This window comes from Ambystoma mexicanum, chromosome 8 (assembly GCF_040938575.1).
Source record: "Ambystoma mexicanum isolate Mex_15411 chromosome 8, UKY_AmexF1_1, whole genome shotgun sequence".
NCBI classification, from domain to species: Eukaryota; Metazoa; Chordata; class Amphibia; order Caudata; family Ambystomatidae; genus Ambystoma; species Ambystoma mexicanum.
Window position 1 is genome coordinate 96,906,405 of NC_090929.1, and position 1,153,433 is coordinate 98,059,837.

At 46.5% G+C, this 1,153,433-nt stretch overlaps 1 protein-coding gene across 6 annotated transcripts; it reads right to left on the reverse strand.

Moving 5' to 3' along the window:
* Window positions 1-69,417: 69,417 nt before the first annotated feature.
* On the reverse strand, window positions 69,418-856,090 carry MVB12B (multivesicular body subunit 12B). 6 transcript variants are annotated; one of them, XM_069609391.1, is made up of 10 exons: window positions 855,755-856,090; window positions 649,867-649,989; window positions 582,092-582,199; window positions 556,178-556,274; window positions 531,525-531,654; window positions 529,373-529,498; window positions 401,327-401,418; window positions 232,649-232,704; window positions 175,359-175,418; window positions 69,418-76,831 (listed from the first exon to the last, which is right to left on the reverse strand). In XM_069609391.1, the coding sequence occupies exons 2-10, from the start codon at window positions 649,975-649,977 to the stop codon at window positions 76,745-76,747; spliced, it is 867 nt and encodes a 288-aa protein (XP_069465492.1). In that variant the 5' UTR covers window positions 649,978-649,989; window positions 855,755-856,090; the 3' UTR covers window positions 69,418-76,744. The 6 variants fall into 6 exon arrangements, with proteins under 6 accessions (XP_069465492.1, XP_069465490.1, XP_069465494.1 ...); XM_069609389.1 differs by lacking the exon at window positions 855,755-856,090 and adding an exon at window positions 855,537-855,745; XM_069609393.1 differs by lacking the exon at window positions 855,755-856,090 and adding an exon at window positions 746,257-746,280.
* Between the last annotated feature and the right edge of the window lie 297,343 nt (window positions 856,091-1,153,433).

Below are 1,153,433 nucleotides of genomic sequence, written 5' to 3' on the forward strand. Positions count from 1 at the left end.
ACAGAATCCATCTGCTCATTAACAGTTGCTAATCTGAGACGGATTCCATTGGAATCCTTGTGTTTTACACATACGTGAAAATCGTTGCAAGCATGAAGCGTGGTGCTCTGCCAAGACGGAGGAGGAAAGCCCATCAGAGATGACCATTCCTCTTCATGCTCCCCGGGCTTTGGAATGGAACGAAATTGAGCTGGAGCGCCAAAACCAAGGTATGAAAATATTACGCCTTGCTTTTCCGCTTTCCTTTTGCACTCCCCATGTTTTGAAATGACCCCCTCTGGGTGTTTGACAGTGAGTTTGTGCCAGTGAATATGTAAATGTGTATGGCAGTGTGTAAGTGAATATCAGAGAGAAAGAGAGAGAGAGAGAGAGAGAGAGAGAGAGAGAGAGAGAAAGTGTGTGTGTGTGTGTGTGTGTGTGTGCTACTTCACTTACTATGTGTGAATGTGCATACTTTTAATGCCCGTTTGCAGTAGCGTATGGGTGATTGTTTATGGGGTTCACTGTGTGGGTGATAGATAATGCATATGTGTGTTTATACAAATGTGTGCGTGAACGTGTGAGTGGTTGCAATGGAGTATTTTAGTGTCTGTGTGTGTGTGAGGTTCTTCTGATATGCCCTTTTTTCTGATGGCCAGTGTTGAAAGTATCTTCGGAATGTTACCAGACACTCCCCTCTGCAATACAAATGAGCAAGTCTAGGCAAACCCCCCCAAATGTGGCCCGCAAATATTGCGGGTCACCACATACAAAGTTTGGTGACCTGCAAACATTCACCGGTTACTTTTGGAAAAATGAACAATGCAAACCTCCAAAGCACCCCTATTTCCCCAACATCCCCCTACCCACAACACCCCAAACGATGTCAAAAGCTTTATTTTATTTCTAGCGCAAGAATTCCGGCAGGATACCAGCAAACTGCCCTACCGTTTCTGCCACATGATATCCCGGAATTACCGGGCTATTACAGGTGGCAGAAAGGGTGCTGGTAAATACGGCATTTATTTGCTGGTAGGGGTCAGATTTCCCTCAAGCTCTTGGCTGGAGGTAAACCAGTGCCCCCACCGGCAAACCTATGTTTTGCCAGGCCCCTAAACTTGCTGGTGCGGGAACACCCGGCAATTATACCGGAAATGTTATCGGACCAGTAAAACTGTAATGAGGCCTATGGGGGCCGACCACAGCCTAGTATGGCAGTGAGGACTGTTATGCTGCCCTGTGGTGGATGGCAGCTGCCTGCCCACACTTGCTGCGTCCTATTAGGCCCTCATTCATCTACCTCAGCTTTTTCCGGATGATGTTCTGAAAAATGACCCAAAGTTTTGTTGGTATGATTTAAAAGAATTACAAAAATGGTTGAACTAGTTTGCCCAGCACTACTAATAAGCATCACTTTTGTATCTGGGTACTCATATCACCAACACCTTGCGTAAGACCTTTAAACAGGCAACTAAAGGGTTCTCTTGTGGGACCGCAAAGACTGTCTGGTTCTGGCTGTGCATGGGAATAAGTAGGTAGAGGAAAAGAAGACACTTGAAATGGGTCAGAAGAGAGACCAGCAGAATACCAGAAGCAGATGTGAGGGACCCTTATCTTATTAATCAACAATGAACTTCACAACAAAATCCAGAGTGGGATTAGCACCAGGCAGTCATTTCATCAAAATGCAGGGGTAGCAGAAGTGATATCACACAACCCTTGACCTCTGATAACACCACAGGAACTGATGTCATTTCACCCCACACCGAAGTGACATCACGGGCAACAATGAAACATGACCTTTCACCACTTGACAAAACAGGAAGTGGCATCACATAACAATGGTCCTAAATCCACTAGGAAAAATATTGTTACGATATCACTAATGTGATATACATTTCATACAAGAATGGACCACCATATGTATGGTTAATATCAGTGTGTATAGGCCCATTGTACCAAATTACTGTGAATGCAAGCAGACGTCCAAGGACAAATAATAATGATGTGTTATTATATAGCACTTACGCTTAAGCGCTTTATATATACAAACATACATACAATATCACCCAGCCTGTGTTGGTATTCATTTATCAACTTCAAACGGATGAAAGGCGGAGTTGGCTGTGCCGGGTTTCGAACCTGCAACCTGCAGATTGCACACACACACACATTACAGCAGTGAGCGCTCAACCCACTGTGCTATCTTACAGGCTATAATAATATGAGCAATTACATGTCTGAATGTTCTCAAAGTCAGAAAGCAAATTGCACTCTGTAGTGGATACCATTAAACTGGTAACTGAGATTTAACAGCAGGCCAGTGCATCTGCAGTTCCGGTGCAAAGTTGGCTGCATGTCAAGCATGAGTGGATCTACTTTTCAGGCTTCAGAGGTTGGCAAAATAGTGAAAGCAGCGCACTCTCACGGCATCCCATACTCGGGGCACTCATTACCTCATACATGCAAACAAACATCCTGAACAGCATGCCAGGGAGATGGGAAAGATAGACACATTACAACAAACCTTTATTTGTGGCACAATTAAATCAATGGCTACTTGATGTGCTATGATCAAATATTTCTACACTGTACACAAGCTTTTAAGCACAAGGATTTTGTCTCGTGACCGATGATACCCAGATGGAATGTCTTGTGATAATCGTAACAGAGACACTGGCAAAAACACGCTATAACTGCCACTTGCGAAAAGCAAAATACATTCTACTCAAAATGCTTTTTGTATGTTTTTCTCTGCATTGTGAATTTGAGGTGTTTAAGAACAAACTAAATCAGTGACTCACCCAATGAAGTGTGCCTGCAATAAACATTTAATGAGTGTAGCTTTATCGTATAGACTTTCAGAAAGCAAATTATTTGTTATTCCTATTCTTTCTTATTTACGGTCACTGCTCAAAGTGTTACACTTGTGGAACCCCTTGTTTTTTTTTTAAGAGGCCTGAACAAGAAAGCCAGCCACTCCGGAAACAAAGAGCCACATGGCACAAGGCCACAGCCCAGGAGCTTCCACGAAGTTGTGTTTTAAAAAACACTTTTTTTAGGGGTAGCAAGGGAGACTACAGGGGTAGCAAGGGAGACCTCAGGGGTCGCAATTGTGACCCATGGTGAACCCCAAATAATGCCACTGATTAGCACACGTTAGGGAAAGTTTGTTCTGATTGGTCAATGACACTTAAAGGTGCAGTACCCCAAAAGCATCTTTATGGGAAACTGAAGCTGTAAACGTACAAATAGGTGCCATGTGCACAGGCCTAAAGGTGGCAACTGTCCGCTCAGGTCTTTAGCAAAAGGGAGAGTAAGCTCCATTTGCCCCCTTAGAGATGTTTACAGTTTTGTGTTTCCGACTATACACCCTAAAAAAGGCTGTAGGCGCTGTCTATGTTATTGGATATCGGTCTGTACTCTGTGTACACTGGCACATGGACTCGCACTGGCTTTTCCCTGGCACTTTTGCACTCCGCCGTGCAAAGTGAGCAAACGCTGCCTGGCATGCTCACATACCAGGCAGCGTTTACTTTTAATTATGAGCGCTGCTTGCCATGGCAATTAAAATGCATGCAGGATAAGCAGTGTTGAAAATTATAAATAAATGCTGTCTGACATGCGAGAATGTCTCGGGAGGATAGCTCAGGGGCAATGTGCTTGCCTTGGAAGCAAGACGACACGGAACAACACAGGTTCGATCCCCGTATTAAGTGCGTTATAAATAACCAATCATAATCATAATAATCATAATCGTAGTTGTAAATGCTGCCTGCCATCTCAGCATGGCAGGCAGCATCTACAATGGATCCCTATGGGGCCCACCTGCTTTATGCTGGTGCATAAAGTTGGCGGACCCATAGCCATCTCCAGAATTTGTGCCGGCATGAAAACCCATGCCGGCGCAAATGCTGGAGCATTTGTATGGCAGGAAGGGAGGGACGCGGCAGAAACACAAGCTGCGTTCTGCCCCTCCTCTCCACTATACAAATGTATGAAAATGTTGAGTGGTGTGATTGAAAAGTGTAAACGTCTTGCTCATAGCTTTTGCACCTTTTAACGACGTTACGCCACAATGAAAATGAGATCCTATGGCCATTCCCGCAATCTACCCACTCCTCCACACCCATAACTCACACCCTATTTGAGCTAGCTCTTTGCTTTTAAGGGAATGCCAACTGTTATGTGTAAGCTGGGGTCTGAGAAGCAGTGGCTCTATTTCAGCTGTCAGCCAGCTGTTGGCCTAATAATCATGTCTTAACTACGTGTGCCTTCAGTCACTTCATTTATAAGCAATAATTGTGTCCTTGCATTTGTTCCTTGCACTGAATTTATGTTAAAAAAAAAAACATTGGCATAGCAAACAGTTTGTGCTTTTTACAGATTGTCATGTACTGCCATCACATGCCCAGGTGTTAACACCATTTGCCATCCATTGCAATATTATGGTCAGGCAGTGCCATTATGGAAAGTGGTTGGAAAATGCCATCCCAGGTCTACAAAAATCAAATCGTTGGCATTGCCAGTGCTTGTTTTAAACAGCATGCTGCAAAACATTTCTCAAAGTATGAGTGGCTATTCAGAATAAATGTTTACCCTGAACCACGTCCTATTAAAAGAGGCACTTCACATCTCTATGGAGGCTCCAACCAAAACACTAAAACAAAACTCCACACTGCCATGTGTGCATGCATGGAAGATGCCTGCCGTGGGTGGCATTTTCTGAGGTCATTCCTTATCGTTGGCAGGGAATTAAAAACCAAGGCTCATGCCACGACGAAACGACAAGGCTGTGCTTGTTCTACTTTATCCGACATTTTATGCGAACACACTTCCTATTTGTCCACAAAATAGAGGTTTACAGCCCTATCCTCACACATTAACTTCCTCTTGCCGTAATGTGTCAAATCGCTTGTAATTGGCTCACGTGACCTACTTTGACGCCTACTTTACGAAGCTTAGTGACGAGAACTCGCTATTATTTAATGCCATATTTGAAGTGAGGTTTGTGGCTAACGTAAATAAACATGTATAGGAATGTTCTCGATATGGGGCGAGGAAATAGAAGAGAAATTGAAATAGGACTGGAGTGTTACCATTCCCTATTAGCCAGGGCTCAAGTCCAGGGTACACGTGGGTGGATGGATCCCCCCCACATGGACCCACCCCCCACACTTTATTCAGAGGGCACCTTGATATGCTAATTTCTGGTGACACCACACTCAATTGGTATGCTAATGAGTCCCCACACTTAGTTTTCACGACTTGATATCTGCTATTAGCCCAACCGAGGGATAGCTCAGTGAACTCTGCATTAGTCTCTGATTTGGGGCAAGGATTAATCTTGGCAGTGCCAGCACAGTCCTTCCTCTTTCCTAGTTTGGTAAATTGAGTACCATTACAGTGGTTAATAATAACACCTATTATTATAGCCGGACAGAAATCTGCCATGGAAGAGTAGAGTACAATGCAATATTATTTACACACAGTTCGCGCCTTGAAACACGTGTGTATAGGCGGGTTATAATGCCATATCATATCAAATCACAATTCACATTGTGCTACATTGGCCTGGACATTCATCACTTTGTGTCTCAGTTAAGCAAAACAATAAAAAAAAACACATTTTGCAATCTCCCAGAAATACCACAGTCCAGGATCACACAGATCTAATTCAGTGCCATCACTTTACTAATGAGACTGAATTTGGCATTCCTCGCAAGATTATATTTTGCAACCAGGATGGTGGGAGAGGAAAGGCATCTGCATGAGGCGGCTCTGATCAGCAGCCACTCGTTAGCATCTCTGGCGTCACCGTGATATCCTTTATCTCACTTACCCCTGTAGAGGAGAATGAAAGAGAAATGAAGACTGCCTGACTCTAAAGTGAAGAGACGCCAGAATAATGCCACACTTTGTTCATGGCTTGCGTTTCCCATCAGCTACCACAAAGAGGGTGCAGTTGGGGATGCAGGTAGTACCTGCTCACCTGAGATACCGACCTGACATGCCACAGAATTTGCCACACACAAGGAAAATTCCTGAATTGAAAGGCATACAACTGAGGAATATCTGTTTTCTAAAAAAAAGACTTTCTGCTTCCTGCTGTACATGAAAAAAGACACACACGTTGCAGGAAATGTTGTTAAATCCAGAAGAACACTTACTTTGCATTATTGTGGCAATAGGACCCGAGGCGGCGGGCCAATACCGCGCCAGGTAATGCCCCCGGGGCCCCTAGTTACAGGCCTGAGCATTGCGAGGGCCTTAACGAGGCCCCGGGGGCATTACCTGGGGCGGTATTGGCCCGCCGCCAAGGGTCTTATTGCCATTAGTACCCCAGCCCGTTAGACCGGGGTACTAATGGCATTTCTTCTGTTCCGAAATGCTGCTGCATTTCGAAACATAAAAAAATTAAAATAAAAATGTCAAATAAAATGGCCACCGGGAAAGGGAAAACATAGTTTGTTTTCCCTTTCCATGGCGGCCATTGGGAGCAGACGCGCTGGGAACAGAAGTGTTTCCAGCGCGTCCACTCCCGAGAAATAGAAAAAAGAAGGTAAGTGGGGTTGGGAGGGCAGGGAGGGGATAGTTTGCAGGGGAGAGGGATGGAGGAAAAAAAACGTACCTGAGTCCCCGGCGGGTGACAAAGGCAGCCTCCAGCCTTGGGGAGGCTCGGAGCGGGGATTACCCCGTTTTGAGCCTCCACATTAGCTAAGGGGCTGCCACGTCCCCTGCCGGGAACAAAAGCAGGCACGTTCGTGTGCCCACGGGATTGTTACGTGGTATGGCTCGGAAAACGAGCCAATCACGTTAATGACGCACAGACCACCGGGTACTAATGAAGGATATGGCAATGTATCATCAAAACAAACCCTCTTGTCACGTAACAAGCTCATAGTTTATGTGTAAATAGGGCACCTCAGTATTTAAATATGAAGAAATGGAAAAATTATGGTGTTTAAATTGCAATGGGATTCTTATTCAGGGTACTTTCAACACAAAGGAGAGGAATCCCTATAAAGTATTGATAAAGAGTGGCTTGTGCACCATCAATATGACAGAAGTAAAGAAGTAAAGAAGACTTCAATGTATAGGAAAACATTGGTTTTCTAATGCGGCCTTTTCACATGCGGATGTTCCAGGGAACCTCCTGTTCAACTCAGCCACGTTGTGGGGGGTGGTTTGAAGGCTCAAGGGATTAGCTTGACAATCATGAGAAAATAGACGTATATAATTAAAGCCAACAAAGAAACCCATCACCGTTCCTATGACAATAACAACATCTGTTCAATTTTTACCCAAACACAAAACAAATCTGAGCTAAAATTCTAAATTGTGGGCCCCAAACCGATATAATCTAAACTGTTTACAGGGCAACCTGGCCTGTGAAAGCAAGGACCAGCTTCAAACAAAGATTATTGCGCTTCAGATCTGAATTTTGAACGAGGCCTTCCAATAAAATTCTCCAGGTGGAGACAAGAAAGGTTTTAAAAACCAACAAAGCCCCTGCCAGCTGATCCAGGTCACCATTAACTGCAGGCCCTCTCAGGCATGTTTGTACCTCTCCAATTTAAAAAAAACAGAAAAATAAATGAACACTTAGTGTTTCATGACATTTCAGATCCTGAAAAATATTTAAGATGTAACTCCATAACCACATGATGAACAAAAAGAAAACATGATTTGAAATCGTGAGGGTCTCCTCTACGAAATGAGCCAGCATTCAACATTCTACTGTTTATTAATATTGATAAAAAATATTAATATAAATAAACCCATCAAAAATAATTGCACACATTCATATCAGGTATCCATGAAGTTGTGGCGGCTGAAGGAATCCAGAAATCCACATTTAATCATTGATGTGCCATGTTGCTATGATAAGATATGGAATACATGATGATTTTGAATTTGAAACTGTCCAGAGTGTGCAGCCCCCACCTGATCCTATGTTTAGAAATATGATTAACCTGTATTGGGGATCGCCTCGTAGCACTCACCAAAAAATTACAAAAGTAGTCAAAAATGAGTGTACGTCGGTGCAAAGTGGTAACACATTTTTATTCAGAGCTCCAGACGCAGCTGGGACATCAAATTCAAACAGACTGTGGAAAAGAACTGCATGAAAAGGCGCTGTCAAAGAAATTCCCTCGAAGTGAAAACCTTTATAGACAGAAAATGAATTTTCATTTGAGATCCTGCGACATAGAAAAATATCACTCAACACAGAAGTAATTGGCTCTTGCCCTTTGGACCCATATAGAAACATATACAATATGCTGGATCATTGAGTCAATGAACCTTCCCACACTGCCCTCAATTACAATACTGTGACATCACAATCCACCCTCATTTCCCACAAAACAAAATGACATGATTGAAACATTTGAGACAACCAGCAGAACTTTATTATTATTCTGCCCAGGTCACCTCTTCCTGTCTCCCATGGGAACGGCTACCCACCAAGACATAATCAGAGCCTTGACATACTGTAAAATGATTGTTGCATATTGGGAACATTCTAACCCTCTTTGCAGGGAAAATGGTCCGCAGGCGATTTGGAATTGCTGTGGGACTTGCCGGCTTCACTAAAAAATCACATTTAAATCATAAAATGCTCATATATTCCTCTTTCACTGCCAGACCATGCACGCTCTAATCAGTTCACCTTGAAAAATAACAACCTCTGTGCACTTTTCTGAACGCTTAGCCTGGAATCACATGCTTTGTACTAATGAACCGGCTTCAGTGGCCTTTGCCACGAACAAAAATCTCTCACACGTTTAAAACAAAGCAGACCTCTGGTGCCTATTTACCGCACTTCATTCTACCACTTGTACTTACCTATGCTATAGGATTTATGGATTCGTTTTATTAAGCTTTTAATTTTGCAGATATGAGAAAGGGCCCCTTACCCTTTTAGTGCTACTCTCTAAGCTGATAAGTTTGTTCCTTCATTCGGGGCTGGACTTACATTTTTATTACATTATTCCCCCTTTTATTAATTTATTAATGACTACATCTTTTTGGGCCTCTTGTTCTTTTTTAGCCACTTCATCTTTATGGTTCCATATCTTTTCTAACCGGGTCATGTCTCCCCCATTCTCCTCCCAGTCATTCAGGTCTTCTCCAACCCAGACACACCCTGTCCCATCTTTTAGGCATTCGATCCAGTACTGGTTATAATTTTCGATATCAGCAGGCTGTGTAAACACACATCCATCAGGATCCTCCCCTTCATCTTCCCCCATTACTTTCTATTTTTATCAGTAATCAATGGTAACATCAAATGTCCTTTTTACTTATTAAAAATATTTTAAAAGTGTTCTTAATAACGCAGAAGGGGATGAGAAACAGCACCAGCATGGGGAGAGTGACACTGAATAGTCCAATTAGGCACCTATGCAAATACTGTCCAACCGGTCTTTTGCTAATACTCCATTACCCTCACTTGTCATCATTTCTTGGAGTGTCCTTATCTCTTGTACAGCTGCACTTAACGATCTATTCAAGGCTTCCCCATCAGGGTCTGCCGTACAACAACTTGACCCAAAACGGGCACACACACCTCCTTCTATGGCTGTTAGGAGGTCCAGGACGAAGCGGTTCTGAAGGCCCACCAAGCGCAATGCCCTAATTTCTTCTTTGGCTGCAGCTTGCACTCCTGGAAGTAGCAGTAATGTAAACAAAGTTGCTGCTGAAGAAAACAGGCAGCACTCATCCGGGATGGCGGCCAAGTAGTCAGAACTGTTCTTGGAGAAGTAGTTACTCTCCCTTTTCCTTCTCGCCGTTCTTCTTTGCACATTTTTATGTGCCATATTCTCCTGCCGTGCGATCTTCATGGCAGTGCTATTTCGAGGCACCACAAGTGCAGGGCTGTGCAAAGTGACAAGGGCACACACTCCACTCCTGTCTGGCGGAAGCTGTGCATATGCTCTGGATCCGCAGGCCCACCACAAGTCCATAAGTACTGCTGTTACCCGCACCAGCGCCACTTTCTGCAAAACCTTGGCCCAGCCTGAATTGGCTCCCAGGAAAGTGGACCCATTTGACCGGAAACACAAAGGGAATCATGTAAAGTTCCTTATTTCAACTGGTTGCTGTTTTTCCTCTAACCAAGTTAAGGTATGAACATACTTTCACCAAATAACTTGGCAGTTTTCATTAATCTTGGCTACACCATTTTAGTCAAAACCCACCAGTTCTTCAGCACAATATTGCATTATTCCCACTTCCCATTTGTTCCCATACCACACTGCTCCCTCTATCTGCATCAGCGGGCTAGTATGACACTAGGGGACACTTTCTCCTTCTTTAATTGTGCATTGTATTCTTTTATGATTCTCTATTTCTAATTCTCTCTCTTGATATGTAATCACTTTGTGCTTGGTATCCTGATTTTGGAGCATTCGGGTTAATTTCATATGTGTCCTTATAAACATTTTCCCCTGCATTCACCCAGTGAACAGCTACTTTGTTTCCCTGGAACAAACTTCAAGATCTAAAAGGAGACAGGTGCATCATGGATCCAGCCTTCTCACAGGACATAGCCTGGGGCAGAAGAACCTTGGACATCCCTACCACATGTGGAATGAGAGAGCACAGGTAGCATGTGCCATTTACTTTCTTCCTTCCCACATGCATTATCTCATAGTAACAAACATTGCCCGTTAATGAACTATGCTCTTCCGCGGTGTCATGGCGGATACCCTCCCCATTTATCACACTCCTCCCTCCCATGTTTCTGTTTGCATTCAATTACATTTCACATTTTTCTTTGAAGAACATCTAAAATAAAAACAACAATGCTATACTAAAACATATTAACATCATAACACTCCAAAAACTTGAAAATGTCCTTTTCTTGGTCATCTTTTTTACTGTGCAATCCTCTTCTGCTCCCTCTTTTGCTGGTTTCTGAAAAAATCTCAATGCAGTTTGAAAATGAAAGGAGAATTCTGTAATACTTCCCATCATGTGCTTTGGGATAGTATGTTTGTCTCTGTGAATATCGGTTAAATGGACCCATCTGCTGCGTCCCTCTAGCTTATCTGCAGTCGGTGTCGAATAGACGACGGTTTGTGGGCCAGTAAAATGCTCTTCTTTCCACTTCCTTATATGGTTTCTGACAAGCACTTAATCTCCTGGAAAAAGAGGTTCTGCTCTTGGAAAGTGTCAGTTCGCATCACTTCCTGGTTCACATTGAGTTTTAGGCCTTTTCTGTAATTATATGTATTTAAGGGACTTTGTAAACTCTTTGAGATACAGATCATATTACCCTCCCAGAATAGCAGAAGTAGAATGAGCATCAGAGATTGCACGCAACAGCGGATTTGGCGCTTGCATTCTCCGCCCTCTAACAGTCTCATGAAGAGTCAAGTGATGATCAACTCAGGCATATTTCTTAAAGCGAATAAGGCAAGCGGCAAGCAGTGCACCCATGATTTTTCAAGCGTTTGCATAAACTTTGCCAGTCACATTTTCAGCAGTCATTCATCTTCTCTACCAAACCGTTGGCTTGAGGATGGTACACTGTGCATAGAGGCCTAAAGCCCAGGAGAGTTGTAATTTTCGTAATTAATTTGTTAGTAAAGTGCTGCCCATTATCAGAGCAAATTTCATCTGGAAATACCCACTTCGGGAACACTTCCCTCCCCAGGAATTTTGCCACTGAGCGGGCATCATTATGGGCATGGGGACTTTGCATCAAGCCAACATGAGAATGGACACACCACTACTAGCAGGTACTTGTATGAAGTACACCTCACTTGCACATTCATGCAATCAATATGTAAGTGTCGGAAGGTGCCCTCCAGTAGCGGCAAAGTTCCCAGTACAACTCTTAGTGTATGACCTGGTAGGTACTTCTGGCACACCATACAATTACTCACATACTCAGAAACAAGATCATACAGGTTTGGCACAAACCAGTCTTCACTTATCCCTGCAGCCACCTGCTCTTTCGATACGTAGGAAGGAAAGTGAAGCTGTTCCAATCCCAATTGTAACAATTTCCTTGGCATAGCAACCTTTCCTGTGCTATCATGTTGCCAAACCAGACAAGTCAGAAACCGAGAGCACCCTCTACTCTTCCACAGATCTTTTTCTGTGTCTGATGCTTATCCTTGCAGCTCAATTACGTGGAAGATTGGAATTGCATTAAAACTTTCTGGCAATACATCTTTCTCTTTGCTCACTTTCAATACTGTTATTAGGGGTATATGTGTACAGCACATGTGATCCCTCTGGCATATATGCTGATTCTTTTGCTGCTCTGTCTGCTCTTTCATTTCCTCGTGAGATAAACTCTTGCCCTCCTGTATGGGCTTTGCACTTTATTAATGTTAATTCTACTGGGAGTGGTAACATTTCCAATAGTTCTCTCAATAATGCTGAACAGGAGTACTGTCACTTCTTTTTAACCCTATCTTTTCCCATCTTGCTAGTCCTGAGTGTACTGTGGAGGTGACATAAACCGAGTCTGAGAAGATGTTTACTGCTTGGCCTGCGGACATGTTTAGTGCTTCAATCATAGCCACTAATTCAGCTGCTTGTGCAGAGTAAGGATTTGGCAACTGGGTTTGTGAGTACACTATTAACTCCTTCCACTTTTGTACTCCCCTTCCATAACCCACTACTGCAGACCCCGAATGCCTCTGTCCCATGTTTTGATCAATGCTGGAACTTCCATCAATGAAGATCATGTCCCCCCTTTGATCACTTCTTTCTTAACTACGTGGTTCCCTTCACTCCTGTCAATGCATGCTACACAGTCATGCACATAGTCTCCTTCTTCTATTTGTTCTGCAGTGAACTCTGCTGGGTTTATTGTTCTGCACCTCACCACTTCTATTGCAGGGTTGGTTAGTATTCCCTCATACCCTGAAGACCACTGGGTAGTCAGTGATGATTTTGTTTTCTCCAGTATTACAAATAATGCATGTTCCACGTACAGAACTATTGGGCACCCCATGGTTATTGTGAACGCCTTTTCAATGGCAAATGTAGCAGCAGCAAGTGCCTGCTCACATGGGAAGTATCCCTGCATCACTGCATCCAGTGACCCACTGTAATATGCAAGTGGCTTGTGTCCCTGTCCCTTTATCTGTGTCAGCACCGCTGTCATTACTTTTCCATATGAATGTGAAAACAAATGTAATTTTTCCTTGTAATTGGGAGTCGCTAACACTGTTGAGGCGCTAGTTCATTTTTCAACTCTCATCCAGTTCGGCCGTCTATTTTATGTGTTTTGTATTTCTGTGCTTCATTTAGTGCTTGCAACAATGGCCTGGTATATGTTGAGTAATCAAAAACCCATGCTCTGCAATAGCTGCATAAGCCCAAAAATTGCTTCTTCTCTTTCACTGTTTTTGGTCGTGGAGTCTTGTGTATGGCCTCTACTATTTCTGGTGTTATTTTTCTCCCGCCTGCTGACACAATCCGACCCAAGTACACCACTTCTTGTTGACAGTATTGCAACTTCTCCCTGTCCACCTTGTATACTTTGTCAGCTAGCAGTGCCAGTGGTGTCAATAAGTCCTTTCTACGGTATTCTTATGTTGTGCTGCACACAAATAAATCGTCAATGTATTGTATGACCATGCTCGCAACCTGCAAGTTGCTCTGGTCCATTTGTATCACTCTGTTAAAGATGCTTGGCCCTTTGTAGTATCCCTGGGGCATTCTAGAATGTTCAAACTGTGTCCTGCGATACAGAAAGTCAGTGAGATACCTGGAGTCTGGGTGTAGTGCGATGGAGAAAAAAGCATTCTTTAAGTCGACTACTGTGAAAAAATGTTCCTCAGCAGGAATGCTGCAAAAAATGGTTGCAGGGTTTGGAACCAATGGATAGTCTGTATCAATAACATCATTCAGAGGGTGTAAATCCTGTATAAAATGCCACACCCATCCCTTTGCTTTCTTAACCAGATAGATATCAGTGTTGAAAGGTGATGTGCTCACCTGTATTATAACTTGCTGCCATAGGGCATGCAGTGTCTCATATATGCCCTGATCTGCCTCTCCTACCTTGCCCAGTTCGTATAACAGAAAGAGCAGTGCCCCACATGATGCAGATAGCAAAACAGGAAGCACAATATTTACAGAAAGATCTGGAAAAAGAGCCAAAGAGCATGTGAATAGCAGGACACCATGGTTTAGGAATACTAAAAGGGGCAAGGGCAGTACATATCAAGTTAAAAGAAGGAGCACTATTGCTTGTTTGTTTGTTTATATATACATGTATGGCAACCATCCCATCAACACATGCACTCAATATACAAACACATGTATGTGAGTAGGTATCCCTGTCATTGCGCTTTGTGCATGGTATGCTTGAATCAGTACTGCCACAAGGGCTTGGTACATTCCCACTGTGGAGCACACCATCCCTTTTCCTGAAAATGAAATTGTGGTATTCAATTTGCTAAGCAAGTCCCTCCACAGAATATTGATGGGAGTTTCTTTTCAATACAGCAAATGTGCTAAAATATTTGCTTCATCCCTATCGTTAAGGGGAAATGTTTTGTCAGAGGAACTTTTAAAAATGTCCCCAAAAAGCCTTGTGTGTCCAAACATTTGTTAGATAGTGGAAATCCTTCTTCCTTGATGCATGATCTGGGTGTCCCAGTATCTATAAGAAAGGGAAATCCCCTCTGTTCTATCCTCACATTCTTCAATTACTGCTAGAACAGGACACACTCGCACTCTCCGTGGGCACCCCTATTGGGAAAAAGTGTTTGCGGATGTCACAAATGGGTTACCACCCACCATTGTCACTACAGTAAATTGGGATATGGTGTTCTGCCACAATACTGTCACCCCTTCCGGTATCTGTGTCTGCGCTGGTGCCTGAAGTATACTCACTGTACCTTAATTTCCCGCTGTTTCCCAATGTTGTACGTGCACTGGTCCTTGGGTAGTAATTCCCTGTGTCTGTGCAGGCTGTATCTGCACTTGCTGCTGCTGTGGCATTGCCTGTACTTGCTGTGTAGTCTGTGGCATGTATGTCTACTGTTGTTGTGGTATGACCTACATCTGTTGAGGAGTCTGCTGCATGTATGTCTGCTGTAGTTGCCCTCCCTGTGCAACTAGTTGGCATGTTTGTACAGCATGTCCAAAATTCCTTCAGGCATAACATTGTACTCCAAAATGTGGAGTCATAACTCTGTATCCCATTCCCCCTCCATGTGTGTAGTATCCTCTCCCCATTTGATACTGTCCCATATATGCACCTCCCTGCCTGCCTGCATAACACCAGGTTGCTGCATGTTTGTGAATGCGGGTTGCTATGGTATCTGCACTGCCCCCCACTGCTGGGTGGTGGGCACCTGTGGGTAGCATCCAGGTGGCATCATTGCAGCCACAGGAAGCCCCCTTTGCTCTGCCTTTGTTGCATTATCCTCTATATCCTTATTCTTCGCCTGTTTTTTCTTACAAAAGTGCACAATTGTTGCCTGTATCTCGGGTCACCCCCTTTGCCTCAATTCCCACTATTTTTTCCAAAGAGGCCTGTGCATCCGTGGGGAGCCCCCTCACTAGCATATGGTAAAACAAAGGTATTTTTTCATCCCATAACTGCTTATTTTCCTGTGTCCACATTTCCTGTATGGATTGTATGTATTCCGTGGGGTCCTCATCAGGCTTCGTTTTGCGAGCCAGTATAGATCCCATGTCTGATGTCTCTGGATTGAGCTCCCTCAGAGCCTTCCATACATGTGCTCGATAATTGTTGAAGGACGCTCCATCATGTACATTAGAGCTTAATTTTACCTTGGAGTATCCCGCTTGCAGTCCTATTTTGTCACTTCTCTCTCTGACCAATACTGCCAACAAACATTTTATATCTCCTATGGCCAATGGGATTTCCACTGTCTCTTTCTCAAAAACATAAATCCACTTGCTCGCCCCTGCCATCAATGAAGGTAAACTGTAAATTAAATGATCCCTGTCCATTGTCTGCATGGTATGTAATGACCCTAGCCCCCCGCTTTCTGTAAAAGTGGCATTTGTGGCATTTGTGTGCGGATCCTACATTTATTACCACGTTGTGGTCTTTTTGCTACCGCTATTCTGGTTTTCCTGCTGCAGAGCCTGTTTCTGCCCAGAGCAATTGCCAGTGGTTTAGATTCATACGAAACCTTCCACCCATCACTTTTGTGGTCAGTTTGTTTCTCCTTGTGAGAGAGGGTATGCCCAGACGTGGGTCCCTTGCACGCTGCGCCACAGGGAACCAGGCTGCACCTCACTGAGGAGATCCAACAAGGCCGAAACATGTCTGGGGTTGCTTGGTTTTCTGTGCAGAGGGGACCTGGCCTAGCAGTTCGGGCTGGGCTGCTACCTTCGGTGGTGGGAGCTGCTGACTGATTTGCACATGGCTGGTCCCCTTTTGCAACGGCGCAGACAGGCTAAAAAACAGTGGTGTGGAAGGTTGCCCAGAGCAATTGCCAGTGGTTTAGATTCATTCGAAACCTTCCACCCATCACTTTTGTGGTCAGTTTGTTTCTCCTTTTGAGAGAGGGTATGCCCAGACGTGGGTCCCTTGCTCGCTGCGCCACAGGGAACTAGACTGCACCTCACTGAGGAGGTCCAACAAGGCTGAAACATGTCTGGGGTTGCTTGGTTTTCTGTGCAGAGGGGACCTGGCCTAGCAGTTCGGGCTGGGCTGCTACCTTCGGTGGTGGCAGCTGCTGACTGATTTGCACATGGCTGGTCCCCTTTTGCAACGGCGCAGACGGGCTAAAAAACAGTGGTGTGGAAGGTTGCTCAGAGCAATTGCCAGTGGTTTAGATTCATTCGAAACCTTCCACCCATCACTTTTGTGGTCAGTTTGTTTCTCCTTGTGAGAGAGGGTATGCCCAGACGTGGGTCCCTTGCTCGCTGCGCCACAGGGAACCAGGCTGCACCTCACTGAGGAGGTCCAACAAGGCCAAAACATGTCTGGGGTTGCTTGGTTTTCTGTGCAGAGGGGACCTGGCCTAGCAGTTCGGGCTGGGCTGCTACCTTCGGTGGCAGCAGCTGCTGACTGATTTGCACATGGCTGGTCCCCTTTTGCAACGGCGCAGACAGGCTAAAAAACGGTGGTGTGGAAGGTTGCCCAGAGCAATTGCCAGTGGTTTAGATTCATTTGAAACCTTCCACTCATCACTTTTGTGGTGAACCTGTTTCTCCAGTCACCCAATGATTCTTCCCTTTCTTCCTCTTCTCCTTCATCCCTTTTCCTTTCCAGTCTCCTGTCAAATGGTGGGTGTCTGTTTCGTCATCCCCCTGACCACTGTTAGCTCTGTCCTCCCAGTCTGATATGGTTTGCCCTTCGTCTGCCGTGTCAATTTCACTAGGGTCCGAGTCCCATCCCCACTTGTCCATCATAAATTTGATGCGCCCTGCTGTCCACCCCTGTTCATTTGTTCCCTTCTCGTGTTCCTTTCCTTTCTCCTCTATTTCCCTTTCCATATCTTTTTCTGCCTCCTTTAACACACTTTCAAGTTGTTGCTGCGCACTCTTTTTTATGTCATTTAAATATTTCCTCTTCTCTCTTTCGTCCTTGCTGCTGATGCTTGTACTGCGCCTGTCTTGCTTTTTATGTGTTCCTTCCTTGTCTTGTCACTCTCGTTTAGGATTTGTATACCCTGCAGCTGGTTTTAATAACGGGTATATTGTATAAGCGGTGGTGCACTTCCCTGCTCCTCCTCCTCCATCACCTTTTCTGTTTCTTTCTATTTCTCCTCATATAATTTCCAAAGCCCCAGAATGTCCTGTCACTTTTTAAGTTTCGCTACCCTATATGTAGCTGCTAAGTATACTTTCTATAGTATCTTTATGGAACGTTCCCTCTCCGAACCACTCTTTATAACACTTGGCCATGGTGTTGTGTACCCACTCAAAATTACACTTTGATATTTTATCACGGTATTGGGGCAATTTCCTACACATATGGTTAAATGGGGCATCCATCCAGTAGGACATCACTACCTCCGCCTTTCCTTTTTCTTAATAGAATATTCTTCTTTCCTGCCATCTTCCTTCCCTTCACAAAATGTTTTTTAAAAACATTCACCCTATCTTCAAGCAAGTCCACTCAATGTTTAAACTTACCATTTTGCTGGATCGCTCTACTCTCGTCCACTCCGGACTTCTCCACAGGCCCCACCCTTTCACAATTCACACTCTATTACACACAGAGGCCTTCTCCACAGGCCCGCCTCGTTAAATCATATTAGTATAGAGGTGGCCTTCTCCACAGGCCCACCACCTTAACAATAAAGCCCTTTATTAGCGGGTTAGAAAATGTTGTTACTCTTCTCCTTGCTCAACAGTTTCAGCAACTCGTGATACACGTTTTGCGTTATGTACACGTTAAATTGGCTCTAGCTCTTCCACAGCAAATGAACACTATGATCACTTTGCACAACACTGACAAACGAACTGCGGCTACTAACAAACAAGTGCATGCATATACCCAAATCATTTGTTCCCCAAGGAAAAAGATATGATGCAACTATACCAATTGCCTGCTCTACACGCAACTCTTGTCTAACAAGGTCTGCCACTTACTACGCAACCCTGTGCTCTAATGCAGATGTCCCGCCATCTACCTGCTCCCTATCGGAACAGCAGACCTAATATCTACACTAGGACGGGCAATCGCCCTCTTCACCACTAACCAGGGTGTGTCCAATACACTGCAAAAAGAGTCCCTCCAGTCGCTTGTGATTTCATGCATGGGTACACTCAGGTGTCCTTTTAGGAGATTTGCCACTTCTTTCGACCTCAAAGTCTCCTTGCACTTTCGGATGGAGTGAAGGCAGAGCCTGACCAGGCACATGTTTGGGAAAAGGCGTCCATGGGCCTCTCTTCAGCTCTTTATGCTGGCAAACAGATGCTGCCCTGCACGCCTCCTGGAACACGGCTGGAAATCTTCATGCCTCAGTTGAATGGCAAAGATATCTAGCTTGAGTCTCAAAAAAGGTATTGGGGTCACCTCGTAGTACTCACCAAAAAATTACAAAAGTAGTCAAAAAGGAGTGTATGCCGGTGCAAGAAGTAACACAATTTTATTCAGGGCCCCAGGTGCAGCTGGGACAGAACATTCAAATAGAATGCGGAACAGAACTGAATGAAAAGGCACTTTCAAAGAAACACTCTCAAGGTGAAAACATTTATAGACCGAAAAGGAATTAGCATTTGAGATGTGCGACATAGAAAATATCTCCCCACTCAGACATTATTGGTCCTTGCACTTTGGACCCATATAGAAGAACCCCACACTGCCCTCAATTACAATACTGCGACATCACAATCCACCCTCAATGCCCACAACACAAAATTGTATGATTGAAACATTTTAGACAACCAGCAGAACTTTATTATTATTCTGCCCTGGTCGCCTCTTCCCGTCTCCCTTGGGAACGGCTACCCACCACGACATAATCAGAGCCTTGACCCACAGACATACTTTAAAATGATTGTAGCAAAGTGGGAACATTCTAACCCTCTTCCTAGGGAAAATGGTCTGCAGGTGATTTGAAACTGCTGCGGGTTTTGTCGGCTTCAACAGAAAATCACATTTCATAAATGATTTTACATTTTAAAATGGCCATATGTTCCTCTTTCACTGGCAGACCCGGCACGCCATAATCAGTTGACCTTGAAAAATAACCTCTGTGCGCTTCTCTGAACACTTAGCCTGGAATTGCATGCTCTGTACTAATGAACCCGCTGCAGTGGCCTTTGCCCTGAACAAAAAGGTCTCACATGTTAAAACAGAGCTGGCTATTGGGGCCTATTTAACGCGCTTTATTCTATCACTAAGTTGGATTATACTTACCTATGTTCCAGGATTTAAGGATTCGTTTTATTAAGCTTTTAATTTTGCAGATATGAGAAAGGGCCCTTCCCCTTTTAGAGGGCTACTCTCCCAGCTGATGTTCCTTCATACCGAGCTGGGCTTGCATTTTTAATACATTAAGCCTATGAAGATTGGGGGGGTTTATTCTCTGGGAGTGTCTGCCTCCTAAACCAGCCAATGGAAAGAGTTGATCAATCAAAAAGGGTGAGCACATGATGACATAATGTGGGAAAAATCCATAATAAAAGTAAAAACACACAGGGAAGTAGAGAGCTCTGGATTTTGCATGCTGCAGAGGAGGGGAACCCATCTTCCAAATGTAGCAGAGCAGAGCATAGATATTATCTGGAGGTGAGTGGCACTGATACAAGAGAAAACGTGCCCCAGTGGCAGACCTCCTACCATGGAAGAGAGGAAGAGATCAATGGGGGCCAGCTGACTGGTAACTCCCTGAGAACACGTGAGGGTCACTGCTGGCTCTGTTCTTTAAACAATTATTTAACAGTGATTATGAAAATCCCTCTATGTAATTTAAGATAGCCCCTCTAGAACTATTTCTCTCCTACATCCCAGGAGTAGGTGAGCTGAGAGGTAACTTCCACTAGAGGGAGCTCATTCCAAATTAATGCTTGAGCATGTAAAGTTGGAATTGCACTTTGCGTTCTCACAGTGTTCAAAGTCAGATTGATTTTACATAGGGAAAAATAGTATTACTGTGCAGATAAAGCGCAGTTCTTTCTAAATCCAAAGACAACCAAATTAAGCCATGCAGATTTTCACAAATGTGGGCTGACAACAGGTCTGTGGAAGGGTGCACATTTCCACAACTCCATGATTGTTTGATAACTTGTGACCTGTGAAAAACCATATTTATGTAAAATGAAAGATTGGAGATGGAAGGAAGCTTTGCTTTCCATAGAGAAAATGTGTTTTCAAATTAACATTTCAGCAATGGTCTTGTTTTGAAATGAGAGGAGCCTCAACTAAATACACCCCAAATAAGAGATTTGGGGGGCATAGTTGTCCTTTCAGGAAGGCAGAATCTGGTGGACGCATAGAATAGATAAATCAGCCTTCTGTGCATTCTAAATTGATATCAGAGTACATCAGAACTTGTATTCCATTTACATGCATAGGCTAGAAATCAATCACACCGAACATATTGATAGTGGAATATACATATAGCCAATGCATCTTACTTTGTGACATTTCTCTGAGACTAATATTTGTTTTGATATCAGAGAAAACAAAATAATATGTTGCCAATAAGCAGCGTGTAAGGAAATGTGAATTGAATTTTGCTTACAAATTAGATTTTAATATTAACACTAGATACATAAATATAAGTAGTGGATTCATGGCGTAACTGAATCTGTGTATTCTATTTAGTGAAATTTGCAATTCCTGTTTCTGTGAACCATTTACAAATGTATTGATATTTCATTGTGGTGACTTACCCAGGACCCCTTTCAAGTAATTTGATTCAAATAAAACAAATCTTTCTAATACAGCCTGTTTCTTGCCCCAGAATTATGAGGTGGGGTGTTAGGGTGTGTTACATTAGGGAAAACTAGTTAGTGATGAATAATTATAATACACAAAATACGGTGACACCCCTTGGTTTATCATGTCTGATGTTGTATGCATGGCTGTAAGTCTATTTCAGCCTATTAGGTAATTTGTTCCTTTACTTCTGTTATCTGTCTTGGCCATATATTAACATATACGAGAGGCATGATTACTCTGAAGACGGTGGTGTGGGTGAAGCTATTTGACTAATATTGTGCTCCAGATATAGGGGATTTCTCCCCTGTAGCTTCACGGTGGAGGAAGGGCACTCCACTGACCATGGAGAAAGCAGAAAAAGGGATATATATATTTTTGGGCACAGGCAGCATGAACAAGTGTTTTACAGGGCCCTTTTGGCAAATATTTTGGACAGAGGCATTACATACATTTGTTTTGCAATAACAGTACTGCTATATATTGCGGGCATCCTTAAGAAAGTGTTTAAGAGTGGCAATTCTGGCATATTTTTAGGAACAGTCATAATGAAAATGTTGAGTAAAATTATAGCTTCATTTTATTAGCTATATTTATTTTGCCCATCCTGAATGGAAGACTACAAACACGAGCATGTATAGACATATGATCTGAAACAAATCTCTAGTTCAGATTTTGGAAACCTTAGCATGGAGACATAAAGACACACATTGAACGAAATGCATGATAATAAGATCGGGGGTCACAAGTTAACAAACTAACTATAAACAGCTGTATGTATGTGCTATATAATGATATGCTGCCCAATATGTAACCCTGTGCTGCATTATCACCCATGCAACACATCCTGCATATCTAAGCACATGTATGTGCAAATATAACTAAGCCGATTCCACAACTAATACATTTCTGGGGCTTTCTTGGATTACACCCGACCCCTAATGTTACTTTGATAAAGGGGTTTCACTGAATTTCATATTAACTGAACAATCCCAGGGACGTAATTTCAACAAAATGCCAGGGGTAGCGGAAGTGACATCACAAAACCCTTGACCTCTGATGACATCACAGAAAGTGATGTCATTTGACCCCACACCGAAGTGACACCACTGGAAACAATAGAACACGACCTTTCACCCCTCGACAAAATAGGAAGTGGCATCACATAGCATTGTTTCTAAGTACACTATGAATAATATGGTTACGATATCACTGTAAAGTGATATACATTTCATACAAGAATGGATCACCATATATATCGTTAATATCAGCGCATCTAGGCCCATATTACCAAATTACTGAATGCAAGCAGATGTCCAAGGCCAAACAATAATGCTGTGTCATTATATAGCACTTCATATAGAACAAATATACATACAATATCACCCAACCTGTGTTGCTACTCATTTAGCAACCTCAGCAGGATGAAAGGTTGGGTCGGCCTTGCCGGGAGTCGAACCTGTAACCTGCAGATCACACACACATTGCAGCAGCGAGTACTCAACCCACTGAGCTATCTTAACAGCTATAGCTATCAGAAAACCAGCCACTCCAGAAACAAATAGCCACATGCTGCTGGCCGCAGCCCAGGAGTATCAATAAAATAAAAAAAAAAAGTTTTTTTTCAGGGGTAGCAAGGGAGGCCCTGGGGGTAGCACGGGAGACCCCTAAAAGACATCCCTGAAGTGTCCCTTAATGAAGGTTTGACATGTTTTTGAATAGCCCAGATCTCAGTTTACAACAAGCGTGCGCTTTGGGAAAATTGCTTACATTTTAAATTCTTACCAAGTTGTTCTTTTTGACTTCATTGCTGTTGTGATGATTGGAAACCGCACGCATTTGGAATGATGAAAAGGGGCCTCATGCCGAGTTTGCCGGTCTGGAAATAAGGGTGCCGGTAAGCTCACCGGCACCCTTGTTTTCACACAGGCAAACTACAGGTTTGCCTGCCGAGCTGCGGTGCCCGACAGGTCTGACCCTGCTGGGCACAGTGGTTACGCTATCAAAGCCGCCACAGAAGTTCCGGCACTGTTAAAAATGGTGCCGGCGCTTCCATGTCCCCACTCCCATGGGACTCTAGGGAAATGGGGATTAACAACATTACCGGCACTTCCCGGCCATCGGACATGTAATAGCCCCGTAGCACCGGGAAGTTAGATACCGGTTATATTTTAGGTGTCTGGTGGCAACCCACCGGTAAAACCGGCAGGGTTACCACCGGACCCGTAATGTGGCCCAAGGACTAGGTATAAGCTGATGGCGTTTAGTCCGTGTTTCTGCTATTTTGTAGCAGATTCCATGCTTTCCTCATTAGGAGAATGCAGTTTTGGTTTCCGGTCTCCCATTATGGGTGCTACTGTATGGGATTTATTGACGTGTCTTTCAATGGGGCACATTTTGAATAAACAATGACATCATCGGATGGCCCCCTTGGAACCAGAAGTGTGCGCAGAAAACGTATGAAAGATCCATCAGGCTGGGAGCTACCATTTGCAGAATCCCCTTTGGTTCAGCTGCTTCACAATCAAAAGGATAATTGAAAAAGGTGTCACTTCACAGTTAGCATTCAGTGTCTCAAAATAAAAATTTGTTTGTATAGAGTGTCTTTGAGCACAGCTCTTACGAGTTGTTTAAGGTCTCCAATGGTGGGGCCATAACTGGTAATAAATGTGTTCCAATGTTCCATTAAAGCAGTGGGGTTGTCGGGCAATGTGGGGAATTGTTGTGCCATATAGTATAAGTCAGTGGAGCTCCAGGGACTGTGAATTGTCATAGGTTCAGCCTTGGTATTGGCCTGAGGGTAGGTGCGCATAGGTAGAAGGGTAGCGTCAGCAGCGGTGGATGGCGAGGTCACCACAGTGCACAGCATAGGAGGTGCAGATATGGAGGTATGTAACAATTGCAGGTCGTTTTTAGTGTGTTCCTGCAAAGCAGCAGTGTATTGTGGCAAACCTGGATCTGCTGGATCGAGTGAACTCTGTAAGTAGTCAGAGGTCCACTTGTGTTCCAGGCTGTGACGGCGTTGGTGTTGGGCAGGAGCAATGGGGGTGGAGGAAGCTAGAGGTTTCACTCTGGTGGCATAAGGTAAAATAAAAAGTGGTGATTGGGGCGTAAGGGGTGGTGTGGGATCTATAGCAGGTGCCTGGGGGTGGGTGCGGTGGCTGGGGTGGCATGACAGCTCGCCATGGCTTGAGGGGTGGTGGGTCCCTCTGATGTGGAGTAGGCGGTGCACGGGCAATCAGGGGATGTTGCCCACACTCTGCAAGTTGTGCCGCAGGACAGGTAGTGGATCTTCGTTGTCGAGGAGTACTGGATTTGGAGTCACCAGGGTTTTAGCTGCTAGGAGCCCAGTGGGCAGCTGAATAGGGATGTCTTTATCCTCTACCCCTGAAGATTGCAGCTTTGCTGTGTCTTTGGTGCTGGCAGACGGCGGTGTGTCTTTTCCCTGCACCCCTTGCTGTCCTTTGTCATCAATTGCAGGCACTGTTTTCACACACTGGCTGGTGTGGACCCAGGAGTCATGGCCTCTACAGCGTACTGCAATGTGGGTTGTCAGAAGGACCTGGAACATTTCTTCCCAATGAGGGTGCAGTGAGGATTTTCGCTGATGCACTTTCAGGACTATCCAGTTCCCAGGCAGGAGGCTGAGGCATGGTGTTTCAGGTGGTCAAGGAAGGGATTCTTGGATTTGCTGGAAGTGAGCATTAGTCTTTTGTAATAGGAAACAACATGATCATCATTCAGTTGTAAATCACAGCGTTCAGGAGAAGGTGGCGGAGTAACTGCCATTCTCATGGGCCGCCCCATGAGAATCTTGTGTGGGGAGAGTGCTTCTTTTGTCCATGAGTAAAAGAGGGAGGACATCAGGCAAACTTAGGCCTGTTTCATGGCACACTTTGGCAAGGCAGTTCTTCACGTCAAAATTATGTCATTTCACTGACACAGATTATTCTGGATGATACTAGCAGTGAACATTCTGTAGGATTCCTACGGCATTGCAAATGTTCTGTACAATTTGTCCTGTGAAGTGAGTACCCCTATCAGAGTTTATAGAAATTTGGAGGCCAAAAACAACTTCTTGGCCACTGTAATGGAATCAGCATATTTACAGGGTTAGGCTTCAGTCCACTCAGAAAATGTGTCTATTACCACCAGGATGTATTCGAAAGAGGCACACTTAGTCATGTTAATTAAGTCAATTTGGAGATTTGCCAAGGGGCCATAAGGGAGTTCATGTGCCCCTGGAGTGGTTTTCACAGGCTTTCCAGGGTTGAACATGAGACATGTTGGACAGTGAACACAGTTTTTCTGAGCAATGGAGGGGAATGTCATGTTTTCCTTCCTTGAATGGGACGCAGAGTGAGCAACACTTGCTAGGTATGGTAATAACGATAGTGGGGTCACTAACCGGCTCAAGTTATCATGCCATAGGCAATCAGAGCAACAACCACCTTTACTTTCCAACCGCTGTTTCTCAGCCTGGGGGGCTGTCTATTTGAGGTCTGCCAGGACAGAAAGGGATGCTAGGGGGTCCTCAAATGAGAGAAGAAACAGCAGTACATAATCAGGAGCCTGAGGGCCATGAAGGGCTGCTTCATTTGCATGGCAGTCAGCCAATGTGTTACCCTGCGAGGTGCTGTCAGAAAATCGAGTGTGGGCCTTACATTTCACAATGGCTAACTCGGTGGGTAGCAAGATCGCATTAAGCAGTGATTCAACATAGAGAGCATTGCGAATGGGAGTACCTTGGGCGGTAACCTCTCTGTTTCAAGAGGGTCCCATAGGCGTGCAAAATACCAACAGTGTAACGTGAATCAGTATATATAGTGGCTGTGTGGTTATGGTGCAAGCCCGTGTGAGGGCAATGAGTTCAGCAACTTGTGCAGACCATACTGATGGGGGCTGAAATGCTTCTAAAACTGCAAAGTCTGCCTGGAGAATCCCTGTGGAGTCCTTAAGACGAGAACCATCAACGAATAGAACTAGGTCTGCATTGGGAAGGGGAATATCCTTGAGGTCAGCTCTTGGTGATGGCACAATGTCAACCACTGCAAGGCAGTCATAAGGGTGACCATCCTCTGGAGTGGGTAGCAGGGAGGCAGGGTTGAGTGGGGCACACCTGATGAGTGCTATTGGTGGAGGAGAAGAGCAATTCTTCATATTTGGTGAGATGTGCATCAGATAGGTGTTTTACCCCTTGAGGATGAGTGCTACTACAGAGTATGGCACTGCTACATTTATGTGGCGTGTTAGGGAAATGTCTGCTTTTGTAAGCAGAAGGGCAGCAGCAGCTACTGCTCTGAGACATTTGGAAAAGGCAGAGACTACAGGGTCTAACTGTGAGCTAAAAAAGGCTAAAGGGCATTGCAGGTCCCTGTGCTTCTGTGTGAGTATGCCTAAGGCATACCCCTCTTTCTCATCACAGAACTGGGTGAGTGATTTTGAGCAGTCAGGATGGGCGAGGGTAGGGGTAATGGAGAGGGCCGTCTTGGTTTTGGAGAATGCTGTGGAAGTGTCAGCAGACCATGTGAGTTTGTCAAGTTGGGAGTCAGGTAGCATCTTTTGCATAGTTGCTATACTAGAGGCATAATCAAGGATCCAGGGGCGGCAGAAATGTCTCATTGCTAAAAAGGAGCATAACTGTCTTTCAGTGGCAGGCATGGGACATTGTAAGATGCAGGACACCGGAGAGGGGGCAAGGCGCCTAGCACCATGGGAAATATATTCTAGATAACTGACGGTGGGGAGGCAGAGCTGTAATTTAGCTTGTTCACTTTGGGACCTTTTGCTTGCAGGGAAGATTGTGAGCAAAACAGAATTTGCATGTGTCTTTTTCTTTCTATAAAGAGAATCAGAGTATTGCAAGGACTAGTGGGGTAGTAGAGGATGCCCTGGTCAATGATGGAGGAGATGACAGGCTCAATACCTTCCTCTGCTTGTGGGGAGATCCCATACTAAGGTACTCGTGGCAGAGGAACCTCAGGATTAAGAGTGATGTGAAAAGGTTTAGCAGAGAAAATTTGGCCTACATCATTGGCGTGTTCATCCCAGAGGGCAACTGGCAATGAGTTACTAAGGTGTTGCACCTGTGTAGCTTGGGTGGGTGTAAGGAGTGATGGAGGCTCTGGAGGAGGCTCGGGGTATGTGGGCTGCTGGAGGAGGAACAAACATTGAGCTTGTCTAGACTGTGGAACCTCTAGGTAAATACCATCAGGAGAACAATAAATGGTACAATGAATTTTGTATAACAGAGCAATACCCAACACATTTGCAGGTGAGCAAGGGTTCAATAGAAAGGCATGATATTCAGTGATGGGACCAATAGAAACAGATAATTCATTGGGCACTGGCTAGTAGCATCGAGTGCCTAGCACCTGTGTCAACTAAACAATTTCCATCCTGTGCTTGGATGTTACATTTTAGATAGGGACTGGACCGGTCCAGTGGGATTAAAGCAGCAGAGAGCACAGAAGGGTCCCTCTGGTAATGTTATTTTGGGCCATAGGAGATATGCATGCCTTGTTAGCCCCCATTAGGAAAATGAGGAGGCGGAGGGGGTGCTGCCAGGGGTGGAGGGTAGAAATTAGAATTTCCAGGAAGAATTAAATAACTGCGTTCAGTAGTGGGACTTTTGCATCCCCGGCCCCAACAGGCAGTTTTTTGTTGAGCATGGTGTATTTGCAGAGCCATGAGGCGGGCAACACCATCTTTCTCATGGTGTTTGAGCTTGTCAGAGAAATGTTGAGCTGCTTGCAAAGCTTTTTCAATAGATTCAGCTTGCCACCCAATCTGAACATTTTAAATACTGTTTGAAATTTCAGGAAGGCGACCATTCACGAAATGAGAAACTAATGCAGGCTTAGCTTGTTCCCCAGCGTTTGCAATACCGGAGTATTTAGTGAAACAGTCAGTCATTCTAGATAGGTAATCAGAGGGAGATTCAGGCTGGTTATGCTTGCAGGCTGCTATCTTTGACCATTCAGATATTATGGGGTATTTTTCTTTGAAGAGGGTGGCAAGTGCAGTAATATTAGCAGTAAAAGTATCACCTTCGGCCAGTGTGTCAGGCCATTGTAGTTTGTACATAATTTGTTTGTATAGAGTGTCTTTGAGCACAGCTCTTACGAGTTGTTTAATGTCTCCAATGGTTGGGCCATAACTGGTAATAAATGTGTTCCAATGTTCCATTAAAGCAGTGGGGTTGTCGGGCAATGTGGGGAATTGTTGTGCCATATGGTATAAGTCAGTGGAGCTCCAGGGACTGTGAATTGTCATAGGTTCAGCCTCGGTATTGGCCTGAGGGCAGGTGCGCATAGGTAGAAGGGTAGCGTCAGCAGCGGTGGATGGCGAGGCCACCACAGTGCACAGCAAAGGAGGTGCAGATATGGAGGTATGTAACAATTGCAGGTCATGTTTAGTGTGTTCCTGCAACGCAGCAGTGTATTGTGGCAAACCTGGATCTGCTGGATCGAGTGAACTCTGTAAGTAGTCAGAGGTCCACTTGTGTTCCAGGCTGTGACGGCGTTGGTGTTGGGCAGGAGCAATGGGGGTGGAGGAAGCTAGAGGTTTTACTCTGGCAGCATAAGGTAAAATAAAAAGTGGTGATTGGGGCGCAAGGTGTGGTGTGGGATCCAGAGCATGTGCCTGGGGGTGGGTGCGGTGGCTGGGGTGGCATGACAGCTCACCATGGCTTGAGGGGTGGTGGGTCCCTCTGATGTGGAGTAGGCGGTGCACGGGCAATCAGGAGAGGCAAGTTTGGCGTTCGTTCATGTAAAATGTCAACATGTGGCACTGTAGGTGCTTCTGAAAGGGAGTTTTAATGGTGTCTGCAGAAACACATGGGTAGAGGCCTGTTTTGCAAGTGGGTTTACTGTTTGGCACGCCGGCCTTGGAGGGATGCTTGTTTTGTTCTAATTCCTTCTCTAGCCTAGCCTCAGAGTTTCTAAGCGATCTAGTTTGACTGTCATGTAATCTGATCATTGATTCTTTGTACCAGGTGAAATAGGCTGGCCAGTGACCATCAGGCACCTTAGACTTTCTTTGTTACAAAGCCTTGCGCAAGACAACAAGATGGTCAGTTTCAAATGACACTCCAAGTGGCCACTCAAAGTCCTTTTGAAAGCGGGTAAAAGAAATCCAGTCTTTCAGATATTTACACGTCAATGTCCCATAAGTGGAAAACATGAAGAATGCATTGATCCATACTGCAGGTGAAGGTGGTGTTTTGGATTACTCAGAGTCCATCGCTAAGTCTAGGAATTAAAAGAGCAGGGAGACACAAAGGGAGATGGGCCAGCAGGTAGTGCAGGTCAAGAGGGGTGGTGCACAGAGGAATGACAAACAAGTGAGGTGGCTCATGTTGGGAAGTGTGCATCCACCCCTCTAGGTGCTTTAAAGTAAGGTGAGATGCATTTGAAGCACTGTGATGAGCCAGGGGTTACAGTGGACAGTGAGAGGACTGCCTTCCCGCCCAGCAGGACCCCATGCTAATATAACCAATTATAGTGTTACCACATGGTGTGGCCCAAGGCACGGGTGGCATCGCTATTTTGTGTAGATATTAATAATTATAGGTAGAAGGAAAGACGTTCAGGATAAATGCGGCATTACATGCACAAGGTCCAAATCTACGAGGCCACAGACATCTGCACTCATGCCCGAGCTCCCATGAGGATAGTTTGCACCCCCACCATCCACACTGTTTGTTCATTGTTCTTGAAAGTGTTGCAAAGATGCATCTTTCACTCAAGAGGAATGTGCCCTACTAGGCCGCAATCAGAGCCTGGTCTGCATGTTATCTCACTTTGGCCAAAGTATGACCCAGCCCATTCCCGAGAGACCATGAGTTATAGACCATATATCTGATTAAACCCTAAGATCCCCGAATTCAATGATGCCAGGTGCCTTTTGACCACCAACTCTGAAGTAAAAAGACCTGAAATGTTCAAAGAGAATGGACAGGGTGTATCGTTGAAGCAACAATCATGTGATTTGTATTGTGAGGTGCTGGGAGGGATAGGTTATAGTTCAAAATGTGGGCGGAGACCTTGGAGCCAGATGGCGCAGAGGGAGTGAGTGAAATGTGTGTATCAAGGTTCAGGTGCCCTGGAATCTCCTGTGTGTCCGCCTTAACGTCTGCCAAGTGCACATTATGAGTGATAAAGAAGTTGTATAGTAGGAGTACAATGACCCCAACGTGATCTCAGCGCCCCCGTACCTGCAGAGGCTTCCAGGCCGCTTCTCCAAAAGGAACCGCGCCCACCTACAGCGATTGGCTCCGAAATAAAACATGTGTTCCGAGTGGTTTAGCAGGAGCCATTTTAAGAAAAGTCCTCTTTGCTCTTTGAAGCGGGGTGCGGCTCAGAGGAGAGACCCGGCCGGTATTGGAACCCCATGACAAAGGAGTTCGGGTGAGCATGCACATGTAAGTAGATTCTTGTAAGCGATAACAAGTAGTGGACAGATGCATGGGCAAGTGTGAAAGGGGTGAGTATGTGGAGAGAGAGCTCATCAACATGACGTGGATGAGGGTAGGGTTGTTTGTTGTTAAAATTAGTATTATGAATGGTGTGTTTCAATAAAGTATTATAAGGTAAGGCAAGTATTATAAGGTAAGGCATTATAAGGTAAGGCAAAGGTTAAGACAGGGAGCCGCCCCTCGGAAGGGGAGGGAAGGTGGTACCATAGGATATTACATTATTTAAAGGAGAAATATACAAATATGGGTAGTGGTCTTGTATAAGTAGTAGGCCTGGAAGAAGTAATGGGTGCTAGTTTAGTGTATTGTTATAATTTATTGTATTCATACTTAGTGGGTAAGGTGGAGGCCCTAGAAGGGGTGATAATTGTATGTGGTGTGGTGTTGTATGATCTTGTGGAGTTGTGTGGGCGTGCAGGGAAGGGTGGTGGAGAAGAGTGGGATGTTAATTTTCTTGTTTTTATGGTTACAAGTAAGCGGCAGCGTGCACAGCGCGTGAGCCGGGTTTTGTGGGGCTAGTTAGAAATAGATGTCACTAGCATGGGGGAGGATCACCAATAGAGCACATGTACAAGGCCCTGACACTGTATCGTGACAGGGTGAAGAAATATCATAAGCAGTGGATCATGGAGACAAGAGGAGGGGGGATTCCCTGCCCATGGCCAGGGGAGGGCTCACACACCAAGAGCATTTTGGAACACATGTCCACATTTCTAGTGGCAGAATATAAGGGGAAGCAGCTACAAAAGAGAAAAGAGATTCTCCATCTTTGACATATGTTTGAAGACGCAGAATATCAAGGGAATGGAGAGGAGGCACAGAGACAGAGGGATGGCAAGTGCAGGAAGGGAGAAGGAGAACGCGGGCGCCAGTGGGTGTAGGGGATTATATCCCTTGACAACATATCCCGCAGAAGGGTACACTAATCCAAGTTTTGTACCCTCCTTGATACCCTTCTTCTGCGGTAGGGTCTCCCGCAGTGTCAGTAACACCACAGGTTACCACTCCCCCACCTCTCTATGCCCACCCGCCTGAAGTACCAGCATCAATGGGTTACAGGTCTAGGGAGTTTGAGGATAGGTTGACAGGTTAACAAGCAGAACTGAAAAGGTTACAGACATCCCCAGAAACAGGAAGGGATATAAGTGCATTGAGAGAAGGATTAGGAGAGGGGAAAGCAGGGGAAATATTGCTCAATATGAATACTGACGGTTATCGATGTGTAGGTGTTGAGAAAGAAAGGGGTCTGGGTGGGTGGATTATTTTGGGAGAGGAGAATAGTGTAGGGAGAAAATATGGAGGGAGTGGGTACTGGTACGTTCATACAAGATCCGAGTGAAGAAAAAGGGAGGGGTGAAGAGGCGGCTAAAAACACCCCCAAGCAGAAGGTATATGGGCAGGAGGCAGGTTGAGATGGCATAAGTAAAGAGAAGAGGAGTTGTGAAGAAGGGTGTGGGAAGTAGAGCAAAAATGCAGATGCCTCTAATACATAAGAGGGAAGGGAGGACACAGTATGTGCCCTGGCCCCAAATGGATAAGAATAATTTAATTAAGGCCCTCCCTCAGCTCACAGCAGGGACGAGTAAGTGGATATATGAGTTTGAAAAACAAACGTCTGGGTGTCCCTAGCATTAGGGCATCTTAAGAGCCTATTGGTTGCCGCAAATGGGGATCATACTGGGGAGGTGTTGTTTAAGGCTGGATACCCAGGAGTAACCCTGGGGGATGACGCACATGATGGAGCATCATTTATTGGAGTTGGGGCAATGCTATGGGATGCATTACAAAGGGCCTTCCCGAATACTCCCAATTTGCAGGCTTTAATGCAGTTCACCATGGGGGATGATGAGGACCCAGCTAGATTTATTTTTGAAATGCAAGAGAAATGGAAAGCAGAGACTAGAGGGCCGTGAAATCAATCAATACCATTATTTTATTTTATTATAAAAAGGAGCTTGCCGAAGCAAGTGCAGAAGGTGCTGGATAAGATTGTGGGTATTGAGGTGAAGGGATGGGCGGAAATACACAGTATAATAGTGCATCATTTTAAAAGGATTATGGAGCAGGAGTGGGAAATAGCGCAAAGGCGTCAGGAGAATGAAGCAAAATTGGTGGCAAATAAATTGGCAAAGGTAGCATTTCAGGTGCCCGTGCTGACGCCAGTACAGGTGTAAGGAACAGATAGTACCTAGCAAGTTGTGAGGGCCATATTGCGGCACTCTGGGCAGAAGGAGGACAAGGACAGTGAGGTTGGGGCAACAGTACCACAGCCCACAGTGCAACAAGGAGGGCCGCAGCGAGGGAGAGGGGGAGCAAGAGGAGGATGTTTCGGACCAGGGGGAGGTGGGTTTGAACAGTCTCAATGTTAGAATTGTATAACGTGGGGCATTTCACAGGGGAGTGCAGGAGCAGGTCCGCGGTGGGGTATAATTATGGGCCGCAGCGACAGGGCCAAGGGCAACAAGGATTAGGATACCAGCAACAGGGTCAAGGGTATCAGGACTAGGAGTACCCATAGGGGTAAAACCAAACTTATAATCAGCAACCACAAGCACCAGACACAAGCACAGCACCTCTGCAACAACAGCAGGGCAGTGTTGCCCCAGTAAATAGGGTGCCAGGTGGGGCTGCCGCTCCCTTTGGGGCAGCTGCATTGGTAGGAGGTAGCCCATTTTCGTTCCCTGGAACAAACACATATCCTGATTAGGACAGCCAACAGAGAGCACTTGCGTGTCCAGTCTTGTAGATGACTACCCATCCTGACGAGGAATCATTGGTGGGGTGGAGATAGGAAACAATCAATTCATATTCATATTCATGGTGGACTCCGGTGCAACTAAATCATGTATCATGGAAGGAACCTTCGCACTATCAGGACATGCATGGATTCTCTGGGGCCATTTCCAAAGTTCCATACACTGAGGAGTTGGATGTAAAGGTGGGAGGGAAGGTTTTACGGGCACCCTTACTCTATTCCAAGATTTCTCCTGTCAATTCACTGGGGAGGGACCTGCTCAGTCAGTTAAACATGACTATATCCTTCACAGATTATGGAGTAGTCTGTTCCATGCCTGGGATGTGTGCTGTAAGGGCGATGTTGATAATAAAACAATGACAAGGGAGGTGGTAGTCCAGTATACATTCATTATGCATTCATTTTGTATTACTTATGTGTCAGCACTTGCACTAACACAATACCACGGTATTTTAACACATTTTCCTAATATCCCGTATATATTCATTGTGTATTCATTTTGTGTTGCTTATGTGTCAGCAACTGCACTAATATCACACCACGCTGCTCTGATACTCTTATTTCCTTGCTTTGAGTTTACTCTGGAGGTTGCTATGACAGCCACTCAATGCCAGAAGTCAGCCGCTCAAAAATGGCTGCTCATAGCAGATAAGCTTAGGTTACCTGGGTAACGCAGCACGACTCTTCCGAACTCACACGCAGGCATTTGTCTCCATGCTTCGGACTGAGAAGGAGCGCCTCTCAGCTCTGCATCTGTCCCGGCATCTGACGGTAAGAGATTTAGGGAATGCCCTACAACACGGGCACATTTGTGTTCCTGAGGCACGTAGTCAACCCCAGGGCAGTCACTCGTTTCTCGCCACAGAGTCACATGCTGCACTGGTGCACCATGATGTATACAGATCGTTTAGAGTGACTCGAGTAGCGCAGGGCGCTCAATCGTTTATCCATTGTTTTCACTTGTTCCCCTCATACGGTCATGCTTACCACTAGGGATACCATGATCAGTGCAATCCAACAGAACGACTCAAGGAACCATCGGCATGAGAGCAGCAGTAGTACTAAAACAAGCGCACACACCCACCACGAGTCTAAGCATATGGTATCACGCTGATCACAATGATCACACTGGCCTGTCCCAACACTTCGGGGGTAGAATGCAGCAATTCCAGAAAGAGCTACGGCATGGGTTTTCTCTATATACATCTGACAGACTCACTGTAGTGGATCTCCTGTCCCGAGAGGAGTTTGCCCTCCTTTTTGATTTTCAGTGGAACCGGGATCACGACCCGATGCATGACAGGATTGAAAAGCCCCAGACCGCATGCACTGAAACTTCCAATTCCGGTAAGATTATGGACAATACATCCTCCTCATTATTGGGTGCAGATCACACGGCCACCTGCAGAGACTATGAATTAGGCTAATGGTCTCTCTTTGGTGCCTCTTTCTCCCTTTTGTCTTTTTTCAAAGGCAGTCGGGTTTACCAGAATCTACAAAGTAGCCTGTGGCATTAACCTCCTACATACGGAACAGGGGACCAGCTAAATGAGCTATCTACCATAGCATTACTTCGCATACGGTAAGCACAGTGACCTGTTCTTTTCACACCACCACTGCCATTTTCATGTATTTAGCATTAATAGCCTTTATACATTATCCAATTCTTTCCAGAGACCACACACTCTCTAAAAGCATGCTCCTCATGTTTTCCCTTAGACAGAGACCAACAGGACACTCTCTCTCCACAACCAGTTTCACCGTCCTGATGAAGGCCGACCACATGCAACCTTTATTAAATAGCTTCCTCCCATTTGCCGAAACACAGTAGTGTCAATGACCCTCCCTTTGTACCAATGTCCACTATCAACACTGGCAATTGTGCACTGTAATTTTGTGTTGTGCCTACATGTTTTTTTGTGAATTGAATTCAATAGATTATGAATAGAAAGAAACATGTCTGATGTTTACCAATTCCAGTCAATTTGACTGGACTGTACCAATATGTATTTTGTACAAAACTCTATAAACTATAAGTGTCCTTGTGATTATATTGTGACAAACAAATGTGTATTAAAAACTTGGGGACAAACATTATTTGACCCTCACCAAATTTGAAAAACAATGTTGTCTGTATGCATAGGGGTACAACAATGAAAGTGTGTGTTTTCTCTCACCCTAATTATTGTGTGGTTATAAGTGCATCCCCAAAGAAGCCATATATTTCACTGTAGTGGAACTCCTAAATGCATTCTTCTTGATTCCCCTCCATCCAGAGTCGAGGTACCTCACAGCATTTACGCAGGGCCTGATAAGGTTCGAACACACTAGATTGCCTCCGGGGTACTGTGAAAACCCAAGTACATTCATCAGAATACTGTATGCTGATCTTGGAAACATTCAGGTGCCTAGCATGATAATTCAGTACGTGGACAAACTGCTAGTGTGCAGTGACAGTGAACAACAGTGCCGAAGGGACTCCATTACACTCCTACAATTGTGACCTGTGAGGGGTACAAGGTTGACAAAGCTAAATCACAATGTTGACAGCAGGAAGTAATCTATTTGGGGCAGTTCATATCAGCGAATGGGAAGAGGCTACTACCCGACAGGGCAGAGTCAGTACGGGCCATCCCCAGACCCGCCTAAATTAAAGAGATGGAGAAGTTTCTGGGCCTGTTTAACTACTGCAGGGCCTGGATTCTAGATTACACCAGGCCAATTTTGCAGGCCCTGAGGGAAGCACAGAAAACAAAGGACCACAAGTTACAGTGGATGGCAGAAATTATCAAACAGTTTAATGACTTAAAAGAAGTCATTAGTTTGGCACCCGTAGTGGACACCCTGGATTACACACAGGAATTCTAATTGTTTTTTCATTCTGATGGTCAGTTTATGACAGCAGTGTTGATGCAAAAAAGCACTATGGGCCACAAATGGTTGGCCTATTATAGTGGCACTCTGGATGTGGTGATGCAAGGGCACTTGGCGTGCAAATATTCATTAGCAACTGCTGCCTTTGTCATAGAGAAAAGTTCTACGATCGCAATGGGGTGTTCAGTAACGTTGTATGTGGAACATTATTTTTTTTGTCATTCTAGAAAGGTCAAAATCTACCCTGACCATGCAAAGGTCATCGGCATATAAGATTATCATCTCTAAACCCCATAATCATGTGGTTAGGTTAAAGACGGTGAATTCTGTCACCTTTTTAACAGACATGTCTACTACAGAGGACCTGCTGGCGCACGACTGTGTAACATATGAGTGGGAGGAGGACGACACTCTCAAAGCAAGGGATTGCGCATTGGCAGAATGTAAGGTAATTTTCGTTGACGGGTCATCCACAATCGGTCAGGAGGAGGGGCAGAGAGGGACAGGTGCAGCACTGGTAAAACTTGAGGGAGGCGAGTACAAGGCAGTGGTTATGAAACGGTTGCCCATGCATTATTATGCAGAGGCGGCAGAACTTGTGGTGCTCATCGAAGTGCTGAGAGCGTCACAAGGGCATCATTTCACGATATATTCTGACTCTGAATATTTTACAACAACGGTACACACCAGACTCTCCCATTGGAAGAGGAGGGGGTTTCGGAGTGCGGATGGATCACCAGTATAGCATACAGTGCTGTTAGAGATACTGATAGAAGCATTATCACAGCCATCAGTTGGGGCAGTTGTAAAGTGCATCGGCCCTACTCATGGGAAAGACGAAATTCCAAGTGGGAACATAGCTGCAAAAGTGGCAGCCCAATTAGCGGCTTATCTGTCAAATGAAATATCCACTGAGTATGCTGTGTCTGCCCCATTGACAGAGGAGCATCCAGTGCCTTAGACAGCATTGCCCGTCTCCCAGATTATCGAATTACAAGGAAGGGCATCTGAGAGGGAAAAGGAGTTGTGGTTACAGAGAGGATGTAAGCAGTCTCTGACAGATCTGTTATGGAGGCAGGAGAGCTCTGTGAATACAGTATTTCCCAAGGAGCTGCTAGCAGTAACATTTGAACAATTGCACTACCCGTCTCACAGTTCAAAACAACACATAGCCGCCGAGATACAAGAGGATTGGTTTATACCAAACCTCCAGGAAAGCATCACAGAAATGGTCATACATTGCACCACATGTCAAGGTTTTAGTACAGGAATGACACTGAACGTTGTGGGGCACCTTGCCCCGCCCTACTGGGCCGTTCTGTGAATTACACAGACTACGCGGATATGAGTGAGCGTTGCAATGGATCCCGGTACCTCATTGTGTTGGTATGTTCCTTCTCAAGGTGGCTGGAAACAGGGCTGTGTGCACATCTAGATGGCAAGTATGCTGCAAGGTTTCTAGTGTTGGACGTTTTCCTGTGCTGGGGTGTGTGCAAGGTTTTGAGATCAAATAATGGCACACATTTCTTCAATGCATTATTCCAGCACATTGCACCACTACTTAGCATTAAGTATTGCATGTGTTCAATTTATCACCCAAAGGCCAATAGCACTGTGGAGAGAATAAATGGCCCCCTTAAGAGTAGGTTTTCTAAATTATCAACCACATTAAAGAAAAACTGGGTGTACTCTCTGTCCCTGGCCCTTTTTAATTTACGCACGCAGCCCGGTAAAGACCATCACCTCACAAGGTGGTTACTGCCCAGCGTATGCAGACCCCCATATCTCCTGTGAGAAGGGTTTCTGATGCACACAGGGCTGCAGCAGTGTTAGGATAGGAATTCAGGGAAATTTTCAACAACACTATCTCAGGCCATTAAATGTGCCTCCCGACATTTTGCACCTCCCAGGATCGTGACTACAGAGCCGCCCGATGCTGCACAGACAACGGGGACGGATCCTGAGTATATAACAACTCGACCACTGCTGCTGGGGGAATATTTCTATGTTTGCAATTTTGTACGCAGCTAGAACAGTCCTCAGTTCCAGGGACCATACGATGTGGTGTTGTGTACTCCCCTTGCGGTGAAAGTAAAAGAGTTGCACTACTGGATCCACCTCTCTGACAAACATAGGGCACATCCAGAGAGCACAGTGGTACACTAGTTGTCTTTAAACAAAGGGTAACAGTGCCAGTACCCCGAGTGCCTTACCAGCCTACCCAGAGGAGACAGAACCTTTCTTTTTCTGAGAGCGTTTTCTATCTCTCTTCCTTTCCTTCTCTCCCTCTCTATCTTTCTCTCTCTCTCTCTCTATCTCTCTCTCTCTATCTCTTCCTCTTGTTCCCGACTGTTTCTTTTTTTCTTTTCGTACAGTGGACGTCTTGTATGTCCCTCCATTATTTTTGTTGTCTTGTGAATCTGTGCTTCAGGAAAGAAGAGGATGGATGCAAATAATGTACATACTTTGTTAAGTAGGGACGCGAAGCGGAGAGACACGAATGAGAGATTGTTCGAAATATATCTATTATAGTGGGTCAGTAATTGCTGGAGGATTGTGTGTGATATTACTAATACTACTGGGAGTGTATTGGGGGGAGGATATTATAGAGTGAGGTCCTATAAAGGGGGGGATGGGAAAAATAGCATTGTATATTATCCAAATGGAACGATACATATAAGTGTTGATAATATGAGTGGATTTACATAGATCAGCACTAATGTGAAAAATAATTATAATAGAAGTGGATTTAATGATTCTAATATGCAGGGTACATCTGTGAAAAAAAGCAAGGAATAGGTTGTTTACAACAAGCAGGGGATTGTCAAACACTATGAAATGGTATAATGATATTTCTGATAGTACTGCTAAAGCGGCCATCCTTGACAATGTGAATAGAAGAATAAAGAGGGGAGTACAACAAAAGTATGATACGTATCAAAGGTTGGGTTTTGATGTGAATGGGGATATTCACCACCCCAATTTCACTAATTCATGGTACTCTGATATGAGTGGTGTGGGTTGAATGTAAAGATAAAGCAATACACATAGTGTACTAGAGGAACAACTTCAGGTTTAGCCTGGCAATAACATTTGGCACTTAACTCTAGGATGGCTGAGTGCCATCAGCATCGCCTCTTTAGTGGAAACAATAACATAGAAATAGACTGCAAGGCTCTGAGTGTTGTAGTAGATGAAGTAATGAAGGGGGGGACAATCATGAAAATGTAGTTATCATTTTTTCTTTTTGTCATTCACGGCCACCCCAGAGCATGGTAGTAATGCATGTAGGTAAGTCTGCACACTAATTTGTCTGTAGCATGGACAGGGTGCTGGTGAATAGTAGCACAAAATCTTGACAATTGCCTATAGAAAAATCAAAAAATAAAACATGCAGTCAATTCATCAACCAACAATGACAATGGGGGTCATTACGGCCCTTGCAGCCGTCGAACACATGAATTTACAGGCACCCAGCAATGGGGATTTACTGAGGCATTACAGCCCTGGCGGTCCCAGTAAATCTCCATTGCCGGGTGGTGGTAATTATTACTCCCCATTCCCATTTGAGTCCTATTGGACTCAATGAGAATGGGGAGGACGGATGCACCGGCACCATTCATAAATGGTGCCGGTGCATCCGTCGAGTTCTGCGAGCGGGTGCAGTTCCCCCCGCCATGTCAGACCTGGCGGGCTGAAAGGCACCCGCTCGCAGAACTCATAGTTTGCCGGTCTGGAAACAACGGTGCCGGCAAGCTTACCGATACTGTTGTTTCCAGACCGGCAAACACGTAATGATGCCCAATGACAAGGAACCTCAAAGGAATATGGAAATTCCCTAAACAAGGATAGGCCTGCAGGCAGAAATTTCAAGACGTCTGAAGTAGGCTAAGGATATGTGTGGTAATGGCATACCATAGTGACACTCTGTAGTGAGTGGCAACCCACGGAGCAGAGAAAGAGAACGATAACATGGCAGCGGAGGACAAACACAAGCAAGTGTGACTATAGGAACAGCAGCCCCAGGAATGCACAACAATCTTACAGCAACGGCGGCTGCTTGGTAGAGACTCTCCCGGCTGCCATCCACCCAAGACCAGGTCAATTGGCTGTGTTTGTGACGGTAAAGGGACTCCCATACATTCTTTTGTACATTAATATTATTATTATTATTTATTTCTTTTTACACGCCACATGCCCGTAGGCCCCAAGGCACACATCAAAGGCAAACAGTACATACAACAGACAAGTCAGAATCAAGACGGAGAAGGCAAACAAGAAGTTTAAGCAAGTGTAGCCTGGCTTAAGGTTAAACAAGTAGGTTTTAACTGCCCCCTTAAACACAGACATGGAGTTGGAGGTTCTCATTGTCAGTGTGAGGGCTTTCCATGCTCTAGGAGCATGCACAGAAAAGCCGACGCCTCCAAATTTAGCCAACCTGAGCCAAGGCTGTTTAAATTTGTGTTTGCAGCTGGAGCGATGACGCTGGATTATCAACAACCAATCGCTCCGAGGGATATGAAGGAGCAATAGAAGTCGAGCATTAGTAAGACAAGGCTTAAAGTTTGTGAATAGTCCTTTGCCTGACAGGCAAACAATGCAATATCCTGTGAGAGCCCATGATATGGTATTGTTTATGATGATCAAAAACCACCCTCACAGTACTGTTCTGGGTGGCTTGGGGTGACTGAAGATGCCCCTGCGATGTCCCGATTAGGAGACTTTTGCAGTAGTCAAGTCTCGAGTTCACTAGGGCCAAAGCTAGGTTATATCTATTAGTGATTGAGATAAAAGGCCTGATATGATTGACACGCCTGACTACATAGCCACAAGAAGAGGGAGTGTGGAACAAATGAGACTTCACACTCAATTCAGCGTCGAAGTGAACGCCCATGGTTTTAACACAGTCCATAATCATAATTTGGTTATTTGCGATGTCAAAGCTTTTATAGGAGAAGTCCAGTCCTTGCCCAGTGGCCAAAATAAGAAGCTCTGTCTTATTGTCGTTAAGCTCCAAAGAGTTGGCGGCCATCCAGGACTGAATTGCAGCACATACACAGTTAATGGTTACAGAGTCCTGTGCTTAGTTGCCTGATTGCTCAATGACCACCTGGGTGTCATCTGCATAACTGGTGTACTGGACACCCAGTCAGTCTAGTAAATCAAGCAGTGGTCTAATATAGACACTAGAGAGGGAAGGTGATATACAGGATCCCTGTGGGACATCGGCATTGATGATATCAGGGGAAGATTGAGCTTCCTCAACTGATACTCTAGAGACCCGAGGGCTGAGAAAAGAGACAATCAAGTAAGATTCCAGATTGGAACAACCCACTAGGCCCTTCAACTTGTTGACAAGGATGTCATGATGACCAGGTCGAAGGCAGCAGAAAGATCAGGTAGCATCAACAATGCCGGATGTCCTCTTTCTAAGATGTCAGTCATGGTAGTTTTAAGATCCAATAGGGCCGTTTCTGTCCTGTGCCGTGCTCTGAATCCGGATTGGTGAATGCCTAAAATGTTATTCTTCTCTAAGAAGTCCTGGAACTGAAGATAGGCCACTTTATCCAGGATCTTGAGCAGGAATGGGGCGTTGGTTATCGGGCAATATTTTTCAGCTAAATGGATCAAGGGAGATTTTCTTCAGGAGGGGAGTAACCCAAACCTCTTTAAGGGAGGCAGGAACCACACCCTGACTAAAGGACAAAGTCACCATTCTGGTGATCCATGGTATCAGCAGGTCAATGGATTCTTGAAGCATATTTGCAAGGCAGATGTTTCCCTTACGTAGGTAGGATTTAGGTTGGCACATGGATGGAATGCAGAGAAAAGCGTTCCCTGATACAAAGAAACTGTGAATCATGGAAACTAAAGAAAGTAAGCATTGGTAATGAATATAAAGAACTCTGAATTGTAGAAGCACAGATAAAGCAAGCATTGGCCAGAGCCATTTGGAAAAGAGAAGCCACTTGACCCATCTATAAGTGTATGGTTGAATATCAGGAGAAACTTGTAAATTGTGAACTTAAAGAGTTGAAATTAATGATATTGATGAAAGAGCCAAAAAGCCTGTATTTTATAGAGCGCCTTAAGCCAAAGCGCTCAACATTTAAAACTGGGCACGGTACAATTATATGATCAATCAGGGATGTCGAAGTAGGTACGTTAAACAAAGTGACCTCCTTAGTCTTCATAGTAAGTTCTGTTAGCTTTACTGGCATCTTCTTAAGTTACATTAGCTTAACTTATCAGGAACTGTTACATAGGACATATAGAACAGACACTGGGTCCCATCACACAGGCAGGGGCTCTCCAACTGCCTGGGCTTGGAACCCTCACCACAAGCACTCTCTCATCCACACCATAACATTCTACATGCCATCACTAGCTTCTGCATACACTTACAAGCACATCACAACAGTATGTTTTTAGAGAGGCACGAAAAAGAGAATAGACAGGAATAGAGCGAAGAGAAAGTGGGAGAGCGTTGCAGTTGAGAGGAACAAGATGCTCAAAGGATCAGAAATGCGACTGGGCACATGGGGGACAAGGAACCACAAGTCTAAAGAGTGAGGAAGACCAGAGAGAATGAGATGGAGTATAAAAAGAAAAGAGCAGAGCGAGCTAGTTAGGCGCAAGACCGTAGAGGGATTTGAAAACGAAACAAAGAAAGTGAAATTTGATTTGAGAGTGGAAAGGCAACCAGCCAAGTGTAGCAAGAGAAGAAGAAATAAAATCTTGATAGGGAAGAAGACACAGTAGTCGAATGGAGGAGTTAAAGACTGATCTTGAAGAGAGTTGAAGGTATTGAGGCCCAAGACCCTAGAAGCGCTTGTGGACGATGCAGAGGGTTTTAAACGTAATCCTCGCTGCCAATGGTAACCAGTGCAGCGAGTTCAGTCCTGGAGAGATACGATCCCTGGGCTTGAGGCCAAGGACAAGTCTTGCAGTCCTGCTCTGAATAAGTTGCAGAGGGCAGAGAGTAGAAGCAGGCAGATTTAGAAAGAGGCTGTTGCAATAGTCCAGCCTAGAGCGAACCAGAGCTCTGGAGACAGTGAGCTTCTGGGGAAAGGAGAGGAAAGGAAGAATACCTCCGACAATGCTGCAAGACAGAGAAATTGATAAGGATGAAGGCGATAATGGATGTGAATATGGGAGGAGGAAAGGACAAGATAGTGGAAGAAAGAGATAACCTGAGAACAAGAATAAGGGAATGTCCACTGTTCCCAACTGAGATGGTAATGTTCAATAATCCATTCAATGAGACATATGGGGGAAAGTGGGTATGGTGCAACCCAGAAGGAGAATGTAGTTACATGACCTGGAGTTTTTTACGATCATACAAAGTACTACGGACATCTCAGAGGAGTGATACAAATATGGCTACCAAGAACAAATGTGACAAGTTATGGAGGAGTGGTTGACAGGTCAACCAGAGGGGGGACTGAAGAGAGGGTCCCAAGAATGGCCATCCTCAACCCCATGAACATGACGGGCCGAAGAGTCAAGTACACTCAAAGCCACTCATCATTTTTTGGATGAACCCCAAGTGCATCACTGGCATACATGTATGCAGGGAGGTAACCCCTCAGACAGCTATTCCAATCTTGCCCAGTGCATATCCTTCCAGATCCAGAGAACCCAAGAGAGCTTGTGGATCCGAACACTATAATGGACTGTATTGATTAAGTGATAAGAAGCCACTGTGCTGATGTCACTAGTGACACCACGACATAGCAGCCTTAGCCACGAAGAACACTCGCAGCCATGCACAGCTTGCACAAAGGAATCATCCAAAAAGTCAGAAAATAAACGACTGAATGGGAGATTTGGCCAAATTTCAGCTGTTTGAAAATTTCAAACGGCCGAAAAGTTCTACCAAATCCCCCATTCGGTGGCAAGGGCTGCGGGGATTGCGGGGGTGTCCCCAGCACCCTTGTTCACTATAATGTGAGTGCGGTGTGATTGCGGGTTGTGGGGATGTCCCCCACAGCTGAACCCGTAAATTTTCTTTTTTTTAAAGGAAACGATCCTGCGTCACCGGTTCCCGATCACGGAAGTGAAAGCAAACAGGTGTCGCAGAGACACAGTGATTCGGCGGCACACAGCAAAGTGTACTGCTGCAAGTTAGGTAGGGGTGTGGGCGAGGGCAAAATCTGAAATATTCTGGGGAGAGAAGACCGAAAGATCTTTTCGGAAAAATAACTTTCAATCTTTTCTCCCTCAAACATTTCAACCACTGGCTTCCAACCCCAATCCTACACAAACACACACTAGCATACACGAAGAACATGCTTACACAGTTCTGTAGATAGAAGATGGATACATATACATACTGTCAAAGCTTTTATTATTTTTCTCATTAGCCAAATGCAGCAACGCAGAAACGCAAGGCACCATGAGATCCTGAGCAAGCTTGCAGAGGCTTAATGCAATTAATCCTAGGGCACTCCAGGAGTATATATGGAGCACGGTAGCACCACAATACGACTAATCTATAGGAAACATAGCACAGCTAGATTTTTGGGGGAGGGCTCAGGTCATGACCCCACTTGTGTCCAAAACTGGAGAGTGCGTCTTGGCGAGCAAAGATGTAATGGAAAATTGTGATTGTCCTGTATGATCCCTGTCAGTTTTTTGTAATAAACGCCAGTTTGAATTGCCTTTGTCTGAGCCCTCTGTCATTTTGGGGAGAGGGGTGTTGGGCCCTCTGGAGCAATACCCCAGGCTCTGGTCCACACCAACACTACATCCTTCCATCCACAAATGGGCTTGTTGAGCAGTTCAACAAGACCTTGAAAGACACGATAGGTGGCTTAGAAGAGCACCTGAGAAAATGGGATATTCTCCTGCCATGCCTTCTGTTAGCCTACAGGGAGGTGCCACAGAACAGAGTAGGGTTTAGCCAATTTGAACTTCCATTTGGACACCCTGTATGAGGTCCCCTTAGGCTAGTGAAAGAAGGATGGGAGGGCAACCCCTCCTCCCCTACATGAGATGTGGAGGACTATGTACCCGGCCTTCGGTCTAGAATGGCAAAGCACATGGAACAGTCAACCAAGAACCTAAAGGTCAGTCAGAAGCTGATGAAGCATCGGCACGACCAGAAGGTGACAGTGACGGTCTATTCTCCAGGCCGGTGGGTGTGGATTATGGAGCCCATCAAACCCAGTGCCCTTCAAGTCAAGTGGACTGGGCCTTACTGTGTGCTGGAAAAAGTCAATGGAGGGGAATTATCTCATTGATATGAAAGGAACAAAACAGATTTGCAGGGTCTTTCTCGTCAACAGGCTAAAATCCTATTATAGCTAGGATGGCTTTTTCATGGCATTAGTGACCAGCGGAGAGACTGAGGAAGAGACCGATCCCCTCCCAGACCTCCTCCGCACTGAAGCCACAGATGGGTCAGTTGAAGGTGTCAACTTTGCAAAAACCTGTCAGAAATCAACTGACAAGACTGTCACCATTTACTGGGACAGTTTGCCAGTCTGTTTTCTCTGACTCCACGTTACACAGATTCCCCCGTGACGTGGACACGAGTCAGTAAACCGGTGAAATGTAGGATTCACCAGATATCCGATAAGGTAAGGGACACCAGCAAGGAGGAAGTTTCCAAGATGTTATCCCTAAGAGTGATAGAGCCACGCAAAGCCCCTGGGCTAGCCCAGTGGTACTGGTCCGTAAAAAGACCAGTGGTGGGAAGAACGAAGTTTGCTTTTGTTTGGCCTACTCAGGGCTCAATTCTGTCATGAAGACAGATGCTCACCCCATTCCTCAGGCAGATGGGCTCATCGACAAGCTCAGCACTGCCAAATACATGAATACCTTTGACCTTACGGCAGGGTACTGGCCTGTCAGCTTGACAGATGGATAGAGAGAGAGGTCAGCATTCTCAACTCCAGAAGGACATTATCAGTGCACTCTGATGCCCTTTGGATTGAAGAATGCACCTGCCACTTTTCAGCGGAAGGTTAACCAGGTTTTGTCTGGGCTGGAAAACTTCACTGTCGCCAATTTAGACATCATTGCTGTATTCAGCCACACCTGGGAGGATCACTTATCCCACCTGAAACAAGTGTTTCAGGAGCTGCAGAATGCAGGTGTGACTATCAAGGCCACAAAAGGCCAGATAGCGCAGGGCAAAGTGACTTACCTAGGCCACCTGGTTGCTGGATGGAAGAAAAAACCTCTCAAAGCAAAGGTACAGGCTGTAAAGGATTAGGACATCCCGAAGACACAGACACAGGTGAGAGCCTTTCTAGGTCTCACTGGCTACTACCGGTCGTTCATCAGGGGTATGGGACCATTGCCACGCCCCCGAATGATATAACTTCCAAGAAGATGCCGAAGAAGGTGACTTGAACCCTCGCCTGTCAAACCTCCTTTCAGGATTTAAAGGATGGATTGTGCAGGGCCCCAGTTCTGAAAGTGCCAGACTATGGTCAGGAGTTCATTATCCAGACAGACGCCTATGATTTTGGGATTGGAGCAGTGTTAGCTCAGCTGAACTCTCAAGGAGTAGAGCAACCTGTCGCCTAAATTAGGAAGCGATTGACAAAAAGGGAAAGGTACTTGACGGTCATTGAAAAAGAAGCTTACGTGGTTGTGTGGGCAGTAAAGATGCAGCAACCCTACATCTTTGGGTCACACTTTACGATCCAGACAGCCCATCGGCTTCTTAGAACCCTAAGCTTTTGTGTTGGGCCATATCCCTACATAGATTAGATATGGACATGCAGCACAAGCCAGGCCCCCAGCATGGAAATGCAGATGGCCTCAGCCAGTACTTCCGATTTGATGATGATACAGACTTGCAGTTGGGTGGTGGTTCACATGTTGAGGCTGGGGGGCATGTGAGGAATTCGACCTTCTGCACTGTAGGTGTGCACTCACCTGGGCTTTTTTGAAATTTTAAATGAAATTGAATGATGATCAACCCCTGGAAAATGTGTGGGGCCATTCTGCACATATTTCCCTATGTTCACTGCATGACATACACATAGACTTGTGTCCCCTGGGTGGACACGGCCTACAGGTGCCGCCCTGTCTCATATTTAGCTGGAATATGACAGCCAAGAGTACATTGAGGCTACTCGGAAGGAGATGGCAAAACCTTCCTCCTGCCATGGCTAGCCTAATCAACTAACAAAGGCTCCATGGAATCCGTCCCTTTCCTTTGTTAGCTGGTGGTGTTAGCCTCGCATACTAATCAGAGTTAATTCAAACAGGCCCATGCAAGGCCTGGTGGCAGGACTAACAAAGGAAAGGAAAACCCCAACACCCCTTTGATATGCACTGTGCCAACCTGAAGCCGGCTCCCGCCTCTCAGTATCAAGGGCAGTGGCCTGTCATGTCTGGGACAGATGTTTACAGACCCTATTCAGAAGGTACAAGTATGTGGTATGGTGGCGACAAAGTCTGGTCTCGCCATAGCTTCATGGGAAACCTGCCGCTTTAATCAGGAACCACAGAGTGCTCAATTAACTAGAGAGACCCTCTGATCCGCAAAAGGCAGGAAGATGGGTGGGATTTAGCATTACATGTTTTCACCACTTCACCTTTTCTGTTGCAAAGCACTCTGGTTATGACCTCATACATGCAGGAGATTGTTTATTGGTTCATTAGGTAGGCTTAGCCTACCCCAATCGCTGTGGCCCATTTGGCTTTAAAAGAGGGCCGAGCCTCTCTTTTGGGCAGATCATCTGAGGACTTTGCAAGGTTTAACAAGAAGAACTCATTTGGACCCTGACTGAAGGTACAGTCTGCCTTACAGCTTCCGCCAGTGAAGGAAGGCAAGGATTTCCAAATAGGGAAGCAGGATCCCTCTCCTAAACTTATCCCAGGGAAAAGAGGGAGATACTGAATCCAGGGGACCCTGCAGCAGCTCCAGAACCGGTACCCAGCCAGCACTCAGCATGCCCTGCTAGGCTCTGCAAGCAAGCTTCCTAGGTGTGAAGTGCCAGAGAGTCTCTGAACCAAACCAAGGACAAGGCAGTGCCTACAACAGTCTTATCGGCTTTCGGTCGTCCGCCTCAAAGGACGACACAAGCCCAGTGAAGAAGCTAGGAGGAGTGCATCAACAAGCATCAACTAGCGTCCACCTTAAAGGACATTTTCGCGCCCCTGGAGCTGCAACCTACTGCACCGCTGACTGTTGTTGCGCCATAGTCGCCTACACTGTCCGAGATGCCTCGACCAGTGCTTCAGACCTGCCGACCAGCATTGAGACAACGATTCCTGGTCCTGAGCCACTGTGTAGGCCAGCCTGCAGCCGTCCGTCCAGCCTCACTTGCCAGACTGCTTGCCGCCTGATACCCGCAGCTGGCTCCCATCTTGAATTCTGTCACAGAAGCTGCAAAGTGCCCTGAAACCGACTCGACCCTGTCGAGCACCAAGAACGTTTACAAACACAAGGTACATTGTGGTTCTGTCCCCCTGATCCTTCTCCGAGGGCCCCTAGTGACATTTTATGACCCATTGCTCCCTTTGTGTTGAACGCAAGTATCCTTGAACTATTGCGATTTATTACTATACCGACTACCATCCTGTCAGTATCCAGAGTGCATCCCTTTTCCTTCTTGAAACAGTCTGTCCTCTTCCTTCCCTCCTTTAGAGGGTAGGTTGTATTTTGTAGTGTGCTAGAACTGTCTGTTGTGATAACAGTAGAATAGATATTTTTATACAACTGTGACTGGACAGTCCCTTTTATCATTGGGTAATAATTGTATTTTCGCTGTGTTGCAACTAACCAATGATCCACGACCTCACAGAGATAAGCCTGCCGTTCGGTCCACGTTACCAAAATTGGACAAGGTAGTTTATAATGTGCTTGTGTTTCCAATCTGTTCGGATCCCTTCTGGCATACTAGAGGTGTGGGGCTAATTGATGGTTTAGAAACCGATACTCACCCCTGGACCACTGGTGCCCCGGAAGTTGATTCGTCACAAGTACATCTGGACAAGCCCTCTTATTTTTCTTTAGAAGTAGGGCCAAGAAATCTACAGACAGCATAGTTTTTGTGTGTTCTAATAAAGAATGTTTTAACTCAAAATGCCACCTGGTACGTCTCCTGGTCCTGACTTACCACAGTACATACATACATGGTCCCGGATACAACATAAACTTGTGCTTGGCTGAAGATGGCAACATGCACTCTGATTTGGCTTCACACGGCTCACTCCCCTATCATTGGCTGCAAGGACACTCGAACACCCTCTGCGATGCTGGTTGTTCATTCGCAATTGTACGTTGTTCACGATATGCCCAGAACATTATAATATGCAGCCAGAAAAGGGGCAAAGAGAAGAGCGCTAGGAAGTGCAGGAAGGCTATGGCGAGAGTGGCCGAGTTGTGTTGGGGATACAGGGGAATTTTGTTTTGTTTTTCGCAGCATTCCAGAACAATTTAATTTATATTGCTATTTTCTATATTTCGACATGTATGTGAAAAAAAGCTGATAGGAGGAAGCACAGGCAACTGTGTGTGGCAGGCAAAGCATGTTTCATGCACAGTCGCTGACATTTAATCAGGTGTCAGTGACGCCTTTCACAGCCATCGGTCACAGACATTTCTCCTGAGGTTAAAACAACACGTGCCTTTTAAAAAAGAGTGCGTCCGAGCTTGTATAAATCTCATCTCTCCCACCTACAGCGCTTAGCCTATTTCTTGGGGGTGGGAAATGCAAGGGTTTGGGCGGCGCGTGGTCAGGTCAGGCTAAGAAATAACGGCCTTGTGGGGGGTGGGCGAGGGGGGCCCCTCGCTGGGAGTACAAATCTCATTTCTCTCATACTCGAAGGAGAGGTAGTGGGTCATGACCAGGTTGGCGGCAGTGACAATTCCGCCGCGCGCCAGATTATGCATCTGGAGGTATTACCTCGGGTGGTATTCTGTTGGATGTTATCAAAATTCCACCTATTTTTACCACCAACCCAGAGGTAGAAGGTAAACATTGTTAAACTGGCCCCAGACACACATGTAGCATTTGCAATATCCCTTCAGTGGTCACACTGAAGGGGGAGAGCACTTAAGAAAATGCAAACACATAGCTAGCAGTGGTATTTCTGGAATGCCAAAGGTGCTATTACAGAAATACCATTACCGTCAATGGTATACCACCGGGAGAGGTGGTATTTACCATGAGTGGTACATCTTCTCCGTAACGACCTTCTTAGACTAAAGACATTCAGTTCCTACCCTATATGGGATTTCCTGTAGGGCGATGGTGATTGAAAACAAACACTGGACTAAGTTGCTACACTTTGCTCTTGTCCTTCTTCAGTTTTCTAAATTCCATTTGCTCTGCGCTTTTAGTTTTTATTGCTTTCCATCTCCTTCATTTTAGACTCACACATTATTGCCCTGAAGAAGAGGTGGGTGGGCTGTCGTCCGAGTTATTTCTCACTATTTCATATCCGTCAGAAGTGATGAAATTCTAAATCATCTTTTGTTTAACATACTCAGACCTACTAATCAAGCATCCCCATATATGCAGAAACACGTGTAGGCTAACTAGGTGGTCAAGGTAGGAGGAGTTCACCTAGGTTTGTGTGGGCCTTCCTACTTAGGTTTGAATGAGTAAGGATTAGAAGTGACTGGCTTTGATGAATGGATGAGGTTCAGACAAAACAGAAGAACTTAAAAAAACTTGGTACTCATTATTTTTATTTATTTGGCGGCTTGGTTTATCGCAAACCTTTCACCATATTATTTAATCTTACAACATTGCAACTTTCAGAATCACATGTTTAACACATCTTTCGAAGTGGAAATTTCCATCCAAAATTGTAATGCTCTAAAAAAAATCTGAGACTTTTGTTCCCCGTTATCACTTGGTTCTAAGACAAAATCCCGATGAATTTTGAACTTTCTTTTGTTTTGTTAATGCAATGCATAGACCTAATGCGTACATGGAATACACAAATTGATGTATGAATTGCAGTTTTGTGAATTTAGAATTAAATATTTTTGATAAGTGTATGAAGATTAAGAGATGTCTATTTTAAAAAATATATGTTTACTGATAATTATTCTGGAGGTTACAATATTTATGAAGTCCTTGCTATATTAGCGGTCATCACTGCATCAGTGGTTCTGTTCATTTTATTGATGCATACAAAGGATGTCCGTCTCTCTATTAAGAGATCACTTCTGCAAAAGATGTCCTTACAGCGCACATGCGGGAAAACAGCAAAGCGGGCATGCAGTGCCATTAACACATCCAATAAGCCCCATTAGAGAAAGCACTCAGCAGAAGCATGGTCGCAGCCATTTAAAAACAGGGACCACACTGCATCCTGCGTCTCTTCAGCAGACAACCAATCACCTACCAACCATGAACGCATCAGGTGATGGTGGACAAAGAAGTTCTCAGAGCAAGACCTGCAGGATCTTGCTAAGGCGGCTGCCAAGGAGAAGCCCAACATGTTTGGCAAGCTCGAGTCCAAGCATCTGCCCAGAGGGTCAGGTTGCTGGCGCCAGCGCACAGAGAAAAGGACTTTTCCATGGCAGATGGGACAGACCCTCCAATTGTCATGCAGTCATGAGTGGAGAGAATTTTGAGAAACCTAATGGTATCTTCCCAAGTAGACCCCAGGAATCCTTTATTCAGGTGGCCAGAATTGGGGTTATTTTACAGCGGCAGAAATGACTGTGATGGAAATGACCGAATGATAAATGTACGTAATGCTAAATTGTTTGTACATTTCCCATTCGGTCATTCAAGTTAAAACAACCCCAAATTTAAAGAAACCCTCACCCCACAGCCCCCACCCCCACCCCCCTACTTTCCTTCAGTCTCCCTGGTCCCTGCAACGCCAGTTCCCTTTCACTTCCGTGATTGGGAACTGGCACAGCAGGGTCCTTTTTTTTTGGGGTCGGGTCAGCTGCGGGGGTGTCCACCACAACCCCCGCTCACTATACTCTATAGTATAGTGAGCACAGTGTTTGGGTCGGGTCAGCTGCGGGGACAGCAAGGCTGTGGCGGTATCATCACAAAGGTTGTGTGGAAAACTTAAGAACACTCCTTTTCTTTTTGGAAGGATAGCCAGCAACTCCCTCGGGTGAACGATCGAGTTGGACGGAGCCAGTCGCTGAGGTATCTCGAGCCTTGACTTCACAAGAACCCATCATACAATGTAAAGCGCAATGGGTAAGTGAAGGAAGCCGCGAAAGTCCGGTGTGTGTAGACAATCATTTGTTACAGTTGCATTGTGAAGGCTGCATGCGTCCCGGGAAACCGCGAGTGACCTGAACTGAACAATCACTTTGAGAGAAGGAAGATTCATTATTAGCAGAGTGGTCCAGTAATAGGAATTACCTTGTCGAAATACTGAATGAACCGTGATAATATTGCGAATTGTATGTAAAGAAAACTACTAGTACCAGAAGGCCTCGGGAGAGAAGGCGAATAGTCAAAGTGGTCATACGAGGAAAAGTCAAGTGTAGGAGCCCCCCTCATCTAGACGAAAGTGTTTGACAAAGAGAATTGTGAAAAAGCTAAGTGAACCCGACGGAGGGATTCCAAGAGAATTGTGTGTTTTGAATACAAGTGTGAACCCAAAAGATGGATGTCAAGAGAATGTTAGGGGAGGTGAACCCTGCATTGTGAACTGCGATTATAAAGGAAAGTTTGAACCTGATGGAGGGACGCCGAGAGAAAGCTACGGGAAGGGAACTCCCGCTTTCTGATGAGAATTTGAGCCCACCACAGGGGAACATCAGAGAACTGTGATACTGAACTGTGATATTGAACTGTACTAAAACCTTGTGCATTGAGAGCCAAAGCTAGGGAAGCCTCAACACTGGGAAGCTGGGTCGAAGTACTTTCATGCCAGAGTGTACCACGGTGCCAACGAGCTCTGCCTACCCCCGTGCCCTTAACGTGGGGAAGGGAACTGTTATGGCCCCATCCAGCCCTTCTGACCTATGCTTTTACACCAATTACTCCTTTTGTTTCCCCAATGGAAAACCTGAACACCACGATTTCTTTGAGAACACAAATTTCTTATTATTTTGAGATCTACCCTGTCACCTTTATGTAGGTTTACTAGACAGACTAGGACTGCCTTTTCCTTTTGTTTGATGGTCGAGACTACTCCCATCTTAGCAGTAGAGCAAGATCGGAGTTCTCCAACCCTTTTGAATCTATTGAATAACCACCTTGAACTTCTGATAACCATGCCATCCTCACAGAATCCCTCTGCAATGGACCTCAGTGGTCTGGAGGGTTCTGGAAACCAGGTGGTTGGAGCTAGACCCTCAGTAGCCAGAGGTCCATAAATGGAACAACGTATTGCAAACAGAACTAAATCGTACATGTCACGAGCTGCGCACATGAACGCATGCCATGTAGAGAATGCGATAAGTGTTTCATTGTGAGAATTGATGTACATATGAACAGTACATCCGAGGCAACCGTTGTGGAGCAAGTCTAAAAGAATATCCACATTCCCAATACCTTGGAGGGAAGAAGTTGTTTAACAGGTCAAAGAAAGTGAAAAGTGTTGCTTTGTGGGAAGTGATGCCCATATGCTCTAACATCTCTGGGGGCAATTGTGGGAATTCCCAATAGCTCAGTGAGGGAGAGCTTATATATAGCAAGACCAAGAAGAGGGTTGGTTTTTAGAACCTGATTTCCATATAGCTAACACTTCTGGGGAGAGGGTGTGCAAATCATCCAAGACAATGAGGAAATGGGTTTCACTTTGAAGCTTGTTGTAAGTTTTCTCACAACCTCTGCAGAAAAAGTTGCTTCTGAAGTCAATGAAAGTGGACATGTGTTGCAGTCTGGCACATCCAAGTTCCCACTACCTCTGAGAAAGAGACTGCCTGGAGAAGCATCAATAAACATTGCATTGTGGGAAATGAAGTTCATGCTCCCCATACCTCTTGGGGCTCAAGGACAGTTCAAGGGGGTTTACTATAGTTTTGTGGGCCCTAGGGATGTCACTCGTTCTCTTGTCTGTCTTGGCAGTAATTCTTAGCCCAGGCATCCTTAATGCCAGGTTAGTGATACTGAAGGCTAACCACTACTGCCTAGTAGTGTCTTAGGTTAATGAGGACTCCCCAAGATGATGGTTCTCTAAACTCCCTCTGGTGCTTCCTAGCTGTCCCTATCCTTGTCAGTTGTTAGTGTTCTAAGGGCGTTGGCAAGGGCCCTATAGACACTCAAAGATTCATTGCCACTCTCTTCTCTCCCTTTTCCTCCCTCTTGCTCTATACTCCTACAGTCTTTTCTCTCGCTCTACTATCCCTTCGGTCTCCTTCTCACAATCTAGTTCTCACCTCCACCCTTCCACACCACTACCCCTTCTGCACTACTTTTCCCCTCCTATCACTAATACTGTCACGTCTATCACGTTCTATGTGAGTTTTTTAGTGTCAAATCGTGGCCCACCTTATGTCTGTGTTTTTCTGGGGTATTTCTAGATCTGGTTCTCCTGTGGTCCTTATGCATGTAGAGATAGGGTCTATCCCCGTGGGAGGCCAGCCTGAAGACCGACTCCACAGTCTTCAGGCGGTTCAACCCCAGGAAATAACCTGGTTACTTCCAAAAAAGGAGAGAAACATTCCAGGGAATAAACCCCCAACTGATGTTATCCGATCCAGGAGCCGAGCATAGCTAATGGAAGGCAGACTATAGGATGGAAGGACTCTGAATCCAGGACATACCAAGGCGAGGACAAGGAAAGTCCGAGAAGAATCAGGAGGCAGGAAACAGGTTGGAGTAAGGAAGGAAAGAAGGACAGGGAACTAGTAAAACGTTTAAGAGAAAACAAAAAGCAGTGCACACCTGCAAGGCAAGAGCGTTTCGACGCAATGCTTTGAGCACAGGCATGGCTGATAACCTGCGGCTCTGCATGGACCGTGTGTGAGGATGTCAGTCATCAGTCTTCGGTGAGACTAGACCGCTGTATCATACATACCAAGGTCCTACGGGGCCTCGATATCACGGAAGCATGACACAGTGCCCCCTCCTGAGGTGGGAAGAGCCGGGTTTGCCTGGGTGTAAACGATGATACTTGCGTAGTAGAATGGGAGCATGCACATGGTAGGCAGGTTTCCAGGTACAGCGAGACAGAGAATAACATTTCCAGTCTAGCAGGTACTGGAGCTTCCCAGGATGGTATCTGGAGTCACAGATGGCAGAGATCTCAAATTCAAGAGACACATCCGTGCGAATTACGGGTGAAAGTCCCTGCCCGATGCAATGGAACCCATCTGGCACATGAGCATGAACAAGGCAAGAGTGGAATACTGTGTGGATCCTATTCCAGGAGACAAGCAAATGTAGATGAAAGGCTGCAGGGTTTTCCTTTGGAAAAATCTTAAAAAGATCAAAATATTGAGGTGTCCATTTGGATGGCATGAAGTGACGCGGAAGGTGCCATACCATATCTCCCACCTGGGAAGTGGGATCTGGTGAGCTTTGGAGATCTTCATACCTTTTCGTGCATTCTTGAGCTGTCGGGAGAGGTTTGGACACACTCTTCTGTCCGTCTTGTATCGTGGTCACCATCTGATCACCTGCAGGCACTGATGAGGAAGGAATCTGCATGCCTGGAAACATGCAGGGATGGAATCCATAAGGAAGGAATCTGCATGCCTGGAAACATGCAGGGATGGAATCCATAAGTAGCATACAAGAGTGAGGCACCAGTGACAGAACGTACAGCGTTATTATAAGAGCCCAGTGATCTGCAGCTGTAGTTGCAAAACATCTGGTACTCCTGTACTACATAGATTACCCATTCTGTAGCCCCATTGGATTGTGGGTGAAGTCCTGAAGAAAGATGTCTTTCAATCTGAAGAACTTTACACAAATGTTTCCAGAATTTGGATACGTATAGGCGTTCTAGCCGAAATGTTGAAATGGGCCATCTTGGTAAACCTCTCCATGGTTACCTTAACGGCAGTCTTGTTCAGTGAGGGAGGTAGTTCGACGATAAAAATCAGAGGAGATGGCCTCCCATGGTCCTCCTGGTACTGGATGAGGCAACAGCTTTCCAATGTTGAGTCAATTTCACGTGGGCCGATCTTAATCCCGTCAGGGGTTAGAATAAAGCCCAAATAATTAACTACAGGGACGTTAAATTGGCACTTCCCAGGTTTGGTTCTTCGATAGTTCATTTGATAGATGTCTCAGGACTTCTCTGATGTGAGAGATATGATCGGTAGGAGGCCGTGAGAAGACGAGGATGTCGTCCAGATATACCACCACCAAAATATACAGCAGAGCAGAGAATCAGAGTTTGTCCACGAATCTCTAAGAGACTGCCGGAGCATTAGCCAAGCCAAAGGGCATTACTCTATACTCTTCTAATCCCCTTCCTTTATTCTAACCATATAGTAGGCTCCCTGTAATTCTAATTTCGAAAAGATAGTGGCTCCCCGTACTCCATCGAGTATATCGGACATTAATGGGAAGGAGTATTTATCCTTTAGGGTAATCTTGTTAAGTCCCCTGAAGTCCAGGCAAGGCCTTAATTCGTCAGTGTCCTTGGTGATGAAAAACATGGGTGCTCCACCTTGTGCCTTTGATGGCGTTATGCATACATTCTTACGGTTTATATACAAATAAGCTCTCAATGCTTCCTTCTCTGATTCAGATGAAATATGCATCCGGCCGAAAGGCAGAGAACATCCAGGTATAAGTTCTATAGGGCAGTCTACCTCAGTCTGAGGTGACAATTCTGCACCTATTGTGTCCATGAATAAGCAATCAGAACATGCCTGCAGTACTGAATGAACCAAACCCACCATAAGGTTCTTTGTGGAGGGATGGTTGATATTGTTCAGTCCAAGACGATTAGTCATACAGTCTTTAAAGCAATGTTCTGAACCCAAAGACATAGTGCATGCCCGCAAATAGATCTGAGGGTTGTGCCTCTTCAACCACGGCATACCCAAAATAGATGGAAAATGCACAGCATTTATCCAGTTATCTCCTCTTCCCGTACTCCCATGTGTGAGCTGCCACTTCTTGCTGTACTTACCTTAAGTGTATTCGCACAGCCTAAAGGGCTTCCCTTGGACGTGCTTGTATGGTCTTGCCCCCTCCCCCGTTGCTCTTCATCTCCCCTTTTCCTTTCTAGCTCTGCTTTTATTGCTTCGCTCATCTTCGCTCTCCTGATCACGTTCTCTTACCATCCTTGCCAACCTTAACTCATTTAACCTTTTTCCCTCATACTTACGTGTTGCTTGTAGCAGTATTTTCTTTATCCATGCCATCTCACTCTCCCTTTCTTCCTGTCCCAGTTTCTCTATTTCCTCCCTCTCCTTCTCCATCTCTGCCTTTTGGATTTCCTCCCTCATGTCCCTCTCCATTAAGTCTCTTCGCTCCCTCTCTAACAATGCCACATGCTACTTTCAACCCTGGTCCTGTAGTTCCAATTCCCTTGCTATCTCTATCTTTCGCTCCCTGTCTGCCTCTTCTAGTCTTGCTTCCTCGTCTCCCTGGAGTTGCTCCTCCCCTTCTACCTGTGTTGCCCTTCCCCGACATCTGTGTCCCAGTTCTAAGTCTTCTATTGCCCTTGTTGCACCTTCTGCTTCCTCTGTGGTGACCCCTTTTAACTTCAAGAGTATCTGTGCCGCTACCCATTCTTCTGGACCTATTTTCGCGCTCTGAAACACCTGTGTATGAGCGTGATACAAATAAAATATCATATCATTCCTGCGAATTCTGTTTTCGCACATCTTAACCCTTCCTCGTCGAGGTCAGGGTTGTCGACAGCCTGACTTGCGCCTCACTGTCGCACCCTTCGGGCATATGGGGGTGGTTTATATGTAGGGTTTGAGCATCCTTCTGCTGCTTTTAATTCCCTTAACTGGTATATGCCCAGCTCCTCCTCCTCGGATGTTACGCTAGGCTGTGCCGGAGGTGCAGCAGAGGTGTCTGCTCCCTCCTCCTTCACCTCCTGGAACATACGCCACAGTTCAAATATCTCCATACGATTATCTAATTTCTTTCCCTTGTATCTGCTCTGCAAGTGGGTCAGTAGTGATTGCAGCACGTCCGTGGAGAAACTGCTGTTAGGCGGCCATGGTCTTGTTATATGTCCTTCCGTGCTTCCGTGCTTTTGGACCATTATATACTATATTTAACTATCTTATCTTTGTAAGGAGGCAGTGTCTTGCAAAGGTGCTGGATGGGAGTTACCGCCCGCTGTACATGACCCCCACACATCCGTGCGAATACATAACAATGTTGTCTTATACCTGACCTCTAATTGAGGGTTTCAATGCTCTGCTGTCACGGTGAAAATAAAATTCATTGTATGATGCAATGCTTTATAACTTTTACTGTTTACAAGCCTCCGTGGCTCTTTACCTTACATGGTACTCTGTACTCTGTATACCGCCCCGCCTTCACCAGCGCTGTCTTTGTCCGGCACACCACCTCAATCAGGCGCATGTACCTTCCAATGCACCGCCACTTGTTCACCTGTCTACCAATCCCAATGTCGTATTGCTAGTCCTTCACCGTTACAACACACCGTCCTATGCACCAACCTAAGGGTGACGTCACCAAGCTAAAGTTGAACATATGATAAACACTCTGTGCATGCACAGAACAATGATCCGTTACTGCAACCCCACATCAAGAGCCCTCAAAAACTCCAAACCCCTCAGCTGTCGTCCCACCTCCCAGGAGTGGAGCATACTCGTCAACTCTATGTGATTAAACTGCACCCGACATGTCGCCTGGCATGTGATATGTCTCTCTCCGGGGAGACTTAACCAGTTAATACACCTTCCGCAATCTAGGATAGCTCTGGCTAACCCTTACAGGGCTACGTCATCTATGCACGGAAGTAGAACGTCCAAATCTTAGGAACACCACACATCTACATATACATCCACGGTCCAGGCCCATCGAGTGTATGAACCCTACTTAACACAGGAACCTGTTGCCTCGCAACCCTAAAGCTTGGCTCCAGTCCCTACCACCATGCACGTGTTACCACAATATCACTACCAATATGTATCGCAATTTACATTTCCCCCAACCTGTATACACAATAACCCACCCACACAATGTTTTGCTGGTTGCTTGGACCACACTTACGTTCTGTTCAGCGTCTGCCAGTACCGCTCAGCTGCTGGCTCCCAGTTATCTGCTCGTCTCGTCCCTCTGCACTGCGTGGACACCTTGCATACCGTGGGCGGGATAATTTTGAAGTCGGCTCCTGACGCCCAATCTCCGGTTGCGCTGTCCGGTTGTCTCGAAATTCCCGTGAGGGTCCTGCAGTCTTCCGGGGTCCGACAGCTAAGGAGGCAGAACTTGGCCGGGCAGATGCTACAAACGATCTCAGCAGTGCCTCCAACTTGTTAAGGGGACCCCCAGGCAGGCAGAGCCGTGCTAGGAGTCTGCGGACACCCAGTTTATGGAAGGCCCCAACTCCTTCCCTTGTCCCAAAGGACGTGAGGTCCACACAAGTAGCAAAGTCATACTGAGGTTTTATTACAGCCAACAAAACCACAGGGATTATATGCACGGAGGGAAGTCCAGGCACATCTCGGCGAACAGTCTCGCAGGGCAGTTTTCATACCATGTGATGTCACAAAGTGCGTCACTCAGACTCTTCTCATAAACCTATTGCCACTCAGGATCGGTCGCCGAGGGGTATTACCCATATAGGAGCCTGATGTTAGTGGACGAGGCTGGGTCAGGTGGTGTGCTTGGATCATCCCCGAAAATGGTTACTCTGAAAATGTTACAGTGAGCAAACCCTGTGATTGGTCAGTAGCCCCTGCCATCTGCCCCTAGACCCAAGGGTTCTGATTGGTCAGGCCGTGGGCCCCCCCCCAAAGCCTGGGACAAACTCTGTTCCCAGCCATCGAGACACCTGATTGCAATACATGTATACTATGTGTCGAAACGTGCAACTATATGTCAGCGTTTACAATGATGTGTAGAAGACTAACGCCATGAGAGCGTTACATTCCCATCGTACAAGAGTAGCTGGAGAGTAGCAATTGTGTTGCAGGCCGCTGTCTGATCGTGGGACGGCTGCTCCTACCCAGCCTCCGAGTCCTGGCCCAGTATCAGCTCGGCCGGGTCACGCGTTTGGAGACCACGCTTGCGAGCTCAATTGCTTCGAATTAGTCTGTATATTGCAGGGAATATTCCTTGCTGCAGCCGGTGTCACCTTGGCTCTGCATGTGGAATGTCGTTTGCAACATTGCGGCCATGGCAATGCCTTCACTCCTGTCATGGTAGTTCTGCTCACACAGCATCTTGTGAGGCTTGAGATTTCTCTGAGACGATCATGGCCTACTAGGTTTCATAAGCCATAGTCTGGCTTCTAATACGTGCCTTCCATAGTGTCCGTAGGTTAGTGCGTCATTGCTGCCAGGTCTCTCGAGTGCTCCTGCCATACCATAGGGTTAGTTGCATGTAAGCATCAGCAAGCATGTACACAAGCTCTTCTTGCGTTCCTGCAATAAGCCTAAGTGGCAAAATAATAAACGTGCGGACAGTATGTGTATGTCACTGTCCTCTATCTCATAGAGATGCACTCGTGTGGTCTTCGTGTAGGTTGGGTGTGTGAGTGTCCCGGATATGCGGATTGCACATGTGCTTCCTGTCTAAAGTAGCTATGTTGTCGTGATGTCTCCAACGACTTGAGGCATGGTTTCTTGGTGCTTTTAGTCGATTCTGTCCATGTAGCCGTTTCCAGCTCTGTCTTGTGTGTCTTCGTCCACTATGGGTAGAGTTCGTATTGCTGCAGTGTTGTAAAGGTCTGCTGACCGGGTCTCTTTTGTGGGAATTGTCGTAAGATCGTACGATTGGTGGCCATGTTGTTGTTGGTGGTGCTTCTTCCGGTTGGGGTGTCTTTTGGGACGGAAGGCACATTCTGATTTTCCCTCTTCAAGAGAAACGATAGCTGGGCTTGTGGCCAAGGACAAGTCTTGCAGTCCTCCTCTGGATAAATTGTAAAGGTCGAAGAGTAGAGACACGATATTTAGAAAGAGACTGCTGAAATAGTCCAGCCTATAGAGGACCAGAGCTCTGGGGACAGTGAACGTCTGGGGGAAAGTGAGAAAAGGAAGAATACCTCTGAGGAGGTGCAGCTGATAGTTTGACTTCTCAGAGACATCAGAGATGTGAGGAGAGAAGGAGAGGGTGGAGTTGAAGATGACATCAAGGTTCTTAGCCTCACAGGAAGGAGCAGGAAGAGGGCCCAGAGTGGGCGGCCAGAGAGAGAGGAAAGGAGAGAGTGGGTGTCCCAATGAAGAGGATCTCAGTCTTACTTGTATTAAGGTAGAGATCATTGGCGGCACACCATTCATGACAGTCTGGTATGAGAGAAGCAGCAGAGGTGGCCGAGTGGAGCCTGAATGAGAGCCGAGTGTCATCCTCATAACATTGAAATTGGAGCAGAAAGTAGCAATGCAGTGGGCAAGAGGTGTCAGGTAGTGGTTGAAAAGCCAGGGAGAGAGGTTAGACCCCTGGGGAACACCACAAGTAAAGAGAGAGATAGAAGAGAGAAAAGACCCCAGTTGGACCAGAGAGGGTCGGTCAGTGAGAAAGGTGGTCAACAAGGCCAAGGCCTGATCAATAATACCAAGGTTGTCCCGAAGACGATTGAGCAGGATGGCATAGTTTATCGTGTCAACAGCAGGACAGATCAAGGAGAATGAGGACAGAAGGGGGATTAGAGTCAAGATTGGCATTGGCATTTTGGCATTTATATAGCGCTACGAACCCTCAGGTATCTGAGCGCTGCTTATTATTACCCACGGTGTGTGGTGCTCATTTATCGACCTCGGAAGGATGAAAGGCTGAGTTTGGCCCTGCCGGGATTCGAACCTGCGTTCGCAGGCTCTGCACGGATGTCAAAGCGAGCGCTCTACTCGCTGTGCCACTTGGAGACCAAGTCTTCACAGGTGTCCAGGAGAGCAGTCTCTGTGCTTCTGGCTGCTCTGAAGCCAGACTGGTGGTCATGGAGGCAACCAACAGATTCAGTATGTAGATTAAGCTGGGAGATGGCCAGCTTTCCGAGAGTTTGGCCAGGAAAGGAGTGCTGGAGATACGGCGATAGTTAGTCGGAGAGGAAGGATCGGCTGAAGGGGTGCACAAGAGCGCTTAGGGGGAGGGGAAAGTTCTAGTGGCAAAGAAGTGATTGCAGAAATCGGCCAAGGCTGGAGCAAGGGTGTCGATGTGGTCCTTGATTGTTCTGGATGAGCAGAGGAGAACCTGCTTTGATGAGACTTTCATAGAGCAGACTTGCCTAGGAACATTGTCAGGGGTGAACGGGGGGGGAAGGAGGAGAAAGGAGGAGAGACAGCCAAAGACGGGCCAGGAGTGGTAGAGGAGGACGAAGAGGAGGTAGAGGAAGAGAAGGTGAACGGTATGTCCTGAGTTTAAGTAGTGAAATGAGAGGCCAATGCCGTGCAGAGGGCCTGGGAGGGAACAGGAGAGGTAGAGACTGCAGCAGGATTGGCCAGCTTCTTGCAGATTTTGAAAAGTTTGGCCGAGTTGTTAGATGCTGCACAGATGCAGGCTTGGATGTAGACTCTCTTCTTAGAGAGGACAGAGTTGTACTGCCTTTGGAGCAGGCAGCAGGCCAGTTTGTAAAGGAGTGCACCCGAGACCCTCCACTTTCTCTCTGCCACCTTACACTTGCGTTTAAGGGCCGCAAGGTCAAAATCGTACCAAGAGTTGCACTTGGATTTGGGCTTCAAGCGGAACCTCATGACGGGGGAAAGGACATCCAGAGTGTTATAGATACAGAGATGAAGGTTAGAGAGGGCTGTGCCAGGGTGTGGGTCAAGCAAAGGTGCAGGAGGAGAGAAAGTAGCAGGAAAAGCCTCAACTGACACATGCTTCATGGGTCGGATGACCGAGAAGGTAGGTGGCAGTGCTGGAGTCGGCTTGACCTCTGGGGCGGGGGGGAGGTGGGAAGAAAGGAGAAAATTATCACTCTAAGAGAGAGGAGTGCTGAGAGGGTTACAGAAGGAAAAGTCTGAGGAGATCAGAACACCCAGGGTGTGCCCTGCAGAGTGAGTTGGGCCAGAGGGAAGAATAGAGAGAGACAATTGCAGAGGTTACAAAGGAGTCCCGAAGAAGGGCTGGTGGCATCCAGGTGGATGTTCAAGTCTCAGAGGAGAAGAAGTTGGGTGGTAGAGGAAAGGACCGAGGATTAAAGGTCAGTGTGATGTCTCATCATCATTGGTGGTTGGTGTGGTGTCGCTGAAGGCATTTCGCTGCAGTATTTCATGCTCCTCCCAACATGGCACCGCCATCGATAGACAACGGTGCAGGCATCAGCCAGGAACCTTCAGTCTTGGCTCCGCCTCCGGCATCAGAAGAGGTACTTCAGAACCTCCAGTCAGAGCAACTTTGCGTTGCTACTCCCTTCGTGGCCACGCTCCGCGAGTTTCGCTTCTACTGAACCTCTACCCATCTCCTTGAGAATCATCATTTTGACGTACATGGTTAACCCTGTTCTTCCTTTCGTTATACACACAGCAGTGCGTTGCCTTCCCGCAACCTCTCTCTCACCCGCTTCAGTCCCGCTTATATCGATGCTCATAAGTATCTACCAAGCTTCGGTACGTTCCGTTCATTAGGGTCAGGTTCCCCCGAGAATCCATATCTAATCATTAAACTTTCTCCTTCCTTTCTCTGAAGCCGTCAAGCAGCTCGTACATTCTACTGTCACAGACTATGCTTCCCAGAATTCGCTGCTCTCAGCTCCATCATCCCTGCCAGCCTCCCTTTGCTCACGAACACAGAGTTCATACACGGTAGGATTGCATTTCTCGCATTGCATTCCAACGAACATTATTTCCTTTTTTCTTACCCGACATATCTCATCTCATGTAGGCCTCGCCATTTCACACTCCCTGTGGTATCCACGAAGGCTACTGACCACCAATCACGGGGGGCGGTTCATAGACGTCCTTAAAGGGTTAATCCTCTTTTGACCATCTTTGGGGGAGAGAAATCCATAATTCACATATACTTATATTTCCCTTTACCTTGCAGTGTCCTCCTTAAAGACCTCACAGCGGTACTGCATCCTGGGACCAGCTTTGAGTCCTGCACTTCAAGACCCCCGCCAGCAAGCCCAGGGTTTTATTCCCCACAAGGGTTTCCCTGGAAACCCCACTCTGCCCCCGCCTTTAAGTCGGGGGAAGAGAGGGGTGACTAGGTATATTCTCAATTCTTCTACACTACAGTACCTGAGACAGGTTGGTGATATACTCGTGCTCCTATTGTGCAGCATAGCATTTGTCTGCTTTAAAGTTAGCAGTCAGCCCACTCAGAGAGGAAGAGGACGACCTGGACAGGTGGCCTGTAGATAGTGCCCACACAGAGAGAGGCCAGAAGAGATGGAGAGCCTGCAGACCAGGCATTCAAAGGAGGAATAGTGCTGCATTGGAATGATAGAAGCAGGGATCCACTCTGGGAAAATCAAGGCTACACCTGGTTGGTTCTGGGTTTGGAGAGGATCTTGTAGCCATCGGGATGGAGAGTGTCAAAACTCGTGACAGAGCTGGCCGTGAACCAAATCTCGTGAGACCAAGTACATCCAAATCAAGCTCTTCAGAGGAGTGTTTGACAGCTGAACGAGAGTTGAGAGTAGCGATGTGGAGCAGGTTGTCACATTTGAATGACTTTCGGGGAGGGGTACAGGCCAGAGGTACACCCTGTGGAAGTGTTGGAGGTGCCAGAGGATGGCCAGAGGAGGAAGGAAGAGAAGGCAGGGTAGTCAGAGAAGCATCAGGGGGTGGCAGAGGAGACAGAGAGTGGCAAGAAGGGATAGCAGGAGAGGAAAGGAAGTTGATAAAGTTGCATGGCTCATTGAGCATGTGCGGTTGGGGAACTGAACTGTCAATGGGAATCAATGTTTCCCATTGACAGTTCAGCCAGAAAAAGCAGCTGAAGGGAAAAAGCAGCTGAGGGAGCGCTCTGTATCACTGGGCTGGCTCCTCCACAATGGGTGAGGGGGCCACTGGGTCAACGCCCCCTCACCCATTATGGACGAGCCGCACCGGCCCAGGGCTCCCCCTAGCCCCTGCTTTTTCTTCCCTCCCTAAACAAATTGTCGTTTGTTACTTTTCAGGCTGGGGTCTCGTGCCTCTCCCCAGGAATGCAGCTCTAGGGGTAGCCAACTTGGTTCAACTTTCGAACTGGCCGAATCGCATTTTTTAAAACTTTTTATTTTTTTACCGCTAAATAAAAAGATGGTGGGTTGGGCTTAGCTATATAGAAACGGGGGAGTGAGAGGCTGGGTTGGGGTGGAATTGGGGCTGCAGCAGAACCCGCTGCATATTTCGTGGTAAAAATGAATGTGGTAAATGTGATTTGAACAGTTAGTTTCGAACACTCTTCATAGATTCGGCTAAGAATGAGTTAATATGATCAGGCTTCCTTGTTCCGGGTCCAGTGCAGCAGTAGATGAAGAAGCAGTCAGGGGATGAAAGCACACTTAGAAGCACCCATAAGAAAGGCAGTTCTCTCCGTCAATATGCGACAATACCAATGATAGGATTACTCTTCTAAGGAGGTCTGAGAGCACAAAGGGCTTCATTTGCTTCAGAAGAGAAAAGTGAAATGTGGCAATTTAGGCCTTTTAACCGCATGTCCCTTCAGTGAGAGCTTCCTGCTAAGCTAGAAGCCAAGGCATTTTTCTGAGTGAGGGAGGACTGGCAAATCTCCATCTTAAGTTAATGAACTTCAAGGAGAGACCAACTCTTCCTTATTATGAGAGGTTAAAAAAACTAAATCTGTCTTCCTAGGGTTACATTTCTGGTTGGCTGCAGTCATCCGACCATCAATTTCCGATTCATCTTTTGATGTCCCCAACCAACGATACATGCATCTAAAGGTAGGTATCGTTGGCATATTGGTGAAAGACGGCCCCAATGGCTCCACATACCGAACATACAAAAGAAGTGAAAGGAAGGAGTCTTGTGGAACACCACATAACACATGAAAGGTGGGGGAGCGGACAGCCACCAGGATAGCTTGAGATCTCTGAGTTATGAAGGAGTAAATCCAACTTGGAACCAGACCCTCCCCGCCCCCAATCACGTATGCAGGCATTGAGAATACCATAAAGAACCTTGCGTCTCACTGATTCGAACGCTGCTGTAAACCCTAGGAGGCAGGCATCACTGCAGTCTGTAATTTGGAAATCACTGTCCATCACTTGCAGCCTAGTGGATTCAGTCCCGCACAGCGCACGGAATCCCAACCAATAGATGTAGAGCAGATGCAACTGATCTGCATGGGAGAGTAGTTGATCGGAAACAACCTTTTCTAAGATCTTACTAAAGAATTGTACGTTAGTGATTGGCTGACCTGAGCACCCAGTGAGGGTTTCTTCGAACGGGGCATAATCCGACGAGTCTCAGGAAGAGGATATTACTTGGGTAAGTGAGAGGTTAGCAAGAATATAGATAGGTAGAAGCGCTTCACCAGAAATGTGTCTCAGAGGATTAGCTGGAATTACATAATCTGCATACAGAGTAGGCTTGAGGCAAGCCAAGATACAAGCCAACTCAGAACTGAATACAATGTGTTCAGGATTCGGCTGTCTCCATTATTGGAAAAGCTATTTTGCAAGGGAGCCACCACAGCCCTCATTGGATGTCAAAATTCTGCAGATGTCAGAATAGCATATGTCATACCTTTTGCATTTATAAAATGACCAAATTCTACATTTGCCACTGCCCTTAACAAATATGGCTGACTAGCCATACTGACTGCCAGAAAGAAAAAATGGTGCTGCAGGAAGCTGCTATCAGTAGGATGAAGAGCAGACACCTGCAGGCAACATTAGACCGACCCAGGTGGAAATTCAACATCAATTTGTTTGGAGACATACTAGTACAAATCTTTACAAAGGGGATTATTGGAGAATAGAAAAATTGACTTTATGCTAATGGTGAATTTGCTAAACACTGGATCACTTTTGGAAAATTTTAAGAAATTCATAAATGTTTTCAAACTATTTGGAGTAGCTTTTTGTGATTGTATACAGGAAGGAGATTAATAGTGACACCTTCCAATTACAATGTCACCTTCCTTTTAATCTCAACGAAACACATTTTTGGTGGCAGCATTGAGTGTCCTTCTTACTGTCAGGCTTTCTCTACTTTGGGAACTCAGAAGTGGAGGGACTTCCTTTGAAGAATGAGAGACAGGTGTTTAATTGGGCCTGTGATCCTCTGCATTCCCAAGCCTCATATGCTACACACGCAATTCACTTTTCCTGAACGTGGGCAATTAGTGGCGCTACGTTTGGGAATGAGGGCATAGTACTGCTTCAAGGCATGGCACAACTGGCAGAAGACGGCCACCAGAACTCTGTCACCCAGTGCAATCAACACTCACTGTCCAAGATCTTCTGTCCCCACCTTACCGGAGACTGTGTGATCTGATGCCCACTGCTTCCCCCCCTCCCCCAGTTACTCGTCTATCCAGTGCTATTGCACTCTCTCCCCTGCTGTTAGATCCCCACTCCCGTTTCTATGCTCGCTAACCTTATTCTTGCCTCTATGATTGTAAAGCGCTCCGTTGCTTCCCGAAGCTAGGTCTGCACTCAATAAATCCTCTAATATTAATAAAAGATCTGGGTTAAAAGCCACTGCCCGGTAGCACAGCACCGATTTGTGAAGAAGCAGCCTGCCCTGGGACAAAAGTGGAGAGGGGAAACTTAATGTGATTGCTAGAGGCTGACAATATGGATATGGATACATCAACAGCCGAGTTTCTCCCCACCCGAAGCAGGCCAGCTTCATTACACTTAATGCCCCCTCTAACCCCCTGCAGAGCGAAATCTGTGAAAGTCGACATTTTCGAGAGGCCTGTGTTGGGCTGAGAGTTCACATTCCAGGTACACAGAAAGGCAGGCGCCCCTGTCTTCCAGATTCTGGGAACAAACGTGGGAAGAAACTCTAGAAGTTCTAACTCTGGAACAATGAATGTACAAATAATTGTAGATGTTTAATCACAAAATAACATCATGTAAGGAAAATAATTCAATAGTGCATGCAGCAGCAAGACATGTCAATAGAAAATGACCTGAAAAAAATCATTCAACATCGCAAACATCACATCCAGACACACCACATTCCCATACAGCGCTCAACAACATACTGTGCATATGAACCAACTCAAGCAAACAGCAGAATAAGTGGAGTCACAACCACCATTCCCTAAATCAGTGGAGGAAAAAACAATCAATTAAATTCGGGCCATACAATCAATTCAAGGTGGCCTGAAGCGACCACCAGCGCTGCACAGAGCGGGGAAACTCAAAACACAAAATATGAAACTAGGCACACAGCACAGCGGCTTGTGCATGCAGCTGTGTCAAACAAGCTTCCAACTGGTTTCCTTATATGAACTGTAAATAAAACTTGTTATTGTTTGATTAAACGTGTAAATGCATTGTTTCAGATTTAGGGGTTCAGGCCACATTGCCTTTCCATTTATAGGGTTCCACCGCTTTACTTGGAATTATTAGCATTATAGGGGAGGTTCAGCAGACACGATAGATGCCCCTTGCCAACAGGACCACCAATTCCATGAAGCCATGTATTAGAGGAGACACGTAATAGTCCCACCACTAACAGAGGGTTGGCAGATGCTGATGTTCACATGCCCCCAACCCCCATGCAGTGGTGCGGGCAGGGGCAGCACGGTCCAACCTGCCTATCTGCATGATTAGGCCCGGGGTCTCCCGCATGGACATGCACGTTCCTTTCGGGCCCCTTGTGTAGCTCTTAATACCCAGGAATCACTACCTGTGAAAACATGACAAATTTGGTGGGTGGGGGGCTAAGGGGATGCCCTGCGCAATGCATGCACTAATGGGGTAAATAATAGGCATATCATGGCCGTGGAACCGACCCGTGATAAGTCCTCGAAGCGCGCTGATTGAAAAATAAGCAAAGAACAATATTCCTTCTTGACATATTTCTGTAGACATCCAGTAAAAAAATGAAGACACAAACTAGTTAAAACAAACTTTTATTCAACAAATAATATTAAGAAACAAATAATAATAATACAGACTAGTTATCACACAGAGAAACTTCCCTTTGTAAAAGGCAGGAGAGTTCTTCTAAAAATAAATATAAAAGTTGATAACACATCTGGAACTGGAGTGCTCGGGGTATCAATGTTGCCATGCCAACCAAAAAGGTAGAACATTGGAAATCCTTGTACCAGCATAAACGTTAACACTTTAAGCCCCAGAACTGTACAAAACCCAAGCTATCGTGTTTCTTGTAGGGATTAATTCAAAACTTCACTATGCCCACCAATCAGAAGGACGAGTTGATTCCAGAGGCCGTCCCGGTGACTTGGCACTGAAACCAAAGACAATTTAACATCAACATTCGTGTGCCACTTCTAAAGGTCTAAACAGTCACTTTCAACTAGGAACCTCAATCAGTTTAATATCTGCTCATTCTTCCATTGGTAGACCACCATTTTCAAACGTTTGTTCTATTGACAATCGCGGGTTCAATCTAACCGACAGGGTCTTCTATTGGCAAACTTTCTAACTTTTGCAACATTAACTACATAGTAAGTAAGCCTGAACGCATTCAGGTCAGTAAGTGGGGCTTCCCATTAGTCTCAAGGTAAAAAAAACTGAGCGCTGAAAACTCCCTGAGAAACTTTGCAAATGCCAAAGCTTACAGAGGGAGCTACAAAAATGTGTCATCCATTTTTCCCAATCTCTGGCTTGATTTAGGAGACAATCCATTATAATATCGAAAAAAATGACATTCTGATACGAAACGTTGCTGCACCATGTCAACTGCAAGTGAGCACGCAAAGCCCAAGTCACATCAAATGTTGCTTATCTCACTCAATGCCGAGTTTCAAATCAGTTTATGCTCCCAAACACTGGCACGTGTGTGTTCTCTAGACAGAAAGCATTCGTTTCATAACTAATCCTTGTGTGAATGAATTTTGGGTTTCACAATTCTGCATGCATGGACTCTCTCAAGTTGTTGATACGGGAACCTGCCACATTATATATATACATATATCCATATATATGTAGACGGGAGCAAAAGCCTTGAGTAAGCAGTCCATAGTGCTACATACAGATGCAAATATCGACCAGGATAATATGGCCAGACTTGTCAATCAAATATGAACAACATCCATCACAATTTTCACACTGAAAAACACTTTGTAGCTACTTGTACGGCACGCGCATCCAGCATCAAGAATGAGCGAATTTCACAGTCTTTAACATCTGGCCAGAAAAAAATACAGCACTTTACAATACTTCGCTTTCAGCATGCCTGATACCAAGAACCATATGTATTGATGAACAAAACAAAAAACAAGAACTGATACACTATTGCATTGTCAATTACTTTGGAAACTATCAAAAGGGGCTGCACAGATCACCCAAGTAGAATCACAATTTACAGTAGAGTGAGCGGCATTGGGCTACATACAGCAAAACTCAACGTAATGATTTCTAAACATGGGCGTCGCTTAAGCACTTTTGAAAAATAGGATTGTAGAGGTCAAAAAGTACTTTTAATATGCCGCGTAAGTGATCAAAGGGAAAAACCAGGCCATTTGTTCAGTGAGTAAGAAGGGTAGGACCTCTTGAGGGACAAAAACATTAGGTAGGGAGTGTGATGTACTGTGCCTGACAGGAAACCATGTGATAGAATGTCGTCGACATCATATAGTCCCTTACTACAAAAGCACATTGTCTTGTAACAATGAGGAATATTTACTATTCTATAAAGACGAACCAACCAGATGTAGGGCTTAAAATCTAGGGGTAAGAGTGCATGGATGTCTGTCAATAGATTGAGGCTGTTATTAGCGTGCGGTCAATAAACTGCACATGGGAGCTTTGTACATTTCTGGGTAAAATGAAGTGGAAAGACGCCTCTGAGGGCGATGGGATTATGCAGCGGGCAACATACAGACACAGTTAAAAGGGGCTCAGGAAATAAACGTCGCAAAAACTACCAGTTTAGGACCTTATGCGAACAGCCACTTCATTTGCAATGGAACCCAGAGTCTATACATTTGGAACTGGCTGAAAGAGGCACATTTTGAGGGTGTAGTTACGAAACCCAAGTAATCAACGTGTAGAAAAGGGCCTGGTTTCCAAAGCAGCTGTGCCTTTTTTTTTTTATCAGAGAAGTCCAGAACCCCTTACCCACTTCATTTTAGTGGCAATATAGAATGTAGTACAAAGATGCAGCCTCCTTCAGTGTGCAATGAGCGGGCTCCAACGAATGGCGTTTAGGGGTGGATTTAAAAGGATAGTTTTTACATGAAATCTACCCTCACACAGGAAATTGATGGTCAAGTTGTTGTGATGTTGCAAGTCACACAACCTGCAAAGATTGTTCATTCTCCACTTCGCTTCGTCCCCCAACTACTGCCTGTGGAATCCTCAAGAATTGCCAGTGGTCATCTGGACAGGGCGGGACACTGGCGAAGGGTGTGTCCAGGCCAGCGCATACTCCTGGTACGGAACTTCCAATCTTACCCCTGTTGCTGTGGACTTGCATAAGATCGCATCTCCGGTTTCAAGCAGAAATTCAGAACAAGAAACCATGACAAAGAAGGCCACATTACTACATTCAGGTACACAAATGCAAAGCTCTCTGACCGGTAACAGGGGGGGAACCTCAATGGCCCTGAGGGGCCACAAAGCTGCAATGATGTTCTTTTATAGGTGCATGTGCTTGCTCCCAAACGAAGTTCTGGAAACGGTCCCCAACTCATACGTGTGCCAGGGGCCTGCAACACTGAATTAGAGTTGTGCAAATCGATGAGGCAGGAGTGTGTCATTCCGGCATGGGTGACATGCCCACAATATGTGCTTGCATGCATTTTTTCAACTTCCAAACTTGTTAGCTAGAGAGACAGCACCAGGAGCAGTGGCCAGAACTGGATCCATTTTCTACACCTGTCTTTCGGTACAAAATGTTCTAGACACACCATCCGTGCAAGTGCTAAAATGTGAAGTAGGGATCGCGAACAATCAATTTCCCACCCAAGTAATTCCAGATGACCAAATTCACATGTTTGCTCGACAGATTACAACAAATTACATTTCCGGCAGATTTAAAAATCTCGTAGCTTTCTAATATTTTAGGTAGCTTTGCCCGAGGATATTCTGATGTAAAAATCTTCATGTAAAGTGAAACCTTCAAAAACAATTAACCTACTCATATTTAATATTACCCAAATTTAGGTTAAAATGTGTCAACGATCACAGCTATGGGTCCTCATTGAAAGTAAAATAAAATACACACTGGCTAAAACAAATCCAGTATGGATTGTGTGCATAAGTACAGTGGCTGTAGAGAAGCGCGTAGATTATGAAGATGTTACTGATGTATTTGAAATGTTTCTAATCGTAGCCGGCCTGCGTCGGGACTCCCAGCGCTGTCGAGTTGTGTTGATCTGAGGACTCAAATGGTGACCAATCGGCAAGATAGACTTAGGCTTTAGACACCCATGAAGTGGTTATGACAAATAACGTGCATAGGGGGAAAAATCAAAGTGACGGTGGGAGGCCATTAACTGGATGCTTTTCCTGCAACATTCTTAAACTCCTGTAGAAATATTGAAATTTCAGGCATCTTCTTAAAACATTGCTAACATATTATTCTAGATGGCTGTTCTCTTCTTTCATGGGATTTCCTTAATATGCTTGAATTGCTTCTTGAACACTATGCATCACCTGGGGAATCTAGCATATGCATCTCCCTCTGCTCAAATCACTTGATGGCTGTGGGTTAACCTGAAATCAAAGGGCACCCTCCGCATCAGATGAAATCATGCCGCAAGAAGGATGGCGACAAAGCATACCTTCATGCATAATGCAGTGACTTGCTGTCAACGTGCCAGGTGCTGTCCCGGCGGGGGCATCTCTCAAAGGTGCCCACGTCATCGGCACATCTGAGCCTACATTCTGGACGCGGGTCCAATAACCCTCATAAAGTCATATTTCGTGTGCATCCGATTCAACTAATTGTGTAGTTATCTGATGAAGACATCACCACCAAAGGGATTAGGGTAACCCAATAAAAATACCCAGGCAGTCTTCAGCACCAATGTATGTAGGCTGAACTATTCAAACTGTCTTTTTGGCGAAGATTGCCTTCTGGAAACAGCACTTGGAATACCAGCAGGTCATGGGAATGCCAGCAGGTCATGGGAATACCAGCAGATAATGGCAATACCAGCAGGTCATGGGAATACCAGCAGACAATGGCAATACCAGCAGATAATGGCAATACCAGCAGGTCATGGGAATACCAGCAGACAATGGCAATACCAGCAGATAATGGCAATACCAGCAGGTCATGGGAATACCAGCAGGTCATTTCACAATGGTCATTAAAAACAACGGTCCTCTACTTACAGCAGAAGACCTCATCAACCTTAACTAAATATTTGAGTCATTAACAATCTAATTATTTTTCTATCCTGTCCCCCCTCCTTCTCCGGGTCAATATCGGATGGTGGCTGTTATTATGGCGTTCTTTTGACTATTAGTCGCAGAGAGAGATCCCCGGTTATATGAATGGGGTTACGCATGTAGACTCAAACATCTATGTGAATATATGTGATCATAAACACTTGGGGAAATACTGAGGTGGACCATCTATTCAAATACAAAACCACAAGATACCCAAAGGTTGTGCAAAGAAATTCAGTGCATTGGTGTGACCACACTTTGAAGTTACTTTAGAACTACAATAGCAACATTTGTTACAAGGGCAAACACTGTTGCTTATTGGTTGGACAACCTGTGCTATTTACAATACAAAATTCCCCACTCTCTCCGACACAAGAAAGTAAAATTAGGGCGCTGCTGTATGCCACACTGCTCTGCAGGACGGAACCCTACAGGCTGCACGGCTGTTGGACAGTCTGCAGAGCCAAATCCACTTTTGCAGCAAAAAAAGGAATTCTTTCGCATTCGTGTGCCTAGAAACAGCTGGCGGCGCGACTAAACCCGCACGTATGAACGTAGGAGCCAATTTCATAGCCGGAGACAAAGTTATATGAACTAATTCAAGACTTTGGACAGTGGTGATTGAACACTGACGAAACAACGTCATGGCCGATCTTATTTCACAAGTATTAAAAAGGACGGATAAAAAGCGCCAAGATCATGTTAATACACCTTAACTCAAAGCGCAAGTCTAGAAGGCAACACATTGAATGACACATCAAAGAGGAAAAATATACGGAATTACGTTGGCAGAACCAGCAAGAACAAATACTGGGATTCAACTCTTAGAACCACGAAACAATGATGTTCCAAATGGAAGCCAGCCTTTCTTCCCGGTCTTTCACCAGCGCGTCAACCCAGCGGAGGTGAAGCACATTACACTGGCAGACCTCGAAATTTCACTTCAACAATACTGGATAAAGTTGCATGATGCCGTCTGTCTATTTCCAGTGGCAAGGGCTCGGACACTAGGAAACCCTCAGCTTTGATCGCTTTCAGCCATCGCTTCAAGAGGCGGCCTTTCCTGTCTTCGCTCAGAACACGGAGCCGCGATGTCTATCCCTAGTCCTGTCTCTGAGACTGGAACACCTACCACTTGCAAACTGTAGCAGTTTTCATTCATCTGAAGAACTGTTAGAATAGACACATAGAACGGCCCAGGAGAGGAGGAAGCCATCTCTCCGCTACAAAGCAACAACCTTCATAGACCAGTGGTAGTTGAATTCATCGTGGACTGGTTTGAGAGCCACATGGAAACACCTAGTGGGCTGTGTTAACAGCATGGTCTTAACATCACACATTTCACTACTATTGCAAAAATATGGAACACTTGAACACTCTTGCGGAGGCAAGGCCTGGCCCACGGCAGACCTTTGCTGCATACAGTTCCCACTGCCTACTATTATGAAATTATTTACCAGGACGGTTTACTAGACATGTGTTTAGACCCAAAGCTGTTGTGAATGTGCTGGCCTACCCAATGGGCTTATGTGGAACACGGGGTGTGGTTTGCATGCTCTATGTATTATGGAACGCAAGTATGCACAGCTTTTTCCGGAAGGAAGAGTCGACACCTGTGGGGGCGGATGAGGTAGTCGCGCAATGAGCCCAAGTGCTTGCTTTTTTACGTGGCAGCTGGTTTCATTAGATCCTTCAGATGTTATCCAAACAGTGGAAAGGGATGGACGGATTTGATGACGTTTCCTGGCGTGACCGTGCCCAAGCAATACGCTAAGCTGGGCCAAGTACCTCAAGCACATAAACCATTGAGTTAACTTTTAACACGTCCTTGCTGGGATCGCCTGCAAAAACGTTTGATGTCCAAATATCAGCTGTGTAAAATTTTACTTTCAATCCAAGTCGGATGGAAAAAACATTCTCAGCCACCCTTACGGGCCAAGTTTCTATCCAAACGTTTCAGCGGTTATTGTTCTTACAGGGCAAGGAGTCTGTTTTCAAGCAACACCGATCTGAATTGGGTTTTTAATCGCTGGGTGTTTCCATTTCAAAGAAAAATCACTGGTGGGTGGGTCAATGTGGATAGCAAAGGGTGATTATTGGTACAAAAGTATTCGGTTGAAGTTTCCCCCTCTGATCGCGGCTGAAAAGAATTTGTCTAGTGATCTGGGGTCTTGCATATACCAAAAGAAATTCAGATAAGTTCCTGCTAACATTGCTAATCAAAGAGAGCGGAGCAGTGATGCCAGTACTTGCCGCTTCCAGGCCCATCACAAACTGAAGAGACCTACTGCAAAAGACTTTGAGGAAAAAACCAACCGGCAGGCACCATTTTGAAACTTGTGCTTTTCGTAGCGTGTTCCTGAACGTACTGGCACCGTCCCCTAAATACGAGATCAAGGCAAGAAGGTGGAGATATTGTAGAGTTTTACTTTCTGTCCCTTCTGCCCCACCTTTTGATTACGTAAGTGTGTCAGCACGTCAAGCAGTGCTTCTGTTGAACTTTTCCCACGGGTGGTCCATAGCACAGTTTGTAGGACTAATCCACAGGGCTAGAAGAAACCGCAGCCATCTGTCATATTAAAGACATTTTTGACGGCTGCAGAATACCGAAAGTGGTTGCAAATTGTTGACCACCGACAAAGGATTGGTTTTGTCCATATTTACACACACAAAAAAAAATACATGTTGAAACTGATCAAGAGTGGGCAGCACGGCAGAGTGGTTAGAAAAAAGTCCTCTTTAAGTTAGATCTCCAGTAACACTGCTCCTTTTAGGGGTAAGGACCCTCTCAGTAGTATGGGGGTGAACGCAGAATCTTGCTTTGTTCCCTGGGTCACTTGGCTCCACTGAACCCTCAGGACTGAGGAATCTGCTGACATCTGGTGGGGCTTGGAGGCAGCCGTGCAGCGGCGCTTTGTTCGGTCCTGAAGCTGTAGTCATACTACGGAGCAAAAAAGGAAAACACTTAGTCAGGACAGAGCAAAGCAGGACAGCACTGCAAAGACAGTGTAAGACGATTGGAGCATACACTGCTAGACTGCACCCTTCCACACTATTCATTCATTTCATTGCAATGTGCTTCTTTTTATGAAAAAATGCCAGAGGCATGCAGCAATCTTAAAAGGAAAATATACCTTCATTAAATAAAAACAGATTTTTCTAATAAACTTTCAAGACAGTAAAATTCATTTCTTCGGATGTTGCATACATTTCATTTTACAATTTGTCAAAAGAAAGATGGAGAGTTATTCATTTCTAAACGTTCGGTTGATAAGTATCCCAGGATATAGTAACTGGGAGAAAGGGCGAGCGTGCGAGAAATGCGAATTGGGCTACATTTCACAGGTGTGCAATTCATATGGCATACAGCAATTTTCTGAGAGAGGGCAACAATAACAGGCATATGTTTTGCTAATTAGCATTTAATGAACTTGGCGATAGAAAGGGCTCTGGTGGGTTAAAGTGGCGTTTTTCTTCCATTTTAATGTTCACTTTAAATATCCAAATTTAGTCAGGTTTAAATAAGGCAAAAACAAATCCTGCAAGTAGGTCATTTCAAACCTAAGAAAAGCAGAAATTAGGAAAAGCGATAGTACGTGTAAATACTATATTGCAAGAGAGAAACAGCTAGAGATTTAGAAGTCCAAATATATATAGTCTAATTTTTATCCCGGCAGCCAATCTAGAATCCCATTGAATTCATTCGGCCTCGGAGCATGCAGGAAGATCCCAACTTTGAGGCACCACCTTCCCCTCCCACCCCCCCCCCCCCCACACACACTAAGAACCTTTTGCAGCAACAGGCGAGAAAAACTCTGAACAGCTCATTCAATGCTAAAAAAAATAATTCAAGGTCATCGGTTCGGGGTAGGTTTTCTCGTGGGTTCCCAGAAGCAGGTTAATTCTGATTAGTGTCTTTGCACCAATATGTAGAGTCTCACGGGAAGGCACTACCTGCGCACTGAGCTCAAAGGCTGCCACGATGGCACATAGAATATTTTCAGAAATATCAAAAGTCTTTCACTTATTCCATTTCAAGTTTTAAACTTCGAGCAAGGTTGCTGACCTTTATTTTCACAGATCGGAGCGATACCTCCTGTTGTGCAGGACTTCCATCGGAAGCCATTATCAACTATTTCCCATTCTGAACGATGCAGTTTCCTGCTGTGATGTCATAGCAGAGGATTATGGAGTTCATAATCCATTTATTTGATGTCGCAGCAGGGGTATACAGCAAATTAGCTGCTAGAATTGTGGTTTTTCATTTTTGGTTTGCTGTGTGACAGGTGGCATGAGCAGGGAACCTGGTATTTGTGTTATGTTTTGTATATGGTCCATGGAATAATGCAGTGGGTGGAAAAGAGGCATGGGGGGTCGGGGGAGGGGCATACAAAACATAAAATTATAGATTGGTAGCTTTCAACTATTCTGCATGTTTTACCCCGGGGTTCTGGGTGCCATAAAAGACAATTCAAGATTCACTCATTATCGATCAGCTATCACTCGGAACAACCGCTTGGTGCAATAGATCCTTGTAGTTGATCGATACTTCACCTATAATTCTATAAAGATTGCCTTCACTCGACAAGTGGCAGCAATCATTGTCAGGTGAAGGCACGGCTGCACCCATCACTTGTAAAGTACACAAAAGTCTCAGAGAAGGGTGAAGCACACGTCAGAACGTCGTGCTGGTCATCACGGCTATGAGCCTGTGTGAACAGGAGCCCTTCATGGGGATATTGACAAGATGTAGAGGTGGCAGGTGGCACAGAGCATGAAGAAGGTGGCCAACTGCCCAGAGTGTGACTAAGTAATCTTGGACACTGCCAAAAGAGCCAGTACAAAGCACAATCAATAGCAAGACAGCCACCCCCATCCCCTCGCGAAAGTGGCATGATGTGCTGTGCAAGGACGACCCCCTCTCCCCAGGCTCATTTCAGCACCTGGTGGAAATGATGCGCTGGATGTCACAGCACAACAACTCTGCCGCCCGGAGCCAGGTGTTGGACGCCTTGTCGTCCCATGCTCATAAGCACATCTGCATCCACACCACCCAGAACACCCTGGATGCTGTCAAAACCATCTTCTACATTACTAATGGTTTCCCAAATGCACTAGGGGCCCTGGAATGCACACACATATTGCCTTGATTGCTGTCCGCCCCCCCCCCAGGAAAGAGAGCAGGGGGTTCGACAATCGGAAGTAGCAGCACATCATGAGTGTGAGCTTGTTTTGCAACACAAGCTTCAACATCACCCACTGCTGCGCCCGGTCTCCAGGCTCCATGCGGCACTTGCATGAGTGTGAGCATGTTTTGCAACACAAGCGTCAACATCACCCACTGCTGCGCCCGGTATCCATGTGGCACTTGCATGAGTGTGAGCATGTTTTGCCACACAAGCTGCTACATCACCCACTGCTGCATCCGGTCTCCAGGCTCCATGCGGCACTTGCATGAGTGTGAGCATGCTTTGCCACACAAGCTGCTACATCACCCACTGCTGCGCCCGGTCTCCAGGCTCCATGCGGCACTTGCATGAGTGTGAGCATGTTTTGCCACACAAGCTGCTACATCACCCACTGCTGCGCCCGGTATCCATGTGGCACTTGCATGAGTGTGAGCATGTTTTGCCACACAAGCTGCTACATCACCCACTGTGGTGCCCGGTCACCAGGCTCCATGCGGCACTGGCATGAATGTGAGCATGTTTTGCCACACAAGCTGCTACATCACTCACTGTTACGCCCGGCCTCCAGGTTCCATGCGGCACTTGCGTGAGCATGTTTTGCAACACAAGCTGCTACATCACCCACTGTGGTGCCCGGTCTCCAGGCTCCATGTGGCACTTGCATGAGTGTGAGCATGTTTTGCAACACAAGCGTCAACATCACCCACTGCTGCGCCCGGTCTCCAGGCTCCATGCGACACTTGCATGAGTGTGAGCATGTTTTGCCACACAAGCTGCTACATCACCCACTGCTGCGCCCGGTATCCATGTGGCACTTGCATGAGTGTGAGCATGTTTTGCAACACAAGCTTCAACATCACCCACTGCTGCGCCCGGTCTCCAGGCTCCATGCGGCACTTGCATGAGTGTGAGCATGTTTTGCCACACAAGCTGCTACATCACCCACTGTGGTGCCCGGTCTCCTGGCTCCATGCGGCACTGGCATGAATGTGAGCATGTTTTGCCACACAAGCTGCTACATCACCCACTGCTGCGCCCCGTATCCATGTGGCACTTGCATGAGTGTGAGCATGTTTTGCAACACAAGCTTCAACATCACCCACTGCTGCGCCCGGTCTCCAGGCTCCATGCGGCACTTGCATGAGTGTGAGCATGTTTTGCCACACAAGCTGCTACATCACCCACTGTGGTGCCCGGTCTCCTGGCTCCATGCGGCACTGGCATGAATGTGAGCATGTTTTGCCACACAAGCTGCTACATCACTCACTGCTACGCCCGGCCTCCAGGCTCCATGCGGCACTTGCGTGAGCATGTTTTGCAACACAAGCTGCTACATCACCCACTGTGGTGCCCGGTCTCCAGGCTCCATGTGGCACTTGCATGAGTGTGAGCATGTTTTGCAACACAAGCGTCAACATCACCCACTGCTGCGCCCGGTCTCCAGGCTCCATGCGACACTTGCATGAGTGTGAGCATGTTTTGCCACACAAGCTGCTACATCACCACTGCTGCGCCCGGTATCCATGTGGCACTTGCATGAGTGTGAGCATGTTTTGCCACACAAGCTGCTACATCACCCACTGCTGCTCCCGGTATCCATGTGGCACTTGCATGAGTGTGAGCATGTTTTGCCACACAAGCTGCTACATCACCCGCTGCTGCGCCCAGTCTCCCGGCTCCATGTGGCACTTGTTGCTGTGGAATTACAGTCGACCGAGCATAGTGGAGTCACTTATGGGCAGTCAGAAATGGAAGCTAGGTAAGTAACAAACGACCATCACCACCCCCTGCAACCAATTCCACCTTTTGTCTTCATACACACCACTACCCATGGTGTCCACTGGTGGAACCAGAGGAGTGCAAGTGCACAGAGCCTAAGATGCCGACCAATGCCAATACACAACAGACTACATGCAAAGTGAACCTGTTGCAAAGCATATGTCTGGGGTGCTCAGCCTTCTTTTCTGGCAAGTCGTAGGCAACTGGGGGTTCTCCTGGCAGCCATGGCTCAGGATACCAGACAGCACAGGAAGTACAGTACATCTCACTCGCAGCACAGCAGAGGGTGCATGGCCCACTCTAGGCAAGATTCGGGAGTCTACAATGAATAGGAGTTGGCCGCCAACACCGTCTTTGAAAGGTGGGTAACATGTTTGTGCCATGTTGAATACACCACACCTCAGGCCTGCAGTGTATCGTGCCCACAGCAGCATGGGGCAATGTGCGGGTGGACAGGGAGGAGAAGGGGTACCAGCATGATCCAGCGCAATAGGATTTCTTTGTTGCAAGTCACATGACAGGACATCGTGGAAAATTTCATTCGAGGACAAGTCCACCAAAAGATCTTAACTGGCAGGATGTCATGTTTACACTACATTTTCTAGTCCAGTCGATATTTTAGTATAATAACATACGCCACCATAATGTGATTTGTAGGATGTATTTTGTAAATGCCCATGCATGCCTCCCTAACACATCACACCAACACACGCCACACATGTGTACCCTTCCCCCTGCCTTAAAACTCACATCAATAATACATACCATATATTCACACTCTTCCCCCACATCTTAACTCATCACCCTAACTTCCATCCTTAGCCCAACACCTCCGAGACCCCTCGGTACGTACGTACGTGTGTACGTATGTACGCACGTGTACACACACACACACACACACACACCTAACCCAAAACCCATAGTCCCCTCTGCCTCAATAACACAACACCCTAGCAAACCACACATCCATAACCCATCCTTACTGCAACATGCCTAACACAGCCCTTACACCCATGCACTCGATAACGCAACACCCGAAAACACACCACACACATGTACTCCCTCTACTTTCCGTACACAACACAAAAATACATATCTTTATCCCACCCCAATTCACTGTCCCCCCCCCCCCACACACACACACACACACACACACACACACACACACACACACACACACACACACAACATGCCACATAAACATATCCTTACCTCATTCATTTTATAAATGTCCTAGGACACCGAAAACACCCCCAAACAATTATCTTTTAACCCACGCCTACTCCACCATTAGACCATAAAGTCCCTTTCTCTGGTTGTTTGACACATCTGTGAAAGTCGCAAAGGGGAGCACAGCTGCTGGGGGCAGCTTGGAAGTGACCACAGTACACAGTGGAAGAGTTACTGCGCGACACAGCTTCCGGGCAGATGTGGTGGCGAGGAATACAATGGGTACGATCACTGATGGGGAGTAAGAAAGGGATTGTCAATTGACAGATGTGTTGGGATCATATGCATGTTGTTTAGAAGGCAGTGTGGCATTGCAGCCATTACAAATAGAAATGTATCACCAATTCCAAACCCTGTGTCGATGAACAAGAGTGTGTCGCCACAAGACTACCAACAGGCACCGCCTGCGGCTTCACGTCAGCCTGCTCATTCTGGTCTCAGAAAAGTACTCAACCTGATGCCTCCGATCTTCATCTCAAAGATTTGAGAACATGCCATGTCCTCCACCTATTGCACTAACCCTCGCCGTGCAGCGGCACAAAGTATATTGCACCGTTCCATTCGGCTGTGGTGAACTTGTTCACCAACAGCTTGGAGAGTTGAAGATGGAGCTGCTCAGGAAAGAAGAAAGCCTGCACCACCGTGGAGTAACACACAGTGGAAGCTGGAGCTGCTCAGGGAAGAAGAAAGCCTGCACCACCGTGGAGTAACACACAGTGGAAGCTGGAGCTGCTCAGGGAAGAAGAAAGCCTGCACCACCATGGAATAACACAGTGGAAGCTGGAACTGAAGCCTGCACCACCGTGGAGTAACACACAGTGGAAGCTGGAGCTGCTCAGGGAAGAAAAAAGCCTGCACCACCGTGGAGTAACACACAGTGGAAGCTGGAGCTGCTCAGGGAAGAAGAAAGCCTGCACCACCGTGGAGTAACACACAGTGGAAACTGGAACTGAAGCCTGCACCACCGTGGAGTAACACACAGTGAAAACTGGAGCTGCTCGGGGAAGAAGAAAGCCTGCACCACCGTGGAGTAACACAGTGGAAGCTGGAACTGAAGCCTGCACCACCGTGGAGTAACAGTGGAAGCTGGAGCTGCTCAGGGAAGAAGAAAGCCTGCACCACCGTGGAGTAACACACAGTGGAAGCTGGAGCTGCTCAGGGAAGAAGAAAGCCTGCACCACCGTGGAATAACACAGTGGAAGCTGGAACTGAAGCCTGCACCACCGTGGAGTAACACACAGTGGAAGCTGGAGCTGCTCAGGGAAGAAAAAAGCCTGCACCACCGTGGAGTAACACACAGTGGAAGCTGGAGCTGCTCAGGGAAGAAGAAAGCCTGCACCACCGTGGAGTAACACACAGTGGAAACTGGAACTGAAGCCTGCACCACCGTGGAGTAACACACAGTGGAAACTGGAGCTGCTCAGGGAAGAAGAAAGCCTGCACCACCGTGGAGTAACACACAGTGGAAACTGGAGCTGCTCGGGGAAGAAGAAAGCCTGCACCACCGTGGAGTAACACACAGTGGAAGCTGGAGCTGCTCAGGGAAGAAGAAAGCCTGCACCACCGTGGAGTAACACACAGTGGAAACTGGAGCTGCTCAGGGAAGAAGAAAGCCTGCACCACCGTGGAGTAACACACAGTGGAAGCTGGAGCTGCTCAGGGAAGAAGAAAGCCTGCACCACCGTGGAGTAACACAGTGGAAGCTGGAACTGAAGGCTGCACCACCGTGGAGTAACACACAGTGGAAGCTGGAGCTGCTCAGGGAAGAAGAAAGCCTGCACCACCGTGGAGTAACACACAGTGGAAGCTGGAGCTGCTCAGGGAAGAAGAAAGCCTGCACCACCATGGAATAACACAGTGGAAGCTGGAACTGAAGCCTGCACCACCGTGGAGTAACACACAGTGGAAGCTGGAGCTGCTCAGGGAAGAAAAAAGCCTGCACCACCGTGGAGTAACACACAGTGGAAGCTGGAGCTGCTCAGGGAAGAAGAAAGCCTGCACCACCGTGGAGTAACACACAGTGGAAACTGGAACTGAAGCCTGCACCACCGTGGAGTAACACACAGTGGAAACTGGAGCTGCTCGGGGAAGAAGAAAGCCTGCACCACCGTGGAGTAACACAGTGGAAGCTGGAACTGAAGCCTGCACCACCGTGGAGTAACACAGTGGAAGCTGGAGCTGCTCAGGGAAGAAGAAAGCCTGCACCACCGTGGAGTAACACACAGTGGAAGCTGGAGCTGCTCAGGGAAGAAGAAAGCCTGCACCACCGTGGAATAACACAGTGGAAGCTGGAACTGAAGCCTGCACCACCGTGGAGTAACACACAGTGGAAGCTGGAGCTGCTCAGGGAAGAAAAAAGCCTGCACCACCGTGGAGTAACACACAGTGGAAGCTGGAGCTGCTCAGGGAAGAAGAAAGCCTGCACCACCGTGGAGTAACACACAGTGGAAACTGGAACTGAAGCCTGCACCACCGTGGAGTAACACACAGTGGAAACTGGAGCTGCTCAGGGAAGAAGAAAGCCTGCACCACCGTGGAGTAACACACAGTGGAAACTGGAGCTGCTCGGGGAAGAAGAAAGCCTGCACCACCGTGGAGTAACACACAGTGGAAGCTGGAGCTGCTCAGGGAAGAAGAAAGCCTGCACCACCGTGGAGTAACACACAGTGGAAGCTGGAGCTGCTCAGGGAAGAAGAAAGCCTGCACCACCGTGGAGTAACACAGTGGAAGCTGGAACTGAAGCCTGCACCACCGTGGAGTAACACACAGTGGAAGCTGGAGCTGCTCAGGGAAGAAGAAAGCCTGCACCACCGTGGAGTAACACAGTGGAAGCTGGAGCTGCTCAGGGAAGAAGAAAGCCTGCACCACCGTGGAGTAACACACAGTGGAAGCTGGAGCTGCTCAGGGAAGAAGAAAGCCTGCACCACCGTGGAGTAACACAGTGGAAGCTGGAACTGAAGCCTGCACCACCGTGGAGTAACACAGTGGAAGCTGGAGCTGCTCAGGGAAGAAGAAAGCCTGCACCACCGTGGAGTAACACACAGTGGAAGCTGGAGCTGCTCAGGGAAGAAGAAAGCCTGCACCACCGTGGAGTAACACACAGTGGAAGCTGGAGCTGCTCGGGGAAGAAGAAAGCCTGCACCACCGTGGAGTAACACAGTGGAAGCTGGAACTGAAGCCTGCACCACCGTGGAGTAACACACAGTGGAAGCTGGAGCTGCTCAGGGAAGAAGAAAGCCTGCACCACCGTGGAGTAACACACAGTGGAAGCTGGTGCTGCTCAGGGAAGAAGAAAGCCTGCACCACCGTGGAGTAACACAGTGGAAGCTGGAACTGAAGCCTGCACCACCGTGGAGTAACACACAGTGGAAGCTGGAGCTGCTCAGGGAAGAAGAAAGCCTGCACCACCGTGGAGTAACACAGTGGAAGCTGGAACTGAAGCCTGCACCACCGTGGAGTAACACACAGTGGAAGCTGGAGCTGCTCAGGGAAGAAGAAAGCCTGCACCACCGTGGAGTAACACAGTGGAAGCTGGAACTGAAGCCTGCACCACCGTGGAGTAACACACAGTGGAAGCTGGAGCTGCTCAGGGAAGAAGAAAGCCTGCACCACCGTGGAGTAACACACAGTGGAAGCTGGAGCTGCTCAGGGAAGAAAAAAGCCTGCACCACCGTGGAGTAACACAGTGGAAGCTGGAGCTGCTCAGGGAAGAAGAAAGCCTGCACCACCGTGGAGTAACACACAGTGGAAACTGGAGCTGCTCAGGGAAGAAGAAAGCCTGCACCACCGTGGAGTAACACACAGTGGAAACTGGGGCTGCTCGGGGAAGAAGAAAGCCTGCACCACCGTGGAGTAACACACAGTGGAAGCTGGAGCTGCTCAGGGAAGAAGAAAGCCTGCACCACCGTGGAGTAACACACAGTGGAAACTGGAGCTGCTCAGGGAAGAAGAAAGCCTGCACCACCGTGGAGTAACAGTGGAAGCTGGAGCTGCTCAGGGAAGAAGAAAGCCTGCACCACCGTGGAGTAACACAGTGGAAGCTGGAACTGAAGCCTGCACCACCGTGGAGTAACACACAGTGGAAGTTGGAGCTGCTCAGGGAAGAAGAAAGCCTGCACCACCGTGGAGTAACAAAGTGGAAGCTGGAGCTGCTCAGGGAAGAAGAAAGCCTGCACCACCGTGGAGTAACACAGTGGAAGCTGGAGCTGCTCAGGGAAGAAGAAAGCCTGCACCACCGTGGAGTAACACACAGTGGAAGCTGGAGCTGCTCAGGGAAGAAGAAAGCCTGCACCACCGTGGAGTAACACAGTGGAAGCTGGAACTGAAGCCTGCACCACCGTGGAGTAACACAGTGGAAGTTGGAGCTGCTCAGGGAAGAAGAAAGCCTGCCCCACCGTGGAGTAACACACAGTGGAAGCTGGAGCTGCTCAGGGAAGAAGAAAGCCTGCACCACCGTGGAGTAACACAGTGGAAGCTGGAACTGAAGCCTGCACCACCGTGGAGTAACACAGTGGAAGCTGGAGCTGCTCAGGGAAGAAGAAAGCCTGCATCACCGTGGAGTAGCACACAGTGGAAGCTGGAGCTGCTCAGGGAAGAAGAAAGCCTGCACCACCGTGGAGTAACACAGTGAAAGCTGGAACTGAAGCCTGCACCACCGTGGAGTAACACACAGTGGAAGCTGGAGCTGCTCGGGGAAGAAGAAAGCCTGCACCACCGTGGAGTAACACACAGTGGACGCTGGAGCTGCTCGGGGAAGAAGAAAGCCTGCACCACCGTGGAGTAACACACAGTGGAAGCTGGAGCTGCTCAGGGAAGAAGAAAGCCTGCACCACCGTGGAGTAACACACAGTGGAAGCTGGAGCTGCTCAGGGAAGAAGAAAGCCTGCACCACCGTGGAGTAACACACAGTGGAAGCTGGAGCTGCTCGGGGAAGAAGAAAGCCTGCAGCACCGTGGAGTAACACACAGTGGAAGCTGGAGCTGCTCGGGGAAGAAGAAAGCCTGCACCACCGTGGAGTAACACACAGTGGAAGCTGGAGCTGCTCAGGGAAGAAGAAAGCCTGCACCACCGTGGAGTAACACAGTGGAAGCTGGAACTGAAGCCTGCACCACCGTGGAGTAACACAGTGGAAGCTGCAGCTGCTCAGGGAAGAAGAAAGCCTGCACCACCGTGGAGTAACACACAGTGGAAGCTGGAGCTGCTCAGGGAAGAAGAAAGCCTGCACCACTGTGGAGTAACACAGTGGAAGCTGGAGCTGCTCAGGGAAGAAGAAAGCCTGCACCACTGTGGAGTAACACAGTGGCATCATTCTTCAAAGTGAACCTCGAAGAGCTTGGCACAACGTTCCAAAACCTCCATTCTCATCTCTTCTTTAACACATCCACTGCCCACCCTTAGAAGTTATGTTTGAAACAACTGAATATTACAAGCATCAGCATGTCCACTATAGCCCCTGATGTCAAGGGTGGGCTTGAAGCTGCATTGATGTGAATTGTCTCAATGATTAACTAGACATGATCACACAAATGGACTTTCTGGAATCCTCCTTGTTGGCGAGCCCAGTATGACATCGAACAAAGGACATTTTGGGAATCTTTATTGGAGATAGTCAGAGAAGCATCATGTGACATCATGTGACATCATCATAGAGCTTTGCGCTTCCTCTTTGTACAGTCCTTGGAGATCGGAGAAGTATCATGTGACATCATAGAGCTTTGCGCATCCCCTTTGTACAGCCCACGGAGATCGGCGAAGCATCGTGTGACATCATCATAGAGCTTTGCGCGTCCTCATTGTACAGCCCTTGGAGATTGTCAGAGACGTATCATGTGACATCATCATAGAGCTTTGCGCGTCCCCTTTGTACAGTCCACGGAGATCGACAAAGCATCATGTGACATCATCATAGCGCTTTGCGCGTCCTTTTTGTACAGCCCTTGGAGATCGGAGAAGCATCATGTGACATCTTCATAGAGCTTTGCGCATCCCCTTTGTACAGCCCACGGAGATCGGAGAAGCATCATGTGAAACCATAGAGCTTTGCGCGTCCTCATTGTACAGCCCTTGGAGATTGTCAGAGACGTATCATGTGACATCATCGTAGAGCTTCGCGCATCCCCTTTGTACAGCCCTTGGAGATCGGAGAAGCATCATGTGACATCCTCAAGCTTTGTGCGTCCCCTTTGTACAACACGCTGTTGCTTCCCAACTAGGTTTGCACTTGTATATCTCCCATGGATCGAGACCATCTTTAACATATCGATAATGGTGTCCGAGGTGGACTGTACCATGTAGTAATAGTCACCTTAGTGAAGCAAGGGCACTACCGTGAGTGGGGGGCCATTATCAGATGGTGCAGCCCACCAAGGAGGCTGTTATTGCCATGATTACCATTCGTGGGGGAGAGGTGGGATGCACCAGAAGGGTGGGTGGGGAGAATTGAGCCACAGCGTGCAGTTAATGTGCGAACATGCGAAATCACAAATGGGCAGAAGGTAGACCAACAGGGTCACAATATAGTGGAGGGCAGGGAGATGCATTCGGGGGATGAAAAGGTTCAACGGTGAGTGAGGGCATGGTATCACACAGGGAGGAAAGGCAGAGGTGAGAAGAAACAAAAGTAACATGGGCATGCATCGGCAGATAAGACCTTCATACCTCACCTCCTGATTGGACAATGGGCATGCATCAGCAGATAAGGCCTTCATTCCCAACCTCCTGATTGGACAATGGTCATGCATCAGCAGATAAGGCCTTCATTCCCAACCTCCTGATTGGACAATAGGCATGCATCGGCAGATAAGGCCTTCATTCCCAACCTCCTGATTGGACAATGGTCATGCATCAGCAGATAAGGCCTTCATTCCCAACCTCCTGATTGGACAATAGGCATGCATCGGCAGATAAGGCATTCATTCCCAACCTCCTGATTGGACAATAGGCATGCATCGGCAGATAAGGCATTCATTCCCCACCTCATGATTGGACAATAGGCATGCATCGGCAGATAAGGCCTTCATTCCCCAACTCCTGATTGGACAATAGGCATGCATCGGCAGATAAGGCATTCATTCCCCAACTCCTGATTGGACAATGGGCATGTGGCACAGTTTTAATGATGGGCCCACTGAAAGTGCTCTTGAAGTTGGTAGTAAAGGGAACACAGGTATGAAGAGTTCTGTGACACTGCAAATGACACGTTCAACGTCTGGTAATGGACGCGTCACAATGTAGCCGCCAGGTGGTCATTTTAAAGGCCAGGTGGTCATTTTAAAGGCCAGGCACATTTATGCCCCTAATTTACCGTCGGAATGGCCCTGTCGCCAGCATGAGCCTCTGCGATTTTCCGCCCCATAGGAACCTCTGCAGCGCATTGTCCAGATCTCTGATGAGGCACCTGGACTGAGCGCTGACCTTATTGACTTTCCCCCAGAGGGCAAGTTCCAGGGGAGACCACCACTCCAGCTCAGATCTGATCTTTGGCCATTAAGATGGGAAGCCACGTTGCATGGTCCCCTTCACATAGGGAGAGAACCTGATCCCCAGATATTTTATCTGCACTGGGGACCAGGGGAGCTCCCATTGTTCAGACTAGTGCTTCTTGCAGGAGGGCGACAGCAGCTCTACCTTGGACTTACTGGAGTTCAACCTGTATCCAGAGGCCTTGGACAATGTTTCTATCTGGAGAATCAGGAGGACCAGGCTTGTCCGGGCCTCCTGTGTCCCCACAAGGATGTCATCTCCATACAGCCGGATGCTGGACATAGCTCGCCAACAGGCGAGTCCACGCATGTTCTCTTGTGTCGGAATGATTGCTAGAGGTTCTTTTGAGATGAACAGCACGAGGGGTGCGCGTGAGACTGAGAAGAACCCCTTAGAGAATTTCTGAGAAAGAGATGGCTTCCCCTGTCACACGTCCTGGTTGCTGACCCTTATGCCTTCCCTGAATCGCCAATCTAGTACAACCCCAGGTTCAAAATCAAGGGCAAGAATATACTCTGGGCTAACTGGCATCTGGGGGGGTATCCGTAACACCAGCCCCCCTTACTGAGGATGGGGAATGGAGCTTAATAGCCGGCTGTTCCCACTGATGGAGCCAACTTCTACATGGACCCACTCAGCAATCAAACTGTACAGACTCCTGCGTGGGCTCGGAGATGGAGGAAGAGATGGATGAGGTGCTGTGACAAGATTCTACTGGAGCGTGAGGGTCTTTCACGGGATACTGCTGAGCCGTGTCTACTGGTACCCCGAGCGGATGAGCACGAGAAACCGGATGAAAGGCGACTCCTGCGGGACACACAACCTGGCCTGAGTGCTGCTAAGCCATTTCATAGGGTCGTGCTCCAAGACTTACCATTTGTGGAAGGGGGTGTCCAAAAGGATCAATCGGGCGCTGGAAGAGGATGTCCAAATGAAAGCTGCCATCTTCATTCTCGGAGGCGATGGAGGAAAACGTAAAAACTGCCTGAACCCTGATGGACCTTTTGTCTTTTTTCCATATTCACTGCCACATCCAATCTGTTATTTGGCACTGACAGTTCATCCTGTTGCCAGACTCATTCTTTCACCCATTTTGTATTCTTCCTTTTTTCTCTCATGTTTTTGTATAATCCTTTCCCTAGACTGCATTTAATCTATGTTTGCATTAACCACCTGATCATTCCTTTTAGGGTTACACTGAAAGGGCACCTCCCCACTCCATCCCTTTCCACTGCTCAGTGTTCACCCCTTTTCTTCTCACAGCTTAACGTGACTCTCCCCATTTCCACATGTGGCCAAGCATTTCCTCCTTCCCCATGAAGTGAACAAGGCTGCCTTCCCTATTCTGCGATCTCACCAGGTTTTATGATGGCTGCAAGCCTGAGCTCTTTCAATGCTCATGCCAGACACGGGAGACCGGAAGCTATGCTCTTATCTGATTGGCAGGCGACAGGGCATCTGTACCATTCCACTTGCAGTTCAGATTTTGCGCTTTCACTTCAAACACTGAGGTCCGACATGTTCTGCTCACTGCCCCCCACAATCTCCCTGCTTTTTAATGGGTGCATGCAGCACGTGAGCATAAGAATGGTTGGACAATGCTGGACCACAGTGATCTTCATCTGGCCTGGGTTTGTGTAGGAGTTTGGCCCGAACCCGCAAATGACTTTCAGGAAGCCCACATGCATGCGTGAGGGCGACAGCACGCAATACGTTCGAGATCCTGTTCTGAAAGCTGTGCTGCGTTTCTGCAAGTGTCAAGGTCAATGAGAGAATCCCAGAAGAACGTTGCCCGTTTAGCATCCGAGTACTTCCTCGGCATGACTTCCATTTCAGGTCTCGCAGTGCCACCTGGTGGCATAAACTAAACATCGTGTGATTCTGGCATGGCGCGCACGCCTGGGTTTCTAACCATCTTGAACACGGTGAGCATCCTAGCTTTGAAACGGCTACAGATAAATCTAGAAAGAAACCAATGCCGCACGCAACCCAGATACGTTCTAAATATGAAATCTCATTTTAGAGAATAAACATTATATCCTCACGTCAGCAAACTTTTCAAAGTGTTTTTTTTTAGAACATAAAAACATTCTGTAATGTCACTCAATAACATAGACGCCACCGAAATGGGCCTTTTAAAGCATCCTCTGCCTGCCACGTGGCCGCCATTTCATTTGCCTTCAGAACGCTGCTCACTGGCGGGCAGGGCCAGAGAGTCTGGGGCCATTTCGGCGCTTAAAGTGAGGAATTCCAGCAATGCGCGTTAAAATGCATACAGGGGCGGTGCGGGGGGAGGGGGTGTGCGGGAGGGGGGTGGGCGGGCAACCACCCCCGCCTCAGTACTTTAGAAACAGTGACATGAACATCGCTTTCCCCCATAGAGATGTTTTCAATGTTCCATTTCCTAAATGTAACTCGGCAGAGTGCTAGTCTGGTTATCGTTTGAACACTGCTGACTTTTAAGTAATGCTTCGACTGCACTCTCTGTCTGGACTGACTTGTTTCACTTACTGTGCTTTAGTCCCTTTTTTGGACACTGTCCTGAATATTAATTCCTATTCCTGTTTACTTATTCCCTCATGTAAATTTCCCCATCCCTACGATTCTTGATGCACCTGTGTAACCAAGCTTAACATATTCTTATGTCTTGCGCCCTGATGCCCCAGGGTCTGGCGCACACTATAAATAAAACAAACAAACAAAACAAACACTGCGTTTGTTGCAACGACTGTCGGTAATGCAGTGGTTTTGAGCAGTATCAAGGACCACTATCAAGGATCTACACCCGATGTTCAATACTTTGAAAGTTAAAAGCTGAAAAGGTAGCTCAGTAGAGTGTGTGCCAGTGTAGGAGATGTTTTGTGCTCAACGCTGCCGGCCAGCATATGCTCGTTTGTCCAGTTCCTACTGAAACTTGTGCTGTAAAATGGAACGTTTCAACCTGGTGAAGGGTCAGGCCCCCTCAGTTTGCTCAGTCACTTGCTCATCTTCTCGGGTGGTTCATTTCTGCCCCCATGGTGAAAATGATACGTTTGTAGCCACGCGCAGTACCGCAGTAGCAAGATTAGTGGCAGGCGATGGATGCGGCTCCGTTCCAAATGTGGTCCAACAAGGCAGTGTGGAGAACTGCTCGAGAGAGCAACACCAGGTGCTGAAATTTGTTTAAAACGAGAAGGGACGTGGAGCTCCTTTCCCATGGACACTGTAGAAGAACCGTGCTGCTCAGCCAGGAGGCAGGGACAGGGAATGAGACGGGAAGACGCAGCAAGGTGCGGAGAGACGGGAAGGGGCGCAACCGGACGCGAGTGCTGGAGCAGGAGAGCAGCCTGAAGGAACAAGGAGAACAACCCGCCGTCAGTGCGCCAGGCAGGGGCGAAGCTAGCTGCCACAGGGGCACAGCGGACAGCCTGCTACCACCCTCCCATCTAAAAGACGGACTGCACGGAACAGACGAGGCGTCGACGTTACAACACTGCACCATAAGAGGAATGACAGTGTGAAAGACAGCCAAGCCATGGTAAAAAGACTGCGATTCCGCGAAACGTTCAATTCTCCAACCTGGAATAAGAATGCCAACAAAAAAAAAAATGTTTTTTTTTTTAATATATTGTTTAATATATTGTACTTCATGCCGGAGTGCAGCCTCCAAGCGCAGGCCCAGGTATCGAACCAGTGCTGCTGTGCATTGTCCGGTGCCCCCGAGCTATACCCCAGGCCCAGGACAACTTACTAAGAAGGAGAGAAACAGGGGGCATACTCGGCTTCCTAGAAAAGGCAGTAAAGCAACAAAGCGTCCAAAAGACATTGTGAGGGAAAGAGACGTCCAGCTTTGCACTCTGGGAAACACAGGGAAAGTACTAAAGCCTCTAAAAGAGATCCTGGGAGAAAGAAGCCTAGCTCGGCATTCTGGGAAAGCTGGTAGAATGGAAGCTAAGTCTCTCCAGGGGAAGTAGCTTTTTCATTTCATCTTCTATTCGTTACATGCAGACCATTGGTCCCTCCTTCGGCCATGCCTGTCCATTCCCCACACACATCTGTGGAACAGTGATGCAGCCGATGCCCTAAACATTCCATTCCCCAGCACATGCAGGCCACCACTCCCACCACATCCCGCCCATCCTATTATTATATAAGAAAAGGGACGTTGGCAGCCTACAACTATTCACATCCATTCGAGGTGGTGAAAGACCCCAGCAATGCCCACCAACACACATCAACAAGGCTTACGAGTATATACTTCTCACTCGCCACACCTGCAACCATCCACCTCCCCATGTGCCAAACCACAACAAAGCGCATATATACCATGCTTTCTAGAGAAGGCGATGCCGCAGGCGCAGACATTGCAACAGTACACACATGCTTCACTTTGCGCCAAAACACCCCATATCCGACGCAATCGCTGCGGCCATCCAGTCACAATATACACGAGAGATCAGCGACCCATGCAAATTTCTTCAGTCAAGATTTATGTTAATGTTAAACGGTATTTGTACTGCGCAACGTCACCAACGGAATTGGTCCCCAGGCATTCAGGCAGATCTGCAACGGAGGGGGGGGGGGGGAGTTAATCAGGTGAAGAGGGAGTAGGAAAGGTGATGTCCTGTTGGCAGCTTCAGTTCGGTTTTCACTGTGCGCGGAGCTTGGGTCTGAATATCTGATCGATGCAAGTCCTCATGTGTTGTTGTTGTGAGTTATGTGTTGTTTGATTGATTGATTGTTGTTGCGGTGTGGTGAAGTGCGTGCGGTTTGCCGTGCGAGAACGTGGTTGTGTGGATTTTTGAGTGAGTTAAGTATACAGAAATTTGAGGTTTTGGGTAAGTGGGTTATATGTCTCTTAGTCCTTTTAATTCTTGTACGATTTATGCTTGTTCCTAAATGGATTATGGTTGACTGGCGACAATCACTGGACCCCAGGATACTTCCACCTCCCCCAACATAGGTGGCTTTGGAATTATACACTCTTTGCTTCAGAGCGGACTAGGAACTACCACCCCTCCCAGTGTCCTTACTCCTGCTTAGTGCTGGTCAGTGGTCTGACCACTTTCCACAAATCCAGGAGCGCCACTCTATTTTCCTGCTGGCTTCTTGGTCCTTCCTTTGGTTCACCATTTGCATCCTCCTTTCTGGTTTCCCCTTTTCCAACTTCTTACTTTCCCTCTCCTCCGATGTTCCTCGTCCACTCCTTCCTCGCAAGCTTTGCCTCCTAACCTCCCTCCTTTGATGCCTCACCTCATCTGTGATGTTTCAAGTTCTCTTTTACTTCCCGTCTCTATCCGCTCTTCATTTTCTCTCTGCCTCCTCTCCATTTCACCATGCTCTCCACTTGCCTTTTTGCATCAGTCTACCTTTCCCCATCTCATTTAAACATGCAACCATCATCCCCATTCTGAAGAGACCCTCCCTCGACCTCACGCCTACCCTTTGTGACCAAACTTCTTAAAAGTGCTGTCTGCAACCAAGTCTCTGCATTTCTTAACTTGTAGTCTATTCAACCGCTCTATCATTCTGGCCTTTGCCATCTCTTCTTACTCATACTTCTGCATCTCTCAGCTGCATTTGACAGGCGGACCACCCCTACTCTTCTGGCCTCTCTAGCCTCTCCTGTTCTCACGGGATCCTTGCTTCAATGGTTTAGTTCCCATCTCTCTGACCGCTCCTACTCGGTCTCTTGGGCTGGCCAGTGTTCCTCTCCCTGACCATTACTCTTTGGCGTCCCCCCAATGTTCTTTTCCTGGCCCTTTACTCTTCTCTATTTATACTCTCTGTCTGTCTTCTTTAATCGACTCCTTTACTCTCGGTCACTTTTACTCCCATGATTCACAAATGTTCTTCTCCTTTGCCTCCTTCCCAGACTACCTCTACTGCAGGGTTTCTTCCCGCCCTTGCTACCATACAATCCTAGATGCACTCCCATTTTCTTCAACTCAACCCATCTAAAACAGAGAACTTCTCTTTCTTTCCTTCTACCCCCTCTTCCCTCTCCTCCTACTTGCCTTCTATTTTCCTTGCTCTTCTTGCCTTCTCTTCCTCAGCTCGTAACCCCAGTGTCCCCTCTTTTTCATTCTCCCTCATTATTTCTAACACCGACCACACTTGTCGTTTCCATCTTTACAACACTCGCACAATCACCTATTCCTCTTCTTTCATGCGACCAAGCTTCTCATATCTTCACTTATCTTCTCCCAACTTTTTTTTTTTTTTAAACTTTGTTTTATTAGCATTTTCATAATAGAACAAACAGGCATGAAGCCTTTTCAGCAGAGATAAACAAATTATACTTGTAACAGGCCCGGTAACCCCCCCCCTCACCCACTCCCCCCGCGAACCCACCCCCCAAAACAAACTTAGTCCCCTTTACGCCTGCTTCTTTTAAGGAGACGCGTAGAGGGCTCAATGTATCCGGAGCTTGAGAAAGAGCCTGAGCGTTGACTGCTTGTGTGGCTGTGTAATGTCCGCCGTCTCCCGGGGCTTGGGCGCCCGTTCCTTCCGTGACTCTACACTGTGGGTCAGTGAACGTCCCATCCCCATGTCTGGTGTACCCCGTACCAGTTGGCTTGGAATGTGCCCAGACCATTGTTGATCATAGCCGTAAGTTTATCCATCAGGAACATGTTTTTAACCAGTCCTCCTTTGAGGGGGTCTCCGGGCTCTTCCATTTCTGGGCCAGGGCCACCCTTCCCGCCCTCAGCATTGTTTCCCACATTCTTGGGTATCTGGCTATGTCCGCGTCCTCAGGGGGGAGGCCCAGTAGCATTGTTAGAGGGTTTAGGGGGAGCAGTTCCTCTGAGACTTCCGCAATCCAGCCTCTAACCTCCGCCCAGTACGCCTGTGCTTTCGGGCAGTGCCACCACATGTGCCCTCTTGTACCGACCTGGTCGCAACCCCTCGGGCATACGGGGGACACTCCCGTAAACATCTTTGACAATTTTGCGGGGTCTCTATGCCACCCCTGAAGGATCTTAAGGTTGTGTTCCATGTCTGCTGTGAATAGATTCCCATGGAAGGCTATTTTAAATATCCTTGCCCAGGCGTCTTCAGAGATCTCCTCCCCCGCCAAGTCATTCCAAAAAGCACGGAATCTCCTCCTTTCCCCCAGGTTAACAGTGTTCAGTATTCTGTAAATCCCTGAGACCGCCCCCTTCCTGGTGGTCGCTGTATCCAGGAATTTCTCAAAGGGGGTCAGCTGTCTTTTCAAATTCTGTCCCCAGGATTGATCGCATAGAATTCCCTTCAAGCGGAGATATTCAAATATGGTGAGGGACCCCTGCCCCAGGGCCTCCCTCAAATTCTCATAAGGCAGAAACTCTCCTTCCCTAAATACTTGCCCTGCCCACTCCATCCCGAGTCGGACCATGACTGTGCATTGCAGAATCCCCTGCTTCCCAGTTTGAGGGGATGACCCCAGAGCGAGGACATTGGTGACGGCCATGTCGTTAAGTGGGCCGTCTGGGGGCCTTCCTTCCAGATCGCCCAGAGGACTCCCAAAGTTGGGTGTGATTTGAGTCTACTCGGGATGAATTTGCTTGGGGCCCATAGGAGGTCCCGAACCTTAAGCGGGTGAGCATCCATGTCCTCTAGGTACGACCAGTATGTGCCCATCCCCTCTTTCATGTGTTCCAAAAGTACGCGCAACTGGGCAGCACGGAAGAAGAGTTGAAAGTCTGGCAGCCCAAACCCTCCTTCCTCCCTCGGCAAGGTCAGGACGGCCTTTGCGGTTCTCGGGGTCCTACCCTGCCATATAAATTCCCGCACCGCGTTCTGGAGGACCCTGAAGGTTTGGTCGGGGACTTTAGTCGGGAGGGCGGTAAAGAGGTATAGTAAGCGCGGGAGTATGTTCATCTTCACCGCCGTCATCCGACCATACCATGACAAAATCATTGCTCCCACCTCCTAAGATCTGCAGTGACCCTTGATACAACAGGATCATAATTGGCCTGGGCGAGGTTGGACAGGTCCCGGGTAAGAAGGACTCCCAGGTATCGAATGGAGACCTTCCCTATTGTTATCCCTTCCAGGGTGACCAGCGGATTCAGGACTGGGTCCAGGGATCTCATGGGGAGCAGAACCGATTTAGAGGCATTAATATTAAGGCCCGAGAGGCGACCAAAGGCTGCCATCAGGGACAGGAGGGGGGGAAGCGAGGACACCGGGTTCACCAGGTAGGCCAGGATATCGTCCGCGAACAGGGAGAGTTTGAATTCCACTTTGCCTCGCCTTATCCCCCTTATGTCCGGGTGAGCTCTGACCGCAATGACCAGGGGTTCCATGGAGAGGACGTAGATTAAAGGGGACCGTGGGCAACCCTGCCTTGTTCCCCACGAGAGGGGGAATAGTTCTGACAACCTGCCGTTCACTTGGACCCTAGCCCTTGGGGCCCTATATAACGCCGCCACCCATTCTCTAATGTGTGACCCAAAGCCCATTTTCCGGAGGTTGCGTTCCATGAATCTCCACTCCACCCTGTCGAAAGCCATTTCCGAGTTGAGGGACAGGACGCTTGCGTCTAGGTCAGACACCTGGGCATAGTGGAGTAGATCAATAGTTTTACGGATGTTATCTGAGCCCTGTCTTCCCCTGATAAACCCCACCTGCTCACCATGCATCAGTTTCGGCAGGATCCCCTCCAACCGCCCCCCTATCACCTTGGCCAGGATTTTTACGTCAGTGTTCAACAAAGAGATTGGGCGGTAAGAGGAACACTCCACGGGGTCCCTGCCCTCCTTGGGGAGGACCACTATGATTGCCTCCATCATGGAGTCCGCGAGGGTGCCCCCCTCCAGCACCGCGTTGAACACCTTCGCCAAGTGGGGGGAAAGGGTCGAGCGGAACCGTTTATAGAAGTAGACCGAGTAACCGTCTTCCCCCGGGGAAGTGCCCACTTTCATACCTCGGATCGCCCGTTCCACCTCGTCCTCTGTCACCGGACCCTCCAACCCCTCCGCCATCTCTCTGGACAGGGCCGGGATCTGTAAAGAGTTTAGGAACCCCTCAATCTCCGCCTCCCCCCCATTGTATTCCGAAGAGTATAACGTCTCGTAGTATCGGCGGAAGGCCTCGCCAATGTGGGGCGTATCGTGGTCCACCACCCCTGCCTCGTTCTTCACTGCCTTCACCAGTCTACTTCTCTGCACCTCCCTCAGTTTCCAGGCCAGGATCCTGTCCGCCCTGTCCCCCTTTTCGTAATACTTTTGTTTGACCAGTTGGAGACTTCCTCTCCGTCTTGTGGAGGAGGAGGTCCTTCAGCTGGAGCCTGTAGTCGGCCAGAACGGCCATCTGAGCACGGTCCAATGGGGCCCTGGGAGGGCCACCCGGTTGGAGCTGGGCAATTTCCGCCCCCAAAACCCTTTCCTGGGTCTCCCTTTCCCTTTTTGTCTGGGCTCCCATTTTGAGCAGGACTCCCCGAAGGGTAGCCTTAAAGGCGTCCCATAAGATATGCGAACCTACCTCCCCATTATCGTTGATTTCGAAGAAGTCCGTGATGGCCTCGAGAACCTCATGGGCTAGGACCTCGTCTTTCAACAAGGAGTCGTTGCACATCCACCTCCCCCTGCGATCGCTTAGTCCTCCCCTCGCTATAGTGATGCGGACCAGATCATGGTTGGACCAGGGGACCGGGTCAACCCTGTGGCCCCAGAGGAATGGGTGCAGGATCTCGTCTGCCAGAATATAGCCTATCCTGGAAAAAGACGTGTGGACCGCTGAATAATATGTGAAGGAGGGGGCGTCTGTTCTGGGGGTCGGAATCGTGTCCATCAGCCCCAGTTCTGAGTTGACCCTTTGGAAGTTACGAGCCATGATCTCGTCTGCCGCTCTGGAAGGCTGGGGTCCCGCTCGTTTCCTATCTCGGACAGGGTCCAGGACCATTTTAAAGTCTCCCCCCACCACTACCGTGTCCTGGACAAAATGCTTGAGTTTATCGCTCACCTTCTCCCAGAATTGCGCTTGGCCCTCGTTGGGGCCGTAAATAACGGCAAGGGTGAGTGGGGCCCCCTGCAGGGATCCACGCACTACCAGATAGCAGCCCCCTGGGTCTTTCAGAGTGGCCTCGTTCTCGAAGCCCATGTTCTTCGCTACTAAGATGGCGACCCCCCTCTTTTTACATTTGTGGGAAGCGCAGACCACCTCCCCGATCCCTCCTCCTCGCATTTTGGGCTCCTTTCCCCGTGGCTAGTGAGTCTCTTGAACAAAGAGAAAATCGAGGTTTGCCCGTCTAAATTCCCTGCAAACCAGGGATCTTTTCGTAGGGGTGTTCAAGCCTCTTACGTTTAGGGAGCCCACCCCCAGGGCGGGCAGACTATCAGCCATGATCTAGACTTTCCTCTCTCTCGGTCAACTTCTTCCCATAGCTCTTCCCTGCATGCTCCCATTGGATGTTTTGTTCCCCTGCGCCCCCTTCCCCTACCCCTCGGGTGGGCCTAGAATGACACCCCAACTGCCCCCCCTCCCCAAAACCCAACCGAACAACCCCAACTTTTGTGTACCCCCACCCCCCCGGCGTCCAGCCAATTAGTTCCGCCATCACTGGCTTTTGGCCGAACCACCAGCCTGCCCACCTCGGCCAGGAAATCCACGTAACATGCTCATTCCCTTGAGCCCCCCAGAACACCCCCTCAGCTGCGTCACGCGTGTGAGCCCATCATACTTGCTGTTCAGTAGGACGGTGTAAATAGTGAAATCTCAGGATCTGCGCATATCTGTCAAGGACCCAATCGGTCATCCCCGTTTCAGTCTTCTGAGTCATTCCGTTCTCCGTCTTTCGCTGGGGAGGGGGTGTTCATTTTCCTGTATTTCCTCACGCCGGTGCGCTTTCTTCTTTCACCGGACGGACCCGGGCCATTAGGTCTGCCATGCTCCGGCCCCGTTGGGCCCCTCCTGGGGTTCGAGTCCACTGTGTACTCCTGAATAGCCCCCCTTATATCCTCTTCCATGGTCAGGGTCGAGCGTTGGCCCATGTATTCAAAAGTTAGGGAGAACAGATAGCCCCATCTATAGCGTATGCCCTTTTCCTTGAGCAGTTGCGTGAGGGGGCGGCACATTCTACGCTTAGCCAGCGTGTAGGCCGAGAGGTCCTGGTATATGGAGACCTGGGCGTTATTGTAGGTGATTTCCCTAGCCTTTTTGGCCTCCTCCAGCACTTTCATTTTCTCTGTATAGTAGTGGAACCGGACCAAAATCGATCCGGGGGCTCCCGCTCTGCCCCCCGCTCTGTGTACCCTGTCGAAGGTGGGTTCGGTTGTCATCTCTTCTGCGAACAAGAGGGTGATGATCTCGCGCACCACTCGGGTGATGTCCCTCTCCGTTTCCCCTTCTGTCTCGGCACACCGAAAATTCTGAGGTTGTTTCTCCTCTCCCTGTTCTCGAAATCGTCCATTTGCAGAGCTCTTTCCTCGTCCCTCTTCTCCAGGGCCGCCAGCCTCATGTATGTTTGTACGTCCTGGGCTGCTGAAGACGATTGGTTGGTCTCGACCTGCAGCAGTCTGTCCTCGACCTTGTCCACCCTTTGGTCCATTTTCTCAAATTTCTGGGCTATGTCGGACCGCATGTCCCTGATTTCCTGTAAGATCGAGGCAAAGCCCCTTTCCATTGCAGCCGAGGACGGGGCTGCACCCTCCGAGTGGGCCATGGTCCTCTTGAGGCTCGTGCCACTGCTGCCCCCTGCGGTGTCCTGGAAGCGGTATCCCTGTAGGGTTTCCCTCCAGCTCATCCGACGCTTCCCTGTGCTCTGCAGGCGAATGCTCCGCGTCCTGAGCGGGGGCGGGAGGACCAGTCCTTGGTTACCCACATGGGCCGGCTGGGGGGGGCTTGCTGGGGAAGAGGAGGCGCGGTCCGGTCACTCCTCACCCAGTTAGGGTCTTCACCGATGCCTCCTGGGGAGTCTCGTAGTCCGGGGGGGCGGGCACACGCCCCGCCTGTCCGCCGGCGGGGGCCTCACACCCTGGTCAAGTTCGTCGTGCCCGATTAGGGCCTCCTCTGGTCTCCCCAGGAGGGGGGCGATGGCCCCTGGAGGGCCCCCGTGGCCTGGTCAGGCAGATTTTTCTCATTGGGTGGGGGGGAGAGGGTCCGAGGCTCCCACCCCCAGCAAGCAGACACTAGATATGAAGATGGAGGGGAGGGGGGGGTCCACCTCCAGGCGGGCACACGCCCCACCTGCGGCCGGCGGGGGCTTCACACCCGGGTATCCCCCACGTTGAGGTGCGCTGGCTTCATGTCTCCAGGAAAAAAGGGGGGGGGGGCGTCCAAGCAGACAGGGAGGGAAAGGCGCCTCAACTCCCGCATCTGGCCCGCGGTTCTCCAGAAAGTGGGGGGGTGTGGGGGGGCCACCTCCGGGCGGGCACTCGCCCCATCCTCTGCAGGTGGGGGCCTCGCTCCCGTGCAGCACCAGGGGCCTGTGGCCCAGTTTCCGTGTCGGGGGGGCAGCGCGTTCTGCTGATGATCTGCGGCCCCCACCGAAGCCCTCCAGGGGTCCCGGACACTCCGCGGCCCAGCCGCCACGTCACTCCAGCGCCGTCCCGCTCTCGAGGTGCCTGGACGGGGGGGGGGCAAATCCGCGCTGTCCCCGTGGATCGGGGGGGGGGCACCGGGCCCGCCGTGCCAGGCCTTCAGGTGCTGAGAGAGTCCCCGTCCTCTGCCTCGCTGAGGGGGACCTTGTGAAGTGCTGTCCGGGTCGGGGGGAGGGGTCCTGTCCCCCGGGCCGCCGTGGTGTCTCCGGGCCGTCAGGGGTCCGGTTTCTGCCCAGGCCGGGTCTCCGCTCCAGTCAAGAGGGTCGGTCGCGGGAGGGGGACGGGCCAAATCAATGGACCAGAAGGGCGCGTGGGGGGACCGCCTCTACTCCGGCTCCGCGGCCGCCCTGCAAATCGCTCGGAAGGCCCGGGTCCCGATCCACGGTATTCCGGGGACCCCGAGCGCCGCTCTTTCGGCTGGTGGGTGCCCGGGGGGGTCACCAGGTGGATCCGTGGAGTTGGGCCTGCCGGGGGGGTTAGGAGGGGGGGCTCAATCCCCTACGATGTCCCAGTCAAGACGGGAGCTGTGCACTCAGGCAGCCATTGCCTGTGCGCCCCCTGGTGGCCTCATTCTTCTCCCAACTTTATTACTGTTCCTCTCTTCTAGTCTGCCTCCCACGTTCTCACCTTGCCTTATTCCGCTATATCTATAACTCGGATATTTATCTCCTTTTTTAACTACCACCATCCTCCTATATTTTATCCTCCTTTTCTATCACTCTCATTCCCTTTAACCTTCTCACCATACTTCATAAATGCATTTGTCTCGCCCCTTCAATCTCTTCTCTTTACTTTACTCTTCATCCTCAACTCTCCAATCCCAGTTACTCTTTCTTCTCACTGTCCCTAAACGTATCCCCCTTTGTCTTACCATTATTTGAATTGTACCACATTATAATTATTGTACAGCACTTTGTGAAAGCGCTTTATAAATCTCAATAAAATACAAAAAAAAATCAAAGATGTACTGAACCTATCCAAGATCCTGTTTATTTGTAGAGTTCAGGCTAGGTTTCCAAGGCATCACGGAACTCTGTGGCTAGAACGATCAAATTCTTATTCTGCCTGTTAAGACACAGTCGAAACGTTCTCCTGCCTGTAAAACTCCTTGTGAAAGCCTTCCACCTCTCCAGAGTCCATGGGCTCCAACCCATAAAGGGGCTTGGTCATCCTCACTGCAGATGTAACCCATGTTGGAGAACAAATGAGTTGCAGGAGCCATAGTAAAGGTCAGTGAGGTGTTGGAGTCAAAGTAAAGGAAGCCTGCCTCAGGGCCTTTATCCGCCCGAAGACGGGGCTGAGAGGCACTAGAGCAGAGAGCAGTCTCCACAGCAGTGGTGGGACAGAGGCAGTAAGTGTGCGGTTGGAACCCAAATAGGTACCTCTGCTTGCACCTGAAGTTGAAGTGAGCAGTGATATAACCACTGGATCCTTCTAGTTTGAATAACTTTAGGCCTATAGCCAACTCATCCTGCATAGCGAAGATCCTGGCAAAAATTGTTACTTTGCAATTACAGGATTACACAGAAAAAAATGAAATCCTAGATCCTTCGCCCCAAGCATGGCACAGAGTCTGCCCTTTTTGCTGTTTGGGATGACATTTGGGCCAAGACAGACAATGGTCAGATGTCCTTATTAATTATGTTAGACCAAAGCGCGGCCTTTGGCACCGTGAATCATGACATTTTACTGTCTCTCGATTCCATAATCTGACGGGGTTGACCGATCTGATCCTTCATTGGTTTGCGCGTTTTCTATCTGATTGAGAACAAATGGTCAACATTAGCTCTTATACGTCAGAACCCATTGAGTTAGGTTGTGGTGTTCCTCAGGGTTCACCTGGTCACCTTTACTGTTCAATATGTATTTGGAACCCTTGATGAGGATCTTACAAAGGTTCCAGTTAAAATATCATTCACAAGCAGAGGATACACACATTTGTTTCAATGTTTCTGGCCCCTGTGGCACATTCCCTGCCTTGGTAGAAAGTGTAGCCATGCTTTATGATTGGCTGACCAGTAATGGCCTGCAACCTAACCCTAGAAAAACTGATGTTTTATTGCTTGGTCTGAGATTGTTGCTAAGTAACAGTAACTGTACTCCTAGCCCTCCTCAACTCTTCGGGCTTCCTACCATTTACAGATGAAGGGTGAAAAATCTGGGAATTTTGTGGGATCATTTTCATCACAGATTAACAATGTCTCCACAGCTGCCTTCTTTTTCCTCTGGGTACTGAAAAGAGCTCTACGCTTTATCCCAAAGAATACTGGCAACTGGTTACCGGTAGCCTGATCAGTTCCTACATTGATTATGGTAATGCTATTCATGCTGGTCTATCGAACTATCAATTACTAATGCTTCAAAAGATTCACACTGCGGCAGCGTGCCTCATCTTCCAGCTTCCTAAATCCACATCCATCATATCCTCTCGGCGAGGACTCCATTGGCTTCCGGTCCAGCAAAGGATACAGTTTAAAATCCTCTGTTGGGTTTTTAAGTGCAAGCTTGACTTGGCCCTACCTTAAGTGATTGCGCTGATGAAATGGCATCAGCCTGTAAGGTGTACAAGGTCAATGCACAGCAACCGCCTGCTAATGCCTTGCACTCGTCGTTGTTCCAGGGGCGATAGATGCTTTGCAGTAATTGGTCCCACATTGTGGAGCAAGCTTCCCGTTGAGCTATGCAAGGTCGACACTTTACTTACATTTAGAAAAAAAACAGAAAAACCTTCACTTCTGCTGATGATGATGATGATTTCATGGTTGTGTAGTCTGCTGGTGGTTCTTCTTTCTGTTAAAATCTGCGCCCTGACACAGAGTCTGTCCGGTTCCCATTGGGATTAGCGAGTGACCAATACACAAATACAAGACCTTAGCCACAGCACCCGGGATTCTTCCCCCTGCTGCAGAGTGGAGGGGGACAGTACTTGTGTCTGAGCAGGTGGTGATCCTTAAGTGCCATCAAGCCTGGAATGGGAATGACTGTTTTCTCCTGGGGGACAGGGTAGAAGAACGCTGCTTTGATGAGTCGCGGGGGGATGGGTCGCTCTTGCACGGGTTGCTGTTCTCCTTGTCTTTAGAACTGGACCATGTACGGTCCTCCTCAGAAGCACAGCGGTTTTGGAACTAGGCTCAGAACCCGAGTACTTCCAAGGGGTCTGCATCCCGCTCTCGTGGAGGTCAGTGAAAAGCTTTGCAGCATGCTCGCAGAGGGCCTTGGCGAGCATGGACAGATAGGAGCCACATTACTCTTGGTCACAGTCGACCCCAGGCATCAAAGACACACAACGTGGGGGTCAGACACAGACATTTGGCTCTCTCAATCCCTGCAAGGTTTGCACCCAAGGACTTTGGGGGTTAGGAATGCAATACTTAACAGAGCAGTAGCATTCTGAAGCTGAGTGCACACAAAAAAGTCAATGAGGTCGTGGGGTGCACCTGGCTCCAAATGTACCAGCCAGGATCTTCAAATCCAGAGCCATGGGTTCTACCGATCTGTCACAGAACCACAATACACCCTCTGGTGGCTGAAAACAGTCAAAGCCAGTGTCACTTGAGAATACATTTCTAACACAGCGAATCTGTGGGAGAAAGGAATCCATTACAAGTAATCGTTTATCAAGTGATGCACCTGAACCTTGTGCCAGAAAGCCATTTATAGAATCCATACAATAGAAAAAAGAATATGGTTACTCACCTTAGTGACTAATCTCCCCCCAAGGCAACAGCACACTTTCCCCATACAACTGGGTAACTTGGTGTCCTGCCATAGAAACAGGATAGAAGTCATTTGCGTTTGAAATGCCCCTCACCCCCTATAATTTAAGCAGCTTCATAGACACGACAGATAGGGCATGGCGACATCCCACAGATTTCACCATCGCAATACCTGTTCCCTTTTGGTGCAAAATTCAGACAGAGAATGCTTGTATCTTGTTAACTCTCCTAGTAGATGTTAGAATTACCCACAAGATACATTTTCAGGTGGCCAATTTGATCTCAGCTGTAACCATACGTTCAAACGTTTTGTGCACCTGAGAAGCTAGAAGCAAAATAAGGTCCCAAACCGGGTGGGGCCTCCTTACTGGGAGAAAAAGCTTACCTAGACTGTGAGGAATTCGACCATCCACATGATGGGAGTGCGCTCGCCTGGGCTTTTTTGAAATTGTTCAATAAATGGATGATGATAGACCGACCTCAGGAAAATGTGTCGGGCTAATCCTCACATTTTCCTATGCTCACATCACAACAAAAGCATAGGCCTGTGTACTCTGGGTGGCCACGGCTTTCAGGTACCGCCCGCCCCGTCCTCTTTAGTTGTAATGTGATAGCAGAGGAGGGCACACTGTCATCCCTAGGAAGGGACCAACGTCCCCCTGCCATGGTCAGTCTGCTTATCTGACAAAGGCTCCATGGAAACGCCCTGCCCTTTTGTTAGGCCCTGCAGTTGGCGGCAGCAATTAACATACCAATAAAGGGTACTTCAAAGAGGCCCCCCATGGGGCCTGGCTGCAGAGGATAATAAAGGAGACAGGAAACCCAACAACCTTTCATATATAACCATCAACCTTTAGCCAGTTCCCGCCCTCAGTATCAATTACAGTGAGCTGACGTGTCTGGGTCTTTTGTTGCAGTAGGCCAACCCTCTTAGGGGGACCACATTCATAATATAACAGAATGTGGTTTGCGGAAGCCAGAGAGTCTTGTGATAAATCCGGTGGAATCATCACTGATCCCCAGCCTAAGATCTCCTCCCATGTGGCCAGGGGACGGCAGCCGCTACCTGATCCTAACCCTGGGGGTGGTATTATGAGGGAGGAACACTTGGGAGGAGAAAGCTGTCGGAGAGATGTGGCGACTTCATAGGTAGAAACACAGTATTCTTCCTATATAAATAAAGAAGACCCTATAATTCCTAAATCCCAGATGGCATGGTGTCACTATACAAATCCCTCCAGATATAAATCTCTGAAAACCTTTCCTAACAACCATTCTAGACTGAATACAATTCACACCTAATATATACATAACACGACCATAACATCTCCTGCCTCTTATGGTTTTGTGCTAAACAGAAATCCCATACAAATTCACCTTAGAAGTCCTGTTAATCCCATGGACGCCAACTCCCAAAACTTCTCAAGTACTGAGACGAAAAAGAGGAAGAAGGAGTCAGTATGGATTGAAAGAAACCCGAAGGTAAACACGCAGACTAGCTGCTTCAGTGTAGATTAGCTGAGCGGGACATTTAAAGATGGTTTTCACTGGCAATCAGAAGGCGGAAAGAAGAGAAGCAGTTCGGGCGAAGCAGGAAGCAGAACCGCAGGTGAAGGCAGACGCACGGGAGCGGACCGTGCTTAAGTAGGCAGGTGCTTTCAAGCTGTTGCTTGTCAGCATTTTGTACTGGAGTGGCAAGAGACCCAGAGGAGTGTGGAAGGCTCCAGGGAAGAACCGCGAAAGAATGGGCAGCAGCGGAGTAGCTGTCAAGGACGCGGTTCAGCCAAAAGCAGTCACTTTACAGACAAGTGAATGCGAGACTGAGGGAAGAGCTAAGGAACAAGTTACTTACCTGTAACTGTTGTTCTCCAGCATGGGTCTGGCATGGATTCACATGCTCATGACTATTCCCTGTCGTCAGGCTGGGAATCCGCGGAAAAGAAAAAATCAGTTTCAGTTTCGTTTCTGAACTGTCTTTCTCCTAATAACCAATCACTGGTTTCTGGGTCATACTGCCCCCAGCCAATGACTGCCCTCTACCTAAGCCCCTCCTCTGGCAGCCATCTTCAGATTTGGTAGCACGTAAAGTGGCAGTAGGACCAAGAGAAGTGCCGCAGAGGGGTAGGAGGGAGGGTTTGCATGTGAATCCATGCCAGACCCATGCTGGAAAACAACAGTTACAGGTTAGTAACTTGTTCCTTCTCCAGCATGGGGTCTGGCATGGATTCACATGCTCATGAATACAAGATTACATAGCAGTACACACATGCACAACCACGGGAGGTGGCAAGGCTCAACATTAAGCATTTACATCAACTCAACATTAAGCATCTTTTACCCCTTCACCAGGCCCACCTTCAGGCGAACAGGTTGCGCAGCACTGCCTGGCCGACTCTGGACTCCTCCCTGGAATCCAGGTCGACGCAGTAGAATCTCGTGAAGGTGTGCGTCGACCCCCACGTAGCAGCCCTGCAGATGTCCAGCAAGGGCACACCAGACAGGAATGCCGTGGTAGCAGCGATCGCTCTGGTTGAATGGGCTCTCGGACGGCCGGGCAACGGTCGGTTTGCCAACCGGTGGCAGTGCATGATGCAGCCGGAGAACCATCTGGAAATGGAAGTCTTCGAGAGGGCCTTCCCTTGGTTCACAGGTCCAAAGTTCACAAACAGCTGTGATGTCCTCTGAAAACTCTTTGTGCGGTCCACGTAGAACTTCAGCGCTCTAGCCACATCCAGTGAGTGCAAAGTCTCTCGGCCGGGGACAAAGGCGACGGGAAGAAACAGGTAAAACCAAGGGCTCGTTGAGATGGAAGTCTGACGGCACCTTGGGCATTAAGGAGGGGTGCGTCCTCAGCACCACCCTCGTCTCGTGGAATGTCAGGTATGGTGGTTTACAGGAGAGGGCCTGGATCTCTCCCACTCGTGCGGAGGTGATGGCCACAAGAAACGCTGTCTTCCACGATAAGAACTTCAACGGTGCCAAATGCAGAGGCTCAAATGGTGGCCCCATGAGCCTGCTCAGCACCACGTTGAGCTCCCACGCCGGGGCCGGAGCCTTCACCGGCGGGAATAAACAGAACAGTTCTTTCATAAACTCCTTCACAAGGCGATGAGACCACAGAGATGATCGCCCCGGAGTTCTGGTGTAGCGGGAAATCACTGCTAGATGTTTCGTGATGGAGGCATGAGCTAGCCCCGCCTTGGAGAGTGACAGCAGGTACGGCGGCACTTGGGGGGGTCGTAATCCGCAGAGGGTTAATCTTACATGCACTGCACCAGACAGAGAACCTCTTCCATTTGTGTCCATAGCACTTGAGAGTTGAGGAAGCCCTGGCCTTCGCAAGCACCTCCTTGCAGTCCGCCGGGATATCGTACCCTCCAAACTCTAGTGCTGCAGGAGCCAGGCCTACAAGTTCAGCAACCCTGGGTCGCAGTGGAGGATGGCGTCTCCTTCTTTGGCGAGGAGATCCGCGTCCGTCGGCAGTTTGACTGGGGGGGACGCTGACATGTCCAGAAGGTCCAGGAACCAGATTTGTCTCGGCCATGCCGGTGCGACGAGGATCATCCTGCACCGGGACCGTCTGAGTTGGTTGATGAGTCGCAGCAGCAACGGCAACGGTGGGAACGCATACAGGAACAGGCTGTTCCTGGGGATTGAGAAGGCATCGCCCATGCTCCACGGCTGGGGAAACCTGCTGGCGAACCTCCGATACTTGGTGTTCATCGCCATCGCGAATAATTCGATCTGGGGAATGCCCCCTCGTTGGAAAAGTAGATCCAATTGAACCTGATGCAGTTCCCACTCGTGGCACGAGCGGAGCTCCCTACTGAGCGAGTCGGCGACGGTGTTCTTTAGATGGAAGGGTACCAGAAACATCCCTTGGGCGACGGCCCAGTGCCACAGATCCTGGGCTTCCTTGGATAGGGCTGGGGATCTGGTGCCTCCCTGCTTCCGGATGTAGAACATCGTGGTGTTGTCAGTGAAGATCCTTACCACCTTGCCTTTGAGGGACGTAAGGAACGACCTGAGGGCCCAGAACATGGCTTGGAGCTCCAGGACATTGATGTGTAGTGACCACTCCTCTGGGAGCCAAAGGCCTCTTGCATGGAGATCTCCGGTGTGCGCTCCGAATCCCTCCAGGGAGGCGCCCGTCGTCACCGCCTCCTGATGTGCCGGGGGGTCTGGAAGTCCATACCCGCCGCCAGATGCGCGCGGGTGCCCCACCAGCGGATCGCTTGGTGGAAGGTCTCGTTGAGCAAGATCTTGTCTTCGAAGTTGCCCGCCGCCTGCATCCAATGGGCATCGAGGAACTCTTGCAGTGGACGCATCCGCAGCCTGCACAGGCACATGAGGTAGATGCACAAGGACATCACGCCGAGCAGGGACTTGATGGACCCCACCCTAGCCACGTCCATGGTCGACAGCTGTTGCACCTTGCCCAGGATGGCCTTTGTCTTTTCCTCCGACGGAGAAGCCATCGCGCTACTGTGTCGAGCCTGGCTCCCAGGAACAGGGCGACTTGCAACGGCACCAAGTGGGATTTCGCGAAGTTGATCAAGAATCCCAGATCTGTAAGCAATTGGACTGTCTTTGCTGTGTGTACGACGGCGAGTTCTCTTGTCTTTGCTCGGATGAGCCCATTGTCCAGGTAGGGGTAGACGTGGATCCTCTGCAGGCACAGCCGCGCCGCCACTGGTGCTAGGCACTTGGTGAATACCCTGGGCGCCGACATCAATCCGAAGGGAAGGGCCTTGAACTGATAGTGTCGCCCATGGACTACGAATCTCAGGAACTTTCGATGTCCTTTTAGAATGCGGATGTGAAAGTCCAGCGACGATAGGAAGTCGCCTTCCTCCAGCTGTCCCAGCACATGCTGGAGGGTGACCAGCCAGAACTTCTGGGACTTGATGTACTTGTTTAGATGACGAAGGTCCAGGATGGGTCACCAGCTGCCGGTCTTCTTTCCTTTCTCTTTGGGACCAGCTCGATGGCTCCTTTCTTCAGCATCGCCCTTACTTCCAGCAGCAGTTGAGGGACGTGGTTTTCCTTCCTGGCCACGGGTGGAATGCAGGGGCACTTCTTTAGAAACTCGAGAGTGTGCCCGCGGGCCAGGGCATCCAGCACCCATCGGTCGGTGGAGATGGACTCCCACACGCTGATGAACTTCACCAGCCGGCCTCCCACCGTGGTGCTCAGGTGGGGGCCCGACGCTACGGCCGGTTCCGTCCTGCTTGGCAGTGGCCTTGCCGCCTTGGCCTCCTTGGCGACGACGAGATCCACCCGACTTGCCACGTCCTCTGTAGGCCTCCTGCGACAAGGAGTGGGCTGCCTGGCGGTACGCCGAGGAGCCGCCGCCGAATCCTTTGGAAACACCTTGCTTGCCTCCGGAGTTCCAAAAGGGCGGCCGTCGTCGTTGCAGAACACCCAAGGCCTGAGCCGTCTCCATGTCGGCCTTGATGGCCTGCAGTGACTCGTCCACGGTCTTGCCAAATAGGTTGTTTCCGTCGAAAGGCATGTCCAGAACTCTGGACTGCACGTCTTGGCGGAAATCGGTTGCCTCAAGCCAACCACGCCGGCGAAGGCAAACGCCCGAGGAGGTGGTGATGGAAGGCCCATCCCGTAGTCACCACTGTCGTCATCCGTGGCCGTCTCCGTTCCCGTGTCATCCCTCGGATCCAGGGAAGGAGAAGAAGGCTGCGAAGGCCTTGAGGGCTGGAAGGGAGGGGGTGGATGAATTCTCCTCTGCTTGCTTGGAGGGCTTCCCGACGGTCCAGGCCCTGCTGGATCGTCCATTGGTGGTAAGGGCAACCTTGTCCTTATCTCTGTACACAAGGCCTGAGTCGCCATCAAGATAGCTCCTGTGTTGTCTTGTGGCTCAGGCACCGGCCGCTTTCTTCGCCCGCCTCGTCGGGATCCCTCCCATGGGACCAGACCTCCTTGGACTTCTTGTTCAGGATTTTAGCGACTCCAGCCAGCTCCTCTTCAGAGGCTGTATCGGTGTCCATGATGACCACCGGGACCCCCACCCCCTTTTTCCACCCGGGGTTTCATGGGGGTCTTATCGATGGGCTGAAAAGAGGATTCCCTCCGCGGTGGCAGGGAAACTCTAGGCCCGAGGTCGTCATCTTCACTGGGGTAGCCTCCACAGGCTTCGCCAGGGCCGCCACGACTCCCCCGATAGAGGCCTTAGCCGGGTGAATCGGGGCCTTCACGACTTCAGGCGCGCCTGAGGCCTTCACCTTGGGGGGAGGGTCACCGTCTCGTTCCCCCTAGGCTGTCTCCATCGGGATCGACCGGGGCTTCTCCCGAAGCTTACCCAGGTTCTCCGATTTCCTCTTCTCCGAGCCAGAGCGTTGGATCGTGGTTGATGGTGTCGGTGAAAGTGCGCCCTGCCTGGTAGCCGAGGAGCCCGACCGATCGGCGCTCCTGGTGCCCGCAGACTCACAGTGCTTTACCTTTTGTTGGGCCCCCGTCGCCGGAGCGCCCTCAAAGGTCTTAGAAGACCGCTCAGACTTCTTCTTTTAACCTACTGCTGGGCTCTTCCCTTCCAGCCAGTTGGTGAGGCAGATACGCCGATCCTTCATAGTCCATTCCGACATGTTCTTGCAAAACACACAGTCCTTCTCCACGTGCGTTTTGTCTTCGTGAAGGCATTAGAGGCATCTGGAATGCTCATCGTCCTTGAAGACATTCTGCAATCCGCATCCAGGGCAGCTCCTGAACAGCTTGGATCCGGGCGTCGTGTTTCCTTTGTCCTGGGCCATGTCCACGCAGGGTAGGCCTCAAAGACCTTCCGGAATCCTCCAAGTGAAACTTGACGAGAACTTCGCCCTTGAGGGGCGTAGAAAATTCCGAAACGGGTCCCCGTTGATCGGAAGTAGAAACGGTGGACCTTGAGGCTCGATTGACTGAAAAAATGAGATTAAACTCTTTGAAAAAAATAGCAAAACGCAGTAAAAGCTCGAGAGCTATAGCACGAGGACTCCCAACACTTGAACGTGCGGTAGAAATCTGAAGATGGCTGCCAGAGGAGGGGCTTAGGTAGAGGGCAGTCATTGGCTGGGGGCAGTATGACCAAGAGACCAGTGATTGGTTATGAGGAGAAAGAAACAAAACTGAAACAGATTTTTTCTTTACAGAGGATTCCCAGCCCGACGACGGGGAATATTCATGAGCATGTGAATCCATGCCAGATCCCATGCTGGAGAAAATAGGGTCTGCCAAGTGGGAGACGCCATTCCTGCATTGGGACTTTGCCGCAGCAACGTGCAGGAGATCTTAAACGCTATGAGACACCAGTGAGTTGGCCCAGTGATCGTGGGAACCCTGTGGCGTACCGACAGGCACAGGGACAATTAAAAGTGCATTTTGAATACCGACCAAGTAAATTTGAAAGACAGAATTTGCACAATTCCTCATGCCTGAGATGCCAATATGGGGACATCTGGAGCAAATGTTTTCACAAGCAGATGAATGTTAATGAAGAAGCTGAAAGACAACAGTTACACAAGTCTCCATATATGAGAAGTTCCAATGGGGACGTTGGAGAAAGCATCACCATAAGCAAATGAGTACTGGTGAAGTTAAAAGGCAGAACTTGAGCAAGTCTCCATATGTGAGAGATCCATATGGGGACGCTTGGGACAAGTAATATCTAAAGTCAATGAAGTATAGCCAGTGCAGGAGTACAACTGTGCTATCCTGCAAAACAAAGAGAACATTGAAAGAAGACCTAACAAATGGGATATATCAGGCAGTGAGCCTTTTGGGGGAAAGAGTACACTGGGGATCTATAGAATCCAGAAGGGGATACCTGGCAAGAGAGTATACCAGGGAATCCACTTAAAGTGTATGAAAGAGAAAGACATTGCAAAAAGAACTACTGAAGAATTCCTGGCATGGGAGTATGCCAGGAAGTCATTTAGAAGTTGTGTAAAAGAGACACTTTTGCCATCCTTGAAACAGTTGCATGTAAAAGACACTTTTTGCTATCCTTGCAAACAACAGTTGTATAAAAGAGATGCGTTTGTTAGCCTTGAGAACTGTCATTTGGAAGAAACATTCTTGCCCTCCTTAAGAATGCATTATTTGGGAAAAGACATTTTCGCCGTCCTACCTGAAATAATCCTGGGGAAGGGAACTACCCTCTGGACCCAAAGACATCTCTTTGGAAGAAACCATTTTGTGTTGGATGTATTTATTTGTTTAAATTTGAACACTTTTGGTTAAACCTAAATCAGAGACATTTTTCCTTACAGTTTGAGGGTCAGATATGTTTTGGACACAAGGACAGTTTACATAATTTTGACAAGACACAGACTGATCTTTAGTAAACTCTCTTTAGGATAGGGACAGAGAGGCCTTTATCCAACCCTTTTCTGTTAATAAAGATGTGTGATGTTGAAAACACTACCGCTTTGTGTCCGTGTCTCATTTCTAATCCCCAACAGTCTGGTCTCTCAGCATCTTCAAGGGAAACCTTTCACTTTCATCAAGAGCCAACCGGGGAGATCCATTAACCGGAGAGACTCTTTGATCACAGCAGACAGGAAGATGGGTGGGATCTAGTAACACAAGGGAGTGAGCACAGAGCTCTTTCTGTTGAGAGGAGGCTTCTGCCATATTAGTTCTGGGACACCCCTTGTTCCCGTTTCACCCCTTCACCTTTTCCTGTTGTAAAGCACTCTGGTTAGGACCTCACGCATACCAAAAATTGTTGGTAGGGTCCCAAGGATTGGTTCACTAAGGTTGGCTTAGCTTACCCCAATCACTGTTGACCACTTGGCATTAAAAGAGGGCTAGAGCCCCTCTTTAGGCAGATCTGACGACTTTGCAAAAAGCAGCAAGAAGAACTCACCCTTAGACCCTGGCTGAAGGTACAGTCGGTCTTACAGCTTCCGCCAGTGAAGGAAGGCCAGGATCTCCAAGAGGGAAGCAATATCCCTTCCCTTAACGTCTCCCAGGGAACAGAGGGAGAAAAGAACTCAGAGGACCCTCCAGCAGCTTCGGAACCAGTACTCAGCAAGCACACAGCTTGCCCTGCTAGGCTCTACAGCAAGCTCCCTGGATAGGAAGTGCCAGAAGGTCTCTGAACCTGAAACCTAGGACAAGGCAGCTCATGCAACACTCCCAAGCTTAGGGACGACTGCCTTAAAGGATGATGCAAGCCCGTTGAAGAAGCTGGGAGAAGTGCAACAGCAAGCATATACTGCGGTTCTCCATAAAGGACATTCTTGAGCCAGTCGAGTTCCTCGATCCGTAATCACCTGCAACTCCGACAACTGTCAAGTCTTAAGTTACTGCAGTCAAGCTGCAGTTGCTGAACGAAACCAGAGATGTCTCGACCAATCCTTCATAACTGCAGATCAGCTCTGAGAGGATTCCTGAGTCGCTGTGAAAGCACGCCGAACCGTCTGGCCACCTGATACCTGCCGCTGACTCCCATCGCAAAGTCTGTCGCAGAGGACAGCAAAGAGCCCTCAAGCCGACTCGACCCTGTCGAGCACCAAGAACTAAAGCAAGAGGTACATTATGGTTCTGTCCCCCTGGTCCTTCCCAATTGGCCCCTAGAAACAATTTAAGACCCTTTCTCCCTTTTTGCTGAAGCCAAGAAGCCTTTTAAAAACTATTCTGGTTATTAACCCTACCAACTACCCCCCTGTCAGTATCCAGAGCACATTCCTTTTCCTTCTCAGAAAATGCCTGTTCCCTGCATTCCTTGAAAGGGTGGGTTGTGTTTAGTAGTGATATTAGATTGTCTGTTGTGATAATAATAAAGTAGATATGTGTATACAACCTTGACTGGACACTCCTTTTATCATTGGGTAATAATTGTATTTTCGCTGTGTTGCAAATAACCAACGAACCATGACCTTTAAAGGAGATAAGACTGCCGTTCTGTTCACGTCACCAAAATTCGACAATGAGGTTTATAATTTTAATTGTATGCTTGTTTAATTGAATCTGTTTGAATATATTCGGGTGTATTAGAGGTGTGGGGCTGGGTCGCCGATAGCCCGGAATTCGATTAGTCACATAGACCCTTCAGGTGTATTCACAATAGTAATTTGGTAAATAACACAGTTCAAAGAAAATAGCCTTGCTTTCTTTTTAATTTTCACAATTCGGTGGTTTCCATTTTCAAATATTTGTTCTGGTAGCTTGTAGCTTTCACACAAGTTGAAGATTATATTTCTTTCTGTTGTTTAAGTTTAAAGTTCCAATATAAATCAGACTTCAGGTTTTACTTGCTTATTCTTCATTTGGAACACAACATGCAGTAGTTTGCTTGATGAGTTAAATTCGCCTTGGAACTCAGCCTGTAATGGTTTGCATGGATTTAGGGTCCCGTTCCCTCTTTAGCTTCAGAAGGATATTGATGCTGGTTGTTTGCAAAGTTTTAATTTAGTTTGGTATTCAATAATTGTGGATTGCACAACTCATTTATACATTGTCTATTGTTCAAGAAGTATTCTGCGGTTAAGTGTTTGTTCGTTTTGCTTTGAACGTTCAATATTGGTTTGTTCCGCTTTAAATGTTTTATGTTTTACTTTAATGTGGTTATGTATGTATGTATGTATGTATGTATGTATGTATGTATGAGTCAAGGGAAGCTCAGGGAGTCTCTTCTTCGTCCCAGTGGGGGCAAGTTGATTAACAGTGGACCAGTTAACGTAACTCTAAACCCATGGAGAGAACTTAAAGAATTGAAAACTGGGTGGAACACTAGGAGAAGGGAGCCATTCTCCTGGTCCAGTGAGATTTGTGGAAACACGAACTGCAAGAGACTGTTACCCAGGAGACGGGAGTCATTCTCTTGGGTCGAAGATAAGAACTCTTCCGTAAGATTAGTGATTTGTGTTGTAGTGACAGGGATAGGGCAGGAGTTTTGGCAAGGACAGTACCATTGCTTTGGACATCACAGAATTTCGGACATGCCTGAGTTTTGTTGAGGTAGGGAAACCACTTCTAGCTTAGTGATAGATAGGTTTGCATTCATTTTTTCACTATTAAAAGTTTGTAGCAACACAGATGCCATCCCTTGGTCAGACTCCTCATTCCAGCTGGGGCCAGAGCCTTCACTGGTGGAAAAGTCATGAAGAGGCCTTTGAGGAGCACCTTGACGAGTCTGTGCGACCACAGGGAAGGCCTACCCGGTGTCCTGGTGTAACGGGATATGGCGTCCAGGTGCACCTTGATAGAGACGTGAGCCAGTCCAGCCTTGGCCAAGGAAAGTAGGTATGGTAGGAGCTGCGGTGCAGTGACATGCAGAGGAGTAATCATCTGAGCCCGGCACCACAGAGAAGCGCCTCCACTTTTGGCTGTAGCACGTTAACGTTGAGGAGGCTCTGGTCAGGATGTGCTTGTACTCTGCTGGCAAAGCATAATGTCCAAATTCTGGGGCTGCAGGAGCCAGGCCCTGAGGATGAGTGACGGCGGATCATGGTGTAGGATCACCCCTCTTTCTCTGGCGAGAAGATTGGGAAGTAGTCGCAGCCTGATGGGAGCGGCCGCCGACAGAGGAAGCAGGTCCATGTACCAGCTTTTTTGCAGCCAAACTGGGGCGACAAGTGTCATCCTTCAGTGACATTGTCTGAGTGTGTTGATCACTCGTAGCAGGAGCAGGAACGCATCCCCCATGCTCTTCGGGTGCATGAACCTGCTGGCGAACCTCTGACACTTGGTATTCGTCGTCGCAAAGAGATCGATTTGGGGTTCACCCCATTCAAGGAATAGATGATCCACCTGGTCCTGATGAGGTTCCCATTCGTGGCAAAAACGTCCCTTTGGAGCAATTCTGCAATGGTGTTCTTGATGCCTGCCAGGTGGAAAGGGACGAGAAACATGTCCTCATGAATGGCCCAGTGCCACAGATCCTGGGCCTCCTTGGAAAGGGCCGGAGAGCGGGTCCCGTCCTGCTTCCGGATGTAGAACATGGTGAGGGTGTATGTGAAGATCCTCACCAGCTTGCCCCATAGCGACGGCAGGAAGGACTAGAGGGCCCAGAAGACAGCCCGAAGTTCCAGGGCGTTGACGTGGAGGACTTTTTCCTCTGACAGCCAGACCCATCTGGCATGCAGCTGCCCGGTGTGGGCTCCCAAACCTTCAAGTGAAGCATCCGTGGTGACCGTCTCCTGGTAAGGAGGAACTTGGAACAGGACCCCTTGCTTGAGATGTGGGCGAACGCCCCACCACTGTATCGCCCATCGTTGAGGGCGATCTTGTCCGTCCAGGCCCCCCGAGACTTGCATCCACGAACTCCTGGAAAGGGATCCCCTGTAGTCTGCAAAGGCGGACGAGGTTGATGCAGGAGGACATCATGCCCAACAGCGACTTGATGGCCCGCACCGTGGCCGTCTGTGCCGACAACAGAGGCTGCACTTCCACTCTCTTCCAAAGGGGATGCCAGACTGTGTTGAGTCAGGCACCCAGAAACAGAGCGTTCTGCGATGGCTCCAAGCAGTACTCGAAACTTCGATGGACGATCCGCAGTGGATGAAGATCTTTGCCGGCAGAGGGTCCCCCGATCCGGTAGCTGTTCTTCGGTCGAAAACAAAAAGTCAAAACGGTCAAAATGTGTTGATTTTCAATGGAATAAACTCAAAAATGCACAAAAATAGCTCCCAACACTGAAGCGTGGGGTAAAAATCTGAAGATGGCCACCAGGGGTGGAGCTTAGGGAGAGAACTACAATTGGATGGGGACAGTATGATCCAGAGGACAGTGATTGGTTAAGAGGAGAAATACAGTTTACAAGCTAAAGTATAACTGTTTTTTCTTTTACTGAGGATTCCCAGCCTGACGACAGGGAATATTCATGAGCATGTGAATCCATGCCAGACCCCATGCTGGAGAAATAAACATTCTCCTCCATAATAATGGGAAAAAGGTATACTATGTAAAGATCAGGGAGAAAATGGCCCAGGGCATATTGGAGTGCGCCCTCTTTCCCAAACCGGTGGTGGTAAGGGAACATGAGATTACTGAGAGGGTTACCAAAGGGTTCGGGGAAGCTGATGAATATCTCTCAGTTGGGCCCACCCCAACCAAAAAATTAGATGTGTCCTTTGGTTCGGAAATGCTTGGACCGGTGGATGAAGACACCAAAGTAGTCCTGGACCTTGCATTCGCACAACAAAACAATTCCATTTTAACAGAGCTGTTCAACCAAGCCGTTACAGAGGTGGAAGGTAGGGAAAAAGGAGGACCCTTCTTTCTAAAAAAAAAAAAAAAAAAAAACGTCTCATCTACCCAAGGAGATCTGACAACAGATTGAGTCCTGAAGACCCAACTGGTGGTTCCTAGAGTCACCGACGGACAGTCTTCGAGATGGCCCAAGCCCACCTAACCTCTGGACACTTGGGGACCCCAAAAACACAGAATCAAATCATACCAAGATTCTGCAGGCCGGGAGTAAATGCTTATGTTAAAAACTTTGTTACCACATGTACACTATGTCAGAACAAAGCCAACGCCTACGTACCACCTGCTCCATTACAACTGCTTCTGATAATCAAAGTTCCTTTTTCAAAATGGGCATGGATATTATTGGACCCTTCGAAGTATCCCTTTTGGGAAAAAGTATGTTTTGGTATTCGTAGATTAAGCAACACGGTACCCAGAAGTGTTTCTGATGAACAAGAATACCTCCCAGCAAATCTTGGAAGTACTTGATCCCTTTCTTGTCCTGGGTTTGATTTTGTCCAAAGAAATCTTAACCGACCAAGGTAGCACATTTATGTCAAAGCTCATAACGGAGTAGCGGCAGAGTAGCAGTCTCAAGCAGTGACTGCCGGCTATTCTACGTTCCAGTCTTCCAGTCTTTCTACAGTGTTTGTTTTTTTTTGGAAGAAAAATAAAATTGTGGCAAAAGTACATCCCGAAAGCGTACAAACTCCCCCAGGAAACTGGCCAGGAGGTAAAGGCTTTGACTTTAACAACGTGGGGAAAAAGAGAAGAAAAAGGTTAATAAGGAGAGCAACAGAAAGTACAACTAGCAAAAGTCAACAAGCAATCACCATATTCTCGCCTCAAAGTATGGCAGACTTCTTTGTGAATCCCAGAAAAAGGAAACTTGACAACATACGAGAAATAACCGACAGCGAAATGCTTTGGGATTAAACATTGGTGTCCTAATATTAGAAAACCCAATAAATCCACTTAGCAGGGCTACAGCTGAGCTAGAAAAATCTGTGCCCAGTCCTCCCCCTATAAAGAAAACTCAGAGGGTTGAAAATCAAGTAAAGACACCAGAAAAGGAGATTGAGAGGGGCAGCACAGAATCGGCAAATTCTGGGTTAGACAAAAATCCAAACAGTGATAACAATGAAAAAGCTACATCGATAAATACTACGGAAAGTGGAGACCCGGAGGATTGGCTTCCAATAGCTGAGGACGCAAACCAAACGGAATACGGGCCAGACTCATTTGTATCAGGCATGCCAAGGAGAGACACAGGAACAAATCCTGGACAAGACTCCTTGATGGTGAATACACCAGAAAAAAATTTGGATATGGTGACAATGATGGCCGCGGTGGCGGTAGCCATGGCTCCTTTCACTAAATTGTACGAGGCTATAAACGACTCATTAAAAGACAATTGTTCCTTACTGGCAAAAATGCACACAATGTTGGCTTATCTGGAGGGGTATGTCACCGCTATGGAAACTGAAAAGCCAAAGGCTGATATATTGAGATCACTGCAGACAGTGATAGGAGAAACGAAAAAGAATGCTACAATTGTATCTACCGAAAAGGGGTCCCAAACTGGGGACAACGTTCCAACAAAAGCTCAAGCTCCTATAAAACCAACAGAAGAAGCGGATGTACTTATCATAGAGCAATTTTCTTCAACTCAGTCGCCAACAAAGAGACTAAAGTCCACAAGTTCATATCTACGATCAAACGTAGCAAGGAAAGATTCTGCTCCAAGTGGACACGAATCAAAAACGATGCAAACCTCTGCTTCGAAAAAAAAACATCTACTTTAAAAAGTTTCCCAAAGAAGAGCATGGAACCCGTTATCAACAAAGACTTTTCCATTTTTTCAGAACGTAAGTCAACCTCGACACCAGCCGCTTCCAAAGAAAAACAACTTGTGTTCTGCTTACCAATCCAGGAAATGAGCTTTAAAGATAGGAAGAAGATACAGACGGCTAAAGCAAGAGTAAACACTGATTCAAGCAGTTCAATTCCAACAAACATAGAGGCAGCCAAAATACCAACATGTTTGAACAAAATGGATACTTCTGATGCCTCTATAAGCTCAAAGTGCACATAAGATCTTCTGATGGAAGAAGTGCTTGAAAACCTAAAGAAACCTTGTAAATCCCCTACCACAGAGAATAAAGTGCAGAACGGCCAAAAGAAATCGGAACCCCAAACAGATGGAGGTCGAGAAGAAACAGAAGATGAAAGTTTATTCTTATCGCTAGAGGACCGCTGTAAGAAGATCTCCTGTTCTGGGAACTGGGGCTCTGCCAAACAGGCCGAAAACGGACTGAACATCGTCAGCCAGGGCCCGCAAAACTCCAACTCCATAAAGAAGTTTGAACTTTTGGATCGGTGGGGTGAAAAGCAACTCCCCAGCACAGCTGACAAAGAGGCAGTGAAACAAGTTAGATGTAAGAACCACTCACAGCAAGAAGATAGAAAAGTGAACAGATACGAAAAAAATTATGAAAGAAACAAAAAAAAAAAAAAATATGAAAGAGAAGATCAAGGACGAGGGGTGATGCCTAAAATGCAATTTAGAGGCGCTCCAGCCTTTAAAATTGAACAAATTGGAAATTGCCGTGACTATGTGATCCTGTATAGGAGAACTGTGATGGAATTGATACATAGCATCCCTAAATTAAGATCAGTGAACTCCAGAGACCTGCAGATAGTCGAGCCCTTTCATGAAGGACGCCAAGCTATGGCCCTTCTATTCATTTCCTCGACATCAGTCAAGCAGAGGCTGTGTGACTCCTTGAATTATTTCCTAAAAATGGGATACGATATAATTGAATTAGGAGAAGAGAGAGGAGTAAAAGGGGCAGACCCAAAAAACCCTTGCGTGAATAATCAGTCGCAGAGGAAAGAAAAAGATGCACCAGGTGACTACAGATCTTGGGAGGACAGGAGTCAAAAGAAAAATCTCCAAACACCCCGAAAAAAAGAAATTCCAGAATCTAGAGCTCAGAAAAGGACGAGTCATTTGTCTACACGAGGTCATCATCAAGAAAGCACAAGAAAATCAGATAGAGGGGTTTCCACCTCAATGTGCACAAATAACAAATCAGAGGTTGAAGTGACGAAATACGACAGAAAGCCAAAGGGGCCACTACTACAGATTAAAAGAACGTGCCCACAGACGACCCAAGCGGCCGCAAATGTCAATGGAACAAAAGAAAATCTGAACCGCCTAAAAAACCTGTGGGCTTGGCTTCCGAAAGCACTAGGCTCCCAAAGCAATAAAATAGCAACTCATTTCCAGTAAAAATTCGGGCGACGACGACTCGAAAGGAGGTCCAAACATAAACCAAGCTAAACTCTGCTCGTGGAATACGCGAGGGTTTATGCACCTTACTGTACAGGGCGATGTGAACTTTGACTCCTTCCACATTATGTGCTTGCAGGAGACTTGGCTTACTTCAAAACCTATCCTAGATGGTTTCGAAATAGCCTTCGCGACTGCTAAAAAGGGACCAAAAGGACGACCTTCCTCTCGCCTGTTGACTGCTGTAAGAGCAGGAAAAGGAATGAAAATGATCAAGGTTCTGACTTTGTCCTTCTTGATGATCTCAGTACAAGTCAAGTGGAACTACTGAGATATACAACAAAAGAAACCAGTGTCAACAACAGCAATTATTATAAACTTGTACTGGAATCCTGAAGTCATCACAAATAAGGATTTCTTGGACATGGTCGAATCAGCAATAGACAAAGCATATATTGACTATTCTGAAACACATCTATTTGTTTGTGGAGATTTGAATGCTGTATATACCCAAAAGCAAATCAAAACCAAAGCCGAAACCAGAGGCAAAGCATGGTCAACTTTGATGAAAGCCAAAGATCTGATAAACGTGAGCTCAACATTCAAGAACACGGACCAGTTGCCAACTTGGGAAGGACGTGGCTCGGTGGCAACAATAGATTACATCTACGCTTCATCAGCCTTATTGCCTATTATTTCATCCTTTGACATCATGAAAACAAAGGTGAGCGACCACAACCTTCTATGTGTGTCCTGGGCTAACGTCTCTCCTGAACAAACATCCTTGACCCCAAAGCTTGAAGTAAATACAAAAGGAAGCCGACTCGCCTTGACCTTAAACAACGTAATCTCCTTGACAAATAACTACACTAAGATAGAGCGGGAAGAGCACGTCCATATCCTTCCAGACTACAGTGCCCTGTTGAATGTTTTTAAGAAACCGAGATTGCAAAATCGAACCAACACGAATAAGTCAATTCACACTTACGACAAACTTTTAGTCGAAAAAAGATGCCAATTTAGGAGGGTCAAAAGAAGACTAATAAGGTGCAGCTCAAATTATAATAAACAACTATGGAAAAGCGAACAAAAAGCCTATAAGTCTTGGCTGAGATCCCATCGTCTTGAGATGTACCAAAAAGATTCTGAAGATATGTTGCGATGCATTACCACTAAGGATCCAAGAACTTTTTGGGCTCTGATAAACGCAACGGAACGGACAAACTGAGATGCTTTAATTAACGGTATTGCTGAAGCTAAATGGACAGCGCACTTTGAAGATCTTTTTTTTTTAACCCAGAGGGCTTGGAAACTACAAACCTCCGGAACACTGAACCCTGGGTTGAGCTTCACGATCCGGAAGACATCTTATTCATCTTAAAAAAACTGAAAAATTCCAGGGCCCCTGGGCCGGATGGCCTTACCAATAGACATCTAAAAGAACATCCTGAGGCATGGGTCAATTTCATAAGTGTGGTCTTCCAAAGACAGCAAAAGTACAACCGAAATCCTGGACCAACGCAGTGGTTGTACCCATTTACAAAAGGGGGTCACGAGATGACCCAAAAAAACTTTCGGCCCATTGCCTTGCTGAACGTGATTGGGAAGGTGTACGGCTCGTTACTTCTACGACATTTCCTAAGATGGGCTAAGGAGGCGCCATGTGAAGATCCTCTTCAATTTGGCTTTAAAAAGAATGTGGGAACAACAATAAACATTCTAACGATTAACATCTTAAAAAACAAAAGCCAGGCGTGAGGCACTAGAACCTATATAGCCTTCATCGACTTAAAACAAGCCTTCGACCAAGTAAACCGACAGAGACTATGGGAGAAATTAAGATCGTGGAAATGTCCCGAACAAATCTTACTTCGAATCATGACATTACACACAGCCACAAAGATACAAGTGAGGCTTGATAACCAGGGTACCCTTTCGGAGGAGATCTCAACCAATCAGGGGGTCAAGCAAGGATGCCCGTTGGCCCCGGCACTCTTCTTGAGTTTCATCGGAGATTACAAAGAAACTGAAGAAAAAATAAGATCTTTCCCCCCGCAAATTGGACAGATGAAGATCTCGAGAATCATGTACGCGGATGACATCTTAATTGCTGATCAAACCGCAATAGGGTTGCAGAGACAACTTAACAACCTTGCGGAATACATAAACGCAAACGGTCTCGAAATAAACAAACCCAAGACCAAAATCATGCTCCTTGGCAAAAGAAGAAACAAAGGTGACTCTTTTGTATGGTCTTTGGAAGGCGAACAGATCGAAACAGTCAACAAATTTAAATACTTGGGCACAATCGTGGATAATTCACCAAAGGAGCTTGCAATGCAAAAACATCTGCTTCAGAAAACGAAAAACCTAACATCGCAGGCAAAAGCGATAGATAGGAAATATGGTCGCTTTTCACTAACTCCAATCGTGGACTTCTATAGGGTAAAGGTTGTTCCCACATTGGTTTATGGAGCAGAAGCGATGCTCGGGATCCCACAAAACATCTGGAACAAGATGGAAAGTCAATATTGGAGACAAGTCCTGAATTTACCGAAGTCAACGCCAATAGCCTTGATTAGACGGGAAATGAGTCAGCTCTCACTCGCCTCTATAGTGGAAAGGAACAGCATGATGTTGTTTAGGAAATTACTGATGGAAAATCGCCCAGAACTTGTGGGGGCTATAAATAAAGAAGCAGAAGAAGGTGGTGTGGCCATTTTGAGTAAATGGTACAGAGAACAAGAAGCAAAACTTGATCATATCCAATGTTCAAAAAAAGAGCTAATGGACAATCCGACGAAAATTCAAAAGAAGCTAAACAAGCTGGATTGGATATGTACGCTGAACAAAGCAGCCTCATATAAGCTAACTTCACATCTGCCACAAACCGTTCACAAACTACACGAACTCCAACCATACGTAAAAAAATATCCAAACAGAAAGCTGAGGAATATTTTTTTAAGAGCCCGCCTCAACTCTTTACACACAAATGAAATCTTAGAGATAAGAGGCCTGGCTATCACAAACACGTGTAGATTTTGTAAAGACCAGAGTACGGTGGAAACAATTCAACATCTGCTGTTAAGATGCCCAGGAGTAGAATCAATAAGAGATCCTTACTTGAAAGAAATTTTAGCCGCGGCTTACACCTTTGATGTAGAGACTTGGTGGCAGAGACTGATTGGAGGCGGACGAACTACTTGAGTAACTGCTAGGGCAAAAATTCTGGACACAATTTTGTCAATGGCAGAAAAAGGAACATAAGTGAGAAATAAAGAAAGAAAGAAGAGAAATGAAATGTACAAACTTTTAAAAACCTTTTGGGTTATAAAAGAAAACAACAGATGTTAAGCAAATCCTCCACATTAAAACCTTGCGTACCTACATGTACCACCCACAGACGGATGGACTGGTGGAGTGATTTAATCAAGCACTAAAGAATATACTAAAGAAGCCTGTCGAGGCCGATGGCCGAAACTGGGATGTAATGTACCTTGGGTCCTCTTTGCTGTCTACAAATCCCCCCAAGCTTTGTTGGGTTTTTCTCCTTTTGAGCTCTTGTATGGTCAGGCCCCAAGGGATGTCCAAAATATGCTCAGAGGAACGTGAGGAGGCTGTCCTTCCATTATCACAGATGGCTCAACGCTTAAAGGAACACATGGCCGTGGTCCGAGACCTAGTATATAAATAACTGGAAAAGGCAAAGGGAACGCAAAATGCCTACTATGATCAGAAAGCAGGGAAAAGATAATTCTCAATAGGTCAAAAGGTTCTGATATTGTTAACCATGTTCAAACATGAGAGGACTTCAAGATGGCATGGTCCGTACGTACTACTAGAACGAACTGGGCCATATAACTATCGAGTGTCCCAACCTGACAGAAAATCTAAGACTCAGATTTTTCATATAAATCTGCCAAAAGAATGGACGCAGGATCCTGTCGAGAATACCTCAGTGGTCATGACTGCTCTCTTGTCGGAGGGGCCCGTAGAGTATAACCTAGTACCTGATGATCTGCAGCCCAAACAACAAGACATACATATTTGATCAGTTCCCTAATGTGGATAAGGAGGAACCGATAAGAGTAAATCATATTCGTACAGCCCCTGGAAAAGTAGTTAATTTATGACTGTACAGCATTCCAGAGTCCAGAAAGGTAATCATTCTCAGGGAGGTAGAGAAGATGTTGGAGGCAGGTATAACAGACCCATCTGAAAGGCCATGGTGCTCACCAACAGTCCTAGTCTCTAGACTGATCAATCATGGAGATTTTGCACAGATTAAAAATAAAAAAAACACGATATCCCAGTTTGACAACTACCCAATGCCTAGGATTGATGACCTTATTGACAGACTGGGATTCGCGGTTTTCATTTCCACGATTTATCTGACTAAGGGCTATTGGAAGGTGCTATTAAGCCCCTCCGGCAAATAATAAACTGCATTCTACACTCCTAGAGGATTATTCCATTGCAAAGTCCTACCCTTTGGACTCCATGGTGCCCCAGCGACTCATGGATAAGATGTTGCAACCCTTTTCTAACTTCTGCGGTGCATATCTTTATGATATCGTAATCCATATTTAAACCTGGGAAAAACATCTACGTCCTCTATATGACATCGTAAGAGCCTAAAGCAGGGTGGATGGACGGCCAACCCAAAGAAATGCCACCTGCCCAGTCAGCCATAAGATACCTGGGTTCTTTTTAGGCAATGGCTTGGTGAGCCATCAGCTTGAGAAGGTCAAGGCTGATAGTGAAACCCCTCCCCCTAGGACCAAGAGGGATTTATTAGCATTCTTGGGCCTTATGGCTATTATAATGGATTCATTCCGAACTACTCTTGACCGATAAGCTAAAGAATGCTGAGCACCAAAAGATAAGTTGGGAAAAACAAGACCAGGCAAGTTTCAACACTCTGAGACACCTCCTATGTAACAAACCGGTGCTTTAAGGTACCCAATTTGAACATAGACTTTGTTTTACAGACGAATGCTTCCAAGGTGGGCCTCGGGGCAGTCTTGTTGCAGTAATACGACGGGTGGAACATCCGGTCCATACACAATTAGGAAACCTTTTCCCCAAGAAAAGAAATGATGCCACCATAGAATTGGAAGCCCTTGCTTTTAAGATGGCCATAGGTCATTTGCGATATTGCCTCACTGGTCACAAATTCAGGCTGGTGACAGACCCCTCTCCTTTAACCTTGCTCAGCCTACGTAAAGACACGAACCCCCGCATTATGCGCTGGTTTTTAGACTTGCAGCTATTTTGTTACCATGTTGAGCATTGGAAGGGTAAGGAACAGGGAAATTCCGACTTCCTATCCACTGGGAGTAGATGGGGAAGCCGAAGCTTTAAGGGAAAGGCTATGCAGCGATACTCCAGGTAGCGTCAACTTTCGCCTAAGAGCCTGTGGTACAGGCTGCCACTCTGGGTGCAATGTCGGCTACTTTCCCAACCTTGCCACAGACAGGGAAATAACAATGTTGGATGCCTTTGCTTCCAAGTTGATTATTTTGGACAGCCTATATTTAAGAGCTGCGAATGCCACCTGCAATCAGTCAGGTACATCCACGCGTTGTGGAATGTGATTTCTGAAGCTGCAGAGAATCACTATGTTCCAGAGAGGAAGTGCTCAAATCCATGTCAAATCCTTCATTCAGGCTTGGACACAGCTGACTGTGTGGCTACAGCCGTGAGTACGGGTGCTGTCCTGCATAGACACTCCTGGATTAGAAGATTGGGTTCAACCTCTCATGTCCAGGCCAAGCTGCTTGGCATGCCATTCGATGAGGAAAAAGGTTGTGGGTCCAAGTCTGATGAGTCCCTGCAGATGTTTAAAGACTTCAAGGACAATTTACTTGGGTTTCCAGCCAACTGTATTCTCTTCCCCTAGTGGTTGCTTATTTCAGAACTATGCATCCTTCGCCCACCATTGCCGGTGTCTAGATCTCTCCGGCAAGCACACGGAGTGGCACTTTCTGATCAGGGTAGAGGCAGAGGTGTACAAACAGGCAGCATTGCCGGAAACTGGCATCCTTCCTGTGACCAGTTATCCTAATAAACCCTTCTGAATTGACATTTACTTATTCTACTTAAGTGAGGTTAGTGCAGGGGCCCTTGTATGTCATGCAGTGGAAGTTCACCTCCAACTCCTAGACTATACAGTTCCTGTCACATAACTACTGCCTCCCATTGATCCAATTCTCACCCGACCACGCTCCTTCACGTCCTTCCCCTTTTGCAGACCTTCGCTTTGTGGTGGAGATTCTGCAACTTCTAGGAAAGAGTAACCAAGAGGTGGTGCATGCAAGAGAGGAAGGGAAGGGCTGCTTCTCCCTTCATTTTCTGCACCACAGTACAGGTTCCTGCATCCCATCATGTATCTACAGCTGCTGGATATGAACCTGTGAAAGGGCAAATTTGAAGATGGATGGCCTGAAGAATCGGGGCCAAGGGGGATCAGCTGCAGGACTGGCTTGTGTCGCTGGATCATCAGGACGCTTACTTCCATGTGGCGATCCAACCAAAGCACCCTTAGCATCTTGGCACTGTTATCATCACTCGTTTGTCACAGACACCTCCCTGCAGGGTTGGAGCACTTACCTGGGTGATCTGAGAAGTGAGCGCACTATGGTCCCCTGCAGAGGTTTGGGGGTAGATCAGTCTAATAGAAATACAGGTCATCCGTTTGGCCCTGATTGCTTTGCTTCTTTCCATTTGGGGGCAGGTCTGTCCTTATGCTGATGGACAAAACAATGTCTGTTTATTATCTAAACAAGCAAAGTGGTGTGGCATCGCTGCCTCTGTGGAGGGAAGTGATGCAGCTTTTGGTCTGTACTCTGGAAAGCGATGTTTCTCTGCTAAATGCCCATCTTCCCAGGACAGGGTGTGTGCTTGTGGTTGCTTCGAACAGGCAGGCATCAGTCTCCCATGTGCGCAGTGCTGCTAGGAATGTCTGAATGAGATCTTCACCTTGGGGGGACTTTTGGGGGACCCATCCGGTGGACCCCTTGGCCCCGAGTGTCAACAGAAAGTGTGAGTTATTCTGCTCTAGTGATTTCCCACGCGGGGAGCTCTGGGATGTGATTATATTGTCAAGTGGTACTTTGCTCTCCTCTATACATTCCCACTAATTTCTATCATTCTTCTTGTTTTCCAGAGATTTGGGTCTGCAATGATTCTGATTGCTCCAGACGGGGCTTGGAAAATATGCTACCCAAAACGTCTGGACTTGTCAATGTGACCTCCTTAGATCCTCCCAGCGAGGGTTGACATGCTCTACCAGTTGGAAGGCCCTGATCCCCCACTCCACCCCCACAGGCCTCAGCTTTCATGCTTGGCTGCCGAGAGCCTCAAGTATAAGGAATGGGATTTGTCAGACAATATCCTGGACATACTCTTTTTGCCCAGGAGTCCTGCATCAAATCTAACCACTCTTCCTGGCTCTTCAACCACTACCTGGCACCTCTTGCCCACAGCATCGCTACTTTCTGCTCCAATTTTCAATGGGATGCGGATGACACTCCACTCTCTTCCAGGCTCCCCTCATCCACCTCTGCTTCTCCTCTCATACCAGACTGTCTGGCCGCAATTCAGGAATGGTGTGCCACCAATGATCTCTGCCTTAATGCCATTAAGACTGAGATCCTCCTCATTGGGACACCTGCTCCTCCTTCTTTCCCCTCCCTCTCTGGCTGCCCACTCTGGGCTCTCTTCCTGTCCTTCCTGTGAGGTGAGGCTAAGAACCTTGGGGTCATCTTCAACTCCGCCCTCTCCTTCTCTCCTCACATCTCTGATGTGTCTAAGCAACTCAAACTACCAGCTGCGCCTCAGAGGTATTCTTACTTTTCTCACTTTCCCCAAGAAGCTCACTATCTCCAGAGTTCTTGTCCTCGCTCTACGCTGGACTATTGCAAACGCCTCTTTCTAAACCTTCCTGCCTCTAGTCTTTGACCTTTACAACTTATCCAGAACAGGACTGCAAGACTTGCCCTTGGCATAAAGCACAGGGATTGTATCTCTCCAGCTCTGAAATCTCTTCACTGGCTCCCCTTGGCTGCAAGGATCAACTTCAAGACCCTCTGCATTATCCACAAGGCTTTCTGGGGCCTGGGACTGCTCTACCTCCAACTTTCTCTTCCAAAACATCTTCCTTCTCGAGCTCTGCGCTCATCCACCTCCAACTCTCTGAGGGTTAGACACTTCTCAAAGCAGAGGGTTGGGGCAGATCCATATCCTCAGCTGGGGCCTCCCTCTGGAACAGCCTCCCTGCCTCTCTCAAACTTGAGCAGAACCACCTCTGGTTCCTGAAGCAACTAAAGACCTTCCTTTTCGCTTCCGCTTTCTCTCTTCCTCTCCCCTGCTGAAGCACCTGACTGCTATGCGCACTGTTCACCCTCTGAACTCGGGCCCAGGCTCCTGCATGTCCAGTTGCCCTTGCGCTGCCTCCGGACTCCCCAGCACTTAAGGGTCTGTATCTGCAACCCTACAGTCCCTTCTCTCTTGCACTTATGAGTCACCTGATGGCTGCACTTGTGAGTTAACTGCACTTACCCCTTCCCCTCTCCCCTGGCACTTCTCCCCTGCGCTCTTCCCCGCACTTGCGCGATCTGACTGACACAAGGCCTAGTAAGATTGTTATTTTGTCCTCCCTTTGTTTGCCCCTCCTTGTCTTGTCGCGCCTAGAAAGACTTGTGTACAGACGTGTCATATCTATACTTGGCGCAGGGAGACATGTCTGGATTCTTTGAACTCTCCACCCTCTGCTGTTCTGGATTTTCTGCTCGCTTTGGCATGGGTGGGCCTGAAGATTGGCACTGTGAAGGGTTATGTGGCAACATTTTAGTCTTTAAGACTAAGCTGTCTTTTCCAACCGTACTGTTATTCAATTTTTGAGGGCATTATTCAACCAGTTTCTGCAACACCCGTTTTTTTCTATGTGGGATTTGAACCCTGTTATTACATTTCTTATGGTGGCTACATTTGACCCTTTACATTCATGTTATTTGAGATTTCTCACCCTTAAGGCGATTTTCCCGGTTACCATCACTTTGGCTTGGCAGATGAGAAAGCGCTACGCTCTGTCTGTCAATCCTCCATGCCTTGTCCTGCATCTCTGTGGTCCCACAGTATATAGGAAAGGTGAATGACTGCGAGACTGACCTTCCTTCACAAGAGCATTTTGGGATTCCATCTCTCATAGAAGAATCATCTTCCTCTTTCCTACCCTGCACCTCATCTATCTAAGGTGGAGGAGAGCTTTCAGGTATAGTGTTAATAACGAAAAAATAAAACAACGAATGAATTTATAATGAAACAAATAATGAAAAATAAAGAATTGTTTAAAGAAACTATCTGTGGGGGTGGGTTAAAGGGTTACATCTTGTGGGAAGTGGGTTGTGTTTTTAGCAAGGGGAAACAGGGGTTTGAGGGGCCCACCCCAAAAAAAGTGGGGAAAACGGTTTGGTATTTTTTTTCGTTATTTTTGAGTCATTATCAATTCATTCGTTTTTTATTTATTCGTTAAAAAGACATGGAACCAGCTTCCACAGCCTGGACCCAAAGAGAGCTCTTGGCTGCAATGTCTCCAGAAGAGAGCCATTAGAAAAGATGTCCAGCTTTCCGATGGTTACTCAGGAGCATGTGTAAGGGAGGACTGTTGCTAAGGAGTCCAGGTGGATTGACGTTTGCATTTTCGAGTTTTGGAATCTAACTGCAAAGGAGGCGCCTCAAGATCTCATTCTATCAGGGGCATGGTTGTTACTGCTTCCCTGCCAAGGATTATCCCTGTTGTGGGCATCTGTCTGGTGGCTGCATTGGCTTTCCAGCTCATGTTCGTCAAGCATTCATCAAGCACTTCTGCCTGTCTTGATCAAGTTGGTTGCAAAGTACTCCAGAGTTTCTGCTTTAGGTGGTGGATTCTCACAATCCTCACTTCTCACACTTCTGTACTGCTTTGGGAGTCAGTCCACGATGTGGAATCTGTGGGAGAAAGGGAACCAGTAGAAAAACAAAGTACATTCCTCTGTCTAATGTTCTTTCTGATGGATTATCCTTAGCTCTACTAATTCCCCATGTCCCTCCCAACCTAGCCGGACTGCTCATTCTCCTCTTACTATTCTGCACCCTCCTCTCCTCCCCCCAGAGGATGCATTCTAGAGAAAAAGGCAGAACAGAGGTCATGCAGCGCTGCTGGTTCTATATGTAATGCCTCCGATGTCATGTTCGGCATCACGCCCCCGCATCAGACTCACACGGGTCCGATGCAGGGTCACAGGCCATCCCCTGGTGACTGGAAAAATGTCCAAGCCCAGATGGTGCTAGACGATATGTATTTCAAGATGAGGAATCTGTGGAAGGATAATCCACCAGAAAGAATCTTACTGAGCGGCAAGTCATTTCTTTGTGTGGCTGGAGTTCCAGAGAATTTGTGAGTTATCAGAGAGAGACTAGCAGGAGGAGAGTGATGCAGGTTGCTGAGTCAGCCAGCCCAGCCCTCCCAACACAGATCATACATCTAAGAAAGTTTGCTGCCAAGAGCCTGCTGGGGCCTGCAACCCGTAAGCTGCCAAAAGCCAGGTTCTTGGCCATGGTGACCTGGAATGAGGAGTCTGACCAAGGGATGGCATGTTTCTTGCAACAAACCTTTATTGGTGAAAAATTAAATGCAAACCTATCCCCTAAACTAGAGGTGGTTGCTCTACCTCAACAAGACGAAAACTTTGACCGATTTCTTTTTTCTTGAACTTATAAAGCGCACGGTCGTTCAAAGGCATCATGGCGCTGAGAGAGAGCGCTGAACCAGACAGGGGAAGGCTAGGCACGAAGGTGTAAGAATAAAAAGGTCTTTAAGGCTCTTCTAAAACTAAGATGATTGGAAGCATTTCTTAGTGCCGGCGGGAGGGTTTTCCAGAGTCTAGCCGCAGCGATCGAGAAAGCTCTACCGTCGACCTTTTCACGATTGTACCCCGGGACCATTAGAAGATTAGTAGTAGCCGAGCGCAGGTCCCGGGTAGGGAGATAGCGAGTGAATTTTGATTGCAAAAACTCAGCTCCTTGGCCATGAACCGCATGGTGCACAATACACAGAGATTTAAAGAGGACCCACTGTCCCACCGGGAGCCAATGGAGTCGGCGGAGAACTGTAGAGATGTGGGCACCATAAGGGGTGCTGGTGGCTAATTTCGCCACCAGGTTTTGCATACGCTGAAGACGCTGTATTAGGCCAATTGGCTGGAACAGGTACAGAGAATTGCAATAATCAAGACGCGAAAGTACCAATGCTGCCACCACCGAGGGACGGAAGGCTTCTGGTATCAAGGGAAGAGCCCTCTTAAGGAGACTAATCTGATGGTGGGTGGCTTGGCACACAGCTGTCACTTGGTTGGACATAGAGAGGGACCCAGAGAGAATAACACCCAGGTACCCCACTTTACTTACGGGGCTAAGGAGAGGACCTAGAGAGGTGGGCCAAAAAGCTGAGGTCCATAGTGAAGAGTCGGGGGGGGCAGCCCACCACCAGAACCTCAGTTCTGTCACCATTGAGTTGCCAGTTCTGGTCCATCCAGTCCCCTACAGCTCTCAGGCAGTTGTGAAGGCACGACGATACCTCAGCCTGATCTTGATCTAAACGGATCAGGATCTGGGTATCGTCGGCATAAGAATAGCAATTGAGGCCATAAGAGCGGATGAGGCAGACCAGTGCCCAGATATAAATATTAAACAAAATTGGGGAAAGTGAAGATCCCTGTGGGACACCGCAGGTGAGGGGACAGGAGGAAGAGAGAAAAGGGGGCATAGCCAGGGTTTGGGAGTGATCTGAAAGAAAAGAAGTAAACCAGGCAAGGACTTGACCAGATATCCCGATCTGGGCCAGACGTGAGAGCAGAATAGGATGATCAACCGTGTCAAACGCGGCTGTAAGTCTAACAAAATCAAAGCACCTACTACGCCTGCGTCAACAAGTCTAGACATATCGTCTTGGACAGACACCAGCACACTTTCCGTGCCTCTCCCAGGCCTAAAACCAGCCTGCGCAGCATTGAAGATTTTAGAGGATTCCAAAAAAGAAGACAAGAGAGGAGTGATGAGAGATTCCACAAGTTTGGACAAAAAAGGAAGTAAAGAGATTGGACGGAAATTGCCGGGAACCGTAGGATCAAGTGTGGGCTTCTTAAGGAGTGGAATGACCCTAGCCGATTTCAGCTCCGTGGGGACCAGAACTATCTGGAAGTCCATGTTGTTCAAAGCAAAGGTACCGTTCTTGTCCAAACTTCTACTCTATCCCTGTCACTACAACACAAATCACTAAGCTAACAGAATAGTTATCTTCTTACCCAGGAGAATGACTCCCTTCTTCTGGGTAACAGTCTCTTGCAGTTCGTCTTTCCACAAATCTCACTTGATTAGGAGAATGGCTCCCTTCTACTAGTGCTCCACCCAGTTTTCAACAGGTTTGCCTTGCGTTACTTAGATTCTTCATCAATTCTTTAAGTTCTCTCCACGGGTTTAGTGCTATCTTAGCTGGTCCACTGTTCTTCAACTTGTCCCCACTGGGAAGAGGAAGAGACTCCCTGAGATCCCTTTGACGCTGACGTTTAACCACTATTCTTCCAACTGCCCTCACTGGGATGAGGAAGAGGCTCCCCAAATCCTTCTTGACTCTTCAATACCACAGTCTTCTGAAAGTGACCAGGGAGTTGGCGCACAAAGTGATCTACTTCTCTCTTGTCACCTTGTTTCACTTTCTCAGGTTTTCCCGCCCCTCTCCCCCCCGGACTGTCTACTGTTAGCTTCTCTCAGGGAACTCTTCACCGGCTTTGCCAGGGTGTGTGGGGTCGTTCTTACTCACTCTTCTTCTGCTCTTCTTCAGCCTGCTTGACTTCACGGACTGTTACTGCTGGCGACCTGGACGCATGCTTCGGACCACACGATCTACCCGTTACAGGTCGCACAACCACTGCAGTTCTTGGTGCTTCCCGTACAATTGCGTACGCGGCTCTACAGTAGGCTAGTGTTGGCGGTCTGTGCATAGTTCTTGGAGGGCACGTTGCACCAACTACTGGTCACAGCACCACCACACTGAATCTCGATCCAGGGTCAGAGTCAGGTAGCTTCTGCCTTTCCCTGGTCACGTGAGGGAATCTTCCCTCCAGGGAATCAGTGACGATGGTGTCAAATTTGTCACAGAACCTTTAATAAGAATGTTTCAGGTCAAACTGAGGTACAAGCGTCATTGGAGCTGACAATTCTATGGTTTTAAAGACTTTGCAAATAGTCTTTTGGAAAGAATCACACGGTTTACCATTAGCGGATATTTGCAGATCAAGGTCGACTCAAAAATCGAAAGTCAGTTCAGCAAGGACTTCATCCTGGCCGTAGGACTCTTCTGAAGAAATCTTCTACATCTCCAGAATCCAAGCACTCCAGTCCATATTTGACAGGATCAACCTCTACATCAAAGAGCTGGGACATTTTGGCAAAATATTGGGCTCTAGACTCTGCAGCAAAATCTAGTGAGGTGTTCTGCCGGTCGGCATAGGAACTGTGGAAGCCAACACCAAGGCTTCTACACTGGAAGGTGAAGTTGTAAATGCTGAAGTGGAGCCGTCTTCATAGTCAGGGACCGAACTGAGCCAACTGGCGTGTGGTTTTGGGCCGAAGAGCTGTCTCTCCCAGTTTATTCAAGGGAGGATCTACTATCTTGCCCTACTAGGACCAAAGCCTCTAGCACTGGGGACGTCCATCCTCTGCTGCCTCGATTCCTCCCGCAGAACCTAGTGGTGAGGTAGTGGGAAGTGCTCCAAGGTGTTGTCTTCAGTTCCAAGTCAAAATCCTGCACATAGAAGGCCCGATTCAAAAAAAGCAATTTGGACAGGCCTTCACCATGAGGTAAAGAATGATACCCCCAAAACCCCTCTTTGAAGCGCTCATCCACTCACCATCCGCCTCATGCATCCACTTTGTTCCTGTGTTGGCTGGAATGTCTTCTTTTGGGGAAGGTTCACAGCTGGAACCCCCTTAATCTCCCCCAATCCCTTACTCCGCTTCACAATCATTACCTCCCTGTTGCTAAACACATGCAAGCACAGACATACATCCACACACCTGCTCTGTTATGCTCACCTGATATCCACGGGGACACCACCAAGCCCTAGTTGGATGATTTGCACTCTCGAACCCGCTGGATTCAATACCAGATTGTCTTTATGTTTTCCCACCTCCCTTGGCATCAACTCCTTCCTCCCCCTTGGGCCCTCTCCTCACCTTAATATTGTAAAAGGTGGATTCTCCGTCCTGCTCCTCATGGCAGGGGCGCGTAGATGTGGGGGGGCGAGCAGCGACCAAGTTACTTCACTGGTGCAAGACCCCTGTGGGAATGCAGGCCTGCTGCGACTCCGTAGGTTTGCTGCTTTACAGTCTTTATATGCAGTTCTTATGTTCCTCTTAGTTCGAATAATAATGTCTTTCTTCTTTCCTTTTAGGTATGGAAAGGTATTTTGGTGTTGTCATGCAGTTTGAAGATGAGCATGGGCCAGTAGGCGAAAGCGCGGTGTGCGCGATGCTGTCCGGTGAGTAATGCGCGATGCGCGGCGCTGTTTCGCCTTTTATATTGCTAATCTGTGTCTTTTCTCTCCTTGCAGGTTGCGATGTTCCTCGCCGAGCGCCGTAATGTTCCAGCAATGATACTGACCAGGAGATGACTAACCAGGTAAGAATTGTGTGGCTTTCTTCATTCGGGAGGAAACGTGAGTAAACGCTTACTAATGCTGTCTTTCTTTCTCCTCTTTTCAGGTTATGGTATTCCAGGATGCATGCGGTGCCGGATGATGGAGTTCGTACCTTCAGGCGAGTGGAACTGAAGTCGGCGATGGATTGAAGACGGGATAATGTTCCAGGTAAGTTTTGTAGTGTTCTTTCTCTCTCTGCAGGTCCTTGGTTTCAGGTAAACTGACATTAAAGAACTGGACACAGTGAGCATTACGCTGCCCACAGCAGAATAACACAAAGCATGTTCTGCTGTTTGGGTGCGGTTTAAATAGTCCCAGGTAAAGTAGTCCAGGTAAAATAGTCCCAGGCCTGCCACACCCAAAAGACTAGACCGCATAGCTCAGTTCCTTGTAACTGAGCTATGTGTGTGCCTTCATGTTGGATGAACCCCCCCCCCCCCAAGTTAAATAATCCCAAGTAAATAGTCCCATTTTAATGTTGGTCTTCATGATGGTTATGAGCACCAGGACTGACTCCAAGAGAGTCTTGGATGAAGTTTCAGGCCTTTGACCTGGCCCTAACTGGAAGGCTGACTTGCCAGTGAGGGCCAGGGGCGAGGGTCATGACATGCCCTCCCCAAATACATGCAAACAGATTCAAACATGCATAGAGACACCCACGCCACAAACACTGCGTCCCCACTCCCAAAACAATACACACAGACACACACAAACACACTTACCTGTTCTCCTGATCTTCAATCTTCCAAGCTGCTGAAGAAGAGCCTGTCAGTCACCTGGGCATAGTCGTGGACAGAGTGGGGCGGGGCGGAGTTCTGCCTATGTGGCCCGGATGAATGCAGCCAACGGTATGCAGTCTTTTTTTCCCGCGATCAATAGGGTAGGCGTGACATTCTCTCGTTTCTAGATGAAGAAGAAGAGTGCCACTTTGCTATGTGGCTGGGTGAGTGGGACCACTTGCAGTGTTTCTTCTTTCTCTCTTTATGGCCTCCATCACAAAAGCAGAGCCTACTCTTCGGTCTCCATGACACTGGTCTTTTTGGAGAGAGGTTCCAGATCTGCAGACTTCGATGCAGTGCATTTCCTATCCTTAAGAAGAAAAGGGTAGAGTTTTGCAACACACTTCCCAAGGGCATTAGAGTGCATGGATTGGATCCAACTGCAGTTATCAGCAACTTGCTGCGCCTTAAGGCAATATAGAAATTAATAAATCAGGTGCCAAAATGGCGACTTGCGGTGCAGAACCCCTGCAGTGCTTGAAGCTCACTATTGAGGGATTCGGCACAGCGCGGTAGATAATTCAAGTAAACGTTAGTGGCACTCCTGATCACTGCATTGAGGGCACAGAACAAAGGAACAGAGGTCATGGGGCACTGCCAGCTCCATATATACAGTCTCAAAGGTCACTTCTGGGGTCATGGGCACCCAACAGAGTCACTCAGAGCCGCATGGCAACCAATGGTGGCTGAAACGCTTCAGACAACAGCTGGCGCTGTAAGATATACATCTATCTAAAATGAGGAATCTGTGGGAGCAAGGAATGTATTAGAATGCCACATTTCTGCTCTCCTTTTGCCCCTTTCATATAGTGGGCCAGATGCCGATTACCCCAATATTCACTAGGATTGGATGGTCCGTTTCTTAATCAACCTTGTGCCACGGAATCGGTTACTCCGTCATGGGTCCACCTCCTGACCACTCTTTTCTCCTCTCGTCCATGCTCATTTCAGGTGCTGCATTTTACATACCTGCATGTGTTCTTCGCAGGTTGCACTGATGGAGTCTTCAGAGGCCTACAGCTTAAATACGCTGGCCGAGGCGAGCCAGGCAAGATGATCATGGCGGTCATGTGTTCCTGCTCCCTGCTCTGCTATTAACCGTGTTTATGTGGCGGGTCAGAGGCAGGACGCCGACTCTTCTGAGACATACCAATGGTATTTTATTAAAGAAAAGGATAATGCTTATCTCCCCCTACTTCTATGGGGTGTTCCCTAGCAAAACTAGCTACAGGGCTCGTCTGTGGGTCAGCAAATGTCTCAAAAGAACCTGTCCACAGTCCAAACTGACCCTACGACTATCCTAACAACGAAAGGCAGAAGAATGACGCCCCTCTCCTGGGCTTTGCTTCTCGCAATCTTCTGTTCAATATCTGATTTTCAAATAGTCTCTGGTGACATCTTTGATCAGTTCAGATAGTTATTTCAGTACGTTACTAGGGTTTTGTTTCTCCTTTAACAAGGTCCCTTTGACCTTAGACTGATCTCGCCCTTGTTAATGCCATCTGGTTCTTTGTTACTCTCCTTTATTCTTTTTCTACAAAGTATTATTCTTCGCTCTTCCCAGGGTACGTTTATCCAGGTCTTTGAGTCTCTATTCCCTTGTGGGCAATTCATGAACTTTATTCTTTTTGGGATAACTGACTTTGGACATATATATCAGTCTGTCCTGATCTTCAGACTTTTTTCTGCTCACTTTGCTTTCCTTCAATTCACCTCCTTTACTTTGACTGGGACTAGTGTAAGGTACTCGTATAGCAACGCTCATCCAACTCCACTTTCAGTGAAATAGTCGAATTATCTTGACTGGGACGAATAGGTATAGGCTCTAAACAATTCTTATTCGCTACTCTTGCCTTCAAAGTTATACTCTTGTTCTCTTGACTAGGGCGAGCATTACGATACTCATTCACTTCACTGGCTCTCATGGTTATACTCTCGTTATCTTGACTGGGACGAGTATGAGTAGTCCCATAAGGAAACTCTGTACCCCTACCAGGAAACTCCCCTTGTCCCTGCTTCCTGCTGCTCTCAGGGATTACATCACGGTTCTACGTTATTTCGCCAAATGATTTTACATCATGGGACTTTTCATCGCCACCCTTTCATCGCCAAAAACTCTTTTTTTAAATGTTTTTATTTATGGGGGGGCTTCGCACCCCAAACCTCCCCTTACTTAAATAATCATACCCCAAACCGAACCAAACACCCCCCCCATAAAAAAGTAACAACAAAAAAAAAAGTTTTTGCCGATGAAAGGGTTGGCGATGAAAAAGTCCCACGATGTAAAATCATTCGACAAAATGCGTGTATACCTACATCACTGGGGTTTCCTTTCGTTCAGGTTGGTTTTCCCCTTCGGTTGTTATTCCTTCAAGGTCCTGACACTATAGCATTACACGGCTCCAAACACATAGTGGTTTGGCCATAGTTGCAGGGACCGCCAGCCCACCACGAGATCTCCGTGGTTACGCCACCACTCCTTGCTTCTCACTCTCAGGATGCCCCACATCCAGCTCTCGAATTTTGGAACGGACGCAGTTTCATGACGTGCAGGCTTTTCCAAGTTCAGTCTCCTCCTCTCTCAGGTATCACGTAGCCGTGGGCCTCTCGCTCAGACTGCGTCGGCTTCTCTTCTTGTCCTTCCCTCCTCATCACAGTTAAATGAAGTTTTCCACTTAAAGGGACACTCGCAGTTTCTTGTTGGCAATAATGCATACTTGTTCTTTCTTTATATAAATCGTTATAGGATATGCTTTAAAGAGGAATTATTGGGATGTTCTTTAGGGAGTTCCTCACAGGAACGGGAGTCCTTGTCCCCACAGGGGGAACCCACTTGCCTTGACCCCTAGGGAGGGTGGTGCAGAGTGGGCTCACCTCCCTAGCCACACAGGGTGGGCTCCCCCTTGGGGAAAGGACTAATTTCTGTAAGGGGTCACATTTCCCACCAACGATTCACTCACTCTGCGAGCAAGCACTATGCCTGGTGTCCCAGGTTCGTGAGGAGTTGCTACTCTCTGTACTCTGATATGAGGATCCTGCTTCTGCCTCTCAAATAATTCATATCCTGCTGGGCTACCAAGAGATGGTTATCCTGTAGGGTTCGCTGCGGGGCTTCCCTGTGGGTCTGGAGTGGGAAGGAGGCCCAATGCACCACAAGAAGCAGTCGCGTTACATAGCGGCTGGCTTCCCCTGCTCCCAGAGTCCCTCTCCATGGCACTCTCAGAAGTGACCCTCAACCATGCCCTGCATAGCTTCTCTACCACACTCCGCACAACAAGCCATGCTAAACAAACCAAGCAGTGGTAATTATACTGTCCTCAATCCCATTCTGTGCAGCTTAAGCCACATCATGCACACCCCCTCACCGCCCAACCATCCTCTGCACATTATGCACCATCCACTCTGTGAACACATGTTCTGGTAGTACACACCCTGAGCCACACTTAGCATTGCATGGGCCATGTTGAGAACACCCTCAAACAAACTAGGTACGCCAATACACACTGCACACCTCAACCACACTTTCACTCCTTGGAAAAAGGCTTTTCAAACTTTAAAACATTCTGCATGGCCAAAAGACCCTCAACCACAATACACACTCTCTGAGAAGTGTACTCGAGCATCCTTACAGCCACGCGTGTGACGCCCTCATCCATGCTATAAACTTGCTGAACATCTGCCCACCCTAAATTACCCCTCAAATACTGTTAGCCATAACTTTTCATGGTCTCAAACACTGCACACCCTCGGTCACATGCTGCACACCGTCCACCACACCCTGCACATCATCCGCCAAACACTGTACAGCTTCAGCCGTGCTCTGAGAATTCGGATCCCCCAGACAACACAGCCCTTTGCACCCGTATATTCATTGAGACGCTTCTTTTGGTGCAGGGTGCACCATTCCCACAGTTGCTGATCTCAGCATTAGGTCTTGGGACGCTGGAAGCAGTGCAGCGAAGTCAGAAGAAGCAACGATCCGCACCTTCTACGTGTCTGCCCTCCACTAGGGTTTGGGATCAAATCTCAGTTTTAAGCATCTTAACGCCCTGTATGTCCCTGAACCAGCGGGTCTCTGGGGCTACAGAGAGTAGGGCACTGTGCCAGACAGTGTCTGGCCTGTAAGTAGGGAGGCATCGCGAGTCTCTGGGGTATAGAGAGTAGGGCACTGTGCCAGCGGGTCTCCGGGGCTACAGAGAGTAGGGCACTGTGCCAGACAGTGTCTGGCATCTAAGTAGGGAGGCATCATCGGTCTCCAGGGCTACAGATAGTAGGACACTGTGCCAGACAGTGGCTGGCCTGTAAGTAGGGAGGCATCGCGAGTCTCTGGGGTATAGAGAGTAGGGCACTGTGCCAGCGGGTCTCCGGGGCTACAGAGAGTAGGGCACTGTGCCAGACAGTGTCTGGCCTGTAAGTAGGGAGGCATCGCGAGTCTCCGGGGCATAGAGAGTAGGGCACTGTGCCAGTGGGTTTCCGGGGCTACAGATGGTAGGGCACTGTGCCAGAGAGTGTATGGCATCTAAGTAGCGAGGCATCGTGGGTCTCCAGGGCTAGAGAGAGTAGGGCACTGTGCCAGACAGTGTCTGGCATGAAAGTAGGGAAGCATTGCGGTCTCCAGGGCTACAGATGATAGGCCACTGTGCCAGGCAGTGTCTGGCCTGTAAATAGGGTGGCATCGCGGGTCTCCAGGGCTACAGATAGTAGGGAACTGTGCCAGACAGTGTCTGGCCTGTAAGTAGGGAGGCATCGCGAGTCTCTGGGGTATAGAGAGTAGAGCACTGTGCCAGCGGGTCTCCGGGGCTACAGAGAGTAGGGCACTGTGCCAGACAGTGTCTGGCATCTAAGTAGGGAGGCATCATCGGTCTCCAGGGCTACAGATAGTAGGGCACTGTGCCAGACAGTGTCTGGCCTGTAAGTAGGGAGGCATCGCGAGTCTCTGGGGTATAGAGAGTAGGGCACTGTGCCAGCGGGTCTCCGGGGCTACAGAGAGTAGGGCACTGTGTCAGACAGTGTCTGGCATGTAAGTAGGGAGGCATCGTGGGTCTCTAGGGCTACATATGATAGGCCACTGTGCCAGACAGTGTCTGGCATGTAAGTAGGGAGGCATCGTGGGTCTCTAGGGCTACATATGATAGGCCACTGTGCCAGACAGTGTCTGGCCTAAGTACCTGTAAGTAGGGAGGCATTGCGAGTCTCCGGGGCATAGAGAGTAGGGCACTGTGCCAGTGGGTTTCTGGGGCTACAGATGGTAGGGCACTGTGCCAGAGAGTGTATGGCATCTAAGTAGCGAGGCATCGTGGGTCTCCAGGGCTAGAGAGAGTAGGGCACTGTGCCAGACAGTGTCTGGCATGAAAATAGGGTGGCATCGCGGTTCTCCAGGGCTTTAGAAAATAGGGCACAGTGCCAGACAGTGTCAGGCTGCTCAGCAGGGAGGCATTGCGGGTCTTCTGGGCTACAGATTGTAGGGCACTCTGCCAGACAGTGTCTGGCCTGTAAATAGGGTGGCATTGCGGGTCTCCAGGGCTACAGATAGTAGGGCACTGTGTCAGACAGTTGCCATGGATGTCCTAGCAAATCTTTTGCTCCCTAGAACTCTAGGGCACTAGGCAACTGCACACAATGGCAGAACCTCTCCTTGCGCCACTAGCTACCCGACGCAAGACTTGCATCTCTGTGGTTTGCTGGCCCACCACCAAAATGCACATACCCACACACACGCACTCTGACTGACCCTGACTGGCACTGCACCTAGGATGACGTCTCGCCAGAGACAGGGTCGCTGGTGAGAGACTCCCCCTGGAGGTGCACCCTTTCAAAATGAACAAGGTTGCATGTTTTCGGTTCAGGCTGCTAGAACCTGGAAAAGCGACCTTTTAGAATGCACAATACACCCCCACCCCACCCCCCGTAGTTCATTTGTCAGTTTTATACTGGTGAATGTCCTAACCTCTTCAAAAACTGGTCACTCATTCGTATTCCTATTTTTCCATGGCTGCCGGGCTCAAAGTTACCCCGGTTCTCCAGGCATATGTTGTATGTGTTCCTGTTCGAGGCACAACACTTTCCAAATCAGCCAAAACAATAAATGAATTCAAAACATGCTCCCACTGTCAGCTTTAGAACCAATCTGAAGGCTTGTGTTCGAGTAACTGCGCCAGAGACCTTTCAAAGGTATAAAAAGGCCAACAATCAAACTACGCAAGCGGAGACGTTCGAAGTGCGTCATCATTAAATACAGGACTTTAATTTTGAAAACACTGGTTGATGAACAATTCGGTTCTTTACTAAGATCACAAGTTAATACAATTTTTTCCAAACAAAAAAATAAATTAGTTGGAGGATATGCATTGAACTCCCCTGAACTCTGCTGGTGACGGTTAGCAAAGCGACACATGCCATCACAGCTGGCTACTGTGCCAGGCCATGCCATGAGGTTATCAATGGCAGGAATCTTGAGCTTGATTCTCCTGTAGGATTCCATAGGCAGGGCTGCCGGCCATGCCCGCTAGATCTATGGGCAGAAGAGGCACCCTTTGGGCAGCCCCGATGCACAGAGCAGTGCCTCTGACCATTCACTTTTGGAGAATGGATATTGACCAGATCATGTGTGGCAGACCCACAGTCCATGCCAGATGGCACGTGGGCAGTGGCACTGAGCTTGGCCTAATTAAATAGAGCGCAGCTGCAAAACTAGACTTGTGATAAAATGCACCCGCACTCTGGCGCGAGAGCGGGGCACATTTTGGTTCAACAGAGTTCCACTGCGCCAGCTCGTGGGAGCCCTTGAAAGTCTCCCTTTAAAGACTCCCCGAAGCTGGCGTGGCGGGGGGCTAATGGCGCCCCAGGCGGTCGCTCGGGTGCCCCTGTCCTAAGGCCAGCCCTGCACACCTAGAAGCATGCCAGCACACAAAGCCTGGTTCCTTCCAGTCTACATGCATCAAGACAACACAGAGCAATGTTGCACTGCTCCTTCTGCTCCCACTAACCAACCCCATTATCTGCCACAATGTCAATAGACCATGCAAATGGCAGACGTGTGATCTACAAAACCTAGCATGGCATGGGGGTACCTTGCCAGCGTGACGAGTACGTGTTACCAAAAGAGAGCCTTTTCCTTCTGACTCAATGACAACATCACTGTTGTAATTGGCAATCTCCTTTGCAGTGTGATCATTGATGTCATGTATTTGATCACCAGTGAGGTCAAGTGAGGTCACGAGCAGTGCAAGGTGGGGAGAAGATAAGGATCTGTAAATAATCAGAGGCGTATTTCACTGTTTTTAGGATTTGCATCGCAACCATAACTTCCCTTATACTGATGTTTTTGCTGCGATTATACAAGTGTGCACCTAGACACGTTGGTACTCAAAGGAAAGGCAGTGACAATGAAACGCAAGCAGTTTGAAATCCCACCAAACAGCATGCGGACAAGCTCACAGGGACGTGTGAAATGCTTACCGATAAGCGACTAAGTGGCATCGTGCCCTCTCACGATAGTTACTAATACATAAATATATGCTTCAAGTTAAACAGTCGCGAAGCGCTGTTTTCTCAGTAAAGGCAAATGTATTTATAGCGTCAAGCAGTTTTCAGGCAGACGCTCTCCTGGCCAATAATAATGTCACCTTCCTGACCCCAACACCCTTCCTCGTGATAGTCATTACTTTCATGAAGGCTACTCTTCCATTCCACCAGAACATGGAACATAAAACATTGTGACAGCTATACCAACCCACATTTAGAATGGTTTTGAGCAGAGCTTTACAAAGTAAAGAAACGTGTTGTTTTGTAGTTAAAGTTTAAAATCAACATTCAACACTAGGTGGCGGTGCTGGACCACAGATGGCTAGACAGATGCCTGGATTGTAGTAGGAGGCATCTAGTTCTTTAGCCGTTCTTTCATCTTCTCGCCGTTGTAGGAGATAAACACAGACACAGTTCAAGACCCCAGAACTTTCATGCTGTACTGCCTCAATCCTTTAAAACAATCTAAGAACTATAGCGGATGAAGTTGCTTAGCAAGAACACATTGTTTGGAGTTGAAGCACATCTTTTTAAGCGTCAAATTGTGCGCTGTAAGGGTTCCAAAACGTTATTCCAGAAGTTAATATAATAACACAGACCCAGAGTATTCATGAGTCTAACCTCAGGGCCGTTACCTCACCACTGAGCTTCCCGTCAAAAAAAGAAACGGCGCCTTATTTTTCAACACAGAAAGACATAAAGATGTCAGCGCAAACTGTTTACTAATTAACACTTAAAAAAGACACAAATTAGCTATGCGTGGCTAAGAGCAATTATAATCAAGACGAATTTCCCTAGCCTTTTGGGAGCAGAAAACTGCCTAATTGCTGGAACCAATGTTTTAGGAACTGAAATCATGCCAGCTAGCAAATATGTTCATTTAAAGAACATTTCACTGGAATGCACTCTGGAGAATTGACTGTAAACAGGAACGGTGCATACAGAGATCCGGGTGCTGTACATAGACTTACTGACAGACCTAGTGTTACTGCAGAAACAGCTTTGTTTTCCACACTTATAGTAAACAGAATTAGTATCCGGTGAGGGGGTGTGGTGGAGTCTACCTGCCTATGAGGAGGCAGACCCCACTCTGAGCCTCCTCAGATTGGGACGCCTCAATCTTCCCTCCCCGGGAATCAGGTAAGTGTGCTCACTTGCGTCCTGTTCCCCACCCTCCTTTTCCACACATCGAATTCCCCCCACCCCACTTACCTTGCGCTGCCTTGACCCTCACCAACTAGTGTTCCCAGCGCGTCCCCGTCACGGCAATGGTCGCCATGGAAAGGGAGAAGGGACTACATGTAGTTCCTTCTCCTGATCCATGGCGGCCATCTTGATTTGTAGTTTTATCTCAAGCTCAGAAACGGCAAACACACTTTCTCAACTTGAGAAGGGTCAATGAGCTTATAAAACGCAAGCTCATTGGGCGTCGCCCGGGCCTTTCCTGCCCTAGAAGGCTCCGAGCTCTGCATGGCCCGGAGTTCTTCCCGCGACTGGCCGCCACGTAAAGGGAAAACTGACTAGGTTTTCTGTCTGCGGCAGCAATTTTTCTCACTTCCCCCACCCCCGCCGCGAAACACAACGTGTCTCGCAGCCAGGGGAAAAAAAAAAAAAAACATTAGTACCCCGGTCTAATGGGCCGGAGTACTAATGGCAATATGCCTCTCGACTGCGGGCCATTACCGCATAAGGTAATGCCCCGCAGTCAAGGGGCATATTGCCTGATTAGTAGCCTGGTACCATGTGCCGGGGTACTAAAAGCAATATAATCCTTGCAGGGGGGGTCATTACGGGTTAGGTAATGTCCTGGGGCGAACGTTAAAGCCCTTGCTTCACTCTGGCTTGTAACTTATGCCCCAGGGCATTACCTTACCCATAATGCCCCCCCCCCCCCCGTAACTCCTGCAAGGATTATATTGCTTAAATAATTGTATACCTGGATGTTACTTCCCATAGTTAATGGGCATGGTCTTCTTTTTCTAACCTTTGGACTGAGAGTTTGTACTTTAACATAAGACTTAGTACCTAAACACGGCAGAGAGACAGCCTTGATCGATCTCAAGACACAAATGGGCAACCTCAAAGACAACGGCAAACTAGCCCTTCTTCTCCTCGACTTGTCAGCCGCCTTTGACTTGGTAAATCATGACATTCTCTGCAAACATCTAGCCTCAGCAGCCAAAATCTCCGACAAGGCCAATGCCTAGATTCAGTCCTTCCTGAATAACAGATCCATGAGGGTCTTTGCTCCCACAGCCTCTGCCGAACCAGCCCCTGTTACATGTGGCGCCCCCCCAGGGCTCCTGTGTTTCCTCCACACTATACAATGTGTTTACAAAACCCCTGTTCGACATACTGGACCACTTCGGTGTCATCTACACGAATTACGCAGATGACACTCAAATACTCATCCCACCAACAGGCGACTACTCCACAGACAACACAGTAATCAACAACATTTATTCCATTATCCAAGAATGGATGGCCAAACACGGCCTCTCCCTCAACGACAAGACAGAGCTTCTTCTCCTAGGCTCCCAATCCAGACTCAATAAACTCGACAAACTTTATCAGACATTCACCATTGACGGCAACAACATTTCTGTCTCTAACAGCGTCAAAACTCTTGGTATTTACCTTGACTCCTCCCTTACACTGACAAGACAAATCAACGCTATCTCATCCGCCACCGCTTACACAGGTAAGCTCATCAATGCCAGTAGACCTTACCTCTCAACCTCCAACTGCACCACCCTAGCCAGAGCACTAGTACTCTCCAAAGTCGACTATTGCAACACTCTCTACCTGGTCACCAGCCAAAAGAACATCAACAAGCTTCAAATTATCCAAAATAACGCACTAAGAGCAGCTATTGACATACCCAAACACAAGCACATCTCTGACGCCAGACGCGACTGTCAATGGCTATCTATACCTTAGAGTATCGAATATAAAACACTCTCTCTCACACACAAATGCTTATCCAACCAAGCACCTAGTTACCTCTCGGACAACTTCACGCACCACACCCCATCTCGATCAACTAGATCAGCCCAAACACATTGCTTAAATATCCCCAGATTTAAGCTCCAAAATGCAGGTGGCAAAAAGCATTGTAGCCATCTTGATTTGTAGTTTTATCTCAAGCTGAGAAACTGCAAACACACTTTCTCAACATGAGAGATAAAAACAGTATTAGTACCCAGTGAGGGTCAATGAGCTTACAAAAGCGTCGCCCGGGCCTTTCCTTCCCTGTGTTTGCCGCTAAACTTTGGAATTCACTACCAAACGATCTCAGATCCGAACCATCCTTTCACCGATTCAGACACAGCGCCAAAACTTGGCTACTGGCCAAAGAAGCATAACACGCCATCTTATCACCACACAAATGCACATACTGTATAATCTACACAATTTCAAACCTTGTACAAACGTTATAATCTGTATATTATTAGTAACTGTGTTACAATGTCTATACTACATGTAACGTTTACCTACGCTCTCCATGCCTGTAATACTTTGACTACTTTGTAACCATGTCAAGTGCCTGGATGCCCCAGGGCCAGGCGGCGCTATATAAATAATAAACTAAACTAAACATTGGCAAGTAGCTTTCAAAAATTGCCCCCCCTCGATTTCCTCTTTTTTATGTCTGTGTGTGGATTCATACAGTGCCTATTCTTTGTGCATACGTGCAGTGCTTTGAGGGGGGTGAAAAATCGAGGGGGCTCTTACAGGGGGCGTAGCATAAGCACAGAGTTGGTGGGTTGTTGCCTTTGTGCAGATGCAAATGGGAGAGGAGGGTGCACTGCTATCATTAATTTGCTGTGGCCGCAAATCCTTTTGTTAATTGTTCTGTGGCGCCGACCCCTACAGGTAGACCTTTAACGACGTGGCTGCAAGTATATCCATCAGACCCCTTCCAACACAACAGAGACGGTTGTTGCTGCCTTGTGAAAGGGCTGCCGGCTGGGGTCGGGCCACACATTAACCAACAAAAGGAGAGGCGGGCACAGCAAAAGGAATGATAACAATACTCCCGCCTATCCATCTGAGCTTAGAGCTGCTCACAAATGCTCGGGCCAAGTCTGCCCAGTGGAGGTGCCCAAGCAGAGGCCCCGCTCAAGACCAGCTTTTGGAGACTGCGGGGCTCTGCCCAGTCTAACCCTGGCTCACTTAAAGTCCTGCCTATGTGTATCCTGAGCGTATCGTCTGTGTTTCTGCTCATTCTGAGCACATTGTATGTGCATACTGCATAATGTGTTTGCACACAACAAGTGTATTTTCTGTGTGCATTCAAATTCTGTGTTTATAAAGATACTGAACATAGTGTGTGTGTGTGTGTGTGTTTTGCAAACTGCTTTTGTGTTTTCATATTCCAAGCCCATTATCGGCTCTCCGTTATGTTCAGCGCGTGCATGGTGTGCCAGTATACATTCCGAGCATACTACCTGTGCGCAACCGAGCATATTATATGTCCATACGACTAGCCCAGGCGATTCTTTTCTGCGTGTGTGGGGGGAGCAGGGCTATTCATTATGCACTTGTTCTACTTCTGCTTCCTTGATTTCCGGAAGCATAAGATTCATGCATTGTGATTGGTGTGCATCCGTGTGCCATTCGCTGTGCAAGCACAGCTATCACCAGTGCATTACTTCCCTGTGCTTATGCGTGTCCGCCGCGTAGGCTTGGAAGGTGCCATGTCCATGTGTTGATTCAAATGCCTGACCCACAGACATGCATATTTACATACGTTTCAGGTCCGGATTATAGACCTGTTTTAATTTTAAAAAGAGGATATGTGATCAAATTTTGGAAAATGTCTGTGTCGTGCCATCGAAGCAGACCCAGTTGTGTTTCCGGAAAGACCTTTTTGGTTCTAGTGAAAAACTATTGCAAACAAACAGCCTTTTCTGCACACACATTTCGCTATGAGAACGCCCCTGCGAGTTCATCAGGTTTGGCATGTGCTTAATGTGGCCAGATCAATTTCGCGCCAAACGTGGTCATTTCCCAGGGACCACATCAACAGTGAGAGGGAGAGGGACGTGTCATTTTCAGGGCCCTACCTGACAAGGGCCATTCGAAAGCACACACATTTGGGACAGGACCAATGATGCATATTTGTATATGACAATAAAATGAATCTGAATTAAAAGTGCGACATTTATTGATATATTTAAAAAGATAAATGTGTAAGAAGGGCCATTCCCTATCCCCTGGGTCCATTATTGTTTGTTCTCGAAGAGCCATGTGTTGCATGTCACCCCTGTAAGGGGACATGGTCTCGTCCAGTGTGTTAGTCTTGGTCACGTGGGGAACCACGTGACCAAGCTAATAAAAAGAACAAGCCGTTTCCGGGCTCGTCAGTCGAGACCAACGAGACTCCGTGGTGTGTGTGTGCTTTTGTGTTAGCGCCATGGTGGTGCCTCACCACGTGTGCTGGGCACAGGGACGGGGCCCAGCTCCAGGACGGTGCCCCTGCCGGGCAACGCCGTCCGGACGGTGCCCCTGCCGGGCAACACCGTCCCTGTGTGTTTCCCTGGCCCTGTGAGTCGGGCCAGGGTGGCAACCCCGGCCTGGGTGCCCCCAGAGCCGGGGCCACGGTGAGCCGGTTGCCAGCCGGCCATGTGTGGAGCTCTGGTGTCCCCGGAGCGGGTGGGATGAACCCCCACCCCCAATCTACTGGCGTGATCGCCGCACCTACGAGTGCCCTGTCGGGTGCCACCCGAGTATGGGGCTGCCCGGTGATCCGGAGAAGCCCCCAACACCATGGAGCCTGGAAACGCGGGGAGTCCTGGAGATGCGGGGAGCCCTGGAGACGCAGGGAGCCTATCGAACTCTACATTTTAAATTCACCATCTGGTACGAAAAGACCTGAGAGATTTGACCTTTTTTGGGATTCTGGACAAACCTCTGAGGCAAATCTGATAAGAATATTAACTTGTAAACGTAGCTATGCCGTTTTCAGGTTTGTAGTCCTAGTCCCTCTGGACTCTCTTTCTAGTTTAACATTTTATAAATTTTGCTTCTTCTAATAAATCACTTTGACCCCTTGTGAGGCAGATAATGGGAACGCGAAAAGCTTGATCTGCCCTCTGCCTCCCTCACAGGATCCCAAAAACGTTGCTACTCTGACCAGGGATGCATTAATACCTGTTTGAACATTGATTTCATTACTGACCTTCTCCCAGCCAATCAGAATGCTCAGATTGCAGTCAGTAACTTCTGGCGCGTTAAATACTTCTAAATACTCTCCGAAAAACAACAAAGGCACAGCAAATAAATCGGCACTAAAAATAAAAACAAATACAATTCAACACTTAACCACACAATCATATTCCACTTGGGTGGGAATACAAGAAAATCCTATCGCCAACCCCATACAGACTGTGCAACAGAACCCGCAGCGCGTGCTTCGTGAAAACTTGTCTGGCAAACCTTCAACTCACCTGCCTGCCAAGCAAGCCAAGCAAGACACTCCCCTTTCAGGGAGATCTCTCGCCTGCCTGCAAAGCAAGACACTCCCCCTTCAGGGAGATCTCTCGCCTGCCTGCAAAGCAAGTCACTCCCCTTTCAGGGAGATCTCTCGCCTGCCTGCAAAGCAAGTCACTCCTGCTTCAGGGAGATCTCTCGCCTGCCTGCAAAGCAAGTCACTCCTGCTTCAGGGAGATCTCTCACTTGCCTGCAAAGCAAGACACTCCCCCTTCAGGGAGATCTCTCGCCTGCCTGCAAAGCAAGACACTCCCCCTTCAGGGAGATCTCTCGCCTGCCTGCAAAGCAAGTCACTCCCCTTTCAGGGAGATCTCTCGCCTGCCTGCAAAGCAAGTCACTCCTGCTTCAGGGAGATCTCTCACTTGCCTGCAAAGCAAGACACTCCCCCTTCAGGGAGATCTCTCGCCTGCCTGCAAAGCAAGTCACTCCCCTTTCAGGGAGATCTCTCGCCTGCCTGCAAAGCAAGTCACTCCCCTTTCAGGGAGATCTCTCACCTGCCTGCAAAGCAAGTCACTCCCCTTTCAGGGAGATCTCTCGCTTGCTTGCAAAGCAAGACACTCCCCCTTCAGGGAGATCTCTCGCCTGCCTGCAAAGCAAGACACTCCCCCTTCAGGGAGATCTCTCGCCTGCCTGCAAAGCAAGACACTCCCGCTTCAGTGAGATCGCTCGCCTGCCTGCAAAGCAAGATACTTCCCCTTCAGGGAGATCTTTTTGGCACTGCACCAACAAAGAGACAGGCAACATCCTATGCATGATCCCAAAGTGAAATGGAAAACCAGGAAAGGGCGCTTTCAGTTTCCAAGGGAGAAACCCTTCCCTTTTACATCACACCTAATGCATGCAAGAAACCCTTCCCTTTTATATCACACCTAATGCATGCAAGAAACCCTTCCCTTTTACATCACACCTAATGCATGCAAGAAACCCTTCCCTTTTACATCACACCTAATGCATGCAAGAAACCCTTCCCTTTTACATCACACCTAATGCATGCAAGAAACCCTTCCCTTTTACATCACAACTAATGCATGCAAGAAACCCTTCCCTTTTACATCACACCTAATGCATGCAAGAAACCATTCCCTTTTACATCACACCTAATGCATGCAAGAACCCCTTCCCTTTTACATCACACCTAATGCATGCAAGAAACCCTTCCCTTTTACATCACACCTAATGCATGCAAGAAACCCTTCCCTTTTACATCACACCTAATCTGCATGCAAGAAACCCTTCCCTTTTACATCACACCTAATCTGCATGCTCAAGTTAAAAACGAGCCCAGTTCAACCTAGTGTTCAATGCAAATACTTGGGTCCAGCATTGCATTGGGTCCAGCTCAACCTCGTGTTCAATGCAAATGCTTGGCACACTTGTTACTTAACTACTACAAAATAAAACAACATACTTTGTCCATTTACTAAACTCGTTATTATACTAAGAGAAGGACTCCAAAATCAATAACGCTATTAGCACTATTCACTAACACCATTACAGACCTGCGAAGGGATCTTTACTTGGCTCGGATAACGACTTGTCCTCAAATAATGGACCGAGGTGAAACTTCAAGTGAGGTCATTACTCCACAATAGTGACCCCTTGATGGGGAAAATAAAATAATCGGGGAAATAGAAGTGCTCCTTTTTCAGGCAAAAAGAACGTGAAAAGGCGCGTTCACGTGAGAAAAGTAAAAACCACCCCAGCCAGAATGGAAAAGTAGACGGGCTCTAATAAGCGTGTTAACAGCCCGATGAAGCAAGCCAAGGTCTATGGCGTCACCCATCTGGCACACAATGACATCTGCTACCAGAAAATCATGTGTGTTGCTAGGAGATTTGCAGCATTTTTGATGTACTACCACTCAATAGTACAGTCTCCCGTCAGCCCAAGGCAAGGGCGCAAAGTGAGTGTGTAGACCTCAGGACTCAAGAATACATCTGAAAGAAAACACCTTTTTGCATTTAGAATGAAAGACTAATGATCAGCAGGGTCGGAAAAAGATTCATGCAATACAGACGCTCACCATCGGAATCTGAGTGTTTACCATTGAGTCAAGTTATTCATTCAAAGGCTTCCCCAAAACTCCTGTTATGACCCAAACGAAAACTCTGCACCCAGATGCGACTTCGCCTCAAGCCTATGTGTGAATGTGCAAATTAAGATACTTCAAGAGGAAAAGAAAAGTACCGACATCACCCCCAAACGAACCTGAGCAAACACTATACAGCAACTGGTCGTTCACCAAAGGCATTAATAGTAGCTGACAAAAAGGGTCTTCTTATCAAGGAAAGACTGCGTTCAAAAATATCCATCTGTAGAAGCATGGTCATGTTAACAATGTGGGAGGACATAATGGCCCAAAACATTAAGCGTATTAGTACCCAGCACAGGTTTTCTTCAATAAAACAAACTCACTGATTGGTGCATTTCCGAGCCTTACCTCACAGTAAGCCGTACATGTGCCTGCGCGTCCCTCGCGCCAGTCTTCGGTGTTGATTTTTTTTCTTTTAGGCCATTTTTTTCAGTTTACTTATCATTTCCTTGAATGGCCGCCATGGAAGGGGAGAAGGGACTACATGCGAGGGGGGATGAGGAATACGTGGGAGGAACATCTAGTCTAAAGAAGGTTACCATGAGTAAGTAACTTGTTCTTTGAATGGATTGTGTCATTACCCATACTTCCCCCACATTCCTCATCTTATGATAAACTCCCAAAGCAGAGTATATATTCCTGGAGGAGGGAGTCATTTTCAGACTCCTGATAATTTAGGAGTTCTTTTATAGGCCTGTGCGCACAGAATGTAGCACTAGATATCCAAATAAACCTTACTGACTTGAGGAAGAGTCCACATTATAGTGTGTGGTAAATGTGTGTACGGATGACCATGTGGCTGCCGCACAATTATCTTTGATAAAGTTTGTTTCGAAATTGCGTTACCCAATTTGTAGCCCGTGTAGCCTACAAAAAGCTGGTCATCCTGTCTTAGTTTAGACATCCTGGAGATGTAGCAATGAAGTGCATGCCTTGGAACCTCTCCTCTTCCTTTCCAGGATGAGGAGGAGGATAAAATGATGTTCCGAGTTAAATGGAAGACAGAAACAATTTAGGCAAGAAGGTAGGTTAACGTTAAGAACCTGTCCTTATAGAAGAGAGTATAAGTTCACTCACCCTTCGGGCTGATGTGATGGCCACTAAAAGGATGGTCTTTAAAGTTAATATCGAAACCAGAAAAATTGTTCAGAGAAAGTATTTATGATAATGTATACAAATGTATTTGGGATGATACAAAAATTGGAAAAATAGTAAATTAATCACAAATTATTAAACACTGTTATAAATTCTAAACACAGCAGGACAGCAGCATAGTGTGCCTACAATAGGCTAAACAATCAGACTCATTTTCCATTCATGGTGCCAACATTCAAACACTTCAACATTCAGTGGCATTCACCCAAATTACTAAAAGACTAAAAGACAATACTAAAAACATATGAGGAGACAAAATCATAACTACTCCCCACAAAAACATTCATTATTTTTGTATTTGTAAAGCACACAATAGAATTTATTAGAACACAATCTATTGTAAAGGTGGATCACGAAGGAAAAATACAAGGATCGCATCCCTTTAAGGTTTTCGACGTAGGGTGTTGGTTTAAACAACGTCTTCATCAGGAGAAAGATGTAACCATACTGGTATGCAAACAACTGCTGTATTCGACAAATGGAGGAAGTGGGGTGACCACCCCACGAGGCTTCACACTGTATCCTGAACAATAACAGTATCTTGTGGGAGCTCTATTTGACCCGAAAATGTCCAAAGCATCAACTGCTTGGTGGAAAGTAGACCGAGCAGAGTCCGTCAGTGTGTCCGAAACAGTGGGCTGTATGGTCAGATTGGCTATACTTCATCCTGATGATATTAGCTCTGTTATTCTTTCAATTCAAGGCAATTTTGGTCCTTGATTGTCATAGAGACAAGAGATCACGCTCCGTCTCTGTCTAATATTTTCTCTGGACAATTTTTCTGGTTTTGATGTTATAATAATACTCTGGTCCAGAGGCTAGAGTTTTCCTGCATTTTTCAGTTTTTGCTTTAAAGTTAATAACCTTAAAGGACAGTAATAGATAGGCTCAAAAGGAACACACATTAGAAATGTCTACACCAAGTTGAGGTCCCAAATTGGGACTTGAAACTGGACTGGAGTATTGTTCAATCCTTTTTCTTTCTTTTTTTTTTTTTACACTGCCAGTATTTATCTCGAAATAACTTATTATTCCCTCTTGCATATCCTCCCTAAATACACTGTCTTAAGAATTGCATCACTAGTGAGATCTCTCTCTCTCTCTCTCTCGTACCTCGTCCTCCTGGCCCAATCCGGAGCAATTAGTATCATGGATTTCCTGAACCTCCTCGACCACATGATGACTTGAACTCTATGAACGCGACCGCTAGAGTTCCTCTTGGTGGATATTCCCTAAAGCAGTAGCGCTCACACTTCCGGTAGACACCTGTCGCAAACAGATCCACTTGAGGGGATACCCAAAGGTTGTAGGACTTCATGAGCTAGTTCACACTCGTGGGAGACAGTGATCTGCCTGCTCAGAACGTCCACCACCATATTCTCAACTCCCGTTAGGTGAACTGCATATCAGGAGATTCCTTCTTGAATTGCCCAGAAGCAGAGCAGCATTGCCCCTCTGAACAGTGGTAGTGACCATAGACAACCTCTCTTGTTGAGGTAATTAATGGCCACTGTGCTGTCCGTCATCATCAGGACATTCTTCCCCCGAATAGAGGGCAGAAAAGCCTTCAGCACAAGTCCGATTGCCCTCAGCTCCAAAAGATTGCTATGTAGTTTTGACTCTGATGGAGACCAATGACTACTGATTTTCAGATCGTTAGCATGTACTCCCCACTCTGTGGGAAGGGTGTCCGTTACTACCGGTGTCTCTGGCCATGGCTGCCAAAAAGGTTCTCTATTCAGAATGTTCTCCTCGCAGGCCCACCACAGGAGATCCTGTGCAACCCTGCCTCGATCCTGAAGGAGATCTGACATCCTGCCTGAGAATTGAGACCATTGACTCCTGAGAGCCCACTGGAGAGATCTCATTCTCAGGCGCGCCTCTGGCACCAGAAAAATGCAGGATGCCATGAGGCCTAGCAACCTCCGAAAGTCGATGGCCGGGAGATGCTGGGCACTTTGGAATTTGGTGACCATCTGCAGAATGTCTTGAGCCCTCACTGCTGGTGGCGAGGCATTTCCCAGAGATGTATCAGGACTGCTCCAATGAATTGGAGATTTTGAGATGGTATCATGTGGGACTTCTTCAAGTTGAGGGAAAAGCCCAGTCTGTGGAGAGAGTGACAGGTGTAGCGGAGATGTTTCAGGGCCTGTTCGAGGGAACTGGCCCTGATTAGCCAATTGTCCAGGTAGGGGTAGATGTGAATCCCCCCTCTTCTAAGACTCGCTGACACCACCGCCATTAACTTGGTGAAAACCTCAGTCGGAGGTCAGCCGAAATGCCAGAACTCGAAATCGATCATGAGAACTGCCAACAGCGAACGTCAGGTACTGCCTGTGCTTGTGATGGATTGGCACAAGAAAGTAAGCATCCTGAAGGTCCAATGATAGCATCCAGTCCTGAAGCTGGAGGGCCTGAAGGATCTGAGAAAGGGTAACCATTTTGAACTTGTCCTTCCTGAGGAATTTATTTAAGTCTCTTAAGTCCAAAATGGGTCTCAATCCTCCGTCCTTTTTGGAAATGAGGAAGTACGGGGTGTACCAACCCTTGTTCCTCTCTGCTACATGTACTGGTTCTATAGCACCTTTCTCTAGCAGGGTCAAGATTTCCTGCATAAGGAGCGGATCTGGAACTTTGAAAGAGCTGTTCGTGGGTGGATGACTGAGGCTTTTTTAGAAAGGGAAGGCAGTAACCTTGGGCAGCTATTTCCAATGCCCATCCATCTGAAGTAATGCCTCCCCATTTTTCCAGATGCAGAGAACGTCAGCTTTCCACCGGGGTCCTGTTAGCTAAGGCCTCAGAGAGGTTTTGAGGAGGCTGGAGCAGTGGCTGATGGTAAAGTAGCCGCTGCCTGGGCGGTCTTATTACCTCTTCCCCGTCCACCACGGGGAAATCTTTTTTGACCTCTTTGATTCAACAGTCCTCTCCCCCTTACAACTGAGGAGTAAAAGTAAAAGCACCTGCCCCTCCAAGGGGTCCCGGTGGGGCGGTTTTGTGGCTGTCTAATAGCAGCACCAAGGGATTTGGCTGCTGCTTTGGAGGTATACAGCTTCTTCAGGCTCCCACCAGCCTTGTTACCAAATAAATGTGTGTAGTCAAAGGGCATGTTAAGAAGTCTGGATTGCACATATGGAGCAAAACCGGACTTTAACCAAGCAAATCTGTGCATTACTGCACTAGCCGCCACTGACCTGCTGATACCGTCAGCAGTGTCGAGACCTGCCTTGAGGGATTCGCACAACGCGTCCTTCCCATCCTTGACTAGATTTAAAAATCCTCTCTTTTGTCCCCTTTGGGGATATGCTCAGCCGCCATTGCTATAAGTTACCAAATTGTGAAAGTGAACCTGGCCAGGGTGTACATAGCATTCAAAGACTTTAGGGCCATACTCACTGCAGAGAAAACATTCTTGGCCAAAGGGTCATAACGCTCGTCATCTCTGTCTGGGGGAATAGTTGGTTATGCATTTTGTTTTGAGGTGGACGTGGCAGCCTGCACTACCAAACTTTCAGGAGTCAGATGTTTCGTCAGATAACTGGGGTCACTACTGGACGTCCTGTATTTGGATGTTAGTTTTCTATTTACTGACGGAATTAATTCTGGCGTCTCCCAATTGGTATTCAGCCGCCTCTGCAGAGCCACATGAAAGGGAAGAATAGGATCCTCCGGGGTTCCTTAATCCGGGATATCTGTAAGATCATCCTGCTCATATATTGATGTGGGTCTTTTCCACCCCATTTATTCCACAACCCTGGACATTAAATGTCTGTAAGACCCATCTTCATGGTCAGTAGGATCAGGTCTAACAAATTAGAATTCTGGGGACATATCTAGTCCACTTGCATTTTGCAGGGACTCCTATAGATTTTTAATCCTGGATTCCTCTGAGATCAAGGGTTCAGGGATCCCAGGTGTTCCATATTGTAGGCCAAGAATCATCAAAGGAATGTTCTACCTCCTCATAAATAGAAGAGATGAAAAAATAAATCCTTTCTTCGTAGTGGTGTGTATAACGTTTCAGTAATCCTCAATGGCATTGATGGTGGCGGCAAGAGTTTGACTCCATCGACGTCAAAGGTTTCGACGGTTGCAGCATCAAGAACTTTTTTGGACCCGATGAGTCTTTCGGCACCGATGGCATCGATTACCTTTTCCTCAAAGGAGATTTGAGGAAAACTTGAGGGATCCTGAGACTGCTCTTGAGTAGATTTTTCCTTGCCTGCAAGGCCCAAGTGCACACAGGTTTGGCCCTTATTCTTTTCCTTGTGGAGTTTTTTTACCTGGGCATGGCTTTCATGAGTCTTTGAGGGGGTCAAGGCCGCATTCTCAAATACTTTAATAATTTTTACTGTGAAATTTTCCCATTCAGCCAGAGAGGCTGATTTCGTCGGGCATTTGACCCGTGCTGGGGAGAAACTCGACGACAAAGAAGACCTATGGTGCCTTTTCTTCAAACGTCGCGAAGATGAGTGGTGAGAACCACTGCGTGATCTTAATATTTTTGCCTTCTTTCGACGAGGAGAAATATTTCATAACTCGTCTGAAGATTGTCTTTTCGACAGAGTCACCAATGGGGATTTAGACCTACCTGCCGCTAGTTTTCCTCTTTGCTCTTTCAGGGCTTTCGCCATCCTCGATAGGCAGGCCTTGCAGGCAAAGGTAGCGTGTGAGGAACCCAGGCACCACAGACACACCCGATGGGGGGTCCGTAAAGGACATCTTTGCCCCACAGTCCTGGCACTTCTTAAACCTCAATCTCGGAGTTGATGACGCTGATGACGATGCCGTTTGTTAAGATTTTATCGGAGATTTTCGTAGGGAACGGAAGGGCACCATTGATGACGTTGACATCGCAACGGATGCGGCCGAGGGACATCAAGTCGACTGGCATCCACGCGCAGCAACCTCTGCTGGAAAGAATTTCAGAAGCAGCTGAAGCTGGATGTGGACATATCATAAGATGAGAACTACGTGGGAGGACACAATCCATTCAAAAGAGCTGTTATTAACTCATCCTCTGATATCCCCAAAAAACGACTCCACATAGGGGGGGGAGAAAACTGAGTTCTCCCTACAGAATGTGGTTAGCACTGTCATTGCATTAAGAGCCCGAAGCTGGAATCCATTCCCAAGAATGTACTGAAACATATTAGGGCTCTTTAGACTCCTATTCTGATAAGAGCTTTAAATGCCAACTGGGTCACTGGCTTAATGCCCACAAGCTGGCATCATGCATTGATTGGGCCCATCGATAAGAGGGTCAATAGGTAGAGGCCAAAGGCGTATCATTCCACCTGTTGACTCGATACTACAGCTAAAATATTAAGCAAGCTATTTCACCCCAGACTGGAGAAATGAGTCCAAACTAAGAACATCCTGACCGAGACACAAGGGAGCTTTGGGGAAGGAGTGGGAACTAATGTTCGGTCATAAACATCTACCTACTAATTGGCAAGTATTTGTACTGCAAATCCTCACCTGTTAACATGGCTTGTAGGGCCGTTCACACAGTGAATAGGTCATGTTTATAGAGACTACTGGAGGAGCTGAACACGCCCAAGCTCATGTGAACACCGTAATCCTACTCCCCTGCGATACAGAAGCCAGAATCAGATTTGGGCAAGATGTGGAGTTCACTATGAGATTTTCGCCATGACCATGGGTGTCAAACAGGACCGTGAGCTGTTCCCTTCCTCCTCAACCTCTATACCAACTCCTTACAAGTGCATTCAGGAAAGGCAGGTCAAGACGTTCCAACTGTAGGAGAGGTGCGAGTGTTGCTGTTGAGTTGTGATAAGAAGTTGCCAGCATTTGCTTCACACTCCAGGAAGTTTTAGCTAAGGATGCTGACATTATGACGAAAAGAGCCCTTCCTGCTAAGCTTGCTAAACCCAAAATCATGATAAAAAGGGGTGAATAGACACTACACATGTCATTTCTATCCAAATGGGATCAAGTCAAAGAATATTTGTACATAGGAGTCTCTTTTACAGAAAGGTTCAGGGGAATAGCCCCAATCAAAAAGAGGATGACTGCTGTGACTCAGGAAAGGGTGCACAGATGCATTTTGGCAAATATTCAGGTACACAATCATTGGAGTCCCTGATGTGAGGCTACCCGGCTAAATTTCAGGCACTTGCTCTGGATGGCTCAGTGCTCCAGGCCTAAGAAAACACTGCTCTCCTCCTCCAGAAGAGAGAGAGAGACAGCGACAGAGAGAGATAGAGAGAGAGAGAGGCAGAGAGAGAGGCAGAGAGAGACAGCGAGAGAGACAGAGACACAGAGAGAGACAGACACAGAGCGAGAAAGAGAGAGAGAGACACAGAGAGAGAGAGACACAGAGACAGAGAGAGAGACAGAGACAGAGACAGAGAGAGAGAGAGAATGAATTCCTGAAGAGGGCACTAGTGCAAAGAAATAAACGATCTTAAGTCAAGTCCAAAAGCAGCCTGGATGTCTTTCTGGAGTAATCCTCATGCTGGTTTCTCCCGAAAAAAATGTGTTCCAGAGAGTTTGCTATAAATATTCCAGGACTGGCATATATTAGTTGAACATTAATATCTATTAACCTCAGTAAGCAGATCGATTCTTGTAATGATATTACCAGGAAGCACAGGAAAACTGTCAAGTGTTTCTTCCTTCTAAATGCTTGACTAGGAATGTAAGCTTGCTGAACTAGCTAACAAGAGACACTGCCTCCATTACACGTTTAATACCAAAGAGCAAATGGAGAAATATTCATATTGAATTTCAAATTGTACTGTAAGTACCTAAACCGATTCTCGTTCAAGTTGCTGCCTTTCAGGGGGTGCATAGGTCGGTGGATCCATTCGGTAGCAATTTCATTTCTGCCCCATCTGCCATGATTCAGAAGAAACTGAAATTCATTATCTCAAGGTTTTAAACAGGATAGGCCGGCCCTTCTGTATCCGCAGCTCATTCCTGAAGTTGGAGCTGCATGGATTCTGCCAAAGATGTTACCCAGAGCCTTAAGACCGAGAGGGCATGTCTTGTAACATTATTGAATGAAATATTTCCAGGCTAACGTGTTCTGCCATTGAACCCATTGGAATTCTGTTACTGATAACTTAGAATTTCTGAAGTAAAAAGAGTACAGAGCCTTGCACCTGCACTTTCAGAGGCAATTGTGGCCCCCACATGATTCTCTCTAAGCACAACAATGCTATTAACACCCCCAGAATCCATGCTCTTCCACCAAGCCATGCCCTGTATAACTAATCTGGGGAACACCCCAGAAGAAACCCTGATCACATCTGCTGCACGCTCTACTACCCGGTCACTCGCCTTCCCACCCTGACATGCTGCCTCCTGTGCTGCCCAGGGTCATGCTGTCTTTTGTCACTCTGCATAAACTCTGGAGGGAGAAATAATTGCAGGCAATGTTCTTTCTATGGATTGTTCTTGCAGATTCCTCATCAGAAATATATCCCCTCCAGCATCAGATGAGGAATCTGTGGGAGAATGCAATCCATGTTTCGCACTGGATTACGTGCGAAACGTCCTCTTCGGAATACATTGTCTCAGGAGGATAGCTCATGGGCAGACGACACGGAGCACCACAGGTTCGATCCCCAGGTCCGCACCTAGAAACCTCTGGGTATTAAGCACGTTATAAATAACCTATCATATCATATCATATGGTGTGAGCCTGTATTATGCTACTGGAAATTGTCATGCACTTTTCTAGCACATAGAAAGCGACCCAGTGTTGAGTTGGAGAATGTCCTGCATCTCTTTGATGAACCACGGATGGGTATCTTCTTTTAGATGTACTAATCGAGATATTGTAGGTGACACAATGTTCACTTTTTTAATGGTTGTAGCTCTTCAATTGTATCCCATTTCAAGATGTAATAATTATGTTACTTTTAATGTTTCCGCATGTAGTTGTGCTTTAAGTCTATGCCAAAATAAATCCCTTTGACTGGAAAACAAAATAAAATGGAATATCCAACTAGGGGGCTTAGTTCAAATGAAGAGGGACCGTTCAGAAGAAGAAACTACATCAGAGAAACTAAGTGGGTTGCGAAAGATTCTACAGGAGGAAGTACCCTTCAAGAGAGAATGAGAAAGCATTGAAGAACACCAACATGAACCCCGTGACAAGCACCGAAGGTGTCCGCTACTTATAAGAGGGCAAGATTGCGGAAAGATATATTATCTGGCCATTTTAAGACAAACCCAAAAGAGTAAGTAATGCGAGCACAAACTGATCGTTATTGTTAATGCAGGTTTTAGAAAAGTTATTAATTGTAATGCCTGCAAGTATGGTGTTAACATGAAAGAATAGAATACCCACAGATTAATAAAACATATAAAAGTAAATGTCGCATTATATCAGAGACTACTTATTTGTGATATGTACTCAGATGTATAGGCAATTTTTGGTATTTAGGGAGTAAAAAAATGCACACTCGAAAGAAGGTCACTTCAAAATACCAATACATTTAAGAATAAAGATTTCAATTACATTATTGCAAAAATACTAGATGAAAACTTTAGTGGGAAATTAGAAGATTTCAATTACTTTAGCGTTGATCATGTTCATGAATCCCTGGGTGGCGATAACCGAGAGTTGAAAAACGAGAGTTAAAAGTGGATTGCGATTCCAAATATGAGATCTCCTTTCAGTCTCAACCAAAAACGAAGTACTCCATATGCTGGTAGGGCTATCGTGATGAATACCCAAGTTTTGTTATTATATGACAACAATCGCTTTAATTATGGCATTGATGTAACCTGCCTAATACTTAAAAGGAGTGTTAAGGTTGGTTTTCTAGTGGCATGGAGTGAATGTTTCTAGTTGTAGTTTTGTGGTTGAATTTGTAGTGGTATGTTGTGTGTGTTTAATGGTTTACTTTTGTGGTTGCATTTGTAGCGCTGTGTTTAACCTTAACCCTTCCACTGTTTGTAGACTTTACTTTTTGCTAGAGTAGCTAATTTATGTACTAATTGTAGTGGTACATCCTAAATGTTTGTACCTTACCTTGTTTATGTTAGATTAAACTTAACTCTTTTATAAAAACGTTTTTATAATAGCCAATTTAATTTGTCTTTTTACAGCATTCGACGCCAAGTGCATGAGTATTCCCTGAACCTATTTTTTGTATTACGGTATAGAGTAACAATGCATAACGTATGACTGTGGTGGCCTAAGAGTGTGTGTCGTAAAAGGTTTCATATGATGTATGTGAACATGTGAATGTACATTTACATGTACAGTTTGTATGGAACAAGTTACTTACCTATAACTATTGTTCTCCAGCATGGGTCTGTCATGGATTCACATGCTCATGAATGTTCCCCGTCGTCAGGCTGGGAATTCTCGGTAAAAGAAAAACAGTTTCACTCTCACTTGCAAACTGTATTTCTTTTATAAACCAATCACCTTCCTTTTGGTCATACTGCCCCCAGCCAATAACAGTCTCCCTAAGCCTCTCCTCCGGAGCCATCTTCAGATTTGGTAAGCACGTAAAGTGGCAGTATGAGAAGAGCCACAGAGGGGAAAGAGAGAGGGTTTGCATGTGAAGAACAAGTTACTCTCTTACCTGGTAACGTTCTTTCGATGGGATGGTCCGACGACGTATTTCATATCTATGACATGTAATGACATGTAATCACCACAGCTGTGCTGCTTCGGAAAATCTGGGGCGTCTGCGTCCTGCGTCGATGACGTTGATACGCCGCCCTCGAGGACCTCTTCCGACAGCCGACGTCACTGGATTTTATAAGTAGGACGCACGATGCCCGTAGCCTCAGTTGTAGTTTTTTCCCAGAACATGTGGCACCAGTCTTCTGCCAGTCTGACACACAAAGCCTTGCGAAAACGTAAGCTGCAATCGCATAAGAAATTCTGTAGCGGGGAAGGCAGGGAGGGAGCGATATGGAATACGTCATCGGACCATCCCATCGGAAGAACGTTACCAGGTAAGAGAGTAACTTGTTCTTCGAGGGGATTGGGTCCTCTGACGTATTCCATATCTATGACAGACTCCCAAAGCAGTACCAATGCAAGGAGGTGGGAAAATAATTTAGAAAACAGAAATTCAGAATGCCCAATCAAACTGCGGAGTAAAGGACCGCCTTGCCAAAGGCCAAATCCTGCCCATGGATGGAATCGAGGGAGTAGTGACGTACAAAAGTATGGATCGAAGCCCAGGTGACTGCATCACAGATGTTACGAAAAGGAACACCCCTCTGTAGGGCAGTAGAGGCAGCCATACCCCTGGTAGAATGGGCCCGCAAGCCGACCGGTGGGTCCTTACCCGCCAAGCGGTAACACTCAGAAATAGCCAGAATAATCCAGCGAGACACAGTCTGCTTAGTCACAGCTTGTCCCAAACGCTTTCCAGCGTAACCAATAAAGAGTTGATTTTTCCGCTCTGACCTGGGACATGCGTGAAATATAAAAGCTTAACGCTCTCCTATGATCAAGCCTATGGAGCCTCTCCTCTTCCTTACCAGGATGAGGAGGAGGATAAAACGCCGGAAGAACAACCTTCTGGCCTAAATGAAATTCCGACACCACCTTCAGAAGAAAGGAAGGACGAACTCTAAGGACAACCCTGTCCTTATGAAACACAGTGAAGGATGGCTTAACTGAAAGTGCCTGTAACTCACTCACTCTGCGAGCGGAAGGGACCGTAACCAAAAATACAGTTTTAAGAGTCAACAGTCTCAAAGGGTATGAATGCAAAGGCTCAAACGGAGCACCCATCAGAAACTTGAGAACAAGGTTCAAATCCCAACCGGGCACCTGGAAAGGTGACGGAGGGAACTCATTAGTGAGCCCTTTCAGAAACTGAGAAATTAAAGGAATTTTAAAATAGGAACACTCTTCAGACGAACGCTTAAATATGGACAGCGCCGCCAGGTAACCTTTAACGGTACCCACTTGCAAGCCCCTGTGGGCCAAAGAAAGCAAAAAAGACAGAACCATGGGAATGTCACATGCAAAAGTATCCACATTCTTAACCCTGCACCAGTCGCAGAATTTACGCCAACGGCAATGGTACAGGGACTTTGTTGAGGGCCGTCTGGCCGAGAGCAACACCTCCATCACGTCTTCAGGGAGGTCCCAATCCTTATACCTCAAACTTTCAGAAACCAAGCGTGAAGGTTGAGGGATCTGACCTCTGGATGGATAACCTGACCCCCCTCCCATGAGAGTAGATCGTCTTGGTAGGGAAGACGACGTGGAGGGCAGATGGTCAAGTCGAGAAGTTCCGGGTACCACGTCGTAGGGGCCCACGCCGAAGCAATGAGGATCATCCGGGAACCGAACCTCTGTATCCTCCGCAGTACTTGCGGGATGACGGGGACTGGAGGAAACACGTACAGCAGTGGGAATGACCACTCCACCACAAACGCGTCTCCTAAGGCTCCTTTTGGAGGAAATTCCCGCAAGCAGAACCTCTCGCACTTCTGGTTGACACTGGAGGCAAAGAGATCCACTTGAGGGGTCCCCCAAAGGGCGAAGATCTCCAGAAGAATCTCCTGAGCCAACTCCCACTTGTGAGAGATCGCGCTCTGCCTGCTCAGAGCATCCGCCGTCTCGTTTTCGTCTCCGGCCAGATGAACTGCCGAGATCGAAACTTCCTGCTGGATTACCCAGAACCAGAGCTGCATCGCCTCCCTGCATAGAGGAAGTGACCCTGCCCCCCCCTTTTGTTGAGGTAGTGCATGGCCACCGTGTTGTCGGTCAGGATCAGGACATTCTTCCCTCGCACAGTTGGCAGAAAAGCCTTCAGGGCTAGCCTGACGGCCCTCAGCTCCAACAGATTGATATGGAGTCTGGACTCCGACGGAGACGAACGACCGCTGTCAACTCGTTGGCATGAGCTCCCCATCCCATGAGGCCATGGTAGCCAAAATGGAGCCCCCTTCATCAGATTGTCTTCGACGGCCCACCAAAGAAGGTCCTGGGTGACCGAGGACGGCACCTGAACAAGGTCCGACATCCTGCTGGAGGACCGAGACCACTGGAGCTTGAGTGCCCATTGCAAAGATCTCATCCGCAACCTGGCCTCTGGCACCAGAAGAATGCAGGATGCCATGAGGCCGAGCAATCTCAAGAACTCGAACGCTGGGAGACTCTGGGCAAGCTGAAACTTGTGCACCATCTGCTGAATGTGATGAGCCCTCACCTGGGGAGGAAAACACTACCCAAGGAACGTGTCGAGCACTGCTCCGATGTACTGGAGCCTCTGAGTTGGTGTCAAATGGAACTTCTTTAAGTTGAGGGAGAAGCCCAGCTTGTGGAGGGAGAGGCAGGTGACTGACAGATGATCCAGGACTTGCTCGGGAGAGCGCGCCCTGATCAACCAATCGTCCAGGTAGGGGTAGACGTGAATCCCCACTTTCCTGAGGTGCGCTGCCACCACTACCATGAGCTTGGCGAAGACCCTCGGGCGGAGGTCAATCCGAACGGCAGGACCCGAAACTGAAAGTGCGAGTCGCCAACCGCGAACCTCAGGTACTTCTTGTGCTTTGGATGTATCGGCACATGAAAATAAGCGTCCTTGAGGTCGAGAGAGACCAACCCGACCTGAAGTTGAAGGGCCTGGAGGACTTGAGAGAGAGTAAACAACTTGAACTTGTCCTTCCTGAGGAGTTTGTTCAAACCGCACAAGTCCATGATGGGTCTCAAACCCCCGTCTTTCTTGGAAATCAAAAAATAAGGGGAATACCATCCCTTGTTCCTCTCCGCTACAGGCACCAGTTCTATGGCGCCTTTCTCCAGCAGGGATTGAATTTCCTGCGCAAGGAGCAGATCCGGACTCTTCAAAGAGAGATTCCCGGTGGATTGTCTTGAGGCCTCTGCCGGAAAGACAGTAGCCGTGGGTTATGATCTCCAGAACCCACACATCTGAAGTAATGGCGCGCCACTCTGCAAGATGCTGCGCCAGCCTTCCCCCAACCAGCGAACCATGGGACATGGCCTCATGACTGAGCTGAAGCGGCTGCAGCGTTGCCTGAGGGCAAAGAGGCAACAGCCCGAGCGGCCTTGGCACCTCGAGTACCTTGTGTTCCACCTCTGGCACTCCTACGCTGGCCCCTTGGACTGGCAGCTCCTCTCGCTGTACCAAAGGATGAGTAATAACGAAAGGAACCTCCCCTCCATTGCTCTCCCCTAGGACGAAAAGTCGGAGGTTGGCGAACTGCAACACCCAACGACTTTGCTGCAGCTTTGCAGGTCTGCAACTTCTCAAGGCTCTCGTCAGCCTTGCTGCCAAAAAGATGTTCCCCGTCAAAGGGCATGTTGAGGAGCCGGGCCTGCACATCAGGAGCAAACCCCGACTTCCGCAACCACGCAAACCTGCCTATCATGGTGCTCGCCGCCATGGACCGGCTGACGCAATCTGCCATGTCCAAACCCGACTGAACGGCCTCACACATGGCATCCTTGCCACCCTGAACCATGGCAAGGAAACCATCCCGTTCATCCCCTTCGGGAATATGTTCAGCCACTAAGGAAACACAGTTCCACAGAGTGTGCGTGAAACGTGACAAGACACATACAGAGTTGGCCGCCTGAAGCGCCATACCCCCTGAAGAAAACACTTTCTTCGCCCAGCCGTCAAAACGCTTGTCGTCCCTATCAGGAGGCATGGTAGGATACAACGCCTGCTTTGCCGGGGCCGTAGCCGCCTGCACCACCAAACTCTCCGGAGTGGGGTGCTTGGTCAAGTAGCAGGGGTCGCTACTGACTGGGCAGTATTTTCGCGGCAAAGACTTGCCCACTGCCGGGAGACTCTCCAGAGCAGTCCAAGCCACCGCCACCCTCCTCTGTAGAGCCATATGGAATGGCAGTACCGGGTCAGTTGGTGGACCTTGATCGAGGATATCCGTAAGGTCATCCGGAAGAAAATCCCTTGGGGGAGCAGACCATTCCAAGTACTCGGTGACCCTAGACATAAGGCGCCGGTACGAGGAGTCGGCATGAGTGTCAGGCTCAGGCCTACAAAACTCTACCTCCGGAGAGGTGCCCAGCCCACTGGCATCGTGCAGGGACTGCCGCAGGTCCTCAATCTGGCTATGGCCCGAGAGAATCTCGTCAGGCACCGTATCAGGAACCATACAATCATCAGAGCCCTCATCCACCTCTGAAATAAACTCAAGATGGCGGTAAGAAGGCACAGAATGTGGAACAAAGCCATACTTGACCTTGGCCAGAGCCTTTCTAGGGGGTTCCACCTAGCCCCGGGGTACCCATGTCTAAACAGCCTCGAAAGGTGTCAAGGGTGTCGACAGCATTGATGGCGTTGGCACAGGCCTCGAGGCCAGAGCCCAGAGCGTGTCCCGGCGACTTCTTCAGAGGCGGGGCCTCGAAAGAGTCAGTCGACAACCTCGGCGCCACTGGCGTCGACGTCTTCCTCGAAGACACCACAGGTGCACACGGTCTCGAGTGCGTCGAGGAGCGGGACCTGGACCGGGCATGATGAGAACGGTTCCCCTTGTCCGAGCGGGACCTCTCCCGCAAATCGTGCCGACCACCCGAGCCCGAAGGCGTGCGAGCGGTGTCTCTCAACCGATCACGACTGACCCCACTCGGAGGCGCGGATGGCCCAGTGCCCTGCGATTCGAGAATCGCTAACATTTTCTTTCCGAAGGAAGCCCATTCCTCCGGCGTTGCATGCTTGGTGGGATAAGCGACCCGCCGACGGGTGGAGTCCTCGGATGAGGAAGGTGACCGATGACGGCGCTTCCGGGAGTCCCTCGAAGAGGCAGAGGAGTGGCGGAACTGACTCTGGGACCGAGACCCACTGGACTTCTGACGACGATGCGGAGAGTCACCCCTCGAATCGTCTGTCGAAAGCCCCGCAGACCTCGACTTCCTCGACTGTACCTCATGGTGGAAATTCATGGCCTTCATCCAGCCTTGGTGACGAAGGCAGACACTGTTCCATATCTGCCAGAACCCCGTGTCGGCAACATCCAGCGCCACTGTGATGTCGTGATCCAACGCTACCTCCTCCTCCTGGAAGAGGGCCATCGCCTCCATCCTCTTGTAATTGTAATCGGGGAGGAACTCCAAAATCAGACCCAGCTTGTACCACACCTACCGGTCATACCTGGCTAGGATCACCAGTGCATTGGCCCCTTGATGGTGGACACTGCGTTGTAAATCACCTCCACCCCCCCATGGCTACCAACCTCTAACCCTCGCTGTGCGGAGAGACTGAAGACGGTGAGGACAGGTTAGATGACCGCTTCTTCGCTGTCGCCAAAACCAATGAATTTGGTGATGGTTGCGACCTCAGACTCTTAAGCGCCGACACCGGTACTTCTTCTCCAGCCTATCCATCTTGGCTGGAGCTGTGAAAGGGTTTTTCAAGAGGGCTAGGCCCTTCTCCCACACATCATCTAGGAGGGGCACCACCATGATTGTCTTCCTCTTGGCCTCACGTCTCTGGTACAGGAAACCCTCTTTCCTGGTTTTTTCGGGCATGAGCTGGAACAGCTTGGAGGTTCTGGCGATCATAGAGTGGAACGATCGCACCTCGTCCGGTGGGGACACCCCAGGCTGAGTGACCCGCTGCCAGCTCCAACGATATCGTCGTTGTGGCCGTATCTGTCCACATACCAGTGTCTGGGTATGCTGGGGGACATGGGACCCAACGTGGATGTGGAAAAGTGCGAGATGTGCTGCAGATTCTCCAAGAAGACGACAAAGGACAGGCACAGTAGACGAGCAGCGTGGGTGAACACTAAGGCCTCTGCCCTGTGCCCCGAGCAGGGGCATACCTCACCGAAGGCGCGGCGGTCCAAGAAGAGGGCTTCTAAGTCCTGCGAGGGCGCCTCATCCCCGGGGGTCGCAGATAAGGCCAAACACCACAAATCCGGGTCAACCGGGGTCGCAGCGGAAGCCAGTCCTATGGCGGACAGTGCACGATCGACATCACCCTCCGCCTCCATTGCCAGCCGGCAATTGAGCTCCTCCACAAAGAGGAAGTCATCTAACCCGGCTAAGCTGCGGGAGATGCCAGAGATACCACGGACGGAGGAGACGAAAACTGAGCGGCCCAAGAAGGCCCAGGAAAAGTCTGCCATTATGCCATTAGCCCCCGTGCAAATCTGACACTGGTTCATGTTGTGAACTGGGGAATGCATGGAGCAGCTGCAAAACAAGTGGTCCAATCTATCTGCATAATCAGCAACTCTGAACCGAAATAATTAACCCTCTCTGGTCAATCTGCAGCTACCAACTGGGAAAGTTAACAAACATTGTGGATACTTTGGAAACGGAATAAGTCTCTGGATCAAATCTAGGTCTATAGATATATATAGACCGAACAGGTTTAAAAACTGCACTTTCGAAATGGGAAACGTCTTCCGTTTTCCCACCCACTGAAAAACAAATGAGATGTATCGTATATGTTGTTCACTTTGATCCAAGAACTCGGCGGCAGCATTATCCAACTTCCAGCTTTTCATTATTTTCCCGGGTGAATTTAATGTGTTCCATATTAAAATATGTACTACTATTCAAATTACATTTCAAGATCTTGAGCATGGCACAATATTAGCATACATCTGTAGCCATCATTAAACATTTCAAATATTTATTTTTAAATGTTATATAAAAAATACATAAGGTGCAGCAAGTATTTCGATCCAACAATACCCTCTCAGCGCTTGGGTGACATTTAACACCACAAAGGCATTAATGTTCCATAATATACGGTTACTCATTGTGTGTCCTCTCCTTCACTCCCCCTCTCTCTGTCTGTAAATGCACACAAACGGAGACATACATATATAAATACAGAATAAAAAATGCCCCAAAACACACAATCTTCTCATACAAACTAACTCTTAAGGATTTCACGGATTGTATTTAATATTTTCAGGCAAGAGAATTTGCAATTAGGCGGCTAAATTAAATGCCTCCGTTGTCTCTCCGGCGGGTGATTAATACTCCACGCAGCCGTTCCTAATTAGGCCCTTCTTAGCCTCTGCGCTGAAGGGAGCACCAAGACAAAACCCTGCATTTTCCTGCTGAAACTGTACACGTGTAGCAGACAGTTTGGGTTAAAGCATGGCATTTTTTTTCTTCAAATAAAGAGAGCCTCAGGCCTTTGGTAACGATCCGGCTTTAATTATTTAGAGAGGAGTGACGGATCCGCGCATCATTAGGATTCTTCTATGTGCTTTGGTAATTCTACATCTTGCCAGTTTGTAAATTAAAAAAAGAAGACTTTCCTTGCTTGGGATTCATTAGCGAGCGGAATGGTAACAGAATGGCATTTGATGGGTTGGAGGCTTTCTGCGCTTCCGGGATCTGACATCTGGCTTCTAAGACTTCAGTGGGTTAAACCAGTACTTCTTGTGGCCACCTTAAGGGACCAAATGCGCCCAACCGGATCCGCCCCTTGCCGCAAAATACGACACATCACTGTAGCAGCGCTAGTTGAAGACGCGACGATTAAAGCTTCTTCGATACAAAATAATGCAGAAAAATCAATGTCCATACCAAGAAAAGGCATCGCCACAGACTTGCTTGGTGACTAAAGCCCAGCTCGCGTTTCACACTGTGCAGGTTGTGTCAATGCAAATCTACACACACAGACACACACACTCTGCACAGAGGAAAGGTAAGTTAAAAAAGGCACAATGGCAAAGCTGATATATTGTGTCAGGGTGTTTCCGGTGCATATCTAGCCTCTTTAAAAACACGGCACTGTGTGTGTATTGCTATAAACACTCATCGCCAGCCACACGTAAGTACCCCAGTTCGTTGCTCTCTCCTCCTGGGTTCAGTCATCTTTACTCAGCATAGTGACTCTTGTACTAATAGTCCGTCTGTGGCAGCCAGTACAATACATCTAAAAGCAAGGGGGACTCTAGTGCGCCTTCGCTGTGTCACCCATGCCCAGGACACACTCCTTTCTCACCCATTGGGTTCTCTTAGCCAGTCCTTTTTCGGTTTGCCCTAGCCGACGCGATGGGCTACCACTGCAAGAGCCAGTGTGGTGAGCAACTCCTACATAATAGTGCGTCCGGACCCCTTTCCTCCAGGAATCGTGAAACAGATTATCCAAGAATTCTACGATAGTGAGATTCCGGCAGAAGTATGGAAACACTATTGCATCCGGGACTTTTCAGATGTAGTCCATTGAGAATCCTGACTATGCAGTCAGTTTTGATACCAAATTGAATGTGGAATGAGCAGCAAGGAAAATATGTTTGAAGGCATTATCAAAACATTTCAAGCACCACGTGGAGGGGCGGCCCTACTTTGCATCTGCCTCTTGAAATGTGTCAGGACTATACGGGCAGTGGGGGTAGATGGCTTAATCACAGAGCCTTGTGCTCTCCCTTGAAGATATTACCATTACTAGAGGGCCAATAAGCCGTGGAGATGTGCAACTTTGCGGCCCAGAGCCACATTAACCAGAATCCTTGGTCAGACTTGGCATGCCGGGGTTTCTATTTAAGGCTCGTCCCGCCCATGCGCAGTGCAGTTAATTGAGCATTTGAGGCACGACACGGGTGAGGCTCAACCAGCATCCGCCTGCAGTCTAGCGCTCCTGCGCCGGTTCTCAGGCGCGCCTGCATCTGCTTGCAGACTAGCGCTTCTGCGCCGGTTCTCAGGCGCGCCTGCATCTGCTTGCAGTCTAGCACTTCTGCGCCGGTTCTCAGGCGCGCCTGCATCTGCTTGCATTCTGGTGCTCCAGTGTCTGCTTCCCATTTGACGCTTCATATCTTCAGGGTCTGCTTGTTTCGCATACAATCACGGTAGGTTACTAGGCCAGTTCGCTACCACGATCATAGAAAAAGGCACAGAATCTGCGCCCTGAAAACTATCTTGCATCCTACTACAAGACCAGGAATACCTGATCGAGATGCTGCATGGCCAGAGATTAGTAAACTGCTAGTATAAAACATCTATGCATCTGTCTGGAAAAATGCAGTGACCATTCAAAAAGTTTGTTCCCGCCTAAATCTATGTTCAGAAAGTCAGCCTACGATGTAACAGGTTCTGCAAGATTCCACAGGAGTACACTACATATCCAAGGACTTTTCTGCCATCCCTGTCTTGCCTCTCCAAAGAGGAGCAGCTTTTGTTATTGATGGCTATGTCTACGAAAAACGGCATGCCATTCTTGCTTGATGTCCCTTCCTTATGCACTGCTGTGTTGCTTGCCTTTATTGAATGTTATGCGGGCAAAGTCACTGTGCAGACAACAACGGCTCAAACATCCAAGAAGGTTCCTTGTAGTGACAAGAGTATGTTCTGTTATCCTAGAAATCCCCAGCCCTATCCACCACCTACTCCTCTTTCCAGCTTTCCTAATACCCCTTCCTCCCTAACCCTCTTCCCCGCTCACCCCATTGGCTGCCTTGTCACGACTGGTTGGATATATTCAGGCCCACGTGCCAACCAAGGTAGGAAGATTGCGTTGTTTTGGCATCTATGGTTAATGTGGGGAGTGTGGAGATGACGCTTAATCTTTTGCACTTCTTGGGTAAAGGTAATTAACTCGAAGCAGAAATGACAGATATGTATCTTGACCCACATGTGCCTGATGAGGACACTGGGATTGTTGAGACCTGTTAAAAGATCTCTGGTAGGCCATGTCCTCCTTCCCCAACACACAATGACTGACATCAGGCACAGTCGCAATAATGGACTAGGAGACATGAAAGGGACATGACTGCTCAAGGCAGTAAATGCAGCCACTAACAATGGTTGGATGTATGGTGAGGCTCCAAATGCTGGGTCATGTCCGTGGTGAAACTAACATGATAGCAGGCATGATACAAGCTCTCCCCAGAGGCATGTACACAAGAGAGCCTCAGGCAGAGCATGTCGTTTGTACTGTTAGACGGAATTATCTCGCGTGACCTGAAGGTTAGCCTGGCAACTGGGAGGACGCCAACTCCGTGAAGAACAAATGCCGGGAAAGATGGGTGTGCATGATTCAAATACTTACTAATAATGGGACAGGAAAAGGCACATCTGCAGGGACTGCATTCAATCGGGCGGATATGTTCCTACCTGATTAACATTTCGTAAATCCATGGCCACACCGGGACTATCCAACATCCTCATACATCTTTGAGGCATTATTGAGGCAATCGCTGAGGCATTATTTACTGCCAGTTGACATGATCTGCCTCAAAGCATTCATATGAGCCAACATTACTTGTTTGTGTGTGTGTGTGTGTGTGTGTGTGTGTGTGTGTGTCATGTTTAAGGAGTGAGCAGCATTTATGATCTTATGCTGCAAAGCTGTCGCTTTCGGGAAAAACAAATTCCATTGCAGCATTGAACTCACCTCTTTTTCGATATCCGCCAGAGATTTGATAGGAATTCCGAGGAGATCGACTTGCTGCAGCTGGAAGCAGAAATGCACACTTGTCATTAAATGCACCAGTCTGTTCACTTCACAATTATACATACAGTCACCTTGTAGTAATCATCGTGTAGCCGGCTGAGGCTAGGGGCGCTACTGAGGATAACACTGGCTTGATGGTAATGGGCGTGAGACTAGAGGCGTCGCTGCATATTCACTGAGCTCCCACAGTACCGAAGTTCAGCTCTGCACAGAAAGAACACTGTAAAAGCTCGCCCAGGCACCCTGGAGTCAAGCTTGTTGGTATAGTTAAAGAAAATAAAGGCTTAATACTGAAACAATAATATTGCCATTTGTATACAGCTCTGCTTCCTCTGCCTTCTAAGGGCTGTACTAATGTATATGTTGCTATAGTACTCAATATATCAGTCAGTCTATATCACTACCTCTATCAAATGATCAGATCACGTGACAAGCATAGTGAGGTTGAAAATAGTTAAACTAGGGAAAGGTTGGGATAAATGCTTACTGGGATTCAATAAGTATCACTAACAAAACAAGGATGCTCTACTTGAGACAGGCTTAAACAAATAATGCTGTGGCCTCGTGTAGGTTTTTTGTGTGCTTTACCCCCACCCAAAGGTCCCTTATGAATAAACAGAATCGGGGATGCAACGCCCAGCCACAAGACTGCCCATCTGTTTCTTGGCTCAAACCACATTTGCAAGGATATAGCACCCAGCCACTTTGATGCCACAAGGCAGTGTGGGTATAGCACCCTGCTCACTATTTGTAGTTCACACGAGAAGGACAGTGTCTGGAACACGGCTTCCTAATCCAGGGACATAGTACCCCAAGTCACTGCGAACGTCAGTGGGTCCCATATCATATATATGACACACACACACACACACACACACACCCCCCCTCACGCCATACTTACACACTTAAAGGCTATAGTGTCCTATTCAGTTACAGAGCATGCTCGCCACCTTACACGTAAGGGATATAGTGCAATTCCCACTAGGATAGGCTTGCCCTTCACCTTTCTCTTTCAAGAATTATAATGCCCTGATCACACAGAGATATGGTGGCTTTCACACCGGGGATGGCGCAAGGTTTAAGATGAAGGGGGGGTCGGTGGAGGGTGGCTAGGTGCTGAAGTCTCTGGGAGGGGTGGTGCCCCAGGAACTCCAGGGTTCTCTGCACTTGGCCACTGATAGACCACCCCCCTACAACTCCATCAAGTGAATTAGTCCTATGGAGGGTGCAGCCTCCACGAGATACCCCCTCCAGCTGCTTTACATGACCTCTGGACACATGACTATTTCCAGGCTACACGCCGTCTCTGCACGCGTCTCGTGCATCCTCGCCTGCCCTCCGTTCACCCTTGCGATCACCCTTCCTTCTGTGGATCCTGCCCATACTTCGGTTCTCTATGCCGAATTCACGTTATCTAGATGCTCCATGTGAAACAGGTTTGTGTATTGGCCAATTACAACCAGGGCTTCTCCTTGTTGCCTGCACGGCGCCAAATCCATAAAATGGCCATCAGCCATCTTGGAATTTGGCATTCGCCGCTTCCTTTGTGCATTATGGTTTCTCCTGGGAGTGTATGTCTCGTTCCCTCATTGTGCTACTTCAACCCTTGCTCACGGTAAGTGCTCAATGCAAATGTAATCCGTTTACTACCCAGGTCCGTGGTGGTACTCTGTTGTCGTTTCTCTTTCACTGTGCATACTTACCATTAGTCAATGGTCAATATCTCTGGGGCTCTCATTAGGTCATTGCTTGCTTTTTCAGAGTTAATAGATCTGGATTTTGCAATAGCACTGGCTCCAACGACGACTGTGCTCCTTACATGGCAGAGATCTCGGAACAGCACTGGCTGCAACAGATCTCGGAACAGCACTGGCTGCAACGACGACTGTGCTCCTTACATAGCAGAGATCTCGGAACAGCACTGGCTGCAACGACGACTGTGCTCCTTACATAGCAGAGATAACGACGATTGTGCTCCTTACATGGCAGAGATCTCGGAACAGCACTGGCTGCAACGACGACTGTGCTCCTGACATGGAAGAGATCTGTTGACTGTGCTCCCAACATGGCAGAGATCTCGCAATAGCACTGGCTGCAACAACGACTGTGCTCCTGACATGGCAGAGGTCCCGGAACAACACTGGCTGCAACAACGACTGCTCCTGACGTGGCAGAGATCTCGGAACAGTACTAGCTGCAATAATGACTGTGCTCCTGACATGGTGGAGATCTCGCAATGGCACTGGCTGCAACGACAACTGTGCTCCTGACATAGCAGAGATCTCGCAACAGCACTGGCTGCGATAACGACTGTGCTCCTGACATAGCAGAGATCTCGCAACAGCACTGGCTGCGATGAAGACTGTGCTCCTGACATGGCAGAGATCTCGGAACGGCACTGGCTGCAATGATGACTGTGCCCATGACATGGCAGAGATCTCGCAACAGCACTGGCTGCAATTTCTGTGCTCCTGACATGGCAGAGGTCCCGGAACAACACTGGCTGGAATGATGACTGTGCTCCTGACATGGTGCTGATCTCACAAAAGCACTGGCTGCAACAACGACTGTGCTCCTGACGTGGCAGAGATCTCGAAACAGTACTAGCTGCAATAATGACTGTGCTCATGACATGGTGGAGATTTCACAACAGCACTGGATGCAATTTCTGTGCTCCTGACATGGGAGAGATCTCGCAACAGCACTGGCTGCAACGACGACTGTGCTCCTGACATGGCAGAGATCTCGCAACAGCACTGGCTGCAACGACGACTGTGTTCCTTACATGGCAGAGATCTCGGAACAGCACTGGCTGCAACGACGACTGTGCTCCTGACATGGAAGAGATCTGATGACTGTGCTCCCAACATGGCAGCGATCTTGCAACGGCACTGGCTGCAACAACGACTGTGCTACTGACATGGCAGAGATCTCGCAACAGCACTGGCTGCAACAACGACTCTGCTCCTTACATGGCGAAGATCTGATGAATGTGCTCCTGAGATGGCAGAGGTCCCGGAACAACACTGGCTGCAACAACGACTGTGCTCCTGACGTGGCAGAGATCTCGGAACAGTACTGGCTGCAATAATGACTGTGTTCCTGACATGGTGGAGATCTTGCAACGGCACTGGCTGCAACGACGACTGTGCTCCTTACATGGCAGAGATCTCGGAACAGCACTGGCTGCAACGACGACTGTGCTCCTGACATGGAAGAGATCTGATGACTGTGCTCCCAACATGGCAGAGATCTTGCAACGGCACTGGCTGCAACAACGACTGTGCTCCTGACATGGCAGAGATCTCGCAACAGCACTGGCTGCGATGACGACTGTGCTCCTGACATGGCAGAGATCTCGCAACAGCACTGGCTGCGATGAAGCCTGTGCTCAGGACATGGCAGAGATCTCGGAACGGCACTGGCTGCAATGATGACTGTGCCCATGACATGGCAGAGATCTTGCAACAGCACTGGCTGCAATTTCTGTGCTCCTGTCATGGCAGAGGTCCCGGAACAACACTGGCTGTAATGATGACTGTGCTCTTGACACGGTGCTGATCTCACAACAGCACTGGCTGCAACAACGACTGTGCTCCTGATGTGGCAGAGATCTCGGAACAGTACTAGCTGCAATAATGACAGTGCACCTGACATGGTGGAGATCTCGCAACGGCACTGGCGGCAACGACGACTGTGCTCCTGACATGGCAGAGATCTCGCAACAGCACTGGCTGCAACAACGACTGTGCTCCTGACGTGGCAGAGATCTCGGAACAGTACTGGCTGCAATAATGACTGTGCTCCTGACATGGTGGAGATCTCGCAACGGCCCTGGCTGCAACGACGACTGTGTTCCTGACATGGCAGAGATCTCGCAACAGCACTGGCTGCAACAACGACTGTGCTCCTGACGTGGCAGAAATCTCGGAACAGTACTGGCTGCAATAATGACTGTGCTCCTGACATGGTGGAGATCTCGCAACGGCACTGGCTGCAACGATGACTGTGCTTCTGACGTGGCAGAGATCTCGCAACAGCACTGGCTGCAACAACGACTGTGCTCCTGACATGGCAGAGATCTCGGAACAGCACTGGCTGCAACAACGACTGTGCTCCTGACATGGCAGAGATCTCGGAACAGCACTGGCTGCAACGACTGTGCTCCTGACGTGGCAAAGATCCCGGAACAGCACTGGGTGAAATGACTGTGCTCCTGACATGGCAGAGGTCTCGGAACAGGACTGGCTGCAATGACTGTGCTCCTGAGATGGCAAAGATCTTGCAATGGCACTGGCTGCAATTACTGTGCTCCCGACATGGCAGAGATCTCGATACAGCACTGGCTGCAATGATGACTGTGCTCCTGACATGGTGCTGATCTCAACAGCACTGGCTGCAATGACTGTGCTCCTGGCATGGCAGAGGTCCCGGAACAGCACTGGCTGCAATGACTGTGCTCCTGACATGGCAGAGATCTCGGAACAGCACTGGCTGCAATGATGACTGTGCTCCCAACATGGGTGCTCCCAACATGGTGAAGATCTCGCAAAAGCACTGGCTGCAATGACGACTGTGCCCCTGACATGGCAGAGATCTCAAAACGGCACTGGCTGCAAGGATGACTGAGCTCCTGATATGGCGGAGATCTCGGAACAGCACTGGCTGCAATGATGACTGTGCTCCTGACATGGCAGAGATCTCGCAACAGCACTGGCTGCAACAACGACTGTGCTCCTGATGTGGCAGACATTTCGCAACAGCACTGGCTGCGATGAAGACACTGCTCCTGACATGGCAGAGATCTCGGAACGGCACTGGCTGCAATGATGACTGTGCCCATGACATGGCAGAGATCTCGCAACAGCACTGGCTGCAATTTCTGTGCTCCTGACATGGCAGAGGTCCGGGAACAACACTGGCTGAAATGATGACTGCTCCTGACATGGTGCTGATCTCACAACGGCACTGGCTGCAACAACGACTGTCCTCCTGACGTGGCAGAGATCTCGGAACAGTACTAGCTGCAATAATGACTGTGCTCATGACATGGTGGAGATCTCGCAACAGCACTGGATGCAATTTCTGTGCTCCTGACACGGCAGAGGTCCCGGAACAACACTGACTGGAATTATGACTGTGCTCCTGACATGGTGCTGATCTCAACAGTACTGGCTGCAATAATGACTGTGCTCCTGACATGGTGGAGATCTCGCAACGGCGCTGGCTGCAACGACGACTGTGCTCCTGACATGGCAGAGATCTCGCAACGGCACTGGCTGAAATGACTGTGCCCCTGACATGGCGGAGATCTCGCAACAGCACTGGCTGCAATGATCACTGTGCCCCTGACATGGCGGAGATCTTGCAACAGCACTGGCTGCAATGATCACTGTGCCCCTGACATGGCAGAGATCTCGCAATAGCACTGGCTGCAATGATGACTGTGACCCTGACATGGCAGAGATCTCGCAACGGCGCTGGCTGCAGTGACGACTGTGCTCCTGACATGGCAGAGATCTCGCAACAGCACTGGCTGCTATAACGACTGTGCTCCTGACATGGCAGAGATCTCGGAACAGCACTGGCTGCAATGATGACTGTGCCCCTGACATGGCAGCGATCTCGCAACAGCACTGGCTGTAATGATGACTGTGCCCCTGACATGGCAGAGATCTCGCAACAGCACTGGCTGCAATGATGACTGTGCCCCTGACATGGCAGAGATCTCGCAACATCGCTGGCTGCGATGAAGACTGTGCTCCTGACATGGCGGAGATCTTGGAACGGCACTGGCTGCAATGATGACTGTGCCCATGACATGGCAGAGATCTCGCAACAGCACTGGCTGCGATGAAGACTGTGATCCTGACATGGCAGAGATCTCGGAACGGCACTGGCTGCAATGATGACTGTTACCATGACATGGCAGAGATCTCGCAACAGCACTGGCTGCAACAACGACTGTGCTCCTGACGTGGCAGACATTTCGCAACAGCACTGGCTGCGATGAAGACACTGCTCCTGACATGGCAGAGATCTCGGAACGGCACTGGCTGCAATGATGACTGTGCCCATGACATGGCAGAGATCTCGCAACAGCACTGGCTGCAATTTCTGTGCTCCTGACATGGCAGAGGTCCCGGAACACTCGCTGAAATGATGACTGTGCTCCTGACATGGTGCTGATCTCACAACGGCACTGGCTGCAAAAACGACTGTCCTCCTGACGTGGCAGAGATCTCGGAACAGTACTAGCTGCAATAATGACTGTGCTCATGACATGGTGGAGATCTCGCAACAGCACTGGATGCAATTTCTGTGCTCCTGACACGGCAGAGGTCCCGGAACAACACTGACTGGAATGATGACTGTGCTCCTGACATGGTGCTGATCTCAACAGTACTGGCTGCAATAATGACTGTGCTCCTGACATGGTGGAGATCTCGCAACGGCGCTGGCTGCAACGACGACTGTGCTCCTGACATGGCAGAGATCTCGCAACGGCACTGGCTGCAATGACTGTGCCCCTAACATGGTGGAGATCTCAGAACAACACTGGCTGCAATGATGACTGTGCCCCTGACATGGCAGAGATCTCGCAACGGCACTGGCTGCAGTGACGACTGTGCTCCTGACATGGCAAAGATCTCGCAACAGCACTGGCTGCGATGACAACTGTGCTCCTGACATGGCAGAGATCTCGGAACAGCACTGGCTGCAGTGACGACTGTGCCCCTGACATGGCAGCAATCTCACAACAGCACTGGCTGTAATGATGACTGTGCCCCCGACATGGCAGAGATCTCGCAACAGCACTGGCTGCGATGAAGACTGTGCTCCTGACATGGCAGAGATCTCGGAACGGCACTGGCTGCAATGATGACTGTGCCCCTGACATGGCAGAGATCTCGCAACAGCACTGGCTGCGATGAAGACTGTGCTCCTGACATGGTGGAGATCTCGGAACGGCACTGGCTGCAATGATGACTGTGCTCCTGACATGGTGCTGATCTCACAACAGTACTGGCTGGAAAGACTTTGCTTCTGACATGGCAGAGATCTCGCAACAGCACTGGCTGTGATGACAACTGTGCTCCTGACATGGCAGAGATCTCGGAAAAGCACTGGCTGCAATGATGACTGTGCCCCTGACATGGCAGAGATCTCACAACAGCACTGGCTGTGACTGTGCTCCTGACATGGCAGAGATCTCGGAAAAACACTGGCTGCAATGATGACTGTGCTCCTGACATGGTGCTGATCTCACAAAAGCACTGGCTGGAAAGACTTTGCTTCTGACATGGCAGAGATCTCGCAACAGCACTGGCTGTGATGACAACTGTGCTCCTGACATGGCAGAGATCTCGGAAAAGCACTGGCTGCAATGATGACTGTGCCCCTGACATGGCAGAGATCTCACAACAGCACTGGCTGCGACTGTGCTCCTGACATGGCAGAGATCTCGGAAAAACACTGGCTGCAATGATGACTGTGCTCCTGACATGGTGCTGATCTCACAAAAGCACTGGCTGGAAAGACTTTGCTCCCAACATGGCGGAGATCTCACAACGGCACTGGCTGCAATGATGACTGTGCTCCGAACATGGCGGAGATCTCGCGACGCCACTAGCTGCAATGACTGTGCCCCTGACATGGCGGAGATCTCGCAACAGCACTGGCTGCAATGATCACTGTGCCCCTGACATGGCGGAGATCTTGCAACAGCACTGGCTGCAATGATCACTGTGCCCCTGACATGGCAGAGATCTCGCAACAGCACTGGCTGCAATGATGACTGTGTTCCTGACATGACGGAGATCTGGGAACGGCACTGGCTGCAATGATGACTGAGCTCCCAACATGGCTGAGATCTCGCAAAAGCACTGGCTGCAGTGACGACTGTGCTCCTGACATGGCAGAGATCTCGCAACAGCACTGGCTGCTATAACGACTGTGCTCCTGACATGGGAGAGATCTCGGAACAGCACTGGCTGCAATGATGACTGTGCCCCTGACATGGCAGAGATCTCGCAACATCGCTGGCTGCGATGAAGACTGTGCTCCTGACATGGCGGAGATCTTGGAACGGCACTGGCTGCAATGATGACTGTGCCCATGACATGGCAGAGATCTCGCAACAGCACTGGCTGCGATGAAGACTGTGATCCTGACATGGCAGAGATCTCGGAACGGCACTGGCTGCAATGATGACTGTGCCCATGACATGGCAGAGATCTCGCAACAGCACTGGCTGCAATTTCTGTGCTCCTGACATGGCAGAGATCTCGGAAAAGCTCTGGCTGCAATGATGACTGTGCTCCTGACATAGTGTTGATCTCACAACAGTACTGGCTGGAAAGACTTTGCTCCTGACATGGCACAGATCTCGCAACAGCACTGTCTGCAAAGACTGTGCTCCCAACATGGCGGAGATCTCACAACACCACTAGCTACAATGATCACTGTGCCCCTGACATGGTGGAGATCTGGGAACGGCACTGGCTGCAATTATGACTGAGCTCCCAACATGGCGGAGATCTTGCAACAGCACTGGCTGCAATGATGACTGTGCCCCCGACATGGCGGACATCTCGTTACAGCACTGGCTGCAATGATCACTGTGCCCCTGACATGGCGGAGAACTCAGAACAGCACTGGCTGCGATGACGACTGTGCTCCTGACATGGCAGAGATCTCGGAACAGCACTGGCTGCAATGATGACTGTGCTCCTGACATGGCAGAGGTACCGGAACAGCACTGGCTGCAGTGACTGTGCTCCTGACATGGCAAAGATATCGCAACAGCACTGGCTGCAATTTCTGTGCTCCTGACATGGCAGAGGTCCCGGAACAGCACTGGCTGCAATGATGACTGTGCTCCTGACATGGTGCTGATCTCACAACAGCACTGGCTGCAAAGACGTTGCTCCTGACATGGCACAGATCTCGCAACAGCACTGTCTGCTATGACTGTGCTCCCAACATGGCGGAGATCTCGCAACGGCCCTAGCTGCAATGATCACTGTGCCCCTGACATGGCGGAGATCTCGCAACAGCACTGGCTGCAATGATCACTGTGCCCCTGACATGGCGGAGATCTGGGAACGGCACTGGCTGCAATGATGACTGAGCTCCCAACATGGCGGAGATCTTGCAATGGCACTGGCTGCAATGATGACTGTGCCCCTGACATGGCGGACATCTTGCAAAAGCACTGGCAGCAATGATCACTGTGCCCCCGACATGGCGGAGATCTCGCAACAACATTGGCTGCAATGATGACTGTGCTCCTGACATGGCAAAGATCTCGCAAAAGCACTGGCTGCAATGACGACTGTGCCCTTGACATGGCAGAGATCTCGCAACAGCACTGGCTGCAGTGACGACTGTGCTCCTGACATGGCAGAGATCTCGCAACAGCACTGGCTGCGATGACGGCTGTGCTCCCGACATGGCAGAGATCTCGGAACAGCACTGGCTGCGATGATGACTGTGCCCCTGACATGGCAGAGGTACCGGAACAGCACTGGCTGCAATGACTGTGCTCCTGACATGGCAAAGATATCGCAACAGCACTGGCTGCAATTTCTGTGCTCCTGACATGGCAGAGGTCCCGGAACAGCACTGGCTGCAATGATGACTGTGCTCCTGACATGGTGCTGATCTCATAACAGCACTGTCTGCAACTGGGCTCCTGACATGGCAGAGATCTCGGAACAGCACTGGCTGCAATGATGACTGTGCTCCCGACATGGCGAAGATCTCGCAAAAGCACTGGCTGCAATGACGACTGTGCCCCTGACATGGCAGAGATCTCGCAACAGCACTGGCTGCAGTGACGACTGTGCTCCTGACATGGCAGAGATCTCGCAACAGCACTGGCTGCGATGACGGCTGTGCTCCCGACATGGCAGAGATCTCGGAACAGCACTGGCTGCGATGATGACTGTGCCCCTGACATGGCAGAGGTACCGGAACAGCACTGGCTGCAATGACTGTGCTCCTGACATGGCAAAGATATCGCAACAGCACTGGCTGCAATTTCTGTGCTCCTGACATGGCAGAGGTCCCGGAACAGCACTGGCTGCAATGATGACTGTGCTCCTGACATGGTGCTGATCTCATAACAGCACTGTCTGCAACTGGGCTCCTGACATGGCAGAGATCTCGGAACAGCACTGGCTGCAATGATGACTGTGCTCCCGACATGGTGCTGATCTCACAACAGCAATGGCTGCAAAGACGTTGCTCCTGACATGGCACAGATCTGGCAACAGCACTGTCTGCTATGACTGTGCTCCCAACATGGCGGAGATCTCGCAACGGCACTGGCTGCAATGATGACTGTGCCCCTGACATGGCGGAGATCTCGCAACGGCCCTGGCTGCAATGATCACTGTGCCCCTGACATGGCGGAGATCTCGCAACAGCACTGGCTGCAATGATGACTGTGCCCCTGACATGGCGGAGATCTCGCAACAGCACTGGCTGCAATGATGACTGTGCCCCTGACATGGCGGAGATCTCGCAACGGCCCTGGCTGCAATGATCACTGTGCCCCTGACATGGCGGAGATCTCGCAACGGCACTGGCTGCAATGATGACTGTGCTCCTGACATGGCAGAGATCTGGGAACGGCACTGGGTGCAAAGATGACTGTGCCCCAGGCATGGCGGAGATCTGGGAACGGCACTGGCTGCAATGATGACTGTGCCACTGACATGGCGGAGATCTCGCAACGGCACTGGCTGCAATGATGACTGTGCTCCTGACATGGCGGAGATCTCGCGACGCCACTAGCTGCAATGACTGTGCCCCTGACATGGCGGAGATCTCGCAACAGCACTGGCTGCAATGATCACTGTGCCCCTGACATGGCGGAGATCTTGCAACAGCACTGGCTGCAATGATCACTGTGCCCCTGACATGGCAGAGATCTCGCAACAGCACTGGCTGCAATGATCACTGTGCCCCTGACATGGCAGAGATCTCGCAACAGCACTGGCTGCAATGATGACTGTGTTCCTGACATGACGGAGATCTGGGAACGGCACTGGCTGCAATGATGACTGAGCTCCCAACATGGCTGAGATCTCGCAACAGCACTGGCTGCTATAACGACTGTGCTCCTGACATGGGAGAGATCTCGGAACAGCACTGGCTGCAATGATGACTGTGCCCCTGACATGGCAGAGATCTCGCAACATCGCTGGCTGCGATGAAGACTGTGCTCCTGACATGGCGGAGATCTTGGAACGGCACTGGCTGCAATGATGACTGTGCCCATGACATGGCAGAGATCTCGCAACAGCACTGGCTGCGATGAAGACTGTGATCCTGACATGGCAGAGATCTCGGAACGGCACTGGCTGCAATGATGACTGTGCCCATGACATGGCAGAGATCTCGCAACAGCACTGGCTGCAATTTCTGTGCTCCTGACATGGCAGAGATCTCGGAAAAGCTCTGGCTGCAATGATGACTGTGCTCCTGACATAGTGTTGATCTCACAACAGTACTGGCTGGAAAGACTTTGCTCCTGACATGGCACAGATCTCGCAACAGCACTGTCTGCAAAGACTGTGCTCCCAACATGGCGGAGATCTCACAACACCACTAGCTACAATGATCACTGTGCCCCTGACATGGTGGAGATCTGGGAACGGCACTGGCTGCAATTATGACTGAGCTCCCAACATGGCGGAGATCTTGCAACAGCACTGGCTGCAATGATGACTGTGCCCCCGACATGGCGGACATCTCGTTACAGCACTGGCTGCAATGATCACTGTGCCCCTGACATGGCGGAGAACTCAGAACAGCACTGGCTGCGATGACGACTGTGCTCCTGACATGGCAGAGATCTCGGAACAGCACTGGCTGCAATGATGACTGTGCTCCTGACATGGCAGAGGTACCGGAACAGCACTGGCTGCAGTGACTGTGCTCCTGACATGGCAAAGATATCGCAACAGCATTGGCTGCAATTTCTGTGCTCCTGACATGGCAGAGGTCCCGGAACAGCACTGGCTGCAATGATGACTGTGCTCCTGACATGGTGCTGATCTCACAACAGCACTGGCTGCAAAGACGTTGCTCCTGACATGGCACAGATCTCGCAACAGCACTGTCTGCTATGACTGTGCTCCCAACATGGCGGAGATCTCGCAACGGCCCTAGCTGCAATGATCACTGTGCCCCTGACATGGCGGAGATCTCGCAACAGCACTGGCTGCAATGATCACTGTGCCCCTGACATGGCGGAGATCTGGGAACGGCACTGGCTGCAATGATGACTGAGCTCCCAACATGGCGGAGATCTTGCAATGGCACTGGCTGCAATGATGACTGTGCCCCTGACATGGCGGACATCTCGCAAAAGCACTGGCAGCAATGATCACTGTGCCCCCGACATGGCGGAGATCTCGCAACAGCACTGGCTGCAGTGACGACTGTGCTCCTGACATGGCAGAGATCTCGCAACAGCACTGGCTGCAATTTCTGTGCTCCTGACATGGCAGAGGTCCCGGAAAAGCACTGGCTGCAATGATGACTGTGCTCCTGACATGGTGCTGATCTCATAACAGCACTGTCTGCAACTGGGCTCCTGACATGGCAGAGATCTCGGAAGAGCACTGGCTGCAATGATGACTGTGCTCCCGACATGGCGAAGATCTCGCAAAAGCACTGGCTGCAATGACGACTGTGCCCCTGACATGGCAGAGATCTCGCAACAGCACTGGCTGCAGTGACGACTGTGCTCCTGACATGGCAGAGATCTCGCAACAGCACTGGCTGCGATGACGGCTGTGCTCCCGACATGGCAGAGATCTCGGAACAGCACTGGCTGTGATGATGACTGTGCCCCTGACATGGCAGAGGTACCGGAACAGCACTGGCTGCAATGACTGTGCTCCTGACATGGCAAAGATATCGCAACAGCACTGGCTGCAATTTCTGTGCTCCTGACATGGCAGAGGTCCCGGAACAGCACTGGCTGCAATGATGACTGTGCTCCTGACATGGTGCTGATCTCATAACAGCACTGTCTGCAACTGGGCTCCTGACATGGCAGAGATCTCGGAACAGCACTGGCTGCAATGATGACTGTGCTCCCGACATGGTGCTGATCTCACAACAGCAATGGCTGCAAAGACGTTGCTCCTGACATGGCACAGATCTCGCAACAGCACTGTCTGCTATGACTGTGCTCCCAACATGGCGGAGATCTCGCAACGGCACTGGCTGCAATGATGACTGTGCCCCTGACATGGCGGAGATCTCGCAACGGCCCTGGCTGCAATGATCACTGTGCCCCTGACATGGCGGAGATCTCGCAACAGCACTGGCTGCAATGATGACTGTGCCCCTGACATGGCGGAGATCTCGCAACGGCCCTGGCTGCAATGATCACTGTGCCCCTGACATGGCGGAGATCTCGCAACGGCACTGGCTGCAATGATGACTGTGCTCCTGACATGGCAGAGATCTGGGAACGGCACTGGGTGCAAAGATGACTGTGCCCCAGGCATGGCGGAGATCTGGGAACGGCACTGGCTGCAATGATGACTGTGCCACTGACATGGCGGAGATCTCGCAACGGCACTGGCTGCAATGATGACTGTGCTCCTGACATGGCGGAGATCTCGCAACGGCACTGGCTGCAATGATGACTGTGCTCCTGACATGGCGGAGATCTCGCAACGGCAATGGCTGCAATGATGACTGTGCTCCTGACATGGGGGAGATCTGGGAACAGCACTGGCTGCAATGATGACTGTGCCCCTGACATGGCGGAGATCTCGCAACAGCACTGGCTGCAATGATCACTATGCCCCTGACATGGCGGAGATCTCGCAACAGCACTGGCTGCAATGATGACTGTGCTCCTGACATGGCGGAGATCTGGGAACGACACTGGCTGCAATGATGACTGTGCCAACAGCACTGGCTGCTAGGAGGACTGTGCTCCTGACATGGCGGAGATCTGGGAATGGCACTGGCTGCAATGATGACTGTGCTCCCAACATGGCAGAGATCTCGCATCAGCACTGGCTGCAATGACGACTGTGCCCCTGACTTGGCAGAGATCTCGCAACAGCACTTGCTGCGATGACGACTGTGCTCCTGACATGGCGGAGATCTCGCAACAGCACTGGCGGCAATGATGACTGTGCTCCTGACATGGCGGAGATCTGGGAACGGCACTGGCTGCAAAGATGACTGTGCTCCAGGCATGGCGCACATCGCGCAACAGCACTGGCTGCAATGATGACTGTGCCCCTGACATGGCGGAGATCTCGCAACAGCACTGGCTGCAATGATCACTGTGCCCCTGACATGGCGGAGATCTCGCAACGGCACTGGCTGCAATGATGACTGTGCTCCTGACATGGCAAAGATCTGGGAATAGCACTGGCTGCAATGATGACTGTGCCCCTGACATGGCGGAGATCTCGCAACAGCACTGGCTGCAATGATGACTGTGCTCCTGACATGGCGGAGATCTGGGAACGGCACTGGCTGCAATGATGACTGTGCCCCAGACATGGCGGACATCTCACAATGGCACTGGCTGCAATGATGACTGTGCTCCTTACAGGGCGGAGATCTGGGAACGGCACTTGCTGCAATGATGACTGTGCTCCTGACATGCCGGAGATCTGGGAACGGCACTGGCTGCAATGATGACTGTGCCCCAGACATGGCGGACATCTCACAACGGCACTGGCTGCAATGATGACTGTGCTCCTGACAGGGCAGAGATCTGGGAACGGCACTGGCTGCAATGATGACTGTGCTCCTGACATGGCGGAGATCTGGGAACGGCACTGGCTGCAATGATGACTGTGCCCCAGACATGGCGGACATCTTACAACGGCACTGGCTGCAATGATGACTGCTCCTGACATGGGGGAGATCTCAGAACAGCACTGGCTGCAATCATGATCATGTTCCTGCCATGTTTCCTACTGCACCCGCACATAGTTGCACAAAGGCAGAGCATGAATATCCCACACGTGCAGGTATTGACAGGTTCCTTACCTGTGGACAGGATGCCACTCGGGATATGTTGGGGGAGGGGTTCTTTGCAGCATCCCCCGTATACCGCCTGCACTAAGTTCACAGCTCAGCCCTGGGACTCTCGCAGGCCTGTTACTCTGGCGTGCAGAACCCCCTCAGGGCCTAGTGAGGAGGGTGCTTACACAATTTCATCACACATCTTGCATAAAGGTGGCAGAAAATGCAGGACATTAAAAATGATGTAAAAACTCCAAAATATTTTGTGTGTCTTCTGAGAGGGAACCAGAAGAGGTGTCCCAATGACTCAGGCATGCAATTGGTGGGTTGTCCCACTTGCTCGCAGCAACGTTCTCCAGTGGCGACGTCTTCCAGACGTCTTCCAGATGCAGCCAAGCTACGTTCAGGATGGTCAAATCAGGCGGTGTGTGTTGCTGCCAAAGAAGAGCTGTGAGAAGAAGCGGCCAGAGTTGGAAGACGGATGAACGCTCCTCGATAGGGTCTTTGCTGGTAGGTTTTTCAAAAGGCATGTAATGTTATGTTAAAGATACTTATATAGCGCACCGTCACCAACGGAATATGCCCCCAGGCGCTCTGGCGGATCTGTAAACAGGAAGGAGGGCGGGTAGGGTTATTCGGGAGTAGGTGAGAAGGAGAGTGGGAGAAGTGGTGTGCTGTTGGCAGAACTCTGCCCCTGGTCTTCCTGTGGCTTCTAGGCACAGAACTTTCAGCAGAAAGAGCACCGCCATGGCTCAAACAAGACTGAAAGTTCACACTGTTGCGTAACGTGTCAGGACAGAGTCAAATCCATTCACAGCCCAGAAATTCCATGCACAGCACGAAAAACACCATAGTCGAACCCATGCACAAAGTTCTTAGCCCAGAAAATCCCTGCATGGCAAGGCAAATCACGGCACAGTCAAATCCATTCACAAAGCTGTTCATAACCCAGAGAATCCCTGCATGGCATGGAAATCATGGCACAGTCAAATCCATTCACAAGGCTCCTGTTAACCCAGAAAATCCCTTCATGGCACGGCAAATCACGGCACAGTCAAATCCATTCACAAAGCTGTTCATAACCCAGAGAATCCCTGCATGGCATGGAAATCATGGCACAGTCAAATCCATTCACAAAGCTGTTCATAACCCAGAGAATCCCTGCATGGCATGGAAATCATGGCATAGTCAAATCCATTCACAAGGCTCTTGTTAACCCAGAGAATCCCTGCATGGTACGGAAAATCACGGCACAGTCAAATCCATTCACAAAGCTCTTCTTAACCCAGAAAATCCCTTCATGGCACGGCAAATCATGGCACAGTCAAATCCATTCACAAGGCTCTTGTTAACCCAGAAAATCCCTTCATGGCACGGCAAATCACGGCACAGTCAAATCCATTCACAAAGCTGTTCATAACCCAGAGAATCCCTGCATGGCATGGAAATCATGGCATAGTCAAATCCATTCACAAGGCTCCTGTTAACCCAGAGAATCCCTGGCAAGTTAAGTTTTTAATGCAAAAAACGTACTCTTTATTCCAAAGATAGTTAAACATTGGGCCCAAAGTTGGGTGGCCTATAGGAAAATATGGGTATACGAGATTATTTATGCTGTCAAGCTTCTGAGAGAACACATTGCAAGACTCCGGCTCGGTGAAAAAACATTTTGGTACTGCAATGCGACACCTCTGCCATTCTATCCAGGGTGTGGAATTTGGGGTTAAGGCCCACAAAGGCGTTTCTGGTTGGGCAGAATTCCACCCAACCATAGAAGCAGGAAAGCCAGGGCAATAAAGGCAAATAGACATTTCAACCAATTAGAGGGCCGGAAAGCACCATGAGCTCCAACTACCTGTTACGTCATTCAGGTTGCCAGAAGGCATCGGGCATTCTCACTGGCTGGAATGACAAACATTCCAGCCCATTACGATAAAGTTTGCCCCAGCATCTGGGCCAAAGGAAAGTGAATTGGAATTTCAAGAATTATGCTCCAAGGGTCAGGCTGCAACCGTGTGGGGATTCTGTTAATTCTACTCCACTGGCTAAAACTTCCCCCACCCATATCCCATGGCATGGATCAAACTAAGACGCAGACACAGGGAGGCAAAAGTAATTCATTTATGAAGTGCATCTGACGAATTATTAATTATTGGTGAGGCCCTTTTGACTTCCTAGGGGGAGAAAGACGTATAAGCACTCTTTCGTAAGAAAAGTAGAGCAGCTAAAGTCGTTCCTGCCCACTAAGAAGAAAAAAAGCTGCACTCACCTACTTCAAAAACAAACGTCACACAGGCGTCTTGCCGTTTTAGCTTAATAAAATATTTAAAAGGATGTTGGCTGCCTTCTGCCAAAGCTCCCAGCTTGCCCAGTTAATTATAGTAGCCATGTACAGGGCTAGCACTGCAGAAACGCAGAGCTGACTATTCACAAGTTCTGCTGGCACGTTAATGTTTTTTTTCTGTCGGCCTACTCGGTTTGGCCGGGTACCCTCTTCAGCCTGTGCTGGCCTTGCCTTTCATTGAGTGCCATGTCGGTCTGTGCTGGCTCAGCCTGCACTGGCCACCCTGAATCATTTCTGTTTTCCTGTAACTATGCTGCCATCTAGTGGTGAAACAATGCGCGTGTAACCACTTTCCACAGACATCCTTAGCCTTTTATACATCTACAGCAGTTTACTTGCCGAAAGTTTTCATTCAGGAGTATTAGTAGTTTTGGGAAACCTTTAGTGCCCATACCTCACTGCCACCATAAGAAAACAACACGTTTTTAAGTGGTGTGCTGCTTTGAAGCTTGGCCTGTAGATGCCGGCTTCATGCACTTTGTATGATAGCACAACAGCACTTCCTTTAACATCAATGGGTCTAGGCTATAATCACCCCATCAAGGATATCCTGAGTAATTTACTTGGCATGTAAACCTGCCTTTCAAATGAAACACCCCCCCCCCCCTGGTGGCGCAGATCCTAATGTTGTTCCATTCTGGGTGTTAGCAGTGCATGGCGGTGGCACGAGTTATGGTTGCATAGCTTAATAACTTACAAGTAAAATAAAAAAAGCAAATACATTTGCCAACCATACCATCCCTTTAACAAAGTTTATTCCATGAATTACATACGTTTTTATTAGTGCATTTTAACCATCATGTCTCTTTCACAAAGTTGTTTCCCTGAATTTGATAGGTTTTTATTGTCCATTTAACAAAGTGTCACTGAATTTGATAGTTTTTTTTTAGTGCATATTAACCATAATGTCCCTTTAACCAAGTTTTCCCCCTGAATTTCATAGGTTTTTATGAGTGCATTTTACCATAATGTCCCTTTAACAATGTTTTCTCACTGAATATTATATATGTGTGATGCTTTTACAAAAGATATCACTCCTGATATTTCAGCATATCATCGCTCAAAAAAACAGCTACTGAAGTTAAATTGATGTACTGTTCAGCTCTGGCACAACTAGCTGTGGGTACGATAAGTCAATATTTGATTTTGTATTTTATTGCATATAGCACCAAACTAGCCTGAAAGCAGCGACGTGCTAAGCAATGAGAGTGTGCCATTATTGGGGTTGGCATTTTATAGAGTGAGGCAGTAGTGTTTTGGGAGGGAGGTAGTGATTTTTTATCATGTTAAAAGCTCCCTGCCAAGCTCTGTGTGTATGCAGGGCACAGGTTCCAACCTTGGTGGGCCAGAATCTATTTTATTCTTTTGAGATAAATTAATACATTTCTACTAAGGTTTCTATGTGTTATGTAAAGAGCATATATAAAGAGCAATATATGCTCAAAAGCATCTATTTGCTGTAGTAGACCATCCTCTAACGGCCAGGGTGAGAAAATGGTAGCTATGTTATGTTATAGTGCATTTGTATAGCGCCTTATGTACCATTGGTATGATCTCAAAGCGCTATGGGATGAACGCCCTCGGGGACCGTGGTCTGTATCAGTTGAGAGAGTAGTGGAGCATATAGTGCTTGGATACACTTGGTATGTGGGCAGCCAGAGTGGTTTGCGCGGGTTGGCTTCATTCTAATGCTAAGTGTGACGCAGTGGATGTGCGAGCTCAGTGTAATGTGCACAGGGTGGACTCTGAGTGTGTATTCTGGCTGCCGTGGGGCATGTGTAGGAGATTATGTGTGCTGCTAGGCCGATACTTGTGTGGGGTATCGATGCGTTCTACCATGCTGTTCAGGTGTTCTATGAGCGAAGTAATTATTTGTGTAGCTTGGCCGAATTGATTGAGGGGTGTAGCTGTGTTATATTGTTTGTTGAGGTAAAGTGGAGAGTGAGAATATTGGTAGGAATGAGTGTCTGGTTATCGGTGGGTGGCCCCCCCAGTTTAGGATGCTTTCAGAGCTCAGTGCACCGGCTGAGTCCGTCTAGCTGTTTTGTGGTAGTGGAGAGGTAAATAGGCTGATGAGGGTATGTTGTGTTGTCTCAGTCGAGCAGTCCTTTTCCCGACGCTCTGTAGTGGGACTCGGAGGGCCCATTTTCCGGGTCCCTGGTGGAATTTTAAGATTGGTTACTGGGTGTTTCTTGGGCTATTTCATGATTCTCCAGAGAGTTTAGCCAAGCATAGTTATGTCTGAGCCTCCGGTGCAGGGTTCTAGATTCTCAGTCCAAGGCAGGTAAGGGTCGCCTCTATTGATCATATAACACCAGCTATGCTTTGGTGGTTGAGCTAGGAGCATGCAGCCTGCAGTTGCACAGGTCGACTTCCGTGCCCCGATTGTTCCTTTCTTTTCGGGGGGTGAGGGAATTTATTAATTGGCCAGTCGTCTTCCGTGGCTCTTCCGTTTAAGAAAGTGGAAGAGACATGTTTTTGTGGCCTCCTGGAAAATAAAAGAGTAATTTAACTGACAGATGTGACTGAGAAAGTAGTTCCAGAGTCTCGGGAAATGGAAGGAGAAGCAGTGGCCAGCTAGATGGATCAACAGAAGTCGAGAGTCAGCAGATCGGAGCTGCCCGGCAGGAATGCACCAATGAAGCCTTTACTTCTAGAAGCAGTGGCCCCTTCCATTTGAAAGTAACCCCCTACTCTACAAAACCTCATAGATAATATTGATACAATAATCTCAGCAACAATAATCCTGACGCACCAGTGTAAAATATAGGCAATCGAAAATGTGGCAGTCAGAGCCAAAAAACACTACACAAATTCTGGGACATATTTTAGGCCTGGGTTAAGGTCTAACATTTATCCTCTCCTTTTTGTGGGTGACTGCTGAATGAGTCTTTTCCAAAATTTGGCGTGGAGATATTTTGCTCTGGGCTTCTGTTCCCCGTGAAGGCATCGTGAAGAACAACACAGACACAATATTTTATTAACTTAAATGTCAGGATGGAAAAAGACTTAACTTGCCCAAGTCAAAGGTGGGATTTCCCGACCTAAAGAAAACTAGGGAACGTCTGAGTCCAAGAGTTCAACTGAAGAATCTGTGTCCAAAACCTATACCTGCCTTTACAAGCAACTCTATACAATGTGTAGGGATATCAGCAACCAAATGAAAACAGTGTTTAACCCAAAGTTCTGCTCCTTCCAAAATTGTGAAAGTTTCATAACATTTCATAACACAGTCTTAAAATTATCCTCCGTCGACAAAAAGGGAAAATTGTTTGAATCGGCAACCAGAGCTCCTTCCCCAGGTTTAAGGCAGTTCACAAAGGACGCACTGGAGTTCCCCCTTCCCCAAGTTCAAAATAGTTCACAGAAGAGGCACTGGGTTCCCTTCCCCAAGTTCAAAATAGTTCACAATAGAAGTACCAGAGTTCCCTTCCCCAAGTTAAAAAAAAATCACAGTAGACGTAGGCTCAAAAGACTCATAATTGTTGGGTTTCACCTTCTGGTGGTTGACCTGTATTCAATCCAGTATTTAGAGAAGAAGAGCCATCTTTTTTTAATGCAGTTCAATGTTCAAATCGGTTTCTATATTTTATAAAGTTCAGCGATAAGACGACTTCTTGTTTACACCATTGACATGTCTATTTCGCATATTGGTATCTGTAAGGACTGCCCCTTCCTTTTCCTCAAGGTGCACGGTTCCTTTAACACTTTACGGGATTGTTAATTCAATAACAATTCAGACGGGCACTTTCGAGAATGTGTACCGCTCCTTTCAGACTCATGCGACCACTCGGCTACATTGTATACTTGCACAATCACTGGTTCCTTCACAGCGCTTGCAGTCAGTTTCACAGCGGGTTTCCTGTCCTCTGAAACTCAGCTGCTTTCTTTGCAGGCTTCTTGCATCTCACGCTGGACTCACTTCAGCTTGGTTGCCTGCAGGCCTTTCCCTTCTGGCCCCAAGACACTCCCATGCTCTGGCAGCACCAGGGGGGAACAAACACTCTGCCTCTTCGTTAGAAGGCCGGCCCCTCAGCATGCAGCCTTCTCTTGCCTTGCAGTTACGCCAGAGAACTCCTGTTCTCACACTGTCCCAGTTCGGACTGCCAGCCTCTACAGTCCCTGGTATTCCAACCCTCATCACATGGCCGCGATGCATCCAACAGCTCACAGCAGTGTCTTGCCTTTCTCTCCCTCCTCCCTGTGCTCTTTTGGATTCCCACCTTTTATACATCTGTGGTGTGTGGATGAGCCGCAGGTGTGAGTCCTCTCTGTCAATTGCCTGACTATAGTTAGGCCTATTAGTGAGACATGCCTGACCTTTGTAGTGGTATTCCTATAAGGCTCTCTTCCTCGTCTCAGTACCAGAGTGGTGTGGTTGTATGTTGGTATGTATGACTCCTAGTCATTTCTTCCTCGTCTCAGTACTAGAGTGGCATGACAAACAAAATAAGGGAAGCTGATTTACAATAACCCATAAAGGTTGGAGAAGGATTAGATGGGTTGTTACCATATCTCGCCCGAGGCCCCCCAACCCCCAGTCCCCCAAGGACCCTCCACCCAGGTGATCCTCCCTTGTTTGTCCACCCCCAGGGTCAGGATCAAAAGCAATGGCCTTTCCCTGGCCACCTGCGCAGAGGATCCATGGGGAGCAGGAGTGAGAATACCCTCATGTTACTCACATCCCATGCTAATATTTATGTGGCCCTGGATGTTTATAACACACATATTTCACTGTTATGTTATTTTGATTAATACCACGCACCGCTACCACCCAAGGGCAGTCTCCAGGCGCTCCTGTGGCTCTTCAAGCGAAGAGGGCGAGGTGTGTTAGTGAGGATAGTATGATAGGATAGGTTCAGAACCAGGAGAAACTGGAGTCTGTCTGTGTGCGTTGTCTTGCGCATGGAAGTTTGTTGAGAGGCCCGGCTTGTTGTAACCATAATGGTGGGGCTCAGTGCCTCGGCTGTGCGCCAGTGTTTTATGTTGGGTGTGTGGGTCATATGAGGTTAGCGTGAAGTTACGGTTGCACGCACCGGTTAGTTGTATCCATAAAGGGGTCCACGGTCCACTAGCTATCCCATTAGGTGCGGAAACAGTAAGACCTGCAATGAAACTTAATTTTATTGCATGTTTCTTGGCAGGCACTCCCCTGAGCCAAAAGCAGGAGCAGAACAGTGAGCAATAACTATTAACATCACAATTAGCACTTTACGTACAGCTTACTACAATGTACGAGAAGCTTGCGCTCCCATTCTAAACTTGAAAGCACAAAAAAAGCATAAGATATATAGGGATTCCATTATTTCCAAACATTTTTAACAAATCTCGAGAGATATCGAAGATCCTTTATTCACGAAAAACGTTTGCTTTCCATTAAGCACCTCCATTTCACCCTTAAAGTAGTGGCACATAGTAAGAACAGGTATATGAAAAAGGAATAACCTAACAAAGACTAATGTTAAATGGTCTTGTACCGCACACAGAGGAATTGGGGGAGGGGTTTGTTAATGGGATTGAGCGGGAGAAGAGTGTTTTGATGTGCCATTGGCAGCTTTGCTTCGGAAAAACGTGTCACTGATCGTTGGTGCGTTTTCGGTTTGTAGCCGTCATGTGGTGTTGAGGTATGATTGTGTGTGGTTTGGTATCATGTTGGGTTTTGTGAAGTGCGTGCAGTTTGCTATGCTGTAGCGGTATGGTTGTGTTTAATTCAGAGTTTTGAGACTGAGTATGCAGAATGGTGAGTTTTTAGTACGGTTAGATAGGAGCCAACACATTTCCTTACCTCAGCAAACCATCTAAGTTTGATAAATTTCCTGCCCCCGACAATCCATCTCAGTGAACGACCCCAATCCAATCCAATACAGATGTTAAAAAATGCCCATCTCAGGGAGCAATGAGTAACCTATAAATTAGGCCAGATGCATAACATTGCTTACATGCACAAATAGGCTAAGTGCCAACAAGATGCCAAACCCATGCAAATATGCCAGATGCAGAAGACAGCCAGTTTACACAATTAGGCTAAATGCAGATAAGTATATGATAGTAGGTAATGAAAGTAGTGGGGGTTAACTGGAGTACAGTAATGGATGTGGAACCCGCCCACACCACACTTACCTTTTCTGTTGCTGTAGGCTTTTTGTGCCAGGCGTCCGAGGCGAACACGGACAAACACGAACTGGAGCTTCTTAGTAGGGAGCTGCCCTTAGTCGATGGCTGCCCTGGCATGGTGTCCTGACTGAGCCACTGAAGAGGGCGAGTTCCGGTCACGTGCAGGAGCACAGACCCAATCAGGGCACCCAGTGGGCGGGATGGGAGCAGGGAGAAAGGAGGGTCAGGGAAGGGTCTGGAGAGGGACCCACAGCGGCAGAGGGAAAACACAAGAAGGAGAAAACAAACAAAGACGTGCAAAATAGGGAGGAACTAACGAAAAATGGCCACTTGGTGGCAGTAATGCCCCAGAAATGAAAACATTTTTTGATACTCACGCAATTGCAAATATAAATAGGGGTTACTTTCCTTTTTCAGGATTTATTTTATTCCTTGAATATTTATAGGGTGCACTATACAGCATAATGGTGTTAACAGGTGCCATAAGACAAAAAGTGTGGGGGGGAGGAAGGGGGCAGGGGAGATCAACAATAAGAACGGTCCTGCCAGGCGTTGAGACATTCAGATCGTGCAAGTGCAGTAACAAGAAGTGCAGGGGGGAAGGGAGGAGGTAAGTGAACGGTCAGGGGAGGGGGCATTTACAATGCAGGGGGGAGGGCAAGAAGGAAGGAAGGAAGGGCCCAGGTACTAGGAAAGTGCTGAGGGGATCCCGGGGGGCGAACCACCATCTAAGTGCGAGGAAGGGGGGTGGACAGACTCCCGAGAGATGTCCAACCCGCCAGACTAGTCAGGGAAGCGGGCTCAGAAGGGCAGTGATGGTTATGGGGGTGGGGGGGGGGCTGGTATAGACTGGTCAAGGACGGCCTGGTGCCCTGTAAGACTCTTAAGGAACCAAGCCACCAGGCCCAGCAGCAGATGGGGGGGGGGGGTATTAGCAAGGGAGGGCGAGAGGGAAGGACGTAGAGAAGAGCAGGGTCTTGAGAAGTTTCCAGAACTTAAGGAGCTGCGGCTCAAGTTTAAGGGGGGCATAGAGGCCATTATAGAGGGAGGCACCTGCCAAAGAGAGAGATGTACCCCCACTCTCTGCTTGGAAAAATATCTGATCTGCAGAGAGTTGGAGCTAGAAGACTGAAAGGCTCTAGCAGGGAGGTATTTAGGGAGAGAGGGAGAGAGAGTTGTATGTAGCAGGGTCCAATGCCCCAAAAAGCCTTGTGGGTGATGCAGAGGGTCTTGAATTTGATCTTTGAACCCACCAGGAGCCAGTGGGGCGATTTTAGGGGTGGAGAGATGCGGTCCCTGGGCTTGATGCCATGGATAAGTCTTGCAGTCCTATTCTGGATTAGTTGAAGGGGGCGAAGAGCGCAAAGAGGAAGATTGAGGAAGAGGCTGCTGCAGTAATCCAGCCTAGAGAGAAGGAACAAGTTACTTACCTGTAACTGTTGTTCTCCAGCATGGGTCTGGCATGGATTCACATGCTCATGAATATTCCCCGTCGTCAGGCTGGGAATCCTCGGTAAAGAAAAAACCAGTATCAGTTTCGTTTCTGATCTGTCTTTCGTAGTAATAACCAATCACTGGTCTCTGCGTCATACTGACCACAGCCAATGACTGCCCTCTACCTAAGCACCGCCTCTGGCAGCCATCTTCAGATTTGGAAGCACGTGAAGTGGCAGTATGACCAAGTGAAGAGCCGCAGAGGGGTAGGCGGGAGGGTTCGCATGTGAATCCATGCCAGACCCATGCTGGAGAACAACAGTTACAGGTAAGTAACTTGTTCCTTCTCCAGCATGGGGTCTGGCATGGATTCACATGCTCATGAATAAAGAATACATAGCAGTACACACATGCACAACCACGGGAGGTGGCAAAGGCTCAACATTAAGCATCACATAAACTCAACATTAAGCATCTTACCTCCTCACCAGGCTCACCTCAGGCGAACAGGTTGCGCAGCACTGCTTGGCCGACCCTGGACTCCTCCCTGGAATCCCGGTCGACGCAGTAGAATTTCGTGAAGGTGTGCGTCGACCTCCACGTAGCAGCCCTGCATATGTCCAGCAGGGGCACACCAGATAGGAACGCCGTGGTAGCTGCGATCGCTCTGGTGGAATGGGCTCTCGGACGGCCAGGCAGCGGTCGGTTTGCCAACCGATGACAGTACATGATACAGCCGGAGAGCCATCTGGAAATGGAAGCCTTCGAGAGAGCCTTCCCCTGAGTGACAGGTCCAAAGTTCACAAAGAGTTGTGACGTCTTCCGAAAACACTTCGTGCGGTCTACGTAGAACTTCAGCGCTCTAGCCACATCCAGCGAGTGCAAAGTCCTCTCAGCCGGCGACGAAGGCGACGGGAAGAACACAGGCAACACCAAGGGTTCGTTGAGATGGAAGTCCGACGGCACCTTGGGCATGAAGGAGGGGTGCGTCCTGAGCACTACCCTCGTGTCGTGGAAAGTCAAGTACGGGGCCTTGCAGGAAAGGGCCTGGATCTCTCCCACTCGTCGTGCGGAGGTGATGGCCACAAGAAAAGCTGTTTTCCACGATAGAAACTTCAACGGGGCCGAGTGCAGAGGCTCGAACGGAGGTCCCATGAGCTTGGTCAGCACCACGTTGAGCTCCCACGCCGGGGCCGGGGCCTTCACCGGCGGGAACGATCTGAACAGTCCCTTCATGAACTCTTTCACCAGACGATGAGACCACAAGGACGTCCGCCCCGTGGTTCTGGTGTATCGGGAGATCGCAGCAAGATGAATCTTGATGGACGCGTGTGCCAGACCAGCTTTGGCCAGCGTCAGCAGGTACGGCAGTACTTGGGGAGCCGTAATCCGTAGAGGGTTAATCTTCTGTGCGTGGCACCAGACAGAGAACCTCTTCCATTTGTGTCCGTAGCATTTAAGAGTCGAGGACGCCCTGGCCTTTGCAAGAACCTCTCTGCAATCGGCCGGTATGTCGTATCCTCCAAACTCTAGCGCTGCAGGAGCCAGGCCTGCAAGTTCAGCGACTTCGGGTCGTGGTGGAGGATGGCGCCTCCTTCCCTGGAGAGTAGATCCGCGTCCGCCGGCAGCTTGATCGGCGGGGACGCTGACAAGTCCAGAAGGTCCGGGAACCATATCTGCCTCGGCCACGCCGGTGCGATGAGGATCATCCTGCACCGTGACCTCTTGAGCTGGTTGACGAGCCGGATTAGCAGAGGCAAGGGAGGGAAAGCGTAGAGGAACAGGCCCTCCCAGGGGAACGAGAAAGCATCGCCCATGCTCCTCGTCTGGGGAAACCTGCTGGCGAACCTCCGGCACTTGGTGTTCGTTGCCGTCGCGAACAGGTCGATCTGGGGTGTGCCCCATCGTCGGAAGAGGCGATCCACCAGATCCTGCCGTAGTTCCCACTCGTGGCACGAGCGCAGCTCCCTGCTGAGTGAGTCGGCGATGGTGTTTTTTATCCCTGCCAGATGAAACGGCACCAGAAAAATCCCTTGGGCGACGGCCCAATGCCACAGGTCCTGCGCCTCCTTGGACAGTGCTGGGGACCTGGTTCCGCCCTGTTTCCTGATGTAAAACATGGTGGTGGTGTTGTCGGTGAAGATCCTCACCACCTTGCCCTTGAGGGACGGAAGGAAGGACCTGAGGGCCCAAAACACTGCACGGAGCTCCAGGACGTTGATATGCAGGGACTTCTCCGTCGGGAGCCAGAGTCCCCTTGCATGCAGATTTTCGGTGTGCGCTCCCCACCCTTCCAGGGAGGCATCCGTGGTCACAGTCTCCTGGTGGGCTGGGGTCTGGAAGTCCATGCCCGCCGTCAGATGCGCGCGGGTGCCCCACCACCTTATCGCTCGTCGGAAACTCTCGTCGAGCTTGATCCTTTCCTCGAAGCTGCCCGTCGTCTGGATCCAGCGCGCATCCAGGAATTCTTGCAACGGGCGCATCCGGAGCCTGCACATGGGAATGAGGTAGATGCAGGAAGACATCATCCCGAGGAGGGACTTGATGGACCTCACCTTGGCCGCGTCGGCCACCAACATCCGTTGCACCTTGCCCAAGATGGTCCTGGTCCTCTCCTCCGACGGGGAGGCCAGAAGGGACACTGTGTCGAGCCTCGCTCCCAGAAACAGTGCGACTTGCGCGGGCACCAGGTGGGATTTGGCGTAGTTCACGGAGAATCCCAGGTCCGTGAGGAGTTGGACGGTCCTTGCCGTGTGGACCACGGCGAGCTCCCTCGTCTTGGCGCGGATGAGCCAGTCGTCCAGGTAGGGGTAGACGTGAATCCCCTCGCGGCGCAGCTGCGCCGCCACCGGTGCGAGGCACTTGGTGAATACCCTGGGTGCCGACCGTAGTCCGAAGGGAAGGGCTTTGAACTGGTAATGACGCCCTTGGACCACGAATCTGAGGAATTTTCGGTGCCCCTTTAGGATGGGAATGTGGAAGTAGGCATCCTCCAAATCCAACGACGATAGGAAGTCTCCTTCCTCCAGCTGACCCAGGACGTGCTGGAGGGTGACCATCCGGAACTTCTGCGCCTTGATGAACTTGTTCAGACGTCGCAGGTCTAGGATGGGGCGCCATCCTCCCGTCTTCTTCTTCACGAGGAAGTATCGCGAGTAGACTCCGGAGCCCCGAAGCCTCTTTGGGACGAGTTCGAAGGCGCCCTTTCTGAGCATCGCCTTTACCTCCAGGAGAAGTTGAGGGACGTGAAGTTCTTTCCTGGCCACGGGGGGGACGTGCGGGCACCTTCTTTGAAACTCGAGCGCGTGGCCCCGGGCCAGGGCGTCCAGCACCCAACGGTCGGTGGAGATGGACTCCCACACGCTGACGAAGCCCGCCAGCCGGCCTCCCACCGGGGTGCTTCGGTGGGGGCCCGACCCCACGGCCGGTTCAATCCTGCTTGGACGCGGCCTTGCCGCCTTGACCTCCTTGGCGACGACGGCGGGGTCCGCTAGACTTGCCTCGTCCTCTGTAGGCCTCTTGCGACGACGAGCGGGCCGCTTGACGGTAGGAAGCGAAACCGCCGCCGGAACCTTTGGAGGCGCCCTTGCCTCCGCCGCTCCGAAAGGGCGTTCGTCGTTGCTGCAGGACTCCAAGGGCCCTGGCCGTCTCAGTATCCGCCTTGATGGCCTGAAGGGAATCGTCCACTGTCTTCCCAAACAGGTTGTTCCCGTCGAAGGGCATGTCCAGGACTCTGGTCTGGACGTCCTGCCGAAAGTCTGTAGCTTTGAGCCATCCACGACGTCGAAGGCAAACGCCGTTGCCCAGCTGGCGGAACCCAGTGTCGGCGATGTCCGTCGCCACGGTGATGGCGTGGTCCGACGCCACCTCACCTTCCTGCAGGATCTCAAGGGCCTCCGCCCTCTTGTCGTCCGGCAGAAAATCCAGCAGGGGAGCTATCTTGTACCAGAGCTCCCTGTCGTAGCGGGCCACGATAGCCAAGGCGTTGGCCGCTTTAATCGTCGTCGCTGCCGACGAGATGACTCTACGTCCCATAGCATCCAATTTCTTTCCCTCGCCGTCCGGCGGGGAAGTTGATGTGGAGGCCGCACCCCCCCCCGCTTTCTTCCTGGCTGCCGCGGAGACGACGGAGTCCGGGGTAGGCTGCGCCCGGAGGCATAGGGGGGCCGTGTCCGGGACCCGGTACTTTTTCTCGTACCGGTCTCTTCTAGCTGGCGTCGTGGAAGGGTTCTTGAGGAGGGAAAGGCCCTCATCCCAAATGTCGTCCAACAGAGGCACTGCGAGGACCGTCTTCCTCTTAGCCTCGCGCCGCTGATAAAGGAAGCCTTCCTTTTTCTTCTCCTCAGGGCAGAGTTGGAAAAGCTCGGAAGCCCTGGAGATCATGGAGTGGAAAGATCCGATCTCGTCGGGCGGAGAAGCCCTGGTGGGAGGCGACGACGGAAAATCCTCGTCGTATGCCTCGTCGTCCGTAACCGTCGCTGCCGTGTCAGTCCCCGTATCATCCCCTCGGGTGGACGGGGAGGAGGGCTGGACGGGGCGCGACGGTTGAAAAGGAGGTGGTGGATGGATCCTTCTTTTCTTGGTAGGGGGAACACCAGAAGGTCCCGGTTCTGGATCCCCCGACGGGAGAGGTTCCTCCGTCGGTAACGGTAGCCTCGTCCTTATCTCGGAGCATAAGGACTGTATGGCCAACAAAATGGCCGCCGAGTTGTCTTGCGGCGCTGGCAGAGGGGAATCCGACGGGCGAGCAGGGGCCCCGTCGGTATCCTCGACGATGTCGTCGTCGTCACCTGCGTCGGGGTCCATCCCGGCGGGCTGGCCTTCTTCCACGCCTAGGCCGTGGCTTAAGACCTCGATCAGCTCCTCTTCTGAGGTTGAGGCCGAATCTACGACGACGCCCTGCCCCCCCTTCTTCTTCCCCACGGAGGGTTTCACGGGGGTCCTATCGATGGGCACAAAGGAAGACTCCCTCCGCGGAGGCAGGGAGATTCTGGGCCCTGAGGTCGCCACCACTGGTGTAGCCACCACAGGCTGAGCCAGGGCCGCCGCGACCGTTTCGATAGAGGGCTTGGTCGGATGGATCAAGGCCTTCACCACCTTAGGTGCGCTCACCGCCTTATCCTTGAGGGAGGGGGCACTGCCACGCTCCTCCTCTGCCTTAGAGCTCGACCGGGGCCTCTCCAGGAGCTTCGCCGGGTGCTCGGCCTTCCTCTTACCGACCCAGAGCGTTGGCTCGTGGTTGATGGTGCCGGGGAGGGTGCGCCCTGCCTGGCGCCCGTAGAGCCCAACCGTTCGGCGCTCCCGGTGCCAGCGGACTCGCGGTGCTTGGCCTTATGTTGGGCCCCCGTCGCCGGGGCGCCCTCAAAGGTCTTAGAAGACCGCTCGGATTTCTTCTTCTTCTCGCCAGACGGGCTCTTACCCTCCAGCCAGTTGGCGAGACGTTGATGGCGGTCCTTCATGGTCCGTTCCGACATGTTGCCGCAAAACGCACAGTCCTTCTCCACGTGCGTCTTGTCCTCATGAAGGCAGTAAAGGCAGAAAGAGTGTTCGTCCTCCTTGAAGACGTTCTGCAGCTGGCATCCAGGGCAGACCCTGAACAGCTTTCCGGGCGTCGAGCTTCCCTTCTCCTGGGCCATCTCCGAGACCGGGCCTGAGAAGCTTCTGGAGTCCTCCGAAGCGTAGCTCGACGAAATCTTCACCCTTGAGGGGCACAGATGAATCCGACACGGGTCCCCGTTGATCGGATGTAGGATCGGTGGAGCTTGAGGCTCTTTTGACCGAAAGAATCGAAGTTTTTTTGTGAAAAAGCGCGAAAAAAGCACTAACGCTCGAGAGCAATAGCACGAGGATCCCAACACATGAACGTGCGGTAAAAATCTGAAGATGGCTGCCAGAGGCGGTGCTTAGGTAGAGGGCAGTCATTGGCTGTGGTCAGTATGACGCAGAGACCAGTGATTGGTTATTACTACGAAAGACAGATCAGAAACGAAACTGATACTGGTTTTTTCTTTACCGAGGATTCCCAGCCTGACGACGGGGAATATTCATGAGCATGTGAATCCATGCCAGACCCCATGCTGGAGAACCAGAGCTCTGGAGACATGAGTTTCTGGGGGAAGGTGAGGAAGGGGAGAATGCCTCTTAGGAGGTGAAGCTGAAAGTGGGCCTTCTTGGCAAGGTCTGTGATGTGAGGGGAGAAGGAGAGAAGGGAGTCAAAGATTGCAAGTTTTTTAGCCTCACACAATGGTGAGGAGAGGGGATCCAAGGACGGAATCTCATAATTACTGGCATTAAGACAGAGATCATTAGCTGTGCACCATGCCTGAATAGCAGCCAGAAACTCAGGAATGATAGAGGAAGAAGGAGAGGTAATGGAGGGAAGATTAAAGGAGAGCTGTGTGTCATCAGCATAACACTGAAAACGGGGAGAGGAGGAGGAAATCAGGTGGGTCAGAGGGGCAAGGTAGATGGTGAAGAGCCATGGCGATAGGATAGATACCTGAGGGACGCCGCAGCTAGAGAGTGAGGAGGAGGAGAGAAAATGGCCCAGTTGCTCCTGGCAAGGTCAATTAGAAAGGAAGGAGGTCACCCAATCCAGTGCCAGGTCTGTGATACGTAGGTTATAACAGAGTCGCTTTATGAGGGGGACTTTATTGGCCATGTCAAAGGGAGAGGACAAATCAAGGCGGATGAGAACAGAAGGAGAGTTAGAATCACGGCTTGAGATCAGATCTTCACTGGTTTTCAGGAGAGCAGTTTCTGTGCCTCTGGATGCACTGAAGACAGACTTGTGGTCATGGAGACAACCAACAGATTCAGTGTGGTGGGTCAGATTGGGGATGACCAACTCTCCAAGAGTTTGCCCAGTAATGGGGTAATGGATATAGGGTGGTAGTTATCCGGGAAGGAGGGGTTGGCAGATGGCTTTTTTAGGAGGGGATGTACAAGGGAGTGCTTGAGGGATAGTGGGAAGGAGCCCGTGGCAAAGGAGTGGTTGTAGAAATCGGCCAAGGCAGGAGCGAGAGAGGGAAATGTTATCCTTGATAGTTCTGGAGGAGCAGGAGAACACCTGGAGGAGACCTTCATAGAGCGGACAGCTTTAGGGACCTCATCCGGTGCTATGGGCGAGGAGGAGGAGTCTATGGGGGAGGTAGAGAGGGGGGGCTAAGGGAAGCCTCAGAGCAGGTAGTGAACTAGGGGGTAGAGGAGAGTGAGGACAGAATGTCCTGGGTTTTGGTAGTGAAGTGAGAGGCCAGTGCAGTACGGAGGGCCTGGGATGGAAGAGAAGGATGCTGCAACGTTAGAATTCAGGGGAGTACCCAGGATGACCAATTCTGACTTTTTGACATCATTTCCATTGCTATTGGAATATGATTTACTTCTGCAAACATAGCCGCTGCAATGGATATATAAAATATTGTATAATTAAAATGAGTGACTTCAGTCAGCAGGATTCACACAATATAAAACAAATGAAATATAAAAAAAACACAATGGAATTTTGGAAAAAGAGGGGAACATAATGAAATATTTGAAGTGAAAAAGGGGGTATCATAATATTGGAAGATATTCCGACATTCCAATTCTGTAACTGCGTTTGACAATCCTCAGATGCCTTTAACATCCGCAAACCCAAACTAATACCCTCCACATTTTTCTGGCGTGCGCTCCTTGCCTGGAACCTAGCGGTGGCCCAGCTGTTCTATGATTTGTAAATAAGCACCTCTCTAAACTTTCATGCCAGGACCTGCTCAGCTGGACCAGGGCCCAGGATCTAGAGGGACGCTGGAAGGCAGCCAGCATATCCTTGGCACTGCAGTCACCCATGTTGCCTGTGCACTCTTGCGCCCGCGCCTCCAGGTGAAGAGATCATCAGAACCTTGCAGAGTTAATTTCATAATAAAATGGCTCTTGTGGGCATACAACACATGAGTCTTCCCAGTGGCGTACTAAGTAGACCGGGACATTGGCAGGACAACGAGGGTGCAGAGCAGGAGCTCCTGCTCAGCACCTTCATTGTTCTGGCAACAGGACACCTCCCGTTCAGCACCCTCACGATTCGAGCTCTGGGCAGCAGAGTGGCTCCGACTTGCATGAAGGAATTCATTTATGCTTTGACATATCGTCATTAGGGTATGTAGTTATCCTTTTTTTGACCTTTTCACACCTTTGGATGTACTTTTCACTATTTAGACGTTTATGCCTTCCTCTTCATGTCTCCTTTTAGATTTTTTGTCTTCTTCACTCTGGGAACGCTCGAGGGGCTACCCGGACTGTCTCCCATCGACGTGTTTAGATTTAAACACTTTATTAGTAAATGACCGAGTACTCATCCAATTTTTGGAGCAGCGTAATCTATGTTTAGACTCTTTATAATATAATACTATATCTTTTCTTCCTCCTTTCAAGGCTTTCTTTTTCTCATAGTCTGTAGTTTCTGTTACAATTCATTGCCTACTCTGTAGACTTACCGATCGCTCTGTACACATTATGTCCTCTTGGGACCATTCCACCGCTATTAAGATTGTGGTGGTATCCATCATATTTATGATTCTACTAGATAACTTTTCTGTCACCTTCATTCGGAGTGCATGTTTGAGTCCTACTATTGTATACACGGTTATTGGTGCTCTTTAATTGCTTTATTTAGATACTTGGTGCTTTATTTGGCTTGAATAACACATCTATCATGGAGTTTCAGATTGTAGGTACCGTATGGTGACCACTGGTTCTTCCATGGTAACTTTGTCTTTCAATACTTTGCTTTAAATAATATTGACTTTTCAACCTTAACCCATATTTCACAGATTTAGCTGTCCTCTAATACTACATTCATATTTGAAAATTGGTTCAACTCGGCTGATCTTCAGCTTTCACTTTGAAATTGCACTTTCCAGAATCTACACGCACACCGATCTGTGATGGTGTTAGCCTTGCACTTCTCCATTTCAGCGCCATCAGGTAACTCCTACCTTTTTAACTCAATGACCGTTAAGTTTGAACTCTAGTTGGACTGTCTGGGTGTTCACGGAACTCCTTCCCATTTATGTTAACGTCCTTTTGGGCAGTATACAATTACCCACATTAGAATACTAAGTTGACTCAATTTCCCTATCAAAAATATGATTGTAATTATGTTTTACGAGCTGAGTAATTAGTTTGGAGGAGCAATACTAGAACTAGCTTTGTATATAAATTTAAAGGCCAAAACCTTGTTTGTTTTAAATGATATATATATATAACTTTCCTTCCCACTAACACCGTAATCCCGAGCAAAGAATGGTGCACTACCATTCAAGGCGCCCTATCCTCCAAAGTGTCCATGCTCCAAAATAAAATAGCAGCGCAAAAACTACTACAGCTCAACCCTATGCCCCCACCTTCTAACCACGACTACTAGCTCAAATACACCAGAATTCCACTTTACACAAGTGACTACAGAGCAAGTCCTCAAAACCATAGCTTCACTTAAACCATCCAATTGTAAAGGTGACAGCACCCCAGCCAAAGTCATTAAAAACTGTGCCGCAATACTAGCGCCCACCATCAGCAGCTTTGTAAATGAGTCCTTCAACCTCAGCCACATACCAGCATCTATCAAAGTAGCCTGGGTCACACCCCTACTCAAAAAACCATCACTATACCCCACCATCCCCACCAATTACAGGCCAATAACAGTGCCATTCCTCCTCAAAATCGTTGATAAAATAGCTTATACACAAGTACAAGCACACCTCGAACAAAACCACTTCCTAGGGGAAAGACAATCAGGCTTTCGGCCCAACCACAGTACCGAACCGGCCCTCCTGGATTAAAAAAACCAGATGGACGCGTTCAGAGATTCTGGTAAACTAGGCATCCTACTACTCCTAGACCTCTCAGCGGCGTTCGATTTGGTTGACCACAACAAACTATGCCAAACACTCGCCACCAATTTCCACTTCTCCCAGAAGGCCACTAACTGGATAAAATCTTTCCTTTCAGACCACACCTCAAGAGTCACACTAGGAGAAGTAGCAGCAGACCCCATCCCTGTACCACTAGGGGTACCACAAGGCTCTTGCCTCTCCCCCACCCTATACAATGCCTACACCAAATTACTCTTCGCTGCACTAGATGCCATGGGAGTAATTTATACAAACTTTGCCGACGACACACAGATCCTGATCCCCATCACAGGCAACCTGGAACAAGACACAGCCACCATCAACACTATCTAGTCCCATATTCAAAACTGGATGGCAAATAACAGTCTCTGCCTCAATGGAGAAAAAACGGAGATCCTCATAATCGGTTCTCCGGCCAGACTCTGCAAACTCCACCCAGATTACACTTCCATCCTGATCGATGGCACTCCCATTACCATCTCCCACGAAGTCAAAACACTGGGAGTACACCTCGACTCCAACCTCACCATGAATTCTCACATCAGTGCGCTCGCCTCCTCAACATCCTACACCGCCAAACTCATTACCCTAAGCAGGCCCCTCCTCTCTACAGGCAACTGCCTAACCCTTGCTAGAGCCCTCGTCCTAACTAAAATAGATTACTGCAACATCTTACTACTAGGTACCACAAAAAACAACCTTACCAAACTCCAACTCCTACAAAACAAAGCCCTCAGAGCAGCACTGGGCATTAAAAGAAGAGAACACATCACACAACACAGAAGAGATGCCTACTGGCTCCCAGTACATGCAAGAATCCTCCACTTAACACTTACCACTACCCACAAATGCATATTTGATGCTGCTCCTAGCTATCTTAATAGCTGCATCACTCGCAAAACCTCACCCAGATTAGTCCAATCCAGTGCCAACACCCAGCTCCTCATCCCACGCTTCACATCCTCCAGAGCAGGCAACGCCAGCTTCCCCTTTGCAGCTCCCCACATTTGGAATTCACCCCCGCCCCCCCACCTGTCCATTGAAGTCTCCTTACCCAAGTTCAAAAAGCTACTCAAAACTTGGCTATTTAACAAATTCCAATAATTTGTCACCAGTTCCTCAGCGGGCTGGGTCACCCTCTCAGCAACCTAGACTACTCACTGCAAAGAACAATGACACCCATGCTGTACATATCTCCCAGCCTACTAAATGCTTGCAATTTTGAAAGTAGACTGTGGCTACTATATGTATGTAAAACTGGAAACGATAACGAAGATATATGCAACTTACGCCGTGACACCCAAGGGTTTGGGCGTGTAACCAAACGTAATAAATAAATAAATACATAAAAATATATTAGTGTTTAGGCACTATTGTACAACAAAATTTGACAGTTTTTGTAATACATATTCTTTTACAGTCTGTTTAGGCCTATGAAGAAGAGGTTTTTCTCCTCGAAACACGTCGCCATTTGAAAACGGACTTCTGTCATCATCTCCTCAATTTATCTTTTTCTGTAAAAACATTGTCGTTGTTTTTGTATGCAATTTGTACTTTGTAAAAAATATATACGCATAATTTTGCCTTACAAAACTCTGTGTTTGAAAATTATTATTAACACTTGAACTTTCTGAATCATTCTCTTTAGACTACAGTAGTTGGTTTGTCCAATACAGAATAGCATGCAGGGGACGGGAGGATTCAAAGTTTGAATCTTCTCTTCTTTCCGAGCAGAGTGGCTCCCCCAGGGGCATGATACGTTGCTCTATGTCAACAGAGCATTACACTGAGAGCCATTTGGCACTGATGGGAGGGAGGGGGTATCAGAAGTGAGAAGGGTGCATAATGCTGCATGCTTTATGAAAAATGACTATTGCTTTAAAACCCAAGGGAGATTTGTTAGGCTCACATTAATCTGCATGATGCTATTGTAATTTTGCATGCAGGATGGGGAGAATAAAACTAAAGCCATACTCTTATTGCTCAACATATTTATATGATGATGTATATAGTGTAAAATTAGTTTATTATGAAAGGCGAGTTTACTATGTGATGTGGTTTGCTTCCAAGACATTGCTATAAATAAAGTATTATTTAAGCATATGAAATGCAAAGCAAAACCTTAATATCGATACCAGCTATACCTGGGAAGATGTGTTTGGTTGCTTAAATTGCCAAGATCCCGGTTTCGCCATTCAACCAAAGTGTGTGATCCAGGACAAATCATTTAATCGCACTGTGTCTTATCTGCAGTGGGTAAGTGATTCACTTCATAGCTTATGGTAATATATCATGCTATTATTTTTTTTAAAGCCTAATGACTATAGAATTGCTCAATATATAATAATATGACATTTAGGTATTTTGCACCACAAAGTTATTTGCCACTTAGCTTACTTAAACCAACTAATTCTAAAGTCATTTCCATGGTGCCTCCAAGTATCAACGACTGATGATGCTCCTTGCAAGGTCAATTTCTGTGAAGTCACTTCTGTTGGTGCAATCCATATGCAAATTAGGGGTTTGCATGAATCTTGCCACAAAGAGCCTGGACAGGCCCTAATAGATGGGTTCCTGCATTTGTAATGGTCCTTCAGTTGTATTTTTGTTGTTATGTGTATGTGTTAAAATTCCACCTGCCACTAATGTTACCAAAAATGTTAATTGGGTAAGGGGGTGCAAATGATACCGTACGTTATCCTGTCACTCACTACAAGGTGCTTCTGAGTCGCTACAATGCACAAAGTGTCCTGCAAAACCTTTTTGTAAAGTTGGCCACCCCAACAATGAGAGTGCTGCCATTCGAGCAGGAGCACACGGCAAACAGGTGTCCATGTCCCACCCCACTCTGGGCCACTGCAGCAGCTGCAGCCTGCAGCAGTGCGGAACACGGACAAAAGACAGTGATGTGTGCTCTGCCTTCAGCTCCAGTCCTGCGCACATTCACTAGTTTGATTTCAGAAAGACGTCAGGGAATTTATTTCTGGATTCAGAGTGCATCCGACTCCAGAAAGAAATGATCCGACACCTTTCTGAAGTCGGACTAGTGAATGCGCTAAGGGACTTAAGAAAGTAACGTTCTAGTTGCAGCGCAGGCGCTGCCCTGCATCATATGGCGGACAGGAACAAATGTAGGTCAAGTTTAGAATTCATTTTCCCAGGTGCATTTGGGGGGAAAAGTAGCAGGACTTTTTACGTGGCTCACACTCCCACTCTTGCAATGCTGGGATACTCCCCTGGGCCTTCCATAAGTGTTCTCCCACTTGCACCCCGGGGGTGGGGGTACTCTGCACCCCGGGTCATAGCACAGGCAAAGTTTAACATGTTTGAAAACTGATGTAAGACGAGTAAACAAAAAGCGCTGGAGATATATTAGTCCTTTACCCCCATGTATTCTGGGAGGGTATACATGGATTTATTTAATTTATATATATGGGTGGAACAATGCTCTTTAGATCACAAAAGAGAGTACAAAAGATAAGAAATCTGATTGCCATGAAGCAGTGAGCTTCTTACAATGGAGTGAGTTTGAGGGACATTCTGAGCACGTTGTGGAGGGGAGTAAATAGAAAAGTTACCGGGGACAAGACATAAGCAGACATACATAGATTAAGGACAACCAACATTGGACATTTTGTAACTGCCGGTAGGCAGTATGGTTTGTGGGGTGAAATATAGCCACTGAATGCCATAAATAAAGAGACCAGAGTGATTTGGTAAGTCCCATTGAAGCAGTATAAGGCCAGCACAGAAATGCCAGACATGAGGCCTATTGAACCAAAAACAGGCCTAAATCTCAAAGGACAGAAAGTGGGCTTGAATCTCAAAAGTGCAAAGATATGCGCAGTGCATTTCAGCAAGAAAAAGAAAGACATGTGGCTGACAATGTGGTTTTACTAAATCCATGGAAAGCTGTACTTTTAAAGAGACAGATAGCAGTGTGTACATTATCTTCAATGTAATACCAGATTGTGCTCCAGTCATCTCAATTGAAACCGAGCTCATTGCAATTATAAGAAATAAAATAACTTTCTTTTTCCTCATTCAAATGACAGTATGCTAAGAGAAGTGCTCAATAGACTGAGTTTGAACATGGATTTCCCATATAACTGCCCTATGCATGCAAACAATCCAGAAGTGATATTTGTGTATTTTGCAACTGTGAGATTAAAGAAGTATGTTACGCATGGATATAAAGATGAAACTTAACCTCCAAGACCTCTGCTGATCCTGGAGAGGGAGTTCTGGTTGTCAACCATCAATCAGGGCCATTGCTTAAAAATATAGAAAGAAATACACTGCCTAGATTTAAACCACAGTGAAAACAGATAAGGCCATGCCTGTTCTTTCAGCAGAAGTGACCTTGAGGTCACAATTCCCATAGAAATGTCCATTAGAGTTGCAGCCAGGGCCATTACAGGCCATGAATGGAGAGGCGGATATAAACATGATCCAGCCTCTGGCTGATCACACGCTTAAGGGAAAATGAAACAAAGCTAATAAAGATTAAAAAACTGTAGTTTAGTTAATAGAGAAATACATATTATTGCATAAAAGGGGCAGCATATATGCCACAATGGTCATTCCAGACTTATTAAAGGTGGCAGTAACCCCTTTGAACCATGCTAAACTGATTTTTGGTGATAAACTTAACTAAAGTTATTAATGAAAATTTGATTTGGACCTTCCCTGGATTCCGAGAGATTTCAAAGTTGGTGTGAGGGTGAAGGACAAAATTAACATGGGAAGTATGAAGTGGCAGATTTTATGGAGAAATGGAGAAAAACCGTATCTGTGCATGGGAATGGCATGCCGACTTCAGATTAGCATCATCTGATTTGCCTTAAAATGTAGTCCTTCAAAATATATTCATACATGTAAAGATGTAAAAAATTGGGGTACTTGCCATGTTGATAGATTGTCTGAGTTTTGAACATGCCAAGCACACGTCAGTTTTAGCATGACAAAGCTTTCTCCTCCCACAGCTTTCTTAACTCACACCCCTCATCTCCTTGTCCTATTAGCTCACAGGTGAAAGGTGGGTAGAGAAAACCAACCACTCCCTTCCGCTGCAATCATGGCAAGTTTGTGATATCATTTGCCCTATAAGTAAACCAGTTTGCATCAGAACTGGTCGTTTTCAACTGGTTCTGGGAGGTAACCTGCTGCTGCACCTTTGTGAGAAACATCCAAGCAGAGAGGCCCCAAATCTTGCATTGGAGGCAGGGACTAGGAGACATAGAAGCTGACTGGGATCCCTTGGAGGAACCAGAGGGGACTATCCTGGACTGACACCGTTGCTGTCCCAGAGGTGCCATGCTATTCCCTGATGCTCATGACAAGGCCTCTTTGCCAAGTAAAACTATCCCAAAGCCACAGATTGTGTAGGCCCTGTATTTTTCAAGTATTGGTCTAGTTATTTCCCCACAGCAACATATCCTGTTTGTCTGTGTAGATCCTTAGCATATTTAAAGTAAATCAATTAATTCCCCTACAGAAATCACGGGATATATTTTGTTGGCATTCAAAACTAAAAAGCTCTTCCCAGTGTGTTTTGAGCCGGTATAGACACAGATTTGCCAAAAGAATGAATCCCAAAACCCTGTTTCCATGTCAGTGTGCAGGGTGCAAAGCGAAATTGCCCCTTTGTTCCCATTGTGCTCTTACCCAAACCACAAAGCCCTGCCTGTTCTTTTTAGGTGTGGGGCAAAACACATTTTCCCATTGCTTTTCTTTCCCTCATATTGCATCTGTGGTAATAAGTCAAAAAACGATTTTGCCCCTTGAATCCCTTTTCCAAAGAGTGCATTTTATCAGAATCCCAAGACAATATTCCCATTGTGTTCCCACTCTCCGCCACTGGCCTTCAATTCAGAGGGGTCAAGTCTAATTGATGTTTGGAGGGTGGGGGTTGCTGGGAGAAACTTGTCATAACCAAATCAGTAATCCCTGTGTGTTTTGAATTTGTCTTTTTCTGCATTGGTGGGTGATTTGAAAAGACAGCTGCAGGAAATTGTGACTGCATATCTCAGTATTATCTCTGTGTTGGTGCCATTACAGAAGTTCTTGTGTTGTCAAAGCATTGGTGAATGATGTTATTCTATGTGTCAAATTTGGTTTAAATAAATTAATAAATCTATATTCTTACTACACGCCGGCCTGGTTCCTAGTCCATTGTGGCACCAGGTATTTGTTGGGGTCGGGTGCGAGACGGGTTGGAGGCCTTATCAAAGGGAACCTTAACAAACTAAAAGTGCTTTATTGCGCAACACAATCATTGGGGGGAAAGGAACTCCCCGAGTTGAGTGCGACCGCGTCGTAAAACGCGACAGACCCGCTGTGCTCAGCATGTGACCATGATGTGTGAAGTGCTAGAATGGAGGCAGAGGAAGTGAGCAACAGAGGCAGGTTAGAGGTGAGGGAAACATGTTAGCTTGGAGACAGACAAGAGGTAGGCTTAGAGGGTAGCTCGTAGGAGAGGAGGTAGGCTTTTAATTTGGCTTTCAACAAATCGCTGTGGACTGTTTCTCGGATGTCCGGAGGAAGAGAATTCCATGCAAGTGGAGCAAGAAGAGAGAAAGATCGAGAGGAAGCACAGGGGTGTGACAAGGAGGCACAAGGGGACGAGAAGGCTTGTAGAGTTGGATGCCTTACCGGGGCTAGATTTGTGAACCAGGAGTAGAAATGTAAATCTGTCCCTGTTTTGCATTGTCACACATCCAGCGTGGTGATGGTACGAGGAAGTAGGTGTGAAGTGAGGGAATTTACTATTCCAACTCCAGTCCTAGAACACATTTGGGCAAAGATTTGGAGTGTGGAAGGTGGAGGGGCTTTGAAGGATTATGCCATTATTGTTTTGCCTAAGTCGTTTATTTGAAGCATTCCTATATATTGCTAGGTTAATTTACCTTGTGATTTAATGATTTTAATGTAGCTTTATTGAACAGAGGAAAGCTTTTGAAAAATAGGTATGCAGTAATGAACGTTGATGGACAACTAAAGACGGGATAGAATGAAACTACAGCTTAAATTGAAACATTTGTAACTAATAAACATAGGCCCTGCTTCCTTAGTTGAGCGAAGAACTTGATTCTGGGGAAACCACTCAACATTGCTCTGCCTTATTTCCCTATGCTGGAAAAGGGAGGCCCCCCGGGAAGTGATTTTCTGAAGTGTGATTTATAGAAAGAGATTCACTTACACATAGTTTAATAATATTCGAAAACTGACCGTTATACAACACGCCAAATTGTCTCTTCACTCTCTCTCCTGGAACGTCCCTAACCATGACTCGGTCCCCACTTAGATAGATACATGAATGAAATGGCGCTACAATGTTTGGTGGGTGGTGGGAGGAAGCTTGGAGCAATGGAAGACATGAAGGCAGGGCACTCACAGCAGGATAGTTATTGTTTCATTGAAAACTCGTGCTATTCTTTTCAGTTGGGTGGACCCTCTAACTTGCTGGGAAGCCCCTCCAACATTACAAATTAAGCTAGGCCCCAGTCTCCAGCCCCCTAATGACCTGTCTGAAAGCTTCCATGCAGCCCCCCCACTCACCAGCAAAACCCCCTACTAGATCATAACTACTAGCCAGCTAGAGCCCCCCTACTAGATCACACCTACTAGCCAGCTAGATCCCCCACTAGATCAGACCTACTAGCCAGCCCCCACTAGATCACACCTACTAGCCAACCCCCACTAGATCACACCTACTCACCAGCTAGACCCCCCCACTAGATCACACCTACTAGCCAACCCCCACTAGATCACACCTACTAGCCAGCCCCCACGAAATCACACCTACTAGCCAGCCCCCACGAAATCACACCTACTTGCCGGCCCCCACGAAATCACACCTACTTGCCGGCCCCCACGAAATCACACCTACTAGCCAGCCCCTACGACATCACACCTACTAGTTAGCCCCCACGACATCACACCTACCATCTTGACCCCCCCACTAGACCACACCTATCCAACCCCCACTACATCCCACCGAGCAGCCAGCCCCCCCCACGAGATCCCCCCAGAAGCCAGCCATCCATTAGATCCCACCTGCCAGTCAAACCCTCACTAGATTGCATCAGCCAGCCAGACCCCCACTAGATCCCACCTACTGCCCAGCCCTCCCCACTAGATCCCACCTGCCAGCTGGACCCCACTAGATCACACCTACTAGCTGCCCCCCACTGCCAGATCACACCTGCCAGCCCCCACTAGATCCCATCCAGCAGCCAGCCCCCCACTAGATCACACCCACCAGTTAAACCCTCACTAGATCCCACCTGTCAGTCAAACCCTCACTAGATCACATCTGCCAGTCGGACCCCCACTAGATCACACCTGCCAGCTGGACCCCACTAGATCACACCTACTAGCCAGCCCCCCCACTAGATCACACCTACTAGCCAGCCTCCCCCACTAGATCACACCTACTGCCCAGCCGCCTCCCCCCCACTAGATCACACCTGCCAGCTGGACCCCCACTAGATCACACCTATTAGCCACACCCCAACTAGATCCCACCTGCAGCCCTGCACTAGATCACACCCGCAGCCCCCCACTAGATCCCCACCCACCAGCAGCCCCCACTAGATCCCCACCCACCAGCAGCCCCCACTAGATCCCACCTATCCATCCCCCACTAGATGACGCCTATGAGCCAGTCCCCCACTAGATCCCACCTACGAGCCAGCCCCCACTAGATCCCACCTACGAGCCAGCCCCCACTAGATCACACCTACGAGCCAGCCCCCACTAGATCACACCTACTAGCCAGCCCCCACTAGATCACACCCACTACCTCTGCTTCCACTAGATCACCTACTACCCAGCCCCCACTAGATCCGACCTACTAGCCAGCCCCCACTAGATCCGACCTACTAGCCAGCCCCCACTAGATCCGACCTACTAGCCAGCCCCACTACAGCAAACCTACTAGCGAGCCCCCACTTGATCATAACTAGCCATCCCGCAGTAGATCACACCTATCCAGCCCCCAGTAGATCCCACCTACTAGCCAGCCCCCACTATATCACACCTACTAGCTACTTAAGGTGTTAGTGCTGTAAGGAAGACATGGTAAAATTAGTGATGACAGACACAAGTGACGCACAGTTCAAGGGTATTTATTGAACAACATGAGGGTTGTGAGAACGCCTATCTAGCCATATATCCAAGGACGGGCGCACACTCTACCATCAAATAATAAATAAAGCAGTCCTAGTAGTGTCTGTCAAATCAAATCAAAATGGCCTACACTAACAAAACCCTTTGCCTGCCCTTACACTATAACACATATGTGTGGGAAAATGGTGCATGCAAAGAGAAATAGTGTTCAAAAGTAATGTATCATCATGACTGAAATGGAAGGTTCCCTTCCCACATTTTCAGCACGGGAAAAGGTGGCACATTCAAGCTTTGAACACACTCTGGATTCTCTGGCACGAGGGTGTAGTTTGGGACATGAGTCAGGGCCTTCAGTGATAAAGGCCCTGCTCCATTCATAAGTCTCTCTTTCGTAGAATGCCTTGGACACACAACAGCCAAGTTCCTTTCTCTTTAGGGGTTTCACGTTCATACATTTTTGGGTTCACTATTCACCATGGGCCTCCCTCTGTCGGGCTTGGACCTCTCAATAAATCACAGTTCAACAAAAGGTTCACGTAAGTCTCCCTCTGTAGGGGTAAGACTACTCTAAGTAAAAGTTCACAATAGGTCTCCCTCAATCAGGCTGGGACCTCTCAGGGTATCACAAGTTCACATAGGTCCCCCTCAAAAGTACCGGATTCAACATAGGTCTCCCTCCACCGGGCTAGGACCCCGCAATCGCAGCACTTGTAGGGGATGCCTTCCTCAAGTTTCAAATTACATTAATTCACAGGTCTCCCACTGTTGGGCTCGGACCTCTCAAGCTTTCCCGCTGCCTTGCAACTGCACAACCTTTCTCAGAGACTTTCGATTGGTCATACGTCCTCTGCCGGATCACTCTGATACTTAGCATTTGTGATTTACAGTTCACAAAAAGGGGCTCTCTTTCTCTCACGTCTTATTATCTTACGCCTTCACTTCTTGGTAGCTGTTGCAAGCACTCCAACACACAGACCAGACTTTCATTGTGCTCACTTGACTCACCGGTCATGTCAGGAGGCTCCTTGCCATCGTGTCTTTTGATGTGATGTAGAAATCAAGGCTATCAGTCTTGTTGCATCCGCGCCTCCCCAAACTCTGCCGTTCAACGGGAGAGTGGCTTGCATTTTTGTAGCACTTCAGACGCTCTTCTCTCTTTACAGCTGGGTTAGAATGTGTAGCCTTCGCGGCATCTGAGACACACCGGTTTCTCGCAAAAGGGATCTCTGGCCTGTAGATTCTTGGCCCTAGCCCAGTGGCCTGTTGCTCTCCTCTTCCTGGCATGCCACTGGTCTGGAAGAGCTGTTCCTTCTTGTGCATTGCCTTGTTCTGTTATTATCAAAAAGAAATGTCCCTGGACTTCAGGTCCCAAAATACAACAATATTTTTCACTCCCACTTTGCTAGCTCCTCTTTATAGCACTCTGGCGATTTTGGGAGTTGCTGTGGACCTTAATGAGATGTCCATGAGGTCAGGGTCTCACCACCTGCCCCTCATAGACCTGGGTTTTAGTTCTGTGCCCAGCAGAGGATCTCTGGGTTGGCTGCTGCCAGGCATTCTCCAGCTGCCCCTGGTTTGGCTGCCTGGAGTCACAGCTTCCTCTCCATACTGCAGCCTTCCCTGTACTCACAGGCCCAACAAGTAGGCAGTCCTCCTTCCTATAGGCCACCCAGGGTCTCTCCTGCTTGAATGCTCTCCCTCTGTCCTCTGTGCACCATCCAGCATCCCCAGCTCACTCAGAGGGCCTGTGTGCTCTGCCTTTTATATTGACTGGGAAGTTTAACAGATTTCATCTGGGGACGATTGTAAAGAGAAGCCTGACCTTGCCTGGCCTCATTAACGGGCCAAAATGGAGACTGCCCATAGGAACTTATGGTACATTGGTTCCTATGGGTAATCTTCATGGCTCTGGTTTGCCTCTTCCTCGTCCCAGTGGTTTTAGGAAAAAGCAGCGTGGAGGTATTGCGGGAGTTGTAGTTTTTCCAAGGGATCGTGGAAAAACCATGTGTGTTTTTGTCAGGGTGAAGGGGGTAAGTGTAGTGTTGTGGACAAATGAGGTTTTAGCAATAATATCCCATAATGACAGAGGGGATGTCGGGTAAGGATGTTGTTGTAAAGTGCTTATCTGTGAATGCATGAGCTGTGAGAATGTTGGAGTCCTGTTGTAGAATGTTGTTCTGTGAGCGTGCAAGAAGGTTCTAGCTTAGGTCAGTTGGAGCTGAGCCTACCTGGGTGATGGGACGGAGTCGTGTCTCTAATGTAAGATATTGATGTAACTAAGAATAAACCTTAAGCGTTTCACCTGCAAAGCGTACCAAGGCTGCTTTACATCAAATGTACTGCAACAGGGGGAATACAGTGTGTGGCCCAGTGGCGTTCCTCCCAGTCTTCAAGGGTCCCCTTCCCAGGTGATGCTCCATTGCTTGGCCGACCCCAGGGTTGGGATCCAAGAGCGATGGCCCTTCTCTGGCCACCTGAGTCAGGAATCCCTGGGAATAGCATGGGAGAACGCCTCAGGTGTCTCAAGAGTGCCTGGATCATTTTCAATCCAACATAAAAAAGTCAAGCTTTCCTTAATCCCCTTTCAGAGAAAATATAAACAACCAACCACTTTAAACGATAGAACCCCCTAGTTTTCCCTTTGGTAAAATAGATCTGATTGGCTGGCAAAGTCCATCCAATCAAGCCTGCAGTATTTCTTGTATGCCTTCCTGCAGTGTCACAGTTCTCTGCAGTGTCAGCAGTCTAGCAGGGCCTCTCTAGCGAGTCCATGCAGAAGGCAGCAGATTGTTGCAATGAGAGGGTACAGGCACATGCTCTACTCTGCACAATAGCCATGATCAGCATAACAAGTTCTGAGCATGTGGACTAGAAAATGACCCAATAGGCACAGATGCTACTCCTCAGCACAGAGTGTCGCGGTGTTGTGAAACCCAGTGTTGGCATTTTGCATAAGACGCGGGTATCCAAACAGTGTACGGCACTCAGGGTTCCACTTTTTCATTTCAGACAAAAACAAAAAACAGGATTAGCGATTCGTCGCTTCCCAGGGGGCCGACAGAGCTGCACGCTTTTGGAAAGAGTGCGAGTATTATGGAGTGGCGATCTGAGACCGGCTACAACCTCAACCTCTTCCGGATGTGCAACTCCCATGGCACGGTGTTGATAGGTCTGCATTTTTCATGTCACGCAAGATACCTGATAAAGGTCTAACAGCGAGTGCATAATGAAAGGACATACTCTAAACTAGTGGGTCTAAAAGCTGTGGGGCTGTGCCCCTCAAGTGGCCCGGTGGATGTCCGGGGGGCGGGGGCATGGGGGCTGTGACTTTCCAAAAGAGAACAGTGACTGCTTTTAATAGGAAATATAAGCAGATGTGATATTTTGGGAACGTGAGGGCAGACGTTTATAGTATTTTTTAAACATGAGGTGCTCAGCATAATAAGGTTTGGAGACCATTGCTAGTCTAAGCAGACACCACTGAATATTTGAGGATGTGTGCCCCGGATCAAAAGAGCTATTATTTGGATTTCATACCGTTAATGCAGGATTTACTTAATTATGTTAAATGTCTTCCTTGCTGCAGCATTCAATGTAGACTGTCACTTGCGCCACATGCCCTGATTGCAATGTAGAAGCTAACAAGCAACCTGCCATCACGCGTGTTCTGATGTCACATTGGTTTTGCGCCAGGTGAACTGTTCTTCTGCCTTTCTGTGGTGGTCAGACTTCTGTTGTGCCTGTGTGAGTGCAAGAGGTGTATGTTTTGTGAGAGGCAGATTCTTGTTGCTAGCCTTGCACAGTCTATCGCTGTGGCTACAGGAACCTGCCTGCTTATAGCCCACTGAGTACACCTGTGAAGCCAAACCCCGCCCTCCCTCACATCCAAGTGGCCCACTTTATATATATGATAGGTTATTTATAACGCACTGAATACCCAGAGGTTTCGAAGCACAGACCCGGGGATCAAACCTGTGTTGCTCCATGTCGTCTTGCTTCCAAGGCGAGCAAGTTGCCCCTGAGCTATCCTCCCGAGACTAATAGGACAACTGCATAACTTCCTCCTTTCGGACAAATGCATGCAGTGTAGAACTGAGTTTTGTTCCCAGAAAAGCAGTCTAAATATACTCTTCATTTGTACCTGCTAATTAATCTATGTTAGGACGAGAATCAAGTATTCGGATGACCGAGGACAAGAAAAGTCTAATTTACTAAAAAGGGTAGGTACCTGCAGTACATTTTCTTTTCATCTATGGAAAAAGCAAATCAGCTTTGTATGCCAATGCATATTTTGGGAACGGCGCTTGCCACAAACTGCGATTTCAGAGCCAGCCTCCAAATGGTCCTTTGCAGCCTGCTGAGCCGTGCAGAATGTCTACAGCGGAGGCCGCGTGAATCAAAGAAGCTCTAGAGGGTGGGGAAGATGATGGCCCTAGAACACGGCGTGAACACAGGTGCATCTCCAGACCGAAATATGTAGTGCCTACAAAGGGGAGAAGATCAATTCCAAGAGATACTGAGCAATTTCCTCCAACTCTTGGACTGGTGACATAAGTATACTCCGCTCCAAACCATTGGAAAAATCCTAGCGTACCGGGAAATGGGATTTGTTCAAAGCCTATAAGTATTTGGGAATTTATCTTGATTGTTCAAAGCTTATAGGTATTTAGGGAGTTATGTCGATTGCTTGGTATTGTTGGGTTACACCATAAAGAAGGTTAAACAAGAAAACAAAAAAAATGACCTAAAAAACATTCCTGCCATTCACGTATTTGCTCAAAACCGATGTATTTGGTGTTTGACTAAACACTATCTTGTCACTTTAGCAACTCTGGTAAAAAAAATAAGAAAAAGTGTATTGAGCAGTTTGTGCAAAATCTTTTCAATAAAAGAGTAACGGATGAGCCATCAGTGTGAATGTAAAAGGTCACAACAAGTACTTTGAAGCACAATTCTTCTGCCTTCATATCTGTGTATGCAAATGTCAAAATAATATTACATTTAGCATTTTTTATTTTCACTGCATGTCATTATAACCAAAATCTGATACCCATCTCATACATTGGCCAGAAAGACGCCTCTATTGGTATCAGACCTAATATAGTTCACTGAAGATGTAAAGTTTTATCTAGCCTAATACTGGCATTAGACTCCTACCTAAGCGCTCCACATTTCTGGCACTTAACAAGATGAATGGGACACAAGGAGACACATTGATTTGGGCATTCTCACAGTTGGTGTCACTGGGGGTAGAATTTAAGCAAATATCGCATTTATCACACAGTGCCGTGTACAGGACTAGAGTGTTTAACATGAATGTGCTACATGGAATAAGGTCTATGACCATATGCCATAAGTAGAGCATTAAGAGCCACTCAATGTGTACTAATTAAGGCAAACTCAGTAGATTGACGATGTAAGTGCGCATGGAAATATTTCATCTGTACAAACTACTTTTATGCATGGTTGGGTGATGGAGGGCGCTTGACTTCAGTTTCAGAGCAGTCATAGGGCTTCTTACCCACAATGTCTTCAGGACTTTCAAATCCCAGCTCCCAGCATCTCAGGGTTCTTGGCCCCTCCGTGTGTTTTGCAAAACGTTCAGTGTCAAGCCCCACAAGGTAATGGGGCACCAGTGGGGAGTTCTCAGTGACTCTTGGGACCTTGGGCTTCATGCATGCCCCACTGTATTACATTTCTCTTAGTAGCCACTTAATTCAAGGTCTCTTGGGAACCTGGTCTCCAGCTCCCACTGGGTAAAGTTTCTTTTCTTGGATCTAAAAACCTTGCACATCAGGACCCAGTATGAAGCATCCATAGTTCAGTTTCTGTAATGGCGCTAGGAACCTAGTACATCAAGCTCCATACCTGCAGCCCTCCTTATCAAAGTGCTGATCTCTGGGCAACAGAATCCTAGGCTCGCATTCGCCCTTCAGTGTGTAGTCCCCTGGCAGGCTTCCTACTCTTCCTGCCATTCGGCGGCTCTTTGTACCTAGGGGTAGGAGAACATTTTCAATTCTGTTCCATGGGAAAATTGGCATAAGCAGGCAACATTTGGCCAACATGCCAATTTCACCTGAAGAGATAACGTGACAGTTTGGTGCTTTTTAACACACAAAATGTTATCTTTCATTGTTTCGTTTTTGAAAAACGAAATATTGGGCAGGAAAATTGCCATTTTGCCCATTTGCATTTCGTTTTCGCTGTGATTTTAAATTCTGCTACAAACAATACAAATAAATAATAAAAATGAAGAAAAAAAAAAAGCCAAAACTGTGGCAGAAAAGGTGATAAACCGCCCAGCTGGCAGATTTAGCCAATTCAGTTTTGCAGGCGGTCATTTTGCCCACTCCAAATCCTACCCAGTACAATTTATTTATTTATTTATTGTGCATTTGTTAGGCGCTTATACAACAGGTAGCTTGTGTTTGAAAGCACCCACAGGGCAGCAGGAGGGAACATGGGATAGAAACAATGAATAAATACACTGGAGGATAAAGACGAACCTGCTAGGCCTTGTGAGCATTCAGAGCGTGCAAGTGCAGAGAGAGAGGAGGGGGAGAGGTGGGAGTGGCAGCTAAGTCCTAGGAGTGCCCGTGCTCGCGAGTGGGCAGCAGAGGTAAGTGCCCAGTGGAGCAAGTGCTCAGCAGAGGACAGCTGCAATAAACAGTTAAGTGCAGGCCTACAGTGGACATAGGCCAGTGGGTGCAAAGGCAAGTGCTTAGGGAGGGCAGAGGCTGAAGGCGATTGGGTGTGGGAGGCCATGGCCCCGAAGGACACATAAGGGCCCTGGTCACCAATCGCAGTGACAAGGGGATTAGCAGGGGAGGGAGGAAGGGAAGGAGAAGGTGAAAATGAAAGTATTGAGGACCTTCTTGAATTTGAGACGATCCGGCTCAAGACAAAGAGGAAGTGGGAGGCTGTTCCAGAGGAGGGAGCCAGCCGAGGAGAAGCATCTGCTCGTATCCGTCACACCTCTTCTCTTGCAGGTCTTAGGGTATAGAGCGCGGGGCTCCACTGGGCTACCACACATGGAGTTTCCCCCTTAGGTTGCATCTCCAGGTCTCCTCTGAAGTCTTGCAGTCTGCTGTCCCTAGCGCCTCCAAGAGTCATCCGCGCTTCTGCCAAGAGGTTTAGTGTCAGGCCTCTGGTGCTTCTCCCCACCACGGGGGTCTTGTCTCCCATGCACTTCTGCCATCTTTAGGACCTCTCCACTGCTGCCGCACTTCACCTTCAGGTCCCTTGGTTCCTCTCTCGCACTCAAAGTAGTCGTTCCTCCTGTAGAACACAGCCCCTCCTATCCATGGCAAGGGCAGAGCACTACAGAATGGGTCATGTTTCTCGTTGTGCCACATGCACTTGATAACAAAACAGTAGTCGATTTCGTAAAAAGGCGTTTCGTGTTATTTAGCCATTTGCAAAGTACTGTCAGTACTGACGGGCAATGGAACTCGGATGCATGGGTAACATGATCCGTCCAAAATGCCGCCAAGCGGGGGACTGAAAATTACAGCTCTGGTCAAAGTAAGACCACAGTCACCAACTTAGTTACTAAATGACATCTCCTCACAAGAAGCAGAGACGTACTGGTCTGGAGTGAAAGCAGTACGATATCCAAAAATGTGAACGGTCATGGGGGATCGGGCAGAGGCAGTCACATGTGCCCCAAAATACTGCAGTCCGACTGGCCCCTTATACGAGTCGAATCAGCCACATGGGCATAAATATAGGGGGAGGACAGGGGGTTTTGTCCCCCCCAACTTCTGTGGCATGCCTTTCTGTACCCCCCAACTTTTGGAGGGAGGGCAGGGGGGCTGTAATCATCAATGACGTAATTGGACAGCGCAGGCCCGGCTGGGGTGCCCAGCAAGGCTTGCGCTGTCTCATTACATAATTCTGAGATGTCTGGCAGCAGCGCTGCAACACATTCAGGGCTGGGATGCCCTGCATGGCTCAGTCCCTCATCCTGGCTGGCCTGACTCAAAGTCAGCAGCCAGGGTGCTGAACTGGGTGTTGCAGGACCTGGCGCCTGTGCTGCCAAGCTAGCAGCAGCACTTCCAGGGGCTGCAGCGCAGAGAATCGCTTTCCGGCTTTGTATTCGTGCGACACACAGACAGGAACCAGGTAGCTCATTCAGCTTGCTGGTTTCTGTCTGGAGGTGCATGCGTGCGAAGAGGTTAGGTCTGTGTAACATGAGACGTGGCCCGGGTGGTGTTCGAAAGCAGAGCAGAGTTTTGTTTTTTTTTAAATACTTTTTTATTGTGTTTGTGTATGTTGGTTGGGGGGCTGGGATGCGGGCTGACCCTAGTGAGGGATGTGTCACATTTGTACAATGTGAGCAGAGCTCACAGTACACATTAAGGCCCCAGGTATGAAGACACACTAACAATAACAAACATATTGTCTGGTGCAAGCCACATCTCTGCAACGCCTCTAAAATTAGTCTTGCCACTTTTCAGATGCTACTAAAGCACCACCATCCTAATTTCAAAAAAGAAGTTGGCGGAAGGTGTGCCCTCCCCGAATAGAGTGTAAACAGTCAAACTGAGAAAACCTGTGACCCAAAACTGTCATACTCTACAAATTCTGTGAAATTAATTTGAGTGCTATACGCATTCCAAACATGATGAACTTTTGTTGATCAGTTTTTGCTCTAGGTGCGCAGAAGGAACCGCATGGAATTTTGTGTTAAAAGCACACTTTTAGGAGCCCTGTATAACTGCGCCCCCTGCTGCCAAAAATAATCTTCACCAAACTGGCAAAAAGTATTTCAAGTTTTTCAGACACTTTTTCAGGACGGTTTGGTGCAAATTAATAAATAGGTGTCATGATTCAGGTTACAGGCCACCAAAAACTGCTTCATTTACCAAACTAAGCAGGGGAGTATCCAGCATTGTAAAAGTGGTCGGTGAGGGTGGCGGTGGGGGTGGGGGAGGGGGTTATAAGCAACAAAATGCAATGTGTGGAATTCGACATGGCCTCATTGGCGACCCCAAACCACCCATCCCTGCCCCAATCTACTTTTTTGGTAACATTAGTGGAAGGTGGCATTTTAACACACAACAACAAAAGTAAAACTGCAGTATCATTCCAGATGCAGGAAACTCACCTATTAGAGCTCTGTCTAAGGAAGCCCTCTGAGGCAAAATACATGCAAACTTCCTAACTATTATATGGATTGCACCAACAGAAGTGACTTCACAGAAAAGGACATTGCAAGGCGCATCATCAGTCCTCGATACTTGGAGGCACCATGGAAGTGACTTTATAATAAGTGGCCACGAATAAGCCAAGTGACAAATAACTTTGTGGTGCAAGCTACCTAAATTGCACTTTTGTAATAAGTGGAGAAACTCTATAGTCATTAGGCTTTTCCATTATAATACCATGATACATTAACATAAGCTCTGAAGTGATTCAGAGTCACTTTCAGAGCTGCAGATAAGGCACAATGTGATTAAATGATTTGCTCATTATCACACACTTGGTTAAATGGTGACACTGGGATGTGGACAATTTAAGCGACCACACACATCTTTCCAGGTTTAGTTGATATAGATATTTATTAAGGGTTTGCTTTACATTTCATGTGCTTAAATAATTATTTATAGCAATGCCTTGGAGGCAAACCACATTACATAATAAACTAGCCTTTCATAGTACACTAACCATACACTATTATACATTGTCATAGAAATATGTTGAGCAATGGGAGTATGACTTTAGTTTGATTCTCCCCATACTGCATCCAAAAGTCACAATAGCATCATGTAGATTAATGTGAGCCTAACAAATCCCCTTTGGGTTTTAAAGCCATAGTCATTATTTCATAAAGCATGCAACATTATGCACACTTCTCACTTCTGATCACTCCATTCCATTCACATTTCTAAAGGCACAAAAATCCCTGCATAGTACCCCACTCCCTTCCATCAGTGCCTAATCGCTCACATTGTAATGCTCTGTTGATACAGAGCAATGTGAGGACCCTCTGCTGTCCGGAGCTACTTGGGACATTGTCCTGGCAGCAGGACACTGCGACCATTCGGAACGGGTGAGGTGTCCTGCTGCCAGGACAATGAGCGTGCTGAGCAGGAATTGCTCACCACACATGTCCTGTCAGCAACACCTTTGCCGTTGGGCGCCCTCTTTGATGTGCTGAACGGGAGAGGTGTCCTAATGACAAATGTCCAGGTCTGGCTCTTAAAAGATCTATGGGGGCAGCTTCCCCTTGCCCCCCTCCTCTCCCGCTTGGTACTCCACTGCTTGGAGCCATTTGAACAGAGGAAAACATACCTTCATTTTAATCTGTCAGAATCTTGTAGAAAGTATCTATCAGCACATACACATATAATGTGCTGTGCAGAACTCAAGTTTGGAGATATATGACGCTTAAAAAATTGATACCAAGTATACTTGGTCACCCACTGCACTGCATTAACCGATGGCTTCTGCCTTTGAATGAAAGGAAAAATCAAGGGAATTGATGACATTCCAGTGAATCTGTTCCTTTGGGCCATGGCTTTAGAGTTCAGCTAGGACAAGTCAACTTAGCCCTAAATTCCAGGGATCAGGGGGTGATAAAGTCTGCTCTGCTCAATGAACGTTGCGCCACTGTTTCCATGTGTTATTGTATATGTACATATAAAGGTTGTGTGCACACAGTGTATGTCAGTGGAGATGCTGGGTGCATTTGTGTGTGAGTGTATGCAAGCATATGTGTGTTGATTTGTGTGTCTGAATGAATGATAAATAATGCATTGTTTGTATGTTCTATTGGAATTAAGTTTGTGAATGTTATGTTGTGTCACTGGGTGCATGGCAGGCCAGCTGGAGAAGTGCGAGGGCCAAATTGATTTTTAAAGATAGGCCAACAGTCTTATGAAAGTTATAACAGAGCATCAGCAATGGACTCTTGAGGTGTAGTAGTCTAGTGTTAGCCCTCAGGGATTTAAGTTGTTTGACCGAGGTACAAAATCACGGCAAAATTGACCGTAGTCATTTAGCTGCAAATACGTTTTACCTTGGTACAAAAAAACAAACCCATGTCCTCCCCAAAGCGCCAGTACACCCATAAACCCCACTACTTACCTTTTCTCTATCGACCGCTCTCCTGTACCCTGCAGCGTCCGATCCATCCCTCTAACGCGGGTCAGTTCTGACGCTGCAGGGTCCCTTTTTCTTCTTTTTTTTTGTTGGGTCCCCTGCCACCAATGCTGAGGAAGCGGGGGACACCCCTGCAACGGCCGAAGTAAAAAATAAAGGACATGAGGGGTGGGGGACCCCCCCGACAACCCCAGCTCTTCATGTTTGGTATGCTTCAAACTAATCATAGTGACCGAATTTAGTCACTATCATTCAACCAAATTCGATCTAACAATTTGCCCAAAACGATCCCTAAGAGCCAGCATCCGCCCTCCCGCCACCCCACCCCTGACCCCCCCAACATTTTCAGCAAAGTTACTCCACTGGTCAGCCATATGAATACACCGCAAAAAAGTGACTGTGCAACAGCCAGTGGACTATTGGTGGATATGTCTATCCGTCGGGTAGCTATAGACATGATTTGGGGTTTACTACCAGCGTTTAGCACCAGGACGATGCCCTTGAATACGCCATGCAGGAAATTGGCTATATTGACACGGCAAAGGGACTTCTAAAGGGGCACAGACACTGGACCTCCTAACTGAAACAGCTCTGATTCTACCGCTCTCTTATAATTTACTTGGCATTTAGTCAATTCCCAAGACTTCTGAAAAAATAGATGCAGAGGGGCGTGGGGTGGCATAAACAGATGTGGCCAAGGTTGCAAAACGTGTCCACATGCTGCGCTGGCATTACAACCCTGGCAACTTAAGACCAACTCATAAGGCCATATCTGCTCGCAAACAGCTCGCAGACCTCTCTGAAAGGTAAGGAGGGCTGGGATAGAGCCAGTCATATGCCCTCCAACCGTAGCTGCTTTTCAACATGATACATAGGATTACGGCCGGTAAGAAAGCTCAGCAGGTTGAGCGCTCACTGCTGCGATCTATGTGTGAACTGTAGGTAGCAGGTTCAAATCCCGGCAAGGCCAACTCAGCCTTTCATCCATCCAAGGTCGATAAATGAGTACCAACGTCAGTTGGGATGATTAATGTATGTAAATATGTTCTATGTACAGCGCTTAGGCGTAAGCGCTATGCAAATAACAAATCATCATCCAGTGGGTCGATGGACAGTGGAATTAGGGCCAGCGAGTGAAAATAAGCAGAATACTTGGAGCACTTGCGTTAAATGGGTTTTATAAAAGTTATTTGGCGGGCTATTTAATATGAACACAACTTGAAGAACCTGGGATGTAAGCATACAACAACTGTAATAAAACGAAATAAATGAAATCGCTCTCTTTCTGGGATCGATCACCTCCGGCTCATTTCCGTGCACTGTGCGTTTTTATCAATAATAGCTCAATTGTCCTTTTGAAAAATAAAACATTGCATGTGGCAAAAATCTCTGAATTATTTTAGCCACAAAACATAGCAAAATCCAAACCCCAGGACGCCATTAGCCCCCTGCCACCTCAGGGGAGTCTTTCAAGGGCTCCCTCGAGAGCTGGCGTAGTGGGAGAAGGCGCAGCAGGCGCCCTTTTGTTATGAAATGCGCCCGGGGCAGCAGGATGCATTTAATAAGAATAGGGTGTTGACCCAATTGCGATGATTACCTCCCTGCTTAGACGAGGGAGCGGGCGGTTTTCATTAGAATAGGGCGCTCATGCTTTAGAATGAGCACCCTATTCTAGTAATGAACTCCCTGCTCAGGCACCGGAGCGGGGAGTAAAAAAAAAAAAAAATGGCACCCCTCCAACCCTTCCCCTGGCATTGACCAGGGGCGGGAGTGGGGCACCACATTTTTCTTAAACCGCTGGGGCGCTGCCACCGCTAAGGCTGGCACTGCTATAGTGTACTTAGAAAAGCGAGTGTGTGGTTTCGCTGAAGATGTTGCCTCTTTTGTCGGAGTTTGGCTCGCTGAGGGAGGAGTGAAAGGAACTGTGTCAAGTTGGGGGGCGATCCAGACGACAACATGCGCCTCTTCAGACCACTTTTTTGTGAATCAAGCTGTACTTCCCGCTACTTTCTGATCAGAGGGTATTTGGAAAGGATTACTGCGAGATCTCTGGGGATCTGGTATTAATAGCCGAATAAGAAGTTCACAATGGATTGGAATTCAGACACATAATGCACACAGAGGGTCATTAACACCTTTACAACCAAAACCAAAAAATGCAAAATACAGAAGAGTCGAGGTGTACTTACCGCTTCAGATGCACATGCAAACTTCTCGGACACCATGAACGGCACACCATCCATCGCTACAAAGGAAACACACATTCACATTAACAGAGTACAGGATAGTGTACAGCTCCTCTGAAAACATGCTCTATAAAGACCGATCTTATTCACAATACACCAATGGACAACACAAGAGCTTTGGTGAGCCTCAAGTGCCCAGCCATCCTGAGAATAGTGGGCATCTTCTGTGATGCCAACCAAGCAACAGAAAGCGGTATAGAGTACAGAGGGTTCCTAGTGATTGCATCGACAGTCAAAGCATTGATAAACCATACCATTGACACCAAAGCATCTAAAAAAAAAAACATTGAATGCATTTTAATTATTATTATTTTTTTTTAATGGGGGGGTTGCTCCCAACCCCTCTTTTTAATGATTTAAAACACATTTTTACTAAACGAAACCCTTTACCATTGAAAAAATGCATTTGATGCTTTTTTCGATGCTTTTTTTCAATGGTTTGCTTTGTTGATGCTTTGTTTTAGATGCAATGACCGGATACCAGTGCAGAGGGCTTCCAGCAAGACTGACAAGCACCAAGTCTACACGTGCTTGTCTAGACCTCTAGAGGAGGTCCAACAAAATGCGAATCTTAAGCGGTCTCAGAATGGACGACCACAAGGCACATTAAGGAATCCAAGCTACAGAAACACGTCCAGCACACGCAAACCCTCTAAAGCAATGACAAGTGTGACACGATTGGGAGTCTGGGAAGATTTCCGGACACTTGGGCATTTGCGTTACTGCAACTTGGCCAAACAACGATTAGGGAAGTATGCAAACTCAGATTCACACTGGTTGAGTTGATTTGTAAATGCAGGCCTAGACTACATATCTTCACTCTGTGCAAAAGTAGCCAGCCAATCCGCTCCCTCGAAAAGCAGGCGGACTCCGCCAATGCAGGGCCACGGATCGCATGCCGAATTGTTTTTAATTGATGGAACATAACTCTCATTAGTAATTCGGAATACAGGAATTCAAATTAGGATGAAGAGACCCATGCACTAGTAAACATGCTAGTGTATATACACTAACAAAAGATGTGCATGTATATAGATCACTAATAACATACCAGATACACACTCGCCCTTGACCATCACATCCATGTAAATGACAGCAAATTATCAGCTCTAACAATACACATAGCCAATGGTGCTGCACAGAACCACGCCACCCTCACCAACTACCCCCCATTCCCGTCAGTTCTGAGCAATGGACACTGGCAAAAAGAAGTCTCTGATCCAAAGTAGGTGGTTTAGGGAAGGAATTGAAGAGATAAAGAACACTAGAGCTTGGAAGAGAGAAAAGTAACCCCGATTAGCAAGTGTATAACGAATGGGAGGATATGGCATGGAAGGTCAATGGCAAAGCATTGTCACCAAAGCGCTATACAAGGGTAAGAATCCAGAATAGAACAATGTAAATGACTAATCAAAAAGAGTAACCTATGAGGAAAAGACGTGGGTTTCATGGTAGAAAGGAACATAGGGAAGGCAAGAATGAATAGTGAGAGGTAGAGAGTTCCAGGTCTTTGGGGAAAGTTAAGAAATAGAATGGAAACGTGGTTATGGGAAATCTGGTTTAGGGACTCTCAGAAGAAAGACACTAAGAACTTAGAGAACGAGCAGGAACATGCAAAGAGGCGAGGGAAAGATAAGGAGTGAGGCCATGTAACCCTCTGGAGACAATGCAGAGAAAATGAAAGATAAGCCAGGATTTCAAAAAAAGACAATAAATACACTGAACAGAGTCAGACATACGAGTACGATGTGAGAGGGGGAAATAAATAAGAGTATGGATTGAGTAGTTGAAGATCAGGCGTAAATGAGAGTCAATAGGCAGGGAGACGTACGAGTAAAGAAGAGCAGTAGTCAAATTATAAAAGAACAAGAGTAGAAATAAGAAGCTTTATAGCTTGAAGCAATGCAGCGGGTGGGCTTTCTGAATATTATAAAGTTGTAGACAACAAGAGCGAGTGGTATTGGAAACATATGTAGTAAATGAGTGTAGAGTCGAAGGTAATACCAAGGTTGAGTGAGGATTGTGAAAGAGGGATAAAAGAAGGGGAAAATAAATATCTTAGCTGAGGGGGAGAAGGAGCAGAGGTAGCAAAGAACAGCGTCTCAGTTTTAGCGGTTGAGATGCAGAACCCTAGAGGGCATGCAGGGTTGAAAAGAAAATGGGCAAGCAGTAATCATCAATTGAGTAGTATCAGAGAAAGAGGAGAAAGAAAGAAAAATCTGAGTTAATTTCAGCAAGGGATGAAATATAAAGAGAGAAAAGAAGAGGACCAAGAACCGACCCTTGAGGGACACCATGTCGCAGAGGAAAAGCGGGCAAGCATTTCCCAGCCCAGGAAATAGAAAATGGGTGATCAGAGAGATAGTACTGAAAGCATGTAAGTAGAGTGCCAGAGAGGTGGCAGGATGCAAGAGAAGACATGAGTAAGTGATGATCTACAGTGTCAAAGGTGGCTGATAGATCTAATAGATCCAGGATAGAAGATTGTTTAGTGTGACGGGCAAAGAGCAGTTTCAGTAAAATGGAGCATAACATTATCCAGATTGAAGCGAGAAAGCAAAAACTGATTATCAAGATAGGTAGACATGTGGGTGTAGACAGTACATTCTAGAGGTTTAGAGAGTTAGGGAAGAATAGAGGATGAGAATTAGCAGGAACAGATGAATCGCAAGGAATTTGACTATCCTCACGGTGGGTGTGCACTCACCTAGGCTTTTTTTGGACATTTTATATGAAATTGAATGATGGTAGATCAACCTCTGGAAAATGTGTGGGGCTAATCTGCACACACTTTCTTATGCTCACTGCACGACATACACATAGACCCGTGTACTCTGGGTGGACACAGTCTACAGGCAGTCCTCTCTGTCATATTTAGTTGGGATCTAACAGGTGGAGTACACGATGCATCTCGGAAGGGGGAGGGCCAAACCTTTCCTCCTGCCATGGCCAGCCTAAAAACTATCAAAGGCTCCATGGATCCGATCTGTCTGTTTACCCTCTGCAGATGGTGGCTGCAATTAATATTATTAACAAACTATCAGAGTATACTTCAAACCGGGCCCACATGGGGCCTGGCTGCAGAGGGTAAAACAAAGGATACAGGAAACCTCAACACCTCTTTCAATGCACTGTGCCAACGTGAAGGCAGCGCCTGCCCTAAAGTATCAATGACAGTGAGCTGTCATGTCTGGCATGTGTTTACAGAATGCAACCCACGGAGGGGGACCTCATTCAGAGGGTAGGAGTATGTGATTTGTTGGAGACAAAGTCTGTTCTCGCCACAGCTTCAAGGGAGACCTGCCGCTTTAATCAGGATCCACAGAGAGCTCAATTAACCAGAGAGACCCTTTGATCCACAACAGACAGGAAGATGGGTGGGACTTAGTATTACATGTTTTCACCCCTTTACCTTTTGTGCTGCAATGCACTCTGGTTATGACCTCATGCATACAGGAGATTGTTGGTGGGGACCCAGTTGGTGCAATAAGGTAGGCTTAGCCTACACCAATCAGTGGGGCCCATTTGGCTTTCAAAGAGGGTCATTGCAGTTCATCGCAAGGAGTAATAAGAGCAACTCATTTGGACCTTGGCTGAAGGTACAGTCTGCCTTACAGCCTTCGCCAGTTAAGGAAGGGCAGGATTTCCAAAGAGGGAAGCAAGATCCCTCCCTTAAACATATCACAGGGAAAAGAGGGAGATACTGAATCCAGAGATCCCTCCAGCAGCTCCAGATCCGGTACCTAGCCAGCACACAGCGTGCCCTGCTAAGCTCTGCAGCAAGTTTCCTAGGTGGAAAGTGCGAGAGAGTCTCTGAACCAAACCAAGGACAAGGCAGTTGCCTTCAACACTTTCCTCCGCTTTGGGCAGTCAGCCTTAAAGGACGACACAAGCCCAATGACGAAGCTAGGAGGAGTACATCGACAAGCATCTAGCAGCGTTCGGCTCAAAGGACATTATCGAGCCAGTTGAGCTGCAACTGACTGCACCGCTGTTGTCACGCCGCAGTCACAAACGACATCAGAGATGCCTCAACCAGTGCTTTAGACCCACCAACCATGAGACAATGATTCCTCACCTAGAGCCGCCATGTAGCTCAGCCTGCAGCCGTCCGTCGCCTGATACCCGCAGCTGTCTCCCATCTTGAACTCTGTCGCAGGAGCTGCAAAGCACCCTGAAACCGACTCGACCCTCTCCAGGACCAATAACTTCTACAAGCACAAGGTACATTGTGGTTCTGTACCCCTGGTCTTTCGCCGAAGGCCCCTAGTGACATTTTACGACCCACTGCTCCCTTCGTACTGAAACCAAGTATCCTTGAACTATTGCGATTAATTACGTTACAGACTACCATCTTGTCAGTATCCAGAGTGCATCCCTCTTCCTTCTTTGAAACTGCCTACCCGCTGCATTTCTTTAAAGGGTGGGTTGTATTTTGTAGTGTGCTAGTACTGTCTGTTGAATAATAATAAAGTAGATATTTTTATAAGACCTTGACTGGACACTCCTTTTATCATTGGGTAATAATTGAAATTTCACTGTGTTGCAACTTGCCAACGATCCACGACCTTGCGGATATAAGCCTGCCGTTCTGTACATGTTAGGACAAGGAGGTTTATAATGTGCTTGCGTTTCCAATCTGTTCAGATACCTTCTGGTGTATTAGAGGTGTGGGGTTGATTGACGGTTTAGAAACCGATATTTATCCCTGAACCACACGTGCCCCGGAAGTTGATTCGTCACAGGAATGCAGTGAAAGTTTTTTTTTTTTTTTAGGGTAGGCACGACCCCTGCATGTCTAAACCAAGAGGAAGGTTACAAAAAGTGCAAAGAGAAAGATTGAGGAGAGAAAGGCGAGAAGAGCAAGAAAAACCTTAAGAAGAAGAGGAAATGGGTGTCGAGCGGAAAGACAGTGGGGTGTTCACGAGCAAATAGACACAGATTGAGTTGGAGTGTATTTATCAGGTGCACATCTGCTGGCAAGGCAGGCAACTAGTCAGAATAACCTGCATCTGGGCGCAGATGTTACTAAATTTAGATCATATGTCAAATCAAGCATTAAAAACAACAGACTGGATCCAGTTATTGTAAGTTTTGAGATTTTTCCAAAATAAGAGATAGTAGTCTATCAAAATCAATCTGAGGCCAATGGCAAGTGAATTCAAATGTCGAGGGCACAGAACCCAGAAACGCTGGTCACCTCTATGAACAAAGTGGGACGCAGATACCAATAACAAGTGATCATTGAAAGATCAAAGAGATATCGGGCCAGGAGATAGGGTTGGATTGTTGCAGTTACATATGCGGGAGCACGTTTATCAAGACATCTGAACATTGGATTGGATGGAAGAATGCAGGAGCAGACCTTTGTCAATGAAGACATGAGCAAAGTATGTAGGGGTAAGGGATGAAGAGAGGGGGGTCAGGTATAGAGATGGAGTGTATGCCACAATCTCAGCAACCTAGTGTGCCACTCTGCAGTTTCCAGGGATGAATTCTGGAAGAAGGCAACCGGGGAAGCTTGCATGTCTATCCTAGAAAGCTTGGCGGTGTACAATTCTAGAATAAGACAAATGCAGTCTTTTTTCTAGTTTAATAAACATGAGCATGTTGGGAAGGAAATTGACCTATCCCACCCCCCTAGGCGCTTTAGGGTGAGGTGAATTCCATGAAGACACCTGTGATATGCCAAGGGGGCATGCCAAGAGACCCTGCACGGACATAATATTACGCGAACTGCAGATGTTTAGACTTAGTGCAATGGGCAATGGAAGCTAGGGGTGCCTTTTTGCCGAAGAATATACCGCAACATTGTGCACACCTCCATGGATCGTTAAAGCAGAAACCTGAAGCTCTCTTACCCAGATTGGGAGAGATTTCCATCAGGATGAAAAGTAGAGCTCAGGAAAAAATATAGAGAGAACAAGTTCACAGTTGAAAAGGAACTCAAAGTAAAGCTGTGAAAACCATATTGAGTTTAGAACAACAAAAGCACCTGGAGTTCCCCAACTCACCTTGTGGAGATCAGGTTTTCCTAGAAAGTATTCAAGTCTAAAGCTTCAAATGGCAAGAAGTCGCTGCATCGGCGGCAACTGAAGCACACTTGTGTGAAATTGGTATGCACGCGAGGATGTGACTCCCTAAAAAAATGTTATCCGTGAAACAGCGCCTTTCTACAGTGATGTTAGACAATGTAATTCTTTCTTTATTTATACGTATATACGGGAGGAACAATGCTCTTTTGATCACAAATGAACGCACAATAGATCAGATTTGAAGCGAAGCAGTGAGCTTCTTACAATGGGGTGAGTTTGAGGGACATTCTCACCAGGTTATGGAGGGGAGTAAATGGAACAATCACCGGAGACAATTCATAAGTGGACATAAATAGGTTAAGGACAACCAACATTGGGCACTTTAAGTGCAGATAGGTGGTACGGGCAGCTGTGCTCGGGATGTGTGTATGATGGGTGAAGTGCTACACTGGAGGCAGATGAAGTGAGGGACAGAGGCAGGTTAGAGGCAAGGGAGACATTTTAGCAAGCAGGCAGATGAGAGGTAGGTTAAGACGGTAACTCAGAGGCATGAAGGTAGGCTTTTAGTTTGGTTTTGAACAAATACATGTGGACTGTTTCTCAGATTTTCGGGGGAAGAGAATTCCATGCAACTGGAGCGAGAAGGAGCGGAAGTGAGAGGAAGCACAGGGAGGGCGAGGAGCCACAAGGGTAGTCGCGGTGGTAAAGCAGAGATTACGAGAAGGTTTATAGAGTTGGATAGAGGAGGATAGATAGAATGGTTCCTTACCGTAGATAGATTTGTAAACCAGGAGAATAAATGTAAATCTGGCCCTGTTTTGCATCATCAGCCATCCAGCCTGATGGTACGAGGAAGCAGGTGTGATGTGAGAGAGTTCAAAGAGTCCTGATAATTATTCTTTTATTACGTGCTTAATACCAACAAGTGTTTTCTAAGCGCGGGATCGGGATTCAAACCTGTGTTGTGTTGTCTTTCTTCCAAGATAAATGCGTTTCCCCTGAGCGATCCTTCCTCCCCAAGCGAAGTTAATGTTCTTGTAGAGCGGACAGAATGCATAGTTGGAAAGACCAAAGACGATGTTGGCCCAGTAGTCCAGTTAAGAGAAGACAAGAGTGGTTAAGAAATGCTTGGTGGTGCTGAAAGGAAGGAGGTGCCTGATTTTCCTAATATTTAGGAGTTTGAGGTGAGCTGATGTTACAGTTCTGGAGATGAAAGTATAGAAGGTGTGAGAAGGGTCATAGATTTAGAGTAGAGGAGAGTGTCAGGTGGGAACTGGCTAGGCAAAGGAAGAGACAAGAACGTTTTTGGCAGGGAAGAAGTGCACCTCTGTGTTGGTTGAGTTTAAAATCAGAGAATGCAAATCCATCCAATTTTTAATGGCAGAGAGAAAGTTTGAAATTTTGATAGAGAGATCAGAGGAGAGTTCAGGAAAAGAGAAGATTTGGGTGCTGTCCGCGAAGAGTTGGTACGAGGACCCAAAGGAGGAGATTAGTGCCTCAAGAGCAGAAGTGTAGAGTGTTAAGACAGAGCCTTGTAGAAAACCAACAGTTAGAGGAGTGAGTTGAGAGGTGTTGCTGCTCCAGGAGACTGAGAATTGTCGGGGTGGAAGGCAGGATTCAATCCAGCCAAGGGGTCAATCGCAAATCCCAAGAAGAAAGAGTATTAAGGAGATCAGAGTGATCGTCAGTGTCAAAGGCAGCAGAGATGTCAAGGAGAATTAGGATAGAGGATTGGTTGGGGTTCTTAGTAGAGGCGATGAAGTTTGAGAAATTCATGAGAGCAGTTTCCTTAGAGTGACAGGAGCCAAAACCAGCTTGTTGCATGTCTCAAAGGATGTGGCTCTTTAAGAAATTGGTAAGATGGTTGAACATAACCCTATCAAGCACTTGGTACAAGGGGGGTTAGCTTTCATCAGTAGAGATAGCACTTTGGCTGTATTAATGTGACTAAAGTGGGAGCTGGAGGCAGAGGAAGATGGTAGAGTGGGCAGAGTGTAGAATGTAGGAGGAGAGAGTGTGTGGAAGGTCAGGAGAGAGTCCCTAATTTTGGAAATGTTTGGAGCAAAGTATTCAGCTAGGTCATTAGCTGTGAGAGTGGAGTGAATAGTTATAGACTTAGGAGTGAGGAGTGAGCTTACGGTGACCTGTAGCCGGCAAGGATGGTTGGATTGAGAGTCAGTGAGGGTTAGGTAGAATTCCCTTTTCTCTCCATCAAGAGTGGACTTGAGAGAGTTCAGGGCAGAGAGGTAGAGTTGCAGGTCCTTATGCCAGTGGGTACGCCTCCCTTTGCGCAGCAGCAAATGCACGTCTGTGTGTAGAGAGCGTATGTGAGGGGTGACCTGTGGTTGAGAATGCTGAGACCTAGGGGTGAAAGTAAGCAGTGGGAAGTGAGGGGAGAATGAGTCATATGGTAGGGTTTGGAAGCTGGAGACGGCAGTGTTGGTGGAATAGGCATCAGGTCTGAAGGAGGAGAGTGAGAACTGTAGGTCAGAGAGAAAGGGGGGAAATGGCAGAAGGTTTACATTTCCTTTTAGTAATAGGTGAAGAAAGTGGTGAGGAAAGGTCAGAGGGTGGGAAGGTGATGGAAACAATTGAGTGATCATATATGGATGGTGTGAAAGTAGAATTAGTGGCTGAGGAGAGCTGGAGATAAATAAGAGATCCAAAGAGTTACCCCTTGTGCGGGTAGGTAGGTTATGGATAGTGGAGCACGTCCCGTGCCTGTGGCATCCCCAAGAGCATCAGTTGCGATCAAATTGCTCTCACGTCCCTTAACATGTCCGTTTTAGTTAAATAATGTGTACAGGACAACACAGCAACTGAGACAATGAAGTTGCCCTTTTAGCAACATGTAACATTGTCTGCGATAAAAATGAAACTTTGATGAATATCATTTATCAAGAAGGTAGGATTCACCTCTTTCAATGAAACCCACTTGTAACTAAGGCCAAGTTCGCTTTAGAGTTTGTGTCACTGCTCAGCATCATTCACACACCTCCTTGAAGCCTACTTCGGTTGCTGGATAATACAAATACCTACTATTTATGCAACTAGAAACATTTCACTTTGTGATGTGGCTGTATATGTGTTTCCATCTTTATTGTTATTAAAGAATGACTTCTGCAGGGATGCATGGTACAGCAGGGACTGTGCTAACTTACATAGAGCTACACCAGACAGACACTAAAGCCGCCACGGTTACAAGGGGGTAGCCCACTCGCCAGGGTGAAAAAGTACTTCCCAGAGCTACGGCTCCATTTTACAGACATTCTGCGCCCCACACAAGATATTTCCACAAAAGGAGGAACCACGCTCATAGCAAATGCTTCACAGTGGCAAAGACCACCCACGCGTCTCACTTGGGTAGAATTGTGAAAATTACCCATGCACCACACCTAGATAGAATTGTGAAAATTAGCCACGTGTCACACCTAGATACATTTGTGAAAATTAGCCACGCGTTGCACCTAGATAGAATTGTGAAGATTTGCCAAGTGTCACATTAAATAGAACTGTGTAAATGAGCCAAATAGAAGAACTTGGAGAGTAACCAATGTACCTACCACCGCGCTCCTGCCATAGCACCAGGCAATATACATGCCCACAGGGCTAGCCAACCTATATACTAACACACAAGAAACACAAGCATACAACAACAAACGTGGACACTAGGCCATACCAATACGGATACAACAAGCCAGTGCGCACAACCTGAAATACCATCCAATCTACACACAGACACACCCCTACATAACAAGCAGTCACATAAAAACAATACAGTCATTGGACCGTACCCATACGGATACAATAAGCCAGTGCACGTAACCAACCATCCGCAAGCCAAGACACGCAGACGCCAGTTTCGCCTGGTTCTGGAACTATCCCGTCACTCTTCCCTCACTAAGCAACCATGTCCACTTTCTTGCAGAGCCATGTGAGCACCTGGAGACTGCCCTAGGGCGGTAGCGCTGCGCGGTATAAATCAGCATAACAATCATACACATACCCCCTTTCTCCTATCAACATCTCTCTCGTTCACATCATGTCTTTTCTTCTCACTCAGCACTGAAGAGCAGTATGGCTGGAACATGATGTTAAGTAGACTGAAGGGCACTCCGATGCCCCACATAACGGAGCATAAGAATAGATGCTCAGTCTAACACTGCTAGCATTTTACAAGTCAATTCTAAGGTCACTACCAAAGAAGCAATTATGAGGGAGAGATGACCGATAGTTAAGCGCAAATTGTTACACAATAATAAGTCGCTTTAACCATGAACAGTAATTCTCATGAAAACACATTTTTCCGACTTCCCTGCAGGCCTGTGGCAGGCAATTAAAACCTTTTGAAAAATGTTAGCGCATCAGCAAAGTATTTCTGTGCAGAAAAATATGGACTAACCGACACTAGTCCACAGGAGCTTGGAACAGGGGTTGTGAGCATTAGCACAAAGTTCTTCTCATTAAGTTCTTGTTATATAGTTAAAGAGCCAGTCTAGTTAAAAGAGTAATGTTCTAACTGGAAATCCTCTAGAGAAGACTACCAAGCTTCAGAGATTTCAGCATTAGCCTCATGCATGGAAATCCTCTAGAGAAGACGACCAAGCTTCAGAGGTTTCAGCATTAGCCTCATGCATGGAAATCCTCTAGAGAAGACGACCAAGCTTCAGAGGTTTCAGCATTAGCCTCATGCATAGAAATCCTCTAGAGAAGACGACCAAGCTCCAGAGGTTTCAGCATTAGCCTCATGCATGGAAATCCTCTAGAGAAGACGATCAAGCTTCAGAGGTTTCAGCATTAGCCTCATGCATGGAAATCCTCTAGAGAAGACTACCAAGCTTCAGAGGTTTCAGCATTAGCCTCATGCATGGAAATCCTCTAGAGAAGACGACCAAGCTTCAGAGGTTTCAGCATTAGTCACATTCACTGACATCTCCAGCGAAGACAACCAAGCTTCAGGAGGTTTCACTATTGGTCTCATGCGTCCAAATTCCCTGGAGAAGACTACCAGGCTTCAGATGTTTCAGCATTCATCTCATGCATGTGAATCCTGCTGTTACGCTCCGGCAGCTCAGTTCTCGCCAGCCTCCCTCGCCAGTTACACCAGCTCACACCGTCCGGGGAAAGACATTGCTGTGGCAGCGTTATCAGTTTCCATGGAGACTGTATGGACGTCGGTATCAGTATCGACCGCGTCAGCTGACATGCGCATTACGCACTACACGTACACCGATGCCCCGGCCTTTGCCTTCTTAATCCGGTTCCTCTCAGGGCTCGGTGCTGCTAATTGTAGTCTACACGTACTCTTACGTGTTTAGCCCTCAAGCTAAATTCCTTCTTCAAACCTTCCAACCTAGATTTCCTGGTTTTCGACCTTACCTTCCACTGGGATTGTTCACGGATTGCCCAGCTGATTTTGGTTCTACACGCTGTTACGGCTCGTAACATTTCCTGGATTGCTGACGGCTGTTAGAAGTCATTTTCCTATGCTCTGTAGCTTTTTGGTTCCTTCCACAAGGGCTGCATTAAAACAATCATCGCCTGACACTAATTGCTTTCAGTAAGTGTGTCTTCATTGTCATAACTTCCTGTGATTTGCTTCTTGGATAAACACTGCCTACTCCCGCTGTGAAGAAAAATTACTTTCCTTGGACATTGTGCTGGATTAGTATTCTTACATTGCAAGTGCAGTTCAGGACGCTTTCCAGTTACCTGCACCAACCCGTACCTAGTGCGTCCCTCGTGCCGTTCGGGTGTTTCCTCCCTCACTAACCTTCCTGTTTATTATTTTCTCCTGTCGTCGTGTCCTTTTGAACTGGATTTCCCTCTTGGCTCCTCAACCATCTCCTTCCAGGTCAGTTGTGCGTTCCCTAGGGGTTTAAGGGGATTCGTTAACTCAGTAGTTAGTTCCTTTTTGTACTTTGCATTGTTCTTTTAGGCTCTGTATCTGCTCTGCTATTCCAACCAACTTATTATTCAGGTATTCATGGATAGTTGATTGTCTTACAATTATTATTCTTATCCTTGCCGTTTATAACCCTTTCTGTGGTTTCTTTTCAGCTGTTGGTCTAGCGGTGTATGTGTCTACCCCGCTCTTTTATTTGATTGATACCTCTGTCTGTCTTATCAACACAGCAGAGGGATACATCATAGAAAAGAGCCCTCTTTTGAGGAAGCCTGATTTATTAAAATCAGGGTAGCCGAGGTCGAGACTGGTTGATCTGAGAGTTCCACCACTTCTGTCTTCGAGGTCCGGTTTCAATCTTCCGAATCTTGGTGTGGTGAGTAACACCTGCAGGGATTACCAGGCTTCAGAGGTTGCAACAGTTTACACATGCATAGAACCGTTCCAGAGAGGAATACGCAGCTTAAGAGGTGACTTCTATAGCCTCATGCATGTAAATCCCTCAGAGAAGATTATCATTCACCACAGGTTGCAACAGTTGTCTCGTGCATAGAAATATTCTAGCGACAACTACCATACCTCAAAGGTTTAAGCATTGGTCTCATGCATGGAAATCCGTCGGAGAATCTTTGCAGGCTTTACAGGTTGCAACAGTGGCCTCATGCCTGGAAACACTCAAAAGAAACCTACCAAGCTTCAGAGGTTTCAGCACTAGATGCATGCATGGGAATCCTCCAGAGAGGAATAGCAGGCTCCAGAGGTTTCAACAGTGTTCCCATGCCTGGAAATTCTCAAGCGAAGACTACCAAACTTCAGAGATTTCAGTACTAGTCGCATGCTTAGAAATCCTCCATAAAATACTACCCAGCATGAGAGGTTTAAACAGTGGTCTCATGCATTGAAATCCTCCCGAGAAGACTTCCACTCTTCAAAGGTTTCAGCATTGGTCACATGCACAAACATCTCCTGGGAAGGCTACTAATCTTGAGAAGTTACAGCATTTGTCGCATGCATGAAAATGACCCAGAGAAGATTACCAGGTTTCAGAGATTTCAGCACGGGTCTCATATATGGAAATCACCCCGAGAAGACTACCAAGCTTCAGAGGTTTCAGCATTAGCCTTGTGCATATAAATCCTCTAGAGAAGACAACCAAGCTTCAGAGGTTTCAGCATTAGCCTCGTGCATATAAATCCTCTAGAGAAGACAACCAAGCTTCAGAGGTTTCAGCATTAGCCTCGTGCATATAAATCCTCTAGAGAAGACTACCAAGCTTCAGAGGTTTCACCATTAGCCTTGTGCATATAAATCCTCTAGAGAAGACGACCAAGCTTCAGAGGTTTCAGCATTAAACCTGTGCATATAAATCCTCTAGAGAAGACTACCAAGCTTCAGAGGTTTCAGCATTAGACTCGTGCATGGAAATCCTCTAGAGAGGACGACCAAGCTTCAGAGGTTTCAGCATTAGCCTTGTGCATATAAATCCTCTAGAGAAGACTACCAACCTTCAGAGGTTTCAGCATTGAGCTCATGCATGGAATTCCTCTAGAGAAGACTACCAAGCTTCAGAGGTTTCAGCATTGGGCTCATGCATGGAATTCCTCTAGAGAAGACTACCAGGCTTTATGGAGGGTGTTCAACTCTGGTTCTATGTCCGCAAATCATTCTCAGGGGACTAGAAGCAGTTTTCCTCATGGGTGTCATTCCTGGAAATACCCCAAAGAAGATTTCTAGGATCCATAGCTTACATCAAAATCAGGAGGAGGAGGAGAATAAAAAGGCGGTGAGGGGAAATATTGAGAGGAGCAGGTGAAGGAAAGTACTGGGGAGGAGGTTGAACAGATCATCTCGGAGGAGGCAGAAGGCCTTAAGGAGGAAGAGAAGAGCACAATCATAAAGTAGACGCAGAGACAGTTGAGTGGAGAAAAGGAGCAGCAATTGTTGGAACAGAGGATATAGAGTTAATCAGATACTAAGAGGAGGTGTGGAGAAGAGGGAACAGTAATCTTAATGGCTGTGACAAGAAAGTTAACATTGGGAGGCGGTACAAGAATGTGGAAAGATATCCAGGAGGCTCACAAACTGGAGAAGGAAATACAAAGTGGAGAGTACCGAATAGAAAGTACATGAGGTCCCACTAGGCGTAGAATTGCTGCAAATGGTTGAGGAATTAGACTACGACAGGGTGTCAGGGTGTCAGGGGCAAGAGAGAAAGTGAGATTTCCTGTCTTTTGGTGGAGTTTGTTATGGGTCCCCCGCTCACAGACACAACACTTAACCAAATCTATTGTGCCTTCTTCTGAAACCCTGGGGAGTTCTCCCTAAAAATGAGGATAAAAAGCAGAGGATCTGAGACCACAATGCAAGGAAACAAGAAAGAAGTGCAGAGACACAAACTCCCATAAAGGGATCTCTGGATTGAGGAATAAGAACACCAGAGTTTTTTGTTGAATTGAGAGACTGCTTTAAGCACACAGACTGTAATTATTTGGACTTCAAGTAAATGATATCCTAATGCAGAGTTGCCATACATCTCAAGTGCTTGTCTCATACTGACCCACTCAGCTTTGCGACAGCACTTACCCAATCAGCACCCATGACCACCGCCAAATTCTGACAATCGACACGTCTAAAGAAGCCCCTTTAAATGTTTTTTCTTACATTTGACCTCCCCGTTCCTGCCTCTCCCAATTGCTGACCTATAGAGGTGCTGGACTAGTTCATTTCCCCCAGCATTTGCTTCTCCACCTCTGCCTACATTGCACAGCTCACCATGCCAGGCAGACCGCGATCAAGTCCCACCCAATGCACAGTGCTAGCGCACACCGCTGGGTTTGCCCTTCTCCCCAGTAACATCTCAAGGCCATCTAGGTTGTAGGTCTAGTTGCCAAGCAGCACTTCACACCTATCTACTGCCCCCCTTTCCCAATCTTCCACCGCAGTGGAATCAGGTGGGCAGGTGTTCCTGTGGCCCTCACCCATAGGCCTTTTCTTGCTGCTTTATAGTTTTGTCTTATGGCCCAGTTTGCACCACTTCAACCCCATCATTGTGCCTCGGTCGGGGTGATGGCCTGCAACGAAAGCCAAAACTGTTGGCCAATTCTTGGTTCTGTAGGCACCCATATATCTGCAGAACTAAACCTGCTGTTAGATTTGTGTGCAGAATACATTTATGGGGTCGCCCGAAAAGCTGTCTCAATCAGGGAGAAGAGGGGGCAGCAGGCATCCATTTGCTCAGTTTTTGATCGCTTTGTCTTTCACACAACCATGATACCCCAAGGACCTACTGTCCTCCTCCCATCGATCGCTCCGATAGCGCAGTTGTAACAATGAGCCGAGGCACTGTACAAAGCAGCCGATGAAAACAAGGATGTGCCAAAAGGCACAGTCATGTAATTAGCATTCTCCCAAACAAACGAGCTTCAACAGAGCTGTAATTAGGCGGGCCTGTAATTAAGTGCATGCCCTCTCTCATACTGATCATGCTTAAAGATGGCATGATGCATGGAAGAGTGTTATTAACGCTGTAACCCCAAAGTGAAGCGAGGCGGCCTGCATGGGAATCAGGGTGTCAGGGCTGTCAGAAACCTATTCGTAAAAATATGTTAAATGGACAAAGAAAATCATAAAACAATGCGCCTAATCAAGTGTTCGCAGAAGAAATCTGGGAGGTGTCATGCAATAGGGTGAGGGTACACAAATGGCAACAAAGACAGACATTGTGCCGGTTAGCAAGCGCTCCTTGGGGCCGCCTCCTGTCTATTTGAGGGGTGCCTCAATGAGAGATAAACAGTGCAATAGCAGGATTGCATAGAAGGGGAACACATTGTATTCATCACACTTTAATGCTTTGGGGCTCGCGTGACACCTCCGCAGTGGTGAAAATAACCACCCACAGAAACAACAATTGTTATTCTCCCCCCCTAATAAAGAAAAGCTGAGAAAGACAGGTTTGAACAGTAGCCAGAAGGTGGTTCTAAATTGAAACAGATTTGTATTATTTCTAAATTATTGTTCTTGATAAACAGCGCTGGGCAAACCTTTAGAAGAAAGTTTCTACAGCTCTTTGCAGCAAAGAAGAAATCAGACTTAAAATGACATCGTTAAAAAATAATAGTTTGGGAGGCAGAAGTTCTCTGGCTGCGCCGCAAACAACTGGAACTTTTTCCTTCTGCAACTGCAATGACCACAATCACCAAACATTAGAAATCCCTGTTTTTTAAGACATACTGCATGGGCAGAAGTCGAGACCTCAAAGATCCTGGTCCAGGAGATCCAATACGGATCTGTTCAACGCTTGGGGGTATCATCCTCCCTCCCATCCCTGGATCTCGCTGGTGAGATATGGTGCCGATCATGCGGGCGTACGAGTCAAGTGGAGTTTACCACCGTGGCTATCCAATTCTTTAATGCCTCCTGTTTCCTGCGCACCTTGTTACTTGCATCTGCCTCTCAACCCAACGCTCTGAGACTCTGCTATTGCCCTGGCAGCACCACTGCTTCAGCTGGTCACCCACCTTTAAACAGCAGTGGTTTAGTCGGGACCTCCTTCCGTTCTCTAGCCCACACTGCAGGCGAGACCCAGTCCTGTTCAATGAGACAACTCAACCCATCGGGCTTACCATCAAGGCTATCTGTCAAATAAATTCTGCCCCTCATGGTAACCTTGCAGCCTCACATATCCTCATTCTTGCTCACTAGCCTTTTCCCTCATCTTTGTCATCCTCTTCTGCCCCCCCTTAACCCTTTCATCGTTTGATGGAACCATTAACCTTGGATTACTCCTCGCGCGCAGCCATGACTATCCCGCCACCTTCTATACTTCGTTATTCCACTTCAAAGGGCAGCTGGCAGCAGGGCTCGCTCTCATCTCAGCCACACAGATCCTTATGCCTTCTATAGTTACCCTAAATAACCTCAAATGTTTAGACTCCGGTGCTCTTTTTCTAGGCTGTACTGGTAATAGAGAATTGCTTTCTTTGTTGCCTAGATAGCACACAAGGAGCTCATTATGCACTTAACATATATTCCTCTGCTGCTACCTTATGCAAGTACATCGCTCACTGCACAATGCTCCAACGCCCTTCGAGGGCTAATCCGCGCTACATCGATCTGCATAAGGCACACACACTTAATTTCTATCTACTTAACGCTGGGCAGAAAATTGACAGGATTAAAAACAACATATGACCCCCAAGGGCTGACATAGTTAGGGCCACTCATGGTAAGCCGTAGACTAAGCAGGGCCACTAATATCTTATAACAGTCTATATCAGGTTTGGGTCGGTCTGGTGGAGATCTTCTGATGTCATGGTAAGCCAGAGACTAAGCAGGGCCACTAATATCTTATAACAGTCTATATCAGGTTTGGGTCGGTCTGGTGGAGATCTTCTGATGTCATGGTAAGCCAGAGACTAAGCAGGGCCACTAATATCTTATAACAGTCTATATCAGGTTTGGGTTGGTTTGGTGGTGACCTTCTGATGTCATGGTTGTCAGCAAAACGGTCAAAAGGCGGGATCCTTATTGTACGTAGATCAATGGAGTCAACCTCATGTTATGTGTGAATGTAGCCCTTTAGATATGACAGGAAAAGTGAAGTTCGCCTAAGCGTCGTGGCTTGCTGGGTCACGTGGTAAGGGAGACTGGCAGGTCTGTGGGGAGCCACGTCTTGCTAAATCTGCACATATGCAGAAGGGTCGGACAGGTCAAACACAGTGAAGTAAAGACCGCAACATGCAAAAAAGCACACATAACACACACGCGCGCGCGCGCGCACACACACACACACACACATCTTCTGTTAGGTTTCAGAACGGTGTGAAAAAGAAAACCAAAAAGGATGAATATACCATGCAATGCCCGAAAACATTGAAAGACCCCATAGCGCGCACGCACGCACGCACCCTCACCCACACACCATACACATGATCATCTGCTGCATGGAAGAAAAAAAACATGCCTTACATCAGCAAAATTCAAATTGCTTGCACTCTTTTCACAAAATATTCCACACATACCAAGAAACCAATTAAAGGAACATGTGCACGTACATAAAACACATCGGTCAACATGCCTCACATACAAATAAGTATACTATTTCCTTAAAACAAAACAGAAACAGTGGGAAACATTTTCTTTGAACAAGTTAAGGTTCATGTCAATACAACTGTAAAGACTAAAAACATTGGAAATTCCCATGTTAAGGTATGATCCATTATTAAACACTAAACGTTAAAACTACATGGCAACATCATAGACGCACTTTCGCAAAGAATTCAAAAAGCAAGATCAGCACATTTAGATCTTTACATGTTTATCGTTACACGATGCACCAACAACATTCGTAGAAACCATACAACACATTCTAAAAACACACATGACTTGAAACAATAATCCTAAATGATCCCGATAAACATATACGCTCACTACCAATATCATACATTTCCCATGAAGCGATAAGTAATATTCCCATGTTAAGTGCAAACAAGAGCACATAAAAAGCAATGCAGCAAAAAGAACTGCAACCAAAAGGGCGAGCAGAGGTTTGATTGCATGATTTGTGTTTAATATAGGATACACATTAGTATCAGCATTGCCAAGGTTGGTAAATCAACTTTTTAGTAACTAACATGGACCATGCCAGCATGAGAGTAATATTCGTGGCATTGCAGCGCCTGTAGCAGGGTACCTGCAAAGTGGGACAATTGCTCCTGCTGTGAATGGTTACTTCATGCATGGTGTTCAGGCCAACTCCCAACTCTAGACACAGGTGCCAAATTCGGTGAAATTCCATGCACTTTTCTAACAGGAATTCGAAAATAAAACTTTTTTCATTTTTTGCAGTATGCAGTTTTCCAGAGACCCCAAAAACAGACTTTCCGCAGCATCTTGAAATTGCGGCCACACACCTTGCCCTTGTAGAGGCCACAATATCAGCGAAATTGGATCCATAATTCGGGCACAGACAAAAAGAAAAAGTTAGCAATTTTGTATTATGGGAGGGCACAGAACATGCATAAAGACTAAGAAAACTGATCATATTCAACAATTTGTCCAAGATATGTAAGGCTACAACAGACATGCATACTAAGCACACTGCAAGCATCCAACATATCAAAATCATATGACAGGGAAACACGCACACCAGATATCTAGCACTACCGCGCGCGCACACTCTCATACCACACCTAGAAACCCCATACATAAATCACACACACACACAAATCATGCGGAATAAGAACACACATGTAACATGCATGGGAAACTGGTAAGCACAATATACAAACACAATGCGCTGGGACTGTAAGAAAGTAAGGAAAACATGGGTAGAATGTGCACACTTACAAACAGAATGCCCTGAACCTACCTACCTACATACATACATACATATACACTCTCGTCACTGGCAGGTGGCCCAGAATCTATACTACAAAATTAATTCGCTATCAACCAGCGAGAGCATTTCCATCCAGCAACGGTGCCAACCCTCAACCAGAAACACACTAGTCTTTGCAATTCTTCACCCAAGCACAAAGCAAGACCACCTCAGCTCCAGGAAACACCCTCAAACAGAATACGAAAATACCACGAACGCTCAACTCCCCAGCAAAGGTTTTTGGGAGCTCAAGTTAATTCAGGCTGGGTTCTTCCCAGCGTCCTTTCAAGCTGAATCGGCCAATGCGGAGGACAGGAGGCCAGAGGCACCCCCAACAGCTATTCCAATCCAACTCATGACAGATGAAAGCATGATTAACAGTGGCCACAGCCAAATACTCAGCCATTGGATAACCCTTCCAGGAGCCGCCCCTTCCAAGTGAATCACATCCGCACCTCTTTCCACCTTAGACAACCAACACAAAAAACCTCCCCACACAGCAGTAACAGCAACATTGCTGCTCGCCAATCCAGCCCACCCTCCACTCCACAGTTAAAAGGTATTTACACTTTCTTTATGCGACTAATGCAGACACAAACAAGAGGACTCCATTCCAGCAATATTACATTGGGAGTTTGCAAAGCAAAACCATACAAAGCTGCATCAACCAGCAAGTTGCGGCTTCTGGGGAATGAAGGCGCCGGTCCTTGTTACCAAAGGGCTGAGTCATTCCGCACAGTGGCTGGCATGAGCAGCAGTGGCAGCTCCTCGACAGGGGGCGCTAGGGTGCCTGGGACAGGGCAGCACCTGTGCTATCAGTGCAGTGGGTGGGGGCTGGTTAAGGGCTGAAGCAGTGCCTCCATTGCAGGAGCAACATCTGAATGTCTTCAGGGACAGAATGGCACTGTTGGACAGAGCCAATTAGCGCGCGTTCTTTAAGTGTCTACAACATACTTCGGCACAGTCAACCTGCCATGGTCTTCTTACATTGATAATATGGCCTCACTGATCATAGCAACATGAGTGTGTCCGTAAAACTGGCATGCTTTGGCCCACCCAGCATGAACTAGGGTGGCAGAATTGGCATGAAGCACAGGCTACCTCGGTGTTCTTACTGTGGCAAGATTGTATGTAGTGGGACGCCCTGCATGATGTGTTCTTAAATAGGCAACACTGGCATTGTTGGGGATAGCCAACAATATTCCGTTCTTACAGTGGCAATACAGTTTCACATTATGGCCACAGGAATCATGCAAGTGCGTTGGATGATGCTCCTGTGCACTGTTGGTCACTTGGCACCTATTCTATGTATTTCATGTGTTAACCTACAGAACCAATTATACATTGTATTTCTGTTTACAAAACAAAGTTGCTATAAAATACTCAATTTGAAAGCATTATCAAAAATAAAAAAATAAAAAGAAATTCCAATGCAGAATCCCCCTGAACCACCCTGGATATATTCGGGTTTCCATGCCACAGTGGGTTGTTAGCTTATTACTGGGGCACTGATATGCCCCTGCAGGTGAGAAATTAACCACCCACCACTAGTGAGCTCCCATTTCAGAGCTCCACTATCGTCCCCTTTGCACACCAGCATGGTAGCGCATGACAGGCACATCACATTATGTAGATGGGCCCATGTAATGTGTGTCCTGCCTCCACCTGAGCTGGCATGTAGGCCAACATCTGATCACACAAGCGCTGGAAGTTGGGCCAACGCCGCCAGGAATCAAATCCGACCTGGTTGCATCCAATTTCTGACAACACTAGAAGAGGGCTCCCACAGAGCTCCTCCTTGGTGTAGTGGCTTCCTCTGGGTCCAGCTACCACCCAGCTCCGCCCCTTCCACTAAGGACGAGGGTAAAAACCTGCAGCACTTAACATGTGTTGGTCCACAACCCCCATGACCTGTCAGTAATCACTATACTGGACGGGGCTGATGCAAATTACAGCCCACAATGGCTTGAGAGCTCCAAATTGTCAAACCTTCTGTCAGACAGTTAGTGCGCAGAGTCAGGAACACAATAGAGACACCACAAGTACCGCTACCTAGGTTGCCCACACTCCAATCACTCTGGAGCTGCCGAAAACATGTATGTTAATGCGATGCGGATATATAGTTATTGATTGGATCACGATTCCGAGGTTGAGGACAAGTGTGGGATGATGTATACTCACTGCATTACAGCCTTGCACTAAAAAGACGACAGAGGTCAGAGGTGGGATTACAAACATAATGCAAGTACACATACCACAAGATAGAACAGAAGTTACCTTGCATGGTTACCCAAGAAGGACCATCAACAATGTATCAAACTGTGAGCACTGGCCAACCGCCGGGAACAGACACATGGTCAGCCAGAGCCACCAGATCAAACTGAACACTGGCCAACTGCCGGGAACGGACACATGGTCAACCAGAGCCACCAGATCAAACTGTGAACACTGGCCTGCCGCCGGGGACAGACACACGGACAGCCAGAGCCACCAGATCAAACTGTGAACACTGGCCGAGCGCCGGGAACAGACACATGGTCAGCCAGATCCACCAGATCAAACTGTGAACACTGGCCGAGTGCCGGGAACAGACACATGGTCAACCAGAACAACCAGATCAAACTGTGAACACTGGCCGGCCGCCAGGAACAGACACATAGTCAATCAGAGCCACCAGATCAAACTGTGAACACTGGCCGGCCGCCGGGGACAGACACATGGTCAGCCAGAGCCACCAGATCAAATTATGAACACTGGCCTCCCGCCAGGAATAGACACATGGTCAGCCAGAGCCACCAGATCAAACTGTGAACACTGGCCGGCCGCCAGGAACAGACACATAGTCAACCAGAGCCACCAGATCAAACTGTGAAAACTGGCCGGCCGCCGGGGACAGACACATGGTCAGCCAGAGCCACCAGATCAAATTATGAACACTGGCCGCCCGCCAGGAATAGACATATGGTCAGCCAGAGCCACCAGATCAAACTGTGAACACTGGCCGGCCGCCGGGAACAGACACATGGTCAGCCAGAACCACCAGATCAAACTGTGAACACTGGCCGACCGCCGGGAACAGTCACATGGTCAGCCAGAGCCACCAGATCAAACTGTGAACACTGGCCGACCGCCAGGAATAGACATATGGTCAGCCAGAGCCACCAGATCAAACTGTGAACACTGGCCGACCGGGATCCACCGGGAACAGACACACGGTAAGCCAGAGCCACCAGATCAGACTGTGAACACTGGCTGACTGTCGGGAACAGACACATGGTCAGCCAGAGTCACCATAGTGGAAGTGTGGAGAGAAGTCATGTGCTGAGGGACAATAATGCCGAGAGTCGCAGACCGGGTGAGACTGAGGTTCATACTCCCTTATTGTATGAAGGCTTGAAGCAAGGTGTATTGATGTTTTGGAAATGCAATTTCTAACTTCTGTATCTTTTCTCTCTCCCTAAAGGAACACATTGCTCTCCTATTATGGGACCACCTTGAGCCAGAGCTGCCGAGGAGCGAGCGATGTGCACAGATAAGTGGCACGTTGGGAGGCTATCAAGTCCAGTTGAACTTCTTGACATCTCAGTTTGCAATGTGGTCTACATCCCGGGGAGGATACAGCGCTCTTCAAGGCCATCTCTTAAACATGCAATTGATGCCTTTTGTACATCCGGAATGGTATGATTTTCAACGTCTGTGTGTGTCAAAGTCAACATTTGTGCAAACCTTGCTCAATAAGACTATTTTTCCCAAATCAAGGCGGATTGAATAAATACCTTGGTTGAGACTGACAATGCAATCGCTAATGTACAGCTCGGCAACGAGGAAAGGTACTCCTTTGTGACGCTGAAACGTTCCATTCTTCCAAAATGATAGGATCATAGTTTATACTCGCCCTCCTTGTCGCAGAAATCATTTGTCATACAAAAGGAATCAATTGGAAGCAGCCAACAATTTAATGGCCGTCCCTTCCTCAGGTTATGCGCAAATACAGAGCGAAACTGACAACTAATCAATGTTTTCAACAATCTACTAAAGAAGTCCATTGTTGAAGCAAGACACAGACAGTCATGCACACAGAGACTGCTCAGCAAACAGTGCATTTCTGAAGCCTGTTTTGAGAGTGGGGTCGTTCGTGTATAGAAGAAATGCCCAATGAAGTTCTAGGATGGCAGGCTTTTAGACCTCACCCCCACAAGCATATCTACTAGACAGAAATCAAAAGTGAAGTACAACTGCACTGTTAATAAACCCGATGCCAGTTATAGCGCAACCTTTGTGCGAGTACACAATATCTTCGGCTAGCACACTCACTACATCTGCCTATTCACTGGTACAAAGAATGACCACAGAAGTTCCCAACTAAGAGCAAACGGCTTTGAAACCCTGGATAAATAAACTCCACTAGAAAGAACTCAATTAATAAATAAAGAAGAACGTCCTGATGAATACCTCTCAGAACAGTCTACGGGCCGAAACATTGTCACCACTTCCTATTCAACTTTAAGACCGGTAAAATATGAACTTCAGAAAACACTGTCAAACTGGATCATCCATTCCTCACGCTACATAATTGCCAATTTTTATACTCACACATTACAGAATGTGCACTTACAACACTGAGTTATCTAACATTATGCCATTTAAAAACTAAATTATAAGTTTAACACACGCAAAAAGCTTTGCTTGGGAACGCAAATACATTTTACTGAATAAACACACAACATCACACTCCTGCATTATATGTTCAACATGATACCATTACCACAATCTCAGTAAATGATGTAGAAAGACACAGCTTTACCCAACACAATTATTAAAATTGAGCCTGGGCCATCCTCCCAGAATGCAACTAGTGTTGAGATGGAAGTGAGTCTGTCCCGCCCCCATAGGCGCTTTAGAGTGAGGGGAATCCCATAAACAGTCGCGCAATGTGTTGGGGGGGGGGGGAGACTGTGCTAACGAACCCCGACACAGACACATTATCACAGGCATTATAGGTGCATAGACTTAGTGCGTGCATATAAAGAGATGCCATTTTATAGTTTTGAGAGAGAAATGCAGTTCTCCATGACTCTGCGGTAAACGTAGGCCCGACAGAGAAACCTGAAGAGGCCCAAGCGCTGAGGGCGGATGAGCTTGCGCTGGCAATTCTCATAGAAACTTCCTTTTGTCCCCCGACTGTTGCAATTATTTAGTTTTGCAGAAAGCAATCTGCCCTGCAAGGCCATGAGACAAGGCTCCTTGCATTGCCCATGTATCACGGCCCAGCCTACAGCAAACCTCTAGCCCCCACAAAGCCCACCAGGAGTAATGGCACCCACCACCGGGCCAGTCCAAGACCCTGCATTCCACGATAGTCAGTGACCCCAGCCCACCAGCAATAAAACCAATGGTCATAAAAGATCTGAACACACATGGTCATGCCACCTCTTCCCATAAAAACCCCTTTTGTAGTACGAGGTACAGGGAGGAATAAATTATAGATCAAAACGAGGGTGGAAGCCTTGGGTGCGAGGAGTGCGATATAGGCAGAGCACAGGATGTGTGGGCCAGCATGATTGTATTCCTTCCCTCCCCCCTGGTGCCAGTCCATGAGCCTCCCAGGTGCATGCCATCATGATCTAGCAGTAGCATTAGCTCACAATAGTAGCCTTGGAAAAGCAACATGTGGAGCGCCTGACCATCAGTCCATGGAGAGATGACCCATGTGGAGACCGACAGACAGCTGAGACAGGAACCAATCATAGGCTGGCACACCCTAATGAGCAGGAACTTGTATATGGTCTCACCAATCAGCTGTGTGGGTTTAGACCCTATGGATGACGTCCTCAGTGATGCTATGGACTCTTATTATGCACTGATGATGATCATTCAAGCAGAACGTTCTCGAGCAGCAGAGTCCTCTGCTGACCCCTTTACTTTTTGTACAGTTAAACCTGGTTATCCTTGCAAGCAATCTCTTGGCCTTTTTCCCTAGAGGGCTGTATTCTTTCTGCCGCGAGCGTAAGGGGACTTGCCTTCAGTAGCTCAATTGAAAGTTTGTAAACCGTTTTCTCCTGTATACATGAACCAAGTAATTGACTTAGCAGACGTCAATTTCGAAGTTTGGAACACTATTATAGCTTTGAGTGAAAGAACCTGACAAAGGGTCATATTTTCAAAACAGGGCACAATTTCAAAATGTTATTCCTTCTCACATTCTATTTACTAGTGCTTAGAGCTTCTCTGAAAAATACATGGCTGCTTGAATAGTTTTTTGCTGTTTGGTTTGTCATTGTGGCTTCATGTTCTGGTCTCGATTGTCGATGGCAACAATTTTCAGGTCATCAACAAAGCATGCAGCGCAACCATGTTTGGGTCTCTTAATGGTTCATAAACCTAATATAACAAATATAACCATAGTCCTACAAAAGTGCGCTCACAAAAAGTAACAAGCAAGCTACTTTATCATTAGTAATGTTCAAGCGGATGGATACAGAATCACTACTGCAGATTCCTCATTTTCTGAAGTAGCCCCAGGACCAGATTGCAAGCACAATCTTTCCCACTACACAAATTGGGGTGCAGCTGGCTCTTCCCAGCATCACGGTAGCGGCACTGGTGCAGGGGGGTTATGTCACGAGTAAGGAACAAGTTACTTACCTGTAACTGTTGTTCTCCAGCATGGGTCTGGCATGGATTCACAGGCCGGGAATCCTCGGTAAAGAAAAAATCAGTATCAGTTTCGTTTCTGAGCTGTTTTTCTTAGTAGTAACCAATCACTGGTCTCTGGGTCATACTGCCCCCCAGCCAATGACTGCCCTCTCCCTAAGCCCCGCCCCTGGCAGTCATCCTCAGATTTGGTAGCACGTAAAGTGGCAGTATGACCAAGTGAAGAGCCGCAGCGGGGAAGGAGGGATGGTTCGCATGTGAATCCATGTCAGACCCATACCCATGCTGGAGAACAACAGTTACAGGTAAGTAACTTGTTCCTTCTCCAGCATGGGGTCTGGCACACATGCACAAGCACAGGAGGTGGCAAAAGGCTCAACATTAAGCATTACATAAACTCAACATTAGGCAACTCTTACCTCCCCACCAGGCCCACCTTCAGGCGAACAGGTTGCGCAGCACTGCTTGGCCGACTCTGGACTCCTCCCTGGAATCCCGGTCGATGCAGTAGAATCTCGTGAAGGTGTGCGTCGACCTCCACGTAGCAGCCCTGCAGATGTCCAGCAGGGGCACACCAGACAAGAACGCCGTAGCAGCAGCGATCACTCTGGTCGAATGGGCTCTTGGACGGCCAGGCAACGGTCGGTTAGCCAACCGGTGACAGTGCATGATGCAGCCGGAGTGCATCTGGAAATGGAAGCCTTCGAGAGAGCCTTCCCCTGGTTCACAGGTCCAAAGTTCACAAACAGCGGTGATGTCTTCCGAAAACTCTTCGTTCGGTCCACGTAGAACTTAAGCGCTCTGGCTACATCCAGCGAGTGCAAAGTCCTCTCGGCCGGCGACGAAGGCGACGGGGAGAAAACTGGTAACACCAAGGGCTCGTTAAGATGGAAGTCCGACGGCACCTTGGGCATGAAGGAGGGGTGCGTCCTCAGCACCACCCTCGTATCGTGAAAAGTCAAGTATGGGGGCTTGCAGGATAGGGCCTGAATCTCTCCCACATGTCGTGCAGAGGTGATGGCCACCAGGAACGCTGTCTTTCACGACAGGAACTTCAAAGGAGCCAAATGCAAAGGCTCGAATGGCGGCCCCATGAACCTGGTCAGCACCACGTTGAACTCACACGCCGGGACTGGAGCCTTCACCGGCAGGAACGATCGGAACAGTCCTTTCATAAATTCCTTCACCAGTCGATGAGACCACAAGGACAGCCGTCCTGTAGTTCTGGTGTATCGGGAGATCGCTGCCAGATGTATCTTGATGGAAGCGTGAGCTAGTCCAGCCTTGGCCAGCGACAGTAGGTATGGTAGCACTTGAGGTGCCGTAATCCGTAGAGGGTTGATCTTCTGTGCACGGCACCAGACAGAGAACCTCTTCCACTTATGTCCGTAGCACTTAAGAGTTGAGGACGCCCTGGCCTTTGCAAGAACCTCTCTGCAGTCAGCTGGGATATCGTACCCTCCAAACTCTAGTGCTGCAGGATCCAGTCCTGCAAGTTCAGCGACTCCAGGTCGTGATGAAGGATGGTGCCTCCTTCTCTGGCAAGAAGATCTGCGTCCGTCGGCAGCTTGACCGGTGTGGACGCTGACAAGTCCAGAAGGTCCGGGAACCAGATCTGCCTCGGCCATGCCGGTGCGATGAGGATCATCTTGCACCGGGACCTCTTGAGCTGGTTGATGAGTCGGAGCATCAACGGCAACGGAGGGAACGCATATAGGAACAGGCCGTCCCAGGGGAACGAGAAGGCATCGCCCATGCTCCTCAGCTGGGGAAACCTGCTGGCGAACCTCTGGCATTTGGAGTTTGTCACCGTCGCAAACAGGTTGATCTGGGGTTTGCCCCAAAACTGAAAGAGTCGATCCACTTGATCCTGGCATAGTTCCCAGTCGTGGTACAAGCGCAGCTCTCTGCTGAGTGAGTCGGCGATGGTGTTTTTTATCCCTGCAAGATGAAACGGCACCAGAAACATCCCTTGGGCAACGGCCCAATGTCACAGATCCTGGGCGTCCTTGAATAGGGCAGGGGATCTGGTTCCGCCCTGCTTCCGAATGTAGATCATCGTGATGGTGTTGTCGGTGAAGATCCTCACCACCTGGCCCTTGAGGGATGGGAGAAAGGACCTGAGGGCCCAAAACACTGCACGGAGCTCCAGGATGTTGATGTGGAGCGGCTTCTCCTCCGGGAGCCAGAGGCCTCTCGCGTGAAGATCTCCGGTGTGCGCTCCCCACCCCTCAAGGGAGGCATCTGTCGTCACCGTTACCTGGCGGGCCGGGGTCTGAAAGTCTGTCCCCGCCGCCAGATGAGCGTGGGTGCCCCACCACAGGAACGCTTGTCGGAAGGTCTCGTTTAGAGGGATCCTGTCCTCGAAGCTCCCCGTCGCTTGGATCCAGCGGGCGCCGAGGAACTCCTGTAGAGGGCGCATCCGAAGCCTGCACAGGCGCACGAGATATATGCATAAGGACATCATCCCGAGGAGGGACTTGATGGACCTCACCCTGGCCATGTGCGTGGCCAGCAGACGCTGCACCTTGCCCAGGATGGCCTTTGTCCTTTCCTCCGATGGCGAGGCCAGACGCGCCACTGTGTCGAGCTTGGCTCCCAGAAACAGTGCGACTTGCGAGGGGACCAAGTGGGATTTCGGGAAGTTGATGGAGAACCCCAGGTCCGTGAGAAGCTGGACGGTCGTCGCTGTGTGTTCTACGGCGAGCTCCTTTGTCCCTGCACGGATGAGCCAATCGTCCAGGTAGGGGTAGACATGGATCCACTGCAGGCGCAGCCGCGCTGCCACTGGTGCGAGGCACTTGGTGAAAACCCTGGGTGCCGACTTCAATCCGAACGGGAGGGCCTTGAACTGGTAGTGCCGTCCTTGGACCACGAACCTGAGGAACTTTCGGTGTCCTTTTAGAATGGGGATGTGGAAGTATGCATCCTCCAAATCCAACGACGACAGGAAATCTCCCTCCTCCAGCTGTCCCAGCACGTGCTGGAGGGTGACCATTCAGAACTTCTGTGCCTTGATGTACTTGTTCAGTCGTCGCAGGTCCAGGATGGGCCGCCATCCTCCTGTCTTCTTTTCCACGAGGAAGTACCTTGAGTATACTCCGGAGCCCCGGAGCCTCTTCGGGACGAGCTCGATGGCACCATTCTTGAGCATCGCCCTTACCTCCAGTAGTAGTTGAGGGACATGGTTTTCCTTCCTGGCCATGGGGGGGAATGCGGGGGCAATTTCTTTAGAACCTTGAGGGCATGCCCCTGGGCCAGGGCATCCAGCACCCAATGGTCGGTGGAGATGGACTCCCACACGCTGACGAAATTCACCAGCCGGCCTCCCACCGGGGTGCTTCGGTGGGGGCACGACACCACGGTCGGTTCAGTCTTGCTTGGAGGATGCCTTGCCGCCTTGGCCTCCCTGGCAACGACGGCGGGATCCACCAGACTTGCCACGTCCCCTATAGGCTTCTTGTGACGAGGAGCTTGCCTACCTCCGGAGTTCCGAAAGGACGGCCGTCGTTGCTGGAGAACTCCTAGGGCCTGAGCCGTCTTCGCCTTGATGGCTTGGAGGGACTCATCCACTGTTTTCCCAAACAGGTTGTTCCCGTCGAAGGGCATGTCCAACACCCTGGTTTGTACGTCCTGGTGGAAATCCGTCGCCTTGAGCCACCCACGCTGTCTAAGGCAAACACTGTTGCCTAGCTGGCAGAAACCGGTGTCGGCAATGTCCGTTGCCACCATTATGGCGTGGTCCGACGCCACCTCACCTTCCTGCAAGATCTCCAGGGCCTTCGCCCTCTTGTCGTCCGGTAGGAAGTCCAACAGGGGGGGCAATCTTGTACCACAATTCCCTGTTGTAGCGGGCCATGTTCGCAAGGGCGTTGGCCGCCTTAATCGTTGTTGCCGCCGACGAGATGACTCGTCGTCCCATCGCATCCAGCTTCTTTCCTTCGCTGTCCGGCGGGGAAGTTGATGTTGAGGCCGATGCCCCCCCGCTTTCTTCTTGGCCGCCGCTGAGACGACCGAGTCAGGGGTCGGTTGCACCGTAAGGCACAGGGGGGCCACGTCGGGGACCCGGTACTTCTTCTCGTACCGGTCCCTGTTAGCAGGCGTTGTAGACGGGTTCTTGAGAAGGGAGAATCCCTCGTCCCAGATGTCATCCAGCAGAGGCACGGTTAAGGACAGTCTTCCTCTTGGCCATGCGCCATTGATAAAGGAACCGCTCCTTCTTCTCTTCGGGGCAGAGCTGGAAAAGCTCGGATGCCCTGGCAATCCTAGCGTGGAAGGACGCAATCTCGTTGGGTGGAGAGGCACGAGTCGGAGGCGATGGGAGATCCGTCCCATCATCGCCGCTGTCGTCTACCGTGTCCGTCGTGGCCGTGTCCGTCCCCGTGTCATCCCCAGGGACGGGGGATGGGGGCAAAGGTTGAGCAGGCCGAGAGGGCTGAAAAGGCAGGGGTGGATGAGTCTGTCTCCTCTTGCTTGGGGGACTTCCCGATGGGCCTGGTTCTGGCTCCTCCGTCGGGCCTGGCTCCGGCTCCTCTGTCGGTGGTAGGGGCAATCTCGTCCTTATCTCCATACATAAGGATTGTATTGCCAACAAAATGGCCGCCGAGTTGTCCTGCGGCTCTGGAAACGACGGGCGCGACGGTTGACTTGGAACCTCGCCGGCGCTCTCGTCGTCCTCTTTGTCGGGATCCTTCCCGTGGGACCGGGCCTCCTCAACGCCCTCGTCGAGGCCCTCCAAGACTTCAACCAGCTCCTCCTCGGAGGCTGTGTCCGTATCCACGATGGCCACCGCCCCCCCCCCTTCTTTTTCTGCCGGGGTCTTCACGGGGGTCTTCTTGATGGGCCTGAAAGAGGCTTCCCTCCACGGTGGCAGGGAAACTCTGGGCCCCGATGTCACCTCCACTGATGTAGCCTCCAAAGGCTGAGTCAGGGCCGCCGCAACTTCCTCGATAGAGGCCTTAGCCGGGTGAATCGAGGCCTTCACCACCTTCTGTGGGCTTGTGGCCTTCACATTGGGGGGAGGGTCACCGCCTCGCTCCTCCTCGGCTGGATCCTTCGAGCCCGACCGGGGCCTCTCCAGAAGCTTTGCCGGGTTCTCGGCTTTCCTCTTCCCCGAGCCAGAGCGTTGGCTCGTGGTTGATGGCACCGGAGAGGATGTGCCCTGCCTGGCAGCCGAGGAGCCCGACCGTTCGGCGCTCCTGGTGCCCGCGGACTGCTGTGCTTTGCCTTCTGTTGGGCCCCCGTCGCCGGGGTGCCCTCACAGGACTTAGAAGACCGCTCGGACTTCTTCTTCTTCTCACCTGACGGGCTCTTTCCTTCCAGCCAGTTGGTGAGGCAAAGATGTCGATCCTTCATGGTCCGCTCCGACATGTTCCCGCAAAACGCACAGTCCTTCTCCATGTCCTCATGAAGGCAGTAGAGGCATTCCGAATGCTCGTCCTCCTTGAACACATTTTGTAGCTGGCATCCAGGACAAACCCTGAACAGCTTTCTGGGCGTCGAGCTTCCTTTCTCCTGGGCCATGTCCGGGTAGGCCTCAAACTTCTGGACTCCTCCAAGAAGCGTAACTCGACGAAAACTTCACCCTTGAGGGGCGTAGAAAAATCCAAAACGGGTCCCCGTTGATCGGATGGAGAAACGGTGGAGCTTGAGGCTCTGTTTAACCGAAAAATGAGAAAATCTCTTTGAAAAAAGCCCGAAAACGCAGCAAAGCTCGAGAGCTAAAGCACGAGGACTCCCAACACTTGAACGTGCAGTAAAAATCTGAGGATGGCTGCCAGGGGAGGGGCTTAGGGAGAGGACAGTCATTGGCTGTGGCCAGTATGACCAAGAGATCAGTGATTGGTTACTACTAAGAAAGCCATATCAGAAACGAAACTGACACCGATTTCTTCTTTACCGAGGATTCCCAGCCTGACGACGGGGAATAGTCATGAGCATGTGAATCCATGCCAGACCCCATGCTGGAGAAGTAAGCAGAGCTCATGAGACACAGATCTCCGTTCCATACCTTTCCACTAATTTCAAAAACACTGGGTCAGTAGAACTGTTACTAGGTTACAAACCATCCTATTTGAGGTTACTGAAGGGGGGTCAATGAAAATCTGTGCGAGAAATACTGTAGCCTACAAAATAACATTACCACACTCTAGCTCCCCCTGCTCCCTTGCGTAACTGCTTCTCTCACTATGTCCTTCCCCCTATGACTTGTAAAGCGCTCCGCTGCTTCCCGAAGCTAGGTCCGCGTTCCATAAACACCATAATAATAATAAGTAATATCTTGTTCTACTAAGGGGCATCTTCCTCTCACAGATTCCTCATATTTTGGAATCCTTACAAAGCAGAAATACGTTTGTGCGGCGGGCAGACTGACAGGATCCGCAACCTACAGGCGGAAGTGCTGAAGGACAGACTGCAAGAAGTGCTTACACCGCCATCGGCCCGAGAATTCTGGCAGTCGTGCCAGGAGAAAGTATGCAAAGAAACCCCGGTCCCTTCTCGCTAAGGCCGAACACTAGCACACGCCTCTGCAGAGCTGAACTTGCCTCCTGAGTCCTAGTGCAATGTGAGTGGAGACAGTACTATTTTTCTGGTCAGCTTATTTGGCCAAGAGATTTGAACTCTGATATCTCACCTAGGCATGCATGCATGAAGGTTCACAGTTTTCACATTCTGATAATGGTCTCTGATGCAAGCCTACAAAAAGGGAGGTTCTCTCAGCAAAAACATTTACAGTGGACAAATCATAAGGCAAAGAATCTCTGGATACCAGATCGGACTCAGTCAGTCTGGAGCCACAAGGCTCGCCCTGATAAAGAGCATTCTCATTGTCCTAACCATCCACGTTCTGAGTGGAACTGGAGGCTGTGCACAAATGAGACTGACCTCCCAATGCACTACCGGGACATCCCTCGGTGCCCCCCCTGAGTGGGAGACTCAGTTAGGTGGACTTCTTTTTCTTGCAGGAGGCAAAGATGGTAAAATGTGTGTCCACCACCATCTGATGCAACTCCCATTTGTGAGATGTTACCTTCTGCTAAGGAAATTTGCTCGAATGTTCTTAATGCCCTCTTAATGTGTGGCAGAGAAACACGCAAGGTACTTTCAAACCCCAGAATCAGATCATCATTGACACTTGTTCCCATGGTGTAGGTTGCGCCTGCTCCGAAGTAGCTGCTTTAGCTGGACCTGGAAGATTTGGCCATAGCAAGAGGCAGACTGCCATGGTACTGCAGAGTGAAGTATGGCCGTGCCATATTTTTTGTGCAGGACTTTATATACTTCTGCTGATAGGTTTCAGCGGCAAGGATTTTCACACAGTGTTGCGGTCAGTTTCACAATGAGCCCCTACGCCCCAGAACCTCTCCTTGTGGATGCAAAAATACATTTGTGCTTTCAGTGTTCAAAGGATTGAAACCCTGGGATTTTTCAGGTGGTTCACTGGGGGGAAATGATGTGTTAAAGTGTGGATTAGCTGTACCAGTGCTGGATTCTATGCGGGTGTAAAACACAAGCTGATTTCAAGGGGCTTGTGTGGCAGTTCCGGTGCCAGCTTGGAGCCAATGCTGAGCTGTGTCACGCCCTCTTGCAGCAGTCGAGATGGTTCAGGGTGCAGTCTGGCCCAGGGGCCAGGGCCATCTTAAGAAATCTTGGGGCCCAGGGCACAGACTCTGAGCCAAAGAAATTACAGGATACAAAATCCCTGGTCGCCGGCCCCACATCGCGATCAAAATCCCCCAGGTTGATTTTCTGTCCTGCAGCAATGAAAATATGCCTGGGGCTCCCTACCTGTCTTCCTTACCCTTTTCAGACTAGCTGGAATCGGAATAAACAAGCAGCATTTGAAGGGCAACATTGTCAGTCCAGGACAAGGTTAGTTGTGGTCGAGCATAGGTACAGGAACATTTTTAGAAATAGCAGCCACGAGAAAGGTGTAGTTCAAATGCAGGGCACAGATAAGTAGCTGTATGAAAAAGGCACACACACCCCAGCATAGAGAGATGCCTCCGGTTGGCAGTCTCATTAAAAGTAAAAGTGCCCAACCATGCAGACAGATCACGTAGATTGTGGATATAAATTAGAAGCTATGGTTTTCAAGAGGTTTTGCTATTATTCCGCAAAGAACAAATTACTTTGTGGTGTGCAATATAGCAATGGTCACGATTATTATATACAATTCAACACTGTAGCCAGTAAAAACATGAGTGAGACTTTTTTTGAAGAGCATACCATTAGAACTAAATGGCTCGTAGAGACCAAACTCGCGATCCTCGGCTATGTGTAAATTGCAGAAAATGTCGGATTATGTTTTAACGACATGTTCGGTAATTAACACCTATTCTGATGGTCTCGGGTTTCACTGAGGGAGCACACAATGCACCTGTTGAGGAACCTATATGCCTGTTGCCAGCATTGGCTTGAATCCAACCTGGCAATCACCAGTTCCGTAAGCAGGTCATTTGCATGTGGATTCTGGTGTTACTGCTCCACTTTAGTGACAGTGTAAACATGTAAGACACACACACTACCTCCTTTGGTGGGTTCCATGTGTTAATATCGCAGCAAAAATGTCACCATACAAGAATGCCGATTTTTTTTTTGCTGTGATATTAGCCCATGGAACCTGCGGGGGACACCCCCCGCAACCCTCATCTTTTTTTAAAGGTAGCAGGAGACACCCCTTTAACCCCGGCTCCCATTAAAACCTAATATTAACCCGATCAAGTGTCACCTATGCTGTTTCCCGACGACTATACATATGGCCACATTATTGGTGGGGATATTACGTGATACCCTTTGGTGGTGGTCCGCTTGTTGCACTTTCACTATTGTGAAGGCGTGTTACCAGAGAAAAGACGAAAGGTCATCCCCCCTTTCCCAGTTACAACCTACCGTACACATCGAACTAGACATGTGCATTTGCACGGGGGTAAACCAACAGATTAAAGTGCTTCTCAACAAAAACAAAAAATCTCACAAGTATGGCTGATCCTAATTGTGCTGGTTTAAGTAGATATTTTGCACATGATTGAAAATAACTCTGCAACGGTCCTATAATGAATGGATTGTTTTTTGGGGTGTTGGAGGGATGGGTTGGTGAGAGTTGTCCCACAGTGCTACAGAAAACTTAGAAATAAACTGAATGCAAAAAGGGGTGTTTTAGGCAGTGCTTTTGTTAAATTGCGAATGTTGTGCAACTATACGAAACTGCTGCCGAAAACTTGCAACCCGCTCATTAATTAAAAAAACGTGGAAATGCAGACCGTTTGTGACACAGCAGTATCGTCTTCTGCGCCGACGCCCAGGACCCATAGAGAATGAGCACAGTACCTGGGAATCATAAAAAGGCGCAATGAAGCATGTTTTTTTTACAGAATCGAGCCCTGAGAATTTTCAACAGCTTACAGACTGGAAATGTGGACAAGTTAGGCAAAGCAAGATTAAATGAGTTGCCCTGGACCACGCATGTTGGTTAAGAGGTGAAGCTGAGATTTGAGACGAATCTGCAATTTCTGTACTTGACCACATTGTTTTCCAGTTCTTATCATAGATCAAGATGCAATTATTTGTGTGTCACTTTCATGAACTAAAATAATACCTTATTGTTTTAAGCACTGACTTGGAAAGTATGCAATTCACATAATAACCCAATATGAAGTATGTTAGGCAAAAGGACAATGATTCTAGCTTCATTTTCACTATCGCCGAGGCAAGTACATTAGCAACACAATACTAATTGATGTGAGCTTTAAGGGCTTCGTCTGGGATTTTCAATTGTATTTTAAAGCTTTACATGCACCCGAAAGACAGAATTGAAGATTGTTATTTGGTAGGTGCAGAAGTACCTTTCAAATTGCATAATAAAGCAGACTGTTTTTTGCCAAATGAGAAAACTAGATAAAATGTTTGGCAGAGGTCTGACATTTGGTTGGCTTGCTTCGGTCTAGAACCCCTTGCACTCAAATGACCTACATGAAAAGAATGATCAAGCACTAGGCTAGACAACGCCACCCGTAAGTAAGAAGGCAAACCTTTTCACAGGAGACAGCATAGCAGCACAATACAGTGGCATAAGAAGATTTGTCCAGGATCAGTGTATCTTCCGCTGGAAAAGCCGGGATATGAGCCTCAACACTTTGGTTCCAGTGTCTCAAATTTGACAATCTAATCACTTCGCCCTACTAACACTTCATGCTTCTCGTTGGGAAGTGGTTGCAAGTTTTAACAACCCTCATTTGGAAGAACAAAGCTCTAGACCTACACCAGATGGATGCTACGTCACTTTCTATAGCTGTAACACGTGTAGTGTTACTATCACAAAAGTATATATGAATGTGGTTTTATCAACCTCACACATAGGAAAGGCTGAGTCGGCTTTGCTGGAATTTAGTAATGTGATTTGGCATATGAACACAAATCTCTGTAACCAGTACCTAACAACCTGAGCTATCGTCTGATCAATCATGGCACTCAAAATATATTAATATGCGTTCAGTATGGCACATGATCTATATATAACCCACAGAAGGGTGAGAAAATTACCGGAGTTGTGCTATAATGACAAACTGTGCACTACAGTGAACACAAAAAGCATTATAGGATTGACAACCAAATGCAGTGGTCGGCAACAGTCTGGCTGCACGCTAGGCACCTCAGCAGCGCACCATACATGGTATGGGTTATTTTAGTTTTGTAAAACAAATGGACACTGACTGATTTCAAATCAGGCAGCCATGTGGGGGCCCCCTCCAGGGTGGTGGCCCGGGACACGTGCCCCTGTTGCCCTCTCATAAAAAGGTCTCTGCCAGGGATGATGCATTCTGTGGGAGAAGGTATCCACTAGAATTGCCAAGCGGTGTCTTGTATTTGAATATTCAAAGCCTGCAACAGTAGTGGGCATTTTTCCCGGTTTAAGTGCTGTGAACTTTTCTGGCCATAATGGCGACCGAGGACGCGACACCTGAAATGGCCAGGTGCACACAGGCCGATGTGCATAAGAAACAATGATTTATAATGATATGCCTCTATTTGGAGAGAAGCAAGGACAACCAAAACATTGCATCACCCCAGACATTACATAATGTAAGAAATTAGGAACATTAAACAATTGCTGCGTGAGTTACATTGTACGATCACTACAATACCAGCCATTATCACACAACCAGTCTATCTAACTTTTCCTGCTCTTTTTTATTAACCTGTGGGGTAATAGTCTGTAGACAAAACCTATATGTTGCTGTGATAACTTGCACCATTGTTGTACCTTCGCATGACACAATAGACAATCACAATCTAGAATATGTTAGCTTAACTGTTATAATGCAGCAGCGGTCACTATTGCCGGATAATTGCCTGCCTATGTTATGGCCGTGAGTGGAAGGCGTGAGCCATGTCAAGGAGGGCGACTATCCAGTATGGTATTGGCAGCACCCAAGGGCTATTATGTTATTACCAGATTATAATCAACGCACACGGTCAAAGCAATGTGTTAAATGGCGGTGAGGGGCATTTGCCACTCTGTCACTGCATTCTCCTGCCCTTTCCACTGTCGCTCTCCCTCTTCAGTCATCGATGACGCGACGCAAGGTGTGAGGCCTGTGTGAAACACACACACACAAACACACACACACACACACACAATAACCAACCTTTTCTGCATCACATGCTTTTCAGAATATCATTTTTGAAATATCTACCGGTTGAGGGGTCATTGACAGCCGTCCAAAAGGAGACTGGAGCTATGTCCCCCCAACCCACAGGTCACTGTGCAAGGACTTCTGAGCCGCCATCCCCTGCGAATGCCAGCTGCCTGCCCCCGGCATGGCATTACAGGCCTCCTGACTGCAAGGAGACAAAAACAACCGAGGCATGGCTGAGGCTCATGGCAGAAGAGGATGCAAGTTGACAACGCTGCTAACAAATACCCGTGCCTTTTGCCTTTTCTGGGTTTACTGATGCGGTCTTTGCCAGAGCCAACATTAAGTTCAATATCTCCAAAGTGGAGTCCCTGCTGTTGCTCCCAATGAGGCCGCCTCACTGAACCAGCCCCGCTAGACCTATCCAATCGAGGCAAAGTACCCTCTCCGAGCAAGTCTGCTCGTTATTTGGGCTTTTTACTGCATTCCAATCTGCCATTTCCAGAGCAAGTGGCAAAGGCGGCCGAACTGGCCGAATTGAATCCTCTCTCACGAAAACGGAAAAACTCCCTTCCTGCTGAGCTACACGGACCAATGGTTCAAAGCCTTGCATTGCCCCACGTGGAAGGGTGACAAGCACTGCTGGCTGACATCTCTAACGAAGCCTTGTGGTCTTTCCATGTGGGCGTCCATCTGATTACAGGGAGGAAGTACTTTGGCTAGAATTCCCCAGCTCTGGCCACTCTTCATTGGCACCCCTTGAAATCAAGGATTTCGTCTAAGTCGGTCGGGATGCTTGACTTGTAAAGCACTGGTTCTTTGCCAAGCCCAACATTTCTGCTGCTGGGTCAATCCTAGAATGATGAAAGAAGAATTCAGCTGGCTATGTCCATCCCCAAAGTCACAAAGCCTAGACACTGCTGCAGGCCTTTAAGGCTGTAGGGCGATTTTTAACACTCCCCCTTTCGCTTATAGATTGGGCCCAGGCTGCTATCTTTCCAGTGAGGTTTAAACACTTTTTCCTAGAGCTGCATTTAGCTTTGTGTTCCGTGCTTTTATCAATTAATTTCAGTTATGTTGTAGATATCCGTTATTAGCACATGGAAATCTCTATTGACCTCCTCTCAGCCAATCAGAATGATCCGACTGCAGTCGATAACTACTGGTATTGACTACACTGTGAACATTCTGTCTCCAGAAGCAGACAGGGAATCAACAATGAAATGTTCAAGCAAGATTTTATTTCCACAATACTCTTCCTCTCTGGCAGTTTTTGTTGTTGCTGCAACTTCCCATTTCAAACGAGAAAGAGAAAGAAATTGGAGAATACATTTCTTATAGAGAAACCCTCTACTTTTACATGATACCTGGTGCAGCTCATGTTAAACCCGTTCCAGTTCAACCAGGTTGCAATAAAAATGCTTAATTTATGAAGAAAACCAGGTTAATCAAAAACGACTAAATATAAACACATTTAATTTACCAATAGTCCGTTTACTCCCTGTTGAAGCACAATTTTTTACACTACCACGAAAATCCCAAACCACGTGCTAATATAGCTTTCTAGACCTCGGAAGGGGGTCACTGGCATAATGACAGAGTCCTTATCCCGCAATAACGACCCTCGCTCAGTGTATAAAGTTATAATATGGATCATCACATTATTTGGCTTTGAGCCAATGTTTGCACTTCCTAAATACAAACAGAGACGATCATATCGACATCTTATAACGGTACTCGAGTCAAATCAATGCCTCCTTTAGTTCTGGTGATTTGGTTCCATGTCATTTCATCTCGGTATGTTTTTTTAGCTGGGGTTTTTACCGCTGATTTTTTAACGAAAAAAAACGCAGATAAACATACCGCGATTAAAGAACGTTGTGCCGATTTACATACATCCAGCATTCGTAATGAATCCGAGCTTTCGGCTTCAAGTTTGCATGCGTACAGTGATGAATCTACACAAAGAAACCGCGATAGCTTCCACTTAATGACGTCAGCATAGACTTGCTCTCTCTGGAACACCTTGCTGTCCTATCACTCCAACAGGTATAGCAATTATGCAGCGGCGTAAGCCCAAACCTCTGTCTATGAAGAACCGATTCTTGCCTTGCCTCTCACAGCAGCCCCGATGCACGAGTTGCCTGGTACCTTCTCCAAGGTCAGGTGGCGCATCTCCAAGATCGTGTGGCGTACCCCGTGGCCCTCTGTAGGTGGTCATGCAGAGTGCTGGACCACTGCTCTGCCAAGATGGTCCTTCAATTGCATCCCAGAGAGCATGGGCTGGGTGGCACTTTAGCAGACACTTCTGCACTTTAGGACTGCAGGAAGAGTAATTCCATGTGTTCGGAAATTATCAGCCTATCCCAGACTGCTACCTGCTGCAGTGTTTTGCATAAACACCATGTGAGGGGGTCTGATCTCTGGTCTGCCATTCCCGTGCACTGACCTACAAATTGCAGCGGTTGCTCGTGCCTGCTGTGGCGGGAACCAATTGTTGGAACCATCTAGAGTATTTTGAGACATAACCGCCGACGAGACGAGGAAGCAACCAAAGCAGCACTCTAATTTAAAACAAATGGATGTCAGCTATTGGGGAACACTAGTACCAAGAAAGCATGGGTCAAAGGTGGGGTCCGAGTGCTGTCAGTAGAAAAACAAAGGAGCTGTGTTAGGAGTCGGGTAAGGATCCTGCACCTACCGTCAAGTTCAATGATTAGAAAAAGGGCATCTTCATGGTCATATGCAACTTCGCCATAATCATCGGGCTTCATGTCAATGAAAGATTTTTATGAATGAATCTTAACCCTAACACTGTATTGAATATTTATTTTACCATATACTAAAGAGCCACACCTCTACACCTACCCCCCTACCTCTCCCATCCCCTCATTTTTCGTGTTTGTCAAATGTTAGTCTTGTGTTCGTCCTCCCCCTACTTAAAACATCATAATGCAGAAATCGTTCAGCACTAAATCGTGCGCAACACTGTGTCACAATGGTTTCGTTTATGTTTCAATTATTATTGTAAGTTGTTCATCAAATGCTTAACCTCATAAAGTATGTAGTGCACCCTATTAATAGATCCTCTGGATCACTACTATTTTACCATAGATTATTCTCAAGTACATGTAATTGGTTAACTGCATTATGTTTTGGATATTATGACGTTACAAATGTATTCTACATACCTTAATAAAAATTATTAAAATGAAAGTAAGTTACAGGAAGTGGTATTCATTAAAAGGGACACATTTGTAGCAGATAATCCAGATTATAACTTGTGCCCATAAACTTGCATAGCGATCCCTCAAGCTGCTACAACAACCCCTCGATAATTTGGACGGCACTGTCCCACTGAATAGCCAATGATGCTGGCTCACATGAAAGTCTTCCATTTACCGATGCATACAATAAACCAGACTCCACAAAGCCTCCACCACTTGCCATGTGCTGGTGTTCAGCAGCACCATAACCAAAAGCAATACAGCAAGTACTGCATGCAAATAGATGTAACGTTGCATTCCTTTTTACATGTGTAGAGTAGGTACATTTTAGACAGAAGAGGTTTGGAGGACAGATAACCAACTAAACTTAGTAAAGTTGCCATTTGGCCAGAAACTTGGAAGAGTATTCCAAGAGAGACCACAGCTCAATGAAAGCTTTGCAAAAAAAGCGGAGTACAATGCTCTTTCAGGCATCGCAGGAGGTGAAGAAGAAACAATCTACCTGCACGCAAGCAAACCTACGAAGCGATCAAGAAGTAGACACGTCTCAATTCAGTACATCAACAATACAGTGGCTACATTTGGTCTTGGTATCATTACACCATTTATTTTTTAGTCAGGAAAATTGAAGTAAGGAATATTCAACAAGTGGGAAAGTAAAATTGATAAACTGTTGGGTTAAAATGATGACAAGTTGGATTAGAAGACTGGGGAAAAAGGTGGCACACTATTTTAAGATGAGAATGATAAAGCGAATATCTAATAAGACAAATCTTGTATGTAATGAAATGATCACGTGACTACTGATGTTTTCATAATTAATTTTAAAGTTGAAACTATTTAATTTGTTTTCTCTTTTGTGATATCTGCATTTAGGAATATTTTTTCATGGTTTTAAAAGACCAATAATGAATAAAATTAGTGATTATACAACGCTAAAAGGAAAAATCACATTTTCTTGTCACAGGAGGGTTTCCAGTTTTATGATAGAAATGTGACGGAAATGGAGTTGTTACTCTGGGAAGCACCTCTCGGAAGCAAGTGACGAGTTACTTTGCATGCAATGACACAGACATTGACAATCCTCGCACTGAAGAGCACTTCACAATCGCTATCTGGATGTATGAGCAGAACGCCGCTTTTTACTGTCCAATTCGCGAACCCGAATCATCGTCCTCACGATACTCAAGAAAACAAGAAACAGCCATTTTACAAAAAGAGCATTACGACTTTGGTAGTCTTTTAAACATTTGTTTCATTTTTTTTCCATCTGCCTGAAGGACGTGAATATTCAGGTTTGTGTGCTGGGCCCTCTTATCACTGTCTCGAATATCTGACAAAAAGACATCCGCTTATCCAAGGATTGCATTTTGCTTCAAAAGCTGCCTTTATATTGGCTCAAAACGGGGACCAATTTATTCGTAAATTATCTGCGGTTGTTTTCCAGGAACAATTCTGCGCAGAAGCGCATTGTTCTCGGTGACATTTGCTGCACCGGCTTCTCCTTGCTCTTGTGTTCACTGCTGTCATAACTGCCCAATTTAATGATAGTGTAGCTCTAAAGACTAACATACCCCTGAGTTGTGTACAGAGTCGTCGGTCCATTTGAGATTTCTCTGCCTTACTACTAAACAATTGACATGAAGACAGCAAATGACGTCAAAAAAAGTGCCATGATGCCGGCAGACACGTCTTGTTTCCCTTTACCACTGGAAGCCGCCCGTTTCCACAGTCGAGATGTTCATGTGTATTTTGCCTCTTTTTCGAAGGCGAGGGAGACCTAAATTTAGGGCCTACCAAACACTCAAATAACTGACTGCCAACCGGAAAGAAAATAGCTGGAAAACAAACCATGCATTCTTTCATTGGTTTGGGGTAATGTTAATGATACAATCAGCCACATATAGCAAGGTACCCAGGTACCCTTGTGAGCATGCTTTCTCCTAGCCCTTTCCCAGTTACCCTCGTGAGCATGCTTTCTCCTAGCTCTTCCCAGGTATCCTCGTGAGCCAGCTTTCTCCTAGCTCTTTCCCAGGTACCCTCGTGAGCATGCTTTACCCTGGCTGTTTCCCAGGTACCCTCTTGAGCATGCTTTCTCCTAGCTCTTTCCCAGGCACCCTATTGAGCATGCTTTCTCTGGGTCTTTCCCAGGTACCCTCTTGAGCATGCTTTCTCCTAGCTCTTTCCCAGGTACCCTCTTGAGCATGCTTTCTCCTAGCTCTTTCCCAGGTACCCTCGTGAGCATGCTTTCTTCTAACTCTTTTCCCAGGTACCCTCTTGAGCATGCTTTCTCCTAGCTCTTTCCCAGGTACCCTCTTGAGCATACTTTCTCCTAGCTCTTTCCCAGGTACCCTCGTGAGCATGCTTTCTTCTAGCTCTTTTCCCCAGGTACCCTCTTGAGCATGCTTTCTCCTAGCGCTTTCCCAGGTACCCCGTGAGCATGCTTTCTCCTAGCTCTTTTCCAGATAACCTCATGAGCCTGCTTTCTCCTAGCTCTTCCCAGGTATCCTCGTGAGCCAGCTTTCTCCTAGCTCTGTCCCAGGTACCCTCGTGAGCATGCTTTCTCCTAGCTCTTTCCCAGGTACCCTCGTGAGCCTGCTTTCTCCTAGATCTTTCACAGGTACCCTCTTGAGCCTGCTTTCTCCTAACTCTTTCCCAGCATGGGAGGCATGGAGAGTGTAGGCCAACTGTCAACTTGAAACATGAATTGACAACACCAACAGCTTTGGCTTTTGTGTAGATATAAACACAGCTGGAAAATGGCGCAAGTACAGAGCAAAGCCTAGTTTGGTGGATATAACAGTTGGCTTTACCAATGCCCGTTTTTACCAACGCAAGGAACGGATGCAACCTAACACATATTGCTTAAAAATCAAGTGGCTTAAGGGAAACATGGTTAAGGCATTTTTATTACAGCAAAAGCGGATTTAAAACTGCAAATACTTTTTTTTTTAAACCTTTTAATCCACAAGAGATTGCTTTGAAATAACACTGGCAGCTTCTATACACAAACAAAGTTAGATGTTACTGCTTGATAGAGCTAGCTCAAAGCGGTCCCAGGAGGATGGGTTTGGATGGGGATGAGCAGGTACAAGGTAGGAATGGCCATAGGGATTACAAGGCCATTGGCAGTCAACGGGTGGGTAAATAACAGACAAGTTGTGTGTCCCTCCTCACATGCCATCTCCCTGCTGGCTGTACTACAACACAATAGTTTCAACCGATAGGTGGCACTGAAGGGCTACATATTATACAAAACTGAAAATGAATTGTGCCTCCCTTGAGTCTTCTCCAAAACCGAAAGTGGCGACTAATAGCTTTTTGATGCTAATGCTCAAACATGCTGCAGTCGTCGACCCCGCCCCCATTCCCTCCCACCGTATGATCCATGGACATCCCACAAGTCTAAAGAAATGTAAACTAGCAATAGAAGTAACATATGCTGTAGTTTAAGGTATCCCCACAATGAAATGCATTCCCATTGATATGGCATACAAGAAAAGGGCACCCAGGAAGATCTATGTATACAACTGTGAAGACACAGCAAGCACAGAATATCCGCCCGTGTTCTCACATCTGCATGCAGACAAAGCGGGGAGGCGCCTCTTGCAAGAAATCTGTCAATCACATACTGCTGGAGCAAGTCCTTAACTGCTTCCATGTGCTTCTAAATGTTTCGTAATAATCTGCCATGGGTGACATATGAGAAGGGTTCCAACTCTCTTTTCCTGTCCCAACAGAACCCAAAACCACACTTAGCCACAACCGCACAACACTCGAGCGGAGGCCCTCAGTCACTCGAACAGCAGTGACAACAGCCCACAAACTGACAAATCATAAGTCACAGATAGGGACCCAAGAAGACAAATTAAATAACAAGCCTTCACTGCTGGTCCCTCGGCAAACACCGTTGGCGCTTCCCCCCACTTTAGCTGGGAACTCATTAACGCTTTGAGTGTTGAGGGCCAGCGCTCAGCCACCAGCAGAACATGAAAACCCCATTTTAAGCTCAGGGAATGCAGGTCACCTGGCAAAGCTCAACGTTCCACTGTAGAAACATCACAAGAAGCTTCCTCCAGCCCACTTCACTGCCCTGGACCGGAGCACGAGAGGTGTGTAGAATCAGGGTGTGTCATTTGGAGATGTCTCTATACAGATAGTTGCAACCCTTATGGACTATTTTGCAACCAATGCAATTGATCTAATTTGAATATTGAACTCTTGACGCAATGCAGTTAGCTTTTGCTAGTTTTAGTAGCTGGCTCTTTGTGGGTGCTATCAATCTGTGGTAAGATGCAGAATGCTCAAGATTTTGAAAACATTGTTTTAAATAATACAGCAGGTTATCACTGGGGGGGTCAAAGGTCATGTGATAGCACATCCTATGCCCTCAAACGGCAGTGAGTCCAACATCCCTTTTGCATCGCCATTTTTTCGAAAATGAAGCAAAGATATGTATTGAAATGGTGCAAACAAAATGGCTCAGGGTAAGGGGCAAAAGGGAGTTCCACAGGGATTAGGGGAACAAGTTACCCCTGGCAGTCAGTCTTTCAGCCGTGGCCACATTACATGTTGCACCAATGATTTAAAAAGAGGGAGGGTGACCCCGACCGACCGGTCGCGGCCCATATCTGCCATTCTAGTTACTAACCAGATCCAACCAGCCAAGGCCTGGGTCCATGGCCAGCAGCATCAGGGTACTTTGGCCACGTTGCACCAATTATTAAAAAAGATACATGGGCCTTAGCCGGTTGCCTCATGGACCATTCACCATGAGCTTTCATTGGCCTTGTTCACTGCATATGTTTCCCATTCAAAAAGACCAATATCCCCCTGCCTCGTAAGTAACCAGATACTACCTTGGTGCAGGTTAAAAAGACTATGGCCATGGCCCAGTAGCCAACAGGCTCCCCCACCCCTTTTTATACCAGCAATAATTTCTAGCGCTAACAATCAAAGGCTCCATCGAAGCTGTTCTCTATTACTGCGGGAATCTTTTCTGGTAATGATTGCCACAGTCATACAGCGTATGCCATTTGCGGTAGCGGTAAAAACGTCAAAATGTAAACGTTTTCCCCATCCCCACTGGCACTTACAATGTGTTCCCCTACTCTTTTCTAGGTCACCCTACACCCCTTCTCTTGTGTATTTCCTCCCTGACCCTCCCCCCACTACCTCTTTTAAATCTCCAGTGTGCGTCTCTTTTCTTACATTACCGCGAGCATCTCCCGAGATTCCGGAGGCATCCCCAATATGGCAAACACGATCCGACTAAAATGGGCTACCCAGACATCGCTAATTCCCCACCCACTGCACGTGTGTTCTTCTTCCCCGCCCCACCTTTAACCACACAGGAATCCACCTCTTTTGCTGTCTCCAAATATCATTTGGAACACTTTGCTCGGGATTATGGCAGGAATTTCTTGCATCAAGCAACAAGAAAGAAAAGCGACAGCTTTTAATTTCTGAAAATCCCCTCTGCTTCAACGCACCATGGGAGATCTGTACACCTTTTTAGGGGAGCAGAGGGGTATCCATTTCTCTGTCTAATATTTTCAAAACTACGGGACAGATTTAGACCAAACTAACAAAAGTCCCGTTTGCACATCTTGACGCACATCCTCCTTCTTTGCTGCACATCCGTCCAGTGGTATTTGTGCTCTGGGTGTTCAATGGAAGCACACTTTTCTCTAAGGGAACATGAATGGGAGTAGGTCAAAAACAGCATTCATTTGTTTTCTTAATAAAGTGTGAACCTTCAATGAATTTTCACCACAATTGCAGGTTTGGAAGAGCCCGTGCCACACATTTGTTTGCAAAAACTCATCCAAAAAGGTTCAATGAGTATGGATGCGGATGGACGTATCCTGTTAGTTGATTTAAAATTTTAGGGAAGATTAATTTCTATTGGTTCTATTTATGGCCCATGTGTCCATAGTGGCAAATTCTTTGAATCTTTGGAAGCAATGTTACGTGATATGAGAGGAGAATCTATTATTTTGGGGGCGGGGGGGACGTTAATTGTATATTGGATTATAAGAGTGATAGATCCTCTGTGTGTAATTTTTCAGGGCAAAAGTCAAGCAAGGAATGTAATGATTTTCTGGATGTCCATGACCTTGTGGACACTTGGAAGTACTTGCATCCAAGAGATGTTGGTTACTCTTTCTATTCCCCGGTGCAGAATTCATTTCCGAGACTGGATTATGTTCTAATTTCTGATGTCTTGATAGAATCTGTAGTGGAAGCAAGCATGGGGGAACGCCATCTATCTGATCACTCAATGGCGTATATTAAGCTACGTTTTGATAGTGAGGGGAGAGGAAATTGTAGATGGCGACTCAAGCCCTTTATTTTGAAAGAGGTTAATGCATCAAAGGCATTGAGTGCTTCCATTGTCATTTTTTTTAATGATAATAAAGGCTCATCAGATGGTCTGGTGGTTTGGGACTCCTTTAAAGCCTTTATTAGGGGAGAGTTAATGTGCTGGACTGCTAGGGCAAGGAAAAAAGGCGAAACAAAGATATTGGAACTAGAGACTACTTATGGGGATCTTCAACTGAGGTATGCCTTATCTAATAGTAATAAGGATAGGATGGAATTGAATTTAGTGAAAGATGGCCTGAAACTGGAGATGGAGTCGCAAATGGAGAAAGAGTTGTTTTATATGAGGCAAAGATATTGGGAAGGAGGAGATAGAGGGGGGAAATTGTTGGCAAACCACCTGATAGGTTTTTTTAGAAAGATCACATGTACGTAAAATTGATAACGGTACTGATGGTGCGGCGGTAACGAGGAAAGAGATAGGTGAAGGCTTTTGTTTATTTTATACTGAGTTATACACTGATGAGCTTACACCACAATTACAGCAACTAGATGAATTCTTTGGAAAAATTGATGTTCCATCTTTGTCTGAGGACGGCAGGAATTTGCTTGACGCACCAATTACTGTGTCAGATGTTTTATTCGCGATTGGTGGGTTGCAGGATGGGAAATCTCCAGCTATGGATGGTTTATCTACTGAATTCTATAAATGTTTTGATGAACTGCTAGCGCAGGAGTTGTGCGAGTTGTATAATCGATTCCTAATGAAGGGCGTTTTAGGTCCTTCAATGAAGGAAGCTGTTCTAACAGTTGTTCCAAAACCAGGGAAAGATGCAGCTTTTTGTTGCAATTATCGACCTATCTCATTGCTAAATGTGGATATTAAAATCTTTTCTAAGATATTGGCAAATAGATTAGATAAACAAATGGGAGAGCTGATTGATAGAGCTCAGGTAGGGTTTATGAGACAAAGACATGGATACGATAATATAAGGACTCTTCTGGATATTATGCCCTTGCCAGAATCTGCAGTTGGTGAGACTTTATTGATTTTTTAGATGCCGAAAAGGCTTTCGATAGAGTTAATTGGACATTTCTGAATTATACTCTTCTGAAAATGGGATTTGGCCCTTTATTTATCAATGCTAGTGGGGCTTTGCAATCAAATATTTTGGCTAGGGTCTGGGTGAATGGAGAATTTTCGTAACCCTTTCGTTTGTTTAGAGGGACAAGACAAGGCTGTCCCCTGTCTCCTTTCTTTTTAAATTTGGGTTCTGGAGTCCTTGTTGGCCTATATCAGACAGAATGTTGCAATTAAGGGATTATGTGTGGGGGTGGGGAATTTAAAGTCTTGGCATATGCAGATGATGTGGTGGTAATCCTGGATAATCCGAGGGAAGGTGGACCTATTTTGAGAGATATGATTGAAGAGGTAGGGAGGTTGTCAGGTTATAAAATCACTTGGGGGAAATCAGTAGTTTTTACTCGGAGTATTACTCTTAATTGTGATATGGGTTGGGATTGTAAATGGGAAAGGGATTGTGTCAAATATTTAGGTATCCACCTGCTTGGGGACGTTAAAAGGTTGGTTGAGTTTAATGTGAATAAAATAATAGGGGTTCTCCAAAAAGATATTAGGAAATGGTGGTGTACTATCCTGAGTATCTGGGCAAAAGGTAACGCAATTAAAATGATGCTGTTTCCTAACGTTTTTCAGGATTTTTTGTGGGGGGTTGGGAAAAGGGCTCGGATTCCACGTTATAGTCTGACTCGAAAAATTTGTGATGGTGGATTTGGATATCCTGTGTTGGGGAACTATTGTAAAGGCTTCTTACTTCAAAAATTGTTCATTTTCTTGAATGATGATTTAGATTTAATGCCCTGGTGGGTGAGAATTGAGAGGGAAATGTTGAAACCGTACAATGCAAGAAGTTTGTATTCTCTTGGGAAATTGCCTCATCGGGGTATGAATCTGAAATCAATTGCTGTTACTAAGGACACTTTGACATCGTTGGTTGCTACTAATGGCCAGGAACTGCATATGTATAGAGAAGCTTCTTTATGGTGTAATCCTGGTTTGCAGGTTAATAATATGCTGTTGCAGTGGAAGAGCTGGTGTAATAGAGGTGTTCTGGAAATTGGGGATGTTTGGAATGATACTGATGAAATGATTTCCTTTGATGATCTGTGTTTAAAATATGGACTAAGTAGGAGGGAAGAGGGAAGGTATAGAATAATGAAGGATTTGCTTTCTGAGCGGCGACAGATGTTTGACTCTGGAATTTGTAGAGAGGCCAGAGATATGTGGGTTGTTTACTGTAACGGAACAGAAGGTGTCGAATATTATGAACTTTCTCCCTTTGGAGAATGCTTGGTTAGTCTCATGGGAGAAACTTAGAACAAAATGGTCTGAGGAGTTGAGATGTGATATTCCAATGGAGGAGTGGGAACTAATCTGGAAGGTCCCGGTTAGGGCAAAAATGTATTTAAATTTATGTTATGTTCATCAAAGGGTATTGGGATACATTTACTGGACCCCGCTGCGTATGTGTAGTCTTGGTTTGTTGGACAATAACATGTGTTGGGGGTGCCATAAAGAGAAGGGCTCTCTGTTACTTATGTTATGGCACTGTCATAGAGTGAAGGACTATTGGAAGATGTGTTGGATAGGATTGATGCAATTTGGACAATTGATTTCCCACGGAGCCCATTATCGGTGCTCCTGCTGTCTCCAAGATGTGGGCGTAATATCGCTTATGTGGTTAGGAGTTGGATTAATAAAGGATTATTGGTAGCTGTTGAACTGGTGTTAAAAGTGTGGAAAACGAGGAAGAAACCTGTTCTGGAGGATTGGCTTTGTGATATGAAGATTCTTTCAAGATATGAGAGGTGCTTAGTTTATAAACAGCAAAAAGGAGAACTTTATGAGGAAGGTTGGGGACCTTTTAATGAATATTATGGAAGTGAATGATTATTTGTCAAGGTGTGAATGTTTTTTTGTGGTGATGTGGGTATGTGTTTTCTGTCTTGTCATTGTTTTAATTTGTCTTGTTGTTCTTTATAGTTTTGTAATATTTTGAAGAATCTGAGTTTGAATATTTTTTTATTTTACTCATTTCTTTTTTGATTTTAATGATTTCAATGATTGATTGTAATTCATTCATGGAAATTATAAATAAAGTTTTTAAAAAAGTTATTAGCAATAGAATTTTGTGTTTAAAGAAAAATAGCTAAGAGACCCCAACTCAGTTTACAAGAACCAATATATTACCAAATATAAGTGTTCCTCCACTAGCTGCTATGCCTCAAACGTAGGCATCCCTCCCACAGCTCAAGTTCTCAAATCTAGGGATTTCTCATTTTGCAAGACCCGCCAATCGGTATTACCCAAATTGACCTTTTACAATTGACCTTTTGTCTTAATTGACCTAATTATAATGGTCCTAATTGACCTTCACAATTGACCTTTATATTAATTTATATATGTATTGGGTTGGTTTTGGATTATAGATACTATAAGGGGATTGGGTGGGGGATTGCCGGGGGTTTTGGATTGGGTGGGGAGTTTGCGGGGGGTTTCCCCCTTCATATATGTCCTAATTGACCTTTTAAATTAGGTAAATTCTCACATGGTCAATTGTGAAAAGGTCAATTAGTATACATCACGCCAATCACCTTGGACCTGGGAAAGCGATATCGAAGATGAACTCCATCAGAGTTTAAGGTATGTATAAATTTGCACATGCTACAAGGCACGGCTCCCATCCATGCACTCTAGAATGCAGATACGGCTTCAACAAATACGGTCTAGCTGCATACATAGCCGTTTGCACTGAAACCCCTGACGTGCCTCAACACCTCTGCAGTATGCAGCGACAACCTACCAGGGCTGGGCTTGTGCGACGCCAATAGGGACCAGCGGACAATCTGTAACAAGGAGACTGCTGTTGTTTTTATACTCAGCCGACCCTGGACAGGAACAGATCATCTTAATATACACACCCTTGTTGGGTAATAACCCTAAAGAAGTTTTTTGCAGGAAAAAGCACCGCCTTGAGAAGGATCTATACATGGTTGAAACACTTGTAGGCAATTGGGCACTTTGGGCATTTAGAATTTGATAACCCACATATGTGGTGTTTTCTTTTTCAGACTATGAAATAAACAACTTCTACCCCCTAAAACTGCTAGTTCTCATCACCATTTGAATCTAATCACAAGCCACAGAACTTTGACTTTTAGGGACAGGCGCCAGGTGGAGGTGCCATATTGTTTCATATTTCTAGGGCTGGTTTTGTAATACCGTTACATTTTCTCTCAAGTGATAGTTTGGCTTTTACTGTGTGTTTGGACCATTTCCAGTCACTTAAGAACCTAATCCTCAGGTAGTCAAAATCTGTGACCACCACAATGACTCTCATTATCGATTTGGAGATTGACCCTAGAGAAAATGCTCATCTTTTTACCACAGCTCATCGTCTATTTCCAGTTGGTTGATCTCTCCGCCATGCGTTGTACAGAAACCAAGAGGTCCCAACTAGACCTACACTCAATGTAGACTTTCCAATGTTGAGAATTCCGCTCCGCACAAGGTAGGATTCGTCCACATGCAGCCCGCCTCAAAATTAAAATGAAGCATCTGAAAAGCAAACCAGTCCCTTCCATGGCCTGGGAGCAGTCACATGGTAAAACGTTTGCGTTGTTGGGCATCACTGTTTCTGGTTTCACTTGTGGGTCTGAAATCTTGTTAGAGCGTTTACATTCACTTGTGCCATAACGAAAAGTGGATTTGTTCTAGAGTCCATCTTATAAGCACAGTTTAAAAGAACAAATGTCTCACCATGACATGATGATTAACTACATAAACTAAAAACATTAAAATAAGAAACTTTTTATCTGCAGCACTCATGTAAACTTAAATGTCTGAAAAGTTGCAAGCCACTGAACAACATAAAAAGTCACTTGTCACCTCAATCCTACATATACACATTCCACACCATTTCTTACTCGCAATGAATCAATTATCACTAGCCAGAGGCTAGTGGGGAGTGCAAATGTGGAGTCCTGATAGAGATACAAAATAACACAACACTTCAGGATGATTTTTCTTGTGCTAACCAAGAGATATTCCCTACCCTGGTGTCATCGGAAATGACATTTACTCTTATGAAAGCACAGTAGACGACACTTGCACGTCTACAGTCTGCACATCCCCAGATGGTTTGGACATGAACCCCATGATCGCTGGCCACAGAGTCTGCTCGATAGGGCGGATGAGAATTGTAGACCAAAACACCTGGAGAGCAAAAGGTAGAGCACCACTGGCCTAGAATATCTGGAAATGGAGGTCTTACTAGACACATACAAATGTATGACAATGCATTACTTACCGTAAAAGCATTTCTGATGGTTGTATCTGCTTAGATTCACATGCTGTGCATAGGTCCGACATCCAGTGGTCACTGCGGAGTATTGCATTTTGTTTTTCGTAGTCGAAAAGGGGACGTCGACAAGGCGTGTCTGTAACACTATCCCTATAGTGACGTGCGTTGTACCCACAATCCCTCACGCGTCGAGGTCCCTCTGTTTGTATTTTTCTGCCCTGAGGGAGCCTTATAGACGTGAGTGAGTACAGAAAAGAGAGATATAAAGGAAGTCTATGTTCCTTCCATCCGAGCGGGGAGGAAGGGTGGGCGCATGTGAATCTAAGCAGATACAACCATCAGAAATGCTTTTACGGTAAGTAATGCATTGTCTTCTGATGTTTGTTAATCTGCTTAGAATCACATGCTGTGCATAGACTAGCGAGCAGTACCCGGAGTTGGCGGTGGGTTATGAGAAGGAACAGTAGAGAAAAGATGTCTTAATACTGCCTGTCCCACCTGGGAGTCAGATCTAGAGTGTGCATCTAGACAGTAGTGTTTTGTAAAGGTGTGCACAGAACTCCAGGTAGCCGCTTTGCAGATGGACTCAAGGGGAACATTTGCAATGAATGCTATGGAAGCCCCAGTGCCTCGAGTGGAATGTGCTCTTGGCTTGAAGGGTAGTTCTCTCTTAGCAAGAGTGTAACAGAGAGTGATGCATTGAACAATCCATCTAGATATAGTGGATTTTGAGACCGCATCTCCTTCTCTTCCTGCTGCCACCGAGACAAAGAACTGATTAGTCTTTCTCAGTGGTCTGGTTCTTTCCATATAGAACATGACAGCTCTGCGTACATCTAGTGTATGCAGACTTTTTTCTCCCGAGCTGGAAGGGTTTTGAAAGAACGTTGGTAGTTCTATAGTTTGGTTTACATGAAATTTCGAGATGAATTTAGGTGCAAACCTTGGGTGTGTGCGTAGAACCACTTTATTTTTGTGAACTGTTACAAAGGGGTCTAGTACAGAAAGAGCCTGTAGTTCACTTACTCTCCTAATGGAGGTGATAGCTATTAGGAAAGCAGTCTTAAGGGTGATATCTTTAAGAGTTGCCTTGTGCATGGGTTCGAAGGGAGGGCCCATGAGTCTGGAAAGTACCACATTTAAGTCCCATCCGGGAGCTGGGTTAGCTATCGGAGGGTGTATCCTTTTTACCCCCTCCATGAAGGCTTTGATAACTGGTATCTTCCACCACGACACTTTAAGTTGGGAAGTGGTGTATGCAGAAAGTGCCGCTAGGTGGACTTTAATGGAATTGAATACTAAACCTGAATCCAGTAAATGGGTCAAGTATAGAATAATGTCAGTAGGAGAGCAGTCAACTGGGTTGATGCTAGTACCTCTACACCAGATAACGAATCTTTTCCATTTGCTAGAATAGCAGTGTCGAGTATTAGGTTTTCTGGCTTCCCTGAGGATGTCCATACATCTCTGTGGGAGTTGTAAATGTCCAAATTCTATGATCTCAGGAGCCAGGCTGCTAAGTTCATGGTCTGAGGGCATGGATGCAGTGTCCTGCCCTTGTCTTGTGACAGCATGTTGTACGGGCAGGGAAGTTTCACTGGGGGAGATAGGGACATCTCCATCAAGTGAGCGAACCAAGGTTGCCGTGCCCACATTGGGGCCACTAGTATCATGGTAACCTGCTCCTGGTGCATCTTGTGCACCACTTTGTTGAGAAGGGGAGTCGGGGGAAAGGCGTAAACAAATTTCCCTGACCATTGAATCAACAGACCGTTCCCCTTGGACTGGTTCTGGGGGTACCTGGAGGCGTAACTTTGGCATTGTGAGTTCTCCAGGGTTGCGAACAGGTCTATTTCCGGGAATCCCCATTGCGTGAAGATGTCTAAGACGATGTCTTCGTGCAATTGCCATTCGTACTCTTCGGGCAGGGGGAAGTCTCTGCTGAGTTTGTCTGCTAGCAGATTGAGTTCCCCTGGTACATGTTGTGCTAGTAGGAACATGTTGTGTTTGAGAGCCCACTTCCATATATTCTGGGACAGCTTGGACAGTCCTGGAGAGTGAGTGCCCCCTTGCTTGTTGAGGTAGTACATGGCTGTGGTGCTGTCTGTGAGGACCATCACTGTCTTTCCTTGTAAGTGTTCCTGAAAGGCTTTCAGTGCTTTGAACACCGCTAGTAGTTCCAGCAGGTTTATATGCTTGGATGCTAAACTCGGAGTCCACACTCCGTGTGCCGTTTGATGGGATAGGTGAGCCCCCCATCCTGTAAGGGATGCGTCTGTGGTTAGAGTGGCTTCCACTGCGGGTGTGGCAAAAGTTTTCCCTAATAACAGGTTTTCTTTTGTCCACCACCGTAGCGAGAGAACCAAGGCCTGCGAGACCACCACTAGATCGTCCCATTGTCCGCTGGCCTGACACCACTGGCTGTAGAGCCACTCTTGCATTGGGCGCATGCGCAGGCGCGCGTGAGGTACCAAATAAATACATGACGCCATCATCCCTAGCAAGCGCATTGCTTTGCGTACCGTCACCTCTCGGCCTGCTACATAATGGGGAATTTGAAACAGCATGTTTTGGACCCTCTCGTTGGAGGGGAATACGAGGCCGTCCCTTGTTCGAATTAGAGCCCCTAGGAATTGTTTGGTTTGGCTGGGGTCTAAGCTGGACTTCTTTTCGTTGATGGAGAAGCCCAGTTGGGACAAAAGGTCTACGGTCTTTTGGGTATTGGAGAAGCATGTTTCGTAAGAATCCCCTGTTATGAGCCAGTCGTCGAGGTAAGGGTATACCGGGATGGATAATCTGCGCAGGTGGGCCGCTGCCACTGCCAGTACTTTCGTGAATACCCTTGGTGCAGATGCTATCCCGAAGGGTAGTACTCTGAACTGGTAGTGTTTGTCCTCTATTTTGAACCTGAGGTATTTTCTGTGCGATGTCAACATTAAAATATGAAAGTATGCATCTTTCATGTCCAGTGTTGTCATGTAATCCCCTTGTGATAACAGTGGGATTACCTCCTGTAAGGTCACCATACGAAACTTTTGGGGTTTGACAAATATGTTCGCTGGGCGCAGATCTAATACAGGGCGCATGGTTAAGTCCTTTTTGGGTACAAGGAAGTACACTGAATAAATACCTTCTGTTACCTGTGATAGGGGGACGGGCTCTATAGCTTCTTTCTTCAGTAGTTCTTCCACCTCTTGAAGAAGAATGGAGAGGTGTTGCGGTGTCATGCGCCGGTTCCGTGGGGGTTTGTACTTCGGGGAACCGTTGAACTCGATGCAGTATCCGTGGGCTATGGTGGATAATACCCAACGGTCTGACGTGATTCCCTCCCATGCTGAAAGGAACGATGTTAGCCGGCCCCCGACCGGTGATGCATGGGAGGGGACCCGAATTTTCGGGTCATTTGCTGGTATTGGGCGTGGAACCTCTGGGGCTGGAGCCACGACCTCTTCCTTTGCCACGGCGTTGGCCTCTTTGACTGAACTGGGTGTTACCCTGGTTGGTGGGCCAGTTGGAGCCAGAGTAATATTGTTGTTGTTGGTTCTGCTGCTGTCTTTGGCCACGAAAGGAGCGTTTATTACCATAGCCTCGCCTGTTAGGGGGCCTAGAAATTTGATCAAGAGTTTTGATGGTATCAAACTCTTTTTTAGCATGTTCTAGGGCCTCATCTACTGCTTTCCCAAACAGATGCGTCTGTTCAATGGGTTTATTTATGAGGGAGGCTTGGGTTTCGGGCTTAAAACCTGAATTGCGTAGCCAAACGTGGCGCTTGAGAAGTATTCCCTGCACTAGGGAGCGGCCAGCCGTTTCAGCGGCATCTAGGGAGTTTTTAACGATGCCCTGGTTTACCAGTGTGCCCTCTGATATTATAGCTAGCAGGCGAGAACGCAGAGGTTCAGGTGCTTCCTCTGCTTCGCTGCGCAGCTTGTTCCACTGTGCATCTGCGTAGCTAGCTAAAAGTGAGTTGTTATTAGCAATTCTAGTGGAGAAGGCGGCGGAGGTCGTGATTCTCTTCCCCAGTGCGTAGAGTTTTTTGCCTTCTTTGTCTGGAGGTGCTTCACTAGTGGATAGTGGCACCCCTGCTCTTTTTCTTGTGTTGGTAACCACAAGGGAGTCCGGAATAGAGTGTCCTCTGATGTATAAAGGGTCAGAGGATGAAGGGCTGAAGAGCTTTTCTATTCTAGGGTTGACCCCTCTTACTAGAGCTGGGTTAGTAAGGGAAGGAGAAATTCTTCTTTTAATAGAAGCCAGGAGAGGAATAGATTGGCTAACAGGGGCTTTTTCTTTGATGACTTTTTCTACAAAGTCGATGTCTGGAAGAGTTTCCCCTGTATCAATCTCAAAATGCGCTGCTGCCTTGCGCAATAGTGCATTGAGGGAAGGTTGGTCATCTATGGGAGAGGAGTTCCCATGTGAATCCTTGAGAGGAGAAGGGAGAAAGGCATCAGGGTCTGAATGTACTGATGGGGATTGCCAAGGCTGCACTGACGGTGAATGCCAGGGCTGCGAGGTAGCTGTATCCTCTTCAAACCCTGTAGGAGTGGTGTAAGGATCTTCTTCGAACCCCTCTTGCTCAAGTTCTACCTCTTCTTCTCCACCCAAACACTCCTCATCTTCTTGGAGGTATTGCTCCTCCTCAGTGAGGTCAACCAGCCTAGGAATCTTGACTCTAGGGTCATCCTGTGGCCATTCTCTTTGTCTTTTGTGAGTGGGTGGGTCTTGGTTTCCTAGAAACCTTTCCATTTTCTCCATGCAAGAATGGAGTCTTTCAAGGGTCTCATGGGGTACCCCTGAATAGTCTAGAGGGGGAAAATTAGTGTTTTCGCCTTCGAATCGTTTCGAACGCTCCCACAGCGTCGACGAGAGGTTCCCGTCTCCTTCTGAAAAGCCTTCAGGTAGTTCGGAAGCGTCCTTTGGAGAAAGGGGCAGTTCCTGGCTACTTTTGTGTTTTTTCGACGCGGTATTCGACGTTTGTTTCGTCGTCCGCGTACGTTCGTCTTCGGCGACAATTCTCGCTAGGCTCTCGGCCACGATTTTGTCCGTCGAGGGCTTTGGTGTCGACGTTGTGTGCGTTGCGCGTTGTACCTCGACGGTCGCTCTATGGAGCGTTGCGTCGGATGTTTTTGGGGTAGCGCCCGTGTTAGACGGAAGCCCAATCGCTGGTCGCGGCTGCGTTTGCGGGTGGGGCTTGTGACCTTTACGGTCTGCGGTAGACGCCGGAGTGCCCTGCGTCCCCTTCGGCGCTGATGGATCCTTCGTTCTCGACGAAGAAGAGCCGTGGGTAGTGTGTTTAGCCTTATGGGGTCTGTGTGCGTCCTTGTCGCCGGGGTGTTCATCCCCATAAGCAGGGCGTGAGCCGAGCCCGTCGGGGCCGGGGACGGACGACGAGGAGCGTGAGCGCTCCTTCTGGGGGTTCATGACTTCCGTAACGGACGTCGAGTTATCGCACTCCTCGTCACTTTCAGTAACAGCGGCAGCGGGTGAGGAAACTGACTTCGACATCGCGTAGTCTGCCCACCTCTTAACCCTACGTTCTTTAAGAGTCCTGGGTTTTAAGAGCTTGCAGGCTGCGCAGCTGTTCTCTATGTGATCGAGGGGTAAGCAACGATTACAGAGCTTGTGCTTATCTTTCCAAGTATATTTGCCCCTGCAGCGTGGGCAAAACTTAAATGGTGTCCTCTCCATAGCTGAGGCAATAATAGCTGGCGATAACAACCCCAAGGGAAAGAAAAGGGAGAAAGAAAGACATTCTCAAAGAGAAGAGACAAAGTTCTAACCCCCACTCTCCCTACTGTAAGTTGGCCGTCGAGGCCAGGCCACGTGTTCGGCAGCGCCGAAGGATCTCCTCCGCTCTTCCTCTCCGTCGAAAATAGTTCGGCGGAGAAACAGCTTCACAGCTAACGTCGAGGGGGAGGGATCGTTACCAGTATATTAAGTTATGACAAAAGGACCGAGGTCCGTGGTAAGTATAGCAATGTCTCTCTAGGAGCTCCGCGAAAGGCGACCAGAAACTGGGCGGAAAAAAACAATCTGAGGGACCTCGACGCGTGAGGGATTGTGGGTACAACGCACGTCACTATAGGGATAGTGTTACAGACACGCCTTGTCGACGTCCCCTTTTCGACTACGAAAAACAAAATGCAATACTCCGCAGTGACCACTGGATGTCGGACCTATGCACAGCATGTGATTCTAAGCAGATTAACAAACATCAGAAATATATATAGACACCACCTAAGAGGTCAGTTCCACAAGCTTACACAATCAATGAAACTGGACACACTTTCCCAGAGTGGCCCCAAGCAATCATTGCATTTGTAAAATGAGCAATAGGCCTGGATGTTATGATAAACTTCTTAAACGTACACCGTCCCAATATTTCTGTCTTTGCCAGTCAAACCTCCCTTCATTAATTCCTCCCACTACTATACATTAGATGCTCAAAGACATGGGCATAACATATAGAACAATCAATGAGCTATATAGGTCATCAGCAGGCCTTTCATCTACTCAACCAAAAGGAGGCATCATTTCCATGTCTCATCTAACTTTGGGTACCTCCCGCAGTGCTGGTCTCCAACCTAGTGAACAGTCTTCAATTGGGGAGCCCTTCCGAGCATTGTATCTCGCCATCGCTTGCATGCACAATGGATACAGCGAACAACAAAAACCCTAACATTAGCACAAAAAGATGCTAAAACAGTTTGGCTAAAAACAGCACTTAAAGTTGCTACGTGTACACAACCCTCCAAGTGCTAAAAGGACTTATTTATAATTAATACCCGGTGGTGGCGGGGCTGGGTGAAAGCCTCCCAGCCAATGAGGCGGCTCGGAACAGGGGAAATTACCAGGTGGTAATTCCCCCGTTCCGAACCTCCTCATTGGCTGGTGGCTGCCATCTTGCCCCGCCAGGGATTCAGGCAAGTGCTTCCCTCTTTCCCTACCCCTTCCCTTCTTTTTTGCTCCTGTTCAGGAGCGGGCGCGCTGGAAACACTTGCCTCCAGCGCGTTCGCTCCCGCTATGCGCGGGCCTGCAACTATGGGCCAGGGGCACCTGACTCAGTAATACTACCCCGCCCTCTGGCTCAGGATTATTGCTCAATTAGTCACCTATCAAGGATTCAAACTTGTAAGCATTAGGACGATTGTTTCCTAATTAACATTAAACCATTGTTGTTATCGCGATTTCTGAAAACATTCCTTGTTAGAAAGCCTAGGTTTTCCCACAGAAATAGTTACTCCAATCTTTTTATTTCCAAAATGGTTTCAATTAAAAATCACGTCATAGTAATTATTGAGTCGCCTATCCGAATTGAGTTTGGGAACAGTCAACGCTTGATAATCATTCAATGTAGAGTCATTTGTGTTGTCATGTCCTGGGTGCAAAAAATAACCTTCCCAAAAAATACCAACGAAACAATGCCTTCAGAGGGGAAAAGGCAAAGAAGCAGGAATTCCCTGGACATCACTAACAGCATTTCAAACACCACGGTGAACAAAAAGGTGACCTAGCTATAGATCAAGATTGGAAGTCGTGATCCTGGGCATCTACGCAATCAAACATTGCCATTCTTGCGGCCGGACACCTTCCAAGACAATCCCCACTTCAGTGATTCAACAATCGCCTCATCGCAGAAAAAGGCTCTCTTTCTCACAAATTATGAGGTGGTCTAAAATAAATACACGGCAGGCAGCAAAAATTGCCTGCAACCACCACCCTTTTTCTTTCTACCTTCCGCAAAAACACCTTCATGCGAAGTACAGAAAGGCCAAGTACAGCCTCGAGTAATGTCATGATGGCACCCAAGCTAATTAAGTTTTAAAACATGACTACATCCATCCAACAGAGCATTGATGCCTCTGCTGTGGACCGGTTCTCTCGGTGGTCTCCTGGCTCTCAGTCCAGAGTCTCTCACCAGAACGCCCTCTAAGGCCCAACCACTTCTGGTCTTCTGGTTTACCTAAAACTAGCATGATCTCGGTTACCACTCCAGGGCTCTGGCGATTATCATGCCCCTTGGAACAGTATCGTCCCTATTTGTTGATTTAGGACAGAGTCTTCCCAATTCCACCATCCCCTAAAATTGCTAATTTCAAGCTAGAGATATAAACAGACCCCCAAAACAGTTCCATCTTACTGGCGAGGTGGAGGGCAGTGGGATTTAAACCATTTTAGAATCAGTCTGGAAGAGATCTTCCCACGCATCTGCGGGCTCCAGGACCCGTGGAGGCAAACGTTAAGGGGTTAATGTGGCCTAATTGAAGGGAGATTTAGCCAATCACACCTGTTGATGTTGGTTTCAAATAGAGAAATCATATGCATTTAGCCTAAGTGTGTCATGTTCACCTTACCCACAGTACCATTTAATCCATGGTCTGTCGGGGGATCATTGAGTTCTTGATTACCGCGGAGAAGAGAATTTATGTATTGGCAAATAATTGGCTCACTAACTAAAAGGGGTACTGATACATTTGAAATGGGTACAGGGACTTAGTATAACAAGGTTTATTGTTTTGCATTTGTCCTCTTTCTGGGTTTCCTTAAAAAAAAATTTAAAAAAAGAAAACAATAGACTATGCAGATAAGGCAGCCAGAAGATGTCCCACATCCAGCCTCCTGTAAGGGTGACAGTGACTCACAGGGGACAGGCACATGAAAGGGCATGATTCTGTCCAATGGAGAGAGTCAAACCAAGGCTCATTCTACATTAACCTCCACATAACCAACACCAGCCTATCAAGCACTGGCACCACACAGGAATGGAATAGGCATTATAGGTGGTCCTATAACTGGAAATATTAAAGACGATGCTGAAGGCACACCCTTTTACCCATACTTTCAACAACAAAGTCTTCACTAGACATCTTGTTTTTTTTTTGTTCCTTCTCCCTTTTTTCAGACTGCTTGGGGAGCCAGTGCCCAGATACGCTCCATAGCAAGCTCTTAGAAGCAGACCGCTGACTCCATGGGAGCTTTACAGGTGTGTACACGGTAGGGATCAAAATAAGGATTTGATGAGCAGGGGCTTCTGCGTAACCGGCATCACTGAATAAGCAGGTGCTACTTCTGGGGAACGAGGCACTAGTACAAAGCGAATTGCACATCTATCATCTACAAGAGTGGCAAACTAGAACCTTTTACCCCCAAGCAAATCTTTATTCGCATTTAATCCCACATGCTTAGCCACCAGTACATTAGTTACGTTATCCGAAGTAAATTCTGTTGTTACAAACAAGTCTTTGAGGGCATTTGCAAGAAAGGGCGACCAAACCTTGAGGAACCCCATAACTGTACCATGTACTGCGGCCGTCTTTTCCAAACATCGAGTTTCCCAGACTGCGTAGTACCTCTGTATTAATGATGGTATCACTGTCTATTGCCGCAGCTTTGCTATGCATCGTTTAGCGCACAGTGTCAGGTTCGCGCATAGTATTACCGGTTTCCCTCCGGACCTAGTTTCGCCACTCTCTGGGATATTCAAACTCGAACCCTAGTATCTCAATGACTTTCGTTGTAACCTCCTGCCAGAAGTGTTGTAGATGTGCACACCCCCACCAGACATGCTCCGTTGTTCCCGCCTCCCTGCACTGTCGCCAGCACATTGGGGAATTACTACAGTACATCTTACATAGCCTTGCAGGCCTGTGGTGCCACCTGTGCAGTACCTTGTATTGCATCTCCCGGTTATGCGCCAATGTATACAAACCAGATGTCCCCTTCACACCCAGTCCCCATTGTTTATCCGTAAACTGTCTACCCATGCCGGTTTCCCACTTGCCCCGTACTCCCAAGTGTCCATGTCCTCCTTTCCCTGGCAATATATTGGACAGAGATGAGACGAGCCCTCTACTAGTTTTGCTGGCTGATATTAATCATCATCCATGAATAACCCAATTTCATGGTGTAAATTCGGCCACCTAACCCTGTGTACTTCATTCTCCCTTATCTGCTAGGCAAATGGCTGCATCCCTATCAGAAAGAGGAGGGGGTGGAAAGGGGCAGCCCTTCTTGGATCCCCCACGAATTGGGAAGGGATTTGTTAACCTGCCATTCACCTTTACTCTCGATTCTGGGGTTTTTGAGAGTTCGTTTGCACCATTTTGAAAAGGTTTGGTCCCACCCCCACAGTGCGTAGCATCTAGACATGAAATGCCAATTTACAGTCAAACGCCTTTTCAGTGTCGAGCGTTAACATGTAGGTACCACCCCTCCCCCAATCAGCCATGTCAATAATGTGCCATCTTATGCTGTCAAAGGTATTCCAGCCCTGAATGAAACCCGATTGGTCCTGGTCCTGCGAGCTAAAAAACAACAAGACTCCCTCCAGTTTAGCTGCCAAGACCCTGGTGTACAATTTAGCATCGACATTAATAGGCGCCATCGGCCAGTAAGAGGAGCTGAGCTGTGGGTTCTTCCCCCAGCTTCGGGATCAGGGTAATATGGACCATCTCCATGGAGGGTGCGATCCTACCCGCCTTCCGAAACCTGTTGAAGAGATCTGCAAGGCACCTAGAGAACTGTTGGCCGAATGGCTTATAAAATGTTGAGGCCAGCCCGTCCTCTCCTGGGTTTTTGTGAAGCTTCTGTCTAGTTATCGCTTGTTGCACCTCCTCTCATGTTATCAGGCCCTCTAACTGCTCCCACTGGCCCTCAGTCAATCTCGGCCTGTCCACCTTGCCAAATACTCCTCCTGTTCCCTGCTATTGCACTGCTCTTCCCTAGAGCGGTTAGCAAAGAATTCCTCCATTACCCTTCTTTTACCCCATTCGTCCCCACTACCCGCCTCCCCCATGCCTGCTATACTCTATGCTCCTTGGTGCGCAGCTGCCTTGCTAAAACCACCCCCACCTTATTCCCATGCTCATAGAAGGTCTGCTTGCATTTCAGTAAAGTGCTCTCTAGCGATCTTCCAATTAAATATTTGAGCTGTCCTCTCGCATGAGCAAGTTGTCTAGCTATCTCATTGCTACCTGTCGCCTTGTGCGCTGCCTCTAGTCTCTCCATCTCCCTTTCAAGAAACATTTCTGTCGTTTTTGTAGCCTCTCCCAGATCTTTTGCGGTATCAGGAAATTCCAAATATGACTTAAATTCATCCCATCCCCCCCCACTGCCCATCCCATGCCCTTGTCTGCACTCACACACTTATGGATCTCAGCTTCCACTAACATCGGTGTCCCTTTATCCCTAAGAAGGTAGTCCTCCAATCTCCCTCCCTTGTGCCCTCTCTGCAATATGCTCTCCTCCCACTCCGTTGTAACGGGCGCATGTTCCAAGACCATTACACTGCCTATATGAGCCTTCAGGGTCACCCTCAGTACCCTGTGTCACTAAGATGTAATCGATCCTGGAGTATGTTTCATGGACGTGGGAATAAAAGGAGTAATCCTTATCCTGGGGTGGCGTAGCCGCCATGTGTCCCGTAAGCCCCCCTCCTGAAATGGAAATGACTCCCATTGCGTGCACTCTCACCCCGCTCGACCGGTCCTTGCACAGGTGCGTAGCCTGATTGAAATGGCCTGTCACCACCTATTCCCCAACTCCAAATTTGCCCAGTTCAATCGTATTCCTCCAGAAACTGTTCCTGCCCCTGATTGGGTGAATATACTGACACCCACGTATACAATTGACCTCATATCCGCCCTTTTACCATCACATACCTCCCACCTGGAACCTGCCTTACTGTGATGTCCTCCAATTTAGTGGACTTAAGGAACAATATGGCCACCCACGCCCGATTGCTCCCTGTCGTGGCATGATATTGTACTGGGTAATCCCTATTCCTCAACCGCCCCACATTGTCTTTCAGCAAGTGAGTTTCCTGCAGGCATTCAATCCCAGCTCGTCTTTTATTGATGTTCCTTAGCACCGCCAGTCTTTTACTCAGACTGTTCAGTCCCCTAACATTCCACGATTCTAGCTTATACATTGTCCTTCATAACAGAAAATCCCATACCATCCCCCACATATCACCGGCCTCTCTTGGACAACTAAAACATTGGGCCTCATTAAAAGTTTGCCGGTCTGGAAACAACGGTGTCGGTAAGCTTACCGGCACCGTTGTTTCCAGACCGGCAAACTTCGAGTTGGCCTGCCGGATGCCGCTGTGCCCAACAGGTCTGACCCTGCCGGGCACCGTGGTCACAGTAAGAAGACCATCACTGAAGCACCAGCGCCATTAATAACAGTTCCATGTCCCATCCTAGCGAAGATTGTCGGGAGCCTGCACACTACGTTAGTAATACGGGTCGGGAGCTTGTGCCAGTCGCGTCTGCTCAGCCCGCCATTTTAGCCACGCCCCATTCTTCGGTTTTAAAACAAATTTGTGATACAGTGCCATGAAACTTTACACAATAGTTTAAACCAAATATTAAAACATAAATCCAATAAAATATATAAAACTACAATTAAGTAGACACATTATGGTGCATATTCTTCCAATAATGCATCAATTTACAGGAAACCAGCAAATAGATCGTCACCTAATAATTCATGTATTATTTTGGGTGCACGTTATAAATGCAAATATAAACTTTTCTCCTTTATACACAACGCATTATGGTTCAAATCTCTTCTAGATGTGTCCTGGTGCTAGTTTCTAGAGAAATAAATTCAGCAATACTTCATGTGCTCCTTAATTCCTAGTTATTTTGAGTTGTGCTGGTCTACAATCTCATTTGGTCTAGAACTGTCCTCCTCATACTAAAGTTTCCATAAACCGTTGTCCAAACATCATTATTTCATAACTCGCCTCATTTAATATAGGTCAAATACACATAGCCAACACGTATTTTGACCTCTTGAAAGTCTTCGTCCGGGCTGTTTACATTGTGCAAAGTACATCTGTTGCCACGCACAATTTGTATATAGGAGTAAATTCATCCATGTCCACAATACATCACATAACTAAATATCTCCCAAACCGGTAATTTGTGATTACACAAAAGGTTATATACATGATATTGCACATACGATATACATCCAAAATTCGATTTCATATGCAAAAATGAATGGCCATTACCAAGAGCGAAGGACGAGGGAAAACAAAAAGGGGGTGGGGAAATCAGGGGGCAAAAGAGCAAAAGGAGAAAGGAAACATGAACAGAAAATACATTAATGGCCGTTCCTGTACTTAATGCAAATTAATTTTACAGAGTCTCCGCCGTCGCTACACCAATCAGTGTCTTTTGTGGTGGACTCATTTTATTCCTTTAAATCCAGAGGTGAACTACTACGCTCCCCTTTTTATGTGTTGTTCCCCACCACAAAGCATTTATGCTTGAGACCAATAGAAATGAACAGATCGTCCTCCTCTTATTACACCAAGTTTTTGCCTACGTTTGTGACAATATTCTAGGTATGAAAATTCTTTAAATAGTTGCCTGTGACCCATTGTTAAGGGAACCGCTGTTAATCATTACCTTCGAAAAAACGTGTAGTTTCGTATTAATTTTTGTGTACGGTCACTATGGGTCATCTCTTCAGTGCGCTAAAACGATGTGTCTGAAAGAATCCTAGCGTGAGTTGATCAATTGGGAGATTAGCTCACTGGCCCAGCTATATTCTCTGATTTGGTTATAGTAAGGCATACCGTTTTGTTATTTCATTGCCTTCTCATTAGTACGGACATCCTGTCCTATGCATCTTTACTCTAGATCATGACGACGATCTGCTAAATAAATGGGTTCAAAAGGTGAGCAGAAGACCAGGACCAAGCACAAGGCGTAAGCAAATGACATTTGAATGCAAGACTGACCAATCAAGACGCATCCCTGGGGGAAGATTCCAATGTTTGAACATGCCCTCAGGTGCCGGGAGGACCATGGCACTAGGCCAAAGCCATAAGCAAAACCAAAAGGTGATGTCTGGAAGATTTAGAATTCATCCTAACCACGGGCACATCTCTGGGCAACCCTCTAGACCATCGTTTTTGCAGCCTGTCAAGCCATTAGAGAAGGGGAAAGACCATAAGCAAATCAGGCTTGGTGTCTGTCCAGCCCGAACTGATAGGTCACTTAACTTCTGCACGTGATCACAAGCATACCCAGACATGTTTCAGCCTCACTGGGCATCATCAGTGAGGAGTAGCTCGGGTCTCAACGCCCAGCATACTCGGAACCCATGTCTGGGTATAACAGGCCAAAGGCAGCCAGGTTCCATGGCACTGGACCCGGTTTGGCCCTCCTCTCTGCTTCTTACTGCGGATATGCCTCTACGCTCGTACTCCTAGGAAATGCTCTCCACTGGAGTCTTTGCAAGTCTTTACTTAATCTGACAGAATATCCTGGCCACCTGGGTTTTTCTTCAGTGTTGAAAGTACTTTGTTTATTTTATTTTGATATAGCAATTACACTGCCAGGGGGCATTTCAGAGCGCTTGGTAAGTGGAGGCTGTTCTCTGTATTGTTTACAGGATTTTCAGTGGGCAGAGTTGCCGCCAAGGAAAAATACGTGCAGGCACCACTACTAACAAAAGCCGAGATGGTCACAGAATCGTACACCTCAGGAACAACAAAGGGTCACACAGTGCAACACTCACCTGGAGTCTGCCCTGAGTTCCCTACACTTTATTGTGAGATTCTCACTGCTAAGTAGACCCTGTTTTCTATGGACTGAGGACATCACCAGCACTTTGAATAAGTTATATGCACTGGTCAAGAGGGCTTCTGTCACCATCAAGAAAAGCCTCCAGCACAGGTAACCTTAGCAAGACCCGTTAGCTACTTTGAAGACTATCTCGGTATCTCCTCCTTAAAGGAATGGGGATTTCCTAATCTCCTAGAAGTGCCTATCATAAGTGTCCATTGCCCTTTAAAACAGGTCTTCAAGAGAAGCGAGTGGAGAAACCACAAGGACAATATATGGAAAGTCTCCTTTGAAACCCCAGCTCATGAGATATAATAAAAAGGAGCAGCGGAACTACTGGAGTATTGCCCAGACTCTTGCAATCACACCGCAGAAGAGAACCTCCATCGTTGACATAAAAAAAAGACACTATGTCAAGCCCTTAAAGAAGATGACAGACTATCAGAACAAAATAGGAATATACAATAGGAGGAAAGCACTTGGACCATCCAAAGAGATGGGTGAACTCCTGAAGTAGTCATCAGGCAAAGGTTATGGTAGTGGCATTTATACCACACACTGCTGTCATTTGCATGGTCTCCAGGCGCCCTGGCGGATCTGAAAAGAAGAGAGGAGTTGGTATGTTAGTGGGAGCAGAGGAAGAGTGGACAAGTGATTTTACTATGGTGTTGGTAGCTTCAGTTCGATAAAACCAGTCATTGTGTGTGGGTTTGCTTCTAGGTGGGCGTGCATGGCATTTGCATCCATATGGGAGGCCGTGTGTGCCCACCGCGTAAGGTTGCATCGGCTGTGTTAAGATTGTGGGAGTTATTGGAGGAGGTGTGGAGTTCTGCTGTTTGGTGTCAGTGTGGGGGAAGAGTGTGTGTGTGTGTTTGGTGTCAGTGTGGGGGAAGAGTGTGTGTGTGTGTTTGGTGTCAGTGTGGGGGAAGAGTGTGTGTGTGTGTGTGTGTGTGTGTTTGGTGTCAGTGTGGGGGAAGAGAGTGTGTGTGTGTGTGTGTGTGTGTTTGGTGTCAGTGTGGGGGAAGAGAGTGTGTGTGTGTGTGTGTGTGTGTTTGGTGTCAGTGTGGGGGAAGAGAGTGTGTGTGTGTGTGTTTGGTGTCAGTGTGGGGGAAGAGAGTGTGTGTGTGTGTGTGTTTGGTGTCAGTGTGGGGGAAGAGAGTGTGTGTGTGTGTGTGTTTGGTGTCAGTGTGGGGGAAGAGAGTGTGTGTGTGTGTGTGTTTGGTGTCAGTGTGGGGGAAGAGAGTGTGTGTGTGTGTGTGTGTGTGTGTGTGTGTGTGTGTGTGTGTGTGTGTGTGTGTGTGTGTGTGTGTGTGTGTGTGTGTGTGTGTGTGTGTGTGTGTGTGTGTGTGTGTGTGTGTGTGTGTGTGTGTGTGTGTGTGTGTGTGTGTGTGTGTGTGTGTGTGTGTGTGTGTGTGTGTGTGTGTGTGTGTGTGTGTGTGTGTGTGTGTGTGTGTGTGTGTGTGTGTGTGTGTGTGTGTGTGTGTGTGTGTGTGTGTGTGTGTGTGTGTGTGTGTGTGTGTGTGTGTGTGTGTGTGTGTGTGTGTGTGTGTGTGTGTGTGTGTGTGTGTGTGTGTGTGTGTGTGTGTGTGTGTGTGTGTGTGTGTGTGTGTGTGTGTGTGTGTGTGTGTGTGTGTGTGTGTGTGTGTTTTATTTTTTTTGAAGGAGTCTGAAGGGTTCCAGTATTGGGAGGGCAGGGAAGCAAGTGGTATCTGGTTAAGTGCAGTTGTGCAGGTAGCTCGTCAGGAAACTAAACCCAGTGTGCCGTGGTCAGTTATCTTTGGTCTTTGACAATGGCGTGTGGATTGCATTTTACTGCCTTCCTGGAGGTCAGGTGTTCCTCTACTGTGAACATTCCTTTAGGGAGGGAGTTGCAGATTTTCACTGGGATGCTTGAAAATGCTAATCTACCAGATTTGACTTTGCAATAATGCTTGGCCTCAAGATATATGCCAAACACTAAAGGAATCTATTCTCTGTACAATAGAGGTAGGGGGCCACAAACAGGTCAAAGCAGGCAGGTCCCACCCCCACCCACACAGAAAACAGAGAGGAGCATTGCCGAAGGAATGCCAGCAAGACCGGGGGGGGGGGCTACATTATATGCCAATGGGGAGGTTTATGCCTTTCTTTTTTAACTTATTGCAATGAATGCTTCCGTTTGCTTCGCTGTTTAGCTCATCAGTTACTTAAGGGCATCTCCGATCATTAAGACAAAGGAAAGCTACACCCATTGCAGAGTGTAGTGTGGGAAGTAGGCAAGAAGGAGAGTGACTGGAGAGCTAGGAGGGCGCAGGAAAGCCCAGCCCGAGAAAGCTCCATTTCCCTTCTATGGCAGGAGACCCGAAGCACCACACATCAGTAAGTCTACAGAAGAGCCCGCGAAGAGCGGGAAGTAAAGTTCCAGTGTCAGGCATCTGACTGGTGATTTCAGATCAAGATGCTAAAGAGCAAAAGAGCCACACGCATAGAGGGAGAAGCATGTAGGGAAACAGTAAGGTGGTCATGGTAAGCATGGACGAGTGGCTGTGCACAGGTGCCAGATTTCTGGGAGCAATCCTAAGAGTGAGGAGAGTGTGAGAGGGATCCTGAACATTAAAGACCCAAGGGTCCAGAGATCCAGGCATTGGTGAGGATGGCGGAACCAAGATGGCGACGATGCTCGCAAACTGGACACATGCGAGCGAAATGAAGGACCCAGAGGGAGGGGACACAAACCTGGGGTGCATGAGCAAGACAATGGAAGAAATGGCCATGCTTACTTAAGTAGTGTGACGAAGTTCCCCACATGGCTCGGAGCGTGAGGGATAGAATGACGATGGAGCCACGGTACCTCCACCCGTTACCGGGGGGGCATGAGTGGGTAGCATCGCAGGTCAACTCTACCATTTGCTGGCGGCATTGCAGGGACTTGCCACTGGGCCCCACTAATTATCACTGTCCCTTTAAGGGAGAATGAGATATACAGGCATTATATTGAGAGGCCAGGAGACATTTGATAAGCTCACTCCGGTGGCTGGTGTATCTTATGGGGAAAGTCATTCAAGCTGAAGCTTACCAGGCTTAAGTTCACAAGCACAGCATGCAGGTAACCACCCACATTCAGGTGCACAGGAACTTCAGAAATGTGAAGACTGAACAAGGGCCCAGGTCTGCTTCCTGCAGCTGGCAGTGCGCATGCCCGAACATCAGATGCAAGGTGAGCCGGCCCCGTACATTGGTGTAGCCTGGGGAAGGGCCAATATTGCAGTCAGAGGACCGCATGTGGGATGAAGCAGACCAAATCACATTTGCTAACCAATTTTCCCACAGACCTGAGAATAGGCAGAGGGTGGGTCCAAACACACACAGTGAGGCCTCTGTAAAATCGCTGAGTTCAGTACGAGAAGAAAGTAATTGAGACCATGAATTATGGGATACTAAATAAAGCTCGCAGAGTAATGGAAAACTAAGAAGCAGCATTGGTAGTCTGGACTCTGGTGACACTGAAAGGGTCCTGTACAGGAAGGAAAGTGATTGCAACGTTGCATTCTGGGAGGGAAGGTCTAATGCCAAAGCGTCATGGAAACAAGAGAAAGACCATCCAACACTGTGCTCTGATAAAGCGAGATTCCAGTACGAAAAGGATTAATTGAAATGAGGTATTCTGGGAGACAACGTCCATTCCCAAAGCGTAATGGAAACACGAGGAGGAACATTAAAAGAAGAGTCCGGAACAAGGTGGTCAATATTTGGGTGTTGCATTCTGGGAGACCGAGTCCAAGTGCAATGGAAAGTAAAATGGGAAACATTGGAAGACTACTCTGAAAGGGGACATTTGTCCAGTTCCTGAAAGTAGGCATTTGAATTGTTGCATTTTGGGAAACGGAGTTCAGTCCAACACTATAAACAGAAAAAGATAAAGAAACCATGTGGAACACTCCAATCTGGGAGGCTGGGTATAGGGCAGGGAAGAGAACCCAAGGGAACCATCCCCTTGTGGGGTAAGAAGCCTGACCAAGGGAGAGAAGTGAGAAAAGTACCAATGTGAGATAAGAGAGATGGGTAGGTGTCTTGTCCCGCGAGGATAGTCAGCGTCAACGTGCTCGCCTCGGAAACAAGACGACACCAAGCAACACAGGTTCGATCCCGGGGCCGCGCTTAGAAACCTTTGGGTATTAAGCACGTTATAAATACGCAATGAAGACATATTCCCGTAACAGCGCCTCGATGCCCCCGGGCTGTGTGAGTGCTTTGAAATGCTAATAAATGGAAAAAAAACAATAATAATAAATAAATAAAGCAGGACAACGCTGGTGGCCTTGCCAACTGGTACGGAGGACTTCTCAAAGCGACAACACAAAAAGGCCTGGGAGGCCCGACGCATCCAATCACTCTGCAAAAGTTATCACATGAATGAAATGAGAATGGAGTCAGGGGACGGTACCCATGAGAGCCAAGACCCTCAGGGGTGCGAGGTTGGATGTGCCAAAGGGTGGGAGACCAGCAAAGGCCTGTGCCAGATTTAGGACGAGGGGCGGGAACTATTCCCCGTTTCCAAGCAGCAGGCAAACTCCACGATGATCCTCCTTCCTTGTTTGCAGGCGGCAACCCACTCACAGCTTCACAGCACGTCGTGCTCGTTTCATGCCCAATGCTTGTTTCTAAAGGGTCCTTGCAGCAGAGTTACATGGGGCGCCCGTTGCGAAAAGAGCGGCCGGGAACCACTAGGGTACGGGCGCTCAGGGGTACAAGAAATCGCCAGAGCCTTGGGGGGAACGAAGGGACTCGAGTGGGGCCTGAAAGACCCTCGACGCCCCAAACAAGGACGAGTCCAACAGTGTCGAGGAGAATGTGCCAAGAAGGTGGTCACAGAAAAGCAAAAGGCCCCCAGACAGTGGCACAAGTCCCGGATAACTTATCATGGAACGAAGGTACATTTGCCACGAGACCAGAGGCGCAGTCACAAATAATACAGCCAAGAACAATAAGTGGTTACAAGGTCAGGGACATTAATCTTTCACGAGAGACAGAAATAAATAAAGAGGCAATGGGTCAAAGGCTACAGTCTCCGTGAGTGAATGGTCGTGTAGTGTGTCCCCGAGAACGAATCCCGAGTGCCCCAGAGAGGACCGGCTGTGTGGGCACAGCGTGGATGCCAGCATGGAAGCTGAGGCGGTGACATTGTTACCGATCATCTGTTAATAAACTGCTAGAAAATAAAGTCGCTGCCTGCTTCTGGCAAACGAGGGACAGAGTGGGAGACGTTTGGAGAGCGGCTTTGGCCGAATGTGTTCTTTTAACAAAAACAAAAATCCAGGTGCAAAGTGTAGGCGGGCGCCGCTAAAATGTTCAAAGGTACTGGCCTAATCCTAATCGGAACCCAGTTTTATTTGGACGAACCTTGGAAATGTGATGTGTCATTGCATTCTTTCGGCAGGTGCTCGCGCGTGCCCCGGTACAGCATCCTGCATGCAGGGGCGTAGGGGAAACGCCCTCTCCCTTCAAGTGCAGCAAGGATCCGGGGATTCCGAGATCCCACCGACGGGACGCCTGCGCGGCTGCGGATCAAGCACCCCCCCCCCCCCATCTAACCTGTTATTTATTCAGAGAATTAATTACTGCTGTAGCCGGCGAGCAGTCTGTCATGACACATTAACGCCTTGATAGACTCGGATGGACTAGTGAACAGAGAACAGCCGAGCGTTTTTATCGCCGTTTAATTTAAAAACGATCCTGCGTGGAATGATCTCGCCGTGAGTGATGGAAATATAAAGGACAGACTCAGCAAAGCGCCTTTTTGGATCATTGCTTTATTAATGGTAGCGTCAGGGGGATGAAAAATGCGAACATTGTCATATTCGGCTCCTGGCTGCGTCGGCGCGCACACGGGCGTGAGCGCCTAATCCCTCACACTGGCGGGACCGCATCTTCGGGGATGAGGGGGTTAGGCTGAGTAGTGTGGGTTCACTTTGCTGCTCTTACCAGATCCCTACCTAAGTAATAAATTACAGACAACTTATGTGTATGGAAAAGTTGTAGGCCGCAGGCATTTTATTTTCTTACAGAAAATCCAACACAACAAAAATAATTACATAGCCATATGCTTTTGGGCACATTGTGTCCAGTTCCGAAGCTGCCCAAGGCTCCTCCTGAGTCCTTGTTATCCCTGAGCCTTTGTTCCTTGGCACATGCCGCCACACCTGAGTGGGTGTTCCTTACGCCCACTGAGTTCCCCCCCCAAAAGCACCCTACCTATAACCCCGTTCCTGGAGTGCCCTAAAAATGTTGTCGGAAAAAAACCCCATCCCTTCCTTTGATAGGTGCACCCCATCCTGGTGAACATGTCCGGATTGTTCCGGTGTAAGCCATGTCTTATGAAATGCAGCCCTGTGCTCTTGCAGTACTTTTCTACTGATTTAGTTAGTTTCTTTCTAGCTATCTCAATTGCGTGCCTCTTCTGTGCCCCATGCCAGACCCTTCTTGGTATTATCTCTGACATAAAAATCTCGGTTTTCCACCAGCTGCGGGCTATGCTATGCAGTGACTCGCAGATGTTCCTTTGTAATTTACCCCTGTTTGTGGTCACCAGGTCGTTCCCCCCCCCCCCTAGATGTATAACCAGGTACTCAGGGGGGGGGGGGGTGGCGGTCCCTGAAACCTATCAGGTCCGATAGCCTGTCGTGGATGTCCTCCCAGTGCATCCCCGGGAGGCCCCACCATGACGTAATTGTGTTCCTGAAATGTAGTCCTTGCTTCACCTCTTCCAGCCACCTGCCTGCCCGGGTCACAAAAGAGTGCCCCACTATCCATGCCGATTTGTATGGTCCGGCCTCTGTAGAAACGGGGGAGATAAGTGTCATATCAGTTCCTCCCTTATTTATTTCTTAAAACATTGCGACTTCCATCCCCCAATTCGTCTCACCCCCTTTGCTCCCAGGCCCCCCGCCCACGCAGAGGTTGCTGCCCCTATCCTAAAAGAGTGTGTCCCAAATTCGGCTGGATCCCATCCCGCTTTCGCCACTGCCTGTTTTAATACTGCCTGAAACTGGTACCCGCTGAGCGCGCTGCCGTCCCTATGGATCAATAACTGTCCGTCGACCTCTGGTCGCAGCGCCAGGAATTCTTGGGTGATGCATCTGGCACAGTGGTCCTTTTCTCTGATGCAATTGAGATCTATTGCTCTCCCCTTCCCCATTTGGTCTGTCTTAGATTTCCTTAGCATTATCGACATCCCCTTGATACCCATACTAACGTCTTTTCTTGCCAGGCCGTCTCCTGCCACCATATTCCTAGCCACCAGTTCCCCTATTCTGAATGCTCCACAGTATGCTAGCGCAAATGCTGCCCTGAACAGCGCGGTTTCGTACGTGCTGCTGCACGTGTCTTGCAGCGCTTTTAGCAGAATTATCAATTTCCCAAAATGTACCGGCCTTCTGCTATCTGGTTTTTTCCCCTCTAATTTTGCCCATCCCCTCATAGCGTATTTTATCTTAGCGCTGTCAGTCGGGTCTGGTATGCCCGCCACTTTTGTGGTATATGCCACCGCCGCCAGGTGTGCTGCTGCCCAGCTTTTCTTTTTCCCTTTGGCAAATGCCCCTTCAAGAAATTCACAAATTTTTTCTGTTGAAATTTTTTCCACCTATTTTACATACTTTTCGTACTGCTTACCCGTTTTGTATGTCAGGGCATTTCTGGTCAGCTTGTCGATGACCCTTTCTTTTCTCCGTTCTTCTCCCACTTCTTTTGAGTCGACCTTGAGGCCAACTGTGTTTTCCTTTCTAGTGCCTCCAACGGGACCCATGCCTTTCGTGGCGTGGGCGTTCTTTCCTTGTCGGCGTCCGGTCTCAGCTCCCTGAATTTCTCCGACTGAAAGCGAGAGATTGCATCAGCCACCACATTTTCTTCCCCAGCGATATGCCTCGCCTTTATGCATGTATTCATTTTTAGGCTTTCCAGTGTGATTGCCCTCATTAATTCTAATACCATCATGCATGACGCACTTCCTTTGTTTAACACGTGCACCACCGCCATGTTATCTGACCATACTGCCAACTCCTTGTTCCCTAGCTCTTCCCTCCATGCGCATAACGCGACCCATATCGGGAAGAGCTCCAGCAGCGTGATGTTCTTTGTCCATTCCGCCACTTGCCATGATTTTGGCTACTTGCCTGCACTCCATTTTTTCCCCAGTATTGCGCCAAAACCAAAGCCACCGGCTGCATCAGTGAACAACACCCTTTTACCTTCATCGTTCACCTGTGAGCGCCATATTACCGCCCCCTTGAAGTTTTTAAGAAATTCTGCCCATACGCCCAGATCTCTCTTGATACCTCCCCCTAGCCTGACCCTGTGGTGCCCTTTGGTAGCACCTCTCGTTTTCAGCTCAATACTTCTCTGGAACACCTTCCCCCGAGGTATGACTCTTCCTGCGAAGTTCAGTTTACCTGCCAGCACTTGCAATTCTTTCACTGTTGCTTTGTTTCTTCCTTGTAGTTCTTTTATTGTCTTCAGCAGCTCTGTCACCTTGTCCTCCGGGATCCGACACCTCCCCTTGTTTGAGTCAATTTCTATACCTAGGAATTGGATAACCTGCGTTGGCCCCATCGTTTTCTTCTCCGCCAGAGGAAAACCCCACTCGCTCATTATCTCTACGAATTTGTCCAGGGTTGCCCTGCATAAATCCGCACCTTTGGGGCCGACGAATAAGAAGTCGTCCAGGTAATGCACCATCATGGACTCCCTCATCTCCTGTGTTACTGCCCATTGTAAGAATGAACTTACCCTCTCGAAATATGCGCATGAGATGGCGCACCCCATCGGAAGGCATTTGTCGATGAAGTATTCCCCCTCCCAATGCATGCATAGCCATCTTTGTGATCTGCTGTTGACTGGCAACAGGCGAAATGCCGATTCAATGTCTGCTTTGGCCATCCATGCCCCTTCCCCTGCCTTTCTGACCAGTTCCACTGCCTCCTCGAAGTCTGAATATGATACTGTCGCCTCGCTCTGAGCGATGCCGTCGTTCACCGAGGCACCCGGGGGGTAGGACAGGTGGTGTATCAACATGTATTCCCCCTCTTCTTTTTTCGGCACCAGTCCTAGTGGTGAACATAAAAATTCTTCGAATGGTATGGCCGTGAACGGGCCCTCTACCCTCCCTAGTTCTAGTTCCTTCCTGATCTTACTGGTCACTATCTCCCTGTTTTCGCTTGCTGATTTTAGATTCCTAGGAATGTCATGTGCTCCCTGCCCGGTAAACGGGATGTTGAAACCCTCTCTAAAGCCTTGCCTGATCTGTTCTGCCGCTTCTTGGTCGGGGTATTTCCGGAGCCACCTTTCCATCCTCTTGATTTTTACCGGCGTGGCTCCTTTCATGTCCCAGTTTTTATTTCTGTGTCTTTTCTCTTCTGCCGCTTGGCGCCGTGGCCCTTGTGCTCTTGGAGCTGCTGTGGTCACCCTTGCATCTCTCGCACTTGTGGCTGAATTTGCACTTCCATCCCCAGCTACATGGTACCCCCTTTTCAAAGCTCCTGCATTGACCTGGTTCTGCTTGTGCCGTCCCCGTGCTCCCACTGCCCCCACCCTGTGTTGTCGGGGGCAGGCTGCTCTGCCATCCTCTCTGTGACCCGTAATTTCTGCTCCGAAAACTCTGGTCTCTATTCCTGTCATAGCTGGATTCATACCTTCTACCACTCGAGCTATAATCCGTTTTGTAATCATTCTGCCAGTACTGCCTTCTCTGCTGTCGCCCTGTGCTCCGCTCCTTGGAATCCCATTTCTCTTTTAGCACGTTAAAAATGTAGAGGTTAAAGTTTTCTTCATCCCAGCCCATATCCGGAAAGCAGTCCATCTCCTTTCTGAAATCATGGTCCTACTCCAGCCATGCATCCCCTCCAAATGCTGCGTGGACCTTCAGCACCCTCTGTTGATATGCCACTAATGCTACCCCGTCTTCCGGGAATTTTTGTAATATGATTGTAGACATTATGGTGAAGGCCGACATCCAATTGTCAAAGTTCCTTACTACTGGCCCCTTTTTTAGTAAACTTTTTTCATCCTCTTTCATCCCCCTCTTTTGACAATCTAACAATGTAAATATATCGATCAATTCCTTCCTCCAGATTTTTTCCTTTACTTTGTCATTTATGTACCAAGCCATCGCTTTCATTGACCTGCCCTGTGCGTCTTTACCCATGGTTGGGCTGCCATATTTCGTCATGAGTGGCCCCTCATTTTCTGCCTCTGCCACCGCCGGTGCTGCCCCCGGTGGTGTGGCCCCTGCCCCTATGTTTGGCCCTACCGGTACACCTTGTGGTGTTGGTAAAATTGGTGCTCCTTGCGGCACCGGGACTACTGGTGCCCCTTGTGGTGCCGGGACCGGGGCTTCCCTGGGCTCAGCTGGTGCCCCCTGTGGTGTTGGGACCGGGGCCTCTCTGGGTTCTGCCCCTGCCCCCCCTACCCCACTCTGCCTTTCTTTGCTCACCACTCCTCTCCATTTAACCCAAGCCTTTAGGTGATCCCTTTCTTCATCATCACTGCTTGATTCGTCTGATGAACTCCCCTGCCACTCTTCCCTGCTTTTCTTCCCCTGTCTGCTCTTCTTGTCATTGGTTCTGGGTGACTTACCCGAAACCGTGACGCAATTTTTAAACATTTTTACTATTTTATTCCCCACATTATTATTCACAGTACCTTTCTTTTTATCTTTTTTCTTTCTCTTGGTCGGTGCCTCCGTCCGTTCCTCTGATCTCTTCGACTCTGCTCTTCCCCTTTTCTGTCCTTGCGGTACCTCGTCTTCTCCTTCGCTGCTGCTGTGTTCTATGAACAGCAGAGGTGATGTTGCCTTTGCTCTTTCCTCTTTCTGCATTACTTCTAGCACCCATTGTGCTCCATACTCCTCCTCCGCCTTTCTTGCCCATTCTGGGAATTCTCGGGCCCTCTTAGCTCTTCCTTCCGCCATCCTTCTCGTCTGAATTCTGTCAGTCGCGCTTCTGTTTGACCACTGTGAAAGTATCCTTCGTTCGTTCCCCGCTGATACTTCTGGTTCGCTCCTGTTCTGGCACTGTTGTAACCACTGCGATACTACGAGCTTCTAGAGAGGTGGAAAAATGTGTGAGCCTGCAAGAGCAAACGTTTTTCCTTCCCCTTCTCCAGGTACCAAGAGCCTACCCGAGAGAGGTGAGCTCTTACCTGGTTTGTGCCGCCTCTCCTTTTCCAGGCTTACTTATACCCCCCCAGCCTTTTGTTCCTTCCTGGGGGCGGCCGGGTTACCCCCCTGACCCCTTGCTGTTACAATTCGCACCTTCCCAGGTGCTGTTTCCTGCCCTTCCTGGGCTTTTGTTTCTTGTGGCACCATTCGGACTGCCCTCCCTACGCTTTCGCGCCGTTTTCCCCCACCCCGCGCCTAAACTCCCAGACCCTCTTATCGTCCCGCATTTCATGCGGCCCGGCGCCTGGGTCATTACACACCAACAGGTGCCCGGCACATCCATCAGCATCGCCAGCCACGTTCTCATCCGGCGATGGCGCGGCCTTGGGCTCACGGCCTAACACTGCATTTCCAAGCCTCCGAACCAGCAGACTGGCCTCGCCGCCATTAAGGCACTAGAGCAGAGGTCCTCAAACTTTTTTTTTTTTTTTTAGATTGGAGGAAATGGGAAGGGGCAGCTCACATGGTAAGACTGAACCATAAAACGGTGTTAAGCACCAATGAAAAAATGGCCAGCAGTTGCAAATGGATATTCAGTCCTTTAGTCACAGACCGTTTGAATAGTACCCAAGGGGTTGTTTTTTGTTCAAATGTAAACACATTGTGATGTTTAAAGAATATTTATTCAGCAACAATGGTCAAAACTACTAGCTGCATAGTGAAGTAACTCCTCAAACAGGCCCACATTGGCCAAAAAAAGTGCCCCATTTTGACTGGCCTACACTAGCATTTTGCATTTTTGGTACGCCCTATTACCCTATAGGCCAGTCCAAGCCTGCCTCGCACATACGGGCAGAGCAACCTGGAGCGGGGCATTTTAGTAACCACGCGCAGGCCCCTGCAGAAGGTACGTTTATGGCGATGTATTTTTTATTTAAATGTGTATGATGTGTGTTTGCTTGTGTTATGGGACTGTGGTTGGAGCAAGATGGGCGGCAGCACTGGGATAGTGGTGGGAGTAGGGTGGGGAGAGCCCAGGGTCTGTACTGGGAGTAGGGTGGGGTGACAGCACGCAAAAGTTCATAGACATTTCTACATATTGTCCATCTGGCACTTTTGGCAGGCCAAAAAAGTTTGAAGACCACTGCACTACAGTAACAAACCTCGCAGGTCGTCATCCGTCGGCCTTGCGCGCAAAAGAACATTAAAATACCGGAATTCGTTTGCGCGAGAACTGAAATTGCAGCGAGAAGTAATGGAGAGTGCAAACTGCGCCCCTGTCAGAAATACGACTGGCAGTCTGTATCGTGGGCCTCCCCGAGGCACCAGAGGCAGGCGTCGTGCGAGTCCGTGACCGACATCTTGGACCCACAGTCCCCGCATTTCTTGAAGCCCGGACGCGGGGTTGAAGACGAAGAAGACATCGCCACGAACAGGTCTTCACAACAAACCGAACAGGTTCAACGAACCGAGAATTGAAAACAGCAAACTCCAACGAGTCGAGGAGTACCGATATTCATGAAGCGAACACGTTCGCGGGAAAAACGGAACTGAGGCTATTGGCGTCGTGCGTCCTACTTATCACATGGGGTGACGTCGGCCGTCGGAGGAGGTCCTCGGGGACGGCGCATCGACGTCATCGACGCAGGAGCCAAAGATTTTCCGAAGCAGCACAGCTGTGGACATTACCTGTCATAGATATGGAATACGTCGGAGGACCCAATCCCCTCAAATCCTTATTACTGCAACCAAATACTAGGATGACAGAGGCCAAGAAATCTATAATACCATGTGTACCATAGTATACGTAATTAATAGAACACAAGATCCTTATCTACCTGTGATGTCACACTAGAATCCTCTACTTGCGACACCACAATTGTCCTATCATGTTATCATGTCATCACTTCTGCAGATGTAAGCAATATTACCCTTCCAGGGGTTGGCGGGGGAGGAGGGGCAGTCCCGGTAAATTGAGAAAGGACACAGTCGTTTCTAAACTTAAAAAAAAAAACACCTAAAAATCTAAAAAGATGACTACATAGTCCCTTCTCCCTTTTCATGACAGTCTATTGCGAGACTGCAAGAACGCGCCAGGAACACTGCAGTTCCCAGCGTCGGTGGGGGACCAGGTAGCGCAAGGTAAGTGGGGCAGGGAGAGGGGAAATATGAGGAAAGGGGGTTCGGCGGTAGGGGAGGCGGGGAAGCACTTGCCCGAGCACCCAGCGGGGGAAGATGGGGCCCTCCCGCTATGAGGAAGCTCGGACGGCGAGATTACGATGTGGTAATGCCCCCGTCAAGTACTAATATACCATAATCTTCTGTGTGTGCGGTGAGGGAACATTTACTGATGGCTGCCGCCCTCGGTCAAGCTCATGGGGACATTCACTTTCTTTTCCATTCTCTCATCAGATTTCTCCCCACTTGTCTCTTTATTTCCTCTCCTTTCTTTCTGTCTCCTCCTCGTATGTCTTCTTCCATTCCCAGACTCTAGACCTTCCACCCCACCCCCTACCAATGCCTTATCTTGCAACAATCATCGTGCCTACCCTTCTCTTTCCTCGTCTCTGTCCCTTCTCAACCTCGTGTTACGTATGTAGTGTAGGGGAGGACTGGCCGCGAGGCCCTCCTCACCTGCAGCCTTCTCCCCAGGTGAGGACCATGACTCGGTGGCCGTCCCCTCATGCCACCCGGGCCCAGGTGGAGGAGGGGTCACCCGCCGACGACATTGCCCACACGTATCCGTTCCCTGCATATACCAAAATTCAGTTAGGCCTAGAAGCCATCTTGTTTAGCAAACATGGCGTGAGTTCAGCACACTGTAACGAGGCCCCCACCTTTGGAGGGCCTTTCATGCATCTCCGCCGCCGCAGTAGCCCTGGTAGATCCGCTGCGAGCGCGTTCCCATGAGAAAGTCGGGTATGAGCTAACCCGAGATGCTAACACTGTAACATTTTATCGTTCACAATGTAATATTGCACCCCGCATGACCTGGTCCGCGAGGCCGGGGTGACGGGAAAAAAGCTGAAGCATCACTATCTGAAGAAAGTAGAAAATAATTCAAGTATTGGTATTAACGAACTACCTCTGTTTAAACAGATCCTGTAAACTGTGAATAAACCATAAAGATGTAACGTTACATGATACCACCCCAGGTCTGGACTAGTGCTGCTATAACCACAGAGAAAGATGTCGACCAAATGTATAGCCTTTATCTGTATAAGTGTTCTTTCAATTTTATGTAGAAACCTGAACTCATATATGTTTTCTTAATCACCTAAAGCAGCGAGCATCAATTTCTGTAGGTCATAACCTAGAACTACCTCGTGTAACGTCTAATGTACATAAAATAATCACACCATGTAGTAAATATAATGTTAGGTAATGAAAAGGTACTCGGACCGACTGTATTAAAGAAATGTGTAACGAAATTGAAATATATATGTGTGTTTAAATAACATCAAAATAAGGCGGAACATTATAAAAGTTCTGCATTCAAAAGTTAGCAACGCACGAGGAAAAAACCTTTGTGAATATATGCAAGGCCATTCTCCCTCCCACCCTACCAAGCCTGCCAGATAAAGAAGCTAAGGCCTGTGCCGCGCTCCCTCACCTCCCCCAACCAAGCTGGAGCCGCTTCAGAGAGTCAGAGGCCCCGGTACCGCACCCAAGGCCACAGCCCGCCACCTGTGTTATTTACAGCACGGTAATAAACCCACGTTTGAATCCACTGATCTACCAGCACCCTCTCGTAAATTCCACAACCCCCCCCCTAGACCACCCCAAGAATCATGACCCCGTGCAAAGAAGACCCCCATCACTGGGACAAGACACAGAGACCCATTTATATAATAACTTCTAACGCGGCAGACAGACATGTATCATTCGGCTCAGGCCCCAGAGCCCAGCCCCTCGACCTAAAATACCGGTCAATAGGACACAGGTAAATCTCACCCCAACCGACAACCACCGGACCTCTCACGAGGTGCATTCCTCAGGTGTTGCGTTTATTTTATAAGACAAACTGCTGAGCGATTTATTGATGAACTTGGATGTCGTTTCTTGAATAACTGCAGTGTGCATGGCCTAGGGCAAACGAGTCAGGAAAGGTATTCATCTTTGTCACAGGCTGCCCCAGCATACCAACACCGCTCGGATGACCTCAAGCTGGCCTGCCAGGCCCAACCCAACCCACGAGGCTGACCAGTGACGTCCTCACGCCAAGACCAACCACGCTGCAGCAACACCTATAGTTAGTCGACGCCACCCAATCCCAATTAACTTGTGCCCCCTATAGTGTGTAGGTTCTGATGACGTTTTTTGTATTAGAAATACGCCTGTCTTTGCTATTGTCAGACAGAGCGCTCTCGGAGGTTGCAGAGTTCTTTGCATGCCCTATTCTTTGGATAAACTCCCACTTACGCTCACCCGCACTCTGTCTTGGTCTTATTCCCACTACGGGAGAGTCCCTTATTGTCTCTCATTGCGGGGAGGATCGTGCTGAAATTGGGGGCGCTTCCTTTCAGTGGTGACCCCGATAGCGTGATATCTCCAAATTATTTTTCCTAACTCCTTTTTAACGACCCCCTTGTGGCACGAGAATCTCCGGTCGAGAAGGGATACGCACGGTGAGCCGGCTCCGGGAGGCTGCCCGCCAACGGCGACCGGCACAATAAGAAGTGCGCACTCAATGAGAAAGGGTACGGGATCCCGATTGGAAAAAAATCCCCTTTGAGTGCCGCTCGCCGGAGCCAGGGGCTGACCGTTGAGTTACCGGTGACACTGCCTGGACGGACCCAGTTTCGGAGACTATCGGTTCAAGACGGGCACGTGAGTACTGAGTGCGAGCGATCGTAAAGGGGAAGGGAGGGGAAATTATAACAGGAGAACGGGGACAGGTAGAGGAGAAGAATAACGGGGGTCTACTAAAGACGGGTCTTGAAATTTTCTTTATCTTTTCTTTGCATATGGCCATTAGGAGTAAGAAATAAGTGAAGTGGTAGAAGTGACGGAAACCTAGCTCCGAAAGGGGGTGGAAGGCGGCGCCGCATAGTGCTATCTAAACTAGTACTGGGAATATATGAAGAAGTAAGAAATAAGTTATTGGTGTCTGGCAAAGGGAGACACCGGGAATATTTTTTAGTGATTGCTACTCTCTCTATTTCTTTTTTCCATTCCACGGGGCAGGGGGAGAAAGCGAAAAGGGTATAAGGTAAATATACTTGCAGAAGAACTATAAAATAGGGAGCACATTTGTAGGAGTGGGGATTAAGTAGTGGCACGTACAGACGTGAACATAGTAACCTTAGCAGAAAAACAGGGACAGCTGGCCAGGGAGGAAAGGGAGGAAAAAAAAAGACGAGGTGTGAGTGGAAAAGCATTGTGAAGGGTGCGCGCACCGTGTGAGTGTTGGAGACGACCGGTTGACCGCGAGGTGGCGCCAGAGAGTGTTGACCATAACTAGTACTTGATCAGTTGCAAGTGAAATCACATGAGAGTGTATGGGAATGGGAAGGAGATGAGCTATGGTGAGTGAGAAAGGATTTGCGCAGTGAATAAAATTGGGTGATAATCTTTGAGACGTCCGCTCTTGTCTGTGCCATAAAGGTATACATACACATATCTACACCTAACTAAAAGTAAAGAAGGTGGATACGGCTGTGTTAGTGATTTAGAGGATGGGGGCCGAAACTCCCTTGTCACATATTTGTAAGAGCTTACCGGGATACGCTGAACGAATAAATAAATATCACGATCAATGGGTAACAGAATTGAAAGGGGAGGGTCTGCCCCAGATTTGGCCCGAGGGAGGGTCTTTTGACAAAAGCGTTCTTGATATGGTACGAGCATGCATTAGCCTCAAGTATAAGGGGAAACAATGGCAAAATAGGAAGGAGATATTAGACCTCTGGAGATTGTTTGAGGAAGTACCCCCACCCAAAGCTCCGGCACCAAATATTGATCTACCTTCCACCACAGATAATCCACTGATGATTCCAAGAGAGGAAAAGGAACAGCTAAGTACAGAACAACCTGCGGAGGTGATTAGTTTGTACCCGATATTACCTAAACCAGCCCCCGCAGCAGGATATAGCGACCCTACTTATGTGCCTCCCCCCACAACTGGTACACCACAAAGACCAACAGCCCCCCCGCCATACGAAAGCACCAGAGAGCGCGCCCAGGGAAGCACACAGAGGGTGGATATAGAGAAGCTAACGAGTGACTTAGAGTCGAGGCTTACTGTGGCAAGGGATGAACTCTCAAGAATAAAAGACATATGTGAGCGCACGGCGTGCGCCCCTACACAATCAGGACGCACGTCTAGAGCGTCGAGCGAAAGTAGACAAATTGAGGAAGGATGGAAAAAGGGGGAAATACTGTTCAGAATTGAGGAAGAGCCGACACGAATAATAGAGGTAGGAGCAGTAGAAGGGAGCATTGGTGATGTATCACGAGAGAGAGGGATCAGAGAGGACTTGTTATGTGATGTCAGAGGAGGGTTGGATGAGAGTGACAGGTTGAGTATGGCAGTAGGAGGGGAAAGCGAGGAGGTGGACGGTGCATGTTCGCTAGGGACTATAGACGACGAATGGATGGGACGACTAAGAAATAGGGTGGGGAAGATGGCGTCATTGGAGTCAGCAGCGACTAAGGAAAGGGAGGGTGCAACCGCAAAAGGGAAGTTACAACTTCCATTGATACACAGAGGGGGGGGGGAGACCAAACTATATACCATGGGCTCAGATGGATAAGGCTAATTTAATGAAATTATTGCCCCAGCTGTCAGGAGGGGCGAGCAAGTGGATATATGCATTTGAGAAACATACCGCCGGCATACCGTTGGCAGTAGGCGATGTGAAAAGCCTACTAGTAACCGCAGTAGGAGATCAAGCGGACAGAGTATGGGCTAAGGCTGGTTTCCCGGCCGTGACGTTGGACTGTGATCGCCATGATGGGGCTTCCTTTAATACAGTACGAGCAAGGGTGTGGGACGCACTGCGGGAGACATTCCCAGATACCCCTGATTTACAGTCAGTAATGCAATGTACAATGAATGACGGGGAGGATGCTATGGATTACATTCTCCGGGTGCAGGAGATGTGGAGAGCGGAAACGGGCACGCCCTGGCACCAATCCACATCTCTATTTTATTTTATCATTAAGAGAGGGCTCCCAAAAGAGGTACAGAAGGCACTCGATAAAATAGCGGGCGTTGAGGCAAAGGGGTGGCCAGAGATCCAAAGTATAATAGTGCACCATTGCAAAAGGATTAAAGAGAGAGAGAGGGAAGTAGCACAGAAAAGGTTGGCAGACGAGGCAAAGTTGGTACAATCAAAACTGGTGAAGGTTGCAGCAGCGGTAGCAGGGCTCCCACTCATGAGGGAGGGAGACGAAGGAGAGGAGGGGCAAATAGCAATACAAGGAAGAATAGCAGCAAATTGGACAGGACAAGGACAACGACAGTGGACGGAGCAGGAGCAGAACGGAGGTCCAACGTGGCAAGAGTGGGCCCCAAGAGGGGGAAGAGGTGGGTACAGGGGCCGAAGAGGAGGACAAGGGTATGGAGGAATGGGAGGAAATGGGTGGCAGGGTCCCAGAGGTCCACAGGGGAGCTGCTGGAATTGTGGGAGATGGGGGCACTACTCAAGAGAGTGCAGGAGCAGACAAAACAACGGGTTCCAGGAGACAGAACAGTACGGTCACCCCCACCCAGGAAGCCCCTACGGCCTCCCCATGGGACAATACCAACAACCAGAAAATGTAGGACAAAGAAGTAACGCACAACTACACGGACATCAGTACAGAACACAAAACCACCCACAGAATAATGACAATATGCAATACACGCCAGGTAACACTTTCGCCACAGTAGCTAACGGAGCGCCTGCTCCCGCACCTTACAGCGGGGTGTCAGTAGTTTCGGGGAACATTTTTGATCAAGGGGGGGCAATGAGACACCCCGCATAGGACAGCCCACAGAGAGCACTTGCGTGTCCAGTACTATCTACGACCCACAATGCATCAGAGGAACCATTGATAGGAGCGCAGATAGGAGACAAGCAGTTCATATTCATGGTGGATTCGGGAGCGGAGAAATCATGCATTAGAGAGGGCCGGTTCCCGTTATCTAATAGAACGTTAGAGACGCAGGGGTTCTCTGGGGCTGTAATTGAAGTTCCTTACACAGAGGCATTGGATGTGACAGTGGGGGGTAAAACAGTGAAAGCACCCTTACTGTACTATGAACACTCTCCCATTAATTTGCTGGGGAGAGATCTCTTAAGCAAACTAAACATGACAATATCATTCACAGGGAGCGGTATCGTATGTTCGACGCCAGGCATATGCCCCCTCCGCATATTAGCAGTAATACACGGCCACTCAATCATGCAAGAGATCAGAGGGTTACCAAGAAACAAGGAGATGTTTGTTGAGGGCATGAGAACATTGGCTCTCATAGTACCAGAACTGAAAAGGATGGATTGGAGGATTCCAGCCGAATTCCTCTTCCGCCCCATAGCAAGCCCCGACACTGCTCCCGGGTCAGTGCTATCGTTGGATTTACACGCAGTACACGTGTCAGCAAACAGAATATGTGTGATTGGCGTTGACATGGAAGGATGTGAGTGGCGGACAGTACTGTGTACAAATGCAAATATCCCACTGAGGGAGCTCTCGGACGAGGAGCTATTTTCTGACACTGAGACAGATGGCGAAATAGTGATGGAACTAGCAATGCCGTGCGACATTGTAGTTACAGCCAGAAAAACTCAAGTTGAATTAATGGCAGTAGTAGGAGCACCACATGCATTTTTTGATGACGACATGAGGTTAGTACCCACTAACATATGGACAAATGGCCCCCATGATGTGGGGTTATTACATGGGGTTCAGCAGAAGAAGGGATCAGAGAGACACTAGATGCTAGCACAAGGAATAATAGTGCCCTCAAACTCCCCATGCAACACATGCATTTACCCGATTAAAAAGGCGAAGGGAGGTTCATGGAGGATGATACAAGATTTACGCCCACTCAATGATGTGATTCAGAAGGAGTTCCCTTTAGTCCCGAACCCGGCGACAATACTGTGCAACATTCTGAAAACGGCATCCCACTTCACAGTTATTGACTTAAAAAATGCATTTTTCTCGATTCCCTTAGCAGAAGAGAGCAGGTACTTAACAGCGTTTACACTAGGGGGGAGGAGGTTCGAACACTGCAGACTACCACAAGGATATTGCGAGAGCCCAAGCATATTCAACAGGGTACTACATGAAGATCTGGGGAATTTGTCTGTAGAAAGCACAGTGATTCAGTACGTTGATGATTTATTGATTTGTGCACAAACTGAGGAAGAGTGTAGAAAGGACTCAATAACACTCCTGACATTATTGGCCAATAAAGGGTACAAGGTGGACAAGGGGAAGTTACAATACTGTCTGACAGAGGTCCTATACTTGGGACAGCTGATATCAAAGGATGGCAAGCGGATCATACCAGACAGGGCACAGGCGATTAGAGCAGTTGGGGAGCCCAAAACAGTAAAAGAGATGCAGAAATTTCTGGGTATGTGCAACTATTGCCGAGCATGGATATTGGATTATGCAGCGTACACAAGGCCCTTGTTACAGGCACTAAAAGAAGCACAGCAGGAAAACAAACACATAGAATGGACAGAAGAGATGAACACAGCATTCAACTCACTAAAAGAGCTGATATCAAGCGCTCCAGTACTGGCAAATCCAGATTATGGGCGCGAATTCTTCTTATTTTCACACTGCAAAGGAACACTGATGACAGCAGTACTGACACAAAAGACATCGTTAGGGCACAAACCACTGGCTTACTATAGTGGCACCCTAGACGCAGTAATGCAAGGTCATTTCGCGTGCGAGCAATCCCTAGCTGCAGCCGCGTTCGCGATTGAGAAAAGTGCCACGATAGTGATGGGCTGTCCTGTGACACTGTTTGTGGAACACTCACTCTTTGCAATATTAGAGCGATCAAAGAGCACATTGACGACACAACGCGCCACAGCATATGAAATAATACTGTCCAGCGCAAACATCCACATAGTAAGATGTAAAACAGTGAACCCGGCCACATTCATCACAGAGGCGTGCACCGTAGAGGACATGCAGAACCACAACTGCGCTACATACACAGGTGACGAAGGTCAGGATCAAGTGATTTTTGAGAATGCCCTGAACGAGGGAGAGGTGTATTTCGTGGACGGGTCAGCATCAATAGACATGGAGACAGGAGAGAAACATGTGGGTATGGCAGTTGTACGATTAGAGGAAGATGAATACGAGACACTAGTGCAACACCGCCTCCCATCACACTATTCAGCCCAAGCAGCAGAACTAATAGCGCTAATAGAAGCATTGCATGCCGCCAAGGGGTGCGCAGTGACAATATATACCGACTCAGCATACATGACAACAACAGTACACGGCGGGTTGGCACGGTGGGGGCGGAGAGGGTTTCGACGAGCAGATGGAACACTGGTTCAGCATGCAGAATTATTGAAAGAACTGATTGAGGCCCTGCAAGACCCCACGGCAGTGGCCATCGTAAAATGCCAAGCCCACACCACAAATACAGATTTTATATCTTTGGGGAACGCGGCAGCAGACGCCGCTGCCAAAGAAGCTTTGTATTTACAGAAAGGTGAAGTAGGAGAGTACATGTTGCACCACACAGCAAGCCAAGAGGTCCCCACAGGATACAACATGATGCCCACACAGGAAATAATAGAGCTGCAAGAGGGAGCTAGTGCAGAAGAAAAATTGCTGTGGACTAAGAGGGGATGCAGCAAATCGCCAACTGATTTATTGTGGCGACAAAAAAGTTCAGGAAAAGCGGTAATGCCAGTTACATTGTTAGAAATAGCATTTCAACAACTACACTTTCCCGCACATAACGCAAAACAACACATAATGGCGGACATACAAGAAGATTGGTTTGCACCTTGCCTCCATGAACACATCACAAGGCTGGCTTTAGAATGCACGACATGTCAGATTTACAACTCAGGTATGACATTGCGCACACTGAGAGGAACGATACCAAAACCAAATGGCCCATTCAGAGAGCTCCACATTGATTATGTAGACATGGGAGAAAGATGTAACGGGGCTCGCTACATGATTGTGGTTGTATGTCCATTTTCGAGGTGGGTGGAGGCAGGCCCCTGTGCGCGCCCTGATGCGAAGGGCGCCGCGAAGTTCCTAGTGCGGGAAGTATTCCCGCGCTGGGGGATTTGCGAAGTTATTCGCTCAGACAACGGCACGCATTTTGTTAATGAACTATTCAAGGAAGTGACTACGCTATTGGGAATAAAGCACAAATTATGTTCGATTTATCATCCTCAAAGTAATGGCGTAGTGGAAAAGATGAACGGTCTGCTAAAAAGCAGATTGTCAAAACTGTGTTTTTCCCTTAAAAAGACCTGGATGTACTGCCTGCCTTTGGCCCTGTTTGAGTTACGAAATCAGCCAAGTAAAGACCACCATTTGTCCCCGCATGAGATCGTCACGGGAAGGAGAATGCACACAGTGCATTCGCCTCTCCGTGAACGTTCTGATGCACACAGAAGTGCAGCGATATTGGGAGAGGAGTTCACAGAGTACTTGAAAAAACTGACACGGGCAGCGCGCGTAATTGCGAAGCAACTAGCCCCCCCCTCTACAAGAGAGGAGGGGAACACAACAGAAACAGAGACACTGCCTGAAAAACCATTAAAACTAATGCCTGGTGACCTTATATATGTCAGAAGTTTTGTGCGAAGGTGGAATGCGCCACGTTTCCATGGCCCTTATGAGGTAGTGTTTTGCACACCCACAGCAGTAAAGGTGAAGGGCCTACGATACTGGGTACATTTGACAGACGTACGCAGAGCCTATAGCGCCGTGGAAGGTGAGGTACAGGACGAGGCACAGGCAACTGCGGACAATGAAGTTGTGCAGAATGAATGATGGGAATTTTGTGTGCATTAAGTGATGAACATTGAACGCGACTGGCGCACGACAAGTGTACTGAAATAAATATGTATATATATATATATATATAATTTTTTACAACTTTTGAAGGTTTTTGTGGTTTTTTTTTTTGGTTTTGGAGAAGTTTTTTTTCTCTCGACTTTCCTCTTTATATATGAAATAATGTACGGATAGTAATGATTGTAAAGTTACCTTGTCTGTGGACACACCCCCTCCCTCACCCACTCCCATACTTTGTCGAAAAAATGTCACAACGTTATAAATGTTTACATGCTTGTACTTAATGCACTTTTATGTTTCAAACAGGATTTACTATGGCATCGAATGGGCAGCCTGCAACTAATAGATTTGTTAGATTTAGAGAAATGTTAGTAGATAGATTGACATATTCATACGAATGTGGTTTATCAATGTGTGTTATTGTGTTCTTCATCTCAATATTTTGCCTGGTGACATATTGGGTCATAGCGTTCATCTCTACCGAGATGAACGAGGGGGGAGGGGGGAGTAACACCACCCTTGCCCCTGGCACGAATTCAATTACAAGTATGAATATTAAAGAAGGTGATTTTTTGGTCTGGGATGGATCACACCTTGTATGGGGTTACTATACTGCACCACCCACTGCTGCCCCGTCACAATCAAGAGATAAAGATATGGAAAATGACACAATGTCCCTACCTGAAATATATAACAGCCCCACTACCCTTCCCGCCCCGATACAAAACAGCGATTTGTTGTTTATTGAGGAAAATGGAAAAGTAATTACGATGACAGAACACAAGTTCCTATATGAGGAATTGGAAAAGGGGGGTGGGAATGAGAAAGGGGGGCCTATTCTTTCACCTATCGAAACTAAAAGGTATAGGAGGAGGGAGAGAAGTAGGCGAAGAAGAGAGACAAGCAGGAGGGGGTATGATGAGTATTATGGGTTAGGATTAGACAAGATGGAAGACCCACGACAACCCCACCAAGCAAATAAATGGTATGCAGATATGAGTACAACAGCTAAACAGACAACCAATGAAAGCTGCTATGTCTGTTCGCTCATCCCCCATGCATCAGGTACACCCAAAGTGTTGTTGCCAAGAGAATTGCCCATTGTGGATGCCCAATGTCTCCTTCATCTCACACTGTGTAGAATAAAGAACACCTTCCAAGCACACGATGTCTCTTTCAAAATGATACAGGACAACAAAACGTGCTATTCAAAAGCGTCTGGAGTGGTCTGTCTTAAAGAACCTTTCTTTGCAATACAAGGGACGCTGTTTTCCGAAAACAAATGGAAAGATGAAGAAGTACTGTGCAAAGCGGAAGCACTGAGAGGTGTCCAACCAGACAAGCTGCGGTGGATGGAAAAAACGTGCTTACCAATATGGAAAGAACACATCTCTAAACTAACATGGGTAACAGCGATGGAGAAACCCTTCAAGCTACAAAGTGAAATACAAAACGAACTATGTTTCAAGGGAGAAGGAAAAGTGGCAATGGGAACGAATAAAAACTGTAACAAAACTCTCACCATCCCAGACATGAAAAAAGGAACAGCAGCACTAATGGACACATACTGGGTATGCGGGAATCAGGCTTACTTGCACCTTCCCCAGGCATGGAGTGGCAGCTGCTCAATGGCCACCTTGCATTCGGCCCTAATGGTGATTCCAGAAAGTCACGTCGACGAAAATAAAAGGACGCAAGGAAACGCGAACAAGGATGCGACGTCTCCCACTGCAGAAGCGCACCTCTATGTCCTGTCCTCCGGAGGGAAAGAAGAGGAGCTATCACGGAACAAGCGAGCATCAAACTACATATCACAAGCATCATCCGATTTATTGGCACAGATCCCAGACAGGTATCGCCTGTTCAGCTCCGTGGAAACATTTTTTGCCTCACTAGTTTCAAGTGTCCAAGCAAGAGCAAATGCAAAATGGCTCCAGATCACACGGTGGGAACTGATTCAGCTGGCCAATGACACTGAAGAAGGGTTCAACATAATAAAGGTGGAACTACGAGCTCTGCGACTAATGACCATGCAGAACAGGTATGTTCTGGACCTGCTAACAGCGATCGATGGAGGTGTTTGCCGAAAAATAGGAAGTGCGTGCTGCACGTTCGTACCTTCTGAAGACGCAGAAAATGGGTCCCTGTCCCACGTCATTGAAGCAGTACATAACCTGGGAGAGAAGATGAAGCTGGAAGGTGGGGCTAAAGATAGCTCATGGTTTGACAATATCTTCTCCTGGGTTCCCTCATGGCTTGGAATGGCGATGAAGTTCTTGATACCAGTTGTGGTGGTCCTCCTCGTGGTGTTCTGCCTGTGCCAGGTGGGCCTCCGATGTTGTGCTAACGCAGTCCCTAACGGTGCAATGATGATGGTGACAATGGGCAACTCTGGTGGTACAATTAAGGCGACACAAGAAGTACATGTACAGACAGGAACAGATAACACTCCCAGATACCAGTTAGTGCCTATGTGCCGTGATAAGTACATAGTAGATAAACTATGGCACACCACTATCAAAGAACCCCGAGATGTGGAACTGGAATGGTATGAGGAGGTCTGGGTAGACTTGGAAGAAACTGGTGACTGTATATATTTAACATGTACACCAGATGAGTATGCTAGAAGAGGTGAGAGCTTGAGGGGGGTATGCAGAGCCTGGATGCCTAGAAAAGGAACACCTGCATGGGATGACGCAGTGATAGAGGAGCAAGAATGTAGAAGATTAGAAGAGCTAAAGAATTCGTTACTTTAGTAACGAAAGGGGGGAAATGTAGGGGAGGACTGGCCGCGAGGCCCTCCTCACCTGCAGCCTTCTCCCCAGGTGAGGACCATGACTCGGTGGCCGTCCCCTCATGCCACCCGGGCCCAGGTGGAGGAGGGGTCACCCGCCGACGACATTGCCCACACGTATCCGTTCCCTGCATATACCAAAATTCAGTTAGGCCTAGAAGCCATCTTGTTTAGCAAACATGGCGTGAGTTCAGCACACTGTAACGAGGCCCCCACCTTTGGAGGGCCTTTCATGCATCTCCGCCGCCGCAGTAGCCCTGGTAGATCCGCTGCGAGCGCGTTCCCATGAGAAAGTCGGGTATGAGCTAACCCGAGATGCTAACACTGTAACATTTTATCGTTCACAATGTAATATTGCACCCCGCATGACCTGGTCCGCGAGGCCGGGGTGACGGGAAAAAAGCTGAAGCATCACTATCTGAAGAAAGTAGAAAATAATTCAAGTATTGGTATTAACGAACTACCTCTGTTTAAACAGATCCTGTAAACTGTGAATAAACCATAAAGATGTAACGTTACATGATACCACCCCAGGTCTGGACTAGTGCTGCTATAACCACAGAGAAAGATGTCGACCAAATGTATAGCCTTTATCTGTATAAGTGTTCTTACAATTTTATGTAGAAACCTGAACTCATATATGTTTTCTTAATCACCTAAAGCAGCGAGCATCAATTTCTGTAGGTCATAACCTAGAACTACCTCGTGTAACGTCTAATGTACATAAAATAATCACACCATGTAGTAAATATAATGTTAGGTAATGAAAAGGTACTCGGACCGACTGTATTAAAGAAATGTGTAACGAAATTGAAATATATATGTGTGTTTAAATAACATCAAAATAAGGCGGAACATTATAAAAGTTCTGCATTCAAAAGTTAGCAACGCACGAGGAAAAAACCTTTGTGAATATATGCAAGGCCATTCTCCCTCCCACCCTACCAAGCCTGCCAGATAAAGAAGCTAAGGCCTGTGCCGCGCTCCCTCACCTCCCCCAACCAAGCTGCAGCCGCTTCAGAGAGTCAGAGGCCCCGGTACCGCACCCAAGGCCACAGCCCGCCACCTGTGTTATTTACAGCACGGTAATAAACCCACGTTTGAATCCACTGATCTACCAGCACCCTCTCGTAAATTCCACAACCCCCCCCCTAGACCACCCCAAGAATCATGACCCCGTGCAAAGACGACCCCCATCACTGGGACAAGACACAGAGACCCATTTATATAATAACTTCTAACGCGGCAGACAGACATGTATCATTCGGCTCAGGCCCCAGAGCCCAGCCCCTCGACCTAAAATACCGGTCAATAGGACACAGGTAAATCTCACCCCAACCGACAACCACCGGACCTCTCACGAGGTGCATTCCTCATGTGTTGCGTTTATTTTATAAGACAAACTGCTGAGCGATTTATTGATGAACTTAGATGTCGTTTCTTGAATAACTGCAGTGTGCATGGCCTGGCGCAAACGAGTCAGGAAAGGTATTCATCTTTGTCACAGGCTGCCCCAGCATACCAACACCGCTCGGATGACCTCAAGCTGGCCTGCCAGGCCCAACCCAACCCACGAGGCTGACCAGCGACGTCCTCACGCCAAGACCAACCACGCTGCAGCAACACCTATAGTTAGTCGACGCCACCCAATCCCAATTAACTTGTGCCCCCTATAGTGTGTAGGTTCTGATGACGTTTTTTGTATTAGAAATACGCCTGTCTTTGCTATTGTCAGACAGAGCGCTCTCGGAGGTTGCAGAGTTCTTTGCATGCCCTATTCTTTGGATAAACTCCCACTTACGCTCACCCGCACTCTGTCTTGGTCTTATTCCCACTACGGGAGAGTCCCTTATTGTCTCTCATTGCGGGGAGGATCGTGCTGAAATTGGGGGCGCTTCCTTTCAGTAGCGAGCCCATTCTGCCCGCAATCCCATTGTCATATTCTTTGTATCACAGAGATCAGGCGCTCTCCCATGAATTTTCTTACTCCAACTGCTCTTTTGTTCTTCTACGTCCTTCTCTCACCCCTCCTCCCTCTCCCCCTACCCCTGCCCCTGCCGGTAATGGCATTCTTTACCACTCTTCTTATTCTATCTCGCCTTCTCTCCTCCTAATCTTTCTCTTTTGAGTACCACATTTCCGGTTCCATTAAGACTCTTTCTCTTGCTTTCTTGGTGTCTATCAGCCCCCAGGCCCTGTTAGCACTCTATGCGAGGATCTTGACCTTCTCCTGTTGTCACTTCTTCCACCATCTACACCTCTAGTTCTCCATGGCCATTCTAATCTTCATCCTTTTTCTACTCACTCTTCACAGCCCTTGCTCGCCATTCTCGATTCTTAGCATCTTTCTAATGTCCGCATCCCGCTGGCCCCCCCTTCTCATATCTCAGGCTCCTCTTTGGATGTAACATCCTCGTCATCTCCTTCTTCTGTGTCTGCTCTTCCTATGCACTCATCTGATCACTTCTCTTTTTCATTCACCCCTTCTCTTCCTCTTCTGCCACTTTCTTCTCTCCGCTCTTTGAAACATCTTAATTTCCATGCTGTTTTCCACCTCTCAACACCCTGTCTTGTCTTTCTGTCGGCTTTTTTGCTTCTATTTTTTCCTCAGCAGCCATCTCTGGTATTCTCAACCTACTTTATCCGCTTTCCTCCTCGTCTCCACCTTATAAGCCAACCCAACCATGGCACACTCCTGCCCTTCGCTCTGCAAGACGCATTTTGCGCCATGCAGAATGCCCTTGGAGTAAATCCTGGGGCGTCAGCAATAGCTGCCGCCTCCACCATGATTTTATCTCGAATGGTGGCTATTTTAGAGCGAAAGAAAGTGGAGATAGAGTCGCAGAGCTCTTGGGAAGGGGGGACTGCATCTTGTGCTAATTTTGGCGTGGAGAGAGATTGCACTAGGTCAAATAGGGCCTTAGGCTTGTTGATAGCCTCCTCAACAGTTTGAGCAAAGTAGGCTTTTTTGGCAATTACCACTTCGCCATGGTAGGCAGCTAAAGTGTTCCTGTACAGGATTTTGGAATTAGGAGAGTAGCTGCGGCGCCACTTTCTTTCCATCTGCCTACACAAGAGTTTGCTGTCCTTGAGCTTAGGCGAAAACCAGGGCTCAGGTGGTCGACTGCGCTGTTTACATAGTTTGTAAGGTGCCAGCGCATCTGCAGTAGCAGAAAAGGCAGCCTGTAGTGTAGTGAGGGAACCGCTATCGGCAGAGTTACAATGGAGATGGAGCAGGTTGATAATGTTATCTTTAGGGACAGCTTTCCAGCTACGCCTGTGAATCGAAGACCTAGCTGCCGCAGCAGCAGGAGCTGTGAGTGGAGTAAGAAAGGGCACCAAAAAGTGGTCTGACCAGGTCAGTGGAATAGGAATGTCAATAACCGCAAAGGAAGGAGGAACAAAGATGAGGTCCAGAATACCCCCACCTTTATGGGTGGGAGAACGTGCCCCCTGTAGGAGGCCAAGATCAGCCATCAACATGGTGAAATTGGCAACCAGTTTTGCACTAGTAGAATTGATGGGCAGGTTAAAATCTCCAATAGTAATCAGATCAGGGTATTTGATTTGAAGTTCCATTATAAATGCGTGAAATTCAATGTAGAACATGGTATCGGCCCCAGGGGGTGGATAAACCAGCAAAGCTGTGAGAGTATATGTGGACAAAATAGATATACGAGTCAGGATACCCTCCATTTTAAGGGAGTGCTTCGGACCCGTACATATGATTTTATACTTGGTATTGTAGATTAAAGCGACCCCACCCCCCCCCCAGGATGGATGGAAGCGCGATCCTCATGGACTAGAGAATAAGCATCGGGAAGGGATTGCACAATCGCAGGGCCAGATGTCTCTCTAAGCCAGGTTTCAGTGAGGAAAAGGAGATCAAGGCCTTTGCCAGACAGAAGATCATAGCAGTCCATTTGATGGGCAACTAATGATCGTGTATTAAGTTGAGCACATTGTAGTGCCTCTGGGGGTGTTACTTGCCTGATAGTCAGGGCTTTCCTAAAGCCTAAAGGCCATTTAGTGTTTGCTGGGGCCAGAGAAAGCAGCGTACTGCGTGGAAGCCAACCCGATGTGTTGAGTGGTTTCAGGACGTGCAGTCCCTCTTGCTCCCTCCGCGCACGGATGGGCTCAGAACTCAGGAAAAAGCTGTTCCAGATAGTTTGCCTCATGGCCTGCCACTTTTAGTTTTACCTGTCAGGTGGCCCTGAAAGATACAAGCTAAAACTATTTTTATGTGTAGTAAAGATAGGCGAGAGATGGTATGTGCAGAGAGAGAGACAGCACTGGTTGTGGTTTGGTTATTTACCCATGCATTGACCCGGAATGACCACGCTACTCCTGATGGCTATTCCTACCCACTACCTGCTCCCCAAATCCCCGAAACGCACACACCCTGGGATCACAGAGTATAGTTCTGTGCTTTTTGGGCAGCCTTTTGAAAGGTAATTGCCAGCTATAAACGAGCGAAACCAGCTCATCATGTATTAAAACTGGCTTAAGCAAGTGTTCATTCAGCCACTCGATTTATAAGCAGTCCTTGCATCTGTTCCTTTCGCTGAATTCCTGTCAAAACCACGCATTGGCAAAGGCAACGGTGTGGTCTATTGTATAAGCAATAGACAAGCATTCGCCAGGCACCGACATGAAATGACCCGGTTCTAGCACCATTTGCCAGCTCTGGTCATCTTATGGCCAGTTAGCACCATCAAGATAGTGCTTGGAAAAAGTGGCTCCCGTGCCTCCAGAAAAGCCAAAACTGCTGGCTATATGGAGGGAGGAAAGCACTGGCCCACAGACTACAAAGCGGGTGGGAATCGTGCACGTGTAAACTATTTCACGCAAAACCCAGGGAAGGCCAGGATAAAACCATACCATCAATAAAGGGTTATTTAGTAATGGTAGCAAGAAGACCCTTTTTTAACTCTTCACGGTGAACAATAAACAAAGACAATAAAACAAGTCGGCCAACTTATGTTTATTCAGAATATACACTAAATTCCTTAAAACAATCACGAAAATCATTTAAAATACAGATCACAGATAAGTTAAAAACTTTGTACAAAACGAATAAGGAAAGCAGTAACCCTGCATAATGAGCAATTCCTCAGTTACTCTTTTACATAACGTGACCGGAACCTCAAAGCTTGGTGCAAAAAGAACAATAAGGCCCAAAGAACTGCTGGCGTTTACTCCTTGAATACGTAATAAGGGGCAGGACGGCATTGGGAGAATCCGCCTCCACTTAAAATCTGGAATAAAGCTTCCGTTTTATGTGCAAATGAGCAGGCCAAGAAAAGAAGGTGCATTTAGTCTTCCACCTCTGCAGAACACTGCTATACATTTCTGATGGGAGTGTAATTGGGACCATGTTGCTAAGATAGCTCCCAGATGAGTACAATTAAAATGTGTCCTAGTAATAAGGCATCACCTCTGTCAGACATAGGATTGCTGCATAAGAGGTATGGTTTGATTTTGTCTGGAGGTAAAAATCATATGTCTACGATTGGAGGGTTTTACCAATACCAAGGTCTCCCCGTTATCATGGATAAGATATTCCAATCTAGAAAATACATTCTTACATTGAAATGTTTTAAAAAGCATTAGACATTTCAAAGTGTGAGCCAGCATTCATTCTCAACAGACCTTTTTTTACATATAGAAGCCAAGGGATATTGACTTCCACCCCTTTTGCAAATCACATTGGTGATCAAAACTGAGATTACCCAAGTTGACCAGGGCTTATTTGCCTGGCCCGAATTCTTTACAGCCGTTTTGACCGCAAATATATGTGGGGGTGGTGGATTTGGGGTAATAAATAACATTGGGGCTTTGGGGGTGGGACTGCATGGGTTTCCCCCTGCATATATTTGTGTTCAAAACGGTCACAAAAAAAAAAAAACAGGCAAATCGGCCATGGGGAAATTGATACGAACAAATTGTATACATCCAAATGTGGTCAAGTCTGCTTTCGGGTCAGAGCACACTCTTAGCCAACGTGAGAAAGGTTCTAATGCTAGCTCATCCCCCAAAAAACCCACACCCAGCGCCAGATGAGAAGCTTCATACGGGGCGGATCTTGGGGGTTCGAGTAATCTCTTCAGAAAATCTTTCTCGACCATTTGGAGACTTGCCATATTTGAGAAGACCCATAAAGTGGCTCCAGACTTAAAAATAAAAGAAGTCTCTCTACTACAAAGACGAAGTGCCATTAAATGGTCTCTAAAAAAACCTAGCTGGAAGAAGTCCTCGTCTTGTACTTGCGCCCCATGCTCTAGAGCATAACACTTCAGGCATTTAGAAGTACATCCAGAAGCGCTTTTCCAGGAAAAACATTTGTGCACTTTCTCCCAAAGGAGCAAAGCCAACGTGGAGGAAACAGTTTAAGTGGTGAAGGGACTCTCACATCTTGACCCTGGCTGCAATAGCTGAGCAGAGAAAGGGGTGGCAGGGTTACTTATTGAGTGCAGTCAGTGGGACACATTTTATAAGAACTAATGCCAAAGAAAGGTAAGAACCAAAACTAGCTTAAGTTTCAAACAAATAGTCATGAAATGACAGTAAGACCGATCAAATCTCTGATGATCAAATTTACATTAAAACAAATGCCATGTTCCTTGTCTTGTGACAGACAAACAATATACTGCGCATCAAAGCCCCTTGGACATTGTGTTATCAAGCACTATAAATGTACACACTGTTCACCGGCGCACCATCCAGAAGGGATACACACTACTCCCTACGCCACCCGACTGCCACGACATGACAAATAAGCCGCGGTCGGACTGTGTCTCCAAGACATATTGTAGTTTACTTTGTCGCTTGGTCGCGCCATCTGTGCCTTTGCAACAGAGGGTGTCTTTGCAGGCTGCTCTGAGGATATTAGTGCAAGTCCACAAGTGCCTGAATTATGCTGCAGCCAAAGCCAGTCATTAGTCAAATAGCCTAATGAGAGAAAATAGAAATGACTCACACCACAAAAAACAGAGCAGTGTGGGGGTGGGGAGAGCCACTCCACGGCAACATTAAATTGCAACTTGAAATTTCCTACAAATCTGAAACATCATTTTGAATTGTTCTAAAAAAAAAAAAAGAGGATTATAAACAGAAATATTTTAATAGGACAAACCTATGGAGAAGACATTTGAGGAAACAGCTTTTGTTGCACTTTTTCAAATGTATATATATAACAAAATATATGTTTCTATACATTCAAAGCAATAACTATGGAGTAGAAATGATGGACTCCCCATACATTATAAATCACATACAGTCTAGACATTGGGATGCCACGCAGAAGCAGTGGGTATGAACATTATCAGTGGGAAATGCCCACAGTGGGCCTACAAGTATCTGATGTGTGTAATCATCTTATGATATCTATGCCATGTGAGAAACAAGAAGGTGTCTCACCCACTATTCCCCGGGGATCTGTCATCCAGGTGGCCAGGACACGGCCATCACTTTTGGATCCAGTTTCTAGGGTTAGACCAGTGCAGGAGGATCACCTGGAGGGAGGTGGGGGTCTTCAGAGAGTGGAAGAGGGACACCGGATGGCGAGACCGAGACGCTGTATCCCCTTCCCTATCACACCTTTACTCCATCCTACCCGGTAGGATACTTAGGAATTCAACTCCTCACCCCCCTTTTCCAACATGAACACTTTCCTGCGGACAGCTCACTGAGAGAGAAAATGAACTAGCACCCGAGCCTTATACCTGACGTGACCCAATACAACGGTCAGGCAATTACTGATCATTAAACACACACCTGACTTCTATCACACTTCCCCACACAGATAAAATATGGAGCACGAAAGCACACTCTGAGCAATGCAAAGCACACTAGGAAGCAGCAGTTCCAAGGTGGCAGATTAATACAAGGCGGAAGACAAGGCAGAAGACGGCAAGACCAAAGAGGATTGCAAATTGGTAAGTGCCCTTGACCCTCTCACCAAAAGCTTGTATCTTTCATGAGCCTTCGAGAATAGTAAACGCAAGACCTGGAATCAAAGCTGAAGAAGCCTGCATTGTTTGTCAGAGGTACCCAGGGCTCTCCCGCGTCGACAGTCAAGGAGGGGAGAATCGATTTCTGCTGTGGTACTGTCCTTTGCTCCTACAACAAAGCAGCACCAGTGAAGTCAGCACAGCTGGTGCGTTGAGAAGACTGATACCAAACCGATCTGTGTATAAACCAAGGTTGCAAGCGGCAACATTGTATAAAGATTATTGAAAAGAACAGTGCATGAAACGTAGGTGGCGAGCAAAATATAATCAAAACAGCCGATGAGTGATGGAACTTTTAAGCTAAGATACAATACCATAGACGGAGTAGTCCGCCACCACGTGGGTGCTCATTCCAAAGTCTCTGTTAGGTATCCAACGAAGAGGTGAACAAGAGAAATTCTGAAATTAAAGTAGTCAAGCAACTGGTCAAGCCAAAGCCTGTGCACATTAAAAAGTCTTCGATATTTGAAGTAAATTAAGATTGGTCCGAGTGCGGCTGATGGAGACTAATTCTAGAAAAGGGATCTGAGCCCGGATGAGGGGTGTCCGGGCTGAAATGTGAGTCGCCTGCGAAAAAGAATATACTACGAACATTTTGACAAAGGGATCTGAGCCCAGATGGGGAGGATCCGGGTGAATAGTGAATCACCCGGAATACTTGTGCAAATCGAAGAAGGAAAAGGACTTGTTTATTTAATTGCATCAGGCCCTCTGAGCGAAGAGACTTTTAAAAGCAAGGAGACTTGCGCCGCCGAAAGGCCCTGATGCTAATGATTTGAACTGTGTCCTTGTGTTAAAAAAGCCATAGACTGTGCTACGCTCGAGTGAGCTGCCTTGTCCTGGCTGAAAATGTGGGGAAGGGAGGCCAACAGCCTGAACAACCTGACATATCATCTTGAACACTTCTTTCTTTTCATAACATTGTTTCCCACACTATTTGTATTTAGAGGTAATGATTGGCAATAGGTTATTTGGAATAGGCCTTTTATTTGATGTTCGTAGCTTGCTCCCATCGGTAGATTTAGGCGTAGATAGGCGTATATCAAACCCTTTTAGAAGCTCAATAAACACCCTTGAACTGTGGTCACTTGTGTCTGTCTTACTGTTGACGACATGCCTTCCTTACAGCCACTAGAAGAGAGCATGTGCACAGCCATCCTTACTCTGAGACCCAGCTATAATCCTGCATGGGGAAAGGAAATTACGTCCAGATGGGCCTTGGAACCTGAAAGGAGTGACTGATGTCACCACCATTCTATGCTTGCATTAAAATCCTGAGGCTGCCCAAATCCGTATACATGCTTAATGTTACAAACAATTTAAAGTTAGGCTGAGTGCTGTGAAGAATGAAATGCACACCAGGTCCACTGTGCATTAGGCACTTGGTGATTGTATACAGTCTTTTGTATCATAAACATACTTGTCAACTATAAAGAGCTGTGGTTATTCTTATGTTCTCAAAATGCTTTTTGATTCTATGTAAAGCAGGTTGGAACTCTCTTTTAGGCCTCGAAAATTCTTTAAAATCCCATTAGAGCTGCAGGTCGAGTAACTTCGTTTACCCCCTCGACTTGTGTATTTTTTCAACATAGGACTCATTAGTTAAGGTTACTTAACATCCTCACGCAAGATGGCAGCCAGCTACACACTCCAAGCCCCGTTATGATCGCGAAGCTTGGTTCTTATGTAAACAGAGTAATGCGGAATATGCGCAAATGGTGTTCCTGCAGCATGCCATGAAGACAATGTGCTACACTTTGGCTGCCCCTCCCGCGCCTGCAGTTTAGGAATAAGGCAAGGTAACTGGCATACACTTGCAAGCAGAAAATAATGGTACCGACGTACCCCCACGCCAACAGATTAGCCACTATGTGAATGTGGCCGCACACCAGAACGTCCATCAGCGGTGAAAGATAGCAACAATGCACAATTCATTTTGCTCTAACATAGTTTTATGAAAAAACACTGCACAAATGGCACAAGAAGATAAACAAGAAGGGCAATCGCGATGGAAGCCTAAGGCATTAATAAGGAACAGAAGTAGGAGATGCAAGAACAAGAATAATATAACTAAAGGTGCTGTGGTCTGGTGTTTTGTTTTGTTTCCTGTAGACCAAGCCCTATTTGACACTTCTATGCTCCATACCTGACCCACTATCGAAACAAAAGAACAGAAAGTACACGGGTCAGTAAAAACTACAACTGCACATGTTTTAAGTGACTAAAAAACGCAAGCATAATTTGATTGGAGGTTACAAAGGGACAACACCAATGAGGTTTTTCCCGTTTATGTTGTTTTGTAGAGGGACACAAGTGCACCCTCTGGAATAAATTGAGCTAAACAAAGCATTCTGACTGGCTCAAAAAACTTGATCCCTACGTCATCTGCCTTAATTTAAAGGTAGTACACCGTTTTTATTTGTTGAGATGCCATTCTGGCCATCTAGACTGTGTGGGGGAGAGATTCACGATCATGGTATGAAACGGGCGTACTATCTTTGCGTATTATAGGAAGTGTGAGAAATGGGGCTTTCAACCTGACTTGCATTGAAATAGAACCACATGTATGTCCTGAAGATGGCTCTAATAACCAACTACGTGAGCATTAGAAAGAGCCGAAACACATGTCGACCTGAGAAAAAAACCTAATATTACATTTTTTGCTGTTCCAACAAACACAAAAGGCAGAAAATTAGCAATATAATCTGGATTCCAAAAACTAAAATTGTTGTGGAGTTGGAAAAAACAATTCAGAATAAAAATGCAGTACAGATTAATCAACCTCTTCGCTCTCCTGTGCGCTCAACAGTATCATGTGAAATCACCGTATACTAATCCCCAGTCACATTTCATTTGCCAAAGTGTTTCTTGAACATTTTCCTTTTTTTATTACATTTTGGGGAATTTGGTTTGGGCTGACTTTCAGCAGTTTTATAATTTTGTATGTTGGAAAATATTTTTTCAAAATAAACAAGTGATATAAGATAACCGGATATTCATTCTCTCTCTAGCTATGTGTGTAAAATGTTGTAAGCAGCGTTACAAGTAAAACGGTGTAAGCCCATTTGTGCGTTTAAAAGCAAGGGAGGGGTAATCAGTCTCCCACAGACAGACAGATGTTTTGCATCTTTCTCACTTGAGACTGGTCCCCCGTTAACACACCATTGGTGCAAGTATCCAACAGGTTGACTGACTCTAAAATGGTGTCCAGGAATTGAAAAAACAAGCTCAGAACCCACTGGCCCAAATCACCAGGGCATTTCATAAAGGAAAGAACATGCTTAGAACCAACATCTATCTACCTATGACATGCTGGGGAGGGTCAAAGTAAACTTGCAACCAGCGCAGGAGGACAAAACTGGACGTCTCTGTGAGTCAGGGGTGCTGTTTCACACCACTAAGGAGAGTTTTCGTTTAAAAGAAAACATTCTTTAGTGGCTTGTGAAGCAAGCGTCTGCCAAATGAGGGCTCCTCGTAGAGTAAGGACTGTGATGAAGAAGAAGGACAAGGTGGTATTGTATTGTTCAGTTGTTTGGTAGAGAACCTGCAGGCAATATAGCTCAGTGAATTCAGCGCCCACCGTTGAGGAGTGAGGGAAGATTGATCTGCAAGCTGCAGGTTTGAAACCAAGCAACATTGACTGGTATTATTTCTGAGTCAATTAAATGAGTGCTGCTACTTTAAATGAAGTCCCACTTTTAGATTTCACCGAGGAGCAGGATTAGCAAACCTGTTCTAATCCTATGAAAAGAGAAGTCCCTGATTTGATTGTTGTATAACATTGGAGGGCACTTGACAATCTTGTGAATTGAAAGCTTTCAAAAGAAAACCAAATGGATATTTACTTTGTTAATGTTTGGACTGTTACAGCTCCAAAATACTGTTAACATTTTGGATATTCTTTTGTGAATTTACAGTTCAATACATTTGCAACCCATTCAAAATCCAGTTGTTTGTTTGTTATTCAGAATGTTTTCCTAATGGTTATGATATTACAAGAGTCCGCGTGAACACATCTCGAGCCCACCACTTAACCGGCACCTTAATATAGTATATAGAACTTCATGCGCCTGACAAGTGCTGGCCATTCCTCTAGGGCTGAGATTTCAAAGTAGCGTGCTCTGGGACACATATCTGAAAATTAGAATGAATTCCGTATGAGGACAGAAACATGTAGGGCTAGTTAGGATGCAACTGGCTTTATATATACATTATTGCATTCTCAGTGTGTGTATATTGTAAGAAAGTGTGTGTGTGTGTGTATATATATGTCTTACATTGTCTGTGTTTGGTTACATGTGATCAGGGTTTAAATTGTGGGAGTATGGACTCGCACACCATATTTCTAACTGTTTAACCATATTAACCTTCGGACCCATGTACTTGCTCACCCTGCCACCCTCCTGCCCTGCCTCCTGGCCACCCCTCGCAGTGGGGCCGGCATCTGTACCCATGCAGGCCCCCCACTCTTTTTCTGCACTTTTCAGATACTCCCTATCTGACTAACCTTGCACGTGGCCACTCACAGGCTGCACTTCCACTGTTTTGGATCACCATATTTATTTATTTACTTATTATTTATCTTGTCTTCTCTTATTCTCTGCACTTTCCCCCCTCCCATGCACTTTCCCCCCTTTCCCTGCCCATGCACTTGCGCGTTCTCAATGTCACCGAGCCTAGTAAGATAGTTTTGTTTTCTCCCCTGTTCCCCTCCCTTTGTCTGGTCGCGCTCTGAAACACCTGTGTACGAGCGCGATATAAATAAATGATCATATCATATATTATTTAATAAAATTATTTATACTTTGGTATTAATTCTCACATTGGTCAGTCCATTCTTTTAGAACTGAATGTTTGAATATCAAGAAGACATATTTACTTTAGAGAAAAGTAGGAGACCTTTAACTCTGTTTATTGTTAACAGTTTGATATGTCATACGATCTGGGTTAAGTCTGGTCCATTCTGGGATGTTGACAAACAGTAGCCCCTCGCTCCCCGGATGAAAGACGCTCCCATCCTGGAGGAGAAGGAATATGACTGCCACAAACAGGAGATGAACCTTTAAGAGTGTCCAACGCAGAAGATGAAGCTGTAAGACAATTGTGCAGAAGGGGTTAAAGTGTATGTGGGTGGCACCATTCCCTTAGTACTGTTGCACACTGTACCACAGGCCCTTTATAAGACAGCCTCATACATTCACTGTGAGCTGTTGCAGCCTTACAGCTCGCCCCATGGGCAGTACAGCTTTGGATGCGTTTACCTCTCTACATCGGACGGTCGAACACATGCAACTCTTGCGTAGGACAATTGAATGCCTAGACATACATCCATGCAGGGTGATGCACTCACTTTTCCTACTGAACTGATTACGCCCCTACTGCCCTCGGACCCCCGAGACCCCCGTGACTAAGCGTGCTGCTTCTTGCTGCTGCTGCTTGTACCGTCGGAATTCTTCTGTTTTTTGGCACTTAACTCTGAATGCTCTCTGAACCTTGATGCTAAAATGAGGGTATTAGTATGTGGGAATACTGGCATGTTTTTGCATCTATTCTTACAGTGTTATAGCATTATTACTGGTGTTATAACTAAGCCAGCTCGAGTTTATTCTTGCATACAAATACTGGCATATTTTGGCACAGGCAGCAGGAATTCTTTTTTTTACTTTTAACAGTGGCATTATTGGCATTATGGGGAAAGCCAGCATCAGTGTGTTCTTATGTGCAAATACTGGCATTCTTTGGCCAAGCCAGCAAGGGAATGCTTTCCTATAGTTGCATTAATGGTATTATGGGAAAAGCTAACATTTGGGTGTTATTACGTGGCAATACTGGCATACACGGGAATGAGCGAATTAATTTGCTCTGGGTCTGTGCTTTTTGACTAATCTTCCGGCAACAGATTCCTCATCTTTTATATTAGATCACCGACCTTTGGAATTATTTTGCGATCTGGGTGTGCAGAACAGCTCTGCTTGGTGCCGTTACACAACCCACGATGGATGCGACATTGGGGCCAATACACATGAGCCGCCAAGAGCCATTTCCTCAGTTTCGCTCTTATCCCTAACAGATAGCTGCTGAGGGTCAGCAGAACAGATATGGTGTATCAGACATAGCCTTCCCCCACAAGATCCGCTAAGGTGGGCAGATGGATATGTCCAGAAGCTCCGGGTAACGTCATCCTCAGGGCCCAGTCCAGACTGATCGGAAACAACGTGAACCCAAAACCACCACAGTTTCCTGAGAAACAGTGGAATGACCGGAATCAGTAGGCACGTGTAGAGGAGATCGAAGTTCCACCTTAAAGTGAATGCCTGCCGCAGAGCTCTCATTAGCGGGAGCAGAGCAACTCGAACTTCCTACTCACTCTGAAAGCGGAAAGAACTACTTGATGAATACACTAAAAGGAAAATATTTCCTCCAGAACTTCCATCCATGGGAGGCTATGCATCCGCTACAACATTCTACATTCGTGAAACATGGATGGCCGCCAGAGACACGTCATTCTCCTGAGCCCAGAAACACAGTCTCATTGTTTCTTTGCATAGAGGTAATGACCACACATCACCCCCTTTGTTGAGGTAGTGCATGGCCACTGCGTTGCCTGTCAAGACCAGCACAGTCTTGCCTCGCAGAGGGCAGGAAGGCAATCAAGGCCAGCCTGTTCGCCCACAGATCTAGCAAATGAACGGGCTCCCAAGCTTTTGTTGGAGACCAGAGACCGCCCACCGTAAAGTCCAACAAGTGACCGTCCCAGCCATTCATGGATGCATCCACGATCATAGTCAGTCGGTGCCAGGGTTTCCGACGCAACATCCCTCTCAGTAAGTGGTCTCGCCGGGACCACCATACAAGATCTCGAGACACTGCCTGAGACCCACACATGGTCACACATGAACCCCAGAACTAAGACCACTGACAACTAAGCAGCCATTGGAGGGACCCCATGTGCAGCCAGGCATCTGTCACCCACAGAATGCAGGATGCCATTAGGGCTCGGAAAGTGTAGGAAGGCGGAACCCGGAAACTGCTTAAGGTACTGAAAGCCATGAACCGTTTGGACGATGTTTATCACTTGATCCTCTGCAGGGAAAGCCTTGCCCAGGTGAGTGTCAATGTCCACTCTGATGAACTGGAGGGATCAGGAAGGTGAAACATGGGAATTTTTGAAGTTCAGTGAGTAACACAAACTGTGAAACAGGCTGCAGGTGTGGACCAGGGCTCTTTTCACTCCCCTGGGTGAAATAGACAATGTCTAATTCACAGCGCTGCTGTGAGGACAGCTGAGGCAGCAAAATATCCCCTCTGGATTCCCAGGCCACAGGTTTAGCTGATGTTTGCCGGAGGGCACCTAACCGCTATCAATGTGGGCAAACAAGGCAAAGGGACACAAACCCTGTCCTCTTGGGACTAATGCAAAAGGCTGCTGAACCATCAGGCTTAAATACTTCTCTGTAGCCTTCGAAGCCCGAAAAGGTCTGGTGGGATCTGTCCGTCTTCATCCCAAACAGGTTGCTCCAATCAAAGGTAATGTTCAGAAGGTTTGCCTGGACATCAGGGGTGGTGAATCTTGAACCTCATCCATGAGTGCTTTCTCAAGACTGAACCAGTGTCTATTGCTCCAGCCACACAATCAGCTGAGTCAAGGCTGGCCTGCAAGTCTGCCATGCTGCCTCCTTGCCGTCCTTCACCAAAGGGTTAAAGTCCTCCATCTCCTCTGCAGGCAAGTTCTCTGCTGCACTGAAGATGACAGTCCAAAGAACAAATGAGTGATTGGCCAGCACAAAAGATGCATAATTTGGCCCTCAGGGTGATGCCACCTGACACAACCACACTGAATCCCCAGGTGTCGGGCATTCCTCCTCTCCCTGTCCAGAAACAGGGAGGGAAAGAGGTAGCCTTGAGGCCTGCCGTCAAAGCCTGTACCGCAAACTCTCTAGCGACACAAGTGGAAAGAAAACCTAGATTGGAACGTGCCGGGCAATGTTTCTTCACAACCCACAAAAGGACACTGGTTTCTCTCAGGCTGCCCTAACGGGGGCTGAAACCACTGGATTGGAAGGAAACATGGCCTCGCGTGGAGGACCCTCATATAGAATATCAGATCAATTCATATTGGAGCTTGGGTTTGGCAGAAATTGACAACACAAGTGTTTCCACTATCTTGACCGTCACCCTCTGAAAGGAAGTGGGAGCCCTGTCTGGAGTTGGTGCTTGAAACATATCCCGTTCTTGCGAAGTTTCCAGGCTGCAGTCCTCCTTAATGTCTTTGGCAAAATTCACGAGGTCATCTCCATAGAACTACTCTGGGAAGTCCTCAGTACAACCAGAGTAAACGGGTTCCAGCCCAAATGAAATGGGACCCCTTCTTTATCGAAGCGGTCAGAAATATGTGAAAGAAATGTGTCCATCTGGAGGGAGGCATACTCCTGTGAGATATCTGCTTCGCTGACCCCAAAAGACGGCAGGGCGAGGGGGACCAAGACCGAGGGCTCAACACCCGAAGGCAGAGGAGCAGGGATGAGCCTTGTACGTCGGAGATGGGACTGAGCCAGTGGTGCAGAGAGGAGCCTCTGCCGGCTTCACCAAGCATGGTGGATATTGATCTCACTGCCGGCTGAAAGACCAAAGCCCCTGGTGCCAGGGCCCTGGCAAAAATATCAAGCATTTCATGCCAGAACATCTCCTCTCCCGAGTAGGGAATGGTACCTGTGCTGGAGTCGACTTCTCTGAAGAACTTCTGGAGTGGTGAATCCACTTAGCAGAAGACGAAGAAAAGTGAAACTTCGAGGAATCACTAGGGGAGCGAGGCCTATTCCTGTACTTCTACTTCTGATCAGACAGGGAAACAATCCTCCGTCCATTTCTCCACCAATGCCTTCCTGGGTTACATGCATGGAAACTTGGAAGTGGTCCTTATACCATGCTTATGACAGTAGATGAACTTAGCAACATGTTTTCTAAGGGCCTTCAAATAAAGATGATCCGGAGTCCAGCATATCTGTCTCTTCCCAGATGATACAAGCAAATTCTGGAAGGTCCAAGACAGACATCCCGCCTTCCGCAATCGGTACAGGGCTTAAAGCCCAGGGCCTTTCCAAGGGTAGGCATGGCACGGAGACAAGTAAAAGCTAAGTGGTGTTCCCGAAGCATACTGAGTGCGCAGAAAAAAGGAACCAAGGTCATGGGGCATGGAGGCTGCATGTATATTTGCCCTGGCGCAACATCCAGTGTGGGGCGCATAATGGCACTGACATGGAATGCCCCCTGGGGGCCAAAAAAATAAATGGCTGAAGGTCAGCTATCACTAAAGAAAGAATATCAAAGATGATGAGTCAGTGGGAGGAGGCAATATATGAGAAATAGGCATCTTTTGCTGCAGGGAGCAGAATGTTCTTTTATGCAATGGTAGACCACTGGTCTATATGGTGGTCTCAGGCCGCACGAAAACCAATTGCAAAATGCCCCAGCATTCTGCAGTGACCTGGCATCTAATGGATTTTTTCATCTGTTACCTTATGAAATGACTGTAAATTGTACAGCGATTTAAAAAAGGCATCCTCAGGAGAACCCCCTGGATACCCTTGTTTTTTTGGGACACGCTAACTACTCTCGGTAACATCAGTGGAAAACATTTACACCCTCTGATGAAGCAAAGGAGGATAAGTTTATCAGAGCCAATTAAATAATTAATTCACTGCTATGTACTGATGGAGTGGACTGGATGGGAGGGATCTCTCTCTATGACATGAGAGTAAACCAATGAGAAATGGTCTGAGACTTAGGTGCTCTTCTTTAATACTGGAGTTTTAGGTTTGGTTTTTACAGAGAGCTGATCGGAGGGAAGAGGAATGCGTACCCTCTGAAGAAGAGATAGTTTACGAGTGGGCATATTAATGAGAAGTGGCCCAAGAGTTAAGACGAGATCCGCTCCTGTTGAGCATCTCGTGGAGTTGTTACTAAGTTCATTCGAGAAAACTGAGAAATATGGAGAAGTTTGCTGTGGGATGCCGGAGATGTCGTTAGAAGGGTCGAGTGGTTGTCGAGACGCTTTCCTGTTAGCAGCGCTGTTAAAAGAAAAACAAAAGGAGGAAGCCTTTCAGGTCAGCCCTCTGGTTCACCAAAACACTGCAAGGCCTCTCCTTCAGCCGAAGAGGGGCACGTGAGGGAGCGGTCAGTGCCGAAGTGTCAGCTGTGGAGAGACGCGTAACTCCCAGGCGGCCCCCACTATAGCGGGGGCGGGGCTGCACTGCCAGGCGTATCAGAGGGGAGCCGAGCCAGGATCTAACTCGAAACGGAACTTAACTCCGAGAAGAAATAACGAATGAAAGGTGAGACGATGTCTTCATGATGAAAGAAATGTATAAAGGGGCTGTCCTTACTTACAAAAGAGAAACTAAATGACGTCCAGTAAAAGCCTAAAGGTAATACAACTGATGACTATTAAGAGTCGAGTAACCCTGCAAGCACCAACCCGTGTGAGGTGAGAAGGAGAAAATCCGGCATAAGTCTAAGACCATTGCTGATTTCTTAAGAGAAGTGTGTGTTCTCAGAAGGGGTACAATAAGGACACAACAAAGAAAAGACAGCGCTTCTACCACTTCAAAACCTAAAGACTCTATTATTACCAGGGTGGTGAGAGACAGGTGAAGAAGCTACCGAGATAAAGAAGGTTCAGATCTGTTGATTGAATTGATATACATGATAGGTCATCATTTTTAATAAAGAAAGATCCAGCCAGTTTGAGTGCTGCGAGTTCTGTTTCCACACGCTCTATCACACACCCCCATGAAATAAATTCACCAGGCCCCTCTGTATACCAGGAACACCTTCAGCGGCACTACCAGGCCCCTCTGTATACCAGGAACACCTTCAGCGGCACTATAGGGTCAGTGTGTAGAAGCAGTGTGCTGGGATGAACGCTCCAATGCATGGCATTTTCCATACAGTGCGTCAAGGCCAATGATGGGCTCTGCGCTTGTGGTGTACTGGACGTCTTGCTGATGCACATGCAAGCACGCGCAGGAGCTGGTGCAGATGAGGTGCCAGAAGACTAGCTGTGCTCCGCGTGTGATGTACTGGAAGTCTTGCTGATGCACATGCAAGCACGCGCAGGGGCCGGTGCAGATGAGGTGCCAGAAGACTAGCTGTGCTCCGCTTGTGGTGTACTGGACATCTTGCTGATGCACATGCGAGCACGCGCAGGGGCCGGTGCAGATGAGGTGCCAGAAGACTAGCTGTGCTCCGCTTGTGGTGTACTGGACGTCTTGCTGATGCACATGCAAGCACGCGCAGGAGCTGGTGCAGATGAGGTGCCAGAAGTCTAGCACCACTCTTGCTGATGCACATGCAAGCATGCGCAGAAGCCGGTGCAGATGAGGTGCCAGAAGACTAGCTGTGCTCCGCTTGTGGTGTACTGGACGTCTTGCTGATGCACATGCAAGCACGCGCAGGGGCCGGTGCAGATGAGGTGCCAGAAGACTAGCTGTGCTCCGCTTGTGGTGTACTGGACGTCTTGCTGATGCACATGCAAGCACGCGCAGGGGCCGGTGCAGATGAGGTGCCAGAAGACTAGCTGTGCTCCGCTTGTGGTGTACTGGACGTCTTGCTGATGCACATGCAAGCACGCGCAGAGGCCGGTGCAGATGAGGTGCCAGAAGACTAGCTGTGCTCCGCTTGTGGTGTACTGGACGTCTTGCTGATGCACATGCAAGCACGCGCAGGGGCCGGTGCAGATGAGGTGCCAGAAGACTAGCTGTGCTCCGCTTGTGATGTACTGGACGTCTTGCTGATGCACATGCAAGCACGCGCAGGAGCCGGTGCAGATGAGGTGCCAGAAGACTAGCTGTGCTCCGCTTGTGGTGTACTGGACGTCTTGCTGATGCACATGCAAGCACGCGCAGGGGCCGGTGCAGATGAGGTGCCAGAAGACTAGCTGTGCTCCGCTTGTGGTGTACTGGACGTCTTGCTGATGCACATGGAAGCACGCGCAGGGGCCGGTGCAGATGAGGTGCCAGAAGACTAGATGTGCGCTTCCTTTTCCCAGCAAATCTGCTTTTAATTTGCAGGACGCATAATCATAGTGTCACGGCGGAAAGGCAGTCCACGCGCTTCGCCAGTTCTTGCTAGAAAGCCATTTTTCTGCTGAGAACTTGTTGAATGATCAGTCTGAGAGACCCGGACGGGCCAGGACGCTTCCAGGTCAATTTCTCATGATGCAAATGAAAGCGACACATCAGATTGAATAGTCACTATGTCATGATAGGATTCGAATAGACAAGTATAATAGTCACTAAGTCATGATATAAATGGAAGGGAAACATCAAATTTAATATTCACTATGCCAAGATCTAAATTTGAAAGAGACATCTAATAAAATAGTCACTATGTCATGGCATGAATGTAGTATACACATGAAATATACCATGTCATGGTATGCATGTAACAGACAAATCGAATCCAACAGCCGCCATATACACGACTTGCATGTGAAATTCACGAGTGGCGTCTCTACATTCGAGTCCAACATTACAACATATTATCAACCGCATGTGTACACACACCCGATACAACATCATCACCATACACTCACAAGTGGGCACGCACAAATGAAACATGAATTGGAAGGGAGTATAGAGGGGGGGGGGGGGCAGAAGGAGTGCTATAAGCATTTTGTAATGGCACAGTTTAATAATGCCCTTGCAACCTCAGAGAAGAGGGAAATGGGCTAGAGCTGTGTGCTGCACCTGTTTTCAGGCACCGCATAAGACAATTCTATAAAAGTGTATGTCGACAGGAAACGCGGGCTTGCACTACTTAAAAAAAAAAGACACACACAGCATCATACATATCACCTGTATCTCATATACATTGCATATATGTAGTATGTAAGTTATCTGACAATTGTCATTTATCCAGAGACCCAATATCCTATCACTTATATCATTGGATGCACCTTAGGTTCTGTGCAACAAATGCAGCGCCTACACATCTATATATTGATACAAGTGAAAATGTGTGGCTCTGTGTCCCCTATACAAGTCCACACTGTTTTCACCAATCTGCATGACATTTTGCAGTCACCTGTTAGGACCCTCCGGACATAACTGGGTACATGACATCTGGACACCCCACCACTTTCCCAGAATTTCAGGATACGTTTCTGGGTCTGTGGCTTTGCATATGTTCCCTATACAATTCCACACGGTTTCACCAAGCTGTACCAAATTGTGCACAGTCACCTGTTGGTACCTTCCAGACATCACTGGCTACATGATATCTGGACAGCTCACCCCTTTCCCCGGATTGTAGCAAAAGTGAAAATGTGGGTGTTGGTTTGTGGCTTTGCTTAGTTCCCTATACATTTCCACACAGTTTCACCAATCTGCACCACATTTTGCAGCGTCACCTGTTACAACCATCCAGACATTACTGGCAACATGCCATGTGGTCACCCAAACCCTTTCCCCGGATTTCAGCAGAAGTCAAAATGTGTACGTGTGTTTGTGGGTTGGCAAAGCATTGTTCCTTATACAATTGCACACTGTTTCACCAATCTGCACCAAATGTTGCACAGTTACCTTTACCTATGAGGGAATGAAAGTCCGGGCAACGCCGGGTATATCAGCTAGCATTGTATATGTCTCTCTTATGCCACATGCTGCTGCCACCAACGCATCATTAACACAATGCTTTTAAGAACAAACGGTAGCATGAAAACATGCTACATCGGATATTGATAGGATACATTGCGCCCAAAGCACAATGTGGAAAGTTCTTTATTTGAGCCCTTCTTGCTTTACGGTTATTATGTGTGTCACGCAATATTCACAGCTGAATGTGCACAAACCACATGGTCTAGCTAGGAGACAGAAAGGGTGCTCAGAGTTCCATATCTGTGGCTCCAGAAGTGCTGCCCACGCCTCAGATCCCTCCCTGTATCTGTCACTTTCCCAGCACTATTCCTTTGCATCAACGGCCTGAACATGCATTGATCACCTGCTATGACTTTGCTATGAATCGGGTGATCCATGCTGAGGTTGCCGACAGCTGAAAGACCCTTGCAAGGGGGTGAAGAATTCAAGAAACAGGGAGTGAGATCCTGTCCTTCAATGGTCGCTCAGGTGCAGGAGGGGAACGAGCTGAAAGGACTCCGAAGCTTGCCCAGAACACTGAAGGGAGGTATGTGCACCCTAGAGTAGAACCAGACGTTCCAGTTTTCCCGGGACAGTCAGGGGAAATCACCCTCCGTCCCGGGAGTTTTTTCATTTTAGAAACCCTGCCCGGGGTTTGCTTGGTTGGGTGGCTACGGTAATTAAAATTGTAATTATTTTTCACAACACTTTGGGAATTTGAAGTTGGAGGATTGGCTCGAACCCCCAACCTTTCAGGTACAAGTCACAACACTTACTGACTGTGCCACAGAGACTGGCTTGGAAATGGTTGTGCAGCAAGCCATGTAAGATCAATGAGAGCAAACGCTTGTTTTGAATTAACATGCCAAGATTCACAGACAGAACTGCACAAATGAGATCATATACACTTTATAGAAAGGAGACGTGCTGGAAATATTCTTAGGTGGTGGTTGTGGGGGCGTGTTGGGGGATGGGTGGTAATTGGTGGGCTGCGATGGGGTAGTCCCTCTTTTATGTTGTTGTTCGTCCCGGTTTTTCGTTTAGGAAATTTGGCCACCCCAAGAAAAGTGCTCCTACTGGGTGCTTATTAGCCCCCAGCGATTACTCTGTAAGTGACGTTAAGCACAATTTACGCGTGCACTGGAGACTGTCCGGAGAAGTCCAGATTAAAAGCATAATTAAGTATATGGACATAATATTCCATTTCCAAAGGTGAAGTCAGGATACACTCGCACCTGTCCAATCTTTCACATGTGAAATGAGGTAAACACGTGACCCGAGTACAGTCTGAAGACAAACCAGAGGCGAGGCATTGCAGGAGAAAAACCTAAAATCAGCCACAACAAGAAAGGTCACTTGCATATGCAAATCACACTAATTACTAAACATAAATGTTAACGCTCATTGTGCCGTAATGGTCACCGATATCCACGCGGATATATAGGTAAATTGCGCTTTGTGTTTAAAACAATAGCCATTTCCTAAAGCTAATTACCACATCGCTAATTAGCTCGGGTTGCTAATGAAATGGAAAGAGCCTCTCCTAGTGCGTAAAGGAGCGGCTCGCTGCCTACTTCAGAACTCGCGAGAAGGCAAAACGCAGGCCATATCCAGCACTCGCTTGTTAAAGGACAACACGTGCAGCAGCCATGTGAATGCAAATGAGGACTGATTAATCAGCGCAAGTCCAATTCCATGCGGGCGCTTATGCATCGCTCGCCATCACCCCTTCTCCCCTGTGTCTGTGTCTCCGCCCCCTTCATTCAACATTTCGGACCAAAGCAATAACTGGATAAGACCCAAAGAGATCAAAGGGGCACCAAGCACCCCGCTTTGACAGTAAAAGGTACACCATACTTGCCAACATTCTGTGACCAAAAAGATTTAGGATTTTTCAAGTTTCAAAAATATAATTCCCATGAAAATGACACCACAGGAAAATACTAAACCTACAAACAGCACAGCATGGAAAGATGTTGAAATGTTAAAAATGTATAATTCTGAATGGTAACTTAACACCAAATTGTCGGCACATTCAGTGTGATGGTGGAATGCCACTTGCTTTCACTGGTGGTTCACCAATTGGTTGTCCTGGCAAGAGTGCAGGACAGAGTCAAGTAGCTGTCAGCTCAGTTGATTGGTCTGAGCCCAATCAAAGTAATCACCTAGCAGCCCACTGTATTGACAGGCTAACTAATGTATTGCATGCTTTGTCCTGCAGCCTGCCTTAGAGTCACACAAATTACCTGCCACTGTAAAAAGCAGTAGGATCTGTTGCCCAAATCTGTAGGCAGTAGGACTGCTTAAAAAGTAGTAGCCTACTGCCTAAATCTGTAGGGTTGGCAAGTATGGTACACGGTCAAAGTAACTGTAAAATTGAAAAAAGCTAGAGGTAAAAATTACTCACTAAAAAGACCTAAGGTGAAAATAAATAAATCTAAAATATTCCAACTTAACTATTCAAAAATCACAAAATACATCACAATAAAAAGACAAAAACGAAAGGAACGCCTACTGGGATCACTATTTATGCTATCTGGCATTTGCATAGCGTCTATTGCCATAGTTCATGGCGTCGAAGCGCTTTTGCCTGTCAGAGAGGCAAGTGAGGAGTATGACGGAGCATTCAGTGGTGGAAAAAAAGGGGAAGTAAAGTCGCTAGATAGCTGGGATGAGAGGGGGATAGATAAGCTGCTCAGGAAGACATGAGAAGCAAAAGTAGGAGGAGCTATGTGCACAATTGGACCGAATTTATCAGCTGTATTCTATGGGTCATATCGCCGAATGGAGCGCTAGTTGGAGAAGTGATGCGCGCTGCGCCATGTTTATGGTTTAGACTCGCAGGGTTGTCCAACTCCAGGCCTCGATGGCAGGAAACCTGACAGGTTTTCAGGATATCACTGATGAATATTCCCGAGGAAAGATTTGCATACATTTAGAACCATTGTATGCAAATGTATCTCATTAATATTCGTGAGGAGTATCCTGAAAATCCGACATGAATCCAGCCCTGGAGGCCTGGAGTTGGACAACCCTGGGTTTAGAGGAAGTGAAGATGGTCTGTTGTCAACCGCCTCCATTGTCCACTCGACATAAGTGTGTATGAGCGCGATACAAATAAATTATCATATCATATTATAACTAACGGCAAGCGAACGAAAAGGTGATGAGCTTAACTGCTGCGGTTTCCTGATAATGCTACACCAATACGAAATGCAAAGAACAGGTCTACATACGAATTGACATATTTTGTAGAGAAACAAGAATACATTTCGTTATTTTTACTTTATTAATTTAAAATACCCTAATTTGTACCCTTCAGTTGGTATCAGTCTGAAATTAGTTTTGTTTACTTTTTTCCTTTTCACTCCGGGTCACTATTTCTAGGATTTTAGAACCCTCAAGAATGCAGTTTCCAGAAAGGATGAGCGATGTAGTGGCTATAAGATCGCGCAAGGCTCGGATGAAGATAAAGGCACATGGCCAGCCTTGTAAAGCAGCAGCAAATCTTATGGGGACTAATGGCAGCAACCAATGCAAGGCCCAAGAACAGACATGATGACAGCCAGTGAGGGCTCCTCGCCGCAGTCCATTCTGGCATTCATCGCCCATCACAACAATACGCCAATTCTGCATCATCATTCGTCATTAATTATGCTAATGAGCCCGCCATCACTCTCCGGTGACAGCGTAGCACTCATTAACTAGTTGAGGCTTCACCACAGCGCAACCTATTCTGTATGCAAGAGCTGTGCACACATTAGCCTACAGGGAAGAAATGTCCAATTATAAAAAGAAATAATTGCTATTATAGTCTTCCAACAAACCAAGTGGGCAATTATCCCATCTCTGAACTCATAAAGGTCCCCGGGAACCAGAAAGGGTTTTAGCAAACGCAACAAGAGTGCTTGGCTGGAAAGATCCTGGTGTCTGCATGGCAAAGGCGCAACTGAAGCATTATTGTTGCATATCTCGAATTGAGAATGTGTGAAATTAGCCAGTGGACCTGTGTGTGCAAATGATTCCCACTTGCCGTCACTGATGGTGATTGGGAGGTGTGCATGGTTAATATCCCATTATAGTCCCCAATAAGTCCTGAATGCTTTTATTAAACTACAAGAGTTCCATAAACCTTCATTTTTAAACCACTTTCTACATGGATGAAGTTACTTGTCTAATGCTTTTGCTTTTAATTGGGTTAAGTCTCTCAAACCAGTGGCCACTCCCACACGCACTTAGCGCAATACCCTATTAGAGTGGTCTTCTACGACATGTGGCTTTCCACATGTCTCAGACTACAACTACCATGAGCCCTCACCATGGATTCTGTTGCTTGGGGTGATGGAAGTTGAGGTCCAAAACATGTGGGGCTTCAAAGTTTGGAGAACCATGCCCTAGAAGCTGCAATGGTGAACTCATTGTTTAGGCCATCACAGTTGGTGGCAGCATATGAAACCATTTCCTGGACTAAAACAAGAAAGAGGTCAATATTATAAATCTTATGTCGGTTTTCGGGACCTCAGAGGATCTTTCTTTAGATATAACTGAAATGAGGTGCAACAAGGAACCTACAAGAACAGTCAAGTCAACTCTCGAAAATATGGCTGATCAATACCACCAATAGAAAAATAGACGCCCCAGCAAAGTGAAAGAAAACGTAGATTGTTGATCATCTCCGTATAGCATCGAAGCATCACGTAGGAGCCTGAAGCAAAGGCAACTATAGTCTAGCCTATGGCATAACCAATCAATGCATCTCTGGATGGCCTTGCAGTGGAGCCGCGCGATGCGCATCACATCAAGACAATGTTTCTGTATGCTAGATCCAGCAGGGCTGGGTAAGGGCTCCAACTGGTTTCTACTGACCCAAGGATAGGCGCAGAGAAGTCACAGTTAAAAATCTTCCAAATCGCTTTGTTTAGTGAACTGTATGTTTATCACTGGGTTACGACATATTAAGAACCCATTAATATCTTGAGCGCCAATGAGCCCATTAGAACATATTTAAGTCATATCTGAACATAAATCGTTCTAAACCATATTTAATTACTATGCTGGAGATGCTCTGCACATGGCAGCTTTAATGAGGCCATCGTGCGTTTGAAGATAAAAATTAAAAAGGGCCCACACAGCGACTTGGCCAAGCACATAAGCAATAGTACAACATTATTCCTACAGCTATTAAATCCACATCCATGCTCTCACTTAATCTCTGTGTAGACAATAATCATGAACACGCAAGATCCACACACACACATCTAAGCCCAATTACCAAGGCCAACTAATTAATTAGATTGGATGTTTCGGTGTACTCTGCACAGTGTAAAATACATGTCTCAAATTAGTGATTAGTGTACAGAACAAAAAATAGTTACAATGTATAGGTTTCCTGTTTTCTTATCTAACACAAACAAGTATATTGGTGATCAAATACATCTATGATCGTATTATGAAACGCAAGGCCAATAGGGTTTAATAAAACACAGCACGGCGCTGATGGTGGAAACATGGACGGCTACTGATGTTTCTATGCACAGAACTTGTGTTCCGATGTAGGATTTCAAATTCCTCACCCAATATTGCTTTCCACAATTTGTACTCAAGCCATGCCCCAGATACATATTAGAAGAGTTGGGATTAGAACAGCAAGAAGCTAATCGCCCACCTGCAGAAGAGTGCTCAACTCGGTATTAGGCAAGCAAGCCTAGACAAACTACGTACACAAAAGCGAGCGGTTCCTGGCATGTTCTGCCCCTGGCCAACATCGGCCCAAATTCCCCAACAGCACCCACCATATTCCCCAATCTCCTGATCACCGAGTGAGGCCAGTATTGCATAGAAGCAGAAGGAACACCTGTGACTTCTGGTCGCACGGTTTTAAATCGAACATGTCATCTTCTAAAGTCTTAATAATTTCAGATTGAAACTTCAGACAATTCTGTAGCACTGCAAAGTGGAACAGTAGTTTCCCGAAGTCCCGGAGCTTTACAGAGGAAGTACACAACTGGAAGTGGGGCTGCAGATACTACAGTGTGGACTTTTTTTTGGTTCCAGAACGGTGCCCATCACCCCTCCACAGTATACAATAATTAGCTCCCAATTCCTATTCCTTTCCAAAATGTTTTCAGAATTATGGAACCTCCCCCAGGCCCCTGGCAAGAAACCTCCTCGATCAGCCCCGTTGTGTACACTGTAGCCATAATGGTGGTTTTGCCAAGCCCAAACTAAGAGGACTCCAGCACAGTTACATAAAAAGCCAGACAGCTACCCGCATAAGATGGCGCTGTATTAGTGAAGGTCCAGCACATGAGGAGCGGGCGTATGCAAACTACTGATTTCTTTTATCGATCCTCGGGGCGGTTAGCCCAAACAGCAAGCTAGGGCGCCAGCTCATTCATTTTTAGGTCCCAAACAAGTAAATTAACAAAATATGAGTTTTTATTTTCTTTTATACGTTTCATAATGCCACACATTCTCTCTGTATTTGCAAGGAATCTGAACACGTTTAGATTATTTGCAAAGGAAAAACTGGTGGTGTTTCCAATGTCTATGGGCCAGGAGGCGATCTGATGTCTCAACACGTATTTCCCTGAATGGGTACTGGAAATCTGGCTTGTGCAGGGAAACAAATGCCTTTTAACCATTCCCTCTCCCTGTCTGTCTCAGAACAGGGGCGGGGTCAGAGCTGGAAGGAGGGGGTCAAGGGAGGCTGCTGGTCCCTGACCTGCGATGATTAGACCATAACTCCACAGAGTCCTGTGCAGAAGACAGAGTTCTGTGTTTGTGATGACAACAGACCAGTGAAAAGAGGGAGGGGCTGTCGTTATGGGCAATACATTCCAGGCATAATGGGTAAAGATAACTCGAGTGTTCTTACATGGTCAGTGGAGTTCTCAGTAGGGGTGTACCGAACTTTGGCTTCGAGTAAGTATTCGGACGAATTCCGGCTGAAAAAATGCTATTCGGCTTCAGCCGAATAGTTTCTTGCTATTCGGCTGTTGCCGAATACTTTGACATTCTCATTTGAATACAATGCAACATGAACTCAGAAATGCAAATATAGACTTCAGTTTGCAAAACTGAATAGCATTAGACCACACAGATGAAAATTATCTTATATTGTAATCTGCTCTTTAGGGCATGTTTTGTTACAGATTCTTAGACATAAAAGGTGCTCATCTTTTATACTTAGCCTGCAACAATACAGGAACATCTTTTCTTTTGGCAAATGTTTATATGCAATGTGCACTTTTTTCGTTGGAAAAGACAAACTGAAAGAAATGTGCATAGATACTTTCAGTCCCTGTCATGTCACTTCCCATTGCATAGGTCATAGTCCCCCCTATTCTTTTTTTAAGGACTCGAGTCCCGAGTTTAACATTATCTGATATTTTATCAGTTGCATATGTTTGTGTATTGGCGAGAAGGAGTGGCTAGGATAAGTGAAAAGTGAGCAGCATTTGTTTGGGTGGGGTAAATCGTTGTGAGATGGAGTTCACACATTTCAGATTTCCTCTTGACTTGTGTCCTGCATGAACTGACATGAACCATTTTATACATTGCTATGTGAGCTACAAAAGTTTCGAAACTCGACCGCATCGACTTTGCAATTGGATAGAGAATGCAATGCATCGGATTCACAAAGGCAGTCCTTTTGTATTTGTGAAGCCTCCTTCTTTAACACAACAATCTTCTGTGCATTTGGTCCCTTCATTTTGGTTATATCTGCTTTATTTCTGGCTTTTATTCTTTAAATAAGATGTTACATTAATTACAATGAAGAAAAATAAAAGTACACAATGCAATTGAAATGGTGCTTTATTTGTTTTTTTAATAAGTGTGTTTTGTGAAGTTTGGAACACGATTTATTAAATAAAGCAACTATTTGGCTTAATATTCGGCTTTGGCCGAATAGTTGACAAGCTATTCGGTATTCGGCCGAATACTAAATATGCTATTCGGTACAGCCCTAGTTCTTAGGCACTGTACATTTCAATCCTGCCTCAGTTCATATATGCAATCCAAAGAACAAATTTCCAGAGGTAAAAAGCGCAAAACAACCGTGCTTTCAGAGGCTTTGCTAGGGGGAGCTGAGGGGGCTATAACTGGGGTCCCGACATTAGCGTAGCTCTGGATCTTTTCTAGACCTAGCAACACCCCTGCCTGCTTTATCCCACAGCGTGCCTACAATCAAGGATGCAATTGCTGAGTCCTTAAGCACCTCTTAAGGCCACTTAGCCTCCACTCTGCAGATTGGTAAGCCCGCCAAGGGCACACAAATCAGGGGCCACCCAGTTCACAACCCCGGGTGTGCAACCCAACCTCCCTCCGAGAGACTGCTAGGCAAGGGGCACACACCACGCAGTGCAGAGACTGCATGGCTACACCACCCACACCTTCCTTCCTCTATTGGGGAATATCGAAGTGGCCTTGGGAGCCCCAGTCTGTAAAAACAAGGAACGCGCACCCCCCCACCCCATCACTTGGTAAAATTAAAGAAGTTGCCCGGGCTGCAAAATAGTTCATCGACACTACAAAAGCGAGGGGAGCAGCTCGATTGGTGCTGCAGTCAGTGTAGCAACAGCGCGCGGAGCTAGACACGGTATTGCAGCTCTGCCGTCTCTCAATGGGCGACATTGGCTTCCTGTGGGAAAGCCAACATGAGTCTGCTGATGTGGAGGTACTTTGGTGCAATCATAATGGATACTTTTTCTTATAGTGAGCAAAGCCTTTTTTATCTTGTGTGTGGAGGCTATGCTGGAACAGGCAGTATAGACATGCTGTGCTACAGTGGTATGTCATTTGTACGGGAATTATGGGCAAAGCCAACATAAGGGTTTATTACTTTTGGATAGTGGACTACATTGTTTTTGCCAATATGGCCATGTATTTCGAGAGTGGGATAGTGTTTTAAGCAGCAGCCTGGGCAAAACCCAAATTAGTGCCCTCACATGAGGATTCTAGCCTACACTGGTGCAGCTATCATGTACATTTCTGTAGTATTGTTACTGGCATTAATGGTATTGTCCAGGGAGTTTAGCTCAGCGGCAACGTGCTCGCCTTGAAAGCAAAATTACACGAAGCAACACAGGTTCCATTCCCGGGTTCCTTCTTAGAAACCTCTGTGTATCTAAGACAAAACAAAAAAACAAAACAATTCCGCAACTAAAATACAAACAATTCCTGTAACAGCGCCTCGATGCCCGTGGGCTTTGTGAGCGCTTTAAAAATGCAAAAATAATTTTTTTAAAAATGAAGGGAAAAGGGAACAAGAGTATGTTCTTACATATGGATCCTGGCATATATTGGTACAACCAACACTGGCATGTTTGGGCACAGCCAGAATTAAAATGTTTTCTCGCACTGGCAGAATACTGGAATATGACGTAAGGGAAGGCATCATGAATATGCAATGAAACGTGCTCCTGCGCAATGTTGCTGGCCCGGCATCCATATGATTATTTCATGTATTACTCTACAAAACCAATTGTGGCTTTTGATCCACTTTTTCACATAAAGTGTGCTGAAATATGCACCATTATAACTTATTTTGATAAACAGCAAGGAGACCCCACAAGATGCCCTAACATCTAATCCAGTCTCTGGGAAGCAATGGCAAACACACTTTGAACAAAGACAAACGATACAAGGACCTACAACAAATAAATGGAACCCTGGAAGAACAGATGAAAGCTCACTGGACATTGACAGGGGGACGCTAGAAGAACTTATAAAAAAAAATGAAGGAACTCTAGAGCTCCAGGCCCAGATGGTCTGACCAACGAAGGATTGAAAAAGGACCCAGTGGAATGGGCAAAAATACGAAATCAACTTTTTAAATATATTCTGCAATCAGGAAAAATACCGAACTCCTGGAAAACAAGTGTTGTGGTGCCAATCTTCAAAAAGGGGTTAAGAACTGACCCAGAAAACTACAGGCCCATCGCCCTACTAGACGTGGCAGGAATTCTTTTTGCCACTATATTACTAAAATCCCTCTGTAAGTGGGCAACACATGCTGGCCACAAAGATGAGTGGCAATCAGGCTTTGTAAAAGGGCTAGGTACTCCGCTAAACATCTTTATTCTAAATCTACTGAAAGCACGAACCCTTACAAATAAAGAGGTGAAAATCTATATGGCCTTTATAGATCTATCTAAGGCTTTCGACACAGTAGATAGAGAGGGGATGTGGAGAAAATTGGAAAACTGGAAATGCCCAGAAGAAATATTGTACAATATAAAAGAATTACATACAAATACATCAATTAAAGTGAAGCTAAACAAAGCGGGGCTCCTGTCTGAAACAATCCCCACGACAAACGGGCTCAAGCAAGGTTGGCCCTTGGTACCAGAATTATATAACTTGAATTCCTCAGACATGGAGGATGCCTTTGTAGGCTCAAGAATCTTTCCGGCTAAACTTGCTAACATTCCTATTGGAAGACTGATATATGCGGACAACAGTCTTAATTGATCAGACCCCAAGAGGCCTTCAACATCAATTATCTGCTTTGGAGGCATATGTAGCAAAAAATAAAATGACTATAAACCCGGGAAAATCAATGATTTTGCCATTCACTAACAATAAGAAAGGAAAAAACACAAACTGCGCAATGGTACTTAAACAGCATAAAGATAAAAGAAGTGTCTAAAATTACGTACCTAGGCGTTTGTGTTAATTCAGACAGAACCAAAGCACCAAGACATCATGAGTTGAAAAACAAACTCAAAAACCTGACGGGACAAGCAAAGATCCTCTGGGCACGATTCTGTCGATTCTCCATGAAACCCCTGATACACTTTTATCGAGAAAAAGTGGTGGCAATTCTCACCTATGGTTCCCAAACATCGCTAATTTTGGATGCCACTATATGGACTGGTTTAGAAGGCAAATTCTGGAGAACAACCTTGGGTTTGCCAAAATCCTTTCCAATTCAAATCATTCGAAGAGAACTGGCACTATCTTCTCTAAAAGTCATCGTTGAATGGAAGATATCATTCTTCAGAAAATGCTTCGAACCAAATACTAAGAGGGGCTTCGCAGCTATCAAAAAAGCAATGAACGAGAAATCGGAACCGATCTTAACTGAATGGTCCAAGGCATGCCAGGCAATCCTGTATAACTTGAATGAAACAAAAGAGTCCTTACTAAAAAACCCAGATCAAGTGAAAAAAAAAATGTACACCAGAGATTGGATTGAAACATTGGAAGATCTCTACAAATACCAAGGATATGAAGACTTTTGGGCTGTCCCGCGCAAATTGAATAAGCTACCGAAATATTTAAAACTATTTCCTAATTGGTTCCTGAGAAAAGGCTTCTTAAAATTACGCCTTAACCTTTGGCCAAGTCGAACAAATAACTACAGGAAAAGAACGAAAAAGGATTCAAAGGAATGTAGACTATGCAAGAATGCCATGAAGGCAGAAACCTTGAAACATCTACAGTTGGAATGCCCTCATTTGAGACAAGAATGACAGACTTACCTAGGCCACATATGGCAGAACTCCAAATTTAAGGAAATTGATTTCTGGTGGTCACGTTTGTTGGAAGTAGAAAAGATCTCGAATAACATTGCAGTAACAAAACTTCTGTTGGTCATCTTCAGAAAACTGGAGGGAGTTGAGACAAATCCAGGACAATGACAAAGACTCGAAGAACTCTCCAGTCCAACACTATGTACAATATTAAAACAAACAAAATAAAACAAGAAGAGAAAAGAAACTATTTGGACCCTGGGTTAAATTATGGAACAAAAATTTTAATGAACTTTAAGATTGGTAGCCAATAAGGGCCACTAGTTGAGATTTACATGCTAAATTATGTTTTTTTATATGTGGCTTTTGTTAAAAAGAACACTCTTGTGTCTTTCTTTTCTCCTCTTGAAATGATAGCCAAAGGTTTTCCTTTCTGTGTAAAACCAAAGTGCTAAATAAATAAAAAATAAAATAAAAAAAATAACTTATTTGAAAAAACTTCTCAGGGGTGGAGGGGGAGACCCCATAACCACCCGTGGTAGGTCCAGGCTCCCTCGCTACGCTCAGTCGCTCGCACACAATCAAAGCAAATGTTTACACCCCTCAGATTACAAAACTCACCAGCCACCCCTGTAGACCTCAATAGCAAGGCTTTTTCAGACAGCGGACGAATAGGTCAGATATGAACCGCCTGCCTAGATGTTATAGACCCAAGCTTTGCGGACTTCAATGACAGAACAATCAAACTATGCTCCGAAGGGGAGCCACACATGAAAGCAGTTTAAGTACCCTGGGCATTCAGCTTAGTGAGCTATTTTACCGATTAATTAGTAGGTCTTTTGAGGCCTGTGGAGCACAGATGAAGAAAGACCATGACAGTACTAGTGAAAGTTGAAGTGTAAAGACTTCTACAGCTTTTGACAGTCAGAAAATCTCTATCTGGAATTAAATGGGCAAGAAGTGAAACCTCACCAACATGACAATGTCTTAATGGGGGAGGGGGGCTCCTGTCATAGCTGGATGGATAGTTAAAAGTGTTAAAACACCTACACCCCGAGACATACTTGCAAACTGCAGTCAAATGTTCGAAATCAGTCAAGAACAAAACACATTTTACTCACTATGAGGTTTATAAATTGTTAACTATTTGAAAAGGTAATATTAGAAACAATGATGACGACAATGCCTAGAACTACAATGCTTTCAAAGTGGGAGAAATCCAGAATTAGGCACTATATTCAATGTATTAAACAAACCCCAAACTGAAATCTCTTCCCCCTCCCTAGCCACCCTACCTACATTGCACACCCCCCTGAGCCACAGTCGCAGAGTTCTTTATAATAACGGTTTTTAGGTCCACAGGTCGGGTCCAATAATCATGCTTTGTAAGAGCTTCCTCTGGCTTTCTCGTATACTGCACCGTCTCGCAAACGTGTGGCTGGCAGAGCACGGTATACAAGTTGCTATGGCACAAAGACCATACCTCTGCAGCAGTAGAGGGACAAGTAATGGGTACAATTCCTACTCAGCCCTACCCTACTGCTAAACCAGCAGTCATCCCAATGCAAAAGGTAGGCCTTCCTCACCTCTTAAAGGTGGCAAGGGCTGCGGCCGACAGCCTCTACTTTTCAGGAGGGACGTGAGCTGGCACAGAAGCAGTCCAAACAACATTGGTATAGTGGTACCCAAAGAAAAGGGTGTGCACCCAAGGGTCTATACAAATAAGTTGCTTTAATCAAACTAAAAATACAAGCACACATAGCAAAAACACGATCACACCACCCACAAGAGAAGATGGACAATATGCAGGCTTTGTAAGGAAAGGGACAATCAGTCTGGAGAGGGCACAGGCAATAATTTCAGCAGCAACATCGAGTTCACTTAAGATGTCTTTAAAAAAGGTAGAGAGTGGGGTCTCATTGGACATTAGAGCTTTTTAAGGCAGAACAGGCGGACAGAACCACTTTAGATACCTTTAATGTTTGTCCTTTGGGATAAACAGGTTCTAGGTGCTGTGGCGGGGCACCCGGCACAAATAGCCAGGTTGACTCCAAAGGTGTTTATTCAAGGTTTTACTGAGAGATTTGCCGTAGGTCTGGTGGGACATTCTTACGCTCTACCGGTTCTATGGAGAAGTTTTGCGCCAAGGCCTTTCGTCTCTATCTACTTCCCGCCGATCTTCACGCTCCCTAGCCCAGGCGTCATTATCAGGGACGTTAGTGATTGCCAATGGTAACACCCAACTGTTTCTTTCTAAGGCTGATGGTGGCTAACCTACACGTTAAAACCTTCTGCTCTTTCCCTGACCTAGCCCGCTTAGTGTTCCAAGGGACTCGGTTAGGGATGGCACCTTCTAACCTACACCTAAACACCTTCTGATCTTTCCCTGACTTAGGCCGCTTAGTGTTCTAAGGGAGTCGGTTAGGGATGGCACCTTCTAACCTACACCTAAAGACCTTCTGGTCTTTTGCTGACCTAGCCCGCTTAGTGTTCTAAGGGAGTCGGTTAAGGATGGCCCCTTCATTCACCCGGTGGCACTCTCTCGTCTCTCACACATGGTCTTAACAGACCTTCACTGCACTGGACTTAAGATGTTCTCCTCTCTCCGTACTACTGTCCCTGTCTTCTCTCACTCCTCCTTTCCACCTCCACCCTTTGAGAAGAGAAGTCAGATCAACATCTTACTGTAAGCTGTCCTTTTAACTGTTATCCTTTCCTCCGTCCTTCCAATCTACTTCCTTGCCTCCTGCAATTCTTTTGTAATAATTCCTCTCAGATCCTACCACTTCTCCTACTCTCCCACTCCCTGTGGCTCTTTCTACTCTCCCTCCACTGCCGTCTCTACTCACTCTACTATTCTTTTCACTCGCTACCATCTACTACCAATTTACCACTGAAATGCCATTTCCACTCACTCGCTACTCTGCTGTTCCCGCTACCTACTATCTCTACTCCCAATTACTACCACCCCACTACTCCTACTCTACCTCTACTACTCATGATCTCCACTCGCACACACACACACACAACACTCCACAGACCCCATCTCTCCAATAGCCTCTGCACTTCTGTCGCTCTTTCCTCCTCTAGTCTCTCGGATGTCCTACACCACCTCCTATCTGCACCCAATTAACCCACATACACAACTCTCACAGAAACTCTGAAGTACCCCACCCCCTCCTAGGCCTCGATACTTACCCTGACCAATCAACTTACCTGGCCCCAAGGATGCGACATGGGAAGGCTATGGGGAGGGCTTAAAAGGGCTGGCCTCCATTTCACAGTGTGGCTTTTTTCTTTTCAACTTGACCTGAATGGGGTCTACAGTGCTCAGTTATTCAGGCCTTCTTGGAGGCCAAGTTGTTCCACCAAATATCCCTGGTGCTATAGTGCATTTCATGGTTTCCATTGAGGCCGTTATTTCTAATTATACATCCCCGGTGGGCCAGTGGAGGTTTTCCATACATGCACGGTCTCCAGCTGACATGGTCAGCTGCAGCCACACTCTCCCGCTTCCGGCATCGTTCGGTGTGGTTGCGCTCACAGCACCCCGTGGCGAAACACAACCCAGCGTTGTGTTTACAACATCAACTGCTGCGCAGCTGCAATGTGGCCTTCTCGGGGGGAGGCACTCATACCACCTTCCCGCCCACGGCTGCTGGCGCGCTCCCTGGTCCAGTTTCCTCGCTCTGCAGCACCGGAGCCACATCAGGTAAGGAGGGTCTGGCAGGGGGACCTTCCTCCACAGTGGCACCCAAAAAGGGTTAAAAGGGGTGGGCATTCTCACAGTGCTTTGCAATACATCAAGTTGTTTTTTAGGCATCAGTTGTTCTCAATGGATTACAGGCATTGAGACCACTGAGATGCTGCAGCAGTGCAGTGAGGTCTTGTAGCAGTGGTTGGTTCGAATCAGGTCAAGACCATGTAGGTGATAGGTGGAGTCAGTGTCTCCAAATGGTTCAGTCTGCCGGAAGAGATCCAACAATGGGAGGTGATTCTTCAGTGTCAATTGGCTTGAAAATGACAGGAACGCAAACAGGCAATGGTAGAGTCAACGGTTCGACAGTTGATCGAAAGGCAATTATCAAACGCATCTCTGAATGCTTGCAGTGGCTCAAAAAGCACTATGGTGTGTTTTCCTTTGGCCGGGCAGAGATTGTGGCGTGAAGCACTGGACCTCACCTTACCCTCTTGGGCCAGTTCCTGTCTTCCTGGAAGGTGACAAATCTTTCCAAGTCCTTTGCCGGCGCTGAGCCCACACAGTCCGTTTAGGTTTGAAATTCAGTACAAAACGGTGAATACACAGGAGGCCCTGGGTCCCGGACTGGAAAGTCAATAGAAACCAAGCCGACAATAAAATTACAACAATAGGTTTTGGCCAGTGTAACTGTGGATTAACAGACCAGCATGTAAGAACCAGAAATTGCTTATATTTCTTTATTCATCTGCAATTAGGTTTTGGGAGCACACAATTATATAATGTTATTTTAGGCTTAGTAATGCCCATGGTTAAAGGTAGATCCTTCCTGTTGGACACATGGTTTCAACAGCTGCTAGCAGGAATGTGCATGTCTCACTGTGACTATCAATTTTCCAAACCACAAGGCAGCTGCAGTGGTGCCCATAGAAGTACTACTATGCTCTTTTAGGTTGGGGCATCATGAAAGGGAGGTTCCGATTAGCAGACACCACTTACAGACACAGATTTACCCGTATAGTTTTGATATTAAAAATCAGAAAACTTCAGGCTGGTCCACCCTCACAGATGGCATTCTTTCTCAGTTATGTTATTGTACTATGTTTTTATACTGCACCAGATTACGCACGTAGTAGTATCACAGCGCCTAGACTTGGCCGTGGAGTGGCGTGCTGTTTCCCTGCCAGCGGTGGGAGACTTTAGTCTGCTGGAAGAAAGAAAATGTGTAAGCGGAAGATAAGAGGATGGGAAAGTGGAAAATTGATGTTACGAACACAAAAAGGGAGGTTGAAGTGGATAAATGCTTTGTGATCGCATGTGTGCATGTCTGTCCTCTTAGGTGAACCATGGTTCTGCAAAAAGGAGATGGTGGATAGGACTTAAAGTGCTGTGATAAGTGGGTTGCATTTCAAGGCTGATTTGAGGAATCTTAAGCTGGCATACAATGTAATCATGGATGATTGAGGGGCTCGAGAGTATTACCACACTATCATGGAGGTTTGGCAGTTCATTTGCCCGGATGTCTCTATATGTTGTACCCAAAGCCAAACTCTACAATGTAAATTGTGTGACTGCCAAGCCTGAGCCCAGAGTAGCCAAGTCAAGGGTAGACTGCATATAAAGATGACTTTTTTAGTAATAGAAGGCAATGAAATGGAGTAGCCAAATTAAAGAGGCCTGCCACTGTGATTTCAAAAAGGTTATTGTTAAGAGTGTGTTCCATGCCATGACGTGTGGGGTCACAGTAGACAGGGTTGTGGCCTTACATGGAAGTAGGTTATCGAAGTATAGTAATATACAGTGAGAAATATAGCCTGAGTTCCACATGCATGATGTGCTAATTAGAGTATGTGAAAGGTGGATGTGTGACGAACGGAGTATGTAGGGAAAGAGAGCCAGGGCTTTGTCCCACTGTATGCAGTTACAGGCTGGCTCCCTTCTGTCATGTTATCTTAGTATGCTTTGACTGTTACCATGATGCTATGACACCCTTTGTGTCACATTGGACTGAGGAGCAGGGAGGGAATCTAGCGGACAAACCTGAACACCAGTGAACCCAATGTTCAGCACAGAGTTCTCCCTCAGCTGGCCAAAGTGGAGAGAACGAGTGTGAAACCAAAGTGAAAGTGCTCCAAAACAGAATCACAGGCCAGAGGAATGGTGATCAGGAGAGCGTGTACTCCTGGAAACACTGTTAATGACTACAATTGGCAGGGCTTCTATGTCAGAAATGTGAATTTGCCATGTTTGCTATCCTATAAAAATGAGCAAAATATTTCCTTTTTTTGTTTCCCCATTATGTAATGTTAGAAAGATGTTACACTGCACCAAGTCCGCACCACCAATGTGTAGTGTCATAACATCTAGGTTTGTCCTTTTGTGGAAAATGTTTAAGGGCTTGAGCAGGTCTTTGGCTCAGCAGTGGTCAGAATGTCACCCCTTCCACAGTCCAAGGGAGTCATTGTGAGCCTGAGCATGTGGAAACGATGCCCGTGCAAACACTGAGGGTAAATTCCTTCCACGTACCCCCTAAACATGCCGAAAGACGGCCGCAGTAGGATGCCCGACCTGGCAGCTCGTGGTGGTAGATCTTCCATTCTGGAGCCTACTACTAAGGTTACAGGACATTGAAAAACATATTGTGTGGCAGTAACAAGGTTTTCTGTGCATTTTTAGTTGGCATCCCTTTAAGGGATTTAAAAATCGAACTCACACATTTAACCTAAAGTCCAGGTCCTAAGAAGCATATTATTAAGGATCGGGATGGAGCATTCCACATGAACAACTCTGCATGAGCGACGCACAACAACCTTTGCAAAATCCATCCAATTATAAGCCGATGTCATTGAGTTATCCAGGATTACATTTATCAGGCGGAACAACAATGGCCGTGCCCTTTAAATGGAGATTACTCCGCTGCACGAGCGCGCTACAGCACTCCTCATGCTAATGCGTAGCTTTTATGCATTCTTTTTTCAATTTAATGTTGCATCCGCAGAATCACAAAGAGATTTCTGTCTTGCATTCTAGTTTTTTGTATTCCTTATTGCAATTTAACATTTTCGACTGTGTGAACTAGGCATTCATTATGAATAACCGCAACATTCTCTAAAGCTGCACTACTGGAAGCCCACTAATGAACAATGCAAGATGTCTTCCATTCTTCTTTGTCAAATCACAAAAAGGCTACATTAGAATAACTCTGCCGGTCAATGCACTACAGTAGATTAAATTCAACTTTGTGAAGAAAACACTGTAAAACAGCACGATAAGGCGGCTATAAAAAAATGTAATTTTACTCCAAACTCCAACAGGAAAAAAAATGGTGTGAAAAGTAATTTTGCATAATCAGTACACGCCATCTGGAACAATTAACCGATTTCTATAGAACTATGAGGATCACTCATATCTCCTTATTAAAGATCAGAAATTATACAAGTAATAAATCCTTGAAAAAACTAAGCATACTCCCGCCTGTCAATGCTATTTTAACTTGAAATACTGAAGAATACCTGATAAGGCTGAAAAGAAGAGATTAATATATGCAAATTACATCCAGCATTTAAAATCCCCAACAACTGTCTCCGGTTCTGGGTCCCTTATTGCCGCCTGGTATGTTTTATTCATACGCCGGCTCACCTGTCACTGCCTAAGCTATAATATTAGGGTGGCATTATTAAACGCCATAAAGCCGGGCTTTAATTGGAAAGCTTCATTGCATTTTCCAATTATTGGGAGTAAATGAAAAGCAGATGCACATAGTTTAATAAGGAGCCTAATATCAGTTCCGGGAAATCAAAATTCATTGTCACTGCTTGGCCGTGATAGTTTTATGAAAACTGTACCCAATTTTAAAGGTTTTCAAAAGAAAATCTGTCGAGGCAATCTGTTAATTGTTCTTTGGTTAATAAGGCTTTGAATGGCTTGAGTGAACAGCAGCTTCTTCGTGAAATATATATAATTTTCTGGTGTTTTATATAGTACCAATATCACTGTAAAATACAGTTTAAAAGTGCTTGATGAACTAGGTTATTACTATAATTAATACCCACAATAATGGTACTCAATTTCGAACCCTTGTTTGCACTACGTGTACAACTGCTCACTCTATATATCTATCCATCTACCAATCTATCCATCTACCAATCTATCCATCTACCAATCTACCTATCTATGGTTTTACATGGCCTGCGGTAGCAGCCCTGTAGTTATGGTCAAGTTGCTCAACCCATAGGAAGAGCACCGTTTGGACGAATCATCACAAAACTTTGCAAACAAAGTATATGGCCGAGTCAGATTGATTCTCGTGAGGTTTCGTGCAGGGGGGCCAAAGTTATAGGGGGGTCCCAAAATGTGTGTGTTTTCCCATAGACGCCATGGAAAAGAAATTTTGCTCATGCCTACAGCCCAAACCGCTAGATGGATTTTCACAAGATTTTCGGAAGGAGCGGCTGCTTGGTCCCGAAAGCGCAAATGTGGTGTAAATTCATCCAGTAGTTTTTTTTAAACAGCCAAAAAGAAGGTACAAAATAATTAGTGATATCTGGGTCTGGTCTGTGGATTCACTTCCCTGTTCGGTCCGCGGATGGGCCTCAGATTGGCCCAGAGGGCGGCGTGATGTCCGCGGACATCGGACGCGCCCGCTGATTGCATGGTGAAATCATGGAGGTGCGTCATGTTTTTTGGAAACGCCTGCACAAACTGCACCCGTAGTCCACGATATTGAGGTAAAAACATTAAAATCCACAACATTGTACTCATCAAACTAATGAAACAATCTCTGGGGAGGTGAGGGGTGACGAGGATGGGATGGGCTATGGCCATAAAAGCCAGAAAACTGGTGTTTTTTCATCTTTGATGCCCGTGAACCGTTCGGAGACAGCCCTGTAATGTTCGCGAACATCTCAGATGTTAGAGGCATCCATACATATGGTTGCATTACAGGGTTGGTGAAAAGCAGTTTTTGGATGGCGTATAACTTTAGCGCCACTCAATGAAACTGTATACATTTCTGTGATATTATTCTAGACATGATCTTGAATGGTTCTACAAAGTTTGATGCTGTTTTGCTAAAAGGGAATGAAATTAGAGGGGGGTCCCAAAATATTTGAAAGGCTTATAAGTTTGGCGCCATTTCACGAATCTGCACAAAAGTTTGCAAAAAGATTTAAGACCCAGATTTAAATGTTTTTGCAAAGTTTGGTGGGATTTTGTGAGAGGAGGCACAATTAGGAGTTTTTAAAATTTTTTTAGATGGATTATAAATTTGTTGCTGTTTGACAAATGTACATAAAATATTTAAGAATGATTATAGACCGAAACTTGATTTATTTGGCAAAGTCTGAATGGATTTTGTCAACTGGGAGCCAAGTTATATGACTATTTTATGTTCGTACATTTTGACACTTTTCAAAAAAATAAAACATGGATGGATTTGCAGGGAAGTTGTGCCTGGAGCATTGGCAAGGACTGGAACGCATGGTTTTGCAAATGTGTGTGGGTCTTATTTTTTGAAAAGTGTCATGATGTAGGTACAAAAAACAGTGATATACCATTGGGGACGGAGGTATAGCCGGTGGCCATGGGCAGTGGCCAGATTGAGCCATGATGACTTGGATAATCTGGCTACTGGCCATGACCACAAGAGACTGGAAATGGGTTTAAAGTGGGCATGGCCACCAGGGACTGGCTATGTGGTGAAGTTTTCTTCTGTCTGTGGCTACAGCCCGAAGTGCTGCACAGGATTGCATCAACAGATTGCTGTGACTATTGCTGCATAGACTCCGAGACAATGCTAGTCAGCAGATAATTACCTAGCACACCAAACTAGGTGCCCACGTGGTGACCAGGCCACCCCTTGAAATCATTAACCACCCTTATTTGCGACTAGATATTGGGATTGGATGCTGGACTCATTTCCAGAACATCGTAGCAATGACTGGCCCACAATCAATATGCCTTGAGAAAGACATGTTTGCTGAGTTCTAACAATAAATATAACATCAAGAATAGTTTTGAAGACTTCTTTATTACGACAACATTTACTTACTGAACAACCCAGTGCTGAGGTGAACAGGGCTCACTCTCCTATTCCAAACCTAACACTTGAAGGAAGGGCACCTTCACAAAAGTACCCCATTACCAGCAGCAGGGTACTCTGTTTAAAGTACTAGATGACGCGCAGTGATCTACCCATTCTACAGCCCTGCAATTACTTGAAATAGAGTACTCCGATTTGATTATTAGGGCATGCAGCATGGCCAAACCCTAGGTGTGAATGGGAATACATATTCTGCTTGCGGCCACAGCATGAAGTGCTGCACTGAATGACAAAAATCCTGCGCGAGGAGCATCAGCAAGGACTTGAAAGGATGCTTTTGCAAATCTGTCCTGTATTTTTTTTGTTGTTGTTTTTTTTAAGTGTGGAAATGCAAGTACAAACAATAATGATATAACCTTTCTGTTGGGGGCAAAGGACCTGGCCTTCGGCAAGGACAAATGTCTACTCTGATTTGCCTATTGGCGTATGCCCTGCTGATAATGTCTCACATAAGTATGCATTGCAAAAAATATGTTTGTTAAGGAAGGTTTATAGTTCTTTCATATATGTTGAGGAATTATTAATAACTTACATAGAGTGATGTAACATTATGAAACATTTTCACTTATAAAAACCTAGTCAATTGACACAAAAAACTCTGTTAAAGGGACGTTATGGTTAATAAGATGCACCCCACCCTTGAGACTCCTCTACCCCATCAGTTAGCTAGTGGCCTCCCACCTTGGGGTCCTTTGGCACTTTCCTCCTGGGCTCCCATGAGCCCTTGTCCATCCATACCGGCCCTTTTATTTGTGCACTTCTGTCACTGCACAATGCATATGTGCATGTGTAGAAGCACTATGTATAATTGTTTGGTATACGTAATGGAAATGTAGATGCAAAAGATTTGTACAACACTGTTAAGTGGCAGTTTAATATGTTGATAGGCTTCATGTAGAGTTTTTTTAAGTGATTGGTAGATATATTTGTGAATGGTTTAAAGCAAGCAATGAGGGAGTGTTACAAACATAACAGTAAAAAGAGTTGAAGGACTGTTTTGTGTGATGGTGCGCATGAGCAATACGGGTTTTCTATTAAGGCATGGGCTAGACAGGGGAATGCGGAGACTGTGGATAGTCAGAAACGGCAATGGATTGTGGTGTTTATTGTATACTAGAGAGAAGAATTTCGGACACAAATTTGTTTCTGTGCTTTTTTCTTTTTCTTTAGTATACAATTGTCCATTATTACCATTAGCATATTAGAAAATGTTAATGGGAATGTTGGAGATTCTTATTGAATCTCACTACTGAAAAATGTAAAGTAGATTGAGTCTATAGGTTTATTATTTTAGTTCTATTTTTTTACTGTGAAAGGTGGTTCCTAAAGCAACCTTTTATTTTTTATTTGTTGTGTGCAGGAGAGGTCAGTAAGTAAGGGGGAGGGAATGAGGGAAGGGGCAACAACCAAACACATGGAGAGGCAGATAGACAGGGGAAGATGTTTGCGCGTGTGTTAAATCTAAGGTAGGGGGCAGTGTTTTGCATGCTACTTGATTACAGCTTCAAGAGCACTTCGAAATTGCTTCCCCCTGCAGAGTGGTGTGTTGCAGTATATACAGAGCACTGTTGTCTGCGAAAGATATGGATCAACGGCCTATTTTATTGCTTTCAAGGTAGCAGTAGGATGTGTGGTTACAGCATTGGTTGCGGAAGATGAGATTGAGGAAGACCGCCTACTACTTCCTAAGAAAGTAACAGCCTTTCCGAGAGCATTGCGGTGGTTGGGTTTGGTGTGGCGCTGCATGGAGGTGGTCCCGTAGGAGTACTGCCCAGGTTGTTCGCAACTGAGGTTGCACTCAGTGCATTTCACTTTGGTAGCTTTAGCATTTGGTACAATTCCAACAGTGGTAAAGATGCTTCTTACTGGTCTGTTAGACTAAGATCTCTCGATTTTCTGAGATAGGTACTGTGGGGCAGTCTGATAATCCTTTCCTTGATCGGGAGCCAGTGAGCCTTTTTCCTGGCGGCTGTGATGTGGTCCTTTTTTGGGATGTTCGGTGCTGCTATGAGGGCGTTAGTCTGTATTAATTGTAATTTGTTTGTTTAAGTTTCGTTTGGAGGTTCCTGCAGATAGGACGTTACAGTAATCCAGTCTCGCACCCGTGATTGCTCTGGCAATAGTCATGCAGATTTCTGTGGTGAGGAATTGTCTTGCTGCATTGAGGAGCTTAGCTGCTGATGAAGCAACAGTACTAAATGTTTGTTGGGGAAAGAGGCACCCAGGTGTACACCTAAGGTTTTTATCATGTATGAAAATGGAATCTGGATTCCATCTATCAGGAAGGATGTGAATTGTGGGCTGAGGTTTTTTTAGCACTGCGGGGGAGCCCACCAGCAGAATAGTCATTTTGGCACAGTAGTTGGTCGCCATCCATGACTAGATTGTGGGGTATTCTTTGTTACGCACAAGAGTCTTTGACATAAGAGCCTGAGAAGGGTAGGAGGACTTGGGCGTCGTCAGCATAGTTTGTGTAAGAGATGCCAAGGTCATCCAGGAGATCAAATAAGGGTTTAGTGAAGATGTTGTAAAGGGACGGGGATACACAGGAACCTTGGGGGGAAGATGCTTAATGGGTTGGGGATACGCAAGGCACTAGGTGTGTGAGTAAAATCCAATGGACTGACTTCTAGGAAGGATGCATCCATAGCAAGGCTTCCTTGGAGAAATTAGCGGTGGAGGTGAGGATATGGCATAGAGTTTTGGTGTCTACTAGGTGGAAAGCTGCTGAAAGGTCCAGTAAGAGGACGCACGCACGTTTGCCGTCATCCCTGAAGGAGTCCATTTGGATTTTCAAGTCTAGTAGCAGGGACTCTGTGCCATGGCCAGGTCGGAACCCTGATTGACACATCCTTAGGATGTGATTCATGTAGGCTGCTCTGTCTAGGATATTAAGCAAAAAGGGTACTGTGGTGATCGGGCATTGTAGGGTCAAGTCAAGGTTATTTCAGCAATGGGAGGACCCACGATTCGTGCCGAACGAGGCATAATTGAATTTCGTGATGAAAGGGACAAGAGCTGCTGAGCACTCTTCTATGATTGTTGCTGGACATATGTATCCTTTGCATCTGGATGGTTTTAGGTTTCTGAGAATATTGGCTGTTTCCAGTTCTGAGACTTCCCTAAAGTGGAAGGTGGGTGCAGCGTGTGAGTTGGTGGTGGCATGGAGGTTGATGGGGCTGGTCTTGGCTTGCTTATTTTTAATTTGTTTCTGAAGTAGGCATATTTTGGTCAGGATGGCGTTCTGAAAGTTGGTACGCCATGTTTCGTCTTTGCTGATAGAGGAGGGTGGTGTGATGTGGTGTGATAGGGGTTCCAAGCTCCCTAAGTATTCTGGATAGTTCTTGCTTTGGCTATTCCAGCATTGTAGATTTCTGCTTTCGCAGCTGTAATGGCCTGCCTATATTCTTTCACAATCTTGTTGGCGAATTTGGGGATTTCTGAAGGTTTTTTTTGTTGCAGATAGCTTCCGCTTATCTTTTCTTTGGGCGCAATGCTTTGATGTCAGAGGTGAACCAGGGGTTACCGTGGTCTGTGGATTTTGACTTTCTAGGGAGGAGTGGGTACCAGTGATTATTTAATTGATGGCATATGACATAAGATCACTATAGGTACTTGCACATATTTAGACCACTGTTAGGTTTCGATGTATGTGATTTTAGCATTTTAGAATAGTTCCTAACAATCACTAAATTGTGAGAATTAGCAGCTACATTCATCATATCACTACTTGTGAAGCTTTCGTTTGTAGTAGTTTAGTCCGACCGCAGAGGGCGAGATTAAAGGGAGTAGGAGAGTAAAATAGCAATAGAGGACAAACTGAGTCCCACAGCAGGGGCAGAAGCAGGGCGCAGCGGCGTCATGAGAGAAGCATAGAGTCCAGCATAGAGACAGCACCAGCTGTCCAAGGTCAGGGTCTGCAATTGAAGGACCGCCCTCAAATTGGAAGAAAACTCTGTCCGTGTGCAGGAGTTCTACTCTGGCCGCTGGTGCGTGGAGAGTTGATGTCACCTGTGAAGTCATCAGGGATGTCATCATTGTGGTCAGAGGCTGCACAACAGGGGGTGCGAAGTTAAGGTGGCTTTAGCTGAATTTGAGTGGTTTTGTTGCATTAAGTTCTCACCTTAACGTCACTGCAACTAAAGTTTCTTCCTAGAATTTCAAAGGTTTATTTTTGCCATCGTTTTTATTCAATGCCACTGGCCATTCGGCCGTATCCTACTGTATATTTTATAACACTACCAGACCACTAGCCATGGTCTTTGGCCAGGCCCACTGTCTGTTTTAGAACACTACCAGAAAACAAGCCATGGCCAGAGGGCACGGCCGTCGGCCTTGCCCAATGTCCATTTTAGAACACCACCAGAACACTACAGGTGGCCTTCAGCCCTGCCCACTGCCCTTTTTCAAACAATACCAGGCCACTAGCCATGGCCTTTGACCATGACCGGTGGGCATGGCCTTCGTTCATGCCCACTCCATATTTCAAAACACTTGCAGCCCATCGCTCAAAGACGTTGATCAATCACAGACTGATTTTGCAAAAGAAGAAAGTGTGCAAGACAAAATAACATTGGACTTTTAAAAGAAGTAATGAACACCAGAAAAATAACATCAGAGAGGAAATGTTCCAATAAATATGTTGGCAAAGTAGAAAAGGTGCTCACCTTTTAAACCCAACAATCTGTAGTGAAATATTCCCAAGAAAACAAAATACCAATACGAGCCAAGTGCTTGTGATCTTGTGGGTAAGCGTCTGCACTGGGCACATGACAACCTGAGTAAAATCCTGGTAGACAAATACTTGAGCAAGCTTGCCAAACTCAAAACAATTAAGGGGTTGCATTTGCCTTCTGAAATAAAGTTACGCTATGCACCAACATGTGTCCTTTACATGTGCCCTGAAAAGCAGTCACAATCAGCGGAAAATAACTGCGCCAGTGTCAGGATTGCAACCTCCCTTGCCACATCCTGAGCAAATACTCATGACTTACTTGCCCTCTCATTTACTCTCCTTGCCCCCATGCCTGGTTTTCAACAATACTCTGTTTTATAAAGATAACTTGAAAATCACACATATCCTAATGTCACTCAAATATAAAAATCCATATAGCACTAGGTTGGGCAAATAATTGTACAATTGTAGCATTATTCCCGCATCTTGATTAGGAGACTACAAATGCCACAATGCAATTCAGCAAAGGGCAGAAAAATGGTCTCCCAGAGAACACTATGTATAACTCAAAAGGTTATACTAGTTTGCCTCACACGTACAAGCTGGATTTGCAATTCTCTATGTATTAGCAGCTAATTACCCAGAATTAGCTGCTCTTTTCATGTGGGCCTCAAGGCAGTTTGACTTTTAGAGGCAATACTTGCAAGTTCTGTTCTGCAGTGTGTTCTGAGATACTTTAAACTAAGAAAACAAACGGCATCCGGGACTATGGACTGTCTCCCATCCATGCAGTAACCGGGAGGGGCTGGCCCCATCAGGCCATGTCGCTCTAAGTGGTCTTTTAACTTGTGCTCATTTATTAGGCAACATGGTCTGAGGTTGCCGGCCGCTTCCTTGCTTTGAAGCTAAGCAGGGTCAGTCCCAGTTACTGCATGTATGTTAGTCCACGATGCCGATAGTGAAGGCCATGGCCAGTGATTCTTCACCCAGACTTCACTGTAGCTGTACACATTTTTTTTTATAGCCGCAGGTACAGAACTACAGCTAACCTCGGCTATCTGTAGTCATATTATAGCCACGAATATCAGAAAAACTGATGGAAAGAAAATGCCCCCCGCAGGCTCTCACCAAGTGTCGTCCTCCTCTGTGCCTACTCCCCACACACCCATGATGGCCTCCTCACCTACCCTCTCCCATTCCCCCCACAACACACGCTGTTTCTGTGATGTAGTTTGCTATGAAATGTCGGCTTTTTGCAGCTATAGCCGAGGTTACAGAAAAGCTTTGTGTTGCAAACTCTGTCCCTAAACCCCCTCCACTCTCAAATTTCACTTGGTGTCCCCTTACCTCCCCTCCCCCCACAACTCTAGACTTGATGGCATTTGGATGGCTTTTTCCTGCGTTTCATTTTCCGATACCCTTGGCTATAGCCACGGCTATCACTTGCACCTCAAAAATAAAAGAAAAATGGCTGCTGTTTCATTTAGAAAACCCCGGCTTCTCTACAATTTACTCAAGATATAACTATTTTGGAGAAGAGGGGCAACCCTTTTTTACCATCAAATATTTTTGAAACTACTGGACGGAATAGCCCCTTACTACGAAAAGGCATCAAGTCAACGCTTTGTGCCCAAGTTGTTTCAGACCTCGTCCAATTCCGTCCAGCGGTTTGGACTGGGCTGTCCAGCAAAAATGGGCAATTTTTGTCTATGGGAAGTAGGCAGCAACTTTTTTATTTTTTTTATTTTCTTAACTTTTATTTTTGAAAAAATCCTTACCAAACTTTGCAGTATGAGGGGGTGGTTGGGGCACGTCTCTAATTGACTTCAAAATGTCAACCAAATCCGTCACACGAGTCAAATGTTTTTAGCAATTTATTTTTTCGGGGTTCCTATGGGAGTCCGGCTCACCACAACTATAGGGTGGCTAGAGCCACCCTATAAAATGTATATATACAATGAAAAAACTTTGAAATTCAGGGAAAAGAAAATTGGTTAAGAGTGTTAAGATGATCAGATTTTACGTAACAAAACCCCTGAAACTCAGCAATTGCATTTTGAGCAAGTCCACCTTAACTATGGGTCCCCTGTTGAACAACGTATGACCACAATATCACTAATTACATCATGCATGACATCACCAATGAGATCAATAATTACATCAAATGTGACATTACTGATTAAATAAGTTAGAATAATTTTGTTGACCTCGATTCATATTTTATTAAACTGAACAATTAAAAGAACATGGCATGGAACAATACAATGATACAGAAGTATGATATGGTTAATTGTGGATCATTCATTTGCTGTAAATAACGTATGAGGTTTAAAATAAAAAGATGTAACGTTATACAAATGGTTTAAATTTCATGTATTAGTAAACAATTACAATACTTCACTGCGGGGAAGGAACCTGATACAGGCAAATCTATTTCAGTTGTTTTAAACATGATATAATAATAAGTATATGTAGTGGTAAAAGAATTGATAGAAGTAGAAATATGTTTAATGTAAATGTTGTGAAAATAGGAAATATACACATTTACATTTCCCCTTACTTTGAGAACATTACATGGATACATTATTTTCTAAATGACACGTTAAAAAAACAATACACATATTCTAACTTCATCTGTCCAAATCATGTGACATTGAGTAGTGAAGTGTCAGCCGAGCTGGCCAATGCTTTGAACACTTCTTTTCTGGATTAAATTAAAACAATCCAGGAACATATTAGGGAAGTAGAGGCAGGGAGAATTTAGCTATATCCCTCCCTCCCTCTGAAATGGGATTCCAGAGGGAAGGAGGGAAGGCTGTAAATATCACATCGTTTGGCTTTGACACAGTTTCGGAAGACACCATATGTGCACTATTAATGGCACTTAAACCTTCAAATGAGAGAGCTTACATGACTTCCATGAGCGCTCATCGTGGTCTCGGGGAAGACACCGATTGCATCAGCGATGGGTGTCCTTTCAACGAAACTTGCTGTTACACAATGGGCAACATTTAAAGGCTGTCGTCACCTACCTGCCTGTGTGGCAAAACGCCTGGCATTAGATATAACCCCCTTCAGGACTGTTTTGTAAATGAATCTCTGAGCCAATGGATAGTTTCAGCAGAATTGAAGCTCTCTATAATATCTCCACTCCTGAATAAAACGAGTTTGTATCCTGCTAACCTGTACAACTATTAGTCTGTGGCAGGTCTCGAGTGGCCTGGTAATATTTTGGAAAAGGTGGTCACAACGTAGCTTCAGGAATACGTGGAGAGAGAATTTCTATTACATTCCTTGCAATCAGGCTTTAAACCAAAATTCGGAACAGAGACAGCATTGGTCGTGGGTTTGGGACGAAATATTGTGAATGGGTGATCAAGGGGAATTATCACTCCTCATTATGTTAGACCTCTTTGCGGCCTTTGATACAGTGGACCATGACATTCTCATTGACTGACTCAGGAAAATAGGGAATGTCTCAGCCAGTGCTCTCAAATGGTTCACTTCAATTCGGCCTGGATGGTTCCAACGGGTGAAGCTAGGGGGTTTCTTATCAGATGCCCTCTCGCAGCATTGCAAAGCCCCCCATGGCTTCTCCCTGTCACTGCTACTATTTCATCAATACCTTCGTCCTTTAATGGATAGCCTTTCGAACACAGACAAACTGTTTACAGTCATATGCCAATGACACTCAGATCTTTCGTAGATTAAGTGATATTGAGGAGACTTTTCTGTGGGTGAGCAATGCCTGAAGGAGATTAGTGCATGGATGTCCACCAATTGGCTCCAACTCAATCCTACTAAAACCAAGATCATTTTGTTTGGCCCAAAGCATCGGCTCAGTGAGACTAGATGTCCCCTGACCCCTTTCTTTCAGGTTCAAAATTGAAGAATTGAAAGAACCTAGGCTGAATATGGCAGAGCGATCTGGGCTGCGAAGGACAAATTGGAGGCTCTTCCTTATGTTCCCAAGAAGGATCATGTGGCAGTGGTACGAGCTCTGGTCAATTCAAAGATGGATTATTTTAACAGTTTATTGACAGGGGCTCCTGCAAAACAAATATCCCAGCTGCAGAAAGCTCAAAATGCAGCAGTCAGACTGGTGTCTGGAGTCAAGAAGTCCTCACCAATCTCAGGGCTACGCCGGTCGATCCATTGGTTGGCTGTGGAGGATAGGATAAAGTTGCAGATTGGTTGCATTATATTGAAATGCTTGAACAATCTAGCTCCTTCCTATCTGGTCGACAAGTTAAATCGCTACCAACCATCACGGCTTTTAAGGTCAAAGGACACATTGAACCTCATTCCGAGGTTGGTGCTAGTCATGGCGCTATTAGCGCCATGACTAGCACCAATACCGGTACCGCCACCGACTTGGTGGTATGGGGACTTACTGGTCTATTCCGACCTTTGCGGGACCCGTAAATCCCCATTTGAAAAGCCATTCCCCATTCCCATTTGAGCCCCATAGGGCTCAATGGGAAGGCGTCAATAACGGTACCGCAAAATGCAGTACCGTTATTGACCCCGGTATCCCTTTGCAGGTCACGTCCATAATGCGTTGAGAGGGACCCGCAAAGGGACCTCAGAATAGGTTGCAAAGGGATTACCGGCACCGGTGTCATTACCGGTGCCCAGTATCCCTTTGCGCCCAGGTCGTAATGACCCCCATTTTTACTGACGATCCCTCCATCCTGTTGTGTATTCCGAGGAGACTGTAGATTTTCAGTATACAGACCAAAGCTGTGGAATAGTCTACCACTGGGGATTAGGACAATAGAGTCACTGCCCAGGTTTCGATAGAAACTTAAACTCATCTATTTAAACAAGGCTGAGGTTGTCGGTTTAGGGATGGTATAGTAACTTCACCGAGACGGCAAAGTACTGCAGATATAGTTTTAACACCTGCACCTTGATATGATTGGTTTTGTCACAGTAGCGCAATACCAATATCTCAATCAATCAATCATAGAAAGTATGTGCCCGTGAGAATTGTAATAGACTAGAACCTAGGAATTCAAAGTTTGGCTGATGTACTAAAAAATCAATTACTTTTGCTACATAATTAAATTTATTGAAACAAAGGAAATTATAAAGTAAATATGTAATTATAGACATGGCAATTGAATTACTAATATTTGTACCCTTTTCTTTTGAAAATAAATTATGAATTTTAATCCAATATAACAGATTACCTTCCAAAGTACATACATACTTACATGGTATTCTTCTTTGTAATACCATCTGTATGTACTTCTGATTGTACACTGTGCGTTACATTTGAAGAAAGCAGGGCAGAATACATTGCACTGTGTAAGTATGAAATATGCACATATGTTATGTTCGAAGACATAAATTGTCATACTTCAAAATGTAAATAATCAAACCAGTGACGTCAGTGATGTCATGTATAATGTAATTAGTGACATCATCAGTGATGTCATGTATGATGTATAGCGATGTCACCAGATGTCATCTGTGATGTCATCATTGTGGTCATATGCTGCACCACAGGGGTTGCTGTATTAAGGTGGACTTGTTTGAAATGCGATTGCTGCATTTCTGGAGTTTTGTTGCATTAAATCTGATCTCCTTAACACTCTCTTAACCAAGGTTTTATTCACTGAATTGCAAGGGTTTTGTTACACTATAGTTTCTTTGGGGCCCACTAGCCATGGCTTTTGACCATGGCCACTGTACAAGTTGCACCAATTGTTATTTTGGAGCCCACTAGCCATGGGCTTCGGCGGTGGACACTGTGTATGTTGCACCAATAGGTTTCTTTGGGGCCCCCTAGCCATGCCCTTGGGAACAGAGATCCATTACCCCGTGCCAATGAGATGTGATCACTGCAGGTATAAAAAACATGTTTTACTCTCTCCCCATTGCAGAGGGATTGCCATGATATTCCACCTGATAATGGTGACAAACTGCACATGCAAAGGCATTGAACTACCCATGTCTGCGGGTAGTTCCATCAAAAGTTACTAGCAATAGAATTGTGGAGAAAAATAGCTGCTTTTTTCAATTCTGAAAAGTCTCTCTGCTGCAAAGCACCCTGGGAGATATACCTATATTTTTGGGAGAAGGGGGCTCCCCCTTATCTGTCAAATATTTGAACAACTACTGGACGGAATAACGCCAAACCTGTCCTGGAAATCGAGTCAATTCTTCATGCCCAAGTTGTTTCGTACCTGGTCCAATTCCGTCCAGTCGTTTTGGCTGTTCACTAGAAAAACATTTTGACTTTTTCTCTATGGGGAAAACAAAAGGAGACGAGGCAGAGACAGCTTTTTATTTTTATTTCCTTATAATGTTTTTTATTTTCTAAACTGATCTTTCCCAAAAAGTCCAGTGTAGGGGGCTGTGTGACAAACCTTTTGTTTGCAAAATTTCCGCCAAATCTGTCATGCGAGTAAAATGTTATTAGCAATGAATTTGTCGGGTTTCCCGTTTATCTCAATACTGACCTTTAGTATAGTGCAGCGACTGCTGCACTTTTATATATATCGTGTCCTTGTAAACACTGTTGTGATGATTCTCCTCCTACACATAAACAGCCTCCTGTTTTTAGGATGGATAGGTTTATCTGGTGTATAGAATTATCCTTGCGAGTTTCCTTTAAATTGTTTGATTACGATCCTGACCTGGTTGTCTTATTATCAGCTTAAAGTTTGAGGGCGGGTTTTCCTGTAGAAATGTGTTCATTTTGATATGAGTATGATGGGACAATATCTGGTTGATTAGTGATCCCCGATATAGTGGGGTTTGTGCCTCTCCTTTAATAATATACATTTTTTTGTATTCTCTTTTATTTGTCTTTTATTTGTCTTTTTTTCTTTGGGTGATTTATTTAATTGTTTTGGTTTATAATAAACCTTTTCAATAAAAAAGTACATAGTGAATACACCGAAATTTCCCATAAAAATCCAGCTAAAATTTTTAACATTTAAAATATACAAATATCAACAATTTCATTCATTCACATTTCTTTGGGCGATTATCAGTTGCACGCTGCAAACACAAATGCGTATGGTAATTCAATCATGTTTCTGGCTCTGGCAGAACAAATATACGTTGTATATGCACTCCATAACATGTAAGTATTTGGTATTGTGCTTTTTACACATTTGACCTGTTTGCAGTTTACCATTTAATATTGAAATATATGGTTGAATGTGTCTAAAGTGTTGGTACGTATTTTTGAGAGAGGTTTTGGGTAACTTTCATTAATGCCCCAATTGGAATGACATGCATTACTCACCGTAATAGCATTGCTGATGATTGTAATTGCTTAGAGTTGCATGCTGTGCATATAGTCTGACATCTAGTGGAAATCACAGAGTATTGCATCTTTCCTTTGAAGATCGAAAGGCGACGTCAATATGGGAGTGACTGTAACACTCTCCGTGACGTGTAGTGCACCCAAAATCCCCAACGCATCGAGGTCCCTTTGGTTGTGTCTTTTCTGCCGTGAGGGAGTCTTATAGTCAGCGTGAACAAGTACAGAAGAGATAAGGTGTAAGAGGTCTATTTTCCTTCTACTCCACGAGTGGAGGAAGGGTGGGCGTATGTGAATCTAAGTAGATACAATCATCAGAAATGCTATTACGGCGAGTAATGCATGTCTTCTGATGCTTGTAAATCTGCTTAAAACACATGCTGTGCATAGACGGGCAAGCAGTACCCAGAGATGGTGGTGGTATGTGAGAAGAAACAGTAGCAAAGAGATGTCTTAGCATCTGCTTGTTCCACCTGAGAATCTGACCTAGAGTGCGTTTCCAGGCAGTAGTGTTGTGTACAGGTGTGTATAGAACTCCAGGTTGCTGCTTTGCAAATGGAATCAAGAGGAACATTTGCAATTAATGCTATGGTAGCCCCTGTAAACAAAGTAGAGGGTGCTCTAGGTGTGAAGGGTAAATCTCTCTTGGCAAAAGTGTAACACAGTGCGATGCAGTTTACAATCCACTTGGAGAGGGGATTTAGAGACATGGGCCCCTTCTCTACCAGCTGCCACTGACATGAAGAACTGATTTGTTTTTCTTAGTGGCTTTGTTTTTTCCAGATAGCAGATGACATGAATTACATAACGTAATAGCATTTCTGATGATTGTGTCTGTTTAGATTCACATGCTGTGCATATAGTCCGACATCCAGTGGCAAGCGCAGAGTATTGCATCTTGTCTTTCAAGGATCGAAAGGGGACGTCGACATGGGCGTGCCTGTAACACTATCCCTAACGTGACGTTTAGTGTACCCAAAATCCCTCACGCGACAAGGTCCCTCTGATTGTATTTTTTCTGCCATGAGGGAGCCTAATGACTATCGGGTGTGAGTACATAAAAGAGAGAAAGTAGTAAGACATCTATGTTCCTTCCACCCGAGCGGGGAGGAAGGGTGGGCGCATGTGAATCTAAGCAGGTACAATCATCAGAAATGCTATTACGGTGAGTAATGCATGTCTTCTGATGCTTGTTAATCTGCTTAGAATCACATGCTGTGCATAGACTAGCGAGCAGTACCCGGAGTTGGATTGTGAGAAGGAACAGTAGAGAAAAGATGTCTTAGTACTGCTTGTCCCACCTGAGAATCAGACCTACAATGAGCGTCTAGGCAATTGTGTTTTTGTAAAGGTGTGTACAGAACTCCAGGTTGCCGTTTTGCAAATGGACTCTAGGGGAACATTTGCAATGAAAGCTATGGAAGCCCCGGTGCCTCGGATAGAATATGTGAGAAGCAAGGTGACATGAATGTTGGTCTTCTACAGCCCTAAAGACTAGTATGTGCATGTCCAGAAAGTGACCTCCATCCCCTCAACATCTCTTACTTCTAGATCCAGAAGGTGCTGTGCCCCAGCCAGACCCCATGTCCTGGGAATTTAAGGACTCTTGCGTTTTAATCACTGAGACCCCAGCAGCCGAACGTTGAACAGAAACTGGATGAGGCCACAGCGTCTCCGCTGTTGGAAGAGAACCATTTAACCACATTTACTGTGTTGCGAGTCTGATTTGGGATCAGTTTCAAAAAGCCTGGTCCTGAAAAAGGGCTACTATGTAGAAAAGATTAAAGTAATGTTTGGGTGGGTCCCTGGTGAACACTGTAGGGTGAAACATTAACTTTACTTTTGAATAACTTACCTTTTCGACTTAACAGGTAAAAACAAAATGGATAAGTGGACTCTACAAGTAACTCGCTGAAGTACTGTGCTGATTAAAGAGAAACAGTGGTGAAAATCAAAGCGTATGAACATGGTTTTGATCTCTTTCTTTTTGAATCAATAAGCTAAAGATTCCTTTGTACATAATCAGAATTTTTGGTGCAATAATGATGGATTTACAATTATGGCTTGCATTTAAATCGATATATACCTGAATAAAATGCGTTTGATAACCCATTCAACATGCAGACTTTCAGAAAGAGTCAGGAAGACTGCACCACAAATGCCACATTCATTTTAATAATGCATGCTCCAGTCTGCGCGCAACATCTGCACAGAGGTAGAGCAGACACACTTTCCTCTGACATGCTCCGCTCTGCCATCCGAGCACAGGCGTTTTGTTTCTTAAGTGACGGAAGGTTTAATCAAGGAAGCAGGCAATTCATCAATCGAAACAAGGCCGCGTGCTCGGCCCTGACAGCGCACACATGGTTTTATAGAGAGGAAGCCGGGCCACCTGTCAGCCGCACCTCTCGGATCTCCATCCCGGTGTCAGCCCCATTCTCCCACTTGGCGTCCCTATTACATCTCCCTGCACACCAGACACGCTGTCAAGCTGAGCACGGGGAGACGGACAGCTCGCAAACACACGCAGGGTTCCAATACAATGGCAGATGGATGCAGCGCTTCCGGTTAACTAGGCTATGGCCATCGACTGAAAGATAATGAACAAATCATGTCTCCATCCCAATCTAGGCATGCGAGGGGGCAATAGGCAATGTCATGTCACAGCGCCACCTAGCGACTATTTCCTGAAGTTCACCTCCAGCTAAGTGACGCACAGCAAAGTACTGTGGGGATGCAGCCAGCCCTTAAACTAAATGCTCGCATTGTTGTTCTTTAGATTATTAATGTCACTGTCTGATAAGGCAACGCTATTTTATACACAGCGTTATCAGCCCAAGTTCAACGACTGTAAATGCGTGCAACCAGCACACAAGGTCATTGGGAATTATCAGTGTGGTGTACTGGGCTGTGATTGGACCATGCTACCTAAACATCAATAATGTGGTGCGTTTAAAACATGTAAGGAGAAAAACCGTTCCATCAGATAAGAGAGCAGAAGAGCCCACCTCAGATAACAAGTTACATACCGTGAGGGGTGGGGGGGTGAGGGGGGACGCTGATAAAATGAAGACTACCTGAATTGAAAGTGAAAAGGCGCTGGAATAATACCACACTTTATTCATGACGTCTGATCAGCTGCCAGGAAAAGGGTGCACCTGTGGGATGCAGATAGTTACCTGCTCACCTGGGGTAGCCCAGACATAACGGCACAGATTTTGCCACGCACCAGGGCCATTCCTTCGAACTATCCAAGGACTGGCTGGCAGCCAACTTTAATGCTGAAAAGCCTTTTCGTAAAATAAAACTGTCTGCAGCCATCTAAAATGGTGCCTTGCCGTAGCTGAGCAATGTACTAAGAACACCATGTGTTCTATAGGCGCCTTACAAATACCCAATGAATAAAATCAAATAAAACAAGACTGGCATTCACTTACATCTTATTTGGAAAACCTCCATAAACCTAAAAAGAGAGCCCAGTAATATCAAAGTCTAGTTTGAAAACCACCAGCTTCATGTATTCACCTTTAATGATATGGTTCCAGGTAATTTCATCACCGTATATTTCAACGAACGCCTGGCACTTAAACGTGTACATTATAATGACAATGTTCATCAAATTTAGTTTTGGGGGGGGGTCCTTCCTCCACCTATTTTTACCTATTCATTAGCCATCCAAACCCTTATCTGCCCTTTCCCACACACCCCTAAAAAAAAATAAGAAATCGATAGAATTTTCGTGATAATGTGCACGATTAAATGCCAGGCTTTGAAATATATGGCGATGAAAGGATGTCGTGCCAATTTTATAACCCAAAATGTTGATATGCATTACAAAATGAAGCCTCACAGCGCACACTCTTTATTTCATAAAGTGTGCTTTCAAGAATGTATGTAAAAGGCATTGCTTTAAAAACGCACGCAGAATTATATTGTGATTACAGTATGTGTAAAGTATATGCACAACTTTAAAACAGGGAGCACATTACTGTTTAAATCGATAGGAAATCACTGGTATTTTGATAAAGCTTTGTCAATGCTGATTTTCCATGAAACCTGAGAACAAGCTTTTTTTTCTTCTCCATTTATATCTTGTGGTCTGATCATACACAAATGCATTACAATTCAACAAAAAACAATCATGAACCAGCTTAACAATATATAGTCCAAAAGTAGAAATAGTATAACCTTCCCAAATCATACTCCCATCCAACAATAGATAAGAAAGAAAGAAGGGAAGAAGGAAAAAGAAAAACTTCTGTATTTCTTGTCTGCTCCTCCAAATTGCAGATCACTCCAAATCTGCTTCAAGGAATCCACTCCAAATGTCATAAAAAGATTGGCCATTGTTCTGCATTCGCATTGCCACGCTCTCAATGTTGCAAAGTGTGTACATTTCCTGCAACCACATATCTCTAGTTGGAAAGACTGCCGATTTCCGATTTCGTAAAGTTATCCTTTTTGCGACCAGAGAAGCCCTCAAGGCCCAAGTCACCTGATGGTAAGACCTATCCTCCGGATCAGTGACCTGCCCTAGAATCAAAGTCTCAAAGTCATCGTCTCGGTCTACTCCAAGAACTGTATTCATTATCCATGTTCCATCAGCCCAAAACAATCTGACTTTATGGTAACCCCATAACATGTTCAAATGTTCCCTTCGAATGGCCACATCCCCAGCAGGCATTGGACTGGCTCATGCCCTGCTTGTACATCCTTTCCGGAGTCCAAAAAACTCGGTTTAGAACATTCACCGGACGGGCCCTCTCTCCTATATTAATTGACATACTGGGAATATTTCTGCAAATTGCCTCCCATCTTAAGTCTGTCGTCTCATCTTCAAGGCGCTCCGTCCAGGTTTCCAGAAGCTTTGTGTTCCCCACTAAATCACTACTCATAGGTTTGTACATTGTCGATGCCATGTGGTCCTGACCTCCCAAATGAATAATAGAAACAACTAGGTCAGGTTTCAAGTGGGCCACCATTGGTACCACCAACGTTAGGGACCAATATTCTCCATATGTGCAGCCCACAAGGTCATATCTAACTTTCAGGTCATGAAATGAGAGCCAATAGACCTGCAACTTCTTCATTCCGCTCAGATACCAATGTGGCCAAAACAGAATTGTGTTTTGTTTTATTGAAGGATTTAGCCATATCGATGCAGAGACCATCACGCCAGGGACCATACTGAGGGACACTGCTATGTCTCTCCAGCAGGACTGCAAAAATACAGTCAGAATGGATCATTCACTCCGCCCTTTGAGGTGGATAGTAAAGCAGAGGGTCCCAAAGGACCCACTATACTCACCTCTACAATTGACCACTAACGGCTCCCTTACGAATGGCAAAAAATGCCTTGACATATGTCCCAGGTGGTACTTGGTGAAGTTAGGAACACGTAGACCTCTCCTCTCACACTGAAGCTGTAGTTTCCAAAGCTTAAGCCTGGGAGGTCTGTGCTCCCAAAGAAAAGACTGGATCAGACAGTCTAATTAATTCATCATGGATTTACATGGAGGAAGGGGCATCATACTCATGGAGTAGTTGATTCTTGGTGGTGCTGTCATTTTCATCACACTCACTCTCCCTCCCAACGATAGCTTGAGGGCATCCCAATGCTGTATGTCTCTGCCGAAACCTCACCGCTGCCATTTTCAGATTCACATCCATCATGAGCTTAATCTTACCCATTAAAACTTTTCAATTTTTGTATTGTCTTGAATAAACTCGCCTCTAGTGGCAGAACTCACAAAACATTTCAAAAGAGGACCTTACAAAATAAAGCAGAACTGTGCATGCCCCCGCCAGTCACAGCACCACCCACACCAGCATGGCCAGGCTTCATGCCTCAGAATGCAATCTGGCTAAAATGTGTTAACTGGTTGAAATGGAATCTGGACACGATGTTCTTACATGGCATAACACACGATATGGACGAGATGTGGTCACTTGACCTAATCAAATGAACTCTGAGCATGGAGTTAGCAATGGCCCCAAACAAATTGGATTTGTTATCTGGATGGGATGCCCTAACTGGGACTATTAACCATGAGCCATGCTGTTTTTCTGGGCATGTGCCAAGTGTATGGAAACTGACAATAATGCGCTAACTCCACTATGGTGTGGATCAGGAGGGAGATGAAGGAGGGCTATTATCCATACAGACATATGCAGGGCTTCAATTCCTGTACTGCCACTTAGGGTAAGGAGTCTTTTAACGCTGTACTACTTTAAGGGTGGGGGCAATATTGCCAATACTGCCATATGAAGCTCATTAGTGCTAAAACGATCTCATGGTGTCATTACCGATCACCACTAATTTGCCCAGCATTTCCACGCTTGGCAAACCTCTTAAATTCCTGGAAAATGTTCTCAAGTCCATCATATTTTGACCAATGTTGCTGGCCAATGTGCTGTAAAAGGTAACCGCTGCCACTACTACCACAAACAATTCTTGTGGGAGAACCTGCTTTTTCCGCCACAATAAATTGGTCTTTACAAATCCAATTCCCAAAGCCAAGGCAGACTTATGAAGTGGATCACTGGAAGCTCCTAAATCACCTAGACCATAGAAGAATTCAAACCCTGATCTTTGGAGACACCTCACATCTTCCTAGCACGTTGCATTGCTTGAGGGAGTTAGGCTCTGTGACCCCTTCTAAGATAGTCAAAGAAATATGTGTGCCTTCCTGGACACCATCTTCAAATTGGAAGCCCAAATTGACCCAACAGTTAAAACCACTGTCCTTCGACCTCAAAATACAAAAGACAATTATTTCCTTTCGTCCCCACCATGCAACCAGGAGACAGCAACAATAGCACTCACCCACCTTGATGGTGGGAAATTGACTTTACTTAAGAAATTCGACAAACTCCCCGGGGTGCAAACAATGCTCGATAGTCTGGGGCCACAGAGATCTCATCGTCCAGGCATTTTGGGTCCTAAAGTATCTCTTGCCACATCATTTGAATAGCGTTTTGCATTGCTCCACAGGCCTTGAATACTTAGACCAAATTTTTACAATATCGGAGCAAAGACACCACATGGTCACAATTTCATGAGGATTACCCTGAGCGATGGACTGGGGAACATTCTTCTCTGTACCAAATTCAGTCCTTTACAACTCTATACTGAAACGTATTCAATGCTTAGAGGCCCACCCCACTGTCAAGCATGTACTACCAAGTCGGCCTTTCCATTGCCCTCCCGCTAGCAGGCACGCCAGGAATATCGGTCTTCCAACACGAGTTCCAAACAGAACCACATATCTAGAACCATTAACAGCAATGATGGCATCCTCTCCTCTATGGAGGTCACACCTGACACGCTAACAGGATTGTCCAACTGCAGGCCTCAAAGGCCGGAAACATGTTGGATTTTCAGGATACCCCTCATTAATATTCATGAGATAAATTTGCATACAGTGATTCTAAATGTATGCACATTGTTTCCGCATGAATATTAATGAGGGATATCCTCAAAATCTGCCAAGATCAAGATTCCAGCCCTCGAGGTCTGGAGTTGGACAATGGACTATGACATTTCTCTGTTGTGCACTTTACTCGTTTTATTATAACATATAGGATATCATTAATACAACTCAAACCAGATAAATAAGCATGAACTCACACCAGTAACAAGGTATGCAGTGAGGCACTCTATGTTACATTGTGGACCACCAAGCATAAACAGACATTTTTCCATCAAAGGAGAAACTCCATCACAGATCCTGTGAATCGACAGGTCCATGTAAAGATGGAGAGCATGAGCCCTGTTCTACAAATGTACAGTAACCTACAGTGGTACATGAGCATAAAGGTTCCACAGCAACATGGCACACGCACATTATGGGCCATCATGCATGTCACCACTTCCTTAGACAAAGATTACACCCCATTCTGGCAACTGAAACAGAAGTCTTGAAGCCAAATTATAAATTCACTTTGGCCTTCTTCAGAAACTAATCAGCCTTTTATTAGGGCCATTTATTCAGTCTGCCCCCCTCTCAGAGCAGTTCAGGATAGCTTTATTGGCAGCAAACATTCACTCACAGTACTTGGATTTATAGTGTCATGGAACTTATTTCTTGGCCATCACAGGGTCCCTGTTGGTTGTTCTCGGTGGTGTCAAGATACCACACTGATCCGCCTGAAGTCTCCTACCCGGGACTCACACCTGTAGGACTTCAGTCATGTGAGGGAGGTCAAGCATCGGGCAATTGTAGAGATATCGCCCAGTGAGCAATCTTGCCAGTCGGGCATAGGAGGTCTTTGGTTGAAGACTGCAGTGTACGATCTTGGTCAGAAAGGACAGTCTGGGAGCAGCGTTGGTCTTCTCCATTCTTACCCCTCTTTTCTAAACTCCCACTGGTTCTTGTTTTCCCCTTTCCTGGGTTCTTTTCTTTACTGGCCCTTCTCTTTCACTTGTTCTTGCCCTTCCCTGGTTTCTTTTCTTTACTGACCTATGGCCCTTCTTTTTCACTTGTTCTTGCCCTTCCCTGGTTTCTTTTCTCTACTGACCTATGGCCCTTCTCTTTCACTTGTTCTTGCCCTTCCCTGGTTTCTTTTCTCTACTGACCTATGGCCCTTCTCTTTCACTTGTTCTTGCCGTTCCCTGGTTTCTTTTCTTTACTGACCTATGGCCCTTCTCTTTCACTTGTTCTTGCCGTTCCCTGGTTTCTTTTCTTTACTGACCTATGGCCCTTCTCTTTGACTTGTTCTTGCCCTTCCCTGGTTTCTTTTCTCTACTGACCGATGGCCTTTCTCTTTCACTTGTTCTTGACGTTCCCTGGTTTCTTTTCTTCACTGACCTATGGCCCTTCTCTTTGACTTGTTCTTGCCGTTCCCTGGTTTCTTTTCTCTGACCAATGGCCCTTCCCTTTCACTTTTTCTTGTCCTCCCATTATTTATTTTCTTTACTGACCGATGGCCTTTCTCTTTCACTTGTTCTTGACGTTCCCTGGTTTCTTTTCTTCACTGACCTATGACCCTTCTCTTTGACTTGTTCTTGCCGTTCCCTGGTTTCTTTTCTCTGACCAAATGCCCTTCTCTTTCACTTTTTCTTGTCCTCCCCTGCTCTCCTCCTGCATATTGTATCTTCTTCTTAACCACTAGCGCATGCTCCACTTCTCGTCCCCTTCTCTTTCCCGCTCTCTTTTCTGCATAATCAATGGTCCATCATGCACTCTTAACTGCTTTCATTTCAACCCCTTCACCCGCTCCTCACCAGCCTCCTCCGTTTCCTTTCTCCATCCTCATCTCCTCCACTGCTACACACTGTCTCTCTCTCCCTCCTTATCACATCAACATCTTCCAATCTGCACTTTCTCTGTTGTACTCCTAAATCCCACACCTCCCTTTTATATGATATGCTATATGATATGTTATTTATAACGTGCTTAATACCCAGAGGTTTCTAAGCGTGGACCCGGGGATCGAACCTGTGTGGCTCCGAATCATCTTGCTTCCAAGGCGAGCACGTTGCCGCTGAGCTATCCTCCTGGTGGGGTTGTGTCCGAGTAGTGTAATTGTCTGCCATGGCGCAGATGTCCAAGCAGCTTTAGTGAGGCATTCTTGGGAGCCCTCATGCAGAGTGCACGGTTCTTCCCATGAGCAACTTTCCCAAAACTCCATCTCGCAGTGAATCAGGATTCCCAACGTACATTTTATAGATTGCAGATGGATGTCCTCCACGTCCATGTCCTCCTGCAAGTGGCTCATGCATTATTATCACAACTGTGATGCTTCCAGGCAGCAACGAGGTTTTGAATGAGTGTTTCTCGCCAGACTCAAAAGGCTAGGGTAGATATGGATCTGCCACACATCATTTGCGACCTGTATTACGAAGCGGGTGGCAGCCCCCAGGCTTAACCCAGACCCATCCTCCTGCCTCCAACATGTGACTGCCACACACCCTTTAACCCATAAATCTATGCTAGGGCCGATTGCACTTCCTATATGGCATACTCTCCCTTACGCGAGACCACAATAATCGCAGGAGCGCAGTCCATATTGGCACACTGCATGACATGTTATTGACCAATGAACACAATACTGCACACTACACAATACAGGTCTCTATCCACCCGAAATCTTTGCAACCATACATATACCCTATGGCCTGCAAGAGCTTGGCAAAGAAAAGTGAGGCACAACAGGGGGGCAGAGAGTGTTACAAGGTCACACCAGTGACAGGTACCACTGACCACATTTCTGAAAGTTACCTCATCACGTAATGTTTAAGGCACTGCAACTCTTGTTGCAGGAACATGAGCACTGCCTGCTGTGTCTTCCATGTTTCTACTGGGTACACAATCTTTTGGGGGGCTTTCTAGCCAAGATGCTTGGAAAATGTGGTGTAAAATGCAGCATTTGGCCCCATTGTTTTCAAACTTTACTCGGAGGGGAACAATCTCAAGCCTGTTGTCAGATCGTACCCCGAGCTAGTCCGCCATCTACCCTAGACACAGACACATCAGCCCATTTATGGCACAGTAGGACTATGGCTACTGTGAGCTTACCCCCATGCTAAAGAACAAAATGTTTCAATCTCCTCTCTTGGTCAAGATGAATGTATGAGCTCACAAAATGAACCCCACTCCGAGCCTCCATCCTGTTGACCCCCAATACTTTCTGGGCAATTTGTGACATCTTGCTGGTGTGCAGCAAAGGGCTGACCCATGTGTCAAAAAAGAGAGATGGCTTTGTCTTCAAACTCATCTAAAAAGCCATGGGAGAGTGATATGATAATTTAGGGCAGTTATGAGTCTTCTTCTCAGGCTGAAATTACTTTTCTTCTATATCACAACACAAAACAAAAGTCTCTTTTCCGCCTTCATTTTGGAATGTTTGTTTTGAAATCTGAACACTACAAAGCTCTAGCAGGCTTCGCTATCTTCTACTGTGGTAGGTTGGTTTGTTTCTCAGATTTTTTGATGACATGGTTGTGTTTTTTATTCTAATTCTGACAATTTCCTTAGGATCTTTTACTTTAAATTCATTTGAAGAACCGAATGTTTTAACTTTTATCTCTATTTTTTTGTATTTGCCCTCAGTAAGGAATTACAATCTTTTCTTTTTCCATGCAATTTATTTACCACTTTTGCTTTTTATACTTCAGCATATGGCATATGGCCTGTTTGGTCGACTTACTTTCAATGCTAATGTGGTGCCATTACAACTGGGTTTGACGATGTCTTCACCCTAACAGCAGTCCTTAAAAAAGTGGCAATGCCCTGGCTAAAAATGATTCCCCTTGGGAAACGATACCAAGCAAAGAGCAGCAAAAAAACATGAACCATTAAAAAAAACAAATTTAAAAAAAGATTCGGTCGAACATAATTTTTTTTTAAAATAAAGAAAGAAAAGAAAACAGTAAGACATGAAAAATCAAAGAATTCTGACATTAAATGAATGGCTAAGAAGATTAGACAAGCACTCCACATAATGTCCAAACAAGTAAGGGTGTTCAACTCTGGGCTTTGTGACCCATAAACTGATCAAGCTTACAGGATATTCATCATTCCTAGTAATATATGCAATAGTTCACTCAGGGAAATAACATCGCAAGCAGAAAGACTATGAAAAGCACATTCACAAGAAATAAAAAACAGACTTACATCACCAAAACGTACAACAAATTGTACTGGTCGAAAAATGGCCTCTACCACAAAAGGTTGCACTTTTTTCTATTTTTTAAATGAACTCCTGAGAAATAACAATAGGTTGGCGAAACATGAATTTGCTTGAAAACATTTACATACAATGATTTTGAATGGAAATCTTGTGTATGGGCAGTTGATATCCTGTAAGCCAATGCCGTTAGCCTTATGGGTAGATCAGAGTTGAACGCTCCAGCGTACCAAGATAACCAAGTAGAACCATCGAGACAACCTTTTGACCCGTGCCACAGATCACGCTGACAGAACACGCTTGCTAACATTTAGCTCAGCCAGGCCAATTCCTGTCAAGTTTACCACATCCAGGCATATGAAGGTCATTCAGTACTGTTTTTTCCCTTTGCATCCTGGGACTTTTAGTTTGCATTTCTCATATGAAATTTAGGAAAACTAAAAGTCCCATAATTCAAAGCGAAAACAGGACTGGATTGATTCTCACGCATGGTCACAGGAAACTTTAGAGCTCTCCAATTCACATATAAACATGCCTTTTTGTAAAATTAAAATAATATGAATAGGGAAAGGATCTGGAAACAGTGGGAGGCAGCTTCTGGAAGTGGTCGCTAATCCCCAATGTAATGCCTTTACGTGGGTGCATTCACAAATTCCCTACTATTATCTTAGGTAATAGCTTGTTGCAGGGATGCATTACAACACTACAGTAAATTACTCTGATTTGCAGTGAAGTGACTAAAGGTATTAAATAATGTGGTTTATGGGATAATCTTTACTGTGTTGATGGAATCAGACTTGTAGATCATGCAGCATGCTGAAGTCATGTGCACTATATAACCAATAAGTGGGTGCTGCCAGTGCACAGAACGCTCTAAATGCAATTGGCTGCAGAGGGGCTAAAAACATCAAAGTGCAACACTGGAAAATCTAAGGGGAAAAAACATGCACTGGAAGCTGCCAGTTAAAAAAGCTGAATGTCTATGTGCTGCTGAGTGCTCAATATTGGGATAGGGCAGGTGCTGAGCAGGTCCCCCTTTGGCAGCTGGAGGAGTGGACGGGGTGAGAGATGAAGTCATTTGTGCACCATCAAACCAACTGGTCATGTAGAGTAACCAGGATTAGTGTTCTTGTTCCCCAATCTACAAGAACCACACCTCCTCAGCTGGCACATACCCTGAACTTAGAAGAGGTTGTGCAGTAGCACCTGGAGCGTTCCAAGTGCCAGATGGGACTACCAAAAAATGATCTCTGGCCCAAATGACTGGACAGACTCAAAGAATATGGTAAAATACTACTTTATTATGAGCTAAATAAAGTAGGAAAACGAGGGGAACAAACAGATTGAAGCTCACACACACTCGAAGCATTTCAATTACAAAACATGCTTTATACCTCAATGTATGTCAGATCTGACGTCATCTTACGTGGCAATCAGTAAAACCCTATCGAACAGAGATTGGTTAGGGGAACATATATACCTACAGCTTACTTAGGGTTAATAACATCATTGGAAGCCCCTTATCAAGTAAGCACGCCTTGAACCACCTCCGACTGCATACAATACAGATAATAGCAGAACAGCAGCAGCAGATTGGCTTCTGCAACAATGTATAATCCATCATTATATAGGCTTGAATGATTGGTTGGCATTCTCTCCCAAACCTGGACATTCGGCTTGTTAGCAGCACGTAAGCTAAAACTGAACCCAGGTGAGGGGAACAACATCAGGTGACTGATCACTTGGCCAATTCGCCTACCATCTCTTATCAGTTAGGCCCTAAACCAAAGCTTCTTCTTTGTAGTTGGCCTTGCTGACTGTTCTCTTCCTCAGAACTTTAAAGGGAGTGAAGGTACATTGCTATCTTCATTTGGTGCTTAATGAAAAGGCCTTGTGTCCTGGTCTTGCACCACATGTGAGGAGACCATGATTTTGTCCATTATGACCGTTTATTTAGTGCTATTGGATTCAATTGAGCTGGGTGCCATTACTCCTCTTGGCCTGTGGAGATTTGGCTGCTCAGTCTTGCATATGCTTTCTGCATCTTTGATTGTTCAATACTTGGCACTTACAAATGTTCACTCCTTTGGCTCCTTTGCTTAATCTAAGAGAAATATGTCCTTTGTACATAGCTTATCCTCTTCGATTTCTTTTGTTCCTTGTAGTTGCTTCTGATGCCAAGCCAAGCAAATATTCTTTGTTCTTGCACAGAGCTGTATTCCAATGCCTGTCAGATCTGCAGCGTTGATCGCTCTCCTTCACGTTTCAAGCTTACTATTTATACTGAGTCAACGTCCACTATGTTACACTATAGATTACAGTGAAAAACAAGTTACTTACCCCTGGTACCGTTCTTTCGACTGGATGTTCCTCCCACGTATTCCTCATCTTTGATATATTCAAGTGTGCTTGCAGCTTGCTTTGGAAACCTTTTCATAAGATTGAGCGTTGTGCAGCGTTGGATGTTGGTCCTCAACGGCCTCTGCAGCATCCTTCGTGACGTCAACACAGATTATATATTGGCACGCGTGCTGACCGTTACCTCCGTTCTTCGTTTTTTTCCCCTCCTTATGTAGCATGCTGTGTTCCAGGAGGCGATAGTATTTGCGTTGCGAGAAAGGAAGGTGTAAGACATGGAAATTGTAGGCCAGAGGGGATAGATGGGAGGGCGATGAGGAATACGTGGGAGGAACATCCAGTCGAAAGAAAGTTAACAGGGGTAAGTCACTTGTTCTTCAAATGGATTGTGTTCTCCCACTTATTACTCATCTTTGATAGACTCTCAAAGCAGTTGGAGTTTGGCAGCAGGTGCCAAGAATTTACTTTACTTGTTAACGTTGTGGAGGACAGCCCTGCCAAATTTGGCTTCCTCTCCTGATAAAGAAACTACACAGTAGAATCTACTAAATGTATGCAGGGGCTTCCATGTTGCCGCTCTACAAATGTCCCTCACCGGTACACTTCTTGCAAGAGCCGATGAAGCAGCTACTCCTCTGGTAGAATGCGCTCCAAGACATTCAGGTGAATCCTTGCCCGCCAATGAGTAACACTCATTAATGCACATCACAATCCATCTAGATATGGTTTGTTTGTGGCGGCTAATCCAAACCTATGACCAGCATAACCAACAAAAAACTGATCATCTTGGCAAATATTTGCAGTCTTTGTGCTATAGAAACTTAGAACCCTCTTTGGGTCTAAACAATGCAGTATCTCTTCCTCCATAGATGGATGAGGAGGAGGATAAAAAGATGGTAGTGCAATACTTTGTGCCAAATGAAATTCGACACAACCTTCGGCAAGAAAGATGAAAAGGCCATGAAAGGTTATTTGGAAGATAGAGCCTGAAGCTCCCTTACCCTACGGGCATATGTAATAGCCACTAAAATGGCAGTTTTTATGGTGAGCATCCTTATAGGGCCTGAACGTAAGGGCTCAAAGGGAGCAAGACCTCTTAGTACCAGGTTTAGATCCCATGATGACCGATGTAGGGAGTAGGCGGGAACCCATTTGTCAAGCCTTTCAGAAATTGTCACAATCGGCACTTTGAAATATGATCCCTCTACCGGAGATTGAAAGGGCCGCTAAACAGCCCTTCACTGTGGCTACTTGCAACCCAGAATGGGTCAAGTGAAGTAGGAAAGACAAAACCTCGAGAAGTTTACATGAGAAAGGATCTACTTCATTTTCCCTGCACCAGCTGCAAAAATCTATTCCAACTGCAGCGGTATAAGGATTTAGTTGCTGGTCTTCTCGCCGAAAGCAACACTTCCATTACGTCTTCCGGAAGGTCCCAATCCTTCTATTTCACGCTTTCAGATACCATGTGTGAAGGTTGAGAGTCCGGATCTCTGGGTGAAGGATGTGCACTCCCTCTTGCGAGAGTAGGTCCTCTCTTTGGGGAAGACTAATTGGAGGGCAGATGGCCATTTCCAGAAGGTTCGGGTAACACGTTCTCCTGGCTCAATCCGGGACAATGAGGATCATGGCTTTCCCAAACTTCCTCAACCTCTGTATTACGTGAGGAATGACGGGGACTGGCGGAAACGCGAACAGGAGTGGAAATTCCCAGTCAACTACAAACACATCTCCTAGAGCTCCTCTTTGGGGAAATTCCCTGGAGCAGAACAGCTCGCACTTCCGGTTGACACTGGTTGCGAACAGATCCACTTTAGATGTTCCCCTAAGGGTGAAGATCTCTTAAAGAACTTCCTCAGCTAGTTCCCACTCGTGGGAGATCGTGCTCTGCCTGCTCAGAGCGTCCGCCGCTGTGTTCTTTTCTCCAGCTAGATGAACTGCCAGAAGAGTTATTCCTTCTCTTAGTGCCCAGAACCAGAGCTGCACTGCCTCTCTGCACAGGGGCAGTGACCCTACACCCCCTCTCATGGCCACTGTGTTGTCTGTCATTTCCCTGTATCGATGGCAGAAAGGCCATCAGTGCTAGTCTGATTGCCCTCAGCTCCAAAAGGTTGGTATGGAGTTTGGACTCCGACTTAGACCAGTGTCCGCTTATTGAAAGCTCTCTCATGTGCGCTCCCCATCCTGAGAGGGAGGCGTCTGTCACAACTGTTGTCTCCGGCCGCGGTTGTCAAAATGGTTCTCTTCTCATCACATACTCTCGACTGGCCAACCACAGGAGATCCTGGGCAACCTTTGTCAGGACTTAGAGAAGGTCCGTCATGCTGCCAGAGAATTGAGGCCACTGGGATCTGAGAGACCACTGAAGGAATATCAGTCTCAGATGGGCTTCTGGCACAGGAAAAATGCAGGATGCCATGACGCTGAGCAACCTTAGGCAGTTGTAGGCCGGAAGACGTTGGGCACTCTGACATGTTTGGACCATCTGCAAAAGAGGTTGAGCCCTTAGCTTGGGTGGTGAAGCTTTTCCCAAGGCTGAACCTAGGACTGCTCCTATAAATTGAAGCTTCTTAGCGGATGTCAAATGGGACTTCTTGAAGTTCAGGGAGAAGCCCAGCTCGTGGAGGAGCCGCAAGGTCCGACTGAGATGATCCAGACACTGCTCCGGAGAAACAGCTCTGATCAACTAGTCGTCCAGGTAATGGTAGGTGTGAACCCCCGCGCCCCCCCCCCTTAGACTTGCTGCCACCACTGCCATAAGCTTGGTGAAAACCCTCGAAACTGATAATGAAAACCGCCATCCGTGAACCTCAGGTACTTTCTGTGCTTCTGATGCATGGGCACATGAAAGTAAGCATCCTGAAGGTCCAGTGACACCAACCAATCCTGGAGTCGAACGGCCTGAAGGATCTGCCAAAGAGTTACCATCTTGAACTTGTCCTTCCTGAGGAACTTGTTCAAGCATCTCATCTCCAAGATGGGTTGCACTCCTCCGTCCTTCTTAGGTAATAGAAAGTAAGGCGAGTACCAACCTTGGTTCCTCTCCGATACAGGCACCAATTCTATCGCACCTTTCTCCAAAAGGGTGAAAATCTCCTTTTGGAGGAGTGGATCTGGAACCAAGGTTGATCTTGCTCTTGAGGGGCAATCAGAAGTCTTTTCAGGAATAGTAGGTAGTAGCCATCTGCTACTGTTTGAAGGACCCATGCATCGGAAGTTATGCTTCGCCAACTCTGGACATGGTAAGACAGTCTTCCCCCTACCACAGTCTTGTCATTAAAGAAGTCATTTTGCTGTTCCACCTGCAGCTGAGGGTAACTCTGCAGGTGCTGAACGGGCAGTCCTTCCACCTCTACCTTTTCCACAATAGGGTCTTCTCCGACCTCTTTGTGCAAACTGGCCTCTTCCATTAGAAATGGAAGAATAGAAATGAAAAGAACAACCTCTCCATCCTTGACCTGTAGATTGAGGTTGTCTTATCGCTGCCCCCAAAGATTTTGCTGCAGCTCTAGAAGCTTGTAGTTTTTCTAGACAGGTATCAGCCTTCTCCCCAAAAAGAGAAGTACCGTCAAATGGCATGTCTAACAGACGTGCATGGACGTCTGCCGAAAATCCAGACATTCTCAGCCAGGACATGCGTCTAAGTACCGCGCTGGCAGCCATGGCTCTACTGGTCGAGTTCACTGTATCTAAACTAGATTGCAGGAATTGTCTCATGGCATCTTTACCATCCTGTATCAGGCTTAAAAAGCCTTCTCTCTTTCTTCTCCGTCTGGTATGTGCTCTGCTGCTAGAGCAGCCACGCTCCAAAGGGTATGGGTGTACTTCCTGCAATAAAAACACTTTTAGCCAAACAGTCAATTCTCCTATCCTCCTTATCTGCTGGAGCAGAAGGATAGGGTGTAGCCTTTGAGGATAGGCTGCAGCCTTTGAAGATGCTGTTGCTGCTTACCTTCAGGCATTGGGTGCCTGTTCAGAAATGGAGGATCCACTGAAGCAGTCTTGTATTTCTTTGTCAACAGATGGTACCAGTTCTACACTACCCTTACCCTCAGGGCTGCATGGAATGGCAGTACAGCTTCCCTAATTGGGCCACTCTCTAATAGGTCAGTGAGATCATCACTTCCCACAGTGGCTGCAGGTCTGGACCCTCCCAGATACTCAGCTACTTTACCAAAAACCATTCTGTAAGAAGGATAAGTGTAACCAGCTATCTCAGCATTACCAAATTCTGTCTCTGGTGATGTTTCCCAATTACTGGTTTCCTTTAATGTATCTACAAGATTCTGCATGTTGGATTCCACTATTAATTCTTCTGGAACATTTGGGGTTCCATATTCATACCCAAAAGGGGGCTGATCCTCTTCCTCATCATCCTCAAAGATAGAACCCTCTTGCCTAAAGAAATCAGGTCTTGGAAAGGGTTGGAACAATTTAGGCTCGGGAATAGATTTTACAATCTTCGAGAGCGAAGAATGCTCCGATGAGGTCGAAGGCGTCGAAGGTTTTGACGGTTTCTTCGAAATTGTCAACGGATGCATCAACACCTTATGTTGCTTCAAAGGCTCAATATGAATGATATGCCTTGAAGGTTCAGGTGACAAACATTTTGATTCCTTCGAAGAAGGCTTCAATGCCAATAGTGAATGTTTCGAGGTAGCAGACACCGGCTTCTTCTTGTGTGAAGAAGATTCTTTTGATTTATGTCGCGGAACCTCTCTTCTCCACTCTTAGGCGTGCAAGACGGGGACACACAGGACTCCAATAGACGCTGAGGGGTGGCCACTTTTCTCAGACTCCTTTAGAGGAACACTCGGAGGAGCATGTCATTTAAAATGTCAACATTTTTAAGCACAATATTTCTAACTATGCTGGAGTTTTTTCGGGCAACTATCAGAAGACGACGAGGACCTGCAACGCCGTTTCTTACCCTTTTTATGAGAAGAGGATGATGAGCGTCGTGAACCAGACCTCGAACGCCTATGTTTCAAATGTTTTTAAACAGGAGAGACATCTCTCGAATCAGAGGAAGATTTCCTCTTCGAAGGGGTAAGGGTTGGGGATTTCGTGCGGGGGCTTACCTGCATCTAGTTTCCCCTACCTTTCCCGCAAGGCCTTAACCGTCATCGGCTGACATGAGCCACAGTCATCGAACTTGTGGCCCGATCTCAAGCAGCACAGACAAACACAGTGCAAGCAGGCTCGAAGTTGGAATTTAAGAAGTACAGTTGGACTTGAGCTCCTGAGGAAGGGACTCTAGTCCCGAAATGCATTGGGCAATTATTTGTATCCTAAAATATTTATAATTTATATAATGCAATGAATTAATTGCAATGTAACTGAAATATACTGACCGCATGTTATGATAATTTTAACAATAACATACCTGTCGCTAGTAAAATTGTACGAATTAATTTATTTCTTTATTTTGTTCTCTAATTTAATTATAATCATTGTTGGTCTATTCAAACATATTACGTGTGCAGGGGACGCGAGTGTTCCACAGCCTGTGGACACTGGTTTCTCTCTTTTTTGAAAAATGTTAAATGTCAGTAAGGCATCAATCTTACGTCTGCAGATCATCAGGTCAGAACCGCATGACAGTGTCCATGGTTTGTGCTAATCTCGTCAGATACGAATGGTTGACAGCATGAATCGGTTTTAGGCACAGGAATCCGAGTGGCCCACAGGTTACAGTGTCTGAAAACGTGCATGCAGTCAATCCCCTTTTCATCTCCGCTGTGCAGTGTGTGGTCCCCGAAGAGGTCCAGTAATGGCAGCTGCCATGGAAAAACATGCCACACACATGAACTCTGCTCACTCTTTCTACGCATCAAAAATCGCCCATAGTAATCCCAGTCTCTTTGTCAGCAGCAAAATGGTGACACAGACGGAGACTCTGACATACTCCCTGCACAGAGCAGAGAAATGCACAGGGCAGATATCCCACCATGCTTCTAAGGCTTTGGGGGAATCCGTTGCAAAATGTGGCTGATGCACAACACCTACCGAAAGGTAATTTCTGTGGTAATTCATGCATTAATCCCACTGTCCAACAAGTGAGGGTACAAGTGTATTTATTATATGTTGTTAGTCAACGGGGCTCACATGCCTTATAGGCCTATAGTAAAGGCTTGGGGGAGGATAGAACAAGGTCAGACATTCTTCTAAGCATTTTATGGGTATTTCTAGTAAGACTGAAGAAGCTCTGTGCCATTCGGTCCACTTGAAGAGAAAGCTTTGGAGCAAGAGAGTGCCTGCAGATCTAAATTCCAAGTCTGGGGTATCAAGTTATCCAATTCATGATACCCAATGCTGGGTGGCTTCTATTTGAGTGGGTAATCGAGGAGGGGTGACTTATTTGGGACATCACCCATCGTCTGTTACCACCTTGTCTCTATGGTTTGCAATGGCACCTCATTGATGTATTTCTTTAATAAAACATACTTTTCCTTCTTTTTTGAACCAGAAATTTTCTTGACATTTTCCCTTAGATAGTGGGATTCTCCTACAAGGTGTCATAATTATCCTCTTTTCTTTTTCCTTCTGCTGAGACGGATGTTTGACCCCGGGAAGGGTTGGACTGGTGCAACTCAGCTTCAGCTAACGGCTGCTACATTATGAAAAGCCCATGAAAACATGGGTCAACACATGGGATAAATATAAAATAACCAAAACCAGGACCAATCGCCTTACCTGATATGGCGTACAAGTTTGAATGCTGGTTTTCGAAGTCTGGTCGAGTGTTTTTGCCCCGAAAACTAGCAGGAAGCGTTAACGAAATATGCCTGTTTAAAGAAAAGGATAAAAACAGGACAGGAAAGTAAGACTGTTGTCCTCTAAACATCGGTCCAAATGACACTGCTTCCAAAAGCACAACTATTAATAACCTCCAAAATACAAATGGTCTCACACTCACAAGTGACACCCTGAATGTTTAGAGCATAATACTACTAAGGCAATACTACTAAGGCAATTAGGTGATGATAATATTATTACCAGGTTTTTATCTAATACTTCATGCCCGATTCTACCCATTTCTAAGGGCATTGTTAAGTGTAATATTTACCCATTGTAATGGTCGCCAATTTCCTGACCTTGGTAGAATGGAGGGCTGAGTTGACCTTGCTGGAATTCAAACTTGTGATGCCCAGACATGTTGGAGGTAAATGCATAAAGTATTTTCTTTTTTTTCATTATTTATTTATAGTGTAAAATAATAAAGTATTTTCAATTAAAAAGCAAGCAAACGAGTTCTGCAAGGGGCTGTTTGAGCAATGGCTTATCAGTGCAATACAATCTTAACACACTTAAATCAGGGCTTTGTAACCTTTGGAGCTCCGAATGTTTTCGACTACCTCTCCCATGATCCCTCACCATTGCCTTTACTGGCTTGGGTTGATGGGTGTTGTAGTATAAAACAGCTAGGGAATCAAAGGCTGCAGACCCCTGACTTAAATCAATCACGATTTAAGAAATGTTGGGCGCAGCCACAGCTCGTGTTTTCGGTTTTACAGTCTGGATCGTAAGGGGGGAAGGAAAAGAGTATATGAACAACTAAGTGGTCGAAACACCCAACTAGTTGTTTAAAACGTATATCCTTTGCCCTTTCAATTGCAATTGTACCCGACATGGCCATGTTTTTTCCATGTTATCTTTTTTTTCGTATTAAACTATCCGACTTTTTTGGTTTATGTTGGTGATGTGTTTTTCTTCAAATGTGATTCACAAGTAATTAATATACCCCTGGCCATATTCACAAAGCTTTCTGACTCCCAAGGGTAAAATGCAGCTGAGGTAAATACCAACTGTGTCCATGCTCAAACTGCACCCAAGGGTGATTCACAAAAGATTTCATGCAGCGAGCCATGTATGCCCGTCCCGAAATGCGGCTGAACTCGCATCCCGATTCACAAAGAAGGAGCACATGCACACACGCAAGTCCCAGGCTGTGGAACTTGCACAGAGAAAGGTGAAAAGATGCAGTTATAAAGAGTTCAAGTGAAAGTGGTGTCAAATGGGGAGCGAGTGCCATATTTCAGGGAACGATGTTTTAAAAGAAAAAATAAGTGATGACAATCCTGCAGATTTCCCTGCGTGGCGCCATTTTCGAGCATGGGCAAATTGCGACCTGGGAGAAAGATAGCAGCGGATTTGCTCCCTTTCTGTGAATGCGCGTGCTCCCTGTGTGTTTGTCAGTGCATCCCCTCCTGTGCATTGCCCAGCAATGGCCACTCCCCAGTCACTCAGATTATGCACGTTTAGGTCTATGCCCTTCCCGCCCATTCATTCGCATATATGCATGTGCAAAATGTTGCACATGCGCAAACAATCTGTGCACTCGTAGTGCAATGCGTATTCGCTGCCTGTGTTCCTTTTAGCAATCTGGCAGATTTTGTGTGTATACAAGCTGCTCTTGCATTTACAAAATCTTTGTGAATCATTCTTATGGTGATGAACACTTCTTAAGAGTAGCGAGTGTGCGACTGTGCACAGAAATGTGAAGTGGAAGTGTGACAGCACAACGTGCTCTGTTTTCATCTAGATTTCCACTGCCACTCACTGCTATTCTACCCACCTTTCAAGACAAGCGAGCAGCGAACAACACAACACAGCACATGCAACACATCTTGATTGTTAAATAGCGCTATTCAGGTCATTTGTCATTCACTGCTCCCCACGGTCTCTCCCCCTATGCTGCCAATTGCCCATCATCTCCTATAGCTCCCCGCTCATTTTTTCTCTGCGTCCCTCACTCTGTTCTTCCCCCTCTGATTGCAAAATGCTCTGTCGTGTATCTGTATTGTTGAATACCTCTGTTGCTTCCTGAAGCGAAATCCGTACTCGAAAACCATAATAAATGGGTTTTTCGAGGGCAACCCACTATGATGAATCCTGAAGTGCCATCACAGAACCCCAGCCTATAATCTCCTCCCATGTGGCCAGGGGAAGGCAGCCGCTACCTGATCCTAACCCTGGGGGTGGCGCATTGAAGGAAGAATCACATGGGAGGAGACGGCTGTCAAGGTAAAATGGTGTCTCCCTTGGGCGAGACACAGTGTTCCTCTTCTTACGAGGATCAGCATCCTATATTCCCAAATATCTTATGGCAGGCATGCCGTCATTGTACAAGTCCCTCCCATGAGAAAATCAAGAGAACATTCTATGAAAAGTCACCTAAACAGAATCATCCTGGTACCTTGAGAATGTGTGAATTAAATGTGACATCCTCTAATGATCATGATTCTGTTTTAGGTTGAAGTCTTAATCCCAATGTCAAAGCTCATCTCCTAGCTCTGATAATGTTCAGTTCACAAAGCAATCAAAACTAAATAGAAAACTTAAAACCACTATGGACTTCAATATCTATAATGCCGATGGTACTGGAACGAGGAAGAGGAACAAAGTTGATGATGATCAATGGTCCTACTAAGAATACTGTGTGGTTCAGTTCTTGCACTCCAAACCTAAGTGGGACATTTAAATATGGAAATCATCCACAGGAGGGTTAAGGACTAGCAGTGACAGAAGCAGTCAGGGGAGAGGGTGAAACTGTTGGAGCTGAAGCAGAAGTGCGACCACCAGAAGAAACCGATGCAGGAAGAGAAGGCCTGCAGTTTTGCAGAGTACACATAGCAGGAAGCAGAATTGGGGATGGTAGTAGTTAGAGAAGCACAGCTGTTCGGGAGATGTGCTCCCGACACGAGTCGCTCAGGTGTGCTGGAAGGCGCAGACACCCGGCGGAGCCTGGGAAGCTCTAAAGGAGGGCAGTACCGGCAGCGGCAGTCACAAGGAAGCGGTCAACAATATTGCCGGGCCACAGAGGGTATGCCACAGCATCCAAGAGTGACAAGGAGATGCCAAAGGTAGCCCGTGAGTTGACCTAAAGAGGAAAGTAACCCTTGGGTGCTCTGAGATGAACAATTAGCAATAAAAGACAATTTTGAATACCGAACAAGTAGAAGGAACAAGTTACTTACCTGTAACTGTTGTTTTCCAGCATGGGTCTGGCATGGATTCACATGCTCATGAATATTCCCCGTCGTCAGGCTGGGAATCCTCGGTAAAGAAAAAACCAGTATCAGTTTCGTTTCTGATCTGTCTTTCGTAGTAATAACCAATCACTGGTCTCTGCGTCATACTGACCACAGCCAATGACTGCCCTCTACCTAAGCACCGCCTCTGGCAGCCATCTTCAGATTTGGAAGCACGTGAAGTGGCAGTATGACCAAGTGAAGAGCCGCAGAGGGGTAGGCGGGAGGGTTCGCATGTGAATCCATGCCAGACCCATGCTGGAGAACAACAGTTACAGGTAAGTAACTTGTTCCTTCTCCAGCATGGGGTCTGGCATGGATTCACATGCTCATGAATAAAGAATACATAGCAGTACACACATGCACAACCACGGGAGGTGGCAAAGGCTCAACATTAAGCATCACATCAACTCAACATTAAGCATCTTACCTCCTCACCAGGCTCACCTCAGGCGAACAGGTTGCGCAGCACTGCTTGGCCGACCCTGGACTCCTCCCTGGAATCCCGGTCGACGCAGTAGAATTTCGTGAAGGTGTGCGTCGACCTCCACGTAGCAGCCCTGCATATGTCCAGCAGGGGCACACCAGATAGGAACGCCGTGGTAGCTGCGATCGCTCTGGTGGAATGGGCTCTCGGACGGCCAGGCAGCGGTCGGTTTGCCAACCGGTGACAGCACATGATACAGCCGGAGAGCCATCTGGAGATGGAAGCCTTCGAGAGAGCCTTCCCCTGATTGACAGGTCCAAAGTTCACAAAGAGTTGTGACGTCTTCCGAAAACCCTTCGTGCGGTCCACGTAGAACTTCAGCGCTCTAGCTACATCCAGCGAGTGCAAAGTCCTCTCAGCCGGCGACGAAGGCGACGGGAAGAACACAGGTAACACCAAGGGTTCGTTGAGATGGAAGTCCGACGGTACCTTGGGCATGAAGGAGGGGTGCGTCCTGAGCACTACCCTCGTGTCGTGGAAAGTCAAGTACGGGGCCTTGCAGGAAAGGGCCTGGATCTCTCCCACTTGTCGTGCGGAGGTGATGGCCACAAGAAAAGCTGTTTTCCACGATAGAAACTTCAACGGGGCCGAGTGCAGAGGCTCGAACGGAGGTCCCATGAGCTTGGTCAGCACCACGTTGAGCTCCCACGCCGGGGCCGGAGCCTTCACCGGCGGGAACGATCTGAACAGTCCCTTCATGAACTCTTTCACCAGACGATGAGACCACAAGGACGTCCGCCCCGTGGTTCTGGTGTATCGGGAGATCGCAGCAAGATGAATCTTGATGGACGCGTGTGCCAGACCAGCTTTGGCCAGCGTCAGCAGGTACGGCAGTACTTGGGGAGCCGTAATCCGTAGAGGGTTAATCTTCTGTGCGTGGCACCAGACAGAGAACCTCTTCCATTTGTGTCCGTAGCATTTAAGAGTCGAGGACGCCCTGGCCTTTGCAAGAACCTCTCTGCAGTCGGCCGGTATGTCGTATCCCCCAAACTCTAGCGCTGCAGGAGCCAGGCCTGCAAGTTCAGCGACTTCGGGTCGTGGTGGAGGATGGCGCCTCCTTCCCTGGAGAGTAGATCCGCGTCCGCCGGCAGCTTGATCGGCGGGGACGCTGACAAGTCAGGAAGGTCCGGGAACCATATCTGCCTCGGCCACGCAGGTGCGACGAGGATCATCCTGCACCGTGACCTCTTGAGCTGGTTGACGAGCCGGATTAGCAGAGGCAAGGGAGGGAACGCGTAGAGGAACAGGCCCTCCCAGGGGAACGAGAAAGCATCGCCCATGCTCCTCGTCTGGGGAAACCTGCTGGCGAACCTCCGGCACTTGGTGTTCGTCGCCGTCGCGAACAGGTCGATCTGGGGTGTGCCCCACCGTCAGAAGAGGCGATCCACCAGATCCTGCCGTAGTTCCCACTCGTGGCACGAGCGCAGCTCCCTGCTGTGCGAGTCGGCGATGGTGTTTTTTATCCCTGCCAGATGAAACGGCACCAGAAAAATCCCTTGGGCGACGGCCCAATGCCACAGGTCCTGCGCCTCCTTGGACAGCGCTGGGGACCTGGTTCCGCCCTGTTTCCTGATGTAAAACATGGTGGTGGTGTTGTCGGTGAAGATCCTCACCACCTTGCCCTTGAGGGACGGAAGGAAGGACCTGAGGGCCCAAAACACTGCACGGAGCTCCAGGACGTTGGTATGCAGGGACTTCTCCGTCGGGAGCCAGAGTCCCCTTGCGTGCAGATTTTCGGTGTGCGCTCCCCACCCTTCCAGGGAGGCATCCGTGGTCACAGTCTCCTGGTGGGCTGGGGTCTGGAAGTCCATGCCCGCCGTCAGATGCGCGCGGGTGCCCCACCACCGTATCGCTCGTCGGAAACTCTCGTCGAGCTTGATCCTTTCCTCGAAGCTGCCCGTCGTCTGGATCCAGCGCGCATCCAGGAATTCTTGCAACGGGCGCATCCGGAGCCTGCACATGGGAATGAGGTAGATGCAGGAAGACATCATCCCGAGGAGGGACTTGATGGACCTCACTTTGGCCGCGTCGGCCACCAACATCCGTTGCACCTTGCCCAAGATGGTCCTGGTCCTCTCCTCCGACGGGGAGGCCAGAAGGGACACTGTGTCGAGCCTCGCTCCCAGAAACAGTGCGACTTGCGCGGGCACCAGGTGGGATTTGGCGTAGTTCACGGAGAATCCCAGGTCCGTGAGGAGTTGGACGGTCCTTGCCGTGTGGACCACGGCGAGCTCCCTCGTCTTGGCGCGGATGAGCCAGTCGTCCAGGTAGGGGTAGACGTGAATCCCCTCGCGGCGCAGCTGCGCCGCCACCGGTGCGAGGCACTTGGTGAATCGAAGTTTTTTGTGAAAAGCGCGAAAAAATAGCACTAACGCTCGAGAGCAATAGCACGAGGATCCCAACACATGAACGTGCGGTAAAAATCTGAAGATGGCTGCCAGAGGCGGTGCTTAGGTAGAGGGCAGTCATTGGCTGTGGTCAGTATGACGCAGAGACCAGTGATTGGTTATTACTACGAAAGACAGATCAGAAACGAAACTGATACTGGTTTTTTCTTTACCGAGGATTCCCAGCCTGACGACGGGGAATATTCATGAGCATGTGAATCCATGCCAGACTGGAGAATAAGAGGGAGACACAGGCTTAATTCTCCTTTCATGAAATATCAGGTTGGGGAAATATGTAACCCACATTGCCAAGAGCCAAGAGACTATAAAGACAGGCAAACATTGTGCAACCGTCCTCACATGGGATATTGATGTGGAGAACCTTGGAACAAATATTGCCCCTAGCAGAGGAGATCATTTATATATGTAGGAGTTTTTCATCCTGGCAGACAAGTAAACCAAGAAAGAAGCAGTTGCTTGAAGAAATGTGGTTGTGGTAAAAAGTGTTATGAAAAGAGACTATTAACTTTATCATCCTGAAAAGTTGTATAACAAAACACATTTGCTGTGCTGTCCTGACGTATTTCACCGAAATAAAATTGTGGCTGTGGAAGAAACAGTTGCCTTGGTTTTGAACAACTGTTCTGTGAAAGAGACATTTACTTTACCAAGTTGAAGGATGTATTGGATGGAAAAGACATTTCTGATTAAACTGAAGAAAAGTCCGTTAAATCAGAACTCTTTCAAAAGTGTTCCTGAATTGATTCAGGGAAAGGGAACCAAACCCTGACCACACGGGGCACTTTATGAGAATTATAAGTGTGAACCTTTGCACAGTTCTGTTGAACTGAAACCAGATAGATTTACGTTGTACACTTTGGTTGTATATGTTAGTGTGAGAGTCAGATACATATGGACAAAAAGTCATCTTTCTTTAGTTTCAGTTTTCTAGGTAGGAATATTCTCGTCAGTGTAGGGACATATAGGCGTTCATCTCACCCCTCTTTATTTTTAATAAAAATGGCAAACTGAGAAATCTAGAGCTTTGTGTCTGTCTCTCATTTCTGACCCCTCACACCACCCTTATTAAAGTGCCACCTATGAGTCAAAACTATTGGCATACGAGTGTAGATGGATGGGACACTGCACAACGAGTAAGGACTCACAGACTGCAGGGATAATTTGGCTATGTACCTACTCACTGCACGTTCATGGCTATGACTTGCCCTTCCCACTGACCTCGTGTACCACCCCAAACCACACGCATTGGAGAGTCTTTTTCCATGGGTGTTGATCAGCTGCACCTTGCAGGGTTCGAAGTAATCAGTCTACCTGTGAGAGGTACAACTGATTGGCATGTGCCCTACATACCCCTGGCTGGTCCTCGTGTCCCAGTCACATGCGACTAGGTATGAAGTGGGATGAATGCTTAAAGGGACTAGTCTTGACTTCAGTCCCAGGTAAATTTTGTCCAGCATGCTGCCTCTTGACTTCAGTTCCAGGGATATAGCACCCAGCACCCTTCTTGGCTTCAGAGTCACTGGGATATTGTGCCCAGCATTCTTTTTGACTTTTCAGGCCCAATACATAGCGGCCAGCATGCTTGTTTACTTCAGTCTCAGGGATATAGCGCCCAGCAGCCTTCCTGACTTCAGTGCCAGGGATAAAGCACCAAGCACCCTTCTGGACCTCAGTCCCATGGATATTGTGCCCAGCATGCTTATTGACTTCTCCGTCCCAGGGGTATAGCACCCAGCACCCTTCTCGACTTCTGTCCCAGGGACATAGCACCCAACATACTTCTTGACTTCAGTCCCAGGGATATAGCACCCAGCACGCTTCTGAACTTCTCAGTCCCAGGAATATATGATATATGTCATTTATAACTCACCTACACACAAGTGTTTCTAGCACCCTTCTTGGCTTTACAGTCAATGGGATATAGCACCCAGCACCCTTCTTAACTTTTTAGTCCCAGGGACATAGCACCCAGCATGCTTCTTCACTTCTCAGTCCCAGGGATACATAATATGTCATTTATAACGTTCCCGTACACAAGTGTTTCTAGCTCCCAGCACCCTTCTTGGCTTCCTAGTCCCAGTGATATAGCGCCCAGCACCCTTCTTGACTTCGCAGTCCCAGGGATAAGAGCATCCAACACCTTTGTTGACTTCCTTCTTGTTTCTGTTTCTTGATGCACATATTTTCACCCTGTGGCAGCGCACTGCCTATGGCACAAGTTGCCCTTTGAGGCTTCCATCAGTGCTTAAACGCAACACACTCCAAACAGCAGGTGTTCCTTCTCATTCACTGGCTTATTGATCTACCTTCCAAACAAGCCCTCTCCCCCAAACCCCTCACCATTGCCTGGGTATTATCATTTGCTAAGCGGAGGTGGAGGTCTCTCAATGGAGGTGACCGTGTTTATTTGCCGAATATGTGGCTGACAGTAATAATCTGTTCACAGGATGCGACTCCTAGCCCCATCTTCCCCTACTTCCTGGCATAAGAAGTTGGGCAGTGGGGAGGGAATCTGTGCCCCCCCTTACATCTAACCTAGATATCACATTAGGTCGCCTCTGCAGGTGTCTGCTCTAGTGGGACTCTCACAAATCTCAGTGGGCTCAATCCAGTGTTCAACCTTTCGAAGTCAGTAAATGAAGGATCATTATACCGGGTAACAAGGAGACCTATTACAGCATCTAGAAGTCCACCGAATCTGGCATGAAGCACTGAATACAAACACAATATTATCATCATAGAAACCATGTTGGATCCCGGGTGTAGGCACGCCGAATACTACATACTTACCCAACAGATGGCAAAGAAAAATTACATGATCATAGCCCAACAAGCGGGGAACCAGAGAAAACTGAAGTAGAATAAGTTAGTTGAGTACAAAGGGCAGCGAACCGAAAGGAGAACTCTGGCTTAGCCGTGGATTAAAAGCCCTATGAATACAGTAATACATCATTGATGAACCTCCGCAATAGAGTGCTTGCGTATTGTCCTGGGGTACAGTTAAGAACCCTTACAGATGGCCACAACATTAAAAATAAAGCAAACAGTTATTTAGTGCCATCACTGTGCTTGTAGACGTCTTTGCAGCCCTTCAGTGAGGCAGAATGAAAGCGTGATCTCCTGTATGAATTGTCAGGGAATTTTGCAACGTAACAATACCTTTTTTATTAACTGTACAGAATAACATACAAGAATACAACCCTGGAAATCCATTAATAAAATGTCCAATCAATAATACAAATAATATTATGCCTTATATAGCACTTCCTGTTGGAGTTGGACTGTTTCTAAGCAATGTTAACATCAGTGTTTTTTTTACACCTTTCACTAATCTTGACAAATCAGAAGGAAATCAATAAATAGGGATTACACAATAGAAATTCCATAATCTCCATTATCCATTAAATGTTAAAAAGACACTATACAATCCAAATTTCATGAATTGTATAAAATACATTATATATTCAGATTTAGCCACTAAAATTAAAAGCTATTAAATATTTTGGTTGATTACCTGGTAAAGTTGACCCATAAGGCCCTCCTGCCAGCATTTCATTCAATTTATCCAAAAAGCGCAACATGGCTAACATTAAAGAAATATGGTCGCCATGTCATCGCCCTATTCCACAAAGCTTCTAAGGAGACTACTGACCACACAAACAAATTTACTACACAGTGCATGGATCTTAATTCAATTAATACATGGCAAGAGATATGCAAAAGTTTTAACTTCTCTCAACAATTTAGAGACTTGCAGAGTCTGCAATTGCGCTGCAGACTGGCCAAACGGACATGAGGGACGAGGACTTCAAGGGGAGGAACAATGTTAAATCGAAATCGCATGTATTGTAATCTTAGCCTGTGGGCGGGACATTTGATAACATATTTAGGATAGCTATCCCTTTGCTAGTATAAGGGTAGCATATTCTTTATACAGTATCAAATTTCAAAGCAAGTTCTGGGTACGATGCAGTCTCTCAAATAATTTATGATAAGCACTGAGTTTGTAGCGAGAGTCTCCTTATCATAGCTCATATCCTCTAATATGCTCAAGTTACTGTCTGTAAAATTATTCAAAGCTGGGATGGATCTTACTTGTAAGCTAGCGCAAATAACCTTGAACAAAAATAATGATGGGGATCATATAGAAGAAAATAAATGTCTTCCAGCAGACAATAGTTCCCAAAGAAAGGAGGCATCGCTCATGGCACATGACACAGTTGGGCAAGGAGTAAGGTAATGGGAGTGTAGCTTTACATACTTTACCTTCCAAGGAATTGAAGCATTCTGCCAAATTACCCATTATAACCTCAAGAACATAAGTCAAGGCAGGAATGATTTTCCCTTCGTCATATTTAATAACGGGTATTAATGAGAATCTACAAAACTTGTAGTAGATTCTTTTAAGTTGAGCAGTATAGTTTTATTTTTCAATCTATCCAAGATTTTACTAATACAGCCAGAGTTGGACAATTCGAAGCCCATATATATGAGTTTGTCCACTCGGTCTAATCTAGATCCAGACACAGTCTATTTCATGACCTTTGGGGACCTGGCTTGGTGAAGACTAATACTTTAGATTGGAGGGTCAAATTGTTACTTTCAACGTAAGCAGAGAATGCATCAAATTTTCTCTGCAATCCTACAGGTGTTAAATCAAACAACATTAAGTTGTCCACAAAGTCCATCCAATTTAAACAAATAGAACCCAGTTTCAACAGGAGACAGTTTGAATTTGCTCATACCGTGTTTCTATCCGAAAGATAAACATTAAATAGCATGGGAGTCAGAATGCATCCCTGTTGAAGACCCACCAACGAGATTACTGGTCGAGACAGGGCACCACTCTTCATGAGCCTAATCTACATTTTAGAATCAGTGTGGAGTAGCATAATAAGTTTAAGCATACCCTCCGGAATAGACCACAAATAAAGTTTGGACCAGAATAACTCCCTGCTAAGGGTGTCAAAAGCCTTTGGCTAAGCAATATAGACTGACTCACCCTGCTTTGCAAGAAGTAAACACATGATAAAGCCATTAAGAGATGTCCCCATCTGTCTCCAAAAACCCATTTGGTTAGTTGCCCCGAAAATGTAACCCAGTTCTTCATTTTCTGTAAAAGCAAAGCAGCAAAGATTATGCTCGCAGTGTCCAGTCTCACAAAAGGATGATCATTTTCAGACTTTGTCTTGTTGCCCTTTTTGTGCACTGGAATAATATAAGCTGTTTGCCAGGATACAGGCATCCGTTGTTTTTTCAATAATTTGAGCGAAAAGGAGGCACAGAATGTCAGTCCATAAATCTGGGTGATGTTTTATTGTCACTGGGGCCATCATGTCAGGGCTGGCAGCCCTAGAATTCTTAGCTTCCAAAATATCCTCTTTACCAAATCTGAGAATCCATGTTTCTAAAGACTGTCTATGGAGCACATGGACCAAAGGGCTTTGCCAAATAGTGGAGACAGATGGAAATACCAAGTGACTGTCAATCAAGCTATAGTCCAAAGGTTCATAGTTGATCAAAACCTATACGTGTTGTTACCAGACAGAATCACCGGGCTATCTTTGATTGACATCTGACATCTATAACATTTCAACTAATACTTGGCAGTACTGGCAGTCGTTTGTTTTTTTCTACTTCATAGGTCAAAGCATCATCTGCTCACTTTTGGGACATTGGTCAATTTGTAATTTATTTTTGTTCTTTTGCCTTTCATAGGGGCATCGAAAACATACCTGAAAGTACCAGAGATACAGCAGTGTCCCTTCTTTAAAGTCAAATCTATACATCCCCTTACTGTCTAATTTATTACATTTACTTAAACTGGTAGTTGGCTTTAAAGCGAGATTCATATGAAAGCTTTCTATGAATCAAACGATTTGTGAAAGTTTTTAGGGTAGCCTTGTTCCAACGAACACCAGTTGCTGGATTATTAGAAGAAAACAATACCAGATGGTGTAACCGAGGCAACCCCAGCAAACTCGACCTCAAATTGACACGAGGTAAGCATGGTCACTTAAGTCACTGAGGGACATTGTAGCAGGAGAACATGTTTCTATTAGCACAGGAGAGAGGAATAAATAATCAAAGCATAAGAAGTACCCCTCCTCAAGGATCCACATTGGTCAGGAAGGATATTTACCATTGGCTCCACTAGATCCATCCATAGTTTGCCTCTTTCACCATTATCTTTTACGTGAGCATGCCGTCCCTTACAGCCAATCTTACGCAAAGTAAAAAATTCAGTTTTGCAGATACTATGTTATGTTATGTTAATGCATTTGAAATGCGCGCACACAGGCCCAGAAGCATAGAGGTTCAGGAGGGGGGAAAAGGAGAATGAAGGGAGGGCAGAATGATCACAGAAAATATACAATTCTAGGGACTCATCTTAACAAGAATGTTTTTAATTAAGTTATGTTAATGCAATTTAGACCTCCCACTATTACAATAAAATTCAATTACCTATTATTTAACCAGGTATCTATTATCTTCGACAATTCAGAAAGTAAGTTTGTGTACAAGTGGTTTTCCTTGATCCAATACACAGAATAGGTGTTTCTATTGTCCATTAATTTATAACATTTCTCTGTTCGTCTTCTACAGCACAACAGGCCACTATGAAACTATTTTAGGTCACTTTTGACAAGACGAGAAAGCAATGATTTAGTCGAAAGATGTGGGTGAGATCGACACCACTACACGCCATAGCCGGGAGGATAGCCCAGGAGCAAAGCGGTTGTCTTGGGAGCAAGACAACACAGAGCAACACAGGTTTGAATCCCAGTCCTGTGTTTAGAGACTTGTTCCTGATATTATGCGTGTTCTAAGAGATTAATTAATAAATACTTCCAGGGACTTAAGCTGAGACAAACCAAGAACAGTGGGTTAGTTAAAAGCAGTAGGAGAGAAAGATAATAAAATGGGTCCATATGGGGATAACTGGATTCAGAGCAAGGTGGCTGTCATCCATATGCAGACGTTGGTCACCCGGTAGCGCTGATCATCACAACTGTATGGCAAGACCAGAGGCTCGTACTAGGTGCTCTACTTTCTTTAATGCCAACAGCAGCAAATTAGAACACTTTTTCTAAAACACTTAGAACCAGATAAACAAAATTACGAACAGTTGTGCGAGTCCCTCCTATCAGGGGTCCTCTGTAGTCACTCAATTAGAACCCATGGATAACAGCTTGCAGCTGTTGCCAGGATAGTCCTCCTTCTTTGCGGCAGACAGCAGCTACAGGCCATGTTTTCCTGCTGTTTCCTGTAGTAGATGCTATACTGCTAACATTTAGCACTCTGCTTCCTATTTATGCTTATTGACTATTTCTTGTAGGGTTTTTACCTTCTCTGGCACCCGGTCAGTATTTGGTGGCATGTGTTTAGGACTCATAGCCTAGGGTTGCTCGGTGTACGGCACGCTGGGATTCTCTGTGGCAAACAGGCACATTGTAGCTAACGCAAAGGGGAGGAAGCCACTCCCAGGAACCTGTGGAGACAAGAATGGTACACCTGGCACCTGCTCACTGTAAAGAGTTTGTTTCAGGGGCCTGGAGCCAGGACCCCTGTACCCATTGCAGGCTTAAAGTGCACACATTCTACCAGGCATGCGTACTTCAGTGGCTCTCTCAGAACTCTTACTATGGCTCTCTGGAATGAAGCAGACACTTTGTTTCAGTCATGGAATCCTCAAAGATTTAGAGGGTCAAGCGGCAGGTTTCCCTCAGAGGACCCCCACATGAAAGCCATTGACAATACGATGTAGTCATCTGTACAGCAGGCTGTGACCGATGTTGTAGCAGACATGTTGAAAGGAATCAAGACATCCATGTTACATTATTTTTCACTCTCAAGGCCAATTTATAAACCCCTTTATCTTATCTTACATTAAATATATGCCATCCACCACCTCCATCATGAGCCCCTCTCACGAGTCGCCATGGGACTGCTGTGTCAAAGTTTGTAGTTGGTGCAACCCCTGCCTATCCCCAAGTGGGGGTTGTACCAACATCCACAAACATCAAATTCCCATATCATCTTGAAGGTGAGGACACTGGCAGTCCTTTTCATAGATGAGCACCAGCTTAACCATTCAGAAGGACTCGCAATTAAGACTTCAAAATGGATGCACAAGATGACAGACCGGCATTTGTCATATCTACAGTTAAACGGTTAGAATAGGAGATCATATTATGATGGGCCCGGGACCTGGCACCATCACCTTAAAGTGCAGTGGTTGTGGGATCTTCAGGAGGCACTCCAGAGAGCGAGCAGAGAGGAAAGTAATGGGGGAGAAAGTCGATACTCTGGACCTACCACAGAGCGTGTGGATCCTCTGTCCTCTATGATGACCATCAAAGTGGTGGACATTCTGACCCCAAGCAGGGGTGTATTCTTTTTCCAGTTAAAACAGGAATGATGGGTTGGAAGGGCTGAACCGTATGGCACAATCTTCAACTAAGGTGATGTCATTGCAAGTGCGATCAAAGGTAGTGACATCAAAGGAAGTGGCAAACACCATTGTGTTATAAAGCCGATATGAGAGAGGCTTGTGATCCAGTTCACATTCCAATTAATCACTAGGGGATCCCAGTGTTGGCAGTCAAAGAAAATAACTTCCATTTAGGTGTGGTGATTTGCCCAGGATCACAAGGGAAAGCTAGCTTATGAGCCAGGCGTTCTGATTGCACAGTTCGCAACTCTGTACGCTGCACACTACTCATTTTCCTGCTGCATTTGAATTGCCCTGAAGGATGCCCGTTTTCCCATTTCTGGCTTTTTAGCTCACATCATTCTATATTCTTCTACAGTGTTTGTGGTTTTATTTTGCCATTTATAACCAGATGCACTGCTCGGGTTCAGGAGTGCCTGGCGGACTAACTCTAAAACCCTCAGGGTTACATAGGCAGCACACCCTGCTCATCGCAGGGGACAGCCACATGGCTCAACCGGCAGCAACTGCTCCAACTGAGGGAATGACATGCTAAAACAGCCAGGCCACCATGGGAAAGAAGGGAAGATACCACTACAGCATCCATAACTCACTATTTGGTCAAAGCTGCCATATGGACCAGTTCCATGAAATACTTTTCGGGGACCTGTGTTGGGGAAATATTCCCAAGCCTTCTAGCAGCTCTCTGGAGCTTGGCTGGGCATTCACCATGGGAGTCTCCCCCTCAAATCACCAGTCACACGTATTGGATCCAGGCGGGGGCGGGGGGTAGGGGGGAAGAGGACAACATCTGACACAATACCTCAGGCCTATTAAAAGAAAATCCAACAGGACTAAAAAAATACAATCCATGTCATAGGAGAAGAAAAATTGGGAGAAATTTGGCCAGCCCACTGAGGTGTTGATCTTCTGCCAGGCGATGGCTAAGGGGACCCCACAACCTAGCCCACAAGAGAGGGGAAAGGGAAACCCCTCTCACTTCTTAAAAACCAAGGAGAGAAGATGATTTTAGAGCCTCTCTCTTTTCTCAAAGGAGCAAATGCAGCCGTTACCTCCTCAACAATCTGGTGGAGTTTTAGAGGTAGCGAGAAACGCCAGAAGTGTAATTAGCCACCGGAGAGGAACACCAAGGACCGGTGACTGTCCGGGAAAGCCACCCAAAAGCCGGGGCACTCCTTGCGAGCTGTGCATAAGTAACAAAGTAAAGAATTGAATGAAAACTTAAAACAAAGCCCAATTATGCATATTGAATACCGAACTGAATGAAAACTTGAAATTAAGCATATTGAATAAAACTTTATGGGAAAAGCAAATAGCAGATGACAGCCAAAAGGGAAAGCGCCCATGTGTAAGCAACCTACGGAAAAGAGCGCAAATGTGAAGGAGTGCCATAGAAAGGAGGTGCATGAACAAGACAACCACAAAGTGAACTTCATGAATGGATGCAGTGCGGCAAGGCCAAAGACTGGCAAGAGGTGTGTAACACGTTATGGCAAAGCCAAGAGGCTAACCAGGAGAAGCCAGAAAAATGTAGGACTGCACATTTAAGCCAAGAGGCCGACAAAGAGAAACAAAGAGAATGTGACTCTGTACACAGGGGCAAGTATAAAAGAGCCTAGGGATCCTGGTTGTGCGACCTGTGATGGGCGGTCCGTGTGGTCTGATAATTGCGCCTAGACCAGCAAACCCTAAATTGGGAAAACCAAAGACATTGTGAAACAAACGAAAGTGAATCACTGTAAATGAACTGGTGATGGAATCCAGGAGAGTCAGGTTGACCTAGAGTTTTGTTGAACTTTTGAAAAGACTGAAACAAGTACAAGTCAAGTGGCTTAGTTAAAGTCGTGGCGAAGGGAACCCTGAGACTTGAGGCACTGCAAGTGTTGTCTTGAGAACAAAGCCTCAAGACCCTTTTGTTTTGAACTGTGTTGCTTAGAACTTGGGGAAGGGCACCCCAAGGATTGTGTGGAACTGTATTGACTTGAACCTGAGAAAGCTAATCTTGAAACTCTTGTGGAACTTTCTTGAACTTGGGGAAGCTAAGAGCTGGAAGAAGCTCAATACTTTGTGTTAATCACCATTTATGTTATTATTGGTTTCCCTACACATTGGTTAGCTTTGGTTGTGAGGGCAAGGACAGGTTTAAGACACATTCAGACGTTTAACTTGAACTCTTTGAATCAGACTTTCCGTAGTTCCATTCAGGTAGGGAAATCCTACCCTAGCAAGGGCAATTTAGTCCTTCTACCATCCTGACATTTGATTTAATAAATCATTTTATTTTGTACTTTGATTCTGTTGTCTGTGTCTTGCTTCATGACGCCTTCACATAGCTTACAGATGAAGGTGACCACAGACAGCAAAGAGGCAGGCAGAGGAAGGGAAGCCCAGTAAAATCCCAAATGGCCGCCCCAACTCTTGTATTTGTATTTTGTATTTATTTCATTTATAGAGCGCACCAGGCCCAAGGGCATCCGGGCGTCTGTTTTAGTTACAACATGATAAGAAAAACATGGCAATAAAACTTTACAGTTTATGTTACAAAATGGAAATTACCAAAGACATTATGGACATATATACAAAAAGCAGTTACGGGAGAGCGAAAGGACATAACCTATGTACCATGAGTGAGGATAGGTGGCAAGCGCATGGGAGGTTATTGGTAGATGGGTGATGGGTCTTGGGCGAATAGCCAGGCTTTAGCAAGAAGTTCTTATACCCTCTATTCCATTAAACCCACTCCCAGGAGAGTTACAGCATCGGTTTAATTAAAGCCACCTCTAGGAGAGTAACATACAAGAAGTAGCCTCTGCCAATCGCAGACTAGCCCTTAGCACAGGCTGCAGGCACAAACCCCAAGGCCTGGAAGCCAGTCTAGAAGAAGAGTTTGATGAGCCGGGGTGCTTGGGAGGCGGGGAGGGGGGTGGCTTGAAACTCACACAGAGGCAGTGGAGTAGAAGAGCAAGTTTCATATTGAATAACAGAGGGGGTTGTAGAATGTGAGGAAGAAGTGGTAACAAAAGAGGGGAAACCACTGAGGAGCGGACCATGAAATCAGAGTGGGATGAAGGTTTGGATTAATTAGAGTTGGGGGAGGGAGGTAGAAACCAGAAGGAGATGCGAAAGGGGAGATGTGGTGTTGGGACGACAGGAATTCAGGGTTTGAAATTTCTGGGAGCTATTTAGCTCCTGTTTCTCGCCTAGTAAAACCTGTTTATCTTTAAAGAAGAAGTAACCAGGAGCTACGTTTGGCTCCCCAGGCCAACCAGTGTCTTACAAAATATGCATAAGTGACCTTACATTTGAGGGAGTGAGAATGTAACTAGGATACATCTCTGGCATTCTTCAATATAATAGAACATACATAATGGGCAAAAAGTTAAAGTGTGTATCGTACTTGGAAGTTAGACTTGCAGTGCACTGAGTACTCGCTCCTGGTTCCCTAGTGGTAGCTCCTGCCTAATGGGTGATGCCGGACACCCAGGAGCTGGAATTAGCTCTTGCACATCAAATCTTAAATTCAAACCCTTGGAAATGGTAAAGGGGAAAGTGACCTGTGTGAGCAAGCCACCATATCCCTTAAAAGTGAAAAGGGCACTGTATCCCTTCGAGGTGAGCAAGGCACCATTTTGCGGAGTGAAATTGGAAATGAGGCGGAAGGTGGGAAGTTGAGGTTTTTGTGACAGAACAGCAGGATGCAGTCAGAAGCAGAAGTGACCAGAGTGGGGTGTCGCGTAGGGGCCGTAGGAGTGAAGAGAAAGAGGGAATAGGTTACAAGGGACTGTGACGAATCCGATGCTGCCATCACTTCTTTCCTGGCAGTGACTCATCCCCATGTGGCCAGGGGACGGCAGCTGCTACCTGATCCTGACCCTGGGGGCGGCTATATGGGGGAGGATCAAGCGTTCTTTTGAGGATACCCCATCCATGCCCAAACCCTTAAATGGCATGTTCTACCTCCCCTCATGCACCTCGTAAGAGTACTAAAGGCCTTCTAACCAGATCTGTATGCAAGTCTTCAAAATCTGACTTGCCTTTTAAGACTCATGAACACAGACTCTACCTACAAGTCATCCAGAACTGGCTTGCCATTAAAGATGACCAACAACACTATGGAAGTAAATGCTGAACGACCGCCACCGACTTGCTGCAGGAGAAAGAGTATGCCAGCAAGAGCCAGTGAGTCCACCCAAGGGAAGCAGGGACACCCATGCCAAACCCAAATAACTGTTAATGAAGTAAATTAAATACATGAAAGAGAAAAGCAAGTGAGATTTTTTTTTTTAATGGAAAACAGAACAAAAAATCTAAACTTTCAGGTTTGTGAATGTATGCAATGCACATATAAGAAAATCCCTGCAGGCTACAATGCCAGGCAGATATATTATCAAATATAGCAAACATAAGAGAATATCAAGTTTGTAAGTGTGTGCAGAGGCCACATGAGCAAAGCCCTAGCTGGAAAGTATACCAAGCAAATTAAAGCTGCAAGAAAAAACCTATATAAGAAAGCCCTGTCATAGGAGTATACAGGCAGTTGCAAGTGTGTTCATTTAAGAAAGCCATGGTAGGGAAGCACACCAGGCAAGGACACGCTGATCCGTGCATAAGAAATACATTGCCTAAAGAGGTCTTGAGAAAGATGCATCAAGACTAGCAAAAGGCTGTGCTGATCAAGAGAGGAGAAGTGACAACCTGACAAAGGAGAACACAAGGTATTCTACCAAGATACAAACACACAGCCAAGTTGTTTTGTGTACCAGTTGTGTTGTTAATCAAGAGAAACTCAAGGGACTGATATCTTGGAACATACAACAGAGTGAAGATTAATCCAGGGGAAGGGAAACCCCCTCTGGAACATGGAACACTATCCTCCTGGATCCTTTGTGATGGAGTGCAGCACTTCTCCTTTTTGAACATTTATAAATCACTCAAGGCCAAAGACAATACCCGTTTCACATTAGAGTTAATCTTGTTGGAATGTGAGGGCCAGAATAGTACTTTGGATACAGGACATTTTAATTTGGACAGTCTGACATATGACAGATCCTCCTTTGTGTTTGAGGTAGGGAAACACCTCTTAGTGCAGGGACAGCGAGGCATTTTCCAAACACCTTTTCTTTTGTCAATAAATGTGTATAGCCAAAGTCACAAGTCTCTGCGTCTGTGTCTCATTCGTGGTTCCTCACAGGATGCAGAGGAGTAAAGAGTGAGGGGACCCAAGGTGTGAGGATGGGTTTGGGAGACAGAAGTAGAACTGGCCCACCAGATGTCTCTGCCCTTCTAGATCCAGCCTGCCACTCGCCCACACCTGGGTCTGCTCGGCCAGCCGAAGAGACCGCTGGAACAGCAGAAGCAGAGTGTGGGTCCACTAAGCCCAGGGACATTTTGTCATGCTAGAAAGCCCTGGCAAGAAATGTGGTACAGGCTCTTTAAAACCAGACAGCAGGACACAATCCACAAGAGATCCCTGTAATGAACTTAAGACATTTGCTTTGGACCACCCAGATATCCTGAGAAAAGTGCACAGCTTATTTGCCCACAGTTTGTCACTCATCCTAATAAAAATAATGTTGTGTTTAGATGTGTGTTTGGCGATTGTTCTCTCGGCGAAAATCCTGACAGTATAAAACGCAAGACTGCACACAGACCGCACTGCATTGAGGGCCTAAAAACCAGGACTCACTGGGAATCTCGCTTAAATCAACTTAAGATGCCTTCAATATGCATGTGTGACAAAATCACCTGCTCCTAGCTTTTCAAACAGAAAAGGGTCTCATTGCTATGGACTTTGGGAAAACAAATTGCTTTCCACACAAAAATAAACAATGAGTTATATCAACTGGTGTTTTTCAGTTTTAGACAATGGTTTTACTTTGTAACGTAGCCCACTAGAGAAGTTGAAGCAAAATCCTTAGACACCTGCTCCATTTCAGGCAAGAGTGTGCGACAGCAGCTGTAAATGTCACCCTAGTGTGTTAATGGTGCTCCATCACACAGCAGATGACCCTGCTTAGTTTACTTCATCCGATGCAGCCGGCACAAACAGAGAGAAGGTAAGGAGTATTTTCAGCTGTTCCAGAGTCCCTGTAATCAATGGCCTATGAGTTGCAGTCTCTGGAGGGCAGGATGAAAACCTCAAGGCCCCATATAGTCATCTGCAATGACCCCACCTAGGCTTGCATTCGACAGTTTCGTCTCTGAATCAGCAGATGTCCAGACAAAGAAAGCTTCAGGTAATTTTCAAAGCCATCAACCTTTGGTAGACCATTAATTACAGTTTCTTTGGTTAAATATGCCACAAAATGCCTGCATGGACCCTGATCTGAACATAAAAAACAAAGTAGAGGGGCCCTACGGGGTGGCCTCGAAAGGGCCTCACAGAAAGGACAGTGAGGGATTGTGCTGTCAGTGGCAGCAACTCACACTTTGCGAGCTGGCCGCAAATAGCTTTTTCACACTGAGTGGTAGGCCTAGCAGGTTCCCATGGTCCCAGCAGTAGGAACAACACTTGGGCAATGGGCATATATATCCGGCCCTAGATCCAGTTCTATAATTCTATAATTATAATTGTTCTTTTATAACACGCCTAATACCAGCAAGTAGTTTCGAAGCACGGGATCGGGATTCAAACCTGTGTTGCGCTGCATTGTCTTGTTTGCAAGACAAGCACGTTGCCCCTGAGCTATCCTTCATCCCCTGGCAGCTAAAAGGGAGCACACCCATTTGTCTGCTCACATGGACCGTGGCATGGGATCGTGCATGCCTAGAGAAGAAGAATTTCAGAGAGATCCCATCACGACTAGTCACATTTTGTGGTAAAAGTCTGACAAATGGCTTCTGCAATGACTTGTGGTGGGATGAGCTCTGATGCATTTCCTTCACAATTCCATCTGGGATGTTCCGGCACCATTTAAAATAAAGGCGGCATTAAAGACAAGAGCTCGTTCATATCCCAACTGCAGAACAGTGCAGTTTATTCCATATTTCAGGCCCACTTTAACTGTTATAAAGAACAATAGGGGGTAGAATAATCCCAGCCTAAAATGGGGATCAGAATAGTCAGGCAACAGCTAAACAAATATACCTTATATTTATTCCAAGGTAATGGTAAAATATCCATAGGTTAAGGAGTTAAATTATGGATAACTTCAATAAAAACAATTATAATCAATAATTGAAATCTAAAAAAAGTGACTATATCCTAGCAATAGTCTATCACTCTTCTGAATAGTAGTATAGATGGTTCATAAGGCATATATCATTTATGTTCTTTGCTGACATAATCCTGTGTCTGTGTTGTTAATATGTGAACACATATTGTCTAAGCTATATTAGCCTAGGCATTTATCTCAACATGTTTCAGTTCTATTCCATTTGATGGAGAACATTTGTCAGGAGACGCCGAATTTAAAGGTCACCCTTTATGTATTCAAAGAGTGTATCCTGGATTGGGTCTATTAATAAGACATCCAGATACAGACTTTCACCCCCACCAGCCATTCGAGGTAATACTCCTCACAATGATTGGTAACATGGATATGTTAATTCCAGCCCTCAGACTAAGCACTAATAGCCTCTATTGTCTTTTGTTTCTATCACAGCCTGTAAAGCAACAGCACTTATAAACTACTGTACGAGCAAGGAGCAACAGGATATCTATTTTTAGAGAGCAACAGTTTTGCGTGTGTTTCTAAAGAGTGAGCTTTAAGTTTGCTGTCTCCTGATGAATGTTCACGATCCAATGGAATAGAACTGAAACATGTTTAGATAATCGCCTAGGCAAATATAGCTTAGACAATATATGTATTCAAATATTAATAACACAGAGACAAGATTATGTCAGCAAAGAACATAAATTATATATGCCTTATGAACCATCTATACTACTATTCAGAAGAGTGATAGACTATTGCTAGGATATAGTCACTTTTTTAGATTTCAATTATTGATTATAATTGTTTTATTGAAGTTATCCATAATTTGACTCTTTAACCTATGGATATTTTAACATTACCTTGGAATGAATAAAATGTATATTTGTTTGATTAACATACTGTTGCCAGACTATTCTGCTCACCATTACAGGCTGGGAGTATTCTACCACCTATTGTTCTTTATTAGGTATCTTATCCGGGAAGAGGTAGAAAACGCATATTTAGAGTACAAACATAGCTACCCGGATCTCCCTTAATTTACGTAGGCCACTTTACCCGGATCTCCCTTAATTTACGTAGGCCACTTTAACTGTATCAAATTGTAAAGGAGTCTGCCTCTGTAAAGAAGCAAGTGGAGGGAAGACAGGAGACAAGATGCCCACCTCAGAAGAGAAGACATCAGCCCAATTCAGACTATCCCGTCATTCATAATAGAGTTATAAAGAGGTGATGTAAACTGCAACTTTTGGACAATCAGCCAGACTGTGGCCCGGACTACCTATCGTTGTCAAGGAGTGTGAAAGAAGGGTAATGGAGGAGTGTTCATGAGTGGTGTAGCTGGTTAATGAATTGTGCCTGGGTCTTGAAGGAGTAAGTCTTACCAAGAGTGATACTGTAGGAAAATCTCAGGCTAGCTTACTGCAATGGATGTGCTTGTAAGGGAGAGTAACTTAACCCTTCATTGAGAATGAAGACAGGAGGTTTGGGAAGGTACAAAACAGTTTTACCTCCAAGCGACAAGGTGGATGCTGGTCCTGACTAAGAGGCTACTGAAAACATGGTCAAGATTGTGAGAAACCTACGGGTGTTCTTCCTATGAAACCCTGGGAATCCAACACCCGGGGGCGGACCATTGCTGTTGGATTCCAACCCTGGGGAGGACAAGCGAGGGAGGATCACCTGGGTGGCGGACCTCTGGTGACATTGGGGAGAACACCATTAGGCGAGACATGGGATTCCTCCTCCACACTTCCAATGCCCTCACCCGATATCTCCCCAGCTTTCGTAGAAGTTTGTCATTCTACCTCAAACTCACCCGGACCATGTCCATCTCTATGCAGAACCATTCCCACACATTTCCATACGAGGTGCCCCACTCACTATTCCCAATTCCCCACTCCAAGTCAGAACCATAAGAAACTTGTATTTACGAAAGGTTAATTCTATTTGGAACCCTTTCAAGCTCATTTTTCACCCCATTATACAAACCACTACAACTGCCACAATCCTCACCCTTCCTACCCTGCAGACATTTGTATTTTGTATTTCTTTATTATTTGTATCGCGCGCCTAACCCTGAGGTAAGTAGGTGCTTGAAAACTTAAGCTTACACACATGGATAAGCATACAGCTTAGAGACAACAAGAATACAGAAAACCAGAAAGCACCCTGGTTACATGTGGGTCAATATCTGGGATGCAGGAGACAAGTACAATAATAGGCGATTGAACAAAGTATAGATAAAATATGGCGGGCCTAGTGAGTACTTCTTACTGGGGAGGTTTGTTGCTCAGCCAGTTTTTTATATCGACTTTGAAAGTGAGGAAGGAGGGTGCCTGTCTTAGGGGTATGGGGATAGAGTTCCATTGTTTGGTAGCTTGGACTGGGAAGATGGCCCCTCCTGCTGTTTTTATATTAGACATGACAGACGAGGAAGAACAAACCGGGAGCAATGAGGATTACCCATGGGCATCCCTGTGCCAGTCACTCCTATGGACGAGCCCCATTTTTTCACACTAACAAAGCCAGACAGAGTCAGGCAGGCCCAACCCTAACCACACACCTGCAGCCTGTTAAAATCACACAGGTGCTTAAAAGAAGCCTGCAAGGAGAGAGCAATCAGATGATCTTGGGAAGCCAGGATGGAGGCTGCATGGCTGAGTCTGCCAGAGGATCCCTACCTCAGACCCAAGCACTAAGGGTGCAGGAGAGAGGCAGAGCACACGGCAGAGAAAGGGTTTCCAGGCAGCAGCTGAGCCCAGAAATAAACAGCGGAGCCAAGACAGGGTGCAATGAGGGTGAAGCCCATGTCCTGTATCCTGGACGATCATAAGTCTCAGAAAGCGTGGCAAGTAGCACAAAGTATGGCCGAAGCGGGAAACCAGGAAATGTTACATAGACTGTGCACGGGGCCCTCCTGCACGGCTAACCCACTAAGGGAGGAGCTGCAGCCATTGGAGTATTGCCTCTTGGCTCCATGATCGAGGCTGCAGGCAAAGCCTTCAATACAGCCAGTGATTCAAAGGAAAGTGTGTAATACCGGTGTTAGGGGAGAGGTGGTATATCCCGCCCCCTGCACCATTCCTGCACAAGGTAAATGATGTATGAGCTAAGGGGGGGGAGAAAACTCCACCCCTCCTGTACTTATTCTCATCTCCCATTTGTGATAAAAAAGCATAAACGCCATGTTAAGGCCTGTAGTCTGTGTCTTTTCAAACGCCATCTTTTCCTCAGCTTTCTGCCCCTCTGCCAAAATGGACCCTCTCCTTTTCCCAGTGCCACGCACAGCAAGCCCCCACCGCCTCCAGCCTCTGCCAGCTCAGCGCGACTCTTGATCTCATAGAAATGCAGCTATTCATTGTTGCCATTAGTAAGTATAGAGTACTGACAAGATGTGTTCAACCAAGAACGTGAGACCAAGGCCAGCTCTGGCCCTAGCTCCCCATCCATATCTGCTGACCGACTCATGCCCTCTCCACCCCCTCCATGAAAACGTGAGGCCCCAGAGACCAGAAATCAGAGATTGTCCCTTCTGATAAGGCACCTGGAGGAACGACCCCTAACCCAATGCCCCCATAAAAGACATGGGTTGGAATGCACCTATTTCATACCAATAGCCTCTTTTTATGTGATAGTTTGTACCAGTCATTATTTCATGCATGCCAAGGTTTGTTTGTTAGTTTAGTTAGAAGACTCTACATCATCTCTGAAGAACTTTGCCTGACCATCACCCTGCGAGGATGAGCCCAGCTGACCATGTTTACTGTGACTGATGGAGACAGCAACCAATGGGACCCAGCCTTCCCCTATGGAACTGTAAGTAGCCAACGTACATATCCAATCTGGTGTGTTAGATTGTCTCTCATATATGATGTTATCCATGACGATGTGTGCCTTTTTAATGTGCTGCTCATGTATTTCTTGGCAGAGCTCTCACGGGCAGCAGAGTTCCTTGCTTGCATTTATTTTACTTATATAAATGTTGGTTCCCTTGCAATTACTCTCCTTGTTTCATTCCCTACTGGGGTGTGTCCATTATTTTCTTTCTTGGGACACGTGCATGATAAGGTGCCTGCCTTCACTGGTCGGTGTCAAACGAAGGTTGCGAGCTGCGAAAGTGTTGGAAAGACAGAACTGTACACAGAGAGAATATCCTATATCAGAGTGGTCCGGCACCTGTGCATGTGCAGTCGAAGGTCTGTGATACGAGTATTACTGAAGGAAAGTAATAGTGAATATGAAAAGAGATCGAAGTAGTCATACGGGGGTCAAACAAAAACCCACGTACAATCGAAAGACTTCAATCGAGGAGGTCTGAGCCCGGCAGAGGGAGACCTACATGAACTTTTAAAAGCCCTTGACAGGTCCAAGCCCGGCTGAGGGAGATCTGTAATACATAAAAGTGTCAGGAAAGTAGAAACTAGGCTTACGCCCGGCTGAAGGGAGCCTATAGTAGCTGTAAAGTAAAGAGGGGTCCAAGCCCGGCTGAGGGACACGAGGGTGGACATTCCACCCGATGTCTGCTGGAGAAAGAAGAAAAACCTGAATAGTTTTGGAAATACTAAATGAAGGGATCTGTGCCCGGCTGATGGGGATCCAGGGAGAAACATCCAAGATCGTTTAGTTACAAGAAAAGGAACTTTCTATTTTTGTTTTGTACATCAGGCCCTCCAAAACAAGAGACTTTGATGGAAAAGAGACTTGAGCACAGAAGGCCGTGATTCTGGAAATGCCACTGTATCCTCATACCACAAACGCCAGAGTGTGCACTTTGCTCAGATTGGACCGTCTTGCCCCGTGCTGAAAACGCGGGGAAGGGAGGCCATCGGCGCAAGTATCCTGATTATCATTTTGTGAACACTTCTTTCTTTTTTATGAACTGCACCCCACACTATTTGTAACTAGTAGTAAGGTTGGCAATTGTTTTTTTTTTATTGACCTGACTCCACTAGGACTGCGTTATCTTTATTATTTGATGGTCGTAGCTTGCTCCCATATTAGGTTTAGGTTTAGATTAGGCGTTTATCTCACCCATTTCACAGTTGAATAAACACCCTTGAACTGGGCTTATTTGTGTCTGTCATACCTTTGACACCATGCCTTCCTTACAAGTTAGAGAAGGCACCTCTCCAAACAGGGCACGCAGCACTGTTAAACTAATTTTCTGGCTTTTAAGCAGGTATGCCTAGCCAGTCCAGAGTCCTGAAATCAGGGTGTTACCAGCGTTGGGTAAGGAACAATTCTGAAATGGGGCACTGGATGTGCACACAGCCTGCTGCTATCCAGCGGGCAGGCTGTGCAGCGAGTGAGGCCAAGGTGTGCACATTCAAGGTGAGGCACAGGAAGGGTCCAGGGACAGGTCCAGGAAGAAAAAGGAACTGAATAAGAAGCAGAATAATCTGGCGTCACTGCTGAAAAGAGGAGAGGGAAAAGGGTGTGTACATAAATCATGAAACTGAGCAACTGACCGATGCACAATCATGCCCCATAAGGACTGGATGGAAAGGTGCAGCAGCCAGTCTCTTTTTTTGTGGCACATGAAATCCAATAGACGTTTCAACCACTGCAAGACATCTGACACACTGTATTTTGGTTTTATGGAGCTAAATGAGCTGCTCAGACCCACACATGTGAGAGCGCTGGCGCGGTATCATGTGCGTATTCAATGCTGGGACTTCCCTTTCTCAAACCAGCATTTATGAAATTTGCCTCCATGGCAATAGGGACTACCTCCAGTGGAGCCCAGGCTAGCATGTTTAAGCGAAGGCAAGTTGGAGAACCCTCTGGTTTTCAACCTGCAGTTGGGGTGTCTCTGGCAAGCTCTATCATTGGGCACCTTAAGAATTTATGGTAAACCATGGAAGATTTTATCCATGAGCGCTCATTGAAGCGTGTTCCGGCAGAATTGGGTTTGGGTGGCACCTCGTTTAAGGATTTGGCAGCATCTTAGGGTAGGGCCTACTGCTGTGTTTTCACCAAGCAGCCCTTCCCTAAATGTTACAATCAATTGTTTGAAAAGAACAAAATGACATAGTTGGACGCCCTGTAAAAGCAATTCTTCACTCGGATACACAACATCATTTTTTTAAATTTCAGCTACAAAATCCAGGAACTTCCCTGGAGAGTAAAATATATCTCAGGATGTGCAATTAAGAGAGCCAATAATGTTCACTTACAGAAACAAAAGATGGACAACATGGATTAGCATTAGAGGACTGAGAATGCTGCACGTGGAATCGCTTGAAAACATGATACTGTTGTTCCAATGCAATTGCCAAAGGCTGTTAAGACAAAGGAACACCCACATCTATGAGAGGATTATCCATCTCCGAGCAGCAGAAGAAAGTCCTGAGGTGCAAGGTTCCCCAGCATGCCATGCTCCACTTGTTCCATGTGTAGGCTTACAGATCTGCACCGGTGGGAAGGGACATATCCGTGCAATGACGCATGGTCCTCGACATCGCTCTACCGTCACCACTTTACGCGCCCCAATGGCGTCAAGTGCATGAAGGCAGACCTCCGAGCAGTGGAGGTTTAGTAGACCTGGGCTGGGTACGGATTATTCATTAAAATCTTCTCAACATTTTTATATTTTTTTGTGTGAAAAAAAAGTATAAAAAGGTCCACAAGGTGTTTGCCATAAGATGTTCTTTAATGTTTACTCTGACTTATTGCTGGTGTCCTTGATTGAGGGCGATCAGTAGGCGCCATCGGTTTTGCACAAATTGAAACATGCTAGAATAGAGAAAGTGTTATGTAGTGACTGTCTGTATCATGCTGTCATTGCTGAGAGTCTGTGATGTCGCATGGAGTGTTGGTGTGTGAATGTTGATCTGAGGGTTCCATACTGAGGCAGGTAGTTACAGCTCCCCTGCCTGGGTGATGGGGCCAGTGCTGATATAGTCCATACTCTCATGTATTTATCCTAATGTAACTGTAACTTAAGTGTCTGGAATAAACTTAAAGAAGTAATCCAAGTAAGTGGAAGTCACTTCGTAACATTGGCGACGAGTTGGTCTTTTAAGAAGAATCTGAAGTTTGAAGGAGCCTGCTGCGGGGGGTGCAGGAGAGAGGAGGACAAAGCAGCGATCAGCACTGCCCCCACATGACAAGTAAGACCCATTACCCAGGGCTAAGGAGGAAGGGGGAAGGAAGAAAACCCATGTTCTGAGGAATCAATTGAGAGGGCCCTAAGGAAGAAGCAGACCCTAGGAGGGAAGCCCGGCAAATGAATGTGGCCCTAAAGTTGAAGTAGCCCTCAGGTGGAGTGGTGTTATTAATGTGGGAAAGTAACGTTGAGAAGTCCCACTGATGTCCCACAGCTGCAGAAAAAAGTGAAGCAGCTTAGAACTCGGGTCTGGTGAAAGGGAGAAGTAGAGAATCAAGCAATGAATTCGACTGTCACAGTTAGACCTCTGAGAGCTGCGTGCCCTGGCGAAATAGTCTTCTAGTGGACCTAGGATGAGTGCATTGAAGAAGAAACACATTTGGGTGTTTCCCCCGCAAATACTTTAAATCGGAAAATCGTTCCCCTAAGGAGTTGTGCCAAAGTGTTGGCGCCATAAGGTTCTCTCACCCGAGGGAGTTGACTGTTGGGCAGCAGGAGCTCAGGACGCTCCGCTGTGTGTAGGACACTGATAACGTCACACTAGCCTCAGGGGGACTTGGCGAAGTAATCGAATGAAGATTACAGTGTTCCATGTGTGGCGCGTAGCACACTGCTTTGTCGCATTATCCAGTAAGTTTGTTTGCAGAAGATACGCGAGAGAGTAAAGAACCCCTCCTAACTATCGTATCATGTGACTTCCTACGTAACAGTATTTGGATCGCCGTGGGTATGGAAAGCGAATAGGGTCCTCGTCGCTTGGGTACACAGCTATTTGCCCAACTTAAAAGTTCAAGTTGAATGGGGCTGTGGAACCTATGTGCACTATCTATGCGCCGTGAGAGAATGCCAGAAGATGGGCGATTATTCCGCGGTAGGATATCGCAATATTTTCATTGGAGACTGGAGGACGTGATGCCAAGCCAAGCTGGGGCGCCGTGGGATGTGAAAGAGGGTTTGCAAGTAAAGTGAGCTCTTAGTGAAGGCAGCACAGTTTCGGCTTGCACTTTTTGTATGCCATCGTTGTGTAGGAGCATGTAACTGTTTCGTAAAGCATACCGAAGGGAATAGAAGCTTTAATCCAAACCAGCATGATGGGGTGTTGGAGTTTGCCATGAAAAACAGCCAAGGTTAAAGGGGCAGATTTGAAGCTGCATAACCTGTATCCTTTTATGAAGTGAAGTGCTGTGCAAATTGTTCTACGTCATAACAATTTGCTGTGCAATTTGTTCTACGTCATAACAATTTGCAGGAGGATACAGGTCATACAGCTTCAAATCTGTCCCTTTATGAAGTGAAGTGCTGTGCAAATTGTTATGACGTAGAACTAACAAGTTGGAGGATTTGCAGGTTAGGGGTGTGGTTACCCAAGGACATTTAGGAAAGTAGTGTTATGTTAACGTGCTTATTAAAGTGTGATAAGTGTTAGATGTGAAGGGCTTGGAGTTGCCGCGGTGTGATTGAGGTGGTGTATTTCAGGAAGAATGAGCTAGCATAACAGTTTGAGGATTTTCAGGAGTTATGTTGCTTTTGCAACATGGACTTTTAGGAGTAAAGTTATGTCATAGGGTCAAAAGATGACCATGGACTTTTAGGACGAACACAGTTGATTTTGTGCATACTGCAGACATAACATTGCTTTTTAGGAATGTGAAAAGCAAATATGTTAATGTGTGTGACTCAATTGAGGTTGGATGTGAATTGGATGCACTAGGATCGGTATGAGTCAGGATGTCACAGCAGAGGTAGCGCTTCTGGTGTGGGTGACACTTTGGTTGCAGTAAGAGGCAGTGTTTTTGGTGTGTTTATCACTATTGTAATTTAACAGAGGTAGCGCCTCTGGTGTGAGTGACACTAGGTAGTAGTGAGAGGTATTGCCTCCGGTGTATGTCTCTCTGGTGGTATTTGAGAGAGGTAGTGCCTCTTATTTGTGTGTCATTAGTGTATTTTGGTGGGAGGTAGCGCCTCCGATGTATGCGTCACGATTGAGAGAGGTAACGCCTCTGGTGAGTATGATGCAAAGGTATTTGAGGGAGGTAGCGCCTCCGGTTCATGGGAATAATTGTATTGGAGAGAGGTAGCGCCTCTGGTGTGCATGGACGCAAGTGTATGTGAGGGAGGTAGCGCCTCTGAGTTGTGGAACACTGATGTGCGAGAGGTAGCGCCTCTGCCAGTATGATGTAGGGCAGGTATCTGAGTGGATCAGTGCCACTTCGGATTGTTTCCACAATTGTTAAAGCGCCTTTGTAAGTGATATTTTCTTATATGTTGTTGTGCCAAAGCCTGTGCCTTCTCCAGAGTGTGGGTTTTGGCATGGCGGACTCATGCAATACTGCCATCGGATTGGTCAGTGGTCAAATGCCGGGTACGCAGATGGGTTTGGGATGTCTGGCCAGTGTCTCATAGTTATCTGCAGTATTTGAATGTATTGGCTAAATTGGTTGCACCTGATAGGCAGAGTCCATTTGGTGTTTGATTTTGTGAGCAGTGATGTTTTGTCTTTGCCTCCGGTTTTGGATTGTGATGCGTTGTTTTGAGACGGGTATGGCAAAGTGTTATGTTGTGGTTGTCTCTGTGCATGTGTGTGTGTCTGGTAAAGGAAGGAGATGTGTTATGTTGTGACCTTCTGTGTGTGTGGGTCTGGTAAGGGAAGGAGATGTGTTATGTAGTGACTGTCTGTCATTGCTGTGAGTCTGTGATGTCGCATGGAGTGTTGGTGTGTGAATGATGGAATGTTGATCTGAGGGTTCCATACTGAGGCAGGCAGTTAGAGCTCACCTGCCTGGGTGATGGGGCCAGTGCTGATATAGTCCATACTCTCATGTATTTATCCTAATGTAACTGTAACTTAAGTGTCTGGAATAAACTTAAAGAAGTAATCCAAGTAAGCCATGGAAGTCACTTCGTAACAGAAAACTGGTTGAAATTATAAATGTTTGGAAAGTAACTTCACTCATCCTCCTTTGGGGGTTAAGTGCCCGAGGGTAAAGCTAGTTTGTGTCATAATCCCTAATCATTTCGGAAGGGGTTTATCGATGTGGTTGAATAAAAGGGGACTTAGTGAGAGGTAGTATGAAATAATCCATCAAAAGAATAAAAAACACTACACCCTTACTGTTGATTGTGGTCCAATGGTACATCTTGAATATTCACTGGGCCATTTAGAAGGTTACAAATGATTATAGACGACCTTTTTTAAATTGTTATGGACACAGGACCAACTGCCAATACATCTACTTGCTTGGCTTGTAGTCTGATTGGTGTTTGGGCCCCCATGCTGCTTCTGCACTCCGATATCCCCCTTTCTAAACATGCATGTCACTTGATACATTGCCTGAATTGATGATTTGTCTGCTTAAGATTCTTACAAGTCCGGGAACTTAAATAAAGATTTCACACGAAGGCTAAAGGCAGCTCCTGGGTGTCCGCCATCACCCAGTTAGCAGGAGCTACCTGTGAGCTGCTAGTATAAGGCATTTAGCAAATATAAACACCACATGAGATGCAAATGATAGCTTATTTGCCCCTTCTATGTGATCCACTATGTTTTAAACGTCTTCTAGATGTTCCTTAATGTTCCTTTATACACAATCCGAAGCACACAGAGATGATGTCACATAGATTTGTGTGTATGACACCAGTTGGGCTGAGGAGTCAAAAGTAGCTCCTGGTAGACGTTTGTTTCATTCTAATCAGGACTTTCACTCTGCAGCAAGCAGGAGATAAGGCCTATTAAAACTCTGGTCCTGGACCATAGAAACTTTATTATCACCAAGGTCATGAAACCGTCTGTGAGAGAACCAAGAGATGCCGTCTGAAACAAAGTTATTGCTTGGCTTCGTGCAAGATCTGGGCCCGGGGATGTTCGCTTTTCTGCACAGGATAGAACTGGATGACTGGTGTGCCCAGGCTAACAGGGACTGTATAGTGGTGGATTGTGGACTTAGTACCCTGCCCCCATATCTGAGACTGTGTAAATATCTGCCCATGGGCTCGTCAGACCTTGTTTTTCTTTCTGTCTGCAGTATTGAATTGATAGGCCTCCATTGGGGCATTCATTGTATTTCTTATTTTTTTGTCCATGTGGTTGCGTATGGTTTGTATTGATTTACATGTCCATTACATGTTTCTTTGTAGCGCTTTGAGGCACACGGGCAAAAGGCGCTTTATAAGAAATGTAAATAAATAAATGCTCCCAGCAATTTCCATTCCTGTATTATGAACCATAGTGTATCCTTGAATAGGGTATTCGCTGATAGCTTCAATTCTTTAATAAAAGGTGTTTTTTTTAATGATCCCTTTTTGGGCAAGGCAGAGTCCCCAAATCAACAGGAGGAAAGGACGACACAGAAAAGAGGTTGAAGGTAACATGAATACAAGGGAAGAGTGTATTCTGGAGGATAATGGGAGGGTCGTTACTGAAGGAGAGGTGGAGAGAAATAATGAGAATGAGCTTGGGGACGGAAAGGCAAGACAGCATACACACGCTGAATGACTTATGGAGCAGCATGCATGTTACATGCCTGACTATAGGGTGTTAAGGAAAGGTGGAGTCGTTAGCACGTAGCGGCAGAGCAGAAGGCAAGTATAGAGGAAAGGAGGAGTGCAAGAGAGCGCTTACACACACGATCCATGCATCTCCGTGAGGCGGTACAGGAGAGCGTTGTCTTGAGGACCAGAGTCAGGACCCTAAGAAAACGAGGAGGAGGGTGGAAACGGATCCAGTCTGTTTATCAGCATAAGCGGGCAGCCTCCTGGTGAAAGCTCAGCGTCTCTGCCTCGTGAAGCCCGGCCCTACCAACAGCGAGCCTGGCCCAATGTGCAAGCATTCAGGGGGCCGCAAGAAACATGACGATGGGATTTGCAGGAGCCAAGAAAGAAGTACAGGGATTCTTAAACCGCCGGGCAGTAACTGAGAATTGACAGAATACCCCAGGAAGGACTCTCTGGAATAATGAATACAAAACCGGGAGACTTTTGGTTGAATCCAGAGGCTTTTACTGTAACGCTTAGGACATGACTCCTGTTCAAAAAGTTGATACAATCATTGTAACCAAGACATACTTCAACTTAAGCAGAGGATCCCGACTGTAAAATACCAAGGTTGGCTAAATGCCAGAGAAACCATTGCCACAACATTGATTAAACTTGCTCCCCATTTGAGTAAAGTCCTAGGGAGAAGGGAACCAAATAAAACTTTACTTAAAACCTAATTACCACTTCTGTTTGACTTTGATCCCACTTAGCTTTACGACAATACACAACACTGCAGTTATTTGATCAGTGATGAACACACAACAAACCATGTATTAAACCATACAGAAAAAGACAGAAATCGGGAAATTAAAAGTTATTCTCTACAAAAGATAAATTCACAAAATTGTGCACCTGAAAACTGTTCTTACTTCGATTAATCTGCTAAAGAGAATTGAAAACTGCGCAGAAAAATAAGTTCTACACAAACATTAGGCCACAGTAAATTAACACATATTTCCCAATTTAACTACATAACATATTTAACCATCTCGGTTATGAATGCCAAGTCATTTCTCCTGTTTACACGAATGATAGTCCAGGTTGCTACGCAGAAAAAAAAATAAGAAAATTATAATTACAAACTCCCAAAGTTCCTAAACACATATCTCGAAAGTCTGAGCAGCATCGCAACATCTGGCAAATCAATTACTTGTTTAGAAATTTAAACAGAAACATGGCAAGTGTATCGTAGAAATAATCAGGAACAACGGTTCAGTCTAGATTATGGCGGCCACTAGAGTTTTGAACACAATTAATCATCATTCCAGGCAAAGAGAAGCCATATTGACACTTATTCCTAATTTGAATATTTAATTAGGGTGAAGTTCTTCATCAAATTATTGCAGATCTGGGAGGAAAGCCTGGAAGATTTGGGGATTTATCAGTTTAACGCATTAACAACTGTTCACCTGAGAAACGCAGGCCTAGAGCGAGTGCTTCCGCATGCACCAGAATCCCAGCAAAGCTCTCAATTTAATGTTATTTCTCATTTAAATAGATGAGAGAGTTCATGTTTGAAAAACTGTTTATTTTAGGATTTTATAATATTCGGGAAGCATAAGGCACTCAGACTCCTGAAGATGGTTTGGAAAAAGGTCTTGCAGCCACTTCTTACACACACTGATCTTCAAAAGAGCACCCCTTCTAAGTATGTACGAACACATACACTGCTACCCATTGAAAAACCTGGGGATAGAAGGAGTGATGTGGAGGTGGGCATTCTTGTGTTACATTTTAAAGGAACAGAAGCAATTTTTTGATGTGGCAAATTGCCCCTTCATAGGAAGCAATGACGGCAAAGGTTGAAGTCTGTTGTTGGTGTTGACCAAGACGGGACCAAGCGTGTGGAGCAGAACATTTAGAAGGTAGGAGGAGCCCATAAGCCTACGGGTGCTCTGGTGCGCGTTATGCATTTATAAAGTAAAGTAAAGAGAGCATCAGGCAGGGAATGCAGAGACACTGGCTGGCAGACAGAGGTGAAGGGTGGCCGATCCACGCCATTGTAATAGCAGGACAGCGAGAGAGACCGTGTGCTGCACGAGTGAACGTGAAACAAAGGGAGATGAGAACCTCATGCAGTGCAAGCTGCACACTGACACAGAATCAGAAAGTAAGAGGGCAGGTGAGTCTCACAAGCAGTCCTGCACACTGGAACAAAGGACGGGGACAAGAGCAGAACGTCAGTCGAGGCCGCAGGCCCCAATAAAGACTCTGACACAGAAGGTCTACAGAAGTTTGAGGAAGAAACGGTGCAGAAAGGAGTGTTTCCAATGATCGGAGAGCCAGCAAAGCCCAGAATGAAGGGTACACCGAGGAGCAAGATCCCAGGGAGGAAATCAGAGGAGCAAACGCCAGACGTCGCCAGAGATGCAACAAATCTGAATTACATATCGACTGATTGAAACCATGGGGAATGAAGCACAGTACCGAGTTACCAAGTACCATCTTTGCGAGTGAGAAAATTGATGCATGCTGGTGCACAGTAAAAATCCCTGAACATTTGAAATGCTGCACGATAGCATTCAGGTCGAGTCTGGCAGATTTTGACAAGAAGCGAATTGCAGAATACTGGGAAGCAAAGTTTATTATAAGTCGACATCTAAAGGGAGAATATAGTGTGATGCACAAAGTCCCCAGACTACTATATCAGTGGGGACATGCTGAAAGACTACGTTAATGAACAACTAGATGAAGTAAAAAGCTCCTGCATCTTATAAAATCCAACACAAGAATTGGTGGAGTAGTATGAACTACGGGTTAATGGAACAGTGAGGCCAACATTCATTCCAAGTCTGGCCAAAGACGAAAAGGAGAGCAACAAACTAGACAAGTTGATGAATGACCGACTGAGAAACACTGACTCCAAACCTGCTCTGTCATAAGTAAATCAGCGTTCAAGGTAAAGCTCCTAAGAGTATTGCCTAAAGAGAAAGCCTCCTAAAAGACGAGAGTAAACATGTCATTCAGAGCCATCCAGACACTGAGACAGACACTTAGAGGGATCAGACAGCAAAGTATCAAACGATATCAGCTGGGATCCAAATGAAGAGATCCCGGCCCAAAAAATAGACAAACCCACAAGAGGTCCTCAACTACAAGGGCTAAGCCCTGAGGACCAAAAGGCTGTGGACTATACTGTTTGCTGTGGCGAGTGACTCTTATCCAGGAGGAAGAGGGAATTGAAGAGGTGCGTGTGCCTGTACCTTTAACAACTGACCCAGGAGTCAGGTCACCTGACCTAGGTCATCTGGTACATAAGGCCGCCTCCAGCGCCCTTGCGGCGCTAAGCCCTGAGGACCAAAGGGCTGTGGACTATACTGTTTGCTGTGGCGAGTGACTCTTATCCAGGAGGAAGAGGGAATTGAAGAGGTGCGTGTGCCTGTACCTTTAACAACTGACCCAGGAGTCAGGTCACCTGACCTAGGTCATCTGGTACATAAGGCCGCCTCCAGCGCCCTTGCGGCGCTAAGCCCTGAGGACCAAAGGGCTGTGGACTATACTGTTTGCTGTGGCGAGTGACTCTTATCCAGGAGGAAGAGGGAATTGAAGAGGTGCGTGTGCCTGTACCTTTAACAACTGACCCAGGAGTCAGGTCACCTGACCTAGGTCATCTGGTACATAAGGCCGCCTCCAGCGCCCTTGCGGCGCTAAGCCCTGAGGACCAAAGGGCTGTGGACTATACTGTTTGCTGTTTGGCGAGTGGCGCAGAGCGCCGGGTCACTGTAATTTGGCCTGATGGATCTAGTTACACCAGCCTTGAGGACGAGAGCCCAAGTCAAACGCTTGGCAACATATGAGGACCACCCTGTCAAGCGGGCCCGCCAACAACAGGTGAGCCAATACTATTCATGTGGCTCATTATCAGAAACTTGTGAGGATACGACAGCTGTGCTCGTTGAAGAGGTTTTTGAAGACTCCCCGGGCGAGATATTACTAGCCAACGAGCTTCTACACTCATCTACTTTCTTCGCTTCCTTATCTCCGCCCCCGCCTCCTAATCTTACCCAACCCGCTGAGTTCACGACTCGGATGGGCATCGTTGATCACACGACGGGTAATGAGTTGATGGATAACATACTGGGTGATGCGCTTGCCCCTCCGTCCACCGCGGCGGACCCGCGGGCGCTGCCTGGAGATGGTGAGAGGAGCGCGGGCTTCGCGGGTTCGCCGCGGGAGGGTGCTGTGGTGGACCGGGCGTCTTCCACGGTGGCGCCGACTCCGGCCACGAGCGATGACGCAGGTGGGCGTGGCGGCAGTGTGACCGATGCGGCCGCGAGTGATGACGGCACAGACGCGGAGGCTCGGCAGCGTCAGCCGGACTTGGAAGAGGCATGTCTGGATAGCAGACTGACCGTCTGTCAGGCTGAGAGGTCCTGTATCCGCGGAAGCTGCTGAACCCCCGACAATCCCCCTGAGATGTATTTCCCAGAACTAGTTTTCAATACAGCTCTGTAAACTACACCCCAAAGGGAAAGGGGGAATGGGACAACAAAACAACACCAGGCAGACTGCGTCAAGGCTAATCAGTGCTGAACCTGCAGAGGATAAAGAATAACATATACACTTCCTTAATTCACTTACTTAACCTTATGAATGGGAAGACATTAATCCTTAACTAATAATTGAGAATCCTACCTGGTTCTTCTCTTGAAATTTCTCAGAGAAGCGGTTAAGAAGCTGAAAATCTCTCTTACTTGCGATATTTGAAATTCCCAGCAACTTCTTACATTAGGCAAAACTGGAAGTCTTAGTTCTTTGTTTGTCTTTTTTCCAACATGCACTGGTAGTTCAATTAGATTGTCTTTAAAATGTTCTTTCTTGACATTTCAAAACTTTTCAAACTATTTATAATTTTCTTGAGTCTTTAAATCCTTGAAGAAAGAGGAAACACGTGCTAACTGCACACGCAGGTTATTTCCATTAAAATTATCGATGAACTTCACATAGAAATCTTCCTGGTTGAAGAACACGCGCAAACGGATGAAGACGCGCGATCAAAATAATCCACACGCGCAAAAAATCACACGCGCAATAGTCCACACGCGCAAGAATTCACACGCGCAATAGTCCACACGCGCAATAATGTTCTCCTGCGAGACACGCGAAATAAGAACACCCGCGCTATTGAGTTCAAACGCAACGAAGTGATTCTCACGCGCAAAATCACTCGCGATGGAAAAAACACACGCGCACTCACATGGCACGCGACGAACAGATTCTCGCGCTTTGTACACCCGCGCTAAACATCACACGCGCTTTGTATTTCACACGCGCTTAGTAATTCACACGCGCTTTGTACACCGGCGCTAAAAATCACACGCGCTTTGTATTTCACACGCGCTTAGTATTTCACACGCGCTTTGTACACCCGCGCTAAAAATCACACGCGCTTAGTATTTCACACGCGCTTTGTATTTCACACGCGCTTTGTATTTCACACGCGCTTTGTAGTTCTCACGCAGCGTATAGCTTTTCGCGCAAAGGATCACCCGCGCAATAAAACACACGCGCGTTTAAAATGGCACGAGACCAACCTCTACTCGCGCTCGGAATACACACGCTAGAAAGCACGCGCTCACTTGAATACGCACGCGACAGTCAAAATCTCGCGCTAAGGAACACCGCACTGGAAACACAAGTGCACTCCGATATTTCAATAGTTTTAGTAGAAACACTACTTTTAACGAATTTTCAAGGAGAATGTTATTAAGATGAACAGATTTACAGAAGAAATAAAGTCACTTATCTCCTGAGCGAATTCACAAAGATTTCCTGCTTTTCCTATCTTCAAAACGAATTCCTGCCAGCTGAAGACTTCTCCTGAACCCCCAAGAAAGTAGCCGCTCAACTGCTGAGATCTGAAGGATAAAATCCACCAGGCCTAATACTAAAGCAGGAGCAGCCACTGAACACGTCCTCTCAGATGGGGTTTTGATGATGAAAGGCACAGAGTGACAGTTTAGAATGTTCATTGTTGTTCAGCATTGTCTTCTAGCCAATCAGAGCTGTCACTGTGAGGCTCCATCTTGCCTTGGGTCAGAACCAGGATTCTGAATCAACAAGTTAAGGCCTAACCAACTATAATGGAAAACTTCCCACCCACACAAAGCTAATCTGAAAAGGATAATAATAAAAAGGAAACTTGAATAAGAGAAGGAAACCTGACAGTACCCCCCTCCTAATGCCCAGTCTCTGGGCCTATCTTGTGTGGGTTTTTAGCATGAAACTTAGCCACTAAACGGGGGGCATGTACATCAACTGAATCTTCCCAAGATCGTTCCTCCGGTCCATATCCCTCCCAATCAATCAAATACTGCAACCTTCCCCTCACTTTCCTAGAATCCAAAATTTGTTTAACCACAAATTCCTCAGATGAATCCTCCAAAATCACAGGGGAAGGTGGTGTTCTGAATCTAGTTCCTGAACAAACGGGTTTTAAAAGACTAACATGAAAAGTAGGATGTACCTTCAACTGCTTGGGTAATTTCAATCGTACTGCCACAGGGTTGATGATTTTCTCTACCTCAAAAGGGCCCACAAATCTTGGACTGAACTTATTCTTACCCTTAATTTTCAGGTATCGGGTAGAAAGCCAAACTAAGTCCCCCACCTTATATTCAGGTCCAGTTTTTCTTCTCAAATCAGCATATCTCTTATATTTCAACTTATTTTCTCCCAGAACCTTTTTTGCTCTATCCAAGTTATTTTTCATTATCAACAAACGATCTTCCACTCTAGGATTCCCTGAATCTTCCTCCAACACCTCAAAACTCAGAAAACGAGGATGAAACCCACGACCCAACAAGAAAGGGGACATAGAAGTAGCATCTTTTCCACAATTGTTGTAAGAGAATTCTGCCAACCACACCAAATCCACCCATTCCTCTCTAGCTTGTAAATAACACCTTAAAAACTTCTCCAATTCTTGATTTACTCTCTCCACTTGTCCATTACTTTCCGGATGATACCCAGAAGTCAAACTAACTTCCACTCCAAGTTTCTTACAGAAGGCCCTCCAGAATTTTGAAATAAATTGAGATCCCCTGTCAGAGATAACTTGACTTGGGAGTCCATGTAGTCTAACTACACCCTGCAAAAAACTATGAGCCAGTTTTTCCGCGGTAACCTCTCCCTCTATTGGTAAAAAATGTGCTTCTTTAGTAAGAAGATCGACCACAACAAGAATGGTAGTACAACCCTTATCTTGAGGGAGATCAACTATGAAATCCATAGAGATTGTGTGCCAAGGACGAGGAGGAACAGGTAATGGCTCCAATAAACCATGCGGCTTCCCAACTTGACTTTTCTCTTGTGCACAGACTACACAAGTTTTAACAAAATTCAAGGTGTCTTGGCGAATTTTTTCCCACCAAAAATTCCTTCGAACCAGTTCCAGAGTTTTTCTGAACCCAGGATGTCCTGCTAAAATGGATTCATGACAATTTCTCAAAACCTTTTCTCTCAACTCATCAGTAGGTACATAAAGCTTGTTATCAAAAAAAGGAAGATTGTCTTTTAACTTTCTAGCTGGATCCAGTCTCACCCACTCCTCCATCTTCTGCAAGGACATATTCTGACGAACTTCATTCAAAAAATCAATTTCTTTAATGGCTCCAGCTAACCAAAAAACGTTCTGGAGCAATTATAGGTTCTGGTTCTATAATCTCTTTGTCTTCACTTCCAGGAAATTGGCGAGATAACGCATCAGCTTTTTTGTTTTGACTTCCGGGTTTAAAAGTCACAATGAAATCATAATCTGCAAAGAACAAAGACCAACGAAGTTGGCGTGGAGACAAAGTTCTTGCAGATTTTAAAAACAATAAATTTCGATGATCAGTAAGGACCGTTACTGTATGTCTTGCTCCTTTAAGAAAATGTCTCCATTCTTCAAAAGCGGACTTTATTGCTAACAGTTCCCGATCAGCAATTGTGTAGTTCACTTCAGCAGCAGAAAACTTTCTAGAAAAGAATGCAACTGGATGTATTTGACCAGTAGTTTCATTCCTTTGAGAAAGCACCGCCCCCAACGCTAAATTTGAAGCGTCCGCCTCCAAAAAAAAAGGTTTGGAAAGATCTGGATGAATTAGAATTGGACTAGAAGTAAATCTTTATTTTAACTCTTGAAAAGCCTTTTCTGCTTCAAGGTCCCAGTCAAATTTCACTCCTTTTTTCAAAAGCCTCGTTATAGGAGCAACCAGCCGAGAAAAACCTTCTATAAATCTCCTATAAAAATTGGCAAATCCTAAGAAACTTTGTATTTCCTTAACCTTAGTAGGAGGGGGCCATTCAAGAACGGCTTGCACTTTTTTAGGATTCATTTCTAAACCCTTAGGTGAAATTATAAAACCTAAAAACTCCACAGAATCGGTATGGAATTGACTTTTTTCCAATTTGGCAAACAAATGATTTTCTCGCAACTTTTGTAACACCAAGCGCACATGTTTCTGATGTTGATCTAGGTCAGAAGAGAAAATCAAAATATCATCGATATAAACGACAACAAAAATATCCAAGTATTCTCTAAAAACCTCATCAATGAAAAATTGGAAAGCCGCTGGAGCATTACATAGACCGAATGGCATAACCTGATATTCAAACAGCCCAAATCTGGTCTTAAACGCTGTCTTCCATTCGTCCCCTTCCTGCACACGTACAAGATGGTAAGCTCCTCTCAGATCTAATTTTGAGAAAATATTTGCTCCTTGTATTTGATTAAGCATTTCTGAGATGAGAGGAAGAGGATACCGGTTCTTAATAGTGACTTTGTTAACTGCTCGATAATCTATGCAAGTTCTAAGCGAGCCATCCGGTTTTGGTACAAAAAATAAAGGAGAGGCCGCAGGTGACTTAGAATGACGAATAAATCCTTTGGCCAAATTTTCTGACAAATATTCTTTTAAATAATCATTCTCTTTCTCAGTAAGAGCATATACCCTACTACTAGGCAAAATTGTTCCTGGCTCCAGTTCAATTTTACAATCAAAGGATCTATGGGGTGGTAATTCTCCTGCCACTTTCTCATCAAATACATCCCAGAAATCTTTATAACACTGGGGAAGTTGACCCACTACAGCTCCCACATCATGACCTCCAATTCCAGTCTCAGCCAGAAAACTAGACACGGAATTACTTTGTTTTACCTCTTCCTCTAAGAGACTTCCTGAAAAGCAATTCTCTTTACAAAAATCGGATTGCATGTCAATTGTCCTAGCACTCCAATCAATTAGGGGATTATGGAGAGTAAGCCAAGGCATGCCCAAGATAATCTTCAACAAAGGGGCATCAATTAACTCAAACGAAATTATCTCTTTGTGACCTCCTGATAACTCCAAAGTTAAAGAACCAGTTCTATGAGTAATAGGACCAGAAGATAAACATGTACCATCAACAGCCCTAGCCTGCTCTACAACCTCCTTCAGAATAATTGGAATTCCCAACGATTTGGCCAGACCCCAATCCATGAAATTCCCAGTCGCACCCGAGTCAATCATTACAGGACCATTTCCCTTACACTCCAAATCAAAAAATAAGGATACATTTATGGTTATATGAGGGACCGCTGTCTGCACCGTATTAGCGATCTGTTGTACCTTGATTGCTGAGGAAGAAGTCTTCTTGGGAGTGTAAGGACAGTTTCCTAAAAAGTGCCCACCTCTTCCACAGTATAAACAAAGATTATTATCTCTCCTCCTAGTCTTTTCCTCCACTGTTAACGGGCCTCTGATTCTTGGAGATGAATTATTCCCTTTGGGTTTACTCTCTATTTTAGGTCTATCTACTCTAAGTATAGACTTTACATCACTCTGACCATGACGTCTCTCTGCCTTCCTTTCACTCAAACGGAAGTCCAATTGAATAACCAAATCAATCAGACCTTCACAAGTAGGAGGGCGTTCAACTACTCCAGACAAAGCATCCTTTAACTCATCTCTAAGGCCCCGATAAAACAACGAGGCCTGTTTAACCTCGGGCCACTTGCTTTCTAACACAAGGGACTTAAATTGTGTTATATAAGCAATCAAGTCTCTATTACCTTGTTTTAATTCTAAAAGTTCACCATCTACTTCCAGAGATAACTGTCTTCTATCAAACATTTTTCGGAATATCTCTAAAAAACTGGAATAATTTTCTAAAACCGCATTCTTTTGACTCACCAACAACCCAGCCCAAGCAGATGCCTCCCCAGAAAGATATGACAACATAAATGTTATCTTAGAAGCATCCGATGGAAATAATTCTGGTCTACTCATAAAATGTAATTCACATTGTGTTAAGAACACTCTAAATCTCTTGGAATCCCCATGATAACGTTCTGGGGGCGCCAAAGGAACTGGCATAATTATACTCCTTACCCCTTCTGCCACTGAAGGCGCCCGTTGTATGTGTGGTAACTGATCTTCTCTTTCTAACTCAGGTGGAGAACCTGCGCCCCCTGAAACCTCATCCTCTCTCCTTTCTCCCCGCTGTTGAATTTGTGTAACTTTAACACTTAAGTCATCTATCTTTTGACTAAGTAAGGCATTTTCTTCCCGAGAAATTTTCAACTCCTCCCGTAACTCCCTAATCAAAGATCCTAACATCTCCATGGATTCGTCGGGGTTCATGACAGCTCGGGCGGACTAAATTATTGGCCTTTCATTCTGTCAGGCTGAGAGGTCCTGTATCCGCGGAAGCTGCTGAACCCCCGACAATCCCCCTGAGATGTATTTCCCAGAACTAGTTTTCAATACAGCTCTGTAAACTACACCCCAAAGGGAAAGGGGGAATGGGACAACAAAACAACACCAGGCAGACTGCGTCAAGGCTAATCAGTGCTGAACCTGCAGAGGATAAAGAATAACATATACACTTCCTTAATTCACTTACTTAACCTTATGAATGGGAAGACATTAATCCTTAACTAATAATTGAGAATCCTACCTGGTTCTTCTCTTGAAATTTCTCAGAGAAGCGGTTAAGAAGCTGAAAATCTCTCTTACTTGCGATATTTGAAATTCCCAGCAACTTCTTACATTAGGCAAAACTGGAAGTCTTAGTTCTTTGTTTGTCTTTTTTCCAACATGCACTGGTAGTTCAATTAGATTGTCTTTAAAATGTTCTTTCTTGACATTTCAAAACTTTTCAAACTATTTATAATTTTCTTGAGTCTTTAAATCCTTGAAGAAAGAGGAAACACGTGCTAACTGCACACGCAGGTTATTTCCATTAAAATTATCGATGAACTTCACATAGAAATCTTCCTGGTTGAAGAACACGCGCAAACGGATGAAGACGCGCGATCAAAATAATCCACACGCGCAAAAAATCACACGCGCAATAGTCCACACGCGCAAGAATTCACACGCGCAATAGTCCACACGCGCAATAATGTTCTCCTGCGAGATACGCGAAATAAGAACACCCGCGCTATTGAGTTCAAACGCAACGAAGTGATTCTCACGCGCAAAATCACTCGCGATGGAAAAAACACACGCGCACTCACATGGCACGCGACGAACAGATTCTCGCGCTTTGTACACCCGCGCTAAACATCACACGCGCTTTGTATTTCACACGCGCTTAGTATTTCACACGCGCTTTGTACACCCGTGCTAAAAATCACACGCGCTTTGTATTTCACACGCGCTTAGTATTTCACACGCGCTTTGTACACACGCGCTTAGTATTTCACACGCGCTTAGTATTTCACACGCGCTTTGTATTTCACACGCGCTTTGTATTTCACACGCGCTTTGTAGTTCTCACGCAGCGTACAGCTTTTCGCGCAAAGGATCACCCGCGCAATAAAACACACGCGCGTTTATAATGGCACGAGACCAACCTCTACTCGCGCTCGGAATACACACGCTAGAAAGCACGCGCTCACTTGAATACGCACGCGACAGTCAAAATCTCGCGCTAAGGAACACCGCACTGGAAACACAAGCGCACTCCGATATTTCAATAGTTTTAGTAGAAACACTACTTTTAACGAATTTTCAAGGAGAATGTTATTAAGATGAACAGATTTACAGAAGAAATAAAGTCACTTATCTCCTGAGCGAATTCACAAAGATTTCCTGCTTTTCCTATCTTCAAAACGAATTCCTGCCAGCTGAAGACTTCTCCTGAACCCCCAAGAAAGTAGCCGCTCAACTGCTGAGATCTGAAGGATAAAATCCACCAGGCCTAATACTAAAGCAGGAGCAGCCACTGAACACGTCCTCTCAGATGGGGTTTTGATGATGAAAGGCACAGAGTGACAGTTTAGAATGTTCATTGTTGTTCAGCATTGTCTTCTAGCCAATCAGAGCTGTCACTGTGAGGCTCCATCTTGCCTTGGGTCAGAACCAGGATTCTGAATCAACAAGTTAAGGCCTAACCAACTATAATGGAAAACTTCCCACCCACACAAAGCTAATCTGAAAAGGATAATAATAAAAAGGAAACTTGAATAAGAGAAGGAAACCTGACACCGTCCTTGCTGACGCGGTAGATCCTCCATCCGCGGTCTTTCGTGACTCAAGGAAAGTTGGCATGACTAAAGTGATGAAAGTAACCAAAGCATGTACGAAGTCTGAGAGACAGAATGACGCAACCACGCACTTGCACTCGCATGGCACGCCACAAGCTGGTCAAGGCGTGGTCATGAATGCTCCATCAACACCTCAAACTGTGCCTGCTACCCCCTTAGACACAATGGATCCCTACTTGCCATCACTAGCACCAAACACATTACTACAAAGTGAATGTAGCCTAGGTGCGGTAAGTGATAATGTAAATTGTAACGATAGAAGGAACTCGTTGGAGGTGGTTTCTGCGGTCTTGCAAAATCTGATCGATTTAAATAAATCACGTTCATGCAATCTGTCGGTGATGGCTACCCCAGATCCAAATGTGACACAAAAATTTTCCCAGAGTAGTCAATGTAGAACCATGACCATTGACAATAGAGATTTATGGAGAGCTGGTAACTATAAAAAATTAAGAATTGGATCCTCTGAGGAGTCAGCTCAATCATCAGAGGAAAAGGTGGTTCACTCCCAGAAAAGATTGCCCTGTCATTCTACTGAAGGTCATGAGGTTGAGAGACAACATCAAACACATCAATCACAGTTAAGTCTAAACTCAAATAGCGATAAGCCAGACGAGCCAATGTCAAGAGATTCATCGTTTGTGGCGCGTCCATTCCCAAAAATAAGAGAACGCGTTCGGCTCTCACGATCTGCACGCGATGCGCAGCACATTTCTGGTGGCGGAGCTGTAGCCCCGTGTGTACATGTACCATCGAATGACCTACTAATGGCCCTGACATCCGCAATGGCAATCTCCCTGACACCTTTTACTAAATTGTATGAAACATTAAACGAAAATATGAAGGATGTTACAACACTGCTGGCTCTCGTGAATTCAAAACTCGTTCACCTAGAGTTAATGCACAGAGGCCAGGAGTCAAAACAAGAGGAGATAAACCAAAATATACTGGCAGGAATGGAAGCAGCTAATGAAGCCAAACGGAATGACATGATCGATAAAAAACTGTTTGCGGAGGTTGCAAAAGAAGCGTTGGCGCTCTTCCATAAACCAAACAAACACCTAAAAGGAGAGGAGATGGGCAGAGCAAGTAACATGGCTCACGTGGACACGAATGAGCAGTCGACTCTTCTCTCACTTCCATTCACTATTGCAACGTCCACAGAGCATATCGGTCAGCAAACGCCATTATCCCATAGAAAAGATCAGTCCCCTCAAACCAACTTGAACCCGACAAGCCGGCAAATGGAATCAATTGGCTTGCCAAAAAGCTCAACTAACGATGCCGCTTTCCACGAGGCACATGGTGAAGAAAATTCGAAGAACATCAGTGAAGAATCTGAAAAAGGCGAAGACCAGCTATGCTCACTGGAATGCTCGTTCCATTCAGCGTTCATGCAAACTAAAAATATATCAAACCCCGCCTTGCATGACGGTCAACAAGCATCAGGCTCGCTGTTTATACAACAGGCGGTGGCTGATGATTCATGCCTGTATGAAGCGGCTGTTGACACGACAAAGCCTGCAGGCCTATTCCCCATTTTTGGAGGTACATTGGCAGAAGCCCAAAATAAAAACACTGGGGAAGTACGAAAAAAAAATCCCTCTCAAGCGAAAAAAGAAAACATGCCTGCTCGTAAGAAGTCGAAACAAAAGGGAGCCCGAAAATTTCTTCGCAACATCAACATGTTCCAACTGGTCGACAAAGCGATCACATCTAGTCTAAAATTAGCAGACACAATCAAGGTGAATAAACAAGTTGAGGTTGACTTGACAGGAACCATCACGCCACGATCCGAGGCTCTACAAGACGAATCCGAGCTGGACGATCAGGAGCTACTGGAATTATCAGTTTACGAGGATCCGATTCAAGAGGTCCCTGTGGTAATACCTCTTGTCGTGCCGGGTGATCAGAAAGCAGTCACGTTGCCGTCAAACTCAGGAAGGATTTGTGAGTTCAGAATGCCAGTAGTAGGCATTGCTAATTCTCACGACCAGTTGCTGGGAAAGCAACAAGCTCCACCTGATATCACAACATCGGAGTCCCGTGACAGGGTATGTGTGATAGTCTTACCCGTAGGAGAGGCTGTAGAGGGGGAGCAAGGGCCTAAGAGCCCGGAGTTTGTCACCTTACAAGAAAAACGAGAGCGGCTGGCGAGAAGCGCGGCAACAATGAATCAAAACGTTGGTGGAACAGGTGTGCCTTCCTTGATAAGGATAAACGCTGTAAAAGGAATAAGTGAGCTGGCCGCTGCACTGGTGGTTGATGATTTTCCCAGATCACGGAAAACCGAGTATCAGCAGCCTGAGGTGAAGGAGATCAAACTTAAATACAGGAACGGACACGAATCAGCCCAACCGGTAGGGTTAAGCCCCGTAATTAAATTGATGCTGGAGAGGTTGGAATGTGGTGAAAAATTAATTTTGAATCGATCAAATGTGCTAAGGCTGCTTCATCATGTGCCAAGGCTACGATCCCTGTGCTCTAAAGATCTGCGTATTATTGAATTTCCGGAGGAGATACGCACGGACAAGGTGATCCTACATATAAATTCCAACATAATCGCAAATGTAATTTTGGAATCTGTTGAGGAGCTATTGTCTCTAGGTTTCGACACTTATAAATTATCGGATCCTGTAAGGTGCAAAAAAGTAGTGATGAAAGACGGAACCGCCCAAGCTCAGTTAACACAAAAAGGTAATTTAGGGGTCAAAGAAAGCTTAAATAGAGCTGAATCCAGAGAACAAATCCAGCAGGAGCAACTTGTCGTGAACGAGCCGGCGTCTAAAGAGGGGTCATCAGTTTCTGCGCGAAGAAGTGTAAGCGCAGGCAATAAAGAAGAGATTGCGAGAACAAGTCCAATGGCGAAAATTAAAATCACCATAAACAACGGTGGCTCTGCAGACATGACTACTCCGACAATGGTAAATAGTCCATCGGACAGTGATACGACGCAGGACTGGAAGTGGTTGGCCTCGGCGTTGAACGTTAATACTCGCAGCTAATGCCTAAAGACCAGCGCGGTGCACTTATGTTCTTTTGCCTCATGGAACACGCGAGGGTTCATACATCTGCTAAAAAATGATTGGCTGCATGATTTACAATTGATTTGCCTGCAAGAAACGTGGTTGTGTGAAACGCCAGTGTCTTCTGAATTTGAGTGTGCGCTGAACCCCGCTATCAAAGCAGAAAAGGGACGCCCTATATCTGGTCTCTTAACGATGATCAAACGATCTTCAGGTTACCGGTTATTAAATTCCGCCAACGTTACGCCTTATATTCAAGTTTGTGAGATTGGCAAAAGCAACGCAACACGACAAGTGGGGGAGGCGATCCATATAATTAATCTATATTGGAACCATTACCGGACTGGAACATACTCGTTCATCGACCAGGTGACATTAATAATTGACAATTTACTGGAGTCAAACAAAGGGGGTTGCTTGTTAGTTTGTGGCGACTTAAATGTTGATATTTGCAAGCCACAGAATGCAATTAAGAGACAACTCGCGAATACCTGGGTAGAAGAACTGAATGTAAGAGGTCTATCAATGCTAAACGGATGTACACAAGGAGACATTCCAGCTCAGCCTACGTGGCGGCGTGAATGTCAATTTTCGACCATCGACTATATTTTTGCTTCAGATATCATGCAGGCGCGGGCAAAATCCTTGGAAATCCGTACCATGAGCAACAGCGACCACGATTTGTTGGAATTAACATTCCGTGACTCAAAAGAGGAACAAAAACAAAAATGGAAATCAAAAGTGCTGGTGGAATCAAATCGACTCCGGGTGAGACTGGACGAAAGTGACGTGGCCAACATATGCGCTCAATTCAGATCAACTCCCGAGGAGATTGAATACGCGTCCATTCTGGCTCAATTCAAAGCTAAAAACATTGGGATGAAAAACTGGTCTTTCCAGAAGAAACATCGCTTCGACCTGTTGGTGATGCAGCGCAAAAGACTGATGAGGGCGGAAATCCGGAAAAACAAGCAAGGGCCAGTCCATGAAATAACAGCAAAAAATCAGAGAACCAAACAATCCTACAAAAACTGGATAAAAAGTCACAAATGTATATTGCTTCAACAAGACGCAGAGGCAATGTTGAAGATCCTAATTACTAAGAACAGTAGAGAGTTCTGGCGAACTATTAATCAAATGGAAACACTGCAAGAGGCTTTGCAAGTAAGTCCGATATCTGAATCTGAGTGGGTGCAGCATTTTTCGGCTTTATACCACAAACAGTTAGTCCCTACTACTTCAAGAAATAATTCAGTACCATGGGATTTATACTTTGCGAAGGATGAGATTCGAGAGGCAATCATGAGAGCTAAAAATTCCAGAGCACCAGGCCCTGATGGCCTGTCGAATTTCATGATTAAACAGTGCCCTGATCTCTGGACTGATTTTTGTTTCGACCTATTTGGAAGAATTAATACACAAAAACAAGTGCCAAATTCATGGAAAACTGGGATTATAGTCCCCATATTCAAAAAAGGAGATAGATTATCACCAAAAAATTATCGACCTGTGGCGCTGCTGGATGTCTTGGGTAAGATTTATGCATCGTTGCTGAAAACCAAATTGCTCGACTGGGCTATAACAGCAAAGAGAGTTGACGAAAGACAAGCCGGATTCGTAAAATCGGTCGGATGCTCATTGAACCTGCTGGTCCTAAACCTACTGAAGATGGAAGCCCTCCGCTCAAACACGAAGGTGTACCTAGCTTTTGTTGATTTCTCTAGCGCCTTCGACATGATTGATCGTGAGAAGCTGTGGCAGAAAATGGAGGAGTGGGTTTGTCCAGTGGGTCTATTAGCGGCGATTAAAGAGCTTCATACAGATACCTCCATTACAATTCGCCTAGATCAATCAGGCTCCTTGTCGGCACAAATTAAGACACATAAGGGTGTCAAACAGGGATGTCCGTTGGCAGCAGCAATTTTTAGCCTCTTCATTTCTGATATCGGCGAGGGTATCTATTCCGTGAGAGCGTTTCCACCTAAACTCAATTCTTCACGGATAAGTTGGCTGCTGTATGCCGACGATTTAGTAATCTTAGACGCAACCCCGATTGGCCTTCAACGGAAACTAGACGCAGTACAAAGTTATGTAAGCTCGAACAATCTCAAGATCAACGCAGCAAAGACGGAAATACTGGTGTTTGGGAACTCAAGAACGACTCAAACTGCAAATGCGACAAAGTACGTGTGGAAACTAGATCAAGTACAGCTAAAGGTTTCAAAAAGAGTGAAGTACCTAGGTATGATACTGAATTCTAGTATCTGTGATGAGCCCTGGGTAGTAGAATCCAAGAGGAAAGGTGGCCAGCTAGCTTGTCAGGGTCTAGTGATAACAGAAAGTTTGGGCGTTTTTCGATGTACCCCCTGCGTAACTTTTATGAACAGAAAGCGGTACCTATCCTGATTTACAGTGCGGAAAATGCGTTTGGATGCTCGTCAAAGCATTGGGCATCCTTGGAGCACATGTTCTGGATGAAAGCGTTAAGTCTACCGATTGGGGTATCGACTGCTTGTATAAGATACGAACTGGCGTTAATATCATTGCATGCTCGAGTCAGCTGGAATCAGCTAACCTTATTTCGGAAATCCAGAATAGAGGAAGGAATCTTGCAATTCAAGATATTACACCAGGCTTCAGTAAAAGGGTGTGACATTCTATCTCAGTGGGTGAAACGTTGTGAAGATCTGTTGGCACTATATAACATCAGTATCGAAATTCTTCTAGCAAATCCAACGGCAGCAAAGGAGAAGCTCTGGCGTGCCGACTGGATTTCCACATGTAGTGAGCGAAAGTCGGCTAGCGCCATGAAAGACTCTCCGGTCGAAGCAAGAGCCTTCAACGTGCCTCAAAAGTATTTGAATTGCTCTCTAAACTCGAAAGCAAGAAGACTGTTTATGTTATTCCGGTTAAATGCCTTCAAAACAAAGGAGAGGACCAGTCATTGGCCATGTAATGTAGGTGCTAATCCCACCTGTCGCCTTTGTGAAAAAGATCTGGAGTCACTTAAACATCTTGTGCTTTTCTGTCCAGCACTAAAAGACATAAGATCAATTCATATGAGCCAGTGGTATAATGTCCATCAGTCCATATGTGCGGAGGAATCATGGCAGATAATGTGTAATGGTTTGGATATGAAATTAATATTGCCTCTGACTTCCTTCTTGGCAGTAATTGAAGAGAGACTAAATGCTCTTGATAGGCTGTGAGCTAAAGAGGTTGTGTAAAGCCATGTTTGACTCAGTGACCTTAGGTGTTATCTGAGTATGCTGGTATAAGAGGTCACTAGAAGTAAACAGGATAACGTTGGAATCATGATTTCGTTTAAATGTTGTGTTAAATGTTTGTCTTATGTGTTTGTCGTAATATTTTAAAAGGTTTGATCTAAAAACCAATAAAATAAAAAAATAAAAAAAAATAAAAAACTAAAAGGGAAAAGAAGATGGGAACACACATATTCACCCCAAGGAGAGCAGAAAGCAAGAAACAGAGTTATAGTAGAAAACGTTGAGAAGGACGTTACCAAAACAAGTGTGAAAGGTGAAAGAACCTCTTGGTTCCATAAACCGAAGCTGTACAGTTCCTGCTAAGAGACTACACCCTGTTTTAAATACAAATACTAGTAATTTTACTTATTAAAGACATTGCGTATTTCATGTTAAAAAGGAACGTCACCAAACACGGCAGGAATGCGCAAAGCTTTCCGCTATGTCACAGTGACATTTCTGATCCTAACAGTATGACCGTAAGAAATCCGAATTATAAAATCCATCATGAAATTAAGGAGAACATTATTGCAGATCTCAAAACACTGCAAGCCACTTGCACCCGGCGTGAGCCTTAGGGGTAAGCTACATTCCCGACATTTGATGCATTGAGAGAGGCGTCATTTTCTTTTGGATGATGCAAGTAAAGGCCTTTCCCATAGATGGCCTACTCCCAGAGATCCGTCATCTTGATAGATCATCCCCTCAGCGTCAGCGGCTCAGGCTTGCCAATCGTCAATTGTCCTAGTTCAATCTTGAAGTCACTGGTACAGCATCCTATTATATACAAACATTCAGTAGATAAGTTGTAAAGGCTTCCATACTTCACTGAAAGATACCTATTGAACTGGGGTGACATGCCCTCACTTTCTCTACTCTACGCATAAGCCTCCTCAGGTGACTAGTTTGTGGCTCAGTGAAATGGATAATGGTCTAAATCTATCACTTCCTATCTTAAGAGGGACCAGGAGAAGGTTGTCCTTGATCTCCTTTGCTTTTGCTACTAGACCTTGAGCTATTACCTTCACTGCCTCTCTCGCCTGACGACCGTCTCCTCCACTACTTCTTGTTTATCTGGCCTTTAATAGGCCTTTGCTACCAAGTACCCTTCCATCATGCCTGATTGGCCTGGCATGTTTACATTGTTTAATAACGTTGTTCATGTCGTCCTTCTTCGTGCAGATGTGAAGCTCTCTAAACTGTTAGGAGGCCTGGCAGCCTTCTTAATGTCCAGCAGAAGTCCTTACCAGCTCCTTCATGGACAGTTGCGAGTTCCAGTCTTGGTTCAGGGAGCCTCGTCTGCTTCTGTATTGCAGCCGGTGCTCTTTGTGATAAGAGCGCTTGCGGCAGGATGATGGCTCTTTCTTGATCTCTTCATTTCAATGCAATGGGATTCCTACTCCGTCTCCCAGAATGGGGTGCACAATCTCCGTTTTGGTTCTATTTCCTTTGGGAGAATGTGACTCAACTCCCCGCACACTGCGCGTCTCCCATTACCTTGAAAAGAGAAGTTCAATGGAAAGCATTTGCTTTTCGGCCCCTTATCGACAAAAAAAATATATAAGCAGGGCATTTCACTTAGTCCGGTTAATTACCAGAACTCTTTAGTCAAGCCTCTCCAACATGATCTACCAAGCAATTCAATGTGTAATGAAAATGTCTTACCCAAGTATGCCTTCAGTCACTTGATTTATAAGCAGTATGGACTTACTTTCACTGTTCAAACGAGCACTGGCCAGGCCAACAGTTTTGGCTTGTGTATATGTATTAGATGGGCATATGCCAGGCACAGCTATTCGATGCAGGGCTACTCACACCTTTTTGCAATGGTTACCATCGTATGGCCATGTAGTGCCACTGTGGCAGTGCCTCGCAAATGCTTTTCCCGTGCCAACACACAAGCCAAACTGTTGGCTTTGCCATTGCTTGTTTGAATCTGCTCTGAAGGCATGTCGGCCTGCATGCGAAGGTAGACACTACTGGAGACCATAGCACAGACCGGGCACAGAATCGCCCGCTTCCGTAGCCACACAGATGGGGGGGGGGGGGAAATGCAACGCACCTGTATGCATCAGCATGACAGAGGTTAAATAAAGTTTAATGAACCTCTGCTGATTTTCAAAATTATTCAAATTATCACGCAAAATTCAGTAAGCGATGCCAAGCTTAAGCTCAAACCCAGCAATAGAAGCAAGGCCTTTTAATTTTTCCATGTTAATTAGCCGACTAAATCCAACGGTTCTCGGAATTATATTTGTACATAATTGTCTTTGTAAATGAATGACTGTTTCGTTGCTGCCATCACAATGGCTTTATGAATGTCCATGATAATGGTGAAATGAATTAATGAGCCATGCTGGCCACAGCCACTCTTGGAAGCGGTAGACTTTGTTACAGCACAGAATCTGTCTCTTCTGGATTACACTCAGTAAGGGGATATAATAATCTCTTGTGTTAAAATATGGTTGCACACTCTGTAGCCTGCGCACTTCTGTCAATATAGGTTCAGCTATTTATTTGCACTTTGGAAAAACAGGATATTAACACTTTGACTGCCTTGAGGATGCAGCTATGCATGTTCAACAAATGGTGTGTGTTGTCCTAAGCATCTGTGACCTTCCTCACTACGCTGGCCGTAGTCCCACAGAATGCTGACCCGACAATATGTTTGGCCTTAGCAGAGGGTTAAGGATGGGAGAAAAGGGCGGGATACAGTTTTGTTTTACAACGCTGCTCAGTCTGACAATGTCCCATTTAAAATCTATTGATTGGATAATCCTGGCTTGACCAGAAACCAAGAAGAAACTTTCCCCTAAATTCAGCGTCATAACTTCCTACAGCACCGCCAAGCATCCATTCTACTCGGGTACAGGCAGCAAAAAAAGAAGGCACCGTGGTTAGACAATGCAGCAGCCTCACCGAGCATAAAAGAAGGCAACAAGAAGGCAACGTGGTTAGACAGAGGGAAGTCACCCAATGCAGCAGCCTCACCGAGCATAAAAGAAGGCAAAGTGGTTAGACAGAGGGAAGTCACCCAATGCAGCAGCCTCACCGAGCATAAAAGAAGGCAACGTGGTTAGACAGAGGGAAGTCACCCAATGCAGCAGCCTCACCGAGCATAAAAGAAGGCAAAGTGGTTAGACAGAGGAAAGTCACCCAATGCAGCAGCCTCACCGAGCATAAAAGAAAGCAAAGTGGTTAGACAAAGGGAGTCGCCCAATGCAGCAGCCTCACCGAGCATAAAAGAAGGCAACGTGGTTAGACAGAGGGAGTCGCCCAATGCAGCAGCCTCACCGAGCATGAAAGAAGGCAACGTGGTTAGACAGAGGGAAGTCACCCAATGCAGCAGCCTCACCGAGCATAAAAGAAGGCAACGTGGTTAGACAGAGGGAAGTCACCCAATGCAGCAGCCTCACCGAGCATAAAAGAAGGCAACGTGGTTAGACAGAGGGAAGTCACCCAATGCAGCAGCCTCACCGAGCATAAAAGAAGGCAAAGTGGTTAGGCAGAGGGAAGTCACCCAATGCAGCAGCCTCACCGAGCATAAAAGAAGGCAAAGTGGTTAGGCAGAGGGAAGTCACCCAATGCAGCAGCCTCACCGAGCATAAAAGAAGGCAAAGTGGTTAGGCAGAGGGAAGTCACCCAATGCAGCAGCCTCACCAAGCATAAAAGAAGGCAAAGTGGTTAGGCAGAGGGAAGTCACCCAATGCAGCAGCCTCACCGAGCATAAAAGAAGGCAACGTGGTTAGGCAGAGGGAAGTCACCCAATGCAGCAGCCTCACCGAGAACAAAAAGCAGGCAACGTGGTTAGACAGAGGGAAGTCACCCAATGCAGCAGCCTCACCGAGCATAAAAGAAGGCAACGTGGTTAGACAGAGGGAAGTCACCCAATGCAGCAGCCTCACCGAGCATAAAAGAAGGCAACGTGGTTAGGCAGAGGGAAGTCACCCAATGCAGCAGCCTCACCGAGAACAAAAAGCAGGCAACGTGGTTAGACAGAGGGAAGTCACCCAATGCAGCAGCCTCACCGAGCATAAAAGAAGGCAACGTGGTTAGGCAGAGGGAAGTCACCCAATGCAGCAGCCTCACCGAGAACAAAAAGCAGGCAACGTGGTTAGACAGAGGGAAGTCACCCAATGCAGCAGCCTCACCGAGCATAAAAGAAGGCAACGTGGTTAGACAGAGGGAAGTCACCCAATGCAGCAGCCTCACCGAGCATAAAAGAAGGCAACGTGGTTAGGCAGAGGGAAGTCACCCAATGCAGCAGCCTCACCGAGAACAAAAAGCAGGCAACGTGGTTAGACAGAGGGAAGTCACCCAATGCAGCAGCCTCACCGAGCATAAAAGAAGGCAACGTGGTTAGGCAGAGGGAAGTCACCCAATGCAGCAGCCTCACCGAGCATAAAAGAAGGCAAAGTGGTTAGACAGAGGGAAGTCACCCAATGCAGCAGCCTCACCGAGCATAAAAGAAGGCAATGTGGTTAGGCAGAGGGAAGTCACCCAATGCAGCAGCCTCACCGAGAACAAAAAGCAGGCAACGTGGTTAGACAGAGGGAAGTCACCCAATGCAGCAGCCTCACCGAGCATAAAAGAAGGCAAAGTGGTTAGACAGAGGGAAGTCACCCAATCCTGCAGCACCACTGAGCATAACAATAAGGCCCTTGCATTCACCTGCTCCACTGCAACTGAGGAGAGACGTGTGCCCATGTTTGGAAGAACAGAATTACAGCAGGTCTTTGGATGATAGGTGCAGAGCAGAAGAGGAGAAGGGAGCCTGGCAGCTGAAGAATTAGAGGCAGCGAAGACAGGTCTGGTGAAGGATTACACGTCTCCTCACTGTAAAGACCAACTGCTGTTCCCCTGCCCCCGATCCCCTGTTCTCTCCCGCCTCCTGTACAAGGGTGTATACCTTGCCCATGACCATCTTCTATTATATTATATTTAAATCATCCGTACAGTGATCTCGGCACATTGTAATGTGGTCACGTCAGTGCTGTCCCCCCGCGCCTCTCCTACACCCTGCTAATATACCTACCTGCCTCTGCTGCTCTTGTACTACTGTAAGGAACCTGGGAATGCCCAGTTAAGACATGCAATCTTTTTGTCAAAGTCTTCCTTCATATCCAGGTAAATACAGAGCCGAGAGGCGAGGACAGCTGTGTACAGAAATTAATCACTGGCTGGAACCAGGGTGCATGTGGTGGGTGCAGAGTACATGTGGACCCCTTAAACTGCAAGGTCCGAGGCCATTAGGAACATGCACACCCAATAGGAGTGGGCCACACGTGCATGGCTGCCATTCTGATTGTCTGACATTTTGTCTCGGGTCACTTTGTAGCATGAACAAACCAACACAACGAGTTCTGATAGCCTCATTTGTTTAACATGGACCCTGAAGGCCATAATAGGACACAGAATGTAAATTGGTAGGTATTATTACACACAATTTACCTGGGCCATGCAAACGAATACTAGAGCGGCACAGAATGCACTTTTGCCACAAGTGTACATGAAACATGCACCAGAGTTGACTTTCCCCTGGAGTCCAGATAGCTACTGGATGGCGTGGACCGGACACTCTAGCAGTCACCCCAATTATTGGCAGAGAACACTCAGGCCTATCAACGACTCCCAGCCACAAGAACAGGAGACTCAGCCTTGGGGCAAAGTTTTACTGTCTTATTAGCAAAACCAAAAATTACAGGGATCACACCAGGAAAATAAATATTCTCCAGAGCTCTCGTATTCTAAGCATGTGTCACCCGGTTTTTTTCCTATTGTGACGTCACAAAAAGGTTCCAACCCAAATAAACGATCAGCCAATTACATTGGTCAGTTTGAGCAGGTTACATCTAGAGAAGGTTCCATGTCATTTCATCGCGGGAATATATAGGTTAGTCCTACGATTGGATAGCCATGTCTAAGGCCCCTCCCAAGACCACCCCTACTATTATCAATCTACAATGCTGCAGGGTCGCAGAGAGACCATTGCCCTTGCAACAAATTATCCCCACGTGAAATATGAATCTGCATTGATCAGTGTGTGTCCTCCCATCCCTGTGGCCCAGGACAGTTATCAGGCTGAGTGTACCTTTTCAAGGTAATGGGAATTAACATGGAGCTGCAAAGTGTTCCCTAATGTTGCCATTCCCCGATCACCTAAGCCTGGGAGGGTGCATTCAGTTGAACACTCAGATGCAACACTTGTAGCTTCTTCTCCTTTGGTTTGATGGGAACGGCTCTCCTCGTCTACCTTATTTGAATGGGTATTGTCCTGTTCAGCTGGGTCGCGTGTGCCGAGACCACAGAATGAAGGCCTCTCGCCCGTAATTATGAGGATTTTAGCCTGACTTTCTACAGGTGGCTTATTGTCTTGGCAGGTGGAACTTTTCTGTCTCCACTTGTCCTTGGCTGAGTGCCTTGTTTCTGCCCGCCTCTCCCTGCCGCCGCCTCTCCCTGCCGCAATCATGTCAGCCTTTCCATGTGCTCAAAGCCAGTCTCTGCTTTGCCATCCATTTCAGAGACCTATGATCCAATGCTGCAGAAAGTCGCAAATCTATCGCCATAATTTCTGGTTTGCCACTGCAAGGATGACGTCGGTGTTAGCCTGGCGGAGACGAAGACAGGCGTAGACGTACATTCTCTTGACGAAAGACTCAAGCACCTTGTCCTCCTTAGACAAGCAGTTGGACGCTGCGCCAGCCGCAGAAAAAGACTAGGCAGGCTTTGAATATAAAGATGCAGCCGCAACGACAAAGGAGTGGGGCTGAGGGTGGTACGCTAGAAGGACTGGTTCCCTCTACAGGAGCCGGAAGCGGGCATCCAACTTCTTGTTGATCCGAGCGGTGACCCAAGGCTTTTTCTCAGACATTCCAGGCTAAAGAGGGGACATCTTTCTGCAGGAATGCCAAAGCGGCTGGCGGAATGCAGGGCCAAGACCTCCGCCAGCACACCTGGCTCTTGAGGGGGCTGTTCAGGATGAGGCACGCCTATAAAACTCCGCTAGGCCCTAAAGTCTGTCATGAAATGCTTTGACTGAAGCAGAAGGCTCCTCTTCCTGTGCGTGGTCATCCTGCCGTTTGTATCTGGTGGAGGGGAGTCCGGGTCCAGCTGCAGCGGTGCAGGGGGAAGCCCCCTCTGGTCCGTACCCTGGGAAGGCTGGGCCAAGCATTGGGAGTCTGCGGCAAAGGGGATGGAGCAGGCAGAGCAGGCACTGGAGCAGGAGGAGGAGGAGGAGAGACCCAGAGCGGGCACAGGCTGTGGTACCCGAGCCCCTGGCGGAACTGGTGGGGGGCTCAAAATGGGAAGCCTTGTAGGCAACACTTGGGGGACCACCTCTTTGATGACCACCTTAAGGAATCCAGCCATTTGTTGTGAATGTATAAGCAGAAGAAAGCTCTTGAAAAAACGGTCCTCGCAACCAGACCCTCCCGACGCACTGGGCCTCCTGTCTGGCTCGGCACGCTGAGGCACCTGGGAATGATATCCAAATGGCTGGCTGGAATATAGGTAGCCCTGTGGGGACCATCCACCCAATGCCTGAGGGCCTGAGCCGAGCCTTGAGGAAAAAGGACTGGAACCGCCCTGAACCTCCCATTCGGCAGGGAAAGGGGCTGCTGGAGGCCCGTTGTCAGAATGTAAGATGGCCACCATGCGTTCAGGCTCTGCCACATGCTTGTCCACCATTTTGGAAGCCTGCACCACACCCTGGGAGGGAGGGAGGGCGCGAAGGTCCTGAACCCTCTGCTGGGTCTGACATGGTCGGGCCTGTTTGTGACCTGACCATAAAGCAGAAGCGCCGACCTCAGAGAGGGCTCCGGTAGGCCTAGGGCCCTCAGCCAGCAGGCTGGAAGTAGAACAGTCCCCTTGTGCAAATACCTCAGAGTTGGCTCTGGGAGGCTTTTTAGCCTCAGCGATAGAGCTGTGCCTGGAACCGGAGCTTGAAAGCACCTCACACCCCAGTCCAGAAGAAGAGCTGGAGCGAACCTCGGCGGTTGGCCCGGAAGAAGCCGGTAGCCGAACGGGGCTCGAGAGCCTACCATCAGTGTTAGGGTCTGGACAACCCCTCCAGCCTGGGATGCCTTGGAGAATAAAGGGCCTACATTCTCATGACGCGAGACCTTAGCCACGAAGTCTTTTAGGTGACCGGGAGGTGAAGTATGGAAGATCTCCCTGCAGTGGGAAAGCCAATTCTTTAATGAATGATGACCGAGAGAACTGCAAACCGTGCATGCATCCCAGCGGTGATCGGGCCACAAGCACTCACGGCAAAGTGCATGGGGGTCCGACACCAGGAAGGAAGAATCGCAGGATGCGCATCTTGTAAAGCTTCCTGCTGCTGACATGTGCCGGGGGAGGCAAGGCACCGCAGGGAGGTGAAGAACTGAAAAAATAAAAGAATTGGGAGCACGCAAAACACTCAAAAGGTGTCTGCGCCAAGCTGCCGGGTCCGACATCGTCCATGCGGACAAAGGGACTGAGATGAGACGCCAGAGAGCGGGGTCTTCGCCCCCATGCGCTATACTAAATTTAAAGGGGAAGCTCACATTTTTCACTGCCAAAGGTTCTAGTACCGCCCCATGTTGGTGGGTGCTGTGAGAAACCAGAGGGTGTCTCATCCGCTAGTCCCTGGGGATCTCTCTCTCAGGTGGCCAAGGCACGGCCATCGCCATTGGATCCAGACCCTGGGGATGGACCAGTGTGGGAGGATAACTTGGTTGAGGGGTCTTCAGGGAGTGTGGGTGAGACCCGGTATTCCCCCCTTTTTTGTTCATCTATCCCATCCTAAGTCCCAACTCCCCCCTGCTCTTTTTACACAAACACTGGGCCAAGGAAGAGAGTGAGAGTAACCAGACTAACTCTCCCACATCGTACTGGACATGTCCCCTTAATTGGGCCAGGCAAAGTCAGGCACTTTACACTAAGTGCATTCACCTGATACCATTTAGCTCTCCTCACAAGGATAAAAGGTGACACAAAGACACACTCTGAGCAAGGCGGAACACAAGTATGAGCAGAACTTGCGGGACAAAGGCACACCCACTGCAGCAGATCAACGGAACAAGGAACGAGAGCAGCGGGCTGAAACCCTCAAGGGTTCCCTACTGGAGGTTGTTGCCTCCGACAGACTGCGAAAGACACGTGACGTGGAGAAAGCCAGATTGCATTGTGTTTCAAGGACGCCAGGTACCCTGCCGGGTGAAAGGCAGAGTTTGGGAAGCGAGGCGAAGCCTGTGCTAATAACTGACTCAGAAATAGAAAAACAAGAAAGAAGCGCACACAGCCGGTGAATTGGCAAGCCACCTGAGAGACTGGTGTGCGTTAAAGCGAATGAAGTAGCAACATTATATCACAAGTGAAGGCTGCACGCCTGTGGATGAGACACGAAGAAAGGCAGACCGGTGAATGAACTTTGAAGTAAAAGGCAGCTGTAAAATCAGCGATACTAAGTAACAGAGTGGTCCGGCGAAAGGAAGTAGCCCAGTCGAAAGTCTCATTGAAACGTACATTGTTTGAAATTAGAAATCCAACTAACAGCAAAAGTGAGTTAAGTGAGAGTAAATGTGAACTTTAAGTTTAAGTGATCCTGCGGTGGTCAGTAAAGTGCCATGCACAGTCGAAAGTCTTAACATTCGAAAGGGGTCCGAGCACGATTGAGGGAGACCCAAAGTACAATAAGCTTAGGGAAGGGATCCCCCCCGGCAAGTTTGTGTTGAATTGAGACATGTATGGTCTGAGCACGGCAGAGGGGGACCTTTGTGAACTTTATGTTGGAAACACAATTTTGGAAAGTCAAGAAAAAGACTAACGTGGAAGGCCAGGCGGGCCTCAGTCATGGTTTGGAACTGCTTAGAGTGTTAGAAACCGAGCCAGAGTGTGTCATCCTGCCTAAATATGGATAGCCTTACTCCGTGAGGTGTAACGTGAGGAGGAGAGCTGGTTAAACTACCTTTATTCTTTTGAACATTGATTTTTCCTTTTTCATACATTTCTCCTTTTACACTTTTTGTACAAAAGATAGGGCAGGCATTAGCTTTTATTAGCACAGGCCATTTTGATTCAACTGACACAACTAGAACTGTTTCATGTATTGTTTGATGGTCGAGACTACTCCCATCTTAGTTATAATAGGGCAAATTAGGAGTTTCACCGACCCCAACATTTTCAATAAATGTTTTACAAATTGTATCCATTATGTCAGTGTCATACATTTGATACCGTGCCTTCCCTAAAACACCCACAAGGATAGAGGAAAGGAGACGGGGCGTATGAGTACAGACAACTACCAAAACTACCCAAGCTGAAGGCATACTGACTTTTAGCAGCTCAATAGTCCGACTGCTTAAATAACACGGTCTGCAATGCACCCACAGGGCTTCAAGCAGCAATGGTAGAGGGAGTGATTACCAGAATGAAATAATGCCCTAGATTATAATGCAGACCTTCTGATTACAAAGTGTACGAATTCACCAGTAAATTGCATCTGTCCTTACTAGCTTTTTTGGCATAACATTACATACTATAAGTATGTTCTGTTTGTTTCTAAGCACTCTAAAATGTGCACATAATCTGTGAATCACAGAAGCTGGGATTAAAGTCTACATCTTCTCATCCCAAAGTCGACAATTTTGCTCCCAGGCTTCTTATTTTCCATTGCCACTGCTCTCCAATCTTTATTATTGTAGTCCATTATACAATGTTCATTTTACTTATATACCCTCCCACCCTTTTCATTTAAGGCGTATGGAGAATAGCTAGCTGCAATTATGTGCCGTTTGGCTGGGTAGGGCATGGGGGGGGGCAGGATTATAAATCACATCACCTTATTCCAAATTCTCTCATATCTTCCTCTTTTTCTCTTTGTTACTCTTGGTTTAGTGTTTTCCCACTGTGCTTTTGGTCTGTTCGGGAGTGTGGAGGGAAGGGGTGCATGTGTTTTTGAGGGTATGAATGGAAAGCAGTGCTGTATTTATTGATTTGAATGATGGCCAAAGGGTGAGGGGTGTACCTCTGAGTGGAAGATGGGAGATTGCAGGTGGGTGGAGTAGTCTTGAGGATGTGCCTGTCGGGGTTGGTTAGAAGATGGTGCTATGCCGGTTTCAAGATGGTGAAGAGGGATATACTCTATGTGAGGTGTTGTGTGTTGGAATGTATCTTTGGGCGGTAGTCCGTTGCATAATCCGCAGAGATGTGCATGTGGAGTTGTTGATGGGAGGGTGGGTATGGGCCTATGCATTTTTGGATGTGTCAGGACGAAGGAGTTTGTTCTTGGCTGGATACTTGAGCAAAGGAAAGTCAGACATGCCAAACTTGTTATCACTGTTAATCCTCCTCCATGACATCATTATGCCTCATCCAGATTGTAAATCTTTTATTAATAACACTGCATAATGCCAGCATTGCTGGTCCACTACCAGTTTATTAGAGTACATCCTGTTCATGAGTATTACTAAGCCTGCCTGAGCTCGCTATTGCTAATCCTCTGCCTGTTTTATTACTACTGATCTCTCTACAGAAAGTTGTGCCCGATAGCCCTTGTTGCTAATCTTGTCTGATGGCCATTCTTTCTAATCCTGACCGATGTCAGCAACCCCCTAGCTAATCTCAATGTGAGAAATAGTTAAGAGTGATCAACAATTTGTGGGACATTTTCTTTATTTGCCATAAGGTTTTGCATGGCTACAGTAATGTCACTTCTCAAAAACACATAAAATAAAATTGCCTAAGTTGAAGATGCAACAAAAAAAAAAACACAAAAAATAACACAAGTGCTGGTTTTGTCTAGGTCAGACAATCCTATATTTTGGTTTGAATACATTTTTAGTGAATACACGAAACGCAGCATCAAACCCCTTTGGGTGTTTGGAGCAACTCTTTAAACATATAGGAAGTACTTGTACGTGAAATAATTTGAGATAAAAGCTGAAGTGACTCTGAGAGAATTGTGCTATTGTATTCTAAGGTGACTAGTTCTAATCCTGTACGAATATTCACTTGACGGAACAAAGGTTCAAACAGTTTTGGAGTTTCAATCTATTATTTGTATTTGCCCTGAAGAGGAACTTGTATAGTCGAAACACATGTTGATTATTGACGTTTTCAGGAAGGTAAATTACTTTACTATCTCAACAGAAGATATATTGAATTGAGGATTTGTCAGTACTTTGATTGGTTAGAGGCCAATAGGCCCGTATTTAGTTGTTGAGATAGTGGGTCAAGCGAAATTGATCTGAGCAACGTTTTTAGTACATTGTTTTATTTAACCAACTGTGACTGTTAATCAAGGCAGTGAGGATGATTTTCTCCCTGAAGCCATAGGAGTCCATCTGCGCAGCTCTGGAATCACTGCACAGGATTCCAATAGATCACCACATTTTCCCTGAGACATTGTGCGTCATCCACAAGAATGCAGCGGCCACAGGCCCATCGATCTCAAATCAAGATATACCAACCATGACCCAAAAAGGAACTTCTGCTTTACTTCTCACAATCTCCTCATGTGCCTGATGTACAAGAAGAAATTATACAGGGGGTATTGAACGGGAAGATTGGGACAACCTGATACCACAGCAATCCTCTGAAAAAAAACTGAAAACCTGTCTGTTCTCTCAGTCACTGTGATCGGTTTGACCAGTAACCTCCCGTAGCTCCTTTTATTCTGGGAAGCATGCTCCAATCCATAGCCATTTCATGGCATTTTTGGTGCTATCATTTATTTGACTCGTATCGGTCTTTGGAACAACGGGTGCATTGTTTACCTTAATGTTAACAAGGGATGCACATTTTCTGTGCGGTCATTGTTGACCGTACACCTGTACCCGTTCCCCCGTGTACTACAATATTTCATATTGAATTGTTTCTGGCTATGTAACTAGGATTCTTTCATGTTCCTTGCTTCCCTGAAAATGTCAGTTTCTCTCTTAGCGTGCTGAAGCCGGTCACTGTAATTTGGTGCTTTACAAGGCTTGAAATAAAATACAATAAAAAAGAAATAAAACAGGAATTTTGAATGACACGCTGCCAGTACAAGCATGAATGGTGAAAGACCCTGATTATTTAAAGAGCAGACAAATGTCATGCTTCAAGAGAAGAAAAAATTACTTAACCCTGTAATGTTCTTTCTACTGGATGTTCCTCCTACGTTCCTTCCTCATCTTTGATAAACTCCACTATCATGCTTACTGCTTCGTAAAACTTCGCAGAAGAGGGTGCCATGCATCGTCGACCTCGTTTACCTCGATGGCCTCAATTCGCTCTCAACTGTGACAAAGTTAGTGTAAATAGTATGCACCGTGCCCATTGCCTAGGTTCATGTTTTTCCTCTCCAAGCACGGCCATCTCAAATATTAAAAAGATGCGACCGTTAATGGAGAGGAGGGTGTAAACCACAGAAATACTCCCAGGTGATAGAGGGGTAGGCTGGGAGGGTGATGAGGAACCCGTGGGAGAGACCTCCATTCAAAAAAGATTACATCAAAGAGATGTGTCTTAAACAGAGGACGCTCGTCCAAGATGCAGATGTTAAGCAAAGAGGAAAATGTATCTGAGAAGGCTTCCCCTTCAATGAAGCCCTGGTGAAGGAGTACAGTCTCTGGACACTGAGATCTTGTATTCTGAAAATGGGCAAAAGAAATCAAGCACGATTAAGGAACAGCCCAGATGAAGAGGCTTGGTTACAGAACTTGAAACTACTTAATAACTGTGAAACCTATAGAGGAAGGTTAGAAAACCCATAATGTGGTCTTGCAACAAGCAGGGCTATTAGAAGTGCAAGCCAGTATTCTGTAGAGGAAAGGCATTTCCCTTGAATAAGGGATTGCTAGTTAAGGAGAATCTTCGAACATAAGGTGAAGAGGTATTTCAAACAGCTTCTATCCGACTTATCTAGGCACCATTAAAGGCCACTCAACACAAACATCTGAATCTACAAAATGTGATGTTGATATACAAATTCTAAAAGAAATTAACATGCTTCCTCTGAAAGTTGGATTACAATTACCATTATGTCTCTCAACTACAAAGCTCTCCATCTCAACAAACCTCCACATCGGTCTGTCCTATTAACCAGATCTGTATAATTAAGAAGACCTCAAGCAAAGGTTCACATCGATATTCAGGCCACAAAGGGTCCTGGTAATATCAACCCTATATACATAAAATTATAAGTGATGGTTTTGTGTAACGATTTTATGTAACGAATTGTGTAACGCATCAAATTGGGGTCATTGTATATCCTAAATATTTGGGTTTAGTGTCCTTCTTTTCTACATTTATCCAACTATAATGCAATACTGTACGTATTTAAAATACTTAATGCATTTTAAAATGATAAACTAATTAAGTTGTGTTCTTTCCACGTATTAAACTGGATACAGGCAATACTAATGCAAGCAGGTTATCGTTTGTGTTACACAGACGACAATTTCCAATCATTTTAGCATTTGCTACAACTATTAATAAGTCTCCTGGGCAGAGTTTCCACAGTGTTGGAATATACGTCGATTGAGCCTTATTCAGCCATGGACAATGCATTGTCAAAACAACGCTCAAAAACATGTATAGAAATTGAAAGTTCTGAAACAATTAAAAATATTGTTTTGAAAGAAGTGCTGTAAATGAAGAGGTTCCCAAGTAGATCCCGTGTTTTCTTGTTTCCAAGTTCTTTTACTTAACAAATGAACCCAGTAAACAAGTAACCGAAGGAGGGGTGCGAACAAAGCAGGCACCGCAAAGCGAGCGCTTGGTGGAGTAATCGTACGAGGTGACCAGGCCGCCAATTTCAACGCGCAGCAGTCGCCACACAGGGTGCGGGGGGGTTGGGTGCCGAAGGTGCCAGGGGGGCATGGTCCCCCCAGTATTACAGTAACATTAAATCATTAAAATAAAAAGTTTGAAGTATAAAATTGTTTGAAAAAGAAAAAGGTATGAAACTAAAGTTTGAAATTGAGTTAAAGGAAAAAAAAGGTTGAACCAACATCCGGAATCAGTCAGCAAGGGGCGGTGCGGGGGATTGTCGTCCCTGTTGTATTATTTAAACCCAAACTTTAGACCAATGGCTTCAGGGAAATGAAAGGGAGAAGGCCAGGAGGGCAGAAGGAAGGCAGTAGATGATAACTCCCTCGGTTATGTTGTTTGAAATAAAATTGTTTCACCAAGGGGTGAGGACATGGAAATGGCAGTATGAGTGCAGCACATGCCAAAGTAACTTAGAATTAAAAAGCCATCAGTCAAAATGGCAAATACTTTGAGTCAAGCAATAGAATGTATACACTTTTTTGCATTTATTTGAAGGTTGTACACACTTTTTGTAGTAGAATCTATGTTTTCAAACTTCCTTTTTTGAGAAACATGGTCAAACCGTAACATTTCCTACTGAAGGCTTGGTGCTGGATCTCATCACAATCATTCACAAATTGGGACCTATTACTTGGAACTCACATGGACCTGTGAACAAAATGATCCTCGATGTCCTCTTGTAGCAATTTCATGTTTCCACCCACAACTTCCTCAAATATTTTCCTCTCGGCCTTTTCTCACACTATCTCCCTGCTTTTGCTTGCTGGCATTTTCCCCATTTTTCTTCCTCAATTCCTTTTCCTTCGCATGCCCATGTCTCTCTCTAAACTCCTGCCAATCATTGAACTGGAAGGGTTGAATTCAATAGAGTTTCACTTCTCTGTGTGAATTCAACTGGTATCTTTTGAAATGCAACGAAGAAAAATAGAAAAATAAAATCTCAATAAGGCATCAGCAGTATACTATAGACAGCACAGCACACATTACACGAGAAGTGCGCCCATCCAAACCTGGCGGCTTCTAAAATCGAACTGAAAGTGCCTGCCATCTTCTTATATTTGAGCAAAGTACAGATGGGAACATACTTTGAACAGTGTTTGCTCCACTGAAGGACTCCACACAAAGACAATATCGACGCCAGAAATGATATAGTTCCGAGATCTCCAGAGCCATAATTAGAGCAAACTAATTGAAGTTGTGTTTTGATGCACTTTACAAATACAAGGATTCCAGATGACATATTCACAACACTGTTATTGCACAGCCATGCATAAGCCAGAGTCATTAGGCTAATAACGCTCCTTTGCATGCCTCGCACGTTGGCGGCACTCTTAGCAACTTGCTCATGGATTAAAGTGAGTCCCCTGCAGGCTACTAGCAGCGATTCCAGGGAGCATCCATTCCTGCGAAGAAATGAATTACATTAACATATGCTAAGAGCAGGCTTTGCGACACACACATAGTGGGCTGCAAGAGGAAAAAGTCACATGGAAGGCTAATCCACAACACTATTTACAAGACACAAAGCAGCCACAATTTAAAGCAGCAACAGCCCCTCTAACTGGCCTCAACTCTTCCAAAGAAGTCTTGCTAATAACAGCACTATTCTGACACCATGGTCAGACACTTTGGTTATGGTCTTAGATTGATTAAGCACAAAGCATATCGCCTCTGAACGAGGCATCATGGCGCTGAAATAAGTGGGCCAAAGCGGACCCAAGCAGGAAAAGATCATCGACTTCCTGGTTGGCGCCCACATTCCTGAAGCGGTCACCCCAGTGTCATACATCATGGGCAGGCAGGTCTCATGGGGTCCTAATTGTTTTAGTTTTTTTTTAGCACGCTTTATTGTCGAAGCCCTGGGTAATACTGCTCATTTAGAGCCCGAATGCCCAACTTGGCCAGAGCACAGTGGGGTCAGAGTGCGGCGAGGACTCACAAGAAGGAATAAGGGCTCTATACGAGCGAGCAGCGTTACCTGGGACTGCAGCCGGGTGCTAGACGCAGGCAGGGATGCGCAGTGAAAAGAAGAACCAGAAAGCCATTGGGGGAAGACCACTGGGCAGCAGACGCACAGCTACCTGTTGGAGTCCCTCGATTGTGCCGGTGGCGTGGGACAGGCCGCAAACAATGGCACACAGAGGAAGGGTGCGGAGAAAGCATGTCAGTGCAAGCTGAGGCCATGGGCTGCAGAGAGGCAGTGCACGGAAGTCGGGTGCAGGTAGGAGGCGAGCGGTGGGAAGGAGCGGGGTTGGGGGGAGGTGGGATTAGGGTAGAGATATTGGCAGCGACCGATGTGGCACATGGTGGTATCCTGAGGGCCATCATGGCTACACAAGTGATTACTGCCCAGAAGCCATGAATTCGGTTGGGCTCCCAGGATTCCAATGTTCCACCTAAGGTGCAAACAGCAATTAAATGATGCGCAAGCTTTCAGCTATATGCAAAGTTACAAGTGTACATTATCCTGCAATTGCACAATCTGAATTCCATTGCAAATATGTGCATGCAGGATTAGTAATTGTTGTTGTCAGGAAACAATGTCCATTCACCGTTGTCGCTTTAAATGTTGGCACGCACCCTCCCAATAGAAGGACCGTGCGCCCTTTTTCACTGAATCTTTGTAAATGCACTATTTTTGAGTGGAAACAAACCTTTGAAAACTAGTGGGCGCCGTGCACGGTATACGTACTGGGCATGTGTAAGTAGTTAGGGTGGCTCGCCCAGGAGCAGGGAAGAAAGGTGCACGATTATGGGATAAGCGAGTTCTTAGGTGCAGTAGGATTCGGGCAAAGGCAAGTGTGGTCTTACCTTTTTATGCGTGCTCAAGTTACCAATGCACTTTTTCCATAGGAGCCTTCAATTTTTCTTCTGCACTTTTAATCCCCCCACCATGGCCACTGCCTCACTTTGGTTCTAAGTGAGGTAGTTCAATCTTTTTCATCAAAGTAGATTTCATCGTTTTCATTTTTATTTTATTAACAGGAAGATTTTGCTGCAAATATATGCAGGGAGAGACCCCCGCAGCCTCCCTCTTTCACCCCTCAACCTTCTTATTCTCCTAAACCCACGCCGACATATATGTGTGGCAAACTCAGGTGAATAAAATGTGCCAAAATCTACTTCGGAAAATTCTACTGGGGCTAAAAATCCCTATGCGCAGCCCTTTTCTAGATTCCCTCATATGTATTACTTTCTGTTGCTTTGGTCACCCATAGAAATGAACCAAGCTCACGTGCATTAAGATCTGTGCAGCAATAAAAGGACAGGTTGTCCTCCGACACTGAGGTTTTGTGAGGGCTTGAGGCTGCTGGTAGAGGTTCTGAATTGCAAGAGGCACAGGACGAGGCTGGTGTGCAGAGGGGTGTGGATCCGCGGCTTTGGGGAGGACACAGCGAGTGCTTCTTCCAGGTCGTTTTCTTACTTGCACTTTGGTAGTTCCCACTTGGCAAAGTGCTAGATCCCACTGCTTTACCAGAGAACCCAACTCTCTTAGGCAAGAAGAGTGGAGATGTAGATCTCCTCAGTGCCTTGTGGGAGTAGGTAGTCTTGAAGGCCTAACTGATGAAGTGGGAAGAAGCAGAAGCGCTGCATGGATCCACACCTCTCTGTAGGACCCTCAATGGAAACATCCCAGTGACACAAACTCTCACCCTAACTGCCGCTCTTCAACGATGCAATGAGAGATCATTGGGGTGACAAGTGGTTCATCATTCAGGGACTTCTAAGGTTACTTTTAATGCGACTCTAAGGTTATTTCATTGGCTCCCTGTTCAACTGAGAATCCTTCACAAAACACAAAGGACTAGTTATCAAAGGCCCCAACTAACTATTAAAGTTTCTGCACGTACACACCTAAAAAGGGACCTGGGATCCACCTCTCTCCTCTTGATGATAACCCCCAAGTTCAAGAGACATCATCACAGTGGGAGCACGCTTGCCGCTATTGCGGCCAAACTCTGGAATAACCTTCCCATGGGCATAGAACTCGGGGGAATCAATACTCACATCTTCGCTGCTGCTCATCCAGGCCTTTGGTCAGTATTAAGGCCAGAGCCGGATTGGACCAGCTCTGCCTTCACAACACCTCCATCCTTTCTTGACCCCTTTGCGATGAGGATTACTTCACCAAGGCACACTTTAAAGAACAGCAACCAATGCGATTAACTTGCTACCCCCCTAACTGCAGATGCCAGCCTATCATATCCTATATATTATTTTAACCATGTCCCTGAGAAAAGCACTTATCCCTCTCTTCCTACTCCTGCCTATTTATAAGCCAGCTATTCCGGTACTTGTTTACTTCCATCTAGGAATTGTGCTTGTTACGGTTGCAATTAATCCAGATTTGTTCCCATTGCCTACTCTGTACCTCTCCTCTGCGCCCCAAAGCAGGTTCCTGTCTGGCATGTTATAAAACTTCAAAATGAAATAAATAATGCCACCTGATATTTCGCATTTAGCCATTAAAATGGGACTCCTCTAACTAAAACTAGACTAACTAAAAACTAGACTAACTAAAACTAGACTCTAGTTCGATTGTTTAATAGTAAATTAAGTTTTGATGAATGTTACAAGATTTAATTGATGCTAAACTAAATTCCCTTCTCAAAGGACGATAGCAGAGGTTTAGGTTTTTCTACCCTTTGCTACCAACTGAAATGCAGCCTTAACCAGTCAACAGAAAATGCACAGCAGTGAACTGTGCAGCTCGAAGTTACTATAAGGAGAATTAAAATCTCCAACGCATTTCCTACCATTCCTTAACTTTCAATAATATTAAAGAATTAAATGGAAACGGAGGAGCATCATGAGAACAAACGAATGTCCAGCTATACCGAAACTAGCCATCTTAAAGGAATCTGTCCAGTACTCCTTAAAGGACCACTATCTTTCAAACCAATGCAGGCCCAACAGATGGGACGATGGTAAACAAGACATATCACAGACCCAATGACAATGTGTTGAAACACAATTTCAAATACAACATAGGTCCAAAAACTCACACAGGCACATGCACACTTTAAAATAAAGTGCTTTATCGCAATTTCATTCATTGACTTAAAATTGCCCTGAATAGCGAACCACGGACTAAAAGGAGAAAAGAAGCCTATGAGGTCGCTCATTGGTCGAGAGTAATCAACCACCAAAAGGCACCATCATTTTAAAGTGCCTACATCCTGGAAAGCAAGGACCACACAATGCGATTTGTGTCAAAGCAATGATCTCAAAACCACCATCTTAAACATATCAAAATACCCATCCATTGAGCTGGATCCATTTATACTTACAGATCTACTTTCAGATCGGATATATCACCAGGACTATTCTGCTTTCCAAATTAAACTAGAAACCACTCCGAATGCACCCGAGCAATCTAAAGCGCAAAGTGCAAGAGCAATAAATAGCGCAGCATTATGAATATAACTCAAGCAGCTAATTGGCGACATATCATAGGTATTGTGCAAAGAGAGATGCACCTATATTAAATTAATCATCAATTATAATCAGGAAGCCCAATTTGGCATACATTTTACATTTTCGACTAATCATTGAGAATATTTACATTTAAATAAATGCAATTCAATTTTCGCTCAAATTTTCATAGAACAACATTTCAAAACATAAAACAGCTCATAAGTCATATGAAATCAACAATTCACCAGCGTTAAACAACATAGCCCAAAATATAACTAGTTCATCTGAATTATTTCAATTGGTTTTCATTGTGCCTCATTTCACGATTCGTCCGGTTTCCACTTGACGCAATTTCGATTCCCTATTTTCTTGCATCATCTTCAGGAATATGTGCAATAGCAAAACTTATTATCAAACATGGGTTATTATGTCCTTCATCAAAATGTAATGCTAACGGATAGCATATTTCCCTGTTTTAATAGCTCTGTAGTGTTGTAAAATGTGCAACTTCAAAGGACCAATTGTCGAACCAACATGGATGAATCCAAAGAGACATAATCGCATAACTACAAATCTAGTTAGGCGGGTCATCACGTGTTTTATGTGCCATGTCCTTGAATTCTCTTAATAGTTGAACTGACTTCAGGGACTTGCAAATTCACATAGTTCGCACTCACTACATCTGGAAAAAAAATCAAATATTTTGCACCAGAGAGCAAATATTTTCAACGCTTGGTGATATTAATTCCTTCCAAGTGCAAGCTTTGGAAAATGCAACTTCTGGATAGTTGCCTATTGACTTACAAAAATCTTTTGTCACTTTGAAGACTAGGCCAATGTTTCAACCAAGACTGTCTAATGGCGCCAGATTGAGCACTATTTGAAGTTATAAATGATCTGTTGTCACTAATTTAAAAAGATCTCTTCTTTGGCTCTTTGATGTGCCTTCTAAAAGGTGTTATGAGGAATCCTAAAACGATCACCAATATGGTTAGCTTCTTGGTTACAATCTACTTCCCTAGAACGGTTCCGTTTGGCTCTCAGAAATCACCATAAGGGATACTCGTCATAAAAGTTCTAGGGTGAGAAGCTTTGCATGCGAAATCGAGTTTGATTTATTGGTTTTCTATGCATTTTACTTATCAATTGATTGTCAAGTAATTGAAATTTCACAGCTAAAAAAATGTAATTCCTCTGAGCTAAACGTTACTACTAATTTCACATTCAACTAATTCGGGTTTAGAAGATTCACATATGCTTGCTGAATATGATGAGAACAAAAAAACCATCGATAACGCTGAACCAATGTACAGTGTGATCCACATATGTATCATAACTGGTTGAACATATAACGAATATGCCCTATAGACAAAGACATGTCCCTTGTGCATAGGCTTGACATTTGAGCAAATTAACATACCCACAATGCATTGCTTAACTAACTCTGAACTGGAGGTGAAATTCAAGTGATGGCTACTGGGTGGCGCTGTGCTCTGTCGGGCTTGGCTGAAATGGCTAACTCTGCTTTCATGTTTCATGTGGAAGCACAAGCCTTTTAAACCCACCATAACTTTGCAGGTGTTTAGTGTGTGAGAATGTGTGCGCGCTTATACATACATATATATATTTATATATATATAGCAGCAATCTTTGTAGCATATTTGTCCATGTTATGTTTGTCTATTTTTAAGTGCTCAGTTGTGTAAATTCATAATAATTTAGATTATATCACAATAAAGTATTTATTATTATCATTTGTCCATGAGGTAATGACAGCCGCTCGCACCAAGTGTCTGGTATGATGATATTTGTTGAGACATAGCCATGAAAGGCATGGCGACAGAGAACACTGCCCAGCAATGAGTTCATCATTCAGGACAACCTCTTGCTGAGCAAAAATCCCATTGGCATATGTTATGTTCATCTGCTTTTACCCTGGGCCAAATCACCACTGTAGCGGTCTCGGAGCACCTAGCTTGTCCCCGGCCCGTCCGCGATGTCCAGACATTAGGCTGCGGAGAAGAAGAAGAAGTAGGGGTAAGGTAAGAGGGCTGGAAAGCAGGTGCAAGAGCAACAGACAGGGCAGGGTGTGAAGTAGCACGGTAAAGTAATATCTGTGATCGATTGAGTGCAGGTGGCACCGTTAAAGGTGCATCTTAAGTCTGGACTCTAGAAAGGAGGCATCATTCGTAGCAAACTATGGGCGGCAGCATCAGAGATCTGCAGGTAACGAATACCTAATGGATGGCATAATAGCAGGGTCTTCATATAGCACTTCAAACCAGATTCCTAATGCTGCACTGTAATAATAGCTGTTATGACCCAATATCCCAATTTAATGATACAATGTATCGACTTCCAAAGTATGAAGGATGGAGTGGTCCCTGCCAAGGATATTAAGCTGCGAAATGGAGGCTGGCCAGAACACCAGTGGCAAGTCATTCGCCGTTTCATTGGACCTCTGTGCAGTTTTTTCCCCTCCTCCCCAATTTCTTATCAGACCGCGAGAACTAGAAGCTTTTAATTCATTATTTTCTAGCACTATTAATGCACGACACAGATACAAGGGCGCATATACAACACAAAGGGGATTTATTGCGCTGTACGATAAACAAATGAACCCACTCATTCAGGAAGAGCAAATACATCAAAGCAATCGTGCACTAACTTCTGTGAAAAGCCACATTTTCCCAGAGATTGGAGCAGTGCTATGGGGAAGGCAGTGAAGCATCCTTCACGCTCCCCGAAACTTAGACACTTTTTCCTCCAGTGAGACAGTCAAAAAACACACCATCTTTCCTAGCTCAGTTGAGCTCATCTGCCGTCGGATGAAAAAAAGAAAAAAATAAATAATCTATCCATAATCCCAGTAAATCCCAGAGTGTGAATAGCCCACTGTGCGCACTGCCCATAACCCGTGCAGCCGTCCATTTTGGACCCATTACATAGCAATAACACATTCCTCATTTACCCCCCAAGAAGTGTGTAGAATGAGTCTTGCTTTGTTTTTTGGCATAAAAGGCCGCAGATTTATTTTCCACAATAACATAAAACCACACTGTACACATTAGTGGCAATAACTCAGAAGATGCGGCGACCGCTCCGTGTCCAATAACCTGCTTCCCCCTTTCTTTCCCAAAGTCCATTATAGGCCCAACTCTCCCAACCCTTTGGGCCTGAGCTTCGCCTGCCCCTGCAGGTGTTCCTGGGCGGGGAGAGTGCCGTTTCCTTGGGGGAAGCTGAGCCCTTGTTGTTCCCCCCAGACGCCCCTGCCGTTCAGGCTCCCAAGGGGCGCTGGTCTGAGAAGGGCGAAGACCCTTCCAGCTTTCTCCTGGCTCGTCCGGAGTCTGTCTCTTGTGTTTGGTTGCCCAAACACCGCCACACCGCCTGCCGTCCTGCGACAACGACGATCAGGCCTCATTGCTTGTCCTGTTTGTAGGGTGGGTGGGTGGGAAAACGAAGTCCTCTGCTGGTTTGTGGGCGTCCCACTGCTAAGGCTCGATCCTGCCTGCAGTGGGAAGCCCGTTTGTTATAAAGGGGGGGTAGCCCCTCCCCTCTCCCTTGTTGCCCTTCGCGGGCTTTTCTCCGATTTGCCGCGCGGTTTCCTTTCGCGGGCTTTCCCTTTGTCTTGCCGCGCTTCCTGCGGGCACCTCCCCCTCATCCTGGGGAGGGGGAGGATAGGAGGAGGACACCGCCCGGGTTATCGGGGTGCCTCCTCCATTTTGGGATTTTGTCGTCGACACTGTCATAACCCGTGCAGCCGTCCATTTTGGACCCATTACATAGCAATAACACATTCCTCATTTACCCCCCAAGAAGTGTGTAGAATGAGTCTTGCTTTGTTTTTTGGCATAAAAGGCCGCAGATTTATTTTCCACAATAACATAAAACCACACTGTACACATTAGTGGCAATAACTCAGAAGATGCGGCGACCGCTCCGTGTCCAATAACCTGCTTCCCCCTTTCTTTCCCAAAGTCCATTATAGGCCCAACTCTCCCAACCCTTTGGGCCTGAGCTTCGCCTGCCCCTGCAGGTGTTCCTGGGCGGGGAGAGTGCCGTTTCCTTGGGGGAAGCTGAGCCCTTGTTGTTCCCCCCAGACGCCCCTGCCGTTCAGGCTCCCAAGGGGCGCTGGTCTGAGAAGGGCGAAGACCCTTCCAGCTTTCTCCTGGCTCGTCCGGAGTCTGTCTCTTGTGTTTGGTTGCCCAAACACCGCCACGCCACAGATGGGTTTCCGCCCACTGTGGCTCCCCCTTGCTCCCTTCCTCACTTTCTTAGGGTTTTTGCGCAAAGGATCCAGTAGACTAGCTCCCCCCTCAGTGATGACAGTTGTACCCTGGTGAAAATGTATCCCTTCTTCTGAAAATACCCTGAGTAATTCAAATTAATCCAGCCGTGCCTGGTCTGGCCAAAGCCCCTGCAGAATCTGCCATTGATCATTCCGGCCTCGGGATTATTTCTGACCCACTGATTTCTGTTTCACCCACTCGACTGGCCAATTCCTGTAGGAAGACCATCATCCTTTGCATCAGAGCCCCCCTTCCCAGGCTTCTCAGGTCGTTACCTCCCACATGTATGAACCATATGTCTGGCTTTGCCCTTTCCTTAGCAATCTGCGCACCTGCCCCTGCCGTTGTGCCCTTTTCAACCCTTGCATCCCGTGCCATTCACTCCTGCCCTGGGAATCACCTCCGACCATGCGCTCCCTTTGTCACCCCGCCGTGCCGATATTTCCTGCAAAGAGCGCCCTGTGCCTGCTCATGGGACTTCCCTCTGTCCCCTTTCAATCCCGCTCCACCTTAACCAGGGTGGGGAGGGGGCCCGTCCCCGGACACTTCTGCCCCTGACGCCTTTCCCATGTTCCGCCTCGACTCGGGTGAGCCTGCTCTGGGACATTTCTGCTTCTGGGCCTTTCCCTCCTGTTCAGCCTTAACCTCCGCCTTAACCAGGGCGAGCCTACTCCGGGGCACCCCTGCCTGCCCTCGTAGGCGTTACTTGCTTCCCCTTATTCCTTTGCACCAAGCCGTCGTAGGCCCAACTCTCCCAACCTTTGTGCTCACGCCCACCCTGCCCTTGAAGGTGTCCGTAGGCGAGGAGAGCGCCGTTTCATTTTTGGGCGAAGCTGGACCCTTGTTGCTACCACCAGCCACCCCTGCCGTTCGGCTCCCCGGGGGCGCTGGTCAGAGCATTGTAAAAGGCTGTTTCCCTCCTGTTCCACCTTGACCTCCGCCTTACCCAGGGCGGGCCCGGTCTCGTCTCCAGAAACGGGGCTTATTTGCATCCATACAACCTCTACTATTAGCCATAATTTTATTATCAACCCGCAATGTTTCCGCTAATCTTACAGTAATTGTGCCTCCCCCAAAGAATGTTAAGTCCTGTGGCACGCTATCCTGTCCTAAAGACGTAGAAACCCGCTTTAGGAAACCATTACTCGGTCCAGATGCATCCTAACCTTTTCATTGGATGTTGTCTAAAAGTCCAGACTGCGAGTTCCGCACGTTGCCGAGTTACGGCACATGTGCTTAACTATCCACCTCCCGCGGATGGGACCAGTGACTCACTGTGCGCAGCGAGACCCCCCCCACGCAACCGTACCCAGGGCTGTCCCCCCAAATGCCTTGGCCATATGCCCCCTTGCCGTAAAGCCAAGGTGATCAAACCGGGAGATATGCACGCCCCCATCTCTCGAACCCAACAGTTTTGGGCTGTGTATAAGCCTAAGGGAGATGCCTGGCACCTCCCGTGGCCATGCACCCTTCTTGCACCTGCTAGCATCGATGGCTAGCAAATACCCCAATAATCCAAGGCCATACACGTACACGTACACCTGTTACCATCACTGAACCGTAATACTCCGTGGAACCCATATCCCATAGCCACCAGAAAATCCCTATTCATACAAAGTCTTCCTTATTATAGGTGTGGACGTTTATTGCAACCCAACTCCGATTACTTTTGTTTCTTGGAAGAACCCATCCCCTGCGTAGGGTGACCAGACGTCCCGGCTTTCCCGGGAAATCACCTTCCGTTTTAATTGTACAAACCCCGCCCGGGGTCGTAATTCTTCACAATGCTTACAGAAATTTTAAGTTTGAGGTTCGCCTTGAACCCCTAACCCTTCAGGTACAAGTCACAACACCTACTGACTGTGCCACAAAGACAGACGTCTGTGTAATGAACGAAAATGTCTTCACTGTAACGCCGCCATTTTCCTTTTCCCAAAAATGTAACCATAGAGAGCACCTTGCCCCATGCTTAGCAGCCGCATGAACGCCGCCTTGTTTAGAAATGCCCGTGGCAAATGCCTAAACGCCCACCGGGACTTATAGTCTTGTAGGTATACAAGGAACTAACCCCGGCCAGTGGCATCACTGCGTCTGGCATAAATTGACTTTCCGGATAAAAGGCCAATCTGATACCAATCCTGTGCCCAACTATCAACCCCATAATGCACCAAAATAGGTTTGAAACATTAAACGCAACTCCTAAACCCGGCCAATGACCCCCTTTCCTTTCCGCCCGCCAGTATTGCAGCATTCTTTAAAGCTGCGGCCGACCCTGGACCTCACTTGTAACGGCCCAACATTGCCACACCAACCTTAGGAGTTGTCCGTTCCTTCTGTAATCACTGCCTCCAACCACACCAGCGAACCTCCGCCTGTACCGTACTGTGCATTGCCAATTGACCCTAAGCGACCCATCGTAAGTGACAAGCTAACCATTTTCCGTCCAAGTGCACCTTACACCTGCCTATACTGATGTAGCTCGGCCAGTTATACTGCAACCGCAATAATTTTGATGATCCCATGCGCTACTGAAACATGTGGGGAGGGGCCACCCCTTTACTCCAGATTGCGCCTTTCACAACACTTGCTTACCGGTGCGTTACAACTGCCTATCATAACATAAGGAAGCGACACGCCTGCCCGTACTACCCTCGCTGGCTGCTGCCACGGATCGAATAGTAACATGCCACATTGTTAACTTAAACTCGGTAAACCCCGGAGCTGCAAAGTTGCCCCTGAAACGACTTGTGCATAGGCCTGTTACAGTTGCCCTATCCCACCTAAGGTGTGGCATAACGCTGAGTGATACTGCCCCTTCATACCTATACCTGGGTTGTAATTCCCCTGCACTTTGTTATTACGCCCCTGCCAAACTTCTAAGCCCCCATTTGTGCCCATGTCGCACCATCATGTAACTCAGTCCTACCATCTTGCCTCGTGGTGCTCCAGAGTCCAACCATAATGCTTATACCACCATTTCGTCCTCCCTACCTCGTGATGCACCCCCTAACGTTGAAAAGAGGCATGCCATAATCCTTGTAGCGCAACTGTGTGCTACCTGCCTCGTGGCGCTCACACACTAACTGCAAGACGTCCTTCAACATGCGCCGCAACTTGTGCAAATTACAGACTACCTTATGGTAACTGGTCAAAACTGCTATGCGCACAGTGCAGTAACCCACCATAGCAGCTTATTCGCATTGTCTTTTTGTGACGCCCCTCGCCGCGCCTGCACTAAACCAGTTGACCACCACTCCTACTGCCCGCACAACCGCACTGGAAGAATACATGCCCGCATTTCCAGAACATTTTAGTATTTGTGTATGAAATATGCTAAGTTCTTCATAACCCGCTTAATACCCAGAGGTTTCTATGCGCGGACCGAACCTGGAGCGCTTTGACCCGTCGTGCTTCCAAGGTGAGCACGTTACCCCTTAAGAAATCTTCCACCTTATAAACTAGAATGCCGCTTTAAAAACCACCTGCCACGAATCACCCAAGGAAGACCGGGACCCGAACCCAAGACCCCTGCTTTAAGAGGACATTTTTTTTTTTTTATCCATTAGGACACCGGGACCACTCCCTCGTGTGTGCCAACCCGCCCGGTGCTGTGCTATCAGAAACACCCGTCTGATCTGTGTGTTGCGGACCGCCTCCGATCCCAACTTCCACATTCCCCCCTAAATGTGTCCTGGGTGGGCAGAAGATCAGTACCCTCGTCCGACCACCTACTTGCCATATGTAATTTACACCGTACGTCCTGCTGAAGCGCTTATTATGTGCCAACTCGGACCCCTACCCACAATTATTACTTAGTTGTATACTCCTACTTAGTCCCACAATGGATGCCCTAACGCAGCTTCGACCGACTGAGATGTTGGACTGACCACCCATAATTATAATTGCCCCTTTACAGAACGCCTCATATCCGAGATTGGTTTTTAAGCGCTGGATCGGGATTCGAACCTGTGTTGTGGTGCCTTGCTTCCCAGCCACACGCCTTGCCTCTGAGCCATCCCACCTATTTGAGCCACTTGTTGCATGCTAAAAATTTTTGGCATTTATGTCCTCGGGGGATCTCGGAAGCATGTAAGGCTGAGTTTGGCCCCGCCGGGATTCGACCCTGCGTTAGCAGCTTCCGCACCGGTGGCAAAGCGAGCGCTCTACTCGCTGTGCCACCTGACCGGCTGTAGCAACCGTTGAATTTGCCAACCTTAGCCTTTGACTGTCCCAACCCCCGAGGTTCTTTTCACCCTCCGTCTAAAGTGAAAACCTTCGGGGGACCCCACTGGAAAGCCTCCATGTCTGACGCCTAAACGCCAATGCTATAGGAAGGCACTGCCCTCGTATTGCGGAAGGGCTTCCTTCACCCTCACACTGAACCCTTGTCTTTCGTCGCATATAGTATAAAAGTCAACGTGAACAACGTATTTTTTCGCCCCCATCCCTCTCATGAACTACATCATGGTTGCAGACTGGTCACTTCACAACTGCACTATAACGCACCCTTTACCTCTGCACACCGGAACACTTTCCGGATTTATCTAACCCAGGTGTTGGGAATTGAGGAGATCGCTCGTCTCGGCATTAACCCCCTACGCGCCTGCCGCTGCCTCAAAAGCGCTAAACTTTACTCCTCGACCGCCGACCCGCTCAATAATAATTAGGCACTTATATAGTGCTATGAACCCTCAGGTATCTGAGGGCTGCTTATTATTACCCAGGGTGTGTGGTGCTCATTTATCGACCTCGGAAGGATGAAAGGCTGAGTTTGGCCCGGCCGGGATTCGAACCTGCGTTAGCAAGCTCTGCACGGATGTCAAAGCGGGCGCTCTACTCGCTGTGCCACTTGACCAGCCCTTATTCTCCTATTAATACGGAGAGCGCCCCAGCTACCTCAGCAGCTACAACCGCGCATAATTGGCGCTATCTCCACCCCAATCCTTACCCGACGCATACTCCTTGCTGGAACACCATCACTCCTTCGCTGGAAATCGCCCCGACCTCGGAACTCTTCTTCCTTTCGGATCCAACAAACGCACTCCAGCAGCCACAGCATCACGGGATCGCAGCATCACAAACCGCAACAAACTCCAACACGAACGAAAACGAAGTCCTCAAAACGAAGTCCTCTGCTGGTTTGTGGGCGTCCCACTGCTAAGGCTCGATCCTGCCTGCAGTGGGAAGCCCGTTTGTTATAAAGGGGGGGTAGCCCCTCCCCTCTCCCTTGTTGCCCTTCGCGGGCTTTTCTCCGATTTGCCGCGCGGTTTCCTTTCGCGGGCTTTCCCTTTGTCTTGCCGCGCTTCCTGCGGGCACCTCCCCCTCATCCTGGGGAGGGGGAGGATAGGAGGAGGACACCGCCCGGGTTATCGGGGTGCCTCCTCCATTTTGGGATTTTGTCGTCGACACTGTCACAGCGCGAGCTGAGGCTCTCGCTTCGCTCAGGCCTATCAAAGCTCAGGCTGGCGGTCTGTTAAACCCCATGTCCACCCCCCAGCCGTGGCGTGACAGCTATGCTCTGCCTCCGGTGTACAGCCAGGATTTCTGGGTAGGGTGGGCCTGCACCATATATAGGTTGGCCCAGGCCTGGGCCCCTACCAACTAAAGGAAATCCATTAACTTGCCGGTTATTCTTTAGCACAATGCTGCTGTACCAGGACAAAGTTTGAGTTTTATAATCTATCGCATACATTAGACTAAAAATGTTAAAACAATTCAACAAAATGCCCCTTCCATTGTACAAGCCCTTGAGACCGAAATAAAGTCTCCCCTGTGTTTCCAAGACACGGCAAATGAACCTGTATAAGGCTACCTGCTTCTGTAATTTGTTTGCCAGAGCTATAGAGCTTGTTGTGTGCAACGTGACAAAAACTGTAAATGCCACAAAAAAACTCTTTATTAAATATGTAGCAAGCAGTCCCCCTGGAAATAAAGCAAGCAGTTTAGAAAGAAAGGCGTGTTCATGTTGAAATTCATTTTGTTGTTGGAAGCAAGACCACGCTGAGCAACAGAGGTTCGAATCCTGGATCCGCGCTTAGAAACCGAGGTCGGGTATGGTATTTATTAGGTGCGTTATAAAAAACTCAAATAAATAAATGTTGGGGCTTTGATCCCAGCTACAACTATTGCAGCGGAAATCACTCAAACATTCACACTTACTCGGAAGACCAAGCGCACGCAACTGCCCGTGAAGTGGTCCGTTCACCACTCATGACCGTCTCCCCAGGAGGCTGGCTGGCAGTGTCCAAGAAGGCCGGTCAACTGGACGATTTCTTTTTTTACAGGGCTCTGGTCTCCCACTGTTTAACCAGCCAATCACAGCCTTCCAAGCACTTTTCCAACAAAAAGCACTGCAATCGGAGAGCTACCTTGGCACAGCAGTGCACTTCACTGCACCACAGGGGGTGTCAGTAGTTTCACAGCATTTTAAACGATGCATGTTAATATTATCCAACTAAATGGTTTCAATACATCCACTACATAAACATGACATTTGAACATGCATGCATGCATGCATGGTACTGAAAGAGCTCTGGAGAGCTCCCCAGTGCCAGGAGTAGCTGCTGCAAGGGTATGCTCCAAAGCTGGTAATGTGGAGAAACCTGCACTTTCCTCGTCTAATATTAGTACTTTCTGCACACGTGTGTCTCTAACAGATATGCTGACACATCATGTTTTACAAGGGATTGTGATGCTGCATTCCAGTACACATTCTAAAGCAGCTTTGCATCCCACGGAATTCCATATGATGCGAGCAGAAAAGACAGAACTGGTTTATTACTTCACACCTGACATGGCAGAACCTATGGGCAATGCTACTTCAGACTCTAGGGCCCCCTGCACAGACGGTGTGATAGTTGCCTGCTTATAATCATTGTTTGACACATGAAAGTGCCTTGGCATCATATGCATATCATTAGAAAGTCTGCAAATAAAGCTTTAAAAAGATGTCCACTTTCGGAATATGCAGGCATTACTTGTCTTAATGTGCTTGTTTTTGGCAGCAGTGTCTTTATTTCACACATAAAGCGCGCAAACAACCCTAGGGCGTCGAGGCGCTTTATGCAGATACTCGCAGCGTATTTTCTAGCAAAAGAGCCCCATGTGTGAAAGGAGGTGTTAACAGGAGTCACACACGTTCGGACATGAAACGTCACATGCACCTTCCGTTCTACACAGGCTTTCTTACTCGCCATGGTGACGTCACTCATTAATGGCGAGTGCACATTTCGAGGCCTGTTCTTGTGTATGCCTGCGGTGCACTGAAGCACTGCAGAACGAACAAGCAAGCAACAGGCTTCAGATGGAGACGGGAACTAGTGCCAAACGTGTGGGTGTTTAGAACCTTGTACCCAGGCTCCATTCCCCTGCGTGAAAGGCAGAGATGTGATGGCGGCAGCAAGCTGCGGAGAACGCCCTGGGTCTGATGAGGAGGTGGGGACTTCTCCCCCCTCCCCCCTCTGTGCTGCCTGCTGTTCCCCGAAAGGTTGTTTCAGTGCCTTCGCAGATTGCATTTATCTGTGCACTCTGAGCACAGCAGCAGCTGCCCCCTGCACACTCGCCCATGCCCTGCAGGCTAGAATGCAGGTATGGGCCTGGGGGAACGAGCACCGCTCCGGTCACAGCCTGCCGATGCCACTGGTCTGACGGCGGCACTGGCGTGACCCGACAGTGTCTCCCACCATGTCACAAAACCTACTTCCCACATTAATAATCAGGCCGAGTCCAGTCATGTGAAACACTATTTAAAGAAAGCATGCGACACCTAACCAAGACCACAACGAGTCCCTTCCCATGGGGCTGCTGGCTTCGGGCTGCAGTGTGATTAACTGCTTGCATATATGTCAGTAAGCAACTGTAGCTCAGAGGAACATCCGCTCAAGGCAGAACCTCAGAAACGCAAGAAGCGTGTGCACATCCCAGTCCGGCCCGGCCCAGCGCTTGCACAAATCAACAAGCATGCACACACAGTAACAGCATGCCAACGAACCACGAGGCGACGGCCTCCTACGGTGAACAAGGTCTGGACAAAATGGGAACTCAGGAGTCTGCCTCCAGCAGCTGTTCCAGATGTTAGGGAGCGAGACTCCCTTATGTTGGCTACGCCTGCACATCTGGAGAGCCAAAGGTTGCAGTCTGGCCTAGGGCAACTCTGCGGTAACCAGCAATGACGTCATCCTCCCTCTCCTCCGTCATCATGATCCTGAACTGAAAAGTCAATGCTTTGCGGGGAAGGAAAGGGATGGGAAGGGAAAGGAAGGGAAGGGAAGATATGCACAGCTCCAGAAAAGAATCTGAACGAGATTCGAGGCACACGTGGCTAGGCACAGACAGCAGATGATGCAATCATTGAGAATTCCCCGCCTTCTTCAATTACAGAGGGTTTGGCCCACCCCCACGCCACTGTCATTATATGGGATTGATGGGACATGCCATATATTTTTTTGTATTTGCATTTATTACATTTTTATATAGAGCTTTACGCCAAAGCGCTTAAAATTTATGGTGTGCTTTCTAGCTAGTCTGTCGCGCGTGCCTGCATGCATGTCGTCATGCGAGTTCTGCGTGTGGATTGGAGTGTGTGTGTGTGTGTGTGTGTGCCCTGCTGCGTGTTCCATCTATGGCAGTAGGAGAGATGCTCACTGTGTGTCATTGTGTGCCGCAGGATGTTGCCTTACCTTCCTGTACTACTTACCTCACCGTATCTGTGACCAAGTGAAAACGCCTTCTTCTGTGGATGTATACTAGTTGACCTCTTCACGATTGACCTCGGGAGGATTTACCTAATTTAAAAGGTCAAGACATATATGTGGGGAGAAACCCCCCGCAACCCTACACCCGATCCAAAACCCTCCGCAACCCCCCACCTAATCCCCTTATATTATTTATAATCCAAAACCAACCCAATAAATATATAAAATAACTAAAATAATATAAAGGTCAATAGTGCAGAAGGTCAATTAGGACCACGTTAATTAGGTCAATTGTAAAAGGTCAATGTGGGTAATACCTCTTCTGTACCTGTGGGTCCTTGTCTACTTAGCTGATGGCTTACCTTACGATACATTATACAGTTGTTTATCTGGCAAAGTGCCCATATGACCAGCCTTTCTCCTCCTTCTTGAAATCTTTACATGCTTAAACATGGGGTGCTGGATATTGGACACAGCCTACTAGGTAGAGGAGTAACAGGAGGTGTTTGTAATAGCCTTCCTACAGAGAGAGAAACACATAAAGATGGGTTTAGGCCACCATCATAGTCTTTGGCACAAGAAGGCAGGGAGAATTCACGCTTTCAGTGAAGGCCCCACCTCCGATTGCTTTGTGAAAACTGAAAAACACCATTATTGGGGTGTCTGCTGCTTTGCCTGTCTGGCTCCAGCCATTCTTCCTACAACGCTGGGGCTCGCGGCTACTTCACCCTTTGCCTTTGCTCTGCCTGGCGTAGAAGCACAGGCGCAGAGAGTAATAATGTAGGGGCAGAGAATAAATTGGCTGGCAAGTTCCAAAACCTTCCGGTCCTTTCCAAAATCTAATCTCATTAAAACAATTATACAATTGGACAGTCTCTACTGCCAATTTTTATTGGGGTGCACACCTAAGTTACAACTAACAATGTAAGTAAATAATCTACTTTATGTTTATTCAGACTCCCATTTCTTTGGTTTATCTTGTGCGGACTGTTTCTTCACAGAATTACCCAGGCGGCCCGGATGGTCCCCAGTGGTGCTACACTCGTCTAAGGTTCAATGAAGAAGCGTACATTGAAAAAGAGCTGTGAGGTCATCACAGAGAATGCCTGAGGAAATTCTAATGCTGAGGCGTCTGGGCTAGCAGCTTTGAACAGGTCACGCGGTCTCTGCATCCATTGGGATTAGTCCATGGTAGGGTGCTGTTGAAAAGGCCACGTTTGAGAGATTTGCAAAACTGGAGAATTGTGGGGGCATTCCAAGCCGATACCCGGATCGAGTTCTAGAGGGTGGGTGCGGGACCAAAAAATGTTTAAGGGTCCTTTCTTTGCGAGGTAGATATATGGCAAACTTTGATTTTTGTTTGTTTAATGGTTTCACTTAGAGCTGTATGATGTGTGGATCAAACTAAGAAGCGGGGGAGAACTGATCGCTGTTAAAAATACCACATCAAGCTCCAGAATAAATAACTATTCGTTGATTGTGCGCTGGACTGCTTGCAGGAAGATCTGTAAAGAACAATATTTTCTGATCTGAACCTCTTCATGATTAAGCTTAGTTCAAAGCACTGCCATCTTATGCATGTAAAAGCGCAGATAACATCCTGCACTCTGAATATTGTAAATAGGGTGCTGATCACGTGTGTAAAAATGATTTAACTGCACCAATTCTACATCTATACTAAATGCAAGGCCTCTACGCTCAGTATGAACCGAACAGCCTCTTTTTGCTGCATTATCATCAGAACACATAAAATCCAGTTCCTCGTCAATTGTCTTAAGACTTTTGTAGTATACTCACTACACTGCAGCTGTGTGAAAACTGGTAGAGAGCATCATCAGACTGTTGAAAATGTGTGAATCTGAAGACATGGAGTCCATAAGAAAGAGTGACCATAGATACCCAAATGACTTCTTTAGGCTGCAGGTTAGTTCCATTAAGCTTTATTCCATCTTCTTTAGTTACATAAGCATAGCCTATCAGAACAGGCACTGGCTCCCGTCACCCAGGCAGGGGCTCTCCAGCTGCCTGGGCTTGGAACCCTCATCACAAACATTCTCTCACTCACACCATAACATTCCTCTTTACATCACATTCTCCAGCTGACCCTTCCAAGTGCATCACAACACTGTGCAGTTTCCTGAATTGCATCAAAGTCGCTTCTAAATCGGGTGGGGGAACTGAAATGGCTAAAGACTGAGGCCTATTAGATCCTGATTCTACAAGTGGACCCTTGACTGATATTCTAACCTTTTTCAACTCTTCTGAATACTTTTCCCTGCATTAATTTATCATATTTTTGAGACATCAGTCCTCCCACATGCTTACAAATCCCACTAGACCTTGAAGGCATTTTTCTCAGTTTACATACTCGACCAAAGAGAAATGCACTCGCCCCATGCTTACAAGTGAAGATATTTGACAGTGCTTTCTGTAAAATGTTGCAAGTCACCATAAGCACCCTTCATATTTGGTGCAATGCTGAAACCCAAACAAAACAACTCCCATGCAAAGTGAATTGTATTTGCCATTCAAAGTAAATGTCAAATAAATGTTTCAAACATCCCCATACTCGCCTGCAAGGTCGACTATCATGGAAACGGTACTCGCCCGTCATAAAATCTTCTCGCCAATGTGAGAGAGTTGGTACATTTTGCAAGCCCTGCACATGCATGCTTTTAGACTAGCATATCATTCTCCCTCCCTATTTTCCCTGTCTGTCTTAAGTAATTCTTTTAATGTATACATCTCCCAACAAATTGTTCTTTTATTTCTATTTTGTTTATTATGACACAAGTAAAGGGAAGCTTCCTTGAATTTGGAACCAAGGAACTATCCATATTCCCCTCCACTTCAGCTCTCTCATTTCCCTCCCCTGTTTTTTATCCTGAGAACATTTTCTTAATTTCGTTATATGTAAAAATCTGCCTCCTCCTTGCGACACAAATGTTTTGAGTTGATCTTGTATTACAATTTAATTTTCAATAAATATTTCTATTCTGCACTATGCACATCAGTTCTACCTTCTTATAACTGTTGTGTGTTTTATGTACCCAGTTAGGTTTCCATCTCTCATTCTTTCACTTATCTTTGGGTGTGTACCTTTTCTAGTTTATTTTGCTATTAAAGGCATTGTTGTGCGCTGTCAATGTGTTTTCCATTTCTTTCATCATTTGGTCATTAGGCAGTGTAAAGGTAATCCTTATTTACGTTTTGTTAATATCACTCTTCACTGTGTTGTTAATGCACTCTGAGAAACACATTGATCGTCAATTTCTTTGCACTGCTGATGCTCTGTGGGGCTGCAGTTCTTTGTCATTTCCTGGTCTATTGGTACCAAAGATGGCTAAAATGACGAATCATGTGATGCAAACTAATCCGATATCTCTTTACTTCAAGTCCTTTGAACTAGTGTTGCATAGACAAATCACAGCCCCAGTAGTGAAGATCATACTGCTTTATAGGTCTTCAAAATTCTATTGATAACATTTTCAAGCCAAAAGCTCAAAAGTAATAGATGCTTTGTTAATAAAGTGTGGTGTTTTTCTCAGTAAGAGATTAGTAGACGTCGCCCATTTCATGGCCAAAATAACTATTTCCTACAAGGCTGGGGTTCCCGATGTATGGCACGTTGTTTCGCTCTAAAACGACTTTTCATTTAGTCGACTGGCATTCTGAGAGTTGGGAAGGAACACAAGACACTGAGGTGGCCAAGGTAAATAAACCATTTAGAATTTCAAAACGCTTTCAATTACAGAGATTGTATCCCAGCCATACGGCCGCTCTATGAGATTGATAAGAATGGACTTGGATTGTCTGCACAATTCAAGTATATAATGACGATGCACTATAGAGATATTGTATATATGACGAAGCGTTCCAAAGGTCATCCCATCTACCAATTGTTGAAAACATCCTGAATTTATGGAACACATCCTATCTAGTATTAATAACAATCAATTGGCATACATGAAAAAGTTAAATGCGTTCACTGGATACACGATTCTGCTTTTACAAAAGAAACTGAAACAATCTACGAACCAAAGCCAAATACGATTTCTTCAAGTTGATAATGAAAACAGACCAGATAAACAAATGCTGTCCTTCCAGTCTAATGGACCCTTCTGACGCATTTCAACCGAATCGCATGAAACCATACAGATCATCTTAAAAGGCCCTCGGGCTCTCACAGAAACCCAGCATCACTGCGTTGAGGCTCATCACTTAATGTAGTGATAATTAAATCAGGTAAGATTAATCAATTCCCCGTCTTAACATACCAACATCTGGGTGACAAGGTTGTGTGGCCAATCCAGGGAATTCATCCCTTCTCCTCAAAGGGGAGCCACCCCGTTTGGGGCTGGGAAGGTGAACCCACTAAGTTTAACACTCTGTAGGGGACAGGGCAAGAGGGATCGCACTGGGGTGACTCCCCTTGGTGAACAAGGAATCCCCAGAACAGGAATTAATTCATCCTCGCTCATGTGAAAATGTCCTATGTGTTTGTTGGCTATATGGGGATTGACCAATATAATTGTATCTATGACCTTTAGAAATGGGGAGGGTGGTTTCAGACCCTTTTATCAGACACTCGTCGTGGAAAAACACAGAATCAACGATCATCCAATTTTGTTTCGGCTTGAAACAAAGACGCTGCAGGAGCAACACCAGAGGAGAAGGAAAGGGAAGAGGAGTCCTGCAGGCCAAGGCGCAAAAGGGGCTTTCTGGAGGGCAGAGTCAGGAAGCACCTCGATGCACAAGGCGTCTTGTGAGGAGGAGCCAATGAGATTGCTGAATGCTGCTCCCTCCAAAACATTCTGGAGCTAGCAGGGCTCGATCGAGCGAACGTAGAAGCACCGCTCAAGCCAGAAGTGGTTGATTGGAGTTAGGAAAGATTCATCTTTTAGCAACTTTCCTGCTATACTGCTATGGACTGTTGGGAAGGAGGGACCACTTTCAGATGAGGCAGAGGACTGGGAGCATGCAGTAGGGACTCAGTGAGGGTACAGTGGGCAGGGCGGTGTCCATAGCAACTGTAACACCGGGATGGTGGTGTAGTTTTTTCACACTCGTATACATGGGGAGCCAAACGCCATTTTGAATAACAGCAGCCATATTAAAATCGAGGCCTAGTGTTGCACTGTAATTGGGACTACAGGCCCCAAGGCACACATGGAGAAGTAGATGATTGCATGCGAGAACAAGCCGTAGCATGGCCACCGGTGAGAAAGGCCAGAGATGCAGAGATTCATAGACCTTCCACTGTGTCATGTTGCCAGTGTTCGTATCCCAGAAAGAATGCTCCCTGCAAGGCCACGAGGGGGTTGAGAGCTCTCTGTAAAAAGTGATCCCACGAGAAGGAGGGCACGAGCTTCTGACCTTCCCCATTAGTAATAGCCCATGAAATGCCCCTATGCCAAGACCCCTGGCATTCCAAGGTACCAGCCAGCCCCAGATGACCGACCATAAAACCGTTAGACTCACAATCGATAAGAAAATATAATGATATGATAAGTCATTTATAATGCACATGTACACGAGTGTTTCTAGGCATGACAAGACAAGGAAGGGAAGACAGAGGGAGGACAAGAAACGATCATGCTAGGCCTTGTGTCATGCAGATTGTACAAGTGCGAGAATGAGAAGTGTAAGGGGAAAGGGCGGGGGGTGAAGTGCAAGGGAGAGCGGAAGGGAAAACAGGGCAGAAATGCTCCGAGTAAGTGCAGCCAGGGCAACATAGCTCTGGGTAGTGCAAGGAGAACAAGGGACTGTAGGGTTACAGTTACAGCCCCTAAGTGCCTGTTAGGCCCAGAGTCAGTGCAAGGGCGACGGATCAAGAAAAAGCCTGGTACTCTGAGGGTAGCCAAGCAACCAGGTACAGCAGACAGGTAGGTCACGTAAATCAGCAGGGAAGGGAGAGAGTGAAAGCAGAGGAGAAGAGGAAAGTTTTGAGCTGTTTCCGGAACGACAGGTGGTCCGACTCAAGTTTCAGAGGGGCAGGGAGGCCATTCCAGGGGCGGCACCTGCAGAAGAGAGAGCTACCCCCCACCATATGCCTGGAGAAGCATCTAATCCTTAGATAGTTGGAGGTAGCTGAGCGGAGGGCTCAAGAAGGAAGGTATTTTGTAAGCCCACCTCAGCAAGCCTTGTGGACAATGCAAAGGGTCTTGAACTTGATCCTTGCAGCCACCGGGAGCCAGTGGAGAGTTTTCAGGGCTGGAGAGATACAGTGTCCCTGGGCTTGAGGTGTGAGCCGACTTCTAACTGTTCCCAAAAGAGGGTCCCAATAACTAGCTGGCCTCTTGAGCCAATAACAGACTCCCATGTAGGTAAACATATCCCAATGATATTAAATCAGTGGGAAAACTACCTGCCTTAATCCTTGCCCTTAAGAAAGCAGGGACCCGTAGCATTCCCCATAGGTCACGTGATTTGTGCTTCGAGGTGCCGGTAGGGATAAAACAACATAACTAAAATTAGGGTGGGGAGTGTTGGCAGGGAGCAAACATGTCAAGCTGTAGTTTGTTAGAAGCAATGTCATTGAAATAACCCTATTGGCCCATGTCTGCTGTTCCAAGTGCATGTTCGGTTAGAGATAGAGAATGTATTGTTTTTTCTTTGTCTCAGGAGCAATTAATTGTAACTTCGTGCCTGCTGATGTACGAGGAGGACCCCATATGGAAGAAGATGGACAAAAAGGGCTTGGACCAATGGCCTGGCATCCCATATGGCGCAGGTAGCCTATCTATAGGGTCGCACCCACCAGTCATTCGGATTTGTACCCTATGTAAATTACGTCACTGATGACGCTGTGTGTCTTTATAAAATGCTGCACATACTCATTTTAGCAGAACCTTCGGTGGCAGCAGAACTCTCTGGAAATAAAACTTTGTTCTCTTTGCAGGAGGTGTGCTGGGCTTTTTTCCCTAGTGGGTTGTATTTGTTCTGGTGTGAGCGTGAGGGGCTTCTCTACAGGTTCCCAAACCTTCTGCTGTTTTTTAACCTGTCCTGACTTTTTACAGAGAAGTGAAGCCTCCAGATTCACTCCCCTTGCCTTTTGCTCATTTTGTTATGGGAAAACCATCAGTCGATCAGACTAACCGTACTATGGTTTACCTTTTTGGAAATGTTTTAAAAGTGTGCACAGCATCCTACAATGCAGTGGAGATACTTTTCTATCAGCCTAGTCTTTTACACTTGGGATTCTTGGTTACTTTTATACGTGCCCAAAGGCAGGCTGGTGGCAGAAAACCTATTTTAGAGTGAAAGCGGATGATATCAGCAACCAGATCTGGAGACCACCCTCTGTAGTAAAAAAAATACTGCGTTCACAATACATTCTTAGACAAAATCCCAATCACCTCTGTAAGTCTCCTTGGAAAAATAGAGTTCATTGTGTCACCTTTTATGCTGAAGGGGCAGCGTTGGTAAGCCAATACATTCGGACTAGTTGTCCATTGTCAGAGCTAGTTCTGTCCTATGCAATAGTATCACCAATGTGTAAAATCCTGATGTCTCGGTATGGAGCGAGTGGAGTACTAGCAGCTGGAGAAGTCTAATCTTATGAAAGACGTCTTTCCTCCAAAGTGAAAACAGTTCATGCGTCTCACTGATGCACTTAAAACAGTTTTTTGCATTATTTCTAGTGTGCACATTTGCGTTTTCCACGTATGGCTACTGAATGTGCCTAGTGCCATGAAATGGCCACACCGCGAAGGTCCCGACCGGTGCTTCAATCCTTTGACTGGTTGGTCCAAGCAGAATCGACATCATCAAGGATCCAGCCATTCCGAGCCTTCAAAAGTATTCCTGGACCACCCAGGGGACTGACCATCTCTCCAGTGGGCTACCTCGCTAGAACCGCCGCTGTTCCATATTCATCGCTGGAACTTTGGCAGTCACCAGAGTGTGGTGTAAGTTGCCTTCCTGCCGAATTTCAGCCTAGCAGCTTCAAGGGATCCTGTTGTTGCCAGTGTGCGGTGGCCATCGCTGGAACTCGTCTTCCCCATCTGGTTAAGTGTCCTGAAGAGGCATCAGTGCCCTCTGCAGTTCTTACTCGCCAAGGGTGGCACTCTTCTCCTGGACCACATAGGAGGAATCCTTGCACCCGCAGCTCAGAGGCAACTAACTGGAAACAAATGGTGGGAAAACCTACCTCCAGCGACCCCCAGTCGACCCATCTAGTCATCTTGGAATATCAGAGTCAGGGTGTATGTAATAGCAACCCATTCGTCTCCTCCTGTGCTCCTTAGAATAAACCTTAGAATAAACATTGGTTATTCCAATCCATCACCTTTTGATCATCACATCTAAAAGCAGCTGTACCTGAAAGATAGTACCATAATTTTACTTACCAGTATCTTTGTTGAATATCTCTCTGGAACATTTCACCAGCACAAGTAATCTTCCTGCATCAGAACCTTTTTCTAAGACAAAACTTTGTGACTTTTGGGCACAAGACCCCACTCACCTTAGGGATTGGACTCCTAAAGTTAGGGTATATTTCTTGTGACTTGGTTCCATTCTTCTGCATCGCTACTTGCCTCCTTTTTGTTGAATAAGTCACTGAATGCATTCCTAAGAACCTAAAGATGACTGTATATATGTGTATAGTTGAGTCCTGTGTAATATTAGCCCCTCCTCATTTCATTTCCTAGTGTGCGTTTTGGGCCTAGAATGAATATAGTATTTTTGTGCTTACCTGTCTAAATTGAGTTATTGTGTTTTACTGTGTGGACTCATTGTAGACCCCATGCCCCACTCGCACTCTCGTGAGAATAGGCTGGACTGCTCGCCACATTTAACTCAATTGGGGTTTAGCTAACCCCTTAGAGTTGCCCTATTCACTATAATTAGGGTGGCCTCCTAAAATCGGTCCACCCGGCCAGATTCTAGAAATCCATCATAACAATCAGCACCGGCAGTCCATGTTGCTGATGAACCAGTGAGCATCCGGCCGAAGAGGAGGCTTCAGGTACAAACTTACGTGGGAAACCCAGGAAGAGGCTGAACCGCGGTTCTGCAATAGCCGAAGAGACTACCGCCTCCAAGGAACGCCACCTTGACAAAGAAGATGCACGGCTGTTCCTGGGAGGACGGAGAGACCAGGAAAAAACCCACGGCAGGGTGAGAGACCAGAGATTGTAGGTAGGGTGAAAGCCAGAAGGACCCTAAACTGGGGTAAGAGATACACAGACCCGGGTTCGGGTGAGGAAACCCCATGGCAGGGTGAAAGACCAGAATACCCTAGGTGGGGTAAGTCAAATGACCCCAAGAAGGCTAAGAGGCACAATAACACACAACAGGGCGAGAGTGTCCGAAACACAAGAAAGGGTGGAAGAAACAAAATACCCAAAAAGAGTGAAAGAAGCAATACAACAAGCTGGAGCGAGAGACATACGACCCCCAAGGTCGACTGAGAGAAACCATACAACAGAGTGGAGGATTCACAATTCGGTTGCCATAGTCAAAGACTGTTATATGAGGAAACAAGGAAGACTTAAAAGAGATTCTTATTGGAACTCTGGAAGTTCCAGGCCTTGGGCCTGGCTGGATAATTCAGAGAGACATTTGAGTGGATGTCAGAAGCCAAACACCACTTCAGCTATTGAGAGGGAAACCCTTTAGAAACCTGTTGTGGTCAACTTTGTGTTAGTCTTTTTTATTAGTGGAAGGGTCAGAACTTAGGTTAGATAATGGTTTCGGGCAAAGGACTGTGCTAAGTTTGTAAGACTTACTAAGAAGCACCATGTATTTCTATTTTTAGATCGGGCTAAGACAAGCTATAAATAGCGCAAGAATAGGCATTCTCTTTATTTTTTAAAAAATACATGTTTTTTGCCATTACCTCTTTTCCGCCTCCTTAATCTGATTTACCACAGTTGTTTAACAACATTTAACAGTAAGTCTGAAATTAAGAAGAGGAAACCTTCAGGCACTTCAAAAATTGCTACGGGTGTAATTTCAACGAAAACGAAAAGAGGAGGTAATCAGATGTGCCATTCCATAAAGAAATGATGGTAATTTCTGTAGGCCAATATTTCCTTAATGATATCTCCACTATTGCAAGATGGTGCTGCAAAGGCAATTACATTATTTCACCATCAATTTGCAATGAAGGACTTTATCATGTGCAAAGTCAATGCAAATTCCCAGCAACTAGGTGAATTGCAATTTTCTTTTAAAATGGCAACTTTATCATTTTTCTTTCATCAGTCTTTGCGATTACAGTTAACTTTGCACTGGAGACAATACCCTCATCAGGCTAGCAGAGCTTAACCAGTTACAAGAAGTGCAGTAGAAGTACTGAAACCCATCCTGCCCAAACCCAGACTTATTTAGAACTGGTGTTGTAAATTATGCTTACTGGCTTTTGTTTTTACAATTCACACCAGGTTATCAACCACAGAGAGCACTTTTAACACCCTTTTTCAATATTCCTTACAATATATACATATACACTGCTTATTTTGGACTTCGTTTTCATGTGTGCAAAAAACAATGGTAAAATATAGGTAACTGTTACCGCCGCATTACCGCACCGCCGTACTACAATTTTGGTGGTGCAGTGGAAGATTTACCTCCAGCTTTTTCATGGAGGTAAATTCACTGCTTTACCGCTTACAATCAGTACAATTGGCGGAATTACGGCCAGCGGAATTACCACTGGCAGAAATTCCACCAAAATCCACATGGAGTCCTATGGACTTCAATAAATGAGGGCTAACACTGCCTACTAACAGAAAAGCCCCCCCCCCCCCTATAGAGCTCGACAGGATCTTCCCAATGCTCAGGAAATGGCCAGGAAACCTACACCACACTGAACTAACGCAGACATGCAACCAATTAAAAAATAACGCTTAGGTAACCTAAAAGGCGACCGAGAGAAAAAAAACTGCCTGTCACAGCACTACCTACTTTACTTAGAAACCAGTGATGCGCCGTGTGGATAGACAAATAAGACGGTACTCAAACGTCAAACTCTCCCCTAGTCACCTTTCGCTCTAATATGTGTCCGAATAATTTTTAACTTTGGTTTATAAGTGTGCACTAAAGAATAACAATACACAGACCACTATTAGCAAAACAAGTAGGCTCATCACACATATTAAAACCAGAGAACACTCTCTAGGGGACTGCATTTAATTTACCCCAGATTCTGGCCCCTTGCCAGAGTATGGCAAAGAACCGAATTTAGAGGATGCTAATGATCGTTAGCACCCTTGACGGGGGAGCCAGCCAATCAGGAGAGAGTAGTACCAGAGGAGTGCAGTGTGGTGGGGGGCTGCAAAATGTGATTGAAAGATAGAGTGAGAGAGGGTGAGGAGTGTAGAGGGATTCAGAGAGAGTTTTAGAATGCCTGCTAAAGATGGAGTGTGTGTGGCAGGAGAGGGGGTAGAAAGTGAAAGGAAGGAGTAGAAGTGCGGTACAGTAGAAGGAGGAAGGTAGTGGGGGCAGTCATATAGAGTGTGTGTAAGTTCAGGCAACAGGAGAAGACAACAGGGGTCACAGAAGGAGAAAGATGAGCATAAAGGGGTGCAGATAGAGGGGGTAAGAGAACTAAGACGGGAAGGAAAGAGGCCCAGGTGGAGGGAAAGGTAGAGAAGGAAGATCATGCGGGAAGGAGATGGATATAGAGGCGGCAGAAAGGGGTGTGGGGTAGACACGGGAAGGGAGAAGGTGAGAGAGAGAATGCAAGAGAGGAGAGAGAAAGAGAAAAAGAGAAAGAGAGCGAGAGAGAGAAAGAGACAAAAAGAGGATATGGTGGAGAAACCCTGGGAACATCAGTCTGCTGACCAAAGGAGAGGACTATTTAGAAATTCCCTGAGGGAGTTACAGCCTTTACTTTTCCCACCCAGAAAGGAGCAGACAAGGACAGTAGGGGTTACCTTATTTTAGGACACATCAGGGGCCGCTGTGGGGGTTAGGGATACGTGTGCTAGGGTGGTGGGAGCCCATGTGAAGGTTGAGTCATACACCCTTAGTCTCACTCGTCCCAGCCTCACCAAGCGAATTCACCTAAAGATTCAATAATGCACCTATCAACGGATAGAAAATGGTAACACTGTAATATTGTTGGTTTGACCAAGAAGACCCTCACACGGAAGAATTATATCTTGCTTGGCATCATGCATCTAAAGAAGGCAACATTATATGCAAATTAGCAATATTTCCCTCAATATGGAGAGTGCCAGAAATTCGTGGTCCATAGAGAAGACCGCGTCAAGCCAGCTTTAGCTTGTCGGGGAGGGAGGGTGGACAGGGATTTCTTCCCCAACCTGGGGCAGGACACCTATCAGGGTGTATGCCAGGGCGAATCCTGCCCAGAGGTTGCCGTGGGAGAGTTGGGATATGGGGTCAGTCTCTGGACCCCTGAGGATGGAGTGCCTTGCTTGCAAACTGGTGGTACTACTGTCCTTCAAACAATGCCTCCATCTGTTTTGCTGGTGAAAGTTCTGTTCTGCTTCTTTGCAGGCCCACACACAGAGGAACGAACTAAAGGTATTCGGCAGAGGTCAGGCGCAGTAGTGCTGGATGGAGAGAACAGGCGGAGTGCGGAATGTGGAGTGCTAAGAAGTCTGTGAAGGTGTTGGATACAAATGCAGGTAATGCGTTTCATGTGAGGTAGAGTGGTAACATGTATGACAAACTGAAGGGGTGTTTTTGAGAGTGGATGGTAGAGTGAGTGATAGTAGAGAAGGTTATGTGAGATAAGAGAAAACATTAAATTGAGCTTTTATTCTGCGCTTTATGCCAGAGACCAGCATCGAAGCGCAGGGCCTAGTTTCGAACATGTGATGCTCTGCAGTGTCTTGCTTCCAAGAGAAATGTGTTGCCCCTGAGCCATCCTCTCGGAGAAGGGGGTGAAGGTAGGTAGTGGAAAGTGATCGTGGAAGAGAGAGAGGAAGAGTGAGATAAAGAGATGAAAGTGGGACGTGAGGGGAACTCGGTACAGTCAGAGGAGGTTGGGCAGCAGGTGGGTATAGTAGTCATAAAGAGAGGAGTGCTAGAAGATCAGAGGGACAGATAGAGAGGAAGTTAAGAGACCTGAAGGATTCATAAATGGAGAGCAAGAGCGAGATAGGGGACCCAGAAGGACCAGAGGCGGGAGGAGAGTGAGTGATATGTAGAGGAGTTGAGAGGAAGTCAGAGGAGAACAGGGTAGACAGTGAGGAGGGATAGATCAGGGAACAGAAAGATGAAGAGCGAGAACAGGCAGCATCACCATCTTGACCATCATCGATACTGGTGAGGGGGGAAACAGATGTCCTTAGAAATTCATGGAAGGAGCGAGACAGATGAGGCTTTGGCCTCTAGGCCCTCACCATCAGAATAAGACAGCCTAGAAACAAGGGTTACTATAGGTAGTTTTCATTGCACCCCGCTGGATGGCTAGAGAAGCTTGGGCTAGAGAGGAGGGATCCCGTGGGAGGTCAAGGGCCTAGATCATTAATCTCCTTAGTCAGACCTGCCTTCCAGCTGCCAAACAAGTCCACCCATTTTAAGATCCAACAATAAAAATCCTTGAACTAACTTCTGGAATCGTTATATCTTTTACTAAATATTGTTTTCAGCCGAAACGCTGATAGCTATGTATAGGATATATGAGTGTTGCATATGGCAGTGCGCTGTGTGTGGAATACACATTATTATAATGTCATCTGTCATGTCAAACACTATGTACAGTGTGGGAAATGAAGGGTTGTTACTGAAGATTTCTTATGGAAATCTGGTAATCATGTTTGCAATGCTTCACATTCCAATTGTCTTTTCTTGATACATACAAGCAGAACTTCTACATGCTTTTAGTTTTTTTTTATTCAGAGCGACCAACAAAGCATTTTCTTATTCTTAAAACACACAAATCTAGAGTTGCTTGTTATGCCCAAACAATGCAAAATCATTTTTCCTGCCATAAATCATGTACATGTCTTCCTCACCGTTTCCAGTTTTCTTGAGATTCTCTCTGAAGTCATACGTATTTAATAATTGTTACGGCCCGGAAAAATGATCAGGGACTCAGTTGGTTCTTTTCCTTTCAAAGGGCTCATGTTTCGAAGAGATACACATGGGGTATGACCGAGATCCCACCGCAGACAGGTGGCTTTTACTATGGGCCATTAATGTAACGTTCAATTATTCCACTGCACACTGCTCGTTTTAACTCTGCCAAATTAGAATACATTTTATATTGACTATTTTGACATTTGCTTTATTTGGCAAGTAAAACAAAACTGATCCAATTTCTCTACAGCCACCGAGAGCCATAAACCGTACAAGAGGATATAAAATATCCAAGCCTTGTAAACTGTTCTTTGCAAACGGTCGGGGCTGCTTTGAGACTCCATGTTGGACGCGTTCCCAATAACTGCGCTAAGGATCTACTGCCACACTGCTCGGCCATAAAATGACCCTGTAGGCTTAGCCAAAACACCAACTAGGACTGCTCTTGATCACCAGCCTCAGGCCCTTAATTACTGAAGCATGCCGTCTTCTTTCATCTGCCTGGGACTAATGCTTCACCCATTGCTGTTCCCTTCCTCTCATCTCCATTTGCTTTTATGACCAACTGTCTCAAAGAGTAACAATAAAAGTTAACAGTCATTTTTTTCTGTAATCAATTATATAACTGAGCATTTTATGCAAAGACATCTCGACTGGCAGTAATACGGCTGCCAACCATAGGCAGGCTAAATAAATGAAAACATGTTGAGCGCATAGTGTTTCAGTCACAGACTAAATTATCGGTTACACAGCACTGCTGTAAAGCACTAGCGGCTGTTCAGATCTGAAGGATAACAATGAGAAAAGGAACACAAAAAAAAGAAGATGTGAGAAAGTCCTAAATAAAATAATGCTGCCAATAAAAACATTGCAGCTGTGAGAGGCAGTCCCCATGCCCAATGGACTGTGTGCAAATGAAGCATCTGAAAGGCATTTGCCCTCACAAGCCCACCAATGCATGTCCCAACAACAGTCTTCAAACCTTTTCTACCACATTTTACAAGGGATTGACAGCCACACGAGAAGAGATGGGAGGAGGCCTCGATGTGGAATCGTTGCACAAAAACTATCCCGCCTTACTTCTTCCTGGCTTGTGTGGCTTACAAGGCACATAAAACCAGATTCCCACCAACATTTATTTTCTCTGTTTTCCCCACAGTCACCGCGTACAGTGCATTCATGTTTGGGACTCAGGTGGCGGAAAGAAGATTGAGTGGTTTTCGAAGTTGTCGTGGCTTTAGCGGTTGCTAATTCTATATGGTTAGTGTGGAAGATCAGGCACAAGTGCGATATAGCAATGAAAAGTGATGAAAGAGTAGAAGATTTACAGTAATGATTACTGTTATATCTTATCCGCTCCACTGTAGGATACCTTAATAGAACATTCTCAGTATTATTGAGTCTAAAGTTTGTGTGAAGTATTGGAATTATTATTTGGGTACTTATTGAGCACAAACCCAGTTTTGAGAAGCCACAGAGTGCTTTACAATCATAGCGGGAAGAACACAGTGAGGGGAGCAGAGAAACAATGGAGTGGGGAGATAACAACAGGGGAGGGGAGGTAGGGAAATATGGCAGCAAGGGGTCTACAAGTAACTAGTGGAAGAAACAGTGTGGATCAGATCACACAGCCTCACGCAGGGGGGGGGAGTGGAGGGTGTGTGGACCTCAGTGTTAGGGAGGAGCTATTAATTGAAGAGGAGGGTCTTGAGATCCTCCCTGAACTGTACAAGCATGGGTGTGAGCAGTGGAGTAACCTTGCTGAAAATTTTGGGGGGGAACATGACATCTAAAGGAAAGGGTCCCCTAGCAAATGAGCGGGGACAAAATGGTGTGCCACGAAAGTTAGGGGGGACTAACACCCTTGCCCCCCCCTACAGAAAGTTAGGGGGGACTAACACCCTTGCCCCCCCCCTACATTTACACCCATGAGGGCGACTCTGATGTGGACGGGCGGGAGGTTCCAGAGTGTAGGGCAGTAGACAGAGAAGGCCTGGAATTTATGGGATTTATGTGATATGGATGATGTGCCACAATGTTTTTTTAAATGTCTATTAAAAAGTTCTTTTGTGAAAGCATGATGCTATAAAATAAATTTGAATTGGAGGGGAATCGATTTGGCAGAAAGATTGCCTCGATGGCTCTTCTTTCCAGGGTTTCTGCGCAGTGCTTTTTACCCATCTGAGGCCGCATGACCATGACCTGCACTGACACACAGTCGGATGAGCTTGGGCTGCCATGAAGCACTTTAGCCTGCAGCACCTGAAGGCATAGCTTTCATTCTTCATCTGAGTACTTTCAAGTGGTGCAGCTGGGTTGAAATATTCCTACTGTACATCATAAAAAATCTATACATGCAGTGAGGAGAATACCTTCCCCTGGATCACCAACAGCCAGTGCAAATATTATGTGGAAGAAAATTGTCGCATTAGTGAAAAGGATAGGATGACACTAATGCACAAACCCATAGATGCATTCTAGAGTAGTGTGAGAAACCTAAAGGTGTGTGTCTTACTAGTCCCAGAGGATCTGTCATCCAGGTGGCCAGGACACGGCCATCGTTAATGGATCCAGTTCCTGGGGATAGACCAGTGCGGGAGGATCACCTGGATGGAGGGGTCCTCGGGGAGTGGAAGTGGGACACTGATGGGTGAGACGCGGTACCCCTTCCTTATAACACCTTTTCCCCATCCTACCCAGTAGGATATTCAGAAGTTCTGCACCCCCCCCTTTCCGACACAAACACTTTGTTACACCGTGAAAGACAACAGACTAACACCAGAGCGGTTTACCTGACATGTCTCAACAGAAGGGTCAGGCAGAGTCAGGCAATTGACAATAACTACTACGCACACCTGATGGCCCTTTCCCTTCCACGAGAGCACACTTTGCACAAGGCCGAATGCACAAGGAAGCAGCTATTCCGGACCGGCAGTTCAAATGGAGGAGAAAGGCAGCAAGACCTGGAGGGACGACGAGGGGGGAATTGCACTTGCCCTTTTCAACTCAGACCAGCAAAGCCCCCAAAAGGAAAATCAAAAGACGGGAAGTCCAGCTGGCGTGTGGTGTGACAGGTGTCAACGGCACACAAGGCCCTCCCGTGCTGATAGCCAAAGCGGGAAGTAGCACTTGCCGCCATGCTGCCATCCTTGACTACCAAGACAAGAAACTCAACATTTCAGCACAGCCGATGAGTCGGAGAAGACGGATCGTAAACCGAACTGTGCTGGGCCCAAGGTTGCAGGCCGCACCATTATTGAACAAAGAACTTGTGTGTTTCAACTTTAAAGATAGACCAGTAAAGGTCCAGATGCAGAGTGGGGGGCGACATTGCATGGGCGCTCATTCGAAGGACTTTGACTGGAGCCTTTTTGTTTTGATTGAAACTACAAGACAAAGAGGCCTTAAACGAGGCCACGTGGAAGTGTCAAGGTGGTCATAGGAGGGTCCAGCAAAACCCCTTGTACACTCAAAAGTCTTCGACATGTAGAGGAATTTGTTGTGATGATAGAGCTGTGTAAGCCTGACTGGGGGTTTAAGGGAAAGCCTGACTGGGGGCTGAGACCAGGACTTGGGTAAAAGAAGAACCTAAGGGGTCTAGAATGACTTCTTTTTTAAAACAGTATTAAAATGGCAATGTGAACCCGACAGAGGGATGCCAAACGGGAAACTAAGGGAAGTAAATCCCATATTTTGATCAAGCAAATTGAGACTTATCTGGGAAATGTGGACCCAGCTGAGGGATGCCTGCGAATCGGGGTGAAGCATAAAACACCCGAGAACATTGTGGCAACAAGTGTGAACCCGGCTGAGGGAGGCCAACACTGAGAGAAGGATCGAAGCCCAGCTGAGGGGGTCCAAAGGTGAAGAGTAATCGCCCAAAGTGAAGAGGAGTTATTGAAGACACTTTGTTGTTTATGGTCCTTCAGGCAATCTAAGGCAAGAGACTTTGCAGAAAAGAAACTTGGCCCAAGAAGGTCCTGGTATCGTTGAAAGGAACTAACCTCGTGCTGACGAGGCCCAAGAGTGTGCTGTGCTCAAGGGTCCCTCCTTGTCCCGTCCTGAAAACGTGGGGAAGGGAGACACCAGCCATACCATCCGGACTTATCATTTGGTGAATACTTCTTTCTTTTCTGGTGAACATTAGCCCATATTATTTTGTAAAGTGCTAAGGATTGGCAATAGTTTTATTTTTTTATTTTTTAGTATAGGCCCTTTTTTATTTGACAAGATGCCACTAGTACTGCCTTATTATTATTTGATGGTCGTAGTTTGCTCCCATCTTAGATTTAGATTTGGTGTTTTTCTCACCAATTATACAGTTTAATAAACATACTTGAACTGTGATCACTTGTGTCTGTCTTTCCTGTTGCCACCATGAGTTTCTTACGATGGACATCTAACTCTCCCTTGCATTTTACCTCAGTGAGATTAACACAGTGCTGGCCCTTAACTAGCAATATCACTTTCAAAGTGATTAAGGATCTGCTAAAAATCCAACATTGTAGACAACTCTCTTAAATACAAAAGGGTGCAGAGATGATGATGGACATTGGTCTGCAAATATTTTGGGAGTCTCCATCTTCAAGGGCATAAAAGGTGGGATTAGTGTCATTATGATGGCCTACAACCGTAGGTAAAGACAATCATTTGAGAATGTCAGCCAATTGCACCCAGTTGTTGAGTTATAGTTCACAATACTGGACGGAATACAATCATATGTATCCACGCTTCCTATGGTCCTTTTACCAAATGCAAATAGTGGGTATACTTGGCTCGAGTCATTCACTGCAAAGTGGAAAGGACCACAAGCAGAACCAAGATCCTTCTATCAAATGTTCATGGGAAAGGAGAAGATGGAAATCCATGCTTTTCTGTTTGTAGAGTACTCAGGACATGAAACAGCAATTTTTTCATTCAGTGCTTAAGAGGTTAATCAGTATGAAGCCCTAGATGTCAGAACCCAGTTAGCGGTGCTTGGGAAACAATGAGCCTCTTTGATTAGAATCAGCCCGCACTTAAGAAAAAGAATGTAGGGAAAATCTCTAACTTATTTCAAACTTGCACTTTGGTTTCACAGACGGAAATCATTTCTAAGTAATTTACTTTGAAATGATTACTTCAAAAATACTATATATAAAAATATGGAGTTGTGGGTTTGGTGGTAAAAAGGGGTAGGGAGGAGCCTGGGTAGAGGTAGTAGCGAAGGGGAATAGGGGCATGGTGGGGACCCCCCAAATCTAAAAATTATACAAATAAACTGAAGTAAAAATTGACAGTAATCACTTCGAAGTGATTTCCGTCATGAAATTACCTGGAACTGGTGCACACCATTTGTGTCAGAAATGGTTACTTAATTCTGTATACTTATAAAGAGACAATGAACTGAAACAAACTTTTACTGACTCTATTGACTTGCTTTCCATGTCAGGCTTTGGTCTGTATTGTGAGAAACCATTGCAAAATGGTCCTCTCTCCAGCTTTGTCAAGCAGGTTAGTCACTACTATTGCTCTACTTCGGTTATTCTACAGCCTTAAAATAATGCACCGCAAACGTTTCATCACGACTGTGTAGAGCATGGTAGGCAATGTATCCAAAGAAGCCCAAAAACATAAAACAAAGATGAAATGGCAAGGGACTTGGTTTTTTCCATTGTCGTGTCGACAAAAAGCTACCCACCTGCCGTGGAGATGGCTTTCTTTTGCAGTCATGCCAAATCTACCCATGCTGTTCAGGAGCGATGTCTGAGCTAACAAGGGGGTTACTACTACTTGGTTAACATAAAGTGAAGCCATCAGGGAGGAAAGGAGTCCCTAAACCCTGCCTTTCTTGTTGCACTACATTAAGCCTCTTTGTCTGAGAGCATCCTGATACAGCTAAACAGGGAATATTTTAGGATACACGTCATAATTTAGAAGTGACATCCTCATGTCTTTATTAGTTTCAGCGTGGGACTATGCACTGTAATGAAGTTTCCATTCTGACCCTTATGGTGGGCAGTATACCACAACCTGCAGAGTGATGCTGAGGCCAGGGTTGGTGTAAAAAGGATCGTTCGCTCCTTCTTCGCGCCAAATGCGGGAGGCTGTGAATCTTCACATGAGCCATGCAGGAGTATCTACCCCTTGAAGTGATTTCCATGACAGAACAGAGCCTCTTATAAGAGCCTGAAACCACTTTTTAGGAAATCAATGGACTCACAGTCAGAAAATCAATATGAGGTCATGCAGGAGAAATAAGACTTGGGCAACTCAAAACTCCCCCTTACCAAGCGATAACACATGCTGCAGGAGCACTGCGGCTGGAACATTGCTGGCTCAGTAACCGCAGCATGCCCAGGACACGGCTACAATCCAAGAAAGCGAGCAGATTATACATAGGCTTACTCCCAGAAGGAGCTCCACATTTAAGCCTGAACCAAAAAACCTAAAACACATATTGTTGGAGGCGCACTCCCACAGCCACTGGAGACGCCGAGGAGGGAGGTGAAGCAGAGATAAAACTTTGTGCCAGCAATGGAAATCGGGGCAACACACAGAACGCCATGAGTTGCAGAGCTGAGCCATACAAATCGAAGAGAGAGAGCAGGTGTGAAGAAGCAGGACCCGAACAAGGGGGCCTGCGGTACAGAGAAGCTATGGAAGCCGTTCAAACACCAGTGAGCCCATAGCAGAAGGCTGGGGCACCTGTTGGGAGTGGGAGAAGGCACTCCTAAGCACAAGTGGGAGGTAAATCCCTAAAACCTGCAATGTAGCTAATCTTCATAGTCCCAGTCCTTGGAGAAGAAGGAAAATACAAGTGCCCCAAATGAAAAGGGGAACTTGGGGGAAGCTAAATACCCCATTGGTCCTGAAGTTGTTGACTATTGTGTTGAACGTCCTAACCCCGGAGCGTACACCAGGCAAGCTATAGAATTGAAGCAAAACCGAAAGGAACTGTGCAAAAGACCTGGCAGGGGAGTAAACCAGGTGTTGTGTGATTCTGGGACCCATACCCAAGTTGTGGCATTTTGAAAAGGGATTCCAAAGGAAGATTCATACTCTTAGGAGTTTGAACTGCACTGCATGAGGAGAAAACCTGGGAAAGGAGTAATTTCCCTGGGAGTGATTTGCAACACCAAGAGGAGGAAGTGATCCTCCTGTGCTACAGGAACCTATATATATATATATATATATATATATGGGATACATTACTCACCGTAATCGTATTTCTGATGCTTGTATCTGCTTAGATTCACATGCTGTGCATAGGCCGACATCTAGTGGAAGCTGCGGAGTATTACAGTTTGTTTTTCGAAACTCGAAAATGGGCGTCGACACAGGCGTGCCAGTAATACTATCCCTAGTGTGACGTCCACTGTACCCAAGATCCCTCACGCGTCTAGGATCCTCAGATTGTATTTTTTCTGACATGAGGAAGCATGAGGAGTAGCGTGAGTACAGATAATCCAAGCAGATAGACAGAAAGGTAAGACTACAAGCAATCATGCGCCTTCTCTCGGAGGGGAGGAAGGGTGGGTCGCATGTGAATCTAAGCAGATACAAGCATCAGAAATACGATTACGGTGAGTAATGTATCCCTTCTGAGGCTTGTGGAATCTGCTTAGATCACATGCTGTGCATAGATTAGCGAGCAGTACCAGAAGAAGGAGGTGGGATGTGAGAAGGGTCATGAGCAAACAGGTGTCTTAGAACCGCTTGTCCCACTTGTGTATCTGTCTTGGAATGAGTGTCAATGCAGTAATGCTGAGTAAAAGTGTGAATAGAGCTCCAAGTAGCTGCTTTGCAAATGGTGTCGAGGGGAACATTTGCAATGAAAGCCAGAGTGGCCCCAATGCCTCTAGTAGAATGGGCCCTTGGCGTAAAAGGCGGAGTTTTTTCAGAAAGAGAGTAACACAGCTGTATACAGTTGATAATCCACTTCGAGATCGCGCCTTTAGAGACGCGATCCCCCTCTCTGCCTGTAGCTACGGAGACAAACAGTTGATCTGTTTTCCTTAGCGGTCTGGTTTTATTTACATAGTAGAGGACCGCCCTACGCACATCAAGGGTGTGTAGTTTCACCTCAGCTGAGCTTTGCGGGTTCTGGAAGAAAGCCGGAAGCTCGATGGACTGGTTTACATGGAACTTAGATATAAATTTAGGTGAGAACCTAGGGTGTGTGCGTAAAACCAGTTTGTCCTTGTGGATAGTAAAGAAAGGATCCTGCACTGACAGAGCCTGAATTTCACTGACCCTTCTTATAGAGGTAATGGCTACTAAGAAGGCCGTTTTATAAGTCAGGTGTTTGAGACTACTTTTATGCATGGGTTCGAAAGGGGGGCCCATGAGCTTAGCTAGCACCACATGAGGTCCCATCCTGGCGGTGGGTTCGAAATAGGAGGGTGAAGTCTCTTTACTCCTTCCATGAAGGCTTTAACTACTGGTACTTTCCACCACGATACTTTGTTATGGGATGTGGTGTAAGCCGAGAGGGCTGCCAGGTGTACTTTCAGAGAGTTAAAAACCAAACCTGCGTCCAGCAGGTGGAGCATGTATGTTACAACGTTGGAAGGAGTGCAATCAACTGGGTTGATTTGTTTATTCTGGCACCAAATAACGAATCTCTTCCACTTGTCAAAGTAACAGTGCCTTGTGTTTGGTTTCCTGGATTCTTTTAGGATGTCCATACACCTCTGTGGTAAATTGAGATGCCCAAACTCTATGACCTCAGGAGCCATGCTGCCAGGTTCATTGAGTTGGGTTCCTGGTGCACTGTTTGACCTTGTTGCTGGGACAGTAGGTTGTACCAGGCTGGGAGTTTGATGGGCTCGCACACCGCCATCCTGCGTAGGTGTGGAAACTATGGTTGTCTCGCCCACATGGGAGCAACTAGGATGAGCGTCATCGATTCCTTGTTCATCTTGTACACCACCTTCCTGATGAGAGGAGTTGGTGGAAAAGCGTACGCAAACATCCCTGACCAGTTCATCCACAGGGCGTTCCCTTGGGAGTCTGGCTGGGGGAACCTGGATGCAAATCCTGGGCATTGTTTGTTTCCGCTTGTGGCGAATAGGTCTATAGTGGGGAAACCCCACTGAGAGAAGAGATCTTCTACGATATCTCTGTGAAGGACCCATTCGTGTTCTTCTGGGAGGGAGTCTCTGCTTAGGGCATCCGCTAGGGAATTGAGCTCCCCTGGAACATGTTGTGATGACAGGAAGATGTTCCGTCTGAGTGCCCATATCCAGATTTTCTGGGCAAGCTTGGACAGATTTGGCGAACGAGTCCCTCCTTGTTTGTTCAGATAGAACATGGCTGTCGTGCTGTCCGTCTGGATCTGCACCGACAAGTTTAGCAGATGGGGCTCGAACGCCTGAAGCGCTCGGAATACTGCCAGAAGCTCTAGCAGGTTGATGTGGTTCTTGGCTACTGAGTGAGACCAGAGACCCTGAGCTGTGTGGTGGAGATGGTGAGCTCCCCACCCAGTCAGGCATGCATCTGTAGTCACCACTGCCTGTACTTCGGGATCGTAAAAGGGTTTTCCCCCTGCGAGATTCTCTCTTGTCCACCAGTGTAAGCTCTGTACGAGTGTTGGCGAAACGACCACTAGATCGTCCCACTGACCACTTGCCTGAGACCACTGTTTCGCCAACCATTCCTGCATGGGACGCATGCGCAGACGCGCGTGGGGGACCAGGTAAATGCATGACGCCATCATGCCCAGTAACCGCATTGCTTTGCGTACCGTTATTTGTTGACCTGACTGATAATGTGGAATTTGCAGTAGTATATTCCGAATTCTCTCTTCCGAAGGGAAGGTCAACCCTTTCTGAGTATCTAGGATTGCTCCTAGGAACTGTTTTGAGGTGCTTGGCACCAGACTTGACTTCTTCTCGTTGATAGAGAAGCCTAATTCGTGGAGGAGGACGATAGTCCTCTGAATGTTTGACCTGCAAATTCCTGGGGTTTCCCCCGTTATGAGCCAGTCGTCCAGATAAGGGTACACAGGGATTGCCTCCCTGCGTAGGTGTGCAGCTGCCACCGCCAGTACCTTGGTGAATACCCTTGGTGCTGAAGCTATCCCGAAGGGCAGTACCTTGAATTGGTAGTGGCGACTGTCCACCTTGAAGCGCAAGTATTTTCTGTGCGCTGGGAGCATGGAAATATGAAAATAAGCATCTTTCATATCCAAGGTTGCCATGTAATCCCCCTTTTTTAGGAGGGGGATTACCTCTTGTAGCGTGGTCATACGGAATTTTTGGGGCTTGACATACTTGTTGGCAGGCCGTAAGTCCAATACTGGGCGCATTGTCAAATCTTTCTTTGGCACAAGGAAGTAAGTTGAATAGATACCCTTGTTTACCTGGTGTCCTGGGACGAGTTCTATCGCGTCCTTTTCTAGCAGAATGGCGATCTCCTCGAGAAGGATCTTCTGATGTTCTAAGGAGTGTATTCTTTGTCGTGGAGGGTGGTTCCGGGGACGCTGCAGTAATTCTATACAATATCCTGCGGACACTGTTGACAGCACCCATCTGTCTGAGGTGATCCCTTCCCAAGCCTGGGTGAAGTTGGAAATGCGTCCCCCTACTGGGGTTGCGTGAGAAGGGACCCTGAACTGAGCGTCACTGCTTTGGCGGAGGCGTGCCACCTCCCTTGTTGGGGCTGCCTCTGCCTCTTCCACGACCTCTCTTGTTACCTTTACTGTAACTTTGGGTAGACTGCTGGTTATTGTTCCATTGTGTACCCTGTCCTTGGGCATAGTTGCCTCTATGTGAATTTTGGCCGCGTGGGCGACGAAAATTATTGTTCCCCCTCTGGTTCGGGGGTTTGTTGGTAAGCTGGCCAAGGGATTTGAGAGTCTCGTACTCGTCCTTGGCATTTTTAAGTGCGTCTTCGACCGCTTTCCCAAACAATAGATCTGGTTCCACCGGCTTGTCTATTAATGACGCCTGTGTTTCTGTCTTGAACCCCGACTGCCGTAACCACGAATGTCTCTTGATAACAGTACCTTCTGCTATCAATCTTCCTGCGTTGTCTGCAGCGTCGAAAGTTGCTTTTAAAATGCAACCAGACACGGCTCTCCCTTCTGCCGAGATCCGAGCCAACTGGCCCTTTAACGGTTCAGGAGCAGAGGCTATGAGCGCCGCGACCTCTTCCCATTGATGGCAGTTGTAACTTGCCAACAGGGTGGTGGAGTTAGCAATCCTTGCTTGGTAGGCGGACGTTGAGGCTACCTTCCTGCCAAACCCGTACAGTCTTTTGCTCTCCTTGTCGGGAGGAGCTTCCGACGACGATAAGGGTGTCCCAGCCCTCTTCCGAGTGTTGGTAACCACTAGGGAGTCTGGTTTAAGATGACCTCTTATATAAAGAGGGTCAGACTGGGCTGCCCGAAAAAGTTTTTCGACTCTGGGGTTGACGGCTCTGGTGAGGTTAGGATTCACCAGGGATGGATCTATTCTACGTTGGATGGATTTAAGGATAGGGATGGTCTGAGCGACCGGCCTCCTCTCTCCCACCAACTCTTCTGCGAAGTCCCTTTCCTCCTGTACACCGTGGGTGTCGATGTGAAAATGTTCTGCTGCGCGAGCAAGAACTTCATTAAGGAGGGGTTGGTTATCAACTGGCGAGTCGGTAACTGGGGCTTCGCTCTCTACCGGGGAATCTACTCTGTAAATTTCCTCATCTTCTACCTCCTCCAGGTCCTCATCCTCCGCATAGTATTCAGACCCGGTTCGTTCCTCCATAATTGAAAACTCCTGGTCCCCTTCAGGGAAAGGTTGTCCTTGGTATCTGGGGTGTGGAGTAGAGTATGGAGTAGAGTAAGGCTGCACCTCGAAGGGGTCAGGTCTTTCGACCCGGGCCTTTTTACTTAGGGGGATAGGATCAGAGGAGCCTGAGGGTGTGGCCCCTTGAGGGTCATACGAAAGGAAATGTTCTGGGTTTTTGTCATAAAAATCCGCTAAGGAAGACATTCTTGACATGACCCTGTCTATGTCCTCACTGGACCATTCTTTGGAACAGGGTATGGCTTTAGTAGGCAACTTAGAGGACTTATCAAGGGTACCCTTGCTGGATGTTGCTGTCCCAGTAGATTTATGTTTATCTGTCTGCTTGGGGTGGAAGGATGGTCTTACAGGAGTGGAAGGCTGAGCTTTCCGCTGTTTCCCTCCCTCCCCGTGCGTGGAAAAATGTTTTCCCTGCCCCTTAGAGGCCCCAGAGACTTTCGACGCCTGGCGCCGAGGGTCGGGAGAGGTATTTTGTTTGGAGCGTGGGGCCTCGCTGGTGTTAACTGCGCTCTCGGTCTCTTGGAGCGCGGCCTGGGGGTGGAAGTCGTCTTCGTCTTCCGACGATGGAACTTCCGTTAATCTAGGGAGCGAGGCACTCTTGGCAAGAGTGGATGATTGCCTTGCGTCATGAGGCGATCTCGATCGAGAGCGCCCAGAGGACACCGAGTCGGACCGTTCTATCCGTGCCTCTTTCCGAGAAGTCGACGTCGTCGAGGTTCGGTTGGACTTAGTGTGCTTAGTGTGTGTAGGTGTAGCGCTTGCATCGCCGGGGGTCTTCCCCATAGCCGCCCTGCCGGACAACCTTCCGAGGTCGGGGACCTGCGCTCGGCAGTCTTTCGACGCCGTAATGCCCTCGCCGTCCGAAAGTACGGCGTCGCTGCCATCGCTGAAGGCGCCCTCCGCTGCCATGGCTGCCTGCCTGGCGTGGTGGGCCCAACGCTTTGTCGAACGGTCCTTAAGTGTTTTAGGTTTAAACCTACTACACGCTCTGCAGTTCGCTTCGGGGTGGTCCCTCGGCAAGCAGAGATTGCACGTGGCGTGCCCGTCGACCCAAGGGTATTTGCGATTGCACTTGGGGCAGAATTGGAAAGGGGTACCCTCCATACGCACCCTGAGGCAGCGGGCTGATAAGTGTAGGAAATATATATGTACCTATATACCAAGAGTGAAGAGTATGTACCACCCCCCACTCTCCCTACTTGCAGGGCCGAGGCCAGCGGCCTACTAGGCCCGGGCCGAGGCCAGCGGCCTTCCGAGGCCCAGATCCGTCGTGCAGCAGCCGACGGTCGATGTCTTCTCCAGCCGTCGTCGAGATCGATGGTCGACGTTGGGGTGGGGAAGGATGTCAATAAATAATTTTAAATTGCAATATAATAGCAAAAGTATGGCTAAGGCCAGGGGACTCCGCAAGATGCTTCCGACCAGTATGGCGGAAAAAAACAATCTGAGGATCCTAGACGCGTGAGGGATCTTGGGTACAGTGGACGTCACACTAGGGATAGTATTACTGGCACGCCTGTGTCGACGCCCATTTTCGAGTTTCGAAAAACAAACTGTAATACTCCGCAGCTTCCACTAGATGTCGGCCTATGCACAGCATGTGATCTAAGCAGATTCCACAAGCCTCAGAAATATATATATCTTTTTTTTTAACTTTTTGATCCGTGAAGAGAGAAACCTGGGGGAAGGGAGCCATCCCCTGAAACAGTGAAAACTATCCATTGGAGATTTCTGTTGGATGTACACCTTTTGTTGAACTGAAGATTTGTTCACTTTTCAAGCCAAAGACATTATCCTTAGCACCTTATATTTCCTTTCAGTGTCAGAGGATTACAATAGGATTACTGACACAGGAAATGTTTGCTTTATGCATCTTGACAAGGAACATTCCCTTAGTTTTTGGTTGAGGTAGGAAAATACCTCCTAAATTAGGGACAGTGAGGCCCTTCCCAAACCCCACTATTATTTTAATAGAAGTTTGTAGGCTTCTGTGCCTGTGTCTCATTCCTGGATCCAGACAGTGGACATACATAGATAGGACAACCAACATTGGACATTTGTAGGTGCAGGCAGGTGGTACGGCCAGCTGTGCTTGGGATGTGATGGGGGAATTGCTGAGTTGAGGCAGAGAAGGTGAGGGACAGAGGCAGGTTAGAGGAGAGGCAAACATGTTACCTAGCAGGCAGATGAAGGGCAGGTTAAGAGGGTAACTTGGAGGCAAGGAGGTAGGCTTTTTTATTTGGTTTTGAATACATCCGTGTGGACTGTTTCTTGGATCTCCGGGGGAAGAGAATTCCATGCAAGATGAGCAAGAGGAGAACAAGAGCAGAAGCGAGAGGAAGCACAGGGAGGCGAGGTGCCACCAGGGTAGCCAAGGAGGCAGAGGGGAGATTACGAGAAGGCTTGTAGAGTTGGATAGATACAGTGCACCTAGGGGAATGGTTAAACTAGGGGAATGGTTAAAAAAAACAGTATAAAAAAGACTAGAATGGCAATAGTGTAGGTTGTGGGAGACAGTGTTGCTGTGGTGCAGGAGAGGCAGAGAGGAGAGGCTGTTGGAGATAAAGGCTGCTGGAGAGGAGGAGAGTAAATAAGGAGGACGGAGGGGTGTGAAGAAAGTTTGGAGAAACATCACAAGGGCAAAAAGGTGGAGAGGAGAGTGAAGTAAGGCTGGAGGTACAGCAAGCGAGTGAATGAGGAATGGACAGGTAGAAGAGAGGTGAAAGACTCGAAGAACAGGGAGACGTAGGAGGTGGTGGAAAAGAACTAAAGAGAAGTAACACATTTACCTCAAACAAGCAAAGGAGGAGGGCATTAGGGAGTTATAATAAGGGAGAGGAGGAGAAGTAATGAGGGGGAGCAGATATTACATCAGAGGAGAGGTGGAAGATCAGCAGGGAGGAGGAGAAGGAGGTGGTCCCTGAGGGGGTACACGTGGGCAGGAACAAGCCCAGGGTGAAGTGTTGAGGAGTAGGAAGCAGAAGTGAGGAGTGGGCTTGGTGCAGGGTCCCTTAGGAAAGATACAGTTGCAAAACCAAGAAAGAGTAATTCAGTGGGCTGGTGGGCCACAGTACCAGTCCAGTCCTCTTTGAAAGGGAGATGGTCAGGGCACTACTCCAGAAGCCACGCAGGGACCTAAGGAGACTTTTACCTATCCTTACTGCCAAGAACATGTGAACTAAATTGAGTCTCCTTATCTTTTGGACGCGAGTGGTGAAAGAGTAGTTAAGCTCACACATCATACTACACCAAAGACAGACCACCAACAAGCACCTGGGATTAATGACTTTTTTTTTTATTAATTGCCAAGACTGGGGTCTGAGGGAAGCGCCAAAGCTTCACAAGGGACTTTTTTGTTTTTTCAACAATGGTTTCCGGATTGTTTTCATTCTTCCGACAGAGATGACCTGAATGTTTACTGGAACCTTTGCTTTGTTGTTCTTTTACCACGAAGGACAGGATGAACTTGAGCCTGGAGGGAAGAGCACAGTACTGCAGCCATGACACAGTGAGGGCTTAAAATGGGAACGGAGTTGGAGTTGGGACTAAATTCATTTGTGGCACCAAGACACCAGTTGATTTTCTTTGGATTTACTTGGTTTGTACCTTTCCTTTTTCAACGAGAGTGCCATGTCGGGTCATGTTCTCCCAGCTACGGGCTGTGGCAGTACCACAGCCATTTCATGTCCAGCTACATTGTCAGAAAGAGGTGAAAAATGGCCAAAGAAGGCATCTAATGTTCAGAAGTGAAATTCTCCATCCTTTATTCACTTAAGCATGAGACTATGCATCCATACATTTTGTTCCTGTACACCCCTTCTCCCAAACTGGCTCCTCAAAGCATTTAAATTAGCTTGGCATATTTCAGGAAATGGCAGAAAAGGGAGAGTACGACTCAATTAGCAATTTTATCACGAGGAAACAAAATGCTGCACTCTGGGCCGCTGCTGCGGTGAGCACATATATGGCAAGAGCCATTCAATCTGTAAATCCCTGCCTGGGTGAGTCCTTTCAGAAAAGGATCTGTGTGATGAATCCCCTCTTGAACCAGGGTGGCAGAAGTGATTGATGAAAGAGCAAGACTCGGACTGTTCACTAGAAAATCCCCTCTATATCCTCTTGCTCCATGTTGACAATTCTCCGGTGGTCATCAACCAAACCTTCCTCTCTTCGCAGGGCAATCTTCAAAACCTATCAGGAGATCCAGCCTCCCCTGCCCCTCCAACCGGGCATACCAATGGGATCCTTCACCTTGAACCGGGGCAAGGAAAGCCTGATTCATTTGCCTTGTTATCAATGTCTATGAATGCAAGTTAACCCCAAATAATAACAATAATATGAAGACAAATAATGTGCATTTGTTTGAAGAACGGGGATGTCAATGCGATCAGAAACATTTACTGATGATGGAGGCATTCCCCTGAAGGGTGAATGTACAATGCTACCAAGATGAGAACAAATGATGAGCCAGCCTAAGAAAGTGTAAATATACAAAATTACATTATTAAGCATCACTGGTGGCAGCAATGGGGTCAGGTATGGAGGAAGAGGGCAGGAGAGCTCATTCTTTAGCAAGTGAGCAAGGTTTAAGCTGAGCTTTCACCACGAGATCCAGAGTTGGCTGGCTTCGATTAGGATGGGCTGTAGTGTCCTGTGGAGTAGGCAGAAGCGGGAGGCCCATGCTGCATGGGGCAATGAGATTGAGTGCAGAGGAGGAGCTGAGGGAACGAGAAGGTAGGTAGAAAGAGGTGCAATCAGACAGGTCCTGAGGAGCAAGACCATGTATAACTTTGCAGACTAGGAGAAAGAACTTGAAAAGTTTGTGCTTGTGCATGGGGAGCTAACCAGCTATTGTAGGTGGCTAGAAGTGGGGGAGGATCTGGAGGAGGCTGTGGAGAGTGTGGGTAGCAAAGTGGAGGACATTGTCTAGAGGGATTAATGAGGAGAGAGTAAAGCTAAGGAGTAGGCTTGAACAGTAGTCTGGTTTAGTGATCACAAAGGTAGAGATTAGAGTTGTCAGAGTGAATAGTAAGAAATTAACTTGTTTTCTGAATGATGAGAAGGTTAATACGAGCAGCAGAGTCAATGGTAGTGATTTATTGCTGCAGTCAGAGGTCTCTATGAAAGAGGACAAAGTTGCGTGCCTTCGGCGATGACACAACAAGGTCAGGTGGTAAGAAGATTGGCAAGTGGAGGGACGAGTTCCATTTTTTAAGAGTTCAGCATAAGGTTGTGGAGATCCATCTAGTAACTAATTGCAGTGAGATTGATGGTAATGTCACAGTTGGCTCAAGAAACACTCCAAAGCCTGAGGACAGTTCAAGGTTTTTTAAAACATTAAATTCTCTCTCTCCCTCTCTCTCCCTCTCTCTCCCTCTCTCTCCCTCTCTCTCCCTCTCTCTCCCTCCCTCTCCCTCCCTCTCTCTCTCTCTCTCTCCCTCTCTCTCCCTCTCTCCCTCTCTCTCCCTCTCTCCCTCTCTCCAGCACATCCTATTAACCAAAGCGACCTTGGTATTAACTAGCAATTGTTTCAACCTTAGTATAGTAATAGGCTGACTAAGCTAAAATGTCAACCTCAAGGCCTTTAGCCTTATCTCACTAAACTCCCTACAGTGTTACTGACCTTGGCTCCTACAACAAAACAGCGCCAGTGAAATCAACACAGCCAGTGAGTTGGGGAGGCCGATTCCCAACTGGTCTGCGTTGAAGCCAAGGATGCAAGCAGCAACATTGTATTGTGAACGCTGAATCCAACAGTGTATGAAGCGCATGTGATAACCAAGCAAGTAAAACTGAACTACATATGAGTGATTGAACTTTGAAACCAAGATACGATACATTAGACAGAGTGGTCCGGCACCGCGAGCGTGCTCATTCGAACGTCTTTGTAAGGTATCCAACTGAGAGGTGGCAAAAATGAAAGAATGGAAAAGGATTGTGAATCGGAGTGGCCCTGCAACTGGTCAAGCAAAATCCCATGCACAATCGAAAGTCTTCGATGTTAATAGAGTAATGAAAGTTGATGATAAAGTAGTTCAAGTTGGTCCGAGCTGTAAGAAACTCATGGTGGCAACAGTAAAGACAGACACAAGTGACCACAGATCAAAGGTGTTTATTAAACTGTATAAATGGGTGAGAAAAACGCCTACACTAAACCTAAATCTAAGATGGGAGCAAACTACGACCATCAAATAATAATAAGGCAGCCTAGTGGCGTCTTGCCAAATAAAAAGGGCCAATAGTAAAAAAAGAAAAATATTGCCTGTCCTTACCGCTAAGTTACAGAATAGTGTGGGATACTGTTCATCAGAAAAGAAAGAAGTGTTCACAAAATGTTAAGCCTGGATGGTATCACTAGTGTCTCCCTTCCCCATGTTTTTCGGCACAGGAAAAGGCGGCACTCTCGAGCACAGCACACTCCTGAGCTTCTCCAGCACAAGCTTACAGATTTTTCTAAATTATCAGGGCCTTCGGTGGCCAAGTCTCTTTTTACACCAAGTCTCTTGCCTCAGAGGGCCTGATGTACTATTAACAACAAACAAAAAGTTCCTTTCTGTAATCTTTCCGTCAGGTGATATTCTTTCACCCGTGGATCCCACTCAACTAGGCTCCGGTCCTTTTTGTAACCTTGGCTTCCCCTCAGTCGGGTTCACATTTGCCAGTTCACACAGTTCATTTATTCAGAATATCTTGTGGGATTCACTTCACTTAGCTTTTTCTAGCCCCCAGTCAGGCTTTCCACATTTATTGTTCATACAGCGTTTTCCCTCAGCCGGGCACACACGCCTGTTTTACAATGTCACAACTTTGTTAATGGGTTAAGGACTTTCGAGTGTACAAGGGATTTTGGCTCGACGCTTGTATGACCACCTTAACTCCGGGTACTGGCCTTTTCCTACGGCCTCTTATTACTATAAAGTTCAGAAGAAAATGGGACCAGCCAGAGTCTCAAATGGACGCCCACATGGCGTCACGCCACTCTGCAGCGGGTCTTTCCCTGGACTGTACAAGTTCGCTAGTGCACAAGACGTTTGTTCATAACAAGTTGCCGTTTGCAACCTTTGCTCAACACTGTCCAGTTTACTATTGGTTCTCCCTCCAACTCCCCGGCTGTGCTGATCTCCTTGTCGTTTCTTGTCTCTGAAGTCAAGGACGGTACAATGGTTGCAAGCGTGCCTCCCCACCTCGGTTATCAGTGCGGAAGGGTCCTGTGCACCGTTGGCATCTGTTACACCACACGTTAGCTATAGCTCCCGGTCTTATGATTCCTTTCATGGAGGCTTTGCGGGTTTGGGTCGAAAAGGGCAAAGGCACTTCCTTCCTTGTTATCCTTTCCGGTCTCACACCCTTTTGTCTTTGTTTGAAATGTCAACCTGGAATAGCTGCTTCCTCGTGTGTTTGTCCTTGCTCAAAGTGTGCTCTTGTGCTCTGCCTTTTATCCCTGTGGGGAAGGGAAAGGGCCGTCAGGTTTGTGTAGTTATTGTCAAATGCCTGACTCTGCCTGACTCTTGTGTTGGGACAGGTCAGGTAAACGGCTCTGGTGTTAGTCCGTTGTCTTCCACAGTGTAATAAAGTGTTTGTGTAGGAAAAGGAGGGGGGGGGGTTGATCTTTTAAGTATTCTACGGGGTAGGATGAGGAAAATGTATTATAAGGAAGGGGTACCGCATCTCACCCATTGGAGTTCCACTCCCCGAAGACCCCCTATCCAGGTGATCCTCCCCCACTGGTCCAACCCTGGGGACTGGATCCAATAGCAATGGCCGTGTCCTGGCCACGTGGACGACAGATTTCTGGGGACTAGTGGGTGAGACACCTTCAGGTTTCTGAAAGAGCCCGAACGAGGGAGATCCGTCAAGAGATTTTGGACAAAGCAAATTTGTGCTAAAGTAAATTGGAAATTTGGTTTGAGCCTGGCGGAGGGAGCCTGATTGAACATTGTGTTGAAATGGATCGGAGCCCTGAGTAGGGGATCCAGGGTGAACCGTGAATCACCCGAGAAATTGGATACATGAAAATCCTATGAGCATTGTGTTAAAGAGGATGTGAGCAGGGCTGAGGGGGATCCGAGATGAATAGTGAATCACCTGAGAAATTGAGTGTGTGTGAAATCCTGAGAGGAAAATAACGTATTGTTTGTTGCTTCAGGCCCTCTGAAAGAAGAGACTTTGAAAGGCAAAGAGGGATGGAAGACCCTGATGCCAATGTTTAAACTGCACCCTCATGCCCGAGAAGCCAGAGACTGTGCTAAGCTGGAGTGTGTCGCCTTGTCCCGTGCTGAAAACGTGGGGAAGGGAAGCCAACGGCTTGAATATCCAGACATATCATTTCTTGAACACTTGTTTCTTTTGCATAATATTGTTTCCCAAACTATTTGTATTTAGAGGTAAGGATTGGCAATAGGTTTATTAGTATAGGCTCTTTTATTTTGACAAGACACCACTAGGACTACTATTTGATGGTCGTAGCATGCTCCGGTCTTTATATTTAGGATTAGATAGGCGTTTTGAACCCTTTTGAAGGTCAATAAACACCCTTGAACTGTGGTCACTTGTGTCGGTCTTACTGTTGATACCATGCCTTCTTTGCAGGGCTCTCTCAACTGCAACTCCCCCTCAGGCTGGCTCTGGATTTCTCCCTGTATGGCCTCAACCCCCAGCTGAAAGGGGTTGCAGTCGCCTCTTGACAAGGCCAGCGTACTGGCCTTGTCACAGTAATCCATTCAAAGATGGCTGGGGAGAAAAAGGGAAACAAGAAAAAAGATTTGAGGGTCATCAGCAAAAGGTAAATAGAGAACCCAAAGGGCAAATCTACATGAGGCAGCAGTACAGAGGGTCCAGAGCAGAGTCCAAGGACTGATCCTTATGTGACACTGGCAGGGAGAGGGGTGTGGGTCAGTGGTTTGCAAGTACTGGGACATTTTAAAGGGTCGGGCTTCCAGGTCGGAGGGGATCCAGGCAAGAGCAAATTTGCGAAAACCTAAATTCCCGGAGAATAAAGAGGAGAGAGTGGTTGACAGTGGTAGAGCAGTCCAAATGTATGAGTACAGAACAGAATTTGGAGTGGTGAGCATCAGAGAAAAAATGCATCCTCGTGGAGTGTTTACTATGGAAGCTAGACTGAAGTGGATCTGCAATAACATTATCCTCAAGGTACTTCGTGATCCGGTTGAAGACCAACAGCTCAAGTACCTTTGAGTAATGGGGAAGGCGTAAAACTGAGTCATAGTTTGAACAACTGAACACCACCAAAGACTCACAACTGCAGAACACACCCCCACTGACAAGAACAATAACAAAACCAGCACTGAGAGAAGAGGGAACTCCCTATACCCAACATCATACTTCGCAAATAACCACTCACCGGAACAAACCGACCCAACGTACAAATCAAGGAAGACCGACAACCAAACACAACCACGCAGAAAAAGAACAGACAAAGCTGTAGGTAACAAGAACATGATCGACAACCTAACCGCTTACATCACCAAAACAAGAGGACCCCCCCCCCACCCAACAGCCCCAACATTTTGAAGAGGAACCCGATGAAGACAAAAACCCAAGACTGAACCTAGAAGAGATATTCGATGACACAGACACAACTGTACCAACACCTCAACTAGAGATCGACTTGGAAGGAAACCAAAACACCAGTGACAAGACAACGCCGACAATAAAGCACAAACCAAAATATACCTTAAAAATCCACTGGAAATTAATAAACACAAGATCCATGTCAAAACACTCAACAGAGATCTTCGACCTTCCCTGCGACAATGTTATTGACATTCTATTCATCACAGAAACATGGCTCGACGACAACTACAAAATCACACTCCAAAACTGCCTCCCCACCTACTTCAAATACCTTCAGTTAAACAAAAAAAATAAAAAAGGCGGAGGCCTCAGAATAGCATTAAAAAAATACCTGAAAATAAAAACAGACGAACCTCTAAACATCCTGAACTGCAAATCCATCGTCATACACCCATCATCGAATCCAAAAACAAACATTAAATTCATACTGGTTTACAGACCACCGACATACGATGCAACCTTCGTCGACAACTTCATAGAAGCCATCACCAACATAGCCATTTAACACTTGGTTTGAAGAACAATACACCAAATCCCAGAACTCACTTATTGGGCATCTAACAACGATGAAACTACAACAGCTGGTCAAACGGGCAACACACTCGGCAGGACACACCCTTGACGCAATCTTCGCCAAGGAAAAACGTATCACCAGTAGACCACCAATACAAATACTTTAGAGTGACCATCTCATCATTCCATTCATGATCACATTACCAGCCAAAGTCACCATCCAGCCCCTCCAGCTCCCAACCACCACAAAAAGAAACTGGAATAACCATCAAAGCAAGCAACCTAATAGAACAACTTGAGCTGGCCAAACCTTCAACGGCAGAACTAGAGAAGGCAGACCTAGATGGGAAAGTGGAGCTACTCCATAAGTGGATTGCTGATACTATAGAAAACATCTCCCCGGAAAAACCATTCACCCCCTCAAGAAAAAGAGCAATGGCAAACTGGTTCACCCCACTACTAAGTAGCATGAAAAGGAACAAGAATCTGGAACTAGAATGGAGGAAAGACTATGGCCAAGATAAGAAAACCCAGTTCCAGAGACAAATCCAATGTATAAGAAGGAAATTCAATAGGCAAAGAAAAGGCATTATGATGACAGAATCACCAAAGCCACCAACACACAAAAAGAAATGTTCATCATCATAAACGAAATTAGAAACCCACCTAGTTGCAACAACACTCCAATACCCTCACAGAAACTACGTAACAACTTGGTAGACCATTTTCAAAACAAAATCAACGACATCCGACAAATCATACAAAACAGACTGACCAACCCCAACAGTCAACCAATCAGACCTGATGAGGAGCCAGAGCACAAACTCCAAAACTTCCCAGAAATATCACCAGAGACATTCGTCAAGCTGGTAAAACACAGCACGAAAGCAGGTTTGCCCATGGATCCCTGTCTCCTGACAATTACAAATCAATCATCGCACAAGGAACGCCATCAGTATACTACAGAAATCTCCTGAAACTGTTGATCGCGACAGGAACTGTACCACGATCCTTCAAATCAGCATATATTAAACCGCTTCTAAAACACACAAGTGGTGACGTGGTGACGTGGAAGACCTCTCCAACTACAGACTGATTCCAAACATCCCTACCCAGCAAAACTCCTAGAAACCTACGTTTACAAACTAACCCAAGAACACGTAGAAAAACATTGGTTGCTAGACCAAGCACAAGTCGGATTCAGACACGCAAGAGGAACAGAATCGGCACTACTATCCATCTGAGATTACCTAAAAACAAACGCAGACTCCAACACAACCTCTGCCCAGATTATACTTGACCCATCAGCAGTTTGACACAGTAAGCCATGACACCCTAATCAAAAGATTAGAAGATATAGGTATAACGGGCATGGCACTACTCTGGATTAAATCATTCCTAGCAAACAGAATAGAAACTGTATGGATAAAAAAAAAAACTCAAATCTACTCCACGAGTTAACGACTGTGGAGTACCACAAGGATCCTCACTATCACCACTATACTTTAACGTCTACCAGACTCCGTTAATCAGGATTGTCAAAAAATACAGCATTACATTCTACAACTACGAAGACAACACTCAAATCATCTACAAAATTGAAGATACACAAGCCGATCACTCAACCTTAGTAGAATGTCTAAAATAAATCTATGACTGGATGAACGCCAACAACTTAAAAATCAACCCAGGAATGACAGAAATAATGATTATATCCAAAAACCAAGAGAACACCTACATTTCCTGGCAGACGGAATTGGGAACCGCGCCCACACCATCCAAGGTAGTAAAAAACTAATGGACAACGCTCAAACCTTGGAGCCACAAGTAAACGCGATAATTAAGAAATGCCTCTTCCTACTTGACTCAACAAGAAGAATCCTACTTTTCTTCTCTTTCACCCAGAAAACACGGACAATCGTCACCCTCATCCTTTCAGGAATCGACTAGGCAAACAACCTCTATCTCGGGATGCCAGAATACCTCCTGAAGAATGCAGCAGCTACACTCCTCCTCAAGCTATCTAGAAGAGACCACATCACCCCAGCACTAAAAATGCTACATTGGCTTCCAATCAAACATCTTATAACATTCAAAACATGTGCATAACACACAGGGCAATCAACGGACAGGGAGAAGAATTCCTATAAAGGAAATAAATCTACAAGCCAACAAGACTCCTCAGATCAAGCAATGAAATCCGCCTTGAACCAAAACCATACGCCAGGAAAAAACTACAGGGCTCCTCTTTCTCCCACCTAGATGCACAAACCTGGAACAATCTCCCGCAAGAAATAAACACCAAAGATCACCTAAAATTTTTAAAACCTCTAAAAATCTGGCTCTTCAACACCTCGGAACCAGACTGAAACAACTGAAACAATCAAACAAGAAAATACAAAAGAACAGACGGACAGAATATATGACGGCACTGACAACACCTAGGGCCGACTAGGGAAAACACCTACAAGAACAAGAGATATGATGCTAGGTGGAACAGAACACGAGCGACAACACCAAGAGGACAGAGCAATAGCAAACATGCTGAACACAAAAGGCACCACCACCAACCTTACCACTCAGAAAGGGCATAGAGTACGAGCATAGGTCGCAAGTAAATTGACCCGAAAGGACTACGTTGCGCCAACCACAAACTAGGATGTAGGGGTTGGCCATATACAAAGATAAAAACACAAAGACTCGCTAAGTTAACATGACGACAGAGGGATGCGACAGTCTTATCATGCGGAAACCTAATCACTGAAAGGAAGACAACCTTTGCTAAATTCCGAAAGAGACAATATGAGTGTGCATTTCTTTTAACAAGGCTACTAACCAACCCCACTAAACTTCTATAAACCTCACCTCTCACTCTAACCAAACACAACCACACCTCTTAAAACCGCAGCAGCCCGCACGCACTTCACCACACTGCAACAACAAACACACCACACAAACCCTCACACAACAGCACACGATGGACTCAGAACCGAATACCACACCAATAAGCTTGGCAAACGGTGTTAACCAAACTGAAGCTGCCAACAGTACTTCATGGCTCCCTTGCTCTTCTCCAAACTTTGTCCTACTAACACGCCCTAACCTAGCCCCTTTTTGTTTCAGATCCGCCAGCGCCAGGGGACCACTGCGGTGACGATAGTGCACGGTACAAATATCCTTTAACATTAACATAGTTTGCTGGGGTGTTTGGGTCAGAAGAGAGTTTCTTCGATAGGGCTAGGAGAGTTGCAGATTAGAAGAAGGCAGGGAACAGTCCGGAGGAGAGGCATAGGTTGCAGAACTTAGAAAGATAAGGACAGGTGATGGAGACCAAGTCTTTGACCATTTGGGAAGCAAACTGGTTGAAAGGGACGCATGCACAATGAGTTGGCGCTGCGAAGGAGGGGTGCTAATTCAATAGGAGAAGTAGGGGAGGTAAGAGGATAGTTGGTGAACAGAAGGAGGATGGGAGAGAGGAGAGCTGTGAGTGTGTCATGAATTTTAGAGGAAAGTTAGTGAGCATATTTATTAGCAGAAAGGGAGTAGGTAATAGATATTGTTTTGGGAAGTTTGAGCAAAGCTTGGAGGGTGGTAAATGAAGATTTGTGGGTTTGATTGGCAAAGTAAGAGTTTGGGTTTATGAAGAAAGAGAATTTGGCAGAGTGCAGTGCAGAGGTGAGGGCAGCCAGGGATGTTTTGTAGTCTACCATTTGGGTAGGGGTCCGTGATTGGCGCCAGCATAGTAGGCAACAGCGCATGTTTGAAGGATCTGAGTCTCAGGGGTGATGCAGGGCTGAGGACGGGGGAATATTGTTGGTCAAAGGGAGTTATATGTGCATAGTAAAAGCCAGGAGAAGCTCAGGTCAATGGAAAAGGCATGGAGGGGGACTGGAAGGAGATCCCTCTTAAGTCATTGAAGAGGGGAGTGGATGGAGGGACTAAGATGCTAAAATGAACAATGGAGTGATCAGAGGGAGAGGGACAGAGAGAGAAGTCAGCAGAGGAGAGTGAAGTAGAGACGACAAAGACAAGGTAGAATGCCCACCTGAGTGGGCAGACTCAGAGGAAATGGTCAGATAGGAGGGAGTGGGGTTCAAGGGTCGGGCCGCAGAGGGCCTGGGAGTAATATTAAAGTCCTGCAGCATGACAGAAGGAAGTGACTCAAGGATAAAGTCCAGGTCAGTGAAGGAGTTAAGAGGACCAGGGGTCAGTAGAGAGCCAGAACAGTGAGATGAGTAGAAGGGAGGAATTTAATAATGGCATATTTTTAAAAGAGGAAGCAGTGATGTCACAAGGGAGGCAGAAGGCAGTGTTAAGGGCCTTACTGATCAGAAACCTGTGAGGATAGAGCAGACTCGGAGATACGCCACTAGAATGGTAGGCATAGGACACCAAACAGCTGGGCAGGTAGCATAGAAGCCCAAAACAATGAGGAGCCTGTCACCCAGGTGGCAGCAGCAGTGAGGAGAGGGGCCTAAGCCACACAGCTGAGTAAGGCAATAAGACCGCTGATGGGGCCAAGTCAGGCTGTGGATGTCTCTGCATGGTGTGGCATAACCTGAACCCATACAGCACAAAAAGCTTGTCTGAACAGTACTGCAGATAAAGATTTAACTGTCTCACCTGAGGCGCTGGTTGCCACAACTGATGACAACCACAGAACCAGCAGGACTCCAACACACCCAGCTACAACTGGGAGGAAGTAGCAGGCCTTATACGCAAGGATCAGGTTTAGAGCTCCTATAGGGGAGAGGTGGGTAGATGCATCTTACTGGCCGTATGGGTCCAACTCAGAAGGGAAAGCATTTGTCGCAAGGGAACGAAGAAACACCTAATAGGCCCAGACAGGATAAAAAAGGAACCAATAAAAGAAGGGGACAGGATACTTAAAGCCCAGTCAAGAGAGTTCATGGTTTTCTGTTGCAGGAACAATGGGAAGAGGAACCAGATGACTTACAGTGGGATTACTGACACTGAAAGTGCCAAGAAAGAAAAGACAGAGAAAATCGGCAGTCCAGCTAGCATTGTACATCCAAATCCAAACCCAGAACACCACCCGCGTTACTAGCGTATCCCATTAAATGACCATTGTCAAAAACCTTAAAGCTAGTCCTAGAGTCCTGCTTGCCAAGCGGATTACAGAAGGCCAGTCCACAGAACCCCACACAACCACCCTTCCCAACGGGTCAGGGAGAAGGTAGCAGCGCAGCAGTGTGAAGGGCCATTAGGGGAGATTCGTGTTAGCAAGAAGTGAATGTTTGGGGTGAGAAGAGACATCAATAATAAAAACCAATGGCAAATAAAGGCAAATCTCACAATTTAAAAACAATCAGCCGGGTATCTTGGACACAACGTCACGTAAATACGTTTTGCTCCTTTTGTGGAGTACCAGTAAACTTCTCCCTGGTGTCATGCTGCATTTCAAAGTCTCACATGAACAACACTACCCACAGATATAGCCTCGCACAGTGGACTGCAAACCCAATGCTTTGCTTGTGCCTGTGGTCTACTGTTAAAATTAGTAGGTGGGGTTTGGACTGTCTCCCAATGCCATAATTACTATATTATTGTGAATTGAAGGCATGCTATGTTTCCGTCTACCGGACATCCAGAAGATGGTCCCTTGGTCACAGCCATGGCAGTTTAGCGCTTTACAAATTCCAAGTAACAGAGAAATGGAAGCTGTAGGAAGGGAAAAGTCCCTTCCTACAGAATTATTATTTTTTTTTAAGTTGAGAAAAACAGTTTTCATTGCTTATAATAAGATAAGCCAGATGTAGGCTAAAGAGCTAAGAGAACGTGAAAGGACAGCTTAATCACATTTCACAATAAGTTCATTAGCTGCTGGAGTTGGGAAGTCTCTGGAAGACCAACATCACCCCACTACCCTTCTCTTAAGTCACCGGAATACAAATCCAGCAAAAACAACTAACTAGTCAAAAAATCAAACCTGCAAAATGGACGCCCAGTAAGAAGACAGTTCACAAGTCTGAACTGTTTTGAAAGAATGGTCCACACAGATGCCGTGTTGCATGTCTGTAAATTGGCATTTACAATGTAAAGCGTGACTACTGAGAGGACCAGTGATCTGCTCAACACCATGACATATGTTTAGTGGCCATGGCAGAATGTGGACTTGTCTCTTTCAACTTTAAACCTGCTTGGACTACCTGTAGATCTTCCATATTAACATCCAGTGAAGCAGCAGGAGCTTATTCCGTTCCGGGTCTGTTGTCAAGAAGTCAGATAGGACACATTGTGTATTCAAAAAGGGTCTTATTCATAACATGGTGAAGCCTGGGACACCGGCAGCGAAACCTCAGAGGGAGACCATGCTTGAAAGATCAAAAGCTGGAGCAAAACAGACGTGTCCTTAATTTGTTTTAGTGTTCGCAAGTACTCACCACTGATTATCCACTACATTTGTACATACTGAACCCACGTAGGGAACCGGCGGAAGTTGATCACCTTCGATTTTCATCATAACCAATTTCAGTAAATATACAAAATCCCTCATTGCAATCTTCATAGAAAACAAAACTACACTGAATTTGATAAGAGTTTGCAGCCACCACCATCTTTTTTGCATGGGACAACCCAAATAACATCAAGAGATCTAATTTACAAACATTTTGCAGCGGTGCAAACTAACATTGGCCTCTAGATAGAGCAGCAAATTTACCTTGGAAGGTTGGCGGGTGGGAGAGACGATGCTGGTATTTGGGAAGAAGGGCTTGTTGGTTGAGAGGACTCCGGCGCTCGAGGGACCCTTCCCATTCGATACCAAAGGCCCATATTGTTCAGTTCCCTTCAGGATAAAATCATTCGTCATTAAATCACTGCTAAGGGAAAGCTCCATCAATTGAGCATCACGGTTTACTGGGTACCACAAGATTCTTTAATAAGGTTTTATGATATGCACAGAAATGAACATGGTTATTTCATTTCTAATTGACTAAGCTTTTCGCATCAAAATGCTTTGAGATGAGTTAACTGTCTAAGCAGCAGCATCCTTTCATGCCTTAAAACTAATCTAGTCATCTTTTATTGACAGAAAAAAACATCTGCATTAAAAACACACAAGTGGTCTAATACATTCTAAAGTGTTCATTGAAGAGTAACAACATTCAACTAATGTCAAATCACTTGCAGCACGTGGATGACAAGGATCACATTAACTTGGTACCATTTTATTTCCTTAAGCACACATTTGTAAAATGGTAAAATGTTTTCACAATTTATTCTTCAAAAGGAATGAGCAGCAACTCGTTCAGTCGTCTGGAAATTACTACTTTAAGAAACAAAACAAAAATAGCTACAATTTCGTAAGCATGTGACAACGCAACTACCCAACACAATAGGCGAATGTTATTTGGTGTTTTTGTAATCTATTTTATGAATTGAGAACTTCACATACAACCAGGCACATGGCGTTTCTCAAAAGTGAAGGTGTGTCTCAAGCAGGTGTTCTAACATAGGTACATGAGGAGCAAGAGTGCTGCAATCAGTGAATTATCACACCCAATGCAAGCAACGTGACTTCCGGCTCTGGCCACCCTCTTGGCTCACCGTACTTCCCAGAAAGTGAATCCTCAAGGAGTCTCCACGATTCACCTTAGCTTTGAAAAAGATGTTGCTGCTGTATGGTGTGGTTCCCAGTTCTAGAGTATGGATATCAATCTTTCCCCTGAGCACTGTGCCTAGTATTGGTCACTTGTTTCTAAGTAGCAGTGCCTACCAAATGTACATGGCCAAAACTAAACCCAACAGCATAGACTTGGCTGACTCATAGGGAAATTCCATTGCTAGAGAGTCAACAAACCCCATCAGCATGGAGTTGGTTTACTCATAAGGAAATTCCATTGCTAGAGAGTCAGACATGGCTCACAGTCAGGATGTAAATTGGAAGACAGAGAACATGTCATAGTAGACCAAACACCCTGCAGGAATAAGTGTGAACTATGTGTAAAAAATGTACTGCTAGGGAAAAAGCAAGGTTACACCTTGATGGTCCCTCACTGCATCCAAAGTGCCCTATGCCTTATGTAAACAACAGACTAAACCACAGGCATAGACAGGTTGAATAAGTTTGGGCAATGCTATTGGTCACTCTAATCTAGCATTTTATGTGCACTAGCTCATGATATGTGACTACAGTCCATATACAGGAGGAAATACAGGAGGAAAGGTCTAGCATGGTCTGCCCTGATACATTCCCTAATCAGTGGATCATAGGTTCTGTGTGAACAGAACAGCAAGGCACAAAAACCTGAACTCTATCAATTATGTACAGCCATAAACATACAAAAATGGGCCTCATTACGACCCTGCCGGTCTGGAAACAACGGTGGCGGTAAAACCACTGCCACTGTTGTTTCCGGGCCGGCTGATTCAGAGTCCTGCAGGCAGGAGGTGTATTTCCCGCCAGGTCTGACCTGGCGGGTTTACCACCCGCCAGCAGGCGGACATGGAAACACCGGCTCTGTCATAGACGGAACCAGTGTTTCCATGGTCTCCATCCCCATGGAGTCTTATGGGACTCCATGGGAATGGAGATTTACAGAATTCCGCCTCCGGAATTACTGGGTCACCGGGGTTGTAATGCCGCAGCGATTCCGGCAATCACGGAGACGGAATGCAACACGGCATCTGGTTTTTCCGGCACGGCCACCGCCGGACTTGTAATGAGGCCCAGTCATTTTTGGGGTTTTCAAATTCATTAGGAACATTTTAAACTTAATTGATCAGTAAGAGGAACTTTCCTAAAAACAGTCTGTAATGCAACAGTGTAAACACGACCTAAGGATAGGCAGTATGCAGAAGAATGGACTTACCCTATGAAAGTGTACTGCGGGGGCGCCTGCTTGGACCTGCCCAGGATTCGAATATCACAAATGGCCGCTTCGGTCGAATCCCTAGGGATGAATTTAATGCATAGCCGCTTCTTCCTAAAAGCCGTCTCTTCTGCAAATGGGACGAGTGAATGTTTTGTTACTAGATCGTCCATATTGTGTTTTAATTTGACTTCAAGATAACATCAATGAATAAACGACTGCGAATAAATGACTGATGGGGTGGGTTTTATAGTTGGCAGCATTCATTAGGGGCTGCAGGATTTGATATCAAAGAAAAGACCCCATCACAAGCCCTACTGATACCAATGCTAAACATGCAGCTTCAACATGCTCTACTGCAAATCCTAGCATCCCTCAGACTTGCAAGCCAAGCAGCAGATTGACCCAACAATCAAACAATCTCTTATTCAAGAGCTCATGAAACATGCAGCGTATCTCCCAAACTGTAGATCTATGGTATAGAATTTCCAAAACAAAGGAAGAGAACTGGCTGCTGGGTAAAACGTGCCAAAATCCTCCTAATATTTATTTATTGGACATTTGTACAGCCCCTATACACAAGTGCTTCCAGGCACAAGACATTGTTTTTGGGGGGGAGGGGGACATAGGAAAGAAATCTACAAAAACAACAATAACTGTTATATTGGCCTTGTGACAATCCTACCATGCAAGTACAAGACAAAGGTGGAGAGTGCGGGGGAGAGGAAAAAGTTGGGGTTGCCCAAAAAAGGGGAGGAGGGGTAAGCAAGTGCTGGGGGCCAAGGCGGCTAGTGGCAGGTGAAAGAGAGGTGGAAGGTAGAAGATGTGTGATGGACAAGGTGGACCAGGTTGGACTAGTCCAGGGAAGGGTTCCAGTGAGCAAGTGCTGGCAAGGGATGCTGGAAGGACTGGAGGGGGGAGGGATGGACCAGGTTGGGCTAGTCCAGGGAAGGGTTCCCGTGAGCAAGTACTGGCAAGGGATGCTGGAAGGACTGGAGGGGGGGGGGGGCTGGCCCCTTTATGACTCAGAAGGGAGCAGACTCCAGTCGCAGCGGCAGTGGGGGAGAGGGAGGGGTTGAAGGAAGGAAGAGGAGAAAAGGAAGGTCTTGAGAAGTTTCCAGAACTTAAGATCCGGCGGCTAAAGTCGGAGGGTGGCAGGGAGGCTGTTCCAGAGGGAGGAGCTAGCCGAGGAAAGGGATCTACCTCCCACTCTCTGCTTGGAGAAACGTTTGACCAGCAGAGAGTTTGAGCCAGAGGACCGAAAAACTCTAGGAGGGAGGTATTTAAAGAGGGGAGGCTGGATGTAGAGAGGTCCCAGGCCCCAGATAACCTTGTGGATAATGCAAAGGGTCTTGAACTTGATCCTTGGGTCACCGGGAGCCAGTGGAGAGACTTTAGGGCTGGAGAGATGCAGTTCCTGGGCTTGAGGCCAAGGATAAGTCTAGCAGTCCTATTCTGGATAAGTTGAAGGGGGCGAAGGGAGGAAAGAGGCAGAAGCTGTTGCAGTTGTCGAGCCTAGAGAGAACCATAGCTCTGGAGACCTTGAGTTCCAGGGAAAGATGAGAAATGGTAGAATGCCCCTGAGGAGGTGAAGCTGAAAGTGGGACTTCTTGGCAAGATCCGCAATGTGTGGAGAGAAAGAGAGGGAGGAAGATAACCCCAAGGTTTTTTGCCTCACAAGAGGGTGAGAGTAGGGGGGCCAAGGAGGGTGGTCAGAGAGGTTGGGGGGGGGCCCAATGAGAAGGATCTCTGCCTTACTGGTATTGAGGCAGAGCATCATATTCATAGCTTCCCCTCCGGAAATGAAAATAGTGCACCTCCAAATAAATTCATCATAAATATCTTTGGCAAATGAAATGCATGAAATGTCTGATATTGTAAAACTAATCTGACACATGTTAGAAATAGATCCCTCTAGTCTATAGTTACAGACTGACTGCTGCATCTCATATGGTCACTAAGTTGCACCGAATTCTGGGTGTTGTAGTTTGCTCTAGAGGCAAGATAACAATTGCCACTTAGGAGATGTATTTAGTTTTTTTTATATTACCCATGCATATTCATTCAGTACATTTATCTGCAATATTAGTTTATAATGTATCTAGGTTTAATGAATGGATATATCTGTAAACTATGATTGATATTGATTATTTAAAAAAAGTTATTTAAATCTTTTCATTATGTTTATTTGGATAGCATTATCCAACAGATAGACACACAGGGGAAGATTCTCAAAAATAAAAAAAGTGGAAAATTCTGAGGTGCGCCACAAATGTACCAGAAATAGTTGTGCCTCATTCACATATGTGCGCATCTTGGAGATGCGCCACTTTATAGAAGGAGCACAAAATATGTTCAAAAGGTGTGCAAAGTGGGTGGAAATCATGAAAAAGTACCAAATTAGGCATGCCAAGGGGCAGTGACCACAGAAAGTGAGCAAATATACACCAAAATCTGGATTCACAAAACCAGAACACTGAATTTGCTCCACAAAATGCCTTTCAACATGTGATCCTTTCTCAATGTGGAGCAAGTGGACCAGAAAAGAGTCAACTAATTTTTCCAACAAAAGCACACAGTGCACCCCAATCGCAACCAACAACACAGCATAAAAGCCGAGCACAGAGAGACTGGTACACATTCCCAAAATGGCTAATGCAGTGGCATTGCGCTGCTGCACCGACTGATTGGCTGGAAATGATCTGTAGGAGGACCAGTGTATTTCAACTGGAGGGGACGCCTCCCACCCCATATCATACTGTAAATGGTGAGTCAGTGAGCGGGTCCCCTTACCACATCCACAATGCGAGCACATGCCATACCACCAATAGTCAAGGTGCTGGCAGCCCTGTATTTCTTTGCCAAAGGCTCCTTCCAGATCACCAGTGACATCACAGTGGCGATATCACAACCCTCACAGTTACGGGCCCAACGCAAGGTCTGCAACATGATAGATACAGCTGCCAGGGTATATGTAGGCATGTCTCATTATCCATGTACCAGGGCAGGAAGAGTAAGGGCATTTTACGACATCGCGACATGATGGATACAGCTGCCAGGGTATACGTAGGCATGTCTCATTATCCATGTACCAGGGCAGGAATAGTAAGGGCATTTTACGACATAGCGACATGATGGATACAGCTGCCAGGGTAGATGCAGGCATGTCTCATTATCCATGTACCAGGGCAGGAATAGTAAGGGCATTTTACGACATAGCGACATGATGGATACAGCTGCCAGGGTATATGTAGGCATGTCTCATTATCCATGTACCAGGGCAGGAATAGTAAGGGCATTTTACGACATAGCGACATGATGGATACAGCTGCCAGAGTATACGTAGGCATGTCTCATCCATGTACCAGGGCAGGAATAGTAAGGGCATTTTACAACATAGCGACATAATGGATACAGCTGCCAGGGTAGATGCAGGCATGTCTCATTATCCATGTACCAGGGCAGGAAGAGTAAGGGCATTTTACGACATAGCGACATGATGGATACAGCTGCCAGGGTAGATGCAGGCATGTCTCATTGTCCATGTACCAGGGCAGGAATAGTAAGGGCATTTTACGACATAGCCGGGTACTGTGCGTTTGTGTTGCTGCTGCTTCCTCCTATGTGGCCCTTATACTCCTGAGGCCATAGAACCTTGTACAGGAATGAGAGGACATTAGGAAGCAGAACACTTTCCATGTGGCAGTAGAATACTTTCCATGTGGTTTTCTGGCAATCACAATTCCAGTTTTTAGACATCTTTTTGCGACATTTCTAAAAGGCATTCCCAAACTACCACCCGATACATGTGTGTGGTATATACTTACCCAGGGTGCTAGTCCTAAAAAAGAAAAGTGGGGACTCTGGCGAGCATTGGGAAGCAACGTCACGGGGCGTCAAAGCGAAATATGCACATATCAGTCAGGCGTGTCTTTCACGATTGAAAAAAAGCCCACACGACAAAAAAAGCATTTGCCAAGGGAACAGATGTCATAGGACCTTGCTGCTTAAGAATGCAATGCACACATCTTTTAAATCTGAGAACCTCGAACAACACATGTCTGTATAGAAAGATGTCAATATGAGACATTTTGCAGCTTTACTTCCATCTATTGCCGCGGTTTTGCAGTTAAGCGTCTCATTTCAGAGGTGAGGCCAGGGTTCGATTTTCATCCAGGGTTCGAAACCCGGCTTGTCGTGCTTTAGTTTTTAAATGTATTAATCTCACAGGTGGGGACGGCGTCCACCCTCTCAAAAAAAGTGTGAGAGAGAAAGCCAGCAATGAACTTGCTGTATGACGAGACAGGTAACAACGGGACTTAACCCTTGATTTTGGAATAAACACCAAACAGAATTTCAATTGGATTCTAATAGGATTTTCAAGCAATGTATTTCAATCAATCCATCACTTCCACACGTTGCTGAGTAACAGCCACAACACGTACATGTGGATCGTCATCAGGTGGGTCCTCGTGTACGCGACGTCACCTCACTTCTAAGCACATGCAAACATTTGTGTGGGTTTACGCCGTCAACCCGCATGGTCCCTCGACTTGAGCCCTGCACTTACCCATTGGAAGGGATCCAGTTTACAAAGTAAATTCATCGCACAGCTGAAGTTAAAACATATGCATTGTTGCCTTATTTTCAGACTTATTATGCATAATGAACATTAAATAAATTGTCTAAAATACTTTGCTTGTGTTTTTTTTGGGTAGATGCACTCCTTTTGTTGGCATTTGATGAGGAAGTGAAACTCATGGCAGCATTGGCACAGAAGTCTGCATCTGACAGATGTGCCCGAAACAGCTGCATCTCACAAGATCCATTAAATGGCCACTTATTTGCGCACTGAGCATTTTGTTGGTGTTTTCTTTGTCAATGTGCCGCTTGCATGAGAAGCGCAAAGGTGCAGACGCGTCACTGCGCCACCGCACATCCCACTGACATGCGCATGTTTTTGCCCCCCACAAACTCTGCATCAAATCAAACACACATGGTACATTTCAAACAAGTACATTTTGACATGCGAAATGAACATTTGAAAAACCAGGCAATGTAAATGAGGAAGAGGTCATTCCACTTGCCGATAGTAGGATCAACCGCTCTTTTCAGCCATGAGTACGGACAGGGTGATAAAGCACTGTAAAACTCTGCAGAACCTTGCACCCTGACCAATACCCTGTGTGGAGACCCCTCTGTTTCCCCCAAGCGTGGGAGACCGAGTAGTCTCGCATAAATGATTTTTCTGAAATTAAGTGTCAAGCCTGTCAAATGTTTAGGAAAATATGCACCCTTTGCTTCTGTTGAAGTAAAACCTAAGCAAGAGCCCAGCATATATATTAAACTGGAAGTGTACAATTCCTCATGCGCCCCCTTTCTTGCAAGAGTACTTTTGATCCCCAAATTGCTTTAAGGAGAACTTTCTGAAAGTAGCGGACATTCGCACTAGGATTAAACCCGATATCTTACATTGGAGCGACCAAAATCCACCATATTATAACATAGATCTAACCACTTTTAAATACTGACACCTGCAGCATTATGCTGTCCAGGCTTGTAAGACTAGGGTGCACCTGCCCTTTCACATACAAGGACTTGCAGCATATGCCCATATCAGATGAGTTTCCTTCTAAAGTGGAGGAGGGAGGGTGTTAGTCTCATTTTTGTAGGTATGTTTGTTTTCCCATGATGTGGGGTGTAATAGGGGAACACTGACTTTCTCGTCGTCTTCTTGGATTCCAGTCTCAAGATTCCTCGGCTTCTCTCGCTCTCTCCTTGGTCTATCAATGATTTCCCTCATCAGAGATTGGGATTGGCCAGTCTTTTCCAGACTCCAGTGTCTAAATCACTTTCATTCTCATACTTGACTAATCCCCTCTAAGACTACAGTGGTTCAACCTTCGCTCTCTTGGTTCCCCGACACTCTAGGATTGGACTCTCTTATCCATCAAGCAGCATTTAAATTCTAAATAAAGTTTCTTCCTACTTTCTTTGCTTACCAGAGCGCTCACTGCTGGGTTCTCCTTCCTGCCACGGTTGTCGGATGTCCATTCCACATTCATAAACAGGCCTGTGCTCTGGGTCTCTTACCTAGCTAACACCTTTAGATCGGGGCCCTCCCTCTGGCTTCCAAGTCTCCTGCATTTGGTTCGAATTTCAATGTCCTTGTCTCAGGTCATCGACTCCCCGCCCGCGGCTCACCATCTTCATATCTTGACTCTGGTTGCCAAGATCCTCTTCAGGTTGGGTTCTACGATGTTAACACCACCAGGGAACCTCTCTCTTGTGTGGACCTCTTCTGTGGGTACACAGCATAAGCCTCCCTTATGCTGACGCCAAGTCTTCCATCCACCTTCAACATCTGGGACCTGGCAGCTCTCTGTCTTTCACCAGACTTCCCTCGTTCGAAATTCTCTGTCTCAAGTTTTTTTCCTCCTTGCTACACCCTTCAGCAGCCATGCTTTTCCTCCCGGATCTCATGTTTTCTTCCATAGTCCATGATCTTATGTGCGGTTGCACAAAATTCTCTTCAAGGGTATAAGGCTCCATCTCTTCGGTTGCAGAGGAACTATGCCACATTACCTACAGCTAAAGAGAGTTCAACAGTTAATGCTTTCCTAAAAAAAAAAAAAGAAGTCTAAGGGCTTATTTTTAAAAAGGATTTCGAGACAGCAATGTTCTACCAGATTGTGCTTTGTAAATGCTTAGTTATGAAGGGCACCTTTTGTTCTGCTTCTCCTAAAAAGCTACTTTTTGCATGTCTTGGCTGACTTGTGCACGGCAATCTGCTTACCGGTGTCCTTCTGGTTTGCACTGAAGTGTGACGTGCGAATATTCATATGCATTTATATATTGTTGGCACAGACAAAGTATTCAACTGCTGAGAAGGTATTTCATATTCTGGGTTTTTTGTATGAGATGAAAGGGTCTGGTTAAGTCAAGTTATTAAGATCCAGCATGTTCACTCTCGAGTGTGCTTGGGTATGAACTAAAGCCTTCTCCTAAGCACTTTTATTATCATGTACTTCCCGAACAATTAGATCAGGGGTAGTATTTATTGGCAATATTGTATGCAGCCCGAACCTGGTACAAAAGTGGCAGTGGGCTGTACAAAGCCCAACGAGAGGATAATATAATAAAAGGAAAACTTTGCAAAAGTATACAAATGCATCCACCCATTTGAAACAGGAAGGGGATCCTGTAAGAAGTAAAAAAAATAAAAAAATAAAATGTTTTAAAACAACCTATCGTCACGAGCAAACCTAAGCTTCAGAAGAAGCGTGGACGAAACTATCATAGGGTAGAGGAATTCGAAAAACAGGGATCTACCACAGTAAATGACTTGGCTACTACGGTTTGACTGGCAACAACAAAAGAAACTACCATTGGTAAATTTTAATCTTTGTTAGATCGTGGTTCAGATCAGACTATAAACTAATTGTCCCACTTACCATCACCTGGTCAAGACACTCTCCGGACGGGTAAACGAATATGGGTTTTTATTCACATACCAGTTTTATGCATCCCAAGTGCAAAAATAAAACAATATCCAATAGGGATTAACAAGGAATTAATACATAGATAAGATGTGAGGACTAAAGGAGCAAGACCTTCAAAGTAGGAAAGAACGAAAAAGGATTTGTCGAAGTATGAGACCCTAAGAGAGTTATAGAGAAAAATCACATTATTGATACAGTTCAATAATTCTGTTCTCTATCAACAATCAATCATAAGTAAAGAAACAAAGGAGAAAGAAAAAAAGAAAATACGAGGTCGCATTTGAAAATTAAAAGCACAATCAGATTTGAAAAACAATTCTCTACTTGTTTCTCCTGAAATTATTCATAAATTCTCCCTCTGTGTGAATTGTTTAATTGTTCTCATGGTGTGAAATTGGATTGGATTTTATTTCAACTCTTTATTTGCATCCCATAGGATGCACTGAGAACCATTAATTCTATCATCTGACTAATTCTCAGTTGAAGAGGAGGGGTTGTAGGTCATTTGATAGGATCTGCCAACGTGAAGAGATGGCTTTTTGTTGTAGATTGGGGAGGTAGCCTGTGAGCGTGGTTTTCCCAGAAAGTTCACATTTCGGCATTGCTGGTAGTGCAAACCGCCTTCCTCAGGGCATTAGTTTAGAGTCTGAAAAAACACACTTACATGTTAGGAGTGTTTGGACAGGTGATGGTAGGATTATAGTTAAAAGGGACTATAAAGAGAACCCAGGGGATCACTTACCCTTGGGTTATGACTCCATATCTCGACCGCTAATGGGGAGTAACTGTACACAACGGGCGACACAGGCATCTGCTGGTCCGGGGGGACATGTCTATACCCGCACTGCGGAATGGCAAATGGGGGCTGCTCGTATGTGGCTCACAGATCCTAAGGTGGAGAGGAAACCCCCCCCTGAGTAAGTTTGAAAATGGTTGTGAATCGGTGGTCTAAGTGGTAAACTTGACTGAACACTACACCAGCGTCAGTGTTTTTTCTGCCAGATAGAGACTAATATTTATGGAGAGTCTTAAAAATAATGCAAGCTTCAACTGGGTATGTGCGCTTCAAGTGGCAATCAATGAATTCAATGACGTATGGGTGGAGATTTGGTCAAACATTTTGGTGCGGCTTATTAAGCGCCATGTGGATGAATGTGGCGCAGCCCTTAAAAGAAGCCATTTAAACAAACAGGGTGATTTAGAAGCACTCCCGTTCTGTGCGATAAAGGGGTCTGAGCTACATTGGACTAGGGTGGTCTGGCCACTACCAGATGTGCCGTCCCCCCACAACCCAAAATGTGGATGGAGCGGGATTCCCTGTGCCCATCGCCTCTTCCAAGATATGGTATGTTTCCCTCTGTGAATATACTGGAACCGCAATCATTAAAAAAGAGCAATCAGTCCCAGGAGACCCTGCAGACCGGGACAGATTGTAAAGCAGAATCAGTCTCCAAGTGCAAGTATTTACTAAAAGGAACAAACTTTCACACCAGAGGAAATACCAGCTACCAAGCCACCTGAGACCCGTGCAGGTAGGCAGGAATACTGCAGCAGTTTGCCCCACAAACCTAGACAGCCATAGAGCACCACACCACAGAGCCGTGACCTCAGCCAAAAGGAATTCCAAGATGGTGCCGAGGGTGCAGTTCATATTTAAAGCCATGGAGCCGGCAGGTGAGAAGAAAAGAGGGAATCTATCACTTACCCAATACAAGAAAACTAATAATAATTGCTTAAAATCCCATTACGGAAAACAATGAAAAAGAGGCCAGTTAGAAACCCCTAGACAGGTTGCTGAAAGAAGAGGCTATCTCAGGCTAGCTTGCAAATAGACCTACCAGCCTAGGTGTATAAGAGGCAGGGAAGAGCAGTAAGGGGCACAAGCCTGTAAAAAGAAGACACGCTTCTCACCGCACCCTGGAGAAGGAGGTAGCCCACTACCTAGACCAAGGTAGACTCTAGCAGAAGCTCTGGCAGACTCTAGGCAGAAACCACACTTATGGCACTAGTGGTGGGAGGGAAGTGGAGCCTAGAGCAGGACTTCACCATAGAGACCAGAAAGAATACAGAAGACCTGAGAACTCAACATAGTTGAGAGGTTCAAAAATAGAAGGAAATCCAGCGAAAATACACCTGACAGGAGAGTGACAATATTGTCCGACTGACAAGGACACAGAGAGAAAAGGGGAAATTCTATTTTGCTTCTAGAAGGAACAAGTGTGCATATGCGGTGGAAGGAAAGGAAGCCACCATCGCAGAGTGTGTACCCTGGCCTATAACAAATCCAAGTGCCGAGAAGAAACCAAGAGACCATAGATTGAGCCAGAGGAGAGAGGGGTGCAGATATGAAAGAGGAAGGCCGTAGAGAGGACCAGAGAAAGAGAGAGACTGTGGAGAGGCCTGGAGAAGAAATTGAAAGGTTACAGTGGCCACACAGGGCAGAGAAAGCAAGGGGCACAGTGAGTAGTACCCGTGCCTATGAGAAGATCGAGGGCTGAGAAGAAACCAAGAGACTGTGGAGAGTTCTAGAGATTGTGGCTAACCTGGAGAGGGTTGTATATGAAAGAGAAAGATTGCAGAGAGGTTTGGGGAAGAGAAATCCAGTGAAGCGGTTGAGAGAAGAAAACAAAGGCTGTGGAGCGGCAAGACTATTGAGTGGTCAGCTGGGCAATGAACAAGAGTGTGTGTGAGTGAGTGTGTGAAAGAGAGAGAGAGTGAAAGAGAGAAGAGCGAGAGAGAGAAAGAGAGAGAGAGAACGAGAAAGAGAAAGGGAGAGAGAGAGAGAGAGCTGAAAACCAACTCAAATAGACACCGGGAAGAGTCCCCTGTGGATGTGGTGGGGGTGAGAACAGCCACCACCTAATCCCAAAATGCAGGGGAAAGTGTTAGTAACATGGCCTATAGGAAGAAAAGGTAGTGAACATAAACCAAGACACTGTGGGGAGGTCTGTATAAAAGCACAAAGGATGTGGAGAGGTCTAGAGAACAAGAAAGGATGTGGCGAGGTCTAGAGAACAAGATAGGACACAGAGAGGTCTATCTACAGAATGAGAAAGGGCCATAAGAACATTGAAAGGGGGTGGAGAGGCCAGGCCTGTGAGTATGTATTTTCTTGGGGAGGTTTCCCATAGGCCCATTGTATTTCCAAACAGGGGTAGGACATGTACAGATTAAGTTTGTGGATTTCTGTGTTGGCCAGGATTTCAAGCATTGCTTTAATAGGGTTGGGGTTAAATGGGAAACTAAAAGACTTATTAAGAGAAGGCTGGACATTTCTGTTGGCTACCACTTTTGGACTGATTTACAGGATAAGGCGTCCTGTAGGAAAAAGGACTTGTTAAGATTAGAACTTGAGACACTTCTGTTTACTTAAAGCGCCATCCCAACTTGTTGAGAGCTGCTTCAGAGCCACACTGTGTCGTACCACCCTAGATATTTATTTGCAGATTTACTGCCCATTAATAGCTTACTCACCTATACGTGTTTTCCCCCAAAAAACAAATGTGGAATTGTGAACACTTAATAATGCCATTGTAGGTCAATATCACTAGCTCGCCATCGTTCTACAATTCATCAATGGTAGTCTACGTACTCCACCCTGCCCTGAAAACCCGCTCCCGGCTTGGTGCAGAGCATAACCAAATCGCTCACCTTGGCACCTGCATGTATCACTGATGTGAGCACAAATAAACGTGCTCCGTATAAGCATCGATCTGATCACCCCAGGAATGACTGCATTACATGGGGCTATTTTCTTAGTATCTCACAAAGGATGCTTGCTGCCCCTGTAATGGAAGGCCGAGGGCCTGTAAAGACAGAATGTATTGCTGAATATTATGCAGCACTGCTGTGCTGAAGAGCACGGAGGTCTCCGTGTGCTGCAGAACATGCTTAAATTTGCATTTCAGAGAGACCGCTGGCTGTCCACTTAAGATGGAGCACAACATGCTAATTGAAACTTTGTTTAAATCAGGCTTTAAAATCAACTTGCTTTTTAAACATTTACCCTTTGATTACTTTGCAAAAGCATGTCTTCGCGTTTTACGTACCCGACACCTGAAGGTCTGCAACCCGTCCCTTCATGGGATAATTAGCCAGGAGAGGCCAAGTGTGCAGAGATTTGGGTGAAGTCATTTACTGCGGTCTAAAAGGTTCCATGCAAAAATATCGCCGAAAAATGGCCGTTTTTTGTGGCGACATTATTGCATGGAGCATGTGGGGGACACCCCCGCAACCCCCACATTTTTTTTGTTTTTTTTTACATTTATTTTTTTTATTTTTTTGCCCCTGTCCCCATATATATGGTCACCCATATAATATCGCTGCGACCTTTTCCCGGGGATATTATTTACGGCAACCATATATATGGGGATAATATTACCTGATACCGTCTAAAACTAGAAGCCTCCGCCCAGAGGAGCAGCCACCTCTGATAGGCCAACTATTTTATGTATCAGAAAGGAGGAGCCCAATCCTTTTATTTTCCTGCATAAGGGGACTTTTTTGGCTCTTGGCATTGAGAGGGATTATGGTTGTCTACCAGAGGATATTGTCATCGTCTGAAATTTGAGAACACAACATGCCCTGCAGATGGGAAAGACTGCATAGATCCAGGCTCTCCCCAAAATAGGAAACATGTGTTGAGAGGCCAAACAAGTTTCTGATTAGACCCCTACATGCTTTCTCTGTCCGTTGTGTTCAGAGGTTCCTATGCAGACCTCTGCTCTCAAGCCAGACCTCGACATCATACTTGCCAATCTCTTCTTCAAGACAACCACGCGGCAAGATCAGTGAGCCAAGTCGAAGGAGCAATGGGAAACCAGGGGAGAGGCACCCGGAGATTAACCTTGAGCATGGCATGCGTGCAGCAAACAAGCACGACAGAGGGACATAGAGGAAGCCTCCCCATGCGGCACAGGGCCCCAGGGTCATGCTCACAAGCTCGGTCGCGCCACGCTCACAAGATGCTCAGACGACCAGGAATCAGGGAGGCATAGGGCGCCACACTCCCTGAAAGGACCATCGGGAGCACCCAAGGATGGGGACCCAGATACACACATGGGAGCATGCAGCTTCCAGGGCTGACTGCAACACACCACAGATCCTCCAAAGTACTGAGGAAAAGAGGGGGAAAAGGAAGCCACTGCTCCCGACAAACTTACCGGTCGACCACAAAGCGACTGGATGCAGCACGCTAACATCAACACGGGCCTCCCTACGTCGCCAAGATGAAGGCCAATATGAATGACTTCCAACAGGAAATCTACTAACAATAGACATTGGGAAATTAAAATAAGAAGTGAACAGCTGCATTATTTGGTGGTAATAAGGTTATGTTCAAGACACTATGCCACAGTGGAAGAATGTTAAGAATGTTCCTTTTTTTTAAGTGAAAGCCTTCGTTTATTGTTTTCCCAAAAGAATCCAGTGAACTGTTGCTTAACTGTTTCACCTGCACTCCATTCCATCCAGAGTGCAGGTGATTGAAGCCCCCTTTTCCAAGTGTCCCCTGACCCCCATTTTTGGCCTTGCTGTGTTTTTTTTTCTCTCTTTTCTCTGCGCTCAGAGCGCTTGTCTCCCAGCCCCTATCTGCTTCCTTGTTTGTTTTCTTTCCCACCCCCCACCCTCCATTGGCACCTGACCTCCTCTCTAGCACAGCCCCCAGGGCAGCCCCTCTGCCTGTGCAGCCCCCTTGGCAAAGGGCAGCCCCTGAAGCATCAGCTCCAGATTGTGTTTGCCAGTGTTCGCCGGTGGAGCCTGCAACACAGCCTTCAACCAGCAGCGACTGACAAGGTAAGCAATGTGCGGGCAGGGGGAACAGCCATTACTGCTCCCATTTAAACTATCCCACCTCTCTTATTACTCCTTTTTACCAAAATGATTTAGTCTTCTGCACGTCGCCCACAATTTGTCTATCGGTCATTTAGGCCATAGCCAGGAACTCGCATCTAGGTGTTTTTGCTTATTCTGCTGTATGTTGAAACCTAGGCTTATCCTGGACACTTGAAGCTAGATGGTTGCATTGCTGTTGTGCTGAAGTTGCCGTCATTCTTCTACCTCACCCGCTCTCAGGCCACCCTTGGCCCCCCTCTACCCTTCTCCCTTCTCCTCTTTCTCTCCCATATCACCTAATGAGGTCTCTAGACAAGTCCGCTCTACGAAAGTCCTCATCCATACAGGTGCTCCGCTGCTCCACCAGAACTATCAAGGACAACATTGCCTCCCTTGCTCCAGCCTTGGCTGATTCAGCAATCACTCCTTTGCCACTGGCTCCTTCCCGCTACCTCTAGCACTCCCTTGTCCACCCTCTCCTCAAAAGTGCAAGTGAACCTCTTCACTTGCACTTAATGTACCCTTCTTCTCCCTCCCGCCTGAGCATTACCCTTTCCTCTCTGTCCTGCACTTCTCCGCCTCCCACCTCTTTTCTGTTACTGCACTTGCACGCTCCGAATTGTCTTACGACCTAGTAGGAACGTTGTTTGTCTTCTTGTGGGTTCTTCGACAATCCTAAACGTCCCCTCTTCCCCCTCTCCCCTCTTTTATGTTACTACACTTTCATGCTCCGAATTGTATCACGACCTAGTAGGAACGTTATTGTTTGGTGTTTTTACTTCCCTGTTCCTCCCCCTCCCTTCTCTTGATGCGGCTTGAAACACCATTTTGCTGTATAGTCGCATTATAAATCCCCAATAAATTCATAAAAATACATTAATCCTGGCAAATGCCAACTGTTTCCACTTCACAATGACGTTGAAGAAATAGCATTAAAGATTCGGTAGGACTATCATCTTCAGTATATTTACATTCTCCAAAAAGCTCATATCTGGATTTGTCGGCTTTCAGTCTCAAGATTCTGTCCAACGGAAGATCTACATTCGTAGAGAGTTTTCATAGGTTTCTAAGGGAGGTAATTCCAATGTAGGACATGCGATTACTGCCCCAATGTAATATATTTGCGGCTGTGTTACCTCCACCCTGTGCATGGACTTGCAGGTCAACATTACATTGCATGACTGTTCTCCCAGTGTAAATCACATTAAACAGCCATACTGCCAACCCCTATTTTAGAGTGTGCTTGCTTTTAATGCTACTTTATTATATTTCCATTCAGGTATGTAGAATTTTCTACTCAACACTAGTTATCATTTTGCAAAATCCCTTTTTGTACTGATCGTCCAGTCCTTAACACGCGATTGTTTCAAGATATGCTCAGCTTCAAAGTCAGATACCTTGTGGAACCTATGGCGCAGCTTTGTTTGTGGGTAACAGTGTTGGAGTCTATCTACTCTTCACGCCTCTCCTATCAGTGTCTTTCTCACATTATGGCGTAAGTGCTCATGATCTTTGCAGGGCCTTGACATCATACTATTACACTAGGAAGTACATTCTGTTCAGACAGTAGGGGCTGGAGACTTTTCATTTTGTGAAATAAAGCTGCATTTGGGCTCCTTGAAAGGACTTCAATCACAGCAATGACTGATATATTCAATGAGAGCGTCCCCGGGTGAGTCTAAGCAAAGGTGAGTCTGATTAGAAAATAAGCTTTTCTTAGGAGAGGACTGTGGAGATGATGAGATTGCAGGGGTCCAGTACAAGAGGATCCAGGATCCTTGGTAGAAGCTGCCCAACAATGCTAGGCACAGGGAAGGAAAATGCAGACACTGCAGAATCTGGCCACCAGCTGTTCCTACAACAATAAACCTACAATAAAAATGGTGTGGGGCTCGCCTGCATGTCTTTTGCATATTCCCAGAGAATAATGTCATGTAACAGAACTTTAGTATTGAAAAACAATTCATCCTACCCCATAACAGAGAACTTCATTTTAGGTAGTTGAAAATCTTACAGGATTCCAGATCAATGTTACTAAGTGACAACAAATCCTCATTTCAGAAAGTGAACCTTTCTACTTAATTTGGCCATCGCTGGGATGTACCTTCGAATAAAACATATAATGTGGGGTGATCTCATGGGAAGGAGCTCCGTGCCTGCCTTTGGGAGATGGACGACCATCTAGGTTAGAGCCCTTTTAAGAACATCTCACCCCCATATACTTACCTCTCCTTCCGCTCGTAACATCTTTGTCGACAGTAGACCTATGTACTGTTATAAGGCAGAATACCTTAAGGGTCTGGAAAGTACTGAGACAAAGGATATCAAAAAGTTAGGTAATCCAAGTACTGGGACGAGTTGGCCCCGCAGAGCGATAAAGCTGACACCAATGAAAGAAGAAGGACCTATACAATGGGCCCAGACACTGATGGCAACATTGTATAAATTAGACAATGGACAAAACACCTTGTCTTGGGCATCCGCGGAGGACGGCAGGTGTGCTCTGGACCGAATGCGCAAGATACAAACCTGCGTCGCTGACCCGGAGGGAGAGAAGTCCAAGGACGTTGGCAGTCCACCATATCTGATGATCGTGAGGTCTGTAGGAGCAGACCAGTGCCCAGCAGCGTCAAGAGGAGGAAGGAAAGCAGAAGGCAGCCAGGAACGCTGTCGCACAGCCAGAGGAAAAGCAAGACACCAGAGAAGCTGATCGGATCGCCCACCATCCTGGGAAGTCCTAGCAACATGTTGAAGCCTTCAACAAGGTAAAGGGTGGCTCTGAAGACCCGAAGGGAATGCAGGGGCACATGCAGTTATCCCATGGACCCTTTGCAACCATAACGTTTGTGTGGCACGGCAGAGGCAGAAAGCCTATTAACCTTCTCCTCCTCATTTCCGTGGCCAAACAAAGCCTGTTGATCACCAAGGAAGGGTCGAGGACTCAAAGTACCATAAAGTGAACTTGAGAGGGAGAGTCCCTGACAACAGTGGCCGGGATAAACCCACTGAGAGAGAAACCAGGGTCTGGGACCCAAACTAAGAGAGAGTGATACGAGCCATCTTCCTTGTGCCAGTACTTGGCAGGGAAGCAAACCAAGTGGGCCAAACCAAAGATGAAGAGAAGCCAGGGCAAGGGAGTCATTCCCCCTCGTTGTAACAAACTATTCTAAAATTACCAGCAGAAGGGAGTCATTCTCCTGATAACTCGGACTCTGGGCTATCTGAGACTGGGCGCCAGGAGAAGGGAGGCATTATCCTAGCCCACCAAAAAGACCTTGTTTAGGAACTTTGTGACCCTTGGAAGCAAGTCATTTCCCAAGGCTAGTTGAGACTGGACGTCCGAAGAAGGGGCCATTCTCCTGGGACCAGAACAGTACTGCCTTAGTCTATAGTTTCTAGTGTAATGGATAGAAGTAAGGTTTTCTTGACACAGAACGGTGGGCACCTTTGCTTTGACAGACATGTTGACAATCGCCTTAGTTCTTTAGATGAGGCAGGGAAACCCCTCTTTGGAATAGTGACAGATAAAAGTATTTAGCCCCAATCATGCCACCTTTGTATCAGCCTCCTTATTCTGCACCCTTACAATATATATTTAAGAATAATTTAGCATTTGGAAGCAGTAGTTCTCTTATTTGCAGCCCATTTATAATTGACATTTTCCAGGTGGTCAAATTATCTAAAGTTAGGAGGAAAGAATCCATAAAAGTTGCTTTAGTAATGTCTTCTAAAAGGTAAAAGTTGCAACCAATGTGAAGAGATGTTAATCTATTAATAGTCCTTCATTGTACTAATCGCTATTATACAAGTATCCCTTGGAAAAAGAATAAGATAGCTGGGCCAGCCAGGCTCTGCACTGGCTGCACCTTAGAGCTATGGCAATAGTCCCACTTTGCATTTCTGTGGATCAGGACCCGACCTTGTGCACAACTTGCATGGCCCGAGTGGTACTCGTAGAGTGAGGTGTGAGGTGCTGCGGGAGAAACCGTGAGTGAAGGGGTACAACCTGGAGCCTCCGGAGAGCTGCATAAGCTTTGAATGAGGTCTTTGGCGCTGTCAGCAGGGAGTCCAGATCAAATGGATTATGGGAGGGAGAAGAAATACAGTAGGAGCAACTGGGCTGATTCTTGGTGGACCGGTTGTCCCAATGAGAGTGATGGGAAGGTGCCTCCCAGCCACATCAAAAGTCTGGAAAAGCAAGAGGGGGCAAACAAACAAGAAGGGCATGGAGAACTCTTCTTTAGATCCCCTACACCCCAAAATGAGCACCCAGATGAGCAATGTTTGTCTGTTTGTTTATTAATTTGTAGGGCACACTGGACCCTTAGGTAATTGGGCGCAACAGAATACAAGGATACTTCAAGCTTAGTTACATAGTAAGGAGGGATGGGAGAAATGGTCTCCAAAGAAGGATGCAAAACATGGCTGCAAATGTGACAGCAACGGAGGGACACTTGGAGACTCGGTATGACATATTGGAAGGGCCAAAGATCAAGATGAAGTAGACCAAATTCCAACTTGCTGGAATGAGTACAAGAGTAGCTAAAGCAGAGGATGTCCAGAAATCTTTTTAAACGTTCCAAGAATGTGCATTTAACTGCAAAGATGGAGAGAATGTGCCCACTGGAAAGGGCAAGCCAACCAAAGGGTCCTTTTAGTTTCTTGTGGCAAAGGGGATGTAAAGCAACATGTCTGGACCTTTTTCAACGAGGTCGAAAGGCCTGAAGGCGTTACATACCCTCCCCAAGAGGTCCAGGAGTATTGTCTATAGAAAGTGAAAAGGTCATTGTGGAGTTATGACAGTGTAAATGAGAGTCTCTCAAGCGGCAACAAAGGAGCTTCAAAGAGGAGGGATGCAAAGTTCCATAAGAAGTTGATCTTGCCAGATGAATTCAGGGAAACACAGTTGAGTAGGTAGAAACTTGAAATACAAGAACAAACAGTTGTCAAGAACAGCGGATGCACGGTCTGGTGTCCAGGCAGGTCATGAGTACAGGGGATGGCAACACTTCTTCACTAAGATGGATGCTACTTATTCCATTTTGGAGGATGGTTGCCATCTCCACCCACATAGCTATTATTTAAGCTATTATTTATACCTTCCCTTAATGGGGCTTTTGTGGGGGTCTCGCCTTGACTCAGCTTATAGATTGTCGCTTTGAGACTGGGCACGGTCAACCCCATTTACCTTGTTGTGCCACCTTTTTACATTGAAGAGCAGTAGGAAGAGTTGATGTACATTTGCTTCCAGTTTATAGCCTAGCTATTTCAATGAACAGCTATTAAATGTAGATTACACGTTGAAGAACAAATAGAATTGTCAAAGCACTCACCAACTTGTTTTGGGGGCAGTGAAAATGCTTTACTGAAACCCAAAGGGTAGTTGAAAATACACAAAACTCACACAATTTAACACTTCATTTTTACAAATCAATAAAAGGTACTGCAAATTGAGAGAAAGATTATTTAAGCAAGCATTGGCAAAGGTAAAAGTTTAGGCTAACAAATTACCAATTGTAAAGGCTGGAATTCCTCGTTTTTAACAGAACTTCAGTTCAAGGAACAGATGCAATTGTGCACGTAGTATTGCGTACAACTCCAGTGGGCCAAGGCACACTTGACTAAGGTATGTGAATTACACATGGATTTGCAACACCTTTCTTTAAATATTTTCCCTTGTCGATTCTAAACCACGCACTGAATTTGGCATTCAGCCTTTTTGTACAAATATAAAAACCAAATAATAAAATTAAAAACATGTGAGGTTGATTGGTGAATGTGGGAGTAGGGTGTTGGGGAAGGCAAATTCAGCACAGGAAAGGGGGAAACCGAAAAGGAAGGCGGGATGACAAAATCTGTACATCAAAAAACATTATTGCCAGAAAATATTAAACTCTGCCTCTGCCCACCACTTGGTCACCATAGGTTATTCATAGATAATGTGTGATGCATTCCCAAGAGCTGCAAGCACCAAGTCTAGCAGTGCATTTAGCAAGTCTGGGAGTGCACACAGCAGGTCTAGCAGTGCACGATGGATGCACATGTTCGTGCATGTTTTTGGAGATGGAAAATCTGGGTGAATTCACCATTGCCCTGTTTCTACACCAGTTCCATGAGACCACTCTCGATCGCACACTACCATTGTCTCAAACTACCAAGAAGCACTCCCGTTCTTATGAGGAACTTCCTTAGCAACATATCACTAACCCATTTTCAAAAGCCTCCAGTGAAGAAAGTTGGAGAACAACCCAGAATCTGTTATGGTCATCCGAATACTGTAAGTGTACCTGTGAAGGAAAACCTAAATGGTAATGAGACGAAGAAAACCAATGGAAAAATACAGAGCATGAATCAAACAGAGAAGAAGGGCCTAACATAAAAGTTAGAGGCAAAGACATTGTGAGAGAGAACCCGCAAATGTCGAATCGGCTCGCAGAGGTACGCTGAATGAAACTAGTATGTACAGCGTCCGATGCTAGAGAGAAGCCCAGGTGCAGCTTCTGACGTGCAGAGATGGAAATGAGAGGAGACACAAGAAACTGAGGTAGACGCAAGGCAGCCTGAGTGAGAGAAGTGGTGGTGTGACCGCAAGCAAGTCGTGGTGGACCAGTGGATCCGTGAACAATGCTGATACCACTTTCATTGAGTTATCTAGGAGTGAACCGACCAAACAAAGAAAGGAGAAATCGTATTTGAGACCAGAGAAGAAACGAGAAGCTAACCTGACAAGCGAATGAGAGAGCCCCAGCCTGTTAGGAACCCCAGTGACGTTATCCCTGAACAATCCAGGTAAGGGAGAAAGCCGAAGACCCTAGAGGGGGGAAAAGATTGCAGGAACTCTCCTACTCGTTCCACTCGAAATATAGTATTACGTGTGAATGTAGGACGAGAGAATCAATACTGGGACAGTCAAACTTGTCCCAGTCAAGATAAAGAGTGGACATTAAGTAAGGGGTAAATCTTAAATCTGAATGAAGAGAAAGGAATGAGCGTGTCCCATGAATGAAAAGGGGCAAACCCAACTACAATAAAACAAGAGGAGAACAAGATGGAAAGAAAGAGTATTCGAGTGAAAGACGTTGAAACTTTGAAAAGCCCAGTATCGGAACTGTGTGATTTAATAAAAGTAGTTAGCAAGAGCTACCCAAGGAAACGTTATTGAACTGAACTTGGTGAAAGAACCAGCTCACGAGAGAAGGGAGTCATTCTCCTATGCTTTTGTTGTTCTAATAGTAGTAGGGTTAGGATAGTCTAGTTTGGATGACGACTGACTAGTACCATAGGTTTGACAGGTAGAGAACACCCTTAGCATAGGGAAAGATAGGACTTTTCCGTGTTCTTCTGACCTGCCACATTAGACAAAATGCAATAATGAAAAATACATCCAATTATTAATGACACTATTGAAGAAATATCAATGTTGGGCATTCTTTCTCTTATCCTACTGCCCGCTAACCTCTGAAACGAGGGCGGAAGTGGTAGACTGTACATGTGCATACCTGAACTCGAATTTTAGAAAGAAAATCGGATTTAAATTTGCTGTATGGAGATGAAATTTACATGGACAGTTCAGAGATATCAGGGCATGCAATGAAAAAATATTATGTATGAAAGTTGTGTTATGTTATTGGGCTTTGTGTAGCACAGCTGCTGCCATTTTCACTGCCTTGTGACACTCTGCAACCTCAAGTAGAATGTGATGCGTTTGCTTAGTGTGAGCTACTGGGGCGGAATGCCAGATTTGCTTCTTCCTTTCCATTTGTGGTCAATGCAGGGAGACTATAAATCTAGTCTGCCTGCTTGCTTATCTACCCTTTAATGGAGTACAGATCTTCAAATATTTTGTCCACTTTTTTGATAGGCATCCCACTTCCCTTTTCAAATTCATACACTCATTACAAAATTGTGGTTTATTTTGTTACATGAAGGGCCCATTGTCTTTTTTGGTTTTTGCCCCACACGTGCCCGCTGTTGTTTGGGTCTGACAAAGGGGCATTGATCCAAGGATATAGTGGTCTTAATAGGACAGTCCTTTCTATTTATACTTGCACTCTCTCTCTAGTTGATGGATCAGATGTTAATTCAGTATCTGGTGTGTTATTGAAGATATCAAAACGATTTGTAAACCAGGAGTGAAAAGTGCCTCATTATCTGCGCTCCCCACCAGTGTTTATGCAATTAGGCTACTTGAAGATAGGTGTTTGAACCCTCAAATTTCACTTTGGCAGTAAAAAAGCTGACAGCAAAGTGGTTCTTAAAGTTACATGCATTTAATCAACAGAAAATATGCCACGCCAACACGTGTTTCAGCCTTCTCTGGGCCGTCCTCAGGGCGTAAAAGGATATGTTGCCTTCAATAAAAGGCAAGTAATCAAACATTGTAACAAAACATTAGGGCATTACGCCAAATGAAGGTTGAAGCAACAAAATACCAAACATTAATGTAAAGAGCATATACACAGAACAAAGACAAGGTCAAGGTAGGGGAACCATATGTTCTCATCTATAGCAGAGGCCCCTCCAACCTTGTCCATATCTTCATGTCTGTGGGAGATATGACCTTATCGTGGCAATCCATTTTGGTAGCCTGCCTGTTCTCCAGTTTGTAACTATCTACAGGTTTCATATAAGATATCCCTCCCAATTGATGGCCAAGGTTTGGGACTTCAAAGAAGGGTAAATTATCTGCCAGGTCTTTCGAGGTATCTATATTAGCAGCCGGGTTGATGTCTTTATAATACTAAAATCTATTTTGGCTTGCTTATTCCTCCTCCCCCTGATTTGGTGATGATACCCATTTGTCTTTTATATATTTTTTAATTTACCCCTGTCTTTGGGGCTCTCGTGTCTGCTAGGGGATTGTTGTGGTCCAGCAGTTGTGTGGGATTCGCTCCTAACTCCTGTAATAAGATTGCAATTTCAGAAATCCGATTATTTGCCTCGGTTATCGAATGAGCATTGAAGTTTTTGCTGATTTTGCAGAGGGCAGGCTTGGGCTTACCTTGCGTTTAGTCGTATTAAGATTTCGAGGTCACTACCCGACAAAGTCTAAATGTAGCCCACTGTAAGGGTTTGCTACAATTAAATTGTAGGTCTGGTAAATTAAAGCTCCAATTCTGCAATAATAATGTAAACAATACATATGTATGCATATATTTAAAATCGCACATAATAAAAACAGTAAAAGACGAGCCAGTAGAAGGAAAGGATAAAAGGAAAGACGGCCCCAAAGCCACATTGGCCACGAGGAATGCCCAAAGGGCTTTGCTGTGTGTACAAAAGTCAATTTCCCACTCCTCGAGGCCACCACAAAGTCTATGATCTTGATTTTTAGTCCACAGTTCTTTCCAAGAATGGGGACCCTCCTATTGAGGAGCCCGTGGGAATTCCACATTGAAGGGTTTTTCCAAGTCTGTCTCGCACTCCCTATGGCGTTCCCTGGCTCTTAAATTGGTTGACTAGGCTAATTGATTTATTAAAAGTTGACTAGTGCAAAGTGCATACGTCTATTATGTCCAATGTGCACAGTGCTCAACTATGACGCTGAAGTTGGAAATGCTTTCCTCAAGACAAACTACAATGGCAACTGGTGTCAAGAGTCAACTTTTTGGAAGTAGCACAATGAGGCGGTAGCTCTTATTCCCCCCTAAGTCCCTCCCCCCAACATCCACGGTAACAGAAAAAAGCAAGTAACCTCTGTGCAAAAGCTATCCGAGTGCTAAGTTGAGTCCATCAATCTGCCCCAGTACACTAGTGCACCAAGCAGCACCCCACACCACCTTCTCTCCGCCAATATGGATTTGGTGGGAAAGTTAAGACTGGCAGGACTCTAAAAAGGACAGATGACAATATTTGATTCACTGTAGGACTGTATTACCACTGCTCTTTGCTGAGCCCTGGGCTCCTTTACACTCTGTCTCCTATTTGCTGAGCCTGCAGCGAATCAACAGTCCTCATGGCATGCAGCAGACTGCACAGTGGAGGCAATATTCAGTGTTTGATGTAAAACATTTCAAAAAGACTCCTTTGTCATAAGTGGTAAACTCTCTCATTGCCACGACACTGCCCAGTGGTGAACAGCCCGCTTCGTCTACCGATCTGCTTCGAGTGTCGGGCTGCTCACTTAACTGCTGCTGCGCTGGGTACATTCTTCCATGCGGGAATTGGGCAGAATTTCTGTCCCAGTTGGAGGGACCATTACATAATGGAGGCAGATGCTTTTTCCCAAAACATTGAGTTGTCAGGATTTGGGACAAAGGGAGAAGTCAAGACACCAATGACTTCACACTTGTGGACTGAATATTCTGCGACAGGAAAATGTGTTTTGATGTACAAAAATCATGTGCTAAAGAATTGACACGGTCGCCTTAAACACTAGCTTAACGGGCACTCATTTCACTCGCCATAGAGGTAATTCTTTGTATGTCTCATATGCTGAAGTATGCCTGCGTTATGCTAGCATTAGGTTTGAAGTTACAACGCCTTCCATTTCCTGACGCTGAAGACACTGAGACCATACAGAGGAAGTTCATAACTCTGAGGGTCAACTCTCCTGTGCCACCTCCCATCTCAAGGATGAGCCAGTTACTGGTTAAGGCAGTTTGGAATGCAGACAATGCACACTGGAATGATTTCCCCCTTCAGCAATTGGTCTTAAATATCGGTACCTACTCATCACAAATTGCTCAGCCGAGGAAATATACTGGCATTTCAGTAAAGGAAGAAGATGAGCCTCTGTTTGAATTTACCTAAGCTAAGCAAAACATAATTTCATCACCAAAAAAGCTAGCCAGAAATAGAATGAGAAAAATATCATTTCTTTTCTTTAAAATTCTTTTTAAAAAATGTACATTTATAAATATACACAATATACAACAGAAAAAAACAAAAATCATTAAGTATAATATATACATCAAAAAAGCAGTTGATATATACAAAAATCATCAATGTCAGAAGAGGGAGGAAAAAAAAAATCTTTAAAAAAGATCATTGAATTTCCCCCAGATTTGGTCATAAAGAGACAATTTGCTTTTCAGTTTAAAAATCAATATTTCAATTCTTGAAAGTTTGTGCATTTCCTCTACCCAGTCACCAAGCGAAGGAGAAATCCTACTTTTCTAGCCCCGAAGTGTCAAGCGTTTGGCCACAATGGTACCCCTAAAAAGACATATTTTTTATGGGCAGAGTTGAGATCAGAAATCTCAGTCTCATCTCCTAGTATCATGGTTTTGAAATCTAAATTGGGATCCCCACCGATAATTTGAACACATACATACCTCAGCCCAAAAGCCAGAAACAAAAAGATCATTTCTTACTTACGCGTGTCAATCGTTTCCTGAATTGGAATAAAGCCCACCGGTAAGGTGTCCTTTACATCAATAAGTTTCATATCAACCAGCACGTTACCGAGGTGACTCTTTGAAAGAAAAGAAAAAAAGGCTTTAGCTTCACTGCTTATAAGTAAACATTAATTGTTAATAAATTCCAAATGTATTCGTGCACAACCAAATAAATTACTCCTCGCCCCCTAGGTCATCGGCTTATATTAATTAAATATTAAATTATCAAAGAGAACAGATTCTCGACACGTAACCTAATCACAGGCACTACACCTTATCAAATTCCTGTACAAAAGGCGAATACCACTGAAACCAAAGCGTAAGAGGCTATATAAAATGATCCTGGTTCATCACTGTTCACAATAATGCATGTTTTATTCTGCAATTCTTGTGGCAACAAAATGTATGGTGCCGTTTACGTCACTTCTGAGCACAGGATAGCGTGTCTTGCACACAACATGACTCCTGTCTTTTAAAGGATAGTTGCCAACACATCTCACTAAGCCCAATTGTATGGGAAAAATAGAAAACACACTATCAGGTTGCTTAGCTCGTGGGTTGTTCAAAGCAACCTGATGGCTGCTCTCCGGCCCCGCCATCTTCCCCCACCCTCCTCTAGCCTTAGGTCACTGTTCCCTCCCCTCCCCAGCCTCCCACTAAACTCACCGTATTCTTTTGGCAGTAGCGCAACCGCCACTGCTCCTGCCTCCCAGGCCGCCATGGAAATGGGAGCAGGGCACTGCATGGAAACCAGGCTTCCAGCTCCACGGCGAACATCTTGGGTACGTTTGTTGGTATGAATGAACGGGACGTTGCAACTGCGTCCTTTCATTCACACAAAATACATTGCAGTCGGCAGCCCGGGTTTCCGGATTTGAAACCCGGTGCTAATAGCAATAACACCCAGTGGTGATGGTTACTGGGCTGTAAATTGAGCCCTGGTCCATTACCACCCAATCCGGCCGCCCAGACCCAGAATTATCTTTAAAAAAAAGAATCTGAGTACAATCCAATATGACAGATCAATGATTCAGTCCAATTAATCTATAGTTTCTTATCAATGTAATCTTTTTTCTATGTGTCCCCACTATAAAAATATGTCATCGATTGTGTAGCAATCTGAACACAATGGGGATCCATTACTGATAGAAAGGGGCCTCAGCTGAATTTTATATGAATTGGTCCGCAGGGTAACTGGATTTATGATGTACAGAAAATAAATATTGCACACATTTTGGGCAAATTTAATGTAAAAAGAATTCTAAAACAGGGACAAGGAAGTCAAAGGATTCCATGGATTTCAGCAGCTATTATGTATCACAAATGAGTGAGAGTCAATCGTACGCCATATGAACATCTTCTGGAGTTCCATTCCCCACTGTGTGAGAACACAGTGGACTCTCTCCCAAATCCCATTGACTGCATCGCCTTCCACTTTCTTTCCAGTTTTTAAAAAATGGAAAGCAGGGCAATTCCATCTGGCGCGTCTCCAAGATCTGGATATATGCCGTAGTGAATGTCATTTTGCGCATTACATTTAAAAAAAATGAAGTATTTATTTTATCTTTTTCAAAAAAGTAAGAACTATGATTTTTTACAAGTAGTTTTCGGACTTACTCTCTCAAAATGTTATCTGGAGCCCAATAAAGAAATTAAATGATGAAAAAATAAAAGAGGCATGACATCTAACCAAGCAATAAACAGTGCCAGGTGAACGCTGCCAGTCCTATCCCTCAGCCTAAATTAAGGACCCAAGCAAAGCAAGGTTCCCGCTGCGCGGACGACTCTTGCAGTTACCTGCGGCCCAGGTTAATATCGCCCACATACACAATCGAGCGCTACAGGCTTTTTAAAATGAAAAAAGAAACTTACCAGAGTTAGCAGTGTACACACTCCTGTCAAGGGAAGTCCGTTTTCACTGTCGGTTACAGTGGTGTAACAAGCATTGAAAGGGGACTTCTGCTGGCAGTGTACCACCTGTCACTATACGTTTTTTTTCAAATTTAAACAGCCTGTACAGCCTGTAGTACCCGCATCTTGCTGTTGCACGTACTGATGGTGGTGTTGGGGGCGGGGTGGGTGGTGTAATATTGTTGTGAGTAGGTGCAGATGGGAAAGAAACTGGAGCCAAGGAGAGAGAGAGAGTGCATCAGGACTCGGAGGCACCTGGGCAAGCAGAGCACAAGGGAATGTGGCCTTGTATCAGTGAATACAGCCTGCCTTCTCTCACACTCGTCCCCAGGGTGCTAACTGTTCATAACATGATATTGATTTTATGTCTTGATAGATGGTTTACAAAAGGGTCTCAATCCAAAGAGAAGGTTATTGATTTGATAACGACTTCAGGCCTAAGCGTTAAGGGGCACAACTAAATTCATAGACCTTTGCATCTATGCAAATGTTCTCAAAAACCAAAATATTCAGGCCAGTGTTTCATCCTTTGCTACCCAGTAGTTCTATGCAGGGCTGTTAGCGGTAATATCATATCTCTCTCTCTCTCACACAGACACACACACAACCCCCCCATACCCCCCAGAGATACTCTCCAGTCTTCATGTAGGGTCTTCTGTCATCAGTAGGTCATTGGTAACGACACTGCTGGTAATTCCCCTTGTGATTTTTCCCAATTCCAAGGGTGTGGCTAAGAGTTAGTGTACTGGGATGAGCTCCCACTCCTTCCAGCTGCACTTACCTCTACTCTAACTCCAAATAACGATGCGATACGTTTTCGGAAACAATGGTTAGGTTTCACACTGGACAGTCGTCTTGAGCATCACCATGATATTCTCAGAAACGTGCGCACATGAAGCCTGTAATGTCCCGTTTCTATGTTTGGCTAAACTTACCCCTCTCCTATGTCGATGTCGTCCTGATCTTTGCCACCGAAGAGTAAGTCACGTCAATTCGCGTCTACGACTGAAATAAAGAGACATTACGATCGCTCTGTCTCTCTGGCCTTATTAAAGTACTTATGGTATGCTGACATGCTGGTGGTACCTTACATGATTGAACATACCATTGGCGATGAGTCTTTACTGGCGCCACGTGTGTTGCGAGGCTAACGCTACACAGTACTCCAAGTCCTAGGCTTGCTGGGCTCATGAGGCAGAGTTTGCTCCGTGCCGTGAGCAGGCGAGGGAGATAAGTGTGCCTCTCGCCATCTGCATACTTGCCAACCCTACCGATTTAGCTGGTAGGATACCGCTTTTTAAGCAGTCCTAATGCCTACGACTTTCCTGACAGCACTACGGATTTTCAGGCCTGTCTGCCTGAAGCCCAGAGAGCAGAGCACAGCAGCATCCAAGGGGTGTTAATGGCCCATCTCATCATTTTGATTGATGACAGGAGTGTGCCTGGCCAGGCCTGCGTGAAGCAGACACAGGGGCCCTGCGCATCCTGGTCTAGTGCCACAGCCGTCCGCGTGATGTGGGATCCCGTGCCTCTCAGCTAGCTCATTGCCAGCCAGGTGTACGACTCCACTCTCAGCTTGACATAAGGTAACTACTTTTAAACTTGTTTGTGTCCATGTTTTGGATCTTATTGTACGAATCTGTATGTGCCGTTGTATGCTTTGAATTTGTGCATCGTTGGTTATTTGTGATTTCAACTTAATTTTGAATGGGGGTTTTGTCTTCCGTCCTTTTCCATTTGTGTTTGTATTAATGCAATCACATCGTGGGGTTGTTATAGTGTGCATTTGAGTATGTAGGGCTAGTATTGGTTAGTGTGTGAGCTTGCGTGTTTGTTTTTCTCTGCATGCGTGTATTTCAACGTTCACGTTTGTGTGCATTTGAGTTTATTTTGGTTTATGGTACGCATTTGTGTATGTGTTTGCATGTGTGCGATTGTATCCCGTGCATTTGCATATGTTAGATTTTATGTTTTTCCCATGGGTCTGTATTTATTTTTTAAGCATTTGTGTATGGTCTAAAAATATCAATCATTTGGTCAGTAAGCGACCGTATAAATGTCATTGTAACGGGAGACGTAGACTCAAAATGACGGCCCATTTAAGGCTGTGGGGCTCATCAAGTTAGAAAAGGGCGAACCTCTTAGTAGCTCTATTTCACACGGTACACTGACCGATAAAAGGTTGGTGGCTGCAAGGACCAAAAGTGGACACAACTAAGACATTAAGTGAACCAGTCATAAATGATGACAGCAGCAATGAGCGTCGTGCTAGCAAAGGATTGTATTATGCAAAGTTTCTGGTGGAGCATAGCATGAAAGTCAGGAGGTGGGGCAGGCGGTCATGTGGGGGCTACGGATTCTTATTCATCCGTCGTACACACTGGACTGAAGTGCCCTGCAAGCAAGTATTGCAGGGAAACAGGGGCTTAGGATAGGAGCCAGTTATCAAAACTGCTCAGCAGGGACTACTGTTCATGCCGCTAACACTTCCCTTTACGTTGAGAATAGTTCACCTACACTGCACATAGCTTCAGGGAGGGTGTGGGGGGTGGAACACCCCCTCAGTGTTTACTCAGTTGTCACTGTAGTTTTCTATTGTGTATATTCTTGGCGTTTTATGCTGTGCTTTGTATACATGTTTGAGACTTTGTCACTTGACGTGTGTCTGGCGAAGAGGTCCGTGCGGTAAGGCCACTATATGGCCACAGTTCACCCCGGAAAAAAAATTCAGCCCTCACAATCAGACACAGCAGTAAGGTCTTTGTACGCCCACCTCCTGGCACCCCACCAAGCCAGCAATGTCTGGTCCAGCAGCAGCCCTTGCAGCACACTAATCATGGACCCATCCTCGCCTGGACTCACACATCTCATTGCTCGTGATTCAGTCAGCAAGGGCCTGGTCAGTGCAGTGTACTCACCGCAGCAGCTAATGCTGTTTTTGAGTGAGGGACCGACATCTCTGTGTTCTTGCCACTGCTCTCTCTATGGAGAGGCCGGGGTGTAATGGGTCCACTTCCCCTTCATCACTGTGCTTCCCTCGAGGCCCCATTCACTTAGTAGGAGAGAAGGACCACCCTCTTTCCCACTTTAAGAAGCTTGACCCGGCAGTTGGTGTGTGCTGCAGTCCACAACCCCCTGGCACATTTTACATGGATGTTGGCTCTTCTGTGTTGTCATCAGGGGTGAAGGCTGGAAAGACCTAAGGTGTGTCATTTCATTTGAAACTGTATGATTGTGCAACACTGGCACCTTTGTGACTTTATTGTGGGAATTTTGTGCAGTAAAACGATTCTGTTTTGTAATAGTTGTATGCCGCCTAATTCCATTGCCATGGGCCCAAAGCATTATGCAGAAGCAACATTCTGTCATAAACATAGTCTTCCAATGTTCTGTGGGGTACCTAAAATAATCACATTATTAGTTGTATTGTACAAGGTTGAAGCTAGATAAAAGGGGTTGTGTATGTGTTGCGTATGCAGAGACTCATGTGACACACCCGTCACTTTTTACCTACAGTTAAATGGACTGTTTTATGTTTCTGCAGCCTGTCATTTTGTGTATGACATAATAGTGCATATTTGGATATTTTGTGTGTGAAGGACTGATGCCTGTGTTCCTGCCACTGCTGGCTCTATGGAGAGGCTGGGGTGTAATGGGCCCCTTTCATCACGTGTGCTTCCCTAGAGCCCCCTTCCACCACCTCCTGTCCACTTTAAGAAGCTTGGATGAAGAAAAGACTGGCATGGATGGTGAGGTGCAAATTACATTAGTCATGGTATGGGTAGGTTTGAAGGGGAAAACCTGTGCTAATGAGGAAGAAGCTGGCCACAGTGTGCACAGCTCACTTATTTGGTACATTTCTTTCCAACGATGGGCCAGAGGATCTGGATAGGCCACACCAGGCAGTCGTTTTCTGTGATCTCTTCAAAGCCATGTCACTTGAGGTCATTTTCCGTGATGTCATAAGGTCAAAGTTCACGTCAAATTTCCTGTGGTGTCATGTCCTATCATTTCATCGGGTCAAGGTGATGTGACATCATTTCCTGTTATGTCATCATTATGCTAATTACTATTTTTGAACCTTTAAGATTCCTACAGATTATTGGTCAAAGAATGTTGGCATGTATGCATCTGCAAGCAACGCGAGGAAGGCATTCTACACGCCCTACTGCCAGACCTCCAAAGCAGGCTTCATTTAATGCGGCGACCAGGTAAGGGAGAAATATAAGCTTTGCATCATCAGCAGGCAACGCAATGACAGCGTTTCACATGCCCTGCACCAGCACGTCTGCATCAGTGGTTTCAAGGTACACAGGACTACCATTACAGCACAGTCTGGGAGCAACAGACCAGGTTATCTGTGTTTGGCCAGTGCAGAAATATTTGTAGGTGGTAAAGACTTAAATTAGAGCAGCTACATTTCAGTGTGAACATACAACAAAGCACTTCCACAATGTCTGAAAATTAGGACATTAGCTCTACCGCCACCCCATCCACATCGTCCCCTGGTCTACCAAACTGGGAAGAAGGAGGACATGAGTCCCTTCAACTTCAGGCTGTCACGCCTTTTGACATATCAGGTGCAAGCAGTCTGGCACCACGCTGGAACAGATGGCTAAAGGAACTTAATATTTACATTGACACCACCGGCGTCAGGGAAGAGCGATGCTTAAGAGGAATACTAATGCATTCTTTAGGGCCCATAGTACGGGACATTGTGTTTGAGATGCCTGAAAGTGCTACAAACACATTCCAGGGAATTATGAACTCTTATTTGCTCCACTAAGAAATGTGGGTTATGAGAGACATCTTTCACACCTCCACTCAGGAGAAGGATGAGACGCTGGACACATTTGTCATGAGATTACGCAATGGAGTCAAATATTGTGATTTTGATCATTATTCAACAGATGCAAAGCTTTACAATCACAAGTTATTGCTGACTGTGAATGGGCTGAGTTTCGAAAAAATCTGTTGCAAAAGACCCGGTCCCTGGAAGAAATCCTAATGCTTGCAAAGGGCGACTTGGCATTCTCTAGTGTGAGAAACCTGAATCTGTCTCTACCGCTAGTCCATGGAGATCTGTCGTCCAGGTGGCCAGGACACAGCCATCGCTATTGGATCCAGTTCCTAGGGGTGGAACAGTGGGGGAGAATCACCTGGGCGAAGGGTCTTCGGGGAGTGGAAGTGGGACACCGAAGGTTGAGACACGGTACCCCCTTCCTGGTTACACTTTTACCCCATCCTACCCTGTAGGATATTTAGAAGCTCAACCCCTCCCCCCTTTTCCATCATGACTACTTTCTTAAACCGTAACAGACAATGGACTAACAACAGAGCCATTTACCTGACATGACCCAACACACGGGTCAGGCAGAGTCAGGCAATTTACAATAACCATGCACACCTGACGGCCCTTTACCTTCACCACAGGGATAAAAGGCGCAGCACAAAAGCACACAAGGAGCAAGGACGAACGCACGAGGACACAGCTATCCCGGACCGGCAGTTCAAATGGAGGAGAAAGGCAGCGAGACCTGGAAGGGCGACGAAAGGGAAACTGCCCTTGCCCTTTTCAACTCAGACCTGCAAATCCTCAGAGAGGGAGACCGGAAGTTGCAGCTGGCGTGTGGAGGAGCAGATGTCAACGGTGCACGGAGGCCTACTGCATTGATAGCCTAGGCGAGCAGGCAGGCTGGCTACCGTGGTAGCATCCTTGACTCCAGAATCAAGACCAGCCAATGGGTTCAACACAGCTGGCGAGTCGGAGGAAGCTGATAGCAAAACGACATGTGTTGAGCCCTAAGTTGAAAGTGGCAACCTTAGATGAATGCAGGAACCTGAAACAAAGAACTTGTATGTGTTTGAACATTTGTAAAAGGCCAGAGAAGGGCCAGCTGCAGAGTGGTCAGGCGCCGTAGGAGTGCTCAGTCGAAGGACTCACTGGCCCCTTTTGTGTTGAAAACTGCAAGTACCAGAAGGCCCTAGGAAAGGACGACGTGAGATGTCAGAGTGGTCCTACAAAGGTCACGTCAAATCCTTTGTACAATCGAAAGTTTCTGGCCCATGGCGGAGAGAGAAAGCTAGTGAAGGGAACCCCGCTTTCTGATAAGATTGCGAACTGGGAAATAAGGCAAGTGTGAACCTGACAGAAGGATTCCGAAAGAAAGCTAGAAAGGAACCCACGCTTTCTGATGAAAATAAGCAAATCATGAACTGTGTTGAAATTTCTTGAACTGTGTTAAAGAAGGCCATAGTGAACCCGACAGAGAGAGGCCCACTTAACAAGGAGGATTTGAGCCTGGTGGAGGGAGATCCTATTATTTGTTATTATTTATTTATTTCTACTGCGCCATAGCCCACAGGCATCAGTGCGCACCCCTTACAACATAGAAAACTTTAAAAACTAGTTGACTAGTTTATTCAAATCAGGTAGTTTTCAGGTTTTTTCTGAAAGCAGCATAATTTGCCTCCGTCAAAGGGACGAAGAGCAATCGCCCAGGTACAAGACCACCGAAGGAACTTTTGTTTGTTGTTTTGAACCAGCAGTCCTCCTAAGGCAAGAGACTTTGAGGAAAGAGACTTGGCTCCTGTAGGTTCTGGTATTGAACTGGAAATATGAGCCTCATGCTAGAGAGGCCCAGGAGTGTACTGTGCTCAAGAGTTCCACCTTGTCCTGAGCTTGAAACGAAGGGAAGGGAGACCAAAGCACTTCCATCCTGACTTATCATTTTGAGAACACTTCTTTATTTCCTGGCAAACATTTCCCCACACTCTTTTTGTAACTTAGTGGTAAGGATGGCAATCGTTTTTTTTACTATAGCCCCTTTTTATTTGACAAGATGCGACTGCCTTATTATTTGACGGTCGCAGCTTGCTCCCATCTTAGCTTTAGATTAGGCGTTTTTCTCAACCATGCATACAGTCAAATAAACTCCCTTTAACTGTGAACACTTGTGTCAGGCTTCACTGTTGCCACCATGAGTTCCTTACACTATGCAGGCAGAATCTCTAGGCAACATAAACATCTCACTTACAGCAGCTGCAGCGCCCGTATGCCAGATGCGATTGTAAGAAAAACCAACCAACAGAGAACAATGAAAATGCTACCAGTGCGGAAATAATTTTCCTCATGTTGGCCCCTGTCCGGTGATTGGGCGCTCGTGTGATGGCTATGGAGGTACAAATCACTTAAAGTCTGTGTGCAACAAAAAAAACAGATACGTCCAGCAGTAGCCAGACCATAGAAGCTCCAATAAGCAAGTTGATGGCCCTCCATCCAGAAAGTGGAGGTCTCCAACCGCCATGCGGAAAAACTTGCCAGGAAGACGTCAGGAGTCCCAGCAGCAGATCAGAAGACGAGCTGAAAGGAAAGAGGAATACCGCGCAGCACCCACTCCAGAAGAGCAGAGGAGGAGGTCAACACTCCAAAAATTAAGACATATAGCAGCCTCTCCCCGATATCATGACGACTCTGAATCCTCATCAAGCAGTGATCACAAACAAGGGTATGTCCACGCCATTGGGAACAAGACAGCAGTGGAATATAGTCTGACCTTGTTGCTCCAAGTAAATGGTGATGCACAAGAGTTCTTGATTGACACTGGGGCCATGGTAAATGAGGACACATATCGAGGGCTCACTCATAAACAATGGGACACTGACGCCAGCTGACAGACCTATATCCTTAGGGATCTGATAAGCCACTAGAGTACAAAGAGATGTTCAAAGCCACATATGCATACAGAGACAAGTCTGCTGAATTATATGTTTACAGGAGGCAGTAGTCTCAGTTTCAAATCCCCAATGCAAATGGGGCTAGTTCACATAATGTATCAAATAATGACAGCTTACACTACAGATCGCAAAGACATGATAGTCGATGTTTTCTTCGCTATTTACAGGATTAGGAAAACTCAAAGGGAAACAGATTAAGTTGCAAATCAATCCTGACGTCAAACCAGTAGCATAGCACTATCGGGGAATTCCGCTAAACATTCAGAAGCAAGTCAAAAGATGAAATGCAAGCATTGCTGAACCAAGACATCATTGAACATGCGACAGGACCCACCCCATGGCTCTCCCCCATTGACCCTGTGCCTAAAAAAGAAAATGGGGATAAAATCTGAATCTGTGTGGACATGAGAGCACCAAATCTGGCCATTGAAAGAGAGAGGAACTTATCCCAAAGATTGACAGACATGATGCATCTTCTGCATGGGTCGAAAGTCTTCTCTAAATTAAATTAGATTCAAAGGTTATGATCAAGTGGAACTACACCCTGAATCTCGCCACATTACTACTTTCACAGCACATTTAGGATTATTCCAATATAAAAGACTCTGCTTTGGGGTCTCATCAAGTAATCTGGCACATACCACAATGTCTTAATTACAGTGACAACATCTTAATATTTGTGGCAACACGGGAAGCGCATGAGGACACGCTGCATCGAGTGTGCATGGCACTGGAGGATGCTAATCTGATACTAAATGCAGCAAATCCACACCGACATGTGTTGGTCACATTTTTTAATAATAAATGGAGATACACGCATTGTAAATCATGGTCTCTAAATGGCTTTTTAATGTTTTATGTCATTTCTCTATATAGACTGCCATACAAAACAAAGGGTTACAATATTGATTCACATCTCACCTTTAAAACAACACCCGTCCTGATGAAGGCCCACTAGAAAATCACATGGTATGGTCGCCTGGAGGTACGCATCAATACCAAAAAGGCTGAAACACACTGTCGAGGCAATCCACTGAAAACAACATCTGAGCAATAAACTGAACAGTGGCAACTATGTACTCTAGCGTGGAGCCACAGGGTGCTTCAAGCATGAACATACAACCATAACTGAACAAAATAGACTGTGATCTAGATAGGTAAAGGTGCCACGAAACTGGTTCCCACTAAATATAAGAACGTTTTCGGTTGCTCCGCAGTCACCCATGAACCAATTGTTCAAAAAATGTTGAATATTGATGTTTGATTGCAACAAAAGCACTTTTTGAATACTAACCCCACAAGAGAGGCTCACGAGAGAACAAGCCCAGGTAAGTCATATTGTATGAGAAAAATGTTGTTAAATGTGTTTATTTTTGTCATGATATGTATGTAATGAATATTTTGACCTATCATGGAGAGTGCTTAACAAGCAGAAATAAAACTAACCTGTAAGCACAAAAGAAGAACATGAAGGCGTAGTGCATTTCTAATAATACATATGCACTGGAAATATAGTTCTGACTAGAACTGGAGGTCTGAGGGAGGAGTAGCTTTTCACTTCACTTTCTATGATACATGTACCTTCCCCATTTATAAGTGAAAGCCCCCCGTTAACAAAGAAATCAGGGGCCAACCCTCTTATGTTGAAGTGAAATAAAGAGAGGTACATTACGATTGCTCCGTGTCTCTGGCCTTATTAAAGTATTTATGGTATGCCGACATGTTGGTGGCACCTTACATTATTAAACAAAGTAATTTAGACATTCCTTCCTCGAACATTGCCACTTATCCCCACGTTTGCTTCTTCCCACACTTTCTTACAAGAAGCAACTTGCACATTCAATCCTGTAGTCTTTCAAATGGAACCAGCCTGTCCTAGCAGAGCATTTGTCTTGAAACCATAGTTTTTGTAAAATGCATAGGGGAGTAATATTTCATCCATACGTCTATGTCTACGCTTGCCCTGGGCTGGCATAGTAATAATAATAATTTAGCATTTATATAGCGCTACAAACCCTCAGGTATCTGAGCGCTGCTTATTATTACCCACAGTGTGTGGTGCTCATTTATCGACCTCGGAAGGATGAAAGGCTGAGTTTGGCCCTGCCGGGATTCAAACCTGCGTCAGCAGGCTCTGCACAGATGTCAAAGCGAGCACTCTACTCGCTGTGCTATCGGACCGTAAACTTGGAATGCCCTCTCCAAGGGAAGCCACTTACAAGAAATGGGGGGAGAGAGGTGTTAGATAACACATTTTTCTCTATGCATGTAGGTTGGTGATGTACAAGCTTAGCTAATGAGCAAAGGAGCGCTGAAAATAAAGGGGGGGCATAGTCAAAGGTAGGGGTAGGGGTAGGGCAAGGAGCATGCCCTCAGTAACCTGTCCTCACGTGAAGTGTAGCTGTCAGGATCAAACCAAGAACGACCGAGGGGGACTGGAGAGTGCAGAGGAAAATGGGTAATCCTCCAGGAAAGTTGACCAGAGACAATTACCCGACAAAAGAAGCCGCAGGCGGATATATGCCGGATGAGGAGGACAGACTGAAGCAGAACTGCAAGAAAGCCAAACTGGAGGTACGCCAACATCAAAGACAGAATGTAAGCGGAATGTACATCCTTCAGAGCACACTCAGGAAAGACAACAAGCGGGCAAGAAAATCCATGATGTTGGCAGCCCAAAGAGAGAACCCCACAGACTCAGCCATCAGATTCAGAATCAGGGTGGCATGAGCAGGATCCTCCAGCCGACCACAGAGCGGACTAGACCCCACACCACAGTGTGCCTGAAAAACACTAGGTTTAAAAGGGTGCAGGGCTGAACAACACAGTGAGAGAAAGAGGTGCTGACACAGGCAAAACAATGTTATAGGGTAGGGGGGAGGAGGACCAGATGCAGGATTCCCACCCAGGAGAACCATTCAGGAAAGGAATACAAAAAGAAAAAACATGGGGCAGAGTTTGGTTTTTCTTACAGCTACCAGAGCAGGGAAGCTAAAAAATTGAAGAATGCACTTGCACCAACTAGAGGTATAACCACCTTCAGCGACTTGCAACCTTCCACCAGGAACCCTCCGAGATATGCCTACACAAACAAACAACCCACTAGAACAAGACCAGAATCTTTCTAACACCACCAGAAAAAAACAAATAACACATAAGCATCCTATGGTTTTTGTAGCTTAGCTGGCTCTCCATGATAGTACTGTTCCATGACAAGCAGGATCATCAATTCTTGCCTGAAGTTCAAGATCGAGGGGACCTTTGAAGCCTGCCTGTCTTCGGCATTCTCTCTCTAGAGGCTCACGTCTCCTGGTTGCACCTAGAAGCACGGAGTCTAGGGAAGAAAGTAGGGAGATCTATTTGTTAATACGGAAATAAGAATGTAAGGCTGGCAAAAAAGGAGGTATGTGTTCCAAATATCACCTTAACATCAAACTGTTAAAGACTACAATATCGAAAGTAAATGCAGGGCAGTTGAATGATAAATGTTGCCGACAACTAAAAGTACTATTTGAGCTAAGCCTAAAATCACCGATTGACAAGGTTACCAAAATTGCCTTTTCTAGGTGTCAAAAGGAAGGTTTTAATCCCACTGCCTAGGTCTATCCCACTTTGGGAAATATGTGCAGCAAGCGATTTGAAGATTGCTAGTTGTATTTGTTTGAAGAACAGGTATGTAAATTGCAAACAAAAATGACTTACAATAACACATGTAAAGATGGTGGAAGCATTCCCACGAAGGTTGCCTGTACAATACCATAAAGCTGTGAACAAGAGGTGAGGCAGTTTATGATGGTATGACAATATTAGGACATATACCGGGGACAAAATAATACAAACAGAGACAAAGTGTACATAAGAAAACGGGTCACTTACAAAAGGTAACATTAACCTTAGGGGGCAAGTGCTTCAAAATAAGGAGCACTAATGAAATATACAAAATGACATTATTAAGCGTCACTGGAGGCAGTGGTGGAGTCAGGTAGGGCAGAGGGGGGAAGAGGTCAGAGGCAGCTCCCTCTTTACCAATTAACTGAAGTTCAAGACAAGCTTTCAAGAGATCCACAATTGAGTTGGATTTGATTGCTACTGGCAGTGGGTTCCCGTGGAGTGGTGCAAGTAGCAGAGGCACAGGGAGGGAATTGGACGGCGAGGTCGAGTGCGAGTGCAGAGGAGGATCAGAGGGAACGAGATGGTGAGTAAACAGATACAATCAGACCGGTACTGAGGAACTGGTCCATTGATGCAGGTTTCGAAACTGAGGGGAACTGGAAGCCATTTAGTTCCTGCTTGAAGCATAGAAGAGCCTGGTTAGCTTGACACCAACAGCTCCCAGGAGCTACTTGTGGATTCCCATACCAACTGATGTCAAGCAAACACACCCATGCAAATTTAACTCTGCATCTGGGACAATCTACAAATAAAAGCATTAGGACACATTAGGACCATATTTAAAGCAAATAGGGTTGTAAATAATGGACAAAATGATAAGTATACATGTTATCTGGATGTTAGATTTGCGGACCGCTATGTACTGCCTCCTCGTTGCCTAGTGATAGCTCCTAGTGACTGGTTCACGGGGGAGACCCAGAAGCTGCTTCTAGTTCCTGTTTCTCAGATCTTAATTTCGATCCCTGTGATAGCTTTATAAACTAGAAGAGCGGTTGTGTAGGGAGAGCCAACCAGCATGTTGTCGGTAGGCAGAGTAGGGGAGGATCTGGGTAGATTGTACAGAATTCAGGTAGCAAAGTTGAAGACTTTGTATAGAGGGAAGAAGTAGTAGAGAGGAAGGCCAAGGAGTGGGCTTGAGCAGTAGTCCAGTTTTCTCTTGTGGAGATTGGAGTTTTGTCAAGTGGTTTGCAAGACAAGCACACATTTTCCAAATGTTGAGGAGGTTAATATGAGCAGCAGAGGCAGTGGTAGCGATGAATTGTTGCAGTCATATGCTGTTATCAAAGAGGCTAGCTGCATGTTAGCTGAAAAAAGTCTTCAAGTGGATTTTATATATGGGCCCAAATTGTGTATTCATCTTGCAAAACTATCTATGAACAAAATTGTTAATGATGCAACAGAGTTAATTTGCATTTATTGTTTTATATAGCGCCTTAATCCAAGGCACATTACAGTCAACGACAAAAACACATCAAACATGGAACAGTAGAAGCAATAACCGTATTCATGAATCAAACCAGAAAATCGGCATGTAGAACAATTTGCATATGAGAAAGAAGAGAGGAGAGGAGGGGGTGGGGAAGGAAGGAAGAGGGAGAAAGAACAGTGAGTAAAGTGAGCAATAGGAAGAGAGGAGATCTTAGGAGAGAAGGGAAAAGATAAAGATATGATATATTTTATTTTTATCGCGCTCAAGTACACAAGTATTTCAGAGCACGCCAAGCAAAGGGTCGGGAACAAGGGAGAACAAAACATAAAAACAACGATCTTACTAGGCCCAGTGACATTAAGAACGCGCAAGTGCATGGAGAAGGGAAAAGTGGGAAAGTGCGTGGGAGAAGTGGAAAGTGCAGAACAGAGGAGATAAAATAATAAGTTAAATAAATGAATAAATACAGGCAATGAAACAGTGGTAGTGCAGCCAGCAAGTGGCAAGTGCAAGATTAATCAGATAGGATGTATATCTAAGTGCTGAGGAAGAGTGGGGGACTGTATTGGTACAGATACAGAACCCAGTGCAATAAGATGCCCGGAGGCAGGGTGAGCAGGTAACTGGGCCCGAAGGACAGAGGGTGTCCAGGTGCACAGTGTCAAGAGAGAAAAACAGGTCAGCAGGGGAGAAGAGGGGCGAAGGCGGAAGGGAAGAGGAAGGTCTGGAGTTGCTTCCAGAACCAGAGATGGTTCTCCTCTAGTTTCAAGGTGGCTGGTAGGCTGTTCCAAAGAGGGGCCCCAGCCGAAGACAGATCTGCCCCCAGCTTGTTTCTTCGAAAAACGACTGACCCTGAGGCAGTTAGAGGTAGAGGAGCGAAGGGCTCGAGGGGGGAGGTATTTGCGGAGGGATAGTTGAAGGTATTTTGGACCCAGGCCCCAGAAAACCTTGTGGACAATGCAGAGGGTTTTAAATGTAATCCTTGCATCCACTGAAGGGATTACAGAGCTGGAGAGATACAACCCAAGGGCTTGAGGCCAAGGACAAGTCTTGCAGTCCTGTTCTGGATTAGTTATAGAGGGCGGAGAGTGTAGGCAGGTAGATTTAGAAAGAGGCTGTTAGAGTAGTCCAACCTGGAGAGAACCAGAGCTTGAGAAACAGCAAGCTTCTGGGGGAAGGAGAGGAAAGGCAGAGTATCTCTGAGGAGGTGGAGTAAGAAGTTTGACTTTTTAGAGACATCAGAGATATGTGCGGAGAAGGAAAGTGTGGAGTCAAAGATGACCCTGAGGTTCTTGACCTTGCAGGTGGGGGTAGGAGGAGGGCCAAGGGAGGCCGGCCAGAGAGTAAGGGGAAAGGATTGTGAAGGTGTACCCATGAGGAGGATCTCAGTCTTGTTGGCATTTAGACAAAGACCGTTGGCAGTACACCAATTTTGAATGGCAATTAGGCAATCCGAAATGAGGGAAGGAGAGGAGGTGGCCGAAGGCAGCCTGAAAATGAGTTGAGTGTCATCCGCATAGCACTGGAAGTTTGAGCAGAAAATGGAAATGCAGTAGGCGAGAGCTGCCAGGTATTGGTTGAAAAGCCAGGGCGAGAGGTTAGACCACTGGGGAACACCACAGGTAGAGAGCGAGATTGATGAAAGGAAGAACCCAAGTTGTACATGGGCGGGTCGATCAGAGAGGAAAAAGGAAAGAGGAAAGCCAGGCCAGAGCCTGATCAGTGATACCCAGGTTGTCGCGGCGACGGTTGAGCAGGGTGGTGTGGTTGACCGTGTCCAAGGCAGAGGAGGGATCAAGTAGGATAAGGACAGAGGGAATGTTAGAGTCAAGGTTGGAGAGCAGATCTAAAGAGAACAAGGAGAAAGGTACTAGAAGGAGGGCGAGAAAGGAGAGAGGGGGAAAGCTGTTAGGGAGGGGAATGAAGAAGTGATTTCAATGAGGAGCGGAAGGAGGAATAGATGGAGGTGGAGCGGATAGAAAAAGGTAGGGAGTTCCAGTGTAAGGGGGCAAAGAGCTGAAAGGAGCAGAAACGAGAAGAGGCACAAGGGGGTGGGGGAACAGAAAGTAAGAAGAGATCAGCAGAACGAAGGAAGCGAGAGGGGGTGTAGAATGAGAGAGGAGAGGTAAGGAGGGGTAAGGTTGTGAAGAGATTTAAGGACAAGACAAAGGAAGTGAAATTTAAGTTGGGAGTGGAAAGGAAGCCATTCTAGGTAAGAAAGTGAGTTGGAAATGGAGTTGTGGGGAGAGAGAAAACAGAGGGTGCGGATGGCAGAGTGGTAAAGGGATTTGAGGGGGGGCAAGATGGGGAGCGGGGAGACCGAAGAAGCGAGAAGAACAATAGGAAAGGCGAGAAAGATGAGGGAGGAGATTAAAAGTTTGGTAGCATGGAAGGTGAGGGAGGGACGGACTTTACGGATGTTAAAGAGATGGTAGCGACATGCCCGAGAAGTGGGGGAGATATGAGTAAAGGAGAGGGAAGAGTCAAAGTAAATGCCTAGATTACGAGCATAGTTGGAAATAGGAAGATTAGAAGGGGGAAAATGAATAGAAGGAGGGGGAGAGGGAGGAGGAAGGGTGTTAGAAGGAAAGAACAAGACTTCAGTCTTGTCAGTGTTGAGAGAGATAGTGAGATGACATCCAGTTTTCAATGACAGTAAGACAGGAAGAGAGATTGAGATGCAAGTCAGGGGTGAAGGAAAATAAGCAGAGGAACAGCTGGGTGTCATCGGCATAGAAATGGTGAGAAATCCCGAAGGAGGAGATGATAGGGGCGAGGAGTGAAGTATAAAGAGAGAATAAGAAGGGTCAGAGGACAGAGCCTTGAGGAACGCTGTATTCGAGAGGGAAGGTAGTAGAGGTTCGTCCGCCCCAATAGACGGCGAAAGAGCGGTGGGAGAGGGAAGAGGAGAGCCAGTTAAGGACAGAGCCTTCGAATCCAAGGGAGGAAAGAGTGTTGAGAAGTAAGGGGTGATCAACAATATCGAATGCAGCAGAGAGTTCAAGGATAGAGGATTGCTTAGAGTAGCGAGCAGTAAGGAGAGAGTTAAGGACACAGGTAAGTACGGACTCAGTGCAGTGTTTGGGGCGGAAGCCAGATTGAGAGGGGGGAAGGAGAGAGTGGGTAGTGACAAATGTTGAGAGCTGAGAATAAGCTAAGCATTTGAGTATTTTATATAGAAAAGGTAGAAGTGAGATTGGGCGAAAGTTGGAAGCGAGAAGAGGATTAGCAGAAGGCTTCTTCAGTATAGGGATGATAGTGGCGTGCTTGAATGCAGAAGGGAAGGTGGCCATGGATAGACAAGTATTGAAAAAGGAGGTTAGATAGGGAATGAGAGGGGGGTAAATCTTGGGAATAAGAAGGGTTGGGATGGGTTCGGAAGGGAAGGAAGTAGGGTGGGATTTAGTTAAGAGGAGAGAGACATCAGAGGGAGTGATGGGAGAAAATTTAGACATGTGAGCCGAGGGGGAGTGTAAGGAAGTGGGGGGAATAAGAAGGAGAACAGACAATTTTTTTGGCAAAGAGAAAGAATTATTTCAGAGAAGAAGTTAGCAAAGTCAGAAGGAGAAAGAGGAGAAGTAGAAGAGGGGTCAAGAGCAGGAGGGGAGCGGAGACGAGAGAGGGTTTGAAAGATATGACGAGGATGAGAGGCTTGGGCGTGAAGGAGGTTAGAAAAGTATGCACGTTTGGAGGAGTTAAGGCAGGAGTCATATAGGGAGTGATAACAAAAGTAGGAGGTTTGGTTAGGAAGAGTGGGGGATTTGAGCCAGCAACACTCAAGGCGACGGAGGAGACGACGCATGGACAGGAGGCAAGTAGAGAGCCAGGGTTGGGAAGGTTTAAGAGTAGGGCTGAAAGAAGAGATGGGGTAGAGTTGATCGAGACTAGAAGAGATAGAGCAGGACAGAGAGGATAAGGCAAGGTCAGCCGGGAGGGAGGAGAAATCAGAGAGGGGTGGAAGAGAAGAAGAGCACGTATCAAGAAAGAGTGTAAGGCTAATGTTCCAGAGGTCACGTAATGTACCCCATCAGAGCACAGTAACTCAATAAAGCCACATGCTTCTAAAATGTGACCCAAGTGGTGTATTATGTGGCTTTGCTAATAGCATTAAACATGTTTTTATTGCGTCCTCATCTGTATTCAATCAAGGCCATCACTGTCCAAGCCTTTCACTGCATCGTAAAGGTCCCTGAAATTATGTCTCTATGTCACATACACAGGCACCATTCAGCATGTAAGTCTGTCTCTCTACGAGCTGAGCTTGCAGAATTCGCAAATGAACAAGAAAGGGGTCAGGAGGATGTACACAAACGACAGCAAACTATCTAATAGAAAGATGCCAGATGGGAAACCTTCACTCGTTCTTGTTCAGGATGCCAATGTGGAGCACTTTAAGCAATGAAACAAGTAAATTACGTTAGGTTATTAAAGTTGTAAGTTGCTCTTACACCGGGGTCAACCCGCTCAGGTTTAGGTATAGTTTAGGCAATTATATAGAGTCTGCCAATTTTACATTCTTTAATTCCCACAATCCAATAGAGCTTGGCAAGTATGAGGAGGTGCGTGAAAACCAAGTCTCAAGGTCATGGTCAGTTCCGAAAGACAGTTCAAATATCACATTGCAAAATGTTTGCCAAAGACCAACACCACTTTCCCTGGGATGAATTGGAGGATTAACTTCATGGCCTAGCATGGATGCCACTGCTCTGCCTACTCACACTAAAAGTTCATCGGCCGGCGTTGGGGCAAAGCCAAAAACGCACCAGCAAGCATGTAAAGTGAGCCCTGGTGCAGATGGCAGAAATGGTGCTATCGACCTCTGCTACCAGCATGATCTGATGCATTCAACAGGCGAGGCCTAACATTCTGCAAAACGGAGGCACCTAAGCACTAAATGAATGGTAGGATTAATTAAAGCATAAAGGATTATTCCCATGAAATTAGCATTTTAAAGAAGCTTTTTTACTACCAAAAGTTGCTTTTTAATACTGACCTCAATCTTATGAGTAGCTTAGACTTCCCTGCCTTGAATCAACCCTGCTGCATTGTCCCACAGAGAATGGATTCCGCCATCATATCATCGGACAGAAGCTCCCATCGGCCCTTTTCCCCTCGAGGCTCCACATTTCATAACATAGTCTACCCCCTGTATCTGGACCAGAGTCTACGAGCCCGACTTCCAGCCACCATTCATTCTCACTACAGTTATGAACATTAGCCTTTCAATTATCTCAGTCATAATGGAGCATTTCTTTAAAAACCTTTATATTTACGAGATGAATCATAGACCTCGAACACTACGCTGCCCTGCCTTGTAGGGCACTTATAAATACTCTGTCCTGTAGGGGAGGCATGGTATCACAAGTATGACGGTGACCCAAAAGATACCATTTGTAAAACCTTTTCGCTGGGTTTGAAAAAACTCCTACTTTGCCCTATAACTAGGATGTAGTCGTCTCGGCCATCAAATAACAAAGAAAACGGTCTTAGTCGTGCCTGTCAAATCAATATGGCCTATGCTAACAAAACCTAATGACTCCCCTATCTCTTGTATAAAAATGTGTGCAAAGGAGGTATGTATATAAAGGAAAATCAGTGTTCAACAAAGAATGAATGCAGCTGAATCAGCTCTCCTCCCCACGTTTAGACAGCAGGGAATAATGCAGGCTCTATAGGCAGGATGACACACTCTGGCTCAGGCTTGAACACTGAAACAGTTCGGAGCGTGGATCGAGGCCCGTCTGGCCTTCCACATTAAAGGCTCTTGTTCCAGTCTTCCCCCAAATAATGAAACGAAAAATTCACACCAGTCTCCCTCCTTCGGGCTCAGATCTCTTAAAAAAAAAATAATAAACTCTAAAGTTAACATTGGTCCCCCTCTGCCGGGCTCAGACGCTTCACAGTTCAACAGTTGCCATGGCTCCCTTTCCCAAGCTTTTTACACTTGGGATCTCCCTCAGTCGGGCTCACTTTTCATATGTCGAATACTTTGGATTGTGCAGGCTTACTTTACAGACCACCGCTGGACCACTTCAGCTCAGAATTCAATGTTCAACTTTTCCTCTCCCCTTCTCTCCGGGTTGACTGTCGAGTGGGCTACTCCTTTTGACCGGACTACTCCATTACTCAGTATTGCTGATTCCACAGCTGTGTTCATCTTAAAGTTCATTCACAGGTCTGCCTTACCTCGTGTCTCATCCACACGTGTGCAGCTTTCACTAGCGATATATTGTTGCAAACCTAATCTTTCTTAGCACACATCGGTCCCTCAAGTCGCTTGCCAACTCACCAGCTGTGTGCGGTTCCTTCTTGCGTTTTCGATTTGCAATTAACGAGCCAAGTTAAGTACCACAGACTTGGCCTTGCCTCCCCAATGCTGCCGTTCACCCGGGAGAGTTGATGGCATCCCAATGGCCCACTGGTACTGGCACGCACCACGTGGCCTTCAGCAACTAGGGAGCAAAAGGCCCAAGATGCCCCAGACAGTGGTCCACTAGGATAGTTAGCAGGGTATTAGTCAACATGGAGCCTGAAGACCATCCATAACTGGGGCGTAGGGAGTTGCAAGGGATGTGCACCCCAACGCCAGGTATGTCCGCGTTCTGAACCTGCAACTCCCTAAATCGGAACCACTAGACTATGTATCATTCTATAGAAATTGCGTCTGTTATTTCAGCGCTCTGAGACCTATGGGTATCTAGTGCTATGTAAGGAAGACAATATTATTATTATTATAACACAGCAGGAGCCTACGATAGCCAATTATCCCTTGGAGAGCATTGTTTTTATTGATTGACAGCACGCCTGTCCTGTGGCTGCACACATGACTTACTCCAGGACTGAACAACATTTCATGAGCAAGAGTTCAAGCAGCCCCTATGTGGAGTCCTCACCCAGTAAGCAAGAGAGCCTTCTTGGGAATGAAGAGCTCAGTCAATAGTGTGCCGAAAATCCAACTTCCACACGAGATGCAAATCTTTTCCCCTCTGTATCTCGGACCCCTTGTGCTTTCTAATGCGTTCTAAACGTGTCCTGGTGCTCCTTCTAGGCACATTCCAAAACAAGCAGTAAACGAAAGCCTCACAACTTGCACTCGCCACCGGCCATTGGTGAGTGATAAACGACTCTTGGCTAGTAAGAACTTGTGTATTTTGTCCATGTGCAGAAGAAAGGGGCGAGTGACTTTTCACTCCCATCTATTAGCTTTCAACTTGACATTTGTAGCCCTGAGTTAATGTCACATAGGTATGTTTGAATGGCACCAGCTGGCCTGTGGAGTCAAAAGCATAGCTTTTAGTGTCACGCCTGATGTCCAGTTTACCAGGCTGTGCCAGGCTACAAGCAGGAACTTGATGGTTCCAGCAATTTCGATCGTTGCTTAATACTTTGATGAGCAAACTCTGAGCATACATTAGAATGTGTTTTTTCTTAAGCACTTGGTACTTGTTTAGATACCAGCTAATAAATAATTGCTCATTCAGGAAAGGCCTCCACTGAGAACGTTAGAGACTCGCATACATCCATGTTCATATTATGTCGTTCCAGGCACCTGGCAACCTATGCATAAATGGGCGCTTTCAGTGCATACAATGCCATAAGCCTGGAACTACACATTTCATTTAAACATTTATACTCGTCACTTCAGGAGAAGTATAGAACAGTTCCCTTGATATTCTGGGATAATGCGATAACTGTCAGCAACAAGACATGAAAGCTCCAGGGCCACCCACCCAATGCATTCTGGGTCCGCTGCAGCCCACAAACTGAAAGTACTATTGCAATCCTCACTGGAAAATGTAATTACAGAGGGCAATAAAAGGTCGCTAAATAATAATGTTTAGTGTCCCCAAGAAGCGCAGAAGAGGACCAGTGAGGCATCAGGGTGCACGCCGGGAAAAGCAAGACCAGAGCAAGCATTTGTGACCATGAGAGATCAACAAAGCACAACAAGATGCAGGCAATGCTGTTCAACATCTTCATTAGTCATGCTCAACAGGGTCGAGGGTTGGAAAAATGCCTAAAGGTTCTGCAGGGCTATCCCAGAACGGACAGCTAAATTAGTGTCAGACTAGAGAACTTTACAGGTGTTAGGGCCTACCCTAAAGTACATAGCGTCAAAGTCCAGATCCCCTCACCTAATATCAATAGTATCAGGGATACAGTTCCCAACTCACGTCTTGGATCACTAGCAGGCTCAGCAGTGTAGTGCCCAGCTCACTCCTTGACTCACTGAGGATAAGGAGTGTAGTGTTGAACACACTTCTTGGATCCCAGCACACTTCTTGGATCACTCTGTGGCACAGGAGGGTAGTGCCCAGCACACTTCTCGATTAATTCTGATGCTCAGGAGTGTAGTGGTGCCAAGCACACATCTTGGATCTATCACAGGCCCAGGAGTGTGGTTCCCAGCCCACATCTTGGATCACTCGCAGGCTCAGGAGTGTGGTACCCAGTACACTTCTGGAATCACTTGCAGGTTCAGGAGTGTGGTACCCAGCACACTTCTGGAATCACTTGCAGGTTCAGGAGTGTGGTGTTCAGCAGACTGCTGGAATCACTTGCAGGTTCAGGAGTGTAGTGCCCAGAACACTTCTTGATTCACTCACAGGCTCAGGAGTGTGGTGCCCAACACACTTCTTGGATCGCACGCAGGCTCAGGAGTGTGGTGTCCAGCTCACTTCTTGGATCACTCGCAGGCTCAGGAGTGTGATGCCCAGCACACTTCTTGGATCACTCGCAGGCTCAGGAGTATAGTGGTGCCCAGTACACTTCTTGGATCACTTGCAGGCTTTGGAGTGTAGTGGTGCCCAACACACTTCTTGAATCATTCACAGGCTCAGGAGTGTGGTGTCTAGCACACTTCTGGAATCACTTGCAGGCTCATGAGTGTGGTGCCCTACACACTTCTTGGATCGCACGCAGGCTCAAGAGTATGGTGCCCAGCACACTTATTGGATCACTCGCAGGCTCAGGAGTGTGGTGCCCAGCTCACTTCTTGGATCACTCGCAGGCTCAGGAGTGTGATGCCCAGCACACTTATTGGATCACTCGCAGGCTCAGGAGTGTGGTGCCCAGCTCACTTCTTGGATCACTCACAAGCTCAGGAGCATAGTGGTGTCCAGCACTCTTCTTGAATCACTCGCAGGCTCAGGAATGTAGTTTTGTCCAGCACACTTCTTGGATCACTTGCAGGCTCTAGAGTATGGTGGTGTCCAGCACACTTCTTGAATCACTTGCAGGCTCTGGAGTGTGGTGGTGTCCAGCACACATCTTGAATCACTCGCAGGCTCAGGAATGTAGTGGTGTCCAGCACACTTCTTGGATCACTCGCAGGCTCAGCAGTGGATAGGCCTGTCGTGAATGGCCCAATATTCAGTGAGATTATTCCATAAATGTCCTATTTCCCAGTTGGTCCTGGAATTCCCCACATTCCCCTTCCAGTGTTTTGCTTTCCCTCCTTATGCATTTCAGGTGGTGTTCATTTCCCTCCCCTATGTACCCCATCAGCAGGATTAGCTGTACTGGCATACACCGAGGGCATAGGGCCTTGTTGCCACATCTTATGATAAGGCGGAGGTGGGTTTGGCCTTGCTCCCCGCTGGTAGCCTCAGGGACTGCTCCTGGCACTCTTGGTAAGGACTCTCAACCTATGCAAGCAGGGAAGGAATTCTTGTGGTACCCAGGGTCACCCACCCATATGTGGAGAATTGTGTGCAAGCCTTTCTCTACCGCTGCAGGCTGCCGGTTGAGCTGCCCATCACAGCGTCTGCATTTCGGAAGCCTTGAGTGGGGAGCAATAAACTTTGGTGCCCAAAGAAATTAAATACCTGTCCAGCACCAGGTGAACGCGTGCGGCTGCAGGGGTCCCCACAACCTCTATTCTAGAAGGTTTCCGCCAACCTCTATTCTAGAAGGCTTCCGCCTCTGCCGCTACACCCAACATTTCTACTTGGGATTTGAATTGGTACAGGGCCATGAGGGGGACCCTGAAAGATCCTCTTGGTACGTGCTCTGGGGTAGCTCTTCACAGTGCTAGGGGGCATCCCGGGACCCTCGGTCTCCTCCACAGGGTGTTCATTACACATTTCACCACCACACTTCACAGTACAGGAACACCGTTTACCCCATGTGTGCTATAACCCTGCTAAAGGATGTGTTCTCCGCAATGCACGTCTCACTATTCCGGCCCGTTTCCCCACAAGTGGTGGCTGTTTCTGGCCCATATTCCAGAAACCTTGCACAAGGCAAAGTGCCATTTTGCACGGCTCTCACATTTATGACACACTGTGAAACACTTGGGGTTTGTATGGGTAATCCAGACATGGGCCATCTTGCTCTGTGCACCGATCCACACAGCACCACACCACACTTACAAAGGCCACCAAGGCATACATAGGTGCCTGCTGTTGCTCTTGTATATGGGAGACTTGCCTGCCATTTCGGGGTGGGACTGTGCTTGTGGACCGGACCAATCTGACATGCAAATGGATACCTTTCCTCTGATAAGGCACGTAGAGCCAAAACGTGACCGCAGCCCCGATTGCCAAACCATCCCATGGAACAGGCTACTTGCTCTTGTTATAGAGAGGCTCCCACTATTTTGGTGGTATTCTGGGCAGAGTGAATGCTGTAAATCAGTAGGAATTTGCGTGGTCTCTTTCAATGATAAAAGCCCCACAAGTAAGATTCTATGCCCCGCTCAACCCCCAGTTCTAGTGCATTTTAACCAGTGAAGCACAAGGTGCACAAGATTACTACGCCATAGGGGTCCACATACAGGGCATATATTAATTTTGCTGGACAATGCAAGAATAGTCACAAATGCAGTAATATTTCCAAAAGCAGCTGGTTGAAAGCCAGAAACTAATCTAAGCCAAAGTTACTTTGTTGCGCTTGTTGACCACTAAGGTGGTAGCGGGCACAGAATTACCATCATATTTACATTATAGCATAGTAAAGGTAACAATACATCACGAGCAGCAGGTAATTAAAAGCCAACCAAAATAATTGGGTCTCAGCATTCGAAAAAAACAATTTTTAAATACCTGACACAAGATGACCGTCACATTTTTTAATTAACCAAGACTTCATGGCAAACATGCACTTTTTTTGGTTTCCATTGAACAAAAATGACATTGAACTTACATTTTCTTTTGAAAAGGTTCTGGTGAAGCATAGGTAGCGGGTAACCTTGGATTTAAATAAGCCATCTTTCCAGAGGTCAGCATCCAAGCCATCTGCCGTCTGAGAAACCTGTATAAAACAAAGGGAGGGGGGACGTAAGAGAAAACGCATGAAGTGTACGCGCAGCTCTTCTTTACCCCCCACTAATTAACTCTTCCTCGAACTCTCACGGCATCTCATTAGTTCACTACACCCAGGTGAAGTCTACAGTATACAGATTTTTTTTAAAAAACACACCGCCACTTCTAAAAATATTGTCTCCAGGGATGAAATTGATTAAAGATACCCTGACAAAAACTGGTCTAATGAGGAAACAAACTTTTACTGTTACATGTGCAGTGGGTAGTTTGGAAAAAAGAACTCGGCAAATTAAGGCTCTCATTATCGCCTTTGCGGTGCAGCGGAGAGGCGGCGCGACCGTAAAAGCTCAAGGTGGCTCAAACTTTGATGAAGCATGAATTTCTACTACAGAAACATGTCTGCACCATGCCAAAAGAGCCGAGAGTGTGGTGCTCACATGTGGCATGGGGGTGGGGGTGTCAGCGAAGGCGCAGAATCCTGAAAACAATATACCCTAGACGACAGGTGTACGCACCACACAGTCAAGAAAATGGCATGTTCGTAATGGGGGAGCCAAAAGAGATTAGTAACACTGGATTTAGTATGGTTGCAGGACTACAGAAGAGAACTAGAGCGATAAGGAAGACAAAAGGGGGGATTTTCTTCACTTATGTGGCAACAACATGGCATTGAGGGCCTTTAGTATTTAATTTGAGCTTATGTCAATTTCGTTGTCTAAATTACGCATTCCCAAAATAAAATGGCGACAATGTGTTGAGGCCTTGAAAACTAGCCATCTACAACTCCCTGCTGCTATTCCGTGACATGAAATATATCGCTTGCAAATGATGTTGCTAAATAGAATATATTTGTAGTAGTATTTAAAGACCTACATAGAATTTTGAGTAGTGTTCCGACACTCAATTTGGAACGGTGGAGCGCCAAGTATCAGTTTACTTTAACCATTGGCACAGAAAGGAAATGGGTTACTTGCTACATGCAGAAGAAAAATCCCTTTAATCAACCAGAGAAGAGTGAGTGACCACCTTTGATAGCCGTAAAAATCAGGCCACCTACACTGAGTGCTTAGCGAGAACACTGGGCCTTGGACAGGGGGATAATCAAATCTACTGAGCATACTTCCTACTCCTCCTTTGTTGGCCTGGCTCCTTATTCCCCATGATGTGACACAGACAGAAAACCTCTTGGCTGGCCAAAGGACTCTATATAAAAAAAACTAAACAAAAACTTCTTCATGATTAGAACACTGAAGTCTGTCTGTCTGTCTGTCTCGGGAGGCTAGCTCAGGGCCAACGCGCTTGCATTGGAAGCAAGACAACGGGGAGCAACACAGGTTCGATCCCCGGGTTTGCGCTTAGAAACCTCTGGGCATTAAGCATGTTATAAATAACTAAATATTTTAATTATAATCAGTATCATGACCGATTTACATAAACTTCTCCCTGGTATAAGAAACCAGTGCACGTGGCTAAAAGAGAGTGGCCAAGATACCCCTACACACACTGAAACACGGTTATTTTAGGACTTCAAGAGTCAATACACAATATTTCGGGTTTGTACCTTTTTACCGAATATAATGGTTTGCATGAACCAAAGTTCTAAAAATGCTACCACCAAAGGTTTGACCCTTTGGTGGTAGCATTGTATAAAAAATGTTTTAAAAAGAAACGGGGGCTGCAGGGGTGTCCCTCACAAAATCATGCTCCCTATACTTTACAGTATAGTGAGCAGGGGTTGCGGGGGGACACCCCTGCAGCCTTCTGTAAAAAAGTGAAGTGAAAGTGAAAGGGAACTGGCCCTGCAGGGACCCAGAGCGAAAAGGAAGGTAAGTGGGATTTGTTTATGTTGGGGGTGTGGGTGGGGGTGTTTTGAGGGTGTGGGTGGGGTGTGTGTCATGGGTGTGTTGTGGGTATGTACGTGTGTTCACATGAGAAAGGTGCAAACTTTTGGTAGTTCGCACCTTTCTCATGCGAACTTTCCGGCCGCGGGACATTCAGCCGCGGTTGGATCACGTAGATCCGATATTTCCATAGTAAACTTTGTATTTACTGGTACGATATGCTAGCAGCTCCAAGTCGGGAATAATGCGAAATAGCATTTTGCAGCCAACCCGTTGGAGGTGAAGAAAAATCAGATTAATGACACCTGATTCTTTAGACATGTAAACCACAAGTCAGAATCTACACTAAGGAACCTGTGTCGCGCAAGTCAGTATTTTTACTCCAATATTAGAGGCGTTGCTAGGGGAGGAGGGTTAGGAGGCTATAGCCCTGGGTCTTTTGGTTGTAGCCCCGGATAGAATCTCAGGGTCCACAAGCAAAAGGCTAGCTAGCCCCGAGCCCGACATTAGTATAGCTCCGGATCTTTTCCAGACCTAGCTATACCTTAAGTGAGAAGGGCGAGTCCTTTCGTTCTGAATTCCCACGCCGGCTCGCACAGTCCAAGGGCTAGGATGTAAAACAATGTGTTCGCGGTTTTTGTTGTGCCAACTGTTTTAATCTGTGTTTTAATCTGTTGTAACTACGTTTTCATGTTTTGATTGTTCGAATTAACTATTTGGAGTTTTTCGTTTCCAAGTTTTAATCCCTTGTAGATTGACGTTTTTTGTAGATGAACGATTTTTAATTTCAATAAAATGAATGCGTTCAAACCCCAAAGCTCCACTTCACATAAGAATGCCAAATTACCTTAACATTTGGACCAGTCCTAAAAACAGAGGAAATGCTTCGATAATACAGAATGGAGCCAACAGGATTTGCCGCAATCCGTATTATCTAAAAACATTTGTACTAGGGCAGAAAAGATTCAGAGTGTTTATTTTGCGGTTTGCTGCACACTACATGCCTTTTCAATCACTGAAATAAAAGAGGGGGGCCCGGTCTTCCATTTCCCAAGCGACATCTTTGGTGAGGTTTTCATCTCAAATTACAAACCTGCTGCCAGCACCTCAGTTAGCAAACCTGGGTGGCTAATAACAATAATGGCCCGTCCCATAGTCTGTATTTGGTGGCCATGGCCTGGAGGCACCTGTTAAGGTCCGTCGCTGAGCTCAACCTTATTAATTCGAGGAGCGGGCCGTTACCGCCAAATGCAGCCTGTGGAATGAGTTTATTGCTCACCAAGAACCAGAGCTGGCTGAAAGAGATTTGGGGGGCAGTGTTTTTGGCAGGTAGGAGCAAGTAGTAGGTGGAAATGGCCACCGGGACTGGCAAGGTTATGGGCAGTTAATGTGTGGATTAAAAGCCAACCAACACCCATGCGTTCTCCTCACATCCTGTCTCTTTCTTATCTTGCCAATATGTTCTGCTTGAAGACAGTGCCACTTCTAGGCAAAGCAACACATCTTAAAATATTGACAGTGCACTCTGGCATAGAATCCAAAAATAAAGATGTTACTAAAAGTGGAAAGGCTTTATTCAAAGACTAAAGGAATTTTGGACATCGGAGTATTTTCCAAGAGTAATTACTCGGACACGAAAGCAAAGCTGCAAGTCCTGTTTTCCCAGTGCTGTAGAATTGACCCGGTTTATGGGGCAACCATCTGTCAATGTGTTTTTCTTTTTAATTTCTCTGTGTGAGAACAGATTTTTCACTTTTATGTAGTTGTTTTCACACGTTGGAATAGAATTTAGATTGATGGCAGTTCTATTACCTTTACAGAATAATGTTCTCATCAACACAGTGCACGCAAGATTCCAAATGAAAAGATTTATAGGTGCCTTCTTGCGAGGCTCGGAAAATTAAACTAAACATCTGTTTCCCAGGTGCCAAGTCTTCATTTAACAGAAACGCTTCAACTTTGATTGTTCTCCTCAACACCTAACTCGCTAGACGTCGTCCACCCTTCTCCTCCTCCTCACCCTGTACCGCTCTACCCCGTCCTGTGCCCCTCTGTACCCTACCCCCGCTGTACATGTGTTCTGTTGTTACCTCTGTAAAGCGCTCCGTTATGCATCTGTACTGTTGCATACCTCTTTAAAGCGCTCCGTTATGCATCTGTACTGTTGCATACCTCTGTAAAGCGATCCGTTATGCATCTGTACTGTTGTAAACCAAGTGCTCCGTTATGCATCTGTACTGTTACCTCTGTAAAGCGCTCCGTTATGCATCTGTACTGTTACCTCTGTAAAGCGCTCCGTTATGCACCTGTACTGTTGTAAACCTCTGTAAAGCGCTCCATTATGCATCTGTACTGTTACCTCTGTAAAGCGCTCCGTTCTGCACCTGTACAGTTGTAAACCTCTGTAAAGAGCTCCGTTATGCATCTGTACTGTTACCTCTGAAAAGCACTCCGTTATGTGTCTGTACTGTTGCATACCTCTGTAAAGCGCTCCGTTATGCATCTGTACTGTTGCATACCTCTGTAAAGCGCTCCGTTATGCATCTGTACTGTTGTAAACCTCTGTAAAGCACTCCGTTATGCATCTGTACTGTTGCATACCTCTGTAAAGCGCTCCGTTATGCATCTGTACTGTTGTAAACCTCTGTAAAGCGCTCCATTATGCATCTGTACTGTTACCGCTGTAAAGCGCTCCGTTATGCATCTGTACTGTTGTAAACCTCTGTAAAGCGCTCCATTATGCATCTGTACTGTTACCTCTGTAAAGCGCTCCGTTATGCACCTGTACTGTTACCTCTGTAAAGCGCTCCGTTATGCACCTGTACTGTTGTAAACCTCTGTAAAGCGCTCCGTTATGCATCTGTACTGTTACCTCTGTAAAGCGCTCCGTAATGCACCTGTACTGTTGCATACCTCTGTAAAGCGCTCCGTTATGCATCTGTACTGTTGTAAACCTCTGTAAAGCGCTCCGTTATGCATCTGTACTGTTGTAAACCTCTGTAAAGCGCTCCGTTATGAATCTGTACTTTTGTAAGCCTCTGTAAAGCGCTCCGTTATGCATCTGTACTTTTGTAAGCCTCTGTAAAGCGCTCCGTTATGCATCTGTACTGTTGTAAACCTCTGTAAAGCGCTCCATTATGCATCTGTACTGTTACCTCTGTAAAGCGCTCCATTATGCACCTGTACTGTTACCTCTGTAAAGCGCTCCGTTATGCACCTGTACTGTTGTAAACCTCTGTAAAGCGCTCCGTTATGCATCTGTACTGTTGTAAACCTCTGTAAAGCGCTCCGTTATGCACCTGTACTGTTGCATACCTCTGTAAAGCGCTCCGTTATGCATCTGTACTGTTGTAAACCTCTGTAAAGCGCTCCGTTATGCATCTGTACTTTTGTAAGCCTCTGTAAAGCGCTCTGTTATGCATCTGTACTGTTACCTCTATAAAGCGCTACATTATGCCTCTGTAATGTTGCATACCTCTGTAAAGCACTCCGTTATGCATCTGTACTGTTACCTCTGTAAAGCGCTCCGTTATGCACCTGTACTGTTGGAAACCTCTGTAAAGCGCTCCGTTATGCATCTGTACTGTTACCTCTGTAAAGCGCTCCGTTACGCATCTCATAGCTAGGGCTGTGCTCAATAAACACTATAATAATAATAATAATATGTACAACAGCACAACCTGCTAAGGTTTACTCTGGATATCCACAGAGAGACACCAAGCGGAAACACTGGTCATGCCAGGGAGGAGCAGCTACTGTATAGCAACACTAAATGCATATGGAAATTGCACGTAGCAGGAAACACAACACGTAAAGTAACACGCATTGGCAATGCTAACAGTTTTGGTTGGGTGTAGGCATGGGAAAGGCATTTGCCAGGCACTGCCCTAGTGGTAGTAACTGGCCATCGATGGTAGCATCTGCAAAGTGGTGCCTGGCAAACGGCTAATACATAGACAGGCCAAAACTGTTGGCTTTGCTGATGCTTGCTTTTAACAGGTCTTCAGCGAAGGGCACACATAGTGCGTATAAATCGAATGGGTGAAGGCAGACCTGGTGAAGACATTTTTATTGTATAGTAGCAGTCATTTATATAGCACCTTTTCCTATGTGTATGGCCTCAACACGCTTTGTGGGAGGAATGGCCTCTGGCACCAATGTCCAGGTATGGGAACGTTCTAAGAGGAAGCTTAAGATACTAGTGTGCATTTGGCCAGATGTAGGCCACAGGAGGGCTGCCTAGGCTCCAGTAAGCTACCCAAGAGGTCAGGCATGTGGACTGGTGCGGAGGGAGGTCACGACAGAGCGCTAGTGCAAGAGACTCGATATGTATCCTGTTTTGACACTCATATCAGGTATACAGCTCCAATTAAGTAATTAGCTCTCAGAAGGCTGCTTTGAAAAAAAACACTGGTAGGCACTTCAAGCTCAAAGTGTGATGGTAAGGCTTGATAAAGCTAGCTCAAAGAGATCCCAGGAGAATGTGTTTTGGGCGGGGAGGAGCAGGAGGTGGGTGGGGATGGCCATGTACAGTCAATGGGTGGGTTAATAACGAAACAGCTACAAACCTTGTGTCCATCCTCGTATGCCATTTCTACAATAGTTTCAGCTTACAAGTGGTGCTTTAGCGCTACCTAATAACCATAAGTAAAAAGGGGTTTGCTATGTCCTGCAGAGACCAATTTTATTAAATTCCTTCATCCATCAGACATTTTCCCAGGCCCTTTTCTCCCAATATGCTGACGTCACTGTGCGAAATGTTTCTTGGTCTGAATAAGAGCAACTCTAGTGGCTCTCAAGCTTGCACGTGGCCCTCCCTATTCACCAGAGACAGTGAGAGTAGAGTACAGCTCGAGACCATGCATCTGTTTCTTACTATCAGGAGCCCAAGCCTATTAGGTCCCTGCATTCCCGCTCATTGAATGCACATCTGCATCGCTCAGATGTATTTGATTAAGGTAAGAGTAGTGCTTGATCTGTAAAAATGAAAGTAGACATATTTTAATGGCATACTCTTTGCCAAACCCACTACCGCCACTTCCAATATCAGGTCAAGTAGCAAAAAATAGAATACATCGTAAATGCTTCAAAATCAGACCAATTCATGTGCTCTTAGATCTTCGAATCGTGCTTATTTTATTTTGACTGTCAAAATGGAGCAACTTTATTTTCCAGCAGGGCTTTAATGCTTCTACATGGACTGTAGAAGCACTTCTCCTTGCTGCTCCGGCTCGATTGGACGGTGCCAACGCTTCTCTTGGAGTCGGAAACACCCTTTGTGGACAGAACTAGCGCTTCAGGTTTTCTGACAAACGAAAGAGTTTTGGGATAATTCACAGGAGTGTTTTCAGCGGGATAATAACTAAATGATACCCACGAGTGCCAACCGCATTGCCAGTCGCCCGAGCAGCATCCGAGCATCGCCCTCCTCTCTGGACATGCACAATCCGCTGGCAGGTAGAGTCACATGTCCGATCTGTATGAAAAACATGCCTTCCCACGCTTGCATACACTGGGCATGAGGGCTCTTACTCTCACATCTTATCGGTAGTAGCTTTGCTACCTGTCCATTTTCAAGCACTTGTTAGTTTCAATTTTACCAAAAATTGCAAAGCTTCTGCTTCAGTCCAAATATATGAAATGTTATGTGTCCAACCCCTGTGTGCCCGGCTTATGAACTAAAGACAACACATTGGCATAAACCCATATAATGGCTATTTCGCTGCTGCTACCACGTGGCAGGCATGTATCGTGTCCCACCATACTGTTGATTGTTTTAAAGTACCAACCTCACAGCGGCAGCATGGCAGGCCCACGCTGACGGGGGCAGCGTGTGGGCATGACCAGGGCTAATCCCATCATCTTAAATGCATTCATGAAAATGGATGGGTCAGGCAATCGCCACTCTTGCCAAGGTGGGGCCCTGCTCGTCTGTTTCATGAAAAGGAATAACATTGTAAGCAGGACTTGGAGTCCACCAGCCTTCATCCAGCGAGGAAAAGCGGTGTTTCATGACAATGAAATTGACAGAATACATTCCAGTGCTGGGAAATAAGTCCCGGGGCTCAGCCCTGAAACACCTCCTCAAATTGTACACTGGGAGAGGAAATATTGACCAAGGATCATGTTAATGGTGTATTTTTTTTTCAATTCACCCATCTTTTTGCATTTTTAGGTATTTGATAGATATCGAACACCATTTTAAGTTTGCGATATGTGACGTTCCAAGGGAGTCCGCAAACCTTTCCTTCACGCTCTGTGCTTTGTATGTAGGTGCTGACCTGTGTGATGGAGTGCCCTGCATAACACTGAGCCAAACACGAAGTCAAAGGTCTACAGTCAAGTGACCGGGGCGGCCTCACTGCAGCTGGAAGACAAGGTCAGAAGAGCAGAAATGGAGGAGTCCTTGCCGGCGAGTGGCGCAGTAGTCGGAGATACGCTGTAAAGCAAGGGTGAGGACCAACTCAACGGAGAAGGTAGGAAGACCGCCTGAGCTGGCGAGACAGGGCAGATGGCAGAGAGAAAGGCACTTAGCAGCAGAGTGGTTGAGTGAGGAACAGTGCCTGCTGCAGCCTACAGAGAAAGTTCTTTACGCACAACGGGAACGGGAATATAAAGTTGTCAATTCTTGGAATATGTCCCATACGCGCCAGATCTGACGGTAGCCTAGCTCTAAACCTGCAACATGGATGGAAACATACCGACTTTGACTTTATTGCATATTGCTTGTCTTGTAAGAGGTCTGTAATGCACCCTATTTGTTCTCTTAGCCTAAGCTAAACCTTTAACATACCTGCAACATACATTACTTTGCCTCTTTGACCTGCCATTCATGTTGCCTGCATACCTGAAGTAGCCCCCGTACCATGAGGCGAGGCTACGCCAGTATGTGCACTCATACATATCTTGACAATCATGTATGCTTACATACCTGAAGTAGCCCCCTGCATCATGAGGCAAGGCTTTGCCAGAATGCGCACTCATTCTTATTTTGTCACTCATGTTTGCTTCCTTACCTGAAGAAGACCCCAATATCATGAGGCGCGGTTCCACCAGTATGTTCACTTATACTTCTCTTGTCACTCAGGTTTGCTTACAAACCTGAAGTAGCCCCCGTACCATGAGGCGAGGCTTTGCAAGATTGTGCACTCATACTTCTCTTGTCACTCAGGTTTGCTTACATACCTGAAGTAGCCCCTGTACCATGAGGCAAGGCTTTGCAAGATTGTGCACTCATACTTCTCTTGTCACTCAGGTTTGCTTACATACCTGAAGTAGCCCCTGTACCATGAGGCGAGGCTTTGCAAGATTGTGCACTCATACTTCTCTTGTCACTCAGGTTTGCTTACATACCTGAAGTAGCCCCTGTACCATGAGGCGAGGCTTTGCAAGATTGTGCACTCATACTTCTCTTGTCACTCAGGTTTGCTTACATACCTGAAGTAGCCCCTGTACCATGAGGCGAGGCTTTGCAAGATTGTGCACTCATACTTCTCTTGTCACTCAGGTTTGCTTACATACCTGAAGTAGCCCCCGTACCATGAGGCGAGGCTTTGCAAGATTGTGCACTCATACTTCTCTTGTCACTCAGGTTTGCTTACATACCTGAAGTAGCCCCCGTACCATGAGGCGAGGCTTTGCAAGATTGTGCACTCATACTTCTCTTGTCACTCAGGTTTGCTTACATACCTGAAGTAGCCCCTGTACCATGAGGCGAGGCTTTGCAAGATTGTGCACTCATACTTCTCTTGTCACTCAGGTTTGCTTACATACCTGAAGTAGCCCCCGTACCATGAGGCGAGGCTTTGCAAGATTGTGCACTCATACTTCTCTTGTCACTCAGGTTTGCTTACATACCTGAAGTAGCCCCCGTACCATGAGGCGAGGCTTTGCAAGATTGTGCACTCATACTTCTCTTGTCACTCAGGTTTGCTTACATACCTGAAGTAGCCCCCGTACCATGAGGCGAGGCTTTGCAAGATTGTGCACTCATACTTCTCTTGTCACTCAGGTTTGCTTACATACCTGAAGTAGCCCCTGTACCATGAGGCGAGGCTTTGCAAGATTGTGCACTCATACTTCTCTTGTCACTCAGGTTTGCTTACATACCTGAAGTAGCCCCCGTACCATGAGGCGAGGCTTTGCAAGATTGTGCACTCATACTTCTCTTGTCACTCAGGTTTGCTTACATACCTGAAGTAGCCCCCGTACCATGAGGCGAGGCTTTGCAAGATTGTGCACTCATACTTCTCTTGTCACTCAGGTTTGCTTACATACCTGAAGTAGCCCCTGTACCATGAGGCGAGGCTTTGCAAGATTGTGCACTCATACTTCTCTTGTCACTCAGGTTTGCTTACATACCTGAAGTAGCCCCTGTACCATGAGGCGAGGCTTTGCAAGATTGTGCACTCATACTTCTCTTGTCACTCAGGTTTGCTTACATACCTGAAGTAGCCCCCGTACCATGAGGCGAGGCTTTGCAAGATTGTGCACTCATACTTCTCTTGTCACTCAGGTTTGCTTACATACCTGAAGTAGCCCCTGTACCATGAGGCGAGGCTTTGCAAGATTGTGCACTCATACTTCTCTTGTCACTCAGGTTTGCTTACATACCTGAAGTAGCCCCCGTACCATGAGGCGAGGCTTTGCAAGATTGTGCACTCATACTTCTCTTGTCACTCAGGTTTGCTTACATACCTGAAGTAGCCCCCGTACCATGAGGCGAGGCTTTGCAAGATTGTGCACTCATACTTCTCTTGTCACTCAGGTTTGCTTACATACCTGAAGTAGCCCCTGTACCATGAGGCGAGGCTTTGCAAGATTGTGCACTCATACTTCTCTTGTCACTCAGGTTTGCTTACATACCTGAAGTAGCCCCCGTACCATGAGGCGAGGCTTTGCAAGATTGTGCACTCATACTTCTCTTGTCACTCAGGTTTGCTTACATACCTGAAGTAGCCCCCGTACCATGAGGCGAGGCTTTGCAAGATTGTGCACTCATACTTCTCTTGTCACTCAGGTTTGCTTACATACCTGAAGTAGCCCCCGTACCATGAGGCGAGGCTTTGCAAGATTGTGCACTCATACTTCTCTTGTCACTCAGGTTTGCTTACATACCTGAAGTAGCCCCCGTACCATGAGGCGAGGCTTTGCAAGATTGTGCACTCATACTTCTCTTGTCACTCAGGTTTGCTTACATACCTGAAGTAGCCCCCGTACCATGAGGCGAGGCTTTGCAAGATTGTGCACTCATACTTCTCTTGTCACTCAGGTTTGCTTACATACCTGAAGTAGCCCCCGTACCATGAGGCGAGGCTTTGCAAGATTGTGCACTCATACTTCTCTTGTCACTCAGGTTTGCTTACATACCTGAAGTAGCCCCCGTACCATGAGGCGAGGCTTTGCAAGATTGTGCACTCATACTTCTCTTGTCACTCAGGTTTGCTTACATACCTGAAGTAGCCCCCGTACCATGAGGCGAGGCTTTGCAAGATTGTGCACTCATACTTCTCTTGTCACTCAGGTTTGCTTACATACCTGAAGTAGCCCCCGTACCATGAGGCGAGGCTTTGCAAGATTGTGCACTCATACTTCTCTTGTCACTCAGGTTTGCTTACATACCTGAAGTAGCCCCCGTACCATGAGGCGAGGCTTTGCAAGATTGTGCACTCATACTTCTCTTGTCACTCAGGTTTGCTTACATACCTGAAGTAGCCCCTGTACCATGAGGCGAGGCTTTGCAAGATTGTGCACTCATACTTCTCTTGTCACTCAGGTTTGCTTACATACCTGAAGTAGCCCCCGTACCATGAGGCGAGGCTTTGCAAGATTGTGCACTCATACTTCTCTTGTCACTCAGGTTTGCTTACATACCTGAAGTAGCCCCTGTACCATGAGGCGAGGCTTTGCAAGATTGTGCACTCATACTTCTCTTGTCACTCAGGTTTGCTTACATACCTGAAGTAGCCCCCGTACCATGAGGCGAGGCTTTGCAAGATTGTGCACTCATACTTCTCTTGTCACTCAGGTTTGCTTACATACCTGAAGTAGCCCCTGTACCATGAGGCGAGGCTTTGCAAGATTGTGCACTCATACTTCTCTTGTCACTCAGGTTTGCTTACATACCTGAAGTAGCCCCCGTACCATGAGGCGAGGCTTTGCAAGATTGTGCACTCATACTTCTCTTGTCACTCAGGTTTGCTTACATACCTGAAGAAGCCCCTGTACCATGAGGCGAGGCTTTGCAAGATTGTGCACTCATACTTCTCTTGTCACTCAGGTTTGCTTACATACCTGAAGTAGCCCCTGTACCATGAGGCGAGGCTTTGCAAGATTGTGCACTCATACTTCTCTTGTCACTCAGGTTTGCTTACATACCTGAAGTAGCCCCCGTACCATGAGGCGAGGCTTTGCAAGATTGTGCACTCATACTTCTCTTGTCACTCAGGTTTGCTTACATACCTGAAGTAGCCCCTGTACCATGAGGCGAGGCTTTGCAAGATTGTGCACTCATACTTCTCTTGTCACTCAGGTTTGCTTACATACCTGAAGTAGCCCCCTGCATCATGAGGCGAGGCTTTGCAAGATTGTGCACTCATACTTCTCTTGTCACTCAGGTTTGCTTACATACCTGAAGTAGCCCCCTGCATCATGAGGCGAGGCTTTGCAAGATTGTGCACTCATACTTCTCTTGTCACTCAGGTTTGCTTACATACCTGAAGAAGCCCCCGTGCGTTACATTGAGGAGAGACTTTACCAGAGGGTGTTTGCTAGATATTCCCTCATGCTTCTGACCCTTTCCCTGACCTTGCACCTTGTGGACTATGCCATTGCACTTACTCCAACTTCCCTTATAACTAGCGCCCACATGCCTGAGGGCTTGGTGCGCTGCTATAAATGCAAAAATAAATAAACAAAAGTGAATCCCATCACGACAGAACTGGGTGTCCAAGTTGAGCAAGAGACTCTGTGACCTACTGATATATAAAGCCAGGACTCCCTAGGACATTGGAAAAGGAACTACAACTAAAAACACTGGGATATGAAGTTTAGTATTTTAAAATCTGTATTATCTAACCTTAGTTATGCTTGAAAACCCTGAAATATTAATTTGTGTGGTTGTTGGGACACACAGGCCACTGATTGTTAGGAAGAATTTTTTGAAACAAAAGTTTGAACCTTGTGTTTTAAACTGCGTCTTATTTTCTGAATTTGTCTGACCCCTCTTCCTCAATATGTTATGTTATGTGTATTTATAAGGCACACGTCAACAAGGAGGATGTGCACGTGTGTTTGCATTCATTGGATATCGTTCCACCTCGGTGTCTGTCGCAGAGCCTCACACGCAGCCCACGACTCGTCCACGACTCGTCCACGACTCGGTCTGCTAAGAACAAAGGAAACTAGTACCTGCTTGTCATTGTGGTCATTGGTGCAGTTCACAATTTTAGCCACGTATTATAGGTATATGTTCGAATGACGTGGCTTGTGTAGGAAAGTGAATTGGAAAAATCACACACTCACATTTTCAAAGAAATTAAAAAGAAGTTTAAAGGCTTGACGTGCTCTCATAAAAACGCTGGGACAGCCCAGTCTAATCGGGCAACTTGGGTCCTGCTGTTCCTTTGAAATGGCGGCTTCTGCTGAAATTGAAGAGCTGGGTCCCCAGAGGAGCATCCAGGGAATAGAGATATCTTCATCCTGTGGTTCTGGAGCGATTTGTAGCTGCTGGATGGCGCGTTTGCCAAACCAAACCTACTTCAGTGCCACCCGCAAGCAATAAGTGGCATCTAGGCAGCTTGACCACAAAGCAAGGCATCAATAACCCTTTAACTGCTACCTTGGGGGTGAGTAGAAGGGCTGGAGTTACCCTTCTCATCCAATTCTTCACCAGGGCCTGCACCGTCATTTGACACGCTTTGAAGGGAAATCTGAATGTATTGATCTGCAGTGTGAAGAAAGAGAGAGGCTAGATAATAAGACGACCAATACACATACTGGACTTCACATGGTGGCACCCCCTTGAGCAGTAAGGAATTCAATTAGCATTTCCTCCAACGGCTGGTCAGTCTCTCACTTGGATTCTGGATTTTGCCCATTCCATTCCCCCTTAAAGAACCTGTTCAACTCAGTGATGTATGAGGGTTTCCTTGCATGGACATCTTCCCTCACGTCCTGCCACAACATTTCCATGTGGTTAGGTCTGGACTATGACGGGGCCAATGTGAAAATGCTGGATTTGCTCTTCCTCAGCCATCTCTAATTTGTAGGTCTTAAAATGATGGTCTTGCTGCAGGGTCCACTTTCAGTTCAGATCCGTAAAGGTCAGGCATTCGTCTTCAGATTAGAATCTTGTAGCGCAATACAGAATTCATGGTTGCAGCAATGATGGTAAACCATCCGGACGCTGAGGCGGAAATGCAACCCCAACCCATCACTCTTCCACCACCAGCCTTGATGAAAGGGTGAGGTTTTGTGTTCGAACGAAGAGCTTGTGTTTCTCCAAACATAAAGTTTCTCATTCATGGCAAAAGGTTGCATCTTTGTCTCGTCGTGCCCATTATCCATCTGCTCTTTGGCACACCTGAGAATTTAGAGCGCAGAGGTTTCCTCCTGGCAATCCTTCAATGTGCACGATTCTTGTTAATTTTTGCTTTCGGATATTGGAAACAGGGACAAGGCGAGGGTGGATGGCAGACCCTTGGATCTTACTCCGGAAGGTTTTCAAATTACGGGGTCATTTGTCCGTTTATTTTTGGTCCGGCTGTGGTTCCTGCATAGAGTGAATACTGTCTTTCCATCTGTATACTGCCCGACAGTGGATTGGTGGAGCCCAAATCCTTAAAGATTTTCTTGAACTTTCTAGACTGATGATCATCAATACATGGTTTGCTGGATTGATCTCTGGGATTTCTACTGATCTCCGTAGGGGCCGTTTCCAGATAAAGGTGTGGCTACCGCCTAGATCATTAGCGCTGGGCCTCGCAGACTCACCCTAGGCAATCAACCCAAGTATTTAAATACCAGACTCTTACAGCCCACTGTTCCACTTCCCAAGTGATGACAAGAAACTTCATTTACAAAATCAGAAAAATCCATATTTTCTCTTTACAGTATTTCTAGTTCAGATGGACTGCTGGGCTCCACCTTCTGTTTGGAGTTCATGTTGGCAAGGTCTTCCTGTACAGCTTCTCGGGGTAATAGGAGTCTTTTCAGTGGTAAGCTCGTGGAGGTTTTTTCTCATTCAGGTCAGCGCCACCCCACCATTGTCGCTGCAGTTCATTTGTTTCAAGGTAAGTGCAAGAGCCACTGCTGATAGTCTATGCTCTCTTTGGGGTTCACAACTCTGTACAGATTGTCGTTCATGTATTTCACGCTGAATTCATCAAATGTTCGAATCACTTTGCCAATCTGTAATTCTTTTTTACTGGTTGGTGTTTGTTTCGACAATTGGTATAACATTGAACATCTGATTATTTCTTCACTCCCTTCGTGCCGCTGTGTTCTGTGAACTCAGCTCAGGAGCATCCCTCTCGCCTTGGGAACATGATGCTGAAGTGCAGGCTGTCACACACTAGTCCCCAAACTCAGCATCTCCGGAAGCCTACGATTTACCGGAAGGACAATTGCAGACTTGAATGCAGCGGTGCGGGAATGAAAGAACCTGAAGATAGGCCTTCTCAGTCTACGCCCTAAGACTCTGGAACTTCCTGCCCATCAATATCAGACTACTCCTCGCCTCTACAGTTCAGGGAGGGGCTGATGACCCACCTCTTTAAGGAACGGCTCCTCCCTAACACCTAGGTCCACAGACCCTCCACTTTCCACCCTCGCCGAGACTGGGTGATCTGCTCCCCGCTGTCTCCTCACCCGGTTGGTTGCAGATACCCCTGCTGCCAAATTGCCCCCCTTCCCCTCGCCCGTTAGCTCGGCACTCCCTTGCTTCCCTGACCAGGGTTTCTCTCCTAGGATTGTTCAGCACTCCGCTCCTTCCCAAAGCTCAGTCATCGCTCAATAAATACCCAAATAACAACAACAATAACAGGGGTTCAATCTCTGGCCAAGTGCTTAAAAGCTACAGGAGTCCTGCGTGAAGATATATATATATATATATATATATATTAGAACCACAACACCCAGGGCTGCCCAGGTTCACTCGGCTATATCGGCAGCCCTAAGCTGGAGTGCTACAACCACAACTTCCATGAGTAATTGTTCTGTGGTTTTCTTTACTTTGCCAACGCTACTGTGGTAGGCTTTGAGAGTGTTAGAACCACAACTACCAGTATGCAACTGGTCTTCTGCGTCTCTTTGGAGCGTCTTGTCTTCATTGCTGCAATGTCCTGCCATCTCATTCTGGACCCTTCACAGCCACCACCCTTTCCCTATCCTAGGTGCTCCAGGAACAGCTTCTCATATTCGTTCCCAGCTGCGGCAGTCTCTCATTTTTGCAAGCTCTGTCTTGCAGCCCCAAAGCTCTCAGTTCAGTCACCGTCTCTGAAGTTGCTTGCAGACTGGATGGACTTGTTAGTCTGCTTTCCATAAATGGGTGCACCGTGTACTGGGCTCTCAAGACCACTCTTGGGGCCCAATCTATTCATTTTCTCCCCCCATGAACTTCTGTCACTCTGCTGCACTCACTATCCGTCCCCACAACTACTCCCATGTGTCTTCTATTGACTTTCAATATTTCCTGCCCCAGGGATCCACTCCCGGGGCCCAGTGTTTACAGACATCAAGGGAAGTGCCTGCTCGCCCAGACTTCCAGTGGTACATGGGGCCACTTCATCACAGCAAAGCATTTAGTTTATCAAAACAAAGATTCTGCAAACGTTTGAACCTACTGCGACCATTACTCATTTTCTGCCTAATCCATACATCCTTATACTGAAAGCGACATGGCATTGGTTAATATAAACTTTTTGGGATATTCAAGAATAGAGTGGTTTTGATTCAAGGCTGACATACTAAAACTATGGACCTCTGTTTGTGAGATCTTTGTCAACACTAACACTTGAAGCCCCATTAAAGCAGCACATGGATATGAAAATGAACACCACAGTCTATTGTACTAAAGGCTAATGTAATAATGTTGAATTCCTATAGCAATTGGCCAAAATCAAGGGCTTGCTGTTGCCAAGTAGATCATATTTGTAGAGGTGTGCTGTGGAAAGCAGATCATATTTGCAGAGGTGATCGGTGCCAATCAGATCATATTTGCAGAGGTGTGCTGTGCCAAGCAGATCATATTTGCAGAGGTGTGCTGTGCAAAGCAGATCATATTTGCAGAGGTGTGCTTTGCAAAGCAGATCATATTTGCAGAGGTGATCGGTGCCAACCAGATCATATTTGCAGAGGTGTGCTGTGCCAAGCAGATCATATTTGCAGAGGTGTGCTGTGCCAAGCAGATCATATTTGCAGAGGTGATCGGTGCCAAGCAGATCATATTTGCAGAGGTGTGCTGTGCCAAGCAGATCATATTTGCAGAGGTGTGCTGTGCCAAGCAGATCATATTTGCAGAGGTGTTCCGTCTGCCTGATGAGGCGCTTTTGGAAAGTGTTGTTTTATTTGACTTTACTGCCTTGGGACTGTGAAGTGACTGTGGTTAGGAGCATCCTGGCTACCAAGTGAGTGTGGATGATTCAAGCACAGGGCTGCACAAACTGTGGGAGGACTGTATTTTGGTGGGAGTTCCACTGCTAGGCTGCTCTTGGCTCTGAGCGAGCATGGCAATAAATGGCTGTGTTTGGATGCATCCTGGAGGGGTATTCTAGTGTCAGGCGTAAAACACAGGGTGCCTGTGGGGTGGGAGATTTGGTAGTGTTGCACACTGCAAACACGGCATAGATAGCAGCACTGGTTGTCTGAATGGACCATATTTTGTACTGGAAGTCGCTGCCAGGAGAGTCTCTTGCACCTGAACCGCCTGTTAAGGGCAGTGTTGGAATGGTCATTTCTGGTGCAATCTTATTCCAGGTATCTTGCCGGACTCAGGGAACCGTAACCAAGTATGCCACTGCGCACGCATCGGCCCACCTGCAAGAGCACAGGAATATACAAAAATGTGGACTATTGAGCTATGCGTCAACGAAGTGCAACAATTGACCACCTTGCCACCTGGCCTGGGCTAGGTCTTGCTGCGGTGTCACCCAAACTAAACCTCAAAGCCCGGGCTCAGCTAGGAGTTCCAATTGGATGGCGCAACCCATGAGCTAGATGGTGGCTGACTGGTGAGGGGGCAGATGGGAGTGTCTGACTCCCTTTTTTATTTGGCAAAGTTAAGGTCAGGTCAGGCATGGTGGTAGCATGTGGCCACATTTGGCATGGTGGCCTGCGGTTTCGAAATGCTGCCCTTCTCTCACCACAATCCAGCTTCGTAAAAGATTACTTGAAGTGATAGGAGTCCAAAAGACAGCCTACAAGCGAGCTCGGAGAGGCCAAATGTACGCCGCTCCAATCTTCAGCTGCCTCACGCCTGCAGCCCATAACTTGAGGTCTCACCCATTCAAAGGTGCAGCGAGGGCCCTCTGACAAACTGTGTGCCAAATGTACACCCCATTTAAATGTCTTGGATGGGGGGGCAGAGGTGTGTGGGGGGAAATTATGATGCACTGTGAATCTCTGCTGATAGATGCGTAGCTTAGTTTGGGGGCAAACACGTGCGGGAAGAGATGTAAGCTGAATGCTCTCACTGGCCAAGCTGCGAATGGCCTTTACGTCAATAGAAATCTTGCGATGAGGAACAAGCTTGTATATGGTAAGCTTATTCATCAGGAATCCCTTGCAGGGATTTAATCATCTGGAAATACCAGCCCTATTAGTCCTTCAGGAATGAGAGGCACTAAAGCCTGCAAACCCAGAGAATCGCTGGAAAGCTGGTCAGGGCTGAGAAGCATATATTGCTCCAATTTAAAGCACTATTTTGGAGGTATTACCCGCTTATTCGATGGAGCGCTGTGAAGGTCTATCACTGCCCTAGATGTGGCGAAGCTGAGGCCGATTGTATTCATGTAACCGTGAAATCTATTACCCGTTATGATTGTTTGGCCAGTACCTTGGTGGAGTTTGTCGGACACTCATGCTGTTGGTCGAAAGGTCTATTCTTGATGCGGATTCGATCTGCTGCAGGGAGCGGGGTAGGACACTTGTGTTTAAGGAGATCCTCCTCGATGGAATATGAATTGGTATCTGTGGGAGACTTAACCCCTATCTACAATGGAGCACTGGGCGAATTTTGCATCGAGACACGATTACTGATCAGAAAACTACGATTTAGGCACTGTCTGGACTTTTAGGATCTGTAAGTAGTTATGTGAAACATAACTAATTACAACTATCCGTCCACCTCGGGAGGATAGCTTAGGAGCGATGCGCTCGCCTTGGAAGCAAGACGACACAGGTTTGATCCCCGGATCCGCGCTTAGAAACCTCTGGGTATTAAGCGCCTTATAAATAACCTACCATATCATATCATACAGAAGCTAGTGGCTAAATGATAGTGCCTGTACCTTTAGCGCGCCTCCCCTTGCATGCTTCCACGCAGCATGCTTCCATGCAACATTGTAGAGTGTTGCGGGCACAGTGCAAAACTGTATTTTGAATGTAAAACCCTCTGCTAAGGTACAGCGCTTTGCCCAGTATGCAAGGAGCGAAGAAGTGGCACTTAATTGCTTCGATCTCAAAGGTTTGGTGTGAAGCAACGTGCAGATTCATACTTAACATTAACGATGGAATGTGTACACAAAATACATGTATTTGATCAGTTCACCTTCTGCATTTTAAATGGGAACAATCAAATATGGAAAAAAAAGAACACAGGCTCGAGAAGTAAAATGCATTAGTGTAAAATGCTAGTCAATACAAAGGATTCTCTCACTTTACTGAATAGGAGAAGCATGTCAGTTTGTTAAGAGGTGGGTTTGATCTAGAGAGCTAAAACCTAAGGAGGTAGTATAGGTCTATGAATGAGGAGTAGTAGTGTGAACTTGCACAGCGATCTGAAAGGACATTTTTTTAGTTTTGGCCATTAGGTGACACTTTAGCACCACTGTTAACCCAAAACTATAACATTGTAGTACAGAAAGGAGGGAGATGGAATGTCAGGAGGGACACACTGCTTCTAGGTGTTGTGTGGGTCTGTGCCCACCTAGTGACCGCCCACGGCCGTGCTAATCCCTATGGCTATTCCAATCCATTAACTCCCCCTCCTCACCTAAACCAATGCTCCTGGGATTTCACTCCATCAAGCAGTAACATCCAATTGTTATTTCAAAGACGTCTTCAGAGTGTTAATGGTTTAACTACAACTGTAAAAGAGTTCCTGGTATGATACAAAATGCCCTAACCATGTGCATCCAGCCATTTCATTTATAAGAAATATGTGTGGCCTTGCATCTGTTCTTTGGAATGAAGTCCGGTTAAAAATAAGCATTGGCAAAGCCAACATTTTATTTCTAGTGTATACGTACTAGATAGGCATTTACCAGACACGGTCATCGTATGCCCAAGTACTCACATCATTCTCCAACTGGTTTGTCATCTAATGGACAGGTAGTGCCATTATGGCAGTGTCTGTCAACTGTATATATACCATGCCTACTCAAAGGAGGATTCTGGTTTTGTTTCTAGTAGCATATTCCATTGTCACCGGCATAGACCAGGCGAGTTTTAGTGGAGAGGATTATGCAATTATATTTGGTTTTGGAGCAGAGTTTGGGCTGAACACACAGGAATAGTGTAGTGGGTGCCTTGCATCAGAAATCTTTGGGGCGCACGGTAAGAGTTGTTGAAGGCTCAAGTACCTTGTTGGCATGGATGTTTGCATATTTTCAGGCAAAGTTGCAACTCTCGGCTATGGCTCGAGTCAGGGATGGCAAGAGTTGTGTTCTGGTAGTCGCTGAGTATTTGTGGGAAAAGACCGATAGTCTGGAGCCATGAAGAGTTCCTACCAGGGTCAGACAGCTACATGATGAGACTACCTCCCAAAAGATTGCAGTGAAGCAAAATCAAAACTCTTGTTTTAATAGCCTGGTTCCATTGACTCTTAATCCTCAGCGCTTTGTTGCCATTGTGTTTGTTGGCGGTATGCAACTGGGCATACAGGGTTTCAAACTCTGAAGACCACGAAAGCTTGTAAATAAATGCCCTATTTAGGTAGCAACTTGTTTTATTTTGGGTCAACACTTTAGATGTTAATGTTAAAAGACATTTGTACCGCGCACTATCACCACCGGAGTCGTCCCCTGGCGGCTCTGAAAGAGGAAGGGAGGGTGAGTTAGTGGGAGGAAGCTGGAAAAGTGCAAGATAGCAGTGATGCGCTGTTGGCGGCCTCAGCCCGGTGGGTCCGTTGGCTGGGCCTGGGGCGTTTGCGGCCGGTAGTCGTCGTGTACTGTTTTGCTAGTCTATGTGTGTTTTTTGTTTTGTTGTTGCAGTGTAGTGAAGTTTGTGCGGTTTGTTGTGCTGTAGATTTGTGGTTGTGTTTGGTTTGGAGTTTGAGAGGTGTAAGCAGAGGAGGAAATTGTTAGTGGAATTGGTTAGCGGGCATCTCCATCTTGAACTGGCGTGTTGGGCTAGCGTAATCTCTCCAGATGGGACGCAGCACCCTGCGCCTCTGTCCTGATCTGGGCCCGTCCGGCATTCAATGTCCCTTTCAGATCTCGCTCCCACCTCCACCAGCCTCCCTCACAACCCCGCCTGTCCTCCCTTCCCAGTTATATGGCCAGTACACCTGCCAGTGTCCACAACTCTGTTGGTGTGGTGATTGGTAAAATGCCGATAATTCCACAACCATGTAGTAACTATTAGCAACTAATGGGCAAGTGAAGATGTTGGATGGGATTGGCTGGGGTTGTTAACTCCGTCTAGGAGTATCGCTTGTGTTCCATTCTACCCGACGTCACCCGCGAGGTGCCGTGGGTGCTTCTCAGTCGGTTCTGGGAGCTTGTCAGTGTCTTTTCGGTTGAGTCATTCTTTTTTCCTTTCGGTTTTCAGTTTTAGTCTGTGGTGTTGAAGAGCCAGGTTTTTAGGAATTTTCTAAATTTTAGGTGATCTTTGATGTTTCTTATTTCTTTTGCATATATGCACATTGAGGAATAGAAAAGGGTACAAAGAGATAATGATAGGTAGAGAAGTGGAGAGACAGAGAGGGGTAGAAGGAGGAGAGGGAGAAGGAGGATGAGAGAGAAGGAGAGAGATGTGGTACAATGCCGACCATTGCAGTCTGCAGGAAGCACAGCTTTGGTAGTCGAGGGATGCAGCAATTGTCAGCATGTTCAGATGAGATCCAAGAGTGTGGGCACTGCACAAGGAGGTATGGTTCACTTTTCATTTCGACTTCAACAGTTGCAGGTGTCTCGGTTCTCCGTCATCAGGGTCAGCACGGTCTGCAAGCCATGAAATGCTTCCAGGAGGCAAAATGACTAAAGGTCTGGTCAAGACTGGCCTGCCAAGACAGGGGAGGGGAGGGGAGCACCGTCGTAGCTTCACCCTGGTAGTTCAAGTCGGGTCCCCCCTGCTACCAAAAAGAGAGAGCCCTCATAGGGTACTGGAAGCAGTGCAGGTTCTCACAAGGTACCCACACTTCCATTCCTCCCCTCAGTATCCAGTTGGGATATCCAACCTTCTACACAGCCATCTCAGCAGGTCCTTGTCCTTGCAGATTTATGAAGCAGTAAGATGTGGGTTCAGCAGCCACCCCCATCAGGGGTAGGTCGCACACAAGACTGCATGCTGCTTCCCGGGCAAGACCTCCAGATCTTCATTCAGACATCCCATTCATAATGGTCTCATCAGGTACAGGCCTGCTCAGACTTGCGCGCCACGGCTAGAGCGGACCTAGATAGGCCCATCCGTGTCACATACATACTTCAAAATAAATCCAGTCTGACTGTAAGGCACTGGGGTTTTAAACACGGAGTCGGTGGCCTCATCTGCCGAGTTAAGTTGAGGTCTTGGAAATTCATTTGCAGGCCCTCACAAAGCAGCAATCTTCCCAATAGGAAACTCTGTGAGGTTATGCGCATTAGGGTAAATCTGGGTAAACAGTTTACCCATGACCATGACTACCCGAGAGCCCCATGTCACTATGTGTGTCCTTGGTGAGCTCTAGGATAAGGGCTCGTAATGGAAGGATCGTGATCCGGCAGGAACAAAACTGAAACAAGTGGTAAACACGCTCCCATGTTGATCAAAAATAACCTAGCTTTTGTTCGCAAATTATGTATTCTAATTAATTGCATACATGGTGTGGAACATATGCTATTTGCTGAGAGCATGAATATGCAGTTGGAGATTTCTGGTTATTTAAATTCCTGGTGTAGCCCCATCACTGTGCTCTTTTCAGTCCTCACTTTCTCAGCTTTAGCAAACCTAACACCCAAACGTTCACTGTGCTCTTTTCAGTCCTAACTTTCTAAGCTTTAGAAAACCTAGCACCCAAAGCCAAACGTTCACTGTGCTCTTATCAGTCCTCACTTTCTCAGCTTTAGCAAACCTAGCACCCAAAGCCAAACGTTCACTGTGCTATTTTCAATCCTCACTTTCCCAGTTTTAGCAAACCTAACACCCAAAGCCAAACGTTCACTGTGCCTCTTTATCATTCGTCCCACAGCAAACAAAACGTATCTGGACAAACAGAAACGTTTTCAGGGCTAGATATCCCTAATATGTTGTCCCTTGGACAAGTAGATCATTTTCAAAAATTCCACACCAACGTATAATGAAAGGGAACCACTTTCAGATAAGTTTAAAGATGGGAAATTGACCTTTTATGAACAAAAAGTGGAATTTGCAAATATCAATAATAATGTCAACAAAGGAATTCAGCACAATCGGCCTTGTCAAGAACTTTGCAAAAGATAAATGCCTCTGACAACATGGCGCAAAACGTGTCAGCTACACATCAAAGAGGAAAGTTAGTTTAAAAACAACAAATCATTGACCGTCAAAAGCAAAACCACCACTAGCTGGCTCACAGGGACCAAAAGACGACAGGCGGGAGAAATGTCACATAACCTCGATCCTTTTACAACCTATTCACTAATCACTATTCCTACTTGTCCCTTGTCAGGAGTCTGATGTGTTAAGTTATGCTCCCTTTGCTGTTATAGCCTTTCTGGGTCCCTGTTTAATCAACAGGATTTGTGGGATTGGGTGACATTTCAGGTGGTATTTCTCGCCCTCGTGAGTGTTGTTTTTAAGTTCCCTTATACAATACCATCAAAGGTGTTAGCTCACAGATCCTGTTGCTGCTTGCCCTGTATGTGGGCTTAGTGCTAACAGTACCTGTAATAGCAATTGTGGGTAAGGAGCTTGTCGACTTTTTTTATAATCATAAGAAGCTTCTTAGCGCTTACCCCACATCCCTTTTCATATATTTATCACTCTACTAACACATCCTGGGTTTTAGTGTACATGTGTCTTGGTTCCCGAGTGCATGTTGTTTTACTCAAAGCTATTCCCGTGTGATCTTGTGCACATTTCCCTTGCCATATTCACTGCATGTGTCCTCTCATGACAGGTAGTGCTACTGGAAAAGGAGAGCTGGGTCATTTCATTAACATTTGTGGGGGCAGATAAGCGAACGCGCTTTACTCAGCCCTGCAAAGCACAGAGCTGCAGGTTTCAACTAATGTGTACCTGATTTATGAAGTAGATTTGCAAAGTGTCGTGGGGCCTGCCTGCAGGTTCCAGGTGGCACAGACGTGTAATGCCTACTCAAACATCAGCCCGTTCCCAGCTCTTGAGCATGCACTGCATCACTGGCCTTATGAGGGTGGAAGACCAAGGTCAGCCCACGACCAGGGAGAGGATCGCTAAACGCATTTGCAGTGGCAGGCCGGCCAGGACCTACTACTGCAAGTACCCCTTTTCCATATGTGCCCCTCCGTTTGGGAGGTCACAAGAAAAAATAAACTGTATTCTTTGCTACCCCGACACAGGGTCTGTGGGCTGCTGGAGGTAACACACTGCGCATCACACCCTGCTCCAAAAACATGAGCTTGAAAGCCGTGCAAAAACCTGCAAGAACCGCTCAGCTACAGAAACTCTGGCTAGCATCTGGGTCTACCATGTGCTCAACTCCCGTCAAAAAACAAATGAGGAATAAAGGAGCCTACCAGTCTTCTGGCAGAAGCACCAGTGGAGCCAGCCACTGCACATTTCAAAGCATCCTTCGACTACTAAGTATGCCGGGAATACATCGTTTGTTAGATGTACTAGTTATCCCTGTGGGCATTAGGTCCCATTGGCTCAATAGTTTATGTGCATTTGGACATAGTCAACAACACAATGTAGAAATTGGGAAACCCCACTGTGTGCAATTCTAAAGTAACTCCACCAATTAAAGGTTGGACTTTTCTGCAGGAGTATTTCATTTCTTTTTATGGGCTTCTGAGAATTGGGGGATCACTAAATTGGCCATGAGAAAGCGTATTCCTTCAGGTTTTGTGCAATTTCCGGTATCAGGTAATAATGTCCCCATACATAAAGTCCCCATACAGAATGTCGCCGGGAAAAGCCATTGGCACCATTATATATAGCAACATTATGTATGGGGACGGGTTGCGGGGATGTCCCCTGCTCTTCTTTTTTTATTTAAACATGGGCATTGCAGGGTTGTCCCCCCGCATGTTCAATGTAATAATGTCTCTTCGAAAAACCAGCCACTTTTTTGTCAGGAGACATTTTTGCGGGGACATTATTACATGGAACCCAATTTCCGGGATTCTGCTGGGAGCACAACAAAAGAGGAGTGGTGTGGTCAAACGCACAGAGGTTTCTCAAGTCTCCACGCCCGCAAGATCTACTGGCATGTAGTGCAAGTATGCCAGGAATGCACCTGTTCACGCTGCACCACAGCAGTTGGCTTTGAAGCAGTGATCTCCTATCAGACTTACAAAGGAGAATGCATTCGCCATCAAGGACTACTGATAGCAGGGGAACCTACAGTACCACGGTCACCTGTATCAGCCATTATTAGCAAGTACGAAGCAGAATCCAAACAGCCTACTGATTACAATGCAAACATTACACAAAGAAGTATGACTGCTCTGCAAACACTTAGTTAACGGTGGTGGAAAGGATTTGAGGACGATGGCCAATTTTATCTTTTGAAACTGTGTCAACTTTGAACCCAGGCGGTATTGTTGCAGAAAACTAAAAAGAGTTGATAGAACACAAAGTGATTAGTTGCCGGGTAGCATGATTCAAAATGCCCACCTCTTCAACCTTGCGTTGCAACGGATTAGGGTCATCTTACTACAGCTCTTATTTCAGGGTGCTGCCCCAGTGTTCCGGCATGCTTCCGCTATTTGCCCCCCACCCTGCCCCACTCTTCTAGATTCCTGCCTTTTTCCCTATTTTCCCAGCATGCGGGGTGCCGCTGCTTGGGGCACGTCGACTCTCCCAGCGTGGATCCCTTAGTCCCCCGTTCATGCGGCATCTCACTGCTCCCACATGAGTGCATTCTTTCCTCCCTTATTTGCTTTAAGGCAGAAATTCACCGATGACACCCGGCATTTTATTATATTAAAGACCAGTGGATAGAACCTTTAAAAGGTGTAGTGTCATCAGACTTGAAGTCTTTTATTGAAAAGAAACTGTACACTCAGCCCTACAGATTTGGGGTGCATCAGACACTTCTACTCCCTAGAAATTGGCAAATACTTCCAATAAAGAAAAATGGGGAGTAAAAGTACTCCAATTGACACATAGTAGCTTGTGCCCCTGCTTTTACAGTTGCATGTATATGTTTGTACCAGCAGTTCACACAGTTCCGCAGGAGGAATTTTCTATTATGCCTGCATGATCCGAAGGGGTAGACATTTAGCCTTTTAATGTGACTAGGTAAAAGGAACTATTTCTTACACAATCTGTTTTACATTTAAAAGCTGCAGCCTATGTATAAAGTTCAGCTGGTAAACTCAAATATAGTGAGCTGTTATACAGCAGCAGTGAACAGACTGAGGCCAAGATCACAGTTTTCTTATTGTAATGATCCAGCCATAACCTCCCCTTCCAAAGTTCTTTCGCATGCAGGGGAACAGGTCTAGCAACTGCACAACCCTATAAGGCCAGGATCAAGTTTGAAACCAAAATATTTTAGCTTAAGAGATCCTCAAACCTACGGCCAGACAAGAGGTCTGGGACTTCCCACCGCAGACACCTATTTCAGAGCTTCCTCCAGAGAGGTTTTCACCGATATCCTCTTCTCTGCCCCCTCTCTAGATCTATGCCCCCCCCCCATCTCATCTCCACTCTCTCTCCCTTCACATCCTCTACCATTAACAGTGGCACCAAGTGAGTAGTCCTCTTGGCCAGCTTCTCATTGCTTCGTTAATGTCCATCACACAGGCTCCTCCTCCTCCTCCTCCTCCTCCATCATCTGCCCCTACTACTCACTCTCTCCCTCGGCAGACTGGTGTACCACGCCCCTGTACCCCACCTCAGAAAACCTTCAGAGACCTGCTCCATCTGGCGACAATCATTCCACTGACATCTGCCTACTTCTTGAAGACACTGACCTCAATATTCTTCCTCTTACCGAGACATGGTTCAATGCCAGCTCAGTCACTGCCTTTGTCTCCCTCCTCCCCGACTGCTTCAAAATCATCTCAAAGCCTCAACCTCACCACACTGGCAGGGGGGTTGCCGCAATCTTCCCTGAGTGGGTTCCTACCTCCATTTTACCCACCCAGCTCTACACTTCCTTTGAGAGTCTAGTTTACAAGAAGGTCAACTATCCCATCTCTACCCTGGCCATTGCTGCCATTTACCGTCCTGTTCCCCACTGAATGGCTGACTTCTGTTCTTCCTTACTTTCATCCACCTCCAACCTCCTCCTCCTGGGTGATTTCAGTATCCAACTGGACTCCCCTGGCTCTGCATCCACTCTCTTCACTGGCCTCTGCACCTCGCTTTCCCTCTCCCTTCTCCCTTGTGGGCCAACCCACACAGCTGGACACACTCTGGGCGCCCTCATACACTGACCTTTTCCTCTCAAACCCTCCTCCCTGACCCCTACCGTCTCCCCCTCTAGTTACCCCTCTCTCCTGGTCAGACCTTTCTCTCCTCTCCTCCCACCTAGGTCCCTTTGGCCCTCTGAACGCCCACCCCCCCAAAAGCCCCACAAGCCTCATTCACTTTCACCCCCCCTCCCCGACGCTACCTCTGTCTCTGCTCTCAGCAGCCTCCACCTGTCCATCACCAATGCTCTTGACATTCTTGCCCCAGTCATGAGCATCCACCTGAAACCTGCCTCTGAGCAACCTGGTACAACTGTGAACATGAGGCCATTGAAACAAAAGTGCAGGGCGGTGGAGCGGAAGTTGCATGCCTCAGGATCATCCTCTGACAAACTGGCCAGCCACCTGCTCCAAAGGCAATACAGACTCCCATCCATGGCAAGAAAAGAGCCCACATACAGGCTCAGGTTTCTTCTGCATCCAACAACACGGCTGGACTCTTCAAGATCTGCAGGGAACTAGCCAACCCTTCCGCAGTCTCCTCCTCCCCTTCTCTTTACAGGCCCTCTGCAACGCACTGGCCACACACTTCATGTTATATTATGTTATGTTATTTTGCATTTATATAGCGCCTTATATACCATTGGTATGGTCTGAAGGCGCTGGTAGGTTGAACTCCCTTGGGAACCGAAGTTCAGGTCAGTAGAGAGAGTCTAAAAGGTGCGTGTGTGCACCAGGTATGTGTGCAGCTGGTGCGGAATTCAAGTGGTAGCTGCTTCTTAGCGGTAGGTGTGGTGGTTGAGAGATCAGGAGTATGTGTTCGCTCTGGCCGGCTTTATCCAGAATGAGTGTGGCTGCGTTATGCCTGAGGAGGACGCCTGGCTGGGGGGTGTAAAAAATGTTTACATAGAGTGATGTGGAGTGAACGGGAGGCTGTAGATATGAGAACAGTTATACTGAATGGTGTCCTAGTATCTCTGTGTTCTAGTTGAGTGGTGTAAATGTTCCCTTCATTCCAAGGCATAATAATATGTATGTCACACAGTTCCGTGCGGGTAGGTTCGTTCTATGCATTTTGTTCGCTCTACAAACCCATCTGCTCCATGCGTTCATCGGCTCTACATACTCATCAGTTCTGTACACTCATCCGCTCCACTCGTTCGTTACACACACTCGTTCGTTCCACACACTCGTCAGCTCCTCATACACTCGTCCGCTCCAAATACTCCTCTGCTCTAGACCCTCGTCCGCTCCAGACCTTCGTCGGCTCCAGACACTCGTGCGCTACAGACACTCGTGCGCTACAGACACTCGTCCAGTCTACACACTCGTCCAGATTAGATACTCGTTCAGTCGACAACGCTCATCTGGTCCACCCACTCATCGGCACAACATACTACTAGTTGGCTTAACAATAGTACTCGTCTGCTCCATATGTCCATCCATTCCACACACTTATCTACTCTATGTATTTGTCCGCTCTATGCAATCATCTGTTACGCACATTCATCCGCACCACACATTTACCCGCTTCACACACTTGTCTGCTCCACATATTCATTCGCACCAAGCACTCATTCGCTCCACATACACATCCACTCCTTGCACTCATCCACACTACACATTCACTTTTTCGTTCTCCACACTCCTCCGCTCTACACACTCCTCCGCTCTACACACTCCTCCGCTCTACACACTCCTCCGCTCTACACACTCCTCCGCTCTACACACTCAGTCGCTCTCCACTGCTCAACTACTTCATACGTTTATGCAGTGTTCATATTCGGTCGCTCTCCACACTTGCTTCTGTGCTTTCCACAATCAGACGTTGTTCACTATTACCTCTCTCCACGCTCCTGCGCTCTCCACACTCGCCCGCTCACCACACTCGCCCGCTCACCACACTCGCCACACTCACCACACTCACCCGCTAGCCACACTCATCCCCTCTCCATGCATATTCGCTCTCCGTGCTCATCCGATCTTCAGCACACAATCCTTTTTTTTAAAATGTATTTATTTATTTTTTTCATGTCTAAACGTTTGTCCGTTCAATATAATTCTACGCCCTCTTGCACTATCCAGCTGAGTTCTATGCGCTCTTGCGTTTTGTTCGCTTCTCTGTATTTGCGTGCTCGGTTATTCTATACGTACTCGTCCACTCAATTCGCTCAGCCGCTCTACACATCGAACCATTTTTCATACTCATTGGCATTATTATGTTCAACTACTTCATTCGGTCACCATACTCATTTGATCTTTCTAGTCGTCTGTTCTTCCACTCATGCACGCTTCCACTTAGTGTATTTTTCTGTTCTGTACGTTTCATCCATTCCAACTATTTAATTTATGTCATTCACTTTGTTCCCTCCTCATTCATTATGTCCCTTTCATCGGTTCACTTCTCAATGATTCATTCCTATTATCCGTTTCACTGTTTTGATCTGTGTTACTCGTTTAGGTCTGTTTGTCTTTCTAGTTTACATTCGAGTTTATTTGGCGGTCCTTTCTCGCTTCAGGTAGTTTGTTGGGTATGTATTATTGTGATGATGCTAGTTTGGTTTTAGGGGAAGAGCCAGGTTTTCAGTAGTTTGCGGAAGGACGTTAAGTTCTCAGTTAGGCGGATGTGGGGTGGGAGTGAGTTCCACAGGGTTGGAGCCAGGGCTGAGAATGATGATCCGCCTAGCCTGACTGAGTTCGTCTTGGGAATTACCAGGAGGCCGGCTGAGCTTGATCTTAGGGTGCAAGTGGGATGATAAGGTATTAGTTTGTCTTGAAGATATTGAGGTCCAGTTTTATGCAGTGCTCGATGGGAGAGGCATAAGGTTTTGAAAGCCACCCTACGGGCTACTGGAAGCCAGTGCAGTGTTTTAAGAGCTGGCAATACGTGGTCTCTTGGACCGAGCGCAAGTAGCATTTTGGCCGCCGCGTTTTGTGCTCTTTGGAGTTTATTCAGTTGGTAGGCATGGATTCTGAGGTAAAGGGGGTTCCCGTAGTCCATTCTGGAAATAACGATTGATTGGACAGCGGAGACTCTGTTGGGAAATGAGAGGTATGGAAAGATGCGTCTAAGGGTTTTAAGGTGGTAGTGGCAGGACTTTGCGACATTGTTGGCTTGGCGCGAGAGTGTTAGGTCGGAGTCCAGGGTGCACCCAAGATTTTTCACTGTGTTGGAGGTTGTAGGTGAGTTGCCCATGGCGGGTGGCCAGGGTAGTGGGTGAGGAAGAAGATTGGTGTTGCCGCAAACCATGATTTCAGTTTTGGAGGGGTTTAACAAGAGGTGGTTTTGGGTCATCCAGCTTTCTATGTTAAGGAGGCAGGATGCCAGGTCGGGTCGGGAGTTGGGTTTCGAGTTCAGGAATTTTATAATTAGTTGAGTGTCGTCGGCGTAGTTGTAACAAAGGATGTTGTGAGAACGAATTATTGGTGGGAGGGTGATCAGGTAGAGATTGAACAGGAGGGCGGATAGACACGCTCCTTGAGGGACTCCCGTGTCGACTGGTCGAGCTTGGGAGGTAAAGTTGGAGAGTGTCGTTATTTGGTGCCTGTTTTTGAGGAATGAAGCTATTCATTTAAGAGCGGTTCCACGCACGAATTCCTAGGGAGTGGAGGCGGTCTAGGAGGATTGAGTGATTGATCGTGTCGAAGGCAGCGGATAGGTCGAGAAGGATTAGAGCGGCACATCCCGCGGAGTCAGCTGCCATTTTAAGGTCGTCCCAGATCGAGGTTAGTGTGGTTTCATTTCCGTGACGTGTTCTGAAACCTGATTGGGCGGGGTCAAGGAGATTGTTGGCTTCGACAAAGGCATTTAGTTGAGAGTAGGCGGTTCGGTCAATGAGTTTGGCAAGGAATCTGGTGTATGAGATTGGTCGGTAGTTTTTGGGCTCCAGAGGGTCGAGCGAAGGTTTTTTAATTAGAGGTTTGACGTGTACCATTTTGAATGCTTCGGGAAAAATACCAGAGGAAAGGGAGGCATTTATGATAGATCTTGCGTGTTCTCCAGCGCAGCTGGAAGCAAAAATTTCTTTAAGGGTTGTGGCTGGGCAGGGGTCCAGGGGGGATCCAGATGGTTTGCGGGCAGATAGAAGTTTGAGAAATTGTTCTGGTGATATTGGACTAAAGGATTCGAACGTTGGTCGGGTAGAGGTTTGCAGCTGACGGGCTGGCCGAACGGGTGGAGGATTGTCGTTTGGCTGTAAGAGAGTCAGTTTGGTGTTTAGAGTTTTTGTCCTTTCAATAGCTGTGGTGTAAAAGTGGAGGGAGAGAGTCACACAGTGATTGTGACGGGGTCGGGACGGTTGTATTACAAGCTGAATTGGTGAATTCGGCGATGACCATCAAAACCCAGGACATCATAAACACCCTAGCTACCCACCCTCCCAACCCACCCCACCCCACACCTCCTTCCTCCTTCTCCCTCTGTCACACCTGAACAAGTTACCAGAGTTGTCCACTCCATGAAGGGTTCTTCTAAAAAGGTTTCACCTTGCTCATCCAGGACCATCAAGGATAACATTGGCTCTCTTGCCCCCGCATTCACTGATTTCTGCAATCCCTCTTTTCTGCAATCTCTTTTCTCACTGGATCTTTCCCCTTCTCCTTTAAGCACTCCCTTGTGCGCTCACTCCTGAAAAATGAAAACACCTTCAGACCCTACCTGCCCTGCAAACTGCTGCGCTATTTCCATCACCCCCTTCCTGGGGAAGCTGCTGGAGAAGCTGGCCTTGCCCCAACTCAACTCACACACCAAACTTGTTGGTGGTCTCCACGACCATCAATATGGATTCCGAGCATCCAGAGGCACTGAAACTGCTCTTCTGAATGCCAGTGAAGAACTGCTTGCATCTCTGGACTGAACTCCCCACCTGTCCTCATCCTTCTAGATCTCTCGTCAGCCTTTGATACAGTCAACCATTCCATCCTGATACACTGTATCATACAAAGGGTCTGCGATACCCTTGGAATCTCTGAACGGGCACTGGACTGGCTGTCATCCTTCCTAACTGACCGCTCTTCCCAAATCATCCTGGGCACCTTCTCTTCTACTTCCTCCTCCATCTGTGGTGTCCCCCAGGGTTCTATCCACTCTCCTAGGCTCTTTAACATCGACCTAGCTCTGCTTCCATGCTTCATCTCCTCCAACTTCCAGTGTTATGCAGATGACACACAGCTCTTTTTCAAACTTCCTGCTGATCCTCTTGCACGCTCCATCATCCTTGACTGCCTATCTGCCATCCAGTCCTGGTGCACCTCCAACGATCTCTGCCTCAACGCCTGTAAAATGGAGATCCTTCAAATCGGGACACCTGCTCCCTCCTTCCCTTCACTCTGGCCATCCTCCTTGGGCTCTTCCCCTGCTCCTTCTTCTGAAGCCAGAAACCATTGACTCCTTTATCTCCTTCCTCCCTCACACTCTGGACATTGACAAGAAGTCCCACTTTCAGCTCTTCCTTCTCAAATGAATTCTCCCCGTTCTCACTTTCCCCAGAGTCTCAATGTCACACGAGCCCTGGTTCTTTTTAGGCTTGACTATACCAATCTGAATCTACCTTCATTCGCTCTGCGACCCCTTCAGCTAATCCAGAACAAGGGCAGCAAGACTTATCTGTGGCCTTAAGATTTGGGACCGGATCTCTCCTGCACTAAAGTCTTCACTGGCTCCAGGTTGCTGCACAGATTAAATTCACATCCCTCTGCATCATCGACAAGGCTGTCTGGGCCCGGGACCACACCATCTTAAACATTATCTTACTAAATACTCTCCCTCTATACCACTACGTTCCTCTGGAACCAACTCTTTGTGTGTAAAGCGTTTTACTAAACAGAGGGTAGGTGGTTGATCGCTTTCCTCAGCTGGAACCCTCCTATGGAACAGCCTCCCCCTGACTCTGCCCCTTGAGCAGGACCTTCTTAAATTCCAGAAGCTCCTCAAGACTATCCGCTTTACCTCCTCCTTCCCTTCTTCTTTCCTCTGCAAATCCCACAGTTGCTGTGATTGTTGTCTGGGGCCCGTGCGCATCCTTGGGGCCGCCAGCCATACATAAGTCTGAGCGTACCAGTAGTCCATGAAATTAACCTTTGAAGATTCCAGACACCTGTCTAGTGCAAGCTCAATAGTTTCATCTGCCTTCGTGTAGCAATTAAGGTCAACAAGTGGAAAAGCAGCGCAAAAGAATAGACATTAAAAATGACGGGCAACTGTGAGCTGCTCTCAGGCAGATCAGACATTAAGAGGCTGTGGCCAAGAAGAGAAACAAGGGAAGGGAAATTTAATGGATGCGATCCACCATCCGAGAGCGGAACTAGTTGAGGACCATACTCATCACTAAATGCTTCTGTTCGGCAACTAAGCAGGACCGAACACTCAAAGGTTTTCAACTCTTTAGAGATTTCAATTAAGTTCAGGAAGACGATCTCAAACCAGGTGGTCATTCATTGTACATACCAGTGCAGAATCCTAACTATGTAGTGGGATGTGATCCCTACTGTGTTGAGGTAGAAAATGATTCCCTGAGTAACCCCCTTCTCAACAAGGGGAGCATAGCATACTGAATACTTTTTCAAGAAACACTCTAAAAAGTCACCAAGGATAAATGAAAACAGTTGCAGATAAAATTTCAGAACTAAGCAGTAAAAGACAGAATCCATGGTGCATCCATACCTAAACCAGCCCCCTTCCAATGGCCACCTAGAGCACACTCGCTTACCTCTGAATGCATCAATCACCCAACATTACACTCAGCAGCACACAGACTTGACATCATGAAAGCACTGTGCAGCATCAACCATGTACAATACCCAAGTCACATCAGAGCACCTAGCAACCACAAGCAATTCCAATGGAGATCCAGGGCTGGCCAGAAACAGTATGGCCAAGGCTCAAAACGTGCACACACCACTAGCCTTCGCAAGTGATAATTGAGGAGTGACAAATAGGACGTGGTATGCTATTTGTAATTGTTAAGCCGAGGAGTCAAGTGACTTTATGCACGACTAGTAGCTTGCAACTTGACAACTTTAACCCTGATATGGACTCTGCTGAGACTGCTGCCACTCCATCATGATTCACGACCTATAGAACAATGGCAGGTTACAAAGAGGCATCGAGTCCTTCATCACAATAATAATAATAATAAATAGGGCACTGATAATAGCCAAAGAGGAGGATTCAAATTAGGAAAATCTGGATCACTGCCATGTCATTGCAGTCAAGATAGGAGAAAGCTTTATTTAAACAAAAACATGTGACATTTCAGGTTACAATGTTTGGGGGAATCACATTTGGAGTTAAGTGTTTGCATTTTACTGGATCCGTGAACAAGGCTAGAGCCCCCGCGAAACAAGGGTTGCTTAACCCATGTGGCGGGGTCATAACAAGCAGGGTTGGCCCGCCAGCAAGGGCAATATTGCCCTTAGCACATGTGTAGTTACCTACATGGATGCTAATGGTATATTTAAAGCTTTTTTTTTTTTTTAAATGTAAAGGTACCTTTGCTGCGCGGCTTGACACTGCACAGTGCTGTTGTCCCCTTAGTTCATTTTCAATGTCGATGACTGTTGGGTAGAATTTCATTTTTGTGCATAATTCGCCCGACTTGCGAGTCCTCCAGCACTTTTTCTGTATTTTGATCAGCTCTCCTGGGTGAGTGCGAACCTTTTTCCACACTCGCTCAGTATTTTACTTTACCTTTGGGAACCTTTTTTTCGAACCCTTTTGGTTGTATATTTTTGGAGCCTTGCTCTCCTCCAACTTTTATGGCATCTGCAGTTTATTCCTGCAGCACGCTGCACTTTCTGTGCAGTGTCGCTGGGAGCTCTTTGAGCTGCCCTTTTTTTGGTTTCCTGGTAATAACAAACATTATCAAGGACAGGGGATACTTTTTGCCCTACTTTACTTATTTTGTGGAATCCGCACGCCCCACCTTATGTGGAGTGATGAGGGGATACAATGTATCCCTTTTTCTACTTCTGCTGTAACTTCCTAGTTACAGTGACAAATTCATCTGAGTGGCTGGTGGCAGTGGGGGTTTACTGATTCTTGAGAATGCAGCTGAGGTAAGGGACATATGGGTCACCACTGACGTAACATGGTGCCCGTCTTCTTTTTTTCCTCAACTTTTGGTGACTTCTCCTTTCTTGACCTACCTAGCTGGGTGGGGGAGGTATTGATACTTCTTTTGTCTTTGGTGGGCTTCCCTGCGAAAACCCACTAAGGCTCTTCGAGTGCCTAAAAGGACAGGAAGTGGGGAGGTGACCAAATCTCCCCTGGACTTTGTCCTGCAGTGTTTCTGCCTGGATCCAGTTCGAACTGGGAGGCGGGCTGTCCTTTTGAACAAGCCAGTCCCCGGATTTGCATGGAAGGCTTGAATGGTGGTTGGATGATCCATCAGTTTGGTTTGCATAAAGGTGAGGGTCCTAAAGCAGCAAGGGAGTCTCGACACATGGAACGGAGAAGAAGGACATCTGCAGCCACCTCCAGCGACCGCCACTGACTGCTGAGTAAACGCTGCTGCTTCAGCCTCCTGTTCTGATCGACAGGGAAGATCCAGACCATACGACTGCCTCCCCTGGACTGGTGGGACTAACCAGTCTTGAGGCAACCTGCATTTTGAGCCGTCCCTCGAAGAGCTGCAAACGTCCTGGGCTGCAATTCCCAAATTCCCTGGCACCTGGAACAATTTGCTGTGCTTCTTCTCCTGAAGCGCCGTTTTGGCTGGAACTTTGTGGGCCTCCTGCTGGCCCTACAGTGACTCTTTCCTGCTCCGAGACACCTGCCCTTCCAAGTCGGGGACCGAAAAACAGAGACACCTGCCGTGTGACAACCGCCGCTCAACAAAGCCTGTGCAGAGTCCCATCAAGCCACTATCATGAAGATCGCCTGCTGGGCATCCCATCGCAAGAAGCCAACAGTCTGTTCCTGCCAAAAGTTCTTTCTTTAGCCTCCAAGCCAAGAATCCGAACAGGAGCTGCTCTCGCCTCACCCTGGGGACCGCCAATGACATGGGGCCTCATTACACGGAAGGCGGTGAGCCATGGCGCTATTAGCGCCATGGCTCATGCCGGTAAAATACCGGCACCGCCTTGGCGGAAAGGGGATTTACCGCCCCATTCCAAGGTTGGAGGGGCGGTAAATCCCCTTTCCGCCATTGCCCTTCCCCATTCCCATTTCTGCCCCATAGGGCTCTATGGAAATGGGGAAGGCGCTAATTACGACACCGCAATTTTGCGGTGCCATAATTAGCTCCGAGGTCCCTTAGCGGGTTGGATTTTAACGCCTGCAAGAAGCAGGCGTTAAATCCTCCAACCCGCAAAGGGACCTCGTAGTACGGCGGTAAGGGTTAACGGTGACCGTTGCCTTTAACGGTGACCGTTAACCCTTACCGCCGTCTGTGTAATGAGGCCCATGGTCTTCTTTCTTCATAGAAGGTACTGTCCCATCTGTAGGTGCATGCTGTGTTGAATCTCACTCTTCCTGAGCTGCTGGGGTGGACAACCCAACTGTGTTCTCCCATGCCCAAGGACATCTTTCCTTTGGGCTATAATCCTTCACAGGGTCTACCCGACCTCCCAAAACCTTCTTTTAAATAAAGATTTTACCTACCTTCAATACAGAAGAAACCTGCTATTTTGACAACTTAGACAATGTCTGTCTTCCTTTGTTTTGCCATCCAGGGGTCCATGTTAGGGTTAAACATATTAAAGGGTAGACTGCCTATAAAGTACTAACCGGTATATGTGTGTGTTGTGTTACTTAATATTGGTTACAAGAATGTATTTGCTAAACTTGAATGCTACCCTAAATACTTGACTGTATTTAATCTAAGAGTTTACATTTCCACTGAGTAATGCTTAACAAAAGTCTTACATACATACAGATATATATATATATATATATATATATATATATATATATATATATATATATATATATATATATATATATATATATATATATAGAGAGAGAGAGAGAGAGAGATAGATATATACATATTAATAGGTTTACTTACCTGTAATTCTAATACTGTGTTAGTTGCCTTAGTGTTTATAATAAATAATAATATTTTTATAAAAACTACAGTGTATACGTGTATTCTTGACCATACATAGATATGCCCCGAGGTCTTTGTACGTACCCACAGCCCTTTTCCCTCCTAGACTAAGCCTGGCTGCTCGTCCATTGCTACCAATCCTTTTGGGTAGTTCAGGCCAAACCTTAGAGTTGGAGCCCTGCACTCCCAAGAGTGAGTCTTCTACAGTCCTACCACAGATATACTTTAGAAAAACTCCCTAACAATGACTGATGTCATCAACATTGAAAACAGACTACAGGGACAACAGCTGAGCAGCAGAGGTAAGTTTTTTTTTTTAAAATTAAAAAGAAGAAAAACAACACTCAGCTGCCACATAGGTAACTAAACGGGTGCTAAGAGGTGAGGGCATAGAGGCAGCGGGAAATGGAAAGGGGTGCTGGCTACCCAAGCTGCTCCGGGCCTGTACCATGCAATACAGCCCACGGTTCGGGCTTCCTGATTGGCAGCACACCTCTCCCAGTGTGCTAATGTCCTCTCTAAGAAACCCATGGTGTGGTCTAGTGCCTAGCCCTGGAAAAGTTTTTTTTAAAGCTTTTATAGGATATGGCAACGTGCTATAGACTGGTTATTTTGTAATAACGTTTAATGCAGCTCATACTTATTTCATTTTTTCTGAATAAAAACAAAGATGAAAAATCTCACTGGAACTAAGATGTCTGGCCAGTTTGATTGGAATGTGGGCACGCATGAAGAGAAAGTTGCCAATATTAGAGCAGAGGCTAAAGCGAGGGACCAGATTATCAAGAGCAGTTTATTTCATGGTTATTAAGCTTTATTTTAGGACTGGATCCCATCAAAGTGGCACAGCACTTAGTTAAATATAACAGTCTATAATTTACAACAGAATAGAACTATTTTTGTAAACGGAAGCAGGTATAAATCCAAGATAAATTGAAGGGTTCTTTGTTTGAAATATTGCGCATCTTAAAGGTGATGACACTGCTTCAGGGCAGCCACAATATGAACACCCCTTCCCTTCTGCATGTTTTTATTCTAAAGTTATCCAATCAGCATCCTGAAAACACTGGTCCAGACATGGATACATGAGGCGCTATATTAATGTCAAATAACATAACATAACAAATATCCCAAACGCGACTTCTGACACTTCGGTGGTATTTTAAAAGAACCTCTGGACGCCAGAGGTTTGCTCTGAAAATGCACGTTCTGCGACACATCTACTTTGTCCCCTCCCACACTTATTTATTTATTTTTATTTATTTGGATTTATCAAGCCCCCGGCGGCCCGGAGGCATTGTGGCGCCGTTACAGAATATTCAGCTTAGTATCGATTAGCAACAATGGTCACATGCAGGTATAAAAACATTGCTGAGCAGGTGTTCCGTGGTTACAGGGGAACAGTATTGGAGTCAGTGCATAGTGATAGACAGTTTAGCTGAACAACATTGTTTTCAGGGTTGCACTGAACTTCACAAAATATTCCAAAGAAAGTGTAGATGAATGTATATTTTTCCCAGAAGGTTTTGGGCAGATTCACCGAACATCGAATAAACATCTACCCCATAACTCCAGTGTCGCCATTTCCCACTGGATGTCGGGAAGTTGTAGGCGGGTCCCAATGCAACTTCTCAAAGGCCGACATTAGCATCTGCAGCAAAAAGTGATCGATGTGAACAAAGCCTTTACGAGAAATGTGCGTCTATTCTGAGTCTCAAACTCAGAGCTTTTTTTTAATTCACCCAAAACCCAGCTCGAATAAGACCCCATTCGCCAAACCGCACAATCTACTTTGAGGCCCCCAATCACCCAACTGGCGTTTGCACATCCAGTCCTGGCCTGCACATTTTAATAATAAGAAACCAAATTAACTAGTTAAAAACAGTCTATATATTTGGCTTGAGGTAAGGAAACAATTTTCAAATTGTCATGTTTTGTTGACTTTTTGTTGGGTCCTGCATGGGGGGGCGGTGCGTGTGTGTGTGTGTGTGTATGTGCGCCTGCGCAAGCGGGTGGAATATTACTAAATAAACGAAAACAAGATGCAAATTTAATGTTTATTTGCAGGCTTGTGAAAAATATGCCATTTTTTTCAATTTATTGGGGTGGGTTTAGGTACCGCCCATGGACACAGGGGATACCATGGGCATTAATTACTAGGAACACGGGCAATGGTGCCACAGCGTATTTCTGTAGGCCATTCCTCGTGACCACTTCAGGCGGCTTCTGGGTTCTAAAGGGCATGGTTGGAGACCAATCCCCAGACAAACTTGTCAATGGGCATGACCGCATGCCATGCCTAGTGGCCACTTCAGGTGGCTTGGTTGTGCCTGGGGCATTGCCAAAGACCTAAGTAGCTGCAGACTTAATCTTTTTTACACACGGGGTGCAGTGACCTGGAATGAGGAGTCTGACCAAGTGGAGGGATGTTTGTTGCTATAAGCCTTTATTTCACAGAAAATGCAAACCTATCTATCCCTAGAACTAGAGGTGGTTTCCCTTCCTTAACCAAACTAAAACTCGGGTCGGTTAGGAGGACCGTAGTGTCCAAATGAAAAGGGTACTGTCCTAGTTAAACTCCTAATCTGTCCCAGTCACAAACACAAATCTCTAAGCGAACAGATTTCTTATCCTAACCCAGGTGGATGTTTCCCTTCTGCTGGGTCAAAATCCTTTGCAGTTCAGTTTTCCGAAAGTTCCACAAATCTGGTACGAGGGAGAAACACCCCGAGCTCTCCTCGACTCTTTAATGTTTCACCAACTTTCTTCAAACTGACTCCACCGGGACGAGCAAGAGGGTCCTAGAGTCTTTAACTCTTCAGTCCCACTGTCTTGTGGAACGAATTAGGGAATAGGCTCACAAAACAATCCACCTCTTACTTGCCTACTTATTTCACCTTCTGAAGAATTCCCAGCCCCCTCCCAAACTCATCACTGTGCCCGTTACCTGTTCTCAGGAAACTCTTCATCAGTTTCGCCAGGGGGGTGTCTTGAGTTTGTTCTTTGAATTTCTTCTTCTACTTTTACAGTCCAGGCACACGTTTCAGACCAGACGATCCACCTATTACAGGTCACACAACCACCACAGTTTCTTGTAGTTCCCATGCAATCGCCTACATGGTCTTGTGGAAAGGCTAGTGTTGGCATTCTCTGCGTACTTCTTGGACCACACGGTCCACCCACCACAAGTCATGCCACCACCACACTGACTCAACTTCAAGGTTGTCGGCTCCCAGCGACTGACAAGACACTTTCCTCGCATCCCCCGTTTTGGTTTCTTCACTTGAGATCACTGCTTTGCTACAGCTTCTGGACGCCCTCCTTCCAACAGCCTCCTGGTTTGCCGACTTCTCCATCTGTATGCAGCTTCCCTTCCGGATTCATGATTGCCCCGTTGCAACATCAGTTTAACTGAAACCAGCTGGTCGGACACTCTTCCTGCTTGACTGTAGCATACTTGAATTCTTCCTCATCCTAGTACTTGTCATAGTGAGACTATCTTTACTTTTACTTTACTGTAATATATTTGTAAAGCGCAAGCCATGGACCCGTAGGCATCAGGGCGCAAAAAGACATGACAATAACCCAGACCTATTAAGGTTACCCTCTTGAGCCAGAAGGCACCCAGGTATTGATTCAGACAAACAACCTTGTTTTCAACTTCTTCTTAAAACGATCTAAGGATTTCTGGCATCCAAGCTCCAAAGGCAAATTGTTCCAATCCTTTGGAGCTGTGATATAAACAGCCCCCTTTTCAGCCTTCACGGTCCTGCACCTGGGAAGCATCAACTGATCCTGGTTATTGGATCTGATAATTCTCCCGTGGATCTTCTCGGAGAGCAGATCTTGCAAATAGAGGGGCATTAAGCCCTGTCGACAATTGAATGTAACAACTAATGGGTGGAAAAGCAGTCAGGCTTCAACTGGGAGCCAATGCAAGTCTTGCAACAGAAACATGGTCTCTACGGGCTAATCACATGACCACACACACTGCCCCATTTAGAACCACCTGCAGCCTGTTACAATCTGTTTTACTCAATCCAGCAAGCGGTTTATTTTAGACCCAACTATTGCTCTTACAATTGTTTCAGCATTGGGTCGAGTAATAAAAGGTCTGAGGTGCTTCAGAGCTTAATCTAACAGACTGACATAAGGCTCCCAACATGAGCCTTCATGTTGAGATGTTGATTGAATACAACGCCTAAGGGTTTTACCTTCTTTTGAGGAGTTATCTTAACTTCACCTATTTGAACGCTCTCATAGGATGGTCTGAGCTTAGATAACACTTGGGTGCCAACAATCAACAACTCCGTCTTTTCTCTGTTCAACGCTAGATTGCTCTGCACCATCCAGCTCTCAATGAGGGCATAAATCCTATTGAGCTCAGCTTCGGCCTGCACATGTGTTCCAGTAATGAGGATGACCCATTGCGTGTCACCCGCATGCTTTGTGAACACAACCCCTTTTTGTTCCAAGAGAGCAAAAAAGTGTTTCATGAATAAATTATAAAGGCCGGGAGAAATACACAAGCCCTGCCACACACTATATTTTAAAGTAACAGGCGGAGGTTCTGCCTCCTGATGATATACTCTGCTCTCCCTGTTATTTAAAAATGAGGCTATCCAGCGAGCTGCTGTTGGTGAGAAATGTGCCACTTCCCCCAACCTGGTGCCCAAGATTGAATGGTCCAGCAGGTCAAAGGCGGACGAAAAATCAAGCAGCATCAGTATAGATAGTTTATTTTATCTAGGCATTCCAAGAGCCTGGTCTTCAATTCAAGTAGTGCAGTCTCCGTTCCAAACCCCTGCCTGAAACCAGATTGACGACAATTAAGAATGGGATGTTTGTTCAGGTGATCTGCAATTTGCCCATACGCTACATGATCCAATATTTTTAACAAAAAAGGTGTGTTGGTAATTGCCCTGTAATTAAGCGGCACATCTGTGGCTAAGCCAGGTTTTTTCAAAATAGGTGTGACCCAGGCCTTTTTTAGATCCTTTGGCACCTGACCTTCCATAAGGGAGGTATTCACAAACTTGCAAATGGCTTCAAGCAAGGTGGGAGGATCGGTTTAAATTATAATGGCTGAGCATGGATCACCTTTGCATTTTGAGATCTTTAACTGTTCCACTACTACAGACAGCTCAGCGACCGTTATAGTAGAGGAATTACATTGAGGTACGGATGGACATCTATCATGAGCCTCCATCACAACCTCACCTACAGCCGTGAATTGTTTTTCTTTTTTACGTGCTATGTCTGACCTAATGCCATTCAACTCGCCCTGCATGCCTTCCTGAATATCCAAACATCATGCCGCATCCTTCACTAGCAGGCCAGCGTCAGGGGAGGTTGTCGTCCCTATCTTGCCATAGCATCCCATAGCCTTCCGGTATGGCTAGGTTAAGGGAGGGGCTAGCTGCCTTGTAACCCCAAGTTTCTGTTGTAGCACACAAATCAATATTATTTTTTTCAATATAAGTAGCTACCTCTGTTGCGTGTTTCACTAGAGACCTAGTGTTTAGAAGCATACACAACAAGTTGTGGACTGATATAATCCTACCTCTTCCAGAGGGGAGCACTGCCCCCACTCACTCCGTGACAGAAATTCTATTTCCAGTTCCTATGATCGGTTCCTTACAGAGATTAATGCCCCCCCCTCCCTGAGCTGCACTATCTGAAATCATATTCAGCTAGAATGCATCCCGTATGTCACCATACTCACATGCATCACTTGATACAGCCGTTATGCAAGAAGATGTAAAGTAAGAATTCCCTGTTTGTGGACTAGTATTACAAGGGTATGGGATGGCTTCAGGAGCTTCTATCAAAACAGTGGAAGAAGCCTCCGTGCTACAAGCAATCTGACTCACCATCGGCTGGAGGACTGCCCTTGGTTCATAGGAACTGAATATATTTCTGGCTGCAGTAATAGCGGCGAGTACATCTGCAATCCCCGCCGGGAGGGAGCGACCACAGAGCCTTGGGCTTCATACCTTCCGGTCCTGCACGGACCGGCACAGACCGGCTTGCCTCCCTCGCACCGGCGCGCTCGCGCCTGGTTTGTGGATGTGTAGTCCAAAAGGACTAGATAGCTGCTGGGTAATGTCATGTTGGTAGGAAGCAGAGCAGTAAACAGATGAAATAGAGCACGGAGGTACAAAGCACGATGCCAATCTCCCTTTATTTAAAGTTCCACAGTAAAAGAGCAACAGAAACAGAAGTATGTAAAATCCGTTTTTAAAACATATGGCTTAAAAAGACTGGAGCCGCACAATTAAAACATGTAAATAATGCTAATCGGCACAAACTACAGAATGCGATCCTTCATACACACGCGCGCAATAGCACAATGAAAACCAGTGATACTGCACGCGAAAACAGAGGTTTAAATAGACCGGACAGACCGGCTTGCCTCCCTCGCGCCGGCATATTACAATAACACAGCCTCTGAACTTTAGCTTAAGTAATGAAGTGTTGGGTGCTGTTTTTACCCTGTGGGGGTGAGAGTAAAAGGGACTGTGTCCCAGACTTGCGTCCTTGTCCCCAGGAGGGGAATTCCTCCCCATGAGGTCCTCCCGCATGTTACCACCCCTAGGGGGACTATCGGTTAGCAGCCTCACCTCCCAAGCCTCATGGGAAGGGGCTACCCTGTGGGGAGAAGTGACGCCATCTGAAGGATTGTCACGGGGTGCTTTCACTCTTTGCAAACATTCAAGCATCATAGCTTAACAGTGGTTTCAGAAGTGGTCTCTCAGTGTGCAGTTGTGAAATGCCATGTCACTAAATGCACAAAGAACCAGAAGATGCCTCTTCGTGCACAGGAGGGATGCACACTATTCAAATAAGTGGATACTGTGGGCTGGCAGAAAACAGCCAGGTCTTAATGACTTTCAGAATGGGGAGTTGATTCTCCATCATCTGCAGGCCCAAATCATAAATTGCACAGTCTGGCACCCGGGACTGAGAAGGCCCACCCACCATTTGTAGATCTTCTGACCCAAGGGAGTACCAAGTGTTTTAGGGAGGCAGACCACAAGCACTTGGGAGGAATAAAGGGCTTTAAATGGCTGATCAAAAATGATGGTCAAGGTTCCAAAAGTGACAAGTGAAAACAGACAAAGGATTGACTTTGATATGTCTCTCACCCAAGAGATAAGGAATACAGGACAGGATCAGGGTGATCAGGTCACCCCTTTCTGAACCTACCCCAGCCGAGTTCTATACCCTATGCAGACATGTTCGCATGTAGCTGGCAAGTCACAGTAGAGATCATTACATGAGCGTATCCTGGATCATAAAAAGTAGAGAAAATTTAAGGCTTCAGCGTAGCGGGAAGAAATGAAGAGAGCCTCAAAGGATCAAGCAAACCTTGCAAATGGACTTTACTAGAGGTTTAAGTGAGAGCGTATCCATCTCATTCAAGCTAGAAGCAAGAGGAGCAGCAGTGTGCGGCGGATTGCCAGAAACTACAGACCCAGAACTAGAGAGATTGTCCAAAGACTATTGTCGTGGGCCCAATCTTATTGCACAAGCTCCAGACCAGGAGACACCTAATTTACTTAATTAATAGTGAGTAAGATGAGCCTCATCCATTATCGAAGCTTGAGAACAGCGCAAAGCGTAAGGGACGCCGAGCAAATTTCACAAAGGTTCTATGTGATCAATTCTCTTAAGCAAAATGTTCTCTATTTGCCTTTGCCGAATAATTTCATTTTAGTATTCTATGCATTAATATTGTTTGCAAAAATACTTCTTCACTCCTATAGCCCATGTGTTTTTACTCAGGCCTGCTGACAGACCACTTGCACCAGGCCAGAGTGGACCACCACTTAAACTTCTCCTCCCCAGTCTGGCTAAAATAACAAGTAGTCTGATAAGGCAACCGGCAATAAAATAGGTGTGGACGACCATCTGCAGTTCCTTACCTAGAAATGATCACACACACACACACACACACACACCAGTCTGTCATTTTACCTCCTGGGGAGATTTCTACTGAGTTAATAACAGTATACTGAACATGGGTAACAGGGCACCTTTGACATTGTAATGCCAAAGTATCCTACCGAGAGTAGTGGTACCTCACCTCAAACTCCCCTTCACAGCTGTTGGGGTCAGCAAACACACAACCCCAACTACACATCCTATCGGCACTCCGTGCAAGGGCACGAGCGCGAATAGGCTATTACGGTAGGCTCATTGCTGCATATTTCTTCACCCAGAACACGTAATCCCCAGAGCAGCTGCAGGCTCCTATGAGTCGATGTTGATCTTTTGTCACATGTGGGTCCCCAACTTACTACAAGTATCCCCCAGCATTGACCCTGTGCAGAAATGTACCCATTACAGCCATTCTGCACTCACATCCCCAGGCACGGGAACTCCCCACCATAGCTGCAGTGTGTCCCCTTTGGGAGGGGCCCACTCACCATCCACCCTCGTGCCAGAGCAGTACCCACAGCAAGCAGGCCCGCCCCAGTCAGTCTGCGTGTCCTATGACCTGGAGCCTTGGAGACCCTAACGCTCGGCAACAACCGTAGTTGGCGCACCCTGCTCCTGTGTGAGGCGTGGAGACTTATAAGCCTCGACGCCCACCACATCTGGACTTCCCATGCGTCCCGATCTGGCACTCCTGACAGTCTACTATGACTGCTCCGCCAACTACCCTGTGGCCCGGATATCCTTATTCGCTCGGACTGCTCCACCATCAAAGCAGCCCAGATAACTATGCTAAGCCGCAATGGCTTGGCTCACCACCGGCGACACTCCTGCTCTCGTGGTTCGGTCACCGCCTTTCTCCTCCCCATCAGGCAGACGCAAGATAGAAACCAACGTGCCCCCGCCACGTCTCAGGCCCAGAGGGGGTAACACCCATAGCAAAGGCCCCCCAGGAAGCAGCCCGGTCTCCCTGCTCAACTGCCTTTTCTGTCAACTGTTTTTCTTCTGTTCCTTTCTTTTTTTCCACATCCACTGGCATAATCAATTCTGTCCACCCACCACAGAGGTGGCCATCCTAGTCTCCTTTCAGCTGAGAGTTCTAAATGCCCCCCCACGAGTGTGGGCCTGGATTCAGCTGGATGGTAAGCATTTTAATCAGCAAAGTCAAATATCCAGCACTACTTTACAGGCATTAAATAAACAGCATAGGTACAAACAACGACGCAGGAAATTAAAGATGAGAGCATTAACCCCAGCATAGGCGGCCCTTATTTAGAGCAAAGGTTACACACCCCCTCGTCATTTCTGTCCCATTCTTCATGTTTCTTCTCTTATTTTTGTTTTGTTAGAGCCATTTGGTGATGCTCTTGTAATTTCCTGTTGGTAGGAGCCGCTGGCTGCCCCTCGAGAGTTTTCAAGGAATATACTTTTCAAGAAAGGCATTTTTCCAACAAATATTTGCATGTTTATACAGGTGAGGGATTGCAATACAAGAATCTGCTGAGTAAGGTCCACATAGTGAAAGAAATTCAGGTTAAAGATAACAATCAAGACTGGCAGGGATACAAGTGGGGCAGGAGATGGCCCAGGTGAGAGCAATGCGGGACTCACAAGAGATGGGTTCGGCCATCGAGTAGACTGCAGGGGACATGCAAGGAAAAAAAGCCCCAGAAATGCTAGAAAATACCAAGAGGCCAGCAGTGCTGCATGGCCATCAGAACACATCTAGCACGACCACAGCATCGACTCTGCCAAAATCCACTGCAGCTCGTCTACTAACGGCAGAAGGGCCATTTCAGAATTCCTAAAAGGAAGGGAAGTGGCATGGAGGCGATCAGGTAGATGCTACAATTAGACACATGGGTGAGCCTGTACAGACAAGGCCATCTCCGACTGCTTGCCAGGGAAAGACACGTATGAGATATGATAGGTTATTTATAACGTGCTTAATACCCAGAGGTTTCTAAGCGCGGACCTGGGGATCGAACCTGTGGTGCTCCGTGTCGCTGCCCCTGAGCGGTCTTCCCAAGACGTCAGGCAGCGGGATTCCGAGCGGGATTTGTAGAAATGCCAAGACGAACGCCCTGTTCAGGACATCTTGAACAATAGCCATGCTTAGTGACAAGTGGATTAACATTTAATTTTATTATTTGAACTGCTATAAAAACACTCCATGTATCTTGATTTAGTTGGAGTTGTTAGTAAGGCGGTCAAGAGGACTGCCAGGTCACTTCGGAGTCCATACGCACATAAGGGACGACAGAGCTAAACATTAGAAGGCAGGTGGGGGCTTCTCAGGTAATCTAGGGTTCCGGAGCAGGTGTGACTTCAGGGATCTGACTGAAGCCAGAGGTGGAGCAAAGCAGGGTCCAGAAGGACAGGCATTGCATGCAGGAAGTACTCCAGGCACGTGCGAGTATTTTCTCTTTTTTTTTAAGTTAGTGTCATACATTTTTTGGCAGCAAAAAAGCGGTTCCAAATCACAGTTTTCAGTGGGAATTTGCAATTAAAAACTAATTTTAACTCAAAAACAAACAAGCTATTGTAATGCATACTTCATAGCACCTCCATAATTTATGCAAATCAAATTCTTCCCGTACCAGGCCGTAATATTATTTAAGCTTCTTCCTGTAGCAGTACTAGTATCAAAGCCCGAACATATCCGTGGAGCTCCAGGAGTGAAAGCAGGCGGCCGGTTCCTTTGTTTACATTGTTTCCCATTTGTTGTTGGGAGTTGGGGGAGCGGTTCAGAGTATTTTTTCTAATTTTTTCTGCTGGAGTATTTGGCTGTTTTTAGGCAGTAAACGTGGCTTATACGCCGTTCATGTGTAGGGATGCATGTATGTGCCGTGCCCAAGTGTATGACCTTACAGGAAGCCAGTAGGTTTTAAGACACCATCACTAATCATCTGGTTGGCTGCTAACGGGGGAAAATTCTGGCGATGTACTCGGGCACACATCTGTGGGGTTTCTTCCTTCTTTCCCCACTCTGGGGCTCTGTCCCTGCTCTCTCTCCCCCTCTGGGGTTTCTCCCCACATTGTCTCCAGTCTTTCTCCTCAGTTCTTTCCCCATAATAGAGTTTGTCTCTTTTCCTTTGTGCACTCTGAAGTTCCTCAATACTTTCCCCACTCTGGGCTTTCCTCTTTCTCTTCCCCCACTCTGGGGCTTTTCCGCGGTCTCCCACTCCGGGACCTGTCTCACTCTTGTTCCCCAGACTCTGGGGCTTCTTGGACCTCTCCCCGCTCCAGGGCTTGTCTTTGTCTCACTCTCTCCCCACTCTGGGGCTTCTTGGGTCTCTTTCTGCTCACAAGCTCCCCTGTGCTCACCCCACCTTGGGGAAGTGATGAACCAGGAATGAAACGCGGACACAGAGGACTCATGGAGTTTGCCATAAACTTTTATTAAATGAAAACTGGGTTGGAAAATGCCTCACTGTCCCCAACCTAGGAGGTATTGCCCTACCTCAACCAAAAACGAAGGGCCTGTTGAGTGTCAAGATGTCCAAGGAAAAGATGTCCTGTGACCGAAATCCAATCCTAGTCCTCACACTCTAAAAGTAACTCTAAAGGTGCTAAGGGAAAGTCTCTGACTTGCAAAATGCACAAATTAACAAAAAGGCGTAAATCCAACAAAGGTTCCAAAAACAAAAAGGTTGAAAAGAATAACCAAGTCCTTTGTAGCACAAGAGGATAACTCCCCTCCTTTTGATGTTGCAACTTATTCCAAGGAAAATGTCTCCCTTTTCACATTCAACGTAATTGAACAATACTAAGGGCATGAATCTTCCTCAGGATTCTCGGTCTCACACAACACCACCACCTTGTATAATCTCCTGTCAGGTTCCTTTTCACAGTCACTGTAGTTCACTTCACCCACTTGGCTTTGCCTGGTATACTCTCCTGCCAGGGCTATCTGCGCCACCAGCCAGCATTCTCCTGGTCGCTCTCCTCGGCTGTTCTTACCACAGCAGGGTAAGAAGACAAACGCCATGCTTCTTTTACCGGCATGGTTTTAAACCATGTCGAGCCAACCGCCTTCTTCAGAGCTACTAGACTGCTGGTGTTGCATCACATTAGGAGTAATCATCATTGCTACTGGCTTTTTCCAGCTTTCAGTTCTTGTTCCTTTACTGATTTTCTGATATTGAGGAATAGTGTCAGTAAGAGCATCAAGTTGTTGAAGGGTATGATAGCAGTATGCCATGAGGGACGCTGGGAAAATCCCTAAAAAGGAAAGGGGAATATTGTGCCTCACCTGATTATGTCATGTCACCCCCACACACCCGAGGGGTGTCTCCCCCATGTGATCCTCTCTCAAATAGCCACCCCAGGGTCAGGATCAAGTAGCGGTTGCCATCCCCTGGCCACATGAGAGGCTCTCTCAGGGTAACAAGTGATGACATCATCAGATTCATCACAGGGCTCCTCTGTGCTCTCCTCACCTTGGGGCTTCCCTGTCCCTGTATTCCCCCCAACTTGCGATCCTTCTTCCTTTTCCTTGTTTCACTGCCCACCTCACTGTCCCCTAAAGCCACTGCGTACCCTCTTCTGCTGTATAGTGATCCGTGGGAGGGGCATCGGGGACATCTGATGCAGATGCACTGACAGGGCTTGTCAAGTGGGTTCCATGTCGGTCGCTGTTGTCTCCCGCTTGTTTTGCAGCCGCAGAGTCTCTCTCTGTCCGGACACCCTCCCCCCCCCCCCCCCCCCCATCACCCCAGCAGGCATTCCGGCTACCTTGAATTCCGCGGGCTTGCTGCTTTCGATTGGCTCTTGGACAAGGCCATCCGCTTCCCCATCATTTCAGAGGAGGACTGCGTATAGTAGAGGGTCAGAAACCAAACCAGTCATTACAAGAGGAGGTTTAGAATCATTATACCTCTCAGCTCCAACACAGCCAATAAAGGTCTCAGGGTTTGGGGGTCAGGGGAGAGGGATGGTGACTTGTGTCTCTCACTGGGGTTTTTCTGTCCGCCAAGGAGCGGGAGGCGGTCACCTTCAAAGGGATCCATCTTTCCCTGTACCCTTTCTGGGTGTTAAGCGTAGCAGACTCACCACCCTAATCCCAAAGGGTTGGCTCCACCTTAGGGAGAGGTGACAAACTCCTTGAATTCATCACAGAGGGCAAGAGGAATCAAACCACAAGTCTGCCCCTGGAGCCGAGCAAGGAGTAGCTTGTCTTAAAGATCCAGGAGAGTGGATTTGGAATGAGACTAAGAGTCCTTCAGCAGGTCACTGTTTTCAATACAGAATGTGAACTACGAGGACACGACCTTTTGAAGGGCTTTCGCTGCACTTGAGAGGTCTGAAATGGGTCTGAAGTTGGCCAGAATTTCCAGGTCTGCTGAGGATGTTTTTAGCAGTGTTGTGATGAGTTTTCTTCCGCATGGAGGGTACTTGTTAACTTTCAGATCAAGATAAACCACTAACCTGGACTCTCAGGAACCATGGGGCTAATGGCCCCATGGGAATGTAAAGGAACACAGAGCATCCCATATAAAGAACGAGAGCTAAGGGATTCCCACCCACCCCAGAGGTCTTTCAGGATGGAGGATGCTGGATAGACGGACAGAAGTTGGCAGGGGTCTGTGTTGATAGTGGGTTAAAACACTGCAAGGCAAGAAAAGAATAGATGTCTCAGAAGGGTTCAGGTATCCCACACAGTAGCCTTATTAAAACATATGCATACCTGGGAAAGGGAAAGCCACTGTGCAAGATACTATCTCAGACCTGCACTCTGGAAATCAACTCCGCACCCCCATTGACTGTGGTGCCTGTGTGAGCAACTCTGTGCACCTTGGGTAGTATGTGGTTATCCTCTGGCCCCCCCATACAAGAGTACAGATAGAATGGCTGCTGCCCATGCAAAACTCTGAAGGCCATAATGGGCAATTTTCGGTAGCCATTGCAGCTTAAGTCCTTTAATCACAAAGCTAGTCACAGAAATGGGGGAGCAGCGTGCTGTTCTCGCTAAAGCATCTGTGTTAGACACAGATAGCTCTGATAAATCTCGTGCTTTGATAAATCACGATGTCATAGTTTTAAACCATCAACACAAAAGTGTGGATCACTGATGCGAGGACTGTCCTAGAGATAAAGGCATACCCAGCCTTAAGAGTTGACTCAGAAGGGCTACAGCATCATGTGTTTCCAGGAGTAAGAAGAGGCACTGGCAGGAGAAACTGAACAATAACTTACACAGGAGTGCGTTAGTGCTGGGAATAAAGATCCTTTTAGCAAAGCGCCTGATGATCATCAGAAAGCAAATGCCTACATTAGAAAGTAATACATTCCTCTCCTAGTGACAATAAAACAAAAAGCTTGCAATTTGCCAAGCTCAACAAGTTTCAAAACCATCAGCATACTTAACCGTTTCCAAGGTTGCGGAGCACTGTATTCAGAAGGGTCAGTTTTTCAGCCTTGCTAAAAATGGATTGCATTTCCGTGTAACTCCAGCCGTGAACTAGATCCCGATTCCTTCCTTTCTCATTTCCCACCAACATCTTTTCTGAAGGTCGTGGTAGGGAGTTCTCATGGTAACCAAATGCATCCCATCTACAATTGATTGGTCATTCTGAGGCAGGCGGTAGAGTATTTTCTTAGACGCACATACATGTTTAGTTCGCTCTGCATTCTGGGAGGCGGTAATGTGGACCCATAGTACACAGTAAAGGTAGTGATCACTTTTCACAGCTGCAGAGGAGCAGCATCTCTCAGGTCTTGGTGTGGCTTTACAGATTCCCGGTAGAGCTCGAAGACCTTGCATCATCAATTACTCCGTCGCCACGCAACCTCCAAAGCGGATTGATTACAATAGCACCTTTTGCAACGAAAGCTCACATGATTGGAGTCAAGGCTGTAACACCGATTTCAAATGTGAATCTTTCTTCAGGGGCAGCGGAGCTGGGCATTGCTTCGGGCACACACTGTATGGTGTCAAGGGCATTCAGACATTCTTGAAAAAGTGAAGCAAGTCTACTTTCTCAGGTGATCCAATCTCCAAGCACAAAGGGGGCCACCAATAGGGAAGTGCCATCATTTCTGTAACCCAATAGGCAGGTGGTGGGGTGGGACATGCTCTTTGCTAACAATCCTCGCCCCACCCTGGTCGAAGGAATGTGTGTCATATTGTAAAGCAAATCTAGGAGCCTAGCATATTGTAACCTAAACCTTCCTCTTGACATTGGACTCCCATGCCCTAGGGTCCCATGTGACGCTAATGTAGCAAAAGCATATTCTGCGGTCACAGCTTCAGTCAATCCCTTTATCAACGTCTCCATGGATGGACCGCAGAACAATGTTTCAATATGAGAAGCCAGGAAGTGGCCGCTTGATATAGCTGGCAGTGTTCCTTAAATATCTCTTGCAGCCGCAGAACCTCAGATGTATTTGTAAACTTCATAAGGGGCAATCATTCTCCTGGACCTGCTCCCCAAAAATGTGTTTGTTATGTAATGTGTTAACATTATTAAAAGCGCAACAACCGACAAGAGATCCGTTTTCAAACAAGAGAAAATAACTTATGGTGGAACATAGCCATGGAAAGATGGAAAGTGGACTTTTAATGGCAATGTAACAGGTGACCTGTTTAAAAATTCACCGAATAAAAAGAGGAAATAAATGTCAAAGAGTCAGATCCTGCACTGGAAATGCAGGACTATCTTTGGGGTTGGAACAAAAGGCCACAGGAAGGCAATGAGGTGAGCCCATGGGGTGAAAAAGGCGATCAGAGGTTTCAGAGGGAGAAACATAGACCCTCATTTGCCACCTAGTGATCCACCTGCACCCATCAAGTCAAACTGCAGTTTCTGCTATGTTGGTAGTATTGCACACCGGTACAGTTGCAACCGTTCGACTGAAAAAGATCCTTTAAATGCTGTAGAGTTTGTGAGGGAGTCACTACTGCACATTATGAGGGGAATGCCCTAGCTTGAGGAGCCTATGATTGCAAGTCAGACCTTCCATTGGGGATATTGAGGGTTTTCCAATTCCGGCATTGCCCTGGTTTCTCCTGTTGCCTGCCGTCTGCACAGGTTCTATCCAATGTATGCAAGACAGAGACCAACACATCTTGGTGAGCAGCGAGGAAGGAGCCTCACGAGTTTGAATATTCCACAGTCGACACTGCAGGCCGGACAACGGTCATCAAGAACAGACAATACGTGGTTTCCTCCAACCTGTCACAAGGGGACCAGACCTTCAGAGGCTTTCATAAATCATGCAAGATTGCTTGGATGTGAAACTCATGGAGCTGGAAGAAGTGAACGAGTTAGCAAGTTCGATTGGGGAGAGGGATTTAAGGAATACTTGTTTAGAAGAGGCACAAGCAAAGTATGCTTCTTTGCATACCGCCCAGTCCCTGAAGCCTTGGAGATACTGAGCACGAGTTAAGAAGTAGGACTGTGGCACTTGACTTGTGTCCTGTTATTCTTAAAATGGCAAGAGAGAAGACCGTTGTTGCACACTAATGAAACAGGCTGACACACAGTGTCAAAAGAGGTGCGGTACTACACTAAATTGGTCAAGGACAGTAAAGCATGGACGGCAAAGAAACGGTATGAATTTTAAGGCAAATCGTCTTTAAATCACAGACAGCTGGGATTTGACTCATGACCGCGTCAGCTGTGACTCGGTCGCTTCGGCAGTCCCTCAGTTGCTTGGTATGTGAATCCAGGCCAGATGTGCTTTAACCAGTGGTCCAATAGGCAATGGCTCATAGCCACTTGCGCTTTCAATCGTGGCTGAGTGTTCTGCTTCTGGCATTCAATTTCCAACATTGTGTATTTTTGTGTTAAACCAAGAACTACATGCATGCAGATTCCATTGGTATTGCCACTGCCCGAAAGTAGTCCTCTGCTAATCCAATCCTCAATCCATCCCTCTTTTTCACTTCTGCTTAAAGGAATAGTTCGGTCAGAAAATATTGTTGGTCAAAAAGATGGCCAATAATAAAACAAATATCTAAAATATATATTTGTTTAAGTCCCTATGGAAAGTTTCGAGCAAATGAAGTTCAAAATTGGAAGCACTAGGGGGCATCCATTTTGTGATTTCAGGCAGCCTCCTCGGCTATGACTTTGCGGCACTAAACAAGCAGCAAAAGCCCCCTACTGGGAGCTTTTGCTTACTGCAGCCTGAGCAGAGCTGAAGAGGCTGCCTTCACTTTCATTTTACGTTTTCTGTGCTCCCCAAACTCAGGGAAGCACAGAAACGTAAAATGAAGGCAAAAAGCCGAGGCGCACCAATTAAAAATATAACGTTGTTGCATTTGTGATTGCCGTGGTTGGGAAACCACGGCAATCCCAAATACAACAATGTTGTTATTCTGACAGCGGCAGCTTTCACGTGAAATCTCCTGGGCTCCCCCAACCCTGAGGGAGTCCAGGAGACTCCCAGCGAAAGCTGCCGCATTCAGAATATCAACATTTATGGATTTGTAAATACTGCAGCATTTACAAATCCAAAAATAATGTATTTCTAAACACTGTGGCATGGAAAAACAACCCCGTTGTGTTACTGCCTACAGCAGCTTTCACTTTGGGGCCGGGAGCCCAAGAGCCCCAAAGTGAAAGCTGCTGTAAGCAGAAACACTGCAGCATTTCTAAACACCCGCACAGTGTTTCTGCCTGCAGCGGCTTTCACTTTGGAGCTCTCGGGCTCCTCACAGGGAGCCCGAGAGCCCCAATGTGAAAGCCGCTGTAGGCAGAAACACTGCAGCATGGAAACACAACCGCGTTGCGTTTCTGCCTGCCTTAGCTTTCCGGAAACCTAAAGTTATAGCCACGGCAGGCAGAAACAGCGCGCGGTTGTGTTTCAAAAATGCTGCGGTTTTTCTTTCTAAGTTTCTCAGGCCCCTTCGGCTTGGAGGAGCGTGAGAAATTTAGAAAGAAAAACTGCAGCGTTTTTGAAACACAACAATGTTCTATTTATGTTTGCGGTAGCTTCAGCTTGGAGCCGAGGCAAACAAATAAAACCACAGCTTATAAAACGTTGTATTTCTAGGTTTTCCGGGCTCCACCAGCCCGGAAAACGTAGAAAAAAAAAAAACACAGCTAGTGCTTATTTAAAAAAAAAAAAAAAAAATAGCACCTACCAAGATGCAGCTGCAGCTTTCCTGCCTGTAGTCTCTGGTCCCTGTCCTCCGAGTCCGGCAACAATGAAGCAAAAGCCACCCAGTGGTAGCTTTTGTTTACTACAGCTGACTGGCTTTTGCTTCATTAGCGCCGCAAACTCAAGCACAGGCGACATCCATTTCACAAAATGGATGCCCCCTAGTGCTTGCAATTTTAAAGTTTGAGCTTCATTTGCTCGAAATTTTCCATAGGGACTTAAAAAAATATATATTTTAGATATTTGTTTTATTATTGGCCATCTTTTTGGCCAATACAATTTTCTGACCGAACCATTCCTTTAATGAGTTTTGCCTTGTATTGCACGGCCTATGTGCATTACAGTGCAAGCCCCTCTTTGAATCTTGCCTTGTACTGCTTGGGTACAGCACCATGTAGGGCCTGGCTTGGTCCTTGTGTTGTCCTGCTTAGTAGAGCACTCTGCAGGCCTGTCTTAGTGCTTATCTTGTACTGCTTAACTGCAATAATGTGCAAGCCAGTCTTGGTTCTTACTTTGCACCACTTAAGTGTATACCTGTCTCGGTTCCTTCTTTGCAATGCCTAGTTGCAGAACTGTACAAGACTATCTTGATTCTTGCCTTGTACTGCTTACATGCAGTACTGGGGACCCGCTTTGGTTCCTGCCTTGTGCTTCCTAGGGACAGTACTGTGCACGGTCTGTCATTGTTCTTTCCTTGCAGTATTTAGGTGAAGTAGTATGCAGGACCGGTCTTGGTGCCCACCTTTGTGAAGACATGTCTCTGTGAAAAAACAGCCTGAATCTACCCAACTGGCGATGCCCACTTTGCTTGCTTTTCAGATACCAGAAATCGAGGGAGACAGTATGCAGTCTGTGCACAGAAGGTAAAACAAAAGCACTGCAGCCAAGTTAAGGGTTTTACAAATATATATATATATATATATATACTATTAAATCTAGGGGATTTGACAAAGTCCCATAGAGGAGACTAGGGGATGGGACTTGGGTGAATGTGGGGCCTGAGGATTTCCTCGTGCACTGTGATTCAGGGCCAATAATTAGCAATAGGATTATCTCCCAGGTGACAGATCCATCTCTATCCTTGTGCCCATTTCTCACCATACAGTCCTTGATCACATTTGGCAGTCTCAGAGTATGGTCCAATGCTGGCACATTAGTAGAAGGGCAGACCAAGATCTGATCAGGATGTCCACAGAGCACAGTAAATAGAGGATGCCGGTAAAATAGGAGGGGAACAGGAGAGAAGAGGCCAGAGCCAAGAAGGAGCTTGAAGGAAGAGTGGAGGTGTAGGACCAAGAAGAAAGTGCAAATGAGGAAGTAGAAGTGAAGAGGAAGGAGGCAAAGTCAAAAGCAGAGGTAGAAGGGGGGTGGGAATAGTTCAGAACAGCAGGGGCGAAGGAGGAAAGAGTCAAGAACGGGAGAGAGGGGAAACTGAGGTGAAGGAGGAAGAGCCAACACAAGAGAAGGAGTGAGTGACAGGGAGGAGGAAAGGAAGAGATGGAGGCAGGAGAGATGAAGTCTAGAAAGAGGAAGGGGGATGTGATCAGCAGGGGTCGGGAACAGATAAAGCGAAGTCTGGATAAGACCCGAGCCACTGGACAGACTCCTAACCTGGTGGAGGAGCACCACAGGAAAGGTTCAGATAGCCAGGATGAGTGGGTTATGTCTGAAAACCCCAGGTTCCAAAGTGGGTTTAAGAGTATGAAGCCTAACATACATACAGGCAATCCAAAGCACCAAGGAGCGCTGGTGCCAAGTATTGCAGGAGACAAGGAACGCCACTGAAAAAACTTCAACACAAGACATGAAAGATACTACACCAGGCCAAGAAAGAGTGCAGCACACTTTAAAAGACCAAAAGGCAGCGAGTGAATCCAGTTCTCACCAAGAAGGCAGAGTTGTTAAGAGAAGTAGGGAAGGCCCGAGTACCACGGTCATAAGAAAGCCTTACCAACCTATACTTTACTTTGAGAGCCTGACCACTACACCCGATGGTCCCATTTATAAAACAGGGTTCGAAATTAAAAACCAATGAGCAGGAGCTAAAACCAGCTCTTGTGTGTCAGGCATTTCCCATTATGTGCCAGAGGTACCAGGAGTGTGTACACAGCACACTGCAAATCTCACTTCCACAGGCGGTACTGTGAAGAGTCAGGAATGATACTTAGACATAAGTGGAATATGATATTGGCTAAAGACTTTTATGAGCACAAAAAAGGGTTTGGGATAAGGCCTCGCTGTCTCAGCACTGGCAGAGTTTCCCTACCTAAACTGAAACCTAAGGATCTGTCAATGTCAGAATGCCCAAAACAAAACTGTCCTGCATCCATAGTACTATTCTGACCATCACTGTCTAAACAAATGAATTCTAAGGTGCAAAGGGTAATGTCTTTGGCCTGGAGTGTTTTCTAAATGTTCTAAAGAAAGGAAAAATCTCTAACTCCCACAAAAAGAAGTCAATCAAGGATGGGTATCCTTGCTCCAGAGAGCCCTTCCCTTCCCCTGGATACTTCGTTATTTTCTTGGGTCACAAATAACAGTTCTTGACTTTCCATTGGGTCAACAAAACAAAGTTAGCTTCAAACGGCTTTTTTTTATGTGTGTCCAGGATGACTGGTGTACTCTCCTGCTAGGGTTTTTGTTCCCCGAGTCTCTTATACCAACAAAGCCTGCCGATAGTTCTTGTGTTGCATTTACTTCCCACATGCCTGGTGTATTTCCCTACCAGGATTTCTTTTGCACACTTGCAACTGCCAGGTTTACTCTCCTGCCAGGCTTCTCGAAAACACACTTGTAATTGCTTGGTTACACTCCTGCCAGGGCTTCTTTCAAATGCAAACTTATAGTGCTTCTACACTCCGCCCTCTGAAACTTATCCAGAACAGGACTGCGAGACTTGTCCTTGGCCTCAAGCCCAGGGATCGTATCTCTCCAGGACTGAAATCCCTGCACTGGCTCCCAGTGACTGCGAGGATTAAGTTCAAAACCCTCTGCATCGTCCACAAGGCATTCTGGGGCCTGGGTCCTCAATACCTTCAACTCTCTCTTCCTAAATACCTTCCTTCTCGAGCTCTTCGCTCCTCTGCCTCCAACTCTCTTAGGGTCAGTCGCTTCTCCAAGCAACGAGTTGGTGGTAGATCTTTCTTCGGCTGGGGCCACCCTCTGGAACAGCCTCCCTGCCTCCTTGAAACTTGAGGAGAATCATCTTCAGTTCTAGAAGCACCTCAAAACTTTTCGCTTTGCGTCTGCTTTTTCTCCTCCTCTCACTTGCTGAATTCCTAGCCGACACTGAAACTGCACTTGTTATCTGGCCATCCTCTGATCTCGTGCCCAGGTCCACTCCCCCGCCAGTCGCACTCCTGCACTGCCTTCCTGGCAATCCCCATACTTGATGACTGTTTTCTGTATCCTTCCGGTCCCACTTCTAGCACTTGACACCGGACGTCTGCAATTACCCTTTCACTTGCCACCTGCTGGCCATACTTTTACTTATTGTTTATTATTGTCTTATCCGATGTACTGCACTGTCCTCTTACCCTTCCCCGCCCGCACTTCTCCTCCATCCCCTGCCCATGCACTTGCGCGATCTGAATGACACCTGGCCTAGTAGGATCGTTGTCCGTCTTCCCTCTGTTCTCCCTCACTTGCGTCGTCGCGCCTTGTAACACTTGTGTATAGGCGCATTATAAATGCCATTTCATATCATAGTTGCCTGCTGTACTCTTCCTGCTAGGGCTTCCCTCAAATGTGAGCTCCTGCTCACTCTCCCACCTTTGATGGATCTGCTTTTTCATCCCCACTGGATAATATCATTGGTTTCTTATATATGGCCTCTTTAGCATCTCTTTTATATGCTTGCAACATGCATTGACAAACTTGACAGTCTCTCCTTTGACAACTAGTCTTTCAGTCTTTTTCCGATTTATTAAACTGTTCCTTTTCTCTCTCCCTCTTGGTTTCAATATGTGTAATTATTGCAGTTTTGCATGTCTACCAACACGCCCCAGTGTTCCCTCTGTCCCTCCGTGGACTCACCGTTTCTTGATGGTGTATCTCATTTCCTCTGCGGCACGCCCGTGACGGTCTCCTGCTCCTTTCTGCTTTGCAACCGTTTTTCCACCGTGTTCCTGCTTCCTGAGGCTTCCGCTGTGCTAGTCTGCTTCGCATGAGACTCCGGTGAGCAAAGCGCTGTTCTTCGATGGCGGCGAATGCCCAGGAGCCCTCAACTAGCTTCTGGCAGCCTTCTCCATTCTGCTTCCCGATCCGGTTGGCTCCAACAACTTCCTCCCAGACGTTCCTTCGCACAGAAAGAAGCAACTTGCTCCTGCCAGCAGCTTCTCTTCCTTCCTTGTTTCAGTGATTTATATGTCCCGGGCACAGGTGTGTGCTCGCTACCACTAGAGCACTGCCTATGCTCGTGGATTACTCCACTCCTCTTCCTCGTCCCAGTGTTGTGGTGATAATGGAATAGTAGTTGCTTCCTGAAATCACTGTGTGGATGTTTGCAATGGGGTTTAAAGGCAAACTATGTTTGAAAGAAGGTTATGTGGAAAGGGAAACAGTGTCTTTCATAATTTTACAAGGCTGGTTAGATTTGGAGAGTTGCCCTTTAGGATGGAACAAAAAATGTGTACTACTCTCCATGGGTGGAAGAGGAAAGGAGTTACAATAGGCTATAAGGCCATGGGGAATCAGAGATGTAGCTTCAGAAAGGAAAGGGGGATTCCAAGTTTCAACCAATGATACCATAATCCTCTCCCAGAGGTTGTCTCCCACGCATGTTCTTCTCCCTCATATAACCACTCCCAAGGTCAGTATCAGGTAGCGGCTGCTGTGCCCAAGCCACATGGGAGGAAGTCATCGCCAGAAAAGAAGTGACGATACCATCGCATTCATCACAGTACACACTAAAATGTTTGCCCATTAGTGGCTCATAAGTATTGATTTTAAGTTAACCATGGTTTCTTAGGGAAAAATCAGAAGCTAAATTGCTCCCAGCAATTTCAAACCCTGTAATAGTTCTATAATCAAGTTAGATTCACTGTATTCAAACGTTTGTTCAGGGGGGAAGTCTGAAAACAGTGGATTTGGCTCCAAATCTCGACGTGGATCCCTGTGATCTAAACAATTACTACAAACAAAGTAAGGACACTAATTGGCTTAGAGGTAAGATCTCAGTAATTTCTGTAAACAATGTCAGCGAGCAGTGATGCATGGGGGCCAGCCCAGTAAACACTGAGCGCTCCCTCAGCTGCATGTAGTAACAGAGAGGGCTCCTAGACTGGCTTAGGTCTTGGTTCCCAGAGTTGCATGGCCCGTTGGGGATGCAGGTTAGGGTACTCCAGATCTGAATGTATGAGGGGGAGCTAATGCGCTTCCCTGCACATACAGAGCTGTCCGGGCATCCTACATGGGATGCTCAGGCTCCTGCACACATGTGCAGGAACCAGGAAGTGCTCCCCTGCTTCCTGGTTCCTGTACATGTTGCGCAGTGCTGCCTGTCATGGGACCTAGAGGAGTGTATTCTGTCTGGGGTGCGGGCAGGTAAGAAATAAATTGTGAATGTGTGAGTGCTGCATATGTGATGATGGTGTATGTTTGGGTGAGTGAATGAAAGAGTGTACTTTGTGTGGGTGTGAACTAGTGTGAATGATGTCCATGGGTGTTTGAGTGAATGTATGAATGCGTAAAAAAATAAAAATGAACTGAATAAGAGCCTGCAGGCTGCCCCCAAATCAGAGACACACTCACCAGCACTGGTTCAAAATTGAAGGGAGCCATTTAGCTCCTGCTTGTAGCTTGACACACAGAGCTACACGGAGGTACTTTTGGCTCCCCAAGCCAAGTGATGCTGAACAAACACACCTATGTGACATTAACTGTGTGCGTTTGGGACAATCTATAAATGAACATTAGGACACATCTATATGACATTTAGAGCATAGGTAATGTACATTTGTAATGTATGTTAATGTTAAAGGATATTTGTACCGTGCACTATCACCACCGGAGTAGTCGCCTGGCGCTCTGGCGGATCTGAAAAGGAACAGGGATGGAGGGTTTGTTAGTGGGAACGAGCAGGAAAAGTGTAAGAGAGCGGTGATGTGCTGTCGGCAGTTTCAGTTTGGTTAACACTATTCGCTGAGCTTGGGGGTGCTTTCCAGTCAGTAGCCATTGTGTGCTGTTGTGCGAAGCTATCTGTAGTTTGTTTTGTTGCTGCAGTGTAGTAAAGTTTGTGCGGTTTGTTGTGCTTTAAGGTTGTGGTTGTGTTTGGTTAGAGTTTGAGAGGTGTATGCAGATGGGTGAAATTGTTAGTGGGTTGGTTATTGGCCTTGCTATCTAGAAGTGAAACAAAATGTTAAGTTTGCATCTCATGCAGAATTTAGATTTGCAGAACGCTATGTACTAGCTGATGCTCACTGGTTAATGCTGGATACCCAGGACCTGCTTTTAGCTCCTACTTATCCAATCTTAATTTCGATCCCTGCATTACGGTGAGCAGACCACCGATTTGAGGATGAATTGGAGCATGCTGGTGAGTGGGTCATTGATTTAATTTAGTGGGCGGATCTCTAATTTGATTCATTAAGCTAAGGTCTGCTCACTAACACCGTGCAGGTGAGCAGGCTTTTTACTCGAGAATGAACGAAGAGGCCGGCTCACCAGCACAGTGAGCACAGCATGGAAATCTTTGGACAGAGGCGACGTGAAAAGGTCATATTTTGTGGAGAAAGGCATCATGAAAATGCATTGGGAAATGTTTTCGTGCACCGTTGGCATACCTGCCTAACCTCCGGGTTTATCCCGGAGACTCAGGGTTTTCAAGCTTGTCCGAGTCTCCGGGGAAGAGCTTGGAGTTTCTGGGTTTTCGCAGCAGGCCCAGAGTTACTGCTGCTCGGAAGGGCTGGAGCAGTCAACATTGAAGCGGCTATGGCGTAACCTGCATCCGCGAAAAAGGGTGTTTTTTTTTTATTGTCCCCGATTTTCTAATTAAGGGTTACTTTTATTTGTTCCTGCCAGGGAAGCACTGATCAAAGGCTTGCTAAAATGTTAATGGGACGTCTCAGCAGGACTATACGGGCTCTTTGTTTCTTTTAAGTAACCCACTTTGTATGTCTTATTGCAGGCATTAGCAGACAAGTGTGTGGGAATGGTCAATTTCTCCATCAAGCCACAGCTCACCGGAATGGGCTGCTTAGCATTTAAAAGCCCCATAACGTGCATCTATGCTAAAGTAAATACCAGACTAACAATGCATACTAGTCTGTGCCATGTCTGCTTGGTTGACATGAAAACAATGTGTTTACCCTTTGTGAGGCATTGCACATTTTATTTACGTCCTGCATAATAAAATACATGCCACTGTGAAATGGCTGAACTGCATTCTGGGACTTGTACTATTGTAGTTATAATGGGGAAACCAAGGGTATAGTCCCAGAATCAACTTAAAGAGGCCGGAAGGCCCTCTCCGAATGGAATGGTGTGTGGGTGCACATTTGAAAATGATGTTTGGAGGTCCCCTTGCCTGCAGCTGAGAAGACCTGCCTGCCCATGTTAGCAAAGATACGTTTATCTGGATTAGTGTAATGATTACAAATGCAAAAAGGTCCTGTAAAAATGGTAAAAGCGTCATTTGGAGGGCACAGTTAAATTTGATGCAGTTTTGTTCACATAGCCAATCGCACATTTAATATGGTTTACCTTTGTGACATGTGGGCGGGGCCTTGTGAAACTGGGCATGTGGGCGGGGCCTTGCGTAACTGGGCGGAGTCTTGTACCGCTATGGGCAGGCATCATTCTCAAGGTTTTTGATTTCAAATGTAGGCAGGTATGACCATTGGTGACTTGCATCTACTGGCTTTTTAACCAATTTTTCACAGAAAGTCTGCTGTATAATGCACTTCTTTAATCCCTTATTCAAAAAGGTTTTTGGGAGGAGAACCCACCTGATCCCCCTTTGTTGGTTTGCCCCCCCTAACCCTCAGGCATATTTGTGGCAAATATTTACGCCCCTGAAGAGAACAGTGTATCGTCTCTGCATATCCTTCCGGCGTGCTCAATCTGATTGCTGCCATAGTTTCCATTCTGATGCTTGTGTAAATTCACTACAGAGTAGGAGGGGACTTTCCCGACGAGATCTCGCGTTAGTGCAGTCTCTGTGTGAAAGGGCCAGGCGGTGGGTGAGGAGATCCTACTGTACTACAGTGACCGTGTGCAAAAAAGATCGGGTCATCTGTGCTGAAATGCTGATGTAGTGAATAGGCGAGAGCCATGTTAAAAAGGACACACTGTGGGCTAGAGAATGCAAAATAATGGGGCCTTTCCGGCATTCAAAGAAATGCGGGAGTGCAGAGTGTGTGTAAAGCCTGAAGTATTGCAAATTCTTTGAAAAGTCGGAGTGATCTGCGCCAGGCCGCTTATGACAACCACTGGCATCAAATTACACTTAAAAGGTTGCTCTTTTTTCCAAACAATCCAGGGTGTCAATAATGGGCGACGTCTGTATTTCTGATTCTAAAGGGAAGAAACGCCCTCTTAGACATTGCAATGAAGGTCGGGTGGGCTCTTACCTACATTCCTAATCCTGCACTCTCTCTTCTCTATAGAACGGCTGGATCAACGTGCATCGCTGCTCGTCTTTCTGAAGGAACTCTGCATGCAAGTCAAATCCTGTATCCACTTTGCCCCCACGCCCCCACTGCCCTTGCCCTCCCCCGCCCCGCCCCCTTCACATAGCACAGTGTGTACTGCCCTGGAAGGGCACAATATGCCGACACCCAGAGAAGCTTCTGCACTTTGAAACCCCTGCAGCGGTGATCCGGCGCAGATCATAACGTAACATAACCAGAACATAGCGTTCTTAACATAGCATAACAAGAGAATAGAACACCCGAAATAACAGGAACCAGCTTAAGAGTTGATGCACACCACACATTAATACAGCCTTTTCCTAAATTGCACCCCAGTTTCCTTCTTCCGTTCTCTTATTGCAGAGATATGGGGGGTGGAGGGGTGGGGGGAGGGGCAGTTCAGTTACACAATATGTGCATTCTGCATATGTAGCACCATAATGCAAGCTCACAGTAGCTTTAAACACGAATATCATTGCAGGGTTTCACGCACAAGTGGTGTTGCACCATGTAGGGCAATGGTGAGCTCTGTAGCACTCCACAAATCTAGCCAATCAACGTGGGCCAGTATAAACAAAACACTGTTTCAACTTTGTCAAGAAAAATGAACGCCATTCCAAAGCTGTTCCAAATATTGCAGAACGTATGTCCAGGGAAACCATATACAATGCTTTCAGAGCTGCTGCGACATCCAGTTTAAAAAAATGATAAAATAATCTCCAGTGCCATAACTGTAATGGACAAAGCTGGGGAAGCATATTATAAAAAAATAAAAGATTTATTTAGCATTTTTATTCCATCGCGCCACAAGCCCGCAGGCCTCAAGGCGCGCAAATGACAGAAAAGACAAACAAAAAGTGCTAAACAAAGCGCTGGGGGATTCAGGGACAAAGCTCAGGAGTCAGGGAAGGCATCACCAGGAAGAAATAATGTACTAATCAGGTGAAATGTTAAAAAGGAAGATTTTCAACGCCTTCTTAAACTTTGTAGGCGTGTCAATCATTCTAATACTAGGTGGAAGTGCATTCCACGCACATGGACCTTGGGCAGTGAAACTACTCCCACCTGCCTTCACCAGCTTGAACCTTGGTTGAGTCAATCTAAGATGCTGTTGTGATCGGAGTGAGCGATTCGGGACATTTGGCTGGATGCGCGATTTTAGATATTCCGGGGCCGCATTTAATGTTAAAATTGTGTGGGTGATGCGATGTTTCACCGGGAGCCAGTGTAGGCCCCTTCTGGCAACAGTGACATGAGAATGTCCGGACAGACCTGCAACAGCCCGTACTGCGCCATTCTGAGTGAACTGAAGCGCAGCTATCACCGAGTTAGCACATCCGCTAAGCAAGCTGTGGCAGTAATCAAGCCGAGTGTTTATGAGAACTGAGCCAAAGTCCCCAAGTTCTCTTGTGTAAGAAAAGGTTGTATACATTTTTTTTTTTTTTTAAAGTGTACCACAAATTAGTACCCGGCACGAGCGGCGCAATGGGAATACAGCGTGGTGATTGACTCATTTGCGAGCCATACCACACGGTATTCTCTTTTACGCCGTGCATGCTGACTACTCTGTTCCCGGCGAGGGGCGTGGCAGCCCCTCAGCCAATGAGGAGGCTCGAAACTGGGCAATCCCCGCTCCGAGCCTCCCCATGGCTGGAGGCTTCCCTCGTCCCCCGGCGGAGACCACAGTAGTTTTTTTTTCTTCCTTCCCCACACCACTTACCTTCTTTTTTCTTCTTTTCTCGGGAGCGGACGCGCTGGTAACAAAGTGTTCCCAGCGCGCCCGCTCCCGATGGCCGCCATGGAAAGGGAAAACGGACTACTTTTAAACGTGTTTCAGAACAGAAAAAAAAGCAATTAGTACCCCGGTCTAACGGGCCGGGGTACTAATGGCAATAAGCCCCTCGACTGCGGGCCAATACCGCCTGCAGTTTCTTGGCTTATTGCCACAATATTATTGTTTCGAATTTTAGACTAATATTTTTCAGACTGGAGTTAAATCCGTAAAGATGTTTCTGTTGATTGGAATATCAACGCCATATCGATTCCCCTCTCAGAAAGGACTACGCAGGACAAAAAATATACAGATCCTGAAGAGCAAACAAAGAAGTCTGATCAAAAGTTAGTTATTGCACGCATGGACAAATCCAAGGTCTAGGAAGCAAAAAACCACTTGGCCAAATTGGATCTGTGTGGTTATTAAACAAAGCGGTATACAGTATTATTTGTACACACATTTTCAAAATTGTATAGCGGACAACATGTTTCATTGCAATTTGTAGATCCGTGTCCAGTCCTGGCTTTCCCGTTGCATTCTGGGACTTGTAGTAGGGTTTTATAAAAGGAAAAGCAGAACTACAGGTCCCAGAATTAAAAGGGGAAAAAAAAACAGGACTAGTTAAGCACGTACAAATTGGAATGATCATGTTGGCAGCTATGAAATGGTTTCGCAGTGTCCAAGGTCACATTTCAGCTGGGCTGGAAACACGAAGAAGCGTTCCCTGTGGATAAAGGTGAGCACCAAACACTTTCAATGTGGAATTTAGGCAATTACTGTCAACTCCAAAAATATAGGGAGTAAAAATGCTCGGCACATTTCTTTTAGACTAACACATTAGAACGTGAATACACTTTCCATGCACACACACACTCTCTACCAAAGATGCAGAGAAGTATGGATTAATAAAAAAGATTTTACAGTTCAAATATATTTTTTTATATTTTTCTTGCTTAATAAAATACCCCCATTCGGATGGGAATAATATGTTTTCCTCCCTAAAATATCATCCCCCTCCATCACAAAAATGAGGTGCAAAATAATCCTGCCCTACCCTTCAAAATCGTATCTATGAAGTCTGCAAATCATTCACTAGCCTGTGAAACGTGTAAGAGAAGGACCAACATCACTGATGGATAAGATGTTTGTAGGAACAAAAAACGAGTATTCAAAAACTGTTTGATAGAAGCAAAAAAAACGAGAGGACAGAACATGCATAACATTTAAAATGCCCCACACATTGACCCCCTCTCCCTGCTCCACTCTCTTCATTATCGCGATACTGCGGGAACAAAAGACTAGCCAGCCTCCAGAGGACACAGAGAGAAGACTGTGAAAGACGCTACTCACCACATCGTAGGTGGTGGGCGCCCGGTTCCGAGATGCGACCACCCCCACGCCCGTGATTGGATCCATCGGCAAGTCGGGCAAGGCATCCGAAAGGTCCCTCACTTCAGGCATGCTGGATTGATCCTGGAAACAGAGGACAAGATTCAGTGTCACGCGCATGCCTGCACTCACTTCTACTCAAGAGCGCACAGCCTGGCACATCCACAGGGCATGCAGCCGCCAGCACTTCCTCAAACGCAAACATTTGATCAGTCGCAAATCTGTCTGAGAGTGTGTGATAAGAAACGCATTCCAGCCTGCCTACGTTCCTCAGGAATCCGGGGTGATCGGATCTCAGAAGAAACGCATACTGGCATGGTTCTGATCACATCAACACAACACACACATTCCTGTATAAACTGCGTGGCTTAATGTATTGAATCCCCAAAAAGTTAATACTGAAATTCAATTGCGGTCACTCTTTTTAACATGTTAGCATGAATATAAAAGCTGTTCTTTCAATCACCAAACATTACATTTGGAAACTGTATAATTCCGTACATTTTGCATAACTCTGGACCTTGCCATGAACAGCAACTTCAATTTTTTTCATGATGTTATGTCGCCCACCCCCCTAGCGTTTGCAAGAAGATTTGGCCGCCGCTCTATAAGCAGCACTTTAACATTTACCGTCTGTTCTGCTCGTCTTGGAGTTTGAATGTATTCCTTTCCATTTAGAGCCAATTCTAACCATCTGTTGAATAAAATGGACACCTGGCTTCCCTGAGCAAACAAACAAGCCTTCCTCGGCAATATTGCACTAAGCCAGTGTGGGACAGCCTGCCTTGACCATGGATTGCTTTCAGACACTGTGGGACACAGGTATGAGATCAAAAAGAGCAAACCTTTCATGACGTCCTTTTTTCCAAACAATACCTTAAGAGAAAATAACCTGAGGTCAGCTACCAATATTTTGAAGGCATGACTATGGTTTAATTGCGAAGGATGGATATGCCAGCCCTAGCGATAAATCACTTTATTTTCTCTCGAAAGTAAAGAACACTTTGATTTAGAAAGACCGCTCTAAGACCACTCAGGGCAGTCCTTCTAAATCGAAATGTCATAAGCCAGACACTCAGGAGTGCGCGCAGGGGCTGCCGACCCAGAAGATGGAAGCTGCGGGTGGGGGGGTGGGGGGGGAGAGAGAGAGAGAGAGAGAAAGAGGAGAGAAAGAGGAGAGAGAGGGAGATTAAGTTTGTTTTTGTGAGGGTTCAGCAGGAGTGTGGCGTGGAAAGGAAGGGGGTGGTGGGCGAGTGTGCAAGGGTGTGTGTATGTGTGCCCCTAGCTCCTCCTCCTCATTTTTGGAGTTTTAAATAAGCTCACAAGGTGCTGTACACATGCATGAACATGGTCTATGCACTCACTGACCTCCCGAATGGCTCGTTTGATGAAATGTTTCAAAATCTGGATTCGCTTGCCCTAAGGAACAGAATGCCAAGAGATATCCTGCCCGTGCAAGACGTTGCCAGCCGCATCTGCCAACAATGCGTATCCCTAAGGATCTTGTGGAAATGACCCGCGCTCACCAAATGTTCAACAGCTAGAGCAAAATCCATCAGCTGCAGGGCAAAGTTGAAGAAGTCCACCAACTTCTCACCAAAGTCAGCCATGGGCCGAATGCTGCATGAAGGAACGCGTGGCACCGGGATTTTCATGACCATCGTGGGAAGAGGAAGTCTTCTACGTCCATGCCATTGAGGGTCCCTCAGCCTTAAGCGCACACACACACCAGCAGGTATTGCAACCCCCCTCTGTGGTATATTGGTGTCAGTAAACATTCAGAGAGTCTGTAAGGATGCTGGCAGATCAGCACAATTTCAGAATACTATATGCACATCCTAGGCAGTGTCACTGGCTAAAGTCAAAATCTCTGTGCTTGACTGTCACATGCTTACTCGTTGAAGGAATGTGATCACGCCATGGCTACAAAATGGGAGCCAATCTACGTTCCAGAGAACATTTGAGATGCTGTCAGGAAAAGACACGCTGATGAAAGTTTAGATCTAATCAGGTTTGCATGCAATATCTACAGCATGGCCTTGGAGTACTTACTGGATGAATACCAGACTAGTTTTCAGGAGATACACTGCATTAAGGCCAAGACGATTAAGTTTCACCCTGACAAACCTGTGCAACCAGTGGCAATCAGACACAAGCCAATACTGTTCCAAGGGCATATGAAAGTGGGTGAGGAACTGGATAATCTCGACAGCAGAAATAATAGAAAAGGTTACGGGACCTACACACAAAAGTAGCTCCAGAACAAAGCCATCCAAGGAGGAAGTTATCTGCTCAGGATAGTGGAAAAGCTCATCACAGATCTGACCGGTGCCAAGAGTGTTCTCTACGCTCGATTCATGCACTGGAGATCAGCAATTGAAACTCGGCAAGGAGTCCAAAGAGATTCTAACCTCCTCCACACATGTCAACTTTAGAAGATGGAATAGGGCGAGTTTTGGGGTTTCTGATGCGTTCCAGGATACAACCTGGAACGCCCTGCTCAGATTGCAAGGAGTAATAAATATGAGTGACGGCATACTGGTTAACTCTTGTACAAAGCAAAAATCCAGCACACGACTTTCAGGACGTCAGCCAGCGTTTGAGGATCTGCAGGCTGACTCTAGAGAGACAAATGTGAATTCCTGAAATTTTTCTGCACAGGCAGTACTAGGACTAACCCAAAGAAAGTCACGCATACGAAGGCTGCCCCTGCTCCGCAAACTCTCCGAAGTGCAAACCTTTTTGGGGGTGGCTCATTTCATGGAAGGGTTCCGAGCGCAAGTGGGGACTTTCAAGAAACCGCTAGGCAACTGAAAGAGCTCCACCACCTGGGATGGGGCTGTCAAACGGCATTTCAATCCATAAGAGAGGCCTCAACAGCCAGAAATGCTTAGGCGTACTTATGTGCTTATGGTGCAGAGTCTCGAACAAAACAGAGGTATTCAGAGGCAGAAGGAGAAGCCATTGAAGGACTAAGCTTTGAGGCTTCTTGTATTTGTACTACTTGTACTAATGCACCCGGTTACCTAAGGGTCTTGGTGCGCACTATCAAATCAATAAAAAAAAACAACGATGGGGAATACGCCTTTTTCATATCTACGTGTATGGACATCCTTTCAGAGCAGCGGCAGATCAGAAAACAGAGCAATTGATGTTACAACTTTGTTGGCCCTATAGAAGAGAATCCTGCTGGATTTCTATTTCCGCAGAATTGATTATACAGGTTTAGCACCGTAGGCCAGGCAGTAATAAAAGAAGAGCACCACTGATGCCAACATACCTGCGTGGGTGAAAGCAGGGTCAGGCGGGGAGTCAACCTCAAGTGTTGGATATATGTGTTCTGTTGTAGTATTTGAACTGCCTAATTTTCTTTATTGGAGGGATTTGCCTATTTTCTAGGGACAAAAAAGGTAGCAGGCGCTCCTCTCTAGAAAGAGCATGGCATGATAACCTGTTTTGTGGTTTTGTCAGAAGGGAATTGCCATAGCATTTAGGTTCTGGACTGCCCATGTGGGGGGGACAAAGGCAGATATGCTAATGGATATTTCCCACCTGTGAAAGGTACAGTGAGCAAAAGGCAGATGGCTGCGAACTCTCAAAGTGGTTAAAAACCACTGAACAGGTTATCATGCCGTGTTCTTTCGAGAGAGGGTCGCCTGCTACCTTATTTGTATTTTTTAGGGAGTAAAAGTGGCTGATATATACGTGCACATCGGTCAGGCTGCAGTCCCTATTCCGAAAGCACTCACATTGGAAGAAATTGCCTAAGCAACAGAAAAAGATGAATGAATAGATCAAATAGAATATCGAAAACGGCGACAGACCCCGCCCTCTCCCCCCCTGCAGGGAAGGTGGTGATCGCCTTGTGTCCGCCACCTACAAAGAGCTATTCCATCGAAGGAAGGACTTCCGCTAAGAGGCACCACAAATGGGATTCAGAAATCACTTTAGACTAAAGCGGTCCTCCTAGATCTCGTAGGCCAACAAAGCATGTGTGAAGTGCCATTACTTCCCCTGTATATATTATTCTACAAGGCACAGCTTGACATATTTGGGCTCGCTCTGTCCGATTACTCAGTCTCAGTCTGCTCGAACACCTCCTCACTCCTTTTGAGAAGTTGCAAGTCCCTAGGAGGCTTCTCATTGTCTTGCAAGATCTTTCACATTTCCCAGTCCTTTCAAATCTCACATACTTCCAGGTTTCTCAACATATCTTCTGTGCTGTAGGCTCTTTGGAAACTTTTCAACACCACTCTGAAACCGGAGACATCTTTCAGGCATCCCAGAACCCCTCTCTGACTCAAGGCTTCTTGGAGTCCTAAGCATTCTCACATTGAACAAAATCGAACGTATTAACGGTTCAGATTCCTCCAGAGTTGTCCAAAGGCCTGTCACTCCACAGCTGGGTGTGAACATGTAGGCCTCCAGCCGAGCATTCACGCTCACAAATTCTGGATACTGGCAAGTACCTCAAAGACAAGGTGGGAAAGAGGTGACGCAGATTTATTAGCACAGAAGCCAGAAACATCAAGCCTTTTGAGAACGTACCAACGACCTTCACTTGCACTAAAGGTTCCATGATCACCACTAAGAACTCTCACGGCTACGTGACATGAAAGTCTTTAAGAACACAGACATGGGCCAGGAAATTCCGGAAACAATAGAAGGCCTAGGGTTGCCCACTTTACATGACTTAGAACGATCGGAACTGGAGGCCCCAATCACCTCAGACGAATTGGAGGCGGTGATCCAACACCTGCCTACGTGCAAAGCGCCCGGGTCGGATGGGTTACCCAACAAATCCTATAAAGCATACAGGCAGGAGCTACTCCAGCCATGTTAAATGAGGCCTACGAACAAGGGGAGCTGCCGGAATCCCTCCATGAGGTGGTGATCATCCCGCTCCTGAAACGGGGCAAGCTGAATGTGGACTGAGGGTCATATAGGCCCTTATCGATGCTTAACCAGGATAGCAAAATACTCACGGCAGTGCTTGCTAACAGGCTTAAGCGAGTAATTGGCAAATTGATACACCCGGACCAAACAGGCTATGTCCCCGGTAGAAACATCACAGACAACCACAGGAGGCTACACCACATTATTGAGCAAACTGAGGAATACCCGGGCGAGCAGGCCATTGTGTCACTGGACGTGGTCAAAGCCTTTGACTCAGTGAGATGGCCATGGTTGTTGGCGACCCTGAAAGGATACGGGATAGGGCCGGGATATATCAGATGGGTCAAGATGTTATATAGCTCCCGATCGCAAGGGTCAAACCAGACACTATAATTTCAGACAAGTGGCAGCTCAGCAGAGGGACTAGACAGGGATGCCCCTGGTCGCCCAGGTTATATATTCCTGTGTTGGAGCCATTGGCAATTTGCCTCAGGCAACAATACGAAGAGGTGGGGATTCGTACGACAGGGAACACACACTTGATATCACTGTAGCAGATGATATGCTCCTCTATCTGCGCTTCCCGGAAGAGAACCTGCAGTACGTGCTGAAGTGATGGATCGCTATGCCACCCTTTTGGGCATATCAGTAAATCCCGGGAAGTCCAGCATGTTCCCTTTGGGAAGGAACAAAAGTGTTCCACCGGGAAGACTGCCCATTGTGCAGATTCCCTGGCAGACTGCAACGTTCAGATATCTAGGCAAAAACATATAAGATAGAGGTAGAGCATAAACAAAATACTGAGAAAGCACTGGAAGGTATTAAAAATAGCATGGTATTTTGGTCCAGATTACCCCTTGCCATGATGGGAAGAGCAGCGCTGCTCAAAATGGTGGTGTTGCCCAGACTATTACACTTTTTTGTAAATGTCCCGTACCTGATCCGCAGACGTTTCTTTGTCAGACTTCATAGCTTATGCAGGGGCTTTATATGGCACAATTCTAGGAATAGGGTGGCCCTGTGGAAACTACAAAACTTGTGTGATAAGGGGGGCATAAACCTGCCTAATTTTGAATTATATTACCTGGCGGAACAACTATTTTATGTGGCGAGGTGGCTGTCGGCAGAGGAGTCTGTGGAGGCCAGGCTTTTGCAGGGGGACTCTGCCCCATACTTTCTGAAAGAGAGTGTGGCTGCACAAAACGAAAGTGGCAGGGATGGGGAGACTGCTGGTGCTGGGCTGGGAGGTCTGGCGCAGGGCATGGAAAACTGTGGGTGACCCAGACCCGCTCTCTCAGCAGGTCCCGCTGGTGGTGCTATGTGGGGAAGACTCCCAACTGATTAAAGGGGTCTGCAAATACTGGGAACCGGTGGGCCTGGCCACCCTAGGAGACATATGGCAGGAGGGGGAGGCATTGGAATTCCAGAGGTTGCAGGAAGAGACAGGGGTGCATAAGGGCCAATATATCACTTATACTAGGATCATGAAACCGGTAAGGAAAAGATGGCCTGAAACAGTATTGGCAGAAGCACCCGATGCCACCGTAGAAATGATGTATGATGTCTCGGAGGGTGGGCACGAAATATCTCGGATATATGAGCTCCTGAGTGCGAAGGCGGGAAAGGAGCTGCTCCAGCTGAGGCTTGACTGGGAGGAGGAAGTGGGCAAACCCATGACAGAGGGACAGTGGGATAGAGCCCAGAGATACCATAAGAAAGTGTCCCGGAATGCGAGACGTCAGCAAATTCAGCTATATGTCACCCACAGAGCTTACCTGACCCCCGGCAGAATAGCCAGGTTTGGGGGCTCGGTTGTACAGAAATGCCCCAGGTGCAGGGATGAGGAGGCCGGGCTGTTGCATATGTTCTGGGCTTGCCCAGAGGTGGAGAGATTCTGGCTAGAATTGAAGACGAGAATGGCCAGCCGAGGGGTGGCGCTGGACATGGGATCTGCTTGGGCGTGTATGCTCGGGAGTTTCTCCAGGCCACGTAATCTAAAGCATATCAGCAAGTTGAAAGATTTGGCCTATATCTTAGCCAAGTGTAGAATTGCAGCGTGCTGGAAGGCGGCCCACCGGCCTAGAGTAGAGATGTGGTGGGCAGACCTCCTGAAATGGGCTGAAGCAGAAACTGCGGTTTGGTATGAAGCAGTTACCAAAGGGGGCGGGGGTGGGAAGAGGTGGGTCCTCTAATAGCCTGGAGACAACTGGTGGCTGAAATGGCCAACCCCCACCAGGTCAATCATGAAACGGAAGACTGGGATGAACTCATGACAACTGGGACACCTGAAGAGGTTCAGGTAGATGGCACGGATATGGCAGCTCGAGTTGTTGGGGAGGGACGGGGGGGACGTAGAAGTACATTAAATAAATGTAATGTCTTAATATTGATCCTGAACGTCCTAAATGGGTGTAATGTTTGGAGTGTTGTTTGATTAAAATAATTAAAAAAAGAAAGTGTTTAAGAAAATGGGGGGACTCATGTGAGTAGAGACAGCCAAGCCGCTAAAGCATCTAAGTACACGCTTAGAAATAAAAACTATGTGAGAAGGCGCAATCGAAAAACATTCTTCAAGTGCAGCTGAACAAGTACATGAAATTCCTCAGGGCGGCTATGACAGTGTAGATAGCAAGAGGAGGTTCCACAAGTGATACATAAACCACAGTGTGATCAGAATGCTGCAGCTAGTCTGTTGCTGTCCAAGGAAACATGATCCGATCACTCAAGCTCTCTCACTCTGCACTTCGAGTTCAATTTAAATGACCCTGCTACACTCAAGGATCTCAATAAACAAAACATTTTACTGCAGGGTGCGACATTGATGGGAGCTGGGAGCTATTAAGCTCCTACTTGTGTCCCAGAAGAGCCTGGTGAGCTTGACAGCAACAGTTACCAGGAGCTACTTTTAGCTCCTCGGGCCAACAAATGCGAAACAAACATACCCATTTGAATTTAACTGTGTGCATTTGGGGCAATCTAAAAATAAATATTAGGACACATCTATACACTGTTTAAAGCCTAAAGGGTCATAAATAATGGACAAAATTATATTTTTGCATTGTATCAGGAAGTTACATTTGCTATGTTCTAGCTCCTCACTGCCCAGCGGTAGCTCCTGGGCACTGGTTAATGCTGGATACTCAATGCTGCTTTTAGCTCCTGCTTATCCAGCCTTAAATTCGAGCCCTGTGCTGTCGTGACTTTTGGTTTCTTTTCACGCTTCACTGTACTTAGAACCAGTGAATGGAATAGCCGTGGTTGCACCCTCATTCCAAGAGTTTGAATAAGGAGCGGGTGTTTCTGCAGACAGACCACTAAACTGCGAAGCGCCTTGCCCTGCGCCAGCCCTCGCATCACAGCTACGAGCAATGGCCGATCATTTCAAATTCAGGAAGGCTAGTAAGCCATGGCTCCTAATCACTATTGGCTGCTCTACAAAGCAAATTGAAGTGCCCTTTTTGGATGAGGCAAATACTTAATTTCTTTTTAATGGTGAAGGTTATTGTGAAAGGTTTTAACACTAGAAAGTGTTCGTTAAAATGGAGTTCCGTTTGTCACAAGTGCGATGTCATATTATAAAAATACTAGGCAAAGTATATATCATCAGCAAACGAACGAACAGGTGGATAGAGTGAATAGAATTGTGATTAAAACACGAAAGTGGGTGGTCCTCAATGAAGTTTGCATGAAGGAACTATTTTGAGATCGGGGTATTTTACCCCATACTTTTGGACGTTGCGAGTAATATCATTGTCCAGGGAGCAAAAGTACAGTTCTCATTGTCTACTGGATTATTTTTAAGAAAGAAAACCCTGTTAATTTTGAAATTAGACATTTTTGTTGCAGTATATACTTGTTAGTGGCAAATAATTAGCATAGTTGAATTTAGAAGTGTGTCCAACTCCCTTGCTGTGCAAAGTAGAATTTAAAGTGTGCGCAGTAGCCTGTCTGTGCAAAGTTGATTTTAGAAGTGTGTCCAACTCCCTCGCTGTGCAAAATTGAATTTAGAAGTGTGCCCAGTAGCCTGTCTATGCAAAGTTAATTTTAGAAGTGTGTCCAACCCCCTCGCTGTGCAAAGTTGTATTTAGAAGTGTGTCCAACCCCCTCGCTGTGCAAACTTGTATTTAGAAGTGTGCTCAGTAGCCCCTCTATACAAAAGGTAATTTTAGAAGTGTGTCCAACCCCCTCGCTGTGTAAAGTTGATTTTAGAAGTGTGTCCAACCCCCTCGCTCTGTAAAGTTGAATTTAGAAGTGTGCCCAGTAGCCTGTCTATGCAAAGTTAATTTATTTTAGAAGTGTGTCCAACCCCCTCGCTCTGTAAAGTTGAATTTAGAAGTGTGTCCAACTCCCTCGCAGTGCAAAGTTGAATTTAGAAGTGTGCCCAGTAGCCTGTCTATGCAAAGTTAATTTTAGAAGTGTGTCCAACCCCCTCGCTCTGTAATGTTGAATTTAGAAGTGTGTCCAACTCCCTCGCAGTGCAAAGTTGAATTTAGAAGTGTGCCCAGTAGCCTGTCTATGCAAAGTTGAATTTAGAAGTGTGTCCAACTCCCTCGCAGTGCAAAGCTGAATCTAGAAGTGTGCTCAGTAGCCTCTCTATACAAAGGTGACTTTAGAAATTAGTCCAACTCCCTCGCTGTGCAAAGTTGAATTATCTCGTCCATCTTTAGTTTTGATTGCATATAGAAGTGTGCCTAATAACATACCCGGCTGAATCTATAACTGTGCCTAACCTCCTCTCTGGGCGAGACTTGAACCTAGAACCCTGCCTAATATCCTCTCTGTGCCTGGTAGCGTACCCAGATCGAACAGACTAGTGTCCTCAATAGCCTCTCTGTGCAGAGTTGAACTTAGAAGTGTGCCCAATAAGTGTACCCCGGTTGAACTGACCAGTGTTCCTAATAACCTCTCTGTGCACAGTTGACTTTTGAACTGTGCCTGATAGCCTCTGCGTAAAGCTGCACATAATAGCGTGCCCTAGTTGAACTGACTAGTATCCCTAATAGTATCTCTGCCCATAAATCCAAAGTTGACTTCTGAATTGTGCCTAATAGCCTCTGTGTAAAGCTGAATCTAGAAGTGCACCTAATAGCGTGCCCCAGTTGAACTGACTAGTGTCCCTAATAGTATCTCTGTCCATAATCTAATTTAGAAGTGTGCCTAATAGCCCGCCCTGGTTTAACTTAGAAATGTGCCTAATAGCGTGTCCGGGCTGAATTTAGAAGTGTGCTTAATAGTGTGTCCCGGTGATTATAGAATTGGACCTAATATCCTCCCAGTGCAAAATAGAACTTAGAATTTTGCCAAATAGTGTCCCATCCACGAACTGACTAGTGTCCCTAATAGCCGCTCTATGAGAAGTTGAATTAGATGTGTGCCCAATAGCCTGTCCATATTGAACTTAGAATTGTACCTAGTAGCGTGCCGAATTAAACTAAATAATATTCACTATAGACCTCTCTATACAAAGTTGAATTAGAAGTATGCCCAATAGTGTGGCCTGGTGAATCTAGAACGGTGCCCAATAGTCCACACTGGTTGAATCTAGAACAGGGCCCAACTTCCGCTCTGTGTAAAGTTGAATTTAAAAATACATCTAATAGCCTATTTTGTGCAAGACCTTGAAGTCTCAAGCGTGCCCAAATATCCCTTCTGTGCAAAGCTTAATTTAGAACTATGCCTAATATCCCCTCTATGCAAAACTGAAGTTAGAAGTGTGCCTAAATATCCCCGCTGTCCAAACTTGAATTTAGAAGTGCCCCTAATTTCCTCTCTGTACAAAGCTAAAACTTAGAAGTAGACATAATAGCACAGCTTACCCTAATTTAGAAGTATGCCTAAGAACGTGCCCTAGTTGAATTCAGAAGTATCCCTAATAGCCCAATATGACCCCTGCTTGAATCTAGAAGCTTGCCCTATAGCGTGCCCTGACTGAATCTAGAACTACAATTAGAAAGTTCTAATTAAAATCACCCTGCTTAGTGGATCCCAGAAACCAAGACTAATCTCACCCAGTGATACTGCCAAATTTATAAAGTCCAACATAAAGCGTAAATTGCACCTGAAACTTTGCCTAATAGCACATACTAAGCATGAGTGCACCCAATCCACCAGAATTGGCTGGAAATGTCCACTGTGAACTGCCTCCACTCTCCCGTCTGCCTTGCCTCCCGCTCCACCCTTCCCAAATCATTCCACCCTCCTTTACATCCCCTAGCCATCCCCTGTCCTAACACCAAGCCAGAGGGGCACGATGGCGAGCCAACCACCTTAAAATCACTTCTACCCTGAACCCCGCCAACGACCAGCCTACGCTGACCATGCCCGCTCCCCTCGCTATCATACCGGATGCATCCAGCTCTGCAATCATGCACCTCCCTCCTCTCCCACTATCCCCAGCCACCACTCCATCCCGACCACACCCCTTCCCCTCCCTAAAAACCGCACGGCTTGCCCTAGCAAGAACAGAAGCCTCATCCCTCTCCCCCACTGACCCCAGGACGCTCTTACACACACCAATTGCATCAAAGAAACGTATCTGGCCCCCCTCAATCTCTCAGCACTCATTGCCTTCCCTATCTCGACCCACCACCTCTCTCCCTCAATCACCACCATCCCCCCTGTTTCACCCTTCCTGAAATCCCGCTCCCTCGATTTCTCATCATCTGCAACTGAAAATCCTAACCGCCCACACCCCAACTTCAAGTCCCCCGGGCCAAACCCAATCCCCCTAACACACACATCCATCCACTCCCACCCGAAACCTGACAACCTTACTGCTCGCCCACTTTTCCCACCGATCATCAACCACCCACCCCCTCTCCCTCTCCAGTTTCCACCCTCCCCCTCGCAACCCACCTCGACTGCAGCTCCGACAGCATCCTCACCTACCGAAGTGACTTGCATCCTATTCAATGCCCGATCCGTAGCAAAAAACAGACACAGCATCTTTGACCTCCTCGCCTCCGACAAACCAGACCTGGTTTTCATCACCGAAACCTGGCTCTCTGATGACTTCGCCCCAATCACCAATGAAGCCTCCCTGCCCCCCTCCCCACCCCCCGACTACACCCTCATCCCTCTGAACCAACCCTCTAGAGGAGGGGGAATAGCATTCGTCTTGAAGTCTCATTTACACGCCTCATTCATCGACAATCAACCTTCAATTCCTTCCTGCAAATCACTCCTCGTTAAAATATCCCTCTCCCCATCGTTCTCACACAGTTTCCTAATAATCTATAGACCCCCTGGCTACGATAGACAATTCTCAAACAACCTGTGTGACTCTATTGCCACCCTTCAACTAAACCATCCCAACCTCACCCTTCTTGGAGACTCCAATATATGGCTCGACATCCCCACCAACCCCATGACTCACTCTCTGGTTGACGGTCTTGACGCGATTAACCTCCAACCCCACATAAACGGCCCGACTCACTATAAAGGACACACCCTTGATGCCATCTTTAGCTCTCACAACCAGATACATCTAAACCCCCCCCACCCCTATCATCTGGTCCGAACACTTCATTGTGCTTTCGCCATTTGCTCACCCAACCCACTCCCTTTACCAGAACCAGAACCTCTGAATATACGAAAATGCTGGAAAAAACTAATAATCGTTCCCGACCTAGCTGATGCACTCCTCCAGTCTCCTCCACCTATCAGCCAACTCAATAAACAACTAACCCCACGCCTTCGACTCATGGCTCAACGCCTCACTAATGCGGCTCACACCTTTTGCAAACCATCAGCCCGCCGTGGCCTCTTCCCTAGATGGTTCACACCTGATTTGAAAACCACTAAACAACTATATAAATTCCTAGAACGCAAATGGCAGAAAGACAAAACTCAAGAGAGCAGAACCACCTTAGCCCGACACCTTCATCAGTACAAGTCTGAAATCCGGAAAGCAAAAAAAGCCCACTACAACTCGAATCCTAAACTGCAAAAACCCCAGCAAAGAACTCAACAAAATCATCAACAAATTCACCAAACGGGCATGCACTACCACAGTCCCGACCCCCTCACAATCACTGTGCGAATCACTCTCTCTCCACTTTTACGCCACAGCGCTCTAAAGAACAAAGGCGCTAACCACCAAACTAGCTCTCCTACATCCACCAGGCAACCCTCCCCCCATGCCAGCCAACCCACCGCCTGCAACCACTGCGCAACAAACGTTTGACTCCTTTAGTCCAATATCACCCGACCAATTTGTCAAGCTTCTCTCTGCCCGCAAACCATCCGGCTCTCAGCTTGACCCTTGCCCGGCCACAACCTTCAAAGAAATATTCGCTTCTACCTGCGCAGGAGAACACGCAAGATCCATCATAAATGACTCCCTTTACTTGGGTATTTTTCCCGATGCTTTCAAAACGATTCATGTCAAACCTCTAATAAAAAAACCTTCCCTCGACCCTCTAGAGCCCAAAAACTACCGCCCCATCTCAAACACCAGGTTCCTTGCCAAACTTATTGACCGAACCGCCTACACCCAACTAAATGCCTTTGTCGAAGCCAACAATCTCCTTGACCCCGCACAATCAGGTTTCAGAGCCCGGCACGGAACTGAAACCACCCTAACCTCAATCTGGGATGACCTTAAAAATCACGGCAGACTCCGCGGGATGGGCGCATTAATCCTTCTCGACCTATCCGCTGCCTTCGACACAATCACTTAATCCTCCTTGACCGCCTCCAATCCCTAGGAACTTGTGGAACCGCTCTCAAATGGATAGCCTCATTCCTCAAAGATAGGTACCAAACAACAATACTCTCCACCTATTCCTCCCAAGCACGACCAGTCGACGCGGGAGTTCCACAAAGAGCATGCCTATCTGCCCTCCTGTTCATTCTCTACTTGATCACCCTCACACCAATAATTCGTTCACACTGCATCCTGTGTTACAACTACGCTGATGACACTCAACTGATTCTAAAACTCCTGAACTCAAAACCCAACCGCCGACCAGACCTCGCCTCATGCCTCCTCGACATTGAGCTCTGGATAACCCAAAGCCACCTCTTGTTAAACCCCTTCAAAACCGAAATCATGGTATGTGGCAACTCCGAACATCTTCCAAACCCACTTCCCTAGCCATCTGCCATGGGCAACTCACCGACTCCCTCTAACTCAGTAAAAAACCTTGGATGCACCCTTGACTCCGACCTAATACTCTCGTGTCAAGTCAACAACGTCTCAAAGTCCTGCCACTACCACCTTAAAACTCTTAGGCGCATCTTTCCATATCTCTCCTTTCCCAACAGACTCGCCGCGGTCCAATCAATTGTTATATCAAGACTGGACTACGCAAACCCCCTATACCTCGGAGTCCACGCTTACCAACTGAATAAACTTCAAAGAGCACAAAACGCTGCAGCCAAACTGCTACTAGCGCTCGGCCCGAGAGACCACATCTCCCCAGGCCTTAAAACTCTACACTGGCTTCCAGTGGCCCAAAGGGTGACTTTCAAAACCTTATGCATTTCTCATTGAGCAGTGGATAAAACCAGACCTCAATATCTTCAAGACAAGCTTAAACCCGGTCACCCTCCACGTAGTCTTAGATCAAGCTCGGCCGGCCTCCTAGTAATACCTAAAACAAACTCAGTCAGGTTAGGCGGATCATCATTCTCAGCCTTAGCCCCCACGCTGTGGAACGCACTCCCACCCCACATCCGCCTAACTGAAGATCTAATGTCTTTCTTCAAACTACTGAAAACTTGCCTCTTCCCCTAAAACCAACCCGCATGCAAACCAACCCAAACTGAACAACAGCATCTCAACAACACCAACCCAACAAACTACTAGATCTTGAACAACAATAAGCCAAATAACAATACATCAAGATCCATGCGAGAATGTGACAACTAATAACCGCTTATGAAAACTAAAAAGACAAACAGAATAGAACAAGTGAAGTTGATCAAAGTAGTGAAGTGGATAAAAAGAATAAATCTTACGAAAACAGTACTGAGGCTTAAATTAATGAAATGGATGTAATGAGTGCAAAATGAACAAAATGAGCGAAATGAATAAAGAGAAGACGATGGAAAGATGAATACAAGTGGCTGTAATGAGTGCAATGAACAAAATGAGCAAAAGGAATTAAAAGAAGAGGATAGAAAGATGAATACAAGAGACTAATCAGTACACAGACAGATGATACCGACGGTTTGACTACATGGCATAAATGGAAAATACAAAATAGACGTTTCAAGTGCATGAGACGAGTGTGGTGCTTAAAAAAGATAGTGAGCACGGAACGGATCCAATGCGTATGACAACGAACAAGGCCTGAAATCGATAATGCACGGATGAACGAACGTAGTGAATGGAGCAGATGAAATTGTTAGAATGAATGTAGCGCGTGGAAGAGATGAGTGCGCTGAGCAGAGGAATCCTTAGAGCAGATGAGTGTGTGGACCAGTTGAGAGTGTAGAACGCATGAGTACGTTGTGCAGATGAGTATGTTGAGCGGATAGGGTGTAGAACAGATGAATGTGTAGAACGATCAAGTTTGTCGAGCAGATGAGTGCGTAAGTGCATAGGAGTGTGTAGAACGCAGATGAATGAGCAGAGGGAACGAGTATAGAGCAGATGAGTGTGTAGAGCGGACAGGTGTGTAAGGTGGATGAATGCGTAAGTGTAGAGGAGTGTGGAGAACGCAGGAGTGCGTAGAACAGATGAATGTGCAGAATGAATGAGTGTATAGAGAGGCCGAGTGTATAGAGCGGATAAGTGTATAGAATGGACGAGTGTATAGAGCAGATGAATGTATAGAGCAGATGAGAGCGTGAAAAGAACGAGTGCATAGAGCAAACGAGTGCCAGGAACGGACAAGTGCGTGGGATGGGAGCGCAGAATGGAAGTGTATGCAGAGAGTGATTGTTGCGCAGAATGGATGCGTGTGCAGAGAGTGATAGGTGCGTAGAGAATGATAGGTGCGCAGAAAGTGATAGGTGCGCAGAGCGGAAGAGTGCACGGAACAGAGGAGTATGCAGAGAAAAGGAGTATGCAGAACGAAAGAGTGAGTAAGAACGGAGGAGTGTGTGGAGTGGATGAATGCATTGAACAGATTAGTGGATTGAGCAGACGAATGTTTGGAACAGACAAGTGCATAAGAGCGAATGAATGCATGAGAGCGGAGGGGTGCATGAGAGCGGGTGAGTGGTTATAGCGGATGAATGCGTAGTGCATGCAGAGCAGATGAGTGCCTTGAGCGGATGAGTGCCTAGAGCGGATGAGTGCCTACAGCGGATGAGTATTTAGGGCCATTGAGTGCCTAGAGAGGACGGAACGAATGAAGTTTGTGGAAGGAATGGGTGACGTATGTAGATCGACATACTTGTCGATCGAACGGGTGACATATATGGATGGAATGGGTGACCTATGTGGAGGGAACGAATGATGTATGCAGGTGAACAGGTGAAATATGTGGATGGAAGGATGCAATATGTGGATAGAACAAATTAAGTATGTGGAAGGTACCGAGAAGTATGTGGATGGTACAGGTGAAATACGAGGATCAAGTGCATAAAACAACGGAAGTGGAGCGGACTGGAGTGCGTGGAGCAGACTGGAGTGCGTGGAACGGACTGGAGTGCATAGAACTGCACGACTTACATGGAATGGTTTGGAATGCATGGAACATTCGATTAGCATGTACCCCAACATCTCACATAACCACGCTTAGTCTCTTCTTTACACCACCACTCAACTAGAACACAGAGATAGTATGACACCATTCGGTATAACTGTTCTCATACCAACATCTGCCTCATACTTCCCATCACTCTAACTAAACACTGCTGGTTACGCACCGGTTACGCACCACCTAGCCAGGCGTTTCTCCTCAGGCCTAACGCAGCCACAATCGGTCTGGATAAATCCTGCCAGAACGAACACATACTCTTGACCTCTCAACCACCACACCTACCGCTAAGAAGCAGCTATTACACAAATACCGCACCAGCTGCACACATATTCGGTGCGCACACGCCCCTTTGACTCTCTCTACTCTCTCTACTGACCAGAACTTCGGTTCCCAAGGGCGTTCAACCTACCAGCGCCTTCAGACCATACCAATGATATATAATGCGCTATATAAATGCAAAGTAACATAACATAACATACATTAAAATACTGTATGTCATAAGCCCTCGTCCGATCATACAACACAATCGTAGAGTTCCTCTGTGTGGTACATGATGTGGCCTGTGGTCTAAACACAGCAGGCCAGGAAGCAGCAAGCGGCAGATAACTGCCTATCTGTAACTCCCTCTTTATTTTAGTGGTGAGCTTGCCCAATTTTAAGTTATGCCGCTTCACTGAGGGATGGTTACCCTGGTGCACGTCAGCTGCACATTTTCAAACAGGGGTGGCTCAATTTGTGTTGAAGCAGAATAGAAGGGTAATTGCAGAGTTCTGTCCCATTAGGCTGAAGGCATGGCACGGCCGCTTTAATAAAAGCATGGAGAAAATTCACCAGGAAGGAAGTGTGATCAAGTCCCATACCTTCCACTGGGATGTTGGATGTGGAGGACACAGGGGGCCAGGTGCCATGACCTGAGGCATGATGTGGAGTCTGAAGAGGGATCCACTGGGCCCCTCCACCAGGCCCCCTGCTCTACGGCACCGGACTGTCACCAGGTACTTGCCCACACTGCGCTGGTACCATTAAGGCATGCCGTAAAGTACCAGTCCTCTTGCTGTTCTAACACCGGCTGTGATCATACTGTGTCCCCAGAAAAGCCTGTAGAGATGCAGAGAGTGGGACTTACCTTTACTAAAGAATGAGCCATTCCTGGTTTGGTTCTCCTGCTGAGAAAGGGCAGTCCATCCAGGAGCACAGAGACTGTGCATGACTAATACAAGTTGTCATTCTGGCCTTATGTGACCGTGTGGCGCCGCAGAACCTCATGGCAGCACTTATGTCAGAAGCGCATAAACCAAACAGCCCCACAAACCTATTGCAGTCTCAAACAGATTATCAAGCGAAGGTGAACTCGCTTATGGCAAACATGGGTCACATGGTAGGGGACTCAGACCCAATAAAAGCCTCAATCCCAACAGTTTTGTTGTGGGCTTTAGGAGCTGGAAAGAGAGGCATGGAGATTGTGAGAGGGAGGGGGTGTCCTAGAGACCAGGTAGGCGGTAGAAGCCAGGAAGCTGGTGGAAAGATTGTGGAGAGAGAAGGCTTATTAGAGGCAGGGGTGAAGTGTATCAGGAAGAAGCTTGAAGGAAACAAAAAATATAAGATTGTTTGGAGTTATGAGGAGGGTGGTGGAACAAATGTTAGGGTGGATGTGATAAAGAGTTAAGAGGTTGGTGGAAAGAGGATTCGCGAGGTGGTGGCATGCAGTTGTGAGGAGGGTGGTACAAAGAGCACTGTAGTGGAGGCAATGGCATCATGAATTTGTAAGGAGGGTTATGAAAGGAGTACTGGTGAAGAGTTCGGTAGGAATTGGCAGGGGGAAGGAGGAGAGTCCACTACAGAAGGGATCTGGATCAAGGTAGAAGGTGGGTGCGAACCATAAGAGTGGCGTTAAAGAGAGACAGCAGAAGTACGCAAGGAGGACAGTTATACAAATAAATCCAAGGATGGTAAACAGGAGAGGAGGAGGAGGAGGAGGAGGGAGCAGGAAGATAGACTCCCTTAGGAAGGAGACTGTTGTGAAGCATCAGGAGGTAGATATGGTGCCTCATTACGAAGACAGCAGTAACCTGCTGGTGCTAGCGGCCGATTGCCACGGTCCTCATAACACTGAATCTGCCGCCTGAAATCTCAGTGCCACCAGCACATTACAAGTCCTGGCAGCAGATTCGGGATGTCCCCATTCCCGTCCCATACGTTGCTACCGGCACCCTTATTTCTGGACTGCCACACTCACAATAAGGCCCATGGTTGGAGTTTGGGGAACAGAGTAACGACCCTCTTTTGATGCACTGAGGAGTTTTCAGCCTGTTTGAATTCGAGCCTCTGTCCATTGCGGACCTAGCATACATGCACATGTGAAACTGGAGATCCTTGGATAGGGTCGGACACCATATTCAGGACAAGAAGCAAATAACCAACTCCATCGAACCAGGAGATAAGAAAGGAGTGTTGTTACACAGATAAACCCCAGTACTGTGACAGACTGTGGACTCACCATCTCTTCCGGGAAAGGAACACAGTTTGAGGGTTTGTGAAGGAAAGAACTGTGAACTTGAGGAGAGGTTATTCTCTGGGTGTGGTTGAAAGTAACAGAGCCGAGCTGTGTCACATAGAGCACAGAAATACACAGAGCCTTAAAGACTGTCCAACGGTTTATATTATAGATGTTACAAAAAGGTGTGCACTGTTCTTTGTAGAAAAGACAAGAGACTGGTGATTTTGTCTGATTTGGAGCGCTGCCTGCCCAAGGGGTTTGGGAAAATGGTGCTAGAACCGTCCACCATAGCCCAGACATACGTAACCCCAGGTTAGTCCTACGGATCAGTAATCACTTCTGACTCAACTCTTGATATGAGACTATAGATGTTTGCCCTAAATGCTTTCTACCTTTCGTTTTTTTTGTTTAAAATAATGTATTCAATTTGTTTTTCAATACAAGACAACAATATAAGAGGAACATGGAATAATTTTGCAAATTCAAATATTCACATACACTATAACTTATACAATCAATAGAAAAGAAGAAAAAAGAGCCAATATTTTTGCTAATGTTGAAAACATACCTTTTCCCTACCAGAAAGGATCGACAGACAGACTATGCAGCCAATCCCCAACAGTAGGCCTACTATCACTCTTCAAATGCCTCAGGATATGCCTCTTGGCCATTAGAAGTGCTCTACAGGTCCAGTAGAGCTTACCTTGGACACATTGATATTTGTGGGGAATAAACATAACTCACAAATTATACGTGTCCGTGGAAGTAAAAGACCCAAAACAGATCTATACATTGAATAACTTCATCCCAAAAGGAATGGAACTTTCAACATGACCAAAACGTGTGCAGGGCGGTAACAATTTGTTTCTTACAAGTACAAGTGTTGCCTGGGCTTTCTTTCAAGACCTTATTTTCCACAGAGATCAATATACATAATAAATTATCCTCTACAGCGCGAAAAGCAGATCCAAGTCTATTTTAAAACAACTGGGTCCCGTACATATCCAAATCCATTCATTATCAGACAGCCTTAGACCCAGATCTGATTCCCAAGAAGTTCTACCATGTTGAGAGGCAGAATCAAGCTGGAGGGGGGGTTTCAAAAGTGCATAAAGCACAGAGGCAGAAATATGCATACGTTGTGATAAACGTATAATCATGGGCTGAGAAGATCAATACCTCCAAAATGATAATCTTTCCTATTTCGACTTCTTGCCATAGAGGTTTCTTTGGAGTTGGGCAAGATGTGTGGTCCAATGAAGGTTTTAAATACTCAGGTATCCAGGTTGCTAGAGATGTTTATTTGCTCCTAACCAACAACATCCAACTGAAACTTGTGTAAATATCTGTGCTGTGTAGAAAATGGGAAAAATTGAACCGGTCGCTTTGGGATAAGATAATTAAAATGACTTTACTCCCCAAGTTGTGTGTGTTTAGTATGCTCCCCCTGCCTCTTTCGGGTCGGCTGGTATTCGAGATAACATGGATAACATAGAAATGGTTAGATACATACAGGATACTGATGTTGTATCCTGTACATAACTAACCATTTCCTCTATTGTAACCAGAGATTTAAGATGTTTTGAAAGTACGCCGTGATACCCCAGGGTCTGGGCGTATAACAAATGCCATAAATAAATAAATAAATAAACAAGGTTTTTAATACATTTTTGTGGGAAGACGGTGGTAGAGTAAAAATCCCAATGGATGTACTCCAGAGATCGTTACAATCGGGAGGATTTGGTTACCCTAAAATGTAACAATATCACAATGCTCAGACACTACGGTTTAGAGCAGATCACAGAGATAGTCCAAATTGGGCCCTTGTAGAAAGGGACAATGTTTCGACAATTGCACTTGTTAGCCTACTATATATGGATAGGAAACTCCCAATTAATACCACCCCTCCGATGGTAAGACATGTAATAAAGAAATAAAGGAGGAGTAATGAAGTGCCAGAGGAAAAATATTTACTCTATGAGATCTCCCGTCTGTGGAAAAACCCTGCGATAAATGTTGGTCTTGTGGCACAAACCGGGAATATGGAAGTGAGTCCAAGACTCTGCAGTCATAATTTGCTAGTTTCTGAATTTTAACGGTTTAAATATAAGTTGCAATTAATGAGAACCGACGTTATCTAGATTTACAGCATCTTTTTAGTATTTGGTTTTCACCCTAACTTTATTTACTCTTGACACAGGTTAGTGTTCTAACAGAAAAAGGGGCTGTGCCTTGCAATTACTCCGCAAGATGTTCCTAGTTCCACAAATGCCCACCGTCACCCGATGCTTCTACTCTACCTACATCCTCTTCTCGAGTCCTCCATTCGTTGTTTCACTTCACCTCGATTCTGCCTCCACTCTTTGAGGTTAACTCTTTTCCTTCACCCCTCTACTACCACCCCTACCCCTACTCCTAAGCCACTACCACGTCTCCTCAAACACTACTACACCTCCTACCAAGACTACCCCTTTCACTCCTACCATTTCTCCTCTCACTGCTACTCACACTAGTACCCCTCCGCACACTAAGACTAATGCTCTGCACCTCACTCCTACCACTACGCTCCTCCCACTCCTGCTAGATTCCTTCTACTACTACCCCACTCCTTCCACCACTTCTCCCCTCCTCCCACTTCATTACACAAACACCCTCCCTTTATCCAGTAACAATCCTTTTACATCCACTCTTTACAATAACTCCTATCCACCTGCTACACAAACAGGTAGGTACTCACTCTGCAGTACCCCGACACTCACTTGCAAATACCTCACCTTTCTCCAAACACTGCCTCACACCTTGCCACTTTCGTCTACCTTCTGCTGGTCTCTTGGTCTGCCTGCTTCTGATCCCCTGACATCACCCGGACAACCCACACTTCCAGTTTCCTGTCCACCGCTTACATTTCCCTCCCTCTTTCCTAACTTAACAGCTTCACCTAGCCAATTCTGACCAATTTCCCCTTCAGGGAGGTGTACATGCAAGGGGAAGTCTTTATAAGGGGGCTGAGCCCCACCCTGAAGGTATTACATTTGAAAAAAGGCATATGGCACTAAGCCTGCCCACTTTCTTGCCATGGAGGAACAGCCACTCGACCATGGCGGACCCGCTAGTTCTGTGACTTGAGTCTGTGTCAGGGTTTCCATGGCAGTCGTTCTCCCCAGCAACTATAGTCTCAACAGGGGCTCTGGCCCCTCTCTCATGTCCCTTGTGGGACAAGATTAAAACACAAGTCTCTGGTGCAGCTCCCGTCTGGATGTCAAAGCGAGCACCTAATTAATGCAGGCTCACGTGCGTCCTGCGACACCAGTCTCCCTTTCCCAGGCTTTCCCTGCTGCAGCGCGACACTGGATTCACAGCATCTGGACGGTTGCTTCTGGTCACAGGTGGCTCGTCTCTGTGGCTCTGTTGCAGACATGGTTGGGATTTAGCACTCTGCTGCTCGTCTGCTTCACAGGTGTTGTGTATTGTTATATCCTAGAATAACTTAGTTGTAGTGCATAATGCTCATAGAATACTGTAAAAGAATGTGGGCAAGATTCGAGAGCTCTGAATGTAGAGAAAGTCAGTAAGAAGGTATGGATTAAACGAGATGGTCTACACATGGCTGACTCCTGTGTATTTAATGGCAAATTAATGACAAAAGGACAATTTCAATGTGATTTGATTCATAATGGACAGTGTGTGTCAGTTAACATGCATATTATAAGTACTCCAGCAGTAGGAAGATGTCTTATCAGTTGCAAAACTGCCACATAATTACAGCTCATTGCTGTTAAGTATGATCAGTCAGAAAAGATACAAGGTTTTCCTTCACGCTGTCACAATGTATGTGCTCTTGCAGAAGGGACATTGGATTTCAAAAAGTTAAAGAAGTTTCCAAAATTATTTAAGGATGTTGGAAAACTAAAGGATAGTGTGATACATTTACATATTGATCCAGCAGTTTGCCCGGTTCATCAGCACCCCAGGCGGATCGGGTTTCATTTGCAGGCCTTAGTGTCTAAAGAATTACAACAATTAATTGACAATAATATCATTGAGAAAGTTGATGGTGGGCCTACTCCATGGGTGTCTCTGCTGTCCCTGTAGTGGTACCTTAGGCAGATGGTCATCTTCGTTTATGTGTGGACATGAGGATTCCTAATACAGCGATACAGAGGGAGCGACATCCAGGACCAAGTATTGAGGACATGATAATTTGTTTGAATCAAGCTACCAGATTCACGAAATTAGATCTAAACCAAGGATATCATTAGTTGGTAATTGATCCGGATTCAAGACCGATAACCACTTTTTTACGACACATGATGGACTGTTTAGGTACAAAAAACGGAGTTTTGGTATTTCTTCTGCAGCGGAGATATTCCAAGAGATGATAAGAAGAGTTATTGCACCAGTAAAACATGCATTTAATTATAGTGATGATATACTAATATATGGAGTAAATCAAAGTCAACATGAGGCCTTGGAACAAGTGTGCAAGAACCTTCAAGATAATGGGTTGACAATGAATGGCCTAAAGTGTGAGGTGAACAAGAAGAGTTTAAGATTTTTCAGACATATTTTTTCAGAAAACTGGAACAAGGCAGACCCAGAGAAAGTGAATACAATTCTAGGGTTGGATCCTCCAAAGGACGTGGCTGAGGCGAGATCATTTTTAGGAATGACTGGGTATTGTGCGAGGTATTTGCCCTATTATGCAACAATGAACAATGCTTTGGGACAGTTGTTGAAGAGAGATGTGCCATTTCTGTGGAATGAAGAATGCAAAGAAAGTTTTGAGTTGATAAAAAATGAGCTGGCAAGTGAGCGACAATTGGAATATTTTAACCCCAGTTGGGAGACTGAACTCACGGTGGATGCAAGCCCAGTGGGTCTGGGTGCTATTTTGGCACAAATATAACCAGGAAAAGAAATTGTAAGACTTGTTGTGGCTTATGTAAGTCGTGCTTTAAGTTCTTTTGAACAGGCATATTCACAAGCAGAAAGAGAAAGTTTGGCAGCAGTGTGGGCTTGTGAGAAGTTTCATCATTTTGTAATTGGAAGACCATTCACTTTGATTACAGACCATCAGGCTCTTCTGTCTCTATTTGGTAACCCCAGAGTTAGGATGCCTCAGAGGATTGAAAGATGGGGAATTTGTTTAAAGGCATATGATTGGGTTGCCAGTCATTTGGTCGAAAAAAATTGGTCGACCAGACAAATGGTCGAACCAATTTGGTCGAAAACCAAATGGTCGAATTTTTTTTTTATTTTTATTTTAACCCTTTTTTTTTTGGGGGGGGGGTCCCCCCCACCCCCTTTTTTTCTCTAAACACCCCTTATTTAACTAAACGAAAACCCGAAAAATAAATATATAAATAAAAAAAAATTCGACCATTTGGTTTTCGACCAAATTGCGTCGACCAAATTGCAGTCCACCAGTTTTTTTTCAACGAGTTGACTGGACACCATATTATTGTAACATCATTCATAAACCGGGGAAGGAAGCCAACCCAGCAGCTTATTTATCGAGGCATTCAAAAGAGGATACTGAGAGTAAAATGCAAGCAGAAGCACAAGAATATCTGTCATATTTGTTACTTAATGCATTACCAGTGGCAGTCACCAAAGAGATATTTGTGGAAAAAAGTAAAGAGGATTCTACAATTCAACTGGCTGTTAAAGAAGTTAAATGGAAATGTTGGAGTAAAATTCAAGTGGAAGATGGGGTGGGAAGAGATCTAGAAAGGATAGACAGAGTGAGTAGTGAATTATCGTCAACTGAACAAGGAGTGCTACTGAGAGGAAATAGGTTGGTGGCTCCTAAAAGATTGCGGAAAGTACTTGTAATGCTGGTGCATGAAGGAAATCGTGGAATTGCAAATACAAAATGTTTTCTCAGGAATCAAGTGTGGTTTCCTGATATGGATGTCATTGTTGAGGACCCTTTACAACACTGTATTGCTTGTCAAGTGACTATGTCTGGAAAACACTCCGAGCCTCCTCAGGTAGTGCCATTGCCTGATGGACCCTGGAATAGAGTAGCCATTGATTTCTTTGGCCCACTTGAAGGAGGAGGATATCTATTGGTAGCTGTGGATGAATATTCACGTTTTCCAATGGTCAAGCATTTGGCATCTACTGCTTTTCACCATGTAGCTGTAGTTATGGAAGACTTGTTCATTCGAAGGGGGTGTCCCGAATGTTGTTAAAACTGAAGATGGACCACCTTTTCAGGGTCATGAATTTAGTAAATTTGCTGTACATCTTGGCTTTAAACGATCACACCATTATGGCCACAAGCTAATGGCATGGCTGAGAGATTTATGGACACTATAAAAAGAACTCGACAGAAGGCAGTTGTGGACAATATGTCGATGCCTCAGGCAATATCTCAGATGTTGCGATGTTATCGTAATACTCCTCATGAGATGACTGGACGTTCACCTTCTAGTTTGATGATTCGATATAAACCTTGAACTAGGCTTCCACAGATGGAAAATTATATGCCTGTGGAGGATGATGAGATTAGAGAAAGAGATAGGTTGAAAAGGAAAAGAATTAAAGAGTGGACTGATATCAAGAGGAATTCAAGTGAAAACAAATGAAAGGTGGGAGATTCTGTTCTAGTGCAACAAAGACAGCGTAGAAAGCTGGACTCTAGATACAGGCCTTCGCTGTTAAAGATTGTGAAGATTGAGGGTCCCATGGTGACAGCTGTGGGAGATGAATGTCAGTTGGTAGCTAGCCGGTCAGATAGCACAGTGAGTAGAGCGCTTGCTTTGACATCTGCGCAGAGCCTGCTGACGAAAGTTTGAATCCCGGCAAGGCCAAACTCAGCCTTTCATCCTTCCGAGGTCGATAAATGAACACCACACACCGTGGGCAATAATGAGCAGCGCTCAGATACCTGAGGGTTTGTAGCGCTATATAAATGCTAAATTATTATTATTAATGTGAGATAACAAGGAATGCTTCATTTTTTAGAAGACTATTTCATGAGGAGGAAGATGCAGATGAAGATTTGACAGGGATGCCTGAAGACATGGATTTTCCTTTTTTTGATAACTTGTCTGTGGATTATATTGCTAGTCCAGAAAATTCTGGGTTAGTGGAGTCAGAATGTAATGTCAGATCTGAACTGCATGATATAATTCCAAGGAGTTGGCCTTGTAGAATGAGTCGAAAGCCGGCTCGTCTAATTGAGCAGATGTAAAATGAGCCTGCTATATTGTAAGTACAAATTTACTTGTTAAGTTATAAGGATGAAGTGAGATGATAAGTATGGGGGGTGTTGTTGTGTATTGTTATATCCTAGAATAACATAGTTATAGTGCATAATGCTTATAGAATACTGTAAAAGAATGTGGGCAAGATTTGAGAGCTCTAGAATGTAGAGAAAGTCAGTAAGAAGGTATGGATTAATCGAGATGGTCTACACACAGAAGAATCCTGTGTATTTAATGGCAAATTAATATAAACATAACAACAGGCACTACAAAAGATAGAACGAGACTGGTCAGCATCTTGGGGTAGAGGAATGTTGTGAGGCAATGGTCGACACGCAGGCATCCTGGCACGGGGTGTGGGACAGGAATTGGGGTTCTCTCTGCTGCATTTCCTCCCTCTGAGCCAGGACTGGCTTACTGGGAACCAGTCTTACAGTTTTGCATTTGTTGACAGAGGGAATCTATCCATTCCTGGAACAAGGGAAATCTATTTCCGAGCACTAGGTCTTCTGGCAGATTTGGATCGCCAGACATCGATGTTCCACCTGCAGCTCCTTATGGTGATCAAGAGTGTTGGGTGGTTATCGAGTACCCAATCACCATGGATACAGCACATAGTGATACGTTTCTTTCTCCGGGCATTAGGGAGAGGACAGCAACTCTATCCGTATATTGCTGTTAACACTGCCCGAGTAGAGGAGCGACTAGACCAGTTTCACTTCGAGGCGAACCATTACCTTGAAGGTTTCTTGTTAATTAGCCTCTTGGGCATATAGGTGCTGATGCTGAGAGCGGCCTTTGCCGATCTTTCATTATTCTTCATCTCTGATATTGCTTTCATTACGGGCTTTGGTTTCCACTCTTGGTGTCCAGGACAAATACACTAACTAGCAGCTAGTTCAGCAATGTCACTACATCAGGCTTTTCACTGCCGCAATCATATCTAACAAAAGAACATTAAGAGTAAAGCGGGCTGGATTTTTGCCCCCAGGCCCATGAAAAGGATAAAAGGTGCATGGACTCTACCTCCCCCATGCATTCAATGAGGCGGTGAGCATCACTTGGTTCGGCACAGCAGCAGCCCAAGCTCAACAGTAAAACCCATAAACTGCCCGATTATCGGTTTTGTGCAGAACAAGGTCCTGTTAAGCGCAGTAGAAGGTAATAGGAAACAGGAACTCAAGCAGCACCACTCAATGAATTGTAGTGTAGAGGACTATGTCCGCTGTATCCAACGTAATCAGCCTAAACTGACGTACCTCTGGCACAGCTTCAGAAGATGTGACTAAATGCCTCCCAGGCTATGCATGACAAGCTCAAAACTCTGAGTCTAAAAGGTCCAACTTGCATATGTTCATAGGGGTCCAAATGATTGGTGTCGTTTGATGGACTACCAGTTTCATGCGAACATTACCTTTGACAGTCACTCTAAGCTCTCCCAGGTCCATTTGACATACCTCAGACTATACGTCTCTGAAGAGCAAACGTAGTCAGTAAAACAGATTTTAACAGTCTGGAACATGTACCAGCTGGATGATAGGAAACTGTACCAAAGAACAACAAAAAGAATATTTAATAGAACGAAAGGCTGTTATATTGATGAGGACATCTGTTCTAAATGTAATGCCTTTTCCTGACTTACAACCTGTTTTTATTATTATTACTTCAGCCCGCTCCGGTCTCTTTTGGTCCACTGTTTGATTTGGTTTACTAATTCTATTGTGCCCGTTAGCTTATCTAAAGACGCGTTTAACCGGTGGGAATTGTGGCCGCTATGTTCATGATATCTGATCAGATCTTTCATTGCATGCTTTCTATGCTCCAGCACCATGAATTGCTTATAGATTTAAGTAGTGATCTTAATGGAATTGATTACAGGCTCCTAATGGAATCAATATAGACTCGCGTACTGATCCTAAAGGTCGAGTAGTGATCCCAATGGTATTGATTATAGACTTGAGTACCGAACTTAGCTGAATGGATTCTAGAGTCGAGTATTGATGATTTTACTGATATTGAATGCACGCAGTGCTCCAGATAAGATTTTATAGTGGGAGTATTTCACCCCCTATTTTTTAAGTTGGGAGTAAAATATGTTTTTAGGGAGTAAAAAAGTAAGTCCCTTTCCCAAAGGATGGGAGTATATAAAAAGTGAGTAAAAAAATATTTTACTTGTAAAAAATAAAACATGTTTTGTAAGAAATTATTCATGCACATTAAAAGGTACATTTTTACTTCTTCATATCAAGCAGCCATAATAGTAGAGCTTCTGTGGCAGTACCTTTACTACTGGTCCAATCAAATCCATTGTGTTGTGTGGTGGAAACAGGAGGGAGAGAGGGTGGAAGGAGGCAGAAGGGGCAGTTATGCTCCGATGGGTCACGTTCCCATTTTTGGTGGGAGTATTTGTACTCGCTGTTTTTTTGGGGGGTATTTGCCTATTTTTAGGGATTAAGTGGCCGATAAACCGCTTGTATTTAGGGCTGAATGCATGTATCAGACATTTGTTATAAAAAAATAAATAAATACGTACTAACCATTCAGTAGATTTCAAGAAAAAGAATTTTCTGAGTGGAGTGGACAAATTAACAAGGGGGTTCCTGCGAGTCCCTCTGCCGGACATTAGCCCCAGTTACGCGAGACTTACCCAGAGTCTTTAGCTCACTATCTTTCACAGAGAAGAAATATCCCAAACATATCAGTCTTTGTCCTGCCCTGGGGCAGTCCAGCACCAAAATGCTAGGCAATTCTCCTCTGAACAAGAGTACCAACAGCAACCCTAGACAGGTGTTTCGGTCTGGTTGGACCTCATCAGTAGGGAGGAGCTGTGCCTCTCTGAGAGAAGTGAGCAAGGGGGCACGTCTGGATTCCCTTAGTAACTTAGGGTGAGACCCAAAGTGGAATGGAAAGCATTCGTGTTGGGCACTGGTGTTGGCAGTGCCTCTTTCTGTATAAAAAAAAAAAAACACCCACCTTGAGCCATGGCCGAAAATGGGGTTAAGGTACTGCCATGAATGCTGGCTAAGGGTGCCTAGTTGCGAACTCCGCCCTGGCTGCATTGCTTAAAATGTTGCTACAGGAAGGTGGCTTAAATAAGAAATTCGAACAGAAACCTCAAGAGACACCTCACAGGAAATGCTTTACATTAACACAAAAAGTAGCATGTGTGTCAGGTGCTAACCTATTAATAAAACAATTTAACGGACCAGAGATTTACAAAAACAGTCCACAGCAAACAGCTGCTACAGGAATTCAAAATTGAATTTGCGTTCTGGGTTATTTTGTGTTGTCTACATCTTTTCTGGCTGTAAAACGTGCTCATGATTTGTTGTGGCAGTCGAACCGCAGTCACTGCGGCTCACATCTTGGAATACTTTTGGCAGCTTCCGGTAGAAAGTTCAGCGATGGGTTAGTGAATGCAAGACAGATGCGTCTGACGCTGACTGTAGAAACAACAGGCCTGTAAACAGAGCTCTCGAGCCAAGAACTCTCAGCGGGTCCAACGAAAGGCCAATTGACGTGCATAGCAGCAACATTCCACATTGGGGACACTTTATTAAAAGCGGCTGAAATCCTAATATCTGGATCTTCCCATTTGAAAAGACCAGAAAGCATGAAGGAAAAGGTAACCTGCAAAGCATGTACTCTGTGCCCAGTTAAACATTCTACAGAAAAGAGGTTTTTCTTCACAGGGCAAACAAGATGGTACATTTCTTGACAACTGTGCAAAAATATAAGTGAGTCTGAAGAATAACTCGCCCCCCCCCCTCGCCATCCAAAAAAAAACATTTCCATTAACAATGAAAAGGGCATGCATTGGCACCTCGAGTACCAGCCCTTCCAGGGCGGTTTTGTGAGGCCAAATGGGGGAACCTCCAGTGCCATATAAGGGGTAAGCCCTGGGTGCTGCCAAGACATCATTGGTAGCCACAAGGGAAATGCTGCTATCCTTCAGAGTCACACGCCAGTCCCTCACTGGAAGACTAAACAGGACCCCATTTAAGGAAATTCGGAGGAGGTATTAAAACAAAATCTCCGTTTTTTTGTCTCAACAAGTACCCACAAAATCCTTGGGGGCTTCTGGGCAGCATGATCTTTGGCTCCAATGGGGAATTATCTAGAACAGCACAAGCAAAACCTTGGGTGAAAACTGAAGACATTTGGTCGCCACAGGAAACTCTGGGCACAAAGAGAGCATTGCTGGGCTCAAAGAGTGACGTACAGCCCAAAGAAGGGCACAGAGCTCAAAGGAAGGTCACGTAAAGTCATAGTAGGGACAAGCAGAGCTCAGGGGGGCATGGGCGTAATTTTAGGTGGGGACGGGGGTGTTTGTCCCCCCCCCCAACTTTCATGGCACACCATTTTGTCCCCATTAATTTGGCTTGGGCAACTTTTCTTCAGATGTCATGTCCCCCCCAACATTTTCAGCAAAGTTACTCTACTGTCAGGGGGTATATACAGCCAAATGTTAACGCACACAAAGCCCAAGAAAGAGCATTGCAGGGCCCAAAGGCAGGGCATGCAGAGGCAAAGGAGGGCCGAGCTTCAAATTAGACAGGGCCCAAAGGTGGGACACGCACGTGCCAAGAGGGGCACCCACAGGGCAGACGGGCTAAGGGCAGGTAGTGCCCAACGGTGAGGAGGGAAGGGACCAATCGTGGGGTAGGCCGAGCCTAATAGGAGGGCCAGGCATAACCCAAAGGTGGGCAGAGTCCAAAGGTGGGGCAGGCTGGGCCCAAAGGTGGGCAGGCCGGGCCCAAAGGTGGGCAGGCCGGGCCCAAAGGAAGGGAAAGCAGAGTCCAGAGTAGGGGCGGACAGTGCGAATGGCAGACAGACTCCCCATAACGGCCGAAGCAGACCCCAAAAGTTGAGCAAGTAAAACCCAACGGTGGAGAAGGCAGAGCAAAAAAAGAGGGGCACGCAGAAACCACAAAGAGGGGCACATGAAGATCAATGAAGAAGGGCAGGCAGAGCCTTAAGGAAGGTGGGCAGAGCCATAGGAGGGCCACATAGAGGACAAAACAGGGTCATGCAGGGTTCCAAAGGAGGGGGAAGGGGCGCCAAGCCCAAGGGAGGGACCCGCAGAGCTCTAAAAGCTCAGAAGGGAGGGGTATGCAGAACCCCAAGGTTGCACACTCAGAGCAGACTGTGGCGCAGAGAGAACCCCAAAGAGGGAACGCCGAATGAAGAGACATGCAGGGTCCAAAGAAGACACGTACTGGACCCAAAGAAGAGGCACGCAGAGCCCAAAAGGAGGGAGAAACACTGCTCGTGAGAGGGAAAGGGAGAAGGCAATGCAGGAACATAGAGGTACTACATACACTATTGGCTGAGCTCAAAGAAGTGGCATGCTCCACCTCGCAGCTGAAATGCACCAATTGATTCTTATATTATTAACCAATGTATCTTTTTAACGGAATACACGAGTCTACATTTTTTATGGACGCAGGTCATGTTTGGGATATGTTGGATGTGTACATTGTGTGATACTGGTCCTATTATTTATTGGTGCCATCTCTATTTGGTCAGACCAGACAGTATCAACCACCTTCTATAAATATTATGTCAGAACACCAGACTTGTCAACTCATGGAAGCACCTTTATCCAATTCCTGCTTTTTTTAGCTTAAGAGCCCTTTGTATGACTGGGCTTGCAGTTTTGATTTGTCCCCAAGTGTCCTACAGGTTGCAGCATGCAAAGGGATCTTTGCTTAAAAGCCATAGGAATGCGCCTGATGCCAGAGGGCAGCTACCAAGCTGCCCCAAACCATACCCGACAACTTCAGCCAAATGTGGTTTTTAACCACAACACTTTGCATTCCAGGTCGCCTTTGGTTATAACAGAAAATATGACCAACTCCCAGAATGCAAAGCCGTGTTCCTAAAACGAGCGCCGTTCCCAATCTTTCCATGCATTTCGAATAGATGAATTTGAAGGGTATGTTGGCAGGCTGCAGCAGAAGAAGGGGGGTGAGATTCGGACAATAGGAAGTGCAAAATACAAACCGGACCTAGAACCGGCGGCAGTCGTCCTGTGCAGACCCCCAGAGCTGCTGCCGTGGCGGCGCCCCCTCGTGAACCTGCAGCAGAAGCAGCAGGACTTGCAGCAGCCCCTGCAGCATTGCCAGCCCCGGCCGTGACAGCAACCACAACAGCCTGTAAACAGAAGGCCAAGATGCGCCCGACCCACCACTAAAACAGGACGCAAACACGCCGAAACCAGACAACGACGGCGACGGTCAGACAGGCAGGAGACTGCAAAGCTTGCATCCCTTCTGCAATGCCCACCCCTTAAGCTCTGTTCTTCCGTCCCTTACTAGAACACCGCAATACCGCTTTCCAGCTTCATGTACGGGATCGCTCTCGTGCATTGTGCTCTTATCGGCACTCAGTTTCTGTAATCATATTTTTGCGTGCATTATGTCCTTTTACAGTGACTGTGTTATTCCTTAGCATTATGCCTTTTTACAGTGATTGTGTTAGTCCTATGCAGATGTCCTTTTTCGTTTTGCCTATACCTTTAAGCCGAAACTATTGCACTGGACTACAGCCTAACAGGCACGTGAGAAGGGACACAAAGTGAGTAGGTGTTTGATTATTTACCCATCCATTGACTGCCCTAGGCCATGCTAATCCCTATGGGCGTTCCCACCCACTTACTGCCCTCCCTCACACCTCCTGCACCCTGTCAAAAACACACTCTCCTTGGATCTCTTTGAGGTAACTTAAGCAAGCCTTAACATCAACATGTGAGCTTGAAGTCACTGCCAGTGTTTCTTAAAAGCAGACTATTGCGACTGAATGTTTTATGTTGTTGCCTGCAGGCAACTTCCCCCTTAAATTGTCCTTGCATTGCTCTGTTGTGCGGTCATATCCTAGTAAATTCTTGCGGTCACTGCAACCTTCGGACAAAAGGCCTTTCTGGGCTTTTTTAAGATGAAAAAACACCAACAAAACAGTCAATAAAATGAACCTTGCGGTTAAAGGCTCCAGTGGAACGCAGTGTGTTTAAATCATCATTTCTCCAGGTAAAGAGTTTCATACGTTTTTTTAAATGTACTGATAGCTATATTTTTACAGCGAGTAGACCAATCTAAATAATCCAGTTGCTGGCAGGTGGGTGTTTAACATACAGAAGCCTCTTAATACTGGCTACTGTGTACAATAAGGTCGGTTTTCAGTTCATATTTATTACTAAACTAGTCAAATTGCCTCTTTTTCTTGTAGGAAACCTGCAGCCGAATTTCTCAAAACAGAGGCCGCAACTGGAAAATGCTCGTCGCTGGCTCTCCTCACCTAGATCTACCATGTGTATGTATGGCCTGACTCGCTAGGCCGGTCTGCAGCCCACCTCAGAGGTAAAAAAAAACCTTGTGATTATAAGAAGTCTGGCCTTTCTCTACAGTATTAGATTAACCAAGTCATAAACACAAGCATCTTTTTATTGTTTCCACTAGGAAATTAGTTCCTTATTTGACTTACACATCATAAATAAATAAATAAAACAAGACAGAGTTATTGCACTAGCCATTTCACACCTGGACAGCTCGAATGATATTTACCTGGGTGCCTCTAAACTCCAGAAATTACAGAAGGCTGTGGCCCAGTACCCTAATACGGAACAGTTCTAGTGAAAGCTGAAAATGATTTTTCATGTTGAGCTTGCTTCTTCCTTGCTGCAAATGGCAAACAAGGTTGATTAGGACTGTGATACATTGTCACCAAAAAGGGTGATGTAATCCCTCACTACATGCTACCTAGACTATTCCTGCAAGGGGACAGAATATTCTAGGGCAAGACATTCCAGGGATCGGCGACAAGAGTGGACCAGTCCTCCGATGGCCAGACAGAGTGTATAAAAGGTGCTACAGCTTGGAGCTTGCTCTCTCTTGGCTGTGCCTGACTTTGTACGCAATGGCGCCACGGTTGGGTTGCGCCAGGCCTTTGCCACAAGGCCCCTTCCAGCTATTAGCAAGGTTCCTTATGTGGATGACTGTTCAGTGAGGAGCGAAAAGGAGAAGTCTGCCAGTGATGCAGCTGTTCACAGGAGAGTGGCATCCAAAGGAAGAGTTGCTGACTGCCCAGTGACAGCAAGGGTGTGTGGTGCCCATGTACGAAGGAGCAGCGAAGAGCCAGATACATAGCCCTGCATCAAACAGCTATCAGGGTCCTTTGCGGTACTTTTCAAGAATCCATAAGCACTGCAGTGCCCGGTCAACGGACCCACAACAAAATCCTGCTTGGGTAGCTTCGGTCTCATTGCACGAATGTTCAAATAGCATGTGGTGGGAGATTGTAGAGTAAACGTTAAAGTGTCTCATATCGTTTGGCTTGGCCTTAAAGTTTTTAGTTTTTTTCTGAAATATACTTTATTGGTTTTCCAGCAAAAAGAAGACCAGTAAGTCAAATACAAAGATCAAAAGAGAACATTGAAAATAGAGACAACAGTAAGTCGGCAAATGCATATAAAAGGAAAAAGAGAAAAGAAAAGGAGGGGGTGGGAATTAACATATTAAACATATAATTCGTGGAATGTACCCCAAATATCATCATACATGTCCTGCTGCTTTTTAGTTTGAAAAGACACTCCCTATTTGAATAAAAGCAGCAAACTAGTAAAGCATTGCACCAAACCCTAATGCGACCCTGAGGTACCAACAACCAGTGGTGTCGCTAGGAGGGGAATGAGGTGGCCGGGGCCCCCCCTGTGAAACCCTGTGCCCCCCTACCTAAGAGGAGCAGTGACCATGTTCTCCCCCTACATTTGTCTGTGCCCCCTTACTTTTGTCTTTGGCCCCCTATGTGCCCCTCCTAAATTTGATTCCTGGCGACGCCACTGCCAACAACTCAGGAAAACTGCAACAGAAACACCACATTTTTTATTGAATAGACAAAATCCGAGAGACCATTGAATCAACCACTCACAGCATTAGCATCTCCTGTACGCACACTACACCCCTCTGGACCGAATATACTCCTCTCTTTCCCCCACATCTCCTAAAAGTGATTGCCTCCCTCAAGCCTACTTCTTACTCTGACAATATAATTCCAGACTCCATCAAACACTCGACGGGCCTAGTACTCAATGCGCTCCCCAGCATCATCAATGCCTCGCCCGCAGAAGGATCATTCCCAGGCACCCTCAAGACTGGTCTCATACAACCTTTTTTGCAAAAATCAACCCTAGATCCAGACGACCTGGCCAACTACAGGCCCATTACGAATCTCCCATCTATTGGCAACATCTTTGAAAAAGTAGTTGCTATACAGCTCCTCAGAATTGAACAACTCCACCTCCTAAATTACTATCAGTCAGGGTTCCGCCCAAAGTGTAGATTCAGGACACCCACCATCCAGTGGTGGATGATGCTCTCGAAATCATGTATAAGGGCTACTCATGCCTCCTTGACCTCTCGGCTGCATTCGACACTGCCGACCACTGCATCCTTCTCTCCCTCCTTGCTGATAAGATGTGATTCAATGGCATGGTCCTGAATTGGTTTACCTCTCAGGCAGACACCAGGCTGTCCAGATGAACTTGTTACGGTCCATCCAACACTTCAGGTCTGCTGCAGAGTCCAACAAGGCTCCATCCTCTCACCGATGCACATTTACCTTTACAAGGAGCCTCTTGGCACTCTCCTCAAAGATCCCAATATAGCTATCCACCAATATGCAGATGATACTCAGTTGTACTTGAGAGTAAATAGCGAACTGGACATCATTCGTCTCCACGACTACCTAGCCATCATCCAGTCCTGGATGTCGACTGCCTACCTCAAACTAAACCCATCCAAGACTGAATCCGTCCTCATCGGTCCGCCTGATAGAAAACAACTTTTCCAACAATGATTCAATGATATGCGCCTAGAAGGATTTGATCCACAACTCTCAGACTCCGCAGAATCCTTGGGCTTCACCACTGACAGCAATCTGTCCTTCCAGAAACACACAGCCAAAAAGGCCCAATTAGCCTTGGTCAGAATCTCTACCCTTCGAAAAATCAAACCCTTCATCCCGCCGCAGGACTTCTGGACCGTAGTGCAGGTCCTTGTGGTCTTGCACATCGATGGAGGAAATGCTCTCCTAACAGGGCTTGCAGCTGCTCACTTGGCTCCCCTAAAAGTAGTCCACCACGCTGCAGCAGGTCTTATTACAGAAGGACCAATATTTGACCAAATTACCCCCCTCCTACGCAAACTACATTGGCTTCCACTCCAAGCTAGGATACTGTTCAAGACTGCATGTATCATCTACAAAGCATTTACGAGTAGCACACCAGCGTACCTGGCGGCTAAGCTCCACATATCTGGTAGCACGCGCACTTTGCGCAGCAAATTGACCAACCGACTTGAATCACAACTCGTCCGCAAAGAGAGGACCCTCAAACAATCCTTCTCTTGTCATGTACCCACCCTCTGGAACACGATCCCGATGTCAACTTGGAATGCCCCCACAATTTTCAAATTTTCGCAAATCTCTCAAAACATAGCTCTTTCAACAACACTTGACCAAGAACTAATTCAAATGGACACAGATACTGATGTACAGACCTCACATTACTGTGTTATTGTTAAAAGATGCCAACCCAAATGCCAGCTAACCACACTCTATAGAGCGTTCTGCTACTCTCGAGCTAGGTCCACACGTTAAACAATAAAATACAGCCACTCATCAGTAGAAGGTTGTCCCGCTCTCTTCCAAAGTCTCAAGATGTGCTTTTTGGCCATCAAGAGGGTTTTGTATACCCAAAAGAGCCTATCAGCGGACAGATCAATAGTAGCAGGAAACAGCCCCAACACAAATTAGCAGCGTACGTGGAAGGGAAAGACCCAGCACCACATCTGTACACTGAAAAACTTTATCCCAGAACTGTTGACCCTTCAGGCATTGCTAGAACATGTGCAAGGAAGTACCCACATCCCTCCTACAGTTCCGACAAGTATTTTCTTGGAACAATTCACAGAACCACATTTTCCACACGGACCAATATTTATAATGGGTAATCCTCTGTTGCGTGTACCTCACGTCCAAATACATTTTGAACCTGCTGTGATCCACACATATTCGATTACACTCAGAATCGGACACCTTCTAGCCTAGGTCTGAATCCCAACTGTTCCTACCATGCTGAGATGCCAGATTGAATCCGGAAAGAGTGAGAAGTTTATAGAGTAGGGATGCAGAAAGCGACATACTCCTAGACAAACGTAAAACCGTGGGCAAACCATGCACACTAGCATTAGATGGAGAAAGTACATGAAAAAGATCCCTCAAACACAATGACAGTGACTTTCAGACTGTCTGAATGTACATTTAAAGCGCAAAGAACTCAAAATCAAGCATATTTTGGCCATCATAACCTTGGGACAGACTCCAAATGCCTGCTTTTTGCCAAGTAATCCAGGAAAGAGTGTGGTTATCAATCTGATCGGCAAAGCTGGATTCTTTCAGATACATGAATCTCCACAAAGCAAATATTTCAATACTCTTTTGCAATCCCTTATAACATGTCTTATAGACGGTGGAGACAAGCTAATCTTAAGTCTCTCTTCCATTTAACGCAGACAATCTTTTGGGGTCAGAGAGACTGATCCTCTCTCAATGAGGACCCACTTCGGACAGTCGACATGATATGACTTTATTCAGTAAAGTATGCAGCGTGAAGGCAGTATGGTACTTCCTTATTCTAGGGTAACAGAAACCACCCAGGTGCACCAGTTTCTGAAGAACATCCATCAGAACTTTTGACCTACCACCTTCACCCCACAGAAACCTCTTGAATGACCTTTTTATTTCTACAACTTGTTTACCGGACAGTGGCATGGGGAGCATACTATATACATACAACAGCTCGGGAGCAGTGTAATTTTAAAATCGCTCTAATTTTACCCGAGTGTTAAATTAAACTTGTCCCACCCGTGTATTTCCGCATGTTTTGAGACTAATGTTATGCACAAGAATCGTCAGTATCCCTAGTCAATACCTAAAACCACCAGCGGTGCACACATTGTGCTCCACATGAAACAAGCCGCTATGGCAAGTAGATGAAATCGAAAAAAAGCAAGGTCTTGGAGACAATAAGCTTATTATCTGAGACACCACCAAGTGAATTGAACGAGGACATCAACGCCCTAAAGGAACATTCTGGGTCTGAGACCATTACCAAGAGAGCATCAGCTTAGAGGAGCACTTTCTAAATACAATCACAGACTGAAATACTTTTATGATCCTATTTACATATAATGGAAATATATAAGTGACCTACATTTATCACCAACCTATGCCTAAATAGACTCAATGATATATTATCATTTCCAACATGCTTCATGTAAAACAGCTTTATACATCTCACTGTCATTGATTCAATTGAATCCTGAGTCATGGTAATTTTCTGTTACTGTTATGTTTATCTTTTGCTTAATGAATAAATAAAAATGATTAAACAAAAAAAAGAAAAAAAGACTATGCCAATGGGTAGGAACCCTGCCAGAGGTCATGGCTCACAGCAAAAGAATTACATGATGTTTGATAGCAACTGGAGCCATCTTTTGGCCCAACGTGCAGCTGGCATAATACAAGCTCCACTTCTTGCAGCACGTCGCTGTGTGAAACAGATTTCCCCTGGGTGCATTTATTCATAAGGGGCATGGGTAGGCTTAGAGGTTAGAGCATGGCCTTCCCCCCCACACACACACACACTGTGAATGAAAGCAGCGAGGAACCGAGAGCCAAGTCTGAGTCAGAGCAGCAGAACAAGCATGTTTTGTTGAAGGATGGCTCATGACTGCAGAGGTAGGTGGGTGGAGGACGGAAGCAGAACAAAATCCCTTTGTACAGCCGTTGCTAAACACCAGCATCAAAGAAGCGACTTGCCCCGGCGTGGCAGCATGGTCACAGTCTCACTCTTTCAATTCTATTGCTGCGAGTCTCAGCATAGACTAAGAACTTGGCTCTACTTATTACTGGCTAAGTAGAGGTTTAGGCAGCAGCTGGGACCTCATGGTGAGTGCCACAATCATTGGTCAATGCACGCATTTGGTTTTCAAGCAGAAGAGAATGGAAGAGGCCTGCTGCCCGCTCGTTCCGCTAAGAGGAGTAACATCTACCGCCCAGAGTGACACCTGAAGGAAACCCTATTCAGAGAGGGGAAGTCCTCAACATGGTCCTCTCTCTCTGAGTCCCAGGCTCAGCATTTACCTCTCTGGAGAGGTGGGGTGGGGAGTGGGGGCGGTGGGGCCTCTGGTCTTTCACTTGGGCAAAAGCGAGCACAAAGATCTCAAGTGGTAGCCCATCAAAAAGTGATGCAAGGAGATGCCGTAGATCAGGGGCCTGTGACAGCAGCTCTCTAAATGTGTTGGACGTAGTCCCTTAGTGCCTCATCATTGAACTCTGATGGCTATGGCTGGTGGGAGTTGTAGTCCAGAACATCGGGAGAGCCAAAGTAGAATAAGGGGGATATTGTGTTTTGTTCCTAGGTACCGCATCTCCAATACTTCTCCTTGCCTAAGACAGTGGGAGGCAGCTTCTGGAAGTCACAATTGTGCATCCTCTTCCTCTAGTGAAGCCCTATTGCAGCATTTGGTGTACTGGCTCTTAATTGCCTGCATCCCAAGGTAAGTGGCTTGAGTGAAGTAAGGGCAGTTAAATGCAATTAAGATGCAACATCGCATGCATATAAGCATTCCGTAAAGCTATAAAGCTATTCGTAGGGTCAGAGGAGGTCAGATGCCATGGAGATATTGCAGGCAAGATGTTTGCACTCAGAACGCATAAGCAGTCAGGTCCACTCAGCCATTCATCCTTGTAAGGACAATATACCGAGCACAATTGAGTCGAGCAATAATAAACTTCTCTTACTCAGGTCCAAGAGGCCTCTGGGCAAACATGCAGTTGTGCACCTCCGATGTTATGTTATTCACTTTTGGCATAGGAAAAAGCAACACCGTATACCGAGACACAAAGCTAGGGCACTGCTAAGATGTGGAAGGGCATTCAAGAGAAAATAACCTGAAGTAGTACCGGAAAGATCTGGATATTAGCAATGCAGTCGGGTAGGTGGCCAGCGGTTGAGGCATACCTGCTCTTGCAGTATCAGGTAAGTCTTGGGGACAACCTGTGCAGGGAGAAGCATAGGGGAGTAGGAAGGTGGCCAGCACAGGCGCTGGGTTGTGTGTACCAACAGTTTCCTTGGAATTATGTAGGAATACCGGAAATGATTTCCTGTATTCCATGACAGCGGATTGGCTGATGCACATGGAACGTTCCACTCAAGATGCATTTCAGGGAGATTGCGGCTTCTTTAGAATTGTAATACATCATCAATTATGCAGTTACATTGTTACATAAATGGGCCAGTCTGCGTGACCAAAAACTGACGTGTTTTTGCTACACATTCTGGGCTCAAGGAAAGGATAGGTTGTTCTCGATGCAGGTGGACAGAGCCATTTCAACCAACCATTAGTGTCACCGGATGTCCTAGTAGAGCTTGTCCACTGAATTCACTAAGGGCTAACATAACATTTACCAAAACGTGGTAAGCATCACCTTGGCTACCAAGGCCCCCAGGTCGCAAGTGTCAGAAAACGGTCTGAACCGGAGTTGTCGGTCCTTAGGTGCCGACCAATTCTGCAGATCCTTGCAGCCCGAGGCCAGTAACTACAGGGTTTGGGCAGGAGGTGAGAGGTCAATGCTACGGAAAGATACTGTTTGCTAGTTAGCAACTCTTGTAAAGCCTTTACCCTTTTCGCAGCAGAGAGTGAGCTCCAGCAGCGGAAGAGCTGGGCACTTTAAAAACAATGCATAACTGCCCTGGGTTGGGTAAAAGATGTCTCATGTTCAGATAGCCTTTGCTCCAGTGCTACTTCTGAGGGCTTTCTGTCAATTGTCACTGGGAACTCTGACTAAGTCACACAGAGGAGCCTTTTGCGAACACCCCAAGTACCCACAGCTACCACCTGAAAAAAAGGGGCCTCCCCATTATCGTCCAAGTCAGAAAGCAAGTACACCCTGCTAGCCAACCTCTGCTTCTAGCTGGCCAGGTGCCTTCTAAATCCGGCTCAGTCCAGGAGCTGTAGCCATGCTGACTTCTGGGACTTTAAGGCCACATCCCTAATGGTATTAAGAAAGAGCTCAATTTGAGAAAGATGGCACTCGGGGAAATTAATTCCCAGGTCCTTGATGATATGATTGATATGATAGGATAGGATTGGTTATTTATAACGCGCTTAATACGCAGAGGTTTCTAAACGCACACCCGGGGATCGAACCTGTGTTGCTGCGTGTCGTCTTGTTTCCAAGGCGAGCATGTTGCCCCTAAGCTATCCTCTGGGATAAGAAAGAGTTAGCTCAAAGAGTCATTTCCTATGGAAGTCTAAGACCCCAATTCTTCAGAGAAAGAGGCTAAATCGAGAATACATGCACAGCTGCAATGGAAGTTTAAAGTCCCAGATTTATCTAAAAAAGAGATTGAGGGGAGAATCAGGACATCCTGGCACAGAAATGGACAGAAAAGCTAGGTATGCAACTTGCAAGTTAACCCATTGTGGACTCTGTGTTCACAGCAAAGAGAAATGTGGATCCAGCAATTCTCATGACGCTGCATTAACTTACTCTGGATGCGTCTTTACTTTGTGGAGAATCCGACGGGATTCCCCTCAAGAACCTGGTCTGGGACCCTTCACATGTGGCCAGGAGAAGGCAGGAGCTCTCTGAACCCGACCCTGTGGGTGGTGTATTGCGGGAGGATCACATGGTGGGCGGAGGGAATCAGACCATGAAGACTTTTGCCACTCTAAAGAAGTGGAGAAATGGAAGTTTCCCAAAATGAACTGCAAGTTCCAGAATCCCTCATGGACTGTGAAGAAGAAGAGGGCTGAAGAGGCATGCAGCAGTCCAAGTCAGGCAGGCTAGCCTAATGGCCCTTGGCAAGGTCAGGCAATTAGTTCTAAGGGCCTACACCTGAAACCAATTAGCCCACCTGAGGGTCATAAAAGGCTGCAGCAGGGAGGTGCAGTAGAACAATACTGAAGCAGGAAAGAAGCAGGAGTAGCAGAGCACAAAGCTGGCAGTTCACAAGGAAGTGTGACCATCGAAGAGAGGCCGCAGCAGAGAAAGGGCAGATTTCCCCTGCAGGCTCCGAGTTGGTCCTGTGCTCACAAAACCCGATTGGCTGTGACAACCTTGGAAGGGACTGGAAGCAACAGGCAGTCTTTCCAGGTGTGCCTGATTGCAGTGAATGAAGAGCTGAAGTCGCGCATCCACCCAAGACCCGTGTGCAGAAGCACGCAAATGGAAACAGGAGAGTAGGAGACTCTCCCTTGATGAGGCTGGATCAAAGACACCCATGCAGCTGAGGGGTGTGGGTCCCAAGAGTGCACATCGCAGAAGAAGAAACAAAGCCAGAAGCAGCAGCAGCCTGCAGTTGTTGTCATTGGGAATTGGAAAAGGAAGCTCTATACTCCTGAACAACAGAAAGTCCTTGCCAGTAACTGTAGCCAGCTTTAATTACACTTAAGCATACATCTAAGCGAGTAGAAGTTAACCGCAGCATTGGGAAGTCTTTCGGAGAAGGGAAAGGTAACACACGCTGATGTAAAATGCTTGCATGTAGTGAAAGCCTTTCCTTTCCCTAATTTCATAAATACTGTGTTGCTGAGCCGTCGCGTGGCTTCTGTTAACACGGAGAACGTTGCTGAGAGCTTAATTAAAGCAGAACTGACTTTCCCGAAGGGTTGCAAGCACCATTTAAAGAGGCCGCGCGTGAGACTGTTTCCGGATACCTTGGAAGATGAATGCATCTCTCTTTGTAGCAGCAGTTTATGAGTAAAACGAAATGCTGTGTGCCTAATTTCCTTTCAGTAAGAAGTCAACATCTTGCAACATATTGAAGGCTGAAGCATAGATTGCAGAAGTGGTTGAAGCTGAAGCAAGAACACGTTTTGCCCAAGGCCATAGAGTGAACTCTATAAAAGTGAATCCCGCTCAATTAAGAACTATACAACAGTGTTCTGAAGTTGTTGAAGTTATTGTTACCCAAGAATCCTCTAAATTAGATGTGACCAAGAGAGTGGCACAACAACTCGGGTAACCATGGGAGGAAAGGTGTATATGAAGCTGGGGAAAGCAGCTGGGTACTTGTTAAAAGAAGCTGCATAGCTAAGACTATTTGAAAGGAGAAGTGGTCTGAAAGCCAAAAGCAGATTTTGTGGTAGCTGCAAGACAGGCATAGAGGCTGCCCTTTCTTGCCATACAAGAAAGAAGAGTGCCTTGCCAACCTCTAGAGGTTGAATACGTCTTGTAATGTTGTCTAATGTTCTAGTTGTAGCAGTCAACCTGCTTAAATCAGAAGTTGTAGTAGCAGGACTAGAACTGTGGTCATCAATATTCTTGTCAGAATTGTAATAGCTGGAAGAAGTAGAAGCTGAATCCACCTTTGGGGCAAAGGGGCCTGCTCTCACAGTATTATAGTAGAAGGAAGTTGCTGAAGAGAATGCAAACCTTAAGTAGAAGCATCCTAACAAACTGTGTATAAAAGATGCCACAGAAGTTGAAAGCAGAGAAGTTGTACTTTTGTTTTCAACTTTCCCTATTATTTCCTGGAAGGAAGTCATCCAGGAAACCCCATTGGTGCTGTTAATTCTTTGTGGAACTGTAAAAGGAGAATCTTTTCATCAAGCAAAGAAGAGACATTTGCCAGTGGATTTTTATTTGTATAACGTGTGTTGCTTTGGAACTTTTCAAGACTTAAGATTTTGCGTTCCTTGGAGGAAATTGACTTTGGGACATTCGCTGGGGGTGCTGGATCTGCCCAGGGCAACTAGGAGTCAGCAAAGACATTGGGTGTTTGGTAACCTTTTATTTCTGTTGTTTTCATGTTGCTTTGAATGTTTATGTTGTTTAGTGTGAGAGTTCATTTTGTGAATGCTAGGAGGTTTACCCCATAGATCTCAGAGTAGCTAGCAAATCCCCTGGTAGAGTAGGCTTTGTTGGGGTTTATTTTATAATTTTGGTGTATAATAACATGGAAAATCCTGAGAAACCTAAATGTAGTCGTGAGTCTAACAATTCTGACCCCTCACAACTGCCAACATCTAGATGATCAACTACCAGAGTGTGTGTTTGTTTATTTAAATAGCACGCCTATATCTGCAGGTACCTGGGCGCATTGCAAGTACATTACAATTGTTACATAGTAAGATGAAAGCAATCAAGTAAGTTACAGTGGTCGACATACATAAAGAGCTCACAAGACAATGGTACAAAGCACAAATAGGTGCTCAATAGAGCGTCATCAGTAAATCATGATTTAGGAAAATCATCCGTCATTTGACACTAGCAAGTCTTTGGTGTTTTTCCTGAAATGTTGGAAGGTCTGATCCGTTCGCAAGTGGGTGGGAAGCGAGTTCCAGTATTGGGCAGCTTGAACTGGAAAGCTAATGCCTCTAGCCTTTTTCAGGTTCAATCTCGGGACTACTATACAGTGCGAGTTTACCGACCTTGTGGGACGTGAAGAGGTTTTTAAACTGGATCCTGCCCTTGATAGATAGCCAGTTATGATTTCTTTTGAATTCGGAGATGTGATGTCTCCTCGGGATGCTTAATGCGGTTCTTATGGCATTGTTTTGCAAGGTTTGTCATTTATTGAGAATCTGTTTATTGGCAGCAGTATATAGAGCATTGCAGTAATCAAGTTTAGACAGGATTAAGGCCCTTGCTAGTGTAATGCAGCTGTTGGTAGATCAGAATGGTTTACAAGCCTAAATCAGTTTGCAAGTGTACGCCGTGGCCGAGGCTGTGGCATTAACTTGTCTCCCTAGGGTCAAGGCTGAGTCCAGGTAAAAACCTAAGGTTTTGGTCTCCTTGGCTACTTTGATGTCGATGCCATCCATATTGAAAGAGGTGTATAAACTTTCACGTTTGTTCAAGTTAGCTGGGGCTCCTAGGATCAGGATTTCTGTTTTGTCATCATTCAAGCAGAGGGCGTGGGCTGCCATTCATGCTTGAATGATTAAGTATATTTTATTTACCAAGGCCAGGTCTGTGTCATAATCACCCGAAAGGGGTAGGAGGATCTGGGTGTCATCGGCATAATTGGTGTAGAGGACACTCAGATGGCAGTGGCTTGGTAAATATGTTATACATAGTCAGTGAGACACATGATCCTTGTGGTACACCCCATGTAATGGGAGAGAGGTCAGCAGCGGCCGACGATGAGAAGACTCTCGTTGATCTATTGTTAAGAAAGCATTGAGTCGAATCAGTGGCTTTTTGTGAAAAGTTGGCGGCCATAGACAAGTGTTTGCACAGCACTTTGTGATCGACTAAATCGAACGCAGCCGATAGATCCAGTAAGAGAAGTAGAGCACATTGTCTGTTGTCTTTAAGATTGTAGATTTGCGTTTTCAAGTCTATACAGGCAGTTTCTGTGCCGTGGAGTGGTCTGAAGCAGATTGTCTTAGTCCTAAAGAGGTTATTAGACTCAAGGTACATATGGATCTGGAGGTATGCAGCATTCTGTACTATTTTGAGTAGGAACAGGACAGTGATGATGGGCCTATAATTAGTGGGAATGGTTGGGTCCTGTGAAGCTTTCTTTAGTAGGGGTAGTACCACGCATCCTTAAGATTATTTGGTACCTTGGAGTCACGGAATGAGGCATTTATTCGTTTGGTGATGAATGCCGCCAAGTCTCTGGCAGCCTCTTTGATGATTTGTGCTGGGCAGATGTCTCCCTGGCATTTTGAAGGCTTGAGTGAGGAGATATTTTTTCCACTGCTTGCGTTGTAACTTGAGCGAATTTGAATTCTTGTAAGGGTTTGGGGATACAATTGTGTGGGTTGCCATGCTAAATTATAGAGGTTGAGTCTCTTAGCTGCGATTTTGTTTTGGAGGGTGAGGATTTTGTTAGATAAAGCATTTTGGATGTTAGTACACCATACTTTATCCTTTGTGCACGAATCCTCCGGGGGGGAGTAGGGGATTCCATTTCCCTAAGGATCACAAATAGTTCCTTAGTGCTAGAACTGGCTTTGTTGATCCTGTCATTGTATGTTTCACGTTTAGTTAGTAGTATTTCCAATTTGTACTTAGTGGAAATAGCAGTCATATTTTGTTTGTTTTCTTTAGAAGGCAAGTTTTTCCACAACGCTGTTGGTTTCCCTTTTCGCAATTTAAGAGGTGCAATGCTGTCTAATGCTTGTGTGAGGGTGGAGTTGTAACGATCTACTAATGCAGCGGGGTTTAAAGACTCTGGGGCAGAGTTGAGGGTGGGAAGCAGAAGAGGAATTTGTTTGTCCACCGTGATGTTCCATTTGTTCCTTGTCGGAAGCGGTGGGGCTATCAGAGTAGTCTTGGATGCTGATCGATTGGCAAGGATTGTGAAGGAGACTAAATAGTGGTCTGTCCACGACTGGGGTTCAACAGATGTAATTTCTGTTACGCAGTTTAAATCTGCAACCCAGTCCAGTATTCTGCCTTTCTCATGGGTAGGCAGGTTAACTCTTTGGGTGAGTCCTAGTTCAGAAAGTGTCTCAGACAATGTCTTGGCATTTTGGTCGTTGGGGTCAAGGAAACCCAGATTGAAATCGCCTAACAGGAGTACTTGGGAGGCCAGTTTAGAATCTGATAATATTGTCATAATATCTTCCTCAAAGCATCCAATAGAACCTGGGGGTCTGTAGATAAGATGAACTGTAAATGTGTTGGAGCTAGAAGTAGATATTTTCACTGTGTGTAATTCACATGATTTCATAATGGGTGAACTAGATACTCTAAGCCCTAAGTTAGATTTCGCAATAAATGTGATACCTCCTCCTTTTGAGGTAGTTCTGTCTGCTCTCACAATCGTGTATGTGTCTGGTATAGCCAGCAGCAGGAACGGTCCAGCCACAGCATGCAACCATGTCTCTGAAATAACTAGGAAGTCTAGGTCACCAGACTTAATTAGGTCAGTTATATCGATGGCATGGGCAACCATCGATCTGGCATTTATGGAGGCTCCTTTGATGTAAGGACTGGAAATAGGCGCCAAGGTGGGAGATTTCTTCTTGAAGATGGGTCTAGTTATTTTTTTGTAGTTAACCTTGGGAGTAGCGTTGTTGGTCGCCAATGGGCGGCTCAATTATCTATAGGATTAGATTGAGTGGAGAGGTAGCTACCAAGTCTGGAGCCGAGCCTACTTGTTTGATCTCTAATAGAGCAAGGCGTATTGGGTATTGGTTTGGTGGCATAGAGATTGATCCATTGGCTAGGGGTTAAAATGTCAGCGATTGTAGGAAGTCTGACTAGGTCTGTCTTGTTGGTTTTGGAGTCTAGATTTAACTCAGGTAGAAAATAGGTTGGTTTAATGGCAGAATGGGAGACAGTAAGTTTGAGGGGTGGTAAATAGTTGGTGGGTTTGATCCCTGACATTGGGATTGCCATTGACGTGGAGGACGTCATAGCTCTAGTTAGAGGTTTGAGTTCTGAGGGAAGGCCAGTGCCTTGCTTACTTGACTGGTAGGCGGCTACTAGAGTGATTCGGAAGATAACTGTATGGGTTCTAGCAGTCAGCATAGTACAAGCGGCAACACAATTGTGCAAGGAGAGGTCGCCTAACGGAAGACACTGATTCAGAAAACGGTAGTGAGCCTAGCAGAGGTCAGGGCAAGCAAGTGGGCTGTAAAGTATGCCGTTGCATTTAGGCATACGATATATAGGCACGGACTAATGATGGCCTTGCGGTTAGAGCAAGATAATCATTGTAAAGTACCTTGTGACCGGCCGAAGCCTATCTCGGAGGTCTAAGTGGCATGCAGATATGAGTAGACTGTATAAATAGCATCCTCTGGTATTAAGCGGCTTGTTGAGGGCAGGGACCTAGCTGGACCATTAGTGGCAAGTAGACAGGGGTCCATAGGCAGAAGCAGGTAGGCAGTAAAATGTAACGTGAATGGCAAGAAGGCAGTTGTATCTGGAGGCCTCTAGTGTGAGATCCTTGGCAAAGGCGGCTGTGTGGCTAATACATAATAATAGCAATACAATAGATGGGTACCCCCTACATCGCTGGCAAGAGGGGAAACAACCAGAAACAAGGCACAGAAATCAAGCCAGCGGATATAAACAAGTCCACTATAAACAACACAATCCCACCAGTATTCGGGGCGGTCCCTCAATCAACCCCTCAGATCACTACACGTAATACATAGACAAGTTTTTTTTAGAAAAATGTATTTATTTTTCTTTATTTAATTAGAAACATTAAAATGATTATTAAATAGATCAGAGCTCATATAAGAGTAAGTATAAATATAGGACATACAGTTATACAACATAAATAAAGTGCAAAATGTGAAGAAAAATGCTAATATCACAATAGAGCTGCTGGGAACTTGCTGCCCAATTACAAGCTGGGTAATAATCACCATTGTCCAAAATAAGTCCAAGTCAATGTCGAAGGATAAAATCCACTCGAGAGAAGGGAATCCCTCGGGTGGAAAAAATCCTAGTCAATCGAATATAGTCAGGATGGTTTCGAAATGAATTCGAAGATGGATTAAATCCCGATAGTGGCAGCAAAAAAAGTCGTTAGTTCCGAATCTAGCAGTTTGAACATTGCAATAGACAAGAAACCGAAAAGGTCTTCACAAAAATGATATTCATAAACCCATACTCTAAAAAGTCTAACATGGGATGCTATACGTCAACTACTAAGGTGACATGCGAAATAAACCACAAATACGTAAAACAGTATCGTGAGCATGGCGCCTTAAACCAGGTAGTTTCGATGGAAAACACATCTAGCTGGATTACAGATGATGTCCATCTTCGTCAGGACGTAGCATTCCCATATAAACATTCATGAAGATTCATCTATGTCTTGAAATGAACATCTGACATTTTTAAGTGCAGGTAGACGGTATGGCCAGCTATGCTCGGTATGTCACCATGATGGTTTAAGTGCTACAGTGGAGGCCGAGGGTAACTCTGAGGTGACGAGGCAGACTTTTAGTTTGGTTTTGACGAAATCTGTGTCGATTGTTTCTCAGATGTCCGTGGGAATTCCATGTAATTAGAGCAAGAAGAGAAGGAGCGGAAACACAGCAAGGGCGAGGGGCCACAGGGGTAGTCGAGGCGGCAGAGCCGATATTACGAAAAGGCTTATAGAGTTGGATAGAGGAGGATAGATACAGGGGTGCCATACAGTGGATAGATTTGTGAACCAGAGAAGACATTTAAATCTGGCCCTGTTTTGTATCGCCAGCCATCCAGCCTACTGACGGTACGAGGAAGTAGGTGTGAAGTGAGGGAGTTCAAAGAGAGTCCTGGTAGCAAAGTCAATGATCTTGACAAGAGGACAGAAAGCATAGTTGGGGAGACCCAAAGGACGCTGGCACAGTAGTCCAGTTTAGAGAACACAAGGGTCGTTAAGAGATGCTTGGCAGTGTTGAAAGGAAGGAGGTGCCTGATCTTCCTAATATTTAGGAGGTTGAGGCAAGCTGCTGTTCCAATTTGGAGATGAATGCAGAGAAGGTGTGGGAAGGGTCATTAATGACGCTGAGGTTTCTAGCTGAAGAAGAGTAGGGGAGAGTGTCAGGTGGAAACTGGATAGGCAGAGGAAGAATTGAGAGAGCTTTTGGCAGGGAAGAAGAGCACCTCTGTTTTGGTAGAGTTTAACATCAGAGAGTGCAAAGCCATCCAATATTTAATGGCAGAGAGACAGTTGGAAATTTGATAGAGAGATCACAGGAGAGTTCAGGAAAAGAGAAGATTTGGGTGTTGCCCACGACGAGTTGGTACGAGAACCCAAAGGAGGGATTAGGGCACCAAGAACAGAGGTGTAGAATGCAAAGAGGAGCGGACCCAAGACAGAGGGCCTCATTACACGGTAGGTGGTGAGCCATGGCGCTATTAGCGCCATGGCTCATGCCGGTAAAATACCGGCACCGCCTTGGTGGAAAGGGGATTTACCGCCCCATTCCAAGGTTGGAGGGGCGGTAAATCCCCCTTCCACCATTGCCCTTCCCCATTCCCATTTCTGCCCCATAGGGCTCTATGGGAATGGGGAAGGCGCTAATTACGGCACCGCAATTTTGCGGTGCCGTAATTAGCTCTGAGGTCCCTTTGCGGGTTGGATTTTAACGCCTGCAAAAAGCAGGCATTAAATCCCCCAACCTGCAAAGGGACCTCGTAGTAAGGCGGTAAGGATTTACCGGTACCGGTATTTTACCGGTAAATCCTTACCGCCATCCGTGTAATGAGGCCCAGAGTCTTGTGGAACACCAACAAGTTAGAGGAGTGAGTTGAGAGGTGTTGTTGCTCCAGGAGCCAGAGAATAGGCAAGGTGCAAGGTAGGAATCAATCCTGGTAAGGGTTCAATCGCAGAACCTAAAAAGAGTATTAAGGAGATCAGAGTGATCGACAGTGTCAAAGCCGGCAGACTGGTCCAGCAGAATTAGGCTAGAGGATACGTTTCAGTGCTTAGCAGAGGCAAGGACAATGGACACATTCATGAGAGCAACTTTCAGAGAGTGACGGGAGCAGAAACCTGCTTGTAAGGGGTTACAAAGGATGTGGATGTCTAAGAAATTGGTAACACATATCTTTCAAGCACTTTAGAGTAGTGTGGAAGGAGAGACACAGGAAAAAGGTTAGCCAGTAGTTTTGGGTCAGCCCCTTGATTTTTAGGAGAGGGATGACCATGGCCGTTTTGAAAACAGAGGGAAAGCAAGCGGAGTCGAAGGACTGGTTGAAGAGTTCAGCGAGGTGAGAGGCCACTAAAGGGGCAATAGGCTTGACTAGCTGAGGAGCAAGAAGGTCTGACGGGTCACAAGAGGGGTTAGCCTTCATCAGCAGATAGTACTTTGTTAGTATTAGCGTGACTAAAGTGGGAGAGAGAGGCAGATGAGAGTAGGTCGCAGTGTAAAATGTAGGAGGAGGGAGTGCGACGAAGGTCAGGAGAGAGTCTCTAATTTTGGACATTTATGTAATGAAGTATTCAGCTAGGTCATTAGCTGTTGTTTTCCCCTCAGTTTTACAACGGTCTGGCATCTTTGCCTGTGAGGAATGAGATGAACCCTCATCAGTGCCATACTTTTGTGGACTTTTCATGTGTTTTAAGTCTCTGAAATCATAGTCTGTTGGTCTAAAATGGGACTGTCCCCTAAGTTTGCCCCAGGATTGTCTACCCCTGTGACTGCCTTGCCACTGCAGGGCATCCATATCTCCTGTAGCTTGCCCATTCTTTGGCTCATGCTCAGGGCATTTTTCTTCCTCTATTGGTGAAAGCTGTCTATGTGGTTTACCACCCTTTTACCTTGAAACAATACACTTCCTTTTTGAGGGTTTCCCTTCCTGGTGTGTCTCCTTGTCTGGCTTACTATCCTCATTAGCCTACTTGTGTGCATCTGCAGGTCTCCTTCCTAGGTGATCTCTGCCTAGCGATTGATAGGTGGATGTCACTATGTCCCCAAATTGCTCCCTTTTTTCGTGCTCATTTAACTGGGACGATTGTCTATGACCTTCTAACCTTGCAGGCTCTCCTTTTCATAAGCGTAGAAGTATGCGCTCAGCCATTTGATAATTATTGGATGCTATGGACCAGCCTAAGTTCATGGCAGCAGCAATGTCTGCCAATATTGATGTGATAGACTGTGTGCTTATCAGCTGCAAATAAAGCCAGCCATAAATTGAGATCCAGCTGCCACAGCTCGCTAAAGGCGGTGTGCAGCCAGAGGGAAGGAACATGGCTAGTACCCTATGCCTATGCTGTGCTGTAACCTGGGGATAGGCGGCTTGCAGCTGACCTTGCTTCTCTGACTACCACTTGGGTATGTCCTAATTTCTGTTAGGGCATGTTCCTAATATAATTCTCAATGTCTGTAGCTGCACTCCTCCTGCGTCTATCTGTCCTTGTGGCTGATGGACAGGCGCTTTGCCATACTGCGCAGCATATTGCAATGCAAGGTTACGTACGGTGTCAAAATGTGCAGCCAGTAGTCGATAGTCTTTTTGTAAAAAGGCGCCTCTGCGGTTTGGATGAAAACCAGAATAAACATTCTAGTGACAGGTTGGGTGTGGCTAACGGTCCAGGTCTAATATTTGTGGATAAACTAGATTACCTCCAAACCAGTTGACATGATTTGTATGTGTTAAAGCCAATTCAGGAAACTGGTATGGGCGATATTGAATGGTGTTTAAGTCTCCCCTTATCAGGAGAGTTGCATACACGTTTTTTACCTTGTTGACTCAGGGTTTCAAGTAAGTGAAGAACAATTCAGCGGGCAGCCCTCCCAGTTGTCAGATTGCTACTGTAAAGATTATATTAACTCCCTGACAATGAGATGCCCTAATTCCCTCGAACACAGCCGTCCTACAATGGACAGGAATATTGATTTCCTGATGGGCCAGAAGTACCCACCTAACCTCTTTTGATTAAAAAGCTTTTTAGAAAAAATATTTTTGCCCGGTCCTTTTATTATGACTGGGGCATGAGGTTATTTTACTATTAGCAATGCTACGGTCATCTAAGAAGTCCCATCTGTGCAGGGTGCCATCTGTCTTGATTGCCTATCATTTAGGAGTTCCCATGAGCCTCTTATCTCCACCTTGTTTGAGGCTGTGAAAATAGACCAGTGATCATCATAGACCCCTGGGCTGTGTCTCAGTGCTAAAAGTCAGGCCTGCCTAGGTTCGAGTGCTTATCAACATGATTAAACACATACAGTCAGGAATTGTAAAGTTCTTGGACTCAAAGAGATGCCACTCTAACGCATTACTCTGAATTATACACTTGAAACAGGAGTTATCATGTTAGGGTTCTTATGTTCATTAAACAAGCTAAAGCAAAAGCAGATATAACATAACATCACACCTATGAACAAGATTGCCATGTGGGCAAAGAACATGTTTAAATAGATAAACTAAAACCAATGCTTGTTCTATTATTTAATAGCAAGTGTAACCTTTATGTTTCATGAAACATGGACCATCAGTCTCCATGCATGCAGCAAGGCCCCACCCATCACTCACGTTTAGAACGGAGTGTGCTTCAAATGGAACAGCTCATTCTTGGGTTGAGGAGTTTTGTGGTACTTCTTAGCTGGGCCCGGCTGTCTCTTTCCTGCTGCAGCCCTGCTCAGGACCCCCATGCTCTGAACTCCTCCTCAGCCCCTCAGGATTCAATGCACTGGCAAGTCTGCTGGTGTTCCTTTCTTCCCCTTTTTGTGCTTGGGCTTTATATGTATGAAGGAACATGGTTTCCCTGTACGTGTGCGTTATGATATCCACTATTTTGAACAGTGAGGCCTAGGGCTTAGTTTGTCATTGTGTTCCTTGAGTTAGGTTTCCTATGTAAAACTACATTAGGTAGGTTTTCGCACCTCTCAGTCAGAGCTCTGCACCCATTCAGTGAATGCCTTCACTGCACTTTATGGCATTCGTGGAGCTGTGCATCATATATGTGTTGTCAAGAGACATCTCTATCACTTGTTACTCAGTACTTTGTATGACACTCTATGGGCCTTAACTGGGCGAATGTGCGCAATGTGTCTTTTTGCGAATCCTTGTCAGATTTAACACTTCCCCTTGTAAGGTCCACTGGCTGCACTCAGATAACACCTCATGGTGTTAAGTCAACACTCACACCTACTGGTGTGTAGTTAAAACAAGTAGTTATCTGTCGTTTGTGGTCTGCTCATCTACCAGCACAGGAAAGCACCACTTCCTGGAAATCTGGGGCTCTTGCCGCGCCTACGAATATTTGTTCAGCAAGTGTGCACACTAACCTTCAGTGTTAACGTGTGCTGTATGTTTTACGAACATTTTTCAGCTATCAATGGCTGCAGGCTGCATCAGATATGAAAAGCTGTCTTACATTAGGCTTGGTTCATGACACTGTGAGAGTGGAGGTGATAGTCCTAGACTTAGGAGGCGTGAAGAGTGAGTTTAGGGTGCCCTGTAACAGGTGAGGACAGTTGGAATGAGAGTCGATGAGGGGTAGGTAGAATTCCCTTTTCGCTCTATCAAGAGTGGACTTCAGAGAGTTCAGACCAGAGAGGTAGAGTTGTAGATCCTCATGCCAGCGGGTACACATCAATTTGCGCAACAGCCGACCCATGTCTATGCAGAGACAGCGTATGAATGGGGTAACCCATGGCAGATTATACTGAGACTTAGGGATGAAAATAAGAAGTGGGAGGTGAGAGGAGAATGAGTCATATAGTAGGGATTTGAAGTTGGAGAAGGCAGTGTTGGTGGAAGAGGCATTGGTGTGAAGGAGGAGAGTGAGAACTTTTAGTAATAGGTGAAGCAAGTAGTGAGTAAAGGTCAGAGGGTGGAAATAAGATGGTTGTTGAAACAATTGAGTGATCAGATAGGGATGGTGTAACAGTAATATTAGTGATTGAGAGAGCGGTAGAGATGAATAAGAGATCCAAAGAGTTACCTCCTGTATGGTTAGGTAGGTTACGGATAGAGTAAAGAGCGTGGTCACTAAGAAAAGACTGAAGTTCAGATTTCTGAGAGATGGTTGGAGAAAATGAGGATATGTTTAGTGGTAAGATCATCAAAAAATGTTCCAGTGGTCTCAGGAGGGCAATACATGGAGATGATGTGAACCGAGTAAGACGGAGCAATCGTAGAGATGGTGAATTCAAAAGAGGTAGAGGACGTGGCATTGCATTGAAGCTGTAACACAGTAGGTGTCCGACGCCTCCACCTCTGCCAGTCAGTTGAGGAGAGTGAATGAAGGATAGTTTGGAATCGTGTAGGGCCACCCGAGTGGCAATGTCAGATGGAGATATCCAGGTTTCAGCGATGGCAAGAAAGTCTAGGGGAGGAAAGTTGGAATGAAAGTAGTCAGTGACAAAGGAAGTTTTGTTGATACAGACTAATCATTCCAGAGTCCAATGCTCAGTTGATGAGGCAAAGAAGAGTAGAGAAGTTGAGTTTCAGAAGAAGACAAACGAGGTGGATAGATTTTAGAGGAGGTATAGTTAGCTTGTCGGCTTTGTTGTTGGAAGGAGGTGGGAGAGAGATGAAGTAGTTGGAGTTTCACGTTGTGAGTGTGATTTAGATACGGCTGAATGGACGGTTCAAGCGCAACATGCTCACCAGGAATGGGGCAATACAGTGTGTCAAGGGTTCCAATATCTGGTACGGGGCGTCTAATGCAGTTGCAGCATTTGGCATCAGTATGTTAAAACAAAGTGCCTTGGTCACAGATGACTCAGAGTCCCATGTACAAAAGGAAACGTCTTTACCTCTGTTCCAGGTAACATAGCATCAGGTTATGGGTTACAAGTACATAGAGACACATAAGGACACATCCACCAGCCACCCTCTTTCTAAGCCAGCCTCTCGACTGTCATTCAGAGAACACCCAACAGAGAACATTCACACAACGTTCTACTTCCAGGCACTCATGACATCTCACGCGTAAAGAGCAGAGCAGATCGAGAAAAGTTAAGTCACAAGACAAGGGTTCCAAGGTCTCACCAGGGCCTTCTAATGCAGTGAGACAATGGTTGCAAGGTCTCACCAGGGCCTTCTAATGCAGTGAGACAAGGGTTGCAAGGTCTCACCAGGGCCTTCTAATTCAGTGAGACAAATGATCCATGGTATAGTCAGGGCCGTGTCTGCCCTTCATCCTTCTGAGGTCAATAAATCAAGCATAATGAATGGGTAATAAGAATATAGAATATCACAGCACTTAGAAGCAGTCTGTCATCATGAAACACTACATAAATCATCAATATAATTATCATGAGAAACCTCAGAAAATCTTCACATATTCCGATAATCCGGCTGTCACAGATTACGAAGTGGAGGAGAGCCCAACAATTGCTCAATATGGTACGGGTGTAAATGATTCTTTCAAACCAAAAGTTACAAGGTTTGTTCTCTTTGGGATAATGGGGGTACAGTTTTTGATTGAAGAAGGAATGGGTATTAGAAGAATTCTAATATGGTGCCATTGGCTTTAGGAGCTTATTAGGGCAGGCCGGATGAAGAGAGCAATTGCTAAAAGGCACCTAGAAGGAATATAGATCCCAGGGATTATATATCGATCATTCTATCATTGAGAGGTTAGACCTTTAAAGTCAATAACAGCCAATAATTCTAAAGAAAAGATGCTCCCCTTGAAAACAAGAAATTATGAAACAAGTATTTGCTATGTGCAAATTATTACAAATGAAGCTGACCAGCCAAAAAACTAGAAATAGAACCCGCTCTGTGCGGGGACGTCAAACCAGACCAAAGAAAAACAAAGCAATACCAATAGTGTCCTTTGTCACAGCCAAACTACTGAAGGTTCTCCAAAGGGAACATTGGTGTACCTGTGTCTTTGAAAAACTGGGTGCAGTGGCAGGCCACATCTTTGAGGACGGTGACTTCCAAAATAAGCAGATACCTACTTTTCCTTGTGCCTCTCATGCCTTACTCCTCATTTCAACTGTATTGTAAGCCCCCGTGCAACTCAAGTTCCTTCTTTACTTTATTGCTTCTCATGACTTTGTGGCTTCACTATAGAACATGGATTATCAAAGAGCCAATGAATTGCTCTGGTGCCTTTTTTGGAGCAAAGGGCATAGCCTATTATAAATGAAGGACCAACTCCTCCAATCAAGCCACTATCTATTTAATACCAAAGCAGGACAGACAGCTCGCAGGGTTTATAGACCTTCTGCAGATCCATATCTATATCATGTCAGCCAAATAACTCTGCATGGTATGCTTTCTAGTTAAATGGCACTCAGGTGGATGGTCGGCACACTCTCCTATTTATAAAGTTATGAATTCTCAAAATAGTGGAAGCAAGTGTTGTATAGAAAGAATATTAGTATACTTTTTCACATAAGTCTAAATTAGTGTCCGATACAGCTGCACTGTACTCTCCAAACAGTCCGGCTTTTCTGTAACACCATAATAACATTAGCATGGGGCTGCTTCACTGTTGCTTTTTTCCAAGAGGTATTCAAGAAATGTTTTGCACTATGCTAAATTACCACCAAAGTGGTTTCAAAGCGCTGAGGCTTCTTTGGGAATTGGAGGATTGTGCCCCACCCGGGGTATCCATACCGTGGTCTACAGAGGAAAGGAAAAGGGAAGGGGAGAAACACTGAGGGAAGAGGGCACAGACAAAACCAACAGGGAGGTCAAAAAGAGGTAGTGCAGGTTTAAAGGAGGATGGGTAGAGTTTGGGATGGCTTAGGTGTACGTCGATCCAGCAAAAGTAGATCATATATCAGCCTTGCAGAAACTAGGAGGGTAGATCATAGGGCAGCCTTGCAGAAACTGGGAGGTAGATCATAGGTCAGCCTTGCAGAAACTGGGAGGGTAGATCATGGGTCAGCCTTGCAGAAACTGGGAGGGTAGATCATAGGTCAGCCTTGCAGAAACTGGGAGGGTAGATCATAGGTCAGCCTTTCAGAAACTGGGAGGGTAGATCATAGATCAGCTTTGCAGAAACTAGGAGGGTAGATCATAGATCAGCCTTGCAGAAACTAGGAGGGTAGATCATAGGGCAGCCTTGCAGAAACTGGGAGGTAGATCATAGGTCAGCCTTGCAGAAACTGGGAGGGTAGATCATGGGTCAGCCTTGCAGAAACTGGGAGGGTAGATCATAGGTCAGCCTTTCAGAAACTGGGAGGGTAGATCATACATCAGCTTTGCAGAAACTAGGAGGGTAGATCATAGATCAGCCTTGCAGAAACTAGGAGGGTAGATCATAGGTCAGCCTTGCAGCAACTGGGAGGGTGGATCATAGGTCAGCCTTGCAGAAACTGGGAGGGTAGATCATAGGTCAGCCTTGCAGAAACTGGGAGGGTAGATCATAGGTCAGCCTTTCAGAAACTGGGAGGGTAGATCATAAGTCAGTCTTGCAGAAACTTGGAGGGTAGATCATAAGTCAGTCTTGCAGAAACTAGGAGGGTAGATCATAGATCAGCCTTGCAGAAACTGGGAGGGTAGATCATAAGTCAGTCTTGCAGAAACTTGGAGGGTAGATCATACATCAGCTTTGCAGAAACTAGGAGGGTAGATCATAGATCAGCCTTGCAGAAACTAGGAGGGTAGATCATAGGTCAGCCTTGCAGCAACTGGGAGGGTGGATCATAGGTCAGCCTTGCAGAAACTGGGAGGGTAGATCATAGGTCAGCCTTTCAGAAACTGGGAGGGTAGATCATACATCAGCTTTGCAGAAACTAGGAGGGTAGATCATAGATCAGCCTAGTAAAAACTGGGAGGGTAGATCATAGGTCAGCCTTGCAGAAGCTAGGATATGATATAAGTCATTTATAACGCGCCTGTACACAAGTATTTCTAGGCGCGACAAGACAAGGGTGAGAAGACTGAGGGAGGACAAGACAAACTATCTTACTAGGCCTTGTGTCATTCAGATCGTGCAAGTGCAATGACGTAACGGGGAAGGGAGGAGGGGGAAGTGCCAGGAAGAGGGAAGGGGGGAAGTGCAATCAAGGCGGCATTGCTCTAAGTAAGTGCAACCAGGGCAGTGCGGCTCAGGGTAGTGCAAGGCGGCAGGGGACTGTGGGGTTACAGTTACACCCCGTAAGTGTGCGGTAGGCCCAGAGGCAGTGGAGGGGAGTCTGATCATGGAGGAGCCGGGCACCCAGTAAGACTCTGAGGGTAGCCAAGCAACCAGTTGTCACAGCAGAGAGATAGGTCCGCAGGGTAGAGAGAGAGAGAGAGAGAGAAAGCAGAGGAGAAAAGGAAGGTCCTGAGCTGCTTCCAGAACGTCAGGTGGTCAGGCTCAAGTTTGAGAGGGGCAGGGAGGCCATTCCACAGGGAGGCACCTGCAGAGGAGAGAGATCTACCCCCCACTCTCTGCCTGGAGAAGCATCTGACCCTCAGAGAGTTTGAGGTAGCTGAGCGAAGGGCTCCAGAAGGAAGGTACGTAGGAAGAGACTGTTGGATGTAGTGCGGGCCCCAGGCCCAGAAAGCCTTGTGGACGATGCCGAGGGTCTTGAGCTTGATCCTTGCAGCCACCGGGATTCAGTGGAGAGATTTCAGGGCTGGGGCGATACAGTCCCTGCGCTTGAGGCCAAGGACCAGTCTTGCAGTCCTGTTCTGGATGAGTTGCAGAGGGCAGAGAGTAGAGGAAGGCAGATTGAGAAATAGGCTGTTGTAGTAGTCCAGCCTCGAGAGAACTGGTGCTCTGGAGACAGTGAGCTTCTAGGGGAAATTGAGAAAAGGAAGAATACCTCTGAGTAGGTGCAGCTGATAATGGGCATTCTTGGCAACATCTGTGATGTGAGGAGAGAAGGAGAGAGTGGAGTCGAAGATGATACCAAGGTTTTTTGCCTCACAGGAAGGCAAAGGGAGAGGGCCCAAGTAGGGCGGCCAGAGTGAGAGAGGGAAAGCGAGAGCAGAGGTTCCAATGAGAAGGATCTCAGTCTTAGTGGCATTAAGACAGGGCTCGTTGGAGGCGCACCAATCCTGAATCGCCGATAGACAGTCAGGAATGAGCGAGAGAGGAGAGGAGGGGAGGCTGAGGGGAGCCTGAAAGAGAGCGAAGTATCACCGTGTAACACTGAAGGTTAGAGGAGAAGGTAGTGATCAGGTGGGCCAAAGGGACCAAGTAGGACATTGAAGAGCCAGGGTGAGATGTTAGAGCCCATGTGGAGAGAGAGGTGGTGGAGAGAAAGGACCCAAGTTGGACCTGGGAGGGTCGGTCCGGGTGGAAGGAGAACAGTCACTTCAGGGCCTGCTCAGTGATGCCCAGGTTCTCACGGCATCGATTGATCAGGGTGGTGTGACTGACTGTATCAAAAGCAGAGGAAAGGTCCAGGAGGATGAGGACAGAAGGAAGGCTAGAATCGAGATTAGTGAGCAGATCTAGGAGGATAGATCTAAGATCAGCCTTGCAGAAACTAGGAGGGTAATGTCAAAGGTTTCGGAAGCAGAAGGGAATAATAGGTGTAGTTTCAGAGAGATTAATGGGTATTGCTAAAAGTAGTGTGTGCTTGTGTGCTGGACTCGAGATGTGCTCATGTAGAGACCCTTTAAGCACTTCAGCGGTTATTGCCTGAGAGTACATTTAATTACTCAATTGTAATTCTGGGACTGACAAGCCTAATGGCCAAGTCACGAATAAACTGTATGCAAGGTGAATGTGGGCAGAAGACAGCTAGGGTAAGTAGAAAGAGATGGGCCTTATAATGGTCCTTCTACAGACAACGAATGTCTGGCGCCCTTTTGTGTGAAACATTCTAGTGATGAGAGAATAGGTTTTGCTCGGAGGGTTGTAATGCTTTGATGCCTAGCACAATGCCTGGGTGTTATGGTGTGTTGAATAAATGCAGAACGGCGAAGTAGAGAAATTGCCATTTGACTTCCTCTCTGGGCCTGAACAGCCAAGCTTCACAGATAGGAAAGCTGGCAAGTATTACAAGCACATTTAAATGAGGATAGGCTTTGATCTATGGCTCCTTTGGCAGCAAAGCCCTTGGCCGGGCTTCCTGGAAGCTCTCTAGGCCTGCTAGACATTTTATGGGGATCGTTAGAGTGGTGTGGGAGGCTGGATCACTCTTGGACCAAGGCTGGACTCCTTTCAGTGAGGTCATCTGCATAACAAAGCCTGGCCTACCCTTCTCAGCCTGGCTTGCAGTTATCTGGTCTCATTAAAAGAGCTTACGTCCAACAGGGGAGTAGGGTCTTCTTACCAATTAATATTTGTAGATCTACTTTGGGTGAAGAAAAGGCACATTTCATTAACTGAGTGTTGCTTGCGTGTATGTTTTATTTTTTTATTTTTTTCTGAAGGCACTACATGTCAGATTCGCGCACTTCAAAGCACTTGTCAGCCTTGCACAAAGCAACATGACATTAATGTGTAACAATACAACAAAACAGGCCATCTAGTGCAACAGTGGACGTTGCCTGTGGCATGTGTAGGAATTGTCGGTATGTCAGAGTGTGTGAATGTGCAAAAGGTACACAACCACAAAAGTGAGCATTAACACATTCACAAAAGTTCAAAATGTTCTATGAAAATGAAGTTATACCTGGATGTTCTAGGTCCGTTTTGCACGAGATGCGAAAGGAAAAGAAAATATATGTAGATATATGTAGATGCGAAGGGTAAGCAGTGACAGGTAGTGCAAAACCATTTTGAATGGAAAAGAAATAAGTTAAAAGAAAAATAAAACTATTTTGTAAAATGTTCTTCTGTTCCTGTCTGGCATGGCTGACGTTTACTCAAGAGTACAGCTAAGGCACGTAAGAGCACCAGCCTTGGGGTAAGTGTGCCGTTTTTAATAATCAAGAGTAATTCACATATTTTATCTAAAAGAGATATTAGGTTATCCATGGTTCGTTTGTGAGGGCTGCTTGTGGTTAGAAGTTCTAACCATTTGGCATTTTTACAATTTGAACCCAATGTGGTTTAAAAAAATAACTTGAAAGGTCTTTTTTCTGCGTATGGTGGCAAGTATGGTACTTATTCGATTGTGTTCTGCAGTCCAGTGCCACAGCAGTATGCTCACCCTGAAGCCAAAGGTTTTTAAAGTTCCTTTTAAAACAAAATGCCACAATAGAGTTATGCAACTAACGACTTCACTTAATAAAAAGAAAAGAAAATGCCCTACCTCCTGAAATAAAGCATTAGCTTGATACAAGAAGCAGAAATACGTTCAGCATCATTATCCTGGGAACTTTGCCTGAACATGCCTTGTTTCAAAGAAATAATTATGCCCGTTGAAAGGAACTGTGCGGTATCCTTAAAATTCCTAAGCTCAAAGGGAGGCATGGCTGTTCCAATGCCAAAGTACACCTGCGAGTTAAGATTCCAGACACCACATAAAACTAACCGCACCAGGTAATCGAAGTCATTATGCCACAGTAGACCACAAGCGGACATAGGAAGTCGCCTGGCGCCTATCAGCAGCACAGCCAATCACAGCTGGAACCGGCCACAAGTGCACCAAGAACCAGAGAGCTAGCTGGCACCTGCGTGATGGCTCCATCGGATTCCCCACACACCGTGCAAAGACCCGTTGGAAGCCCAGTCATGCCTCATGCCTGGCCTTAGAGTCAACAGTGATCGAAATATAACAACGTGCTTATTCATTTATAAAGCGCTCAACGGCACTGGGGCATTGTGGCGCCGTTACAGAATACTTACTTAGGTGAACAACAGTTTACATACAGTGGTGAGCCAATCATATCACACAACAGTTAGGCAACCAAATCATAATGTGATACAGTAAGGCAAACATATATTTACCTGTTAATCCTTCCTCATATGTGGTCCACTGGGCCCCAGATAAACCTTGCCTTCAAAAGATACAGCCTAGAAACAATCATTGGCAAAGCCAACAGTTTTTGCACATAGTGCAGAGCATAAGGAGGCAAAGACAGCCTGTGAGGCAATGGAGCATGTTGTGGAGAGGTATGGCGCACGAAAGACATGTAAACTCAAGGTTCCCATAAAGGAAAGCAGTAGAAGATTAGGAGAAGTTCTGCATGAGCAGAAAGGGAGTGTTTGAGTTAGTATGGTGTGGAGAGGAGGAATTTACAAGTTAGGTGAATCAACTAGTGAGAAAGAGTGAGAGAGTGAGTTAAGTGAGTGACTGTGCGCGCTTGCGCGCCTCAAACACTATCAGTGCTTACTAAGTAGGACTCTTCCCCAACTAAGTGCTAGTTGCCTGTCTGACAAGGCTTGATAATAACACTTCGAGTGATGGTCAGGTGTCCTCTATGACCTTACCACTCCCTTGTTGGCATTGCCCTTGCTGAAAAAACCTGTGCCCTACACTCAAACTCCCCACTACCACACCAGTGTGACCCCGAATTCAGATGGCCCTCAGACCAGCGTGGCCAGTTGAATAACCTCTCCGTCCTAACCTTTGAGGGGACAATCCGCTAGGGAATAGGTTGACCCAGCCTCTACCTGATGTGCTGCCCAGTGGGTGGAAGGAATGGGATCGTGCCGGCTTGTCACCCCCACTCAGACATGGCATCTCATCAGAGGGAATGTTACAACTACCTTCCCCAAAGCCACAGAATGCAGTAATGCCAGGGAGCCCCAAGACATCCCGGTACGAGACTTGTATCCCCACTGGATAGTAATGGTGAGCATCTAGCAGCTGGAGACGATCGAGACATAGCAGGGTTTAAATTGCCAGGAATTGTGAGGTTCTTAGCTCCTGCTTCTAGCCAGGAGAGCCTGATTAGTTTGAAACCAACAGCTCCCAGGAGCTACCTTTGCCTCCCCAGAGCAAGTAGTGGCTGTTAGGCAGAATCCTATGCAGTGCCCTTAGGGACCACTAAACACAATTAAGACTACAAGTGGTAATACAAGTTCACCTTTGGTACAAGCTTGACCTACACTGTTAAAGTGGTAGCAGTAGCGGAGCAGCCAGACTTATCTCAAGAGTAAATGAGCAGTAGTAGAAATTAAACACAGGACCACAGTTACTGTGACTCAAGCAAACACTAACTCAAGGTTTTTGGTTGAAAAGTAAAAGTACATTTATTTCTAGACCATCTGTTCGTAAAACACTTCACTTCTATTAATGTAAAACCACATGTAAAATACACTACACACAACCAATTCTCCTCGTGCAGAACAACTAGGATTTGACAGACCTGTGTTATGAAACAAAGGCATTACCGGGAATACATATGCGATCACTTTTTGAACAGTAATGACAGTTCGATCTTACTAAAGATACGCTTAGCATCCGAGTTAACACAAGGGAGCTGGGGACAAAAATCATAGGCAATACTTTTGTCAAGGCAAACAGAATCAGAGAACACTTTCTGACAAGAAGATAAAAGTCAATAGGCCTGCGCCAGTGTCAAGTGGAACCGGGTTCCTGCTGTCGAGGATCACACAGTCAGATAGTTCATGATTCAAGGTTGCCAGGAGTACTTGGATATTGTGAACAGAGGAAGCAAAAGTTATAAGAGGGAAGGAAGACAAGGGCAAGCCTTGGATGAGGAGAAAAGGGTTCACCCTAGTTCCTCGAAGCTGGACACAGTACCTTATTCTTTGAAGAAGCTGGTGCCACGGCAGTTGTTCCTGGTAGTTTCCTGCAGACTCGCGGTTCCTGTAGCTTCAGTCGTGGGGACAAGGAGGACGACGTCTGGAGTGATCTGCACTACCCAGGGATGAGGCCAGCAACAGCGACAGTGAATAAAAGGTGTGCTCCTTTAAAACAGTAGAGGCTCTACAGATGGCTATCCGGACCACTACAGCAGTGTGCAGCGATTTCGACCAAGAAGAGGATCCTCTGCCTGTGGAAGATGAGCTGGTTAATCCCACCAAGCTCAAGGGAAGAAGACTCCGGACTGGATCTTCTCTTGTCGTCGAAGGGTAGATAGCTCAGGACTGCAGCAGAGCTCCACTGGGACTCGGTAGTTGCAGCAGCCGTCTTCTTCTCCGCTTCTCTTCGCCTCTTTGCAGTTCCAGTGGCGACTCATTTCCAACCCAAGAGTCCTGCCTTTTATGCGAAAATACCCCATTCACACAGCCTGGCTGTCAATCACCCAGCAGGGAGTTTGTCCGGCCCGGACAACCACCTTAGCCAATCATGATAAAGTGTGACTTGGGTTTCCAAGGATACCCTGTGCAGGGGGTGACTACACCCTCCCTCACATCCAGCCCACCTAGACACCCAGCTGCAAAAAGGGGGGCTTCTTGAGAGAAGCCCGCCAAAAGACGGTGAACAAAGAAGGCAAACCTGGTTTGCCGCGCAAAGGAAAACACAAGAAGGATTTTAACAAAAAGAAATGGTGATTAAACCCAACCAGAGCCGAAATAAAAAGTATTTGGTCAAGCGGGTTTAAAGTTCGAGGCTACTAAAAAAGCCTAAAATATTACCACGTTATATAATCGCGGTAGAAAAGTTAGGGTAGATACCACTGCCACCAGCCAAGTCTCAATGTTAAGGGAGCGAAATAAAGCTCCAGGAGACACAGATAAAAAGGGCTATGAATTAACCCTTTCCAATACTCCATATAAGATGGTGTGTACTGGATCTGTGGTTAAAGTGACTATGTAAAGTTAATGGCAACTTTACCTTTTCTGGGGGACAGTAGTCAGCCCCAGAAAATGGAGTCTGTGGGGAGTCTAAAAGACAACCCTGTGTCACTGCACTGAAGGTGCTGTGTAACACACAAAAAGAGGGGGGCTCATGAAGTGGTGTACTCCAGAGCCCACAATCACACAAACAGTAAAAATACACATGGCAAAACACATGTACGAGTGGGAAAAAGGCTCATACTCTTACCAAGTGGAAAAGAATAACTCCAGAAATCCAGCAAAGCTGCTGGGGGACTCACTAGGTGAGGGAAAGTAGCCATAGAATGAGAATTCTCCCTAACAGTGGCACACAAACATAGTTATGTGATGATAACCATGCATGTTTGGGCATGTGTATAAAAGGAAGATAAATGGCAATCCTAAGGGAAGCAGCTCCTGATGGGTGTGGCCTGATATTACGGAGCTGTTTTTAGCTCCGGCTCAGCTCTTAAAATCTGAATATTGATCCCTGGATAGTACAATCTCCCCACTGTGGAAACTTGACACACGCTACATACAAATGACTTGACCTAGCATGTGAAAATCAAAGCACGAGGTAAGGGAAGGGTATTTCCTGAACTCACCGAATGAGAGTAACTGGGAACCTCATGGTCAGAAGATGTCGCTACAAATAGCAGACTGCTTTCTCTGAATCGTGGTGCAACACAAGAACATTCAAAGAGGATTTCAAGATTGTGGTGATTCGACAAGCTGTATATGAAGATTCGGCCAGAAGATACGAGAGCAATCACCTTGTTAGGACATGCAAAGAGGCTTCATTAAGAGGTCTCAAAAATCTGTGAAGGGCAACCCAACCCTGAGCCAATCTAAAGCCATGTACCAAACTTGCAAAGGACCCAGACAATCACGCGGGTGAGACAGGCCTTAAACTACCTGAGGAAGTAAAACACAATGGGAATTAGTGGAAGACAGGGGAGAGAGACTGAAGATAGGAAGCCAGCAAACGTCCTCTAGGTCGCTGGATACAAGGGAACAGGCTACACGTGGGGAGGTACTGCATATGTTGGAAACTTGACCTCAGCTGCTCCGGAGAATGGTGATCCAGAGAACTGTCGCACAAGAAGGGAAGCTGAATGAAGAGGTCTGGGTCTGCAAGCCAACAGGAGAAACCAGAAAATACCATAATAGTTGAGGACTTCCTGAAGCCTTAAAAGAGAAGAGACCCCTGGAAAGAAGGACATATAATATTGTCTGACTGAAAAAGACCCTGGACTGGGAGGGGGGATACCTATTAAAGCTGCCCCACAAGAAGGGAAGCTGAATGAAGAGAAGACCCTTGAAGGAGGGTCTGCACTAGTCACTGGATGAACCAAAAAGAAGCCTAAAGGGCAAGGGCTACCCGAAGCCTTGCTAAAGAAGTGACCCCTGGCAGAAGGGCCACATAAAATCATGTGTCTGGAAAGGACCCTGAATTACCCCCACAACACCCAATTGGGTGCTGTGGGGGCACTACCCATTAATGATGATTAACCCAGGGTCTGGCCGGATCTGAAGTTAATACTACTACAATGAATACAACTACTACAGTTAATACTACTACACTCAACATATCCAGGCGCTCTCACATTTCTAATACCAGACGGAACCTACACTGGCTACTATCTCTCACCGCATATCTCTCAAATCACTTGTTCTAACTCACAAGGCCCAGAATAACGCAGCACCTGCTTACTTACCATCACGCTTCACACAACACACAGCTTCTAGACCTTTGAGATCCGCCCAGGCGCACACGCTGGCTATTCCCAGCTTCAAGCTCCGTACTGCTGGAGGGTCGAGCCTCCCTGTTCTTGCCGCCAAGCTTTGGAACTCCCTTCCCAATGCCTTGAGAAACGTTCCGTCCTGCCATTCCTTCAAAGCTAAAACCAAACTATGGTTACTTGAACAAGATGCCTTAGCCGCCACCCCATCATCTGTCAGCTGCTAATACCTGGATGTGCTGCATACCGCATTCTCTGTTACTCAGAACATTTTCTGTATATATATGTGCATAATTTGTATAATTTCTTTACTTTTTAAACTTTTGCTGTAATTATAACTTGTAACTGTATAGTGTATACTGTATATTGTTTATACCTTTGCTGTAACTTGTAACTTTACTAAACATGCGCCCGCAAGCCCCTGGGCAAGGTGCGCAATACAATTAAATAAATAAATACAAATATACTTAGAAACACAAGATCTAGGAGAGGCCTACAGTAAATCCTGAATAACGCAAGATCAGGAAGAGACCTAAAGTGAATGGTAAGAAATGCAAGGTCTGGCAGAGAACTAAAGTGAATGCTGAAAATCACAAGGTTGTGAGAGACATGAAGTAAATGCTGAGAAACCCAAGATCTGGGAAAGACCTAAAGAGATGCTGAGAAACACAAGGCCCGAGAGGCCTGAAGTGTGTGCTACGTAACCCAACGTCGGGGATAGACCTGAAGTAAATGCTGAGAAAACCAAGAGCTGGGAGAGAAGACACAAGTGAATTCTGAGAAGCACAAGGTTTGGGAGATGCCTAGAAAGCTACAAGGTGAAGCGGAAGCAGAAAACCTGCAACGGCTGAAGCCCAAGCACTGAAGTCTGGGACGGGAGAGGTCTTACATAACATTGTGAAAGCAGAAAGGGAAAGGAAGAGTTGAGACTGAGTAACCCAGGAAGAAGCCTTCCAAGGAAAACCATTCCTGTTGTGTTCCATTAGGGCTAGACATTTAAGAATGGGTGGAGCACTCTTTTAGTTGGCCACCATTTGGCATATTTGTGTTTTAGCAAAGGTAGCCAGGATGCTACAGGCGTATTAAGAGTAGGACTTGGACATTATCTGTTGGCCACTTCGTTGGACATGAACAACTGAATTATTTTGAACGCTTGTATTTTGAGGCCTGGAACAAACCCCACTTATTTTGCTCCATTCCTGACACTATTTCTTTTAGGGACCTACTTATTAGTTATAGATGTTTTCCTTGTACCAATAGGAGTTTTTCCCTATTCATTCCTCAACCAAATACTGTATAAAAGCAATCATTTTGAAACACCCTTTATAGTTGTAGTGTTAGTCTTTGCTCACCTACAATACACAGCACAATGATAGCCAGTATCTTACGATGCATGCTCCATCCCTCGGCTTCGACAAAGGCATGGGACCCGTGACACTACACAGCTTACCACTCTGCGGCTGTTGGGGGGGGGTACATGATGCACCCATAGGGCATACTGGCTCCATAGCATATTCTGGTAATGGGGCGGGAGATGGGCTGAGCAGTCGGATAGCTTGAACAGGCTTGCACAAGAGAATGGTGGCTAGTCCAAAAAAGGCACTGTCAAAGCATGCAAAGTATTACAAAATGCTGGACCCTAAAATGGCGCCTCACTTGGATATGGAGCACAGCAACCCAACAACCATCTGGATCAAGCTGTGTCTCTGGATCAACTTATGCCTCCCATATGCCAATCATGATTGCTGCAGTATAGCAATAGCTTTGGCTCACATATAGGTGGAAACCTGAAGGGGTCTCACTAGCTAATCACCAGCGATCTTTCATCCAGGTGCCATCGTTATTGGATCCAATTCCTGGGGGTGGACCAGTGAGGGAGGATCACCTGGATGGGGGGTCCTTGGGGAGTGGGACATGACGTGCGAGACGCGGTATCCCCCTTCTTTCAACACCTTTTCCCCATCCTACCAAGTAGGATATTACAAAACACTGCCCCCTACCTTTTCCGACACAAACACTTTCACACAACACTGAAGACAATGGACTAACACTAGAGCCGTTTACCTGACATGTCCCAATACAAGGGTCAGGCAAAGACAGGCATTTGACCAGAATCACACACACCTGACGGGCCTTTTCCTTCCCCACAGGGATAAAAGGTGGAGCACCAAAACACAAGACGAACAAGGCACACTGCACAACGTGAGAGCTAACTCAGCACAGCAGTTCAAGAGGAGGCGAAAGACGGTGAATAGCGAGAGGGTGACAAGGAAAGAAGTGACCTTGCCCTTTCCGATCAAGCCCAGTGAAACGTCTGCAGATGGAAACATAAGACCGGAAACAAAAGCAAGTGTGTGTTGCAGCAGATGTCTACGGTACGCAAGACCCCTGGCTTGGTTATCAGCAGAGGAGGAAGGAAGCGGTTCATCACAGCCAGTAAGTCGAGGGGAAAATCGATAATAAACCAAACTGTGTTGAACAAAATGTACCCAATGGCTAATTTGAACTTTCAAAGACTTAAATATTTGATTGAGGAAAGAGGGGGGAAAACCAGCAACAGAGATGACCGGCACCACATGGGTGCTCCGGCAGGAAGCTCTGGGCGATGACCCGATGGTAGAAACTACCAGAACCAGAAGCCCTTGGGAAGAGGCAAAAAGAGGACAAAGTGGTCATACAGGAGTCTTGTAAAATCTTCTGTACCATTGAAAGTCTTTGAATGACAGATGATTGCGAAAGAAAGGGAAATACATCCTCCTGGGTGAATTGAGCACTTTAACAGTGTGTGGTAAAAGTTGGAGAGAGTGAACCCAGAAGAGGCAAGCAGACAATCAGGAACAAAGCCTGAATAACTGTTTAAAAAGACATTAAATCTTGTGAATGTAACAGGTATTGGAAGACCAGGGGAAGTGAATTGTCCCCCTTGTCTAGTGGGTCTGAGCCCGGTCGAGGGAGATCCAGGGGTGAAAAGCTATCACCCAAAGTTGGTTGAGAAATTAACTGTTCAACTGATTGGTTGAATACGATATGCGCGGGATCGGCACCCAGAAGAGGGGGACCCAGGAGTGAAGCCATCACCCAACATGAACTGTGGAAAATAACTTGTTTGTTTGTTTGTTGTGGAATACATCAAGCCCTCGAAGGCAAGAGACTTTTTAATGAAAAGAGACTTGACCATCAGAGAACCTGAAAGATGGAACGGAACGGTCAGCGTGTGCTGAGAAAGCTTGAGTGTGTGCTGTGCTCTACAGTCCCACCTTGTCCTGTGCTGAAAACATGGAGAAGAGAGACCCCTGGCTAACATCTCCCAACTTATGATTTGAGAACACTTCTTTCTTTATTGAAACCCTATCCCACGCTCTTACTATAATTAATTGTAAGGACTTGGCAATGGGTTTCTCTTAGTATAAGCCCTTTTATTGACACAACGCCTCTAGGACTGCCTTATTTTTCATTTGATGGCTGACGCTTGCTCCCATCTTATTTTAGGTTGTTTGTTTTTCCACCCTACATTAATTGTTCAATAAACACCCTAGAACTGTGATCACTTGTGTCTGTCTTTACTGTTGCCACCATGAGTTCCTTACACACCTAAATGAGCCAAAACTAAGAAAGGAATGTTCACTTGACAGAGTGGTGTTTCTGAAACAATAGTAGATCTGGGAAAGAGACAGTTTCATTTCAGGGCTTTCTGACATGTGATGACTCCAAAACCTGCCAGATTTGCAAAGGTTTTAATTCCAGGACTATAGTTTAAGTGTTTGGAACCTTTTATAGCTAATACTATTGAGGTCTTGAATAACTAAAATGAGAAAGGTCTTCTTGAGCAAGGGAAAGAAGATGTACCGACTTTGCCATTTACTGGAGATTTCTGCCTCTTGCTTGCTGTCACAATCAAAACTGCACCATCAGACTACACAATTGCTCATTATCATGTCCAAAGAAGAATATTATACATTTAGTGTCAGTCATGTGTGAATTTGTGAGCCCAAAATATCAAACATAAGATAATATTAATTTTAAGCACACAACAAAATAGTAATAGATACGAGGCCTAGTGCAGATTTAAGCAGAGAAAACTGCAATATTTAGTGACTGCCTTTATTTAAAAGAATTAACAATGCTACATTTGAAAGGCAGGCTCTCAACAGAGACTTATTTTTCAGGTAATAACGCAAGCCATCAGCTAACTATTTAAGATGGATAGAATTTGTGAATATGATGTCCTTACAGCAAAGGTTGTATTACAGTCAATGTGAAAATATGTGATGTGCTTCTTTATTCTGCCAAGCTGGTAATACGATTTGAAAACAGGGGCACAGGTGCTAATACCCCAATACTCTGCGTTCCTTACATATATATCAAATACAAAGTGAGATGTGGTTTCTTGCGTCCACTTTTCAGTGAAAAACAAGAATCAAAACTGAAAACTTTTGGCTGCTACTTTAAAGTGGGATTGCCTTTGTAAAGTTAAGTATTATTTGAAAAGGTATTTAGTAGTTTAAACCAATGCAGAATCACAGTTGGTTATAGTGCGTTATCAAGTGCTATCGCTTAGGATGATATACATTTAATGCAGCCAGGGAAAGTCATAGTTATAGACTGGATGTTTTTACGCCATGAAAATCATGCTTAAAGGATGTATGCTATTCATTGAGAACTGTCTGAAGTGCAAATCCTCTCCATTCCCTTGCATTCAATGCATAGGCAGAATCAGGTGTAATGTTGAAGGGAACAGATTCTCCAACTAAATATACTCGAGAATAGTACATCTCCAGACTGAAAGCTTTACATGCAGGCCCTTTGAAAACTGTACATCCATCTAGAATGAACATAATATATTCATGTTAAAGGAGACACACACACACACACACGCAGAACAGATTGCATGTAGTATTCTCAGAGGGAGTTAAAGTTACGCTAGCCAGTCATTGCCTATATGTCAAGTGGCCTCTACACAGTTACATTCACCATCTCATGCCTATACAGGAGGATTGGTGGAGTGTAAAAAGTCCTTGATTGCTATTTTTCCTTTATCTTTCTGCAGTTATCATACTCGTCTTGATACTGGAGAAAATCAAATGTTTAATCATACTTGCATTATGTGAAATGGTTTTAGTAATGAGTTGTAAACAAGCCAATGCCAAGTAGAATGTTCGAATGCATAGTGTCTTTTAGAGTATCATAATATTTAGAGGAAGACTTGGTGATTGAAATGTTATGCCTTTGTGAACTTATAATAGTGAGATTCATATAGGCAGGTAACATTTTGTTTTGTATAATTTTCTAAATACCTTATTGTAGTGGTCTGCTGTAGATCAAGTTGTTTGAAACGGAACTCATATACATTTCGGTTTTTTAATACCTCACTGTCTTTGTCCTGAATTGTGAGGGGAGGGGTTGTATAAATGAAGGAATTAGATCGGTATGTCACGTACGAGTGAAATACTAGCCATACAAATACTCAACATCTGCTAAATGTAGTTCCTGCAGAGACCAGCTTTTAACCCTGCGCCCATTTGTCTAAATCCCAATAAGATAGCTCAGTGGGTTAATGTATCTGTACAAGAGATTAACTAATCTGCTGGTCAAAGGTAGGGTTGTGGGTTCATGTACTTGCCATGGATATCTGTTTCTTCTCTGCAGATCACAGATTCCAATCCCAGTACAAAGGAATGGTATGCAATAAAGGTCACATATTCCAGTGCCAGAAAAGTAATCCCAGTGGATTGTGGCCGCTACTACGTAGCTCATTGAGTGACCAGAGGCACAGGCTGAAATCTCAGTAGGCAGCTAAAATGACCTTGTGCAGAGTTTTGTGTTAGAACCTGAATGCCAAAGGCTCAAATCTGTATGGGCACATTCTGCTTTCCATAATTTTGTGGTGAATAAAACGTGCAGCGCCTATTTGGTTAAAACATCTATTCTCAGAGAGTCGTTTTATTGTGCACACTATATACAGGTTCATTGTGAGGCTGAAAGTCATCCTGCACTTCTTGCGCAAGGCCCTAAGTATTTTAGATTTTCTCTGATATGGTTTAACTGATTCTTCACAGATGGGCCTTCATCAGATGCCTCGTTGAGGATGTCCATATTGATTGCGCCCCTGAGAGACCAGACCTCTCACAGGGTTGGAGTTCTCCAGAGCACCCAATTTTCCATGTCTGCGTCACATGACACAGGTGGCTGTGTGGTCTCCTCTGATTGTGGCCCTCTTTGTTTGTTCTATTGGGTCACAGCCTGCAGTACCCCAGGGCTGACCATAATTAGAAACCCCAGTCCTGATCCGGTAAATAGTCCCATGAATAGTTTCTACAGATGTTTCTATTGGCAATGCCTGACATGACAAGTTTGAGAATGTCCCCTGAATTCAAGACAACATCTGAGCAACATCCTGTAAGAAACCTACAAATTTTGAATGTGATGGCCTTCCCTTTCCCCACAGATTGGGTGATCGCCAAAGTTTTCATGAATGGAATCAAGTGATTGGACTGAAAGGACCTTATCACACCCAGCACGGACAAACACTCTTCTGTGGCTCTGTCGTCACCTTGACTCCAGGAACTCCTGTCAGTGGAATCATGGTTCACAGGTTCAACAGATTTTACAACCAAGTCTGCAGGTGAATCTTCGAGTGACCAAACCTGCACCCGCCCTGCAGAAAAAACTAACCTTGTGGTCTGTAAATAACGAAGTCTCTTAGAGTGTCACTCAACATTCTTCCTGTACCCTGCGTCAACGCCCTTAATTCTTTTATAGAGATATAAAGTAGATTAAGCATGTGAGGTCAATCCTTTACTCAAAGTAGTACTATGCAACCCTGAATTGGGGTCTATCTCAGGACCCCGACCTCTCATCCACAGCTACCAATAAGGGAGCTTCAAGAAGTGTTGAGTGCCTAGGTTTAGAAGGAGGACTTCCAGCCCTGCACACTGACAGGAGAATCTTCCTTAGCACTAATACATTGGAAAAATCTAGTGTTAGGCAGAGTCCTGCCAAGACAGAAATGTGTCAATTTTCCCCTATTGCTTGTTGAGGACAACCATTTGAATGCATTCCCATGTCATAATATGGATCTCAAATAATGTATAACCGTGGTGCACTCCCCACACAGAGAAGAAGAAGTGCCGAAACATAAAGGTACGTTTCAAGCCTTTATTCAATAAAACCACAGCTCCCTCTTGCCTCCCTCATCAACCACCAACCATCACTTTGATCGCCTTTACATTCCTTACACCACATTCTAACACACATTAAGGTTTCATGAGTATAGTGCCAACAAAGAAGATACAACACACACCCCTCCCACCAAAACTGAACACAACCAACAACCCCATGAAAACGAATGTGAAAACAGATAAAAAATAAATAGAACTAACTTTGAACGCTTGAAAAATGAGAACACATAGAAATGTTTAAACTAACATTACATTCCAATATGAAGTGAACCCATCACATACTCCTTGGTTCACATGGGGGGGGGGTATCCTCAATCTTCTCCCGACACTGCTCGGTTCTCCAACATCATCAACACTCACACGTTGCTCATGGACCATATCAACACCCGCAGTTTGACCATCTCTGCTGGCCACATCAAAGCCCCTACTTACTACCTCACAATCTTCTTCCAGCCAACTCCGAGAAGTATCCACCTTTCTCGGCACATTTCCCTTCACACCGTCCCAATTCCATTTGCTCAACCTATCCACATTCCAGACTGAACCATCTTCAACCTTTGCAGCATTAGATAACACCTTATCTTGACAGGATCATAACATGTTAAACTTTGTGTGTTACAACTCCCTTTTTGATGCTTACCCAATCCCCAGACTCAAATCGCAACCTTCAACCTCTCACAAAACCATGTTCTCTGACACTAGAACTTCTGCACCCAGCCTCCTTCAATTTATTTACCCAAGCCGGATTCAACCTGTGTTGGGTTCTCTCCCTCTCATAACCACGAGCAGTGACTTCTCCGTACCCTTCTATGGCCAAGTTGTTTATGATGGCTTGCTCTATTGTCTCTACCAATACCTTTTTGTGCCTCTCTTTAAACCCATTTGTTCGGGGGATAATTCCCCAAAAATCTCCATTCAATACCCTAACTCTGGGCATATCGCATCATCTCCACACTTCTGAATTGCACCCCATTGTTACTGATTATCTTCCTGGGATACCCCTCTGTCCAAACAATCTGCAAAAAAAAACGTTATAACTTCACCAGTGTCTCCCTTTCGCACTGCTTCTACCCATTTGGATCAATAATCAACCACCACAATGAGGAACCTTATCTCTGCTTTCAACACATTGTACGGCCCTATGATGTCCACCCCCAATTGTTCTTAGGCCTCCTCAGGTCTTTGCATCACAACTACTTCTGACTTTTTGACCTTGTAACTCTTCAGAATTTTGACATGGACAACTCCTCCTCACAAACCTCTCTACTTTAAATCCATTCCGGGACACCAATACTTGCCCCTGATATTCTGCTTGGTTCCTGTATATCCAGAGTGACCTTGATGTGCTCTTTCAATCAATTCATCCTTTATTTTCTCTTGCTGAATCAACTTGTCTCCGTTGACTAACAAACCCTCTTTCACTGAGCATTCACCCCCAACTTCCTGAAAACTGCAAAACGTCTTCTCCCAGCTCACTATTCGATGGCCATCCACTAACCATGCAACTCATGACGCACTCAAAACCTCATCATCACTTATCTTCCACCCACCTTTCTGGGATGCAACACCACAGCCACCACTTCCTCATCGATCTCCTCTGCTGTCCCTTACCTTGAATAGAAAAAATCTGCCACCCTACCCTGTTGTTCCCGCCAGGAACATAAGTAACCTCAAAATCATAATCCTGGCGTATGATGCTTAGCCTCGGCATCGCTCTACACAGCCCTTTTATCAACCATAACTCTACCAATGGCTTGTGGTCTGTGCATATTGTGAATTTATTACCCCAGATGTACTTTCGGAAGTAGTTAACGCCCCACACACAAGCCAACAATTCTCTATCACTGAATACCTAGATTCAATGCTTGTTACCGCCCTTTATGCATGGCACACCACTTTCGTTTGCCCTTCAACCCCCTGTGACAACACGGCCCCCAAACCAATGCCACTCACATCAACCATAATTTTAGTTTGTTTTCTAGCCTCACCCACTACTATGTCCACTGCATCTCAAATACCTTCTTTTACTGGTTTCATGGCCCTCGCGCACTCCGGCACAATGTGTTATCCTTCTTTAACAAACTCCTAATTGGTTCAGTCAAACTTGCAAAATTCTTCACAAATTTGCTGTAATATCCGACCAACCCCAAAAATGACCTTACTTCCTCTTGTGGGGTCTGGTATATCTTTTATGGCATTCATGGCACGCACCCTGGGCCTATATCCCTTTCTAGTCACCAAATGCCCAAAGTACTCCACTTTCTTATCCCTAAACTTGCATTTGCTCCTCTCCACTTTCAAACCTCTGTCGTTCAATCTGCACAACACCATCCTCAACCTACAATCATGCTCTTCCACGCCCTTCCCAAATATTAGGATAGCACCTTGGTAAACCAATGTCCGTTGTTGTGTCATGGCCCTATGGAACACAGCCGCCGCCAACTCAAAGGGCATCCTCCGATAACGATACATTCCGATGGTGTCACAACCGCTGTCAAATTCATGCACTCTTCTGTCAATCTAATCTGGTGGTATGCACTCGAGAGGTCAAACGTTGTGAAAACATTTGCACCCTGTATGCAATACAACATTTCAGCTATTATTTGAAACAGAAACATGTCCACCTATATGTTCTCATTTAAATTCCTCAAGTCGACACAAATACTCAACTTGCCATTTTTCTTCAACTGAACCACTATGGGACTGACCCATTAAGACGACTCAATCCTCTCGATCACCTTATCCTTTTCCAACCTGTTCAACTCTTCTTCAACCTTGTCCACATGAGAGAAAGGTATTGGTCTTGCTTTCGCCTGAACAAATGGAATTGAATCAGGTTTCAATATGATCCTGTGGCACTATCCTTTGAATAAACCCAACCCAGATTGGAACACCTCTGCAAAGGGTCTATCCTTATTTGTAAAGCCGCCTGGTCTCTCCAACACAGCACGTTCACACCCTTTTTAACATTGCAGATTTTACTGCTGCCACTCTGCCTTTAAATTGGACCTCATTCTTTATCCAACCAATAATATCAATCTTCAACCACCACCATTTCACAACTCTTGCATTTCAAAGTTTGATTGCACTTTTCTCCCCTGCTTTCCTGAACCACCACCACCACTCTCCTCCTCCAAGTCTGATTCTTCTTGTAAAACTGACACTCCTTTCTTATTTCTACCGACTATCACATAGTTTCCCCATATCTTGCACGAGGCAAATACCTGCGCCATCACAGGACAATATCTGGAATTCACGTTCTGGCACACCTGAAACACTTATCTTTGTCTTTACCTTAGTTTTTGTAAAATCCCTTTTTTCCATTTGCATACGTTCTTTAGACTTCAGCTGTTACTCTTCACCTTGGACTCGTCTTTATCCACATGTGACTTAGGCTCCTTCGTCTTTACTACGCTGACACATGTTTTTGCCACATCCTCCCCTTCTCTGCTCTCAGACTTAGTCCGCTGTACTTCTTTCTTTTTAATGTTCATGTCTTTTCGGGCACAACTGCGTGTGCTCAGTTTTCTTCGCTATAGCTATAGCTTCCTGCAAGGATGGGTCACCACGCAAACACAGTTGTTCTTGGATAGCATAATCTTTAGCATGGATTATTATCTGGTCCCTAATTAGTTCTTCCGTCATTATGCCAGATCCAAATCAACATGTCAGAACTAAATTTGCTAGGGACAACACATTGTTCAATAGTTTCATCTTCCTTTTGGGCTCTAGTGTAAAAATTAAACCTCTTCATTGCAAATTTAGTCTCTGGAGCATAGTATTTGTCTGTTTGATGGTCCTTTCATGCTCATCCAAATTTCCAGCTTCAACGTCTGTCAGTGCAGGCAACTACTTGTATGTAGTTTACATAGGTAGCACGATTAGACAACTAAGAATAAGAATAAGAGAACACCTATCTAGTATTGGAAGTCAGAATATAAACTTTCCACTGGCCAAACACTGGCAAAAGAATCACCAGTTAAATGACAAAAGAATGCTGAGGTTCGTAGGTCTGAAGCGAGTGCTATTAGGACCAAGAGGTGGAGATCAGGAAATGAAGCTCAGACAAGAAGCAAAATGAATATGCAAATTTCGTTCAGTAGAGAGGGGCCTGAACTCTGACAAGGAAATGGCCTCTTTCTTGTGACTTGATGATATGTATTACAAATGGCGATGTATGGAATGGGGTGTTAGGAGACACCTAAGGGGCAACAGCGAGCATGAGTGTTAAGATTAAATGACCTCCACAGATTTTTTCAGTGAAGTACAAACTGGCACCCTTTCTTGCCACGTTTTACTCATTCAAACACCATATGTTTATGTTTATGTTTATTATTTGATAATGCGCACAAAACCCAGGGGTAGCCGGGCGCAGCAGGTACAAGGATACTTAAGCTTAGGTTACATACATGTGATAAGAAGCATTTCAGTATAGTGCATATATGTCAATACAAACAGTTGAACTGAGAACTAGCATGTTACAGTGTAGAGAGTACAAATATACAAAAGGTAGAAAGGTAAAAGCAAAAAAATAGTCTTAGAGCTGGGTTTCAGAGGTAACATGGCATTTAGGTAGTGAAGATTAGTTGTTGTTGGACCACAGCCAGTTTTTTACCTTGCGTCTAAAGCTGGGGTAGGGTAAGTTGGCTCTCAATGCAGTGGGCAGTGCATTCCAAGCCTGGGCAGCTCTGACAGGGAAGCTTACTCCGCCCGCTTTAGACCGTCTAAATCTAGGGGTTTCTAGCAGGAAGTGGTTAGAAGCCCTAGTGTGGTGGCTGGACGATTTTCTGGACAATCTGGCCGAGATGGAGGGGGCGCTGTGTTGTTGAGCCCTTTATGGGTGAGAGATAGTGTCTTGAGAAGGACTCTGTCGCAAATTTTTAGCCAGTGGTGGTCTTTCCTGATGTTGGAAATATGTGCTCTACGGGGTATGTCAAGGGCTGCTCTAAGAGTGTTGTTTTGAAGGATTTGCATTTTATTTATGATAGTTTTATTAGCTCCTGCATAGAGGGCATTGCAATAATCCAATTTCGACATTACTAGTGCGTTGGCTAGCGTGATGCAGTTAGTTTTGGAGAGGTATGGTCTGCAGGTCCTGATTAATTTACAGGTGTACGCTGTAGAGGATGCCAAGGTGTTTACTTGTTTCTTGAGAGAAAGAGTGGAATCAAGGTAAAAACCTAGTGTTTTTACCTCAGATGCCACCTTGATTGTGTTACCATCTATGTTGAAATTGCGATAGTTGGGACTACGTTTTTTTAGGTTAGAGTCGGAGCCCAAGATCAGTATCTCTGTTTTGTCGTCATTTAGGCAGTGGCCATGGGTGGCCATCCATGCCTGAATACGGAGGTAAATTTTGTTTACTAGAGCTGTGTCTTCGACCAAGTTACCTGATAGTGGTATGAGAATCTGCGTATCGTCCGCATAGTTGGTATAAGTTACCCCTTATCTGTCAAGTTTGTCGAAGAGTGGCTTAGTAAAGATATTATACATTGTGCAGCTACAGGGGAGAACACTCATCGTGTGGTTAGCTAGGAAGGATTGTACCCATGCTATAGCTTCACTTGAGAAATGGGTGGCAGACGCTAAGTGGTTGCATAATACTGCATGGTCCACCAGGTCAAAGGCCGCTGATAGGTCAAGGAGGAGGACAATAGCTGTACTACCTTTATCCTTCAACTTGTCGTGAACCTAATAGTTGGTGTGACTCCAGATAGTTTTGGATATGGAGGTAGGCTACTCTGTCATTTTAAGGAGAAATGGGACCGTAGTGATGGGCCTGTAGTTCGTGGGGATTGCTGGGTCAAGTGTCTGTTTTTAAGTAGGGGCAGTACCCAAGATTCTTTAAGGTTTGTGGGTACAGTACTCGTGAAGGGTGCTAGATCTCTGGCTGCATCCTTGATGATTTGCGCAGGGCAACTGTCGCCTTGGCAGTTCGATGGTTTAAGGGATAGAATAAACTTTTCAGTTTCCAATATAGAGATGTTGGTAAATCTGAAGGGTTTACAGTTGCTTTGGGTGGAAGTGCTAGGTATCTCTTTCAGTGGGGTGGTGTGAGTTACACTAGGGCTCAAGGAGGCTTTTTTCTTAGCAATTTTAGATTGAAGGGTTGTGATTTTATTTGCTAGGGCATTTTGGATGCTGGTGCACCAAGATTTGTCCTTGGGGACATTGTCTGTAGGGGCAATTGGGTTTTCCAATTCCCGGAGAATAGTGAAGAGTTCTTTGGAATTCGAGTTGGCTTTACTGATTCTTTCGTTGAATGCGTCTTTTTTAGTTTGAATTATTTCCTTCTTGTATCTATTGGCGAAGTTGACAAGTGTGGTTTTATTGTCAGCAGAAGGAGTATGTCTCCAGATAGCTTGGAGTTTGCATTTTTGGATGCGCATTTCTTTGAGTTGGGGGGTGAACCATGAATTAAGGTGAGCTTCACGTTTACTTTTGTGGAATTTGATAGGGGCAATCAAATCTAGAGCTTTGGCCATGGAGCTGTTGAAGGACTCAACTAACTCGCTAGGGTTGGATTCACTGGAGCAGGCAATGAGAGCTGGTAGGAGAAGTGGGAGTAGTTTTTCAGCCGTGATTTCTTTTTTGCTTCTCGTTGGCATAGGGGGTGCTATTTTATTCTTGTTAGGTTTGAAAGGCTCTATGCTGGCTGTAAAGCATATAAGATAGTGGTCCGTCCATATTTGAGGTAGAATACTAGAAATGGTAATGTCACAGTTATGGTTAGCTATCCAATCTAGTGTGCGTCCTTTTATATGTGTAGGAGCCAGGACTTTTTGAATAATGTCATGATTGACTAAAATGGATTGGATAGATTGGGCTTGTTTGTCCTCAACGTCATTAAAGCCTAGGTTAAAGTCACCTAGTAAAAGGAGTTGGGTGGAGTCTTTAATGCTATTAGTGAGGAGACTAGATAGGTCTTCCTCAAAGTTGCCTAGTGGGCCTGGTGGTCTGTACACTAAAAGCATCGTTAGTGTGCTATTGTTGGATATCGGTATTTTAGCTGAGAGGAGTTCACACAATGCGATTGCTAGGTGTGGGGTGAGTCTAGCAGCTAGCTGTGTTTTAGTTATGATGGCCAGGCCGCCTCCTCTAGTGTTAGGCCGGTCGACTCTTAGGATATTATAATTGTCCGGGATGGCAGTCATGAGGGCAGGGCCAGCTGCATCATGGAGCCAGGTTTCAGAAACAGAGAGGATATCTAAGTTGTCCATAGCCAGTAGGTCAGCCATTTCAGTATTGTGTGCTATAAGGGACCTAGCATTAATAAGGGCTCCTGATAATGAGGTAGTTGTAATGGTATCTTTGGCCAGTCTGGGACTATGGTGATTGGGTCTTCTCTGTTTGTGATATGCGTCACCTTGTGGTTCGGGACCACCTTGTGGTTCAGGACGATTTACCGTCGCAGAGGCTAGGAAGTTAGAGTTAATGGCAGTAGAGGTGCGTGTGGGGATTGGTGGACTGGTTCTTTTATTTTTGATGTCATAAAATCGTGGCAACCTCGCTCTAAGTCGCAGGTTTCTGTCTTGCAGATTGCAAGGGGTAGGGTTGGTGAGGGCCATTAATGAGGTGATGGTTAGAATGGTCCAGGCTAGGGACCAGGATGTATATGGGAGGCAGGTCTGGAGAGTGCGCATGTTGGGCGAAAGGACACAATGGCAGGTATATTAGACTGATCTAGTAGGGACTGAGATACAATTATCCTGATGCTTTAGCACCAAAGTTTGGCAGTCTTAATCAGGGCTAGCATGCCTATGTGCTTCAATGGGGCATCACAGGGTATCACAATTAAACTAAAAAGCACAGGGCAACATCTAGATTTGGGCATCAAAGGTAGGCTATAAAACATAAGGCAGCATCTGGATTAGCGGCATCACAGGGCATTACAGATAAACTAAAAAGCACAGGGCAACATCTAGATTTGGGCATCAAAGGTAGGCTATAATACATAAGGCAGCATCTGGATTAGCGGCATCACAGGGCATTGCAGTTAAACTAAAAAGCACAGGGCAACATCTAGATTTGGGCATCAAAGGTAGGCTACAATACGCATGACAGCATCTAGATTAGAGGCATCACAAGGCATTACAGTTAAACTAAAAAGCACAGGGCAACATCTAGATTTGGGCATCAAAGGTAGGCTACAATACACATGACAGCATCTAGAATAGAGGCATCACAAGGCATTGCAGTTAAGATAATAAGCACAGGGCAACATCTAGATTTGGGCATCAAAGGTAGGCTACAATACGCATGACAGCATCTAGATTAGAGGCATCACAAGGCATTGCAGTTAAGCTAAAAAGCACAGGGCAACATCTAGATTTGGGCATCAAAGGTAGGCTACAATACGCATGACAGCATCTAGAATAGAGGCATCACAAGGCATTACAGTTAAGCTAAAAAGCACAGGGCAACATCTAGATTTGGGCATCAAAGGTAGGCTACAATACGCATGACAGCATCTAGAATAGAGGCATCACAGGGCATTACAGTTAAGCTAAAAAGCACAGGGCAACATCTAGATTTGGGCATCAAAGGTAGGCTACAATACGCATGATAGCATCTAGAGTAGAGGCATCTAAATATGCAAATTTAGTACAATTATTACTCTATCAGAAGTCAAATATAGTAAAAATTAAATCTAGCTAATAAACTTTCAATAAGAACGATACTAGAAAGATTATAACAGTACACAACACATTTGACTATGTTGCTTAAAACATGGCCGCCAAATTTGTAAACAAAGGTTAATGAGAATAATCGATGACATGACACGGCATGACTCTGTCTTAAGTATCATTTCATATCTATTTTTATTTTAATTTTTGTTAAGCCCAATCAGGTCTCAACAATGTACAGCGAATACACTGATGTGAGGCAAACACAAAAACATGACTAATTGACAATACACACTTTTACATACTAATTAGGAACTGAGCCCAAAGTATGGCCGCCGCTAAAGAAACAGGAAGTTGGATCAGGTTGCTAAACAACAGCTGTATGTATAGAACAGAAACTGGCAGGGACGCGGAGCGAACTAGAACATATTCGTACGAGAACGAGAACAGAAGGTAAGCGTCCATGAGGGGCTTCCCAGGCAAACTTTTATAAACAAACGATGAAGCACGTGATTCTGCTCGTGCTCTACTAGCGATGCCAATAGTTACAAAAAAAGAAATTCTGAAATATATTGAACATTGAATGACTCCATGGGAGCATTACAAAAAACGTAGCGAGTGTTTTGGGTTTTTTCTCAACATCAATCTGGATGTAATTTGGTTCGGGGAATTGTTAAAGGACCCAAATATGATTCTAGGAGTAAACCAACCAAATCTGCAGATTCTAGCGCACATCGTTTATAACGTAAGATAAATTCAAAGTTAGAATGGGATTGTTGCACGAACAGGACACGTTTGTACTTATCACTCTTATGTATTTTCTCAATTAGCTTGGGATTTAACCCGTGACTTGCAATACAAGACAGAGATTAAAACGAGAACAAGTAACATTGGGTAAGCTCTTTAACCCTAATACCATACGAATCTTTTATTATCAAAATGGTCAAGTAAATGCAAACTTAGCAAAATAAGAAAAGAGTGATTGATGAATGTCTACAATGTTCAAAATACATACCTAAGTAACTAATAAGTTTTTCATTTTTCATATTTTATCATTTCCTTTCTTTTTGATGTTTTTTTCTCTCATTCCTAAACACTCCTACCCTTTTCCCCTCCCTCAATGGCCACTTTCTTTGAACGGATTGTTCTTGTTTGTGTAATGACTTTTTGAAAATTACATAAATATATTTTTGACTTTGTGAACTTGCTAAAACAATAAGCCCTGCTTTGAGAAAGACGGAGAACCTGTCGAAACACGTTTTATCACAGAGGGCACTGTTTTAATAATAAAAACTTCTAAAAACTACATTGGGAAACGGGGAAAGGAGTTATGTGATTTCTTCACTCTCAGAAAGACGTAGGGTGCATGGGCTCAATGCTTAAGTAACTGCCAAATTTTTGTCTTTCAACTTAACGGAGTAGAGGAACCTAGTACTCCGTTGTTACTATTCCATGTGACCATTAATACAATTCACACAAAAAGATATTCAAAGGCGCTGAGGTCCAACCAAAGGAATACCCACCCCAAAGGTTCCTCATTCTCTTGTCCAGGAGAAGCAATCTTTTTTCTGTGGTCAGACCGTCATGGTCTTCTGTCTTGATATAGTTCCATCAATATTCCCTCCATTCAGACCATTGGATGAACGCTTTACCAGGACTGGGGACTAAACTCTCCGGCGGATGAACCGTAGTACCCTGCATAATGAGTCACCAGCATACTCATCCTGGTAATTACAAACTTAAATGACACTTGTAGCAATAGTCAATCTCCAACACAGTGTCACCCCTTGCGCGACTGTAAAACAATCGCCTTTCAACAATTTCCTTTATCCGTTCATTATTTATTTCCAGAACTGACACGAAGAGGAGAAGGAAATAATAATCGCTGTGCCGAAAGGGAGAATCATTAGGCATACAACAAGGGCCTACCCATTCTCCAACGTTATGAGGTCCTTTCCTCTAAATCCTTTGGTTCCTTGAGTGATACGTCCTGGTGCACACCATGCCACGTCTATAGGGCCATTCCTTTAATGTCCAGCCATGGCACAGAAGACGTTACCAAGGAGATGCATGAGCCTCCCGTAGCTCAAGCACTAGCAGGCTGCCAGAATTCATCCAAAGGCACTGCCCCAGCACACTAATTGCTTACGGGCGGATAGTGTCTCCATCACAAAGAGGGACAGGAACTCGTCAGGAGTGAGGACAACCTCCAGCACCAATTCCGGAGCACACAGCGGATTGCTATTGCGCAGAGGGTCCAGACCACTGGTGACCCTCATCACCAAATTGTGGTGCTCTCTCTGCACTGAGAAAGACCAGTTCCAAAACGTAAAGGTAGGTTTCTATCCTTTATTCGATAACACCATTGGTCTTCAGTGCACCCTCATCAACCACCAACCGTCACACTGCACGCCCGTACATTCCATTCACCACAGTCTAACACACATCACGTTCATTAAGGTTCCATGAATATAGCACGACACAGAAGACACTACAATAACTTTAGACCACTCCAATGAACGCCCACCCACCCTCTCGTATTTGTAAAGCTCCCATTTTATTTCATTATTCAGCATGTTTTAACAACTTTGTTCGTTTTTTAATTAGACTTCGGTGCATGAAGGGTCACATTATATGATTGCACTGATCTGAGAACTATTTCTCTGCTCCTGTAACAAACATTATTTGGAAATAGGGTGCTATATGGCCATAATTAACTTGAACACACTATTTTAGGCAGAGGCGTCAGAAGGCATTTTCACCTAATGCCTGCAATCCTTAAACTGCTCCATAAACCATGTGGTTTAGAGTTTGTCAAAAATGGCTCACTGTGATGAATCAACTTCAGGGGCAACAGTGGTACAGGGATGAATATCAGTTTCTTAACCGTCAATCAGCGCCACACCTCTAGTGCACCAGAAGGGATCCGAACAGGTTGGCTACACGGTCGCTCAGGGTCAGGAATCGGTGTCTCAGTGCTGGTCGACAGTTCTGAAGCACTGGTCGAGGCGGCTCGGGCGTCTTCAGTGGCTGTGGTGTAACAACCATCAGCGGGGCAGTCTGTGGCAGCTCGAGGGGCTCGAAAATGTACTTTAAGGCAGACATCGGTAGATGCTCGTCGATACACTCCTCCTAGCTTCTTCACTGGGCTTGTCTCGTCCTTTAAGGCCATACAGCCCAAAGCTGAGGGGACTGTTGCCTTGTCCTTGGTTTGGGGTACAGAAGCTCTCTGACACTACCTACCTAGGAAGCTTGCTGCAGAGTCTAGCAGGGCATGCTGTGTCCTAGCTGAGTACCGGTTCTGGAGCGGGTGGAGAGTCCTCTGGATTTTTTATCTCCCTCTGTTCCCTGGGAGATGTTTTTGCGGAGGGATCTTGCTTCCCTCTTGGAGGTCCTGGCCTTCCTTCACTGGTGGAAGATTTAAGGCAGAATGTACCTTCAGCCAAGGTCCAATGGTGAATTCTTCCTTCTGCTTCTGGTGAAGCCTCATCTGCCAAAAGAGGGGCTTGGCCCTCTTTTAAAGTCAAATGGACCACAGGGATTGGTGTAGGCTAAGCCTACCTTAATGAACCAATCCTGGTCCCCCCCCCAAATATCTCCTGCATGTGTGAGGTCATAACCAGAGTGCTTTGCAACACAAATGGTAAAGGAGTGAAAACATGTACTAAGTCCTACCAACCTTCCTGTCTGTTGTCAATCAAATTGTCTATCTGGTGGTCTGTCTGTGGTTCCTGATTAAAGTGGCAGGCCTCCCTTGAAGCTGTGGCAAGACCAGACTCTCTCGCTCCGCCAAACCACATTCTCATACCTTCTGAATGGGATCCTCCTTCAGGTATAACTACTGTAAATACGCAGTCCCAGACATGACATTTCATTAATGGCAGGAGCTGGGTTCTAGTTAACACAGTGCAAATGCAAGGTTGTTTGGTTTTCCTGTCTCCTTTGGTAGCGTCTGCAGCCAGGGCCCATGTGGGCCTGTTTAAATTAAACTCCGATTAGTATGCAAATGCTGCCACCAGCTACAGGGCTCAACAAAAAGGACAGGGCGGATCCATGGAGCCTTTGTTAGTTACTTAAGCTGGCCATGGCAGGGGGAAAGTTTGGCCCTCCACCTTCTGGAGATGCATTGTGTACTTCACCTGTCAGATCTCAACTAAATATGACCGGGAAGACTATGCCTGTAGGCTGTGCCCATCCAGAGTACACAGGTCTGTGTATGTCATGCAGTGAGAATAGGAAAATGTGTGCAGATTAGCCCCACACATTTACGGACGTTGATCTACCATCATTCAATTTCATTTAAAAAAAGCTGAGGCGAGCGCACACCCACTGTGCGGATAATCGAATTCCTCACACTCATCAAGGATTACCTAAGAGCAGGCCTCCAAATGTGCTCTATTAGCCATTAGCGTGTGATAATTGACCTTTGGCCAGTAAGAAATGCCATGCAGTGTACGTGTGGAAAATTGAGCAGGCGAGTGAATTTCTATGCCTGACTAGTAGCGTTGAAGTTGAAATGTGAAACCCTGCTTAAGAGCACAGAATTGCTGCACATGAGGTGCCTGCGGCTGAAGCATAGTGGTCACAAGGATGAGTGGGTGCAATTCTTGTTAACTTGTGACAAAGCACCCATAAGGCCAGAAGGGGAAACCGTGAGATACCTACAAAAATAGTGTTTCAGCAACCCTTTCACTGCAGCAAGTAGAAGCTAAATGTGGGGGCTCTACCAGACACAAAAAATAAGATTTACAAACAATTGTCACCAGGCTTTCTCTATTCATGTGACTGGAACCAATATGCAGAGCCATAATGAAACAAACATTGACAATGCCAACCTTTTGGGTTTTGTGTAGGCAAGGGAAAATCATTTGCCAGGCACTGCCATGGTGGTAATAACTGGCCATTGATGGTAGCAGCTGCAAAATGGTGAGAGTACCAGGGCATGTTCGAACAGGGCCTGGCAAATGCCTAATACATATACACAATCAGACACTATTGACTTTGCCAATGCTTGTTTTTAACAGGACTTCAGTGAAGGACATGCATAGTGCTCATAAACAGAGTGGCTGAAAGCAGACCTGGTTAAGACATTTGGATTACACCAGTAGTGTGTTTACAGCTCCGATTAAGTCCAATTCTCAGACGTCTTCTTTAAAAAATAACAGTAGCAGGCACTTTGAGCGCAGAGTGTGATGGTAAGGCTTGGTATACACAGCTCAAAGATATTCCCAGGAGGATGTGTTTTGGCCAGCGAGTGGCAGGGAGTGGGTGAGAAGGACCATAGGGATTAGCATGGCCATGGCAGTCAACAGTTGGGTAAATAACCTAACACCTTCAAGCTTTGTATCCCTCCTCATATGCCATTTCTCCCTAGCTGCAATGTAATGAAATAGTTTTGGCTTATAGGTGGAGCACCAGCGCCACCCAAGTCAAAACTAAAAAGGGACAGAGCTAATACTTTCAGAGTCAACCAGACCTGAAAGAAAGGGTATGGATCCATTCTACCTATCGGTGCTCAATAGGGAGGCAGAAACAGAGCAGAATTGCTGAAGACAAACGATATCATTGTCAGAAGCCAGAGAAGGACGTGTCACACAGCTGTCTGAACCTTAGCGCTGTTGCAAAGTTTTAGAAATTGCTTAGAGGCTGAGTGGGGTAAGGAGAAACCTTACAGAGTGCCTAGTGGTGGCTGGAAGTCTGAAACATCCCTGGAGCGTGAGTGCCGTGTTAAGGAGAGGGGTGCTGAGAAGCCTGAAAATATGCGAGCCTGACAAGGACTGAGAATTGTCAATGATTGGGAGAAAACAAACAGTGGTTGGAAATACTGAGAAAATGAGTAACTCAGAGAGGCTAGGAATAAAGTAAACTATATAGGATAGCTCAGGGGCAACATGCTTGCTTTGGAAGCAAAACGACACGAGCAACACAGGTTCAATCCCCGGGTCCGCGCTTAGAAACCTCTGGGTATTAAGCGCGTTATAAATATCATATCATATCATAATCCTTGTCTCAGGAAGCCCACCTTGAAACGGTATTACCCCAATTGCCTTCTGCACAATTGACCTTCATATTATTTTAGTTATTTTATATATGTATTGGGTTGGTTTTGGATTATAAATTATATAAGGCGATTGGGTGGGGGTTTGCGGAGGATTTTGGATTGGGTGGAGGGTTGCAGGGGATTTCCCCCCGCATATATGTCCTAATTGACCTTCTAAATTAGTTCAATTCTCCCAAGGTCAATTGTGAAAAGGTCAATTAGTATACAACCCTTTGAAACACACTGCTTTGCCGCTTCTAAACACAACACTAAATTATTCTATCGAGAAACTATCTTCCTAAGCATTCCGTACTGGCTGATGCTTAGTGAAGTCTGCAACAAACCTTTGAAGGCACCTTTTTCAAAAATTGAAACTTTAGCCATTAAGCATAGTGCAACATTAGGACCATACATGGCACAAGACCTTCAAGCATCAACATAAGATACATTTTAATTAAAAAAGTAAGAATTAGAGGGACAAAAATATGCTTTCTAAACCTTACGGTACCTACCTGCAGAACAGAACAGCAGAAGGGCCCGGTACACAAATACGTTTTGGGAAATGTATTTTGGTAGGACACAGAAATGACCAAAACGTGCTCAGTCAAAGTGTATGTGAGTCAGTAACATCAAATCCCAGGTGTTTCCCGGTGAAATTCTCCAGGGCACGAGTGCAGATCTTCGCGTTTGGGGACACACAATGGTAGCCTTCATCAGGCATGTCCCGCCACTGAACGGAACGGAAGCAGCTGTGCTTGGCCTTCTGATGTGGTTTCCTTGAGGATTACTGGGAGGCCACTGTGACACACCCAACCCTCTGTGACATCCACACTTCATGGAATGCTGCGGAGACAATGAGGGTTCTTCACAGCGTTAGAGTGAAGCTACGGGGCGGAGGGAAGCCTCTACAAAAAGAGAGCGTGGTGGTATTTAAAAATAATATGCACACAAAATTTAAGGAGTGCAGAACCCATTATTCAGACATCTCACGTTTCCCGTGAGAAGGCCACTCAGTCCTGTTTTTGCTTTGAATTCTGGGACTTGTATTTTTCTTAAATTTCAAATTGCCAGGCGGTGGGACTACAAGTCCCAGAATCCAAAGTGGGAAAAGGGGCTGGATGCATGGCCACGGAAAACCTCAAAGATTTGCATTAATTAGATAACTGTCAAAACAATGTAAACCGAGTGTGCTCTATAAAGGAAAACGCCTCTGAACAGCCATGCAAGGGCCCCAAACACATGCACTACCTGTAACACAGACTCTCAGGCAGGTGCCTGCATTCTAATGGGATCCACAACAAGAACAATACTTAAACTCAGCGCACTGTGGCAGAGTTCCTCCCGCCTCAGTGGAACTCAAACCAAAGTAGTGATTAACAGGCCACCACCCCCTACCTGTACCCTTATAGAATGGAACCGTTACCAATCCTGTGGGAGTTAGGGTGCAACACCACACCCAATCTGATCTTTACCCTGCCCCAACATTGAAGCCACTGGCTCCACTCAACCTATATGGCACTCTACTACCACTCTAGTGCTACTCACAGACCGACTCGATTTAAAAACCCCATGTTGTGGACTCTACTTTCCCTCAGTGCCATGTAGGACACTCCACCTCTGCCCCGGGCACAGGGATTTTGGCATTTCGAATCAGGATGCACCAACAAATATTCCAGCCCAGAAGGTAAACAGAACTGAGTCTTTATGATGTGAATCGAAAGCGAGTTCCTGCTATTGAGGAAGTCATGCCATTTACATTAGGGTGGAGGATCGTAGATCAGTTCCGTAAGTTGGGGGGCTGCTTGGTGGGCGCTAAAGACTAAATGCAAGAAATCTTCTGCAGCTCAATGCTTACACGACTGAGGTTATCCTGCCCACTTTAAGCTCTGTCTGGGGAAAAGCCTGAACCAAAATCTCCTACACACAAATGACCCCTAGAGCGGGGGCGTGGCTAGGGAGCCATGGTGTAGGACGCGTCTTTGCTTGTCTCCTGCTGATCCTACAATATCCTGTCATGCACTGAGGTTGCAGAATATCCTGTCGTGCACTGTGGTTGCAGCCAGTGTTACCGTGGTACAATTGATGCTATCTTTGTGGGAAGATGCAAGGAACAAGATGACTGCAGTTTCGTGAGGATCCGCAGTGAGAAACCACTGCAGAATCGGAAAGAAATGTGCGAGCATTTCGAGTTGCAACAGACAAAATGGAATCTGCCGTATAACAAAGGAAGAACAGTGCACCATAGGAACTAGGCTGAGTAGTGTGGGCTCGCTTTGCTCCTCTTACCAGATCCCTACCTAAATAATAAAACACAGACCAATTGTGTTTATGGAAAAGTTGTAGGCCGTAGGCATTTTATTTTCTTACAGAAAATACAACACAACAAAAATCAATACACTGCCATATGCTTTTGGGCACCTTATGTCCAGTCCCGAAGTTGCCCAAAGCTCCTCCTGAGTCCTTGTTATCCCTGGGCCTTCGTTCCTGGGCACATGCCGCCTACGACATGCTTTGGACCGTGTATCGAAAGAGTACTCGGCGTTCCCACTTCTGCCTGCTCCTTCTTTTTTGGACCGTGTACCGAAAGAGTACTCAGCGTTCCAGCTCCTGCCTGCTCCCTTCTTCATCCGTTATTCTTGTAGGGTGGGTTGGGTGGCAAACGTTTTTCCTTCCCCTTATCCAGGCACTAAGAGCCTACCCGGGAGAGGTGAGCTCTTTACCTGGTTTGTGCCGCCTCTCCTTTTCCTGGCTTATACACCCCAGGCCTTTTGTTCCTTCTTGGGGGCCGGGTTTCCCCCTGGCCCCTTGCTGTTATATTTCGCACCTTCCCCAGGTGCTGTTTCCTGTCCTTTCCTTGGCTTTTGTTTCTTGTGGCGCCGTCCGCCCCTCCCCACTGCTTTCGCGCCGTTTCCCCCCACCCCGTGCCTAAACTCCCAGACCCTCTATCGGCATAGGCTGAGTAGTGTGGGCTCGCTTTGCTCTTCTTACCAGATCCCTACCTAAATAATAAATCACAGACCAATTAAGTTTATGGAAAAGTTGTAGGCCGTAGGCATTTTATTTTCTTACAGAAAATACAACACAACAAAAATCAATACACTGCCATATGCTTTTGGGCACCTTGTGTGAAGACCCGAAGTTGCCCAAGGCTCCTCCTAAGTCCTTGTTATCCCTGGGCCTTCGTTCCTGGGCACATGCCGCCACACCTGAGCGGGTGTTCCTCACGCCCGTTCAGGTCCCCCCCAAAAGCACCCTATCTACAACCCCGTTCTTGGAGGGCCCTAAAAATGTTGTCGAAAACCCCCCCCTCCCCTTCCTTGATAGGTGTACCCCATCCTGGTGAAACATGTCCGGATTGTTCCGGTGTAGACCATGTTTTATGAAGTGCAGCCCTGTGCTCTTGTAGTACTTTTCTACTGATTTATTTAGTTTCTTTCTGGATATTTCGATTGCGTGCCTCGTCTGTGCCCCATACCAGACCCTTCTTGGTATTATTTCTGACATAAAAATCTCGGCTTTCCCCCCAACTGCGGGCTATGCTATGCAGCGACTCGCAAATGTTCCTCTGTAATTTACCCATATTTGTGCTCACCAGGTTGTTCCCTCCAAGATGTATAACCAGGTACTTGGGGGGGGGGGGTCCCTGAAATCTATCAGGTCGACAGCCTGTTGTGAATGTCCTCCCAGTGCATCCCCGGGAGGCCCCACCAGGATGTAATCGCTTCCGTCCCTATGTATTAATAGCTGCCCGTCGACCTCCGGTCGGAGGTCTAGGGATTCTTGAGTGATGCATCTGGGACAGTGGTCCTTCTCTCTGATGCAATTGAGGTCTATTGCTTTCCCCCGTTTGGTCTGTTTTAGCTTTCTTTAGCATTATAGACATCCCCTTGTTTCCTATACTAACATCCCACATCCCTCCATGCCAGGCCGTCTCCAGCCGCCGTATTGCTGGCCACCAGCTCCCCTACCCTGAAAGCCCCGTAATATGCCAGCTCAAAATGCTGCCCTGAACCGCGCGGTTTCGTCCGTGCTGCTGCATGTATCTCGTAACACTTTTAACAGAATTATCAACTTCCCAAAGCTCCCCGGCCTTCTGTTATCTGGTTTCTTCCCCTCTAATTTAGCCCATCCTCTCATAGCATATTTTATTCTAGCGCTGTCGGTTGGGTCCGGTATGCCCGCCACTTTTGTGGTATCTGCCAGCGCCGCTAGATGCACCGCCGCCCAGCTTTTCTTTTTCCCTTTAGCAAATGCCCCTTCGGGAAATTCACACATTTTTTCAATTGAAATTTTATTATTATTTTTTTTCCCTCACCTCTTTTACACCTGTTTCAACCAACACGCACAAACACGCAACACCCCTTCGAGAAATTCACACATTTTTTTCAATTGAAATTTTTCCACCTTTTTTACGACTGTTTCCACCAACACATCTTTTACATGCTTTTCGTACTGCTTACCCGTTTTGTAAGTTAGGGCGTTGCTGGTCAGTTTGTCAATGACCCGTTCCTTTCTCCGTTCTTCTCCCACTTCTTTTGAGTCGACCTTGTAGCCAAGCGTGCTTTCCTTTCCAGTGCCTCCAACGGGACCCATGCCTTCCGCGGCGTGGGCGTTCTTTCCTTGTCGGCATCCGGCCTCAGCACCCTGAATTTTTCCCACTGAAAGCGAGAGATTGCATCAGCCACCATGTTTGCTTCCCCAGCGATGTGCCTCGCCCTTCTGCACATATTCATTTTTAGGCTTTCCAGGGTGATTGCCCGCATTAATTCCAACTCACACTTCCTTTATTTCACACGTGCACCACTGCCATGTTATCCGACCATACTGCCAACTCCTTGTTTCCTAGCTCTTCCCCCCATGCGCATAACGCAACCCATATAGGGAAGAGCTCCACCAGCGTTATGTTTTTTGTCCATTCCGCCACCTGCCATGTTTTTGGCCACTTGCCTGCACCCCACTGTTTCCCCAGTATTGCTCCAAAACCAAGGCCACCTGCTACATCGGTGAACAACACCCTTTTCCCTTCCTCATTTACCGGTGAGCGCCATATCACTGACCCTTTGAAGTATTTCAGCAATTCTGCCCACACTTCCCGATCTCTCTCGATTCCTCCCCCTAGCCTGACTCTGTGGTGCCCCATTGTAGCCCCTCTCGTTTTCAGCTCAATACTTCTCTGGAACACCCTCCCCTGTGGTATGACTCTTCCTGCGAAGTTCAGCTTTCCTGCCAGCGCTTGCAATTCTCTCACTGTCACTTTGTTTCTTCCTTGTAGTTCCTTTATTGTCTTCAGCAGATCAGTCACCTTGTCATCCGGGATCCGGCACCTTCCTTTGTTTGAGTCAATTTCTATTCCTTAGGAATTGGATAATCTGCTTTGGGCCCCTCGTTTTCTCCTCCGCCAGTGGCAAACCCCACTCGCTTGTTATTCCACGAATTTATCCAAGGTTGCCTTGCATATCTTTGAACCTATGGGCCCAACGAATATAAAATCGTCCAGGTAATGTACCATCATGGACTCCCTCATCTCTTCTGTTACCGCCCATTGCAAAATTTAACTTACCCTCTCAAAATATGCACATGAGATGTCGCACCCCATCGGGATACATTTGTCGATGAAGTAATCCCCCTCCCAATGCATACATAACCATCTTTGAGATCTGCTGTTGACTGGAAACAGGCGGAATGCAGATGTAATGTCTGCTTTCGCCATGCATGCCCCTTTTCCGGTTTTCCTGACCAGTTCTACTGCCTCCTCGAAGTCTGAATATGATACTGTCGCCTCGCTCTGGGCGATGCCGTCGTTCACCGAGGCCCCCGGGGAGGTAGGATAGGTGGTGTATCAGCCTGTATTCCCCTTTGTCTTTTTTCGGCACCTGCCCCAGTGGAGCGCATATAAATTCTTCGAATGGTAAGGCTGTAAAGGGGCCCTCCACCCTCCCAAGTTCTACCTCTTTCCAGATCTTACTGGTCACTATATCTCTGTTCTCGGTTGCCGACTTCAGGTTCCTAGGAATGCCTTGCGCTCCCTGCCTGGTAAACGGGATGTTAAAACCTTCTCTAAAGCCTTGTCTGATCTCATCTGCCGTTTCTTGGTCTGGGTATTTCTGGAGCCACCCTCCCATCCTCTCAATTTTTACTGGCGTGGCCCCCTTCCCGCCCCAGCTCTTATTTCTATGTCTCTTCGCTTCTGCCGCTTGGAGCTGCGGCCCTTGTGCACTTGGAGCTGCTGTGGTCACCCTTACATCTCTCGCACTTGTGGCTGAACTTGCACTTCCATCCCCAGCTACAGGGTACCCCCTTCTCAAAATTCCGACATTGTCCTGGTTCTGCTCGTGCTGTTCCCGTGCTCCCACTGCCCCCCCTGCATTGTTGGGGGCAGGCTGCTCTGCCACCCTCTCTGTGACCCATAATTTTTGCTCCGAAAACTCTGGTCTCTATTTCTGTCATAGCTGGATTCGTACCTTCTGTTATTGTATCTATAATCCCCTTTGTAATCATTCTGCCAATATTGCCTTCTCTGCTGCCCCCCTGCGCTTCGCTCCTTGGAATCCCATTTCTCCTTCAGCACATTAAATATGTAGAGATTAAAATTTACTTCATCCCAACCCATATCCGGAAAGCAGTCCATCTCCTTTCTGAACTTGTGATCATGCTCCAGCCATGCGTCGCCCCCAAATGCCGCGTGTACCTTCAGCACCCTCTGCTGATACGCCACTAATGCTACCCCATCTTCCGGGAATTTTCGTAATATAATTGTAGACATTATGGTGAAGGCCGCCATCCAGTTGTCAAAATTCCTTACCACTGGCCCCTTTTTTAGTAAGCTTTTCTCGTCCTTAATGTCCTCTTGGGCCACATTCATCTCCCTCTTTTGACAATCTAACAATGTGAAAATATATATTCCTTCCTCCATATTTTCTCCTTTACTTTGTCATTTATGTACCAAGCCATTGCCTTCATTGACCTGCCCTGTGCATCTTTACCCATGGTTGGCCTGCCATATTTTGTCTTGAGTGGCCCCCCACTTTCTGCCGCTGCCCCCGGTGGTGCTGCCCCCGGTGGTGGGTCCCCTGACACTGTTGCCCCTGGTGCCCCCGTTGGCACCCCCGGTTGTGGGTTGGGTCCTTGCGGTGCCCCCCCTGTGTTTGGCCCTACCGGTGCACCTTGTGGTGCCGGGACTATTGGTGCCCCTTGTGGCGCTGGGACTACTGGTGCCCCTTGTGGCGCTGGGACCGGGGTTTCCCTGGGTTCTGCCCCTGCCCCCCCTCTCTGTTTCTCCCTGCTCACCACTCCTCTCCATTTTACCCAAGCTTTTAGATGGTCCCTTTCTTCATCATCTCTGCTTGCTTCAGTTGAGGAACTCCCCTGCCGCTCCTACCTGGATCCCTTCTCCCGTCTGCTCTTCTTGCCATTGGCTCTGGGCGACTTACCCAAAACCGTGGCGCAATTCTTTAACATTTTTATGATTTTATTCCCCACATTATTATTCACAGTACCTTTGTTTTTATCTTTTTTCTTCCTCTTGGTAGGTGCCTCGGTCTGTTTCTCCGATCTCTTCGACTCCACTCTCCCCCTCTTCTGTCCTTGCGGTACCTCGTCTTCTCCTTCGCTGCTGCTGGGCTCTATGAACAGCAAAGGTGACGTTGCCTTCGCCCTTTCTTCCTTCTGCATTATCTCCAGCACCCATTGTGCCCCATATTATTTCTCTGCTTTTCTCGCCCATTCTGAGAATTCTTGAGCCCTTTTTGCTCTTCCTTCCGCCATCCTTCTCGTCTGAATTTTGTCAGCCACGCTTTCTGTCTCCTTCGCACCGTGCGTCCTCTGTTTTTCTGGTCTTCTACTCCCGATCTTCCTCGCCCATCTCGCTTGTCCACGGCGAAAGTGCTCTGTTCGCTCGCAGCTGATACGTCTGGGTCGCTCCTGCTCCGGCACAGCTGGGCGAACTCGTAGCCCCTGCGTTTAGGTCAAATTAAGAGGAGGTGGAAACGCGTGAGCCCGCAAGAGCAAATGTTTTTCCTTCCCCTTATTCAGGCACTAAGAGCCTACCCGAGAGAGGTGAGCTCTTAACTGGTTTGTGCCACCTCTCCTTTTCCTGGCTTACTTATACACCCCCGGCCTTTTGTTCCTTCTTGGGGGCGGCCGGGTTACCCCCCTCCCCCTTGCGGTTATATTTTGCACCTTCCCAGGTGCTGCTTCCTGCCCTTTCTTGCGCTTTTGTTTCTTGTGGCGCCGTTCAGATGCCCCTCCCTACGCTTTCGTGCCGTTTCCACCCACCCCGCGCCTAAACTCCCAGACCCTCCATCGTCCCGCATTTCATGCGGCCCGGGGCCTGGGGCATAGGCTGAGTAGTGTGGGCTCGCTTTGCTCCTCTTACCAGATCCCTACCTAAATAATAAATCACAGACCAATTGTGTTTATGGAAAGGTTGTAGGCCGTAGGCATTTTATTTTCTTACAGAAAATACAACACAACAAAAATCAATACACTGCCATATGTTTTTGGGCACCTTGTGTCGGCCCGGGGCCTGGGGCAAACGGAGCTGGACCGCACAGAGACTGAGACGGACACACACACTGGCCTGTCACAAACGCAGGGAGTCACTGAACATAGCGTATGCACAGGACTCCACACGCCCGGTGACTAGATGAATCCCCGACAGATGGAGGAAGACGCGGCAAACCGAGCCTCAGCAGCGATGCAGGCACGGCACGAAACCGAATCCCTTCTCTCAGAGTGTGGCGCTGCTGGTAGGAGACCCACAGCCATCGGTAATGGTCACCCCAGCAGGAAATGAAGGCTCGGCATGAAGCGAGCAATAGCAAGTGGGTACACAAGGATACACAACATGCCCGAATGCTGAGGCACGAACTGAGCTATAATATTGAATGTACGGGTATCATCGTCCACTCTGTGCTGTCCTGGGCAGACACTGCTACCGGAGCGAATCCGGGTGCCGCGCGCTGCCTGTGTAATCATTGGCGAAGGTGGACCCAGCAAGAAGCCAGCGCGATCGGAGCATCAGAAACTGACATGCAGGCCGCGGCAGCAGTCGGAGCGGAGGAACGCTGCTTGTGTTCCGAACGGAGGGGATACACCAGGACCAATGACCCCTATGGATAAATAATCCAGGGGTATGGTGGAATGATATCCGGGAGTGGCGGGGGGGCGGTGGAGTGGTTGGGGGGGTGATCAAGTCATTGCTTCAACTGTGCTGCCTGAAACGGGTCCTTTGATTCCTAGCAAAGATCAGACGCGAGTAGGAAAGGCCCTTTCCAAAGCCAGGCTGGACCAGTGCAACGGCCTGCATACAGGCCTCCACTCAAATTGCGGCTTTCCGGCTTTTGGATGGCCTGCATAGAGGTGTAGCGCCTACTTTCTGGCCCTGTTCGGGGCATAGATGGGTGCCTTCCCTACCCCCAGGGACGGAGCCCATAGGACTCTGCAACTGCATCCCCCAGACCGACCATCCGCAAATGAAATCGAAGATAAAAGAGGAGTCCTTACCGTATTCCTTCATGAGACACAGAGACCAAGGTGGAGGTTGGATCTCAACGGGGACCCTTTTTATTCATAAAACAAAAAACCCAATATCTTATTACACATTTCCTAAACATTTCCTCCTATCAAAAACCACGTTCTCCCTGACTTAAGCACATACCTAACCGCACTATACCTATCACTGACTCTGTAACCCAAGCATACACACATGAAATAAAGCAACATTAACACACATACACCATAATACATTTGTTACATTACATTGCAGCAGCCCCCCTTTTTCAGTACCTGTGGGTGCTGTCTCTGGCAGTTAGGGGTCTGCTCCCCTGATGCTAAATGTGGCTGTTTATCTCAGTTTGTGGGTCCCCCATACTTGTTCTTCTCAGGGGCCCCTTGCACCATGTGGGGCCACCCGATCTCACTGCACAGCCTGTGCCTCAATATATGTATTTTCAGCAGACACATCTTCCACATGGGGCTGCCTCTCAGTGCTGCAGGCCCTGTCACACTCTTGATTTTTCTTATGCATTTCTTCGGCTGCCCCCAATCCCTAGGGGTGCCCAAGGCTTTAAGTGGGCCGGGGCCAGCCAGGGTCAAGCCCCAGCAGTTTCCAGAAAGGGCTCCCGAGCCGGGGCCTGGCTGGGACCACCCCCCAAATAGTCCCAGCCAGCTGACACCTCAGACGCTGCATGGTTACACAAGCTGCCTGCAGGTGTCGGCACTTTGGATTAAAAAACAAGAAAAGGCATCCCTTTTCTTTTTCCTAAACCGAAGTACTGACACCTGCAAGCAGCAGGTATAACCGTGCAGTGCGGGCTGCCTGATGTCTATGTACTCGAAACAGGAGGAGCTCTGGACTGCCTAGCTCTCCTTTTGTTTGAGTAATTAGTCATCACCCAGCATGAAGCCTCTTGGCCCCTTGACTTCATGCTGAGTGATGACTAGTTACTCGGAAACAAAAGAAGAGACTGGGCCCTGCAGCCCTCTTCCTCTTTCAAGTACAGAGACACCAGCAGCAGGCACACCTTTCATTCAAGGAGACCGTGGTTAAAGCGGGATCCTTGAATGAAAGGGCTGCCTGCTGCGTGCAAGCTGCAGCACAGTGGTGTTACACCTTTTGGTGCGCCCAGGCACTTCTTTTGTTTAAAAGGAGGGGCTGGGACGGCCACCAGGTGGCGCGTAGATGGAGGACCCCAGTAAAGCGTGAATGTGCCCCCATTTGCCCCTAAAGTGATGATCTAAGGACAACAGATAGAAGGCTAAACCCGAAGAGCATATGTTGAGCGAAAACTGATCAAAAACGGGCCAGGGAACCCAGAGAAACCTTCAGCTGATTGTGCGGCCCAGCACGCGAAAACAGCACAACCAGCACATGAAAACAGCACGACGCAGGCTAACCGCCCGCTTTCCAGAGGGAGTAGACTGGTGTGTCGCAGACGGACTCCCTTGCCGACAGAGTACAGCAGGCACGAGAGACTCATGAAACCAGAGCGCCAATCTCGATACGAACTGTGAAGAGCCCCCGGCAGCTGCTTGTGCGACGGGGCGGCCCGCGGTGACTGTGCCCCGCCGACCCTGGCATATGGGACAAGGCGGGCCCTCATATCCCCCCCGTTTTCCCACAGACACGGGCCATAGATATCTTCTTGCCCAACAACGAGACTCAGACTGACATAGGCCCTCGAGGCGACGCACCGCCGGCGCACACACCCTGGCGAGCCGCACAGCCACAGCAAACACCGCCGTGCACCATCCAAAGGGACGCGCTCCTCAAACAAAGGGGCAGGACCGACGCGGACTGTCGGCCCAATTAAGAAAACATCAGAGAGGCGCAACGGACACGCACATAGGCGGCAACGGGCCCATAAGCGACGAACACACAGACTTCCGCCAGGTATCCAGGGGCGAAACGGGTCCCGCAGAAACGGAAACATTAATACTGCATCAACATCCTGGAAAACAGAGCCACACAACAGAAGGGACCTCCACAGAAAGACGCAAACAAATAGTGTTATCTGGACACACGTTAAGAGGTGTGGGACCGCTTTCCTCGCTGATTTGGAGAGCCTGCCACAACGGGGAGCAAACAGGAGGTCTGCCCTAAATGACAACAGACCCAGCACCTACACCCCGAAAACAACAAAGCCTGTGCACGCCATGGTCTCAGTCCCTGAGACCATATAACATGGCACATAAAAATTGCAACACCGTGAGGAGCCCTCCTGCGCCATAGCCTATCAAAGTGCACCATGACCCAGAGGCCAGAAGATAAGGGGAGGATACAAATCTGGTCCCCCTCCCCAGCTGGTTGACCGGAAGCAACGCAACGGTCACAGCGGATAAGCATTTTTCAGAATGAAAAAGTGAGAGTCCTCGGATTAAGTTTCTGTGCAGAGCGATCTGCACACAAAGAAGAGGTCAAGGGTGTGTGACCCACGACTCGAGGCGTGTGCCCGCCCGCCACTCATGACTTAACAGGGACACTCTATGGTGACCAACCTTGCAACGTCTCTCCCAGAGAGCACCCCCACAACTGCTCCCCATCAGAGAATACAGTGGTATACCCCTGGTCTCCTCCTGGGTCCCCTGACCACGCACTTAGGTGGGAAGAGGCACCACCAAAACGGTTATCTTTAGAAGATGGCCACAAGCGAAAACAACAGTGAATGGATCCCAGAGACAGACTGGCAGACTTTGCATACCCAGGCAAGAAGGAAGACGGCGACCCATTCAAGGACAAAGCAATGGCGGCAGGGAGTCAAGGCTCTATGGCCACCAACGGAGAAGTCGCCTCTTTACTAGAGGAAATAAGAGGCATGCGTGCCGATATTGGCAGCAAAGTGGACAAGATCAATGTCAGACTGGACAAAATGGAGGAAAGGCTACACGAGGTAGAAAACATCCAGTTATCCCTTGACACCATGGAAACACAAATGGACGTCCGTCTAAGTGAAATAGAGCGACGTGAAGCAGAAATGGTCCTAAAGATGGATGACTTTGAAAACCGAGAAAGGAGAAACAACTGCTGCTTCTTTGGAATACCAGAAAAAGAGGGAGACAGAGGGAGACCTTAACAGTGTGATCCATCAAATCCTAAAGCACCTTATTGAGGATGATTCGATTGATGTCACGAAGATCAAAAGGCTCCACAGAGCCGAAGGTCCAGCTGGAGTCCCGAGATCAGTTCTAGTGCATTTTCACAACTATCCCGACCGGTTCAAGATCCTAGAGAGAGCCAAAGTGAAGGGATCAGTAATGCTGGGTTCAGCCCGTATTTCAATATTTCAAGACCCATCATCCCTTACTCTTGCCAAAAGACATATGTGCCAGACCCTAACCAAATGGCTGAAAGATAAGGGAGTGCGATACAGATGGGGATATCCCTTTTCATTCAATTTTGGGCTGGACGGACAAAAACGCAAACTCATAATTGAACCGGAAATTAAAGACACCATTCGGGAGCTACTCAGTGAAGAAGATTGCAACCCAGGGAACGGGAGCTGAGTCGAGGGTGACAGGATGGAAGGTGAAGGGGCCTAAGAGGAGAAGGATTCCTGGTTCGAGGACATTTATTAAGCTCAATGCATCCTCTCCCAGCGCATCTTGAAGTGACTCCTAAGAGCGCCGAAGATATGTTTCAGAGAGACGCTCGCAATAATGAACCCACGTAAGAGTCACTGGTGGGGAATAGTGCACTGACCAGTAGGCAATACACACACGTTCTGTTGCACCACCCGCACGGGGCCAACAAGCCCTGACAAACGTAGCAAAGTTGAGAAATGTTACAAATGTTAAAGTTCTGCACTAAATGGTTAAAATGACGGGAAATGGGGGGCACCCAACAACGTGGTGTTAAGAGCAGGGGTCTGGGTAAAGGACCTCGCTGGTGGCTCGGACTCGCCTAGTGACGTTAACTGTGAGGGACTGGGCGCCCCATAGGGAGGAAAGTATAGGGAGGGGAGGGAAATGAAGGGGAACGGGGAGGGTGGGGGACTTCAAGGGGACTGGGAGGGAACCCTGGGAAAACTCACTTAGCAAAAAGGCTCAGGAAATGACCTCTACCACATTCAAACATACCAACATCAAGGGTCCTGGTTTGCATGAAGAAGTATGTGAAAATTACATGTACTGCACATGGCGGCAGTAAAGATGGCTTGCGTGGGTGACCATCTACGTGTATGCACATTGCACGTCAAGGGTCTAAATTCACCCACAAAAAGATCCCTTGTAGCCAGAGAATTCAAAAGATCCGGAATCGATGTCCTTTTTTTGCATGAAACTAGCTATCAAAAGGGTGACGAACGTAGGATAGTGGCCCGATAGGCGACACAAACTGGAATTCGGGCACTATTTAAAGGGCGGGGGTCGGCATCCTAATAAGAAAGGGTTTATGCATGGAGGTTACAACCACAGGGTCAGACACAGGGCAGAGCGTTACTGATATCAGGCCTCATACAAAACGTAAGTGTCTCTTTTGCCACAGGAAATGCCCCCAACCACGGCCCGAAGAGATTATGACCATAGAAAAGATATTGGGGGAGGCACCGGGTCACCTACTAGGGGGTGACTTTAACATTTGGATGGACATGATACTAGACAGACAAGCGGGAGGAGAGGCAAATCATGAACCCATGGGGCAAGGAGAATCAGAACTTAGCATGGCCTTGAACTCTAGGGTTTGAGGGACAGTTGGAGATACCTACACCCACAAGAAAGAGGCTTTACCTTTTACTCGTCTCCACACGGCACTCTCACACGGATCGACTACCTTTATGTCTCAAGAGACCGTGGGGACGCAATGGGGAACTCTCATATTCACCCGATCTCATGGTCAGATCACGATATGGTGTCCATAGACAGACTGGCAAGGTCTGTATCCCAGAAACTCAAAATGGAGCTGCAATGACACATTATGGAAAGACCTGATCTTCAGTGAGGAATTAGAAAACGAAATTAAACAATATTTCAACACTAATGATACGGGGGAGGTGAAAAAGACCCTGGTGTGGGACGCGGCCAAAGCCATATGGAAAGGTATCCAAATCAGAGAGGGGGCACGTAAAAAAAGAGCGCGTGCTTATAGAGAAAGGCTAGGAGGGAAAACAGTGGAGGCAGAGAGCCTAGCTCAATCCGCCCCCATGGACAGACAAGTATCTCATGGAGGCCAGAGGCCTAAGAGAGAAACTAAAGACACTGGAGGAGGGCAAGATTATCCGGAACTTACAGTTCCTCAAGCAAAAATTCTATGAGAAAGGGGACAAAGCCAACGCCCTCTTGGCAGCACGTTTGCAGAAACAGCAGGCCGAGAGGTGGGTGACTGGTATGGAGGGAGCAGATGGCAAAAACACGAGCACGGCAGAGGGTATTCAGGAAGCTTTCGCCTCATTTTATGCCACCCTATACAGTAGTGAAGGCTCAGCACCCACAGGGGCCATTGATCAGTACTCAACAGAATTCCACCTCCCATCCCTGTCCAAAGTAGAGTCAAAGGCCTTGGAAATCCCAATCACAGGAGAAGAAATACTGAAAGCCATTGGATGCCTTAAGCTGGGCAAAGCACGGGGTGACGATGGCTTTACCCCAGGTTTCTACAAAGCATTTGCAGCAACCCTGACCCCCTTCCTAACATGTCCCTTTTAAGGACAACATGTAGACGGGGGGGCTCCTGATTCATTCGCCCAGGCCCTCCTCACAGTGATACCCAAAGAAGGCAGAGACCCCAAACATTGTGGATCCTATCAACCAATATCGCTCCTAAATCTAGATGCAAAAATATACGCATCGCAGCTAGATTGGGGAGCCACCTGCCCAAATTGGTACATTCGGATCAGGTGGGCTTTGTGATGGGACTCCAGGGAGCGGACACAATGAGGAAAACTTTCCACTTCATAAATGAAGCGCAGGGGATGCAGGGGGACCCAACACTTCTCTCTCTAGATGCCTAAAAAGCGTTTGACAGGGTGCAATGGGTCTTTCTAGATGGGGTCCTGACAAGGATAGGACTGTGTCTAAGAATCTTGAGGGGCATTACAGCGATTTTACTCCTCCCCAAAGACCTGTGTAGCAGTCAATGGGGGTCAATCCAGATGGTTTAACCTGGGGACAGGGACTAGACAAGGTTGCCCGCTATCCTCGTTACTCTTTGACCTCGCATTATAACCACTCGCCCATAGGTTAAGACGAGATCACAGGGTGGAGGGAATTACGGTCGTGGAGAAAACATACAAATTGGGGCTCTATGCAGACGACATGCTGCTTCATGTAACCAACCCACTAACCTCTATCGCAGCGACTCAAGTAATTGAGTCATACGGCCAGCTAGCGGTGCTCAAGATAAACACTGGAAAGTCAGTCCTCTTCCCAATAGATAAAAATAGAGACGTAGATGCCGGGCGGTTCACCCGCTGGTATAAAAGTCTGCCTGAGCACATTACGGTATTTGGCCATTAATGTCACTAGAGGCCTTGATGGACTGTATGAGCTTAACTCCCCCCCCCCCTGATGACAGTCATATAAAAAGACCGTGAAAGATGGCATCGGCTCACCATCTCCTGGATGGGATGACTTAACACCATCAAAATGGTGATACTACCTAAGATCTTGTATCTCTTCCAAATGCTCCCCATACAGATACCCAACGGCTTCTTTAAGAACATCAAGGGTTCTCTAACACGCTTCCTGTGGCAGGGCAAAAAAGCAAGGTTCTCCAACGGACTACTGCACTTACGCAAAGACAAAGGAGGGGTGGGACAACCAGACATACGCACATACTATAAAGCTGCACAATTGAGAGTCCAGATCCCTCGTCTCAGGCCACATGTAGACTTACAATGGGGGGGTCTCGACAATCATCATCTCCGCCCTGCAACAGTAGGGCAATCTTTGTGGGTCCCAAGATCAAAGCTATTGAAGAGGATTTGGATCCACCCCATACTAGGTACCCTGTGGAGTATTTGGTGACAAGGAGCCGGGCTGAAGGGTGTTACAACTTGGCCCTTCCCGTTGAGCCACCTCTGAGCACCCGGAATCTGCGACGCTATCCCGGACCACTCGAGGTACCAAGCCTGGTAGGAGGCCGGACTAGAAAGAGCAGGGCAACTCTGGAAAGCAGGATCCTTTCTTACCATACAGGATCTTGAGGATTCATTGGGGCTAGGACCACTATTTCTATACCTACAACTAAAGGGGGTCATGACCAGAGAAATCTGGAAAGCTGTAAAGAGAGCCCACATCTTTCGAGATAGTGCTGGACACTGGCACCGGCACCAGAGGCCTAATAGGCGCACTTAATGGGCCATTATAGAAACGGAGAGATCACCATCCGATAAACGAAGGGAGAAATGGGAAGGTGACTTGGGAAGGGAACTTTTCTTGAACGAATGGCTCCAAATATGAGAAGAACCTTACAAACTTTAACTGCTTGTCAATACAAACTTCATGGCATAAAATTCCTCTATAGATGGCAATGTGACCCTGTACGACCTCTCCAAGATTAATCAGCGAACGTGTCCCTTTTGTTGGCATGAATGTGGGATGAAAGCCAACTATTGGCACATGTGGTGGGGCTGCAAAGCAGTTCAGTCATACTGGGTGCTAAGCAGGGTCAAAGATCTAGCTGGAGTGACAAGGGAGAAGCAACACTGATTTGGATTAGAAGAACAGGAAGACAAGCTCCCTAAACTACACAAAATGGCACAGAGGCATGTCTTGCCATGTTCTGGAAAAGAGCACAACTCGCGATAAAAGCTGAATGGCTCAATGTAGCTCGGAATTTATATTGCATGGACTGTCTAACTGCAGCAATCCACGGAGACCAAAGCTCAGTTGAAACAGGCTGGGCTGACTTCTGTGGACAATATGGCCATTGAAACAATGCACGCAGAACTGGTTCACCACGATGAAACTCCAGTAAGCTGTAGATAATTATCTACGACGACACAAATGTTGCAGAATAAGAGTTTGTTTATGTGCATGGTGTGGTTCCCCTATGTGATGTCATCGATTGCAGAGGCCAATGACTGAGTCAGCGTGAAATGTAAAGGAGGGGAGGGGTGAGAGGGTGGGCAGGGAGTTGGCTAATCCTACAGTTACGCCTGCATAATTGGTTTAATTTCTTCAGTATGTTAATGTTGATATAAATGGTTGACCATTTATTGCCTGTGTACAATGTGACTCCAGAAACTCAATAAAAAACACATTTTTTTTTTTTTTTAAAAAGGAGGGGCTGGGTGCATCAAAGGTAATAATGTCTGTGTGCACCAGCTCCACCTCTTTTACCAGCCACCCGCTGATTTCCAATCCCACTTAAAGGATAGTTCCGGGACTTTTTTTTTATTGTCCCTACGGTTCGGCCATGTGTTTTTAAGCATAAATCGGTAGATCGTAGAAAACTTTCCTATGGACCTTACCCGACTTTTCGTCCATTAACGCACTCGAAATCAGCCGCCATTTTGTGATAATCCTATCATTTCCCCCCATCGACCTGGCTCACCTGCGTTTGCGGCACTAAATCAAATCCCCCGCCCCTGAGCCTGACATCAGCAGACGCATACCGCCCATTTCCCAACGCCAAAGCACGTTTCGTGTCAACAATCGCTGCGCCTCAGCTAATGAAGTGTCGCCATGGAAATGGCAGGACGCCTCTTTCCTCAATAAGTATAAACACACCGTTTCACAACACACAGCAGCAGATTTTCGATTCCATTCCTCTCTCTGTGTTACTTTGAGTATTCTGTGACTCGTTTCTGTGCTCTGGTCAGCTACCTTCGCCGCTTCTAGGCCTTGTGAACACCTGTACCATCTCTGTAAATTATTTTACTTTCTTTACCACACAATGGCTACAATAATGCCGTATATGTACGAGCCCGAGTACACCGAGGAGGAACTACTAGAAAGGCAAGCACGCGAAAACGATGGGGATTCGGACGGCAGTTGGGAGGACCAGTCAACGGATGAAGAGCCTGGACCATGTCGCATGGACGGCGTCTCCACCTGGTGCACGTGCAATCGGTGCGAGCTAATGCCAACTGAGGAGGAGAACTGCTGCTGCCGTGAAAATTCCAGGTGCTTGGCCTACATTTCGGAAGGCGAGCCAAGTCCGCAATGCATCACCGAGCTGCCAGAGTTCAGGGAAGCCTGCCTCTCACGGACCGTGTTGAGGATGATGATGGTGCTTATGCACGAACTTCGCGGCACTGTTCGTCCGCGTAATCCGAGTAACGAGTAAGTATACTCTGGTTGTGATGTCAGTGATGCCACTACTATTTCATGGTCGTCTCCCACATATAAAATTACATCTACATATCATTCGAACGCATGTAAATTGGTTCCATATTGTGCATTTGCTAGATAGAATTTTTTTCAAAGCAGAATGACATTTTTTACCTGAATCGACATTGATAAGAAAGTTTTGTCATTTTAATACAGTTTGCATCTTTCTTTTTCACAGGTGGTACAGGCTGGTGGCCTATCGTTGCTTCACTTGGTGGCTTCACGGGAGGCTCGGACACCGCGTTCGGAGAGTAATACCTGCCTGTGCGGTACTTGCCATTAGACAACATTTCCCCAGCGACAGTGGACAATACCGCGGATTTTCCCTGGATGTGCTGCAACCGGAACTTTACAATGTGTAATGTTTATTATTTATGTTCAATTGAAATTAAGATCTAAAATAAAACCCAACATATATTTTAACAATGGTTGTTTTGATTTTTTAAATGAATCTAGTGTGTCTCCATTGAATAGTCTTCCTGTGCCTTGTCTTGTCACACCACATGTCTCCGGCCAGCATCCTCCCTCACGCTGGCCGCCCACCTTCAATCCACATAAGTGTGTCTCCATTCACGAGTCATCCTGTGTCTTGTCTGCACGACCACCGCCCCAATCCACCCCCCGCCCTATCAAAGGCAGTTCGCACCGGGGTACTTGCGCTGGCAAGTGGAGCTGTCAGGGAGCGATAAAGGCCAAGAGGTGCCAAAGATCATGTACACTTCAAAGTGGTCTATAGAGCATGGGTTGTTGTTCCCATGTCTACCTCCAGACCCCGTGTCTCCTGCCAAGCATCCTCCCTCATGCTGGACGCCCCCCTGCAAACCGCATAATGCCACGACATATACACGTCATTCATTCACAAACACACCCCTGTTTCGAATTCTTTATAACCCACTTCATATTTCTAATGAGAACTTCTTTGCGCTTTGCTAGTCAACCCGTGAAGGTGCTGGTTATCTGCTCTTCGTCTCTGTGAACTTCCGTGACCACTTCGAGCAAACTCGTCAGTTTGCAACCTGTGAACTGCTCCCTGTTCTACGACAAGAAACTACTCTGATCCCTGCATCTAACTGTTTGTTCGTCAAGGTAAGGCCATGTACCATAATCATTTTGCGTCCAATTTTTTAATTTATATCTATTTGCTAGTAGTCATCAAATTGCATCCATGTTTTCTTTTCGTTCAAGACAGTACATGCAATGAACTAGTCACATGTTCTGAGTTTAGTCAAATTATTTTTCTATTTTTTTAAGTTATTCAAATACTTATCCGCATGTGAATAACGTGTATAGTTCCAAGAACCAAAACGAACCTTGCATTGGACCTTTTATGTGTCATTTAATTTTTTAACACATTGGTATTCATTGAGAATTGTTGATCTTTACTTTTCAGAACTTTCCACAATGCCTGCCTGTTCCATTGGCGGTTGCCCTTCGAAGACCCATAATAAATCTGAAGGTACTATAATGCATGTTTTCCCTAAGACAATAGATCAGATAAGAGAATGGGTCCGATATTGCGGATATCCACCGTCTGAGCTTGAAAGTAGATTCCTAGAAGTCTTTGCAGACAAGAGGGGTGATCGATACCGCATCTGCAGCAGGCACTTTAGCTCAGACATGTACTCCACATCATTGCTAATAAAGAAGAAAACACCGCGAGCGACGCGAAAATTGCTCTCAACCGCTATTCCCACTCTATTCGTCCACATCCCTCCACTGGTGAGTCAAGTTTACGGATTTAGCTCTCGGCCTTGCGGTAGTTTGTAGCATTAGCTAACAATAATTTCCCCATTTATGTATCCACTCAATATGAAGGCGGAAGATTCTCCATCCGTGTCGTTATTGCAGTCATCAGCCACTTCAAGCGCCTATCGGGTAATCTTACTTAGCTATTCTGCCACTGACTTGTTTTAGGCATGTAAATCAATAGTTTTAATTTATCGTGTAATTATTTTACCTAATGGTACACCCTAGTACTTGTCCTCTAGTCTTTGTTTTCAGTTATAATTATTGTTATCCAAAATAATGCAAGTACTGTCTTTCAGGGAGATGCCGAGGAGTCCAACGCATTGACGACAACCGTTGATGTCACTCAGATGCTCGAGGTACGTTTCCGGACAGTTCCATCGATGGAGATCATCAGATCTTGCATTCTTGTAGCGTGATTGTTACACACAATGTTTCTTTCGTTTTTAGCCATTGATATGTCCTTCTGTCGTCGCCCTCCTATGTGTCTTCTTTTTTCAATATTGTGTTCATTACTAATGAAAGTCCTATGTTTCAGGGAGTCGATGGAGCATTAGTCCAAGAAGAAGGGGGAGCATGCAGTTACGGGTCGGCGCAACAGCTTGCAGAAGTGTGCACCGCAGTTACAGCGTCCCTTGATGTTCTTATGCATTTCGAGGTATGGATACTGACAGTTCGATCAAGCGAGATCATATGACGTGATTACATCCGCTATACTTCCTTCTTTATTAACGCAAGTACTATGTTTCAGGGAGATGACGGAGCTTCTTCTACAAGAACATCACCCCTAGTAGTGGATGCAGATCTCTGGGTGGTGACACTTCCTACGATCGAGCAAATCGAATCATATTTAGATATCCATTATTTATTTTAGACAACTGATCATTTGTGCAGGTCTATTTAGATGAGCCGTTGGCGCCTGCACAAAGTTTATGTTCTTTTTAACAAAATAGAAAACCATACTAATGCAATTACTGTGTTTCAGGGAGTTGCTGAAGTGTCATCTTCAATAATATCATCAATGGAAGTCTATGCGAGCCCGAGGTATGGATCTTGACAGTTCCATCTAACTAGATCAACAATGCATGAATAATTGTCGTTTGAATGTTCTACACAATGCGTTCATTCGTGTTTTGCTATTGAGATGTACGTGGGTATTGGTCCCCAAGTACATTTTGTGTTTTCAATATTATTATACATACTAATGAAAGTTCTATGTTTCAGGGAGTCGATGGAGCGTCAGTGCGTGATGGATGTGCTTATCATGAAAATATAGTCGTTGCAGCGCAAGAGGAAGTGGAGACATGCACACACGAGTCGGAGCAACAGCGTCCAGATGTTGAAGTTCGAGGCAAGAAAGTTTCAAAGAAAAGAAAGCAAAAGAAGGTTAGTGTCCTGGTCACTATATTATGTTGTTTTTCACTGTTAATAGTTCAATACTGTAAGTTGTGTTTAAACTGAACATCCCTTTTCCAATCTGTCCTCTAGTTGCGAGTGGGTGTACGAACTACATCTACACAGACAGTGAAGCGAACGAGAGATGTTGCTTGTCAAACCTTTTGGCAGGGACTTGAGACTGGAAATGCATCGTGCCAATGGGAAGAATATGAAGTGATTGACAACAGAGCTTTACCACCACCAGCCATTGATAGTGAATGTCCTCCTGGTAGTTCGGATGCAGTCGGAGATCAATTCACAGAATCCACACCCGCAAAAACTAAGACCGCGAGAAAGTTGAAGAAATTGTTTTATTCTCCCATCGCCGGAGAAGGAACAGATGTTGCAATGGAAGAGAATGAAATGGACGACAATGAAACACCATCAATATCACTGAACATAGCGGAAGACGATATCAGAGATTGTACCTTTAATGTGAGTGACATGTCCTCAACGTTACAGGCCGAACCAGCTGGGATGCAGAGTGACAGTATAAGGAAATAGGCCAAATTCATTGTATTCGATAGTTGTTTGATTGATATTATTATTATGTTGAAATGTGGGCATTCGGTTGGTGGGGAAGTATGTGGGGAGCCATTGATTAATGTGACTCGTGCAATTCGAGGCACTAACCTTAAAATACATGCCACCTGTACACAATATCATCCGTTCTCATGGTCTGCACAACCCATGCTGGGGCAACTGCCAGCAGGCAATCTACTTTGTGCAGCGGCCGCACTTTTTAGTGGTTCAAATTTTAAAAAGTTATAGTATTTCTTTCAGTTTGTGGGAATCCATTTCATTGCGAAAACTCAGTTCTACAAATACCAAACCGATTATCTATTTCCAGCCATTAGCGAAGCTTGGAGAATGGAAAAAATGTCTATTGAAAGTACATTCGCGGGCAAACGGTTCAGGCTAGCCGGTGATGGACAGTGCGACAGCCCAGGATTTTCAGCCAAGTACTGCACCTACCACTTTCAGGACATGGAAAGTAAGAAAATTGTGAGTTTGGTGGTCGTGCAGGTGTCACAAAGTACATCCTCAGTGGCCATGGAGAAAGTTGGCTTTGTAGCATCATTGCAAGAACTACAATCGCGGGGAATGGTGATCGACCTGATAGCCACGGACAGACACGTTTCAATTGCCAAGACAATGAGAGAAGAGTACAAAAATATAAATCACCAATTTGACGTATGGCATCTTGCAAAAACAATCAATAAAAAAATGTCGGCTGCAGGTAAAAAAAAAGATATGCAAGGTATTTCACAGTGGTCCAAGTCAATCAGCAACCATCTTTGGTGGAGCTCAAAAACATGTGAAGGGTCGTTGGAAATTCTACTGGAAAAATGGCGGTCAGTAATGCTACACTGTAGCAACGTTCACCGCTGGACCACAAACCAACATTTCCACAATTGTGAACATGGCCATTTGTCCACAGAGGAGGCACGGAAGAAGAAGTGGTTGATTCCTTCATCACCCACTCACAAAGCCATTGAAAAGATTGTATTTGATAAAACTATAACAAGAGATTTGAGGGGACTCACGGAATTCTGCCACACAGGAGATTTGGAGGTGTTCCACAATATGTGCCTAAAGTACAGGACAAAACGATTGCATTTTGGCATGGAGGGCATGATAAATCGGACTCTTCTAGCGGTCTTGGCACATAACCATAATGTTGGCCGTCAACAAAGTAGGACGACCGGAACTTTAGGGACGCTTCGCTACAATAAGGCCTTCACTAAAAGAAGTAAACAATGGGTGATCAAACCAGTGTTTGAGGATATGCAATATGAGTTTATTGAGAGACTTATTGTTGATGTCCTAGATAGGCACATACATGGAGTTGTGAACGAACCTGTGCAGGGGACAACTGCATTGCCACCCAACATTGCCTCTGTTCCATGTCCACCTAAAGGAGAGCTCATTGAGAAATATACATCACGGTTTAAATGATTGTAATTTGATTGTCTGTTCTCTCGAGTCTCCTCATGTTGCAGGCCCATTGAATATGTGTATCTATGTAATGTGTAAATAAAAGTGATTGCTCAGTGTACATGCAATGTGTCTCTCCACCCTTGCCCCTCCCTTCACCGTGCAGTAGTGCGAACCACCCGGGTGTCACCTGTGACTTTGCTCTCGAGTCTCCTCATGTCGCAGGCCCATTGAATATGTGTATCTATGTAATGTGTATATAAAAGTGATTGCTCAGTGTACATGCAATGTTTCTATCCAACCTTGTTCATTTGCGCATTAAATTAAACCAAACAGTAATATAAATCATTTTTCAAAAAATATAGACTGTCTCCGTATTTATGGTTCTCTGGGGCTGCAAAGCACGCAGACAAAATGCAAAGATGGAGTGTAAATTTCAAGTCCTGTGAGATGGCCTTACACTGAATGTAGCTAACTAGGAATGTGTGCTCGTTCAAAGTGAAGGTCAGCTGCTTTGATTTTTTGCTCGGGTGCCGGAATGGCCCACGACTCAGTATAAGGTTCTATTGTTATTTGACCTTGACAGGCCGGGACCATCCCGAAAGACTTCTTTTTGGGGGTGTGGTGCAATAACGTAAGAAACGATAATGAATAAAATTTCAGAAACGATAGCCATTTAATGTTCGTTCATTAGAAGAAATAACGTCGGCATAGAAGGAGTGGTATTTCGGGGCTGCCCTACGCACAGACACAATGGAAAATGCAAATATAATGTAAGTAACTCTTTAGATGAGTTTATACCGCAATTTAATTACTATACAGTAGCTTTAAAGACGGGTTAAGTTGTACTTGTTCGTTCTATGTGGCATATTGTTTTGTACCGCGCACTATCTTGAGGAGAACCATCTCCTTTTACGGAAGCACCTCAAAACCTTCCTCTTTGCTTCTGCTTTCTCTCTCCCTCTCCCCTGCTACAACTGGTCCACTGTCTGCGACCTCGGTCCTGGGCCCTTCCACTCTCCACCTGCACTGCCTCCCTGTCGACCCCTGCACTGGGGGACTGTCTCAGTATCCTACAGCCCCCCCTTCCCAGCACTTGTTCTGCACTTACCTTGCACTCGCCACCAGCTGGCCCTATGTATTTATTATTTTATGCTACTTACCTTGTACTCCACTTCCCCCCTCCCCTTCCCCTTGCACTTTTACCTTCCCCCTATCCCTGCACTTGCGCGATCTGAATGACACCTGGCCTAGTAGGATCGTTGTCTGTCTTCTCCTTGTTCCCCCCCCCTCCCTGCCTCGCCACGCCTTGAAACACTTGTGTATAGGCACGTTGCAAATGCCATATTATATCATATCAGTGACGAAGTGGTCCACTGGCGCTCAGGCGGCTCTGAAAAAGGCGGAGGAGAGGGGGTGGGTTACTGGAAATGACGTATAATACCCAGTTGCACTGTCCTAGCTATGAAATAATTTCCCGACCTAATATATAAAATGAATAATTTTAATAAAGATCTGATGGTGAGACTAATTTCATTTTTTATTTTTTTAAAACAGGTACATCCTTCATTATTGTCTGTGTCACGAGTACCAGACACCGGCGGATGGCTTTTACAACCGCCAGTTGCTTCTCCGCGTGAACAACGTTACCACCCTGACCATTTTATGGGACGATCGCCAAGTACAAGTATGCCCTTACGCGGTACTAATGGCTAGATGCAACATACATACCGTTGTGGTGGCCTAGTGCCTCGTTGTTGGAACAGCCATGCGATTATCAGTGCGACCGAAGAGCTTATTTTATCGTAAACCAACACCCTGTGTACTGTACACGAACATCGCTTGCCTCAAGACGAACTATTTTGGATCGAGAGCAAAGAAAAATGCAAATCGCTGAATATTCTCTAAACATTTGATGTCCAATAAATGTACTTTGCCAAATGTACAATCTTGCGGTTTGATTTAAAAGTACAGTTTCATATTCCGAATTGTGGCGCGCTGTGTTGTGAGCTGATCTGTGTCGGTTTCCGGGTTCTGTGTGGAGTCGCGTAGAAGACGCCTGGGCGCGTTTGCCTACGCAGCACAGTCACGTCACGGATAGAGGCGGGGAATATGAATGTTTTGATAAAGTCTGTTTCAGGGGCGGGGGATTTGATTTAGTGCCGCAAACGCAGGTGAGCCAGGTCGATGGGGGGAAATGATAGGATTATCACAAAATGGCGGCTGATTTCGAGTGCGTTAATGGACGAAAAGTCGGTTAAGGTCCATATGCTTAAAAACACATGGCCGAACCGTAGGGACAATAAAAAAAAAGTCCCGGAACTATCCTTTAAAGCACTGGAGGTGCCCATCACCCATTGCGCCCCTCTCCTATCTTCTTGGGCAGCCCCATGCCCTGGTGCGATGCCCGTTGTCACCGCCACAGCCCTGGCGCCTTTCATTCTTCAGACAGTGGCATCATTGTCATGGGACGCCACCGTTTTCACTGCCGCTCCCGTGGCGCCTCTGTGGTCCTGCTGTCCCCCAGCCCAGTCTTCATTACACCAGCACGTTGAAGCAGCTGGGCTGCACAGTCCCCGTGGCTCCTGCCTGCTTGTCAGAGCTCTCCACCTCACCGCGGCTGCCAGGACGCAGGCATCCTAGGACTTCTCTTCACACGTGCCGTGAGGACGGCTGGGGCTTTTCTTCACCTCTCCACCACGTCAGGCGGGGCAGACCTCTGCTGCCTTCCCATGCTCTTCGCCTCCTGGGATGCAGCTGGCATACATGGCACGTGAGGACTTCTTTCTTCAAGGCCTGTTTCACCTGGCCCCAGGGTGGGACGTTAAGGGGCATGACTGCATCACCTGCCTACATTCCAAATAAAAAACCCGGAGATCTATATCACCAGAATGCCCCGCCCACACGTTCACAAGGTCACGCCCACACGTTGTAATATATTTAAGTTTGTTGTATATTAATAAACTAACAGGATTGTAATAAGTAAAAAACGTGCAAAACATGTTAAAGGATCCATCACAAATTATATATATATTCTCAAATGTGAACGTGTATGTAAACGGAGTGCATTATCAACGTGATAAGGAAATATCTCTAACACCCCACAATTGCTTTTTTTTTAAAATCCACATGTGGCATAGCTCATTTTTGACATAGCCGAGGCCGTCATGTCTGCCCTTCATTAGGCTGAGTAGTGTGGGCCCCCCCTTTTCTCTAGCTTCTGATACCCTTTTACCTGGGATGAAGAAATAATAGTACAGACAGAGTATTTGTTAGTGGAAAAATATGGTCGTGGGCTAGTTTATTTTCTACAGAAAATAACACCACACAATAATCATGATGACCAACATCAAAATCGCTTTTGGGCACCTCGTGTCCAGTGGATGTGAAAGCCCCGCCTTCTTCTTGGCTATTTTCCGTTACCCAGGGGCATCCATTCCTGGACACGTGCCGCCGCTGCCTACGACTTTTCCTCTATCGTGTACTGTCGAAAAGTACTCGGCGTTCCTGTTCCGAGTTCTTTGTCTTCTTGTTGCTGGGCGGGTTGGGTGGCAAAATGTTTCCTTATCCCCCTTTTCCAGGCCCTGGGAGCTTACCCGAATGAGGTGAGCTCCTACCTGGATGTGCCTTCCCTGGTTTACTTTGTGGTATTTATACCCCTTTCTCCTTTGTTGTACCCCTGTGGGGGCCGGACTTCCTCCTGTCTCCCCCCATTGTTTTTCCTCGCACCTTTCTCCATTTGTTGCTGCCCTCCCAAGCAACGCAGAGGGTGGGGGTGCCGCTTTGTCTGCCCCTCCCTCTTTGTTTCGCACTGTTTGTTCCCCCATCCCGCTCCTAACCCCCCAGGCCCTCCATCGTGTCGTACTTTGTATGACACGGGGCGTGGGGCATAGGCTGAGTAGTGTGGGCCCCCCCTTTTCTCTAGCTTCTGATACCCTTTTACCTGGGATGAAGAAATAATAGTACAGACAGAGTATTTGTTCGTGGAAAAATATGGCCGTAGGCTAGTTTATTTTCTACAGAAAATAACACAACACAATAATCATGATGACCAACATCAAAATCGCTTTTGGGCACCTTGTGTCCAGTGGATGTGAAAGCCCCGCCTTCTTCTTGGCTATTTACTGTTACCCAGGGGCATCCATTCCTGGACACGTGCCGCCACACCTGAGTAGGTGTTGCGTAGGCCGCTCAGATCCCCCCAGAAAGCGTCCTTAACTGCATCCCTGTGCTGCCAATGCCTTAAAAATGTTCTCTGAAAATACCCCCATCCCTTTGTTGGATAAGTGTACGCCATCCTGGTGGAACAAATCTGGGTAATTCTGCGACAAACCATGTTTTATGAAATGGATTCCCGCGCTCCTGCAGTACCTTTCTACTGTCTTGTTTAGCTTTTTTCTAGCTGTTTCGATGGCGTGCCTCCTGTGTGCCCCGTACCAGACTCTGCGGGTGATGATTTCGGACATAAAGATTTCTGTTTTTCACCAGCAGTGAGCTATCGCCCTTAATGACTCACACATGTTGCGCATTAGCACGGCCCTGTTTGTTTTGACCAGATCGTTACCCCCAAGGTGTATTACCAGGTACTCGAGAGGGTCCCTGAAACCGATCAAATCAGAATGCTGTGAATGTCTTCCCACAGCATTCCTGGGAGGCCCCACCAGGAAGTTATCATCTTATTGAAATGTAGGCCCTCTTTGAAGTCTTCTATCCACCTGCCTGCCCGGGTCACGAAAGAATGGCTGACTATCCATGCTGATCTGTAAGGGCCTTTATCTGTATGTGGGGATGGGAAAGGCATTATATCAGATTTTCGCGTACATATTTTTTGAAACATTGCGACCTCCACCCCCCAATTTTCTTTACGCCTTTTGCTGCTCCCAGGCCCCCTCCCCATGCCGAGGTGGCTGCCCCTATTCTGAAAGAGTGAGTCCCAAACTCAGCTGCATCCCACCCTGCTTTTGCTATGGTTTTCTTTAATACTGCTTGGAACTGGTATCTGCTGAGGGCTCTGCCATCCCTGTGAATCAATAACTGTCCCCCTACCACAGGTCGTACCTCAAGAAATTGTTTGGTAATGCACCTAGGGCAATGATCCTTTTCCTTAATGCAGTTTAGCTCTATTGCTCTTCCCTTCCCCATTTGGTCTGTTTTTGATTTTCTCAGTATTATCGACATGCCTTTTGACCCTATGCTGACGTCGCTTTTTGCTAGCCCGTCTCCTGCCACTCTATTGCGTGCTACCAGTTCCCCGATCCTGAATGCCCCATAATATGCTAACACAAAAGCCGTCCTGAATAGCCTAGTCTCATAACTGTCGCTACATGTGTCATGCAATAATTGTAACAGCTTCACCACTTTCTTGAAATTCAAAGGTCTCCTGTTGTCTTGTTTCCTTCCTTCCAACTTTGCCCAACCCTTCATTGCATATTTTATCCTTGTGTTAACTGTTGGGTCTATCATCCCGGCCACTTTTGCTGTATAAGCGACCGCTGCCAAATGCGCTGCTGCCCAACCTTTCCTTTTTCCTTGCGCATATGCTTTTGCCAAAAAATTGCACATTTTGGAAACTGTAATTTCCTCCACTTCTTGTACACCTGTTACATTTAATACATCAATCACGTGTTTTCCATACTGCTTACCAGTGCATCAGTGAACAACACCCTTTTGTCTTCTTCATTTATGGGTGTTCACCAGATCACTGAACCGTTAAATGATTTGAGGAAATCGCTCCATACCTCCAAATCTTTCTTGATTCCCCCACCAATTCTGACTCTGTGGTGTCCCTCCTTGGCCCCTCTTGTTCTCTGTTCTACCCTCCTCTGAAAATGTTTTCCTTGCGGTATAACTCTGCCAGCAAAATTTAGCTTCCCTGCTAATGATTGCAATACCTTAACTGTGGCCTTGTTTCTCCCTTTCAGGTCTTTCATTGTGCCTAGTAGGTCTGCCACTTTGTCTTCCGGAATCCTGCACACCCCCATTCGTGAGTCGATTTCTATCCCCAAAAAGTGGATTCTTTGTGTTGGGCCCATTGTTTTCTTCCCCACTCCCTTGTTACTGCCATGAAATTCTCTAAAGTATCTTTACACAGCTTGGAACTCTGTCGACCCACAAACAGGAAATCGTCCAGATAGTGCACTACTTGCACCTCCGGCATCTCCTTTGTGCCCATTGTAAGAACGATCTCACTTTCTCAAAATATGCGCAAGATATTGCGCAACCCATTGGGAGGCATTTATCAACAAAATATTCGCCCTCCCAGTGCATGCATAACCATTTTTGTGATTCCCTATTTACTGATAGTAGGCGAAATGCTGATTTTATGTCAGCCTTCGCCATCCATGCCCCTTGCCCAGCTTTCTTGACCATTTGCACCGCTTCCTGAAAGTCTGAGTAATTCACTGAAACTGCCTCTTGCGCTATCCCGTCATTCACTGATGCCCCTGGTGGATATGATAAGTGGTGGATTAGCCTAAATTCACCTGCCTCTCTCTTGGGGACCAAGCCTAGTGGTGAGCATATGTACTCCGAAAATGGAGGGGATCTGTATGGGCCCCCCATCCTCCCTAGCTCAACCTCCTTCCTGATTTTCTTGCCCACCAACTCTCTGTTCTCCAATGCAGATTTTAGGTTTCTAGGGGTATCCTGGGACCCTTGCCCCTTGAAAGGGATATTGAACCCTTCTTGAAATCCTCGCCTGATTTCCTCCGCGACCTCCAGATCTGGGAAGATCCGTAGCCACCTCTCCATGTTTTTGATCTTGACTGGTGTGGCCCCCTTCCCTACTTCACCCTCAGTTCCGTTTCTCCTGCACCCTGTGCATGCTGGATGTTGCTCTGCTGCATTTGGTGGTACTATGCTCCCCTTTGCAATTCTCGCATCTGTGACTGAATTTGCATTTCTTACCCCAGCTACATGGTATCCCATTCTCGAAGTTTCGGCATTGGGCTGTCCCTGACCTATCTGGCCCATTGCTCCCTCTACCACCCCCTTGGGCTGTTGGTAATATGTTGTTCTGCCAACTTCTCTGAGTGCTGTACTGCCTGCTCTGAAAACTCGGATCCCTTGTTCTGTCATAATAGTTATCGTATCTCCTATTGCCATATCTGTAGTCGCCTTTGTGGTCGTTCTGCCAATATTGCTTCCTGTAATAGCTTCCTGCACTGGCCTGCTCCTTGGTATCCCACTTCTCTTTTAGCACGTTAAATATATACAGGTTGTAGTTTTCCTCATCCCAACCTATGTCTGGAAAGCAATTCATTTCCTTCCTAAATTCATGGTCATATTCTTTCCATGCCTCTCCCCCAAATGCCTTGTACACCTTTAGAATTTGTTGTTGGTATATCACTAGTGATGCCCAGTCTTCTGGGTATTTTTGCAGAATAATGGTGGACATTATCTGAAAGGCCGCCGTCCAATTATCAAAATTCCTTGCTACTGGTGCCTTTTTTAATAAGCCCTTCTCATCCTCCTTTATATCCTCTATTGATACATTCTGACCTCTTCTTTGTACATCTAGTAATGAAAATATATATATGAGTTCTTTTCTCCATATCTTTTCTTTCACCTTCTCACTAATGTACTATGCCTGTACCTTCAAAAAAAGACCTTGCGCGTCTTTTCGCCCGTGGGCCTGCCATATTTTGTCATAACTGTGGCTGGGTCTAACAAGGTTACTGTGGTTGACCCTGTTTGAGGCACCGGTGGGCTAGAGGGAGTCCCCTGGGGAGTGGACCCTTGCGGGACCCCTTGCGCCACTGCTTGTGGTATGGGGACCCTGTTGTCGGCTGGTACTGACCCTCCTGCACCCTGACCGTTACCTGCCCCCTCTTCTGTTGCTTTTTTCTTTTTATCTTTGCACATTACCCCCTTCCATTTCACCCATGCCTGCAAATGATCCCTCTCCTCATCTTCGCTAATTTCAGTTTCAGACATTACCGTTTTTTGCTTCTTCTCTCTCCCTCCACGGGCTCTGGGCGACTTACCCTGAGCCGTGATACATGTTTTTAACATTTTCACAATTTTATCCCCAATATTATTATTTAGCTTTTCAGTACCTTTGTTGTTTCCTTTTTTCTGCTTTTTCTTTGGCACCTCTGTCTGCTCCTGCGGGTCCTTTGCCGCCTCTCTTGTCCTTTTCTGGCCTTGTGGCAGTGCAATCTCCTCTCCGCTGCTGCTGGAATCCTCTAGTAGCAAAGGCGACATAGCCCTAGCCCTTTCTTCCTTTTGCATCACCTCCAGCACCCATTGTGCTCCATACTCTTTCTCTGCTTTCTTTGCCCATGCGCTGAATTCCTGCGCTCTCTTGGCCCTTTCTGCTGCCATCTCTCCACACCTGCCTCCTTTTCCTTGCTTCCTATTTGTTCGATCGACTTGTTACTCCTTATTTGCCCAGAGTAGTTTTTCTGAATCCTCTTTGGTATTTTTTTCTTTTGTACCGGATATTCCAAAGCTGTTTCTTTTGCCTTGTTTTTTGTTTGTCTTGTGCCCTTTTATGGCCCCGCTTTTTTGCCCTGTGCGCCTTTACTGTGCTTCCTCCACGGGCTCTGGGCGACTTACCCTGAGCCGTGGCACCAGATGCGTTTTTTGCGCCGCCTCTTTAAATCTTCTTTGAGGCCTCCTCGCCTTATTGGCACTCGAAGCGTTAAGTTGGCTCGGTGCCGCCCGGGGCCACGCCCCCTTGTTTCCGCGCTTCGTCCTTTAATGTGCTTCCTCCACGGGCTCTGGGCGACTTACCCTGAGCCGTGGCACCAGACGCGTTTTTTGCGCTGTCTCTTTAAATCTTCTTTGAGGCCTCCTCGCCTGTTGGCGCGCAAAGTGTTAAGCTGGCTCATTGCCGCCCGGGGCCACGCCCCCTTGTTTCCGCGCTTCGTCCTCTGCACACGCAGCTTTCTGCAAGTCTTACTTTCCCCTCAGGTTGCCGCTCTGAGCCGCGCCCCCTTGCTTCGGCGCTCCGACTTCTTGTTCTCCCGTGTTGTTCACCACGCCCCGTCGTCCCGTCCTTCGCCACGAGGATTCTCCGTGGCTGCTGCCTTTCTCTCGTCCTCTCCCGATGGCTGTTCATCGAGTGATCACTGCCTTCGCCCTGCTCCAGCTCACCTGCCGCTCCTCAGTCTTCGACGCTGGTTCCTCCTCATACCCGGCCCCTGACACATCTTCCATGGCTCCAATCTGCTCCCGGTCCAGCGACGGCCGGCTTGTGTTCTTATTCCTGCAGAGGTAGGGTTAAAGGATCCGAGAAGCCCGCAGAGGCAAAACGTTTCCTTATCCTCCTTTTCCAGGCCCTGGGAGCTTACCCGAATGAGGTGAGCTCCTACCTGGATGTGCCTTCCCTGGTTTACTTTGTGGTATTTATACCCCTTTCTCCTTTGTTGTACCCCTGTGGGGGCCGGACTTCCTCCTGTCTCACCCCATTGTTTTTCCTCGCACCTTTCTCCATTTGTTGTTGTCCTCCCCTAGCAACGCAGAGGGTGGGGGCGCCGCTTTGTCTGCCCCTCCCTCTTTGTTTCGCGCCGTCTGTTCCCCCACCCCGTGCCTAACCCCCCAGGCCCTCCATCGTGTCGTACTTTGTATGACACGGGGCCTGGGGCATACAGTTAACTGTGAGCGCATTTGGGGGTTTGGAGGGTTGAGAGGTGGGCAGCAAAGAAACGTTTGTCGGAATTGAAACAATATTATGCCTCCTATCGCAGCAATTGTATGTGTATTGGCCTACGCCAAGTTGTCTAAAACATCATATGCGAACAAACTCCGCGGCAAGGTCTTGACCTTAGAGAAAGTAATGTAAGTCGCCATCTTGGATTAAGCCGCCATTTTAGGTTCTCTTGTAATGTGGAAGTCACCCTGAACATCAAAATGGAGGCCGAATGACATTCTGAGTAAGATTCTGGCCGTTGTGACCTCCGAACACACGTATAATTAATATGCCTGCAGGCCACTTGTTGGGGTCGCGAACTGAGACCTTGTCCTACTGTTGACCTATGTGTAAATGTACAACTATATCAGCGAAACTAATCAAAATGCATATATTATAGGATTGACCTGGCTAGGAACCCATAGGCCCGATCCCTAGAATGGTTAACCCGCGAGGGGGTTGGCCAAGGGCTGGAGAAATCATATAAAAGACACAAGTATTCCAATGTACGGTCTCTCTTACTAATGCATCGAACCTTCGTTGAAGTTCGTTACGTTACTCTGAGAGCCGAATAGCTATCCGTTTGTCAATTGACTTTGGTAACTGTTGTAGCTTTTAAATAAAGCACTCGTATGTTCTTTGTAACCTGTGTTGGTGTGTTTCTTTTGGGCTTCCCGGCCTTATATTATTTTTATGTTTTCACAGTTGGCGCCCGAATAGGGACCCTCAAGATTGATGCCGGATCATTGAAGGTTGACGCAGACTATCGAACTGGGATCGGACGGTGTGATACTGCGGGCCCGACCGAACGAGACGCGATACCTCGGCAGCGCTGCACGATCCGATCCTTGGACGATAGTCGTGTGGTCTGACACAGCATCTTGACGAGGGTCCATTTTTGAGGCGGGCAGATTTGTCGAAACCACCAAACACAAGGTAAAATTCGTTAGGTAAATTCTTTGGTAAACCGTACGGTCCTCCTTAGGTTTGGTCAGGTGCAGTCGTGACCCCGCTCTTAATTTAACCCTGACAATTTGAATTTGGCGTATTGTATCTGCAGACACAATTATTGACCAGGTAACACCAATTTTTTGTGAAATGCCTGGGAAATTGTCTAGCTGCTTTAGGGCTCTGTTCCGCAGCGATCGACAATCTTTGGAATTTAGCCACCCGGCACCAAAGGAGGGGTCACCGGCATGTATTATGTACTGTAAGTACGGCATTGGAAGTATAGTATTTAATGATATTTGGCACAGACAAACGAGACATGCCTCCGAATTTCAGTGGCCAATCAATGGTAGTTTTGAGATCCCCCGTATTGAATACCTAGAATCGGTCTTGCTAAAAAAGAAGGCCAGACCTGCAGCATTTGATGTTTTGCAGAATTGGAAAAAAGAAGCATTGCAGCAGCTTAAAAGTAGGGATAAACATGCACGCCGTCATAAAACAAATGCCGAAAAGGCGTTGTTATATGATAAGGAAAAACATTCAGAGTCAGTTAAAAATATGGATAGGGCTTTTTCAATCGGAATCCAGAAAATGTATCCCTCTAAAGATTTCCATGTTTCTGAAGAATTTATCGAAAAATTGTTAAGCGAACGCAGGCCTGGTGCCTCTGCGCCACCTCCGTATGATCCTCTCCCGGGTGTTCTGCCCATTCCTGCTGTTGTTCCTGCTGTTATTCCTGTTCCCCCTGTACAACCTATTGTTCCTATTCCTCTAGTTGTTGTTCCTCCACCTATCGCACCACCCCTTTCTCCTGCGCCGATAGTTGCACCCTTATTGAATTTGCCTGCACCTCCGCTCCCGAGTGGTTCTGTATTGACTGAAGTTGATCAGGGTGCGGGGTCAAAGATTGTCACTCGTAATACTGTTTCTGCAGACAAGAAACGAGAATTATTTGCATGGGCTAAGCACTGTATGGAGAAAGGTGATCAAGTTAACGTTTCTTCCACATTATCAAATTTGAACAGTTTTCCCGAGAAAAATGTTTTTATCGAAGGTTTGGGGACCCATTTATGTGTGATGTGCGGTAGATTACAAAATTTGGATCTCCCACAAGGGGTGAGGGATCTAAATGCTTAAGCACTTTCGAGGGACACAGAGGAGAAAGTATATGGTCATGTTGAAAGATTGTTTGAGTATAGGAGGGACTTTGAGAAATCACGAGATAAGGATGATGAAGACGACAGTATGTATGTGCAGAAGCGGTTCCTTCCGTGTCGTAGATCGGCACCTGAGGAAGTACGAATTTGTACCAAAGATGCGATTCGATGGATCTCGGATTCATCGATACCGCCAGATGAAGTATATGACAGGTATAGTCAGTATACAGTAGAAATGCAAAGGACGGTGATTCAGGTAATGGTACAGTACCTGCAGGAAGAATGTGTAAGGAAGAAGGTTAGTTGTCCTATAGAGTTATTGGGAATTTGTAAAAGGGCTTTTACGCCTGACACTTCTTCGACTGCCTTAGCGCTCGACCTGGCTCTGTTGCTTAGTAAGCGGTCGGAGTTATCTATATCTCAGTTGCATATGAGAGAGGTTCCTCCGACATTTGTCCCAAAGGTTGAGATTCCCGCTAACGCTGGGACTGGTGCACCCGCTGTGGATATCCATGCGCATTATGTATCACAATTTGTTCACGTCCCGTTTTCACGACAGGAAGTGAACACTATTAGACAATCAATTCCCGATATCAGGAAAAACCCGACAGGGTTTTACAAAGAGATAGAGTCTGTTTTGCAGTCCTCTGTGTTCACCTTAAGTGATATTGACTTACTATTCCCTGTACTCCTACCCGTAGATTTATGGAAGCAGGTTTGGGCAATGGACGATGTGCCAGGGTTGGGAGATACGTGGGCTAACATGACTAGGTTTGATGGGGAAAGACCAGCTGGTGAGAAACCACCTCAGGTAATACTTACTTTGCCTAATAGAATTGTCGCAAAATTAAAAACTATAATTCCAGAGAAAAGAATTATTTGGGACAAGCTTACGGCCTGTCTTCAAGGAAAAACTGAAGGTGCCACCGAATTCTTTAATAGATTCGAACAGGTATTCTCTGACTTCAGTGGACAGGACTTGGGCACAGAGTCTGGGAAAAGGTTGTTTGTGGACTAATTTGTACGTGGATTGTTGCCCGACATCCAGTCACAGATTATGTCCTCAGAGCGCTTGGAAGGCGAAATCTCAATCTGAAGTTTTGCACACGGCTCATTATTATGAGAACCGTGTTAATAATGAAAAGGAGAAAATAAAGAAGAGGAAAGGAGATCTGAAGACTAAAGTATTGTTACAACAAATTGTTAGAAATCCCAGAGGAGGTACGACACAGACCAGAGGTCAGTATGTCCCAAAAGGAAATGCTCCTTTGGGTTCTGTGAATATTAATCAATGTGCCTATTGCCGCCAGGAAGGTCATTGGCGAGCACAGTGCCCCGTCCTTCGACAAAGGTCAAACAATGCGTTTGGGAGTATGGGTAGACGACCTAGAGGTCGCCCTGGAGCAGAGGGCCCTGATAGAGGTCAGTTTTCACAAGATCCTCAGCAACCTTTTTTACTGGAAAATCAGACTTCGGGTGTGGACGCAAGAAACATATTTGATCACCCTTCTGCTGCCTACCTTTCTGAAGAGCTTCCTTCCGACGACATTTTATTTCGTTAGGACTGCCCGAAGCAGGGTTTGGAACCTTCACCTATTCCCGTTAATCAGAAAGGTCCCTACGTTGAATTGTTAGTGGGGAATAGGAAACATCAGTTTTTGATAGACACTGGAGCACAGAAGTGCTCCATTGATCATTCCCGGGTTCCAAACATTCCACTGTCAGGGCAAACAAATGTTTCTGTAGGGTTTTCTGGTATACCAATTGTTTGTCCGGTTTCTTCACCGGTGTCTGTTTCTTTGGGTCCCTTAACGGACCATTGTCCCTTCCTTCTGACTTCGAACTGTGGAGCGAATTTGCTGGGGTTAAATCTGTTGAAGAAATTGAATGCAGTAATTCATTGTTCCTCTGACGGAGTACGACTGACGGTTTCACCACAGCAACTTCCCAATTCTCAGTTTCTGATTCGACCATTGCCTCCCGAGTTTAGCGTTGTTCCGGAATGTTTATGGGCAGTTGACGACAATGATGTTAAAATAGTTTTGAAACCTGGAGTTAAATTACCACGCATTCCGCAGTATAAAATATCAGTTGAGGGAGAGCGTGCTTTGAAGTGCATTGTCTCCGATTTTGTGCATCGAGGGGTGATTGAGGATATTGCAGGTAGTTTATGTAACAGCCCGATTTTGCCTGTATACAAGAAAGGTGACAATGCAATCCCATACCGGTTCATAATTGATCTTCGTGCTATTAACAAAGTTGTCGCCCCACAATTTCCAATTGTGCCTGATGTAACAAAGATACTAACAATGATCCCTGCTACGGCTACGCACTTTAGTGTTGTGGATTTAAAGAATGCTTTCTTTAGCATTCCTATACACAAGGAGAGTAGATATTTGTTCGCGTTCACCTTGGGAGGACGTTCATTTACATTTACTCGGGCACCTCAAGGGTATACTGAAAGTCCAAGCATTTATAATAGAGCTTTGAAAGAGCAGCTCGACACCCTTGAATTGCCACCTACTTGATATGATATATGATATGATATATGATATGATATTATTGGTTATTTATAACGCGCTTAATACCCAGAGGTTTCTAAGCGCGGACCCGGGGATTGAACCTGTGGTGCTCGGTGTCGTCTTGCTTCCAAGGCGAGTACGTTGCACCCGAGCTATCCTTCTGGGACTTGTACACTGCTTCAGTATGTCGATGATTTGCTTTTGGCCGCAGATTCTGAAAGTGCTTGTAAGGAAGGCACTGTACTGTTGCTTGTTCATCTAGCTAAAAACGGTCATAAAGCTTCGCTCAAAAAATTTCAATATTGTCAGGAGGTCGCCTATTTAGGCTATCTCCTGTCAAAGGAGGGCAGAAGATTGACACCTGAAAGAATAAAACACATTTCTGGCATGTCTGTTCCAAATACACAGAAGGAAGTCAGAGCCTTAATAGGTATGGCTTCTTACTGTAGGTTGTGGTTCCCGAACTTTTCACTAGTGATAAAACCGATGTTGGCTTTGACGAAGAAGGGCATTTCTTTGCCGCTGCCATGGAAATCAGAACATCAACGATCATTTGAGCTTCTCAAAACCGCGTTATGCTCTGCACCGGTTCTGGGTACTCCAAATAATGACAAGGCCTTTGTGTTGTTTGTGCATGAATGTGATGGATGTGCTTTGGCTGTGTTAACACAGGAACACGGAGGGAAGAATAGGCCGTGCGGCTACTACTCCTCTGCCCTTGATCCTGTCGCATGCGCTTTGCCAAGATGTTTGCGAGCTGTCGCTGCTGCTGCTGCGTCTGTAAAACAGAGTGAGGGAATGGTCCTAGGCCATGATTTAATTTTGATGGTACCTCACTCTGTAGATGTCCTATTGAATAAAACCCAAACGCAACACCTCTCCTCTGCACAGCTGACAAGGTATGAATTAATTCTGTTTGCCCCTCACATTCAAATTAAGAGGTGTTGTGTTCTTAATCCGGCTGAACTTCTACCTTTCCCGCAAAATACTGTTTGCGGTGATGAAGAATTGCATGACTGCCTGCATACCACTGAACAGGAAACGAAGGGCAGGATAGATCTTATAGATACTCCTTTGGACAATGCAGAAGGGGAGCTGTTTTGTGATGGCTCCTGCTTCAAACTTCCAGATGGTACATCTACAGCTGCTTACGCAGTTACTACGTTGAGTACGGTTGTTGAAACTAAGAGAATTTCGCATAACTCCGCGCAGGCCGCAGAGATTATAGCGTTGACCCGAGCTTGTGAACTCTCCGAAGGGCGTATAGTAAACATATATACTGATAGCCAGTACGCCTTTGGGGAGGCTCACAACTTTGGGAGGCTCTGGTCGGAAAGACGGTTCCTAACCTCACATGGGACCAAGATCCAGCATGGTCCCCTGATAATGCAATTGCTCTCGGCACTCTTACTCCCTAGGCAGTTAGCGATCATGAAATGTGCAGCACATCGTAAGGTCATAGATGATGTGGGAAAAGGGAACACTTTTGCTGACCTGATAGCCAGGCAAACGGCCACAGACCTTAGCGCAGACATGTATGCTCTAAGGGAAACAAAAGATGCCTATGTAATGGATGAGGGTATTGGGTCTGTGCGAGATATTCAAACTGATGCCACAATAGAAGAGTCTAAAAGGTGGGCCGAAGGAATGGGGAAACTGGATGATGATGGGTGTTGGGTGGATACATCTGGAGGAAAATGGTTGCTCCCTGATTCATATGTGCTGGCAATGGTTACGATGGCACATGGTCCTACCCATGTGTGTGCTCAGCAGATCACGAAAATGTTAGAACAAGTCTGGGTGAATGATAAAATTTTGAAGACTGCACAGCGACATGTTCAGAATTGTATGATTTGCTTACAGCACAATGTGGGGCAGGGGACAGTAACTCCAAGGGGAAGCTTTGGGCCCCCTTCTGTTCCCTTCAAGGTCATCCACTTTGATTTTATTGAGATGGAACGGTGTAACAATCTAAAATATGTTCTTGTGATTATTTGTGCGTTTAGTAAATGGGTCGATACTTTCCCCGTTAAAGATGCTACTGCCATGACCACTGCAAAGACTATGGTAAAAGAATTCTTTCCACCATTTGGGCTTCCGAGGGTAATTTGGTCGGACAATGGTCCCCATTTTGTTGCAGCAGTAATTTTGCAGATATGCACAGCGTTACACATTGAAAAGCGATTTCACTCGGCTAGACACCCTCAAAGTGCTGGGTTGGTAGAGATACATAACGGTATCTTAAAGAATAAGCTTGCAAAAACATGTGCCGACACCAAATTGAAATGGCCAGATGCCTTGCCTATTGTATTGTTAGCCATGCATACCACAGCTCAAACTAAGACTGGGCTTTCTCCATTTGAGGTAGTGATGGGGAGACCTGCTAACATTTGGGGTCTTCCGAAGCCTTAAGCCCTGAGGGAGGTAGAAAATGTATTGCTTGTAGACTACTGCAACCAGTTGACTAAAAACCTGTATTTCATTTATCGTCAGGTTCGATCAGCTTTACCTGTACGGTTTACGGGCCCAGGACACGATATTCAGCCTGGAAGTTGGGTCCTAGTGAAGGCCTACGAAAGGTCTTCCTGTCTCGGTCCTCGCTGGAGGGGACCCTACCAGGTGCTGTTGGTCACTCGGACAGCAGTGCGGGTGGCTGGGAAAAAACACTGGATCCACGCGACGCATGTCAAGAAACCTCCTCACCCGACGCCACACGTTACAGAAGAAGCAGAACCCCTCGCTGATGCTACAATCTCTGATCCTGGAGTAGCAAACAGCACTGTGTGTGCGTCAGAGAATTTCCCTGAGCCCGTGGAGCTTGGGGAACAGTCAATTTCGTCTCCGCACTCTTTGAAAAATTCATTTCCGGAAAACATTGTTTCAAGTTCTGCGACTTCCGTCGCCTCCGATACGTCGCTTCCCTCAGGAAGTGACGTTACCTTGTTTCCGGATCAAACAGTTTTGGGTACCACCAGGTACGACCTTCGACGAAGAAAATAGAACTACGGCACGGGTCTTTCCGTGCATTAGGAAAGAAGAAGTGATTGAAAGTTTTCTCTTGTAAAAAAAAGTTCCTTTCGAACAAAAGAAAAAAAAAAGGGATTCTGCTGGCTAGGGTTGGGAAGGACTAAGAAGTCGCGTGACCGTAGTGTCGCCAGCAACGAACATTGGGGTCGTCGATTGAGAAACTACGATGCCTGCCATCTCCACCGCTGCTCCCCGCACTGGACTTGTAAACAAGGGGGTGACCAACTCGGACAACAAACAATGTGCCTGGGCCCCGAAAACGTATTGCTGTGTTGCGTTAATAATAATTGGAATTTGTGTAATTACTGCTGTGGGACTTTGGTACTTCGAGGAAATTTACCCTCTAAAACCTCTACTGCCAATTGAGATTGTACCTACTGCATCGACTCCCTCTGTACACCTTCACACCTTGTCACCTAGAGACTCCCAGCATAGACGAAAGTATCATAATAACACTTTAATGATAGTAATGAATGTAACGCATGCCATTTTTAATAAGAGTAATTTCTGGATTTCCACCCATTTACCGCAACATGGGAACAAGGGGCTAGGATGGTATATTCACCCTTTACCTTTAACGACTGCTTGCTATGCCTCTCTTAGAGCACTATTCTTTGGCCGTTGGAATGATAGCATCTCAGGGAACTTTGACGGAACTAATTTAAATGATTTTGAGAAACGTGAATTGACTCCCCTGGGATGCTCGCTTTTTGCAAATAGAAGTAAACCTAATGTTGCTTCTATTAGGCCATCTGATAAACTATCTCTTCCTTTTCAAACTCTAATTTCCTTTAAAATGGCTCCGATAGGCAATAAGGACGCCGTGCCTCCTTCCTACTCTATTAATCATAGCCCTGATTCAGTCCCCTTTTGTGTACAAAGAAATGGCACTCGACCAATGGGAGATTTTGAAGGTTGTGTAAACATTGTAAATTTGACTGGGGAGAACAGGCCTCTGTATGTAGGGGGCCTGTTTATTTCGTTTGTGGTAGTTCAGCATTTCCCTGGTTGCCCTAGGATTGGCAGGGAACCTGTTATTTAGGAATCCTGTTACCTGGGGTATTTATAGCTAGTACATTGGAAGTTTCTAAGGCTCGCCCACGGCAGGACGAGGATGGAGTGACATAGCGAAATCAGTTGTGCCCTTTTGGGGACAGATAGCAAACTCTGAAAATATTAGGGGACTAGCAAGAGTACTGGAGAGAACCATCAACCGGACCACGGATATACTCTACAATATGACACTAGAACAAAAGGCAATAAGATTGGTAGCACTCCAAAATCGGATGGCATTAGATGTCATTCTGGCAGAACGTGGTGGAGTATGCAAATTAGTGGGGTCTGGTGTCTGTGCCCCCTGTCTTCTCTCAAAGTTTTATTTTCTTTACCGGTCTGTCCTGGAACGTTCACTCTCCCCTGCCCAACCCACACCTGGGCAGGGGATTTTTTCTTTTTGTTTTCCTTTATTCCTTCCACTTTTCTATCCAGCCCCATGGTGTGTTGTGTGGTTCAGTCCAGGTAATTTTTTCCATGTAACCAAACACTACATACACATTAAAGAAAGTATTGTTTCCCTAAACCCTGGTTTCTATGTCTTTATTTCTGTCAGGGCACCATTATGTAGCCCTGCCTAGCCTGGCCCAATATGGGACATGAACTACATACGATATCATGCCTTGGATATCTGTAGGTTACGGCAATGCCTGCTGGTCATTTCCAGATTCCAATACAAGCTAGGGTGCCTCGCACACAAAGATTTGCACAGCAAAGCCCCCACTTACCCAAACACAAATCTTGAAGCCTATCCCTGGATAGATCTCAAGAATGGAAAGTAGGGTTACTGTACTGTACCGTACTCTTAAAAAATGTTTGATTAAAAAACATGGCTACGGCCGGGGCATGGAGCCCTTCTTTGGCAGATGCTCACCTGGGACCTGTGCATAGAAAAGAGCCATCAGGCCATTTGGCGCAATGCCACCTTTTCCGTTAGCCAGCAGATTTCTCCAATCCGCGCCTCGAGATGATCAGCTCCCCAACTGTACGCATCATAAATCTACTCACACTCACCACCCCTTCTGCGCAACTGGTGGTTTGACGTGGCGAGGGTCTCTTGGTGGCCGAGTAGATATTTTGATTTGGTAAGTGTCAGAATAGACTTACAGTCGTTTAAGCTGGAGTAGAAGCGCTGAGTGTGCTGTGGGTCATCAAAAGTCTGCTGCTTCAGCTTGGCATGACTGCTAGCAATGGGAACACAACATTCACACCCGCAGGTGAGTGGTGGTAACCTTTTCTTTAGAGCAGTGCATGGTGTAAAGACTGGAGGGGGTGTCTGTACTCCTGCTCTCTATATGGCAGAGGATAGGCACAGAGGACCCCAGCCAAGATTCTCTATTGTTGGTAGCAATGGACGAGCAATCAAGACTAGCTTCTCAGGAGGTGATGCGGGCTGGTTCTTAAGTACAGTGTAGTACACAAGCACCCACGAAGGAATGTCCGTATACTGTATTAGTGAAAACTCAGACTTTATATAATTAAGGTTCAAGGTTATATACACAATCACAATAACTCCCTTTGTGCTCAGTTAACCTACAATGGCAAATATATACAGTTCTAAGTGGTACCACAATTATCAGATTTCATTAAAGTGCATCAACTGTACTCTTGTCAAATGTCACACAAATCAATTAATAAAGGTAACCAACAGTAGACATAGGAGGAAATCAGTTGGTTAGAACAATTGGCAGAATACTGGCCCTGTTAACCTAGACAAAGCTCTGTGTGGAGATCCCCCCCCTGGGCAACATGTAAGTTAAAGATATACCACAAGCCCAGTACATATATTGTTCAATGAGTCTTATTTCCTAATAAAGTATTTCTACCACCCAAATGTACCTGGAATAGCAGAGTTCCTCGAGGAGGCGTCGATGGATCCTTCTTGAGTGACTCCCTTTAAAGCAGAAGCCACAGATCGTCGATGGGCCTCGAAGAAGGTGAACTTGGCGTCAAGGCAGCAGTTTCGGTCCCAAAGGTGCTCGGATGAGGCGTGCGGGGCACCTCGATGTCGATAGTTCAGGACCGCAAAGAGTTTGTGAAGAACTGTGGCCTAGCAAGAGCGTTGAGTCGTCCGGCGTCTCTACGGTCTTTGGGGGGCGGAAAACCCACCGGCGGATACTCCTCGGCACATCGAAGGCCTGGCCTACTCCAGCGGGATAAGGCGGTCGGCGGTGCGGACGAGCGCGTCCGGTAATCAAATGTCTTAGGCAAAGGAGTGTTGCGGCTCCAGTCATTGACGGCACAGCGTCAAGCAGTCCCCGCTTCTGGGCAACTAACTTCGACGGGCCTCCAGCGGTTATAGCAAACCTGCGCACCCTGGTCAACTACGGTGGACGGCTGTCCGGTGCTTCTCTTAGTTTCTCGTTGGCGGTCCCCGTCTTCGGCTGACAGTCTTTCGTAGACTGACTTCCAGGGCGTTTCGGCGAAGGTTAGCAGTGCACGATGGTCCCTCGTAGCTCAGAAAGAGGGTGCCTAATCAGGTCCTCTCTGGATCAGTTCTTGAAGACAGAGTAGCTTTCAGATCGACGAAGTAGAGCAACAGCAATACTTCTCTTCCAGCAGGGCTTCAAGGTTAAGCTTCAGTTTCAATGTCAGTTTCAACTCCAGCTTCTGTACGAATTCTAGCAGTGAGAGGCCCCCAGATATACTTTTGATCTTCCATTCATTCTGCTGGTTCACACTCAGGCAACCAATCACTCAGAAGGGCATTCAGGCAGTCAGTCAGCCAATCAGGCGCACGGTGCATTCAGGCCATTCTTCTTACTCCAGACACTCGCAACTCAGAATGTGGACTCAGACAAGTACCACACCATTCAACACTACACACTGCATTCATACCGGTTTCGGGCAGGGCTGTCTCACTCGTGTCAAACACCAGATACTAGACATCCCCAACACAGAATGCGTATTAGTCACACACTCCATTCACCCAGGTCCCACCCACAGGCGTACCAACAACATACGGTCGTTGGGAAGGCTCCAGCCAGTCTGGTCAGCACTTCCCCACACTACCATATATGGAACTTCTACCCAACAGCCATTCAGGGGGAAGGGACAGAGTCAGGGCTTCCCTAGACTTCGGGAAAACCAAGGTAACAGGCGATGGAAGGCAAGAGGCCACGGGGGCCATCTTGTTTCCATCAGGAATCAACTGATTCCAATGACAGGGCCTGGGCATTCCAAAATGGTGGACGTCAATTCAGCACAGAGCTGCCACCAGCCCATACCCTGCTCTGTGGACCACACACAGGTGCCCAAAAACATACACTAGGGGCACAGGGTTGTACCTCCACCCATGGGTGCCATAAGGGTATCCCATGGGTCTGTACACCAAACCAAAAGAGAGCTGCACCGCCAGGAGTCCCACATGAACTCCTGCATGGAAAACACAACAGAACACATGATAAAAAGCAGTAAAGGACAAGGATACAGAGGCCATGTCTCTCCGATGCATTTCCAGCATCACACATGGGTCTTTGAAAGAGACTGTACAATGCACAGGTGTTCGTGTGCAGGTAAGTCTGCAAATAAAAAGACAGGTGGCTTTCTCCTCCTTGTCATCTGCAAAATGGTCTCCCCGGGTCCTAACGCATGGTCATTATATGTAGTCTAGTGTCTACACTATGTTTCTGACCTTTTAATCTGTATACCTGGATTATAATGGTGCCTTCAGCCCTTGACTAAAGAAATAATTGGATTCTGAGCAAATCATCACCATGTACCCCATTTTGTCAATATATGTAAATGTAACCTCTTATACAAACAAGCATTGTCGAAGCTAACAGTTTTAGCTTTTGTGTAGGTCTGGGATCAGCGCTTTTCAGGCCCTGCAATAATGGTACTTCCTGGAGAGAAGATGGCTGGCAAATGGTGTCAGCAACGGGACATATTATGACAGTGGGCCTCATTACGAGGTTGGAGGTAGCCATGGAGCTATTAGCTCCATGGCTGCCTCCAAAACCCTTCCGACTCCGCCCTGGTGAATGGAGCAATTACCGGTCCATTCCGAGGTCGGCGGGACCGGTAATTCCCCATTCACCAGGGCCATTCCCCATTCCCACTTGAGCCCCCATAGGGCTCAATGGGAATGGGGAAGTCGCTAATAACGGTACCGCAAATTGCAGTACCGTTATTAGGTCTAGAGTCCCTTTGTGGGTCCCTTCCTTAACGCCTGCAAAAACCAGGCATTAAGGAAGGACACGCAAAGGGAACTCGTAGTAGGGAGGTAAGGGATTACCGGCACGGGTGCACGTAGCGGTGCCGGTAATCCCTTACCTCCCACCTCGTAATGAGGCCCAGTGATTGGCAAATGCCCATCGAATACCTATAAAGAGCCCAAACTGTTGGCTTTCTCAATGGCTGATTTTAACAGACAGTCAGTGGAAGAAACAGATTATAAATCAAGCAGCTGAAAGCACACAATGTTGAGCCATTCTTCTTATACCATGACCTTGTTTGTAGCTACATTTAAGCCATTACCTTTCAGAAGGCTGCTCCGAAAGCACAGTGCAATCTCAGGGAGGGGCAGGTAGGCGGTGGGACTGGCCATAGGGACTAACATGGCCATAGGCAGTCAGGCAACGGACGTATAAATAACCAAACAACACCCACTAGCTGGAGTGTCCTCCTCACATCCCATCTCTTGCCTCTCTTCACTTCCCATGACAGTAGTTTTGGCTTATAGCCAGCGCTTACAGTGCCAAATAATAGCCAAAACTAAAAAGCAAAGCTTACATTGTTGAACTGAACTACTAAGTGAAATCTAAAGGACACGAATCCTGATGGAAAGGGGGAGCTCCGACATTACGAGAATGCCAGCAGCAGAGACTCTTGCTGGTCCTGCAGCCGCAACGGAAGCACATGTGTATACAACAACAAAGTAAAGCGCTGTGCACGGGCAAACTACCGTGTAGATCAAGTGTGGATTTACCTCAACTATTCTCGTTGAGCGGTCCCCCACATGACAGTCTCCGGAGACATGCAAAATGGCCGCCACGCGACAGACCAAATCCCACAGGCCTCCTCTTGACCCAGGCGAGGGAGCAGCTTCCCAGAAAGCAGGACTGGGCCAGTATGGGCACCACTGGAGCGCAGCACTGAGTGTCCACCTTTTACTGCACTGTCCTAGAATGGTGCGGCTCTCTTACCCAGCGACTAACCACTAAGAGAGTTCTGCTCCGGACCGCCAATGGTATCAAAGTTGTTTCATGCTGCCATGCTTCCCAACTACATTGCACTGTATGCCAACACTCAACCACACCTGGTATAAGAGGCGTATCTGTGCTATATGGAAAATGCAGACAATAAATAACATTTGTGTGGTTATCTGACTAACATTCCTTGGCAAGGGCTGACCTAGAGCAGCCACCAATCACACCAACACTTGCCAGTACCTTGCACACCACATTGGCAATGCCACAACAGAACCCAGAAGGGGAAAAAGAGACATACATGAAAACTGCTTTAATTTGGAAACTGCACTGGACATAGAATGGTTAAAAAGAACTCAGATCCTCTTTCATTACATTTTCTGCGTCCACTCAAAGTCTTCATCCTCTTGCCCCCCACCCCCTCAGCCTCTGAACCCCTCCCAATTCCCAGCCACAGGGCCTGGCTTGTGCTCAGTCTGACCCACGGTTCCTTCCTGAGGTTGTGTGTTCTCTTCCCATCCACTCCTCCAGACTGCTGCTCCCTACACAGCACTTGCCTCCATGTTCCGAGTGTGACTATTCTCATGAGCAGGCTCTGAGGAGCCCCACACACACTTAGCAGCACATTCTTCCAGACTGACATGTCAGTCGACTTCCTTTACAAGGGATTGATATTGTGCTGCATGCAGCGACGCTGCACGCGATAAGTCAGATACCACTTATGCTTCACACCAGGAGTGTTGCTAGATCTGAAAAAGATGCGGGGCTACACTAATGTCAGGAATGCCGGGACTCCGGGATAGCTAGCCTGTTGTCTGTAGCCTCTGAGCTTCTATCCGGGGCTACAACCAAAACACCCTGGGCTATAGCCCCCTCAATATCTCCCCACCCCCAACGATGCCTCTGCTTCACACTGATATCAGAAAGTAAACTTGTGTTTAATATACACTCGTGATTTTACCGCACAGCAGAGTAGGGCTGTGATCTGGATCACCATCTCCACTGACCCGGACGGTCCAAGAAAACCTGTAAATTCTTCAAATTCAGGACAGTGATAATGAAACAGGCAAAAGAGGCCGACCTTGTCCTTCAGTGTTGCTCTTACGCGCTGTGCCGGCATTCCAATGCAGTGCGCAAGCTTGCGGGCACCGCTTCCGTTCACAAATGGAACCCCTGGCCTTCGAGAATTGCATGCCTCGGGAAATGGCCATCCATCGGTTAATAAGGAGAATTTCTAAAGTGTTCGTCAATGCCAATTGATTTACGAAGCCAATTTAGGAAGTACATGCAGCTAGGGATAGGGGTAATGCCCTCCTGACAGAGCTCTCAGCCATTCAATTGGCTCCCCTAAAAGTAGTCCACCACGCTGCAGCACGTCTTATTACGGTTGTGTGAAAATTTGATCAACTCACCCCGTCCAACGCAAACTACACTATTCACTTTCTCTCCAGCTGGGATACTGTTCAAGACAGCACAAATCATCTACAAAGCAGTCACGAGTAGCACACCAGTGTATGATGGCTACACTTCTGGAGCAGCAAATCGACCAACCAGTTTAAATCACAACTAGTCTGCAAAGAGAGGACCCACAAACAACACTTCCCTTGTCACGCACCCACTCTCTGGAACTCGAGCCCAGTATCAACTTGGAAGTCACTAGTTTCACAAATCTCTCAAAACGTGGCCTTTTCAACAGCATCCGACCATGGACTAATCCCACTGTATGCGCAGCACGCAACTCACAGTACTGCGCTACTGTTAAAAGCTGCTAGCTGATATGTTGGCTACTCGCACCCTGTATAGCACTCCGCTGCTCTCGAGCTAGGACTGTGCTTTAAATAATAAAAGCAAGACATTCTGCTTAAGGAATGGAACTTCTGTGCATCATCAACATGCCCTCGACCCTATTCAGGGGATGACTACATTCAAGTGAGGGTATCACACTGTCTCAGAAAAGCATTCGGACCAATCAGAAATGATCGATTACAGAGAATAAAGGCCAGGAGGGTGACACGCCTATTTTTGGGTGACTGGAGCCTCCTGACCGTAGACACTTAGAGAAGCTTCTTTAATAGTCAAAACCTAAATCAAAGCAGCATTGTTACTCTTATTTGGCGCATACCCCCTAGCACACTCTCCTCCTGTCTCGATGCAAGTGTGTGGAAGTGGCCATAGTGCAGACTCTGAAGATGTCACAACTCTGTGTGTGTGTGTGTTGGTTGCTCTGTGCAAACAGACCTGTGGACCACCGCTCTCTGTGCACCAAGCACTGCTCACTCCCACTCAGACCTTTAAAGGGGCGTGATGTCAGTTCCACGTCAATATTAAATCACTTCACTGTGTCTCGTCAGGCCATTGCCTGTTCTCACTTCTCTGTGTTACTTTAATCCCTGGCCCACATATCCAAGCCGGATACACCCTCGCATAGGCAGCGAAGACATTAAGTTTAATGCAGCAAAGGGAGGCCACGCTACAAAGTTGAACAAAGCTTAAAAGGGTGGCAACATCGTCATGAAACGGTCTGAGGCGGTCAGGGGAATTCCCCTGTAAATGTAAAAAAATCATTGAAAGACATATGACAGGTCCTTCCCATTTCTCATTCACGAAACCTGTAATGTTGCCCAGCTGTGAAACTCGGTACCCAGGTCTAGCCACAGCCCAGGCCGACAGAGGTGGCATTTAGCAGAGCGTGCCCAGGGAGCAGCTCCATTTACACGCGTGTACAGCCACCAGACCGCCGACTTCTCGCCATAGGACCTGGCAGCTGGGCAGGCAGATGAAGACTCGGGACCTCACCGCGCTTGGTAGATTTTTAGGCGCCTGAAGAAGGAAGGCCCGTCGGTAGATGTGCCGAGCCCTGGGTACTACCCAACATGTTCCTCCTCAGCCGCAATGCACGTCACTCTCTCACACACCTAGCAGCGCTCGGTCTTTCAGCCTCTCCTGCAATGTCTGCCCTATTCACCACCGTGCGCCTCGGGCAACATGGCCGACTCGGAGGAGCCGAAGAGACAAACTCCATTTTTGGGGCTGCCCGCAAACAGGAAACCTTGCTGGTGCCAGGTTCCCGTTCTGACACCGGGAGCGAGGGTAGCACGCCGCTGGCGCAGTGTCGCATGTCGGCCTCTTTGGTTACAGTGCTGGCCACGTTCCCAGTCATCTTGCGCTGCTGGTGACATGGCAGGCCTTGCCCTGCCCTTCTTGCCTTGCCCTTCTTGCCTGTTCTCGACGTGCTGTGGCTTTTCCACTTGGTTCTGTAGCCAGACATTGCATGGGCAGTCGGGCTTCCTTGCTGCAGCTGGCACTGGAGGCAGGGGTGGAAGTGGAAAAAAGGAACTAGTGGTACTCTGACTGCACCCAAAAAGAAAGCATTGGGATGGTCGGACAGATGGCCGGGAGGGTGGGATTTCCAGGATCAAACTTTGGCTCAAATATTTGGATTTCAAATTCTACAGTAATAATGTCTTATAGAGTTTACTTACAAAAAACACAAATTGCATAATACAGCATATTGACAGCGTGTAAATCCTTATAGCAACATGTTAAGCCAAAAGAATCTACACCTGAAGGGTAAACTGCAAGTCCCAGAATGCAAGATGCTGCCAACCTGAAAAATCTAGTTGACTGCATGGTACTTCCGGTGATTTACGGCAGGTAATAAAAGAAGTGTAATAAACAAAGGAAGATTTGCAGATCCATTGTCACAAACTTCCAGCTCGTTGTTCATGATGTTGAAAACATTCGATTCGTGAAATAAAGCACCTTTATTTTTTTGCATGTCAAGATAGTAGACATCATGCACGGATATAAACACATCTTTAAATGTACGCTTAGAGGCTGGCCAGCCCCATAGAGGATTCTAGAGTGCCAGCCTGTATAGCGGGGCGCCCCTCTGCCCACCCACCTTCCAAAGCCTCTCCTCTCCTGAGGGAGGCTGAAAGGGCGTTCCTTGGGCCGGCCAAATCGCCTCTGGGGCACTTATAAGGCTGGGGTCTGCTCTGCCAAATCCACTTTTTACAGCCCCCGAATGAAGTAGAGGTTTTGCAGCCCTTGCACGGACTAGAGGACGGAAAGGAGCGGTGTCATAGCCAGGAAGGAGGTAAGTATGGTGGAATAGAGTAGAAGGGACCGGCCGTTAGGATGCCAGCCCTCACCGGGAGGCTTAAGTCCTCCAGTGTTTACTCCAGGTTGTTGTTGCATTGTGCAGGGGGCCCGGCTGTATGGTGTGGGTGGCAATAGCACTCCTTGTTTTTCTGTGCATTGATTTTGGTGTGCCCAGGGCGGTCGCCGCGCTGCCTGGGTTTGTTGAATCAGATGCAACATGGTTGTTTTGGGAAGCGTGGTCACCGAGCCGCTGATGTGGTTTATGAGGTGCATTGGTAAAAATGGTAAAAAATACGGTTTGTTTTATCCATATGGTGGTTGTTGCGCCGCAAGGTACGCAGCCGCCAGAACAATGTAAGGTCTGTTCTCGCGCGGGCGACGATTGCGTCCCTGGTGCGATGCGCGGTGTTTCATGTTATGCCCTGGGAGGTTGCTCCGCCAGGGTTGTTTATACTGATGCAATGTTGTTTTGTTGGATGCATGGCCGCCAGGCCCCCATAGTTGTTAAGGGGATACAATTTTGAATAAGGATGCTTATTTTTTAATATGGCGGTTGTTGCGTCGCATGGTTTGAGACCGCACAGAAAATGTACGGGCCGCAATTGGCCAGGTGAGAATTGCATCCCTTGTGTAAGGTGCAATGTTTCAATTGGTCCTGCACTTGTACTCTGAGCCGTGGAATAGCAGTAGCCGGGCCACAGGGGTGAGCCTGACCAACAGGCTGATTTAATAAGTACATTTGTACTCTGAACTGTGTGCCCTGACCGGAATCTGATTTTGGAACATGGGCCCATACTGGCCATGTGCCCCTGACTTGGGTACCAAGGGAGCTCAAGGGCACAAGAGAATAATCTGGGGGGCCAAGGAAAGGGAGCAGTACACCAAGCAAGTGCGCATTAGACAGCCCTTGCAGGACAGAGTAAGGGGGAGGCAGCTTGGCGCAGCTTCCCCTGGGCCACCCCCCCAAACACCACGCTACAGGGAGGGGGGGGGGCAACAATGGGAGACCCATCAGGGGCAAGGTGTAGGTCAGGAAGCGAGATACAAGGACACTCCTAGGTGTGAATGGCCGTCGCCGCCAGCAGGCCATAGGGGCAGGAAGCCCCTGGAATCCTGCATGCCTGCAGACAGCGCGGAAACAAATATAAGCAGGGATCTGTCGGTATGAAACCAGTTCTCTTTGGTACTCCGCACGGAGCACCACTAGCCATTCTGCGGACGCAGAAGACTCTCTTCTTCTTTTCCCAAAACCCACCCACCCTAACGGAAAGGAGAAGAGAGGGACAACAGGGCCCGGTGCCCAAACGATAACAGTTTATCGTTATGTTTTGTTTGGATAAATACATTTACCCAATTGTTTTGTGATAATACTGTTTGCAATAAAAAAAAAACACAGCCTTTTATTGGCAACCATAACTTCACGCCTCCGGTCGTTTTCTTTCACCACAACGCCGAAGGTAACAGGCCAGCCGGCTCTGGGCTACATAGATTATGCGTGTTTGGATGTGCAGGGACCGTGGCGTTTTGGAAAATGACGACAGTGGATGCATGGGGCACGGCGGTTTCTTTGCGTAGTGCACCATGTGCGATGCCGCAGGGGTCAGCGTTGCAGTTGCACGCGAGAGCGAAGCAGGAGCCTGGGGCCGGGGCGCACGCCATGTGCATTTGCATGGGGAAAGATACAGGCGCAGTGCCGTTTGCACGATTGGTCGACCATGATTGCATGGCGGCTGTGGGGACAATATGCAGGCGTGATCAGAGTACATTCAGGACGGTGAATATTTTGTTCTATAAAGTTAACTGCTGTTCATTTTTATTTTGCTCTGAACCTCAGAAGCTTTCAAAGGAGACTGTGTCATCCACAATCTGGAAAGCGTGGGCGGGCGATGTCCCCCATCTGTACCCTTGAATCGTTCATCGAAAGGCAGCTTGCAGCTTGCAGAGGGCTGGGAGGACTGCTGAGCGCGTGCAACGGTTGTTCTGCTGTTTTAAGGATTGTACTCTGGCTTGGCGGAGGGCGAGGCCTACGCTTGGTGGCAAAAAAGTATTTGTAGGCAGAACTCCCAGGGGAATGCATTGCCTTATAAACATTTGGAGTGTGCAGCGCTTTGGGGATTTTTCGGGTGTTCAAATACCCCAAGCTATTAATACGATATGATTTTGGCGGTCGACGGATTCCCATGCTGCATATGTCTAATTTGCTTAACAAGATCAACATTGGGCGCTGCATGTTGAAACATCCAATGCTTTTGGCCACATCAAGGCAATTTGTAGGGTTTGTTTGTTGGTTTGTTTTTATTATTTATAATGCGCGAGTGTACCCGGGGGTATCAGGGCGCAGCATTTACAAGAGATTTCAAAGCTTGGTTACAATACACAGAAAATATACATGATTACAAAATACAAAATAAGGTGCAAAGAGTTATATACAAATCAGCAGTCATATTATAGGACCATAATGTACAAGTAAGCAAGAGGGCACACGTGGTTACAAAGTGTGCAAGTAACGCAGGGCATTTTATTGTCTTAGTGGGACTAGTTTCAGCCAAGAAACCACCTTGGATCGGAAGTTCTGGTAGGGTAGGTCTGCTCTGAGGTTGGGAGGCAACGAGTTCCAGAGCTTGGCAGCTTTTACCGGGAAACTGTTGCCCCCTATAGTTGCCCTTTTGTAGTGGGGAACAGATAAACAGTCTTTGTATATAGTTCTAATGGGTCTTAAGGAGGGTTGTCTGTGGAATCTGTTAATCAAGTAGATAGGGGCAGAATTGTTAAGGGACTTGTGAGTGAGTGATACCGTTTTTAAGAGAATTTTGTCTCTGGTGGGGAGCCAGTTCTGTTGGCTGAATCCTGTAATGTGCTCTCTTCTGGAAATGGCCAGGGCTGCTCTGAGAGCGTTGTTCTGGAGGGTTTGCAATTTGCTGGTGGTGGCCTTGGTGGACCCCAAGTACATGGCATTGCAATAGTCAAGTCGAGACAATATGAGGGTTCTGGCAAGTGTCAGGCAGCTAGAATCCGATAGGAAGGGTCTGGCTGCGCGGATTAATTTACACGTGTAAGCCGTGGAGGATGCAAGAGAGCTCACTTGTCTTTTAAGGGAAAAAGTGGAGTGTAGGTAGAAACCCAATGTTTTGACGACCTGTCCGACTTTGATATTGTTCCCGTCAATCATGAAGGAATTATAGGCCGGGCCAAGTTTCTTTATGCTGAATGTAGTGCCTAAGAGGATGAGCTCTGTTTTATCATCATTCAGGCATAGTCCATGGGTGGCCATCCATGCCTGGATGATGATGTACACCCTATTTAGCAAGGCCAAATCCTTTTCATAATCTCCTGAAAGCGGAAGGAGGATCTGAGTATCATCTGCATAGTGTAGGGGATACCAAGATGATCCAAATCATCGAAAAGGGGCTTGGTAAATATGTTGTATAGTATGGGGGAGACACAGGAGCCCTGAGGAACACCGCAGGTGATGGGTATAGGGTCAGCTGCTGCCGTGGTAGAAAAGACCCTCATAGTCCTACCGTTAAGGAAGGATGTGATCCAGGTGATGGCTTCAGTGGAAAAGTGAGCTGAAGTGTGGAGGTGTGAGCATAGGACTGAGTGATCGACCAAATCAAAAGCTGCAGATAGGTCGAGGAGGAGGAGTAGGGCCGCTTGTCTGTTGTCTCTGAGCAGATCAATCTGAGCTTTCAGGTCAATGAGAGCAGTTTCGGTCCCATGTTGGGGACGGAATCCAGATTGTCTCGATCCTAGTAGGTTGTGTTCTTCCAGGTGCTTCTGTATTTGTACATAGGCAACCTTGTCCAGAATTTTTAGTAAAAAGGGAACAGTCGTTATCGGGCGTTAATTTGTGGGTATGGCTGGGTCAAGTGTGGGTTTTTTCAGTAGTGGGAGTACCCAAGATTGTTTTAGATTAGTAGGTATAGATCCAGTAGCGAAGGAGGCATTTATCAATTTCGTGATAAAAGGGGAGAGATCACGGGCAGCATCTTTAATGAGCTGTGCAGGGCATAGGTCTCCCTGGCAGTTAGATGGTTTCACGGACAGGATAATTTTTTCAACTACCAAAGTGTTGACTTTAGAGAACTGGAAGCGGGTGGGGTTTGTGGACATAAGCTTCTCCGGCATTTTTGAGTTGAGGGTGTCATTCAAGGTGGCTCTTTTGCTGGAGATTTTGCTTTGAAGAGTCACAATCTTATTTGCTAAGGCATTTTGGATTTCAGAGCACCAGTTTTTATCTTTGATGCACGTGTCAAGGGGTACTATGGGGGTTTCTATTTCTTTAAGGATGGAGAAGAGTTCTTTCATGTTGGATTTAGCTTGGGATATGCAAGAGTCAAAGGAGACTCGTTTGGCCAGGTAGATTTCTTTTTTGTAGAGTGGAGTTAGTTTAGAGAGTTTGATTTTGTTGGAGACTGAAGGGAATTTTTTCCAAATGGCCTCGCAGTTTCTTTTTTTTTGCCTTAGATTTTTGAGGAATGGAGTGTACCATTTGTTGAGGTGCGTTTTTGGTTTACTAGATCTAAGTTTGAGGGGGGCGATATGGTCCAACGAGGTGGCCATAATCTTGTTATATTCTTCAACCAAGGTCTCAAGATACAGGTTGTCAGGAAGTGTGTTAAGTGTGGGAAGTAAGTTGGGGATGAGTCTTTCTACTGTCATGTTCTTCTTATTTCTAGTAAGAGTTGGTGGGGCCTTAGTGATAGGCGTAGGAGGGGGTCTATTGGCAGAAAGCATGAATGATACCAGGTGGTGGTCAGTCCAGGCTAGAGGTATAGTGTTAATAATGTTCACTAGGCAATTGTAGTCAGCCACCCAGTCGAGTGTTCTGCCTTTTGCGTGCGTGCGTGCATCTTTGCATGAAGCCTAGTTCAGTAAGAATGCTAGCTGTGGCGCTGGCGGGATGGTCATCCGGGTCGTTATAACCCAAGTTGAAGTCTCCTAGTGTGAGAACTTGGGTGGAACTTTTAAGGTTGTTAGATAGAATAGAATTATTCTAGAATAGGGTCATTTTGGGCAGTAAAACCTAGAAGCGATAGGACATTACTGCACTACACATTTGTATGCTTGCTAGCGCTGTTCTTATTTAGTTGGTATTTATAATGTGCCTACACAATGGTGCAGGATGAGAATTAGGAGTCCCAGGTGGAGGACGGCAAATGTTATAACATGGGATTTTCTTGTGATAACTTAAATGTTATATGTGCTATCACAGGTTGGAGGATATCTTTCAAGGGCAGAGGGCCGTTGGCAGGTTGGTCACGGTAACACAGAGCACAAGGGAAAGCTGAAAGACCTGGGTAAGGTTTTCTGTGTACAACTCAACCGGAAAGAAGTGGCTGAATAAAAGAAGGTGCCCACCAAGTAACTTCATAGTTTTAGAATACCAAAGGGTACGGGAACGTTTTTACGGCTGCACAGGGAAACTTGCAGGACAATTGCATGATATACATGCTATAACAGGTACATTTTGTTCCTATCATCATAGGTAGGTCTTTTGGAATGTCGGGAGCCATTTTCGCCAGCAGCAAGGGTTGATCCAACGGACCCAGTAGTCACGAGTTTGAGGATGAGGCAGTGTTATGACCACCCTTTCAAGAAAAATACCACACAGCCCTCTGGTGTAGGGCCGCTGGCGGAGCTGCCAGCAGTTCATGAGTTAAGGCAAGGGGCAATAGGTGGTGCATTGCTGCCGCCAACAGGAAAACAGTTGGGCAATAAGTGGGGCACTGGAGCTGCCGACAGTTAATGAGTTGGAAAATGGGCAAATTGGTAAGGCATTGGAGGAAATGCTGAGGTTATTGCGGGGAGCGGTGCAGCCACCTAGGGAGGGGGCCACAATTGAGTCTGCAAGGACAGTTTGGGAGTCCCCTCCGAACCTGCTGTGATTGTGCGGGTCATGGGGGCAATTACCTCTCTTGCTGCAGTAGGGCTGTCAGGCACAACAGAGGTCATGTCGGCACCATTGCAGCAATAAGGGTCCACAGGATTGGGTGATTTAGGTGGGCAGGGACAAGGGGATAAAAGGGTAGCAACTACGACATTGGTCCCAGGGGTACCCCCACCACAGCAGTCAGTTGCACAGCCAGGGTTGCAAGGACCTACTGTGACTAGGGAGGGTGGACCCGATGTGGGTGGCACCCGCTTGGTGACCATCGCACCGCTGTCGTCTGGCAGGTCCACCCTAGCATGACACATTCCCAGCCAGATTAAGGTGCGAATATGGGTGAGAGTATTTCGACTTATTTTCGTTACTGTCGGTAGAGACGGCTGGGCCAGATATTACTGTGAGCAAAGAGGAAGATAAGAAGAGAAGTAGGGCTGAAGAGAACATAACTGACTGGAACAAGGCATTCTCTTTGATAGCAGTAGTAATGAGGAGAGCAGGGGGCTGCGCTGTGGAAGTACAGGGACACCATTGTCAATGAGCAAAAGAGGTATGGGTCCACAAGATGGACAGTTTATGACCGGGAATTTAGAACCAAGAGGTCACTGGTTCCCGATCTGACATGGGATCAGGACATGGAGGGCTGGGTGTCTCCTACACGGGTGGTAAGGACAGGGCCAGTCATGCAACTGGTGAGGTGGTGAGGGGCACATGGAAACCGTGGTATGGTAAGTATGAGCCCAATCAAAGAACGAGCTGGCGGGCCTTACGCCAAGGACCTTCAGCATTGAGGGGAAATGAGCAGGCACACAAGAACAATGGTCCAGGTCAGGGGGCAAGAGCCACAGATGGCGCAATGGCTCAAGTACACCTGCAGATTGTTTAACACGGGGTCGTGCAGCTGGGGTACAAAGTACTGATTTACCCAGGAATGTTCAAGATGTGGTGGTGGACACCGAGCTGCCAAATGTTACAAATCCAAGGGGGATGGGAGTGCAGGGGTAGAGGGCAACACAGAGGTACTTGGTAGATCCAAATGGGGAAATGGCCCCTCCCTGATTGACAGGCTGGTGCTGCAGGAATTTTTAAATGATTAGCCAAAAGCCAGAGAGTGTGATTTACTCTTCAAAAGGTATTAGTGATGATTTCCAGATTCCTTATCGTCCGCTGTCACCGTCCGCATCACCGTACGCTGACGGTGCGGGTTGCAAAGAACTTACCATCCGTGTTTAAACAGCTGAAAGTATTCAGCGACAAAACAAAGAAGGAATTGGAGCTGGGTAGGGCGGCAGGCCCATTTACCCCCCCCTCCACCACACCCTACCCAATTTCACTGCGTCTCCATTGGGCATTGTGCTCAAGAAGGGGCAAGGCAAGTTCAGGTTGATTCACCACTTATCATACCCAAAAGGTGACTCTGTCAATGACTGCCTCGACCCTGAGCACTGCTCAGTACACTATGCCTCCTTTGACCAAGCCATGGACCTAATGGCCAGTATTAGCAGGGCGGCACCTCTGGCCAAAGTAGACATAGAATCCGCATTTTGGCTACTGCCAGCGCACCCCATCAGTTCCCAACCGTTAGAATTCCAGTGGGAGGGCATGTCTTACATTGAGAAATGTATGCCCATGGGTTGCTCGGTGCCTTGCACACTATTTGAAGCTTTCAGTACTTTCTTGGAATGGGCTGCGCGCAGGGAGGAACAGCGGGAAACACCATTCACTACCTGGGTGATTTCCTTTTCATAGGAAGGAAAGGGTTGGCGGACTGCACTCACGCTCGGCCTGCCTTTCAGAACCGGATGACCAGAATGAGCATCCCGCTGGCACCAGAAGAAATGCAGGGCCCCACGGAGCCGATAATCATTTTTGGGTATCAAAATTGATATGACAGGGCTCTTGCAGGTTACCCCTGATAAAGTACAAGGAATGATTTCCAAGATGGAGAACAACCTATCCAAAGACAGGACCACTTGGGAAAAGGTCCAACACAGATGCTGGGCAAGTTGAATTTTGCCTGCAAGGTTATCCCTGTGGGACGGGTGTTTGCACGTAGGTTGGCGAGGGAAACAGCAGGGGTTACACAGAAGCACCATCATATCCGGCTTGGTTTCACCCTAAAAGAAGACTTGCGAATGTGGCCGTCATTCCTGCTAGGGTTTAACGGGGTGCAGGTATTGAGAACTCCGTGGGAAACAAGTGGGGACCTACCTATGTATTCGGATGCATCAGGGAATTAAGGTTTCCGGGTCATCCTGGGGCAGCAATGGTGTGCGAAGAAATTCCCGACTCAATAGCGCAAGAAGGGTAGGACCAAGAATATAAGGACACTAGAGCTCTTCCCTGTTGTGGTGGCACTCATGTTATGTCCAAAGGAATTGGGTAACAGAAGGGTGCACTTTTTGTCAGACAATAAGAGAGCCATAAACCTACAATCCCTGCTGTGCTGAGCCTATTGAGGAAATTGGTAGCGATCTGCTTGTATCTGAATATAGAGTTCAGGGCTTGCCATGTACAGTGTTTTGTTAACACTGCTGCTGACACTCTCTCGTTTTCAGTGGAACAAGTTCTGGAAAGCACATCCTGCAGCCAGGAAGAAAGGTGCGCTGTTCAAGAGCGAGTGGTGGCAGCTGGTGTCGTGGACAGGATGCTCTGGGACTTAGGGCAGCGATCGCACATGCCAGACGTTAGGTCCAGGTACCAGCAGGGCTATGGTAAGTTTCTGAGTGTGTCGCATACACTAGGCGACCCAGAAAGAACACTGGAGGAACAGGTGTGCTTATTTGTAATGTGGGCACACAGGGAGGGAACGACCAGGAGCTGGGCTGCGGGGAACCTGGCGGCACTAGCCTTCAACAGCAAGTTTCTGGGTAAAGGGGACCCAATTAAATGTTTTATAGTACGCACAGCATTCAGAGGATGAAGAGCCCAGGAAGGATGCGCTCAAGCCAATTGATTTTGAGTTATTGCAGAAACAATTTATAGCCCTATCCGAGTAATGTTACGATGCCTATGAGGTGTCATTATTTAAGGCGGCTTTTGTGCTGGCCTTTTTTGGGTTTTTTCAGGTCAGCAAATTAGTCGTAGCCAGCAAAGAAGATCAGTCAGGCAAACCCCTCTCAGTGTGTGATGATGCCCTTGTCACCCACGGCACAGGAGAAGGGTTAAGGATCAGGTTAAGAAATCTAAGACCGACCAAGAGGATAAAAAGGAAAGTGGGTCAATTTGTACGGGTCTCCCGGCAAGGACAGCTGCCCTGTCCAGCTACTGAAGTCTTTCCTGGTGACCAGGCCCCCCTGGGGGACCCTTACTAGTACATGCCAGCGGAGCCGCCCTGACCATTTACCATTTTCGAAATATGTTGCCAGCCTCCCTGGGGGAAGTGGGAATACACAGCAAGGGCTGGTCCTCACACAGCTTTAGGATAGGAGCCTCCACCACGGCCTTCTTGAAAGGGATGACCGCACCTGCAATTAAGAGGACAGGCAGCTGGCATTCTGACTGCTACCGAATATATGTGAGGCCATAGGGCAACCCTAACCATCCTTTTAAAAAAGAACAGAGGGAGGGACAGTTGAATTTATAAATAATTTGGAGTTGCACTAATGACCTGCGCTTCAACACAGGAGGACTTGATTTGATATTGGTTGTCCTTTGTGTTTGATATTTTATGACAAAATTTGCGTGTACTGACAGATGATGGAGTATGGTTTATGGGGCATTCGTTTGTTTTTCAGGCTGAGAATAAACGCGCAACAATGGAATAGAGGTCCCAACCTGGGATTGAGCAAGACAAAAGTGGTTTGGCTGAGCACATCAGGCATGAGGTGGCATTCATTGTTGCCCGCAGTGCACAGGCAGCTGCGATGGAGATAGCACCCCGAATTATGGTCTTGCTCTTGGGCGGGAATGACCTTGCCGCTTTGGGAAGGGGATGCTTGTTGGCACAGATGCAGGTGGCACTAAGGAATTTTGGCACAAGAGTTACCTGGCACAGACGTAGTTCGGTCTGAAATTGTGCCCCGGCAGTAGTGGGGTGGAGCCGCCTCCATCGCTGCAATGGAAAAATGTAGACTGAGATAAAACAGGAGCATAGAGATATTTGCAAAATCCCAGAGCATGGGATTAGGCATTGTTGTTTTGGTCAGTTCCCATCCCATTTTGAGGGCAATGGTGTGCATCAATCCGGTGAAGGGCTGGACGTCTTCCTCACAGCAATACTGGTCTCATTAAGAAAGGCACTGTGCAAGTACGTTCCTTAGTGAGTAGGACTTACGGTTTTGGGGGCAGCGGTGGAGCCTCCCCCAAAACATGACAGAGTTACAGGGCAGTGTCCTAGCTGGGGAGGAACTCTGGCGCTGCGGTTTGGCCCGCAAGCGGTACCTGATCGCCACACTTGAGCCAGGTTCGGGCATCAATGGGCACTAACTCCCTTATGGATGTTTGAGACGCCTCATTAACTGAATGCAGTGGTCGCGGTTCTATTACTGCCTGGCAGTTGCTAGCCAGACGCGGATGTCCGCTACTTTGCAAACCGGAAGTGACAAGTGTCACCCGTGGACAATAAATCTTGTTGCAAACCCGGGAAAGCTAAAGGGCTACCTTAAAAGGTGCTATAGGATATTGCTTTGCTGAAGGAGGCTGAGACCACCAAAATATACATCGTCGCTGTGGTTATGATTGGGAAAGTCATTATTGCCTCTATGCCTGGGATGTGGGGGTCAAAGTAGGGGACGACCCCGCTATGTGTTGCTCACTTTAACTGGCACAGATTTGCAAGGCAACTGGTGCTTTGTGAGCTCTTTGAGTTTGAAATGTTCCCTCATATATGTGAAAGGCTCTGATAGAAATGTGTTTGCGTGCGCGTGCCTGCCTAGCTAATACTTGGGAAACTGGCAGTGCTTAAACACCTGACCTGAGAGGATTGTATAACTGGCTTGGTAGAAAGAAAAAGCATCAATGACGTGTTTCTGGAGTCTTTGAACTAAAGGTACGCTCTGTAAAAATTAAACAAAATTTGTGGTATGGCATACCAATGACTGGAGGGCAGTTTAATTCTCAGCCACCACACCCATTGCAGTTGGTGCAGATTGCCGATGCCTGTGCATGTTTTGCTGGTGATTCATAGACGATTGCAACTGGATGTGAGTGGGTTTCCTACAGAAGATGGAAAATCCGAAGAGAACAATAGGACACGTCGCTGCTGGGGTGCTTAGAAATGAGTCTAATTTCCTGCAAGAGTTCGTAGTTATTTTTGGTCCTGATGCACTTATGTTCAGGTACACAAACTCACATTCCTACAGGGTTTTGTTATAAGAAACCTGCAAATGCCTTCCTATACAGAGAAGGACAGAAAGCTCTGCGAATTTAGTTCAAACCGCCTGTCACAGAGCCACAGACAGGCAGAATCGCCCATTCAAACCATCAGGGTAGATACATGGGGAACAAGTAGGGGATTGTTAACATCCGTCGTGTCCCGGAACGGGCACACAGGGAACAGCTAATTTCATGATGTTCCACACGCTGAGAATCCAAGGGAGCCTGCCTGCAAATCACTACAAAAAGACAAGGGAGCCGCCTTGAAATCACTGCGTAAACAAGGGAGGCTGCCTTTTCACGTGCCTTTTCATCAATATTCAGTTTATATACTCTCAAAGTTCTGCACAGGCTTCCCTCTGCCGAGCCCTTCTGGTTTCACTTTATCACACAATTTTCATACAATTCGCCACAGGCTTCCCTCTGCCGGGCTCAAGTCTGTCTTGTTGTTCAAGGAGGTTCCCTTCCCCACATTTTTATTTAAGATCTTTCACTGTCACAGACTTTCGAAACTGCAAGGAATTTTACATATACCTTGGCATGACCACTTCGACCTCTCTTTCCATATTCCTTCAATTCACATCTTGTTATACCAATACTTCTTGGTACCTATAAATCCTGTTCTCCTTAGTTTGCCGTCATTGCCTGTTCAAATGTTCACGTGGAACACCAATACCTCTTGGTATTTCTTTTCCCCCAATGCCTCTTAGCACTTGTAGTTGTTATTCTTTTTCATCTTTTCCATAGATCATATTCAACACCAATACTACTTGGTATTTCTTTCCCACCAATCCTTCTTGGTACTTTTAGTTCTTATAATTTTCCCTTGTGCCCTGTTGGCACATTTTTACAATTCACATCTTCTCTTGAAGCACCAATGTGTCTTGGTACTTGTGCGTCTTGGTACTTGTGGTTCTTATTCTCTTTCACTTGCTTTCTTGACCTGGTTCTTTATATTTCACTTTTGCCCTCTTGGCGCGTTTTACTTTTGTCCCCTTCGCGAGTTACACATTTCACATATTTCAGCTTCCTCTTTATTTAACTTTCCTTCCTTTGATCTCTGCTCGTAATATCTTTCAAACGTTAATCAAACATTCATAACATTTCACAGAGACTTTTAAATGTGTGAGTTCCACTCGCAGGACCAGTCTGTTACTCTGTATCCTTTTCCTTTAACATTTCTCTCTTCGTTTGTATGTTATCAGCACACGCATAACCTTCAACTTTCAAATGACAGTCACTTTCGCTTTATCAGCCAACTTTTGTTGTGCTTGGTAACTCACTGGTTGTGTTAAATGAACGTCTCATCTTTTCTTTGCAGCTCAAGGCCGTTACCAACGCCTCCTCTGCTCCTCCCCAACTCCACTGTTCACCAAGGAGGGACGCGGGCCGTGTCCTGGCATCATGAAGGCGTCTTTCCTCTGCTCGCTCGGCTCTGCTTTTTGAACAGTCACTGCTTCCCAAAAGCTTGGAAATCACTCAAAGTGTGGCTGTGCGTGCCTGTAGTGCGTGAGCGAAAATGAGCTAAAATATGGCGCTGGTGCGCGGCCATTTTGGACATTCACTTCCAAACCGCAATGAAAGTCTACGTTTACTGCGAACTCAGTTATAAGGCAGACATGTACTTGTGTAGCATCTACAATATTGTAATGTGAAGTAGGGGAGCTCATGGCGTAGGATAGTTTTGCATTGCGCGTTCCAAGGATGAGCCAAGCGGGGAGCCAGAGATGTTCAGGTGCACTGATAAGGGGTTCTGGGAACAAGAGCACGAGAGACGAGCTGGGTTTTTTCCACTCTCTGGATTTTTCCACTGTTGCCTCCAATACTTGCTGTCTATCCTTCGGCCGGGGGCATCAGTAACCTATGCTAAGGCGGGGACTTTGATCCCATAAGAAGAGAGGTAGAATCCGCCAAGAGAGAATTGGAACGCCGGGAAGAAAGTCTTGCTGAGAGGGAGGACAATCCACTCCAGACCCAGTTAGTTGATCTGATCTCTCTTCCTACCTGCCCTGGGACTTGGTGGTGTTGTTGCTGCGGTCGAGATGAAGGTGTTTTCTACAACTGCACTAACAGTGATGTATTCCTACTAATCTATCTTTCAAGTTATATGTAATTGGTTGCATTTATGTTATTGTTTTATGTATGTTTATGGAGTACAAATAAAGGGCCGGTAAAGAGCCAATTATATTCTAACTAATGTTCTAAGTGTGTATTATTGCTTTCCTGAGTCCAAGAACTTTCATTTGTGTAATAGGGTAAGTTGTTCTGAGGTTTATACATGTGTCTGGAAAGCAGACAGCGCCACCTTTTATTTTCACAGAGAGACCTAATATGTGTAGGGTGTACATTATTAGAGTTACGTGCCTGACTCTGCCTGGCCTCATTACGGGGAGAGGGCCAAGGCAAGTCAGGGAAGATGATCCTTCTGTCCTCATCTTCCTTGGTGCAGTACTTTTGTCAACGTGGGGAGGAATTTGTTTCCCATAAAGTAAACAGTGATAGGGGTTAGATAGGTTGTGGAAAAATGGGGCTACCGTGTCTCACCATTGGGTGCTTCTCCCCTACTCCCCGAGGACCCCTAACCAGGCGATCCTCCCTCGCTTGTCCACCCCCAAGACCGGATTCAAACGCGATGGCTTTTCCTTGGCCACCCGAATACAGGATTCCCGGGGACTAGGTTGTGAAACACCCTCTGGTTTTTCACACTGCGTAAAGACAAGGGAGACTGTGTGCAAATCATTGCATAAAGACAAGAGAGGCTGCCTGGAATTCACTGGGTAAAGACAAGGCAGGATGCATGGAAACCGCTGTGTAAAGACAAGGGAGCCGCCTCGAATCGCTGCATAAAGACAAGAGTCTGCCTGCAAATCACTGCATAAAGACAAGGGAGGCTTCCTGCAAATCACTGCGTTAAGGCAAGGGAGGCTACCTGGCATTCACTGCGTAAAGACAAGGGAGGCTGCCTGGCATGGCACTATGTAAGGACAAGGAAGGATGCCTGGTATGGCACTGCGTAAACACGAGAGGCTGCCTGAAAACCATTGAATAAAGTTAAGGCATCTTGCCTGGAAATCACGGAATGAAGACAAGGGGGCCAGCCTGGAAGTCAAATGAGTAAAAACAAGGGAGGATACATGTAAAGCTCCAAAAAGACAAGACAGTCTGCAAGAAAACCACAGCATAAAGAAAAACAAGGGAGCTGCTGGAAATCAATGTGAAAGGACAATGGAGGTTGCACGGGCGGGATCCTGTCAGAAAATCACTACTTAAGGATGGGACCCAGTCTGGAAATCAATGAATAAAGACTGAGGAGCCTGCCTGCATATCACAGTGGAAAGACTTGGCAGCCTGCCAGGAAATCACTACTTAAGGATGGGACCCAGTCTGGAAATCAATGAATAAAGACTGAGGAGCCTGCCTGCATATCACAGTGGAAAGACTTGGCAGCCTGCCTGGAAATCACTACTTAAGGATGGGACCCAGTCTGGAAATCAATGAATAAAGACTGAGGAGCCTCCCCGCATATCACAGTGGAAAGACTTGGCAGCCTGCCAGGAAATCACTACTTAAGGATGGGACCCAGTCTGGAAATCAATGAATAAAGACTGAGGAGCCTGCCCGCATATCACAGTGGAAAGACTTGGCAGCCTGCCTGGAAATCACTACTTAAGGATGGGACCCAGTCTGGAAATCAATGAATAAAGACTGAGGAGCCTGCATGCATATCACAGTGGAAAGACTTGGCAGCCTGCCTGGAAATCACTATGAAAAGACATCACTGCATAATGACAGGAGGAGGCCTTGAAATAACTGCATGAAGACAATGGAGGCCACCAACAAATCACTCTGTAAAGACAAGAGAGGCTGCATGGAAATCACAGCGGAAAGACAAGGGAGGCCACCAACAAATCACAGCGGAAAGACAAGGGAGGCCACCTGCAAATCACTGCGTATAAACAAGGAAGAATGTCTACAAAACATTTGGTAAAGATAAGGGAGGCTGCATCGAAATCACTGCGTAAAGACATGGGAGACCACCCCTCGACAGGGAGCAGCTGAAATGTCTGCAGAAAACGAATGTCTCCTACTTTCAAATTGAGACTTCAAAATGCAGAGTTTATTGGGAGCTCCACTTTCAAAGCCTGGCACTTGTTGTGTCCTGGCGTCAAACTGTACTTGGACCGGGGAACTGGATAAGGGAGTGCATGGTACTGCGGCAAAGTTACTGTTCTTCTTGACTTTGTTCCCAGGTTCATCCACGTCATATGAAGCATGCACCCCACATCATAGGGACTGGAAATGTGATATGCACTCAGCATGGACACCCACATCACGAAGACCGGAGAAGCAATAGGCACTTATTGTGGGCATCCATATCCTAAAGACTGCACAAGTGATATGCACTAAGCATGAGCCCCCACATCATAAGCACTAAACATATGCCCCCATATCAAAACGGCTGGACATGCGATATGCACTAAGCATGAGCCCCCACGACATAAGGGCTGAACATGCGATATGCACTCAGCATGTGTGCCCATATAATAAAGACTGTACAAGTGATATGCACTAAGCATGAGCCCCCACATCATTAAGAACAGGCAAGCCATATGCACTAAGCATGAGCCCCACCATCATAAGGATTGGACATGCATTATGCACTCAGCATGGACACCCACATCATTAAGAACAGGCAATCGATATGCACCGTGGTCATCCTGGGCAACGTGAACACACTGACTCCCAAGAGAGAACTCCTCTCCCATCAGTCAGTGTGATCACGCTGACAACATGAACACACTGACTGACAGGAGAGGAGTCCTCTCCCATCAGTCAGTGTGATCACGCAGACAACATGAACACACTGATTGACAAGAGAGAACTCCTCTCCTGTCAGTCAGTGTGGTCATGCTGAGCAACATGAACACATTGACTGACAAGAGAGAACTCCTCTCCCATCAGTCAGCGTGTTCACGCTGAGCAACGTGAACACACTGACTGTCAGGAGAGGAGTCCTCTCTTGTCATTCAGCATGTCCACGTTGTCAGCTGAATGACGGGAAGCAGCAGAGCCCACTTCTGAGCCCTGCTGTCTCCCATTATTTTGCTGTTTGTTGCAGAGCCAAACAGCTTCCCAACAAAAAGCAAAATCATTGCAGGGGCAGAGAGCAGACAGCACAGTCCCCCGTGTGAATAATGGACACGGGAGACTGTGCTGCCTTCCACTTAGGAGAGGGGACCGCGAGGTCTCCTGCAAGTGCGAGGCCCGGGGCAGTTTGCCCCCCCTGCAGCTCCCCCGTGAGGCCCTAACTATCCCTAGGAGAGAACGCAGCTCGGAAACAAGATGCAAAGCTAAATGGCTCCCGATCCAGGACAGAATTAGATTCAAAACATTGGCTATAGCTCACAAATGCCTCATCAATACCACACCAATCTACTTGCAGCTACCCAAACCACGAAACCTCCATGCGCCTCCACAGCCTTCCTTCTTATGGTACCTAAATTCAAAAGAATTAAGGCTGGGGGACGCAGCTTCCCGGTAGTAGCCTCCAAAGAATGGAACGCCCTACCGCTAGACATCAGAGCTGACCCTTCTCATTCATCATTCCGTAAGAAACTCAAAATCTGTCTCCTTACCTGTTATGGTAGAACCACCACATCCTAGACGACACAATGCTCACTGCACTCTGTAAATCTCTCTGTAACTCTGTAAATACTGTACACCGTAACTCATATTACCTCACCTGTATAATTCTTATGACTGTAATTGTCTGTCCAGCGCGCAGATACCCACGGGTTAGGTGCGCTCTACAAATGTTAAATAAATAAATGGGAACACACGCCATACAGGCTCGACAAGAGGCATGAACTAAAAAAACCCTACAAATGTGTCATGCACTCAGCAAAGGTGCCCACTTCATTACATATGAACAATCGATATGCGCTCAGCGTGGGCACCACCAGGTAAAGCCAGGACGCACTTCGCAACACCCAACATGAAACCAAACCATACACCATCTCACCTCAACTCCACATGACGGCTACCGACCGAGAACGCACCAACGCTCAGTGACCGGTTCTACGAGCGGAAGCTGCCAACAGTACATCACAGCTCTCTTGCTCTTCTGCTGCTCAATCCTACTAACAAACCCTGCACCCCCGTTGCCTTGCAGATCCGCCATAGCGCCTAGCGACCAGGCAGGTGGCATCAGTGCGCAGTACAAGAACCTTTAACATAGCAAGTGGCACGCACTCAACATGAACACTCGCATCATAAAGACTGTGCAAATGGGATGCACTCAACACCAGCAACCTCTTCATAAGGGCTGGGCTAGTGGCTACTTAATCAAACATGGGCAAGTTACACTTAATATGAGCTCCCACTTCCTAAAGCCCTAGGAATGAGGCGTGCCAACAGCATTGGCACCTCATTCATAAAACCTGAAAAAGGGTCATACACTCGTCATGGCACCAGCTTGAAAAAAAAAGTCACAGGGACAAAAAATGTGTTTGTATTTTATACTCTGCAAGCACCCGTGCACTAGCACCTAAAATCACCAAGCACTCACCAAATCGCAGTCATACACACTCTGCCTGCAGCACTACCAGATGACAGGTGCTCGCAAGGGAAAGTCTTCAATGTTTTGCCGCTATGTTATGCTACTGCCATTTTCAAATTATATGTAACACATGTAATTCTGCAACGGATGCAATTTATTTTTGGCTGTTGGACAAAGTCCCTCTGGAAACCCAGACCCGAGCATGCCAGGGTGACCAGACGTCCCGGGATTGGGCGCTCTGTCCCCCTGTCTTAAGAGTTTTTTTCAATTTTTTTAATTAAAAACCTCGTCCTGGTTTTGGGGAAAAGGAGGGTTGACAGTCCTGGTTTTGGATAAAGGACCAATCATTATAATGTAGATATACCTCATAAAATGTTCAGCATTCTGATGTGGCAGGTTGGGCTCGAACCCCTGTACCCCCAACCTTTCAGTTACCATCCACATGCATCAACTGGTTGTGCCACAAAGATAGTTGATAAAGGAACAAACAGAAAGGCCTGTCATATCAATCAGAGCCTCAGCTCCTTTTGTCTTTACATCCCGATTTAAAACCGCATGCGGTGGGGTGGGAGGTGAGGGGCGAAATGCATACATTTATAGGGGGCCGGGACGTTGTGAGTGCGTTGTCTTTCATTTATGTTGTTGGCCGTCCCGGTTTTTCTCCTTGAAAATCTGGTCACCCTAGTGCATGTGGCATTGTCCGAAAACACTCCAAGGCCACACCAATGGCCGGGGAGCTCTCTATGAATAGTCCATAACATTACTTTGTGCTCATTCTGTTACAAACCTCATAACAGAGTGTGTGGTGCTGCCCCTTTAAGGGATGTATCGTGCGGCGGAGAGACGTTGCACTCCAGTGCATGTACAATAAATAAAGGGGGCCTGCCCGGCCGCATCAGTGCGACCGGGGAGCCCGAAGACTACGGATGTATGATGGCTGAGTGTGTGCGTGTGCTGGGGGGCTCACGGGCATTGCGAGGGGGCACAGACCAACCACCAACAGTGGCGATGAGTCTGGTATGTCGCCCGGGCCCGGCGGTGATTGTACATTCAATTTTTGAATCGGAACGAGCAAAGGATTCCGTCCGTTCCATGCCACTTGCTTGGTGTCTACCTCGCGGCATGCAGCCATTTTGTCATTCAGGCAGTGGATATGCACGGTGCTCCGTAGGGGCCCGTGAATGCCATCCATACCTAATGTTTGGATACATTAATAGCGGGAAGCTATCTCTGCCCACACATGCCGAAATTTTGAATTTATTTCCATTTTCAGGCAATCTACACCGAGTGAAGGTGAGGTGCTGGGGAAGACTAGCGATTCCTGCTTTGTCCCTGGCTCAATTTTTGGGACAGCCCTGCTGAACATTGGCTACATGTGTGCATTCATGCAGCTGGAGTTCATTGTCATCATCATCATAACAAGCTGCTGAGCTCAGGCCAGAATTCTGGACTGGTGGATGTCATGGCTTGGAAGGCCTGTTCTGGCTCGGTGAGTTGCGGCCCCTGCTTCTTCTACCTGGGGTGCTTGTGCGCTTGACCCATGAGTGCACCTGGTGACCAAGACGGTGGACAACCTGTTGATCAGCAACTACCCCAAGGCCACCCTCCACCTGCGGCCCAACCAGGTATTCAGCATGCGCCTCAAGTCATGGCACAAATGCGGGCCCCAGCGGCGCTCCAGCCAATCCCTGAATTTGATGTCTCAGGCCCTCTGTCCAGTCTGGGGCCTAGATTGAAGCTGTGGGTTAATCCCTAAAACCAACAAGGACAGTAAGTTAGCAACACTGTTATATGCTGCTGGGCCACTGGGCCGGCTGTGCAAGACATATTTGAATCCCTCCAGACTGCTGATGCTTCCTATGATGCAGCCAAGATGGCTCTCCACAATCACTTAATTCCCTTCGCCAACGCAGATTATGAACACTTTGTGATGCTATCTGCTCACCAGAAGGAGGACGAGACGCTGGACACGTTCTACGGTCGTCTCAGGGGCCTGTCACTGGCATGTGCGTGGGGTGACCCCAATAACATAATCAGGACCCTGCTGATCCAGGCGTGCTCGTCGGGGAAGCTGCGAAGACAGGTGCTGAGGGAACCCTGGACCACCCTGGCTCGCATTGCGAGGAGGCACGGACCAACCCCCAAAAGAGTGGTTGTTAAAACTGTGACAAAATACTTGTTATCGGACCTTTTATTTTTCTTAGATTTTGAAAGGTCAAGTTTTAGGCCCTCTGCACCACACACAGAACACTACACCACCTGGGCCTACCAACACAGGCAGCCAGGGAAAAAAACAGCCTTTTCTGCGAGAAAGATTAGAGTAGATAATACAATGCTTTGTGAACTGCACAAACTTTACCTAGTACGCCAGACACATGTGGTGCAGGCCTCCATCCTCTGAAACATTGTACATTCAGCGCAGTCCTGGAAATGGTGGGAACCCACCGGCAAGGGCACTGTGCGCTGCATTGGGAGAAGCAGGGGTGCTAAGGGGATTTTTCTCACCCCCTAACTCCCATAATACACATTTCCCTTCTAGGATTTTAAATCGATAATATCTGCAAAATAACCCAAGAGCGGATGACTGCAGCCCACCAGATAATTGGTCTATCAGCCACTTCTTACACCCGAAAATTAGGGAAATACTCCCCAAAACCAAAAATAGGTAGTAAAAATACTCCCAACAAAACTAGAAAATAATAGGCGCCTGCCCCCTGCTTTATCCCACACAACTCCATGGATATGTTTGGGCCAATAGTACACTTAGTGCCACAGGGAGAAACTACTATTACTGCTTTCATGTCTTAATGTGCATGAGTAACTAGATGAACAAGTTATTCTCTTACCTGGTAACGTTCTTTCGATGGGATGGTCCGACAAAGTATTCCATATCTTTGACAGTAATCACCACAGCTGTGCTGCTTCAGAAAATTTTCTGTGTCTGCGTGCTACGTCGATGATGTCGATGCGCCGTACCCGAGGACCTCCTCCGACGGCTGACGTCACCCGATGTGATAAGTAGGACGCACGACACCCGTAGCCTCAGTTGTAGTTTTTTCCCCCAGAACGTGTGACACCAGTCTTCTGCCAGCCCGACACACAAGGCCTTGCGGAAACGTAAGCTGCAATCGCATAAGAAATTCTGCAGCGGGGAAGTTAGGGAGGGAGCGATATGGAATACGCTGTCGGACCATCCCATCGAAAGAACGTTACCAGGTAAGAGAGTAACTTGTTCTTCGAGGGGATTGGGTCCTGCGACGTATTCAATATCTTTGACAGACTCCCAAAGCAAGGTGGTGGGAAAAGAATTTAGAACACAAATTTAGCATGCCCAATCAAATTGCAGAATAAAGGACTGCCTTGCCAAAGGCCAGATCCTGTCCTCGGATGGAATTGAGGGTGTAGTGACGTACAAATGTATGTACAGAAGCCCAGGTGGCTGCATCACAGATGTTACGAATAGGAACACCCCTCTGTAGGGCAGTAGATGCAGCCATACCCCTGGTAGAATGGGCCCGCAAGCCAGCCGGTGGGTCCTTACCCGCCAAGCGGTAACACTCCGAGATGACCAAAATAATCCATCGAGACAAAGTCTGTTTCGTCACAGCTTGTCCCAAACGCTTTCCAGCGTAACCAATGAAGTGTTGATTGTCCACTCTGACCCGGGACATGCGTGAAATATAAAAGCTCAACGCTCTCCTAGGATCAAGCCTATGGAGCCTCTCCTCTTCCTTACCAAGATGCGGAGGAGGATAGAATGCCGGAAGAACAACCTTCTGGCCCAAATGAAATTCCGAAACCACCTTCGGAAGAAAGGAAGGACGAGCTCGAAGGACAACCCTGTCCTTATGAAACACAGTGAAGGGTGGCTTAACTGAAAGTGCCTGTAACTCACTCACTCTGCGAGCGGAAGTAACCGCAACCAAAAACACAGTTTTGAGAGTTAACAGTCTCAAAGGGCAAGAATGCAAAGGCTCAAACGGAGCACCCATAAGAAACTTAAGAACAAAGTTCAAATCCCAACCGGGCACCAGAAAAGGTGACAGAGGGAACAAATTAGTGAGCCCTTTCAAAAACTGAGAAATTAAAGGAATCTTAAAATAGGAACATTCTTCAGACGAGCGCTTAAATATGGACAGCGCCGCCAGTTAACCTTTAATGGTACCCACTTGCAAGCCCCTGTGGGCCAAAGAAAAGAAAAAAGACAGAACCATGGGAATGTCACATTCAAAAGGATCCACATTCTTAACTCTGCACCAGTCACAGAATTTACACCAACGGCAACGGTACAGAGACTTTGTTGCCGGCCGTCTGGCCGAGAGCAACACCTCCAACACGTCTTCAGGGAGGTCCCAATCCTTATACCTCAACCTTTCAGAAGCCAAGCGTGAAGGTTGACGGATCTGACCTCTGGATGGAGAACCTGACCCCCCTCCCGTGAGAGCAGATTGTCTCGGTAGGGAAGACGACGTGGAGGGCAGATGGACAAGTCGAGAAGGTCCGGGTACCACGTCCTCCGAGCCCACGCCGGAGCAATGAGGATCATCCGGGAACCGAACCTCTGTAACCTCCGCAGTACTTGCGGGATGACGGGGACAGGAGGAAACGCGTACAGCAGTGGGAATGACCACTCCACCACAAACGTGTCTCCTAAGGCTCCTTTTGGAGGAAATTCCCGCAAGCAGAACCTTTCGCACTTCCGGTTGACACTGGAGGCGAAGAGATCCACTTGAGGCGTCCCCCCAAGGGCGAAGATCTCCAGGAGAATCTCCTGAGCCAGCTCCCACTCGTGAGAGATCATGCTCTGCTTGCTCAGAGCGTCCGCCGTCTCATTGTCGTCTCCGGCCAGATGAGCAGCTGAGATCGAAACTTCATGCTGGATGGCCCAGAACTCGAGCTGCATCGCCCCCCTGCACAGAGGAAGTGACCCTGCCCCCCCTTTTTGTTGAGGTAGTGCATGGCCACCGTGTTGTCCGTCAGGATCAGGACACTCTTTCCTCGCACAGTCGGCAGAAAAGCCTTCAGGGCTAGCCTGACGGCCCTCAGCTCCAACAGATTGATATGGAGTCTGGACTCCGACAGAGACCAACGACCGTTGTCAACTCGTTGGCATGAGCTCCCCATCCCGTGAGGGATGCGTCTGTCACGCTCGTCACCTCCGGCCAGGGAAGCCAAAACAGAGCCCCCTTCATCAGATTGCCTTCGATGGCCCACCACAGAAGTTCCTGGGTGACCGAGGGGGGCACCTGAACAGGGTCCGACATCCTGCCGGAAGATTGCGACCACTGCATCTTGAGTGCCCACTGCAAAGATCTCATCCGCAGACGAGCCTCTGGCACCAGAAGAATGCAGGATGCCATGAAGCCGAGCAACCTCAAGAACTCGAACGCCGGGAGCGTCTGGGCAAGATGAAACTTGTGCACCATCTGCTGAATGTGAAGAGCCCTCACCTGGGGAGGAAAACACAGCCCCAGGGATGTGTCGAGCACTGCTCCGATGTACTGGAGCCGCTGTGTTGGCGTCAAATGGGACTTCTTTAAATTGAGGGAGAAGCCCAGCTTGTGAAGGGAGTGGCAGGTGATGGACAGATGATCCAGGACTTGCTCGGGAGAGCTCCCCCTGATCAACCAATTGTCCAGGTAGGGGTAGACGTGAATCCCCCCTTTCCTGAGATGCGCTGCCACCACCACCATGAGCTTGGTGAAAACCCTCGGGGCGGAGGTCAATCCGAACGGCAGGACCCGAAACTGAAAGTGCGAGTCGCCAACCGCGAACCTCAGGTACTTCTTGTGCTTGGAGGACTTAAGAGAGAGTAACCATCTTGAACTTGTCCTTCCGGAGGAGTTTGTTTAAACCGCGCAAGTCCATGATGGGTCTCAATCCCCAGTCTTTCTTCGAAATCAAAAAATAAGGGGAATACCATCCCTTGTTCCTCTCCGCTACAGGCACCAGTTCTATGGCGCCTTTCTTCAGCAGGGCTTGAATTTCCTGCGCAAGGAGCGGATCCGGACTCTTCAATGAGATGTTCCCAGGTGGATTGTCGTGAGGCCTCTGCCAAAAGGGAAGACAGTAGCCGTGGGTTATGATCTCCAGAACCCACACATCTGAAGTAATGGCACGCCACTCTACAAGATGCTGCGCCAGCCTTCCCCCAACCGGCAAACCATGGGACATGGCCTCATGACTGAGTGGTAGCGGCTGCGGCGTTGCCTGAGGGCAAAGAGGCAACTGCCCGAGCGGTTTTGGCACCTCGAGTACCCTGTTTTCCACCTCTGGTACTCCTACGGTGGCCTCTTTGACTGACAGCTCCTCTCGCTTTACTGAAGAATGAGTAATAACAAAAAGGAACTTCCCCTCCATTGTTGTCCCCTAGGACGAAAAGGCAGAGGTTGTTGAACTGCAGCGCCCAATGACTTAGCTGCAGCTTTGGAGGTCTGCAACCTCTCAAGGCTCTCGTCAGCCTTGCTGCCAAAAAGATGTTCCCCGTCAAAGGGCATGTTGAGGAGCCGGGACTGCACATCAGGAGCGAACCCTGACTTCCGCAACCACGCAAACCTGCGTATTACGGTGCTCGCCGCCATGGACCGGCTGACACAATCTGCCATGTCCAAACCCGACTGAACGGCCTCACACATGGCATCCATGGCATCCTAGACCATAGCAAGGAAACCATTCCGTTCGTCCCCTTCGGGAATATGTTCAGCCGCTAATGCAACACAGTTCCACAGAGTGTGTGTGAAACGAGACAAGGCACATAGGGAGTTGGCCACCTGAAGTGCCATACCCCCTGAAGAAAACACTTTCTTCGCCCAGCCATCAAAACGTTTGTCATCCCTATCCGGAGGGATGGTAGGATACGACGCCTGCTTTGCTGGGGCTGTAGCCGCCTGCACCACCAAACTCTCCAGAGTTGGGTGCCTGGAAAAGTAGCAGGGGTCGCTACTGGCTGGATGGTATTTTCGCGACAAAGACTTGCCCACTGCCGGGAGACTCTTCGGAGCAGTCCAAGCTGCCGCCACCCTTCTCTGCAGAGCCATATGAAACAGCAGTACCGGGTCAGTGGGGGGACCAAGATCGAGGATGTCCGTAAGATCATCCTGAACAAACTCCCCTAGGGAAGCCGACCATCCCAAGTACTCGGTGACCCGAGACATAAGGCGGCGGTACGAAGAATCGGCATGAGTGCCAGGCTGAGGCCTACAAAATTCCACCTCCGGAGAGGTGTCCAATCCACTGGCATCATGCAGTGACTGCCTCAGGTCTTCAAATTGGCTATGGCCCGAGAGAAGCTCATCTGGCACTGTATCCGGAAACAAGCCCTCATCAGAGCCCTCATCAACCTTTGAAATGTACTCCAGGCGGTGAGAGGAAGGCACCTGGGGACCAAAGCTATGCCTGACCTTAGCCAGAGCCTTTCTAGGGGCTTCCCCCGTGCCACGGGGCCCCTCCGACACCACCGCCTCGAAAGGGGTACAGGGCGCCGAACGAATCGGCGCCGGCGTCAAGAGAATCGGCATCGGCGTCGAGTGAATCGGCATCGGCGTCAGCTGCAGCGCCGCCAGCGTCGACGGCGTCGACACAGGCCTCAAAGCCAGAGCTCTGAGTGTGCCCTTCGACGACCTAGGCGCTGACAGCGTCGACGAGCCCCTCGTAGGCGGAGCCTCAAGAGAGGCCATCGACGACCTCGGCATCACAGGCGTCGATGTCTTCCTCAAAGACTGCACAGGATCACGCGGTGTCGAGCGCGTCGAGGACCGGGACCTGGAACGGGCATGGAGAGAACGGTTACCCTTGTCCGAGCGGCACCTCTCCCGCGAACCGTGCCGACCACACGAGCCCGAAGGCGTGCGAGCGGTGTCTCTCGACCGATCACGACCAACCCCACTCGACCCCATTCTCGATTCGAGAATCGCTAACATCTTCTTCCCGAAGGAAGCCCATTCCTCCGGTGTCGCTTGCATAGTGGGATAAGCGACCCGCCGATGGGCGGAGTCCTCGGAAGAGGACGAGGAAGGCGACCGATGCCGGCGCTTCCGGGAATGCCTCGAAGAGACAGAGGAGTGGCGTGACCGACTCCTGGAACGAGACCCACTGGACCTCCGACGATGACGCGGAGAGTCGCCTCTCGAATCATCCGTCAAAAGCCCCGCAAACCTCTACTTCCGGAGCTTAGACACCCTACCTACCGACAACTTCTTCTTGCGCTCCCGCAGGGCCTTGGCCGTGAGCGACTGGCAGTCGACACAGTCGTCCGTGTCGTGGGCCTCCCCGAGGCACCAGAGGCAGGCGTCGTGCGAGTCCGTTAGCGACATCTTGGACCCACAGTCCCCGCATTTTTTGAAGCCGGACGTGGGGTTGAAGACGAGGTAGACATCGTCACGAACAGGCTTTTTCACAAAACCGAACAGGTTCAAAGAACCAAGAGGATTACAACAGAAACTCCAAAGAGTCGAGGCGTACCGAGATTCACGAAGCGAACACGTTCGCGGAAAAAACGGAACTGAGGCTACGGACGTTGTGCATCAACGTAGGACACAGACGCCAAAAATGTTCCGAAGCAGCACAGCTGTGGTGATTACTGTCAAAGATATGGAATACGTCGGAGGACCCAATCCCGTCGAAGCATACTTTTATTACAAAAACATTTCACCTTTACAGTTAAAACATACTTTTACTCTTATCATTTACTCCGATTGGGTATGGGACTTACTTTTTGACTCCTTCAAAAATCATGTTACGCTCCATTTGAAAAAATAGGGAGTAAAATACTCCCACTTCAAAATCTTTATCTGGAGCACTGGGTGAGGGTTTCCTATAATTTGCAAGCAAAGTGTCAAAGTGCAAACCTTTTAAATCTACAAAGCTCTATTCAAGTATTTTCTGCAGAGAACATTCCTAACAGACATAGGGCCACATTACGAGTCCGCCGGTACAGTGCCGGAGCTTCTGTCAAAGTCTGCTGGCGGGTGCAGTTCCGCCCGCCAGAGTCAGACTTGGCGGGCAAAACTGCACCCGCCAGCAGACTCGTCGTTTCCAGAATGGTAAACTTGTAATGAGGCCCATTGTCCCAGATACCCTGACTGGAAGTTCAAGTGGTCTTGTGGTTAAGTCTCTCGACCTTACTCCCAGCAACATGGGTTTGAATCCTGGTTTCACCAGCAAGATTGAAAACGCTAAAACCCGTAAAGTCTGCAGATGGATTTCCCAGATCAGAGATCCCAGAAAATCCGACCGAATGACAAGCGCTGTTCTGTTATATCTTTCATAGACTAATGCAAAAACAAATCTAGTTTTCTGTGAACGATTGAAACCTCACTCAGTCACAGCTCCCTCCATTTACGATATATCCTCCTCCCAATTGACTCTTTGTCAACTCCTCCGTTTCCCCCAAGTTCTCGTCAATCTAGTGGTTCCTGACTTCCATCCTTCCTGTCTCCACAACCACTAGATGAAAGGCCACACTGAGCAACATCACCTGCGACCTTAGCTAAGGGGGGGGATCCGGACTTCACCCGATTAGTCCGGGACAGAGCCAAGGACCAGACCCGCCACCAATTCCCCATATCCATGGGTAGTCTTCACCATGTGTCTCGCCAGCACTCAGACAACCCCACATTTACAATCCCATAGCCTCACAAACGTGCATCATACTTCAAACACCAATAGACAGCCTCACAATTTCATACACTTTCCCACTTGTCGCTACCCATCCTTCTCACGCATCATGAGGCTCTTCAACGCCCACTCAGATGTCCTAAACACAGCAGATATTGCAGACCGCATCACAAGCGCGATGCCATCTTCATCACTGAAACCTGGATTCACCCAACCCCACACAAGTGTTAGATATCCAAGTGAGGTTAAAATAATTCATGTTGCAAGCTACTAGCCAGCCAGAAAGAGTCATTCACCACCTCAATTCTGCACACCGTTTCTTACTCTCCAACAGTAAAATATCGCTGTGGCGAGTGCACATTTTGCACCCTGTCCATGTTACATTAGGGTATAGCAAACAAAGCATAGATCGCATCGGGAGGGTGGGCAAGGCTTCACAGTCATGCAAAAATCAGACTGGACCTGCACCAATCAGGTGCAGACTTCACTTGTGTCCATGTGACTCAGTCCCTACCACCTCCCACTGACGCAAACAGACTGCCTCTCACATCATCCACTGCCCACAAAACAGGAGTGGGTGCTTTTTAGATGAAATCGCTGACCTTTTCACATCAGTCTCACTCGTACACTCAACAAATATCGAAACCTCCACCTGTCTGAAACCCAGGCTACCAAAAAGAGAATGACTGCGTGAAATCTTGTATTAGCACCCACTGAGATGAATCCTGGGGAGTCATCATTGAACACCTGGCCAGAGATCTACTCCCATGTGGCCAGGGGACGGCAGCCGCTACCTGATCATGATTCTGGGCGTGGTATTATGGGAGGAGATTGCGGTTTGGGAGAAGTGATGACCCTATCAGGAGGGATGCAGTATTCTTCCCTTCTAAACAAAGAAGACCTTATAATTCCTAAATTCCTCATGGACTGTCGTCACTATACAAATCCCTATAGTTGTAAAACCCTAAAACAACTTAGAAGTCCTATAAAGTCTGTTAACTCCAACTCCCATAAAGCCTCAAGTACTGAGACGAGGAAGAGGAAGGAGGAGTTAATAGAGATCAAAGGAAACACTAAACTGAACATGCAGGCTAGTTGTTGCAATGAGACAAAATTGTGCGGGACATTTAAAAATGGTGTCCACATCAGCAAGAGAGAGAAGCCAAACTGAAGAAGCAGGAAGCAGAACTACGGGAGAAGGCAGCAGCACAGGAAAGGATTGTGCTGGGGAAGGCAGGTGCTTTCAGTCTACCACTTGCAGGCAGTCCTTACCGGAGTGAAACAAGGCCACAGACGACACTGCAGGCACTGCAAGAAGACTGATGGGGAACCGACAGCTACAGCAAAGCTGCCGGCAGCGCGGTCGAGTCCAGAAGCAGCAGCAAGCTTACCGCCAATACATGCTAAAGAAGGAGTTAAAAGACAAAACTTCTAACAAATCTCCATATATGAGATATCATTATGGGGTAAGGTAGAGCAAGTGCTAACAAAAGCAGATGAATACTACTGAAGACGTTAAAATGTCAAACTTGAACAAGTCTCCATATATGACATGTCAATGTGGGGAAAGTTAGAACAAGTAGTACTTCAAGCCAAGAAAGTATATACAGTGAAGGAATACAACTGTGCTATGCTGAAAGATAGTGAGAACGTTATAGAGAAGCTATGTGAGAGAAGTACCTCAGGCAGAGAAGCATACCAGGGGATCTAAAAGCCCTAGAAAGGGGTGCCTGGCAGAGGAGTATACAAGGTAATCCATTTGAAATACATAAACATTGGAAAGAAGCCCTGGGGGAAGAAGCACATCAGGCAGTGAGCATTTGGGGAGAAGATAGCTGTCAGAAAGGCATACCAGGAGATCTACAAGCCCCAGGAACAGGATTCTTGGCAGGGGATTATACCAGGAAATCCATTTGAAATACACAGTGGACACAGATGTGGGCAGGTACCTGGAACGAGAGTATACCAGGTGATCAGTAAAAAGCAGAGAAAAAGAAGTCCTGGCAGACCAAGCACCAGGCAAGTTGAAGTTACATAAAAAATGTTGACAATGTGGGAAGATACCTGGCAGGAAAGTATACCAGGAGATCCGAGAAACCTACTAAAGACTTCCTGGCAGGCGAGTATACCAGGGGGTTCTTTGTAAGAAGTTATTGTTTTAAAAGATACACTTTCACCATTTTTAAAAGGAACTATTATTTGAAAAAGACACTTTTGCTATGCTTAGGAAGTGGCTGCTTGAAAAATGCTTTTTCCATCCTTAATAAGCGGTTGCTTATAAGAGACACTTTTGCCATCCTACCTCAGACATCCAGGGGAAGGGAATCCCCTCTGGTTCCAATAATTATTTAGTTGGATTTATCTATTTGTTTGTGAACACTTTTGACTGAACATGCATCAGAAACACTTTCCTTACACTCTTAGTTGTTCACTTGTAGTGCGAGGGTCAGATTAATGTTTCGGACACAAGAACAACGTATATGATTTTGACGATGAGACACAGACTGATCTTTAATTTCAGTTTCCTAGGTAGGGAAACTCTGATTAGGATAGGGATAGAGGGGCCTTTATCCAACCGTTTTATTTTAATAAAGATGTCTGATGTTGAAAACACTGCCACTTTGTGTCCGCCTCTCATTTCTGACCCCTTGCACCACCCACATTCATGGTAATACACACAACCTCATTGTCACCACCTCATCCCTTGCAAAATGCTCATAATGTATCCCACTCGATTGGACGGACCATGCCACTATCCACATCCACCTCACATGTTTCCTCCCCAGCAGTAACAGAACGAAATAAGATATAGGCAACTCTGTTGAGCGCAAATAGCAACCATCTAAAACCACTCTCAGCAAATCTATGTTCGCCCGCCACCACCGTAATTAGAAATCCGAGATCAGAAAGGCCAAAAAGTAATATTACAATAAACAAATCCTGAACTGTCGCAACACCAGCAAAGATATCGACAGGATCATCTCCAAATTCGTGAAACCCACCTGCACCACTGCCCAGACCACGCAAACACTCTGTGACTCCCTCTAGCTGTATTTCTACAACACATCACTAGACAGGATGGCAACCCTTAATACCAAACATTCCACCCTCACCCCTTGCCCCACACCAAACTCTCCCGATCCCATTGCTCCGACTACTGAATTGCCATCTTTCAACTCTTTCAACCCCATCTCGAGAGACGGTCCCTTGATCTATTATCCGGCAGCAGACCCTCCGGATCCCCCCTTCACCCTTGTCCCGCCTCTCTTCTGAAAGAAATATTCTCCTCCACTTGTGCAGGAGAACAAGCAAGGTCCATACTAAATGACTCCCTCACCTCTGGCATCTTTCCCGATGCCTTTAAAATAGCGCATGTCAAACCACTTCTAAAAAGACATCTCTCGACCCCCTTGACCCTAAGAATTACAGACTGATGTTGAACACCCGATTCCTGGCAAAACCCATTGAGCACGGTGCGTACACTCAGCTCAACCGCTTCATAGAATCCAACAAACTATTCAACCCCGCTCAATCAGGCTTCAGGCCGCGCCATAGAACAGAAACTAACATGATCTCATTCTGGGATGACCTCACGGTCGCAGTAGACTCAGTGTTGCACAGCGCTGGTTCTCCTGCACCTGTCACCAGCCTTTGACACCGTTGACCATTCTATTCTCCTTCACTGACTTCACTCCCTAGGAATCCGAGGCTCAGCAGACTGCCTCTTTCCAAAACAACAGTAAACAAATCGCTTTCCTCTCTCCCTTTGTCTCAACCATGAACACTGAAGTACCCCAAGGCGCCTGCCTCTCTGCTCTTCTTTTCTACCTCTATCGGACCACTCTACCAAGGATCATCCGCACGCACAACTTCACCTGCTACAACTACGCTGACAATAACCAAATTATCCTGAGAATTCCCAAAACAAGAAACTACCTCCTGCTGAACCCAGATAAAACTGAGATCATGGTGTGTGGAAACACTGCCCTTCTCCCGCAACCACTCCCATTGTCCCCCTCCCTTGGCAAATTCTCCCCCCGAATACCACCAATATTTTCAAAAACCTTGGCTGCACTATGGACTCAGGCTTAACCCTCTCCCATCAGATCAATAATGTACCAAAAGCCTGTCACTACCACCTGAAACTCCTAAAATGCATTTTCCGTTAGCTCACCTACCCCAACAGACTCGCTGCTATTGTGTCCATTGTTATGTCGAGATTGGACTATGCCAACTCCTTATACCTGGGTGCACGGCATACCAATTTAACTAACTCCAAAAAGCCCAAAACTCTGCCACCAGACCCCTTCTTGCTCTGGTACACAGGGGTCACATCTCCCCCGCTCTTTGCAACCTTCATTGGCTCCCTGTTGGACAAAGGGCCCCCTTCAAAATCCTATGCATTACCCACCGAGCAGTGCACATGACCAGCCCAGCATACCTACAAGAGAAGATTACACCCTACCACCCATCACGCACCCTAAGATCAAGCACTGCCCTCTTGCTAGTTATTCCAGCCTCCAATTCAGCCAGGATTGGAGGGTCTGCCTTCTCAGCCTTGGCTCCAACTCTGTGGAACTCACTCCCTCTGCACATTCGACACAACCAAGACTACATGGCCTTCCGCAAAGCTCTAAAATCTTGTCTCTTTCCGTAATCCATGATTAGGACCATCTAAGCCCGCTGAAACCCACCAACATCAATTACCATGACTTCAACATCATTACTTTGGAATTTAATTACAGTCTGTGGACAAATATTACAACCAGTTGACGAATGTCCAGCCTGTCCTTCAGCATCACTCCCTCTGTGTGACTACGTTGGTGCAAGATATCTCCTGTCCTATAACCAAGTATCCTGCCTAGACGTACCCTGAAAACGACCTAAACGACAACCAGAGACCCGGAAAATGGGCTCCTGGGACACATAGTGCTGAGCCTAAGAATAGGAACGCTCTGACTTAGCAAAACGCAACCTACTTCAATCCTACCTTTGAATCAACCTCAGAGTGCCACTACCACGAAACAGGAGGATGACCACTACATGCTCATCCAGATTCAGAATGCAATACAGGAACAGAAGGCTCCTAAAAGTAAATCACCCACTCCAGACACTTGCCTCTCCTGCCACTATGCTCACTCTCTGCTTTACACCAACACACAATAGAGCGCAGCTATACCCCTCGATCAATTTCGGCCTATCTGCACACATACGAACAATACTCCATGAACACCTCAGCATCCTGCTAGAATGCAGCTATAACCCAAGAAAAGAAAATTGGCTTAGCTGCACCCATAAACGCCCTAAACAGGCCTAATGCTGCCATAATGCAGTCTCGATGACCAACCACCTGATTGCACACATTCGACTGATCTCTCAATACCACTGCACCTAATGTTAGGATGCAGCTACCATCAGGCAAATCACACTAGCTGCACACATATTGAGTGCACCCAAGCACCCTATGCTACCCTACTCTCTCGACTGCGGTCCCCAAGGGCGTTCACCCCAAAAGCGTTTTGAGATCATACCAATGATATATAGGGCTCTATATAAATACCAAATAACGATACATCAGCGCTCGAATCTCCAAGATGCTCTTGATAAGAGAGTGCTGTCCATGAGCACAAAAACCCAGAGAAATTCAGTCTTGGCATTTTACTATCAACATTTGATCAAATCATGTCAATTGGTAGGTGCACTCGTCCTGTTAAAACAATGTCTTACCAGGGGTAAAACCTTTGCTCCCTGGTACATCCAGGGTCTTATAGATGGCAAGCATGACATGTTCAGACAGGGGAAACACTGACGTTAATCTGACTGCCTGGCCGATTTCGTCACATTAAAAGCCCCCTCACTGGACACTTGCCACCCACTATTCTGCAACGATAGCAGCTAACCGCAGTAAAACCATGTTCAAAGCTGTAACCATCTACTTCGGCCAGCAATCCCATAATAATGTAATGCTATTAATAACGTCATCATCAACCAGATAAATAAAATTATAGAACATATTGATGCTGCCAAAACATTAGCCACACCACTCTCGATCGCCAGCCCCCATACAAAACTCCCCTGGCCAGCCTTCAGCCACCTGATGCCTTGCGACCATACCCACATTCTCACATACATAAAAGCTACTTCATACAAGGACTTGTGTTCTGCCTTGCTCAGAGTGTCTTTGGGTTCTGCCTTTTATTCGTGTGAGTAGAGCTAATTGGTATCAGGTGTATTCACTTACAATCCTGACTTTGCCTCACCCGATTAGCGGGACATGTCCAGCACAATGTGTGAAAGTTAATGTTGTTACTCTCAGTCACCCTCTTCCTCAGCCCAGTGGTTGTGTAAAAAGGGGTGGGGTGCTGGGACCTCGGAGCATCCTAAAACATAAGATGGGTTGGATAAACAAAATAGCATCTCACGATCGGCTGCCTCACCACCACTCCCCGAAGACCCCTCACCCAGGTGATCCTACCACACTGGTCCACCCCCAGGAACTGCATCAAAAAGAGATGGCCGTGTCCTGGCCACCTGGATTACAAGTCCCTGTGGACTAGCGGGCGAGACACCCTTTGGTTTCTCACACAGCCTTATGACTGTGTGAGCTCATTACAAACATACAATAGAGGCAATAATTGACATAGCCGATTGTGGCCATTGCGCAGAACCAACACACCACAGGTAACGTGCTGTCCTCCCACAGATCCGATGTACTCTCGGGGCACAGTACTTCCAGATCCCAATAGTTCTCAAAGAATCAACATCTGGAAACTGTGCTTGATCAATTATTTGAGCACCCACTTGCTCATCGGACCCTTACTCCATTCTTGAACTTCAGACATGTAATGCCATTGACATGGAGCTGTGGCCTACAAGGCCTACTATTTGCAGAGATGTCTCGGCATTACAGGAAGACAGATAAACGGAATCTAAACATTCCGATTGTTGGTCAAGCTCACCAAACCTTTGTAAAATTATTAAACAAATAGGCAACAGAAGGATAGGCTTATGCAAGGGCCAACAATAAAAAATATAACTGTAAAGTTGTATTCAAATTAAACCCAAACCAAGATTCTTTAAAATGTTTATTTACGAGAGGAAATATTGAAATGAAAATTTTCTTTTAGGCCTGCATCCCATATATTTTTTCTCGCTTAACTTGAAGAAAGCAAGCGTGCCACAGAAAATTGCTTTTTAAAGACACACTAACATTTGCAATTGTGAGGAAGTTGCATACCAAAGTGGATAAGAAGCATGGTTCTAACTTGCTCTCCTCTTGTCCTCTTGCAAGTCAAACTTGGGTGTAATTCTGCATTTAACTTGAAAGTCAAACTTGGGTGTATTTTGCATTTAACTTGAAAGTCAAACTTGGGTGTAACTCTGCATTTAACTTGAAAGTCAAACTTGTGTGTATTTTGCATTTAACTTGAAAGTCAAACTTGGGTGTATTTTGCATTTAACTTGAAAGTCAAACTTGGGTGTATTTTGCATTTAACTTGAAAGTCAAACTTGGATGTAATTCTGCATTTAACTTTGCCCATTGATTGTAACCCTGCTAGCCCAGTGACTGTTCCATACCGCTGCACCTGCTTTCTCCTCCCCTGCCTCCTCTCTTCATACTCCTAGCGCTGTCTGTTTCTCACATCTTTTCCAACTGCTTCCCTATCAACTATCCTCCCCTTCTCACTAAGTCTGGAAAGAAGAAGTTTAAAAAGGATATCTTGGCCTTCAACCCTGGTCTCCCTATTGCTGATACCTATACCAGCGCCTCTTCCAGACAGACCCTCACCGACATCCTCTTTGTTGTTCCTTCGCCTGATCTATGGACCCCCCATATGATCTCTGTGCTCTGCCCTGTCTCCTCTTCTCCCATAAATGGTGGCACTCGCTGGGAAATCCTCATGGCTTCTTTTGACTCCTCCAGAGTCATCCTTAACGTCCACCTAAATGGCACGGTCATGGTCCAAGGTCCCCAGGCAAATCTCCTCCTCTTCAATAGGCGTTTCCCTCGCCAACTTCCTTTCTTCTCCTGCTGTCCCCTCCAATCATTCCTTGGCTACCTTGCCCACTCTTCTCTCCTATGCCCATCTTCTGGCTACCTCCACAACTCCGCAGGGCGTGCCTCTGATTTGTACCCCTACCCGGAAGGTCTTTAAGGCCGGCAACCTTCTTCATCTTGCCACTCTCAACTCTCGCTCTGCTGTCAAACACTCGTCTGACATCTGCCACCTCCTTGAAGAACTTGACCTTGACGTTCTTGGTTTTACATAGACATGGTTCACGGCCAGCTCTGTCACGAGCTTTGACACTCTCCTCCCTGATGGCTACATGATCCTTTCCGCACCCAGATCCCCTCGCCCTGGACGGAGTGTAGCCTTGATCTTTCCTGAGTGGATTCCTGCCACTATGATTCTCACTCAGATCTACTCCTCTTTCGAATGCCTCGTCTGCAGGCTCTCAATCTCTCCCAGCTACTCTCTACCGGCCCCCTGGTCAAATCACCTCTTTTCTCTCTGAGTGGGCTGACCTCTCCTCCTCTCTCCTGGCCTCAACCACTCAACTCCTCCTCCTTGGTGACCTCAACATTCACCTTGATTCTCTGTCCCTCAACATTGCTCTTTCGCGACCTCCGCGATTCCCTCTCCCTCTCTATCCTCCCCTCTGGCCCAACGCACTCTGCAGGGCACACACTTGATGTCTTGATCTCCTCTAGCCTCCCCTATCTATCCCTCTCTCCACTCCCCTCTCCTGGAGTGACCACTACCTCCTCTCCTCTCATCTCTCTCTCTCTTCCCCCCCAAGCCAAGGCTAACCCAACACTGCCACCTACCTTCCTGGACATCCGGCCCATGAAGGGTGTGTCAGTCGAGGCTTTTGCTTCCACCTTCTCCCCACTCCCTCTTCCTCTGGTTGACTCACACCCTGACACAGCCCTGTCTTCTCTCTATGCTTCTAGTTCTGATACTCGATGTTCTTGCCCTGTCATGAGGATCCGCCTGAAGTCCAAAGCCAAGTGCAATTCCTGGTATGACTCCGACCAAGCTACACTTAAACGTAGGTGTAGGGTGGCTGAGAGAAAATGGAGGGATTCCTGCTCATCCTCTGACAAAATGGCCTGTCGCCTTCTCCAAAGGCAATACCGTCTCTCTGTCCGTACCAAGAAGAGAGTCCACATTCAAGCCCGTGTCTCTGCGGCATTTAACAGCTCGGCTGAACTCTTTAAAATTTGTAAGGAGCTGGCCAACCCTGCTGCAGTCTCTACCCCTCCCCTTGCCTCTCAGGCTCTTTGCAATGCCCTGCCCTCACACTTTATCTCAAAAACCCAGGACATCCGGTCCACACTCTCCTCCACCCCCTCTCCTCTCTCCATCGGTACTCACTGACCCTCCTCCAGCCACCCACTCACCCTCCTTCTCTTCCTTTCCTCTCTTCTCCCCTGATGAGGTCACTAGACAAGTCCGATCTATGAAAGCCTCGTCAAAACAGGTTCATCCCTGTTCCTCTAAAACTCGCAAGGACCACATCGATACCCTCGCTCCGGCCCTTGCCGACTTTTGCAACCACTCCTTTGCTTCAGGATCCTTCCCCTCCCCTCTCACTCCCTTGTGCATCCTCTCCTCAAGAAACCCACAGCGGATCCCTCTTGTCCGGCCAATATCGCCCAATTTCCATTACCCCCTTCTTAGGCAAACTCCTTGAAAAGCTGGCCATCTCTCAGCTAAACCTTCATTCTGATTCTTTTGGATGTCTCCATGACCATCAGTCTGGCTTCAGATCTGGCAGAAGCACGAAAACTGCTCTCCTGAACATCCGTGAAGATCTGCTTTCCAACCTTGACTCTAGCATTCCCTCTGTTCTCATCCTACTTGATCTCTCCTCTGCCTTCGACACGGTCAACCATACCATCCTGCTCAACCGTCTCTGGGATAACTTGGGCATCACCGATCAGGCTCTGGCCTGGCTGACCTCTTTCCTCTCTGATCGACTCTCCCAGGTCCAACTTGGGCCCTTCCTATCATCTGTCTTCCTCTCCACCTGTGGTGTTCCTCAGGGGTCTAACCTCTCGCCCTGGCTTTTCAACCAATACCTGGCAACTCTCGCCCGCTGTATTGCCATTTTCTGCTCAAACTTCCAGTGCTACGTAGACAATACTCAACTCCTTTTCAGGCTGCCCTGGGCCACCTCCTCCTCCTCTCTCATCACGGATTGCCTATCTGCCATTCAAGATTGGTGTGCCGCCAACGATCTTTGTCTTAATGCCAGCAAGACAGAGATCCTCCTCATTGGCACACCATCACCTTCCTTTCCCCTCACTCTCTGGCCGGCCTCCCTTGGCCCTCCTCCTATCCCCACCTGCGAGGCCAAGAACCTTGGTGTCACCTTTGAATCCACACTCTCCTTCTCCGCCCACATCGCTGATGTATCAAAAAAGTCAAACCTCCTACTGCACCTCCTCAGAGGTATTCTTCCTTTCCTCTCATTCCCCCAGAAGCTCACTGTCTCCCAAGGTCTGGTTCTCTCTAAGATGGACTATTGCAACAGCCTCTTTCTTAATCTACCTACCTCTACTCTCCGCCCTTTACAACTTATCCAGAACAGGACTGCAAGACTTGTCTTTGGCCTCAAGCTCTGGGATCGTATCTCTCCGACTCTGAAATCTCGCCATTGGCTCCCAGTGAATGCAAGGATTACATTCAAAACCCTCTGCATTGTCCACAAGGCCTTCTGGAGCCTGGGTCCAACATACCTTCAGCTATCCCTCTGCAAATACCTCCCATCTCGAGCACTCCGCTCCTCTACCTCTAACTCCCTCAGGGTCAGTCGTTTCTCAAAGAAACGAGCTGGGGGTAGATCTCCGTCTTCGGCTGGGGCCTCCCTCTGAAACAGCCTCCCTGCCACTCTAAAACTTGAGGAGCACCAGCTCCGGTTCCGGAAGCACCTCAAAACCTTCCTCTTTGCTTCTGCCTTCTCCTCCCCTCTCCCCTGTTGATTCTACTCTCCCTCGGCACCATGCACCTGGCCACCCTCTGTCCTCTGGGCCGAGGTACCTGCTCATCTTGCCACCCTCACACACTGCCTCAGCGCCACCCCCTGCACTGGGGTCTGTATCTGTTCCCATACAGCCCTCCCCGTTTCTTCCTGCACTTTCAGACCTACACGGCCTGCAGCCATAAACCCAGCACTTGCCACTTGCTGGCTGCACTCCCATTGTTTGTTGCCTTTTTATTTATTATTCTATTATTATTTTTGTTTTTTCCTTCTCGCTCCGCACTCTCCTTTTGTTCCCGCTTCCATGCACTTCTCCCCCTTCTCCATCTACCCTGCACTTGCACGTTCTCAATATCACTGGGCCGAGTAAGATTGTTGTTTTTGTTCTCCCCTGTTCCCTTTCCCTTGCCGCGCTCTGAAACACTTGTGTATGAGCGCGATAGAAATAAAATATCAATCAATCAATCAGTAGTTGGGGAAATCAGTGTAATGGTCCACTGACATCAAAGTCTCCATGCACAAGACAGCAGTTAGCCAGACGAGACACGCAGCATCCTATCGCTTTAATTAGGTCATGCTTCGTAGTTTCTTGAGTTTGCAGAATGTTAAGTGATCCATGAGACACAGGAAGTATATATTGAAAGTCGCTTCCCAACCAAGGGCAGTGGTCTGCAAACCTCTGGCCTTCCATATGTTCTGGACTACAGCGGCATGAGCTCTAGCCACCATAGTCAATGGTGAGGAATCAGGGGAGTCATAGTCCAAAACATCTGGTAGCTAGAGGTTGCAGGTGCCTTCCGTAGGGGATCAGATGCAATTTCCCCATGTTTAATGGAAAAATTGCATGGCCTTGAACCCTTGATTGGTGGACTGGGTATTTATAATGCGCCGACACGCAGTGCGTTTTGAGGCGTAACAAGACAAGAGGGTGGGGGAAAAGGGAGGACAAAGCAGAAACGATCCTACTAGGCCTTCTGACATTTGCAACAAGCAAGTGCAGTAAGAGAAGTGCAGGGGAGAAGGGGAAAGGGGGAGTGCCGGTCAGGGCGGAAGGGCCTGTGAGAAAAGAAGTGCCAGGGTAGGCCAGGTGGACAGAGCCAGATGAAAGCAGAGAATGCAGGGGAAGGAATGTACACGAGCTAAGTGTGAGGTAAGGGGATGGAAGGGCTACACAGGTGCAGTCCCAGCCAGGCAAGTGCAGGGGTGGAGCCCAGAGGGTAAAGTGGAGGTTGAGGGGGAGTGGGGGGTCTAGGGAGAACAAGTGCAGGGCTAGAATGGAATGGGGGGGCCTGGTGCCTAAAGGAACCAGGTAGCCAGCCAGTCAAGAAGCAGACTGGGACATTAGCAGGTCAGGGCGAGAGGGAAGGAAGAGGAGAAAAGGAAGGTCTTGAAAAGCTTCCGGAACTTAAGGCGATCCTGCTCAAGTATGAGAGGTGCAGTAAGGCCATTAAAGAGGGAGGCAACTGCGGAGGAGAGAGATCTACCCCTCACTCTCTGCTTGGAAAAGTGTCTGATCTGCAGAGAGTTAAAGCTAGATGACCGAAATGCTCTAGAAGGGAGGTATTTAGGGAGAGAGCATTGGATGTAGAAGGTTCCCAGGCCCCAGAAAGCCTTGCGGATGATGCAGAGGGTCTTGAACTAGATCCTTGCAGCCACCGTGAGCCAGTGGAGAGATTGTAGGGCTGGAGAGATGTGGCCCCTTGCTTGAGGCCAAGGATAAGTCTTGCAGTCCTATGCTGGATTAGTTGAAGAGGGTGAAGGAATGACTTGGGTAGATTAAGGAAGAGGCTGTTACAGTAGTCCAGCCTGGAGAGGACCAGAGCTCTGGAGACATTGAGTTTCTGGGGGAATGTGAGGAAAGGGAGAATGCCTCTGAGGAGGTGCAGCTGGAAGTGGGCCTTCTTGGCAAGGTCCAAGATGTGAGGAGAGAAGAAGAGAGAAGTCGAAGATGAGAAAGGTGTTTTGCCTCACAGGAGGGTGAGGGGAGTGGGGTGGGGGGGCAGAGGGAGCAGGGGTCCCAATGAGAAGGATATCTGTCTTACTGGCATTAAGTCAGAGATCGTTAGCAGAGCGCCATGCCTGAATAGCAGTCAGGCAGTCTGGAATGAGAGAGGAAGGGGAGGAAGCGAAGTAGGGAAGCTTGATGGTGAGCTGCGTGTCATCCTTATAGCACTGGAAATTAGGAGAGAAGGTGGATATTAAGTGGGCTAGAGGAGCCATGTAGATGTTGAACTGCCACGGGTAGAGGATAGAGCCCCGAGGATCTCCTTCCAGGCCCAATGGATGTTCAGGTCCTTAATCCAGGTTGGGGCTATTTCATTCTGTCTCGACTCCCCTTGCTTTCCCAAGTGCAAGGCACCTCAGGCAAGCGTTCTTTAGCAATCCTTGCAGCAGAGGTCCGTTGAGTCCCAAAAAGCTGAGCGGTAACAAGAGATCCATCCACCTGCAATGTTGTTTCTTGGGAATCCTTGAGGATCCAGATGCCAACCATGCTTATTCTTGAAGACATTCAATAAAGTCAAACGTTATACTAGGACAAGTTAAGGGAAGAATATGAGGCAGATTACCCTCCCCAAAATTGGGTTGATAAATCCAGTCTTATCATTTACCCAACTGGATAGTCTAGGTGATATTAGAACCACTTCTTCATAGAGCAAGAAAACCAAACAGCTTTTTGGCACCTTGCGCACTTTGACAGAGGACATATGCATGATACTAACATTCGGGGTGGACAGTTCACAAGTCAAGCACTTGCCTAGGACATTGGTACCGGTTGCACTTTGCAGGTTCGATACTGTGGCTGGGCTGATTTATCCCTTCACCCTACAAATGTCGATAAATTGAATACCATTAAATTGGTAATAACTGCACGTTATTACAGCGCTTAGAAACGCGTGTAATCCGGGATGAAGTGCTATATAGAAGAACAAAAACTATTTTAACATCAGTGTAGCATATCATCATTTCGCCTAAATTCTTTTGTCAATTTTTGTTTTTTACTGTTTTTGTGCATATCAAAAGATCAATAACGTGGGCATGAGAACCCAGAACACTGCATCCAAATAGGTGCCCACTAACCCCATTCACCTGTAGCGAGCCCAGTCTTCTTTGCCAAAACTCTCTGGATTCTGAGACTAGTAGTTTTGCTTTACAATTATGAATATGGGCCTACAATTCCCATCATGCAGGTTGAGGAGCAACACCATGGAGCCAGCTGATGCCCAGGCATCAAGTTATAAAAACAAAAATAGATAATGCAGCATACGTGAAAAGGTAGCAGCAGTAAACAAAATCAGGATGGAGGAACAAAGAGTAATCAACAAAAGCCTCGATAGGTCATCACTCTCATTGCCAAAGGAGGGGAGGGAATAAGCCTGGGGCTAGGAGGAGGCACAGCCGAGAGAAGGATCAGAGAATGCAGCAAGAAGGTGGCTTCTAAATGAAGAAGCGCGTTACACGCCTCTCATGATGAATCAGAGCAGTGGCGGATCCACTTGAAGGTAGCGGCACAATGCTGCACGGCGAGTCACCGCTGCTGCAGGCTCACACTTCCCACAGGTGCTATAATACAATTCATCAACATTTTATAAAATCATTCAAATCAATCTTTACCTCTGGTAATTCTACATTTTGGCCTTCAAAGGTCCGTCTGGGAGACTCTAAATAGTCAGAACGCCCTCATGCTCTGGTGCCACGGGTAACATTCAAGGCATTCTGGGTGTGTATGCAGGTGTGTACACACTGCATATTAAAAGCTATACTTTTATTAATCAAATGCATGCAGATGTCGGTCTTAAGAGGTTTAATCCCAGACCCCACATCTTGGTCCCCCACATAAAGGGGCTTCATTGAAGAAACCCCATCCCTGAACAAACTCAGTGGGAGATTCTCACCTTAACAAGATGCTTGAGGGACCCCCACACGAAGGAGCTCATTCAGAGATCACCCATCCCCTGAACAAACTCAGCGAGAGATTCTCAGCCGAACAAGATGCATGAGGGAACGCCACACAAATGAGCTCAGTCAGAGATTCCCCCTGAACAAACTCAGTGGGAGATTCGCACCTTAACATGCATGAGGGACCCCCTCATGAATGAGCTCCATCAGAGACCCCCCTTAACAAACTCAGTGGGAGATTCTCACCTGAACAAGATGCATGAGGGACCCCCCCACAAATGAGCTCAGTCAGAGATTCCCCCTGAACAAACTCAGTGGGAGATTCACACCTTAATATGCATGAGGAACCCCACATGAATGAGCTCCTTCAGAGATCCCACCTGGACAAACTCTGCCAGAGACCACCAACTAAATAAGATACCGAGAAGCCCCACCATAAACGGATTTATCTTGGATTCCATCTCAACAAGATTTATTGTTGCCTTCCACCTCCTAACAAAGTTCCAATAGAGACCCCAACCTAAACATAATTTGTTAGAGGCTCTATGTCACAAGTCTCTCCCCTTCTCACCTGTTTCTCTTTGCTTGCGACCTTCTTGGATGTGTTCTTTTGCACGGTCCAGGATTTATACAGGCCTGTGTGCAGGTCTTCGGATTCCAGAATGAGGTTTGCAAGTCCTACGCCAAGTAGCGTTCAAATATCCAGGATCGGGAACCAGGAAGGAAACAGTATCCTAACTCGGAGGCACGGAACGCCGTGACCAGAACACAGGAGAAATCCAGGAAGAAAAGCACAGAAGAGGGTAGTTCAAGGAAAGGGAAAGGAAAAAGGAGTGTAATCAGGGAAATGGGAAAACGGGACTCGGAAGGAGCCCCCGAGCGAACTCCGGCAACACAGGTCTGACTACACTAAGCGGTAGCTTTGAGACGCGCAGAGCCGCGGGGGCGTGACTGTTTTGTAGGAAGTTGAACGTAGCGCGTAACGGCTGGTAAGATGCATTTCGTATTCAACGGCCATGTTGGAAGGATCACGGAATTCGGTCCTCTATGGGTCAGGGACCACGATGTCCAGAACGGACGTAATCGGCGGTTTATGACACTCTATCCACAAGACCAAGCCCCATTAATAACCCTCATCTGATGAGACCCTGTAAGAGACTCACCCCATGGGTCCAAGCTCCATAAGATTCCGCGCCTGAACAATCTCTGTAACAGACTCCCACTCTTATCCAAGCTCCAGACACCCTCCTTTCCCCCCACTGGAGCAAGCTTCGCAAGAGGCTCTTGTAGAGGAGCAGCCAACTGCCCCTGCCGGAAATACCCCCACAACCCTACTACCTATATGCTGGCAGCCTGAAATTGTGCCATGCTTGACACCAGCATTTGTGACTATTCCGCTTCGAATCTTCGAGAAAAGGTATCCACTAAGAAAACCCTATCAGATGTATTCCCGAAGAGATGGCAATCTCTTTGAGGAGATCTCCGAAGGAATATTAAAAAGAGAGAAAGAGAAGTTGGTGACATCACAAGAAACGAGCTTGATGCACAGAGAAGACTTGCTGAAGAAGAGAATGTATGGACCTTATAGAAACTGATGACGAAGTAAAGAATCAAGTAAACTGTAGAAAATACAAATCATTCAATAACAGTACAGATGCAGCAAAGCAAGTAGATCAAGTAATCTTAGAAGCTGGCTACATGTAGTGAATAGACTGCAGGCAGAGCCGCCATTATGTAGAAGCTGTGCATAGGTGTCAATTTTAGTAAGTTCAAACCATGAAGAGAAGGGCTGAAAGCTGTGTCGCAGCAGAGAATTAGCTGGGAGCATGGACGAATCGTGAAGGTCTGTCTGACCTGGTGTCAAGACTGAAGGCAGCCAAGACTGGTTATCTATTCTTGAAGACAGAGAACAAGAGAAGCTGAAACATCCCTTGTTATGGTGCAAAGAAAGAACACAATTAGTGTCAAGATGTATTAATTCAAGCCAATTAAATGCTGCAAAATGGGCCAAATTGCGGTCTCCTGTCACATGAGCCCAGGATGAGAATAGAGTTGGGCACACAATTCCAGAACTATGATAAGCATGTGCTCACACTCCCTTATATTCCCAGAGAAGAGAATATATTGTAAGGCCAAGTTCAAAGACAATCCTCATGGCAGAAGGCATGGTTGATGAGAGATGTTGGGCTAATTGGGCGGGGAGGTTCAGTCCAGTCCACCCCCTGACCCCTGGCGTATGGGCTTACGCACAGCTAGTGAGCTGAATGTTCTAGAAGGGCACAAGTGTGCCAACCAATTGTAGAGGGCCATATAACGAAGGGCCTTATAGTTTGAAAGCCAATGATGTACCGTGTTCCTAATAACCTTTGAAGATGACTTGCACTAGGGGTGGGCATGAGTTGTCCACCTGACTGTAGAGACCCAATCACAAACCGACCCCTTATAGAAAGTATACTTAGATGTTCCCCTTGAGCCAACCAGTACCCCGTAGGTTTTTCTTATTTGCCACGTAGCATGACATCACATATGACGAGTTTTAACTATAAAAGTGTGGTTTTTTATGAAATGCTTCGAGAGAACGCTGTGCGACATCTGTTGATGTCCGTTGTAACTCGCTGTTTTAGACAATTGATAATGAAACAGTAAAAGGAATTTGCCATCTTCCTGAGTTGGTAGGGTTATTTGGTGTACAGAGTTATTTTGCTTCCCATCCAACTGCATGACACACTACCTGCCAAGGGCCCTAAGTTCAGTCTTCAAAACTGACCAAGCTCCAATAGAAAGCCCCACCTGAGCAAGCTGCATAAGAGATAGACCCCATCAGCACAAGTTCTAATAGACATTCCCACCTGAGCAAGCTCTGTAAGAGACGCCTCCAAACCGACCAAGCTCCAACATAAACAGCCACCTGAAAAATCTGTATAAAAAAACTCCCCCCCTCACTCAAATAAGCTAATAAGCTCCATAAGAGACACCCAAAAATGGACCAAACTCCAACAGAGACCCCCAAAAGACACAGGGTACCCCTCCATCCACCTCCGCCATCGGACCAAGCTCCAATTAAGGCCACAACCAGAACAAGCTCAGTTAGAGACTTCCCCCTTCTAACAAAGTGCCAATAAGACCCCCACCAAATCAAGGTTTGTAAGAGACTCCCTCCACTGGAATAAGCTCCTTAAGACACTCACCACATCTGACCAAGCTCCAATGCAAGCCCCACCAGACCAAGCTCTAACAGAGGCCCCACCAGACCAAGCTCCATTAGAGACCCCACCAGACTAAGCTCTGAAAGAGGCCCCACCAGACCAAGCTCCATTAGAGGCCCCACCAGACCAAGCTCCAATACAAGCCCCACCAGACCAAGTTCCAATAGAGGCCCCACCAGACCAAGTTCTAATAGAGGCCCCACCAGACCAAGTTCTAATAGAGGCCCCACCAGACCATGCTTCAATAGAAGCCCCGCCAAACCACGCTCCATTAGAGGTCCTACCTGAATTTGCTCCATAAAATAAGCCACCTTCAGAGGAAACATTGTATTCCCTATGTTGGGAATTTGGAGTAAAGGGATTTTTTTAGAATAGATATGTGGTTCTGCTTCCCAGCTAGTGAATTTCTAGGAACATAGATCTTAATGTACAAAATAGATTTATTTCCAATCTAAGCTGTTTTCATCAGCTAGGTCTCCAAAGGGAATAACTCACTTTTGATGAATTTTTTACCAGCTTTTTGCACTTTTAACACACATCTATATGTGTTAAGTTTAGGTTTTGTATATAAAGGGGTGGGAGGGGTTAGGGTGCAGTTGTGTAACCCATGCTTTTCTTTCAGTAAAAAAATAAAAATAAATAATTTAAAAAAAAGGTAGGGGAAAAAACTAAAAAACTAAAAAGAAATATTGGCCAAAGTGCCATTCGGCAAACAAAGGGGAAATCGAATAGATGCCTTGAAATCAGGCCACACTAATGCGTAGTTCTCCTTTTTGCCAGATGATGCTCAAACTGGCCTAAGCACATCCCATGAGGTGGCATAAAGGGGCAGACACATGCATATCTTTTATTCCTCTTTTTTTTCTTTTTAGGGTATCAGCCTAATTTTAGGGATTAAAATAGAAGGTATTCACCCCCTCCCCCACGTGTGAACTGGCTTTGTCACGGATCCCCACCTGAACAAGCTCATTTTGAGACCCTGCTCCTAAACTAGCACAGAGACCCCCCACCGGAAAAAGGCAGGTCAGATACCCCTTTGCCTGAATACAGTCCACCAGAGACCCTCCATTTAAAAAAAGCTTCATCAGAGACACCTACTGAAATAGCACCATTTGAAAGACTCACATTAACAAGCTCCATCAGTTCTCCCCAACATGATCGTGTGCATTAAGAGACCTCTCCATCATTATTTTACCATAATAACCGAATACTCTGTGGCCATGGAATTTTGAAAAAACTAAAAAATGCAATCCAGGTTACAGGGACCAATGGTGGCTTTTCATCGCGGAGTGGAGTAAGCTATCTGCCCGTATTCGTCCACACGAGCATATGGAGGCTGCACCCATTCAGAGGAGTTCCGAGCAGGGAAGGGGGTCTCCCTTGGGAACACCCGAAATAACGGGTTGAAAACGTGCATGCTACAGCACAGATTTCTGGAAAATTGCATAAAAAAAGCATGCACATTTCAGTTGGCCCCCAACAGTACACAGAGGCATTTTCCAACCAATGTTTATGCAAGCTGCGCTCAAAGAAAAATCAAGAGGCTTGCCCCAACAATATATGCCAGCGTTGTGTCCAAACCACAATGAAAGGCCTGTGCCCTACCTGGATTGATGCTGGTTGTAACCAACAAAAGTCATTTGGCCTGTCTCAACAATAGACGCCAGCATTGCCGCTGTAAAACAGATTTTCATGCTGCCTGTTCTCAACAAGAGATGCAAGGGTTGCAGTTGTAAACCACATTTTCACACTGGCTGTTCCCAACAATATATATACAAACGTTGGTACTATGTAACACATTTTTATGTGGCAGTATGTGCACAGTGGTTTTGCTGGAAACTGGAACCGATGTCCTAACCAGGCATAACGCAAACTGTCTACGATGCCCTGGCTAAGTACAACAATATACATGAACGAAATACTGAGAGAATGAAATGTATTAATTAAAGGAAACTATTTGGCCCTTGATAGTGACGTTTCCACTTGACTGAAGTGATGGGATTAACGGTTATCTTGCATACAAGGAACAAGCGTACAGCTAACCTCTTCTTGAATACACAGCAAAGTAGACAAACATTTTAAATGGCTAAAACCCTCGCTGTAATTTACTTGATCAAACTTTACCTTGAACGCACAGTAGGCGGCTCATCAAAGAGCAGCAGGTTGTATTAATCTGGAGAAATAAGACTTTTGAAAGAAGAGGCATAATCCCAGAGGTCAAGAGATCAATTACATTTTTGGGTAACCATTTGGAAAGCCTTTGCCTGTCTTTCCAAGCCATCATTGCTTTCAGACTTGCCAGACCAGCATACAAGAGTAGCACAGGTGACAAAGACCCTGCATTTTACCAACTCTGCTGAGAGCTACTGCACATCAAACAAAACACGTGCATCAGAAAGACAGCTTGTCCCAGGCAGAGCGACTACGCCCAGGACAGTAGACTCAAGTGACAGATCCCCGGCCACCCCCTGCTTTTTGCAAAGTGCTGCGTGTTAGAAGCGCTGCCTCTGTTCCGTTTGCTTTTCCCAGAGCTTTCCATTCTCTTGTCAAATGTACGTATGGCTGTCCCTGGTAACTCCCAGGCATGAACTAACAGAGAGTAAAACAGGACTGTTCCGCAGGGCACAAGAAGTTACTCAAAGGGCCCTACATGAATAAAAACTTTATTCAGCTTGGGCAAGTACTACAAGAGACAGGGCATCCAACCCACGCCCGTCAAATAAGAAAGTAAACGGAAACATTTCCCTTTAAAATGCAGAGGAAGTTAACAGGTCTAATATCCGCTCATTATCATTGTTTTATGGATAAATCGTGCTCCAGCATAATTCAATAGTACATCAACGGCGGTCAAAATCATACGTTGTCCCTTGGCTCTCCTACGGACTTTAAATCTATGCAAATGTGGTCTCATATACCTCTTCCTTAAGCGCAGACTCTCAATCTACGCAAAGGTGGTCTCGTATACCGCCTCCTTAAGCACGAACTACCAATCTACGCAAATGTGATCTCATATACCTCTTCCTTAAGCGCAGACTCTCAATCTCCGTAAATGTGATCTCATATACCTCTTCCTTAAGCGCAGACTCTCAATCTACGCAAATGTGGTCTCATATACCTCTTCCTTAAGCGCAGACTCTCAATCTACGCAAATGTGGTCTCATATACCTCTTCCTTAAGCGCAGACTCTCAATCTACGTTAATGTCTCATATACCTCTTCCTTAAGCGCAGACTCTCAATCTATGCAAATGTGGTCTCATATACCTCTTCCTTAAGCGCAGACTCTCGATCTACGTTAATGTCTCATATACCTCTTCCTTAAGCGCAGACTCTCAATCTACTCAAATGTGGTCTCATTTACCTCTTCCTTAAGTGCAGACTCTCAATCTACGCAAATATGATCTCTATTGGGGTGCACCTACAGACCACCGCTCCTAGATGATTTAGAAAAATAAAAAACATATGGAAATGAGCATGGGATGGCATAGAGGGGTGTGTTATGGACGGGGATAACTGGCAGAAGTGGGAAATCATACAGGGGAAAGTAACCCAATAATGTTACACCTGAACTACGTAGGATGTAGTATACATATATACACAACAGTTATGACCTGAACTCACACAGCGTGTACGAATAGGCCTGAATCTTTGCAGGCTGTGTTTTCATAGAAACACAGAACAACAAGACTGTATCCCTCGCCTCACCATTGCATCCCGATTCCCAGGCGTGGCAGAGAACATGCATATGCCCCCACATCAGTTAGGTCTTGGAACTAATTAGGGAGGAATGTGTGCAAGTGGAGGGCTGCGGCCTAGCACCAAGGTTGTATTCCTGGGAGCAAAGACAGAGGTCTTGGGATGCCAAAACATGAACCAAGATTTAAGACACCAGTGCCCCCCAGAATGACGGTCAGTCTATTTGAACTACCAGAAGTGCAGGGAAATGGGCTCTAAATCCTTTGTGAACTGGATTGATTAGTGGGAACCCAGGCCCACACGCAGCGAGGGAAACTGATAAAGAGGAAAGCAGAGAATGACGTGATCTATGTTTTGTGCCATGGAGAGCTAAGAATGATGCCCATACAGTGGAGATGGCATGATGGGGGTGCCAACCTGTCTGGTATGAGAAAAGAGCTGCTTTGTTCGCAAGGACCAGGCAGACCTCAAAGTTGCCCACTGAGTTCACATTGATAACCATGTGCATGTCACGTGGTTAGGGTCGAAGGTAGGGTGGTGCTAGTTGATGTAACCAATTGCTTTTCAACATTCCATAATGGACAGGGACGTTATTCACGTGTGGTGAAGAGGAGCAAGAAGACAGCTGCACCAATTGGAGGATGGCCTATATGTAACAATCAGCATGTATATAGGCGGCAGCCAATGAGCTTGGGGGATTAACACTGTATATGGAGGGTTCCATGTGTTAATATCCCCACAAAAATATCGCCATACAAAAATATCGCCATATTTTTGCTGCCATATTAAGGCATGGAACCTGCGGGGGACACCCCGGGAACCCCGCATTATTTTTAAAGGAGCGGGGGGGGGAACCCCCGCAACCCCTGCTCCCAATAACCCCCAAAATTATCCCCCCCAAAATATCGCCTATGGCCGTTCCAGTCGACCATATATACAGCGATATCTTTGGAGGGGATAATATGGAGTGATACCATATGGAGTGCGTCATGAGTGACAATTTGAGTGTGTATAACTTGAATTTCGTGCAAAAGACATCAGAGAGCTCTTTGGCAGTGAATTTGCAATACCCTGTCGCCTTTCTCATTTGTATACAAAATAAAACTCTTGTACTTCTCGAAAAAGGGTGCACCTAGCTTTTTTTCCCTAGCGGGTTGTATTTTCTTGGTCTGATCGCTGGGAGTTGTCTTACATCTCATATACCTCTTCCTTAAGCGCAGACTCTCAATCTATGCAAACATGGTCTCATATACCTCTCCCTTAAGCAATTGCATTTAGCACAGGACACTAGAATGTGCATTAAGTCATCAGTCCCGCCAATTTCACATGATGTATTGGCACCAATGCTTATCTCACGTGTCCCGACAACATTCAGACGGATGCAAGTTCTTAATCTGATGCGCCTATGCAACTATCACTATAAACCTATGAGATCACAATCGCACTCCAAGCCTACAATTTAAAGAAACACTATCAAAACAAGGCCCATGCTGACCCCTCCATCCACCTCACCACCACCTGTGCGTGTGGATGACTTGATTTTACGAACATGTAATCCCAGCATGCCAGATCATACTCCTCGCTTTAAAGGCGACCAGTCTCAACATTCAGGTGGCTAGCTCATGGGTTAGGTGGGTGGTCTGCAACCTTTGGCCCTCAAGATGTTTTGAACTACATCTACCATCAGACTTGGCCAGCATAGTCAGTGGTGAAGGATCATGGGAGTCATAGTCTCGGGAGGATAGCTTAGGGGCAACGTGCTCGCCATGGAAGCAAGACAACATGGAGCAACACGGGTTCGATCCCCGGATCCGCCTGCTTAGAAACACCTGGGTATTAAGCGTGTTATAAATAAAACAATTATAAAACGAATTATAATTAGTAAAAAATTATAATTGTGGACGATCTATTTCTAAGCAAATGGCGTTTCTGCAGGGTACCGCTAGTAATGTTCCTTTCTGTTGACGTGAGAATGTCGCCTTGTATGTAAAAGATGCTGCTTGCTATACTGGTAAGAAGGCCGTCACAAGTAACCCGGCTTCCAAGAAGAGGAGAGGAGAAAGGGGCTACCCGCCTGTCCTTCAAGGTCTTTCACAACTGCAGCAGACTGCTTTTAATAGGCATATATCATGCTTTAGATTGTAAGATCAATCTTAAGTATAAACTGCTCTCCATTAAAGCATTTCCCGTCCGGCAGCGAAGAAGCCATTTCACTCACTCCTTCCAGGTTGAACTATCAAACAGTAATTGTTTCAACAGTACTTACAAGTACTCTGCGACTAAAAGCAGAGGAGTGCTTCAAAGGCATTTGTCTTCACTTAAGGTAAGTACCGGGATCACTCTCACCCTTAATGCAGAGGAAGGGAAAAGTGAAGAAGGTAAGCAAAGGGTTAATCTGGCTCTATATTCCGTCTGCTCCAATAAAAGCCAATCCAGGGAAGGTAGAGGAACAGAAAGCATTAACTGGTGCCAGTTACCAGGGAATGAAGAGGAACATAAAGCATTAACTGGGCACCCAGATGCTGGTGCCAGTTACCAGGGAAGGTAGAGGAACAGAAAGCATTAACTGGGCACCCGGATGCTGGTGCCAGTTACCAGGGAAGTTAGAGGAACAGAAAGCTTTAACTGGGCACCCAGATGCTGGTGCCAGTTACCAGGGAAGGTAGAGGAACAGAAAGCATTAACTGGGCACCTAGATGCTGGTGCCAGTTACCAGGGAAGGTAGAGGAACAGAAAGCATTAACTGGGCACCTAGATGCTGGTGCCAGTTACCAGGGAAGGTAGAGGAACAGAAAGCATTAACTGGGCACCTAGATGCTGGTGCCAGTTACCAGGGAAGGTAGAGGAACAGAAAGCATTAACTGGGCACCCAGATGCTTGTGCCAGTTACCAGGGAAGTTAGAGGAACAGAAAGCATTAACTGGGCACCTAGATGCTGGTGCCAGTTACCAGGGAAGGTAGAGGAACAGAAAGCATTAACTGGGCACCCAGATGCTGGTGCCAGTTATGTAACCTGACACAGCAAGTGGGTTCTCCTATGGCTGGGCAGGGGGGATCCCGATGCTCACAGCATGCTAGCTGTGCAGCTTTATCAAGGCTTAGACCTCAGCAGTGACAAACAAACCTGCTGACCTGGTCCGAATTTACGGCACAGTGAAACCAAGACTCCAACCAGAACACCATGATTGGCACTCCCTAATGCACAACCAAGCCTTAATGCTGAACATGGGGAGCCTAGGGCACACCTCCTCTTGGTCTGCCTTCGCCACAATGGTACCAAGACCCAGAACTGAAGCCACGGCGGCCACTCCAAAACTCACAATGAAGTCCCAATGCTGAGCAGAGGGTGTGGCGTGAAGACAGACAGCTTCAATCCTCCAGCTGCATGCTGGTCCAGGACTAGCCACGGCCAGCCCACTAAACTGTTCCTAATACTGATAATGATGTGTTATTTATATAGCACTCACGCCTAAGCGCTTTACATACAACGCACATACATACAATATTACTCAACCGGAGTTGGTACTCGTTTATCGACCACGGGCGGATGAAAGGCTGAGTTGGCCTTGCCGGGATTCCAACCTGCAGATCATACACATATCGCAGCAAGGAGCGCTCCACCCGCTGAGCCATCTTACCAGCTACACCTGACCTAGGCTCTGTAATCCATCACTCAAACACCCATAATCAAATACCAATGGCTGAGCAAGGGTTGGAGGGGGAGATTCTCTTGGCACAAGTACGCTCAACTACTTGACTTGGTAACAAGGCTCTCCTAATGCTTGCGGGGGCGGTGTGGAGGGTCACCAACTAGTCCACTGCTCTTTGGTAACAAGACTCAAACCTGCCGACCAGGCTCTAATTGTGAGCAGAGAGGACCCAAGTACAACTACTTTCATCTGGCCACTAGTCGTAGGACAATGCAGAGGTGCATGGACCGCCACTCTAAAACCTCCCACATGCATCAATATGCCAGGGGTGTGGGGGTTGGGAGATGCTGGTTGCACCCACAAGACCAGTACGTAGTGCTTCCCACAGGGCTTACATGAGTGGAAGGATATAACATAACAGGTGTATTTGTAGAGCGCACATTCACCTCCAGGGGGGCATATTGGTGCTATTGACAGATAGAGGTTTATTGTTACCCAGCTTAATGGTACTCATTTTATGGACCTCAGAAGGATGAAGGGCTGAGTGGACCTGCTGGAATTCGATCCTATGACCATGAGGTCAAGCACAGGCCCCTCTAGTGGATACAGTAGTCCTCTCTGGAAATCAAATCACGCCTACGCCTAAAAACATACAAACACCTTACATGAGGGTTTTCTATAGGACACTCCTAGACAGACACACCTGAAAGCCTACGATATGATATGATAGGTTATTTATAATGCGCTTAATACCCAGAGCTTTCTAAGTGCGGACCAAGGGATCGAACCTGGGTGCTCTGTGTCATCCTGCTTCTCCTGAGCTCCCTTTGCAGCTTCCCGAGTTGCCATGCATCGCGTAGCGGCATGATCAGGGGCACTGCGATACTAAACAGGAGGCAAAAGAACAGCAAAAGTAAGAGGGAATCTGGTGGGCTAGCAGTCTGCTAAATAGAGAAACATGTCTCTGCCAAACCCAAGGGGGGGACCACGAAAACCATTGCTGAGGGTATAAGTGGCAGCATGTCTACCTACGGTGGATGTAGCGTGCCCGTGCAGACTTAAGAGCTCGAATATGTGTATATTGCCCCCGACTGTGTCAGATGGGTGCAGGGGCTACATAAGCCCGCGGATGTAAGAGGTCTTTGAACATGGAGTACAAACCAAAATGCAAGCGTTCTATAAACTAGTCTGTTTCTTGAAGGGCCTTTACTCACTTATTTTCTCCCTGTGCATATTTCTCGGCCCAGAACCCTTAAATAAAAGGTATTCGCCTCATAAGAAACAGGAGTGCGTTCTCGCATACCATCGGTTTGCAAAAGAAGGCACTGCAGCCAAAAGCATCGATATAAAACCCTTTGCAGAGAAATCAGTGCACCAACTGTACACAATAAGTCGGTTAGAAAATTGATGACGCCCTGGAAGGTGACCATCCCATTACATGGGAGATCCTAAGCCAATAACTCCAAACCAGGGGATCGCACGATTGCTTACTGCATGGGAAATACCTTTCCTTAGAAGCATGGACCACCCAGGTGGCTGGTGACACAGGGTGGGAGCGGGGGGAGGACTCTGCTCAGACCGAGACACCGATCTTGGATCCAAGGTCGAGGGTACACACAAGCAGGCAGAGTCCTACTTTTTGCCCAAAAGCAAGCTCTTCCTAGATATTCCTGCTAGGTCAGTGTGGGGAGTGAGCCTGTGCAGCCTGTGGGATGTTTCAACCCACTAGTCCAAGCCCTGCAAAATTACTGTGCATTGCTTGCAGCATAAACATCAGAATGGCCGCCGGAAAGCATGCTGCTCGCTAAAAATCACCAGAAAGTGCGCAGTAAAAATCTGAAAAATAGGCCCCCATCCCCTTTTGCCTATGTCAGTTTTAACACCGGAGACCACTGCCAAAACCCATCATTTGGCTGCCCACAGAGCAAAATCATTGCAAAAGAAAAACAAAGCGGTTTTAAAAATCCGTTTTTTCCCTGGCTGTCAAAATTGCAAAAATCATGGCTCACAAACCACACAAAAAGATCCAACCTCCTTGTTGGGTGTTCCACATTATTCTACTGCAAGAATCCAAATAATTACAATGTCAGCAAGAATCATATGTCATCAGAACAAAATCCACTTTTAAAGATACTTGATGGAAAGAAATCTGTCAAATATGGGTGCAGTACCGTTACTCGCCTCCGACAGGCGCTGGCAATCTCTAAATCTGACAGGAGAAACTTGTGTCAAAAGCTAAATATGCCAAAGAAGGTATTTCCATCAAATGCATATAAAGTGCCACACATTGATTTTCATGTTGAAAAAGACTGGAATTAAAGATATGTTTGCTTATTTTAAATTTATAAATGTAATTTTCTCACAAGGAACTATGTTACAATTGACCAAAAGGTAACCTGATTTAGCTAAAACTCCCAAGAGGCTTTCTTTCCCTGAGAATCTCACACCTTGTTCATTCCCACCCAAGGGAGAGGATTTCGCATTGGCATGTTAATCAGAAGGGGAGGAGATTTCCTCTGCTGCCCTGAGCAAGAAACAATGGGTTCCTTGAACGGAATAGGAATGCTAATTCGGGTGTGACTGACAACAACTACTCTGGCAGGAAGACAAGCCATGTGACCCTCTGACTCAGCCCAGCTTTGGAGGCGGGCCAGACTGAAAATGTGGATTTGACATTGGATTAAATATATGTTTAAGGAAAATACTTCTAAAATATTGTACCAAACTGACAAAAATATGAAACTTAGAGATTATTAAAATGAAACATTTGCTCACAGTTTAAAACTAATCTGGAATCTGTGCGATGTTCTGAGACTGAACCACGAATGTTTTTAATATTGTAGCTAGTGTGGTTGTGTTAGGAACATGAAAAATTACAGAAGTATGACCAGATGGTATGTGCATATATATGTAAAAAACTGTACAGACCCGAAAATGTGTAACCCACCAAAAGCGAACTAAAGCTTGCAGGAAAATGAGAGTTGAACAGAAATGCACCTTAAGCAATCTGTCATGTAATTGTGTATTATTAAAAAGTTGTGCATGTTGGAAATATGTTTTTTGGGAAAAATAGATTTTCTAAGTAAAAGCAAAGGGGAGGTTCTTCTCTAGATTGTAAATGGCAGCATCACTCTGACACATGATGACACACTGTTCCCTTCTCAAATCAGGGGACAGGGAATTCTCTGACCTATCAGATCCTTAGAGCGATGGGCATAGACAATCAGCCTCCCCACCCACTTTGGAAAATGGATAAATAGGGACTGTTGAGGACCCAGAGACACACTTTCTCACTCATCAACTGATCCCTGGCGAAGCACTCTGCAGGAAGATCCAGGCTCCAGACATAGATCCAGAATCCAGACTGTAGAACTTTGAAGCAGAAAGGCCCAATCCAAAAAGCTGAACTCTTATCAGCTGGCCTTCAGAATCTTAAGCAACCTGATTTTAACCCCTAAACTTCCAAGGGGCACCACAAAATCCAACAGCCTGGCTGAGCTGTTTTGCTATTCTAGCTAAGAACCCTGTGCTAGAACCAAGATCCAGACCTATAGAGCAGAGCTGTATCAAGAACCCGTCAGATCCAGTCCAAGAGGCCACGCAGACCAGAGGCCCTTGCTGAGAGCAGAACCCAGTGCCTGAGACCTGTCCGGTGGCGAGTGAAGTCCAAACCCTTGACCAGATCTTTGACAGGCCCATTCCATTCCAAAGCCATAGGAGTGAGTATTTAGTATAGAACTGTCCATAGTTATCTCTTAGTTTAAAGTAATCATATTCAATCCATTTCAACCTATCCAGAACTGCATTATAGAATCTTGTGTCCATCCTGAATTCTTCTCATTATATAGCCTGTGATGATTGTAGCGATAATCATCTGTGCGCTGATATTTTTGAAGAAAGTCAAGTGTCCTGGCGCACAACAATCAGAGTGGAAGGCGCCCTGTTCTGGTGGTTGTCCCGTTGGGTATCTTGTACTTTCATAGCACCTTAGTATACGTCAATATTGGTTCCAAAACTTTAAAGCAAAATCTTTCATTTTGAAATCTTGACTCTGTTTCTGAAAAATCTACCTTCACAAAAACCTCTGTAATTTCTGAACCGTATGTCCTAGAAACAAAGTTTTAATGTCATTTTTAAGCCAACATCCTCAGCCTTCTAGCGTACCCAAAATGACAATTCCTTATAGTTTTTCCGTAATCGCGTTTCCCGCATGCAGAAAAGTTGCCGCGATTTGCAATTTGGCTCAATTTCATTCTATGTAAAATACCCATTTCTTGCTTTCAACTTCTGAATTTCGTTTTCCATCTGCTAATCATTCTACAATCATTGCTAGTGTTGACCTGAACCAATCCAAAGCAACTCTCACTAGTTCGGAATCCATTTAGTGAATTAAAGTCTTTTTTAGCATTTTTCCATACATTACTAAATCACATTCAAAAGCAATTGACCTGTTTAAAATCATACCTGTTCTCTCTAAGCTTGCTGGGGGAATTGGGATTGAACTGCATTGTTGATTGTTATTCCGGATACCTGTGTGCCCTCATTCCATATCTTCATATTGCATGTTGGAGGGAGTGAGTAGTAACAGGGGAAAGAGTGATCATACTGTCTTTTGATTGAAGTCATATCAAGTTTTATTTCTGTGTTGCATTTCTTCCTATCATTGCATTTCCTTGAACTCATACAAAGTATTCTCTGCTAGATTAATCCTCCTATTCCTACTCCTAATTGATTAAAGAGATTGTTGATATTGTATTATTACCCATTGCCTATCATTGTTCATATTCATAAGTGTGATATTCAGATATTATCCATATTTATAAAAGTGTGATATATTTATATCGTTTAATTCTTCAAATAAATCTTTTAATTTGCAAAACAAACCTATTTCATGGTTCAGCGAGACCGGGGAATTTAAAGAGAGGGGCATTATATAAGGGTACATCATCCAGAATTAAACAAACTTTTGACATAAAAATATATAAATAAGGGTTTCCATTGGGCATCCCATACTAGGAATTGACTTAGTTGGAGTGCTGGATTGAAATCACTTACAAGCCGAGACCACACCCCCCTCAGGAGACTCTTGTGATATACTCCAAATACTTTGTCATCTTGTCAGTTTGCTGTGAGCGGGCTCATCTGTCTCTCAAAGACAAACCCAACATACAGCTCCCTGTGGGGTGCTCAATATTTACCTGCATTCAAAGAAACAGACTAGTTCCAAGGGCTGTACAGTGGTGTAATATCCCAGCAGCCCGGGGTTCACTCCGGCCTATAACGAGGACACTGCGATGGTACCCCCCGTGCCAGCCCATGTAAAGGGGTGCTAATGCTATTAGCACCCCGGGTTACCAAAGTTGTAACCCGGGGTGTTAAAAAAAGATTCAAAAAGGATTTTCATTCATAGCAAGTCATAAATTAGTTTTCAAAAATTGATTAGCAGACATTGCTAATTAAAATGTTCCCGATTAGCAAACAAATCCATTTGATTAGCAATGTTTTACTAATATTTCTTAATGTCACCAGAAGTTATTTGTACCCAAGATATAAAATAAGCACAAATACAGCATTTTTGTGTCCTGCTGAAGTAAGACATTAGTGAGATAAGTCAGGCCCTGCAAACTCTGAAAAAGTCGGCTAGACCTGCAGGTCTAATAACTTATTTTATTTATTTTATGTATCGCGCATTTGTAAGGTGCTTATACATCAAGGAATTGTGTTTCAAAGCACCCACAGAGGAGCGAAAGGCAAATATAATAACAATGAGGAGAAAAGACAGAGGCGGTCCTACTAGGCCTTGTGAGCATTCAGTATCTGCAAATGCAGAGTAAAAAGGCTACTCAACCCAAGAGAAATGCACTGGGCACATGGCAACGGGCAAACAATGTAAATGTGCTTTATGTAAAATAGTACATGCCACCACAAACACACTGCGTTTGGCACTCTGTTGCTATCCAGTGGCCAACAATGCATTGTGAAACTTTTATTTGACATTTACAGCAGACAAAGCAAATGTATATAACAGTATCAAACATATCCTGCAAACGGTACTAACCGTTCATAAAATTTACTCGACAATGCAAGAGGGCAATTAGGCTTGGATGAGTGTCTTTACAATGTTAGAAAGATGAATGGAAACAAATAAATGAAAACATATGATAAAAAGGCTCTGAAAACAGTTTGGGAAGCTCTCTCCACAGGTGCTACTATATAATGCAATCATAATCATAGAGCAAAGCGAGTTCTAAGTATGGCATTGCAGTACATCTGTAGATGCACAGACTGGATTGAACTAGTGATCACTGCTTTGCGTAATTACCTTTGTGCATTCATTATGTAAGAGGAAAGAAAGTAAGAGACTAAGCAGATGGAGTAGCAGGCAGAGAATTGCTAGAATGTCAAAAAGTAAGGAATACACTCATGGGTTTGAACACCAGTTGCACTGATATATGCAACCGCAGGTCACAAAACTATGCTTGGCATAAAAACCATTTTGCTGTGTGATCATGTACATTCTCAAAAGTGTTCTCGTCAATATAATGCATCTTCCCCAACAAAATGAAATATAGTTGACACTGAGATTTAGCTACACTAACCTAATCTTGTAAAGCATGGAGACAACGCAGTGCCTTACAGTAGCAATACTGCAATTATGCATTATGTAACAGCTTTCATTTTTAGGAATAGAATTAAATGACCATCTTTAAAAAAAAAAGAAAGTAAACACATACTGGTCTCTGCCATACAGGATATAGTAAGCTTAATAAAAGTATCATCCTGATTACTTCTGTTTTGCGTTTATTTGAAAAAGAAATTCTTGACTAGCACTCCCACACATGCCTATCCCTCCAATAGCCCCTTTGAAATTGCAGTGAAATGAGAAAAGAGGGTGGAGATAGCCCTGGGAACAGGAGGAATGCAGGGTGAGCTGTGCTTTCATTGAACAGCATAACTTAAGTAGCTAGTTTTGCTACACAAGTGTGAATTTAATTAGCAATGCTACAGAATTGCATAGCAAATTGCTATAAGACACTGCTTACTTTATGCCTTGCATTGAACGTGACGCCACGCGCCTCTCGTTCAATTAATAAACATTCTTTGCTAAGATGGCCACCATGGTTGTATGAAGCATGGCTCCACACAAAGCCCCCCCTCCATTACCATGGCAGCCTGGAAAAGCAAGAGACAGTGAAGCGGCGACGGCAGGTGCTGCAACCATCGGTTAAGTGTCGCAGGGGAGGGTTGGGGTGGGAAACAGTTCCTTTTTTAAACAGGAAGGGGGGAGATGGCACTGTGGGAAGACAGCCAGCAGGTTCCATGGAACGCAGGCTGAAATTAGAGGTTTCAGCCTGCAATACGCGGAACCCGATTGGCTGAGCCCCCTGCTCCAAGTGCTAAATACAATTAATACACTGCTGAAAGCAGTGTCTTCCATTGTAATAACGTCATGCATAACAGCGAGCTGCATGCCGCTGAGAAAGTCTAAAAGCAGGGGCTACCACACAGGCTCTTGTGCAGTCGGTAAGTCTTAAGTAGTGGGAAACCACAAATATCTCAAGTGCTCCATTGTCAGTTAGAAGCTCCTCAGCTAGTGCTGGTGTTTAAACTTGCATCACTGTGCATCCAGGTACTTGTAGTCATACATTTATAAAAGGAAAATAACCCTATAGATAAATTGCATGAATTCAGGAGGATATGAGCTATAAATCAGGAACTGGAGAGCAGTGCCTCTGTGCGCTGCATATTTTGTTTAAATGATTGTCAATGATCAAGCAGTGATGCTAGGTGATGAAAGTGCACAGTAATTTGCCACCATTATTTGGGCCATTGGCATTCAGCGTTTTCTCCTCAGCAGTTCCTTACCAAGCAGAGCCCAGGGGTGGATTGGCCTACAGGGAACTCCTGATGGCCCTCTTCTGAGTGGGATGAAGTAAAGAATGTGTTACAAAGCTTCCATTATATGTTAATATGGGGCCACTTTGAAAAACATTTCCAGGGATGCTTTTGGGCCCAGTCCAGCCCCACCCTGGCAGAACCCTATTATGTGAGGAAAAAGAAAGTTGTACTGTAGAGCAAGGGAAAGTGTCCAATGGGTCATGTACGGCCATCTTACTAAAAGAGGCTGGTACGGCCTTGCTCTGGCTTCACGTCCTTGGACATCATTTGCTGCTGTATTTTGGTTTCCGTAAGCTAATTAGTGCCCCCCGCCCAATACGTTTTGGCCTGGATGGCGGGATCATAATGTAAACTGGTAATGATCTGCAACGTGGCTAAGAGAGAATTTACTATGTGTGTGCAAACAAAACTTCTGCATATTTACAGGCCTGGTATGGGTAGAGGATATGTAGGGCTAATTTAAGAAATTATGGTAACTTTAAGAACGTTTAGGTTAGGAAATATTTTGATGAAGGTCCCTATAATTTTTTAAGTGGGATTCTTATATCGATGAATTACTTTTAAAAGCAAAAATATGACCAAGAAATGTTTTCACACAGTTAGAATGAATAACAGCCATTGTAACAAACGAGGACTGTTTTGGGATACACAAAAAAATTTTCACTTTTATATTACATTTGTGCAAACACTACTTGTGCATATGATTTGCATTTTCAAATTATTTACTGGGTATGTAGGTTCCACTTAAAAAATAAAGCTGACTATGGCACATTTCATGATGATCAGCATCATCAATAAAAAAGGAACTATAAAGTCATCACAATTCCTGAAGTAGACCCTACACGCCCATTATCGTGATTAATTCCTGAAAAGCCACACAATGTCACTGCAAACTCTCGCTCCCGCCACCCTTTTACTGGATAGGCACACCTTTAAAGGGGTGGGTTTTGTGCCCCTTCAATTGTACCAAACGTACCTGCACAGGCACGCAAATGAAGCACTTTCTCATGAATTACACCTTCGATCAGGTCACCTCACCTTTTCGCCTACCCACTAAGCTGCATGCAGGCAATGGACTCTGGCCTGCCCAGTGCTCCAGATGAGATTTGGAAGTAGGAGTAAAGGGAGTCGGGATCCTGTTACCACCCTCTCCTCCCATCAAGTTCATGACAAGACGGAAGGCCAGAAAGCACTGCAATCAGCCATTCTGTTTCGAATGAATTTCAAACACACCCATGATCGACAAATAGACAGAGAGCTACCCACCCAATCAGTTAGCCATACAGATCTAGGGAAATACAAGTCTATCCATGTGTGGGAGAAGAGCCAGAGACCATTATTAATTAATCTTATATGGACAGTCTCGACTGAACAGCGAGGAGCCACGGTGCTGACGTCACTAGTGACACCATGACATAGCAGCGTTAGACATAAAGCATACGTGCAATCCGCGCTGCACGGCACAAACACAAACTTGAATACATGAAGAACATGAGTGTACAGTTCTATAGTTAAAGGACAGATACATATACATACTGTCATTGCTTTTATCATTTTTTGCCATTACCAAAACGCAGCAACACAAAACCGCAAGGCACAAGAGATCCTGAGCAAAGCTTGCAGATGCTTAATGCAAATAACCCTATTGAACTGCAGGAGCACCTATGGCACCTGACAGAGCCACATGTGACTAACCTATGGAAAGTGTACTATAACATGGACAATGTAGGAACCGCATTAAACAGTTTAGGAAAACTACAGCAGGCCTCAGATCACTGAGCAAGGGACGAGCTGAGCCGATTCAGGCTGGACAGAGAGCAAGACGTGTGAAACAGGACCCACTGCCAAGGTCAAGAGATACAGACAGACATTCCAGTCCCCAGACGGCAAAGAGACCAGCTGCAAGAAAGGGAATAAATCCTCAGATTTAGGAGCTGCAAAGCTCAATATCGTGGTCTCCAGACACTTGATCCGACCAAGGAGGACAATGGACATTCTCATTTGTGGAAAAGAGAGCCGATCCCAGCAGAAACAACCACAGGCGGCGACATTTGTTGCAAACGTTCGGAGCACATTCTCATGAGAAAAAGGTGGTATGCACAAGTTACAATGCAGACACATAGTCGTTCCCATCACCTTGAAGAGGTGCACAGTGATCTGAGAACCATTTCGGGTCCCAGGCCTGGGGACGTGAGCTCTAGTCAATCAGAGTTTAGTACCTTAGGGGTGGGTAGCAATGGGCGAGAAAGTCCACTACTCTGCAACAATGTTATGGTTAGTAAATTGGAGATGGAACGGGGCAGCCAGTAGATTAACATGTATAATGTACCCATATAGGTTACTCTACTCTACTTCTGACGGCCAATCCCACACTGCGATAAACTGGCCCAAGTAGTGACGGAGTAGTGACGTGTTTTTGCAGCAAAACTGGCCTGCGAGCCAGGGGAAGTTGAGATGTGCATGAATTCTTCCATGTTCCTGTGCTGATACCTGTTGGTTTTATTTGTAATAAACCGCAGTTTGAACTTGCCGTTGACTGAGTCCTCCGTGTATACTGGGGAGGGAGTTGGGCTCTCCTAAGTCTGCAGACTTCCAGCATTGCTCTGGCATACCTGGGAGTCCTTCCCAACAAGTATTTTACTCCCTATTTTTTTATGTTGGGATTAAAATGATTTTTGAGGGAATAAAATTGTAAATCCAATTCCCATATAACCATATACAAGTATGTTTTAGTTGGAAAACGGAAATGTTTTTGTAATAATTATTTCTTTGCACTTAGTTGTTCATGCACATTGAAAGATACATGTTTACTTCTTTTGATGAAGCAGTTATAATAATAGTTTGTTCCCGTGGTAGTATGTGCACTACTGGTCCAAACAGATCCATGAAGCTGCACAAGTGAAAACAGGGGAACATGGTTGTATGGTTCCTTCTTTTTGTTGGCAGAATGTATACTCCCTATTTTTATTTTTGGGGAATATTTGCCTATTTTTAGGGAGTAAAAGTGTCCGATACATCTCTTATCTGTAGGGCTGGGCCTGCCGAACCCCTAAATCATAGCTGGCAAGTGACTATATTGTGTGACACCTTGAGTCAGCCCTGGGTTTTTACATAGCTGTAGCTGCCAAGTTTCCCCGTTCCATGCGTGACACCTCAAGCCAGTTCTGTTTCTCCCCTCCCTCCCCTCCCTCCCCCGAACCCCCACTGCATGCTGGGACTTGTAGGCCCTGCCTTACAACGGGAAAAACGAGACTACAAGTTCCAGCAGGCAATTGAAAAAAGATCAGGACTGGCTTGAGGTGTCACGAATAGAACTGTGAAACTTGGCAGCTACTTTTGCTGGTCCTTGAAGTTTTTCTTTTCCCATTGTAAGTATGGGTCTAGAAGTCCGAGCATGCAGTTGAAAAAAAAAAACAGGAGAAGCTGAAGGTGTTGCAAATGGCATGGGACCACTTGGCAGCTATGTACGGTGGGGACCATCCACTGTAGTTTCTGTTCTGCCTCACACAGCCAATCAAATAGCAACTTCTGTTCTGCTCCCACTACCTCATCCTTTTTCCTTGCAGGACTCCAAGAGGACATCCAAATGCTGTAATCCACCATGTGGGAGAACCAATAGTGGCAATGAGAACTTCTACTATGCTTTTTTTTTTTATTTAGTTTAAAGTGCAATTTGGTTAATTAAAACCTTATACACTACAGAAAAAACGATGCTATGGAATATATAAATATGGCAGCAGTTCAAGCAAACCACTGCAATGTTTACATTTCATCATCATATTGATGGGGGCCTTAACATGGTAAATTGACCAGGTGGGTGCTAGTGTGGTACCATGGAGGTCGAAAAACGCAGTTGACAGTAATACAGAGGATATTACGTCATTTCTTGAAATGAGACCCTTAGTTTGAGTCGCACATCCAGCCCCGAGTTCCCCTTACCACGGACACATTTGTAGTTCTGTATTGCATTGTATATCTATATTGACAACTGGAAACTAGAAGTACCAGAATTCAACAAAAACAACGATGTACATGAGATAGGACACCTGACATTGGACGAATTGAGACCCCTGGATAAATAAGACCCTTTTGTTGTTCAAACACACAATCTCATTATTGGCAATGGCTAGGGTATTTTGATGCAAAATACAATAAAGAACCAAATCAGGACCATAAAATTTGGCAATGTCATGTTTATTGACCCACCGTATTATATCTGTATGCTTGTTGTCACACAGATTAACCAAATATTCAAAAACTAAAGAATACCAGAGAGGAATCTGATGAAGGGTTGGTTTGTGTTATTATGTTCCCCTCTGCACTGTCAATAGAACAGAGAAGTAGGCAAGAGCATGCTGAAACTAGGAAAGGGGGACATTGTTAGAATAACGGTAGAAGGCAAGGGGCACTACCACAGCAGCCGCACTGAGAGAGAGAGAGGCACACTGCCCACACACTCACTCACTCAGTGGCAGCAACCTGGCAGGCCCGGCTGCCTCTTTAACAAGGAGCTTGCTATCAAAATGTCAAGACGTGGGCTTTTTTTCAGCAAGAAAATGTCTTTGTGAGCCAAACTTAACTGTTACCCGCAGCAGCTCGTCTCTCCGATTGACACAAAAGCAGCTTTTCATGGCCCGAGGAGAGGGCAGCCAGAAGCCGGGGCCTCGCGTGAGCCAGGCGGCCGGGAGAAGTCGCAGCAGCAGGGGGAGCGGCCTGGGAGGGGAGGCAGAGCCCCCGGCAGGGGAGGAGAGAAGGAAGGAACAAGCGGCAGAGCTGCAGCAGCCCCCGCGCCTCTTACCCGTGCCGGATCAGGGTGACATGGCCCCCACTCTCTCTCACAGTGCCCCCCCGGGCTGCTGTCCACGCTGTACCCCCAAAAAAGAAAAAAATCATGCAGGAAGGGGAGCGCGGGTCACGGCAGGAAACATTTGGGCATTGCAACTTTGTGTCTCTGATCGGCGACAGCATGCATGCTCCAGAGTCTGGGCGCAGAATAAGGAGAGGAGGGGGCACAAGTGCTGGGAAGGGAGACCCCTGTGTTCCAGACGGGACACTACCACCGCCTGCCTGGGTGGGACACAAAGGGAGCTCGGGGCGGGCAGGGGGGAGACCCCCGCATGGGCAGCAGGGCGTCCCGGGACGGCCCACCCCGCAGCATGAAACACACATCCTCGCGTATGGTGTCTATATCATGTTTAGTCATTCTGCTTATTAATACGTGATATGAATTCATAGCGCCGCATTACGAGTTATCTTCAAAGCGCTAGGGGATTATACAACATAAATGAATGAAGACGTCATGTTTATTTCACCATTTTGTACTTTCTAAATCATATTTACTCATATTGATATTTATATACTTTGAGTTTAACAGAATGAGTGTAATACGGTATTTCATTGATTTTGGGGTTTCCCTTAGCTCGCTGCATTACAAGAATGCGCTCACCTCAAAGCGCTATGAGTTTCTAAAGAATTATATGTGACTACATAATATGTAGTATATTGTTTGTTTATATTTTCTACATCATATTTAGTGATCATATTTATTTTTTCAGTGTATTGACTTTAATATATTTTCTTTCAAATATAGTAATCATACACGTGTTCATTTATTTTGAATATTTGTAGCGCTGCATTACGAGAGTGCTCTCACCTCAAGGCGCTATGGGAAGGAGGATCATATTTATATGTTTTGGTGCTTCTAATCAATATGTGTCCTGTTGTTACGTTATATTACTAGATTGTATACTGTGCTAATTCACCACCATAGTGCTTTAGTTATGTATCATAATTGTATGTATTTTTATGCCTTCATTTTCTTTTTAAGGTTTTGTATTTTGTATTATACATGTGCGGCTCGGAAACCTCTTCAGAGCTCTTTTTAATTTTAAATAAGGGTCCCTGTTTTTTTTTTTTTTTTTTACTGATTTTGAAATATACATATAGGCAGAAATCAACCTACTTCATCTCTGTATTTATTTACGAAAATGGAAAAAACGTAAAAACAAGTGTTTCTGCTTGGTTCCCTATGCTGTCAATCATACATTGCATGGGAGAGAAGAGAGAGAGAGAGGGGCGGGGAGAGAGAGAGAGAGATTCTTTTTAATAAATGCATTTTTTCATTCAAATAAATGCAGACAGATTCTGGTTGCAAGTTATGTTTTTATATGCCAAAAAATAAATGTGGATAACTATGGATAAATACAGACTCAAATTACAGAAAAGTAATTTCCACAAAACAGGAGCCCTAGTTATAAGTAGGATGGAGGTGTCTACATGCTGTGTTATGTTATATTTACAAAGCACAGTATTTAGCAGTCGGCCTCTTGGCGCTAAGAGAGAGTGCAGTTACAGTGAGCTAGGGCCTCTAAGAAGAGTCTTTCAACTATTTTTTGAATTGCTTGTCATTGTGAATGGTTTTGAGATAAATCGTCATGGATGGGGCCAAGAGAGAAAAATCTTGCCTGCCTGCTCAGACCTTCTGAATCTTATCACTATTTCAGTATTCAGTGGAAGATCTCAGTGTTCGTTTAGGTTGATATCCAAAAAGAACAAACCCGCCTAACCTTACTCTAAAACCTCAATTTCCCCATACACTTCTCATACAGAAACTCACACAACCACTTCTCTGCACAGCAATCTGCACGTACTTCACCACACTGCAACAACAAACAACACATAACCCGGATCAACAGCACATGGGAACTTGCACCGACCTGATAACCACACTCAAGGTCAGCAGATAGTGCAAACCAAACTGAAGCTGCCAACAGGACATCACAGCTTTCTCCTATTCCCACTACACCCTACTAACCACCACGACACCTCCTTTTCAAATCTGCCAGAGCGCTTGGTGACACTTTGATGGTGATGGTTGCCGATACAAATACCTTTAACATTGCCATTACAATCCAAATGGGCAATAAGTACAATCTTAAAGTTCTCTCTGTTCTTAATCATGAGCCCATGCAGGCTTCTGATGACAGGTGTTATCCGCTCTAAGTAAGATCGTGGTCAGTAGACGTGCTGCCACATTTGGTAGGCGCTCAAGTCTCAAGTAACATTGACCGGAGTAGGCCCAGATAGGCATTTGGACAACCTGGGCATGAAAATGTCAAAGCAACTATCTCTTGGACTTTGTATTTGTTCCAAACAGGCTACCGAGCTGTGTAGCTGGACTCTGCCTCAGTGACAGATCTCCGACAGGTGGGCGACATGGATCTGGGACAACTCACCTCAGTGGTCGTTTCACCACAATTTGTTAAGGAATTCTTAGTTTGGGCTATTAGTTGGCTCTGTAAGGCGAAACTATTGCATTAGGACACATATAAGGAGAAATGGCATATGAGGAGGGACACAAAGGTTGTAGGTGTTTTTTGGTTACCCATTGACTGCCCATGGCCGTGCGAATTCCCATGGCCATTCCCACCCAGTTCCTGCCTCTACCCATGCAAAACACCTCCTCATGGAAACTCTTTCACCTTGATTTAATCAAGCCTACTCATCAAACTTTAAACTCTAACGGCATGCCAGTGTTCTTTCAAAGCAGTCTTCTGAGAGCTAATTATTTAATTGGAGCTATAAACAGACCACTGGTGTAATAATGTCTTAACCAAGTCTGCATTCAGTCAATCGATTTATAAGGACTATGCCTATCCTTCACAGAAGCCCTGGTAAAAACAAGCATTTGCAAAGTCAACAATTGTGGCTTGTGTGTATGAAGTAGGCATTGGCCAGGCACTGCTATTAGATGCCCAGGTACTCACACCATTTTGCACCTGTTACCAAAAATTGCCAGTTAATACCACTATGGCAGAGCCTGACAAGTGCCTTTCCCATGCCTACACAAAAGCACCAAACTGTTGACATTGCCAATACTCTATTGTATTAGGTGCCAGTCTACAATGCCTCCCTCCTACCCAGCACCCCAAGCCTTAAATTCCCTTTTACCTACTCCTTGATCACACCTAAAAATGCCACAAAAATGTCTCTTCACCAAATGCGGTGAAATAGCGGCAGTGAGTTGGCTGGATAGCACTAGCCATATCCAGTCTTCATGACGACCGCAGAAGAAGGCACCGAGCTGCAAGCGGATGGTGCAAAGATGGGCTTGCAGGGCTTGAACTGGCCGCTGGATCCTCCGTTTCATCAGCAGGTGCCTTAGGGTGTTTAACAGCAGAGTCATCCCCTCATTCAAGCGCTGCCACCACCGACCTTTCAACAGATCTTTGTACTGGTTGGTCCATCTGCTGGATGGCAATAGGCACAGGTTTATGCCTTCTGGGGTGCAAACTGTGACTGTATTAACAACAGCATTGAATAGCATGGCGTTCATTGGAATAGGAGCGCGGCTACATCAATGGAAGCCATGGCCAGGACTCACCTCAGTGTACACCCAATTTAGCTGGACCTCTACTAACCACACTCCTCCAACCTAAGCCACTGCATCAGATTGGATCAAATGGACCGTGACACCCCCCACACACTCCTATCAGAGCTCGCCCCCCAGCCATGGGTCAGAACCTGGACAGCTGGCCGGTCCTCTGAGCTTGCTGGGGACAGAAGGACGACACCCTATCTCGGCGAGACCCATAAAATACAACAGGGGTATCTGGAGCGGCTGTGGACCATTTAAACTGCCGGTTATCAGCACCAGCCCCGCTTACAGAACATAGTGGGGGTGGAAGCAGAAGAAAAGGGGAACTAGGGGGAGCATTCCCCTGGTAGTAAAACCACAGCCCAAGTGTCCATGACCAAGAGCCACCCCAGGGCCAAAAAGGGATCAAACGGGCCGACAGAGGTGGGGAAACAGCAGGAGCAGTGGCACCCAGACCCCCTGCACTTGGCGTCTGGTGCCATAAACTGCAACAGCGGCCCCTCCTCCCACTGGGGCCACAACCGCCCTACCCGGACAAGGCAGATCACAAAGGAGCAGGAGGAGGCGCTGAGACTAACCTCACACCACACAGGTCAATCAGCCCAACGGTACAGAACCTCTGCCCCCACCGCTGGGGCACCGACAACCAAAGCCTGCAGTGAGAGGGCAGGACGACCACACTGCACCATAAGGAAAGATAAGATCAAGAAGGCTGGGCTCCAAAGTAAGATGGACCAGTACACGGCGGGTGCTTCTCAGCCCCCTGCGACTCGTGTCAATGGGTTAGAAGGCACGGAAGGGGAGCCACAAGGCTCCAAATCACGCTCTGCGACATAATACGAGCCATAGGAGAATCCAGATTCTCAATGGAAGAAAAAGAGGGCGTCTCACAACAAAAGTGACCTTCCTTAGACAAGACATGCAGAAATGGCTTCGAGAGTCAGAGAGGCAGAGCAGTGTCTTTCTGAATTGGAAGACGCCATTAAGAAAATGGAAAGACAACTGTCGGTGGTCACCCAGAAGCTCACGCAACTCGAGAACAGGGCAGAGGACAGGGAGGGAAGAGCTAGGCGAAATAACATTCGTAAACTTGGAGTGCCAGAAAAGGAGGAGGGGCCCAGTATGGAGCTCTTCTTGGAACAATGGTTAACAACACTCTATGCCCCAAAGAAGCTCTCCAAATTCTTCCCGGTGGAAAGAGTCCACAGGATGCCGGTGAGACACCCCGTTCACTATAATAGCTCGCTTGCTGAACTATAGAGACCGGTATACCCTGCTGTAAATGGCGCGGGCTACCGGTCCCATAACGTACAATGGCTGTCAGATTGTGTTTTTTCCAGACTATACTTGGGAGGTCCAGAGAGCACGCCAATTCTTTGAATCTGTCAAAAAGAAGTTGCATTCACTAGGCATGAAATATGCTCTCTTCTTTCCGGCGTAACTCAAAGTCTATCATGATGGAACTGAGCACCTTTTTAACAACCCGAAGGAGGCATGGTCGTGGCTCGAAACAAACGTCCTATCACTGCCAGAACATCAACTACCGAAGGGTTGACCCAGAGGAGAACCACACCTGCATCATTCTCCAATACCGTCGGACTCGCAAAGAATGGAGCAAGCAGCACCCACGGAACTTGCACCTGCAGCAGAGGGCAATGGATGACCTGGCGCCCACAGACGCCGGACAATATCCTTGCAGGATGTGTAGGGGCAAGCAACTAAAGCGGCTACAGATCGGAAGCAGAGGCTCACATGGTTAGCTGCTGTGGGTACCCAGCAAATGGTTGACACAGTTCTTTCGCACCCAGTTGGTGCAGAGTTAGGGCTACAGGTGCTTCTAGCTTGGAAGGAGTACGGGGAGGAATGGGGGGGCAGTTCGGCAACCATTGTTGGCCAGAACATCATTTTGGTAGGGTTAATAAATTACACAGCACACAAGGGCATCCAAATAGGGGCTGACATGAGGAGGGGAGGGTCAGTGGTCGGCTGGGACGAAACTGGCCGGGGGGACACTACCTGGGCAACAGCAGAGTACCCTTGGGATGACGGCTCATGATGGGAAAGTCACAGTGATGACCTGGAATGTAAATGGGCTGTGTTCTGGGATCAAGAGAAGGTTGGTCCTGCATTTTCTTAACAGGCTCTCCTCTGACATTGTGCTTCTCATGGAGATCCATCTGGCAGGAACAGAATGCAGATTTTATTCTCAGGTCCAACTAAGGTGGCTTTTCACGCAGGTTTTGATCGGGGCTCCAAGGGAACACTTATACTGCTGCACGGGAGAGTTCCATTTCAGCTAGCGGAAGTGAGATCCGATCCCAGGGGACGATACGTCGTGGTGAGGGGAGAACTGTGGGGATACACTCTGGGAATGGTAGCGGTCTATGCCCCCCCACCACTCTCTATGGATCTCCTAGCGGAGCAGCAGGGGCTCAAGCTTCACTGCCATGCTGACACCTGGATACTAGGGGGGGATTTCAATGAGGTGATGGACTGGGGCCTGGACAGATCATATGTGGGCTCCAGAAACACGGAAACCTGTACTAAACTTTGCTCCTTTGCTGAAGCCCTGAGGTGGGTGGACACTTGGAGGTGGTCGCATCCTGCAGATAGAGGCTATTCCTTTTTTTCCAGGGTGTATGCGTCATGAATTGACAATTTTTTCATCCCAGCGAACATGATACACCGGCAGCTGTCCGCCAAATACCTGACCAGAGGGATATCAGACAATTCCCCCCTGGTCATGCAACTAAAGAATAGGAGGGCAAAGCCCAAAAGGAGCTGGCACCACAACACCTACTACCTAGGGGACCCCGAATTTGTGGAAGGCCTAGCAGCAAAGACTGAGGAATACTTTGAGCTAAACACAGGGACAGTTGATAGCCCAGTCACACTTTGAGAAGAATACAAGGCCAAGCTCCGGGGGTAGGCCCTTTCAATGGTGGCTGCCAAGCGTAAACAGCATGTGGCTGAGGTGGAGAGGGTGGAGTGGGCAGTGCAACAGGCGGAGGTGGAGTTCCTCTCCTATGGGGTGCAGAAAGCCAAGAGTTCGCAAGTCGCGGCGCAGGAAAAGCTGCCCAATATCGCACTAGACAACGCCAAAAACGCAGACTCGGCCAGACAAAGCCAAATCCATGAAACTGGGGACAAAAGGGGAAAATGCTGGCCTGGTTAGAAAGGAGGAACAGATGCTCGGGGCACGTGCCTGCCCTGCGGAATGCCCAGGGGGGAGGAAACTACCTGCGACACAGGCATAGTGGAGGCATTTGCACAATATTATGAGGCGCTATACAGCGTGGGAAAGAAGGACGGTGAGGCATGGAACCCAGACGCATTGGGCCGGGTGCTTATCCCATGGCTCTCCGCTCAACAAGCCACTGGACTGGAAGTGGACATCTCTGAGGATGAGGTCTCTACAGCAGTCGCACAACAACAGACTGGAAATGCACCAGGGCCCGATGGATTTCCCATAGAGGTATGGAAGCGGTTAGGGGAGAAGGTGTGCGGCCATCTGCATCGCCTCTTCCTACAATGCAAACTGGATGGTGGTCTGCCGCCAGACCTCAGAAAGGCGAGCATAGTGGTCCTGCCAAAGCCGGGCAAACCCCCAGGATATTATGCCTCTTATAGGCTGATATCCCTAATAAATGGAGAGGCCAAGATACTGGCCCGAGTACTGGCCAATCATTTAATGCGGGTGATAGGCTCGCTGATACACCAGGCCCAGTGCGGATTCATGCCTTCTAAATCGATGCAAATTAATCTATGGCATGCACAGCTTGCTATTGGCTTAGCAACCGAAATACCTGACAAGTTGGCGCTCCTTGCCATAGACTTTGAGAAGGCTTTCGATCAATTGAGGTGGGAATTGCTCTGGGAAATAATGCACCACATGGGGTTTGGCGAAAACTTCCTGGCTTGGGTCCGGCTATTATATATCTCCCCTGAAGCAGCTTTAAAAGTAAATGGGGTCACCTCCCGGACTTGTGCAATGGAGAGAGGCACGGGGCAGGGATGCCCCTTTTCGCTGCTGCTGTTCGTTCTCGCAGTAGAACCCCTACCAATACAACTCGGAGAAAGCTCAAATTGGGGGGATTCAGATGGCCGTGGGGGGAGAAGACAGGGTTTCGCTTTATGCGGACGACCTCCTAATATATATGAGTAACTCCAAAGCCTCGTGCCTGGTTGTGGTGGGAATACTACAGGAATGCCAAAGCTTTAGTGGGCTCAAAATAAACTGGCAAAAATCTGTCCTTTTCCCAATACAGGGAGAGATGACATGGCTTCCCCAGGAATGCCCATACACAACAACGGTAACGGGCTTCAAATACCTGGGAATCCACCTTAGCCCATTCTTAGCAGATTATAATCGGCTCAACCTAAGCCCTGTAATAAACAAATTCATACAAGATAGCACCCAATGGCAATCCCTCCCACTAACCTTGCAGGGCATGGCAGCGCTATTCAAGATGCTATCCCTGCCCAAATTCTTGTGTGTCCTACAGAACGCCCCGCTCCCGATTCCAAAGAATATCTTTTCCGAAATTGAGGGATCCTTGAGGGGGTTTTTAGGGGGGGCAACCACGGGTGGCATTGAAGACGCTACAGCGGTCTGGGTGGGAAGGAGAAATAGGCCTGCCCAGCCTGCATAGATACTACTGGGCAGCCCAGCTACGGACGGTAAATGACTGGCTACATGGGGACCAATCACTTCCACACATTGCCGCAGAGTTGAAAAGGCTGAGAGGCTGGACGCCCAGGCAGGCTCTATATGGGGGGAAGCGATACATGAGGACCCTACCTGGGCCGATGAGACACACGTGCCAGGTGTGGGCAGAGGCTCACCAGGATCTGGGGTGGGGCCAAAAACCGACTCTTGATCAGCCCATATGGTACAATGCGCACCTTGGGGAACTGTTGAAGGTAGGGTATTTGGAGAGCTGGCTGCTGTGCAGAATAGACACCCTGGCGGACATCATACAAGATGGACGCCTCCGGTCGTTTGAGGAGCTACAGCAGCAATACGGCCTATCAACTGGGGAGGGATTTAGAAACATGCAAATATCTTACACCATCACTGCCCAATTCCCCTCCCTGGGAGACGTTTCAAGTAAATCCCACCTCTAGGCCAAACTATTTACAGCAGGAATCTCTGCTAAGGTCACGTCCACCTTATATCAAGTGCTCACGGGATTCGGGGCTGCAGAGCTCACCAACTTGCAAGAGAAGTGGGAGCAGGATCGAGGAAGAATAGAACCAGAAGAATGGGTAGAGGCTTTGATGTCCCATGGGAGGTGGGAATGGCGGCACGGTTGCAGTTTATAGAATTAAAAAATCTTCATGGGGTATATTACTCCCGCACAATGCTCACCAGATGGGGTAAGATAGACAGTGACGCATGCCTCAGATGTGGTAGGGAGGAAGGTACTTTTTAATCACACACTCTGGGAATGTACGCAAATAAGAATCTTCTGGGCTTAATGCAAGCAAAAATTGTCCACTTTGATGGGGGCCCGAGTCCCCTTGGAGCCTAAGCTGGCACTGCTGGGAATATGGGAACACACAGACTTCAACAAATTCGAGAAAACCTTCCTGACTGTAGCAATGGGACTTGTCAAAAGACTGATAACAGCATCGTGGGGTCTAGCGCAGCGCCCGAAATTAAGTCAGTGGTCGGCGGAATTGGACCGCTGCATGGCCCTAGAAAGAAGAGTTTACAGAGTCAGGGCCTGCCCCGGGAAATGCACAAAGATATGGGGAAGCGGGAAGGTGTTGGGTTAGACGGCCGAATGGGATGGACGGCCCGGACCATGAACATTTCCCCCACCAATTGACCTCATCAGCACCAGGGCAGTCGGTGCTCTCATGTCAATAGTAATAATATGTATGGATCCTAACTGTGATATGCATAAGTCGTACTCTCGTTGTGTATTGTTTGTTCTGTTATGAAAACAATAAACAGATTGATAAAAAAAAGAATGGGGCGAAAGCCCCAGGGCAGCAAGAAGGACAACAAAGGCCGAGAGGCAATGCGGGCATCACAGCGCTCGTGAAGGAATTAGAGAGGGTGCATTTACCACTGCATAAATGCAGCTTTGTAGGTTTTCAAATTGTTGATGTTCTTTGATTCTCGCTACACCGCAGGGAGCGAGGAAGGAGATAGATGAGGATGCGTGTTTAAAAGTCAGCACCCTGCCTCTGATCACGGAGCGAAATCCCCACAAGTGCCGCCTCCAGGTGTAGAATCAGGCCGCTGTAGGAGGAGCGATGGTCCAGGCTCCGGATGGTGATGAAGGTGCAGCTGAGTGAGGGGGCCCAGGAAGTGGGAATTAGGGGAATTACAAATGTACACGATGGTAAATGTAACCTCGAAAGGAAGACTCACCCGGCCACAGGATTCTATTTTGCTGGATACATGAAGGCTAATTTTAGTCTCGACTATACGCCTGGACTATAGGTTCTTACCCATGGGTTTTCTATCCATTCTTGACTTATTTGCTGAAGGTTCATGCTATGCAATTGTACAACCTCTGAGCACTCGGAGGAGCTAAACATCCAGAAAGAAATCAGCCAAAACATCCTTTCACATTCCCCTCTCCCGTTCTTCACCTGGGCAACCAGACCGGAGGGACAAACAAGCCCTTCCACAGGATCTCTGTGCTCAGTTGAACATCCTCTGTAGCACGGAAGCTGCCTCCTGGGACCTCTGTTTCATCTTTCACCTCTTCCCCTTCAGCCTGTGCATGCGCTGCTTCCTCCACTTAGCTCTCATCCCCGGAGGCTCGGCCTTCCAAGATGGCGCCAATGACAAGAGTATGGATAGTGTTGGTGCAACATGTGAGTTTATCACTATTTACTTGCATACCTTTAATGTTAGTGGCCACCAGAGCACTCTGCCATGATGTTAACTCGGATGACAGACAAAGGGCGAGTAGGCCCTGCTTGTCCTGGTCCGCCACCTGGCCGTCAGGCACACTGGAGTAACAAAGAACATTCTTAGCTCTCACTCACAGGGCCCGGCTAAACATTTGTCGCGACTCTGAGGACCCATTTCAATATGATTGGGCCACACCATTGCCGACAGTTAGGGGGGGTGGACACAGTCTGTGACACCCCTGGGTTTCTTAAATAAGAAGGGATGCAACGGACTGATCTTTAGGGGCAGGCAGCTAGACGGGAGCTGAAACACTAAACTGCCACTAAAAAGTTAGTAATTGCTCTGTCAGCAAGGTGCTAACGCAGATAAAACAAGAGTAAAAGGCAAAGGTGATCACACTGCTGGATGCTGTGTGCTATCAAAGGCAGTCTGTAACCCGCTGCAAAGCACACATTTAAAGTCTTCAGTTAAGGTGGCAGCAGCCAGTAAAGGGCAGCCTGTAACATGCACACAATGCAAAGTGCACATTTAATGCCATGAAAGAAAGTGTTGCTGTGTAGTATGACTGCCAAAATAGGGGCACCTGATTGCCCCTCTACCCCCAGAGGCTCTGAACAGAACACCAAAATCAGAACACTGTGGGACTTTTAGGCAAACAAGGCACTGATATGTTCTAATTTGTCTTCCGAACCTGTCCAGCAAAAGATATGAATGGACATGATCAGCAGCAACATTACAGTAAATACAATTACAAACAGCAACATCAGCCCTCAATGCTCCAGGACACCATAGTGTCATGATGTTGAAAAAAACCAACACAAGGTGTGGCCCCGCCTCCAGACGTTCGCAGAGGTGAACGTATGTATAAGCTAACAAATATGCCAAGTGACCTGTAAACAGTTAGTTTAAACACAAGGAACAATGCTGCCACTATGAAGAGCAGAATAGGTTGCACCACACAATGTAGGACCTACATGTAGAGAGCACATATAAACTTAAAAAGGTTGCAGCAGACCCAGATATGGTTACACAAAGTAGCAAAGACAGGAACGTAGGTAGAAGTAGATCGCAGCATACACAGGCAGGGACTAAACGTATGGCGACATTCAACCCACGAGACACAAAGAACATTAGCATGGCAGCGAGGGATCCAAAGTACCACCATTTTAGAAAGAACAGTGAAAAGCCTTCATTCTGAGATACCGAATCCTGACATCGAAACTGCTTTACAAACAGTGCCAAGCCACGCGATATTCAGACAGACGCTCAGAAATCAAGGCTGTGTAGCAGAAGCGCCCCAAGAGGGAATCGAAACCACTAGAAACCATGTTCCAGAAGTGTACAGCATGCAACTCTAAAAGTTAATTTGCTTCTGTTGGTAGCAGTGAGAACATACAGATCACTTTTGCTCTCCAGGCGCAAGAGGCTACCGTGCCAATCAGCCTCTTAATAAGGACAAAGAGCATCGAATACAGGTTAGAATATCGGAAAACTTAAATATATTATAAATATGCAACAACTCAGTAGTTTAGTACAGTATGAGGGTTTTTCTGCATGGCAAAAGTAGCAAACTGAATCATGTCTAGCAAGGCCCAATTTCAGCAGCTCAGGTGCAGTGAGATTAAATGATTTGCCCAGGATCACACATTTCATTAAAGTGGTGAATTCAGTATTTGGACCCAGGCTGTGATTTAAGCACTTGACTACATATCTTCCCAGTGACAGGCCACTTATATTTATTAAGGTTTTGGTTTCCAAAAATGTAATAATAAGTTGTTCTATCAATGCCTTAAAAAGTACACAAATCACAGAGGAACCCAACCTGACTTTATATACATTGTTATAGAAATACGTCAAGCAAAAAGACATGTATAGCTTTATTTCTGCCACCCTGAATGCACAATGCCAATAGCACCCTGCAAAAGAAATGTGGACTTAAAAACAATATCATTTGGTTTTAACAAAGGTTATTCGCAGTGAAAGAGAATTCAATGTAAGATAGTCTACTTGAGCCATTATTTTACACAGCATACAGTGTTATACTTGCCTCCCATTTATTATTACCCACCAATCGCACCTTTTAAGGGCTAACAGTCGTTACCCAGGCACCCATGTGTCTGGGTCATCAACCTCTAATCGGTTTATTGAAATGAGGTTGTCACCGAGCTGAACTTGGAGGTGCTGGGGGAGCAGTGGGAAAGGCGCTGTGATTCCCTGCACTTTTACCTGTCACACGAAAGTGTGAGCTGGGAAGCCTTTGGACACCTGATCCTGCTTCAGAGGAGAAAAGTCAGGGCTTATTTCTGTCCCGAGATGGCTGTGTGCAAGACATGGCACATTAAATTGGGACAGTCCCGAAACATGTGGGATGGCTGGCCACCCTACAGACACACCCAGCCCTGTTCCCCGAACTTGGGTTTCATCTGGGCTTGTTTTGCTGCCATCTTGATATAAGGTGAACATGGCGAAGTCACACAAAGGAGGTTTTCATCAACCATGTGGATCTTTTTGGCTCAGTTCAATAAACCTTATCTAAATGGCTGCATTTTAATTGTTTCCCTGTTCTTTTATCTATTGCAGCTGTGACTGCGTAGAGGTGGAGAGCGAGGGCAAGCACCTGCCCACCTCACATCACAAATATGCTCCCCTTTTACTCCTTTCCCTCCTGCTTCCTTTTCCCCCTCACAGCGTTCTTTTTGCCCTGCTTTTTTCTCGTTACTAGCAATTTCCTCTCTACTATCCCATTCCTTCCTGCTCCTTTTGAACGCTATGTCGTCCATTGTTCTTGCTTCACTCCCTTAATCCTCTTGCCTTTTTTTGTCTCCATTTTTGCCAAAGGTTCTTTGTTATAAAGATCCCACTCTCTTCCTCATTTTGCTCCTATTTGCATACTCACCTGCGTTCCTTCACTCAATTTTTCCCTACCTCATTTACCCAGGTCCCACCATTTGCCTCTCCATTGCTGCCACTCCACTCCCCGCTCACTTGCATCCCTCCTTTCCGATTCTCCTGGCTTCCCTCACTCTTCATTTCTCCCTGACTCTTTAAACCTCCATTATCCCCCATTCTCCTTACACTTCTGAACCTGATGCTCTCTATCCCCCTTCCATCCTCTTAACCCTGCATTTCCCCTCACTCTTGCCCCTCATAAACTATTGCCCCATTCTCCTGCCCTTGCTCATTCTCTGTACCCATTCACCCTTTTGCCCTCACATGCCCCCCTTCAATCACTTTATCTCCTGCCTACCCTCACTCTCAATCTCTCCCTCACTCTTCTGCCCTCCTTCATTCTCTACTCTCCTGTCCCCTCCGTGTTCATGTTACCTGCTCCTTCTCTACTGTTCTCACTCACCATTCTGCCCTTATTCCCTCTCCATTCCCATTCACTGCCCTGCAACAGGGCCCTGTGGAGCTAGACGAGATATAGAGGTGGTGGGTTGGAGTTAAGGGGTCTTTCATGTGCTACAGGCAGCACCCACATAAAAAGGTAACCCCTGGCATGTTTTGAGATTAAAAGGTGAACTCCTTTAAATCTTTGATGTTCAATGACATTTCAAGTGTGTGGGTTAAGAACACCGGGGACATGCACAAAAGGGTTCTGCATGCAGTAGGAATGACCCCGCAATATTACCTCCTATAATGTCCCTTCCCATTGCCTTGAACCCTGTCATTTCCAATATTAGCTTCAGGCATGATCTTTCAATGTTACTACCATTGACAGCAAAACCTGGCGAAGAGGCCCAGTTGTCTCTAGCTAGAGTCAGACTCCCAAACACAGAAAACTAAAAAACGCAACTTTAAAGAATGTAGCAGTCCCTAAAGTTCATCATTGTGCAACTCCGCCCACTCTAGGCTCTGCCTCCATGATGCACCCACCGGGGCCCTCATTCATTTCTGCCCACATGGCCCTTTGCCTTAAATCTGCCACTGCTAACATCCCGGTTCACTGGCCCATCAATATTGCGCCTTTCAGAAAAATAGACGAGAGATGGTGTAGCCCATTGGTCTGAAATCTGCGGCTCTTCAGATGTTTTGCACTACGACTCCCATAATCCCTCACTATTGACTATGCTGGCAAAGTCTGATGGGAGTTGTAGTGCAGAACAACTGGAGGCCAAAGGTTGCAGACCCCTGGTGTAGCTTCTACTATATGTTATAAATCCCATTATATGTTATCTTTTTATTTGATTTCTGAATCATTTTATGTTGTATTTATGAATAGATTTGTTCAATTTATGAAAAGTGGAAGGCCGATGGAGGATGCTTTGGCCAATTGAAGGGTATAAATCAAGACAAACCTTTCTACAAGTAAAACACATCCTTACAAAAAAAGACACAACTTACTAGAAGACAATTGTATGGACCGGAAACTAAGGAAATACCCAACACAGAATTAAGCCAGGCAGTAAGAACAGTGTTTTCAGCCCATGTATTGTTATTCATCACATATCGCATTATATTTGTTTTTTCATGTTATATATAGTGTGTTTATTAGCAGTCGTAGTTACCTGGACTACAAATGCTCGGAAAGCAAGTCGCTGCCAGTGTCTTCTTTCAAGCATGTCTCCTATTTCAGCCAATTAACGATCATTCTGGGTGGCTTCATCGCAACCAAACACTGGCATTAGCAAGGATGCCTTCCCCACCTACCCAGACACCTTTGAAGTTGGAAGGATTACTACTGACAGGACAATGGTTGCTTAAGACTCAGCACTTCCTGGGAAAGTCTGGGAGGTTGGGCCTGAGTGCTCTCCATTGTGCAGGAGACCCAGAGTGGGGGTGGCGGCGCTGGTGCAGCAATGCTGTAACAACGGGCACATCAGAAGCTGCCATTGCTGTGCACCCTGCCACCAAGAACGCTGCACCCTCCTCCCTCGTTACTCCCCACATCAGTGGCGCAACAGCATAGAGCAGATGGGGCGCCAGCCACCCCGAAATGTTAGGTTATGTTGACCCGACCTGGCTGATCCACAGAGCAGTGGTAAGACAGAACAGGACACAGACATTGAAGGGTGCCTGGGCTTCCATGTTAAGGAAGGCCCAGCAATTACTAACATAAAGCATTTCAATGTTCGCACCTGCATTCATTTGCATTCATTTTCTAGGCACTTGAAATCGTGATGTGGGGTTAGCACTTGCATGCCGAGGGAGTGATTGGAAAGGTAGGGGGGACAGGAGACAGCACATTCTTGCAGCCGTTCTCAAGTGTGTGCTTTCAGAGTGAAGGCGAGAGTTAACTGCTTGTAACATAGAAACTTCACCAGCATAGTCTCAGTCGACTGTGTAAAGAAGATAGATAGCGCCATGCAAGTAAGTTTATCCCTCCCCCGCAGTCTATGAAGTGAGCACCTCTCCTAAAATGTGAAGGGTTAGCCCCAACCCCCACCGAAGTTTTAGCCTATGTGCACCCTTGCCATACATCCCCTTTCCGAATGTGCTAGATCCCATATATATATTCAGGAATTTAGTATAGCTCTGACCTGGCTGCATGGAGCTTCTAAGCACTATAAAGAGAACATGTTTGATAGCCGGGGAATCTAGAACACAAGATGCTGTACACAAACCAGTGCAGTGTGTTCGCGGCCCAGTTCAGACCGGGTTCGAGAAGGTAGGCTGGGATCGGGAGGGGGTGTAATTGGGGAAGTACTATAGAGAAAACTGTGACGTTGTTTTATGATAATTTGTTTGCAGTAGAATTGTTTATAATTTCAGGCACACTAAAGCAGTAGTTTATAAATTGCGTGGTAATGGTCAAAATTATTATTTGCCTAATGCTGCCTATTTTACCACCAAATTCAGAGAATTCCACCACAGGTTTTCTAGCACTACGAGTAATCTTATGACTGGGTCAAGGGTAATCGGTAGTACTGCTGTTAGTTTTACCCCCCATTTCAGAGGTGAGTTTAGAAATACCGCCATCAGTATTCCAACTAAATACTGCAGCGGCTTTCCAGCAACACCACTGCCATTACCACTGGGCCAGGAGTAACTAGGCGGTACTTATTTGCTATGTTATGTTAAGTTGATTTATCCCGCGCACCGCTGCCATTTTCATAGTCTCCAGGGGCTCAATTTTAGCAGTATTACTGCTCCAAAACCTGCCCATCTCCTGGTGATGCCAAAGTGCCTGACACATAACCTCGGGATTTTGCTTAAGCACAGATTCGAACCCAGGTATTGAGGTACCATGGTGAGCAAACTAGCCAGCAGGCCACACCCCTGCTTTATTTCCATTGCTGGATTGTGTGAACCGCAGCCAACAACATCTTTACATTTACAAAGGGTGCTACTACCAGGGTGACAGAAGGTGCCGGAATGGGAGACCCACACAGTGACCATGTACCACATGCAGCAACTTCGCCATCATACATAGAAACACATTCTGGGGCATTCCTTGGAAGGTTTTGGACAAGTGGGTTAGAGCCACAGACACAGGGCACAGGCATAGGGGAGTTTAGACCAGTCTCACTGAGCGCCATCGACCTGGCATCTGTTGCAGGAGATTAGGCGAGTCAAGCGCTTGCTGGGCGAGAAGTGCTTTGGACGCTCTCCTAAAATTCAGATGTTGGTTGTGAGGATTCTAACACTAGATATGGAAGTTCCCAGTATTCGGGAACCTGAAGGACCCGATCGCTCTGGCACGAGCGGGCGAAGTTCCCTGTGCTGCTGAATGTTGTATCCACTCGTATTCAGGGTTTAATTTCAGGGTTTAACTTCATTCTCTGTTATGTGTAATGCGCCTTGAAACTGCTTCTTGGTTATTGTGTGCTTAATACAGTTTAATAAATGGAATGAAATGAAAGAAAATTCACTTTGCTTTGGTTGATCTTAGCTTGGCTGTGACAAGAGGTTGAGGCGGTGGGGTTTGACCTCAATGTGATTTTTTAACATCATCTGAAAATACAGAGTCCTATCTTGTGAAACATATCTGAACGATTTAAAGTAGGAAGGTTTTTTAAACACATATGCACGCAATGGAAGCCACAGAAGCCACAGGAGTCTCCCTTTTTCTTAAGGACGTGCTCAGCACCATCGCAGACTCGAGGTCGCCAATGGGAGTGAAAATTGATTGGGTGAGCTCGGAGGTGTTCTTACTGCGACACGATTTGCATAAACTGTCTTTGCAGGCTGGAAAGGCCAAAAGGCTTATCTCAGACTCCGAAGACGCTATCAGGACACTGCAACGGCAAATGGCGATGTCTCCCAGCAAATGAAAACCATGGAGAGGTCAGTGGACAAAAGTGAAGGCCGATCCTGGTGCAATAACGTTCACATTCTGAGGCTCCCGGAGAAACTCGAGGGTCCTGTATTGTGCTCTTCTTGGAACAATGGCTAACAGCCCTCATAGCCCCTAAAAAAGTCGCAAATGTTTTCTCCGTAGAGAGAGCACACCGGATACCCACTGGTCCATCTGTACCAAGAGCGCCACCATGCACAGTGATCGCAAAAGTACTGAACTACCAAGAGTGTGATGCTTTACTACAAATGGCGCACACAAGTGGTCCGGTCACCTACAATGGCTCCAAGATCGCTTTCGTCCCAAACTATACCAGGGAGGTACAGCGGGCCAGTCAATCGTTTGACACAAGAAGATACAGACCTAGGGTATCAAATATGGACTCCTCTTCCCGGCACAACTCAAAATATATTTTATGGGGGCCTCTCTTCATTTCACAGATCCCTGTGAAGCCTGGACCTGGTTGAAATTACACGCTGGAACGGACTTCCATGCCGAAGGCGGCGAAAACCACAGTCCGCCGGCACAGGATCAGAGGCCTTCTGTGTGACCTACCGGGCAACAGGAACAGGATATCGATGCTGTTGAAGATAGGGCCCGGCAATCCATTGACCAGGGCTGAAGGGACCAAAACCGAGATGTGAGCTCCTTGCCAGTTCCTGTATGGGACACAAAATATAGTATGGCTTGGCGTCATTGAGGAAGCGTTCGGCTGGTAGGGCCTAATGGTGAAATCATTTGCCCCCCCACCCCTAATTTGATTGTTAAAGTAACTGGTTAAATGAGAATATTCGGGTGACAGGTACTCCGGGTTGGGATGGAGTATGGGAAGGGGGGAATTTGGGAAGTTACATTTTTTATATGTTTCAATTGGTTCACTGCACTTAATGGAAGGCTCAATTTGGGTTGTCCTATCCTCTGGGAGATCGCTAGACACATTGATGACATTTTCTGATACCTCCGTTTAGGCTTAAATGGGTATTACTGACACTGAGAAGTACCTCACTTGGAACGTAAATGGCCTATGCACTAGTATCAAGCAAAAGTTATTATTATGAAGCAATGGAGCACTTTACAGAAGTATACAGCAATGCAAATACATAACAGAGCGCTTTACAGAGGTATACAGAAGTACAGATGCATAATAGAACAGATATACAGCGGGGGTAGGATACAGAGGGGCACAGAGGACGGGTACAGCTGGGGTACAGCAGATTAGTTCTTCAGTTCCTCAACAGATACACCTCAGACATGGTCATGGCCACCGAAACACACTTGGCAGGTTCAGAATGCAATTTCTTCCAAAGATCTCATTATAAGACCTCAATACACGCAGCAGGGTTCTCTATGGGTGCCAGGGGGATCCCCGTCCTCATACATAAACACCTCCCTCTCAAACTGTTGACGGTTCAGCAAGAAACGATACGCAGATATATTCTGTTGCTACGCGAGCTATGGGGTGCTACTCTCAGCACAATGGCGATCTATGCCCCTGCACCGCTGTCCATGGAACTACTGGAGGACATTCAGGTTTTACTTTTAAACCATCTTGCAGACCTCTGTGTTTTGTTTTAGGAGGTGATTTTAACAATGTTATGAACTCTTCCATGAGACCATATAAATGTGTGCGAAAGGAACCCCAAAACATCCACATAAATATCCACTTTCTCGTCTGCACTTGGCCTCAGCGACATGTGAAGGGAACTACACTCGCAGGAACCTGGCTTCTCATCCCACTCCGGGGCTCATGCGTCCATGTCCCGGATCGATTAATTCTTTCTCCCTAGACAGGATGCGCAGAAAATGACCTGAGCGAGGGGTTCTCAGACCACTCACCGCTCCTCGTTGAAAATCAAAAGTCGGCGAATGAAAAGTACACCACAGTGGCATTTAAATGGATAGTATCTTGGTTTCCTAGAGTTTGTGGATGGCATAACCTCTAAAACAGAGGAATATTTCACTGTAAAGACACAGTGGACAGTCCGATAATACTATGGGAGTGATACAAGACCGTGCTTAGATGAGAAATCATTTCATGAATCTCAGCTAAAAAGAAAGCCCACATGCAGGAAATAATAGACTCTGAGAATGAGGCTGCTCAACTGGAAGAGGACCTCCTGAGAATGGGCTCCCCGAAGTCACCCAGGTCACTTTTAGTGGCAAGGGAAATTCTTCAGAATATCTCCCTAGATAGCACATGACAGGTCCATTAAACGACACAGAGTCATATCTATGAAACAGGAGACTAGCCCGGGAAAATGCTAGCATGGCCTGAAAGAAGAGAGGAGGGACATAGGTCGGTTAGGGAAATAATAAGTAGGGAAGGGGATAGGATTGGGGAAGATGAAGGTATAGCAGAAGCCTTTGCCAGGGTGAGCAGACATCCCTGTTTTCCCGGGACATTCCGAGGAAATCACCCTCCATCTTGGGGTCCAGGGAGTTTTTTCATTTTCTAAAGCCCATCTGGGGTTTGGAAGGCTGGCTGGCTACGGTCTTGGTTTTTGCCGGGACCCGATTTCGAAGTCCCGAAATCGCATCCCGGCCTGACTCTTCCTGCGTGTAAATGGGGGTGTTAATGCTTTTCACACCCCCATTTCCTCCTCCTTCCCCTCCCTGGCGCTCTCCTCCAATGAGAGGAGTGCACCTGTGAGCACACCCCTTCCCTGCCCTCCGCAACATGCCAGCGACATAGAAGTAGGACTACTGTTTTATCCTAGTCCTACTCCTATGTCTATGGCCTGTCCCGTTTTTTTATTTGTGTTTAATCTGGTCACCCTAGCCTTTGCCAACTATTATGAAGAGTTGAACCGGGGCCCACAACATTCTAGTGGGTCCAGAGGACTAGGATGTTGCGGAACCTTGCTCCCCCACGTTTGTCGCACCTTCAGAAATTTGATCTGGAGGCAGACTTTTCTGAGGATGAAATCACTGATGCCATTTCCCAACTCCACTCTGGGAAATCACCAGGCCCACACGGCTACCCCCCAGAGGTATGGAAGCAACTGAGTGCGCAGGTGGGCCCTCTCCTATTTGATCTCTTTCATCGCAGCAGAGATGTTGGAGCCCTACCCCCAGATCTCCTCTGTGCCAGTATAGTGGTCTTCCCCAAAAAAGAGAAACCCCCTGAGCTGTGTCCTTCTAATAGACCTATCTCCCTGATTAATGGGGAAGCCATAATTCCCACCAAAATGCTTGCCAGTCGCTTACTACCGGTTGTCTCGACACTGATCCATACGGATCAGTGTGGATTTATGCCGGATAAATATACCTGCATAAACATCGAGCGATTACACCTTGCGATTGAACAAGCCCTATCCTTTAGGTACCGCTGGCACTTCTCTCGATAGACTCTAAGAAGGCGTTTGATTCTGTGGTGTGGGATAGTACATGGGCGATCATGAGATGCATGGGATTTGGGGATAATTCCAACTGGTGGGCCTGCTTGCTATATGAAGCTCCAATTACAGAAGTCTGTGTGAACGGTATGACCTTCAGACCTTTTCTGTTGCATTGCGGTACTAGACAGGGGTGCCCATTTTCTCCCCTTCTGTTTACTCTAGCCATCGAGCCTCTGTCAACGCAACTTAGAATAGACCTGACCCGGGTATGTTTTAAATGGCCGAATGGGTGGGAGGACCGTGTCTCATTATATGCTGATGATCTACTTATATACTTGGAGAACCCAGTTCAATCCTGTCCAATTGTGATAAAACGACTACGGGAATATGAAACATTTAGGCTGACTTAGGGTGAACTGGCACAAATTGGTCCTCTTTCCACTCTGAGACGACGGTCAGGCTATCCCTCCCAACTGCCTGTACCAAGTAGAAAGACTGGGCTTTCAAATTTAGATATATTTATTGGCACGGATCACAAGGAATTCTCTTTGCGTAATCTCCGCCCTATCACTGTGCGCTTCGTCCAGGACATAAAACACTAGAAATCCCTCCTGCTGATCCAATTGGGAGGGCAGCATGGTTTAAAATGCTACCGCTTCACAGGTTTATATATATATTCTCCAGAATGCCCCTCTAGTGAACAGGAGTTTAGTAGGATTGACTTGGCTCGCAGGGAATTTCAATGGGATGACAAGCAATCACTGATAGCCTTGGCTACGCCACAACGCTTGGTGTGGGTGGGACGTATCGGGCTACCACATGTCAGACACTACTACTGGGTAAGCCAGCTAGCAGCAGTGAATAACTGGCTACATGATAATCCCCAATTACCCCATATTAAGGCCGAGGCAGCCTAGATGGCAGGAACTGAGCCCAAGCAACTCCTATATTGGAGATCTGGGCATACGCCCCTCGCAGACATGCCCCAATACTTGAACCGGGTCTTGACTGAGGTACATAACATAGGCACATTGGTTAGAGCAAGAGGCTAACACTAGCTCAGCCATTTTGGGGCAATACTCAACTGCCTGAAGCGACTACATCTGTGGTGTTTATGGGGTGGGCTACCTCTAATATTTGTACAGTGGGAAATATGATGAGAGGGAGAGACTACAGTCCCTTGAGGAATTACAGCAAGTATACCAAGCACTTCAACTATATACAGCTAACTCACGCATTACGCACACAGATAAATATTTCCAGGAGATCCCACTGTGTTCCCCGCTTGAGAGGAATGTCCTAAAACAGCATATCAAGACCGAACCCCAATAAACTCAAACTCTTGAAAGTTGCCAGAAGCATCCACTCAGGTATTCATCTTCAGCAATCAACAAACTATGGACCAGCTTAATATTGAAAAAAGAATGCTCTATATACAGATAATTTAGGGGCTTTGTTATGACCTATACTTTCGTAAACCTGGACATCATTATATTGGGCTTAAAGGTTGTATCCCTTTAAATCAGGATGTCCACTTGTAAAAGCAAAAAGAGAATATCAAGGCTGAGTACCCCAAAAGGAAATACACCAACACGGTCTTACAAAGATACACAGATCTTTCTTCTATAACTCAACAGTTTTCCAAGAAACAAAGCATCAGATAGCTATCTGGCCCTCAGTACATCACAGCGAATACCAGCCCGTTCACTGTGTGAAGTGAGTGGGACTGTACATCAGAATATTCGCTCTTTTAAACAGTTCTTAACATGATGTCCAGCCCACCTACGAATTAATAATTCCTCGGGCTAGGGGTTCGTGCCAAGTTCACTTATTTATACATCTATATGCGTATGGATTATTCCTAGTACATATACAAATAAGTCACAATGGCAACATTGTGACTAGCTGCACAACCAGATTTATGAATTCTGCACAGTCTCTGGGTGGATCAACCACCTAGGCTAAGACGTCCTTTAATTCGCCTCGTAAGCCTCGATGGAATAACGTGGTTCTTTTGTTTTCTGGCCACCTAGCTTCAGCAACCAGTCTGTTGAAGGTAGCAATGTACGTTAACAAGTCCTGATTCCCCTGTCGGGGGGACAAGAGTTCATTGTCTACTGCTTGTTCCTGGGTATGGCGAGCAAAACTTTTTTCCATTTCTCTCTGGAACCCCCCAAAGTCATGTAATAGAGGATCGTCATGGGTTACCAACGGCACCGACCAATCTGCTGCACTACCACTCAGGTATGATAAGACAAAAGCTAGGTCGTTTGGACTACAAAGAAAATGAAGGCGGCACTGATTGATGAATGCTGCATACTTCCGTGGGTCGCCTGAGAACCTTTCTGGTGGTGCCAGGGGCACTGTTCCAGGTAACGTGATCTGTACCGGAGTGGGTGGTATGGCGGGGTTTTGCATCATTGGATTGCTTCCAGGTAGAGGCGTCTGTCCTGCCTGTGATTGCAAGTATTGCCTGCTAATCTCCTTGGTGCGTTCTTTGGTCACTATTAGGTCTCTCCGGAGGGCATTAGTCCCTTGTTGGGCAGAATGAACCTCAGCACGAAGCTCTCCTAGAAATTGGGCCATTTGGTCAATTTCTGATGTCTCCATGGCACCCAGGTGGATTTGTTATGGTAGGCTTTGCATTCTGTTACACTGACCTGGTATCCACAGGGACACCACCCAGCCGGGTTACTTGCTGGTATGCTTCTCAGCTTTGCCCTGATGTGGTCTGCGGGGAAGGTTCTGCCTGAAAATACAGGAGGACTGTGTTCAAGATTGACCAACTGGGGTAAGTATCCTCCCTCCACCCCCGTATGATTTCAGTCCCTCTGGCACCCTCTCCTCACCTTGTGGTAGAATTAGGCGTGCTTTCCGTCCTGCCTTCTTTGCAGGGGCGCGTTGTCTTTCATGGGCGAGTGCGGTCCAGTTACTTTACTGACGCCGGCCCGTTTGATATTGTTCAGGTAGGTCTTATTGCTGTTCTTTAGTTTTGTTGCTATCCTGCATGCCTTTCTTTGTTTAAAATTTCTCTTTTTTCTCCCTTAGGTATGCAGAGCTTCAGAGCTGGCTTGGTTGAGTCCCGCTGGTAAATGATGGCACATTAAGAGCGCTATGATGCGATAAGTAAGCGCTATGCGCAGCGCTGCAAAGTCTTGCCTTTGCTAACCTGTGTTTTCCTTCCTTGTAGGTCACCGTGTTCTTCAGCGAGTGTGGAATGTCCGGAGTGGTGCCAGCCGAGAGGCGACCAGCCAGGTAAGCCTTTCGAGCAGTTCGTAATTTGTAAATGTCTCTACTGCTTTCTTTAATGTTGCCTCTATCTTCCTCTTTCAGGTTGTTCTGTCCGGGAGGCGTGCAGATTCGAGGAAGCTGTTCTCAGTAGCTGTGAGTGTTTAAAGATGAAGACTGCAGGTAAGATGCTGCTGCTAATGATGTTCCTTTTGTCTCCTTGCAGGTTCTGCTTCTCCGAGGTTCGAGTGAATAGCTGGACAAGGTGAGCGCCACGTTGCAAGCTGCAAAGTAACGCAAAGCATGATGTCTTGCTCGGGTGTGGTTTAAATAGCCCCAACAAAATAGTCCAGGTAAAGTAGTCCCTAGGCTACCACACCCAAAACACTAGACCGCATAGCTTGGTTCTTAGGAACCAAGTTATGTGGATGCCTCCATGTTGGCTGACAATACAATAGAGTAGTTCCCAAGCACATTGTTTTTCATGGTGTATGAGCCTGGATCCTTAGGCCCCTGGACTGGCCCCATGAGGGCTTTTGAAGAGGATGCCAGGCTCTAGAGGCCCGGGTCCTGACTCCACCTGGCCAATGGGTTTGCCAGAGGGGGTTTTGGGCGAGGGTCGTGACATAAGCCTTAGTACATACTTTATACAATGTAGTTCAACAAGTGTTCACATCCAATTATTTAAACAGCATTGTGCTTAACATATGTTCACGGAGCAGTTTTGTTGGCACAGGTAATCCTTGATCTACAGGTCAACGAAGGACAAGGTCTCATTACATGACCCTAACATTTGGCCTACGGCCAGTTTAAGCATTAACCTGCATGTGGAGGTCAAGACAGCCAAGTTACAAACAGAAGAGCACTGTCCACCATTTTAGAACACAGGGTGACTTTGGAGTGAGAATCAAAATGGCAGATGAACCTAAAATGGCGGCTAAGTCAAACTAAGGTCAACGCGGATTTCTTCGCAGAGTGACTGGGCTTAGGCCAATATATACAGTAAAGGAGTCACGATATGATATCCCGTTTAACACAGTTTACTGGGACAAGTATGTTAAAGGAGGTGATTCCAAAGAGGGGGTAGAGAGAAGATGGGCACGAAAGAGAGCGGATCATAGTTGCAGGCTTTGGGAGGACCCAAGCTGCACTACACCGGATGAGAGAGGAGAGCAAGAAACCAGCGAGTATCTAACTCATTTGCAACTGCTTTATGGGACGCCAGAAATTCACGATAATCCCGGGACACGACAGACCAGCAGGGCGGAAGCCCACACCCAATCAGGGGTGGTGGCGAGACCACAGACACGCATATGTTGGGGACAGCCAGTCCAAAGAAAGTTGCTGAGATCGCTAACAACCCAGAAGAACCAGGTCTCTGTGAGTGCAGTCAAGCACGGTGGCACAGCGAGAAGGACCGAGAGAGCGGCAATGCGAATGCCGGAGAGGAGACCGCATCCAAAATACCCAGCAGAAAAGAGTGACCCTAGGACCAAAAACCTCTGACAATGTTCCACGCCACAAAAGAAGGTAACAGGGCGCATGTGAGATGCGGGGAGACCCCAGAGAATCAATATGTCATACAGCCAACTCGTCATAGTAGGAGACATGAACTAGAGTTAGCTTTGAAACTAAATGGATACAAAGATTGTGCATCAAGAGAAAACCATTATTATAGACAGCCCACCTTTCATAGTAGAAGATATGAAATAGGTATAAGTTTGAAAGCAAATGGAGACAAAAATTGGAAACCAAGAGAAAATCATTATAAAACACAGTTAACTCGTCACAGTGGAAGGTATGAAACAGAGATAACTTCACAAATAAATAGATATGAATGTTCTGAAACAAGAGAGAACATTGAGGAGAAACTGGATAACAAGAGAGGGAACCAGTGGGGCAAAATACACTGGCAAAGGCAGAAAACAAAGTGCTATCATGCACAAGAACAACATAGTATTAAAGAGAGAGAAAGGCAGGGCTCAGAGCATACAGACATACACCGGCTACAGACCAGAGAGACCCAGAAAAGCTATATTCCCTCCCAAGAGCACAAGCAGGTCTATGACCAAAAGTATAAAGTAACTAAGAGGCAGCAAAAAGGGATTCAAGGTGTAGAAAAAAGTGCAAACATCCCACTTGAGGATGAATACAAGAAGTCACAAGAGACTTTTTCGAATTGTATTTTAAAGACTGCAACTAGCAGTACCCTCAGGAGAAGGGAGTCTTGGGTATCAATGTCCTGCTCAGGTGCCCGGTTCCACAACAACTAGACCGCACATTGGTTTAATGACATTTCTGATCCTCATTAACTCTGAGTACCTCTTCCACGTCCCAGTACCAAATGCATTATGGGCCTTGAAGTCCATAGCAGTATTCTTTGACATTTGTTTAGTTGTGAATGTTTGGGGAGCTGATAGTTTTTAGAGTCTGGGAATGTTGTAGAAAAGGTGTGTGCCTCAACATTGGTGTGAAGACCTCTACCCAAACCAGAATCATAACAACTAGGGGGTGTCAGATGAACTTCCTGAATTCCCAAGGTACACATTCTATTCCGATCGGATGACTTTCCATAGCATGTTCTTCGGGTAGTTTCATGAAAGGGACTTGTACAATGACAGCACGCCATTAAGTATTTGGGAATTAAAGGGCGTTCATCCTCAGAAGAGGACGATTACCACGTCTCTCATCACTTCCCCCTGACAGTCTTCTCCTCCCATGTGGTCCTCCCTCATGATACCACACCCAGGGTTAGGATCAGGTAGTGGCTGTCTTCCCCTGGCCACATAAGTTGAACCCAGACACCACGCTCCCCTATCTAATCCCATACCCACACTGTAGATAAATGTTCACAATTTGTAAATATGTATTACTGTAATGTGTAATTTGTATTGTTGTTCTAATGTTGTCTAATCACCACTACTGCATTGCTTCTGAATGTAAACACAACGTGATACCTCAGGGTTTGGGCGTACAACAAATGTAATAAATAAACATGGGAGGAGACCCTAGGCTAGGGTTTAGTGATGACTCTGCAGGATGCATCACACTATACATAAACAAACATGATCAACTTGTGGGATGCAAGGCCAATGTACCACTTATAGGTGGTATGCGGATGACACTTGCAACTAACTAAATGCCAAAGGATTAATACCACGATGGAGTTCAAGGCCCATAATGCATATGGTCCGGAGATGAGGAAGAGGAACTCAGAGCTAGTGAGGATCAGAAATGTCATTAAACCGAAAGTGCATTCTAGTTGTTGTAGAACCGGGCACCTGGCCAGGACATTGAAACCCAAGAATGGGCTTCTGGTGAAGGAAGGTGTGGCATAAGTAGTAGAGGCAGAAGCAGTTTGGAGTCCTGGAAATGCTGCGGAAGCCGAGAGAAGAAAGCCAGCTTAAGCCGACGTGAGCAGAGAAAGCGGGTGAGACTGCAGAGTGTATGCAGCAGGAAGCGACGCTGAGGATGGCAGTGGGAGATGAGACCCAGCCGTATGGGAAACATGTTCCCAATTCGACGGGTGCTGCCTCAGTGAGCGGGAGGACGCAGAGCTCTACCAGGGCTGGCAGAGCTCCCAAGAAGAAGTCGACAAACCACTGAGATTACGCAGAAGCCAGCAGAGTATGCTGAATGCAGAAATTCCTGCATAGCTGCAGAAAGTGAAACAGAGACACCACAACAGACCAGTGAGTTGGCCTAAAGTCAAAGGTGATCCTGGGGCACTCCGGACAAGACTTCTTGCAGAAACAAATTATTTTTTAATACCAAACTTGTAAAGCAGCAGCACAAAAGTGGCAAGGACGCAATTCCCCTCCTCTGGGATACCAATTTGGGGAAACCTGTGACCGCATTGCCCACAGCCAAACAGCTACCAAGCAGCAGTACAAAGACGACAATGGCGCAATTCCCCTTCTTTGGGATACCAATTTGGGGAAACCTGTAACCGGCATTGACCGGCCAACAGGCTGTAATGAAGCAGCACAAAGACAACAAGGGCGTGAGTCCCCTTCTTTGGGATATCAACCTGGGGACACCTGTAACCCACATTGTCAAGAGTCAAGAGACTATAAAGAGAGCAGCGTGTGTTTAACTCTCCTCACAGGGAATACTAGTGTCGAGAACTTTGAAACCTATATTGCCACTAAGACTGATTGTAGTTGTAGGAGTTTTTCATCCTGGCAGGAGAGTAAACTGGGAAAGGGATCAATAGTAGTTAGTCCTTGCAGGAAAATATACCAGGAGAGAAGAAATTAATTTTAAGAAGTGTGGTTGTGGCAAAAAGGTGTAGTTGAAAGAACTTGTTAATACAATTCATCATTTTGACAAACTGTGGTAATATAAAAAATAGTTGCTGTGCTATCCTGACAAAAGTATTCCAATTGAAGAATAACTGTGACATGCTAATACTTGTTTAGAATCATCTTGAAGAAAACCATTGCTGTGATTTATGTACTTTTGTTTTGTGAGAAAGACATTTGCCTTACCAAGAAGGATATTGCGGAGTAAAACAATTGCTTCGAGTTTTGAACACCTATTTGCGAAAGAGACTTTAAATTTGCTAAGTGGAAGGTCGCATTGGAAGAAAAGGATCTTTTGTGTTAAATTAAACCCGAACTTTGTCGAATCAGGACTTTTAAAAGGATACTCCTGCATTGATCCAGGGGAAGGGAATCCAACCCTGGTCACAAGCAGTACTTCCAAATTCTATAGCTTTGAATTGTCACCTTGTTGTACTGAATTGAAGATAGCCATGTATTGTGTTATTTTGTTGTCGGTATTAGTGTGAGGGTGAGAGTATTTTGGATGCTAGGTCATCTTTCTTTAGTTTATATTGATAGGCAGGGACATCCTCGTTAGGATAGGGAAAGATAGGAGTGAATCTCAACCCCTTTTTATAGTGAATAAATGGCAAACTTTGAGAAAGCTGTACCTTTGTGTCTGTGTCACATTTCTGACCCCTCATAATAGCAACAACAAAAACAATGGTGCTAGTATGCACCCTTGCTAACAAAGTGAAGATGATCCTACCAAGTGATGATTGTGAATGTGACAAGGAGGAGGGAGTTAATATCACAAAGTGATGGTCCCACTGACAAGAAAGACCTGGCCAAAGGTGACAAGAGGTGTTGATGAAGGCAACAACGCTTGTTAGAAGGGGTAGCAAGTTGATGGAGGCGCTGCTAAGTGGGCGGAAGAGCAGGAAGCACCCAGAAAGAAGGTCCATGAAAACATAGGGGGATAGCTCCAGATGGAGGAAGGACTAACCTCAGGGCTCACACCTGAAGAAGAGGTGGTAGGATGAGATTTGTAGGAGGAGTGGTAAAAACCCAGAATCCTGAGGAAGACTGAACTTTAGAGGGTGGGACAGCCACTGAGGAGGCAACTCTGGGGAAGAGAGTAGCACGTAGGAGTTAGAAGGACGGGTATCACAGAGTGGATTGGGTAGTATCTGTGGTCTGGCAGGTGGCCTCAAAAAGGAGCTGCACAAAGAACCAGAGGAGAGAACAGGGGCCTGGGAAGACATTGTTGAAAGACCAAGGGCTCTTCAGTTGCATCTTATGTAGGGCCAGTCTGTAAGACAGATGCCAGGGAGGAGAACAGACTGAGGGGAATGGGTGTATTTGCATGACTCTGGGAAATACTATAGGAGTTTCTAGGAAAAGATGGAAGAGTCTGGGAGATGACAAGACAAAATAAGGGAAAGAGGGAATCAGAGAGCAAGAGCAGAAAGGTTCTAGTGATCCAGGTTGGCCCTAGGTAAGACCAGATGGTGGGAGTAAGAATGTGAGGGGGTCCGGAAGGACAGAACTGGATTAGAGAGGTGACACGAGAAGAAACTGGAGTGGCCAAGAGAAGAGCTGGTCTGAAGGATTGTCTCTCCATGTCTTTGATAGTGTCCTGAAATCTTGAACCTTCTCAGTTATCAGAACCATCCACTTGACACTGAACTGGAACTTGTCCAGGAGGGTGCAGAGAACCCTTGCAACCCAAAATGACTTGACATGAAAATGCTTGATTACTGAAGGCTACAAGTGCTTTAGAATCACTGAGAGGCCTGGGAGAACATTGTGGGGCTACCGCTCAGGGATGAAGTGCAGCCACTGAAAATTGAGGCGAACCACCCTGGCAGTTTTACTTTGAGTTTGGAAAGATCTATGTCTAGTTTTGGTCGATCCACTGTGCAAACTTTCCACAAATAAAACTGAGAAACCTAAATATGAGGTTTTAGCATCTTTCTTGGTCTGAGGTGTTCTTAGTGGCAGTCAGACTGCCTCTCTTCATGGCCACAGGTGTGGACGTGCCAGAGGCTGGACTGGGGAGATCGACTCATTGTTACCTTAAAGGTGACTTTGTCACAACATCTTTTCCCCCCATAAAAGTGGTTGCGTCCACCGAGAAGATGATCAGTTTTGGAGAAGTTGCAGGTGTTGGCCTGTTTTGGCCTGTTACTTAGTCAATTCTTTCAAGTGCCACCTTCCAGAAGGTCCACCCCTGTCACAAGACCAGAACAAATGTGAAAGGATGCCAGCATGCCCAGCAGGCCTCATTCACCCTGAGTCCAACCCTGAACATTCTTGAGAGTGTCCAAAACTATTGATACTCTTGTTTTGTCGGTTTAGTTGCCAACATGAATTTATTGATTACATTTATTTTGTGAATTTGTGCAAAGGGGCACTTCCTGACAAGAGGCCTCCGGGCACTTGACAAGCTGGCACCAGGATGAGCAAGATAGAAAATGTGTAAAATGCTCAGGTAAAAAAGAACGGTCTGGAAATTAAGGCATAATCAGTAGTGGTTAGTTGAGTCTCAAAGCTGTTGATTGGGTAAATATCTGAACAGCTTGCGTCACTGTGTTTATTGATCCCAGTACTTATTCCTGTGGCCAGGTTCTCTGTAGCTGCAAAAAGCTAACCATGGTTTTGTCCTGAGCAGAATCGTTCACAGTGTAGATGCCCCCAGGCTTTGAGATTCCAGAAAAGAAAGAAACTCAGGGTGATCTTCCTGTCAGGCTAGTTAATTTGACACACAAGTTCTCTTAAAAGAAGGGATCCATTTCCCCTGCGTATGCCCTGTCTAGTTTGACATCATTTTGAGTCATCAATTGAGACAAATCTATTTTCCTGCCTTTTTCATGTCTGTGAGCTACGTTTATGCCCTATGATTCACAGTCTTTGCCTTAACCTATAAGTCATGCTTCCTGTCTGCCTATCTGGCTACATACCTGCTTAACCCGGTTGGTTCAGGGTGTTAAAGCTGAAAGAAGAAGACTAGCTAATCAAAGAAGATGGTGATAGGCCTTATTAGAAACCACATATAAACAGCTGGAAAAGGAACTGAGTCCTTCTCTCGCCGTGTATCTCTTTCCCCAGGACCTTGCAGAAAAGTTCGCCTTTGTCCAAGTTTGTCAAAGTCCCTATTTTCTCCTTTGATTTTTTCTTTGTAACTGCCACCATGCCATATTGATTACCCTCGCTCCTGTTTCCTTTTTCCCTTATCTAATGCTTGTCCTCGCATTAAGACGGTTAGCTAAGAAAGCCCAATAAACTCAAACTCTTCAAGGTGCCAGAAGAATCCACTCAGGTTTTCATCTTCAGCGCTCAACAAATTATGAACCAGCTTAAAATTGAAAAAATAATTCTCTATTTACAGAGAATTTACGGGCTTTGATATGACCTATAATTTTGAAAAAGCGATTTGCTTTTGGTTGGGGCTCAGGGACTGCGCTAACATTAGTGACGAGCTGGGATAATGGTTCTTATGGTTGTTCATAAGGTTTCTCCGATCAATGTCTGCTTCTCCTCACCCAAACTCAATTTCCCTAGCACTAGAAGCTCCTTAGGCTCACGGGCAGTTGCTGTGGCCAGGATTCCCAGTAGGTCATGTTGTTTGTGTGCAGCACGTGGCCAGGGGCAAATGTGTTTTGTAGCAAGACTTGGCACTGCTTGGTAACTCATCATGAGCTACAAGCTGTGACGTGGAAGGGGATCGAAGTGGTAGCCTGGTCAGCACCTGATGGCTGAAAAATCATTATTATCTTAAATTAAATATGCAACGCGCCTGAAAAGAAGAGATCACGCAAACACCTGATTAATGACACAAGGCTACCAGTGTCAAACTGGGAATTTTATTGTCCATCTTGAAGGCGCTGCCGCCCAAATTCTAGGAACTCTCTGTAACAAAGTAGGGCACAATCTGTGATATGATATGGACTGTGGGTAGAGCGAATCATGCCAGTTTTCAGTTCTCTTGAAAACTTTGTGCAGTAAGTTTCTAACTGAGAAGAGAGAGAAGGGAGTTCTAAAGGCTGGACCCCTGCACCGCTGGAGACCTATCTCTACAAGGCTTGTACTTGATGGACAAATGTTACAGGGTTTGTGGTTCCTGACCTTAGGCTGCCTCGGTTGAGGAGCAGGGACAGTTCAGTCAGGAGCTCATGGGCGCACCCATGTATTGCTTTGTACGACACACAACATACTTTGAATGGCTGATGATCTTTCACAGAGAAACAGTGATGGAGGAGATGTGATTTTCTGGCTATGAGCCAAAGGTTGGGCTGGCTGCCAGCTATTCTTCGCTTTGCAGTTTGAATATGCTTTTCACTGCGATCTTGGCAAAGGGGAATTACTGCACAATGAGCATGTCGTACAGGACCTGGCAGACCAGTGACCCAAATGATGACTTTGCCTGGTTTTTCGGAAAATATGGTTGTTTCGGCATGGCAACAGGATGGAAAGAGACCCTGTGGCCAAGTAACCGCAAAACCATCTGGTCTGCTGAGATCATTAGAAGATCGGGCATTGCCCCTCACTGCATGCAGAGAACGTGTTGCCACCTGGTTGCAGGTGTGAATCAGCACTGTGCATGCAGTGAGGGGCAATGCCCCAACTTCTAATGATCTCAGCATACCAGATGGTTTAGCAGTTACTTGGACACATGGTCTCTTTCCATCCTCTGGCCTTCTCCTCTGGTTTCTGCAGGAAGCTCCATAGGAAAGGACAGGGTCTTGCTGATTGGCCTTTATAAGACCAGAAAGCTGTTGTGTTCATTGTCGCAGAAGATGGCGTTAGATGTGTCTCAGTAGCTGCTGGCATCTACCCCTTGTCAATCGCAAGTTTCACAGGTGAATCCTCTACCTCTCCCATCCGCAACATTGACCCTTGAATAGAGACAGTGGCACTGTTGTAGCCACAGGAAAAACAGCAGGAGAGGCAAAAGCCAACAGAAGAAAAAAACTCTCAAACACCAGGAACAATGAGAAGCAACAAGAACAGAGGGGAAGGGTAAAGCATGGGAGAATCAGGACCAAATCAAGTGCACACCGGAAGGCACCCAACCAGCACCAGCTGGGCTCCCACAAAGCATGGAAGAAGAACAGGTTGGCAGAGGGGGATCTTCAAGGTGTTCCTGGTAAGGAGCCAGTGGCTGCTCGCCAACAGCACCACTGAGCTCTGAACCGCCAGGAGACCCAGTGCCTGGGGATACAACCAGGGGTGTTGCTAGGTCTGGAAAATACCCGGGGCTACGCTAATGTCGGGACTGTCGGGACTGGGGGCTAGCTAGCCTTTTGGTTGTAGCTTCTGAGATTCTATCCGGGGCTACAACCAAAAGACCAGGGGCTATAACCCCTTAGCCCCCCCTTGCAACGCCTCTGGATACAACCCCTGTATCACTAACACAGCCCTGCCACAAGCCACTATTGACCATAGGCAGCAAAAGGGTTGGAAGGTGAAATAGTGCAACTGCTCCATCGGGCATGTCTAAACAGATGGCCCCAGCGGGCCGAGTGATCTTGCCACCCATGGGTTCCTCTTTTCATCATAGGTCAACATTTCAGTGGTGGTACACTAATAAGCGGATTAACGCTTGTAAGGGGCACACTTGGAAATGTTGCTTTTTCACCAGGCATGGTTTCCTGCTAGGTTTGTTTGACTAGACTTCATGGTCACAATATCTGGATAGTTGGAAATTGCGAGAATCCAGCTTTGTCACTTCCTGTATTCCAAGTGCTTCTGAATTACAGCTGCCACCTCGCCTACCCCGGGTTCCCCCTTGGCACCTGCTTTTGGTTTCCTGCCAGCTGCAACAGATCCACTTTGAAGCTGCTGCAGAACCTGTCTCAGGAGGATGGTTCAGGGGCAACGCGCTTGTCTCAGAAGCAAGACGAGGCGGAGCAACATGGGTTCGATCCCTGGGTCCACGCTTAGAAACTCAGGGTATAAAGCGCGTTATAAATAACCAATTACAACTGCATCACTCATTTCAAGCATGGAAGGTGGTGTTCTTGGTGGCGTTTACTTCTGGACAACGCATGGGCAAACTAGGGGCATTGCCGTTGGGTGAACCCGACCTGAAGATCCTCCAGAAAATGTTGGTGCCAAGGCTCCGTGTATCTTTGGCTGCCAACATTTGGTTAGCTTGCCACATCAGCCAGGATCTGAATCTGCTCTTTTTTTATCTTGGGCCGGGACACGAGGGCATGTTTTCGTCCATTTATTTCATATACCAAAGGCCTTGCTGGGTCGGAAAACTGGGTTTGCAATATACAGGAAAGTTAAAAACTTTTTTCATATCATATTGGGGAAATCAGCAATGGCCAAGAAACGTCAGCTTCCATAATCCATTGATGGAGATGTTACAATTGTTCTCGAACAAGTCAAGAGACGTCTGAGGCACGCTCTGGGTGGGCTTTCCTTGGCAGATGTTTGCCATAATGCCTCGTAAGGTGGTATGAGCTCTCCGAGGTGTCCCTTGGCAGCTAAATATGGGGTATATTTGTTCCATTTGGATCTCATGAGAATTATTGTAAAAATCCCTTAGCGTGCAACAAGTTACCTATCCATTGTCAATTTTGCTTGTAGAAAGGCCCGTGAGATGTTTCTTAGATAGGGAGGGCTGTGAGGGGGAAAGTGGGTGGGAGGCAAGGGGCGATTACCGATGTCAAGGGCGTGCAATCTTTAGTTCTCCAAATGGTTTGGACTACAACTGCCATCAGCCCTTGCTAGCATTGGCAAATTGGGCGGGATCATGGGAGTTTTAGTCCAAACCATCTGGAGAGCCAGTGGTTGCAGACCCTTGTTGGTAATGATGGATTATTTTTGATAATCTGCATTACTCCTAGCCCGTACCATCATCGCAGCCCTTCTGCGGGGCAGTGCGATCGGCCTGTTTTCTTGGAGACCGTACCTCATGAAAGTGGTCCCTTATACGACAGACTGCAAAGAGGTTTGGGGGAAATGATGTCTCTTTAAACAAAAATCTGCACCAAGCAATTTCTAGTTTTAGCAGGAGGGACGCTTCTTATGTGCTGTATCAAAAGGACTAGCATTATCGCTGATATTTTCAAAGTAATTTTTGCTGAAAAAAATACTCGAAAACTCATTGAAATATATAGAGGTGCATGTAAAGGGTTAAAATGGGTGGGAAGAGGGAAGGGTTAAGGGTACAGAAAAAGGGGGCTGGAACCCCCAAAATGAAATAAAAATCAATGAGTTTTTTCAAAGTGATTGTTTCCGCAAAAATTACTTCAGCAAAATGTAGGTCGATGAAGGGACATAGAACCCGTTTATAGAAAGGAGTCATATAGGGTGGCCTAATATCTGTTGCCTATTCAGGCGGTTCTATTTGTTTTTGGATGAAATAATACGATGTGTAATACATGTTGGCTGATTTTTAAAAGATATGTTTATACTTTGCTAATATATTTTTCAAAAACATATTTAATAAAAAGTGAAATCTTTGTATATATTCTTATATTCTGTTCATATTTTGTGTTTTCTTCCTGATGTGTTAATATCTTAGAAGCTTGATCTAAATAGAAACAAAAATGGGCCTCATTCAGAGTCTGCTGGTCCGGAAACAACAGTGGCGGTACACCCGCCGCCACCGTTGTCTCCAGACCGGCAGACTACGAGTTCTGCATGCGGGTGGCGTCACTCCCGCCAAGTCTGACCTGGCGGGAGTAACGCCACCAGCCAGCTGACGGAAATGGAAACACTGGGACCGTTGATTTGGGTGCCGGTGTTTCCATGGTCCCCTTTCCCATGGAGTCCTGTCGGACTCCATGGGAATGGGGAGTAACGGAATGCCGGCTCCGGAATTACCAGATCACCGGGGCTGTAATGCCCGGGTGTGTCATGACCTACAGAACGCGCCCCTTTTGGACTTCCTGGTCCTTGTCTCAATGGGGCTTGTACTCCCTGGTACTCCCAACATAGCCGTCCAGCGTGAAACCCTTCCTCGCTCTACACGTTGGACATAGCGTGTTCTATTAATACACCACGCCCCCCGCGGCTCCATGCGTCTCAATGCTATTGCGAAGTAGCAACCAGACGTGTGCTCCATAGCTCGCGGTATTGCTTCCCTGATTCTGTCCCTACTAACTCCATTCATAGTCCCTCTCCCTTCTTTCTAAACTTCCTGGACTCCTGTGCTGTGTTGTGCACTTTCTTAATTTCCCGGATTCCTGGATCGTTGCATCCCGGAACTTTTAACGCACGCTGGAGTCGGAAGAGACTCGTGCAGCCTTATTCAAGACCTGATCCGTCCGCAAGAAGGCATCGACCAAGAAATCCAGCAAAGATCGGACTCAGGTGAGAAGGAGGGAACTCTGTGACAGTTTGAGACGCCACCCGACCGAACCCGATATGGACATGGAAGCGGCCGTTCAGGACCTGATGCGTGGCATGCAAGAACTAACTACCGAGGTACAGAGTCTAAAGGCGGAAAACGCCGTTCTCAAACAATTAGTTCTATCCTGTGATTCTGCCACAAACGAAAGTGTGTTGCTGGGCGGCATAGTTGACATATACGATGGGTCGGCAAAAACCCTTCGTGGATTCCTGGATTCATGTTTGGTCCACTTTACTTTTAAGCCTTACTACTTTTCGACTCCCAGGGCTAAGGTGGGTTTCATAATTTCTCACCTTTCAGGAAATGCCTTAACCTGGGTTACGCGCCTCGTTAATTCCGGCGATGCTCTCCTAGATGACTATGATGGGTTCATACATGCCCTTAAAACCATGTTTGACCGCCCAAAGCAGGTCTGTAGTGCCCAGGAACGCCTGTTGGACTTTCAGCAGGGATCCCAGGATATGCTCACCTTTGTAACCCGATTCAAGCAATTGGCCAAGGAAGCTGATTGGTCCTCTGAGGCGAGTTTTACCCTTTTCAGGAGAGGACTTAATGAAGAGATTAAGGATGAGTTGGCCAGAGTGGCTCGCCCAAACTCATTCCAGGCACTAATGGACCTTGCCATGTAAATAGACTTTCGTATCCAGGAAAGGAAGGCAGAGAAGAAGAAATCCAGAGGAAATCCTCCAAAAGTGTCCTTTGAGAGCACCACCAAGACGGACACAAACCCAGGCTCAGTCACTGAACCAGAACCCATGCAAATAGGAGCCTTCCGTGGACCTATAACCCCACAAGAAAGGATGAGAAGGATTCATACGGGGTTAGGCATGTATTGTGCCTCAGATAAACACTTGGTTAGGGAATGTTCTCTAGCCCCTCCTCGGCGTTCGGGAAACGCCAGCTCCCGATCCTAGTTGGAGCAGAGCTTCGGGAGAGAGATGTTTGCTCCACATCAATTCCATCCTTGAACTCTCCTGGACAAACCAATTTGGTGATACTGCAGGCCTTCCTATCGCCCTCCAAGAATAAGACCTATTCCATTTTGGACTTGGTAGACTGCAGAGCTATGGGAATATTCATTGATCAAGATTGGGTTGTTAGTCATCACATTCCATACGAGACACGAAGCACCATGCAGCCGGTGGAAGCAATCAACGGAAGACCCCTCACTTCAGGGCCCATAAACCTGCAGACTAAAGAGATCCAGCTTTCTATAAACCATCACCAAGAGCGGATTAGATTCGACATCATTAAGTCAGCTCATTAGCCCATGCTATTGGGTATGCCCTGGTTACAGAAGCACAATCCGTATATCAATTGGACAGCAGGATCATTATTCCTAGGCTCAGAGTTTTGTATGTCTCACTGTCTATTCCTGGATCCCTCCTTGACACCCCCTAAAGAACCACCAAGAGACCAGCAAACACCACTCATGGTTTCCAATATCATACAAGTCCCTGAGGCCTATCAAGGATATGCTGATGTATTTTCAACTGCCATAGTCCAGGCCTTACCCCCTCACAGACCTGAAGACTGCGCCATAGATACAGATCCCTCAGCAGTGATTCCCTTCGGCAGAATGTTCATCCTTTCCGAACCTGAAAAAAGGCCCTCCAAGAATACCTGGATACCAACCTTGAAAATGGCACCATAAAACCTTCAAAATCTCCAGCTGGTGCTTCGTTGTTCTTTGTTCCCAAGAAGGACACCAAGGAACTCAGACCTTGCCTAGACTATCGTGGCTTAAATCAATACACCCTCAAAGACCGGTACCCATTGCCCTTGATCTCGGATATCCTGGAAGCTGTGAGAGGCTCTGTAATATTCACGAAGTTGGATCTCCGGGGTGCCTACCATTTGATCCGTGTCCAGGAAGGAGACGAATGGAAAACAGCCTTTAGAACACCCTTTGGTCACTATGAATATCTAGTCATGCCCTTTGGATTAGCTAATGCCCCCTCAGTTTTTCAACGTTTCATGGATAGGGTGTTCTCTGACATGTTATTCCTCTTCGTCATTGTCTATCTGGATGACATATTGATCTTTTCCAAGGACCTTCTAAAGCATGAAGAACATGTAAAGGCAGTATTACAACGACTCTGTGAACACAAACTTTTAGCCAAACCCGAAAAATGCTTGTTTCACGTTACTTCTGTTCACTACCTAGGATTCATCCTTAGTCCAGAAGGAATTGATATGGACCCTTCAAAGGTAAAGGCCATACTGGCATGGCCCGCCCCCACGTCCGTGAAACAAGTTCAATCCTTCCTGGGACTTGCCAATTTTTAATGGAAGTTCATATCCACCTTTTCTGAGATTGTTCAGCCGATCGTTGCTCTCTTGAAGAAAGACACCCCCTTTATCTGGTTTACACCGCAAGATAAGGCATTCCAACGTTTAAAGGCAGACTTTACACAAGCCCCCATCTTAGCCCAACCCAACATAAATCGACCAATCCTAGTGGAAACGGATGCCTCTAACTACGCCACAGGAGTGGTGTTGAAGCAGGAATTTGAGGATAAACTGGAACACCCCATTGCTTACCTTTCACGAACCTTGACTCCCAGTGAGACACACTAATCATTCCTGGAAAAGGAACTGTTCACCATCTGCCAATGGCGACACCTACTTCTGGGTGCTAGACATCCAGTTCAGGTCCGCACGGACCATCGGAATCTTCAAATTCTACAGTCATTGGAGTGTAGGAACAGTCGTCAGGCGCATTGGGCCTACTTCTTTGCCCAGTACCAGTTCCACATCACTCATGTTCCCGGATCACAAAACCTGATTGCTGACGCATTATCTCGACGTCCTGACTATGTAACTACTGAAGATAGGGCCTATCCTAAGATGTTTCCCCACACGATCTTTGTAGCTTAAGCAGTCAATCTCCTGGAAGAAATTCGAGTACAAACCCAATCCTCTGATCTGTGGAAGGATATTTCAAGGAAGAATCAATGGAATCTAAGAGTCAAGGAAGGATATTTATTCAAGGACAATGTACTGGTCATTCCCAGACAGAAATTACAACAAAGAATAATTAACCTCTGTCATGATACCCTTCACTCAGGACATTGTGGCATAACCAACACCCTCTGCCTCATACAAAGACAACGGGGCCACAGAACGTGCTAATCAGACCCTGGAACAGTATCTTCGATGTTTCGCCACCAAGGTTCAGGATGACTGGTCGCTCCTGATACCCGTGGCTGAATTTGCCTACAACAATTCCGATCATTCAGCACTTAAGGCCAGTCCCTTTTATTGTAGCCAAGGTTTCCATCCATCGGTTCTACCCTCTGTTCTCCCTCATCCCACACCGGTACCTACTGTCGACTCCTGGATCGAAACCCTCATCAACGTACACCAGGAGGCCAAGGAATACTTAGAGAAGGCCAGAACACAGACTAAGAGGTATGCAGATTCCAAAAGAAGACCAGGGCCTTCTTATGCAATTGGTGATCAAGTCTGGTTGTCCTCGAAATTACTACCCCGACATCTATGGCCAAACAAATTGGCCCCTCGGTACTATGGTCCATTTTCCATCAAGGAAATTATAAATCCAGTCTCATACCGGATCAAACTACGAGACTCCTGGAAGAAAATTCACCCAGTTTTTCACACATCCTTATTAAAACCCCACATCCAATCCTCCCGGAAATCCTGCAGACCCCCTCCTCTGCTGGTCGACAACCAACTGGAATATGAAGTGTCCCGAATATGCGACTCCAGGTATAAACGGGGTCAGCTCCAATACCTGGTTGAATGGAAGGAACATCCTCCTAGTGAAAGAACTTGGGAACCACTTTCTAATCTCAAGGCCCCTCGACTGCTCAGACAATTTCACCTCATACACCCGGGCAAACCTGGAGGAACAGGTCTTCGGAGGGGGCATGCTGTCATGACCTACAGAACACGCTCCTTTTGGACTTCCTGGTCCTTGTCTCAATGGGTCTTGTACTCCCTGGTACGTCCAACATGGCCGTCCAGCGTGAAACACCTTCCTCGCTCTACACGTTGGACGTAGCGTGTTCTATTAATAGACCACACCCCCCGCGGCTCTGCACATCTCAATGCTATTGCGAAGTAGCAACCAGACGTGTGCTCCATAGCTCGTGGTATTGCTTCCCTGATTCTGTCCCTACTAACTCCATTCCTAGTCCCTCTCCCTTCTTTCTAAACTTCCTGGACTCGTGTGCTGTGTAGTGCACTTTCTTCATTTCCTGGATTGCTGGATCGTTGCATCCCGGAACTTTGAACGCACCCTGGAGTCGGAAGAGACTTGTGCAGCCTTATTCAAGACCCGATCCGTCCGCAAGAAGGCATCGACCAAGAAATCCAGCAAAGATCGGACTCAGGTGAGAAGGAGGGAACTCCGTGACACAGTGATTCCGGCAAGTCCGTAGCTGGTAATTCATTCCAGGTTTTCCAGCATGGTTACCGCCGGACTTGTGTAAAGGCCCACTCCACGTCTTGCACACGCAGAACCAATAAATGTGACACACCCCAATGGGGAATGAGACTAAGAGAACAGGCTGCGAGAGTTAAGTTTCGTTCATGTAAAAATGGCATTCAGCGAACTCTGCTGCCCGAGAGTGCTCTGGCAAACAAAACACTTACAATTGATTAAAAGGACAAAAAACGTCATCAGTGATGTCAGATACGAATGTTACAAAAGTTTATTATGATTGGACACAGGACCGCAATGTATAGGTGCGTGTAGGCGCTGCTCCTCCGTGCTTGGCTGCTTGGTTGGCTGGAGGGTGAGCATCACTTAGTCCATCTGTCTGTGTCCAGGCGGGATGAGGGTCAGGTCGCGGTGAGGCAGGGCAGCCCTAACTAAGCTAACGTGAGATACTACCATCAAACATGCACTAAATAATGGTCACTACAGTTCCTTTGAGTATATCATCATACATCTATAAATCGTGCACATATAATCACAGGATTATTCATTGGGATTTATATGAAGTACCGGGATTAGGGTCTTGGTCAGTAAGATAACATTGACTGTAGGGTGCGTCCAGGCACATCAAAGAGGCTATAAAACATCCTGACATTTGTTAGTTCTAGGGTGCAATATACTGTGACAGAGGTCTGATGTTAGTTGGGGCACACTGGGATGGGCTTCACAGCAGGGTCACACATCTGGTACATCAAGAGAATACCTTGCGGGGACACAGGGTTATAGTGGCAGTAGTTTTCCAACATCGGTGGGTAAGAGGGCACAGGCAGGTTTTGTGGAGATGGATGAGCTACAAGTCATGTTTCAGGCCAGTTCACACACAAGACAGTGATCTCAGAGGAAGAGTGAAATGTTATATTGGTGTATTTGTTTCAATTATCTCCGGCTCATCCGTGAGAATGGAGCTGCGAAGCTTTCAGACACAGTGAGAAAAGGTGGGGGCCATGAGCGTGGTGTGAGCGGCGCTGCAGAGGGGAGAGAAGCCTTTTTGTATTATCACAGTGAGGCCTAGTCCAAAGATGGAGTCAAGGGTACACAAAATGGATGCCAAGTGTCTCTCGCAAAAGCTCCACCTATGCTAATGTTAGCATAAGGGCAATGGAGGCGTCCCCCACCATTGGTCGAGAAAATGATCCATATCGTGCTTAATGTATGAGGGGGGCCTAAACAACCCCTCACCCCCACACATTCCCTCCTTTCGTTAAATCTAAAGTAAAAAACGAATTTGTATTATTAATCTCCCTCCGATAATACTCTGCTTCTGCTACTGCCTCATCCCATGCCGGTGTGCCTTTTATGGGCATCCATGCCCTGCAGACTCCTCTTAAGCTCTGCCCTCTCCTAGCGTATTCATCAGGTGTACAGGTAATGTATATACCCCCATCCCCATCCAGGTCCATCCACACCTCCCTGTACCATTGTAATTCCCTTGGCTCTTTGATTGTGATGTGGTATAGGTTATCTACCTTGTCCCCATGTTGGTGATATACCGCTGTCAAACGATACTTAGGCGGATCTGGCTCCCCAGTTTGTATTTGTGCATCTATCGTGGCTGCTACCATTGTCTGTTTGCCCATCGTTACCATCATCATTGTTGAATTAGGCATAGATTTTGCACAACATCGGATACCTAGTTGGCACACACAGAAAAATAGTAAAATAAAAACGATGACTGTGACAAAAATTTTCATCATGATGCTGAACCAGGACAGTATCCAATTGAACATGTTGTCGAACCATTTGCTCTGCTCTATTCCTCCTTCCTACAGCATCCTCTCCCCCAGGCTGTGTACTGCCGAGATGACGTGGGAGAGGGTTCCATTATCCGTGTCTTCAGAAGGTACGAATGTACAGAATGCGCTCCCGATTTTTCGGCAAGCACCACCGTCCATTGCTGTGAGAAGGCCTAGGACGTACCGGTTCTGCATTGTCATTAGGCGCAAGGCGCGAAGTTCAATCTTCATCATATTGAATCCCTCTTCAGTGTCGTTGGCCAGTTGGATCAGTTACCAGCGCACTATTTGCAGCCATTTGGCGTTTGTTTGTGCCTGAAGTCCTGGCGTTAGGAGGGAGGCAAAGAACGTTTCTGCTGAATTGAACAACTTGTATTTTGCAGGAGTCTCAGCCAGAAGGTTGGATGACTCGCTGGAGATATAGTTTGATGACCTCCTTTTGCGGGACACTCTGTCTTGTAGCTCATTTTCATACAGAATGTCGTATGTGGAATGCTCTGTGGTTGCTGGTTGGAGTGCTGCCGATGTGTCAGCCGAATCTCCTGCTGTTGATTTGCCAGCCGAGTGCCCTGCTGCCGATATGCCAGCCGAGTGCCCTGCTGCCAATATGCCAGCCGAACCTCTCCCCCTTGGATATTACTTTCTGGATTCACCATTAGTGCTAAATGCAGGGTGGCCAGGGCGCAAGTACCCTTCCATGATGCCGGTAGGTGCAGGTAGGCTTGTTTGCCACACACTCAGTACATGTCCATGAGCGCTGCTGTACCTTTTTTCATATCTGGAATGATTGATGGAACCCATCTGCACCTTTCCTTACACGTGAAAAGAAAGTTCATGTGGAATTTCCTTCAGCGTTTTGATAGGTTTCTCGAGAGCAGTAACCCACGTAGGTTTTGCAGTATGCTTGGACCAAACTGGAGCACACGTTTCTTTGACCCATTGAAAGTTGTCGCCAGTTAGTCCTCGTAGTGCCTCAGCTTTGCACGTGATTGTCTCATCATGCCACTTATTTTAAGTAAACCATGTCCCTTTGATGACAAAGAATGGTTCTTTGATGCTAATCACTCCTTGCGGCTTGCTTGTGCAGGTTTTCCCGTTCTGCAGCATTTCTATTGTAACTGTGTGTGACTGGAAGGTGCTCCGAATTATACATAATACGAGATGAATTAAACATTGGGCATCCGACAAGGGCACTTCTTGAAGTACAAGTATTTTAGGTGTGCCTGATGCGTACGGTATGAGAGAACAAACATATGTCCATGCAATGTTTCTTATTCACCACTCTCAATTTTGTCCTTTTGTTTTTGCATGCCTATCTTTTATCCACTGGAAACTTCGTTGCTATTATTTAGTTGACATTGAGGGATTGCACTATAGCGCGCTCTTCTCACATCTGACAGATGCACCCAATATTTGAATCCGTTTACCTTAACAGCAGTAGGTGTGCAATAGACAACCTCGTAGGACCCATGAAATCTTGGAGAGTTCCAACTCCGCACAAAACTTCGCACATACACATTTTCACCTGGCATTAATTGACCCTTTGGGCTGTCTTGTGTTGGCATTGTAGTATATGTCTCAGCATTTTGTGTAAAGGGTGGTGCGATCTGTCTCGCTATGCTACGCACTACGCGTGTCAGTTGGGTAAGGTATTCCTTAAATTCATCCCCAGCACTGTGGCAGCTCTGTGAGCATCTGAGGCTCCTGTCAAAACACACACTTACTTGGAGGAGAGAATCGACACTCTCCCCCGAACCACAGAATCCGAATGAATTCGACCCTCCCACCGTGGTTGGCACAGGTGCCTGAAGTGTAACACAGGACACCACGTGGCAGCCAATGGGGGGAAGAGGAGTTAGGGAGAGGTTGTGGATGGGGAGGGGAAGTTAGGGAAACCGGGAAAAGGGTTAGGACAACCTAAGTTGGATAGGTAGGGGGAAGCACTGGGGAAAAACCCTTCCTTTCATATACCTGTATATCCTAGTTCCTAACACACTGTAACATTGACTACATGAATACCCAGTAACATGGATCAGGACACACCTTAATACGTATGCCCCTGACTTTAGAACAAACATAGAGCACAAAACATGCACATGTTGTAGCAAGCGGGATGAACACAGGACAATGGAACTTTTCCCATAAATGAAGAACGAAACACATGGCCCGTAGGGCAAGCTTGCTGCTGCAATACATAAACACATAAATGCATGTGCTTGCGGTTTAACCAGACAAACTAATGCACATCATCACCCCTTGAGAGTGAATACTCTTGTCACCATTAATGAGCTGTATTCAAGGAGAATATGCCCCAAAAATGTTCCGTAATGTCCTTGTGTCTTATTACACAAAACCAATTGCTTTATCCCCAAATTCAGCCCTTCTGTGATTGCCAAGTATCAGCTTCATGCGAGAGAAAACATATGCATCATAAGCCCCCACCCCGCAATGCCTTCAGCACTTATCTGAGCTCCGAGGGCCCCGCGGGACTCCTCGGAGGATTAGTAGCACGCTGAAAATGCTGCTGCCGTTCCGCATGCAACTCAGACACTTGACCCAAGCTGTCAGTGCCTCACAGCGTTCACACTAGGGGGGGAACAGATATGAACATTGTAGATTACCACAGGGATATTGTGAATGTCCAAGCATTTTCAATAGAATATTGCACGAAGATCTAGGCAACATTGATGTAGAGAGCACGATCATTGTAACTCCCGGGAACCCCGCCTTCACCCACACTGCATCTGCTTGGTCACCAACGGCAGACACCAGTAAACTTTTCACATCCCCTATAGCTAATGGCACCCCTGCTGTGTGTTTTTCGAATGCATGTATCCACTTTCCCGCCCCACCTGAAAGTGGAGGGAGAACTTTCAACAAGGTATTCTTGTCCATCTGTGCCCATGGTATGTAATGCGGTCTCCCCGCTCCCTTATGTATCAGAGGCATTTGTAGTTTTGCTTTTCCTCCTTTCTTACTTTCTGTTCTCTTCTTTGTCTTACTCACCAGTATGTTCCCTACTCTTTGCTTTAACCACCCCTGCCACCTTGGCGAGGGCCTTTCATCCTCTTGGTCGAATAAGAATGGCAGCGGAGATCCCGCCGCTGCCGCTGCCTCTTCATATTCATCTAGGTCACTCCATACTTCCTCTATCTCCTCTTCTGACTCCCTTTCTCCTTGCCCCTCCCCTCTTTGGCTGTCTGGAGTTGCAGGTCGTATTATTCTTACAGGTTTGCCATTTAAATGGAAGAGGAACTCTCCTGATTGCCACTCTTGTTCCTGCCCTTTTGATATTGGCGGCGGGGAGGGTGTGGATCCCCCTGCGACACTTGGTGGAGGGGTGGGGTCAACTGCTGTCAATGGTACTTCCCCTCCCCCTGGCAACATCTGGCCCCTATCACACAAGGCTCTTAATCGTGTTATTTCCATTTGTGCATGTGCAAGCTGTCTGTCTAAGTCTCCTGTTAGCCGTGCTAAGTTCACTGGAGGGGCACTAGTTGGCCCGAATAACCCTCCCGTTTCATATGGTGGCGGGGCGGTGGCTGATGCTGTTGCCGGGATAGCTGGTGTTGTAGGCGCTGGCACATACAGGGGCTCACTGTATCTCACTGCGGGTCTTGTCAACAACGGGTCGATTCTAGTGAGGTCATTCTCTCTCGTTGTTATTGGGCATTCTTCCCCTGCAGCACCCTCTCCCCCCTCCGGGGTCTTTTCTTTCTCGGTTACTGTCTCTTTACTTACCTCGCCGCTAGGCACTACTTCTTCAAACATTCGCCATAGATTTTTCGCTAGCAGATGTGTTGACACAAGATCCAATACACGTTTCTCAAATGACCCTCCTTCAGGCTATATAGGCGATACACCCTCTCCTTTTATTTCCGCCACCCACTGACCATGGTATTTCTGTATTTTCCACTATACGAAGGGAGATGTTGACAGATATGTGCTAATGGTGTAGTCCCTCCCATAATACCGTATTTCTTGCTCTTACTTGTGTTAACCTCTTTTCTTCGTATAATTACACACTGTCAATCACCAAGTAATCTCCTTTCTGTAACACCTCTGTTCAACCTTATCTCACTCTCAACATCAAAGAATTTCAACAACCTCTTTCACTTACACCCTTTTGCAGGAACTACGAATTACTTTTCAACATGAAACACAAATTATTTACCAATATTTCTCATCAGACCCTATTATTGTCAATACACAGATACATAGGTACTTAATGACAAAACAACATGTAACACTTTAATACATTGAACATGTAACATAGACCACCTTTCAGCCTACTCTCCTTTTTCAATTACTGTAGTTTATTATCCCTCGTTCTTATTCTCTCATGCACTCCCCACCTCTAAGCCCTCTCAGGCTACCTCTCCAAAGAATCCTGCTCACACGGAAAAGGAATATTCTAAATTACTACTCCGAGCCTACCAAATATATGAGACTCCTACTTTTTTCTCTTTATTTGCACTTGTTCCCTGCACTGGTCGAGACAATGCTATGCGGCGCCTCCTTCTACCCCCCTTCGGAGCTAGGATCCCGTACTCTTTTTATCTCTATTTCCACAACCACCTAATGGCCATATATAGGATAGGCAAGAAAAAGCCTCAGTCACATTCACACAGACCCTGAACTACACCCTCAATTTCTGATTTCTCCCTATTTTATCCATTTTTCTTGTTATACCCCTTTCCCAATTTTTCCTTCCTGCCCTGAGAGTCTCGCAACCAGTACTCACGTGTTCAGTAGGGTGGTTCCACAATCTGGTCCGCACCCCAACCAATCCGTGACCCGCCTTGGCAAGCAGTTTTAGTTGGGTATTTGAAAACAGGAACCCTTGGAACCTCTTGTTTGTGCGCACAAACTGGTCAACCGCGGAGGCAAAGGTTTTGCTGGGGGCGTCCCAAATCTCGCCGCACGGCACAGGGCTTCGGGGCACCTGTCCCAATCACGTCGTGGGGGTCACCAAATGTAAAGGCCCACTCCCCGTCTTGCACGTGCAGAACCAATAAATTTGACACACCCCAATGGGGAATGAGACTAAGAAAACAGGCTGCGAGAGTTAAGTTTAATTTATGTAAAATTGGCATCCAGAGAACTCTGCTGCCCGAGAGCGCTCTGGCAAACAAAACACTTACAATTGATTAAAAGGACAAAAAACGTCATCAGTGATGTCAGATACGAATGTTACAAAAGTTCATTATGATTGGACACAGGACCGCAATGTATAGGTGCGTGTAGGCGCTGCTCCTCCGTGGTTGGCTGCTTGGTCGGCAGGAGGGTGAGCGTCACGAGGTCCATCTGTCTGTGTCCAGGTGGGGTGAGGGTCAGGTCGCGGTGAGGTAGGGCGGCCCTAACTAAGCTAACGTGAGATACTGCCATCAAACATGCACTAAATAATGGTCACTACAGTTCCTTTGAGTATATCATCATACATCTATAAATCGTGCACATATAATGACAGCATTATTCATTGGGACTTATATGAAGTATCGGGCTTAGGGTCTTGGTCAGTAAGATAACATTGACTGCAGGGTGCATCCAGGCGCATCAAAGAGGCTATAAGACATCCTGAAATTTATTAGTTCTAGGGTGCAATATACTGTGACAGAGGTCTGATGTTAGTTGGGGCACACTGGGGTGGGCTTCACAGCAGGGTCACACGTCTGGTACATCAAGAGAATACCTTGCGGGGACACAGGGTTATAGTGGGAGTAATTTTCCAACAGCGAGGGGTAAGAGGGCACAGGCAGGTTTTGTGGAGATGGATGAGCTACAAGTCATGTTTCAGGCCAGTTCACACACAAGACAGTGATCTCAGAGGAAGAGTGAAATGTTACATTGGTGTATTTGTTTCAATTATCTCCGGCTCATCCGTGAGAATGGAGCTGCGAAACTTTCAGACACAGTGAGAAAAGGTGGGGGCCATGAGCGCGGTGTGAGCGTGTGAAAACAAAATCAAAACAATTGAGGCTGACTACCCCAAAAGGAAATGCACCAGACACGGGTTACAAAGGAACATACAAAGTACTTTAATTTATACTGAATTCAGTTACAAAGAACAGAACAAAATCAGATAGCTATCGGCCCTCAGTGCAACACAGCGAACTCCAGCGTGGTTCAGTGTGTTCAGTGAGAGATGCTGTACATTAGAATTCATGGCTCTTTTATACTATTTGCGAACACGATGTCCAACCCTACTTCGGGTTAATATTCCTCTAGTACATTACTGATCTAGGGTTCATGCCGAGTTCGCATATCCACATGTAACTGGTTTGCTTTTAATACATATATCAACAAGCCTACATGGCAACTGTGTATTCTGGGATTTCCCATGCAGGTCTTCTCAAACATTAATACAATGTAGTTAAACAAGTGTTCTACGTTCAGTATTTGAATACATTGTTCTTAACATATGCTCGTGGATTAGTTTCATTGCACGAGTAATCCTTTACACAAAGGTCAACGAAGGACAAGGTCTCAGTTCACGACCTCAACAGGTGGCCTGCAGGCAAGTTACATATTAGCTACATACAGAGGTCAAGACGGCCATGTTGTATTTCGGAATGACATCGTCCACCATTTTAACTCACAGGGTGACTTTACAAAGCGAACCTAAAATGGCGGCTTACGTTGATTTTGAGGTCAGGACCTTGCAACACGGATTTCTTCGCAAGCGACTTATAAGCAGCTTGACATAGGCCAATATACATATATTCATTGCAATAGGAGGCACGATATAATTTCTCATTTGACAAACCCTCCTTTTGGCTAATGCCAAGTGCTAAAGTACTTAGGGTCTCCTTGCAAATAACTCCATGCATCATCGTCCATGCACCCTGAATCGCTGTCGGAAATATCTATTGCCATTAGGTCATTCGCTAGAATTTCTTTCAACACATATTCTTTGGAAGTTTTATCTGCAGCATACACTTCATGTCCTATCGTAGCTATCGCTTGTGCGCAACATCCCCCTAGCATCGAACATATACTAGGTAGACAGAGAATACAGCAACAGAAAAACAACAGAATTACCAAAATAATCAGCAAGACGGAAAGTACCTTCCAACCCCAAGATCGCAAGAAGTCCCAGAACCAAGCGCTAAGATCCCAGTTTCCCTTGCACTTCTGAACTAAGGACGTGCAGATTCTGTATTGCCTTGAATATGGTTGGGGAGCAATCTGGTACGAAAACACAGCAAGCGGACCCCACTAATTTACACACTCCACCACGTTCAGCCAGAATAACATCCAATGCCATCCAGTTCTGAAGTGCTACTAGTCTTATCGCCTTCTGTTCTAATGTCATATTATAGAGTATGTCCGTGGTGGTCCGGTTGATGGTTCTCTCCAGTATTCTCGCTAGTCTTCTGATATGTTCAGAATTTGCTATCTGCCCCCAAAATGGCACAACTGATTTTGCTATATCTCCCAAGATTTATGCTGGAGTGTCACCATTCTCATCCCACCGTGGACGAGCCTTTGAAACTTCTATTGTACTAGCTATAAACACCCCAGGTAACAGGATCCCTAAATAACAGGTTCCCTGCCAATCCCTGGGCAACCATGGAAATGCTACATTACCGCAGACAAAGTAGACAGGTTCGCCTACATACAAAGGTCTGTTTTCCCCAGTCAAATTTGCAACATTGGCACAACCTAGAAAATCTCCCATTGACTGAGTGCCATTCCTCTGTATGCAGAAAGAAACTGAATCGGGGCTATGGTTGACAGTATAAGAAGGAGGCACGGCATCCTTATTGCCTATCGAGCCATTTTAAAGGAAATCAAAGATTGGAAGGGACGAGACAGTCTGTCAGAAGGCCTAATAGAAGCAGCGTCAGGTTTACTCCTGTTTGCGAAAAGCGAGCATCCCAGGGGAGTCAAAACACGTTTCTCAAAACTATTCAAATTAGTGCCGCCAACGTTCCCGGAGATGCTATCATTCCAACGGCCAAAGAACAGTGCTCTAAGAGAAGCATAGCAAGCAGTTGTCAAAGGTAAAGGATGAATATACCAACCTAGCCCCTTAACCCCGTGTTGCGGTAAATGTGAGCAGACCCAACAGTTAGATTTATTAAAAATGGCATGCGTAGCATTCATGATAAGTAGCAGAGTATTATTGTGGTACCTTTGTCTATGCTGAGAGTCCCTAGGGGACAGAGTATGCAAATGTACAAAGGGAGTAGGAACAGTAGGTACATTTTCAGTAGGCAACAACGATTCGAAAGGATGCGTTTCCTCGAGGTACCACAAACCTAAGACGGTGGGCCTCATTACATGGAATGCGGTAATGGTTTACTGTTACCGGTAAGGGTACTGGTACTGGTAAACCCTTAGCGCCTTACTACGAGGTCCCTTTGCGGGACCCGACCTCAACAGCTGGTTTTACCAGCCGTTAAGGAATGGGCCCGCAAAGGGACCTTGGAGGCAATTACGGTACCGCAATTTGCGGTACCGCAATTGCCGCCTTCCCCATTCCCATTGAGCCCTCTGGTGCTCAATGGGAATGGGGAAGTGCCATGGTGAATGGGGAATTACCGCCCACACACACCTTGGAATGTGGCGGTAATTCCGCCATTCACCATGGCGGACTCGGTGCAGTACCGGCGGCAACCATGGCGCTAATAGCGCCATGGTTACTGCCTACCATGTAATGAGGCCCAGTGACTATTAAAAAAACAAATATCATTATAAAAACACAGCAATACGTTTTCGGGGCCCAGGTGCATTGTCCAGTGTCCGGTTGGTCACCCCATCATTTACAAGTCCCATACGAGCGGTAGCGGAGGCAGGCATTGTAGTCTTCAAACGGAAACCCCAATGTTCGTTGCTGGCGACCTCACGGCCGCGCGACTTCTTAGTCCTTCCACAACCCTGGCCAACAGAATCTCCTTTCTCAAATTTGGGCAAAAACAAGCCCTCGATGATCCTTTCCTTCTCTGAATACACAGCCGTACCGTAAGTCTATCAGATGCACAGCAAAACCGTGCCGTAAGTCTATTTTCTTGGACGCAGATTGTACATTGCTTTTCCTGGTACCGATTGATCCGGAAACAATGTGTTGTCACTTCCCGTTGGAAGCAACGTATCAGAGACAAGTGAAGATGCCGAATTTGAAACAGCAGTTTCCGGATGCAAAACTTTTGGAGAGTGTGGAGACAAAATGGATGCTTCCCAAGCCTCACGGACTCAGAAAGATTCTCCGACACACTCTCTGCGCTATTTACTGCTTTGGGATCGTTAGTTGCAGCGTTAGCGAGGGGTTCTGTTTCTTCTGTATCGTGTGGCACTGGTGAGGAAGTTTCTTGACATGCGACGGGTGGATCCAATTCTTTCTTCCAGAAACCCGCACTGCTGTTTGGGTGACCAACAGGACTTGGAACAAGCCCCACCAGCGAGGTGAAAGGCAGGAAGAGCGCTCAAATGCCTTGATGAGCACCCAACTTCCAGGCCGTATGCTGTGGCCCGGGCCCTCGTATCGCACAGGTAAAGCCTCTCGTACCTGGTGATAAATCAAATACAGGTTTTTAGTCAACTGGCTGCAATAATCTGAAAGTAATACATTTTCAACATTTCTTAACGAGCTACATTTAGGAAGGTTCCAGATATTGGCAGGTCTCCCCATTACCACCTCAAATGGAGAGAGTCCAGACTTAGTTTGAGGGGTTGTACGCATGGATAATAACACGATCCGTAAGGCGTCCGGCCATTTTAATTTAGTGCCGGCACACGTCTTAGCGAGCTTGTTCTTGATGATCCCGTTGTGTCTTTCTACTAGTCCGGCGCTCTGAGCATGTCTGGCTGAATGGAACCATTTGTCGATCTGTAAAGCCACACATATCTGCAGAATTACAGCAGCGACAAAATGTGGACCATTGTCCGACCAGATAACTCTTGGTAGCCCGAACCGTGGGAAGTACTCCTTTAACATGGTTTTCGCAGTAGTCATGGCTGTAGCATCTTTGACAGGGAAAGCCTCATCCCATTTACTAAAAGCACAGATGACCACTAGGACGTATTTCATATTGTTGCACCGTTCCATTTCAATAAAATCAAAGTGGATAACTTCAAAGGGGACAGAGGGTGGCCCAAAACTTCCCCTTGTAGTTGCTGTCCCCTTTCCCACATTGTGTTATAGGCAAATCATGCAACCCTGAACATAGCACTGGTCAATTTTCGAAATTTTGTCATTTGCCCAAAATTTCTCTAACATTTTTGTCACTTTCTGGCCACATACATGCGTAGGACCATGGGCCTTGATGACCATCATCATTACATACGCGTCAGGGAGTAGCCATTTCCCTTCAACTATGTCCACCCAACACCCGCCATCATCAAGTTTCCCAAGCCTTCAGCCCACTTCTTGGATTCTTCTAACGTGGCATCAGCTTGGATATCCCGTACAGACCCAACACCCTCATCCATTGCATAAGCATTTGTAGTCTCCCTTGAAACAAACATCTCCGTAAGGGGATCGGTAGCAGTTTGTCTAGCTATCTGATCAGAGAAAGCATTCCATTTTCCTATGTCATCTGTAATCTTTCGACGTGCTGCACATTTCATAACAGCTAACTGAGTAGGGAGCGCAAGCGCTGAGAGTAGTTGTACTATTAGGGAGCCATGTTGGATTTTGGTGCCATGTGAAGTTAGAACCCTCTCTCTGACGAAAGTCTCCCAAAGTTGTGAACCACCCCAAAGGCATACTGACTATCAGTATATATGTTTACTGCAAGCCCTTCGGAAAGTTCACAAGCTCGGGTCAATGCTATAATCTCTGTGGCCTGCACAGAGTTATGCGTAATTCTCTTGGTCTCCACGACCGTGCTTAATGTGGTGATTGCATAAGCAGCTGTGGATGTACCATCCGGAAGTTTGAAGCAGGAGCCATCACAAAACAGCTCTCCTTGCGGATTATCCAAAGGAGTGTCTTCCAAATCAATTCTACCCTTTGTTTCTTGTTCGGTAGTATACAAACAGTCATGTGACTCTTCATCGCCGCAAGTAGTATCTTGCGGGAAAGGTAGGAGTTCAGCCGGATTAAGAACACAACACCTCCTAATTTGAATATGAGGAGCAAACAAGATCAATTTGTATCTCGTCAACCATGCGGAAGTGAGGTGTTGCGTTTGGGTTCGGTTCAGTAGAACATCTACAGAGTGAGGCACCATCAGGGTTAGATCATGGCCTAGGACCATTCCCTCACTCTGTTTACAGATGCAGCAGCAGCAGCGACATCTCGCAAACATCTTGGCAAAGCGCATGCTACAGGATAAAGGGCGGAAGAAAAGTAACCACACGGCCTATTCTTCCCTCCATGTTCCTGCGTTAATACAGCCAAAGCACATCCATCACATTCATGCACAAACAACACAAAGGCCTTTTCATAGTTTGGTGCCCAAAACTGGTGCAGAGCATAATGCAGTCTTGAGCAAGTCAAACGATTGTTGGTGTTCCGCGTTCCACGGCAATGGCAAAGAAATGCCCTTCTTTGTCAAAGCCAACATCGGTTTGATCACTAGTGAAAAATTTGGGATCCACAACCTACAGTAAGAAGCCATACCTATCAAGGCTCTAACTTCCTTCTGTGTATTTGGGACAGACATGCCAGAAATGTGTTTTATACGTTCAGGTGTCAATCTTCTTCCCTCCTTTGACAGAAGATAGCCTAAATAGGCGACCTCCTGGCAACAATATTGAAACTTTTTAAGCGAAGCTTTGTGACCATGCTTAGCTAGATGGATAAGCAATAACACAGTGCCCTCCTTACAGGCGCTCTCAGAGTCAGCAGCTAAAAGCAAGTCATCAACATAATGAAGCAATGTACAAGTAGAGGGCAATTCAAGGGTATCAAGCTGTTCTTTCAAAGCCCTACTATAGATGCTAGGACTCTCTGTGTACCCTTGAGGTGCACAAGTAAATGTGAATGAGCGTCCCCCTAAGGTGAACGCGAACAAGTATCTCTTATCCTTGTGTATAGGAATACTAAAGAAAGCATTCTTTAGATCCACAACACTAAAGTAAGTAGCTGTAGCTGGAATCATGGTTAATATTGTTGTCACATCAGGTGCAATTGGAAATTGTGGAGCGACGACTTTATTAATGGCACATAAATCAATTATGAAACGGAATGGAATTGCATTGTCGCCTTTCTTGTACACAGGTAAAATCGGACTATTGCACAAACTTCCTGAAATTTCCTCAATCACCCCACGATGCACAAAATCAGAAACAATGCATTTCAAAGCTTGCTCGCCCTCAACTGAAATCTTATACTGGGGAATGCATGGCAGCTCAATTCCATGTTTCAAAACTATCTTGACAGGTTCAATCTGTAAAACACCGACATCATTGTCGTCGACAGCCCACAAGCTCTCTGGTACATTAATGAATTCTGACGGCAAAGGTCTAGTCAAGAATTGCGAGACAGAATATTGCTGTGGTGAAATCGTCAAGCGCACTCCATCAGAAGAACAATAAATCACTGCATTTCATTCTTTCAATAGATTCAACCCCAGCAAATTTTCTCCACAATTCGAAGTCAACAGAAATGGACAGTGGTCCATAAAGGGACCCAAAGAAATGGGTACCGGCGAAGAAACTGGACAAACAACTGGCGTGCCAGAAAACCCTACAGAAACATTAGTTTGCCCTGACAGTGGAATGTTTGGAACCCACGAATGATCAATGGAACACTTCTGTGCTCCAGTGTCTATCAAAAACTGATGTTTCCTATTTCCCACCACCATTTCAACGTAGGGACCTTTCGGATTGACGGGAATAGCTGTAGGTTCCAAACCCTGCTTCGGGCAATCCTAACTAAACAAAATATCATCAAAAGGAAGCTCTTTAGATAAATATGCAGCAGAAGGATGATCAAATATGTTCCTTATATCCACACTTGGAGTCTGATTAAGAGAAAAATATGGATAGGGCTTTCTCACTTGGAATACAGAAAATGTATCCTTCTAAAGACCTTCGTGTTTCCGACGAATTCATAGACAAATTGTTAAATGAACGAAGGCCTGGTGCCTCTGCGCCACCTCTGTATGTTCCTCTTCCTGCTGCTTTGCCTCTTCCTCCTGCTATTCCTCCTCTACCTACTGTTGTTCCCATTGTTCCTTCACCTCCTAATGTTCCTCTTCCTCCAGCTCCTCCACCTCTTCTTATCACACCAGTAACAGTACCTCTATTGAATTTGCCTGCTCCCTCTCTTCCAAGTGGTCCTGAGCCGCTTGTAGTCGATCGAGGTGCAGGGTTGAAGGTTGTCACTCGCAATACTGTACCACCAGGGAAGAAACTTGAGTTGATTGCATAGGCTAAGCATTGTATGGAGAGGGATGATCAAGCTAATGTTTTTGCCACACTTTATAATATGGATAATTCTCCTGAGAAAAATGTTTATATTGAAGGTTTAGGGATTCATTTATGTGTAATGTGGGGTAAATAATACAGATCTCCCGCAAGGGTTAAGGGATCTAAATACTTAAGCGTTTTCTAGAGACACTGTGGAGAAAGTAAATGATCATGTAGAGAGGTTATTTGGGTATAGAAAGGAGTTGGAAAGGTTTCAGAATGAGTAGAGGTCAGTTTGCACAGGATCCTCAGCAACCTTTTTCACAGGATAATCAGACTCCAAGTGTGGATATTAGGAACATATTTGATCATCCTTCTGCTGCATATTTATCTGAAGAGCTTCCTTTTGATGATATTGGGGGTCATTCCGAGGTTGGAGGTAAGGAATTACCGGCACCGGTAAGGGTGCCGATGCCGGTAATCCCATACCTCTGTATTCCGAGGTCCCTTTGCGGGTCCTTCCTTACCTCCTGCTTTTAGCAGGAGTAAAGTACGGGACCCGCAAAGGTACTTCGGACCACAAGAGGTACTTCGGACCACAAGCTAATCGTCCAGGGATCGGGTCGTGCAGCGCTGCTGAAGTGTCACATCTCGTTCAGTGGGGCCCCCTTTTGTCACACCATCTGATCCCGGTCCGATAGCGAGGGTCAACTTTCGATAATCCGGCATCAATCTTGAGGGTCCCTATTCAGGCGCCAACTGTGAGAACAAAATCAAAATATCGAGGCTGAGTACCCCAAAAGGAAATGCACCGGACACGGGTTACAAAGGAACATACAAAGTACTTTAATTTATACTGAATTCAGTTACAAAGAACAGAACAAAATCAGATAGCTATCGGCCCTCAGTGCAACACAGCGAACTCCAGCGTGGTTCAGTGTGTTCAGTGAAAGACGCTGTACATTAGAATTCATGGCTCTTTTATACTATTTGCGAACACGATGTCCAACCCTACTCGGGTTAATATTCCTCTAATACATTACTGATCTAGGGTTCATGCCGAATCCACATATCCACATGTAACTGGTTTTCTTTTAAATCATATATCAACATGCCTACACGGCAACTGTGTATTCTGGGATTTCCCATGCAGGTCTTCTCAAATATTAATACAATGTAGTTAAACAAGTGTTCTACGTTGAGTATTTGAATACATTGTTCTTAACATATGCTCGTGGATTAGTTTAATTGCACGAGTAATCCTTTACACACAGGTCAACGAAGGACAAGGTCTCAGTTCACAACCTCAACAGGTGGCCTGCAGGCAAGTTATATATTAGCTATATACAGGGGTCAAGACGGCCATGTTGTATTTCGGAATGACATCGTCCACCATTTTAACTCACAGGGTGACTTTACAAAGCGAACCTAAAATGGCAGATCGACCTAAAATGGCGGCTTACGTTGATTTTAAGGTCAGGACCTTGCAACACGGATTTCTTCGCAAGCGACTTATAAGCAGCTTGGCGTAGGCCAATATATATATATTCATTGCAATAGGAGGCACGATATAATTTCTCATTTGACAAGCGGCGCTGCAGAGGGGAGAGAAGCCTTTTCGTATAATCGCAGTGAGGTCTAGTCCAAAGATGGAGTCGAGGGTACACAAAATGGATGCCAAGTGTCTCTCGCAACAGCCCCACCGATGCTAATGTTAGCATAAGGGCAATGGAGACGTCCCCCACCATTGGTCGAGCAAGTGATCCATATCGTGCTGAATGTATGAGGGGGGCCTAAACGACCCCTCACTCCCACACACTTGGAATGAGGCCAATTGTCTACACTACATAGAGGTTGCAGAGCATTTGCAAACAGACTTTGGTCATGTATATTTTGCACTAATGTGCTGGGTTGCAAATGCGGTTATGCCCAGTAGTCCTCGTGTAGTATAGTGTTGCCGAGGAATTCCAGCAATCATCAATGTGCATATACAAGTTGGTGAAGCCAGGGCCAAAGGAGAAGATGGTCCGGGAACCCATTTATGAATCCAGAGTGGGGTTTCATCTCCGGTGGAAAGGTGTTCCAATGTAGACTGGCCCACTTTGACCAGAAAAACTGCCCTACACTAAATGTTGGGTGTGCAATTCGGGCATTCCCCTATTGCCGTATAGCGTTGTGTTAGTAGTGGGGGTTGAGTGGCTAGAGCCCCCGATCTTTTGGTTGTAACCCCGGATCGAAGCTCTGGGACTACAACCAAATGGCTGGCTAGCCCTGAGTCCCGACATTCCCGACATTAGCGTAGCCCCAGATCTTTTCCAAACCTAGCAACACCCCTGCATAGGCCAACCTGGAGGTGCTGGATGCACAGTAAGATGAAGTGAGAGAGAGGAAGTGGGAGAACCAGGGACACTTTGCAGACCTGGATGAGTAATTTGACATGGTCTCATTTTAGACGTCACCGGGCCTGCTTATATAAGAAAGTGGTGAGTGTGACGCTTGTGAGGCACAGCCAAAGGCGAGTGGAAAAGTTAAGGGCTTTCTTCAGGAAAAAAGAGGAGCTACTGGGTGGGTCTGTGGGAAGCTAATACGGCAGTCATGTGAAGGCTAGTGGCAAGCATTTGGGTGGAGTGGAGGGTGATAGGGGCATGCACCCTGCAAATGATGAGGCGGTGAAAGGCAGTGCAAGGCCTGGTTTGCGGAGAAAGGAGGCGGCCTGGATGTGGCTGCGTACGGGAAACGCTAACTCCCAGAGGCATATGTCAGAAAACACGAATGGTCGCCATTGCAGTTTGACAAGGATTACTCACACCAGAAAGTAATGCCGATTCATGTGTGGACATCTCTCATGACATCTAAGAATGGAACATCTTCCCGGTCACTCTCTTCCCTTTCTTTTTCTATTCTCCCATGTGCTGCTCTTTCTGCAATGCCCCGTATGCGAGCCTCCTCCCGCTTCCTTTCTTCTTCCCCATGCTGCTCTAGTTCCATTCTCACTCCTTTTTCCCTCTCCAGCTCCACCTGTCTCTCCAGCTCCTTTAGCTCAAGTGTGGCGCAACCCACCACACTGGGGGGACATGTCCAGTGCTACCTTGGTACCTCCCATACACATGTCATGCTATAAAGTCTTTATATCCCAACTCTGACTGCAGAGATGTGGTACAGTGAAGGCGGGGGGCCTACGGGCTGCATACACCATATTAATGTTCCCGTCATTAAGTCTGCGACCTCTAAAAGATGGCAGCCCCTTCTCGTTAAGGTTTTTGCCTAATGTGTCTCTGGTACAGTGCACTTGTAAATAATGCCAGGTTTGATGAAAGCGTGCAGGCAGCTGTTTCACACAAGCTGGCAGCAGCAAGACAGCGCTGCCTGTGCCTGGATCCAAAGTAAACAGACTGATTGCCGGTTCTCCATCCACACACTCCTCCCGCTGCAAAACAACAACACGGACATCTCCCAGTGCCCGGGCGAAGGCCTAAACCCGGAAGCAGAAGAACACATCTGAGTTTCACCTTCAGACTCCATAATAACCGCGCGACAGTTGCTGGAGGCTTACTCTAATGTCCTCGCTTCTGAGATGACAGAGGCGAGATGGGTTTCAATTTGTGGAAACATGACTAAAATGTCTTTAAATATTGGGTCAACGGGTGAGACAGATCACGCAGTTGAACAGGGTTTCTTGGACCCCAGATAGAAATAACCAGTGGGGATTATTGACACGGATAAAGCATAAAACCGGCACTTTGGAGCATATGTTTTGGGATTGTCAAAAGGTGCAGAATTTGTGGTATGATATCGTAGCCATGTTGAAGCAGGTGTTCGGAGTGCGTTGAGACTATGGGCCTCATTATAAGTTTGCCTATCCGGACTGGTACCGTAGTTCCCGGACTGGCAAACTACGAGTTTTGCTCGCGTGTCGGACCTGGTGGGCAGAAAGCAAGTCGGATGCATCGGCACCATTTAAAACGGTGCCGGTGCATCCGACCTCCCCATTCCCATTCAACCCTATGGGGCCGAATGGGAATGGGGAGCATCTTTTTTTCGGTGCCCGCAAATAGTCAATTACCGGGTCCGGCAGGGCCGGAATGACCCGGTAATTGCCCATTTGCGGGCGCCGGAAAATAATTGCAAGTTTGGCGGCAGCCTGCAGGTTTTACTGGCACCCACCAAACTTGTAATGAGGCCCTATGACTTTGCCCCGCTGATTTTGCCCTGCTGATTGTATGAGAGGATATTTTGCTGCAGGATTTTTCTTATCCAAGTGTTTGCTTTTTAGGACTTTGTTGGTCGCGAAGAATTTTATCCTTCGGGAGTGGAAGTCCCCCACTTACCCCGATAGGTCGGCTTGGCTTCAGGAGATGTACGCTCGATCCCTCGTTGAGACAGTTGTACTGAAACAGCAGAAAAAAGCAAGGTTTTTGTGGATATCTGGGGCAGATTTTTAGATTTAGATCTAGATTGACTGGTGGGTAGGTTGGGGGCTCATTAATTGTGTTTCTCTTTGGGGGGTTTGGATATGTACAAGGAATGGGGATGGTGGGAGAGGAGTTTCTATGGTTTTTTTCCTCTCGCTCTTCCTTTCAAATGTTGTTATCTCTGATTGTGTCCATTATCCTGTATATTTCTAGAAATTGTTAATAATTACAAAACATTTCAAAATAACCACGCAGAAGACCTTTGCACGGCGTCACCTGCACAGATAACTTCTCAGGGCAGGTAAAGGTCGACCGGACAAGCCACAGTTTCTATTTTCCTGAAGAGAGCACTTTTTCACACTGTCTGTGTCATTTCAGGTCCACAAGCCTCAGTGCAAGAGATCAAAGTGAAAACAGGGCACTGTCCTCCCTCCGCGTCAACTCCATTCAACCGAGCTCCTGTTTCGTGTTGGTAGAATTTAAACAGAGAATTATATAGAAAGGTTGATATCGACTACTGGGCTATATTTCGCCGAGAGGTTCAGAGTGACATCTGGTAGTCGATGAGGGAGAAGCTTGAGTTGTATATGATATCACTGGGAACCGCGAGGTGTAATAACCTCTCAAGCTGAACGCTCCAGAGCTATAATGTGATGTTGCGTATAGCCCACTGCATCGCCTTTCCACCCCTGTGCTTCCACATGGAACAGCATTTATTTAATTGTTTTTTATATGATAAGATATGACATGATAGGTTATTTATAACGCGCTTAATACCCAGAGGTTTCTAAGCGCAGACCCGGGGAACAAACCTGTGTTGCTCTGCGTCATCTTGCTTCCAAGGCGAGCACGTTGCCCCTGAGCTATCCTCCCGACACACTATAACGTGCCTAATACCGTACCTGAGTTCGGTTTCTAAGCGCGGATCCGGGTTTTCAAACCTCTGTTGCTCTGCGTGGGCTTGCTTCCAAGACTAGCACGTTGCCCCTGTGCTATCCTCCGTTCAGGATGTGGAGAGAGAAGTCATGAGAGGACTATATAAAACCCACACAACTACCAGGGCCTCTCTCCTCTTACCCTACAACAACACAGAAATGAAAATAAATGATACACTGCAGAGAAAAGGCCATAGCCCAGTGCTCTGATGTCACAGCAGTTGATTATGAAGTCCATAATGCCCTGCTATGATATCACATTAGACGTATACAGTATTAAGAATGGGAAGTGGCTGCTAGTGGCTAACAGTTGTCATCAGAACTGAGTGATAAGTCCATAATATAGGGGCCCAGCATAGGGTGAGTGGACAAGGAAAGAGCTTGAAGAGACTAGCCATAAACCAAGGCTTTGCTTGAGGGTGCTGTATGGAGACCGCAAAGGGGCAGTACCCCGGGACATAAACTAAATGACAGCGCTCCCTGGAAGATGCATTTAGATCCCTGATTCCAAACACAACTCCACCTGCAGCATGGGCCAACTTTTTTTGTGTCAATTAAAAGCAAAGAATTTAATAAAGAAATGATTCCATGTATATTAGTGTTGAGTGACCAAAGCATTGATGTCACTTTAATGCAAGACTCCTGGTTCGGAGCCTGATTAACACAGATTTGCAATGGGGAATTCACGGGGATTGCAAGGAAATGGCTACTGCTATGCAGGAGTACAGGGATGAGTAGGTGATGAGTACAGGGATGAGTAGGTGATGAGTACAGGGATGAGTAGTGGCTGCTAGGCCCCACACTATTACTAAACCAGTACTCATGTCAATTATTAAGCTGAAAAAGGCTCAGCCTGACCGATATTACTCCTTCGCCTCTTTTGGTAACGTGGGCCGAGGACAGGCTAAAGCTTCAACAGGGGAGGGGTAAGCCTGTACAGAAGGAACACAAACAACAATAGTATGGTCGTAACAAAATATAAAAATGTCCAACCACGATTCTATAAAAACAGGGTCTTTAATGAAGTTACCAAAAATGCACACAACCAATGAATGCACTATTAGCCCCCCCCCCCCCGCTGTAAGTGAAAACAGAGAGAAAGCAAACATGTCAATAAAGGGGCACCCTGGGTTTGTAGACATGGGTGATCAGACAAAGATTTTAGCAGCAAAAGGTCATATTTTCTGGATATGTCTTTCAAAAGGTAAAACAGGGGCTGGGCTTAAATGTCCCTAGCGTTCTCTAAGGTGGGCCAAGAGAACGGGGCCTCTTCAAATACCTTATGTTCTTGTCTTTGGGCCTGAACAGCGTCGAGCAAGGCTTTTCAGCATCAAACTGGGAGTTTGGGTTGCGTTGGGGAGTGGTGTTGATGGGTTCCAGTGATGGTTGCTATTCTGCAGCGGCAATGACTTGTGGCTTGAAGACACTGTGAATGGCAGGTGATGGCAGGGGCAGAATGTAAAGATCCTCCCTTCGTATGGTCGAGTGTTGGTGGGAAACGGTGGTGTCGTCTTTTACATCTTCCTGGAGCCGTCCCTGTTTCTGTCATCAGGTTTGAGCTTGCGCTCGCATCCTTGAACACAACAATGGAATGGTGTATGCTGTCTCTCCATAGGAACATTTTGACTTCGGCTCCCAACTTGTTATTCACTGACCTACCTGTCCTTGTAGGACGGGGCTCTTGCCCTAAATTAAATACATGGATTTCTCTCTGCAGGGAGTTCTTATCCAGGATAAATGCAATCAAGGAGAATTTGTTAACATGGCCACAACATATAAAAAATAAAAAAAGGACTACTGGTCTCTCGACTGGACGACAACATTGGAAGATAACAATTAGTATAAACTATTCTCCCATTTGTACAATGACACTAAAAAACAGAACTATCTGCCCAACTATCTTAAACTATTCCCGAATACACGGTATAAAAGTCTCTTCATTTCATGAGACTTAGATTCAATCTACATTCGACGGTACAACGTCCTTTCATCGCGGGATGTTTTTTCGCTTGGTTTTTTACCGCAGATTTTTTAATGAAAAATAATTCATCAACATGTTTAGGGCGGGGTTAGAAAAATATATATTTGGTGTCTGGCTGTTCAGGAATATACACAAAATTAAAGGGGATGGAGCGTGGGCCCCCCAAAAATAAAAAATAGAAAAATGTGATGAATTTTTTCGTTAAAAAATCCATGGTAAAAAGAACTGCGAAAAAACATCAAAACATCCCACGATGAAATGACATGGAACCCATTCGACAAGGGACATTCTGGGTGCTAGACCTAATTGGGTAATTGAGACTATCGAACATCTGTTTGCAGTGTGGCGCTCCTGGTAAGTATATGGGTGAAATATTTTGCTAAATACTTATATAATTTTGAGTCTATGCACATTTTCCTGTGACATCTAGGCACCCAAATTGGAATTGACCTATTAAGATTGTAAATTTCACTTTTGTTCAATTGTTCGGCCAGGCTATATAAAAGGCAGGACGATTAGAAGTTTTTAACAAGTTGAAATGTGCCTTGTATATATTGTACATTTTCTAGATATGAATGATAATATTTTAAGTCATTACATTATATACGATTATTTTTTTTATCATTGAGCTAATTTCATTTTTCTTTTCAATTTTTTGTTAAACAATGTTCTTTCGGACTTTGATATTACCAATTTTGTAAAGGTTTGAAATAAACCATAAACAAATAAAATAAATACATAAATAAGACTTAAAGTTCTTATACAGGTTGCCTTTAAGCGGGGGTCCCTGGGAGCTCTGCACGGGCGGCCCACAGTAAACACAGCCCTTCACAAGTCCTTGGATGCCTGGTTTGGCGTTTCCCTGGTTCCCGAAGTGCAGCGCATATCACTCCAGTGCGTTGCCGTTCTCTACCGGATCCCTCACCGGTGTATGACTCCTCCCCCCTCTGCTGCAAGGACTTCTGGATGTTGCGGTCCTAGAAGAGAGGAACAATTACACTGGAAAGCATTCTGTACGTCAGGTATGGGGCAACTTGTAGCCAGGCACATAGAGAGAAGAGAAAGACTGAGGCTCTCAAAAAATACCAAAAGTGGTATTGGCCTTATGTCCAGGAAGGGGAGATCCCTAACGTGGCTGCAGAAGGGGCTACTTGCATTCACGATCTACGCCCTTTTGGCTCGTCTTCTTTCACACGAAAGAGCAACACGGATTATAAAAGCTTTATAGCCTCTGGCAAGGGGCCATACCTGGTGTTATGGGCCCGTACATCTTGTTCAATGCCCTTGCTGTGCTCTGCTCTTTAACTCCGCCTTCAGGGCCAATATCGTCCAATATGGCCTGTGGAATTTGCACCTGGATAATTATTGAACTCCTCGGACACAATTGGAATGCTCAGAATGCAGTCTTGAACTAATTTCCAACATTCTGACTTGAGCAGCAGCCTGACAAGCAGCACAGAAACAATTGCCTTCATCTTTGTAAAGGCAGAGCGGGGCATGTGCAGTTCAATTCCTCAGTCTACTAAACAACAATGAAATACACAAAATGTATAAGGTTATTGTTCATTAAAATAACATTACAAGTTATGGTTATGTGCTCATTTCTTTCTCACAATCAAAACACATGCCTTTTTAGGTGTAGCCCCTCATTTGCCAAAAGCTTTATAGAGTTTAGAAGGGGCATGGATAGGCACAGGGTCAGTAACCTGACCATTTAAAGAGGGGATTGGTCCCCTCTCGTTCTTTGGTGGCAGGCTTATCAGGGAGAAATCCAGAGCCAATCTTACCCTATCCTTGCACAGTGGCATTTGGGGGGCCCAAGTGCCTGCCCGTTCTTTATGTGCCAGTATACTTGCCAATAGTACCAGGCTCCACTACTCCATAACATCTGTTGAAAGATGCTGGCCAGTTTCTCTCTGTTTTCTGTAGAGAACCACAATGACCAACACCCCTAGCTATAGACCGACATGAGCGCAGCCCGCAAGTGCTTCCAGATAGATGCCATGCACCAACGCAACACAACCGGTAACCTCACCAAGAGAAACCACTTGCGATGGCCCAAAGCCAAGCTCTACAAGTATCAGAGTCTACAGCCGTCCATCCGTACCATACCGGGACAACGCTCACCTGTAACAAGCCACGGTGCAGCTCCCCGAGAAAGACTGCAATCCCTCAGACATCGGGAATGTTTACACCAAAAGGAACATTTACCATAGTGAGCCTCTATTGACAAACTCTGGAGCCTCTTGTATGTATTTTTCCAATTGTTACATCTCATGGGCAGGGAAGACAGGGACTGATTGGCCGGGGAACCAGCAGGGACAAACCAATGGAGGATGGAGGGGTGGATAAAAGAGGGCACAGGAAACAGAAAGGGGAGGGCTATTCGGCGAGGTCAGAGAAGGTTGAGCAAGAGACCAGAAGGAGGAATCACGCAGTAGAGGAGTGTGGGGGTGATTTATAGAAAAGCTCAGGTATTGGCTGGGGAGAGAAAGTGGTACTGTGTTGTAAGTGTCCATGCAAGGTGTATGAGTGAGCTTGGTAGTAGGAGAGTAAGGAATGAGTGATTGAGGGGCTTAGGGAGTGAAAGGGGGGTGACTCAGAAGAAGGTAGGTTGGAGTAGTAGTGTGGAGGTGTAGTAGTAGTGGTGTGGAGGAGGGAGTAGTAGGTGTGAAGAGTATGGAGTGGTAGTGGTGTGGAAAGGGGAGAGTAGAGGTGTGATGAGGGGAGAGGAGCGGCAGCATAGGGGGAGAGAGTAGTAGCAGGGAAGAAGAGAGGGATACCATACGAGGGACAGCTAGAGAGAGAGTAAGACATGAGAGAGGAAGGGAAGGGAATCGAGTAGCACAGAAGAGAGAGAGAGAAAGAGAGAGAGAGAGAAAGAGAGAGAGAGAGAGAGAATGTAACATGAGGGATTACTGATCCCTAGTACCAGCCTGGAGTTGAAGGACGCCTGGGTTAGGATGGGACTGGCCATCCCTAGATTAGAGAAGGATGGCATGGCCATTAGGCCCCTTTTTCTAATTTAAAAATAAAAACCCTTGAACTACATCTGGGAGTTGGTGCATTCTTGAGGCCATCTATGGCATGAGTAAATAAATAAGCATAATAGACCTCAGGAGGGGTCATTATTATTGGAATAATGACCTTTCCTAAACGTATAGCCCTTTGCTTTGCCTCAGGCAATAACATGGGGGTGGATCATTATCCTTCTATAATGACCCCTCCCTTGCTCTTTACAGCTTCATTATTCATTGACCTTTCCATATAATCAGAGGGGGCGCTAGCCCAGGTCTGACGTTACTATGCCGTGTGTGTAGCCTCTGTAGGTGTAGAGATTGGAGGGCAGGGACCTGAGTCAGACTCTCAGTTCAGCCGTGCTGATGGCCAAATCAAGGTAGACACTGGACTGGCACGCAACTCCTGGCTGCCCATATGCTAGCTCAGCATCTATGGCTGCACCACCGGCTGCAAGAGCGACAAGAGCTGCACAATTGAAAACATGCATACAATTGCTTCTGTGTGGCTAAAGGACCATTTTCAGCAGTGTTACATAGACAACATTGCAGCAATCATTTATCTGATATAGTTCAAACTATAGCCTGGAAGCAATGGAGCGCTGTGCAACAAGGGGTACAGAAATAGGAGCGCTGTGCAACAAGGGGGTACAGAAATAGGAGCGCTGTGCAACAAGGGGGTACAGAAATAGGATACACTGATATACATGCAATAAGAAGGATATTATATGGGGTACAGTTAAAAGGATATTTAGAACAGGGATACAGAGGGTAACCAGCAGGGAATATCGGTGAGGGAGGCAAAGGGAGGGGAGGGAGGCAAAGACAGACCAAATTTGAGGTAGGTATGTACCCCAGATAATCAGTCCGCCAGATGCTGTTTGAAGGCATCCTCTACACTGTGGGGGTAAGGGCATTTAACACAATTGTTTTGGAGACCTAGGGGATATGTGGTGTGCCATTGGGTCGAGTTAAGCTGGTCATGACTTCCCACATCTGCTGAATTTCAAGTGTTTTGTTGCTAAATCTGCACAACTTAACTGCACCTTAACTAAGTTTTTTTTTATATCATAGTTTTTTTACAGGCCACTAGCCATGGTCTTCGGCCGCGTCCACTGCACATGTTCCCTCAATATGTTTCTTTTGGACCCACTGATTTGCCACGTACCCACTATATCTTTTTAAACACTACCTTTCTTTCCCGCTCACTAGCCATGGCCTTCGCCCATGACCTTTGGCTGTGAACCCTTTACAGGTTGCCCCAATAGCTTTCTTCCAGTCCCACTAAAAATGGCAGTGGTCACACCACTAGTTTTCATTTGGGCCCACTAGCCATGGCCTTTCGTCTTGGTCTCTTGACATGTTGGCCCAATAGGTCCAATTCGGCTGTATCCATATTGACCCATTCAGTTCCTTAAAGTAACCCATTAGCCTAGGCTACGGCCACATCCATTAACACTTGCCGCACTGTAACTGTAACATTCCACTTTTTTTGGTATTTTAACCCTCTTTAAAAAAAACATCTTCCCATAACTTTGGTTGGTATAACCCTGATAATAGTAATGTACTGCAAATAACTCTGGTTATTCCTAAAATAACTCTGGTTATTTATGTTACGCACTTTCATTGCCAATCCCATTTTCTACTATATCCCTGGTTATGAGAAAACGTTTGAGCTCTGACCTTCCCATTTCCCCCCGCCCAACCCCTGCAATCCCCCAGTTTCACATGGTGTCCTCTTTCACCCTCCCCACCTCTAGCCTGATGCCATGATATATTTTTTTCCTCCTCCAATTGGCATTTTTTTCACTTTTAGTTTTCGGCTAACCCTGGTTATTTCGGCAATAACCCTAGTTATCTCTCGCATCAAACAAAAAATAAATGTGAGCGTTTTCATTTACAAAAAAGACTCTCTGTTGCAAAGCACCATGAGAGATATAGCTAGAATTTTGGGATAAGGGGCACCCCCTTCTTCGCTCGCAGCAGCGCCCAGGGAGAGTCAGGCAGGGTTGCCATGATAATGGAAGGTGGGGCTCTGCTTGGAGGCCCTCTTCCATTTCCATGGCTTACCAGGAAGCCAAGCTGTTGGAGCGGAGCAGGCTGTAGGATCTCCAGGAGAAGCCTGTTTGATGTAAGAAGAGAGGCGTGGACAGTGTTCAGGGGCTGGATCTTGGGGGCGGAAGCAGGGTATGTGGCAAACAGCAGTGCCAGGAGGAGGGCTGGTGAAAAGAACACTTGGGTTGCTCCGAACCCGGGCTTGCATTGCTAGATACAGTCGGGGTTAGAGCAACCTAATTGGCTGCCGCACCCGCTGAGGGTGCTAAAGTCCTTTCTGTACACATTGGATGGTATTTTTGAAGGGGTGTTATTCAGGTACAGAATTCTGGGCGGCCCTGGGTTTCTGCGCTTGTTAACAACTCCTCACAAACACAATCATCAATGCTGCATGTACATATATGGCGGGCAGTGTGAAAATGCACCACTATGAATACTGCCTGTTGGGATTACAGCATCTCCGACATGTATGAAGATTCAAGAGATGCGTGCACATTTTTAGCACAGAGCTGCTGGGGGATGTGGAAACTGAAGTTAGGCTCCGCCCCCAGCTCACTGCTGAATTATGATCTGTGCACACTCCACCCCTGAGGAAAAGGACCCTGTCTCTTGCTGCCAGCAGCACCACACAGACTCCCTCTCAAGCTGCCTCTGCAAAGCGCATGAGGACGAGAGGATTCAGGACTCAGAGGCAGGCACTTTGGGCTCAAAAGTGGTGGCCCTAATCCACAAATGTTCTTTCTGACGTACAAGTGCCATGTGCGCATGCACATGTAAATTAGGACGCGAAGTGCATGACTGCTAAAACTGCAGTGCTTAATTTGTGGAGGTGTTTGACAGGGCTCGGCCCCAGCACTAATTTCTTATTCCCAGCACTTATTGTTTCAGACTCAGTTTGATTATGATGTGGTGTTTTTGCAACTTTATTATTTTAAATGCCAGTCACATAAAAAGCACCTATAGAATCAAGTGCAACATGTTAAAGATGATTGTGTTTAAAGACACACGTAAACATTTGTTGCATATCAAGACACAGTGAGTATGTTGTTTTACGTTCTGCTGATTGGTTTTCGTAAATCGCACATCTGTCACAGTTAGTACATCCATCAGCCCCAATGAGCCAGTGAGAGTTGCAGCATTAAACCGCGTATATGTTGACATGGCACTGTGGGGAGCAGCTGTGGGCTGTGGCAACAGTGGGCAGACAGCTGCTCGCCCCAGTGTATCACAGACAAGCTGGAAAATATGTGAACCCTGGCACACATATAGATTAAACACTGGATACAAGCAGACCTATTAGGCCTAATTGCTCTGCGTTGGCAGATCTTTGCCACCCGCAGATTTGGTGGGTGGGATGAACTTTCATGTGCATGCATAGCTGAGGCTGGTCCCCCTTCAGTTGGTCCCCCTGTCAGAAGCTTGGTGAAGGGCAACGCAGCATGTTGGTGGTCTCTCTACAGCCCCCTTGGACCCTTTCTTTTTCACAGTTCCACCTCTGTAACAGAGGTGCAAATGTCAGAGTGCTATTCATAGTGACAGCTCACATGCGCCATATCACCACAAATGTGGACACTATCAACACACATGTGTAGCGTCTGAACCCAGCTCATGACCCAAAAGGGTTCTTTTGCCCAATGCACATCTGGGCATCATGAGCACTCCCAATACCCAGCTACCCACTCAGTGGCAGTCTGCGGGGTCCTTGCACCCACATCCAGTCCCACCGCATGCATGCAAGTGGCACCTGTGAATCATGATTTATACAAAAAGGAGAAAGGGTGCACAACAATTAATGTTATAAGTCTCTCATCTGTCTAGCGAAGGATGTTAATTATGATCTATAAACATTGGTCCTGAAAAAATGGACTTGGTACACAAAGCATTCTTATAAATTTGACCATTTTAATTCTCCAAAATCGGTAAAACACTACTAAAAACGTGTTTAAAACACATACAATATGACCCAAGATTTAGACCCACATGGTGGGTATAACAGCAACCTAATGGGATAATTTACATCACAATTAACAACATGTACATTTCAACAAACACATAACAATTACAATGCACTATGTATTTAAACAAAGTGTAAATTCACAAACAACCATATCCCGACATGTTTCAGTTCTTTATAGCTTCTCAATGCTTGAACTTTCTTCAGGGGAAAAAAATGTTTTCACATAAATTCTTCACCACCATGTAATCCCAGGTAGAGAGCGCGGGGATCCCAAATGAGGCCACCTCTAAGTGAATCATGATGCCATGCCATGTTAAGTCAAAGCTGCCTTTACAGCACAGAGGACCCGCAGGTTATTAACGTGCTCACTGGATTGCAAGTAGCTGGTAAAGAGAACTAATGACCCATAAGTGCAGGAGCTCCCAGAGAATTTAGGTTTGAAGTTGCTTCCTAACCTGAGTTTGGGGGAGAGATTTCAGTGCACCCCACTCTGGACGGCAAAAGCCTGTCGTCTGGCACACATCACATTATATATTTGGGGTGCTAAAAAGAAGCCCATCTTAGATTCCAATTAGGAAGGTGGGGGAGTATCACACACTTCACATGTGTGGGAGCCCAAGGTAGAGTAGAGACACCTGTAAATTAGAGTTGTAATTTTAAATTCAATCCGAGCTTGGACAGGAAGCCAATGGAGGTGGTTAAAAATTGGAGTAATGTGTACCCTCAGAGGCATGCTGCTAATGATGCTGGCAACCTGATTTGGAAGCAGGTAACTAGGCGTTATTTGGTGCTATCAAAGACCTGCATGAAGAGCATAGCAGTACTCTACAGGATGTTTGCCTATGTGTATTTATAAGTGCCGAGGACGAGTATACTCGCCCTTTTTGCATAGACTTGCATAATAGCCTGGCACTTAAGGGGTTAAAATAGAAGGTGCTTCACCAAGAAACACTGTGGAAAGGACATACTGATAGCTGGAGCCGTTCCATAGTTGGGTGCCTTTCAAACCTTTACCAAGACATGCAATAATAGATAATGCATTAAACCTGCTGACGGTGGGGCAGGAGCTGGAAACAGAATATGGGGACAGCAGACATCAGGCTGTACCTACATCTTCAATATGTACAGTTTACAAAGATATGCAATCCACTGGCAATGAGGGGTTCTGGGGGAGAGGGAATACCAACACTATCAGACTCTAATGCTCATCCTGGGAGAGAGGTTAGTTCTCAACAGCCCTCCTGGAAACAGTCACTGATGGGAAGTTCTTGATATCTGGGGATGGGGAGCCAGAAGGGAGAAGCAGCAAAAGCAAGAGGGGGTGATGGTCCTCTGAAATGTCAGATTGTTTTCTGAGAGACCCCCCCAGATTTAGAGCATTGGGTGATGGGGTCTTTGGCGATTGGGTAAAGAGACAGGCAAAGGTGTAATAGGGAAGGGGATCAAGGCTGCAGCATTGGTTGCCAGGAGAAAGATATCTTCAAACTTAATCAACAAACACATCACCCTCAAGTGATGGATTTCAATTATATTTATTTATTTTTGCATTTGTTAAGCGCATTAAACCCGGAGGCATTAAGATGCTGAATGGGTGGTAGTGACACAAGAGAACGGAGAGGAAGGTCGGGCAGAAGGAGAAGGCTTATATGTCATCAGCAAATGAATGATATGGGAAGCAAGAGGAGGAGGTGTTTTCTGAGAGAAGAGTGGCAGGGGGAAGAAAGGGGACCAAGGAGAGACCCTTGGTGGGATTCTCCACTGGGACGGGAGGTGGCGTACATCCCAGTCTTTCATGAAATGGAAAAAGAGTGATCAGCCAGGTAGAATGTTACCCGAGTGAGGACGATGAGCTGAACCCAAGAGGAGAGAGAGTCTGAAGGAATGAGTGATGCCAAAATGTCAAAGGCAGCAGAAAGATGGAGGAGATTTATAATTGTTCTTTTATAACACGCTTAATACCAATGAGTGGTTTCTAAGCACGGGATCGGGATACAAACCTGTGTTGCGCTGCACAGCAAGAGACCCCCAATAATGCTGGTAAATCACCCAACAGAGTCAATAAAAGTACATCCCAGGAGGGAATGAGACCAAGACCAGGTGAGGGTGATATTAATAGCTTTAATCTAAAATTAGGGCAAGCAGAATCTACTCTGAACACGCCGAGAGCGCTCTGCAGAAAACATGTTACACTTTGGTTATATTTGCAAAAACCGTCAATATTGTGGGAAGGCCCAGGGGGCACAAGAGAGATTGGGATTGGATACTAAGAGAAGGCACCTATAGTTGCTATAGGGTCGGAGACAGCTGATTGGTCCAAGGGCACGTGATGAGATGATGTGGTGTTTGGGGTCATTCGGTCAGCTGGGCTCATCAGCCTGGTATTCCATGTCGATTCTTTGTGTATCCTTTGACATCCTATCCATGTAACATTTGCCCTTTCGGCCACACATTCCCATTCACTCAGGACTCTGATATGTTTGTCCGGTGGAAAGGCCTGTATCTTAACACTTGTGAAAACAGGGTTTAAAGGCAGGTGATATATTGCTAGTCATGAAATAACTGTTCCCCATCAAAGGTATTGCTCCCCTTGTTCAAACAAATTCTGAATATACTGGCTAGGGGGTAGAGCTCATGGGGTCAGTGTATGGTCGGAGGTGTCCATTTAGTAACAACAAGGGGAATTTAGAATAGATGGCGAGATGACTAGGCCACAAAAGGTACATATCATGATAGGCATACATTTCATTGTGGGGGGTTCAGTGGTTGAATGTCCAACCATCACTAACTCTCTGTTAATCTTTGTTGACAACCAGGTGAAATGGAACAAATCGAGGCCGCTTTGCAGTCTGGTTCCATATTATACAATAGCTCAGGGCCTTTCAGAACACAATTTTTACATGTGGCTTTTAACACGTGGCTGGCTATTTTATGCTTAAATCACATTGGGTTAGGACATGCTTCATCTTCCATTTAACTAGGCACTCAAAGAATTTGTCAAGAAGTGATCAAGAAATAAAACATATCTTTGACCCGAGATTCACTTATTCATAAATGTGCAGGTCACAGCTCGGAGTCCATGGGTGTGTCTTTAACTGGGGGTGAGGCCAGCCAGGAGTGATCAACTTCTGAATTATGCTTATATGACACTACACCTGTATTTACATTCAACCTTATAAAAATGAGGTAGCATAGTGCTGGTGTGTACAGATTTGTATTTGGTTAAGTATTGTACTGTTACAAACTATTGCTATGAGCATTTCAAAACTGTAGATTAACATGCATCATGCTTTCATTGTAGCGGGGTAGCATAGGAACTTCTAATTACACACGTATATGTATTTATATTGTTCACTCAAAGGCCTCCTTAGCCTACCATTAGGTTTTTGCAATTTTACATAGGAAGAATAGCGCACTTACTTTTATCCATATCAAAAGGAAAATAGGCTCACGGTTTTAAGGGCCTTTCTAACTGATGGCTCTGCCCTAGAGGGCATTGGGATTATGTTTTATGGTCAGGGTCTGTGGGGTGTGGTGCAGGTTTATAGAGACAGATAGCTCTAGATCTGGCCCCTCTGGGCTACATCTAAGTCAGTGAAGGGAGATGGAAGGCAGAAGCGGAGAGTTGCAAGCTTGAGTGAAACCTCCACGGCTGTTTTAACTTTGCAAAACGGAGTCTGAAATTTGCAAAATGGAGTCTTATCCACCTCTGGGTCTACACTGCTATAAGGGGTGTATGCAAGGGGGTCACAGTTCTTAAAGATATTCCTGCACGAAAGGGTTCACAGTTCCTAAAGTTATTCCTGCATGAGTGCTCTGGGGCCCTGGACCCAAAGCATCCGTGACTGGGCCTACACAGGAAGTGTGGGATAGGGGAGGAGGGGCCCAAAAGGCCCCCTCCTTCCACTCATTCCCCCCTTTCATTACTTAAGTAACGAATACTGTAACTGCCCTAATCTCTTGCGCTCTTCCTCTTCTGCTACTGCTTCATCCCATGCAGGTGTCCCCTTTATCGGCATCCATGCCCTGCATACCACTCTGAGACTATGTCCCCTTCTAGTGTATTCATCAAGGGTGCAGCTCATATAGATACACACTCCATCCCCTTCCAGGTCCGCCCATTCTTCCTTGTACCATTGTAATTCTCTGGGTTCCTTTATGGTCGTGTGATATAGGCTATCCACTATATGCCCTGTGTTGTATATGGCAGTCATTCTATATTTGGGCGCTGGATTATCTCCTGTTTGCACCTCCGCCTCATGTTTGATTCGTGCCACACAATTTGCACGTCCCATTGTTACCATCATCTGCACACCATTTGGTACTGCGTTTGAGCAGCATCGGAGTCCCAATTGCCACACACAAACAATGAGGAGCAAAAAGACGATGCGTGGTATGAGGAGCTTTACCATCATTCCGAGCCAGGAAGGTACCCATGAAAAAAGATTGTCAAACCAGGTGCTGTGCTGTGCCCCTCCCTCATTCTTCATCTGCTCGCCAAGGTCGTGTACTGCTGCTATCACATGCGAGAGGGAACCGTTCTCAGCATCTGCAGAAGGTAAAAATGTGCAACATGCGCTCCCAATTTTTTCAGCAAACACCTCCATCGATTGCTGTTAACAGATCCAGCACGTATCGATTCTGCATCGTCATTATTCGCAAGGCTCGGAGTTCCACTTTGATGACATTGAACCCCTCTTCAGTGTTGTTAGCCAATTGGATAAGCTCCCACTTGGTGATTTGGAGCCACTTGGCATTCGCTCTCGCCTGGATGCTGGGAACGAGGGACGAGAAAAATGTCTCTATGGAGCTGAATAATCGAAACCGATCCGGTATTCTGACAATTTGGCTGAAATGTAATTTGAGGATCGCTTCTTCATTTGGAGTGGATTTTGTACGCCTTCCTTGTCTATGGCATACACAGGAACCGTTTCAAGCGGCATTGGGGATGGTTCTTCTTGGACTGCCGCATGGTTGCTTCCTCCATGGATGTGGCTCTCAGGGATTATCATTAGTGCAGAATGCAGTATCGCCAGGGAACACGTGCCTCTCCATAATTGCGGGAGATGCAGGTATGCCATGTTGCCGCAAACCCAATATGTGTCCATCATTGCGGCTGTTCCCTTCTTCATGTCAGGTATTATGAGAGTTTTGCTGCAGTTTTTGTTGTTCCCCACCTCCCTCTTCCCTTCTCCATGGAAGCACAGTTCATACAAAATGTTTTTCTGCAGCTTGAAGGGTTTCCCGATGGTGGTGACCCACGTGAGTTTGCTTATGTGTTCAGTCCATAAGGGAGAGCATGTTCTCTGTACCCATGAGAGTTTTTCTTCAGACAGTCCTAGCAACGCTTCTGCTTTGCACAATATCTCTTCCTACTGCCACTTATTGTCCACGTGCAACGTTCCCTTTATTACCAGAAAAGGCTCTTTTACTCAAATCACTCCTTGCGGCCGGGAGTAACATGTCCGCTCATTCTGCAAAAGTTCTACTCAAATTGTGTGCGCTTGAAAAGTATTTTTGATTCTGCATAGCGCGAGATGTAGGAGACATTGTGCCTCTGCAAATGGAATTTCTTGTGGCAGTAGTACCTTGGGGGTACCTGAGGCATGAGGTATGAGTGAGCAGACATAGCAGCTCTCATTAGTCGTCTGTTTTGCCATGTTGCTCATGTCTGCATACCACTTATTTGTTTGGTGGGGGTGCTGGGGATCATCAACTGTGTCTAAACCGAATTTATAATGCACTTCCCAACTTTCTCATGGCATTTTCCTCTTCTCTCTCCTAGGCCTGCCTCCGTCAGTCCCCTGGCCCTGCTTGTCACCCATTTCACCATCCCATTGTGTACATAAACTGTAATATGTGCTTACCATGCGTTCACTCCTATTACCCCCTTCTCTAGTGGTTGGGCCATTAGATGTTGCCATTTCTAAAACCGGCACGGTAGTTGGGTAAGGGTGATTCATCGCCTACGTGACTTCTGAAGGTGTTCTTTCATTCATTGTATACACACTAAAGTGGGAATCATTTATTTGTGGGGACTGTGGGGTGGTTTGCATTGTCGTAATAGGGGTAACACTTGTGGTATTATTATTATTATGTTCATCCCTGAAAATCCCATGACCCCATATTAACTTGGCACCATCCCAAATTAGATGGGTCCCCTTCGTGATTGTTTCCATGCCCGCTCCCTCCTGGCCAACATCAATTGAAATATATACGATTATCCAATATAGAAACAGGCCAAACAATGTCAAAAAGAACACTACTGCACAAACAAACTGCACACATTCATATGAATAACTAGGATACATATCTCTCCCCCATCTACTCCTATCTACACTATCACTTGTTGCAGCTGGGGCCTCGTCCATGCCCATTGGGGCTCCTAATAAACGAAATATGAGCAATTGTTAATCATGCATATTACTTGCGTGTGCTATTTACAATCATTACTTTGTACCTCTTAAATTGTCTTTCCCACATCATCATAATTTCTCTTTATCATTCAAAGTCAGATTCCATTATCATCCTATATATACACACTCCTTTTTCTTCCGCATGCTTCTGTTTCCCTCCCCCACACCTTAAGTCTGGGGGAAGGGAACCGAGGGAGGCAAGATACCGTCCGTTCAATCCATTGCTGGGAAAGAACGTTTTTTATTCTCATGCATATATTTCGACTATACAATAAGATTGAAGGAATAAATAGGTAGAGGAAGAGAGAGAGAGAGAGAGAGAGAGAGAGAGAGAGAGAGAGAGAGAGAGAGAGAGAGAGAGTTTTTCCAGTGTTATCTCACCCTGTCACACACACATCAAAACATTATTATACTGTACAACTATTTACGTGTTTTTCCAGCCCTGATATTTTTTCCTGCTTTATATGGTGCCTGACCCTATATACTTTTATGTTCTACGTCTGTGTGCTACCCTCGTCCTCCCTTTCTTCAGGTTCTGTGCCATTTATGCTCCCACGGGCTCTACGCACATCTGTCAAATGTATCCAGTACCTTAGTCCCTGCACCTTGACCACCGTGGGCGTGCAATAGATCACCTTATATGGACCATGAAATCTTGGCCCGTTCCATGTCCGCACAAAACTTCTCACGTATACCATAACACCTGTCCTCAACTGGCAGTCCGGGCTTTCTGTAGCTGGAGCTACTGTGTCAGTAGAGTTGTCCTGTGTGAAAGGGGGTGCTATTTGTTTGGCTGTGGCTCGTGCTGCTGTTGTTAAATTTCTGAGATACTCATGGAATTCTTCCCCTAAAACAGTGTTGCTTTGGTGTGCATCTGATTGCCTACGCAAGGGTGAGTGGGCTGTGTGCATCCTCCTACCTGTCACTATTTCATGCGGTGACAGGTGGTGGTCCTTGCTGTGTTGGTTCCTCATTTCAAATAGTGCCAGGGATAAGCAATACACCCAGTTCTTTTTGAGTGTGTGGCACAGTTTTGACAATCTACTCTTAAGAAATCTGTTCATTTTTTCCACAACGCTGTTCAATTGCAGATGATAAATCGTGCAGAGCTTGTGGGTTATGCCGAGCATTGCAGTGATATGCTTAAACATGTCATTCACAAAATGCGTCCCGTTGTCAGAACCTATGACATCACAGATTCCCCAGCAGGGAAACACCTCTCTCACAAAAAGTTTGGTGGCACACCATGCGTCTGGATGAGCACAGGGACCGGCTTCCACCCACCGGGAGAAGGGGCACACAACAACAATCAAATGCCTAGCCCTGTTACACCATGCTCCCATGTCTGCATAATCTATATGCAGTTCTCTAAAGGGCCCTTCTGGTTTTGGTAATGTTCCTCTGAGGGTTTGTAATGTCATGCCAGAGTTGTACATTTGGCAAGTGATACATTCTATTATCAGCTTTGTCACGTATTCCTGTATTCCGGGGGCAAACCAATTTTCTTGTATGTCTGCAATGATGTGCTGCTTTGCATTATGGGCTGGGAAGTGTAACTGTTTAAATGCTACCTCTAGCAATTTTGCTGGCATCACTACCTTGCCAGTATTATTTTGTCTCCATAGTAAGTTAGTGGACGATTCGCTGCACCCCCTCTTTACCCACATCTCCTTTTGCTCGCTGGGTGCATCTTCTTGGAGCTCAATTATCTGAGAGACTGGTAATGAGTTAAAGCCCTCTGGTTGCGTTTCCTCTACTGTTTTCTGTAATATGTACTCACCTGTTGGGACTTTTGGTAAATATGTGGCTTCTTTTGTGGCAGCGTCAGCTGCCGCGTTTCCCAATGAGATGATGTCATGACCTTGCGTATGGGCCTGGCATTTCACAACTGCTACAAGCGTAGGTTCCTTCAATGCATCGCTCAACTCGCCTAGTAATGCTGCATGTTGTACTGGGGACACGTCTGCCCTTCGAAGTCCCCTCCTCTCCCACCGTGCTAGTCCTCCATGTACGGTTGTTGCCATATAGGCAGAATCTGTATAGATGGTGACTATACAGCCTTTGGCTGTGTGAAGCGCTTCTATGAGCACTACTAGTTCTGCTGCTTGGGCCGAGAAGTGTGGTGGCAACATTTTCTGCACAATTATTTGAAATTCCCCGTCCACCACCCAAACTACTGCTGCTCCTACATGTTTTTCTCCCATTTCACAATCTATAGAGGCAGACCCATCCACGAAATAAATTTCCCCTTCTGACAGTGCATTTTCGTGTGCTTTGGGCGTGTCATCATCATCTCCTGTATATGTGGTGCAATCGTGCTGCTGCATGTCTTCTACTGTGCGCGCCTCTGTGATAAACGTGGCTGGATTTTCGCGTTTACACCGCACAATATGAATGTTAGCACTAGTAATGATCAATTTGTATGCTGTGGTTCTTTGAGTGGTCAATGTGCTTTTTGATCTTTCAAAGATGGCAAACAGAGAGTGTTCTACGTGTTCTAGTATAACGTGACAGAGCATCCCATCATGATCGTAGAGCCTTTCTCTATCACGAACGCGGCAGCTGCGAGAGCCTGTTCGCACGCTAAATGTCCCTGCATTACTGCATCGGGTGTTCCGCTGTACAATGCCAAGGGTTTATGGCCCGAGGATATCTTTTGTGTCAGCACGGCTGTCATGAATGTGCCATTGCAATGTGAGAATAAATACAATTCCTGCTCATAGTTGGGGGTCACGAGAACTGGGGCAGTTGATATCAGTTCCTTAAGTGTGTCAAACGCTGTGTGCATTTCCTGTGTCCATTGCAAATTGGTGTTTTCTCGCTGTGCTTCCTTAAGTGCTTGTAGCAGGGGTCTGGTGTATGATGCATAGTCCAATATCCAGGCTCGGCAGTAGTTACACATGCCGAGGAACTTTTGCATCTCTCTAACTGTATTGGGCTCTTTCACTGCTCTTATTGCTGCCGCTCTGTCAGGTATGATTCTTTTACCATCTTTGGAAATCAACTGGCCTAGGTACAGTACTTCTGTCAAGCAGTATTGCAGCTTTTGTCTGTCTATCTTCTGTGCAAGATGTGTTAACAGAGTAATGGAGTCCTCTCTGCACTCTTCTTCACTTCTCCCGCAGACTAACAAATTGTCTATGTACTGAATGATGGTACTCGTTGTGTGTGTTTCCAAGGTCTTCATGCAATATTCTGTTGAAAATACTAGGGCTTTCACAGTACCCTTGGGGCAGTCTGCAATGTTCATATCTTTTCCCCCCTAGCGTGAATGTTGTTAGGTACCATGAACCTCGATCAAGTGGGATTGAGAAGAAAGCGTTTTTAGGTCCACTACCGTGAAATGAGTGGCTTCTGTTGAAATGCTACATAAGATTGAGGCAGAATTTGGGACAAGAGGGAACTCCTTCTGTACTACGTCATTAAGTGGGCGTAGGTCCTGGATCATTCTCCACGCCCCTCCCTTCGCTTTCTTAATCGGGTAAATGCAAGTGTTGCAGGGTGAATTAGATGGGACAATTATGCCCTGCATTATCAATGTGTATACTGTCTTTTATTCCTTCCTCAGCTTCCTTAAATATGAGGTATTGCTTCACCCGGGGTAGAATAGCCCCGCGTTTGAGCTTGATCTTTACTGGTGTCACTTCATGTAGTAACCCTACATTGTGTGGGCCTGTGGTCCACAGCTGCTGTGGCACTTGGGACATGTCTTCCTCAAGGAATGCTGGTGGGGCTTTGATCACTGCTATGAGGAGTAGTGGTACTTCTCTCCTCTGAATCATGACATCACAGGGGATTGCAATTTCCATCACTATTTCCCCATCATCTTCTGTGTCACAAAAGAGTTCCTCATCTGTCAGGTCTCGCAGGGCCCTATTGGCGTCGATGCACAACACTGTTCTCCATTGGCATCCCTGCATGTCCGTTGTTATTATTGTTATTCTTTGTGTTGACACTTGCACTGCATTTATATCCAGGGACACTATGGACCCTGGTACTATTTCTAGATCTGCAATTGGACGGAAAATGAATTCTGAGGGCACCCTCCATTTTTCATTTTTCAATTCTGGCACTACTCTCGCTAGTATCCTCAAACCTTGTATAAACCTCTTGCAGTGGTGTACTATGATGCTTTGAATTTCGGCCACCCCTTGGCTTCTATCCCAGCTATTTTATCAAGGGCCTTCTGCACTTCCTTTGGGAGCCCCCTTTTTATAATGAAGTAAAACAGGGACGTTGATTGGTCCCAGGCATTACCCATTTCCGCTCTCCACATGTCCTGCACCCGGAGAATGAAAGACATCGCATCTTCCTCATCATTCATCGTACATTGCATCACTAACTGTAGATCTGGAGTGTCTGGGAATGTTTCCCTCAATGCATCCCACAAGCGCGCTCGCACTGTGTTGAATGAGGCCCCATCATGGCAGTCACAATCTAACGTTATTCCTGGGAACCCCGCCTTCGCCCAGACCCTGTTAGCCTGGTCTCCCACTGCAGATACCAGCAGGCTTTTAACATCCCCCACTGCCAAGGGCACTCCTGCCGTGTGTTTTTCAAAAGCATATATCCACTTGCTGGCGCCTCCGGACAGTGGGGGTAGCTGTTTAAGCAAGTTGGCCATGTCCATTTGAGCCCATGGTATGTAATTTGGCCTCCCGCCCCCCTGTGTATTAGAGGCAGCTGCAAATTCTTTCCCCCCTTTTTCGTACTCACCTTCTTCCCTTTCTTCCCGACCACAGCCATGCGCCCTGTTCTGTTTCTTAACCTCCCCCTCCATTCATCCATGGGCGACAACCCCTCGCCAAAGGAGGCCCCACCAGCGGCGATTCCCAGCCTTTTTCCTTCTTCTTCCTGCTCCTCTAAGTCACTCCAATATTCTTCCTCTCTGTCTGACGTCACCCCTCCTTCCTCTACCTCCCGTTCATTGTCAGCTGTGTTTATTTCTATTATTCACGTGGGGGTGTTGCTTATTCTGAATAGGATCTCTCCCTTTTTCCACCCATCTTCCCCTGTCCCTACACTTGGCGGGGGTGTCTCATCACGTTCTACCCGGGGGTGCATAGCCCCCTCCGTCTCTCATGGCCATTAGGCGGGACAGCTCAGTTCGAGCCATTGTTAGTTGTGAATCTAAATCCTTTGCAAGCTTTCCAATATCGATTGAAGGGGCCTCATTACGAGGTATGCCGGTAGACATGCCGCTATTGGCGGCATGGCTGCCAGCAAAACCGCATCCGTGTCCTCGGAATGAGGATTTACCGGACCATTCCGAGTTCGGATGGCCCGGTAATTCCTCACTCGAGGACACGGACATGGTTCATCCCCATTCCCATTTCAGCCCCCATAGGGCTGAATGGGAATGGGAGAGGGAGTAAACAACGGGCCATTACGAGATGGCCCGTTGTTTGCTCCCTCTTCCCCTCGCGGGACCCGGTATGCACGCCTGGATTTCCCAGGCGTGCATAACGTGTCCCGCGAGGGGACCTCGTAATGTGGCAGAACGGGTTGAACGGCGCTGCAGCCTTTTACGGCGCCGTTTAACCCGTTCCGCCAGGGTCGTAATGAGGCCCTAGGTGTATCTAGTGGTCTTGTTATGCCCTGGCTCTCATACAGGGGTGGTGCTGTGGCGGATGGCTTATGTATAGGCGGGGCTGTGAGTTGTGCTACATACACAGGGTCACTATACCCTTCTGCAGGAACTGGCTTTGATAGTAAAGGATAGACACATGTGACTTCTATTGTCTTCTCATTCTGTGTGATTGGCCCGTTACTGCCAGTTGTTGTCAGGGGAGATGCATTGTTTTCTCTGCCCTTCTCTGGGGGCACTTCCTCAAATAGGCGCCACAAGTCCAATATCTCTCTCCTGTTCTGTAACTGCTTCCCCTTGTATTTGGGTGGCAACCATGTCTAATACTGCTTTATCAAAGGACCCTCCCTCCGGCCACACTTGGGGTAACCGTTCTCCCTTCAGCTCCATGACCCACTGGTCATGGTATTTGTTAATCTTCTCTGCGTACCTTGGTAGAGTTTTACAAATATGGGCAAGGGGCGTTTCTGCGCCCATTATATTTTTGCTATCAATACGCCTTACCTGACACTTGTACTTTATACCTGTTTACTTTCCATGTGACCAATTTAATGCACTTTGCAATCCTTTTCGACCAAAATGAACTGTTCACTTACTTTACAATGGGCCTGATCACGACCTCGGCGGTAACCCTTAAATCCGGCGGTAGCGCTATTACCGCCAGATTTAAGGGTCCGCCGAATCAGGGCTTTGGCTGGGGGGAAATCCGCCGAAAATGTGCGCTATTACCGCCGGCGGGAAATCTGCCAGCGGTAAGAGCGCACATTTTCCCCATTGGGCCCAATGGGGAATGGGGCATTCCCGAATGGGCTCAATGGGGAATGGGGACTTCCAAGTCCGCCCAACTCATGATCCCGCGCTATTAGCGCCGGGGGCTATGGCGGTCGCGCTAATAGCCCCCGTGCTAATAGCGTTAGCGTTACCGCCGAGGTCGTGATCAGGCCCAATGTCTTGAAACTGCATTAACATGCATGCAACACTTTTTAGATAATGTCAAATCCGCTCATTAATATTCCTGCACAAAAAACACTCTTTTTCACACAACGACGGACGGTTAACAATTCACATAGACAACAAAGAACATAAACAACATAGATTACATTTGACTGTCCCTAATACCCCTTTCACTCTTGCCCAGTTCCCCGTCCCTCTCTGAATCTATTCTCTCCTTTCACCTTACTCTAGTTCACCCACTTGAGAGAGAGAACGAGAGAGATAAGATAAAGTTGGAAAAAGCGTTTCTAAATACTACTCCGGGTCTCCCCTTAGCACCCCTACGTTATTTTCCTTTTCCTCAATTCCTCATACTCATATATCCTGTACTAGTCGAGATAGCACTATGCGGTACCGCCTTCCACCCCCCATCGGAGATAGGATCTCTGTCAACCTCTTTTCACCTTGTACTTTGTAACTGTCCTAATGGCCATATGCGATAGAATGAGAATAGAATGGAATATAGAAAAGACCCAGGCCCCCAGGACCTTTCCCCTCTGTGCTACATATCTCCACACCTTTTCCACCAAAATGATGCTGTTTATCCCAAGACATCCTAATCTGACTCCCACCCGTACTTTCAATATCACCCGCACTTGATAATCACGTGGCCGTCTTGATCCAAGACCCTCTGGACCCAATCAGTCAGTGCGCCGCTCCTCGCTCAAAGACCACGCCCGGCTCCGGCGAGTGGTACGATGGGATTGTGAAGGGGGATCCTGTACCCTTTCGCCCTACTGCGTGGGCACGTCTAGGTGTACCGGTTGCCGTTGGCAGGTAGCTCTTGAGGGAGCGCGCTCTGGGTCAAAGCAGGGGGGCATCTCATGCCAGAAGGACAGGAAAGAACGTTATCACGTCGGGGTCACCAATGAAAGCGAGATACCCCCAAAAATGCTGGTAAATCACCCAACAGAGTCAATAAAAGTACATCCCAGGAGGGAATGAGACCAAGACCAGGTGAGGGTGATATTAAAGGCTTTTATCTAAAATTAGAGCAAGCAGAATCTACTCTGCTCACGCCGAGAGCGCTCTGTAGAAAACATGTTACACTTTGGTTATATTTGCAAAAAACATCATCACTGTGGGAAGGCCTAGGGGGCACAAGAGAGATTGGGATTGGATACTAAGAGTAGGCACCTATAAGTGCTATAGGGTCGGAGACGGCTGATAGGTCCGAGATCACGTGATGAGATGACGTAGTGTTTGGGGTCATCTGTCAGCTGGGCTCATCAGCCTGGTATTCCATGTCGATTCTTTGTGTAACCTTTGACACCCTATCCATGTAACATTTGCCCTTGTGGCCACACACTCTCATTCACTCAGGACTCTGATCTGTTTGTCCGGTGGAAAGGCCTGTATCTTAACACTTGTGAAAACAGGGTTCAAAGGCAGGTTATTTATTGCTAGACATGAATTAACCATCCCTCATCAAAGGTATTGCTCCCCTTGTTCAAACAAATTCTGAATATACTGGCTAGGGGGTAGAGCTCATGGGGTCAGTGTATGGTCGGAGGTGTCCATTTAGTAACAACAAGGGGAATTTAGAATAGATGGCGAGATGACTAGGTCACAAAAGGTACATATCATGATAGGCATGCATTTCATTGTGGGGGGTTCAGTGGTTGAATGTCCAACCATCACTAACTCTCTGTTAATCTTTGTTGACAACCAGGTGAAATGAAACAAATCGAGGCCGCTTTGCAGTCTGGTTCCATATTATACCATAGCTTAGGGCCTTTCAGAACACAATTTTTACATGTGGCTTTTAACACGTGGCTGGCTATTTTATGCTTAAATCACATTGGGTTAGGACATGCTTCATCTTCCATTTAACTAGGCACTCAAAGAATTTGTCAAGAAGTGATCAAGAAATAAAACATATCTTTGACCCGAGATTCACTTATTCATAAATGTGCAGGTCACAGCTCGGAGTCCATGGGTGTGTCTTTAACTGGGGGTGAGGCCAGCCAGGAGTGATCAACTTCTGAATTATGCTTATATGATACTACACCTGCATTTACATTCAACCTTATAAAAATGAGGTAGCATAGTGCTGGTGTGTACAGATTTGTATTTGGTTAAGTATTGTACTGTTACAAACTATTGCTATGAACATTTCAAAACTCTAGATTAACATGCATCGTGCTTTAATTGTAGCCGGGTAGCATATGAACCTCTAATTACACATGTATATGTATTTATATTGTTCACTCAAAGGCCTCCTTAGCCTACCATTAGGTTTGTACAATTTTACATAGAAAGAATAGCTCTCTTACTTTTATCCATATCACAGGGAAAATAGGCTCACGGTCTTAAGGGCCTTTCTAACTGATGGCTCTGTCCTAGAGGGCACTGGGATTATGTTTTTATGGCCACGGTCTGTGGGGTGTGGGGCTGGTTTATAGAGACAGCTCTAGATCTGGCCCCTGCTCTGGGCTACATCTAAGTCAGTGAAGGGAGACGGAAGGCAGAATATACAGTGTGGATTTTGTTGCATTCTCGCAGCCAGCCTTCTCATGGGAACCGAGCCGTTGTGGAGACGGCACAGGGGAGGAGGAACTCGCTCGCTGTGCGCGCCTGACGGGGAGAGCTGCAAGCTTGAGTGAAACCTCCACGGCTGTTTTAACTTTGCAAAATGGAATTGGTGATTTTCAAAATTGAGTTTTATCCACCTCTGGGTCTACACTGCTATAAGGGGTGTATGCAAGGGGGTCACAGTTCTTAAAGATATTTCCGCATGAAAGGGTTCACAGTTCCTAAAGATATTCCTGCACGAGTGCTCCAGGGCCGGTGCCCTGGACCCATAGCAGCTGTGACTGGGCCTACCCAGGAAGTTTGGGAATAGGGGTTGGGGGGTCCAAAATACCCTCTCCTTCCACTCAGTTGTCTTGCTTCCAAGACAAACGCGTTGCCCCACAGCTATCTTTCCTCCTCAAGGTCAAATGAGTAAGGATGCTAGATGTCAGTGGTGAGACATGATACACCAGGCACAAATTGATTCATCCCAATCAACATTTACGGCCCTAAACTTTGTTTTGACCTCCCTAGTTAAGGTCTTTGACTTTTTAAAGGCTGAGGTTCTTACTCAGTCTGGCACCCTATTGGAATTTACGAAATACGTGGGGGGATGTGAATCAACTCTTGTTGGGCTTAAGTCTGCCTTGAATTCTGCTATTTCAGACAATCTAAATGTTTTGAAGGTAGACATGCATGTCTCTTGAAGCTTCTGCCTTGTCTGTGCTCCAGGGCGATGTGCCGCTTTTAATCAACAATTATCCTTGATTAATAGTAATATGGAGACTTTGAAGACCTTGGTTAAATTCCCGGTAACCAAAACTGGGCTGATCCTTCAGGTGGTTCAGTGGGATGATCTGGATGATACCCCCTTATCACTATCAACAATGGAGGAGTTTGCAAGGTTAGCTCAAATTTCATGTACAGACCCCATTCAGTTCCTATGGAAAAATCTGGAGTCTTACAGCCAGATTCAGACACTTTTTTTCAAGCGACTGATTACTCCTCCTGAAGTCAGTGCCATACAAAATTCTAAGTCAAAAAGTAAACACTCAAATGATAATGGGAGTCATCAGCAGTGTAAAATGTCAAAGAACCAACAATCACAGAGATCAAAAAGATCTGGCCACCGTCAATTCTTTAATGCCATGGATATGGCATGTCAAGCCAGTCAAGGTTCGATGTCTTCAGCTTCAGACCCTCATGCAAAAGATTGTATGGTTAAAGCGAAGGCACAGTCTAAAGATAACATAGAACCCATGGAGCATTGTCATAAGTGCATACAAGCATTAGACTGTGCATACCAAACAGACAATGTGGCCTTACCTTGTCCCTCTACAGAGGAGCTGCACCAATAAATACCTAAAGAACCAGTTAAATTAGACCCAACCTTTTGCAGAGTGAAAAACCTCTTATCCTCGAGGTCCAACTCCACTTCTAGTGCCAGCCTCTGACCATGTGGTCGATCTGACAGTGACATCTACAAGCTCCCGATTAGGTTCTTTGGCGAATGTAGACCAGAGCAGTGTCAGGCAAGGGAATGGGAGCCTCCAGGGGGTCTCTTCCTCCTCCATAACTATGGCAACAGCCACAACTAAGGAAAATACATTTCCTCAATTTGGTATCTCAAAGCTATGGCAGGAATATACGTCATCGTCTGCTGGAACGATAGTCTTGAATAGAAGCAATATTTTGGCAATGACAAAATCAATCCCAGTACTGTACTAATTTTCGACTTATGATTTGGAATATGACACGAGAACCTATCTGGTTGAATTGGGTTTGAAATCTCGCTTGGGGGGTGGTGCACATTGGTCAGCCGTGACAGATTTTGAAAAGTTAGGTTTGGTATTGTCTAGTTCCCTGCCAATAAACAGGATGGAAAGAAGACATGGAACAAGGTTACAGGAGAGAGAGAATGGGGATGATGAAGCTAGCCTTTGAGGAATGAATAAAAACAGATTTCTCTCCATTTTGCCTAATATTCTGTCTGAGGTCTTTCAGCACTTTGGGCTTTCAGAAGAGACACTTTACTAAATTAATGAGTTGGAACACATGGGGTTCCAGTAGTTTTAAGAATAAGACCATGCCGGAATGTATTTTTGGGGGTTATGATTTGGTTCTACTCCAGTAGACATGGTTTTTAAGACCTTTTTGTATAGCTGGCTTTACCATTGTGGAACAATTGGCGATGCACTTGAATGGAGGGTGCCCTTCAGGTGGTCTTCTAATTGCCACCAGAAATTCCACTTGATCAAACATGGTATGAATACCTGTGGATACACCTAGTATCTGTGTGATAAGGGATCATATTAAAACGAAAGAGCTAGAGATAACATTTGTCCTGATAAATTTATATTGGAACCCCACTTTGTCCAACTTATTGGTCTTTCGGGAGTCTCTCTCCTTTCTTTTGCAGACCATAATGAATTCCACTAGGCCTTTGCACATAATATTGGCAGGCAGCCTGAATTCACACTGCGTGGCTGAGAAGTATTTCATGGGCTCAAGTAAAATGACTTTAGCAAATGGCATAAGATGGTTACATTTTCTAAAGATATGGGGCAAATGGCTGCATTAAGGGTGATTGTGAGGCTAACCCTACCTGGACGGATGGCCATTATAGCTCAACTATTGACTACTTGTTTTTGACAGAGGATTTGTTTTTCTGGTGTGATAGATTTAAATTTGAAAAGACCACCAGAAGCGATAATACTAGCTTGAAGGCGGTCTTTAACTTCGGGGTTTGTTGTCCCCTGAAGAAATATACCACAGCATTAGAAGTTAACATAGGTGGTAATAGGGTGGTGACGTTTAGACGAGAGGGTAGTTCCCTGAATCAAAAACTTAAGCAGTTTCTGAGGGATGTGGGGGAGGCTCAATTCTTATTGGAGTGCAATCCGTTTAATTTTACTGACTTTATCTGGAGTGTGGAGGCCCCCACTTTAGTGAATTAGAAAGAGAAAATAAGTCACTTACATGAGTATGATGAAGCTACTTGTGAAATGAAAAGAACTGAGGAAAGCCTTACGGGCACTTGAACATGACCGGTCCGGACCCATGTGCTGAGACCACAGAGAGATGGAGAACTTATGCTAAATGCTTTAGGCAAGAATAACTCTCGTAGTTTCTGGGCGATAGTAAATCAGGGCAGTGGGGTCCAGTTAGGGTCCTATCCTCTTGTGATCCAAGAGGATAGGTGGTGTATCCACTTTCTGAATTTGTATAGACCTCTGATTTCAACAGAAGTTTGTCACCCATCTACCCAGTGGTCACTTAATTTGTCTAAAGAAGTTGTAGCTGGGCTGATTTCTAGAGCCTCAAATTCCAGAGCCCCTGATCTGAATGGCCTGTCCAATATAATTCTGAAGTCTGACGTGTACCTGTGGTCTACAATTCTGAGTAACCTGTTCAAGAGTATTTTGCAGCATAGAAAGACCCCCCTTCCTGGAGCTCTGCTATTATCATCCCCGTATTCACAAAGGCCGATAGAGCGGAACCTGCCAACTACCGCCCTATTGGCCTCCTCGACGCAGACAGGAACATTTTTGCTGCTGTTGTTCTGAATGAGTTGGAATCTTGGGCAGACACTGGGGGAACACTGGTGGAATTCTCCAGAAATGCCAGGTAGGATTCAGGAGGGGCGTATCCACTCTCTGGCCTTTGATACCATGAATAGGAACAGACTCTGGTTAAAACTACGACAATGGGGCATACCATCAGGCTTGTTGGCCATAATAATACACTTGCACACAAACACAAAGATCCAGGTCAGATTGGATGGAAATGGTAATCACTCTCGACCCATAACACCAGGTAGAGGAGTCAGGCAGGGATGCATTCTGGCCGCTGGCTTGGTAAGCCTCTATAACACCATGTGCACGCGGCTCTCTGAAGATTGGGCATCATTCTATATGTTGGCTCGCCTAAGCGGATGCTATTGTCCTTCTGGACTATACTCCAGTTGGCCTCCAGCACTTGTTGAGAGATTTCGAGAAGTATGCAATGAGTAGTGATTTGGTGATTAACTGTGCGAAGACCAATATCGTACGTTTTGGTAATGCTCGGTCCTGTTCTCAGAAGTCTAGGCGGAGAGCACAGGGAAGAGGCTATCTCTCCCTGTATGCAAGTAGATTTAAGGGAGATTCCGGAAACAATGCTAGCAAATAACAGATTAAAGGTACATACCAAGCTGTTAGTTGAAACAGGAATTCCCAGGAACTGTAGGAGCAGGCTGTAAACAAAGAGACAGAGAAAAGGCAAAGACAAGCGAGTACACTGGGCAATTTGGATTGATCAGAAATAAGGGTGTACTGGAATATGATAAGGGGTCTCCAGGGATTAAGGAAAGCCCTTGGGATAGGTACCAGCAGATTACTCTTAACAACAGTCATACAGCAACGCCATGACTTGGGCGTGCCGAGGAAACTGTTGTACTCAGTGCAAGGGTAAAACTGAAAAACCATATACTGAGGCAGGTACAACTTCAACGGACTACGTGAAGGCAGCAGAAGTCTTCCCTTATCTGATCTGAACGGAGGCCAAACCAGGGTCACACTGTAAAATGGATTCAAGTGGAGACACCACAGTGGACCAAGATGCATACAAGTAGAAAGCAGTGTTGAAAGAAATAACCAGGTACAGGAGAGGATAGGATATCAGAAGTTGGAACAGGCAGGAAGCAAGGCAAGGAGCCCAGAGGAACAGGGCAGAAGGCAGAGGAGTGTGGCAAGGCTGCCAGGCAGGGAAGCCCAGAGGAGAAGGGCAGAAGGCAGCGGAGTGCGGCAAAGCCGTCAGGCGGGAGCCCAGAGGAGCAGGGCGGAAGGCAGCGGAGTGCGGCAGAGCCGTCAGGTGGGATCCCAGAGGAGCAGGGCTGAAGGCAGCGGAGTGTGGCAGAGCCGCGAGGAGGGAGCCCAGAGGAGCAGGGCGGAAGGCAGCAGAGTGCGGCAGAGCCGTCAGGAGGGAGCACAGAGGAGCAGGGCGGAAGGCAGCGGAGTGTGGCAGAGCCGTCAGGTGGGATCCCAGAGGAGCAGGGCTGAAGGCAGCGGAGTGCGGCAGAGCCTCCAGGAGGGAGCCCAGAGGAGCAGGGCGGAAGGCAGCGGAGTGCGGCAGAGCCGTCAGGAGGGAGCCCAGAGGAGCAGGGCGGAAGGCAGCAGAGTGTGGCAGAGCCGTCAGGTGGGAGCACAGAGGAGCAGGGCGGAGGGCAACAGAGTGCGGCAGAGCCATCAGGTAGGAGCCCAGAGGAGCAGGGCGGAAGGCAACGGAGTGCAGCAGATCTGTCAGGTGGGAGCCCAGAAGAACAGGTCAGAAGGCTGCAGTAGAATGAAGAGGGAACTGCAAGCATCAAAAGCAACAGGAATCAAAAGGCGAAGAGAGGATTTCCAGGAAAGGTCAAAAACAGTAACAGGAGCACCAGCACGAACTCCCAGAAAAGCAGTTGACTGACAACTGCTTCTGTTCAGAGTGAGCCTATAAAGGCCCGTCCAGCCAGCAGGCCAGCAGGGTGGAGCTGTTTGCAGACTCTGGCAGCTGTGTTCAATTAAGTCCAGCCCCGGCTTCAGTAGCCTGCAGCAGTAGCAGCAGTGGATACTAATCAAGTGCTCTCCAGCTCTCTGCAGCCGAGCCTGCAGTAGCTTGGAACAGGTGAATGCAATCAGGCCCTCTGCAGCTCTTAGTAGCTTGCTGTAAACAAATGTATTTAGTATGCCTCCTACAGCCCTCTGCCTTTTGGACAGCATACATGTCCCAGAATACATCTGCTGGTTTAACCCAAAAGCCGGAATGGAACATGCAATTAGATTAGTCCAAAACTGCAGCGATAAAACAAGGAAATAAAGGCAGAGGTGCATGTAGCGGTGCTGGGTGGCAGGCGAGCAGGATCGTGACACCTGTCCACCAAGTTACAATTGGTTTCTGAATGGTTCCCTTGTCCCTGTCCAGGCTGAGATTAAACATTTGGGCCTTATATTGTATTCATCCGCGCCCCTAAATGAAGTGACAAGATGCTTGGAAGGTACCATAGACCAATTTAGCTGCCAAATGACAAACCTCAAGACCAAATATTGCAAATTCTCGATGGAGCCATTCATTTGCTTCTATAAGGGGAAGGTGATACCTAAAATTCTTCACAGCCTAGATTCAGACTTGCAGGCATGGTCCATAACTGGTCAAAGATTGAGGGGAGACTATGGAGGAAAGCTTTATATCTCCCTCAGTCCCTCCCCATGGCCATTTTGCGGTATGAATTGGGCTTCAGTTCTATGAAGGCTTTTTTTGAATTTAGAATAGTTTCCCTTTATCGGTTGGTATTGGTTCCTAAAAAGGGCTCCCTGTATGAAGATGTCGCCTACCATATGATTTCGATGACTTCAGCATGAAAATGTTGGCCTATTAATAGGCGACCTGAGGACTTGATTGGGAATCCGGAGGAAATTAAAAGAGCCATTCTGCATATGGATTGGATACACACTATTGACACCTTGCTTTCATTGAAGTTAGCCAGATCATTTCCTGTGTTGGATCAACCTAGGGGGTCCCTTCCAAAGCACTTGATTCAATTTCCAGATCCACATGAGAGGAATGAGTTCCTTAGGTTTCGCCTTAATCTAATCTAATCTAATTCTTACAGGTGAAATACATTGACTTAGTTGATTATGAGTTCTTCTCAGATAGATGTAGTGCCTTTTTTTATTCTTTTGCTTCATTTTATTATTGCGATGTTTTTATTTGTATTGGTTTAGATTTTTTGTAATCCTGTCTAAATGTGTTAATTACTTGTATTTTGTTGTAATGTTATTCTGAAATGTCATACATTTTATGAGATTATTTTTTAGTAATTGTCTTAACTTGTGAAACGTCATAATGTTGGCTAACCACAATAAAAATATGTTCTTTAAAAAAAATAAGCAAACAGATTTGTCTTGTTATAAAAAGAACCACATTGAAAACATTTTTTCTGGACTTTTTTGCAACCTATTGGTAGACTTGGACACATGCGTTTGAAGACTACTGCAACCATCCGATTTTCAGCAATTCATCCGGAAATGTTTGAAGTTCACTTAAGCCAGGACCCTGTGAAGAAGGTCCAGGTTCAAATTCTCCAGAATACCCACAAAGATACCCCACTGACTAGTAATAGCCCTCCGAAGGAGTGCAATACTGCCTTTTCCGAGGTGGGCCTTAACCGTGCCCCACTGCCCCACATGGGCCCATGGAAAGAGGGCAGGCTGCCATTCTGTAGAAGGCCCTGAAACATGCCCCACTGTTCTGCCTAGTTGTGTCAGGCCACGGCAGCGTCACGTGTTTTGCATACCCCCATTATTTTTTTCAGTGACAGTGCACGGGAAATCTACAAAAAGTCATGTTCTATTTATGACATGGGCTGGCCCTTTTGCACTTAAGTGCGAGTGGGACTGCTTGCACTAAAGACATCAATAAATAGTTTTTGTTAGTTCTAGTGCAAGCAGATCTGCTCATGCTGGATATATGTATAAAACAAGTTGCATTATCAGAGTGAACAGGCACAAGCATGATGGAAATAGAAAAAAGACTTGTTTTATTATTCACTTGGAATTGCTTTCCTACACAAAAAATATAAGGTTTCCATGGCCACGTTAGAAATATAAAAACAAGCATTGGCAAAGTCAATAGTTTGGGATTTTGTGCAGGAAGAGGGTCAGAATTTCTTATAAAATGCTATAATTGTACTACTGGGCCCTAAAATGGTAAGGTAACAGCTGGCAAGTGGTTAGTACTTGGCCATGTTATATCAGTGCCTGACAAATGCCTTTCTAATGCCTATACAAGTACCAAAATTGTTGGCTTTGCCCATTCTTGTTTTTAACAGAATTTCTGTGGAGTGGACAGATGCAAGGATGCACATACTGTTTATACATCTAGTGGCAGAAGGCGCATTTAATGAAGACATTTTTATGACACGAGAAGTTGGTTAATAGCTGCATTTTAGTTGCTACCTTTTGGAGGGGTGCTCAGAAAGCACAGAGCTTAAAAAGATCACAGCAGGTGCATGTGTCTAGGGCTGAATGATAGGGCTGGATGGATGAATATTAGGGGGGCAAACCACGGGGTACAATATAAGAAGGGGAGCGGAGAGATGCCACATCAATTAAGAGCCAACAGGCCCAATGGTTTAAGTAAACATACATTTTATCAAGCTGGTTAAAAAGCGACATTATGCAAGTTCGGAGTATGTTTAAGACAATGAAAGTTTTTAATCAAGTTAATATATACCTTAAAATGTTAACTCATGTTCAACAGTTGCAATAAGACCATAAAAGAATGTTTTCACAGGCACTTAGTGTTGCAAGTGTTTTACTGCGTGTTTTTCATTGAATTCAATTCATCCTCATTTGCTCTTCTAACTTTGAGACAATTATTGAAAAAGTGCGCACCAAAAGAAATGAGCGTTCTGCAAATACACATCACTCTTCCACTTCATGATGTTGCTTAAACTCCCAATCTACATCACCCTGAATGGCACCCCAGGCAAAATTGCATATTACAACTCCAGCATGACAGTTTTACTGTCTTCCTTTCAGTACCCACTCAGTGTTTTAAACCGTGAGTACCCTGGGTATAGGGGGAGGGGTGGCCTCCCAGCCAATGAGGAGGCTTGGAGCAGGGGCTTTACCCTACCGTACACCCCCCCCTCCGAGGCTCCTCAGAGTGGGAGGTCACCATCTTCCCCTTCTGGCTTGCTTCCTTTATGCTTCCGCTATGCCCCCGGCATCCTATCCCCCACTCCCACCCCTCTTTTCCACATATTTCGACCTCCCCCACTCTCCCTAATTACATTCCGCCTCCTAGTTGGTTGCTGGCACCGGGAACAGTCCGAATGGCCGCCATGAAAAGGGAAAAGGGACTACGTGAAGTCCCTTATCCTTGATCCATGGCGGGCCACTTAAGTTTTTTTAAGTTGCGAAATGACAAATCCGTTGTTTCACATTTTAAACACTATTAGTATCCTGGTACATGTGCCGGGATACTAATAGCAATGAATCCCAAGCTGGGGGGCCATTACTGCATCCTGTAATGCCACATGGCTTTGTTAAGGCCCTCGCTTGGCTCGTACCTGTAACTATGGCCCGGGGCTTTACCTGATATGGTACTGGCCCCCAGCTCAGGGTTTATTCTTTAAATAATACACAGCAATGAGACAGCATTCCAGGACTCCAGACAGACAGCATTGAGGAGGCTGCTGGACCCGTGACCAGGCCCAGCCACTCAGTTGCTCCGCGCACCACCAGTTTTCACCACTTTATTTTCGGATTTCTGGGTGATAGACACCCTTGATATAAGAGGTAAGAAAGTAAAGGAAGGGGCAGGGCAAAGTAGGCATGTGGGGCTTAGGACATGTGACCAAGATCCACTTGCATCTGCTGACAAACTACAAAGGAAAAGAGGCTGCCTAGAAGATCTGCATACAGGCGGGTGGGGCTTAGGACATTTGACCAAGATCCACTTGCATCTGCTGACCAACTGCAAAGGAAAAGAGGCTGCCTGCAAGATCTGCCTTCCAGGCAGCCTCTTTTCCTTTGCAGTTGGTCAGCAGATGCAAGTGGATCTTGGTCACATGTCCTAAGCCCCACATGCCTACTTTGCCCTGCCCCTTCCTTTACTTTCTTACCCCTTATATCAAGGGTGTCTATGACCCAGGAATCCGAAAATAAAGGGCACACGAAGAAAAGGGCAGTTCCTGTTTAGACCTGTTTGGAACAAGAAGACCCAGGACCAGAAGCCCTGCTCCTCTATCATTGGGTAAGCTCCCGCGACTGAGTGTTTTGCCCCTATCTCCCAATAGCCCACCCCTACCATCACCACTCATCGACAAACACGCCGATCATCAGTAACATCATGGACACAGCATCACAGTAATCTCACCTGCGTCACCATAGACCTCACCCGCATCACCATAGACCCCATCAGCACTCCATAAACTACCACTACACGCAAACAGATGCTTGCAAATGTACACTCAGCAACCAAGCATGCAGAAGACATCAGCGACCTCTTCAGTTCACATGATTTGGATGCCATAGTCATTATTGAGATCTGAATGACATCCATCTCCACACCAATCCTAGATATCCTCAACCCCAATGGCTACAAAATTCTACAACAAGACAGTCCAAACAAGATCAGCAGAGGCCTCATTCACAAAGCATCACGGCCATTCACCCACCTGGACATCACTGCCATTGGCTCCTTCGAAAACCTATCCTGCCACTTCCTGCTCTCCCCAACGGAAACGGGTCACTATTCACCTCATCTACAGACCACCCAAGACTAACACCTCCATCATTGAAGACTTCACAGAATTGGTCCCCACCATGTCTCTCACACATGCCAACTACATCTACCTCGGCGGCTTCAACATCCCTGGCAATCCGGCACCCAAGTCAATGAAGGACGATCGCCACTACTTAACGAAAGACCCAACTCACAGGAAAGGTAATATCCTCAATCTCATCATCACCACCCTGCCCACCCTCCAGTACATCTCTCCAATCCTGCTCAACTGGTCAGACCATCTTGCAATCGATTTGAAATTAGTCACACCACACCAGTCAGGCAAACACCAAGCAAACCCATCGAGAAAAAAGCAAACAAACCATCAGATAATTCAAGAACTTCCCAGTGAGGGCTCTCACAGAAGACCTCACCATGCTTCTCTTCACATGGGCTGATCTACCTCTGACGAGCCAAGTCTGTGACTCGCTTCTCCAAAAACTCAACACCATCCTCACAACCAACATCAACCGCCATGCCCCAGTGAAACAATGCACCCTCCAGCCTAAACCTTCAGCTCCCTGGGACACTCAAGAACACAACTTCATCAAATGAGCCATGTGAAAACAAGAAAAGACTTGGCGAAAATCCTGCAGTGCATCTGACCTCATCCTGCTCAAGAAACTCTTTGCTACACACAGATGACTGATCACTGTTGCCAAGGTAAACTTCTATCAGAACACCATAGCCAAGACCAACAATGAAAGCAGATCCCTCTTCAAAGCCATTAAGCACTGCATCAACCCTCTACCTGACCCATCTATACAGTCCGATAGCACAGCAAATAGAGCGCTTGCTTTGACATCCGTGCAGAGCCTGCTGATGCAGGTTCGAATCCCGGCATGGCCAAACTCAGCCTTTCATCCTTCCGAGGTCGATAAATAAGCACCACACACCGTGGGTGCTTATAAGCAGCGCGCAGATACCTGAGGGTTTGAAGGGCTATATAAATGCTAAATTATTATTATTATACCACATTCCACCGAAAAGTCCACTGCCATAAACTCTCCCTTCATCAACAAGATAAGGTTGATCCGCCAACACATAGACACCAACACTACAACTGACAGCACACTACATATCCCATCTCGCAAAATCACAACTACCTGGAAAACTTCCAAGACACTACGGAAGACCTCACTGCCACCTTAGCATCCCTCAAGGCCACAGTGTATACAGACACCACCTTGCCTGCCTCTCCACTACGGACCCTTCCTACTAAAGAACTCCTACCTTAACTGATAATCATCAACAGCTCCCTAAATCAAGGCACCTTCCCCCCGAACCTTGATACTGGCCAAACCCTCCTGCTTCTCAAGAAACCAACATTGAACCCTGAAGACTTCAGCAACTAGCTCCTCATCACCCACCTTCCCTTCCTAGGTAAGATCCCTGAAAAATCAGTAGCCACGCAACTCATCCAACACATTGAAGCCAACGACCTCCTTCAGTCCTAGCAATCTGGCTTCAGACCCAGATCAAAGACAGAAACGGCTACCAGCAAGATGATTGACCATTTGCTTAAAATCCTTGATGGTCATCCTTGCCTCCTGGATCTCCTTGACTTCTCAGCAGCATGTGACACAGTAGACCACATGAGAATCATAATATAATGTGCTTCACCACATGGAGATCAACAAGATCATTCTCAGCTGGTTCAAATCCTACCTCGCTAATCGCCACCAGTTTGTACAAATGGATTCCAGATCACCAACTCTACCCATCACCTGTGGAGTCTCACAAGGATCCATCCCCTCCCCCGTGATCTTCAATCTTTACATGGAACCACTTGCAAGCCCCCTCACTCCACACAACACCCACATCCACCAAAACGCAGATGTCACGCAGCTCTACCTCAAGATACGCCTTGATCGAAGACATCCACATGCTCATGGGCTGCCTCTCACTAATCCAGTCATGGATGTTGAGTGCTTACCTGAAGCTCAACCTCTACAAGACTGAATTCCTACTCCTGACCAACAGCACCGAACACCCTGACATCCAGACCTGGCTCGCTTCTAGTCGCCTTGCGGTCTTCACACCTGCGCCAAGTTCCTTGGGTTGGACATCAACAGACACCTCTCCTTCAAACAGCACATAGCAAGGAAGACACAATGGAATTGGTATTTTCTCTCCTGCAGAAAATCAAGACCTTCGACCTAGAAAACAACTTTCTATTTGCAGTCCAAGCTTTGGTCCTCTCCCACCTGGATGGTGGCAATGCCCTTTTGGAAGTCCTTGCGGCGACTACCCTAGCACCTCTGAGATGTGTCCTGCATGCTGCAACATGACTCGTCCAAGGACACTGCAAATGCAACCACATCAACCCGATCCTCATTGAATTTCACTGGTTCCCGCTGCAAGTCTGTATCATCTTCAATATCCTGCTGCATCATTTACAAGGCTGTTACCCTGAAGCCCCCAAGCTACTTCACTGAGAAGCTCAGCATCCCTGGAGTCCTCAGATACCCCAGAAGGACATGTGCAGACTTGAACTCTGCTGGTTCAGGAAGGAGAACCAGCAGCAAGTCATTCTCTGTCTATGCCCCAAGACTCTGGAACCTTCTCCCCATCAACATCATACTCACTCCCTCGCTACAACAGTTCAGGAAGGAACTCAAGATCATCCTCTTTTAAGAATGACTCCTGCCTAACACCTAGGTCCACACACCCTTCACCCCCCACACCCTCTTACCTGAGACTGGACGATCTGTTCCCCACTGTTTCCTTCCATGATTTCTTGTAGATCCCTGGTTGCCCAATTGCCCACCCTTTCCTTGCCCTATTGTTAGCTCTCCATGTCCTCTGCTTCCCTCACTTTGTTAATCCCCCTATGATTGTAAAGTAGTCTGTTCCTTCTCGAAGCTAGGGCTGTGCTCAGTAACTACCCTAGTAATAATAACAATAACAATATTAAAAATAATAATGTTCTATCCTATCCTGTTCCATTACTTCAAGTTTAACAGTAATAATGTTGCATTTAGATTGAGTGTTCATTGCAGATCCCTCCCTCATTTAAGTGCTATGATAAGTGATGTTTTAATATCATGTAACGTGGTCTTGTACAGTACATCTCTGAATGTGTGGTGGCATGGTGACATCCGATTTCACCAAAGTTAAAGAGGGGAGGGCTATAAGGGAGAACATGTGGCATTGATGAGTGTGGTCCAGAGGTACCAGGGTCCGGAGGGCTGGTCTGGATCTTTATTGTTTATATGATTGACACTAGGTAATATGTTTATCTAGAAGGTCAAACTAAAGATCCATGAGATGACAGCTCTGTGAAACCAGGAGAGCCCCTGACAGGGAGTAGTATGTGATAAAGCTAAAGATGGAGCCGTCCATGTGATGATCTGAGCTGTTCCGCAAGGTTCCTGGGGTTGGGATATTGATAACAGCCACACATCCTCTTGTGTGTTATATTCCTTGTTTGTAGTTTAAAGGTGCTCGTACATTGGAAGGTGGAGGCAAGGAGAGGTAATACGTGGCCCTTGAGGAGTCCTGTTGGAGTTTCAGGGTTCTACTGAATCGACAGAGTTCAAGCTGTATCGTTATGCATCTGGATGAGGTATTGTTACTGTTCTTGATTCCATTTTATGATGACGGGGGCAGGTGTCATATTGCACGCCAGTGAGGCTGATACAAATGGGTCAGTCTCTATTTCGTCCTGTTTGCGAGGGTGGTGCTCTGATCAGTCTTTGTGTCCATATTTGTGATGGCTTTTATATTGTTATAATCTGAGTGCCCCGTCAACTGGGAGTTAAAGGACCACACTGCTTCACTTGTGTGGTTCTGGTGATTCTTACAACCACACCCTGGCATGGATAGAGGTTTAAAATTCTGCCAATCCAGTCTGGAGAGGGCGTCATGCTGGTTTGTCTGTTTTGATCTGGTGAACAGCCAGGTTTTGAGAGATTTTCTGAAGACTGGGTGGTTGTCACCTGTGCATAGAGTTCTACTATTTGATAGGAAAGAGAAGGAGGATCTTGAAGGTACTCAATTTATCAACTTCGACTCAGAATTCAAATGTGTGACTTTAGGCTGTACAGAGATGTCGCAGGTAAATGCTTAATTTGTCTGAAATGTTTATTATTATTATTGTGGTATTCATTGAATGCAGCCCTAGCTCCCAAAGAAATTGGGAGCTTTAGAAGTCATTGGGGGAAGTACATGGTAAGGGAAGCGGATCACAAGGGAACAATACGATGGGGCGGGGAGCTAACAACGGGGGAGGGAAGGGGTGGGCAACCTGGCAGCAAGGGATCGACAAGAAACCAGGGGAGGAAACAAGGGAGAGCAGATCACTCGGTCTCAGACAGGGTCCGACTGGGCCATAAAACTGTCTCAGGCCCCAATGGAAAAGTGGCCAACAGTTGCAAATGACAATTCAACTCTTTTGTGACACTGTTTCAGTAGTAACCAAGGGGGAGTTTTTTTTTATAAAGTGTGAAGCAAATTGTGCATTTAAAAAATATTTATTCAGCAACACTGGTCAAAACTACTAGTTGCATGGTGAAGTATCTCATCAAACTGGCCCAAATTGGCCAAAAGAAGAGGCCCACTTTGACCAAAAGAACAGACCCACACCAGCATTTTATGTTTTTGGTTCAGCCATGGGCCTATTGCCCTATAGGCCAGTCTGAGGCTGGTCTCAGGTTAGATGGGCAGTGGACGGTGTGTGGAAGTAAGTGACAGGGGTGAGCCATTCCTTACAGAGGAGGGTCTTGAGTTCCTTCCTGGTTTGAGATAATTTGCCCAGACTACTCTTGCGCTGCAGTTGACTGAGAAGTCAAGACTACTGTCCCGGAAGGATAGCTCAGGGGCAATGCGCTTGTCTTGGAAGCAAGATGGTGCGGAGTAACACAGGTTCGATCCCTGGGTCCATGCTTAGAAACCTCTGGGTATTAAGTGCTTTATAAATAACCCATTACAATTAAAATTGTAGGTGTAGTTTCAGATTCCAAAGCCAGCTTGCAAGAAACAGAATTGAATGAGATCATGAGAACTGGGTTTGCATCTCACACCTGACATGCAGTGATTTGAGATGTCATTAACATTTCCGCGGGTTTATACATGTGATTGTCACCTGCTCTTAGTTGTTATTTGATGAAGCCATGTAGTTTGTTATTATGCATTATGTGCATATAAGCTAGAGATAGCATACCTTAAATGAGAAGACATCACTCATTGTTCACCAGATTACTAGTATGCACTCAGCAGAGGACCAGATGCTTTTAATTAAAACAGACATCACTCCCATCTCAGCCTCAAACAATATATAGTATGGATGGTGTTTGGCAGCATCGACATCAATCCCACCTTATTTTAAATAATCTACTATCAAAAACAAGCAGTTTAACAGAAGAGATATCACTCATAGCTCAGTTTCAAAGGATAGGTATCAGAGACGTTGCTAGGAAGGGACTGGGGTGGTCATAGCCCCGGGTCTTTTGGCTGTAGCCCCGGATAGAAGCTCTCGATGGGAAGCCACAGTGGCCACCTGTGAGCTGTAGCCCCCTGTGGCCCCTCCACCGAAACAGGTGAAAATATGGGGGAAAAGCCTTAGGCTACCAAAAAAACACTGCCAGTTGAGTCCTTTCTTGGAAACTTGGATGGGTGGGATGAACAAATGGCGCAAACCCAGGAATGATTCCAGATAAGGTGCGTTGAAAGTCAATGACGTGTCCGGAACACAACTCAGACAGGAAATGGATTCAGGCAAAGTAAGTGGAATGTCCAATAAATTCCCGGGGAACAATCCAAATGGGTAGATGCAGTAGGCAGACACTTAGCGGTGGCCGAGGATGAAAGAACGGGGCCACCAAAAACAAGGAGAACGGAGAAGGATCCAACCGGGAAGCGAGTATAAGAAAGTGAAAGTAAACAGGGAGGCAGGTAAGCAAACATGCCGTGATGCAAAGGAGGAAAGGAAGGAAACGAAGAGAAAGCCAAAGCGAAAGAGAGCGTAGCGGGGAGAGAGAAAAGAAAGGCTACGGGGCAGGAACCGGAGCAGAGAGGGAAAGTACACCAGAGTGTAAGCGGAGGAAAAACAGAGCACTGGAACAAAACACAGGAGTGAGCAGAAGCAAAACAACGACGTTGCAACGCACAGGCAGCTGGGAGGACGGGGAATAAGTTCCTGCCAGCTAGCCGCGCGCTGACACAGAAACGAAGATAGACTAGACCGTCACCTCACCCAGAAAACAACGTGATGGGACATTCAATGGCCGCCCCAACGAAATCGGTGCCACTGTTTTCAGCAGCCCGCATGCATGACAGCATGCCCCCGTTTCATGCCGACCCCCCCGGATTCCCCGGATGAAACCTGCCTAGCATGGCAGGAGCGTGGACATGGGAGGAGGGTCCCACAAATCTTCCGATTGGGATATCCCTTCCAACCAATCAGGTATTCCAGGCTTCCTTTGTGATATCTGGAGTCATAAATGCGAGACACCTCATACTCCCCATTTGAGTCTGCCTGCAAGTGGCGGTAGTTGGGGTTGGAGCGCCCAAGTGAATGTGAAACAAAAGGTTTGAACAAAGAAGAATGAAAGACAGGGTGTATTCGCCTAAGATTAGGTGGTAACTTAAGTCTATAAACTACAGGATTGATTTGAGAGATTATAGGAAAAGGAACCAAGTATCGAGGAGACAGTTTAGATGGATGAGCCCATCGAGGGAGGAATCTTGTGGAGAGCCATACCTTGGAACCTACATTCCAATCAGGTCCTTTTTGGCGATGGATGTCTGCCTGCCTTTTGTATGTTTGAGTGGTAGTTTCAAGGCTTGAACTGGCTGCCAAATGTCCTTCCTTGATTCTGTTGAGAATGGCTTCAATAGCCGGCAAGTTAGTTTGTCTCCTTGCTACTGGGTTGATGCCTTTGGGATTTACACCGTAGGTGCAATAGAACAGGGACATGTTAATGGCGGAGTGTTTAGCGTTGTTATACGCAAATTCTGCTGTAGACAGTAACGGTACCCAATTTTCTTGTTGTTGGTTGCAATAGCAGCGAAGATACTGCTCCAAGGTGGCCTTAACCCTCTCGGTCTGCCCATTGGACTGCGGATGAAATCCCAATGAGAGGGCTCTTTCGATTCTTAGATGTTGTCAAACAGCTTTCCTGAACCGGGAGGTGTACTGTGTTCCCCTATCCGATATTATCTTATCAGGCAACCCGTGAAGGCGGAAAACATCTCGGAGGAAGACTCTGGCCATCTCTTCCGCAGATGGAATCTTTGGTAGAGGGGTAAAATGCACCATCTTGGTGTATGTGTCTATGGTTACTATTATACAGGTGTAGGAGTTTGATGGTGGCAATTCTACAATGAAATCGGTTGTGATAGTACCCCATGGACGAGTAGGAATGGGAGCTTGTTCCAAAAATCCAACAGGTTTGCCAGATTGGTATTTGCTCTTAGCACAGACTGGACATTCCTTGAAATAAACTGTCACTTCCCGTCTGTAGTTGGGCCAATAATAGGAACGCTGGATGAGATCTATTGTACCCGCCACCCCCCGATGACCAGAAGCCGGATGATCATGACACCAGTGTAACATATTCTTTCGAAGGTTACCAGCAGGGATGTATAAGAGGTCATCCTTAAACCAGAATCCGTCTTCTTCCGTCATGCCATCGGGCAAGAATCGTTGACCGTCTCATTCCTGGGCGGTGGCTTGTTTTAACTGCTGTAAAAAGGTCCCTACAGATGCGATCAGTAGCTTATTTGGGAACATGCGTTCTGGAATAGATTTAGGTGAATCTTCCGAGGCTGTTTTCCTGGCTAGGGCATCTGCTAACTCATTCAAACTCCCATGGTAGTAGGTAATACAAAAGTCATATTGCGCAAACATATGAGCCCATCTGGCCTGACGAGAATTAACACATTCCATTGTTTCCAGTATTTTTAGGTTGCGGTGGTCTGTGCGAATGGTGAAGGGTTGAACACTTCCCTGAAGCAGGTGCCGCCATTCCTCGCAGGCTTGCTTCATAGCAAGTAGCTCTTTTTACAGCACGGACTAGTTCCTTTGACTGGGATTAAGAGTTTTGGAAAGGTATGCAATCGGGTGTTCAATCCTATTTTCCTCCTGAAGTAGTACAGCTCCAATGGCCGCTGCTGAGGCGCCAGTCTCGATAATAAAAGGATTGGACTGATCGGGTTGTTTGAGAATGGGAGCTGAGCAAAATAATGTTTTGAGATGTTGCAAACTTCTTTCCGCGTCTTCTGTCCATTGGAACGGACTGGAGTTCTTTTTTAAGAGAGATGTGATGGGTTGCACTTCTTCCAAGACGTTGGGGATAAATCTGCGATAAAAATTCACTAATCCCAAGAACCTTTGGATTTCTTTCACGGATTTAGGAGATTGCCAGTCGAGGATGGCGGTGATCTTCCCCTTGTCCATGGCGATACCTTCTTCAGAAAGAATAAATCCTAGGTACTGTATTGAAGTGGCCCTGAATACGCATTTTTCCAACTTCGCTAATAGATGGTTTTTCTGGAGACGTCTGAGAACCTCCAGGACATGTTGGGCATGTTTAGTTGGATCTTTAGAAAGTATCAAAATATCATCAAGGTATATGATCACTGAAATAAAAAGTAGATCAGAAAACACTCGATACATGAACCTCTGGAAGATTGCCAGGGCATTTACAAGGCCAAAGGGCATAACCCTGTATTCATAGAGTCTGAATGGAGTGCAAAATGCTGTTTTCCATTCATCTCCTTTGCGAGTGCAGAATAAATGGCAAGCACTGGGAAGATCCAGTTTGGTAAACAATTTAGATCCCTGTATGGCCTCCAAGATGTCAGCGATCAGTGGCATTGGGTACCGATCTCAAATGGTAACCCAGTTGAGGCCACGGAAGTCTATGCATGGTCTTAATTCTGCTGAGTCCTGTTTGGGAATAAAAAATAGCAAAGCCCCAGCGGGAGATTTTGAAGGTTGGCTAATACCATTTTGAAGGTTGTTGTCTAAATAGGTACTGAGCGCCTTCTTTTCTGTTTGAGATAGGGAGAACATTTGTTTGAAGGGTACCAAGGCATCAGGAATGAGATCTATTGCACAGTCCTCCGGTCTATGTGGGGGAAGTTCCAGAGGTGCCTGATCCGTGAAGACCTGTTCAAACTGGGCGTATTCCAAGGGTAAGGAATGTATCCCTATAGTTATGCTTTGGTCAGCGTTTGTAGCTTTCACCTTGGCTTTACTGGGCTGAGAAAGACAGTGTTCCTTGCAATATCCGGAAAGAAAGGCCAACTGGTTTTGAGACCAGTCGATGTGAGGACTATGTTTGCGGAGCCATGTGATGCCAACATAATGGGGAAATGAGCAGCTTGGATGATGTCAAACGTAATGAACTCTGTATGTTGAAATATCTTAAGCTGGAGAGTTTTGGTCATGTGCGTGATGGGTCCCGAGGATAAAGGAGAACCATCTACTCCTTCTACCGTCTGGTGTTCAGGTTTTTCAACCCTAGAGATGCCCATCTGAGTAGCCCAATGTCTATCAACAAAGTTACCCGCAGCTCCACAGTCCAGTAACGCCAATGATTCTATCCAATCTAGTTTGCCTCTCACCTGTACAGTTATGACCAATAGCCGGGAATCTTCTTTTTCGGTCAAATTAGAAGGTGAGACAGACAGAGAAACGTAGGGACTGGAAGGAGATTTAGCCCCTTGGATGCTCGTCTCTTTTAGCTCCGAGGACTGTCATTTGCCGACCTGCGAGACGATAGCTCCTCACAGTTCTGGATAGAATGTGTCGCTGAAGCACAATATGCCCACAATTGCTTTTCTCTACGTCGTCGTCTCTCCTCAGCAGAAAGTGGTCCTCGAGCCGTGCCTACCTCCATAGGTTCTTCCCGAAGCACGGGTAAGGAGGGTGCCGGGGAGTAGGGCATGGGTCCAAGGGAAGGTCTGCCTCTGAGTCTTTGGCGTTCACTTCTTCTTTCCTCAAATGCGATGATCAATTTGGAGAACAGAAGACAATAAATCAGCAAAAGGGGAAGGTCTAGGTGTTCTTGCCAACTCGTCTTTGATTTCTTCTTTAAGTCCTCACCGGAAAAAATTGCATATTGGGCCTGTTCTGGCCACCCTGCCTGTGATGCCAAGGTCTTAAATACGGATATATATATGACAACACATCCATTGATCCTTGATGGGCGTCTAACAAATGTTCACAAGCAGAGAACGTTGTTTCTGATCTTTCAAATGTTTGTCTTCTGAGGGCCTGAAACCCTTCATAATCTTGCAGAATGGGGTTTTCTCCCATAACCAGGGGGGTAACCCAGGCCAAGGCATTACCCATCATATTGGAAATGAGAAAACCCACTTTGGCTTGATTAGTAGCATATACCTTAGGTCTGAAAGTAAAGTACACTTTACATGCGTTCAGAAATTCTCTCACCTTCTTTGAAGTTCCATCAAATTTACCCGAAGAAAGGGGCATTTTCACTCTTCAATGTCTGAACCTCTTGAGAGAGTGTGTGCACGGCTCCCAAAAGCTCTTGAACTTGTTCTGGGGTAGCCATATCTTGGTGGCGTTGCAAACTGTCACAACTCAGTTGAAATTCTTCAGACCCACTACCCTCCTCCGACTCCTCACCTGTGGAGCTGGAATCTGTATGGTAACGAGCTGGCTCTCGGTACTGACGTTGAGATGGTGTCAGGAACCTATCTCAATGGGAAGCCACAGTGGCCACCTGTGAGCTGTAGCCCCCTGTTACCCCTCCACCGAAACAGCCGAAAATATGAGGAAAAAGCCTTAGGCTAAAAAAAAAACACTGCCAGTTCAGTCCTTTCTTGGAAGCTTGGATGGATCGGATGAACAAATGGCACAAACCCAGGAAGGATTCCAGATAAGGTGAGTTCAAAGTGAATGACGTGTCTGGAACACAACTCAGACAGGAAATGGATTCAGGCAAAGTAAGTGGAATGTCAAATAAATTCCCGGGGAACAATCCAAATGGGTAGGTGCAGTAGGCAGACACTTAGCGGTGGCCGAGGATGAAAGAACGGGGCCACCAAAAACAAGGAGGGCGGAGAAGGATCCAACCGGAAAGCGAGTATGAGAAAGTAAAAGTAAACACTGTTTCCAGGAGCCCGCACGCAAGACAGTTTCAGGCTAGAGGAAAGAACAGGCCCAGCAAACAAAGGGATGGTGAATGCTCTATTGACTGCTGGTTGAAGGCGCACCTAGTAGACTCCTGAAAAGTGTTTTTTGCCAGAGGTGGGCAGGGCACAAATTAGGTGGGCCAAGTAGAATTGCCCCTCTCTACCCACTAGGGAACCCTGCGGTAGGTAGTGTATGGGAAGGGCCATAGGGACTAACATGGCCATAGGCAGTCAGGCAACGGGCGGGTAAATAAACAAACCACCCACACAGGCGATGTATCCGTCCTCACATCCCATGCCTCGCCAACATTCACTACCCATGAAAATAGTTTCAGCTTCTAATCAGTGCTTACAACACCTAATACACAAAACTACAACGTTTTCCAAAGTCGGGGGATAATAATTCTTTGCAACTGGGGGTATGAGCAAGGGGGATGTCAGGAACCATGAGGGGCTTCCTGGAAAGGGAAGTTTTAAAAAAAGAAATCCTACCCCAATGTTATGTCATTTGATATGTGTATGATATGATAGGTTATCTATAATGCGCTTAATACCCAGAGGTTTCTAAGGGCGGACCCGGAGATTGAACCTTTGTTGACCTGTGTCGTCTCGCTTCCAAGGGGAGCACGTTGCCCCAGAGCCATCCTCCCGAGACCTATATGTAGCACCTATTGCCATTGTTCTGGCTTTTGAAACGTTGTGGGGTGCCAGGCCCTTCGGTAGTGGCGTGTCCAGACTCTTTTGACTGGGGTGGCCCAAGTGGGGCACTGACCTGTGCAGGGGTGGCATGAAGTACGAGCACACTTACACACATCATAGTTTAGGATAACGGGGTGGCACCTGGGGTGGCCAATCAGATTCCAAGGGTTAGCGCGTGCCACCCCAAGCCACTCCCTGGACACGTCACTGGCTGCGGATGACTGTATAATTAGTGGGTGACCAGAAACCTGCAGAAATGTGGCAGATCACGTGGGGGCGGTCCTGTAAAGGCTACAGTTGGGATCCACCAACGATTTTGCGAGGCTGTCACTCACGCTTTGTTACGGCCAATGGTCAGCTTAAAGTGGATGACGTGGCAGCAGAGATGCTCAGTTTTACAGGCACAGCATGGATGAAGCAAGGCAAGAGGTTAAAGGGTCCCAGGGCAGTAAAAGGTGCCTCGAAGCCGTGGGCTCGCAGCTGATCCCAGCGGGGCGACATGGAGACACCGTGAAATCTTGGGGACAGGAGGTGATCAATCATTCCCAGCCTGGCAGGAGAACGCGCCGGACGGCACTCCGCCCCGCTGGCACTGCCACGCAGCGGGGGGCCCGGCGATGAATGGCGCGGCTGTCAGCATCCCGACCCGCGGGGATGCCAGCCGGCCGGCCCGACATGGCGCACAGTTGGGCCTATTCACGCGGGATCTCTTTGTTGCCGCTTCCTGTTCTGGAAATCCTTTCAGAAACAGGACCTTCTCACACGAGACGTTCTGCAGAAGGGATTTTTTTTCGTGCATTCTGAACCCGTGCTTCCGACCTGCTATTTTAGCAATTAATCTGAGCAAATACTGATTTATCTCTGTGTGTTGTTATCACCATTTACGGTGAGAGCGACCCTGCTGGTGTACATTGGAGGTGCACACCTACACCCGCCCTTTTATTTACCTGTAAACGTGAATTATAAATTCTATATTTCTGAATCCAATTCAAAAGTTGAAAAGAGAAACCTTATGCCACTGGGATAGCTCGTTACATTAACGCGCCTGCTGCAGAGCTCTGCATGTAAACCGTGCATGCAGCTGTTTTAGCCACTGGTCTTTTCTTATCTACATACAGTGTGTACTAGTCTATCATATGCCTTGAAAAGTGCATACACGCTCTATCTTTATTTACTCGGATAGATAGCTCAGGGGGTTGGTGCATGATTATGGTTGCAAAGCTTGGAATTAACATACCCATTGGGAATGTTTCCAGGCGACTTTCCGTTCCTTAATTTCTTTGCACATCTGTGCCATCATAGTAGGGGTCCAGCTAAATGTCATTCAGGCTTGGCCTCGTAGCCCAGAGCGAACTGCCAGGCCACAATCTCTCTGCACAGGATAACTAACAACCTGCGCACCTGGCCAAACCACATTCACTGTAGGAGACTCAATAAAAACTTCCCAAACTGATGCATGGAAAGCTTTGAATCAATCATAACCTTTCGGAATTGCACTGACTGCTTTGTTTTGTAGCCCATCAGCGTCAATGTATATATGCAAATCTTTGTTGACTACAACAACAAAGGCAGAAGCCCAGACCGAATTTCCTGGCCTCATTCCCTCTGCACTGAAACAAGAAACTCCAGACATGTTTCGCCCTTGCTGTTCTTCATCAGTGGCCTGCAGCCTGATGCAAAAGGTACAGAGATTAAAGGACCCACATCAGGGCGCACCAATGCACTTAGGTCAACTCAATAAGAAAAGCCTAATATGATGCAACATTTACTTTGTATATGGTATACGTTATATAATGACCATTATAAACCCATTCTACTGAGCTCTGTTCAATTAATCCTGAAAGATGAAAGGCTGAGTAAGGGCCATACAAAATAAAGCCCAAGACCTGAATATTGCACACCATTCTTTACCCTAGTTGGTGCTCAACTATAACTTTTCTGCAACTTTGATGGCATAACAATTACACGTTGATCACTGGGATAATATCTGCAGGTGTAATTTATTATATTGTCGTTGTATAGCGCCCAGACTACCTCACAGTGGCTTCAGGAGGCTTAGTGTAGAGCTACGCCCTGGGCCACATAAGAAGTGATAACTGAGAAATAGAGGAAAATGGAAGGGTATTTCTATTCTAAGTTGATCTCTCAAACTTCCAGGGTTTTGCTCTCAACTCATAGTTCTAACAGACTCCATCTCCAGGGACCCTCAACAATTTGCCTCTAGACAGACAAGGCTCGGTGGTCTAAGGACACTACGTGGTGGTGTGTGCAGTATAAAAGACAAATCACATAGTGTAACATATCATATGCATACATGACCTCTGTGATCATTGATTGCGACCTTCGCTATACAATTCCAACTCTCTGCTGTTGCCACACAAATCATAACCTGTTTAGACGAAACACAAAGTAACCCAACTCTGTGCTACCACCTGCCAGACAAAGATCCAAGACCCAATGAACAAGCTTTGCCTAAACGGAGCAAAGGCGGACATCCTGCAAAGTGGTGCAAGAGAGGCAGACATATGGATATTGTCATGGCCGCCGGTCAGTACCGGTAAACACAGCCAGGAATCAGACCTATCAGTTGCTCCAAATTGTACTCATTGGCAAAGGTTGTGCACCACCACCTACTCAAGAAAATCATAGCGCCATTTGAGATTCAGCATATCATGGCGGTAGTCATGGCACCGGTTGAAGCCTGACTTGACTACTGCAACAGCATGTGCAGGGGCCTACCTAACCACATTGCCTACAAAGCAGAGTAACTCAGGAGTGACTGGGTGTGACCAAAAAAGGCTGCATCCCTCCTGCCATGAATCATTAGGATTATTCTGGTATTTATTGAGCACAGACCTGGCTTTGAGAAGCAATGGAGAGCTTTACAGAGGTATGCAACAGTACAGATGCATAACGGAGAGCTTTACAGAGGTGTGCAACAACACAGATGCATAACGGAGAGCTTTACAGAGGTGTGCAACAACACAGATGCATAACGGAGAGCTTTACAGAGGTGTGCAACAACACAGATGCATAACAGAGAGCTTTACAGAGGTGTGCAACAACACAGATGCATAACAGAGAGCTTTAGAGAGGTGTGCAACAACACAGATGCATAACAGAGAGCTTTACAGAGGTGTGCAACAACACAGATGCATAACAGAGAGCTTTACAGAGGTGTGCAACAACACAGATGCATAACAGAGAGCTTTACAGAGGTATGCAACAACACAGATGCATAACAGAGAGCTTTACAGAGGTATGCAACAACACAGATGCATAACAGAGCGCTTTACAGAGGTATGCAACAACACAGATGCATAACGGAGAGCTTTACAGAGGTATGCAACAACACAGATGCATAACGGAGAGCTTTACAGAGGTATGCAACAACACAGATGCATAACGGAGAGCTTTACAGAGGTATGCAACAACACAGATGCATAACGGAGAGCTTTACAGAGGTATGCAACAACACAGATGCATAACGGAGAGCTTTACAGAGGTGTGCAACAACACAGATGCATAACGGAGAGCTTTACAGAGGTGTGCAACAATACAGATGCATAACGGAGCGCTTTACAGAGGTGTGCAACAACACAGATGCATAACGGAGCGCTTTACAGAGGTATGCAACAACACAGATGCATAACGGAGCGCTACACAGATGCATAACGGAGCGCTTTACAGAGGTATGCAACAACACAGATGCATAATGGAGCGCTTTACAGAGGTATGCAACAACACAGATGCATAACGGAGAGCTTTACAGAGGTATGCAACAACACAGATGTATAACGGAGAGCTTTACAGAGGTATGCAACAACACAGATGCATAACGGAGCGCTTTACAGAGGTATGCAACAACACAGATGCATAACGGAGCGCTTTACAGAGGTATGCAACAACACAGATGGATAATGGAGCGCTTTACAGAGGTATGCAACAATACAGATGCATAACGGAGAGCTTTACAGAGGTATGCAACAATACAGATGGATAACGGAGCGCTTTACAGAGGTATGCAACAGTACAGATGCATAACAGAGCGCTTTACAGAGGTATGCAACAGTACATATGCATAACCGAGCGCTTTACAGGGGTATGCAACAGTACAGATGCATAACAGAGCGCTTTACAGAGGTATGCAACAGTGCAGATGAATCATGGAGCACTTTACAGAGGTATACAACAGTACAGATGCATAACAGAGCGCTTTACAGAGGTATGCAACAGTGCAGATGAATCATGGAGTGCTTTACAGAGTTATACAACAGTACAGATGCATAACAGAGCGCTTTACAGAGGTATGCAACAGTACAGATGAATCATGGAGCGCTTTACAGAGTTATACAACAGTACAGATGAATCATGGAGCACTTTACAGAGTTATACAACAGTACAGATGCATAACAGAGCGCTTTACAGAGGTATGCAACAGTACAGATGAATAATGGAGCGCTTTACAGAGGTATGCAACATTACAGATGAATAATGGAGCGCTTTACAGAGGTATGCAACAACACAGATGCATAACAGAGCGCTTTACAGAGGTATGCAACAATACAGATGCATAACAGAGCGCTTTACAGAGATATGCAACAACACAGATGCATAACAGAGCGCTTTACAGAGGTATGCAACAACACAGATGCATAACAGAGCGCTTTACAACGGTATGCAACAGTACAGATGCATAACAGAGCGCTTTACAGAGGTATGCAACAGTACAGATGCATAACCGAGCGCTTTACAGGGGTATGCAACAGTACAGATGCATAACAGAGCGCTTTACAGAGGTATGCAACAGTACAGATGAATCATGGAGCACTTTACAGAGTTATACAACAGTACAGATGCATAACAGAGCGCTTTACAGAGGTATGCAACAGTACAGATGAATCATGGAGCACTTTACAGAGTTATACAACAGTACAGATGCATAACAGAGCGCTTTACAGAGGTATGCAACAGTACAAATGAATAATGGAGCACTTTACAGAGTTATACAACAGTACAGATGCATAACAGAGCGCTCTACAGAGGTATGCAACAGTACAGATGAATAATGGAGCGCTTTACAGAGGTATACAACAGTACAGATGCATAACAGAGCGCTTTACAGAGGTATGCAACACTACAGATGCATAACAGAGCGCTTTACAGAGGTATACAACAGTACAGATGAATCATGGAGCGCTTTACAGAGGTATACAACAGTACAGATGCATAACAGAGCGCTTTGCAGAGGTATGCAACAGTACAGATGAATCATGGAGCACTTTACAGAGGTATGCAACAGTACAGATGAGTAATGGAGCGCTTTACAGAGGTATGCAACAACACAGATGCATAACAGAGCGCTTTACAGAGGTATGCAACAGTACAGATGAGTAATGGAGCGCTTTACAGAGGTATGCAACAACACAGATGCATAACAGAGCGCTTTGCAGAGGTATGCAACAGTACAGATGAATCATGGAGCACTTTACAGAGTTATACAACAGTACAGATGCATAACAGAGCGCTTTACAGAGGTATGCAACAGTACAGATGAATCATGGAGCACTTTACAGAGTTATACAACAGTACAGATGCATAACAGAGCGCTTTACAGAGGTATGCAACAGTACAGATGAATAATGGAGCGCTTTACAGAGTTATACAACAGTACAGATGCATAACAGAGCGCTTTTCAGAGGTATGCAACAGTACAGATGAATCATGGAGCACTTTACAGAGTTATACAACAGTACAGATGAATCATGGAGCGCTTTACAGAGGTATGCAACAGTACAGATGAATCATGGAGCACTTTACAGAGTTATACAACAGTACAGATGAATCATGGAGCGCTTTACAGAGGTATGCAACAGTACAGATGAATAATGGAGCGCTTTACAGAGGTATACAGCAGTACAGATCTACAGCGGGTGGGATACAGATGGGCACGGAGGAGGGGTGCAGCTGTACCGGGTGAATGCCTTGCACCTGCTCCCTCTCCAACAAAGGATAATTTGTCATTGCTATGCATCTTCCATGGGCTTACTGCACCACAGCGCCAAAAACCAAGGAGTGCTAAGCAAGCGCTACACCGCAAAGAGCTTGAGATCAGCGGGCTCAACAAAGATCATCCTGTATAACTGCTAGAGAAAAAGACATGGGGCAGAATAACACAGGCTTTGCACTAGTGCAAGTGGAATTAGCACTAGGGCGAAAACTGCAACAGTACAAAAATCACGCTCTTCAAGTGCATTTTTGTACCATAGCAATATTTGCCCCGAGTTGCAGACATTTGCTCTTGTGTAAAAATGAATGTAAAGAATATGTTTTTCACACTAGTGCACGTTTTGCACACACTTGCACTGGTGCAAAGTTTCTGTGATACCCCTACAAGGCATCACATTGGGACACAATCCAGCCCACTAGGGTGCAAAAAACGGCTTCAAACCTCCAGATTCCAAGGGGATCTCATGGAATTTAGGAAGCGCTAAGAACATTCCTATCAGGAGTAGACTGGCCTATAGGGAACTCAGGAGATTTCCTGATGGACTCTGCACCCTAGGCAGGGGTGGACTGGCCTATAGGGTACTCTGGAGATTTCCTGGTAGGCCTCTGCACACTGGGCAGGGGTGGACTGGCCTATAGGGAACTCTAGAGATTTCCCGGTAAGCCTCTGCACCCTGACCTGGCCTGGACTGGCCTATAGGGAAGTCTAGAGATTTCCCGGTAGGCCTCTGCACACTGGGCAGGGATGGACAGGCCTATAGGGAACTCTGGAGATTTCCTGGTAGGCCTCTTTATTATTATTGTTAATATTATTATTATTATTATTATTATCATAGTATTTATTGAGCGTGGAGACCTAGCTCTGAGAAGCAACAGAGCGCTTTACAGAGGCATACACTAATACAGATACACATTGCAGCGCTTTACAGAGGTATACAACAGTACAGATGCATAACGTAGCGCTGTTTAGAGGTAACAACAGGACAGATGTACAGCGGGGGTGGGATACAGATGGGCACAGAGGAGGGGTACAGCCATACCGGGTGGTGGGGGGGAAGAGGGGACGGGCGATGTCTAGCGAGTCAGGTGGCATGAGAGGGGACATGATGGCATAGGCACCCTGGGCCTCTTTTGTGTGATAACATATTTTATTTCCACATTTTCTCAAAGGAAAGGGGTTGGGCTCGCTGAAAATGTGTAATATGGGGCCACTTTGAACATTATTTCCAGGGCCTCTTTTGGGTACAAGTCCACCCCAAATTCCTATTCTTGTACAGCTTCTGGAGCTAACCTCTGAAGTTACAACCACTTGTGAAATCAAGTCACTTACTAAATGGACTGGATAGTTAATGGAACACCAGATACCAGCACCGTGTACTAGTCGACTAGCACCCAGTCACCCCCATTCTTCCCTGCTTTCATCCTGCCCACTCTTGCTACCTAGAGACCAGATGTGACCCACTGTTTGCATCTAGCGCTATACAAACATAACTAAACGTTTTCTCATGTAAGTTCACATTTTGATGTTGCTTTTTGACGTCTCATTGCTAAATTATTACAAAGGGATGGTGGTGGCATTCCGAATCTAATTCCGAACTATAATTCCAGCAGGTCTGGGAGTGGTAGTAGAACTGCAGGTCCTCTCTTCGTGGGCTAGCTTTACTGCAACATTTTAGGGAATTTGCTATGGGAGGGACTCAAGAGCCCCTAGACGTGTGGAGTTTAGAGGCCAGGTATGCTGGTGAGTTGTTCAAGACTGCTTTGTAGATGAGGCAATCACTTTGGAATACCCTGAAGGGAGTGAAAGTTCACAACACCTGACCTTTCCTGAGGTTAGTTTAATTAATACCATGTTTTCAGAGCTCTAGGAATTTCACAGGACTTATGCATATTTGTTTACACTTAAAGGAGTGTTCCGGGACTTTTTGTTTATTGTTCCTATGGTTCGGCCATGTGTTTTTAAGCATAAATCGGTAGATCGTAGAAAACTTTCCTATGGACCTTACCCGACTTTTCGCCCATTAACGCACTCGAAAACAGCCGCCATTTTCTGATAATCCTATCATTTCCCCCCATCGCCCTGGCTCACCTGCTTTTGCGGCACTAAATCAAATCCCCCGCCCCTGAAACAGACTTGATCAAAACATTCATATTCCCCGACTCTATCCGTGACTGTGCTGCGTAGGCAAACGCGCCCAGGCGTCTTCTACGCGACTCCACACAGAACCAGGAAATCAACACAGATGAGCTCACACAACACAGCGCGCCACAATTGGGAATATGAAACTGTACTTTTAAATTAAACCGCAAGATTGTAAATTTGGTAAAGTACATTTATTTGACATCAAATGTTTTGAGAATATTCAGCGATTTGCATTTTTATTTGCTCACGTTCCAAAAAGTTCGTTTCGAGGCACACGATGTTCCTTTGCTGTACACAGGGTCTTAGATCATCTCACAATACAGCGCCACAATTCGGAATATGAAACTGGTTTAAAAGCAAACGGCAAGATTGTACATTTGGCAAAGTACATTTATTGGACATCAAAGGTTTAGAGAATATTCAGCGATTTGCATTTTTATTTGCTCTCGATCCAAAATAGTTTGTCTTGAGGCAAGCGATGTTCGTGTGCAGTACACAGGGTGTTGGTTTCCGATAAAATAAGCTCTTCGGTCGTACTGATAATCGCATGGCTGTTCCAACAACGAGGCACTAGGCCACCACAACGGTCTGTATGTTGCATCTAGCCGTTAGTACCGCGTAAGGGCATACTTGTACTTGGCGATCGTCCCATAAAATGGTCAGGGTGGTAACGTTGTTCACGCGGAGAAGCAGCTGGCGGTTAAAAAACCCATCCGCCGGTGTCTGGTACTCGTGACACAGACAATAATGGATGATGTACCTGTTGGAAAAACATAAAAAATGAAATTAGTCTCACCATCAGATCTTTATTAAAATTATTCATTTTATATATTAGGTCGGGAAATTATTTCATAGCTAGGACAGTGCAACTGGGTATTATACGTCAAGGGGGGGCTGTAGGATACTGAGACAGTCCCCCAGTGCAGGGGTTGACAGGGAGGCAGTGCAGGTGGAGAGTGGAAGGGCCCAGGACCGAGGTCGCAGACAGTGGACCAGTTGTAGCAGGGGAGAGGGAGAGAGAAAGCAGAAGCAAAGAGGAAGGTTTTGAGGTGCTTCCGTAAAAGGAGATGGTTCTCCCCAAGATAGTGCGCGGTACAAAACAATATGCCACATAGAACGAACAAGTATAACTTAACCCGTCTTTAAAGCTACTGTATAGTAATTAAATTGCGGTATAAACTCATCTAAAGAGTTACTTACATTATATTTGCATTTTCCATTGTGTCTGTGCGTAGGGCAGCCCCGAAATACCACTCCTTCTATGCCGACGTTATTTCTTCTAATGAACGAACATGAAATGGCTTTCGTTTCTGAAATTATATTCATTATTGTTTCTTACGTTATTGCCCCACACCCCCAAAAAGAAGTCTTTCGGGATGGTCCCGGCCTGTCAAGGTCAAATAACAATAGAACCTTATACTGAGTCGTGGGCCATTCCGGCACCCGAGCAAAAAATCAAAGCAGCTGACCTTCACTTTGAATGAGCACACATTCCTAGTTAGCTACATTCAGTGTAAGGCCATCTCACAGGACTTGAAATTTACACTCCATCTTTGCATTTTGTCTGGGTGCTTTGCAGCCCCAGAGAACCATAAATACGGAGACATTCTATATTTTTTGAAAAATTATTTATAATACTGTTTGGTTTAATTTAATGCGCAAATGAACAAGGTTGGATAGACACATTGCATGTACACTGAGCAATCACTTTTATTTACACATTACATAGATACACATATTGAATGGGCCTGCGACATGAGGAGACTCGAGAGAACAGACAATCAAATTACAATCATTTAAACCGTGATGTGTATTTCTCAATGAGCTCTTCTTTAGGTGGACATGGAACAGAGGCAATGTTGGGTGGCAATGCAGTTGTCCCCTGCACAAGTTCGTTCACAACTCCATTTATGTGCCTATCTAGGACGTCAACAATAAGTCGCTCAATAAACTCATATTGCATATCCTCAAACACTGGTTTGATCACCCATTGTTTACTTCTTTTAGTGAAGGCCTCATTGTAGCGAAGCATCCCTAAAGTTCCGGTCGTCCTACTTTGTTGACGGCCAACATTATGGTTATGTGCCAAGACCGCTAGAAGAGTCCGATTTATCATGCCCTCCATGCCAAAATGCAATCGTTTTGGCCTGTACTTTAGGCACATATTGTGGAACACCTCCAAATCTCCTGTGTGGCAGAATTCCGTGAGCCCCCTCAAATCTCTTGTTATAGTTTTATCAAATACAATCTTTTCAATGGCTTTGTGAGTGGGTGATGAAGGAATCAACCACTTCTTCTTCCGTGCCTCCTCTGTGGACAAATGGCCATGTTCACAATTGTGGAAATGTTGGTTTGTGTTCCAACGGTGAACGTTGGTACAGTGTAGCATTACTGACCGCCATTTTTCCAGTAGAATTTCCAACGACCCTCCACATGTTTTTGAGCTCCACCAAAGATGGTTGCTGATTGACTTGGACCACTGTGAAATACCTTGCATTTCTTTTTTTTTACCTGCAGCCGACATTTTTTTATTGATTGTTTTTGCAAGATGCCAAACGTCAAATTGGTGATTTATATTTTTGTACTCTTCTCTCATTGTCTTGCCAATTGAAACGTGTCTGTCCGTGGCTATCAGGTCGATCACCATTCCCCGCGATTGTAGTTCTTGCAGTGATGCTACAAAGCCAACTTTCTCCATGGCCACTGAGGATGTACTTTGTGACACCTGCACGACCACCGAACTCACAATTTTCTTACTTTCCATGTCCTGAAAGTGGTAGGTGCAGTACTTGGCTGAAAATCCTGGGCTGTCGCACTGTCCATCACCGGCTAGCCTGAACCGTTTGCCCGCGAATGTACTATCAATAGACATTTTTTACATTCTCCAAGCTTCGCTAATGGCTGGAAATAGATAATCGGTTTGGTATTTGTAGAACTGAGTTTTCGCAATGAAATGGATTCCCACAAACTGAAAGAAAGACTCTAACTTTTTAAAACTTGAACCACTAAAAAGTGCAGCCGCTGCACAAAGTAGATTGCCTTCTGGCAGTTGCCCCAGCATGGGTTGTGCAGACCATGAGAAAGGATGATATTTTGTACAGGTGGCATGTATTTTAAGGTTAGTGCCTCGAATTGCACGCGTCACATTAATCAATGGCTCCCCACATACTTCCCCACCTACCGAATGTCCACATTTCAACCGAATAATAATATCAATCAAACAACTATCGAATACAATGAATTTGGCCTCTTTCCTTATACTGTCACTCTGCATCCCAGCTGGTTCAGCCTGTAACGTTGAGGACATGTCACTCACATGAAAGGTAGAATCTCTGATATCGTCTTCCGCTATGTTCAGTGATATTGATGGTGTTTCATTGTAATCCACTTCATTCCCTTCCATTGCAACATCTGTTCCTTCTCCGGCGATGGGTGATTAAGACAATTTCTTCAACTTTCTCGCGGTCTTAGCTTTTGCGGGTGTCGATTCTGTGAATTGATCTCCGACTGCATCCGAACTACCAGGAGGACATTCACTATGAATGGCTGGTGGTGGTATAGCTCCGTTGTCAATCACTTCATATTCTTCCCATTGGCACGATGCATCTCCAGTCTCAAGTCCCTGCCAAAAGGTTTGACAAGCAACATCTCTCGTTCGCTTCACTGTCTGTGTAGTTCTAGTTCGTACACCCACTCGCAACTAGAGGACAGATTGGAAAAGGGATGTTCAGTTTAAACACAACTTACAGTATTGAACTATTAACAGTGAAAAACAACATAATATAGTGACCAGGACACTAACCTTCTTTTGCTTTCTTTTCTTTGAAACTTTCTTGCCTCGAACTTCAACATCAGGACGCTGTTGCTCCGACTCGTGTGTGCATGTCTCCACTTCCTCTTGCGCTGCAACGACTATATTTTCATGATAAGCACATCCGTCACGCACTGACGCTCCATCGACTCCCTGAAACATAGAGCTTTCATTAGTATGTATAATAATATCGAAAACACAAAATGTACTTGGGGACCAATACCCACGTACATCTCAATAGCAAAACACGAATGAACGCTTTGTGTAGAACATTCAAACGACAATTATTCACGCATAGTTGATCTAGTTAGATGGAACTGTCAAGATCCATACCTCGGGCTCCTCATAGACTTCCATTGATGATATTATTGAAGATGATGCTTCAGTGACTCCCTGAAACACAGTAATTGCATTAGTATGGTTTTCTATTTTGATAAAAAGAACAGAAACTTTGTGCAGGCGTCAACGGCTCATCTAAATAGACCTGCACAAATGATCAGTTGTCTAAAATAAATAATGGATATGTAAATATGATTCGATTTGCTCGATCGTTGGAAGTGTCACCACCCAGAGATCTGCATCAACTACTAGGGGTGATGTTCTTGTAGAAGAAGGTCCGTCATCTCCCTGAAACATAGTACTTGCGTTAATAAAGAAGGAAGTATAGCGGATGTAATCACGTCATATGATTTCGCTTGATCGAACTGTCAGTATCCATACCTCGAAATGCATAAGAACATCAAGGGACGATGTAACTGCGGTGCACACTTCTGCAAGCTGTTGCGCCGACCCGTAACTGCATGCTCCCCCTTCTTCTTGGACTAATGCTCCATCGACTCCCTGAAACATAGGACTTTCATTAGTAATGAACACAATATTGAAAAAAGAAGACACATAGGAGGGCGACGACAGACGGACATATCAATGGCTAAAAACGAAAGAAACATTGTGTGTAACAATCACGCTACAAGAATGCAAGATCTGGTGATCTCCATCGATGGAACTGTCCGGAAACGTACCTCGAGCATCTGAGTGATATCAACGGTAGTCGTCAATACGTTGGACTCCTCAGCATCTCCCTGAAAGACAGTACTTGCATTATTTTGGATAACAATAATTATAACTGAAAACAAAGACTAGAGGACGAGTACAAGGGTGTACCATTAGGTAAAATAATTACACGATAAATTAAAACTATTGATTTACATGCCTAAAACAAGTCAGTGGCAGAATAGCCAAGTAAGATTACCTGATAGGCGCTTGAAGTGGCTGATGACTGCAATAACGACACGGATGGAGAATCTTCCGCCTTCATATTGAGTGGATACATAAATGGGGAAATTATTGTTAGCTAATGCTACACACTACCGCAAGGCCGAGACATAAATACGTAAACTTGACTCACCAGTGGAGGGATGTGGACGAATAGAGTGGGAATAGCGGTTGAGAGCAATTTTCGCCTCGCTCGCGGTGTGTTCTTCTTTATTAGCAATGATGTGGAGTACATGTCAGAGGTAAAGTGCCTGCTGCAGATGCGGTATCGATCACCCCTCTTGTCCGCAAAGACTTCTATTACTCTACTTTCAAGCTCAGACAGTGGATATCCGCAATATCGGACCCATTCTCTTATCTGATCTATTGTCTTAGGGAAAACATGCATTATAGTCCCTTCAGATTTATTATGGGTCTTCGAAGGGCAACCGCCAATGGAACAGGCAGGCATTGTGGAAAGTTCTGAAAAGTAAAGATCAACAATTCTCTATGAATACCAATGTAAACTCAGAACATGTGACTAGTTCCTTGCATGTACTGTCTTGAACGAAAAGAAATTGGACGCAAAATGATTATGGTACATGGCCTTACCTTGACGAACAAACAGTTAGATGCAGGGATCAGAGTAGTTTCTTGTCGTAGAACAGGGAGCAGTTCACAGGTTGCAAACTGAGGAGTTTCCTCGAAGTGGTCACGGAAGTTCACAGAGACGAAGAGCAGATAACCAGCACCTTCACGGGTTGACTAGCAAAGCGCAAAGAAGTGCTCATTAGAAATATGAAGTGGGTTATAAAGGATTCGAAACTGGGGTGTGTTTGTGAATGAATGACGTGTATATGTCGTGGCATTATGCGGTTTTGCAGGGGGGCGTCCAGCGTGAGGGGGGTGCTTGGCAGGAGACACGGGGTCTGGAGGTAGACATGGGAACAACAACCCATGCTCTATAGACCACTTTGAAGTGTACATGGTCTTTGGCACCTCTTGGCCTTTATCGCTCCCTGACAGCTCCACTTGCCAGCGCAAGTACCCCGGTGCGAACTGCCTTTGATAGGGCGGGGGGTGGTTTGGGGCGGTGGTCGTGCAGACAAGACACAGAAAGACTCGTGAATGGAGACACACTTATGTGGATTGCAGGGGGGCGTCCAGCGTGAGGGAGGATGCTTGGCAGGAGACACGGGGTCTGGAGGTAGACATGGGAACAACAACCCATGCTCTATAGACCACTTTGAAGTGTACATGGTCTTTGGCACCTCTTGGCCTTTATCGCTCCCTGACAGCTCCACTTGCCAGCGCAAGTACCCCGGTGCAAACTGCCTTTGATAGGGCGGGGGGTGGATTGGGGCGGTGGTCGTGCAGACAAGACACAGGAAGACTCGTGAATGGAGACACACTTATGTGGATTGCAGGGGGGCGTCCAGCGTGAGGGGGGGTGCTTGGCAGGAGACACGGGGTCTGGAGGTAGACATGGGAACAACAACCCATGCTCTATAGACCACTTTGAAGTGTACATGGTCTTTGGCACCTCTTGGCCTTTATCGCTCCCTGACAGCTCCACTTGCCAGCGCAAGTACCCCGGTGCGAACTGCCTTTGATAGGGCGGGGGGTGGATTGGGGCGGTGGTCGTGCAGACAAGACACAGGAAGACTCGTGAATGGAGACACACTTATGTGGATTGCAGGGGGGCGTCCAGCGTGAGGGGGGATGCTTGGCAGGAGACACGGGGTCTGGAGGTAGACATGGGAACAACAACCCATGCTCTATAGACCACTTTGAAGTGTACATGGTCTTTGGCACCTCTTGGCCTTTATCGCTCCCTGACAGCTCCACTTGCCAGCGCAAGTACCCCGGTGCGAACTGCCTTTGATAGGGCGGGGGGTGGATTGGGGCGGTGGTCGTGCAGACAAGACACAGGAAGACTCGTGAATGGAGACACACTTATGTGGATTGCAGGGGGGCGTCCAGCGTGAGGGGGGATGCTTGGCAGGAGACACGGGGTCTGGAGGTAGACATGGGAACAACAACCCATGCTCTATAGACCACTTTGAAGTGTACATGGTCTTTGGCACCTCTTGGCCTTTATCGCTCCCTGACAGCTCCACTTGCCAGCGCAAGTACCCCGGTGCGAACTGACTCGTTTGCCGCAGGGCCTCACCAAGGAGAGGCCATCTAACTGCATGTAAGAGGCAGGCTGCAGGATCTAGTACATGGAAGGCAGGGGGTGAGTTTATAAATACCTGACCCTCCCAGGAGAATATATGGGTGCAGTTCACCCTGGAGACCCTGGATGCCTAGGCAGTTAGTCAGCAGCAGGCTGGCCTGTGGTGGCAAGGCGGCACGGGCCAGAGGGGGTCATCTCTGTACCCGGTGCCCAAAAGGATGATTTATTGGGCGGCCTGCGTGAGGGAGGATGCTGGCCGGAGACATGTGGTGTGACAAGACAAGGCACAGGAAGACTATTCAATGGAGACACACTAGATTCATTTAAAAAATCAAAACAACCATTGTTAAAATATATGTTGGGTTTTATTTTAGATCTTAATTTCAATTGAACATAAATAATAAACATTACACATTGTAAAGTTCCGGTTGCAGCACATCCAGGGAAAATCCGCGGTATTGTCCACTGTCGCTGGGTAAATGTTGTCTAATGGCAAGTACCGCACAGGCAGGTATTACTCTCCGAACGCGGTGTCCGAGCCTCCCGTGAAGCCACCAAGTGAAGCAACGATAGGCCACCAGCCTGTACCACCTGTGAAAATGAAAGATGCAAACTGTATTAAAATGACAAAACTTTCTTATCACTGTCAATTCAGGTAAAAAATGTCATTCTGTTTTGAAAAAAATTCTATCTAGAAAATGCACAATATGGAACCAATTTACATGCATTCGAATGATATGTAGATGTAATTTTATATGTGGGAGACGACCATGACATAGTAGTGGCATCACTGACATCACAACCAGAGTATACTTACTCGTTACTCGGATTACGCGGACTAACAGTGCCGCGAAGTTCGTGCATAAGCACCATCATCATCCTCAACATGGTCCGTGAGAGGCAGGCTTCCCTGAACTCTGGCAGCTCGGTGATGCATTGCGGACTTGGCTCGCCTTCCGAAATGTAGGCCAAGCACCTGGAATTTTCACGGCAGCAGCAGTTCTCCTCCTCAGTTGGCATTAGCTCGCACCGATTGCACGTGCACCAGGTGGAGACGCCGTCCATGCGACATGGTCCAGGCTCTTCATCCGTTGACTGGTCCTCCCAACTGCCGTCCGAATCCCCATCGTTTTCGCGTGCCTGCCTTTCCAGTAGTTCTTCCTCGGTGTACTCGGGCTCGTACATATACGGCATTATTGTAGCCATTGTGTGGTAAAGAAAGTAAAATAATTTACAGAGATGGTACAGGTGTTCACAAGGCCTAGAAGCGGCGAAGGTAGCTGACCAGAGCACAGAAACGAGTCACAGAATACTCAAAGTAACACAGAGAGAGTAATGGAATCGAAAATCTGCTGCTGTGTGTTGTGAAACGGTGTGTTTATACTTATAGAGGAAAGAGGCGTCCTGCCATTTCCATGGCGACACTTCATTAGCTGAGGCGCAGCGATTGTTGACACGAAACGTGCTTTGGCGTTGGGAAATGGGCGGTACGCGTCTGCTGATGTCAGGCTCAGGGGCGGGGGATTTGATTTAGTGCCGCAAAAGCAGGTGAGCCAGGGCGATGGGGGGAAATGATAGGATTATCAGAAAATGGCGGCTGTTTTCGAGTGCGTTAATGGACGAAAAGTCGGGTAAGGTCCATAGGAAAGTTTTCTACGATCTACCGATTTATGCTTAAAAACACATGGCCGAACCATAGGAACAATAAAAAAAAAGTCCCGGAACTATCCTTTAAAGCACCAGGCAAGTCTTTACCTTTGATATCTATTGCTACAGCTGAAAATGTATGTGCACTAGTCTGCCAACATCTGACCTACGGGCTGCCCTTTTAATGCATGTAGCATCCATGCCAACATAAGATACATAATAGCTGGGCACTGTAAGAGTTCCTACTTTGTAGGCTGGGTTGGATGATGTAATGGACCTGGTATATTTATACCATCCTAAGTAACCTGTGACACTCTTATTTGGCCTTTCTGTGTAATGACATGTTGGAGCCTCTGTCCTAAGCCACCCAGCACAGTCAATATAGGGAGTTCAGGATCTTTTTTCATTTTTATAGATGGGTACATGTCACTGTGATTGGATAGCCTACGCCCGTTGAGTCCAATACCTCTTACACACATCATCTAACTTAGATCGCTCCGTCTCACCCCTCATCAGTTGGACAAGCAGGTACATGGCACTTGCAGGATCAAGAGTTTGCCTTCTACCCCTCCACTGTTTCCCCTCTTGTGTTCCCCCATTCACTTTTACACAACCACCTCTCGGTTACTGCACTACAGTCAGTTGACTTGGCACCACCATATAGGCCGCCTGGTTTACCAAGAGGGATGCTTAAAGCTGTATCTGGTGGAGGAGCCTTCACACTTTGAGGGGCTGCTTGAGCACAACTTGAGTCGATCACGCAACATTGCGCTACATCTAGTAGCGTGTGATCAATTAACTAGAAACTGTTCCCAAGAAACTTGATCAGCATCATGTGTGTGTTGGAGTCCCTCTTTCCCCACTCATTATTCGCTTGATCCATTACCAGTGACTACACATGCACCCCAACTACCACAGTCATACCCCATCTCCTGCAACCACTGTACTTTATAAGTTCTATCCTAATACTTGTTCTGTTTCCTCTAATCTTCTCCCCCTTTTCCTGTCCTCCCACAGGCCCGTTCTTGATTACCCCAGGGGGTGGATAACAGTATGCCAGTGCTGTAAGAGCACTATGGCGGGGAAGGGTGCACAGCTTTGCATAGCATTGGTTCACCATGCACGTCACTGCAGTGAATACATGTGCCACATGCTCCTTTTCCTAATGGCAGGAAATCCAGTGACCAGGCTGTTGATTGTGAAATCTGGAGCCATCAATACTAACCACAGTTTCCTCCACAGATCGAATTGCCCGGCTCAGCCTTCTCCCCATACCCTTTCATTCTGGGATCTGCCTTTTATAATGGGAGTTTCCAGTGTAGCAGTTAGGTGACCGGCTCCCAAGCCGACCTTCAGAAGGCTTGGTCTGGCACATTAGGGTGAATGCAGAAACAGCCAGAGCCTCACATCCTGTTCAAAGGCTGTCTTCTTCTTCTCAATTATCGGAGGCGTGGGCGGACCCACGCAGGCGCTTCCCCATCCTAAAGGATGATGTGCACCAGACCCACCAATCAATACTTAGCACACATAAACTAACAACTTCTCCCACCGCCCCGTCTGCCTCACAAAATCCAACATCACACTGCTCCTCCTCCTGCCTCTCACCCGTCACCTTAGGGTGTGTACTGTAACAAATGAAAAGAGCAGATTCCAACTTCCATTAGTCGCTCAAAGAGTTTCTTGCTGAATCACTACCAGAGATATGTTTCAAATGTAAAAATTGTGGGCGTTCCTATGTTCCCAAACTGCTCTTTGCCTTTATGCAAATCGGCAGGATTGGGTTCCATTAAGAGATATACTGGGGCTCATTATGAGTATGGCAGTGCTGGTGGTGGTAATGAAATTGCTGCCAATGTGCCTGATTAGCCATACTACGAGTTTGGTCTTCGAGTGGGTGATGTACCTCCAGAATCATGATATGATATGATAAGTTATTTATAACGCGCTTAATACCCAGAGGTTTCTAAGCGCGGACCCGCAGTTCAAACCTGCGTTGCTCTGTGTCATCTTGCTTCAAAGGCGAGCATTTTGCCCCTGTGCTGGAGGTAACCCCTCCCTCTTTCCGTCGAAAAATCAGCCAAATCATTTGAATTGCCACCAGTAAAATTTCTGATGGCGGAATAACTGTTGCAGTAATCCTCCTGAAATCCACCAGGTAGTCCTATGGACTCTGAATTAATGGGGACTAACACCGCAACCACCATTTGAAATCTGGTTGTAAATCCTTCGGACCAAGTGCCGGCAACATTAATTCCGTTGGGCGGTATTCCGGCAGATTTGCCACTGGAATATTGCCCAACTCGTAATGAGGCCTAGTTTTGCATTACCTGACCAGGTCACATGCCCCTTGGCTCTGCCACCTACCCTACTCCCTCACCCCCAAAAGGAGGAGAGTGTTCCAGAGTAATCTTTGTCCATTTCCAGCACTGAGAGTTTCAGGAAATGGCTGCGGCTCAGACCTTTGTATTTCTCTCAAAGTAGACTCATGAACTGGGGCCCGCCTTCGCCAGAGAGATTCTTCAGTCCTAGAAATGTTGGGCTTGGGGTTCTCTTAGCTTGGGAAGGAGCAGGATGACTTTTAAAGGAATGAGCAGTGGTGGGTCAGTTTCAAAAGCTCTCCTTGCTTGAGAGCCTGATCAACGCTGCCTCACACTCACCTACTCAGGTTGGGTACTGTGTGTGGTGTAATGCAGCTCCTAAAGCCGTGCGTGGATTGCAATCTCCTGCAGCACTTACCTCTGTTTCCTTACATTGGGCCTCATTACGGGTATGGAGGCAGCCATGGTGCTATTAGCGCCATGGCTGCCTCCATACCGGGCTCCAGTACCGGGTTCCTGCAATGAGGAATTACCGGGTCATTCCGACATTGGAGGACCCGGTAATTCCTCCTTGCAGCAACCCATCCCCATTCCCATTTGAGCCCCCATAGGGCTCAAGGGGAATGGGGAGGGAGCTAATAACGGCGCCTTCAATAACGGCCCGTTATTAGCTCCCTCTTCCCCTCGCGGGACCCGCCAAGGACACCTGGTTTTATGCCTGGTTTTACCAGCCGTCCTTAGCGGGTCCCGCAAAGAGAACCTCGTAATCGGCACTCCCGTAATGAAGGGTGCCGGTCCCTCATTACGGGAGTGCCAGGGTTATAATGAGGCCCATTGATTCTAAAACCTAGGCGCCTAGAGGCAGCTCAGCTTACAGCAGGTGCTATATAAACAGCTTATTGTGCGACTAGACACGCCATCCCATTGTATTCTTTAAAAGTGTAAGCGCTTAGATTTAAGAGCCACATACAGCAAGGAGTGGGCATTCACACCTCAGCAGCCATGACTCAAGCCTCTGCCATTTTACAGAACTCTCCCAGAGTCATGTGCATTGCTGTCTCTCAAGCTGCAGGCCACAGCTGTCAGAGTGGAGCAACCACTGAACCCCAGCGCCGCCTTTCGCGGCGCAGAAAAGGCCAAAACATTTTGTAGAGGCCAGGAAGAGCCGCCCCTCTGACCCGGAAACGATTCCGCTGCCAGCCCCCGCGCCACCTGAGCTGCTCAAATCCAGTGCTTGACTTTTCGCAAGATAAAGACACTTAAAATGCCACGCCAGAGAGCACAGTACACGCACTGAGTGATGCCTGCAGCAAGCTCCCTGGTCCCCCCGGCCTCATAATCAGGGTGCTTCGACTAAGAGAAGTGATGGCGGAAGGCCAAAAACATGGCAGCCGCCTCCATCCACTTAATCAAGTTCATGTGAAAGACGAGGGTCAATATATTTTGTGAATATAACCTAGAAGCAGAGACTTAGTGTGCTGTAAATATTAAAAGGAAGGCGGAAATGGAAGCTTCATCATACGCTTTATGCATAATGGATGGTTATAGTTGTAGGACACTGCTATGGAAAGTACTTTGTCTTGACAAACAGGGTTATCGCGAACATATTTTAGAAGCATTAGCATGGAACACTCGCCACTAATCAAAGACCCCACCGCACCCCTTCTACCACCCCCCCTCCCCTGAAAAATAAGCAAGACAGAGTTAGCAGAATTAACAGGATGTGTGATACGCAGGCCACCCTTTTTTACCCTTTGATTAATTAGCAAAAGTACTAATAGCGTTATTTGTGATTAATTGGCCATGGGGAAAGATTAACTTCTTGTTAATTAATCTTTTCCTTGTTTGGACACACAAACCTTTGACAAATCGCTGCCACTTCATACAACTACTTTTTCCTGCGTTGGCAGCGCCCTGGTTCTTACTTCGGATTTTTAAAATGTGATTTTCTGAGCTCGTGTCAGCGCAAGGACTATTGCCTTCAAAATAGTCAAAGCATTTGCCATTTTTAAAAAGATATAGTGACGGCCGGAAGCGCAAGATCTGAATAGGGCTATTTTTGTTACTGTCCCATTTTAAACGGATCTGGCGTAACTCACCGCAGTGGCCTCTTCTAGCCGCTCCAGCTCTTTGCCAAACCCCTACATTCAATGTTAGGCTATACCCTTACCCCACATCCTTCCATAAAAATGCCCAGTTCCGCCAGAGCGCCAGGGGACCACTCCGGTGGTGATAGTGCATGGTACAAATATCCTTTAACATTAACATTAACATGAAGAAATGCGGTAAAATGGATGTCGGCGAAACTCAGTGAAAAGGCTGCATTGAGTTGGGCAAGTACCTTTAAAGCTTGGGTGGAGAAAGTGCAGCACACTTTCTGAAGGCGTAGACTAACGAACCGGCGTTTGAACTAGGGCTCATGTCGATAAAGCTAGTGGCATGTAACAAAAACGATAGGGCCTCATTACGAGTTTGGTGGTAATTTGTTGGTAATTACAGCGCCTCAATGACTCAGGGTTGTATGTGCGCTTTACAAATGAAATAAATAAATAAATTCCCCTGAATTACTGCTAAAATCGATTACCATTACCGCCACTTGGTCCCGTGGGTTTACCATGGCATTACAAGTGGTGGTAAGGTGGTGTTAGTTCGCCATGGGGATTTTGCCAGGATTACCTCCAGCTGTACTTTTGCCGATTTTTGGTGTTAAAGTGGAGGGTTTACCTCCAGCATGATGTTGGAGGTAAACCCTCCACTTCACCGCCAAACTCAGGACTTGGGGAAGTGGCCAAAATGGCAGTTATTCCGTTATCACTAGAAAAGTTGTGGTAACAGACCATAGTGGTGAGTGGATCAGGGACGTCATTTGGGGGTCACCAGGGATCGCAGCCACGGCCCCTGTGGTCTCCCTTGTGACCCATGTATTAAAAAAAAATTTTTTTTAATGGACGCTCCTGGGCACTGGAGTAGTGGGGGCTCTGCCACACCAGGTCTGTGGGGGCCTCGGCCCAGTCCTGACCCATGAGGGTAAATGCTAGGCTGGGGCTTGCAGCATGATAAGCATGCGTTCAGTAGGGTGAGCTGACCATGACATGTGGCATATTTCAAATGCCACGTTCAGCTCCAATCTTTCCCCTCTGGCTTCCTTGTGACTCATACACTGTTTGTGAGCAGCACGGAGGAGCCAATGGTGGCCTGGACTGATGGACCAAAGCTGGAAAAACAGACAAGAAGGCTTTGAAAAAATGTGATGTGTGTTTTGTATGTGTGATGTGCGTGTCAGATGTATGTATATGCTATGGGTTAGTGAGTGGTGGGTGAATGAGAAGAAATGTGATAGTGTGTGTGTGTTGGAATGTTCTCAGAGGGTGTGTGCCTGTGTGGAGAATGCAGTGAGAGGGGATGTAAGAGAAGGTGTATGAGTGAGTGATTGGTGTGGTCGGTGAATGAGTAGAAGTGCGATAGTGTGTTTTTGAATCTTCTGGCTGGAAACACAGGTGTTAGACGCATCAGAAGGTCGTGTGCCTTCACTTCCTTGATATCACTTGGAGGTGGGGCAAAATGACATCACTTGCTGTGATGTCATCAGATGTCAGGTATTGTGTGATGTCACTTCCGCTACTCCTAGCATTTTGGTGAAATGACGTCGCTGTATTGGTTGCATCACACATGCCCTTCAGCACAGGTGTCCCCTGTGTCGAGCTATCGCCCCTTGATTCTACCTTTTAGACCAATACCCATCCCCAGTGTTAAAGATAACATTTTGATGTGGGAGTATTTTATTCCCTATTTTTAAAGTTGGGGATAAAATGATTTTTTACGGAGTAAAATAGTATGTCCAATTCCCCAAGGGAGTATTTTCTAAGCGAGTAAATATATGTTTGGAAAACGGAATGCTTTGCCATAATTATTTCTTTGCACCCATTCATGCACATTAAAAGATACTTGTTTATGTCTTCCAATCAGGCAGTAATAATAGTAGTTTCTCTCTGTGGTCCTGCGTGCACTGCTGGTCCAAACATATCCATGGAGCTGTGGCTGAAAGCAGGGGCACAAGGCCTTCTGTGTTTTTTTGTTGGGGGTACTTTTACTCCGTATTTTATTTTTGGAGAGTATTTGTCGATATTTAGGGAGTAAAAGTGGCCGATGCACCCCTTATCTGTAGGGCTGCTCTTACCTACAATCTCTCCCCACCTGGTAAGACCAAACTGATTGCCTCTTGGAGAGCAGAGCATGTAGGCAGCCCATGTATTCAGCTCCACGATCCCAAAGGGCTGCTGTGCGCTTTATAAATGCTAATAAATAAATATATAAATGTACTGAAATACCCGTGGGCTGCACCCATGCTATCTTCGCTCCAAGACCTGCAAGTACCCCCACCCCACATGGCTGTTAGGGATCTGTGCAGGCAAAATGGTGGAAGGCTTGCCTACGCTACTGGCCATTATAAGCGCTGATGTTAGGTCCCCAACACACGTCGGTGCTGCTTCTCAATCACCCCTTCTTCGTGCGTCAGGAATTACGGGTGCCTTTATCCCTGCCTGCTCTTTTGTCTCCTGGACAGATTGCACAAGACACCATGGTAATGCGTTGCCTGTGCGACTGGACTTCTATTACCCCTCACCTAATGCAGCGGTTTTTGCTTTCGGTGGCAGGCAGGGTATCAGGCCTGCTGGACCTGACTCCTTCCAGGGGGGCAGTGACAGTCGTCCCGAAGGCAGGGGCCCATTTAGAACTTGGGAAAGGTTTCCCCACAAAGGCTCCTGCCTCTCTGGCATCACCTTTTTGGTGTTTGTGCAGGGAAGTTGAGTCTCCACTTCCACGATATACGCATGTGCCCCCAATCATGCCTTCTCAGTGCTGAACTGGCCCATGGGGAACTCCAGAGATTTCCCGGGGATCCTTTGCACCCAATGCCTCTTTTGTGTGGGTACCCTGGATTGCTGCTCCTCTTACCCTCGCTCCCATCCACACTGCCCCTTCCTTTTTTAAAGTAAACAATATGGCATTAGACTCCTGGGTTACCAAAGCGGTAACCGGGGGTGTTAAAAAAAGGAGTTCTTTGAACGGGATGCCACGCGCGTCCTGTTCAAGGAATGAAAATCCTTTGCCAAGATGGCCGCCATGATAATGGAAGTGGGGCTCCATACGGAGCCCCTCTTCCGTTACCATGGCGGCATGGAAAAGCGCGAGGCGGTGGTGTGTTGGCGGTGGATGCTGCTGCCACAACAACAATCCGCAGAACCTGATTGGCTGCAATACCCTCCTCCCCCGCCCTGTGTGCTTATTTGTCATAAGTCTTCCAGTATGGTATTTGTCACTTTTAACAAATGTTATTACCGTTTTTTGTTAAGTTAAGCTTCTTATTAATCTTCATATATTGACAAGTGTGCTTTAACATCGACCATTGACACATTTTCCCCAAATGGTATTCAGGGAAATCCCTCCACACTTTACCAGTGTAATATGGGGATTATGAAAAACATTTCTAGGGCCACTTTTGGATCCTTTTCCTCTCCTGGTCCCTACAAACTATCCAGCGGACTTTCTGTTTCTATGTTGGTTGTCCTTGCCTACCAGTGAGTGGTACAGGGCTGAGCCACAACAGTGGAGAGCAGGATTGTGGCCGAACATAGGTGCTCTCTCTGCTGGGTCACAGCAAGATACGATGAGGGTTGCGCTCAGTTAGCTCACAACAATTGCCATATGTGTGTGCCATGCACGGTGGTGTCTGGGATTCTATTGTGCGTATTCACAGCCATATGGCTCGTGTGTTCCTCGCTTGGTTGCATATTTGCAGTTTAGGAGCAATACCCTCAAAGTCTTCCACTAGATCCCCAGCAAGAACTTGAGGTTTATTGTTCCAATATCTACATTAATTTCCCAAGAGCTGCTATCACTGTAACCATTCTCACTTCGTAGCAGCTCAAGCATTTCAAGACCAGAAACAATTTTATGAAAATATCATTTTATTTAACTTTATATCGAGGAGAAAAAAAGATAAACAGCCTAAACATTTCATACTCACACATTTACTCACTGAATAAAGTGAAATAGTTTAGAGTTTTAGACTCTTTAATTAGACATAACCAAAATCTAAGAACACACACAAAACATTCTTCTTCACAAACGTTAAGAACACATTGCACATAAAAGACCAGACAATTGACAAACAAGCACTGCAATACCGAACATCAGTGCAGATAAAATTGTATCGCTTAAATTCATATAATAATATTCTTTTTCACCAATGTTCTTTTAGCTCATTCTCACAACAGAGCTCTCATTTGTTTGACATATAATTAAACACTGTTATGAAAAGAATGTGGTTGACATACGTTTCGGCAAGATCTACATGACCAAATGCCCCGCCTTCTTCACAACCAGATAATTTACATGTTTCTGTTGTAATTTAATGAGTGATTCTAAAAATAAATAAAACAAAATGCCAATTAGGCATTTTGCATTTCTCCTTATCCTGTCGGTCTGAAATCAATAATAGACAAAGAAGGGCCAGGCCTACAGTACCCAAATTACATCAGCCAACTTCCACTCCTATGATTTCTTCTCAGACATTTGGGACAGTATTTGTGTCAGCTTCACATTTGATAAAATTGAAGCTTGTCATAACTTCCAGGATATTGTCTCAAAACTGAGGTGTTGTACCAGTGTATATACATAGTATTTCACATGGTGCCTAATCAAGAATTTTTCAAAAATAGTCCCAGTATTTTTCTCGACACAAATAATACCATGTGTCTGCATCAGCACTCACCAGCGTTCATCATCTAAGCACATTCATCTTTGACCCCAAATTGGAGTTCTAAATCACAGTTATGTCCAGCGCCCGCTGTGTAATACTTGTAAATAGAGACTATGGCCTGTAGCTCAGTAGACGATGCAGCAAAACATTTCTAGCAAGACCCATCGGTCCCTGCATGAAGGGTGTCTATTTTTGCCGTTAATATCATTGTTGGGTTCTCATCAAGTTTGGTGCTAGAATAGCAGCGGCTGGCAGTCCCACGTGTAGTGGAACGCTGATAAAGGCTGGCCTTTATGTCCGCCAATATGTGTCACAAAACGTGGCCAACATAAAATGTGGTGACATATCATGTGAAACGCCAGACTTGTAAAGCTGGTGTCACATTCCATGCACATACATACAAACTGAGCAGCCATCTTGAAAGGTCTGAATAGTGTTTAAATGAGTATAATGCATGTAGCTACCCTCCTGACCTGATGGATAGGAATGCCTCATCAATAATACAGAGGGCAAAGGGAGGGGTACTGAATATATGTACATAAAAAAAATAAGATTTAGCTCTATACATTGCTGTGTCTAACGCACCACAAATCGCAAAATCAACGGATAAAACAAGAGAGATAGACACATAACCTACACCACTCCTAAATCTATGGGTGAAGAAAGTTTTTGCAGTCACACCCCACCTACTAAACATAATTACCACATGACCCTCAAAATATGGCCAAAAATAGTAATATTATAAAGTATCAAGGATGACCTCAGAGGGAATATGTTACAAGCTCCCATGTTGCAGAAAGGTTCATTCAAAACCTCACCCACCACGCTGGTGCTGACGAATGAATCACTTTTATATGAGGAGTTAGAGGTTACTTCTTGGAAGTAGTGACCACCCATAAGACACATTCAGCTCCACCATGTGGTAATTTCATAGGCATATTCAGTGTTGTTCCAGTTTAGAAGAAGTAGAAAATGAGCTTAAATCCGGTTTAATAGTGTCTATGGTCATCCATTGGCGGCCATTTTCACTCTGTTGTTTTTCAACCAAGTCCAGTACCAAAAGTGCCTGCAGGGGTTTAGACTGAATTTTAGGCCTGGGTTCGATGATTCGTAGACAGACAGTTCTTGTGGTCATTCCGTCGTAGATATTATTGCACAGTCAACTAACGATATTTGCATTTGTATTTGCGTTTATCTGAAGAAAAGGGATGTCAATGTTGGTCAGAAATGACTTACAATAACAGGTCAATGGCAGTGTTTGTGCGGTAGACAGACTCCCAGAACCCCCCTTATTTTGCATATTAAGTAACTTTGGGTCTCACCCTAAGTTACTAGGGTAATCCAGAGGTGGACCCCTGGCTCACTGCTCTTAGAGAGGCACAGCGCCACCTCACTGATGAGGCCCGACTAGGCTGAAACACATTTATGGAGTTGCTGTTGGTACTCTTGTTCGGAGGAGAATTGCCTAGCATTTCAGTGGTGGACTGCCCTTAGGCAGGGCAGAGACTGATATGCAGGGATATTTCTCCAGGACAGTGAGCTAAAGACTTGGTTGAGACTCTCCCGGGGGCCTTCCCCTCAAGAACAGGTCAATGGGCCATGTTCGTGCTGGCAGAGGGATTCCCAGAACCCCCCTTATTTTGCTAACAATAACACATTTGCAGATGATGGAAGCATTTCCACGAAGGGTGCATGTATAACAGCACTAAGATGATAACATGTGGTGAGACCCTTAAAGTGGAACATAAACCAGGACCCCTCCCAATAAAGAACAGTAGCTTACCAATGTAACATTGTGTTGTGATGGTGCGGCTCAATCCCCAGGCCCACCCATTTTAGGACCCGAAATGAATCACCATAATTCATCTGGAAAAATACCCATTCATATTTCTGAGAGTTCATTCCCTTTGTAAGTCTTTGGAACTTCTGTATTTCATTTCACAAATTATACATCCCATAGTGCACCTTTTGACAGTTCCATATTTCTGTTGATTCCTATGCAGCAGTCTGAGAACTACAATCCCCAGAAGCCCTATAGGTCAGTGCTGCTTTCACTTTCCAGGTCCACAGACAGTGGAGGCAGATTAACTTCAGGTGTGGTTCTGAGAGGCTGCTAAGGAGCCTTCTTCAGCACAGATGGTGTCAGTATTTAGCCAGCTGACTGCAGGTGCACATTGCTCTTGCATTGAGTTTGTGCAATGCTTTCTGTGTGTGAACAGTGGCATTCCACGGTGTACTGTTCCTGCTGTTTCCAGACCCTGCTCCTGTTCAAGACTAGTGATATCTGCTGCTTTCTTTTCACTACTATGCTTTCCTTCTGCAGCACTGCATGCCCATTGACTCAGTGCGTTCCTCCTGCAGTTCCCCTATTGCAATGCCCGCAGTCTCCTGTCCTCTTCCTGTCCTCTGCCTGTCCTCTGCCTGAAGCCTGCTCACTGCCAGCAGTACTCTTGTTCCCAGTCCGAAGTTCATTGCTCTGTGCCCGTATTCTTTGCTATCTGCCAGTAATTTCCTTATCCCAAGACTTTGTTCCCTTCTTATCGGTCTGCAGTTCAGTCCTTGTTATTCCAGTCCAAAGCTTCTGATCAGTTTCCTTGTTCCGAGTCCATCGTTCAGCCTGCTATTCCTTGTTCCCAGTCCATCGTTCAGCCTGCTATTCCTTGTTCCGAGTCCATCGTTTAGCCTGCTATTCCTTGTTCCGAGTCCATCGTTCAGCCTGCTATTCCTTGTTCCGAGTCCATCGTTCAGCCTGCTATTCCTTGTTTCCAGTCCATCGTTCAGCCTGCTATTCCTTGTTCCCAGTCCATCGTTCAGCCTGCTATTCCTTGTTCCGAGTCCATCGTTCAGCCTGCTATTCCTTGTTCCCAGTCCATCGTTCAGCCTGCTATTCCTTGTTCCCATTCCATCGTTCAGCCTGCTATTCCTTGTTCCGAGTCCATCGTTCAGCCTGCTATTCCTTGTTCCGAGTCCATCGTTCAGCCTGCTATTCCTTGTTCCGAGTCCATCGTCCAGCCTGCTATTCCTTGTTCCGAGTCCATCGTTCAGCCTGCTATTCCTTGTTCCCAGTCCATCGTTCAGCCTGCTATTCCTTGTTCCCAGTCCATCGTTCAGCCTGCTATTCCTTGTTCCCAGTCCATCGTTCAGCCTGCTATTCCTTGTTCCCAGTCCATCGTTCAGCCTGCTATTCCTTGTTCCGAGTCCATCGTTCAGCCTGCTATTCCTTGTTCCGAGTCCATCGTTCAGCCTGCTATTCCTTGTTTCCAGTCCATCGTTCAGCCTGCTATTCCTTGTTCCCAGTCCATCGTTCAGCCTGCTATTCCTTGTTCCGAGTCCATCGTTCAGCCTGCTATTCCTTGTTCCCAGTCCATCGTTCAGCCTGCTATTCCTTGTTCCCAGTCCATCGTTCAGCCTGCTATTCCTTGTTCCGAGTCCATCGTTCAGCCTGCTATTCCTTGTTCCGAGTCCATCGTTCAGCCTGCTATTCCTTGTTCCGAGTCCATCGTTCAGCCTGCTATTCCTTGTTCTGAGTCCATCGTTCAGCCTGCTATTCCTTGTTCCGAGTCCATCGTTCAGCCTGCTATTCCTTGTTCCCAGTCCGTCGTTCAGCCTGCTATTCCTTGTTCCCAGTCCGTCGTTCAGCCTGCTATTCCTTGTTCCCAGTCCGTCGTTCAGCCTGCTATTCCTTGTTCCCAGTCCGTCGTTCAGCCTGCTATTCCTTGTTTCCAGTCCAGTTTCCATTCCACAGTCCAGATCAACAGTACCCTTGTGCTTAGCTGTCCGTCCTCTTGCTTATACTCTTACCTCTTGTTCTCTGTCTTAAACCTTGATTACTTTGACTTCCTGTTCTTCCCCAGATAATTTTGTGAAGGCTTGTGTTGCTGTTCTTGTCCTCACTTGTGCTTGTGTAAGTGCCTTGCTCAGGGTTTGGCTAATGGGCGTTCCGGCAAGCAATCTGTCATTTTCCTTTCAGGGTTCTCAGCAATGCCCATTGTGCCACATCTGTTTATAGTGTACTGGTTCTTGTTTTTGGGGGGCAGTCACTGTTCCTTTCCTGCTGGGCCCGTCAAGGAGGAAGTCACTGTTCTGTTCCTGCTAGGTCTTGTGAGCCTTCTTTTTTCCATATTCGTACCGTAGGATCTGTCAAGAGCCCTGAGTGAGATACTGATGCCCTGAAGGATTGTAAGCTTTCCTCAGACCAAACAAAGCTAAGAGAAGAAAAATCACTGCTGAGGGGAGGAGCCCGGAGAAAAGGCAGCTATGTGAAAACACACCTTGTTCCAGGCTGTAAAGGAAAAGGACAGGATTATCTATGTGGGGGATTGCACACCCTCTCACCCCTCCGTGCCCAAGTTATCTTTTGTCCTACATTAGGGAAGATGTGGGTTTATGGGCAAGCCTATGTGTTTTGCATGTACCAGCTGAGTAATGCCTGAGTCCATAGTACAGTGACCTGCCTGGTGCCAAGTATATTCACCAGCTGTGGCAAAGAACACAAAAGAAAATGAAGAGGAGTCGGGAGGGACCTAACCTGGATGGAACAGGATGGACGAAATGCAACCAGGGGCAGGGCACGGGGGAGTGGTAAGGGCAGCAGGGTAATCCAGTCCAGCAGAATAATCTCAAGAACAGGAGCCAAGTCAAAAGTCAGAATATCCAAACACCAGAAAAAACCAGAGCCAAGGTGCAGTCCCAAAAGCAGGCCGGAAGAAGCTCTGGCCAGATGTCACGATTGTGCCACTGGCGCACCAATTGTCACCCATCATGGACTATTTGGGACTCAATTGTTTCCGTAATACTCCCTAGGCAACACCTACTCATATTATTGTCTTTACTTTCCGTTTGCAAGGCTTTGGAACTTTCGTATTTACTTTTACAAACTACATGTCCCATGATGCACCTTATGGCAGTTCCCATTTCCTGGCTATTCCTATATAGCAGTTCTAGCACTACAATCTCCAGAAGCCTTAGAGAACAGTGCAGCTTTCGCTTTCCCAGGACTAGAGAGGGCAGAGGCCAATTACATTCAGGAGCATTCAGAGTGAGGCCCTATAATGACAACCTTCTCAGAGAGGTAGGGTTTTCCCTCACCTTGTGGTAAATACCAGACCCATTCTGTGTACACCAGAAGTGGGAACTTAGCAAGTATGTCTTAGTTTTATTCCATGCCCCTTTATGTTCACTGCCTTTGTACACATCTATAGTTATCACCTATCCTTTCTTGTCTGCAGGACTCCTTTCACTGTCTCTTGCACTATTATTCCTTCAGCTTTGGAGATAGTGGTCTGCCGCCAAGCCATTAAGCTAGAAGGGAAAGTCCTGAAAACTAAAGAGGAGTACTGTACAAATATACAAACACACATAATAAGATTATTGCATCACTTCATTATTGTGCAGCCCTGGAGGGAGTGGTGGTGTCAGGTAGGGAAGATGCGTGGGTGGGCAGGTGCAGCTCCCTCTAAGCAAAGCTTAAGCTGAGCCATGAAGAGATCCACAGCTGGGTTGTCTTTGGCTGTGATGGTAAGCAGGTTCAATGGAGTGGGACGAGTAGGGAGAAAGAGAATAAAAACCAAAGGATGCAGAGGAGAGCATGGGACAGTGAAGTTGAATGCAGAGAAGGAGTAGCAAGAATGAGACAATGAGCAGACAAAGATAAAGTTAGCAAGTTACTGAAGAGCAAGCGATTGATAGCTTTGTAGGCTAGGTGAAGGTACTGGAAAATGGTGCGGTTGTGCATGGAGATCCAACTAGCATGATGTTGGTAGGTAGAAGTGGGGAAGGATCCTGGTTAGTAGGTGTGGGTGGCAAAGTTGAGGAGTTTGTCAAGAGGAAAGGTGTAGAGAGGAAGGCGAAGAAGCAGGCATGACCAGCAGTCAAGGTTTCTGAAAGTGGCAATCGAGGTTTGAGTTCTTGTCGATTGTTGACTAAGAAATTGCTGCATTTTTAAAGAATGTTGAGATGGCGAATATGACCAGCAGAGGCGGTGGTACTGATGAATTGTAGTCAGAGATCGCTACCAAAGAGGACCCCAAGTTTGCAAGCCTTGGGCAAGGGAGCAAGAAGGGCAGGTTGGAAAGAAATCGGTTGAGGAAAGTAGGGCTGGTGTTAGAAGCTGGGAGAAAGGTGATGTCTGTTTTCAAAGTGCTCAAAGTGAGGCAGCAGAAAGCCAACCAGTGATGGATTGCAGTGAGACAGTTGTTATTCTATTCCAATATGGCTTGACTACAGAAGGGAAAAGGGAATATGATTTGAATGTCGTCAGCGGAGAGGTGATAGTGAAAGCCAAAAGATGAGATAAGTCTGCCTAGGACAGAGGTTTGGAGGGTGAAGAGCAGAGGTCCATGGACTCATCCATGGGGGACACTGAAAGGGAGGGATGGGATCAGAGTTCTTCAAGATTTTATATGAGTGAACCTCCAGGCATGAAGCACACCAGGCTAGCACAGATTTGCGAAACCCAGGGTCCCGCAGAGTGAAAAGGAGAGAGAAGGTTTTGACAGGGGCGTTGCTAGGGGTGGGCTAGAGAGGCAATAGCCCCAGGTCTTTTTGGTTGTAGCCCCAGATAGAAACTCAGGGGTTACAACTAAAGGCCCCTAGTGCTGTGCTGACAGTCTCGACATTAGCGTAGCCCTGGATCTTTTCCAGACCTAGCAACACTCCTGGTTTTTGACATTGTCGAAAATGGCAGAGACTTTCGAAAGGATGAGTACAGAACAGAGTTTGGAGCGAGGAGCATCTGAGAGAAATTCGGCGACATAAATGCCATTTCTAGTTTGACAGTTTGTTATATGGTGTAAATGGCACATAATTGTGTGATTCACAAATGTAGCATAATTCTTGGTGTTGGGGAAAACACCAAATTTACCCCTCTGATTATCGCTGTGCATCCGGAATATTCACATAAGAACGAGTCATGATGGTAGTGGCAGTAGGTACATGCATAAATGCAGTATGTACCAGTCTATCTTTAGGGATTTTTCCCTACCGGAGGGCACAAATAGGCCGCAGAATAGAGATTTGAGTTAATGTAATCAGGTGTCAACTTTTCACAATAATTCTTTTCACTTTTGAATGCTGTTTATGTTTTCATGATGTCATTTTTGATGTAATTGCTGATGCCTCTGTGATATCATCTATATGCTCAAGAGCTGAGAAAGAAGGGGACTCTGGGTTAAGGTTGTCATTGCTTCCAACACCTGCAAAATGTCATGGGGTTTGCTGTGATCAATTGCTTCACCAATAACTGTCTCTTAACTAAAGGTTTTCACTGATTTTCAAGGGTTTTGTTATGCTGTATCTTACCACACCTGATGTAGTAAATAACCATGGCTGAGTGGCCATGGGCGGGTGGTCTCTTTGTACCAGTTAAGATAAAAGACTGTGGGCAGTGTCCACAACTGTAATAAGTAACCATGGCCCCCCATATTGTTGCACAGTGGCCATGTCCTTTGACCGTGTCCACTAACACATGTTTACAGATCGGGGTAACAGACCACGGCAACTGCCACTTTGCAATTGCCCATTTAGTAGTAATTAATCATAGCCCACTGGCCAACCTGTAACAATTATTGTAAAATACTGTGGGCCATTGGGCAGTTTTTTAGTTCCTGGCTATTTCATTCCTGTTTTAGGTCCCCCCCCCCAAAATTTCCCATGGGAATATTCTGTAAATAAATATTGCACAGTGGACTGTTGCTTTGTGTAGGAATACTACCTCTTTGGATTATCATGGTAAAACAAAAGGAAAACCATCAAATAAAAATAAATCCCCCTCAACTGAACACCTCGTCCTTTTTTGGTCTCTGTGGCAAAGTGACCACATTGACTTTGCCACATTGACCTGTTGCGGTTTATCATACGGTCACAAGCAAGTCAGGGATCTCCTTCCCCTACAATTAATGTTGCACACAATAAAAACGCTTTTATTTCTATCATTCAGGTCCTTTTTGATAAGACCTCCAACCCTTCTCTCACACAACCTCAACAAATACCCCATGCCACAATGGACTAAGAACGAGGCCAGTGTGTATTAATAAGATATTTATCAAGTAATTTATTTAGGCAAATTAGAACCAACAGATTACAGCAGCCACCAATGATGTGATAACACAAAGACAAAATATCCTTTTTAGTAAAGTACCACCACAGAGCTGACACCAGAGTATGCAGTTACAATAGGTACCTTTTACGTCACCCCACCCCCTCAATACAAGCAAAGAACAGTTCAAAGTACACCACGAAAATGAACAGAGTTATACTTTTCTCCCAGCAACCCTCACGCTCCAAACATCAACTAGGCTTGACTCTTTTGAAGGAAAGGCAGTGGCAGGGAGTGGGAACACAGTGGGAAAATCGTTTTTTGGGTAGTGATCACAGAAGCATTATGGGAAACAGAAAGGGAATGGGAACATTCTTTTTGCAGAGCACAACGGTAAAATCGGTTTGAATGGTTTAGCACAACTGCTATGGGTAAGAATGGAAAGAAATGGGGAATTTGTTTTTTTTTCTTACGTGTAAAAGGACAGGCAGGGCTTTGAGGACTATTAGTCAGAACACAATGGCAAAATCGGATTTTGGAAGACTTGATCACAGAATAAATAGAGGAGACAGAAATGCAATGGGAAAATGTATTTTGCTACACCTGACAATAACACAGAGTGCTTCAGGGTTATCACCAGAACAGAATGGAAAAAACGATTTTAATGATATTTGGCACAATTTCAGTGTGGGAAAGAAAATGCAAATGGGAATTTGTTTTTTTACCTTAAACTGGGAAAATAGGGACAATTTAGTTTTGCACCTTAGAATGCGACACACATGGAAACAGGGCGTTTTGAAATGAATTCTTTTGGCAAATCTTTAGGAATATACCGGCTCACAACACACTGAGAAAAGAAACAGATCCTGTGAATTAAGTGGGGGAATTAATTGATTTACTTGGATCAATATGCTAAGGATCTACACAGGCAAATGGGGGATTTTTCAAGGGGGAAAATAACTAAAATACACAGGCAAACAGGGGACTTTTTCAATGGGGAAATAACTAAGACAATACTGAAAGAATACAGGGCACACACTATCCATGGCTTGGGGTATTTCTACTTACAGGAGAGGTCTGGACTGGACATCAGAGAGCGTCAGGGTACCACTGCTGCGACAGCCACAGGGGTCAGTCAAGGTTCTCCAATCTTTCCTTCCAAGAGGCCCCAACCAGTTTCTCTGTCTCCTGGCTTCTGTCTCCACTCCAAGATTAGACCTCCCTCGGCTGGGATGTTTCTCCAGATTTCGGCAGCAGATCACCTCATGGAATTAGTGAGAAAAGTCCAGCTCTGAGGCCAGCTGACTTATTTATAGTGCAAATGACATCACTAACTTGTCATAATTCCTGCAGAATGGATTGGTTATTGCTCACTACCCCACTCTCCCCTGTGTGCTGATAGGACAAGGGAATGTGGGAGTGCATTGGGGAACTAGGGGAGGAGAGCACTTCATCATCTCACTTTGACAGGGGGCTCGGTCTGCTCCGGAGACTTGAAAATCTCACCACATGATAAGTGCCTTTAATCTCCATGTTTTTAGATATATGAATACATTTTTGAAAACTACGTTTTGCAGCCAATCACATAAGACTAGTCAGGTGTCTGTATGTTATTCCTGTGCAGAGATACAGTTTTTCTTCATTTTCTCAGGAGTCATATCAGTGAAAACGATGCCATTTTACAAGCATCATATTAATTATTACCGGCACGCTCATACCAACTTTCACATCTCTCGGAATCACTGGAAGGCCCAAATCACATTTTCATGTATACTTTTGTTGTGTTTATCCCACCACAATCGTTTTTATATGGCGAGAAGGGGTTAACTTTCACCGTTAATAAAAGCTTAGAATGACTATTTTGCGATGTACACTGTCCAATTTACACAAGAAATTGTGATTCTCTCATTTAAAACAATGGGCAGCTCCACCACTCATTTGCTCAGACCCCGACCTTTTTTTTAAATTCACTTCTGCTCTGTTGAGGCCTGACGTCCGTAGAGGGATCTGTGTTTACATTAGCCCAGCCCTTCAAGAGCTAATGACCAGCTAATGCACTTTTTATGTGAATTTTGACCTGGAAGTCACAATTGCGGCTGAACAGACCCAATCTTATCTGGTTGGCGCTACCTTTCCCATCTAAGAGTATATTATTTCTTTTATTAGGCTTGTATTTTTAGGACATAGTGCTGGTTGATGATGACACCGAGGCCTGTCTTCAGGACCGCAAAGGGGAAAAGAATGCTGGGGTCAGTTTCATTACTGAAGTAACTGAACTTTCATGCACCCAGACGCAAATTGCCTTTGAACTCACATTTACTTTTAAATAAGCTCTTAGAAGGCACACAGTTCCAGCATATATATATATATATATATATATATATATATATATATATATATATATATATATATATATATGTGAGCAAGCAACGGGAGCGTTGCGAAATGCGTTGTGAGTTTAATGCCTTGAATAAAACTGGATATGGCATAAGAACCTTTGGCGAATGGTGAATTGATTTATTTTTTGGAGATCCATACTGGCGTCCTAACCGCGAAGAGTGCTGTCCTTATGTGGAGAAGTGCAATTACTTTTCTCCTGGTTTTACAATATTTACATATGTATATATATATATACATATATGTGACACTATCAGGCCAATACATGTCTGGGGATGCTTGTGGTCTCGTGCAGAAGGGACGTGACCAAGCAGTTCGGTCTGGACTGCCCATTTTGGGGTAGGCCCAAGCCTGATTTGCATATGGTCTTTCCTGCATTGTAATGGCTTGGCAGGCAAAGAACGATGGTCTGCAGGGTTGCCCAGAGCAATGTCCGAGGTAAAGACTGATTATAAAACTTCCAGTCATCACCTCTTTTGTTTTGCTTAGTCACCTCCCTGAGTGGGATAGGTACACCCAGACTTGTGTCGCATGCCTGCTGGGTTTACAGACCCAAGCTACACCTCACTGATGAGGCCCAACAAGGCCAAAACATGTCTGGGGATGCTTGTGGTCTCGTGCAGAAGGGATGTGACAAGCAGTTCGGGCTGGTCTGCCCCTTTTGCAGTGGAAAAAAGCCTGATTTCCATATGGTCTTACCCCTTTTGTAATGGCTTGGCAGGTGAAGAACGATGGTCTGGAGGGTTGCCCAGAGCAATGCCAGAGATTGATTATAAAGCTTCCAGCCACCACCTCTTTTATTTTGCGAAGTGACCACATTGACTTTGCCACATTGACCTCGGTATGTAATCCCTAGGTCCACAACAGCAGATGTCTGCAGTAAAAGCATTTTTTTCACTGGCATTTACCCATTGCTTTTGGAACAAATAACCAGAACATCTACATTTCTCATAATTCCCTTTTGGATGAAAAATAAAGCCTGGACTGGATCCCAAAAGCGAAATTATGGACCCGGGAGGGGATAGACATACAGAAGGTGCAGTCCGGTTCTCTATACAAGTCAGAAGCCTGGAAAGTAAGTACATGGGGTAGCCTCTGAAACCATGTGAACAAACCAACAAGAAAGGGACTATATCTCCCATAATCCATCATTCCCAAAACAGGAAGACATGGATTTGACTATCAAAATGCACTTTCAGAGTTGGGAACGGTAAGATAATTGGGGAAACTGGGCTAGCCCACCTGAGTGTTCGCCCTGCAAAGGGTACTGTCTTGAAGAATAGGCATCTTTGCCCATTTGATATCCAGAATGGCTGCAGGAAACCTTGTCCTCACCTGTACAGATGATGGACACACAGACAGAGCCATACGTCCTTCCCACACAAACAGGAACACTGGGGATGGGAACACTCATGTCTCCCCTACAGTTACCAACACAAGGGAGACAACATCCATTACTCCATGCCATCCATGCCATCCATTACTCCATCCATTACAAGCAAGGGAAAAGACACCAGCACTGCACCAAACAAAGGAGAACATTTTTTCCAAAATCCTCACTCCACAGGATGAATGCTCAATAGATACCTGCAGCTGTTTGTTAGAAGAGGTCCCCAAAATGAATGATAATGTGTTATTTATATAGAGCGTATGTCTAAGCGCTTTACATAGAAACCTATATCCATACAATATAACTCAACCAAAGTTGGTACTCATTTATCGACCTCAGAAGAATGAAAGGCTGAGTTTGCCTTGCCAGGATTCAACCCTGCTATCTGCAGATCGCACACAAATCACAGCAGCGAGCGCTGAAACCATTGAGCTATCTTACCGGGAAGGGAAGCGGAGGGAAACTCTCCAGCCTGAAACAGGGGGAAAAACCAACAGCTCCTTCCCAGCCAGCAACAAACGCACCTAAACCCATGAATGCAGGACTACAAAGCATCCCTGCCATGGAGCATGCCAGGAGTGTGCATGTGACCACTGTGGCCAATCAGTGGGAAGCTAGGCACTCAAAGCACTTTGTAAGGACCAGCTCCCATGACAACAGTGGAAGGAGTTTTGTGGTGCAAAGAAGTTGAGCTCTGGTGTTTAAGATGAGGTGGAAGATTGTTGGGCAGAAAGATTGCAGGACTGGCTGCAAAGCCTGGAGTGGAAGAACAGATTGCAAGACCCAGGGAGGAGGGGATGATTTCTATGCAGATTGTAATGCCGGGAGTTGAGTGGTACATTTGAACTCTTCTAGAAAGAGGAGACTGGTTGTAAGACCCAAATAGGAAAGACTGATTGCCAAACCTGGAGACCGGAAGACTGAAAACATATGCCAAAAGGCAGGTAAATAGAGACCCAGCCACAGCACTAATCATGAAAGGGGCAAAGGAAGCAAAGGCCTTTGATGAGGAAAAGACAGACATTCTGAAGACAAAGGCTCTGGTCAAGAGGATAAAAGGGTAGAGACCCTGGTCTAGGAGACAGAGAGGGTAATGAGAAGAAGCAAGCAAGTGAAGCAAGGAAAAGGTCCCATGTCCCAGAGTCAGGACTGCATCATGTTGGGCATTTGGGCCACTATCTGTTACCTAAACCTATCCCCCCCCGGAGTGGTCTGTGCCGGCCTAGAGGTTGTTTGGAGGATTTTTTGTTTCCCCTCCTCAAAATGATAGTCATCATCCATACTTTTACCAACTGGATAATGGCAAATATAATTCAGTAGGAGCCCTTTGGCATGCCCAGGGCATCCATCTCATGCTGGATGTCTGTGTTGGCCCATGGCAATGTGTAACTGAAGAGGTCTGGCGTCAAGTTCTCGGCTAGTGTGCTTTGTTACACTTCCACTCAATCTGTGCACTGCTGAAGGCATCCAGAGCTGCCCAGAGAGGACAGGCCAGGTCTGGCGTCAAGTTCTCGGCTAGTGTGCTTTGTTACACTTTCACTCAAGCTGTTCAGTGCTGAAGGCATCCAGAGCTGTCCAGAGAGGACAGGCCAGGTCTGGCTTCAGGTTCTCGGCTAGTGTGCTTTGTTACACTTCCACTCAAGCTGTTCAGTGCTGAAGGCATCCAGAGCTGTCCAGAGAGGACAGGCCAGGTCTGGCTTCAGGTTCTCGGTTAGTGTGCTTTGTTACACTTCCACTCAAGCTGTTCAGTGCTGAAGGCATCCAGAGCTGACCAGAGAGGACAGGCCAGGTCTGGCGTCAAGTTCTCGGCTAGTGTGCTTTGTTACACTTCCACTCAAGCTGTTCAGTGCTGAAGGCATCCAGAGCTGTCCAGAGAGGACAGGCCAGGTCTGGCTTCAGGTTCTCGGCTAGTGTGCTTTGTTACACTTCCACTCAAGCTGTTCAGTGCTGAAGGCATCCAGAGCTGTCCAGAGAGGACAGGCCAGGTCTGGCTTCAGGTTCTCGGTTAGTGTGCTTTGTTACACTTCCACTCAAGCTGTTCAGTGCTGAAGGCATCCAGAGCTGACCAGAGAGGACAGGCCAGGTCTGGCGTCAAGTTCTCGGCTAGTGTGCTTTGTTACACTTCCACTCACGCTGTTCAGTGCTGAAGGCATCCAGAGCTGACCAGAGAGGACAGGCCAGGTCTGGCTTCAGGTTCTCGGTTAGTGTGCTTTGTTACACTTCCACTCACGCTGTTCAGTGCTGAAGGCATCCAGATGTGCCCAGAAAGGACAGGCCAGAGAGGGCTTTTCCTCTTTGCCTCCTGAACTGTGACAAGTGCAAAGAGAATTAAAGGTACTATGCATGGTCTGGCAGAAAGGGTGGTGGTGATAGCAGCGCCAGTCACTGACTGGGTGATGGTGATTCTACTAGTGCCAGCTGCTACCTTGGCGCTGGCCAGTGGTTGGATAGTTATGATAGGTCATTAATGCACTTAATACCCAGAGGTTTCTAAGCCCGGACCGGGGATCGAACCTGTGGTGCTCCGTGTCGTTTTGCTCCCAAGACGAGCACTTTTCCCCTGTGCTATCCTGCCGAGAAGGGTATTCATGGTCAGTGGAAGCCTCCACTATGGGTACATTAAACAGAGAATTTCAGGCACTGCACAGCAATTGGCCAGACAGGTGCATACATTCCTATGTAGATCAAACCTTTCTGTGCCCTGCTGCTTGGATAGACATCCTCGAGTGCCTACTCGTGGTTGGCAGCATAGTGTGATCCGGACAGCTTCGCGCCATTAGTGAGCGCTGTCATGCCAGCCACTACTACTACGCTGCTGTCTCGGAAGTGGCCCTAGCTGGAGACATTGGGTGCTTAGATGAATGGGGCATCTTACAAATGCACTTTCAAATGCACATGTGCAATGTCATTCACAAGGTTTGCTCAGGGGCAACTCAGAGATGCTTTGGGTTTGCTCCAGTTTCAGTCTCTGTGAATCAGGCGCCAGGCAGCAGGAGCAGATCTGAGATACTAACAGGAACTTCCTGTTCAGAATAAGGCCCACTGACTTCAAACACAATTGTGTTTGCTATTATTTAAGCACCACAATGTCCCTTATTGCCCCCTCTGGCTTCCCCAAAACATCCTTGACGCATAGCATCTCTGACATCGTGACCTGATCAATTTCATACACAGCTGTGGAGCTGGAATGCTGGAGAGGCGACTTCCACTCGCTTTGTTTAATCTTTGAATCTCACACTCCCTGCAAAGGTGGTAACATTACCTCTGTGTGCGCTGATTTTAATATACCCGAACTGTGTGCGTGGCCGCCTATATATGACACTTTCTAGAACAGGGATGTGAATTCAGGGGCGACTCTTGCAAGCAGGCTACTTGTAATGCTCAGAGAGTCTGAAACCTCCTCCGCTTCTCCATGCAATCAGGAGATTTATTTTAATTAAGCATCATAGTAGCATCTGTCTGTGCTGCCAGTTGTCCTTCTGGCAGAGGCAGAGGAATATATTTTTTTTCTTTCTTGCCATAAAACAATGCGCACCACCATCAGCCAATGAGATTTCAGTGCTCGTTGCGCCCACCATTGGCAACTGCCAATTTTCACTTTTTTAGCACAAATTCTGCACACGTGTTTAAATCTGTTTTTTCAGACCTTTTCAAGGGTAAAAAAAAACAACAAAAAAACCACACGTCATCCATTGGTACTGACTTTCTGTGGGCTGCAACCCCAGGCACAGCACTTGCTTTGCTGCGAAAATCGGGTCACGGGTCAGCTCAGCAATCTTTCGGCTAGCTGATTACAGGCAAATTAATCGAATTCTGTATTTTATCTCACATCAGTAAAAGACTGCATCGGTTTGCCCCTTTGTATTTTATTTGGCCACCCCATTTCAATGGTACTTCCACGGCTGCTTATTACGTTCCAGTTAAGTCATTAAACTAAAGGAGCACAAGTATTGTAAAGCATGGATGAGTGGCAAAGCACTGAGGTGCTCATTTTCTTCAAATTAATAATTTATTTTGGGAGCGGGAGACGTTATGTGTTGACATACAAGCAGGGCTTTAAGTGGGCCGGGAAATCTCGTTTTGAGGCGGGGACCTGCCGTGACCCACTAACCTCCCCTGGCAGCACCAGCCACTACACGAAAAGGCTTTTTTTCTATAGCCTGAAGCTCTCGCTCGTGTGTGAGAGAGCTTCAGGCTTCAGAAAAAAATGACTTTCGGCCATGATGGTGGTGCCGCTCCTGCAAGGCATCCCGTTAAACAAGAGATGCCCGTGGGCCGGCGCCACCATTATGGAGAAAAAGTGAGGGCCAGCGCCACTATTCAAGCTGAATAGGCGAGGCGCTACCCCCTGTCAGGCAAGCCAATAGAATATAAATTCAGAGATCTTGTTCAGAGAGGAATTGCCATACCATTTCGGTGCTGGACTGCCCATGTGGGCGGGACAAAGACTGATATGCAAATGGATATTTCCCGTCTGTGAAAGGTACAGTGAGCAAAAAGCGTGTGGTGCAAACTCTCTTCTCAGAACCGGTTATCATGCCATGTTCTTTCTGGAGAGAAGCGCCTGCTACCTTTTTTGAAATATTTGCAAGGAACTTGGGGGTTGGTCACCCTGAGTTACCTGGAAGCAACCAGACGTAGACTCCCTGCTCAGTGTACAGTGCTCCCATGGGGGAGAGGCTGCTGATCTTTACAAAAGGCTGCCTGGCAGGGGTGCCAGTAGCCCATTGAGCCGGGGCTAGTTGGGGGGGCCGTGGCCTAACGGGCCAGAAGGACCCCTGCCATTAGGTCATGCCCCCTTGATGAGCCCCAGCTCATTTTGTAGTGCCACTTAAGGCACTGCATGCAAGTGAGCGGCTCACCGCTGCCAAATCTTTGTTATTTGCACGGTGAGTCAAATGTGCAGGGCAAAAGGCGGCGTACAAATGTGTATAACCCACCTTTTGGCCTGCACCTTTCCACTCCCCTGTGCAAAGTGAATAAACATTACCTGATATGGTTGCATGCCAGGCAGCGTTTAATTTAAGTTGTGAGCGGAACGTGCCATGATCACATGCCACGCGACTCTCATAATTGGCATGCTGCACTCACAATTGCAATTAAACCCTGCCTGACGCGCAGGTAGGCAGTGTTTACAATGACTCCCTTTGGGAGTCGCCTGCTTTATGCTGGTGCAGAAAGCAGGCAGACCCCATAGCGAACTTCAGCATTAGTGCTGGCATAGAAATCCATGCTGGCACAAATGCTGGAGCATTTGCATAGCAGTGGGGCAGGAAGGTGGGGGAAAGGCAAGTTGCGTTCCGCCCCATCTCTCTGCCATATAAATGCTTGAAAATGAGCTGTGACGTTAATGGAAGGAGTAAAAGTCATTAACGTTAAACTCTGATGAAAATGAGCCCCTCAGATTGCTAGGTAGTGGTTATGGAATTGTCTACCATCTAATATACGATTCTCTACCCTTTTTGGGCATTTTAAAATAAGTTTGTAGCAATACCCCTTAAACTATTAAGGGATCATTTTCTAGACCCACGTAATTCGGTGGTGGGAACCCGTTATGTTTAGACTTTCACCTACGGAGGTCTCCGCTGCTGAGTTTTCCTCATTTGCATGGCAGAGTGCAAAAGGGGAGAGTTAATAGGTGGTATACACGCTCGTACGTCACCGTTTTACACTCCTATGTAAAAAAATGTAACAAACGCCACCTGCAATGTACGCACGGCAGGTGGCGTTTACAATTAATTCTTATGTCGTCCGCCTGCTTTTTTGCATGTGCAAAAAAGCAGGCAGACTCCATAGCAATCCAAAGCATTTGCACATGCATGAAATGCATGCTTGCGCAAATGCTGCAGTATTTGTATGGCGGTGTGGAAGGGAGCGGCAGAATTGGAAGTTTACGGCTTTCAATCATGCTGCATTCACGGAGTGAAACATTTTGCTTTTTGTAGGTCGACCAACAAAAAGGAAACAGTTTTTCAGCTGATTTTGGGCAGCCTACAAAAAGCGAAAACCCACATTGTCTCACCCCCCCACCCATCGCCACCCCCTATCGCACCCTTCACACTCCCATAGCACCCCGCACGCCTGCACCTTCCCAAAAATAAACACTCACACAAACATGCAACACACACACAAACACACACAGAACACACATGCAACACACACACTTACCAGTTCTCTGTTGCGGCAGCTTTCGGGTCCTGGCTGCCTGTTAGCCCCTGTGCACACTCGTGGGCGGCAGGGGCGTGACAGTTCGCTTTAGAAAGACTGCTGGTGCAGGCACAGAACGCTCTTTCTAAATCGACCTTTTAGTGAAAAAATCCTTTCACTGGGAACGGGCAAATCTGCTCCTTAGTAAATTTCACTAGCATTTTGCTGAAGTAAATTACACGTAGGTAATTTACATTGCCGAAATTACATGGAAATGACCTTACATTATTGTTTGTTTTAACTATTATTAAATAGAGGGTGGGGGGTGGATACACCCAAGCCCCTCCCAGCCACCCATTACCTGGCCCTCCCCTAAGCTTACATACCGCCTTAGACACCTTTCCCTTCTAAAGAGATATATCCCTTGTTACCACTGCAATGCCATTTTGGCAGCGTAAATTACCACTTTGCAATTTGGCGAAACAACGGTGCTCGTTTAGTATTTACTTTTTTTTTTTACTTTAGGTTATTTGTAAGTCTGTGATTTACTTCCAGATGCGGGTATTTCTGCTGGGGCACCCAACGGAATGACAGGTCAAAAATTAAGATCATTTGGTACTTGGGCATTCATTTCCGTCCCATTTGTATTTATTAATATAGCGCCTAGATGCCTACAGGTATTAGTTAATGCTTTATATATCTTATAATAATAATAATAATAATAATAATAAGCGTATTTATTGGAGTCAAAACCTCACAAATCATTGACCCCTCTTCCCCAGAGTTAATGCCGGACCCACCATCTGAGTCTCAAGGTTAAGGCTTGTCCCCAGAGCCATGTGTGCTTTGTGTGTTGACACAAGACTGGGTATACGCTGTTTGTTGTTCCCAGTAAGCTCAATGTCAACAGCTTGCTCAGCAGTCTTATAATTCAGCTGATATTGAGGTCTTGCTCTATGGGAAATGTCTTTCTCCCCTCCCTCGTGTTTGCTCACCGTGAGTATGAGGCCAGGTACTTTCTTGAAGAGAAGAGCTGGAGTAAAGCGCCCCCTGGTGTACGGAAAGAGGATATTGAATTCTGTGTCCTCATAAACTAACTCCACCTTCGGCCTTGCTCCCCTGTTTGGTCATGCAACGCTCAGTAACTTGCAATATTCTTATGAAGTCTGGTAGAACGCGCATTATGCCCCTATATAATTAGAGCTGTTTTTCTGGTGGATGGTGGATTGGGGGTCGGTGGGGGGGATGGCAAAGTGCTGCCAAATAATTGCTCCAATTCCTCACTCTCCTTTGGGAGTCACTCATATTTCCCCCATTTGTACCAGCCACGTGCAGGACACATTAATGCAGCAAGGAAGCGGACCGTGCTCACGGTGTCATGTTCCGCTTCCTGTCGGTCACAGGGCGCCGGAAGCACCGTGCGCGTGAAACACCATATCCGGCCGTCTGTAATGCGAATGTACCCTACCAGGTTGTGTTGCCTGGGTCATAACATCAGTTTAAATATTTGATGAGCTTATGTTTTTCTGCTTTTCAGCAAATGACTGAACACAGCCTAGATGTTGTTTCGTAAACGGTTTCTGATTCATAATTAAAATGCATAGCACTTAACACCAGAGAGAGAAGGGGCTCACAGAGACCCTGGGGTTGCCCTGAACAATTTGTGTTCCATGTTATGCAATTTGTTTTTAATCATTCAGTGTTAAATAAGAACACGTGTTCCTCTTTTTCATGTGGTATAAATAAGCATGTTTCCGACCTGGACAATATGTCAAACAAAGACAGGGTCTTGGACCTGCAACTATTCATTAAATATGCTCATATATAAAAAATAATACCTACATTTAAAAATAGATATATATAGGTTACGAAAATTCGACTCGCAGAATCATTGGGACGTCTGGGGGGAAGATCTGGTTCTATGGGGTACAATTTGCCACAGAGGTCTGGAAAAGACACAATTGATGTGATAGGTTATTTATAACGTGCTTAATACCCGGAGGTTTCTAAGCGCGGACACGGGGTTCGAACTTGTGTTGCTCCATGTCCTCTTGTTTTCAAGGCAAGCACGTTGCTCCTGAGTTATCCTCCCGAGACAAACAATGAAGGTTACACTTAATGTATTAATTCATATGAACTATGTACAGTAATGGTTACCTCACTATGACAACACGCATACAGTTTTTATGCAGTTGCAAGGATCAGGCAGGCGTCTCGGGTTTCAGATATGAGATATGAGTTTCACATTGCTTTTTTCTTCTTGATGGCCGGTTAGTTTCCGGTTACGCTGAGGAGAGCACCCACCGGACCCACCATCACACCCACCTCCCAGACACTTGCTGGCTCTCATTAAATATTAATTCAGGCCCCTATTTCAACATTCCTCGCTACATCATACAGTGATCACAACAACAGCCATTCGCAGGGTACAACATCTCCTCCCTTCGCGCTAGAGGGGTGTGGGGGAGCCTGAGAATTCATTGATGGGACCGAGCCGGATCCGAGCCAGGGTGTCTGGCCTGGATCTAAGAGCCCAGCACGAGCCAAGCCACAAACATGTCTATTCCTGCCGTCCTACCTTCTCACACCCCAGAAAAGCAAGACCCATGATTGGGGCCTGGTTGACGAAAGCTACAGGACCCCTTGGGTCATAGCCACTTGCGGGTTGGTGGGGGGGCAGGTGGCACTTCCACAGCACCAGGGTGGTCGCCCATGAGAAGAAGCACCATAGCAGAAGCAGGGAAAAGTATCCCTCCGGTCTCCTGGACTGCAATATTTCCCGCAATGTCCTTGGCAAACATTCATGACTCACTTGCCTTCTCATCCTTTCCCCTCTTACCCCCACGTTTGGCTTTCAACAATACTCTGTTTTATAAAGATATCTTGAAAAGTACACAAACCATAGTAAAGTACTGACACAAATATATACATCCTTTTAGAAATATGCTGGGCAAGAAGTTTACAACTGTGGCTTTATTCCCTGCCTTTAATGGAGGACTACAAATACCAGAATGCAATGCAGCAGAAGGCAAGAAATGGCTTGTGCACTTTAAAAAAGGTAACGTGCAAAAAGTTTATCTGTTTGTGGTTCAATATTTGACAAAGTTATACTTCACACGCAATGCATGCGGGAGGTTAGTTCAGTAGCAACATGCTCACCTTGGAAGCAAGAGGACATGGAGCACCAAAGGTGGGATCCCTAGGTCCGCGCATACAAGCCTCTGGGTATTAAGCAGTGTCATAAATCACCTATCATATCAATGTGAGGCAAACGCCATATTCTATTTAAAATCAATGCTTTTTGGTGTATTAAATATGAACATGTGAAAATAAGGCATATAGTTTTAAACGTTTTTGTGTAGTATATGTAATTTTCAGGAGGAGGGAATAGACTTAGGCCGCTAACTGGTGCTATGTGTGCGCTCAAAATAAAGATGTCCCTTTGCATTTCTTAACAAGGAAACGATAAGAACGTCTTGTCCAAAACAATGGTTTCGTAAATGGGCCATCACCTGTAAATAACTCCCGCTTTCAATGCTCCACTTTTTAAAAAAAACATTTTAAAAATGTATTTATGTGTTTCGGTTTCAGTTCAACCGTAAAGCACATAATTACATAATCACATGCCACACATTAATCACACTTAATTTAAACAGCTATTAAAAAAAAAACATCAAAAACAAAATCCCTACACTTAAAAACAATACCATAATTTCAAATGTTAGATGTCTTCTCTAAACGCTTTTTCCAAATATAAAAGGCTGCGGTAGTTATCACTAATGAATTTGCGGAGGATATAGTGGCCCAAAATTGATCCCCACCAATATTTTCCTTTTCACATATGAACTTCATATAATCCGCCTCATATTGCATATTTAGCTCTGAGCAGTTAGTTCAAACATGTTGAATTGTCTCTACTCGACCCCTGCATAGTCTGCACGTTCTCTGCTCCTATGGTTTTCCCAGCCATGCACTAGTTATTTCTAAAGTGTGTACTTGGTTTAAACGCACTTGCATAATACAGTCTCTAACCATCGCATTTTGTGAATGAACCAAATAATGAAATGGAGAGGAAAGTGAAACCCCTGTATTACATAGTCTTTAAACTTTGATTTCTTTGATAACCTATCTGTCAACTAACCTCTGTCCCACAGATTGGCTTTATTTTTAAATATTATAATTGAAGATATCTCTATTCGGGTCCAGACTCAAGATTTTTAAATACAACATACTTCTCACACATCTCCATGCTGTCATTATTGATGTCAGGTCTAGTTCGCATAATATAGCTTCTATGCACTCAGGTAGGAAGATTTAACATATATCTCCATATCTTCCCTTCTAATCTCTGTAGGGATCTCACTTCCTTCTCCAAACAAACTTCTAAACCATAGAGGATAGCTGGAACAAAGCAAGTACGATATAGCTTAATCATCCCCGGAATCGAGTACCCACCTTTGTAGGATATAAACGCTTTCGTCACTTTCACTTTTTTCATTATCTTATTTTCCCTGACATTGCCAATGATCTCACCTTTCAACCTACGACTAATGGGAAAACCAAGGTATATGAACTGCTTTACGACCGCTATCAGAGTTCCATTACATTTCCGCACACATTTTATTAATCCCTTTTTCCAGATTTCCCAACTATCATTCTCCTCAGCTGACCAGGTGGTCTGGATTCCACCTCGTTAGACCCTCCTGTGCCTTATTCATTTAATGTTGGCAGTTTTCTGAGCCCCCTTGCCCCACTGTGCACTTCCTTCCCTGTTCCCTCGCCTTCCTTTCCGCTTCTTTTGCCCTGCCTTCCGCCTCCCAAGCCTGCCCACCACCCCTGATTGGCCATCCATTTTGTTTCTGTTGGGTCTAGTGACCCACAGTGCACAGTGCTTGCCATTTCTCCTCGGCTGAGCAGGTGAGTTGGGTTCTACCTCATTAGACCCTCCTAGGCCTTATTCATTTAAGGTTGGCAGTTTTCGGAGCCCCCTCGCCCCACCTATTACCTTTCTTCCTTACCAGTTCCCTTGTCTACCTTACGCTTCTTTTCCCCTCTCTCTCGCCTCCCAGCCCGCCCACCACCTCTGATTGGCCATCCATTTTGTCATTACTGACCCTCCCAGGGCAGCCCTCTGCCTGTGAAGCCCCCGTGGCTGAGGTCCCATAGACAAAGGGCGGCTCCCACAGAGGAGGCTCCCTATCGTGTCTGCAGGGGAAGACAGCGGCCAGCTGTCAACTATCAGTGAGAAGTATGGTAGGAGCGGCCCAGGTAAGGGATAGAGCTTTCACTCTACCCTGGATACCCTGACACAGAGCTACCTTACATACACTTGACTAATTACTGTGATTATTAGCCTGTGCAACGCTGCAATAGCGCTTTGACATTTGTGAAAATATTTAAATTGCATTGTAAAACCTAGGCCTTTCTTCCATGTACAGGACTCTCAGACCTAGGTGTGTTTTGTGTTTTTATTTAATTGCACAGTGAAAGTATTTAAATTGCATTGTGAAACCTATGCCTTTCTCCCACTCACAGGACTCTCAGACCTAGGTGTGTTTTTATTTAATTGCACTGTGAAAGTATTTAAATTGCATTGAGAAACCTAAACCTTTCTCCCACTTACAGGACTCTAGGACCTAGGTGTGTTTTTATTTAATTGCACTGTGAAAGTATTTAAATTCCATTGAGAAACCTAGGCCTTTCTCCCACTTACAGGATTCTCAGACCTAGGTGTGCTGTCTCTGTTGTAAAACTACTTTGTGAAATTAGTTCTGTGTTTGGTTCTTGCCTGCTTAGCAAAGCGTTCACCTAGCAAACTGTTCTACTACTGTCTGAGCCATTGTCGTTCTGTTCAATTCTCTACTATTGTCTCCTTCCATAGTGGCCTCCCATCCCTTCCAACCTCTTCCTCCCCCTTCCGCTTCTCTCTTCTCCCTACCTACTCCATGGTGATCTCTGTTGCTCCTGTCTTTTCTAACTGGTTCTCTATCGACTAGCCTGCTCTCCACACTAAATCTGGTAGGAAGAAGTTTAAAAAGGACATCCTGGTCTCCAACCCAGGCCTCCCTATCGCTGACACCAGTGCTTCCTCTAGGCAAATGCTCACCGACATCCTCTTTGTCTCTCTCTCTCCTAGACATTCCCTTACTGTGGCTACCATCTATTCGGCCACCTGGTCAAATCTCCTCCTTCCTCTATGAGTGGTCGGACCTCTCCTCTTCCCTTGTGGTCTCGACCACTCAACTTCTCCCTCTTGCAGACTTTAACATCCACCTGGATGCTTCCTGTCCTTCCTCTGGACTCTTTTGCGACCTCTGCGACTGTTTGTCACACTCTATCCTCCCCTCTGGCCCGACGCACTCTGCAGGGCACACACCTTCCCCTTTCTATATCTCTCGCCAGTCCTCTTTCCTGGAGTGATTACTTTATCCGTTCCTCCCAGCTCACTCTCTCCACCCTTCAGGCCAAGCCAACTCCAGCCCTGCCATCTACCTTCTTGGTTATCTTTCCTATGAAGCATGTGTCAGTTGAGGCTTTCACCACCACCTTCTTACCCCCCCCTTTGAGATCTCACATCCTGATAAGCCTTCTCCATGCTCCACTCTGCTATCTCTGATACGCTTGATGTTCTTGCCCTGTCATGAGGATTCGCTTGAAGCCCAAAGCAAGTGCAACTCCTGGTACGACTCAGACCTCGCCACCCTCAAACGCAAGTGCATGGTGGCTGAGAGGAAATGGTGTGCATCCGGTACATCCTCTGACAAACTGGCCTGCCGCCTGCTCCAAAAGCAATACCGGCTCTCTGTCTGCACCAAGAAAAGCGCCCACATCCAATTCTGCATCTCTGCAGCATCTAAAAACTCGGAAGAACCCTCTAAAATCTGTAAGGAGCTGGCCAATCCTCCTGCTGTCTCTCCTCTCTCTCTTCCCCTCCCCCTACCCCCTCTACTCCCTGCTCTTCCTCTAGCCCTTCTTCGGCCTCCTCTCCTCCCTCCTTCTCTGCCTTTCCCCTGTTTTCTCCTGATGAGGGGTCAAGACAAGTTGCACCTGCACTGCCTCCCTGGCAACCCCCGCACTTGGGGACTGTATACTGTATCCCGAAAGTCCCCTACCAGCACTTGACACCTGTTGTCTGCACTTACCCTTGCACTCACTTGCCACCAGCTGGCCGCATTTTTTTTCTAATTGCTTTTATTTATTCAATTTATTTTACTGTCAATCCCATGTACTGCTCTGCCTCTCCCCCTTCCCCCGCACTTTTTGCCTTCCCCTGCACTTGCGTGATCTCAATGTCACCTGGCCTAGTAAGAAGTTGTTTCTTTCTTCCCTCTGTTTCCCCTCTCTTGCCTCGTCGAGCCTTGAAACACTTGTGTATAGGTGCGTTATAAATGCCATATCTTATCATATCATATCATATCATATCATATCATATCATATCATATCATAATGAGCTTATGTCACTTCAGGAACCTGCATGCAATGGATGGGTCCACAGAATAACTCTGAGTCCAAATAACCGAACAAACTCAGGAAGATGGCAAAGTATTGTTTTATTAACAATTTTCTAAAACATGGAGTTACATCGATCATCAACGGACGTACGCTCGATTTCTCTCAATGACTTTTTCACACAACATAGACTTTACTCTAAAAACACATCAGAGGTGACGTCATTCTACATGGCAAATAATAAAAACCTACTGGGGGTTGGGATAGACTTAAGAGGAACATCTAAGTACACATTGGGCCTCATTACAAGTCAGCCATTCCGGAAACAACGGTGGTGGTAAGTCCGCCGCCGCCGTTGTTTCCAGACCGGCTGATTCCGAGTCCTGCAGGCGGGAGGTGTCACTCCCACCAGGTCTGACCTGGCGGGAGTAACACCAACCGCCTGCAGGTGGACATGGAAACACCGGCTCTGTCATAGACGGAACCAGTGTTTCCATGGTCCCCATCCCCATGGAGTCCTATAGGGACTCCATGGAAATGGGGATTTACAGAATTCCGCCTCCAGAATTACCGGGTCACCGGGGTTATAATGCCAGCAATCATGGAGGCAGAATGGTATTACGGGTCTGGCGGCAGCCTGCCGGTTTTTCCGGCACGGCTACCACCGACTCGTAATGAGACCCATTGTATAGGAACTAGGTGGCAATACATGCCTAACTCTAAAACATGTAATCTTCAAAACCATTAGATATGTGGTTTCTCATTGGTATTGGTCTTTAAACTATAAGGTCTTCCATTATATGGACAACTACAATTGGTTGGCACGGTTGTGCCATGTCTGGAACATTAGGTGCATTTAGCAGCACGTAAGCCCAGACCCAGGTGCAAGGAGATGGGCCTGACTTTACCTCCCCACCCAATTAGCCCAGCATCTCTCATCACCCAAGCCTTCTGCCATGAAGATTGTCTTTGAACTTGGCCTTGCAAAGTATCCTTGTCAAAGGCAATACAATGGAGTGCGGGCACTCACTATCGTGTTCTGGGACTCTGAGTTGGACTCTATTTTCATCCTTGGCTCATGTGACGATTTGGTCCATTTTCCAGGTCTTAAATGCTCTAAATGAATACAACTTGCCACTCTTGGTGTTCTTTCTCTGCATCTTAACAAGGGATGATTCATCCTTCTCACGTTCACTCCTTTCCAGAATAGATAGCCGACCTTGGCTGCTACAGTCTTGACTCCAGGCCAGACAACCTCGCCATGCAGCTCCACGATTTTAGCTTTTTCTTGCTGCAACACAATTCTCCCTTTCCTCTTCATGGGCCCTGGCTTACTAAAATTCATGATACCGATGTCCAGCTCCTATGCAATGGTGGCTCTGCCTGCATTCTATTCACTACATATAGCCAGCTTCTATGATGACTTAGTGTACCTTGCGTTTCAGCGTCTGTACAATTGTTGAATGGTTTATTCTCTTAGCACTTTGTGCATGTGTAATCTTCTTTTTCATATTAAAAAGATCACTTGACTCTTTACTTCATCATTAGTTTCTGTAGGATCCATACATCCTCTTCCGCCAATATCCTGAGGCATCGTTCATACTCTCTTTCTTTGCTCTTTTTCATATTGCTTCACAGAGTTCCTCCCTCAGATTATTGTCCCTTTGGGGATACATCCGATAGGGTTGTCTCAATGGGTACCTTCTTTCGAATATACAATGCGGTATTGGCCCAACTGCTGGTGTCAAACACAGCATGATCTCAGGCTTCCAACATATAGGAGGTAGGGGGGTGGGGTTTCCTGCAGAGGCATGCAGCTGCTCCTCTACATTCCCCCTCTGGTCGAGAACTCAACCACCTCCTCAATTGTTTCCACATCCTGATATTCCACATCCTTGAAGAAGTGTTTCTTTGGTGTCCATATCTTCATAACCCCCCTCAGGGTGCTGGCTGATTTAACATGTTCATCTACACTCCAGGTCCCCATTTGGGGTACAATAGACCCATCGTCCCATGTACTTCTTATGATTCTTTGGATACAGGAACTTTGTTCCCTCTAGTGCTACAATGCTAGCCTCTATATATGTTCTGACAGCTTCATCAGTCAGCTCCTTGGCGTTATGTTCAGGTTTGACATCGATCATGATCTTCATTCCTACCAACTTGTTTGACATTTTCTTGCATTGGGCAATCGCTATCCTGATAACACAGAATTCGAACATCACCAACACTAATATTATTCCAAGAATTTTGAATATATTTGCTAACCACTGCAGAATCCATGAGAACAGGGAGGCAAACCTACTGTCATCGACAATGTCATCTGTCTCATCTTCCATCTTGTTATGCAGGTCTGTCAACAACGTTATGGCCTCTGTCAAGGTCCCATTTTGTTCATCATGAAAAGGTAGGAATGTGCAACATGATGGCCTGATTTCGGCGCAAACTCCTCCTTCCATTGCTGTGATCTTAACTAGCCTGCCTTAGGCAATTCACCTCTTTTCCCCTATCATTTTACATCTCGCAAGGGCACTGGCACCCACGCGGCTCCCGTACCTCGTGGGTTGGGTGACACGGAGATGGCCGAGAATGCTACACTAAGTTACTCAGAGGAGGAAACTATTGAACTTATCCGGGGCCCCTCCTTCTTTGACCCTCCAGATCCAAATCAGCCGGCTACCTCATCCAGCACATCTGAGGATCTACTAAAATTAAGGAAAAAGGCTTTTCGCACTGAACTCCACGGGCACTTCCTTCGGGAATATTTGAAAAAGAATATCATACCCAGTGGACTAATAGTGCGCAACAAACCCATATTATTCTTAGAAGATAAAGAATATACCACTAACTTCAGTTTTATTGCTACAAAGTGCAGTAGAGACCTGATGGTCCTTACCATCACTACAGCACAACGTATTAATACAGAATTACAAAGAACCTTACAGACTGAAGAGTCTAAATTCAAAAATAACACCTTTCTCACGGACATAGAGGCACAACTTTCAAACATTAATAAACAGTTTGAACAATTTAAGTCCAATACCCTAACTAAGAAAACCAACAAATTAAACAAAGATATCAAAGACTTCAGGACTGAAATCATTTACCCTTACACAACTGACGGCTATATTGATTCCCTGAAAAAACAAGGAGGGGGATCCCAATCCTCACCACGAGATAGACGAGGCAGAGTTACTTTTTCAGGATTAAGTAGCTCGGGCTCCTCGGGGGGAAGCTCCCACCAGAACTTCCCTCCATATCAGCCCTATAAATTCGCACAACCACAGTTCCAGGGTCCGTACACCCCACCTTTCCCTTTTTTAGGCAGAGGAGGACAGGGAGGGGGATGGGGTCCTCCTTTTTGGAACACACCGAGCCAAGGACAACGGAGACGCCCCAGGAGACGGAGACGTTAGACCACATTTCCGACAACAACCAGTTACAGATTTTCAATCTGGGTAACTTTAATCTTACTCCCGAGCAAATTTCGCTTTTAACCAAAGGTCTGTCTTTTGTACCAACCAGTGATACAGACTGGTTTAAGGCCGAAACTGAGATGCGCTGTTTTTTTTTGGAATTTAAGACTGTTTCTTTTTCCAAGATCACAATATACCTAATGCAGACCCAGATACAGGCCTTCACCCTCAGTCTTCCTTTACTCCATTTGATAACCTAACACCGGACGACCTACTCACCTTTGAGAGATGTGTCCTGAGAGACATTAGACTTTTGAAGAAAAACAAGCACAGAGTACATCACAATCTCACTAAGGGCAAGAGAAAAGCCCCGAAAGATCACGGACCGGGACTCACTTTTGACTACTCGGCCGGAACTTAACACCCCTGATGCAGCAAGATTAACATGCGTCATGACTCATGGACCCAATGTTTTCGACTCTAAAAAAATGATCCGAAAATATTGGCCTATTATTAGATTACAACTGGTGGATGAGCCCATACCTCGCTTTGCTTTTAAAAGAGCAAAGAACATCAGAGATCATTTAGTTAATTCCTCAGACAGCAAAATTCCACCACGCACAGGCCTGTGGAACTTACGCAAGGTCACCAGACACAATCCTTGCGGATCTTGTTCGGTATGTACATTCACAAAGAGGATCCAAACATTCAATATTGTCGATAGACAATGGGTCTTAAATAATCAATCTAATTGCAAGACCAGCCAAGTGATATATTGTATTGAATGCCCCTGTGGGCTCAGATATGTGGGACAAACCATGCGAAATGTAGGGACTCGGATCTTGGAACATCGTTCGAGGATCCGTTGTAAGAAAACGACATCTCTGTTGGTCACACATTACCTGACCAACTCCCATACCCCTGATGACATCCTGTGGTGGGTCCTTGATAGGATCCATACAGGTCAAAATGTACAGCACAGACTTCTCGAATTGGAAAAGAGATGGGTGTACAGATTGGACTCCCTGGATAATGGTCTCAATGAGCTACCTCCTTCCTGAACCTTTCACCTCTAACAAGGATATTTTCTAGATATTTGTCTCGAGCTGAGCTTTTTTATGCTCTTATTGTCATCCATATCATCCCCACATCGGGACCTCCAGTTTATTTAACATGCTGCGCACACATCTACCCGGGACTGCCCCCACAAGATCACTCAGTCCCGGCCTGCATACGCTGTTTACATGCACACCCATAAGTTTCTCCTTACCTGGCAGAATTCTATGTCTAGTTAGACTTCCCATTGTAATATAGTCTAGATACCTTGGGTGCCGCACAGGAGATTAGGTCCCTGCCACATGGGTCCTAGCAACATGGGTGCAACACGGATCCCAGCAATACGGGTGCAATTTGGATCCCAGGACCACCTCACGCGGATAACTCTTTGCGTTTTTAATACAAACGCACAAGAATCTGCTTTCTTCAAGTGCATAGATTTCCTAGACCAGATTTTGGCACGAGCGTGTGCCCCCACTGGCGTGGTCCGTGGAGACTATCCTGTCCCCTGGTTATGGGCTCTCAATCCATTCAGAGGCGGAACGACGAAACGCGCTCCCTTTGTTTTTCCAGGCGGGCGTCTGCAGTAACATCTATCACTTGCCTGCCTGACGCCGCGTTGTATTTATTACAACCCGGCTAGGACTCTTCATCCCAGCTGATAGGCCAGGTGGGACACACACCCCCTGCCACTCGGCGGACACACAGGCACCTGATTGGAGGCCCCGCCCTAACCAGACACCGGCCCACACGCCCGCCTCCACATGTCACGGCGTTCTTCTAAATAGAAATGCTCCTCTTCCGCATTCCAGGAGCCAGTCGCAGCAGAGTTTGCAGCGCGGCACAGGCACTGACCGGAGGCTGTCTTTCCCTCTCTCTCCTACCTGCCTAAGCTGATCGGCATGGAGCCCAGTTACACCCAATAACAGGTACTGTACTACAGTTGCCCTAGATACGAGTTTTTCTCCTGGGTATTACAACTTTTAGGGCTAACCGCCCTTTAATTGGGTCTTGTTCCTTTCTTTGGTCCAGGTTGTTTTTTTTTCCACGGACCGCAAACGCATCTGGTGATACGATCTCCTTTGTGATGCAGCTGCCTGTTCAACTGACACCACACAGGACTCAGCCATTTCCCAACGAGTAATAATGGGCTCACTCTTTTCGTTGGGCGTAGCATAGGATCACTCACAGGTAAAACTTATGTTTCATTTGACTGCATTCTCCCCCACCCCCCTTTTTTTTGGGGTGGTTTTTTCATCTATTTTTCCCTATATGGGCTAAGCTTACACATATGCTTACACCCCACAATTCTTTTTTTTCTCTAGATTCACAGATACTGGGAACACGGCCTGACACAACTGACTGCAAGGTTCTTTTTGGGAAACTGGAATTTTTCCCAGTTCTCCATAGAGGCACCACATACACTCTTTGGATGCATGAACTGTTTATTACATGCCATGGGTTTTCCATTTTTGTTACCATCACCTTTGGTAAGTCATCTTCACGATCTTCCTGGCATTTTCTTGCTTTGACTATCCACTTATGCCCGAATGGGGTTCAACTGCACTCTCTTTCCGCCCTTTCACCCTCACCCCGTGGGGGGGGCGGGATCCATTTGGTGTGTTCTAAGTCCCTTGCTTTTTTGTTCTCAGAAGGGGTTTTTGGCCAGGTCCTTTTGTTCTCCACGGGGGGGGGGTCACACTAGCATGTTACCAGGTGATCCCAATACATTAGGAGATTTAGACTTTGGCATGATGTGAGTTGCAAACATGTCTGGGATCATGCACTTTGCAGTTTTTTGATTCCAGCATCTCTCCTACATAATTTTGTTCCATACAGATCATTCTCTTCATCATTTTCAACCTATGTTCCTTTTTTCCCTTTTTTTCCTTCGAATTCAGTTCTTTCCTTTTACTAAAACATTTCTTCCTCCTTCCCTCTGTTGTTCCCCACAGGGTCTTGCTATCACTGCCCTGATGAAGGCGGAGCTGGTACCGCCGAAACGCAACATTGTCTAGAGGGGATTGGAGGTCCCTCAGAATAATATCTGATCAACATTGGACCTCTCATCTATAGTAACACATGCTTCGTTGTTTCTTCAGTTAGCCAGGATTTACAAAAACATTTGTTCAGTAACTCAGTTGGTTTCCTGAGATCACTGTCTATTGATTTGTTTATTTCTTCACATTAGCATTGTTCTCTTTTCCCCCTCATGTGTTGGCAGACCCCACTCCATTGTTGTATTAACAAATATTCACACTGGGGTTTCATTGGTACTTAACATGACCATAAAATATTGAAAAAAGTATTTGTTACCTTTTTCTTGTGTTTATGTTACTACACTATGAGAAATACTTTCTTTATTTCTCATTATGCTTCATTGATTTTTCCATTTTCCTCCTTTCCATTTTTAACTATAATTCCTAATTTCTGTTTAGCATTTCTGCATTCTGATTTTTCAATATATGTTTAGAAGGAATTTTATATGTATGTAACTAAAAATGTTTTATTGATTGTATCTGCCCTCATGGTTTAGGGCGTTTATTTCACCTTTTGCACGGATTTCTGCACATAAAGTCTTGTCTCTAATTTTTATAAACTTGTATGACTTTCCTTGATGTTTTGCATTATGATGGATACCAATTATATGTAGATGTAATTACACCAAATGGGGCACAAAGGTTTGGACCAGTGGTAGGACTTTAATTCATTTATACCTTCCTATAGGCCAACCTACACACGTACCAGTACCTTGTGTTAATATTAGTTTCCTTTGCCCTCTCACTGGTACGTTAGCCCATGGGCACAACCACAGCCACAGCAGTGTGGCTTTTTTCTTTGCTGAATGTGATCTTAACAAGGACATATCGGTTCTGGAGGGTCATCAGTTGTATGGCCTTCAGCTCTGCCTTAATAGCGTTAAAACCCTTCATGGTAGCATTTTTTGATGATGGTGATCTGTGGCCACTTGCCGTTTGTTACTGTTTGGATCCCAGGCATGAATATAGTCATCAATATTGTGGCAGTCTTGCTGAACAAACGATGTTCCTCAGGAATGAAGTCATATGCTGTTATTGATTTGGATGAGAAATAATTATTTCTTCTTGTCCAATGGAGAAGTTCAAGTGATCTTCTTTTTCTCAAATGGGCATCCACTTTTGGAAATTCACCAATGTTCAGGTCACTTTGAGGAATAATAAATGCTGGAACATGGATGAGCACCAAAGAACATACTCCGCCCCAATCCTTGGGCAACCTCATGTAAGCTCTAGATCCACAAGCCCATTATCGGTCCATAAGGACGGCTGTCCCTTCTCGCGTTCCTAGGAACGTCAATTGTGGTTTTGCATTCTTTGTTATATCCCACGTGATTCTTTCCGTGTCTTTGGAAGCACAGTGTTGCATTAACCAAAAGAATTACAACTACAGGGCCTGATTCGTCTTCTACCCATGTCAGTAGTTTAGAGTTTTTGGCCCATGACTTTAAACACCCATCATTCACCTTCTGCACCTCTTGTACGCAATCTGTTTTCAGCAGGTGAACTGCACAGGACATAATTCTTTCTTCCCATCCTTTCTTGGAATTCACTCGTCATAGATCAATAATTGAGTTTGTTTCCAACATCCAGGTGATCCGGCTATTTCTGTCATATCATGGCAATTCATTCTCTTCATTTCTTCAATGATCACCTCATCCTGTCCTGAAGCAGGATACACAAGCATCTTGCTTTTCCATTCAGGATCCTTTTCCATTTGTAGCATTTTGATATAGTCATCCTGGTATCGAAACAACCATTTTGATCTCCATTGCAAGGTTGCCCAGCTTCCTTGGACTTTTCCTCGAGTTGTACATGCTGCAAGATGGCTGAGGCACTTTGCATCGTGCTCTGAAACTTCTCTGGCAATGAAGGTTTGTACTGTATTCATGGCATAGGGGATGAGAGAGCAGACATAGCAACCCTCCTTAGATGCTTTCTCCCCCACTTTTCTCATGTATTGGTACCACATGTTATTCCCCAGGTGAGCTGTGTTATCTAGATAGATATTTTTCCCTTAACTATCTTCCTCTGCATCTCTTTTGTGTCTCCCAAAATCTGTTTAGAAATCATAGAGTAGGTCAAAAGTCGTTTTCACAGTAGGGAGAACCATAGGGACTTCTCCTTCAACGGAAGTACTAAGATGATAGAGACTGTCAAAGATAAGGAACAGAAAGACAATGAGAACAATCATGCAAGCATATATTATACGTACATAAGAATCTGGTCATTCATCTCTCATACCACCCTACTACTTGTTGAATTTGTTCATTCTCTATCACCATGCCACTCTCTTCATTATTCATTTTTAATACAATCATCAAGTTTCTTTATATTTGCAACTGTAAAATGTGTTCAATTATAGCAATAAGGAGTCTTCTTATCACTGGACTGATTTTAGGATCCTGCAAGAAAGTGTGAATATTAACGTCTCTTCTAACAAGAGCAGGGTATGACTGAAGTATAAATAGAAAGACAGCAAGCACAAGCAGATAAACGTCACTATCGGCAGGTACCATATGCTTGATCACTTAAAACAAATATTCTCCATGAAATTAATCTGGATACTGATCTCATTTCCAATTTTTGATCAAGAACTGATGTTTAGGCATAACTCTGATGCATAATTTTCTGCTTCAATATGTATTTCTAAAAGTTCATTTCCAAATTCCTGGAATTCTCCGCAAGTCTTTTCATTCTCTGCTAGAATATCTATAAGGAGTGTTTTATTGAATTCCAGTCCAAATAAAGTACGTATTAATCACGGGTTGTCTTATCATCCTTCTTCTTGGTCATCAATCGAGTCTGTGTATGCTGAAATTCGTATTCTTGTCTTGCTTCTGGATCAGCAGTGGTGGGAGGGAAGGTCTCACCTTTATAAATCTTCACATCACCCAAGTGCAGCCAAGCACATCTTCCTTGTACCTTGGCAGCAGAAGGGGACACTTCTTTGATAATAAAAGGGCCATGAAAACGTGGCTCATGCCATTTCCTGAATAATTAAATTAATACTAGGTCCCCAACATATAACTTAGGTGATGGTAAAAGTTTGCTTGGCTTGGTTGCCGAATTATCTTCTTCTGTGTTCTTAGACCGACCCACCTGGCGCTTGACTTGATCTGAAATGAAAGAAATACTAGAGGTCATACATGTCAAATAATCATGCATCTCATCACCTAAAGTTTTAGCTACGGTCTGGGCATCACTTCTACTCCTAGACAGAGGTGTACGAGGAGTTCTCTTTTGACGCCCTGTAACTAGCTTGTGCGGGGGAGGTGGTGGTCTGATCCTGGCTGATTCTGAAGGGCATATAAGGTTAGGGGTAGGCAATACAGACATCCCTTTTTCAAAGTCAATTTGTTCTTGGCAATCCTTTCCTTGAGGAGGCCGTTGAGTTTCTCACATATTGCATTCGCTTGTGGTTGATAAGCAGCAGAAAACTTGTGCTTTATGTTTAATAGAAGCCCTATTTGCTCAAATAGCTCTTTGACAAAATGTGGTCCATTATCGGATCTTAGCACCTCATATACATCCACCTTGGGAACACCTCACGCACTAAAACCTTCACTGCGCAAGAGGCATCAGAGTGTGTACAAGGACCGCCTCGATCCAACTAGAGAAGGGACACACCACCACTAATAGATACCTATATCCATTACATGTCTGCAGCATATCAACATAGTCGATAGATAAATGCTGAAACGGACCATTCGGTCGAGGTATTACTCTAATCATTCACAGTGTATGCCCAGCAGTAAACTATTGACACACAATGCAGTTCACCATAAAAGGTGCAATCCGTTCCAACAAATTAGGAATGAACCAGTCTTCTGCAATACTGGCAGCAAGACTTTCTCTAGTTACATGCGTGGGGTAATACAACTGTTCAAGTGCAACTTTTAATAAAGTTACTGGCATCACTGTCTTTCCAGTGCTGTCCAGTCGCCATAATGCTTCCGAGGGGATAAAGAACACCCCCTTCATTTCCATCATTCTTGCTCTTCCTGTGGTGCACTTCCCTGAATTTCTATTAATTGGGTTATTGACAACTTATTAAACCCCTCTTGCACTAGCATTGTTGTAACTTAATTTTCTTTAATACTCTCAGTATCAAACCTCGAAATTTCTGGGGAATATGAAACCCTTTTGTCTTCTTCGTCTGCAGCTTCATTCCTGCAAGAGATAAAATCTTTTTGCTTAGTATGCACTGCACAATTAACAACCGATGTGGCCACTGGGAGTTGTAGTGCCTTAATGAGCCTATCCAATAAGGATCCATGTTGCACTGGAGAGCCCTCTGCACAGAAGTAGCTCCTCCTTTTCCAACATGACAATCCTGTGTGTACGGTTGATATCATGTATGGAGTCACTGTACACCATCACTTCCTGCCCTTCATGTTTCTCAAGTGCGACAATAATCACTACTCATTCTGCTGCTTGAGCTGAAAAATGAGATGGTAGCCTTGCACTCGCCACTACTTCAAATGCTTCATTTAACCTGTGTCTTATCACTGCAGCACCTGAATGCCTTTCCCTACTAGTCTGATCCATTTTTGAAGAACCATCAATAAAGAGAATCTCCACTCCCGCTAAAACATTCTCTTTCATACGGGGTATATCATCATAACATTCAACACAATTAGCACAGTCATGCACATGATCGCCTTCTTCTACTGGCTCAGATATGAATGTGGCAGGGTTCACTATTTTACATCTTAAGATTTCAATCACCTAGTTAGAAATCATTACCTTATAAGCTGAAGCTCTTTGGGATGTCAATGTGCCCTTGGGTTTCTCTAAAATGGCAATTTGAGCATGCTCCACGAAGAGGGTCCTAGAGCAGCCCATGACAATACTTGTAGACGTCTCGATCGCAAACGTAGCAGCTGGCAAAGATTGTTTGCAAGGGAAGTGTCCTCTCATGACTGGGTCTAAAATTCCACTGTAATATGGCCAAGGTGTGTACCCCAATGTGGTACTTTGTGTAAGCACTGCTGTCATGACTGTCCCATTTGTGTGTGAAAACAAATACAATTCCTGAGCATAATTGGGAATTCCTAAAACAGGGGCTTTACAAATTGCTATTTTCAACTCTTCAAATCCTTCCTCCATTTCTTTAGTCCGTTCTAGTTTTGTTTTACCAACTTGTGCTTTCTTTAATGCTTGCAGAAGTAGCCTTGTATATGTGCTATAATCAAACACCCAGGCTCTAACATAGTTGCATAAACCTAAATACTGTTGCATCTGTCTCACTGTGTTTGGTTTTGAGGTTTTCATAATTGCCTCAGCTCTCTCAGGTGTCACTTTCTTTCCTTCATGTGAAATCAACTGACCTATGTATAACACCTCTTCTTGGCAGTATTGTAGCTACACCTTGTCTACTCTATATCCCTTGTCTGCTAGAATAGTCATCAATTGAACAGAATCCTGTCGTCTGCACTCATCTTCTGTGGTGCTGAAAATCAAGATGTCATCTACGTATTGTATCACTGCACTTTTGAGATCAATATTACCTAGATCCATCTATAGGACTCTGTTAAGGATCGCTGGGGACTCACAGTACCCTTTAGGCAGCTTAGTATGTTTCAGTCTTTTTTGGCAAAATGTAAATTAATTCAAGTCTTGTGAGTCGTTGTGAAACGGGATTGAGAAGAACACATTTTTCAAATGCATCACTGTTAAAATATCGGCCTTCCACCGGGATACTGCATAATATTGTCGCCAGATTAGGATCTAAAACAAACTTTGCATCTACAATCTGGTTAAGGGGTCTCATATCCTGGATACATCTCCACGACCCCCCTTTAGATTGCTTAATCGGATACACCACAGTATTGCAGGATGATTCTGATGGCACCAGAATCCCCATATTCATCAGTGCTGAAATAGTCTGAAATATACCCTCATCAGCTTCTCGAGACATGGGGTACTGTTTTGCTTGAGGTAAAATCGCTCCTGGCTTAAGCTTTATTTTAACCTCTCCTATCCCCTACAATAAACCTACGTCATAAGGGCCTGAGGTCCATAAGGCGCTTGGCACCTTTTCAAGATCCTCCTGAAAAAATTCTGGTTGTTGCCGCATTATCACCATTCACTGTGGGAACTTCACTTTTCTCTATTGTTATCCAGTATGTAATGCTCATGAAGAACACCACTTCACCATCACTTTGGTGTTCGCCAAACATATCATCATCAGTTATGTCAGTCAATCTATACCCTTCCTCAAGAGCTATCACTGTTCTCCATGGTCTGCCCTTATCGTCTATTCCTTCGAGCATTGCCATTTCCCTTCGTACTATGGCTGTTTCCAACTCTACAGGAATAGTCTGTCCACCTTCCTAATCCATAGGTATTTGTGGTCTAAACAGAAACTCATCAAGTATTCGCACAATCTTTCCCACCAGGCTGGGCAGCCGTGTCAGTAAAATGCTCACTCTATATAGAAAAATCTCTGGATCTACTGCAACACCTCGCAGAGATACTTGTCCTGTAAACACCAGTATGAACTCTCCCATGTTTAAATAGTGTATTCCTGGAGGGCAGTACACTATTTCTTGATCAGTAAATGAAATCGTCATGTTAAGTTTCGTCATTAAATCGCTTCCCAAATTATTAACCGGTGTCTGTTGTGAATATAACAAGGGAATGGACATGTCACATTCTCCTATGAGACTCGCAATTTATCAGTAAAACAAACTCGACTTGTAGCTCCAGAGAACCCTTGAGCATTCATGGCAATACCTGACATTGGATATTTTCCCTCTCGTATACAAAAACTAGTTGCTCCAGTGTCTACAAGAAAAGAAAAGGATTTGCCTCTTATCGTCACATCGACCCTTGGTTCCTCTTGGGGGTCTGGTGTCACAGATAGTACTGAACACATCAAGTCCTATTGTGGATACAGGCTCATCCCCGTCCCTGTGAAAGAATTTCCGCCTACCACAGTAACACCTTCTATTCTAGGTTAAAATACTTGTCCTGTGTTTGCATATTGCTGTGTCTGCATAGGGGCTTGTTGCGACTGCCCTTGTGACGGATTCATTTGTACTTGTCCCTGATGTGGTACTTGTTGTACTCATGGAACTTGTGTCTGATAAGATGTGTGATCCTGGGCAAAGCCTTCTCTGGTCTGTGTGCTATATGGTGGAGGGTAAGCTGTGCCCCTTCTAGAGAACTGTCCATTCTGTATATTCCCTTGGCTCCCACATACGCACACAATATGCCCTGTCATTCCACAGTTCCAACATACTGGAGGAACTCTCCTATTAGTCCATCCTTGGTTATATCCTTCCTGAGCATTCTGGTTCTCATTCTGTGTACCTTGAAACCCACCTTGATTATTTTGAAATCCACCTCCTCTTCCTCTATAACCCATACCTCTGCCTTGTGGTGTAAACCCATATCCACCTTGGTCCATCGGCGCAGATTATTTGCATGCTATGCACTCATTACTTCCTGTACTCCCAATCCTTCTCCGTTTGTCAATACCGCTTCTTCTATTGCAAATTTTGACAATCTTTTCTGAACTAATTTGGCTTCCTCTTTTTTTCTATTCTCATATTTCTTTTTGTTTTTCTCTTATAATAAACGACAATGGTGTACTATCATCAGCTGTATCTTAGCCCATGGCTTTGCTTCCATTCCTACTTATTTTTTCATCTGCCTGTGTACTGGCCCAGGCAACCCCTGACATAAAATGTGGTAAAATAATGCCACTGTCTTTTCCCACGGCTCGCGAGTTTCAAGTTGCCATTTCTCTGGAATATCCCGAATATAAGCAATAGGGTCTTCATCTTCTTTCAACTTACGTTTCATAATTGCACCCATAGCTGATGTGTCAGGATACTGTACCCTGAGTGCCCTCCAAACATCTACTCTACAATTATTAAATGGCGCAGTGTTTTGTGTAGTCACACTTGAATATCCCTCTCTCCTCCATATGTCATCAGCCCTCTCTCCAAGAATGGCTGCCAGAAGACCTTTTATGTTCACTATGGCCAACGTATTTCCTCCTGTCATTTTGTCTAATTCATATATCTATTTCCCAGCGCCCGAAGTCAAACTAGGGAGCTTAAGTTATCCGTGTCCATCTGTGGCTATGGAATACATTGCAGTCTTGCTCCCCCTTTTTTCTAACAAGAAAAACTGCGTAAACCCCATCCCATAGTCGGATCCCACTATTAGTCTATCCATGGCAGGGATAATCGTCCCTGTCTGTCTCCTTGTGGGTAATGACCTTAACCTGCTTACATATGGTGGCAACTCTCCCTTCTCACTATGTGACCATCCTCGGGGACGCTCTGGATATGCTATGGGATCTGGTGTTCTATCTTTAGGTTGCTCCAAATCCAACAATCTCACCTCCTTATCCATTTGCAGACTTCCTTCAGGGGCGCACACGCTCCCTCCTTCTGCCCCAAGACCAGACTCTCTTTCCTTATCTGACATATCTAGTCCCCAACTAGTGTGATTATCATCCCCTTCAACCTCATCCAAGTTCAGTCTGCTCAAAGACAATGCTCGACGTTCATCAATGAACAGGTTTCCCTCCTCACTTCGTGATTGTGGTACTGGGGATCGATCACCATTCCCTCGAGTTGCATACTCGCTACTTCGCCTTAACTGTTGATTGATCTTATCAATCTTTTCTCCAATGCTTTCTGCATCAAATCTTTCTTCTTCTAATGCTACTCTAGAACTGCTGACTTTACTCCTTTTATATGAAGAATCTCTTCCACTCTGTCCCATCGTATTTCTGGGCTCAGCCTCATTTGTTCTTTATGCATGAGACTGGTGTCAAGACCTCGCTGTCTACCTTTCCGTTCTATTTCTTCATCTACTTCCCTTTGCTTTCTCGCATCCCTCCTAATTCTTTCTTCCTCTTGCCTTTGTTCTTCTCCTCTCCTTACTCCTTCCCTTCTTTGCTCTTCTTCCCTTCCTACTATCGTTCTCTGTCTATAGTCGTACTTTCTTTGTTCTTCTGGCCGTTCTTCTATTTTCTCTTGCTCCTTCTGATATATCTGCTCTCGTCGCTTCGTGCTTTTCCTTTTCTGCTCATCTTCTTTCAATCTCTTCTCTCATTCTTTATCTTTTTTTTCTTGTTTGTCCTTATCTTCTCTTGGCCTAAGTTCCTTGATACTTTCCCATCTATCTTTAGTAATATCTGTCCTCCCATCCATTTGTTTTGTATGAGTGCTATCTCATCAGCCTTGTCCTTCTCACCTTTCCATCTCTTAATCTCCCTGTCTATTTCTGTTGACAAATTTGACCGCTCACTCTTTCTTCCTTGTCTTGTATGATCTTATAAATCTATTCCTTTCTCTTGTTCTCCTCTGGACTATCGTCACTACACTACTATGAGTGGGGAGTTCATATATCGGATTACTATACCCCGTCGCTGCTCTCAATTCCTTTAAAGGATACACCCCTATTTCTTCAGTAGCAACACCCTTTGCTTCAGGTGAGGTAAGGGGAGCTGAGGGCTTGACGCCTTCCTCCTTATGCTGATTAAGCAGCCACTACTCATCTGGCAGCTCTTCTCTTTCCTCTTGATACATGTTGTCATAAATAAATAAATAAATAAAATAAACAAGTTGTTTGGTGTTTCATTTGAGACAATAGGCAACTGTGATATACATTAAACAAGTAAGGTAACCCATATTTCGGTATGTTTTCAAACTCATACACAATGTACAACTGTGCTGTATATCAAACAGGGTAATCATCGTTTGGTATGTTCTTGATGACCTATGACAAACAAGGAAGGTAAATCATCTTTCAGTTTCTTCTTCAATATGATGTACAATGTGACCTAAAAGCCTACCTCCTCGACTCTGAGTTACCCTCTTAACTTGCCTCTCATCTGCCTGCTAGCCAACACTTTTCTCTCGCCTCTAACCTGCCTCTGTCTCTCAATTGCCCTGCCTCCATTCTAACACTTCACCCATCATACTCATGTCCTGAGCGCAGCTGCCGTACCGCCTACCTGCACTTAAAAATGTCCAATTTGTTTGTACTTAATCTATGTATGGACAACCCATGGTAATTTAGGGTGACTAACCCCAAGTTCCTTTTACATACGAAAAGAGGTCAGGGCGCCCCGTTACAAGAAATAACACTGCATGATAACCTGTTATATGGGAATGTACCCACTCAGAGTCCTCAGCCACATGTTTTAGCTCACTGTACCTTTCGCAAAGGAGGAATATCCAGACGTGGACCCCTTGCTCATGGTGCTCAGAGTGGCACAGCTCCACTTCACTGATGAGGCCCGACTAGGCCGAAACACATGTCTGGGGTTGCTCTTGGTACTCTTGTTCAAAGGAGGATTGCCATAGCATTTTGGTACTAGCCTGCTGAAGTGGGCCGGACAAAGACTGATATGCAAATTGATATTTCAACTCGGTGAAAGGTACAGTGAGCTTAAACATGTGGCTGTTGACTCTGAGTGGGCACCTTCCCATATAAAAGGTTATCATGCTGTGTTCTTTCTTGCAGAGGGGCACCTCACCTCTTTCTTTTTGTGTGTATATATGTATAGTTGCAGGGATGTTAAGGTCACTACAAAACCGCTGAAACTCAGCTAAAGCCACCTTAACTTTGCGCTCCCTCTTGTGCAGCCTATTACCACAATGATGAAAGCACAGGTGACATCCCGAATGATATCAATGATGATAATTCTGGTGACATCACTAATTACATTCCCTATGGCATCACTGATAGAATCACTGATGACATCACTGCTGACATCACTGTTTACATAATATAACACCACTGATTACATCTGTGATGGCATCAGAATTCATATCATTTATGACTTAGTTAATAAAAGCTTTGATTAACTAAATAACAATTTAGGCAGTGGCTTTTGCCATTGCCAAGGCTGTGGACACTGTGCATGTCATGGTTAGTGTCCGGTTACTGTTGGAAAATATACAGTGGTCACACCCGAAAGGTGTGGCCACTGGCCAAAGGCCATGGCTAGAGGCCCCTAATGTGTTAAAATATAGAAGGGGCACAGCGGAAGGCCGTGGGCAGTGCCATAGCCGGTAAGTGTTGAAATCTAATGAGAGAGTCCATCAGTGATGTTATAGATGATGTAATTAGTGATGTCACCAGTGATGTCATTGGTGTTGTCATCATTATAGTCATAGGCTGCACAACAGGGGGCACAAAGTTAAGGTGGCTTTAGCTGAATGTCAGTGGTTTTGTTAGGTTAAGTTCTCACCTTAACATCCCTGCAACTAACCTTTTTTCCTTGAATTTCAAAGGTTATTTTATTCCATAGATTTTTTCCACACCACTGGCCATGGCCTTCGGCCGTGCCCACTGTATATTTTACAACACTAGCAGACCACTAACCATGGCCTTCGGGCATGGTTATTGAGCACGGCCTTCTGCCATGCCCACTGTATATTTTGAAACACTACCAGACAACTAGCCATGGCCTTTGGCTTTGGCCAGGGGGCATGGTCTTAGGCTGTGTCCACTGTCCATTTTAAAACACTACCAGACCAATAGACATGGCTTTTAGTCATGGCCAGTGGGCATCGCACTGTCCATTATAAAACTCAACCAGACCACTAGCCATGGCCTCTGGCCATGGCCAGTGGGCACAGCCTTCGGCCGTGTCCACTGTCCGTTTTAGAACACTACCAGACTACTAGCCATGGCCTTCGGCATACCCACTGTCCATTTTACAATACTACCAGACCTCTAGCGAAGGCCTTCGGCCGTGTCCACTGTCCATTTTAGAACACTACCAGACTACTAGCCATGGCCTTCGGCGTACCCACTGTCCATTTTACAATACTACCAGACCACTAGCCATGGCCTTCGGCCGTGCCCATTCTATATTTTAAAACACTTGCAACCGATCGTTCAAAGATGTTCATCAATCACAGACTGATTTTGACATGTTTTAATAGTGGTATGTTATGGCATGCTTTGAGAACACAGAATTTCTGTAGGCAATGTGCAGTGAGATTACATTTTTTGCCAAGGATCACACACTTTGATTAAGCAGTGTGCTACAAGCCCCTTGTTTTATGGCCAGTCTCTTGGTGACTGTCGTGATACATTGCAGAATCCCAACTAATCAGGAAAAAGGGACAGTGGGCCTCATTACGAGTCTGGCCGTAACCGTGACGGATATTCCAGCATGTTACCGCTGGACTTGTATTACCATTCGGCCTCTGTGATTGCCGGAATCACCGGGGCATTACAACCCCGGTGACCCGGTTATTCTGGAGGCAAAATTCTGTTAATCCCCATTCCCATGGAGTCCCATACGACTCCATGGGAATGGGGAAGTGGAAACACCGGCACCATGCTGTAATGGTGCCGGTGTTTCCATGTCCGCGTGCAGGCGGGTGGTGTTAAACCCGCCAGGTCAGACCTGGCGGGAGTGACACCTCCCGCCTGCAGGACTCTTAATCAGCCGGTCCGGAAAGAACAGTGGTGACGGATTTACCACCACCGTTCTTTCCGGACCGGCAGGGTCGTAATGAGGCCCAATGACTTGCTGCAAGAATTACATGCCCAGATACTTTTGCCCCCATAGTGAAAATCAAAAGCTGGCACCCACGAATATATGCAAATTAAGTGAACATATATCTTAAAGTGAAATATACTAATGTAGTTCAATTGACTTTCCCCTTACAAGAAAGTGCACAGGACAAAACAGCATTGGACTTTTTAAAAAAAGTAATGAACACCAGAAAAACAACATGAGAGAGGAAATATTTCAATACATATGCTGGCAAAGTATAAAAGGTGCTCACCTTTTAAACCCAGCAATCTAGTGAAATATTCCCTGGACAGCTACAGTGACATTGGGGGTGAGAAATCACTGGCCAGGGCCAGTGACACCATAGGCATCTGGGCCTCCCATCCATGCAGTGATCAGGACAGACCCAGCTTAGTTTCAAAGCGAGGAAGGGACCGGCCGCCTCCGGCCATGTTGCTCTAAGTGGTCTAGAAATGTGTGCAAATTTATTAGACAACATGACCTGAGGGGGCTGGCTTTTCCTTGCTTTGAAGTTAAGCAGGGCCAGTCCCGGTTGCTGCATGGATGGGAGACCTGGATGGCTTTCGTGTCACTGGCCATGAACTCTGTGATTTTTCATCCCCAATGCCACTGTAGCTGTAAAAATATCTTTCTGTTTTTTTTAATGGCTTTTTTCTGCGTTTCATTTTCCGATACCCTCGACTATAGCCGTGGCTATCTCTCACATCGAGAAAAAGAAAAGATGGTGGCTATTTCATTTATAAACACCCGGTTTCTTGGCAATTTACCCAAGATATAGCTATCTATTTTGGAGAATGGGGCACCCCCTACTCCAACAAATATTTTAAAAAATGCTGGACGGAATAACCCTAAACCACAAAAGGCCACTCATTCAATGCTTCCTGGTCCAAATCCATCCAGCGGTTTGGACTGTGCGGTCTGACAAACATTTACCTTTTTTGTCTATGGGAAAATATATGGGGACAAGGTCGCAACCTGTTTTTAAAAAAATGTTACTAATACAAATTTGCAGTATGGAGTGGGAACTGGGAGTGGCTGGGTAAATAGTGGTTTGGGGGGGCGTACCAATTTATTTTTTAGGGTTTCCTATCGCCACCCTCTAATATATATATATATATAACAAAAGGAGAAGAGGAAAAGGCGAACCGCACTCTGGCGGGCAAAATGCAAATAGCAAACTCCAAATCAAGGACAAAATAAAAAAAAAAAAACACTGTGTAGTAAATACGGATGTTTTCTAATATTTAAAAGTTGCACAAAAAAGAGTATACAACATAACGAGCAGCAACATAAAAACAAACAGAGGCAGGACGCCGTGGTCAACGACCTGCAACACAATGCGTTTCGCGCAACACTGATATATATATATATATATATATATATATATATATATATATATATATGTATATATATATATATATATATATATCATATTATTACATGTCCTGCGGTAGCACTCGTGCATTACACAGCCTCTGGTGAGGGTTTGTCAAGGGGGGCAAAGTTATAGAGGGGGTCCCAAAATCCTACAGCCGAAACCGCTGGACGGATTATCACCAAATTTGCAGCAGGAGCGGCTGCTTGGTCCCGTAAATCTGTCCCGTAGTTTTCTTTAAAACGGGGTAAACGTAAGGCAAATAAATTAGTGATATCTTGGTTCGGACGCTGACCCATTTCCCTGTTCGATCCGCGGACTGTCATCTGACATTTTCCTGTTCGGTCTGTGAGCATCGGGCATGCCCACCGATTGGATGGGGAAAAGCGTGAAATTTGTCGGTTTTCTTGAAACGCCTGCAATGTTGGATTCGCTGAATTGTGCCGGTGTCTGGTAGAGAAAAATATAAAAACGCACCATTGACCTTGTCAAACTCAAGAAACAATCTCTGGGGAGGTGGGGGTGATGAGGATGAGATGGGTTATGGCCATAATAAGCCAAAAGATGGGTGTTTTCCATCCCTCGAAAGTCCGCAAACGCTCTAGATGTCCCAGGACAGTCCTGTAGTGTCCGCGGACGCTTCAAATATCCTAGGGCACATCTGCCTATTTCTCCACTACAGGGTTGGTGAAAAGGAGTTTTTGGATGGCTTATAACTTTGGCGCCACTCAATGAAACTGCATGTAATTTTGGAATTTTATTCTGGACCTAATTCTGACTGGTTTTGCAAAGTTTGGTGGGATTCTGTCAAGAGTCAAAATTAGACCGGGGGGTCCTAAAATATTGTAAAGACTTATATATGTGGTGCCATTTAACAAATCTGCACAACATTTGGCAAAACGATTTTGGATCTAGATATAAATAGTTTTGCAAAGTTTGGTGGATTCTGTCAAGAGGGGGCAAAATTAGAGGGGGGGTCCCAAAATAATGTAAAGGCTTATACATGTGGTGCTATTGGACGAATCTACATACATTTTTTGCAAAACGATTTTATATTGGGATATAAATGTTTTTCTAAAGTTTGGTGGGATTTTCTCAAGAGGGGGTGAAATTAGAGGGCGGGGTCTCAACATTTTTAGATGCTTTAAAACTTTGTTGCCGTTTGACAAATTTGGACAAAAGTTTTGAGAAAGATTATAGACCCAACCTTCAATGTTTGTGTAAAGACTGAATGGATTTTGTCAAGTAGGGGCCAAGTTATATGACTATTGTATGTACATACATTTTGATACTTTTGAAAAAATAAAACATGGGTGGATTTCAAGCAAACTCGTGTAAGGAGCAGTGACAAGGACTTAAAGTATGGTTTTGCAAATGTGCCTGTGATTTATTTTTGACAAGTGCCATAATGTAGGTTAAAAAAAATAGTGATATACCTTTGGTGATGGAAGTATAGCCTGCGGCCATGGGCAGTGCCCAGATTGTTCGGACAGGGTATAAGGACATGACCCAGATAATCTGGCTACTGGCCATGACCATGAGGGACAGAAAATGGTGTTAAAGTGCCCATGTCCACTCGGGGCCAGCTATGTGGTAAAGTTATTTGAAAGTAGGATAGGTTTGAAAGGGGAAAATAAATGTGCTCGTAATATGGTCATAGGGTTCTGCAGGCTGCCATGGAAAGGGAAGAGAGGCTCTGTACAGAGCCCCGCCTTCTCTTTCCATGGTGGCCATCTTGGAAAAGGATTTTTTAGGAATCTATTTTTTAGTACCCCTGGTTCCCGTTTTGGGAACCAGGGGTGCTAATGACCTTTATACCCCATTTCAGGGGCTGCAATGGAGTATAATGGTCCAGAGCCCTCATTATTTATTTATTTATTTATTTATAAGGCACCAAAGCCCGCAGGCATCAGGGCGCACACAGGCACACTTCGCTTGGGCCGATAACTTGGGCTGTCGGGCCGTTATCCCCTGTTCCGGTCCCTGGAACAGGGGATGAACGTCACATTATTCCCATTAGCATAACACAAAATGCTAATGTAAATGTTGGAAGAACGTATTGAGTGTATGTACTTTACAGAGAAATGTAAAGTAGATGGAGTCTATAAGATTTCTTTTTTGTTCTATTTTTTAACTGTGAAAGGTGGTTCCTAAAGGCACCTTTCTTTTGTTGTTTTAAAAAATAAATGTTTGCAGTAGAGTTTAGAACGTAAGGTGAGGAGGGAAATGAGGGAAGAGGCACCAAGCGCTAATATGTAGGGACAGGTGGAAGGGGAAGATGTTGTGCGTGTGTTACTTCTAGGGTAGTGGGCAGTGTTTCTCATGCTCCTTGATTACAGATTCAAACGCACGTCAAAATTGCTTCTGCCTGGTGTGTTGAAGTATGTACAGAGGACAGGTGTCTTCCAAAGGATCAACAGCCTCTTTTATTGCTTGCAAGGTAGCTGGTGGGATTTTGTGTCCCACAGAAGTAGGCTATGTGGTCACACTATTGGTTGAGGAAGATGATGTGAAGGAAGGCAGCCTACTACTTGCTAAGAAAGGAACAATCTTTCTGAGCGCATTGTAGGAGTTGGATTTGGTGTGGCGGCGCATAGATGTGGTCCAGTAGGAGTAATGTCCAGGCAGTCCACGACTGTAATTCTTGTACGAAATACAAGCTAAAAAAGATGGCGGCGAGGTGCAGCCATTTTGGACACTCATCTCCCATCACAGTGGGCCTTGCAGAATAATAAACTAATGTCTCAGTAGTGAAAACAGAGCAAGGTCGAATGCATAAATATTGTTGCAGAACGAACTTGCTTTGGAGAATAGATGGTGTATTGTCAGAGCGTCTTGCAGGTGCATGATAAGAGTCCGGGAATGAATGAGAAGAAGAGGGGGGCTGGGTTTTTCCACTTCTAGCTGGATTTTTCTACTCTCTGCCCCCTTCCACTTGTGTGTTGCTCTTCGGCTGAGGGTAAACGCAACTGGGAGGGAGGTGAGGAGAGGCCCCCATAAAGAGAGGGCATTTTGGTAGGGAATTTTAAATGGAACTGGACCCCCGGGTGATGCAGTCTCGCTGAGAGGGAGGACGCTCCGCCTCAGACTCCTGTTAGAAAGAGTGATCTCTCTGCCTACCTGCTCATGGGACTAAGCAGTGTTGTTTGGTCGAGGAGAAGCTGTCTTTTGTAACTTCGCTAACGGTGTTGTAACCTTATACCTATCTTTCTATATATATATCTCTTTTTATATGTATGTGATGTATGCTAATATCACGTATACTTATTTTAATGGAATAAAGGGCCTATAACAAGCCGTTTGTTATTTGTCATTCAAACTGTTTATGTGTGTGTTTATTGCTTGTCTCAGTCCAATCACTCATTTTTGCTAGAGGGTTTGGGGAACGTAAGAGTATGTGGTCTCCTATAGGGCAACAAACCAAAGCAAAAAATGTTGGCCCTTTGAGCAGGGTCTTTGTGCTGTTATTGATGTCAAAGGATCCTGTTAGAAAGTGTGTATTTGTGGAGGTGTTGATGGTAGGGAGGTGAAACATCCATTTAATATAATGACTTCCTGATTTAGGAAAAAACGTAACTCTGCAGGCGGATTCTGTTCTGAAATTACGATTCCTTGGTGGACGATTGGCCCGTATGATAAGATCGCACAAATCTGGCCGTGTGGTGCAGGATTGAGTGAGTCCTGGGATACAAGTATAGGAGAGGCAACGCCAGACGAGGTTATGACATGTTTACCACAAGTGTCAGTTGACACTTGGGAAGGAGGGGTTGGATTTTATTGCATGCTTTTCATAAGATGCATCAACATAATGTAGAATTACAGGCGAATGTAGAAAAATTGGAAAAAGAGTTAGCGGCTGAAAAACAGACTGCGGTAATGCAACAGATTCAAATGAACTTATATCATGATAAAGCTAACAAATATCAGGCGGTGGCAGAGCGAGCCACTGTAAGGGTTGCTCGCTACAAGTAGCGAAAAAGGAGAGGAATGGTTAATTCTCGTAAGGTGGGAACTGTGATTGCTTCCGCTGGTATGGATTGGGACTCTGATCAATGGGACGTATTCCATAGTACTACTACAGATAGTGATTCAGATGCAGAAGTTGTGTCTATGTCTGAAACAGCACATAAAGAGGTGACAGTAAAGCACATAATGCGAAGAAGAATGGGTCGTCATCCGTTGATTCCTGGTGCTGGTGTCCTAGATATGACTGCACTAGAAGATTATTTGCAACAAGAGGTTGGCGAAATAATTAACCATTTGAAACAGAGAGCGGGTGAATCTTTGCTGGCTTGGATGGTCAGACTTTTGGGTGGGGGCGGCTAGCCTCTTGGTAGACTCAGCAGAATCCACTAGGTTTTTGCCGTTGACGTATGAAACACAAATACAGGAAACTCTGCATGTAGGCCCTCCGCCAGGTGCAAATGGTGCACCGCGTCAAGAGACTCTGTTACAATTAGTGTCCCGGGGATGTAATAACAGGTGCCCAGTGACTTCAGACAGGCCAAGGATGATAAAAAGTGATATACATTAAAATAAGCTATTGAATGAGTTAGGGAGCACGCAATGACAGATGTGATTCATTTGGAAACACCGGAGCATATGGGGTTGGTGGTTTTGTCTGTTTCTGTCAGAAATGCCCTTATTCGCAAATGCCCCGCCAGCATATAAAAATGTCATGATGACTCTGTTGCTGGATATGACCGGTAAAGAGACTGATGTCGTAGTGGATGGCATTAGACAATTAGTGGACTTGGGTGAATGGGATAAACTGGAGGAACATCTGTGAGACAGGGAGAGGGAAGGGCGCAATGAGAAAAGCACTCCTGGGAAGAGGTTTGACAGCCGGGACTCCAACTCCAGGGTGTCTAGAAAATACATGTTTTTAGCATTATTGAAGGATGGAGTTCCACAGGAAGATATTGATGGGATTGAAGCACGTGAAATGTACTTATTGTTTAAAAAACATGGCTTAGATGGGAAAGAGTGGTACAAACAAGTGAAATGGCATGATGTATGTAAATCGAAAAAGGAGGAGGATCCATATGGTCCAACTCCTGAAGGGGGTGACGAGTTGTTTGACAATTCCGCACCTACCCAGCCAACTTATGCAGACCTGAGAAAAATGGTGAGTGCAATGGTGGAAATAGAAACTAAACAATCGCACTCTAAATATGAATGGGATGAGAGTCAAACTCCGGTAACAATGGCACATGTTAAAGTAGATAGGCGACCACATGTGAAAGTGAAAATATTTTGGAATTCTGGAAACACACAGGAGGTAAGTGCATTGATCGATACCGGGGCAGAGGCCTCTTTGATTCATGGCAATCCTTCCAGATTTAAATGCAACAGTTTTATGATTATTGGACTGGGAGGTAAAGAGACCTCAGCAGTGCAAACGAAAATTGACATGATAATTGGTCAATTAAAAAGAGAAACATATCAGGTTTTAATTGTTCCACTTACTGAATATATTATTGGATTTGACATTTTGGAAGGTTAAACCCTCGGATTAGGAGGTAAACTGTATCTATTTAGAGTATGTGCATTTACTTGTACGCCCATAGTGGTTGGACAATTAAAAATGCCCCCGGTGCAGGTTCCCATATCGACATAAAGAGTGTCAATGAAACAATATTGGATACCTGGGGGACAAAAGGAGATTTCAGAAACCATCAAGGGGTATGTCGAAGCTGGTGTGTTGCGATCAATAACAACAGCTTGGAATAATCCGATCTGGCCTATCAAGAAACCGGACGGTACCCTTCGTATGACAGTTGATTATTGCAAATTGAACAAATATACTACTCTGCTAGTACCGGCAGTACCGGATGCAGTGACTTTGATCGAAAATGTACAAAAGTTTGAGGGAACGTGGTATGCAGTTTTGGATTTGACTAACGCCTTTTTCACCATACCCATTGCGAAGGAATGCCAAGAGCAATTCGCATTTTCATGGAACGGGAGGCAATATACATTCCACCGTTTGCCTATGGGCTACATGCATAGTGTAACCATCTGTCACCAGCTGGTAACAGCACATTTAGATAAAATTCCATGCAAACCAGATGTACAAATTGTGCATTATATTGATGACATTTTGATTCAAGGATAAACTGAGCAGGGTGTACAGATGCACTTAGAGCTTATAAGAGAAGGTCTGCGGAAGGAGGGATGGGAGATTAATGATACTAAAACCCAAGGTCCGGCAGAGACGGTGGTTTTTCTAGGCATTCAATGGCATAATGGACACCTGTTGGAAATTGTAAAAACAGTAATATTATATTACCTAGTGTGTCAACATCAAAAGCATCAATCTATTCCTCATGTCATACATGGTTCATTGAATAGAGGTAAATTTGCCTGATTTGGCAAATTGATTCTATTGGCCCTATGCCCACTAGTAAAGGATGCCAATATATATGTACTATTGTAGACGCATATTCTGGTTACTTAATGGTTTTGCCATGTAACAGAGCTACACAATTGAATACCATTAAACTACTAGATCGGGTGGCCATATATTATGGTATCCCTTTGCAAATTCAGAGTGATAATGGGCCTTGAGGGACGCCACAGGTAGAGAGTGAGGTAGAGGTGAGGAAAGGGTCCCGTTGCACTTGGGAGGGCTGATTTTAAAGGAAAGAGGACAACCAATCCAGTGCCCGGTCTTTGATGCCCAGGGTATCACAGAGTCGATATATGAGGGTGGAATGGTTGACCATGTCAAAGGCAGAGGACAGATCAAGGGGGATAAGAACAGAAGGAGAGTTGGAGTCGAGATTTGAGAGCAAGTCATCATGGGTGTTCAGGAAAGCGTTTTCTATGCATCTGGCTACTCTGAAGCCATACTGGTGGTCGTGGAGACAGCCAACAGATTCAGTGTGATGGATTAGTTGGGAGATGACGAACTTCTCCAAGAGTTTGCCCAGGAAGGGGGTATTGGAGATAGGACAATAGTTAGCCAGGCAGGAATGGTCCACTGACGGCTTTTTTAGGAGTGAGTGCACAAGGGAGTACTTGAGGGGTAGTGGGAAGGAGCCAGTTGCAAAAGAGTGGCTACAGAACTCAGCCAAGGAGGAAGTGAGAGAGGCAATGTTGTCTTTGATAGTTCTAGAGGAGCAAGGGAGCACCTGTTTGGAGGAGACTTTCATAGAGCAAACTGTCTTGGTGACCTCTTCTGATGCAATGGGTGAGGAGAAGAGTAGGGGGATGGGGACAGGGGGACCAAGGGAGGCCAGTGAGTACTCGGAGGACGGAGGGGATTAGAGGAGAGAGAGGACAGGATGTCCTGGGATTTTGTTGTGAAATGGGAGGCCAAAGCCATGCAGAGGGCCTGGGAAGGAAGAAGAGAAGTGGAGACTGCGAAGGATTGGCAAGTTCCTTACAGATTTGGAAAAGTTCAGCTGTGTTGTTTGTGGCCCAGAGATGCGGGCTTGGATATGGGCCACTTCTTGGTGCATATGGAGAGTCTGTATTGGCTTTGGAGCTGGCGACAGACCAGTTTGTCAGAGGATGTGATAGAAGCCAACCACTTCCGTTCCACAACTCTGCACTTACCTTTTAGCAAGCTAGGTCAGAATAATACCAACTATTGCACTTGGAAGCAGGCTTCATGCGGATCGTCATGGCAGGGGCAAGTATAGCAAGGGTTTTGCAGATGGAGAGGTGAAGGTTAGCAAGGGCTGAGTCAGTGTGAGAGTCAATAGCAGGAGTGGGGGGAATTAAGGAGGCAGCAAAAGCAGCTCCTGATACTTGTTTCTTGATGGAAAAGGAAACTGACAGTTAAAAAGCAAATGGGAAAGGGAGGGCCCCTAGGGCACTACACAGGAAAGTGTGAAGGGTGCAGAGCGGCAGGAGCGGATGGAGATGGTCTTGGAACACTCTGCCAAGAAAGATGCAAACCAAGCCATTGGGATACCGGAGAGCCCAGCTTGTTCAAGACGGTCCAAAAGAATGTCATGGTCCACCGTATCAAAAGCCGCAGAGAGGTCGAGGAGGATCGACACCCTGACCCCACTGCGGTTCTGAAGCATTGCTAGGTTATCCAGGAGCGAAACCATGACCGATTCTCTACCAATCAGCGGTCGAAACCAGATTGAAATGGATGCAGACATCTATTTGTTTCCAAAGTGTAGTACAGCAAAGTATTTCTCTTGGATAAAACAATGTAGAACTGGAAATTTTGCCTGTAGGTAGAATGGGCATCTGAGGATTCACTCAGGGGAATAGCACTGGTCACGTGCAGAAAGGAGGATTTTGATAGTTTGGCTACTTAAGTGCTTGCCTCTGGCCTTTGTTTTTGCCCTAAAGAATACAGGTTTGATGCCCAACAAGTCCAACTCAGCCATTCGACAGTTTAAGGTCTACAAATTGATTACCATTACAATGGCAAAGAACACTTATTACCATAGGGCGTAGAGGTGGAACTAGCAAGATGAGCTGCGCAATAACTGTGTTTTTAATCTAGTGATCTACTAGTAGAGAACCTCGCATGACAGTATGGTCCTCTAAAATTAGCACAAAGCAACATATTCTCCCATCTCTCTTCTGGAAGGGCAAGAGTACTGACACAGCCTCATTACGAGTTTGGCAGTAAACCTGTCAGAATACCACCCAACTGAATTACTGTTTTCGCCACTTGGTCCGGTGGAATTACCTCTGGATTAGAAAGTGGCAGTGGTGGTGTAAATCCCCATTTATTATGAGACCTTAGGACTCTATGAGGTTTTATGGCAGAATTACTGCACGGTAACTCCACCGATTTTGCCAATTTCTCGGTGGTGAGTCACAGTATTTACCTCCAGCACTTTTCTTGAGGTAAATCCTCTGCTCCAGGGCCATACAAGTTGTTCACCTCAAATAGCACATAGGGCCAATAAGACTGGGAAGCAGGGATGTCATTAGGGGGCCGCGAAGGGTCGCAGCTGTGACCACTGGAGGACACAGTTGCAACCCCTGGGGACTTTCTTGCGACCCCAAATTTAAAATAATTAAAAAAAATAATAACTTTGTATTTATAAAAGAAAGCTCCTGGTGTAGCAGGAGCCCCTGCGGTGCAATCCCCAGCCCAGTCCTCACTCATCAGTGTGAAGGCTGGGATGGGTAGGTGCTCAGTAGTGGCTGGCGTTGGAGCTAACCGTGACATGTGGCACAGGTCACATGCCACGTTCAGCTCCAACCCCTTCTCGCTCGGCTTTCTTGCAGCTCACATACAGGAACCAGGAAGCTCTTGCAGCTTTCTGGTTCCTGTTTGTGAACAGCATGGAGGTGCAGAGGGTGGCCTGGAAGGACGGACAGAAGCTGCAAGAAAAAGGTAAGGCGACTTTAAAAAAGATACATGATGTGCTTTTTGCATGCGTGAAATGTGCGTGTGAGATGTATGTATGTGAATGGTGGGTGAATGAGAAGTAATGTGATGAGATGTGTGTTTTGGAATGTTCTGGGTGGGTGGGTGGGTGTGTGCCTGTGCAGAGGATGCAATGAGTGGATGGGTGTGTGCCTGTTAGAGAATGCAATGAGTGGATGTAAGAGAAGGCGTGAGTGACTGGTGGGTGAATGAGTATTCATGTGGTGGTGTGTGTTTGAATGTTCTGCGTGGGAGTTGAGTGTGTGCCTGTGTGGTGAATTTAGTGTGAATGCATGTGAGAGGGGATGTAAGGTTGAGTGACCAATGGGTTAACGGGGATGCATGTGTGTGTAAAGCCCTGGGAGACTGGGGATCACTGGAGCATTTTTGCCACATCCTTTATTGACTTTGCATGTTTTACTGGTATTTTCGGGATGAGCCAAGTTCATGTGTGTCATTACCTGGCTAGAATGACATTTTGGTGCAGTCAGTCTAACCATTGCTTTTTGTGATATGACATTCATTACTCTGTATCTTTAAAAAGCAAGCATGATAAGTAGTGTTATCTCACAAGGCTGATGTTTTGGTGTAGCGACCTGTATATTTAGTACTGTAGCATGACATTTTTATTAACTGAGCAGCTATGATGAGACAAGCACAATAAGTGTTCTTATGGGTATAGACAGGCTTACATTGGAACCAGTTTGGACAGTTTTTCATATTGTGACCTGTCACTTTTAATGGGCAAACCAACGGGATCATGTTCTTACATAGGAATACTGGCATATTTTGGCAGAGCCTGTTTGGGGTCAGTGCCAGTAATGATACTATAAAAAAACCCATCTTAAAGCGAACATGAGTATGGTCTTATATGGGAATACTAGCATATGTTGGTGGAGGCAGCATGGAAATGTATGGGCACAGCCAACATGAACATGTTTTTATATTGTGGCATATATTGCAGGGACTGGCATGATAATGCATTGGGAAATGCCCTGTGCACTTTTGGTGACTTGCATCTATCGTACTTTTTTCATGATTTACACCCTACAAAACTGATTGTTGGCCTTTTACCCAAATTGTTGGCCTGTTACCCACATTTTCACAGAAAGTGTGCTGTGTAATGCACAATTTTAACCCATTGTTCAAAACATTTTCTCAGGGGAGGGAGAAGAATCCCTCTATTCCCCCCACAAACCCATTTTCATTAGTTTGGGCTACCTTGCTTCGCTCAGTCACAATCGCATACTCATTACGAATATTTACACCCTCCAAAAAAATAACTCACCAGCCACCAGTTGCGGCTGGTATATAAGTGACCAAGCACTGCCCCCTTCTTTCTACGCTACGGGAAATGTTTAATGCCCCTGCGGCAGCATGATTATCATGGACATTGCGCACATGTGGAGGCCCGGGCCAGTCCAGGCTGGGGCGAGCCCTGTGCTTTGTTAAGGAGCTGGGAGGGGGCACAGCGTGTCTCGCAGGGGGGTGCCACATTGTGTACTATGCTATTGGGCACGACTGGGTCTGACAAAGGCGTACTGTACAGTGCATGCCTTGAAGACTGTCAGTGAGTCCTCGGGTGATGAGCAGGTTTTTTCAATTCAAAATAACTGTGTGGTGCCATGGATTTATGTGTGCAGCAATGATATAACATTAAATGGTGGCCTCTGGCACCCAGTATTATGCTTACATAATAAAAACTATGGGGGTCTTGGGTATATTGAAAGAACCTTTCCCAGCTATTATACTCCAGCAGAGATAACATTATCAGGTGCACTCCCCTGTGTGCATGCAGACTAGTCTAATAGGTCTCTTCTATCGTAGTGGTAGCTGATTCATAAATACATTTATAACCAGGGAATTTTGTTGATACAAAATCCTGTTCAATTATTTCATTTTCAGACCTTGCGCGTGCAGCATTTTGCTCCTGGATAAACAGTAGTGCACGTATCCCCAGGTCAGTGCTTTTTTGGCTAGTTTAACACAGCAACCCCATAGATTACTAATACTTCTGTGTCCATTGATCTATAGATGTTTCATACACTAGCTTAGCCTGCGCTAGAGATTTTGGTTGCCCTGTTATTAGTACTGCCTTATGTGTGTTTTACATATAGACCCCACGTCAAATCTGGAAAATGACATTCCCAAATGTGTGATTGTGGACACATCACGCCTCCCTCTGTGCCTCAGTTCTTATATTTGGTTGAAATGAGAGCGCCTGGAAAATCTGAGGGTCGTTTGCCATCATGTCCTGTGATGTCACCTGGGTGCGCGGCCAAATGACATCACTTCTTGTGATGTCATCAGTGGGTCAAGGGTCATGTGATGTCACTATCGCTACCCCAGGCATTTGGGTGAAATGACGTAACTGCTGGGAAGGGACAAAAGATTTAACAAAGAAACATAAATTTCTCTCTATGAGAGGTGATGGGTTCGGAGTGTGCCCAGGAACATGGGGTCTGTCAACATGATCTCTGTGACTGCATGGGTTTAGGAAATTGGCATAGGGATCAATATCTATATCAGTACCACCCTTAATAAGACTGGGTGCATTTATAGGGTATGTATGGGGATGCCTAACAACACCGCAGAATTTGTCTCTTTCTGGAAGGCTCACATTGAGGTTCTTGACTTTACCTGATCATCCTTCCTGTTCTGAATACTAGGCCATTGCAGTACCTGGCCTATTACTGACAAAACTCTTCTAGAGATGAGGTGTTCTGTATTCATGCACATTCAGTCCTTGTCCTTTCTCTTTAGAGATTGTATCCAAAGGTGAGGTGCGCACTCTATTTCCATATAAATGCCTTTATATAGATCCACACACCATCAACGGGACACTTCCCTCCCCCGTCGTCCCCTCCCCGACATTTGTGCTGCTCTGCTCTATGCTCAACTTATCCCATGGTCCTCTTCCATTATCCATAAACATCACTGCATTCACTTGCCCAGTCCCATCTAGCTCAGTGGGTCGGGTGTAAGTATGGTATACTGGTAACAGTCTTGGTTTATTAGTTGTGAGGCTTTGAGCATTTCATGGGCTGAGGGTTTAGGGAGACCCTGGGAGAAACACGTGAAGTGAAAACAAAGAAAAGCATAGTGCAGAAAAGAAGTTGGTCTCACAAGAAGCTCCAAAGCATTCATTTTGTCTCATCGTTTCCTTGAATAATTCCTGAGTCGGAGAGCTGCTGAGCTCAGACAGTGCTTTGTACAGTTCAGAATTCGAGTTCAGAATGGGGAGTACACGATCATGTTGTAATCTTAATTATGCATAGTTTTGTAAATTTGAGGTTTTCCGCTATAAAAGCTGTAACTTCTTTGGGTGGGGTGAGCTCCGTGTTAGTTTGGTTCTACGGGACTGTCTGATACTTTTTGCATGTCATGAAACTTTATTTTCATTGCAAACGGTGCATATATTATTTGGCCTACTTGGAATTGTCTTTTATTGTTCGGGTTTTGGGTCATTCATTTACAGCGTGCACCTGCGTGCCTGCAGACAGTGCTGGATGAGCCTGGCCAGCTCCCAAGCATTTGTATTGAATTTCCCTAGGGCAGGCTGGTGCAATGGCAGGGTCATTCGCAGCATGCTAGGTGTTTAGTTTGTAAAGTAACAGTGTGCTGCAGCATTCAGGGGCTAATAATAGAGTCATTGTAAGTCAAATATGGGCAGAATGTTGAAAGGAAGGTGAGTGGATTTGGACGGTCTCCTCATCATGGCAGTTATCACCAAGCTAACACAGGACTCCAATTCAGATTAAAGTGTGTGTGCCAGTGTCATACTGCAAAATGAGGGGTGCTCTGCAAGCCCTGCTGAGCCCCAGCCCCCCCAAGCTCCTTGAAGAAGCCCATGCTGCACCACAGACTCCCAAGCCAGCCTGGACAATCTTGTGCAATGATCATGCTGCCTAGGAGCACGCCACACGCTGCGCTGGGTGAGATATGTATGTATGTTTTTGAATCAAGCATTCATTTTTGTTATCTAGCATAGAGACAAGGGGGAGGGGGCGGCTGGCCCTGATGTCCAAACATAAAAGCCACCAGCAGTAACATTATTATGCGTGTGCTAATGGCAGAGACAACTTCTGGTGCCGGGACGGGCAACAACTGAGGCGGCACAGGCATTATAAATGATTCAAGGTCAGTGGCAGCAGGTGAATATTTTGAGTGGAGGGGTATTAACATCTCCCACAAATTAGCACAAGTTAGCAAGCATACTGAGGGAGTCCAAACGAATGTACTTGCTTACCTCCAAGAATATTTTACATAATGTGCTGAAATGATGCATTTTACCTCGCAGTTTTTAAGCAAATGCAGTGAAAAAACATTTAGAGGCCGATTCATGGAATAATTAGCGCGGCGCAAGTGGGCAAAAACGCGCGAATCGCAGTGGAATAGCGAAAATCGCAGTGCAATTGCGAAAATCGCACGAAAAGCAGCGCACGTCGATTCATGGAAGGCCGTGCGCGAGAAAACCAGCGGATGTGCGATAAAAAGTGCGCGGCGCACGTTGGCGCACAGGCCATCTAACAGCGTGCGCCAGGTCACTGCGAAAATCGCACAGGCCACAGCGAAAATCGCACATAGCGCGGCGCACGCAACAAAAGTAGGCGGAACACGGGCGTAACACTCGGAATGGGGAACAACTTGCCAAAACGTGGGCGTCACGGGGGAAGTACAGGGCACAAGTGCGCGGAACGCCCACACGCTCGCCTACAACACGTATTCATGGAATAGAATAGGGGAAAAAAACGCACGCTCAAACCAGCGCACAGGCACAAACACGACCGCCACAAGAAAGCAGGCGGTAGCGTCTCTGCGGCTGTAAGAAATGTGCGCCAAAAGGTGCGCCAACAAATCGCACCTATATACTGCCATGATGAATGTCCCATACTGTGGCCCTCCAGGAAAAAAGACGTGCAAAGGGGTACCCACAAACACGGACACCCGCTGACAAAAAATACGTGTGCGTGTATACCGGGGTGCGCGGGAAGTCTAACACGCGATTTCAGCAGGGTACGTGCATCACAGGGGTTCGCGTGAAGTTTCACACGCGATTGGGTCTGGGGGAGCGGGCTACGTGTATATCAGGGGTTCGCGTGAAGTTCCACACGCGAACAGCCTGGGCGCGTGTATTTCAGGGGTGCGCGGGAAGTTCCACACGCGAATAGCCTGGGCGCGTGTATACCAGGGGTGCGCGGGAAGTTCCACACGCGAATAGCCTGGGCGCGTGTATTTCAGGGGTGCGCGGGAAGTTCCACACGCGAATAGCCTGGGCGCGTGTATTTCAGGGGTGCGCGGGAAGTTGCACACGCGAACAGCCTGGGCGCGTGTATTTCAGGGGTGCGCGGGAAGTTCCACACGCGAACAGCCTGGGCGCGTGTATTTCAGGGGTGCGGGGGAAGTTCCACACGCGAACAGCCTGGGCGCGTGTATTTCAGGGGTGCGCGGGAAGTTCCACACGCGAACAGCCTGGGCGCGTGTATTTCAGGGGTGCGGGGGAAGTTCCACACGCGAACAGCCTGGGCGCGTGTATTTCAGGGGTGCGTGGGAAGTTCCACACGCGAACAGCCTGGGCGCGTGTATTTCAGGGGTGCGCGGGAAGTTCCACACGCGAACAGCCTGGGCGCGTGTATTTCAGGGGTGCGGGGGAAGTTCCACACGCGAACAGCCTGGGCGCGTGTATTTCAGGGGTGCGCGGGAAGTTCCACACGCGAACAGCCTGGCCGCGTGTATTCCAGGGGTGCGCGGGAAGTTCCACACGCGAACAGCCTGGGCGCGTGTATTTCAGGGGTGCGCGGGAAGTTCCACACGCGAATAGCCTGGGCGCGTGTATTTCAGGGGTGCGCGGGAAGTTCCACACGCGAACAGCCTGGGCGCGTGTATTTCAGGGGTGCGCGTGAAGTTCCACATGTGATTTGACAGTGTGGGTCCTCCCAGGTGTACCCTGTACACCCTCCACGGCCCCTGCAGGCAGCCCACACCACAGGGGACTACCCTGCATCCCTGGTCATGTCCCGCAGGCAGCCCACCCACCATGGGCATGCCCCCCAGCAAAGGCACATGTCTCCTTGAACTAATGAACACCAACTCATGTCCCCTTGCACCCCCACCCCCCAGCACTGTGGGGCACCTGCCAGCAGGCCCCCACCCATGTCCAACTCATGTCCCCCACCCCCCCCCCCACCCCCCAGCACTGTGGGGCACCTGCCAGCAGGCCCCCACCCATGTCCAACTCATGTCTCCCACCACCCCCACCCCCCAGCACTGTGGGGCACCTGCCAGCAGGCCCCCACCCATGTCCAACTCATGTATCCCACCACCCCCACACCCCAGCACTGTGGGGCACCTGCCAGCAGGCCCCCACCCATGTCCAACTCATGTATCCCACCACCCCCACACCCCAGCACTGTGGGGCACCTGCCAGCAGGCCCCCACCCATGTCCAACTCATGTCTCCCACCACCCCCACCCCCCAGCCACCAGGGTCACCCTCCACCAGGCCCCCACTCATGTCTCCCACCACCCCCACCCCCCAGCCACCAGGGTCACCCTCCACCAGGCCCCCACTCATGTCACCCACCACCCCCACACCCCAGCAGTGCAGGGTCACCCTCCACCAGGCCCCCACTCATGTCTACCACCACCCCCACCCCCCAGCCACCAGGGGCACCCTCCACCAGGCCCCCACTCATGTCACCCACCACCCCCACCCCCCAGCAGTGCAGGGTCACCCTCCACCAGGCCCCCACTCATGTCTCCCACCACCCCCACCCCCCAGCCACCAGGGTCACCCTCCACCAGGCCCCCACACATGTCTCCCACCACCCCCACCCCCCAGCACTGTGGGGCACCTGCCAGCAGGCCCCCACCCATGTCCAACTCATGTCTCCCACCACCCCCACCCCCCAGCCACCAGGGTCACCCTCCACCAGGCCCCCACTCATGTCTACCACCACCCCCACCCCCCAGCCACCAGGGGCACCCTCCACCAGGCCCCCACTCATGTCACCCACCACCCCCACCCCCCAGCAGTGCAGGGTCACCCTCCACCAGGCCCCCACTCATGTCTCCCACCACCCCCACCCCCCAGCCACCAGGGTCACCCTCCACCAGGCCCCCACACATGTCTCCCACCACCCCCACACCCCAGCACTGTGGGGCACCTGCCAGCAGGCCCCCACCCATGTCCAACTCATGTCTCCCACCACCCCCACCCCCCCAGCCACCAGGGTCACCCTCCACCAGGCCCCCACTCATGTCTACCACCACCCCCACCCCCCAGCCACCAGGGGCACCCTCCACCAGGCCCCCACTCATGTCTCCCACCACCCCACCCCCCAGCACTGTGGGGCACCTGCCAGCAGGCCCCCACCCATGTCCAACTCATGTCTCCCACCACCCCCACCCCCCAGCACTGTGGGGCACCTGCCAGCAGGCCCCCACCCATGTCCAACTCATGTCTCCCACCACCCCCACCCCCCAGCCACCAGGGTCACCCTCCACCAGGCCCCCACTCATGTCTCCCACCACCCCCACCCCCCAGCCACCAGGGTCACCCTCCACCAGGCCCCCACTCATGTCACCCACCACCCCCACCGCCCAGCAGTGCAGGGTCACCCTCCACCAGGCCCCCACTCATGTCTACCACCACCCCCACCCCCCAGCCACCAGGGGCACCCTCCACCAGGCCCCCACTCATGTCACCCACCACCCCCACCCCCCAGCAGTGCAGGGTCACCCTCCACCAGGCCCCCACTCATGTCTCCCACCACCCCCACCCCCCAGCCACCAGGGTCACCCTCCACCAGGCCCCCACACATGTCTCCCACCACCCCCACCCCCCAGCACTGTGGGGCACCTGCCAGCAGGCCCCCACCCATGTCCAACTCATGTCTCCCACCACCCCCACCCCCCAGCCACCAGGGTCACCCTCCACCAGGCCCCCACTCATGTCTACCACCACTCCCACCCCCCAGCCACCAGGGGCACCCTCCACCAGGCCCCCACTCATGTCACCCACCACCCCCACCCCCAGCAGTGCAGGGTCACCCTCCACCAGGCCCCCACTCATGTCTCCCACCACCCCCACCCCCCAGCCACCAGGGTCACCCTCCACCAGGCCCCCACACATGTCTCCCACCACCCCCACACCCCAGCACTGTGGGGCACCTGCCAGCAGGCCCCCACCCATGTCCAACTCATGTCTCCCACCACCCCCACCCCCCAGCCACCAGGGTCACCCTCCACCAGGCCCCCACTCATGTCTACCACCACCCCCACCCCCCAGCCACCAGGGGCACCCTCCACCAGGCCCCCACTCATGTCTCCCACCACCCCCACCCCCCAGCACTGTGGGGCACCTGCCAGCAGGCCCCCACCCATGTCCAACTCATGTCTCCCACCACCCCCACCCCCCAGCACTGTGGGGCACCTGCCAGCAGGCCCCCACCCATGTCCAACTCATGTCTCCCACCACCCCCACACCCCAGCACTGTGGGGCACCTGCCAGCAGGCCCCCACCCATGTCCAACTCATGTCTCCCACCACCCCCACCCCCCAGCCACCAGGGTCACCCTCCACCAGGCCCCCACTCATGTCTCCCACCACCCCCACCCCCCAGCAGTGCAGGGTCACCCTCCACCAGGCCCCCACTCATGTCTACCACCACCCCCACCCCCCAGCCACCAGGGGCACCCTCCACCAGGCCCCCACCCATGTCCAATCCATGCCCCCCTGCACCTGGGTCCCAACATTCCCCAATCATGTCCGTAATGCCCATCCTCCCCTGGCAAAAGGCCCAACCAACTATCACACCCACCCACATATCAAAGGCAATTACATGTTACACCCCCAATGTAAATAATGCAATTTAACACATGTCTGTCACACACAATGGCTGCAAGTGAATGACAAAACACCCAACATGACATGCCTGAAAGCAATGAGATGATACGACACATTGAATAATAAAAAAATAATATGTATTGAACAGCAAATAAGAAAAAACACTAAGCAAATCAAACAAAACAAGATGAATGTCCAAGAAAAAATTCTGAAAAATTAAAATAAGCCAATTAAGAAGATAATCCTGGGTCCATGAGCCCTACCAAATTAAACCTAACTGACTACTAACTAAAAAGTGAACTATATACAAAAAAGTGGTGCATTGTCCAATCGCAACCAATAAAAAATCAAAAAAACAAAGGAAACCTAACCCTAACTATACAACTATATACAAAGGCAGCGGGCTATTCGGACGGCTCACTGGTTGTTGTCATGGGCCAGGGCATCATCAAACTCCTGGTCAATGGCTTGGAGGCGGGCATGTTCCCTGGCCCCGAGGTCCCGCAGGGATAACGCAGTGTCCAGCTCAAACTCCCTGCGAAGACCCTCGAGGCACTCAGCCCGCCTCAGCGCCCTCCGCATGGAGTCCTCCGCCCTGACCATCGTGAGCCGTTCCTCCTCTGCCCGCTGCCGCTCCGCACCTATCCGCTGGCACAACCTCTCCCACACGGAAGCCACTCCCATTCCAGGGTTCTCCTGCCCTCCGGCCGATGCCTGCACCCCTGATGTTGATGGCCCCGAGCCATGATGCCTCCCACGTTGAGCCTGCTGCTGCCTCCGACGCAACTGCCTGTGCCAGCACGACGGCATCCAGGCTGATGGAAACCACCGACGCCATCGTGCACGTGCCCTGCCCGATGATGCCGTCACATCCTCCATCTGCTGGGGTCCAGTTGCTCTGGTGTCCACCCCTGCTGGATCTCTGACTCCCGACTGTGGCAGGGATGGGATCCCCACCGAGCTGGCTGCATTGGTCGGGGCAGGTCCACAGGGGGCCCTGGTGGCATCTGGGCTGGAAGACGGCAAGGAGAACGACTGGTGGATAGCCTGCACAGAGGAGGAGAGGGCCGCCACATTGGCCAACACATGCAGGAAACCCCCGAACATGGCCGATCCCAATTGGGCCACGTCGGCACGGTGCACTTCGTGATGACGTGCGTGCTCCTCCCGGGAAGCACGCACGGCATCACGAATCACAGCCGTGCGCATCGCGACCCCAATCAGGACCTTCTCCGCACGGCCAGGGGTTCCCACGTCCGCAGGTGGAGGGGAGTCAGGTGACATGGACATCCCCTCTACCTGCGGACAGGCCTGGGACGGGGCATCCCTGCTGGTGCATGGTGGTGCACTCACAGGGTCAGGGACAGCGACATGCACAGGCCCCTCCACGGTGACCTGTGCTGCCTCCTGCCCCTGGCCCTGGACTGCACCACTTGCACCGGCAGGGATGCCCCCACCAGGCCCCATGTGTGCCCCAGTGGCGGCCTCCTCCTCCTCTGTGCAAACCACCAACCTGGATGGCTCCTCACCGTCTCCCACCGTAGCAGGCCCCTGTGGGGGCTCACCCACCCCTTCCGCTGCAGCCGTGGGGGCATCCCCGCCGCCTTGCTCCACAGCGCCGTCTCCGCCCTCTTCTTCACTAGCCGCTGCGTAGAGGGAGACAAAGAACACAAGCATCAGGGCACTGTACAATGGTCCCCTAGACAGGAAGCAATAGCAGATGAGCACCACTGTCAAAGTACACTTCCATCATGTCCCTCCACAACACATGGGTCAGTCCAGGCAAAACACACACAGTAACAGGCATGGTGCATGCCATGGACATTTCCATGCATGTCCAATGGACTCTTGAAACATTCAATGATATGTAACTCACATGCATCATGCCTCATGCCCATCACATGCACACACTTCACCTCAGTCACATCCATCTGGCCCCAAACACACCAAACACAGCGGTTACAAGGGTAATTTGGCTGCTTTACTGAATCTCTGCATTGTCACACACATGTGTCATGCATCCATGGCATGCATAAGTCACAGACACGCAGGTCAGGCACACAGACATGGCTACCATATATGTACCTGGCATCAGCACCCATCCCTCACCCCCACCCATGTCCACGTACAGAGACTGGCATGCTCTCATGTTCAAAATCTGAATAGGGCTCCCCATGCGGCATTTCAACACATGCAACAACCATGTGCATCACACATCACTGGTCGCACATGCATTACCATGATGTCCCTGCACACATACATGCATACATGGCCTATGGCACACATACAGGCAAGTATCATAGAACCAGCACACCGCAACATGCCCTGTCTCACACAGTAATGCATGGACACTTTCCGCTCAACTCCAGACGGGCCTCCCTCTCAAGGATCTGGGCGTGGAGCGCTGGGCGTACGCGTTCCAGGACCCTCATCTGGATGGAACTCATGCGGCCCCGGCCCCCCTCCACGAGGCGCCTGGCCTTCGCAAGGGTCCTGGACCTCAAGTCCTCCCAGCGCTTCTTGATCTTCAGGACGTCGCGGGTTGCCACCCCCTCCGCGTTGATGGCAACCACACAGTCGGCCCAGATCCTCTGCCGTCCTTCCTTGCTGGCGCGGGACGATCCAAAGAGGGCATCATACTGCCCCAGGACATGCTCCACCAGGACACCAACTTCAGTGACAGTGAAGCTGGTGCCCCTCTGCCCCTCTGGCCTGGGGTTGCCACTGGTGCCAGATGTGGAAGTGCCCGACATGGCAACCCCAGAGGCAGGTGTGGGTGGGCAACTGGGTCCTGGGGCTGGGCTGTGGAGCGATGTAATACCAGTCGGGAGTCTTCAGTTCCAGCAGGGGTGGACACAGCAACTGGACCCCTGCAGATGGCTGATGTGCAGGCACCAAATGGCAGGGCACGGTGGCAGCAGGCAGGCAGGCAGGCAGGCAGCAGCAGATGGCACGTGGGAGGCTGCTCGGGGCACTGGGGGGCAGTAACTCGGCCTTCTGGGCAGGAGCGTGGGCTTCCGTGTGTTTTCGCGTGGCCAGCTTGATACGGAGTGATTTGGCACGTGAAAATCCTGCACGTCAGCGTGAAATCCGAGGAAAGGCCCTTAGCGCGTAAGCGCGTCAGCACGCATACGCGATTCTATTGGACCAGAGTCCCTCAGCGCGTAAGCGCGTCTGTGACGTGACCCGCACGGGTGTTCCCCACTCAGCACGTGATGACGGGGCACACGTGGAGATACTGCACGTCAGAGTGTCATCGCGTGTAATTGGACAAAAGTGCGCGTACACGCGATTGGCCTATGTACGTGTATTTAATGGGTGCGTGGCCACTTACACACGCAAGTACGTCAGCGAACCTGTATCACGTGGTGCGTGTGAATTTCCGCACGCTATTGGACTGGGAACTGGATTCCAGGGGTGCGCGGGTCACACGCTGTATCCCGTGGTGCGTGTGAATTTCCACACGCTATTGGACTGGGAACTGGAGTCCAGGGCTGCGCGGGTCACACGCTGTATCCCGTGGTGCGTGTGAATTTCCACACGCTATTGGACTGGGAACTGGATTCCAGGGCTGCGCGGGTCACACGCTGTATCCCGTGGTGCGTGTGAATTTCCGCACGCTATTGGACTGGGAACTGGATTCCAGGGGTGCGCGGGTCACACGCTGTATCCCGTGGTGCGTGTGAATTTCCACACGCTATTGGACTGGGAACTGGATTCCAGGGCTGCGCGGGTCACACGCTCGCCTAGAACACGCGCTAAGCATAAATTGCGGACTTTAACAATAACAAGCTCAGACGCCAGGATGAACATACCGTTCCTAGCAGCAGTGGCAGTGGGCTACCAAAGGAGGAGGAGGAGAATAGTCAGGGCCAGAATATTCACACCCAGAACCAGCCTTTTCGGGATGCCTGATGACCAGGTGTATGGGAGGTACAGGTTTCCACCACACATCATACTGGACCTGGTGAGTGAGTGGGAGGATGACCTCACATCACCCACCCTGTGCTCCCAAGCACTCAGCCCCCTGGAGAAGGTCCTCAATGTACTGCACTTCTTAGCCACTGGATCATTTCAGCGGACAAGTGCCAAAGTGGGTGGGGTGTCACAGGCCACCCAGTCACGCTGCCTACACCAGGTCTTGAACATCATGACTGCACGCCCATCAGTCCGCAGGCACATATACCTGCCCAGAACACCTGCAGAAAGGCATGCTGCCGCCCTGGATTTTTACGCAGTGGCACGATTCCCCAAAGTGCTAGGTGCCATCGACTGCACCCATGTGGCTCTACGTCCCCCCAGGGCATCTGAGCACATCTATAGGAACCGCAAGCACTGGCATTCCATCAACGTGCAGGTAGCATGTAATGCCAAGGGAATCATCACCTCAGTATATGCCAACTATCCCCGCTCCACCCACGACAGCTTCATTTACCGAATGTCCACCCTAAGCCGGGACCTAGAAGCTGGGCGGCATGGCGATACATGGCTGCTTGGTGAGTATGTATGCCACTGCACATGCATGCATGTTGGATACTGAGCAAGGTCACAACCTCACCAATGATACCAATCCCCACCTCCACAGGGGACAGTGCCTACCCTCTCAGCCCCCACATGATGACGCCAATTCGGAACCCCACCACGCCACCCCAGGTAAGATTTAACACAGCCCACATTACAACCAGGGGCATAGTGGAGCGCACATTCGGAGTGCTGAAGTCACGCTTTCGCTCCCTTGACCGTTCTGGCGGGCAGCTGTTATACGCTCCCCCAGTAGTGTGCAGGATCATAGTGGCAGCATGTGTCCTGCACAACGTTGCAACACGCCGGGGCCTGGCCGTGGACATGGTGGTGGCCCCACATCCCCAACCACATGCACAGCCGCTGCGCATGGGAGGGGAAAGGGCACGGGGGGAGGCAGCCCGTACACAGCTAGTGGCTAATTACTTCACATAGAAATCACACCCCTGTGGAGTGCACACTGCCCTGGCACATTCCATCTGACAATCAATGATGACTCAACCTGACACTGATCCTGAATGTGTGGAGAATGAACCGGGAATTCCATGTCAGCCTGAGATTGTTCACCTGGAAGTGTCACAATGTGTGCATCCCTACCCACACAGACACCACCAATGCAGTTTTGTGAAGTTACACATTGAAGCAGCTAAAATGAATACCCACTTGCAAAATGCAACAAGAGGACAGTGCCATGTCAGCCAACCCAACCCCAGCACTGCCACACGACACACCGTGCCATGTCATGCTAATTGCAGGTAAACAAAGTAATCCCCACAACATGACATCACTCTCACTATGTACAGTGGCACTATTAGAAACCTGCAACACCTGAAATGCTCACAGCAATGCCGGACCAACAACATACTTGAGCACGTAGTACCATTAACATGACATCAAAAATGTTACATATTAGTAGTCTCACCACCTGGAAATGCCTGCACTCCCACCACTACCAACTGTGCAGTGTTGGCGCCATGTAGAGTTGTAGGTGCACTGCTGCCAACATGGTCCCCATCGCCAGACTAGAGGTCCTTGTGTGGACTTGAGGAAGGGACCTGCAAATTGGGAGGTAGACACAGAAGAAGAGTTACACATCAATGCAACATGCAGTGTACAACACAACAGCAATATGCACTATGAATGTATACACAGTATTGACTACAGACTGGCCACACAGCTCATGGGAGTCCAACGTCACTGTGTAATTCACTGTCACTTGGGCACACCCTTTGCAAGCCCATGGAAACGGGAAGCAGGAGGGGTGTGTGTGACTCAAACCCAAGCATCTGAACCAAATACATTACAAGCCTGCATGTGCCCAGCCACAATGCAGCGTATGCCCACAGGAACCACGGAAGCCAACAGATCGGAGCCAACAGATCGGAGCCAACAGATCGGAGCCAACAGATCGGAGCCAACAGATCGGAGCCAACAGATCGTCCCAAAAAAATTGGGAATAAAAGAAATCAAAATAAAAATAAAAATAAGAAACAATCAAAAATGGCCATTGATGGGCCCGGGGGGGTTGGGGAGGCCACCCAGGAGGTCCGAGGACAGGATGCACACCAGAACCCACCTGCGTGGATCCTGGGAAGATAAAACACCTCCATGGGCTCATGGCCCACACGGCTACCCTATTGTGGGAGTGTCACTGCTGTCGCTATTATCACCCTGTGCAGCTGCATCCGGAGGTGGTTGCACTATGGGAGGCAGCCCACGCAAGGCCCTAGTCTGCTCCTCCATGGCTGCAAGCATGCGGGTGTGGTAGGTCTGGTTCTGGAGGATGAGTGTGCGGAGGTCCCCATGCAACAACTCACGGGATGCCCGGACCTCCGCCCTCGTTGCCTGCATCACAGCTGAGAGCGTACGGGTGAGACGCTCCAGCTGCTGTTCTGTCCTTTGGTGTGTTGAAGCCTCAAGCTCAACAAGAGTCGTCCTGAGGTGTAGGAGCTCCTGCCTCAGGGCTTCCCTGTGGCCCTGGGACTCAATGGAGATGGCCTCCTGCAGAGTCGCCAGTGCCGCCCGCCTGTCCCTGTTGGACCCCAACATGTCCTCCCTGTGTGACTGGCAGATGGAGTCGGTTGCCTGCTCTAGTCGCTCCATCAGCCTTTCTGGGGGGACAATGGAAGTGGCCACCCTATCCATGGCCTGAGCCATCATCTCGGATGATGCAGCCTGTTGGGTAGCCATACCGTAAATGGATTGCTCCCATGCGGTATTGCCGGGTGGCGTACGGCCACCACGTCGGCGGGCACCACACCTGTCTGGGGCAAGGCGAACTGCGCCTTGCTGTGCCGGCACTGCCTGAGGCTGCAGGACTGCATTCCCCCTCTGATCTGCTGGCCCAGGAACAGGATCAGATGTCGCGGAGTGTGACCCTGCATCCGTAACCACCGAAGGCGTAGCTGCCAACACTGACATCCCCATGGAGGGTACTGACCCTGGTGCAGGTGGGTGAGACAGAACAGAATCCCTCCCTGGAACACTCACCAGCGACGGCACGTAGGTCTCATCCGAATCAACACCTGAGTACAGCTCGGGGGAGGTGCAGCCAGAGACACCCCTTGAGAGCACGACCTGCAGCACTTGTGGGTTCTCCCCCACCACCACACCACGTCCCTCACTGGTGGTTGGTCGGCCCTGGGACACCTCCTGGGTCTGCACCATCTCCACAACCCCAGCAGTATCAGGTGCGTCTTCCCCTGCAAAGACATGAAAACAAAGTAATGGAAACAGGCATTAGCACCATGGCACACATTGAGGGCTGAGAAGCAAGAGAACCAGTACTTGATTGGCACATGTCCCACATGACTAAAACCCTCCCATGCATGCACCCTCACTGCGTATGAAGTGCAGGCAAATGGCACACACTGATGACACCAAGATGGAAGATGAACAAATTTTCTGCATGCTGCCTGGCAGTGGCATCACACATTGGCCTGTGATTGGCAGGTGAAACACACATGCCATCACACAGATGGCATGTACCATTGCTATTGAGTGAAGATGGAGAGGAGGGCAGCACCTATTCATTCAGTCCAGTTCCCGCATGTAATAGCTTTTCTGATTCTAACAGGTCAGATATTTCACCTGGAGCTGCCAGTCTGAAAAGGTCAAATTGCACAGGGACATGTGTGTACAAATGATATCCAGGTAACAAAGTCACTCCACTTTACCATACCCATGTCAGACATGTGACTAGTGGACAGCGACATGCCTAGTGAAAGTGGTGGAATGCAAACAAACTGACTGAATGAACAGTGAAAAATAAGCAAATATGTTGTGTCAAGGTGACACTTCAAGGGCAACTGGCGTGCAGTTGTGCTAGATGTCTACTGTTGGCAGAAGGGATACTGCTATGGCCAAATGCAGCTGCGCAGGAAGTATTGCATGAAGCACATGGCTGACCCATACGACTGAGGCGCACACACTCTCACCTGGCACCCAAACAGAAGCCCTCACACACACACCATGCACATGGATGACACACACATGCATGTGCACTCACCGGACAATGCCTCGTAATCAGCCAGATCTCCCACGCCTTGGATCTGTTCCTCCGTGACGTAGGTCCCAGCGACTGACTCATGTGGAGTGAGTTCCATGTCTACTACTGGAGACCCACCTCCAGTCACTAGAGTTGCGGCATGACTTGAGGCCAGCTTACTCTTTGCACTGCGCTTTAGGTCATTCCAGCGCTTATAGCAATCATTGGCTGTGCGCCTCACGATTCCAAGGGCACTTACGATGTCTGCAACGGTCTGCCAGTGTGCCTGGCGTTGTGCAGGTGTGGTCTTGGATCCTGCAACAATGACCATCTCGTTGTCATGTCCGGACACATACTCGACAAGTGCATTCAGTTCGTCATCCGTGAAGCTGGGCTTCCTGGACGGGCCGGACTGTGTAGCCGTGTCTGGGGCATCAGCCTGTGCCGGACGAGCACTCTTCCTCTTCCGCTTGGAAGGTGGTGGTGATCCTGAGTGTCCTGCGCCGCTCTGGACACTAGGGGCAGGAGCCCTGGTGGACTCTGTATCAGGAGTGTGGGATTGCACACTCAGCATGGGAGTTGGTGCAGGCATTGGCTCTAGTGTGATGGTGTCAGGGGGAATGTCAGCAGCATGGACTAGGACCGACACTGTCCTGGCTGGGTGTGTGAGGGCTGGGGTGGATGGAGCCGCAGCTGCCCCTGCAGCCACTCCGCCCTGCCTCCTTGGTGCAGCAGATGACCTTGCTGCCCCAGATCCACGTGGCATGATGGCATCAACGTGCACCAGCGCACGTGTCGTAGCCCTGCTGACCTGGAAGTCAGCCATGGAGTCAGCCAGGTCTGGTGCCACAATGGGCTGGTCCAACAAGGGCTGAGCATGGATGGTGTCAGCCACTTCAGCCTCAACGGGAGGGGGGGAGGGGGGGAGGGGGGGGTGATGGGTGCCCTTGACTGGTCCTCCACACATGGGGGGACAGGCTCACCCTGCAAGTTACGACCACGTCCCCTACCGGATCCACCACGGCCACCACTTGTGGCTCTTCCACCTTTGCCACCCTTACGGAATCCTCGCCTCCCAGCCATGGCACTGATATTAATGTGCGTATGGGAGTGGCTGTAGACAATTGTCCTGGGCAATTGGGGGTCAAAGGGGTTGGGTACCAGATGGTAATTGTACCCTAGTGCTCTAGCACGGCTGATTGTAACCCCTGGGGAAAGATGACGGGTCACGCAACGCACAGGAGGCCCAAAAAAGGGAGATGACGTGCACGCAACCCCTCCTAGACCACGTGTGCAGAAAGAAAAACCTGCACTACGCTGTGGCACCCAGTAACACAAGAATGAACGTATGCGTGTCACACGCAGCCTAGAATGACCTCTGAAGGGGTAGGCTACACACGGGGCAAGCACAGAAGTTGGATACGTGCGTGACTCACCGTCTGCCAGGTAAAAGAGCGTGAAGAATGAGCGCGTTTGGCTGGCTAAACCCCCGCCAAAAGAAGATGTGTACGCTGTCTGAGAAGACAGGACAACAGTAGAAGGGGACACTGTTTGAGGGAACAGGCCCATGTAAACCAGTAAAAGAGAAAAAAGAGAAAAAGCTGTCAGAGGTAACAGGGAATACGAACTGGAAACGCCGTGAAGTAAATCGCGTGTGAAACGACAAGAAGTACAGAATTCACCCACTCGCTCTCCACGAAAAGCACGTACAAGGAAATGGTGTTCTACATGTACCTTATATACAGGCCCACACGTACAGCGTCACTTACGCGGCGTGTACGTTCACCAATCACACGCTTTGTCACTCCTGCGTGTAGATCCATTTTCACCAATCACACGCTTTGTCACTTCTGCGTGTAGATCCATTTTCACCATTCACACGCTTTGTCACTTCTGCGTGTAGATCCATTTTCACCAATCACACGCTTTGTCACTTCTACGTGTACATCCATTTTCACCAATCACACGCTTTGACACTGGGACGTGTCACGCAACAATTTCCTGCACGTGCAGGGGACTATAGGCGCGCATATGCTGTTGACGGGTTTGACGTGTGGGATTTCACTCCCTATCAGGCTGTCCACGCGTTCACACACGAGAGACCACGCTCCTGGCCAGGAGGCCAAATTACTGCCCCCCAGAGCCCTGAGCACGCTCCCACCTGCCATCTGCTGCTGCCTGACTGCCTGCTGGCTACGTGCCCCACAGTGCTGGTGGGTGGGGGTGTTGGGAGACATGCGTGGGGGCCTGGTGGAGGGTGCCCCTGCACTGGTGGGGGTGGTGGGAGACATGGGTGGGGGCTTGGTGGAGAGTGCCCCTGGTGGCGGGGGGGTGGGGGTGGTGGGAGACATGGGTGGGGGCCTGGTGGAGGCTGCCCCTGGTGGCGGGAGGGTGGGGGTGGTGGGAGACATGAGTGGGGGCCTGGTGGAGGCTGCCCCTGCACTGCTGGGGGGTGGGGGTGCAGGGGGACATGAGCAGGTGTGCAGGGTAGTCCCCTGTTTTGTAGGCTGCCTGCAGGGGCCGTGGAGGGTGTACTGGGAACACCTGTGAGGACCCACCCAGCCTAATCGCGTGTGATGATTCCCACGCACCCCTGTAATACACGTACCCTGGCCAATCGCGTGTTAAACTTCCCGCATACCCCTGTAATACACGTACCCTGGCTAATCGCGTGTTAAACTTCCCGCGTACCCCTGTAATACACTTACCCTGGCTAATCGCGTGTTAAACTTCCCGCGTACCCCTGTAATACACGTACCCTGGCCAATCGCGTGTTAAACTTCCCGCATACCCCTGTAATACACGTACCCTGGCTAATCGCGTGTTAAACTTCCCGCGTACCCCTGTAATACACGTACCCTGGCCAATCGCGTGTTAAACTTCCCGCGTACTCCTGTAATACACGTACCCTGGCTAATCGCGTGTTAAACTTCCCGCGTACCCCTGTAATACACGTACCCTGGCTAATCGCGTGTTAAACTTCCCGCGTACCCCTGTAATACACGTACCCTGGCCAATCGCGTGTTAAACTTCCCGCGCACCCCTGTAATACACGTACCCTGGCCAATCGCGTGTTAAACTTCCCGCATACCCCTGTAATACACGTACCCTGGCTAATCGCGTGTTAAACTTCCCGCGTACCCCTGTAATACACGTACCCTGGCCAATCGCGTGTTAAACTTCCCGCGTACCCCTGTAATACACGTACCCTGGCTAATCGCGTGTTAAACTTCCCGCGTACCCCTGTAATACACTTACCCTGGCTAATCGCGTGTTAAACTTCCCGCGTACCCCTGTAATACACGTACCCTGGCCAATCGCGTGTTAAACTTCCCGCGCACCCCTGGAATACACGTACCCAGCCAAATCGCGTGTGATAATTCCCGCGCACCCCTGGAATACACGTACCCAGCCAAATCGCGTGTGATAATTCCCGCGCACCCCTGTAATATACGTACCCAGCCAAATCGCGTGTGATAATTCCTGCGTACCCCTGTGATACACGTGCCCTGGCTAATCGCGTGTAAAACTTCACGCGTACCCCTGATATGCACGTTACCCGCTTTGCGTTCCTTGTTTGGCAGCCCTGTGGACTGGTCCAGGGTTAGCGCTGCCCTTTGCGATGATTTAGCGATTTTGATGGCTTTTCCTTGCGTGAAGGCGTTCTTGGGGGCGTTACTGGCGCTGCTGCAGGGTCGCTGCGATACTCTGCGCCACGGCTGGTTTGGGAGCCTGAAATCCATGAATACGCTGTGCGCGGAAATCGGTTTTAGCGCACGTGCCTGGCGCAGTCAATCGCACGCGGACACTCTGCGCCAGCCGCTTGCGACACTTTTCTGCGACATTCTATGAATTACCCTGTTAGTTTACAATTAGTTATCTATGTTAACATATGCAAAAAATCCAGTAAAGTGAAATTAAGGGGCGGCTCTAACAAGCAGTGTGGTCCAAAGAGTCCATTAAATTGGGCAATACAATAAGCCACGAGAGCCTGCAAAGATATATTTTGGCTCACTCAGCATGCTTTCAGGTGCTCAGTTTTGCATCCAGTCTGCATATTGCAAATACATCTCTCTTACCCAATTTTTAAATAAATTGCTGTCTGTAAATAAAAAAAAAAAAACTCTGACACTCATAACAATTCAACCATTCAGGCGCATTTTGATACAAGTGCTAATTGCATTCAGGCGAACGTCAGCGTTAGTACTTTCGTGCTGTTGGGTCACTCCAATGAATTTAACATTTTTACAAAACGGTGTGCAAAAAGAAAAAGTAAATGCAGGTCGAAGTCACTGTTACTCTTTCATTGTATCTCCGCTTTGTACAAAATGTAAACGCTGCCTGAAAATTACACTTTGCAGATTACATTTCCAATGAATTCCCATGGGATCCGCCGGCTTTTAGCAGGTGCTAAATGCAGGCAGATTCCATAGGACTTGTTTATTTTTACTCTTGCATGAAGATCTCATGCAGGTCTAAAACTTGATGTTTTGCAGGCGGAGTGGGCCAACATATATTTCGCCATCCTTTCTCCACTTTACCTGCAAAAGATTTTTGAAATTGCCCTGGGCGGGGAATACAAGTGTAAAACCAGCACATGTCATTTACATCTTATTTTACACTTTTCTTTACCACATGGGAGCTTTTGATATGAGACCCATTAAGTACATTGCTCTCACTGTGTGTATACATCACCCATAAGAGAAGGGAGAGGGACAAATAGCACCTTGCTGCTTTGCATAAAATCAAAGAGCATTTTGGGAAGATCAGAATGACCACAGGTTTTTATGTTTACAAATACATCTGCGATTGTAATTAAAGCGGAAATCCTTCTGAGAATGTAATGTACACTTGGTTTGATGCACATTTGATTCATCACAACACAGACCCTAACAGTAAAATGTCTTACAAACCTTGGCATATATGTACTCTTTCCGCCCACGCCTCCGATAATTAAGAAGAAGAAGAAGACAGCCTACTCTTTCAGACAGCCTTTCCTGGCGAGAGGCAGGAGGAGGAGCAGTGTGTTGTTAGATTTTGTGAGACAGACGGGGCGGTGGGAGGAGTTGTGAGTTTATGTGGGCTAAGTGTTGGATGGTGTGTTGGTGCACATCATCCTCTTGGATGGGGAAGCGCCTGCGTGGGTCCGCCCACGCATTCGGTAATTTAGAAGAAGAAGAAGACATCCTTTCTTCTAGCTTAAGTCGCAACCATCCCTATATGCATTCCTTCTCATCCGAGGTGTGGAAAAAGAGTGGGAGACGTACGTAGAAGGGTGGGTGGAATATTTGGGATGGAGGGGGCTGCAAAGGTGCTATTCCATATTTTGAGAGGGTTGGGGCACCCTTAAGCCCCCAGGTAGTTACGCCCATGTTTACAAGTGACGTCACCACCATTTCTAAGTTAGAAAACTAAATCACTGTAAGGGTTTGCTGAAATGTGCTGCTCCGGCAGCACCAACGTGCTATATTACTAAAGCAGTGATGTTTAAACGTTGGCCCTGCACCCAAAGGGCCACATTTCAAGTGGGCTTTATTTTGTTAAAAGGGAGGAGGGTGATTGATTTCACTAAACCATTGGTTGTCCTTTCCATCAAGAGGGGCACATATGCATTCCAGAGGGCGGGAGTGAAGATCCTCCGAAAAGGGAGGAGATGGACTGCTTTTAGTTAAAACAAAATAGGTAATTCTAGCATTTGGTTGAACTTCCCCAACATTATCTTTAAACAAGCGGCTTTGTCATACACACAGTTTAAAAAGCCATATTCTAAACAGTGTGAATACAATTAAAATAACAAGACATTCCAAAGAAAATAGCAGCAATTTAAGCAAATCCCTCCAACATCAATTTCAATACCCTTTATAACATCAATTAGCACATGGGAAACGTTATTGACCTCCAGTCATCCAATCAGAAGGTTCAGAGTACAGCCAATAACTACTGGTATTAACTGCATTCTGAACATTCTGGGCCTCATTACGAGAACAGAGGTAGCCATGGAGCTATTAGCTCCATCGCTGCCTCCGTTCCGGGCTCCATTACAGGGTTCCTGCAATGGGGACTTATCGGGTTACTCCGAGATAGGAGGACCTGGTAAGTCCTCCATGCAGGAACCCATCCCCATTCTCATTTGAGCCCCCATAGGGCTCAACGGGAATGGGGAGGGAGGTAATAACGGGCAGATTACATCTGGCCCGTTATTGCCTCCCTCTTCCCCTCGCGCTCCGGGTCCCGCGATGGGAAGCTTGTAATCGGCGCTCCCGGAATGAAGGGGGCCGGTGCTGTACCGGCCCCCTTCATTCCGGGAGCGCCTGTTGTGTATTGTTGCAGCAATTATTACACAACTACACGTTATATGTATAACGAACTTCTACGTTTAATGGTAGGAGCCCCGGGAAGGCCAACCTCTTTCAACAACATCTTCGTGTATGATTCCATCAACATTCTGGAACCATACACGAAGATGCCGTCATGGTAACAGAATGTTATATGCCTGCATTCACTGTAAAACTATCCTATTGTTGAATAATGTCTCTCAGCACCTCTTAATGTCCTTGAAGCAAAAGCAATGGGAACAATTTCACCAGCTTGAACTTGTTCTAGAACTCCTCCCAGTCCTATGTTACTTGCATCCGCAGATATCCTCGTTTTGGCACTTGAATCAAACAACTTTAACACCGGTGCTCTATTGATCCATTTTTTGATTTGCTCAACTTCTTTTTTACAATCTTCAGTCCACTCGAATTTGACACCTTTGCACATTAAACTTCTCATTTTCTCAGTTCTGTCCGAATAGTGGTCAATGAATTTCGAGTAGTATTCTGTTAAACCCATGAAACTCCTAAGTTGGTCCTTATTCTTGGGATCAGAAATTTTTAAAATGGTATCCACTAATGATTCTTTTGGCATTATCCCATCAGCATTTATTCGATGACCCAAGTATGTTACCTCATTTTTCTTGACTTTGCATTTTCCAATTTTTAATGTCATTCCTTTCTGCTGTAGTACCTGTAATACCCCCAATAACTTTGCATCATGTTCTTCCTGAGACATTCCTGACACCAATATGTCATCCTGAAAATAATGTACTCCTTGTAATCCTTCAAATAAATGATGCATCAATCTCTGGAACACCGCGGCTGCTGAAGCCAACCCAAAAGGCATTCTCTTGTACCGAAAAGCTCCTAATGGTGTTACAAAAGATGTTAAATGTCTACTCTCTTCCTCCAGTACTACTTGGTGATATGCTGACGATAGATCTAACGTCGTGAAATACTTTGCCGGCTTCATGGTAGTCAACATTTCGCCAATGTTCGGCAAAGGATGGCGATCTACCCAAATGTTAGCATTCAAATCTCTTAGGTCCACGCACATTCTGATGGATCCATCCTGTTTTTTAACAATTACAATTGGGGATAACCACTCCGAGCTTTCAATAGGTTCGATGACATCCTGCATGCATAACCTTTCTAATTCGGCCTTCAATGCTTCTCTGGTACCAATGGGTATATTCCTCACTCTATGTACCACTGGCTTTGCACCCCTTTTGAGTATGATCCGATGTTCAAATCCTTTGAGTAAACCTATTTCCTCATTAAAAACTTTGGGAAAAGCCTTTGCCAAATTCTCTGCGGTATCACAACTGTGCTCCGTAATGCATAAAATGGACACCTTTTCACCAGGATGAATTCTGATTTTCAAAGCTGCTTGCTCCCACCATCCTACTATCGAAAACCCATTCTCAGCCACAAATAATCTGCAGTATGTTTTTCTCCCTTCAAATTTCAGATGTACCCAAACAAACCCTATAATGTTGATGGGTGTTTTTCTATATCCAGTTGCCTTGATTTTTGTCATCTGTAGTTCTCCCATTTTCCTTTTTAATACATTGACGTATGTCTCCACATCAACCATCGTATAAGGAGAGCCAGTGTCCACCATCACTTGTAGCGTTATATCATTTATCTCCATGGTAACCCATGGTCCCACACCTTTTTCACTTGGCGCAACAGCTAGTATTTGAATCTTGTCTTCAAATCGATCCTTGATTGCCAAGAGATTGCTTGGACCACTCATGTCTTCCAATGCCTTTATACTTTTCATCGCTGCACCTCTGCCTCTATTGTAGCGTCCAGTATTTCTTCCAAAACGGCTGTTAAATCTTCCTCTTGCTCTACTGTTGTGACACATTTTTCCAAAATGTCCTAGTTGACCACATCTGTAACACTCTGCTGACACAGCTGGACAATCTCTTTCTGCATTGACATGTCTGTACCATCCACAACTCAAACATCTGTTATTTTGTCTGAACATGCCTGCCCTTCCTTGTTTGATTCCACCACTCACATCTGACTTGACTAATCTTTTAACAATAGCAATCAAATTCTCTTCTTGACTGTTATGTTGCCCATCCTCCATATCTTGAACTGATTTGACTTCCACATTCTCCATTTTATTTTGAACTTCCTTCATACATTTTTCGCCCAGTTCGATTGACCTGGCTATCTCAATTGTTTTTTCCAATGTGGGGTTCTTCGCCTGCCACAAACGTTGTTGAATCCGGGGATCTGCCACATGCAACACCATTTGATCCCTTAAATATTCATCTGCTACTCCCGTGAAAGCACAAGTGGCCATCAATCCCCTTAATGCGGCTAAATATGAGTCTATATGTTCCTCTTTACCTTGTTTTCTCGAAAAAAATCTATATCTTTCCAATACTATGTTAGTTTTATTTCCAAAATGTTTATTAAGTTTTGCCATCGCTGTGTCATATTTTCTAGCTCCACTCGAAGATTCCTCCCAACTCACTTCATCATGTTCCAATTCAGGTAATTTCCTAAAAATCCTTAGTGCCTCGGCACCTACACAACTTAGAAGAGTGGCCTCTTTCTGATCATCACTGTACCTTGAACCTCCTATTGCCCTCAGATATACTTGGAAATTATCTTGCCATTGTTCCCAGGGGCATGTTGGATTCCCAGGCAATGGCAAAAACTTTACTGGGGCAGATATGGTCTGCATGATGCTCTAGATTCCAACGCAATGTTGTTTTAGTTCTCCTGTATACACTTCATTTCATGTGCTTCACTCTTTATTAGTGAATACTGTTCATAAATAGTGCACGTGCAATCACAACATTTTTTTTTTTTATATATTAGCGTCTCCACAACACTCTCTCCCTTTGTGTGAACTTCCTCGTCGATCTATACTTTGATGGCATTAACAATGAACCAATGTTTAGCTTCTCGTATCATTCATCGTTTTCTTCCTTTCCAAAATGGCGGCACGTACAGCACGCACTAAGGTCCTTTCCTCTAGTGCATTAGACGGTTGGCCGCTCGCGCGCGTCCCTCGTATGCTGCTGCTCCCTGTGAGTCCTAATCAAAATCTTATCTCCTCCCTTGATTGCGCCGTTCACCTGTTTCATGTGAGAGCATTTCCCTTTTCTTTTGTTGTTACGATCACCGCTCCTCGTTACTGGCAACAGCATTAATCAAAGCGTTTATTTCACTGCTCACGCTGTGCCCGGGACTCCCTCCATGCAGTAACTCCTCGTCGCCAATTGTTGTGTATTGTTGCAGCAATTATTACACAACTACACGTTATATGTATAACGAACTTCTATGTTTAATGGTAGGAGCCCCGGGAAGGCCAACCTCTTTCAGCAACATCTTCGTGTATGATTCCATCAACATTCTGGAACCATACACGAAGATGCCGTCATGGTAACAGAATGTTATATGCGTGCATTCACTGTAAAACTATCCTTACAGCGCCAGCCTTATAATGAGGCCCTCTGTCTTCAAAAGCAAACAGGCAAACAACAGTGACATTTCTAGGAAAGTCTTTTCAACCAGGCACTTCTTCTATGATAGGAGCTTTTTTACTGTAACACCCTATTTAATACAACAAAGAGAAAGATAACATATGGGAAAATGCTTTCACTTTTCTATAAAGGACTCGTTTCCTTTTACATGAGACCTAATGCATTCTCATGTTAAAGACGCTCCAGTAGAACCAAGTTTTCCATTTAAATGCTTAATTTAGGAAGACAACCTTGTTACAAAATAAAAACCCATTTCATTTACTAACTCAGTGTGTCTATTTACTATGCTTACTGTTAAATTAACATGTGTACATGACCATGAACACTCCAAAACATGTGTTGCTACTATCACCATGTTGTAATAGCCCTTTAGACCACGGGAGAGGTCATTATGGCTTAAGATAATGAGCCTTACTCAATTTATGGCCCTTGGCTTCACCTCAGACCATAACTTGGTGGCAGGTTATTATCCTATGATAACGACTCCTCCTTTAGTCTATAAGGCTATATTATATGTGATCCTAGCCTCAATACATCAAAGTAGACATGGAGAAAGACACCATTCCAGCACAGAAAAGAACCTACAAACAACTAACCCAGGCCGCTGCAGACCCTCATCAGGGATCTGCCACCAGAAACAATGACACAGAAACAGAAGCTGTGATTTGTGGTAATTGAGCATATTCACATTGTGTTAATCTATTTGCAATGAGAGAAACATGAAAAGCTGAGACACGGACTGAAAGTGGCTCGACCCTACTAAAGTGTTGTGAGAAACCTGATGGTATTCTCCCACCTACTTCCTCGGGATCTTCCATTCAGGTGGCCAGGGAAGGGGCATCGCCTTTGGATCCCGACCCTGGGGGTGGACACGAGGGATTGGGAGGAGGATACCCAAGGGTGAAACATGGTATTCCTCCATTCCCAATAATACCCCAACACTCTCTTCCTCAGCCTTCATGGGGTATTTTCAATCTCACCCCATTTCCCCCTCCCCATTTCCAGGCCAGGAAGAGGCAACTTAGATCAGTGAAGTTCACTCATAGAAACAACATGGGGAATGTAAGGGGAAGCTACTATAGAAAGACCTCAAGTTGTCCCACCAATAAAGTCAGTCAGGGTCAGGCATTTAATAATGACCACTCACACCTGACTCCACTTGACTGTATATTCAACTGTAAAGGTTGTGGTTTTTCACAAGAAGGAACGCGAGCTGAGATGCTGTACGGACCAGAGAAGCCAAGCAATAGTGAGCAGCAGAAATTCAACCCTGGAGGAGATCGGCATGCTGAGACGCTGGACCGGTGTTTGTGAGGGGCTGCAGCATGGCTAGGGAGCTGTGCCTCCAAGGAGCCGGAGTAAGGCAGCCTGTATCCTGCTGGTGGCGTTCAGTAAAATGCTTGTTCCCTTGCAATGTTTGCTGGTTTCAATGGTTTATGAGGAGCAGGTGGTGAGACCCTGACCTCAAACCTGTGTATCCAGAGGGACCGCTTGTCAACACGACGCTGCCCGCAGAGTGAGAGAGAGAAAATCAGGAGCGTGTGTTTGACTGAAGTGGAGCAGGATAAAGACACAGTTTTAAAGCGGCACAGAGCGGAAAGTGAGATAAAGTCTATGAGTGACAGAACATGTAAGAGATAATCAAAATAAGAGAAATAGAAAGCAGGTAGTTGCGCTAGCAGCATGGAAGAGAAAGGAGGCTGTTGTGCATAGAGGCACAGAAGAAAAGTAAACTGAAAGAAATGCATTTGAACAGTGCAAAGAGGGAAAAGTTGAATAAAGAATTTTAAAGAGTGCAAAGCGTGTACGGTTAAGAGAGGACAGTCTGTCAAGTGTTCAGGAAGCACGAGAAAGAAACAGATAGGTGCAAGGATGCATGTTAAGGGAAAGGAAAGTATGTAGGTGCACAAGAGGCATGAGAAGAAAGCAAAGGCAGGTGTAAGAGTGCACTGTGGATTCAAGGAACAGCAAAGGAGAGGTCCAACTGTGCACAAGAAAGAACCAAAGGAGCGGTCCAACTGTGCACAAGGAAGAAGCAAAGGAGAGGTCCAACTGTGCACAAGGAAGAAGCCAAGGAGAACAAGAAGGGGCACAGGAAGCACCTGAAGGTGAAAGGTTTAAAAGGAAGAGAAAGGAATAAAGAGAGGGGTTACAGATCAGAGTGGTTATGCCTAAGAACCATACGGTTTTAAAAGTCTAATTGTACCCCACAAGTGAATTTTTTACTGACTTACACTGTTTTTCTGTACATTTATGGAACTTGAGCCCCGATAAAAAATGTATGATACTGATGACGATGATGACAATGATGACACGACCGGGAAACTAGGACAGTCACTGAAAGTCACAAGACCCCACTACGACTTGCCGAGTTGAAAGAATCAACATGTGACAGAAATATCAAACATCAGTATTACCTGATTTAACAAACAATACGTTTTCTATTCATTGCAGAAATGCTGCCACATACAGACAACACACAAGGCACAAACCAGAGACTCATTCTCACCACACAAGAGGAGTCAACAACAACTTGTCAGCAACCCTGATATCCACACCCCTGAGACAGAAATGGGGAAAGTGAAAAGAAAAAGAAAAGAGGCAGTAACGACCCGATTTCACAAATCACATGCACGTAAGTAAACCGTTTTTTAAAACTAACAAAGAATGCCTCCACCAAAAAAGCAGATCATGCAAAGCAAACTGTGTTAGTACACATTTTCACTGTCTTACTAGCAAACCTTATCTGTGTTAGTACTAAACTGCAACCGTGTTAGCCAAGACTATAACACATCACTTAAATAGCATACATGCAATAAACACACCTCCACCATGCTAAACATTAACGATACATGTATATCTAGTTACAGAGTCAACTTCACAAGTGTGTCACAGTGAAAGCATGACTTCAGGAGGCAAGAAAATCACCAGGAAATAGTCGAACAAGGAGTAAAAAACAGCCCCATTAACATGGATTCTGGTAGGTACACCTGACAGACTAAAAGAGAGTAACAGCTCTAAAAGTAGGAATCCCTGTACAGTAAGAAAACATAGATCAGTACACAACCACTACAGTAAAGGACAACTGTGATATTGTTGAGTCATGTAGGTTTGGTGATAATGTAACATAAACAATAATAGATGGGTATCCATTGTTCTTAGGCGTGGCCATCCATAATTTCCTCCCATTTGCATGGTCTCCTTCCATGATCCCCACCCCTATAACTGTAAGAAGTATATGTATCTTTTGTTACTGCAAACTCGCTTTTAGTGGGCTGAACTGGGAAGTCTAAAAAGCAGGGGTCTCCAATCTGTGGTTCTACAGAGTTTCTTCAACACAGATCCTATGATCCTTCACCTTTGACTATGCTGGCTGTGGCTGATGGGAATTGTACTTCAAAACATCTGGTGAGCCAAAGGTTCCAGACTCATGCGCTAAGGTCTGTCATTTGCACATGCACAAGCAGATCCTGCTGTTCCTGAACAGGCATCACATAGTGCAGGTTATGAGGTCTGTGGAATTAGCAAGTCCAGGCTGCTCGAATATCTTACACCTAGTCCTCTTCACCTTATGCACATCCTCCAATTGACTCGCTTTTGACCACATCAAACCAGTCTTGAAAATCTTGCACTGATGTCCACTGTAAAAGAGAATTGGTTTTAAGTCCTTGTGTTTCCTTCCAAAGGTACTGCACATCAAGGCACTAGAATGCCCCCTTCCTGCATAAAAAAGTATCACTTTGCCAGAAACCTACAATCCTCCACTGCTAAAAACTGCTATCACCACCTACGGGATAAAGTGTCTGGGCCGCGCCATCTAGAGCATGATGAGAGCTTTTCAATATTCAGAAACAAAACAAAAAGCCCACCCATTTGATCATTTGTTTAGCCTGAATGACACTCCGCCAGCGAAAGAGTTCATACTTCTGCTGTTGCACAGTCTGCAAGACCTATATTTATTTGTTTATTTATTTGGATTTTTATAGCACGCTACAGCCCAGGGGCATCGAGGTGCTGTCACAGGCAAGTACAAGAAGGGCTTGATTAAGGGTTACAAAAAAGCCGCCCAAATTTCTTAGTTACAGGGGAAATAGATATTACAGAATTACATAGAGTAATTTATAGATCGTCTTTGCACTACGGGTGCCTGCCTTTTAAGCTTTCACCTGGCTGTAGCCCACTTGTTTGGCTTATCCTTGCTGCTTCATCTTCTCCTCTGCAATACTCTTATCAGCTTTTCTTTTAGATCTTGACCTCCTCACTTGCACATATGTGCCCCTGCTCCCTCCTGTTGCTCTTCTACTGATCTGAATGTACCAAGATCTGTGAATAATCAGCTTACTCAGTCCCCACCTTCGCCTTGTCTCAATCCACCCTGTTTTGAAATTGACACGGTGTAAATCAACAATAAACTAACAAATAGTAAATAAATATCGATGAGAGAGATGTATTCCATCACGCTGTTCTGAGCGAAGCCTCATAAAGGTGGGGCAAGCGCCTGCTGTTTATGTTGTCACCCAGAGCTCTCGGTCCAATAAGCCCTGTTCTTGAACGCTCCTAAAGGAAACTTTTTTGTTGGATGGCCACGCCTGTCGCATTTGCAAGTTATGTGCTGTAGCCATAGACCAACATTGGAGGGGGAGCCGTAATGTAATTCTCTACAGCAACTCCTGGGAAGAAAGCTCAGCGAGCATGCCCTAGCTCGTTGCTATCCTGTCATAGATTATGCTAATCGGCCTACACTTCCCTACCATAACACTGTACCAGGAAGATGAAGCATTGAAAAGAGGAAAGTCCACAGTTTTCCCGCAGCATCTATACCGAAAAAACAATCCATGCTTACAAATGTAGAAAATAAAGGGCAACACTTAAACAATGTAATCAACTGCTTGCACTTGGGTCTGTATCAGTAACACTACAGTATCCTTACCAGCACTTACCAGACACACCTTGTCTGCGCTTTAACCTTGCACTTGCCACCTTGCTGGCTGCACTACCAGTTGTTGTTGTATTATCCCTTGCTCAGCACTTTCCTCTCCTCCCCTCTTCTTTGCACTTTCCCCGTTCCCTCTCCCCTGCACTTGCGCGTTCTCAATGTCACTGGGCCTAGTAAGATCGCTGTTTTGTCCTCCCTCATTCCCCTCCCTTGCCTTGTCGCGCAATGGAATTGTGCATGAGCGCGATACAAATAAAATATCATGTCATATACACATCTTGTTTCACATCCAACTTCAAATTTGCATCAGAGTTCTTGAAACATTCAACACCAAATTGAGGAAGTTGCACAAAGCCAGAAACTTCGAGTGGAGGTTTATTCCTTATTTTCAAATATAAGTGACCTGGGCCTGGGGGAAACTCGCCAACCGGCTTCACAGACTCCACCACACACACACCCTTGACATTATACCCACCACTACATGCCCAAAGGAACTCTCGCTGAAAATGCATGCCCCAAACTCACTTCCCCTCCGATATCACAACACTGCTCCACTCCCACTGACAGTCTCACAACACATGACACCACTCATACATCCAGCATCACCACAACCATCACACCCTGCATGCAGACACATGCCCTTTCAAGTACCTGGTGCAAACTGCTCTTTTATGTGTGGCAATATTTTGTGATCCCACACTGAAAAGATGCAGAAAATGCTACCATAGTGATTTGCTCTCTATTTCACGTCCATTTGGAATGAGACAATCCCCATAGCTTCAGTCTGGGTACATCTTGTATACTCGCCACACGTGCAAAACACACCATAACATTCATAGTAACACTGATACAATAGATGGCTTCAGAGAACAACTCCACTACCCACTTCATCTCTTTGCCCCACCCCTATCAGTACATCACGTCTAAACAAGACGAAATAAGCCACTCCACACACTGTACCATATGCAATAAGTGAGACAAACACACAACGACCTGTTGGTGAACCATATCCTCTACCAGGGCTAGAAGCCAAATCAAGAAATACTTTTTTAAATGTGGCATTTACTGCATAGAGGATCTCAAACTATTGCTGATGGGGAAGCACACCCAGATATGTGGATGAAAGTTCTGCAGAAGCACAGCTTGGAGCATAAGAAAAAGGAACACTACATCTGACAACTCTTCAGTAGCTGCATATAGTTAATACCATTAGAAGATATAAACATATATTAGGTGTACAGCACATGCCAAGATGTTCACATGTGCATATTGCATAACTATGAAGACTAAAACTATTGCTATAGGATCTGTCAAGATCACAGGGCCCGAGACCCCACTAACACTGAGGCTAAAGGGTGGCGGAAACATCTTAATTCATGACCCGCTCCAAGCAACCCATTCCAAGATGTTTGCCACCAAGAACCACGCTAGCTGTTCCCCCAAGATGCTACCGCAGTTCCGAAGCCCTTGTGAACGCTCTAGCCATCAGGAGCATGTGAACCCAGGGCTTTATAAACCATGCCCTGGGTCCATGCCTGTGCTTTGCATTCAGGATTGCAGAGTGCTTGCCGTTCATCTACTCTAACCCCCAAAGACTCCTGACAGCCACAAGCAACACTTTCCTGTATCTCTGGATCCTGTCAGCTAACAGAGAATCCCTGCCTTCTCTCTAGCTCCCTGAAAACATGGAAGTCAAAGGAAACCAGACAGTAAACACCAGCAGCATAGCAAGCGCCACACCCGCAAAAAGAAGGGTTTCTAACCACCTGAGCCCCGCACACATCTCTTCCGCCCCCGGCGGCCCGGGCAGCAATACAGCACCTGCATCTGGAATAGAAGGAGAAAGACATTAAACAAAGCCTAAACAGCATTCCTGGACAAGGAAGAAGGCAAGAGTAGAGACAAAACCATATCCACAATTATGAAGACACTCAACTGGTCACAGCAGGCCTGGACCAGGAGCAGTGAAGTAACTGGTCAGCAACTGAAAATGCAAGCCTATAAGTGTTACAGTGAATCAAGCTTCCATAGGGTTGCAACCTGAGTTTGGGGAGGCGAGGCCCGGGTGTTAGTAATTCCCAATACTTGATGTTTTTAGTGGACATCTCTGCCATCAGGCCACCCTGGGTGATAGCCATCTTCACATGCAAACCCTTCTCCTTTTACCCCAAAACACTTATGTGCACCATTCCAGAAGGCCAACACGTGATTTTGGTAGGAAGAGGTGTGGGACAGCCCATGAGGGATCTAGATGCCCCCATGGGACATTAGGCGTGCGTTACATACCTGTAGAAATAGAAAAAAAATGTAAAAATGCAAACCATGTGTAGTCCCTCTTTTATGTTTACTTCAAAGGTAAATGTAATATGAGCCAAACAATATTGCCTACTATTAAAACATAAGGTACGTACCACAAGAGAAATGTTTTGTGTGTATATACTAATGAAAAACCATCACATTGTACTGTGTTCTTCCAAGTAAGCAATACTTTTCACAAGTGAGGTAATGTTAAATGGTCTCAAATGTGAAGCGTCCACCAGAAATAAAAGGTGATGGCCCATGCTCCGGGCAAGCAGTGTAGGTGATTTTTAAATGTAAAGCGTCAAATGACACAGGAACAGCGCATATAAAAAACAAACAAAGAAGAAATGTAAAAAAAGCAGAGACACAACTTGATAAAATGACATGGCCCCCACATCATCTGTGTATGTACTAAAAAACAAGTATACCTGTCCTTAGTACAAAATAACAAAACAAACCATGATATGATAGAAAATGAGGAAACAAGCCTACTTCAATGAGAAATGCATCACCAAAGTAACAAGTGCTATGTTGCCTTGCTAGATATACCAAAATCAACAATATTCCACTTACAGCATACTACAAATGAACAACAAATATCACTCACCCTAATACTTAGATTCTTCTTGCTCCACTGGTTGAAAGCAAAGCTTCACATTCACAAACCAGCCACTGTTTTCAAATCAAACATATTCTCACAAAACCATGGACATTAATCTTAAACAGAAACAATCATTGAAACGAAAACATAAAATTCATAATCAGAATGTACCTGCATAAAACCGTTATAACTGTTAAAATGGTCTCCACCTAAAAAAGTAGGTATTAGATGAGAACATATTGTGCAAACCAAGATGATAACAAGTTATGCAGAACTTAATGGCATAATAAAAGAATCGGACACCACGAAATGTCCAAAATCCACCCTTAAAATAATCACAGAAAAATGTCTTCCTCATATTAGAAAACTGCTTCAAAAAGAACACAAGCAACATCTACCCAATAGGACTACCATGGAATAAAATAACATGTTCACACAACCCAAATTAATACGTTACACTATCACACAAAGAACTCTAGTGAGACCAATTTAAAACCCTTCAAAAATATCATAAATAAATACAACACTAAGCACTTGCTGAATAATCCACATCTCTTTTCACAAGATTTTCAAATTAATTCCAAAGGCGGCTTCCAAAATGTCAATGCAACCTACAAAATAAAAATAAATATAATACAAATGATTACACACGACTACTTTGACAAATAAAACTTCATACAAATTATAACTAAGACGCACATTACTTTAAACTAAGTCCTTATAAAACACAGAAATGCAACACATCAACGATGTGCTCTTAGGTCCATGCACCAGACAACTATGCATGTCTTTGTCAAAGAAAAAAGGAAATACCTTCCTATGAAAAACATCCTTACAACCAAACATAAGTCAAAGAAACCCGATAAGTCGCATTATCACTTTCACTTAACTCATCCAATTATAAACAACACCTAATTTGAATAGTAACCATCAACCATCTTTGTTGGTCATAACATTAACCAATAAAATATTGATACATCACCAAATGTCCAACCCTGGACATAGTATATTGTAGATATTCATACATTTGGATAATTTGGAAAATGTTTTGCACACACCAACAAAATGATTGTGGAAATTACATACTGAGAACATTTTCAAAATCATCTGCACAAACCAAGGAAAAAATATGCACGCAATTGAGAATACTTTCAACCATTAGTAATCAGAATCTTGTGACTCAGAGCTAATTTTCTAACTAAAGCCCTCCACAGCGTACACTATCATTGATTAAGAACAATGAGTAAACCAATAAAGATGTTTTGAAGCTAAGCTTACTATCTGTGTTAGACAATAAATATAACATGAAATAAAACAAAAATTCAAAACTAACATGGTTTAAACTTTAACTCATCCTGCCAAATGACTAGTAGACATCCACACCAGCACATAGTTCTAGAACTGCATTGTACAACAACACAACCTACAAAGCCAACAGTCGATACTCACAAAAAACACAACAGATTGCTATGTAAACACCTTTGAAAATGATCCTCACACATACTTGCACCCTTACTCTCCACATCGACTACAGACCTCCAGGCCCAATATCTTTCTTTGAAGATGACATCACCTCACTCCGAGCCTCCAACACAAAACCTCTCTCAAAAATAATCATTATGGGTGACTTTAACCTAGGCCTGAATGACCCTCTTGTCTCTCAAGCATATCTCCTTGCCAGTTGGATGGTAGCCCAAGGCTTTACACATCGTATCTACCTTCTGACTCATGAAAAGGATGTATTTTAGATTGGCTCACTTACAACAACTGTGCTACTGACATCCTACCCAACACCCACTGTCCTTGGTCAGATCCCAGCACCATCCTCTTCTCTACTGCAATAACCACCACACCTGCCAAACCTATCCTTCTCACTTCTTCACTGCCGTCGAAAAGTCAGAAAAACATCAACCGAGACAATATGCTACCCCTCCTGCTCCCAATAACTAACTCTCCCCCCCCACTTGGATCCTACATCACTAGTCACCCTCTACAATAAAACTATTTTAGCAGCGATTGACAAAGTAGCTCCACTAAGCACTAGGAAAGTAAAACCAACAGCACACGCCAGCTCCTGGGTCACAACAGACCTACAAACCTTACGAGCAGCAAAAAGGTCCGCTGAATGCAACTGGATACAACACCATCAACTGCAAATGAGGCCCACTTCCATGCCCTAGCCAATGACTACAAGGTAGCAACCATTAATGCCAAAGGGGACTCTCACAACCAAGAGAGTTGAGAATGCCCAGTCTAGCTCTAGAGAACTCTTTGCCATAATTTGCGAGTTGGAACCACTCTATCAAGGATCAGCAATGGTGCTCCAACATCAAAAACGCCTTGGCAGACAAAATCACGCTCTTTCGAAACATAATTGAAGTCAAGAAAACTAAACTCAACCACGACTCGCCCCTAGCAGATGCCCCTAGTACAGAACAGCAAACTGCACACAAATTTGCCTTCAGACATCTGAACACATCAGAAACTATCAAAATCATCAAAGGTCTTAAGCCATCAAGACGTAAAGGTGACACTTGCCCTGCCATCTTCATTAAAGACTGTGCCAACGAGCTGGCACCATTCATTCCCACTCTTATCAACAGCTCATTTGCTACCTGCAAAGTGCCTGATGACCCAAAAGAAGCCTGGGCACTATCGTTGCTAAAAAAAACAACATTGGACCCTAAAATCCCAATTAATTTCTGACCCATCACCACGGTACCATTTCTATAAAAGAAATCTTAGACCGTGCAGCCTATCTACAGATTCAAAAGTTTCTGGAATCCAATAATCTACTTGGCCTCAGACAGTCTATCTTCTGCCCGGGCCACGGAACGGAAACAGCACTCTTGGACTCATGGATCTAAAAACACAAATGGACCAGATCAAAGACAAAGGGGACCTCAACTTCCTCCTCCAGCTGGACCTGTCTGCAGCATTTGATTTGGTAAACCACAAAATTCTATGCCACCATCTAGCAACGGCAGCACAATTCTCCCCTGAAGCCATGAACTGGATTGAATCGTTTCTCTCTAATCACACTATGAGGGTCTTCTCTGCCTCCTCAGCAGCTACCACAGCACTAGTCTCATGTGTGTACCTCAAGGTTCTTGTGTGTCGCCCACATTATATAATGTATTCACCAAGCATCTTTTAGACAAATTAGACAAATTGGGTGTCACGTACACTAACTATGCAGACAACACCCAAATACTCCTACCTATTACAGGCTCCTACGACACTGATTCAAACACTCTCAACAAGCTTTACGTCACTATCCAAGTGTGGATGGTGCAAAATGAGTTATGTCTCAATGGTGAGAAAACTGAATTACTCATTATAGGGAGCAAATCTAATACAAATAAATCCTTTGACATCAACAGCAACACTATCAACGTTGCCAAGGAGATAAAAACACTAGGTGTGTACATCGACTCAACACTTACTTTAACAAGACAGGTCAATGCCATTATCTCTTCTGCAGCATACATGTCCAAATTAATTAGAGCCAGTAGACACTTCCTATCTTCGGACAACTGCATTACGCAAGCAAGAACGTTGATCCTCTCCAGGATTGATTATTGCAATTGTCTCTTTTCAGGATCTAATGCCAGAAACATTAGTAAACTTCAAGTCATGTAAAACAATACAATCAGAGCAGCACTTGACATACCCAAACACGAACATATTTCATCAAATAGATGCTCTATTCACTGGCTCTCAGTACGAGACAGAATTTCATTCAAAGTCCTCTCGCTTATTCACAAATGCCTCTCGAATAATTCCCCAGCATACCTCAGTAATCAAATTGCCAAAACCCAATCTAACAGACCTACCCGATCCTCCTACCCCAGCCGTATCTCTACAACAAGATTTAGAAGACAAAAAGCTGGTGGTGCTAGTTTCCCAGTGATTGCGGCCAAACTCTGTAACTACCTGACATTATCACTGAGGACGGATACTTACTTGTGCTCCTTCTGCAAAAACCTTAAAACTTTACTGTTAGAGCAAGACTCGAACTAATTGTCACTCAGCACTGGATGCTACATTTAGCATAGGACTCCACCTGGTGAAATACGCAATTCCTGTAAATCATGCAAAGAATTAGGGCTTGTATACTTGTGTAATTCTTTTGCTAAACTCTGCATATAATATAATGTTTGACAGTGCATGATATTGTATGATAAGAATGTAAGATAAAACGGTAACCATACTGTACCTTACGTCTGTAACCACTCACTCATGAAGAAGCTGAAGTGTATGCCTACAACCAATCTTGTAAGATTAAGCGCCTAGATACCTCTGGGTTTTGTGCACTATATACATGTTCAAATAAATACATAAATAGAAAAATATGCACCTTTTATAAATTATCTTAAAACATTTACTCACAATCACAATCACACCCTGTTTTAAAGGTGCAAAACATTCACCCACAATCACACCTTATGGTAAATGAATTTAAAACACACCCACAATCATACCTTATACTAAATGACCTTAAACTGTACACTTACAATCACACTTTATACTAACACATCAACACATTCACACATTTACAACAAGACAAAAAAGAGGGTGAGTTAGGGTTTCAGATATGTTGCCTTTAATGGTAGTTTTAATTTATGTTATGTTTAATGTTTAATAATACTATGAACTTAACCGTTGGAACTCCTAATATTTAAAGACTTCAACTTTTAATAAATGCCAACCGTAACTTAAAAAAAAAAGAATTTCTCCATGGCTCCAATAGATAAATTGAAACCTTTGACCTATTGGCTTTCCAAAATTTCTGTGGCAAATTACCTATGACACATTCCGGGAATCAGCATCACATTTTCCAAAACATCTTTTGGGCACCTCGGCAGAAACACTTTCATGTGTGGAGCAATTTGGTTCAATGGTTCAAAAGTTTTAAAGCCAGAAAATGTGTGTTTTTTAAATATTTGCATTGTTTTCCCATAGGCAAAATATGTTGCTGAGGCCAACAGCCCAAGACGCTGGCAGCATTTTTACCAGATCTCTCTGTTGAAAGCAGCTACAACTGTAGGGATCATTTCATAACTTGGTGTGGTGGAAATCTGTCCATTATTTATTTTAAAATTAAGCAAGGTCCGGGTTGCCCAGAACCAAAAGGTTTTAGATATTTCCTTTGGTGCATTTTAACAGCTCAGGCTTTTTTATTTATGGGAATTTCATAAATATTTGCGAGGATGAGAACGAAAAACATGTTAGAAAGATAGAGGAAAAGTGGGTAAGGCGATGTTTGAGAGGGAGAATGTGGGGAGTAACATTTAAGAAGGTTTACATTTTGTACCCACCTCGAGGTGTATTATTTTCTGTGAGCTTGTTGAATATTTGTGAATATTAGTTGGATTTTCACTGTAAATGAATGCTGCACAATGGCGTATAATGACACGAGTTAGAAGGATGCTTTGTATTGAGTGGATCAAATGTTTTGACATGGGAACTACAAAACTTTGCAAAAGTAGCAGGAAAATGAGTATGAGCATGGAAGTCATTCAAGTGATATAAGAGTGGTGCTTCCTGTACCGTGTCCCAGACATTTTACCTCATCCTCATCCCAGTTGTTACTCTCTTTCATGTCCAAGTTCCTCATCCTCTTCCTTTTCCCAGCGTGGCATCTACTTTCTCATCCCAGGGCACCTTGATCTTCCTTCCTGAAGTCCTTCTTATTTTTTTCGCTTATCAGTTGCTTAGCCTTTTCCTCATCCCAGTCATGTATCCTCTTCCTTGTCCCAGTCTCTCACCCTCATTGTCATCTGAGTCCCTCATTCTTTTTTTTATCCCAGTCCTCCGTCTTTCTGTATCAATCCTTCTTCTTCCTCATTCCAATACTTCTTCCTTTTCCTTGTCCCAGTCACTCATGTTATTCTTCATCTCAGTGCCTCATGATCTTCTTTGTCCCAGTGCCTCATCTTCTTCTTGATCATCATCCCAGTTCTTCTTCCTCATCCTAGTCCTTCATCCTCTCCCTTGTCCGGGTGCCTCATGCTCTTTCTTGTCACAGACACTTCCAGTCCCTCTTCCTTCTCATTGTCCCAGTTCTTCTCTTTTTTCCTCGTCCCAGTCCTTCTTCATCTTCTTCGTGCCCTTCTTTGTTTTTTATTCCAGACTTCTTCCTCAACCCAGCCCTTCTTCCTCGTCCAAGTCCGTTATGCTCTTCCTCTTCCAAGCCTGTCTTCCTTGTCTCACTTCCTCATGCACTTCTTCATGTGAATCCCTCAAGTCCACCATCCTCTTCCTCATCGAAGAACATCTTCCTCTTCCTCCTCATAGTTTAGTGGGGCAATTATTGACTAGAGAGAATGTTCAGGTTCAGCCCCCTTCCTTCCTCAGAAGAAACAAAATTATTAGATAAGAAAGGACACATTTGAAACTGCACTTTAAATTCACCTGGAAATGCAGCTGGCAAAAAGAGTAGTTAGTTTCGCCACACAAGTGGAGGACAGATAAGGCATTAGCTTGCACAATTAGTGTGTTTTAAAATAGAATAGATTAGGTGACAGGAAGGCATGTAACCAAGATAGGGGCTCACTACCCAAGTAGGGCAGAACAACTGTAGGTAGGATAAGGTTGCAGCTACCCATAGGTAGTGAGATGTAATGTGACAGGGATACATCAGGAACTCGGCAGATAGAAAATAAATGTGTCCTGCAGAGGAATACAACGTGAGAAGCAGCTGCAATTTTAAAATGTCACCAAACACAGCAGAGAATTAAGTACTACAGCTTTAAGAGAGGACCCAGTAAAGCACGCTATTTAAACAAATACATTTAATTCAGGAAAATGCTGTGGCCAGCTAGATGGTCGCTGCCTCAAAGGAATGGCACAACCCAAGGCTCCGTACGGGAGGGTTACATGGCAGAACAAGATACCATTGTGTGCATCCAACTGTCAAGGTAAATAAAGTTGCGATAAAATGGCAGACTATTTGAAGTCTATGGGATGTACTGAACATCCCAGGAAATCTCATAAGTAGTTGGCGGATTAATGTCTCAGGGATCAGCTAGGCGTGATAGAGAAACATGGATGCAGTTAATTAACGTGCACATGGTGAAAGCAGAATGATTCATAATAACAGTATTCATAAATATGTCAAGAACAGAATGGTGCCGGTACTGGTACGAGGATAAGGAGGACCAGAATTATTAGAAGTGGTCATTGAGACTCAGTGACATCATGGCGGGGATAACATGTACTGTTTTATTTAATTAAGAACAAAGGCGATACTCTTGTCTTCTCTTTCCATCTACATAAAACATGTCATCATGTCAACAGTTCACGGAGAGTGTGGCTGCATGTTGACCGATAAGTACATGTGCTTTCCACTGCAGAAGTAATTTAGATCCTACCAATAATATTTAAGCATGATGAGGTAGCACATTTTTATAGGATGGTTTATGGGTGGGATCATATATAAGAATTGTCCAATCATTATTTTTTAACATATAGAATTATATATGTAGCTTAGTAAAGGGAACCAGTGACCAGGAAATGTCTATAAGAACCGCTGTTTCCTGTTGAGATGTGGAGAAAAATCTTGGCGGAGAGCTTGGCTGTTAATCTTGTTTTTCCCCAGTTTATATTGCAATAAAGCTGTGTTACCTTGCATTTGGCATACCACAATCCACTCCGTGTTATCTCTTTTTGGCAAATACCAGTTAGAGGGCTTTTTGATTTTTGACTTCTGTTTCAATAGTCTTTCTTCTTTCTCCTCCCTGTCCTTCTTCTTCTTCTTTGTCATCCCAGTCCCTCTTGCTCTTCCTCATTCCATTCCCTCATCCTCATCCACACCTGAGCTCTTAATACCCTTCCTTGTCCCTGTCCCTCTTTTCTTCTTCATTGTAGTTCTTCTTTTTCCTCATGAAAGTAATTCGTCTTCTTCGTCCCAGTCAGCATCCTTCTTTCTCATCCCAACCCTTCTTCTTCTTCATGCTCTTCCTCATCCCACTCCCTCATCAACTTCCTTGTCATAGTCTTTCATCCTCTTCCTTCTCCTTGTCCCTCATCCTCTTCCTTGCCCTGGTCCCTCATTCATTTCCTTGCCCCTGTCCCCATTGCTCTTCCTCATCCCACGCACACATCCTATTCCTCATCCTAGTCCTTCTTGCTCATTCTTTTCCAAGTCCCCCTTGCTCTCCGATCCGAGTCCCTCCCCCTCTTCCTCATCCCAGTCCTTTAACCTTCTCCTCACCCAGGTCCTCATTCTCTTTCTTGTTCCAGTTCTTCATCCCAGTCTAGCATGCTCTTTTTAGTTTTAATCTCTTATTCTCTTCTACATTCTATCCCATCATCATCTTCCTCGTTCTGTCCCTCTTCCTATTCCTTTTTTTTTTACATTTTCCTTCCTTGTCACAGTCTATCATTCTCTTTTTCATGTCAGCGCTTCATAATTGACCTAGTCCTTCCTGCTGTTCCTTTTCCCAGTCCATCATGCTCTTCCTTATCTCAGTTTCCTATGCCCATCATTGTGCCAGTTTGCCATGCTCTTCATCATTACAGTCCTTCTTCCTCTACTCAGTCCTTCGTCCTCTTCATTGTTCCAGTCAGCATCCCTCATTCCATTCCTTCATCCTCTTCCTCGCCCCTAAATCCTCCTTTTCCTTATCCCATTCCTCCATTATCTTCCTTGTCCAAGTCCCTCTTCCACTTTCTATGAAATTAGGGTATGGGTAATGGCCGAAGGCAATGGGCCAATAAATGTGGACATTAGCAAAGTTGTGTAGCTTAATAAAATGATGATAACATTGTATATTGCCGTCAGTTATGTTAGAGTAATCAAACTCTCATCCCGTTTTCAGCCATAGCAAAAGAAAGGAGATGCATAAGATTACTTGCAAGACAAACAGACAGAATCCCACCCGTTAACCTGTACCCTCCTGACAAACCAACTCACCCTCCAGACATACAGTTGTATATGGTGGGCCAGCCACCTGACCATCAAGAGTTCTGCAATGTGTATTTTTGGCCTGCTGGTGTGCTGTTCCTGACTCCCGCCTTGCGCAAAGAAACCATTCTGCACTTGCACATTCTGAACACTCACAAGGCAGAGAAGATCTTCTTCCCTTCCCCATTGTCTCTTCTTACTTTTTTGTATTTAATTTTTTAACATTGTTGTAATCACTTTGGGCCTCATTACACGTTGTGCGGTAACCATGGCGCTATAAGCGCCATGGTTGCCGCCGGTATTTTAACGTGTCTGCCTTGGCGGATGACGGAATTACCTGCCTACTCCAAGGTGAGCATGGCCGGTAATTCCCCATTCACCAAGGCCCTTCCCCATTCCCATTTTTGCCCCCATAGGGCATAATGGGAATGGGGAAGGTGCTAATTACGGTACCGCAAATTGCGGTACCGTAATTAGCACCGAGGTCCCTTTGCGGCACCCTACTTTAACGGCTGGTAAAACCAGCCGTTAAGGTCGGGTCCCGCAAAGGGAACTCGTAGTAAGGTGGTAAGGGTTTACCGGTACTGGTGCCCTTACCAGTAACGGTAAACCCTTACCGCCTACCGTGTAATGAGGCCCTTTGTCTAGCATCCCCTGTCCCCTCCCTGTTACTCTGTGGGCGCTTTGAAACAGTGTTTGACTCCTGTATAAGTGCCTAACAAGTAAACAACAAATACATTAATAAATAAATAAATAAATAAAATACATAAAGTGCTAGATTCTTCTCGCTATAGATGACAAAGTATGACATATGACAATAATACTTCCTGTTCAACAAAAACCGTTCTACGGCAGACCTTTCACCAAAGCTCAATGTACGCCCTTATGACCATTTCCGGTCCTACTGAACTACTCATTGTCCAAACCAGCTGGTACCAGTGTAGTCTGCCAGCCCCAGTCCAGCGATCTCAGGCCAGTAACCTGGGATGGTTGGAAAGGATCATAGTTAGCAGTTCTGGTGCACATATGCAGACCAGTTCCTACAGGACAATACTTGTCCACTGCCAAGAAGGGAAAGGGTTTTACCTAACCAAATTTCGCCAGAAGAAAAGGAAAATAATAGACGCTAAGGACTGGGGCAGGGACTGACATCATAGGATAGAATGAGCAGAATAATCCATTGGGACTGGGTTTATAAAAAAAGAAAAAAAGAAAACTCCTCTCCTCCAGCTGCTCCATTGTTCATTTCTATTTCATTAATGAACGTAGCCTGAGTACTGCACACTACCACAGTTACTACAGACAGCTGTACTGGTTTGAATGTTTGAAATTTAATAAAAACATTTAACCAAAAAAAAGAAAAAACTGTAGAACTAAAAGTGGGTGTGGGAATACATCATACACAACTCTTAATTGAGAGAGAGTTAAGTTGAATCCGTTTATCTCACCATAACCCCTGAAATGCAGCAGGTATTGTATTTGTATTTGTATTGTATTTATTTGTATTTGTATTATTGTGTTTATATAGCGCTTTAATCCAAAGTGCTTTACATTATAACAACAAGGTACATCAATTTTATAATAGTAGAAGCAATTTACAAACATGAATCAAACCAATACAAAAACAGTAAGTAGAGCAATTATTTCTGTTAGGGTGAGAGGGAAGAGGGGGTGAGGAGAGGTGCATAGGGGAAGATGTGAGGGAAAGGAGAGAGAAATGGGAGAAGGTAAGGGTGTCAGGGTGGGGGATGGAGAAGGAGAGATTTCAAGGAAGTACGGAAGGTGGGAACGGTAGGTATGGAGCAGATAGCGAGAGGTAGGGAGTTCCAATGCAGGGGGACTAGGAGCTGAAAAGAGCGGATACGGGAGGACGCACATGGGAATGGTGGGACGGTGAGAAGGAAAAGATCAGCAGAGCAAAGTGAACGGGAAGGGGTGTAGAAAGAGAGGAGAGATGAGAGATAAGGGGAAGCAAGATCATGGAGAGATTTAAAGAAAAGACAGAGGAAATTAAATTTAAGTTGGGAGTGAAAGGGAAGCCAACCGAGGTAGGAAAGCGAAGAGGAAATGGAGTTGTGAGGGGCAAGGAGACAGAGGGTACGGACAGATGAGTGATAGAGGGATTTGAGGGGGGTGAGATGAGGTGCACGCAGTCCAAAGAGTAAAGAGGAGCAATAGAAGATGAGGGAGGAGATTAAAAGTTTAGTGGCATGGAAGGTGAGAGAGGAGCAGACTTAGCGAATGTTGAAAAGGTGGTAGCGACAGGCGCGAGAGGTAAGTAGGGTCGGAAAAAGAGAGGGAGGAATCAAAGTGAATGCCTAGATTGGGAGCGTGGGCAGAAATGGGAAGATTAGAGGGGGGAAAGTGAAGAAAAGATGGAGGAGAGAAGGGGGAAGAGTGTTGGAGGGAAAGAATAAGACTTCAGTCTTATCAGTATTGAGGGAAAGAAAGCGGGATGACATCCAGTTTTTAACGGCCGTGGGACAGGGAGAGCGTTTAAGGTGGAGATCAGAAGAGAAGGAAGAGAAGGAAAGGAAGAGTTGGGTGTCATCGGCATAGAAATGTCGAGAAATACCAAAGGAAGAGATAATGGGGCCCAGGAGAGAGGTAAAGAGAGAGAATAGGTAAGGGCAGAGGACTGAACCTTGAGGTACGCCATAATCCAAGGGGAGGTATTGAAATCCACATCACTTTAAACCTGAGCACCCCACTTATTGCATGCATATATAGGAGGAAAATGTAAACAAAATGTAAAGGTCACTAGAGAAAGCTTACTAGAAAAGAGAGTCTGCACCATTTGGGAATGCCAAAGTTAAAGTTTAAACTATTATTGAACACTAAGCATAAAATAAAAGACCAACTTCAATACTCAGTGGGCATAGCATGCAGCCGTGCCCAGTGGCAAGGGTGCCTGAACACTCCTGGAACACTCCTCCTGCAGCACTCAGCTCCAAGGAGCATGGTCCACTGTTCAACCCTTTCAGTCAGTCAGTGGAGTTTATTTCGGAAGCAACAAGGAATGTCCATAAAACATATGCACATACCAGAGCTATACAATTCCACAACAATAAAATCCAGATAAATACATTAAACAACAAGTTAAAACATGCTTAACGCATCCATAAAAAAACATGTAATAAATGACAAACTACAGTTTCAGTAGAGATTTCCTTGTATACAGGGCTTGCCGAAGGAAATGATAGCAATGCCAGGACACTAGCGGAGAGTCAGCCTACCAAAGATAAAGCAGGGAAAATGTATACTCCATGTACCGCAGTTCATGTGGTAAAGCCCTCAACGTTTCTGCTCTTAAGGCCCGATTCATGGAAATGCGCACAGAAATCCTGCAAGGGCCACACGCCGAAAAGGAGACTGCACGAGCCTGCGTGCAGAAAGAAAAATGTGCCCTCCGCTACACTGCTTATGCTTACGTGCACCCCTAAGTTACATTGGAACCCCAATTGAGTACATGCACCCTGAAATATGGCATAGAACCCCACCCGCGCGCTGAAAATCCTATGCCCAACAGTACTTACGCCTGCCTTTGTGTGGCGGATTGTATGAAGTACTTGCGCGGCTATTACCTAGTCGAGACATTGTGCAATCAAATCCATAAATACTTCTTGTGCCGCGCAGGCCGTCCCTCAGAACACCTACTTTTTCGCAAGTTCTTCCCCATTTTTGGTGTTCTGCCCCCATCCTAGCCCTCTGCGCAAGCCACGCCCACGCTCTGCTTAGAGTTTTGCGCAAGGCCCTTGACGGCTTGCACAGACGTGCCGTGCCAGCGTGAACTCCACGCGAGTCCAGGGAAAGTACAGTGCATTCGATTCCATGTATCGACAAAGGCGTATTTGCACGCATTTGCGCGCGCAAGTACCCTATTTTCAGCGCACATAATTCCATGAATCAGACCCTTAGACTTGACAAGACCGGGCAAAACAACACAAAATGCGCCAGGTCCAACCTTTGAGCATTATACATTAAGTAGGACTGATTGTCTTGCACTAGGCGGCCACAATCTCTCTAAGGGGAAGGCAATTAAAATGTGCCCTAGTTATCAAGATTCGATGAGGGGGATTCTCTGCCCATAGCAGATACTTTGGGATGCCTAGAGCTGCTAAGATCGCAAACCTCCATTCTTTGGTCACACCCTCTAAAAAGCGTTTGTCTATATTTTGGAAAATGCACTTAGCATTATGCCATTGAAATTTGGTGTTTAATAACTATGTTGTTATTATAAAATGGTAAAATTGCAATGGTCCATGTGTTTTCTAAACAGCCCTATAAAACTTTGCATCAGGGTGTTTTTCATGCTAGTTGTGTGAAGTACAGCACCTAACAATTATTTGCAAAACTTTCCAGCAAAATCCAGACATTTGGCTTCAATAAAATCCTTTTTTATATGTATTCATTCAAACTGAATATGTAAACCCTGTATTTCTCCAGTAATGATTTAAAGAGAAATAAACCACTTTGTTTCACGAAATTAAATGCAATTATTGTTTGCTAATGATGTCGGTAATGTCAGCCATTATTTTAATTACGAACAGTAGCACAAAAAACAAAGGGACTCATTTTGGAGTGTGTTTTTTAACTATGAAGCTGGCTTAAAACGTTATTCATTTTGAATAATAATTTTGCTCTTAGTAATTATTATTAGCTAGTAAGCTTGTACGATAGTACAGTGACTTAAATACTCACCCAGACATCTGCGTCCCTCCTGCAAGACAGAGCCTCCATTTCCATCAGGGACGAGGCGACTCAGTCCTTTACTCTCCTACGTTGACAATTGAGTATCATTAACCCTTCAACTGCCGGGAACCTGTATGAAATGCTCTTGGTGCTACATTCCCTTTGCTAAGGGGAGGTCCAGCCCCCGAAGGGGCGCTAGAGGGACAGCCTGCATAGTGGCCCGCCACTCTGGCCACCCACCGCTTGCAGGGAACTCCCACCTTGCCCCCTCCCGGAGGAAGAGGGCGTCCCCAGGTACAAGCGCATCCGGTGCGCGCCACTGCGGGACGGAATATAAGGCGGGGGGACCGGTAGCTCATTCTCTTTCCAGTGCCCCCTGCCTGAAGTGCCACCCACCCTCACCTTTTTTGGCTTAAGTTACAGCAGGTAGGGAATGCACAGGGTACGGAGTTGGGTAGGTTTCCTTTGACCATTATAGCATCAATTGAGCAGTATGTACAGCCATGTAATATTTTGTTTTTCAGCAGATCTCGAGGTTGTAAGTCAATAGGTGCAGGTTCTGTTGGTTTTGACTGTTTCCACCAGCTATTGAAGTTACAGGGCATGGAAGTGGTGTAGGTTTCTTCTACCATAAGTTGATCACCTCCATCAGGGTATACAGATATTTCATTTTTTTTCAGCGGATTTCGAGGTGTTCGTTTCTGGTGCTTGTTTTGCTTGTTTTAATGTTACCAGCTAATAAATTTTCCATTTCTGTCACAGGCGGACTTCAGGCAGCCCTACCCGGGGACGAGTGTGATTCAGCTGCTTCAACCATGGGCAGTTTCCCGATGGCCGGACTCGAGCCAAATTCGGACGATGGGCATCGAGTCCCTTAGGGACAGTTGAGACTCCTCTTCAACAAGATTCAGTGGTCCTGAGGAAGAAGTTCTGCGTGCAGTACAGTCTGAAACTTATATGTCCACTACCTTGCTAAGCCAGAGGTGGCAAGTGTTCACCGGAACATTCAGAACTTTGACGTTGCCCTGCTTGTGGGCTACCTTAGAAGTCTAAGGTCAGGAACTAGGATATTGCTTAGGGCTTGGAATGCCCCCGTATTGTGTTATGCTCCAATAAATTTGACCTTTTGTTTCCAAATGTATAACGATTGTCTGTGTTTATTAGTACGATGGTAATTGTTATGGTCTGTGTCTTACTACCCCCCTGCCGGAAAGGGGGGGCAATGGGGGATGGCACCACTAAGTATGTGACAAGCACGTTCTCATTTCATGTTAATTGTGCTTAGCGCTGCAAAACAATGCATGCAGCAGCTACGGGTCAAATTGGGTATTAACCGAATGCTACTTAAAACGTAATGTTTTTTTATGTCATAGGGCTCACTTGACTAACAAGATGGTCGACAACAAAAGAAAGCAAGGTGCAGGATGGGGGACATCGCTTGAAGAGCCAGGTTTTTAAGGCCCTATTAAAGGCCAACTGTCCAAAATGCTCCGGATCACCAGAGAGGGTGGAAGCGAGGAATTCAGAGGTGATTGTTCGAGGAGGAGCCACAACACTAGTACTGGACTAGCTACAGGGAACTCCGGAGATTTCCTGGGAGGCCTCTGCACCACAGGCTATTTTTGTGTACGTACCCTGGTTTTAAGATCCTCTTACCTTCCTTCCCATCCACATTCCTTTCTGCACTCTCTGGATGGATGGATGGATGGATGGATGGATGGATGGATGGATGGATGGAATGGATGGATGGATGGAATGGATGGATGGATGGATGGATGGAATGGATGGAATGGATGGATGGATGGAATGGATGGATGGATGGATGGATGGATGGATGGAATGGATGGAATGGATGGATGGATGGAATGGATGGATGGATGGATGGATGGATGGATGGAATGGATGGATGGATGGATGGATGGAAGGAATGGATGGATGGATGGAATGGATGGATGGAATGGATGGATGGATGGAAGGAATGGGCAAGTGAGTTATGAAAATTGTTTTAGCTGTGTAACACTTGGTTAATTTTAACTCTTTCATTTTGTAAACGTTCTAGTCGTAACAATACTGGTTTGGTGCTGTAAATCAAATCAATCAAATATTTTAAGACACCATCGCCTTGAAGAAAACCCCTATCTCTGTTCAAAGCAGGGCCACAGCTATAGGGGTGCGCAGCTGCATTTTGAATAATGCAGAACAAGAAATACCTTTAACATTTCTATTGACTTTCTGGTGTTCCCCTCTTTCTTTCACTATCAAACTGGTTGAATTATATTTTGCCAATTTATTTGTACCTTTTCTTTTACTGCAAAAACGATGGATGTTGGCTTGAGGTTGGGTATGTAGAGTAGGGACGACATTCATTCATCGGCAGTGTTTTTTGATGGGCTTTTTGTCGATTTATTTTTGTGGCAAAAACACATCGAATAATATAGGGTGTTGTGGGTAAGGGTATGTAAGGGGTGGTGGCATCAGGAATAGTTGAATCTGAAGATTAGGACCGGACAGCTTCCGTTCCTGAGTGCGCTCACTCAAAGTTCCCCTTCCGGGCTTATCATACATTTCAATCACCTCAACGCCTTTTACTTCAATGCTTCTGTTGTTCAATCGCAGATGCAAAGCTCTATGTATGGTTTTTCAAATGTATGGTATTCTTTATTTTCCTGACTCCTCAGTGCCCCATTATTATTTGCCAATGCATTTCGGACTTCCGTCCATCGTCAGGGCTGTAGACACTGTCAATTATTTATCATAACTGATTTCATAATTCCAAATCATTACAAAATTATACCATTGAATCCCATTAGCCATCATATTCATAAGTTACAATAATAAGGAAATTATAAATAGATTTTGTTATAACACATACCAAAATATAGTTATGGTCCAAAGGTGAGTTTACACAATTGTTAATAGGAAAAAGAGACAAGAAAAGAAAATTCATTCTAATGCATTGCCATATAATTGCTGTTTGTTATAGAACCTTGTAATAGTAACTAAAATTCTCTACCTGTTGAACTTTAATTACACAGAGTATTTCAATCTCCTATGTAAATCAATCATATGGTTATAATATAGTATAATCTGTGAATAACTCAAAGTGACATGTTAATCACATAGATAAAAGGAGTCTCCTCTCTGCTTACCAGATACGCACTCTTGTGCAGTTTATTCATTCTGTGGAGTCAAAGCGCAATCTATTAGTCACTGATTCTACTCTGCTTCTCATGCTGATCTAACCCGATTCTCTCGTGACCACTTACCTCAAGTCTTCACTTCTACTGCTTCATGCAAGCTGCCCAAAGGAGCTGCCACCCGTGTTGCGTGTGTTTATGTGACACTATCTCCTACGCGCATGCGCATTCCGCTTCTCGGCTGCTTTTCCTAATTGTCGTACCCATTATGTATATTGACCCTTCTCTTTCCTCCAGTCTCATTAATGTGCGCTTTATACTTCACTGCTGGTATTTGCATCGTGTTAATAATTTTAGAAAACAATCACTACGAGCGGCAATACTCTCTGCGCATGCGCACCACTCGCGTTCTACATTACATGCTATCGCGCATGCGCGCGAGCCGAAAAGTAGTGTCTCATATTAACTCCTGTGTTGATACTCCATGGGCCTCATTACGACCCTGGCGGAACGGGTTAAACGGCGCCGTAAAAGGTGGCGGCGCCGTTCAACCCGTTCCGCCACATTACGAGGTCCCCTCGCGGGACATGGTAAGCACGCCTGGGAAAACCAGGCGTGCTTACCGGGTCCCACGAGGGGAAGAGGGAGCAAACAACGGGCCATCTCGTAATGGCCCGTTGTTTGCTCCCTCTCCCATCCCCATTCTGCCCTATTAGGCAGAATGGGGATGAGGAGCACGACATTACCGCCGCCCGCGAATGGGCACTTACCGGCCCATTCAACTCGTAATGGCCCGGTAAGTGCCCATTCGCAGGTGACGGTGACGGATGCGAGTTCGGCGGTAGCCGTGCCTGTAATGCAGGCACGGCTACCGTTCAAACTTGTAATGAGGCCCCATATGTTTCTATATCAGGCATATTACAGGTTATAATCATTTGTTCCCATTGCCATAATCACTTATTGACAACGGTAATTTTCATGTTCTCTCTCCCTTCATCTCATGCTTCCTGTATTGCTCGTTTTTACATCATTATAATGGTCTGATCATCATTAATGTCAAAATAAACACCATATTAGCAGTGAACACTAGTACTATACAGAATTTGACTTCTGTTTTCCACATACTCTATGTTTTTACATAGTGTGCATATTTCTACTATTGTTCAAATAGGCCTAGATGGTCTCTTGCTCTTCCACAGCTGGCTGTCACCCGGGTGTCACAGAACGGCAGTGGTACCACCGCCTTACGTGCCACAGGGGGTTGATTCGCAGCGGGACATCTCATGCGGCCCTCGGGTGCCCGTCCCTCTGTGGATTAGCCAATATCAAGATCCTGTTCTTCAAAGTTTTTTTACAGGTATTCATCATCCATGTGTTACAAGAAGCACATGAAATGTATCTCTTTATTAATACCCCCTGGACTCAGGGAGTCGAGTCGACCAATCCAATATGATTCTTGTTGATTGAATCTTATTCCCAAGTCTTCATGCACATTACATTGTCTGATAACTTCGAGAACTTGTATCCTCGTCTGGCTGATGTTGTGTTTCATTAGATTCCAATGTCTTGCCACCGCTGAATTCACATTATTATTTCGGATACATGACCTGTGTTCGTTCCATCGCAACTTTCCTGCTCTTTTGGATTGGCCCACGTAGTAGATGCCACATGGACATCAGGAATAGTGTAACATTAATAGAGGAAACGGGATTTGGGGGAACCCCCGAAAAATAAAAAATAAAGCAATGTTGGTGATTTTTTTCGATTGAAAAAGGCAGCAGAAATAACATAGAAAAACACACTGTCGATAAATGAACATAGAATCATAGAAAGGTGTTAGGAGATAGGTAGGTGAGTGGGAAGGGGGTCTTCCACTGCATTGTTTTGTAAACAAATTGGCTAAAATATGCAGCAAATGTAACTCACCAGCTAAATTCAGTCAAAATTTATATATCTGACTTATTTAGTTCAATTTTATTGGAAGTGTGTGGAAATCATAAACATCGTATCCTGATAACTTTAAAATGTTTTGATAAGGATGCTTTTTAAACTGGAGGCTTACTTCTTTCAACATGATTTTACTGTTATGTATTCAATGTTTTATTGAGACTGATAGTTTTAACTAACAGAGCGATGCTTCCAGGATAACTATGTATTCTTTTTCTCGCCGCCACTGTTTTTAACTGGTAGGCCAACCAATGTAATTGTCATGTTGTTTGCATGTTCTGTACATTGTATATACAAAGCCACTCGGCTGAGCGAATGTTAACAATAAATAAATAAATAAATCCGACTTTCGAATTTACATTTATTCAAGGGCTTCTGGGGAGCGTGCCAGGGGACACATTGTCTCCCCAAAAATAAACAGTGGAAAAACACTGCTTGTTTTTCTAATGTGGGAGCGTGAGACGCCATTTTGGTGACTGCCCTTGCTTTATTTGCATGGCGTTAAGTGCAGCACGCGCAGGTCCATGAGCCTACTTTGCTCTGGTTCGGGGTGGTCCCTGGGTAGCTCGTCTGTATTAAAGAGACACTTTGACCCGCCTTGTAGCACAGCTCATCCAATGTTCCTACCCAGGGGCTAAAAGGCCTTTCTGTACACAGGGGGGTGCACTCACACAATCAATGCCTGAGGAGGGCCTGCTGCTTTATGCATTTCAGGCAAACCCCAGGCAAAGAGACAGCACACAATGTTTTTTTTAATGCTGTCTCTAGAGTGTGTCAAGGCAATGAGCCAAGAAACGGCGCGGTAAGTCAAGCGCGTCTCCCTAACGTTGCTTAGCACTCAGCGTCTTAAATTATTCACAGGGAGCTACTTGAACCTGGAGTGGCTCTGACCCACATTCTCATTCCCACACTTTAAATGCTGTCACTAAACCTGGGCGACAGAAATATTCCAAAAATGTCAAATTTGTTAAAATATTCATCGAGGTAATGTAAAAACAGGACGCCGTCCTCCCCCGACCGACACCGCGCCGTATTTACTTATGTCCTTTCGGCTCCAGAAAACATATTAGTCAGACATGCATTATTAAATTCACATGCAATATTAGGGGAAGGAGAGCGCTGCGCGCTGGAATTTCTGCAGATTAAACAGACTTTTTGCATTCATTACCTTTCAGGGCGCCGCATACATTATCATTCTTCCTGTCTTAATAAACTGCGCATTAAGTGCAGACGGAATGACTCCGACACACTGAGGAGAAAATTATTCAGCGCCTTATATTTCAGCTGCGGGTACAGCGGGCTTTTGTGTTTGATAGATGAGAGGATCAAACACTGGCGATGGTTGTAAGAACGTGTTGCTTGCAGGCTAACTACTTCCCCGGTAGTATGTTACCCGGTTACTTCCTTGGCAATAAGAGAATGCAGCAGTGCGAGTACATTCAAAGGATATGGATAACCCAAAAAAACCCACGGTTACTTTCTCAGGTGAATTTCTTTTAAAACCCTTGGCAAATTATGTTTAGGGTTTGCAGATGCCAAGATAATTGCAAACAAAACCATTACAATTAATTAGATCAGACTTGGTCACAAAGAATGGTGTGCACAAAAGCAAAGTAACAAACGAAAAGGATAAGGGGTAATTCAGTATGATGCCAGTGACAGAAGTGCACCCAGAAAGTAGTGGAACAGTGAGGGGGACAGAGTAGGAAGGAAAGAAGCAACGTGCAACAAAAGTAGTGGAACACCGCTCCCGATCGTTCCCGCTCACTTCGACCACTGGATGTCACAGCACAGCCTTTGCTGTGTTCAATGGGCACTAGAGAATCCGGCCTTTTGAGCACAGCAGGGAAGGGGAGGGTTGAGGAGACCCTGACCTGCTGGTGCTGCTTCTGGAAATCCTTATGCCTGGAGCGAGTCTGTTCTGCAGGCCAAGGTAAGTGTTTAATAAATGGGTTTGGATTCGTGAGTGCAGGTTTGTGTGAATATATGTCTGGGTAAGAGAGAGAGACAGAGTGTGACTGTGTTTGTATGTAGCATGTGTTTATTTCTGTACTCGAGTGCGTGAAGGAACAGGAATGAACACGTGACTGTGTCTGTCTGTGTGTAAGGTTTCCATGGTTACCAGCAGACCCAACACAATGGGCCTCATTACGAGTTTGGAGGTATTTCAGAGGTAAATACTCTGAAATACCACCAAACGGATTTACCGTTATCACCACTTGGCCAGGCAGAATTTCCACCTGATTACAAGTGGTGGTAGCGGTGTACATCCCCATTTATTTTGGGTCCATCGGATCCAATGGGGCTTTTTTTGCAGAATTACCTCAGCAGAATTACCATGACGGTATAGCCGCAAATTCTGCCGATTTTTGGGCGATAATTGGCAAGATTGACCACAATGGTTTTGCTGGAGGTAAACCTTCCACTCAAAGACAAAACTCATAATTTGGCATAGTGGTAAAATTGGAGGTAACTCCTTTACCTCCAATTGTACCATTTACCACCATACTCATAATGAGGCCCAAAATGTGTTTTTTGCAGTACTGGACCTGCAGCACCATGGAAATGCTTTTGATCATGCAATGCCGATTTGTTTAGGCACAGCTAAGCACATGCATTCTTGCCGTTGCAAATGCTGGCATTACTGGGCACAGCCAACATAACAACATTGTTATTAACGGGCACAGCCAATAGAGAGCGTTCTTAAAGTGGCAAATATTGGCATTACAGGGCACAACTACATGAACGCTCTAACAGTGATAAAAACCTGAAGATTTCAAATCTCTCCTCGACAACGTCAAAGTCAGGAACCAAATGAACATACTTGTTCTACTCCTATAAAGACCACCCGCTTACAACCCAAAATTTGCTGTGAATGTACAGATGCTGTAGCCAGCCTACCAGTGAAACACGACAATGTCATACTCAGAGTTTCTAGTACCTAGTTTAAGAGAGCAAACAAAACTTTGCCAAACTCCCACAGAACTCAGCCTGCAAACCTGCAGCTGAAATATATGGTTCACAGAGCCACCTACCTGGCTTTACACACAATAGATGCAATCTCCTGCAGGGATGGACTTACCGCTACTACTAACACCATACCAGTCATCTGGGGCGACCACCATATGCTCTCTTTTACTATCAGCATCTCAGCTCAGACACCCGCCACAGGCACAAGTCAAGCAACTACAACCAAAAGAAAATATAACATGATTAATCAGGAAAATGTAGCACAATTAATGCAACACACCAAGCGAGGATACACCGGCTGAACGTAATGATGCCAGATTTGCTGCAAAATAAACTCAATTTCTGGATGACTAACTGCCTAGACAGACTGACACCCGTCAAACCTTCCAATTCATCACAAGAAAGAGGCAGGAAGATTGCTCACACTAGAATTAAGAACACTCAAGAAAAGTTATCAAAAGTTAGAGAACACATGGAGAAAATGCTACATTTAACCTGACAAAGTCAAGTGCCAACAACAGATCCATCTATGTTACCCAGCTGTGTTAAAAGCCAAGGAATCTCAATACGCCGAAAGAGTTCAACCAGCAACAAACTCACAGAAGAAAGCTACTAAATCATCAATGAAATTTAAAGCCCCATCTCATGCAGCAACCTTCTCATGCCTTCCCAAGCTCGACGCAGCAACATCGCTCATCACTTCAAAATCAAAAGAACCAAAATTCATCACCCCATTGATGCATCTTCCTGCAACAGAACCAATACCTTACCAGACCCAGGAAACCTGATAACAACAGAACTCAACAACTTCCGACCAATTACAGAAGAAACCTTTAAAAAACGAGTAAAGGCGACTGATAAGCCTGGTTCACCCAATCACCCTTGTCCAGCAGACATGTACTAAAACATAATCATCAAAGAAACCCCAGCCCTCTAGCTCCTAAAATTGATGAATCGGTCTCAGGAAACAGGAATTGTACCAAAGGCTTACAAACATGCTTACATTAACAGTTTTCCAACTAACCACAAGCCAATATCCAACATGTCCTATCCTACCAAAATGTAAAGAAATCTTCGACCATGTTGAATCAAATGGACTAATGGACCAGGTAGTTTTCAGAGCAATGAAAGGAACAGAATAATAGGCACTCCTTTCCATATGGGAAGACCTAAATATAAATGCTGACAACAACACACCATCTTATTCTACTAGACATATCAGCAGCCTTCAACACTATTATCCACACAACTTTAATCAAGAGACTACAAGAGTCCAGAATCCACACTGCAATGCTTAAAATCCTTTCTCGCAGACAGAACCGATACAGCGACTTTACCTCTTTTAAGCTCAACTAACAGAACCACAAACTGCAGCGTCCCACAAAGATCAGGTTCCTCACCACCTCTCTTCAATTTATACCTAGCCCCTCTCATGAAACTTACAAAAAAACAGGGACTAACGTGCTCCAACTAAGCAGACGGCACTCAACTAATTTTCAAAATGACTACCAGCACTGACTCATGCAACTCCTTTAACAAGTGCCTCAATGAGATACACCTTGTGATGATCAAAAGCAACATATAACGAAGTCTAAACAAAACAGAAATACTGATCACGCCACAAATCGACAATGAACTGTAGACGGCACTGTGTGGGCGCCCAGAAATGGGAATACAGCTGGAAGCATCAGCAGTAACAGAAAATGTGGGACTACTCATTGACAGTGGACTCAAAATGGAACCACAGGTCAACGCAATTGGATGAAAATGTGTCTACCACCTATCAGATGCATTCTCCCATACCTAAGCTTCCTGCATTGAAGCCTCACCATAATCTCACTGATGGTGCCAAGAATAGACTACGCAAACAGCATATACATTGGACTGCATGAATACAAACCCAAGAAATTACAACACATTCAAAACACAATAGAAAGACCTCTACTTGATATTGGATCCCTGCCAAGTCTGCTATACTTTAGCAATCATTTCAAAATCTTGCTTCATATTGGATCCCTGCCATGTGCAAAGTAGTTTATCAATCGTTTCAACACCTTGCTTCATACTGGATCCCTGCCACGTCCGGAGTACTTTAGTAATTGTTTCAACATTTTGCTTCATATTGGATCCATGCCACGTCCAGAGTAGTTTAGCAGTCGTTTCAGCACCTTGCTTCATATACGATCCCTTTTCAACACCTTGCTTCATATTAGATCCCTGCGCCGTCAAGAGTAGTTTGTCAATCGTTTCAACACCTTGCTTCATATTGGATCCCTGCTATGTCTGGAGTAGTTTAGCAATTGTTTCAACACCTCGATTCATATTGGATCTCTGCCAAGTCCAGAGTAGTTTAGCAATTGTTTCAGCACCTTGCTTCATATTGGAGCCCTGCCATGTCTAGAGTAGTTTAGCAATCGGTTCAACACCCTGCTTCAGACTGGATCCCTGTCACGTCCGGAGTAGTATTGCAATCGCTTCAACACCTTGCTTCATATTGGATCCCTGCCACGTCTGGAGTAGTTTAACAATTGTTTCCAACACCCTGCTTCATATTGGATCCCTGCCATGTCCAGAGTAGTTTAGCAGTCGTTTCAGCACCTTGCCTCATATACGATCCCTGACACATCGGGAGTAGTTTAGCAATCATTTCAACACCTTGCTTGATATTAGATCCCTGCCATGTCCAGAGTAGTTTGTCAATCGTTTCAACACCTTGCTTCATATTGGATCCCTGCTATGTCTGGAGTAGTTTAGCAATTGTTTCAACACCTCGATTCATATTGGATCTCTGCCAAGTCCAGAGTAGTTTAGCAATTGTTTCAGCACGTTGCTTCATATTGGAGCCCTGCCATGTCTAGAGTAGTTTAGCAATCGGTTCAACACCCTACTTCAGACTGGATCCCTGTCACGTCCGGAGTAGTATTGCAATCGCTTCAACATCTTGCTTCATATTGGATCCCTGCCACGTCTGGAGTAGTTTAGCAATTGTTTCCAACACCCTGCTTCATATTGGATCCCTGCCATGTCCAGAGTAGTTTAGCAATTGTTTCAGCACCTTGCTACATATACAATCCCTGACATGTCTGGAGTAGTTTAGCAATCGTTTCAACACCCTACTTCATATTGGATCCCTGTCACTGTGTGGTGCATTTAAAGGCCCCAAAAAAATGCCAGGAAAACAAAACATGATGTGTGGTTTGACAAAAGCAATATATATTATATTTTACCCACAAAACTCCTGTTTTACCCACAAAACTCCAGTGACATTGAAGAGACACCTACTTCAGAAAAAACCTGTTTCTGGCTGAGGCAAAACATCACAAGGAAAACTCCCACTTCCACTTCCAGCGGGATGTCACATCTCCCATCTAATGACCCCCTGCAATAGAATTTTGTGCTGAAGGTATTGAAAGCCCACCGTTCCCCAGACTTGCTCACCATGAAGGCAGTTAACGCAGGGAATTCAAGGGAAAGCCAGACTTTCATTTTAGGCATTTTGCACAGCACCCATACTGTGGATTGATTTCTTTTTTACACCATTTTTCATGTAATTTCCAGGCAGTTTTGGGGGTAGAAAATGTATCTACCTGTGACTCTGGGAACTGTAATGGCCAGTTAGACTAGGTTTCTGGCTGATCTGAACATCTCACAAATGTGAGATTGGGTGAAAAGGTGGAAAATGAAATTAGGAATATGCTTGACAATTCACATATTCATAACTGTTGTAGAGTTTATGGAAACAACAAATATGTGACACATGGCCATGCTACATCATACAGATTTGGCAGTCGGCTTGTCTAATTCCCCATGATCGGGCTAAAACAGAAAATATGTTTTGTATGGCAGTGGCTAGCATAATTATGAAGTTGTGATACATAACTTGGTTTTGCCAAAAAGTTGAAAGGTGAACAAAGGATGCTGACAAATGGAAAAAGACAGATGTTGCTCCAAACTCCTAAACAAATCCTGAATGGAGAGGAGAGAGAGGGTACTATCCAATCCTAGCGGCAGGGATTATTGCCCGGTACTTCCCCTAGATTGTAAAATTAGTGATGTCATTTCTGCTATATAAGGGGGACTGCACTAGGACTGGGGGACACACAAAAACCGGGGAGACAGAAAAAAGAGGATGGAGAGAAGGATGCTGAAACTCACAATCTTTGAGAGTGGAGCGACCAGACCGCTGCCCTATCTTTCCAGAGTGTCCTGAGATGCAGCTGGCTTTCCTGAATCTTAAACAAAGGCTTGCTTTTTAAGTAGAAATAACCTCAGCCCTACATTGCATAAGCCCTTCATTCTTGTAGCATTGCATCCAATATTTCCACTTTGAAAATTCCCCATCGAAAATTCCAATTCCCAGTGTAGTTCAGTCATCACACCATGGAAGAATATCTTGTTTGCCTGTGTATGTTAGCATATCCCCATTGCAAAACCCCTTATTTGTCTGTGAAAATCCTTAGTATTTCTGTAAGTAAATCAATGAATTCCCTTATTGAATTTCACAGGATCGGGATTGGTGGAATTCTTTTTCTCCAGTGTTTTTGTTAATTGTTATAGTTATAAAGTGTTGCCCCAAAAGAATGAATCCCATTGTGACCTGAGAAACAAATTTGTCCCTTGTGTTTAAAGTGGGCCTTGATAAACAAATGTCCATTTGCCACTGTGATTCCCTTTGCTCTGCCATCCTAATCCTAAAACCGATTTTCCTTTTGTGAACTATTCCTTTGCCCAGAGCCTACCTATTATTTACCTGTCATTCTAACTAAAAAACGATTTTCCTATTGTGACCCATTGCTCAGAGCTTGCCAGTCATTGTCAGCATCAGTGAAAACAAATTCCCATTTGCATTTTTCTTTTCCTTTGCCCACGTGTTTCTCCTATCAAACGATTTTCCTACTGTATTTCTACTTTCCCTGGTGGGCTGAGTAGTATTCTCTAAAACCCTACCTGTCTCCTAAGTATACGCTGTATGAAATGTCTTCTATTCTGTCCCCTAGCAGTTGTGAGAAATAATAATACCCCATTCTTCCACCTGTGCCCCCAAAACGGATTTTCCCATCCTTTGCTGGCTCCCCATATTGTTTCTGTGGCCACCACACCAAAACCGATTTCCCCCCTGTACTCTTTCTCACTGCCACTGCCTTCCATTCAAAGGAATCAAGTCCAATTGGAGTTTGGGGGTTGAGTGTCGCGGGGGAAGCACTTAACTTTAGTGCTATCATTGTGTGGTAAATAGTTATTATTCTGTTCTGCCATTAAAACATTAAAAAAAGGAAAGTAACTGTGACAGGATATCGTAACCTGGTTGTTTTGTAGTGATTATTGGATTTTGTGTTGCCCCAACACTGGTGGTTGTGGTAATGGGTTGATGTTCCTTTTGACAATACATTAATACATTACACACCGGCCTGGTTCCTAGTCTATTGTGACACGGGGTGTTTGTGGAGGTTGGGTGCGAGACGGGTTGGATGCCTACTCAAAAAGAGTCTGTAATATAATAAAGAAAAGAAGAAGGAAAGAGAAAAGAAAATGGGCGAACCCTCTTTTTTAGGGGGCCTGACTCGAGAGGGTTGAGAAGTATACAGATACGTGGGGGTAGAGTCAAAGGCTTCCCAAGCCAATAGCGTGACAGGAGGCATAGAGAACCCATCAGGTGCTTAACACATTTCACAATGAACATCATAGAAAGTAACATGGTTAGGAGGCACCTTCTATCCAAATTGTTCATTAAAGGTGAACGGGCCGAACAGTAACATGAAGCCTGGCAATCTAGAAGGATGCAACAGGTGACCTCTATAAACGTGGATGTGTGGCATGATAGTGGCCTGTTACATCAAGCCCTGGCAGATTTTGAGATGATGCAGACCATCGGAGATGAGCGATTAAAATGGTCCAGCTCACTGCATATATGTACTTCCACAAGATGAACATAGAAGAAAGGTAACGTGAGAGAGGAGACTCTTTGAAAAATCAATCTGAGCTTTTGGATCAAGCACAGCGAGAGTTAAGGCAGGTAGAGGAGAAAGTGCTACATGGTCAAAATTATGAGTTAAAATTAGGAGACATCATTCAGCAGCTAAAGAATGAGTTGGCAGCACAGCAACAAATTAATTCAGAGTGAGAGCCCTTCTCTGCACTGAAAGAGAAGTGCCAAGAAGGGGTTAAGAACATGAAAGAGAGTCAACAAAAATTGAGTCAACAAGTGACATACAATAGAACTTGTTAGAGGAAATGTGTGCATTTCAAAATCAGATGAAGCAATTGAAAGAGGAGAATAACTAGTTGATTTTTAAGGAGGTCCATTCCCAAGCGGGATTTGATCAGGAGCGCCCATATTTGCAAGCTATCAAACAGCAGAGAGATCACCTAAGTGAACAGAAAAGCACACTGTGTGAGGAAAAAGATGCCCTATGCCAGGAAGTGTGTCAGTTAAAGACAGACCTGGAGAAAAGTGAGTCATGTTTTCAGGGACTGACTGACATAAAAGTAGAAAATGAAAAATGAATGGGACATATGAGACAAATAGAATTCGACCTAGAGCAGACAACACAGACCAACAATGCACAGAGTGAGGAGATTAGTCGCCTGCAAAAGAAGAGGTCTAGTATTCCCAGATAATACAAGAATCACAGAAAGAAAATGAGGCCCTTTTGGGAGGAGAACAAGGGACTCCATGGCCAAGTAGTGGCACATGGTAAGGTCATAAAAGCTAGTCAAGCCCTGGTAGCAGAGTACAAAGCTCAGGCCTCTGCATACTACCAAGAAATAGGGGCTGAGAAAGAAAAACCAGAGAGATTAGAGACGGAACGGGCTAGATTAAATCAGGCCTTGAGGAACCACGGTGTGATGTCGTCTGTACCAGGGGCCTCAAGCCAACTCACCACCTTATATGTGCAAGGCCCTGCTAACTTCAAGCCTATTAGTGCACAAGAACAGGGAAATATGAGGCAGCTGGACTCAATTAGGCCTAGCATGACCTGGCCGGAAGGCCAGCCCTCATCAGATATTAATGGATGTGCATTGTTGCTTAGGTTTAAAAATATTTTGGCAAACACGTCTGACCAGGAGGACTCCTATGATGAGGAGATCAGGGAGTTAGACTGGAAGAGACACAGGTCACAAAGGGACCACCTGGTCCACTTTGTAGATCAGGAAGAATCAGAGTTCAGGCCCCAAAAGAGCACCTTGAAAACCCCCACCCATTCAGGGAGGTGGGGGAGATCTCCACCACACCCAGAAGAAGGGAGGAGTCAGTTGAGTACTCCCCTGTGCGAAAAAGAGAGCCCAAGGGAAGCGACCCAGAGAGCCCACAATACAGCAGGGGAGAAGAGACTAGACCCTGTCATTCTGGGAGGGACTCGTAGCCTCAAAGAATCAGGGAGCAACTAGAAGACAGGGACTGCACTTCAAATAATAGCAGCTCTGAGTCTGAGGGCAAAGGGACTCAGGTGCAGCGGAAAAAGAAGGCTGCCAAACAGAAGAGAACTCTTGTAAAAGACCACATTTGACAAATAAAAGCCATCAGAAGCTTCATTACTCCCTACTGCAAAAATGCCACAGCTGTATGACCAGATGATGACGTCATTTGGCATCAAAAATGACCATAATTCCATGGAGTTTGTCAAATGGACATTCTCCCCGGAATACTCCAGCTTCTTTGCTGAGCTGGAGGATCAAAATCATTCATGATGGTCTACCTACAAGATGGCCATCTTGCAACACTTCTCCGTACACAGGAACCCCCAGGAGACTTGCAAGGCGGCTTACAACCTGCAGTGAGGAGAGGATCCGGCCCCTAGAGAGTTTGTGCAGGAACTGAATCAGGCATGTGTCCAGACCTCTAGAAAGGTGTGCATAAATAGTAGGGAGGTTATCGATTCTTATTTTCATGCCCTCCCTAAATATATTATGACACAAGTGGTTAGGGACTTCCATGATCAAAGGACCCTAGATTGTGTAATAGAACAGGCTACCCGGATCTATGAAGTCCAAAAGCCTGTGGAAAACAAACATTCTCCCAAAAATCCTAAACCATCCAACACCCCCGCTGCTGTCAAGGTGGCGGAGGTGAAGGATTCCCCTATTCTGGATTTAGAAATGGGGGAGGGGGCACAAAACACTGCTCCCTCTAATAAGCCAAATGAGTGGCAGAGGAGTCCCTCTGATGAGTCCCAAGTGGGTGGTATCCATGCAGGGTATCCCACAAATGCGTCATCTGACTCTGCCACCTACATAAGCCCAAGATACAAGGGTAATAGACCCATCTTGGGGTATGTATGGACTCCCCAGGCACAAGGAGGATCAAATCAGGTAAGTACAGCCACGGGAAACCTCCCTCCAAACTTCCCACTACACGTCCCACAGAACCTCCCTCTGGAAGAAAGAAATATTCCATCCTCCAACTTAAGCTTCTTCTCTAGGTACCTTCCAAACACCAACTTCCAGACTAATCCTCCTCTCTCTCCCCGCTTTCAGGATTCTAGACCCCAAAATCAGGGAGAAGGTAGACCAAGGATGGCGGGCTACCAGGGGAACCCTCAAACCAAAGCTACTCTGTGAGAAGGGTCAGTTACCCTTCCCCAGAGCCGCAAAGGTATGACTCTAGACCCCCATACCAACTGGAGAGGATGTTGCAACTGGAGCGGCAGGTCCAAAGTCTGACCCAAGACCTGAGTCACGCGTTGAGGGCTCAGCAGGGCCCTCAAATGAACATGGCTGCCCAGAACAGCTCAAACCCAGGGTCTGGTACCCCGGAGCAATGATAGGGGAAAACCCAGACAACCAACAGGTTCCAGAGGAGGAGGCCTGGGGGGAAGGGAGATGCAAAGCCCTAGAGGAAGCTTCCTTTCTCACCAATGAAAAACCCCTAGAAACCTTTGAACCTGAACCCAAATCTCCTACGCCCAAAAAATCTGCAACCTAAGGAACAGAGGGTAAGTAGGAGAAACCAAGGGACAAAGAAAACCCATTTTGTGGATGAAGTCCGCATCATCCAGTTTGAAGGGGAATAATCCCTGGAGGATTCAGGGAAGAAAATCTTCTCTTTCAGGGATGGGGGGATTCCTCCCAAGGAAAAATGGGTCGAAAAAGATTCAAACTTAGACTGGGTAAGTGTGGGGACTAACCCAGAACCACCAATTCCTGTACCTCAAACATGCCACCCAGATGACATTCAATGAGGGATCCTCCCACCAAACCAGTTCAAGTGGCTGTCTCCAGGAAAAGGGGGGCAGCAAAGAATCAGGGGAAAAAGGGTATTCTGAAATCCCACAGGTATCTGGGTGCTAATTTTTCTTACAGATTCCCGGACTCCGACACAAAAAACTGCCCAAGATCACACAGTGTCGGAGTTCAAAATAAAGAAATTAACTGCTAGATTTTCACAGAATGTACATTTCCTTGGCCCACTTGAAGGGAGAGGAGGCAGGTTTTATACCTCCATCAAGGTCCAGGGCCAAGGTGCATTTTCAGCGCTGGTGGATACTGGTTCCCAAACCACCCTTCTGTCCAAAAAGGCATTTAACAAAATTAATTCAGGAAGGGGGAGAGTCACCAAATTCCCCTCACACCTCTTACTGGACAACTCCAAAACTTTGCCGGAAATAACATTTCCGTTAAGGGGACTCTGGATCTGAAGATCAAAATTGTGCGACATAGGGTGAAACACCCGGTGATAGTCGTCACTCCAGAGGGCACACCTAGTCTCCTGGGGAATGACCTCCTCCAGAGGTTTTCACCCCTGATAGACTGTGTGAACAAGGTCCTCCGGACACAGACTAACCGGCCAATAAAACTAAAACAAAACACAAACTACATCAGTCTAAATGATATGATATGATATGATATGGCAGAAGGCGGAGGGGGTTCTGCAGTACAAGGGATAAATAGAATAAATAAAAAACAATAAGAGCAGTAAGGCCAGTTGGTGGCAGGTGCAAGGGTAAGTGCAGATATCAGATGTCAGTGCTGGTAGGCGACTGTGGGGATAAAGCAACCAGGGGTTGCCAGGGAGGCAGTGCAGGTGTGCAACTGGAGGGGGAGAGGACCTGGACCTTTGAGATCAGACGGTGGTCAGGTAACCAGTGCATTTTCAGCCAGGAGTTCAGCAGAGGAGAGGGGGAGAGAAAGCAGAAGCAAAGGGAAAGGGTTTGAGCTGCTTCCAGAACCGGAGATGGTTTTCCTCAAGTTTCAGGGAGGAAGGGAGGCTGGCCCAGAGGGAGGCCCCAGCTGAAGAAAGAGATCTACCACCAACTTGTTGCTTGGAGAAGCAACTGAAACGGAGGGAGTTGGAGGTGGACGAGAGAAGAGCTCGAGAAGGAAGATATTTAGAAAGAGAGAGTTGAAGGTATTGAGGCCCCCGGACCAAGAAGGCCTTGTGGACAATGCAGAGGGTTTTGAACTTAATCCTCGCAGCCACTGGGATTTCAGAGATTTCAGTCATGGAGAGATACGATCCCTGGGCTTGAGACCAAGGGCAAATTTTGCAGTCTTGTTCTGGATGAGTTGAAGAGGGTGGAGGGTAGAAGCAGGCAGATTTAGAAAGAGGCTGTTGCAATAGTCAAGCCTTGAGAGAACCAGAGCTCTGGAGACTGTGAGCTTCTGGGGGAAGGAGAGGAAAGGAAGAATACCTCTGAAGAGGTGCAGCTGGTGGTGCGACTTCTCAGAGACGTCAGAGATGTGAGGAGAGAAGGAGAGAGTGGAGCCGAAGAAGATCCCAAGGTTTTTAGCCTTGCAGGTGGGAGCAGGAAGAGGGCTAAGAGAGGCCGGCTAGAGAGTGACAGGAAAGGAGAGAGCGGGTGTGCCGATGGGGAGAATCTCGGTTTTACTGGCATTAAGGCAGAGATCATTGGCAGCACACCACTCCTGGATGGTGGACAGACAGTCAGAGATGAGAGAAGAAGAGGTGGCTGAAGGTAGCCTGAAAATGAGCTGAGTATCGTCCGCACATGCCACACGATTGAACAGGTTTCTGACATAATCAAATTCCACGTTAGGAACAATCAAGTCCCTGACATCACTGTAAACTCTGTAGGAGACCAAACTGGTCATGGGAACTCTTCTCCGTTTTTGAAAATCTACATCCCTTCCAGGTTCAAGTGGCATTCCACACTGGAAGGAAATACCCTAACATTTTATACCGATCCACAATTTGAAGAGAACCCAAATCCCATGACAAAAGATGATGAAAAACCAGCTCATAGCTTGGCTGACATCCAGAAAAGGGGTGAACAGTTGAAGCGTTATTCAGGAAACTCCCAAAAGATCAGACCATTCCCACATTTAAGTTGATTGACAAGTGGGAAATGGGCCTGGAAACTCCAAATTCCAGACGTCTCCTGCCTAGCAGGAGCCTGCTAAAAATGTCTATTGGTGACAAAAGCATAGATCATAATTGTTGGGTTGTGAAAGATGTCCCCTCTGCATTTTAGTTTAATTTTTTGAGCTAAGGCTGGTCCCGACTGGGGGGTAGCCCCATGGGCTTTGGCAATCCCGAGAAAGCATTTTGGTCAGCAGTATGCAGTTGAAGTTCAAACTGGAGAAGAGGACACCATCCCAGGACTGGTCTGACAATTCACTATACCCGTAAAAATTAAGCGAGGGCAGAACCTCCAAAACTTGGACGCTTACATACATTTAAATGATCACCTCCAACAGCAAGGGTTGTATTTGAACCTGACACCACTAGTTGACCTAGAATACGACACCATTCGAATATTGTTGGATAACAGCAACCCTAGGAGTGTCACTCTGGGCGCAGACACCTTTATTGGGATGACGGTTGATGCCCAACATTTTTCCATTGACTTCCAACTGACTGTTACCTCTGTGACGATGTGACAATTAGATACCTCCAAAAAAGATTTTCACCTGGCAAGGGGGGAATTCCTTAGTGTGCTCTTCCTGCCCTTATGAGGGGGAAGAGGTAACCTGCGACTTCAGGACGGATGAGGTGGCATTTCAAGTCGACAGTGACTGCTTTCCATCATTGAAACCTCCTGTCCAGGCCAACACCATAACAAGAGATCTCTTCATGCAACTGGAGGTTACCACAGACATTGCAAATCCTGGGGTATTTCCAGGCTCCAGGCAGATGGTTGAGGAATGAATCAACCTCGCTGATGCCTGTGAGATCAAGGAGCAAAAGCAGAAGCTGAAACCGGTGTTTTTTGATTTTCAAGAGATTTTTGCCGTGGACTCGTATGACTGTGGTCGCAACGAGATACACTCCATCTCCATATCAACAGACCCTGGGATGGCTCCCGTATTCGTCGAGCAATACTGGTTGCCCCTACCATCTATGGAGTCACTCACAGAGATAATAAAGAACTAAGAATCCCGTGGGATAATTTGTCAAAGTCCACAGTACCTTTGATATTAAAACCCACTGGCCAATGGAGACTTTGCGCACACCATAGGAAGTTAAACAAACGGGTCCACATGTGAAGATGGCCCCTTCCCTACATCGATCAGGGGCTTGCCCAGATCCAAGGGTCAAAGGTTTATACCCCCATCAACCTGACCAATGGTTACTGGACAGTACCCGTGAGTAGGGAAGACCAATACAAGCTGGGGGCAGCAGTACATGTGGACCCAAACCCCCTTTGGGTATATAAACTCCAGCAACAAATGTAACATCTTTCTGCACATGGCCATGCCCGACTTGGGTGAAAGGGGAAACCTGGCCTATGTAGACAATGTTCTAATCAAAAGCCCAACTGTGGAGGAATATGTAGCGGAAATATGCTATGTTCTAACCCAGTTGAAGGAAGTTGGAACGAAACTGTCCTTCCAGAAGGCGCAATGGTGTAAGACCCACATGAACATTCTAGGGCATGAAATCGAGAAGAGTCCCCTCGCGCAAGGTTTGGATGACTTGCATGATTGTGCTCAAGAAAACTGTCTTCAGGATGAAAGTCTAAAAACCAAAGACAACATGGAGGTGTACCTTACTTCCACGCACAAAGTCTATGAGGAAGACACATGCCAGGGGATACCCACCATTTATGTTGATGGGTGCTCCTACCATGTTGACAATAATGGGGAAAAGGTACTGGTGGCTGGCATTGGGAATGCCTTGGTGAATGATGCCCCGGAGCCCTCTGCTGGGTACAAGATCGGTCCCCGAAGTAGTCAGGTGGCCGAGTTGATGGCGGTACATCAAGCCATCCTCACTGCCGTGCAACACCAGCTCCAGGAACTGGTCATAATCACTGATTCATATTACGTCCGGAATGGGTTTGTGGACCACCTTATAAATTGGAAAAGCCGAGGCATGCTGTGTGCAAACAACAAACCACTTAAGCATGGGAAATTAATACAAGCCATTGATGATATTGTCACCTCTAATGAGATGACCATCTACTGGAAAAAGATCAAGGGTCACTCCAGAATAGTGGGACCAGACAAAACTGGAAATGACTTGGCTGACCAGTTGGCCAAAACCGTAGTCATCCATGGGGATCTCATAGAGATCGAGTCCCTGTTGGGGAAAATCCAGGTTGCTGCCATCACGAGGTCCCAAACACTTTCCCAAAACGAACTCTCAGCTGCCAAGTGGAGTAAAGAAACCCCTCATGCTTATTTATTTATGGCACAAAAAGGGGATCTGATTTTTGGGAAATGTTATCAACACATTGAAGACCCCATGAATTGACCTCTGACTGAATCCGATTACACCGGGAAGAGGATCTCTGGGTGTTGATGAAGTTTTCCAAAATGTTACGAATCCAAGACGGTTTGTTGGTAGGGAGATCCATCTCTCGATTTGATCAGTGGGTGGTATCTACCTCTTTCCAAAGCCTGATGTTAAGTCACGCCCATGACACGGCCACAGCCGGTCATCGGGCGTTTCATACAACTGTGGAAATCTTGCGAGAGGTCACATACTGGCCACACTTGGGCTAGGACCTCGACCAATATTTGAAGGGGTGTCTTGTGTGTCCGCAATTTCAGACAAGTTCTCTCACATACAGTACTCCCCTACAGAAAAGGGGGTGGACACTGCCTTGGTCAGATTTACAAGTAAATTTCATCAGGCCTGTGATTCACTCCTCTAGAGGAAACAAGTGCATGTTAAACCGAGACATGCTTGCTTACCGAGTGGGTGGAATGTCTCCCGGCCCCAAATTACAAGGCAGAACCAGCTGCTGCCCTGATGAACAATCCCATCTTCTCAAGTTTTCGGCTTTCCTCAAAGGATTGAGTCGGACCGAGGAAGTCACTTTACCAGTGAGGTGATGACAAAGATGTGGGAGATACTTGGGTTAAAGAGAAAATTCCACATTGCTTACCACCCAGCCTCTAGTGGGGGAGTTGAGAGGTACAATAAAACAATCATGAGCCTCCTAAAGATGTTTGTGGCGGACTCTGGGCATAGGTGGCACATCCGACTATCGCTTTTCCTGATGTCCATCAGGTCTACATCATCTTCTGCGACACAAATGTCTCCATTCGAGCTAATGACTGGATGAAAAATGGTGCTACCTCAGCATCTGCTCTACAGAACTCAAGAGCAGACCCTGATCAATGCGTCCATGACACATGAATATATTGAGAATTTGAGAAAACACCTTCTGCATGCTTTTGCGTACGCTCAGCAGAGGGGATGAAAACCCACTACGATCTAAAGACCACTAAGAAAGAATACCAAGTAGGAGACAGGGTCTACTAGTACAATTTTCAAAGGAACCAGACCAAAGAGAGGAAGTTCCACCCCTCCTGGAATGATGCCTTCGAAGGTGTAGATAAAATGTCACGTGTCGCCTATAAGATCTGCATCCCTAAAGCAGAGCTGACAGAAGAAAAATGGGTCCACATTAATCAGTTGAAAAGCTGTCATCCCAGACACGCTTTGCGACTGATTGAGGAGCCAAATGGAAGTCAAGCAGAGGAACCATCTGAAGAATGAAAAGGAAGGATGGAAAATCAGACGGAAATATCAATATACATGTTATATATAACAGGGAGTAATTTACTTGGTGTCATTGTAAAAATGAAAAAAAATAATAATAAAAACAATGTGTGTAAAAAGTACAGAAACCTTTTTTTATAAATCATTAATCTTCTATTGGAGAACTATCCTCCTTAAATTCCAGCCTGGAGTTGAGAGCGGAGCCCGATGAAAACCCCGGGGTCCTGGAAGGGAAGGAAGAAAGGGGGTGCCATGCCACACCTTACAACCCAAAGATGGAAGGGGAGGATGGAGTGCCCACTCCCAAAAGAAGGAAGAAAAGGGTGTGCCATGCCATACCTCCAACCCAGTACGGAAGGGGACACTGGAGTACCCACTCTCTGATGAAGGAAAATTACACCTAAGGAAACCCCACTCCGCCCTGCTCTTCCCCAACAAAGAGTCATGGAAGAACAGGGGGGGCATGTGAGGTGCATTTAAAGGCCCCAAAGAGAAGTCCCTTTCACATGAATGGCATGCATTTAAACTCTGCAACAAAAACAGCCTGGCTTTTGCTTTGTTTGTTTTTCACATGAATAGCAGGCATTTAAACACTGAACCAAAAAAGACCTGGCTTTTGCTATTGTTTCATGTAAAGTTAAAGAGACATGTGGAAAGGGGCCTACCTATCATTATCAATGGACCAGCAGCAGTTGATTAACAAGAGAAGAAGGAATCAAAGAATCCTGTAACACGGAAAACAGGATTTTTGAACATTGAAAGAAAAAACAGCCTGCACATGTGTCTGCAAATAAAACGGCTTTAAAAAGCCACAATGAAAAACAAGATCACTGCCCACAGAAAAATGTCATGAAAACAAAACATGATATGTGGTTTGACAAAAGCAACGTATATTATGTTTTACCCACAAAACTCCAGTGACATTTGAAGAGACACCTACTTTAGGAAAAACCTGTTTCTGGCTGAGGCAAAACATCACAAGGAAAACTCCCACTTCCAGTGGGATGTCACATCTCCCATTTAATGACCCCCTGCAATAGAATTTTGTGCTGAATGTGTCAAAAATCCACTGTTCCCAAGACTTGCTTGCCATGGAGGCAATTAAAGCCGGGACATCAAGGGAAAACCATCCTTGGCTGGAGCATGACTAAAGGGTGTGAATCATTGTTACACCCACTTCAAAGAGCACACACACTAACTTCAAATAGACTCATAAAAACCCCTGTTCACAGGCTGGCACAGGGGGACAGATGGTGGTGGGTGATGAAGCAGCCATCCCATTTGCTGAACAGGAACACTCACAATTAATTTAAAAGTCTATTTAATTTTAGGCATTTTGTGCAGCACCCATACTGTGGATTGATTTCATTTTTACACAATTTATCATGTAATTTCCAGGCTGTTTTGGGGGAATAAAATGCATCTAACTGTGACTCTGGGAAATGTAATGGCCAGTTAGACTAGGATTCTGGCTGATCCGAACATGTTACAAATGTGAGATTGGGTGAAGGGGTGGAAAATGAAATTAGGCATATGATTGATAACTTGCATATTCATATTTGTTGTACATTTTATGAAAATCACAAAAATGTGACACATGGCCATGCTGCGTCATACGGATTTGGCAGTCGGCTTGTCTAATTCCCCATGATCAGCTAAAACAGAAAATATGTTCCATATGGCAGTGGCTAGCACAATTATGAAGTTGTGATACAGAACTAGTTTTTGCCAAAAAGTTGAAAGGAGAACAAAGGATGCTGAAAAATGGAAAAAGACAGATGTTGCTCCAAACCCCTAAGCCAATCCTGATTGGGGGCAGAGATAGTGTAACTATCCAATCCTAGCCGCAGGGATTATTGCAGGGTACTTCCCCTAGATTGTAAAATTAGTGATGTCATTTCTGCTATATAAGGGGCACTGCACTAGGACTGGGGGACACACAAAAACCGGGGAGACAGAAAAAAAAGGATGGAGAGTAGGCTGCTGAAACTTTCCATCTTTGAGAGTGGAGTGACCAGACCCTTGCCCTATCTTTCCAGAGTGTCCTGAGATGCAGCTGGCTTTCCTGAATCTTAAACAAAGGCTTGCTCTGTAAGTAGCAATAACCCCGGTCTAAATTTCATAAGCCCTTCATTCCTGTAGCGTTGCATCCAATATTTCCTCATTGAAAATACCCCCATTGAAAATTCCCCATTGAAAACCCCAATTCCCAGTGTAGTTCAGTCATCTCCTCATAGAAGCATCTCTTGTTTGCCTGCGTATGTTAGCATATCCCCATTGAAAGACCCATCATTTGTTTGTGAAAATCCTTAGTATTTCTGTCAGTAAATCAATGAATTCCCCCATTGAATTTCACGCAATCAGGTTTGGTGGAATTTCGAAACCAGCAATCATTTTCCCAGTGTTTTTGTTAATTGTTTTAAAGTGTTGCCCCAAAAGAATACCATTGTGACCTGAGAAACGAATTTGTCCCTGTGTTTAAAGTGAGCCTTGATAAATGAATTTTCATTTGCCACTGTCATTCCCTTTGCTCTGCCATCCTAATCCTAAAACCAATTTTCCTTTTGTGAGCTATTCCTTTGCCCAGAGCTTACCTGTTATTTACCTGTGATTTTAACTAAAAACCGATTTTCCTATTGTGAGTTTCCCATTGCTCAGAGCTTGCCAGTCAATGTCAGCATCAGTGAAATCGAATTCCCATTTGCATTTTTCTTTTCCATTGCCCACGTGTTGAATCTCCTAAAAAAAAAAACTGTATTTCTATTTTCCCTGGTGTGCTGAGTAGTATTCTCTAAAACTCTGCCTGTCTCCTAAGTGTAAGCAGTATATATTTTCTTCTATTCTGTCCCTAGCAGTTGTGAGAAATAATAAAACCCCATTCTTCCATTGGTGCCCCAAAAACGGATTTTCCCCTGCTTTGCTGGTTCCCCATATTGTTTCTGTGGGCACTACTCCAAAAAGATTTTTCCCCTGTACTCTTACTCACCTCCACTGCCTTCCATTCAAATGAATCAAGTCCAATTGAAGTTTGGGGACTGAGTGTCACAGGGGGAAGTGCTTAATGCTAGTGCTATCATTGTGTGGTAAATAGTTATTTTTCTGTTCTGCCATTAAAAAAAGGAAAGTAACTCTGACAGGATATCGTAACCTGGTTGTTTTGTAGCGATTATTGGATTTGGTGTTGCCCCAGCACTGGTCACTGTGGTAATTGGTTGATGTTCCATTTGACAATAAATTAATACATTAATAAATATGTTATTGATACCTACCAGCCTGGTTCCTAGCCCTCCATTGTAACACAGGGTGTTTGTGGAGGTTGGGTGCGAGACGGTTGGGAGGCCTACTCAAAAAGAATCCATAATATACTAAAGAAATAAAAAAGCATTTTAGTGTGCGCCACATTCATTGCAGGGGAAGGAGTTCCCTGGCTGGCGTGTGCCGTGTAATAAACTGTGACACCACGTCCGGAGTAGTTTAGCAATCGTTTGAAGACCTCACTTCATATTGGATCTGTGCCAAGTCTGGAGTAGTTTAGCAATCGTTTAAACATCCTGCTTCATATTGGATCCCTGACACGTCCGGAGTAGTTTAGCAATCATTTCAACACGTTACTTCATATTGGAGCCCTTCCACATCCAGAGTAGTTCAGCAATTGCTTCAACGCCTTGCGTCATATTGGATCCCTGCCAAGTCCAGAGTAGTTTATCAATTGTTTCAACACCATGCTTCTTTTTGGATCCCTGCTACATCCAATGTAGTTCAGCAATCGTTTCAACAACTTACTTCATACTGAGGAGAACCATCTCCAGTTCCGAAAGCACCTTGAGACCTTCCTCTTTGCTTATGCCTTCACCCCCCCTCTCCCCTGCTGATCTGGTCTCTCTTGGCACTGTGCACCTGGCCACCCTCTGTCCTCTGGGCCCAGGTTCCTGCTCACCTTGTCACCCTCCCACACTGGCCCTGGGCCACCCCTTGAACTGGGGTCTGTATCTGTACCCATACAGCCCCCCCTCTTTCTTACCGCACTTATCTGGCCTACCCTGTCTACTGCCTTAAACTCAGCACTTGCCACTTGCTGGCTGCACTACCACTTTTGTTGATTTTATTATTTAATTTATTATTATTTATTCTGTTCTCCTTTTGCGCTGCACTTTCCACTTCTCCCCCCTTCCTTGCACTTTTCCCCTGCCCCTCTCTCATGCACTTGTACGTTCTCAATGTCACTGGTCCTAGTAAGATCGTTGTTTTGTTCTCCCTTGTTCCCCTCCCTTGCCTTGTCGCGCTCTGAAAGACTTGTCTACGAGCGCGATAGAAATAAAATATCAATATCAATACTGGATCCCGGCCACGTTGGGAAGAGTTTAGAAATGTAATCATTTTGCAATTTGTATAGGGAGAAACTGTAGGACTGAGAGTTTTCTGTGGTATAGGTTGCTTGCAGTCGGCCATACGTTAGTGTCATGAGCGCTATCCCAACACTGAAAAGGGGGTGCGCCAGTGTCCTGCCACTCCTGAAATGTACAGGTGACCTTGGAGTATAAGGTGATCTGAGCATTTCTGAAAATAGCACACATGATAAGAGCACACTCTTTGCGCTGCTTTTTGAGAACATGCCCCAATGTGTGTCAGAAAGTCATCTATTTATGCTCATTGAAAGTTCTCTTAACCACCCCCCCTTAGCACTCATGTTTCCAATTAAGTCAGCTGAGTTTATTGTCTCACTGAATCTTACTGTGCAAGGTCAGGCGAAAGAACTAGCACCAGACTACGTGAGACAAACAGGAGGCAGAAAGAAGAAGGCACACACGCGGAATGATAGTTAAACCAAAAACATGAAAGGAAGGTACAGGTTCCTGGCAGTGATGATGAGTCAATTCATGGTGCAGGAGGCGGCTATTGTGGTTGAGAAACGGGGATTCCTCTAGCGCTGCGGGGGAGTATCTTATGCATGGTACGTGGTTGTGTCAAATTACACATTTGATGTAGGGATGCAGTGACAACAGATCAAGAAGTGATAAGTGGGGGGAATGCCATAGGAACTGTCTACTTGCATCACCGGACATCGCCAGAAGAGAAATGTTCTGGATAACAAACTGTTTTGAGTGGTGCAATTTTACCATCTGGAAGTAATGTTTTACCATGTCACGGAAAGAGTACATTCCACTGTCATTATTTTGCACATATATATTTGTGCGGTGCTCAGTTCACATTAGGTACCCACAAGCTTCCAATCACTACACCACTGAGTCACAAATGGCAGAGGAGCAGCAGATGCCAAGCTGAAACCTTGCCCTTGGCCAAGAGCCTGGGCCAGACTTCCCTTTTCTTCCCATCAATCACATCTCAAATAATGGAATAAAGCAAGAAGAACAGTAAAAGGTAAAACAAAAGGAACGATAGAGAGATGGAGACAAAAGAAATTGACATACAGGGATTCAAATTAAGAAGAGAAAGACCTAGGGCCATGGGGATATGTTGGGTGCCTTATCTGTGTACACATTACACATAAATGACCCTGGGGCTCATTCCAAGTCGGGCGGTCCGGTAAGAAAACAGCTGGTTTACCGCCAGCTAAATGCTGGATGTAAGCCAGGTGCCCCACTGGCCAAAAAAGCCCTTGTAACGATGGTAATTCCCCTCATGGAGTACCAGACTCCATGAATGGGGTTCATCGCCGCTCCACCAGCATCCATAATCCAGAGGCAAAGCTGCCGGACCAAGTGCCGAAACCGGTATCCACATTTGCCGGCAGAGTGTGCAATGGATGCCTCCCAGCTTGAGGTCTACCACAAACAAAGCAGACTTTAGTGTATTTTATTTGCCACATCACGTCAGAATGAGGCCCCCTGTTTGGCCAATGATAAAAAATCCCCACTCTGACTTACAATGCCACCCCTTTAAGCACATACTAAACATGAGGCTTATCACACAAAATGGTCACTGTTTAATATTCTGTACACGCTATCAGATAGGACAAGCATGCTCTAAATAACACTGTTACCTGTGCAGTTTACGTGATCAAAGTGGATCGTCAATTCCATGCTCTCCTAGTGGGAAGGGCTCTGAGAAATAGATGTTTTATTCTCGGTGCTTAGTTGCAATCTGTGGGATCTTTCAGGAGCAAGACAAGAAAGCTGAACAAAATAAGAACTGTGGCAAAAGGGAGAAGACTTTCCGTATGGAAACTCTCAAGAAAGACGTTCTCAGCTTCGCAGCAGGGTTCATCCACATAAATGCCAAAGAACTACTTACTGCCCTCGACTCCGGTGTCCTAGAGTAGCGGCCTACTCGGTTATAAAACAAAGACCCTGGCTCCACCCCAACGAGGATGCATATCAAAATCCTTGCCTCTTTAAGCGGCACGATTGCTCAGATGCAACCTGCAGGAACGCCATTTAGGGGTCGCCAGGTGTCTCTTTCTACCCCTAAAAACATTATTGTTCTTCTTTTTTCTTTTAAATTGAGACTTCTGTGCTGTGGCCAGCAGCATGTGGCTCTTTGTTTCTGGAGTGGCGGGTTTTCTGATAGCTATAGCCGGTAAAATAGCTCAGTAGGTTGGGCGCTCGCAGCTGCTATGTGTGTGTCATCTGCAGGTTCGACCACCAGCAAGGTCAACTCAGCATTTCATCCTGCTGAGGTTGATAAATAAGTAACAATACAGGTTGGGTGGTATTATATGTATATTTGTTCTATATGAAGCCCTTAAGCGTAAATGCTATATAATAACACATCATTATCATTTGGCCTTGGAAGTCTGCTTGGATTCACAGTAATTTGGTAATATGGGCCTATACGCGCTGATATTAACTATACATTTGGTGATCCATTCTTGTATGAAATGTATATCACTTTACAGTGATATCTTTGCCATATTTTCCATAGTGTACTTAGAAACAATGCTATGTGATGCCACTTCCTGTTTTGTCAAGGGGTGAAAGGATTGTGTTCCAACACTTTTTCGATATCAGACCCTCACAGACATCCTCTTTGTCGTTCCCTCTGCAGGCCTATGGACATTCCATATGATGCCTGTGCTCTCTCCTTTTTCCTCTTCACCCATTCATGGTAGCACCCGGTAGGAGGCCTTCCCGCCCCCCTTCCACTCCTCCAAGACCATCATAAATGGCACCATCTTGGTCCCAGGCCCTCAGGCCAACGTCCTCCTTTTTGACAGATGCTTCCCACACCTTATCAACTTCCTTTCTTTTCCTGCTATCCCTTCTTTCCCTTCTCTGGCCCCTCTGCCTCCTCCATCTTCTGCCACCTCTTCGGCACCCTCTACTGCTTCTCTTGCCGCCCTGGTGCCTCCCTCTTCCGCCACCCTTCTGGGATCCTCCTCCTCCTCCTCCTCCTTGGCTACCTTGCCCTCTCCTCCTTCCTCCTCTGCCCATCCTCGGGCTCTTTCTTCACTTCCGCAGGGCGTTCCTCAGACCGGTACCACACCACAGAAGTCTTTCAAAGATGGCAACCTGATCCATATTGCCACTCTCAACTGTCACTCAGCTGTCAAACACTCCTCTGACATCTGCCGTCTCCTTGAAGTACTCGACCTGGATTTTCTCGGTCTGACCGAGACATGGTTCACGGCCAGATCTGTCACAAGTTTTGACACTCTCCTCCCTGATGGCTACAAGATCCTCTCCGCACCCAGAACCAACCATCCCGGTGGAGGTGTAGCCTTGATATTCCCGGAGTGGATCCCTGTCTCTATCATTCCTATGCAGGACTATTCCTGCTTTGAATGCCTAGTCTGCTGGCTCTCTCTCTTTCCTGGCCTATCTCTCCCTGTGGCCACTATCCTTCCGAGTGGGCGGACCTTGACTTCTCCCTCCTTGCCTCTAAGACCTCCTCCTCAGAGACCTCAACATCCACCTGGATGCTTCCTGTCCTGCTTCTGTCCTTCTTCTGGACTCTTTTGCAACCTCAGTGCCCCCTCTCCCTCTCTCTCTCTCTCTCTCTCTCTCTCTCTCACTCTCTCGATTCACCCTTCTGGCCCAACTCACTCTACAGGGCACACACTTGATGTTCTGATCTCCTCAGACCTCTCCCTCTCTAACCCGCTCACCATTCCTCTCTCCTGGAGTGATAACTTTCTCCTTTCCTCGCATCTCTCTCTATACCTCACGCCATCCGACCCATGAATCTTGTGTCAGTTGAGATGTTTGCTACTGCTTTTTCTCCTCCCATTGCACATTTGTCTCACACCCTTAGACAGCCCTTTCTAACCTTCACTGCTCTATCTGTGACATTCTTGATGTACTTGCCCCTGCCATGAGGATCCGCCTGAAGCCCAAATCCCAGTGCAACTCTTGGTACAACTCAGACCTCGTCACCCTTAAATGCAAGTGTAGGGTGACTGATAGGAAGTGGAGGACAACAGGTACATCCTCTGCCAAACTCGCCTGCCGCCTTCTCCAAAGGCAATACAGCCTCTCTCTGCTTGCTAAGAAGAGAGCGCACATCCAACCTGCCTCTCTGCAGAATCTAACAACTTGGCTGAACTCTTTAAAATCTGCAAGGAGCTGGCCAATCCTGCTGCAGTCTCTACTTCTCCAGTGCCCGCCCGGGCCCTCTGCATGGCCCTGGCTTCTCATTTCATCACTAAAACTCAGGACATTCTGTTCAGCCTCTCCCCCTCTCCATCCTCCTCCTCCTCTACTGGCCCAACTGTGGCCGCCTCTTCTCCTCCCTTCTCTTCCTTCCCTTTCTTCACCCTTGACGACGTTTTAGACATGTCTGATCTATGAAACTCTTGTCAAAACAGGTTTTTCCCTTTTCTTCCAAAACCATCAAGGACCATATTGGCTCCCTTGCTCCAGCTTTGGCCGATTTCTGCAATCACTCTTTTGCCACTGCTACCTTCCTTTCCCCTCTGAAGCACTCCCTTGTGCACCCCTTCTTAAGAAACCTTCTGCTGATCCCTCCTGTCCGGCCAACTATCGCCTGATCTGCATTACTCCTTTCTTGGGCAAACTCCTGGAAAAACTGCCCATCTCACAGCTTAATCTGTATACTGAATCTGTTGGTTGTCTCCATGACCAGCAGTCTGCCTTCAGAGCTGACAGAAGCACAGAAACTGTTCTCCTGAACATCCACAAATACTTGCTCTCAAACCCAGATTCTAACCTTCCTTCTGTCTTCATTCTCCTCGATCTTTCCTCTGCTTTCGATACGGTCACCCATGCCATACTGCTCAACCGGCTTTGCAATAACCTGGGTATCACTGATCAGCACCTGGGTGGCCTCCTTTCTCACTGATCGACCCTCCCAGGTCCAACTGGGGTCCTTTGTCTCCTCTATCTCTCTCTCTACCTGTGGTGTTTCCCAGGGGTCTAATCTTTCTCCCTGGCTGTTCAAACAATACCTGCCACCTCTTTCCTACCACATAGCCACCCTCTGTTCCAACTTCCAGTGCTATGCGGATGACACTCCGGCATACTTTAGGCTCCCCTCAGCCTCCTCTACTGCTTCTCTCATTCCAGACTGTTTTTCTGCAATTCAAGACTGGTGTGCAGCCAATGATCTTTGCCAGTAAAGCCTCTCTGCCTCTCTGAATCTTGAGCAGAGCAATCTCCGGTTACGAAAGCAACTCCAAACCTTTCTCATTGCCTTCCTGGTTGCTACTCTTTTTCCCCATTTAGCAAGCCCCGCCCACCTGGTACCTTCCTGGTTGCCACACTTTTTCCCTACTTAAGGAGTCCTCCAGCCTCTTTTCCTTTGCAGATGGGGAGCATGTGTAAGTGGATCTTGGTCACCTGGCCTAAGCCCCGCCTACCTCGTGCCTTCCTTGTTGCTGCTCTTTTTCTCCACATAGCATGCCCTGCCCTCCTGGTGCCTTCCTATTTGTCGCTCTTTTTCCCTACTTAAGGAGCCTTCCAGCCTCTTTCCCTTTGCTAATGGGGAGCAGGTGCAAGTGGATCTTGGTCACCTGCCTAAGCCCCGCCCACCTGGTGCCTTTCTTGTTGCTGCTATTTTTCCCCACATAGCATGCCCTGCCCACCTGGTGCCTTCCTGATTGCCGTTCTTTTTCCCTACTTAAGGAGCCCGCCAGTCTCTTTTACTTTGCTGATGAGGAGCAGGAGCAAGTGGATCTTGGTCACCTGGCCTAAGCCCTGTCCACCTGGTGCCTTCCAGGTTGCCGCTCTTTTCCCCACTTAGCAAGCCCCGCACACCTGTGCCTTCCTGGTTGCCGCTCTTTTCCCTACTTAAGGAGCCTTCCAGCCTCTTTTCCTTTGCTGATGGGGAGCAGGTGCAAGTGGATCTTGGTCACCTGGCCTAAGCCCCGCCCACCTCGTGCCTTCCTTGTTGCTGCTCTTTTTCCCCACATAGCATGCCCTGCTCACCTGGTGCCTTCCTGGTTGCCACTCTTTTCTCCTACTTAAGGAGCCCTCTAGCCTCTTTTCCTTTGCTGATGGGGAGCAGGTGCAAGCGGATTTTGGTCACCTGGCCTAAGCTCCGCCCACCTGGTGCCTTCCTGGTTGCTGCTCTTTTTCCCCAATTAGCAAGCCCTGCCAACCTGGTGCCTTCCTGGTTGCTGCTCTTTTCCCCCAATTAAGGAGCCCTCAACCTCTTTTCCTTTGCAGTTGGGGAGTAGGTGCAAGTGGCTCTTGGTCACCTGGCCTAAGCCCCGCCCACCTGGTGCCTTCCTGGTTGCCGCTCTTTTTCCCCACTTAGCAAGCCCCGCCCACCAGGGGCCTTCCTGGTGGCCTTGCTTTTTCCCTACTTAAGGAGCCCTCCAGCCTCTTTTCCTTTGCAGATGGGGCGTAGGTGCAAGTGGTTCTTGGTCACCTGGCCTAAGCACCACCCACCTTCTTAGCTCTGCCACTTCCTTCCTCGTCTTAACTCTTAGATCAAGGGCGTCTCCCATCCAGGCATCCGAAGTGAAGGGCAGACAAAGAATAGGGCAATTCCTGTTTGGATCTGTTCAGACCAGGAGGACCCAGCGCCAGAACCCCTGCTCAGACAGCAGTTAAGCATGCACCAACATGTGTTTACTCCCTCTGTCCCCATAGTCCATTCCCACTCCTCTGGTCCCCCCGTGGTGCTCCCCTGTGCCCCCCTTCTTGCACACAGGTGTTGCCTGTTTTGCTTGATTCTTCTACCCTGCTCCCCCCCTTCAGCCTACCTCTGTAGGAGTTTGTCATGATACATTCTAGTTTCACCATTACCGTCTTGTGGCCAATGCTGGATTTGACTTTTTTGAACTTCATTGATTCACGATGCCACACCCTCTCTCATGGTGGCCCAGAATCATGCTGTTTCCATCTTCATCTTGTATCCAGGCTTGCAACATTATGGGCCTCATTCCGAGTATGGCGGTAAGGGATAGCGGCCACCGCTAACGAGAGCGGTGGCGGTAATCCCTTACCGCCATACTCCGAGTTCCCTTAGCGCCATGGTGCTTTTAACACCTGCTTTTAGCAGGCGTTAAATACCATGGCGCTAAGGGACCTTGATGTTAATTACGCCACCGTAATTTACGGTGGCGTAATTGACGCCTTCCCCACTCCCATTATGCCCTATGGGGCAAGAATGGGAATGGGGAAGGGTAAATGGGGATTGGGGAATTACCGCCCCGCCAACCTTGGAATGGGGCGGTAATTCCGCCAACCACCAAAGCGCTGCCGGTCCGGGTACGGCGTCAACCAAGGCGTTAATAGCGCCATTGGTTAGCGCCGTACTCGGAATGAGGCCCTATGTGTTACTACTGACTTCTGCAATTGTATTCGCTGTCCCCTCTGGCTTCTCCACTCTTTTTGACTGCTTACTCTCTGTTCTTTCCTCATCTCCTTTCCTCCCTTTTCCTATCTCCTCCCCGCCTCCCCTTACTTTCTTCTATGCACTTACTCTATCAGAATTGTCCATGGACCTAGTATGATAGCAACCTCGTCTGTCTCCTCCCCGCTCACCTTAGTTGTTCCCCACTAACCTCTTCCAGCACTATCTGAAATGTCGTCAGGCCTAGTACGATAGTCGCTTGTTTTGTTCCTCCCCTCCCTTTCTGCACCCCTCTCGCTCACCTTTTGTTATCTCCAGCTCTACAAGAAATGTCGTCAGGCCTAGTATGGTAGTCACCTGTCTGTTTCCATTTGTTTCCCACTCTTCCCTTCCCTTCCTTATCTATTTCTTAGCTCTTGCACTATCTGAAATGTCGTCAGGCCGAGTACGATAGTTAATTTCACACCCTTACTGTTCATGGACTGTAACAATGTCATTGTATTTTCCCTTGTTCCCTTCCTTGCCTTGAAGTGCTTTGAAACACATTGTGTATAGGCGCTATATAAATAAACTATCATATCATATCATATCATATCATATCATATCATATCATATCATATCATATCATATCATGCATATGCTCTATCTTGGATTGCATATACAAAACCATTGAGAATAGGTCTAGAAGCTGTGCAAGGGTAGATTTCCAGCTTGAAACTTCCTAGATTGGCTGAAAATGCAGTTTCAAACTGTTCACAAAGCATGGACCAGTACGCGAAGTACGGACCCGTTCGCAAACATGTTATCACCCTGCGTGCATGGACACGATCATGTGATACTGTTTGGGAAGTCCACGTTGATGTCCAAGGTTCGCAAATGTCGGCGAAATAAAAAACGGTGTAAAAAGTTGTAGAAAGTTGATAGAAGTCTTTAGCATGTTACTAAGAGGTGGGGCATGGCCCAGTTGTTGCTTAAAACTTTCTGAATTGGATGAAAATGCTGATATATTGGGGGTGAGTATAATATTAGGAAGCTATAGCAAATTAAGGTGCACTGGTAAAAACCTATAAAATTCAGTGAAAAAACTTTTTAAAGGGACGTTATGGTTAGGTTGCACTAATAAAAATCAATCAAATTAACATTTGTGATGTCATCGTTTATGTCCTGGGTGTTAGTCTTAGCAGTGCTCAGTACAAATCAATCAAATTAACATTTGTGATGTCAACTCTGATGTCCTGCGTCTTAGTCTTAGCAGTGCGCGGTGGTGGTGTGAGTAATGGTTGCTTATCTTACCATGATGATGAATTTCTGGGGTTTTTGGTTTTACCTGCAACCATAACATCCCTTTCACAAAGTATTTTCACTGAATTTGATAGGTTTTTATTACTGCAAGTTAACCATAACTTGCCTTTAACAAAGTTTTTTCACTAAATATATATAAATTACATATCAATGAAAAAACATTGTTAAAGGTACAAGTAAAACCGAGAAAAAAAAAAACAGAAATTCTGATGCGACTCACCCCTACATGCAAACCATCAACCCGGCGTGGCCCGTTCCCCAAATGGTTCACTCCTGAGCTGAAGACCAGTAAACGACACTACAAATACCTAGAACGCAATTGGCAAAATGAGAAAACCCACGAAAGCAGGACCACCTTGGCCCGTCACTTGTACCGGTACAAGGCTGAAATCCGGAAAGCTAAAAAAGCCCACTACAACACCCGAATCCTAAACTGCAAAAACCCAAGCAAAGAACTCCACAAAATCATCTCCGAATTCACCAATCCAACTTGTAATACAACTGTCCCGACCCCGTCACAATCACTGTGTGACTCACTCTCCCTCCACTTTTACACCACAGCTATTGAAAGGACAAAAACTCTAAACACCAAACTGGCTCTCTTACAACCAACTGACAATCCTCCACCCGTACCGGCCAGCCCGTCAACTACAACCTCAACTCAACCAACATTCGAATCCTTTAGTCCAATATCACCAGAACAATTTCTCAAACTTCTATCTGCCCGCAAACCATCTGGATCCCCTCTGGACCCCTGCCCAGCCACAACCCTTAAAGAAATCTTTGCCTCCACCTGCGCAGGAGAACACGCAAGATCTATCATAAATGCCTCCCTTTCCTCCGGTATTTTTCCCGAAGCATTCAAAATGGTACACGTCAAACCTCTAATTAAAAAAACCTCGCTCGACCCTCTCGAGCCCAAAAACTACCGCCCAATCTCAAACACCAGATTCCTCGCCAAACTCATTGACCGAACCGCCTACTCCCAACTAAACGCCTTTGTTGAAGCCAACAATCTCCTTGACCCCGCCCAATCGGGTTTCAGAACACGTCACGGAACTGAAACCACCTTAACCTCGATCTGGGACGACCTTAAAATGACAGCAGACTCCGAGGGATGTGCCGCTCTAATCCTTCTTGACCTACCCGCTGCCTTTGACACGATCAATCACTCGATACTCCTAGACCGCCTCCACTCGCTCGGAATTCGTGGAACCGCTCTTAAATGGATAGCTTCATTCCTCAAAGACAGGCACCAAATAACAACACTCTCCAGCTTTACCTCCCAAGCCCGACCAGTCAACACGGGAGTCCCTCAAGGAGCATGTCTATCCGCCCTCCTATTCAATCTCTACCTGATCACCCTCCCACCAATAATTCGTTCACACAACATCCTATGTTACAACTACGCCGACGACACTCAACTAATTCTAAAATTCCTGAACTCGAAACCCAACTCCCAACCCGACCTGGCATCCTGCCTCGTAAACATAGAGCGCTGGATGACCCAAAGCCACCTCTTGTTAAACCCCTCCAAAACAGAAATCATGGTTTGCGGCAACTCCGACCTTCTTCCGCACCCACTACCCTGGCCACCCGCCATGGGCAACTCACCTACACCCTCCAAAACAGTAATTAATCTTGGATGCACCCTAGACTCCGACCTAACACTCTCGCGCCAAGTCAACAATGTCTCAAAGTCCTGCCACCATCACCTTAAAAACCTAAGGCGCGTCTTTCCATACCTCTCATTTCCCAACAGAGTCTCCGCTTTCCAATCAATCGTTATATCCAGACTGGACTACGGAAACCCCCTTTACCTCGGAATCCATACCTACCAACTGAATAAACTCCAAAGAGCACAAAACGCAGCGGCCAAATTACTACTTGCGCTCAGTCCAAGCGACCACATATCCCCAGCCCTTAAAACACTGCACTGGCTTCCTGTAGCCCGTAGGGTAGCTTTCAAAACCTTATGCCTCTCGCATCGAGCACTGCATAAAACTGGACCGCAATATCTTCAAGACAAACTAATACCTTATCATCCCACTCGCACCCTAAGATCAAGCTCAGCCGGCCTCCTAGTAATTCCCAAGACAAACTCAGTCAGGCTAGGCGGATCATCATTCTCTGCCCTGGCTCCAACCCTGTGGAACTCACTCCCACCCCACATCCGCTTAACTGAAGACTTAACGTCCTTCCGCAAACTACTGAAAACCTGGCTCTTCCCATAAAACCAATCCAGCATCATCACAATAATACCGACCCATCAAACTACCTGAAGCGAGAATGACAGCTAAATAAACTTGAATGTAAACTAGAAAGACAAGCAGGCTTAAACGAGTAAAGTAGATCAAAACAATGAAACAGAAAATACAAATAAATCATTGAGAAACTCAGGAAATCTGAACCGATCAAAACGACATAATGAATGAGAAGGGAATACAGTGAATGACATAAATGAAACAGTAAGAATGGATGAAGCGTACAGAACAGACAATTACACTAAACGGAAGCATGTGGATGTGACTGGAGAGCAGATGAGTTGTGGAAAGCGGTTGAGTGTGGAAAGCGGTTGAGTGTGGAAAGCGGTTGAGTGTGGAAAGCAGTTGAGTGTGGAAAGCGGTTGAGTGTGGGAGCGGATGAGTATGGAGAGCGGATGAGTGCGGAGAGCGGATGAGTGTGGAGAGCGGATGAGTGTGGAGAGCTGATGAGAGTGGAGAGCGGATGAGAGTGGAGAGCGGATGAGAGTGGAGAGCGGATGAGAGCGGATGAGAGCGGATGAGAACGGATGAGAGCGGGTGAGAGCGAGAGCGTAGTGCAGATGAGAGCGAGAGCGTAGTGCAGATGAGAGCAAGAGCGTAGTGCAGATGAGAGCAAGAGCGTAGTGCAGATGAGAGCGAGAGCGTAGTACGGATGAGTGTGGAAAGCGGGTGAGTGTAGAGAGCGGGTGAGTGTGGTGAGTGTGGTGAGTGTGGTGAGTGTGGTGAGTGGGTGAGTGTGGTGAGTGTGGTGAGCGGGTGAGTGTGGTTGAGCGGGTGAGTGTGGTTGAGCGGGTGAGTGTGAAGAGAGGATGAGCGTGGAGAGCGGATGAGCGTGGAGAGCGGATGAGCGCGGGGAGCGGATGAGTGTGGGGAGCGGATGAGTGTGGGGAGCGATGAGTGTGGGGAGTGCGGAGAGTGCATGAGTGTGGAGAGCGCATGAGTGTGTGTGAGCGGACGAGTTGTGGGGAGCGGATGAGCGCGGTTGAGCACGGAGTACGGTTGAGTGCGGAAAACGGTTGAGTGTATAGAGCGGCTTAGTATGAGGAACCGAAAAGAGCGGAGGACTGTGGAGAGCGGAGGACTGTGGAGAGCGGAGGACTGAGGAGAGCGGAGAACTCTAGAGAGCGTAGGACTGTGGAGAGCGGAGGACTATGGAGAGCGGATAAGTATGGAGAGCGGGTGAGAGTGGAGATCGGGTGAGAGCGGAGATCGGGTGAGAGCGGAGATAGGGTGAGAGTGGAGATCGGGTGAGAGTGGAGATCGGGTGAGTGTGCGGAGAGCGGTTTGAGAGTGGAGAGCGGACGAGAGTGGAGAGCGGACGAGAGTGGAGAGCGGATGACTTTGAGAGCGGATGTTTTTGAGAGCGGATGAGTGTGGGGAACGCATGAGTGTGGGGAGCGCATGAGTGTGGGGAGCGCATGACTGATTATGGACTGAACGAGTGTCCTACCTCGACCAGTATGTAGACTGGACGAGTGGATAAACTACACAAGCATATAGTCTCGACAAGTGTCTAGACCTGACGAAGTGTGCGGTCTGGACGAGGGTGCGGTCTGGACGAGGGTGCGAACCAAACGTAGGGTGCGGACTGGACGAATGTGTGGAGCGGTCGAGTATGAGGAACGGACGATTATGTGCAACGGACGATACTTAACATGCCTTGGAATGAAGGAAACTCTTGAAAACATACATCACGCCACACCCCACGCTTACTCTCTCCCTTACACCACCACTCATCTAGAACACAGAGATACTATGACACCATTCGGTATAACTGTTCTCATATCTACATCTCCCGCTTACTCCACATCACTCTAAGTAAACATTGCTGGTTTCTCACCACCCAGCCAGGCGTTCTTCTCAGGCCTAACGCAGCCACACTCGTTCCGGATAAAGCCGACCAGAGCGAACACATACTCCTGATCTCTCAACCACCACACCTACAGCTAAGAAGCAGCTACCACTTGTTTTCGCACCAGCTGCACACATACATGGTGCGCACACGCACATTTTGACTCCCCCCCTACTCTCTCTACTGACCTGAACTTTGGTTCCCAAGGGCGTTCAACCTACCAGCGCCTTCAGACCATACCAATGGTATATAAGGCGCTATATAAATGCAAAATAACATAACATAACATAACAGTTATGGTACGCTAAGCAACCATAACTCATGCCACCATCGTGCACTGCTAAGACTAACACCCAGGACATCAAAGATGACATCACAAATGTAATTGATGACATCATTGGCCTTAAATGTAAATGTAGATTCTGAAGACCAGCCAGTTGGTTTCAAAATATTGTGCAACAAAGCTCCTGTTACAAATGCTTTAGAAGACATAGATCCCCTAACTGAGTGCGCCCCAAAGGAGTTCAGATCTATTCCAGCCCAACACATGACTTCTCTTACCCATCTGGCTATAGTGGCTGTAGCTATCGCATGAAAAGGCTTCCTGCTCGCTTTCAGCAGCTGCTGAACCCCGCTGGCCTAACACTTTTAGTCACAGTCTCATATTCTTTAATGCAACGCGCTACACACAATTTAGGCTCACTCGGGAAACAGGGATATGAAATGACTGTAGACGCATTCTTAGTTCTCTGTGCAATCTGGAAGGCTAGTCCCTCCTGATAGAAAATCTTTCTGTTAACCTCTAAGGCCTTCACATCAGAAACTCTCCTGCAGGAAACCAAACACAGAAGCATAGCTAGTTTGCCCGACAGGTGCTGTACTGACAACGACTCGTTATCTGGCCATTGTTTAAAGGGACGGAATACTACTTCAACGTCCCACAACACTGAGTACCTGTGGACTGGATGTTTGTGCATCTTTATCCCTTTTAATAACCTGATAACCGCTGGGTACTCTCCGATAGGTCAGCTTTCACACCTCTCGTGTCCTGCGGAGATCGCTGATCGATACACTCCCAGCGTACGAAAGGCTCTCCCACTAACTGCCAACTCTGTAAAACAATTATGCACATGAACTACAGGTGCTGAAACGGGATGAACACATTGTTGTGAACACAATTCTTTCCATTTCGCCCATGCTGAGTCATAGCTCCTAAGAGTGGAGGGGGCCCATGACTCTCTGATACAGTTTGCAGGCCCGGCAGGTCCAATCGTTTCCTGAAATCCTGCAAACCAGAAGCGGCAGGGCCCCTGTCTGGACTAAGGGATGCCTCTGCCCTCTCTGGTTGCATAGAAGGTCTGCTTCCCACGGAATCAGTCTCGGGAAATCCGAGGAAAGTTCCATCAGAATCAGAAACCACACTTGCGATTTCCAAAGCGGCGCTACCATTACTACCTTTGCTCGTTCTCTGCGAACCTTCGCTAGAGTTCTTATCAACATAATGAATGGGGGAAAGGCATAGTGAAGTGCCCCCACCCACCTGTGCAGAAACGCGTCCGTTCCCCAAGCCTTCGAGATCCAGTCTCCAGCTGTAATATTTGCGAACTTGTGCGTTCAACCTGGATGCAAAGAGGTCTATCTCCACTGGGCCCCACACTCTCTGTAACTGAGCAAAAACCTGTCGGTTCAACATCCAATCGCTTGAGTCTACCAGATACCTGGAGTTCCAGTCTGCAATCACGTTCTGCTTTCCTGGAAGTTGTCCCGCTGTTATTACTAAACTTCCTCTGTAGGCAATAATGCCAAAAATCCTTCGCAATCTGCTAACATTTTCGACCTCATTCCTCCTAATTTGTTTATGAAACGCACTGCTGAGATATTGTCCTTCCTCAGCAGCACGCAGCAATTTGCTCTGTCTTTGGTGAGTGACTTCACCGCGAACGACCCTGCTGGCAACTCTAGACAATTCATATGAAGCTTTAGCTCTTCCTACTACCATCTTCCTCCTGTCTGCAACTGCCCGCACCTGGCGCCCCAGCCGGACCTGCTTGCGTCTGACGCTATGACCGACTACCGAACGTCACGAAGATGGGTCTGCCATTCCAGGCCTCCATATTCTGCAGCTACAACTATAGCTCCACTCTCCCTTCGTCTAGCGGCACTAACTGGTGATATCTCACACCGCCTTGCAAAAGTTTTAGCCTCTGCTAACCAGTGTCCCTTGAGCAACATGTCTCTGAGGAGGTGAATGCCCTCCATCTTGACGTGCCTGTATATCAGCCACCCGTTCAATTCCCTAAGGTTGATAACTGCCCTCGACTTCCCTTTCCTGTGGACTAGGAACATATTGCTGTAAAACCCTGAACTTCAGTCGGAACATCTTTCTATCTCACCCTTCTCCACTAGTGCTAGAAGCTCTTTCTCGAGGAGCAACTCCTCATCCCTTGACATCTGGATACCTGTCGGGATGCGGGTCTGCTCTAGGGAACCCCCAAACTCTAAGTTTAAATCTACTATGGCCTGTAACACCCAGGCATCTCTTGACATCATGCGCCATTTGCTTATATGCAAAGCTGTCCACCACCCAACCCTGGGGTACCCTTCACTCTGTGCACTTACCGCCGGCCAAATTGTGCTGTCGGAAATTCCCTCGGCCTCTTCTTCCATGGAAACCTCTCCCTCTGTTACCTTTTCTCAAATCTTGCGAAAGCACGGCCGGCCGCCCTGCCTCTATGGTGACCGGTCCTGGCGAAAACTCGCCCAGGAAATATTTTACAGATGGATGATTGGGCCTTCTCCAGTGCTGTGTATGTTCCAACGAATCGGGACATCTCCTTGGCGAACACCTTTCCAAATAGCATGCTGTTAGCCGCCTCGCCTGCTTCATAATTGGCAAGATCTCCTAACTTGCTGTCAACCTTCAGTAAAAGACTGCAGCGTCTCTCCGGCAACAGAGCACAACTTGCATTGCCTAGAAAGCAAACAGCCCTCTGTGCCCAGTTGGCTAGCATTTGCGGGTCTACCGGTTCTCCCGTATCCCTGGACCTTTCCGCCAGGTCCATAATGTTTTCGAGGGGCCCTGCCACATCGAGAACTTTGTCCTGGCAGGACTTCCAGGCACGGTCAACTTGTCTCCTGATGTCCTTCGTGGCTTTAGTCACAAAGGTGACAATCTTGGCGTCCAGTTCCGGAGTCTCCATGATCTTACAGGGGAGCTCTGGCCTGGGACACTCTGCCCTCATTCTGAAGCGCAGTTCCCTCTCCAGGGACGTGTGAATAAGTTGCACCATATACTGGGCCACCCTTGGGGAAGGCAGCCATTCCGTAGACTTTGGGTGTCTAATACTATCAGGATGAAACATGTCTTCCATGTCGTCCTCTTCCTCTGGACTCCTAGGTCCCTTTCTATCACTGTCCACCTTCTCCTCCTCCTCTACGAGGACTTCCTCGACCTTATCATCCTCTTCTTCCAAGGATTCTTTGCCTTCTTCGGCTACCCCTGTATTTAACACCCCTGGGGTAGGGGGTACGAGGCTCAGCACTGACGTTTTCCCTAAAGAAGCTGCTTTCAGCATTTCAAAGGGTCCGGCGACCTCTCGGGACTTGTTCTGGTCCCCTGTCATCTGACCTAGGGGTTAAAAGAGTGGGGGCTCTTCTGGGCCTTGTCCACCCCCTTAAGCGCTGGCACCTGCTTTGTAATCGGGCCTGTGGCATTCCTTCTCCAGGGCTGAGCTTGCTCATCCTCTTTTTAGGGACCTTTGTCGTTATGAGGGATTCTAGCGCTGCTCGATGCTCTTGAATGGGTCTTACCCCTTGGGAAACAACTATTGCTAGAGAGTCTCCCAGGATCGTCTTAAAGCTGAGACAGGTCTCTGTCCCCGTCCCACGCCTCCTCACTTTATTCTGGAGCGGTGCTTCCCTCCTCCAGTCTGTCTGTGTGGAGGTTCAGCCCTCTGTCCCTAATACTTGCTAATTATTATAATTTTTTTTCTTTACTTCTTCTTTTTTTGTTGTTGTTTTTCATATGCTGTGTCTGGGTTGCCTATGTGTTGCAGAGGGCAGCTGTAGGTGGGAGGCTCTTCACTTATTCACCCTTTCTGCGAGGCCGTGTGGACAGAGAACGCTTCGTTCATGTGAAGCGCTTCAATTTCACCTTGAAAATGGCTTGCGCATGCAAGATGCCAGCTATGTCACGTGACCGGGGGAAAACAGCAGGTGCTTTCTCCTGAACTGCAATATGGCTGGAAAGGACCTGCTGTCACTACGCTGCCACCTGAAACACTTTGTGGGAGAGCACCGGTCACCCAAACGCAAGCGGGATGACTCATGGTCCTGGTGCTCTCCCTGCAACAAATCCGCTGCAAATAGCACAATGTGAAACAACACCGGTTCGATCCTCGGCTCCGTGTGCCAGCCGGCAATGACTCTGATCACCTTTGCAACTACGGTACTAATCCACACAAAGATACCAGTAAGAAACCTCCTTACATAACAATTGCGCTCACAATTAAAATAACCCCTAAAAAGGTTTGAGCTCATGTGAAAGGTGACTTATCTTTTAGAGAAGCAGCAAAGAAAGAGGAAGGAGTTCGAGCATGATATGATGTACGGACAGTTCTGGTTGAGGATTGGTGCTTGAACTAAGGTCAAAACTACAGGAACGCTGGGGACTTGTGGGGATTGGTAGTCCCAGATGATAGTAGTTTTGTGGATTGTTTTTTCTGTTTTCTGTTTACTAGTTGAAAGAAGAAAAGAAAAAAGGAAATGTTTTGTTGAAACTGAAGATATTACGTTTTGGCATGAGCTGCTATGAGAAATGAAGAAAGTTGTGGGGCTTATTTGCAAAGTTGCTCACGCAGGCGACTTCTTACAATCCCTGTTGTTTACCACGTGTTAATATAGTAGATGCACTGATTCCTATTTACTTGTCGCTGGTCACCGGATTCAGACTGGTATTAAGCCCATACCGTCCAAACACATCAGAAAAACCACAAAAGATTCCAGGACTCAGCGCCAATAGTAAGGGTTGTTTATTAGCATAAGCCTTCTACTTGATAATGCATTTCGGCTCCCACAAGCCTTTGTCAAATCAGGGCTATGTCAGTTCAAACAAACATATTAATATATTGAAGTATTACCATTCATACCACAATTCAAAAAATTCAAAATTACATATAACATATCAAATTAGTAATTTACAAACATGCATGCCATTGGTTCAGACAGAGAAACAAGGGTTGGTGAAGGGGAGGATTGATTGGGTTCAGAAAACATCACAGTGAAGACAAAGATGTAAAAACAAAACATAAATGGAGAGAGAAGATCGAAAAGTACCCATTAGTACAATTGAAGGATTAAGGAGAATCCTGATTTAGAAAAGTAAAACATAAAATACACATTAGACAATCTGCTTACCCAACGTAATTCTGAAAAGATCCGTAGGACTGTTGTCCGATATACAGTAATAGGGACAAATCCCAAAGACAGAAACTCTAGAATTGAAGAGTTAAAAATAACCCCAATTTAGTCTAATAATATAATCATCAAACGGTCACCCATAGTGAAAATAAGGCAACCTATATCAAATGTGGAGTGGATACCCATACAGGTCCTGGTCCTCATACCTTTATTACTGTGGGGTAGCTGCTAATATTATACTTTCAGAGCCAAATGCTTTAATAATTCTGACAAAAGAATTAAACATACAAGTGAGAAGTGACTGTCCTCCATATAATCTAGTGTCCATTTTGTTTAGGTTAGCGCGGCATTCAAGCCCCAATTATTATACTTGTAGGCACTCGAATTAGAGGTCCAATGGCCATTATGTTACATCTTGCACGGCAGTCCTGACAGGAAAGGTTACAAATGTAACCACTCGCACCAGCGTATGTGCGAAGTGAGGTGAGAGCATTTACTTTCAACGATTGTGTGCGGGCTGAGATGAAAGCATTTCTATACTCCGAGTAAGTACAGATTATCTACTTACTCTATTACTCCGGTTTCACTCGCGTCGGCTGCTCACATTGCGAAGGCAGCCGGCGCCATTTTGAATACCCTTAAAGAGGCATTAGGAAACCATGGTAACGTGTCACATTGTTGCCATGGGAGCCTCTCTAGTACCTGCTCACCATAGCTAAAGCGTTCAGCGGCCACTAACGCCGCCATACTGGATTGGTAAAACCTGAGAACAAAAAGACATGCACTCGCGCGTTAATACAGTGCTTCCCAAACTCCATTATTACAAAAATTGTTGTAATGGGCAGCTACCACGGCCCCCATCAAAATACATAATTGAATGTGACTGAGCCTACCTCCTTACATAACAATTGCGCTCACAATTAAAATATCCCTTAAAAAGGTTTGAGCTCATGTGAAAGGTGACTTATCTTTTAGAGAAGCAGCAAAGAAAGAGGAAGGAGTTCGAGCATGATATGATGTACGGACAGTTCTGGTTGAGGATTGGTGCTTGAACTAAAGTCAAAACTACAGGAACGCTGGGGACTTGTGGGGATTGGTAGTCCCAGATGATAGTAGTTTTGTGGATTGTTTTTTCTGTTTTCTGTTTACTAGTTGAAAGAAGAAAAGAAAAAAGGAAATGTTTTGTTGAAACTGAAGATGTTACGTTTTGGCATGAGCTGCTATGAGAAGTGGCATTAAAGAGTTTAAGCATAATGCTCGCCTCCGGTCTTGACATGGAATCTTTCTGAAAACCTTTGTCCACATTCGTCAAACGGCAACAAAGTTATAAGCCATCTAAAAATGTTGAGACCCCGCCTCTAATTTAGCCCCCTCTTGAGAAAATTCCACCAAACTTTATAAAAACATTTATATCTAGATTTAAAATTGTTTTGCCAAATTTTGTGCAGATTCACCAAATGGCACCACATTTAAAAGCCTTTGCAATATTTTGGGACCCCCCCTCTAAATTTGTTCCTTGTTGACAAACCAGCTCCACATGTTCCAAAACCATTTAGAATCAAGTCTAGAATGAAATTCCAAAATTTGATGCAGTTTCATTGCGTGGCGCAAAGTTATAAGCCATCCAAGAACTGCTTTTCACCAACCGTGTAATGCAGAAATAGGCATAGATGTCCCCGAACATCTGAAGTGTTTGCGAACATCACATGGCTCCTCCGAACATCTGGACTCATCGCGGACTTGGGGGGGACACATCCATTCTTTGGCTTCTTTGGCTTCTTACGGCCATATCCCATCCCATTCTCATCTCCCCCCACCTCCCCAGAGATTGTTTGATACGTTTGACAAGTGCAATGTTGTGTTTTTTTATGATTCTACCGCGGGGTCCACGGACACCGCCAGAATGTCCGCGAATCGAACATGGCGGGCATTTCCAAAAATCGGACACACTTCATGCTTTTCACCATCCAATCAATGGGTGCGCCCGACGTTTTCGGTTATTTTCTTTTATGTCTATGGAAAAAAAGAATGTGGGACCTCCTTATAACTTTGCCCCCCCCTTGACGAAACCTCACCAAACATGCCAGGAAAATTCAGAGCAGGCCATATACTTTTTTTTTGCAAAGTTTGGTGAGTATTCGTCCAGGGGAGCGGAGTTATAAGCCGCCCAAAAAGTGCTCTTCCTTTGAGTTCAGCAACTTAACCATCCATTCCGAGAGTATTCTGATATGAAAGAATAAACAGTATCACCAGAATCATGGAGTGAAAGCATTTTATTCTCAACTCCAATTTCTGTGGCTGTTCAAATATGTATATATGGTTCATGGTTACAGACGCTTTAAGGTGATGGAGAGTTCTATGAAATATTAAATGAGGACCAAACCAAGTGTGCATTGTGTACTTAGTGAGTCAAGCCTACAACCCTTTAATCACATACATTTCTGTCAAATATAAAGCTCCATGGTCATTTTTACGTTGCTAAAATGCTCTTTCATTTTATGCAAAGCAGCCAGCAACACTAATTGGTGGTATATGTTCCCTTCCCCCTTTTTTACAGGTGTATTTCAGTACCGTAGGAGTATTCCATGCTGTCTACATCGGAAAGATATCCTTCAGTCAGAATGTATGTACATGATTTTTCTAGGTTTTAATAATGTGCTTTGCTCATAAGAACAAGTGAAAGGTTTATATTATGACTTCACTATATAGTGCAAGTGATCATTGGAAATCGTCATTACAGCATTTTTAAAATAGCCGGTTTACAAAGTTATTACAATCAAATAATTTCCTTTTTAAAACAACTTCTGCCAAGAACACCCAATTCTCTCCCTGAATGTGTCCTTTCCTCTTGGAATGCATCAGGCTCAGATTAAAACCAGTGATCTGTTTTTTGAGCACCATGGAAATGTTTGGGTTTGTGTCCCTGCCACTGATTGCTTGCTCAAGCTGCACATTTGCTACAGTTTGCAAAAACACTACTAATAGACAAAAGTGAAAAATAGCAGACACTGTTATAGACCCTAAGGTCTAGTCCCTTAAAAGGTTTGTCAGAACTCAGCACCACTTGCAGAGCCTATCTGCACACCCTTGGCCCCGCCCCGTATGACAAAGCCCCCCAGCCCCCAGAGTGATAGCAGCATTCCTGCAGGACATCCACAATGACAATGTATGCCTCCAAAATCAAGTCTGTATCGCACCTCAAGTGTGGCCTCTGTCACTGCTGCTGTCAATCCTTTAACCATAAAACAAACAGCCCCACCCCTGCGTAGAGAGAAAGAGAAAAAGATAGGGCGAGAGAAAGAGACAAAGAGAAAAGAGACAAGGAGAGAAGGAGTGAGAAAAAAGAAACAAAGAGAGCGAGATAGCTAGCACGGCACATGATATTCTGGGTACAGCTAGCATATTTTATTTCAGACACAATAAAAGTTCTTGATAAAGCACAAGCACATACTAATAGATCATGGGACCCAGAAAACCAGAAGGCAAGCCACGCCACTAAATAAAAAATTAGAGTCTGTCATTAATCAACTTCCTTGAGGGGCCTGGAGGCAATAAAAGATTGTCTAATTAATACAGCATGTAATGCAAAGCTACAGACTGCACAAGACACTAGTAGATTTGGTAACAGGAGCCATTGCATAGGCGCTGGGCTACGCTGTACAATGCAAATTTACTTTGAATGGGTAGGCTAGATATTGCACCCTAAATTTAATATAGAGTGGGCAGAAAACCTTAGGCTCCCATTCATAAAAGTGCATAGTGCATCCACATATTCCTTACTATGATGACATTAGGAACTCATGAAGTGGGGTGGGGATTCTCGCGGGCATGCAGTTTTTCTGTCTGTGTGTGTGCGCAGTTTTTCTGTGTGTGTTATGGATTGTGACAGAACATCCTCCTGCTGCCAAGGTTTTTTCCTAAATTGTATCCTTTTTTGTTTGTGCTTACAATAATTCAGCACAGTCAGTGCAAATCACCTGGAAGAAGGCCATTTTTGCAACGGCTGCCATTACTTCAAATCCTATGGGTGATCGCATGTGTGCGGTGAAGTCTGCGGAACTTCAGGCTAATGCTGGATTTCCACACCTTTCATCACACACATTTATTTATTTATTTATTTTTGCATTTATAGAAGCACACAAAGCCCAAGGGCATCTTGGTGCTGGTTACAAAGAAAACAGAGGACAGGGATAAGGATGTAGATCACTTGAAAATGTAAGTTTTTATTTTTTTCCTGAACGGGTGAAGGGTGAGGTTGTTCCAGAGGTTGGCTGAACAAATCGAGAAGCTCGAACCACCTGCTCTTTTGCACTTGAATCTGGGCATGACGAGGCAGCGGCTGTGAGCATATCGTAGGACACCGTTGAGTCTCTCAGCTAGCTACGAAGGTGCATTGTTTAACAAGCATCGGTGGGTGATTGAATTTGAAATGGGATTCTTTCTCTGACAGGGAGCCAGTGAACAGATCTTTTGGCATCCGAGATGTAGTCATGTATTCCCAGGTCTAGTGCGGCTCAGAGAGCGTTGTTCTGTATTACTTGGAGTTTATTTTTTTTCAGTGGTGCCACAAAGTAGTGAATTGCAATAATTCAGTTTGGATCTGACGACAGCCGGTGCAATAGCGCAGGGATTCTCGGAGGAATGGAAATGTTTATTTATTTATTTAATGTTTGCTTGTTAGGCGCTTATACAGAAAGTAAAATACTGTTTCAAAGTGCACACAGGGTGAAGGGAGGGAACTAGGGAGTGAAACACATTGCAAAACACAATATTTAAGAGCAGTGGGAGGAAAAAGAAAAAGAACAAACCTACTATGTCCTGTGAGTATTTAGAATGTACAAGTGCAGCAAGGAAAAGGGCAGAGAGGGTAAGTGCTGGGGAGTCCGAGCTCATGGGTGAGCCACAGATGAAGTGCTATGATTATGGAGTGCTACACGGCCAGAGCCACGTTAGGTGTAAGTGCGAACCTCCGGGGCGGAGATTGTGACAATGCAAGTGCTGAGGGTAGACAGGAGCTGGGCCGATTGGGTGTGGGAGTTCAGCAGTCCAGATGATGCATAAAGGCCGCGAACACCAATCGCAGCAACCATGGGATTCGCAGAGGAGAGTGGAAGGGAAGGAGGGGGTAAAGGGGAAACTCTTAAGGAACTTTCCGAAATTTAAGGAAGTCCTGTTCAAGGTGCAGAGGGAGAGGGAGGCTGTTCCATAGGAGGGAGCCAGCTGAGGAAAGCGAATGACCACTTACCCCTCTGTTTAGCAAAATGCTTTACACACAAAGGGCCTCATTACGACCCAGGCGGACTTCGCGGTGCTAAATGCACCGCGAAGCATGGCGGAAAGCCGCCGATAGCGCCATGGGGGTTGGCGGATTTACCGCCCCATTCCGACCTCGGCGGAGCGGTAAATCCCCAATCCCCATTCTGCCCTTCCCCATTCCCATTTTTGCCCCATAGGGTATAATGGGAGTGGGGAAGGAGTTAATTACGCCACCGTAAAATACGGTGGCGTAATTAACAACGAGGTCCCGTAGCGCCATGGTTTTCTCCGCCTGGTAAAACCAGGCGGAAAAGGCCGCCATGGCGCTACGGGAACTCGTAGTATGGCGGAGAGGTACGCCATGCACTACGCTGGCGTAACACCCTCTCCGCCAGGGTCCTAATGAGGCCCAAAGAGTTGGTGCCAGAAGAACATAGTGGTCTAGATGGAGAGTATTTAGTAAGATCAAGTTGCAGATAGTGTGGCCCGCGGGCCCAGACAGCCTTGTAGATGATGCAGAGGGATTTGAATTTAATCAGCAACTGGGAGCTAGTGAAGACTTTTTAGGGCAGGAGAGATGCGGTCCGTGGGCTTAAGGCCAAGGATAAGTCTCGCTGCCCTATTCTGGAGGGGTCGTAAAGTGGTAGAATGCAGATTCAGGAGGAGGCTATTGCAATAGTCAAACCTACAGAGAACCAGGGCTCGGCAAACATTGACCTTCTGGGGGAAAGTGAGGAAAGGGAGAATTCCTTTGAGAAGGAAGAGCTGAAAGTGGGACATCTTGGCAATGTCCTATGTGTGAGAGAGGAGTCGAAGATTACTCCAAGGTTTTTGCTTTGGCTTCAGAAGAAGAAGCAGGGGTAGAGCCCAAGGAGGAAGGCCACAGTGAAGGGAAGAAGGAGGGAGCCGGGTCCCAATGGGAAGGATCTCAGTTTTACAGGTATTGAGGCAGAGATTGTTGCAGGTGCACAGGACTGAAAGACAGATAGCTCATTTTCAAACTTCCGGCTGACCCTCTGGCACCCTCCATCATCTGTGACTGCCTACAAACAGCTCATTTTCAAACTTCCGGCTGACCCTCTGGCACCCTCCATCATCTGTGACTGCCTGTTTGTCGCCTGCGTAACACTGGAAGTTGGAGTAGGAGGAGATGAGGCATGCAAGCAGAGCAAGGTAGATGTTAAAAAACCAAGTGGAGAGGATAGAACCCTAGGGGACACCACAGGTGGAGAAGGAAGTAGAAGAGGAGAAGGTGCCCAGGATGACTTGGGAAGAGCGGTCAGTAAGGAAGGATGTCAGCCAGTCCAATGCCCGTTCCAAGATGCCAAGGTTGGTTTGGTTTGGTTGGTTTATTATTTATAATGCGCATCATACCCGGGGGTAACAGGGCGCAGCAGTTACAAGTATATGCGAAGCTTGGTTACACAAAATTATACAGGATACATACAAGTAAAAATTATGTACAGAGAGAACATATTTACAAACATGGTGTGAAGTAGGAGAGTATATGGACACAGGGATATATATACAAAATAGAGTCTAGAGAAGCGTTAATTACAGCTGTTGTTGTCATGGCAGTAAGCAGGTGGTTAGGAGTGCTGGTTGTTGGATTTTAGCCATATGATGGTGTTGGCTCTAAACATGTGGTATGTTTGGTCTATTCTTAGGCTGGGAGGCAGGGTGTTACATAATTCGGACGCTTTCACCGGGAAGCTATTACCTCCAATTGTGGACCGTTTGAAACTAGGTATAACAAGACGATCTTTATTGACAAGTCTTACTGGTCTAGTTGAAGTTTGCTTGTGAAATCTCTCAGCCAGGTAGATGGGTGCGGCATTGTTGAGGGATTTGTATGTCAGCAATAAGGTTTTTAGGATGACTTTGTCGTGGGTTGGGAGCCAGTTATTCTGTCGGCTAGTCTCGGAAATATGGTCTCTTCTGGAAATGCCTAGAGCTGCTCGAAGGGCATTATTTTGTAGGATTTGGATTCTTTTAATGATGGCTTTGGATGATCCTAGGTAGAGGGCATTACAGTAGTCCAGGCGTGAAAGGATGAGGGCTCTGGCTAGGGTAATGCAACTGCTTTCCGAGAGGAATGGCTTGCCAGTGCGAATCAGTTTGCACGTGTAGGCTGTGGAAGGTGCTAAGGAGTTGACCTGTTTCGTGAATGAGAGGTGAGAGTCGAGGTAGAAACCAAGTGTTTTTACCTCGTGCTCTACTTTTATGGTGTTGCCATCAATTATAAATGATGAGTATTTGGGACCTAATTTTTTTAAGTTAGACTGGGTGCCCAGGATAATGAGTTCAGTTTTATCATCATTCAGGCATAGACCGTGTGTGGCAATCCATGCCGGGTCGATGATATACACTCTATTCACCAAGGCCAAATCCTTTTCATAATCCCCAGAAAGCGGGAGGAGGATCTGGGTATCATCTGCATAATTAGTGTAGGTGATACCGAGATGATCCAGATCATCGAAGAGGGGCTTAGTGAAAATGTTATAGAGTGTAGGCGAGACACAAGATCCCTAGGGCACACCACAGGTAATGGGTATGGGGTCTGCGGCAGCTAGCGGCGAGAAGACCCTCATTGTTCTGCCATTTAAAAATGATCTAATCCAGGTAACGGCTTCCTTCGAGAAGAGTGCTGCCGTATTTAGATTGTTGCAGAGGATGGTGTGGTCGACTAGATCGAAGGCAGCTGAGAGATCTAGGAGGAGGAGTAGTGCTGATTTCCCACTGTCTTTGAGCTCGTCGATTTGGGTCTTCAAATCGATAAGGGCAGTTTCTGTGCCATGCTGGGGACGGAAACCTGATTGCCTAGCTCCTAGCAAGTGTTGTTGTTCCAGATGTTTTTGAATTTGAGTGTATGCTACCTTATCCAAGATTTTTAAAAGGAAGGGCACGGTAGTAATGGGTCTATAATTTGTGGGTGTGGATGGATCGAGGGTAGATTTTTTTAAGAGTGGGAGTACCCATGATTGTTTAAGGTTGGTGGGAATGATGCCCGTCATGAAGGACGCATTAATGAGTTTGGTGATGAATGGAGATCACGGGCAGCATCCTTGATAAACTGCGCAGGGCATAGGTCTCCCTGACAATTTGAAGGTTTAAGGGACAGGATGATTCTTTCCACTTCAAGGATGGAAACCTTGGTGAAATTGAAACACGTGGATTCGTCTCTGCTCGCCTTTTCTGTGGTACTGGGGGCGAGGGGATCGTTTAAGGCAATTCTTTTGCATGAGATTTTATTTTGTAGAGTGGCTATTTTATTGGCTGGGGCGAATTGGACATCCTCGCACCATTTTTTATCTTTCGTACAAGTGTTGGGTGGTGCTATTGGAGTCTCTATTTCTTTAAGAATGGTGAACAGTTCCTTTATGTTAGATTTGGCATTGGATATGCGTGTGTCAAAGGATGTTAGTTTTGCTAGGCAAATTTCGTTTTGCTAGGCAAGGGTATCGTGGAGCCTTTGTGTGAGGATGGAATGATTGACTGTGTCAAAGGCAGAGGAGAGATCGAGAAGGATGAGGATAGCTGGGGAGTTGGAGTCCATAGATGAGAGCAGTTCTTCATCAGTGTTCAGGAGAGCAGTTTCTGTGCCTATGGATGCTCGGAATCATCCAGATTGTTGGTTGAGGAGACCTCCAACAAGTTCAGTGTGTGAGTTGAGCTGGGGCAATGCCATCTTCTCCAGAAGCTTCCCCAGGAAGGGTGGGATGGAAATAGGGCATTAGTTGGCAGGGCAGGTAGGGTCTGCTGAAGGTTTTTTAAGGAGTCAGTGCACAAGGGACTGCTTAAGGGAGGAGGGGTAAGATCCAGTGTCAAAAGAGTGATTGCAGAAATCAGCGAGTGCAGGGGCAAGATATCCAATGTTATCCTTGATGGTCCTGGATGAGCAAGGGGAAACCTGTTTAGAAGAGGCCTTCATGGAGTGGACAACTCTGGTAACTTCTTCAGGTATGACAGGGGAGAAGGAGGCGAAGGAGGAAGTAGGAGGGTGGGAAGGGTGGTTGCTCGCATTGATGAGCTTTCTGGCATAGGCTGAGGCGCAGGCAATATGATTAACCTGCCGTGACATGTTGAGAGTGGCGTCTAGTTATATACCAAGGGTTTTAACAGATTAGGAAACAGGGATTCTGTGACCAGCAATGAGGAAGTGACTGAAGGCATTGTCAAGTTTGGCAAGGCGGGCTGGAGATCCAATGAGAAGCTGCACTGTTTTCTCATCACTTAAGCAGAGGCTGTGCAAGACCATCCAGGTTTGGATCATTTCGATGACAGTGTTCACTTTAAGGGTGCCCTGTGGGTAGTCACCAGAGAGGCGGATAAGAATTTGGGTGTTGTCGGCATAGTTTGTGTCAGAGATGCCAAGAAAATCAAATATGCAGCCATTATCTGATCAGTGGCTGATGTGTGCAGATACTGATCAAGCACATGGGGTAGCATTCAGCTGTGTAGCAGAATAATCAGTCAGGCTCTGTCCTTTGGTGTTGCTATGTCAATAAACATGTTTCCCTGTCATCGTTACCAGCATTCCTTAGACAACTCATGACAGAAATCATCCTTTGATGAATTGAATTTTCAAATCACGTTCTATGGTTTACACTTAAAAATAGAATGAGAATAAAAAATTTGGTGGATTTTCTTTTCTTGGATGTATTTCATCAATTAATGGGCCACATCTGACTTGGCCTTGGAAATCTCCCACATTGGTGAGGGAAATGCCCTTTTTGCTGGTGTTTTGGCAATACACCTGTCCCCGCTTGGAGCCACCGACACGCTGTGGTACGACTCATAATTGGAAACAAAAACTTCAACCACATTTCACCCATCCTGAGGGAGCTGCACTGGTTTCCCCACGCCAGACAGAATACTGTTTACAAATGTCTGCATCACCTTTAAGGCAGCCCCACTTGCACACCTGTCTATGTAGATACAAAGCTCAGGTGTGTTCTATTACTCAAGGAGCTAGTATAGGCTCAAGACGAAACTGGCATGGAAGGAAAAAAACAGGAATGAGGCTGCCTCTTGGTCCACCCATGCATACTGGACCATCACCCTGGTGCGGTCAACACTCTTGCTGTTCAAACTACAGAAATTATTCTTAAGTAAATACCGAGGGGCCACCTAAGTTCCTTGCTTTCCCTCATTACATCCCACCTGTATGGCTCGACCATCCCATGCCCTGCATTGTAACGGCACTGCCTTATGTTACCGTTCTGCATCACAGCCCAAGTGCTGGCTGCACCATCCCATGCGCTGCATGTAACGGCACCTCCTTATGTTACCATTCTGCAACACAACCCACATGCATGGTTGCACCATCCCAATGTTACCGTTCTGCATCACAGCCCAAGTGCATGGCTGCACCATCCCATGCCCTGTATTGTAACGGCTCCTCCTCATGTTACTGTCCTGCATTCCATCCCACATGCATCACATCCCGCATGCATGGTTGCACCATCCCATGCCCTGCATTGCAACGGATCTTCCTTATGTTACCATTATGCATCACATCCCACATGCATCTGCACTGTATTGTAACAGCACCTCCTTATGTTAACGTTCTGTATCAAATCCCACGTGCATGGTTGTACCATCCCATGCCCTGCATTGTAATGGCACTGCCTTATGTTACCGTTCTGCATCACATCCCACATGCATGGTTGCACCATCCCATGCCCTGCATTGTAACGGCACCTCCTTATGTTAGCATTCTGCATCACATCCCACGTGCATGTTTGCACCATCCCATGCCCTGCATTGTAACGGCACCTCCTTATGTTACCGTTCTGCATCACAGCCCACATGCATGGTTGCACCATCCCAATGTTTTACCGTTCTGCATCACATCCCAAGTGCATATCTGCACCATCCCATGTCCTGTATTGTAACGGCTCCTCCTCATGTTACTGTCCTGCGTCACATCCCACATGCATGGTTGCATCATCCCATGCCCTGCATTGTAACGGCACCCCCTTATGTTACCATTCTGCATCACATCCCACGTGCATGGTTGCACCATCCCATGCCCTGCATTGTAACGGCTCCTCCTCATGTTACTGTCCTGCATCACATCCCACATGCATGGTTGCACCATCCCATGCCCTGCATTGTAACGGCACCCCCTTATGGTATCATTCTGCATCACAGCCCTAGTGTATGGTTGCACCATCCCATGCCCTGCATTGTAACGGCACCTCCTTATGTTACCGTTATGCATCAGATCCCACATGCATCACATCCCACATGCATGGTTGTACCATCACATGCACTGTTTTGTAACGGCACCTCCTTATGTTAACGTTCTGCATCACATCCCACATGCATGGTTGTACCATCCCATGCCTTGCATTGTAATGGCACTGCCTTATGTTACCGTTCTGCATCACATCCCACATGCATGGTTGCATCATCCAATGCCCTGCATGGTAACGGCACCCACTTATGTTACCGTTCTCCATCACATCCCAAGTGCATAGTTGCACCATCTCATGCCCTGCATTGTAACAGCACCTCCTTATGTTAGCGTTCTGCAGCACATCCCCCATGCATGGTTGCACCATCCCATGCCCTGCATTGTAACGGCACCTCCTTATGTTACCGTTCTGCATCACATCCCAAGTGCATAGCGGCACCATTCCATGCGCTGCATTGTAACAGCACCTCCTTATGTTAGCATTCTGCAACACAACCCACATGCATGGTTGCACCATCCCAATGTTACCGTTCTGCATCACATCCCAAGCGCATAGCTGCACCATCCCATGCCCTGCATTGTAACGACACCGCCTTATGTTACCCTTCTGCATCACATCCCACGGGCATGGTTGCACCATCCCATGTCCTGCATTGTAACGGCTCCTCCTCATGTTACTGTGCTGCATCACATCCCACATGCATGGTTGCACCATCCCATGCCCTGCATTGTAACGGCACCCCCTTATGTTACCATTCTGCATCACATCCCACGTGTATGGTTGCACCATCCCATGCCCTGCATTGCAATGGCAACGCCTTATGTTACCGTTCTGCATCACATCCCACATGCATGGTTGCACCATCCCATGCCCTGCATTGTAACGGCACCTCCTTATGTTACCGTTATGCATCACATCCCACATGCATCACATCCCACATGCATGGTTGCATCATCCAATGCCCTGCATGGTAACGGCACCCACTTATCTTACCGTTCTGCAGCACATCCCCCATGCATGGTTGCACCATCCCATGCCCTGCATTGTAACGGCACCTCCTTATGTTACCGTTATGCATCACATCCCACATGCATCACATCCCACATGCATGGTTGCACCATCTCATGCCCTGCTTTGTAACAGTACTTCCTTATGTTAGCGTTCTGCAGCACATCCCCCATGCATGGTTGCACCATTCCATGCCCTGCATTGTAACGGCACCTCCTTATGTTACCGTTCTGCATCACATCCCAAGTGCATAGCTGCACCATTCCATGCGCTGCATTGTAACGGCACCTCCTTATGTTAGCGTTCTGCAACACAACCCACATGCATGTTTGCACCATCCCAATGTTACCGTTCTGCATCACATCCCAAGTGCATAGTTGCATCATCCAATGCCCTGCATGGTAACGGCACCCACTTATCTTACCGTTCTGCAGCACATCCCCCATGCATGGTTGCACCATCCCATGCCCTGCATTGTAACGGCACCTCCTTATGTTACCGTTATGCATCACATCCCACATGCATCACATCCCACATGCATGGTTGCACCATCTCATGCCCTGCATTGTAACAGCACTTCCTTATGTTAGCGTTCTGCAGCACATCCCCCATGCATGGTTGCACCATTCCATGCCCTGCATTGTAACGGCACCTCCTTATGTTACCGTTCTGCATCACATCCCAAGTGCATAGCTGCACCATTCCATGCGCTGCATTGTAACGGCACCTCCTTATGTTAGCGTTCTGCAACACAACCCACATGCATGTTTGCACCATCCCAATGTTACCGTTCTGCATCACATCCCAAGTGCATAGCTGCACCATCCCATGCCCTGCATTGTAACGGCACCGCCTTATGTTACCATTCTGCATCACATCCCACGTGCATGTTTGCACCATCCCATGTCCTGCATTGTAATGGCAACGCCTTATGTTACCGTTCTGCATCACATCCCACATGCATGGTTGCACCATCCCATGCCCTGCATTGTAACAGCACCTCCTTATGTTACCGTTATGCATCACATCCCACATGCATCACATCCCACATGCATGGTTGTACCATCACATGCACTGTATTGTAACGGCACCTCCTTATGTTAACGTTCTGCATCACATCCCACATGCATGGTTGTACCATCTCATGCCCTGCATTGTAACAGCACCTCCTTATGTTAGCATTTTGCAGCACATCCCCCATGCATGGTTGCACCATCCCATGCCCTGCATTGTAACGGCACCTTCTTATGTTACCGTTCTGCATCACATCCCAAGTGCATAGCTGCACCATTCCATGCACTGCATTGTAACAGCACCTCCTTATGTTAGCGTTCTGCAACACAACCCACATGCATGGTTGCACCATCCCAATGTTACCGTTCTGCATCACATCCCAAGTGCATAGCTGCACCATCCCATGCCCTGCATTGTAACGGCTCCTCCTCATGTTACCATCTTGCATCACAACCTACATGCATGGTTGCACCATCCCATGCCCTGCATTGTAATGGCACCTCCTCATGTTACCGTTCTTCATCACATCCCATGTGCATGGTTGCCCCATCCCATGCCCTGCATTGTAACGGCACCTCCTTATGTTACCGTTCCGCATCACATCCCATGTGCATGGTTGCACCATCCCATGCCCTGCATTGTAACAGCACCTCCTTATGTTACCGTTATGCATCACATCCCACATGCATCACATCCCACATGCATGGTTGCACCATCTCATGCCCTGCATTGTAACAGCACTTCCTTATGTTAGCGTTCTGCAGCACATCCCCCATGCATGGTTGCACCATCCCATGCCCTGCATTGTAACGGCACCTCCTTATGTTACCGTTCTGCATCACATCCCAAGTGCATAGCTGCACCATTCCATGCGCTG

Excerpts from the sequence above, each read along its gene's own strand:
- MVB12B (XM_069609389.1), bottom strand. The coding sequence starts at position 855,587 with ATGAAAAGCTGCTTTTGTGTCAATCGGAGAGACGAGCTGCTGCGGGTA. Across the intron at positions 556,275-582,091 it reads GAACCTTTTCAAAAGAAAAT|AGTCACCTCGGTAACGTGCT; the intron begins GTAAGTTCAATG and ends TTTCTTTCAAAG. Across the intron at positions 76,832-175,358 it reads TGGCGGATATCGAAAAAGAG|TATGACTACAGCTTCAGGAC; the intron begins GTGAGTTCAATG and ends TTTGCTCCGTAG.